At 41.6% G+C, this 1,051,169-nt stretch overlaps 6 protein-coding genes across 17 annotated transcripts; 4 read left to right on the top strand and 2 right to left on the bottom strand.

The window, feature by feature from the left end:
- Window positions 1-103,070: 103,070 nt before the first annotated feature.
- lhfpl4a (LHFPL tetraspan subfamily member 4a) lies at window positions 103,071-245,588 on the bottom strand. The gene is made up of 2 exons (XM_060835838.1): window positions 245,183-245,588; window positions 103,071-103,450 (listed from the first exon to the last, which is right to left on the bottom strand). Exons 1-2 carry the CDS (start codon window positions 245,586-245,588, stop codon window positions 103,071-103,073), a joined length of 786 nt encoding a protein of 261 aa, XP_060691821.1.
- A 53,072-nt stretch (window positions 245,589-298,660) lies between these two features.
- Window positions 298,661-364,748, top strand: mtmr14 (myotubularin related protein 14). 5 transcript variants are annotated; one of them, XM_060835425.1, is made up of 19 exons: window positions 298,661-299,022; window positions 305,062-305,210; window positions 313,588-313,696; window positions 318,649-318,724; window positions 319,330-319,387; window positions 320,804-320,926; window positions 325,658-325,731; window positions 327,234-327,304; window positions 329,941-330,015; window positions 331,974-332,040; window positions 332,225-332,310; window positions 337,366-337,442; window positions 339,529-339,565; window positions 340,477-340,547; window positions 344,674-344,732; window positions 349,084-349,210; window positions 352,998-353,174; window positions 355,115-355,267; window positions 361,583-364,748. In XM_060835425.1, exons 1-19 carry the CDS (start codon window positions 298,876-298,878, stop codon window positions 361,761-361,763), a joined length of 1,917 nt encoding a protein of 638 aa, XP_060691408.1. In that variant the 5' UTR covers window positions 298,661-298,875; the 3' UTR covers window positions 361,764-364,748. The 5 variants fall into 5 exon arrangements, with proteins under 5 accessions (XP_060691408.1, XP_060691407.1, XP_060691409.1 ...); XM_060835424.1 differs by having other exon boundaries at window positions 349,075-349,210; XM_060835426.1 differs by lacking the exon at window positions 320,804-320,926 and having other exon boundaries at window positions 349,075-349,210.
- Window positions 364,749-389,654: 24,906 nt separating this feature from the next.
- Window positions 389,655-795,296, top strand: LOC132822458 (copine-9-like). The gene is made up of 21 exons (XM_060835837.1): window positions 389,655-389,731; window positions 434,192-434,232; window positions 444,868-444,914; window positions 518,927-519,030; window positions 539,625-539,664; window positions 541,827-541,829; window positions 573,062-573,138; window positions 672,413-672,476; window positions 683,500-683,603; window positions 687,996-688,100; window positions 695,795-695,836; window positions 720,416-720,491; window positions 730,203-730,256; window positions 734,013-734,074; window positions 734,200-734,246; window positions 736,291-736,472; window positions 762,157-762,284; window positions 763,179-763,281; window positions 767,167-767,224; window positions 787,730-787,803; window positions 795,105-795,296. The coding sequence occupies exons 1-21, from the start codon at window positions 389,655-389,657 to the stop codon at window positions 795,294-795,296; spliced, it is 1,680 nt and encodes a 559-aa protein (XP_060691820.1).
- Window positions 795,297-816,592: 21,296 nt separating this feature from the next.
- Window positions 816,593-826,736, top strand: tma7 (translation machinery associated 7 homolog). The gene is made up of 4 exons (XM_060835105.1): window positions 816,593-816,694; window positions 820,337-820,392; window positions 822,021-822,108; window positions 826,532-826,736. Exons 1-4 carry the CDS (start codon window positions 816,679-816,681, stop codon window positions 826,564-826,566), a joined length of 195 nt encoding a protein of 64 aa, XP_060691088.1. The 5' UTR covers window positions 816,593-816,678; the 3' UTR covers window positions 826,567-826,736.
- A 13,503-nt stretch (window positions 826,737-840,239) lies between these two features.
- dnase1l4.1 (deoxyribonuclease 1 like 4, tandem duplicate 1) lies at window positions 840,240-955,222 on the bottom strand. Of its 5 annotated transcripts, XM_060835420.1 has the most exons (13): window positions 955,121-955,222; window positions 900,768-900,822; window positions 898,596-898,785; window positions 886,285-886,511; window positions 879,851-879,994; window positions 864,522-864,631; window positions 863,032-863,120; window positions 859,275-859,358; window positions 850,384-850,496; window positions 847,359-847,471; window positions 843,633-843,790; window positions 841,220-841,316; window positions 840,240-841,052 (listed from the first exon to the last, which is right to left on the bottom strand). In XM_060835420.1, the coding sequence occupies exons 6-13, from the start codon at window positions 864,600-864,602 to the stop codon at window positions 840,987-840,989; spliced, it is 801 nt and encodes a 266-aa protein (XP_060691403.1). In that variant the 5' UTR covers window positions 864,603-864,631; window positions 879,851-879,994; window positions 886,285-886,511; window positions 898,596-898,785; window positions 900,768-900,822; window positions 955,121-955,222; the 3' UTR covers window positions 840,240-840,986. The 5 variants fall into 5 exon arrangements, with proteins under 5 accessions (XP_060691403.1, XP_060691405.1, XP_060691404.1 ...); XM_060835422.1 differs by lacking the exon at window positions 900,768-900,822; XM_060835421.1 differs by lacking the exons at window positions 898,596-898,785; window positions 900,768-900,822.
- A 31,415-nt stretch (window positions 955,223-986,637) lies between these two features.
- Window positions 986,638-1,024,237, top strand: LOC132822079 (uncharacterized). Of its 4 annotated transcripts, XM_060835102.1 has the most exons (5): window positions 986,638-987,128; window positions 987,228-987,311; window positions 990,809-990,954; window positions 1,020,915-1,021,119; window positions 1,023,362-1,024,237. In XM_060835102.1, the coding sequence occupies exons 3-5, from the start codon at window positions 990,880-990,882 to the stop codon at window positions 1,024,012-1,024,014; spliced, it is 933 nt and encodes a 310-aa protein (XP_060691085.1). In that variant the 5' UTR covers window positions 986,638-987,128; window positions 987,228-987,311; window positions 990,809-990,879; the 3' UTR covers window positions 1,024,015-1,024,237. The 4 variants fall into 4 exon arrangements, with proteins under 4 accessions (XP_060691085.1, XP_060691086.1, XP_060691083.1 ...); XM_060835103.1 differs by having other exon boundaries at window positions 986,638-987,311; window positions 990,846-990,954; XM_060835100.1 differs by having other exon boundaries at window positions 986,638-987,311.
- The last annotated feature ends 26,932 nt before the right edge of the window (window positions 1,024,238-1,051,169 follow it).

Here is a 1,051,169-nt window from a genome sequence, read left to right as displayed (position 1 = left end):
TCATTTCAACGCCTTCTATGCTCACTTTGAGCAGAACTTTGGTGGAGAGGTAATACCTATTCCGACAAGTCCTGATGAATCTATCCCAACAGTCACGGCATCAGAGATCAGATCAGTTTTCCTTCATGTGAATCCAGGAAAGTGATGGGACCAGACTGAGTACCAGGCCATGCACTCAGAGCATGTGCAGAACAATTGGCAGAGGTCTTCTCGGACATCTTCAACCTCTCCCTGCAGGAGACCATGTCCCTGCCTGCTTCAACAAGGCCAACATCATTTCTGTGCCTAAGAGGGCTCATGCAGCATGTCTCAATGACTACCGCCCAGTGGTGGTCATGAAGTGCTTTGAAAGACTGGTTGGGGTATTAATCAACTCCAGCCTCCCCACTACTCCTGACCCATTCCAATTTGCCTATCAGACCAACAGATCCACGTGAGATGCCATATCACTTGCCCTTCACTCCTCCCTAGAACATCTTGACACCAACAACAGCTATGTAAGAATCCTACTCACTGACAATTCAGCCTTCAACACTATTATCCCCTCGTGACTGATAACTAAACTGAGTGATTTTGGACCAAGCCCCACTCTCTGCAACTGGATTCTCAGTTTCCTGACCCACAGACCACAATCAGTGAAGATTGAGGACAATATTTCATCGTCACTAACACTCAGCAGTGGAGATCCCCCCCCCCCCCCCCGAGGTGTGCGTACTCAGCCCCCAACCGTACTCACTGTATACCCATGACTGCATCACCAAATATCATTTACAAGTTCGCTGATGACACCACCATAGTCAGTCGAATCTCAGATGGTGATGAAACAAACTGCAGAAGTAAGGTGGAAGACCTGGAAAAATGGTGCCCTGAGAACAACCTAGTTCTCAATGCCAGCAAAACCAAGGAACTTATTATTGATTTTTGGCAGAAGGTTACTCATTCTCCCCTACACATTAACAGCACAGAGGTGAAACGAGTGGAGAGTGTCAAGCTCCTGAGAGTAGTCATCCATAACAAGCTTTCCTGGACTCTTCATGTGGATGCACTGGATACAAAGGCCCAATAATGCCTCTTCTTCCTCAGGCTGCTGAGGAAATTTGGCATGACAGCAAATACCCTTGCCAACGTTTACAGGTGCGCCATTGAGAGCATTCTGTCTGGATGTGTGACAACTGTGCCATTCAAGATCAGAGACAGTTACAGAGAGTGGTGAACTTAGCCCAGACAATCACAAAGGCCAACCTCCCATCTATAGAATCCATCAACCAGGCCCGCTGTCAAGGAAAGGCTGCCAGCATTCTCAAAGCTCCACCCCACCCTGGCAATGTTTTTCTACAACCTCTACCACTGGGGAGAAGGTACAGAAGCCTGAACACACACACACTAGTCGGTTTCTAAACAGTTTCTACCCTACTGTTGTTAGAATACTCAATGAACTCACAAAGTCTTAACATTCGCCTGTATCTGTGTTTTGGTTATGCCGCTGGTTACCTATTATTTACTACTTACGCTACTTAACCCTGTGATCTGCCTGTATTGCTCACAAGACCAAGCTTTTCACTGTGCCTCAGTACACGTGACAATAAATTCAACTGAAAGGACTTGCACCGAATATTAATCTTGACTAAAGTGAAGACATTTTCTGCACATAGGTGTTCACTGTGCACAATGTTTCTCCGAGCACACTAATGATCGAACTTAAAACGTGTAATTAAAAACAGAATTTGCTGCTGAGACTCAGCAGGTCTGGCAGTATCTGTGGAGAGAAAGGCAGAGTTCAAATTTTGAGTCCGGTATGATTCTTGTTCAGAACATCCAGAAGTTCTATTTAATATACAACTGCCCCAGCTCCTGTAGGTTTCGTAGTATAAAAGCAAAACACTCCAATTTAAAGAAAAAACAGAATGCTGGAAAACAAACCTGCATAATCTGTGGAGAGAAAAACAGAGTTAACGTTTCGAGTCTGGTTTGACTGTTCAGTACCAATTCTTAAAAATAAAAACTGTTTCGGTCTCCACAGATTTTGCCAGACCTGCCTAGTTTCTCCAGCACGTTTTCCTAACATTTCAGATCTCCAGCATCCCCAACACTAAGCAGCAAGCCTGCAGGATCAACATTGGGGCCACCCGGCGGCTAAACATTCTGATGCATCGTTACAACTGAGGAAATAATAACCCTTCAAAACTTGTTCCCACTCGGCTGGTTCAGCACCTTCCAAATTCTTCCTACTTTTCTGATTTAGCAACTCCCAAGTGAACCTGACACTGTCCATTCCCCCCACCCCTTCACTTCTGAAGCACGGTCGCTGGAGTCAAAAATTAACTGTTTTTTTCCTCCCTCCACAGATGCTAAATTTCTCGGCAACAATTGCTGATTTTTTTTTGGTTACCGTCCTATTGCACCGGCTGCAGTTGTGAAGAGGGCAGCATCTGTAAGGAGAAAGCTCTCTTTTATTGCTTACCCAGTCCCTGATAGACCGCTGCCTCGGACACCCAGAGCAGGATCAGGCTGAGGCAGAGCGCTGCGAGACGCCAAGAGTAGCCGGGGACCATGGTGAGCACAGGGTTCCACAGCCAGTCACAAGCGAGCCCCACACCGCCTGGCCTTATATACTCGCAGCCAGCACAACCCACTTGCTTCCGTGCGCTGTTTCTTGGCCGCTCTGACGCTCGCCGAGTCCCGCAGCTATCTGCCCCTCCCCTCCTCTGACACCCACCTTGGTAAATATTGATTCAGTCGGCGTGCCAGGAATCTCCAACATTTCCTCCTGGAGCCAGAAGCCTCGCCACCTCCAGAGTAACAAACTCTCAGAGCCCCTCCCCTCTTTCCCTGTATCAGAAACGGCAAGTGGAATCCTAGAATAAGGCCCCAAAACAAAACTGGAACTGTGTACTGAACCTAACAGGAGGATTCCTGAAAAAGGGCTCATGCCCGAAACGTTGATTCTCCTGCTCCTTGGATGCTGCCTGAACTGTTGCACCTTTCCAGCAACACATTTTCAGCACTTAACCTAACAGGACAATGTTAAAAATCACACAACACCAGGTTATAGTCCAACAGGTTTATTTGGAAGCACTGGCTTCTGGTAGCTACCAGATAAAGGAGCAGCACTCCGAAAGCTTATACTTCCAAACAAACCTGTTGGACTATAACCTGTTGTGTGATTTTTGTCCACATCAGTCCAAAACCCCAGCACCTCCACATCATAACAGGACAATATAACAGAAGGAAGTTAATGTTTCAGGTCAATGACCTTTATATCTCCAACAGGATACCCGTTCCAATCTTTTGTTCTTATTCACTGTCATTAATTTCACTGTTTCTCCTGGTGTTCGCTAAGTGTCAGTTCTGTGGAAGGGTCAATGAACCTGAAATACCAACTCTGCTTTCTCTGCACAGATGCTGCTGGGCCTGCTGGGCTTTTCTAGCAATTTCTGTTGTAGCTTGTCACCTTTATATCAGACCCAAGGATTTCCAAGGTGCATCCATCCAGCTATTGCCCCCATTACAGGTATTGAATATTTAAAAAGTCACCAAAGTTACAAATAATAACAAAATAGGTTTTAATTCCTAATCTCCGGTGTCACATTGACATAAGTGACTGGCTCCTGGCATTGAAAGGAATTCAAAAAGTCTTCCACAAGCATATCAGTGGGAAAAAAAAGGAACGGAACCCAGGAGGAATTAAACTGAAGGGATATTTGCACATGGAGATAGAGGATAAAACTGTCATTATGAATGGATATTGTACATTCGTCTTTACTATGGGAGAAGATGGTGTCAAAGTAATAGAGAAAGAGATGTTAGTTGGGACACTGAATGGGCTAAAGGTAGTACAGTATTAGCCTGGCTATATTTGAAGCAAGTTTGACACCCGAATCAGATCAGGTGTATCCAAAGATACTGAGGAGCAAAGGGTGGAAATTGCAAAGGAACTTGCCACCATCTTCCAGTCTTCATTTGATAACATAGAAGAATTGAAGATAGGAGTAGGCATTGAACTCCTCCAGCCTCCTCCACCATTCAATATGATTGTGTTGATCATAGACTTCTAGACTCTAATCCCTCCCTTCCTCCATTTCATTTGATCCATTCAGCCACAACAGCTATATCTATTTCCTTGAAAACACAATGTTTTAGGCTCGCCCACTTTTTGAGAGTGTGAATTCCACACATTCAGCACTCTGGTGAAGAATTATCTCCCCATCTCCATCCTCATCCTTAAACTATTTCCCTGGTTCTTGACTTTCCTCCCATCAGGAACATCCATCCTGCATCTAATCTGTCTAGTCCTGAAGGAATTTCAAAGGTATCTAGGAGACACACCCCCACCCCCACCCCCCGCCACCAATCCTCTAAATTCCAACAAATACAATCCTAACCAGTTAATGTTTCCTGAAGACAACAAATGTTGGAGGTCACAGCAGGTCAGACAGTATCCATGGAGAGAGAGAAATTAAGGTTTTGAGTCTCGATGACTCTTCATTAGAGTCCGTTCTACAGTCCCATGAATCAATTAATAAACAATGGATAAAGATCAATCTGAGATCCCTCTCTGGATTCCAAAGCTACCCATCATTTACTCCTTCCCTTCCTCCACCACACCCCCCCTTTTCTTTAGCAGATATACCAATCTTTTCCTAACTACATCAGGTCCAAAGAAGGTTCGCTGGATCTGAAACATTAACTCTGATTTCTCTTCACAGATGTTGCCAGATGTGCTGACCTTTTCCAGCAACGTCTGTTTCTGTTTCTGCTTTCCAGCATCTGCCTTTTTTTTTTGATTTTTGATTTTTGATCAGTTTGGTGAATCTTTGCAGCACTCCCTCTATAGCAAGAACATCCTTCCTCAGATAAGGAGATCAAAACTACTCACATTATTCCAGATGTGGTCTCACCAGTGCCCTGTGTAATTGCAGCAAGATACACTTGTTCTTGTACTCAAATCCTTTTACTGTGAAGGCCAATATACCGTTTGCCTTCTTTTCCTGCTTGCTGCATCAGTAAGCTTACCTTTCAGCAACTTGAGCACAAGGACACCCAGGTCTCATAGTTCTCATCTCTCAATTTACAGCCATTCAAATAATAATCTGTTTTCCTATTTTTGTCACCAAAATAGATAATCTCACCTTTAAGTACACTGTATTGCATCTGCAAACAATTACGCACTCACTCAGACTGTACACATATCGGGTGGTGCCAGAAGACTGGCAAATTGCTAATATAATACTGTTAGCAGTATGTGATATAAGAGAGCAGCATTTGTAATATTTCTGAAGAATAGTCATATTGAACTCTACATTAATTCTGTTTCTCTCATCACAGATGTTGCCAGACGTGTTGAGCTTCTCCAGCACTTTGTTTAATTTCAGATCTTCAACATTCGCAGTACCTTGATTTTATTCTAGTAGTAGTGAACTGTTGTTTTACAGATTGGAAGAAAGTCTAAGGGATAGTTCTCTGGGAGTCAGCAATAGGACCACTACTTGATTTATATTAACGACCGAACATAATTAGGAAGATATGCTGGACACATTGAGGACAGATTAATTGACAGAAACAACACAAGCGCAAACAGCTTGGCTCCTATTCTTAAGTTCTTATGATTTTTAAACAATTTGAGCTACATAAGAACAATTGCTTTGACCGTGAACATATTCTGATCTACCACACTTTTATGATTAGCATTATTTCTCCTGATTATCACCTGGAAGTAGTCTCGTTCTTAAGATTTCTTCCAGCTTCTAGCACAGCCCACTTCCAGCTTATCCAATCTGTTTTGATGAATAATTCAAATCCTTACATTCAATCCTTACAAAATCAGATTTTAGATTTTGTTAGATTTGGATTCTACCTATTCAAAAGAAATTTCTTCATTAAACTTGTTTTCATCTTGGTGGACTATTTAAAAGAATTTAACCACATTATGTGGTTGCTGAGTAGCATTCAAGTTGGCTTTTGTTTAGAATAAGTTAAGCCATTTAGAATTGGATATCCAAACTTAAAAGGAGTTGCCTGACAGGGGATTCAGAATCTCTTCGGTTCAGGCACTGACTCTGAGCTGGCTGATCACAGTCAGTGTACTATGCACATGTAAATAAAAGATGACTTGATGATGAGATGCTGGCCTCTGTGGGTTAGCTCATAAGTAAACAAAGTAAATTTGACAACTAAAGAATTCTACTAAGTACTTTTCAATTGGATTGGCATATGTTCATTTTTACCTGCGTTAATACTCAGCATCATGAAAAAGAAAGAGGTGCCTTTTGCTTTCTTTCACTGGTATTTGATTGTCCCCAGATTAATCCTTTTAGCATCTATTACTGCAAATCACTACCTTGATTTAAAATTGGTTGTGTGAATTAAGTTGACTGAATTTTCAGCACATTCATCTTGTGTTTGATTTGTGGCTATTCTGTGTACTTTTTCTCCCCTTCTTTTGTATATTCCTTTGTTGTTGGAATAATATGTAGCATTTATTTATGATTTTCAGATAATTAAGAGACAATCACATTGACTGGATTTGGTGTCATACGTAGGGCAAATACCTTCCATCAAGGAAATTAGTGTTCCAGATATTAGAAGAACACAACAGTTCTCATAACTTTAGATGGAAAAACAAATTAGCAGTATTGTGATTTGAATGCACAACTTTTGACCTAAATCCCCAGCATCACAAACAGTAGACTAGGACAAACGCCCCAAGATAAATAATCCAAATTCCAGGTACAATGCAAAGTTCTCAGTTATAATTGCTGTATTCATGTCTCAACCTTGAAGCTTCTTTTCAAAATAATGATATTAGTAACTTGAAAAACCACCATCTGTATTTGGGTCCATTTTGAGTGTATGACTCAGTTACCTAGATGAGGATCTTAGAGACCGGCACAGTAATTTGGTGTTTCACTGGGTAGTGGGGAAAGGGAGAGGGATTAGCATTTGGAAGGTGCAACACCATGCTGGATGTCACTGAGAAGTCATCCTATTAAGAAGTTGTCTATTTTATTACAGTCATGGAGCTTCACAGCATGGAAACAGACCCTTCGGTCCAACTTGTCCATGCTGACGGGATATCCTAGATTAATCTTGTCCCATTTGCCAGCATTTGGCCCATATCCCTGCAAACCCTTCCTATTCATTTGCCCATTCAGATGCCTTTTTAAATGTTGTATTTGTACCATCCTAATCCTCTAGCAGCTCATGCCATACACACACCACCCCCTGTGTGAAAAAGCTTCCCCCTTGGTCCATTTTATATCTTACCCCTTTCACTATAAATCTAAGCCCTCTAACTTTGGACTCTCCCAGCCCAGGAAAAAGACCTTGGCTGTTCACCCTATCCATGCCCCTCATGATTTTATAAACCTCAATAAGGTCACTCCTCAGCCTCTGATGCTCCTAGGCAAACAGCTCCAGCCTATTCAGCCTCTCCCTATAGCTCAAACGCTCCAACCCTGACAACATCCTAATAAACTTTTTCTGAACCCTTTCAAGTCTCACAACATCCTTCCTATGGATAGAAGGCTGTCTTGGATGAAGAGACAGACTATTGTAGCCAAATAATCTTACAAAAACAGATAATATCCAAGTAGGAGTAAACCATTCAGCCCTTTGAGCCTGCTCTGCCATTCTATAGGAGCACGGGTGATCATCCTATTCCTGCTTTCTCCCCATATTCTTTAATTCTTTTTACTGTTAAGAACTATATCAACATCTTCAATATGTCTTCAAGATCTTGTTGTCTGCAGTTTCCTGTGGCAGAGAATTCCACATGCTCACCACTCTCTGAATGAAGAAATTTCTTTTCATCTCTGCTGTAAAAAGCCTTATCCTTAAACTGTGATCCCTCGTTCTGGACTCCCCCCCCCTTTTATATCTACCCTATCTAATCCTGATAGAATTTTATAGGTTTCTATGAGATCTCCACCTGCATTCTTCTAACCTCCGATGAATATTGTCCTTACTGATCCACTCTCTTCCTACATATTAGTCCCACTATCCCAAGAATCAGTCTGGTAAATCATCTTAGTATTCCATCAATGTCCAGAACATCCTCCTCTGAAAAGGAAACCAAAACCGCACGTAATACTCCGGGTCTTACCAATGCCCTGTACAGGTGCAGCAAAATACAAGGGTAGGTAGGAAAGCAAATTTTGAAGATGATACAAAGAATCTGAAAAGGAATATGGTTGTATGAGGGAGAGGGCAAAAAAAAATGCCAGGGAAAATGAGAAAAGCAGAGTATTACATAAAGGAGGAGAGATTGCAGAATGCTGCAGTATAGAAGGATCTGGATGTTCTTGTAAATTAATTACACAAAGTTAGTATGTAATTAGGCAGCCTCATAACTTTTTTTAATACAATGGCATTAGAGTATAGAAGGTAGGGAATTCTTGGTACTATTAAACAATGCATTGGTAAGACTGCACCTAGTGAATTTTGGTCTCCTTACATAAGGAGGGATATACTTGCATCCCAAACAACTAACAGGAGGCTCACTACGCTGCTTTCAGGGATGAAAGGATTTCTTTTGAGGAAAGGTTGAGCCACTTGGACCAATACTTAAAGTTTCAATGAATGACAGGTGATAATATTGAGGCAGACAAGATTCTGATGGGCTTCACAGAATAAATGCTGAAAGGACGTTTCACCCTTGTGAGGCAATCTGGAACTGAAGACATATCCAAAAAAAAGGGGTTTCTCATTTAAGATAGATATAAGAAAAATAATTCCCCTGTTGGGGGCTGTCAGTCTTTGGAATTCTCTTCCATATGTGACACTGAGTGGTAAAATATTGGATATATTCAAGGTTGGATTTGAGTTTTGATCTACAAGGGAGTTGAGAGATATTGGGAACAGAGAAGAAGGTAAAGTTAAGGCCATAATCAGGAATTGTCTTATCAAATGGCCTACTCCTGCTCATACTTCTTATGATCTTAACAGAATCTATACCCCTTTTACAGATTTTGATAATTCCTTTAAGAATGTTGCAATGTCAAGGAGTTAATTGGCTCATAGCTCTTCTTCTCTCTGTGTATTACTGATTTACTGTCTCTAATTGCTTGTACTATTGGTATTGGCCCTTCATATCCATTCTGGCACAGTTCTTTTATGTTAATGGGTTTTCCGAAATATTCCCAGTGATAAACTGAAAACAGATGAGAATGAACTTCTGGCTGATCCATCTAGAAGAAACACGGTTTGTCTCAATCACAGTTGCCAACAATTTATTCAGCATGTCTGGGATTTCCCATAGTGGATTCCATCATTAAGGTTGATTATTGACTGTGAAAAGAAATGGACAAAGTGACGTGAATTTGGACCTGATCAGTTTAACTTTGACCTCTTGTCTTCCAGTCACAATTTAATTTGAAGTAGTGTTCCAGATTTGTTTTCTACATTATTTACCATTTTGCATATCTCTGTGACACTCTGTACTCCTTTAAATGCTGAGAAGAGATTTAAAGTCTTTTGTCATGTTGATGGTTGTGGGTTATTAGGCCAACTAATTTGAATTGTGTCATGAAATATTTTTTGCCCTTTCCTTGAATGTCTGTACAGAGCCGCTTGAATTGCTATAGAATCATAATATCTCTATAACACAGAAAGTGACCATTCAGCCATTCAAATCTTTGCTCGAAGAATATTTTGCATTCCATTCCATTGCTCTACCTTAACGCTCTCAGTTTAGTTCCCTCAGGTCTTCATCCAATTTCCTTTCAAAAACATTGTCTTCATTTCCATCACACATGTCGGCTTAAGTCCCTAGAGAAAAGATCATAAAATATGTTTGAAGGAGGAAGTATAAAGATTAGAAAGATGGGCAGAACTTGAAGGATGTAGAAGGAATTTTGTATTCCCCCAGATATGAGTCCTTCATGTAATCACAGCTAGTGGTCAAATAGCTACTTCTCCTCGTGTGGACACACAAAGTGAAACTGCCTAATCTTAAGATGATAGGTGAATATGAAAGTGGAAGAACATTTGCAAAGGATTACGAAAAGTTTGAACAGATTACATTGTAAAACCAGAATGACATAAACCCCACCAGCATGTAACATATTGTATTAAAATTACCTGAATAAAATCCAAGGGAACTCTTACAGAAGAAGGCTGTTTGATCCATCTCTAGTTTTATGTTTTTAACTGGGGGTACCTTGTCTAATTTCATTGCCTTGCTATTTCTCTGTACCTACTTATATCCCTAATTTCAAATACGTATTCTATTTTTGCAAAATAATAGTATGTCTCTACCTCAATAGCCACTTGTAGTAGAAATATTTCAGATTCTACTCACCCTTTGTGTGAAAAAAAATAAATTTCACCCTTTATCTTTCTAATAATCCTTCTAATTTAGAGATGGGTAATAATTGCTGGCTGAGCCAATGACACCGATGAGCTGTGAACAAATAAATAAAAATGCCGTCTTTTATTGCCAACCAATGGGAATACTCATCCTCCATTTATCTTCTGAGAACCTTTCACCATTTAGAAACCTTCCTCTTGAACCACTTACATTCCATTGAAATAAAAACTCAAAAGTTTTCACATATTCTGATTTACAAATGCTCACTCATGACGTGATTCAAATCAATTTTGACCACACCCTGCACATGACTATACCATCGTCTTCCAGAAGGCCCTGACCAAAACTCCAAATCCAGCTGAAACAATGTCTTATACATATACAGCATCATTTGAAGATTGCATTTATTTTTCTTCATGATTTTTTTTTCCATTTACTGTTCCCAATGTTCTTGTGTTTAGCAGCTGTGCTTAGCCTCTTAGCCAGGCATTGTGCAGCAGGTTGTTGATCTGTGGTGCTCAAAGCCCAGATGCCACTGATGCAGTTCCTTCACAACAGCAGCTATTCCTTGCACAATGTGACACCTTCCATGAATTCCAATAATTGTCACAGTTCAAAACTCCTTGTCATGCGTCAAAGAGCTGCCTTTGCCTCGTACAAAGTCCAGGACGGGACTGAAGAGTGAATTTGTGAAAAAGGGGGTGCACTGTTGATGGGAAAGATGCCTCTGGCCTGAACCAGTCTCTTACTAAGCACTTTGACAGGGAAGATAGCTGCGTTGTAGACATACGTCTTTGCCAAAATTCCTCACATGAGGAGCTGAGTTCAGCAGTGGATAAGTAATGTAAAACTTAGAAGTATGTATGCTGGTGAGGTACATGGTTTTAACTGCTTAAACTCCATAGTAACTGTGTAATTTCTTTATGATCCCTAAACCTCACCTCTTTTCAACTTGGCCCTGGCACCTTGGAGTCAGCCAGGTAGGTTACATAACAGTAATGGTAAAAACAATGACTGCAGATGCTGGAAACCAGATTCTGGATTAGTGGTGCTGGAAGAGCACAGCAGTTCAGGCAGCATCTGAGGAGCAGCAAAATCGACGTTTTGGGCAAAAACCCTTCATCAGGAATAAAGTAATGTACCATTGTAGATTCCTCTTGGCTTGGCTAGGACACTGCTAAACATGTTGATGGACTTCTCTTCATTGTTAGACTGTGTGTTGCTGGAAAAGCACAGCAGGTCAGGCAGAATCCGAGGAGCAGGAAAATTGACGTTTTGGGCTGGAGCCCTGATGAAGGTCCCTGCTCCTTGGATGCTGCCTGACCTGCTGTGCATTCCAGTACCACACTATCAGCTCTCATCTCCCGCATTTGCATGTCTCACTGTCTCCTTTATTGTTAGACATCCTATTGACCACACTGAGAGGAAAAAAAACATGTATTTGAAACAATACTTCTTACGGCAGGCTGTATAAAGGGCATTTCAGCTTTTTTTAGTTTATGCAGTTGGGAAAGTTTTAAGCTGACTCTGCAGCAGTGTGGGAATCAGAGGACAATATTAGAGATTTATACCATGGTGCATGTTACATAGGTAGAGACATGTAGCACTAGGGTAGAGAATATTCATTGAATCATAGAATCACTACAGTATGGAAACAGGCCATTTGGCCCAATAAGTCCACACGATCCATTCCCTACCCTATTGCACGACATTTCCCCTGACTAATACACCCCTGAACACTATGGGCAATTTAGCACGGTCAATTCACCTAACCTACACATCTTTGGACAATGGGAGGAAACTGGAGCAAACCCATGCAGAATAGGGGAGAAAGTGCAAACAGACAGTCGCTCGAGGCTGGAATTGAACCTGGGTTCCTGGCGTTGTGAGGCAGCAGTGCTAACCACCGAGCCACCATGCTGCCCTACTGTGTAATATGAAGTTATTAGAGTCATGGAGAAATGAAAACATTTTATGACTGGGTTACACTGCATCGATGTGAATTCACAGAGTGCCGTAAGTATGATTGTTGAATGACAGGAACATATTTCCACATGAAGTAATGATATGGTGATAATAGAGGCTTGGATGCAGAAAAGGTAGGATTGGGTGTTGCATATTGCTGATTAAAAAGTGTTCAGGAAAGATAAGATAGGAAGGAAAGAGGGGGTGAGTGGTATTGGCGAAGGAGAGCATTTCAGTGCTGGAGAAGAAAGATGTTTTGGGGGTTTGAAGGACAGAGTTGATTTAGCTGGAGTAAAGAAACAAGGAGGGTGCAACTGCATTACTTAGAATTGTCTACAGAACACTAACTGGTGAGATTGAACAAATCTGAAGGAAATTAGAGAGAGGTACGAGCATTAGTATAATAGGGGGCTCTAACAAACTTAACATAGCCTAGGATAGTGGTAGCAATAAGGGCAGAGAGGGAGAAGAGTTCTTAGATTGAATTTGAGATAATTTTCTCCAGCAGTGTGTGTCAAGTCCAACAAGAAAGGAAGTATTGATAAACCTGGTTTTGGAAATGAGATGGATGATACAGATTAAATATCAGCAGAGGAACACTTAAAGTTTATGAAACAAAGATTACTGTCCTCTAAGATGATAGTCGAAAAGGACAATGGACAATTAGAGTAAGAATAATTAACTGAGAGAGAGCCAACTACAATGGGACAAGAACTGAACTGGGCCTGATAGACTGGAGACAGAGTTTGGTGGGAGCTGGATATTGGGCTACTTTCAGAGAAGAGATCATTTGGATACAGCAAGGTATATTTTCTCAAATGAGAAAGGTAAGATGGAGGTTCAGCAAAAAATGCCAGAGCTCCCTGGATTAAAGAATGAAATACAAATTAAGATAAAGAAGATAAATTTTGACTGTTGCCAGTTAGAAAATATATTTGAGAACCAAGTAGAGTACAGAAAGCTCAGAAGGGAATTGGAGAAGCAAAGAGGGATTAAAAAAAAAGACTGGCATCTAACTTAAAGAAGAATTCCAAAGCCTACTTTAGAGCCATAAACAGTAAAAGAATGGTGAAAGGAGGTATAGTGCTGATGAGGGAACAAATTGGAGATTTACACATGATTTACACCAGGGAAAGTGATGGCCTAGTGGTATTTTGACTGGTATATACATGGGCTTGATTCCAACTATGACAGATGGTAGACTTTAAATTCAATAAAAAATCTGGAATTAAATTGATGATTGTTTGGAAAGTCCTATCAAGTCTGAGTTAACTGTAGTCCTTAACTGGTCTGGCCTATGTGCAGCTCCACAGCAACATGGTTGAACTCCGAATTGCCATTCAACAATAAGTTCTGGCCTAGCCAGCAATGTCCACATCCAATGAGTCAATTTTTAAAAAAGGCAGGAGGCATTAATTGATTATTTTATATCTGTCTTTTCCATACAAGCAATATCACCCGCGTCATGGTGACAGAGAAGGAAACTCAATACTAAAATGGTTCAAAATTAAAAGAATGTGGTATTGCATAAGCTACTTAAATTGACAAAACAATCAGTATCCTAGGCTTTATTAACAGGAACTTGGAATACATAAGTGAAGAGATTATGCTGAACCTGTAAAAGACAACAATTAAAACTCAACTGGAATATTTGTACAGTCCTGGGCATCACGTTTTAGGAAACAGTGCAGAAAGGGTTTACAAGATTGCTTCCAGGGATGACAAACTTCAAATGTGAAGGTAGGTCGGAGAAATTGGGATGGTTTTCCTTGGAGAAAAGAAGGCTAAGCGGAAATTTGAGAGTTATGTTTAGAATCGTGAGATGGCTGGACAAAGTGGACAGTGAGAAATTGTTCCCATTCATCAAAGGATCAAGAATAGGAGAGACTACAGATTGGAACTCATTTGAAAAAAAAGGAAGTCTGATGTGAGAAGAGACCATTTGGATACAGCAAACATTCAAATAGAAAGTGGGCTATATCACCAGTGCTTTATCCAGAGACTCACTGAAAATGTTACCTAATATGGTGATGAAATACCTGAAAATGAACCTTCCAGCTCAGCAACCAAACCTACATCCAGAACCTCAACTTGAGCTACAAATCTTCTCAAAACTTGCTAGCAAAGTATATTTTCTCAAAAGAGAAAGATGAAATGGGGAGAGGGAGGAACTGGGGTAAAAAATGAGGTCTGCAGATGCTGGAGATCACAGTTGAAAATGCGTTGCTGGTTAAAGCACAGCAGGTCAGGCAGCATCCAAGGAATAGGAAATTCGACGTTTCGGGCACAAGCCCTTCATCAGGAAATGAAGGGAGGAACTGCCAGAGCTCCCTGGATTAAAAAAATGAAATACAAATTAAGATAAAGAAGATACATTCTGACAGTTCACATCAGAGAGCGCTGGGAGCTGGGCGGAAGTGAAGGCAGAGCACAAAGCTGGACGGGAAGGCAAGTGATTGTTATTGGAGTGGGTGTGTTCCCTTGCACGGGGAAACCTAGAATCAGGGGATGTAGAGTCAGTGTGGATAGAGCTGAGAAATAGTAAGGGTAAAAAGGCCCTCTTGGGAGTTATCTACAGGCCCCCAAACAGTAGTCTGGATGTCGGGTGTAAGTTGAATCAGGAGCTGAAATTGGCCTGTCAAAAAGATGTTACTAAGTTGTTATGGGGGATTTCAACATGCAGGTAGACTGGGAGAATCAGGATGGTATTGGACCTCAAGAAAGAGATTTTGTGGAGTGCCACAGAGATGGATCCTTAGAAAAGCTGGTGCTGGAGCCGACCAGGGAGAAGGCAATTCTGGATCTGGTATTGTGCAACGAACCAGAATTGGTCAGGGACCTCGAAGTGAAGGAGCCACTGGGAAGTAGTGACCATAATACAATGAGCTTCAATCTGCAATTTGAGAGGGGAGAGTACAATTGGAAGTGACAATATTTCTGTTGAATAAAGGAAACTATGGAGCTTTGAGGGAGGAGCTGGCCAAACTTCAATGGTGCAATAACTTAGCAGGGATGACAGTGGAGGAACAATGGCAGATATTTCTGTGTATAATGCGAAGTTGCAGGATTAGATCATTCCAAAAAGGAAGAAAGATCCTAGGAGGAGGCATGGGTGGCCATGGCTGATGAGGAAAGTTAAGAAACATATAAAGTTAAAAGAGAAAAAGTATAACATAGCAAAGATAAGTGGGAAAACGAGGACTGGGAAGCTTTTAAAGAACAACAGAGGATTACTAAGAAGGAAATACGCAGAGAAAAACTGAGGTACGAAGGTAAACTGGCCAATAATATAAAGGAGAATAGTAAAAGTTTTTTTAAGTATGTGAAAGGCAAAAAAAATGGTTAAGACTAAAATTGGGCCCTTGAAGACAGAAACAGGGGACTATATTACAGGGAACAAAGAAATGGCAGAAGAATTGAATTGGTACTTCAGATCTGTGTTCACTGGGGAAGACACAAGCAATCTCCCTGAGGTAACAGTGGCTGAAGGACCTGAACTGAAGAGAATTTATATTTGCCAGGAATTGGTGTTGGAGAGACTGTTAGGTCTGAAGGCTGATAAGTCCCCGGGACCTGATGGTCTACATCCCAGGGTACTGAAGGAGGTGGCTCGAGAAATTGTGAATGCGTTGGTGATTATTTTCCAGCGTTCGATAGATTCGGGATCAGTTCCTGCGGATTGGAGGGTGGCTAATGTTGTACCACCTTTTAAGAAAGGTGGGAGAGAGAAAGCAGGAAATTATAGACCAGTTAGTCTGACCTCAGTGGTGGGAAAGATGCTGGAGTCTATTATAAAGGATGAATTATGACATATCTGGATAGTAGTAACAGGATAGGTCAGAGGCAGCATGGATTTATGAAGGGGAAATCATGCTTGACTAATCTTCTGGAATTTTTTGCGAATGTAACTCTGAAGATGAATGAGGGAGATCCAGTAGATGTAGTGTACCTGGACTTTCAGAAAGCTTTTGATAAAGTCCCACATAGGAGGTTAGTGAGCAAAATTAGTGCGCATGGTATTGGGGGCAAAGTACTAACTTGGATTGAAAGTTGGTTGGCTGATAGGAAACAAAGAGTAGTGATAAATGGCTCCATTTTGGAATGGCAGGCAGTGACCAGTGGGGTACTGCAGGGATCAGTACTGGAACCGCAGCTTTTTACAATATATAATAATAGTATTAGCAATAACATTAGCAAATTTACTGATGATACTAAGCTGGGTGGCAGGGTGAAATATGATGAGAATGTTAGGAGATTACAGGGTGACCTGGACACGTTAGGTGAGTGGTCAGATGCATGGTAGCTGCAGTTTAATGTGGATAAATGTATGGTTATCCACTTTGGTAGCAAGAACAGGAAGGCAGATTACTACCTAACTGGAATCGATTTAGGTAAAGGGACAGTACAGAAAGATCTGGGTGTTCTTGTACACCAGTCAATGAAGGTAAGCATGCAGGTACAGCAGGTAGTGAAGAAGGCTAATAGCATGCTGGCCTTCATAACAAGAGGAATTGAGTAAAAAAGCAAAGAGGTTCTTCTGCAGCTGTACAGGGCCCTGGTGAGACCACACCTGGAGTACTGTGTGCAGTTCTGGTCTCCAAATTTGAGGAAAGACATTCTGGCTATTGAGGGAGTGCAGCGTAGGTTCATGAGGTCACTTCCTGGAATGGCGGGATTACCTTACACTGAAAGATTGGAGCGACTGCGCTTGTATACCCTTGAGTTTAGAAGACTAAGAGGGGATCTGATTGAGACATATAAGATTATTAAAGGATTGGACACTCTGGAGGCAGGAAACATGTTTCCGCTGATGGGTGAGTGCCGAACCAGAGGACACAGCTTAAAAATATGGGGTAGACCATTTTGGACAGAGATGTGGAGAAACTTCTTCACCCAGAGATTGGTGGCTGTGTGGAATGCTCTGCCCCAGAGGGCAGTGGAGGCCCAGTTTCTGGATTCACTTAAGAAAGAGTTGGATAGAGCTCTCAAGGATTGTGGAATCAAGGGTTATGGAGATAAGGCAGGAACAGGATTCTGATTAAGGATGATCAGCCATGATCATATTGAATGGTAGAGCAGGCTCAAAGGGCAGAATGGCCTACTCCTGCACCTATTGTCTATTGTCAAAAATATAATTGAGAACCAAGTAGAGTACAGATTGCTCAGAAGGGAGTTGGAGAAGCAACAAGGAATGCACTGAGTGAAAACATGGTGGAGGCAGACTCAATTGAGGTATTCAAAAGGACAGCAGATTATTTTAAGAGAAATAATGTGCAGTGTTATGAGAGACGTCGAAGCAGAGAACCAAGATACAGTACTCATTCAGAGGGCTGGCACAGATACGATGGGTCGAACAACCTTCTCACACATTGTAGTAATTTTGTGATTTTGTATATTGTTTCTATGCCACCATATTCCCTATTCCCGCACCCAGAATAATATTTGATACCACCTGGGAAGACTTCTCTGCTATTACACCCCCCCCCCCCCCACCTTACCTCTGGAATTGTGTGGCAGCCCTGGAACTTGACCTCCTAACCTTAGGGTGAAAGTTAAGCACTTGAAAAATGAACGTTCGTAGTTTAGGAATTGTTATGTGTCATTGAGAACAAACAAAGGCCAGGAGTATAATTTCACAAATAACCCAAGACCTATTTCTGTCCAAATATAGTAAGAGCTGATTTCCACTGTGGTGGACTTTGATCTGGAGAGCCACCAGGTAAGCTTAGGAAGTGAGTGCATTCCTGCACAGCACGCTGTGGTGAAAAAACATGTCTTGATTCTCACTGGAAAGACTCAGACATCGTCCTACCGGCCACAGGATGAGAGAACAGGAACAGTCTGTGCTGCTTCATACATAGACAAAATAAACAGAGAAAATCTAGAGCCACAAAAATCCCAAAAATTTCTTCTTACAGAGGTCATCTCACTTTTTAGGAGGTTGTTTTCCAAAATGATAAAATTAGAAACATTTCCAGCCAGCTTCATTTTACTGACTCACATTGGGGTGTTTCTTAAAAAAATCCCTCCAATAGGCTTCACCTCAATGCTCAGTGTGGAGGTGCGTTTGACAGGGTTCCTCATGTGGCTTTCTCAAAGACTTTTATTCCATTTGAGGCAATCACAAGCACTGTGGAATTGAGAGAAGGCAAAACATTTTAAATTGGAGTAAATCACTCCCATGAGTAAGATGTTTAACACTGGCTGGCCGTTTAACCATCCTGTGGTTACTGAACTCATGAGGCAAAGTCCATGATGTATGCTGAGAACACTTTCTACAAAGATGCTCAACTCAAAGACAACTTGATGAATGAATGAACCAGTGAGTTATGTATAAGAATGGTACGTAATAAACTTAGAAAAAAAACTCATCAGGTTTCTTTCATCATGTGTCAAAAGATAAAATAATGCATTAGGTGGAAGAAGTCTGGCCAAGAATCTACACAAAACTGTTATTTTATTTATTCTCTTTTCAAACATGAACAGATGTGGCCATGTTTTATAATTACTGTTTTAATTTGAAGTTACAATTAGTCAGCATAATCAATTTACCATCTTTAGCCTTTACTGCAAAGGGATTAGAAAAGGTTACAGAATCCTTACTATAATTGTTAATGGATCATATTTGAAGTACTGCTTAAGGTATTTTTATCTTAAATGGGAGCGATTGGGGGAATGATTGATGGGATTACAAGATATGTTTACCAGACTGATTCCTAGGTTCAGATGTTTCCCTTGGCTGGGGAATCTAGAACCAGAAACCATGCATGCACACTAAAGAGCCACTTCAAATGGAGGAGGCAAAAATGTTGTGATCTTTGGAATTCTCTACCCTGAGAAGATTAGTTGTTAAATACGTTCAGATCGATTTCTATACTGGTGGTTTCAAGGAATATAGGGATTGGAGGAGATTGAGGCAGATGATTAGCCATGATCTCATGGAAGCTGGGAGCAGCCATTTGGGCCTACTCTTGTTCCTGTTTCACTGTCCAATATTCCATTATGATAAATGGTCTCCACCATAAGCAATAATGATGAGGGCTGTTCATGTTTCAGTAAGGTCAGCTTCGAGTTCCACTTTCTTTCCTATTGCCTGCATTGTGCCAGACCCCCACATAATGATCCAAGATGGCAGCCTGGTAGCAGGGCTACTTACAGGCTCATTCACTCCTGTCTGCCTTCTTTTCTTTTTACTTCTCTTTTTTCTTTCTTTTTCCCTCGTTCATTTTTCTTTTCTTTGGCAGATTAATTGCCAGCATCGGCACAGCTGTGACAATGGGCCATGTGCATAGTGGTGGCAGCGGCAGCAAAAGCTCCTCCAGCAATTGGAGATGGTGGCAAAAGCAGCAAACTCTTCAAGCTGATGGTGTCGGTGAGGTGACATCTTGGAGGAAGGCAGGATTCTTGGCACAGCCTGGCTTGGCAGGGGAGCTAGGGTCTCCTGGTCACAGCACTCCTGGCATTGGTGAGGTGGCGGCTAGAACAGCAGCATGGTATGTCCAGAGTAGGAACTGCTGAAGTCATCAAGGAAGCAGCAGAACCATAGTATCCTGGTCACAGTAGACCTGGAGCAGGGAATCCTGGTCGCAATAGGCCTGGAGAGGGGGCTCCAGGTTGCATTAGGCCTGGAGCAGGATTCCTGGTCACAGTAGGCCCGGCGTGAGGACTCCTGGTCGCAGTAGGCCCGGCGAGGGGGCTCCTGGCTGCAGTAAGCCACGAGTGGGAACTCCTAGTTGCATTAAGCCACCAGTGGGGACTCCTGGTTGCATTAAGCCACTAGTGGGGACTCCTGGTCGCAGTAGGTCTGGCGTGGGGACTCCTGGTCACAGTAGGTCTAGAGAGGGGACTCCTGGTCGCAGTAGGCCTGGAGAGGGGGCTCCTGGTCGCAGTAGGCCCGGCATGGGAACTCCTGGTTGCAGTAGGCCCAGTGAGCGGACTCCTGGTCGCAGTAATCCTGGAGCGGGGACTCTCAGTCGCAATAGGCCCGGACAGGGGACTCCTGTTTGCAGAAGGCCCAGAGCGGGCACTCCTAGTTGCGGGACTCTGTGGTAGTGTTGGTGAGGCGGGCCCAGCAGCAATGAGATGGCACCTAAAGAGTGGTGACTCCTACAGCGGTGGGTCCAGTATAGGTAGTGGCGAGGTGGTGGAGAAGGGGTGGCAGTGCAGCTGGTGAGCTGACTCAGGACTCATGGTGGAGGCGATGGAACAGAGATGGACTCTATTTCAGTTATATTCTTTCTATTCTTTAAACCATTTAAAATGGCATCAGATTCCAGCGACAGTTGAAGCTTTTCATTTAATATCACCGTATCATTCACTGCAAGTGTCATATGTCATTCAAATTTAAATTCAAATCAATTTTAATTAAGGTGCAACCGTTCACCCAAATGATAAACACGATTAACTCCTATCAGTACAAAATAGAACGTACATTTTTTCATTATAAGTAGATTTGTACAGTCCACTTGCTATGTCAGAGAAGTTTGTGCTTTTACTGTTTAGAATTCTTTAGTGGAGTCATGGTGCATGGCTGCTGTACATATGCCTAATTTTTTTCTTTTTATTTTATTTGAAAAGGTACATTTTTAATTAGCAATAGCTCTTGCACTGGTTCTTCTGTTTGGTATAAATTTCAAATCTTTGGTGTGCTGTACCAGATGGTGGCATCATCTACTATGGGCATTGACAAATACTAGGCCATGTGGAAATGGCAAATGCCAGAAAAAAAGACATGATAAAGACAATTTTATTAATTCAACAGTCTATAACCCATTTAAAGCATTTCAAAACATATTTTTTATTCTCTATCCCAGTGTTTTCTTCAATAACTAAAACATCAGCTCTCCAGCCACAACACTGTCATTTCCTGTCAAATGGCCAGAAAAAAACTCTCTTAGTTGAAAAGCAGCTTTGTATTTTCATGGTCATAAACAGCAGAGGGTATTAATAATGTCCAGCCTGTTGTGACCACATTACATTCCAGACTCTTTTGGTGATGTCTCTATGAAAGCTTGATTTTTGCATTGCAGAAATCTCTGAGAATGTGTAGTTACGCTAAAGCTGACTACTAGGAATTGCAAATCCTTACCAGGAACTCTGACACACTACATCGAATGGAGTGGTGGTGAGATAGTCCTTGGGAAAGAATGTTGAGTCATTTCCAGCTGACTTGTCTGCTAGTTCTGGTGAACATTACAAATCTTAAAGTTGCTCAATACAGATATCTGATCATTCACTTCAATTCCACTCTGTTTTGCTACTTTGGGAATTACTGGAGAAAGTGCAAAAATAGTTTTACAAGGAAAATATCAAAACTGAGGAGTTACTTTTACTGGGAAAGATTGAACAAGTCTGATTTTTTTTTTAAAAGAGTACACTTAGAGGAGACTATATGTTTCTAAATCTATGAAAGGTATCAACAACGGAAATGTGAGCAAAGGTTTCTTCTTATGGGACACTCTAAAACTACTGCCTATGAATACAAAAGTGTTCCTGATATATCCAATTAGAAAATAAGGGGAAATAAATTAACTCTGAACTAGATTGGAATGTGGAACACATTATCACAGGAAGTGGTCCCGGTACATAATATGGATGCTTTCAAATGGAAACTAAATGATTCTGCAGGGAAATGGCAATATATTGGAAAGCTGAGAAGGGGTAATCTGTGTCTCCTTCCCTTCATAGCAAAATCACTGCAATTAAATGCCATACATTTGAGTTATTTCTGAAATGTAATGGAATTCTACATAAATGCAGTTCTTTTTATGTGAATTACCAACATTTTGCAGTTTCTCTCTCACCCTCCAACACAAAGAGATGTAAAGTTTTGCAGGTGTAAGTTTGCTAAGACTGAGAGCAAATCCCTGACTATTGCAGCTGCAAAACTGTGAGATGAACGCTAGGGGGCATACAATGTACATACAAAAGAGTTGATACAAACCCGGAGAAGACAACTCTGAGGAACCATGTACGGTAACAACTATATGACAATAAATATTAAAACACATTTCACCAGTAAACAATATTGTGGCTACAAGAGCAGGTCAGAGGCTGGAGATTCTACAGCGAGTAACTCACCCTTTTGAACTCCCCCTGTGTCTATCCAACATTCGCAAGGTACAAGTCAGGAGTGTGATCTCCATTTGCCTAGATGAGGCAGCTCCAACAACACTCAAGAAGCTCAACACCATCCAGGACAAAGCAGCCAACTTGATTGATACCTCATTCACCACCTTTCTCACTCCCCTCCCTCCAACACACAGTGGCAGCATTGGGTACCATCTGCACGATGGATTAGAGCAACTCACCTTCTGTGAGCACCTTCCAAACTGACAACCCCCACCAACTGGAAGGACATGGTCACCACTGCAAGCTCCCCTCTAAGCCAGACACCATCCCCATAGCTTCACTGTTGCTGAGTCAAAACCATGAATCTCTCTGTCTAACAACACTATGAGTGAGCCTAAAGGACTGCAGCGGTTCAAGAAGGCAGCTCACCACCACATTCTCCAGGGCAATAAAGGTTGGGCTATCAATGCTGGCCCAGTCAGTCAAGCCCCATCCAATGGCTGGGCAACAGTAGGGATGTACTGGAGGAGGGGGTGTGGTCAAATATGTGAAAGGCTAAAGACAAATTGAGAAAAGCAAGAAGTAGTTTCACAGTCATGTGGGATACCATGTGACTTTGACCAGACCTATTTCAGTAGATCAGCAAGGGCAACAACCTGATTAGAGGGATTCAAATATGGAGTTTGAGGAAAAGTAGGCATTTATTTGGGAAGCAATATTACATTGGACTTTGGAGAGGAAAGGGAGGTTGGAGATGGGTTGGTGGTGTCAAGGCTTGGTTAATTGAAGACAGGGATGTTGATAGCTGATTCAATGTAGAGAGGACACAATGTGAAGGCAGAGCAGTGTTCACAATATCATCTCACACAGGGCTTTGTGGGTATGGAGTCAAAGGAACAGGAGGTAGGTCTCTGGGACAAGATGAGCTCAGAAGAGCCATTAGGAGAGAAAGTGGAGAAAGAGGTGAAGTCAGGGGTGGGACAGGCAAGTATGACAGGAAGGCTAGTGGAAGGGAGCGACTTGCAGAGGTAGCTGAAGGAAAGGTGATAAATCCTTGAAACAAAGGAAGGTTTGGACCATGGGGAAGACTGCAGATCAATGTGAATAACATCCCCTTTACTATTAGAAGTTTCAAGAATTATTCCTGCATCAGCTATAATTCAGTCAAAGGGCGAAAGAAAATACCCATGCGAGCGAACAATGGTCATGTGGTTTATAATGAGACAGAAACCATCCATCAGTTTACAGTATTTAACTCTTTACATAACGTGATATTACTTTGAAAATATATGTTGATTATTGATTTGAAAATATTTTCATCGTAGCTAAAGGAAGACCCGTCGTGTACTGAGCAGGACCTGGTGGCCATGGAAAGTGTGTTTGTGGTGTGGCCAAACAAATCGAGTTATAAAATCATGAACGGCATGGATAGGGTGAATAGCCAAAGTCTACCCTATGTAGGAGAGTCCAAAACTAGAGGGCATAGGTTGGAGGTCAGAAGTGAAAGATTTAAAAGGGACCTGAGGGGCAACATTTTCACACAGAGCATGGTGGTATGTGGAACAAGCTGCCAGAGGAAATGATGGAGGCAAGTACAGTCATAACATTTAAAAGACATTTGGACAGGAGCATGGTTATGAAAGCTATAGAGGGAAATGGGCCATACACAGGTAACCTAGTCAGCATGGTTGAGTTAGGCTGAAGGGTCTGTTCCCATGCTATACGATTCTTTGATTCAACGATTATCAACCTGTAAATCCTTCCAGTATGCTTCAGTATGGGCAGTAAGAGTGGGAGAGTTTGCTGGTCAGCTGTGTTCCCAAAACTTTGGATCAATCCAATGAAAATATGGTCTAGCCTTTGGAAATGAGAAACAGGAGAAAAGACAGACAGATGTCAAAGGCAATAAGGAATGCAGTAATAAGAAAGTGATCTTTTTACTGATCTGAAACTGAACCTGTACTGGGAATACATGATGTTGCAATGAGTTCAAGAGATTGGAAAACATATATTCCCTTAACACTGAAATGTTTCACTTTGATAGTAACTATCCCAGCTGTATGCTTTCAAAGCACACATAATTATCTAAATGTTCATAGGCTAAATGAGAATCATTGGGAAAATCATGTATTACAATGATGCTACAGGGCACAAATGAGGAATGTGAAGGAATACTCCCCACTTGCTTGGATGTGTACAGTTCCAACAACACTCAAGAAGCTCAATATCACGCAGGACAAAGTAATCCACATCACTGGCACACTACTACCACTTTGAGCATTCACTCTCTTCACCACTGTTGCACTATGTCAGCCAAGTATACCACTGACATGTTGCACGGTAATAGCTCACTAGTGTGTTATTTGGCAGTGCATTCCAAACTGTAAAGTGTATAGCCCAGTAGGATTAGTGTAGCAGATACACAGTAATGTCCCCTTGTGCAAGTTCCCCTCCAAACAACACACTAACTTGGAACTAAATTGTGTTCCTCATCATTACTGAGTGTAATAAGCTTATAGGGAAAAATCAGGAAATTGGCACAAGGTAATGATGCTGTTTGAAAGGGGGATGCAGGCATAATGGACTGAATGGTCTCCTTCTGCTTTGTAACAATTCTGTGATCCTCTGTCAAGATCAACTTCCTTCCTTACAGTACTGTACCTGCACTCCAAAGTCTGCAATAATTTGAGAAGGCTACTGAATTCTTGGAGGATGTGACAAAACATATTGACGAAGGTAGAGCAGTAGGTGTGGTATATATGAATTTTAGCAAGGTGTTTGATAAAGTTCCCCATGGTAGGCTCATTCAGAAAGTCAGGAGGCATGGGATACAGCAAAATTTGGCTGTCTGGATACAGAACTGGCTGGTCCATAGAAGACACAGGATGGTAGTAGATGGAATTCATTCAGCCTGGAGCTCAGTGACCAGTACTGTTCTTCAGGAATCTGTTGTGGGACCTCTGTTCTTTGTGATTTGTATAAATGACTTGGATGAGGAAGTGGAAGGGTGGGTTAGTAAGTTTGCCAATGACATGAGGGCTGGTAGAGTTGGGGATAATGTGGAGGGCTGTTATATGTTGCAACGGGACATTGACAGGATGCAGAGCTTGGCTGAGAAGTGGCAGATGAAGTTCAACCTGGAAAAGTGTGAAGTGATTCATTTTGGATGTTCAAATTTGAATGCAGAATACAGGGTTAAAGGAAGGTTCATGGCAGTGTGGAGGAACAGAGGGATCTTGGGGTCTACTTTCACAGATCCCTCAAAGTTGCCACTCAAGTTGATAGGGTTGTTAAGAAGGCATATAGTGTGTTGGTTTTTATTAGCGGGGGATTGAGTTTAAAAGCCGTGAGGTTACACTGCAGCTCTGTAAAGCCCTGGTTAGACCGCACTTGGAATATTGTGTTCAGTTCTGGTCGCCTCATTATAAGACGGATGTGGAACCTTTAAAGAGGGTGCAGAGGAGATTTACCAGAACACTGCCTGGACTGGAGAGCATGTCTTATGAAGAAAGGTTGAAGTACCGAGGAAATTTCTCATTGGAGTGAAGAAGGGTGAGAGATGATTTGATAGAGGTGAACAAGAAGATGAAAAGCACAGATAGAATGAATACCAGAGACTTTTTCCCAGGGAAAGAGGCATAAGTGTAAGGCGATTAGAGGAAGGTTTAGGGGAGATGTCAGAGGTAGATTGTTTACACGAAGAATGGGTGGGTCCATGGAATGCACTGCCAGCAGTGGTAGTAGAGTCAGACACGTTAGGGCCATTTGGGTGACTCTTGGATAGGCACATGGATAATAGTAAAGTGAAGGGTGTGTAGGTTAGTTTGATCTTAGAGTAGGACAAAAGTTTGGCACAACATTGCGGGCTGAAGGGCCTGTACTGTGCTGTATTGTTCTATATTCTATGCTATGTCCTATGTTCTAAGGCAGCTTACCACCACCATCTCCAGGACACTTGAGATGGAGAATAAATGCTGGGCTAGCCAGAAAAGGATTTCCAGCAGTGCAGTCCAGCAGTTAGAGTCTCATTATGTCTGTGAATAATTAATTAATCCTCCACGACATTGTTTATTCAGAAAAAAAAATTGAATGAGATAATTAAATATAAAACATAATCAATTCTCAATGAACAATAAAAGGCCAGTTCAGTAAGTTCTGGTAGAAATGGTGATGAATGTCCCACTTTCTCAACCTCACCCCTTACCTCAGGCATGATGACCCTCAGGTTAAACCACCACCAGTTGTCTCTCTAATGAGAGAACAGCCTTATGGTTCTCTGGAGCTATGGTGATTTTATATGTTTTTCCAGGCAGTAGCGGTATGGGTAGACCCTAGGCAGCAGCTGTTGAATTAGGCCCCAGGCAGCAGCAGGAGTGCTGAGGTGTAGGTAAAGCCCAAGCTGCAGTAGTAACTATGGTGACTTTAATAGTAGAAATGATGACCATTGAAAAGTGTCAATAATTGTCAATAATGGTTGGTGGCAATTCTATTATGGAATCACAGGTACTTTAAAAAATCTTGGCTCTGAGTGAGACGAAATCTGAATAAATTAAAAATCTACCCTTCTCACTAAGTAAAATATACTTGAAATGTGACAAACTGAATCATTTTATTTATACAAATAAAGAGAGATGTGCAATATTTAGGAAAACTTGAAAGCGTATACCCTCAGGTTGAATTCAATATTTATAAACTCTGGAAGCTAAGTTGAAATGTAAGAGATATTGTATAATTTTCTTGATTTGAAATAATATCTATCAATAATAAATATCATTTTGCTATTATATTTTATTTGTTATTTTTCCAACAGACTTGCTTATATAATTTGAAGTTTAGCATAAAAAGTGTTGATTGGTATTTAATATTTATTTTTTGATTTTTGCATAAAATTGAAAGGCACTGATTTAGCAGCATTGAATTGAAGTTAGAACAAACGCCTCTAGAGGGCAGCTCTAATCATCTACCTGACATAAATATTCTCTAACAGACCAGTTATAATGTGTTGCTTCTCATAGGGTGGGGGAGCAATGTATAATTCTCTCATCTTGCCATATAATGATTCTTTGATTTTGACTTTATGAGGGCAAATTCAAGCCACTGTTTCTGTACAAGGAGAGCATTAAATGAATGGTGTAGTCTTGGATATTTTTTGTGGTTATAGCAGGGTAATTGGTATATGTGTATTGCTCAAAATCAATATTGGGATAACCCAAAGAAAGTGGTTGTGTTTGTGAGATGTCAAATATCTCAGTCCCAGGAAATCACTGAATAAGTCAGGATAGATCTTTCTAATCAACGTGTTCCAAGATGTTATGACACACTTCTGGAGCTTAGGCCTCCTGGCTCAGAGATAGGGACAACACCACTACACCACAGACATCAGGGTAGGGCTGCAATCTTCAACTGCTTCACTGATAACCGTTCACAGCTCCTTAGATACTGACGCAGTCTGTGCCCATATGCAGTAAGACATGGACATCATCTAGACTTGGATTGATGAGTGGCGTCACACAAGTGTCAGACAGCCATTATCTCTCCTTGACATTCAATGGCATTACATTCAATGAGAATGGCCCACAATCGACATCCTATGGGGGCGGGGTGTCAGTTACCAATGAGTAGAAATTGAACTGGGACAGGCTATGTAATTACTGCAACTACAAAAATATATTGGAACCTGGAAATTCGGGCATGATTCACTCACCTCCTGACTCAAGTGTGTTCACCATCTACAAATACAAATCAGGCATGTGGTAGAATCATCTTTACTTGTAGAATCATACAGCACAGAAACAGGTCCTTCGGTCCAAATCTTCTGTGTTGACCAGACATCCCAATCTGACCAAATTCTACTTGCCAGCATTTGGCCCATAATTCTCTCAACCCTTCCTATTCATATACCTATCCATATACCTTTTAAATGGTATAACTGTACCAGCCTGGATTAAATGAGTTCCAACAACACTCAGGAAGCTCAACACCATCCAGAACAAATCAGACAGCTTTACCCTCTCGAGTGAAATTAGGAATGGGCAATAAATGCTATCCTAGCCAGTAACTCCAATATTCTATGAGCAAATAAATAAAGAAAGTCCCCTATTAAGATCAAACCAGATATTTGTATCTTTTGGACATACCTGCAAATGTATCTCTCCCTCCTTTTGTTGGTGAAACATTCGATGAAGTGGGAGTGGGGTGCTAGAAAAGCACAGCAGGTCAGGCAGCATCCGAAGGATAGGAGAATTGATGTTCCAGGCATAACAATGGAGTGAAGCCAGATATCAATTGTTAAAGTAAGGACTATCTCTGCCAATATATCAGCACATGATGAAGCAGTTATAGACAGGTGAACATAATTCAAAAATGCAGCATGTCTGCAGAATAATACAAAATAATTAACACACAATGCTTCATCACATTGGTGGGACATTGCTTGACCTCAGTGCAATAATTTATAATTATCCTCCAAACCTTTTGAATCTGGTGACTCAGTAACTGCCTATAAATAGTCAATAAAGAATGACAGGTAGTGTGTTGCAGGTCACTTAAGAACTGCACTGTTAAGTAGTAGGATTATGTTATGACTGGTCATGATTAGTAAAATGGGGTTCTTGTGGCTCAGTGGTAGGTCCCTATCTCTGAGCCAAGCAACCTGTGTTCAAGTCCCATCTGCTCCAGAGGCAAGTTGTAACATCTCCTGACCAGATTGCTCAGAAAATATATTTTTAAACAAAAGAGCTGATTAGAATAAGGCTGATCTCAAGAAATTCTTCTCTATACAGTATATAATTAACACACTAAATAGAGATAATTTAAAAAATGGGCATAAAAACATTGGAGTTATTTAAAATCAGTTGGATACAGGTATGAAGACCCATTTGGATCTTTCTTGCTTCTATGTTATGTGATATGAAAGTCAGAGCCTGTGGTTATTAACCTTAGGGAATTGTTTTAATTCCAGCTTCAACTATGATGAGCTGATATCCATGGGCGAGAGTTCCATTTTGAGGCTTACACTAAAACAAGGACATTTTCAGAAGACAGAAGAGTGAAGACCTGAGGGAGACTGGTTTCTTTCAGGTTTTTGATCCTTCAGTAAAAGGACTGGAGATTCCGTAAAACTCACATGGAAGACACAGGGAAACCATCTCATGCATTCTTTCAGTACTCATATTGCTCATTGGAATTGAAAATGGAAGGCTTTTATAAACAAGTGAAGAAGGAAGTCTGGCACCATGAGGAATGGGAAGTGAACAGGGGACCTCCCCTTAGGCAAACTCACTATCACTACACTTACCTCCCTCTAGTGGTCAATGGCAAGGAATGTTCTGTTAATCCCTCTACAGTCTACAACTTGCCTTGAAGCTACCTGAACAATGGGTTGCTGTTATGTGCTTCACACAAGTTCAAAGGCAATAATGGTAGGCAACAACCCACATCTCATGAAAAGAATAGCAAAAACAAAGTGGTATTGAGGAAGAAGATCAGACTTAATGGGCCAAATGGCCTATTCCTGTTTCCTTTGTTCCTACTACCTCTTTACTATTTTCTACCTGCTTCATTATAACCTCTAGAAATAAAATAGGCAGATGATCCCATAGCTTACATTACTGCCATATTGATGCCGATACTCATTTTATGGGGTGGACTTCAGATGCCTTAAGGATATGTTTTCAAAAGTACTTACAATCTCTCCCATCACGAAATTATCAACATAACTGAGCAGGCGGTAATCCGATCACAACAATCACACAGGAGATTATGAAATCTCCAATTTGCCCTTAATCAGAGCCAATCAGGATATTTTTCTTTTTCACGTAATTAACACCTACACGTAAAAGTTACTGTGTTAGGGGTCCTAGGAATCTCCATTTTCCTCAGCATTATTATTGGTTTAAGCATGTTATTCCCTGATTGAGAGTGTGCGTGAGATCCACACGACAGTGGCTATGAAAATATAAGTGGGCAGCCAGGTATGATTCACACTGTGTTTGGACAGGAAGAATTTATTTGCTGCTCAGCACCTCCTCAGACAGCCCTGCTAAGATTATGAATGGTGTTCTGCTATATCACAGTTGCTGTACCATTCTGCAGAGTGCCGTGATGGCTGGTCTGTTTCTCTGGTAAAATTTCCCATCCATTTTTGTGGTGGCAAAGACTCCATGTTGAATTGCTGTACCACACAGTCAGCTTTTAATTCTTGCTCTATTGGCCAGGGTTAGAAAGTCAATGGTAGGAGGCCATTCATTTTGTGTCATCACAATTGACCCCCTTGTCCTGATGTTCAAATGGTCATTTGGAGTGGGGTGCTTGCTGTATAGTGATCAGGAGCAGGAATCCTGCCAATATTCAAAGAAGTGCATATCATTTGTAGGGACTAACTGAGATGGGCAAAAGGCTGAGACAGACTGTCACCAGCCCACTCACTCACATGCCTTATGACATGCTGGTACTAGAAGGATTGAATGGGAAAGAGACACCCCCATCTTCGTCAAATTGTAAAACATAAAGTTCACTGATAATTATTAAGACATGGATAGGCAATCAATTGCCTATTAAAACAGAAATTCATTGCTCAGACATTGATAAATTATAAAGCATAGATAAGCAACAATTACGATCATAAATCAACTCAGCTAAAGCAGTCAATTGAAAAAGAGTCCAATCATTTCTGCTGAGTTTGCCTCTGTCCCATGTTAGGTCCTCGTTTTCTTTACAAAAATCATGAATATGTTGTCAACTCCCCAAATTTGTGCTCATCCTTTACAAAATGGTGTTCTTGAATCCCTCTGTCAGGTTACATAGGATGTGGGCATCGCTGGTTGGGTCAGCATTTATTAACCATCCATAGCTGGCCTTGAGACATGATCTGCTTTCTTGAACCATTGAGGTCCATGTGCTGTAGGTACAGTCCTAGTGCTACTAGGAAGTAAGTTATAGGATTTTGACCCAGTGACACTAAAGGAAAACGCAGCGATACATTTCAAAGCCTGGATGGTGAGTGGCTCAAAAGGGAACTTGCAGGTCTGCTGCCATTGTCTATCTGCGTGATAGGTGTTAAGAGTGAGGAAGATGCTGTTAAAGTACCCTTGGTAACAATTTCTGACATACCTTGTCTGCTGAAACAATCTTTTGCCTTCCCATAAGAATTTGAATGTAATCTCAGTGACATGTACCAGTTAATTTGAAACATAGAAGATGGAAACAGGAGGAAGCCATTCAACCTTTCAAGCATGTTCCGCCATTCATCACGATCATGGCTGATGGTTTTTCCCCATAACCTTTCATCGCATTCACACCAAGTATTATATCCAGCTGCCTCTTGAATACATTCAATATTTTGCCATCAACTACTTTCTGTGGTAATGGATTCCTCAGGCTCACCACTCTTTGGGTGAAGAAATGTCTCCTCATCTCTGTCCTGAATGATCTCCCCTGAATCCTCAGACTGTGACCCCTAGTTCTAGACACACCTACCATTGGGAATATCCCCCACTGCATCTATTCTATCTAATCCTTGGAGCCAATGGGATGAATTAACTGTAATTGGCTAATTGTAATAACTGAAATGATGTGCAAAATTCATGTTTAAGAAATGATACTGGCTAAATTAATGAACTTGAAATCAGCTAAACTTGAATTAAATAATGTGTGACTCAATGAAGTCCAAAGTTAGCATTTACCTTTTAAATAATGCTTTGCTTAATTACTCATCACCATAGCTTATCGACTGGATGTTTATTTATGTATCTTGAATTTGAAGCCTATCTTCATCTAGTTGAAATGCTATTTTAACTATAATTTTGGTGTTTTCTTTCCACAATATGTTGTGTTATTAAACCATGATTATTTCAAGATATCAGGGTGGAGAGTGTGGTGCTGGAAAAGCACAGCTGGCCAGGCAGTATCTGAGGAGCAAGAGAATTGACATTTCAGGCAAAAGCCCTTCATCAGGAATGGCTTGATGAAGGGCTTATGCCCAAGACATCGATTCTCCTGCTCCTCGGATGTTTCCTGACCTGCTGCGCTTTTCCAGCACCACACTCACGACTCTGATCTCCAGCATCTGCAGCCCTCACTTTCTTCTTATTTCAAGATATGGTGATCTGGTTCCTTGGGCTATTGCTACTTGAATGAACAGCTAATTGCCAAAATGGTGAACATCCTATTGGTTTTTCCTTAATTACTTTTCTTTCTTTTGGACCATACAGTGTTATCCAGATTAAAAAGGGCCAGAAGGGGTGTGTTGGATACTGTGCCAGGGCTTGTGGAACCTTACTTGTTGCTTTTCTCACTTTTCCTTATCGATAATAAAACTATATTGCTGAGCTGCCTTCTCGCTATTTGAATTGAAATGCAATCATGTACAAATGTCAGTTCTAGGCTTCTGTAGTCATGTGATTACCATGATATACCCGTCCTGTAAGCAGACATCTAAAGCCTCAATTCAATAAAATCCTCATGCTGAGCAGATTGCTGTGTTTACAGTTGAAACCCTGTGTTAGAAGTGGTGAGCGTCCAGAGCTGAAATAAAAAAAAGTCACTGAGACTATGAGTTGCCATTGAAAAATAAAACTAAACTGCTTCAGGGAAAATGTCTGCAGCTCTTCCCCTACTGACTCCTGTTCAAATGATTGGGCATATAAGGCAAAACTGGCAATTCTTCCATGGACTATGGCAAAATTAAGCAATAGCTCTACTTTTGTTCAGCAAACCCAGAACAAGTACAAATAGTTACATTTTTATCATTATTGGGAAGAGATTGTTTCAAAATATATTCCATCTAAATAGCGTCAGAGACTCACAGAGATGTACAGCACAGAAACAGACCCTTTGGTCCAACTCATCTATGCCAACAGATATTCTAGGTTAATCAAGTCCCATTTGCCAGCATTTGGTCCATGTCCCTCTAAACCCTTCCTATTCATACACACATCCAGATGCCTTTTAAATGTTGTAATTGTACCAGCCTCCACCACTTCCTTTAGCTGCTCATTCCATACACGCACAATCCTCTGTGTGAAAATTTGCCCTTTGGATCCCTTTTAAACCCTCTCACCTTAAACCTATGCCCTCTAATTTTGGATTCCCCTACACTAGGGAAAAGACCTTGACTATTCGCCCTATCCATGCCCCTCATGATTTTGTAAACTTTCAAAAGGTCACCCTTAGACTCTGACGCTCCAGGGAAAATAGCCCCAGTCTATTTAGCCTCCCTGTAGCTCAAACTCTCCAACCGTGGCAACATCCTTGTAAATCTTTCCTGAACTCTTTCAAGTTTCCCACCATCTTTCCTGTAGCAGGGAGACCAGAATTGAACACAGTATTCCAAACCAATGTCCTGTACATTGTAACAACTCTCAACTCTCAATCATACCAAACACTTTCTTCACTACCCTGTCTACCTGTGGCTCCACTTTCTAGGAACTATGAACCTGCACTCTAAGATCTTTCTGTTCGGCAATACTCCCTTCAAACCTACCAGTAAGTGTAGAATTCCTGCCCTATCAAAATAATGTACCTCACATTTATCTAGACTGAAATCTACCTGCCACTCCGTGCTCCATCTGATCAATGTTCCATTGTACTCTGACGTAATCTTCTTCGCTGTCCACTACACCTCCAATTTTGGTGTCATCTGCAAATTTACTAACCATACCTCCTATTTACACATCAAAATCATTTATATAAATGACAGAAAGCAGTGGACCCAGCATCAATCCTGGCAGCACATCGCTACTCATAGGCCACCAGTCCGTAAAGCAATCTCTGATAACCAGAATAAACACATGGCAGCTAGTTTAAAAGCTTTAACACATTTTGAGTCCCATGTGAGTTATGTGTGAACAAAGTGATAGTCCATTGATCAATATGTAACATCATTAATTCAGTTCACATAAACCTATGAATGAGTACAATTAGAGGTTGAGCTAATTAGAGAAAGGATTCTATTAGAAATAAGGGATGCAAAAGTCAAAGCATTCCTACTGTGAGTAGACCAACTTATATTCGGGAGAACGGTTGACCCATGCAGAATTGGTGAATTGGCAGCTAGAGCAAGTTAATGGCAGAACAGATCAGGACCTGCATTAGGCTGACAGGTACTCAGGCAGAACAATCACAGGCAAGGGCAGATGCAAATAGCATGGACATGATGCAAAAGAGAAGGAGGCAGGTTCAGTGTGGGAAAACCAATGTCCTTGCTGCAATGTCCTTTACTATTTTACACACGGCTGTGGCTGAAATGCAGCATAAAAAACAAGGATGGATGGCCATTGCACAGACAGAGGCTGCAGATTCCAATGGATCACTATTCAGTACACAACAGGTTGACATAGCCAAGTAGATAGGTGAGACATGGTTGGAATGATGTTTGCAGAAGGACATCAGGTCAAAATAGAATTTCAGTTAGACACCGTTGCCTCATGCAACATCATGACATTCATAGACCTGTGCAAAGTGACTTAACACAGCAAGCTCTTGACAGGAAGGTTAAGGCTATATGAGGCACTATATTCATGCCAAGAGGTCAGGTTACTCTGTGAGTCCATTGCAATAAAATTACCAAGGATCAGAGTTTGAGATCGTAGACAGTGAGTAAATGGCACTCATTGCAGTCAGAATAAGGCTAAAGCATGGATAGGAAGCCTTCAATGCACTAAAAGAGATTTGTGGCAGCACACTACACCATTGGCTCTGGAACACAACAACAATGTTAGGATGTCTGCCAGGAGAATATAATCTCAAAGTAGATGAGAATGTAGCAGCAATTAAGCATCCGCCAAGGAAAGTTCCAGCTACCCTCAAGGCCAGCTTAAACAGGAGAGAGAAGAGCTGGACAAGAAAGGAGTAATGGGGAAAGTGATAAATCTTACAGCATGGATTAGCAGCATGGTGGCAGTGAAAATAAGCTGGAAAACTGAGAGTGTGCTTTGACCCAAAGAACCTAAATAAAGCTCTGATGCGATCACCCTACTCCGTGACGACCGTTGAAGGAATTTTGCTACAATTTGCGATGGCAATAATCTTCACTACCCTAGATGCAAAGGATGGTCAAGAGTAAGTGAAGCTGAATGAAAACAGCTTTCCAACTTCAGGACATACAATTGGTTACACATGCCATTTGGTATTTCCACTGTTTCAGAAGAATATTAACACAGACACCATGAGATAGTTTGTTAAAGTCCTGCAGTGGGAGCTGCAGTAGATGATCTGCTGGTTTATGCGTGCAGAGACACAATGAAAGAAACCATTACGAACTATGATCAAAATCTAGCATGACTGCTCAACAGAACTTGCTCTCACATTGAACAAGAAAAAAATCCAACGAAAAACAAGTCAAGTGCATGAGCATGCAGTGAGAGTAAAAACAGTCTACCACAAATTCTAATGTCACGTTGTACACAAACTACTCTTCCAAAAGCAAAAAAGGTGTTGAGACATAAGTTGAGACGTGTTAGTGAAAATATCAAGGTGAAATGGGAGAAAGCCAAATTTAATTGCAACAGGACTGCTAAATTATTGCCAGAATTGAATATTCGAGAGCCAATCAGGTAAGAAATATTCAACAATCTCATCAAAGGCCAGACCTAGCGTCGAATTAGGAACATAATGGAATAGCTGTTACCTTGATGGTACACAGTGGAAGTAAACAACCAGGTAAATCATTGCAGTTACAGGTAGATTCACCCAGCTGCAGAAGCTGTTCCTCAACTGAGGGCTGCTGATCAGGAAGGTGTGAATACATGACCTGCGCAGATCACACATCATCCAGCATTCCCAGAGAGCAACAGCAATCCAACAGCAGAAATAGAACAACAATGGCTCCCACAGCAACAACTAATGTCACAGGAATCACACAGTCTGGAGAAATAACATAACCCAGATGAACAGCCAACGACAACAACATAAACATAGCATTAAGTGACCAGGCTGATTTAAGGAATACTTGTGCAATATGTAGGCAGAGACTGATGGAAATGACAAACCACTAGGAAGAACAGTAGTGTATATAGTTGGTAAACTGGGTAATGAAAACTGTAAATGGTAATGTATGCCATTGTTTCTTTAAAAGGGGCTTGTTTGGATTTAAATAGTATCATGTACAAATGTTTGTCCTAGTCTGCCATTGTCATGTGAACTCTATCATGAGTCACACGTCTTGTAGGCAGTCATTTTAAGCTTCACTTCAGTAAAGTTGAACACAATGCTGTGATGAACACTTGAAACATTCTTCGTCCTGTCGTAACTTGGACAAAATTTGGACCTTGTCACGTGGTGAATGGGAATCATAAATCGATATGTTTTGGTTTTGTGGTGCCTTAATCGATACGTGCCACAGAGTTTCTAGGAAACCATGTTTACTAATTTCTTTAGAGGTTTCAGTAAGTCAGTTGATTAACAAATTGAGGTTGCAGGCTTAGCCTGAAACTTGATGTCAGCTAGCATTGATATTCATTATTAATGTAGATAGTAAATCCCCTGCCATTATGTCTTTAGTTGAATTAGCTAAATTATTTCATTCGTTTGAAAGAAATAAATTCTTTAACCAATACTAATTCTCTAATTCTGCACATTATTATATTGCAGGACAAAGTTGAGGTGAATTCAATTTCGAGATGTGAATAGAGATTCGAAATGTACCTTAAGGAGGAAGTGAATGAGAAAACCTCCAGGCAAGCCATTGAAGATAGTTCTACAAGTAGATGAGGTAATGAGAAAGACAAGACCCCTGACCTCATATTTGCAGGTAAGAATGCAAAAGCAAGGAGAAACTGTTTTGAAAAAAAAACCTTAAATAAGTCACATTCATATAAGAAGTGTATGAAATGAATGGAAAAGGTACAGACATTCTTAGACTTACAAGGTCACATTACAAAAGGAGACCTGAGAACTTAAGGCTTCCTGTACTAAAGCTGAGAAGGATGAACCCAATATGAAGGTGAGGACAATTGAAAGAGATTTTCTAATGGTAAGGCAGATTTAAAACAACTTTTAAAAAATAAAGGGCTTTAAAAGAAAATTAGAGAGTTGCTTGAAAAAAGGAGGTTATTAAAAACGGGAGAGCAGGATTAAACTAGCTGATTGAAGTTTAGAGAAATATTGTTACAAATAATGATGACTAACTTGTCTTTTTCTGTACTGCACCATTTTATGATTCTTCCTTCCACAGGTGAAAACCCAGCAACTACACATTTGCCAGACTAAGTGAGCAGCAGGTGCTGAATGGTCAAGTGTGAGGACATGTGCTTTTGAATTCGGGGAAGACAAATCATAAGATGTAATCAACGAAGAGCCTGTAGGAGCTGTAGATGAGCAAAAGCAATCTGATGTTTAGGAGCACAACAGGTAAAATCTAAAGCAGTTACAGGGATAAACTTAGTTTCTGTTCCTTTTAGTTTTGCTGTTTGAAGGGTGATCGCATCAAGGTGCACAGTTTAATGAAGAGGTTCAATAGAATCAATAGCAGGAAACCTATTCCTCCTTTGGAGAATCCAGAAGAAGGGGATGCGTACATATGTTATATAACTTTTTAGAAGTTAAACCTGGAAAGATACGGAAGCATTTCTTCACAGAGAAAGATCAAGAGAATCTGAAATCCCTCTCTTGAAAGAGATATGGAATCAAGTGAATATTTCAATATTCAATAAATCTCAATAAACTTTTGTGGATAAGGGGTACAAGAAGATGATGAGTTAATGGACTTCAAGGTACAGATCAATCACAAGTTAGGAACCTGACAGAATAAGCTGTAGAGGCTCAATTACATATTTTTGCTCTCATCTTTCTATGTACTTTTATGGTTGAAATGACTATACCATCCCACTCTAATATCACATCTAGTATATTTAGGGCTGTGTATGCCATCGCCAGGATCTAAGCTATTGATCTACCTTATTCCAAGGTTGACATAATTACACCATTCTGTCTGTGCATTTTAACTAGTGACTCACCCTGTTCCACTGTCGAATTGCCCTATTCTGGAACGGTATTTATTTGATTGCTTTCGCACTTTTTTTTCCTTTTCCCCATTATATCTCTTTTATATTCAACCAATTACAAGTAACAGTTTTGGTAATTAACCATAGTTCACAAAGGACTACAGGTATCACTATCCATTAGAGAGAGAGAGAGAGAGAGAGATAGTTTTATATGTAACTGGAGGAGTGTGCTGCACGTAAAAAGTGAGGTCTGCAGATGCTGGAGATCAGAGCTGAAAATGTGTTGCTGGTTAAAGCACAGCAGGTTAGGCAGCATCCTAGGAACAGGAAATTCGACGTTTCGGGCCAGAGCCCTTCATCAGGAAAGCTGCACATCAAGCAGTGGACTAGGCAATAACAGAGCTCCATGAACTACCGCAGTTGTTTATCAGTTAATACATGTTCCTACCATGAACAAACAAGGGTAAAGGGAAAAAAAAATCTAATGAACTATATATGCTGGAAATCAGAAACAAAAACAGAAATTGTTGAAAAAGTTCAGCAGGTTTAGCAGCATCTGCAGAGAGAAAACAGAGTTAATGTTTCGGATCCAGTGATCCTTCTTCAGAACACCTGCTCCCACCACATCCTGAGATCCACACACAGTGCCACGTACTGCCATATGCACACTCTTCCCCTCTCTCTCTCTCTCTCTCTCTCTCTCTCTCCATCAGCACTGTCTCACACTGGCTCAGAGCTGCACTGCACCCACCACCAATACCCTCCCAACCCCAAATCCCCAACTCTGCGCCCTCCCCCAGTTCCATTGCATCCTCTGGTTCACTTGATGTTCTAACAACAACATTTTATTTTCCTTTCAGGCATTACAGGGCACAGGATGCAATAACTCAGAGATACCCATGAGTCTGTGGAATTGTTCTCCCCTCCCCTTCCCTTTGACTCCATCCCCTCTCCTAACCCCACCTCCTGTCGTGTATTTACTATCATTTCTGACCTTCCACTGTCTGCTGCTGACCTTTCCATACTTGGTAAAGATCTTAGTTTTATCTCTCTGCCCCCCGCCTTCCCCAGCCTCAATCAATTTTAGGTACAACATGATGTCAAACACTTTCCATTGCTTCTGCCCCCATGGCCATTTCTTTCGATAGGGGTCCTCTCCCCATCCCAGACACCCCTTCACCACCTCGAAAACTCCCCTCCACTTGGATCCTTCTCTCTGGCCTTCCACCTGCACGCGACCTGTTTATTATGAACAATGTTCTGAAGAAGGATCACTGGACCTGAGACATTAAATTTGCTTTCTCTCCACAGATGCTGCCAGACCCACTGGGTTTTTCCAAAACTTTAAAGGAAACTTCACTCAAGGGGACTGTCGCTAGGACAAACCGATTTCCACCTAATATTAATCAACTGACGGTGTCTTTAACATTTGAAAAAAATAATAAGTCTCTGGCACAGAGACTGTTCTTGTTGCTCAGAAGGGAAGGGGGAAGAGGAGCAGAGCATTAGTCACTGGGGACTCCATAGTTAGGGGGAGAGATAGGAGGTTCTGTGGGAACGAGAGACATTCCCAGTTGGTGTGTTGCCAACCCAGGTACCAGGGTTCGTGATGCATCGGATCGTGTTTTCGGGATCCTTAAGGAGAAAGGAAAACAGTGCCAAGTCATGGTCCACATAGGCACCAATGACATAGGTAGAAAAAGGGATGGGGATTTAAGGCAGAAGTTCAGAGAGCTAGGGTGGAAGCCTAGTGCTAGAACAAATAGAGTTAACTCTGGTTTGCTGCCCTTGCCACATGATAGGGAGGTGAGGAGTAGAGAGAGAGAGGAGTTGAACACGTGGCTACAAGGATGGTGCAGGAGGGAGGGTTTTGGGTTCCTGGATAATTGGGGTTCATTGTGGTGTAGGTGGGACCCCTGCAAACAAGATAGTTCACACCTGAACCAGAGGGGTACCGATATCTTGGGTGGGTGGGGGGAAATAATACTCATCGGGAGGGTTTAAACTAATTCAGCAGGGGGATGGGACTAAATTGTAGTTCCAGTGTCCAGGAGGTTGAAAGTCATGATGTCAGAAAAGAGGCTTCAAGGTCGGAAGAGTTCACTGGCAAGCAGGAAGGTGGTTTGAAGTGTGCCAGGACATCCAGAATAAGGTGGGTGACCTTGCAGCATGGATTAATACCTGGGACTTTGATGTCGTGGCCATTTTGGAAACATGGATAGAACAGGGACAGGAATGGTTGTTGCAGGTTACGGGTGGTGGTTGATGGGAAATGTTCATCCTGGAGTTCAGTTACTAGTGGTGTGCCGCAAAGATCTGTTTTGGGGTCACTGCTATTTGTCATTTTTATAAATGACCTAGAAAGATGGGTTAGTAAATTTGTGGATGAAGGTCAGTGGGGTTGTGGATAGTGCTGAAGGATGGTGCAGGTTACAGAAGGACATAGATAAGCTGCAGAGCTGGGCTGAGAGGGACAAATGGAGTTTAATGCGGTAAAGTGTGAGGTGATTCACTTTGGAAGGAGTAACAGGAATAAAGAGTGTTGGGTTAATAGTAAGATTCTTGGTAGTGTCGATGAGCAGAGAGATCTCAATGTCCATGTACATTGAAACCTGAAAGTTACCATCCAGGTTGACAGGGTTATTAAGAAGACATGCCATGTGTTAGTTTTTATTAGGAGAGGGATTGAGTTTCGAAGCCATGAATTCATGCTGCAGCTGTACAAAACTCTGGTGCGGCCGCATTGGAGGATTGCATACAGCTCTGGTCACTGCATTATAAGAAGGATGTGGAAGATTTGGAAAAGGTGTAGAGGAGATTTACTAAGATGTTGCCTGGTATGGAGGGAACATATAACAAGGAAAGGCTGAGGGACTTGAGGCTGTTTCTGTTAGAGAGGAGAAGGTTGAGAGATGACTTAATTGAAACATATAAGATAATCAGAGTGCTAGATAGGGTAAACAGTGAGAGCCTTTTCCTCAGATGGTGATGGCTTTTACTGCAACAGTAGTAGACACGGCAACTATAGGGGCATTTATTGGCTATAGGATAAACATATGAATGAAAACGGAATAATCTCGGTTAGATGGGATTCAGATTGGTTCCAGAGGACAGCACAACATTGAGGGCTGAAGGGCCTGTACTGTGCTGTAAGGTTCTATGTTCTATGTTTTATGTTCTAAATGATGATAAAGTCCAAAACCTTAAAGCAAAACTGAATTACAATAACATTTCTGGAGGTGCCCACTAACTGTGGAAAACCTCAGACTTCTGTTGAACACCTGAAGATGGATGTAGCTGTGAGTGCGAGGCAAGCAATCAGTCTGAAATTCCCCCAGCTATTCCCTCTGTCTGATTTCATTGAAGTACTAGAATGGAGCGGTGCTAAATTGCACTGTGATAGTATGCCCCTGTCAAGTTATAATCTTTGGGCACAATAACAGATAACTCTCAGAAAGCTTTAAAGTCTCTTTAATGGAAGCTATCAATGTTTATATAATTAAAAGTTAATGCTTCAAAAATATGCTCCCTTTTTATTCAGGCAAATTTAAACAGTCATTTGTTAGTGGAACAATTCAAGTTAACCTTTAGAATCTAATTAGCTTTCATGCTTGATAAAGACCCTTAATGAAACTGTATAGAAGACAAAGTAAAAAAGAGCAAAGTGACTGGCTATCTAAAAAAGGAAGCTTTTGATGAATGTTTGTGCTCTCTAAGATGACAGATATTGGCAATGGGATTTAAAACTTCCAAATCCTAGCTATAATCGCAATGCTCAGTTGTTCCACCGGGTCTTGCAGTTTGGTTTTGGAGGAGAGTTCAGACCGAGGGAGAAAGGCAAAAGCCACTGCATTTCACACGTATCCATGATCCAAAGTGCAAGTTTATTTGGATACATCTGAGAAGGCTCTGTGCCATATTGCTGCACAAGGATGACCATAACCCAATTATTTTTTAGATAATATCTAATACAGGGTCAACTTTCCCCTTTGCAGTGCAGGTAACCACAGTTTTGAAATTATATATATCGTGGTCCTTTTGAGATGACACCAATGACTACAATCGTCAGATTTTGATTATTAATTTCATCAAGAGAGGCTTTGTTTGTGAGGTGGTCCACCTTTGTTCTTTTCAATTGCATCCAAGAGAATTTCCCCCTTCCTGAAGCAGCGTGGGCAATAATAAGAAAACAATATATATATAAAAGGTGAGAATGAAAAGAAAATGGAGTCTCAATGTTGCAACAAACATGCCCAATTTTCCCCTTAAACTTCAAATAGCATCTTTAGATTCTCGCTATTGAGAGGCAGCCACTTGCTCATTAAATACCCAACTCGTAGCGATTATAATGAGATCAGCCAGATGGACGTTCTGGATCATGGGTTCCTTGATTGAGGCTGTCAATCTGGTCCAATCAGGGAATCCTGGCTGCGAGATAATAACAGATGTGTGCACACCTGCACACACACAACATGGGTGCTGGGGAAAAATAAGCACTATCGCAGTTAGGTGGTAGTGTGGGGGTTAATAATAAAAAATAAATAAACAGGGGATTAAGAAACAAAAAAAAGAAAAAAATGAACAGGAGTTAAAAAAAGAAAAAAAAACAGATGTGTGCACACCTGCACACACACAATATGGGTGCCGGGGAAAAAATAAGCACTACTGCAGTTAGGTGGTAGTGTGGGGGTTAATTAAAAAAAAACAAACAAAAAAAATAAACAGGAGATGTTTAATCCCTGCCCTCCCCTTCACAAGAAAAGAAAAATAAAAAAAATAAAGAAAATAGAAAATATAACAGAGATCTGCACACACACAATATGGGTGCTGGGGAAAAATAAGCACTACCACAATTAGGCGGTAGTGTGGGGGTAAATAAAAAAAAGAAAAAGAAAATAAAGAAAAAAGAAAAAAGAAGAGTGTTCAGAAAGGAAAAAAAAACAAATGTGTGCGACTTTTAGATTAGATTACTTACAGTGTGGAAACAGGCCCTTCGGCCCAACAAGTCCACACCGACCCGCAATCCACCCATACATATACCCCTTACCTAACACTACGGGCAATTTAGCATGGCCAATTCACCTGACCCACACATCTTTGGACTGTGGGAGGAAACTGGAGCACTCGGAGGAAACCCACGCAGACACAGGGAGAACGTGCAAACTCCACACAGTCAGTCACCTGAGGCGGGAATTGAACCCAGGTCCCTGGCGCTTTGAGGCAGCAGTGCTAACCACTGTGCCACCGTGCCGCTTCCTGTTCATTCTGAGAGCTGGCTCTGAAGGAGCTGGATCAGTGTCAAGGACTCTCCACAGGTAAATAAAGGGTGGCTTGATGATGGGATACCAGCCTCTGTGGAGTTATTTCATGAGAGAAAAGCACACTCCTGAAGAAATTTGCTTGCAATTACTGCCTTTGATTTGGGGAATTTCTGGCATCATGCTATTATTTGGGAAACTTGACTCATTCAATCTTGCTATCAAAGACTGGGCCTAGTAGGCAGAAAGAATGAGTTATTTTTCTAGGCAAATGACATCTGCCCCAAAGGAACAAATAATCCTCCTGGGAGCTTTTGGTTATTAGGAGCCTGACTTTCCATGAGGCACCAGATATTAAAACCTTTCAAGAGTTGTTGGATTAGTTAAGGAATATTATAATCCCAAACCTCCTTGAATTCTGTGAAGCTGTCGGTTTTATTCGGCAAGTCGAGGATGCTGTGCTGGGATTTTTGACTAGATTAAGACAGGTGGTAGGGGCATGTGACTTCAGTGTAACACTTATTGAGATGCTGAGAGACTGTTTCGTATGTGGGATTAATGATGTCACTCTGCAAAAGTGCCTACTAGCTCAAGCCCTACTGGACTTTAAACAGAGACTACAACAGACAGTAGAAAATGCAGCAAGTGAAGCATATGAGTTGCAGGATATTCTAATGGGAGTGGACACTGTCACCAGTCCCTCTGAGCTTGTGGAACACTACTTGAGTGAAGCAATTGCATTGCCACACTCAGGACATGCCTGCAACAGAGGGACTCGAGGTCAGCCCACAGCAAAGGCCCAAATAAAAACCAAGCCCAGTTAAAATTTTCCTCAGGGTTCAGTAGGTCATTGTAGTTGCTGCTTGTGTGCAGACTCAAGTTAGCAAAAGAGTCCTGAACTGATAACGAGAACTCATAGGCTGATATCCAGGAGGGTGTAGACCCTGGCAAGCCCCCTTACATCCAATTTGGAACATTTAAATTACTTAGCAACATCGAAATCAGAACCAATCAAAATAAACATCTGGGTATGTGATAATGTAGACCAAATGACCAAAAGATTTCAGGTGAACACCCAGGAAGAAAGGTATAATATCTTTATTGAATTACATTTTCCAGGACTAGTGATGTGTTCTGAATTAAATGGTCCTGGGAGATCTGCTGGATCCACAATCAGCAACACCTGAGGAAGAGCTAATGCTCGAAACGTTGACTCTCCTGCTCCTCACATGCTGCCTGACCAGCTATGCTTTTCTAGCACTACACTTTTTGACTCTGATGTTCAGCATCTGTAGTCCTCACTTTCACCCAGACAGTCACAAGACTGCTGCAGAGTCTTTCGATAAGGCATTGAATCGATGGGCAGTCAGCATCACCGCTGCTGCACCTGAGCAATGACAGGTGCTGAATTGATGCAGTCGCAGCATTGCCCCAGCTCCCCATCTTTGGGAACCAGTGAATCCAGAATGCCAACTGTCCCTGCTGACCCTCCCTGTCCATCTGCACAGAGTCCCTCATTGCTGAGACTACAGAGTCATCTCCTACTGGGAGCTTGGGAGGGGCCTGGTCTCTGGCAATCCTCTGAATGTGACCTGGGGCATTTCTCCCCCACCTGTGTGTGGAACTGTAAGGGTGTAAACCTCAAGAGGGCATCGTCACGAGGCCAATGATATTGCGGTGTCATACTTCAGAGGTTCCGGTGGGCAGTGTAGATGATGGTCCCTCCATTGCTTCCCCATGCTGATGTAGGGAGGTTGAGGAACTCTCCCCTGACATGCTGATTCTTGGAAGGATGGGTCCACTGTATGGCATAAGAGGCAGGAGATGCTATGGTCACTGGTTAGTCTTGGTGGTCAATGCATGGTTAATATGACCATTGCAGTAGGGTGACAAGACCCCATGGTCGGATGTCAGACCATGGATGTCTCTGTAGGAGTCAGCCCTGCCTTCTCATGCCAGGGGAAAAATCCTTTGTTTAGAGGGGATGAGGACACTAATGTCCAGAAACCCCTTCACTGCCCTGCACCTGTCCAGCACTGGTCTGACATGTTAAGCGATGTCTTTTCTTGTCATGGCACAAAGTGGGTGAATGAGTAAGATGCAAGAGAGTGGTGGAGCAACTGTTAGGACTGGTGCATTGGAGGAAAGGTGATGAGGCATTGGAGGTCATGCGGGGTGCGTAGTGTGGGAGGAGGAGAGTTACGAGGGAGGTGAAAACTGGTTCATGCAAATGAGAGAATATTAGATAAGCATTGGTGGGTGATGGGTGCAGTGTTACAGATATGTGTGAGGCAGCAGAGAGCAGAGTATTGCACTTAGGGTTAAATTTCTTCCCATGCTATTGGCCAGTCCCCCTTCACCCTGGAATGGCACAGATCCAGATGGCGAGACCTGAGCAGGCTGGCATGATATAGTGGCGTGGCCTCTTCTGCCAATTCTTCGGGAAGAGGACTTCTTTCCCCTCCACTGCCTCACATCGAAAAGTCCTTCAGGTCCTCTCAGAGAGATGAAATGCCAGCTTCCCTTATGTCTACCATCTCTCCTGAGACCTAACATGGGCAAGCAAGCACTGCTGCAGGACCTCACTAAACCCAATACATCTCACACTTAGCAAAATGGCAAGGTTCAGCCCAAAGAGTCTGCAAAGGGATATAGACATGTGAAGTTAACATGCAAAAAATGTAGCAGATGGAATATAATTTTGGAAAATGTGAGGTCATGTACTCTGGCGGGCAGAATAGAGGAGCTGAATATTATTTAAATGGAGAAAGACTGCAGAAAGCTACATAATGCAAGGAAATCCTCATCCACAAAAACCTAGCATCTAAGTTCAGTGGGTAATAAGGAAGGCAGATGGAATGTTGTCCTTTAGTTTAAAGAGAATATATTATAAAAATAGGAAGGTCTTAGTAAAGCTATATAAGGCACTAGTTAGACCGCACCTAGAATTCAATGAACAGTTTTGGTCACCTTATCTTTGGAAAGATTAACTGGCATTAGACAAAGTCCAGAGAAGGTTCACTAGGTTGATGCTGGGGAAAGAAGGATTTTCTTAAGAGGGCATGTTGAGTAGGTTGGGCCTGTGCCCATTGGGGTTTAGAAGAATGAGAGGCAACTTTGATCCTTTGATCTTTTTATTGTATTGTCTCTTGGGTAGGGGTATGTCCTTCTGTAGATGAGGAGATCAAAATTCCACTCAATTCTGCATTTGTGCCTCACTGATTCCTTGGTGAACAGTTATCAGCAGTTGCTACACTTGATGTTCCTTGGCATATGGATAGCTGGAAAAGAATAGCAATAAGAGCAGGTGCCAGCAAAACAGAAATCATTTTAAATTACTTGAAGTTTAGGTGCTTTTAAATTGAGCGCAAAAATAGTGAATATTTCCCTACTTCAAATTTTACCCAATTTCAGACTGGTGAGGTCTCTATTCAGAGCTCATTCAATCAATACTATTGTGTCAAGGGAGGTTTGTATCAGAATAGAAACAAAACAAAGAAATATTTGCACTTATGTAGCAACTTTGAGAATCTCAGGATATCCCAAAATGCTTTACAGCAAGATGTAGTTTTTTGAAATTGTTAAGAAGGTATGCGGTGTGTTAGCTTTTATTAGTAGAGGGATTGAGTTTCGGAGCCATGAGGTCATGTTGCGGCTGTACAAAAGTCTGGTGCTCCCCACCCCCCACCGGAATACTGCGTACAGTTCTGGTCGCCACATTATAGGAAGGGTGTGAAAGGGAAAGGGTGCAGAGGAGATTTACTAGGATGTTGCATGGTCTTATGAGGGAAGGTCTTATGAGGAAAGGCTGAGGGACTTGAGGCTATTTTTGCAAGAGAGAAGTAGGTTAGGAGGTGACTTAATAGAAACATTCAAGACAATCAGAGGGTTAGATAGGGTGGACAGTGCAAGCCTTTTTCTTCGGATGATGATGGCTAGCATGAGGAGACATAGCTTTAAATTGAGGGGTAACAGATATAGGACGGATGTCAGAGGTAGGTTCTTTATTCAGGAGTAGTAGGGGTGTGGAACACACTGCCTGCAACAGTAGTAGACCCGTCAACTTTAAGGGCATTTAAGTGGTCATTGGATAAACATATGGATGATAGTGGAATAGTGTAAAGTTAGATGGGCTTTAAATTGGTTTAACAAGTTGGTGCAACATTGAAGGCTAAAGGGCCTGTACTGCCCTGTAATGTTCTATGTTCTATGCCCTATGAAGTCATGTAAGAAACATTACACCATAGAATGCGGAAGGGGGGAGGGGGGGAGGCTCCTAGTAATGAAATATTGAGTTTGCTCTCGTATAATAATTACTTTTTTCTGGTATTAATGTAAGTTTTGATAATCTGCTAATACATTTTCTATAAAATGATATGGTTAAACAGGAAATGCCTGAACCTAAGTGACAAGGAGAAAAGTATGCTTAAATGAACAATTATCGCTGGGACCATTAGTATTTTGCAAATATATCTTGCCTCACTGAACACTTGTTAACGGTCTAGCAATTAAGGCGAATTTGACAAGTGATCCAATAAGTGTGAATTGCAGAGAAAAAAAATGCACTCTTCATTGGAAAATGATATGACAAATCAGCACATATTTTCTTCAATAAAATGTTCATTATTTAATTGGTTTGTGCTCCTTTTTAAATGCTTGCTAATTTGTAATATTCTAGAATTCTGACAGGAGGCTCAACCCTGAAGCATTAACACATCTGCTCTTTCCACCTGATCTGTTGAGTATTTTGACAATTTCTTCTTGCATTATAATTCATGTTTAGTCTTCAACAGTGAAGAGTGACTTCCTTTTAGCAGTGGTTCTGAATTGTGACCAAGCATTCGTACTTGACTGGTTTGGTCTAAAGTCACCCTAATTCAGGAGAGCAGCACTAAGGATTTTGAGATTTTCAGCCACAAGTTGATTCTGGAAAGCTGTGTTCGCAATGCCTTAAAATGACTAGTTTGCAGCTCTGAGTGTATTATTGCACTGTAAAAGGGCAATGTTATTTGGTAAAACACTTCACTTGGCTGGTAAACCAAGATACATTAAATTAGTGACACAATGATAAAACTCCTGTTCATTTCAACCTTTCCAACCTTTGTCCACACTTCTGCCTCCAGCCAATTCCCCTTTCTCCTGCTGTAACAGGCACGTCCTGTATCTCTGTGCTAAAATACAATAACAGTTTAAATCATATTTATGTGAACACATATATACTTCTGAATTATTCCCACATTAGTCCATGTAAAGGTTATGGGGGAGGTAAGCATAGAATCCCTACAGCATGGAAGCAGGCTATTTGGCCTATTAAGTCCACACCACCCTCTGAAGAACATTCCACCTAGACCCACCTCATCACAGTAACTCCGCATTTCCCGTGGCTAATCCACCCAACTTACGCATCCCTGCAAGTTATGGGCAATTTAGCATGGCCAATCTGCCTAACTTGCACATCATTGGACTTTGGGAGGAAACAGGAGCACACGAAGGGAACCCATGCAGATATGGAGAGAATGTGCAAGTTCCACACCGACAGTCACTCAAAGATGGAATCGAGTCTGGGACCTTGATGCTGTGAGACAGCAATGCTAACCACTGAGCTACCACACCACCCTGAGTGAAGGGAAATGTTGGGGTTAAAGGAGGATTTGGAGTGGTATATGGGCTTCTAATTTGTATTGATAGGCCCCCTACCTTCTGGACAAGGGAACGTATGTGACTCCTTGAGGACCACTGAGGTTCTTTAAAACATCTGATGTTCCTTTTTAAGTACATTGTGTAACTGATTATATTGCACCTTATTAAAAGTTGAACCAAAGGAACTCTTACCCTAATAACATTTCCTGGTCAGCTCCAGATATTTCTAATGAAATGCATATTTTTAAAATTCCACTTATAGTTTGGAATGTAAGGATCACATAACAAAGTGAAGATTGGTGCTTCACTGACAACAGCTCAATGATTATAGATAAGTGAAGGATGGAGATTGCGAAGTTTTATCAAAAATAAACATTCTAGACATACGGCAATCCATATATCTCAACAATTTTATCTAGCAAAACTAGAAATAATGGGAAGCAAGATGTAAACTCTCCATTGGTTGCTGTCATGCTTAAGACAAAGGAAAATGGTGTGGTTGTTGGAAATCAATCATCTCAGCACCAGGACATCTCTGCAGGAGTTCCTCAGGGTCAAGCATCTTCAGCTACATCATCAATAACTTTACCCCCGACATCACATGGTCAGGAATGGAGATGTTTACTGATAATTGCACAATATTCAGTGTCATTTGTGACTTCTCAGTTACTGAAAAAGTACATGTTCAAGTGCAGTAAGACCTGGACATTAATACAAACGGCAAGTGACATTTGCGATGTACAAGTGTCAAGCAGTGACCATCTCCTCCAAGACAGAATCCAAACATTGCCCATGACATTCAATGCCATCACCGTCATGGAACTCCACTCACCCGCCCCCAAATTATCAACATCTTGAGAGTTACCATTAACCAGAAACTGAGTGGGCCAGCTATATAAATGTAGTGGCTTCAAGAGGGCGTCAGGGCTGGGAATTCTGTGGAGAGTTACTCACTTTGACTAATCAAAATCTGCCCTCTACTTACAGTGATCGAGTAATTCACACTTGCCAGGATAGGTGTAGCTCCAGTAACACTGAAGATGTTCGACACTCTCGGCCCGGTGGCTCAGTGTTAAGCACGGTTACCTCACAGCGCCAGGGACTCAGGTTTGAATCCAACCTCGAGTGATTTTCTGTGTGGAGTTTGCATGTTTTCCCCGTGTCTGTGCAGGCTTCCTCCCATTATCCAAAGATGAGTAGGTTTGGTGAATTGGCTGTGCTAAATTGCCCATACTGTTCAGCGATGTGTAGGTTAGGTGCATTAGTCAGGGGGAAATATAGAGTAATAGGGTTGGGGAATGGGTCTGGGTGGCATGCTGTTTGGAGAGTTGGTTTGGACATGTTGGGCCAAATGGTCTGTTTCCACACTGTAGGGATTCTATGATTCTCCAGGCAAAAGCAGCTGTTTGATTGGAATCCTATCCACCACCTTCAACATTCAGTCCAAGTACCACTGCTGCATAGTAGCAGCATATGTACTATCTACAACATGCACTGCAGTAACTAACTAAGTCTCCTAAGACAACACCTTCCAAACCCGTAACCTCTCTTCTAGAAGGACAAGGACAGGAGATAGATGGAAACATCACTACCTGAATTCCCCCTCTAAACAACATACTGTCCTGACTTGGAACTTAATTGTTGTTCCTCCAGTGTCGCTGGGTCAAAAACCGGGAACTCACCCTCACCGAACCCCCCATATGATCCCCAACCCTAAGTTATGTGGACAGCCTTTAATACTGTCAAAGGGCAGCTGGGAATAGATAGTAAATACTGTGTTTTCAATGCTAAGAACTACAGAATATTGCATTTTAGAGAACACTTTTGAAGAAAACGGGAAATCCAGTCTCATTCAGGGATTGCATAAAGTCATTTGTTTATCTCCACACAGAAAAGGCTTGAAAAATGTGAAATTGTTATTTGAAAAGGAACCCTTTTAGTTAATCTATTTTTCTCTGATTTGAGCAGAGGTGAGTTATCAGGAATTCATCTCTCGTGTGAAATCAGAATTATACATGATTGTGGGTAAATATTACTCAGTGCTGTTGGAGAACAATGTTGTCTGAAGAAACTTGAATAGCTGTCCTGGCAAGATGAAGTCCATGCTATTAATGTAAAAGGGAGTAATCATATGATGGAACAATGAGCAGTATTAAATGAGTATGGAAATTCAGCAATAACAACAGAGAAAGTAATCAAAGCTCTTTGTCTCCTTGTGATATGAAGTGGTTTCTTTATTTTAACATCATTCCAACTACACAGAAGCTAAAAATTGCATCGCTTATATTTAACATTATTTAGTTAAACTAATATACCTAAAAGATGAAAATTTGCTTGAATTAATGACACAATATCTCTCCTGAAATGATCAAAAACTGTAGTACATAGATTTTTGTTTCAAACTACAGACTTATTTTCAGATACAGCACAGTAACTGTGGTAAAAAAAAGAAACAAGAGATTTACAGCTTTACCCAGTATCAACAGGAAATCGTAATAAACATTTAGTCAAATGACTGGTCGATCAGAGGGCTCAATGGTTTTTAACGCTGGCTTTACGTTCTTTGATATCATAAATGTGTGACTATCGTCACATTTGAGAGAATTGATTGGTTGCAATCAATTATTAGGTTGATTCATCAGTATTTACAATCAATGTAATGATATAAAAAGGGCCCAAATGGAAACCAGAAGATGAGGTGACCACTCTAATGATACCTTATCCCAAACAAGATTGGTGAATCCTCGTTCTGCTTGGTTGGTGGGGAATTTGAATAAGAATGAGTTTGGATAACCCTCTGATACTTAAAAAGAAAGGTTATTTCATTCTCCTCCTGGGTCATACACTACCACTCCCTATCACGAGAGGCAACAGTTCACTTCACCAGAATGTCTTTGTTTACATGTTTCCTTTTTGTACGATTTTCAGTCTTAGGATGTGCAATAATTCCCAAAATCCCTTCTGCTTTTGCTCCCTCAACCAGAAAGGGCATAATGCTTGTGACTGTCAAACAGTATACCTATTCCTTCAGTAACAATGATTGAATGGTTTGGGTAATGGGGCTTCTTGTCTCTCTGTTTTCTTCTTGAGTGGATGGTTAGCAAATGCGTTTTCATATTTCCTTCTTTGGCAAAGAGTGTGGAAAGGTCAGGAATTAGGCTTGTTCCTTCAGTTCTTTGTTCCTTCCCAGTTATGTACAAGATATAGAAGGAAGCATGAGCAATGGATTATCTCATGATTGTATCTTAGTGGCGAGGAACATGGAACACTGAGTGATGAAAGAACTTACATCTAGAAACCAAACTTTAGCTTGCAGGGAGGATGGGAGAGACCACAAATGTGTTACAATGGACTAGGAGGTATAGTACTCTTACTGGATGAGACTATTTGTGATGGTTGTACCTAGTGCTTCCCTATTCCCTGAACACTGGAGCATCTAGCAATCCAACTGAGTTTTGATAAAGCAACAATAAAACTCAAGATTCTGGAATCTTAGCACCCAAGGATAATTAGACACAATGAAAGCCTACTCAGTGCTAAGTAGAAACTTTGGAAGGTGTCTCAATAAAGGAAGAGATGATAGTACACCTATTAATTTTGAATGCCTGTCCATCCAAACTAGATTTTTGACATGCCTCTAAGAAGAATCACCAGCACAAGTTCCTTAAGATGCCTATTGTCATTGTTAAAAGATCTTTTTGGATGAGGTGCGCTGCAGTGACAGAGAACAATGTAAGTTTAGTCTGAAGGTGTTTCCAAGGAAAAAAAAATCACAGCGCACAGTAATGATCTTTGTTCTTGAAGCAGAACTGAAATCAAACTTTAACTCAGTACACAGTAGATCTTTAAGGACAGTTTTGCTTTCAAGTTTGGCTAATGTAGTTGTCCAAATTATGCTACTTCATTGAAACAAGAAATATATCCAGCTACCAGATAACAATCTTCTCATAACAGGTGATTTATTTTATATATTGCTTCTAACTTCTATAATTGTTGCACTATCGTTACAAGTTGGTGCTTAGGATTGTACTGAAGTGTGATTCTTTTGGACTGAGACTGCATGCATTTACCTCTCTGAATTAAGTGATCAATGTTTGAAAATGTCAATTAGAAGCAGTTTTTTTAAAATAACACTGGTGGGTTGTTTTTTTTGTGTAAACATTTCAAATATATGAGTCAACAATCAGAACTACCATCACTTCCTTCTACAGATGAAGAAGTTCATGGAGATGATGGCATAATGGTAATGTTATTGGATTAATAATTGGATTAATTCTCTATGGAGCTCAAATCTCACCATGATAATGGGACAAACTTAAATTCAATTGAGAAAATCGGAATTGAAAGCCAGTCTCAAGCCATGAAGCATAGAACATAGAACAATACAGCACAGAGCAGGCCCTTTGGCCCTCAATATTGCACCGACTTGTGAACTATTCTCAGCTCATCCCCTACATTATCCCATCATCATCCATGTGCTTAACCAAGTTTTTAACAATCTCCTTAATGCGGCTGAGTTAACTACATTGACAGGTAGGGCATTCCACACCGTTACCACTCTCTGAGTAAAGAACCTGCCTCTGACATCTGTCTTAAATCTATCACCGCTCAATTTGTAGTTATGCCCCTTCGTACAAGCTGGCATCATCATCCTAGGAAAAAGACTTTCACTGTCTACCCTATCTAATTCTCTGATCATCTTGTATGGCTCTATCAAATCCCCTCTTAGCCTTCATCTTTCCAATGAGAACAGACCCAAGTCTCTCAGCCTTTCCTCATAAGACATTCCCTCCAGACCAGGCAACATCCTGGTAAATCTCGTCTGCACCTTTTCCAATGCTTCCACGTCCTTCCTGAAATATGGCGACCAGGACTGTATGCAATATTCCAATATAGTTTCAGCAAGATATTATGGCTCCAGAACTCAATCCCTCTACCAATGAAACCTAACAAACCATATGCCTTCTTAACAGCACTATCAACCTGGGTGGCAACTTTCAGGGATCTGTGGACATGGACTCCAAGATCCCTCTGCACATCCACACTACCAAGAATCTTTCCATTGATGCAGTACTCTACCTTCCTGTTATTCTTCCCAAAGTGCATCACCTAACATTTAGCTGCATTGAACTCCATTTGCCACGTCTCAGCCCACTTCTGCAGTTTATCGAAGTCCCCTGCAACCTGTAACATTCTTCCAAACTGTCCACTACTCCACTGACTTTACTGTCATCTGCAAATTTACTAATCCATTCACCAATGCCTGCATCTAAGTCATTTATAAAAATGACAAACAGCAGTGGTCCCAAAACAGATTCTTGTGGCACACCACTAGTAGCCGGATTCCAGGCTGAAAATTTTCCATCAACCACCACTCGCTGCCTTCTTTCAGAAAGCCAGTTTCTAATCCAAACTGTTAAATCACCCTCAAACCCATGCCTCTACATTTGCTCCAACAGCTTTCCATGTGGAATCTTATCAAAGGCTTTACTGAAGTATTGTAAGAACTATTGTTGGTTGATGTTAAAAACCATTTGATTCACCAATAATCATTAGGGAAGGAAATCCCTGGTCTAGCCTGCACATGACTCGAGATCTACAGCAATGTGCTTGAGTTTTACGTTCCTCTGAAATGATTGAACAAGCCACTTTAATGAGGGGCAATTAGGGATGGGCAATAAATGCTGGCATTTCCAGAGATGCCCATTTTCCAAGTTCTAAAAACTTACAATTAATCTTCCATTTAGATGCATGTCAGCAGAAACCCTGTCATTATAATACCTGAAGAATCAGAATGCAACAGTTAAATCATCCAATGTTCACTTCCTTCAATGGATTTATATTCGGCATTTTAGTGAACAATTTCAGCCTGTATCAATCAAGTTGAAATGGTGGCTATGGTCCAAGGATTTGCAGCTTGTGTTTCTTTTATATTTTGTGATATATATAGACATCAAAATGTCCCTAAATCATCTGTGATCTCCAGCAGGAATATTAAAAGCTCAGGGTTTTATAGTTCTATGAGAAACTTTTTTCACAAATGCCTACTATTTCTCTAGTGAACCATGACTGTGTAACTGGCTGCCTCCTCACTGTAAGTATCTGGTTACTTGTGAACACAACTGAAAATGACATTATTATAATTAATAGTTCTAATTGCCTGTTTCCGCAACTTGTGTAGATCTAGAGGCACGTAGTGAAGGTAATTTTGCCCACTGCTTATTAAATTTCCATGTTGGGTTCATACAGATTGTATAGAATTCTGAGTAACCCTGGGTATATATTGTACTGAAGTGGTTCTGGTTACTGTTGAGGTTGTTACTGGAGACTCTGGATTCTAGAATTTGAAATGCAAAGGACCAAATGGCGTAGTGCAGTCATAAAGTCAGCATAGTACGAGAGGGCCACTCTCTCATTAGACCAAGAGTAGTGGTGGTTTACCCTGAGTGTCCCCTTGGCTCAGGCAAGAGGCAAGGTTGAGAAGGTGGGACCTTCATAGGGACTACAGCCAATATAGAAACTGAACCCACGCTGTTGGCATTCTTACACATCACAAACCATCTGTCCAGACAACTGAGCTAACTGCCTTCCTGGTGCAATCAAACAGCTGTATCAAGCAGAATTCCATGTCTTCTCAGTCACTTTGAGGAAATGAGAGACTGAAAGATAATAGACAGCACAATGTCACTCCAAGGAAACTTTGGTCTTCAATACTGCGGTCATGGCAGAAAATAATTGTGTAGGAAATCGGGTGAGCTTGATATTGGAACTTACTTGGAATTTATTTGTTGTTCAGGGCTAAGATGATAGGGTAGCACAGTGGCTCAGTGGTTAGCACTGCTGCCTCATGGCACCAGGCACCCAAGTTCAATTCAACCCCTGGGCAACTGTCTGTGTGCAGTTTATGCATTGTCTGCTTGGGCTTCCTCCGGGTGCTCTGGTTTCCTCCCACAGTCTAAAGATGTGCAGGTTTGGTGGATTGTCAAGGCTAAATTGCCCATAGTGTTCACGGATGGGTAGTTTGGGTGGGTTAGCCATGATAAATGCAGGGTTACAGTGTGGGTGGGGGTTTGGGTGGGATGCTCTTTGGTGAGGGGGTTAATGTGGACTCAATGGGCTGAATTGCCTTCTTCCACACTGTAGGGATTCTATGATTCTACAAGAAGTGGCCTATAAGCAAATTCCAAGCAAATAGCCACATTGTGCAGGCCATTGAATATTCAAAGATAAGTAGTTTTATTTAATCTATGTTTCACAAGTTTGTCTTTCATAAAGTTAAATCTTGTCTCAACAACTTTTCTTTCATAGTTAAAACTATGCTTATGTTATTTTGCATAAGATTCCATTTAATATCAATTTTCTGTTAATAGTTAAGGGGCACATGAATCTGGCCTTTCCTGCTCCAATGCCTCTTGTGCAAACAAATATAGTAAATGCTGGAACTACTCAGCAGTCCAGGCAACATCTGTGCAGAGAAATAGAACCTCCATGGGAACACTGATGAACGATCATTGACCTGAAACACTAACTCTGTTTCTCTGTCCACAGATGCTGCCTGACCTGCTGAGTATTTCTAGCATTTTCATTTTCTGATTCAGAATTCCAGCATCTGGTGAATTTTGCTTTTGTAGATCTTTCACTGCCTGCAACACCATTCTATTACAATTTATGTAAAGGACTGTATTCTTTCCCAACCATTAGGTATGTTTAATTAGTCTTGCTGTGTAATAACATAGCAGTGATTAGAAATCCTCCAGGCCTCCAGATTTGGAACACATAACAAAGTGAAGATATTTCTCTTTGAGGAAAAGCATATCTTTAAGATCAATTCTAGTTTAAATCAGTGTTAGTTAAATAGCAGAGGTTAAATGCTGGTTAGACAGACTCCAGTCAGATACTTTCTAGTCAGAGTTTTATTTCAGCTCACTCACTTCAAAATCTAACTCCACTCATTACATATTCCCCATATACATATATATCAATGTATGATACACCGAGTCAAGCTCACATTAATTCATTTATAACCATCATCTGTTCCCCAGTTTCATTTGGTCTCAGGATTCCCTTTCCAAATCTCCTCAATGATAACAGTGTTGACTGTGAGATAAATTGAAATTGCTCATAACTGTATTAACTCTGTGATAAATTGAGATCAATCTCATGAAACCTCCAATCTATCCATAAACCAATAGCCATGCCAAAGCTTCAACTAAAACTCATGGGTTAAAATCTATGGCAACAGGTAAAATTGATTTTTATCTCTTGGATGGAAACATTTAGAGGCCTTCTATCTTACTGAATTTCCATCTCTCCCACATCTTGTAATGACGGTGGTATCTGTCATTGGTTGAAATCTACTCCGTAACGCAATATATTCCCTGGTGGCTTCACTTCTGCTTTCTCAGAAATGGAGGTTTTGCAAAGAAAGGTGTTGTGGAATTTTCCATTCCTGTCAACAGCTGTTCAGGTAGCTAAATATTTAGGAGCTAGCAAAGGATGTCGTCCTCACTGACGCATATTGCTCCAAAGCAAATTACTTGACAAAAATAATTTTACATGGTCTATCAGATTTAATAAGAAACTGAGGGACACTAAGTCCTATCACTGGCTGACTTCGACTTACAACCTTGAATAGGTCAATGGGGTGTATGACTTACCCCGTTCCTCTGTTCCTAGATGTGTTATTATTATCAGAACATGGAATGAAAAGCACACTATGATCATTGTGCTTACCTTGATAGTTTCAAGTAGAATAATTACTGGGCATAAGAAATGTCCTTTCAAAACAAGAATAATAAGTTAAAATTGTCTCCACACATATGAATATATCACACTCTAACTAAGGATTTTAGGTTTGAACAATCAATTAATTGTTAACTGGGAATGATCGTTGATGGATTAGGGGAGTGATGAGTCTTCTTAAAAAGATGTTTCACTAACTTCTCATTTTCAAAAAAAATGAGTGGAAATGCTTTAGTGATGTATCCTGAGGTTATGAAAATATAATCTATTGTTTCTGTTGATATTTCTTCACGAGTGTTGTATAAAAAAATTTCACCCACTGATTTCTCTGATAAAATCAAATAATTCAGCAGAGCCTTCGTTAACTAGAGCAGGGCAGTTCTCCATTCCTTCATCATGCTGGTGTTATTAATCAGTGCATGGAGTTGAGATAAAGTCTGCTTTCACAAACATACTATTCACTGATTCAAAGATTTTGATGTTCTCTACACAGTGCTGACTCCCAGTTCTGTGTATATAGTGTCTTTGACAAAATGTCAGACACATTTGTTCACTAGCCCCATTACAGGATAGGCAGTAAGATACCTTTAACATGATCACTGAAAGCCCTTTGATCAGTCATTTCCAAGACAGCTCTAAGGAAACTACTTATAATAGGGATGGATTAATTTAAATGCAATTTGCCACCTTGTTCACTTTTACGATTTACGACTCTTCATGCACCCTTTTAAAAAGGTTAGGTTATGTCCTCCATCGACAATGGATCCAGCTTTTTGTGATATGGGATCAAAGCTTTGCACTTAAATACATCAATAAATCCAGTTTGTGAAGGAAGTTGTTGAAAAGAAATGTGAAAATAAAAGCATGTTTTTTTTTGGCGGGAATCAGTTCATCAGGTCTGACCTGGACTGTTTCAGGTAAAGGGTTTCATCTTTTTCTCCTATGGCAATTGATAAGAATTATTATTTTGGAATAAAAGCCAGGTTGCCTTTTGTGGTCTGCATGAGATCTCTTTTGAGTTCTTTGTTTAAAACCAGTTCATTGTTGTATTAAAGTTTGTGACTGCCTAGAAATACTGAGGATTAACTCTGAAAGTGCTGACGATGGTCAAAATTTGCCTACTGGTTGCATGTAGGAATCAGGCCGTCTGTTCTTGCGTAGTTCTGGACGTGAACAAGAATTTAGTGTTTAATGGGTGGTGGCACAGTCCAGCAATCTGTCCTCGTTGTAACTGGCAAAACACTGACCTCCACCTCTTCCACCAGTCCCCAGAGGGGAAAGGCTCCCTGAAGGCCAAACCTGCTGTCCTCTCCTGCAGGCACAGCATTCAGTCTGCTACCCCGCCAGTGCCCTCGCTTGGCTGCCAGCCCAGACTGCTGCTACTGCCCTTGCCACAATGGCACAGTGCTCAACTGGCCCTTTTGGGTCATCCTCAAAGGCCATCCACTATTCCTCCAGTGAGGGTCAGCATGCTGTAGCCATGGGGGTAGCACTGTGTAGAGAGAATTGAGACACTATGAAAATGCACTAGGGTATCAGTTACTTCAAAATGCAATATGGAATGACTTTTTTAGCGATCCTTCACTGTGCCTTACATTGTGAGCAAGCAGACATTGTAAGGGTCAGTGACTGAAAGAAGATAAAATGTAGGATGGTTGGTGAATAGTGAATTAGGATTGTGGTACAGATGACATGTTCTGACGAGTTGACACGCACTCAGCTGCGTACTGGAGGGCTTCTCTTAAGGAGTCACGCAGTCGCAACATTATTTCAGCACACCAGTCTTCTGCTGTATTGCTTATTGTGTGGCAGCCAGTTTTTCATTGGTGTGTGTGTGTGTGTGTGTGTGTGTGTGTGGGGTGGTATTGTGGTGGGGTATGGGTGTGGGTGGGTTGGGGCTGAGGGCATGTCATCAGAAATACTCATTGTTGCTCAATAGCGCCCCCTCCTTGAAATTATGGCTCAGCTGTCGTTCGCACATCTGACTGCCCCAAAATGAATACATCATGACTAACAACAGAATACCATGGCAATGACCTGCATGATTCGCTACTTATTGTCACACACCAGTTGGAGTTTGGAGTGCAATCACTCTCAGTTCCAACAGAAGGCAGAGCTGGCATGAGGAGCATATACAACAAAGTGCATACAGTCAATGGTACCGTACTCCACGGGATGCCTATCGTCCTAGCAAAGTCATGTGGTGTGCTCTGTCAGTTTTTCTCATAAGAGGTGATGAAACGTAATAAGATTGTCTTCGTATACAGAGTCCCAGTAATTTAGCATATGGAAGAGAGACTGAACCATATTCACTGGAGTTTAGAAGAATGAGGGGAGGATCTTGTAGAAACCTATAAAATTATAACAGGGCTAGACAAGAAGGATGCAGGAAGCATATTCCCAAGGACTGCGGTGTCCAGAAACAAGAGTCACACTCTAAGGATATGGGCAGGTCACCTCGAACAGAGATGAGGACAAATATCTTCACCCAGAGAGTGGTGAGTCTGTGGTATTCATTGCCACAGAGAGCAGTTGAGGCTGCTTCTTGAATATTTTCAAGCAGGAGTTAGATATAATTCTTAGGATTAAAGGGATCAAAGGGTATGGGGTGAAAGTAGGAACAGGGTATTGAATTGGATGATTAGCCATGATCATATTGAATAGTGGAGCAGGAACATTTTCAATGATAGTTCAGACAGTGTTCCTGGCTGAATTTGAGGGAGGAAAATTGCTCTCTCACCCTCTGGGGTAACTATGACCTTCTGTTGAGAGCCCTTGCTCCCTTCCCTCTTCCCCACCCTCTTCCAGCAGTCTGTCCTACATTGTTTGGATTCCGTTCGGGCTATACTGCATTCTTACAGGCATGTATCCTGCTGCATTCATGTTCAGGAATGCCTGGTTTTGTGCAAGAGCCTTAGAGTTGGTAAAATTTCCTTCAGCACCTACCATGCCGTAGACCATTGCAACTTGAAATAATTAAAAAGGAAGCACCCCAAGCCCCTGTAGGATCATGCTGACAGTTGGAAGAACTAAACCAGCAACTAACCTGTAATAGTTGATAATTCCTTTCAATTGATTGTGCAGGTTGGACAGTGAGATTTGGTGAAGTTGGGCTGGGGGAAAATGTGCGTTGTCTTCCTGCTGCTGCAGGGTTAGGTTACGAGAGAGCATTAGGTGGAGTGCTAAACTCCAAGATGGAATGGATAGTATCAAATCAGTTGCATGCTGATTGGCATTGTGACCTGCTTGCTCTACATATTTCTGATGGATGTACACAATGTGCGCTCCAATGTGGAGCAATATGGTATTAGGCACAATTAATCCCATAGGCATGTCCACACCCATTCTGAAATCTGAGGGTTCATGTTACATAAATATGGGTGCAAGCCCCAATTCTCACCAAGATAACTCAGATGTACATAAAGTCATCGATATGTGAAGCTTTTTGTTTTCGATGGACTGAAGTTCCATTTTACATTGGAAATGGTTCCATGTTATTGAAACACAGGATCAATAGTTGTATTTGCCATGAAATTGGACTCAGACTCTAATTTGCTTCCGTCATCACTAATGGTGCACTGTGATCACAATGACTGGTAAAGCTTGAGCAGGACTTTGGATGTCAGTCGGGATGATTGTGGTTCTTCATGGGGTTTCAGGATTGTAATTTTGAGCAAAGTTTGAAAAACCAAAGCTCGGGTATTGCCCATAGACTACTCCACATATCTGCCATTAGGTGGGTAGGCCACTTATAAAATGAAAGGTAACCACCAAGGCTGGAGCTACAAAACATAGATTATTGTCTTTTTCCTCAAATAGGGCAGCATTTATGAAGACATGGATGCTGTGTCACATGAATTACCTGAATGACCTTATCTAACTGCTCCAAGGCTGAGCACCAACAAAATGCGACCATGCAATGAAATACACGCTAAGCTCAACCGAACCTTTTACTCAATGTATACCCTCAAACAGCACCTCTGCTGCATCCAGCCTATGTCTCCTCTCTGCTCTCTTGGACACTGTGGGAATCAAGGGAGATTTTAAAAAAGGATCACAGTCTAGATTGTAGCTGGGATTCATTCCTTGTGACTTGAAGAGACTCGATAAATTTACATTTCATTTTCTTGAATTCCTAAAGGTGAAACTATATTCTGAATGAGAGGGAGTTTGGACAAAGACTAGAGCTGGCTATGAAACTGTGCAAATTGTCTTCTCTGTCTCTAGTTCACCTTGGAGCAGTTATTTGTCATGATATAAGTTAGTTCCTTTTGAAAATAAAGGAATTTAAATAAAAAAAACAGATTGAATCCTCAATTAACATCAGTGAGCCCAGTCCCACTCCTCTCACACAGCCTGGACCAGATATTCTCTGAAACCTCCTCTTTCCAGTGGCACATTGTATATATGAATTTTAGCACCAAATGTTAAGGCCCATGTGAATGTCAATTCTCAAATCCACAACAATAAGTAAGCTAACCAATACATCTACGGATTAATAGTTGGCTTGGGGATCGTTGAACATGAATGAGTTCTTTTGGTGTCTCAGGTTTGAACCAGGTCACATTTTGGGCTGGGTAAGATCAGTTCTCAGGTTGAAGGTCAACACGGCTCTTGATTAGTTTTGGGCCAAATCTGTTGTCAAAGAGTAGATTCCACTCATGAGCTGAAATAAGTTGGACGAAGGCCAATGAAAGCAATGCAGAGACAGGTTATCTTTTTCCATGTGTTATTCATTGAGATGCCTGCGCTTCAGCCTAATACAGCATACCCCAGACATACCATAAAAAGGGATAAATGAGTTATCTGGAACACAAGCACCAGTGAACCTTGCCTACACCAATTCAGTTCTTTTGAGTGATAGAGTCAACAGTATCAATATTGCCCTGTAAAGCAGTTTGAACCCAGGAGCAGACAGGAGTTAATAAAGCAGTCTGAGCATAGTGTTTTTTTTTAAAAAACTGAAAATGCCTGCATGGTCTGTCCACTGTCATTCCTGATATATAACAGAAGATCTACTCTGAAGCTTTCTGGCATGTAGCAACGTTTTGTTAAAATCCTTTATACATGTGCCACTAAATCCTATCTTACCCTGTATTTAGTAGAATTTACATTATATATTTCGTCATTTTTAAACTTTGTACAGAAAAATATCAAATCAACTTTACAGTCTTGTAGTCAAAGTACAACAAAGTACAGAATCAGATACCAATACTGTGCTGTATACAAAGGTTGTATGCACCTGGTGTCTGCGAAGTCAATCCTGATTGGTGAATACATACTGTTTGATCCAGGGTCCTTGCAGCGTAGTACATCACTGGCTGTTGTGTGGAGAATGTCCTGGTGGAAGCTTTTCTCTAGAGCAGCAATTTCCTACATCCTGTGGAGGAGGGGGCATGGCAGTCTTTGTAGATATAATTTTTTTTTGTTTTTCCCTTGTGTCTTTGTTTCTCAATTTTGTATTTGTGTTTCAATAAAAAGGTCTGTGTCGTATTGGTGTGGTACTTAAAGGCGTTTTAATCTCAGTGATATTGGCAAGTAATGAGGCGTCTGCAACACTGGGTTTTAATCTGCAGAGGAGGAAGGAGGAAAAAGCATATTAAGTGTGAGATTTCCGAAAGATTGTACAAGACAAACACAGTCATTTAATGTCATAATTCCACAATAATATATTAACAGTCTAAGACAAGAGTAGACTTCTGATCCATCTATTCTTGACCAACTTATTCTCTAACGCTCAAATAAAGACAAACCAAATTTGCCCAATCTATCTTCATAGCTAATATCCTCCAAACCAAGCTAATATCCTCCTCCTAGTAAACCCCTTCTGTACCCTTGCCAAAGCCTCCACATTCTTTTGGTCTTGTGGTGACCAGGACTGTGTACAATATTCCAAATGTGCCTAACTAAAATTCTATACAGCTGCAACATGAGTTGCCAATTTTTATACCCTATGCCTGACTGATGAAGGCAAGCATACTATATGCCTTCTTAACCACCTTATCTACTTGTGTTACCACTTTCAGAGAATTGCGGACCTGTATACCTAGATCCCTCTGTATGTCGATGATACTCAGGGTTCCGCCATTTACTGCATACTTGCCTCCTGCATTAGATTTTCTAAAATGCAGCACCTTGTACTTGTCTGCCATTTCTCCGCCTAAGTCTGCAGCTTCTCTAGATTCTGCTGCATCTTCAGGCAATCCTTCTCACTAGCTGCAGCTCCCCCAATCTTTGTGCCATCTGCAAGCTTACTAATCAGCTCACCTACATTCTCCTTCAAATCATTTACACATGTAGCAACAAAGCTCCCAGTACTGAACCCTGCGGAAAACTGTGGTTGCAGATCTCCAGTCAGAAAAAAACCATCCACCGCTATTCTCTTAATCATCTTCCATGATTAAGCCAGTGCTGTATTCATCTTAACAGCTCACTGTAGATCCCATGTGACTTCACTTTATGTATCAATGTGCCATGAGGGACCTTGTCAAAGGCCTTGCTAAAGTCCATTTGGATAACATCAACTACCCTGCTCTCATCGGTCATCTTTGTCACTTCCTCAAAAACCTCAATCAAGTTTGTAAGACAAAACCTCCCCCACACAAAGCAATGCTGCCTATCGCTAATAAGTCCATATTTTTTTCAAATGTGAGGAAATTCCATCCCTAAGAATCCAATGATTTTCCTATCACTGATGTAAGGCTTACCAGCCTGAAATTTTCAGGATTATCCCTGTTACCCTTCTTAAACAAAGAAACAACATTGGCTATTCCTCAGTTCTATGGTACCTCTTCTGTGAATAAAGAGAATACAAAGATTCATATAACGCCCTGGAAATTTCCTTACCTGCCTCTTCAGCATTTTGGGATATACCTCATCAGATCCTAGGGACGTGTCTACCTTAGTCCTTTTAAAACACCTCCTTCTTTTCTTATTTTGACATGCCCCAGAATATCAACATAACCCTTCTGCGATTCATCATCCACCATGCCCTTCTCCCTTGTGAATACCAATGTAAAATACTCGTTAAGACCCTCACCCTCTTCCTCTGGCTCCATGCATAAATTCCCTCCTGTCTCCTTGACTGGACCTACTCTTCACCCTCCTCTGCCACATCCCCACCCAAATTCCTGATGAAGAGCGTATGCCCAAAACATCGATTCTCCTGCTCCTCGGATGCTGCTTGATCTGCTCCAGTGCCACACCTTTCGAGTCTGATCTCCAGCAACTGCAGTCCTCACTTTCTCTTGGACGTACCCTTTCTCTAGATACCTTATTGTTCCTTATATATATTTAAACAGCCTTGGGATGTTCTTAATCCTGTTTGCCAAAGACATTTTGCAGTCTTAATTCCTTGTTTGTAGTCTTTCCTGTTATCTTTGCATTCTTCCAGGGCTCTGTTTTTCTTCAAGTTCCTAAACCTTATATATACCTCCTTTTTCTTTTTGACTAAGTACTGAATATCCTTTCTGAAAAATCTATTGATCTCCTGCAGGCAATCAACCAAAATCAGTTCATCTCACCAACAGTTACCATTGGAACAGAATGCTAAGAATGAGTTGTATTTATACGAAACCTTTGATGCAAAAATTATAATTCGTGAAGTGATGCAGGGGTAGTATGGAAAAAAATAAAGAATTGGAGTGGATGATCAGCCATAATCAAACTGAATGGGTTGAGCTGGCACAATGAGCTGAATGGTCGATTCATGTCCCTAAGTAAAGGGTGCGCTAAGAGAAAAATTAATAATAAAACAGGGAAAAGGGAGATCAGTTATGGTATGAGATGGGAGAGATGCCTGTAATCTTAATTTGATAAGACTGGACCTTAAAAAAGGTGAAAATATGGTGAGAAGTAGATATGGAAAAATTGGAGAGGCAATTGAGGGACAAGGGTTCAGATGGGAACATAGGTACAGGAGTAGGCCATTCAGCCCCTTGAGCATGTTCCAACATTCGTTGAGATCATGGTTGATCTATGGCCTAATTCCAAATACCTGCCTTTGGCTCACATCTCTTAATATCTTTGCTTAACAAAAATATATTGATCGCAGACAGTAGAACTACTGACAGTACTGCTGTCAATCTGAGCCGAGGATCTAAAAGGACAGATTTGGTGACTGAAAGCAGTGGTTAATTACTGAGCGAATGGGTTTATGATGGGGCTCAGAACCACAGCTTCAGTTGTTACGTACTAGGAGAAAATGTCAGCTCATTTCTGACTTGATATCATTCAGGCACACAGGAGTAGTCATAGGGTCATAGTATCAAAGTAAATAAGAGAGAGATATACAGTGTATCCGCTCTCCCCACCCACCCTGTACGTTCCAAGACCTACCGCGGCTACCTGAAACTGCGATAGTAGCAAACCCTATAATTAACATGGGAAATTTACCTCCCTGGCAGCCCCCAGAATTATTTCTGGAATGTTCCATGTAATATTTTTGGGCTGCGGCAAATCGTGGATAACTGAAACTGTGAAAACCAAATCTGCAGATACGGGGGTTCTACTGTATATGAAAGCTGACTCCACAGCATCAATATTACACATTACAATTAGCTTCTCACCCAAGTTATACTGTAACAATGCAAGAGGTAGACCATCGTCTCTTTTCTGCACCATCTCAGGAAGGTCTCATTTCACAATATATAACACACCAACCACATGTTTATTGGAATATTGCATCACCAAAAACACACCATTGCATTCATGTATCTCTTTGCCATTTTACTGTAGTATCACAGATTTTGCACCTTTACCAATGGAATAGCTCATATATGAAGGTGACTGACTAATGTGAGAATGAAAAATGACACATTTAGTCTTACCTCACATCAGATCCTCTGAACAGCAGGAAGCAGAACAGAAAAACAGTGGTAAAGAAAGATTTAATCAAGAAAAGCACAAAACAAAATCCATTTCGGGCAGTTCTCTTCTCATACAGGAACGAAACAGTAACATTCCAATATACACAGTTCTTCCACACTTGGGAATGCATACCTCCCTACACTGATTTTCATAATATGTTCAGAATTCTCCCCGAGGTTCAATGGAACTATTTTTTTTATTCTGGCAAACGATGCTGAGGTATACTGCTCGGAGGGAAAGTTGATTATTTGAACCTTTGCATCTACATCCTTCTCAAGATACTGATTTGTTTTTTTTCACCAAATTAGGTCTTGCCTATTCAGCTTCATGGAACTGTACAGCATAGGAACTGTCGGAGCAAATTACTGTCGGTGCTGCAATTTGCACTGTAAACAATAAAGGCTGGCAATCACAGCAGGTCAGACAGCATCCGTGGAGAGAGAATGTTTCACATCTACTGCAAACGTTAGCTTGCTGTCTCTCCACAGATGCTGTCTGACCCGTTGCGATCTCCAGCATTTGTTGTTTTTAACACAAGGAGCAGGCTATGAATGGGTGTGTCTCAGCCTCTGCCAAAGCAACTCTGGAATGGACTTTCAGAAAGTTTAAATATCTTCTTTCTGATGGTTTTCTTTCAACCATTGACCTCCACAGTCAGAATAAACCAGCTCCTCCTCAAAATAAGGGAGGCTAAAATTGTACATTTATTTGTTACACATGAATCTGTAATGATATTCATTTCACAACACCAAGAGCTGTGAAGCGTGTTTATAAGTCCCAACTGCACTAGCTTCCTTCATTAAAAGAGTACTCCAAGGAACTACTTCATGTTCTATTTATCAAACCTTGTTAGTATTTCCTGCCAAATTTCATGCTGAAAGCGCAGTTTTCCAATTTTAATTCATTCGAAATAAAGATCAGCTCATGGAAATTTTGTGACGTGAATTCATGTCCATAATTAATCAGGATGAGTCCCTCCAAAAGGATGTCACCTAAGCCATTGCAGAATGAGTAGATGTTCATATTTATGTAATTCTATAATTTTTTTTATGTTCACCTACATTCCATACACAGTATACCCAGATGATGAAAGAAAATTCACTGAACACTGCCTCAAATGTTATTATGCTTAGTACAGAAGGCTTTAATATTTCTTATGTTCGTAGTCCTCAGTACCTGCTTTAGTGAAATACTAATACAAAGTACCCATTCCAAACTTGACAATAGTATCACATCTACCACCAATTTCCTTTTGACAATCAATCTTCAGTTCAATGGGTAGTTAGAGATCAAACCCAGGTCTGAAGATGCCAAAGGATTGATTTTTTTTTTGCGCACTTCAACAGGTCTCCAGTGTAGTTTTTATCTCAATTTCTTTGACCCTATTGATCCTGATTATGTAAAACAATCGCTTCTTTTTGCTGAACAAGACACATTATTGAAATTAGTTAGAAACAGCAAGGTAGGAGGGCACTATAAGATTTGGAAGCAGCAGAATCATAGGCAGTTGGACTGGTCAAATAACCCATCCAGCAAGACAGTTGCACAAACTTATGCTTCATTTACAGATTTCACTATAAGAGGAACCAATCATTATTAGTGATGATATATCATTATATTATGGCATAGATTCCAGACCAGACCAGAGAGGTCTGTACCTGTAAGATTTTTTTTAACATTCACACATGGGACCCCCGTCCACTTTTCCACCTCCTGATGCTGCCTGGCTTGCTGTGTTCTTTCAGCCTCCAGCCTGTCTACATGAGCATCGCTGGCTGGCCAGCATTAATTATCCATGCCTAGTTGCCTTTGAATGGAGTGGCTTGCTAGGGCCATCACAGAAGGCAGTGAGAGTCAACTGCATTGCTGTTGGTCTGTAATCGCATGTAGGCCGGATCAGATGAGGACGGTAGAGTTTTTTTCTGAAGGACTTTAGCAAACCAGATGGGCTTTTCCAACAATTGACAATAATTTTATGGTCAGCAGTAGATTCTTAATTCTTGAATTCATATTCCACCACCTGCTGTGACGGGATTCTAACCTGAATCCCCAGAACATTGTCTGAGTTTCTGGATTAATAGTCTAGCAATAATACCACTAGGCTATTGCTTCTCTTATTACATGACATGTATTGCCTTAGTATAAAAGTATCCACATTGCCTCAGTCTCTCATTATGTCTTGGAATCAATCTGGTCTGTTCAGTCAATGAGTTATGTGAATGTAATGTATAGCAACATCAGTAAGCAGAAGACTCAGACTATGTGTATACAGTACATCTTTGATATTGTAGTCATGTATGTAGTTAGAGTGTTTTTAATAAACTTCAAGAACTTTAGTTTCTGTGGTATATGTTATATAGACTAACATTTGGAAATCCGTAAAGTCATATCATATATAACCTCACTCATGGACACAAAGGAATACGTAAGTGTGATTCCAGACTGAAGAAGCAATTAATGTACTTGATAAGTTGAAATTCTAGCCTTACTCAGAGTCTGCCTACTTGCAAGTAAGATTAAACCGGTGAAATTAACAGACGTGACTGTGCCATAGTTCATGCAGGAGATACAGAATGGTTTGCCTGGTTTAGATCAATTAGTTTAGCAAGATGCTCAGGTCAGAATTTTAATGCAATGTCAATTCCTTTGAATATCAGTCTATCTCAATCACATTTCAAAGGCATTGGTGCCAGCAAAGAATAGTACCAAGGCACATCAGCACATGTTAAAGTTGGAATACTGAGATAAAGCTACTCCTGAGACTGCAAACTAGCCTGCTGAGATGTGCCTTGCTTGTATTTATTAGATCTACTGACCAGGCTTGAACACAACCAAAATATCTCATCCTCCCACAAAGATCCTGGGGGTCAGACAGATCCTGGGTAGTGAACATAGACCCATGTAGATGCACTGGTCAAGAAGGCACAACGCCTCTTCTTGCTCAGAAGACTTAGGAAATTTGGCATGTCCACATGGACCCTCACCAACTTCTGCAGATGCACCCATGGAAAGCATGAATACGGATGCATCATGGCTTAGTATGGTAGTTGCTCTGCCAAAGACCATAAGAAACTACAGAAAGCCCAGTCCATCACGCAAGCCAAAGTCCAATCTGTGGACTGTACTTACACTTATTGTTGCCACAGAAAGCAATCAACATAATCAAAGACCGCCACCTCCACCCCCCGGCCCACCACCCCCCACCACGGTGGTCATACTGTCTTCCGTCAGGCAGAAGGTACAGAAGCTTAAACACACGTACCAACAGTTCAAGAACAGGTTGTGTTCCCTGCTGTTGTTCGGTTGCTAAATGGACGTTTCTAACTTCAAAGCTAGTGTTGACCTTGCTTTCATGCATTTCCTGTGCAACTGCAACCTTGTATGCTTCACTCTGTCTAAACACCCTATCATCTGCATGTCCTTGTTCATTATGATCTGCCTGTACTGCAAAACAAAACTATTCACTGGACTTAGGAACAATGTGACAGCAATAAATCAAATCAAATCAAACCAATTTGAGCTCAAACCATTACTAATGCTGTATCAAAAAAAATTCAAGCTAACTGCACCTACTTTCAGATTTGCACTCAAGCAGTTCTGAATTTTGCATTGAGATTAAAAGAAACGCAGATTGCATTTTCACAAGGATTCTCAAGTTTACCTATTGTGACACATGGGGATGACAAACATAAATTGTTATATTTCATGTGGCAAAATTTGTGTGTGGGCCGCTGTAAATTTGTTAATATGTTATATGTTTTGTTTTTCATATTCCTGAACATCATTTTATCAGAAAGGTTTCTGACAATATTTATAGAATCATAGTGTTATACAGCATGGAAACTGACCCTTTGATCCAACTAGTCACGGTGTGGCATGGTAGCTCAGTGGTTAGCACTGCTGCCTCACAGCGCCAGGGACCTGGGTTCGATCCAGCCTCAGTCAACTGTGTGTGTGTGGAGTTTGCACATTCTACTATGTCTGCGTGAGTTTCAACAGGGTGCTCTGGTTTCCTCCCACAATCCAAAGATGTGCAGGTAACGTGAATTGACCATACTTAATTGCCCATAGTGTAGGTTATTAGTCAGGGGGTAAATACAGGGTAGAGGAATGGGTCTGAGTGGGTTACTCTTCAGAGGATCGAGTGGACTTGTTGGGCTGAAGGGCTTGTTTCCACACTGTCGGGTTTCTTCTAGTCCATTCTGAACATAATCCCAAACTAAACTAGTCCTCCCTGCCTGCTCCTGGCCCATATCCCTCCAAATCTTTCCTATTCATGTACTTATCCAAATATCATTTAAACATTATAATTGTACCACAACCACCATTTCCTCTGCAATTTCATTTTGCACGTGAAATGTGTAAAACACTTGCCTCTCATTTTTTATAAAATCTCTCTCCTCTCACCTTAAAAATATGTCCCCTAGTTTTGAAATCCCCATCTTAAGGAAAAGACAACTACCATTAACTCTATCAATACCTCTCATTACTTTATAAACTTCTATAAGGTCACTTCTCAACCTCCTACATTCCAGTGAAAACAGTCCCAGCCTTTCAATCCTTTCTTTATAACTCAAACCTTCTATGCCCAGTAACATCCTAGTAAATTTCCCCAGCTTAAGAATACACTTCCTATAACTGGGTGACCAGAACTGGACACAGTATTCCAGAACAGGCCTCACCAATGTCCTGTACAACCTCAACATGACTTCCCAGCTCTTATACTCAAAGGACTGAACAATGAAGGCAAGTGTGTCAAGTGCCTGTTCAACCATCTTGTCTATAGTGATGCAAACTTCAAAGAATTGTTTACCTGAACACCTAGGTCCCTTCATCATCTTCAAAGTGTTTTCAGGTTGATCCACCAGCTTACAGGAACTGCTCAATGGCACATGATTGGCAGTGTTTGAAGGAGTGGTGGTTGGCTGGCAGGCTGCAGATAAAGTGGTACAGATCCTTCAGCAAAAGCCAAAATGTGCACAATATTGATGGTATGCCTACAATTCCCTGCTCAAGAGAGCATAATTTGAAGCTCCCAACAATTTTCAGGATTGGGCATTATTTAATTGAGCTGTAGCTGGCAAATAAAACCAACAGCACCTCAATAGCTTCAGACCTTGAAGGCAAGGGACTATTCATGAGGACACAGAGAGTTTAATGTTTGGGATGGTCAGGCAGAAGATCCTTTTAAGTCCCAGTGTGCCAAGACAGGCTAAGATAAAAGGTAGGGAGGAGGGACTTGGGGGAGGGGCGTTGGAAATGTGATAGGTGGAAGGAGGTTACGGTGAGGGTGATAGGCTGGAGTGGGATTGGGGGCAAGAGGTCAGGAAGAAGATTGCAGGTTAGGAAGGTGGTGCTGAGTTCGAGGGTTGGGACTGAGACAAGTTGGGGGGGGAGGGGAAATGAGGAAACTGGAGAAATCTGTGTTCATCCCTTGTGGTTGGAGGGTTCCTAGGTGGAAGATGAGGTGCTCTCCCTCCAGCCATCGTGTTGCTATGGTCTGGCGATGGAGGAGTCCAAGGACCTGCATGTCCCTGGTGGAGTGGGAGGGGGAGTTAAAGTGTTGAGCCACAGGGTGGTTGGGTTGGTTGGCCTGGGTGTTGGGGAGACAGGCTGCCTACCTGCGGAACGTTTCAGAGAACATCTCTGGGACACACGGACCAACCACCCCATGGCTCAACACTTCAACTCCCCCTCCCACTCCACCAAGGACATGCAGGTCCTTGGACTCCTCCATCGCCAGACCATAGCAACACGACGGCAGGAGAAAGAACATCTCATCTTCTGCCTAGGAACCCTCCAACCACAAGGGATGAACTTAGATTTCTCCAGTTTCCTCATTTCCCCTCCCCCCACCTTGTCTCGGTCCCAACCCTCGAACTCAGCGCCACCTTCCTAACCTGCAATCTTCTTCCTGACCTCTTGTCCCCACCCCCACTCCGGCCTATCACCCTCACCTTAACCTCCTTCCACCTATCGCATTTCCAACGCCCCTCCCCCAAGTCCATCCTCCCTACCTTTTATCTTAGCCTGCTTGGCACACCTTCCTCATTCCTGAAGAAGGGCTCATCCCGAAACGTCGGTTCTCCTGCTCCTTGGATGCTGCCTGACCTGCTGTGCTTTTTCAACAACACATTTTCAGCTCTGTATTCCTGTAAATCTACTTTTCCCATGGCTAATCCACCTAGCCTGCACATCCTTGGACACTATGAGCAATTTAGCATAGCCAAGGAAACCCACACAGACATGGGGATAATGTGCAAACTCCAGACAGACAGTCACCTGAGGACAGATTCGAATCTGGGTCCCTGGTGCTCTGATGCAGCAGTGCTGCCCTAAAAGCCTGGCTACAAATTGAGTCATTGACAAACGGTGTCCGAGATTCACACAGGATTTCCTCCATTGGCCACCCAGTCATTTTTAAGGCAGGAAATGTGCAGCACGTGTTTAAAACTCTCCCCCAGGAATCTATTTTCAGTGATATTGTTGTAATATTAAAGTCCATCTAATACAGATTATTAGCCTTTGATGCAATGAACTGGACAGTAACTGTCTGGTTAAAATCTTTTAGCTTTGTGCATACCCATTGGAAATACGATAGCCCATTGCTAATAGCCCTTAAGATGGCAGCTGGAAGTCTCCACCTTGAATAACTGCTGTTGGCCTGGTGCAGATACAGCCACAATGCTGTAGTTAGGGAGTTCCAGGTTTTTGTCCCATTGACATTGAAGGAATGATGATAAAGATCTGAGTCAGGAAGGATACGTAGTTTGGAGGTGAACTTGCGGGTGGTGATATCCCCATGCATCCAGATGTGTTTGGAAGGTGCTGACAAAGGTACTATGCTGGTCCATGGCATGAAATGGAAATGTAGTTGGAAGCTAATCTCAGGGTCAAATCTGACAGCAATGTTGCAAGCACCTGGCTCTATTTTGGATAGTTTCTAAGGAAAAGACAGAGTCAGTGACTAAGGAACAGAGTTTGTGATGGTTCCGGACAGACAGACCTCAGCACTGGGAACAAGCACACTGATCCCTGGCAACCTTGCAAAGTCCATGTGACTAACATCTGTGAGATTGTGTCAGAATTATGAGAGCTGTCCTCCAGCTCTCAAGTAGCCCACCATAGAAATACATGCCAAATCATACCATATAGACAACATCCCAGGCACCTCCATCACTATCCTGTCTATGCCCTATCGCATCAATAGAATTGACAGAACAGCAATATACGGTCAAGAAGGAGTTGTCTTGTAAGGTCTCGACATTGATTCTGAAGCCATGAAATTTCATGGCATCAGGTCAAACATGGGCAAGGAAACCTCCTGCTGATTATCACTTACAATCTTCCCTAGAGGGTAAATTTGTTTGAAGCTGCTGTACTGTTGTCAGAAGCACACAATAGTGTACTATGTAGCATGTCGAGTTACAGGCAGCTGTTCCTTTAAATATATAATAGTGTGCCAAAGGGCTCTTCATTTCCCCAGCATTAAGTGAATGGAATCTGACAGGAAACTGAGAACTGTAAATCACATCAAAGGAAAGAACAATGTGATGCTTGGTTAGAAATAATAAAAGGACTGAATTTCTTGCCTTTGCTCCAAGTGTTTTGTCCAGTGCAGTGAGTGTGCATAATTAACAATGCTGCAAACTTGTGACACTTTGAACTTCAAGCTGCACACTGTTTATATACTCTTTTGCTTTGCAAGTCTTAATCAGTTACTCTGTTCCTGAGATCAGTTTGGAGTCAAGTCTTACATTATATCCAAAGCTGAGCCTACCTAAAGATTAGATTCCCACAGTGTGGAAACAGGCCCTTCAGCCCAACAAGTCCACACCGACCTTCTGAAGAGTAACTCACCCAGATCCATTTCCCTCTGACTAATGAACCTAATACGATGGGCAATTCAGCATGGCCAATTCACCTAACCTGCATATCTTTTGTCTGTGGGAGGAAACCAGAGCATCTGGAGGAAACCCACACAGACAGGGGAGAATGTGCAAACTCCACATTGACAGTTGCCCAAGGCTGGAATACGAACCTGGGTCCATGGTGCTGTGAGGCAGCAGTGCTAACCACTGAGCCACTGTGCCTGAAGTAGGGAGTAATGTAAGAAGGATGTCATGGTTAATTAATTCAATTACAAGTAAAAAAATACAGTCCACAAAAACGTGTGACTTAATATTTTATGACTCCCTTTATCACAGATCTGGAGACAGTTTACTTAGTGCACAGTAGTAAAAATGTAAATGTGTCCTTTGCAAATGTGCTTATAATGTTGCTACATACTCATCAAAGAGGAAACCTTCCTCTTACTTCAACAGATTCCCCAGGGGTTAATTCCGTATGTTCGGCCATAGATTCAGTAGCATAGCTATCGAAACCCAGAACCGTGATATAAACTTCACGGTAAATGAATGGGACAGACCCTATTAAATATCACCCTCATTATTCTCAATTACCACAAGACTGGAAATGACAAACCTTACCCTTCTAGAAGCATATATAGAGTCATAGAGATGTACAGCATGGAAACAGACCCTTCTGTCCAACCCGTCCATGCCGACCAGATATCCCAACCCAATCTAGACCCACCTGCCAGCACCTGGCCCGTATCCCTCCAAACCCTTCCTAATCATATACCCATCCAAATGCCTCTTAAATGTTGCAATTGTACCAGCCTCCACCACTTCCTCATTCCATGCACGTACCATACTCTGCGAGAAAAAGTTGCCCTTAGGTCTCTTATATATGATATATAAAAATAGAAAAGTGACTCCTCTATTTATTTGAAACAATAATAATGTTGATGCAATTTTACATAAAGTTAGACAATGAAAAAAATCCACAAGATGATGAGTTTGATGCTCACTCATCTATCATATTATTCTATTATTGGATGGACAAGTCATTGATAAGGCCTGCATTTGTTTTCTATAACTGATTGCCCACAAACTGAATGACTGGCGAGGCAATTTCAGAGTGAAGGTAAGAATTGATCACATTGCTTTGGGTCTGGAGTCACCTGTAGGCCTGACCATGTAAGGATGGCAGATTTCCTTCCCTAAAGGACATTAATGAGCCAGAGTTTAGTTTTATAACAACTGATGACAGTTTCATGGCCATATGTACAGGGACTAGCTTTATAATTCTAAATTTATTAATTGAATTTAAATTCTACCATCTTCAACAGTGGGATTTCAACCCATTTCCCCACAGCATTAGCCTGGCTTTCTTGACTAGTTGCTCAGTTGATTTGCAGTATCCCAATATCTCTCCAATAAGTTGGTGGTACCGGCCTGTTCAAAACTTTCTAGAAATGCACAGAAAAAGCAATTGCTCCACAGGTTTGAATGAAAACAGAATCTGAGAGAAGAAAGGTGTGAAAAGGCATGCAATCCCTTTCACTCCCACCTTCCAGCATTAATATGAACATAATTTCCTTTTAAACCTGTAACACAGTTCAGTTCCATTTCACAATTAATGTGAATGAGAAACACATCTGCTTTTCATCAAATGCTGTGATCATCTCAAATATGTCATGAGCTAAAAGATAGTGAATTGTGTTTTCTCAGGGAAAGGGGCTAGGGAACAAAAACTTGGTCACTTTAACAGAAAGGCTAATTCTGAATTCTCTCCACAGATGTTGCCAGACCTACAGAGCTGTTCCAGCAATTTTTGTTTTTGTTATGGAGTAGAACAATCAGTTTCCCCATCCTCTTCTTTGGAGATCCCTCGTATCTCTCAGCCAATTTTAGTTGGTGACATTGGAGACCAAATTAACGCAAGGTACAAAAGAAGTTTATTATATTTTGAAGCTTACTCAAACAAGTTTAGACAGATTACAATCTACAGAATTAAGAATGTGTAGAATGTTGAATGCACACAACATTGATGTGGTTGCTTCAGAGTTGATAAGTTAAAACTTGTTTGAGCCTATATCAGGGTGGGAGTCAGGATGGGGAGTGATTTTCTGATCAAATCAATGCAAGCAAAGAAGAACAGACAGGATAGATCGAGTGAATCCTGAGAAGAGTATAAAGGCAGTAGGAGTATAGTTACGAGCGAAATCAGGAGGGCAAAAAGGGGACATGAGATACTGTTGGCAAATAGAATTAAGGAGAATCCACAGGGTTTTTACAAATATATTAAGGACAAAAGGGTAACTAGAGAGAGAATAGGGCCCCTCAAAGATCAGCAAGGTGGCCTTTGTATGGAGTCACAGAAAATGGGGGAGATATTAAATGAGTATTTTGCATCAGTATTTACTGTGGAAAGGATACGGAATGTAGGGAAATAGATGGTGACACTTTGCAAAATATCCATATTACAGAGGAGGAAGTGCTGGATCTCTTGAAATGCATAAAGGTGGATAAATCCCCAGGATTTGATCAGGTGTACCCTAGAACTCTGTGGGAAGTTAGAGAAGTGATTGCTGGGCCTCTTGCTGAAATATTTGTATTATTGATAGTCACAGGTGAAATGCCGGAAGATTGGAGGTTGGCAAACGTGGTGCCTCTGTTTAAGAAGGGTGGTAAAGACAACCCAGGGAACTATAGACCAGTGAGCTTGACGTCAGTGGTGGGCAAATTGTTGGAGGGAATCCTGAGGGACAGGATGTACATGTATTTGGAAAGGCAAGATCTGATTAGGGAGAGTCAACATGGCTTTGTGCGTGGGAAATCATCTCATGAAGACGTAACAAAGAGGATTTATGAGGGCAGAGCGGTAGATGTGATCGATATGGACTTCAGTAAGGCCTTCGACAAGGTTCCCATGGGAGATTGGTTAGCAAGGTTAGATGTCACAGAATACAAGGAGAAGTAGCCATTTCGATACAGAACTGGCTCAAAGGTAGAAGACAGAGGGTGGTGGTGAAGAGTTGTTTTTCAGACTGGAGGCCTATGACCAGTGGAATGCCACAAGGATTGGTGCTGGGTCCTCTACTTTTTGTCATTTACATAAATTATTTGGACGTGAGCCTAAGAGTTACAGTTAGTAAGTTTGCAGATGACACCAAAATTGGAGGTTCAGTGGACAGCGAAGAGAGTTACCTCAGATTACAACAGGATATTGACCAGATGGGCCAATGGGCTGAGAAGTGGCAGATGGAGTTTAATTCAGAAAAATGCGAGGTACTGCATTTTGGGAAAGCAAATCTTAGCAGGACCTTTACACTTAATGGTAAGGTCCTGGGGAGTGTTGCTGAACAGAGACCTTGGAGTGCAGGTTCAAAGCTCCTCGAAAGTGGAATCACAGGTAGATAGGATACTGAAGAAGGCGGTTGGTATGCTTTCCTTTATTGGTCAGAGTATTGAGTACAGGAGTTGGGAGATAATGTTGCAGCCGTATAGGACACTGGTTAGGCCACTGTTGGAATATTGCATGCAATTTTGGTCTCCTTCCTATCGAAAAGATGTTGTGAAACTTGAAAGGGTTCACAAAAGATTTACAAGGATATTGCCAGGGTTGGAGGATTTGAACTATAAGGAGAGGCTGAACAGGCTGGGGCTGTTTTCCCTGGAGCATTAGAGGTTGAGGGGTGACCTTATAGAGGTTTACAAAATCATGAGGGGCATGGATAGGATAAATAGACAGTCTTTTCCCTGGGGTCGGGGAGTCCAGAACTAGAGGGCATAGGTTTAGAGCGAGAGGGGAAAGATATAAAAGAGACCTAAGGAGTAACGTTTTCATGCAGAGGGTGGTACGTGTATGGAATAAGCTGCCAGAGGAAGTGGTGGAGGCTGGTACAATTGCAACATTTAAAAGGCATTTGGATGGGTATATGAATAGGAAGGGTTTGGAGGGATATGGACTTGGTGCTGGCAGGTGGGACTAGATTGGGTTGGGATATCTGGTAGGTATGAATGGGTTGGACTGAAGGGTCTGTTTCTATGTTGTCCATCTCTATGACCTATGACTCTAATTCAGCTCCTTAAATTGGTCTTTTCCACTGATTTGTTCATCATAAATGAACACAAAATACATAACTGTCTGCAGTCATTGTGAATTAATGGTTAGTTAATCAAATAATTGTAACCTCCCCAGTACTCTGAATAACAAAGATAAATTTACAGTCTGGTTCATTATTTGATTATAAATACATCAAATAAATACCCCCTCCTCCAGTTCTGAAGATTGATCTAGAAAACAGTAGTTGAGAGTGTGGTGCTAGAAAAGCACAGCAGGTCAGGCAGCATCCCAGGAGCAGGAAAATCAATGTTTCAGGCATAAGCCCTTCATCAGGATGAAGGGCTCATGCCCAAAATGTCAATTCTCCTGCTCCTTGGATGCTGTCTGACCTGCTGTGCTTTTCCAGCACCACACTCTCAAGTCTGATCTCTGTCATCTGCAATCCTCACTTTCTTTTAGAAAACAGTAGCTTAGCATCCGCAGTGCCAATACATAATTCTGTTCATCTTTTCTCTTTGTTTAAGGTGAAGTTGCCATATTTTTAACAGACCAAAAGGCTTTTTTTCTCATTAGAGACAGATGACTGCCCGCAGTTTAACCTGAGAGTCACCACACCTCAGGCAAGGTAAGGAGAGAGATTGAGAAGGTGAGTCCTTCGTGGTACCCTCAGCCAGTGCTGGGGTCAAACTACTTTAGAAACCAGCCAACTGAGCTAAATTATGGTCAAGACATTTGTGATCACAAATAGTAAAATACTATAAACATCAAAAGACTACAAATGCTCCAACTCAGTAATAAAAGTGACAAATAAGGTATATGTGAAACAGTTTTTCACTTTTGGTGTCAAGCAGTCAAGGGGAGTTTAATGCCTTCTGATGCAAGCTAAAACTTTGTCTTAGTCTTGATTTCAAAGACTAGACCACTGAGGCATTTTAATCTCGCAGATTAACCATTTGTGTGGCCGTTGTAAACAAGGTTCAGTTTTGAGCCATTAAGTGTGCAGTTTTGTACTCTGAACTCATGGCTATTGAGAACTGAGTTGAGACAATGAATTTCATTTAGACCCACATAGGCAGGAGATCACAAATGACTTTAATCTGGTGGGAGTGGCTTCCTGATTAGAAATCAAAAGACATTTGACCAATCCAGTCATCTTTGTAAAATCTTTTTAATCATTCAGGATTGGAATCAAGAAATCCTTCAATTGTCATTTATTAAGGTGTATTTTGTGTGATGAAAAGTTAAATGCTTAGTAAATTTGCAGATGACACTAAAATTGTGGCATAGTAGATAATGAAGAAGGTTTTCCAAGATTACAAAGGGATCTTGATCAAATGGGTCAATGGGCTGAAAAATGGCAGATGGAGTTCCATCTGGATAAATGTGAGATATTGCATTTTGGTATAACAAAGAAGGGCGGGGCTGATATCATTAATGGCAGGGCCTTGGGTAGTGTTGTAGAACAAAGGGACTTAGGGGTGCAGGTACATAATTCTTTAAAGTTTGTGCCACATATAGACAGGGTGGTTAAAAAGGCATTTAGTATGCTTACCTTCATTACTCAGTCCTTTGAGTATGGGAGTTCGTACGTTATATTGAGGATGTATAGAACATTGGTGAAGCCTCTTCTGGAATACTGTGTCCCATTCTGGTCACCCAGTTATAGAAAGTATATTATCAAGCTGGAGAGGGTTCAAAAGAGATCTTCCAGGGTGTTTCTGGGCATGGAAGGTTTGAGTTATAAAGAAAGGGTGGATAGGCTGGGACTGTTTTCACTGGAGTGTAGAAGGTTGAGAGGTGACCTGGTAGAAGTTATAATATAATGAGAGGTGTAGATAGAGTTGATGGTAGTTGTCTTTTCCCTAAGCTGGGGAATTTCAAGACTGGGGACACATTTTTAAGGTGCGAGGTGAGAGATTTAAAAAAAGGCATGAGAGGCAAATCTTTTACACAGCAAGTGGTTTGCATGTCGAACGAACTTCCTGAGGAAGTGGTAGGTGAGGATACAATTACAAATTTAAAAACCATTTGGATAGATACATGGATGGCAAAGATTTGGAATGAGGTGGGCCAGGAGCAGGCAGGTGGGACTAGTTTAGTTTGGGATTATGTTCAGCATGGACTGGTTAGACCAAAGGGGCTGTTTCCATACTATCTGACTCTATGACTATGACTCTATGTATAATAAAGTAAAATTTAATTCCAAACTTGGTCAACAGATATACTGATTAAGAGATGGACAAATGTCCAGATGTTAAAATACCCTACCATTTCCTGCTTTATCACTTGTTAATACTTGGATGTTGAAGACATTTTGACACAAATTCCCCATGATTCGATCAATTGAAGCCAACCGCTTTAGCATTCTCTCGTGAATTTCCTGTTGCTTTTTGATATAGAACATAGGAACACAAGAAAGTCATTTGGCCCAGGAAGCCAGTTCCACCATTCAACTTGGCCATGGCTGATATTTTGCCTCAAAACCATTCTCCCTCACTATCCCCATATCCAGTGATGTCTTTAATATCTTGAAACCTTTTGATCTCAGTCTTGAATATACCCAATGACTGAGCCTCCACTACTCTCTGGGAAGAGGATCCCAAGGATTCATTGCCCTTTGAGTGAAGAAATTCCTTTGCATCCCAATGCTAATTGACCTATCGCTTATTCTGAAACTGTGTCCTGGGTTGTTGAGCCTCCAGCCAGGCTTCTATCGGGTCAAGCCCTGTTAACAGTTTTGCATGCTTCAATGAGATGATTTATCATTTTTGTAAAGTCCTGACAATATAGGCCCAGTTTTCACAATCTGTCCTCTTGGGATGATCCCATCATCCCAGGAATCAGTCTGGTGAATCTTCATTGCTCTCACTCTGTCGGGTATGTCCTTTCTTAAGTAAAAAGATCAAACAGTTTACAACCATACAGGTGCAGTCCCACTAGGACTCTATACAACTGCAGAAAGATTGCTTTAGTCTTATTGTTAAATACTTTGCAATAGAGGTCAACATACCATTTGCCTTCATCATTGTTTGCTGCACTTACATATTGGCTTTCAGTGATTTATGAACATAGACAACCAAGTCCTTTTGGACATCTGAACTTCTCCATCTCTCCCAATTTAAGATATATTCTGCATCTCAGCTTTTCCTACCAAAGCTGAGAATTCACTTGGATTTTATTTGGAAATCTGTATTCTTTCCCCCAACCACATAACATTTATTTGGTAAGAAGAGAATGACAACATATTGTTTTCATTGGCTCAATAAATATGGAGTAAATCAGACAAATGTCTGTATTTATGTGACAATTTCCATAGATTAGTCTTCCATCAAAAGAGTTAAATTGTTCAGATACAATATAAAAATAATCAACAAAACCTCTAACCAGGTCTCAATGTTGTGGTCCACATTTCTCCCATTTGTCCTCTCTTCGATGATGGGAAAGCATGAAGAGTGAGGGAACCGATCTACATACATGTGCATGCAGGTAGTGATAGGACAAGGGCTTGGGAAATTGTTGCATGAAAGCTCATAGGACGTGAACAGTAACATAGAGATCTGGGATTTGATTGCTCCACATGTGAGTACCATCCAGTCAATCCCATTACTCTGCCTGCAGCTTTCAAAGTTACACGTACCTTGAATTTTCTTTGGCCATCCAAGCTTCTAGCAGAGATTGTTCAGAGGCCAGTATGCATGTTGATTGAGGCATTCAAAGTGCATTCTTCGTTATTTGTTAATTTCTTCAAGAGAGAACAGTTCCGAAGGCAGCCAAAGTCTGTAGTGTTTCAGGTTTTAATTTCATATTGAGTTTGGCTTCACACAAACTGCGTACTCCTGAAAATGTTCTTATCTGCATCCACCGAGAGGAATTCCATTCCCTAAACATGCGGATGCTCTGAGGGAAAGAGCATCTCATCATGTAGATGACTGCAAAAATTCCCGTATCAATACACACTCCCTGTATTTTACACAATTCATGTGTAGCAGCATTGATTGAGGAGAGCAGCGGTGTGCAAGTTTGGCTGTTGGACAAGGGAGGATATGCTGGAAAACCTGTGGAAGAAAATCAGAAAGTGTCTTCAGCATTCTGGGAGTTGTGGGGGGAGGTCCCACAACTGATCTGACGTGCTTGACTGAAGCCAAGATGGAGGTATTTCATTCTGCCAGCCAGAGGTTCAAATCATTGTAGCGGGCCCTTTTGTTATTCGATCTGGCCAAGAAGGAGAGTGTTCAATTTGATGAGCAGCGAATGTACACAATGTAAGCGGAGGTCACGGATCTTGAACAGCTTGCCCCAAAAGGGTGATTGTCTTGGCACCTGGCTTGGAAACTACTTCAAATGAAGAAGAGACAAACTGCCTTGTTTGTGCTGTTTACAGAAATAACATTGACGCTCATAAAAACACAAGTCTGTATTTATCTTCAGTCTTATTGAACTAACACATAGCACTGCAATCATATAAATGTGAACTCAATATTCAAATAACCTGCACAAAAGGGAAACACTTTCATACATTTCATTCACTATACATGTGGTACCATTCAAGTTTTAGAGACTTAACAAATAACTGAAGCAAATACAAGAAATTAAATGACATTTTTTATTTACAAATTAATGAAATGTGCGTGCCTAATGTTTGTACTGTGGTAGTTTTTCCAGTGTAACTTTACAGCATCTTTTTAGTGAGTGTCCACTGCTGGTGGACTGTGACCCCATTAGAGCAATATCAGTGGAAGAAAGAGACACATCAATTTGTGGAGCATGGATAATGGAGACAGAAGAGGCACTAGCTGATGTCTGTGCGTCATGGCAAGTGATCTCCTGACACATCTGTAAGGCAGGCCCAATGTCTACTTGATAGGTTTCTGTGGTTATAGTACTTGAGCTTGTCACCAATAACGACAAATTGCTGGCATGAGTGCCATTGTTTGACCTTGGATGCCCAAAGGTTTGTTCCAGCGTGCTTTCCATGTGTTCCAGGCGACCATCCAGCTGGTTGAAGCCAGTTTTCATGGCATCCCTAAGCTCTGAAAAGCCTTCCCTGATAACTGTCTGCAATCCTTCTTTGAGATCTACCAGCCCTTCCTTCAGAACTGATACCAAGTCACTCACCCCGTGGGTGACCATGCAGGTCTGTACAGCACCCATTCTTGCATCCAACACTTCATTAATATCAAAGAGAGAGCCTTGAATCTCTTCTAATCTTTGATCTACAGATTTGTGGAAGTGCTTCACTGCCTGGTGAATATCCTGTTGATGGACCAATACTTTTGCCTTGAAGGCTTGTCCACCAATATCCGTCTCCACATTTTCATGGCCAGGTGATTCCTCTTTATGACTGCTGCAATCAGCAATGGACCTGTCCAACTCACCATCTTCCACCGGCACTGTTAACTCTTCGATATCATTTTCAACATTTTCATGTGCGGGGGATCTAACTAATGGTTGTGATGAAGGCGAAATAGGAGCTGTGCTGGTGAGTACAACTTGAGCAGTGGGCGACGCAGAAGCTGTTGTGGAGGCAGATGTTGTTGGCTGGGCAGGAGCCTCTGAAATTGGGGGAGAATTCTGACTTGTGACCGAGGCAGAGAGTCCTGATGTCTCTGTGGAGAGGAGAATGTCAGTAAGTTAGCGTCACTCTGCCTTTAGAATGTTCAAGTCCTTACAAATAAACAAAATTGCACTTCACTCAATAATATCCAACTATTTATGTAAGTAATATATTGTTCTGTTCTGGATTCATTGCATTTGTTAAAATAACTCAATATTATTAAGGTAAAAAACACGATAACAACTACTTACCAGGCGGTGTGGAGACAATTCCTGGCTCATGGTTCCCCATATCATGCAGGGTTTCAGCAGGCAAGAGCTGGAGGATTTTCCCCTTTGGCAGTGTTAATACCTTATGGCTGTGTTCCTTCACTAGTTCCATTTTGTAGACCAGTTTTGTTTTGGTACCCTTTAGGGATTATTTAAACCTGTTCAGCTAACCTGCCTGGATCATTATGTGCCACATCGGGGAGAATTTAACTCATTCACAAAACATATTCACCTACAGAATTAAAATCAGGTGCTTGGAGCATTTATTCCTGAACAATTGCCTCCCTTCAAAATTTTATTCATCACTCCTCCCACTTTCCCACACAACCCCAGACCCAAAACTCTGGAATTTAGGATCTAATGATCAATGGTACATTTTCTGTACTAACATATGTAATAAGATTGGACAGCTCCAATGAGTTTCTAATAGGCAAGAGACCATCTGATTGAATTGCTAATTGTCCAACAAAACTAGCATAAATTAAAAATCTTTCTTAGGTTAGCCATGACCAATCTTGGTAATAATTAATTAAGAACTACATGCAACATATGAGGGAATGTTTTTCTGAAACAGCACAGAGGCAATTACTGACTTTTGAGTCTTACTTGCTGGGAATGCTTTGTACATTCCCCAACATTGACACATGGATCAATTGTACAAGATTAAAACTTAGCACAATGCTCTATATTGGAAACACCCGGTGTTTGAGTCAGAATCACATTCCATATTTGTACAATAGCTTATAAATATTTTTTTCATAATGAGCAAGGGATGACAAAGGGACATTTTCTCTGCTGGTTGTATGTCCTGAACTAAAACTTGCATAAGGGATGTGTTTATGATTGTGTTACAATCCCAAATTGAGGAAATTTCATGTAATATGCATAGACTCAGATGATTGGTGAAAATTTCCATTCTGACTCGTAGCTTCATGTGTGAAATTAATGATCACGCCACGACTTCAGTCGCTGAGAATAATTTAGGCATCTCTCAATTCATCACAAGTAATGACAGAAAAATCCTTTTGTAATTAACTGCAATTATTTTTCAATAAACCTGCACTGATGGCATCACACGGTTGCTTAATTTGTGTGTGAATGTCATCATGGATCAGATATGTGGTGCACACAGACTGTTGATGACAGCACTGAAGCTGCTTCTAGCGTAGTTTATGATTGCAAATTTGAACCGAATTCCTTATTGAAGCAATGACACTGCTGGCAGAATATTAGAACCAATTATATTGGATTATCGGCCTTGGATGTGAATTTACATTCACAATTCTGACCTTGGTGATTTCCTATGTCAGTTTTATTGTCGAGGCAAAGATGTACAGCAGTGATGTGGTGCATCTACACAAGGCCAAAGGGAGAACTGGAATGAGAGTCCCCTTTTTCGGGTGGGGGACAGGAGGGATGGAGGGAGGTTACTGTATCCTATAATGTCTGCTTATAGAGTAGCAATGGAAGAATATAGAAGCACATTTTCTCTCGACTTCATGGGTAATTCGTATGGGTCAGAGAGACAGAGAGTCAATAAGAGAAGAAAAATAACAAACAAGACTTCAAATATGGAATAAAACGAATTGGTGCATAAAAATGTGTGTTTGCACTTGTAATCTAATCTTTCAGGTTTTCATGTCATGGCGTATGTGGTACAATTCAAATTGAGACATTGACATGTAGATGCTCCCAGTTTATCCATTATTCTCAACATATTGTTATAAAATGAAAATTCAGTACAGTTTTGCAGCCAAGGCTGAATGCATTCCTCTCCTGGCCATGACCCTATTTCAAACATCATGCCAAAAAGAGATTGGCTTTTAAGGGCAAGAGTATTAGCTATGTCATGAATACAGCCAACATCTGTTCTACTCACAAAACCCAATATGTCTCAGTAAAGTCTAACACCTAGGTTATTTCTTGCATCGTTATATAGGTCAAAGAATTTTAATACTACATATTAAAAGTAAAAATACCATTACAAAGCTAATTTCAGTAATATATTTATTTTGAAAAAAAAAAGCAAGCCTCTTATGTGGCATTCGACATTACCTGAACACAATCCAGCACAGCAATTCCACAGACGAAAGTGAGGACTGCAGCTGCTGGAGATCAGAGTCAAGAATAGAGTGATGCTGGAAAAGCACAGCAGGTCAGGAAGCATCCGAGGAGCATGAAAACTGACATTTCAGGCAGGAGCCCTTAATCAGGAATCCTGACCTGCTGTGCTTTTCCAGCACCACTCTAATCTTGACAGCAACACCACACCTTACTTAACCTTAAGTAACCCGATAGTTAACTACACAACACTACCTTTAAAACAACGAGATATTTTTCCACAGAAGTTTGGGTGCACTCTGTGAAATTACTATTAATATAAAATGCCACACACTGGATCCTCTTCTTCATATAGACCAGGTATTTAATATACTCGTATGTCACATATATATTCAATCTCTATATATGTAATATATACTAGGCACTGTATTGTTTGTATTCACATACAAGCAATTGCATTTGTCTGTATATACAATATATAAAGTAACATTTCTTCCTCTATTTAAAATATTAGATTAGATTTTGCTATATCGTTTATAGGCAAGGTATTGTTTCCTTTTATGTAGAGCTTGTGCACAGTTATTGTGTACCCCTTAGTTGGAATACCCGTACATAGAAATGCTGAACCTCATTGTCTTTGGTATCCCAAAGAGCTTTCTTTTACTACCATAGGTACATTAGAAATTACATACCATACTGTACAGATGGTGCATAGGTTTTGAGCTATGGGACAGTAAAACAAGTAAATCTGCATTTGCTATAATTCCCAGTCACATGTTCCTAATCTATAAAGTGGAGGATGTCAAATGGAAGCCAGAGATCCAAACCATCTATGATGCAGAGAAGCATTTGGCAGAGGTATAGGGAGAAGTTCACCTGTCTCCTAACTCATTGAGAGATGTCCAACAATGTGGAGGGGATTCAAAAAGCAGAGGGATTGTTCAAAATAAAAAAAAGGCACACAATGAAGCTAGAGCCCTTTGCTAGTTCTACTCGAAGATAAATCCCATGTCAATAGTAAGAGGAACTCTCCATAAGCCACTGATTCTTCTTATGGCAATAATTGATCATGTTTCGAGAACTGTTTTACATTGCACACATAAACCAGACTTCCTTGACACAGTCATTAGATGTTAACTTGGTAGCCTGTATCTCACTGCTCTGTTCACCAGACGATATTACATGAAATAACATGGTATCCACTTACCGCGCCACCGGTGAAATCTGAAAAACAATAGAAATTAAAAGAAGCAATAAATGTAATGAATAGTTTGTCCTCATAGAAGCACAAATAAATCATTCCGACTTAAATCATTCCCTCTGCCCATCTCGTTCTTTTGGCATTGGAGAGTTGCGGTTGCACTTATAAAATCCCAGCCTCAGTTTTATCACTGAAATTCATGAGAGCATGAGCTCAATGGCAGTACTAGTCAGAGGGACTTGCAACTGCAACAAAGAGCCAAATACTATTCCCTGGGCTGGTGTACTAGCCAGTGCAACTGGACACAGTCTTTTCAGCATTTTGTTCCATCATTCTCTTAGCCAGTCCAGTATTTTTCACTGGTTGTATTTTTGGCCTTGACCGATGTGGCATTTTGCTGTGCAACTCAGCTTATGTGAGTTCCTGAAAGGTACTAAATGCAGAGGCAGTGAATGGTTATGGGTTTCTTCCCTGCCCTTCCCCAAGAGGGAAGAAGGGAGAAAAACATGGAGGCTGAATCATTTACGCAGTGCTATTGCTACAGGCACATCCTATTGGAAATAAATGGATATGGGGAGAGGAAGACATACAAATAAATAAACACTTGGGTTCATCTAAACAAAATGCTAAAATGAACCTAATTGAAAAAAAACATGATGTGGAAAAAAAAGGATGAAAATCCAAAATATACTGCCATTGTTTTCACACTTAGTATCTTACACATTTAAACTGTTTGGTGAATAGCCTTCCTGATAATGTTATAATTTGACACAGTTAACATCATTATTCACAGCCTCATTTGGTCTTTTACATCTCCAGCTATGTTACAAAAAAAAAATAAAGAGTAGCATCTCGCTTTGTGTGTTTGTGATAATAATGTTGCAGTGAAGACCACTTGACTCTCTAGGTCTTTGTCAACAGTCCCCCTATAAAAATGATCAGTATAAAGGAGCCATGTGTAAACTGTGATTGCCGGAAATCTGAGAGGGAGAGGTGCCCTTTTGGCTATTTCTGATGAAGGGTTGCACCCAAAAACCTGCCTTTTGCTTTCAGATGCTGATTGATTACTTCATGACCTGGCTCTTCTCAATCTTTGCATTCTCCTTCAGCTCTACAATCTGCAAGACAGCAGTGCTCCAGAAGCTCTGGATGCTTGAGCAGTCATAGCTATAATCAGTCCATTAGTGTTGGCCATCAGCTAAATTCTAGAATTTCCCTCCCTAAACCTCTCCACCTCTCTTCCCTTTTCTTTCCTTTCAGTCGATCCTTGGAAATTCCCTCTTTCATCAAACTTCTGGGTAACCTGCCCTAAACTCTTACTTGGCTCTGTTTCAAATTTTGCTCCATGAATTCCCTATATGCATTACCTTTTGGGAAATTTTATGTTAAAAGCAAAGTTGATTTATTGTGCATGATACATGAAGTGAGATAACAGAAAATTACAGAAGGACTTCAAGGTATATGAAATTCTGCAGCCAAATAATCTTCATTGTAAGAAATCAGTAGCAGAAGGTTAAAAAGAAGCCTGTTAGGTGTGATTTAATAACAAGCAGATCATTCATACTTATTAGCATTGGGGGTGAGTCATTTTTTTTTCAATTATGTCATGGCAAAACATGTGCCCCATGCTGCAATGTTGTACAGATTGTGACTACAATGCTCATTTGAAGGGCTTATGTTTGACAGGAGAAAAGGAGAGATGGTAAAATATGTGTGAGTGCACATGCTTTTTACTGGAGTAAACTAACGTCTACTACATCAAGGGTGATAGAATGTTAAAATAAAAATCACAGAATTAAAATAACAGGGCTTCAGTATTGCTGAACAAAGACATTTTCTCAAAGCTTTTTGTTTTGTAGTCATCAGGACAATTCACAAGAATATCAATTCAAGGGGAAAACCAACATTGACATCGCAAGAGAGAAGAGTGCTGATTGGTTGGCAAGTGGACTCCATTTGATTGATTCATTGCCATGGAGAATGCACATATTAACACTGATTGACAGTTTAACAGCCGGGCTTTCTTCACAATTTTAAACCAGATGGGTTGATTTGGATTAATCATGGCATTGCTGTGAGGAAAAACAAAGTCGCAAATGGGTGTTAACTATGTTATTGAGTTGAAACAGGTGCAGTATGAATATAGGTTCTTTCTGTTTGCTTTGTGTGTTAATGTATATAGCTTCCAACGCATGCAAGTACACCACACTGCAAGCCTGACTGTCAATCCTAAGTGATTATTAGTATAATACTTTACATACTCAAGTTTATTCAGCAAATGTCCAATGTTAAACACTGTGGTCCATGATTTGCAAGCATGTCCCGTTTTGATATGATTAGTAACTCTCTTGCTACAAACAGCCAAAAATGATCAGCTGCTTAATATGATCTGCCAGTCAATGGGACCTACAGCCTATATACCTGTACCTGTCATCACACTGTCACTGAAATTTACATATCACTCACTGGTGTGATAGGAAAAAAAAATTTCTTTTGGCTTGATGGCAGTTTCTGCTCATATTTTAAAGGTAGTAATTAACAACAGAGGAGTGGCTTTAAGTGGCATTTAATGAGGCAGCTTTGCTCTGGATGTGATTGTGTTCAATGTGGATATTGAACACCAAGGTAGGGAAATTGTTTTCATAAATAGGTGTAGGTTGCAGAACTCTGAGGTATGGAGAAATCCAGGTGTTCTGGTGCCTGAATCACAGAAGATAAGTATGCAAGTACATCATGACGACAGGAAAACTGATGGAATGTTATGATTTATTGCAAGGGCAAGAGTCAGAGGTGAAAATAAGATCCTGAAGACACTTGATCAAGTGGATTTCAAAAAGATGTCAAAACAATTTAGAACTAGGAATTATAGATGAAAAATAAAGGGTCACCCATTTAGAACAGAGATGAGGGAATATTTGTTTTCTCTCCGAGGACGGTGAGTCTTTGGAATTCCATTCCTCTAAAGGCAGTGGATGCTGAATCTTTGAACATTTTTAAGGCAGAGATGGTTTGATTCTGGATTTCCAAGGCAATGAAAGATCATTGGTGATATGCAGGGATGTAGATTCAAGGTGAAAATCTGATTAGCCATGATCTTACTGAATGGCACAACAGGCTCAAAGGGCCGAATGGTTTTTGTTCATATGTTTATACTGGCAACCTTTTGTTTGAAGGAACAGAATTTTATTCAAAAAGGGAAACACTGAACAAAACAAACTGATATCAGTTTGTTACACTAAGATATCACGTACACTAGTCTGTTGAGAATTCTCTGGTTCACCAGTAAAGGAAGAACATACTTATGTTAGTAATGCAGCCTTGCCAGATCTTTTTACTAAAGAGTTGATTGTTCATCTTATACTACACAGTTAAAATATAAGAACATTAAAATTCTTGTCAATATTGATCATACTCCTTTGGATGGAACATATATTCTTCCCATCAAAACATGTAAATAATCATGGATAAAGTTTCCGAGAGTAAAGTATTCTCTATGAAAGGAATGGTATTGCTGCCAATTATCTGGGAAACTGTCATTTTCCTGTATCTTGCGATGGTCTTTTTCTGTGGCTTTCCATGTTATGTGACTGATTTACATCCAGGAATCATCTACTGCCAACATGCTTGCTATCCCTCAGTGAATCTGATGATCTGCCATTGATTTATACATCCATCACGTCAGGAATGAAGAAGGACTTAACATATGGATAAAGGTGGCATAAACACTCTGCAGCAAAATAATATGGGTAAACATTTGAAAGTATAGTTATAAGGATAGTGATAGACCACACAAAATCACCAACTAGAAAGTTCAATCCAAACTCATCTGACTAGAGAGAACCCAGTGTCATTATCATAGCACCAAATATTTCTTAGGTACTTTCAGGTGTTTGCCCCTTCTAACTTACTTGGATGTCCATCCGACACATGGTAGAGCAGTTCTGAATATTACTCCAAATTTGCTTTTCCTGGTTTAAACATATGCTCCAACATTCTATAGCCATAGTTTATTTGGGTGATATCCTGGAGTAGGTGAGGACTGCAGAAGCTGGAGATCAGAGTCGAGAGTGTAGTGGTGGAAAAGCACAGCAGGTCAGACAGCATCTGAGAAGCAGGAGAATCAACATTTCGGGCATAAGCCCTTCATCAGATGAAGGGCTTTTGGCTGAAACGTTGATTCTCCTGCTCCTTGGATGCTGCCTGACCTGCTGTGATTTTCCAGCACCACACTCTTGACTGATATCCTGGAGTTACAATTTGTACCCATTTATAACTTAACATGTTGCTCCCTGTCAGTCCTGTCTCTTCAAGGCTTAAGGGCTTCTCTAATATTTCTTCCTAACTCATACAGTCATAGAGTTGTATAGTAGAGAAACAAACCCTTTGGACAACCACAATGCTGACAAGATATCCTCAATTAATATCGTGCCATTTGCCAGCATTTAGCCTATATGCCTCTAAACCTTCCTATTCATATACCCGTCCAGATGCCTTTTAAATGTTGTAATTGTACTAGCCTCCATCACTTCCTCTGGCAGCTCATTCTATGCATGTACCACCCTCAGTGTGAAAAGGTTGCCCATTAGGTCCCTTTTAAATCTTTCCCCCCTCGCCTTAAACATATGCCCTCTAGTTTTGGACTCCCCTACCCTGGGAAAAAGACCTTGGCTACTTATCTATCCATGTCCCTCATGATTTTACAAACCTCACTCCTCAGCCTCTGATTTTCCAGTGAAAATAGCCTCAGGCCATTCAGCTTTTCCCTGTAACTCTAGCCCTCCAACTCTGCCAACATCATTGGTAAATCTTTTCTACATCCTTTCCAGTTTAATAACATCTTTCTGAAAGCAGAGAGACTAGAATTGAACACAGTTTTCCAAAAGTGGCCTAACCAATATTCTATACAGTTACAACAAGGCAACCCAACTCCTATCAAAGCACTGACCAATAAAGGCAAGTGTACCAAGCACCTTCTTCATTACCCTGTCTAGCTGTGATTCTACCTTTAAAGAACTGTGAACCTGCACCCCTAGGTAACTTTGTTCGGTAACACTCAGCATGACCCTGCCATTAAGCATATAAGGCAAATGCGAGTATTGCAGATGCTGGAGATTAGAGTCTAGATTAGAGTGGTGCTGGAAAAGCATAGCAGGTCAGGCAGCATCCGAGGAGCAGGAAAATCGACGTTTCGGGCAAAGCCCTTTATCAGGAATGAGGCTGGGAGCCTCGGGGTGGAGAGATAAATGGGAGGGGGTAGGGCTGGGGAGAAGGTAGCCAAGCGTACAGTAGGTGGATGGAGGTAGGGTTGAAGGTGATAGGTCGGAAAGGAGGGTGAAGCGGATAGGTGGGAGGGAATATTGGCAAGTAGGACAGATCATGAGGATGGTGCTGAACTGGAAGGTTGGAACTGGGGCAAGGTGGGGGGGGGGGGCGGGGAAATGAGGAAACTGGTGAAGTTCACATTGATGCTCTAGGGTTGAAGTGTTCCGAGGTTGAAGATGAGGCATTCTTTCTCCAGGTGTCGGGCGATGACAGAGCGGTGGTAGAGGAGGCCCAGGACCAGCATGTCCTTGGCAGATTGGGAGAGGGAGTTGAAATGTTTGGCTACGGGGCAGTGGGGTTGATTGGTGCAGGTGTCCAGGAGATGTTCCCTGAGGTTCTATTAAGTATATAAATCCTGCCCTGATTTGCCTTACTAAAATGCAGCACTTTATATTTACCTAAATTAAACTCCATCTGCCACTCCTCGGCTCATCTGATCAAGGTCTCATTGTATTCTAAGATAATCAGCTTCACTGTCCGCTGCACCAACAATTTTGGTGTCAGCTGCAAACTTAGTAACGATGCCTCCTATGTTCACATCCAAATCATTTATATAAAGCAGCGGACCCAGCAGTGTTCTTTGCAGCACTGGTCACTGGTCTCCAGTCTGAAAAACAATCCTCCACCACAACCCTCTGTCTCCTACCTTCAAATCAATAGCTAGTCCTCTGCCCCAGGCATTACCTTAGCTAATTTAATGTGCTGTGTTGCACAATGATTAGCATATAGAGTGTAACTAATATGAGTTGCAAGGTTGATGATTTGGAGGTTAGTTCGATCATTTCTTTGAGTCTCGGGGTGGGTGAAATTTTCCTTCACTTATTCCTCCCTTCAGAAGATTGGAAAGGTTGGATACTGATTCTCTTTCAATAACCCTCACCCTCTACCACTTAGAAAATCAAAGGCAGATGAACAGTAACCTCACCACCAGCAAGATCCCTTCCCTAGTGCATACATTCCGGATGTGTAACCATAGTCTTCATTCCTTTACTATTGCCGAGTTAAGATCCTTGCCCCACCCCCATAACAGTGTTGGTGTCCCTCCACATAATGGATTGCAGAGGTTCAAGAAAGCAGCATTCCACCATCTTCTTAAGGGTGAATGGAAGTTCTCAATAAATACTGGTCAAGCCAGCAATGCCAACATCCCATGAATTTATTAAAAACAGATAGAATCTATTACTCGGTTTTGTAACCCAGTTCTCATTGGAGTGAGTTAGAAACTCTGCTGCTGTTCTAGAGGTGAAGACTGCGTAGTTTAATGTGGAAAGTTAAAAGAAAAATAATAAATTTGCACTCTTTTTATCTCTTCTCTGCTGGATCAACCCTTTCTGCCTTTTCCCAGCAGGCTACCAAGTTAAATCTGTTGCTGGAACTAAGTGACATCATCAGGACCAATAATGCAGGTGGTGAAATGGAGCCAGGAGTCTTTGAAGTGTGCCATTAGTATCTGTTTTCAGAGCTGCTAAACTTCAGAACTTGTTAGGGAGACTGGATAACTTGGGTGCTTTAACTCTTCACTCACTCATTTCTAGCTGATAGAATTAAAGTTTCCACTCATGTTTGGGCAATCTATATGATTTTTGAAGGGACCAGAGATAATGGACATGGGGCCTAGTCACATTGCCTATAATTTATGTACAGTTTAACACAAAATGAAGAGTAAATTGAGAGGAAGTTGATCTAAAGAGGATTTGTATTTAATATTAGAAATGTTGAGAGGGATATTCCATGCATTTGAATAAATTGTCATCATATCTGCAGCTTTACATGGCAATGCATTTATCACCTTCTTGGAAAACCATTTCCATTGTGGGCCTTATGCTTAATCCAAAAATTTTGACATATTGCAATAAGCACCTTCCAGCATGGAAATCCAATGAAAAATGTAATAATTCTGAAGTAAACAGATGATAAACCTGGCCCTGACAATGCAGTGGTAATTGATATCGGATGTGAGTAAATGCTCAGGATCAATGATTATTTAATCTCGCCAAAATGTCCTGTTCCACTCATCTTTTTTCTGTGATTTTCTCTGCTCCTCACTGAACAGGCACTGGGTTCCCTCTTGTAGCTCATTTAAGCTCCCACTATTCATCTGTGATTGAGACAGAAGGTGCCAGCAGGCTGTTTGATCACAAATATCAAAGTCAAGAGCAGGTCTTACATATTTACACATCCAACAGGGCTTGCTGGAGTACTGGGAATCCTGATTAATTACTTACATTGCAAAGTATTTACAGGACTGGCACAAGCCATTCAGCCCAACTTCTTCTTATGCTTCACACAAGTCACCATTGCTGGTTCAACTAAACCCATTAATTTATCCCCATCTTCTCTTCCCCCTCATGCATTTAACTAGCTTACCCTTAACTGAATCTATGCTGGTTCCTCAGCTGGTCCTTGTGGTAGCAAGGTTCACATTCCCAAGGAAGTTAATTCTAATGGATTTACTTGTGATTATTTTTGTTTAAAACGACCTACCTTGCTCTCCAATGCAAATGGAAATATCTTTACTTGCTGAGCTAACTTACATACTTATCATCAACCTGAGCTACAAATCTTCTCAAAAATCACTAATATCTTTTCTTCATGAATCCTGTCAAATGCTTGATTTAGTTTTCTTTGCACTAACCAACCAACTGGAGCTCTTCCATTGTTGGTCAGATTGAGACTAACTAAGTTACAGTGGATAAACCTTAGATTTCTCTGGTTTGTACGCTTAAACTTCACTGCATGAAGAATACAGAGTTTTTGAACTTTGACGTGGTAACATATACAGTGTACTCTTTTTACGTATAATCGTTGATCAACATGAGCACATTACATTGAGTTGATTTTGCCTCTAAAACGTGGGATAAGGAAGAGGTATAATTTCATCAGTATTAAAAAACAACAACCCATTATTTCAAATATGTCCCTAGGATTGCAGAAATTCAGGATGGCAGCTCACCAGGACATGAAGTGATGGGCAAAAACTGCTGGCCCAGCTAGTGACACCCACCTCTGTTGAACAACACAAAAATCAGAACTTAGGAACATAGAAACAAGGCCTCTCAAAGCCTTAAGACTATTCTGCATTCAGATAAATCACTCAGACAGCTGTTGCCTAACTCCATCCATAACTTGATTCTCTGTCCATTCATGCCCTTGGCTAACACATGGTTAATTGAGCTGCTATCTCCTGCTTTTTGTAGAGGAGGATCCTGGATGTGTATCATCTTTTCACGTGAGGTAGTGTTTCCTAACTTTTCTCCTGAATGGCCTGGTTTTGATTTTATGGATTTTAAGGGTTCCTTGATCCTAGCCCCCCCCACCAGCATTTTCTGTGAAATATTGCAGGATTTAATGCAGGAATTATCAGTGACTCTGAGTCTATTGCAACATCACTCAAGAAGTGTCAGGACAAGTCCAAACAAATCGTATTGACCATTCCTGAGCTTGTAGTTGGTGATCTCATTGCTCCTTGTCCTCTGACTTGCAAAATCTACAAAGACATAGAAAATGGGAGCAGCGGTATGCTCTTCAGCCCTTCAAGCCTGCTCCACACCATCCAGGATGCTAGTGGCATCGGGATTCTTTGCTTTTTTGTAATTATGCCACTTCTATTAATTCCACTTTTATTTTCTGAATTTTCTCTCTCTTCAGCTCTTCCTTTGACATGCATTTGTCCACTGGCAACCACTGTGCTTTGCAACTATAGAAATTAGTGAAGGATGCACACAGGTTAAAGTAGATTATGGGACAAAAATACCTTGGAATACAAACTGCCATCCAGCTTTATTTTTCAGAGGTAGTTTTCTTTAATTCTGTAGAGTTAATTTTGTCTTTGACCAATAGCACAAAGCACACAAAATGGGCTTGGTCTCCCATTGTACACCTTTGCTGATTGAAATAAAAAGAAAGAGAAAGGGGGAGAAGTTTTCAAGCAGATAAAATCAATATCCTGCATTTTATAATCTATCCAAAGTCGAAACTAGCCCTGGTGCCCAAATCATAGAAAGGAGAAAGTACTTTCAGTGCCACAATGAGTTGTAGGTAAATTCGCCTCAGGGCAAATCAAAACATCCTTATGATCATTATTTCCATTTGACAATCTTCTCTCTCCTATTAGTCCTCACTGTTTTACTTTAATTACACTCTATCTTACTATTTATTCTCCAAATCCTTTTGTTTTTACTGTGTACCCTTTACACTTCATAGTTCCCATGTTGTGCAACATCAGCTTAATCCAGGGATCTGCAACTAATGGCCCTCAAGCACTAGTGACATCTCCTTCCTCACTCCTAACCTTTCCCAGTAGGATTGTGTCAAATGAGAAGAAAGTTGCAAAAAATGAAGTCAAGGAAAGTTAAAACTGTGCTTTTATTGCAGAATAAAAAGGTTAATCATTATGCAACACTTTACGGTTCCAAGTTATTATTTTAATGAAAGACTTCATTGTGCTCTAAGTAAACCTGTTTGAGTGGTACAGTTACACCATGATGATAGATAATGCCTTTAACTCAAGAAGCAGGTATTACAGTTGTAATCATTGTTGCTTCGTGTATAGCTGACATGATAAATTATTCTATATGTGATGTCAAAAAGCATTTTCTTATTCTGAGGATCAATAGCCTAAGAAAATTGTCTTAATTTTACATATCTTAAGTTAAATATTTGTTTAAAGGTAACCTAACTTACAAGGCTATAGTAAAAAAGGTCAAGAAATGCAATAATTCAGAGTTGGATCCATAATAATTTTATTTTCTTTCTACTAACATATAAGCGTGAAAACTGCATTCTATTTATTACGTCAGGTTATACATTCTGCCAGAAATACCTTGCAATATATCAATTTCCCAAAGTTTCATCTTGCAATTTCCAATAGTTTCAGTTTTAGGTTTTTTTTAAAAAGACTCTTCATATAAAAATAGTTACCAAATTCTAGACTAATCTCTTTGTCGCAAGAGTTTTTACTTGCACTGACCTTCGTGTAGATCAAAGATTTTGCTTGAGCCCTTGTGCAGAGATAGGGTCAGGCAAGGAGCAGAGAGCTGTCAGTGAATTAGACACTTGTAGTTACCTAGTTCTATTCTATCTAACCCTCCAATCAAAGGGCCATTTTCTGAATTTGCAGTAAGCCTCAACTGCTGGGTCTGCAAGCAAAATATTTGATCATACACTATTTATGGTGAGAATGTACTAGAAATGTTGACTTGTGCTGCCTGAGTATGGGGCTCTCTACCAAATGCAGGACATTGAAAAACTGCATTGGTTCACTACTCCTAACACTCCTCAAAATGTGTCCATTATGTCCGAGACACTGGAGTAAATTTTGACTTGGTGCGATAGTGTAAGCTTCCTGATTTTTATCCCCTGTTAAAGTCTGCCTATTGACTGTTATTCAGTTGATACTGTTGTACAAAATCAACACCTACCTCCCTATGCCATGAATGTTTAGTTAAGCTCACCTTCTGCAGATCCAATTGGCACTTGATTCCTGATTGTTAAACTAACACAAAAGCACAAGAAAAATAGCATCAACAGCTGTTTCTCCAGAGTTTCCAATTATAGTAAAGCCACTGCCAATGTTCAAAGTTCAACCCCATTCTATTTGTGTTCACTGTAAAACAATGTCAAAGAGAAATGGCACCCCTGGGTAGCAACTGCATCAGAAAAAAAAAATCCAATGATTAATCCAATAGGCTGAGTATGCCATAGGTCATTGAAGAGTAGTCAGTCAACATCTTGCAGAGGGATAATACCAAAGTGGTATTATCGCTGGACTGTTAATCCAGAGACTCAGATAATATTCTGGGGACCCCAGATTGAATTCTGCCACAGCAGATTGTGGAATTTGAATTCTTTTAAATAAAGTCTGGAATTAAGAGTATGATGGTGGCCATGGAAAATCCCACCTTGTTAACTAATGTCCTTTAGGAAGGGAAACTGCTGTCTTTACCTGGTCTGGCCTATGTGTAACTTCAGACCCACAGAAATGTGATTGACTCTTTAACTGCCCTCTGAGCAATTAGGGATGTGCAACAAATGCTACCGAGCCAGTGATGCCCTCACCCCATGAACGAATAAAGAATAAAAACGAATAAAGAAATATGTACAGAGATGTTTATATTATGCTTATCATGATCTGAGCGCCCTGAACCCAAAGCATTTTACAGCCAAATAACTATCTTTAAAATGCAGTTACTACTGTAACGTAGGAAATGCAAAAGGCATATTTGTTCACAGCAATTTTGTAGTGGTTTATAAAATCATGAGGACATGAATAGGGTAAGTAGGCAAGCTCTTTTTCCCAAGGTAGGACAGTCCAGAACTAGAAGATGTAGGTTTTAAGGTGAGAGGGGAAAAATTGAAAAGGGGCAACATTTTCACGCAGAGGGTAGAGCGTGTATGGAATGAGCTACCAGAGGAAGTGGTGGAGGCATCTGGATGGGTGTATGAATAGAAAGGGTTTAGAGGGATATGCACCAAAGGCTGGCAAATGGGATGAGATGGTTGGCTTGGGCGATTTGGCCTGAAGGATCTGTTTCTGTCAAAAGCTCTCAAAAACAGCAATGTGATGATGACTAGATGACAAGGTTTGGTTGAGAGGTAAATATTGACCGGGACTTCAAAATAACCTTCTTATTCAAAATGTTTTGCGACATATGAACACTTTTTTGTCTGAAATCTAGACGAAGCAAAAGTGGTCTTCACTAGCATTCTGAAATGGTTACTAACAAACAAGAAGCCTGATTTACATCATTTACAGTTATCTTTCTGTGGAAGATTTTGGCACACTATCATTGTGTGGTCCAGTGGACAGGGAAGAAGGTTACCTCAGATTACAATGGGATTTGATCAGATGGGCCAATGGCCTGAGGAGTGACAGATGGAGTTTAATTTAGCTAAATGTGAGGTGCAGCATTTTGGAAAGGTTAATCAGGACAGGAATTATACACTTAATGGTAAGGTCCTGGGGAGTGATGCTGAACAAAGAGACCTTGTAGTTCAGGTTCATAGATTCTAGAAAGTGGCGTTGCAGGTAGAAACAATAGTGAAGAAAGTGTTTGGTATGAAGTGTTTTTCTTCATTGGTCAGTGCATTGAGTATAGGAGTTGGGAGGTCATGTTGCAGCTGTACAGGACATTGGTTAGGCCACTTTTGGAATATTGTGTGCAATTCCGGTCTCCTTCCTATTGGAAAGATGCTGTGAAACTTGAAAGGGTTCAGAAAAGGATGTTGCCATGGTTGGAGGATTTGAGGTTTAGGGAGAGGCTGAATAGGCTGGGGCTGTTTTCCCTGGAGCATCGGAGGCTGAGGAATGATCTTACAGAGGTTTATAAAATCATGAGAGGCATGGATATGATAAATAGACAAAGTCTTTTCACTAGGGTGGGGGAGTCCAGAACTAGAGGGCGTGGGTTTAGGGTGAGAGGGGAACAATTTAAGAGGGATCTAAGGGGTAACTTTTTCATGCAGAAGATGGTACAATTGCAACATTTAAAAGACATCTGGATGTGTATATGAATAGGAAGGGTTTAGAGGGATATGGACCAAGTGCTGGCAAATGGGACTAGATTAATTTCGGCATGGACACGTTGGACTGAAGGGTCTGTTTCTGTGTTGTACATCACAATGATTCCGTGACTCTTTCACTATCATCTACTTGTGTTACAAATAAAGCCAACTCTATCTCATGAAATTAAATTTATGACAAACTTCAAAATGCTATCTTTACTATTATCTGAATATGTAAAGTTACCTACAATGCCATGAACTAACGACATCAATAATTATATGAACTTCTTAAAGACAAAATAGAAATATGTAACTGAATTTTAGGAACAGTCAGTTATAAAGCTCACGTTATTGGAAAACCATCATGAACTGCTTGATGAATAGCTTGCCTAAGTACGAGTGCTGGGGCAGATCTCAAAAGAGCTGCTTAGCCACATTTCCTCACCAGGATATCACCCCTGACACGTTACATAATCATCCGGAAAAAAAACCCAACTTGTACGTCCTGTCCAAGCCTAATGTTATTCAGGTCAATTGTATTAAACCTATTGCTACCCTCGCTTACACCAACTAATGTAGAACAGATCAAGAGTCAAAAGTGGGATTTTTGTGTTCACTTTTCCTTTGCTCTCTTCTAGGTATCAAGGGTAATCTCTAAAAGAAACCATACCAGAGGCTTGAAAGCTCACTGGGCAGGTAGAAGCATGTCCTTTGGGATATGTGGACAATTAACAGTTCAGAAAAATATGCTTGTTTATGTCAGCTCAATATTACAATTGATGACACATATACTATATAAATTGTTGTTACTAGAAGTCTCTCAGGCTTTTCAATTCCTTAACACATCAGGCAATAAAAAGCAGCTGCAGTTTGCATTAAAAGTCAGAATCATCAATGGTTAATTCTGCCATCACCGGGATTAATTTTATTCTACTGGAAGTTCAGTAGCAAACCAATTTTGTGCGAAATCCAGTTTGAGACTAGGAGGCTGCTGTTCTTTTTGTACAGATTCCAAGGCCCTGATGTTGCATCATGCGATACCAGCATATGAACATTTAACAGACTTGAAATTCCTCTCTCCTTTAATTTAGCGCAGGCATTAATCAATTCATTTTAAATGGGGTTAATACTATGCTAAAATATCAAAAGGAAGAATCTCAAACGAATATCGAATGTTCCTGCTTTGGTATCCCATAGCGAATTGTCAGGGCTAATGTAATTTAGACATACAGCAATCACTATCCATCATTTGTAATTACAAACATCCCAGGTGCTCTCCATGCCCTTCATTACCACAATCTACTCACACACTGCTTATGTTTGAAAACATTAGTTTGTTCTGTGGGAGTGAAAGCTAGTTTCACTTTCCGCCAGAGCAATAACTCTTATTGGTGAAAACAATAGAAGAAATAATGGATAATGGAGTCAACTACAACCGGAGTCTTGGATTTAAATAGTTCATTTAAAAGAAAAAAAATGGAGAGCTAGTTGTGAATTCCCGATCTACAATCTGCCTCAATGGATTTTGGGTGGTTACATAAAATAATAATGGATAACTGGGAGAGAAGCACATGTCTCAATTCCAAAGATTGATATAAAACTCTAACATGTACTGGGAAAGAGCTGTGGGCTGCAGTTTATCCATGAGATTTATATAGTTCATGTAGAGACTAACAGATAACTGGGAGCGAGCTGGCATGTTGAATCTAAATTAGATGAATGTAAATCATTGCATTCAAATGGTTATGTTAAAAAAAAGGGTGTTCAGGAGTGAAGTTCAGGCTTTAATCAACAAAAGGGTTTAGATGGTAAAATATCGAGTCTTGCTTACTAGAGCCAAGTTTTGTTTGAGAGGTAGTTTGAATGTTTTTGGGTAATATGAAGCCAAGCAATTCATGGCTCGAGATTGGGTCACGAATCAGAGAAGCAACTTGAGCAGTCTAAGTTTTTATTGGAGCTGAAATTAGACAGCAGCCTGAAAATTACTCCCCGCTATATGTTCATTGTATGAGACGTTTAGTATCAGGAAGCATGCATGTTTAGTTCATTTCTAGGGCTATAGTGGCTACCATTGTGTATGGTTGTTGTTGCTGCAGACCTTCCAACTCACATTCACTGTAAAGGTGACAGCCCAGTTCCTGTACAGACACTCACAGTTTTAACAATAATACACACTTACCTCATTATTTAGCTCGCTGGCACACTTTGTATCAAACTGAGTGAATGAAGGGAACTGTGACAAAACAGAATTTGGCAGCACCTTGCTTCTTCTGCACCTGGCTCAGTTTTTGCACTCACATTAACTTGGAAGGTCTGCTGTTGGGTGCTTTCCATGTATAATACACGATGACATTCACACAAGATAATGAACAGTTGTGACTTTATCAGTGCAAGTTTATTAAGCAATTAACCCAGAATTGGTTTTAGAACAAATCTATCTGCTCTATAATATATATTTACAGGGAAGATGCTAGCTCGGAAGGCTGTCTGTTGTTTGGTCCCCACATGCATACACTGGGCATTGTTGTAAAACAAGCTGTCTGGCTGATTTCTAAACAGCCAATCTTTAATAACTTAGCCACAGAAAATTCAAACCCACCTTTGTTCTCAACTTTTAGGTCTTCCTGAAGGAGTTCATTTTGTCGGTTCCCAAGTACGAATGCCAGGAAGGAGAGGATTAATGCATCCAGGATGCCGATGATAGCCAGGATATAGGCCCAGCGCACAGAACAGTTTCCCAGTGTGTATTTCCCTGTTTTATTTCCGCACATCTTTCTCACAGCTTCCGAGTCCCATCCATCAGGAAATATCATGCAGCCCAACACAAGACAAACAGCTAAGGGGAAGGGTGGAGGAAAGGAAAAAATGAAGTCAGGCAAAGATATTGAAAGAGAATCTTATAACATATAGTCTTCTCTATTATTAATAAAACCAATATAGGGTAAGCATCTCTGGCACTTTAACCTTCCACAAAACTTCTGAAAGGAATTCCTTAAAGTGGCTGGGTTGCTAATTCTCAAATGATAAGAAAATTGTTCACGTGAGCTTTTCAGAAACTATTAATTAATATAGTAGAAATATTAATCAAAGTAAGTGAATGTCAATAGTTCTCTAGAAACAAGATTGTTTGCTATTAACCTAAGAAGTGACAGGCTGCTTTGTTTTTCAGGCATATCAGAGAATAATTTCGATGAAGAAGGTCCTTCGGCTTATTTTGCTGGGATACCAGCTTACTATCTTCTATCTAGATGATTGGTAATTAGATTCAGTGTTCTAGCTGTCATAAAACACCCTCCTTGGCACTGCGTTCTGGCTATGATCATCTCTCAGTATTCGCAGCCTCCCACTGACCATACATACTCACAGACAGTCACACACATGTGCACGCATACAGAGACACGTCCATTTCTTGCCAACAACGCCTACATAGTGGGGAACACTACTTTTTATGAGTAAGTAAGGCCTAATCATCTGCTCATGTGAGTTAGAAATGGTTCTGCATATCCTAAACAGGAGACTTACAACTTCTCAGGATCTGTTTTCTACCTGAAAGATGGGTTATAGGCAGCTGAAAATCTAGTGAACATATTCTACATCCTTCAGGCAAGGCTTCAAATGAATGCAAAACCTAAGAATCTAGAACCGGGTGGTGACATTCTCAGGAGAATGGGTACACCATTTGGGACTGAGATGAGGAAAGATTTTTTCACCTAAAGAGTGTTGAGTCTGTGAAATTGTCTGACACAGAAAGCTGTTGAGGGCAAAACATTGACTGTTTCTTTGAAGGAAGTAGATGTGGCTCTAAGGGTAAAAAAGATGAAAGAGGATGGAGAGAAGGTGAGAACAGGACACTGAGTTGGATGATCAGCTATGGTCATATTGAATCGTGGAGCAGGCTTGAAGAGCTGTATGGCCTACTCCTGCCTCTCTTTTTTATGTTTCTATGTTGGTGCTTATAGTGAGGGATGATCAATACTCCTACTGACAACTGGTGAGAGACCATTGAAACCCTCACTGTCTAAAAAATTTGCTGTAAGTTCTATTCTTGTTGTTGAGCCTGAACTGTAAGTTTCAAGAGGATACTGAGATCACCCATTTCTGTATGCTGCAAGAACTGGCCAATGTTTAGGCTTGGGCTGATAAGTATCAAGTATCATTTGTGTCAGGCCATGACCATCTTCAACAAGACTGTATTTAATTATCTCGCTTTAAGGTTCAGTGGCAATACTGTTATAAAATGTGCCCCCAACGACACCTTGAGGGATATCATTGATAGAAACTTAATTGGATTTCTGCTCTGAGCACTGTGGTTGCATGGACAGGCCAGAGGCTGGAAGCTTTGTACCAAGCTACTCATGTTCAGAATCCCTAAAATGTGTCTACCATTTACAATGCATGTCTGACCCAAAGCACCACAGGCAGGGCAAGGAGACACATTGCAAAATCACACCTGGGATGGTACCTTTTGCTGTTGGCACCAATCTAATCCAATTGACCATCCAGTCAACTGAGCCTTGCCTTCCTTCCAGAGTCTGGGCTTTCTTTGGCAACACTTATTACGACATGCACCGATATTTTGGAAGGAGTTGGGGTGGGGGTTGTTGATGGCTCAGTGGTATTACACTGGACTGTTAGTCTCAAGACATGTTAGATGGTGGAATTTCTATGCAATTGAAAAATTCTGGGATTAAAAGCCTGATGATGACCATGAAACTATTGTTGGTTGTGGGGGAAAAAACCCCAACTGGCTCACTTAGAGACAAAAAAAGACACTGATGTCAGAATCCCAAATGGACAAACAGGAGGTTGGAAGAGTACAGCAAGCCAGTCACCTTCAGGACTGAAGAAGGGTTAATACCTGAAACATTGACTTCTGCACCTCCTGATGCAACCTGGCTTGCTGTGATCTTCCAGCTTCCATCTGGTTCATTAATGTCCTTTATGGACAGAAATCTGCCATCCTTAGCTGGTTTGGCCTCCACGTGACTCCAGACACACAGCTATGTGGTTGATTCTTAACTGCCCTCTGGGCAATTAGGGATGGGTAATAAATGCTGGCCTCGCCAGTGATGTCCATGCTCCATGAATGAATATTTAAGAATAAGTATTGTGGTGGATTCTAACTGCTGGGATTCAGCATGTGGCTTGGTGACATATACACCAAAACTGCCATTCAGTCAGTGGGTAATGGCTACCCAGCCTTTAAAACTGAGGGGCTAGGGGGCGGATCTGGGGGAAGTTGTTGTTGAGGAGATGGGGAGGAAAGTGTGTGGGGTAAAGGTGTGGCCTGAGGTTTTCTGTGGGGCTGAATGAGTGATTTATTATAACATGCCAGCGTCAGACTTCGGCACTGCAACCCTTACCTGGTGTGCTTATGTCTGCTGCCAGCCTCCATGCAGTTTAACACTGACTGTAAGGAGCAACAGGAGCAGAAGACAGACACACACAGACGATGTTTGGGAAACTCTTGCCAGCTCCAATCTGTTCTCACTAAATTATGGAATCCTTAGTATAGTCATTTATTCACAGGCTGATTCACACACTCTCGATTTCAAACACTCATGCTACTGACTGCCACGAGTTTCTTTGGCAGGACCTGGATACACCAACACTTTTATTCATAGTCCTGATTTCACCCTGATTCACCAGGAGTTCAAGTCCCACCTGATCCAGAAGTGTGTAATAGCATCTCCACATCTTGTCACAAAACACTTCACACACTGTGGCCTCTTCTCACTGAACCACTCATTTTCTTTTCCTGTCCATTCCCTGTTTAGTGCTGGATGTAGATTTGAGCATCTTCACTACCTTCCTGCTTTGAAATTGTATTGTGCTTCCATGTCTAATATATTATAATCCTGTTGTATGGATGATCATTAGTCCTTAAAAAAAAGGCCTTATATTTACATGCCACTTTTCATGACCTCCTGATATCTTAAAGTGCTTTAAGAAATGAAGTACTCTTGAATTGTAGTCACAGTAGCTATACAGATAAGACAGCAGCAAATATGCACATAGCAAACTCCCATAGTGGGCAGCACAGTGGCACAGTGGTTAGCATTGCTGTCTCGCAACCCCAGAAACCTGGGTTCAATTCCTGCCTCAGGCAGCAGTCTGTGTGGAGTTTGCACATTCTCCCTGTGTCTGCTTGGGTTTGCTCTGGTTTCCTCCCACAGTCCAAAAATGTGCAGGTTGGGTGAATTGGCCGTGCTAAATTGCCTGTAGTGTTAGGTGTAGGGGAATGGGTCTGGGTGGGTTGCTCTTCAGAGAGTTGGTGTGGATTTGTTGGGCTGAAGGGCCTATTTCCACACTGTTAATAATCTAATCATGGATAGTGCCCATAAGGTTTAGAGGTAAATAAATATGAGCCAGGACTCCCGTGAAATCAACCTCCCCACCCTCTGCAAACAGGCCTTAGGGCCATGAATTATTTCATACCAGCCTGAACAAAAAGATGAACCTCGATTTTATCATTTCACCTGAATGACAGCATCTCCAGAAATGCGGCAGCCTCTCTGTACGGCATTACAGATAACTTGAAGTTGAATGTTGCGAAAAGAGAGACCTTTTTTTGTTTCATTTGTAGGATTGTCCATCCCTATTTGGCAGAGGGCAATTATGAGCCAACTATACCAGATAAGGATGGCAGTTGCCTAAAGACATTACTGAACCAAATAGCTTCATCCTCCAACAATCATCTCATGGATTGTTAAACTCTTCATTCCAGATTTTCACTAAATTCAAATTCCACCGTCCGCCCGGCACTTGAACCCAAGTCTCCAGAACACTACCTAGGTTACTAGATTAATAGTCTACTGATAATATTACTCGATCATCACCTCACCCATCTTGAAGCTTTTCCTCTTGCACTCATCAGGACAAATGCAAGAGTGCCAAATTTCAAATGATCACAACAATTGGTATTACAAAACAAAAAGGATAAAGCAGATGAAATATATTTAAGTTTTGTGTTATTTTTAAAAATAAATCAAGGAGATTGGAGAGCTTCTCATTTCTTTCAATAGGGCAAGGTCTTGGCCAGTCAGAGTCGACTTGCCAACCAATCAGTACCCTTTTCTCCTGATGTATATTTGGTTGAGATAATTTTAAATTTAGCATTCTTGCATCTGTCCTGATGAGTGGCAAGACTAAAAACCTCAGTGTCATTTCTCTCTTTTCAACAATATTCAAATTTACACTATCAAATTCCTGTTTACCAACAATAATTTGCATTTATATCATATATGTAGTATATGTAGTGAAGCAAAACCTTTACTGTAAAGCGTTCCAAATTGTGACACTGAATCCAATAAGGTGACACTAGAACAGGTGACCAAAAGGTTTCTCAAACTGAAATGGTTTCAAGGACTGTCTTAAAGAAGGAAAGTGGGGGGGTGGGGGGGGGTGGGTGGGGGTTAGGGGGAGAATTCCTGAACTTAGGCTTTACAGCTGAAGGCATGCCTTCCACCAGGCAGAGATGAAAATTGGGGTGCCTGAGATTAGAACTGAAGGATTAGTGATGAGGGAGGAAGTGATGGCCGTGTGGTATTAATGCTAGATTAGTAAGCCTAATGTTCTGGGGGCCTGTCCTTGAACCCTACCATGACAGATGAATTCCAAAAGAATCTGGAATAGCTATGAAACACATTGTTGATTGTTGGAGGAACCCATCCTACTTCAAGAAAGGAAATCTATCTTCCTCACCTGGTCTGGCCTGCATGTGACCCGCTGCAATGTGGTTGTCTCTTAATTGCCCTCTGAAATGGCCCAGAAAGCCACTTAGTTGTAACAGTTGCTATAAAATCTCAATGAAGAAATGAAACAAGATGGACCAGCTGGCATCAACCTAGGCACTGGAAAAGATATTGGCAGAAACAGCCTTGTTGACGCTGCATAGTCCTCCTTATTAACATCTGGGAGCTTGTATCAAAATTGAGAGAATCATACAGGCTTGACAATGTTCTCTCCTACTGGTATTAAGGCTGCATTTGACTGAGTGCAGCATCAAGGAGCCTTAGAAAAACTGGAATCAATGGGTATTGGGACAAACTCTATGCTGGTTGGAGTCATACCTGGCACATAGGAAGATGGTAATGGTTGTTGGAGGTCAGTTATCTCAGCTCCAAGGCATCTATGCAGGAGTTCCTCAGTTTTGTGTCCTAGGCCAAAGTTTCTTTAACTGCTTCATCAATGACTTTCCCTCCATCATAAAGTCAGAAATGGGGATGTTCGCCAATGATTGCACAATGTTCTGCACCATTTATGGCATTCACAACACACAAATGCCCGGCAATGACTATCTTCAATAAGAGACAATCTAAACACTGCCCCATTACATTCAATTGTGTTACATTCACTTCATTTCCATATTCTCAGCTTCCTGGGGGCTTACCATTGACCAGAAACACAACTTGACTCACTACATAAAGACAGTGGCTACAAAAGTAGGCCAGAGGCTAGGAATAACTTACCTCCTGACTCTCCAAAGCCTGTCCACAATCTACAAAGCACAAGTCAAGAGTGTGATGGAATACTTCCCACTTGCCTGGACACCATCCAGGACAAAGTAGCTGGCTTGATTGTCACTACATTCACTAGCATCCACTCCCTACACAACCAACATTCAGGAGCATTCACCAAAGACCCTTAGACAGTGTCTTCCAAATGCACGAACAATTCCATCTGGAAGGACAAGAAAAGCAGATATATGGGAACACCATCAATATCACCAAGACACTCACCATCCCACCTTGGAAATATACCACCATTCCTTCACTGTTACTGGGTCAAGATCATAGAATCACTACAGGATGGAAACAGGCCATTTGGTCCACAAATCTACATGGACCCTCCAAAGAATAACCCACCCAGACCCATTCCCCTACATTTACCCCAACTAATGCACCAGCCTACACATCCATGAACACTACGGGCAATTTAGCATGGCCAAGTCATCTAACCTGTACATCTTTAGATTGCAGGAGGAAACCAGAGCACCTAGAGGAAGCCCATGCAGACACGGGGAAGAATGTACAAACTCCACACAGTCACCAAAGTGGGATTCGAACCCAGGGGTCCCTGACATTGAGAGGCAGCAGTGCTAACTACTGAGCCTCAATGCTACCCCACGGTGGCATTGTGGGTTAACTTTCAGCACATGGACTGCAGTGGTCCAGGAAGGCAGCTCACCACCACCTTGTCAAAGGCAACCAGAGACAGGCAATAAATGCTGGTCAGCCAGCAACACCCATATCCCATGAGTTTAAAACAAAGGAGTTATAGGACTTATGAGATTACTGAAAATTTCCACTCTTATCTGAATTTGTTTGAACTTATATATTTCTGTTTAGTTTCCCCTCTCCTATTGCAATTGTCCATCATAGCTTTTTCCTTACCCTGTATTTCTACCCATTGCTTTATAAAGCACCATTTCAGAAAGGTCAGGGCTGTTAGATATTAGTTTTGTGCACAAGCCACCAGGAATATAGATTGTTCCACAAGACATTAATATAATTGATGATATCTATTCTGTAGTAAAAGGAAAACTTCACATGCTCTGAAACACTTTACAACTTTAACTTCACCACTCATGTAGTGCAAGAGTTACAGCAGCAAATCCATGCAAGTCATTCACAATAAGAGAAATGGTCAGATGTCTTGTCAGCATTGGTTGAGGGATAAACATTGGTGAGGAAATTGGGAGAACTCCTGTGGTCTTCTTCAAATCATGCCATGGGATGTTTTACTTGTACTTAAAGTCTGTCTTTGATTTAATAATACATTCAATAATTGACATCTCCAGCATTACCATGTGTGGTACGGTGGCTCAGTGGTTAGCCCTGTTGCATCACAGCACCAGGGACCTGGGTTCAATTCCTGGCTTGGGTGACTGGCTGCGTGGGGTTTGCACATTCTCTGTGTGGGTTCCCTCCCACAATGCAAAGATGTGCAGGTTAGGTGAATTGGCCATGATAAATTGTCCGTAGTGCTCAGGGATGTGTAGATTAGGTGCATGAGTCCTGGGTAATGTAGAATAGAGGGGGAATGGGTGTGTGTGGGTTGATCTCTAGGAAAGTGAGGTCTGCAGATGCAATTACGGTGATGGTTAATAATAGTGATCCTGCCCCTTTTAGTCTTTAGATTAGCAAACTGTCACACTAACCTCCTTATAACTGTGACAAGTAACACCAAATTTAGGATCTTTGGTGTTCACATTTTATGTAATTGCAAGATTCACCAACTTAGATTGTAACCCAGTTATGGAACAGAATGCTGACAATCCTGAACATATGGCTTAGTTGAACAGGGACCACAGGCACCTGCCAAACATCATCTGCAAAGGGTGTTCCAGCAGCTTAGGAACATCCATCACAGATTTAAGGAGCAGGGGAAACAGATTGGCCTTTAAAGGATTTTGTCTGACTTTTATGTTGATTGCAGTGCTATGCCTTTATAGCATACCAAAAGAAACGTGTTGATGATAATAATGAACTAACCTAACATTTACTAAAAAAAACTATAAATTAAAATTATTTTGTGGCTAAGTTATAAGTAGCTCAATGAAAGGTATTTTATCTCTGGCTTCACTTCCCCTATATTGGATTGTAACAAATAGAATGTGCAATGGACCATATATCTTATTTAAATGCTTTCAGAATTCATAGCAAGTATTCTGACAGCTAACGTCATACTGTCAGTTCCAAGAGAGAAGGATTGGATGGCATGTAGTAATATTGAAACACATTCTTTTTGAAAGCATTTATAACACTGTGACAGACTGAGATAAAGCTACATCCCATCTGTGTCCTGCAAAACATTACAGTTCACAGCCATGATTCTTAAAAGAAATCTTTTTTACCCGAATTTGAATTGGATCTTGGATCTAAAACACAATGAAATGGTATAAGCATATTGCAATCAGAAAGCTGGAAAGGATAATTTTAGTCCTTTCTGAGGAGGATTTGTAGATATGTTCAACAGCAAAAGTTACATTAAAGATGGAAATAAGTATATATATGAAATGTCATAGCCCAAAAATGTTCCAAAGCACTCAGATACAACTTCAAAATGTAAAAGTCTATGAGGAGTAAAATGTGAAAGATAGACTTGTATTTATATAGTGCTGTTCATGATTACCAGACATCTCAATGCACTTTACAGCTAATAAAGTACTTTAAAGTAGGAAACAAGCAATCAAATTGCCCTCAACAAACGACGCAAGTAGCAATTTGATAATGACCAGCTAACCTGGTATATACGATATTGATTAAGGGACATATATTCATAGAATCATAAAATCACTACAGTGCAGAAAGAGACCATTCAGCTTATTGAGTCCATACCAGCCCTCCATGTAGCATTCAATCCAGACCCAACTCCCCATTCTACGTCCATAGCCCTGAATTTTCCATGGTTCACCTCCCTAGCTTTCACATCCCTGGACACTATGAGCAATTTAGCACAGCCGATCCACCTAACCTGCACATTGTTAGACTGTGAGAGGAAACAAGAGCACCTGGAAAAACCTTCACAGACAGTTACCCGAGGTTGGAATCAAACCCAGACCCCAGCGCTGTGAAGCAGCAGTGCTAGCCATTGATCCATCTTGCCAAGCCATCAGGGATAACCTTCCTGTGCTTCTTATAAATTCTGCCAAAGGATCTTTTACATTCACCCCAGAAAAGAGATTGGTTACATAGATCATTAGGTTAATATCTCATCTGAAAGACTCCAGGTTAAACTTCTTCAGTTGCACAGTGGAGTGTCAGCCTTGATTTTAATGCACAAATGCTGGAGAGAGACTTGAATTTCGAACCTGGGTATGATATGCTACCAATTGAGCCACACCTGACATAGAATAGAAAGTATTATTGTATTTTTTTCAAAAAGAAGTGAAAAGTGTTTAAGTTCCCATTCTCCGGTGCCTATATTAATAACAAAAATGTATATTAAAAAATGAAGACAAAATCCATCTTTGTTCAAGTCACCAAGTTGTGGGTGGCACAGTGGCTCAGTGGTTAGCACTGCTACCTCCCAGCACCATGGACCCAAGTTTGATTCCAGCCTCGGCCGACTGTCCATGTGGAGTTTGCATGTTCTCCCCTGTGTCTGTGTGGGTTTCCTCTCACACTCCAAAGATGTGTAGGTCAGATGAATTGGCTGTGCTAAATTGCTTATAATGTTAGGTGCATTAGTCAGGGGTAAATATAGGGTAGGGGAATGAGTGTGGGTGGGTTACTCTTCAGGGAATCAGTATGGACTTGTTGGAACAAACGGCCTGTTTCCATATAGTAGGGAATCTAAAGCCATTCATAGGTTCTAAGATTAAGGGGAAGACAAGAACCACGCAGCTGCAAGTAAGTATAATAGCAACAAAAGAAAACAAAGAACTGTGGATGCTGAAAATCAAAAGAAAAACAGAAATCAGTGACGAAGGGTTATTGGTCCTGAAGTGTTAACTCTGCTTTCTCTCTGCACGTGCTGCCAGACCTGCTGCATATTTCCAGCAATTGCTGTTTTTGTTACAATAACAATAGATTTTGCCATTTCTGTGTATGAGGTTCCTAGCTATGTGTACACATTTGTGAGAGAGAATGTTTAGGAAGGGTAGAGAGCAAGAGTTAGGCTAGAATGGTGAGAGAAAGTCCATTCTTTTTGTATCTATTTATGGTGTGTGGGCTGGCAGCCTGCTGAGATTGTAACATTGAAGCTTAAATTGTCTCAATGCCACCCTGTGCCTTTTGCAAACCAGAAGAAGCATTTGGATAAAGGAAGGTTGAAGGAAAACATTCAAATCAGCAAGAACCAACCCAACAGATCTTGGAAAACAAAGGCTACTGTACTATTTTCCCAATTTTTCCCTTGTTTATATATCTTCTTTTGTGATAAATAGTATTAATTACAGAAATATGGTGCTGTCTTTCTGTCAACCTGGAAAAAGGCAGTTTGGGGATTTTGTATATTTTTTTCAAAGCTTTATCACTTTTGTGTTATTCTAGGAATAGCAGGACTTGATTTCTAGCACATCACCCTAGTCTGTTATGAAAAGACAAAAGAGAAAAGAACGGTAAAAAAAAGGAGCTGTTCACGCAAAGTACTGCAGATGTACATTCCAGCTCTGCTCTGTTATCTCTTATTGCTCATTCTGGTCCTAAGTTATTCCAATGTCTGAATTGAAACATTGAATTGAATTGAACTTATTGTCACGTGTACTGAGGCACAGTGAAAAGCTATGTCTTGTGAGCAATACAGGCAGATCACAGGGTTAAGTAGCATAGGTAGTAAGTAATAGGTAAACAGTGGGAAAAACCAAATCACAGGTACAGGCAAATGTTAAGAGTTTGTGAGCCAGTTCAGTATTCTAACAACAGTAGGGTAGAAACTGTTAAGAAACCGGCTGGTGCGTGTGTTCAGGCTTCTGTATTTTCTCCCCGATGGTAAAGGTTGTAGAAAAACATTGCCAGGGTGGGATGGATATTTGAGAATGCTGGCGGCCTTTCCTCGATAGTGGGTCTGGTAGATGGATTCAATAGATGGGAGGTTGGCCTTTGTGATTGTCCAGGCCGAGTTCACCACTCCCTGTAACCATCTCCGATCTTGAATGGTACAGTTGCCATACCAGGTAGTGATACATTCAGACAGAATGTTCTCGATGGCGCACCTATGAAGATTTGCAAGAGTATTCACCGTCATGCCAAATTTCCTCAGCTGCCTGAGGAAAAAGAGACGTTGTTGAGCATTTGTAACTGGTGCATCTATGTGAAGAGTCCAAGAAAGCTTGTTGTTGATAACCACTCCCAGGAGTCTGACACCCACCACTTGTTCCATCTCTGTGCTGTTAATGTCTAGAGAAGCATTAGTAACATCCCATTGAAAATCAATAATGAGTTCCTTGGTTTTGCTGACATTGAGAGCTAGGTTGCTCTCAGTGCACCATTTTCCCAGGTCGTCCAGGTCTGTAGTCTGTTTCATCACCATCTGAGATTTGTCCTACTATGGTGGTGTCATCAGCAAACTTGTAAATGGCATTAGTCTGGTATTTTGTGACAAAGTCATGGGTATACAGTGAGTACAGTAGTGTGCTAAGCAGAAACTTCTCAGATACATTGAGCTTAGCAATGAAAGACAATTTGGATTATAGTAAGTAGGTTTCACACTTTCTTTACTGCTGTGAACCCATTCTGATATGATTCTGACCATTGAGAAGAATCATTTGCTTAAAATTGAACCATTAATTGGCTGTGGTGGTAATTCAGATATTATTTACTATCCTTAACAATTCAGCAGTTCTTAAACTCAATCTACCTGCAGCAGGTGGGAGTTCACACCTTAAAAATGATGTTGAAACCCAGTTGTGAGGTTGCTGACAAAGTCTTCTCTCCTCTTGAGAGTTGATGACCCCCAGAGCGGATGCAATTAAAGAAATGGCTATAACTTCAATTTTTATATGATTAGATTTTTTTTATAGAAAGATTTCCAAAACGTTACACCTTGTTGATGAAAGCCTAGAATCATTGCTAAACCTCTGCTCCCGTGCTGAAAAGTGAATTTTATGATAAGTATTGTAAGATTGCCTCCATTAAAATGGAAAAGAAATCCTGCTTTCTCCGCACCCCCAACCAGATTGTCCTTCAGCCAGCCTCTGTTTCCCTGCCCAAGTCCTCTCTCACCCTGGTTCCATTCCTGCTCAATATCTGCCACTTTAGCCCTGCCAAGATCCTGATCCATTGCTTTCCAAAGCTGGTTCTCTGAGTCGGAACTTAATGCCTGTTCCTAAGGAGCAGCAACTCAGTTTTCAGTGTATTAGTGGCCTCTTAATTGTGCTGAGGTTGGTGAGGGGGAGGCCGAAGCGTTGTGTGACTGAGGCACCCTGTTGAATTCAGTATGTCAGATCTGCTATGACTCTTAGCTCCTTTTCACCTTCATCTTTAACCACTAGCACTGTTGTAAGAGATCACCAGGTCAGCACACTTTTAAGACTCAGTCTACCATTAGGAGATTCTCTAATGACATCATCACTGTAGTAGCATGTAACCTAAGAGTATAAAGACTGTGTATTCCACCTTAACTGGGATCACATGAAGCATGGCATTCTACTGGTAATGTGTTGTTTGTTGAATACTTCACTTTGTAATCTAATAGTTTAGTATCCTCAAGACAGTTAGGTACCTGTGAATGTAATGTCTGTATATAACAGCAAGCTCTAATAAACATCTATTGGACATTTTTAAAACCACAGTATCCATGTCTGGTTTCTTACATTATGAGAGACAACATAAGCATTATATAATCACACCAAACAAAATTTTAAGATGTATTGTGCCATCTATATTTCTTTCAAAATGCAGCATTTTGCACTTGTCCCCATCAAAATTGACCTACTGTTTTTCTGCCTACCAGCTCATCAAAGCTGCCTCTTAGCACAATTTAGGATGGAGATGAGAACACATTTCTTCACCCAAAGAGTGGTGAGCCTGTGGAATCCATTACCACAGGAAGTAGTTGATGCCAAAACATTGAATGTATACAAGAGGCAGCTAGATATAATACTTGGTGTGAATGCAATCAAAGGTTATGGGGAGAAAGCAGAATTAGGCTGCTGAGTTGGACAATCAGCCATGATCGTGATGATGGAGAGTAAGCTCAAAGGGCCAAATGGCCTCCTTCCATAGAAATATGTTCTATGTTTCTATGTTTCTTCTAATTGGCATTGGCTCCATCTGTTATTTGGAACACATTGCTTTGAGTTTCTGAATCAAGATAATGTTTGCAAATTAGAAACATTCAAATCCTGAAGAACGGGCCTTGAAATCTCAGTTGGGTATTTCTCCCTGATCCGACACAACCTGTGTAAGCAAATAGATTCTGTATTATCAGAAAGAAAAGAAAATACAATAAATATGTTGATATGAGCTGATCTGGCCTGGATGCGAGAGATGTCACAAGACTGAACAGCAACTGGAATGGAACTGAGTTGTTCATAAAATATCAATTTTAATGGCAATCCCAATGGACTCAGAACAGCTTTGGCTGTGAGATGCAGCTAATGATGTGATCCCATGAGACCTGTGTAAAGCATTGTCCTTACCCAAGTAAAATTGAGGTTGTGCTTAGACACTGAACCATGACATTTCTTCTCTGAAGTGGATTGGTTGGCATTAACGCTTGATGCATCGATTTCTGACAGACCGTGGTTACACTTTAACAATCATCATTTTTACTTGAAACGGATTAATTATTCCATAAATGGCCCCTCTTCTACTTGCTTTGAACAAAGAACAAAGAAAATTTACAGCCCAGGAACAGGCCCTTCGGCCCTCCAAGCCTGAGCTGATCCAAATGTACTGTCTAAACCTGTCTGTCAATTCCTAAGCAATTGTATCCCTCTGCTCCCTACCTACTCATGCATCCGTCCAGACGCATCTTAAATGAATCTACCGTGCCTGCCTCTACCATCTCTGCTGGCAATGCATTCCAAACACCCATCCACGCTCTGTGTGAAGCAGTTGCTGTATGTATCCCCCTTAAACTTTCCACCTCTCACCTTGAAAGTGTGACCTCTCATTATTGAATCCTTCACCCAGGGAAAAAGCTTGTCTCTATCCTGTCTATACCCTTCATGATTTTGTAAACCTCAATCAGGTCCCCCCTCAATCTCCTTTTTTCTAATGAAAATAAACCTAACCTAAGGCCATAAGACCATAAAACATAGGAGTGGAAGTAAGGCCATTCGGCCCATCGAGTCCACTCCGCCATTCAATCATGGCTGGTGGGCATTTCAACTCCACTTACCCGCATTCTCCCCATAGCCCTTAATTCCTCAAGACATCAAAAATCTATCAATCTCTGCCTTGAAGACATTTAGCGTCCCGGCCTCCACTGCACTCTGCGGCAATGAATTCCACAGGCCCACCACTCTCTGGCTGAAGAAATGTCTCTGCGTTTCTGTTCTGAATTGACCCCCTCTAATTTTAAGGCTGTGTCCACTGGTCCTAGTCTCCTCGCCTAACAGAAAAAAATTCCTAGCATCCACTCTTTCCAAGCCATGTATTATCTTGTAAGTTTCTATTAAGTCTCCCCATAATCTTCTAAACTCCAATGAATACAATCCCATGATCCTCAGCCAGTTCTCGTATGTTAGACCAACCATTCCAGGGATCATCCGTGTGAATCTCTGCTGGACACGTTCCAGTGCCAGTATGTCCTTCCTGAGGTGTGGGGACCAAAACTGGACACAGTACTCCAAATGGGGTCTAACCAGAGCTTTATAAAGTCTCAGTAGCGCAACGGTGCTTTTATATTCCAACCCTCTTGAGATAAGTGACAACATTGCATTCGCTTTCTTAATCATGGACTCAACCTGCATGTTTACCTTCAGAGAATCCTCGACTAGCACTCCCAGATCCCTTTGTACTTTGGCTTTACGAATTTTCTCACCGTTTAGAAAGTAGTCTATGCTTTTATTCTTTTTGCCAAAGTGCAAGACCTCGCATTTGCTCACGTTGAATTCCATCAGCCATTTCCTGGACCACTCTCCCAAACCGTCTAGATCCTTCTGCAACCTCCCCACTTCCTCAGTACTACCTGCCTGTCCACCTAACTTCATATCATTGGCAAACTTCGCTAGAATGCCCCCAGTCCCTTCATCCAGATAATTAATATATAACACGAACAGCAGCGGCCCCAACACTGAACCCTGTGGGACACCGCTTGTCACCAGCTGCCATTCCGAAAAAGAACCTCTTATCCCAACTCTCTGCCTTCTGTCAGACAGCCAATCCTCAATCCATCCTAGTAGCTCATCTCGAACACCATGGGCCCTCACCTTGCTCAGCAGCCTCCCGTGTGGCACCTTATCAAAGGCCTTTTGGAAGTCTAGATAGACCACATCCACTGGGTTTCCCTGGTCTAACCTACTTGTCACCTCTTCAAAGAATTCCAACAGGTTTTTCAGGCATGACCTCCCCTTACTAAATCCATGTTGACTTGTTCTAATCAGACTCTGCTCTTCCAAGAATTTAGAAACCTCATCCTTAATGATGGATTCTAGAATTTTACCAACAACCGAGGTTAGGCTAATTGGCCTATAAATTTCCATCTTTTGTCTTGATCCTTTCTTGAACCAAGGGGTTACAACAGCGATCTTCCAATCATCCGGGACTTTCCCTGACTCCAGTAACTCTTCAAAGATCTCAACCAATGCCTCCGTTATTTCCTCAGCCACCTCTCTCAGAACTCTAGGATGTATCCCATCGGGGCCAGGAGATTTATCAATTTTAAGACCTTTTAGCTTTTCCAGCACTTTCTCTTTTGTAATGGCAACCATACTCAACTCAGCCCCCAGCTCCCTTTTATTGTTGGGATATTACTCATGCCTTCCACTGTGAAAACTGACGCAAAATACTTGTTAAGTTCTCCTGCTATTTCCTTATCTCCCATCATTAGGCCCAATGTCTACTTTTGCCTGTCGTTTGTTTCTTATGCATTGAAAGAAACTTTTACTATCGTTTCTAATATTATTGGCTAGCCTCCCTTCATATTAGATCCTCTCCTTCCTTATTACTCTCTTTGTTATGATTAGATTATTAGATTACATTACAGTGTAGAAACAGGCCCTCCGGCCCAACAAGTCCACACCGATCTGCCGAAGCGCAACCCACCCATACATTTACCCCTTACCTAACACTACGGGCAATTTAGCATTGCCAATTCACCTGACCTGCACATCTTTGGACTGTGGGAGGAAACCGGAGCACCCGGAGGAAACCCACGCAGACACGGGGAGGACGTGCAAACTCCACACAGTCAGTTGCCTGAGGTGGGAAATGAACCCGGGTCTCTGGTGCTGTGAGGCAGCAGTGCTAACCACTGTGCCACCGTGCCGCCCTCTGTTTGTTTTTGTAGCCTTCCCAATCTTCTGATTTCCCACTGCTCTTGGCCACTTTATAGGATCTCTCTTTTTCTTTAATACATTTCCTGACTGACTTTGTCAGCCATGGCTGTCTAATCCCTCCCCGGATAATCTTTCTTTTCTTGGGGATGAACCTCTGAACAGTGTCCTCAATTATACCCACAAACTCCTGCCATTTTTGCTCTACTGTCTTCCCCGCTAGGCTCTGCTTCCAGTCTATTTTTGTCAGTTCCTCTGTCATGCCCTCATAATTACCTTTATTTAACTGTAACACCATTACATCCGATTTTGCCTTCTCTCTTTCAAACTGCAGACTGAACTCCACCATGTTATGATCGCTGCTTCCTAAGGGTTCCCTTACTTTAAGATCTTTTATAAAGTCTGGTTCATTACAAAGCACTAGGTCCAGAATAGCCTGCTCCCTTGTGGACTCCATGACAAGCTGTTCCAAAAAGCCATCCTGTAAGCATTCCATGAATTCCCTTTCTTTGGATCCACTGGCAACATTACTTACCCGGTCCACCTGCATATTGAAGTCTCCCATGATCACTGTGACCTTGCCTTTCTGACATTCCTTCTCTATTTGCTACTCAACCTCTCTTCATAGCTAGCACCTTCCATACCAGGCAACGTCCTCGTAAAACTTCTCTGCACCCCCTCCAAAGCGTCCACATCCTTTTGGTAAGGTGGTGACCAGATGTGTCTGTTTTGACTCAATGGGTTCACACCAGAGTTTGCCCTCAGAATAACTAACTTCACCTCCTGTAAGATTTCCTTTAAATTCAGCTGCTAATCTGCACCGACACCAGTATAAATATTTATAAGCTTGATAAAGGATTACTGTGTAATTGGGAAGAATGTTATTGCTAGATCTTTTGTGTTTGCTGTTGCTCTTGTTTTGTTAGCTTTTTTTTTGGAAATCAAGATGCAGCTACAAATTTTTAAAATCAGCAGACCTCTTCCTTAAGCAAGTGCTATATTTGAGTGGCATGAGAGAGGGAGAGAGAAGAAAATCCAGTGTATGTCTGAGCATGTTTGTGAGTTTATCTCACCATTCACAGAGAAATGCTTTTTCCCAATGTCACAACTTTCCAATTCGTTTTGTGACAAAGGAACAATTTCAACCTCATTTAATCTTCCCATTTATAGGTGTCCTCTAGTTCTCAGACACATCAACTTAAATCTCACAACTCTTGGGAAATAGAAATTATATCACGCTGCTCTGATCTTCTTTCAAGTACATTAATGTCCCCACAGGATACAGTGGGGAAAAAAAGGCCCTCCATTTCTATTCAAGTAATAAAGGAGCAACTACAAAGAGCAGCTGCTGTCTATACTAAGAGCTCAGCTTTACTTTCCTTTCTCAAGGCTTGCTCTCAATCCACCAGTAATGGGATATGTTTTCCCAAAGCTCAGCCCACTGAATCATTTATGAAAACAAACCAAAGTACTGCAACAAGCCGCCGTCACAACTAATCCAATCCCTTTGGTGTAAAACCAGAAAGAGTCAGGTTGAACGGCTGGCCAGTTGGATAAGAGGGATTGGGCAGAATCGGTGTGAATTTGATAAGGCAATCTGGACATTGCTTTTATCCCCAAAGGATTCTAGTCAATAGCAACATGGATTGATCATTTCTGATGCTGCCTGCTAACTTTTGCTTCCTCCTCATTCGGAGAACCTGAAGACATAATACTCATCTAATTTCATTCTTTTGCATTCTCCTAGCAGACTTAATTCTATGCAACTCTGTGTAAAAGTTTACTACATTAGATGGGCAAGTGGCGAGGAGGCTGAGAGCTGCTTTCCAGTCCACTTCACAGCTGTTGTATAAGTTGCACTTTATATTGGAGGTGAACAACAACTTCAAATACATCTACAGTTCCCGCTGACTTCTGGACGTCCTCACATTGCGTGCTTTGCTCTGAGAATGGCATCACATTTGGTTTATATCAGAAAATGTCAGGTGGAAACACTACATTATGACAAGCCAGGAAGATCACAGCAAGGTTTCTTTAACCTGTTTCCATTACTTAAAGGAACAGCAACCACAACTTGCAATGAGTGTTCCCGTGTATTGGGGGAAATATTTTTCTCACCTAATTTTACTTGGAGCATGGTAACCTTAATCATTTATCATCTAGTTGCGTGCTAAACCAAATAGTCTACTTGTTTTTTTGAATAGCTGAACTAGTCAGCATTTTAAAGACTTGCATTATAATTTTAGAATGCACCATACACATGCTCGGAGATTCTTGGGATGAATACTGCACTGCAGAACATTGCGAGCAGAATGAAGGTAGTAACAGAATGGGTCGGTAAAGTACTCCTTACGTTGATGTATTTCATGGGCGTACATGTCCAATATTTAAGCATTACATTAATTTTACAGGAGCCAAGACACTAGCACGCTACACACAGCAAGAGACCCAGGCAGTGCTGTTTATCAAGGATGTGGCATTGGTAACCTACTCTTCCATAAAGGCAAACAGTCTTTTCAATTGATCAAGAAATGCTGTAATAGAACGTTTTCCAAACTGAACACCAGGGCAGGTACATACTAATGGATGTGACACTGGAGGCATTAGCAGTGTCGGTACAAACATGTGAAAAAGGCTATTTGATTCTGCTCCATCATTCAATAGGATTAGACAAGGGAGTCATGAGGAGAGATGCCACAACCCCATCTTGTGGGTGGGGGTATACAAAAATGAGAGTAGTCCTTCAAAGGCTGCCCACAGAAAGGAAAGGGAACAGATTGTGAAGAAGGTCAACTCCTAGAATTTGGACCTAAGCATCTGTCAGCAATTACCTCATGTGGATGGTTAACTTCAGTTAATGCATTTTCACATGACATCTACCCATAAAACCACCAAGGCTGCTCAGTGTACCACACCCCCTTAACTTCCCCAGCAGAGCTCCTTGGTATTCAGAATTTACCTAACCTTAAGATAGTCCACCATACCCTCACACAACAATCAAAGCTATCAATCTCCTGTCCACTTCTTAGCACTTCTGCACACCACAACTTCTTCATCTTTGGAAACACTTTCCAGGAATTCATCACATTACCCAAAAACAAACACTCAAGAACAAGCTTCTATCACTCTTGTAACTGCAATAGAAGCTACATTTGATATGTCCTCAAAGGTTGGCAGAGCAGTCACACAAAGGTTATGATGGGTATGGTTCAGTATGACACTATGCAGAACGATATGGAAATAGAGCAGAGATGGCTCACTGGGCAATCTCCACACCTTGCCCACTCCAAGTTTTGAGTGAGACATCTCCATGCTCGTTGACTTGAGAGAAGACTGTTTGTCAGGCCAGCCAACTCACCCGTGTTGGTGTGTGAGGTCTATTTAGGACTCAAGTTGCCCCATTGAGATCCTCAATAAAGCTGTCTGCAGCAATACCTATCTACCACCTCACCTTCGGGTGACCTAACTCTCTAACCAGCTTGCAGCCAGCTCATGCCTATAGTAACCCAAATCCATTCCAGCCTCCAAACTAGGTATCTGTGTCTGAGCTAGTGGTCGTGTGTCAGACCAGGTCAATCATCATGTTGTGCTTTTGTAAATCCTTTTTGAAGTTTCTGTAGTGTGGGGTATAGGAGGGAAGAGCAAAGGGATGCAGTTCCAAACTTCCAACATATCTTCAGTCACCGTTCCTGATCCATTAGATACTGCAGGATTGCTTTTGCTGTTTCACATTTCTTATCGCAAGAGTGGACAACACGACTCTAGCAGGGCCTGAATGGTTTGCATGTGTAAGCTTGACATCATATCAGTCAGTTGTGACATCAGGATAGCGCCAACCTGCCATATTTGGGTGTGTGTGGGCACCACACAAGCAGCATCCAGTGACACAGAGACAGAAAAACTCAGCAATGTCTGTGGAGAGAAATCAGAGTTAGCGTTTCAGATCCAGTGACCCTTCATCAGAACTGCTTAGCATTGAACTCACTGCCACATCTCTTCCAGTGACACAGACTGTCTTTGCGTAGGCGAGTAGGTTTTTGCCCTGCCAAATTTTGTATTCAAATTGGTCATCCCTGTAGCAGGGCATACGCATAGATTATATCGTAAAACTATTGGCAGGTCACTGCAGTAAAACTTCCAGAGTTCAGCATGACATGCTAATTATGGGCTTAGAGGTAAGGCGCAGTACCAAAGAGATTATATTAAATTTGATTACACTGCAGCTGTACAGCATGTTCTACAGTCCTGTTTCTGCATTCAGTCAGAAACTCCAAGATCAAAACAAATTCCTCTGAAGGTAATCACTTTGAAGTTGCTTCAAATCCACGTGAAAGTATCTAAAAGGGACCTTTGATTAATAATTTATTGATGTGTCTCCGAGATTTGGCACATGTTAGTCCACTAACGATTAGAAAAGCAAATGTCAAAATGCATTCAGTCCCCGGCCTCAGATCTTACATTGCATCACTTCATTGGACAATCTACTAGAGATTCCTTCTGCAATTGATTTTACTCCCATGGTATGACCTCCAGAGTTCTCCAAGGATCAAATGTTGGTCGCTCTTACATCTGTACTCTTGTTCTTTGGTGACATCATCCAAAAACATAACATTGGATTCCACAGATATGCTAATCTATTATTACTAACCCTTGGTCAAAAGACCGACAGCTTTACCCAGCAGTTTTCTTTTTGCCTTTTGACTATCCCTTCATAATTCTACTTGAGGATTTTCTCATATTTAGTCAAACATACAGATGTCCCATAATACTATTCGGTACCAGCTTACCCACTGTTTAATTCCAGATTGGAAATGGAAAGGAGTGTCTCCTTTCTCATTATTCGTACATGGTAAGTAGGTGCCTCCAACTCGGCAGCATTTATCATCTCTCTGATTATCCTGGAGAAGGTGGTGTGGAGATGGCTTCTTGAAATGTTGTAGCCCTTGGGGTGTGTGAACAGTCACAGGGCTGTTGGGAGCTCAGGGAGTTTGGCCCAGTGACAGAGAAGCAATGGCAACATAGTTAAAAATCAGGACAGTGTGATTGATAATGATTTCCACCCAAATTCAAAGCCATATTGTTAAATCCCTACAGTGGGGATAGAAGCTTTTCAGCCCATCGAGTTTGCACAACCCTCCAAAGAGCATCCAACCAGAACATCCTATCCTTTTATTCCTCATGGCTAATCCACCTAGACTGCACATCCCCGGACACTATGGGTAAGTTAGCCTGGCCAATCCACCCTAACTTTGGATTGTGGGAAGAAGCCTGCACAGATGTGGAGGAGAATGTACAAAATCCGCACAGACAATTGCCCGAGGCTGGAATCAAACCCAGTCCCTGGTACTGTGAGGCAGCAGTGCTAATCATCGTGCCAATCTGCCACCTCAACATTCAACTTTAACTATTCAGAAACTGTTTGCTACATAAATCAGAAAGAAATTCACCAATGTTTTTGCAACATAGGCAGTCAGAATATGAAAGAGGAATGGGAGAGATGAAATATAGACTCCTAGATAACTGTAGAAATGGTGTATTTTCATTATTATTATCTGATAATTATCAGTATAATTATTCAGTAAGAGGAGGTTAAGGTATAAGCAATGAATGTCTAGGATTATCTTGAAATTTCTATGTTTGTTTCACAATCAATACAACCTAATAGTTTGGGTATTAGATAACCATAGAAAGAGGAGCCCTGTTTTGTCATTTGTAATTTCTATATCCCAGTGTTTCCTAATAGTTTTACATGTGGGAAAAACTTCTGAAATTTTAACATCGTGCCAAGAATCTTCTGTAATTATCAATACATTCCAAGGGAATGCTTGCTCATACTCTGAAACGTTCAGAGACCCCTTGAAAATACCGGCACATAATCTCTCTAAATATTGAGATACCCCGAATGACCAATTTTATACATGTACAACTGAACTTCCAGCAGCGGGTGGCGATGGTGAGGGAGGGTGTTGAGCAGAGAAGCTTGAGCAGTTATGTCTGCATGTCAAGCAGCAGTATGTGATGGTGAGAGAGGGGAACTAGAGCAGGCAAATGCACCCTCTTAGGACAAAGGATACCTTAGAAGAAGAAGAACTCATGAAGAAGGAACAGACAGACAAAATATTCCTCAACCTATGTAAACCACGAGATTCATTCCAAGTAAATACTCTAAATGCTTCCTTGTTTATTGTAGTTTCTTTTTTCTCTAATATGTCTCTCTATCACTTGAAGTTCATTCGATCTCAGACTCAGGAGCAGTGGGATATAAACTGGTAATGAGCATTGTGCGTGTGTGTGTCTGACCATGAAGCAAAAGCTCTTCGTTTGCATGTCAACATGAGCTCTTCTTTAGGAAGGCTGCTGAAGGTATCACCTTCAGTAACTGGGTTACTGGTAACTGGGTAACCAGTTACTTTCAAGTAACTGGGTTAAGTTGCCACTGAAGAGAATTAATGGAATCCTATTGTTTTAACAACTCCTGAGTTGTACTAGGAAATTAGCAGTGATACTGAATTGCCTCCTGTCTACTTTGGGTGAGCTGGCTATCATATAGTAAATCATCTAAGGTGGAAAAGCATGTGGGTTGGTTATGAGGGGTATTAATCTGCTGAACTCACTGATCCCCTACTGTCTGGGGGTTTAATTTGAAAACCTGCTCTTTTGTCTATACAGATTGAGTATTGTGGAGGCTGATATTGTGAGGGCTGGTCACTGAGAAAACTGCAAGAAGGTACCTCTGCATCAGGACGAGTAGAATATTCTTCAGATTGAAGCAAAAACAGCAACGGTGTGGTGAGAAGGAAACCAAACAAACCCACGTGAGGCTCAAAATGCAAGCAGTAAAAATGTTTCGTGTTTGATATCATCACCTCCCCTTTAATTAAGTGGACAATAATCATCCGGTCACTTGTTAATCGTATTAGTGAGAACACCTCATGGGAAAGCGATGAACCAAAGATAACTATTATTAATGAACCACAAAATTCAGCCGGAAGACCTGTCTCTACACACATTAATCAAATGGACTCGATAGATTGATTCTCTTCTTGCAAGGAAATCACAGCCCAACTCAGAAGCTTCCCTGTGGAATCTCAATGTGCTTTCACACTATTAATGCCACCGATTCCTCAGTCTCAGCTCACACAGCATTGATAAGTACAAAGTTATTAGTCTTACTCATCTAACAGCAGTGAACAGCCACCTCCTCACAGATCCTCCAATCAGCAGCTCATATTTGGATCCTCCTCCTTGGCCTTCTAAAAGACTCTGAGCTAGTTTGCGATCGCTGTCTCATGAATCTTGAAAAGACACTTACAGTGCAAGAGGGCATGAAATCACAGTGGATCAATGTAATTTTTATACACAAAGGGCCTTACTGTCCTTGGGAATGAGGTTGACATTTAATTAGCAGAGCCAGAAATGGCCTGGAGAAGAGGACAATAATCATAGAACCCCGACAGTGCAGAAGCAGGCCATTCAGCCCATCGGGTCCGCACTGACCCTCTGAACAGCATCCCACCCAGACCCATCCCATCTCTGTAACCCTGCATTTCCCATGGCTAACTCACCTAGCCTGCACACCATTCGACTGTGAGAGGAAACTGGTGCACCTGAAGGAAACCCACGCAGACACGGAGAGAACGTGCAAACCCCATGCCCAAGGCTGGAATCAAACCTGTGTCCCTGGTGCTGTGAGGCAGCAATGCTAACCATTAAGCCACCAATATATGTAATAGAGAACTAATGTAAAGAATATATAATAAATCTATAAACATATATTGTCCAATGTCAGAGTATCCTTCTTCTACACCTATACCCTCAGTTGGCACTTATTTATTTACCAAAGCTTCATCTGCTAACTTCTGCTGACCAAGTATTGCCAGCGGCTTTGCATCACTCTCGAAATTTCTTCCTCTTGCTGCTGCTTCTCAGGACAACATTAGTAGCTGTGAAGATGAATGCAAGTTAATTAAGGGAAGCTGTCATAGCATCCTTAAGGGAAAGTCATCTTTAACTAAGTTGCTGAAGGTTATTGAAGAGCTAACAGAGAGGAATTGATGGCTACCATACACTGAAGGGGTATACTGGGCCGAGCCAAAACTATTTGATACAATGTTGGCCAATAGACTTGTGAGCAAAACTATGTTCACGGAATAAAAGGGAAAGGATGTACATGGATTGGCTTAGTGACAGGAAACAGTCAACAGTGATTAATCAAGGCATTTTTGGCTGGGGGATGTTTGTTGTGGAACTCCACAGGGATCACTGTTGGGACACACAGCCTCTCCTTACACTATATTAATGAGCTGGACCTGAGGTCTAAAATACAACTCAACAACTTGCAAATGACATAACATTTGAAACACAGGGAATGTTGTAGGGAATAGTGTAGATCAGGGTTGTCCAACATTTTAGCATTGAGCACCAAATTCCAATCTCTCTCTCCCTCTCTCTCTCTTTTTGAACTGGTGATCAAATTTCAGAAAGACAAGGGGCTGAAGCTTGTATTTTGGCAAAGAATCATTGTCACTGAGTTTCATAGAAGGCTTCTCTTCGTGAGCCTAGGCACCTTCTGCTACCATCCCAAACTCACTTCAACAACTCCCCACCATGCCTAATGGCACCCTTTTGTCCAGTTCTCCCACTCACTACAGCCAGAAATACACCCCACTGCCAGGGGTGTACTTCTTTATAAGGCAATCGTGCACCCAGTCAAGCACCGTCCATTCACAGCTGCTCTCCATGATTCACGATAGCCCCAAACAGCCAGAAAAAAGAGGACTGGTGCCCTGCTTTGCCTGGGATCCTGAAGGATGGTGTGATGCAGGGTAGGAATGCCCTCTTTCCACAGGACTGGCAGTGGAGGCCACACAGTATACCCTCCCAGCCTGGTCTGAAGCTGCCACTTGTATCAGCCCTCTGGAGGAATGACACTCAGAACGGTAATTACCTTCTCCACACTCCCAGGGAAAGTGTTTTCTCTGCAACCTCATATTCATTCTATCTATGCGACTGCTCATGCCTAACACCAACGCTTATGCTCTCCCACTCTCACTATTGCATATAGCATCCTCCCACACTCACTCGACCAATCCCCAGTACCCTCTTCCCCATCATACCATGAACCTTGCATGGCAGCTGTGCTGCTTACTCACGCACGTGGGCCACCTATCCCGCTTTCGCACTAACCGATGTGCCACCCACTTCCAACTCATTCAATCCTTCTCTTCTCTCATTTCAGGGGGAACCAGCCAGCTCACAATGGGCTTGAAAGAGCCAGGATGAGGAGAGGGTGCCCACTCTGACCACAGAATTGACTGTGTACAAGCCCCTGGACTGACCTCAGAAGCTGCCCTTGACTTGCTTTGCCAGGGCGAGGTGTCCCGCATACACGGTACAGATGTGAGATGTCTATGGCATGGCGCTGTATAGCAATAAGCCCATCCCTTGAGCGATCAGTGCTGACAGCTGTGGCAAGCTGCCTGCCTTTGTGTACATGCTAAAGACAACGCAAGGCAAGGCAAAGTAAGATATTATGAGCAACCAGGAAGATGTTAGCTGAGTGAGTGATAAGAGAGCAAGTGAGGCATATGGAAACCAAATAACTGCGGATGCTGGAAATCATAAATAAAGGTAGAAATTCCTGGAAAGACTCAGCAGGTCTGGCAACATCTGTGGAGAAAAAGCATAATTAATGTTTTGGATCCAGTGACCTTTCTTCAGAACTGATGTCTCTCCAGTTCTGAAGCAGGGTCACTGGGTCTGAAACATTAACTCTGTTTCTCTCTCACCAGATGCTGCCAGACCCGCTGAGTTTTTCCAGCATCTTCTGTTTTAGCCTTGAGAATGCAGCCTGGTCCAATCTGTGAGCTGGTTGCCTGTCCCTGCACATGCAAAGTGTCTTTGCAGCAGCATTTCTATGATGATTGCTGATGGTGCCATGCTGGTGTGGAGACACTGGCATGTGTTGGATGCCAGTATCTGTGAACTTGGACGTGGATGCCCATGGCATGTGCCCTTAGACCTTGGTGCCAAGTTGGAGGTCCGGAGTAGCAAGCAGTGAGCTGGAGAGTCTCATGGTACCTGCTCTGACTCTCATGTCAGTAATGCCTGGCACCTAGTTTCTCTCCAGCAGTTGGTAGAATAGGAGAGATTCTGGATTAGTGGTGCTGGAAAAGGACAGCAGTGCAGGCAGCATCTGAGGAGCAGTAAAATCGAAGTTTCGGGCAAAAGTCCTTTATCAGGCATACAGAATAGGAGAGAGGTGAGTTTCAGTAATAATGGGTATCAGAGTACGCAATAATTATTAGGCCTCTTGCAGCTCACTAACAAGAATCTCACCTCCATATCAGCAACTTTATTCAAAAATGGGACTCGTTGCTCCCAACATTAAGAAAGGCCTCACTGAACATTGAATGCTATTGCCCCCAAAGGTCTCAGCCTTTCATAGTCCACACTATAGATGGCACAGTGGCTCAGTGGTTAGCACTGTTGCCTTACAACACCAGGGACCTGGGTTCAAATCCAGCCTTGGGTGACTGTACGTGTGGAGTTTGCACATTCTTCCCGTGTCTGCATGGGTTTCCTCCTACAGTCCAAGAATGTACAGGTTAGGTGAATTGTCCATGCTAAATTGCCCACAGTGTTAGGTGCATTATTCAGAGGGAAATTGGTCTGGGTGGGTTACTCTTCAGAGGGTTGGTGTGGACTTGTTGGACTGAAGGGCCTGTTTTCACGCTGTCAGGAATTTAATCGAATTCAAAAACTATTCGGGGTCTGGAAAGATTCCACTGCAGGTTTTCCATAACAGGAAACATGATTTTCAGGGAGGAATAAACAATAAGCAATAAATCAATTATTTAAATGAATAATTATTTTAATAATTAATTTAAAATGAATAATAAACATGGTCATTAAAAAGTGCCAGAATCCAAAGCCGAGGGGCGATGATTGTTTGTAGGAGTTACTGAGTTTAAACCAGAGACTGACTGACTGACCCACTCAATCACTCAGGTTGTGCTGTTGCTTTTTGTGCTGCTCCTTGTCACATCCCTGTCTCTCCCCTATCAGTTATCACTGGGATTATGGGAATCTACTTTCACTAGCTATTGTTCCCCCTTTGTATGAAAGGAATCCCCTACACACCTTTGCTGGCAAGCTGTTCAACCCTGGGATGCAGGGGATGATCTGCCAATAGCAGTCAGTCTCTCACTCCTCTCCTTCCTAAGCCTATGCCTCCCACTCCCTGTTCCCCAGACTCAGTAGCATGGATCCACCATACAGCCTGAGTAACACTGATTGATCAACCACGGACTGCTCCTTTCCTGCATTCTCTGCTGTTTGCTTTTCAACTGAGCGTATCAGGAGTAACATCGCAAGAAAAACAATGTCTGATTGGAGGAGCATCTCTGACAGAAGCCTTCCAGTTACACTCATCTGGACATTGACATGAAGAGCGATAACACTGATCCCCTCCCTCAACCTCCAACCTCCTTAGAGATGTAGCATATAGAAAAGTACAGCACAGAACAGGCCTTTTGGCCCACGGTGTGCCAAGGATTAACCTAATGTAAAATAAAATAATTTAACCTGCACACCCCTCAGTTCGCTGCTGTCCATGTGCATGTCCAGCAGTCACTTAAATGCCCCTAATGACTGCTGACAACACATTCCATGCATTCACAAGTAAAGAACCTTCATCTGACGTCCCCTCTATACCTTTCTCCTAATATCTTAAAACTATGAACCCTCGTGCCAGTCAATCCTGCCCTGGGAAAAGTCTCTGGCTATTGACTCTATTCATGCCTTTCATTATCTTGTATACCCCGATCAGGTCGCCTCTCTTCTTCCTTCTCTCCAGAGAGAAAAGTCCGACCTTCATCAACCTCTCTTCATAAGGCAATCCCTCCAGTCCAGGCAGCATCCTGGTAAACCTTCTTTGCACCCTCGCCAAAGCCTCTGTAGCTTTCCTGTAGTAGGGCGACCAGAACTGAACACAATATTCTAAGTGTGGCCTCACCAGGGACTTGTGAGACCTCACAGCTCTTAAACTCGATCCGCCTGTTAATGAAAGCCAAAATATCATATGCTTTTTTAACAATCCCATCCACTTGGGTGGCAACTTTGAAGGATCTATATACTTGAACACCAAGATCCCTCTGTTCCTCCACACTGCCAAGAATCCTGTCTGTAATCCAATATTAAGCATTCGAGTTCGACCTTCCAAAATGCATCACTTCGCATTTATCCAGGTTGAACTCTATCTGCCATTTCGCAGCCCAGCTCTGCATCCTGTCTATGTTGCGCGGCAGCCTGCAGTGGCCCTCTATACTATCGACGACACCTCCAACCTTTGTGTCATCTGAAAATTTACTAACCCACCCCTCAACCTCTTCATCCAAGTCATTTATAAAAAATACAAAGAGCAGAGGCTCAAGAACAGAGCCCTGAGGGACACCACTCAACACTAACCTCCAGGCAGAATACTTTCTATCTACAATCATTCTCTGCCTTCTGTCAGCCAGCCAATTCTGAATCCAGATAGCCAAATCTCCCTGTATCCCATACTTCCTGACTTTATGAATGAGCCTACCACGGGGAACCTTATCAAATGCCTTGCTGAAGTCCATATACACCAGATCCACTGCTCGACCTTCGTCGACCTGTCTTGTCACATCCTCAAAGAACTCAATAGGATTTGTGAGGCATGACCTGCCCCTCACAAAGCCATGCTGACTGTCCTTAATCACACAATGCTTTTCCAAATAGTCATAAATCCAATCCCTCAGAATTCTTTCCAAAACTTTGCTGACCACAGATGTAAGACAGATTGGTCTGTGAGTGCCAGGGATTTCCGTATTACCCTTCTTCAAAAGAGGAACAACATTCGCCTCCTTCCAATCCTTTGGTATGACTCCCATGGAGAGTGACGAAGCAAGGATTTTCGCCAGAAGCTTAGCCACCTCCTTTCTCGCTTCCTGGAGCAACCTAGGATAAATCTGGTATGGCCCTGGGGACTTACCAACCTTAATGTTTGCCAAAATTTCCAGCGCATCAACTTCATGAATCTGTTCAAGCCTGTATCCCAGCTCCTCAAAATTCTCATTCACACCAAGGTCCCTTTCTTTAGTGAAAAGCAAAGCAAAACAATCATTTAGAATTTCCCCTATCTGCTCAGACTCCATGCACAAGTTCCTTACGCTATCCCTGATTGGCGCTACCTTCTCCCTGATCATTCTCTTATTCCTCATATGTGAGTAAAATGCCTTTGGGTTCTCCCTAATCCTTCCTGCCAAGCCTTTCTCATGCCCCCTACTGGCTCTCTTCAGTCCATTTCTGAGGTCCTTTCTAGCAAGCCTGTAATCCTCTCAAGCTGTGCTAGATCCTTGCTTCCTCCACTTTTGACAAGAAGTTCCTCTCTTCTCATCTTCCAAAGTTCCTTATTCTTACCCCTTCTTATATCTCTAAGAGGAACACACTCGTGCATCACTTGCAACAACTGCTCCTTAAACAGTCTCCACATGTCTGCTGTGCCCTTTCTGTGGATTAATTGCTCCCAGTCTGTACTTCCCAACTCCTGTCTGATAATGTCATAATTTCTTTTTCCCCAATTATATGTCTTCCCTTGGTAACTGCTCCTTTCCCTCTTCAAGGCTATGGTAAATGTGAGGCAGCTATGGTCACTGTCACCAAAGTATTCTCCCACTGCGAGATCTGACACCTTTCCTGGCTCATTGCCGAGCACCAAATCTAAAATGGCCTCTCCCCTCATTGGCCTGTCTACATATTGAGTAAGGAAACCCTCCCAAACACACATGAAAAAAATGGCTCCATCCAAACCATCTGCACTAAGGAGGCTCGATATTGGAAAAGTTGAAATCACCCATAACAATAACCCTACTACATCTACATTTTTCCAAAATCTGCCGGCCTATGCGTTCTTCAATCTCTCTACTGCTATTAGGGGTCTGTAGAAAATCCCCAATGAGGTGGTTGCTCCCTTGCTGTTCCTAATTTCCACCCATTTACAGTATGGATACAGACCCTTTGGTCCAACTCATCCATGCCGACCTGATATCCTAAGTAAATCTAGTCCCATTTGCCAGCATTTGATCCTATACCCCTCTAAATAGTAATTGTACCAGCCGCCACTGCTTCCTTTGCCTGCTCATTCCATACACGCACCACCCTCTGCATGAAAAAGTTGCCCTCTAGGTCCCCTCTCACCTTAAACCTATGCCCTCTAAGTTTGGACTCCCCCTGGCAAAAAGACCTTGGCTAGTCACCTTATCCATGCCCCTCATTGGATCACACCTCAGCCTCCAATGCTCCAGGGAAAGCAGCCCCAGCCTTTCAATCTCTCCCTATAGCTCAAACTTCCGACCCTGGCAACATCCTTGTAAATCTTTTCTGAACTCATTCATGTTTCACAATATCTTTACACAAGGAAGGATACAAATCTAATGTGGTGTGGCAGCAGATGGAATTGGGTGAATATGTGCATATGTCATTTAAGAAGGCAGGTGAGGTTGGGACAGAGGTTTATTAATACACACTTAGAAGACCAGAGGAAAGAGGTTAAATTGGACTTACAAAACTTTAGTTCAGCCTCAGCTGGAATATTACACCAGTTACACCTGGTTCTTGGTTCTGAAATTGAGGAAGAGGGTGAAGAAATGGAGGGAGTGCAGAAAAGATTCATGAGAATCATGAGGGAGGAGAAACTTCAGTGATGAAGGTAGCTTGGAGAAATTAGGATTGCTTATTTTTGGAGCAGTGAGAATGAGAGGAAATTTAATAAAGTCTTCAAAGTCATGAGGGATCTGAACAGTGGAAAAAGGGAGAAATTGCTCCCATTTTGTGAAAGGATCAAGCACACGAGGGCAGAGACTTAAAGTATTTGGTAAAAGAAGCCAGTGCAATATGAAAAGAAGAATTTCATGGTGAGGGTCTGGAATACACCGTCTGAGAATGAGGGAAGTGCTGGCAAATTCAACTGAGACATTCAAAAGGGCATTAAATTGTTATGTCAAAAGGACAAACATGCAGGCTTACAGGGACAAGACAGGAGAATGGCAGAAAGTGAATTGTTTATTTGAAGAGTTGGTTTAGGTATGATGGGCTGAATGGTCTCTTTCTGTGCTACAACAACCCTCTGTGATTCTTAAGTATGTTGACTATGCATCTGAACTTGTGCTGAGGTCATGGCTGCTGAATCTTGAAGTCTCCCAGACATTGCTAGATCCCCATCCTTCTCAACTGAAAATCTCAAACCATTGCTCAGAAACATCTTCATGACCTCATCAACATAATTACAGGTGTGCGAATATTAAGTTGCCTCCTTTTGCTTTCAAAATCATATTGTATTCCACGGGCATTGGGATTGAGATACTCCTTCCGGGAATATGGTATACCATGCATCTGCCCCAGTACCCAGCCTGACAAACATTAAGTCCAGCTCATTAAATGTAGGCAGAATTTCAGTGTGGGACTGAGGAGGTGCCGTGCTCTTAGAGTTTACTGATTTTAAAAGCACGGTTTATTTGCTCACTTAGACTGTGGATAAGCAATTTTATGGCAATGTTTGGTACACTGGACATCACATACAGTCGTTGGGTCAAAATCCTGGAATTCCCTCCCTACTGGCAATTGTGAGTCAACCCATAGCAAGTGGTCTTCAGTGATTCAAGAAGGCAGCTCACCACCACCTTCTCAAGGGCAAATAGGGATGGGCTATCAATGCTGGCCAACCAATGACACCCAACTCCCACAAATGAATAATAAAAAACTTTGTGCCAATGTCACAAAAACAGATCTGGATAGTGAAGAGACCGTTTGGTACACTTGGCTTTATTGGTCAGAGCAATATACTGCATTCAATTTTGGTCTCCCTGCTAAAAGAAAGCTTGAAAGGGTTCAGAAAAGACTTACAAGGATGTTGCCGAGGTAGGTAGGTTTGAGGTATAGGGAGAGGCTGAGTTGGATGGGGCTACTTTCCCTGGAGTATGGGATGCTGAGGAGTGATCTTATGAAGGTTTATAAAATCATGAGGGGCAAGGATAGGGTGAATAGTAAAGGTCTTTTCCATGGACAGTCCAGAACTAGAGGGCATAGGTTTAGTGTGAGAGGGGAAAGATATAAAAGGGACCTAAGGGGCAATGTTTTCACGCAGAGGGTGGTGCACGGATGGAATGAGCTGCCAGAGGAAGTGATGGAGGTGGGTACAACATTTAAATGGCATCCAAATGAATATATGAATAGGAAGGGTTTAGAGTGATATGGGGCAAATGCTGGCAAATGGGACTAGATTAATTTAGGATATCTGGTTGGCATGAATGAGTTGGACTGAATAGTTTATTTCTATGCTGTATGACTCTATGACTCAATGACTCTCTCTGGGCATTTATCTAATTGCTGTGTGTGGGAGATTTCTGTCTGCAACCTGGCTGCTGTAGTTCCATACATTAAAACAGTCAGCAAACTTCAAAGTACTTATAATCTGTGAAGAACAGCAAGATGTTGTAAAAAAAACACAAGTTCTTTCTTCGTCTTATCTCCTTTTCTACTCTTTTTCATCTCAGTGGTACCATGGGACTTCATTCATTACCTTAGTCCTGAAATGCCACAGGGGTACATCAAGGACGCAACTTTGAATCCCGTAGGCACACAGCTTAACCGTACAAAAGAAAAAGGAGCATCACAGATCTAACATCGAGTCATGCACCATTTACCTACTTCGAGCCAATGCTAAATAATTCTCTATAATTTGGGAAGCAATTGCTTTTTCCGTATTAACTCTCTCTACCCTTTGCTTATAGCTTTCTCCTCCAGATCTTACTTCAATAATTACAGATATTAGAATGTACGTTAAAATTAGTTTTATCTTTATTATTACCAGATACACCTTCAATTATGCTGCCTACTTTCTTTGAGTCTCAGTTATTGAAAGACATACTTTTTCATGCAATTATTGGGTTGTTTTATCACTTGTTGATTCTTTTACTCTATCATTGACCCATTTGTTCAGATGCTACCATTCATTCCCATTACTCTATCATTCTGTTATTTATTATTCATTCCTTCTGTTACTATTTCAGTCTCTGTGATTTGTTTATTCAGTTATTTGGTCATTCCATAACTCACTTAGCTTCTCTTTATTCTGACATAGGTGGAGCAGAATGATGGCATGGTGATGATGAGAGTGAGGTTGAAGTGTGAGGAAAGTTAAGTTCATCTCTCCTTCATCTCAGACTGTCACTTGATCTGTCAAACCCAACTATTATGATTCCCGTAGATTCTGACAACATAGCAACATTTAAGGCTATGGGTCAAGTGCTGGAAAGTGGTACTAGTGTAGATTTAGAGCAGTTTTTCTTGGTGCAGACTCATAGGGGTTAAGGCCTCTTCTATACTGTATAATTCAATGATTCTATGATTAACAGTTGAAAGAATGATACCACAAGGTTTCATATCTTAATACATTTTCTGTAACAAAAGACTGAAAGCACTCTTGACTAAAAACTTCAAGCATCTAACACTTTGAACCACAGAATAAAATATATACCTTTGTATAAAACTAAGCATTCTCCAGTATGTATTTCTCTGTCATTCAAATAAGCATTGAATTCTCCTAGATTCAGTATAAAATGATTCATAGCGGTGTTGGGTTTACTTCCAATCTTTTCCTTTCCAAGGCTGGGAATTTTTAACCCAATATGTACAAGTTCTCCTGGAGACTTTTCCCTCTAGCTGAAGCTAGGTCACTCTTCCAGCCTCCCAGTAATTATTCAATGAGAGCACAAGTTTCCATCTGCATTCCTGAATGAGATTTTCAACCACCAGCTGTTTTTTTTTTCCTCTCAGACACTGGAAAAACTAACATCTGAGAGTTTTATAAGCTATCTTAGGAAACCTTCCCTTTCAAAGCCCATTTCCATGGCAACATGAATTATATGTGTCTTATATCAAAGGTAGAAGTGCTGACTAGGTATCCTTGAGAATATAATGCTTTTACATCTTGGATAGAAAAGGACAATTTAAAATACAACTCAATGATTTACTGAAAATTTGGAAAATCAGAGAATCAAACAGGCTGTTGCCATCAACTTTATGTGTAAACAGCCTGATACTAAAATAATAATTTTTAATTAACCTGTTCAGAGATGCTATGTCACACTTCTGCAGCACTTCTGAACCTAAGTCGCCTCCCTTTGAGGTAGGGATACTGGCTTTGCACTACAAGAGACCTTCTTACAAACATTTTGTACCTTCTTCCCTGTTAACAATCTGGCTCCATGTCAATCTCTTAACAACTATAACACCCAGCTGAGCTGTCGGGTACATTACAGATCAGCTCACATGGGTGGCACCGTGGTTAGCACTGTTGCCTCACAGTGCCAGAGACCTGGGTTCAATTCCCACCTCAGATGACTGTCTGTGTGAAGTTTGCATATTCTCCGCGTGTGCTCTGGTTTCCTCCCACAGTCCAAAAATGTGCAGGTTAGGTGAATTGGCCATGCTAAATTGCCCGTAGTGTTAGGAGCAGGGGTAAATGTAGGGGAATGGGTCTGGGTGGATGGTGGGTCGGTGTGGACTTGTTGGATCGAAGGGCCTGTTTCGACAATGTGTAAGTAATCTAACCAATCTCTTCATTTTATTTCAAAGATACAGACCAAAAAAAATCTCATCAATGTCTTAGGTAGCACAATCCTTTCAGATATTTTCCTTTTTTAACTCAGTGCACTTTTCCTCATTAAAACAATGCATTTTCTCTTCATCTCAGTCCTTCACTTGATCGGTCAAATTCAACTGTTATGATTCATGTAGGTTCTAACAACTTAAAAAAAATCAAACTCTTAGTTAGCAACATTCAAGGCTATGGGTCACATGCTGGAAAGTGGGACTAGTGCTTCACATTTGGAGTAGCAAATTGTGGATGCAGTGAGTTGCTAGATTCTGTTCATACACTGAGAGATGTCCAGAACTTGCATTGAAGAATTACAGTTTAGTCCACATTGAGAATGGGCACAAATAATCTTGTATAAAAAACTTATATGATGAACCATTCTTCAAACAACATATATTTTCTTCTACCTTTAGATATTATTGCATCAAATGTTTGTTTCAATATTTCTCTCCAATCTCCTGTCATGGCGTCCCTGATCTCATCTTGTCCAACAGATCCACTCCTACTTTTTCAATGTTATTTTCTTCAAATTGAGACCAAACAACTTCTCTTCCTGTCTCCCATGTCAGCTGATATTGTTGTGGATATTTTCTAACCAAACTGTTCAGAGATGTTATAAAACACTTGTGGAACAGGTGGGACTTGAACCCAGATTTCCTGATACAGAAGTGGGGACACTACAACCATGAGAACCCTTTGTAGTATCATTGTATATTTGCCCTTCTCCAAAACTCCCACTCTTCAACCACACTGTCCTGACCACTTCATCTTCAACTTCTTTTTCCTCATCTCAAAGTTCTTTAATATGTTGTCACTTCCCAAATCAGTGCTCAGCTTTCCCACACCCATGTCTGAATTGTTTTAAATTGTACTTAAATAGCACCTAAGGTCACAACTGACATTCTAGATGACTGTGATTATGGGGAACTATTCCTCTCCAATCTTCTCAATCTGTCAGCAACCTGTGACATGATTCATTCTTGCTGTGTTGCAAAATGGAATAGAGTGTTATGATTACTATTTTATTGTTAGTCATAGCTCAGTGAGGGTAAAAATTAAACATGAGCTTGAGGTTGAATATTGCTTCATGGGGAGAGGGGAAAAGTTGGTTTGCATAATGAGATGTGAAAGGGAGGGGATTTGAAGGTCTACTTGTGGTCCATCCACAGAGTCTCTCCGTGTCAGAATCAGTGGAGGAACATCAGTCCATTGAACAAGCAAAATGCAAGGTTACCCGTTAATTAAAGAGCATGGGTTCATGTCACCCAATGTATCAGCCATGGTTGCTGTATTGGTGACTTGCTATTTCAGAAGATATTCCTTTGCAAGAGTCTGTAGAAAAAAGCTCCCTCTTTACTCCCTCTTGAGTATGCAAAGGTGCGTGCTCAGCCCCTTCCCATACTCCCTATGCACTCAAGACTGTGTGGCCAAATTTTGTCCTAACTCTGACAACACAACCTTTGTAGGCAGGACCTCAAACACTGACAAGACAGAATACAGGAAAGAGATAGGGTGCTTGGTGGTGTGGTGTAAATTTAACAATCTCACCCTCAAAGCTAACAAAATGAAAGAGCTGGTCCTTGACTTCAAGAAGCAAGTTGGAGGGCACTCCCCTATCGACATCAATGGAGCTGAGGCAGAGATGGTCGAGAGTGTCAAATTCCGAGGAATAATGATCACTAACAATCTGTCTTAGTCTACCCACATCGATCATGATGGTCAAGAAAGCACAACAATGCCTTTACTTCCTCAGGAGGCTAACGAAATTCGATATGTCCATAAAGTCTCTTACCAGTTTTTATAGATGCACCATAGAAAGCATTCTATATTCTATCCAGATGCATCATAGTTTGGTATGGCAACTGCTCTGCCCAAGATAATAAGACACCACAGAGAGTTGTGAACACAGCCCAGTTCATTATGCATGCCAGCCTTCCATCTATTGACTCTTGCTGTCTTGGAAAGGCAGCCAACATCATCAAGGACCCCTGCCACCCTGATTATAATTTCTTACAACCTCTTCCATCAGGCAGAAGATACAAAAGCTTAAACACATGGGCCAACAGATTCAAGAACAGCTTCTTCCCTGCTATTATTAGGCTTCTGAACTGACCTCTCAAATTGTAAATTTAGTGTTGATATTGCTGTTTGTTCACCCTCTCTGCAGCAGTAATGTCATATTCTTTGCTCTGTTCTATTACCCCTATGCATTTTGTATTGTATGATCTGCCTGTGCTGCACATAAAACAAACCCTTTCACTGTACCTTGGTACATGTGACAATAATAAATCAAATCAAATCAAATTAATGTCTGTAGCCTGACTGTGATTGGATTAATTGTGCCTCAAGGAAAATGAAAAACATGTTTTTCCTCAGCTTTATCTAAATATCCAACGTTCTCTAAGGAGAGGATTAGTGCAGCAGTAGCCGGTGGATAAAGTTAAAAGTTGCACTGAGTGTTCACAGAAGAGATTTCAGATCAGTTGATTAATGGTCAGCTAAAGTTAGATAGAATGCCACTTGAATTAATAAGCGACATAACATTACTTTGGCATTCTTACTGCAGGCCCTGTTCCATTAGCGACACAATTTTTAATATATAAATAATAGATGCTATAATATCGGAACACTGAAGTTAATGAGAAATCAGCTGTGGAGCTCGAGGGCAGTTTGAATGTCAAACCTAGGCTGGCACCACAGTATTTTATTCAAGGTTTTTACACTTTGGTAGCTTGATACTGCAGAGGGAATGAATGCAAGGCAATAGCAGCGTAATGTTTTTCAAAGGCAAAGCATTCCAATGATTCTTTGATCTGAATGCAATGAGTTTAACTATGACATAAAACAAGTATTGCTGCCTCAAATTCCATGGCTCTGGCAGATTCATTCCATTCTCTTCAGTTTGGCATCTGGTGCAACGTATTGGTAGGTGGGACATCTTTCCATGACTCTTTAAACTCCTGCAACCCTCGAGGTTCATGTACTCCATTAGCTCTGATCTCTTGCCCAACCCAATTTTAATCACTTTGACATTGGTCATAGAGTAATACAGCATGAAAACTGACTCTTCAGTCCAACTAGTCCACGCCAACCATATTCCCAAACTGAACTAGTCCCACTTGCCTGCATTTGGATCATATCCCTCCAAACCTTTCCAATTCATGTAGTTATCCAAATGTCTTTTCAATGTTGCAACTCTGCCTGCATCCATTATATGCTCTGGCAGTTCATTCCACATATGAACCACTCTCTGTGTAAAAAAGTTGCCCCTCATGTCGTTTTTAAAGCTTTCTCCTCTCACCTTAAAAATATGCCGCCTAGTTTTGAACTCCCCCACCCGAAGGAAAAGACCCTTGCTATTCACTCAATCTGTGCCCCTCATTATTTTACGAACCTCTAAAAGGTCACCTCTCAATTTCTGACACACTAATGAAAAATGTCCCAGCCTATCCAGACTATTTTTAGAACCCATACCATCTATTCTCGCAACATCCTGGTAAATCTTTTCTGAACCCTCTCCAATTTAATAAGTCCCACAGCAGGGGGACCAGAACTACATACAGTACTCCAGAAGAGACCCAACCAATATCCTGTACAAGCTTAACATGAAGTCTTAATTGCTATACTCAAAAGTTTGAGCAATGTTAGCAAGCATGCTAAATGCCTTCTTAACTACCCTGTCTACCTGTGGCACAAATTTCAAGAACTATATACCTGAACCCCAAGGTGTCTCTGTTCTCCAACACTACCCATGGTCTGACTGTGGCTGTGCCTTCAGGATCCAGGTTCTGATTTCTGTAAGTCCCTCCCTGAAGATTTCTAATTCTTTCTTACTGCCTTCAGGGTCCTTGTTATGAAGATGTGGGTGTATTATGTCTTTAAGGAAGTTAAAAGCTAGCAGAACTACCTGACAGCCCAAGTATTCTCAATAAGGTAACAATGTAACGCTTAGTCAAAAGCTAGATTAGCTCGGTTGCCTGGAAATGACAAAACAGATTTGAATTAGGTCAATCAGTTTAAATCAAACCATGAAAAATACCAAACTCCAATCAGGTTGAATTTAGTATATTAACAATCTTAAAAGCCAATGACACAATCCGATGCTTTGGAGGTATAAGACCGGGGAAAATTGAACAGTTGGGAGGAGAACGGCCACCAAACCAATAGATGAAGATTGCTGGTCAGAACTGTCTGAGAGGTACCTGTCTAGAGAAGGAGTTTGCACAGAAAAAGACAATGACACCAATCTGGAGAGCAAATCTGCAAAGAGAAGATTCAACAGCTGGCTGGTTTTGAAATTCGAAATTTTCAGTATATCTTAATCAAGGGTTTTATCGGACGAGTATTATAGAAGGAAAGGTAAAAGATAGGTTAGATGAAGGAGTTGTAAATAGTTGTTAGTTAATTATTCTCTGTTATACTTCAAGAAATAAAGTTGTTAATTTTTACCTTAAGTAGCTTTTGGCCTCTCGAATTTTCACAGATTACTGTACAGGATAAAGTTTTATGTGTTGCTGGTGTAAATTAAGCAGGAGGGTTTACCCCATGTTGTAACATCTTCATGTTATGGACCAGGCCAGACCCCCTCAAAATATTTCAACAAGATAACCTACACCCTAACTTTTTCTTATTTTAAAGGCAGAATAGAAGTGGATATTCCAGGTGTAATGCAGCTGGTCAAACCACTCGACTTTAAACAAAACACAATTTATTTAAACACTACAGTTAAAACACAAACAAAAGAAAACAACACTTAGAATAACAACTATTTGAAAATTCAACTGACTCGATCTAGCAACTTAACTAAAGGGCTGTTCCAATTCCCATAACATCCCTTGGCAAAAGTTCAAACAGAGGTTCTTACATGCAGGAGAGATTTCAGAGACAGAAGCCAGTCAAGAATCATCTGTTGAAACATGGAATCTTTTGCATTATAGCAGCTTCTGCTACAACTATCTGAAGCTTCTCTGCTACAACTAAACCATACTGGAAAAAACTTAAATTGGGAAAATAGGCCGCTCCCCTGCCATTGTTAAACTAGGTTCTTTCCAGACATTTCAGCACTTCAGCCTTTATGACCTCTCTTAAAAAAAAATCCAAGGACAAATAACCTTGTTAAAATGACAGGTTCGTCACACTCAGAACTACTTATTTAATCAAGCTTTTGGTGATCTGCATGAATATGTCTTTATGTAGTTCAATGTCAAATTCTGCATAACACTCCTTGGGTATTTTGCTATATTAAAGGCACTATTTAAATATAAGTTATTGTTGTTGTTGTTTAGCTATGGGTCCAATAGTCAAAATAACACAGTAAAAGTACCTATGCATACCACAGTCAATACTGTGAAAAGACACAGTGACTGCTATTAAATTAATCGAGGGACAGGTTTCATAATTTTGCAGAGTAGGAGTGAATCCCTTATTATTTTCTACCTGTTGACTGATATATTTTAATAACATTTCAAACCAAAGATTGTCATGATAGAAAAACTCAAATGTACTCCACATCATATCCAAATACAATAGTCTATCTTTCTTTAAAACAAAACAAATTAATGAGAACAATAATCTAACCTGAGTATTGTTGAAAAAGAGAAATACTGTCAATTCTTTAAGTCTTGCCATCATCAGAACATATTCAAGAATACCAAATTTCAAACAAAACAACAATTTATGTTGTGTGACAAAGAGGTTCAGATTGGTTTGCACGTCCTCTATGATTGGTTGCAGTGTCATCATGGTGAACACCTCAAGTATAAATTGTTGCTGCATTTGATATTCAGCATTCTTGCAATGGTCCTGATGACTGCAAGTCCAAAAAGTTCAGAAGCGTGCCTCTTTTGTCTGCAATATTCTAACACCATCATTTAACCTGTGGCTGTGCCTGTTGAAGTAATTAGCATTTGCAAAACGATACAGAGGAGAGAGGCAAAGTGTCCAGGGGAAAAAAAACCTCATACAAATAAACATAGCATGATGTGCTCACATGGATAGAATAACAGGTGCTTCATTCACAGTCGAAGCTTGGGCTCTGGGAAGTGCACCAGTAGTTTCTTTTTTGGATATTGACTCAATCATGGCAGATTAATTCCAATTGGAAAAGCTGCTTATTTGGCATTGTGGCAGCTGGTAAATTACAGCCTGCTCGACTTATTTCATATCAGAAAACATATGCCAGCAGCAGGGGTGTGGTTAACTATGCCAGTGAATGTGGTCTTTCAGTTTGACCCTGCATTAGCAGTCTATGTCAGGTTCTTGTCAGTCTGAGTGCAAGATAGATGAGGTGGAAACGTGAGGCTGTTTCAGCAGTAACAACATCTGAAGCCATTGGATAGCAGTGGCAAAATCAATTTGCAGATTGCAAGAAAGGAAAAATTTTGCTTATTAACAATTCATTAAGGGAGCAAAACAGTGTAGAAAGGTTTTTTTTTGTAACAGAGTCTGAGGGCTGGGTTTTAGGAGAGAGTAAAATCAAACATGCAAAGAGAAAGGAAATCAAATGAATGTTGAGGTTATGGTCTGAAATAGTTCGATGCTGGATCTAAAAGGTTATAAAGGGGGTAGTTCAACTCCATTGTGGAAAGTTGTGAAATTAAATTCAATAAATTTGGTAATTTAGTACCATTTATGGGTAGTGTGCATACCTCTGATTAAGAAGTTTCAGGTTCAAGTCACATTCCAGGTCATAATTACCAAGAAAGATATATTAAAAATGCGGGAAAACAGGTTAAAACACACCAATGGCATATCATAAAAGTGGGAGAGATTCCTGATCAGCTATGTGATAGAAGGAAACCTCTGCCATTGCTATCCACCATTCCAGACTATAATATGCAAATAAAAGAACATGTTTCCACAGCCACCTGGTCTCCTTTGGTGATCACCACTTCGAAACATTTACAGTTCTCAGGGTTGCTGCATGAAATTGGCTTTCCATCTCTGGTGTTTCTGAAAAAAATGGGGATGAGTCTAATTCTTGAACCCCTGCAGTCCCTGTGGTGAAGGCACAGTGCTGTTAGATAGAGAGTTCCAGGATTTTGACCCAGTGGTGATAAATGTCCAAATCATTTTGGATTTGGCTATTTTGGAAGTTGGAGTTGATGCTGTTCTTGTTGACCTGGATCATTTTAGCTGTTAAAAGTGGTGGGTTTGGAAATGATGCTGAAGAAGCCTTGACAGTAAGAGACCCCAACTAATTCACCTTGAGGGAATGAATTCTATCAATCTGTGTTACATTGTAAGTGACTCAATAACTCCATCAAACAGGCAACTGTTTCTAGAAAAAGGTCCACTACCAGCATCTCAGAGCAACTCATTGTCATTTTTTCAGATATCATGCCATCAGCATGTTTTCTGTCAGAACTTTCCTTTCTCTGTGGTAATATAGGGCCAGACAAACTATCAGTGGTTGACTCATGTCTAAACTGAAGAGGCACTTGTCTTACATAAGAAGGTAACCTACTGCATTATTGGAAAAGGTACAGTTTACGTTATTAATCAGACATGATAACTTAGGACTTTTGGGAAATGAATGAAAAAATCTGCTCCCTACCATTATTCATGCAGAAAGCCACCGTCTCCATTCTGAGACTGCATGATATTATCAGATTGAGTTCTGTTCAATATAACGTGAGCATTACCTCATTACCTTTTCCAACATTAGTGAGAGTAATAAATGCAACCTGTGTCACAAAGCTAGTCCCTTTTGTTTTCTAAAAGCTGTTTCTTGTCTCAAGGAGACTCTGTCCTTGATTTTATTCAGAGGGGTAATAGACCAGGCCGGGATCTGATCAGTCTGGTTTGGTACAGATTTGGAAAGGATTTTGAGAGGCCTTTTCTTTATATGTAAACGGATGAGACTTAAGGCCAAAGAGGTCATGTTTTAGAAACGACCTGTATAATGAAAAGGGGAGTGGTCAGCTCTCTAGCAGGGCAGCTTTATTTCAGTCTTGAACTGATGAGGAGTTCAACAGTAGCTGTGTGGAAACTCTTTCTCTCTCTTTCTGCCCTTCAACTTCAACCTGTAAGCATGTGTTCCACTTATACTGTGTTTTAAACGAGGTTTGCTTATTGGGACTGTTGTGTGTATCCAGAACAGCATAATTAATTCTAGTTTGGATAGACTGAGTTCTGTAGGGCTTCTTTATTCAGTTCTTTGTGTAATTTTGTGAATAAATTCTTGTCTGTTTTAAAGTCTAGTAGTCAACCTAGCGAACTTTGGGTAATTTTCACTGTACACTTAGCGAACCAAATTGCAAAGCTATGATCTGGGCTGCGTGCTTAAGAATATTTTGAGTGTTCTGGCCTAGTCCATAATACTTGCCAATGCCAGTTAAATTTAGAAAACTAATAAATATGAAACATTGGGGTGAGAGTGCCATTACTCTCTTTGTTGCTTGCAGTTTATTTTTAAAATTTAAAACAAGTCTTGATAAAAACATCCGGAAGAATAAAGTTCTACTCCAATCAGTATTGATTCAGTTGATCTTCACCAATGCCAGGATTAGCCTCTGCATTGTACAATGAGGGAAGAGTACATTGTGCATGGTTTGCACAGCTGATCACAAACCAGTGAAATTGTTCATTATGGATACTGGATCCACACTGAAGCAAGCTTAAATGTGACGTATTTTTCAATGAATACCCAGCCAATGCTATTTGTTATTTGCTTGAATATGTAGGATGGCCACTTGGGCCAGGTAGCAGTTGAAATCCTTATAACATTTAGTGAGGAGTCAGTACCCTCTAGGGAGACAGAGAATGGGAGAAATTTGAAGGATAAAGTAAATTAATGGGCAACTTCCAGGTTAATTCTTATTACTAGCCTAAAGACATAAAATCCCTCAACTGAGGAATGAGCTTAATCTATGATTATTGAGATGTCTTCTTTAGCTGTGTTAATAGCTCTCTGGTTTTTGCCAAACTTCCTGTTGAGTTCCATCTGCTTTATCAAGATTTTCATTCACACATGTCTGCTCTATGGGTTGTCAGTGATATCTTTCCCAGAAAATCATGTTGATCATAAGAGGCCTTTTAAACACTTCGTCTTGTCACCGTGTGAAGTGAAGATGGGGTCTGATTATGAAATCTTGCAGCAAGATCACTGTTTGTTGGTTCTGCCTGTTTCTCTTATTGTTCACCCAGAAACTCGGGTGGCTTCTGGAATATATTTTGGTGGTGACTGGTTAACATGCCTGCCTCAATTAGCTGTAAGTTACTTAATTTGAAAACTGTTCAAGTGGATGAAGAATAAGATCCCAGCCAAGTCAGATTCTGTTCTCAAACCACATCCACATTTTGTGCACTTTCTAATAGGGCATACCCTGGATAAGTGCCCATATTTGAAATCTTGGTTTAGCTCAAGGCTGATGAAGCCTATTGCAGTACTCTTTCTGAAACTCCAGCTGGAGTCAGCTAACAGAGCGGTCACTACGTTTAAGATTTTCTTAAAGTCTATGACGCTGCCCTACTTCTGCATGATATATTTTCCAACAAAAGCCTCGTTGGAGTTTCTGAGTCCACTACTTTTAATTAAGCCTGAGCTGCATTTGGAAAGGTTCATAGTATAGCAGATGGATTGAGTCCATCAAATTACCCCTTCACTATTGTTATTCTGAGATTGGACTCCTTACAGTATGGAAACAGGCCCTTTGAAGAGTAATCCACTCAGACACACTCCCCTTCCCTGTATTTACCCCTGATTAATGCACCTAACACTATGAGCAATTTAGCATGGCCAATTCACCTAACCTGCACATCTTTGGACTGTGGGAAGAAACTGGAGCACCCGCAGGAAAGCCACTCAGGGACAGGGAGAATGCAAACTCCACACAGATAGTCGCCCGAGGCTGGTATCAAACCTGGGTCCCTGGCACTATGAGGCAGCAGTGCTAAACACCAAGCCACCATTCCCTATTAAGCAAAATGAATCAGAGAATTGTGCAAAGTTATTTGAGACATGTTTGGAACACAGAATGAGCAAAGCAAAATATGTTTTAAAATTTTGTTTCTCTATTCCTTTCAGGGCTCCAGGATAGCATTGCAAAGTGGCAGGCAGTAAGGTAGTGTAGCAAACATGAGGACTTAACATGAGATATAGAAGCAGGAGAAAGCCATTCTGCCATCCAAACCCACTCTGTCACTCAGTAAGATCATGGCTGGTCTGATTCTGGCCTGAAGTCCATTATCCTGCTGTTTCTCATTGTCCTTAACTCCCATATTGTTCAGAAATCTGTTTATCTCAGCCTTAAATAAAGGCAATGACTCAGCCTCCACTCAACCATCTGAGGGGAAACATTCTTCTTCATTGATGTGTTAGATATGCCCCTGAAGCAATGCCCAGTTTAGATTTCTCTACAAGAGGAAACATCCTCGTAGCAGCTACTCTGTCAAGCTCTCTCAGAATCTTACATATTTCAGTAAAGCTTGCCTCTCATTCTTTTAAAGTCAAACCTACCTTTTCCAGCCTTTCCTCATTAGACAGACACCATCTGAACCTTCTCTGAAGTACTTCCAATGCACCAAAGTTCCTGAGTTATGTCTAGATATTGTGGTGTTTTTTCTTTTCATCTCCAGCCTTCCCTTTTTCCGCACGAGAAAATATCAAACCTCTGGTTTATGCCTCCTCCCTTCCCCTGCCATGCCTTTGGCTGAGAATGGAAGCATCTCTCTGCAGTGAATAATGTACAAAATCCCTACACTGCAGAAAGAAGCCATCACTGGCCTTCTGAAGAGCATCCCAGCCTTCTACCCTATCCCACCACATTTATCATGGCTAGATTAGATTCCCTACAGTGTAGAAATGGGAAATTTGGTCCAACCAGTTCACACCAACCCTCCAAAGACTAACTTACCCAGTCCCATTTCCCTTTGAATGATGCACCTGATCTGCATGGCCAATTCATCTGATCTGCACATTTTTGGACTGTGAGAGGAAACCGGAGCACCCAGAACAAACCCAAACATACACAGGGGGAATGTGCAAACTCCACACAGACAGTCGCCTGAGGCTGGAGTTGAACCTAGGTCCCTGGTGTTGTGAGGCAGCAGTGTTAACCACTGAGCCACTGTGCCACCCCTGTAAAGCTTTACACCTAGCCTGCAGATCCCTGGATACTACAGAGCAATTTAGTGTGGCTAGTCCACCTAACCCGCACATCTTTTGACTGTGGAAGGAAACCAGAACCCATGCAGAGAACATGCAAACTCCACACAGGCAATTGCCTGAGGGTGGAATCAAACCCAAGTCCCTGGTGCTGTGAGGCAGCAATACTAATCACTGAGCTACCATGCCACCCGTTCAAAGCGTTAGATTTTTGCATTCTTATTCCCAATCAGTTTGAAGAAGAGTTAATCAAACATCTTCAATGTGCACCCTTGTGAAGCAAGGAGTTCTACACCAGAAAAACCCATACCTCCTGGCTCAAGAGATATTGCCTCTGCATCTCAAGCAAGGAGTTCAAGACAAGGAAAACAGGGTCAGACAACAATGTGTGCCCTGAATACCTGAAGAGTAAACATGAGCTTTAATGATGATTACACAATCAACTTTTACTTTATTGCCATGTGTAGTGACTAGATAATAGTCAGCCTACTTCAAAAAACGCAACAATACTTTCTTAGTGCTTATCGCAAAATAGATAAAATTAAGTCACAACACACATCATCAGAGCCAGCTGCATTTCGCTCCTGATGGCTAAGCACAACTATTATCAGGGAAGACACATTGACTTATTTTTCAATTGCTTTTAAGAATGGATTAACTGTAAAATTTATTAATAACCTCTGAAAGTGACTCCATTCAACCTAATCCAATCTGGCTCAGCTTGGTTAGAATTAATTAGGTCAAACAGAAGTCATGCCTACCTCAACCAACCAAGTGGAGCCAATTGGGTCCAATTTAACCTGGTCCTCAAATCAATCCTGGATCAACACTGTCTAGCTTGCCCATTATACAGGCATAAAAGCAAAAGTGCTATTAAACTGATGCTCATTCTTCATTCATGATCATGCATTGTATTTTTCTCTCTGTTTTGCCAATTAGGTCCTTCAGTTTACACACTTTCAATATTATATCACTGCTCGCAATGGCTGATTTGTTCAACCATTGCATCGTCTACTTAATTAAGGCCGAAATAAATTGAAACTTACGGAGCATAACTGACTGGGAAATAAACAGGTTAACTAAGATCAATGGAAGGTCAAGATTTATTTGACAACAGACAAGTCAAAGATATCAGAATAATCAAGAAATAGCAAGGATTAGAAATTTAAAGGCTGTTACACACCTCTGAAGCCGGTGGGGTTTGAACCCACTCCTCTTGGCTCAAGAGATATTGTCACTGCAGTTCAAGAGGCCAAGGCTCAGCTCTTTTGGTGGTTATTCAGGAAAGTCCCAGGGCATCACTGTTGGATTTCCTTGGGGTAGCTTTTTAAAATCAATCTAAACAAAGGTGTAATGACACTCCTTTGGACCAGGTGGTACTTGAAACCAGCTCCTCTGGATCCGAATTGGAACACTACCACTGCTCCACAAAAGAGCAATTGCAAGGATTATACATTTTCTAATCAACCAGCTCATAGAGATGTTATTACACAACTCTTGATCCTGGGTCTCCTGGTTCAAAGGTAGAGGCCCTACCACTGCCCCATTAAAGCCCCACAACAAGGATTAAGGAAAAGAAGGAAACAGAAACAGGTGAATTAGCCAGGTGTCCATCGTTAGAAAAGTGCAGGAAGCAATTGTCAAGTAAATCTTAACAATGGGCTTAGAATGTCATAGTTTGACTGGACAGGGTCCACATGGCTTAATCAAAGTGGAATTGGATTTGAAAATCTATTAGTCTTTCAAGGATGTAAGTAGTAGAACAGACAAAGAGGACCTGATAGACATGGTATACTTGGATTTCCAAGCAAGATAAAGGCTTGTGGATTTGGGATAATGCATTAACATGGATGGAGGATCAGTCAATGGACAGAGAGCAGAATGTACGACTAAACAGAGCATTTTCAAGCTGACAGGCTGTAAGGAAACTGGAGTGCCAAAAGGATCAAAACTGAGACCTCAGCTATTTGCAATTTATATTGATGACTTAAACAAAGAGATGAAGAGTAATGTACCCAAGTTTACTGATGATACAAAGCTAGATAGGAATGCAGGCTGAGAAGGACACAAAAAGGCTGTAAAGAAGTACAGGAGGCTCAGTCAGCAGCACTATCACCTCTGCGCCACAAAGTCCTGAGTTCAAGTCCCACTCCAGGGCTTTAGTACGTAATAACCAATGCTGACATTCCAGTACAGTATAAGGGAGTACTGTACTGTCAGAGGTGTCAGCATTTAGAAGAGATGCTAAACTATGGCCCAGTCTGACTGTTCAGGTTAAAAATCCCATGGCATTATTTTGAAGAGACCACGGGAGTTATCTCTGACACGATGGCCAATATCTACCTCTCACATAACAAAATAAAAGATAATGTAGATGTTTGTCTGTGATGACAGCACAACGATAGCATAGTTTTAAGTGACTAGCAACAAGACAGCACATGGAATATAATGGGTGGAAGTGTAACATTAATTACATGCTAGTAAGAATAGAAAAGCAGAATATTTCGAGAAGTGAAATTTCTAAATGCTGATGCGCAGACAGACTTGGGTGTACTCACACAAGAAACACAGAAATTAAACATGCAAAAACAAGCAATTAGGAAGGCAAATAGCATTTTGACCTTTATTTTAGAGATGTGGAGTAAAAGAATACAAAATCTTGTTACAATTGTACAGCAGCTTGGTGACACTATATCTGGAGTACTGCACACAGTTTTGGTCCTCATGCTTAAAGAAGGAGATAAAGGGCTCCTGATGAAGGGCTTTTGCCCGAAACATCGATTTTCAGGCACATCATGAACATCAGGATGCTGCCTGACCTACTTTTCCAGCACCACTCTAATCTAGACTTAAGGAAGGATATGTTTGAATAGGAGGTGTTATATTGAAGACGGTTCACGAGATTGGTTCTTGGGCTGAACCTGCTACTCTGTAATGAGAGATTGAGGAAGCTGGGACTATGCCAGTCTGGAATTTGAGTGAAATGTACAGGATTCTGGAAAAAGCTAGGCAGTATGGATACTAAGAGTTTGCTTCATTTGCCCAGAGAATCTGGAATATGGGGAAACAGTCTCAGGACAGGGGAGTGAGGGGAACTTGTTTTACTCAGAGGTTTGTAAGTCTTTGGAACAGACTACTTCAGTGGGTAGTATATGTTTCATCATTGAGTATAGTTACATTTCCGGAGACACATTTTTGATCCATGAGGGAAACAAGGGATGACAAAGTTGAGGCAGAAGATCAGCCATGATATTATTGAATGGCGAAGCAGGCTTGAGGGGCCGGATGGTCTACTCCTGCTCTTATTTCTTAAGTTGAAAATCACACAACACCAAGTTACAGTCCAACAGGTTCATTTGGAAGCACTAGCTTTTGGAGCAGCGCTCCTCATAAACCACAGCATCAGGTCGAAGGAGGCACTTGTGAAGGGAGGTCTAGCTTTCCCACATTGGAGTCTTTGCTATTGTCTCTAGCTCTATTCAAACACCTGGGAAATCCACTTTCAGCTTTCCAGTGACCCTTTAAATAGTGCAAAATGTCAACGTATCCTCTCGTGCTAATTGTTCAGGAAAGCTGCTCCAATAGCTAGTGCTTCCAAAAAAACCTGTTGGATTTTAACTTGGTGTTGTGTGATTTTAACTTTGTCCACCTCAGTCCACCACTGGTACATACATATCCACATGCCTATTTCTTAAGTTCTTAAGTTCAGAAAATGAAACTCAAAATGTGGAAATTTAACTAGGTGGTCTACTGGGAAGTGGATGGCCTGACAACAAGTGGGGAAGCTAGTAGCTTCTGTAACACATTTCCCACTGACATTTTAATGCAAACATTGCATTTGCATCTGACTTCCGGATTTCCTGACCAATTAGCATGAGTGGGCACGTTGACATTTTGCATTACTTAAAGGGTCACTGGAAAGCTGGAAGTGGATTTCCCAGATGTTTGAACAGAGCTAGACTAATAGCAAAGATTCCTAATGTGGGAAAGCTATAGCTCCCTTCACAAGTGCTTCCTTAGACCTGATGCTGTGGTTTATGAGGACCTAAAAGGAGATTCCCTTCCTTGCTGATGGGAGGAAGAAGTCCGGCACAGAGAACTGGAAGGTGTGGCTGAAGATTACAGCAGAGGTTAACAACAGGACCATAGTGCCACACTGCTGCAAACAATGTCAGAAAATATTTAATCATCTAATCGAGAAAGAATGGTGTTTGCAGTGGAACTCTCAAGTAGATCCTAACCCCAGCCTCTGGTTTCCAAGTATACTCATGCATATCACTCTTCATAGAACCCCTACAGTGTGGAAACAGGCCATTTGGCCCAACCAGTCCACACTGACCCTCTGAAGAATATCCCTTCCGGACCTGTTCGCTATTGCTTTACATTTCCCCTGATGAATGCACCCAATCTACACATCCCTGAACACTATGGACAATTTAGCATGGCCAATTCACCTGACCTGCATATGTTTGGACTGTGGGAGGAAACCAGAGCACCTGGAGGAAACCCAGGGAGACATGGGGAGAATGTGCAAACTTCACACAGTCACTCAAGGCTGGAATCAAACCCAGGTCCCTGGTGCTGTGAGACAGCAGTGCTAGCCACTGAGCCACTGTGCCACCTTTCATGCCAAATGAGCCTGCAGGTTCTTATTTATCAATCAGTCATTGGTTGTGAGGATCTATGGCTGCACCAGCATTTATTGCCCACCTTTAGTTGTCCTTAAGAATGTGGCAGTGACTTGCCTTCTTTAACTAGTGCAGTCCATTGGTCGAGGAACACTCACTGGTATGTCAGGCAACCAGAACTTTGTTCGACCAATGTAGTTCCAAGTTAGAATAGCATGTGGTTTGGAAGGGAACTTGCAAGTGATGATATTCGTATGCCTATTCTGTCTTTATTTTTCTACATTTTAGATGTTTTGATTTTGGAAGGGCTGTATGTATGCCATAGTGAGTTGCTTCAGTGTACCTTGTAGACTGTGTATGAGCTGTGGAGAGAATGAATGTTTCAAGTGGTAGATGGAATGCCACTCAAGCGAACATCTCTATTCTGGATGGTGTCAAGCTGTTTGAGTGGTGTTAGAGCTTTGCCTTATAGATGATGGACAGACACTGAGGAATTGAGACGTTAGTTACTGGTTGTAGAATTTCTAGTCTCTGGTACACTCACCCCTCTGTCTATATACTGTATATGCACTTTGCACACTGCATCTGACCACCACTGACACTCACCCTTAAACTTAATTTATTATCATGCCTATCCCTTACAATGTCTTTGTACTAACTGAATGCACGTTAATAATAGGTTATGTTCACATTTGTGACTTTGGAAAAATGTGCACACCAGTGAATTATTGATTGATCCAATTATAGTTTCAAAGGGATGAATTTACTACAATAGAATTAGGCAGTATTCAATTGCTTTCATTGCAAGTAACTCAATATTATGTAAGAGAAATGAATGGCTCACAAAGTGTTCACAAAACTGTGTCCAGTCAAAGGGTGCAAACGATTTAGCAATCTATCCTGTTTACTGAAGTAGCTTTTCCCTGTACCTGTCAGGATTAAAAGAAAAAAAATGACACTCATATGACAAATAGTTTGATTTCGATATTCATTTTAAAGAATAGTTTAGTTTCAGTCTGGTTCAGTCAATTTATTTAACAGGGCAGTTTGGTTCTGGTCCAGAAGTTTGATGTTTGAGTGCACTGTTTGCAAAGTTTCTGAAATGAAAACTGGATATCATGTGTTGCAAAAAAAAATCTTGACATACTTTTGTATCTTGTAACACAAAAACATCAAATAGATTAGTGGAGGGCTTTTGACGAATATTCAACACCAGCAAGGCAAGGCAGCAGGGGAATAACATTTCTCTTCACCTGTAGAGTCTGTAGTGGGTCAGCAGCCCAGTCTCTAGCAGAAGAAAGTAAACTTTGGTTTTGGCAGGCTGAATTGACATACAGGCTAGAACTTAGAGTTGATGATAATGCTGGACAAATTTTTAACATGTTTATTTGACATTTTAGCATTCATTTTTAATTAACCTACTTTTCTAATCGTCTTGTACAGAGATGTTATTACACATCTCTGGACCAGACTTGAACCTGGCCCTCTCTATCCTGGGGTAGGGGTACTATTACTGCATTACAAGAAGGCGCTTTTTTAAGAAAGTGATACCAACTGATTTATATTAATTGTAGTCCAATCTATTAATTTTATTTGCTTACAAAATATCTCCAACCCTCCCAGGAGATCCAAGGTTTAGTTTGAAGGATAGATGTGCCAGTAGATTCCAAAAATGCTGGGCAAATGAAGACAATATGATCCAAAGTCTCTTGGAAAGGGGGCATGGACCAACCTCTCTAGGTTCTGAACTTTTTTATGATGAGAAGTGGGATGGTGAGTCACTTCCACCTTTTCTGCTCTATGGTTGGTTGCTATAAAGGGTTAAATTATTTGTAGCACATGATTTTCCTTTCTCCAGCTCCTTACCACATTTTTACTGTGGTGGTAATGAGCTGATCGCAAGAAAAACACAATTGTACTCTTCATTTAACACTCTTTCTCTCTTTCAAAGAGTCCAGTACAAAGAGCAGTTGAAAGAAATACATTGTTGAAAGGCCTTTGGGTGGCCCTGAGGCATATAGATTTCACGTGAGTCCATGATTGATTTTTGGGACCATTAGCATTAGAGTGTATTGCAGTTCTATTTCAAGTTCTTGATTCCCTGGTGTTTCTTTCCAATGTTTTCACCAGGCATTTCTTCTTCAGGGAGACAGACAGAGAGAGAGAGAGAGAGAGAGAGACAGAGGGAGAGAGAGAGAAAGAGCCTTTTCCAGCTTGTTTCAGTTCTGCAATCTAAAATCTAAGTCCTCTCTTTTGCCAGCGTGGAATGTCTTGAAATAGCAACTTTCCTGTGCATTCTGTGTGTGAGGATGTTATGTTTTCAGACTTGATAATCATAGGTGAGATTCCATCTCAAACATTTGAAGATTCACATATCGGTGTAAAACCTTTAGGAGTTGGAATTTTTTTTTCACATCTCCCATGTAACTTAACCTTATTCATTGCCCTTGGGGAGGGAGTAACAAACTGGCAAGGAGAGGAGATTGGCTAGCTTATAGAAAGCAGAGAATAGGCATGAGTAGATCTTTTTCAATTTGGCAAGAAGTAAAGTGCATTATATATCACAAGGATTAGTGTGTTTACAATTTATGTAAATGGTTAGGAGGAAGGGACCAAAAAATATGGCTGCTAAATTTGCTGATGACAGAAAGATAAGCAGGATGTTTAAATGGGCAGCCAGCAGTTTTTAAACAGAGTCCTCTTGTTGTAGGATCTCCCACAAGAGGAAACATCCTTCCCACATCCACCTTGTCAAGTCCCCTTAGGTTTTTGTATGTTTCAATCAAGTTGCCTCTTGTGTTTCTAAACTCTACTGGATACAAACCTAGCCTGCCTGGCCTTTCCTCATAAGACAACATACTCATTCCCATGATTAGTCTAGTGAACTTTCTCTAAAATTCTACCAAAACATACACATCCTTTCGCAAATAAGGAAACAAAATGTCTGTACATAGTACGCTTGATGCCGCCTCACCAATGCCCTAGGAACCAAATTTCCTTACTTTTGTATTTAGTTGCCCTTACAATAAATAATAGCAATCAATTTTTTTCCTAATTACATGCTGTACTTGCATGCTAACCTTTTATAATTCATGTACTTGGACACCAGTTCTCTTTGTAACACAGAACTCTGCAGTCTCTCACCATTTAAATAATATGTTTGCTTTTATTCTTCCTGTCAAAATGGACAATCTCACATTATATTCCATTTGCTGGATCTGTGAGCATTCATGAAATTCCAGTTTCCTGTCTCCTTTTCACAATTTATTTTCGTACACATCTTTGTGTCATAGCAACCAAAACTTCCATCCCTCCATTCAGAGAGTAAACAGTTGGGGATCCAGCACCAATCCCTGTGGCATACTACTTGTTACACCTTGCCAATCTGATAATGGCAATTGACATCTTTTTTTCATTTTCTGTAAGCTACACAATCTCCTATTCTTGTCAATATGTTACTCTCTACACTCTGAGCTTTTATTTGTGCCAATAACCTTTGATTTAACATCTTGTCAAATTCCTCTGAAAATCTATATTTAATGCATCCACTGACTCTCCTCATCCACAGTACATGTTACTTCTTCAAAGATCTTCAATACATTGGTTAAGATGATTGCCCTTCCAAAAAAACCATCTTGACTCTGCATGACTATCTTGAATTTATCAAACTACCCTGTTATAATTTTTTTAACAATCATTTCTAACATATTTCCTATAGTGTATGCTAAACTAAATGGCCCCCTGTTTCCTGTTTTTGTGCTTTCTCTCTCTCTCCCTCCCAAGTTTTGAATAAAGTGATTCAATTAGCTACTTTCAAATCTAATGGTATCTTGCCAAATCTAATGAATTTTGTAAAGTTAACACATCAATTATCCTACTAGCCACTTCTTTCAAGACTTAGCACAAAAACTATCAGGATCTGGATATTTGTCAACTGCCAGTTTCAATAATTTGTTAAGTCAATGATAGCAATTTTATTGAGTTCCTCCCTTCCTTCCATTTCATGATGGACAGGCATTTCTGGGATATCACTTATCTCCTCTATGATTGAGACCAATGTAAAATACTGATACAAATTGTCTGCTTCATTCACCTGTCACCTCCATATTTTCTATTAGTAATTCCCAGAATAATTTTTTATTGGGTGAGTGCTCAATTGGTTAACTCTTCTTTTTTTAAATATCTGTATAAATTCTTAACATCTGTCTTTATATTTTAGCTAGCTTTCTCTTGTACTCTTTTTTTTTGCTTGTAATCTTTTAGTCATTCTTTACATTTTATTATGTATTCTTTCCAATCTTCTGACATGCCACCCAGCTTAGTGCAATTAACTGCTTTTTTCTTAAGTTTAATACTAGCGTTAACTTTCTTAGTTAAACATGGATTGTAGTCCTGCCCTTGAAATCCTACTTTCTCATTAGAAACTATCTATTCTGTGTATTCTGAAATATCCCCTTAAATGTCCATCACTGCATTTCTATTAATCTATACTTTCTTTCCCTTGTATATTTGTTTAAAATATTAGTTTTTGACGCATTCTTCTCTCCCTAAACCTATCTGTCTTCACTATGAGGCTATTACTTGCCCTTACCTCATTGGTCAATTCCTGATGAAGAGCATTTGCCCAAAATGTTGACTCTCCTGCTCCTCGGATACTGCCTGACCTGCTGTGCTTTTCCAGCACTACGCTCTTGACTCATTGGCCAATACTCAAGTTTATCATAACATGCTCCCTGGTTGCGGCTAGAACATGCAAATCTAAAAAAACTATATCTTCAAACATTCTATATATTTCTCATCTAGGCTATCTTCCACCATTTGAGTTTTCCATTGTGTAAAATTAAAATCGCCATGATACCCTCATTATATCCTCTTTGATGCTTTGTTTATTGTGTGGTTATGTTTAGGTGGTCTGTAAACCACTTCCACAAGTGAGTTCTTGTCTTTATCATACTTAACCTATCCCCAAACTATTTCAACATCCTGGCCATCTCAGCTTAGATGATCCCTTTGTTCATACGATCTTTAATGCTATCCCTCCACTTTTTCCTAGCCTCTTATCCTTCCTAAGTGTCACATGGTCTTTAATATTCATGTCCCAATCTATGTCATCCTGCAGTCATGTCTCCGCAATGGCTATTGGTTTATTTGTTTATCCCAATTTGCACTGTCAGTTCATCTGTTTTGTTTCGTATCTTATGTGCACTCATAGTACACATAAAGTCTTAGGTTTTCTTTCCCTTTATTATCTTTGTAACATTTACTCTCGTCCGCTGATTTCCTCTTTGACCTATACTTTTCTCTCTTTCCTGTCCTGGTCTGTTTATCATTTCCCACAATTATATCTTCCACTTTTGCTTTGTCTCCACTTTTTGACTTACGTCTTCCTGAATTTGATCCCTTGCACCTCTGCTCCCACATCACTCCCAAATTACTTTAATTTAAATTAACTAAAAGCTTGGCCAAAGGTGCAGAGTTTAAAAGGTTTTAACGCCAAATGTGGAAATGAGGATCTTTAGACGGAAATGTTAATTGGTCTCTCTGTAACTTCATTCATTTTAGTGACTGAAGAAATGCATGATTTAATAGCGGAAATCTGAGTAACAAGCAATGGCATTATCAACAGATCGCTTGGTGATGTAAAGATAGAAATCTTTTCTAAATTATTCAAGAGATACAATTTTTATAATGGTGAATAACAACTGATGTATTTATATTCTGCATAGTGCTATAAGAGCTCTATTCATATGTGACATCTTTTGCAATTTTTACATTTAGCCTTTAATTTTGTCTCCTTTATATAATATAATAGAAATGAAAAAGAAGTATATTTTACAGCGAGCAATTTCCTGTGTTTATGATCTTCAGTCAATGTACAATATATTATTTTATGATGCATGCTCTTCTCTTTGAGTTAAACAATCAAGTGTTCAAGTTCGATTCCAGAGACATGAACTAAGCTCGTACGGCAGTGTATTACTAATAATTTGTTGCATTGTAAGAAATAGTGTATCTTAATAAGACATGAAACTAAGATTCTATTTGGTCTTTCAGGTGGTCTTACAAGGTCACATGACGGTACTGGGTGACATTGCCAATCAGAAGTAATTGAAGTCAATGAATTAATAATTTTTTTTTGATTAGATTCCCTACAATGTGGAAACAGGCCCCACGGCCCAGCAAGTCCACATCGACCCTCTGAAGAGTAACTCACCCAGACCTTATATTTACCCTGACTAATGCACCTAACACTATGGGCAATTTAACATGGCCAATTCACCTGACCTGCACATCTTTGGATTATGGAAGGAAACCGGAGCACCCGGAGAAAATCCACGCAGACACAGGGGGAATGTGCAAACTCCACACAGACAGTCACCCAGAGCTGGAATTGAACCCGGGTCCCTGGCACTGTGAGGCAGCAGTGCTAACCACTGAGCCATTGTGCCACCCCGGTAATGCAGAATGTGAGTACTGCTGAGAAAAGAATTTTTTTTTCCTGCCATTTATCACCTAAGTTTATGGAAGCCCCAATGATGGTCACATTTAGTCCTGGAAGATGTCCAGTCAACCTTAGTTTACCCTGGAATGGTTACATATCTCAAACATGAAACTAGCTACTAAACGCTGCTATTCAATGAAATGTGCAGAATTCCATGCCAGGAGCAGTACCAAGCATACCTAGTAAAATGTGGTGTCAACCTGGTGAAGCTAAAAATAGGACTACTTGGATGCCAAATAGCATTAACCACAAGTGACAGCGACGTCATGATTATCGAATCAAATCTGAGCTCTGCAGTCCTGCCACATCCAATTGTGAATGGTAACGGACAATTAGGAGATAGTGAGGACTGCAGATGCTGGAATGTCGGAGTCAATAAAGTGTAGAGCTGGGAAAAGCACAGCAGGTCAAGCAGCAACAGAGGATCAGGAGAGTCAATATTTCAGGCAGGCCCTTTCATCAGCACTGATGGAATATTTAAACAATTCATGAGACGCTACATAAATATCCTCATCTTTAATGACAGGCAATCTCACTATTACAGTGCAAAAGACCAGACTAAAGTATTTTCAACAATATTCAACCAGAAATGTGGATAATCCATCTTAACCTTCTCCAGAGGTCCACAGCATCACCGATGTTAGTCTTCAATCAATTTGACCCACTTTAGGTGATATCAAGAAGTTGTTAAAGGCACTGAATGCAGCAAAGTATATGGGCTTTGACAACATTCTGGCAATAGTAATGACAATTTGTGCTTTAGAACTACTTGCATCTCAAGCCAAGTTGCTCTACTACTGCTTATGACAGTGATGTGGACTGGGGTGGACAACTTAAAAATCACATAACACCAGGGTTATTGTCCAACAGGTTTGTTTGGAGGTACTAACTTTCAGAGCACTGCTTCTTCATCAGCTCTGAAAGCTAGTACTTCCTGTTGGACTACACCCTGGTGTTGTGTGATTTTTAGCTTATAACATTGATATCTACTGGGGAATGTGAACAATTGTACCAAAAATGTGGGACAAAACTAACCTGGTCAATTACTTCCCCATAAATCTACTCTCTATCTCAGTAAAGTGATGGAAGCAGTCATTAACAATATTGTCAAGCAGCACATGTTTACCAAAAACCTGTTGCTCAGTTTGGGTTTGACCAGGGCTCAGCTCCTGACTTCATTACGATTCAAACATTACTCAAACATGGAGAAAAGAACTGAATTCCAGAGATGAAGTGAGACTGACTGCTGTTGACATCACGGTCTCATTTTACTGAGAGTGGTATGAAGGAGCCCTAGCAACACAAACAGTCAATGGGAATTGAGGAAAAACTCTCCATTGGTTCAATTATATCCAGCACAAAGTAAAATGTTCATGGTTTTTGGAGGTCAGTTACCTCAGATCTCGGGCATCCCTGTCAGAGTTTGTTAAGGCTGTGTCCTAGGCTCAAACCACCTTTGACTACTTTATCAAAGACAACCGCTCCATCGTACGTTCAGGGTTTGGGGATTTTTTGCTGATGATTGCACCATGTTCAGCATCATTTCAGACTCCCCAGATAGTGAAACAGTCCATGTCCAGATGCAACAAGACTTGGACAATATCCAGGTGTGGGCTGAGAAGTGGCAAGTAATATTTGCACCACACCAGAGTCAGGCAATATATCCCCCACAAGAGAGAATCTAACCATAACCCCTCACCATTCAATGACATTACCAATGCTGAATTCCCCCACTATCAACATCCGAGGGATTACCATTGACCACAATCTGAACTGGACGAGTTGTATAAATACATTGACTACAAGTTATGTTCTCCCTAAATTCCTTTTGTACTGCACAGACCAGAAGGGTGCTGGGGGTACATTCTCAGTGGCAATTTCATCACTATATCAGCACTCTGATCTCTGTGTGCAGGATCTTGGATCAGCTATCCAGAATGATAACTACAAATACAGGTCAGAGGTTTAGATGTCTGCAATGAATAACTCATCTTCTGACTCCTCAAAGTGTTTGTCCATCATCTACAAGGCACAAATCAGGAGTGGGATGGAATATTCCCCTCTTGCTTGAATGGGTGCAGCTCATACAACACTCAAGAAACTTGACACTGCCCAGGCCAAAAGAGCTTGTTTGACTAGCACCACATCCACAAACATCCACACTATCTACCACCAATAACAAAGCATACTAGCTACAAGATACACTACAGAAATTTGTCAAGTTCCTTTAAGAAGCTGTCAAGGAATCACCTTCCAAACCCACAACCACAACCACCGAGAAGAATGAAGACAGCAGATGAGTGGGAACACCACCAGTTGTAAGTTCCTCTCCAAGCCACTCACTATCCTGACTTGGAAATGTATCATTATTTCTTCTGTGTCATTGAGTCAAAATCCTGGATCTCCTTCCCTAACAGGGGGTGTTTAATTGTGGGTGTCCTTACACCATATAGACTGCAGTGGTTCAAAAAACAACTCACTACCATCTTCTCAAGGGCAATTAAGAATTGTCACTAAATTCGGGCACAGCCATCAATGCCTGCATCCCTTGAATAAATAAGAGTATTTATTGCAACAGCAACATGTATGAGTGTTCATCATTAACAGGATGCTGCCATCAAGTCAAAAGGATGTTCTGCTAATCACACAATTGAAGAATATGGGCTATGATTTTCAGTGCCCATATAATGCCAGATATTTAGGAATAATGTCTACAAGACTAACCAATTGTAATAAACAGAACATTCCTTTTCCTGGACCCAGCCAGCCTCCATTTGGGCAACATTTTGTGGATAATCCTGCATGTGTAAAGAATGAAATTGGCAACCAATTTAGGATTGGCACTTGGCCTCAGAGTTTGCGTGTGCTGGAAGCTAAGTATATTCATGCACAGGGCCTTGTTCTTTGCAGATAGAAAGAACATGTACACACACCATGTCTGCTTGAGCTCCACAAGATAGGTGACAGCCAATTACTAGTTCATTTCTCAAAGCAATGCCTTGCCCAATCAAAAACAACCCAATGTAAACAAAGTCTTGTTGTTAACTGCTGATCATTATCAATTGGTATATTCTCCATAGCAACACTTCTATCAATCTAAGTCCATTTGCCAACCAGTCAGCACTCTCTTCACATATAGTATAAATGTTCATACTCCCCTTAAATCGCTATTCTTGCAAAATATCCTGATGAGTGCCAGACGAAGAGATTCAATAAAGTCTGTCTATCTTGTGGAGGCATGCTCATACAAATATATTGCTTTATTTCCCTACATTATCACAAAGTTATCAATTCAAAACTATTTCATTCACCAAATCCCTCTCAGAGAGTTGTTGATGTTGATTAATTGAAATTCCAGAACTGAGTTTGAGGGATTTTTTATTTGGTAAGGGTTTTAAAGGAATGAGTACAACTTTGATAAATAGACTTTGGATAAATATTAACAATGATCGAATTAACTAATGGAACAGGTTCAAGTCTGATCAATTCCTATTCCTGTGTTTCTAATCTCCATTAGCTCGTAAAAAAAATTGGATTGTTTCAATGTTATGAACTATGTGTCTAAATGTAAATGCCTGATTTCCATGTTTAATCTTTCTTCAGGGATAGCTATTGTGAATAGCCCTTAACATGACATTACAACGCTTTAAGTCAATGAATATTAGAAAGAGGTTTAGAGTTTAGGTTCCAACTAAGGCAAAGAATTTATCGGTATAGAAATGATACCTTCACATAGTGTCAAAATTATGCTCACTCTAGAATCATACCAAATATTGTCTGAGAGGCAGTGAATACCATTTGGCTAGTCAGTAAATGTTTGAGAACTGTTGGCCCAAAGTCAACTGACAGTTCCCTTGTGTCTAAATGTACATCAAGGTATTGTCAGTATGCCAACAAAAGATTCACTCCCTCTTCAGAGTAATCCTGATGTTTTTACAATGTAAACTACTAACTAAGCAAGGAATGTCCCAGTAGTGGTAGCTTTGGGTGCATTGCAGTGAAGTCAGGAAGAGAGAGAGAGATCCTGTTTATGTGTAAAGGGGTGATTATATATATCAGCTTCATATTGTTACAGGTGGGAAGTTCCTTCTGAAAATGATTCCCACCAAAGTATTCCATTAAATGTTGATCATTCTGATTACAATCTGTTACGTGATGCTAATTGAAAGCTTCCACAAACTAGTAAGTACCATTAACTGAAATGTACCAGATGTCACTTAATGTTGTGCTATGGTACACTTTCACACAAATAACACCTTTAATGAAATCTTCCTAGTGGCTTGTTCAGGTGACATTAAGGATTCTTCAATTTGAAGAGAAGGGATTTTCCTAACCTCCTAGCCACCATCCCTTTTTAAATCAGTAGCAATAAGAAAGCTGTTTGTTCTATAATTTTAAAAAGTACAAAATTGTTGCAACTTTTACCTAGATCTCAACAGAAACTTAACTTATGTCAAACATTGTGAGACATTTCTCGGATTTATTACTGCTGCAGACCTTTCTTACTAGAACTATGCTCTAACAGAAAATAAAACTTATTGCAATATCATAGATCACAAAACAAACAACAATACAACACCGGAACAGGCCCTTCGGCCCTCCAAGCCTGTGCCACCACATTTTGCCCTTCTGTACTAAGACCGTCTTCACTTCCTATTCATGTATTCGTCCAGGTGCTTCTTGAATGCTGCTGTTGAGTCTACTTCCACCACCTCCACTGGCAGCGCGTGCCAGGCACTCACCACCCTTTGTGTAAAAAACTTGCCTTGCTCAGCTCTTTTAAACATCCCCCTCACACCTTGAACTTGTGTCCCCAAGTAATTGACCCTTCCATCCTGGGAAAAAAGCCTCATAGTTTCCACTCTATCCATGCCATTCACAATCTTATAAACTTCTGTTAGGTCACCCTCAACCTCCTGCATAGCACCGAACCCAGTCTATCCAACCTTTCATCACAGCTAAAATCCCCCATAGCTGGCAACATCCTGGCAAACTTTTTCTGTACCATTTCCAAAGCTACCACAGTGTGGTGACCAGAACTGTATGCAATATTCAAGGTGTAGCCTAACTAAAGTTCTGTGAAGCTGCAGCATAACTTGTCTATACTTATATTTAAAGCCCCTTCCAATGAAGGCAAGCATGCCATAAGCCTTTTTAAATACCTTATCGACTTTCAGTGATCTGTGGACCTGCACACCCAGATCCCTCAGTATATCAATATTCCTAAGGGTTCTGCTATTCATTGCATAATTTCTACCTGTACTTCACCTTCCAAAATGCATCACCACACATTTCTCAGGATTAAACTCCATTTGCCATTTTTCTGGCCAAGCCTCCAACTGATCTATATCCTGCTATATCCTCTGACAATCCTCCTCATTAACCACAACCCTACCAACCTTTGTAGCTTCTGCAAATATACTAATTAAACCAGCTACGTTTTCCTCAAAATCATTTATGTTGATTATTTGTTGTTTTACATTTAATTATAAATAACTGTACAAACTGAGGAATGGCAATTAAATACAATACTCTTTGTAATCTTGAAGTAAGACAATTCTGTTGATTATTACACATGAATGTTGTGGCAATTTAAAATAGACAATTTAATGCTAAAACCAAAAGCAAACCTCTTCTTAATTTGGGAGCTAACATACAACTGGATATTATCAGTTCTGACATTTTTAAAAAACATGTTTTTTTAAGAGCATTGATAGTCTGGTGCGGGATAGTAGTTCTGCCTTGTCAATTGCAAATGAAAAGATACATGTGGCAAAATACAGTGATAAACCTAAAACCCCATGCCTCAATGTCAGGGTTACATTGACACATGTACAGTAGGGTACATTATGTGGTTCATTTTTCTGACTGGGGTAAAAATAGTATTTCATTCTCTACAATTTTAGTGTGAATTAGAATTAACAATGGCGTTGCCCTGTTATGTTTCAGGGAATAAGTTTTCTTTAATTGTGCTGCTGTAGGTATCTAAGGAGAGCTGGTGATACAATCGCAGCATCCTGCCACTGAGCCAAACTTCAAGGACATGAATCAAACTTTGGATACAATTTCTATTTCATGTGAAAATCTTTTTCTAACCCACTAAGCAATGCCATGTAGAGTCATAGAAATGTGTAGCAAGATTTACAAGGATGTTGCCAGGGTTGGAGGATTTGTGCTATAGGGAGAGGCTGAATAGGCTGGGACATTTTCCTTGCAGGGTCAGAGGCTGAGGGGTGATCTTATAGAGATTTATAAAATCACAGGCGGCATGATAGGGGTTAAATAGACAAGGTCTTTTCACTGGGGTGGGGGAATCCAGAACCAGGGGTCATAGGTTTAGGGTGAGAAGGGAAAGATATAAAAGGGACCTAAGGGGCAACTTTTTCACACTGAGGGTGGTGTGTGTATGAAATGAGCTGCCAGAGAAAGTGCTGGAGGCTGGTACAATTACAACATTTAAAAGGTGTCTGGATGTGAATATGAAGGATATAAAGGGATATGAGCCAATGCTGGTAAATGGGACTAAATTAGGTTAGGATATCTGGTCAGCATGGACAAGATAATTTCAATGTTCAGGGCTACAATGAAAAGGCACTAGTTTAAAATGTCAATGAAAACAAGATGGGCCACATGAGCAATTCTGAGATTGCTCAGTGAAGTCTGTGTTCAGGACTATGTTCCTGGGTGGTCAGTTTGTGAAATGACATCTGTGTATGAGTTCTTGTGACTGACTTCATCCCACTTCTCTGGCTGCAGCAACAATGTCCTTCTGGACTCTGGCTTGATACCACTTTCTGACCCTGGTCTCTCAACATCTAAATTGAATACTTTAAATCAGGAGTTCCGATTGGTTTTCAGTGTATTATCAATCCCACTATGGCTATGCAAAATCACTTGCATGTAGTCACTTCCTGCTCTCTTTGAAGTGGTGAGGAAGAGGGTCTCCAGATGCATTCCAGCAATGAATATAATATCTGCATCTTGATAAAGTCAAAGGAAGGATATTTATGCAAATCCAAAGATGCCAGTGTCTGTGGGAATCATTGTGGACAGGGTATGTAATAGTGAACTCTGTGTCTCTTTTCAGTTATAATGATTTTTTTAAAGAAATGTTCGACATGAGCATCAGCAATGCTGTCTTTACAGAGAATGTTTCTTCTTTCATCACAATAACCTCCAAATTCATGTCCCCTGCACCTTGTGTTGGGCTCCATACTGTGTAAGGGGTTCAGGACCCTGCAGCAGCCTTGCAATGATGTTATGGAGCTGCTCCCCACAGGGTTTGAGTAGCACAAGGCACAGTGTGGGCAGACTGAGGTGAGATAGATGGATGTGTGTGAGATAGCGATACAGAAGCTCATGTAGAGAATAGTCTTAGTAATGCAACCAGTATGATCAGAGCTTGGTATATCTCAGATTACCATACAAACGTGTATTTGGTATTGATATGCAATAAACTTACTTCTAAAGTCTGGAGACAGTTGCCTTCTCCTTGATCAGCCTATCCTGAACTCAAGCTCATGGTTGTAGCCATGAAACCACAATCCAAAAGATGTCATACTCCAATCCATACCATAACTGGGTGCATTTTACTTACACAAAGAAAAACAAGAGATATCAAAATGCCTTACACCTCTGAGTTCTGCAAAACTCATTACCACAGAAGACTGTGGAGGCCAAGTCATTGAGTGTATTTAAGACAGAGAGAGATAGATTCTCGATTAGTACGCGGATCAAAGGTTACAGGGAGAAAGGAGAAGAATGGGTTTGAGAAACATGTCACCCAAGATTGAATGGTGGTTTAATCTGCTCCTGTGTCAGATGGTCTTATGAATAGATGATAAGCAAGTTAGGGACCTGGTCCAGGAAAATCCAGCGACAAAAACATCAGCTTTGGCTGCTTGAAATATCATTAGGTATGAGAAGAGAAAAGATTTTGAATATCAGTGCCCTATACAGATGATTGCATCACAATATTTGTGTTTCTATCAATCCAAATCTGGATGGCAGCAACATAGAACATAGGACATAGACATAGAACAGTGCAGCACATTACAGGCCCCTCGGCCCATGATATTGTGGTGAGCATTTATCTTAATCTAAGATCAATCTAACCTACACACCCCTCTATTTACTGCCATCAATGTCTTTGTTTAACAGTCACTTAAATGTCCCTAATGTCTCTGACTCTACTACCACCACTGGCAGCGCATTCCACGCACCCACCACCCTCTGCGTAAAGAACTTACCTCTGACATCTCCCCTATACCTTCTTCCAGTCACCTTAAAATTATGACCCCTCATGACAGCCATTTCTACCCTGGGGAAAAGTCTCTGGCTGTCTACTCTATCTATGCCACTCATTACCTTGTACACCTCCATCAAGTCACCTCTCTTCCTTCTTCTGTCCAGAGGGAAAAGCCCTAGCTCACTCAACATATCTTCATAAGATAAGCCCTCCAATTCAGGCAGCATCCTGGTAAATCTCCTCTGCACCCTCTCTAAAGCATCTTTCTCCTTCCTATAATGAGGCGACCAGAATGGGACACAATATTCCAAGTGTGATCTAACCAGGATTTTATAGAGCTGCAGCAAAACCTTGCAGCTCTTAAACTCAATCCCCCTGTTAATGAGAGCCAATGCACCATACAGCTTCTTAACAAATACATTACGTCTTCTTAACAAGTTAGCCTCGTGCCCATACAATGTCCTCCATATTGCCACTCAATATTACAGATAAAAAGCAAAACACTTGATGGCTAAGGTTAGCCAGTGTAATCAAGGAAAATAATCACATCAATTACGATGTATTTTATAGGAGTCATCTACGAGAGAGTCCTTCAAAATCAAAGGACACACGAGGGTTTTTTTATTTATAATGAAAATAATGGGCATCCTTCCTCCAGCCATTTTAATAATTGCTCAGCATCTCTGAATCTTATAGATGTTTTTAATTGGCCTGTTTAGACACATGATGAAACATCGATGGAGTAGTTGGGACTTAAACCCAAACCTTGCCAGCTGAAAGAGATAAGGACACTACACCTGTGGCGAAAGAGCATCTTATCCAATATAATATACACTTTGCAGAATACACGCATTGTACTGTAGGTGGACCAATGCCAGCCATTAACAATGGAGGGTATGTTATTAAGAATTCCTTCCTGACCAGTTAACATTTGGTAATCAAATGTCAGCAGAGAGACGATGAACAAAAATACATGATAAACACTAATTGGTGGTCATTAGGATGTGAGTGACCAAACTGAGGAGCTGGAAATCATTGCTGTCTCTCTTATCTTGGGAGACTGCTTTGTTTCAGCCATGCAGTTTGCATCTGGGAAGCTGCTTTGTATGTGTTTATTATGACTGTAGTTATTGTTGCATGAGCTGCAACCTTGGGGGATATGTGCGTCACGATGCCTGTGCAGAATTAGAATAAGCTACTCCCCTGCCCAGCTCATCCATTAAACATTAAAAAGCCTTTCCAAACAGAGGAACAGCTGCAGCTGATGACAAAAAAGACCCCGCTCCAGCTGGGGGGGGAAGAAAACCAGATACAGATCTGAGTTTAGGAGAATCCTGGTGCGAGAAATAATTCCTCACAACATTCCTCCCCCCCCCCCCCCAGCATTCCCCTTCCCCACCCCCCAGAGTATTTAAAAATGAGTTCACACTTTTAGCTGCTATGCAGAGAGTAGCAGAGGATGATCCCACCCAATTTTATTCTTCCAATGATTTTAAACGGTCGCAAAAATCAGAGGGGTGTGTGTGCTACCATCCAATGGTGAAGATTGGCCTCCCCCAACTCTTTTATGAGGTGTTCCTGAACAGGAACTTGGCGACATTTTTAATGCGGGATCTCTGCTTGGTGTTCCTCCATTACAATTCTCTAAACAGCTTCTGAAATGGTAGGGATGCACTTAATGAACTGTGATTTGGGTTTGCTTGTAAATTCATGATTACGATCCTATTCCTGGAATTTCCCAGATTATTTTACATGCCCTCAAAAACTGGGTGTCCAAAGGCTGAGCTCCATTAAGAAATCTGTACTGAGGCAGTGACATTTTCAGGTCACTGCTAAATTTTCTTTCTAATTTTTCTTGTACGCCAGTTACTATTGCAGTGTTTGAAGAGTGTTTTGGCAGTTAGAGTTCATTTGTTGCATTTTTTCTGCCAGTCCCCCTTTGTATTTTTGCTTTTGAAGGCAAGCCATTTTGGTAGTGTACTAGTAATGTAGCAATCCAGAGGCCCAGGCTACTTCTCTGAAGGCACAGGTTCAAATCTCATTGTGGCAGCTGGTGGAATTTAATTCTCACTGTTGGTGACATGACTGAAATAACTCCACTGAAGCCATTATCCCATCAGCAAGCTATTTTAACCTGGACAGTCCTTGACACTGATCCGGCTCCCTCAGAGCCAGCTCTCAGTGTGAACAGAACCTCTAACACCCCTGTTCTTATATGTCAGCCAGAGCTTCTTGATAGGACCAGATTGACAGCCCCAATCAGGGAACTCATTTTCTATGAGGTCCACAGGCTGACCACATCACAAACACTGCAATGACAGCTACCATTGATTTGTCATCAAACCCCATCAAGTCCTTTAGGGAAGCAAATCTGTCATCCTCATCTACCTGTGGCCTACATGTAGGGAGGAGAAAGTGAGGTCCGCAGATGCTGGAGTATCAGAGCTGAAAATGTGTTGCTGGAAAAGCGCAGCAGGTCAGGCAGCATCCAAGGAACAGGAAATTCTACGTTTTGGGCATAAGCCCTTCATCAGGAATGAGGAAAGTATGTCCAGCAGGCTAAGATAAAAGGTAGGGAGGAGGAACTTGGGGGAGGGGCGATGGAGATGTGATAGGTGGAAGGAGGTCAAGGTGAGGGTGATAGGCCGGAGTGGGTGGGGCCGGAGAGGTCAGGAAGAAGATTGCAGGTTAGGAAGGGGGTGCTGAGTTCGAGGGATTTGACTGAGACAAGGTGGGGGGAGGGGAAATGAGGAAACTGGAGAAATCTGAGTTCATCCCTTGTGGCCTACATGTGCCTATAGGTCCACAGCAATGAGGATGACTGAAATGGCCTCGCGAGCCACTCAGTTTCAAAGGCAATTCAGAATGGGCAACAAATGCTGACCATGACAGCAATACCCATGTCCCGAGAATGATACTAGGATGAAAGAAATGAATCAGAAAGGCAAGAATTAGTTGCACTTGGTGTCCAAGCATTATAATACTGTTGCACCAGAATATACAGGGAGAGGCAGACATGCTTCCACCTGTTCTATGAAAGACTATCTGCTGAGAATTTGATTAACCATAGCAGCATCCCCGAATCATATTAGATGTTGCAGATAAACTTCACCTGACCATTACACACTTAATGTTTACAGGTTCCTGTCAAACCACCAAGGGCAAGATAATGAACATTATGTAGCCCACAGCCGCATCAATATATGGCTCTGCAAAACAAATGTCATGGTTGTACGCTTATTGAGAGTACATATGCCATCAACAGCTGACTTTGAACCTATGGATCCCAATGGGGATTTGCTTGCCTCAAGTCTACGTGCATATAAACTAATTTATGAAGGCTGATTGCTCTGATTAGTCTCCACAGAACTCCATTAGTATTGTATTATGCAACTTTCAGGATGGCTGAAGGCAAGTAAATGGATTTTGGTCTATTATTACAATTCCCACATCCCTGGGGAAAACTGTCCTCTGAATTCAGGATTAATACTACTGTGTTATAGTTGTCTGAATCAATCTGAACATCTGTTAGTATCTAGTATCTGTTAAAATAGACCAGTAAGAGGATGTAAAGTTGCTGCTTTCTGCTGCTTTCATCATAGGTTTGTCAGGAAGAAACCTTTCTCCTTGGTGGAGGAGTTGATGATCAGGGGGCAGAGAGCTAAGGTAAAGGGGAGGAGCTTTAGAGGGGATATGAGGAAATTGTTTTCACTCAGAGGGTGGTGGGAATCTGTATCTCACCACCTGTAAGGGTGGTAGAGGCAGAGAACCTCACAACATTTAAGAAGTATTTAGATGTGAACATGCAATGCCAAGGCATGGGATTAGAAAGTTAAATGCTTGTTTTTGACTAACACAGTTTCAAGGGACCAGAAGGTGTTTTTTGTGTAGTCTATCTCTGTGACTCTATGTTTCTCTCATCATCAATGTTGTAGAAGTGGGCATTTGGTATCAGACATCCTGGTACCGGGAGGAGGCTGTATTGTTACTGCTTGAAGAGCTATATACACTAATGAGCCAAGGACCACAAGGGTGCAACATGATCAGTGACCACAAAGATGCCGAGTTGTAGCAAGCTGGATGAAGGATGTAACTAGAGGTTGTTTTGTAACTCTAAGTTATCAGTTAACCAAGTCAGAGCTTTTCAAGTAAATTCCAGCTACGCTACTTACCAATCAAGAAAGTACAAGAGTAGTAATTTTGCATTAAGTAACACAACACATCAGAGGCTAACCTGAAAAACTGAAGCAATATGAAGTGCCAATGGAAAAGCCCTTTTGGCAGTAGTTGATTTGAACAGCTCTCACACATAAAAGACCTTCCACTAACCTGAAAATATGCTTCTGGTATTAAGTGTCTGATTTACATTTTTCTCACATCCTTCAACTATGATCAAAATCCTTTTGTTTCAACCAAATTCAAACCCATGCATTCTCATAAACCCAACCTCCAAATGTTCCTAAAAAATTGTGCAGAAACAAATTTCAATCTTCAAATATTGTGCATGTACCTGTGTGAAATGTTTTTCATCATGTCATATGAATGATATTCTCTTTCACCTACATGCTCTCCTAAAGACCTAATAATGAGTAACATCTCTGAAGCGCTATTTCTGTATAGAGGCACTGACAGATTTCGGGATGCTATGGGCCACCATTGCTGATGTCCATTAGGCTACCACCTACTCGCTATTTTTCCAGAGTCATCTCTCATGTATATTCCTCCATCGAACAAATAATTGCAGCCCACTTGTTTGTCCTCGGCTTGCTGCAGTGAATCACAACGCAAACTAGAGGAACAACATCTCATCTTCAGACTAGGCACTTTACAGCCTTCTGGAATATTGAGTTCAATGCCTTCAAATTGTGAACCAATTCCCACTTCTTCCCTTTCTTTTAGCTTTACCTGCTGCATTCTTTGTTACCATGTCCACTCTCACCTCCCCCCCATCCCAATGGGACTACCTGCTCTTCCCAGTCTGGCAGTTAGACACACCATTGTTTCAATCACTTAATTTGAACAATCAACATCTTTTCTCCCCCAGCACGCTGCACCGTATCACCCCCACAACACCCACTCCTCAATTATAGCCTAAATGCTGTCCCCTCCACACTTCACGTCACCTCAGATGTAGAGTCATCTAGACTTAAAACGTTAGATTGCTCTCTCTCCATGGTTTCTTACTGAGCCGCTGTGATCTCCAGCATTTGTAGTTTTTAATTGCAGTACACTTACTTGGGACTTAAAGCTCTTCATCAGGAATAAGGCAGGGAGCCTCTGGCATGGAGGGATAAATGGGAGGGGGTGGGGCTGGGGAAAAGGTAGATAAGAAGGCAGTTGGGGGTTGGAGGTGGGGATGAAGGTGATAGGTCAGAGAGGAGGGTGAAGTGGATAAGTGGGAAGGAAGATTGGCAGGTAGGACAGGTCATGAGGATGGTGCTGAGCTGGTAGGTTGGAACTGGGGTAAGATGGGGGGAGGGGAAATGAGTAAACTAGTGAAGTCCACATTGATGGCCCGGGGTTGAAGTGTTCCGAGGTGGAAGATGAGGCGTTCTTCCTCCAGCCATCGGGTGGTGAGGGAGCGGCAGTGGAGGAGGCTTAGGACCTGCATGTCCTCAGCAGAGTGGGAGGGAGAGTTGAAATGTTCAGTCACGGGGCGGGGGGGGGGGGGTTGATTGGTGCGAGAGTCCTGGAGATGTTCCCTACAGCACTCTGCAAGAAGGTGTCCAGTCTCCCCAGTGTAAAGGAGACCATACTGGGAGCAATGGATACCATAAATGACATTGGTGGATGTGCAGGTGAAACTTTGATGGATATGGAAGGCTCCTTTGGGGCCTTGGATGGAGGTGAGGGAGGAGGTGTGGGTGCAAGTTTTGCAATTCCTGAGGTGGCAGGGGAAGATGCTAGGAGGGGAGGGTGGGTTGTAGGGGTGCCAGGTAGTCACAGAGGGAACAGTCTTTGCGGAAAGTGGATAGTGGTAGAGAGGGAAATGATGGTGGGGTCCATTTGTAGGTCCATTTCCGCGAGGACCATTCCCTTCGTGACTACCTGGTCAGGTCCATACCCCACCAACAACCCACCCTCTCCTCCTGGCACCTTCCCCTGCCATCGCAGGAATTGCAAACAAATTGGCCTACTCAGCCTGCTCTACCATTCAATGTAATCATGGCTAATACTCTATCTCAAGGTCACACTCCCAGTGTCTCTTCATACTCATAGGTGAACACTGAAGAATCAATACTGGAGAATCTATCCTAATGAATAATTACTTGGTAATACAAAACCTGAGTGTTGCTAACAAATACGGACATGTTGTCAGAGCTTTTCACCTTGTTCTCATCAGGACAGATGCAAGAATACCAAATTTCAAAGGAGAATTTATGACGAAGGCAAGGTGGGAGAGGTGAAGGTGGTTTCTCCAAGGATGTTCCCTTGGGAATATTTTGCAAAATTGACCTAAGACTGTCATGATTAATACCTGGTAAATATCTTCCTTTTTACCAAGTGTGATTCCCAGTAGAATCACTACAGTGTGAAAGTAGTTCATTCAGTCCATTCCAATCCTCTAAAGAGCATTCCTACCCTATCCCTGTAACCCTGCATTTGCCATTGCCGATCAACCTAGCCTGCACATCCCTGGACACTATAGCATGCCCAATCCACCTACCTTGCACACCTTTGGACTATGGAGGAAACCAGAGCACACAGAGTAACCCCACGCAGACACGAGGAGAACATGCAAACTCTACACAGACAGTCACCCAAGGCTGGAATTGAACCTGGGTCCCTGGTATTGTGAGGCAGCTATGCTGACCACCAAGCCACCATGTCACCTAAGTGGAGTACATTTTCTTTAATGGGTTGAGAGTGTGGTGCTGGAAATGCATAGCCAGTCAGGCAGCATCTGAGGAGCAGGAGAATTGACATTTCGGGCATAAGCCCTGATGAAGGGCTTATGCCTGAAACATCGATTCTCCTGCTCCTCGGATGCTGCCTGACCTGCTGTGCTTTCCCAGCACTACAATCTCGACTCGGATCTCCAGCATCTGCAGTCCTCACCTTTCTCCTATATTTTCTTTAATCTTCTCAATTACATCAGGCTCGTTAGGTCTCCATGATTCTGTACTTGATCAAAGGCAGACTTGATGAGTGTAGATGCTCTCATCTCTCCTGTGGCATTGACTACGTGCATTCATATTAAGAACAGTTAGAATGAAGTCTGAATCTGTGTGATTTAGATGGAAGCCAAACCGAATGTGAATGAGCTGGTTATTGGTGAATAAACATTGTGCATTAGCACCATTGATGACTCCTTTCTTTCATTTACTGAAATTTAGAAGGAATGTGATGGGGCCTGTTTACATTGAGTCACCTTCCAGTAAAATAGCCTGAAAAATAGCTTAAAGCTGATAATGGAATTGCAATTGAATTGTTAACTGTCAACATTATTCTAAATATTGTATATATTTAGACAGGACATGGATGTAGGTCTGCTCACTGAGCTGGAAGGTTCATTTCCAGATGTTTCATCACCCACTAGGTAACATCTTCAGTGGGCCTCCGGGCAAAACACTGTTGATAATTCCTGCTTTCTATTGATATGTGTGGGTTGGTGATGTCATTTCCTGTGTTGACATAATTTCCTGTGGCGATGTCATTTCCTGTTCTTTTTCTTTGGGGTGGTAGATGGGGTCTAACTTGATGTGTTTGTTAATAGAGTTCTGGTTGGAATGCCATGCTTCTAGGAATTCTCGTGTGTGTCTCTGTTTGGCTTGTCCTAGGATGGATGTGTTGTCCCAGTCGAAGTGGTGTCCTTTCTCCTCTGTATGTAAGGGTATTAGTGAGAGAGGGTCATATCATTTTGTAGCTAGTTGATGTTGCTTCACCCAGAGGCCCACTGAAGATGTTACCTAGTAGGGTGGCGAAACATCTGGAAACGAACCTTCCTGCTCAGCTAGCAAGCCTACATCCAGAACCTCAACATGAGCTACAAATCTTCTCAAAACTCGCTAAGACAGGACATTTTTGTCCTCTTTGTTTGTACGTGGATAATACTTGACATTGGTCTGGTTCCCTCAGAGCCATCTCCCAGAGTGATCAGAACTTCTGACACTCCTGTTTATTTTTAAAATTTTTAAATGTTTTTTCTGGTAGTCCTTTTTAAAATATTTTTTCTTACACTACCGCCTGACAGCGGCAATGCTGATTTTCCACTACACCCATGTTGTGTGTGTGCAGGTGTTGGACACAGTGAACGACAGCAAGTGTGTAAATCTTTACTAATATTCCACCACCAGGAAGAAAAGAAATACCCGAGTGGGACACTTGTGTTTATGTCTGTCAGCTGGGGCTCCCTTATTGGGCCAGATTGACAGCCCCAATCAGGGAACCGATATTCTGTGAGGTCCACCTGGCTGACCTTGTTACAATCACTGCAGAGATATTTCTGATCAGATCATTTCTCTGGGATCGCCACATTGCTCCTTCCCTTCATGTATCGAACTGAAAATGATATTAAATGCATTTCCTGAACATAGGGCTGGGAACTCTCAATCCAAGGCATCATGAATGTGTCACTAGGTTAGCCATCCAGAGGATAATATGCTGGGGATATGGGTACACGTCCCACCAAGGTTGTTCGGGTGAAATTTAAAATTGAACTAAACCTGATGATCATGAAACCATCATCTTATGTTGTAAAAATCCATCTGGTTCGCCTGTGCCCTTCAGAGAATGAAATTTGTCATCCTAACCTAAATCTGGCCTCAATGTGACTGCAGATCCATCGCCATGTGATTTACTCGTAAATGCTCTCTAAAATGGCCTAGCCTAGTTCAAGGGCAATTAGGGATGGGCTACAAGTGCTGCCCTTGTCTGTGGTGCTCACAGTTAATGAAATAATTTTTAAAAAGAATTGAAAGAGTTTGAATGGCGCAGAATAGATCAAAGGAAAATACATTACACCTGAGGGTGCTTGAAATTGACATTGAATGTCATGAGGTTGATACACAGTGTATAAAGAAACTCTGCCTATCCTGGAATTTCTCCTGATATTTACCTGATATGTAACCCTAACCAGATCTGCATAACGCAAACTAAAGAACTGCAACATTGTTGACAGATGGTCATTCCATTTTATTCTCCCCCTGTCAGCTTTAGGGAATCTTTTATTCATTCCCAGAACAGAAGCATTATTGGCTACACATGCATTTATTGCTCATCCTTAAGTGTTCTAGTAAGGAAGACAGCAGTCTTTTGGGGCTGCTGCAGTGTATATGGTGAAGTTGTTAAGACAGAGGATTCTAGGGTTTTAACTCAACAATGAAGAAGAAATTCCAACTCAGGATTGTGGATGACTTGGAGGGGGACTTGTATGTGGTGCTATTCTAAATATATTCAATTTAAGAATCCTTGGCCTCCCTCTAGAACCCATAGTAGAAAGGAAACAGTTGACCCCCAGTGACCTACAAGAGATTTTTAACAACAAACAATATCCAGAATCACAGACAAGTGCCTCTGTTTCCAACATCAAAGTGGGAGACATACTGACTGAACATGGGCGATTATCTCAATAATCCTTTGACTGCACAAGATGGACTTCAGAGCTCTGTAGTCTTAATGTTAACATTTTTACACCGATGTCCATCTTGTTTGTAAATCTGATAAATGTTGGACTTTGGAAATGCTAATCTGCTTCATTTATGTTTCACTTGGTTGACAATTTTACATTGAAATCACATTCTGGTTAAAAGTCCTGATATAAAGTTGGGAAACATTACATATAGTCGAAAAGTGTGGCTTTGGAAAAGCACAGTAGGTCAGGCAGCATCCCATGAGCAGGAGAATCGATGTTTCGGGCATAAGCTTTTCATCAGGAATGATGAGTCTCCTGCTCCTCAGCTGCTGCGTGACCTGTTGTTCTTTTCCAGTGCCACACTTTTCGACTCTGATCTCCAGTATCTGCAGTCCTCACTTTCTCCTAAAATTACATCTTAAACATCAAAAGTCTAGGCCACTTTAATGAGCTCCTGTAGAAGATTAATTATTTTTGTTGTATATTAGAATATTGGGTATAGTGCTATAAACCTTGACAATTGGAATGCTGCGCTCTCTACTGATAAACTATCAGTTTCATGTTTGTTTTGCAGGGCACTAGATATCAACATTTTGGAGTGTTTTAGGAGCAGCTACTCAGATGGAGAAATATTGCAGACTGCAGAAAAGTGGATAAAACTAACAAGATCCTGACTAATTACTAAACATAAGTATTAAGCTACTGATCAATGTCATATGATACATCAATGTGTGAAATTAACATGTCACAAGCTGTCTGCCTGCAGCCATTTTTGACAAAGAAGGTAAACAATATTTCAATATATAATTACCATGGTCTAATTGGATAGACATTTCTTTGTAAGATCGCCTCTGAATGAGGATACTGGAGAAAAACAAACCCAACTGAGTTAAGGTTCACAGTCTATTAGACACGTTCCTTGACTTGAGAGTCTCTTGCCCATCTGTAATTCCTCTGAGCCATTTGTCTAATCTTCTTTCATGTTCAGAGTGGTGGTTCCACTATAAGTTAGGGGCGGCAGGTAGGTGGGGAATTGGTAACTTGCAGGCAGACCAGGAGAAACAGGCAGGTGATGCAGGAATGCCCACAGGTTCTATTCACTCACTGGATTTCTATTCTGGATACTGGAGAGGGCAGTGGTTCCTTGGAGGAGTGGAGCAAGATCAAACCCGAGGCCCTGCCGTACAGCAGGGAGGGAAGAAGGCAATACCGAGATGGGATTCTTTAGCTAGATGAACAAACAGGCATATCTACAGGTGCAATGAGAATCTAGGATAGTATGTTGCCTCCCTGGCAAGGATATTACAGAACAGCTCCAGGGCATTCTTCTATTGGAGGATGAACAACTAGAGGTAGGGTCCACATTGATCCTAACAATATAGGGAGATAAGGGATGTGGTTCTGCAATCAGAATTTAGTGAGCTAGGTAGAAAATAACAAAAAGGTCGTAAGTGAAGTGATCTCTGGATTACTTCCAGTGCGTCACAGAGAAATAAGAAGATAAGTCAAATTAATTCATGGCTAAAAGGATAAAAACATAGTTCAGGAGAGAGGGCTTTAGATTTCAGGATATTGGGACTGATTCGAAGGGAGATGGAACCTGCACAAGCCTGCTGGGTTGCATCTGATCAAAGCCAGCTCTGAGAACCTTGAGGAGAAATTTTGTTAGTGTTGTAAGACTGGGGGGAGGTTTAAACTAACTGAACAAAGGTGTGACAACTAAGAAAGATATCAGGCAGTAATACTGGGTGTATGAAATGTTGGAAGAGATCGATGGAACTAGAATAGAGAACAATATATTAATGAGTGGAGTCAGAGTACAAGTGAAAGTATTGAAGTCTAAATAACAGTTGTAGTGCATCAATTTTAATACATGGAGCATATTTAATAAGTTTGGGAGTTATAGACACAGATTACAATGTCGGCTGATGATGTTGCTGTGATAATGGTGACCAGGCTCAAGGAAGGGTGTTAATATTTCTGGGTACAAGGTGTTTATTAAAGATAAGGAATGAAAAAAGATGAGAGAGGGGAGTACTGATAAAGGAAAGCATTGCATGCTGGAGAAAAAAGATGTTCCAGAGGATTGAAGGACAGACTCAATGTGGCTCAAGCTAAGGAACAAACAATTACATTACTCAGTGTAGCCTGCAGATCAGTAACTATTAGGAGAGATGTAAAGGAACAAACCTTCATGGAAATTACAGAAAAATGCCAACATTATAGAGTCGTTATAAGAGAATTCAACTGACACCCAAAAATACCCACAGTATGCATTTGCAAAATGCATGTGCACACTACCCCACTGTCACACTGACAGTGATGTCATTCCATTCCATATTTATTGCGCTTATTTGTGCTCTGCCATGTTTTTTTTACTCACTGGGTCATATCATAAAGTGTTCATGCGCTATACTTTCCACATGACAATAGAAGCCTTTTGGGGTGTCAGGAGACATAACCTAGTTACAATGGGGAACTCAGGCACTTTTACCTTTGAATTACAGGGTTATGAGTTCAAGTCCCACTCTAGGACTAGTTTGTGAAAATCTAGGTTGATATTCCAGTGCAGTACTGAGAGAATCCTGCAATGTTGGAGATGCTGCTTTTCTGGTCAGGCATTAAATTGTGGCCCCTTTTATCCCACTTGGTAAATATAAAAGAACTCATGGCCCAAAGCAGTGCAAAGCTTTAGTGTCGTGGCCAATGTCCGTCCCTTAATCGACAAAGTTGAAAATCCACACAATACCAGGTTATAGTCCAACAGGTTTATTTGAAAGTCCAAGCTTTCAGAGTGTTGCTATAACCTGGTGTCATATGATTTTCAATTTTGTCCAGCCCAGTCCAACACTGGCACTTCCACGTTATCCCTTAATCAACATCACAGAAACACAGTTGTTGGTCATTATTATATTCCTGTGATATATAAAGGAGTTTTCTGCATATAAAATGACTGCTAAAAATTTTCTACGGGCAAATTTGCGATCATCTTGATAGACCATAGTGCCACTCTCTTATTAGGCAGAGACAACTGGTGATGGCGATTTAGCCTGAGGACCACTACATGTCCAATGAGAGGACAGGCTGAGAAGGAAAGCTCTTCATGGTAACCTCAGCTGGTGTGGGAATTAAACCCATCCTGTTAGGCATCACTCCACATTACAAAGTAGCTGTCCAGCCAACTGAGCTAACCAACTCCCATTTGCATGTCTTATAATAGAAAGATGATTAACTTCTGATGAAAAACCATTCAACTTGGAACCTTAACCACCTTTCTCCTCATCGATGCTGTCTAAACAGCTGAGGTTTTATTCCAAAACTACCTCATTTACTTTGGGATGTTCTGCAGTCATAAAAGGCACTATATAAACGCAAGTCATTATCTTTACTATTTTCCACTTTTGTTGTTGTGTAGGTCAGGATCCTCCACTGTGATCCTACCTGATTCCAGGCAGTGTCACATGAGATAATAAGGAATAATTTTGTTAATGAGGCTTACCTTTTCCTCAACATTGTACCTGAACCATTGCTGACTCTGTCTTCATCATACTTCAGGTTGGAGAAGGGAGGGATGATTGTGACTTTATTTCGGGCCTATTTCTAACTAGCCTCATCCATTTCCATGGTGTGGAGAGGCCTGGTTATGGCCTACTCTATCTCAATATTTTGATATACCCATGGTGGTAGCCTAGAATTCAGGTAATAAAGCCCTATAGTCGGGCAAGACTACAACAACTTTACCCACAAAAGATGTAATAGTCCATTTACATACAGGAAGGTCCCAAAGTGGAAATCTAATAATGAGCTGCAAATCTGTTTTTGTGATATTGATTAAGGGATGTCATTAATAAGAAAAAATAAATATTACGGTTGGCCATTGTCCATAGGTAAGGTAGAGATTTTCTCCAGGGTGTGTCAGTGGACGAGCAGAATGCAGACACAGTTCATAATGGAGGAGTGGTGCGAGATGACAAGAGAAGATAGCAATGGTTGGACACAAGGCCTTCCAGAATCATAGAATTCCTACAGTGTGGAAAGAAGCCATTCAGCCCATTGAGTCTGACTGACCCTCTGAAGAGCATACCATGCAGACCTAGCCCCTGACCCTATCCCTGCAACCCTGCATTTACCATGGCTAATCCACCCAACCTGCACATCCTTGGACTCTATGGGGCAATGGCCAATCCACCTGACTTGCGCAACCTTGGATTTTTGTGGTGCCAATGGGACCAGGATGTGGGAGCAAGAAGACAAAATTTTTGATTTGCATTCATCCTCCTATCAATTTTATTAAAGGAAAAACATTTGTTGTTTAAAATCAAGACTAGTTAAACGATTAGGAGAAATTACATTTTGGGCTTATGCCCGAAACGTCAATTCTCCTGCTCCTCGGATGCTGCCTGACCTGCTGTGCTTTTCCAGTGCCACACTCTCAACTCTGATCTGCAGCATCTGCAGTCCTCACTTTCTCCGAGTTAAACTATTAGTAATTACAATAAATGCACAACGTATTTTTTACGCAGCATAGGCTTCCCAAGCTCAGAGCTGAAATGGTCTCCAAAGAATTCTTCTTCCAAGCTCAGGACTTTCCAGATGTTGTGTTCTATGATGTGACTAAAATTAAGCTTTAATCTGTTTTGGTCGTTACTTTTACTACTATGTCAAAATTTCAACTGAATGAAATAAAAAGCAGTGCCTAGCTCTAATGTGGATTTCCTTGATTAAAGAGTTGAGGATGAACAGATAAGTAGATCATGTGCGTTATAGATGGACTGTCAAAGGGTCTGGCAGGCAGAGAGGAAGAGAGGTCACCTCTGAATGAAGAGCAATGGAAGATATGCCAGGATGGAGCAGAAAGCAGTTGTGTGAGGAGCTTTGTTAATTATCTTCATTTTCATGGATGTAAGTGGAGCATGAAGTTTAATTGTGAAAGAAAAATGAAACAGTAGTGACAAAATGAATAGGAAAAATTATATAATATGAAAACATTGCAGGAAATTATCATGACACATACATACAGGACACTTTATTTCCCAATTTCTGCCCTGTCGTCTGAAAATATTCATTGGATATGGGTTTAGAGACATTAGGCATACACTCTCCCTTACCAAACCATCCTGCTCTCAACCATCCCCGCATCTTGGGTCTTTTCTTCATATATTAGCCTAGAATCATTGAACACCTGCAGTTTAGACCCACTTCTCTACCCCTACAAATCCCATAGCAAATCAACCTGTCCTGTACATCCCTGGACATGATGGGACAATTTAGTATGGCTGATCCACCTCACCAACACATACTTGGAGGAAACCAGAGTACTCAGAGGGAAGTCATGCAGACATTGGGAGGACATGCAAACTCCACGCCAAGAGTCACCTAAGAGTGGAATTGAACCTTGGTCCATGGCACTGTGAGGCCCTGCTGCCTCTATTCAGCGTTTGCACTCAATGCTTCAGTGTTTCAACTGCGCAAGGTGACACAGATGCTGCTGTCCATCAGCCATAATATATACATAACTCACAGCCAGACTCACATGACAGTGATTGGACTGGCTCCCAGAGGGAATCAACTAATGCAGCACAGTCAACCTTCTCCATGGAAACACCTAGATCAATCAGATTAAGCCTGCCATTCAATCAGCACCCTTTTCTCCTGTTGCAAAATTGGTTTGAAATTTGGAATTCTTGCATTAATCCTGATGAGGGGAGGTCAAAAGCTTCAGCACATGCCTCTCTTTTCAGCTGGAGTAAAATAGAATAGAATAGTCTTTACTGTCACATATGCCCAATGAGTGTAGTGAAAAGATTATACATCATCAATTACAGCACCGGCTTAGGAACAAAAGTACATGGGCACAGCTTCTTTTGTTACAAGATTCGTTACCACAATACAATGTCCAACATTACAGCGAAGAGCTCAGTACAGCAGACCATGCTGGTATCCAGCTTCCAGACTGCACCAGGCCCTGACTCCACACCACACCAGCGACACACCATGCCAGGAGGCCGCTGCAGGAGGCTGAAAGGTCGCCACACTACACCGGGAGGCCGAGTGATCCTGCAGACTTACATGGATTCTTCTTATTCAGGATAAAAACACTTGCACTAATTGCATTTTTCACAACCACTCAATACCATCACAGAATCCCCACCATCAAGATCCTGGGGTGGAGTGTGGGGGAAGATGTGGTAAGGGGGTTACCATTAAATAAAAAACGAATTGGACTCTGCATGTAAATAAGTGGCTACAAAAGCAGGTCAGAGGTTAGGAATACTGTAGCGAGTAACTCACCTCCTGACTCCCTAAAGCCTATCCATAATCTACAATTCAGGAGTATGATAGAATATTCTCTACTTGCTTGAATGGGTGCAGCTCCAGCAACACTCAAGAAGCTTGACACCATCCAGGACAAAACAGTCTGATTGATTGGCACCATATTCACAAACATCCACTCTCTCCAGTATGACACTCAGTAGTAGCAGTGTATACCATCTACAAGATCACTGTAGAAATTTGCCAAAGATCCTTAAACTATGCCTTGCAAAACCACTATCTTTGCCATCTAGAAGGACAAGGGCAGCTGATAAATGGGAATGCCACTACCTCAAAGTTTCTTGAGAAGCCACTCAATGTCCTGAAATCACTGAGTCAAAGTCCTGGAATTTCTTCTCTCATGGCATTGTGGATCTACCTATAGAACATGGACTGTAGCAATTTAAGAAGGCAACTCACCATCACTTGCTCAGGGGCAACTAGGCAGGGGCAATAAATGTTGGCCAGTGACTGATGCAATGTACCACACGAGTGAAGAAAACAAAAATGACCTGACATCTCAAACAAAGCGTTTTGCAGGCAATAAAGTACATGTTAAGTGGCAAAAAACATTGTGCTAATGCAAGAAGGATGGCACTAAATTGCACACTCCAAATTTCCACAAGTGAAAATGATTAGATTACTTACAGTGTGGAAACAGGCCCTTCGGCCCAACAAGTCCACACTGACCCTCGGAAGAGCAACCCACCCAGACCCATTTCCCTCCATCTAACGCAACGGGCAATTTAGTATGGCCAATTCACCTAACCTGCACATCTTTGGGGCTGTGGGAGGAAACCGGAGCACCCCCACGCAGACACGGGGAGAATGTGCAAACTCCACCCAGACAGTTGCCTGAGGCGGGAATTGAACCCGGGTCTCTGGCGCTTTGAGGCAGTAGTGCTGATCATATGATCATATCATTTCTATTTTGTGATGTGTTTGAGAGATAAATTGTGATCAGGAATAAATCCTCTGCTTCCCTTTGGGATAATGCCATTGGTTAATTTACAAATGCTTTATTTTAGCACCTCATTTGAATGACAGCACTTTCTGTCATTGCAACACTCCCTCAGAACTGAGTGTCAGCCTTGATTTTTATGCTGAAATCCTCAAGTGAAACGTGAATCCAGTACACAAAGGCAAGAGTGCTAGCTACCGAGCCATGACTGAGAGTGCACTAATCAGACAAGACATAACAAAAATTACGTGCATACTGAGTGAATGTTTCAAAGCAGGGAGTCAAGGTTGTATTCCTGTTCTATTTAATTTATCTATTTTGTTTTCTTTAAATGGTATTGCTAGGTAAGCCCTACCATTATTAAAGCAAAGCTTGCAAGGTCAAAAGCTGCTGTTCATCCAATTAGTCTGAATGAAACCTCATTCCAAAAGGAGGGACAAACGAGTCGATCTCATCCTATGCACCAACGGTATAATTAATCACAGCCGCTGCAACATCTAACAGTTCAACTCCAGCATGTTCGAGACCAAAGAAGCAATTGTGGATTTCACTGAATAACATATTGGACTTCCCATTCTGCAGGCACTTCGAATGTGACGTTGAAAAAGTCTAGCAGCTGTGGTGTATGACTGCATATAAAGATCCAGCACAGTCAGTGGTCCGATCCGGTCTCCAAATGTGCACTTTTTTGATCTGAAGAACGATTGCCATAAGGGGTAATATTGCACAAAATGACTAATTTAATATTGCTCAAAGTTTTTTTTGCTGTCTGACCCCTCTATTATGCAGTGCTTATGTGTATTACTTTTCAATGGCGTGACAGAACGATCCAGTTGACAATTTGTAGTGTATCCGAGCTATTGTTTGTGTCAGATGGAGTTGGCTCAGTGAGGCAAGACTGCAGAGCACTGAACTCAGAACACTTGAGTGACAGAGACTAATGTAACTGTGTGTGAGCACTATCAGAATTACAAATTTGAGGGAAATGCCACAAAATCAAGATTCAACCAAGTGCTAAATCTTAGAATAGTATTCTGTTTATTTTAAAAATGCGCCAATAAACGAGATTTGTAATTAACTATTTCAAGTGTGTTAAAAAGAGTTGATTGTTCTTAGAAAAAGGGGTTTTAAACCTTCCTGCTTTATTCAATCCGAAGTAACATGTTTCTTCCTAACAATACAATGAGATTTTTTTTATCTGCCTGAGAATATAGAAATTATGCATCTACATATTCAAAATGAGATGATTCTTGCAAGTACAAATAAGCAATAAAACCAGCAGGTGTTTATTTTTCTTTGAACTATATACAAGTTAAGAAGCTCCTTATTAACCCGTGACTTACTTGGCCCCGAAGAACAATGGATCCTGGCATGTGGTAATGTCCATTTGAATTCTCATTCAAGTCACTCAATATCTTTACTTGGAAATACATTGTCACAACTGAATCATCACTCGGTCTAAATCATGAAAACCCGGAGGAAGAACACCTCATCTTCTGCCTCTGTGACCCTCCAACCACACAGGATTTCACCAGTTTCCTGACCTCCCCTCCCCCATCTTATTTCAAGTCCAACCCTCCAACTCAGCACCGCCCTCTTAAACTGTCCTACTTGTCCAATTTCCTTCCCATCTATCTGCTCCACCCTCCACTCTGACTTATCACCATCACCCTCCCCACCTTCATCTACCCCATTGCATTCTTAGCTACCTTCCCCCCAGCCCCAACCCCCTCCCATTTATCTCGAAGCCCCCTTGGGCTCCCCCCTCCCTAGTCCCCAAATTGCTGATGAAGAGCTTATGCTCGAAACATCAACTTGCCTGCTCCTCGGATGCAGCCTGACCGGCTGTGCTTTTCCAGCACCACAGTCTTTGACTCGTTCCTAACATCTTGTAGGTCCACCCTCACCACATGAACTGCAGTGGCACAAGCACCACAATCTCTTTCACGACAATAAATGCTCGCCTTGGCAGCAATGACCACGTGCGACAAATAAATGAAAACATAAAGGCCAATCTTGAAGTGAATTACATTAGATAGATTGAGATTGGCCAAGATCTCATTGAATGGAGGAACTGACTTGAAAGAATGAATGGCCAAGTTCTGCTGCTACATCTTACAGTTTGATGGAGATTCTATGCTCTACCGAGATCAGTCAAATCAGATGTTAGCTGACTTCAAGACAAAAAGCAGAGAGTGGGAGTAAAGAATAGTTATTCAGAGTGACAGAATGTGGGAAGTGATGTTCCACAAGGATAAGTGCTCAGACTACTGCTCTTCACAATTTACATTCACAATTTAGACTTTTGGAATCAGAAACATAATTTCTAATTATGTAGATGACACAGAATTGAAGTAATAGACAACAATGAGCAGAACTACAACAAGTTACAGAAGGACATTAATAAGCTTACAGAATGGACAAAGAATTGGCAAATGCAGTTCAATGCTGATAACTGTGAGGCATTGCATTTTAATTGGAAGAAAGTATGGATACAGAAATTAGGGATCCAGGAATACCACCAAAATGACCACTATAAGTTGCAGCAGAGGTTAACAAGGGCATATAAAAGCAAACCAGGAACTGAGCTTTATTACTAGACAGACAGAATTCAAAAATAGGGAAATGATGCTAAACTTTGATTACTCCACATACAGGGTACTACACACAGTGCTTGTTACTATATTGTTCTAAAAAGAATAATGAGGCACTTGAGTGAAGCAGGGGAGATTTATATGGATGATATCAGAAATGCTTAGGAAACATATAAAATTCTAACAAGGCTGTACAGACTAGATGCAGGGAGGACTTTTCTCCTTTTTGGGGAGTTTAGAACCAAGGGTCTTGGACTCAGGATACAGGGGTAGGCCATTTAGAAAACATTTCTTCACTCAGTGTGGTCAACCTGTGGAATTCATTATCTCAGAAGTCTGTGGAGGCCAGGTCATCTATTATATTCAAGAATGAGATGGATAATTTTTGAGATATTAAAGCTATTGAGGGATTTGGAGAGAAAGTGGGGAGATGACTCTGAGAGAGAGGATTGGCCATGAATTTATTGAACAGCAGAGCAGGCTCAAAGGGCTGAATGGCCTTCTCCTGAGCAAAGGATTAACAGGCCTGGCCTTCATGAAAAATGAATGCTGAGTGATAACCTATTTGAATGATGACCTATTTGAGTGATGACCTAGTAGGGGTATTTAAAATTGCGAAATGTGTTGATCACAAAAATGCATCTTTTTGTTGGGAAAAGGATAATTAGGGACCATCATATAAGATAGTCACCAAAATATCCGACAGGCAACTTCTTTGCCTGAAGATGGGTAAGAATGTGGAACACACTACAGCAGGGAGTGGTTGAAGCAAACGAATTTGACAGACTTAAGGGGAATTCAGACAGTCTAGAAGGAAATAGTAGGTTACGATAGTAGATTTAGATAATGAGAGATGTGAGAAGGCTCATATAGAACATAAATATAGGAATTGATTGATTGGATTATATGGCCTGCTTGTGTGCCATCTCTTCTTCGTAATCTTACAGAGATCTTGCTTGAAATGTTTGCTGTCTGCCAATATGGATTTGCTGCTGCTACGCTGAGGCACGGTTGCATTTTAATTGAAACTTATGTCCATACGTGTTCAAACTGTGCCTGTGTACTACTGAACCCACCACTTTTCCATCAGGCAAAAGATACAGAAGCTTGAACACACAGCCAACAGGTTCAAGAACAACTTCTTCCCTGCTGTTATTAGACTGTTGAATGGACTTCTCTAACTTCAAATAATGTTGATCTTGCTTTGGGCACCTCTCTTGCAGTTGTAACCTTGTATACCTTGCTCTGTCTGTATGTCCTTGTTTGCTAGGTCCTGCCTGTACTGCTCACAAAACCATACTTAGGTGCATGTGATTACAATAACTCAAATCAAGTGTGTGTGTGTGTGTGCGCGCACGCATGTGACAATTATCACAAATGTAATGGTCTCTTTTTATTATCAGAGCAAACATATGATAAAAGATTGAAAGTGCAAGTTTTTAATACAATAATTCAGCTCGTAATGTTGGCTGTCAAGTCACACCAGCTTGTGCCAATGTTTAATTCTGAGCTAAACACTATTTCCCATTTAATGCTATTATCTCCATTTCAGCTGAACATCAGCACTGCGTTTTATCGCTCATTAGACTCGTAATTTTTATATTAACTTGGAAGCCTCAAAGAATACAGTCTTAAAATAAGGGGTAGTCAACAAATCATCCACATACCAAGCACAAACTAATTTTAAAAAGACACATTAAAAAGGCAATGGCTGCTGAATAATGTCAGGTAATTGCTAGCATAAAGGGTCTGAAGGGACTGTGAAAGAAGTTTTACAAATATTAGAATCTTTTTCCCCTTTGGGTATCCAGGAGCTGTAGGAACAAAGCTCCAGATAAACAGGATTCTCTTTAAAAAAAACTGCTGAGTCCCTTATATCAATGAAACAATTACAGTAACATCACAATTAAACCAGGAGATTGTTGAATAATTCATGAAACCTGTTAGTTCTGTGCAACCTTTCCTGTTCAGTGCCTCTGGGGACTAGGTATGCAAGAAGGAATGCTTACGCAAGTCTCCAGATGCGCTTAATGTTCCATCCCGTTGTCAGCAATGGACCTGTATGTCTCTTCAGCAGTCTTTTACAGCTCTGATAGTCTGAGCAGTCAGTTTTCACTTGTGCTGTAAACTAACTTCTAGTTACAGAAGCCACAGCTCAAATGCAGGCAAAAAGGATGACAACTTGTTTGGTCAGATTAGCCATTTTGTAACATTAAGCAGTGCTGGCATGGTCTCTTGGTCAAACTTTAGTCATCTAATGCAGTGAACGAGGAATTATCCAGAGTTTTCCTATTCCATGTCAATTTTATTTTCCCTGAGAGAATACATGGTGGAATGGCGATTGTATGGGTTAGGGTTAGAGTCAAGAGTGTGGTACTGCAGGTCAGGCAGCATCTGAGGAGCAGTAGAATTGACGTTTCAGGCAGGAGCCCTTCATCAGGAATGAGGCTGGGAGCTTCAGGGGTGGAGAGATAAATGGGAAGGGGGTGGGGCCGGGAGGGAATGGTCGCTGAGAATGCAGTAGGTGAATGGAGGTGGGGTAAAGGAGATAGGTCAGAGAAGAGGGTGGAGCAGATAGGTGGAAAGGAAGATGGATGGGTGGGACAGGTCATGAAGGCAATGCTGAGCTGGAAGATTGGAACTGGGTTAAGGTGGGAGGAGGGGAAATGAGGAAACTGGTGAAATCCACAATGATCCCATGTGGTTGGAGGGTTCTGAGGCAGAAGATGAGGTGTTCATCCTCCACGCATCAGGTGGTAAAAGAGTGGGAGGGGGAGTTGAAGTGTTTGGCCACAGGGCGGTGGGGTTGCTTGGTGCAGGTGCACCGGAGATGTTCTCTGAAGCGCTCTCCTAATGTAGAGGAGACTGCATCGAGAGCAATGGATACTGTAAATGACATGTGTGGAAGTGAAGGTGAAACTTTGATGGGTGTGGAAGGATCCTTTGGGGCCTTGGATGGAGGTGAGGGGGGAGGTGTGGGCACAGGTTTTGCAATTCCTGCAGTGGCAGGGGAAGGTGCCAGGAGGGGAGGGTGGGTTATTGGGAAGCATGGACCTGACAAGGTAGACACAGAGGGAATGGTCTTTATGGAAGGTGAATAGAGGTGGGGAGGGAAATATATCCCTGGTGGTTTGACTCCAGCCTCGGGAGATTCTCTGCACGGAGTCTGTATATTTTCCCCATGTCTGCATGGGTTTCCTCCAGGTGCTCTGGTTTCCTCCTACATTGGGAGAAAATGAGGACTGCAGATGCTAGAGTAGAGAAAGTAGTGCTGGTAAAGCACAGCAGGTCAGGCAGCATCTGAGGAACAGGAGAATTGACACTTTGGGCATAAGCCCTACATCAGGAATGATTTCCTCCCACATTCCAAAAATGTATAGGTTATGTGAATAAGCCATGCTAAAGTACCCATAGTGTTCAGAGTTGTATATGTTAAGTGCATTAGTCAGGAGTAAATATGGAGTAATAGGGTCCAGGAATGGGTCTGGGTGGGTTGCTCTTTAGTGGGTCAGTGTGAACTTATTGGGCCAAATGGCCTGTTTTCATCCTATTGGGATTCTACTCTATTTAATATTTCCACATAGGACAATCCCACCATCCTAGAAATTTGGTGAACATTTGTTGCATTCCTCTACGGCAAGTATATTTTTTCTTAGGTAAGGAGAAGAACACTTCACACAATAACCAAAGTGTGATCTCACTAAGGGCTCTAAGAAATGTAATAAGACACATTTGTTCCGATATTCAAATCGTCTTGTAATAATGGCCAACATAGCATTTTGCTTCTTAACTGCTTGTTGTACCTGAATGTAAAATTTCAGTGACTCATGAATAAGGACTCCCAAGTTCCTTTGAAATTCAATATTTCCCAGTCTCTTACTATTTAAGAAATATCCTGTAATTCTGTGACTCCTGTTGAAGCATATGGACTCACATTTTTCACATTATATTACATGCCACATTTTTGCCTACTCACTGTCCAAACCCCCTTGAAGAATTTTTCCAAACTCTTCACAGCTCCTACTTAGTTTCATGTCATCTGCAAAGTTGGAATTTTGCATTTAATCCTTATATGCAAATCATCGATATTGATTATGAGCAACTGGGGCCTAAGCACTGAACCTTGCAGTACACAACTAGTCATGGCCTGTCAATCTGAAAATGATCTATTTATTCCTACTCTCTAATTTCTGCCCATTAACCAGTTCCCAACCTAAGCCAGTATATTTCCCCTAATTTCACATGCTCGAAATTTGTTAACCAATCTCTGGTGTGGAGTCTTAGCAAAATCTTTTTGAAAATCTAAATACACCTAGACCCCTTATCAGTTCTGCTAGTTACATCCTTTAAAAGACTGTAGGAAGTTTGTCAAACATGACTTCCCTTTCCTAAATATATGTTGATTGTACAAATCATTCCAGTTGTTTCTCAGTGTCCTGTTTTCACATCTACATAATGGATAGTACATTTTCCCATGAATAATGTAAAGTAATAGGTCTGAACTTCCTTGTTTTTTCTCTCCCTCTGTATATAATGGGCTTATATTTGCCTCTTCTAAATTTACCATGGCTATTCCAGAATTTATTGGATCTTGAAAGATGACCACAACAACACTTGCTATCTCAACAGCTGCCTCTTTCAACATTCTGGAATGCAGATCATCAGATTCAGAAGATTTATCCACTTTAAGACCCATTAATTATTCTAGTACTTTTTTTAACCAATATTAATATCTTGTATTTTCTTATTTACACTGATCTCTAGATTCTCCATTATTTAAAGTCATAGAGTCATGGAGTCATAGAGATGTACAGCATGGAAACAGACCCTTCAGTCCAACTCATCCATGCCAATCAGATATCCTAACCCGATCTAGTCCCACCTGCCAGCACCTGGCCCATATCCCTCCAAATGCTTCCTATTCATATACCCATCCAAATGCCTTTTAAATGTTGCAATTGTACTAGTCTCCACCACTTTCTCTGGCAGCTCATTCCATACACGTATCATCCTCTGCGTGAAAAAGTTGCCCCTTAGGTCTCTTTTATATCTTTCCTCTCTCACCCTAAACCTATGCCCTCTAGTTCTCGACTCTCCCACCCCAGGGAAAAGACTTTGTCTATTTATCCTATCCATGCACCTCATGATTTTGTAAACCTCTATAAGGTCACCCCTCCGCATCCAATGCTCCAGGGAAAACAGCCCCAGCCTGTTCTGTCTCTCCCTATAGCTCAAATCCTCCAACCCTGGCAATATCCTTGTAAATCTTTTGTGAACCCTTTCAAGTTTTACAACATCTTTTCGATAGGAAGGAGATCAGAATTGCACGCAATATTCCAACAGTGGCCTAACCAATGTCCTGTACAGCTGCAACATGACCTCCCATTTCCTGTACTCAATACTCTGACCAATAAAGGAAAGCATACCAAACACCTTCTTCACTATCCTATCCATCCGTTTCTGGGAGGTTATTTTGTATTTTCTCTGTGAAGCCAAACACAATGTATTTGTTAGTATCTCTGCCATCTCCTGATTCACTTTATAAATTCTGCTGACTCTGTTAGACACACATTAATTTTTGCTAATCTATTTCTCTTTATATACATACTGAAGCTCTTACAGTTAAGTTTTATGTTTCTTGTCAGTTTGCTCACATACATTTTAAATTGTTTTCTTGGTCTTCATTTGCAGGATTCTGAAATCTTTCCGACTCTGACAGTTACCATTTTCTTTTGTTGGCATTGTTAGTGGACCTTTCTGTTGATCCAATATAATTACTGATTTATTTTGTTGGAACATTTCCCCTGCTGTGATTTTGTGTTCAAAGGAATGTATTTTTTGTCACAGTCATTTAAATGTTAGGTATTGCTTGTCTACAGCTTATCTATAAATGTAGATTCCCAATCCACTACAGCAAATTTACCCCTCATAACTTCATAGATTTCTTTGTTTAGATTTAAATCCCAGTTTCTGATTGAACTAAATTTTCAGACATGGTATACAATTCCACCATATTATGGTAACTATTTCCAATGGGCTGCTTTACAACATGATTATCAATTATTTTTTCATTGCATAAGATTGGATCTAAGGTAGCTTGTCTCCTGGCTAGTTCTTCAATGTACTGCTTTTGAAATCTTGCATAGATTCCAAGAATTTGTCCTCAACAGCATTTATCCAGTCTATATCCAGATTGAAATATCCCATGATTGTTGCATTACCCTTGTTATATAGAAAGGGTTACATTTTGGGAGGCGTGGTGGCTCAGTTGGTAGCACTGCTGCCTTGCAGCATCAGGGACAGGGGTTCAATTCCAGCCTGCAGCGGCTGTTTGTGTGGACTTTGCACATTCTCCCTGTGTATGTGTGGGTTTCCTCCCACAGTTCAAAGGTACGCAGGTGAGGTAGATTGTCCATGCTAAATTGCCCATAGTTTTTAGGGATATATAGGTTAGATGGATTAGCCATAGGAAATGTAGGGATAAGGTGGGAGTGGGGTGGGTCTAAATGGGATGCTCTTCGATGAGCTGAATGGCTTGCTTCCACCCTGCAGGGATTCTATGTAACACCAAAACTAGAGGGCATAGGTTTAAGGTGAGAGGAGAAAGATTTACAAGGGACCTAAGGGGCAACGTTTTCACACAGAAGATAGTGCCATTTCTCTTTAATTTTCTTAATCTTTCTTTCCCCCTTCAATTCAATTTAAAGCCCTCTCTCCTTCCTGAGTTCTATGATTTGATTTGCTTTAATTTATTATTGACTTGAAAGAACACCAGCCTCAGGACAGTTTAGATTAAATCTATTCCAAAGGTACAGATGCCACATTCTCCAGTCCTGGTGCAAATTAAAACCCACTTCCCCAAATATCAGTCTTTGAGCCACTTATTCACCTCTCTAATCTTCTTTACTTTATGCTAATTTGCACATTGCTCAGGTAATAATCCAGAGAACATTACCTTTGAAGTTTTGCTTTACTAATTTAGTGCCTAGCTCCTCATACTTCCTGGCAGAACATCTTTTCTCATCTTACCTCTGTCATTAGCTGGATCCTTCCCCTCCCAATGCAAGTTTCTCTCCAGCCTTAAGCAGACCTCCTGAACCTAGTCAGTATAGGCTACTCTGTAAATCTTTTCAAAAAACACTTTTCACATCTATCTTTCTTCCTGTTGTTATAATCCTTCAAATCATATTTAATTCATAGATTTAGCATCCTTATTCCCTATTATTCCTTCATTTCTAGCTCATCTTTTTACACCTTATTAAGATTTTATTTTACTGTGGAGTAGTATATGACTTACAAGTATAAACTGTGACATAAAATTAGCCTTTCACACTGTGTTCCAAATTCTGAGGTGGTTTTATTGTCCATAAAATTGGATGTGGATCATTTGACTCCCATAAAACAAAAACCAACCATTAAGAGTTACAGAGGATTAAAAAAGGAATTTAGTTAACTCCTTATCATACTGTCTGAACATTACAACCAAAGAATTGCTTTTGAAACACATTTACTTTTGTACAGAGTCAGATACACCCACAAGCTGTAAATTAGATAATTAACTGCTTAATCAATATTGCAGTAGCAGTGGTACAGGGCCCCAGTTAAGGCGTCAATAAAACGAAAGAACTATTGAAAGGGGCAGTACATCCCCAGAAGTGCACACAAATGTCAGCTGAATTGTGCATTTAAACCCTGCATTGCAGTTACAAACTGAACCAAGCTGAACTGTATGTACTGCAGAAGCAATTTGGAAGAAACGTAATATTATGTAATGAGAAAGACCTACCTGCAGTATACAGTAACTTAGCAATAAAACTATGTCCACCAGTTACTCTGCTGGATCATCTATGTCTTTATAATTACTCCATTTCCATCCGTCAAAAAAACTGCTGAGGTTCAGAGTACAGACAGTCCAGTTCAAATTGGTTACTGAGAAACCAAAAATAAAGACACACTCCTCACATGTTATAAAAAGTCTTAGGCTTCAGATGAGAAACCCAGATTGTGAAGCCATTAGCTGGAACCCTTCAGGTAGCAGAGAATTGTAATGTCTTTGTGTGACAGACTCTTTGGTGGAATTTATTGACGTCTCCTGTGCATTTGTTGGGGTAGCTTTCAATCAGACAGGAGTGTGGCAGTAGGGATTCTGTCACCTTCTCACCTGTATCTGTCTTAATGCCATCATGGGAAGGCCTGTGGACAGCCATTCAACCCAATTGCCAATTATGATCCTTCATATTTTTACTTCTGATCAATGTGATAGGATGCCTTGTCTGAAATAACTCTGCAGTAGACAATAATTATTTATTCGCAGACTAACCCGACATATTGTCCTCGATCTATACTGTTGCTAAACCTTAGAGTCAGAGAGTCATACCGCATGAAAACAGACCCTTCAGTCCAACCAATCCTTGCTGAACATAATCCCAAACTAAACTAGTCCCGCCTGCCTGCTCCTGGCTCATATCCCTCCAAACCTTTCCTATTCATGTATCTATCCAAATGTCTTTTAAACATTGTATTTGTACACTCATCCACCACTTTCTAAGGAAGTTCATTCCACATGTGAACCACACTGCGTGCAAAAAAATTTGCCTCTCATGTTTTTTTTAACTCTCACTCCCCAAGCAGCCAATACTCTCCGAGGACTCAGCAGCAATACTGGGCCTCTGTGAGTCTCCTACCTGTAGAAACCATCAGCTTTCTGGTACCTGAGTGATGCTAAATTCAGTGCATTATCTCTAAACAAAATTATGCAGGGCCTTTGCTTGCTCTTCAGCCAACAGATGAGACCCTTGTCACCTCAGCTTATGTATATACAGCTGTCATGGCAGGGCCCTCAAAACTGGACTGGTGTGAATTTATCTACGATTTTCAAGCTGTTCTTTCACAAAACCATCTATCGATGTATCTGCATTTGAACTGACTTGCATTGGCATCATTGAGAAGAAGGGGAGATGGTAGCTTAATGGTATCTTACTCCAGGTAATGTTCTGGAGACCCAGGTTCAAATTCCACCCTGGTAGATGGTGCAATTTGTATTCAATAAAAATCTGGTATTAAGAGTCTAATGATGACTCCATTGTTGATTGTCAGGAAAAATCCATCTGTCCTTTAGGGGAGCAAACTACCATCTTTACCTGGCCTAGCCTACATGTGACTCCAGACCCACAACAATGTGGTTGACTCTAAATTTGCCCTGGGCTATTAAGGATGGACAATGAATCTTGGCCCAGCCAGTGACACCCATATCCTGAGAATGAATAAAGAGAAGACCAGTTAAGACATGGGAGAATTGCTACTGTATTGACAGCGTATAAAATATTTAGATTCCGGACCAAATGCTCAATTACCCCATATTATCACAGTTCAGAGTTAAAGAAAAACGCATTGAATTAAAGAATGTCTCCAGCCAACTGAATGATAAAAGAAAGGATGCTGGAAAATGACAACAGTGAAGTCAATCCCAAAAGTCTTCTTAAATCAGAGAGTCTCCATATAGTCTCTCTGAAACACATAACCCTCCTGCTATCTAATATGACAAGGCTATAAAACATAAGAAATTTATCTTGTGCGGTGTGACTGAAATAATTGATGAATTATGCAGATGACTTAATCATGAAAAATAAGGTGTGAATATACTGTTTAATCAGTAATTAAGCATACTGAGGCTTCTGGAGGGAAAATAAACACTCTTTAAAATACTCTAACTCAAACCCCGGATAAACTATCTACACATTTACCATGTCCATAGTCACTCAGTTTCTCTTGCCACAACTTTAGACAAGTAAACATACAATGGAATTAAGGAAAAAAACCATGAGATATAGAATGAATAGACTATGAGACAGCTCAATTCCCTACACAGTATAAAAGTCATAAATAGTATACAAATGATTGAGGATTTAATGAACTCAGTGTGACAATGTATGATCAATGGACTATGATACAAAATGTAGAGAACAGTAGGACTTTCATTATTATCCTGTAATTGAAGGAGAGCTGCATTTTTTAAATATTGTAATTAATTGAATGCTGAAATCATAATTGCATGATCCTTTTCATTTTATACCTTTTTGTTTTAGTAATTGTGAATTATAGTAATTTAATGAATGTTCTGAATTATCATTTCTTAATTTATTTGTATTATCATTAAAATTTAGCACCTGTCATCATGACGACTTTTCAATAAATCAATCAGCAAGCCATCTGTTTAACCATGGTAGACTTCCACTAAAAGCACTGCATGAGGACTGCTATGAAGAGGTGAAGCAACTCCTGTCTTTTTAATGCTCTGCTTTGTGTAGGCCACAATGAAGATTTTTAATTTTGTAAAGCAATGTAGCTAAATCACATTTCAAGTAAACAGTGGCTAAGTCAAAATTAAGGAGTTAATTGCAACATTTTCTGGAGTGAAAGAAACAGAGATTTTATTACTTACTAACCCTGAGCAAGAAAAAAATCATGACATCAAACACCCACAAAGGAGCAGATAAAAAGTTTAACAAGGAAGAATGTTTAGTATAAGAAGGAAGATAAACAATAATTCAAAAAGTCCTTAGAGTCATTGATGTATTAAGTTTTAACCTGACACCGTGGCACATTATAGTGATTGATCTGTATCTCGACAGTTGCAAAATCTGTAGAGATCTACATTTCTCCAATTTATTTTAGCACCGGGCACTGCTTTCAAAATAAAGAGCTGAGAAAACAGGGAGAAAGGGAAAATAAGTCGTCCAATTCTGCTATGACCAATCCAGTTTCCTTTTCTCCCAGCTCAAAAGAAGTTTGGGGGTTAAAATATTATTCACTTGAGTATCCTCATGTTTGGTTTCACTGTTCCTGTCAAAATGGAAGGGGACTTTCATTTCATCAGTGAAATTTCCAACCAGGGGTCACAGATATGAGTTTCAATATATGTCAATGCTAAGCTCAGCTTAGACTGATTCTTAATTATGACAACTTCATGAGCTTTCCCCAACTGATCAAGTGATCACTGTGGTCATCTTAAATTGTTGTTTTTTGCTTTTTTGAACCTATTTTAGTCTATGAGAGGTCCTAAGTATTAAAATCACAAGATGCAAGTCAAGAATTGGTAGTCCTTGTTTTTACCACTATTACAACAAGACATATAGAGATAATGCAAGCATGAGCACTGCACATATATAACATATAATTCTTACAGTCTGAAAACAGGCCATTTGGCTCAACAAGTCCACACTGACCCTCCAAAGAGTAACCCACTCAGACACATTCTCCTATTCTATTACTGTACATTTCCCCTAACTAGTACACCTAGTCTACACATCCTTGAACATTATGGGCAATCCCGCCTGGCCAATTCATCTAATCTGCACATCTTTGGACTGTGGGAGGAAACCAGAGCACCCAGAGAAAACTCAGGCAGACATGGGGGAGAATGTGCAGACAGTTACCTGAGGCTGGAATCAAACCTGGTTCCTTGGTGCTGTGAGGCAGCAGTGCTAACCACTGAGCCATTGTGCCACCCACTAACTGGAATTCTAATAGCATTACTCTCACAGAGCCAAAGGACCTTCTCTTATCTTTGAATTCAGACTGAGAACAAGTGCATTGCACATGATTTCCATATATGCTTTTCAAGCATGGTTCTACAGTTGAAAGTGGGGGGAAAAGGAAAATAAAGATGTTTGTAACAGGAGTCTGTATCCTGATTCGAATCCTAAAGGACATACCTGCATACTGTTTGATGCTGTAAGATTAGATATGCATACGCTACACTTATTTCCATGACATCACACTTGAGGACAGAATGTAATTGACTTTGTGATTAATATATGATTGCCAGAAAGATTGGCAGACTATTGAGATATTTTCTAGAGAAAGTAGAAATCCATTGCTGAAAAGGAATTTAGCTGAAGCTGGCTTAAGGTAGAGCATTTTTGCATTTGGATTTGTTATACTTCCATCCTTCAAGTTAGTTAACAAGGACATTCTGCAAGTTCAAATTCATCCCTTAAACTGTGAAAGAATTGAACTTCATCGATGAGAGCTCACTGACAGTTGTGACAGTTTTAACAATAAGTCGAAGTCTTCAGCTTCCAATAACTATGACATTCTTAACCTGTGAGTCCTAATAAAGAATGCACCAATTCTCTAGAGCCTGTCAACTTCTGAAATGAATCTTGCTTATAAGCCAGGTTTTATATCTGAGGGGAAGCCAGAACAGATTTTATATTTAGTGTTTATAAATAGATCTAAAGGTCCAATTTGGTCTACAAATTCATATTTTTAGATCTGATTAAGTGTGCTATTAAAGCAATAGCTAAGGGCTGTCTGAGCCCATGTGAAATGACTGATGTGCTTCCTGAGCTCCTAACTGGTGTTGAGGCTGCTCAATAATGCCAATTTATCTAGGTGTGAGCACTGGGACCTAGAAATTATGGACAGGTCCCTTCCTGCTACATGAATTATAGCATGATAGATCTTTTGCCTACCATGTCTTCTCAAACCTGAAAAATGTTGAATACCACAGAGGAAGTAGGAATAAATAGGTCTTTTACAGTGTAGAAAATGATGGCAAATTGCAAATCACAAAAATCAGTCCTTCGGTCCTGGCTATTCATGACATATATCAACAATTTGGATGAGGGATTCATATTTCCAAGTTTGGAAGTCAATATTTCCAAGTTTCCAATTGACATTATTAGATTGTGCGTGATGAGGATAAGGTAAGGAGTCATCAAGGCAATTTCAACAAGTTGGGTGAATGAGCAAATGCATGGCAGATTCAGTTTGATGTGGATAAGTACAAACTTGTCGACATTGGTAGGAAAAACAGAAGGGTACAATATTGCTTAAATAGAGATGAATTGGGAAATGTTGATGTACCAAGGAACCTGGATGACCATGTGTACTAATCATTGAAAGCAATGTAAGGCAAATGGTATGCTAGCTTTCACTGCAAGAGGGTTTGAGTACAGAAGCAAGGAAGTCTTGCTGCAGCTATATGGCTAGGGCCAATACATGGAGTATTGTATGCAATTTTGGTCACCTAACTTCAGAAAAGATATACTTGCCATGGAAGGGATGCAGAGAATGGTTACTTTTTTGATTTGATTTAATTTATTATTTCACATGTACCTAGGTACAGTGAAATGTTTTGTTTTGCATGCAGTATAGACAGATCACACCATATAAAGTAATAGAACAGAACAAGCGATACAATGTTACAGCTGCAGACAAGGTGCACAAACAGCAAGATCAACATTAAATTTAAAATTTGAGAGCACCATTCAGGCGTCTAATAACAATGGGGGTGAAGCTGCTCTTGAATCTGTTGGTATGTATGTTTAACCTTTCATATCTTCTGTCTGACAGAAGAGGTTAGAAGAGATTATAACCGGGGTGGGAGGGGTCTTTGATGATGCTGATTGTCTTTCTGAGCCAGTGAGAAGTATAGATGAAGTCAGTGGATGGAAGGTTGGCTTGCGTGACGGACTGGGTTGTGTTCACAACTCTCTATAGTTTCTTACTGGACTGATTGCTGGGATGGTAGGTTTGTCATAAGTAGAGAGATTAGATTGACTGGGCCTGTTTTAATTGCATTCAAGGTTAGTGTGGTGCTGGATAAGCACAGCAGATCAGGAAGCATCCGAGGAGCAGAAAAATTGATGTTTTGGGGCAAAAGTCCTGCTCCTTGGATGCTACCTGACCTGCTGTGCTTTTACAGCACTATTCTAATCTTGACCCTAATTTCCAGCATCTGCAGTACCCACTTTCGCCCTGTTTTCACTGCAGTTTAGAAGCATGAGTAAGTTTCATCAAAATGTGTAAAGCTCTGACAGGTTGGACAGACTGGATGTGGGGATAATGTTTCTCCAGTCACGGTTTCAGGATCTGTGGAAGATCATTTCAGATTGAGATGTGGAGAAATTTCTTCATTCAGTCAGGTGATGATAAACCTATGGAATTCTCTGCCTCAGGACGACATGGAGGACAAGTGACTGAATATATTTTAGGAACCTGAAGGTGTTAAGGTATATGGGGAGAGAGCTGAAGTATGGCATTGAGATAGAGGACCACCTATGATCATGTTGAATGATGGATCAGGCTTGATGGGCCAAATGGCCTAAGTCTACTCCTATTTTCTATGGGAATAATCTTATAGGGGCATGAACCATATGGGTTAGAGTGTGAATTGTGGCAGAATCGGATAAGATGTCTGCTGAGGCCTATCTTGATGTCAGAAGCAACTCAAGTGGTGCTGCAACTTTCTCTTTAGGCAGTGTTGAACTGAAAATTAAGGGAAATTATAACTTCTTAAACACTTTGTTAAAGGAGCACAAACCTGAAATTGCAGGGCCAATGACAATTATCATTGAAATGCTACTACAAGGTTATTCTGCACAGGCTCCCAGCTCACATATTGGACCAGGTTGTACCACAGCACTGTTCAATTGCTCTCATAATGCCAGCTCACTTGATGCCTACCTGTGTGCTCACAGCATTATAGCTTGTTAAATGGCTTATTAAAGCTGCAATTCACCTCATTAATATTCAGCTTCTCATCATACCAAACATGCTGACCAAGCTGCAGGCTGTGAGGAGCATTAATGTTGCTCAGCACCAAACAATACCTCAGGGCATAACCCATGGGCACTAGCCCATGTGGGCGGCACGGTGGCACAGTGGTTAGCACTGCTGCCTCACACCGCCAGAGACCTGGGTTCAATCCCCCCCTCGGGAATTGTCTGTGTGTAACGTTTGCACGTTCTTCTCGTGTCTTTGTGGGTTTCCTCTCACAGTCCAAAGATGTGCAGGTTAGGTGAATTGGCCATGCTAAATTGCCCATAGTGTTAGGTGAAGGGGTAAGTGGAGGGGAATGGGTCTGGGTGGATTGCTCTTCGGAGGGTCAGTGTGGACTTGTTTCCACACTGTAAGTAATCTAATCTAGCCACACACATACCCCTCATCTACTGACATTGACATCTGACATTCGCCAGCCTTTCGCATCCATCATGGCACTTCTCCAATCCACATGGAGGCTGCTTAGAAAGACTTGCACTGGTAACTAGCATTGTAAGACTGCTGCAAAGTCATTGCATTCATGGATAGGTACTTTTCAAAGTTCATCATGCTGGCCTATCCCAAGTGTTAAAAAGCTATGATTTTTTGCCAGTCCTTGCTCCCGTGGTGATTTACCTCACTCCAAATCAATTTTTCTTGTAATTAGTGCTGTGAGACCCACAAAGGCAGTGCAATGGCAAAAAAAAATTGCTTTATCCAGAGCATACCTGCCATTTGCTGGGCGGAACTCACTGCATTACCAGCTCTTTTACCAGTCTTCAAGCAAAACTGCCATGAGGATTGACGAGGATGGGAGAAATGCTAACTCAGTTCAAACATACGAAAAGAGAACAGTCAGCTTTAGGAGTTGGCTCTGCCACGCAATAAGATCACGGTTGATCTGATTTTAACCTTAGCTCTATATTCCTGCATATCCTCGATAATCTTTCTGCCTCAACATTTGTCTTTGGGGCAAAGACGGGTTGGACGCCCTGTAGAAAAAGGTTGCAACCCAATTTCTTCCCTCGCGTAAATTCTGCACATGCAGCACCAAAAAAATTGGAATGGAAATCCGAGATTTGATATGTTCCAACGTTTCTGCCCTCAGCAGTGTTATAATCAACATGCGATGGGTAACCAGGAGAAGTGTCACGAGGATTCTTTGGCTGCCAGATTTACTCTCAATCCTTCCATACTGAGTTACTAAGGATGGGAAATTAGATTCAGAATTGAGTGATGAGTTTGTTTTGATCTCTGAATTCAAGATAAGTTATCACAATTGTATTAGAAAAAAAGGTAGGAAGTAAAGCAGAAGAGTTACTTATATGGATAGTTCATTCATTAAGCCAATATCGGCTGAATGCCCCTGACAAAATTCTCTGACTTTATGAATTTAAACTGTGAACTTTCATGTAATTTTACTGAACTGGTGCATGCTTATTTTAATGAGCACTATTTTGATGCAAATCTCTCTGAACTTATTGTCAATGTGAACCTTCAACTCAAGTCAGCAAGCATAAATTTAGGGCATTACTATTGGAGCAATGGAGCATGTATGTGCCAGAAAATCTGTTTACCAAGTGAGAGTGGAACGGGAAGAAAGGAGGAGGGGAGAGAATAACATTGCACAGAAGGAGAGGAGAGCTGGCAGCAGCAGGAGGAGCAAGAAGAAAGGAGAACAGAGAGGAGAGGAAGAGAGGAATCAGATGGAGGTCAGTGATTGAGGAGAGGAAAAGAAATGAGCAAGAATAAAGAATTTGAGGATGAGGTTAGAGAAAATAAGAGGAAATTATGGAGTGATCAAGAAGGATGATAAGGTCTTGGATAAAGAAAGTAAGGATGACGAATGAATGTTTGCGGGAAGAGTAAATAGAAGGAGACAATGAGAAAAGGCATGGGGTCAAGAAGGAAGGGGTCATGAAGACAGCAAGGGACTAAGGAGAACAGGAATGAAAGGTTATGAATAGAGAGGATATGGGGAGGTATTGATAGGGTTAAAGGAAGAGTGGGGGCAGAGAGGGGGAGCATGGGGAAGAGGGTAAGAATGGTGAAGAAGATTAAAGTGGGGAAGAAGGCAAAGGGGGCAGGGATGGCAGAGGAATGAGGGAGATGGACTCTGAGTATAATAGAGTCATGCAACATGGACCCTTTGCCCAACTAGTCCATGTTGACCATAATCCAAAACTAAACTGGTCCCGCCTGTCTGTGCTTGGCCCATGTTCCTCAGAACATTTCTTACTCATGTCTTTTAAATGTTGTATCCACATCCACCACTTCCTCTGGAAGTTCATACCCCCCACACAAACCACTCTCTGTGTAGCAAAAAATGGTGATAATGAAGGTCAGAAACAGAATGAATGAATGGTGGGGAGGGGGTGTAGGTGGGTAATAGGGAAGAAACGCATGAGGATGAAGAAACAGAAGGAATAAAGAAGATTGATAAACTAGTGGAGCCTGTGTTTACACAGGACTAAAATATTGCCCTCTAATTTGGGTGACAGGTACAATGAATGAATTCACAAAAAGAACTTCATTGCCACACCTCTGTGTCACCCACCAGTACCCCACCTCCACCCCCAGAGAGAAAAAAAAATCTGCCTTAAGTACAAAAGGAGTTTGGCAGTCCCAATGCTGGCCAATCATCTAGATCATTAACAACCTGATTATTACATAATTAACAGTTCCTGTCTCAAAATAATGAGCTGTTTGAGGAGATTCTACCTGTTTTGACAGACCATTCATAACACCACACACTAATTACTAAACCCTGTAATTAAGAGCTTGTTTCTGATTGTATCTTTAAACAGTTTCAGAGGGAAGAGCTAGGCAACACTGGAGAAGGTTCAGATGTGGTACAATCCACCCCTTTATTAAAGTCATTCATTTTGGCAGCTGCAGAATCCCACAAAATGTCATAAGTGCGTATTCTTTTACTTTTTATTGATTTCCCATCACATTCAATGATATTCAAACCTATCTGTGCAAACAAACAGAAATGAAGTGAGTTCCACAGCAGTTCTGCGAATTTTTTATGAAATACCAGGACTGGATTGGCAATGCACCAAGGTAAGTGAAACAATAAAAAAAAGTATCTAAATATTCCTGTCCTTTAAATAGCAATCCCCTTTTAATGTTATATTAATCTCCAGAACGTTCAGCCACCAGGTGATATTATTTTAATATATTAAACTATCCCTGATTAGATGTAATAATGCTGGTTGTGCCATTACTTTGGCCCACTGACCTCCAGTTGCTGCTGGAGCTGCTACTGAATTCTGGGCTCATCTATTGTTCTTTAAAAATTCTCCATTTAGTGACAAGTTTGCATTGACAGACGTTTCAAACACTTCAAGTGGAAAGTTATGCTGGCTCCTTGCTGCAAATGTCGAGTTTCTGTTGATTTTGGGGGTAGGCAGCTCTCTGTCTAAAGTGTGAAGTATACGTCACAATCAGTTTGAAAGCCTTGCTTTACTGGATCATGTGGACTGGTTGGGCCGAAGGGCCTGTTTCCACACTGTAGGGAATCTAATCTAAAAAAACCTCTAAATTATTTCAGAACATTGATTCCCCTTGCTCATCATAAATGTTCCAGCAGCAATAGATCACCTGAATTACCTCTGATCTCACTTCACTTGCAACCAGTATTTGAGATGATTGGGTCACAGACAATAGGACCTGCCTACCAACAGCACTGTTCACTGCTTGTCACTGCATCAAGAAGCACTTGTCCTTTGCAGAAGCTGTGAGGGAACTGGTACTGGATGCCTGATGAATGAGCAACCTATCTTTACAATTCGGAGTAATGAGCTGACTATCTATTTTCTTTCTTGGCCATAAGAGTCCCAACAGAAGACAGTTTGAGTAATTCTAACCCCAGTATTAAGGTGCACAAATTGGTCCATAATTAGAATTCTGCACTAAACTGACAATCTTGCCCTGATACACCACAAATGGTCAAGTGGTGGAGAAAGCACACTTCTTCAGTGCTGGATGCTGTAAAATAAGTGATAAGGCTCATTAATTGACCCAGCTTTATAATATTTAAAATGGATGTGTTCAATGCAAACAATGGAAGAGTTTTGTCAGCTAATATAAAAGTAAAGTACTGCAGATCTGAAATAAAAACAAAGTGCAGGAGAAGATCAGCAAATCTCGCAGCATCTATGGGAGAGCAACAGCATAAATGTTTCAAGTCACATATGACTCTTCTTCTGAAGACATTTTGTAGTCTGACTGTCCTCACCTTGATGAACACCAAGATCATAGAGAATATGCGAAGCAAGTGAATAGAAACCATAATCCATTTAAAAGATGGATTAATAATGAAATATAAAATCTCAGGTTTGGACTCCAGACTCTAATTCAACTTCAGAAAATTAACCATTCAGAATGCTTGGACATTTGTGTTCAAAAGAGATAATTTGGTACCTAGTGAATATTTGGCAAGTCTGGACTTAGCACAAGTCAAAGGCTCTTGACGGAAGCAAATCTCATGACATTTGCTTACAAGCAGGAGAGTACATACATAAAACAGAGACAAAGAGACAGGTGATCTATTGCTGCTGGAACAGTACAAACATTTGTAATGGGCAAGGGGAAATCAATATTTTGAAATAATTTAGAATTTTTTTTAGATTAGATTCCCTACAGTGTGGAAAACAGGCCCTTTGGCCCAACCAACCCTCTGAAGGATAACTCACCCAGATCAGCCCCCCTCTGACTAATGCACCTAACACTATGGGCAATTCACCTGACATGCACATCTTTGGACAGTGAGAGGAAACCGGAGTGAACCCATGCAGATACAGGGAGAATGTGCAAATTCCACACAGTCACCCAAGGCTAGAATTGAACCTCGGACCCTAGTGCTGTGAGGCAGCAGTGCTACCACTGAGCCACCGTGCCACCCTTACACAAGTGGCAGCGATGGAATTTGAGCACACAGTTACGATGACATTGAAGTTTAAACCCAGCACCTTAGCCCGCTCAGCCACGGTTGTTGTTGTTGTACAGTTTCCTGAAGTTAAACTCCTCTTTCAGACATGTGACCAGCTGTAATGTTCTGTGGTAATTTGAACAGCAGATAAAGAAGTGAACACATCACCAATCACACTCTAGAAGGCAGCAACAAATTCATAGTCCACCATCAAAATGTACAAGATTAAACAGAAACGCACTATTATGTAGTGTTGATTTTCTTTTGGGGAAAAAAATACAAGAACTTGTTTGTTTTTGAGCTTGCTTTCTTTGAATGCTTTCCCAACTCCATGAATAATGTATATTTAGTTCTGATTTCTTTCCATTGTAAAATATGTGCTGTGATTTATTATAGAGTATCCTGATACGTTATCACTGATCCATTGAGGAGGTTAATGTTTCAGCAACAGAAGGTTTCATATAGAAAGGCTTCCTCCCCCGCTGCTTACGCTTGCATCACATGTCCATGTTGTCTGATGTTGACGGCTATAATGTAGGCCACTCTCCAAACTCACAGCATGCTCAAAGAAATAAAAGAAACGTGGGTGAGTATCATGAGCAAAGGTCTTCCAGAAGGAATTCTGGAAAGAGGCATAATTGAACAGACAAGAACCCCACTAGACAAAAATTCACCGGGATTCTCTGCTGCCTACGTTATTTTTTCATGTATTAAAGGAGGGATGATTTCAGCCAAAGTTAAAACTGCAGACAAACTGGTGATAGTGTCACACTGGCATCTGCTTCCAGGCATATGAGTAACACTCAGTAACCAGACTGCTTGACAGGAGGGAATGTTTTAATCTAGCCGACTGAATTAACTTTGAATGAGAATGTGCCTCTGTGCATTCAGTTAACTCTTCAGGAATGGATTTAGTGATTTAACTATTATCAAGTGAGATTAAACTCCTCCGTGACAAATCTATTCTGGCATGAAGAAAGTGAAACTGCAAAGTGTGTACACTGTAGGCTTGGTCTGAGACTAGTTTCCAACAGGTGGAGCATCTGTGAAAAGCTACAAATGAACAACTAAAATAATCATGTTTCTGTTCCTCTTTTCAGGTTTCTGTTCATTTCATAGATTTCTGTATTGCATCACAATGCCGTCACATTTAATATATAAATGTTAGCCATAATTTTGTGCCCTTGCCCTTGGTGAACTTGGCAGTGGGGATCATTGAGCCGGGTGAAAGGGTGGCAGAAGGGATTCCTGGCACCTTCGCATGTCCACCTTGATGAGGTCTTGTGTGGGAAGGTCCATGGATGGCCATCCTACACGGCTGCTAATTGATATCCATAAGTGACCAATTAATACCCACACAAAATCCTACTTCTGTCACCAATAGTAAGAACCCAATGGTTGGCAGGGAGCTCACTTTCTACATTTCCAGGGTGTAGTCCACATTCAAAGACTGTTGAGGTTACCTAGCATCATAAAAAGGGTGGTTGAGGGAAACCCGCTTGTTTCTGACTCCTCTCCCCTGTGACCTCCATGTTGTAATGCCCTCCAGTCATCACTTAACCCCTGTTTGGCCAGCAGCACTGGGCAGGCAGTACTTCCAACCCCAAGAACATTGATCCTGTTGGAAGGCCTATTACTGGACTTCCAATGGTCAAGTGATTGAGTGGGACAAGACGCTGTAAGACTTCCTGAAAAGCAACACCATGAAGCTCCTCCATTTTGCCCCGCTGCTGGCTGAGATCCATTAATTTCTTTTGACACAACACGAAGGTCTTGGAAATATAGAATTATTCTCTCGTTAATGTATACAATAAAATGAAAGTGGTGAAGGGCTCTTTGTAACAAGGAGCTGAGCAATAGGATAAGTGCAATCCTGTGATAAAGAGCTGGAGAAAATAAAACAAATGCACTTAAGCTAGGCCAAATTATATCTGCGCACCTTTCTAATCAGTCAGGGAATCAAGGGCCATGTGAAAAAGGCAGCAGCTGAGGGTTATCAGATCAGCTGTGATCTCACTGAATGGTGGAGCAGACATGATGGGATGAAGGTAAGACTAGTTTAGTTTGTGATTTTTATCAGTATAGAGTGGTTAGACTGAAAGGTCTGTCTCCATGTGGTAGGCCTCCAAGACTCCATGGCTCCTTCTTGGTCCTAGAATCAAAGAGTCACAGAATCCCTACAGTATGACATCAGGCCATTTGGCTCCACATGTCCACACTGACCCTCCGAAGAGTAACCCATCCAGACCCATTCCTCTACCCCATTATTCTACATTTACTCCTGCCTATTGCGTGCAATTCTGGTCTCCTTCCTATCGGAAAGATGTGTGAAACTTGAGAGGGTTCAGAAAAGATTTACAAGGATGTTGCCAAGTTTGAAGGATTTGAGCTATAGCGAGGCCTGAATAGGCTGGGGCTCTTTTCCCTGCAGCGTCAGAGGCTGAGGGGTGATCTCATAGATGTTTATAAAATCATGAGGGGCATTGATAAGATAAATAGACAAAGTCTTTTCCCTGGGGTGGGGGAGTCCAGAACTAGAGGGCATAGGTTTAGAGTGAGAAGGGAAATATATAAAAGGGACCTAAGGGGCAACTTTTTCAAACAGAGGATGGTGCATGTATGGAATGAGCTGCCAGAGGATGGGGTGGAGGCTGGTACAATTGCAACATTTAAAAGGCATCTGGATGGATATATGAATAGGAAAGGTTTGAAGGGTTATGGGCCAAGTGCTGACAATTGGAACTAGATTAGGTTGGGTTATCTGGTCAGCAAGGATGAGTTGGACTGAAGGGTTTATTTCTGTGCTGTACTCTATGACTCTAACCTACCCTGTAGGCAATTTAGCATGGCCAATTCCCCTGACCTGCACATCTTTGGATTGTGGGAGGAAACCAGAGCACCCAGAGGAAACCCACACAGACACAGAAAGATTAGATTAGATTACTTACAGTGTGGAAACAGGCCCTTCGGCCCAACAAGTCCACACCGACCCACCGAAGCGCGACCCGCCCATACCCCTACATTACCCCTTACCTAACACTACGGACAATTTAGCTTGGCCAATTCACCTGACCTGCACATCTTTGGACTGTGGGAGGAAACCGGAGCATCCGGAGGAAACCCACGCAGACACGGGGAGAACATGCAAACTCCGCACAGTCAGTCGCCTGAGGCGGGAAATGAACCCGGGTCTCTGGCGCTGTGAGGCAGCAGTGCTAACCACTGTACCACCGTGCCGCTCACAAGAATGTGTAAACTCCACACAGAAACTCACCCAAGGCTGGAATCAAACCCTGGCACTGTGAGGCAGCAGTGTTAATCACTGAGCCACCCTGCTGCCCCCATGTCTTATGTCTTATGGTTTTACAGATGGCTATTTAGAACTAGGGTCAGGATCTTCTCATTTACAGACTGAGCATGAGAGTTTCAAGGAAAACCCATGGCCTATTAAGGTCAGAAACCTTGCAGGATATTCTGGCAATCAGGTTGGATTGGTGGCCAGCAGAATATCTCTCTCATTGTTAGAACTCCAGACCACAAAGTCCTGGTCACCTGGTGCTGATGGGCAACCAGAAGCTGGCAGGTCCAGAGGGTATGGCTAGTGTTGGGCTGGACTCCCAAGATGGAGGATCACCAATGGATAAGTTGTTTGTTGTTTGGTTGGACGATTGGGGGGGGGGTTGTGTGGTGGAGGGGAAATGGTGTGTGCTTTCTGGGTGTGGGAGTGACAGCAGGGGGGAGGTAGAGTCTCAAAAGTGACAGTAAGAGGCTTGTATCTCATTGCTCACCCCCACCCCCACACACCACCAACCCGCACCCATCATCAATCCAATCCCTTGATCATGCACCAAATTAATGTTGATGAAGTAAACTCCTTAAACTGACAGCCTGCACTGCTGAGGTAAACTGATTCTTTCTCATTCTGCCTTGAGTTGAAGTAATTGCAGCTTAGACAGGCAGTGGCCTTCAATTGAAGGAAGTTAGGAAGGATTTGGAATTCTTGTTTGACATCATCCCACCTAAATTAAGTTCACTTCCCCCCTTCAGGCCTACCGCCTCTGGGCGTCAAAGACTGTCCCCTTGGTCACATTCCCATCCTTCCATCCAATGCTGTCCCCTCGGTTACGTTCTCATCCTTCCATCCAAGGGATAAAGCATAAGTAGGAGAACATCTAATCAAGGCATGCAAATAACATCTTAAATATTAAAATTCAGATTTCCATATCAGTCAATGGTATTATTTTTCAGTTGCTCCTTAAAGACACTGAAGATGATTGAGGTATCATTTTGTAAAAACCTTGAATCCTTCAGCACTTTGGATGAATTGTTTTTGTTTGTGAGTTTAATCATGGGCACCAATCCTGTTCTCAATTGTTATGCACATTGCTTGAAGGGGTTAGTTTAGTTTGTGTCAGCATTAAATGTCAAGGAGGACATTGGGTTATAGTGTATCAAAGGCCAGTACATCTGAATGACAGATATTATGCTTATAGTTGAGAGATGATGTGGAGCCAGTTACCAGGAAATGCAATGGCTTGGTGATTTCAGGTATTTTCTAACCAACCTGTTCAGAGATGTTATATTACACACTGCTGGACTGGAAGGACTTGAATCCATGCCTCCTGGGTCAGGATAGGCACACTACCACTGTGCCACAACAGCCTTCTGGGCAATTTGACAATCCATAAACACACTGGGTTCAGTTGACAGAGTGGAATGATAACATCACTTATTATTGGGTACTACAAGATCTTTGTGAATATCTAGCTCTTCTAAGATCAGGATTTTGTGCTCCTCACACTCATTTGGTCAACCTCTGTTCATTCAGACAATGCCCATCACAGTTTAGATTAGACTTACAGTGTGGAAACAGGCCCTCCGGCCCAACAAGTCCACACCGACCCGCTGAAGCGCAACCCACCCATACCCCTACATTTACCCCTTACCTAACACTACGGGCAATTTAGCTTGGCCAATTCACCTGACCCGCACATCTTTGGACTGTGGGAGGAAACCGGAGCACCCGGAGGAAACCCACGCAGACACGGGGAGAACGTGCAAACTCCACACAGTCAGTCGCCTGAGTCGGGAATTGAACCCGGGTCTACAGGCGCTGTGAGGCAGCAGTGCTAACCACTGTGCCACCGTGCCACCCGATTAAAGAGAGAAATACACGAGGCAAGTGTGATCATTTTCTTCATACTTCAGAATAACTATTCTTAGGCATTATATGTGGGCTAAATATTTCTTATTCTGTTGCATCACATTTTACTTTCTGTTGTCAGGCATTTTGGGAGCTCTCCAGGAATATATTGGTTTTTCCCTTTGAGATGGGCTGTTATACAAGTCACATTATTCCACGCCAGTCTAATTCCATTTTTTCCATCTGAACATCTTGTTATACACTCTACAGACAAAATGTCTGGGCAGGTGAACTGCTGCTAGGCATTTGCCAGTCCAAGTGTGCAAATGCCAGTTGCTGCTGTTGTGTTCTACTCAACTCCCCTCAGTTCCTCTCAGTCAAAGATTGGGAGCTCATGTAAGAGGCAGAAATACATTTCAGACTAAAATCACTGCCTTGAGACCACTTCTTATCAACTGATCATAAAGTAGATCAGAGTGGCAGTCTAGACAGCTCTTGACAGTTCTGTGTTACCAGCTTAACCAAGAATACTGTGGCACCAATTTAACCCAGCTCACGTAGATTTTACAGTTAGATGCTATTGTCACATGTACTCAAGTACTGAAGTACAGGAGTGCAGTGAAAAGTGTCCAATGTCACCATTCATGTAGCCATCTGAGGTTCAAAGACATATATGTCCAAAAGAACTTACAAAGTAGTGAAAGAGAGAAACGAAGATAAAAGTCTAAGCGCTACAGACCATCATAGGATAAATAGAAACTTAAAGACCTAAGGTAATAGTTAACATTAAAGTCCTTCTACTATAAACTAGAAAAATAAAGAAATCAAGTTAAAAGTTCAACGGTACATTTTGAGTGCTTAGCCGTAATGGGACCCCAATCTCCTCTGCTTAGTTCGCCTCCAATCTCCTCCCACTACCACCAGAACATGCTTGGGCAGGACTCACTCTAGCCTGTGATCACTGGACAAATGTACCAGCCAGAGAGGCAGCTGGACTCGCTGCAGTGACTCATTTCCTTTCACCCCCCCGCCCCACCTCCTTCCCATGGGTTGCAGTCTTTACCTGCTCTTTTGAGCGGAGTGAATGATACCGAACGAAAGACAAGTGCTGGACTGCATTTTAACCTGAAACTTGCCCAGGGGATTTGTTGTGATTTATGTGCTGGACTCATTTATAAGCAAGGTGAGGAAGGCACTGAAAAGGCGTAAGTTAATGTGCTTTTCTATTTCCTACAGAAGCCAGGAGGTAGACTGGCAGTAGACTGAAAGAGTCTGTGGGGTTGAGACTGAGGAGTTAAAATCTCTTAGGCCTAACACATTGGAGAGCCAGATTGCATGCCATCAACATCAATCCCTTCCCACACACCCCATGGCCAGCAGTTAACTTTGGCCTTTGTATTTACACCCAGTGCTCAGGGAATATGCTGTTGACTTTCTCAAAGAGTGGATTCCCTTTGATGACAGATTGATGGTCAATTTCAATGAAATTGATGCCATACATGAGATATCACATCAACCTTAAATACTCTCATTCAACTCTGACCATTTCAGTGGACAAATCACATTGGTTACTGTGAGACTTGAAACTTCAGCAGCATTAAACTCTGACATTACCGCACTTCACATTTGAAACTTTTACAATCCTTTACAGTCTTTGCATTTAAATCACTGATAAGATTATATTCAAAGATAAAGACATTTTCACAGAATTACAAAAATATACGCCACACAATCAGCATTCAACTGGTCAATCCATGCTGATATTTATGTTTTCTAATTCCCAGAAGTTAAAAATAATCACACTTTAGATTCAAAAATCCTGGAGTTTCATCACCTGTACTTGTCTCAGCTCTCCATCTGATTGAGAACCCGATACATTGCCTGGAATCTTCTGAGAGTAATGATCACTGTTGGATTGCTGCTCTTACACCAGGGGCTGGGAATCTTGTGGCAGATAAATCACTTGCTGATCCCTCAAAGCCTATCCACTTTCTCCAAGGCACAAGTTGGGAGTGTGATGGAATAGTCCCAACTTTCCTCAATGGGTGCTGTTCCAAGAACACTTGAGAAATTTGACACCATCCTGGACAAAGTAGTCATTTTGATTGGCACCGTAACCCTCAGTTTAAGCATTTACACCCTCCATTACCAATGTATAGTGTCAGCTATGCATATCATTTACAAGTTACCCTACAGTAACTCATCAAGGCTCTTCTTTTCAAGCCTGTGACCTCTTCCATCTGGAAGGTCAAGGGCAGCAGATACATAGGAGCATTATTACCTGCAAGTTTCCCTCCAAGTCACTTACCATCCTGAGTAGGAAATGTTTAGTCATTTCTTCAGTGTCACGGGATCAAAATCCTGCAATTCTCTCTCTAGCAGCAATGTAGATGTACCTACATGCCAAAGATTCTAGTAGTTTAAGAGGACAGCTCACCACCATTTTCTCAAGGGCAATTAGGGATGAACAATAAATACTGGTCTAACCAGCAATGCCCACTTCCTGTGAATGAATACAATAAATTCAGTTAAGTGGGGAAGGAGATAGGCAGAAATGGGGATGGACGCGGCATAGCTAGACCGTAAGATGCTTAGGTAGACAGACTGAATTGCAGAGTGTAGTGGGTAGGATGGGATGGGTGGCAGAATGGTTAAGGTGTCAAGGTGATGGGTTGGTCAGATGGCAGGCTTGGTAGCATGGAATGGTTGTTAAAATAGTCGGGTGGCAGGGGACAAGGTAGAAAGCATGGCAGAACAGCTAGGGTGGTAGATCTGGTGAATGGGTAGATGGGTCGGTATTAAACAAATTGATCAGGGCAGTTTGAAGGGGATCAGGAATAGCCAGAGGGAGGGGGCTGGTCAGGGTAGGTCGAGTTGTGTCTTGGTTGACTAGGTCACGGGGTGACAGGCCAGTCTGTGGTTGAAGGCATCAATGTGAGTGATGAGGAAGCTGTAAAGTGGTGAGTTCGTGGATTGGTTTGTAGCTAGACAAGAATTAGTGCAGGTTTTAATTTTACTAACATTTCTGGACTAATTAGAAAGATCCATGGGGGCTGTCTAAACTCTCGGACTCTAATTCAGAAGATTCCAGTTGCCCATTGGAAGTTGAAATTTTTTGGTAATTACCTCATGGGCAAGGTATCAAGCTTCCTGAGGGCAGGGTACATCAGTCTTTAACTGACTGTAGTGGCAGTGAAATATTTCTATAATTTCCAGAACAACTTGCCCCACAAATAGCTTCTACAAAATATATAACATTCCTCTTTATTTAAGAAAAGTATGTATTGTGCCTCTGTATCAACATAACTGTTCTACTCTTTAGCTTTTTTTTCTAACCTAATCAATTCACTTTGGTAAATAAACTAAATCTTTTAGGAGCTTCTCAAACGTTGTATGAGAAACACATTGCTCACAGTATTGCTGAAAGTGGTAGGATGGTGTGTCTCTGTCTTGTGGATTTATCATTCATTGCACTCAGCGATGCGTTGGCATACTGTACTGGTGTGTGTGTGTGTGTGTGTGTGTGTGTGTGTGTGTGTGTGTGTGTGTGTGTGTGTGTGTGTGTGTGTGTGTGTGTGTGTGTGTGTGTGTGTGTGGTTTCTGCCATTTCAGCATTCATTGTTATTGTTGTTCACGTTGCATTATTTGCTGATGATCTTGGTGATGTTGATGATGTTAATTTCATGTCAGTTTTCCATGTAGGTCAGGATGATAATAAGGAAAGGTTTAGCATTTCATTAGAGTTCGCTTGATCATTTGAATGTATCTTTCCATAAAGCTACGTTTCCTTGCAAAACGTAAAGATGAAGTGATAAGTTCAATTTACGCTGTTCAGTGAATCCCTTCAATTTTCTGCATATAAATTGGATTTCATTTCATATTTTATTCTTTTAGGAATGTCCTGCTCAATGTACAGAACTTATACTGCTGAGATGATTGTTGTAACTTTCAAAGCATTCACATTTTGGATAAAAGGGAACATTGAATTGTAGACTGCAGTTATAAGACATTCTCACTTGTGTGAACAAATCAATTCCTGTAGTATTACTTGGTCTGGGTGGCATTTTAGTAGTTATCATGTTGGCTGTCTGTACTTCTGGCGTACATTGCATGTAAACACCATTGTTTTGATGTTTTGTAGATGCCTAACCATTACACAGCTGATCTGGTTCTGAACTTAGACTTCTGGCAATCAGAACACCATTTCTAATGAGAAGTCATCACTGGTGAACCAGGACTGCATATCATTGGTTGTGCTTATGCATCTTATCAGGCTATCCCCAGATCATTTGCTTGCAGAGCATTTGATCTTTGCTGGTCTCATTTCTGCCTTGCATCAGTTTTTGTAGCAGAAGAGATTAACAGCATTCCAAAATTACTAGTCAAGGGGCTAAATGTGAGGAGGAAATAAATGCAATAACTATTAATAGAGAAAAAGTCCTAGGGAAACTAATAGACCTAAAGGTCAATTAAGTCTCCTGGACCTGATAGGTTGCAACCTGGCATACTAAAGGAAGTAGCTACAGAGATAGTGGATGTAGTGGTAGTAATCTTCCAAGAATCCTTACATTCCGTAAAAATCCAAGAGGATTGGATAACTGAAATGTAACAACCTAATTCAAAAATGGAGGGAGCCAAAACATTAGCTTTTGGCCATTTAGCTTCACATGTGTCATTGAGAAAATGTTCAAAGTCTATTGTAAAGGATGTAATAGCAGAGCATTTAAAAATACATAATATGATCAAACAGAGTCAGCATGGCTTCATGAAGAGGTAAACATGCCTGAAGAATGTTTTAGAATCTTTTTAAGGGGTCCTCGTGTATAAATCATAAAAAGCTAGCACCCAAGTTCACTACAATAGAGAAGGCAAATGGAAGTTTGGATCTTAGATAGATTTCTGCAGTGCATCTTGTAAATGGTGCACACTGTTGCTACTGAGCATTAGTGGAGGAGGGAATGAATGTTTATGGATGTTGTGCCAATCAAATGGGCCACTTTGTCCTGGCTGGCGCCAAGCTTCTTGAGTTGTACCCATCCAGGATAGCAGGGCCATCTGCTTGAGAAGCATGTTCTCCTTTTTGTTACACTCTGATTTGGAGAAAATGAGAAATGGAGATGCTGGAGAGTCAGAGTCAAAAGATGTGTCGCTGGAAAAGCGCAGCAGGTCAGGCAGCATCGAGGAACAGGATTGATGAAGGGCTTATACCCGAAACGTCGACTCTCCTGCTCCTCAGATGTTGCCTGACCTGCTATGCTTTTCCAGTGACACACTCTGATTTGGGTTTGTCCTCACTGTTAGGTCTTAGTCTCCCCATATGCCATCAATACACCATTGCTTGTATTCAGAGCACTTTTCCTCGGGTGCTCAAACTTTCAGGAAGGATAATCTTGGTTTAGTCTGAGTGGGATGCTGTTACTCTGTTCTCTGGTATCTAGCTTCAGCTTCAGGTTATTAGTTGTGGACTTCTTTCTCACCCTCTCCCTGAGCTGAATGGTTGTGTGAATTAATTTGTCTGAGAACTGTTGCATCCAGGTATTTTATGCAGTTGTACAGTTCCTATGTCTAATGTGTTCTCAAAGTCAACTTCACAAGTGTCTTTTAACAACTTATTGAATGTCAGTCTGCACTTTTGTTTACATTGAGGGCGGCATGGTGGCAACAGTGGTTAGCACTGCTGCCTCACAGCGCCTGAGACCCGGGTTCAATTCCCGACTCAGGCGACTGACTGTGTGGAGTTTGCACGTTCTCCCCGTGCCTGCGTGGGTTTCCTCCGGGTGCTCCGGTTTCCTCCCACAGTCACAAAGATGTGCAGGTCAGGTGAATTGGCCATGCTAAATTGCCCGTAGTGTTAGGTAAAGGGTGAATGTAGGGGTATGGGTGGGTTGCGCTTCGGCGGGTCGGTGTGGACTTGTTGGGCTGAAGGGCCTGTTTCCACACTGTAAGTAATCTAAAAAGTTAAGATTTCCCAATTACCTTTACAGTATTAGATCTCCTAATTCATCACAGACTGGAGCTGTATGTTCATTATTGCAGTGGCCATTTTGTCTGTGCACAACTCACTCAGTATTTTTTTCTCCCTGGCAGGAATTCAGGCTGATTTGTTTTCAGTTTAATTCAGAACTAAGTACATTTAAAATGTTTGGGTTTACTCACAGGCACCTGCTGCCAACCCGCTGTGTCTTCTACTTCCCAGAAAAAGTTAGGAATAATCACAGTTTAGTTTCAAAATCCTATCTTTCATCGAATCTGTTTTGTTTGCTCTCCACGTGGCTGATAAACTGAAACATTGTTACTCGGTGCATGATTGTAGTGCAGCGATGGGCACCACAGCATTTATATTCACATAAAAATTGGTTCTTAGCTCTTTACAAATGATAAATGAATTCATTTAGCTCCACTGAAGCCTCCTCCTCCTCCTTGATCATGAAACTCAATCATCTTAACCCTCTACTTCCTTCATATGGTTATCCAGCCTCTTCTTAAATGCATCAATACCATTTATCTCAATTAATTACAAATTTCTACAGTCTCATCCTCGCTGAATTCCCTACTTGTTTCCTCGCTGTTAAACAGTGGTAGTACTATGTTTCATAGTATTGTTAACGTATCCCTCAACAACCACTTTGTCCCAGTCGTTCCGAAGGTGGTACAGAACTGCACGCCATGGGCTGGGTTTTTAATGTGGGGTTGGGAAGCTGATGCTCAGATCATTTTTGGCCCTGAACCCAAGCTGGGTCAGTGTCTTGGATGTGACATTATTGCAAAAGCTCGGATTGGGCTGGTGCAGATTTTGATGCCTAGTTAGTGGTGCCAGACACTGTTTCAAAGCAGGAGCTGGCTGTTGGAGGGTAGTTTGAGAATGAAACAGGTAGAAGAACAAAGGGCCAGCTGTGTCATGGTCTGAGTAAGTGGCCAAAGGCTCACTTGTCAGGTATTTGACCTATCCTTGCTCAAATGATGGACAACAATCCAAAGAGGTGTAGATTAGGTGGATTGGCCGTACTAAATTGCTCAGAGTATCTAAGGAAATGTAGGCTTGGTGTATTAGCCATAGGAAATGAGGATTATAGGGATAGGGTATGGGGTGTGTCTAGGTGGGATGTTCTTCGGTGGGACAGTGTGGACTCGATGGGCCAAGTGGCCTGTTCCACACTGTAGGGATTCTATGAACTTTCTGCCACCACATGAGTGCTTCGGTTTGACTTTTCCCTTTTATTCAAGATTTGAAATCAGCCCCCATTATAAATAAGGACATTTCCCTATGCTCCTGCCAATGGTGCACTAGCATTCACCAGATGTTCACTCTTCCCATGCCAAGCTTGGAAAATTTAATTCTGTTGTTGTTCCAGCTCATCCACATTTCAATAAGCTTAACAGCTAGTTCATTGAGGCTACAGGTTGCTCATTCTCCTCCATGCTCTCCCATTGAAAACTACAGTGGGTCATGGAGACCTAATTTACAGACCATCTGATGGCACTATTTTTGCCACACTCAACATCATCACCTGAAGCATTTGAAAATGCAGTCAAAGGCAAATAATATTTCAAATATTGTCAAGTACCCTCGCCAATCCTGATATTTCGTTTGTATGCTCTGCTATATATTGCGGATGCCCAAAATAAATATGCTCCAAATCAGACCAGTGTAACATTAGTAATTTGAAAAAGCACACGATAATGCCAGAAATACTCGGCAGCATCTGAGACAAAATTATTGACTGGAAAATGGGCTGAGTTCCCCAAGGCTGTTGGAGGGGGTCTCTTAAAATCAGGGTAAAAAGCATATATGGAGCTCACACTGGACTGCAACTGCCCACTCACCTTCCCCCCCCACCCCCCGCCCCCCAGTTGCGGCAGGGAGACTGTCTCCATTTAGCTGATGACCTCCCCACGCAGTCACCCCACTGTTGGCAAAATGTAAAATAGTTTGTCATTGACTCTTTAATTGTACCAACTGCCTTCCTGTCTCCTTGGACTACATGGTCTCGTGGCATCTGGCTCCCTCTTCAGTAAAATGCCCTGAAGGCAGGATCATATCAGGGAGTCAATCTGGTCAGGCTCCCCACAGCCCTACCATAGCCCATGCCTTCCACCTCACCTGCCAAGAGCCATTAAAATCCAGGCTGTTAACTCCATTTCATTTTCTCCACAGATGCTGCCTGGCCTGCTGAGAATTCCTCGCATTTTCTGGTTTTATTTCTGGTTTTGGGCATTCACAGTATTCTGCTTCTGTCACTGTTGAATACCCATCTGTTGCTTATGGTGGAATACATAGCTATTTCTGAGATTGTTTCTGAGGGTCTTTACTGGAATAGAAAGCTGACGGTTTTGTACAATTGTGCCAATATTTAAGAGGGATATGGTCAGGTTCAGGGTCTGTAACAGTGTGTTGATCCAGGCATTAATCAATGTCTTTTTACGTTGCATTGAATGATCATCTTTGAAATGTTCAGCACTTTAGCTTGTTTACACTGAAATGACTGATTACCCCTGGGTCTACATCCAGCCTGTGGAACAATATAACTGGTTCTCTCATGCACATTCCCTTGTGCCGATGGTTTAACACTTTTGAAACAGAAGCAGCTTTGTTGTTCAAACAAATAATTGTGACAAAGATAAATAATACTTAGTCACATACTCACACCAACATTGCAACCCGATGGGCTCCATTTCCTCAGTAGCTTGATGTTCTTGCTGAGAAATTAAAATTAATCCATCAGTGTGAATTCTGAGCCTTCACCTCCCAAATGGAGTTGCAGGTTATACAATGATGTTTTACTGTGCTGCTTCAGGCTAGGGCACAGCATCATCTGTTTTACTTATCTGTTTAGCAATGTAGATCATCATTTGGTCCAGAAAAGCTATCTAGAGTATTGAAGCCTGTTTATCATGTGGTGCATCAATTAGACACAAACCAATCTATGTCACCTATTCTGCTCCACTAAACATTTTCACCATTGGTTTGATGCTTCTGCACTTCTCCCACCCCATCAAACACTGATATAGAGTTCAAATCACCAACACATCAACCACTGCTAGATAAGTGGTTACACGTGGCTGTGGAATAAAGGGTTGACTATATCTTTACTCTTAGAGTAACTACTGAGCATGTGCATAAGCAGCTATGTCATGATGACACCAGATCTCACGGAACTGAGACCTCAATGTGTAGGGTTCCTGAGATATCCTCTCTTACCATCTCCTCTACATAATTAATACTGACTAAAGATCATTAATGTTGACTGATGTGGACAATTTCCTTATCGATAACAAAGATCTGACCACATTACAATGATTTCTTGTAAAATAAAGCTCTTTCTAACTTATCCTAATACTTTTTGTTCATACTGCTCCAAAATAAATCATGAAGGAGAAATTAGTCAGACTTAACAATAAAATGACATTACCATGTACAATTCTTCATTTCAAATTAAGAGCCAAAATGGCCACAGTACACCATCACCTGAAAGCAAATTAACTAGAGATTCACAGGGCATGAGCTCTTTGAAATTTACTATAATCACTTCATGAACATGCCTGGTTCACTGCTTTCCTCAGCATTGAGGATTTTCTAGGATTTTCAGCTGAGATGCTATGAAATCAACTTCCTAGGCATAAACACCTTCAACTGTTTCATCAATGAACTTCTCTCCATCGTAAGGTCAGAATTAGGGATGTTCGTTGAATGTTCAGCACCATTCGCGATTCCTCAAATACTTATACAGTCCCTATCCAAATGCAGTAAGACCTGGACAATATCATGGTTTGGGTTTACAAGTGATAAGTTACATTCATGCCACACAAATGCTGGGAAATTATTATCTCCAATCTCTTGACATTTGATCTCATTACCATCACTAAATCCCCCACTATCAGCATCTTGGAGAGTTACCATTGACTGGAATCCGAACTGGATTAACCATAAATTAAAATGGCTACAAGAATACATCAGTGGTTAGGAATACTAGAGCAAGTAACTCACTTCTTGAATCCCCAAAGCCTGTCCACCATCTTCAAGGCTTAAGTGAGGAGTGCTGGAAGACTCGCTACTTGTCTGGATGGGTGCAGCTTCAACAACACTCAGGAAGCTTGACACCATCAAGAACAAAGCAGTCTGCTTGACTGGAGCCACATCCACTCCAGCCACCACCGAAGCTCAGTCACAGAAGTGTGTACCATCTACTAGACATACTGCAGAAATTCACCAAAGATCCATAGACAGCACCTACCAAAACCATGACCACTTCAATCCAGCAGGTCAAGGGTAACAGATATATGGGAACACCACCACCTGCAAGTTCCTCTTCAAGCTACTCACCATGCTGACTTGGAAGTACTTTGCTGTTTCTTCACTGTTGCTGGATCATAATCCCGGAATCCATTCCCAACAGCATTGTGGGTCTACCTACATCACATGGACTGTAGTGGTTTGAAAAGGTAGCTCACCACTACCTTCTTAAGGGCAACTCGGGATGGACAATAAATGCTGGCCCAGCCAGCGATGCCCACACCCTACAAGTAAATAAACAAATTACTAGATTTCTAGCTGCTTAATTTGCTTTAAGTTATATTTTGCTGCTGTCTTACTAATATGGAATTACAGTTGAATAGAGAGAGTAAAAACAAAATATCCAGAGGGAATACATTATAAGGGAATGGGACATATTGCAATTTAGCAGCATTGGAATGGCATACAGCAATGTTCCATTTAATTTTCCTTGGAAATTGTGCTGCTCATTTGTTGCATTGACATGTAGATTGTGCCTGTGCACATTTTAAAGGGAACACAATTTAGGTGCTGCTTTTGTGCCCTATGCCTGACTGACAGGTCACAAGGAAAATATTGCGGATCAAGGAGATTTTGGGTTCAAAAAATTAGCAGACCTGAAAAAGGTATAGCATTATGATTTTTATATTTTGAAAAATGGTTTGATAGATTAAATAGTAAAAACATACAAAGCCCAAATGCTGTAAAATCAACTCTCTTTGTCTCTTGCTGTGTTGGAGTCTCTGAAGTAGCAAAGACATTGAAAATAATCTTCCTGTGAAGCGTTCACATGAAAAAGCTTCTAGTTTGTTTCAAAATCAGTTTGTAGACAAGTTTAAATATTCAGTAGGAGCCTGAACTTGGGTGGCTTGGTGGTTAGCACTGCGGCCTCGCAGCGTCAGGGTCCCAGGTTCGATTCCAGCCTTGGGCTAGAGTTTGCATATTCTCCCTGTGTCTGCGTGGGTTTACTCTGGGTGGTCCGGTTTCCTCCGACAGTCTAAAGATGTGCAGGCCAAGTGAATTGGCTGTGCTAAATTGCCCACAGTGTTGGGTGCATTAGTCAGAGGGAAATGGGTCTGGGTGGGTAACTCTTTGGAGGGTTGATGTGGACTTGTTGGGCCGAAGGGCCTGCTTCCACACTGTAGGGGATCTAAAATAAACAAAGCTCAAATGCTGTAAAATCAACCCCGTGTCTGTTGCTGTGTTGGAGTCTCAGAAGTAGCAAAGACATTGAAAATAGTCTTCCTGTGAAGCGTCCATGTGAAAAAGCTTCTAGTTAATTTCAAAATCAGTTTGGAGACAAGTTTAAATATTCATTAGGAACCTGAACTTGGTTATGAGATTTGAGACCCCAAAGACAGGACAAAAAGAGAGTCCCAAAACTACATTTTCCAGTGGTAACACTGAGCCTTATGCTGTGGAACCTCAGGAGAGATATTTGGATTAATTTGGCAGCTATTCCTATGTGAAGCAAAATACCATGAATTGCTCAAAAGGGATACTAAGCTTATTGTCTTGCAATCATCAAGCCTGAGACACAAGAAGCCAAACTTGGAAATGGAACACCAATTTATCCTGTGTGAGAATGCTACAAGAGGTGTATTTCGTCCTTTTTTTAATGAAGGGAGGTTGAGACAGAGGCAAAGTGGTCTGTTTCAATTCAATGAAGTAAATAGCTTCTGTATTTTTTTTTGTAAAGCTAGAAGTAGCATGAATGGGTGGATCAGGCTCCCACAGAACCAGAATTTTAGTTTAGCTATCGGTAGTTATTGTGATTTCAAAGCTGCCATACTTCTCCCACAGCTGCAGCAAAATACTTGAGTTCTTGCTTTCTCTGCCAGAACTTTTCTTTGATATTCCTTCCTCCTGGACTGAAGAATAATTGCACATGAGACAACCTATTTCATTGAATTTGTCTTTACAGAGGGTCCATTTGTGGGATGTTACTAGATTGAAACAGTTGCTTTCTGTAATTAAATAATCAATTCTTCTAATAAACTTTCCAATTGAATCGGACTGATTCTTCATTCTTTAGTTTGTATTTTAACTGTAGAGTCAGAAGAAAGTGTGTTTTGCTTAAAGTCGAGTAGTGTAACTAATCAAATTATGTCTGGAACACAGCACTTTATACTTGCCTTTAAATATCATAGAGTCATAGTCATAGAGATGAACAGCTTGGAAACAGACCCTTTGGTCCAACCCGCCTATGCCGACCAGATATCCTCACCCAATCTAGTCCCACCTGCCAGCACCCGGCCCATATCCCTCCAAATCCTTCCTATTCATATACCCATCTAAATGCCTCTTAAATGTTGCGATTGTACTAGCCTCCACCACTTCCTCTGGCAGCTCATTCCATACACATACCACCCTCTGCGTGAAAAAGTTGCCCCTTAGGTCTCTTTTATAACTTTCCCCTTTCTCCCTAAACCTATGCCCTCTAGTTCTGGACCCTGGACCCCAGGGAAAAAGATTTTGCCTATTTACCCTATCCATGCCCCTCTAAATTTTGTAAACCTCTAAAACAAAAACAGAAACTGCTGGAAAACCTCAGCAGGTCAGGCAGCGCCTATGGAGAGAAATCAGAGTTAACATTTCGGATCCAGTGACTCTTCCTCAGAACTGATGGTTGCTTGGAAAATGTCAGTCTATGCAGAAAATGGAGAGGGGGTGGGAGGGGTGAGAGTACGCAATAGGTGGAGATAGAGCCCAAAGGAAGAGAAACCCAATTGGACAGACGAAAGCGTGGTTAAAGGTCGGTCTGGGAGAATGAATAGCTGGTAACGAATACTATTAGTAGCTGACAATGGGTTGTGTATAGTGACAGTCCAAGTAATGACAAGGCTTGCTGTGTGTGGGATTGGGGTAAGGATATGGCCTCAAACCCTGAAATTATTGAACTCGATGTGGAATCCAGAGGGCTGCAGGGTCCCCAAGTGGAAAATGAGGTGTTGTTCTACCAGTTTGCACTGAGCTTCGCTGGAGCACTGCAGCAAGCCCGAGACAGAGTTGTCCACCAGGGAACATGGTGGTGTGTTGAAATGACAAGCAACTGGAAGCACAGGGTCTTTTTTCACGGACAGAACAGAGGTATTCTGCGAAGTAATCACCCACTCTGCTCTTCATTTCCTCAACAAGGAAGAGACCACTCTGTGGAGGAAATCCTCTTTCACAATGGCAGCGTGGTAGTGGGGGTCGTTCTTTACTTGCAATTCCTAAAATAAGTTATTGAAAGGATGAAGGAACTGTCTCCCTCTCTCTCTTACCTGGAATCAGGAAGCTTTTTTGCAGTATAGCTTTCTATTGGCTCTTCATATTCAAGAACTACCAATTATTCAGTTCACAGAAAATCATGGTCAGGTGAATACTGTACTGCCAAAACAGTGCAGCATCCAGACCCTTATTTGACCTCAACATCGGGATCCCAACCCATATGAATTCTGTCCACGATCCTATTTCTATGTGCTTTTTTGAAATTCATTTGTAGGATTTGGGTCTTTCCCCATACCCACTATGTAATATTTTCTCAATACATCCACAGGGATGTGGACGTTACAGGGCGTGGCCAGCATTTACTGTTCATCCCTTATTGCCCTGCTGGGCTTTTTTTCTTGAATTGACAAAGTGCTTGGGGTTAACGATACCCACAGTGTTGTTAGGAAGACCTTTCCTGGATCTTGACCCAGTAACCGTGAAGGAATAATGGATATAGGTCACATTGTGTGGGGTTTGTGGAGGAATTTGCAGGTGATATATCAGGTATAGACAGCTGGGATCGAGTGAATCCCTATAAGATTGTCTCTAGATTAGATTACTTACAATGTGGAAACAGGCCCTTCGGCCCAACAAGTCCACACTGACGCGCAACCCACCCATACCCCTACATTTATCCCTTTACCTAACACTACGGGCAATTTAGCATGGCCAATTCACCTGACCCATACATCTTTGGACTGTGGGAGGAAACCGGAGCACCCGAAGGAAACCCACGCAGATGCAGGGGAGAATGTGCAAACTCCACACAGTCAGTCGCCTGAGGTGGGAATTGAACCCAGGTCTTTGGTGCTGTGAGGCAGCAGTGCTAACCACTGTGCCATCGTGCCGCCCAAAGTTGTATACTTAAGAGATAAATTAGGAGAGCAAATAGAGTTAAGGAGAATCCAAAACGATTCTGTCAATACATAAAGGGCAAAAGAGTAACTCGGGAGAGAATAGGGCTTCTGAAAGATTAATGTGACCGTCAATGTGTGGAAACACGGGAGATGGGTAAGATATTAAACAAATATTTTGCATCAGTATTTACTGTGGAGAAGGACATTGAAGTGAGGGAACTTGGGAAAATATATTGTGATATCTTGAAAAGAGTTCATATTATAGAAGAGGAGGTGCTGGACGTCTTAAAATATACAAGGGTAGATAAATTTCCAAGACCTGATCAGGTCCTCCCCAGAACCTTGTGGGAAGCTAGGGAAGAGGTTGCCATTGCTGAGATATTTGTATCATCAATATCCACAGGTGAGGTGCCAGAGGGTGGCTAATGTAGAACTATTATTTAAGAATGGCTGTAAGGAAATGTCAGGGAACTCTAGACCAGTGGATCATACCTCAGTGATGAGTAAATTGTTGAAGAAGGTTCTGAGGGACAGGATATACATGCACTTGGAAAGACAAGGACTGATAGTCAGCATGGCTTTGTGTGTGGGAAATCATGTCTCACTTAACTTGCTTGAGCTTTTTTGAAGAGGTGACAAACAAGATAGATGAAGATAGATTGGTTTATATGGACATTCATCAAGGTACCCCATGGCAGACTGGTTAGCAAGGTGATAACATAGCTGACAATGGGTTGTGTATAGGAAGCTAACTAATTAGATACAAAATTGGCTTGAAGGAAAGAAACAGAGGGTAATGGTGGAGGGTTGTTTTTCAGACTGCAGTCCTATAACCAGTGGTGTGCCACAAAGATTATTGAGGCATCCACTGTCTTTGTCATTTATATAAATGATTTGGATGTGAATATAGGAAGTATGGTTAGTAAATTTACAGATGACGCCAAAATATAGTGGACAGTGAAGAAGATTATCTCAGCCTACAATGGGACCTTGATCAGATGGGCCAAAGGGCCAAGAAGTGGCAGATGGAGTTTAATTTAGGTAAATATAGGTACTGAATTTTGGCAAGACAACCAAGGGAAAGACTTACAATGGTAGGATCCTGAGGAGTGTTGCTGAACAAAGTGACCTTGAGGTGCAGGTGTATAGTTCTTTGAAAGTGGAGTCTCAGGTAGACAGGGCAGCGAAGAATACATTTCACATGCTTGCCTTCCTTGGTCATAACATTAAATATAAGAGTTGGAATGTCATGTTAAAGCTGTAGAGGATATTGGTGAGATCTTTTTTGAAATACTACATAAAATTGAGAAGATGTTGTTAAACATGAGAGGGTGCAAAAAGGATTTACAAACATATTGCTCGGACTGGACCAGTGACCAGAGAATTGGAGGTTGAGGGGTGACCTTACAGAGGTTTATAAGGTGGTGAGGAATATGGGCAGTGTGAATAGCCAAGGTCTTTTACCCAGGGTAGGCGAGTCCAAAACTTAGAGTCTATAGGTTAAGGTGAGAAGGGAAAGATTTAAAAAGAACCTGAGGGGTAAGTTTTTCATGCAGAAGGTAGTGTCTGTAAGGAACGGACTGCCAGAGGAAGTGTTGGAGGCTGGTACAATTACACTATTAAAAGGCATCTGATGTGTGTATGAATAGAAAGGATTTAGAGGAAAATGGGACTAGGTCAAATTGGGATGGCTGTTTGGCACAGATGAGTTGGACCGAAGGATCTGTTTCCATGCTGTATGACTCTATAAAATATTTATGACAATTTTGGCAGTTTTGTGAGTTTTTATTTTCAAGGCACCCTGTAATGAAAGTGTGACTGGATAGATTTTGGAGAAAATCACAATGGATGGCTTTGCAATTCCAACAGGCAATTATCTTCATTAATCCTTAACTTGGCGATTGATCTTTTGTACTGCTCACATGAATTCTTAATGACAAATCACCATTAACCTGAAATGTAATGCTAAATAATTCAGGATTAAGCAAAACTCAATATAAATGAAAACAAACATTCAGAGCTCTGTATTGTGCAATCAGCTAAAATCACTGATCTCTTACTGATGGGGTTTGGATCTGAATTTGGAAACATTGCTAAGATGAAAGTGGGAGGTGGCAATCTTTCAATGACATGAATACAGGCTTTTTAACCCAGTTACAAAATGCAAGGTTGCCCACAAATTGGCAATCACAAAGGTGCTATCGATGTCTGCTGTCAGAAATGGAATGATTCCCACAGGTGCAGTGCAGGGTTATTCTTGTTAGGTTGAGGACTCATTTAGATATATTTGTCGCCATTTGCTACTTATATCAAAAAAGTTGCTGTGAAAATAGAAACAGGTTTTGCAAATAGAGGAAAATAGATGAAGCGCAGGTCAAGTGAGATTTACGTTTCACCAAATCTGGGAGTTCAAAGTGCAAAAACATGCTCCCTATTGGAGCTGTATTTGAGGTCAGATTGTAAACCTGGGTTAAGACGCAAATGCTTTATGTTGTGAATTTTTAAAAAAATTGTACCATGCACTTTAACCCTTTCATCCTATTGTGGCTTGAAGCAAATAATCATCTTTCAGATTACTTTTCACATTTTCGAGAGAAGTAATGGAGGGGGAGAGTGGGTCATAGAACAAAAAGGGGTAGGGGTAGGGGTATTAGAACAGAGCCTCTGCTATGCTTGAGAGATTATAATGTCAATGAGGTGGTTTGAACATTTACATAGAGTCATAGAGTCATAGAGATGTACAGCATGGAAACAGACCCTTTGGTCCAACCCATCCATCCCGACCAGATATCCCAACCCAATCTAATCCCACCTGCTAGTACCTGGCCCATATCCCTCCAAACCCTTTCAGTTCATATACGCATGCAAATGCCTCTTAAATGTTGCAATTGTACCAGCCTCCACCACATCCTCTGGCAGCTCATTCCATACACGTACCACCCTCTGCGTATAAAAGTTGCCCCTTAGGTCTCTTTTATATCTTTCTCCTCTCACCCAAAACCTATGCCCTCTAGTTCTGGACTCCCCAACCCCAGGGAAAAGACTTTGTCTATTTAGCCCCTCATAATTTTGTAAACCTCTATAAGGTCACCCCTCAGCCTCCAAGGCTCCAGGAAAAACAGCCCCATCCTGTGCAGCATCTCCCTGTAGCTCAGATCCTCCAACCCTGGTAATATTCTTGTAAATCTTTTCTGAACCCTTTCAATTTTCACAACATCCTTCCGATAGGAAGAAGACTAAAATTGCACGCAATATTCCACAGTGGCCTAACCAATGTCCTGTATAGCCGCAACATGACTTCCCATCTCTTGTACTCAATACTCTGACCAATAAAGGAAAGCATACTAAACGCCTTTTTCACTATCCTATCTACCTGCGACTCCACTTTCAAGGAGCTATGAACCTGCACTCCAAGGTCTCTTTGTTCAGCAACACATTCTAAGACCTGACCATTAAGTGTATAAGTCCTGCTAAGTTTTGCTTTCCCAAAATGCAGCATCTCGCATTTATCTGAATTAAACTCCATCTGCCACTTCTCAGCACATTGACCCATTTGGTCCAGATCCTGTTGTAATCTGAGGTAACCCTCTTCGCAGTCCACTACACCTCCAATTTTGGTGTCATCTGCAAACTTACTAACTGTACCTCTTATGCTCGCATCCAAATCATTTATTTAAATTACAAAAAGTAGAGGTCCCAGCACCGATCCTTGTGGTACTCAACTGGTCACAGGCCTCCAGTCTGAAAAACAACCCTCCACCACCACCCTCTGTCTTCTACCTTTCAGCCAGTTCTGTATCCAAATGGCTAGTTCTCCCTGAATTCCATGAGATCTAACCTTGCTAATCAGTCTCCCATGGGGAACCTTGTCAAACGCCTTTCTGAAGTCCATATAGATCACATCTACTGCTCTGCCCTCATCAATCCTCTTTGTTACTTCTTCAAAAAACTCGATCAAGTTTGTGAGACATGATTTCCCACACACAAAGCTATGTTGAGTATTCCAAATCAGTCCTTGCCTTTCCAAATACATGTATATCCTGTCACTCAGGATTCCCTCCAACAACTTGCCCACCACCGAGGTCAGGCTCACCGGTCTATAGTTCCCTGGCTTGTCTTTACTGCCTTTCTTAAACAGTGGCACCACACTTGCCAACCTCCAGTCTTCCGGCACCTCACCTGTGACTATCGATGATACAAATATCTCAGCAAGAGGCCCAGCAATCACTTCTCTAGCTTCCCACAGAGTTCTCGGTTTCACCTGATCAGGTCCTGGGGATTTATCCACTTTTATCTGTTTCAATACATCCAGCACTTCCTCTTCTGTAATCTGGACATTTTGCAAGATGTCATCATCTATTTCCCTACAGTCTGTATCTTCCATATACTGACTTGGTGGTTTTCGTTTCTAATCCTCCAAGCACAATCTCACTTTCTCAGATTCAAGCCCACACTACATACAGCATGGTTGTAACTGTTTCAGCCCTGAATCACACCTCCTTGGAGTCATCCCACTTTCTCTGTCCTCTTTTTGCACTCTGTAAGCCCACTATTGCTCCTGATCTAACTGCTGTGTTTCTCACCATGATCTAACTTTTCAAAGGCCTTCTCTACACTCTAAGTCTCTCGCGCTTTGGTGATGATCAGCAAACAGACATTGGTAATAGATGATTCAAGCCTGAACATAAGACAATGGTCAAATTATTCAAGATTAAAAATATTATTATAATTCCAAGATGTACACAATGACACTTGTTCCTGTCATTTCCATATTATCAACTTAGAAACTGACAATATCACCTTTACCCCCATCTCCATCCACCTATTGTACTCCCACCCGCCCTCCCATTTATCCCTCCACTCCAACGCTGCCAGCTTCATTCCTGATGAAGGGCTTTTGCCCAAAATGTAAATTTTCCTGCTCCATGGATGTTGCCTGACCTGCTGAGCTTTTGCAGCACTACTGTAATCTTGACTAATCTCCAGCATCTGCAGTACCCACCTTGCTGAGAAGTGACCATTATGAAGGCTTCTAAGCAAGTTATAGACATAGAGTCATAGAGTACGGAAACAAACCCTTCGATCCAACCAGTCCACGTCGAACATAAACTAAACTCATCACACCTGTCCGTTCCTCACCCATACCCCTCCAAATCTTTCCTATTCATGTACTTATCTAAGTTCTTTTAAACTGTCCTTCCAACCAGCACTTTCTCAAGAAGTTCACTCCACTACCCTCTGTGCAAAACATTTGCCCCTATGTCTTTTTAAAATCTCTCTCCTCTCACCTGAATATGCCCCTGAATGACTTTGCAATAAGTAAAATAAGTAAAAAGCAACAATGAGAATGGACCGCTTTGTGCTCTGTTAATCGTTGAAAGTGTGTCAGCCAATGCAACAGAACAGCCAACACAACAGAATTGAGGACATTTTGATTCACTATTCACGTTTTATATTTAGAGATGTTCGAGTAAGGAAAATAAAACACAAGTTCAAATAGCATTTCTTACATAAATACTGAGAACAAGAACACCTACTGGTCTGCCAAAAATGGTTCAGATGGACGAACCTTGTGTATTAAAGTGATAATGCATTGGGCATAAGCTTACAATACAATCTGCAGCACAGAATTAAAACAAGGATGTTGGCTAACTGCCCTAGGAGCTGATTTCAATCTGTTCAGTAACCCTCTAGTCAGTAGTTACTATCATTGCTTTTCAGCATGGACAACAACAGTATCTCATGCCAATTATGAGGCACAAAAAGCCCTAATAAAGTGGCTGTGTTCAAATGTCTAAACCCGAAACAAAGAACATTGTTACACCACTTGAGGTCACAACTGAAATCAATCAACTGCCAGTAAGAAATTTAGCTCATTGTCCTCAGAATCATACTAAATACTTTATCACATTAGCCTTGAGCTAAGTGGAAGAGTTCATTGCCTCTGGAACACAGAGGTGTTGGTCTCAAAATATTGCAGTGGTCATGCAATGTACATTATCAACAGACTGTACTCTACTCCTTACAGTCATCATTCACACTTTGGCATTCACCATTTAAGCCGAATAATTGGTGTTAAAGAGAAAGACTTTCTAAACATGCTGGCTCTTAAATTAACCGTAATCATTACTTAGTTGGTGGAGCGCAACATGTTGTACATACTGCTGGTTGGCATTCCAATTTCCGTTTGGTTTGTGGGAAAGAACCATTTTGAAAGATGATCACTGTAAAGTAGCCTCCAGCACTTATGTGGATGTTTGCCATGGCATACGCTCAGGGTGGCAAACAGACATTGAACAAGAGTTCAAATGTTAGTGAACAGGCTGGCATTTCACATTTAGGGATATTTGAGTAAGGAAAATAAAATTTAGGTTCAAATAGCATTCCTTAATTTTTGTCAACTGCAATAAGCACAATTTAACATTGTACATATCCTTTCCTGTTTGTTATTTGAACTCCGCCCAGCAAATCTCCTACTGGATTATGGCTACAACCTTTGCTGTTGTTGGCAATTCTCAACTTCCTTATAAAGATGCTGCAAACACGTTCTGAGCTATATATATGCTCTTCAGCATGAGTGCCACAGTTGTGATCTCTCTCCAAGTTCTTTTTAATGATTAAACACTTCACTAAAAGAATACACAACTGAGATTTAATCCTTGTGTCCATTATGCCAGGGCACTGGACAAAAATTAAAATTAAAAAGTACATGGAATGGCAGTAGGTTGAAAACAAAAGACAGAAACAAATGAATCTTATGTAGAATAATATCTTCTTGGAACAATGTAAGTATTTAAGAGTTGATAAAGTGCAAAAGGGATCCCAGACAACTACAAATAGTTTAATGTTGGTCACTAGAAGGTAGACAAAGCAACTCAAGCTAGTTGGCATTCCAATTTCTGTTTGGTTTGTGGGAAAATCAATCTCAGCAAGCACAGAAGGAGGTTGTGGGGAGAAGGGAGAGAACAGGGAAGATTTGCAGTAGAATGGATAGCAGGTGATAGGGTAGATGGCAGGAGTAATCAGTGACAAAATGTAAGGAAAAATGGGATAAGTCAAGCCAAGACTTCACCCCACCCATTTGCTCTCCCATTCCCCCAGCATTATCAGTGGCTTGGCTGCACAATTCATTCATTTAATAATTTTAAATATTGAAGACAGCACATCTCCATTTTGAAGTGGCTTCTGCCTCACATATCCCCCTTTTGAAGCCCGCAGTTTATTTTAGAATAGCAAGCCTCTGATTGATTCTAAAGCTTCAAGATTCTGCTGTTGTCTTTCATTGAAGGGAGGCCTCACGTCCAAGGCAATTAAATGCACACTGCTGTGATAAATACGTAACTACTTCTCTCCTAGCTGTGTGTTTGAGACCTGGTCTCTGCTTCCCCCTCGGGGAGAAATATCATGCCCACGAACTCTGTTTCTCACTCCACAAGTACTACCAAAACTGCAACATCACAAATCTACCAAGCTTTTGCCCATTCACGTAACCTGTCTGCAAACTCTTTATATCATCCTCAGTGTTTGCCTTCCAACCTACTTTTGTGTAATCCACAGATTTGGCGAAAGGACTTTTACTCCCATTATCCAAGTCATTAATGTATTGTTAATAATTGTGACCTTAGTACTGATCCCTTGCCACTCCACTCGTTATAGTTTGTTGTCCAGAGAAGACCTTTACTAAGAGAAAGTGAGGACTGCAGATGCTGGAGATCAGAGCTGAAAATGTGTTGCTGGAAAAGCGCAGCAGGTCAGGCAGCATCCAAGGAGCAGGAGAATCGACGTTTCGGGCATGAGCCCTTCTTCAGGAATGAGGAAAGTGTGTCCAGCAGGTAAGATAAAAGGTAGGGAAGAGGGATTTGGGGGAGGGTCGTTGGAAGGAGGATTGGTGGAAGGAGGTCAAGGTGAGGGTGATAGGCCAGAGTGGGATTGGGGGCGGAGAGGTCAGGTAGAAAATTGCAGCTTAGGAAGGCGATGCTGAGTTCGAGGGATTTGACTGAGAGAAGGTGGGGGGGATGAGAAATTAGGAAACTGGAGAAATCTAGATTCATCCCTTGTGGTTGGAGGGTTCCTAGGCGGAAGATGAGGCGCTCTTCCTCCACCCATCGTGTTGCCATGGTCTGGTGATGGAGGAGTCCAAGGAACTGCATGTCCTTGGTGGAGTGGGAGGGGGAGTTGAAGTGTTGAGCCACGTGGTGGTTGGGTTGGTTGGTCCGGGTTTCCCAGAGGTGTTCCCTGAAACGTTCCGCAAGTAGGTGGCCTGTCTCCCCAATATAGAGCTTTACTAACTCAACTCTCTGTCGTCTATTAGTTTGTGAATCTTCTATCGGTGCTCATATACTGTGCCAACACTAGGTTTTTACCTTGTTAAGTAGTCTTATGTTCAGTTCCTTACCATGGAAGTTTATGATAGTGGGGCTGAAACCCCTTTGTAAGGCAATCAAAATGAGTGTGGCACTGTGGCTGAGTGGTTAGCACTGCTGCTTCACAGTGCCAGGAACCTGCGTTTAATTCCACTTTTGAGCGACCATCTGTTTGGAGTTTGAGCATTCTCCCACGTCTGCATGGGTTTCATTCGGATGCTCCAATTTCCTCCTAGTACAAAGGTGTGCAGGTCGGATGGATTGGCCATGTTAAATTGCCCATAGTTTCCAGGAATGTGCAGACAAGGTGGATTAACCATTTGAAAAGCACGGTGATAGGGTAGGGGAATGGGTCTGAGTGGAATACTGTTTGTGACCTAATGCCCTGATGAGAAGTATCCTAGAATTGGCTCAATGTGGTTGCTTTACAATGGGAGCAGCTTGGGTCATCTTGCTGATTTCAACATGCGGAAACTCCCCTTGTATGGATGCCTGTAGTTATTGATGATTCCCAAGCCCTGAAATCTTTGATAAACTCAAAAGTAAGGGCACGTATACCGAGATTTTCCATATGCCAAAATTTGTAGCCTGTAACAAGTATCACAGAGTAACACACAGTGAATTACACAGGAGTATACTCGTAACCCTGGAACAAAGCAAATCCTTCAGTTTACCGTGAGAAGTGCTGCAGTAAGTCTGCAAATCACATTAGAAATTAAACTTCAACAAGTGCTGGGCCATACTTTTGATTAGATTAGATTACTTACAATGTGAAAACAGGCCCTTCGGCCCAACAAGTCCACACCGACCCGCCGAAGCGCAACCCACCCATACCCTACATTTACCCCTTACCTAACACTACGGACAATTTAGCATGGCCAATTCACCTGATCTGCACATCTTTGGACTGTGGGAGGAAACTGGAGCACCCGGAGGAAACCCATGCAGACACGGGGAGAACATGCAAACTCCACGCAGTCAGTCGCCTGAGGTGGGAATTGAACCTGGGTCTCGGGTGCTGTGAGGCAGCAGTGCTAACCACTGTGCCACTGTTTGCTAGCAGAATTGGTGGTGGGATTGGAATTGGATTCAGAAGCAACATCAAAATTGCATTCCCAGAGGGTTCTGATGTCACTGAGATATGCTGTAGTTTTAGGAAGGGTGAGAAATCCTGATGTCTCTAATTAAAAAGCCATCAAGTTCCTTAAAGGTATTGGTAACAGCTTAGGGAGGGCAAAAGGGCAATTTTCAAAAGTGAATCTGATTAATACAAACAGTCTGTTGCACTTGAGTACACAGTGTTTGGCTTCATTTCAGAAAAAGTGGAATTTTATTTTTATACAGTGACATGTCTTGGCGACTGGTGGGTCTAGTGCCAGACCAGATGTATTTACGGACTTTATGGACACACTTTTGAGTACTTATGCTGTTGGCTCACCAAGGAGCTCTCTGCTGTCTTCATGAGACTGAGGCAGACCCGATCATGGCTGCTGTCTGCCTTTGCCACTCATATGCTGCAAGCAGCTTCTGTCTGCCTTCAGAGAATCAAATGTTCAGTCCCTCACACATTTTTCTCTGAATCACAAATTTCTGGGTTCAAGTCCACTTCACGGGCTTGACCATAAAAAGCAAAGCTGACACTCCAATACTGTACTGAAAGTGCACTGTACTGTTAGGCCATTGTTGAATAAAACGTGAAACTTAGTCTCCATCTACCTGTCCAGGTGGATGTAAAAGATCCCACTGTTTTGAAGTGAAGTGTTGGTCAATATTTATCCCTCAATCAACATCTAAAAAAAAATTATCTGAATATTATCACATTGCTGTTTGTGGGTGTTTGCTGATTGCAAATCAGTTATGGTATTTCCTCTACTACAACAATGGATACACTTCAAAAGGTATTTCATTTGCTATAAGATTCTTTAAAAGATCCAGTAGTTGTGAAAAGTGCTACGTAAATATATATTTTTTTCTCTCCCTAAAGATGCTTGGCACCTGCATTGGTTCTATGAGAAATAATAAAACAAAAATGTTTAAGGGGATCCTGTTTATCTCCAATTAAGCATTTAATTATCAAAATAGCATGCAGCACCAACAAGGTATTGGGACCTGGAAATTATCCAGGCATTAGATGCCAAACTCCATTTTGAAAATCCATCTCTTTGTTACAGATTCAAAGCAAAACAGAAGATTTTTGAACTACAGTGTGAAATAGACACATATATTCTAATCTGCATTTGCAGCCTTCCCAGCAGATTCTGCTTAAGCAGGGACCACATCAGGGTGACTTTGGATTTTGTGTTCGGCTATGTATCCCATTAAAGATATTGGAAATTGATTTGCATTCATGGAGTCCATGCTCAGTTTAGTTACAGGTCAGATAGTCTTTTGGTATGAGTTTGAGGACATAACATTTGATTGTTAAATTGAGGTGAATCAAAGATTAATTATTATGGTGCTTTGCAATTTGATGCACAAGTCAAAATCGCAAAGTATTAACTTTCCACAATGTTCTTTTTATAAAAAAATGGTTGTGTGTGAACTATTTTGTTCTCCATGTGATTCTCTTATGTCATTATGGGGGCAGGTGTGTGTGTGTGTGTGTGTGTGTGTGTGTGTGTGTGTGTGTGTGTGTGTGTGTGTGTGTGTGTGTGTGTGTGTGTGTATCTTGATGTATTATGTACAGCTCATATCCAAAAATGTCTGATCTCACATATGTGTTTTATAACTTGTATGCTACCTAATACACTTCAAACATCATATAATATTTTAATTTATAATAAGAAGGTGGATGGTTATATTTTCTAAATGCGCTTCTTTATCTAGGTATGCTTCCTGTATGTTAATTATATATTAATTTTACTCAGTCAGTGGGTATTACTGAAAAGACAATGCTCCAGTTCTATCCTTCAATACTTGGCTGGGGATTTGCACCAAATAATAATAACAAAACAATAATTACTCATAAAACAAGATTCAGCAGATTTGAATTCATGTGGGTCTGTAAATCTCTTTTATAAGTTTTGGAATGTTCTGTTCAGAATGGGACTGTGACATAATTAAATAGCTGAAGATCTGAATCATCAGTTATAATATTGCAATGTTTGTATGTTCACCTCTTTATTGATGTATTAACTCACCCAGGAGCATAGAACTCTGTGAGACACATGTTATTTTATTGGTCATTCATAGCTTGTTCCTGGATTGATCTCATCATATCTGTGTATTAGTTTATCAACTCTTGACATCTTTTGGCAGTTAGAGCTGCTTTTAATCCAAGGACCAGATTGGTAGAAATTAAGAAGGAAACCAGCAAGGAAAAGGTTTATTACTAAAGGGAAAATATTTTGAATGGCTAGAACAAATTAACTTAGAAAGAAAAAAAAGGAAGAAAAATGTGAAGGGAAATGTTAACACAGAAACAGATATGAAGTCTTTTTAAATGTTCATCTAAAATGATACTTATGTGCTCATTGTGGTACAGGGGGTGAAGTAAAATCAAAGCTGATATTTGCATTATTAATGTTTATGCATGAGATGTATGATTCTGTGAGAACTGTAAACTAGAAGTGACTAGCTATAGAAATGCTGACAGTATCAGAATTTTCTTTGTGTAGGTGCATCTAATCAAAGATGCTGTATCTTGAATTGATTCCCCACATTTTGTCCTCCACGTTTTCCTCAACAACATAATCCAGCATTAAAAGGACAACCCCAGACAACAACTCCATTTTGCAGATTGATCATTTTTGACATATTTCTGACTAATGATGCTAATTTGCAGTGAATATAAGCACACCAACTGAGAAGTGAAGACAGCTGAAAGCTCATTTCATTAAGGGATCTAATGTTGGATTTTCTATCAGGCTTTCAATCTATTCATTCTGACCTGGAGTGATAGCATTTTTATTCACGATGCTACTTCATCAAGCTTGAAATAAAAATCTTAAAACTGTTGTTATTTTGGCAAATGTATCTCCATAGTTTCCATGAGACTCTTTACATTGAACCACTTAGCCAAAGAATTTAGGATGTAATGATGACATAAATGAGACCATAATTAGGTATAGAAAGCCAATATATGGTTTAGTTTACAAATGCATAAACACTTTTCCATAAAGATAATGGCTTTGAAATTACATAGTGAGCACTTAATGCCTTCATCTGAAATGTTTTTGTTCTGTATCATTAAAAGCACTGACTTGTTTAAAATAATTGGGTGAATAGATCTACTAAAAAAAATAGTGGGAAGGAGTTTCAAAGGAAGATGTTAATCATTCATACAAAATTACCTCACAACTTAATTTCAAGGTCAATATTCCCACTGTATGAAAACTATTAACATTATGGCTAAATGCTGAAGCTAAACACCTGACTTCTTTTGAACTTTCTGAATAAAAGGACCAAAATGATTTGCGAGAATATATATTTTAATTTGGAAATCTTAATAAAGGGAAATTGTCTCTTCATAATAACCATTTACTACCACTGCTGATCAGCAAAGCAGTGTATCCAATCCATTAATCTTTGGACAATAATATGAGCTGACAAGATAAGGCTGTCTTACTTATTAAGACAGACTAAAAGAGCTACAACTGCGTACTGCAGAACAGCGTAGTCTTAGGAGTAATCTAATCAGGATTTATAAGATGATGAATGGAATAGATTGGTCCTGATTTTGCTATAGTAACAATGGTGAAACTGTTGGCATTCAGCACCCTTCCTTTTTTGAAATGGACTGTAACCTCTGCATTCTGCATAATACACATAAAAATCCAGAGGTTCCTGCCACTGAATTAATGCTTCTCCACAGGGTACACCGGTGAATTCTCTCCAGAATTCAATCAACTAGAAATCATTGAACTGGCAAAAACCTTTCTCTCTTAGGCTCTTAGTCTCTGTAAAAACCTGAATGCATGTTATTCTTCTTAAATGAGGTTTAATTGGGTTTTTAACAAAATAGTAAGTTCAGATTACTATTACAGATTAAAGAGTCTCATTGGCCCTGTCTATGTAATTTTGAATTTGCTGAATGTCAGTGTCTTATTTTAGGATAAAAATATTGCACAATTCTTAAAGTAACAAAATAAAGACGAACTTTAAAATAATTATTTCCCCGATTTCCCAATCATTACATGTAAGAATATCAAAGTGCAAAATGAAGAGGTTCAGTGGTTTTACTTACTGGTTTCTTGTTTGTGAGACTACTTCAATGTGATTGACTGCCTACCTGCATGGTGTCATCAGTTCAGCTAGATACCTGAAGACCCCCCTGAGTTAATACCATAAACAAAACACTGCACCACAGAGATTGCCAGCTTTTGTAAACAGCTTTCCTCAATGTCTGCAGTGAATACTGTTGCATCACCATTGGCTACAAAATCTAGTCCACTAATTTCAAGTTGACCATTTGCTCCAACTAAAGAGATTGGAGGAAAAAGAAGTTATGATTTTAAGTCATGTTAAGCCAGGTCAAGGTTAGATTGCATGCATATCAGGCAGTATTTACATTACAGAAAGAGATGATTCATTCCACTATTCATACATCACCTGAGCCTCATCTCACCCTCTTCATCTAAACCCATCAGCATATCCTTCTGACAAAGGGTCACTCAACCTGAAAAATTAACTCTGATCTCTCTCCACAGTTGCTGCCAAACCAGTTGAGCATTTCCAGCAATTTCCATTTTTGTCTCTGATTTGCAGCATCCACAATTCTTTCAGATTTTAATATATTCTTCTGATTCTTTCTCTGTTATATATTTAACTGGCTTTCCCTTAAAAATATGCAACTCATCCTTATGGTAGCCAACTCTACATTCCAACCACAATCTGGGTGAAGATGTTTCTCCTGTATTTACTGCCAGATGTGCTAGTAACAATCTTACAACATTTGGCTCCAAGTTCTGCTCTGCCCTGTGTAATTTTGAGATTTGAGAGTCACATATTACCAACACAGGTAGCCAAGAGTTCACAATTGATTTTAAGGTTGTATTTTAAGTTTTTCAAGAAGCAATAATTTAGACATGATGTATAAGCAAAATAAGTAGAAAAACATATGACCTGTGATAAGTGAGATCAGTTTACTGGGTCTGGAGGACTAACAGATGAATGAGGAAGATTATAATGACTTCAGTAGATTTGGTGGCAGAATTCTACTATCCATATGAAGTATTAAGAATCTCTTCCTCAATCTTCAGCCCTTTGAAAATCAGGTAGTTGTCTCACAAAGACTGTCCCCAAACACTATTAATATACTTTAGTTTGAGAGGCTAGTTGTTTAATCTATGTCAATCACTTGTTCAAACCCTTTAACCCAATGACTATGACAGGTACCCAGGATGTTGGGAAAGACCACTTCCCCAGTCCGTCACTTTAGCATAAAGTCATGTTTAAGTTTACCTTATGTTGAGGGCCATTTGTTCAGCAAAACGAGACTCTTGAATAGGCTAGGGAATACACAATGTCATCCTAGCAATTCAAGAATATCAACATGAAAGCTTTAACCAGTAGACAGTGACATTTCTTATGACTTCATGTATTTTTCCAGAGAGAGAGAAAGACCATGTCTGCTGGATGGCTTCACACTATATTGACTAACTCTATAAAAATTCGATAATATTCTGATATTTATAAATGGAATGCTCTTCATAAATCTTAAGAATCTCTAACAGGATCTTGCTCCATTTTTTCTAGTCTCCAGATAAAAAATAAATCTTCTTCATAGATACAATTTCAGAACATTGTATCATTGCAGTAAAACTTTTTTTTTGCATTTGCTCCAATGCTTAAATGTCTTTTTTTAAAATTTGGAGACTAAATCAATTCATAATGTTCAAAATGTAGTTTAATCAAAATTCTAGACTCACAAAAATAAAAATTGCTGGAGAAACTCAGCAGATCTGGTAGAATCTGTGGAGAGAAAACATTTCAAGTCCATTGATCCTTCTGCAGATATTCTACGCTGATTGGTATGTTGGTTTAATAGTATCTTTCTGCCTCTAACCTAGTTTTAAGGTTGCACGCCAGGCAGCTGTGATGGCTATCCATCCACGAGTAGAAGATAGTTCATAAGTTTAATTAAAATACCTGGAGTGTTCCAAGCCTGGTAAGTTCCTGGCCACAGACTGATGGGGTTGAGAGTGAGATATTGGAAAAGCACTGCAGGCCAGGCAGCATCTGAGGACCAGGATAATTGGTGTTTTGGGCATAGGCCCTTCATCAGGAATGGAGTCCTGATGAAAGACCTATGCCCAAAATGCCAATTCTCCATTCCTGATGAAGGGCTTATGCCCAGAATGTTGATTGTCCTGCTCCTTGGATGCTGCCTGACTTGCTGTGCTTTTCCAGCACCACACACTCGACTCTGATGTCCAGCATCTGCAGTCTTCACTTTCTACTACAGACTGATGGAGAGTAAGTAGGGGGGTGTGGTGAATGCTTCAAGATAAATTTGAGGATCCCCACTACCCCCTCCCAGTCATAGCCACCTTGCCTGCAGGATCACAGCCATAGATTCTTTCATTATGCTTCTCCCATTGGACAGTTGAAACCACCAAGTTTATAACAGTGTCGAGAGAGCACCACGATCCACTCTCTCTTTCTGGTTTACTTGCATTAATGGCCAGTTTTCTCTGGCCATTAATTGGTTATTGTTTTAAAGATTGTGTCAGATGACTATTTTCCAATGGAGTCTCATCCTTGTGTTGGAGTTTAGAAACTGGAAAGAAATCCAGTCTCTCTGCTTTTCAAACTTGGCCTTTTGCAAATGAATTCAGGTGCTTTGAATCATTTTTTAAATGGTGTTATTAATTAGTGATTTCATTTGTTTTTCATAACTGATGGAACACTGTCTGCAGATTTCTCAGCTTGAATATTCATTCTTCAAGGGGTTTGTAGGATTTTTATTTGTCCTACCAAATTTTATTCATTTTCAACTATTGGTGCATTTGTTTTCAGGCAGCTACTGTAACAAGAAGAGAAACAAAATAGACAATGGATCCTGATTCATGGAATCCCTTCAAGAAACAACTGGTTACAATGTGTTTCTGGCTCAGGTGGTAACCAACTCTTACAAAGCAGCAATGACTCTGTTAAATAACCCGGGCAACACTGATTCCATACACTAGTTTTAGTTTCTCGACAGAATAAGAATGAAGAATAGCAATCTCCCAGAGCTTTCCTCTCAAAATAGCAAGGCTTTACCATTTTTTCTTTGTCAAAAGAAAAGTTTGGTTGGGGTGAAGTGAACATGGATGTGATAAATGTGACAATTCTTGATCCCCTAGTTTCCATAAAGCAGCAATGGTCTCCAGTGCACCTATCAAGTAGAAGAAGAATCGGAACTATCACTTCTAGGATAGGCAGGGCTCAGTTTGAATTCCAAGTCGAGTTCTATCACTCTGCTGTGATCATTTCGTTTCTTTCCATAAATATTTAAAATTGACGATACAAGTATTTCACAGAAATCTTGTAAAATCTACTGATGCCGGGCGACCTTGATATTAAGAATACAGGCCCCGAAGCCAAAATGATACATAAAATGTACTTAAGGGCCCTTTGAGGATACCTTGCATTGCATCAAGAGAAACTTATAAACCGTGTAGCTGCTACGTCTATTAACAGCCTATTACTGAAACAGCAATGAAATGCTTCCTCTTAGGAATCAGGCATTGAGAATCTTCCATCTGAGAGGCAAGGCTCAAAATACATCTCACTATTATTCGCAGCAAACTGTCTCTTAAACATTTGTTGGCTACAATACATGGGGGCGTGCGTCGCGCTGCACTCACACTCTGTTATGTTATAATAATTGTTCATCCGGACCCGGTAATGGACGAACTGATCCTTTTAAGGATGAGGACAGTAGATTCAGCATTTGGCACACTTTAACATCAACCGAATCAACAAACTGTTTACAGGGAAGTCTCGTAGTATTGTCTATCAGTACTTCTGACTGCACCAGCGCTACATACACATCGTTCCATTTTGGAACAGTAAGACTATTTACTATAAGGATACCACATCCGTGTCCACGTCTGATACGGCAGCTCTCTTAGTAATAGTCTTAGTGGCTAATTAACCCTCCATTGACCATGGGTGACTCCATACCTTTCAGTCAAACAAAAAATTACGTCAAAACGTTGAGAGTCGAATCTTAGCCATCAGTGAGCGATCAATCATCCCGGTCCATCATCACACACAGCATGAACGACTCCACACCGGGAATTTTTACAGCACCGTTACTGATTAGTATTCTATACCATGCAGTCAATATGCTCACATTGGTGTTTGAGATACCGTTAGATTCAATGATGTTAATTACACGGGGGCATCACTGGAAATTCAGCACCTCACCATCCATCACATTAACTTCGCGTTGCATTCAAGTCACTCACCACTGGAGCTCTGGAATCCATCACTACTAACCATTCTGCATCCAATCGCCACCTTTAATCATTGCACTACATATTATTTAACCTACACATGTCCCAGCAGATCTCCTCGGTTAATAACAGTCCTGAGATGAGAGATGGTGCTGGATCAACGGTATTGGGGCACTCTGTTTTGGACGAGGTTTCCACTGTTAAGGGCAATCTGAGACATGCCGAGGTTCCTCGCTCTCACACATACACACAGGGACAGGCACACACATAGATGGGACTATTCCTTACAGATGCATGCATCAGCCACCCCCTACCTGCCAGGAGCTGCATCCAGGCGCAGATCTTGTAGACAGTGGCGGTGTTGCAGAAGAAGAAGAGCGCGAAGCAGGTGATGCAGCCGAGGATCAGGACCATGGAGAGCAGCACGAAGAACGCTGCCGCTTTGAAGGCACCCGAGGGGATGCTGGAGAAGTCGGAGAAGGTTCCCTGGCATATTAAATCCCGGCTGCTTAAGCCTGTCCCGATGCAGTAATGGAAAAGGCCAAAGTAGCCGGCGTAGGGAGTGTCGACACTATCCCCGATCCAGTAAGGCTGGATAAAAACCACCACGTTAATAATCGCGAAGCAAATGGTGAAGATGGCCCACAGCACACCGATGGCTCTGGAATTCCGCATGTAATTGTCATGGTAGATTTTAGAGGCTTCCTGTGAAGGCAACATATTCCCCTCTCTCGCTTTCTCTCCTCGCTAGCTCCTTAATGCAAATGCAAGAGCCAACCCTCAGTCTCTTACATTTACAGTAAATCCCAATAATATCGTGCTGATGCCCTTGTCCGATTGTTATAGAGTGGCTATATGGTGGAGATGCTCCATCTTTCCAGACCCTCTCTGCCTCTTTCTCTCCCTTTCTTTCGCTTCCCCCTCTTCCTCCCTCTCTCTCTTTCTCTCTCCGGCTCCAGGGTGCGCGCTCCCGACACGCTAGCTGTTTGGTGTATGCGCGTTACCGAGGTAATGCAGCCTTATTGGGAATATTTCCCAGCACACACCACGTTATGTTCAGATCAGGATTCTTAAATCAGATTGAACGGAACCAGATCAGGATAAAGGTGGTTCTGTTAAAAAAAAGACAACAATTTGTACTATCAGTTTAAACCACAGACTGGAGGCCTGTGACCAGTGGAGTGCCACAAGGTTCGGTGCTGGGCCCTCTACTTTCTCTCATTTACAGAAATGATTTAGATGTGAGCCTAAGAGGCACAGTTAGTAAGCTTGCAGATGACACCAAAATTGGAGGTGTAGTGGACAGCGAAGAGGGTTACCTCAGATTATAACAGGATCTTGATCAGATGAGCCAATGGGCTGAGAAGTGGCAGATGGAGTTTAATTCAGATAAATGTGAGATGCTCCATTTTGGGAAAGCAAATCTTAGCAGGATTTATACACTTAATGGTAAGGTCCGAGGGAGTGTTGCTGAACAAAGAGACCATGGAGTGCAGGTTCATAGCTCCTTGAAAGTGGAATCGCAGGTAGATAGGACAGTGAAGAAGGCGTTTGGTATGCTTTCCTTTTTTGGTCAGAGTATTGAGTACAGGAGTTGGGAGGTCATGTTGCAGCTGTACAGGACATTGGTTAGGCCACTGTTGGAATATTGCATGCAATTTTGGTCTCCTTCCTATCAGAAAGATGTTGTGAAACTTGAAAGGGTTCAGAAAAGATTTACAAGGATGTTGCCAGGGTTGGAGGATCTGAGCTACAGAGAGAGGCTGCACAGGCCGGGGCTCTTTTCCCTGGAGTGTCGGAGGCTGAGGGGTGACCTTATAGAGGTTTTTAAAATTATGACGGGCATGGATAGGATAAATAGACAAAGTCTTTTCCCTGGGGTCAGAGAGTCCAGAACTAGATGGCATAGGGTTAGAGTGAGAGGGGAAAGATATAAAAGAGACCTAAGGGGCAACTTTTTCATGTATGGTATGTGTATGGAATGAGCTGCCAGAGGATGTGGTGGAGGCTGGTACAATTGCAACATTTAAGAAGCATTTGGATGGGTATATGAATAGGAAGGGTTTGGAGGGATTTGGGCCGGGTGCTGGCAGGTGGGACTAGATTGGGTTGGGATGTGTGATCGGCATGGACGGGTTGGACCGAAGGGTCTGTTTCCATACTGTACATCTCTATGACTCTATTTATGACTCTATATCTTCACAAACTTGCCCATTGGATCAAAATAACTAAGATGTACATATGCATATAGTCATGATGAGGCAAAATACACGTGTAAATCGTTATTTAATCTCCCAGAAGCAGTTTACATGCACACCCAGTTCACACGTTCCTATTGATTGTACTCCCTAAAGAGTCTTGGGACATACTTTTGAAAGTTAGCAAACAAATAATCCAGTCATAATATGATTAGTTCAATTGCTTCCAAATTGCAAATTTCTTTTAAAAAAACTTTTTGCAGTATAAATTCAATCTGGTGTCCCAATATTTTAGAATTTTTATAAAGTCTGTTCAAGATTGTTTCAACCAATTATCTTCAAATAATTATGGTCCATTACTGCTTTTACTTTTTGAGAAAAACAGGGCACTAACCAAGGTTAAAGGGAATAAGTGGAAGGTTGAGTAAATCAGGAAGTTGCCATTAATTGGCCAGCTTTGTATTTTAAAAGCCGATAGTTTGTTGGATAGAGGGACGGTTGTAGAATTTCTGAGAAAGGTGAGCTAGTATGATAAAATTGAATGGAATGCAGAACATTTATTCTTCTAACCATATTTCCTTGATAATCAACAGCATTCACATTGCTGAATCTTCACCATCCCCATCCTAAGAGTCACCATTAACTAGAAGCTCAACTTTATCAGTCACGTTGATGCCATATGCAATAGAGAAGATCAGAGACTGCAATGAATGGCTCACCTTTGGCCCATCAGAGTTTCTCCAGCTCCTACAAGGCCTAAGTCAGAGGTTTCTTGGAATACTCTCTGCTTGCCTGGATGGTGGCAGTTACATTCAAAATGCTTAATACCATCCAATCAATCTTTTTAGCACCTCAGCTAATCCCTTCACAAACGACATATTGTGTTTGCAGTACATATCAGCTGCAAGACACATTACAGCAACTCAACAAGGCTCTTTCGACCTCACTTCTCAACATATAACCTTCACAACAAGGGAAATAGGTTCAGGAGAGTACCATTATAACCTGGTTAGAACAATGCCTTGTGTCTCTCTAGCCCCACTACCTCACTGATCACAGCACATTTCTAAACATTTTACCCAGCTATCAATATGGTCAGTTATGTATTTTATCTGCACTACGTCCAGAATTTTAAAATAATCCATCACTAGGGTCTTTCAACAAACAGTATGAATATTAAATTACTATTAATTCAAGACTTATTCAAAAAAAAAGCAAGATTGATTTACACACTGCTTGAAGAGCAAAAGTATAAATAATAATCATTCTAAATAATCCAAAATATACTTGTTAAAGAAACATTTTCAGTGGAGATTGATTTTGAGAAGAAAACACATTGGCTAAATACTTGTTAATTGTTGGAGAATAAAAAGATTAGCTATGAAATATTCCAGATGGCTCTCAGTTTTGCATCCTTGCAGCTGTCACTGGACACAGATGGTTGTTACAAGACACTTGCAATAGTGCCCTAACATCTCTTCAGATGGAGGTAATTCTGGAATTCTGGGAAATGCACCCAACTACAGCTCCTCGAAAACCACACTAAGGAACTGGAGCTGGAGCTGTAACTGGAACTTCAGACCATTCGGGAGGTGGAGGGGGTTATTAAGAAGATTTGTAGGGACGTAGTCACACCTCAGGTACAAGAAGGCGGCAGATGGGTTACTGTCAGGGGACAGAAAAGGAACCAACAGGCAGTGCAGGGATCCTCTCTGGCCATTCCCCTGAACAACAAGTAGACTGTTTTGGATACTGTTGGGGGAAACGACTTACGAAGGGTAACCAATGAGTAGCAGGACTCTGGAACAGAGTCTGTCCCTGTTGCTCAGAAGGGAATGGGGAAGGAACAGAGCATTCATTATTGCAGACTCCATGGTTAGGGGGACGGATAGGAGATCCTGTGGGAATGAAAGAGACTCAATTGGTCTGTTGTCTCCCAGGTGACAGGGGTCTTGATCACTCTGATCGTGTTTTCGGGATCATTGAGGGGGTGGGGGAGCATTAACTAGATGCTCCCAAGTTGTGGTCCATATAGGCACCAATGACATAGTTAGGAAGAGTGATGGGGATTTAAGGCAGAAATTCAGGGAGCTAGGGTGGAAACTTAGAATTAGAACAATCAGAATTGCCTGTGCAATATGATATTGAGGCGAGGAATGGGGAGAGTACAGTGTTAGACATGTGGCTAAAGGGATAGTTCAGAAGGGAGGGACTTGGATTCCTGGATAATTTGGGGCTCTTTCTGGGGTAGGTGGGACCTCTACAAACAGGATGGTCTTCACCTGAACTAGAGGGGTACCTAAACCCTGGGGGGAGGAATTTGCTTATGCTCTTTGGATGGGTTTAAATTAGTTCAGCAGGGGGATGAGAACCTAAACTGAAAATGTGTTGCTGGTCAAAGCACAGCAGGCCAGGCAGTATCTCAGGAATAGGGAATTCGACGTTTCGAACATAAGCCCTTCATCAGGAATAAGAGAGAGTAGCCAAGCAGGCTAAGATAAAAGGTAGGGAGGAGGGACTTGGGGGAGGGGCGATGGAGGTGGGATAGGTGGAAGGAGGTCAAGGTGAGGGTGATAGGCCGGAGTGGGGTGGGGGCGGAGAGGTCAGGAAGAGGATTGCAGGTTAGGAGGGCGGTGCTGAGTTGAGGGAACCGACTGAGACACGGGGGGGGGAGGGGAAATGAGGAAACTGGAGAAATCTGAATTCATACCTTGTGGTTGGAGGGTTCCCAGGCGGAAGATGAGGCGCTCCTCCTCCAGCCGTCGTGTTGTTATGTTCTGCCGGTGGAGGAGTCCAAGGACCTGCATGTCCTCGGTGGAGTGGGAGGGAGAGTTAAAGTGTTGAGCCACGGGGTGGTTGGGTTGGTTGGTCCGGGCATCCCTGAGGGGTTCTCTGAAGCGTTCCGCAAGTAAGCGGCCTGTCTCCCCAATATAGAGGAGGCCACATCGGGTGCAGCGGATGCAATAGATGATGTGTGTGGAGGTACAGGTGAACTTGTGGCGGATATGGAAGGATCCCTTGGGGCCTTGGAGGGAAGTGAGTGTGGAGGTGTGGGCGCAAGTTTTACATTTCCTGCGGTCGCAGGGGAAAGTGCCGGGGGTGGAGGTTGGGTTGGTGGGGGGTGTGGATCTGACGAGGGAGTCACGAAGGGAGTGGTCCTTGCGGAACGCTGATAGGGGAGGGGAGGGAAATATATCCTTGGTGGTGGGGTCCGTTTGGAGGTGGCGGAAATGACGGCGGATGATACGTTGTATGCGGAGGTTGGTGGGGTGGTAGGTGAGAACCAGTGGGGTTCTGTCTTGGTGGCGGTTGGAGGAGCGGGGCTCAAGGGCGGAGGAGCGGGAAGTGGAGGAGATGCGGTGGAGGGCATCGTCGATCACGTCTGGGGGGAATCTGCGGTCCTTGAAGAAGGAGGCCATCTGGGCTGTGCAGTGTTGGAACTGGTCCTCCTGGGAACCCTCCAACCACAAGGTATGGGGAACCCTCCAACCACAAGGTATGGGGAACCCTCCAACCACAAGGTATGAATTCAGATTTCTCCAGTTTCCTCATTTCCCCTCCCCCCACCTTGTCTCAGTCGGTTCCCTCAACTCAGCACCGCCCTCCTAACTTGCAATCCTCTTCCTGACCTCTCCGCCCCCACCCCACTCCGGCCTATCACCCTCACCTTGACCTCCTTCCACCTATCCCACCTCCATCGCCCCTCCCCCAAGTCCCTCCTCCCTACCTTTTATCTTAGCCTGCTTGGCTACTCTCTCTCATTCCTGATGAAGGGCTTATGCTCGAAACGTCGAATTGCCTATTCCTGAGATGCTGCCTGGCCTGCTGTGCTTTGACCAGCAACACATTTTCAGCTGTGATCTCCAGCGTCTGCAGACCTCATTTTTTACTCGAGGATGAGAACCTAAACTGTAGTTTGACTGTACAGGAGGTTGAGAGAAGTGAGGCCCCAAATAAGGTTTCAAGGTTGCAAGATGGCACCAGCAAACAAGAAGTTGGTTTGATGTGTGCCTACTTCAACACCAGGAGCTTCTGAAATAAGGTGGGTGAACTTGCAGCATGGTTGGTGCCTGGGATTTCGATGTTGTGGCATGGAGACGTAGGTAAAGCAGGGACAGGAATTTTTGTTGCAGGTTCTGGGATTTAGTTGTTTCAGTAAGAACAGAGAAGATGGTAAAAGGGGAGGGGTGTGTGGCATTGTTAGTCAAGGACAGTATTATGGTTGCAGAAAGGACATTTCAGGACTCATCTTCAGAGGTAGAATGGGCTGAGGTTAGAAACAGGAAAGGAGAAGTCACCCTGCTGGGAGTTTTCTATAGGCCTCCGAATAGTTCCAGAGATGTAAAGGATAGATTCTCAATAAGAGCAAGAATGACAGGATAGTTATGGGGTCTTTAACTTTCCAAATATTGACTGGGAAGACTATAGTTCAATTACTTTAGATGGGTCAATTTTTATCCAATGTGTGCTGGAGAGTTTCCTGACATTGTATGTAGACAGGCAATAAGGGACAAAGCCATATTAGATTTGGTAGTGGGTAGGTGTTAGATTTGGAGGTAGGTGAGCACTTTGGTGTTAGTGACCACAGTACAGTTATGTTTATTTTAGTGATGGAAAAGGATAGGTATATACCGCAGGGCAAGAGTTGGAGCTGGGAGAAAGGCAATTATGATGCCATCAGGCAAGATTGAAGATACATAGAATGGGGAAGGAAACTGCAAGGGATGGCGACAATGGAAATGTGGAGTTTATTCAAGGAACAGCTACTGGAAGTCCTTAATACCAGTCAGGCAGGGAGGAAGTTGTTGAGCTTGGGAGCTGTAGTACACTAAGGAATGTGAATCTCTTGTCAAGTGGAAGAAGAAAGCTTATTTTAGGATGATTTGGAGATGCCGCCGTTGGATTGGGATGTACAAAGTTAAAAATCACACAACACCAGGTTATAGTCCAACAGGTTTAATTGGAAGCACACTAGCTTTTGGAGGGACGCTCCTTCACCTAATGAAGGAGCTATTGTTTCCAATCAAAACTGTTGGACTATAACCTAGTGTTGTGTGATTTTTAACTATGTTAGGATGAGATGTGATGGCTCAGTTAGGACACTTGAGGGTTACCAGTCAGCCAGGAAAGAGATAAAGAGACAGCTAAGAGGAGCCAGGAGGGAACATGAGAAGCCGTTGGCAGCTAGGATCAAGGACAACCCTAAGGCTTTCTATTGGTATATGAGGAATAAAAGAATGACTCAGATTGGGGCCAAAATCTTCGAGTAAAAAGTGAGGTCTGCAGATGCTGGAGAGCAGAGCTGAAAATGTGTTGCTGGTTAAAGCACAGCAGGTTAGGCAGCATCCAAGGAACAGGAAATTCGACGTTTCGGGCCAGAGCCCTTCATCAGGAAAGGGCTCTGGCCTGAAACGTCGAATTTCCTGTTCCTTGGATGCTGCCTAACCTGCTGTGCTTTAACCAGCAACACATTTTCAGCTAAGATTGTGGCCAATCTAGGATAGTAGTGGGAGGCTGTGCACGGAGTCAGAGGAGATAGGGAAGGCACTAAATGAATACTTTTCATCAGTATTCACACTGGAAAAAGACAATGTTTTTGCAGAGAATAGGGATATACAGGCCACTAGACTGGATGTGATTGACGTTCACAAAATAGAGGTGTTAGCAATTCTGGAAAATGTGAAAATAGATAAGTCCCTGAGCTTGATGGGATTTATCCTAGGATTCTCTGGGAAGCCAGGGAGGAGATTGCCGAGACTTTGGCTTTGATCTTTATGTTGTCATTGCCTCGAGGAATGGTGCCAGAAGGCTGGAGGATAGCAAATATTGTTCCCTTGTTCAAGAAGGGGAGTAGAGATAATCCTGGTAATTATCGACAAATAAGCCTTACTTCGGTTGTGGTTAAAGTGTTGGAAGAGGTGATAAGAGATAGGATTTATAATCATCTAGAGAGGAGTGAGTTGTTTAGAGATAGTCAACATGGTTTTGTAAAGGGTAGGTTGTGCCTCACAAACCTTAGAGTTCTTTGAGAAGGTGACCAAACAGGTGGATGAGAATAAAGCAGTTGATGTGGTGTATATGGATTTCAGTAAGGCGTTTGATAAGGTTGCCCACGGTTGGCTATTTCACAAAATACTGAGGCATGGGATTGAGGGTGATTTAATGGTTTGGATCAGAAATTGGCTGGCTGAAAGAAGACAGAGGGTGGTGGTTGATGGGAAATGTTCATCTTGGAGTTCAGTTATTAGTGGTGTACCACAAGGATCTGTTCTGGGTCCATTGCTGTTTGTCATTTTTATAAATAACCTGAATGAGAGCGTAGAAGGATGGGTTAGTACATTTGCGGATAACACTAAGATCAGTGGAGTTTTGGATAGTGCTGAAGGATGTTGTAGATTACAGCTGGACAGAGGTAAGTTGCAGAGCTGGGCTGAGAGGTGGCAAATGGAGTTTAATGTGAGGTGATTCACTTTGGAAGGAGTAACTGGAATAAAGAATACCGGGCTAATGGTAAGATCCATGGTAGTGTAGATGAACAGAGAGATCTCAGTGTCCATGTACATAGATCTCTGAAAATTGCCACCCAGGTTGATGGGGTTGTTAAGAAGGCATATGGCGTGTTAGCTTTTAATAGTACGGAACCATGAGGTCATGCTGCAGCTGTACATATCTCTGGTGCAACCTCACTTGGAGTACTGCATACAATTCTGGCCACTCCATTATAGGAAGGATGTTGCCTGGTATGGAGAAAAGGTCTTATGAGGAATGGCTGAGGGACATGAGGCTGTTTTCATTTGAGATAAGAAAGTTGAGAGGTGACTTAACTGAGACGTCAAATAATCAGAGGGTTAGATAGGGTGGACAGTAAGAGCTTTTTTCCTCAGATATTAATGGCTAGCATGAGGAGACATAGCTTTAAACTGAGAGTTGATATATATAGGACAGACATCAGAGGTAATTTCTTCACTCAGAGTGGTTGGGGCATGAACACACTGCCTGCAAAAGTAGTCGATTCACCAACTTTAAGAGCATTTAAATGGTCATTTTTAGACATATGGACAAAAATGGAATAGTGCAGGTTAGATAGGCTTCAGATTGGTTTCACAGGGGCAACATCTAGGGCAGGAGGGCACTGTAATGTTCTATGTTTTAATAAATCTTGTAAAAGTCTTTCAAGGACTTAAATCATTTTGGTTTCTCAAATCTTGCATGGGATCTTCAAATGGGTTTCCCAAAAAAAGTGGCAAAAGCTATGTTGAGGATCTTATCTCTTCACAGGTTACATTCCAGCTGAACATATCAAAACAGCTGCTTCTCCTGACAGCCATAAACCTGACATGTGACTTCCACCACGTCAAAGCAGTTCGATTCAGTCATGCGGCTTCCAATAGGTTCTTTAAAAAGAAGTTTAGCAGTGAGCTTTAAGAAAAACAGGTTCTATATTTCCTCAGTACTTCAAATGAATTAATTTTCATAATCCTTTAGATGTGAATCCTCAAAAAATATTCATAATAGGAGCACCTTCATAACAATCTCACCAGCTTCATGTTTCCTTGCAATTTATTTGCCATTATAATTTGAACATATATTGTTGTTCCTTCATTGTTGCTGACTCAACCCAACCAGCTTGTCGGGGAAATCCTCATCTAACAACGTTGTGGAAGCGCGATCACCACATGGAGTGCTGTGGTTTAAGAAGATGGATCACCATCACTTTTTAGAAATAACCATGTCATAAGGATATGAAAAGGTGAAAGAGAATGTAGGATGGAATATTTTGAGGCGAACAGAAACCAATAATGAATTTTAATTGGGACAAATACATAGCAATAGATATGAGACAAGAAAGGTTGTGACAAAGAAAGAAATGATAAAAGTTGAACTGAGAGAAAGAGCAAACATTCACTATCAAGTGATTTGTTTAATTACGACAGGTTTCAGATATAGGTGGAGAATTTAAGACTTAACTAGATTCGGGATTCCTAAGAATTTGGAGACGATGCACAGGGAAGAAGTTCTTAGCCTAATAATAAAAAGCTCTACTCACTTGCTTAGCTGTAGCAATTAGTATGTTCATTCTATATCACAAACACAGCATTCTGAATTGCGATGGGACAGCTACCTCAATTTCCATCTCAAAAGACGCTACTGTTCTGATAATAAGATATTAAAAATGAATATCCTCTTTACTGTTGTATCTATTGAATTTCAAGCTGCCCAGTTCATATAGGGATCAAAATTCCTCCTTTCAATCTATAAGTATTTATTTTTAATCAATTGTATTCTATGGTGTAATTTCTGTGAGATGGAACTTGTTACAATATATACATATCAAACAATCAAAACAGACACACAATGATGTTGAAGCAATTATTAAACTGTGAAAGAAGCATTTAACAAGTTGCAAACTACTAAACTTTTGCATTGCTTCCATGCAGTGCACATGCCTCTAGTAATTTTAGTCCTGATTTGCTAAAATGAAAAGTTTGGAAACCCTATGTACAGTACCATGGTAGTACTGCATTTACCCAGCCTTAAGTATGGTTCTTCTGCTTCTTGCAAATACAATACAGTTGTCTGTGTTACATTACTGTATGTTGCAGTGCTACTTCTTTTCTAACTGATAGTGACTGACAAGATTAGCTCCCTCAATACAACAGTAACATTTGTGTAAACTGTGAGATTGTCATTGGATAATATACCTAGGAGGAAACAAAAGATTTTAAACTAACATATACAGGAAACAATTCCAATTAGATTGGGATTGTGAGAGTAGACATGTTTTAAAAGCTCAAGTATGTATTTAGGATATCTATACATTTCATTTTCTGTCAAAGGTAATCAAATGGCAAGATCCATAAATACAGCTGCAGAAAAGAACTCTTTCGCTAATAGCCAATAATTCATGGGGTTACGTGGAATGCTGAGTAATTTCAAATTTTAAAAACATATGCTAATGAGCAGAAGTTGTAATTGCTGGTCTTTATTCCAGATGATTTTCATTCAGTATTATTAAAGAAAACCATGCAGTCAAAATCATACATTAGACTAAAACATCAATATTTTCATGCACAATCCATTAAACTGACCCATTTCATTGAAGCAGATTATAGTCAGTACATATTTACATATGCAATTTTGAGTAACACATTTATTTTAACATGCCAAATACTAAGCCAGTTGCAGAAGCACCTGCCAAGTCTTTAGTTCACTTTAAATTGATTATTGATTTGATGTTCAACGATACAATTTGGGTGATGAATTTTAATACTTACATTGTGGAAACCTACACTATAATCATGCCTTTATAACTGTAGGTGAATGTCAGTAGTGATATCAAGATCCAATAATCATGCTAGTGATGTAGTGATGCTATGAATATAACTACTTATAATTTTAATATGTATACATGTTTAACAAATTGTGTAGCTTTTCAGTTCTGCCTTCCAATATGAATGTAGACTGGTACAGTATCATAAAAGTCTATTAGACGGTGTTGACATTAATTATAACACATAAATTCTTGATATTTGTTGCATAATGTATACTTATCAATCGAACAACTTGAAATTTTTTTCTCATCAGTGCTGATCTTGGCATTCGTCTCAGCTTTCTGGTTGTTCTACATGCTCTCCCCTTTCTGTTTTGAAGTTATTATCCATAGATCAGCTGTTCATATGCTCAATCTAATATATGCCTGATCTGAGGAAGGTACCAGGCTGCACAATTTTGTAAAGCGCTTCTAATGGAAATTGTGACAGACTAAACTGAATTTGCCATTTAGACTTGCAATACTGGTGGAAGGAATTGCTAAGAGGTATTAAAACAGCATTCACACGACATTGATCAAATTTCACACAATCCTTTCATTAATATAGTCAATTTGAGCTTGCATTATAGCCATGAATGTAAAGTGCTATGTGTAATATAACATAAAATGCTCGTAAGCAAGGTCTCCTTGAACTACCATCAGTAATGCATTGGAAGATCTAATCATTACCCTTAATGAAGCTAACTAGTATACCATTACTGTAAACAAAAAAGAGATTGACTTATTTTAAAAAGTGATACGAGAAGTAAAAATGAGTTTTCTGTTATCACTCTTTTATATGCTTCATCAGTTTATTTCTGTATAGTTTTAAATCTTCAATAGCTGCAGCAAATAATCACAGTAAAATGTTAAACAGCATCAAAGGACTCTGATGATTCTGTAACTGTGGAAGTATAGAGAAGAGCTATATAGTTATTAGTCTGCATGAATTGAAATAAAGTAAGCCCTTTACAGTATTCTACTTGGCCTGGGATTAAGAGAACATTTGAGATCTTGAAAATCAGGTTTTCATGGCCAGACTGCTTTGTTGGTGCACTACAGTGCAGTGCTAAGAAACTTTGCCAAGTCTTCACAGCAGGTTGCATTCACTTTTACATTGCTGTGTCTCATGCGACTGATGTGGACTTTTGACTTGAATCATAAGAATGGTGGAGCAACTGAGTTTGGTGCAGATGCAAACTTAGTGACTAATATAAATCAGCTTGACTTGAATGCTGGAAAGAGAAGTTGGCATAATTTTAACCCTGTTCCTTTAAATACTTTTTTTTTAAACTTTTGGAAGCATACCAACAGAAATTCCAAATGAGCCAAGTTAGCAAATTTACAATGCTTTCTTACATATAAAGTGGCATTTACTGATTCAAAGCAATTAGCAGGAAAGCCAATTTTTTCAACAAGTATCTATAAAATGACCTGAGCTCAGTTCACATCTCTCAGTCTTCCCAAAATGATTAGATTAGATTCCCTACAGTGTGGAACAGGCCTTCAGCCAACAAGTCCACACCGACTCTCCGAAGAGTAACCCACCCAGTCCCATTTCCCTCTGACTAATGCCTATGGAACCTTGCTGAATTGCTACAGTCCATTTTATAAATGGTATTCCTGACCACGAGTGATGGAGGAGTCAATCCTTGTGGATGTGGTCAATGGTGTCGAACTGCTATTGGCGCTATTGGTGCTACACTCATCCAGACAAATGAGGAGTATTCTATTACACTCCTAACTTGGGATTGTAGAAGGTGAACAGGCTTTAGCAGGGTTAGGTGAGTTACTCACTGAGGATTCCTAGCCTTTGAGCTGCTTCTGTAGCTACAGTGTTTGTACAGTTAGTCTAGTTCAGTCTCTGATTCAGTGATCGTTAAGCCATTGTCTCTTTTGTTGGAGATTATCATTGCCTGACACTTGCGCAGGATGAAAGTTACTTGCCAAAATCAACCAAATCTGGATATTGTCCAGTTATTGCTGCATTTGGACTTGGACTCCTTAAGTACCTGAGGAGTTGTGAATTGTACCTCAACAGTGTGCAGTCATGAGTGAACATTCCCATTTCTGACCTTACGATGGAGGGGAGGTCATTAATGAAGAAGCTGGATATAGTTTGGCCTAGGACACTACCCTAAGGATTTGCTGCAATGATGTTTGGGAACTGAGATGATTGACAATCTCTACTAGCTCTCTTGTGCCAGGTATGACTTCAATCAGCACAGAGTTTTCCCCCAATTCCATTGTCTCCAGTTTTTTGGTTGGATTCCAGACTCAATTAAATTCGGGGGAACACGGTGGCTTAGTGATTAGCACTGCTACCTCACAGCGCCAGGAACACAAGTTTGATTCCACTCTCTGGTAACTATATGTGTGGAGTTTGCACATTCTCCCTGATGCTGCATGGGTTTCCTTCTGGTGCTTCAGTTTCCTCCCTTTGTCCAAAGATGTGCAGGTTAGGTGGATTGGCTATGCTAAATTGCCAGTAGTAGCCAGGGATGTGCAGGCTAGGTGGATTAGCTATGGGAACTGCAGAGTTACAGGGATAAGATGGAGGAAGGGGGTGGGTCTGGGCAGGATGCTTTTCGGAGAGTCAGTGTGGACTTGATGGACTGACTGGCCTGCTTTCACATTGTAGGAATTCTTTTATTCTATGTAATATAGTTCGATGGCATGGGGAGTTATCCTTGACACAATCAATTTTGCCAATGTTCAGGAAGAAGGCTGTAATAAGGTCAGAAGCTGGGTGGCTCTGATGGAACCTAAACTGTGCGGTTTATTTCTTTGCAAATTCCACTTGGTAACACTGTTGATTTCCACTCACATTGATGTTTTGATGACTACCTGCTCTGATGGGGTAATAATTTGATGGTTGAATTTGTCTTGAGCCATACCTGGGCAGTTTTCCACGTTGCCAGTGAAATGCAAGTGTTGTAGCTGTGGAAGAACACTTGGCCTTGGGTCTGGAGCACAAGTCTTCAGGATTATTGTCAGAATGTCGTCAGGAGCCTACAGCCTCTACAGTATCCAAGACCTTCCACAGTTTGTTGACATCATATGGAATAAATTGAATTGGTTAAAGATTAGTATCTATGAAGCTAGGGGTTTCAGAAGGAAGTCAAGATTAATCATCCATTGGCACCTCTGGCTGAATATGGTTGCATTCAGCCTTGTCTTTTGCACTGATCTGCTTGCTTCACCAGTCATTGAGGATGGGGATACTTGTGGAACCTCCACATCCTGTTCACATTTGAACTGTCTACCCCATTCCATGAGCGGAGATGGCAGGATTGCAAAGCTTAAGTCTGATCTTTTAGTTTCAGGATCACTTAGCCCTGTCAATTGTATGTTGCTTCCACTGATTGGCATACAAATAGTGAAGTGTGGTACCCTCACCAGCTTAGCACCTCTTATTTAGGAATATTTGGTGCTGTTCCTGGCACACTTCCTGCACTCTTCAGTGAAACAGTATTGATTCTTGGGTTTGATGTTAGATGTAGTTTGGGAAATAGGCCAGGCCAGGAGATTGCAGATTGTGCTCAATTAAAATTCTGCTGCTGTTGGCCCAACCTGTATACCCAGATTTGATTTGCTAGATCTGTTCATAGTTTGTTCCATGAATCATTGTGGTAGTGCCACACAACACAATGGAGGGTATCCACAGTGGGAAGATGGGACTTGGTCTCCACAAGACTTGTGCGGTAGTCACTCCTATTGATACTGTCATGAATGGACATGTCTACAACAAGTAGATTGCCGATGCCAAGGTTAAGCAGATTTTTCCAACTTGTTTGTTCCTTCACAACTTATCACAGACTCAATCTTGTAGCTATATCCTTTAAGACTCACCTAGTATTGTTAGAGCTGCTGAGTCACTCTTAGTAATGGATATTGAAGTCCTAATTGTTTATCACTATACTGACACCTCAGGTGGGTCTGTCCTGCTAGTGGGCCAGAAAGCACTCAGCGTTGCTGTTATTGGTGTAAAAACAGAAAGAATGAGGGAAATTCAGCAAATCCAAAAAAAGAATTCCATCAGACTTGAAGTATTAATTCTATATCGCTCTCAACAGATGCTGCCAGACCTATTGAGTTTCTTTAGCTCCTTCTGTAATTATTTAAGATCTCCAGCATCTGTAGTATTTTGATTTTATTGTAGTGATGGTGGTGCCTGACGTTGGAATGGACTGGATCAGCCAGCTACTTTTCACAGTGCCTACTAGTGACTACAATAGGCCCTGCAAAAAAAAAAGACAGTGCAATTAATGCCACCATCAGAGACAAATTCCTTATCCATAGTGCACTTCAAGCTCCTCAAAGGAAGTCATGGTCTCCCTGAAATCAAGTCATGGTCTACTCAAAGTCCAATTCCCTAAAACTGCCCTTTGCTACACCTCTAGTTGAAAGTCTACTCTGACTTCAAGCCCAGCCAAAATTTCTAATTTCTGAAAATATAGGATCTGGAGGAGTTAGTGCTTTAACAGAATTACTGAAAGTGTTTGTTAGATATATATTTTGAGATGTGTTATGGTAATGATAATTGAAAGATAACTATTGATGCTATCGGCATCCTATAACTCAAAAAGCCTGTTGTATGCACTATTGGAAGTGTAGGAGACAGGTAGTTCTGTCCCAAGTCAGTAAATCTTCAGAGCATTAAAAAAACTCAATAATTAGTTTGAGATTAAATGTATTGCAAACCATATCGACTGGAAGATGAATTATGCTTGTCCCCGCTATGCATCAGCTCAATTTTTACTGTCTTTCTATAATTTGACATTATAGCTTGGAAATTACTCAGTGAAGAGAAAGTGAGGACTGCAGATGCTGGAGATCAAACTCGAGAGTGTAGTGCTGGAAAAGCACAGCAGGTCAGGCAGCATCCCAGGAGCAGGAGAACTGATGTTTTGAGCATAAGCTGTTCATCAGGAATCTGCTGCTCCATGGCTATTACCTGACCTACTGTGCTTCTCCAGCTCCACACTCGACAAATTACTGAGTGATCCTATCATATGAAGAGTTAACATGTTTTAATTGTGTTCCTTCCTCCACAGTTTGAACACAGTTTTCAGATCCTTGTTTAAATGAATTAACACTTCCTTTAAAATAAAAGAGAAATGAAGATAATATAAAAGGATTAAGCATTTCTACATGATCTACTCAATAATTTCCAGACAATATTTTCTGTTGTTCAATTTCTACATACTATGATGTTTTAAAAACTGCACATGTACAATGTAAAATAAAATCAACTTCACCAGATCATTTATTTGTGTATTTCGTATTTTTATCATTTTTGATTGAAATAACATTAGGGATGATTTCCTTTGGGATATATATGAAAGACTTATAAAAGCAATTATAAAGAATGCAGTATATTTTGCAGCAAGGGGAAAGATTTCTCATGTTATTATTTAACAAGGACTGAGGATAATTTCTATTCCTGGAGATGTTGATTCATCCAACTGATTATTGTTTGATTGTGAGTTTTGTCCCAAATCCTTTGTGTACTAAATTCATAAAACGTATCATTTGTTTGTTCCATATCAATCACAAAATCTTAAATAACAGCTAAATAAAAACTGAAAGAACTGCAGGTGTTGTAAATCAGAAACAAGAACAGAAATTGCTGGAAAAGCTCAGCAGGTCTGCCAGCATCTGTTAAGAGAAATCATGATAACATTTCAGGTCGGGTGACCCTTCCTCAGAAGGGTCTGCATTCTGAGGAAGGGTCACCAGACCTGAAATGTTAACTTTGATTTCTCTTCACAAATGCTACCAGACCTGCTGAACTTTTCCAGCAACTCTGTTTTTATGCCTAAATAACTGCTGTTCACCGATGCACCAGCCCCTCTACGAAGATTAAAAACTGGAACGTGTAACCTGGAATCCTGGAATTCACAACAATGGATTTAATTAGGAATCAATTGTGTTATGACAAGCCCTCAGGCAAAATTTCCCATTCATTATGATTCTGGATACCTTGGGTGAAAACGGGCAAACTAGATTCCTCTTCATTACTCAACAGCTCCTTTAATTGGTCACTATAAGCTTATACACACTAGTACACTATCACTTCAGTTCTCTAGAACAGCAACACACATAAACTAGGATTGTAATTGGTCTTTAACCTCCTTTTTGGTATTTTTGGAAGGTAAAACACAAACGCGTCACCCATAACCATCTTTCTTTCATGTTATGCCCGCAGTCTTGGACATAGCCAATGGGAGATCATGGTTCAATTTACTGAAAGGCATCTCTGTCTTTGAAGTGTTGCTGCCTGATGCTCCATTGAGATTCTCCAAGTACGGCATTCCATTATTCCTCTCAGGACTCAATGTAATCTACACAGGGATTTTAGATATACATTGAACTTAGGTCCTCAGCCATTTATTACCTTTTATGCCTTTCTTTTAACTTGTGCTTAAAATTCAGTATATTCGTAAGTGATTTGAGGTTATTATCTATTGTCATGGCAACTGGATACCATTACGGAAAATCTCTGAAGTGGAAGCTATGTTTTCTTTCCCTGAGTCTTTCTGTTGAACCCAGGAACATTAACATCTCTGTGGCATGAAACAAAATTGCAGCCTCCACTAAATTAACAATTCAAATTAAGATGTTGATCATCCTAGACACTGACAGTACAATTATCAAAAATTATAAACATTAATAAAGTAATGTAATTGTACAATAGAAAATATCACAATGCATGGCTTGCATTAAAAGTTATAAAACTATTCTTTCATTGTTACTTCAGGGTTTCCCAGTACATCAGTTTTATGTTTGACTGGACTGACCCCTTGTTCCTTAATATTGTATGGTCTACTCAGCATTTCTGTTCAACACTTTTTAGAAAAATAATGTGGAAGGGGGAAGTAGAACTCTAACCATTTCACTCAGTGAAAAGTTAGTGATGCAACCCCAGTGTTAGCACTGTTTATTTACTCATGTGATGTAGGTGTAACTAGTTGAACCAGCATTGATTACCTGTCTCTAATTGGTTTTGAGAAGCTGGTGATGAGTTGCCTTGTTGAATCACTGAGTCAACATGCTGTGAGTTGATCCACACTGCCCTTGGAGAGCCCTTCTAGGATTTCAATCCAGTGACATGAAAGAACAGCGGCATATTTGGGATGGTGAGGGCTTGGAGAAGAGCTTGTAGGTATTGGTGTTCCCATGTACCTGATGTCCTGATATACCAGATGGAAGTGGTCATGGGTTTGGAAAGTACTGTCTAAGCATCTTTGGTGGATTTCTACATTGTGTCCTGGTAAATAGTGCACACTGCTGCTACTGAGCATCAGTGGTGGAGGTGTGGATGTTTGTGGATTGTAGTATCAAGGATGCTTGTAGTTCCAATTAAATGGGCTGCTTTGTTCTGGATAGCATCAAAATTCTTGAGTAGTTGGAGCTGAATCCATCCAAGAAAATGGTGAATCTTTCATTAAACTCTTGACTTTTGCCTTGTAGATGATGGATAGGCTTGGGGAGTCAGGAAGTCAGTTATTTGCTGCAGTATTCTGAGCCTCTGACCTGCTCTTATAACCACTGTGTTTACGCGGTGAGTCCAGTAGAGTTTCTGGGCAATTGTAAGCCTCAGGATATTAATAGTGGGGGATTCACTGATGGTAACACAATTGAATGTCAAGGAGCGATGGTTAGGTTATCTCTTATTGGAGATGTCATTATCTGGCATTTGTGTTGCATAAATGTTACTTGACACTTGCCAGCCCAAGCATAGATATTGTCCAGATCTTGTTGCATTTGAACGTGTACTGCTTCAGTATCTGAGTAATCATGAATGGTGTATCATTGTATAATATTAGGGAAACATCCCCACTTCTGATCATATGATGGAAGGAAGGTCATTGATGATGCAGCTGAAGATGGTTAAGCCTCAATCCTATCAGTTATTTTCTTTAATTTCCTCTGGAAATAGTAGGGTGGAAAACAAATGATCAAATCACCATATCCCAGAGTGACAATTTCAGCCTTAATTGTTGCAAATAAGAGTAAAAATGTTTGCCATGATCCATCATGATAAAGCAGCAATAATTTTAAGAAAGTAATCTAATCTAAAGCATAGTCAGCTCAGCTTCCTGAAAGAGAACTTATATCTGACCAACTTAGAGTTTTTTCAGAAAGTTCCAACCAAAATGGGTAGAGGGGGACCAGTAGATGCATCATATTTGGACTTCCAGTCAGCAATTGATAAGGTACCTCACAGAAGCTTAAGTTATAAGTTGAGAGACCATGGTGTCTAGACAGATAATTGGTTCATGGTGAGGAATAATCAAATGGATAGAACGGGTTTTTTTCTGATTGGCAACCCTTAAACAGTGAGATTCTGTGGGGATCAGTGCTGAAACCATAACTCTTTACAATATATATAAATGACTTGGAGGATATGGTCATATTTGCAGATGACACAAAAATAGATGGAAAGGCATTGGAGAGAGGGATACAAACAGGTGCAGAGAGATACTGATAGGTTAAATAAATGGACAGAAAGTTGGTAAATGTATATAATATGGGACAGAATGTGAAATTGTTCATTTTAGAAGGTACAGCAAAACAACAAACTATTATTTAAGTGGATCAAAACTGCAACACAAATGAGCTCATTGAAACATATGAATTCTTAAGTGGCTTGACAAGGTCAATGCTGACAGAATGATTTCCCTCATGGGAGAGTTTAGGACCAGAGGGAAAAGCAGGGTACAAATTAAGATTGAGATGTGGTAGAATTTCTTCTCTTAGAGGGATGAGAGTCTTTGGAACTCCTCATCACAGTTGTGGGAGCAGATTCATTGAAATCATAGAAATCCCTACAGCCTGGAAACTAGCCATTTGGCCAAACAAGTCCACCCCACCCCCCGAAGAGTATCCCAATCAGACCCATTCCCCTACACTATTACTCTACATCTCCCCTGACTAATACTCCTAACCTACACATCTCTCAATAATATAGGCAATCTAGCATAGTCAATTCATTTAACCTGCACATCTTTGGATTATGGGAGGAAACCAGAACACCGGAGGAAACCCATGCAGGCATGTGCAAACTCCACACAGACAGTCACCTGAGGTTGGAATCAAACCCAGGTCCCTGGCGCTGTGAGGCAGCAGTGCTGACCACTGAGCACCATGCCGCCCTTTGTGTATATTTAAGGCTGAGATAGATAAGGTGGAGTTACGTAGATCAGTATGGAGAAAACACAGGAAAGTGGATGTGAGGAATGTTAGATCAGCCACAATCCTATTGAATGGCAGAACAGGCTTGAGGAACTGAACACTCATTCCTGTTCATATTTCTTCTGGTCTTATATATTTCTGCCATACTGCCAACATGACATTAGTACAATTACATAGCACTTCCTTGAGGCTTTTCCTTTCATGATAGATACTCGGTATCAGTAAAGCTGAAGAAAGAATTATTTTTATTATAGGCTTCTATCTCACTGAGGAAGCTTCAGGCCAATCCATACTCTGAAAACTCTGCTCATGCCTTGAAAGCTCTGACAATTTGGAATATAACAACTGAAACAATGAGAATATTTCAAAACAAACAATGGCATTCTAACTAAAGCAACATATGATATTAAATAAAAATCAATTCACCTATGATCCAAAGTTAATTAATCTTTATAAAATTATTTCTGAATTTACCTCTTTGCGAAAAACTAACCAGTTCTTCCTTGGTCAAACACAAATTGTATATCAGAATTTGTTAAAATCTCTGTTCGTTTTTGGAATATATTGTTTACAGGAAAACATTACCCCCATCCATGTTCAGTGGGAGAGGGTAACAAAACAAAATCCCAGAACTAAAATAGTTTGTACATTAAAATGTGTATTATGGAAAATGTATGATTTTGTCACGATAAGCAAAATGTGAATTTACTGTGAGGTTTGGGAAAGATATGATGAAACAGACAAAGCAAGTAGAATGAAAACTAACATTTCAATTATAGTGTGCCAACTAAATGTCAAACATCTCAATGAAGCATTAGACCAGTACATTATCTTTACAACTCCCTTCAAGAGACAGAGATAGAAGAAATAGAGCATAGCTAAGCCTAAATTTAAAATCAAACCCATTTTATCACAAGAGAAAACAACAAAAAAAATTGAAATGAAAGAGAAACATTCATCTGAATGATGAATAATGTAGTCATAAAAACCAAAATAGAATGAATAGCAATGGCTCCTGATTTAGAAGATGCATATTTTATGAATTTATCAAATGAAAACTGGAAACCTTAATCCACAGAACTTCTGATAATAATGAATAATCCAAATTACCATTAGTAATTGTCAGACAGTTCAAAGACAAACATACAGGCATCAACCCAAGGACAACTTGCAGGAAGAAACTTTGATTGTACCATTTGTCAATGAAACCGGGATCTAAGGCAATGAACACTAATAAACATCTCATCAACATGAACAGAAACCTAAAGTTACAGCTTATTAAATGATGATCCAGAAATATCTTATTCATCAAAAGCAGCAAAAGTCTTTATAAAAAATTTAAATGAGCTCAATGAGCTAATGAGTAGAAATTTTTGTCTGGTTGCTAAGTTGTAATGAAATCATAAACATAACAGGAATATTGTGAACAAAGCAATAAAAGCATTCAAAAAAAGATTTACAATTTTTTCATTTGTAACTGTGAAGAGAAAACACACTGACACATCTGAAATTTTGCCAATGCCTAGCAACAACTAAATGAAGTTATTTTGGCAAGCAAACTATTTAACTTTGCAATTGTTGACATTCAATGTGACAACATTTTTAGGACTTAGATCAACTAGTGATCCCACATAATCTTCTTCCTGTAAGTTGGTAGGTGAATACTCATGATTTTAAACCCCTCCATACAGACTGAGAATGAAGTTGCACATACAGGAAGTGGGCAGAAGTAGGTACTGCAGATCAGAGTCAAGATTAGAGTGGTGCTGGAAAAGCACAGCAGGTCAGCCCTTTCCTGATGAAGGGCTTTTGCCTGAAACATCGATTTTCCTGCTCCACGGATGCTACCTGACCTACTGTGCTTTTCCAGCATCACTCTAATCTTAACATAAGGAAGTGTCCCATCTTCATGCAGCATTCTAATAGACAAACAAGGGCTTCGTTGTGATTCAAAAGTCAGAGTTCAATGATGTCAGTTAACAAAGCTGGTAAACTTTTCCTTGCTGAGGCAGACACCTGAGTGTCACTAAAGAAACTGGACACCAAACTGCAAAAATCTAGAAGAAAGTCAAGAATATAACATAATGTGGAGGAACCGGTGTTGTGCTGGGGTGGACAAAGTTAAAAGTCAAACAACACCAGATTATAGTTCAACAGGTTTATTTGGAGAGACTTGCTTTCGGAGCACTGCTCCTTCAATAGGTGATGAAAGAGCAGTGCTCTGAAAGCTAGTGCCACCAATTAAACCTGTTGGACTATAACCTGGTGTTGTGTGATTTTTAACAAAGAACATAATAGAACTTGTTTCTTCATGGATTTTTGTTTGTGACTCTAGAGAAGGAGAAGCTTTCCCTTGGATTCCACAATGAAATCAAAGGACTTGCACTTGTTTACCCACCCCAATCTATACACCTGACTGAAGAGATGTTGATGAAACTTAATTTTACCCTGTTGGCCCCGTGCTGAGTTAACGTCAGAATTATGGCATATTTAAATTTTCATTTGATAGCAACAGGTATGATTTGCAATTCATCCACCTTTTTGTCAACTATCTGTGGATTTCTCTGAGCAATATGTAAATCTCCACAAAACATTTTACTTTCTAACAAAACTTTGTGTTATCAGCATGATCATTAGTTATATTTATCTATTCTAGAGCCATTACTAAATATTCTAAACAGCAAGCACTCCATTAGGCAGAGCTGTCCAATTAGCACTATTACTATTGATTGCTGCTGTAAATTTCTTGTTATCTATCAATTAATCTAATTTATAATATTGTTTTGGATCCTACTGGTGCATATTGTATCTGCGGTGTTCTGCAGAAATGAAAATTATGATTTTAATTTAAACTATTATAAATTTTATTCTATAGTTTAATCTTAAAACAGTAGACACACTGAAAAAGGCTATTTAATATTTGTAATTGTGTAAGCTCTTTTTTCAATCACTCTCACTACTATACCCTTTCTGTATAACCTTGCAAATGTTTTCCCTTTCCAAGCATACATCCAACTCTGTCTTGGCAGTTAGTACTAAAGGTACTTCCACTACCCTTTCAAGTACAAATGTTACTTTTTTATTCCAGAAAAGAAGTAGACAGAAAACAGGAAACTACCGACCAGTTAGCTTAATAGAAATCTGGAATAGAGATGTTGGACGATATCATGGAAGACATTATATAAGGTCACTTAGAAAAATGCAAGGTAATCAGGCAGAATTAACATGTTTTGTGAAAGGGAAACTGTACTCAACCAATTTATTAATGTTCTTTGAAGAAGGAAAATGGATAAAGGAATATCAGTAGATGTATTATTGCTCGATTACCAGAAGGCATTTGAAAAGGTGTCACATCAAAAACTACTGCAGAAAATAAAAGTTAATGATATAGAAATAACAAATTGGCATGGATATAGCATTGGCTGGCTAAAATGAAGTATTTGACAGAAGAGTATTTGGGTTATAACAACATACTTGATAATCTTATTACTTTCATATCATGAGGTATACATGAATTGCTTTTTTTGTACGCATTAACAATTTTCCAGGGATGATGTACATGTATTTGGAAAGGCAAGGACTGATTAGGGATAGTCAACATGGCTTTGTGCGTGGGAAATCATGTCTCACAAACTTGATTGAGAGTTTTGAAGAAGGAGCAAAGAGGATTGATGAGGGCATGCGATCTATATGGACTTCAGTAAGGCATTCGACAAGGTTCCCCATGGGAGATTGATTAGCAAGATTAGATCTCATGGAATACAGGGAGAACTTGCCATTTGAATACAGAATTGGCTCAAAGGTAGAAGACAGAGGATGGTACGGGATGGTTGTTTTTCAGACTTGAGGCCTGTGACCAGTGGAGTGCCACAAGGATTGGTGCTGGGTCCTCTACTTTTTGTCATTTACATAAATGATTTGGATGCGAGCATAAGAGGTACAGTTAGTAAGTTTGCAGATGACACCAACATTGGCGGTGTAGTGGACAGCAAAGAAGGTTACCTCAAATACAACAGGATCTTGATCAGATGAGCCAATGGGCTGAGAAGTGGCAGATGGAGTTTAATTCAGATAAATGTGAGGTGCTGCATTTTGGGAAAGCAAACCTTAGCAGGACTTATACACTTGATGGTAAGGTCCTAGGGAGTGTTGCTGAACAAAGAGACCTCGGAGTGCAGGTTCATAGCTCCTTGAAAGTGGAGTCACAGGTAGATAGGATAGCGAAGGCGGCATTTGGTATGCTTTTTTTTAAATAGGTCAGCGTATTGAGTACAGGAGTTGGGAGGTTATGTTGCAGCTGAACAGGACATTGATTAGGCCACTGTTGGAATATTGCATGCAATTCTGGTCTCCTTCTTATCAGAAAGATGTTGTGAAACTTGAAAGGGTTCAGAAAAAATTTACAAGGACATTGCCAGGATTGGAGGATTTGAGCAATAGGGATAGGCTGAACAGGCTGGGGCTCTTTTCCCTGAAGTGTCAGAGGCTGAGGGGTGACCTTATAAAGGTTTACAAAATTAATGAGGGGCATGGATAGGGTAAATAGGCAAAAGTATTTTCCCTGGGGTGGGGGAGTCCAGAACTAGAGGGCATAGGTTTAAGGTGAGAGGGGAAAGATATAAAAGAGACCTACGGGGCAACGTTTTCACACAGAGGGTGGTACATGTATGGAATGAGTTGCCTGAAGAAGTGGTGGAGGCTGGTACAATTGCAACATTTAAGAGGCATTTGGATGGGTATATGAATAGGAAGGGTTTGGGGGTATATGGGCTGGGTGATGGCAGGTGGGACTCGATTGGGTTGGGATATCTGGTCAGCATGGACGGGTTGGACCGAAGGGTCTGTTTCCATGCTGTACATCTCTATAACTCTAATATTTAAAAAATTGGCTTATCATTCCTAGGTTCATGTACCTCATCTTTTGAAGGGTTGGCATTGTTTTAGCTATCTTTCAGTCCTGGATTACCAATGCTGTTACCAGAGAAATTCCTAACATTTATTTAATTCTCTTGGATACATTTTACCCAAGTCTGATATTCTGAGAAAGTATGAACAATACAGTTTCAATTTAACAATTAAATAGCTGGCAAATATTTTTCTCCATAACGTAACAAGATCGTCCCTGACTTGGATTATCTAATTAGGACAATTTGCCAGTCTCACAAAAATGAAACTCATTATAAATAAGGGTAAAGCTCTGCCAATATTCATTTATTAGTAAACATTGTGGTTGATTTCAATGATTGCTTTTTCTCTTTGCTATAGCTTTCTACATATGTAACTGTATGATCCCTTCATTTCTTTCAATATCCCATTTTGACATCTTGTTCCAGTGTTCTCTTTCCTTGCATTTAAATTATATTCAATATATGTTATCATCGATGAAGTCTTCAACATACTAATTTTTCATACAAAATACATAAAATCATAGATACAATGTGGAATTCTGGAAAAATATTTTGCACAAAGAATGGTGAGAAAATTGAACATGCAAAGAGTAGTTGAGGTGAATGGCGTAAAGATTTGGAGGGATATGGACCAGGAGCAGGCAAGTGGGACTAGTTTAGTTTGGGATTATATTCGGCACGGACTGATTTGGCCAAAGAGTCATACAGCACAGAAATAGACCCCAAGACATTCTGTATTTAATGGGAAAGATAGGCACATATGAGAAATAAATCAATAAATGTGCTGATATGGAGAGGCTTGAGAAGGTCTCTCCATTTTTAATAAATGGTGGCATGGTCCGGTTAGGTCAAACATCCTTATCTGTTATGTAAATTGTATGTAGTACCACATGCTATCTGACTATAGAGTAAGATCATATAATATGTTGCATATTTTTGTATATATGGTTCAACATTATGCTATATTAATAGTATAGTTTATAGGTTGTTTTATTGAAAATCGTTTATACTGCTTTAATATTTTATATTGTGAATGGCAATTTAATCATTTAGCTCTACTGGTATTCAAAAATGCCTGAGCACTGCTCTCCTGATTTATAATACAATTGGAATTAAACTGTTGGAATTATAGTCTTCTGATTCTTTGTCATTCATGCATTAACCAATATTTAATACACAAAATATATTGGTCTGAAGCATAATAGTATAACTAGGGAGGGCATTCAACCAAAATTACAAATGCATTGTGCCACCTCATTGCTTATCAGAGCTAATGGAATCTAAATAGCATGACTGGGAATGAAATGGAGAGGATCTTTGTTAAAAAATAAATGGTTAGAGTATTTTCTCAATTCTGAAGTTAATGTGACAAACTTCCCTTCGAGAAAGTGTCCTTTCCTCTGAGTAGTCATTGTCTCAAGTTCCACTGAATGCCAGTGCCTTTCTTTGGGTAAAGAACTTCCTCCAGTTTTCCATATTGCATTCAGTCATACAAGATAATGGTGAGACCACATCTGGAATACTGTGTACAGTAATGGTCATTTTACTTATGGAAGGATGTTAATGCATTGGAAATAGTTCAGAAAAGGTTTATTATATTCATATTTGGAATGAGTGTATTGCCTTATAGGGAATGGCTAGACTGGCTAGGCCTGCATCCTCTGGATTTGAGAGTGAGAGGGAACGTGCATCTCAGGGAACTCCTGAGACAACAGGATCAGGTGGGTATGGAATTGATACTTCCTCTTGTGGGAGAATCTAGAACTACAAGGTCATAATTTAAAAATATAGGGTCAACCATTCAAGACAGAGATGAGGCAATGAGTTTTCTCAGAGGGCTGGAATTCTGTTCCTCAGAAGCTAGAATTTTCAAATATTTTTCAGGCAGAAGTAGTTAGGTTCTTGATAGTCAAAGAGGTGAAAGATTGTTGGTGTTATGCAGGAATGTAGTGTTGTGGTTCTATTGAATATCTGAGCAGGCTCAAAGGGCCAAGCGGCTACTCTTGTTCCACATTTGCATGTTCACATGCCCACTCCATGACATTAGCATCTGGACTAACAGTCCAATCCACTGCTAAGGACTGAGTGTTGTTGGAATAGCACCATCCTTTGAAAGGTATTTTAACACAATTCCTGATCTCAGTTGTTACGTTGGGGTTGAAGATGATTTACGTACATTAATACCTTTCTTTCTCAGACTTTGGTTTAAGGTGATAAGAACAAGCCAGGGAACTATAGAACAATGAACCTGACATCGGTGGTGGGTAAGTGGTTGGAGGGAATCCTGAGGGACAGGATCTACATATATTTGGAAAGGTAAGGAGTGATTAAGGATAGTCAACATGGCTTTGTGCATGGAAAATCATGTCTCACAAAAATGATGAGTATTTTGAAGAAGTAGCAAAGAGGATTGATGAGGGCAGAGTGGTAGATGTGATCTATATGGACTTCAGTAAGGTGTTCGACAACATTCCCCATGGGAGACTGATTAGCAAGGTTAGATGTCATGGAATACAGGAAGAACTAGCCATTTGGATACAGAACTGGCTCAAATGTAGATGGCAGAGTGTGGTGGTAGAGGGTTATTTTTCAGACTGAAGACCTATGACCAAAGGACTACCACAAGGATTGGTGTTGGGTCCACTGCTTTCCATCATTTATACAAATGATTTGGACATGAGCATAAGAAGTATAGTTAGTAAGTTTGCAGATGACACCAAAATTGAAGGTGTAGTGGACAGAGAAGAAGGTTACCTCAGATTAAAATGGGATCTTGATTAGTTGGGCCAATGGGCTGAGAAGTGGCAGATGGGGTTTAATTTAGATAAATATGAGATGCTGCATTTTGGGAAAGCAAATCTTAGCAGGACTTATACTTAATGGTAAGGTCCTAGGGAGTGTTGCTGAACAAAGAGACCTTGAAGTGCAGGCTCATAGCTCCTTGAAAGTGGAGTCACAGACAGATTGGATAGTGAAGAAGGTGTTTGGTATGCTTTCCTTTATTGGTACAGGAGTTGGGAGGTCATGTTGTGGCTGTGCAGGACATTGATTCGGCCACTTTTGGAGTATTGCCTGCAATTCTGGTCTCCTTCCTATTGGAAAGATGTTGTGAAAAGATCTTCACAACAAATCAGAAAAGATTTGCAAGGATATTGCCAGGGTTGGAGGATTTGAGCTATAGGGAAAGGTTGAATAGGCTGGGACTGTTTTCCTGGAGCTTCGGAGGCTGAGGAGTGACTTTATAGAGATTTATAAAATTATGAAGGGCATGGATAGGATAAATAGACAAAGTCTTTTCCCTGGGATGGGGGCGTCCAAACTGGAGAGCATAGGTCTAGGATGAGAGGGGAAAAATATAAAAGACACCCAAGGGGCAACTTTTTCACTCAGAGGGTGGTCCGTGTATGGAATAAGCTGCCAGAGGACGTTGTGGAGGCTAGTACAATTACAACATTTAAAAGGCATCTGGATGGGTATATGAATAGGAAGGGTTTGGAGGGATATGGGCCGGGTGGTGAGAGGTGGGACTAGATTGGGTTGGGATATCTGGTTGGCATGGACGAGTTGGACCAAAAGGTCTGTTTTCGTGCTGTACATCTCTATGACACTATGTTGTTTGTTTATTTTTGTGAAAGGATTTCAAAATTAGCTACTGTCATTCAGGAACTGGATCACTCTAAAGGCCTCAAGTATTGCCCCTTATATCTGGCTGGATGTGGGAAATATCTTGGGAAGATTTGGTGATCATGGCTTCCTCATGGTGGAGAATATCAAGCTGACAACCTTTCACCCTTGGCTCCCAACCAACAATTCAGAATTAAGGAAATCTCTACGTGTTCACTCACTTCCAGACATTTATTGTTAGTGAATAAAGATAGAAACTGTCTGATTTGTATAATCTACATGCAACTAATTCATCCAAGAGGACATAATACAAAAGAAATTAAATTGAAATTGACAAAATAGTAAAAGTTGTTAATTTTCTGTTATTCTCGTTCAGAATTGGTTGTGTTTGAAACTAAAGAAAGATCAGGAAAGGAAAGGCTTTATTTTGTTTATAAAATACAGGTCATTCAGGTTTAACACACATTTATCAACACAAATTGACTACAACACGATTGATGAATTATGGAGACTATGTGGATAATGTGACCTTTCTCCCAAATGGGTATAGTCATCTTCCACAGGGCAAGATTGCAGAGGAATACAACCATCGTGCTATACCAGAACACCCTGTGATTGGATTTCAATTCAGTTAAAGAAAGATGCCTGTTTTCTTGGTATATATTTTGAATTGACTTTTATATCCTTGATGTAAGTCCAACACAAAAATGCCAGGTGTAAATCTTTAATTTGCAGTTCAATATTTGGAATACCTTCTTACCCAAAATCAGCTTCTTTGGATTCACCACCAGGCTGGGTGAGTGCAGCTCCTACAAAGCTCAGCATCATCCAGGACAAAACCATAAGACAGAGGGGTGGAAGTAAGGCCATTCGGCCCATCGAGTCCACTCCGCCATTCAATCATGGCTGATGGGCATTTCACCTCCACTTACCCGCATTCTCCCCGTAGCCCTTAATTCCTTGTGACATCAAGAATCCACATAGCCCACAGGCTTTTAAATTGAGACGTAATTGTCAGAAATACAGTGTTTAAATAAAAAGAATGTTTACAAATACGTTTTTATTTTAAAATGGCACTGTTCAAGTGCAAAGAATTGGACCATGTTCAGGGTAGTTTGTTTTTCAAATAGGCTCAGTGAATTAGTGAAACAATATGATAGAAGTTGGTGAAAATTTTGTATTCCAGACATTCAATGTGTTAACTCCATGTGTAAAAACTGTTTGCTTGGAGTTTTTTCCAAAGTAAAAATAATCAAAAAGTATTGTTAAGCTGAAGCAAGAGAAATGATAGTATTGCGAGGAGACACGGGCTCAAACCCCACCACAACTGCCAGTGGAATTCACATTCAATTGGGTATTTAAATCAGGTTCTCCTTCCCTGGTCTGGTCTACATATGACTCCAAGTCCATGGTAATATGGTTAACTCTTAACTGCTCTAAAATTGCTGAGCCAAGTATCTGTTGACAAGTTACTAGAAATGAGTAACAAATAGCAGCCTTGCCAGTGACACTTCTTTTTAACAGTGTAGAAACAGGCCCTTCGGCCCAACAAGTCCACACCGACCCTCCGAAGAGTATCCCACCCAAACCTATTCCTCATTACTCTACATTTATAAATATGAGGTCATTCACTTTGGGAAGAATAACAGGAAGGCAGAACATTGGATTAATGGAAAGATTCTTGGTAGGTGGATGTGCAGAGGAATATTGGAGTCCATGTACATAGATGCCTGAAAATTGCCACTCAGGTTGATAGTGCTGTTAAGAAGAAATACAGTGTGTTAGGTTTTATTGGTAGAGGGATTGAGTTTCGGAACCATAACTGCAACTAGACAAAATGCCAGTGCGGCCGCATTTTGAATATTGTGTACGTTTCTAGTCGCCCCATTACAGGAAGGATGTGAAAGAATCGGAAAAGGTGCAGAGGAGATCTACCAGGATGTTGCTGGTCTGGAGGGGACGTCTTATGGGGAAAGGCTGAGAGACTTGGGTCTTTTCTTATTGGAAAGATGAAGGCTAAGAGAGGATTTGATAGAGACATATAAGATGATCAGAGGATTAGATAGGGTAGATAGTGAAAGTCTTTATCCTAGGATGATGACATCAGCTTGTACAAGGTGGCATAGTTACAAATTGAGGGACAGTTATAGTTACAGATATCAGAGGCAGGTTCTTTACTCAGAGAAGGGTAAGGGTGTGGAATGCCCTGTCTGCCCAGTGTAGTTAGCTCAGCCATGTTAGGAAGATTTAAACAATCCTTGGATAAGCACGTGGATGATGATGGGGGTAGTGTAGGGGGATGGGCTTAGATTAGTTCACAGGTCGGCACAACATCAATTGTCAATGGGCCTGTTCTGCACTGTATTGTTCTTTGCTCTATGTTCTTAACTATGATTTTAAGCCCATATGTGCCTCCTGGAATGTTAATGAAACCTGTTAATGTTGTGAGGTTTATAGTGGGAAAGAAAAAAACATTGAAAGGCATTAGCTTTTGGGTTAGGATAATGAAGGATTGGTTTTAGCTTGGAAAAAGCCATAAATTGAAGAGCTTTTGAGCAGTTTGAAGGAGATTTGACTGAAGTCACAAGAAAGTATAATCTCTCCCAGGCAAAGGAGAATGGACAGAGTGGTTAAGGAAAGTAGTTACCTCAGATTGCAGCTTGTAAAACATCTAGACCATGAGTGTTTGGTTAGAAATGTGCATTCAAAAATGAAAGCTGAAAAATCAAATATCTTAGTTCTGTGAATATTCAGGCGAAAGACTCCCAAACTCTCAGGACCAGAACTGAGAATAAGCTGTTAAGTTAAACCTACAGTTTTGAGAGGGAAGGGATTTTGTTTTTGAAATTTGATTAACTATCGGTTTGATTAACTCCTTTGTCTATCCAACAGTTCTTCTCTCTCTTTGGGCTCTATCTCCACCTACTGTTTACTCCTGTCACCCTCCTCCGCCCTATCTTCTACATAAAAACTAACATTTTCCTCGCTACCGTCAGTTCTGAGGAAGGGTCACTGGATCCGAAATGTTAATTCTGATTTCTCTCCACATGTGTTGCCTGACTGCTCAGCTTTTCCAGCAATTTCTGTTGTTGTCTATGAAGTGATGCAATTGGGGAATATGTGTGATTTTGAATTGCTGTTCATTTTGAACTCCTTCAAATATTTGGATAGGTTTGGTTTATTTTTATTCCTTTTGTGTAATAAATGTCTGTTCCATTGTTAAAACCAATTCTACAGCCATGTGTGTTCATGTTTTATTGAAAGACTATCACATTAAATTTAAAAATAAAAACTATCAAGCCAGATTTTATGCTGGGATCTTACTTGTCCAGTAGCAACATCAGTTGGGATTATAACCGTATAAAATCTGGCCAACATTCTTCCCCCAGTCAGTCAAAAACAGATTAACTTAATATTCTTAACACTGCAATTTGTCAATCTTCTGGTGAATACTTTGGCTACTGTCTTTTCTTACATAGCACCAATAACTACTCTTCAAATAGCTTTACAACATCCTGAGGATGTCAGGCATCATCAGAAGGTAGAGAATTGTCATTTTGGGTCGAGACCCTTCAGCAGTATAATCGGGTCTGGACTCAAAATGTCTACTTCTCTGCATCCTGATGCTGCCTGGCTTGCTGAGTTCTTCCTGTGTTCGGTTTGTCTACTTTGGATTCCAGCACCTACAGTTGTCTTTGTCTCTAATCCTGAGGATGTCAATGGATATTCACAAATGCAGTTCCTTCATTATTGATATAAAGCTTATAATTAAGATTAAGATCAATAAGTTCTAAAAATTCTGGCATTCATTGTGACCAATACTTAAGGGAATGTGGGGAAGGGTAGAACAAAAGTCTTGGTAAAGGAAGGAGTGAAGAAATCTCACTGAACTTGATGCCAAAAGAAGAAAGAACACAATTATATATATAGATTCACAAAGAGCCTATAACTGATGAAATACTTTTGAAACATAGTTCTTATTAAAAAGTAGGACATGAAGCTGTCATTTTGCTGACGTCTAATTCCCACAAACAATAAGGTGATGATCAGATGTTTGTCTGCAATATTAACTGAGGGATAAATATTTGCTAAGATACCGGAGTAAAACTCCCTGCTTTGGTTTGCAATAGTTCCTTTGGATCTGTTACACTCTCCCAAGAGGCCAGACATAGGGACGAATTTTTATCTCAATGTGGGGGTAGCTGCAAAAATGGTCACACATTAATTTTCTTTCCTTGTGCAAATCTGATCTTCCTCCACATTCCAGGCACTGGGCCATTTCTGCCTGGCATTCTTATAGCTTAGGAATGCCAAGTTTGCAAAGTAAACATTTGCCCATGGCATGTTTGGATTCCCTATTTTAATTGAGAATGAAATTCAGATTTCCTCCCACACACCATTTCCATTTTGTGATGAAGGGCAACACCTTCAACCTTTCAGCACTCCCACAGTTCTACATTGCATTGTCAGCTTCATTTTTTTTTTGTCCTGGAGTGGAACTTGAAACCAGAATCCTGTGATTCAGAACTAAGAGTTGCGACCAACTGAGCTGTGACTGGCACATGATGAGGAATGACATCAAGTTTCTAAAAAAAATCCCATCCTGTGATCAGAAATGAATACCTTGGCTGAGAGGCTGAAGGAAACAGAGCAACACGTGGCTGAAGCTTAGAACCTCTGCATTTGGAAGGAGGTTGATTGGGGTGGCTAAAACCATCATAGAGGAAATACATTGACAATCAAAAGGGCTGGGGGTGTGGAAGGCTCGGTTGAAGGTGTATGGGCGAGGCCGATCACTGAGACTGAAATGATTGAAATATTAGAAGACAAATATCAAATACAATTTACATAGTTGTAATGTTCTAATGTGCATAGGAGCAATATTAGGGAAGATCAACAAATAATAATAGACATGAAAAGCTGCATGTGTCCAATTAAGCTCTACTACACATTCCTGATGCATTTTTATCGAAAACCTCATGCACTAGGAATGGCATATCTGGAACCAAATTATACATTAAACTGTCTTTTAGTTTTACAGGCTGACAGGAATGGATATTTATTTTACTCTAATCTCCCAAGAGACAGAAAGCAACAAAAATATCTTTCAATATGCAGACCAAGAAAGCACAGAAGAGCACTTCTTTGCTGTGACGAGATTAGCAAACTAAGTAATAGGAGTTTGCTACAACATGAGTGTTAAAGATAGACGGTGTTTATAGTATTTCCTTGTCAATAAGGTAGATTTTAACTGTTGGGCAGCTGACCCATGCTGCATGCTTGATCTGTGTTTGGAGATGTGGGGAGTTCCTTAAAGGTTGAATGGATATTTGCAGAAGATGGAATACTTCCCCTTTGCCTGGATGGGTACAGCCCAACAACACACAAGAAGCTTAACACCATCCAGGACAAAGTAGACTGCTTGATTGGCACCACGTCCACAAACACCCTCCATATCCACATTCAGTAGCAGACGTCTGTACTATCTACAAGATGAACTGCAGAAATTTACCAAAGATCCTCCAAAACCTGACCACTTCTATCTAGAAGGACAAAGGCAGCAGATACATGTGAACACCACTAACTTCAAGTTCCCCTCAAGCCAATAACCATCTTGATTTGGAAATATATCACTGATCCTTCACCATCACTGAGTCAACATCTTGGAATTCTCCCCCGAATGGCATTGTGGGTTAACCCACAGCAGGTGGATTGAAGCAATTTAAGAAGGCAGCTCACCATCACCTTATCAAGGTAGAAAAGGTGACTAGTTCAGTTTAGGATACCTGGTCACCATTAACAAGTTGGATCAAAGGATTTGTTCTATGCTGTATTACTGTATTGGTCTGATAACAGTTATCCCACAGCAGATAGGACAGGAATTGCAAAAGCCCCATTACTCTTGATGCAACAGTCAAGAATGCAGAACACATATTGATAAAATAGTATCATTTGTCCATCTACAACGTCAGATAAACCCTCCTGCTTAATTTAAACAGCAACACTGAAAAGATTTATCCTGTGCAATAATCTGTGAAAACTCAAGAGGCTAAGAACTATTTAAAGTAAAAATCAACAACTTTATTTATTAAAGTATAACAGAGAATAATTAATTCACAACTATTCATACCTCCTTTCTCTAACCTATCTTTACCTTCCCTTCCTTAATGCCCGATAAAACTCCCAATTAAGATTTACAGAAAAATTCAAATTTTAAAATCAGCCAGTGGTTGAATCTTTTCTTTACCTTTGTCTGTAGATTGGCTCTCCAGGTCAGCATTGAGGTTTTCCTCTATGCAAACTCCTTCTCTAGACAGGTACCTCCCAGAGAGCTCTGATTAGCAGTCTACAGCTGTGGGTCTGGTGACAGTTCTCCTCCTAACTGTCCAATTTTCCCTGGTCTTATACCTCAAAGCATTGGATTATGTCATTGGCTTTTAAGATTGTCAGTATACTCAATTCAAACTCGATTGGAATTTGGTATTTTTCGGGGTATAATTTAAACTGATTGGCCTAATTTGAATCGGTTTTGTCGTTTCCAGGCAACCAGCTACCCCAGTAGCTGGAGCACATGTTACATTGTTACCTTATTGATAACACTTGGTGCCGTCACTGCTAGATTTTACTCTCTTAAAGGTATAGCACACCCATACCTTCATAACAGTCCATTAGCAGCATAAACTATAGTAGACTCACATATAGAAACTATTTCCATTGTTTATTTTTGTTACAGTTTTGTTTTTACTTTTACTTTCTAAGTAAATTATAAGAACTCTGGTTTTACACTTTCTATATAACAGCTCAGACAACCTGAAACAAAAACTGAATTACTGGTAAAACCTGTCAGGTGGCAGCATCTGTGTTCTGATGAAGAGTCACCAGACTCAAAACTTTCACTCTGCTTTCTTTCCACGGGTGCTGTCAGACCTGACGAGTTTCACCTGTTTTTGGGTCAGATCACCAGCACCACACAGTTCTTTGTTTTATTTTTGTATTGACAACCGTCAGCCTTGCTCAGTGGCAGAACTCATCCTTCTCATTCAGAATGGAGGTTCATATCTCATCTTGACATATAAATGCATAACATAGGTTGATAATTTATTGGAGAGCTTCCCTATTGGATGGCTAGGTTGAAGTTGATATAATTAAGGGCGCACTTGTTTGGTAGCTAGGGAGCAAGCTAAAGCCACACATTTCCTTTTTATGGGGAAGCTCAGAGCATTAAGTGCCAAACAAGTAATCAATTGGGTAGCAGTGGACCTTACCATGATCATGGATCTCGGGATAGAAGCCTCACCCAGCCAGAGCTAATGATAGAAAGTCCTCATGGCTTGACAACACCACTGGGGAGGCAGTGATTGTTGCCATAGATACACTCACACAAGGCCCATCATCACCTAGGGAATCAGGTCATAGGTAAATGATGATATCAGAGGATCACGGCAGAGAGAGACGTCTGAAGCAAGGACCACCATTCTCAATACCAGATCTCTCATTAGGCACTGTGTGTCTTTGAACAATGGAGTCTTCTGGAAATCCTCAATCAACCTCAACTGGGCGGCACGGTGGCTCAGTGGTTAGCACTGCTGCCTGACAGCACCGGGGACCTGGGTTCAATTCCAGTCTTGGGTGAATGTCTGTATAGAGTTTGCATATTCTCCTCGTGGGAACTCTGGTTTCATCCAAAAGTCCAGAGATGTGCAGGTTAGGTGGATTGGCCATGCTATATTACCCTGTGGGGTCCAGGGACATGTGAGTTAGGTGGATTAGCAATGGGACATACAAGAGGTCGAGTGGGATGCTCTTCAGAGGGTCGGTATGGACTTAATGGGTTGAATGGCCTGCTTCAACACTGTAGAGATTCTATGGCTGGATTTGTTTCTTGGGCTTCCCACACAACCTGCCATTGGATAAATACAAGTAAGGCCCTGAAATGGACATTAATTGTCTACTTATTGGGTATCCACTGAAGGTTGCCTGGGAAGGCCATTCACAACTCCTTCCACCATGACCTGAACTGAGCCAGAGGAGGGAAGTTTCCTCCTGCCTGATTAAATGCCCCATCACCAAATGCGCCACAAGGGACAGCATTAAATGCCATCCAGTTATGCTTTGGATGAGATAATAAACAAATGGCACACCCACCTGTTTAATGGTTGTAAATGTTTTCATGGAAGTATTTGGTCAACACTTATCCCTCAACCAACAAGACTGAAACAGATATTAACTGGTTACTGATTTATATCCCGTATGTGGACCTCTAATGTAAGTTGACTGTCCAGTTCTTCAAACTGTGACTGTTATTCAAATACATGTGAAGCAGGATAAAATATCCTAGTGTAATGAATTGTGGTTGAAAATATTATAGATGTATCTACATCAACTTGGCATGCAATTTCCTAACAATTTACAATCTACAAGTGACACTATAATGGACAGGGTCTAGATTAGAGTGGTGCTGGAAAAGCACAGCAGTTCTGGCAGCATCTGAGGAGCAGTAAAATCGATGTTTCGGGCAAAAGCCCTTCATCAGGAATACAGGCAGAGAGCCTGAAGGGTGGAGAGATAAATGAGAGGAAGGTGGGGGTGGGGAGAAAGTAGCATAGAGTACAATAGATGAGTGGGGGAGGAGATGAAGGTGATAGGTTAGGGGGGAGGGGGGAGTGGATAGGTGGAAAAGAAGATAGGCAGGTAGGACAAGTCATGGGGACAGTGCTGAGCTGGAAGTTTGGAACTGGGGTGAGGTGGGAGAAGGGGAAATGAGGAAACTGTTAAAGTCCACATTGATGCCCTGGGGTTGAAGTGTTCCAAGGCGGAAGATGAGGCGCTCTTCCTCCAGACATCTGATGGTGAGGGAGCGGTAGTGAAGGAGGCCCAGGATCTCCATGTCCTCGGCAGATTGGGAGGGGGAGTTGAAATGTTGGGCCACGGGGCGGTGTGGTTGATTGGTGCGGGTGTCCCAGAGATGTTCCCTAAAGCGCTCTGCTAGGAGGCGTCCAGTCTCCCCAATGTAGAGGAGACCGCATCGGGAGCAACGGATACAATAAATGATATTGATGGATGTGCAGGTAAAACTTTGATGGATGTGGAAGGCTCCTTTAGGGCCTTGGATGGAGGTGAGGGAGGAGGTGTGGACGCAGGTTTTGCAATTCCTGTGGTGGAAGGGGAAGGTGCCAGGATGGGTTTTAGGGGGGCGTGGACCTGACCAGGTAGTCATGGAAGGAACGGTTTTTGCGGAAGGTGGAAAGGGGTGGGGAGGGAAATATATCCCTGGTGGTGGGGTCCGTTTGGAGGTGCCGGAAATGTCAGTGGATGATTTGGTTTATGCAAAGGTTGGTAGGGTGAAAAGTGAGCACCAGGGGCATTCTGTCCTTGTTATGGTTGGAGGGGTGGGGTCTGAGGGCGGAGGTGCGGGATGTGGATGAGATGCATTGGAGGGCATCTTTAACTACATGGGAAGGGAAATTGTGGTCTCTAAAGAAGGAGGCCATCTGGTGTGTTCTGTGGTGGACACTCATCCTCTTGATGGACACTCATCTTCTTGATGGACACTCATCTTCTTGATGGAGAACTACGTACAAATTTACTGACCATGTTGTTAACGTATATTGAAATGTAAAAATGGACATAAGAAAGAGGAAACCAGTGCAAACAAAGTATGATGAAAGAACCAAACGTATGCCATATTCCTTTCCTGCATTTTTATTTATGCACAAGTTTTAAGTTTAAAGCATCTGACCATAATTCATGCACAGCAAGGATCAGCAAATCCAATTGGCTAGCTTTAGATCTGAACACAGATTTTAGGCACACATCCACAGTTAGGTATAGAGAAAGGAGTGCTCGGAAGTGTCCAGTAATGATATTTCAGTCATCTTGTCAGTAGGGCCGACTTAATAGATTAACTGGTCTTTTCCAGCCTTTCATTTCTTTAAAAAAAACATGGTGTTGAAAGGTTGGCAAGTGCTAACGTTAGGCATGTTAGGGCGGCACGGTGGCTCAGTGGTTAGCACTGCTGCCTCACACCACCAGGGTCCTAGGCTCAATTCCAGCCTTGGGCGACTGTCTGTGTGGAGTTTGCACATTCTCCCTGTGTCTGCATGGGTATCCTCCGGTTTTCTCCCACAGTCCAAAGGTGTGCAGGCCAGGTGAATTCGCCAGGGTAAATTGCCCATAATGTTAGGTGCATTAGTCAGAGGGAAATGGGTCTGGGTGGGTTACTGTTCGGAGGGTCAGTGTGGACTGGTTGGGCTGAAGGCCTGTTTCCACATTGTAGGGAATCTAATAACACTTTCCACCCAAACATATGTGAATGCTCACCCCAAAGGTCAAAGTTCTGTGTAAGCATACATTTATTGATAGAACATGTTTTATGATTACACTATTAAAGTTGCAGTTAATGTTTTACTTATGTAACCCATAGATCATAATCTAAAGTTCTTTACACATGAATACAGGATGTTATTTTGAGGACTAGTGAGCAATCACTTCACTTATATTAGATCTGACTTCACCAACAGAAGATTATCTTCCTCTAATCCCTCTAAAGAGGTGAAGAGCAGGACATCTGTAATGGCTCAGAGGTAAAGTCAATGGGTCTGAGACAGTCAGACCAGCAATTTCTTAAGTTTAATGTAGTATCATTAACATTACCATTAAAACAATAGGCAGTGGAATGTCAAATGAACATAATTTGAACTGAGGTACTAATTTTAAAAGAAATTAGGTTTGAATCTTTTAGCTCCCAAGTTATTGGAAACTAAAGAAGTTTTAAGGATGATTTTCTCTGGTTTCTTGATGGGGAAGTTTTTAATAAAATATATTCCTGACAGGCAATCCCTTTTACGATAAGCAGAAATTGAGAATTCAGGAATGTGTTCTCATCCAATATTTGTAATGGCCAGAAAGTCATAGCATGCCATACTAACCCATTGCAATTACTGATACGTGCTCCTGTGTGTGGATAGTGGGAACATGGAGAGGACAAGCCTCAATATCAGTACAAAAGTAAACCTTTTGGTAGAAACCCAAGATCACCAGGGGCTTGATTCACCAGCTTTCTGACTGGGCTGCTTGATCTAATAGGGAGGCTGCTGACCTTAATCGATTAGTGTTCTGATGAATGGACAACCTGAATCACTTAACTAACCGTTCCTCTCCATTGATGCTGCTTGACCTGCTGAGCTTTTCCAGCTTCTTTTTGGTTCTTATTTCAGATTTCTAGTATCTGCAATACTTTGATTATTCTTAATTTGATGGCACTCCTGGCAGCAGCCTCTTAATTTTGTGCCTGGGATCACCCTGCCCATCTGTGTCTGGAACCTAAGTAACTGGAGCCTGAGTAGGGAAGCCACCATAGTAAGCACATCAGGCAGAAGCAGGTTTATGTCTGGCTTGCAGAGATAAGAGGTCCTGCAAACATTTATTTTTCTTTGAGGTTTTAGGAGGATGAAGAGCAATCCTCCCAGCCCCACAAAGAAAGTTGCAATCTCCTCTGCGCTCTGGACCTTTCCATTTCCATTCTATAACAAAATGGTCACCCAATACTTCCCTACCATGGCCCCTCTTCACACTCTGAGTAACTATGGCGAAACTCGATAAACTTGTAACAGCCACGAGTCTTGGATCAGGACCAGTTGAACATTTTGCAATTGCATCACTTCCTGCATGTCTAAAACTTGCCAGAGTTAAAATTCGACCCCTGTGTCTTTCCTCTGACTCCAGAACTGCTTAATCATTCTACATGCTTTCTCCAATCCAGTTTGCAGTTCTCAGCATTCATATCAATGAATGTAGAGGTTATAAGGTAAAAGCTGCGTGCAAAGTCTGAAAGTCAACAGGGGTATTCAGTCCACAGAGAATTCACTTATTTCATCTAGAAATGAAATTGTCCTTTACTGTGCTGTCAGCACAAGCTGTGCAGGCATCTGAAATGAAGAAGACAATGCATAAGCAATATGTCACATCAGCACCTTGAGAGGCCTGTGCCATTGACTGAAAGGATATGGATTTTTCTTAATTGTAACTACTTCCATTATACTTTCCCAATCTTACATGGCAGTTGAAGGGAAATGTAAACTTAGGGACTGAGATAATGGGCAATACAACATAACTTTTAATAATCTCAATCACATTAATGTACAGTCTTTTATGTCCATTGCATCAGTCATGGTGACAGCAGCCCATTGTGCCTACTCTGTCAAACATGATGCAGCTGCATCTCATCTTGTCCATTCTGTCAATCAAAGTACTACCTCATTTAACCCCCCACAAACCTATTCACAGCCATCTGTCAACCAAGATCATGTCTTGCCTATCATCTTCAATCTGTCAGACATAGAAAGACCTGCCCTTGCATGTCCACACTGCCAGTCACAGTGCTATGCCCTCCTAACACTAAATCTGTCAAGGATGATGATGTCGGCTCCTCAACATTATCTCTCAATCATAGTAATTTTGCCCATCAAGGTGAACAATATTTACATTGAGAAATAATATGTTTTCACTACACGGCAGACAGAATGTCAGCATCAAGACATCACAGGTTAGTAGCACTTGGCACTACTGATTTCAGAGTAAACTTCTTGTAACACTATTCCTTTAGGCCAAGTTTAGGAGAGCACCCACTACTGCACCAATAAAATAATCCTATTTCCATATTATCTTAAGTGAAATTCTTAAGAGACAAGTAAAATTCTGGAAATTTTCAGCAGGTGTGACTGCAAAGAGAAAATATCACACAATGATCTTCTGTCAAAGCTGCATGTTAGCTTATATTACATCGTTTTTAGAGTTCGCCAATTCATCAAATTGCTAAATTTCAATGCTTTGTCTGTGCATAATCAATATTATATTAATTTTGGCTGTCCTTAGTAATTCACTACTGAATATTTACAACCAGTTGTGATAAATACTCCCATTTGAATTTCCAGTACTGGATTCAATCCTACAGCTAAAGGTTGTTGAAAAACTAACCCACAGTATCACTGGGAAGCCAGGCGACATCCGACCTAATCTATAATACCCAGTATCACAGCCAAAATGTGACTATGAATTAAGTAACAATAGGGGAGAAAAACGTAAATATAACATGCTTTGAAAAAATGCTGTAAAAGTGACAAATGCAATGGAAGTTTACACTAGTGAAGGTATAAATTGTACTGAAAATGTAAGATGCCAAAATAATGAATAATTTGGTATAAAAACACTGTAGAAAATAGAGTTTCACATTATTGTTTGATTGTTTTGGGAAGAATGTCTGAAATTCTGGAAGTATCACTCATTTGGTTATGCACTAATTTTAAAATCTATTCCAGGGTTGACCACACAATCACTGCATTGCAGTACTGACAGCATGTTGCTGCTCTTCAGAAGACACATTAAAGAAAGAAAGTTCACTTAAATAGCACCTTACACATCCTCCAGCTATCTAAAAGTGCTTCAGAAACACCTATACATTTTAAAATCTGGTCACTTTTATAAAATGGCAGTGATGTTAGTTGAAGGAAGAATGTTCAGAACACTTCTCTTCCTTTGTTCCTCTATACTGCCATCGGATCTTTTATATCCGCCTATTAAAAAATGAGGGTCTCTGCTTATTGTCTAATGCAGAACACATTACATCAGTAATAATAGGTATAATTCTGTATTTCATCAAAATATAACATGAGACTGTTCAAGTCTTGGAATGATTTGTGAACCTAAGCTTTATGACTTAGCTCATGAATGACCATCACTGGGTCAAAACCTACAAGCTGTTGCCTGTTAAGATCCCAAGTGTTCCAGTGGGCTCAAAAGCTATGAAGTTGTAATTCAAAAAAGTAACAAGAAATGTCTCCACTGCCTGGCCAACATTCCTCTCACAATCAATATCACCTAAAACCAGTTATATCTTACAGATATTTGTAAGATTCCACTGAGTGCAAAATGATGATCGATGCACTTCGAGGCTGTTTGTTGTATGCAAAAGACCTTGAGACATTTATGAGTTATAACTAGGTGCTATTAAAAAAAATTCTTTAATCATAAAATGGCGTTGAAGCACTTATTTCCCCCCAGTAATCCTCATGTCTTTATGTTGCATTATTTCTCCATCTGTTGGTCAGCATTAAGTATTACAGCATTAGACATATATTTAAGTCCAACTTTCAGTCACAATTTTGATGTACTAACATGGCTTTTCTTTAAAAAAAAAGAATCATTCAGGGGATGTGGACATTGCTGGTCAAGCCTGCATTTATTGCCCATCATAAGGTGGTGCCAGCTGGCTTCTGCAATCTGTTTGTTATATGTTGAATCACAATGCCACTAGGAAGGTCACTGAACCAAAACCACCCTAATTTCTGTCCTCAAACTGCACATTCAGAGGTAAAACTACAAACCATCATTGATGCATTCACTGAGAAATACGAGAGAATGGGTCTCAGACTAAACATCTGGGAAACAAAGTTTCTCCATCACCCCGCTCTTTCCACACAACACCAATTCCCAACCATCAAAATCCACATTAGGCCCCCGGATCATTTCCTATACCTCCGGAGCCTCCTCTTGGTGTCAGCAGAAACTTACGATGAAATCCATTCAACTCCGATGTTCCACTTCAGCCTTTGGATGCCTGAGGAACAGAATAAGCAAAGTTTGTGACCTCAAATCTGACACCAAGCTCATGGTGTACAAAGTGGCTATAGTTTCTACCCTCCCATATGCATCAGAAACATGGACCATATACACAGCCACCTAAAATCCCTGGAGAGTTATCACTAGCACTGTCTTTAAAAAACCTGCAATCCACTGGCAGGATAGGCGTACCAATGTGAGTGTTCTCTCCTAGGCCAATATCCTCAGTATTGAGGCATTGGTCATATGTGAGTTATGTGGATTATGTTATCTCCATACTCAGTAAAAACTCCCCACAAGTTCCGCATGCTCAAGTTCCATAATGGTAGCAATCAGGAGGAAGTCAGAGCAAAGGACACTCTGAAAGCCTGCTGAAACAAATGCAACATCCCCACCAACATGTGGGAATTGCTTGTCCTGGAACTGGAGAAGAGGTATCTGTGAAGGCACCGAGTATCACTGTGTGGAAGGCAAGTGCAAACAGTGGAAAGGGTGCGCAGTATCCAGAGCATTCCACAAACCCACTTCATCAAAACAGTACTTCCTCCATGTGTAGCACAGTTTGCAGCTCCAGGATTGGACTATTAAGCTACTGCAGAAACTATCCCAAGAATGGAAGCAGGACATACTCGATCTGAGGAATTCCCAATCATTTGCAAGACTAGGATGGTATTTGTGTTGTCTTGTTGTAACAGCAAAGTTACCTTTCACTTTAGTATGGAGCATGTAGCATTGATGCAACACAATTCCAGAGGACTGTAGCTATTGTTTAAGAGTAATGCTGACTGAGATGAGTGATGCACATGAAGTGGGAGATGGCAAGGGGCAGGGTGACACTAGGCACATGGACACACAAGATGGCCACTTGACACATAAGATGACCGCTGGACCACAATATGGAGAGAAACAGCACAGCAAATACAGACACTGCCTGTGGCCACCAGAATGCCAACACGATGCACTCACAACCTAGTTGATTAGTTTAAGCCAGGTGGGGGAGAGAATGCATATGAGGAGTGTACATTGCCTGCCGATGTGTCTGAGTCCAGCCAACACCTTTGATAGAAATGCTAATAATTTGATACGGACTAAATACAGAGTGCTAACAGCCAGGGCTGCAGTAATCATCCTTCTCAGGAAGAGCGATTAGCACCCATTACTACAGTAATGGACTTCCGCACAGACATTGAAACTGACAATGACTGTATTGAAACTATCAACAATTCTGCAATGATTGCCATAAACAAATCATGTTACAAAGTTAATAATCCCATCACTGACCTATTGTATCGCAAGATGTATAAAAGTATCTTGACATGTGCTCTGGGTCAAGAGAAGACTCGCAGCTGACTACTGTGCTATTGGTGTCTTTCTCTCCCGGAGCTCCGGTATTTCCTTATGCAATAAACTCTGTCATTGAACCCCGACTCTGACTCCGAGACTGGTGATCTTCCCCATAACACATATGACACCAAAGATTGACAGAATTGCTGACATTTCACCAAAAGCACATTGCAGAAATACTGAAAAATGATGCTGAAAGATCAAAGTCTACATTTTAACTGAATTGGTACTTCAAAAAGAAACCAACAACTTGTAAAAACTTGCTTTGTTGAAAATGTTAGCAGTGAATTGCAGAAAATATTCATGAGATAAATTATTGATTCAACTCTTTCATCGACTGGTAAGGCCAAAATGTATTTGAGGTGAAATGCCACATGTATAATTCAATGAATGGCACAAACATTCATCCTCCCTATATCAATTAAGACAGGTAACAGTGGCCAGTATGGCCATCATCAGCTTCGGGTGTTTAGTCACCTTCAACTGTTGTTTAAAATCAGCCTCAGGACACAGGAAGACAGGAATTAGGAGCAGGAGTAGGCAATTCAGTCCTTTGACCCCACTCTGCTACTTAACATGATCATGGTTGATCTTATCCTGGTGTCAGCTCTACTTTCCTGCTTACTTCCTAAAGCCCTTTATCCCCCCTTTTCATCAGAAACATATTTATTTCCTTCTTGAATCTGTTGATTGATTCTGTCACCATTGCACTCTGGGGCAGTGTGTGTTACAGATTTGGAACCCTCTGAGAGAAGCAGTTCCTCCTCATCTCAGTTTTGAACCCACGATTGTATATATCTATGATCTGTTGTTTGAGGTTGTTCCACAAGGGGAAACATGTCCACCTTTAGGATTTTACATACCTCAATCAGACCTCCCCACCACCACCACCAATCTTCTGAACTGCAGTGTGTACAAGCCCAAGCTATTTAACCACACCTCATACGGTATCCCATTCATCCCTGGAATCAATTTGGAGAACTTTCTCTGAACTGCTTCCAGTGTCATTATATCCTTCCACAGTGAGGTGACCACAACTGAACACAATACTCCAGGTTGGTCTTAACAATACCTTATATATTTGTAACACCACTATTTTACTTTTGCAATCCAGTCCTTTTGCAATAAATGTCAGGACACAATTTGCCTTTCTTATTCTATGCTGCACCATTTGAATAATAACTTGCCCTTTTGTTTTTCCAGTCAAAATGGACAACCTCGTTGTTATCTACATTAAACTCCATCTGCCAGATTCTGGCCCATTTTTCTTGCCTCTCAATATCCATCTGCAAATTCTTTATTTCCTTATCACAGCCTATTTTCCCACAAATGTTTCTATGTTACATTCTGTCCCTGCTTGCAGATCATTTATATAGATTGTAAACCACTTAGCTTTAAACAAAACAAAATTTATCTACAAGAATACTGAATTAAACACAAAAGAAAACAGAATACCGAATAACTTATGCTATACAAATATCTGACAGATTATCCCAACTTAATGATGCTGTTCCAAATTGATTAGATTACTTACAGTGTGGAAACAGGCCCTTCGGCCCAACAAGTCCACACCGACCCTCCGAAGTGCAACCCACCCCTACCCTACATTTACCCCTTACCTAACACTACGGGCAATTTAGCATGGCCAATTCACCTGACCCGCACATCTTTGGACTGTGGGAGGAAACCGGAGCACCCAGAGGAACCCCATGCAGACACGGGGAAATCGTGCAAACTCCACACAGTCAGTCGCCTGAGGCAGGAATTGAACCCGGTCTCTGGCGCTGTGAGGCAGTAGTGTTAACCACTGTGCCACCGTGCCACCCACAAATTCCTGCAACAATCCCCATACACATCACTTGGCACAAAAGGGAAAATCAAACATTGGGTCTTATAGGGAAGAGAAAGAGAGAGAGAGAGAGAAAGAGAGAGAGAGATGGCAGCATAGAACACCCTCTTTCATATAGCTGTTTCATGGATCAGCAGCCTTGAACTGTCTGACTGCCTTCAGTGAACAGCCAGACTGCCAAAACCAAACCAAACCAGAGAAAAATTGAGCTGGGAGAATTGTCCATTCTCCTTTCATTGTATAAGTGTTCCTTTAAACATGAAAGTATTTTTCTGAGGCTGTATCTGTTAGCTATAATTAAATAGCCCTAAAACCCTTCAAACCTAGACTTTTCAGAACCTGTGTTTTTATGACCTCCTGAGAAGAACCAAGGAAAACATAACCTTGTTAAGAGAGCAGCATCATCAGTGTTCAGTTATCTCCTCAGTTAACTCCTCTGATATGATTGACTCCAGCAACATTCCCACCAGAGAGGTCAAACTAACTGGTCTATAGTTTCCCATTTCCCACTTTTTGCCTTTCTGCTTTTTTTGAATAAGGGTGTCATATTAGTATGTTTCCAGAATGCTGGGAATATTTGAATATCATAACGAGTGCATCCACTACCTCTGTTGCTGTCTCCTTAAATTCCCTTCGGGTGCAGGCCATCAGGTGACTCCCAGGGGACTTGTCTGCCTTCAATCCCAGTGTCATAGTAAATTCTCGAGTTATAGTAACTTCACCAAGTAGTAACTGCAGTTTATGGGAAGAAATTACTGTCTGCCGCTGTCAAAAAAGCGGCAAAATATTGGTTTAGTGTCTCTGCCATTTCTGAGTTCCCATTATTTTCTCCCCATTTTTGCCCTCTAAAGGTTCAACATTTACTTTCACAATTCTCTGCCTTTTTATATACTTATAGAAGCTTTTTGTATTGGTGCTTAAGTTTAATGCTAGCTTCCTTTCACTTTTCATCTTAGCTCTTTTGATTTTGATTCTAATAACGCTTTGTTAAGGTTTAAAGTTCTCCTTATCCTCCAGATTGCCACTAACTTTTGCAAGATGCGGGTGTCACTGGCAAGGCTGGCCTTCCTAGATGTTCTGAAGTGGTGGTGAACTATTGGTTGTACTTGTAATAAGACTGATTGGGTCATTAGAATATTTCAGTGTTGAACAGAAGTGACATATGGACTGGAATGAGTAAGGATAGTGAAATAACTCCACAGAGGCTGGTGTCCCATCACCAAGTCAGCCTTTATTTACATGTGGAAAGTCCTTGACACTGATCCAGCTCCGTTACAGCCAACTCTCAGGGTGAACAGAACTTTTGACACATTTCTTATCTGTCAGCCAGGGCTCCCTGATTGGACAGGATTAACAGCCCCAATTGGCAAACTCATGTACTATGAGGCCCACCTGGCTGACTTCATTACAATCAATACACTCTTCCCACTCTGAGTCCAAGGACATAGGCCAGTTTTATTTTGTAGCTCCTTCTGGGTCATTGGTTCCTCCGACCCTGCCTCTGATGTAGGCAGCATGTATTGCACAGTAACTCGTTTCTTGTGTCTGGAGCATCTCAGAAGAAATTCATTCTCCTCTTCAGGCAGCAAAGGCGTTGAGGTGATGACACCTGCTGAACCCATCTCAGATTCTGAGGTATCGTCAACGCTTGACAAACAGGGAGAACCCACAGGTTCCAGAACAGTCAGAAAGGCTGTCGAGGAGCCGAGCACGTTCTGCTCCCGCACAGTTTGCCAGTTTTCTGCTTTCATATAGTCCACATGCTTGTTCAGGGGTTGGGTTGTACCCTAACCCAATTTTATACGTCACTTGGCCTGACTTTGTGTTGACCATGCCTCTTGTCCGTACAGATCCATTCCTGTAGTTCCTACACTAAGCCTTGTCCCCTGAAGTGAACTGGCTCTCTCGCTTAGTGGGGTCTTGTGTTTGGCATTGGTGTTCCTGATACCGTTTCACTCTCCCACCCATGTCCAGGAAAATCTTCTCCCCATTAGCAATTCTGCTGGAGCTACCAATGTAGTTGCATGAGGGGTGGCCTTATTATCAAATAGGAACTGGGGCAGTTTGGTATCTAGTGATACTGTAGGCCGTTTCTTTAAGTCTACTTTCAAAGTTTGGTCTGTTATTTCTACTAGACCATTGGATGATGGATGAAATGGTAATTTTGTCCTTATTGGCACTCTGGGCACTGCCCACCAATGCAGCTATGTCTGCATCCAATCCTGGCCACCAGGCATAATGTCTTGCCAACATCTTCATTTCAGAAACTCCTGGATGACCCTGGTGGAATTCAGCCAGTATCTAGCAGCAATGTTTGCTCAGGAAATCAGTCTTGTTCCCCAAAATAATAGGCTGACCTCTACTGTGATCTGGTCTTTCTGGGTCCAAAGGTTTCAATTCTGATTGTCATGACTATAGGAGGTTCCTCTCCATTGGGCCCCCTTGGGTTAATACTACCCCGATACCATATGGGCAGCCATTGCATGTCAGTATCAGACCTCACTTGGGATCGTAGCGTGCCAACACCTTTTGAGGATGATAGCTGTTTCTTCATTTCCCTGAAATCAATGGTTAGATATATGCATGCTTCCAAGGTGGATCCTTTTTAAAGAGTTGATGCAAAGTTGCCAGATGTAAGCCAGGTTATGTATAAACTTTTCTGAATAATTCACAAAGCCAAGATCTAAGATCCAGTATGAGCTGGGATACTTTTGAATGGCCTCACTTTATCTCTCAACTGGTGTAACCCAGTTTTATTGACTCTGTAGCCCAAAGCAGTCACTTGAGGTGCCTGGAACACTCATTCTTTCCTTCTAAAGTGTACGCCCATCTGGGTGAAACACCTAAGGACTATGTCCAAGTTCTCTAAGTGGTCTTGACATCTAAACAAATGGCAACCTGAGGTAGAACTTGTAAAATACTTTCTAACTCCACATACATGCGCTTATCAAGGTTCATAACACTACATTCAAGAAAACATTTCCTATAGTTCTCCCATGTAGCTGTGTAAATTTACCAACAAGAAATTCACACATGAAGAGACTTGTAAGTTCACGTTTCTGTCTTTCTAAAATGATCTTTTTGGATTTTCTATATAACACAATTCATCCAAATACCAAAGGAAAATAATTTTAAGAAGAAACTGCAGCAATTTGTTGCAAAGCAAAGCAACTATCTCACTTTATATCAAAAAAAGATCCTACAAATAATTGTTTGTTCACCAAATCCTGGATAGTCTCTGAAGTTTTATGGTCTATTTCATTCTATAGCCTCAGGAGGTTCCTTTCACTTGGCTTTAATCTTATTCTCTCTTTCACACAGACAACTGCTAAAGCAAAGATGAAGAATTGCTTTGAACGGCTTTTGAAACTGTCAGCAATTTTGTGAATATTTTATTTTCATAGCAAAACGTATGGCCATCACTAAGTCTGACAGGATGGTAAGCTGTGGTTTAATGCTCATGAATTGCAGCTTGCTATTGGCATTTGGCATCAGACACCATATGTGTATTGTCAAGTTAGTAAGTCTATCCTGAGCTATCAGCATATCTGATCTTTGCAAATAAGGGCAGGATTTGAAAGGAAAGATTTGTAGCTGCATCAGTTTATGAACTGGCAATGTTAAAAATTCAGACCCTTAGGAATTTTGCATAAATCTAACTGGTATAAGTTTCAGCTGAAGTAATGAGCCATCCAAGGCAGTCAGATCCTATCATGGAGGCAGACAGAAATGAGATAGGATTATGTTGGATATACAGCATTCAACCATTAACTTGAGCCTCCTCCCATTTTGCTTCATCTATACTAACATCGTATGCCTCTATTCTCGTCTCCTTCACTTGCTTGTCCTGCTTTCCTGTAAATGCATTTTTACCAGTCAATTTAATCACATCCTTGGTAGCAAGTTTCACATTTTTACCATTATTTAGATGAAGACATTTCTTCAGAAGTTTTGATTGGATGCCTTGGTGATTATCCCATATAGGTGCTGTTTCGTTATCCTCTTCGTCATAAGTGAAAACATTCTCTCATAAATTTAAAGGCATTTATTTAACACTTCATCAAACTTCTTTTAAAACAAACCCTGCCACCAATCCTTCCTCATATATATTTCCAGTACCATTCTTGCAAATCCACCCTGCATTCTTTTCAGTGCTTCGATTTTTACCATATGATCAGAATTGTAAGCCATGTTCTAAACTTGGTCTAACTAAGGTTCAATATAGGAGGACAATAACTTTTTAATTCTATCCTTGTGACAATAAATCTGAACATTAGGCTTTGATGTATTTTGTTAACTTTTATTTGTTGCTGGCGTTTGCAGATGAGAAACAAAATCCTTGACTGAGAATGCAGGAAGAGAAGGAACAAAGCAGATGTTCTTGGAAGGTGGGTGCATTGCATTATGTTTTTTTTCTGTAGACTGAAGATTGATTGTCCAGTTGAACTTTACTTTTTTTGCTCTGATCTACAAGAGGCTGAATAAGGGGATATTTTTCACCAGATTACCTTGTATTGTTCATTGCTGCTGCATAATGAGTTTGATTGCCAGACAACATTTTAGAAATGAGTAGGTAAAGCCCAATTTTAGAAGAACTGAAGATAAATAGTTTCATCTCTCATATTTATTATTTTCCTGCTCCTGTACTTGGCTTTGTATGTACTCATCTCCAACATCTTCCAGTTCTTTTCAAAGATTATCAGCATTAAACTTTATATATTTTTCTCTCTCAACAAATGTACCTTAATTCAATGTGTGTTTTCAGCTTGTTTTTAAGATATTTCAGTACAGTCCTTTTACCGAGAGAGATTTTAAGAGGGGGGTTGATTTCATGCCTTTAAAAGACACAATGTGCATTGAAAATTTCAGTTTTTATTATTCACTCGTAGGACATGGACATTTCTGACTGGATCAGGATTTATTGCCCATTCCTAGTTGCTCTAGAATAGATGGTGGTGAGAATCCTTCTTCAACTGCTGCAGCCCATGTGCTCTAATTAGACCCACAATGCCAGGATTTTGACCCAGCAACACTGAAGGAACAGAAATATATTTCCAAGTCAGAATTGAGAGAGTATCTTGCAGATAGTGATGTTTGTGGGTCTCCTCATGCCCCATGGAATTCTACTTAAGATTTCTGCATGCCCTTTTTACAAAGGCTGATGCTGGCAATGACATATTCAAAGTTGTCAAAAACTTCTATTTTTAAAGAACATCTGCTGGGATGTCAATCTTCGAGTCTTTTGTTCACACTATTAATGCTGATATCATAGAATCTTAGAATACCTGCAGTGCAAAAGCAGGCCATTTGGTCCATCTAGTCCACACCGACCCTCCAAAGAGCATCCCACCCAGATTGACTCCATCCTTATGGCTCTGCATGGCTAACTCACCGAGCCTGGACATTATGGGCAACTGAACATGGCCAATCCACCTAACCTATACATCTTTGGACTGTGGGAGGAAACTCACCTAGACATAGGGAGAATGTCTGTGTGATGTTGCACAGTCACTCAAGGCTGGATGCGAACCTGGGGTCCTGGTGCTGTGAAGCATTCAGGGATAACTGGTAAATTGTGTGTAATTGATACTAGATTCAGACTTTAGATACACAAAAAGCTAAAAGAGATTTGTTCCAAAATATATATGCTTATTGTGATTGTAAAAGTTTATAGTAAGAAATAATTTTAAACTATAAAGATTAACTCAAAAAAACACTTTATGATGTTAATAATACCAGCTGAGATGCTAAGATGTTCACATTCCAGATGCCTTGCATTCACTTGAGTCTATGCAGTTGAAATTTGAAAAACATTCGACAGCATACATGTTAAAAGTTCCCTTACAGCATTTGTGGCTTCAGAGACTTCCCATCAATATTAATTCTCCTTTCTTCCCACAGATGCTGCCTGACCTGCTGAATTTCACCCAAATTTTCTGTTTTTCTTCAAATGTCCAGCACTTTGTTTTACCTGAATTTCAATTGTTGGTCAGTCAGTATTTCATTCTGGTGTAATTTTAGATTCAATCAGCCAAAATGTTGAAGGAAATTCACAGCTTACTTAACAACTTAGAGTGTAAGGGTTTGAAGCAAATAAAAACTTAATCAGTTTTTTGTGAAACAGATAGTAGAAAATGAAAAAAAAGCTGTTTGTAGCAAAAGGGTTTCAAGAAAAAGAAAATTTAGCTATTTATAGTGAAAAGGTTTGAAGAAAAAGAAAAATAGTTGTTTATAGTGAAAAGATTTGGAAAGGAAAAATTAGTTGTTTATAGTGAAAAGCTTTGAAGAAAAATTGTTTATAGTGAAAAGGTTTGAAGAAAAAACTTTATAGTGAAAGGGTTTGAAGAAAATAAACAGTTTATAGTGACAGGGTTTATGATAATAAACAATTAAGCAGATTATGGTGACAGGATTTAAGGCAATAAACAATTAACTAGCGTATAGGGACAGGTTTTGAAGAAAGTTAATAATTGAGCTGTTTATAATGAAGGCAAAGAACTGTGGATGCTGACCACAGGAAATAGATATAAAACTGGAAAGTGCTGGGAAAACCCAGCAAGGTTTCTAATACCTGTGGAAGGTAAAACAGAATTAGGTTTAGAGTGTGACAGTCCACTACTGCCCTCTCTCCCTGACTACAGAGAGTAACATCCGGGACATGCCAGGGCAGTGAACAACACGTGAGGCTGTGGGAAAGGTGAAAGGTCAAAGGTCAGGCTGATCACGTGCTCGGGGTGAGAGGTCAGCGCCGTCTCCCACAGCGATGGCTGTCCGAGGTCTGCAGCTGGCCGGATCCCGGTGAAGGGAAGCTCTCGGAGCGGGCTGCGCCGTCGCAGGATAAGGGGCAGGCTGAGCGGGGAAGGACGCGTCTGGGCCATGGGCTGCAAGCCCGGCGGTGCCTTCCAGGGAGAGGCCGGTGGAGGCTGTGCGGAGCGGGGAGTGCAGTGAAGGCGGTGGGATGTGGCAGCCAGCCAGCCGGGCTGGGTCCGGGTCCGGGTCCGGGCCCGGGCCCGGGCTCGGGCTCGGCGGCAGGAGCGAGGAGATCGGAGAGTTGATCGAACATTTCTCCAAACATCAATACCGGGCCAAGGAGGCCAATCCCAAGGTAAACTTGAAGGAGGCTAACCCGTGAAAATGACCGCGGAATGTCCTGTCAAGGAGTAAAGTAATAATCCAAAACTGGTGTAAAAGCGTTCAGTAATCTCAACCCAAAGTGTTCGCCGAATAATCTAAATACAAGGTAAGTGTCAAATAACCTAAATGCTTCAACATCTGGGCAGGGAGTGACACTATCAGGGCATCCACGCTCCGAGTGACCAGGTCAAAGAATAGGTAAAATTAGATCAAGACCAGTAAATAATGGCCCAGAGGTTGCTGGAAGAATGCACGCTGCACCGAGTGTCATGGACTGGATGTGCTCCCTCGCCTCTCACCCCTCGCTATTCACACAGCAGGTCGCGGGAAATGCTAATAGGATCACAGTGTGGCATCTGGGACCTCGTGAACTTTGTCCCAATTATCTATCACCTTAATTGACTTTAAGGATGGAAAAGAAATAATAGGAAAGAGTTGAAGCTTAAAGAAGCAGAGCAACGAAAGATGGAGGATTAAGAGACGGGGAAAACATGCAAAAAAAATTTCCTTCATTAGATCAACCAAATTCAAAGGAAAGTGTATTGAATTATTTTTTGAAAATATAAGTTGGTGTTCGACCCTAAGCAGTACTGCCACCTTAGGTCAAGCTGACACTCCATTCCAGTATTGAGGGCATACTATACTGTCAGAGAGGTAAAAACAATGACTGCAGATGCTGGAAACCAGATTCTGGATCAGTGATGCTGGAAGAGCACAGCAGTTCAGGCAGCATCTGAGGAGCAGCGAAATTGACGTTTCGGACAAAAGCCCTTCATCAGGAATAAAGGCCGTGAGCCTGAAGCGTGAGATAAGCTAGGGGAGATGCTATTTCTCAGAGAATTGATTAAACTGAACTTAACCAAGTGATCCTGCCAGCTTCTTGAAACAATGTTAAAAAATGCTATGGCACTATTCAAAGAATAGAAGTTTATTGCTAATAATTATCACACTGTTATTGTAAAATTGTGATTGATAATGTGTGTGCCAATTTTGCCAAGCTACAGCTGTATTTTGCAAAGTACTTAATTAGCTGTGATGTGCTTTTAACATCCCAGGTTCCTGAGAAATTGTATATAAATCTAGATTCTTACTTTGCACCTTGTCTGGTCTTCTATTGGGGTGTCCTTCTTTCCTACCGGTGATATATTATAAGTTGACCACCTATGCTCTGGTGTGAGGTCCTCAATACTTCAAATGGAAAAATAATTGTACTAAATATTCATGAGAAGTAACTGTTTAATATATTTATTACAACCAGATTTTGAGCAATTCCAAGCACTAGATTTATAATTTGGCCTTACAGGACATTAATTTTAGACTGTGACATTTTATATCGAACTACATGTTTGAAGAATGGGCAACTCTTGATTTAGTTGTTCAACACTGAAAGTAGAACAGTTTATTTAAGGGACTTTCACTTCTGCAATATTTTTGTAAATGTACTTTAACAAAATTAGTTTTTTTTAAATGTTAATCAAATCATAGCGATGCATAGTATGGAAACATGGTATGGGGTGATGGTCCAACTCTTCCATGCCAACCAGATATCCTTAATTAATCCCATATGTCAGCACTTGGCCCATATCCCTCAACATCCATCATATTCATATACCCATCCAGACGCCCTTTGAATATTGTAATTGTACCAACCTCCACCACTTCCTCTGGCAGCTCATTACATATATGCACTATGCTCTGTGAGAAAAAGTTGCCCCTTGGGTCCCTTTTATGTCTTTCCCTCTCACCCTAAACCTATGGCCTCTAGTTCTGGACATTTTTTTTTGGCTTTTTCCCCATACCCCAGGGAAAATACCTTGTCTATTTCTCCCATCCATGCCCCTCATGATTTTATAAACCTCTGTAACGTCACCCCTCAGTCTCTACTCCAGGGAAAACAACCCCATCCTATTTAGCCTCTCCCTGTAGCTCAAACCCTCCAATCCTGGCAACATCCTTGTAAATCTTTTCTGAACCTTTCCAGTTTCACAAAATCCTTCCGATAGGAAGGAGACCAGAATTGCACACAATATTCTAAAATAATATTCCTCTTTAATTCACATCCATCTTTTGTGAAATAACTTGCTTTTTTTTAATCCCTTTGTTTCTTCCCCTGAAACTATCTTCTGGAACAAACATAATTTGATGTAGAATGTTATCGCTTTACCAACTCCACTTTTGGATTAATTCCATGACCTTTTTTCTGCAACTCTGTTTTCATTTAAAGTTCTTGTATCAAGATATGCAGCTTAATCCAGTGCATCCTCTCAATGAATATTCGGAGGTGCTTCTGACTAACATGTAGCACAAAGCTGATCTGTCAAGAATGTGTAGAGTAACAGCAACCTGACTGAGTTCACTGAACTGCAAGTCCATCAAGCCTGCATCCTTAGTACACTTCTCCATAGGAATCTTGAAGCATGCTGATTCCATCAGCAAACACTTAATGCTAAACCAATAACATTTGAGTTGTCTTGACCACATTCATTGGACGGACAACCTCCATATATCCAAAGATTTTCTGCAGTGAATTGACCACTGAGTCAGAACCTCCTTTTTGCTACAAGGTTACCTGCAAGTGAAATATAAAGATGACAGACATTGAAGCTGATGTGTGGAAAACGGTTTCTGATAATTGATATCTGGAGTCTGACTGATTGGAAAGGTCTTGAAAGTAATGAGCAGGAATGATGAGCTCAGCTGTCTGAGAAGATGGTCCAGAGAAAAGAGGGTAGTGAATTGTGCACTTTGAGCCCACTATCCTCCTCTGCAGCTAGTGTGTCAGGGCCAGAAGCCATCTTCTAATGAGAAGGAAGGCTGCCACATAGGTTACTACCCTTTTTTATACTGTCTTCTTGACACTGGGGATGGAAAAGAAAGGTGGCATGGTAGCTTAGTGGTTAGCATTGCTGCCTCACCGTACCAGAGACCTAGGTTCAATTCCAGCATCTGAAGACTGTTGGTCTGTGTGGAGTTTGCACATTCTCCCTGTGTTTGCGTGGGTTTCCTCCCACAATCCAAAAAGGAAATATAGATTAGCTGATTTGGCAATTCTAAGTTGCTCATAGTGTTCAGGGAGTGTAGATTAGGCACATTAGTCAGGAGTAAGGGAAATGAGTTTGAGTGGAATACTCTTCGGAGGGTCAGTGTGGACTTGTTGGGCCGAAGGGCCTGTTTCCACACTGTAGGGGTTCTATGATTCTGTGATAAATAAAAGTTGTTAATTGGAGTGTATTGGTCCTCCTATTAGGAAACAAGCATAGCAAATGATTAAAACCAATCAAAAGTTGTTATATAGGTATTGGTTATATTTAAGGATGTTATGCAAAACATTGCCAAAGAAGTGAATATTTATTTTTAGTAAACAGACCTGTTAATATTTAAACATGCAACTTATATAATTTTAATAATTTAAATGAGGGTACTTTTTTAAAAAAATGTTTTTGTCCCTATCTGGTGTGACTGCAACAGGAACTGTTTGAGCTTTCAAATTTTATGCTGTGGTATTGTACATTAGTGCTCAACATGCCACCCCAATATGCCCTCTGACTTAGATTTAAAAATTCATTCCTGTGTTTTGACTATTTGCAACCTGGTTAGCACTTGTGGGCAGCTTGCTTTGTACTTTACTGCCAACTTCTAATGACACTAATTTATCTTGGAAATTCAACAGTGACTTATTTGCTAAGTTGGCCAGTCTCTCTCCAGAATCATGAAGCAGGCAAGAGCTAAATCTTACGAATGTTATACAGAGCATTGAGAGCTCAGTTTGTGCTGTGGCACTGAGCCATGGATTTATCTTTAATTGTGCTTGGAATTTTGTCTGTCTTTGTGCTGTGAATTGTCACTAAGAAGTGCTAACTTCCATCTTTGACATATGGCACCAGATTTTCTGCTTTCTTCCTACTCTTTCATAACCTACTAGCTAACTAGAAAATTACATAAAATCTAACTGGTAATGGAAGGAGTTTCACCTTTTTTTTTAAAGAAAAAGGTAATCAATTGGCATTTTTGCACTTTTTGAAGAATGAGGTTTCTGAACCTTATTTACATTTGCACTGGATTTTGCCAATGAATGTTGTGGTTTGGAAGTTTATAATTTCAGCTGAGATGAGGTTGTACTAGATAATGTCAAATTTTCTTTCAAATCCCACTTATCAGAGGATTTTGTTCTCCTTTTGAAACAGGAGCTATATCCACTTTGTGCAGGTTTTAGTTTCTATTTACAAATATACATTTTTGTTCAATTCTGCTCAAAACATGCTGCACAAATAGTTCAACATGTCTTGAAGTGTAAATCAAATTCGCCCATTAAGAAAAGAAATACACATTTTAAAATAATTACTGAGCCCTGTCATAACTTTTACCTTTTGGTTTCCCTGGGATGTTGGTTACCCTGAGAATGTGGTGATGAGCCACTTTCTTGAATCGATGCAGTTCATAGGTACAGCCACAGTATTGTTGGGAATGGAGTTGTAGTTTTTGACCCAGCATCAAAGAAGGAATTCAGTTGGTTGGAGACCTCACCTGTCCTCCGACTATATCTATAAATAATATTTTCCGGGAGGCATAGCAGTCAGGAGTAGGAACCTGAATGGTTTTCCTTTTCCTGACATAAGTGTGCTGAGGCCAGTTTTGCTTGTTTCCAGGTACTTTACTGAGCTGTGTAGCTCACCACTTTAACCACCTTAGCAATTGGGGACTGTATTTAGCTATTTAAACTTTTGGAGGATAAATTGCACAAGTCACATGTTTTATCTTTTAGAATATCCACATCTATGTAGGTTAGGCTTGGATGGATCATCATTTTAAACATTTCTCAGTCAAGAACATTCAACCCACATTTAATGACTTCAATACATGATGTTGTTTAACATGATTTTGTGGTACAGTGGAAGTACTGTGCTGTCATGATTCTGTCTTTTGGATGAAATGCTAAACTGAAGCCCATTCTCCCTCAATGGTGAAATATTAATTTCCACTATTTACAGAAGTGGGGAATACTGTTGCTTTGTCAGCATTTAACCTTCAACCACTGCAAGAGTTTATATGGTTATATATCACATTTGTTATTTGTGGGGTCATGTTGTGCAAAAAAAAAGTTTTTTTTTATGCATTTGAAAGTATTTTCCTGACTGTGAAATGCCTTGGGATGTCCTGAGACTATGCAATATCTTCTACAAGTGCAAGTGTTTTCTGTCCTTCATTTCATTAAAACTCCTCTATATCTCATGAGTTATATGTATAAACTTCAACCATTGTCTGCCATTTCACTTAACTAAAGGATAGAATTTGAAGAGTTTAAAGTCTGTGTGGGGGTAGTGACTGAATACTAAAGTTAATTGGAAGGAATATGGGAACATTGGCAACTTAAAGTTTTTTGTTTTTTTGAACAAGTGAAACTTTTTTGTTATATGAAATGTGTACAAAATAATGAGAGGAGTAGATAAGAATCAATAGCCAAAGACTTTTCCCCAGGGTAGGATTGACTGGTACGAGAAGTCATAGTTTGAAGATATTAGGAGGGAGGTACAAAGGAGACGTCAGAGGTAGATTCTTTACACAGAGAGTTGTGAATGCATGGAATGCGTTGCCAGCTGTGGTGGTGGAAGCAGAGTCATTGGGGATATTTAAGTGACTGCAGGACATGCACATGGATAGCAGTAGGTTAAGTTACTATATTTTGCATTAAGATTAAATCGTGGGCCAAAGGGCCTGTTCTGTGTTCTATGAAAGAGGGATATGCTTGAGGTCAGTTAGAAGAACTTGAAAAATGATGTCCTTCAGATTGTTTAAGATCAAGGTGGGAGAGTTTTCATTAATAAGGAAGTTGTTTATTTGGCGGGTATGTAAGAATGTGGAATTGAGGCCACAGTCAGATCAGCCATGATCTTACTGAATGGTGGAGCAGGCTAGAGGGGCCAACTGTCCTCTTTATTAATTCATCTCTTTGTATCTATGTGCAGGGGACTTATCTCCAGGTTGACACCCTTCACTGTGTCTCTGTTTACAGGTGGAAAAGATTGAGAATCGTTGCCTTGAATTGTTCAGGAGGGACTATGTTTTCAGTGTGATTCTGAATCCAAATGGAGAGCTTTGCGGACATTATCCCCGCCAAATCATCATTATGGAATATGAAAGTACGGAGGGTGACAAGGACAGGTAATGGGATTTAATCAAATAGTTAACATATTTAGCACCATGTGACTATAGTTTGATTATTTATGTCTCTATTATATTTTCCTAGAGAATGTGCACATTAAATTGATTTGGAGATGGGTTGTCTGGCAGAAAAGAGTGGAGAGAGAGAATTTCATTTATTTGATTCTGGCAATGAAGCTTTAATTGCTAACAACATACTGTCAATTTGAAGAAATTTTTGCCAGTGATTTCTTTTAGTGATGTTATCTGCATATGGCTTATTGAATATCCAGGTTATTTTTCTCCTTTTTTTTTCCTATTTTCAGTTTCCTTGCATTATGTGCCCCTTTCTCTTGCTGAATCGATAGACATACAGTCTCATCCTAAACCTCAACTGGTGCAGCTCTGTAACAAATGGTTGTGGTGACCAAAACAAAGTGCAAGAGGTTATCAGAGTGGCATTTGTGGGTAAAAGAGTCAAGGTGATGATTCCGATTTAATCCTTCATCAGAACGATAAGTAACTATAGATGAACTGCTTGTATAAAATAACAGAATGAAGGAAATGTAGTTGGAAAACTTGCCTGCTTTTTTAATATCCCAATATTTCTTTTGGAAAAAGTTTCATCTGAAGTTGGAAATTCTCTGAAGAGTAATTGTTCTCACATTGCATTGAAACGGCAATTACTGCTCTTGCATTACTTTCCAAATTCACAACCTCTACTAGCTAGAACAACAAGGGAAACAGACAGATGGGAGTGCTAACAAAAAGATCCACTCCGAGTGAGACACCATCCTGACTTGGAGCTATGTCATCATTTCTTCACTGTCACTGGATCAAAATACTGGAACTCCCTTCAGAACAGCGCTGTGAGCACACGTACACCATGTGGATAACAATGGCTTAAGAAAGCACCACCACCACATCAAGGGCAATTAGAGGTGGCCAGTAAATGCTGATTTTTACCAGTTACTTACTCAGCTCAAGAACTGATGGAAAAAGGATTTTTACAATTGTCAAGATGGCATAGCTGTCTCTTCATAGCTGGAAGTATGTTGCAGAGTACTGTGCAAAAATGGATTAACATTAAGAAACCTACACCATAGAAGAATATTGCTGATGCAGAAAGTCTGAAGTAAAACATAAAATGATGGGAATCCTCAGCAAGTTGGATAGCATCTGTGGAGAGAAATAGGGTAAATGATTCAGGGAAGTGAAAGGTAATTGACTCAAGTTCTGTTTCTCTTTGATAAAGCTCACTGACATAGCTGCAAATGTATAGTATTTGTTTATATTTCAGATTTGCAGCATTTACAGTTTCCCCTCTGAAGGAATTTCCACATGTCTCTCTTCTACTTCTTTCACCTGAAGGATTAAGTTTACTTTCCTTTTTGCTGACAGTTCTCTTTAGTGAGGAGATGAGTTTGTTTTCCTTTCTTTAACAGTGGTGACAAAATTAAGCAAATCTTGCTGGGAGGTATTGCTGAGCTGTTTTGTGAATTGGGATCTGTCATGATGCATATTATGGTAAACAACACATCAATTCAACTGCTTCTGCTGTACTCTTGGATTTTTAACTTCACCATCAGTTCACATCATGTTATTGCCTCTATCCCTATTCAAACCAAACTATTAAAGCCAAATAGACAAGAAAAACAAATCATCACTCAAATTATTTAAATGATGGCCCAAATAGTGACATTCATTTTTAAGGACAAACTATTAGAGTCAGAAACGTACAGCTCGGAAACAGACTCTTCACTCCAACTCGTCCATGCCGACCAGATATCCTAAATTAATCTACTTCCATTTGCCAACACATGGCCCATATTCCTCTAAACCCTTGCTATTCATATATCCATCTGGGTGCCTTTTTGAATGCTGTAATTGTATCAGCCTCCACCTGTTCCTCTGGCAGCTCATTCCATACACAGGCCATCCTTTGCATGAAAAAGTGCATCTTAGGTCCCTTTTTTATAGATTTTTTTCTATGCTAGAACTTAAAAGGAATTCATTAGTTATTTTTATGTATGATGTCAGCTAATGGCTTTTTTTATACTGTTGTGAGCTTTACTGGGGCCGGTAACTACTGTCTGACAGCAATAATGAAATCGCCATGTGCATTCCAAGTTATTCACTCTGGTGATACTTTATATACATTGGATATTAAGGCTGAAGATGTAATTGCAAAGAATAATTGTCATAGTGTCTCTCCTGCAAATGCACTTAAACTGGAATGTGGTGCTGTTCAAATCATCATCGTGCATCCACTCCAGACTGGAAGCAGAAGTGGTGCGTTCTTTGCTTTCTCTCCCATTGCTGCCCTGTTTTCCATTCCTGTCGCTACAAAAGGCACAAAGCTGGTTTTATTGATGGAAATGGGCATTAGGAGTAAATACAATGAAACTCTAAGAGATCATTCTCTTGCAAGAGTTTAAAAGCTCACTGACTCTAATCACTAAAAAGATAATGTCGAAGGCCAGAGGATAGCAAGTGTGAGTTGTGCAGCAGGAGTGGCTGATCCATAAAGCCTAATTTTTTTCTTTAACCATCATCCCCATAAACCTGAAAAAAAGTGAGCAGGAAGGCAAATAACCAGGGTAGAGAAAAGATGTCTGGCAATGCTTTGAGATCCTCGCTGATCAGAAAGGAAGGTACTGAAAATACAAGTGGGAATGGTAGGCCTAACTGTTTCCATTGTCATAAAGTGGAACGCTTTTTTTTGTTCAGAATACTGGAAGATACAATGGAAGTCCAAGGAACTTATCGGGGTTCATAAGAGTGAGTCTGAAAAGTGAACTCAAAAGAAAAATACAACTGACTCCAATCATAAATGGCTAAACGGAGTGCATTTGAACTGTGACTTGCTGTCTAAAACAGTGGGATGAGAGTTGTTCAGAAATTAAGCATGGATGGATTTGACTTACTCTTAAGCTGCAACTAGAAGATTTTGAATAGGAGATTGTAGGGCCATATAAGGATAATTGGGAAGGTTAATAAAGTGACACTGCACTTTCATTATCAGGAAGAAATGGGATGTACTCCTGTACGTCCCCAGAGAACCCTCAGCTGTGACATCTCCATTTGAAGGCTATTCAGTACTTGCTGAGGTGACTGCTCCACCTGAGCTTGCTGATGTATCTGTTTCTCTTCCTTTTTCCTTATGCCATCGTGGAACTGCATCAACAGTGATGACGTCTCCTACTGTGATCAGAAACAAGACGGGTCTTGGGAATGCTGACTGTTCACATAACTATCACACTCAAACAATGTTTAGCATTCTCCTCCATATAGTGGGACGTGGAAAGTCATGGAATGCCTCTACATGATCCTTTGATAGAGGAACCTTGTACCAATGAAAGTAGCATAAGTCATATCACATTGATACAGGATGAGGTTGATAGTACTGAAGCCTTTTCCTTGCATCATTGCTTATAAGACCATACTGACAAGTTCTTGCAGTTCAAAGTGAACGGAAAGAGCTTCCTTGTCCACATGGAGGCTGAGCTCTTGCATTATCTTTGTCACTTGCAGGTCCCACTTTTTAAGGTTTCCTGTGAGTACCTCTGCTTCACAGATACAACTGTCTTTAATCTGCAATGACATGATCAAGATTGCTTGTGACCAAGATTTGCACACTTTGTGTATGTAAGATAAATGTATTAGACACTTATGATTGCAGGTGATTTCAACTCTACTATGTAAGTATGAGTAATGCAATTGCTGCTTGAAGAGTTTCATGTTGCTCACAAGTAATGTGCTCAGACAGGGGAATAAAGTCTCCACCCACTTTGGCTTTGATCTCTACCATTTTCCATTTGCATTGTGCATTTGAGTTGCAAAAGTATGGAAGGCACTTCAGGTCACGTTAGGCATAGTGAGTCTCAGGCTCAGCCTGGTCAACTCTCTCTCCCCCTATGTGTTTAATTATTCCCCCTTCACAATTATTGTCGTCTTTTTGATTCCCAGCATGTTGCCACTAATCCCCAGAACTGATGTCTTCTGCCTATGCAGCATACAGCTCCCTGACTGACTGACTGCAATCCTGAGTGTTTGCAATAGACCTGTCGGACTGGCTGTGGCCCTTTTCCTTGGACTATGTTGTTAGCACAGCCTGACCTGACTGCCCTTAGCTGCTGACCAACTATGTCCAAGCCTGTGGACTGTGAGCGAGTGCTGCCCTTGACTGACTGTACCGAGGCTCCCTGATTAATAGTAACTGTCCTTAACTTGACTGGGGACTGTTCCTCTTAGACGATGTAATGTGGTTAATACCCTTGCAGTGGTAGGGTGTTTTCCACAAAGGTTGCTGTCACATGGTGCAGTTGTGAGATTGACATTGCATGCATGTGCAGTGACACTACATTCACCCCCTTGACTGAGTACTGATAATTAGGCCAAGGTACCTGGCTTTGTTCCTGTGCTAAATAGCAAGCTCCAGCTGAGGGGGCATGGTGAAAAATGGCAAAGCAAGGATACTGTGGGCATTTGAGTAGGTGCATAGTGCATGGACGCTGAGAGCATGTGACCAGTGCTGAAATACACTTAGGTCCCATCCAGGAAATGGGTGCTTGACCGTACATACCAAGTGTCCTGGCAGTACCACAGCAATGAAGAATGCCAGTTTGATCCAAGTTGCAGTAGATTAGATTACAAACAGTGTAGAAACAAGCCCTTCGGCCCACCAAGTCCACATCAACCTGCCGAAGCGCAACCCACCCAGAACCATTACCCTACACTTTTCCCTTCACCTAGCACTGTGGGCAATTTAGCATGGCCAATTCTCCTAACCTGTACATTTTTGGATTGTGGGAGGAAACCGGAGCACCCAGGGGAAACCCACGCACACACAGGGAGAATGTGCAAACTCTACACAGTCAGTCGCCTGAGTCAGGCAATGAACACGGATCTCTGGCGCTGTGAAGCAGCAGTGCTAACCACTGTGCCACCGTGCCTCCCGTAGTGTATTGTATTTTGGGAATTGTCCTCGCCTTGTTTCGATCTAGTGGATGGGAGAATGAGAAACATCATAAATGAGGTGAGTTTGCGTAAAATGAAGTACATGCACCCCTCATTACTCACTCTTATAAGTCTTGTCTCACCAATCAGCACTTATTTGGAAAGGGGACTTATTTTTTTGCTCTCAACATTGAGAATCTCCTTGCTGGCCATCTAATAATATCTTTTTCAAATTTTCTGTCAATACTTATACAAGGATAGAAAGATTCCATCCACATATGCCAGAGACCAATATTTTGTGTTTATGTTCACTTATTTTAGTGATGCAATTGAGTAAGATTCAAATAAAAGTAAACAGTTTACTGCGTTTTCAGTCTTTTTGTTTTAATTTGTCTGGGTCTAATCTTTGACTCTAGTTGGGTGTGTTTGCAGGTATAGAACAGTATTGACCTCAGTCATGATGATTGTTGAATCAAACTCCTACTTGTCACTTACTGAAACTTGTCCTTGAGGTTCACTGCCAAGTAATAACAAATAGGCATCCTGTTGGAGAATACAGGACTAACAATCAGGATGGTCTTGCAATGGGTGACTGTTCTCCAACAAGATACCGTGCAATTAGTTATGCCCTAGTTTTCTCATTTTCTGTCAATTATAGTCTTTGTCCAATACTTAGTGCTTGACACAGGGCCTTCATTTTACCAGCTAATAACTCATATGAATGGAATTCTTGTAATTTATTTAAAGCGATCAAAAATTATGCTGACAATAGCAATTTTAAACTTTACAATTTCTTTATGAAACTTCACCTTTAAGAATGGTTGGTGTTTCCATTAAATGACAAACTTTATTTTTCTCTTTAGTTATTTTTCAGTCTTCCAGGAGACGGACTTAATCCATAGAAGTCACATGACACCAGGTTTATAGCCCAATAGGTTTATTTGAAATTACAAGCTTTTGGAGCGCTGCTCCGTCATCAGGTTTAGTCCATAGTAGGGAACGAAAAGAGTCGGTGAATTATTGTCATCTATTCAGTAGTTACAGGGTGCACTTGATGGAAGAATATTGACTTAAACTCATCACTCTTATTCATCATTAAGGAAAATATTGCAGTGTGTTTTATTTGTAACTAGATTGAAATCTTGCTTCTCTTGACTTACCTTTTTGTTCCAGGAATCTTCACAGCCGATCAAAGCTTTAACATCCTTGTAGATCATGTTTCCATTCACTTTACCTGTATTGAGTTTCCAATCACTGCAAATGTACCACAGTTGCATGTTTTATCAATAATTGCCATGAATGTGGTCAACTCAGTTCCAAGCCTTGGCTAAACACAGCAGTGCATTCAAAAACTGAATCAATCTCTTTCATTGTATTCTGTCTTAATGTAGGATGAGTTGCTGAGCAAATAATTGTTCGGGCTGCAAGAGTATATTCATATTTAGAAATTTATAATCTCCTGATTCAAGAAAAATATTTATGGTTAAAGCTGTGCTTTTTTTTTAACTGTTTTTACTTCCTACTGGAACGTGAAAATGGAAGTGACCCAAATTAGTGAGAAGTGGTTAACATTTATCCACATGTTTATTTCATTACTGACAGCACAATGGAGGTTGCTGCCTTGCTAATTTGTTGCATTATATTTTTCTAGATGTAGTTCTAATTCAGTTGCATTAGTGAAACTTCTTGAAGTACTGTTTTAAAGTAATGTTCCAGGCTTGTTTAAAGAGAAAAATGGTTTCTCTGGTTTAAAATGCTTGCACTGTCAGCCACCAGTTGTACCTGTACACACCCTCCTCCCACGCCCTAGTGTGCCACAGGTGTTTCTCATGCACTGATAAAACCTGCTGTGATAGCACTGTTACCTACAAATTTAATTGTTGGATCCACTTATTACAACTGATGTGATCAAATCTTTATGTAATCACTTCTATAGGATGCAGAGGGTTTGCGAAAGTTGGTGATGCATTCTTTGGGTGGTGATTGGTAAATGCTTTAAAAACAGCTGCTGAAGTGAAACAGTCCTAATGGCAGTCTGATTCTATATATACAGGGATATTCATTTTTTTAAAATAATATTATTAACAGTGAAAAAGGGAAGGAAGTATTTTTAGTTGATTGAAAGTCTGTTCATCTATTCTTCTTCAAATGGAATCTGAGTTTTGAGCTACCTTGGTGAAGAATTGAATGCATTCATTAATTGTCTTGGATACAGGGTATTAAGGCCAGCTAGGAATCTCCAGTTTAATTAATTAATTAGTATCCAGGCTATTGACTTACACTAATTAGATTAGATTATTTGCAGTGTGGAAACAGGCCCTTCGGCCCAACAAGTCCACACCAACCTGCCAAAGCGCAACCCATCATTCCCCTACATTTACCCCTTTTACCTAAAAACTACGGGCAATTTAGCATGGCCAATTCACCTGACCTGCACATCTTTGGACTGTGGAACAAAACCGGAGCACCTGGAGAAAACTCACGCAGACACGAGGAGAATGTGCAAACTCCACACAGTCAGTTGCCTGAGTCAGGAATTGAACCCGGGTCTCTGGCGCTGTGAGGCAGCAGTGCTAACCACTGTGCCACCGTGCTGCCCACAATATAGTGCATTGTACATTTGTAGAACCCATTTAGTTCAAATATAGTCTGTACAATTTAGCTAGTGGAAGAATGATAATTCTGTAGAACACGATAGGCAACATCAAGTAGCAAAAGGTTTAATTTTTAAACATCTAGCTATTGGGTTGTATTTATAATATAACAATTATAACAAACTCAGGAGACTTAAACTTCTTGGTCTAGTGGTTCCCTGAGACAGTCATGTTTTAGAAGGCACTTAATGCCAGGTAATGGGCATCATCAGGAAGGGAAACGATTGCTGAGCTATTGTGTGTGTATATTAGCGGAGTGCAAATTAAAGCTTGTACATCAGATTCCTGAGGGATTTCTTGTGCTACTTATCTGAGTTTTGTTTTTAATTGAAGATGTGATTGATACCTGCACCCTCAATGTAAAATAGTTTTTGAATCCATATGATTTGATCTTTTGACATAGCAACATCAATTTTGTAGGCAATTAAAGCTAACAGCCCTCACTGTGACCTGTAGATATGTGTTCTAAGTTACTCTGCCCTGTACAGGCTGCACTACCAGCAGTACTTCACACGTTGACTCCACTTTGAAAAAGTTATGTTGTTTCTCTGTCTGATGAGACCAAATGATAACTGCAAAATACTACACCTTTTTTTTAAAAAAGTCTATACTTGTTACTCAATGCCAAATGAATATTGTTAGCATCACTGTCTCTGCCAACTTTGTGTAGGATTTAAGAGACTGCTGCATTTGATGTAGACATCACTTACTCACAGAGACCTATTCTCTTGGGGTATTTTTAAAAATGGATGTTTTAATTTTATATCTCATACTTTTTTTTGTAGGTTTGAGAGCACAGTTCAGACAAGCAAACTGCAGGATTTTGTGAGCCGTAGCAAGATGGCAAGATGTCGTAGTCGCTTTGTCTGCCCAGTCATCTTGTACCATGGAAAGGTATGATTATTCTCTCTTTTTTGAGGTTGAGCTGATATATTAATTTAAAGCTTAGAAGGTTGGAACACACAGTGGTGGATTACTTTGTAACTTGAGCCTAATAAGCTTGGTTTGTAAGATACTTGATGGAAATTGGATCAACAGAGAAGAGTATAGATAAGTTGCAAAAGTGCAGAGATGGCAAGTGACAATGTTTTATAGTATTTAATTTAATTTGGCTTGAAATTAGAAGTGAACCAATGTATAGTTTTCTTTTTAGAAATGAGTAACCAAGTTTTCAGACAAAGTTTATTCCATGAACTACTTGACTTTTAAAATTGAAGTACTTGGGCATTCGTCATTGTCGTCTTCAGATATGGTCAGTTTCGATTATCACATAGAATACAAGAGGAGTGATTGCTATCGATGATAGACCAGTTCTTAACATTCAGTGCTCCATAAATTATTCTACACTGAACTACGTCTGCCACCTGTTACATGAAAGTCCACCTCAGCAGAGGGATGTGGGGTCTGGGTTATCTAATAATTCATGGTTATCAAACATGTTTTGCAAAGAAGCTATTGACACTGGTGGTGAAAGGTTCTGACTTATAATGTCAACTCCCCTTCTTGTCTGATGCAGCTTAACCTGCTGTACTTTTAATGGTGCTACTCTATCCACTCGTGATAAGAGGAAATGTAGTTTGTTACCAGATATGCTTCAATAGCTTGTAAATTCATGGTTAATTCTAAAGAATAAATAGAATAGGTTATTATACAGAATGGAAAATGGTGAGTAAAATAAAGTGGGGCTAGCCAAACTAAACTACTTTTCAACTAGAAAATAACTAATCAGGCATGATTCAAAGGGAATTTTGACTGGGGAAATACTAATGTACCTGACTTGAAGTTCTTGTATTTGAGGTTTCAAATACTAGGCAATGTGCTAAAAAGTAGAAAGTTAGCAATAAATAGTGAAATTGCAAAAAAGTAACAGACAAGGTGGGATAGATTTATTGGGAGTGCCTCCGAAATTTAAAAGAAATATCATTTGAGGAGTTAAACATTTATCTTATAACAAAAAAGATATTGAAGGATATAATGAGAAAGATTGAATGCAAACAGAAATATCGTTCTTGGATCTAATGGGATTTTACTTTCAAAAAGAAATTCTTAACTTTTGGTATTAGATTAGATTACTTAGTGTGGAAACAGGCCCTTCGGCCCAACAAGTCCATACCGACCCGCCGAAGCGCAACCCACCCGTACCCATACATTTACCCCTTACCTAACACTACGGGCAATTTAGCATGGCCAATTCACCTGACCTGCACATCTTTGGACTGTGGGAGGAAACCCACGCAGACAGGGGGAGAATGTGCAAACTCCACACAGTCAGTTGTCTGAGTCGGGAATTGAACCCAGGTCTCTGGCGCTGTGAGGCAACAGTGCTAACCACTGTGCCGTCCACCAACTTTTGGTATCTACTATCAGAATTTGCTCACCAGTCAGCTTCTCTGCTAAATGTTGGAGCTGTGCAACCTTAAAATAAAAGCCCTGGATTTTGCAGTAGTATTGATGGCAAAATTGTTGAATGTTTTCTCATTACTCTGCTGAAGCTGACAGCAATGTCTCGAATCTGCATATTAGATGCAGAAGTCCAAAAGCTGCTTTTGGTGATAATCTTCCCAGAGAGATAATGTTACTGGGTGAGTAATCCAGAATCCCAGGTTAATGTTCTGATACAGGATTTCAAATCCTGCCATGGCAGATGAATTAAATTCAGTAAAAGTCTGGAATAAAAAGCTGGCCCACTGGTGATTGTGTAACTATTGCTCTTGTCATAAAGACCTATTGGTTCATTAATATCCTTTAGGGAAGGAACCCTGCCATCTTTACCTGGTATGCCCTCTGGGCAATAAATGCTGGCCGAGCCAGTGACACCCACATCCCACAAATGCATTTCAAAAATCGGAATGCGATGTTATATCCCTATGTTGCAATCAATTTCATGTGAATTCTCTTTTTCACAACGTTCATCTCAGAATCAAACAAATGAGGTGTTCCTGAGCTTTTAATTGCATTATTTCATAACTACCGCTGAAAAATCTTTCTTATCCTGAGAAATGAATATTATAATTTCTAAAATGTTAGATTACAATCAAAATTCCACAGTTTTGAAAAGTCTAAGTACCTTCATTCCATGTTTGTGCCAATCATCATTTTTCACTCTCCAATGCAATAACGATGGAAGATGGTACTGCAGTTTCTTACCTTTGATATCTGAGAGAATACTTGAACGTGAATGTTTGCCTCCCCTTCTTGAAGACGCCACTGTTACTGGATATTTGAAGATTTCCTTTACTTGGTAACAAATTCAAACTAATATTTGGAAAGAAAGTTCCACCACAAATATGACTGCATCTTTGTGGGCAACTTTAGTGAAGCTCTGCAGTAAGCCCTGTTATTTTGCAGTTCATGGCCAAACTTACGGAATCAGTGAACATTGAGCAGAGTGCTGCAGGTGAGAATATGCTATATGTCTCCTTTTGGGGTGATGCTCTGGAAATCAGGCCCTGCTATTCCTGGAGTTGTCACAAAAGTTAGATTTTAAGAATACACAGAAGTTCCCAATTTACCTATCATTCAGATCCAGGTTTTCAGCACAAATCAGGTTTCTGTACTTGACAAGAATTACTACTTATTACAAATAAATAGATTCTAACTGCATATACATTTATATGAGCAGTTGATGTATAACTTGAATCCTCTTATAACTGCATGCATGTGTGCACACAGACTAACAAACTCAAACAGGAGAAAAAGGCATGGGCAGTGGTGCCTGTTCACAGGGCTTTCTGAGGTCGTCCTTTTGTCTTATCCAGGCATGCTGCTCCTTGATTCTCCTTCTCCAAATACTTTCAACTAGCATCATAGAATCTCTATAGTGTGGAAGCAGGCCATTCAGTGTATCGAGTCAACACCAACTCTCTGAAGAGCATCCTACCCAGTCCCACTCCCCTATCCTATCCCGGCATTGCCTATGGCTAATCACGCTAGCCTGCATATCCCTAGACGCTATGGGCAATTTAACATGGCCAATCCATCTAACCAGCATGTCTCTTGTCTGTGGGAGGAAACCGGACACCCGGAGGAAACCCACGCAGACACTGAGAGAATGTGCAAACTCCACACAGACAGCCGTCTCAGGGTGGAATCAAACTGAGAATCCTGGCACTGTAAAGCAGCAGTGCTAGCCACTGAACCACCGTGCCACCCACCTGTCTTTGCAGAAGTTACAGAATGACTGATTCACACTAATAAAGTCTCTGGCTTACTGGTTAAGAGTCACAGCTGACAGCAACTGCTGTGGGAAAAATAAACTTGCTTTCCTGGTGTAATGTCTCTTTCCTGTCCTTAAAAAAAACTTTGAGGCGATTTGATGGTTTCTCCCAAGCATTCATATTCCTGACTTGTTCAGATATCCAGGAGCCAGTTACATAGTTGTTGGCAGGCGGAAGACCTCTGTCATCAATAACTGGTCATTTATCCAAAGCTGTTTGTTGCCAGCCACAGCTCCATTTGTGCCCACCCCTTGGATCCATCTTGTCTGCAAACTAGTCTTCCACTATTTCTTTAACTATCTGCTGTCTGAACAAACAATGAGTGTCCGGTTACTTGTTTTTAAAAAGTGCAGCAGTCTGTTAACAGAGTGATAAAATTTAGAAACAGGCTCTTCAGCCAACCATGTCCATGTCAGCCAACAACCACTAATCTACACTAATCCCATTTTCCTGCACTTGGTTCATAGCCTGTTAAGCCCTTGCATTTGAAGTTCTCGTCCAGATACTAAAACGTGAGAGTACCTTGCTCCACTAACCTCTCAGGCACCACTGTCTACGTGACTCTTTCTATCACCCTTAGTGTGAATTTTCACCCAGAGGGTATAGAATTTTTTTTTTTACCAGATCTGGTCCAAACTGCTTACTTCTCACCTTAAACCTTTGCCCTTTGGTCTTAGACGCAAATGAAACTTTTACACCTTCACATGTGAAAGTTCTCTTCACAGGAGTGGTGTAGTCCTGTCCCTCCTCCAACCATATTTCAGTGACTGCAGCAATACGATATTCCCATGCTGTAAACATATCCTTAGTTTTTAAAATAGTTCTTTGTATTTTTTTATTGTGGACTGAAATAGGCATAGTCATAAAAGTCTACACAGAAAAAGGCTGTTTGACCCATTGAGTCTGTGCTGGTCAAAAATAACCCCAACCTATTGTAATCACATTTTGCAATACTTGGCCCATAACATTATATACCTTAACATTGCAGGTGTGCGTCTAAATATTTCTTGAATGTTATGAGGATTACAGGCAGAGTGTACCAAATTCCCATAATGCTCAGTTTAAAGAAAAAGCTTCCTCACATTTCCTGTAAATCTGCTGCCCTGTACCTTAACTTTACATCCTCTGGTCACTGATCCCTTCGAACAGGGGAAAATGCCCTTCCTGTCTATGCTCTTCATAATTTTATATATCTCAAACATGTCCTCCCTCGGTCTCCTCTACTCCAAGCACAGTAACCCTCCCGCGCCCCGCCCCCTCTGTTCGATCTCACTTCATAACTAAAGCTCTCCAGTCCAGACAACATTTTTCCTATAATGTGGTTTCCAGAACTGCACACAATACTCTAGCTGTGGCCTAACCGATGTTTTATACTGTTCTAGCAGAATCTGTTAAACTCTATGCTTTACAGAAAACTTAAAAAGCTACGGTCTTCATAACACAAATCTTTATTGCTTTGTTTTCATTCTCACTTTTATCAAAGGCCTCTATCCTCACTGGTTGAACTAAAACAAGTTAATGTGCTATTCTCTTTAGTGTGTGCTAACAGGTTTTTAAATTGAGTTATTTATTAAAGTATTGTTGATTTTCAGTTTCCAAAGTTTATCTTTTTTTCTCCTCCATTTGCAGCATATATGTCGGTCAGCAACCCTGGCTGGATGGGGGGAGTTGTATGGGCGCAGTGGATACAACTACTTATTCTCAGGTGAATAATGATTTAATTCTTTAAAAATACATGTATGTTCTGACCTTATTATAAAAGTAGTTATAGGAGTATAAATGATTTGAATGGTATAGAATATTCTTTGTTTTTCCCTCCAAAACTGAATGCTATGGACAAAGAGACCTGGCTGTAACTTCATTCTTCTGCCTTGGCTTGAATTGGGTTGATTTGGCATTGCATTAATGCTATTTGGCTGGAGGTCAGTGTTTGCTCTGCATGGAGCAGAACTAGGCTGTGCCAGTATAAGATTGAAGTCCTCCTTGCTTTCTGACAGGGGCATACGCATAGTCTTGCGTAATAATCGCAATGTTGAAATGGACTACTTTAGCCCAGTTGTCTATGCCATGTATTTTTGCTGTAGACGTATCGGAGCACTAGCTGATGATATATTATTTTCAAAATCTGATTTGTATGAGAAGTGAAGCTATTGTATTGAACCGTATGCATTATTTTCTGAAATTGTTTAAGTTTCATTGACCTGTTAAGTTGAGTGCAGTCTGAGTTTGGGGGGGGAAAAGAGAGCTTATATGAAGCTTCTGACAGTAATTGCTTAACTTAATCATGTATGCTTGTTTGTTTTCTCCTAGGAGGATCTGATGATGCAGGAGCAGAGTCTGATGAAGTGCCTGATGATTTTGCAGTACGGTAAGTGACTTACTTCATGTTTGGCCTAGAATAGACTGATATCACCAAAAACATGAACCTCGAGTATAGCCACAGTGTCTTGAATTCGTTTCTGTGTGATAGAATAGAATTTTCTATTTCTTGTTTTCCTCATTTGTGTTTTTTTGATTGCAGCTGATCTAATTGTTTAGAAACAAGGCTCATAAATATGTAAATTAGAAGCAGATGCTAATTGGCTGCTCTCGACTGCTCCACATTTCAACAAGATCATGACTGACCTGGTTACTCCACATTTCTGTCTACCCACGATCATGTTTATGCCCTCCTTGCTTATCAAAAATTTAACTGACTCTGCTTCCATCGCCTTTTTGAGGAAGAGAGTTTCAAAGGCAGTCAGCTCTCTGTATTATCTCCTTCCCTCTGTATTAAATGGGTGCCCCCTAGTTGTAAAATCTTCAAGAAGAGGAAAGGCCCTTCTTTCCACATGCTGCTTGTCAAGGCCCCTCAGCAGATTAGATATTCAATCAAGTTGTCTCTTATGCTTCTAAGGTTCAGCAGTAGATACAAGTCTATCCTGTCCAAACTTCCCTCCAACACAACGTTCCCATTCCATTGACCTAGTAAACCTTCTCTGAACTGCTTCCCATGATTTACATCTTCCCTTAAATAAGGAAACTCAAGGTATGGTCTTATCACTGTCCTGTATGACTGAAACATGACATCCTTACTTTGGTATTCAATTTCCCTTGCAATGGCTGATTAGAATTTTATTAGCTTTCTTGATTACTTGCTATTCCTGAATACTAACATATTGCAATTCTTACATAATTCAAAGATCTGCAATCTCTCACCATTTTAGATAATGCTTTTTCATTCTTTCCACCAAAATGGGCAATTTCATATTTCCCCACATCACATTGGATTTGCCAGATGTTTTGTCTGCACGTTTTGGCTATCTTCTGTAGTCTTCTTTCTAGATTCCATAAATGGTGACTTGTATAATGTAGAAAGGGAACCTAGGACAATGCAAATACATTTATCTGTGAATGTTGGCTTTATGGTTCCTAGAAAAGTTCTGACAAACCTTTTTTTAAAAAATCTAGGGGGATCAGCAGTGCATTCTTATTAATGGTACATTTAATCATGCTAGAGTTATTTCTCTCAAATCCAAATTGAATGAACACCAGGACTGTATAGCCCCAGTACAAAAACAATGTGTCTTTCTATCAGTATGTGACCCGTACTTTGAAGGAATGATGCACTACAAAGAATGAGTGAGTAGAATATCAAATATTGGAGCTCAATCGTAAATTGTCTTCTCAGAAATATCTGGGCTTATGCTTTCTTAGTTAGTGTACATCTGTGGAGAATTTTAGCTGAAGAAGATATGAGATCTTTTTGTTCTGACCTTGCTTCCTTTCTTTTTGACTATTCCAGGAATGGTGATTCACAGTTGTTTGATAAAGTCAGGGGTCATGATATAAAACTGCTGCGCTATCTTTCTGTTCGTTACATCTGTGATCTGATGGTAGAGAAGAAGAAAGTTAAGTTTGGGCTGAAGTAAGTGGTTTCTGAAATTATAAAGAGGAGTAGGCCATTTAATTATTCGAGCCTTATCCACCATCTAACATGATCATGGCAGATCTAATACTTCAGTGTCTTTTACATACGCCCCATTCCTATAACCCTGTATGCCACTGTTAAGAAGAAATCTATCAATCTCCACCTTACACAAATGCAAGCACTTAGCTTTCATAGCCCTCTGTGGTAAAGAGTTCCATAAGTCCCCTACCCTCTGCATAAAATAATTTGTCCTCACTTAGGCCTTAAGTGGTATCTCCCTTATTTTAAAATTGGGTCCCTGGTTCTATACTGTGGAACCAGGGAGGCTGGTACAGGAACATTGGGCCAAATGGCTTCCTTCTGTGCCATAACACTTCTGTGATTCTGAAACATCCTACTTGCATCTCTGCTGCTAAGTAGTTGGTAAGTTTCTGTGAGACCGCTAAGTATTCTTTGAAACTCTAGAAAATACAGACCCAATTTGCCCGATCTTTTTTTCATAGAGCAGTCCTGCCTGATGCCTTGATAACGCTACAGATGTACGTGAGGAAGAGGCATATTAACAGTTATAAAACAAGGAACTCTGAGGGAGGAATGTGATAAATATCCGACTATCATGTATAATCAAGGTTATAATTTGCCTTTATGATCTGAATGCTCAACAATTCAGGAATGTCTCAATGTTTATAATGCCTATGAATACTTCCTCCCAGACTTGTTTATTCCTCCCCAAGTAAAATGTTCTTATTAATGCCTAATCATGAGCTAGCAACCCAGAGGTTGAGAGTTCAAAACTCATTGATGCAAGTTGTGAAATGAGTTCCATAAACCTGGTAATATGTGCTAGCAGGCAGCAGAAAAATGATGACAACGTCCTCAGCATTGCTATACATCCCACTGATTCACTTCAAGAAGAGGAGTTTCCACCATACTCTGTCTTTCCTATATGAGACTCTTGTCCCATCTTTGAATGCTAATATCTGCAGAATTTTGGATTGGCTGTAAATGCTGCTTTTGCATCATTGTATGCATCATAGGGAAAATATTCAGATAACTTTTAAAATTCTTGTAAAACAAGTCTCCACCATCATGTGAAGCATAAATGGCAGAGGTAATGGAGGTGATTACCATTCCTTAATGGTAATTAATTTTTTAAACATAACATTCCAGCTTCAATAAGAAACCACATAAATATTAGGGAAAAGAAGAAAAAAATGTAACCCACATGTTACTCTATCTTTTTCCCTTTACTATGGTGACGTGTCAGCTTTACATAAATATTTCTTGAAAATGCTTTGAATAATCGAGGCTGAAATGGACACTTGGTGTATCATATGTCTAAATTGCTTCTGCTTTGTTTTCATTGTTTGAATCTAATGTATTTTCTGACATGTTCTTAGTTCTATAATATCTCAAATTGTAGCATTTTGATTTGATTTAATTTATTGTCACATACCTAGGTACAGTGAAAATGTTTGCATGCAGTACAGGCAGATCATTCCATACAAAGTGCATTAGGGTAATAGAACAGAGTGAAGAATTCAGTGTTACGGCTGCGGAGAAGGTACACAGAGTGAGATCAACATTAAATTTAAAATCTGAGGGATCCATTCAGAAGCCTAGAAACAGTGGAGTAGAAGCTGGTCTTGAAACTATTTGTATGTGTATATAAACCTTTTATATATTTTACCTGATGGAAGAGGATGGAACAGAGTAGAACTGGGGTAGAAGGGGTCTTTGATTATGGTGTTTGCTTTCCTGAGGCAGTGGGAAGTATAGATGAAGTCAGTCAATAAGATGCTGGTTTGCATGATGGATTGGGCTGTGTTCGTGGCTCTCTAGTGCTTTCAAACATTTCTATAATTGCCAGATTTCACCATTCATGATATTATAATCTTACTGTTGTGCATATGTATGTTTTGAAACAAAACATGCAATCTCCATCTAAAGTCTCAGATTCTGTATTCACGGTTTTGCACTTTCCAGAATGTATTCCAGCTTTATCTGACTGCTTGGTCAAGGCATGAAGAGAGCAGGTGTGCATTATCAATCTCAATAGTTGTATTCTATGGGTATTTCATTCTCAAATGCATAACATGAAATCTTCATTCACATAGAATTAGCCTGTACAGAAATAGGCCTTTTATTTATGCTCCACTTGAGATTCTTCCAAACTTCCTGTTTCTAACTTTATTAGTAACCATCTGTTCTTTTCCATTTTATGTGCTTATCACAACATGTCTATATGTCAAAGTGAATCCCACGTGCTCAAGTGCAATTCGTGGTTTTTCAACATAGTATAAATGTAAGTGAAAGACATAAATGAGTTCCTGAATCACCCCCTCATGTCTCATTAAAATTTTAAACCTGTATCATACTGTGTTGGGCTCCAATAGCAAATAGAATTTGATAGTTATCAGGGCATGCTCATGTTTGGTGGCAGATGTGGGTATTTTGAATTCAAGCATTGAAAGTTTGAAAATAGTCTATGTCCCACTTTAATTTGCTCAATCATGTCAATTAAACTCCTTGCAGATGACACCAAAATTGGAGATGTAGTGGACAGAAAAGAAGGTCACCTCCATACAATGGGATTTTGATCAGATAGGCCAATGGACTGAGGGGTGGCAGATGGAGTTTAATTTAGATAAATGTGATGTGCTACATTTTAGAAAGATAAATCAAGCCAAGACTTATACACTTAATGGTAAGGTCCTGAGGAGTGGTGTTGAACAAAGAGACCTTGAAGTGCAGGTTCATAGTTCCTTGAAAGTGGAGTCACAGGTAGATAGCAAAGTGAAGAAGGCGTTTGATAAGCCTCCTTTTATTGATCAGAGCGCTGAGTATTGGAGTTAGGAGGTCTTTGTTGCGGCTGCAACATTAGTTATGCCACTTTTGGAATATTGCATGCAATTCTTGTCTTCTTGCTTTAGGAAGGATGTTGTGAAACTTGAAAGGGTTCAGAAAAGATTTACAAGGATGTTGCTAGGTTGGCAGGTTTGAGCTATAGGGAGAGGCTGAATAGGTAAGGCCTGTTTTTCCCAGTGTTGAAGGTTGAGGGGTGACCTTAGTGGTTTATAAAATTGAGGGGCATGGATGTGGTAAATACACAAAGTCTTTTCCCTAGGGTGGAGGAGTCCAAAACGAGTGGGCATAGGTTTAGGGTAAGAGGGGGAAGATCTAAAAGAGACATAAGGGTCACCTTCATACAGAGGGTAGTACGTGCAAGGGATGAGCTGCCAAAGGAAGTGGTGGAGGCTGGTATAATTACAATATTTCAAAGGTATTTGGATCCTTGTAAATCTTTTGTGAACCCTTTCAAGTTTCACGACGTCTTTCTGATAGGAAGGAGACCAGAATTGCACGCAATATTTGAAATGTGGCCTAACCACTGTCTTGTAGAGCTGCAACATGATCTCTCATCTCCTGTACTCAATACTTTCTCTGGATTCTCGTTATCTCATTTCTGAAGACTTCCCATTTTCCAACCGTCCTTTTACCTGCGAACATCTGCCCCCAATCAGCTTTTGAAAATTCTTGCCTAATACCGTCAAAATTGGCTTTTCTCCAATTTAGAATTTCAACTTTTAGATCTGGTCTATCATTTTCCAATATTATTTTAAATCTGATGTCCTGTTCCCTCTTCAAATTAATGTATCAATTACTAAAGACATCATTGTTGAGATGCAACAGTACTTCATGCAGAGAAAGTTGTAGATCCTCCAAGTCAGAAGTATTGTTAGGTAATATAGTTCAAATACATTAATTCAGCGCAGATTTGGTCAATTGAGTTGGGAAACCAAAGTTTGCACTGGAGCGTGTCCCTGTTCTTTTCTCTAGTCTTAACATTCATCTTGTATCAGTGATGCCTTCAGGAAGTCTGTGCTGCAGAGATTTAAATTAAACAAATGTTTTTGAATATGAATTTGAGCTTCTCTTTGCCAACTGTACAGTATTCATCTGTGAAACATTAGGTGCATTTGTGGTTGGGGTTTTAAAAGGGAAGTGAAACTAACTTTTTTTTTTAAAAGAAAATGCCAGTGAATTATTTTTAGCAATGTTTTGAAGCCTTGGCTAAGTTAACTTTTAACGGATATTGCACTTTGATATGCAACTAGTGTATAGTTTCCTTCAGTTTTTTTTCCTTGCAATTTTACCTTCCACTTCAACATGGCTTACACAACCTTTTAGAACAAACTTTTCTCCTCCCAGTTTCTTTCCCTTTCACTTGAAAATTCTGCTCTTGACCTTTTGTACTCACTGATGTAATGTGTCTAAAAGATATCTCATTGATACTATGAAACAGCAAAGACTCTCAACAGTAGAAATAGATCTCCACTGTTTTGGTGTGATTAGATTGAGGCATTGACCGTTCTGCAGCCAGAATTTGAACCCAAACTGAACAGTTAAGATGGATTTTGACTGCTGTCAGCTGCCTAAAATGGTCTCAAGTGAATTGAATTATGGTCATGAGCTTGTAGAAAAGGAATAATGCTTAGGAGTCACATGGCATCTGCTGCGCAAAATTGGAATGCAGTTGGCGGACTTCAATGCAGTCTGTCAGTACCCAGTGGGACCCAGTTGTCTTTTACCTGGAAGTGCTTGATACTATCAAAGGAAAACCAATGTTTTGGTCACTCTTTTTCATTGAATCTCTTTATGCTTATTATATAAATGCAATAAAAATACAAAATTTTGTAAATAACGGTCTGTCTTCCCCTTGTTCAGTGTGACCTCATCTGAGAAGGTGGACAAAGCTCAAAGATATGCAGATTTCACTTTGTTATCTATACCATACCCAGGTAAACACTTCACAGCAGCATTGGATAAACAGAGGAATCTCGATTATCTGAAGGACATAGGCGGGGTGTATTTCATTCAGTTAATCGAATTCCAGATAATCTAATGTCGGATAACATAGTTTAGCCAAGCATCGAGACCTTGCGATCCTGTCAGATAATCCGATATTTGGATAATTGAATGCCGGATAATCGAGGGTTCCTCTAATCAAATCATTGGTCCTTTTTTTAAAAAATAGACTTTCTAAATAATTAAAATAAATAATGTCTTGCTTTATCTTGTATAAAGACAACAATGAAATTAGGCAACTTTTATAGTGTGGAAGCAGGCCCTTCGGCCCAACAAGTCCACACCGACCCTCTGAAGAGCAACCCACCCAAACCCATCCCCCCACACCTAACACTACGGGCAATTTAGCATGGCTAGTTCACCTAACCTGCACATTTTTGGACTGTGGGGGGAAACTGGTGCACCCAGAGGAAACCCATGCAAACACTGGGAGAATGTGCTCGCTCCACTCAGACAGTTACCTGAGGCGGGAATTGAACCCGGGTCTCTGGCACTGTGAGGCAGCAGTGCTAACCACTGTGCCATCCATTCTACCAAAAGAAAGTGAGCACATGTTGATATTTAATGTCCTGTCTGTCAAACTATGCTGTAATTTTTTTTTTATCACTTTCCTTTTTTTTTGTTGCGTTGGTTTCTCTAGGCTTAAACCATGTTCATTTTGAGTTAACTATATGACAAAGAAGTGATGCCTTGTGCATCACAGTTGCATCTTTCTTAGTAGATATGGATAAAATGAAATACTTCTGGTTTTTTTTTTTGAAAAAATCTTTTTTTTTACTTTAAAAGATGTGACCAATGTTTGTGGGAAATTCTGTGTGAATATTTCCCAAATATTAGATTAGGAAATGATTGATTGTCTATAGACATTCAGTATTTGGCTGCAAAAGAAATTCCATTTATACCAAGTGATGGAAGACCAACCTTATTTTCATTTCAAGTTCACATTTCAATTGTTTACAAAGTAATGAGCTCACCCACAAGTTCTCCCAATTTATCATTTATGTAATTGTATTTAGGCTGTGAAGATGGACGTGAAGAAAGACTTGTCCCATAGGTTTAATGTATAAGGGGAAAGGTGATCTGTAAGGCACGTTTTTTGCACAGATCTTAAAAGCAGGTACGATAACAATGTTTAGGCATTCGCACAACCACATTCATCTTTGGGGAATGAAAGTATATAGGCCATGTGCAAGCAGATGAGATTAGTTTAGAATGGCATCATGGTTAGTGCAGACATGGTGGGCCAGAGGGCCTGTTCCAGTGCTGTATTGTTCTACGTTCTGTTTTATCTATTCATAGTCACTATCTCAGGATATCCCCACAGCCCTTTACAGTCAATAAATTACAGTTGTAATGTTAGTCAAAGGGTAAATATTGTTCAGTGTGCAATGGAGGCATTGTTATACCAGCAGTTACATTGTTTTTCTGTCTGTAGGTTGTGAATTTTTTAAGGACTACAAGGATCGTGATTACACAGCTGAAGGGCTGGTGTTCAACTGGAACCAGGTAATTTACAGCTGATGGAGATATGAGTAGAAATTAGTGTTACTCACAACTTGTCATCAAGAACTAAAAGAGACCAGAAATAAATTGTAACAGTTTACAGATTAAGGTGTGAGTTTTGTGCGGCAGATTATAGATACCACTGATATTTTTTTATTGCACTTGTTTGTGAAATGGAAAGGTGTTCAGATACAATAGCTAGAACTGTATAATGCATAATTAGTTTATGCATTTAACATGTTGTATTCAGCCAGGAGCAGGCATTATGGTGACTGACTGAGGTTTTTATATAGTAAACTAAAATCATACACTTGCAGCTAGCTAAGGGTGTGTAGAATACACCAGGTTGAACAAATGAATTTTGATAATTTCACCCAACTAAAAGTAGAAACATAAGTCTGTTTGTCAGACATCCACTATGTAGTTTAACAAATTAATTCATCAGATTAGTGGCAAAAATACCTAACCACCTTCGAAGCAAAATTAGGCAAAAATTCATTCTAAACTCAAATACATAGTTCCGATAGTTGAATTGAACCTACTTGTGAATCGCTCTAAACTTTAGACCACCTGATGAAAGAGCAATACTCTGTAAGCTAGTGCTTCCAAATAAACCTGTTGGACTATAACCTGGTATTGCATGCTTTTTAGCTTTGTCCCAGTCCTACTTTGGCACCTCCAAATCACAACTTAAGACTGTGTAACAATGCACACTTTTTGTATGGAATTGAAGATATGGGCACTGGATTTACCCATAGTCTTTGGGTTCCTAATATTGGGACTAAACAGAGGACCCAAGCTTGCACTTGCTGGTACGGCACATAGAATTTCTTGTTCCTTTTTTTGCAGCTTACTTTTCCACCCATTTTACTGTCATCTGTAAATCTGGGCATCCAAGTAATTAATATAGGTTGTAAATGGTTAGGGCTTGAGGATTGAACCCTGTGGCACCCTGCTAATTACAGGTTGCTAACCAGAAAAAAACCCATTTAATTTGACCCTGTTTCCTGTTGGTTAGCCAGTCGTCTATCCGCGCTAATATGTTTCCCTTGATATCATGTAATCTTAGCTTGTGTATTAACCTTTTGAGTGGCATCTTATCAAATGCCACCCTGGAAGTCAAGCTAAACCTTGTCTAGGGGAGCCCTATTATTCAATTTGTTTGCTACATGTTAAAATAGCTCTAGCAAGATAGTCAAACACAATTTTCTCTTTATAAAACCACGCTGGCTCTGAATTGCATTTTGACTTTTCAAATATCCTTTACAATTTCCTTTATCATGGATTTCAGCAATTCCCAATGACCGGCGTTAAACTGGTCTATTGTTTTCCACTTTCTGCTTGTCTCTTTTTTTGATAAGGCCATTACAACAGCATTTTCCCACTCCATTAGAAATTTTGCATAATTGAGGAAATTTTGCAATATTTTAATAACCATCTATTATCTCTGCTGCCACTTCCTTTAAGACCATAGGGTGTGATCCATTAGATTCTGGGGACTTGTTTGCTTTTAATCTCATTAGTTTCTGCATATTTTTTTCACTAGTGATAGCAATTGATTTAAGTGCATCCTTTTTGATAATCTCTACATTGCCTGTTCCTTTGTAGATTCCATTAAGTAACAAACTATTACACTTAGTAGTTTGATTTCTGATGAAAGTTTTGATACCATTTCTTCCAATCCCATATGCAAAGTATAGATATACAAAATGATGAAAAATGAAACCTATGGTCCCTTTCCACCTATTCTGGAAAATATTTTTCTAACTTTTACTCTCTCTTGTCCCCTGTAACTAAATGTTAACTCTACTACTTATCCTTTCCCTGATTTCATTCTTACATCTTAGCTTTTCTAGTAATCTATGTGGTATTCTATCAAAACTTCATCCCATGTACACAATGTCCCCTGAATCCCCTCCCATCTATCATGCTTGTTAACTCCTCTCTGAATTCTGACAGGTTTGTCAAGGATGATCAACCCTTTTCAACTTAATGCTGGCTGTTCTAGTTTTTTTTTCTTAAACAATGCACGTAATATCATCCTTGAATAAAGAGAAACTTTCCCAACCATAGATGCTAAGTTAACTGGCCTCTAAGTACCCAAATTATCTGAATTTTCAGTTTTAGAAATGGCATTTCATTCCAAAATGCCAAAAAATGGTATGAACATTCACAGAATGCCAGCACACTTAATGGAGCCCAGCAATCTATTTTCTATGAGCACTGCATTTTTCTCCCCAGGGTCAACCAAGTTAGGCTCTGGTGCTTTACCTTCCCTTAACCTATCAAATCTAAACTTTTCCTTTTATTCCTTGTAATATTGATCAGTATATTCAAAAATGTCATGATTCATTATCTTGTTTGATTTGCCCCTCTTTTTACGTGCCTATTCAGAGTACCTTGTCTTCCTCCCAGATCTGAGTGTATAGGAAGAAAGAAGCTTGCATAGTTATTGTCTGTAGCTTGTTAACTGAGTGAAGGTGTCAGTACCAGATGTCACTATGGTGTCTAGTGAAGGCATTGACCATCGTTATAACTTCTGAAGTTATTCTTTGTTATTCTCCACGTCAACTGTTCTCCATACATTGTATAAAATGAGTATTGCTGCACTTGACTGATGACCATGAATGTACTTGTAGGATTTTGTCGATGCACCGTTGAATATACCTCCTTCACTGACTGAAAATCTGAATATTGACTGGAGGAAATATCAGGTGAGTCTGCGTTCCAAGAATGCTGGATATTGTATTCAACATAAACTGACTTTTCCAGATTTTTCATCTCATTTTCGATGGTTGACATTGACACATTGATTCAGGATCATGGAAATTCCTACCTATTGAGCAGATCTGTCTTTAAGTATGGAATCCAATTTTGGTCATTTAGGTACAAAGGAGCACTCAACTCTAAATTAACAGGCTTAACAAATTTTTCATAATTGCAATCATTTATGTGAACCTACACATTCCACTGATTTCTTTTCTTTCTTATAATTTGAAGTCTAGGCTGTCAACTTTACCTTTTACCTTAACTTGCTACACTTCCATGTCATCTGACAGCCTATTTATTAACATAAGCTTTTGACTAGCCATTTAAATTGATGGTTTAGAATGGCCTTAGATTAGAATACTGTTGCCAACTTCAAAGTACAGTTCTCTTATTGTTTGCCACATACGTATGATAACCATACATTAAAAATGCGATTACAAATCATTCATCAGATTAAGTCATCTTGTTCATACTTGAATAGTCGGTGTTGCAACCTGGTCTCCACACATCAGTTTTGAACACTGTGAGAGCAGAGAGACCAAAACCCAGGCAGTAAATCTAGATGGCAGTAGAAAAATAGGTTCTTCTCAAAGTGGAAACAAGTCTTTTGCGTAATTGCTCTTTTATATTGCCAGTTATTTATTTCTTGTCATAGGAAAATGACTTCTGTGCATCGCACTATTAATTAATAGTGTCCATTAAACTGGGCTGTAATGTAGTATGCAGTGATTCAGTTGCTGAATGGAAACCAGAGGACTGGTGGTTTTTTTTTAATGAATCTGATTCACTTACTAATGTCACAGGTACACGTTATCATAGGTCCACAATCTAATCAATTCAGAGCATCCAAAGTATCTGTAGAATACATCTATACAGTATTATGCAGTAGCCCAAAGAAAATGGCAAGGCTATCTTCATTTGTGCTATTTTCTGTATAAGAAATAGCCATCGACTGTATTCTGCCATTCTTACAACATGATTGATCTTCAGCTTAAGCTGTATTTTTCTACCTGCTCCCCATATCCCTTGATTCCCTGATAGATGAAAGATTTATCTATTTTCAATGATAATCCACAATCCTGTGGGGTACATAATTCTAAACATTCACAACCTTTTGAAGCAATCCATCTTCATCTTAAATGTCCTAAATGATCCTCCCCTTATCCTGAATCTGTGACCTTTTGTAGGTTCCCCAGCCAGGGGAACCAATCTCAATGTGTATTCCATCCTGCCCCTTTAGAATTATGTATGATTCAATGAGATCCACTTCTCAGTCTTCTAAACCCCAGAAACTATCAGCCTAATTTTCTCAACCCGTCATCAATATAAGGTCATCTCTAATAGAGGAGAAAAAGGATAATTAACATTTACTTGATAATTTGGATTTCTTTAATTATGACAAGAGTGTTGAATAGACCCATTGTGCTGTGAAACTGTTTAGGTGCAGCATGGGAGTAAAGACCATGACTGTTCACTCGTCAAGTATAGGGACAATCCAGAATTTTAAATTCTGATCATCAGCATGCCAACTTGATTTGTGGATCCACAGAACTAAATTCTTCTTGATGCTTTGTTCTTTTTTTAAAAAACCAATGTAATACCAGATTATTTTACTAGAGAGCATCTAGTGCATTGAAGCTTCCTCTAGTGGCAGAAAATAGGCATTGTAGCATAACCTCCATTTGGGAAAAGATACGTGCTTTAAAGATTTCTATTTTTTTTTAAAGAGTACATTCCTACAACTTATCTCCTGACATTTCATAAGTACAAGTTAGCCTTTTAACCACTGGATTATCAGCCTAAAATTTCCCCAAGCCTGTATCCTGAATGAAAGTCCAAAACTTGTACATCTATCTTCCCAGTAATGTCAGGATAACATTATTTATGTTACTTCTTTATACAGTCTTGGGATCTTGTTCAACAAACCCAGAATTACCTGAAGCTGCTTATTCATACAATAAATCGAGATGGTAAGTCCAACTTTTGACGTTTTGTTTGAAAGTGCTAATGTGATCTAGAATAAAACCCGTGTCTCCTGACTGGTGCAGTGTTACGATGTCATCCTTAAGCCTGAATTCAAATTATAATTTCTTATCTAAATTTTATCTTTGATGTCAATGCCCTGTTCTAATCCTCATTCATTCCTTCGGATAGAAGACAGTGGTTTGTTAGTGCACTGTATTTCTGGCTGGGATCGAACTCCACTCTTTATCTCTCTCCTTCGTTTGTCACTGTGGGCTGTAAGTACACCTGTTCCGTTAACGTTTCTTAGAAGTAAGTGTTATTGCAGCATCAAAAAAGATCAAATTTGTATTTTTCAGGATATTTTTAAACTGTTTTAATTGTCTATGTTATGCTAATGTTTTGTTTATCCTTTAAATATTTATAAAAGCTCTAATACTAGTTTTTGCTAAGTAGTGTTGTGTGTATGCTGCCAATCACCTAATTTTCAGCTTTATTTAGACAAATTAGAGAAGTTTTTATTTTAGTTAATTGCTGGTTCACTCTTAATTAGCTGTCTCAGATTTCCAAGCTGTGTTTGTATTGTTGCGGGATTTTTTTTGTCGGTATGGAGAGTGCTGTAGTTTTGTTGAAGAGGTATTGAGCTCTGTTTTACAGAGCCTGTTTTTTTTTTCCTCCTTTAAATCTTGTTTCTGTGAATTTCATTTCTGAGGGGCCACACTGGAAGACACGGTAAACATTGTTTTTAAAATAATCAAGATTCTTTCCTAAAAGGAAACAGTGAGTGAAATAATGATTATAGAATCTGCTGTCAAATCCTGCAATTATGTATATCAGAGTACAGTCATTTGAAGTGCAGATGTGGGGCACAGGCTCGGCTGAAACAGGCTACCTTTACTCAATGTAATTTGTATTCAGTGATGAAAGAAAATTTGTGTCTGTAATTAACTGTGCTTTCCTAATGAAATAGGACCTCGATATTATCTGTGTAACTTGAGTTTAGCTGCAAAGGACATCCACACTCTTTAGACTTCCATTAGATCATCTTCATTGGGCTGGAATGTTTCACCTCTTTTTTCTCTTCTTGAAATTCCTCTCCCATGTCATTTTGTGCATAAGATTTCTTGTGAAATAACAGAAACCATTTCCTTCATTGAAACAGTCCCACTATAATTAATCAAGACCATTTTATCCATCATCTCACTATACCCATCAATATCTCTTCTCCTGAGTTATACCTAACTATGTTAAACCTAATTAAATTGCCTATTTCAGCATCTCTGGCAACTTACTCCATTGATCATTGACCTTTCTGAGTGGAAAATCCCAATTGGACTTTCCTTCTGGACTTGTAATTTTCTCAACTTCAACTTTGATTTTTGAACCTGTTGTCACTCTAGTTAGTTATTCGGCTTTGTTGATTTCAATTAGTACATGTATTTATCGTCAGTTGTATTTATGAAAATCCAGTGAGATGTGGCTAAATTGCCACAATATGGCACCATTTAATTATCTAGAAATTATAAACAGAAATTATAAACAGAAAGAATTGAGACAGAGTTAGGACAGAGTTCATTTTCCGTTCACTCAGCTCCTGGGGTTCTGAAGTGGTTATGGGATGCTGCCACTGAGGCCACCGAGGATTTCCAGACCCAACCCAGCATGCTGCCATCGCTGAAGCCAACACTAAAGCCACTGCATTGCCACCATAGCAAGGAGGGACAAATTGGAATAACCAAGTCGCTGAAGCCAATACACTGTCATCATTGCCATGGCCTCGAGGAAATGAGGAACAAACCTGAATAAGACCATAAGACATAGGAGTGGAAGTAAGGCCATTCGGCCCATCGAGTCCACTCCACCATTCAATCATGGCTGATGGGCATTTCAACTCCACTTACCCGCATTCTCCCTGTAGCCCTGCTGCCACCAATGAAATCACTACGTTGCCATCAGGAGGAACAAGCCATATCCGTTGACAATGAGGCCTTCAATATAAAGCCATTATGGCTGCAAGAAACAGGCATCCCGATCCACCACACTGCCATTGCAGCAGGCTCTCGCAACCAACTTTCTCCATTGCAGCTGTACAGAGGTAGTAAAGGTGAACTTTGATACAAGAGAGAAATGAAGAAATAAAACAAAAAAATAAGAATGCGCTGGTCAGGTTAGCAAGAGCAGATGGGCACAGAACCTGAGCACTTACTGTCCTGATGCTGCTGCCACCTTGAAGTTATTCCTGAATTGTATAATCTTCAAAAAATATAGCCCTTGGAAGTGGAGATTCTTGCATTTCTTATATATGGCATAGAAAATATGAGCAGATGTAGGCAATGTGGTTCTTTTTGAGCCTATCCTGCAATTCAGCATGATTATGGCTGATTCTCTATCTTAATACTTGAATCTTAATACTCTCTCATTCTCTTCCCCTTACCTTTTTCACCCTTTATAGCCTTGAATCTATCTATTTCTTTCTTAAATAGATTTTAGTACTTCTTCTCACTAATTTGTCCTCATACAGAGAACCTACCGTCCCAGAAATCAGTCTGGTGAATCTTTGCTGCATTCTCTTTATGGAAAGTATATCTTTTCTTGGGTAAGGAAATCAAAACTGCACATAATACTGAGAATGTGGTTTTATGAAGGCCCTGCACTCCCCATCACTCATACTCCCACTTAATTGTATTTCATCAGCCAACTTGGAAATATTACATTCTATTTCCTCATTGAAATTATTGATATATATTGTGAATAGCTGGGGCCCAAGCACGATCCCTCTAGTATCCCACTTGTCTCTACCTTTCGCTAAGAAAATGGCCCATTTATTCGTACTCTGTATCCTCTGCCAACCTAATTTCAATCAGTGCTGATGTATTATCATCAGTCCCACATGTTTTGATTTTGTACAATAAGTTCTAACCAGTGACTTTGATAGAAACTTCCTGAAAATTCAAATATGTCACACCCACTGGCTTGGTTATCTGTTCCAATTGTTAGGTCTTCAAAAGCTACAATAGGTTTGTCAAAGACAATTTCCTTTTCATAAATCCATGTTGACTTTGAATAATGCCACTGGTATTGTAAGTGTCCTGTTGCTGCATCCTTCCAGCATTTTCCCTACTACCAATGTGTGCTAACCCATCTGTAACTCATGGTTTTTCTCCTTCTTCCTTTGTATTTCTATCCTCTGATCTGCTGGGATTGTTTCAGAGTCTGCAAAATGTTTAGAAGTTGACAACCAATGTATCCACTATTTCTATGGCTAGTTGATTTAGTATCCTGTGGTGTAGATTACCTGGCCCTGGAGATTTATCAGCTTTCAGTCCCACTAATTTTCTCTGACACTCTATTTTAGAAACTAATCTTAATATCATTTAATTCCCCTTTCTCCAGAGACACTTACTTCCGTAGCACTTGTGGAAAGACAGAATCAAAGTATTTGTTGATCTGCTCTGTTGTCGTCTTATCTATTATCAGTTCCCCTGGTCCAGACTGTTGTTAACTAAAGACATTTGACTACTTTTTTTTAAACCTAATTTATAGAATCTTATGCTGTCTACTTCTGTGTCTTGCAAGTTACTTTAATGCTTCACTTTTCCCCCTAATAACCAATGTCTTTGCTAAATTCTAAACTGCTCCCAGTTTTCAGACTTGCTAGTTTTTCAAGTTACTTTATATGAATCCTCTTTGGACCTAATATTTTCCTTCATTTCCTTTGTTACCATGGTTGGGCCACTTTCTTTATCATGTTTTTCCATCCAAAAGAAATGCAGTGCTAAATATGTAAGTGAGCTTGCTGAGTTTGAAGGTTTGTTTTCAGATGTTTCGTTACTAGTATGGTGACGAAACATCAGTGAGAGTCTCCGGTGAGGTGCTGGTGGTATGTCCTGCCTCTCTATTTATAGATTATGGTTTCTTAAGGTGGGTGATGTCATTTCCGGTTCTCTTTTGGAGGGAAGGTAGGTAGGATCTAAATTGATATGTTTATTTATGGAGTTCTGGTTAGATTGCTATGCCTCTAAGAATTTGTGCATGTCTTTGTGTCGCCTGTCCTAGGCTGTGTGTTGTCCCACATGTATAACTTAAGTTTTAGATCTTATCATAGAAACTTTGATGGTGGAGGGCCATATAGAAATCTCAAAGTGCATTTCACTTTGTAAACTTAAACTAATTCAAGGTTTGTTTGACAATATTTTTTCCCCATTCATTTTCCTCCATTGTTTTTCCTGACTTCTGCTCTTCTTGCAGACAGTGAAGACCTCCATTGTTGCTTCTCTGAATTTAGATGCCATAGTATATGTGATCCATCAGTCCTTTGTAATCACAAATCATAAGGCACTTCAGGGACAAAATAAAGCAAGTTACATAGCAGAACAAAAATTGCAGACTGATTTCCTTCACCTTGCATACTAAACCTGCCATACACTGATGAGCCAAAGCTCTGGTTTAAAAAGCACTGAAGAAATTGTGCGTTAGTGATACTAAATGGGGAAATTATCTTGAACTATGATTATTCTATGTATTAGACCTCCCTTAGGAAAGATTTTATGTCTGTATTTATTTGTACTGTCACATGAATGCTTTGTAAATAATTTGACAGCATTTACAAAGGGCTCAAGTTTAGAGTTAACAATAGAACTGCAGTGGGAATCTTCACCAAATCACTTGGCCTATGACCAGCTGATATTGGTAAGTCATAACACGTGTCAAGTCCAAATTATAGAGAGAGCCCTCAGAGGATGCATCTGAGAAGTGTCACAGATGTGTATAAGGAACTAAATATTGACTGTAGGGTAGATTCAGACTGCAGAAAGGCAAATCTATTGCTTATAGTGCAGAAGATCCTGTTGATGAGTGATCAGCATGTGATTTGCACTTCCAGGTAGGGAAAATAAACAAAACTGTAACTAAGAGCCAACTGGATATTATGATAAACTGAGATGGGATTAAAGGCTATTCATTTTTATACTTGTCTGCTGTTTGTGACAAAAGATGTGTGGCAGATGAAATTCAACACAAGTGTGTAGAGATACATTTTGATAGGAGGGATGAGGACAGCTGGTTAAAATCTAAATGGTCCAATTTTAAAAAGGGCGCTGGAAAAGAGGCCTGGAACAGTGTTTGAAGATGAGAAAGACAAGTTTTTACTAGTTTAGCATTCCCTCCTTCCTGAACAGCAGTAATATACTGAATGTAGCCTGCGCATTCTTCTGTATAAATCCTCTCTCTGTTTCAATGTAAATTATTGATTAGATGATTTGAAATTTCTATCAAAAAGTAGTTGGAGCCACCTCCGTAGATTAAATGAATTTGTCACAACTTGCGTTTTACAGGATGGACTTGTTCACACTTGCTTGGAGCCTGTGGAAATCCTTTATCTAACCATTGCTTACGATTGGTTCCTTTTTGGGTGAGTTTGTTTCATATCTCGTAACAGCAGGGTTAGCACAGTAATTGGGTGACCATGCTACTGATGTGCTTTCTTCAGAAAGCAAACATCTGTGCAGTCTGGCAGGATTTTGTGAAGTTGGGGTATTAATATTCTGAATGTGTTTTACAGCTGTCAAATTTCCAGCTTAAAAACATAGAATGATGTAGCACAAACAGGGCTCTTTCAGCATATCGTGTCTTTACAGGCACATTGAGAGAGCTGTCTGGTTAGTCCAATCCTCCTGTTCTTTCCGATGAGCCCTGTAAATTATTTCAAATTGTTGTTATATTTTTTGAATGTTACTTTAGAGTCTGCTTCCATCACCCATTTCAGGCAGTATGCTATAGATGATCATAACCCAATAGTTTATTCATGTGATCTGAGTCTTTTGCTAATAGTCACACATCAGTGTGCTTTGTGGTTACTGACTATTTGTCATCCGAAACCATTTTTATTTATGTACTAAAGCACAAACTATTCATGATTTTCAACAGCTCTATCAAATCTCATTTTCTCAGTCTCCCCATATACTTAAAAGTCCCCATTTATGGTAAATATTCTGTATCTTCTGAGACTTTGGCGTCCTTTCTATAATGCCCAGAAGGGAACGCATTATTCGTGTTGAGGTCTGATCAGCACTTTTACTAGTTTAGCATAGCTTCCTTCCTTCCTCCTTGTGCTTTATTGCTCTCTTATAAAGCTAAAACCTCATGTGCATTTATAAAGTGCTTTCTCATCTTGACTTGGCCACTTTCAAAGTTACCATCTCTGGCCTCTCTTTTCCTTTACCCCTTTAAAATTTGTGTCATTTAGTTCACAATAGTTCTCCTCATTCTTTCCTACCAAATGTATCACTGCACAATTGTGTTGAATTTAATTTGCCACATGTCTGCTTGCTTTTACCAATCTGTCTCCCTGAATTCTGATACAGCTGTATTTGTTTTAAGCTTTTAAAGTAAACACTTTAGACCCAAGTCCAAATTATACATCAAAAATAATGGCATTGCCACTGGGCTCATGCTTTTGAGGGCAGGTGTGCACATCCTGCCATGGTAGTTGATGTAATTTAAATTCAATTAATAAATCTAGAACATAAAGCAAGTCTCAGAAATTGCGACCATGACAGCTATTGCTAATTGTTGTAAAAACCTAATCTGCAATGATCGTGTTCTTTAGGGGGAGCAAATCTGCCATCCTTATCAGATCTGACTTTCATTTTTCACCAGTCCCACAGTAATGTGGTTGATTTTTAACTGCCTTCTGAAATGGCCAGCACTCGACCCACTCACTTAGAGGTGGGCAACAAATGCTAGCCTTGCTGGTAATGTGCACGTCTCATTAAAGAATAATGGGGCGAAAAGGCTGAAGAGTTGGCCCTTGGATTATGTGGATTGCACTGAATGAGTCACGCTGCTGCCCAAGGAAGTTTTCTTGCATTAAGGACTACAGACTTGAGAACATTTTAATTATTAACGTTCAGCTCAATGCAGAGCAGAGCAAAGAAATAGTTAAAACATGCTGTGCAGAATGGTAGAGTCCTGGTGCAGAGTGATAGAGTCCTGTTGTATAAATAAGTCTTCAAACTTTCATTGTAATAGAAGCAGGAGTAGGCCATTTGGCCTGTTGAGTCTGCTCCACCATTCGTTACAATCATGGTTGATCTATTCAACCTCTCCGCTCCCCATCCCTGCATTATCCCCATAACCCTTAATTCCTCTAACATGCAAAAACCCATCCACTGTGTCGTGAATATATTTAATGAAGCTGCCTCTACTGCTTCCTTGAGGAGAATTCCAGATTCACTACTCTCTGGGAAAAGTAGTTCCTCCTCATCTCTGTCCTAAATCTATTTCCCCCTAATCTTGAGGCCATGCCCCTTAGTTCTAGTCTCTCCCATGGCCAGTTACAACCTGTTGCCACTTCAAATTCTGTTAACTAAAATGGATAGTGAATACTCAGCTCATCTAAAGAAGGGCATGTTGTCCGTTCTACAATAACTTGTATGATTGTTACAGACAACTTGAATCCATTATGTAGGTTCACTCATGTTTATATGTATTTGCAGGCATATGTTGTCCGATAGACTAAGCAAGGGAGAGGAGGTGAGTCAAAAACTAGAGAAATTGGTAATTAAAGTTGACATTAATGTGATTGCTTTAGGTTACAGAATTTAGTTTGATAACCTGCTAATATTATATTTATCAACTTAACTGCAATAAAGTTGACAATTAGTTGATTTTGTAAAGATTTGTGCTATGACCAGCTGTGCAGGCGTTTATGTTAATCAGAAAACCATCAGCACATTACATTGTGAATATTGCTGCAGTTTGCAAAATTGCTCCTGGAATATGTGGCGCAAAGAATTCAGGTCACTTAAGTTTAGAATTTTAGGCTTTTTTTTGATAGTATATGAATATAGAAAAAAAATCTGAATTTTGCCTCCATTAAGGACGAAGGAATGGTACGTCATTAAATGTTATTTACTCTAATCGTGAAAACGTTAGTAAAACTGAATCTTACCAGGAGGTGGTGCTTTTACACTGCTTGCAGTGTATTTCCCAGAACAATATATATAGTTCAATACCACCACCTGCTGATGGAAAATGTTACTGCGGGAAATCAACATTGTTAAATTCAAAAACAGTGGGAAATCTGAAATAAGTAACTGAAAATGCTGAAGAACAGGATTATTGGTTTTCAAATATTAGATTGAACGTCTCATTCCAGGTGTTGGCAGTCCTGCTGTGTATTTCCAGCATTGTCTGCTTTTTAATCTGATTTATTTTCAGCAAAAGGTTTTGGCTGGGGTGGTGGGGAGCTATGTAATTGGGAAGAAGCCAATTTTGAAGACTATTCTAGACACAAAGCATTTTTTATTCTGTATATTGAATTATTTCTGAATACTTCAGCATGCATAGCTTTGCATTCTCAAAGCTGAGATTGTGTTGTGCAATTGTGGGGAATCGCACAAGGGATCCTAAAACGTAATAACAAGTTTCCTTTGTTTTTTCAGATTTTCTTCTTCTGCTTCAATTTTTTGAAGCACATCACCTCAGAAGAATTCTCTGCAATAAAGAAACCCAGGTAGGAATCTTTTTTTTCTCTCTGTAGGATTGGTGTAAAAAGAAACTATTGAACTGATGCTGCAGGGATAAAAGGAACTGGAGTAGGCATTCAGCCTCTCAAGCCTATTCCTTAATTCAACCTATTTCTGATCTGGGGCCTAAATCCATAAACTTTGTTTTGCCTCACACCCCTCTTAATATCTTTGGTTAACCAAAATGTATTAATCTCCATTACTAATACCCATGGCATTGATTACTATTTCTGGAAGACTATTCTAAACTTCTAACACCCTTTTTTTGTGTGTAGAAATTTTCCTTATGTCACTCCTTAAAGGCCTGCCTCTAAAATTTTGACTTTTCCTACCTAACCTTAATCTTTCCCAATAACAAGCTGAAAAATAATTTATATGTTTCCCTAATATCTTAAAAATTGCTCAAGTTTTGTTTTAGTCTCTAACTTTATTGAATGAAGCTGTAGTTTGTATAATCTCTTCTCATAATTTAACTTTTGGAGTCTGGAAATCATTGTGGTAAACTTACACTGCATTCACTCCAATATCAGTATATCATTCCTAAAGGTCTAGTCATCAAGGCTCCTCATGGTACTCCAGCTTAGAACTAACGAGTGCTTTGTATAAAGATCACAGTTCCATTTGATGTTTTGATTATCTTGTATCACTGTTTGGCTTTTTAATCATCTTTATACCTGGGTACTCCAATCTGGACCTCAACTGTTTCTAGCTTTTCACATTAGCTAGTACTGAAGCACCTGACATCATATTTCCCTGCACCGAAATACATTTGCCACAGTCATGCCTTTCACTTGCCTATTAAAGCTGCTTTGCAGCAAGAGTAGTTTATACTTAGTCATTTTACATGCAAAAGTAAAGAAAGCTATGCAACAAATCGAACAGGGAAACCTGTGTCACATATTAGTTTTTTTTGTGGGATCTAAGTGTTGCTGGCAAGGTCGGCCCATCCCTCACGAAGATGGTGGTGAACTGCCTTCATGAACCATCGTAGTCTCTTGTGTAGGTATAACCACAGTACTGTTTGGAAGAAGATGGTCAGGTCTCTGTCTGACCACAGTGATGGAACAATGACAAAGTTCCAGATCGAGATGATGTCTAATTTAGAGGGGACCTTGCAGGTGGTGTTGTTATCAAGCTGCCCTTGTCTTATAAATGGTAAATATCATGGATTACGAGACTTTGTTGGAGGCTGCGAAATTTGATACACTATTGCATTGTGCACCACTCCTGGTTGGAATGAATGTACAATGTGGTGTGTTGCTTTGTCCTTGGAGGTGTCGAATCTCTTTAGATTTGTTGGAGCTGTGTTTGTCACGGCAAATGGAGAGAATTACATTGCATTCCTAACTTGTGCCTTATTGGTGAACAGGATCTGACAATCCAGAGGCAAGTTACATAGCACAGAATCCCTAACCTTCTGACCTGTAGTTTAGTTACAGTATTTAAATAGCTGGTCCAACTCATTTTCTGCTCAATGTAACCCCCCCACGATGTTGATAATAAGGGATTCAGGGATGGTAATGCAGTTGCCTGTCAAAGGGTGATGGTTAGATTATCTCTCATTGGGGATAATAATTATTGAGCAGTATTTATCAGACTCTACTAATAACTGCCAGATATCGGTCCAAGCTGTGGGCACTAGTTCAAAATCAAAAGGAGTCTCAAATAATATTGAACGTAGTATAGTCGTCATGAGTACACATCCCCACCTCTGAGCAAAGGATGGATCAAAGTTCTTTGAAGCAACAAAAGATAGATGCTTTCAGGATACTTCCTTGAAGAAATACTGTAGCATTGTGCTGGCACAGACAGAAACAAAAACTAGTGCAACCATCTTCTATTGTACTAGATATAACTCCAACTAATGGAGACTTTTTCCCATTATTCCCATTGAACACTTTTTTCCACATGCCCCACTTGTTCAAAAGATGCCTAGGATTGAGGGCAGTCACTTTCATGTTATGCCGTGAATTCAGTCCTTTTGCTGTTGTTTGGACCAAGGTCTCAATGCAAGCTAGAGCCGGAGGACCCTGGTAGAACTGATTGCGTATTTCATTGCTGAATAAATTTCACTTGATAGCAATGCTAATAATTTAGAATAGATCAATGGGACAGTAGTTGCCAGATTAGATTGTGCTCTTTTTATGGAAATGATGTATTAAGACATTTCTGCATTGTTGGATGAATAAACTTGGCTGTTCTGGGACTCAAATTGTCAAAACCTCGACTGTGATGTTGTTAGCACCCCTAGTTTTTGCTGAATCCAGTGCCTTCAACCATTCCTTAATATCATGTGATGTAAATAAAATTGTGAAATAAAATATGTGCTAATTTAGTTCCTGTGAAAAATCTAACCTTTTTATTCTGTTTCTTTCCTGAGATTGCATCAAATGTTAAATAATTTGTGTTTGATCCAAAGGTTAAATTCAAATATTTTGTTTATCCCTTAAGAGACCTCACTTCCAAATCTGTGACATTGCCCGTTTCTGCCTATAAAGCACCCTGCTGCTGCTGAAATCCTTATTGTGGTTTTCATGACCTCCATGCTATACTTCTCTTAATACTGCCTTGCTAGGCTCCTGAATGTTCAAACAAACAGATCTCCAGCTCCTGTGCTGCAGTAGGTTCACGAGTCCCCCCTACACATTCTTGCCAATTCTTGCTTATTTGGGTTCCACGCCCATAATACTGAGTTCAAAAAATTCACAAAATTTCTTCATGTTCTTGACCCTATTTACATTTAATCTTCCCCAGTCTTTTTCATCAACTGCAGCCTCTGAAGTCTCTCCTTCCTCTTCTCTTGAACCTTTTTTTCCTAAATCTCTTACCCTTGCTGCTGCTGCTACCTTGAAATGTTGCTGCGTAACCTTTGTTTGTATTTTTAGTTTCTCTCCTAACTTGACACCTATTTCTAACATGCAAGAAGCCTTGGGATGCTTGTTGTGTTAAGAGGTGCAAATTGTTGATTCTCAGTGAAATGTTGCTTACCTTGTGTAAACAAAGCGTTCCACTTCATGGTCAGGAAAGTCTGAAAACTACCTTGCAACAATAAGATTAACCAGATAGTCAAATATCTAGCAATATTAGCAGCAGGCTTAAACAATCTTGTAAGAAGACATGAAAATATTTGGGAGAGAGGTGCTGAGCTTTAATTTCCAAGTGTGGCTGCTATATATTACATAGAAGAAATCTCAGTAGAAATTTACGCAGTGATTATAATGGAAGAAAACAGGTTGGAGGGCAGAGAGTTTGGTTGTATTGCCACTCAGTGGTTATAATGTAATGGCAACAATAGATAAATATTTAATAATGCAACGTCTGCTTTACTACATAGCGTTCTGCTAGTATTTTACTTTTTTTATTGACCTACTCAGCGGGATAATGTTTTGTGATGTTCGTAGCAGGATTTCAGATTGAAAGACTGCCCTACAATAGGAAGCTCATTTCTAATTTTACAGTAATTCATTTTATTTAAATATTTCCATAAAGTAGGTATGCAGGAAAATGTTTTCTCCGTCTAACTTTTATAGTTTTGAATCATGCATACTGTTTTGGTTTTATTCTTTTCCTCTGCATCCCTCACTCTTTCTCTTTCTCTTCTATTGTCTTGAGGGTTGTATTCATGATTCAGGTAGGTATCCAAAAGCACCCCAACTTGATTCATAATATCAAAACATGAAGTATATTTGGAAAAAATATATTTTAATTTCTAATCTATTTTACAGCATTACTATGCTTCAGATTTCTTACCCAGTTCTCCGAATCTGCTAAATATTGACCTATGCTGATACTAACCCTAGCCCTAACCCTAATCTAATCCTATTTTTTGCCAATCCTTCAAATGTTAAGTCCACATAGTAAACATGAGTGAAACCATCACATGACTTTGAAACACCATTTGTTGTGCTGTGAGACTTGAATTTACCTATTTCCTTCCAACATGTCTATTTCCACATTCCACAAACTGCTTATCTTTGCTATAATTGTGTGGCTCACCATGAAATAAGTTTTTTTTGAACAGATCTGTGCAAATTTACTTTTGTAGGCTAAGTTTACAAAGAAGTAAAACCTCCAGTCCATTTTCTTATGTATGACTGTTCATCTTCCTTGCAGAAGAAAGGCCGCGCATTGTAAAGAAGCTCAGTTCCCTATGGAAGATCTCTGTCTGCTAGGTAAGCACAACCACTCCCCACACCCTCCTAAATCTAAAGAGAAGAAGCTTCTTGCAATCTAGATTTGAGCTGTAAGTTACTTTTAATCGAAGTCTAATGTAATCCTTGTACCAAGAAGTGCCAGAAATGATTTGATGTCTGTATGGTTACAAAATTTGTAACAGCTGACAAGTTACAGAATAGTTGGAACATAGTGAATGTGATAGAAGACTTTGCTGTATGTTGCAAGTCACAATGGATTTCTGAAAGGTGAAAATAAATGAAGCTAGATGCCCATGGATGTTGTAATGCAGTACAATTGTTCCTACTACTTTTACAAATCATTTTTCTTCCCTCACTCACTCAAGGAATAGAGATAGAAATGGAATGTTGCAATCACAAAGTGCTGGCGAGAGTTCTTGGAAAATGAAATGCTGAAATGCTTGTATCATTGTTAGTCATGGAAGAGATGCCAGAAGACTGGAGGGTGGCTAATGTGCCATTATTTAAGAAAGGTAGTAAGGAAAAGCCAGGGAACTGTAGATCGGTGAGCCTGACTTCAGTAGTTGGTATGTTGTTGGAAGAGATTCTGAGGGACAGGATTTACATGTATTTTGAAAGATAAGTACTAATTAGGGAGAGTCAACGTGGCTTTCTGCATGGGGAAATTGTCTGACTAAGTTGACTGAATTTTTTTTTGAAGAAGTAATAAAGATGATTGATGAAAGCAGAACAGTGGACATTGTATGGACTTTAGCAAGGTGTTTGACAGGGTTGCATATGATAGACTGGTTTGCAAAATTAGGATGTAATTCAGGAAGAGCTATCTATTTTGATACAAAATTAGTTTGAAGGTAGGAGTCAGAATGTGGTGGTAGAGGGTTTTTCAGACTGGAGGTGTGTGACCAGCAGTATAAATGATTTGGAAGTGAGTGTAGGAGGTATGGTTAGTAAATATGCAGATGACAGCAAAATTGGTGTTGTAGTGGACAGTGAAGAAAGATATCTCAGAGGACAATGGGACCTTGATCAGATGGGCAGATGCACCAAGGAATGGCAGAGGGAGTTTAATTTGTATAAATGTGAGTTGTTGCATTTTGGTAAGGCAAATCAGTACAGGACTTATATACTTAATGGTAAGGTCTTGGGGAATGTGGCTGGACAAAGACCTTGGGTTGGAGGTTCATAGTTTCTTGAAGTGGAGTTAGTGAAGAAGGTATTTGGTATACTTGCCTTTCTTGTTTAGTGCATCGAGTATAGGAGTTGGGAGGTCATGTTGCGGCTGTACAGGACGTTGGTTAGGCCACGTTCAGAATACTGCATTCAATTCTGATCTCCCTGCCATAGGAAAGATGTTGTGAAACTTGAAAGGGTGCAGAAAAGATTTACCAGGATGTTGCCAGAACGTTTCAGCTATAGGAAGAGGCTGAATAGGATGGGGTCCTTTTCCCTGGCGCATCAGAGGCTAAGGGGTGATGTTTACAGAGGCTTAGTAAATTATGAGGGGCATAGGTAGGGTGAATCGCCAAAGTCTTTTTCCCCATGGTAGGGTAGAAGCTGTTGAAAGTCATAGGTTTAAGCGGAGAGGAGCAATTTTTAAAAGAAACCTAAGGGGTAACTGTTTCATGCAGAGGATGGTGCGTGATTGGAATAAGCTCCGAGAGGAAGTGGTGGGGGCTGGTGCAAAGCCAATATTTTAATAGGCACCTGGATGAGTATATCAATAGGAAAGGTTTGAAGGGATATAAGCCAAATGTTGGCAAATGGGATTAGATTAATTTAATGATTTGTGGTTGGCATGGATGAGTTGGACTAAAGGGTCTGTTTCCGTGCTGTGCAACTCCAAGATTCTATTCCTAAATGAAAGGAGAAAGTGAGGACTGCAGATGCTGGAGAGTCAGTCAAAACATGTGGCTGTGGGGAAAAAAAACGCAGCAGGTCAGGCAACATCCAAGGAGCAGGAGAGTCGACATTTCAGGCATAAGCCCTTGTCAGGAATGCCTATGACTAAATAAGCCTTAAGATTTTCATCGTTGTATTTCCTGTGATGTCAGTTATAGAAGCCATGGACTGGAACAAAGGTTTTGCCACAAAATTTTCTGTAGTGTGACTGAGAAGAGCCAGGGACTGAAATCAGGGTTAATTCTCAATCCTTTTATAAACGGAACAATTACAGAGCCACTGGTAACATGCATGGAGTAACCTTTGCATCCATTTTGCTGATCTGAAATATAAATTGTTTGCAGAACTCTATAGAGAAGATTTATTTAATAAAAAATACAATGAACAGTACATTTTTTTTTAAAAAATGACGAGGACCATCCTAAGGACAAGTACTTAATGTACATAAAACTGACTCCGAATTGTCAATCTCTTCAATCACTGCCGTGATCATACCTCTTCAAAAAGATAATAATCTGCCAACCTATGATGCATTATATAACCCAGGCTCACATGGCTTATATATATATATATCCTTTTAAAAAGAATAATTCTGTATCCAGTATAGCTATTAACAAATATATTGGTTTTCATACTGCAAGTGTTGGAGGTTCAATTATTCAATAACTTCTCCTGTAGTGAGTCATCCATAACTCATTTTCTCGACTCCGAATTCATTTACTGTCGTGAAAGGCTTTGTGATATGCTCTTGTTCTGAAAAGGGCCTGAAAAGATTAACTATGGTACTGTAAGCTCTTATTGAAGAAAGTGAATGGTAAATAATCTTTAGAACCACAAATAATCTTTAGTTCACCCACATGGTTACTAATTTGACATAACAATTAAAAAACTGTGTATTTGCCAGACCCTCATCCAATGTCCACCACCACTAAATGGAGTGATTTGAACTTGAAATCCATTTTAAGAAGGTATAGAAGACCCATTTGGTGTTTTGTGACTCTGATCACATTATGCTTTTGCACTTATTGAAATAAAACTGAAATACAAAAAACTCTGAAGTTGCTTAAGGAATCCACTTTGACAGTCTTCCTATTTTATGTGTATTTGTGATCTGTTAGATGACCACTTGCATTGTCTCCTGTCTCTACATATAAAATGATCCTTTGTTTCATAGAAAAAAAAATGTTAAATGATCAGATTTGTGTTTAGAATGTTGCATTTTAAGTATTGCAGGTTACGTAAATGAATCAGGACATTTTTTGTTAAATGAAGTTCAGTTTTTTAATTCAATAATTTGGATATTACCATCAGCAATTCACTCCATTTTATGTTGAAATTGTCTTGCTGTTGTTCTTTACCCAGTAGGCTACAGTTCAAATATGTTTTGGGCAAATAGAAAATCAAAGTGATTTGGGACAAAAAGAATAGGATGCACCTGTCTTTGTCTAGCTTGTTTGTTCTTTACATCAAGTGCTTAGGGTTAAGTGTCATATACAGTGAGATGCAAAATACTTTTTTTCCCAGTTATCAAAGGATTGGATTTACTCCATAGTATTTATGTTGTCCATATAATGTTATTATCTGGAGCGCAGTGTTCCCACCATTTGAGATTCTATGTAAATGGCAGAAGTTTTCTTATACGCACAGTATTAACATGTAACAATGCATTTTTAGTCTTCTCACTGTGTCTCATATAAGTCTAATGCAAAATAGAAATATTTCCTCTGAAAATACTATTCTGTTGACATTGTGTTAAAAGATTGGAAATACTCAAATCCATCAGATTATGTCAAGTCAACTTAATTTAATTCTTGATTAGAATATTTAAATATGGGGGCTACAAAATATAGAATCACCACCTGCCAGGTGAATGTGGTAAAAACCAAAAGAACTGCGGATGTTGTATATCAGAAACAAAACCAGAAATTGCTGGAAAAGTTCAGCAGGTCTGGCAGCATCTGGGGAGAGAAATCAAAGTTAATGGTTCAGGTTGAATGACCCTTCACTTCTGAGTTAACTCTGATTTCTCTCCACAGATGCTGCCAGATCTGCTGAGCTTTTCCAGCAATTTCTGTTTTTGTTGCAGGTGAATACATTGTTTAAGTTTGTCATGTGACATGACCTGAGCCTTGAATGAGGAGATTGGCTAATGATTTCCACTAACCGATGCTCTTGAAGTGAACCTCTTAAGACATTTTCTTTAGAGTTTCATCTACCAGAAAATTAATCCAAAGAAAAAAAATGCTTGAAGCCCTTCAAAGTTGTTTTTCTAGCTCATGCTTAAAAGATTCCTCTGAATGGACAATGTGAAATACTGAGTACTGTCCCTGAAAATGCACTGATGTAACTTTGTTGTGACTTTAATTGATGAGAGTCTGGCACAAACAGAGTGCATACTGTGTGCTAAAACAGTATAACATGTGCATGTTAGAACCTGATGCTTAACAAGTGTTTGTGCTAGCGCATACAGACCGAGGAAGTACCACCAGCCTGAGCAGCGATTTCTCAATCATCATGGAGGAGTCTCCCACTACTACAGGGACTTTCAATTATGAAGCATTGGAAATGACAGCAGGCCCAGCAACACAGGTTGCTTGGTAAGTAATATCGTGTCTGATGAAGTGCATTTATGTTTGGATACACTTGTTATCTATTTTCCTGTTTGACCTTTAAGCACATCTTCCAGTAGGGCATTGGACGCATCTGAGAACCCATATAATTTTGGGTAATAAGATATGAAGTTTTCCTTCACCCACTGTTGCGAAGCATTTGCTGCTGATGGTTGTGTGATTGATCCAGATCTCTGACTATGACTCACTCTGTGTGAAGATGTGAGCATAAATTCTCACCATGTCACTACTTCCAGCATTTTGGAAATCAGAACTACTTGATGGACTTGAATTACTACTTAATTGCTTTTTTTTGTTTTCTTCAAATGCGTTATTTTAATCCTCCTCTTTAATATTAAATTTTAGAGCTGTGGTTTAATATGCTCAAAAGGCTGGTTGTGCTTCACCCAATCGGAAAAAGAACAGAAAATTCTGGAAACACTGAGCAGGTCAGGCAGCATCTCTTGAGAGCAGTGGAATTAACGTTTCAGTTTTTTAAAAAAAAATATTCTTTGGACAAGGGCATCGCTGCCTGGACCAGCATTTATTAATCATTCCTAGTTGCCTTTTGAGAAGATGTAGTGAGTTGCTTTCTTGAACTACTGCAGTCCACATGCTGTGGGTAGACTCTCAATTAAATTAGAGAGGAATTCTAGGATTTTGACCCTTTGGCAAATTTCTGCAATGCATCTTGTTGTTAGTATATACAGCTGCCGAATATCAGTGGTGGACTGGATGTGGTGCCAGTCAAATCATCTGCCTTAAACTGGATGGGGTCAAGCTTCTTGGGTTGTTGAAACTGCACTCATCCAGGCAAGTGAGAGTATTTCATCACACTCCTGACTTGTGCCTGGCAGATGGTTGACAGGCTTTGGGAAAAAAGAGATGAGTTACTTGCTGCAGTATTTCTAGCCTCTGACCTGCTCTTGTAGCTGCTGTATTCTTAGAGTCACAGAGATGTACAAGCATGGAAACAGACCCTTCGGTGCAACTTTAAAAACCTACTGCACCTGGTATTCCCAGGCAGTCTCCCATCCAAGTATTAACCAGACCTGAGTCTGCTTAGTCTCAGATCAGGCGAGATTGGGTGTTTTCAGACAAGTATGGCTGTAGAGAGTTCAATTTCGTTTCAGGTCAGTGGTAACCTCGAGGATGTTAATAGTGGTAGGATCAAGTGATGGTAACACCATTGAATGTCAAGGGGCGATTTTCCACCTCCTGCAATAACACCCCTGAACAGGTTGATTAGAAAATATTTATCCTGACGAAGTTCTGCAGAGATGTCGTGGAGCAGGGATGACTGACCTCCAATCATCAGAATGTGTTTTTTTTTTCTCTGACGTCTATTGAGTCCAGTTTTACCAGAGCTGCTTGATGCCGCAGTTGGTCAAATGCAACCTTAATGTCAGGGCTGTCGCTCTCATTTCACCTCTGGAATTCCACTCTTCTGTCCATGTTGGAACTAAGCAGGTGCTGTTTGATAACATGTTGATGACCCCTTCCAATCCATCACGTTATTGATGATCAAGGAGAGAGCTTATAGGGTGGTAATTGGCTGGGTTGAATTGGTCCTGTTTTGTGCATACAGGACATAACTGGGCAATTTTCCACATTGTCAGGTAGAAGCCAGTGTTGTAGCTGTACTGGAAGAGCTTGGATAAGGGTGTGACAGGTTCTGATGTGCAAATTTTCAGTACTATTACTGGACTCTGTCTGGGCACAGAACCTTTGCACTCTCCAGTGCCTTCGACCATTTTTTTGATATGACATGGCATGAATCAAATTGGCTGAAGACTGGCATATGTGATGCTGGGCACCAGTAGAGGATGCCAAGACAGACCATCCACATAACACTGATGGGTGAAGATTGTTGCGAATGCTTCGGTCTTATCTTTTGAATGATGTGCTGGGCCCCTCTCATCATTGATGTTGGGGATATTTGTGGCATCTCCTCTAATGAGTTGTTTGATTGTCTACGACCATTGGGTGTGGCAGGACTGCAGAGCTTCGATCTGATCCATTGGTTGTGGGATTGCTTAGCTCGGTCTTGTCACTTGCTGCTTGTGTTGTTTGGCATGCAAGTGGTCCTGTTTTGGGAGCTTGGCTGGCACATCATTTTTAGTTATGCCTGGTGCTGCTGCTGCTCCTCCTGGCACGTCATTTCCAGCATTTATTCTAATTACATGTTTTGGTGATGATCTATCTTTATAATGGTCATTTAGGTTCACAACAGAACAAACAAAGAGTCAAACATAGATGTAATAAGACTGTAAGGTATTGATGAAGAATTAGGCAATTCAGCTCATTGAGTCTGCTTTGCCATTTGACTGTAGCTGATATGTTTCTCAATACCATTCTCCTTCCTTCTCCTGTAACACTTGATCCTTTTTACTAATGAAGAACATATCTATCTCTGACTTAAAGCCACCCAATGACTGGCCTCCATAGCCTTCTGTGGCAATGACTTCCATAGATTCACCAACCTTTTGGCTGAAAAAATTTCTCCTCATCTCAGTTATAAAGGGTTGTCACTTCACTTTGAGGCTGTGCCCTCAGGTCCTAGTCTCTCCCACTAGTGGAAACATCTACATATCCACTGTACCTAGACCCCTCAGTATTCTATAAGTTTCAATGACATCCCTCCTTGTCCTTCTGTACTCAGTCATGTAGAGACTGGAATTCTTAACTGCTCCTCATATGACAAGCCCTTCATTCTCAGGATCACTCTCTTGTACAGTTCCTCTGGACCCCTCCAATACCAGCACATCCTTCCTTAGATATGGGGATGAAAACTGCTCTTTGTATCAAATCAGTAGTTTTACTCTAACTGTAGCAAAATATATATTTACCCACTATGTATGTCACTGAGGTTTATTATGTCACCACTAATAAGAATGTGTCTTGCAAATTTGAAGAACTTTTGTGCTGACCCCATTTCCTTTCGATTAAGATTAGATGGCACAAGGCACACTAACTATCATTAAATCATTCATTTTTCTTGTAGACAGCTGTAGTGTTGGTGTGGATAAAACACTTCCAATTTTAATGTCATCTTGTCACTCTCCCTTTTATCTACCCTAATTTTCCTCCTTTCTCCTGGCCTCTCAAGTCTTTGTTTAGCTGTCCCTAGCCCCCCCTCCCTCTCCACTTCATTATATTCTTGTTGGATATCTTTGCAGCCATTTATTTTCCTTGCTTTTATTTCTTTCGGTCTTTGCTTCTGTAATGTCAAGTTGCTGCTTTCTGAAATAATATCATTTTAATATCAAAATGATATGTTTGGAAGTTAAAAATTTAAAATTTTGCACAAATGTCAATGCTTTGCTTTGATAACACGCACTGTGTCCAAACTGCTATAAGGGATGCAAGAGTTAAGACCCACTCTGGAAATTGTTTGGAAATGTCCCCCCTACTCCAGAGGAGCTCTTAAGAAATTTGTTTTTTAAAACTTTGCACTAGTTAGCTGCTCATTAGAATTGTAATCTTCATACCATTATCAATACTAGCTGGAGAAAAGCCTTGCTGCTTTTCTTAGCCTTGATTTTATTTTAGCAGCCTTGGAGATGTGGAAGCAATTATTTTATTGAAATTTATTCAAAGGTATTCATTTTTAAGGTCAAAACTACTCAGATGCACTGCTTGGAGCATTATCATCAAAATGTGTTCATCGTGATATATCATTTATCATCAGCCCCTGGATTTCTGAAGTTGTTTTGAACAAAAATGGAAAATAATTCCATTCACCTCTGATTGTATCTGTTTTAATTGAATTCAGGAGAAAAGGCCGAACGTCGTCACCACAGACTGTTATGTGGAATAAACCTTACCTGCCTAACCAACTAGAGGATCGGTTCTTACAACATGGTATACCTGAAGCTAGGTCATCGTTCTACCAATCAGAAAATAACTTCAGAACAGGAAGTAGCAGCCCCTTGGCTGTTCCTGAAAGAAGGTTAGTCCACTGAGAATATATTGAGTAATGGTTACTTGCTGGCATGCCTAACTTATGGGTGCAGGTACACTATTGGTTTCCAAAAGCTACAGGACGGTGAAAGCATCTCAATGGGGGAAAAGAAAACTCCCCTTTCTTGGTGTGGAATAGGATAGATAACCTCATTACTAACAATTGCAGCATTACTGGAGCATCTGAATGTGAATGATGTATACCTAAAAAGATTAACCTGAACTGTGTGCATTAACATGTAAACTGACTCTTTTTGAAGCTACTAATCCTCTTGGAGCTTGAATGAACATGTGGGTTATATAATTTTTATTCACACCTCTTGTTCCACACTGCTGTCATGACCTGGCATTAAATGTTTTTGTCTCAACAACCCCACGAGAAGCATACAAATTTTTTCATCAATGTGTACGGATAATGATATCTCAGATTTAGGATGGACTTGGTTTTCATACTCTTTAAATTGTTTTAACGAGTTTGATACCAATAGAATGTTGTCTGAAATACCATCATCTTTATGTCAGCAATTATGGAAAGTAGCAATGTAGACTGCTGATTACTGGCCCTGATTACCACCACCCAGCAACTGAGCATGTTGAAGTTCCAACATGATTGTGGTAGAATACTGATGCAATACACTTTCCTTTATTCAGCAATTTGGCTAACCAATGTACTGTGCCTGTTTTGAATGATTATCATGTTCAAGTTGCCAGACAGAGGGCTGGCATGAGTAAAGCAATGAACGTGGTTTGTAAGTTATAACTGTGCTGTAGAATTACCTGCAGTGCGAGCAGGTTACTGACTTGTTTTGAAAATCTGCAAAGGAAAACTGCCTGATTAGTTCTGGAAGGATTGCTAACATATTTTCTCCTCCGTAGTAGCTTTTGTAGCTTCTCTTGGTTTCCTCAATTCCTGTAATTCTTTTAGTGTCTTGCTGTGGTTCTTTTCTAAACTCATAATTAGTATAGCTCTTTTGTTTTTTTTTCTTCACATTATTTTTATTTCATCAAATGTTACCCTAATTTACAGTTAAATAAGTTAATGTAGAGATAAATGTCTGTACAATAGGACATCATTAAAACACATTTTTCTCTGTCCTCGTTTTCCCCAACAAGAAAGTAATGTGACCTCCAAATGTTTATCTCCCTGCTCTGGCTCTTCCCTCAACTTTAGGTTTCCACTCTTATCAGGGGACTGCCTGTCAAAAGGACCAATCAATGAATTGTACCATAAGGAGCAACAAATCTGCAATGTTTCTGTTCTGTTTATTAACTGGAGGTCGTGAAGCAAAATGCATCTACTGACCATCTGATATCCATCACAAGTGCATGCCTTTGCATAATTGAAGAAATTATAACAAATTTAGATATCATCTTAGGTTCAGAGACTTTAAACAAAAAATGGAATTCGGAGAATGGAGAGGAAAACTTTCTCCTTGTCACCACACTTTTAAGATCTCCTGAAGAGGATTTCATGATTCGTATAAGCATTGATTTTGATTTCATATTGGCCTTGCAGAATCCAATTACAATCAACATTGAGAGAAGTTCCAGCCTGGGTTACAAAATTTAGTCATATTACCATCTACTGAAATTAGATGTACGGTGATGTTTGAAATATTAATTTCCATTTAGTTTTAGCCATGCATGTTATATAGAAAGTTATTCCTGTTCGTGATGACAAAATTTTATTATTGCTTCCAACAGAAGCCTTTAACTTGTAGAAGCAGTCAGGTATTGCTGTACATAATGACTTATTGTCCTATTGGAATGGAGAAGGAAGTGGCACTGCAGTAAAGAAGAAACCAAACGAGAAGCTCTTTCATAACTATGGAGTATGTGGGCTAACCATGTAAAATTTTATATTAAAAGAATACATCAGCACAAAAGGCCAGCTGTGCTTATTTTGTATTTCACTGTCTTCCTGTGCAGCTCCACAGAGTATTCCCAATCTTCATCCTCTTCCACGGATTATGGCAGCTGGCAGATCGTGTCTGGCTGTGGCAGTATTCATGACCAGGCTGTAGTTACCAATGACTCACCCCTCCCCTTCAGTGTACAAGATGATGGAGCCAATGGAAGACTGTGAGTGTTGCTGAGATTATGCAACTTTTGCCTCAGAATTATTTAATCCTGTTATAGGTGTCTGCCTTTCTCTGTACATCTGTTGTCCCTCTCATCCACCTCTGACCCCATGCACAATTTGCATAATTCTTTAAGCAGCAAGCTTCCGTTCTGAAATCTTACTCAGTACGAACATGGATCTCCTCCAAAAGGAAGGAATATTTGCAAACAACTAAGTAGCATGTGTCTTGAATTCTCAAAGAAACTAATTTACAACAATCTTCGGTAACCGGAAAAGCATCACTAGTTTGAGGCTGCCTGCAGAACTGGAAGAAATTTTTAAATTTGCAATTACAGAGGCAACTGTCGGTAATGTTACCAAATGTGATATCAAGAAAACAGGTGCTCACTTGTTTGTCTTTTGGTGAAGTTGTCTTTGTATTTCAGGCATTTATACCTGACTTTAAATGTATAAGGCTCTCAATAAGCAATAAGTACAATTGTGGGGTGGGTGGGAGGAAGAAGGAAGAACAAAACCGAAGTATAAAGGTGAAAATGAACAGGCTGTGAGGTGGATTTTTGTGCTGATCTTTGTTGTGGTATGAAAGCAAATGGCTGTGACCTCTTGCAGTCAATAAAAGAAATCATTTATGCTTAAATAGCTGTCAGAATTGAAACCAGCAAGTAAAGGCGACTTGCAGTGAGAACAGAAATAATTCCCATATCATCATCATTCAGGCAGTGAACTGTTGCTGACACTGTCAATGAATGTCTTAAAAATGCTTGGTGATGAAAGAATGAGCCCTTTATGGAAAATGATCATCCAGCCACAATATGCCTTCAATACTCCAATCCAAATAAGATTTTCAATTTTTCTGAACCTAGTATGAGAGAGAGAGAGAGATTGAATTAATAATGTGACTGGCACGAATCGTTTTGATAGGAATATAGAAAGTTTTCGCCTTTTTTAATTACAAGTTTGGTGACTGAACAGGCTTGTGATGTTTGTTGTACCTAAGGTTACATAAACATCTACGGCAAAGTTATTTTAACTATGAATAATTCACAAGCACCACAAGTATCTATTTAGTTGTAAGGGATATAGCTAAAATATAGCCTATAAAAACATCTAACCACTGGGAAAAGAAATCCAAATGATTTGGACCACATTTTATAGAATTGAATTCCAGTGAATCCAATCCTGTGACATTTGTTCACACTTCAGTTTCTAGCTCAAAGGTGAAATGTATAAACTCAAATTCTAAATTGACCTCCCAGTAGGGTCAGATCACTTTCTTTTCAGATTGATTTAGTTTTTAACTCCAGATTTGTCTTTTCTTTTGGGCTGTTGGGGGGGGGGGGTGGTGAGTGGTGGTGGGGGGGAATAGGAAAGGTGTGACGGACTTAAGCTGTTGGAATTTAACTTCCTTGATTCTTAACCTTGGGTTGTTGTGCCACTTGATGAAGGCTGCTCATTTTTGTTCTGGAATCACATGCTTCTGCATAGTTTTTGTTACAGTAGATTTGGTAGCAATGATACTAAAGCCTAGTTAACTGGATAAAGATGTTTTGTACAGCCAACTTAATTTGATCCCCCTATTTTGAAATTGAGTTGGCTCCAAGAAGATTGTCCAGATTGGTTTTGATATGCTTTTGTCAGGCCCCTTGAAGGTTGAGACATTTATCACCCTCCTCCTTGGAACTTTGGTTCCTTGTGTTAAGTGGATGATCTGTCCAGCAGACTTAATCTCCTGCATGGACTGAGGACTGCAGATATCATTTAAATTGTTGACTTGAACAATGACATAGGCAAAAGTGAGTACTGCAGATGCTGGAAATCAAAGTCTAGATTAGAGTGGTGCTGGAAAAGCACAGCCGGTCAGGCAGCATTAAAAGAGCAGGAAAATCGATGTTTCGGGCCAAAGCCCTTCATTAAGGACTGAAGGCAGGGAGCCTCCAGGGTGCAGATACAAATGGGAGGGGGGGTGGGGCTGGCGAGAAGGTAACAAAGTGTACATTGGGTGGCTGGGGGTGGGGATGAAGGTGATAGGAGGGTGGAGCAGATACATGGGAGGAAGATTGGCAGGTAGGATAGGTAATGAGGATGATGCTGAGCTAGAAGGTTGGAACTGGGGTAAAGTGGGGGGGAGGGGAAATGAGGAAACTGGTGAAGTCCACATTGATGCCCGGGGGTTGAAGTGTTCCGAGATGTAAGGTGAGGCGTTCTTCCTCCAGGTGTCTGGTGGTGAGGGAATAGTGGTGGAGGAGGCCCAGGACCTGCATGTCCTTGGCACAGTGGGAGAGGGAGTTGAAATGTTGGGCCGCTGGGCAGTGGGGTTAATTGATGCGAGTGCCCTGGAGATGTTCCCTAAAGCGCTCTGCGAGAAATGTCTAGTCTGCCCAGTGTAGAGGAGACTGCATCGGAAGCAACGGATACAATAAATGACATTAGTGGATATGCAGATGAAACTTTGGATGTGGAAGGTTCCTTTGGGGCCTTGGATGGAGGTGAGATGGTTGGGGAGGGGAAGCAGGTGCAGGTTTTGCAATTCCACTGGTGGCAGGGGAAGGTGCCAGGAGTGAAGGGTGGGTTGTTGTGGGGCGCGGACCTGGCCATCTAATCATGTAGGAGATGCCAGTGCTTTGTTTGAGGATACCCACATGTGGTTTTGTATTTGTCCTTCTGGCAGAAACATTTTTAAAATGATACTCGTGAGAATGCAACTTGCATTGACTTTCCCAAGCTGCTGTTGATTTCCAATGGTTCCTCTTCAGACATTTAATGTCATCACGAAACTTGCATTAAAATTAGCCCAAGTGAATGATTTTTTGGGATGGCAGTGACGACTTCATCAAAGTCAGAATAATTTATTCTTAACATTGTCATCCAAGTCAGAGGTTTGGGAATAAGCACTTCCATTGCAGCTGAGAGGTGGTGTGATGTTATGAGCTTTTCATTTGACAGTGCATCTAAGAACACCTTCTGGACGTCAGTACAAGCTCCTTGCATATGAGGATTTCTGTCAGTTGTATTATTCCAGTTTAAAGTGCTTCCCCACACCTTGTTCCTTCAGCTATTTCCACATACTCCCTCAGGAAGGCAAGTCCTATTGAGAGCAATGATGACTATTTGGAGTTTGCAGTTGTTTTCAGATGGTCACTCCTGGGATTATCCATGTGTGTTCTAATTCTGAGAGTTGAAACGTGTCAAGTTTTCTTTCTTTGAATGCACAATTTCTACTGTGTGTACTAAGGAACCAGGAATCCAACAATATACTGACTATCAACTCATGCAAACCTTTTTGAAGCCACCACCTATAAAAGAGTAAGTTCAAATTGATATATTCTGCTTCATTAGTAGGATGGAATCTGTCAACTTGAGGATAACTATGCCATCTGGCAATCCTGGAAAGAATATTTCAACAACTCCTCAACCATGAACCCTTGATAGTGATAATAAGCAATCAAATATATGAAAAACAAAGCCCTTGATGATACTCCAGTTGCAGTTTTCAAAACTGGATTTTTGCACACATTAAGACTCCATGCACTCATGATGCATATTTGGGAGAAAGTGATTTCAGGAATGCAACAGTTGTAACTGTCTTCAGAAAGGAGGTAACTCATACCGTGGAAATTGTTATGTGTAGCAGAGGAAGACCTGATGCACTTGCTCATACTTCCTGTGGCTGAAGGAAATCTTGTCTTGGGCAGGCTATCTTAGACCTTCCTCGTGAACCTCTGACGTTGTCTTTGAAGCTAAATAAATCCAAGTTGAACACTGCACGAGGAACTCCGAATTGCACTTGTCGATCTCCCCATAGGATTTGCTTCAATAAGCTAAGAGGCCCTGCATTCTTCTCCAGTTTGGATGTTGAAGAAACTTCATCATATTGTGCAACTGCCTCATGAAGACAACTGTCTTGAGAGGAGGTCTGAAACATGTGCTTTCAAAATTCGGAATGCTGTGTGAGGGCCTCTTTTCTATTTACTGTTTACTGGGCTGGGGTCACTCACCTCATTATAGATCAACTGCTGTCTGGTGTGTGTATTAAATCCACTCCAGATGTCTCCATTCTGCTCCAGATTTACAAGCCACACTTTCTTTCTTCAAATCTCCATGCAGGAGACTGAGCTTGGTATTGAATGTTAACTAAGCTAGTTATTTTAACCAAGAATTGGTCAGTCAAATACGCCACTCCCCATATGTGTCAAAAGGAGGTCTGGGGACCATGTTAGCAACTTTCCATGCCTTGACAGAAACCCCTCTCAAAAGGAAAACAAACATTGTTGTGCCAGCTTAATCTTTTATGGAATTGAGCAGCAAGTGTTTGACAATGAAGACCTCCACAAGCCAACAGAAGTCCTAGTGTACAGAGCAGTTGTTGCTGCACTGCTTGACTGCAGCACTACCCAAATTCTTATCAGCAGTGCAGCTGTTCGATTTCACTAGCTTTTGCTGCATTCTCTGGAATTGCTGGGCAGACAGTCGATCAAAAGGTGGTGTTCTACTTGAACCCAACTCTGCAAGCATTTAGGGAAAACTTTTGAAAAGCTATGATGGACTGAACACAGCTGATATGGACAGCTGATCCTCCCAAACCTTTATTCTCTACTCTCAAATGCCAACTTTCCACTGGTGGACAAAGAATCTGCTAACCTGAAACTTGCCTTGATGCGCAGCAGCATTTACATCAATAACTGGGAAGCATTTGCTTCAAATCATTCTGTTGCATCATGCTTTTCATCCAATCATGAATGAGGCACAGCAGGGGCACAGAAGGTAGGAAAAGTAAATACTGTCATCCGGTTCCAGTAACCATGGGGTGCTGTGCCACATGCATCCAATATCTGTGGGTTAAGCATTGATCTGTTCACAAGTAGGAACTTGTGATACTGAGTAAGTAGATGTCATCCTCAAATCGTAGACAACTAATGGTGCACTGGATTGTTAAACCCACACGTTGTACTAGATTTTGTACAGTCAGAATTTTTGTTCGTGATTTTTTTTCCCAACTGGATAAATTTCTGCCGTCTACTGGACATCCAGGAGATGAATACTACCTGCCAAAGTGAGATATTTGATGTAAGGCTAACATGGAGCAAACGATTTAAGGGTCAACTATTTTAAGTACAAAACACAAAGTTGGGTAGTATGCAGGGGTAGGCCGCAGCGCTGATTTCAATACAGGCTAGATTCATGAATGAGAGTCAACTCTACTTACAAGCTGTAAGTATCCTATATGTTTAACTTCAAGAAGCTACAGATCCAGAAATTGCTACCAAATTTGTGCTTGCATACAAGTCATGTTACTATTTGATGTCAGAAGTTGTACAAGCATACATGGCATACTAGACCATTAGGGAAAGCTGAAAATAGCCTCCCTCAGATTGACATTGTAGCTATGAAGTTTACAGTTTTAAAAAAAATCTGGAGTACAGGCATTATGATGTGATGATGAGGAGTCTGACTGGAAGATAAATTTTTGTTATAATTGGAGCTGTAGATCTATCCTTGTAATTGTGATTTTTTTTTGCAGTAAATATGCAGATTTTGCAGCATTTTGCAGGATTTAGAAGTTACTAAAGTGGAATCCGAGTTCTGAAAGAAGTTTTGAGTGCTGAAAGCATCAGACTTCCCATTAAGCATCCACTCCAAGTAGTCACTTTAGAAAGTTATTGAGTGTAATTTTTCAAAGATCAAATAACATTCAGGATCACTTTAATCGTACTCCCAGCTGTAGTCATTTTGTAACTGAGGAAAGGAATACTCAAATGAAACCAATTAATGGATTCGCGCCAACTTCCAATCTTTTCTTGTTTAAAAGTAAAGAATTTAATCAGTCTTGAGGAGGAGAAAAAAAAATTAACTATTCAGTGAGATTACTGACTGGCCTGCCATAATAATTACAGTTGGGGGAAATTGACTTGCACCTGTTAATATGTTACTGATCTGGGGGACAAGTCGATTATAATTTTGTTCACTTGAAGTTTGTGCATGAAGTACAGTAGGAGAAAGGAATGTCAGATTGGTTCAGTTTTTGCCCTCAATCCAAATCAGTGCATTCCAAGAGCTAGCAAACATGATGTTCAACACCTCTGAGTTTGACAAACTGCAACCTATCAAAGATTCTGATTTTGATTTATTTTCTTTAGAGCAGACACTGACTGACTGTGTGCGCGTGCGCTCCATTAGGAAGCTATTTTTTGTTTTGAAGCCGTCTAAGAGTAAAATGTTTCCAAATTCATTTGAACGCAAATGAAAGGGAGTAATGAATAATATCATGGTCTCAGTTGAATTTCAGATTTATAAGCGAAATAACTTTTATTTTGCAGCTATCAGCACATCTCAGAACGCAGGGCCAAGTTGGAGGAAGTCAGAGCCATATTTTTGTCTGCATACAGTGCAACTGTGGGCCTCCGATCTGTATCGTCCAGTCCGTCGTCATCCATTGGTGGACTTCTGGAACAGTTTGCACGTGGAGTTGGGCTGAGAGGCACAAACAGCATTGTCTGACATAGCTGACTTTTATTTTTTTTCTTACAAACAAAGTATGGATCACTGGTGCAGATAGTGACTGTGACAATGCCAAAGATGGACTTGTGAATTTGTTTTTCAACTTGATAATATATTTCATTTTTTGACCTTAGATAGTATTTAGGTATTTGTGTTTCTTCTCCAGTTCATTTCTCCGCCTTCCAGAAATAGTCTCTGTCCCCCATCTCACTTCTATTCCACAAATATCCAAATATTGGTGAAAGGAAGTAAAAATAAAACAAATTCAGCCTTTGGTACAGGACTACTTATTCATGAATTTTTTTTGCCTCCTCTCATTTATATTGGAAAAACTTGTCACAACTATTACTTTCAAGTTGGAAATCCCATATTATGAAGCAATTGGAAGTAGTGGTGAACACATCCAGTGAAATTTTTAAATCTTTTTTAAAAATTGCCATCATTGTTAACATACTCCAGTCTATGATCACCTTCCTTCTCAGGCTGCTTTTCAAGATGGTTAGGTGTGATGAAATTAGGTCTTTTAATTAAGGAGCTAGTTTGCAATAGAGTTGTTTCTTAAAAAAAATTAGCAAAATTTCAGCATGGTTGATTTCTTCCTTACAGGTGTGGGTCTTATTGTGGTGTACTCTTGTTAATATAGTGGGATAATGTGTTTGGCATAGTCGTCAATCCTAATTACGCTAACTTATAGAATGGTGGGAGCAAGAGATGGTCTAATCAAATCTGAGAGAATTAAATTGAGAAGCAACTAGCTCAAGCAACTTGAGTGGCCACAAAGGCAAGTTACCTGGTAAGTACAGGAACTAACCACTGCTGTGTTTTTTTTTCATACGTTAACTACTGCCGCTAATAAAACTGTCAGTAGAAAATGATTTGGCTTCAGTAAGGTTCTGCTAGCTTCTAACAACTTATTCAACAAATGAATAATGTTTGTCAATTTAAGAAAGAATACAATAGTAAGATGGTATGTTGTCATTAGCAGATCTAATTTAATTCAGCGTTAGACTTATTTTCTAAAGATTTAAGATTGTTTCTATTTTTTTAATACTGCATTTAACCTGCTTGAGAAACTTGGATAATATTTTTGTAACACTTTTCTTTAAAAATATTTATTTTAAGCATCTATGTTTCCTCTTAAAATGTAATTGTTCTTCTCTGGGTTCCTGCTATTCACATTTTACAACTTTTTTATTTTGTTGCCATTGAAGATTAAGTGAAGAGAGATCTGTGTTGCAGCACTTGAATTGCAAATCTTGGAGTTTAAATTTCATGCTTCAGCTCTTTATAGGATGGAGACGATTCAGTGGTTAAATGACCTTAATGTTTCGGTCAAGCTGTTGACTCTTAGATCAGCATTGAAGACTTTAACATGGAAGAGCATAAGAAAGGTCAAGGATGAGGAAAGATTATAGTCCATCAAAGTTCACTCCTCCAATGCCACAATTCTCCCATTATGTCCAGTTGCATTTTGAATGCCTAATTTTGTTGCCTAACCTAGGCAGCAAACCTATCCTAACATTTTGCACTGAATAAAGAATAGCAACCGAGTAATTGTTCCAAACTTTGGATTTCACTAATTTAAATCCACCTCATCGACCTCACTCAGATGTGTTTGCCATATCTGTGGTATTTTAACCTTCTTCACAGATCCTCTCCTCCTCCTTCCGCCCCTCCACCCACCTCTATGTTTCTGGAATCACTTTTAGGATTAGGTTTTTGTTTATTCTATATTTTAAAAGGTGTGAGGAGGATGCAGTAGCACTTGTTAAGAAATAAAACAATGTTTTGAGTGTAGATCTCTCAATCCTGACTGTAAATGAAATCGAGTATACCTAAAATGTTACTTGCCTTGTATCACTTCAGCTGCTGGCCAACCTGTTGTACGTTTCCAACACTTTTTTTTATTTCCCATTTCCAGAGCTTAATTTTTTTTAAAATCCCTGCAGTTCTTTATATACTTTACTTCCCAGTCCACTCCTACCCTCTGTGACTGACCATAAACAATACGTAGTATTGCACATGGTAATACTTTATTCTTAATAACTGTTGATAAGACAGTTCAAACTGATCATGGTAAGTTGTGTTTTTTAAAAAGAAGTTAAACTGACATTTTTAATCATTTGACTGTGAATTTGAGATTCATCTGTTTAAGTATGTGCATGGCACATTTGGAATGTTTCTTTAATGATTATACATGAAATTATCGTGCCCAACAAAAGTACTCTCCAGAGACTGATTAAAGGTCCTTACATCTTGTGTTCAAGTTTTAGATGGAAAGTTTAACATGAATGTATCAATCAATACAAAGTGTAACCCTCTTGGTAGATTAATCAGGCATTTTTCCAATTAGGTGTAGCCAATCTAAGCCCCCCCTTTTTTTTTCCCAATTATCCCCAACCCACCGTGTTCAATTCTAATACTATTTTCTGCACGAATATTTGATTGTTAACCTGCATAGCACATATCTCGGTGATTTAAGGCACTAAATCTTTCTTGAGCAGTAGTTATTTACTCTTTGTGCTTTCTTATGATAAATGTAAAGAGTAATCCCAGGAAAGTGCGCTATGACATACTCATTGGTCTGTTTTTAAAAGATACGTTGCTTTATTACAAGGAAGTTTACTGTTTTCTAATCCTTATTTACAATGAAAAATGTCTGATTTTGGATTTGTTTGGATAACTTGGGGACTTCAATAAATGCTGGAAATCCTACATTAGTTGCAGCATTCCCCTCTCCCAGCCTCCCATCCAAGTATGTAAGAAGCATCAGTTTTGTTTTAAAAAACTCTCAATTAGTTATTTATCCAAGATAAATGTTCTGAAACAGTATTTATTCTTAAGGCAGGATTGCACTTCATGTCTTAATGGTGCAGGTGATCTCTTAAAAGATTTGTAATTATGTTTTGTGGACTGAATATGCTTTTGGATTTGATGTCAGGAATTTTGAAGACAAAGGTCTTCTGCCCACTGCCCCCCCCCCCCCCCCCCCCCCCAAAAAAAAATAGAAAACTTGTACATGCCTGGCTTCCGCAATAAGACAGCTAGAAATTCGGTATCTTTGTGAGTACTGATGAAGGGTTATGCTACCCAACCTGCTGTGCCTTTTCCAACGCCACACTTTATCGACTTATCTTTTTGAGTTGCCAAATTGACCTTGGTGTTGACTATATGACGACCAAGATCACTGAAGGATCCAGCTTGTTGCTGGAATGAGAGATTCCCAATAGCTGGAAGTACTCTATTAGAAATGGGTCTACTGCCTTTACCACACAGAAACTGTGCCCTATATTCGCTGAGGGAAACCGACAGCCAGAAAGCTCTTTACATTGGATTCAAATTCGGCTGAAAGAACAACAGGAGTTATCGAGCAATAAGACACAAAGCCAACAAGAAGTACTATAAATGTACCTGATAGGAGGAATACCATGCTTAAGAGTGGTCTATCTCTTTAAAATTATGTTCCTCTGGTTTTGAAATCTTTAAAGCTGCAATGTCATATTTGATTTATTTTTAATTCAACCTTGCAAACAGCAATTAACTTATGGCAAAAAGTGCTTCTGAAAACTGTTTTGTGAATTAAGCCATATTATCACCCCGTAAGCATGACCGGTGTCCTTCCTCATTTTTCCATGTAGATCTGGAGTAACGTAATCATCTAGTATTGCGACCGGTTTTGGGCAAGCAATTGTGTGGTTACCAATGAAACTTTTTTTCTATGACTGTAAAAGCTATTTGCTGCACAAAGATACAGCATTTGCTGCAATGGTTATTTAAGCATCAATTCTTTTGGAAGCCCATTCCCCTTTGATAGTGCTCCTTTATAGCTATAGTCTTGCACATAAAAAATTTTGGTCAACATTTTCCAAATACTCTTTTTTTCAAAAAGGTGCATGAGATTCATATAAAAAGATATTTGTCTAAGTGTAAATTAAAGAAAATTATTTTGAATTGTTAAATTAAAACTACTGTAAAACTAGATTCAAAGTGCATCTCTTAATGCTGTACATTGTTTCATTCTAGAAATTAAGAATCAAGTAGACTATTCTTGAAGGAAAGCTTTGTAGGACTTATAAAGCTACAGCTGTCTAAATAGTAGAGTAACGATCTCTGCTTTCAAATATTGAGATCATGTATGCTGCTACTGTTGCTTTCTTTTAGTAGTAATGGTGAGGGACATGCAGTTCATCTGGAAAGAAAGTTTGTTTGTGTTATTAATTCTTCTCTGGAACATTTACCTATATCCCCATCCATTTTAAATCAAGACCACAAGGATGATCTGAATCACAACAGCTACTTAACTGGGCCAACTCGTGTAGGGTGATCCAGAGCATATTCTGCAATGTACTCTGATTTGATATTTAGTTTGGATCACTGACCCCAGTCAATCTTCTTATCTCTTTACTGATCCTGTGCAAAACCTTCTAGTATGCAGTCAGAAATAATAACTTGTTCAACTTGATTTGATCAGTGAATTGAGGCCTTATATTTTCCCCTTTCTTGCTGGATCATTCATCTATCAAGCTTAACAGAGCAATGTTGAGGTAATTTGTTTATATGTTGCAGGAACTCCTTTTGGAGAAACTTGTTTATGGAATATTCTGTACTCTTGAAGTGAAAATACGACTTAAATTTTCACAGATTACTGTTCCATGAAGTGCAAAATCTTGCAATATGGCAAATTACTGTAATGGTTCTTCAGGACTTCCTGAACTTGTTTCAGGCAATTTCTGCATGTCTATAAAATGTTTCAACTTGGATACAAATTAAAAAACTTATAATCTTGATCAAATGGTTGTCATATTCTTTTGAATGGTTCTATTGAATGTGTCACAGAGCCAAAGGTGTGCTTAAACACAGTACTATTAACAATTCTTTTTCATGAACTTAATTCAGACTCCAGGTTGAAACTATAAAGTTATTTAAAAGCTTATGGAAAGCATAGATCTTATCCTTGGCTGTCCTGGTCATTAATTGAACTTGCACAATTTGTTAGTACCCTAAATATTTTATTTTCATATCTGCATGGGAGACCCTTTATATTTCATTGCTGTTGGGCTCTGCTGTTCTTGTAATTACTTGTAGGTTCAAATTTGGCACATCATTGAAACAGAAGCATAGAATCTAGCAGCAGAAGTAAGCCATTTAGCCCTTTTGATCCTGCTCCGCCATTTATTATGATCCTGGCTGATTATACAACTCCATTGTCTGTTCCCACTTTTCCTTTGATCCCCTATGACTCAAGTTTTATGTTTATCTCCTTGAAATGATTCACTTTTTTTTGGTCTCAACTGCATTCTGTGGTAGTGCATTCCCTCAGCTCACCACCCTCTGGGTGAATAACTTGCTCCTTGTGTCAGGTTTAAAGATTTACCCCATATCATTAGTGTGTGACCCTGCCGTTGGGAACATCCAACCTGCCTAGTAATGTTAGCATTCTTAGATTTATGTGAGATCCCCCTCATTCTGTTGAACTCCAGCAAATATATTCTGAACTGATCCAACTTCTCCTCAGTTGTCAGTCTCACCAACCCAGGAATCAGTCTTGTAAACCTTTGCTGCACTCCCTCTATAGCAAGAACACTCTTCCTCCAGTAAGGAGACCAAACTGTATTCCAGCTATGATCTCATTAAGGTCCCATATAATTGCAGCAAGGCATCCCTGCTCCTAAACTCAATCCTCTTGTTAATGAAGGCCAACATCCTTTGTGATCGTGTAAACTGCAGAACTTGTGTGTGGATTGAAAGAATCAACAGTAAATCATTCTGGAATAAATTTTCCTGAGATAAACAAACTGATAGAAGGAAATTAAGCACAATATACTAATTAGCCATACCTGGGAAGAAGGAATGGAGGCAACATAAGCTGGTTCCTGGGGGACAGGAGGTAACATTGCTTTATCACCTACTGTCTTAGGACAAATGGGCAGTTAAGATTGCTTGCAAGGAGGGTTGCCCTGAAGTAAAGGGGTTAATTGCAGGAAAATGTGTGTCTTCAAAAACAGACAGCTGACACCAAATTTGTATGTGAATATGGGACAAATGTTTAGTAAGTTTACAGATGACACCAAAATTGGAGGTGTAATGGACAGCAAAGAAGATTACCTCAGAGTACAACAGGAGCTTTATCAGATGCACCAAAGGGCTGAAGGAAGGCATATTGGGGCAGGACTTACAAACTTAAAGGTAAGGTCCTGGAGTGTGTTCTAGAATGACGAGACCTTGGAGTGCAGGCTCATAGTTCCTTGAAAATTGAGTCACACGTAGAAAGGATAGTGAAGGGGTCATTTTGGTATGCTTTACTCTATTGATCAGTGCATGGAGTATAGGAATTGGGACATCATGTTGCAAGGAACCGAGGAGTTATTTTGATTATACTTATGGAGTCCTCAAGTCTGCAGCTTGCCTTTTTATCAATGTCATAGAGACATGCAGCACAGAAACAGACTCTTCAGACAACATAGAAATAGACTCCTCAGTCCAACTTGTCCACACTGACAGATAACCTAAATAAATCTAGTCCCATTTGCTGGCATATGGTCCATATCCCTCTAAACCCTACCTATTCATATGACGCTGTTTAAATATTATGATTGTACCAGCCTCCACCACTACTTTTGACAGCTCATTCTGTATACGCACCACATTATGTATGAAAAGATTGTCCCCTTAGGTCCCTTTTCAATCTTTCCCTGCTCACCTTAAACCTATGCCCTCTAGTTCTGGACTTTCCCACTCTGGGGAAAAGACCTTAGCTATTCACCCCAGCTATGCCCCTCATTGTTTTATACAACTCCATAACCCTCCAACCCTAGCAACATCCTTGTAAATCTTTTCTGAATCCTTTAAAGTTTTACAACATCCTTCCTAAAGTAGGGAGACCAGAATTGCATGTAGTATTCCAAAAGTGGCAACATCATGTACAGTTGCAACATGATGTCCCAATTCCTATACTCCATGCACTGATCAATAGAGTAAAGCATACCAAAATGACCCCTTCACTATCCTTTCTACGTGTGACTCAATTTTCAAGGAACTATGAGCCTGCACTCCAAGGTCTCGTCATTCTAGAACACACTCCAGGACCTTACCGTTAAGTTTAAGTCCTGCCCCAATATGCCTGCCTTCAGCCCTTTGGTGCATCTGATAAAGCTCCTGTTGTACTCTGAGGTAATCTTCTTTGCTGTCCATTACACCTCCAATTTTGGTGTCATCTGTAAACTTACTAAACATTTGTCCCATATTCACATACAAATTATTTATATAAACGATAAAGCAGTCAACTCAGCACTGATCCTTGCGGTACACCACTGGTCATAGGCCGCCAGTCTGAAAAGCAACCCCCCTCCACCACCACCCTTTGAGCCAGTTCTGTATCCAAACGGCTCATTCTCCCTGAATTCTATGCGCTCTAAACTTGCTAATAATGAGGGACATTGTTGAATGCCTTAATGAAGTCCACATAGATCATGTCCAATGCTCTGCCCTCATCAATCATATATAAAAAATCTCAATCAAGTTTGTGCATGGGAAATACTGTCTCACTATGTGACATTAACTATCCTGAATCAGAGTGGGGAATGAAACAATCTAAAGGATCATCAATAAGTTCACAGCACAATCTTAAGACAACAAATTGCATAAGAATTCAACTCGATTCTTCAGCAGCAATTTGAAGAAGAAATGCTGAGTTGAACCCTGGACACCCAGAAACAGATACTTGGTTGGAATTGGAGCTAGATTGCACCATTAGTCAGGTTGGGTTGTGAGCCTTAACTTGCCTACTTAAGGGGTCTTATTTTGGTCGCTGCATGCAATAATGTTTCAGTAATTGACTCAGTATTTGATTGTGCAGTTTTTGAATGAGCAGTTAAAGGTAGCATGTGGTGATTGACACACTACCTTCATTCCCACATGCTGCACCTTCATGCTTACCTTCAGTGACTAGTGTATAAGGATATTGAGGTCTCATTGCACACTCTCCTCTATCAGCTCATAGCTGTTTAGATGATCTACTTTCCAGTTTTTGTGACCAAAATTGATAACCTCACATTTGTTCATATTATACTGCACCTGCCATACATTAGCTCATTCAGCTTGTCCACTAAAGAATCTCTGCCTCTTTCTCACAGCTCACCCTCCCACCCAGCTTTGTCTTATCTGCAAATTTGAAGATATTGTATTTAGTTCCCATGTCCAAATCGTGAATATATATTTTTAAAAACTAGCATCGTAGTACTGACCTTTGTGGTACCCAACTAGTCCTTATCTGCCACGTGGAAAAAGAATTATTTACTTCTGCTCTGTTTCTTGTCTGCCAACCAGTTTTCTATCCATACAATACATTAACCACAACCTCATGTGCTTTAATTTTATGCTAATCTTTTATGTGGGACTTAGTTGAAAGCCTCCTGAAAGTCTAAATAAATGAGGTCCAGTGGCTCATCTTCAACTGAGATGGTAACTTTTCTTCCTTGATAGAGCAATGAGAAACTATCAATCCTAACCGGAAAGGGGGTCAACCAACCTCTATAGCCAGAATATTTTGATGAGAATGAGCTGAAGGTTCCATCAGTTGGCTTCTGTGAACTTGGTCACAATACAATAGCAGATCATTGACTATTGCCAGAGTCTTCTCTGCTTTTGTTTCAGATATCCAGCAATCTTCTTTTGTACAAAAGCAAAATGCTGCAGATGAGTTTCTCCTATTTATGTTTTTATTTCAGATCTTCCGCAGCTTCGGTTCTTTGTTTTAAAAAAGTTGATGTTTGAAATACCAGCATTTTGAGTTAATAAATTAGGCAGCATTTGTGAAGATAGAAGCAGTTAATGTTTGAATTCAGTGTAATTGATTACAACAAAGCAAAGGTATATATGCAATAATATAAGGAATTGAGGTGTTGAGTTAGTGAAGCTACAGAACAGGACTAATCGCATGCAAAACAATATAAGCAGCAAGTGATAGACAGAGCTAAGTGATCACACAATAACAGATCAGATCTAAGCTCTGCAGTCCTGTTACATACAGTTGTGAATGGTGGAGGACAATTGAACGACTCACTGCAGGAGGATGCTCTACAAATATTCTCATCCTCAATGATGGATGAGCCAAACACATCAGTGCAAAAAAAATGAAGCTGATGATCCATCTCGGCAACCTCCAGAGGTTCCCATCATCACAGATGCCAGTCTTCAGTCAACTTGATTCACTCCACATGATATCAAGACACAATTAGAGGCACTGGATACTTCAAAAACTATGAGCCCTGAAAACATTTAGGCAACAGTTCTGTGCTACAGACTTGTCATTCCCCTAGCAAAGTTCCTCCATTACAGTTACAACACTGGCATCTACCTGATAATGTGGAAAGTTGCCCACATATGTCCTGTACACAAAACACAGGATAAATCCAACCATATGAATTACTGCCCATCAATCTACTCTTATTCACTAGTAAAGTGATGGAGGTACTATCAAGCAGGACTTGCCCAGCAATAACCTCAATGTTGCCCAGTTTAGGTTCTGCCAGGGTCATTCAGCTCCTAACCTCATTATAGACTTGATTCAAATAGGGACACAAGAGATGAATTCCAGAGTTGAGGTGAGAGTGACAGCTTTTGACATCGAAGTCACGTTTAACTGAGTTGACATCAAAGAGCCATAGCAAAACCGGAATTAATGGGTTTCAGGGGCCAAACTCTTCACTGGTTGGAGTCATACCTGGCAGTGATTAATATGGTTGTGGTTGTTGGAGGTCAGTCATCTCAGCTCCAGAACACCTCTGCAGGGGTTTGTCAGCATAGTGACTCAAGCCCAATCATCTTCAGCTGCTTCCTCAATGATCTGCCCTCCATCAGAAGATGTTTGCCAGTGACTGCGCAATCTTTAGCAGAATTTGCAAATTCTCAGATACTAAGACAGTCTAAGTTCAAGTGCAACACTGTCTCGAAGGTAGATGACAGAGGGTGGTGATGGAGGGTTGTTTTTCAGACTGAAGGCCTGTGAGAAGTGGAGTGCTACAAGGATTGGTGCTGGGTCCACTACTTTTCGTCATTTAAGTGAATGATTTGGATGTGAGCATAAGAGGTATAGTTAGTAAGTTTGCAGATGACACCAAAATTGGAGGTGTAGTGGACAGCAAAGAAGGCTATCTCAGATTACACGGGGATCTTGACCAGATGGGCCAATGGGCTGAGAAGTGGCAGATGGAGTTTAATTCAGATAAATGCAAGATGCTGCATTTTGGGAAAGCACATCTCAGCAGGACTTATACGCTTAACGGTAAGGTCTTGGGGCGAGATCTGGAGGACGGGTTCATAGCTCCTTGAAAGTGGAGTCGCAGGTAGATAGGATAGTGAAGGCGGCGTTTGGTATGCTTTCCTTTATTGGTCAGAGTATTGAGTACAGGAGTTGGGAGGACATGTTGCGGCTGTAAAGGACATTGGTTAGGCCACTTGGAATATTGCGTGCAATTCTGGTCTCCTTCCTATCGGAAAGATGTTGTGAAACTTGAAAGGGTTCAGAAAAGATTGACAAGGATGTTGCCAGGGTTGGAGGATTTGAGTTATAGGGAGAGGCTGAATAGGCTAGGGCTGTTTTCTCTGGAGCGTTGGAGGCCAAGGGATGATGTTGTAGAGGTTTATAAAACCATGAGGGACATGGATAGGATAAATAGACAAAGTATTTTGCCGGGGGTGGGGGAGTCCAGATCTAGAGGGCACAGGAATAGGGTGAGAGGGGAAAGATATAAAAGAGACCTAAGGGGCAACTTTTTCACACAGAGGGTGGTTTGTGTATGGAATGAGCTACTTGAGGAAGTGGTGGAGGCTAGTACAATTGTAATTGGATAGGTATAAGAACAGGAAGGATATGGGCCAGATGCTGGCAGATGAGACTAGATTAGGTTGGGATATCTGGTTGGCATGGATGAATTGGACTGAAGGGTCTGTTTCCATGCTGTGCATCTCTGTGACTCTATCTGGACAATATCCAGGCTTCAGCTGACAAGTGGTGTGTAATATTTACACAAATACCAGGCAATGACCATCTCCATATGAACATATGGTATGGGAGCAAAATTCATTCATTTGGCCCATCAAGTATGCTCTACCATGCGATCATGGTTGCCTTATCCTCCCCTCAGCATGTTTCTTCTTCTTCGGGATGAATTTTTGTTGTGTTCCTGAATTGCCCCCAGAAACTCCCACCATTGTTGCTCTATGTTCTTCCCTAGAATCCCCTATCAATAAACTCTGGCCAGCTCCTTCTTCATGTCTTTGTAATTGTCTATTCTCAATCATAATATCATTGCATTTGATTGTATCTTATCCCTCTCAAACCGCAAGGTGAATTCTATCATACTGTGGCCACTGACCCCTTGGGGTTCCTTCTCTTTAAGTGCCTTCATCAAGTCTGCCACAGTACATATCACCAAATTCTAATTTCCTATTCCCTAGTGGGGAATATTTCCTAGTCCCTAGTGGGAACATCTATAAAACTGTTTATAGACGTTCCATGAATTCATTTTCTTGAGATCCACTACTCCGATTTTTCCAGTCCATCTGCATATTGAAGAATAAAGAGACCAACTATACACAATCCCTTGATATTCAATGGCATTACCATCACTAAATACCCCACTATCAACATCCTGGGGGGTTATCATTGACCAAAAGCTCAACTGGATCAACAACAAACACGTAGGCTACAAGAGGCTAGGAATACTAGGGTGAGCAACTCATCTCCTGACTTCCCAAATCCTATCGACCCTCTATAAGGCACAAGTCAGGAGTGCAATACAATACTCCCTGCTTGTCTGGATGGGTACAGCTCCAGTCTAGAAGCTTGACACCATACAGGACAAAACAGCCCCCTTGATTGGCACTATATCCACAAACATCCATGCCTTTCACCACTAATGCTCAGTAGCTGCAGCACGTAACATCCTACAAGATCCTCAGCATTTTCCAACCCATGACCACTTCCAGCTAGAAGGAGAAGGACAGCAGTGACACCACCACCTGTAAGTTCCCCTCCAAGCCATTCACCATCCTGACTTGGAAATATATCATTGTTCCTTCACCCTCGCTAAGGGCATTGTGGATCATTATGGACTGCAGCAGTTGAAGGAAACAGCTCACCACGAGCTTCTCAAGGGCAGCTAGGGATGTGCAATAAATGCTGGCCCATGATCCAGGAATGAATATAAAAAAAGAAAATCTTGAGGATGGGTGGGAAAAGAACAAAATGTAGCTCTGTGATAGGATTCAAGAGGGGAGATTAAATAGCAAAAAACTTGGTGGTGCAAGGCCAAAGGGAATGACAATGGGACAAGTGAAGAAAAGATCAGTCAAGGGTTCTGAATAACAGAATGCAAACAGCTGGCAGACAAAGGCAAATAAAACGTGCAGTAACAGTAATACCAAAACCTGCAATTGGAAACAAAATGGGAGCAGAGGTTACAGTCAGAAGAGAGGTCCACAGACTCCGAAATAAAAACTCCTGATCGCCATCTTAAATGGGAGTCTCTTTATTTTGAAATTGTTCTACTCTCTCATGTGCAGATGCCTGGTTCAGGTTCCACCAGGGTCTCTCATTTCCTGGCCTCATTGCAGCCTTTGTTCAAATGTGGACAAAGGAACTGAATTCCAGGAGGTAAAGTGAGACGGATTGTCCTTGACATTGAGGCCATGTTTGACCTGAGTTGGGCATCAAGGAGCCCTAATAAAACTGGAGTTAATGGGAATTGGGGAGAAAACTCTCAGCTGGTTGGAGTCATGTGTGGCACTTAGGAAGATAAGACCTTAAGACCATAAGATATGTGGCCTGCATGCCCTAATTTCTGCCCATTGATTCTGCTCCACCATTCAATCATGGCTGATACATTTCTCAATTCCATATTCCCACTTTCTCTACCTAACCCTTGATCCACTTGATACTCAAGAGCCTATCTATCTCAATATCTTAAATATACTCAATGACCATGCCTCCACAGCTTTATATGGCAAAGAATTTTGTAGATTCACCACTCACTGGCTGAGGATGTTTATCCTTATTACTGTTCTAAAAAGTCTTCCCTTTACTCTAAGGCCATGCCTTCAGGTCTGAGTCTCTCCTACCAATGGAGGCATCTTCCTAACATCTATTCTTTCCAGGCCAATTAGTATTCTGTATGTTTCAATTAGATCCTCGCTCATCCATCTAAATTCCATCAAGTACAAAATCAGAGTCCTCAAACATGTTAAGCTTTTCATTCCTGGGACTATTCCTGTGAACTTCCTCTGAACTCACTCCAATACATCCTTCCTGAGATAAGGTGCCTAAAACTGAACACAATACTCTAAATGTGGTTTGACCAGACCTTGATAGAGCCTCAGAAATGCATCTCTGTTTTTTATATTCTAGTCCTCTCAAAATAAATGCCAAAATTGCATTTGCCTTCCTAACTACTGTCTCAATCTCCAAGTTTACCTTGTGAGAATCCTGGACGAGAACTCTCAAGTCTCTTTGCACATTGGACTTCTGAATTTTCTCCCCATTTAGAAAATAATCTGTGCCTCTATTCTTCCTACCAAAGTGCACGACCTCACACTTTCACACATTCTACTCCATCAGACCTATCATCTGCAAACGTAGCCAGAATGCTCTTAGTTCCTTCATTTAGACTGTTAATGGATAAAGTGAAAAGGTGTGGTCCCAAAACTAAGCCTTGTTGAACACCACAGGCTTCCATCCTAAGAAAAATTCATTTGTCCCACTCTCTGCTTTCTGCCAGATAGCCAAGCTTCGATCCAGGCTTGCACTCTGCCTCTAACACCGTGGGCCCTTATCTTGCTCAGTAGCCTCCCATGTAGCACCTTATTAAAGGCCTTCTTGAAGTGCAGGTAGACAACATCTATTGGCTCTCCTTGGTCTAACCTGCTTGTTACTTCCTCAAAGAATTCTAACAGATTTGTCAGGCATGACCTCTCCTTGATGAAACCATGCTGATTTTGCCCTATTTTATCAAACACTTCCAAGTATTCAGAAATCTCATCCTTCACAATGGATTCCAGAATCTTACTCATGACTGAGGTTAGGCTAATTGGTCTGTAATTTTCTGTCTTTTGCCTTACTCTCTTTTTAAACAGGAGTGTCATGTTAGCCATTTTTCAGTTCTCTGGGACCCTCCCTGATTCTAGCGATTCCTGAAAAATCATCACTAACACCATCACTATCTCTTCAGGTATCTCCCTTTAGATCTCAGGGTCGAGCTGATCTGATTCAGGTGATTTATCCACATTCAGGCCATTGGGTTTTTCTAGCACCTTCTGCTTGGTGATGGCCACCATAGTCAGGTCTGTCACCTCACTCTCTTAAATTTTTGGGATATTACTCATGTCTTCCATAGTCAAGACTGATGCAAAGTAATTATTCAGCTCCTCAGCTGAAGTTATTTCCTTGTTCCTAACTATTATCTCTCCAGTTTCATTTTCCAGCAGTCCACTGGCCATTTTTGTCTGCCTTTTGCCCTTTATATATCTAAATAAACTCTTACAGTTTTCCTTTATATTACTGACTAGCTGACCCTTATATTTAATCTTCTCCCTTCTTATTCCTTTTTCTGTTGCCCTCTACTGGTCTCTGTAAACTTCCCAATCCTCTGGTTTCCCACTGTCCTCCACCACATTATATGCTTTGTCTTTTGTTTTTATGCTATTCCTTACTTCCCTAGTCAGCCGTGGTTCTCTCATCCTCTATGTACCATGCTTCTTTTCCCTTGGGATGAATTTGTGCTGTGTCTCCTGAATTACTTCCAGAAACTCCTGCCATTGCTACTCCACTATCCTTCCTGCTAGGCTCCTCTCCCAGTCAATTCTACCCAGCACCTCCCTCATGCCTCTGTAGTTCCTTTTAGTCAGCTGTAATACCATTACCTCTGATTCTATATTCTCCCTGTCAAATTGTAGAGTAAATTCAATCATATTATAATCACGGCCTCCTCAGGGTTCCTTCACCTGAAGCTCCCTTATACAGCGCAGAAACAGGCCCATTCGTCCAACCTGTCCATGCTGACCAGGTTTCTTAAACTGAACTAGTCTCATTTGCTTGTATTTACCCATATCCCTCTAAACCTTTCCTAGTGGGCGGCACGGTGGCACAGTGGTTAGCACTGCTGCCTCACAGCGCCTGTAGACCCGGGTTCAATTCCCGACTCAGGCGACTGACTGTGTGGAGTTTGCACGTTCTCCCCGTGTCTGCGTGGGTTTCCTCCGGGTGCTCCGGTTTCCTCCCACAGTCACAAAGATGTGCGGGTCAGGTGAATTGGCCAAGCTAAATTGCCTGTAGTGTTAGGTAAGGGGTAAATGTAGGGGTATGGGTGGGTTGCGCTTCGGCGGGTCGGTGTGGACTTGTTGGGCCGAAGGGCCTGTTTCCACACTGTAAGTCTAAGTCTAATCTAATCTATCCATGTACCTGTCTAAATTTCTTTTAAATGTTTTAATTGTACCTGCCTCTACCATATCCTCTGGCATCATGTTCCATACATGCACCACCCTCTGTGCGAAAAATTTGCCCCCACCCTGGGTCCCTTTCAAATCTTTCCGCTCTCACCTTAAACCTATGCCCTCTAGTTTTGGACCCCCCTACCCTGGGGAAAAGAACTTGGCTCTTTATCTCACCTATACTCCTTGTGATTTTATAAATCTCTATAAGGTCATCCTTCAGCCCCCTACACGCCAGAAAAAAAATTCTCAGCCTATCTTTATAACTCAAACCTTCCAGTCTCAATAACATTCTTGTAAATCTTTTATTTCACCCTTTGCAGTTTAATAACCCTCTTAGAGCTGGGTGACCAGATGCTTATGGAGTACTCCAAATACATCCTTATCAATGTCTTGTACTGATATAACATGATGTCCAAACTCCTAAGAAAAACCTGAGGGCTTTATTTTTATATATGGTTCATTTTGGGGTTCTTTTCCCTGCATCAAAATCGTACAAAGGCAACCAGCAGCAGCAACAATTTGTTTTTTTCATTTGTTCATAGGCTATGGGCATCACTGGCTAGGTCAGAATTTATCTTCCATCCCTGAATTCCCTGGAGTGGGTGTGAATGAGCTGCCTCTTGAGCCACAGCAGTCCTTGGAATGTAGAAATAGCCACAGTGCTGCCAGTGAGGGGCCCTTAACATAATTTATCCAATTTTGTTGAAACACTGCTTTGTCATTGTTAGAAATAAAAGTAACGTACAGACCTATTAATATTTGTACTCTTACTGAAAGCTTTATCAAAAAAATTAATTCAAATGTCCTTTAGCTCATTCGGTGTCACAGCTGTTTTTTTTTGGAATAGTGTGATGATACATATCTTTGTAGTATTATTTTCTTCTTTGTAAATTACAAATATAGTGCAATGGTTCCCTTGTTTGAGCAGTAACAGAAACTGATGCCAATTGTGCAGAATCAATATATCATCTGCTCATTCATCTTTCTTTCTCTCTAGTTTAGTGTCTATTCTTTTCTGAAATCAGCTTATTACCTAGGTAATGTTGTTTCTAATATTAATCTTACCGCCATTTTCCAATCCTGCTGATATTTTGTCACGTTTTTTGTTTATTTTATTCAATCTCCCTAACACCAGTCCACAACACAGATTCTTAACTGCAGTTAGAATATCACCTTACCTTCCAGTTAAGACTAGGTGTGAGTTGGGATTACTCTTTTGATAGGTATGCATGGATTCCTGGCTTGGTTAGGTGTGTACAGAGCTGCTCGTCGGAGTGAGCAAGATTAATATTGATTAAAATTGATAATTGTTAATCAGACACTACTTCAAGTAAAGGCTAAATATTGTGGATGTTGGAAATCTGAAGTATACATAGAATGCTGGAGAAATTAAACAGGTCTGGAAGTATTGGTGGTGAGGGAAATAAAATTAATGGTTTGAATCCAATAAGACTCTTATTTAGAATAACTTCGAGTAAATAGCATTGGAAAATAGGATAGTTCGGAGCTGTGGTTTGTTGTTAGAGAAGGTTGGGCCAGTTATTAGAATACATGACTATGTGGTTAGTGATTGAGTACATGTGGTCAGAGTTATTATTACAAATTTTGTCAAATTATTTTAGTTTCAAAACAAATACTAAATTCCAGACAATGCAACCAAAACAGTAAACTCAAAATATTATGGAATCTGGAAATCTAAATTTAAATTATTTTCAATAAAAAGATCAACAATCTGAAATATTAACTCTATTTCTCTCTCAGCTATACTTCGAGATCTGCCGAGTGTTTCCAGCATTTTCTGCTTTTATTTTGGGCAAAATGCTAATTCAGTGCTGGTTATTTAATAATTAGGATTATAGATTCTGAAGAAATGTAAATTTAATTAATTCATTATTTGAAAAAAAACATTCACACTGACAGTAATCTTTGAAAATAAATGTTCCATTCACTGTGAAATTTAGCAAGTACAACATACGAAAGATATTCAGCAGAATAATAAATACATTACACTTTACATAATATTACTCCCTTTGTCCAGATACAAAGCAAAGAGCATGTTTTTTCCACTGCAACAATACAATCAATGGATTTGAGTTGGCCCACAATGATATTATATTTATGGTTTCTTCCATCTACTTGTTATCTACAGATGAAAAGAGGACTAGATACCATTCCTAGTAGTTTGCAACCTGGTAATCCTCAGTACAATTCAGAAGAACCTGTGTTGACAATTGCTGTGTTTGAATTTGAGGAAGTTGACCTTGCACCAAATAATACATCTATTACAGAATTATTTGGTTATCCACCTGATGAAGGAGAAGTGCTCTGAAAGCTAGTGTTTCCAGAGATTCTGTGATTTTTAATTTTGTTCTGAGAATCGGGGAGTCACATTATTGAGTACATTAGAAAGGATTCAAATTTATATCTAGCCACGATGTTAAGTAAATGTCACAAAAGTCTCAGAGGGCTGCTCTCTTCCATTAGAGAGAAGCAAGCGTGGTGAGTTTAACCTGAAGGCCACAATAACCTCAGGCAATGGGTGAGGTTGAGAAGACAGGGCCTTCATGGTGACGTCAGCCAGCACAGGAATTGAAGCCTACTGTAGGCATTACTTTGTGTCACAAACCCACTATCCAGTCAACTGAACTAACCAAGTTAACTGTAATCCATACCCATCATGAAGCAGTACATGCCATAGAGCTGAACTTTCTATTCTGGTCTATTCCAGTGAAGGTCCTGTGTAAATTCAGCATTAAGTCTTTCTTTTTGTAGTCTCTCCCTCTAATACAGGATCAGTAACTCCATTGCTTTTTATTTTGGTATTACCTATTTATATTGCCATTTTTAATAAGCAGTATTTATATACCAAATTCCTTGTGTTCCTGTAATTGTTGTGAAATCTGATCATTTCCTTATATATATTTCCATTCCCTAATGTTATTCTGAAAATATATCTCTACGCTGAACTGTATGCTACGTATACCTTCCTTAAGTTAATCACAGACCTCATCACAAATTGCTACGCAATCATAATTTGCTGTCATCAATTATTTTCTCTTATGCTGTCAATTCCTTAGCACTGAAGTAGATAGCAATTAAGGGAAAGTCTAATAAACTCTTGTGGAATATCAATACCTCCATCTATCCTGTCCAAGAAATACCCTCTTGAAGCTAATCTTTCCCTTTATTCCTCCCTAACATTGCAGTACATTTACTTCCTTTTCCAGTTTATTTTACAATAGTATCTCAGCAAACACTTCACAAATCCACTTATACTGAAGCCATTGCATAAGCTGCATCAGTTTTCTTTCATCCTACCTTTAGTTAAAAGTTGAGTTTGGTCTAAACTGAATAGCAAGTTTCCAGGTATATAATTTAATCCTAAAATGTTTTAATATATTGTCAACTTTTCTTTAGTATTTGATGTCAATAAACCTATTTACATTTCACTATTATATAATTCTCCATGCATTTAAGCAGAGGCAGAATATGCTGAGAAATAACTTCTGTATTATTCTGCCTCATTGTTCAGGCACAGTACACTAGAGTGTTAACATTTACTGGCACAGTGCTCTGGTCCATACATGTCTCTGTTTGATGTTGTGGTGTGTGAATGGATTCTGGCTCAGCAATCTATAATCTGTAGAGTTTTGATATGTTGTGTAGGTGCCATGAAAGAGGAAACCATTTGTATCCAGCACCAGAAAGGCTGAGTTTTGATTGGGAATGATCTATCACAAGGTTAGATCACAGAACAAAATACCTTTACATTAGAGGAGGGTAAATAACTGTAAACTGTTCAGGTAAGCAATTAGCCTCATATCAATAATTTGGATTCTGATTGGTTTGGAGCAGCATAATCTGTGAATTAAATGTTGCAAGGGTGCTGTGGTATCTTCATTATTGACTGTCCATCATTCATTGGAAACACATCTGTCTAAATTTAAGGACCTAGTGAAATTACTCTGCATTGCTCGAATCGGTGCAAAAAGAGAATCTGATAGCATTTCTTTAAAATTGTGCTTGTGTTGTTGCAGTTCACAGAATGAATTCTGCTCGTTTATTTACTGCTTGTAGGAATTGCCATTTAATACTGCAACCCCCTTGAGATCAGAAATAATAGGTCACCCTTACCCTGCTGAATAAACAGGAAACTCCATGCAGTTAGATAGTGTGTAACCCTTACCCTGCTGAATAAAAGGGAACTCCATGTTATATTATGTACAACTCTTCTTTTGCTGAAAGACAAAACGCGTTAAACAAAATCTGTGTGATCCATAATATAGTTGGAAGATGATATCTACAGTTAGAGATCTAATCTTACCCTAGCAAATAAAAATGACATCTCATTATTTCTCCAGGAAGTAAAGCCTGCCCTGTAGAAACAGAAAATCTATACAATTACAGCGTTTAATCCTAACTCCCTAAATCCTAAATATGTGAAAACTCCCTCAAGTTACAGAGCACTAACCCTTCATTGGTGAATAAATATGAACCTTGCATTTCCACAAGAATCCTTAGTTTGCTCAATAAGTTACATAATATTGAGTTATTAATGTTTTATGAGATTAAAAACAGCATTTTGTTTGTTTGGAAAATTGAACAATACATTTTATGTGCAGTCCTCAGAACAAAATACTTTACAATTTTTCAGATCTTTGGTCTATAAAGAAGCACATAGTTTTCATGTTCCATGCCTGCCAACAATAAAGAAAGTGGAAGATACTAATGATAATAATGAAAGTGTTCTGTATTTTAATTCTTCTGCAAAATTTAGGGTTTTGCTGAGATGATGTACTTGAGTATCAAAAGATGAAATCATAGTTTGTTATTTCCAGCAGTATTGAGATGAAGGCAATTAATGTTTGTTTTGATTTTATCCTTTGCAACCAATGAGCACTCATCTATGAACTATGTGCTTTTATAGTGGCACAACCTCAATATCACATCAACAAGTACCTCTGTAACCATAGTGTAGACATTTTACAGCTGCAGCAAATAGATTTCAGTCCAAGAGTTAATGCTTTTTTTTAGAATTTTAAGCTGCAACTCAGTTCACAATATAAGTAAAAGATACATATCAATCTTCTTGTCATTTCTTCACAATGAAACTTACACCTGCATAATCCATGAAACACGGCCAGGGATCTTTTCCAGATTCACATAACATTTCAATCATCTGTTTATGCCCAAAGCTAAGAACAGCTCATCCTTTTCTGAAGTGGCAATAATAATGATGTCTGCATTCGTCCATCTAACCATTCTTATAAACTATTCAAATACACTCTTGCAAACACATTCCCTGGAACATAAAGCAGCCAAACGACTCTGAAACTTTACATTGCTTTTAAGTATTTTTATTCATATTTTATGAATCTGAAGGACTTTCTTTATTATATTTGCCTGGGGTGCTGGAGCTCTTATTCAATTGTGACCTGTTATATTACCATCTCTATTATCTAAAAGGGCAAGTGTAGAAGATACATGTGAACCCCACCACATGTAAGTTCCTTTCCAACATACACACCATCCTGACTTGGAAATATATCACTGATCCTTCATGGTCACTCAGTCAAAATCCTGGAACTGTCTTCATAATAACACTGTGGATGCCCTTACACTACATGGATTGCATCAGTTCAAGAAGGCAGCTCACCACTACCTTCTAAAGGATCATTAGGGATGAGTAATGAATGCTGGCCTCTTCAGCAATGCCCACTTCTGATGATCAGATAAAAATAAAATTATTCTCAAGTTGAAGGCTGCCCCTTATTTCATTACCTGTTATACCTACTCCATCCACCTTGCAAATTCATCCAGCTCCAGCTTTTTCCTGTCATTTTTCTCTCCGTGATGTGAGCTAAGTGAACAGCATCTGGAATATGTGAAACCACTGCTGTCAGACATAACCTTTGCCCTTCACTTTCCACTAAACTAATACACAATTGCAAACAATTTCTTGCTGTCAGTTCACATATCAGTTTCTTCCAATCTGTTTTGCTCACCAGAAACTCACTTGTGATAGTCAAACCTTAAATCTCTGTTATTGCTTTCTCCTTTAGCTATTCCTATGTTTCACTTGTCTTACTTCTTCTCATTCTCTCATTTTCATTCATTTGCATTGATGGTGTAATTAGTTTAAACAACTTCCTTCTGCTATCTCTTTTTCTTTTCGGACTGATTACCACTCTTGGTGACATTGCAAACACAAATACAAATGCTTCTGGCTGGCCCAAAACTGAACCTCAAACATCATTGATATATTCAGAATGAGCAGCTGTATCTCTACAGACAGCTGACCATGACATTGGCCCTCTGGTAATTTCCTTGACACGTGACATTTTATGTGTCAAGGAAATTTGGGGGGGGTGGGGGGTGCAGTGGTATAGCAGATTACTGGAATTGTGAAGTTGGGGTTGAGCACCCTTTCTTCCACTGATTTCTCTTTAAACTGAAAAATGAACCTAATGTTCACCTTTTCCCAAGCACTACTGAAGATACATGAGGGACAGATGCAACGTTGGATTTGCACAAGGTGGATTAACATCTCAAAGGGACTTTTAAATAGTGACTTGACATCAAAGCTTGGAAGCCCAAAATCATGGGTTGAATACATTTATCAGTAGAATCAACACATCTATATATTGGTCATAGATTTACAGTTTTGCCTCCATTTATCACTCTAAAGTTAGACAGAAGATTTACTAAATTTGTTCTGCATGATCTGCACAAATCCTTTTGTTCAAATTTGTGTTCACCTCACATCTTGTTGTCCTTCATTCTCTAAAGGATGTAGTTTGGAATGTATGAAATTTTACTCTAATACTGAGTATACCACAAAAATTCTAATCTGGTAATGACAATGATGCTGGCACTTACTACCAGTAAGGACCTGCTTTATAGTCATTTACTACCAGTAAGGACCTGCTTTATAGTCATTTGCAATGACTGGAGCAAGGTCAGCTAGGTGGACCTCAAAGATTATGAGTTCCCTGGTTGGGGCTTTTAATCTGGTGACAGACATAAGCAGGAGGATCAGAGGTTCTGTTCTTTTCCAGGAGCTGGCTCTGAGCTAGCTGGGTCAGTGCCTTGTATTATACATGTGCAAATTAAGTGTGACTTGGCAGTGGGATACTGGCCTTTGTGGAGTTATTTCACTATTGAAACTGACTCATTGCTCCCAGCAGTTGTACATTGAACTGTCTCAGAAACTCACTAGCATTTTGTCCCCACTCTTCTCTGTAAAACAAAATCTGGTATCAAATCCAGAGGTAGGTGGAGATAGGAGCTATAGATATTTTTAATCATCATGTTCAGATGTGTTTTGACACACCTCTGAAAAGGTGGTAGCTGCACCCCAAGCCCTATGCCACAGGGCCTTTTGATGAGAACTATAGGATAAATGATTGTTACTTTCTTGCCATTTAGTTAAATTACATAGATATGAAATTAAACAAAAGCTGATCAAATTTACTGTCGACACTTCAAGAGGAGCAATGGGAAAATAAGTTACAATTAACATTTTGGAGAAGGCTATAGAATAATTGTGAAATTGGGTGAGTAAATGGCAAATTAATTTTAATATTGATACATGCAAAGTTATTGCATTATTCATGGAAAAGGAACATGATAGATACAATAAAGCTCACATTTTTATTGTTATGAGACCACTCCCCTCCTCAAAATATATTAAGAAGGTAGCCTACACACTAATGTTTTCTTATTTTAAAGGCAAATTTTAGGCATGGCATTCCAGATGCAATTCCATTAGTCAAATTATCAGTCTTGAAACAAAACACACTTTATTTTTACACTGCAATTAAAATATGGACAAAATAAAAATAAAACCATTGGGTTAATTGTAACTCTATCAAAATGCTTAACAAAATAATAGATATCTTAACTATTACTAATTAACTGTTCCAATATAGTAACATCCCATAAACACACCCTTGGCAAAAACAAATTCAGTAAAATAGATTGTCTCACATGCAACTCTGGCAGCAGGAAGAAAACTCCAGCTTTTAGCTGTAACAGAGAGAGAACTAAGAGCTTCCACATTCAGCTTCAAGATCGCAGCAACTGCAAAAAAGCTAAATCTATTAAAAAGTCCTAGTTTTGAGGGAGCTTGACCCCACTCATTCACACAACTTCTATTATTCCAACTTTTAAAAAAAAACCTCACTAGTTGTATACTTTATTGGCTTTGGACCATACTGCTCGATACCTCTGTCTCAAGCTTTCTTCATTAAAAAAAAAGATGATACACACTTTTTAAAAGCCACGGTATTGTCATATTATGTAGTGCATTTCATTATTTGAGGAAATCTTAAAGCATTTTAGTCAGTTACTACATATACTTGAGTCATAGCTGATCTCCTATATAAGTGAAGCCTGACTTTCATCTTAAGATCCTTAATTTTTCATATACTTTACGCTAGTTTAGGAGGGGCACAATCAGCAACAGTTTAGTGAATTTATTTACACAATTTCTCTGTTCTCATTTATCCGTTTAGAATTGGAAAGCTTAGGATGTCAGTTCCCGCTCAATTCAGCACCATGGTCAGCAATCAGCTAGACAGCGTTATCATTGGTAGTTCCCAGTGGATTTCAACCTCAAAAATATTATTTGTGCATGGGTGGACTTTTATATTTTATTTCCCAAAAAGGCTGGTTCAAATACTCGACAGTTACTTGAATATGTACAGTAAATAGTTTCTTGTCGTGAAGTAAGTGTTGGAAACACAGTAGCCAATCTGAGGAAAGCTGGGTCTCATAATCAACAATTAAGTAATAATTTAAAGATCTGCTTCAAGGGATGTTAGTCGAAGGGGAAACATTGAATAAGAGTCTTATATGAGTTCCTATGCTCGTCTTCAAACCGAGGGATATTTTAAGTTGACCTGTGAGGACAGACAGAGCTTCAGTTTAACATCTCAGCTGAAACATGGCACCTCTGATATCAACTCACTCCCTGGACACTGCGCTGAAGTGTGGTTGTGTATTTTGCACTCAGTTGGAACTTGAGTCCAAAACCTTCTATCACAGTGTCCACCACTAAACCAAATGCAGTACTATACATAATAAAGGGAGTAAACCTGTAACAGAGAAACTCAAAAAGTGATTCAAAACAAGAAAACATTCACTTTTGATTATAACATGCTGAACAATGGCATTTTAAAAGTGGTGGGATACTCAAACGAGTGAAATACAGGTTTATTGAAGTTAAACTAAGGCTTGATAACTATGTTTCAAGTACTGTACTCAAATTTTTCGAGCTCCACTTATTCTCAGCATGTGGGAGTTGCTGGCAAGGCAGAGAAGATGGTAATATAATTGTAGTAGTTTCTAGTTTGCTGGGTCACTTCACAGGGCAGTTGAGAGTCAACCATGTTACAGTGGATTTGAGTCACACATAGGTTATATCATACAGCAGGTTTCCTTCCCCAAAGGACATTAATGAACAAACTTTTAAAGAAATCTGGCAGTATTGTGATCAATTTTACTGTTTCCAGATTTTTATTTTTAGATTTTGTTTGAAAACTGAATTAAAACTCTAAAACATAAATTACAAAGACATTGTCTATCTACAGATGATAATATTTTGAATAATGTACCATAATAGGGAAAGGAGTTAATCATCAAGGGTCATCAAAGTACAATTAGCACTAGGTTGATAGATTAGACTACTAGAGAATTGAGCTTCTATGATTGAAATAGAATTTTGAAGACTTCATATATTCTGACCTCTTGGTGTTGATGCATTGATTTCCTTCAGAACCTTATCAATTGTTCAACTGATATATGCTTATCCACCTCCCAGACAAACAGCAGCATTCCTATGCCTAGCACTGGTGATTGATTTACTTCACAGCCCCATCATCAGTGTCCTCACTTAAGGATACATCAATTCTCCAAAAAGCCCCAATGAGAAAATGATTGCAAACCCAGTTCTCCATTCTACCCTTCCTAGCCATCATACCCACTGGGAATTCTTTTTTTTTTGCTTCCTGTTGATCATTGTGCCTCTATAGAAGGCTTTATTTTTTAAAAAAAATTAGATTCCCTGCAGTATGGAAACACGCCCTTTGGCCCAACAGGTCCTCACTGACCCTCTGGAAGCTAACCCACCCAGACCCCCATCCTATATTTTCCCCTAACTAATGTCACACTATGGGCAATTTAGCATGGCCAATTCACCTGACCTGCACATCATTGTAAACTCACACAGACACGGGGAGAATATTCAAACTCCACACAGACAGTTGCCTGAGGCTGGAATCGAACCTGGGTCCCTGGCGCTGTAAGGCTACAGTGCTAACAGCTGAGCCACCATGCCACCCCCAGTTGCTACCTTGTGAACAAAGGCCTTGCCATCCACAACCTGACTGTGGAAAACTATATTGGTTTCATGGTCTTTAATGAAACCTAGCTTATGAATCATATTTCCCCTGCTGAAGCCTTCTCTCTATATATTATCCAACATCCATTTTAATATTGTGGCCACAAGAACGGGTCAGTTACTGGGAATTCCGCAGTAAGTAATTCAGTTCCTGATTACACAAAGCCTGTCTCCATTCTACATGACATTTATCAGGTATGTGATGTAATGCCACACACCCCACTTCCAGATGAAGCCCCATCAACACTCAAGAAACTCGACACTATCAGGATAAAACAGCTTCATTAGCATTCCATCCATTACTTTAAAAGTTAATTACCTCTATCAGCAAATACAATGGCAACAGTCTGCACTATCCACATGATGCACTGTAGCAACTCACCAAGGCTACCACAACTTTGACACTAACTTCCAAACCTGGAACTTCTGCCTAGAAGGCCAAGGATTGAGATGGGATGGATGGGAATGGAAACATCTGAAAGTCACACACCATCCTGACATCCCGTCATATCACTGCCTTTCTGTCACAGGGTCAAAATCCTGCAATCCTCTCACAAAGAGCATTGTGGGTATTCTGACATCACTTGCTCTGCAGTGTTCAAGGAAGTTGCTCATTCCCAATTTCTGAAAGGCAGTTAGGTATGGGTGACAATTGTTGGCTTTGTCAGTGATATCCACATCTTGCAAAAGAATAAAACCAAGTGTTGTTTTGTCAAAATTGTGATGACGTGTTCTCACTTTGGTCCCACCCCATTCCAATTTCTCCTCACCTTTTTGTTTACCTTTACTGTCTCCCTCCCTCAACACTTAAATTGAGCAAGGTATCTTCCTTGACAATTTCAGTCTCTCTCTAGCTCTCCCTGAACGGAAAATAACAAATCCATTTTCACCAGCATTATCATTTCTTGGGACCTCTTTTAGCTGCTGGCCTCCACCATAACCCGAGCCATTTTGATCAATTCCTTGTGTCCGTATTCCGTCGCATTTTTATCCTTACACAGACAAACCTGAAAACGAAGACGTTGCCCCAGGATGTAACAGCACCAGGAGTGATGCCCTGATCTATCTTCCAGGTGGGCTTAGTAACCACGCAATGCAAGAGATCTCTCCCAAATACCTCGAACTAATCTCCCTCACTGAAGCAATGCTGCAAATCCCAGCAACAAATTACCTTCAACAAGTGCTTCAATGAATATTTTCTATGATATAACCTGTATCAGGCAGTGAGTTAAAGACGGCAGCTCCAGTTCTCAGGTCAGATGACATCAGTAACACATTCTTTCGTCTACCCCATATTATTTTTGATATTCCTCAAGGGGGACTGACCTCATTTCTTGCTCCCCGGCACCTGTACCTCCCCCTCAAAGATACACAGCGAATATCTCAACTCGCTGTTAAATTAAGTGCTCCTGAGATGTGACTAACCTGTGACACATTTTTCTTCACACACGAGATCGGGAACACGCTGAGCTATTGTAGAGACAATTCTTTGATTTCGCGCTCCTGTCGCGAACATAACTGGAAAATTGCTGAACACGCTGCGTTAGGTCAAATTAAATGGCCAAACAGCAACAGCCAAATCATCACGGCATTCCCCAGTTTGGGCTTGTCAGGGGAAGGCGAAACATTCGCGTGCGTGGAAAAGGAAGTATAAATATTAATGAATGAAGACTTGCAGAGGTGGAATTATGTGCACTAAATTGTAAACACGCTCTTCATTAAAAAAAAAGACTTTTTACTGACTCGCTCCACCTTAAGGCATTGTATGGATGAATGTTTCCAAACTGTCAACGGAGCCCCCTTTCTGTAAAGTTGCTCAATGATTGTGGGTTCCTAAGTGATGACTGAGCCGGTATGTTTGAAATCTTGTTAAAGGTGGGAGTCGAGTCTGGAATGGTCAGGCGTGTGATGTCATGTGTGTGTGAGAGAGGGGGGAGTTAGTGAGGGGAGAGTCAGACACAGAGAGAGAGAGAGAGAGACAGCAACAAGCAAACAGGGAGAGAATGGCATCTATTGGAGACTTCGATCCGCTTCAGGCTAGTGTCCCCGCCACCAAGATCGAGATCACGGTGTCCTGCAGGTGAGGGAAGGGGCTGAGGGAAGGGAATGAGGGAGAGGGGGGAAATGAAGGGGGGGGGGGGGGGGGTGGGAAGCAGAAAGGAGTCTTGCTCGCTACCTGTGAATAGCTGCCAGCCTTCGGCAGAAGTTCCAAACCTCGTCTCGACTGCGTTTTCCAGCAATTCTTTTTTAACAGGAACGATAAAGAATGATCTGAATGAACATTGCGAGGGGAATGTGCAAGTTTGTGATGGATTCAATTCAAACCCTGTGGGTTTTTTAAAATAAAAAATAAAATGAAACAGCGTGAGATTTGGGATAGCTCTCTTTATTTCAGTTGTTAAGATTCCTTTCTCTTCTTATTTGCCTGGACCCTGCTGTAGGTTGTGCGTTATAATGTGTGTGGAAAGGAGATGGGGTCCAGGCGGGCGTGCAGAGCCTGTTGTGTGTGGTTTGGAATCTGGCTGCTTACTTGTTTTGTGGCTGAAGCTTCGGGGATTGGTGCTCGGACCGTCCATTCCCACCCCCTCCCTATTCAAATATCATCCACTCCCCCCTTCAAATGTCATCCACCCTCTTAAGCATCATCCACCCCCTTCAAATACCATCCAACTCCCCCTCCCCCTCAAATATCACTCTCTCTCCCTCAAATGTCACCCACCTCCTTCAAGTATCACCCACCCCCCTCAAATACCATCCACCCCCCCAAATATCACCAACACCCTCAAATGTCACCCACTCCCTTCAAATATTATCCAACCCCCCCTCAACTATCACTCACCCCCTCCTCAAATATCACCCACCCCTCCTCAAATGTCACCCATCCCCTCCTCAAATATCACCCACCCCTCCTCAAATGTCACCCACCCCCTCCTCAAATATCATTCACCCACTCCTCAAATATCACCCACACCCTCCTCAAATGTCACCCACACCCTCCTCAAATATTACTCACCCCCTCCTCAAATATCACCCACTCCCTCCTCAAATGTCACCCACATCCTTCAAATATTATCCACCCCCCTCAACTATCACTCACCCCCTCCTCAAATATCACCCACCCCGTCAAATATCACCCACCCCCCTCAAATACTATCCACCGCCCAAATATCACTAACACCCTCAAATGTCACCCACTCCCTTCAAATATTATCCAACCCCCCCTCAACTATCACCCACCCCCTCCTCAAATATCACCCACCCTCCTCAAATGTCACCCATCCCCTCCTCAAATGTCACCCACCCCCTCCTCAAATATCACTCACTAGCTCCTCAAATATCATCCACCCCCTCCTCAAATATCACCCACCCCCTCCTCAAATATCACTCACCCCCTCCTCAAATATCACCCACCCCCTCCTCAAATATCACTCACCCCCTCCTCAATTGTCACCCAACCCCCTCAAATATCACCCACTCCCTCCTCAAATATCACTCATCCCCTCCTCAAATATCACCCACCCCGTCAAATATCACCCACCCCCTCAAATACCATCCACCCCCCCAAATATCACAAACACCCTCAAATGTCACCCACTCCCTTCAAATATTATCCAACCCCGCTCAACCTCAACTATCACTCACCCCGTCCTCAAATATCACCCACCCCCTCAAATGTCACTCACCCCCTCCTCAAATATCACCCACCCCCTCCTCAAATTTCACCCATCCCCTCCTCAAATATTACTCACCTTCTCCTCAAATATCACTCACCCCCTCCTCAAATATCACCCCCCCTCAAATATCACCCACCCCCTCCTCAAATATCACCCACCCCCTCCTCAAATTTCACCCATCCCCTCCTCAAATATTACTCACCTCCTCCTCAAATATCACTCACCCCCTCCTCAAATATTACTCACCTCCTCCTCAAATGTCACTCACCCTCTCCTCAAATATCACCCACCCCCTCCTCAAATTTCACCCATCCCCTCCTCAAATATTACTCACCTCCTCCTCAAATATCACTCACCCCCTCCTCAAATATCACCCCCCCTCAAATATCACCCACCCCCTCCTCAAATGTCATCCAATCCCTCTTCAAATATCACCCACCTCCCCAAACATCATCCGCCCGCCTGAAGTGTCACCCACCCCCTTCTCAAATATCATCCACCCCTTCCTCAAACTTCATCCACCCACCTTAAACATCACCCACCCCCTCAAATATCACCCATCTCCTGCTCAAATATCATGGTGCTCCTCATTCTCGCTGTCTTTGCAACATTCAGGGGTCACCGATAAGGTGGTTTAGGATTTATGCACCAGTATCATATTGGCAGTACGATGTAGCACATGTATCCACCGAATTCCACCACACAGAGTGGGAACATGTTATTAGCAATACTGGCGTATGAATACTGGGATGGTATCACCAACAGGAGGCAGTACGTGACAGCATCAGATGGTGGTAAATGCCAGCACATACCCAGGCAGATATGTCTCTCTGTGCTTATTCAGCCTCATCAAATCACAGTATATAGGCTTTCTGTTCAAGGAGTGGTTAAATCTAACATATGGATTTTGTAATCTGAAACTGATAGTGGCACAAGAACTGGATACCTCTTATTGCAAGCAAGGATTGGGTGCACCTTAGTTTGAGAAAGTAAGAAATATAACCATAGGTAGATTTTATAGCAATTTGACAGAAAAGACTGATGAGTACAATGATTATGACAATGAACTGATACATAGTGGCGTGTGGAGTAGAGATATCACAGCAAGACAGTTCAATGCCAGCACTGGGTTGCAATGTTAAAATAAATTACAATGAGGTGGTAAATTGTGTTACAATGGAATCTATATTGTTTGCAATATGGAATGTGGGAGCTGTCATTTGCAAATAGATGGTGCTCAATATTGCGACATGGAGTATATACATAACATTGAGAGGGCATGATGAGTCAGGACACATGAGCCATTAGAACATTTGATGAAGACAAACAATATTCTTCACCAGTAAGAATATGGTAAATGACAACACCCCCAGAAACAAAACATTCTCATGTGACTGCACAGAAAGAACTCAGTTGAACAAAGCCATGCAGAATGAATCAGTGGGAAATATTATACTTGCAGGCAATTGGTATGCAGTTCATTGACTTGACCAGCAGAGGTACTAAACTAAAACTGAGTACGCAAAAACTGCAGATGTGAAAGTCTGAGCTAGTTTGGAAGGTGATAAGTAAATGGTCCCTTGCAGGTGAGAGAGCAAGTTGCCTTGGTTTTTAGTGTTGAGCTATCCCTGCACATTCCATTCGAATCCATCTCCTCCCTTCTGCGTCAAACAATCAGCATTGACACATTGTGGTGGGGCAGGCAGACATAGTTTTGATCTGCAGCACAGTAGCAATTACTGGTTTTGAAATGTTGGTGTATGAATGACCATGCCACTGTAGAGAAAAGTATTGCAGGGAAAGCCAGTCGGTCAAATGATTGGTTGTAAATTGCTGCCATTGTGTCTCTTTGGCACCAGAATGATGCCTGATTGTCTCCAGCTGTGAATCTGATTGCCAACTATGATTGCAGCCAGAATCCTACTTTATAATTTTTTTTGGTCTAAAAATAAGTCTTATCTCCATTCACCAGATTCCCCTGTAAATGATTGATAATATATCTGGTTGAACTAAGCAATGTCAGAATGCACACAACTCTCTTCATCTTGGCAACTACGATATGGAACAAGTAGAATGCTTTGAAAAGTAGATATTCTCAGGAAACAATAAATTACAGATGTGATAATCACAGTCCCTTTTTACTGGTCCCACACTAGATTAAAACACATATACCTGACCTAAGGGCTCTGTCTTTAATCAACATTTATTTTCCAAGCACAGGTTTAAACTTTGTGTCCCTATTAGCTCAAGTTTCAAGTCAGTGTTTTGTGCAAATGAAGGATTCAGCTAATAATTTATTTTAATCTTCACTTCAGTATCAACTATGTGTAAAATGTCTTGAGGATTTTATCGTGAGGACCAAGTATTATTCAACTGAAGAAAAGACAACTAATTTGCACTTTTTAACCAATTATCTCTAACATAGTAATTAGTATAAGGAATATGTTTTGCTTAAATTGGTGGGTTTGAATTTTCAACTTTTCTTCATGACCTTCTTTCAAACTCGAATGATGATACAGTGTTTCCCGTATTTGCCGCTATTACTTCAACCATTTTTATGCTCTCATATTTAAGTACTCCCTCAAAAACAAGCTAAATGCAATTGCTCTAAACATTTGTTATAAAGTATAGATGTTCAAAAGGAAGCATTTCAAAGTCTAAAGTGCTATTTGTCATGTAAAATGCCGCATTGCTAAATAAACACTTTCAGTAAAAATAATTTCATTTTGATACTCCACTCTGTTGGTGTGTGTGTGTGTGTGTGTGTGTGTGTGTGTGTGTGTGTGTGTGTGTGTGTGTGTGTGTGTGTGTGTGTGTGTGTGTGTGTGTGTGTGTGTGTGTGTGTGTGTGTGTGTGTTGGGGAGCAGAATCAGATGTAGACTTTTCAGTTTCTCTGCTGTGGTGGATGCAGTAGTTGTGCATCTGGTGGTGAGAGCACCTGCTATGTTTAATTAAATTGCTGGAATTCTTGCTGTCCTATCATTCTAAGGCAAAACAAGCACTGACGATTCTGAAAACATAATCTTCAAGCAAAATTTCATTGGATCTTGGCCCAAGGATGTTTTGGGTCTGTTGTCTTAAAAAGAGGAAAAATTCGAAACAAACTTGTTGGAGTGCTTTGATCAGTTGCTTTAGATTAGATTAGATTACTTACAGTGTGGAAACAGGCCCTTCGGCCCAACCAGTCCACACCGACCCCCCGAAGCGCAACCCACCCATACCCCTACATTTACCCCTTACCTAACACTACGGGCAATTTAGCATGGCCAATTCACCTGACCTGCACATCTTTGGACTGTGGGAGGAAACCAGAGCACCCGGAGGAAACCCACGCAGACACGGGGAGAACGTGCAAACTCCACACAGTCTGTCGCCTGAGTCGGGAATTGAACCCGGGTCTCAGGCGCTGTGAGGCAGCACTGTGCCACCGTGCCGCCCACTTATCTTGCTATCTGCCTGATAAAAGTTGGTTAGAGACAAAAAAAAACTGAAGATATCTAATAATTAAAGTTGGTATCGATTATTGCTTGTGAGTTTGGGATCAGTAGCAAAATTGAGCAATTTGGTTTTCACTTGTATTTCATATGGAGTATTCATACATCAACAACTTGCATTATATCACACCTTTGCTGCAATCAAACATTCCAAGATTCTTCAGAGAGTTTAATCAAAGTTTAATGCAGAACCATTAAAAAGAAACTTTTATAAGTTGACTATAATCAATGTGTGGCAAATTTTAACAGCAACTGAAAGGAGGAAGGAGATATAGATGGGTGGAAAGATATAGGGTGGGAATTTCAGAGGTAGGGCCGGGCTGTGATCAGAAATATCTGACACTACTCTAAGCTCTCTCCCCAACTACTTTCCACCCTTGTATTGCACCAGTCTGGAGTCGATGAATTACATCAGAAAGCTCAATCAAGGTTTGCAGTTCACCTTTTAAGTGGCAATGTTGCCCACTCCTTAAAAGACGACGGGCTGAGAGCCAGCGTGATAGGGCAGTTTTAAAACACTCTTTGCCAATCCGCTGCTGAATAATAAAGGTAGACATTGTAATGTCCTTTTATTACCTTGATGACGGGTAGGAAGAGCAGGAGTGTTACCTATTGAAGGCTGTGGCAAACACTGTAGTACTTTATGTAGAAAATGTTTCCAGTAGTGGGGGGACTCTCTAACTAGGGGATGGAATTACAGAATAAAGAGACATTCACTAAAAACTGAGATGTGAAGAAATTTTGTCTCCCAGAGGGTAGTGAACGTCTGAGATTCTTTAGCCCAGATACCTGTGGGATCTAGATCACTGAAAGTATTAAACAGGAGGTAGATTTGTTTAAATGTCAGGGAGGTGACAACTATGCTGGGTTAGAACAAAAGAAGGCTGTTGACTGATAGGGCAAGCTTGAGGGACCAATACAACAAAAGTCCACAGTCCAAGTCCCCTCAACAAGGGCAGAAGAAAAGAGAGACAGTATTTATTTGAAATTACAGTCCTAACCAATTTAGAATTCATACACTAATATTTTCAAAGCCTCAAGGTCCACAAAGTCCAAAGAACTCTAAACACAATTAAAACTGTGCTTGCTGGGATTCAAGGACTTGTCTTACCTGGACTTGGGTGCTGTATGTGGACCACAGACATTATTTTGATAGTCCCAGTGAAATGTATTGTTAGGACAAGTCCTGTGTACTTCAGCACTGCTACTGCTTTTGATTCTGTGACTCTTAGGACAATTGTTGCAGCAGGTGTCACAGGTCAAACTACATCATCTTCTGCAAAGCAAGACAATGCTCCTTGAACCCAGTCTGGACGGGGTGAAGGGGAAGAAGAAGAGGTGAATCACTTCTACCTGAAAGTAAGATATAAAGAGGGCGAGTGCAAGTCTTTTCATTGTAAAGGTTTTGATACTCTGGGTATTATCGACATGCATATTTATTGAGAAACCAATGTTCATCTTGCAGATACTACTAAAGCTGAAAAGAGTAGGAGAGAAATCTTGATAATGTGGGAACTGTATGGTAGATTAAATTGTAAAATATTTAAATCTTTTTCTATCAAATTAGTAGTACATGGTGTATTTTGAGTCATGGCCTGAAGGGTCACTGTAGTGCCTAAGTAGTGGTAACACTTTGTTACAAAGGTTATTTCGTTGAAGCCTTACTTGTACAGACTGCAAATACCTACTCAGTAGCTAATAGTTTTTTCCTCATTCTTTGTCAGCTCAGTATATGTAGAGTGGGGGTTGGAAGATATATATGTGGGGGGTTGTTTTGTGTTAGATGCCTGGTTCCATACCTGCACTGCTGCCTTGAGTAGGCGAGAGGCCACAGCGTTGGTGGAAGACTTTAACAAGCTGATGGCACCAATGATGGGGATTGTAATGTCACGGTTGCTGAAGTATCTGTTTGATGATGTTTGAAATGGGTGAAGGAGAGACATTTAGTGCTGTTTTCTCTTCATGGAAGTTCTACTTGGAAATTAATTGGGCGGAGGAGAGTCCATGACAGCTAACTTGTTTTTTTCATTTCAAAAATATGCTTTACTCATGAAAAATATCTTTATGTACATACATGCAGTCACAGATGCAATTAAATTTGTACAGTAGCATATCAAGGAAATGAACAAACATTAGATTGACTCTATCCAAATAACACACAGACTTCTCCTACATATAAAATACTATATTTACATGTATTTCAGACACTAGGATGGTCCAACTGAAAGGACCTCCAATTAATTGAGATATGGTGAAATTCCTACAATCTAAATGCAGTACCATGGCAGATAGCATTGAACTTTGCAGCACAGAGAAAGCAAGCAACCATTAGATAAATCTTACTGTTTTATCCTTATTTTATCAGAATGGAGCAGCTAGTTCCATAAAATTAGTTTTCATTGCCAATCAATCATTTACTCGTGCCTTTATTCAGTTTTCTGCTAGCTGACAACAAACCCTTTGCATTTCTTTGTGTTCTTGAGTTAAGTATTGGTGTCCTTATTTGTATCCATCAGAGTGAGAGCCTGTGGAGAAGCAGCTATGAGTTTGCTGGGCCTGCACTGGTAATTTACTCTGCATAGGTTAGACTCTGTGATATGAGGTGAGGCAGCTGATATGATCAACTGAGGAGCCCCGATACAGATTTCTACAGCTGAGGGTGTCCTTTGACTTGGTTTCTTTGTTGCTATTCTTCCCATGAATAGCTGGATTTGCTTTTGACAGGGGTAAAACAAGCTGACAAAATACCAGACCCACATTCAATATACCCCATCCACGGTTAGGGTTTCTAAAAACAAAGTCTAGTTTCTGTCTTTGTGTAGGGCACACAGCATCCAATTTAAACACAACAAGTACCAAAACACAGTAATGACTAGGCAGTCGATTATTTTTAACATTTGTAGACTAAAGGATAAATGTTAGCCAGGATACCAGAGGTAACTCCATTGCTTTTTTAAAACGAGTGCCATGGAATGTTTTATATTCACCTGAGAGAGTATTCAGTACCTTATCTGAAAGAATATCTCAGACAGTGTGGTCCTCTCTCAGTACCATGCAGGGATATTTGTTTCGATGTTTGTACTTCAGTATTGAAGCACGTAGCATGAAGCCATGAACTGCTGCTGCTTGTGTAACAATGGTTGTAGTAACGACCCAGGTTGTAGTAACGACACTCAAGGGGAACAAACCAGTTCTTCCTGATTAATGCCTTATGCCCTCAAACCTTCCCCTTCACTTCCCATCCCTTTTTTTTGTCAATACATCCTTGTTTCTGTAGGAGGGCTGCCAAGATTTTGTATTTCCCCATTTTTGGCTGACTCTTAATAGTTTAGGAGTTGGTTTAACATTCCCCAGGGCATACTCTTGTATGATGTTGTCATTGGCAAGATGGAGCACTACTGGATAGAACAGAAAAGACATAGGGCAGCATTTACTGCAAGCAGTCTCACAGTTAATGTCTACGCTGATATTTAATCTTCTGTGAAACAATATCTACCTTTAATTCTTTCTTGTTCTATTCAGATAATTCATTCCTGTAGGCTACTGCCAGTCTGACAAAATAACAGCACATTCTCCCTGTGTACCACACATTGCCATGTCAATCATCAACACCTTAACAATGCTGGCAACACCATCCAAGTGTATCATGACTGTAGCCTCCATACATAACAACCATTGATATTGTATATATCATGGTTTAGACAAGTACACACAAGCCAATCTACTTTTCCTTTACTAAAATATGAACAAGTAGTACTGTATCTCAGCAGGTTTGGCAGTGTCTGTGGAGGGAGAAACAGAGTTAATGTTTCGAATCCATTACAACTCTTCCTCAGAAATATTAACTCTCTTTCTCTCTCCACAAGGCTGCTAGATTGCTGAATTTCTCCAGTACTTCCTGTTTTCATTTCAGATAACCAGCATTTACAGTATTTTGCTTTTACTCTTTCTTAACATGGGAGAGCCCACACGTGTTAATTTTATACTTAGTCTCTTGCTTCTTCTGGATGGCAGCTGAAGGTTCGGATTACCAGAGGTGTTTTCCCGCTGCATCAAAAAAAGCTCATGAGACTGTGGTAATGCATCCTTCTCAGCAGTTGCTCTTGACAGTGACCTGGGGCTGGCTACTTCTTTCCCTGGATACTCAATCTTGCTCGAAGAATGTGGTGCTGGAAAAGCATAGCCAGTCAGGCAACATCCGAGGAGCAGGAGAATCCACGTTTCGGGTGTAAGCCCTTCACTAGGAATAGGAGAAAATGAGGACTGCAGATGCTGGAGATCAGAGCTGAAAATGTGTTGCTGGAAAAGTGCAGCAGATCAGGCAGCATCCAAGGAGCAGGAGAACCGACATTTCGGGCATGAACCATCTTCAGGAATTCCTGAAGAAGGGCTCATGCCCGAAATGTCAATTCTCCGGCTCCTTGGATGCTGCCTGACCTGCTGCGCTTTTCCAGCAACACATTTTCAGCTTCACCAGGAATAGCCAATCTTGCTGTTTATATTGGACTAAAATGAAAAGAGGCAAACATTATTCATGTTCTCAGCTATTTGCTCCTTCCTTCATTCTGCTAATGACTGCAGGCTGGTCACACTTCTTACAGACTGCACAGGTCATTCAGTTGCAGGCACCCACCTTCTAAAGGTTGGCCATTATTGATGGTAGAAAATGGACAGACTGTGGAAGTCCGTGTGGACCAGTGATGCAAGTTTAAACTTGTAATAGCAGTGTAAATCACTAGCAGACAATATTGTGCCAGCAGTTACGGTGGATCAGGTTTCATGCATTTGAAACAATCATATTGAGATTGTCAGTGATGTCACTTCTATAACCAAAGGCCTTGCTTTTGGAAATAAACTGGGAAACATTGAAGTATGAAATGAGAACATGGTAGAAACAAAGATGTATTAACACAAAAAAAAGGGATGGGAAGTGAAGGGGAAGGTTTGAGGGCATAAGGCACTAATCAGAAAGAACTGGTTTGTTTCCCTTGAGTGTCGTTACCACAACATTCAGTTGCAGCCTAAGACTTGCTGTAACAAGGTGATCAAACCTTGTCATTCATGAGTCAGTGAAATAAATTCATCTTATAGGAGAGCTGCCAAGATTTCATATTTCCCCATTTTAGCACCAGGAACAGACAATGAAAACAGCTAGATTCTCAAGGAGTATTCTTTACAGACCTTTACATTGAAAGCCAAGATCGTGGAAGAATTTGTGCATGACTCTCCCAGGTAACCCAAGTCAATAATATTTAATGCAATTCTTGATGAAAATGCCAGTAAAGGTCACCATGAGGATGCTCACCATGAGATTTGAGTTAACTTGTAAGATCAAACAAAGTTGTGTGCTCCTGTATGACTTTTGCTGTTGATGTCAGTCTTGTTCTCTGAAAAAGGAAGAGGTGTTTTTGAGGAGGGTAAGTATTTTATTGCTCATGATCCATTTATCATAAAATCCCGACAATGTGGAAGCAGGCCATTTGGCGCATTGATGCCCCTCTGAAGACCATCCCACCCAAATTCCACCACATCCCTGTAAGCCTGCATTGCCCATAGCTAATCCATCCAACCCACACATCCCTGTACACTACGGGTAATTTAGCATGGCCAATAAACCTAACCTGCACATCTTTGGACAATGGGAGGAAACTGGAGTACTTGGAGGAAACCCACACAGCCACTGTAGGGAATGTGCAAACTCCACAGACAATTGTCCAAGGCTGGAATTGAACCCAGGTACCTGGCACTTTGAGGCAGCAATGTGAACCACTGAGCTACTATGCCACCTTTATGTTTAGACCCAGTTTTTGGTAACTGGCTCAAATTGCTCCCTATGTGTCTTAGTGACGAACGTTGCCTGATTGTGCTCTTGTGAAGTACCCTGGGATGCTTTACTGTGAGAATAATTTCACATTAATGTAAATTGTTGTTGTATTATTTAGGATGATAAAAATGTATTATGGGTGATCTGCAAAGAGTTGCTCTTAGCTATTCCCTGTTACGGGAGTAATGGTGGTCAGAGCTTAAGACTTCCTTCCAGTATGTAACTCCCATTTGTCTGCATAGAGATTGCATTTGACAGTGTATGCACAATTTAGCAACATTTTGCACAGTTGTGTTGTATGTCAATGACTGCACTTGTCCACTGCTTAATTATTGCAAAGTGTAGAGTTATGCTGGCGACCTTAGGAGGAGATTGAGATGCATCCCCAAGACTTAGCACTTTTAAATGTGGAGTGTGAGGAATGTTCCCATAATCTATTGGCTTGAAGGTGCTGAGAGCTGAGAGCTGAGAGCTGAGGGCTGAGAGCTGAGAGCTGAGAGCTGAGAGCTGAGAGCTGAGAGCTGAGAGCTGAGGGCTGAGGGCTGAGGGCTGAGGGCTGAGGGCTGAGGGCTGAGGGCTGAGAGCTGAGAGCTGAGAGCTGAGAGGAATCATGTGACCCTGTAGGATTGCTGGATTGTGAATCACATTTACTGTTCCATTACCTTTGGGATCAGGAGTCCAGTCTAGCCAAGACTGTTGGGATGAAAATTTTCCAGATAATGTGTAAGGCTGTAAGTCAAATCTCCAACATTCTCGCCTAATTCCTAGCAGGAGTGGTGTCACAACATAAAACTGCTCTTATAATTCCATTCCAAAAGATGAAATGGTTTCGAACAAAATATTAACCAACCAAAACTAAGCTTTCATTAAAAATATCATAGGAGAAATTTCATTCCTAAATTAGCAACCTCAGTCAGAGCTCCTCTGGGAGGAGGAAGTGATAACTTCCTTTTGGTACTGGACAGTAAATGAAGCAATGAAAGATGAGTTTATGATTCCATTATACCAAGCACCCAGAGGAAATCTTTCCTCAAGGTTGGTTAGTTTGGTAAATGGAACAATCTTCACACTGGCATGGCAGCTGATACAGGATGCTGATTGGCAATGAGTAGAGGTAGCATCATTCTGTGTCTATCTCAAGCTGTAGCTGTCTTGAACATCCTTAGTGCTGCTCCGTGTCTGTTGTCTGATAAAACTAATAGTTCTTCAGCAGCATAACAGAAACCTGCAGTCAAGGTTATGGTATGATGAACTACACTGGTTTATTACTAATAACCTTAACAGGGCCTTAATATGTAAAAAGCACATCTCTTCAAATTATTAGTGGATATTTATGAATAATATGTTTCCATAAAGCTGTGATAATATATGAAAGTACCATTATATCCTACCTTCATCTTTTATTAACATTAATAAAGAAAGGAATATTAAAAAAGAGTAAATAATTCATTTTTCTAATGCTGATATCCATTAAGAGCACAAGCTCGAAGTCAAAGCATAAAAACCTGAAGTTCCTTTGATGTACTATATAATCCAATGTACATAACATGCAGACTGTTTTGGTTCCAGTGTTGGGGAGGGTAGCTTTAAAAATAATATTAACAATAAAAACTAATTATTATTATAAATGTTAATTAATATAATTCATGTATTAATAATGACAAGTAATAAGTTTTAGGTAGGGAAGTGAGGTCTTTCATTAAAGTGCTGTTCTTAATAAGTTGCTTTTCAGATTCTACAGTGAATTTAGTGTAACTGCCTCATTGTCAACATCAAATTTAAGCTCCAAAGTGTCTACATATCCAGCAATAAGACTAATAGGTAAAAATGTCAGTTTAGACTATTGTGAAATTTGGTTTTCATCAAAATGCAGTTTTTTTGATGTACATATGACAATTGTAGCCTACAGTGGGTGTCAAATCGATAGCCATTAAAAACTTTATTGGATGGAGAGTGTTTCAATTGATAAGCAGAACATTACAGAGCACAAAAGTAATGAATAGATTGTCCCCAAAGCCAGAGTTCGAAGAGTTAAACTTAATGCCAAGCAGACAGATTGGATTGATCGGAAATGAGATAGGCAGAGATAAGTTGAAATAGGGACACTGCAGTTACTGTACTGGCAAGATATGATTGGGTGAAACCTGATAGTTTGGAATTATAGATTGATGTGCACTGACGAGGCAGGCATGCTAAGGTACAGAAGCAATAACTGGTACTGCCTGAGGCAGGTTGACTGAGTGTTTGAGACTCAGGCCCACTGTATGAGTTAAGACTGGTCATCTCTGAGCAAGAGATGCTCTTCAACCTATGCTGCCAGTTTGCTGAAAAATGAATGATTTGTTATGTTTTGTTTTGAGAATAAGAAATAGCTATTGCTGTAGAATACATACGTAGTTTGCAAACTGATAAAGAACAAAAATGAAATGACTTTAGTTGTGAACAATTTTGTTGCATGATGCTGTTAAGTGGTCAGATTCTGTGTCACAATCAGCATTGTAGACTTTATACAATCACCATCTCTCAACTTTTTGTTGTGTAACAACAACATAATGACAATAATATGCTTGGACCTAGCATGTACAGCAAGAAAGCACAGTTTCAGTAACAGAGTCTGGATATATTAATGATAATGATTGAGGAGTAAAGTATAATCCAAGCTGTGTAAAATTAATATGTGTAGTCACTGTTCTTTGTGGTCAGTTGATTAATAAACTTATATTATTGTTTGCTGTTTTGATGGCCCTGCTTTGTAAGTCTACTTTGTAACTCAGTTTTTTATTAATCTGCAGTGTTGATGCTTGTAAATCCCACAAAGCAATTGTAACTACTCCGAAGAACTTGAGGTGAACCAATTAATCTGTCCCTTTTTCCTAATTGATGTTTCCCAACTCAAGTGAGGTCAGTGTAAATATTAGATTGAGTGTGGGAAAGAATCCCTGCGCTTAAATAATTGACCAAATAAATAATTGACCAAAAGAAGAGATGGTAATTAGAATTTGTTTTATCCATTCACGGAATGTGGATTCCATTGTGAGGCCAGCATTTATTACCCACCTCTAATTCCCTTGATAGGACTGTGGTGTGCTCTGTTTTCAAACCACTGCATGTTATGTGCTGTAGATAGTTTCAAAATGCAGTGGGGATGCACTTTACATATTCTGGATCAGTGGTGCTGGAAGAGCACAGCAGTTCAGGCAGCATCCAACAAGCAGCCATGCACTTTACTAACAATGGCGGAATGGTATTATAGAATCAAATCAGAATGGGCTGTGATTTGGAGGGGAACTTGTAGACGTGGTGTTCCACTATGTCTTTTCCCCTGTTTTTCCCAGATGTTAGAGGGTTTGGAAATGCTAACGAAGGAACCAGTGTAGACTGTGGAGCTGCATGTTGTAAATGTAACACACTACAGCCACTGTGTGCTGGCAGTGGAGGGAATGAATATTAAAGATGGATAGGGCACCATTTTCAAGCAGGCTACTTTGTCCTGAATGTCTTAATCTTCTTGAGTATTGTTGGAGCTGCACCCATTCAGCCAAATAGGCTGTTATTCCATTAAGTCCCTGACTTGTACTTTGGGAGTAAGGGGTTTGGGGTGGGTAGTTACTCATTGCAAAATTCCTATCCTCTGGTCTGCTCCTATAGGCACAATATTTGTGTGGCTGGTTCATTTAGGTTTCTGATTTATGGTGAGCAATTAACTGTTCACAAAATATTCACTGGTCACTGTTAAAGAGGGTGGTGCTGGAAAAGCACAGCAGGTCAGGCAGCATCCGAGGAGCAGGAGAATCAATGTTTCGGGTGAAAGCCCTTCATCAGGCCATTCCTAATGAAGGGCTCATGCCCAAAATGTCAATTTTCCTGCTCCTCGGATGCTGCCTGACCTTCTGTGCTTTTTCAGCAACATACTCTCGACTCTAATCTCCAGCATCTGCAGTCCGCATTTCTCCCACTGTTAAACAGCTGTTATTATTCTGACTATTGGCTGTCACCCTGGAGAAGCAGGTGGGTTTGACTATGTAGAGGAAGCATAGGGTCAGGGCGAGAGTAATTTGGCTTCTGTTAACTTTGGAGTTCAATGAATTGTTCTGCCTTTTTATCAACGCAGATTACAATCCTGGGGGATGTTTGTGCTAAATTTCTCAATCAGGGAATAATTGTTGGCTCCATTGAGTAGGAGGAAAGAGATCAAATTTTACTGTGGATTTCCAGCGAAAGGAATCGTCCTTTATTTGAAGTTAAGGCAGAAGTGCACAAGGCTACAATAACCAAGATAGTTCTTGTAAACAGGAGAGAAGGTTCAATGACCACTTTGCAGCAGTCACTGAGAATGATCATTCTGTTAGTCTCTTCCATGTAATTCTGCCTCAAGAAGCAATCAGGGACCCTTCTGATTGGAGATTTTACAGTACCTTGCTGTTGATACATTTCTTGGTGGGAGTAATATCCATAGGAACATCCATGAATCATCTGGAGACATGTTTTACTTCCCATCCAATTCTCACACCATCCAGACTTGAAATCACCTCATCGTTCCTTCACTGTTGCTGGGTCAGCGCCCTGGAACTCAATCCCTAACAACGCTGAAGATGTCTCGGCTTCATATGGACTGCAGTGGTTCAATAAGGTAGCTCACCACTATTTTCTCAAGGGCAACCAGGAATAGGTAATAAATGAAGCTCATGCTCCATAAGCAAATATTCTCTAAACAGAAGTTCCATGAAATTGGCTGCTGAATATGCCTGCTGCTTTGAAATGATGTCAAAGTCAATTAATCCTGCAGCTCTTCTGAAAAGTGCATGTGTCATCTGATGACTATGCCCTGTTGGATGGGAGTCTCTTGTGATTACCCAAAATGACTCATTACCATGAAGGTTGAGTGCAGTTGTCACTTGCACAGTCCTATCAACAGGTATGCCTATGGGAAATGTCACATCCGATCGCAGGATCTTTCATGGTGATTCAGAGGTGGCAGAATGGGAGTGAGGGATTAAAATCTCCCCAGTAAATTCACACTTCCACAGGCAGTATCAGTCATAACAAAAGTCCAAGGCTATCTGTACTCATTACTAATATTGAGAAATGAACGTCTCCAGAAAGGCATTCCCAGCTATTGCAAAGTTCAGTAACCTTTCGACTGAATAATCCGTGCCCTTCCCCCAAGTTAGGCTGATAGTGGCAGCAGCTGCATCTTGCATTTCTTATTCTACTTCAGCCCAGGTGCTACCCTGTTGTTGTGGCACAGTGGTAGTGTCCCTATCCATGGACATGGAGGCTTGTGTTCAAGTCCCACCTGCTCCAGAGGTGTGTAATAGCATCAGTCAGCAGATTGATTAGAAAAATAGGTTAATAAAATCAAAATCGGCTCAGTTGCTAGCTTGTTGTACAGTGGTAGTATCCTTACCCCTGAGTCAAGTCCCATCCTGCTCCAGAGATTTGTCATGACAATGCTGAACGGGTGCTTTGGAAACATCAAGGGAGGACAATCAAGACTAGTCCTCATTTGAATGAATTCAAGCTAGATGCCTGGAAATTATGGGCAAGAAATGCAGAAAGGACAGAGGGAAATATCAGAGGGATCGACTTCTGGGATATAAAACCGAGGGGGGCAGGTTGATTTTCAACCTAAGTACTGACCTGAGAAATGAGCAGACATAACTTATCACTGAAGGAACAATGAAAACTTTATGAAGTTATAAGGCCCAGCTTTACTTCCGTTACCTCAGCAACTGATGGTAAAAGCTGATATGTGTCGCTGAATTTTCCTTGTCAGACCTTTTGTTTGCTATTGTTTCTTGTGTCAAAAAATATTTGCATCCATAATATTTTTAAAACAATCATTTTTATTATTGAAGATTGCAGCTAGATTTCAAGTATGCAGGGGTATCTTTGCTTCATGAAGTAGTAATTTTGTGCATGTTTCTTAAAGTAGAAGATGTGCCTTTTTTACTGGGTGAATTGTCATGCATTCTGAAGCAGTGCTTGTTAAAGGATTAATGATAGTGCAGTGAACAATGCCTTTGGCTGGCCTCAGGTGGATTTAGGCAGAAAGCAGTCAAGAATCTGTACAATAAAGTGAATACTGTTCCTTACAGAAAACCCTCAGGAATCAGATGTATTTAGAGCTCTTTCTGTCTTTCTACTACAGATGGTAACGCTGCAGAATAAAATATCAGACTAGTGCAAAGGATGAAACATGTCACAATTGGAAAGATGTTATAGTTCATTGTTTTCATGATGTGTAGCAAAAAAAACTAAATGAACTCTTTTGAAAAGTATCCTGTAGGCTCTATCACATGATGCAGCATATCTTTCTGTCTCACATCATAAATCTTCAGCTCTGACACTATGAATCAAAGTATCTTGGGCTCTTGTGCCATGAAATCGATAACACCTTTTGTCCTTTGTCACCTGCCATTGCTTTTATCTTCTAAAGATATCAGATCGCCCCATACCAAGTCAAACAAGCCAACTGCCAGATTGTTCACAATGATAAGTAAACCAATCTAAAAATATAAATCAAGAATCTTGCATGTTGTAAACAGATTATTGATAGTGTGGATTTTGAATTGGTAATTGATCTTGAGGGTAAGATGTCATGTGAAGGTCTGTACATAATGCTCGAATCATTGAACGGCAGGCTATTAATTGTCCTTGCATTCTTCTAAGTAAACAAGATCAACTACCGGAAAATTTTAATTTGTTTTTAATTGAGACGAAGATTATTACTGCTACATTCAGGGAAAGCTGCCCTGTTGTGCATGAATGAATATGTGCACATAGCAGTCTAGACCATGAGTGGTCATGGCTTAAGGCTCATGAGTTGAGAACCAGCTATGCTCTTTACTAGTAATGTAAAGGTAATGTTTCTGCATTGGATGATATTATTTTTCAGTGTCTTTTTCCCTTTTTACTTTTAGTTTCAATACAGAGATTAGAGACCCAATATTTCATGTAATATGTTTTAATAGCTACTGAAAGCAAATTACAACAGAGATCACATGACTCTATAAGGCACAAGTAAATAATGCATAGATACTGCAGACATTCTTCTTTTCATAAAATCAATTACATGCACTACCATTTGTAGTTACCAGTTATCCAACATATACAGACAATAACACATATGATCATTCTTGAATGAGAACGTTTTTGTTTATTCTAACTTGTTCCACTTTCATCAGCCTTTGCACATGCATTGCATACTTTATCTTTAACTCATGTAGGTGATCTAATGGAATGCATGCATGTTGTCGTTGGCTATTCATCTGGTATCTGACTTTATCTTAGATGATTTTCTGTCTCTGGGGAATGTCTGCTTCATTGTGATGAAGCTGCTCCTTTAACAAGGTTATGCTGTCCTTGGCTTGGTTTCAGAGAAATTGTAAACAACACAGACTCCAAAATGTCTGGAGGTGAAGGGTTTTAGGACCAATAGCTAACAAATACTGCCTCAGGCAGAGGTTTTCAAGTATATAAAAAAAGTTGTACAATGAAAGGGCAGTTGCCAGTTCTCCCAGATTAGGTTTCTCTGGTTTGGTTTGGTTTTTTGCAGTATTGTGAGAAAAAGCTGCTGAACCCAGAGAAGCAGGTCCAGGCTAGTACTCTCTCTCTCTGACTTCTCTCCTGTAAGAACCTGTGTTTTATTTTACTTTTTGTGCCAAGGGGTATTTATGCGGATTGTTGGAAGTGTTTGGAACAGCATCATTAAGTTGGCATGATCTGTTGGGTTTTCTGAGTGGTTAAGTTATTCGTTATTCTGTTTTCTGCTGTTTGTATTTCATTCGGTAATCTTGTAAATAAATTCTGTTTTAAACAATAGACAATAGACAATAGGTGCAGGAGTAGGCCATTCAGCCCTTTGAGCCTGCACCGCCATTCAATATGATCATGGCTGATCATTCCTAATCAGTATCCACTTCCTGCCTTATCTCCATAACCCTTGAAAACTAAGTTTGTTTAAAACTAAGTGGTTTGATCAGCTGCATCACTCCTGGAATATCCACTATACACCTGCTTAAAACAACGGGCAAAGTTAGGGTCTGGGCTACCTTCTTGAGGGGGTCTGGCCTGGTCCATAACATCATGCTGACTGCTATTACTGTGGTAAATGTTGCTGATCCATTTCTCTTGTTGGACATCAAGGGACCTCTGAGATTAAATAGTTGTTCTGTCCTCTGTGCTATTGGTGGCATCATATCTTCCTCATCTAGTGTCTCGAGTGAAGGAATAGTTTCTGTAGTTGTTCAGAAATACCTGCCGTTGCGGTGATACACCTGGCCATTTATGTTCACTGCATACGATTGAGGATCTACATGGGTCTCAAGTTACCTACCGACTATTCAGAGAATCACAGAATTATTACAGTGCAGAAGGGGATCATTCGGTCCATCTATTACCCGGGGCCAATCTCCTCTCTTTTTCCCATATCCATGCACACTATTTCTATCCAAATAATGATTCAATTGAACATACCTCCACCATATTTCCAGGGCAGTGGATTCCATATACGAATCACTCACTGTATGAAATGAGTTTTTTCTCATATCACCCTTACTTCATTTACACATTATTTTAAACCTACTCTCTCTCATGCTTTTTTTCTTTGCAGTGGGAACATCTTTCCCCATCTATTTTATCCAACTTATGCATGATTTTGAAAACCTCCATCAAATCGCCTCTCAGTCTTCCTTGGTTCAACAGACCCAACTTCTTCCATCTATCTCATCACTGATGTTTCTCATTCCTGGAACAATTCTTAGAAATCACTTCTGCACACTCTCCAATACATACACATATTTCCTGTAATGAGGCATTCATAACTGTGCACAATACTCCAGCTGATTTTTAACAATTTAATTATCACCTCCTTTCTCTTGTACTCTATTCCCTAATTAATAACTCTGTTTTGTTACCTGCTCTCTCCGCCTGTCCTGCCACCTTCCTTGATCTCTGCATCTCTGCATCAATTTCTCTCTTCTCCTGCACCCCTCTAGAATTGTACCCCTATTTTATATTATCTTTTAACGTTCTTCTAATCAATACACATTACCTCACTCATATGTTCTTGTTTAGAGTATCTTATGTCTGCATCTGACTTGCTTTTTTGATACTCAGCTCAGGCAATAATTGGACAGTTTTATTGAAGTGAAATTTGGCTTTCTGTCATTTTGCATTGCCTTTGTCATTCTCTCCTGTTACTACTTCTTGTTTCAGTCATTGTTTTAGTAATTGAAAGAAATGTTTGTGTGAGGCGTGACATTAGTTGGACAACTTTTCATTCATTTAATAAATATACTTCTCCAGTCTAACATTGCCTGATATAAGTCTGTACTGGACATGCTCAATTTGTTTTTACAATCTTTTCAGTTATTTTCACTGTTGACAACCTTTCCATTTGTCTGGGGATAGAGTGGAGGTAAGGCTGAGATCCCAGTCATTGAGGAAACAACTGATTCTTCACTCATGAATTGAGGGGCATTGTTGCTCATGACGGTATTTGGAATACGATAACTACTTTTGTATTTTCAGGACTTCTACAATCTTACAGGTAGTCATTAGCATCGCTTGTGTAACTCATAGCAGTCAGAATAGTAGTCAATGATGATGAGACAATAAATTCCTGTGACTGTGAAAAAGTCCATATCAAGCTTCATTCATGGACAGTCTCAAATGCTATGAGTCACGAAAAGCACCTTAGCGTGCGTAACATGCTATTTCTAACATGCACTGCTCTAGCTGATGTGGTTCTTAATCATATTGTTTATGTTTGGCCAGTAGAGCATTTTATGCCTTCCTCAGACTAGACTTATATCCTTGATGACTTCCAGGGATGCACTCCTCCATCTCTTGTCTTATCTCCTTAAGAATATGTTTCAATTATCATTGGCTACTACTTCATCTCTGTCTGCCCAATACTCTCTTACAGCAACTGGTGTGTCCTTGGTGATTTCAGGTCATCCTTTCATCACTACTTCCTGTAGCACCTGGAGAGTTGCACTTTGTTGTGCAGTTTGCCTGTTTTGAGAAATATGCTTGCTTTTCAGATTAATTGTTCCTCCTAAGTTGATGACTTTCAGAGCATGGTGATCTCTCATTTTTTGATTCAATTGAAAATTGCTTCCTGTCCCATGCCCCAACGTGTCTGCACATTCTTGACACTATACTTTCTTAGAGGTTCAGATACTGATGATAAATTAGGCGAGACTTTTGCTATGTAGCTCCTAAAGCCAACGAATTGTTGCACCCGTTTCTTGTCTATTAGTCAATGCATCCCTGCTATCATTTTCTCCTTGTCAGGATCTAAGCAAAAAGCATTCATGATATAACTACATGTCTTCAGGCATCTTCAATTGCATTTTCTTATCGTTGTGGTATTCTTTTCTCTTATCACACTTTTTCTGATGTTCCGTGAAGAATGCTTATTTTGCTCGCATGCTTAATATCAGCTACCAACTTCTCAAAAAAAAGATTCATTGGCCTTCTTATCTTTCTCTTTCCATCTTATATGATCTCCTGCATCAGTCAGGCTGCCTGTAGCTCTGTTTTGTCTTTCAGATCTTGAGGCAGCTGAAATTCTACATGACAGATGCTGAGTTTGTCTCTGCTTTGAGATGGTATTCACCAGGAAACCATCTAAGACTTGTATAAACATCTTTTTAGTCATCTGGGATCTTTATAATGACCTATGAAACACTATAAATCTCTTTCAGCATGTGGAGGTTTACCAATCTTAGCTTAATACTTGCTTCAGCTGTGGTGAGTCGTTTTTGCTTAATATTCTACTATTTATAACTGCCAGTCTGCATTCCCCATTTGACTCTTAGTTAACTGTTATTTCAGCAAATGTCCTCAACTTTACCTTCATCATAAATTAATTCTCCAACCCTGATGCTACCAATTTGTTGTAAGGGTGTAGACTCATTACAGCCATAGGGTCATAGAGTTGTACAGTACGGAAACAGACCCTCCAGTCCAACTCATCCATGCTGACCAAATATCCTAAATAAATATAGTCCCACTTGCCAGCATTTGGCCCATATCCCTCTTAACCCTTGTTCCTATTAATATACCCTACCAAAACCTTTTAAATTTTGTAATTGGACCAGCCTTACCGACTTCTTTTGGATGTTCATTCCATACACGCACCACATTCTGTGTGAAAAAGTTGCCCCTTATGTCCCTTATAGATCTTTCCCCTCTCATCTTAAATCTCTGCCCTCTTATTTTGAACTCCCCCACCCTGGGGAAAAGACCTTGTCTATTTATCCTATCCATGCCCCTCATGATTTTATAAACCTCTATAAGGTCACCCTTCAGCCTCCGACCCTCCAGGGAAAATAGCCCCAGCCTATTCAGCCTCTCCCTATAGCTCAAACCCTCCAACCCTGGCAACATCCTTGTAACTCTTTTCTGAACCCTTTCAAGTTTCACACCATCCTTCCTACAGCAGGGAGACCATAATTTCATGCAGTATTCCAAAAGTGGCCTAACCAATGTGCTGTATAGCTGCAACTTGACCTCCAAACTCCACTGACCAATAAAGGCAAGGATACCAAACATCTTCTTCACTCTCCTATCTACCTACAACTCCACTTTCAAGGAACTGTGAACCTGCACTCCAAGATCTCTTTGTTCAGCAACATTCTCCAGGACCTCACCATTAAGTATATAAGTCCTGCCCTGATTTGCCTTTCCAAAATGCAGCACCTCACATTTATTGAAAGTAAACTCCATCTGCCCCTCCTCAACCCATTGGCCCACCTAATCAAGATTCTTTTGTACGCTGAGATAACCTTATTTATTGTCCACTACTGCTCCAATCTGCAAACTTACTAATTATACCTCCTATGTTCACATCCAAATCATTTCTATAAATGACAAAGTGCAGTAGACCCAGCACCGATCCTTGTGGCACACCACTGGTCATAGGACACCAGTCTGAATAGCGATCCTCCACTATCACCCTCTGTGTTTTACCTTTGAGACAGTTCTGTATCCAAATGGCTCATTCTCCCTGTGTTCTAGATAATCTAACCTTGTTAACCAGTCTACCATGAGGAACCATGTCGAATGCCTTATTAAAGTCCGTATAGATGAAGTCCACCAATCTGCCCTCAATAATCTTCTTCAAAAAACTCAATCAAGTTAGCTAGACACAATTTCCCACGCACAAAGCCATGTTCACTCTCACTAATCAGTCTTTGCCTTTCCAAATACATGTAAATCCTATCCCTCAGGATTCCCTCCAATAACTTACCCATTACCAATGTCAGGCTCACTGGTCTATAGTTCCCTGGCTTCTCTTTACCACCTTTCTTGAATAGAGGCACCATGTTAGCCAACCTCCAGGCTTCTGGCGCCTTATCTGTGGCTATCAATGATATCAATTTTTGGAATCACCGTCATACATCTATACAGTGACTATGTCCATAGGCTTGCTTTGCTTCTTTCTAACTAAATACTAGCATGGAAAGTGCTTCTACTGCTGGTTAAAATATTGCTGTCTACTTATTGGACATGCTTCCTTCACTTTTGTATGTTGCCCTTTGCAACACTTACATTCTGTACTCTGACTTCGATCGTTTTGCTGGCAGTTCTGCATATATTTCTTAGTAGGGAGTTCAAACTGTCTCTTCAAAGCCTTCAAAACATCTCCACTCTGCCTTTCCTGTTCTTCAGTGAAATTTAAGGAACAGCTTGTTGAAGTCTTTCCCAACTTATAATGGAGTTGCTATTTTTAATTGTTTCAACTTCACATTCAGTTCTGCAGCCACCCTCATAGCTTTATTCCTGAGACAAGACAAAATTCCACTTTTGTCTCATGTTGGCATTCACTTCAAGAGCAATCAGAGAATTCATGGCCATGTTGACTCAACCAGTAATTTAAAGTTGCAGGCTGCTTTTCCAATTAATCCTTCCTGCCTCTCACAGTATCTAATTCTGTTACAGGTTTGAAGGTCCACACAATTTCAGGTGATCATTATAACTTTGAACATCCACACAATTTCAGGAGTCCACTTCTGACATCATGTTTCATACACTGTATTTTAATGGCTACTATACCTAAACTGAAAGCAAGTTACAGCAGAGGTCACGTGATTATACTAATGATGAGGAGGTGCTGGTTTTGTACTGGGGTGGACAAAATTAAATATCACATAATACCAGGATATAATCCAACAGGTTTATTTAGAAGTACAAGCTTTCAGAGCGTTGCACCTTCATCAGGTAGCTAGTGGAGCAGGATCATAGGACACAGAATTTATAGATAATAGTTTTACACAACTGATGCAATATAAAAAAAGGTGACATCTCAGCTCAAACAATCTGGAGGTATTCAATCCATGTGACAGTTTATACATTCCTACTTTGGAAATGGAACCAGTCTGACTCAAGGTTGGAATACATAGAGACACTAACCTTACACTTTAACTGCATTGTCTGAGCTGAGATGTCACCTTATTTTTAATAAAGCCTTAAGTTATCTCATAAATGTGACTTGAAAGAAGTTCTTGGATTTGCATATTAATGAATCAAAACCTGCAACCCAATTTAAAAGATGAAAGACTTAACAGCGGTCTAGGTTTGTTCGATATATCGTGTCAGTTGCATGACATTATGATCTTTTGCTTTAAATACTGTGTCCTATGATCCTGCTCCACTAGCCACCTGATGAAGGAGCAGTGCTCCAAAAGCTTGTACTTTCAAATAAATCTGTTGGACTATAACCTGGTCTTGTGTGATTTTTAACTCTGATTATATTAAGCCATAAGCTGGCAATGTACAAAAGTATTTCTCCAGTAACACAAGGCCACCCAACAGATCTTGCATAAATGTAAATCCTTTTGAATTGTTCTCATAGACCTAACTAAACTGGAAATTTCAATATATTGATATTTTCATTTATGCTGTTTAGTAAGACTACATTGCAGTATGTGCCAAGAACACCATAAATTGCCATCTTTTAACTGAACAGATACTCTAAGGTGCGCCATGGCTTTACTCAATAGTGAAGGAAAATCTAAATCTCTTAATCTCAAAGGTATCTGAAATAACTCAGTGGAAACTGGTATCCTGTCGCCAAATCATCCATTATTTACATATGCACAGTACATGGATTCTAACCAGCTAGCTCCAAGCTAGTCCCTCAAGTGAGGAGAATCCCTGAACCTCATCTTTATCTGTGTCAACCAGGGCTCCCTGATGGGCCCAGGTTAACAGCTCCAGTTAGGAACCTCATATTCAATTAGATCACCTGACCAACCTCGTTCCAATTACTACAGTATCATTACCTCCAATTATCATCAACAAATTAAGAATAAGTAGGTGGTTTGGTGGAGAATCTTTCACATGGCAAGCACTCAATCTACATTCCATCATGAAAAGGGTGGTGGATGGAGAGACAGAATGAAGCTATTTTAATTTATTCATTCATGCTGGTAGAAAGATAACGACTGAACCTTTTTTTAAGAGTTAAACTGGTTATATCTGATTGGTCAAGTAGACAGCTACCAAAGAGAGATAGAGGCCTAATGTCAGTTAGTCGTTGAACAGCTGCTGTTTGGGACTATGTTTTAACTCCCCAGTAATTTTGAAAAATATTCATTTCTAAACTAGCAAAAGGGAAGAAAAACTGTATCGCTACAGGAGAAGGAGCTGATGTGCGAATAAGGATGATGAATTTCTACTTTCTACTAATCGCCAGCTTTTAGTTAATGGTACAAGAGTATAAGTTAAAGTAAATTAAAGTAATTAAAATTACAGTAGGTACAGCAATTTGAAAGTATAAGTTAAGGAATAGCAGGGCAGAGCAGCTCAGCAAAGCAGAATGCTCAATCTACGACATGTGGAGAGTTGTGGATTCTGCTCATGACCATGACGAGCCCACATATAGCTTGTTCCCAGGCTTTCGGAGCTTGGGCAACTCTGGAGTCACTGGTTTTCATCTGTGAGGCAGACAACAATAGGGATAGTATGTTCAGAAAGGCGGTCTCACCAGAGGTTAGGGGCAAGCAGGTGGATCGGGAATAGTGACCACTAGGAAGTCCAAGAGAAGCAGACAATTAGTGCAGATGTCTATAGTTTTCCAATTTGGATATTGATGATAGTGATGGATCTGTGAGCAGTGCAGCAAGGGCAAAGCCCATGGCACCATGGGCAACCCAGGAGGGGAGGAAGAAAATCCAACGATAATTGTTTATTTGGGAGAACGACCAGGTCTTCCTGCAGTGACCCCACAATGGTGTGTGGCCTCACTGGTGCTCGGGTCAGGGATATCCCAGAACGGCTGCAGGACAGTCTTCTGGGGAGGGCAAACAACCAGACAATGTGGTCCATCTCAGTAATAACAACATTGATAGGATGGGGCATGTGAGCTGTAATTGCAATGTAATGGGCTATGAAGAAATCCAGCATTCAGTCCACTAAAATAGTAACCTCTGGATTAACCCCAGTGCCGTGTGCCAGTGAATAAAAAAATAGTAAGGTAAGACACATGAATGCAAGAAGAAGAGATTTAGATTTCTGGCACTGATCTTAGATGACACCCATACAAGATAGAAGAATGGCATCTGTACTGAGCTGAGACTGAGTTCCTTGCAGGGTGGTTTGCTGGTTAATTGGTGAAGTTAAAGGAAGGGAGAAAGTAATAAATCAATAAAGCCTAAATCAGGGATATAGTGCATGCATGTGAATTCATGGAGTACAGTTAATAACTCTGGGCAGTTGCATGCGCAGATTACCTTGTGCTCCGGTGTTGTGATGAGACTAGCTTAAAGAAGGGCAGATTTGGCTAATATTTAGTCCTGATTAAAAAGTCTTCAGAACAGATAAGAAAGGGGAAAAAAGGAGGCATTTTTGATTTAGGAGACCATTTCAGTCTGGACACCAAGAATGTTTCAGAGGGTTCAAGAACAGTATCAATTTGTCTAGAGCTAAGGAATAGGAAGGGTGTCATTACATTTCTTGAAGTAAAATATAGATCACCAGATGGTGGGAAGAATATAGAGGAATAAATCTGCAAGCAAGTTACAGAGATGTGCAACCATCAGAGAAAATTGGAGACTTTAATTACCATTAAATCAACTGTGATAGTGGTTGTTTAAGGGACAGTGAAGGATAAGCATTCCCAGAATTTCCTACAGAAGTATGTATCCAGTCCAACTAGAAAGGAGACACAGCTAGACTAGATTCTTGGAACTGAGGTGGGCCAAATGGATTAAGTGACAATGGGAGAACATTGATAGGACAATGATCATTATATCATAAAGCTCAGGACAGTGGTAGAAAATGATATTGGCCAATCCTGAGTAAGCATAACTAATTGGTGTAGAGCAGACTCCAATCGGGCAAGAACAGAACTGGACTGGATACATTGGAATGAAAGATTGGATGAAAAACAGACACTGAACAATAGGCTATCTTCAAAGAGGAGATGGTTAGAGCACAGTCAAGGTGTAAGCAAAGGGAAAGATAACACAAACAAATTCAGAGGTCCATGGAAAACAAAGAAGATAGAAATGATGCTAAAGAATAAAAAGCGTGCTTAGGATAGGTATCAGTCGGAAAATATAATTGAGGATTCCTGATGAAGGGCTTTTGTCCAAAACATAGATTTTCCTGTTCCTTGGATGCTGCCTGACCTGCTGTGCTTTTCCAGCACCATTCTAATCTAGATTGAGAATCAAGCTGAGTACATAAAGTTCAGGAGAGAGGCAAGAAAATCAAAGAAGCAAAGAGAGATTATGAAAAAAGACCATCAGTTAACATGGACGGAGATTCTAAAGTTTTCCATAAGTACATCAATAGTAAAAGTTTGATAAAAAGGAGAAGTGGAGCTGATTCAGGCAAAAATAGAAGATTTACAATTTGAAGTAAATGGCCTAATTGAGGTCTTAAATAAATATGTTGCCTTTGTCATTATCTTTGAGATAGATGCTGCCCATGTCATAATGATAGAAGAGGAAACTCAGTCACTGTAAGATTTTGAAATTGATCTGGAGGAGGTATTGGACAAGCTGTCAGTCTATAAAGTGATGAGACTCTCAACCAAATCAGATGCATCCAACAGCATTATGAAAGTGAGAGTGGAAATTGCTGCAATTATCTTTCGATATTCTCTGAATGCAAGGGGGTGGTGCAGGAGGATTGTAGATTTATTAACAGTACACCTTTGTTCATAAAAAGTTGTAAAGTTTTGGTCCCTCAATGACAAACCAGTCTGTTAACTTTAGTGGTGGAGAATCTTGTAGAAAGCATTATTCAGAATAAAATTAATTAATGTGGATTGATTATGAAAGTTCAGTATGGGTTTGTTAAAGGAAAATTTTGTCTAACTAGCCTGCTGGACTTTATTGAAGAGGAGCAGAGACTGATGATCAGGCTGATGAAGGGAAGGCTGTTAACATGTTGTACATGGACTTTCAAAAGGTATTTATTACAGTATTATGCAATAAACTTGTGAGGAAATTTATAGCTAATGGAAGACAAAGGACAGTAACAACTGAGATACAAAACTGGCTCAGGGATAGGAAATAGAGAGACATGGTTAAAAGGTATTTTTTAGGTTGGAAGAAGGTGTATGGTGGTGTATAGAAAATGCAGAAACAATTCGAGGTCTATAAAACTCAATTAACTTGTTAAATACTCAACTGAATAATACACGCTTTTAAGTTCTGGAGATATCTCAATCACTGTCTTTCACTACCCTGGGTTCTGTAACTATTCCCAAATAGTATTACGCAGGAGAGTTGGCAGCTGGCCAGGCTGGAATTCTTCTCAATGTCTTCACCACCCCTCCTGTATAGGATACCTCATGCAGTGTCATTCTCTGGAGTCCTGTTTAAGTCGGGGTTTGCTAAGCTGCTTTTTATAGAGTTCAGACCTGCCAAGTTGACATTCCGATTTCCTTATTTGGAATTGCTTATGAAACTTGTCCAATTCCAAATGGTTTTACCAAGTGGTTTTACATAGCTAGCAATTCTCAAAGTCCGGTGGTTTCTGTAAATCCTTCTCGCTTTCATGGTCTCAGTCATAACTCAGCTCCCTGATTGGTCTTCAAGGTAGCTGGAATGCCATTCTATTCATTACTCCTAACTCCAGCTTGAACTTGAGAGTGGTAACCTATTTACCTTAGAGAACTGCTTCCTACAATGTCTTCTGTCTAGCTTGCAGTTATATTGTTCTAGTCCATTGTAAAATCTCATATTGATTCCCATACCTTCAGCCTTATCCAAAAGTCCCAGACTTCCCCAGAGATCTTGGGATTCTTGCATTCCTGATACGTATCTAAATGATCCTATATCTTAGGGCAGCATGGTGCCTCACAGCGCCAGTGAGCTTGGTTTGATTCCAGCCTCGGGCGACTGTGTGGAGTTTGCACAATCTATCGTGTTTGCATGAGTTTCCTCCAGGTGCTCCGGTTTCCTCCCACAGTCCAAAAATGTGCAGGTTAGGTGAATTGGCTGTGCTAAGTTGCCCGTAATGTTTAAGGATGTGTAGGTTAAGTGCATTGGTCAGGGGTAAATACAGGATAATAGAGTAGGGGAATGGGTCTGGGTGGGTTACTCTCCGGAGGGTTGGTGAGGACTTGTCGGGTCTAAGGGACTGTTTCCACACTGTAGGGATTCTATGATCTTGTTGTGCAAGGAAAAGTTCATGGGTGACATAAAATTTGGGAGAACTGTAAACTGTAGGGAGGACAATTTAGAACTTCAAAAGAATATTGACACATTAGAGGGATAGATGGAGAGGTGGAAGGTGGCGATCAATGCAGAAAAGTATGAGGTGGTATACTTTGCAGAGACAATGTAACATAAAGGATACCATCCTGAAAATTTTGCAGGAGTATATACATCCATAAGTCATTAAAGATGGCAGGATAATTGAGAGAGCTGTTAATAAAGTAGGCAGTATGTCATAAATAGGGACATAAAGTAAAAGAACAGAAAGGATACGATGAGCATGTAAAATACACTGGTTAGACTTAACGTGGAGTATCTTACACAGATCTGGACACCACAGGGATGTAAATGCATTGGAGAGAGCAGAGAGATTTATGAGAATGGTTCCAGAGATGAGATGCTTCAGTTACGTGGAAAGATTGACAATGTTGGGTCTGTTTCCCTTGAAGAGGAGAAGATGAAGAGGAGATTTAATTGAAGTTTTCAAAACCATGAGGGGACTGAACAGAAGGCACAGATTTGAAATATTTTACAAAAGAAGTGAATGCAAGGTTAGAGGACATTATATTGACACAACAAGTAATTAGAGTATAGAATATACGGCCTGGAAGACTAGTGGAAGCAGGTTGAATTAAGGTATTCAAGAGAATAATGGATGTCTATGTAAATAGGTACAGCATGCAGGATTAAGGAAAAATGGCAGTAGATTGGTAATAAGCTAAAATGCCAGAGACTCAGTGCAAACATGATGGGCCAAATGACCTTCTCTTTTACCAGAGCAATTTTGTGATTTTGCGGTATTCTTGCAAATGTCCTGATGAGTGCAAGACAAAAAACTTTGACAAAATATTTATATTTCCCAGTAATACTCAGCTCCTGCACTATGAAATGATTATTCAATGTTCAAAATCTTTTAGATGTGTCTAATATTAGAAACTCACAAATTCATTTTGGGAGCACAGTCTGTATTTGTGGATAGGTCTGGTTTTCAGGCATTAGAAATCTCAGAAATGCAATTTGTACTGGATGCAATTGGCTCTTAAAATTCCTTGGCATGTTGCGCTGGTTTGGCCAATGTTGAGGAATATTCACTAAAAGATACTAATGGAAACAAACCAAAACATCCTGCCCAGTGACTCTCACTTTGATTGGTAATTAGCCCTCGTAAAGATATAAAAAAGACCTAAGGGGCAACTTTTTCACGCAGGGGGTGGTATGTATATGGAATGAGCTGCCAGAGGAAGTGGTGGAGGCTAGTACGATTGCAACATTTAAGAGGCATTTGGATGGGTTTATGAATAGGAAGGGTTTGGAGGGATATGGGCCGGGTGCTGGCAGGTGGGACTAGATTGGGTCGGCATGGACGGGTTGGACCGAAGGTCTTTTTCCACGCTGTACATCTCTATGTCTCTATGACTCTATAAATCTCTATGTTAACCAGCTGAGTGATCACCATAAAGAAAGAAGTGTTGAATTTAACATCGCTGAACTATTACAAGTTAGCAAATTGACTTAAGGCAAAACAAGCAGAATGCAAGTGGTTATGCTTACCCACTGATATTCACCTCCTTGCTGCCAGTTAGAGATGATACCAGCAAACAGTTCTTGTAATATGCCAATTGGCCATTAAACAATACTTAGCTCCCAGATCCTTAAAGTGGAGGAATCTCATTTGCATATGGATATAAAATGAGCTAAAATTATATTTTTAGCATTCAGTCATAGATTTTATTTAAACAACAAAAAGTCAATGATATGCCCCAAAAAGCCTTAGTTCCTGAACAACTAATATGTTGCTGTAAAAGAACTGCACTGTTTTATCCATAAGGTCATGTATTTCAGTTCACCACCCATGCACAGCAGATGTGCCATATGTTAGTAAGGTCAACTCCTTTTTTACATAGTCTGTTGGGCTGAGTGAAAGAATCTATAACAGGAGCTGTCTATTCATCGAAGAGAGGCCTTTATGTGTTTTAGTCAGTAATAGCTGAAGAGTTTTAGGATAATTGGGCCATTGAGGAATGAGTCACTCAACAAATGTGCATTCCCAGAGTTCCCTTTGAAGTGTTGACAGTGATTAAGGATCTTTTTTAATATGTTTATTTGTTGATCAGGTGGTAGCTTTTGAATGCAGAGATTTATCATTGTCGCATATTATGTGCTTATAATTAAGACAAGTGGCAGTGCACTATTCGAAATATAATTATACTTTAACTCTTTAAGCACTAGCACTTTCAGCAGCATATTTTATATGTAGGGTATTGAAGAGTAGTAAGAAATTTCCAGTTGCACTTTCTGTTTTATTTTCAAAGCTCAACATTAGACATAAATGTAAAATCATTTTTGTAGATAGTATCTTCCAGCTTAAAGAAGGTGATTAATTGTGATAACCTTATCTTGCAGAGAGAGTCTGCCTCCTTAGGCTCCCTGTAAAGATCTTTAACAAAGGAATTTATTAGGTGATCTTCCTTAGAAGGGCACAGTTTTCACAAAGAGTAACAAAAACCATATTAATTGATACGATATTTTGTACGTTCAGTAAGAATCATCGTAGTAAGCATAATTCAACTTTTTTTTTGTCTCTTCTCACTCACAGCAACAAAATAAAATGTTGCTGTTCTTTCACTATCACTGGGTTGCAAACCTGGAACTCCATTGCTTATAGGACTAGTATGTACCTACATCTCAATGACAGTAGCAGTTCCAGCTCACTACCCCCTCCTCAAGGGCAGTTAGGAATGGGAACAAATGTTAGTTTTTAGGGCTAAGAGATCTTAGATTAGATCACTTACAGTGTGGAAACAGGCCCTTCGGCCCAACAAGTCCACACCGACCTGCTGAACCCACCCAGACCCGTTCCCCTACATTTATCCCTTCACCTAACACTGCGGGCAATTTAGCATGGCCAGTTCACCTAACCTGCACATTTTTGGACTGTGGGAGGAAACCGGAGGAAACCCAAGCAGACACGGGGAGAATATGCAAACTCCACACAATTCCCTGAGGCAGGAATTGAACCCGGAACTCTGGTGCTGTGAGGCAGCAGTGCTAACCACTGTGCCAATGTGCCGCCCTTATCTAGGTTGGTGCAGCAATGGTGTGGAGAAGGTGAAGTTGAAATTAGTCAATGAAGACATCTTACTGAATCAGCCCTCTGATGGCCCTTGCAGTTGATATGAGGGCATGAGCTTGTTTGCATCATAGACAAGTGAAGCCTTTTTGAAATAGAAACTCTTCCCTTTCAATCTCTCAGCAGCTCCTGGGTTGGTAATTTCAGTGCCTGTCTATGCTGATGTGGCACCCTGCACCCAGGAAACCAACCGTTCAGTTCAATTCTTAGCTGTTTGCTGTCTAGTATGCTGGTGCCAAAGTGAATGAATACTGGCTGTTGGGTGCAAGCACTGATAACTCCCTATGAAGTGCTGCACAGACCCACTGTTATAATTGCCATTGAGAGAGCAAGTCAGCAAATCTTCACTTTGAAATTGAAAGACAGGGCCAACCATCCATTGAAAAGATCCAGCAGTCACAGGATCAGTTTATTATGATTCTCATAGATTTGATGTGACTTGTGTCACACTGTGGAGGATTGAACTTGATTACCTGGTATCTGATTCTCCTTGTTTCAACATATGTCTGCTGCACACCTCCTGCATTATGATGGCATAGATTGTATATATCTCAAGGATAAACCATCCTTTAAACCCTTCTTTAATGTCATTTGATTTTAAGTTGAGTGGGAGGACAGAGGCCCCAAAGTTAATTCCTGGCAATGGAGTGAAATACCAAGTGGAAATAAAATGTAGGAGTCAGTGATTCACACAATGTAAAGGAAGGGATCAGAAAAATAACAATCAGTATTGTACTTCGGTGCCCTCTTCAGTTATCTAACTCTCATACCTATCTAAGGTGTTACAGTAGGAGAAAGTGAGGACTGCAGATGCCGGAGATGAGAGTCAAAAAGTGTGGAGCTGGAAAAACACAGCAGGTCAGGCAGCATCTGAGGAACAGGAGAGTCGACATTTTGTGCATAAGCCCTTCATCAGGAAAGTGTTACAGTAAGCAGCTAGGCCTTGGAAAACGTTACACCAATCGCACCAAGTTGCACCAAGGCTCATGAACTCATGAAATATCTGAACAGTTGAACAATGTATTTGTGCAAACAATACCTGAGAGAACTTGAGAGGTATAGATTTGCACTGTTACAAAAATCAAGAAAATTTACATTTACCACAACAATGGCATAATGACATTGTGTGCCCAAAATCAAAACTCCTCAACACAATGCTAGTGTACCAATAACATACGTCCTTTAGGGAACCAAGGGATTCACAGTCTACAATACAGTAAGACAGATATAAGGGTTATCCCTTTGTAATCTACTTGGACATATGACCTTAATTAAAGGGGTGATCCAATTCCAGAGCAGTCCTAGATGTAGAAGATACAAGTGTGGTCAAAAAGCACGTTTATGGGAGAGGCAGAGTGAGTTGATTTCTCGCTGTCTGTGGGGTGCTAAGGTCTAGTAAAATTTAAACAAGCGTTACAACAACTATTTTGACAAATGGTAAATCACAGGCACATTTACAGCACATCTGATAACCTTTATGCCATTTCAGAGCTAAAATGGAAGAAACATAGAAACAGACTTAATGGTGGAACAATACACATACACATTAGTTCCAGAAACTAATCTTCAAGTACATATTCCTGGAGAATATTTCGAGATAAAGACTTGGCCCTCATGTTGCACTTCATCTTCACTTGAATTTGTTTTAATCAAGCAGTTCTTTCCATTCAATCAGCTGGGAGTTATTGACAGTGACATTGGCAGATGGGCATTTAATGTATTCATGAAATGTTACCTTGTGTGCTATTATAACCTCTAATAAAATCAGATGCAATATTATGTTACATAATGAGATTAAACATTCACCACTCTTCAAATATTTCCAGCTCAGGTTTGGGATTCTCCTGTTGGGGAGTGACCTTACAGTGGAGAATAAGGCTATAGATAAGTTAACCCAGAATTATTAATTTAAATCGAAGGGTTGGTGTGGATAAATCTTCAAGCTAGCAAATGGTAATGTTAGGACTGATATCAGAAAATTCTCTGTCATACGAAAAGTGATCAACATTTGGAATAATTTTCAAATACAGCAGTGGAGGAGGCAAAATCAGCAGTATTACCTCAATGCTGATGCCACACTGAAAATAGATTAAGATGTATTTGGCTGTCTGAATTAAGGTGGGTCACATTGTGGGTAGCAGGATGTAGAAATGTACCTAGACACCCCCAAGTGCAAGGTACCATTGACTGCACATGCGGAAAGGGGGTGTGGTATTACAATACTGCAAATTCATTGATGGGAAGAGAATCCATTCAATTCATAAGCAAGTTCCAAAGTTGATAAATTCTGGAGCACTCTTGGGTACCTGGAGTGTTTGAGGATTCAGGTGCCATACATGGCTAGCTACTCATAGAACCATAGAATCCCTGCAGTATGGAAGCAGGCCATTCAGCCCATTGAGTGCGCACCCAGCATCCCACCCAGGCCCACCCCCTCTCCCTGTAACCCTGCATTTCCCTGTGCTAATCCACCCAACCTGTACATCACTGGACTGTGGGAGGAAACTGGAGCACCCGGAGGAAACCCACAGTCACAGTGAGAATGTGCAAACTCCACACAGACAGTTGCCCGAAGGTGGAATCGAACCCGGGCCCCTGACACTGTGAGGCAGCAGTGCTAACCACTGAGGGATAATGGCTATTCACTGCGCCTGTGAAATCACCCACAGCACAGGTTTAATGCTGCTCCAATCATTGTGCATTGGACTAGACTGCATCTGAAGGCTCTCTTGGTATTCTCTACTTAGTGCCTACCTGCTTGCTCACAGCACCTACGCCTTGCCTTGCCTTGCTGTGCCAAATAGTACAATCACACAACCAGGCAGCCTTGGTCAAAGAGTCAAACATCTTGCTATATAACAGTGTCTTACTTCAATCTGACACCTGCACCATGTGGCAGCAGTATATGTGGCAAACACACTACACATGGAGAAGGCATGCGGCTATCCCTGAGCGGTGTGGTCCTCACCAAAGTCCATGAAGATGTCCAGTAGCCCGGGGGTCCCAGCACAGTAAATCAAGGCAGTCTCCTATACCTCAAGGCCTCTCTCAGAGTATTCTCATTCACAGGCTGTATGCTTCTGTAATCCAAGCAATGACTCACACTCAACCCTGTGGCTCAACAAGACCCAGTCCTGTGGGTTAAGGTTAACATAGTCAGAGGTCTAAGTGCAACTCATCTGGGTTGGTCCAGCTGAGTTGAATAAGGGGCTGGGCCACAGTCAGTCTATTGGGTCTGCTCACAGGAACTAATGGGAAAGGGGCTAGGAGCTGGGACAGGTAATGAAATGCAGCACGTGAGTCTTCAAGACTAGGTCTGCAGACTGATGGCAAGGGGTCTGACAGTATCTGTAAAAGGGAATTACAGTGAAATATGAATAGGAAGGGAGGGTTGGGATCTGGCAAGTCTATAGCCAGGAGCACTCCAGATTCAAAGATGGGGCAGTGAATGACTATACTTGACATAATCACCTCATATGCCAGGGGCTGGGTTTGGAAGATGGCCAAGTATAGGCGCAAGTAGATAGTTTGGATGGGGACTGGGATTGTACACAGCCTGTTGAGTGTATGGGTCATGTTATCAAGAAGAGAATTGAGATGTGTCGAGCTCATTGACATGTTGAGGTGGAAGCTGTAAGCCATTGGCTGAGGAGTACCAGCTGCCTCCTGGCACTGCCCTATATCATTCTGTGGGTGTCAGATTCCCCATATCCCTGTCACCATGACTTTGGTCCTCAAGATGAATGGTGGGCGGTGATGGATTTTGGGTGTGCACATCTCTCCAGGAGCCCCTCAGGATCCTGGGCCATCATTCTAGATTGTTCCACAAGGGGAATCATCCATTCTATGTCTACGTTATAAACCCTATTTAGCATATTTCATACCTGAGGTTTATAAGAAAATATCTGCAATAGATTTGGGGAGAGGACCCTATAACCTTGAATTTCCTTGATGCTAGTAACAACAAGAGTTGACACAACAGAAAGTTATTGGGTCTGCTCACAGGAACTAATGGGAAAGGGGCTAGGAGCTGGGACAGGTAATGAAATGCAGCACGTGAGTCTTCAAGACCAGGTCTGCAGACTGATGGCAAGGGGTGTGACAGTATCTGTAAAAGGGAATTACAGTGAAATATGAATAGGAAGGGAGGGTTGGGTTCGGGCAAGTCTACAGCCAGGAGCACTCCAGATTCAAAGGTGGGGCAGTGAATGACTATACTTGACATAATCACCTCATATGCCAGGGGCTGGGTTTGGAAGGCAGCCAGACAGTCTCATACATACTGTACTGCTGCAGCTTCTGGGCAATAAGGGTCACTGCATCCCACAAACCCCTCTGCCACTGCTCCCTGTGTATGAGGATAAAATCCCTGATTGTCTATGTTACAGAGTCCCCTTCTGACAGGGAGCTGAGCAGGTGCCTGGTCTCCAGTAGTCCTCCGAGTGCCATTGCCTGGGGCATTCCTTTCTTGGCCATTTGTTGAGAGGCACTCATCTATTCCCACACTCACTAAGACTAATATACTCACTGAGGTGCCTATATCTGAGCTGGAGATATACCGAAGATCTATTTCCTGACACACACTAATACTAAGAATGAATGATTCATGAGAGAAGTGCTGGGTAAATTTCAAAACAAGAATAAATTTCATTGTAAGGTAAGGGATGTATGAGGATGAATCTTTCAATTAATGATTAGGTGACAATTGTGATGAGAAGAGGTGGTGTTTTGGTGTTATGTAAGACAGTTAGCATGCATTAGAAGGTCTATAGCTCCCTTAACCAGAGAGTGTACTGAAGAGTTGGTCATACAAGGATCTTTCTCAGAAGAATTTGATAGTACCCAGGCTAAATAGGGAGGAAGGGAATTATGTAATGACATGATATTATTGTCTGTCCTGGTGAAATAAGTTCTTTCCTTTCTGCACAGTCAGCCCTGAGTGTATGGAGATGGTGGGCAGTGCCAGAGCTCGCTCTTTTCAGGTGGGCCAGTTGATGTTTGTGTCCAGCTTGGCAGAACAGAAACTCAGGTAGATAAGATGTAACTTTCTGTTGTGTCAACTCTTGTTGTTACTAGCATCAAGGAAATTCAAGGTTATAGGGTCCTCTCCCCAAATCTATTGCAAATATTTTCTTATAAACCTCAGGTATGAAATATGCTAAATAGGGTTTATAACGTAGACATAGAATGGATGATTCCCCTTGTGGGACAATCTAGAATGTAAAATGAAGGAGCTGGTCATTGACTTCAGGAAGCGGAGTGGAGAGCACACCCCTGTCTGCATCAATGGTGCTGAGGTGGAAATGGCTGAGGACCATCAAGTTCCTGGGAGTGAGGATCACCAACAATCCATCCATCCCAGCTTAGAAGTCAAGAAATACAACAATGCCTCTACTTCCTTGGGAAGCTAAAGAGATTCTTATCTCTCTTTATGGATGCATCATAGAAAGCGTTCTATCTGGATGCGACTCAGCATGTTATGACAACTACTCAAGACCGCAGGAAACCACAGAGTCATGAATGCAGCCCAATCCAACATGCAAACCAGTCTTCCATTCATTAACTCCATCTGTACTTCCCACTGCCTCGGGAAAACAGCTAACATAACCAAAGACCCCTCCCACTGTGGTTATACTCTCTTTCACCCTCATCTATCAGGCAGAAGATATAAAGGTTTGAATATACTGACAAACAGATTCAAAAATAGCTTCTTTCCCACTATTATCAGACTTCTAAACAGACCTCTCATATGTTAATTCTGATCTTTCTCTTCACACCTTTTCTGTAGCTGTAACACTGTACTCTGTTCTGCTGTCCTGGTGCACTTTGTATGGTATCTGGCTTATAGCATGCAAAATGACACTTTCTACTGCATCTCAGTAAGTGATGATAATAAATCAAACTCAAGCTCAAACTCAAATCTCTAATGAGAGGTCATAATTTTAGACTAAGAGGCGGCAAAGTGGAAACAGAGATGAGGAGGAATTACTTATCTCAATACATTGTGAATCTGTGTAATTCACTTCCCTAGAGTATAGTGGATGCCAGGACACTGAATAAATGTGAGGAGGAGTTGGCCAGATTTTTAAATTAGTAATAGGTTAAAGGATTATGGGGAGCAGGCAGGAAATTGTAGTTGAGCCCAAGATGAGAGCAGACATGAACATATCAAATGGCAGAGCAGATTGAGGGGGCTGAGATTTTATGCCTGCTCCTAGTTCTAATGTTCTTAACCTATTCAGAGCTGTTATTACCCACCTCTGTGGTAGATGGGACTTGAACCTAGACCTTTTGTTTAGATCAGAGTGGTGCTAGAAAAGCACAGCAGGTCAGGCAGCATCTGAGGAGCAGGAAAATCGACATTTTGGGCAAAAGCCCTTCATCAACCTAAACCTTCTAGCCCCAAGAATGGTACCAAAGTATCGCAAGACCCTACTACCAAAAATAATTGCATCAAATTTTGAGGTGCATCTCTCTTGTAATTTAAATTGAAACAGTTTGTTTTAAGTCAGGATGATTATGATTGAGTGAGAATGAAATATTACACGCAGATATCAGCACTTTCCATTGTTCAACAATTTGAAGAGTAAAGGAAATGTGAGAAGGATTATTCAAAAAAAAGTTCTGGTATAAAATAAACCTAGGGATTGAGTCTTTTTTCTTTGGATGAAATACATAATCCAAGTCTATGAAATACCAGAAGTCATTAATGCTGTAGATGGAAGCAGGTTATTTGGCTAAAAACATGACTGTAGAGCAGGTAAACACAAATGCAATTGACATTAAAGACTAGAAAGGGTTTCGCTACCTACAAAGCAGCAGAAAATTGGATGAAGCTTTCAAAGCAATGATGGACAAATATACTGTTAAAAACCAAACAAGGTCTCACCCCAAAAAAGTATTTGTGTTGCTGAGTAGGAGTTCTTCTACAGTGCTTGGTTCTCGCCCTTGTAGATTTCTGGCTATGAGATTATGAATTGTGAAATCCATCATTGCATGAATTAAATATAATTCAAGACTGAATATCTGGGTATTTATTTTACTTCAGAGTTCAGGGAGAGATTTGATTGAGGTTTATCATCTGAGAGATTTCACCTATGATTATTTACCTCCCTTATTCATTTAATAAACTGGGCAGTTATGAAAATTATATGAAACTCATCATTCCTTTCTTTCAATCCTGGCAGATATAGGAGACTGTGAGGAACGCAGATGCTGGAGATCAGAGCTGAAAATGTGTTGCTGGAAAAGTGCAGCAGGTCAGGCAGCATCCAAGGAACAGGAGATTCGACGTTTCGGGCATAAGCCTTGCTTTTCCAGCAACACATTTTTAGATATAGGAGAGTATCTGGCATTACCTCAGGAGACTACTCTCTGACAGCAATGGATCTTGGCTGAGGTGACTTTGCAGAACCCAACCAGTGAAACCACACCATTCCTATTATTTGAGATAACCCAATAAATTCAGATTAGCATGGATGGAATTCTGTATCAATGGAACACCCAACTTCAGGTCAGAACATAGAAAAAAAAGCTATGCTTGGAGATGTCAACAGTGCAAATCATTCAGGATGCCTCTATAGTGGGAATAAAGTAGGAAAAAATATCCGATGGAATGCAAAATAATTTTGATTCTTTGTCATCATTTCAACATTTTGTCATCCTATTTGCTATCAAAATACAGTTTCCACAATCTGTGTCATATGCCCCAAATTTTGTAAAATTGTATGACAATGCCTTATCAAGTCAGGAGTGTAATGGAATACTCCTCACTTCCCTATATGGGTGCAGCTCCACTATGTGTGATACCACCTGGGACAAAGCAGCCCACTTGATTGACACCACATCCATAAGCATCCATTCCCTCCACCATCAATGCTCAGTAGCAACAGTGTGTACCATCTCCGTGATATGCTGCAGAAAATTGCCAAAGATTCTCAGACAGCACCTTCCAAACCCATGACTAGTTATCTCTAGAAGGACAAGGGCAGAAGATACTTGGGAACACCATCACCTGCAAGTTCCCTTCCAAATCGTTCAATATCATGACTTGGAAATTTGCTGCTGTTCCTTCACTGTTGCTGGGTCAAAATCCTAGAATTCCTTCCCTAATGACATTGTGAGTCTACCTACAACACATCGAATGCAAAAATTCAAGAAGGTCTCTCACCACCAACTTCTCCAAGGAAACCATAGGTGAGCAATCAATGCTGGCTAGCCTGCAATGCCCATATACTTCAAGTGAATTTAGAAGAAAATCAAATTTCACATGACAACCAATCAGCATTCTCTTCTCATTTAGTTCAAATTGTTGTTCCTTTTAAATTTTGGTATATTTGCAATTCTGGGCTGATGAGTGCAAGATGAAAATTGATGACTGGACTCTCTAGCCTCAACTAATGCTGATCTTGCTAGCATTGCTCTCACCCAGTGCACACCCTGTACAATATAAACCCTATGCCCCTGTCTAAGTCTTACTGATTTGTACATGCTTGCTTAATATGCTCTGCCTCTACTGCTTATTAGTGAATGTTTTCACTGTACTTCGGTATATGTGACAATAAATCAATCAATCACAAAAGAACCTGTGTCTTTTGGCAGCAATATTCAAATATAATTTTCTCCTGAAGTTCGATTTGAATATTCTTAAAAAAATATACTTTTAAATTTTCAAATACTTCTGCTGTGGTTGATTAACCACCAGAGCTGTCAATTTCTGCATGGCCAATGTGTTCTCTTGCCTGTAAAATAGGGGGAAGAATAGTATTACTTGAGACTTTGTCTTAAACAAAACTAGAAAGTGCTGGAGAAACCCAGCAGGTCTGACAGTATCTATAGGGAGAAACACTGAGTTAAGGTTCTGAGTATATTGACTTTTCATCAGAATGGCTCTTATGATTGGCCACATAACTCAAAACATTAACTGTATTTTTCTCTCAACAGGTGCTGTCAGATCTGCTGGATTTCTCCAGCATTTTCCAATTTTGTTTCAGATTTCCAACATTTGCAGTTCTTTACTTCTACTTTAACGAGACTTTATTGAATCCATTTGTCTGATAGTTAAGCATCCAAATAACCAGATATCCTTATCTTTAAATGATATATGTGCAAAGAAAGGACAATAATTCTCCTGAGTTGAGTTGTGAGCAGGTAGATCTGTGTTTCTGACTGCTCTTGGACTTGAAATAAATCTTTTGTCTCTCTTTGCCTTGAACTTTAATATATCTATTACCTGCTCATTGAGAGATGCTCCCCTCACCTTCCATGGCCATTTTCCAAAAGCTGCAAGAAATCTGATTCCACTCTCCTGCAGAAAGCATTATGTTCAAGAGGATCTAAAGCTATAACTGTCTTCCAATCACAATGCTTGTGTCCCTGCTTGAAAATATTCAAGGAGCTTTTGAGATTAAATTATTACAACAAAAATGCAATGACAATTATATAAAGAGTGGAGCTCAGGCTTATAAGAAAGTATAAAGTATCCCTAAAGTTACTGCATTATTCTAGTTATGACTGCAATTACTGCAGAATGTAACATTCAGAGATCATTAAAACTTAGTCACCTGGGGAAGGCAAAGAAAGAAAGAATTCTAAGCAGGAATTTTAAATAATGAATGCAGAAGGACTTGGGAAAGAACAGTAGTTTCTGCCAGGGAATTAAAGATCACAAGCTGCCAGGCCAGATATGAGCATCACCAGCTTGATGGGCTAAAATAAAAATTGTAGAGGCAGATGTGACATTCACTCCCAATGCTGACTGCCATTTATGCATGGCTTTTCTGAATTTTCAAAATTAAGATTGCACTAGGTATCTGGTGAACATACAGGGTTGTGATAGGTATTGCAATATATTAAATACTGTGTGATAGAGGATATAAAATGGAGGTAGTGCAAGAGAGTTATGGAGTCATAGAGTCACAGAGATGTACAGCATGGAAAGAGACCCTTCGGTCCAACTCGTCCATGCCGACCAGATATCCCAACCCCATCTAGTCCCACCTGCCAGCACCCAGCCCATATCCCTCCAAACCCTTCCTAGTCGTATACCCATCCAAATGCCCCTTAAATGCTGCAATTGTATCAGCCTCCACCACTTCCTCTGGCAACTCATTTCATGCACGTACCACCATCTGCGTGAAAAAGTTGCCCCTTAGGTCTCTTTTGTATCTTTCCCCTCTCACCCTAAACCTATGCCCTCTAGTTCTGGACTCCCCTACACCAGGGAAAAGACTTTGTCTATTTATCCTATTCATGCCCCACATGATTTTATAAACCTCTATAAAGTCACCCCTCAGCCTCCGACGCTCCAGGGAAAACAGCCCTAACCTATTCAACCTCTCCCTAGAGCTCAAATCCTCCAACCTGACCACATCCTTGTAAATCTTTTCTGAACCCTTTCAAGTTTCATAACATCCTTCTGATAGAAAGGAGACCAGAATTGCATGCAATATTCCAAAAGTGGCCAAACCAATGTCCTGTACAGCTGTGACATGACCTCCCAACTCCTATACTCAATACTCTGACCAATAAAGGAAAGCATACCAAATGCCTTCTTCACTATCCTATCTACCTGCAACTCTACTTTCAAGGAGCTATGAACCTGCACTCCAAGGTCTCTTTGTTCAGCACTTACAAACAAGATTTATTATAATATAAGTTCTTGTTACATTATTTTTCTGTGATACTTGCAACAACTTTAACTCGGAGTAAGTTAGGGCTGAGTAGGGATGTAGGGTTATGGAGGGGAGGCTGTGTCATGGGAACTTAGCCTGTCACCTGAGCTATATTAAGTACAGTCAGTGAATTCAATTCCTTTGAGCAGTGAACCCAAAGGAATTGTTCCTGGCATGGATAGTCCTAGGAAAGGGTTTGGTTAAAGACTCTGGTGCTGGTGAAGCTGGAGCAAGGGAAGATTGGTTGCCTGCTCTTCCTGGAATCTCCAAAATCCACACAATTAAAAACTTTATCATTGGCCACTTTAGTCCACAAAATATCAATGCTGACCCCACAGTCACCTGCCAAACTCATGAGTAAAAATGTTCTCCCTGTAAAGTGAATCCTCTGCCCGTGGCTGGGTTAATAACAGTTGCATTGGGTAGGCATTAATTATCCAGTTGTGTGCCTCAGTTGATGGTGGAGTAGGAAGACTACCTACAGGCCTTCCCACCACAGTTTCCGTAGGGGTGCAAGTGAGAAAATGGCAGGGAGCTCACCTGTCACCCTTCCCTCCCATTTAATAATGTAGATTCCTCTATAAGTTTCTTTTGGGATTCACTAATCGGCTTCAACATCCCTATATAAAAAAAAATGGACTGCAACTTGCAGCTTTTTCTCTCTTCTTTTAGCCTCATCTCCACAGCATCAGAGAAATCTGGTTGGGCTGGTGATGAGATTGAAGCACCAAAGCAGAACTGCAAGTGCTGAGAGTGAATCATCCCATTAGGAATACAAGAGAGCGTGAGAGAAATAGTCATTTTTCAGAATTTCTGTTTAAATTTAATTGTGGGTCAGTGAGTATTTGGGAGATGAAATGAATGGGATAGAATCTCTGTTGTGATCTCTTCAACAAAAAGAATTTGAGTTGAATGTCCTATCCTTATTTCAAGCTTAGTTTTAGAAATACTTACACTATGCCAATAGCCCAACAATATATTTGGATGCCCATTCATTTGGAACTGTGGGACTGATAATATATTTCAAAGGTTTTTAATTATTTCTTTCTATTTTCATAGGAACCTTCTTGATGTGGACACCTTCTCAAAGTCAGATCCTGGTAAGAGTTTAATAAAATACATTTGATGTGGGGGTGCCAGTGTTGGACTGGGGTGGACAAGGTCAGAGGTCACATGGCACCAGGTTATAGTCCAACAGATTTATTGGCAATCACAAGCTTTCGGAGCACTGCTCATTCATCTGAAGAAGGGGCAGCTCTTCAAAAGCTTGTGATTTCAAATAAACCTGTTGGACTATAACCTGGTGTCATGTGACTTCTGACAAAATAAATTCATTAGCGGGGTTTAAAGGTTATGCGTGGTAGCTTCCCAGACACTAGGGTAATTTTAACCCCTGTCCCCTTCAAATTAATGGTGAGATATGTTGTGACTGGCCTGGGTGGGAAGTTAGAATTTTACAAACATGAAACCTAAAGTGATCGCCAATCTCTCGTGGGCATGGTTTTAACAGAGGCAGAACTGGAAGGCCATGGACTAATCTGTTCCTTGGGAAGCTAGTTGATATTGAAATATTTGTCAGACCCAAGATTAATTAACTATTTAGCTTAAAGTTAATGTTACCCAGGCCTCAGAAATCCCAACCAGTCACACAGTGTGAAAAATTCTTGATGCAAAATGTAATTGCCTTTGTTGCACAGCTTGTGGGTCAAGAGAAACAGAACTGCTTTCTCAAGTGCTGAAAAGCCAACCCTATAAAACACCCCCTGCTTTATCACTAAATTCTGAACTCTCCCTGACCTCTCCTGATTATCAAACATTCTCCCTAGGATCAGTGATACCTATGTGATTACTCATCCGTTCCTGACCACTAATCTGTCCTAAATTCACTGACTCCCTACACTCCCTATATGAGTGTCAACGGCTTCAATCATGACCACCCAAGCTCCCAACACACTCCACAATCATGATCGTCATTACTGAACGCTCCCTCGCACTCCCAGCAATCATTGCTCAACTCCCGTAGTTGCCATCAATGTCTCCATCCCCACCCAACTTCCAATGCAACCACCAAAGTCCTGCATGGTTTCTAGCCTCATCCCTTAGAATGTCTCTTCCCTGTCACCAATAAAACCCATATATCCACAGCTTTTCGCATTAAAAAGATTAGCTGTTTGTTAATCAGGTTGGGAAACTTTGCAAATAAATCAAAGCATACTCTGAAGTTAAGTGCTGAGTGCTTAGAGAAACCAGAACTATGGAGTTCCTGTTTGACAATTCCTTCCCTTGTGCTACAATCCCATACCTTAGTCAATATTGGGCTTCAAATGAATCACGTGAAATTTTCAATTGTTCTATATTACAGAGTGTTGGTGGGAGGGCTCTGTTAGAAATCAGTTAGTGCGGCATTGAAAAGAAAAGATGATGAATGAGCTCAAATTACTCGATTGTATCTTAAACTCACCCAGCGACATGTTTGAATGGGGCAGTGGGGAGAGGGCATGGAAAATCCAAGGGTGGTCACCCCATCACTTACGATGCCCCCGCTATAATTTTATCATTGGCACAGGTAGCCTGTTGTTCAATGGGTTAATTCAAACTTCAACTGAACAATTAATTCCTACTTAATGGCTCATCTTTTTCTGATTTATCTACACTGTCTAGTGAAGGACCCTCTTGTGGTGCAGTGGTTGTGTCCCTACGCCTACATCAGGAGGCCTAGGTTCAAGTCCACCTGCTCCAGGGGGGCATAGTGACATCTCTGAACAGGATGATTGAAAAAAAAAGGTTAAAAAAATAAATATTCAGTCCAGTGGGATGTACTAATGGACACATGAGAGTGCCCCTTAAGGAATGAGACTCCACACCTGCAATTACTTTTAAACAATCTGTTCGGTCGTGAAGTCATGGGGAAATTGTACAGGACATTGGTGAAGCCTCTACTGGATACCTTGTCCAGTTCTGGTCTCCCAGTTGTAGGAAGGATATTATTAAGCTGGAGAGGGTTCAGAAGAGATTTATCAGGACGTTGCCAGGTATGGAAGGTTTGAGTTAGGGGTAAAAGCTGGATAAACTGGGATTTTTTTCCACTACAGTGTAAGAAGTTGAAAAGTGATCTTATAGACGTACACAAAGTCACGAGGGGTATAGACATGTAATTGCAGGTGTCTTTCCCCTAAAGTGGGAGATTTCATTACTTGGGGGCACATTTTTAAGTTAAAAGGGGAGAGATTTAAAAAAGACATGAAGGGCAATTGTTTTTTACACCAGAGGGTAGTTCATGTGTGGAATGCACTTCCTAAGGAAGTGATAGATGTGGGCATAATTACAACGTTTAAACAACACTTGGATAAGTACATGAATTGTAAAGGTCTAAAGAGGTATCGGCCAGAAACAGGCAGGTGGGACTAGTTTAGTTTGGGATTATGTTTGGTATGGACTAGTGGACCGAAGGGTCTGTTTCTGTGCTGTATAACTATGTTAGAACACACCTTCTAGAACAGGTTGGACTTGAACTCCAACTTCCTTACCTTGAGGTAGAAACACTACACTGCCACATCAGCCCTGAAACATTAATGAACCAGTCAGGAGTTTAGAATGGACACCATTATAGACCTTAGCTTTCAGTCCCAGATTTTATTAAGTGAATTTAAATTCCACCAGTTTGGTTCCTGGATTATTAGTCTAGTCACTTTACTACTATGTGGCCTACTCCTTTCCACACTTGTAATGGTTAATTTTCACTGCCCAGAGAATTGATTGGCAGTAATTAGCATTTATCTTATCATTAAAATGGGTCAATAGACACAACCATTGGGAAGGAGAAGAACAGTAATGTCATGGGAACACCACCAGTTGCAAGGTCCCCTCTAAGCCACAGATCATGCTTTCTTGAATGTATATCAGTGTTGCATTGGAATAAAATTCTGGAATTCTTCCTTGTGGCAGCACAAGGACAAATCCAGCGATGATTTCAGGATGATGCCACAGTCTTAGTGCAGTAAATTTAGCCACACTGACCTCCTGCAAACAAACTTTAAAGTTCTTCATAAAACTGCCAGTCGTTCGATTATCACAATCTGAACAGTTCCACAGCTAAATGTGCTACTTTGAATTGAAGCACCTCCCATTGTGCTAATGAAAGGAATGCTTGTTCGTGTACAGAATACAAAATTAGACTGTGATGTTGCCTCTATTAATTAAGGAGGTTGTTTGTGCTGAAGGAGCCAGAAGATTTTTAGACACCATGGTTTAACATCTCATTAAAAGAAAATTGGAGTGCAGAGAATGAAAAGAAGCTGTCTGCTAAAGCTTTCGAAACAGAGAATTGATGGTTAAAGTGAATCCTGAAGCTAAATGATTGACAGCTAGCATTTTCAATTCAAGCATTCACTAATCGTGTTTTGCCAGAGATTCTAAAGGTCAAAGTCTTCTAATTGTGAATCTTTCCAAAACATCCTTCTTATGTGATTAATTTCTTATTCAGTTATAAACTGTTTCCTCTAGATATTTTGAACATCGCATAGATGTCATAACTTGATGACTTTTCATTATCATTGATGCTCCTAAGAAGTACATTGACTAAAGGCGCAATACTGCATTTAAAAACACATTTTTGTCTCACTTTGGTTATAGTTCTGTGTAGGGCATCTCGCTCAAATAGGTGCTAGCTTTAATTGGGTGCTTAATAGTGGATCCTTTGCTGGAATCCTGTCACTCACACACCGCCCCCTTGCTCATTTACACCTACTCGAGGGCAGTTAAGGAGAGACAACAGATGTTGACATGACCAATAACACCCACATTGTATTAACACATAAATAAATTAAATGCTACAACTTCACCCAGTTTACACAATGTGGATGTTTCCAGGAGGTAAGGCAGTAGGGACTAACAGCATGTGAAAAGACAGCTTTGAACAATGGCATAGACATGTGGAACATGAACACCATTTTCTGATGTTTAGATACAAGTGATGTGACAGTCTGTGTTGCACTATGTTTCATTGTCAGTGTACCATTAAGAGACACATTCATGACATAATCACTGTATCATACCATGTGATCTGATGGTTAAAATGTCCCAGACTTCTTCTTGCCTTGGGTCATAATTACAAGATGCATGGTTCTGTTGTTACCTAATGGCTTAGTTTTAGCCCAGACACGGATGTGCTTGTATTATTTTAGTACATACTTGTAAGAAATGTCCGTTGGATTCTTCAATACCACATATGCACATCTAGTTTCTTATCCATGATGGAGAACAGGTATTGTTAGATATGGTAAAATAGCCTATTGAAGGCTAATCCCACATCATTGTTAGCAGCAGTGGTCGTCTATAAACAAAAGTCCAGGATCTTGGTGGGAGATATTTGAAAGATTAGTTGAAGACCAACTGGAAAATAAAAAATTCGAACAATCTGCAGGATCAAGTTTCTGTGAGTACAAGCAGCCATAGAAGTCTGTAGATATGCTATTGACTTGCCAGAAAAAGATTAATTTCTTTGATCAAAATCTAAATTCTTTCATGATAAAAGAAATTTCTATAAGTTACTTTTGTTACAATGAAAAAAGGATGAAATTGCGAATACAAACAAAACTCACAACTATACAGTGAGCACTTCATATCTCTCTTTATAATAAAAAAAGCCAAGAGCCTGCTATCTTGAACAAAAGGCAATTAAATGGTTGTGACAGCAGAGGTCTAAAGTACTTCAAACAGAAAATATAGTTTTAATCACAGTAGAAGCAGAGGACTTCTCTGTTCTCAGTTGGTTCCACCATTTTCATTCTTCAAATCAACTCAGAAGTGAGGCAAGTCAATGTGATGCCATTGCTCTTTATGTGATGCAGGCATCAATTTAGAATATCTGGTCAGCCTTAGCTGTGGACCTGGACCCTCACCTCAGCCTGCGAGTCTAGGCCGGGGCAGTCAGTCCAGAGCCTGCTCCTTGCTCTATAGGAGACCCTGAGCTGGGGTGGAGTCATATGTGGCTCATCCTGTCATTGTTGCCTTCACCAGCCACTCTCCAAGCTTTAAAGAAAATAAAGAAAAAAAATAAAGAGCAAAGATAAAAATGAGGAAAGAAATGAGATGGGGCTCAGCCCCGCTATATCGCTGACAAGGATGCAGTAATAATTGATTTATAAAAACTCTGTTAAGTTACTTAAATGCTGAATATTTCAGCTCAATTTTGAGTATCTTCAATCATTTTCTTTGGTTTGCATTTTGGCTTACATTTTGTACCGGTGAGTCTCCAAATAGCTGAGATGTTTGAAAGAGGAGGAAGCATTTAAAGGAATATCAGGCAGGGTCAGCATGTACAAAATAAGCTCAGTGTTCATTTACCAGGATCTTTAAGACTGTATTTGCAAATGCAGTTTGCTAAATGTCACATTGACAGAAATATAGTCCTACCAGAAGTAACAATTAAGAATTTGAATCACCAGCATGGATAAAACTGGCGTGACAGTGAACCAAGAGAACAAAGAACAAAGAAAATTTACAGCCCAGGAACAGGCCCTTCGGCCCTCCAAACCTGAGCCGATCCAAATGTACTGTCTAAACCTGTTGGTCCATTCCTACGCATCTGTATCCCTCTGCTCCCCACCTACTTATGCATCTGTCCAGATGCATCTTAAATGAATCTACCGTGCCTGCCTCTACCACTTCTGCTGGCAACGCGTTCCAAACGCCCACCACCCTCTGTGTGAAGTACTTGCCGCGTGTATCCCCCTTAAACTTCCATCTCTCACCTTGAAAGCATGACCTCTGGTTACTGACCCTCACCCTGTGAAAAAGCTTGTCTCTATTCACCCTGTCTATACCCTTCATGATTTTGTAAACCTCAATCAGGTCTCCGCTCAATCTCCTTTTTTCTAGGGAAAATAAACCTAACCTACTCAACCTCTCTTCACAGCTAGAACCTTATATACCAGGCAACATCCTCATAAATTTCTCTGCACCCTCTCCAAAGTGTCCACATCCTTTTGGTAATGTGGCGACCAGAACTGTACACAGTATTCTAAATGCAGTCGAACCAATGTCTTGGACAATTTTAACATGACTTGCCAGCTCTTATACTCAATACCCTGTCCAATGAAGGCAAGCATACTATATGCCTTCTTGACCACTCTATCCACCTGTGCAGCAACCTTCAGGGTACAATGGACCTGTACTCCCAGATCTCTCTGCCCATCAGCTTTTCCCAAGCTTCTTCCATTCATTGTATAATTCACTCTAGAATTAGACTTGCCCAAATGCATCACCTCACATTTGTCTGGATTGAAAGCCATCTGCCACTTTTCCACCCAACTCTCCAGTCTATCTATATCCTCTTGTATTCTCTGACAGTCCCTTATGCTTTCTGCTACTCCATCAAGCTTTGTGTCATCCGTAAACTTGCTGATCATACCAACAGTGCCCTCTTTCAGATCATTTATGTATATTACAAACAATAGTGCCCAATACTGACCCCTGTGAAACACCACTGGTCACCTTTCTCCATTTTGAGAAACTCCCTTCAACTACTACTCTCTGTCTCCTGTTGGTCAACCAGTTCTTTATTCACCTAGCTAGAACCCCCTGCACACCATGTGACTTCACTTTCTCCATTAGACTACAATGGAGAACCTTATCAAATGCCTTACTAAAGTCCATGTATATGACATCAACAGCCCTTCCTTCATCTATCAACTTGATCACTTCCTCGAAGTACTGCTTTTTCATTCTTGTTATTCTAAGAATAAAACAAGTAGGTGTTGGTTGCAATCCAAAACACAACAGGTTGAAAATGAAGATTGAAACTCCATAATTGTAATCAGAGCAAAATACCCTGGTACTTCAAGAAATGTTTTGCAAGCATTGTCCATTCTGAAGAGACTGGAGGCTTCAAAAACAGAGCAGATTTTTTAGAAACCAAATAAAAACCTAAAGAACTGCAGATGTTGGAAATCAGAAACAAAACCAGAAATTTCTGGAAAAGCTCAGCAGGTCTGGTAGCATCTGTGGAGAGAAATCAGAGTTAATGTTTCGGGTCCAGTGACTTTCTTCAGAACTGGTGGTGGCTTAGAAAAAAATGTTTTTTTTATGCAGAAGATAGAGTAGGGAGGAAAGGGAAAAGAATAAACGATAGTTAGAGATTTAGCCCAAAGAGAGAGAACAGTTGGATAATTTGTAGAGCTGTGCCACCATCCTTTATCCCTCGTAGAAGTTTAGAAGTAAAACCCAAAAGTAGAGAGCAGATCCCATTATCAAGAACCTCAAATCTTCTCATACAAGGGGCTTCAGTTAAGTTTGAAGGCTTGAAGATAGAAAGTTTATTAGATTAATACCATGGGATAGATGGGTTGTCTTATGTGAAAAGTTAGGAAAGGCTGGGATTATATCCACTGGAGATTTTTTTAAAAAATAAGAGATGACTTGATTGAAATGTATAAGATTCTAAGAAGTGTTAACAGTTTGGACATGGAAAGGATGTTTCCTCTTGTGAGAGAATCTAGAACCAAGAGTTACTGTTTAAACTAAGATGTGGACAATATCCAGGTTTGTGCTGACAAGTGGCAAGTAACATTCGCACCATACAAATGCCATGCTATGACTATCACCAATAAGATACAATCTAAACACCACCCCTTGACATTCAATGGTGTTACTTTCACTGAATCCTCAACTGAAAATGTGTTGCTGGTTAAAGCACAGCAGGTTAGGCAGCATCTCAGGAATAGGGAATTCGACGTTTCGAGCATAAGCCCTTCATCAGGCTGATGAATGGCTTATGCTTGAAACGTCGAATTCCCTATTCCTGAGATGCTGCCTAACCTGCTGTGCTTTAACCAGCAACACATTTTCAGCTGTGATCTCCAGCATCTGCAGACCTCATTTTTTACTGAATCCTCAACTGCCAATATCCTGGGGCTATCATTGACCAGAAATTCAACTAGACTCACCACATAAACATAGTGGCTACAAGCGCAGCTTAGAGGCTAGGAATACTGTGGTGAGTAACTGATCTCCTGGCTCCCCAGAGTCAAATAATGGAGCTGGAAAAGTACATCAGGTCAGGAATTCATAATGAAGGGCGTATGCCTGAAACGTGACTCTCCTGCTCCTCAGATGCTGCCTGACTTGCTGTGCTTTTCCAGTGCCATACTTTTCGACTCTGACTCTCCAGCATCTGCAGTCCTCACTTTCTCCTGACTCCCCAAAGCCTGTCCACCATCTACAAGGTACAAGTCACGAATGTAATGGAATACTCCCCACTTGCCTGGTTGAGTGCAGCGCCAACAACACTCAAGAAGCTTGACACCATCCAGAACAAAACAGCCTGTTTGATTGGCACGACATCCACAAGCACCCACTCCCTCCACCAATGATGCTCAGTAGCAGCAGTGTGTGCTATCTCCACGATGCAATGCAGAAATTCACCAAAGATCCTCATACAGCCCCTTCCAAACCTATGAAGGACAAGGGCAGCAGATATATGGGAGTAGCGCTACCTTTAATTTCCTTCCAAGCCACTCACCATGTTGACCTGGAAATATATCATCATTCCTTCACTGTCACTGGATCAAAATCCTTGAATTCTCTCCTTAATGGCATTATGGGTTTATTCACAGCAGGTGGACTGTAGCCGTTCAAGAAGGCAGCTCACCACCACCTTCTGAAGGGCAACTAGGCTTAGGTAATAAATGCTGGCCAGTCAACAATGCCCAAATCCCACAAAAATGAATAAATGTTAAAAGGGGAGTCGACAATTTATGACAAAATTGAGAAAAATGTTATTTTTCACAGAGAGATTTGTGAGTATTTGAAAATTTCTTCCTCAAAAGGAGATGGAGGCAGAGGTTTTTAATATTTTTAATGAAGAAGTGCTGATTCTTGGTCAGCAACATGGTGAAAGGTTACTAGCAGAGGATGGGAATGTAGAGTAACCAGACTAGCCATGATCTTATTGAATGAGAGAGCAGTATATCCAAAAGTTGAGTGACCTAATCCTGCTCCTAATTATTCTATTTGCTTGTGCACCTTCTCTGTAGGATATGAGTAATTTCTGATTTGGCTGCACGGTAGATGCAAATAAAGTCAAGGGCTCTTAGCATCTTTATCCAAGTGTTTGTTTGGGCACTGTATCTCTGCTTAGAGTGGTGCTGGAAATGCACAGCAGGTCAGACAGCATCTGAGGAGCAGGAAAATCAACGTATCGGGCAAAAGCCCTTCATTCTTGATGAAGGGCTTTTGCCCAAAATGTCGATTTTCCTGCTCCTCGGATGCTGCCTGGCCTGCTGTGCTTTTCCAGCACCACTCTAATCTTGACTCTGATCTCCAGCATCTGCAGTCTTCACTTTCACCTACTGTATGTCTGCTGCTGTTGTTGGAAGTTGCCCCCTTTTTTGAGGCATCTGATTACTGGGCTGCTGCTCTTTCTTGATGCGATAGTTAAACAGTGTGGAAAAGAACTACTGACGCCAAAGTTAATCCATTAACTCATCAATGTTCTTTTCCCAAGCCTTTGGAAAAGCACCTCATCTGAATTGGGTCACACCTGCTCCACAGCATTGATATTTCATCATGCATTGAGTGGCATTAGAGCTACACCATACTTCTCCATTGTCAATTGATAGATGAATTTGTCTTCTTAACTTTGTTTAGTTTCCTTAATTGGGAGAAATAGCAGCAGCTATCAGTGTATAACATTACAATGAGCACCTGGCAGCAGGCCCAATCAGCAGTCTGGAAAGGTGGAAGTGTGGATGTGCAGGACTTTGAAAACTTGATGAACCGAAACTTGTGAAAGATGGAGGAGACGAGACTGTAAAATGCATTAAAGCAGTTAATCCTTCAAGAGGAGACCTCCTAATCTGTGCAGTTCTGACTGATTCTCATTTGGAAAAGGGATGCACCATAACGTAACTGTAATGCATAAACAATATATTCTTCCTTTTGACTTATGGAATTTTGCAAAGTGGAAGGAGGCTCTTCGGCCCATTGTGACCACATTGGTAATCAAGCATTTACTGCTGTTGTCCCATTTTACAGTTCATGGCCTGGAATCTTGTATGGCATTATGCTTCAAGTGATCACCTTGTGACTTCTTAAATACTGTGCTAGTTCCTGCCCCCACTACCTTTTCAGGTAGTGAGTTCCATTTACCCACTATCCTCTGGGCTAAAATAAAATCTTCTTTGTAAGTCCTCTGGTTATTGACCCCTTTACTAAGTGTAATATTTCTTCCTGTCTATGCCCCTCATAATTCTGTACACCTCAATCAGGTCCCACCTCAGCCTTGTCTGCTCTAAGGAAAACATCCCCAGCCCAACTAGCCTCTCTTCAACTCTTGAAACCTTTGAGGACTTGGTATGTTTCATTTCAACGAAGAGCTCCATTGACAGCCCCAAGTTCCTTCAAGTGGCAGGTGTTTAGCAACTGTGGTGGATTGACTTGGTCACTTAACTCAGTGAACAGTGGATCTAAACATCAATCAAGCTATTCCTTCTCAGAAAATATCTATCCCTGGACATTTACATAACCATTAAATCTCAGGGATGCTATGTTCTGTGTTGGTTCAATGCATTACATTCGACCTGCTGAGATCACAAAGCCAAAAAGCATCAGAGCCACTTCCTGTGTGAATAATGAGAACCCTTCTCCTCCTGCCTGGGAAACTTCCAAGAATTGTAAAATAATTCTCTAACTTTTAATTTACCACAATAATCTTACAATCTTCTTCTTTTTTGCAGTTGTTGTGCTTTTTATTCAAGGAATTGGCAGTAAAGAATGGCGGGAGGTGAGTAATGGTTTTGTTTTGTCTTGCATAGGTGGTTCTGCTGTAATTTTCGTTATAGACTCGTTAATGCAAATTCTCTATAACACGATTGACAAACAGGGGACATTGTTTCTAAAGCGCAATGTTTTAAAGTATGTATTGGTTTTAATGCAATTCCGGCCCCATTAGTTTAAATGGTGCTGCTATTATGTGATAACACAGGGTTGCACAAGAACTTAACTATCGTGTTATAGCAGAGTTGATTGTATTTAGGTTTAACTGGGGTTTATCTCTAGGCGAAGGCAGATGGTGTGGGATTTTGCACATTGTCACATCAATGGCAGGCTTCGGCATGCTACCTGGCACTACAGCATTCCATTCTTCAAAATATTATTGGTTAAAAAAGAGAACTGGCACAGAACAGGAATGCAGCAATGTGACATAATACTGATTGTCCATTGCAAATGTCAGACAAACTGAAGTGTAAGAACCCAATTTGCACACGATCATCCTGCTGTTATTCCCATAGTTTCTTGCATAGTGAATTTCCAATTCAGGAATAGAGAATATGAGGGGGGAGGTGATCACTTCTCTCAGTGGATGGAATGATGATTCACTTCCAGTGAAGATAGAAGAAAAGGCAAATCTAAAGAAGGGTTCAGTATCTTCTGTTACATGGCATGAAATTTAGACCAGGAAATTAGTGTCTTGTGGCAATGGGCAGGAAAGGGCACACATCTGCAATGAATTCCTAAAGGTGGAGGTTCAAAGCCAACTGGATCATCCCTCATTTACAGAATAGCACTTACCTGCTGACCCCACTCTGATATCCTGGTGCAGCTCAGTGATCAATTCTCTCCTGAAATTTGCTGATTTGGATGCTTAATTAATCCAAAGGGAGTGGGGAAATAAAATGGGACATAGAATTTAAGGGCAGATCAGCAGTGGACCACAAAATTGCTGTTGTTTCAGAATGGGCAGAATTCACACACATTGAGCTGCATAAAAAAGGAAAAAAAAACCTTTCTTGTCCTTTGGACATCTCCAGTGGTCCCTTTGTGAATTAGTAGCTAAGCTGCTGTCAACCTGAAAGATTTTGAATTGAATCTGTGTTATTTGCTGAAATTGAAATGGGATTCCTAAAACAGCTATTTAGGCTCTTGAATATCATATGCCTTGGGTACTTATAGGTTTCTAGCTGTCAATTTCACAACCACCACTACTCCAGGAGGATTGCGAGCAGAATATCCTGTCTGAAAATGTGAAATTTTTCAATTTCCTTTTGGAAAGAAATTGGACATGTCAGGGTCTGATTTTTTTTCCCCCACCTCAATGTATCTGTACAACTGTATAGGAAGAATCTGCACAACAGGATTGCTATAGTATTACCAGCCATATATATGGGCAGGTCTGATTGTGGCCTTAATGTTACTTATCTGCTTCCTACCCTCACTATAACTCTTGGCACCATTATAGATCACAAGTCTGCCAAACTTGAATATATTGAGTGACTCATCCCCCACTGCTCTCTGAGGAAGAGAATTCCAAAGAGTAACAACACACTAAAAGAAGAAATTCCTCCTCATTTCTACCTCAAATGCGATGCCCCTTATTTTCAACTGTGCTCCCAATCCTAGATTCCTCTGTAAGGCAAAAAGATCTTAGTATCTACCTTGTCAAAACCCTTCAAAATCTTCCTTGTATCAATATGGTCACATCTTATTCGTCTGAATCCAACGAATATAGTGCCAACTTGTCCTCATGTGACAATTTCTTCATTCCAGGAAGCAGTTTATTAAGCATTCTGTGAAGCTTCCAACACAATTATATCTCTCTCTAAGCAAGGGGAGCAAAATTGTACACTGTACTCCAATGCAGTCTCAGCAATGCATTGCAAAGTTGTAGCAAGACTTGCAATAGGCATGCAATAAAGACACATTAGGGCTGTCCTGTTAAGGAAATAAAGTTTCATACAAAAGATTATTATTGCTGCGAAGTATGGCTAATCCACACCAATGGGTGTGGGAACGTACCTGTGATAATTAAAGAAGAAATTGAAAGTTCAGATTAATTTATTAGTAGGTTGTTAATTAACCAAATTGCCTGTGAGGTCACTGAGTGCACCTGATTATTAGAAATCCAATTAAGAATTTAGGGACTACCAAGAGAACACATCAGTGAAAATAAGAATAATTGTTTGGTAACAGATATGTGGAAAGTTTGTCGATCGTTTGTGCTATAGTTTCCACATTGCTTTACAGAAAAGTAAAACTGCTTTTGGTGGTTTCATGCTCCAAAGTAGCCAAGGGACAGACAGACTCCCTTTTTTGGAGAAAGTGAGGACTGCAGTTGCTGGAGATTACAGTCGAGAGTGAGTTGCTGGGAAGGCACAGCAGGTCAAGCAGCATCCGAGGCGCAAGAGAACTGACGTTTCGGGCATAAGCTGATGAAGAGCTTATGCCCGAAGCATCGATTCTCCTGCTCCTCGGTGCTGCCTGACCTGCTGTGCTTTCCCAGCACCACACCCTCGACTCCAGACTCCCCTTTTTATCTTGATGTAACATACATTTGCATATGAATTAACACATTAGTGTCACTAGAGAGGAAGGAAACAATGCATATTTATTTAGCATCTTTCGCAGCCTCAAGTACCTCAGACTGTTTCATAGCCAGTTAAATAACTGTTATCCCCTTAATAGCATTGTGGGTCTACCTACAGCAAATGGACTGTAGCAGTTCAAGAAGTCAGCTCACCTGCACCTTCTCAAGAACAATTAAAAGTGGGTCTAGTGATTATAATAAAGTCAGCCAGGTGGACCTCACAGAATATATGTTTCCCTGTTTAGTGCTGAAAATCTGGTTCAATCAGGGAACCCTGGCTGACAGATATAAACAGGAGTGTTAGAGGGTCTGTTCACTCTGAGAGCTGGCACTGAGGGAGTTGGATCTGTGTCAAGGACTTTCCATGTTTAAATAAAGGATGACTTAGTGAAGGGATACCAGCCTCTATGGAGTTACTTCAGTGGGCACTATATGTTGTCCCAGCTGACTTACCTATATCCTAAGAATGAATTTTTAAACAGTGTGGTAAGGTAGGGAAGCAGTGCAGCCAATTTGCACACGCAAGAACAACAACAGGCAGTGCGAAAAATGAATCAGATAGCTTGTTTGATTGATGGTAACTGATAGATTGATATTGCAGAAGACCCAGAGAGAAATCCTTCGCTGTTACTTCAGAATCGTTTCACAGAATTTTTGTTCGCATTTATCTAAGGGCAAGTCTGGGGACTGTTTAATGTCTACCTCATAACTGCCTCCTAAATCCTTTGTGTTGCTGATTTGTCAGAAGGCTTGCCCGGTTCCCAATTGTGGATGAATTATAATTTCTTCAAACAAAACATTGAAGAATAAAACAATGTCTTCAGTTTGTGCTACAAGTTGCTTTCTCTGGCCACCAATTTCATTCTCTTCTCCAACCAGTTGCTCTGCCAATGAAGTCCCTGGGGATGTTTTCCTATGCTAAGGATGCCATGTAAATGCAAGTTGATTTTAGCATTCCTTTCATCTCATATTTCAAATCTACCCACCAGGTCCTGACTGATGTGAAGCCATATTTTGTCACAGAAATTAGGTCATTTGGCTCCATTGTGTCTTTGATGGTTCCTTTGTTAAACGTTCCAATTAGCTCCATTCCCCTACTCTTGCCTCTCGGCCCTGCAAACATTTTTCATTTAAATATTCATCAAATTCTCTGTTCAATGGTGCTTTGAATTCACTTTCACTTTGCTATCAAGTAGATTAGAAGGACTTAAGCAATCCAATAGACTTTCTAAACTTATTTTTCAGTGTTAAGAGCAGATAGAATAGTACAAGTTGATCTCTTCCAAAGCCATACAAGGTTGGAGGTGCCGGTGGTGGACTGTGGTGTACAAAGTTAAAAATCACACAACACCAGGTTAGACAATCTCCTGATGAAGGAGTGTCGCTCCAAAAGCTAGTGTGCTTCCAATTAAACCTGTTGGACTATAACCTGGTGTTGTGTGATTTTTAACTTTGTACACCCCAGTCCAACACCAGCACCTCCAAATCATAGTCCAACAGGTTTATTGGAAGCATTAGCTTTTGGAGCGCTGCTCCTTTCTCAGGTGGTTGTCTGCATGTCATCCTTTATAATGCATAGAACTCTGTTGTTAAACTTGCAATTTGTTTCATTTGCAAAGAATAATGTAACACAAGTCTATCTGCATTTTGTAGATATTGCAGTTATGTTGAAAAGAGAAACTGTTCAATTTGTAACTCATAGAACTACATATGCCCCTCATGAGCATGATGAACTGGACATTACGTCAGGGCTGTGATGGTGGGGAGATTGCAGAGTAGTGATACTTTGAGGTTAGGATACCCAGAACAGGTTTTCCCCAGGTTCCACTGCACCTAGTAAATCTCAGTAGCATTTTATTTTCTGTTTTCTGGACCCAGTCAGCCAGATTGAAATTGGGTGGTGTCAGGTGGATGATTCTTTTGAAGCCAGGGTGTAGGTGGGTGACATGGAGAAGGGAAGAAGCATCAGTATGGGGAGAAAATTGGAAGAATCCCAGTGAAACTGGAAGATTCTTGCAGAGGGACAGATTGGAAGGGTCTCAGGAAGAAACTGGCAGAGTTTTGGAGGAAGATCTAAAGTGTTGGGACTTGATGGATGATCCAGCATGTGGGTGGAAATGCATCTGTAATGTTCAATGGTTTGCTTGATTTTACATTTGATTATTTTATTCCAGTAACTGATTCTTGTTCACTGTGCTGGATTGATTAAACTTGTGGCTGGAGCTAAATTGCTAATTTAAAAAGCTTCCAGAGAAAATATCTGGACTGAGATGATGTATGTGCTTACAGAGAATACACTGAGATCTCAGATGTTTTAAAATATTGTAAGTAAGCCAGTTTGGGTTTAGAACTAGAGCCATTTCTGCACTGCTCTGATATAAATTTGATATCTACAATATACATTAAACATAATATCATCTATCCCATGAATCCAACAGTCCTTGAAACTCTTTAGCTGTGAGTTTGACTGGGCTCAGGAAACTCAGCCAGCAAGGATTAAACTTAAATCAGTGCTTAAAATAGGAGGTGAAAGTAGGATACTGGTCAGGCACATCTGAGGAGCGGGAGAGTTGACTTTTCGGGCATAAGCCCCTCATCAGGAATGAGTGAGAAGGCTTATGCCCGTAATGTCACTTCTCCTGCTCCTTAGATGTTGCCTGACTGGCTGTGCCTTTCCAGCACCACACTTTCAACTCAGATCTCCAGCATCTGCAGTCCTCACTTTCACCTTAAATAGGAGCATCTAGTTTCATAATATTGAAATAATCATCCATCTCCTGGGAGTAAGGTGATCTCTTGCCCCCAGTCCCAGCCCTGCTAAAACTGGAATTGAGGGAGAGAGATATGGTTTAGGCTTGAAGTTTCAACCTTTACTATTTTTGCTTGCCATCTGATCCAAAATTTCCCATTTTGAAGGGATTGCCCTGGAGTGTTAGATGGCTTCCTCTGTATTGCAGCACTGTGATTAGTGACACACTTAATTATAACATTCAGTGTGATTCAGTGACTACTGCATGCTTTTAAAGAGTCATAGAGTTGTACAGCATGGAAACAGACACTTCAGTTCAACTCGTCCATGCCGACCAGATATCGTAAATTATCTAGTTCCATTTGCTAGCATTTGGCCCACATCCCTGTAAATCCTTCCTGTTCATGTACCCATCCAGATGCCTTCTTCACTATGACAAAATGATTACTGTATGCCCTTCACTGGAACATAGTGATTACTGTATGTCCATCACTGTGATACTGTTTTTATTGTATACCCATCATTGTAACAGAATGATTACTGACTGGCCATCATTGTAACACTGCGATTACTATACACTCTACTGTGACAGAGTAATTACTGTTTAACCTTCATTATAACACAGTGATTACTGTACACACATCATTGTAGCAACAATTACTGTATGCCCTTCACTGTGACGTGGTGACTACTGTATACCCATCATTGTAAGAGAATGATAGCTGACTACTCATCATTGTAACACTTCATTATGACAGGGTCTTTACTGTGTAACCCTCACAATGATAAAGGTGCGCACATCATTGTAGTAGTGATTACTGTGCACCCTTCATTATGATAGCGATTATTGTATATCCATAATTGTAACAGAATAATAACTAACCACCATGATTATAACACAGTGATTATTGTACACACAATCATTGTAACAGTGATTAATGTATACCCTTCGCTGTAATACGGTGACTACTGTGTAACCATCATTATAACAGAATGATTACTGACCATCCATCATTCTAACATAGTAATTACAATATATCATTCACTGTCACAAAGTAGTTACCATATCACCCTCAATGTAACAGAGTGATTATTGTACACACAATCATTGTAATTGTGAAACATAATGCATCCCTCAAAGTAACACAGTGAGAGGTATATCACAGTAAGAAAAATGTTCGTATAGAAAAGCATCCCTTTTAAGAATGTCCTTTTCTGTTGAACGTGACTAAAATTTGCCCCTTGTGCTGATGCAACCTGGATGTGTAGTAAGACACTGTTTAAAAAGTAGCATATATGGAGTAGAAATTACTGTCAGTGATGTTACTGCGTGTATGCTTAAAGCACTCAGACAAAACTCCTCTTGGTGCTAATTTAAGAGGCATTAACATCTCTTAAAATAATAAGAGATATGAGCATGCCAGTTGTTTGTAGGAAAACATTGCTGATAATCATTTATTGCTTTTATATTTTTCAAGATATTCAGAATATGTTTTGTTTTATAAAAACACAAGTCACAAATTTGATGCCTTCATAAAGCCTGTTGAAGAATATGTCAGCTTGACATTTTGCAAAGTATATTAACAATGGAATACTCTGGGCTGCAATTTCATGCCTCGTTAAACAGTACTTAACTGGTGAGGTTAAGTGATCAGGAAACTCCCGAGTGTTTGGTGCCTTGTTTTATTGTAAGAGGCTTTTTTTGTAAGATGTGGCACTAATAGTTCACATCTGCATTGAACATCTCCATTGAGTTTAACTTGTTCTAAATTATCTTCCTGAATGTAGCTTTTTGATGAGGAGCCAAAGCTTGGTAATTGTTTCAATGCTGTTGATCCAGCGGGGTATGAGTTCACTCTGTCAGTAAAGAGCAATAAAAAAATAATATATTCAACACACGCTAAGGCTGGCCTTTTTTGATTAATTCATGTGTACACTTTTAAATATTTAAATCTTTAACAAACAGTTCAATCTGATTTCTCTGGGGAAAGTTTGCATTTAAATAGTGACCTTTTCTACAACTTGTACTTATATCATTGCAGTGCCAATGTGATTTTGGCAATTGGAAGGGATCTAATTTCTCTTTGCCCAGGATTGAAATTTTATTTTTTGCCTCTTACACTAATTATTGGGGATAAATTTGATCCTTGCTTCTTGACTAATAATTTTTCTGAGTGGACTGCTCACCTCCTTTAGAACCAACCCATTATCTTCAAGGGGTTGGAAGTCCAATGGGCTATGCAACAAAGACATAACTTAAGTATCACTGAAAAGAGTCATATTACCAAAGCTTTTTGTCTTGTGCTCAACAAAACAAATACCAGAGTGACAGATTACAAACTATCACAACATTTAATTATGAGGAAAAGGTGCAGATTAGTTGGCAAGTCATGTCTCATTGGCCCAGGTGTTACCATGGAGAAAGCAAAGGGAAATGATAGCTTCCCAAGATCCCAGGTAATTCACTAAAGCTGATCATCTTTTCAACAATAGCGAAGAAAGACTAGTATTTGTACAGCATTTTCAAAACTTCAAGTTGTCCCAATGTACTTTATAGCCAATTAAAAGCATTTGATGTATGGTTGCACCTTGAGATAGAGTCATAGAATCATAGAGATGTACAGCACAGAAACAGACCTTTTGATCTAACTCATCCATGCCAAACAGATAACCTAAACTAATATAGTTCCAATTGCCAGCATTTGGCTCATGTGCCTCTAAACCCTTCCTATTCATATAATCATCCAGATGCCTTTTAAATGTTGTAATTGTATGGATCTCCACCACTTCCTCTGGCAACTCATTCCACAAATGCACCACCCTAGGCATGAAAAAAATTGCCCCTTAGGTCCCTTTTATATTTTTCTCCTCTCACCTTAAACCTATGCCCTCTAATTTTGGTCTCCACTACTCTGGCTATTCATCCTACCTATGCACCTCATAATTTTATAAACTTTTATAAGGTCACCCCTCAGCCTCCAACCCTCCAGGGAAAATAGCCCCAGCCTATTCAGTCTCTCCCTAAAGCTCAAACCCTCCAACCCTGGCAACATCCTTGTAAATCTTTTCTGAACCCTTTCATTGATTTGAAAGACAGAGTAAACATCTTGGCAACTACCAGGATAGTTCGTGTTCACCAACATTTTATATTGTGGACAGTCAATACCAATTGCATTTTGATGGAATATTAGCCTTTGTGGTTCCTGTACCTCTTACCATTGACATGGTGAGAGAGGACCTCAGACCCACATAATGGCTCACTGCATCATCTGGAATCCCCCCAGCCTAGCTGATGAATATGCTTCTTTATCTGCGTCTCCTTCCTTTAAGAGAACACGATCAATTATTTTCATACTTAGGATTTCCATCACCTCGTGGATGCACCAACAGGTATTGAATGGGTGAGTGTTGGATGTGTTTCCCCCTTAGATGCACTCACATGGAGCTTCCATGCCACTGTGATAATTACAGCTATTGGCATCATCACCCAGTGTGAGGCTCCAGGACATGTTGAAGGAGGTGGCACATTTCTGTAACCACCTCCATGGTGAACCTAAGCTACCTCAAGCCTTGTCCTGACTCAGATGAACGTGTTAGAAGTGTCTTCAGAAAATCTGTGTTGGTTGGATAATCTCCTCCTTCTGTCTCTTCACAGACCCACCTTCCTGCAGCCTCTGTTCCATTTGCTGGTCATATTGTAGGCTATAACATCATTTTGCAGATGCAGTTGATACAAAATACCTAAAGGCATTTGATAAGAGTTCGCAGAAAAGACTGTTCGTTATAGTTAAAGCTGAAGCATCAATTTTTCACAATAAAATCCAGAAAATTTTGGCACTTATATTTGGAGGATTAGAATACAAGGGCTAAAATTCATAATCCAGATATATAAAGCCATGGTTGATCCCAGTTGAAGTAGCACAAGGCGTTGTGGGTACTTCACCGTAGGATGGACATTTTGACCTTTGGAGGTTAGAACATAGAAGATAGAACAAAGAACATTACAGGGCAGGCTTTTGCCTGAAGCGTCGATTTCGCTGCTCCTTGGATGCTGCCTGAACTGCTGTGCTCTTCCAGCACCACTGATCCAGAATCTGGTTTCCAGCATCTGCAGTCATTGTTTTTACAACATTACAGGGCAGTACAGGCCCTTCAGCCCTCGATGTTGCGGCAACCTGTGGAACCAATCTGAAGCCCATCTAACCTATACTATTCCAATTTCATCCATATGCCTATCTAATGACCATTTAAATGACCTTAAAGTTGGCGAGTCTATTAGTGTTGCAGGCAATGTTTTCCATGCCCCTACTACTCTCTGATTAAAGAAACTACTTCTGACATCTGTCCTACATCTATCACCCCTCAATTTAAAACTATGTCTCCTCATGCTGGCCATCATCATATGAAGAAAAAGGCTCTCATGTCCAACCTGTTTAATCCTATGATTATCTTAAATGTCTCAATTAAGTCACCTCTCAACCTACTTCTCTTTAACAAAAACAACCTCAAGTCCCTCAGCCTTTACTCATTAGACCTTCCCTCCATACCAGGCAACATCCCAGTAAATCTTCTCTGAACCCTTTCCAAAGCTTCCACATCCTTCCCATAATGTGGAATATTCCAAATGTGGCCACACCAGACTTTTGTACAGTTGCAACATGATCTCATGCTTCCAAAACTTGATCCCTCTACTAACAAAAGTTAACACACTGTATGCCTTCTTAAAAGCCCTATCAACCTGGTGGCTACTTTCAAGGATCTATGTACCTGGACATCAAGATCTCTCTGCTCATCGACACCACCAAGAATCTTACCATTAGCCCAGTACTCCGCATTCCTGTTACTCCTTCAAAAGTGAATCTCCTCACACTTTACCGCATTAAACTCCATTTGTCACCTCTCAGCCCAGCTCTGCAGCTTAACTATGTCCCTTTGTAACCTTTGTAACATCCTTCATCATTATCCACAACTCTACTGACCTTAGTGTCATTCGCAAATTTACTAACCCATCTTTCTATGACCTCATCCAGGTCATTTACAAAAATGACAAACAACAGCTGATCCAAAACAGATCCTTGCGGTACATCACTAGTAACTAAACTTCAGGATGAATATTTCCCATCAACCACCATCCTCTGTCTTCTTTCAGTTAGCCAATTTCTGATCCAAACCACTAAATCAGCATCAATCCCATGCCTCCATATTTTGTACAATAGCCTACTTATCAAATGCCTTGCTGAAATCCAGAAATATCACATCAACCACTTTACCCTCATCCACCTGGTTGGTCATCTTCTCAAAGAACTCAATAATGTTTGTGAGGCACGACCTACCCTTCATAAAACTGTGTTGACTATTCCTAATCAACTTATTCCTCTTTAGATGATTATAAATCCTATCTCTTATAACCCTTTCCAACACTTTACCCACAACTGAAATACAGGTCTATAATTTCCAAGGTAGTCTCTACTCCTTTTCTTGAACAAGGGAACAACATTTACTTAAAAAGAAGGATAAAAGCAAATTACTGCAGATGCTGGAATCTGAAACCAAAAGAGAAAATGCTGGAAAATTTCAGCAGGTCAGGCAGCATCTGTAAGGAGAGAAAGGGTCAGTTAGATTCGAAACGTCAGCTGTTTTCTCTCCTTACAGATGCTGTCAGACCTGCTGAAATTTTCCAGTATTTTCTCTTTTGGTTACAACATTTGCTATCGTCCAATCTTTTGGCACTATTCCTGGAGACAATGATGACATAATGATCAAAGCCAAAGGCTCGGCAATCTCCTCCCTGGCTTCCCAGAGAATCCTAGGATAAATCCCATCTGGCCCGGGGGCTTATCTTTTTTTTACACTTCCCAGATTTGCTAACACCTCCTCCTTGTGCGCCTCAATCCCATCTAGTCTAGTAGCCCATATCTTAGTATTGACCCCAACCACATTGTCCTTTTCTAGTGTGAATGCTGGTGAAAAGTGTTAATTTAGTACTTCTCCTATCTCCTCTGACTCCACGCACAACTTCCCATTTCTATGCTTGATTGGCCCTAATCTTACTCTAGTCATTCTTTTGTTCCTGATAAACCTATAGTAAGCCTTAGGGTTTTCCTTGATCCTATCTGCCACTGACTTCTCATGTCCCCTCCTTGTTCTTCTTAGCTCTCTCTTTAGGTCTTGCTTAGCTCACTTGTAAATCTCAAGAGCCCTAACTGAACCATCACATCTCATCCTAACAGAAGCCTTCTTCTTCCTCTTGAAAAGAGATTCAACTTCCTTAGTAAACCATTGCTGCTGCGCCTCGCTAACTTCTTCCCTGTCTGACGGGTGCATATTTATCAAGGACCCACTGTAGCTGTTCCTTGAATAAGATCTGCATTTCAATTGTGCCCATCCTCTGCAGTTTTCTTCCCCATCCTATGCATCCTAAATCCTGCCTAATCGCATTGTAATTGCCTTTCCCCCAACTATAACTCTTGTCCTGTTGTTATGCTTATCCATGCCCATCACTAAAGTAAACATAACCAAGTTGTGGTCACCTACCTCAAAATCTAACACCTGGCCAGGTTCAATACCCAGTACCAAATCTAATGTGGCCTTGCCCCTGTCTACATACTGTGCCAAGAAATCTTCCTGCACACACTGGACAAAAACTGACCCATCTAAAGTACTTGAGCTATAGTATTTTCAGTCAATAGTTGGAAATTTAAAGTCCCCCATATCAGCTATCTTGTCACTCTTGCTCCTATCAACAATCATCTCTGCTATCCTATCCTCTACTTCTCTGGTACTATTTGGAGGCCTGTAGAAAACTCCCAACAGGGTAACCTTTCCTTTCCTGTTTCTAATCTCAGCCCATACTACCTCAGTAGACAAGTCCTCAAACGTCCTTTCTGCAACTGTAATACTGTCCTTGACTAACAATACCACACCATCACTTCTTTTACCAGTTTCTCTTTTCTTACTGAAACATCTAAATCCTGGAACCTGCAATAATCGTTCTCATCCTTGCTCTACCCATGTCTCTGAAATGGTCACAACATCGAAATCCCAGGCACCAACCCATGCTGCAAGTTCACCCACCTTATTCTGAATGCTCCTGGCATTAAAGTAGACACACTTCAAACCAACTTCATGCTTGCCGGTGCTTTCTAGTGATTCTGAAATCTTAGTTCTGACTTCACTCCTCTCAACCTCCCGTATACTTGAACTTCAATTTCAATTCCCATCCCCCTGCTGAATTAGTTTAAATACACCAGAAGCATCTCACCCCAGCATTTTGGTACCCCTCTGGTTCAGGTGAAGGCCATCCAGTTTGTAGAGGTTCCATCTACCCCAGAAAGAGTCCAAATTATCCAGGAACCCAAAATCCTCCCTCTTGCAGCATCCCTGTACCCATGTGTTTAACTCCTTTCTCTCTCTATTCCTCGCCTCACTAGCACATGGTAAGGGCAACAAACCAGAGATTACAACTCTGTTTGTTCTAGTTCTAAACTTCCACCCTAGCTCCCTGAATTTCTGCCTTAAATCCCATCACTCTTCCTACCTATGTCGCTAGTGCCTACGTGGACCATGAGTTGGGGCTGCTCCGCCTCCCCTCAAGGATCCTGAAAACACGATCCGAGACATCATGAACCTTGGGACCTGGGAGGCAAAACACCAACCGTGAGTCTCTCTCGTTCCCACAGAAGCTCTATCTGTCCCCTAACTATGGAATCCCCAATGACTAATGCTCTGCTCTTCTAACCCCTTCACTCTGAGCAACAGGGACAGAGTCTATGCCAGAGACTTGTGCCCCTTTGCTTACCCCAGGTAAGCACCCCCCCATCCCCAACAATATCCAAAATGCTATACTTATTGTTGATGGGAATGGTGACAGGGATCTCTGCATTGCTTGCTGGTTCCCTTTCCTTCCTTTGATGGTAACCCATCTACCTTCTTCTTTTACCTGAGGTATGACTTACCTACTCAATTGCCCCCTCTGCCTCCAGAATGATCCAAAGTTCATCCACCTCCAGCTCCAGTCTTTAAAGAGCTGGAGTTGGGTGCACTTCCCAAAAATGCATTCTGCAGGGACACTTACTGGTGACCTTTGCCTCCCACATTCTGCAGGAGGAACATTCAACTGCCCTAGCCTCCATTCTCACTATTCCAAATTCCCAACGAGACCTGAAAAACTAAAACAAAAGAAACTAGCCACCTTATCAATCGGCGCACAAAATCTTTTTTTCATACATAATGATAGGTAGGTTCACCAAAATGGTACCAGAATTCCAAGGATCGGTGTGGACTTGTTGGGTTGAAGGGGCTGTTTCTACACTGTAGGGATTCTATGAAGTTATGTTGCAGATCAGCAATGAACTCAATGACTGTTTGAGCAGAGTTGAGGGGCTCATATTCCTATGTTCCTACAACAGCGTTTCTAACTGTTAGAAAGCTGGAAACAGTGGAGGTTTAAAGTGATTTCTACTCAGATCACTAAACTGCAATAGGTACAAAAGTAATCAAGCAGGTTAACAGAACATTAGTCTTCATAATTAGAGGGCAAGAACAAAAAGAAGATAATGTTTTAGTTACCCCACTATATTCATCATTGTGTCCTGTGACAGAACTCACCTGAGCTCTCACCTTCTGGTAAACTTGGACATAAGTTAGTCTCTTGTCCATGGCCTGTCAGCAGCCCACTTACACACAGTAGCTAATTCAATGACACTCAGACCCCATTGCTGTTCCAGTCCCAGAGGCTCATACAAGTAGGGGCAGCAAGGTGGTTCTGCAGTTAGCACTGCTGCCTCACATCAGCAGGGTCCCAGGTTCAATTCTAGCTTCGGGTGACTGTCTGTGTGGAGTTTGCACATTCTCCATGTGTCTGAGTGGATTTCCTCCCACAGTTCAATGATGTGCAGGTTAGGTGAATTGGCCATGCTAAATTGCCCATAGTGTTAGGTGCATTAGTTAGAGGGAAATGGGTCTGGGTGGGTTACTCTTCGGAGGGTCGGTGTGGACTGGTTGGGCTGAAGGGCCTGTTTCCACACTGTAGGGAATCTAATCTAATCAACTGTATGAGCTAGTGATGGCAAGTGTCTTAATAAGTGACAGTGCCTCCTCATTTATGGCGGCACGGTGGCACAGTGGTTAGCACTGCTGCCTCACAGCGCCAGGGACCTGGGTTCAATTCCCGCCTCAGGCGACTGACTGTGTGGAGTTTGCACGTTCTCCCCGTGTCTGCGTGGGTTTCCTCCGGGTGCTCCGGTTTCCTCCCACAGTCCAAAGATGTGCAGGTCAGGTGAATTGGCCATGCTAAATTGCCCGTAGTGTTAGGTAAGGGGTATATGTAGGGGTATGGGTGGGTTGCGCTTCAGCGGGTCGGTGTGGACTTGTTGGGCCGAAGGGCCTGTTTCCACACTGTAAGTAATCTAATTAGGCATGGGGTGTTGCTGTCAAGAGAGCCACTCTCTTGGATGTAGTTTTTGATTATCTGAAAGCATTAAGTCAAAAGGAGCATGTTGGAGTGATGAGGAAGGGCAAGGGTATAAAGCCATATGCTCATGGTTACACACTATCTACAACTTACACACCATGCCATATGGCAGGATGAGAATGAAATGCAACTGAAGATGAGGACTAAGTTAGGTATATACCATCTGATGAAATCTCATAGGCCTGAAACATTACCTGTCATTTCCATCTATTAGATGCTGTCTGAGCAGCTGAGTGCAGTATTTCAAGTATTTGCTGTTTCTACTTCAGATTTGCAGCATCTGCAGTACTTTGTGTCATCATAGTGACTTACTCCCATCCTGAGTGCCCTTGAGTGCTCTTCGCACCCTTCATGAAGTTCAGGAGGTGGCCCGACCCAATCCCCTCCATTTCTCTTGCCTTTCACACCATTGGCTTGTGGGAAAGAGTAGAATACCAATGATTATGTTGCACTGGGATTGATGTGCCTGTCATAGCTAAATACAGGAGGCGCTTGCATGTTGAGAAAGCAAAAATGCAGCATCATTGGAAATTCCATGAGAGTGAGATGGAGTATGTGTTAGGTGTGAGACTCTCTATAGTGGTATTGTGCATTGGGCAGATGGTGGTGGCATTCGTATGAACTGTTCTGTAAAGACACACTTATGAGTTTGACCATCTACATGAGTTCTTACTAATTCCTTCACTGCAGTTTCTTGGACCCTGATTCCTGGGTTGTCTTCCTTGACTGCCTCCTTCCATTCCCTAACAAAAGGAAAATACTACCATTCAATTCCCGAGGACTTCCTATCCCCCTCGGGAGACATGATCCTTCTCTCCTGTTCACATCCATGATTTATACCTGCATTGCTGAATCAATGAACAACTGAGCCCTCAATGTCTCCTGGTGATCTTTTTTTCTGCAGTTATCCAGTGCAGCTTCATGTAAGAGGGACAGACTACCCCTTAAGAGCTGGAGACTAACTGGAGCATGGCCTGAACCCATGAACTGTTTAGCCCCCCCATGTTGATAATGCAGTTAGATCAATGCATGTCCTCTGGTGAAATCATTCAAATGAAAAGGAAACACAACTTGATGCTCAGAAGTTTCAACCTCACAAATCTGAAAATGGATGCAAACACATTTTTAGACCTCTGTCTTTAATTATGGATCTCAATAGTTACCCCACCCCAGCCCTCACTCGATGTTGGATGACCAGGAATACAAATTTCTGATTTCTTGAGCTCACGTTTCTTAAACAACTGAGTTACACTTAAAGCTTTTCAATCTAAAAACAATTCCTGTATCAAGGGATCTTTATAAGATTATGGATAATTTCTTCGCCTCCTTTCTTGAAAGTATTTGGACCTGGGGATTTGTCTTCAGTGTTTTTTAATATTTTTTCTTGCTAACATTAACTTTAATGAATTCCTTGATTCATTATGGTTTTCTTGAGATTGTCAGCTATATTATCCTCTTCTGCTGCTGTGAAGGTGCAAATTATTCATCAAATCTGTACTTTCATTATTCTCAATTACAATATTACCCACAATTGTTTTTAAAGTGTCCGACCATGTTCTTGTAATATAATTGCAATGGTTTTTTGTGTTAATCTTCACAAGATTCTTTTAGTTTGTTTGCAGTCTGTACTACCCTATATATTTTCATTTGCTCTTTTTTATTGCTTTACTATTCCCTGGAAGTACATCATTCTTTACACTTTTATATGCTTTTTACGTGTCTACTGACACTAAACGTCTGAGAGTAAATTCCAACTGCACATGCCATTTTTTTAATGTGTGCCCATGTGTAAAATGAAACTGATTGTGAAAGTTCACAAAATCTGCTTTATTCATCGGTTGAATGACCTATCAGAAGGATGGGTTGCATTTAAACTTGAGGGGAACCAATACCTTGGCAGGGAGGTTTGCTAGTGCCAATTAGGAGGGTTTAAACTAGGGTGACAAGGGATGGGAACCAGAGCAGTTAGTCAGCATTGAGGAGAAGAAAAGGGTTAAGTCAAGTAAATCTAATAGGAAGAACAGGCAGGGCCAGGTTAATGAATATGGTAGGACTGGCGGTCTGAAGTGTATTTATTTCAATGCAAGAAGTATAACAGATAAGGCAGAGGAGCTTAGAGCCCAGGTGAGTACATGGAACTATGATGATGTAGCGATTACAGAACCCTGGTTGAGAGAAGGACAGGACTGACAACTCAATATTTCAGAGATTAGATATTATAGGTTTGGCATAGAGTGACGTAAAAGTAGAGAGGAATGTAAAAGAGACTGGGGAGTTGCTTTACTAATTAAGGAGAATATCACAGCTGCAATAAGAGAGGACATCTTAGAGGGCTCATCCAGTGAGGCCATATGGGTTGAACTCAGGAAAAAGAAAGGTACAATCGCTATGATGGGATTGTACAACAGGCCGACAAGACCCAGTAAGAAATAGAGGAATAGACAGATCATGGAAAGCTTGTTGTAGTGCATGACTTTAATTTCCCTAATGTTGACTGGAACTCTCTAAATTGCAATGGCTTAAATGGGCAGCAAGGAGGGTTTCTTGAAACAAGAGGTAGGTAATCCAATTATGGAAGGGGCTGTACTAGACCTTAAATCAGGAATGTGTCTGGCCAGGTGATCGAAATTCATCTTTGGGGGAGCATCTTAGGAACAGTCATCATAATTCCATATGTTTAAAGATAGTTATGGATAGTTATGGATGCCACAGTGGCTCAGTGCTTAGCACTGCTACCACATAGCACCGCAGAGCTGGGTTTAAATCCAGTCTCGGGCGACTGCCTGTGTGGAGCTTACAAATTTTCCCTATGTCTGCGAGGGGTTTCCTCTGGTTGCTCCAGTTTCCTCCCATAAGCCAAAGATGTGCAGGTTAGGTAGATTAGTCATAATAAATTGCTCACAATGTCCAGGGATGTGTAGGTTAGGGGGGTTGGCAATGGGGAATGCGGGGTTACCGGGATCAGGTGGGTCTTCAGAGGGTTGGTGTAAACTAGATGGACCGAAAGGCCCGCTTCCACACAGTGAAGATTCTTTTCTAAGGTGAAGGCTGGTCCTTGAGTGAAAGTGCTAGTTTGGGGTAAGGCTAATTAAAACATCATTAGGTAGGAACTGGAGAAATTAGATTGGAGGTGACTGCTGGAGGGTAAATCCATATCTGTGTGTCGGAGTTTTTTGAAGGCCAGTTGATCAGCGTCCATATTCCTGTGAGGATCAAAGATAAGGATGACAAGATTCAGGAACTCTGAATGGTAAGAGATAAAGTTTAGCCAAAAAGAGAAAGGAAGCTTATGTAAGATTTGGGAGGTTAAAATCAGACAATTCTCTTGAGGAATGTAAAGGAAGTAGGAAAGGACATAAACAAGGAATTAGGAAGGTTAAAATATCCTTGGCAGGTAGTATTAAAGAGGCATTTTGTATGGGTATCAGGTGGAACAGGGTAGCTAGAGAAAGGTAGGTCTCCTCAAGGATAGAGGAGGGAATTTATGCATGGAGCCAGAGGAATTGAGTGAGGCCCTTAATGAGTCCTTGACCAAGGAGAAGGTCGTGGATGGTGGTAAGATTACTGAGGGGTATGTGGATATTCTCCAGCATGTTGATATTAAGAAGGAGCAGGTCTTGAAAAATATTAAGGTAGAAAAGTCCCCAAGGCCTTATGGGAACTATCTCAGGATACTGAGGAAGGCAAGGGTGGAGATTGCTGGGCCCTTGACAAATATCTTTGTATCTTATTTCTCTTCAGGTGAAGTTCCATAAGATTGGAAAATAGCCAATGCTGTCTCAACGTTAAAAAGGGCAACAAGGATAATCCAGGAAATCATAGACTAGTTACCCTTACATCAGTGGTCAGGAAATTATTGGGGAAGATTCATAGATAAATGATTTACTCGCATTTTGGAAAATAATGTACTTATTAGAAATAGTCAGCATAGCTTTGTGCAGAGGAGTTGTCTCACAAATTTGATTGAGTTTTTGTGAAAGTGACGAAGATGACTGTTGAGGGTAGGGCAATAAATATTGCCTACATGGATTTTACTAAAGCATTTGACAAGGTCTCTCATGATCGGCTAGTCCAGAAGATTAAGTCACATGGGATCCATGGTAAATTTGTAAGTTGGAATCTAAAATATAGAAGACAGATGGTATTTGAGGAGAGGTGTTTTTCTGACTGGAGATCTGTGACCGGTGGTGTTACACAATGATCAGTGCTGGGACCACTGTTATTTGTAAAATATTCAAATGATTTGGATGAAAATATAGGCGATTTGAGTAGTAAGTTTGAAGATAACTTATTGGAGAAAATTGTTGGAGTTGTTAACAATGAGTTTTCTAAGGATGCAGTAGGATATCAGTCAGTTGGAAAGTTGGGTGGAGAAATGGCATTTGGAGTTTACTCCAGACAGGTGTGAAGTAATGTATTTTGGAGGTCAAATTGAAGAAGAAAATATACAGCAAATGGCAGGGTCCTTAGGAACATTGATTGTATCTCTCTGGATATGGAGAGATCTTGGGGTGCAAGTCCATAGCTCCCTGAAAACAGCAATAGAAGTGAATAAGACTTATTGGAAAAGCCTATGGCACGCTTAACTAAGGCGTTTGCTAAGGTTCCTCACTGTAGGCTGTTGCACAAAATACGGAAGCATGCGATTGAGGCTGACTTAGCAGTTTGGACCAGCCATTTGGCTAGCTTAAAGAAGACAGAGGGCGATAGTTGATGAGGAATGTTCATCCTGGAGTTCAATTACGAGTGGTATATCGCAAGGATCTGTTTTGAGTGCACTGCTGTTTGTCATTTTTATAAACGACCTGGATGAGGGTGTAGAAGAATGGGTTAGCAACTTTGCAGATGACACTAAGGTCGGTAGAGTTGTGGATAGTGCAGAAGAATGTCATAGGTTACAGAGGGACATAGATAAGCTGCAGAGCTGGGCTGAGAGGTGGCAAATGGAGTTTAATGAGGTAAAGTGTGAGGTGATTCACTTTGTAAGGAGTAACATGAATGTAGAGTACTGGTAAGTTTCTTGGTAGTGTAGATGAGCAGAGGGATCTTGGTGTCCCTGGAAGTTGACACAGGTTGATAGGGTTGTTAAGAAGGCATACAATGTGTTATCTTGTTATCTTTTATTAATAGAGGAATTGAGTTTTGGAACCATGAGATCATATTGCAGCTGTACAAAACTCAGGTGCAGTCGCACTTGGAGTATTGCATACAGTTCTGGTCACTGCATTATAGGAAGGATGTGGAAGCTTTGGAAAGGGTTCAGAGATGTTGCCTGGTATGGAGTGAAGGTCTTTTGAGGAAAGGCTGAGGGACTTGAAGCTGTTTTCATTGGAAAGAAGAAGGTTGAGAGGTGACTTAATTGAGATATTAGATAATCTGAGGGTTGGATCGGGTGGACAGTGAGAGCCTATTTCCTTGGATGGTGATGGTTAGAATGAGAGGGCATAGCTTTAAATTGAGGGGTGATAGATATAGGACAAATGTTAGAGGTAGTTTCTTTACTCAGAGAGTAGTAGGGGTGTGGAACACACTGCCTGCAACAGTCGTAGCCTTGCCAAATTTAAGGTTATTTAAATGGTCATTGGATAGGTATATGGATGAAAATGGAGTAGTGTAGGTTAATGGGCTTCAGATTGATTTGGAGATGCCGGTGTTGGACTGGGGTATACAAAGTTAAAAATCACACAACACCAGGTTATAGTCCAAAAGGTTTAATTGGAAGCACACTAGCTTTCAGAGCGACGCTCCTTCATCAGGTGATAGTCGGCACAACATCAAGGACCGAAGGGCCTGTACTGTGCTGTAATGTTCTATGTTCTATGCTTGCCTTCATTGGTCAGGGCACTGAGTGTAAAAGTAGGCAAATCATGTTGCGGCTGAATAAAACTTAAGTATAAGCCACATTTGGAGTATTATGTGCAGTATTGTCTCTAGACTATGGGAAGGATTTGGAAAGGTTGCAAACGAGGTTTGCCAGAATATTGCCTGGATTAGCTATAAAGAGAGATTGGACAAATTTGGATTGTTTTCACGAGAGCAGAGGCTGACGGGTGACCTAATCAAAGTATATAAAAATATATAGGCACAATATGGGTGGATAGTAAGAGTCTTTTTCCCCAAGATGGAAATATCAAATACTAGATTTATGGTGAGGGGGGAATATATAAAGGAGATCTGTGAGGTAATTTATTTACACAGAGGGTGTTGGCGACTAGAACATAGTGCCAGAATCAGACATAATAACAACATTTAAGAGGCATTTAGACAGACACAAGACCAGGCAGGGAATGGACCATGTGCAGGCAGATGGGATTAATTTAGAAAGGCATCATGGTTAGCACAGAAATAGTGGGCCAAAGGGCCTGTATCTGAGCTGTGCTGTACTATTCTACGTCCTATAGACCAGTAAGTATCCTTAATGATAAATAAATGTTTAATCACCTCCAAGCACCACTGTGCCACCAAGACATTTACATTTCTATGTTCATTTTTTGTTACTTCCTTGGGTGAGCTTGGCAATTTTGGACCAAAACATAAGGCTTTGTGTCGAGAGTCACAATTCAACTAAATTAACCCTATTCTTGTTGGAGACAGGTGGAATTTTCATTGTTTTGGTCTGAGCTGGAACTAATCTGGAGTCCCCACTGTGAGAAAAGCAAGAGCTTTCTCTATCCATTTGTAGGAAATGCCTAGGGTGACTCAATGGGAAATGCCGTCATTGACACTCTTGCAAGTCCTAATTTTCCTTTGTGATATGGGAAATTGCAGGGTCAAAACTGTGTGCTGTCATTACCCTGACAAATTTGGTTGATTGAATAACATCGTGACTCAGCAGGCTATCAAAAGAGGTTATGTTTTCTACTGCTACTGTTAATGTAACTTGATTTTAAAAAGGGCAGAAATCATGGGGGGCTGGGAAGCACTTAGAGGACTGAGTAGTTTGTGTACTCTTACAAATTTTCTATCTTTTAGAATATATCCTGGCATTATTTTAGTCTCCACATTTTCAGCATTCCCACTAATGGCTTGTAGATAGTTATTAGTACTGAGTGCAGCTCTTTTCTTTAATGTGCATTGAGTTCTTCAGTGGTACATCCTCTTCTGAATTGAAGTTATTGACTGGGATTTCTGCTTCAAAGCTCCTAAATGAAAAATCATGGCCTGGAATTGTAGTACACTGGAGAGCTGAAGTGGAGAATGCTAAACATTGAACCTCTGGAATAGGTAAATATGTTACTGTGTTTTATAACTACTCTACTTGTTCCCCAACATCGTACAGGAGATAAAAGTTAGAAGGGGAGGAAAAAATTTCTTATATGCTCGACCTTGGCTGTATTAATTCTTCCTGGGTCCTGTATATAATACAAGAAGTGGTTACATATATGCAATGGAATACTAATAGAGCTAGAGAGTACATTGTTAGTGGTTAGAGGATTCCTGCTTTAATGATGATGAGCATTGAGTACAAAACAATGGGAGTTGTGATAAATCTGTCTGAAGTTTGGACTGGAGTATTATGTGCAACTGTGACTTCCAGTGCAGAAGGATGTCCAGGTCTTGGACAGCATGCAGATGAGATCTAGCAGAATGCTGTGAGAGTTGAGGGACTTTAATTATGCAAATAAAAACTGGAAAACAAAGAAGATGAAGGTCAGGTTTAATAATAATGTTCCAAAATATGATGAAGTAGATAGGAGAAACAGGTTCCATTAGCGTGAATTTCAATAACCACGCAGAAACATATTTAAGATAATTGTGAAATCTATAAGGGAGGTGGTGAGAGGAAAAGGTGATGGGGGGTGTGGGAGGGTGGGTGAATGATTGGTTTTCTGTTACAATTTGGAAATTTGGCGAATGAGAAACTTTAACAAAAGGATTTTGATAAAAACTTTGAATCGAGAAATTTGCAGAACTGCAGAGGCAGAACAGGGGATTAGAAGCGATTATGTTGTATTCGTTCACGGGATGTGGCTTTGCAGGTTGGCCAGCTTTTATTACCCTATCCCCTGGTACCTTGAGAGGTTGTTGGTGAACTGTCTCCTTGAATTGCTGCAGGTTTTTTGGTGCAGGTACATAGTGCTATTAGAGAGAGAGAGAGCTGGATGATTTTGACCCCATGACAATGAAGAAACAGTGATGTATTTTCACGTTATTAAGAAGGAGGAGCTGTTGGGTGTCTTGAAGAACATTAAGGTAGATTGGTTCCCAGGATCTGATGGGATCTATTCCAGGATACTGAGGGGGAGGCCATGGAGGAGATTGCTGGGGCCTTCACAGAGATCTTTGTATACTCATTAGCCACAGGCAAGATCTGAGAAGATTGGAGAATAGCCAGTGTTGTTCATTTGTTTAAGAGGGGCAATGGGGATAATCCAGGAAATTATAGACCAGTGAGACTAACATCAATAATAAGGAAATAGCTGGAGAAGATTCTGAGGGACAGGATTTACTCACAGTTGGAAAAGAATGGGATTTATTAGAGATAGTCTCCATGGCTTTGTGTCAGGAAGGTCTTGTTTCACAAATTTGATTGAACCTTTGGGGAAGTAATGAAGTCAATTGATGAACATACAGCAGTGTGTGTTGACAACATGGATCTTACTGAAGGGTTTGACAAGGTCCCTCATGGTCGGCTGGTCCAGAAGATTAAGTCAAATGGGATCCATGGCAAGTTTGTAAGTTGGATACAAAATTGGTTTGGCCAAAAAGACAGAGAGTAGGTTTTGGTGGGGTGTTTTTCTGTGGTGAGTGGTGCTGTTTGGAATAAATATAAATGATTTAGAGAAAAATGTAAGTGTTGTGATGATACAGAAATTGGTGGGATTGTGGATAGTGAGGAAGATTCGCGATAAGGAGAGATTGGACAAACTTGAACCTTTTCACTTAAGATTTGGAGGCTGAGGGGCATTCTGATAGAGGAGTATAAAATTATGAGAGGCATGAATAAGGTAGATAGAATCATTTTCCCAGGGTAGAAATGTGAAATAAAAGATTTTTTTTAGTAGAGGTGGTGGAAGCAGATATGACAGCATCATTTAAGAAGCATTTAGGCAGACACAGATAAAAGCAGGAAATAGAGGGAAAAGGACCATGTGCAAGCAGATGGGATTAGTTTAGAATGTTATCATGATTTGCACAGAAATAGTAGGCCAAAGGGCCCATTTCTATGCTGTACTGTTCTTTATTCTATGTTCTAACATTCATTGTTATGGACCAGACCAAACCCTCTTCAAATATATTAAGGAGATAGCCTAGACCCGAACTTTTATTTAAACGCCAGCAGAAGGTGCTCGATCCGAGTGTAATTCTATTGGTTACATTACTTGACTTTAGGCAAAACACACTTTTTTTTTCCATACAGTTAAAATATGAACATTAGAGAGAAGAATTGGTATAGTTTAACTCTGCTGGAAAACTTAAAGAACAATAGATAATTTAACTATTAAACAGCAACTGTTCCCATATAACATCCCATAAACACCCCTCTGCCAAAGGCAAAGTCAGTAAAACAAATTGCCACATGTAATGCTGGTTTCAGAGAGAGAACTCCAGCTTTTGCTGTGACTGAAAGAAATGTAACAGCTTCCACTACCAACTTCAAAACCTAATAACTAGAGTCATAGAGTCGTAGAGATGTACAACATGGAAACAGACTCTTCGGTCCAACCCGTCCATGCCAACCAGATATCCCAACCCAATCTAGTCTCACCTGCCAGCACTCGGCCAATATCCCTCCAAACCCTTCCTATTCATATACCCATCCACATGCCTTTTAAATGTTGCAGTTGTACCAGCCTCCACCACTTCCTCTGGCAGCTCATTCCATACACGTACCACCCTCCGCGTGAAAAAGTTGCCCCTAGGGTCTCTTTTATATCTTTCCCCTCTCACCCTAAACATATGCCCTCTCGACTCCCCCACCTCCTGGAAAAGACTTTGTCTATTTTGTAAACCTCTATAACGTCACCCCTCAGCCTCTGATGCTGCAGGGAAAACAGCCCCAGCCTGTTCACCCTCTCCCTATAGCTCAAATCCTCCAACCCTGGCAACATCCTTGTAAATCTTTTCTGAACCCTTTCAAGTTTCACAACATCTTTCCAATAGGAAGAAGACCAGAATTGCACACAATACTCCAACAGTGGCCTAACCAATGTCCTGTACAACCACAACATGACCTCCTAACTCCTTTACTCAGTGCTCTGACTGATAAAGGAAAGCATACCAAATGCCTTCTTCACTATCCTATGTACCTGCGACTCCACTTTCAAGGAGCTATGAAACTGCACTCCAAGGTCTCTTTGTTCAGCAACACTCTCTAGGACCTTACCATTAAGTGTATAAGTCCTGCTAAGATTTGCTTTCTCAAAATGCAGCACCTCGCATTATCTGAATTAAACTCCGTCTGCCACTTCTCAGCCCATTGGCCATCTGATCAAGATCCTGTTGTAATCCTAGGTAACCTTCTTCGCTGTCCACTACACCTCCAATTTTGTTGTAATTTGCAAACTTACTAACTATACCTCTTATGCTCACATCCAAATCATTTATATAAATGATGAAAAGTAGTGGACCCAGCACCGATCCTTGTAGCACTCCACTGGTCACAGGGCCTCCAGCTTGAAAAACAATCCTCCATCACCACCTTCTGTCTACTTCCTTTGAGCCAGTTCTGTATCCAAATGACTAGTTCTCCCTGTATTCTAACGTGAGATCTAACCTTGCTAACCAGTCTCCCATGGGGAACCTTGTCGAACGCCTTACTGAAGTCCACATAGCTCACACCTACCAGTCTGCCCTCATCGATCCTCTTTGTTACTTCTTCAAAAAACTCAGTTTGTGAGACATGATTTCCCATGCACAAAGCCATGTTGACTATCCCTAATCAGTCCTTGCCTTTTCAAATACATGTACATCCTGTCCCTCAGGATTCCTTCTAACAACTTGCCTACCACGAAAGTCAGGTTCACCGGTCTATAGTTCCCTGGCTTGTCCTTACCACCCTTCTTAAACAGTGGCACCACGTTTGCCAACCTCCAGTCTTCTGGCACCTCACCTGTGACTAACGATGATACGAATAACTCAGCAAGAGGTGCAGCAATCACTTCCCAAGCTTCCCACAGAGTTCTAGGGTACACCTGACCAGGTCCAGGGGATTTGTCCACCTTTATGCATTTCAAGACATCCAGCACTTCCTCCTCTGTAATATGGATTTTTTTCAAGATATCACCATCTATTTCCCTACAGTCTCTATCTGCCATATCCTTTTCCACAGTAAATATTGTTGCAAAATACTCATTTAGTATTTCCCCTATTTTCTGTGGCTCCACACAAAGGCTACCTTGCTGATCTTTGAGGGGCCCTATTGTCTCCCTAGTTACCCTTTTGTCCTTAATGTATTTGTAAAAGTCCTTTGGATTCTCTATTTACCCAAAGCTATCACATGTCCCCTTTTTGCCCTCCTGATTTCCCTCTTAAGTATACTCCTACTGAAAACTAAACTAAAATTCTGCTTCTGTGGGAGAATTCATGTGCATCTATTGTTCCAACTTTAAAAAAAAACGACCAAAGCCCTCACAAGCAGTTTACTTTATTGGCTTGGAGGAGACAGCTGGTCATGTATGGGTCAAAACCTCTCCAAAACAAAACAGAATAGAAGATACCTCTTAAAGTCATAGTATCGTCACAAGATGGTGATCAGCTTAGATGGGATCCTACATGTGGTGGTGTTCCCATGTATCTACTACCTTATTCTTCCAATGGCAGTGGTCATGGATTTGGAAGGTGCTACATCCCTGATGAAGGAAGTGGATGTTTGTGAATCTAGTACCAACCAGGGTGAGCTACTTTATCCTGAATGGTGTCAAGGTTGTTGGGTGTTGTTGGAGTAGCATTCATTCCATCACATTCCTGACTTGTGCGTTTGGCTTTGGGGAAGTCAGGAGGTCAGTTACGTGCTGTGGGATTCCTAGCCTCTGATCTTCCCTGTATTTCTGTAGCTAGTCCAATTCAGTTTGTGTGAATGACTAATATTCAGATCTCTTGACATGATTGATGAATCATGCTCAACAATGGAATCATTCCTTTGTGAAGTTGTGAACCTCTCAGGAGTGAAGCCAGAGGGAAAGCAGTCTTGTTAATTCCCTGATGCTTATTCATGAAACCTTGGAGACACTGCTTTTTGTATGTTTTCTGTTTTTTCGCTGTGGTGCAGAAAAGCTGCAAAAGAGGAAGAGCTGAAAAATAAATAAAATGCAGCACAAAATTTTAACTCACTGCAATCATTGATCGGAGGAAATCCCAGGTACTGTCTTATTTGCAATTGTCCAGTTTAGATAGGAACTGCAAGTATGTCACTTCACAAGGCATGCGTGAGTTAACAAAATTCCACACAATAGGTTCCAAAACGAAATAGACATGAAAGTGTTGTTGCTCCCTGCAAATATCCACAATCATTTTTTTTTCTACAACAGTGTGTGGGTTGTACAGAGTGGAGTTCCTGAGGTACATATTAAAGTGAAAGTGCCATCTGATGGAAGGCACAGCATTACACAAAATCAAATTATTGATGACACTAGATGTATGTGGGAAGGTTGTTACTCTGCTAGTCATGGCTAATTCATTTATTCAGATTAACTCAAAATATCTGGTGTTACAGCTTGTGTTACTGACTATAATGGAGCACAAATTACTCAAACAACAGGTGCTTTAAAGGGATGGAATCTTTGAACAAAACGTCTTTTGACAAACCTTTGCTTACTTGCCACAATGTGACGAGTTTTTGTCAAAACACAGATTGTGTCACTTCCACATGGTCTTGCTTAGAAAGAGAATTCCACAATAAGCTCCTTTGGTTCTTATTGTTACCCAAATGGTAACAGTTTTGTCACAGTCTCCTGGTGCATATTTAAAATCCCTCATAAAGGCGACTCACCAAAGACCAATGCATTTCACACCATAGATGTCATTTGTCACTGTCACCCTACTGGAGAGGAGCCTCTCCCTTGCTGGCAGACACATATCGGGATTGTAAGTTCTGCACAAAAATTCCTGACCATAATTCCAGCAAGTGAGGATCCCTGCCAGCAATGTGGAGCCCAATAATGATTAATTGCATGGAAAGAACAGCATAGACAGAATTACTGAAAAGAAAAAAAGAAAAAATAATAAGAAAAAGAGAATGTTATTAAGATACACTAGAATACTTAAGCACTGTTTCCAGCCTTATTTATTCTGGAAAGGTAAACACAATTGATGTGAGCTATTAAATAAAAAGCAATCTGGTGCTGTTAAAATGTAGCAGAAGGTGTGATTGATTGTCCAAACTGCAAACTTTTGACCAGGTTCCATTGCAGGTAGATGGATATTACTAAATAGATTCACAGCTATAAATAATGAATTTAGTAGTTGGTACTTGCCTCTTGGTGAATGGAATATGAGTGTACAAATGGGGAGCAAGAGTCAGCCAATGAAAAGCATTCAATAAGACCATGGCTAAACAGACCCTCAATTGCACTTTCCTACCTGCCCCAATATCTCTTGCCTCCCTTGTTAGTTAAGAATCTATCTGCACAGATCTATCTACCTATACCTCAAAATATTCAATATCCACTCCCGCTGCTCCACGGGCAAGAATCAATAGAATCATGACTCTCTCAGAATAAAGGGTAAGCCATTTAACACTGAAAGGAGGAAGAGTGTCTTCACTCAAATAGTAAATTGTTGCAATTCTCTATTGCGGAGGGTAGTGGAACCAGTCATTGAGTTAGTTCAAGAAAGAAATGTATTGTTTTCTAGGTACAAACAACATCAGTGGTTTTGGGGACAACATGGGAATATGACTGGGGTGCATGATCAGCCATGATCTAGAATGAAGGAGGAAGCTTGAGAGGTTGAAAGACCCATCTTGCTTCTACGTTCCTATGTTCTTCCAAGACCCACTAATAGGACCATAGAAAAAGGAGGAGCCCAGAGTGGTCTCTCCCATCACTGGGGTGGTTTACTTGCCAACCATCGTGGCTGGCCAATTATAGCACATCATTAAGGGCCATCAAATGCAGTCTAATCTTATTGGCAATAGAGCACTTCCTGTTGCTTGGGGATGGCCACCAGTTTCATGGAGGTGATCCCACTCTGACAGTCCAGGAAATCATTTGAGCAGTGCTTCCCAACCTCCTTTCCCTTCATGATTGCATTTCGTAGGGAATGGTGGGTGGTTGTGGCATGGACAGGGTTAAGATAGGATTTAAGAGACAGGATTCAAACCTACAAGATCGAGCAGATAGGCCAAGCTTCCTATTTTAAAAAAATGCAACAGTACAATTCAAAGGGACCCTGCCAGCTGTTAGCACTTGACTAGAACTCCACCGTTTCATTATTGTTGTGTGGAAGCTTTCAATCCAACTGGGCCTTGGGACTGACTCAGTGTTTGGGAAGCCCTGCAATAGAGACAGAGGCTGCATGGCCCAAAAAATACTGATTCTGCACAGAATAGGCCCCCACCCCTCCTGCCCCACCAAAGATCTCCCTGAAAGATTTCACCCTCTAACTGTCAGGGCTATTACCCTAGGCAGTCTGATTTTGTCTCATTTGGAATATCTGCCAAATGGCATCTCCATTTTGATGAGTGATTGGTTGACAGCGTAGAGTCTCGAACAGCAACTCCTCATCTTCAGACGAGGCACTTTACAACCTTCTAGGCTCAATATTGAGTACAACACCTTCAGATTGTAAACCCACTCCCATTCCTTCCCTTTCTTTGTAACAAGCTTTACTTGTTACATTCTCTGTCAACATGTCCTCCCTCCCTTCACCCTCCAGTGGGACTGTCTGCTCTTTCTAATCTGGCAGTGAGGCACACCATTGTTCTGCAATTTTCGCATTCCAATCACAATCTGCGCTATCAACATCCTTTCTCTCCCAGCATCCACCTCCTCCATGCCCCCTCTCCCACCCCCCCCATCTCCCCACTATTGTGTGAATACTGCTCCCTGCACACTTCACTTCCGCTCTGATGAAGAGTAATCTAGACTCAAAATGTTGGCTTGCTGTCTCATCCGTGGATGCTGCCTGACTTGCTGTGATTTCCAGCAATTTTTGTTTCCAGTCGAATTTAGCCACATTTAGTGGGGAGGCCACTACCAGTAAAATCACCAAGATGATTCCACTGCCGGCAGGGATCCCAATAGGTCCCGAATTTGGAATCTTGTGACCAATGCTAGAATGTTGCCAGAGTTGGGAGAATTGTAGCCATGAGGAGAGATTGGAGAGGATGGGGTTGTTGTCCTTGGAAGTAGAGAAGGCTGAGAAGTGACATGATTGGGATATATAAAATTATGAGGTGTAGAGATGGATTAGACAGGAGGAACCTATTTTCCTTGGCAGAGAGTTGAAAAACCCGGGATTATCGATTCAAGCTAAATGGCATAAGGATTAGAAAGGTTGTGAGGAAAAACCTTTTTACACAGAAGGTGTTGAGTGTCTAGAACTCACTGCCTGGCTTGTGGTGGTGGTGGTGGTAGCAGAGATCTTAAACTTTTTCAAAGAGTACCTGGAGCTGCACCTTAAGTGCTGTAAACTGCTGGACCATGAGCTGTGTGCAGGAAGATGGGATTAGAAAGGGCCTCTGGGTGTCTGGTTTGGCACAAACAAGATGGACAAAGTTCCCCTCCCCCCTCCCCCAGACTGTATCATTTCAATGGTTCTAAGGTAATGTGCAAATTCAAAATTACAGGTGCCAAGAATAATCACCCAAAACAAACTAACAAAAAATATAAAGCTCGGTGTCTGTGATCTCTATGATAGGCTTAAGCTCTCAGCACCCTCCTCTAGGGTGGAAGCAAAGACAGATTGTGCAAGGTCAAGATACGCAGCCAAACCTCTGATGCCTCTGATGAATGTTGGGCATCTCCTGGCAAGACAGAGCTGAAAATGGAAGTACACCAATGTATAAAGACTGCCACCTTCACTCAGCAGTCAGCCCATTGGTTGGCTGACATGGATGCCGGCCGCCTCCCCCACAATGTGCTCTTTGGTGAGCTCCGTATCAGCATGGAACCATAGGTCACCCATGTCAACCACCCAGGGACTGTCTGCAGGCGAGTTGACTGGGATTGGAGTCAATAGCATGGGAAGTCTTTGCTGCTGTTCAGAGCGTCTGGAGACAAGCTGTCAAAAGAAATGGCCAGATGACAGAAAAGACAGCCTGCGTGAGGCAACTCCCAAAGCAGACAAATTCCAGCCACCAATGCCACCTCCTTCTATCAACCAAATAATTCCCCCCCCCCGCCCCTGCTACTCTCCCTGACAGCTCCCTCATCCAAGCATTACCAACCTAAGTCGGCAGGTCCTTTCTTAGATATTCAGAGTATGCTCTGATCTGCTATTTTAGTGCGAGCCCCAAGCTTCATGTTAAGGAGCTGTGATAGCTTTTATGTCTGGATTGTGAGGTTATAAGAAGCCAAGCTGGATGACTTGAAAAATAAGTATTTCAAGTTAACCTCCAGGCTAAGAGATGCTCCACTTAGTCTACAATGAGACTTTGCACTTCTTTAATTAGTGTTTCTGCACTTCCAATTCCCTGGCTGCAATTGCCAGCAATCACCCATACCCCCCCACCTCAACCACTCACACCCCCACCTCAACCGCCACCCACACCCCCACCTCAATCACTTTCAGTCTGACTGTCGGAGATGTAAGCTGCAGTTACAAGTGATAGTAACTGATGTTTCAGGCACACATTTACGTCTTCATACAGACACAAGGTCCAAGAGTTAATATACCTCAGGCTTCACCGCACAAGCTTGTTGCCCTACCTGGCCCTTCTTGTTGAAGGATCTTGGCTCACATTAAAATCCAAGCCAGTTTTGCAGAGGCTATTTAACATGATCCATGCGTCGTATTGCTGAGTCTGCGGGGATACTGACAGCATGATAATTAGCATCACCGGGTATATGTATGATCTGTTAATGGGCACACTGGAGACACACTCAGTCTACTAATGGTGAAAACGAGAAAGTAACTGCAACCTGTTCCTGGATTATTTGAAGGAACTGAAACAAGGTGACAGAGAGAAGGAATTCGTTATGAAGTGGTTTGAGCAACTCAAAACTGGGGCATTAAGCAGCCTGAAAGCATCTATTCAGAGAATTACAAAAAAAGTATTTAAAGAAATGGGACTGTTCCAATTTAACTGGGACATCTGCTTAGTTATTAACAATGTCAGCCATGTATTTAATCTACTTAAATATATTTTAAAAATTGGCTTGGAAGCTGATCTCATCATAGGTTGGCATGGTAAAAGCTTTGGTGATTTTAGAGGTATTTCTACTCAAGCATGTATGGCACAGTGATGGTGGACATGATAAAAGATTAGCATAAATCAGTGAGGTAATATACAGGGTATTGGATGTTCAGATTAGTGATATGATGGATGATTCATTCCTGGTAGGTAGAAGTGGATGTTTAGAATGCAAATTACAGAGATAAATGGATTGAGGGTGAGATCGCTTATTGAAGCTGCCTCCTAGTTCCACTCTCCAAGTGAACAGCATCCATCACAGAGAGGCTTTACCATGTTTGGCCCACAATTTGACTCACAATGAGACTGGCTCACTAAGGCAATAGTTACATACCAGGCCTCATGGTGGACAGGCACAAGCCAATGGTTACTCACCAGGCCTCATGGTGGACAGGCACAAGCCAATGGTTACTCACCAGGCCTCACGGTGGTTAGGCACAAGCCAATGGTTACACACTAGGCCTCATTGTGGACAGGCACAATTTCCCCACACAACAGCAGCTTGCAACTTTCACGTATCTAAGAGATTGTAAGTGGAAGCCACAAATATTGGGCTGGCACTTAGCCAGACAGTTTGAAAGGCTGGGTCACTGTGTGCATTGTCTTAGGAAGGGTTGGACTATCCGTGAAGGTAGTTGGGATTATATGTAGAAACTGCCTATGCTAAATACACAGTAGCAGCACTATCATAGGTAGTGAGATGGTGTGGTACTCAGCTGTCTGAATTTCATTTACAGTGTGATTAATGTTTAAAGTAAGGGAAATGAACAGCACAGTTGTTACACAGTGAGGCAATGAAGACAGACTGTATCATAAGTACTAATGCACTAATTTTCAAATGATGAGAACTTTTGAACAGCATAATTTGGTGCAATAGTGTGGAGCATTTATATGAGAGCAGTGCACTCCTAATTTCTGCCTCAATATGTGATATATGTCGGCCTTGCAGTAAATGACAAGCTATCCATTTCCTGTGGAGAAAAAAATCAATGTTGGAGGCACTGGTCATAACGGTAAATTCTGAAAAATAAATTGGAGTCTTTTAAAGAAGCTTTATATATGATCAGAGGAAGTTATTTTCTCATTATGAAGTATTTTGCTGGTTAGGTTTCTTTTCACGTATTGGCTGTTGCTGTGGACAATTTCATAACAAGTTGGAATGTCGCTGTATTACCTGTGGATCACATTTACCGAAGGTGACGTGGTCACTGTATATCATTGTGTTACCTATTGACAACATTCTCATAGTGGGTCCAAGGAGGGTGTTGCTGTTTATTATTATTTATCAATAGATTAAAAAGTCAATGGAACCCACAGAAACATAAAATATAGGAGTAGGACTTAATCTTATAATATGCTAAACCATTCAAAATTACCATGGCTCATCCTGGGCATCAATACCCAATTCCTGAATTCTTTGATTCACCAAAAGACCAATTCTCTGTCTGTTCTAGCCTTAAATGCATTCAGTGATAGAGCATTCACAAGCCTCTGGCGTAGTGGATCCTAAAGATTCACAAACCTTTGAATGAAGTAATTTCTTATTGCTTCAGTCCAAAATGGTTGTTGCTTTATCCTGCAATTTAGATTCTGTAAGAGAAACAACCTCTTATCATCCACCCTAAGTCTTCAGAATCTTAAATACTACATTCGGATCACCTCTCATTTTCCCACCTCCAGAGAATAAAGGCCTAGTTTACTCGGTTTCTCATCATAAGATGGTGGCATTAAGGTAATGTTGCTGAATAGTAATGCAGCGGCTTAGGCTAATGCTGTACGGACATGGGTTCTAATTCCATGCTGGTGGAGTTTAAACTCCAGTTACAAAATTTGGAATAGTCTCAAGTAATGGTGACCATGAAGCTATCATTCATTACTTGAAAAAACAAGCTAATTAATTTCAGGGAAAGAAATCTGCCATCCTAAACTGGTCTGGTTTGCATCTGATTCCAGATCCAATGCAAGGCTTAAAACAAGCCATAATGATCACAACCCTAATCTGTTCTTGGGCAGCATGGTGGCTCAGTGGTTAGCACTGCTGACTCATACTGCCAGAGACCTGGGTTCAATTCTTGCCTTGGGTTGTTTGTGTCTGTGTGGGTTTCCTCCAAGTGCTCTGATTTCCTCCCACAATCGAAAGATGTGCAGGTCAGGTGAATTGACTATGCTAAATTGCCCATAGTGTTAGTTGCATTAGTCAGAGGGAGTTGCAGGGGAATGGGTCTGAGTGGGTAACTTTTCAGAGGGTAGGTGTTGGTCTGAAGGGCCTGTTTCCGTACTGTAGGTAATCTGATCTAACCTATCTCCAAGGTGCATGTAGTACAAGTTACATGGCCTATTCATTACTGGGGAGCTGTTGCTACTTTCGCCTTGGGCAGTAACTGTCAGCTAGGAGAAAGTGAGGACTGCAGATGCTGGAGATCAGAGCTGAAAATGTCCGAAATGTCGATTCTCCTGCTCTTTGGATGCTGCCTGACCTGCTGCGCTTTTCCAGCAACACATTTTCAGCAGTAACTGTCAGCTCTCTGAAAACAGAAAGTCAGAAAGGGAGGGTTTGGGTGTTGGAGGGAGCTTGATGATGGGAACCAGAAATATGTGATCACTCAAATTTCCGCAAGGACCAAAGTGGAGTACAGAACAGTTCCTATGATTAGTAGTACCCATGCTGAGTAACATGGGCTTTATTGATGCTAGCCATGTGACACTGAGAGTGGGAATGTCTCTGCTACAATGCTGCAGTCATATATATATGAGGTGGACGTGCCCTGTTTATGTACCCACTTGGTTTGAGATCCATGTGGGAATGTGACAAATTGCAACAACTTTTCACACCTAAACAAAAACTGAGCACAGAAATTTTAAAATATTCTAATACCTTTTTTTGACTAAAAATAAGGGTTTAATTTGAGAAACATCCTTTAAATAGCTGCAATGACCTACAGCTGATGGAAACAATCCATTTTCATTATTTTGATCTGGGGCATTGACAAGTATGTGTGTTTTGAAAGCAGTGTTAAAGATCATCGAGAATCCATTTATTTTCACTGTAACTTGCCATTAAAATTCAACGTTATGTTCTTCTCTTACCTGTAAGTGTACGAATCAGAGTAAAAAATCTTCGAGTAAAAAATGAGGTCTGCAGATGCTGGAGATCACAGCTGCAAATGTGTTGCTGGTCAAAGCACAGCAGGTTAGGCAGCATCTCAGGAATAGAGAATTCGACGTTTCGAGCATAAGCCCTGATGAAGGGCTTATGCTCGAAACGTCGAATTCTCTATTCCTGAGATGCTGCCTAACCTGCTGTGCTTTGACCAGCAACACATTTGCAGCAGTGTACGAATCAGACACAAGGATTGATGAAACAATAATTGTTCTTTATTTGATAGCAAGACAATAGAAAGAAAATGTTTATTGGTAGCTAAGTATAGTACATCTGATTACTGCTAATTGACTGAATGCAAGTCATGGGACTAATACATTATATCCTATTAAGTGAATAGTGACTGCCAATAATACAAGGCATGCTTTCTTGAAGGAAGTGCATAACATTTCACAACAGTTTGGCCAATTTCAGACCAATTGCTCTGGTATAACTTGTGGACACTTTAAGGTGGGATATGTAAATATTTTATTTGATTAGTAAACTTTATTTTTATTCCTCTGACTCATTCACATTATAAATCTGAACCCTCAAGCTGTTTTAGTTTTGCAGCATAATCCAAGCAATCTATGACTAGATGTATCTGAACCCTTTAGGAAAGGTTCTGTTTGCTCCTAATTATATTCTTAAACTTGTGATTATAGTTTCACTGTAAATATTGAATTGTAAGGGCATTTTCATTTAACGTATTCCTAATGTTAAAAATGCCCCAAGCTCTCTATTATTGTCTATAGATCGTAAATAATACTGAATAATAGATGGTGGAATAAATGAGATAACATCTATGTAATTTTTATTCTTTCATCAGGTATGGGTGTTGCTGAAACCATCAACATTTGTTGCCCAGCTTTAATTGCCCTTGAACTGAGTGACATGCAATGCCATTTCAGAGGACATTTAAGAGTCAAACCACATTGCTGTGCATATAGAATCACTTGCAGGCCATGTAAGGATGGGAGACTTGTTTCTCAAAGGACATTATTGGGCCAAGTGGGTCTTTATAGCAAATGATAATAATTGTCATGATCTCCCTACCTGAGACTAGCTTTATACCACAGGTAGTTCTCCTATAACGCAATGGTTGTATTCTTGTGCAACCCCACCATAGTCAGTTAAGAATTGAATGTGCCCCTTTATGTCATTCAGTACCCTACTTTAGCCATGTAGCCATTTGAATTAATCAACTGTCACTGAACTAGCCATATCAACATCAAGACTAGGCTATTAGAAAAGGTGCTGCAAATGTGTTGCTGGTCAAAGCACAGCAGGCCAGGCAGCATCTCAGGAATAGAGAATTCGACGTTTCGAGCAGAAGCCCTTCCTCTGACCTCTTGAAGTGACTTCCCTCTGACCTCTTGAAGTCTCTGTACAATCTATTCAAATCAGAATTAATGCCTATTCATGGAAGAGTGCAACTCAATAACACTCAAGAAGCCCAACAACAAGATAGTGTCGTTCATTTGATCGGTGCCCAAGAATAGTATGGAAACAATTAATTGATGTATTTGAGTCTATGTGTTAGGGCGTAGATACTGTCAGAATGTCCAGTCATCCTGCCTGAAAATGCAGAAATTAGTATGGTGCAGAGGAAAAGTTGCATTTTGCGAATTATTGTTTGCCAAGTTGGTTGAGAATGGCTCATTAAATCTGAATTCCCTTATCTCTTACTATTGATAATACGGTTCAGAAAGAGTAAAACTGTTCCCTCATGCTGAATGCTCCTTTTCTGTTTGATTAAAGTTTAATCTTATCATTTGAATGCCTAATATTCAAGGCATTATTCACTGAATAAAATTAATTTGAATTCCTTAAGCTTCAATAATTTGGTCCCCTTTTTATTATAATAGCAGAGATATTAAATCAGAGGACAACACTTTGCTCATGAGCTGTGGGTGGAGGATACCAAGATTGATGTGACCTATGTTTTTCTGATTTTCAGAATCAATGGCTTAATTTAGAAATAGCAAATGTTCTGAATAAATATGTATGCTTCAAAAAGCATGCTGGCTGATAACACTATGTGAAAGAACCACTGGGCCTGAAAGAGCTGCACATCACAAAATCCATACAACCTAAAGTGAAAACTTTTAAAAATTTCATTTCACATGCATGCAGGACCACTGTTTGTACTGTTAACCATTAATTCACCCCCACTCTCCAACTCCATTCAACCCCCTCCACACCAACTCCACTCCAAGCCATTGACCTCAGGGTCCAATCATGGAGAAAAAAAAATCTGCCCTTAACCATCAAAGGAAGTCCACTTGCTAACCAGTCAGCATTGTCCCCTGATACACTATAAATGTTATTTTCCTTTACCTCAGTGCTTATTCATAGTAAAGGAAATTGACCCTTCAGTCCAACTCATCAATACCAACCAAGTTTTCCAAACTAAGCTTATCCCACTTGTCTGTGTTTGGCCCATATCCCTCTAAACCTTTCCGATTCATGTACTCACCCAAATGGTTTTTAAATGTTGTAATAGTACCTGCATCCACCATTTCCTCTGGCAGCTCATTCCACACACAAACCACCTGGGGTGTGAAAAAGTTGCACCACTGCTCTTTTTCAAATCTTTCTCCTTTCACCTGAAAAAAAGTCCCCGAGTTTTGAACTCCCCCACCCTAGGAAAAGAACTTGCTATTCTCCTCATGATTTGATAAACCTCTATAAAGTCACACCTCAATCTCTAAATAGTCCTGATAAGAGTGAGATGAAAAGCTTCCACAAGATATATCTGTTTTTCAGAACTGAATAATCAGTCCACATGTTAAACACACTTGCTTCAACATAGTTAACTGTCAAAAAACTTGCAGATGTGCCATCACAGTCTATAAAGTAATCACTTCATGAAGTACACTTTGTGATCTTTTTAGTTGCACACTCTTCTCTTTTGGACCTCCCTCCCCAGCACACAATCTTTAACAATTAATAATTGTAGACCATCTGCTGCAGAATTTCTGATGGATTAGGTTTTAAGAGTGAACTGGAGAATATCCAAAACATTTGTTCCATGAACAAGGTGATATGTATGTACTTCTCATCTGCTGTATTACCTCTGGGTTTCTCTGAGGCAGCTTGGTTGCATTTTCTGTTTATAAGACACATTTCCACAGCATTCTTCATGTAAGAAAGATGACTCAGTATACAATACGGGAACAGGAAAACAGATTAATAGACTGGATGTAGAGGAGGAACAGATAGATTTGTAATTGGGTGACGGTGCAATAATAAGATGGACATGTTTAGGGACAGGAAATAATGCGTGAGAAGAGGAGCCATTGATGGTGGGCAGAAGGAGTGGGAAATGATGTCCGGATAGGTTGGTTGGAGGGGACCATTGAGGGAGTGCAGGGAAAAGTAGACTTCAAAGTAAAAAGACAATGTTGAAATCTGCTGATGTAGGAAATTGGTAGGTTTTTTTTGTTCTTCCATTGTATGCATCACTGGCAAGACTATCTCTAATTGGCTCTTGAACAGAGTGGTTTGCTCAACTATTTCAGAGAGCAGTTGAGAGTCAACAAATTGCTGTTGGTCTAGAGTCAATATATAGGCCGGACCAGATAAGGACAGCACATTTCTTTTCCCTAAGGGTATTAGTGAACCAGACGAGTTTTTTTACAACCGTCTTGATATTTTCACGGCCACCAGTGCCGAGATAGTTTTATATTCTAGATTTATTGATCTGAACTTAAATTCTACCAGCTGTGGAAAATGAACCTGGTTCACTGGATAATTAGCTGGCCCTCTAGGATTGCTAGTCTGGTGACATTATTGGCCCGAATCTCAGAAATGATAGCGATTGGTAAAAGCGCAGGGTCTAGCATGAGTATGTATGCAGGAAATGATATTGAGATACTGTTTTTGGAGGGTGTGAACAGGAAAGTTGGAGAAATTCGATCACCAGGATTTCTGATGGGCTGGACGTGATTCTGGAGACTGTCTGTCTCGCAATGATACTACATGGGCATAAGCAGGTCGGTGGGGAAGAAGAATTAATCCCTACTGTTGCTGGTCCAAGGGAGAACAGACCCCTTGATTGATTTGACTAGGATTATAATTTTTGCTTTGACCTCATGAATCTCAGGATATTTCTGAAGTAAAGCTAAAAGTGAAACACGTTAGAAAAAAAAGCTGTAAAAAGTCAAGCTGTGGAACAGTGGCAAAGTAGTGCACCAAGGTATCTAAGGCTCAGACATTACCTAACATCAGTCTGAGCTGTGATCATTAGGGAGGCAAGTCTTTTAAATGAAGATCTTAAATGCAGAAATAGTAATAGATTCAGTAATTCACGTGACCCTACTGAAATGAAACAGTGCAGACGAACCCTCTTTGAGTGTTAATTGTCCTTTCGATCTTTCACTAGGCATAGGGCTCAAATTGTAATGTTGAGGGGTAAAGATATGGATTGTGCACTATGCAAAGTTGTCCCAATTTCCACTTGTTCTCAGCAGTACTTCCAAATATGGCCCCAAAATCTGTTTGTAATTCATTTGTGCACAGATAAAGAAGAGGAAGATGGTTCCACCACAGAAATACTGTGAGCCTGCTGCTGCCTCGGCTGGAAGATTAAAAAGCCACCCCATCACATACCCCCACCCCACTCCTTTCTTAATTGGCTCTCCCTTCTGGGAAACATCATTCCAAAATCTGCCACTGTCCAATTGAATGATCAGCACAGTACCATTACATTTGTCTGCATGGCTGCATACATATGGTATTATAAGTGGGAACAACTGATGTGTGAACTCTTTCTCTCTGCTGTGTGACAGCGTGCCTATACAGCCGACTGAGAAGATTGACAACAAAAACAGAAGTTGCTGGAAAAGCTCAGCAGAGCTGGCAACATCTGTGAAGAGAAATCAGAGTTAACGTTTCAGGTCCAGTGAGCCTTCCCCAGTTCTGAGGAAGGGTCATCGGACTCGAAGCATTAATTCTGATTTCTCTTCACAGATGCTGCCAGACCTGCTGAGCTTTTCCAGCAACTACTGTTTTCGTTTTTGACTTACAGCATCAGCAGTTTTTTTGGTTTTTATTGAGAAGATTGGTAGTGGGCTCCTTAACTGGGGTTCCACCTCAACTAAGCTAACCTGGTACGAACACCAAAACGGAATGGGCAAGATCAATATCTACCTCCATACTTCACTCACCATCCCTTTATTCGCCACTGTTATGAAATCGACTTTTTGAAGTCTTTTCTCTTTGTTCTTTGCTGACTTCATTTCTGAATGTATTAATGTGATCTTCGCTGTGAGTGTCTGCTGTGAGAAGATCTTAAATGCAGAAAAAGAAATAGATTCAATAATTCACGTGACCTCACTAAAATGAAACAGTGCAGGCTAACCCTCTTTGAGTGTTAATTGTCTGTTCAATCTTTCACCAATGTTCAGGGGTTAAAGTGATGGACTGCGCATTATGCCAAGTTGTATCCAATTTCCACTTGTTCTCAGCAGTATGTTCGAAAATGGCCCCAAAAACCTTTTGCAATTCATTTGTGCATAGGTAAGGAGGAGGAAGATGGTTAGCCCAGCTTTAGTTGAGATGGAACCCCATTAAAGTGAAGCCTTCTGGAGACTGCTGTCTCTTTGAAGCTGCATGTATATCAATGTGTACTCATATCCCAGTGAAATGTTCAATCAGCATTTCTTCCAGATACAATTTGCTTTTTAATTGAAGACTGTGGAACCACTGCGAATGACTAAAAACATTACTTGGATGACTCTGATGGAACGAAACAGCCAGAGAAGTTTGATTTTCCCTTTTTAAGAAAAAAATTAATGTGGTTACTCTCATACAGATCTACTCCCAAATTCCCAAGCTTTTAACATGTTTCGTCCTCTAGCCTGGAGGCTGCTTTTGGCACTGGTAATGTTGCTCTGTGATTGGCAATTTCCTGCACAATCTTTTTTTTTTGCTCTTTCATCTGCCTTTAGAATAAAACACTTAATCTGTATTCTAATTCAGTGCTGAACTGACAGGTCATGAACTCACTCGCTAGATTGAAGTGAATTTTGAATTGGAACCAAAGGTAGTGAAGATACACATTCATGGTGTGAATCGTCCAGGAAGGAGTCAGGGTCATTTCTACAACATAATGTGCTGTTCAGCAAAGGAGCCCCTCAGGTCTTAATGTGTTCTTTTCTGGAACATTTTGTCTATCATTTTGAAAATCCAAATACCTGGGATGAAAGTTAAAATTAAAGACAAGTGATGCTCTCTTGACCTTGGACTTGAGGATTTTTAGTGATGATTGTTCATAAGTCTCTAACTTTGACCTTTTGGACGTCCAACCGCTGTATTACAAGAATATAAATACATTTTATCAGCTGTAGCATATGGTCTTCAGACTAACAAACAGCCCGTGTCTCAGTCATTTTCCAAACAATATTTCAGTCCCAGCAATAGTGAATGAAAAAAATAAAACAGCATCCAAGAAATGGCTAAATGCTTTATCATGCTTTAAAGTGAAGGTATTCTAGTGAGGGACTGGAGAAGCAGCATGTCCAAGTAGGCCACAAAGGCGTATATTACACTCAGCAGTAATTCAAGGCTGTGAATCACAATAACTACATATCTGAATGCTTGGTGCATTTCTGTGACATCTCTCAATCTGCTATTTTAAGAGACACATTAACCTGCTTATCAGGAAGAGGTCTAATGCCTCAATTAAAATAGCAGCCTGAGAAATGTTGTGTGGAGATGCTAAATGCTAGCAGTAATTCCTAGCCTCAGTCATTGATGACAATTGGGTTTAATTTTCTTCAGTGACGTACAAGTTAATAAGTCCATGTCAAACTGCCGCCTGAACTACTTTAATGCTGTCCATAATGCAGCTATTCTAAATAGGTAAATGTCTGCCTTGGAATAGTGAACAAATGAATCTTCTGTGAATGTATTAGATTGTGCACTCCCACGGGAACATTAAAATCAACACTGTTGAATAGCTGAAAGCTCCATATTGGGTAGGGGTGGGCGTGTTTTAGTCTGACATAGAACAAGATATATGAATAGATGACAGGTTAGAACATAGAAACATAGAAAATAGGTGCTGGAGTAGGCCATTCAGCCCTTCAAACCTGCACCACTATTCAATACGATTACGGCCGATCATGCAATTTCAGTATTCCCCCTCCCATTTTCTCTCCATTCCCTTTGATTCCCTCAGCAGCAAGGACCACATCCAGTGCCCCCTTAAATATATCTAACAAACTGGTCCCAACAGCTTTCTGTGGGAGAGAATTCCACTGGATCACAACTCTCTGAGTGAAGCAATTCATCCTTTTTTCAGTCATGAATGGTTCACCCTTATTCATAGACTGTGACCCCTAGTTCCCAATGTTGGGGAAATCCAGAACATCCTTCCCACATCAAGCCTGTCCAGTCCATTTCATAAGTTTCTGTGCGATTCCCGCCTCATTCTTCTAAATTCCAGCGAGTATAAGCCCAGTTGATCCAGTCTTTTCTCATTTGTTAGTCCTGCCCTCCTGGGCAGCAGATGCTGCTGTCATTGGAACAGGTCATTGTCCTGTGCTTTTTGCAATGGATTTTACATTCCTTAGTACGAGACAACATAAAGTTTTTGAAATAAAGTTATTTATTTAGTTTCTTCCAATTTGAGTTTAATGGGATCTTCTCCTTGAGTAAGTGCTGAAAGGGTCCTGTACCCACACTAACAGACCCAGAAGAAAGCATGCATATCTTTGCATTAATGAGATTATCTAACTCCTCAGTTATTTGCTACATTTCACTGAAACTTCATTGCATTTAACTAAGCTTCACAAACATTTGTTCATGCATCTGAAGATCAATACCTTTGAGTTTAATGTTTGCTAATCAAACTTGACTCCAGCTCATACAACTTGCCTGCCAGTATTGAAACAACAGCTGCTGCATTGTGTTTGAATTCTCTTTCAAACATTTATACCACTGAATTGAAGACCAATAATCTGTTTCATCTCTAAATAATCTCCCTGGAACACTGTCTTCATCTTTTGTTCTGCGTCTGGTCACAGAATTGGTTGGCCGAAAGAAGGCAGCGAGTGATAGTGGATGGAAAGTATTCCATCTGGAGGTTGGTTACCAGTGGTGTCCTGCAAGGATCTGTTCTTGGGCCTCTGCTCTTTGTAGTTTTTATAAATGACTTGGATGAGGAAGTGAAAGGGGGTTTAGTAAGTTTGCTGATGACACAAAGGTTATGGTTATTGGAGGAAGGTATAGAGGAGATGTCAGAGGTAGGTTCTTTACACAGAGAGTGTTGTAGATAGTGTTGAGGGCTGTTGCAGGCTGCAACAAGACATTGGCAGAGCTGGGCTGAGAAGTGGCAGATGGAGTTCAATCTGGATAAATGAGAAGTAATTCATTTTGGAAGTTTGAATTTGAATGCTGAATACAGGATTAAAGGCAGGATTCTTAGCAGTGTGGTGGAACAGCGGGATCTTGGGGTCCACGTACATACATCCCTCAAAGTTTCCATCCAAGTTGATAGGGTTGTTAACAAAGTGTATGGTGTGTTGGCTCTCATTAAGAGGGGGATTGAGTTTAAGAGCCACGAGGTTTTGCTGCAGCTCGAGAAAACCCTAGTTAGACCACACTGTGAATATTGCATCCAGTTCTGGTCACCTCATTATAGGAAGGATGGAGATGCTTTAGAGAGGGTGCAAAGGATTGGAGGGCATTTCTTATGACTGGAGGTTGAGTGAGCTAGGGCTTTTCACACTGGAGAGAAGAAGGAAGAGAGGTGACTTGATGGAGGTGTACAAGGTAATGAGTGGCATAGATAGAGTAGTCAGCCAGAGACTTTTTCCCCAGGGCAGAAATGGCTGTCATGAGGGGACATAATTTTATGGTTATTGGAGGAAGGTACAGGGGAGATGTCAGAGGTAGGTTCTTTATGCAGAGAGTGGTGGTGAATGGAATGCGTTGCCAGTGGTGATAGTAAAGTCACAATTAAATGCATTATGAATGACTTTAATGAATGAAGAAAATGGACTACAGTCAGGTCTTTGGTTGACACAAAATTATGTAGAAATAAAATTAGGGACATTTAAGTGACTGCTGGACAAACACATGGGTATGTAGGTTAGGTTGATCTTAGATTAAGAAAGATGCTTGGCACAACATCGTGGGCCAAAGTGCTTGTAATGTGCTGTACTGTTCTATGTTTATGTTTTATGTTCCATAATCAAGCAAAGCCAACATGACTTCATGAAGCAGAAGTCAAGCCAGTCAAACTTATTCTTGAGAAAGTAACAAGTACAATGAATAAAAGGGAACAAACAGATATTATATATTTGCATTTCTAAACAGTGTTCGATAAAGCATCACACCTAAGACGACTTAATAAAATGGGCTCATGGCATTGGAGGCCATCTATTAACATGGATAGAGGATTTGCTAACTAATAGAAGAGGAGCATTTTCAGAATGGCAAGCTGAACTAGTAGACTTTCACAGAGGTTAGTACTGAAACCACAATTATATACATTATAAATTACTTTAATGAAGGAAAAAAATGTACTACAGTCAGGTTTATGGTTGACACAAAATTATACAGGAATAAAATTGGTGAGGAAGACACAAAGAGTTATAGACAGACTAAGTGAATGTGCAAAAAATTGGCAAGTGGAAATAATATTAAAAAATGTTCTGTCATGCACTTTAGCTGGAAGACAAGAGCTGTTCATGATTTTATTGAATAACAGGGCAGACTTGACGAGTCAAGTAGTTTCCTTTTGCACCTACGCTTTATGATCTCATGGAATTGGACCCCTTCCTATTGATGGATTCTACGGTGTTATGATAGGGCCCTCTCAGTGCGACATGTGTACAGTTCATGACATTCTGTACCTGGGGGAAGCCAGTTATGGTTCCGCAGTCTTACTGCCTGGATGGCAACACTGACCACATCACAGGGAAAATAAATGGCCTAGCACAGATAGCTTTAGCCACAGTCCTGATTAATTTGTGGGTACATGACTGAGAGATCCCACACAGGTCATATGTTAGTCCCTGAAGGAGAGAAGTTCAGAGTAGATTTCACCTTCACAACCACCAGAAAAGCATGGCCTCCCAATTCTACAGGCCTCAGTCTTGCACTAGTGGATAGCATATTTCTGTTACAGTGTCCTGGAACATTCAAAGCTTCCAATGACATTGGGTCTTGCTTCAGGAAGTAGAGTTGAAAGAAAATAACTGTGGTCCTTCCATGGTCACAATGAATCCTAGGGGGTCCTGCCACCCTCTGCCTTAGCTGGGTGTTCCTCAGCGTCTTGGCACTGCTCCTTTTAAACTTGCCTTCACCTTCTTAGCAAGGCTGGGACAGCGACCTACATCTCACCAGCAGCTGGGTACATCACTCTTGTTGGTAATGACCTATGAGTCATAGAGTCATAGAGATGTACAGCATGGAAACAGACCCTTCAGTCCAACCCGTCCATGCCGACCAGATATCCCAACCCCATCTAGTCCCACCTGCCAGCACCCGGCCCATATCCCTCCAAACCCTTCCTATTCTTATACCCATTCCAATGCCTCTTAAATGTTGCAATTGTACCAGCTTCCACCACTTCCTCTGGCAGCTCATTCCATACACGTACCACCCTCTGTGTGAAAAAGCTGCCTCTTAAGTGTCTTTTATATCTATCCCCCCTCACCTTAAACCTATGCCCTCTAGTTCTGGACTCCCCGACCCCAGGGAAAAGACTTTGTCTATTTACTCTATCATGCCCCTCATAATTTTGTAAACCTCTATAAGGTCACCCCTCAGCCTCTGACGCTCTAGGGAAAACAGCCCCAGCCTGTTCAGCCTCTCCTGATAGCTCAAATCCTCCAACCCTGGCAACATCCTTGTAAATCTTTTCTGAACTCTTTCAAGTTTCACAACATCTTTCCAATAGGAAGGAGACCAGAATTGCATGCAATATTCCAACAGTAGCCTAACCAATGTCCTGTACAGCTGCAACATGACCTCCCAATTCCTATACTCAATATTCTGACCAATAAAAGAAAGCAAACCAAACGCCTTCTTAACTATCCTATCTACCTGTGACTCCACTTTCAAGGAGCTATGAACCTACCCAATGGTAGGCTCGTTCAGAAGGTCTGGAGGAATGGAATGCAGGGAAATTTAGCTGTCTGGATACAGAATTGGCTGGTTGACAGAAGACAGGAAGTGGTAGTGGGAGGAAAGTATTCTGTCTGGAAGTCAGTGGTGAGTGGTGTTCCACAGGGCTCTGTTCTTGGGCCTCTACTGTTTGTAATTTTTATTAATGACTTGGATGAGGAGATTGAAGGATGGGTTAGCAGTTTGCAGACGACACAAAGGTTGGGGTGTCGTTGACAGTATAGAGGACTGTTGTAGGCTGCAGCGTGACATTGACAGGATGCAGGGATGGGCTGAGAGGTGGCAGATGGAGTTCAACTTGGATAAATGCAAAGTGATGCATTTTGGAAGGTCGAATTTGAAAGTTGAGTACAGGATTAAAGACAGGATTCTTGGCAATGTGGAGGAACAGCGGTATCTTGGTGTACAGGTATATGGATCCCTTAAAATTGCCACCCAAGTGGACAGGGTTGTTAAGAAAGCATATGGTGTTTTGGCTTTCATCAACAGGAGGATTGAGTTTAAGAGCCGTGAGATCTTGTTGCAGTTCTATAAAACTTTGGTTAGACTGCACTTGGAATACGGTGTCCAGTTTTGGTCGCCCTCTTATAGGAAAGATGTGGATGCTTTGGAGAGGGTTCAGAGGAGGTTTACCAGGATGCTGCCTGGAATGGAGGGCTTATCTTACGAAGACAGGTTGACTGAGCTTGGACGTTTTTAATTGGAAAAAAGAAGGAAGAGAGGGGACCTAATTGAGGTGTACAAGATAATGAGAAGCATATATCAAGTTGATAACCAGAGACTTTTTCCCAGGGCAGAAAATGTTAACATGAGGGGTCATCGTTTTAAGCTGTTTGGCGGAAAGTATAGAGGAGATGTCAGAGGTGGATTCTTTACGCAGAGAGTTGTGAGAGCATAGAATGCATTGCCAGCAGCAGTTGTGGAAGCGAGGTCATTTGGGATGTTTAAGAGACTGCTGGACATGCATATGGTCACAGAAATTTGAGGGTTCATACTTTAGGTTTACCTTACATGAGGATCAGTGGTCGGCACAACATCGTAGGCTGAAGGGCCTGTTCTGTGCTGTACTGTTCTATGTTCTATGTTCCATGACCTGCACTCCAAGGTCTCTTTGTTCAGCAACACTCCCTCGGACCTTACCATTAAATGTATAAGTCCTGCTAAGATTTGCTTTCCCAAAATGCAGCACCCCGCATTTATCTGAATTAAACTCCATCTGCCACTTCTCAGCCCATTGGCCCATCTGGTCAAGATCCTGTTGTAATTTGAGGTACCCCTCTTCGCTGTCCACTACACCTCTAATTTTGGTGTCTTCTGCAAACTTACTAACTGTGTCTCTTATGCTCACATCCAAATCATTTATATAAAAGTCAAAAAGTAGAGGACCCAGTACTGATTCCTGTGGCACTCCACTGGTCACAGGCCTCCAGTCTGAAAAGCAACCCTCCACCACTACCCTCTGTATTCTACCAGGACATAAGTAACATTCTTCGCTCTGAGAACAGGCAGTGGAGGCAGATCATGTAGATGAGTGCTGAACATACTCCTCCATGCAGTGCCCAAACTGTGACGCCATATCTGTTCCAGCTTCAGCCTCAGGGTCCGCACCAACTTGGTGACGGTGCTGCCAAGCCAAATGACCAATACATTACATTAAAAAGGGACTCCCTACTGTGCTCTGAACTCCTTCCAATATCTGGTCAGCATGATCGAGTTGGTCCAAAGGGTCTGTTTCCATGTTGTACACTCTATGACTCTCTCTGCTTTCTGACATTGCTGTTTAGTTGAATGAACATGCAGTGTGTTTGCTGTGCAGGTTGCAGGCAACTGCTGTAGACGTGAGATTGAGAGCTTGGTGTGTCATACAGCAAGATGTCCCACATGATTTTGTCAGCTTTGGTGCTATCCTGAGAGGAAGACAGACTTTGAGGAGATACTGAGTCCAGCATTAATTTCAGTGGAGATCCCACGGTGAAGTTGCAGGGTGTGTTGAATTATGTGTGAGTGTAGCAGAATTGTTGAACGCGATCAAGTTGACTGGCACTCCCCAACCTGCACATTAACATTATCACCAGCTCTTGAAAAAAAAAATCAGTCGAACAAACTGAAACATAACAGAAGGACTCGATAAAGTTAATCAAAGTTGTTTGTTATACTTTGCAAATGGAGTTCTCGGGAAGTGCTGAGTTAGCTGACCTCATGGTGCGGGACCTCATTGGCCTGAGTGTCACAGAGCTGCAAGCATCAGCCAAGTTTCCAATTCCGTTCACTCGTGGAAAATGGGATTTTCTGGACGTTGATTAAGGAACTTTGCTGTGCTGACTTTCGGCTTGCCCTCAGCCAAGTAGTTGCCTGCTCTTGCAAAGGGAGATTTCTAATGCTTGTGTGTGTATTACATAGAGGAAAATGTCATTAGTAGAAAAGCAGAATGCGAAGTGAAAACAGAAACACTGGAATTTGGCAGCGTCTGTCAAGAGAAACGAGTTGCCCTTTGGGGTTAACAATGTTTCATTTGACCTGGGAAAAGTAATAGGTTTTGAGCTAGGGATGGGTGGGACAAACACGGGGAGGCATTTGATAGAATGGAAGTCAGTTTAGGTTCAATGACTGAAAGGTTAGTTTCCTAATACCAAAGATGCTTGTAATAGGGCATGAAATGAAAAAGAGAAACAAAAGACCCACTCATTTAATTGATCACTAGAAATAAAGTAGAACAAGGAAAGGAAACAAAATGGAGAAAAGATTATGTTGAAAGAAAATATATTGTTTGCTATCTGCATAAAAAGAAATCATTTAAAACATCTTGAGAAAATATCCCCTAATTTGTCTTTTCAAACCCAAGGACAGGACATAGCCTCTCAGCACATCAAAACAAAGATTGCCAACAGCAGATTGTTATTCCAAGGCCTGCATAACTGAGCGAGGTGAATGGCTGAATGAATAAGCGATAGGACTAATAAATTACAATTATTAAATTATTCAGCCAAGGTTGCTAGAAATCCTTTGATAGCATAAATTCCATTCCATACTCCTTAACTGTTAAAATGCTTGGCATAAGATGTTAAATGTGCATCATTACATGCAAACCATTGTTAATTATATTCCAATGCTTGAGCATTCAATGAACGTCATAACTTGCCATGCGTTGCATCTATTAGGTTGATCTTGTTATCAATCATCAACCCATTTCACCTGTAACAGGATCTGAAAACACTGAACCCTGAGAATGATGTGTTCCTGATGTGTTACCAGACATTGCAATTGCTATGCATACTCAGATTAAAAAATATTAATGCTCTGTGTGATGAGTATAAGTTAGTGATTGGAGGTCCTTTGGCAGCCTTTTCCTCTTATTGTTTATGAATTTGTTAAGGTTTGGTAGAAAGATTCCTGGCTCTATTAGTTTGGCACATTGTATTTAATAGGAATTAGACTGTATGACTTAAAATATTGGACTGTTACAGATATTAATAGATGCTGTAGCTGTGTAATTGCTTTGCAAGTGGCAATTCAACATTATTGTACATATGTCAAGTTTGTTAAAATAAATTTGTCAATGGATATCACAAAGCCAACTTAAATGGAATTAAAACTGAGAGTTTCCAAGAGCATTGATGTTCACACATAGGCTAATGGCAATATTTTACAAAGGTGAGATATCTTTCTTCGAATCATAGAGTCATCGAGATGTACAGCACAGGAGCAGACTCTTCAGGTGCTACTCACACATGCTGACCAGATATCCTAACCTAATCTAGTTCCATTTGCCAGCACTTGGCCCATATCCCTCTAAACCCTTCCTATTCACATACCCATCCAGATTCTTTTTAAATGCTGCAATAGTACCAGCCTCCACCACTTCCTCTGGCAGCTCATTTCATACTTGAACAACCCTCTGTGTGAAAAAGTTGTCCCTTAGGTCCTTTTTATATCTTTCCCCTCTCACCCTAAACCTATGCCCTCTAGTTCTGGACTCCCCCACCCCATGGAAAAGATTTTCCCTATTTACCCTACCCATGTCCCTCCTGATTTTATAAACCTCTGTAAGGTCATCCCTCAGCCTCCGAAGCTTCAGGGAAAACAGCCCCAGCCTATACACCTCTCCCTATAGCTCAAAACCTCCAACCCTGGCAACATCCTTGTAAATCTTTGTGAACCCTGTCAAGTTTCGCAACATCCTTCCGATAGGAAGGAGACCAGAATTGCATGCAATATTCCAAAAGTGGCCTAACCAACGTCCTGTAGAACCGTGACATGACTGCCCAACTCCTATACTTAAATCATATAATTTGGGTGAATCCTTTGCCCTTTATTGGAATGTCCATCCCTTCTGGGCACCAAGTAGCAGCATTGAGTACTCATTGATTTACCACAACTTCCTGTCATTCCTTCATATTTGTCCTCAAATAATGTCTTAATTTCAGTCTGAAACTACATGGATGAGACCTGTTCAGTTTAATACCAACTATCACCACATGGGCGGCACAGTGGCACAGTGGTTAGCACTGCTGCCTCACAGCGCCAGAGACCCGGGTTCAATTCCCGACTCAGGCGACTGACTGTGTGGAGTTTGCACATTTTCCCCGTGTCTGCGTGGGTTTCCTCAGGGTGCTCCGGTTTCCTCCCACAGTCCAAAGATGTGCAGGTCAGGTGAATTGGCCATGCTAAATTGCCCGTAGTGTTAGGTAAAGGGGTAAATGTAAGGGAATGGGTTGGTGTGGACTTGTTGGGCCAAAAGGCGTGTTTCCACACTGTAAGTAATCTAATCTAATCTAATCATGAATATAATTACCAATAGTGCAAGAGTTAGAAGCAAGGCTGGAGGAGTACACTGTCACTGCTCTGTGGCTCACATCATAAACATTTGGGGGAAGTGATGGTATAGTGGTAATCCCTCTGGACTGTTAATCCAGAAGTGAAAAGTGTGGCACTGGGAAAGCACAGCAGGTCAGGCAGCATCCAAGAAGCAGGAGAGTCAACATTTCGGGCATAAGCCAATCCAGAGACACAGGTAATGTTTTGGGGACTTGAGTTTGAATCTGCCATTACAGATGGTGGAATTTGAATTCAATAAAAACCTGGAATTAACAGTCCAATGATGACTTTGAGTCTGAATCAGCATTGCCTTAATCCCGTGAGTGAATTTTAAAAAAAACTATCTTTCTCAGTTACTAAGATGTTTAATTAGACAGCTTATCTGCATAAAATTTTCAATAAAAGATTATCAATGAGCTTTCTTTCATAAATAACATTATTGAATTATTACCAATAAAACATTTTCAATGAACATGCAAAATTGGTTAACATACATAGTCACTAATCTGGAAATATAAATGTCTATCCCCCAACATAACCCAACACGCACACGCACATACACACACACAAATATTCACACACACTTGAGGAAGAGAGAGAAAATCACAGAGTTCTCTCTCTTCCTCAAGTGTGTGTGTATATTTTCATGTGTGTGTCTTGGGTTATAAAGAGGAATAGACATCTTTATTTCCAGATTCATGACTATGTAAGTTAACCAATTTTATGTTCTTATGAGAGAAAAATCATAAATTTCTCTCTCATAAGAACATATAAGTTATTGAGTAGGAGGAGACAATACAGCACCTCTACAATTATATATGATCCTGGCTGATCTCATTTTGGTTTCAACTCTACTTTTCTGCCTGCTCTCCATAACCCTTAAACCGATTGTTGATTGAAAATCTGTCTGCTCCATAAATTTACTCAATGTTCTGACAGCCACCAAATTATACAGATTCACAAGCCTTTGAGAGAAGTAATTTCTCTTCATCTAAGTTTGAAATCTGCTATCCTTTATCTTAAACCTATGACCTCTCCTTCTAGATTTCTCCACATGAGGAAACATTCTTTCTACGTATATTTTGTCAAACCCTTTTAACATCATATATATCTCAAATAGATCTCCTCTCAATCTTCTAAACTCTTGAGAGTATAGTCTAAACTGCTCAATCTTTTCTTCATTAGACAAACCCCTCATTTCTGGAATCAATCTAGTGAACTGCCATTGAGCTGGCTCCAATACAACTTCATCCATCCTCAAATAAAGGGACCATAATTGTACACAGTACTCCATGTATACAATACTCTCTGCAGAGAGTCTATTAGTTAAAAAAAAAGAAAATCACCTTTCTGCCATTAAAATTATTCTTAGAGGTAAAAAGGATAAACTTAAGTTGGTCTGAAGACTGTCATTCTGATGCTCTGGTTTGTGTGATCAAGTCACTAATACACAGATTAGTCTTTGCAGACATAGCGTGCTCAGGAAATACAGCATTGAGAAGTTCTTGCAATCACTTTCTCAGAAGAACAAATAGGTTTCACTCTGAAATCTATGGGAGGGATATTTTCAGAAATAGAATAGATTAGCTTCTCGTAGGCTTCTTATTCTGTAACCAATGCCAGAACCCAAAGGACTTTCCAAGTAATCACTATAAACAATCCCAGTAGGGGTTTATATCAAAGCAAGCAGGGATCACTAGTCACCTGATTTCTTGGAAGACTTATTGATAAAAAAATGTTCCAATGTCTACTGTGAGCTTTCAGTGGCCTCATTTATAGGAACCAATACAAGTCCTTAGACGTATTGCACAAACTTGAAACAAATCCATTTTTACACAATCCATCAAAACTTAATTCCTGTAAGAAAATTAGATACTAAGCATTTTCACAAAATAATCAATGCTTATTATTTCACTGTCTAGTGCCTTAACCGTAATGATGCTGCTTCTTAACAAGGTTATGTTATCCTTGGCTTTTTTTTTCAGAGAGGTCGTAAAAGACATAGACTCCAAAAAGTTTGGGGTTGAATGTTTTAGGGCCAGTTTGATTGTAGCTAACAGATACTGTCTCAGAAAAAAGGCTTCCAAGGTTTAAAAAGTATTTGTACAATGAAAGAGAAGTGGGCAGTTCTCCCAGCTCAGCTTTTCTCTGGTTTGGTTTTTGGCAGTCTGGCTATTCATTGAAAGCAGTCAGGCAGTTTTAAAGCAGCTGGACCCAAATAAGCCGGTCCAGGCTGATAATCTCTCTGTGTGACTTCTCTCCTGTAAGACCCTGAGTTTGAATTTCCTTTTTGTGCCAAGAGATATTTATGGGGATTGTTGCAAGTATTTGAAACAGCTTCATTAAGTTGGGATGATCTGTTGGGTTTTTGGACAGGTTACGTTATTCAATATTCTGTTTTCTTTTGTTTGTGTTTCATTCAGTAATCTTGTAAATAAATTATGTTTGTTTAAAACTAAGTGGTTTGACCAACTGCATCCCTCCTGGAATATCTGTGTTACACTTTAAAACAATTAGCCAAGTTAGGGTCTGGAATACGCTCTTGAAGTGTTTTGGGGTGTCTGGCCTGGTCCGTAACATTACTGTAACAGGATTTGTACTCTACTACTGATTTAATAGGGTAAAAAATGAGGTCTGCAGATGCTGGAGATCACAGTTGAAAATGTGTTGCTGGTTAAAGCACAGCAGGTTAGGCAGCATCCAAGGAATAGGAAATTCGACGTTTCGGGCATAAGCCCTTCATCAGGATTTAATACTGATTTAATAACCTATTATATGACATTCACATGCTTGTCAGTTTGCAATTTGATTAACAGAATCAGATGCTTTTACAGGTTTTGAAACTGGGCTATGAACATAAACACTAATTTATTTTTATCGGGGATTAAGTAGTTGAAATAATTTAAATATAGTGAATGGGTTTTCAGTCTAAAAGTTAAGAGATGTTACAGTTTGATAGTTCCTATGAGAGCTCCTGGAAAAGCTTCCTTGATAGATTCCTTAACTATTCCATTTTACAACCTGACAGATCTCTTTACAGTTTCCCTGAGCACTTTGACAATCTCAATGAATGGCTATGGAAAATAGTATAGATACTTTTAATGGGAACCTAGACAAATACATGAAAATGAAAACAATAAAACGATGGGCAGGTAGGATTGTATAGGAAAGGTTCATGTGGAGCATAAACACTAGTTGGGCTGAGTGAGGTTTCCGTTATGCAGATAAACTTTATATAATTCTGGTATTAAGTTTTTAAAAATTTTAATGTGATGTGGACAGCTTAGGTTGGGCCAGCATTTTTGCCAACCCCTAACTGCCCTGTAGAAGGCAGTAGTGAGCTGCCTTCTTGAAGTACCAGCTGATGTTGCATGGTGTAACGATATAGGAGCCATGGCATGTGAGGTGTATTGGTAATGTTTAGCAAGTTTATAGCCTGCTCTGTCACTTTTTAGGCAGTCACTCAAGTGGTTCTTCTGGAGAACCAGCCTGAATTGCCTGATCCTGAGGTTACATTGTCTAATTTCTGAGGGATGTTTCCATATATTCATAGTTGCTTATAAATTCCCAACTCCTGTCAGGCTACTAGTTGGAAATGTCTCATTTGCTTTCTTGTTTGTGAGGAATGAAATAAATAATTTATACAGTCCCTTACGGACTTCTTCAATGTCCCTAGATTGCTTGCATACAATGAAATACTTTTAAGTGCTGTCATTGTAGGTCTTCAGGTAAACATGATGCTACTTTTGTACAAAGCAAGGTGCCACAAACAGCAATATGCTGAGTAACCAAATTGTTTACAAACGGTAATGTTGCTTGAGGGAAGAACATTGGGCAGGATAGTGGAAGAACTTGCTGTTCTTTGCAAATATCTTTCAAGGACCCACAGTGTCCCCTTGAATAGAATCATCTGCAAAATGAAACCTTTGACATTATAAACTTGCCATTTGATTCAGAACTGGCCGAAAGGTAGAAGACAGAAGATGAGGGTGAAGGGTTGCTTTTTAGACAAGAAGCCTGTGACGAGAGGTGTGCCACAAGGATTGGTTGTGGGTCCATTGCTTTTTATTGTTTATACAAATGATTTGGATGTGAACATAGAAAGTATGGTTACTAAGTTTGCAGATGACACCAAAATCGGAGATGTAGTGGACAGTGAAGAAGGTTATCTCAGAGTAAAACAGGACCTTGATCAGATGGGCCATTGGGCTGAGGAGTGGCAGATGGAGTTTAATTTTGATAAATGAGAAGTGCTACATTTTAGAAAGGCAAATCAGGGCATGACTTATACACTTAATGGTAAGGTCCTGGGGAGTGATCTGAACAAAGAGATCTTGGTGAGCAAGTTCATAGTTCCTTGAAAGTGGAGTTGCAGGTAGGCAGGATAGTGAAGAAGGCGTTTGGTATGCTTTCCTTTATTGGTCAGTGCCATGAGGATAGGAGTTGTGAGGTCATGTTGTGGCTATGCAGGACATTGTTGAGGCCACTTTTGGAATGTTATGTGCAATTCTGGTCTCCCTGCTATAAGAAAGGTATTGCGAAACTTGAAAAGATTCAGAAAAGATTTACAAGGATGCTCCCAGGGTTGGAGGATTTGAGCTATAGGGAGAGGCTAAACAGGCTGGGGCTGTTTTCCCTGGAGAGTTGGAGCCTGAAGAACGACTTTATAGAGGTTTATAAAATAATGAGGGGCACGGATACAGTGAATAGCCAAGGTCTTCTCCCTTGGTGGTGGTGACCAAACTAGAGGGCACAGGTTTAACCTAAGAGGAGAAAGATTTATAAGGGACCTAAGGGGCTCTTTTTCATGCAGAGGGTGGTGCCTGTATGGAATGAACTGCCAGAGGAAGTGGTAGAGGCTAGTACAATTACATCATTTAAAAGGCATCTGGATGGGTATATGAATAGGAAAAGTTTAGAGGGAGATGGGTCAAATGTTGTGGGGGGGGTGGTATATGGATTAATTTCGTATATCTGGTCAGCATGGATGAGTTGGAATGAAGGGTCTGTTTCCGTGTTGTACATCTATGTGGCTCTATGAAGATGGTTCCTGATCTTATAAGAAATCACATGAAATCAAGAGGATACAATGCCTTAATCTAGAGAACTGTTCCAAGTGTCAGATTCATTGAAAATATGTTGCTGGAAAAGCGCAGCAGGTCAGGCAGCATCCAAGGAACAGGAAATTCGACGTTTCGGGCATAAGCCCTTCATCAGATTCATTCATACCCTGTATAGTGGGCTTCACTACCAATGCTGACAAAATACAGCTCTGAGAAATCTTCTCATTCTGCACATGTTAAGAAGAATTACAATTGAGAACAGCCTCTCTTATCTATATATCTATAGCTTGCCTTGACCTCCAGAAATTACACTGAAAATTAGCACTGCAAAAATGTTAATGGGAATCTGCAGCTAAGGCCCATCTAGAAAAGTGAAGCATGTTTTTATTCAGGAATGAAAACTCATGAACATGAAGAACTTGACTAGACAATTATAAAATAAAGTCCCAGGACTTCACAACAGAGGAGAACTCAGGTCTCCTGCTCTGATCATTTCAGTGAACCACCTCTGTCGACTGAATGCTACTCCCTTGGACATCCCTCACATTGCTCAAAACCACAGTCACTAAAGAAGTACTATGTCACATTTTAAGCATGAGTGATTATCCTGCCTCGCAACAGATCGCTGTGCTACATTTAATATAAGGAATATAGAAATTTGAAAGAGCACAATTAGGTCTGTATTCGTGCAATGTGTTTGGACTGATTTCATATTATAATTACTCAGTTATTACGGCAGTATTACTGAAGCCATTCCCATTCTGTCATCCATTTTAACTGTAGGGAAAGGCTAGTGGTTCAAAAGCACGCTAACCTAGAAATCCATTAGAATCCCCATGGTAGTTTAATTCACATTAATAAAAGCCTGCAGAGAGGACTGGATGGTTCAATTTTAGTCAGAACACCAATCAGATTAAAGCATATCATGTTTGAAGAAGGATTGTGGAACCAGATGGAGAGTTCTAAATGCAGAGTAAGGTGGCTCATGGTTTTCTATATGTTAACCCAGGTAACATATACCTCAAAGAATCTGTTTTTGTATTGTCAGATAGCTGGACATTTATTAACATCTGATTAAGTAAAGTAATATGATATGATAGATTTACATACACAGTTTCAGTTATAGATACTTTCTAATCAGCCTGATCAGGGATGTCATTACACACTTCTGGAGCAGGTTGAGCTTGAACCTGGGCCTCCTGGTTCAGGGGAAGGACATTGCCACTGTGGAGAAAGTGAGGACTGCAGATGCTGGAGACCAGAGTCAAGAGTGTGGTGCTGGAAAAGCACATCAGGTCAGACAGCATCCGAGGAGCTGGAGAATCGATGTTTTTGGCATAAGCCCTTCATCAGGCCCTTCTACCATTCCTTTGCATACATAGTTGACTAGCTGACTACCTGACTAGTTAGCTGGCTAATGGATCAAATGCCAAGTAATAGAATGTGCATAAATTAAAATGAAGAGCTCTTATATTGCAAAGTCACATGCGGTCTTGTCATCTAACTGTCTTAAAGGTATGGTTCCTTTCAGACCCTTTTGCATAGAGCAGTACAACACAAGGCATAGTTTTCTAGCATTAATCAGGACAGATTTTTACCAGGGCCTGAGTGTCCTGGGCTACAGTGGGATTTGTGGCAGGATTTGGCAAGAGGTCCAGTGGGGCCCATGTCGATGTCAGAAGCAGTTTGCTGCATCTTACAAACATTTGCAGGGTGGCCAGGCGAGATTCTCACTAAGTATCAACATGTGGCCAATTAAGAATGTGGGAGCTTGTTAATACACTTTTATTCTGCCACAACTTGCATCATTGATATTGAGTTACATCACCAGACTCGCTGAACAAGATAGACCTGGAGAATTCTCGAAATGGAAGTCAAAGCAGGTGCCTGCTAACTTTAGCTCACTGCTGGCTGTTGCTCAGCATCAAACAGCACCTCAGGGCATGATCCATCATCACTAGCTGCAGGCATCCATCATCCCACAGACATTGGCATCTGACGTTTGGCAACTCTTCACAGCCATCCATATAGTGATAGGAGACAGGGTGGTGGTAGAAGGCTATTTGTGTGACTGAAGGCTGATATCCAGTATCTTTTGATAGGGAGCAGTGCTGTGTCCCTTATTGTTCATGATGTATATAAATGATGTAGCCGAGATTATGGAAACATGATAAGCAGGTTTGTGCCTGACACAAAGGTTGACTAGGTGGTTAATAGTGAAGAAGAATGTCTTAGTTTACAAGATGATATTATTGAATTGGCCAAATAAGTAGATTAATGCCAGATAGAATTTAACCTTGAGAAGTGTGAGGAAATGCACTTTGGAAGAATTAACACAACCAGGGAGTACACTGTGAGTGGCAGCACATTAGGAACTCAGGGGAACAGAGGGACCTTGGGTGCCTGTCCAAACAGGTTAATAGCATAGCTAACAAAGCATATGTGTCCCATGTGTTTATCTGTGGTGGCAGAGAGCAGGGAGGTTATGCTGCAGCTGGGCAAGGTTTTGATGAAGCCCCAGCTGGAGTACAGTGTGCAGTTCTGGTCACCATACTGTAGGAAGGATGTAATTGCACTGGAAGGACTGAAGAGGAGATTTCACCAGAATTTTAAATGTTTTAATTCAAGATGACTCTTCATCAGGGTTTCCAAAATGAAGATGTTGGTGAAAAATTATGTCTGGTGGCCAGGATTGGAAGCAGACATGGCCACCTTGGTGAGGCAGTGCCCGGTGAACCAACAAGAGCAAAACTTACCACCAGCAGCTCCCCCATATTTGTGGGAATGGCTGATAAACCCTGGACTTGGTTATACATCGACTGTGCAGTTCCTTTCATGGGTTCAATGTTCTTAGTCTTTGTGGACATCCACTCAAAGTTTATTTGTCAAAATATGTGAACAATGATAGAGAAACTGCATGCATCTTTTGCAATATACAGACTCCCAGAAAAGTTGGTCACAGAAAACAGGCCATCGCTTACCAGCTGGGAATTTGATTATTTCCTAAAGTTGAGGAATTGGGTGGAGGGTGCGGGGAATTGAGTTAGGCAAAAATCAGTAACTAGACCTGATGCAGTGGAAAATCGTGGTGAGGTATTCAGGGGACACGAGTGCACAGTGCAGAGGGCATATAGGAATAGAGATGTGGGTGTTTGAAAGGAGAAGAGCAAGTGAGGGGAGATGTGACAGTGAGAGTGGGAGAGCATGTGCCTTGGTCGAGGTAATACAGTAACAGTCACAGTGAGTGTGAGGTAACAGAGAGAAGAGTGGGACTCTTACCCTGGCGGAGTAGAGAAGTTCATTGATCATTGTACAGCTTGAATGGCTGTTACTCTGCACCAGTGAGGTGGCACTAACCTGGGTAGCAACCTCCAAGCAGGCTGCCAGGTGTTGTGGCCTCTTCTGCCCATCCTCCACACCACCCTGACCACCAAGACTCACCGAGACTTGCAATGCCATTTCCCCTTCACCCACAGAATCTGTCAATTGCAAAGTGGGGCAGCTTCGGAACGCCAGTGCTCATCCGAGTAGATAACAGTAATTTAAATATACCAGGGACACCAGGGATGCTGCACTTACAGTGCATTTCCACTGAGCAAGTTGTTCCAGGAATGGCATGTGCTAAGATGGGATGGAATCAGGCGTAGAGGTGAGGTAGGTAGTTAAAATCACATTTTAATAATGTAGAGTGAAAAATCCTGCTAAGCCTCAGAGTGAAAAACCCTCCAAAAAGCCTGATGCAACTGGCCTTCACCCAAAAACCACAGAAGATTCAGCTTGTTATTTTTTTGAATTGATACAGTTGCATATATCTGAGACAATTCATATCCTTTGGACATGCCAATGTGCTTCAGAGGCAATTAAATATTTTGAAGCTGAACCATTGTTGTCAGGCAGACAAACACAGCTGCCAATTTGCATAGAGTAAGGTCTGACATGCACTAGTAATCTGGGGTGAATGGTATATACACACGCACATGTCTCTAACTACTGTAGATAATAGTGAAACAAAATATTTTTGGCGGCAGAGGCGGAAATTTCAACATTTTATTCTGAGGCATGTGTTTGAAACCAATCCCAAGACCAGAGGTACAGAAGTAGGTTATCCAGCCCATTGAGCCTGCTCTGCCATTCAATGACATCATTGTTAACTTGATCATCTTCAAGTTCACTTGCCTGTCTTTTCCCCACAACTCTTGATTCCCTCAGCTTTCAATATAGTAAATGACCAAGTCCTAACAACCCTCCACAGACCCACAAGATCTCTGTCTTAAAATGGATGACCCCTTTTTCTGTGATCATGCTTCCTGGTCCTAACAAGGGGAAACAATCTTTTCATATCCACCTGTCAAGTCCCCTCAGAATTTTGTACATTTCAAAAAAGTCACCTCTCATTCTTCTATTTTATAATAAGCAAGGGACCAATATATTCAATCTCTCCTCATAAGACAGTTCCTCATAGTATTCCAGCTGTGGTCTGACTAGTGTCTTGCTTTGTTTTCTTGCACAACTCTACTTAGCCCCGAGAAGATGGTAATGGGAATGGGTATTCCCCTTGAACTATTGTGCTCCTAGTAGCAATGGGGCTCCCATGATGATAGCAGCTTAGCACATTGATCCAGTGTTATACACACACATACTGGATCAATGTAATACAGATATAAATATAGATACAATCTGTGTCCATGTGATGGATGTGTCTGACTTGGAAAAAAATTTAGAGATGGTCATGATACCAACATCTTGCTCTGCTTCCCAGTGCAAGAAGTTGCAGTTGTCTGCTGTGTTAATTGAGGTTGCAGGACTGCAGAGCTTTTAAAGGTTACATGATACTATTTGATATTGTATGGATAGAGATCCTGGGTGAACTTGCAGGGGTAGAGGTGCTGTTAAAGATTGACGATGGTTATGGAATTTTTGGAACATACAGGAAGGCAGGTGCTGAAGGATGGAGATTGATGAACTATCGATGTTCATATTTCAAACTTCAGCCAAAGTGCAAGATATTATGGCTGATTCTTTGTCACTGCAGACCAATCATTGAGCCAGGTTTGTATTATAAAAATCAATGTTGTTTTCGCCATGAGAATAGACTCTCTTTCTACTGATGGATTCATTTCTGGATTCATCTCTGGTGGATTCATCTCTGCTTCAATTTACTCTTTTTGTTGCCTTCTCTCAAAAGTCTAGATTTTATTTGTAAACCTCTTCTTTTGCTTCTTTTTTGGAGTGTTTCCAAACAATCTTTACAAGCAAACTTAAAATCACTCATAACCAGGAGACTCTGCAATCACCTTGACACCTGGTAACCAAATGGGTGAAACACTTTACACAGCCTATAATAGGGCATTGGGTAATGTTATAGAACAAAGAGACCTAGGGGTACAGGTTCATAGTTCCTTGAACAGGTAGTTACAGGCAAACAGGATGATGAAGAAGGGTTTCGGTGTACCTGCTTTCATCGGTCAGACCATTGAGTTTAGGAGTTGGGATGTCTAGTTGCAGCTGTACAAGACACTTGGTAAGGCCACATTTGTGGAGTGCAGTCTGGTCTCCCTACTATAGAAAGGATATTATTAAACTAGAAAGAATCCAGAAGAGATTTACTAGGATGTTACCCGGACTGGAAGGACTAAAAGGAGAAGCTGGATAGGCTGGAACTTTATTCCCTGGAGTGTAGGAGACTAAGGGATTACTTTCTAGAGCTGTATAAATTCACGAGAGGCATGGATAAGGTAGATAGCCAACAGCTTTTCCCCATGGTAGGGGAATCTAAAAATAGAGAAAATAGGTTTAAGGTGAGAGGGGAGAGATATAAAAAGTTTGAGGGGGCAATTTTTTCACACAGAGGGTGGGTGAGTAATGGCCTGTCTGAGGAAGTGGTGGACGCAAATACAATTTTGTCATTTAAGAAACATTTAGACAGTACTTGGTTGGGATAGATATGAATGGATATGGACCAAATGCAACCAAACGGGGCTAGAGTAATTGTGAAAACTGGGTGGCAAGCACAAGTTAGGCCAAAGGGTCTGTTTCCATGCTGTAAGCCTCTATGACTCTATGACTTTGAGAGATGATAAAGCATATAGCACAGTGGCTACGTAGTTAGCACTGCTGCCTCACAGTACCAGGGATTGGGTTTGATTTGGGACCTGGACTCGATTTAAGCCTTGGGCGACTGTCTGTGTGGAGTTTACACGTTCTCCCTATGTCTGCATTGGTTTCCTAAAGGTGCTCTGGTATCCTCCCACAAGCTAAAGATGTGCAGGTTAGGTGGATTAGCCATGCTAAATTGCACATGGTGTCCAGGGATGTGTAGTTTAGGTAAATTAGCCATGTGGTATGCAGGGTTACAAGGATGGAAGGGGGTAGGTCTGGGTGGGATGCCCTTTGGAGGGATTCTATGCTATTGACAACATTTGCCTGTGTCTAGATCAGCAGGTTGAAGTGTTATTCCTCAGTTCACTTGTTATTGCTCACACAGGAGGTAATGATAATTTAGAACTCTTTCCCCACTAGCTCAGCAGTGACCTTCAGTGTATCTTTTTCCTGAAAGACAGTGTTGAGTTATTAAGCTGGCTCCCTCAGCAACAATCATTCCTGTCTCTTATTGCTGGAATGAAGAACATTACTGTTTCTCTGCCAGATACTTAGAACATTTATCCAACCCAACAACCCTATTGAGGGACTCTGTAAAATTAAATAAAAGGAAGCACAATGAGGAGCAATGACATTAAGGGTTGGACGATGGCTCAGTCGTTAGCACTGCTGCCTCACAACACCAGAGACCTAGGTTCAGTTCCAGTCTCAGGTGGCTGTCTGTATGGAGTTTTCACATTCTCCCCATGTCTATGTGGGTTTCCTTTGGGTGCTCCGGTTTCCTCTCACATTCCGATGATATGCAGGCTTGGTGGATTAGCCATGGGAAATGTACATTTATAGGGTGGGAGGGTGGGACGGTCTTTGGTTTTTGACCCATTAGGTCAAATGGCCTGCTTCCACACTGTAGGACTCCAATGAAGATGGGAGATTGATTCAGGTTACCTACAGAGTACAGCAGGAAAACAAAATGCAATGTGTTTTTTTTAAAGTCAGGTTGCTTTGTCAACAAAATTATTTGCAAGGGAATGAAGCAGAAATCTCAGACGTGTGGTGTAGACTAAACATGTGAGTCATCTATGCGCAGGATGTTCAGAAATTGCTTTTGAGAAACTTTTCTGTTTTAGTGAATACATTTGCTTGCATGTGAGGGGAAGAAAAAAGATGCCATCCAAAAATAATTCTATACTTCATTTAACTGATGGGTTTTTTTCCTACATGAGGTGTTCTGTCCTGTTGTTTGCCTGTGTTTCTGTGACATGCTATACGATGCTGTTACTGGCCCTGATATGTTTGGCATGCTGCATGGTCCTATTACATCCTCCTGCTAAATTTACTTATTTTCTCTTTGCCTATGTCTCCCAGTGGCTAACTGCTTGTGATGACCTGGAAACGCAAAATGATTATCTGCCTTTTTCAGTGTTGCTGCATCTTTAACCATTGCATGGGAGCTGTCTTGGAGATTTTGTTTAATCGCAAAAATAGACTTCATTCATAAAAAATGTACATCCAAAAGGTCCTAAAACAGTTATGTACAACCTTTGCAGGGCAGAAAAACAAGTTAAATGACGCATTGGAATTTGACATCCCTCAGAGCTTTCCCGCAGTTGCAAAAACAAAAGCATTTTCTACTCATGCAGTGAGCTATTTTTCATTTTGAGATAACAGGAGAGTCTGAGAAAGGAATGGATCCCCTTTATATTTTGGCAGAAAGACCTTAGAAGATGATTTTTCCCACTGTGTCCTGACAACAGCTGCCCCAAGCTTTGGTCCATCCCTCAGCATATAGTCCAGGACCTTGCACTGTTGCCGACTATAGCACTCGGTCAAGGCTAACTCTTTATACTGGAAAACCAACAAGTTTCGGATAGATCAAAGAACGTCTTTCACTGAGTTAATGGTCTTCCAGGAGCAATCGATGTTTGTCCCCAGTGTACGTCCCAGGGAACAGCCTGTAGAGCACAGAGTCCTGTATCACAGAGCTGCTTGGGATGAGACTCAACAAAGACCATTGTTTCTCTCTCCTGGCTTCCTTTGCAAAGGCACATTACAGAAGGACCTATGTGACTGTGTCTTTCCCCCCATAGCCACTCCAAGGCCAGTGAGTAGTGGTGTAGAGGATCTGTACAGAAACGAGGAATCTGACGGGTAGTTCCCTTCTCACCACCAGCTAAGTAATGTCTTGGTGCTTGTTGAAAGTTCTGGTGATGAGGCACAGACTCATGACCATATGCAAGCAGTTTGAACAGGCCTCGGGAGCCAAGGTGAAGCAAGGCAAAAGTGAAGCCACTTTTTTGGGAACTAGGCCAACCAATCCTTCATCCACACACTGCCAGGACAAGTTACCTGAGGTTGCTTGGAATATGGCTCGGAGGAGCCAGGCCATGAATTAAAACTTGGGAGGAACATGTTGCCAAGGTATGACAGAAACTGGGCAGATGGGAGTGGACCTGGAAATGTCTCAGTTTATCACTCCTTCAGCTCCTGGTGGGGAATTGTTTCACCATTGCACCCCAAGACTGTTTTAATCATCTCTCTCTATGTGGGAACTGAGTTCAGCACATTTGTTGTGTGAGTGGTTAGGGACTTGATCCTACATAATGCTTAGTCCATGGAATAGTGCAGTAATGTTCTCAATGTATCACTCTTTAAATTCTGTTATTTGGACAATCCATTAAACCACATTCACATGAAAAGCACAAAACAGTTTATGCTTTAGAAAATCTGTCACAGTAGTCAGCAACAAATTCCATGGCAGGGATTCTTTTGAACATTTCATGCTAAGTGAATGTTTGTGTTAATGGATTATTCAGTCACCACACGATGTTACAAAGATGAAGAAAAATATGTTTAATCCTAACATTCAATGAAAAGAGTTTTTTTTTCTTGTGACTGTACTTTGAAGTTTTGTATTAAGGCAATATTTCAATGGCAAGTGAAACACATTTTACCTTTTGTCCAAGGTTTCCAGTGAGATGTTCAGTCAGGTGTAACTGCCTTTATTCTGCTACATCAAGCATTCACAAGTCAGGCATTAGAGGACAGATGTATATATAAGCCTATCTCTACAGCACTCCAATCAGAACACTCTGCATGCTCGAGAAAGGGATCTCGGCATCAAAAATTTATAATAATCAAAATGTTAGAAGCACAGGTCCTGTGACTGGGATGTGACTTTGGCATATGTCTTACTCTGGTTGAAACTGCCACCTCAGTCTTAACTTGGGATAGGATTAATGCGTAGGGACACCAAAAATTCAAATAATTCGATATCTATCCAATTTTAGCCATCAGGCCTAATATTTGGAATTGGCCCTCTGCCCAGTGCTAGAGAGTCTCATGTCAAAGCCAATGTACAAGTGGAGATGTGAGGAAGTCCTAATGGGACCAGACCTGATTGGTTTGTAGTGGATGGGGAGAGGGGGTTACAAAGAAAATGGAGGGCTGAGGTAAGAAGGCCAAAATATTCCTTCTTTTCCCACTGCCTTCCCCACCCCCACCCCCTAAAACCCAAAAGAAATCTTCTCAGGGAAACAAGTATGGTCACTTATCTCAATCTCTTCTGGTGACTTTTCTGCTTCCTGACAGATTTCCATGGAATCTTGACCTCTGACCCTCCCAGTGTCATTTTCAAAGTCATATGTCACTTTTTTTTCTAATTAAGTTGATATTTGGCTGCTTGCAGCAAGGTAAGTAGCCAAGTTTGAATGAGCAAAGGTAAATGCTTTTGGAAGGGAGACATGTATAATTTTGGTCTCCCTACTTAAGAAAGGATGTACTGTACTGGCACTGGAGGGGTGCAGATTAGGTTCACTAGGTTGATTCTAGAGCTGAGAAGTTTGGCTTGTGAGGAGAGATTGAATAGACTGGGATTATATTCATTGAAATTTAGAAGAATGAAGGGGGATCTTACAGAAACATATTATGAAGGGAATATATAAATATGATAGAAGCAGGGAGGATGTTTCCATTGGTGGGTGAAGCTATAACTAGGGGCATAGCCTCAAAATTAGGGGGAGCAGATTAAAAATGATTTCAGGAGGAACTTCTTCACCCAAAGGGTTGTGAATCTGTGAAATTCTCTGCCCAGTGAAGCACTTGAGGCTACCCCATTAAATGATTTTAAGGCAAAGATAGGTAGATATTTGAACAGTAAGGGAATTAAGGGTTATGGTGGAGTGGGTGGGTAAATGAAGCAGAGTCCTTAAAAAGATCAACCATGATCTTATTGAATAGTGGAGCAGGCCCAATGGGCTACTCTTGCTCCTGCTTCTGATGTTCTTAAAAGTGGGACTTAGTGCAGAAAGTGGACAAGGCTGATATCGACAGAAATAATCCTGAGGGCAGGATTGATTGACTGCTGTAATGTTATTGTCAATTGGTGTGAAATAATTGGTCGATTGTGTCACTGGTTTCATGCACTGAATTTGAAGCTATGGCAAATGGAGGCAAAAGATTGGAATGGGATAAGAGAAAGCAACTAAAGTTGAAGAGCGAGCACCAAAATATAGTGGGTAGAATGATCTCTTTCTAGAAATTAATCTCTTCGAACATCAAATATCAGCAATGACAAATCTGGGATACTCTCAGAACTGCTGAATGGAAGGTGATTGACATTTACAAGCCTGGGATTTCTGGATTTTAATGCTTCAAAGATGTCAAGAGATAGGGTGCAAAGGCAAGTAAATGGAGTCAAGATAATCCCTTCAAATAAAAAGGCAGAACAGACTGGTCTTCTCTTGTTTCTGTGCAACTTGTATCCATGACTCCCAGTGCAGTTAGTTACTAATTTGTTAGGAGAAAGTGAGGACTGCAGATGCTGGAGATTAGAGTCGAGAGTGTGGTGCTGGAAAAGCACAGCAGGTCAGACAGCATCCGAGGAGAAAGAGAATCGATGTTTTGGGCACAAGCCCTTCACCAACGACCTCATACTAATTTGTTGTCATGCCGTAAAGGGCTGTCAGTGAAGATGATATACTATGTGGAAGTCGGGGCCTACCTTTCCTTTTACCAGTATTGTTCCTCCAATGATTTATTTATTTATAAAGCTTGTAAAAAATTTACATAACATTTCAAACTTTGTATTACACAAAGCACAATATAGATGTTTCCATACAATTAATGAATTATCCCAATGCGCTTGCCATTGCAGTGCACAATTACTTTTCATGCAAAACATTGTCTGTCATATAGACATGTGATTCTGTCAGATAGACAAAAGGCCCTGACCCTTCTGTCTACAAAAACAGGAGGGTCGTTAGCAGTGGCCTTTTTCCACGGGGCTTTAGTTCATTCCTTAGCCTGTAATCCTGCAACTGAAGAATGCCAATCTGGTTTCACTTGATCTGTGACAAGTCTTTGCACTAGAAGACCAAAGATTCAGGAAGACTACCTTCCACTGGCTCGATGGTTCTCCAGCATCAGTTGATGTTTATCTAAGCGTGCCTCCAGAGGAACAACATATAAAATACAGAGTTCCATGTAATGGAGCAGCTTAGAAAGAATCATGACATAGAGTCATAGAGTCATTGAGATGTACTGCATGGAAACAGACCCTTCGGTCCAACCTGTCCATGCTGACCAGATATCCCAACCCAATCTAATCCCACCTACCAGCACCCAGCCTATATCCCTCCAAACTCTTCCTATTCTTATACTCATCCAAATGCCTCTTAAATGTTGCAATTGTACCAGCCTCCACCACATCCTCTAGCAGCTCGTTCCATACACTTACCACCCTCTGCGTGAAAACGTTGCCCTTAGGTCTCTTTTATATCTTTCCCCTCTCATCCTAAACCTATGCCCTCTAGTTCTGGACTCCCCGACCCCAGGGAAAAGACTTTGTCTATTTATCCTATCTATGCCCCTCATAATTTTGTAAACCTCTACAAGGTCACCCCTCAGCCTCCAAGGCTCCAGGGATAACACCCCAGCCTGTTCAGCCTCTCCTGTAGCTCAGATCCTCCAACCCTAGCAACATCCTTGTAAATCTTTTCTGAACCCTTTCAAGTTTCACAACATCTTTCCGATAGGAAGGAGACCAGAATTGCATGCAATATTCCAACAGTGGCCTAAACAATGTCCTGTATAGCTGCAACATGACCTCCCAACTCCTGTACTCAATACTCTGACCAATAAAGGAAAGCATACCAAACGCCTTCTTCACTATCCTATCCAACTGCGACTCCACTTTCAAGGAGCTATGAACCTGCACTCCAAGGTCTCTTTGTTCAGCAACACTCCCTTGGACCTTACCATTAAGTGTATAAGTCCTGCTAAGGTTTGCTTTCCCAAAATGCAGCACCTTGCATTTATCTGAATTAAACTCCATCCGCCACTTCTCAGTCCATTGGCCCATCTGGTCCAGATCCTGTTGTAATCTGAGGGAACCCTCTTCGCTGTCCACTACACCTCCAATTTTGGTGTCATCTTGGCAATTTTGGTGACATAAAACACTTAATCTGTTTTCAAAGATAGAATTTGGCAGCAGATGGGTGACAGTGCCTTCTCCACTGCAACTAGCTCATACCACATAGAAAGAGGTCTTTCAGCCCATCATCAAACTTTCTTCTATTCTAATTCTACATTCCAGCATTTGGATCGAAGTATGAACAGTGTTTCAAGTATTCAATTAAATAGTTCTTAGAGTCTTCAATGTTCCCACTTCTATCAACTTCCCAGTCATTGAGTTTCAGGTAATCACAATCCTATGGGTGCAAACGTTTTCCTCCAAAGCTCTCTAAACCTCTTACTGTTGCCTTAAAACTGTGCCCACTGGTTGTTGACCCTTTGACTAAGGGAAATGTTTTTCCCTCTCTATGCCCCTCAGGACTTTGTACATCTTAATCAGATACCCTTCAATCTTTGCCTCTGTTGTCTCTCTTCACAGCTGAATCACTCCAGCCCAGGAAAAGTCCTGGTGAATCTCTGCTGCACCCTCTCTAACGCAATTACATCCTTCCTATAACCAGAACTGCATGCAGTACTCTAACTACGGCCTAACTAACATTATATACAGCTCCATCATAACCTTCATGCTTTTATATTCAATGCCTTAATTTAGAAAAGCTAGAATTCGTATGCCTTCCTCACCACCGTATCTTCCTGTCTGGCTGCTGTCAACAGAGTCCCTCTGATCCTCTGTACCTCCTTGTGTCTCACCATCCAACATGAACTCCCCCTTGCTTTGTTATTATTCCTCACACTATTCAGAATAAAATTTCATTTGCCAATGTTCAAGGCACATTTACCATTCTGTAGTCCTTAGGCTATCCTTCTCGTTATTTACCCCATCACCAGTTTAGATCTGAAGAAGGGTCACTGTACCTGAAATCCATGGATGCTGTCAAACCTGCTGAGTTTCTCCAGAAATTCTTGTTTTTGTTTGCTACCAGTCTTTGTGTGATCTTTGAACTTATCCGTTATACTTCTTACTTTCTTGTGAAATTGTGAATGTAGCTGAAAATGTGTTGCTGGAAAAGCGCAGCAGGTCACGCAGCATCCAAGGAACAGGAGATTCGACGTTTCGGGCATAAGCCCTTATTCCTGAAGAAGGGCTTTTGCCCGAAACGTCGAATCTCCTGTTCCTTGGATGCTGCCTGACCTGCTGCGCTTTTCCAGCAACACATTTTCAGCTCTGATCTCCAGCATCTGCAGACCTCACTTTCAATCGTGAATGTACACAACATACAGCAAAAAAACTCAGCACTGAACCCTGTGGTGTGCCCCTGGACACAGGTTTCCAGTCACAAAAACTTCCGTCATCCTGTGCTTCCTGCCACTAAACCACTTTTGGATCCAAATTGCCCCTTAGCTTTCTCAAAGGCAGCGTGTCAGGGCAGTATGACTTTGAACATGCAGGAAGAATCTGACAGGGAGGGGTCCCTTCTCACCACCAGGCAGGCTACATCTTGGTGCTTATTTGAAAGTCCTGTTGATGAGAGTTTCTGCCAAATGACACTGAAACACGACTCTGGAACCATCCTTTTCCTACAGGGTCTTGAGTACGTTATCTGCAGACCACTACTCGATGAACCAGTGATCAAAACTACTTTCTGCACAAAGCTTTCCATCAGGAACAGATAGTGCTGTGCACCACAACACTATTGGAGTTCCACGGCTACATGGCTAGACTCACCTTTGGGAGCAACAGGTTAGATAGAAACTCAACATATAATGACATTTGACATTTGTGCAACAATTCTGCTTGTTGTAGTTGCACTCAAAGGTTGTCATCAGAATGAGGTCACATTTTTTTCTGGACTTTATGTCGAGGTTCATACATCACATCCTTGCTGATAGCTAAATTTTCAATTTCTTGATAAGGCAGAAGATGATGACCATGAAGTGTAGGAACAGGGTTTGTCCCGGACCCACGTCACATAGAGTAAGATGGAGAGTGCCTCATACCTGATGACCAGGTTCTTACACACAATAGAGAAGGAGCATGGCTCCCATGTGTCCAGTTCTGCTCCACCACAGCTATGCCAGTAACCTTCAGAAAAAAAAAATCAGCCAACATTTTATGCATCACCTCACACTTTCAGAATAAAATTCCATTTGCCACTGTTTACTATTACTACATACAGGGAACAGTGTATAATAATGTCACCTTCTCCACTTGAGTTTCAAGTTGTTAACTCGCGAGTGATATTAAGGGATGGTTTAGGTAGCACGGTGGGATCCATGATTAGCACTGCTACCTCACAGCAACGGGGACCCAGGTTCGATTTCAGCCTTGGGTGACTGTCTGTGTGGAGTTTGCACATTCTCCCCACGTCAGCATGGGTTTCCTCCCACAGTCCAAAGATGTGCAGGTGAGATGGATTGGCCATGCTAAATTGCCCACAGGGTCTTGGGATCTGCAGGCTAACAGGATTAGCCGTGGTAAATGCAGGGTTACGGAGATAAGGTGGGGGATTGGGTCTATGTGGGATACTGTTTGGAGGACCAGTGCAGGACTTGATGGGCCAAGTGGCTTCTTTCTGCACTGTTGGGGTTCTATGATTCTAGGTCGATGTTTGCCTTGGCATGCTGTCAGATGAAAGATATGATTGAAAAGAAAAAAATAGGCAGATCAAATTGAAATCAATTCTGCCAGATCTGAATTTCCTAGCAATGGTACAAAAAAAAACAGAAGTTGCTGTAAAATCTCAGCAGGTCTGGCAGCATCTTTGGAGAGAAAGCAGAGATAAAATTTCGGGTCCTGTGACCCTTCTTCAGAAGAAGATGCTTTTTCACCTCCTTCTATTCCCCTTTGATAGAAGGCAGAAGTTTAAGGCAAATAAGAACTGATGACTTAATTTACTAAAGGGAGCATGTAAGTTACTGTGTGTTGGGAGCCCATGCAGGGAGGGAGTGCCACCACCACTTTCACAGTAGCAACTTGTGATATCCCCTTTGTCTAAACTAAACAAATACTAGAAAGTCTTAGCAACTTAGGCAGCAGCTGTGGAGAAGATCAGGGTTAAAGTTTTAGGTTCAGATGGCATTTGTCAGACTGAAGAAGGATTGAAATAAGCTGGTAGAAATGGGGCAGGGATAAGACTGAAGGGACCACATAAACAAATGGATATTGGTTGCACACAAAGGTCTGTAATAGGTGAATGCTGCAAAGATTAAATAAACTTTTGATTTTTTTTTAAAGAGAAATAACTTCTCCAGCTCTCATTCTATCATAGATCTTTTATTCTCCCCAAAATCCCCTAGACACCTTCCTCTGAATTGAAACTCTTACATTCCTACCTTGCTTCAGTCTTGAAGAAAAAAAACATCAGCTTGAAATATTAACCTGGTCTCTTTCTTCATAGATGCTGTCAGACTTGCTGTATTTCACCAGCATTTTCTGGTTTTGTTTTAGATTTCCAGCATGTGCAGTATTTTACTTTTGCATCAGTGATCACTATTCCTGGAAGTGCATTCATCATAAAGATGCTGCATAGGGAACTAACAGGCTGTACATTGTGAATAGAAATTAGACAGGAACATTAATGGGAATTGTTGCTGATGAAAATAATTCTGAAAGCATTAATGAGTTTGAATTAAAACAGAAATTGCTGGAGAAACTCAGCAGGTCTGGCAGCATCTATAGAGAGAAAACAGAGTTGATATTTCAGAAGAAGGGTAACTGTATTCAAAACATCAACTCTATTTTTTCTCCACAGATGCCGCTAGACCTGAATTTCTCTAGCAATGTCTATTTTTGTTTTTGATTTCCAGCAACAACATTTCTTTGTTTTATTTTAAAGTTTGAGCTATGCTTACTGGTGTGAATTTACCTCTAATAGGGATTTTACTTGATGTAGCAATGCTTGCATTAACTCCCATAATGCAAGAAACTATCGAGCAGGCATTTATTACAACCAACTATTATGTAGGTGGATTGGCCATGCTAAATTGCGGGTAAAAAATGAGGTCTGCAGATGCTGGAGATCACAGCTGAAAATGTATTGCTGGTTAAAGCACAGCAGGTTAGGCAGCATCCAAGGAATAGGAAATTCGACGTTTCGGGAATAAGATTCCTGATGAAGGGCTTATGCCCGAAACGTCGAATTTCCTATTCCTTGGATGCTGCCTAACCTGCTGTGCTTTAACCAGCAACACACTTTCAGCATGCTAAATTGCCCTTATTGTACAGGAATGTGTAGATTAGGTGCATTAGTCAGAGGTCATAAGGTAAGGGAATGGGTCTGGATGGGTTACTCTTCAGTGAGTCGGTGTGGACTTGTTGGACAATACGGCCTGTTTCCACACTGTAGGGACTCTATGATTATTGCCCATCCCTATTTGCCCTGAAGAAGGTGGTGGTGAGCTGGTTTCTTGTTAACTCAGACCAGAACCTCTTCTGCTGAGACTTATCCATGGTCTAGCCTTCATCCCAGACAACTGAACAACTCCCTAGATTAGAAGAGGAAGGAGGAATGGTGTAAGCGCTCCACACAAGGCTCAAGCCACCAGTGGTTGGTGTTACACCCGAACACATCATTATATCAGGGCTCTGTATTGTCATGTAATATTACAGAAATGAGCAATAATTGCCAGAAGTACCATATCCTATAAATGAGTGGGCTAAGAGTAGAGTTTTGGCTCAATTGCTTTCATGTGCTCAGGAATCATAGATGTCAGTAAAATGGTTATGATCGGTAAAGTGCTCCCAGAGATTGGGATGGGGCAAATCTGTAAGAGCTTGCACTAATAAATAATGTTCACTGAAAGTGAGTTAGTGGTGGCTGCAAAGTTGATTTGTCCATGGACACTCCAGTCTTACTGTGCTTTGGGGAGTACAAGCACAAGCTAGAATATTTGAGTGAGGATGTCAGAATATGGGTGAGGGAGAAGAAGAAACGAAGGAGCATCAGAGGAGAATATAATTCTGAACAAGTCTGGGGAATGGCGTCAGATGGAAAGCAGTATGTCCAAAACAGAAATTAATCAATAAACCATTACACCACATTATTTCCAGAACTGCTGCACTCCATCTGTCGCAATCAGTGAGCTGCTGATGATCTGTCCCTCTCCAAGAGCTTGAGAATTCTTTGAGTGTTTCACTCTTCGAATGCGCTTATTAACTGAGTGATAGCTGTGTATTTCCAAAGGCCATTGTAGACAAATTACTTCATGCTCTCTTTTTGGTTTTTTTTTCTCTATTCTTCTCCCAGTATGGAAGAACTGAAGTCATTGAAAACTCATTGAACCCAGATTTTGTGCGCAAGTTCGTCCTGGATTACTTCTTTGAAGAGAAGCAGAACCTGCGTTTTGATGTGTGAGTAATGACATCTCTTTCTGCCAGATGCCACACTCTGCTCTCTGTGTCCTTGAGTAAGCCTCAATTATGCTGAAAGCCAATGAGTGAAAGATGATGTGTAAACAAGGCCAATCAGACCATGGGCAAAAGCAATAAATACAAAATATCTGAGGTACTTATGCCTTTGTTTAACAAGAAAAGAATACATCCATAATATCATTCTTACAAAATTACAAAAATAATTTTAAAAGAAGCTATCATCCTACAAGTAAAAATCCAAAAAGACATACTTCACAAAATTGCATGGCAGATTTAATTTTGTAGTGATGCAGAATTTCTAACAGTCATAAACAAATGCCAAACCTTTGTTAAATCTCTCGTAAACTTATATTGTTTTCTGATCCTCAGTAACAACAATATCTTGCTCATAATATTAAAAACAGAATAGTGCTAGGACGGTAGTAATTACGTTTTAGTCTCAAGTAATTACTTTTCACTTTGCAGCTCTGCGCTGATGAAGTTGTGAACCATTTCTGTTTTCATTTTATTTTATGCATTAGCAAGACTCATGGTGATGTCTAATTAATTCTGATCATTCCTCTATTGATTTACTGATGAAAAATTATGTCAGTTATGTATCTACAGGCTTCTGAGCCTCCACCCCCACCCCTGTGCGTAAGTGTATGGTAAAAACTCACTATTGCTTTAGAGAGAAAATTGATCCTTTGCCGTTATTCACAATGAGTATCCTTACCAGAAAGCATCAATTTTCTGATTTAATTCATTATAGAATAAAAAGCATCTCAGACAAAAGCATGCTCAACTCCCTCTCCTCTCTGCACAGATACTAGGGCTGATTTTTAATTTTCAACACTGGTGGGAGATAGTCACTAATGGGTTGGCTTTCTGTAAACAGTGTGAAAGAAAGTTGTGTGGTCCATATGGGTAGGTGATCCACTACCATCCATTTGCTTCAACACCACATGTTAAAATCAGCCCTACAAATGTCATTTCACAAAGACATCAGGCTTATGCAGACTGGGAATGAATGGAAAGTGTGTTGGAATGTGATAACCAGACAAATTAGATATTATTATTATTAGATATTATCAAGCACTCTTGTAGTGTACATTGGGATGGCAGTCTGTAAAGTTGTTATTCAAACATATACTTTTGTGACAATCTAACTGCACAATCATAACAGGAAGACATTGAAATGTCTTCAGAAATAGGAATTGTCTTTATTGATTGAATTCTTAAAACAAGGCTGAGAAGAGATCAATTGAAAATATGACCCTTGATGGGTGGAGATCTGGAAATCCCATTGCAACTTTAATTTATATTTTGAAATGTTGCCATTGTCAAGAATGTTTTAAATACACTCTCATCTTGTTCACAAATCCTGGGGGGTTCATTAAATGTGCAAATGACACAAGTAGCCGCATTGTGTCAGAGTCTATGATTGCGGTTTTCAGTCTCATTGCCCAGCTCACTCTGCTGAATTTATAAACAGATTATATTCCTTCATAATACCAAAGGTGGAGGTCTGGGAAAAGTGGAAATTTTCCCATTCATTGAGTCTGAGTTCACGTCTGTCAAATTCTTGCCCACTTAATGCACCACTTAATTCTGTCTTTTGCCAGCATGGTGGCTCAGTGGTTGGCACTGCTGCCTCACAGTGCCAGGGACAAGGGTTCAATTCCAGCCTTGGGTGAACATCAGAGTGGAGTTTGCACATTCTCCATTTCTCTGCGTGGGTTTCCTTTGTGTGTTCCGGTTTCCTCCCACGGCTACATGGATTGGCCATGCGAAATTGCCTCATACTGTCCAGGGATGTGCAGACAATGTGGATTAGCCATGGGAAATGCTGTGAAACGATAGGGGGCTGGACCTGGGTGGGAGAGTTGGTGTGGACTTGATGGACTGAATGGCCTGCTTCCTCAATGTAGGGATTCTATGGTCTCCAAAACGAGAGGGCATAGGTTTAAGCTGACAGGAAAAAGATTTAAAAGAGACCTTAGGGGCAACGTTTTCACACAGAAAGTAGTGTGTGTATGAATGAACTACCAGAGGAAGTGATGGAGGTTGGTATAATTACAACATTTAAAAAACCTCTGAATGGGTACATGAGTGCAAAGGGCTTAGAGGGATATGGGGTAAATGCTAGCAAACGGGACTAGATTAACTTAGGATATCTGGTCAGCAGGTTTGTTTGTTTGTATCTCTATGATTCTATGTGGCATCACAAGTTTCCCAGCTTCAGCACTGAACTTTTGGGTTGGTGGTCACTTAGATACCTTCAAAGGGCCACAGAGTTTTATGCCAGTGGTAATTGGGCCCATCATGTGTGCTCATTACTAGAACAATTCACCTACAGGATGACGGCAGTAAATATGTTCCCTTCAAGTTCTCCTCCAAGTCACAGAGTATCCTGACTTGGAACTTTATCACTGTGCTTTCACAGTATCTGGAGCAATAGCCTGGAATTCCCTTACTAATAACACTGTGATAACAGCCACATCACAAGGACTGCACAAGTTCAAAATGGCACCTCACCACCCCTCTTCACCAGGATTATTAGGGATGTACAATAAATGCTGGCTGAGCCAGTGGTACCCACATCCCATGAACTAATAAAAACAATCCACTGCTCTGCTCTGCTCACGTACCTATTTAGTTGATAATGCATTTGCACTAACCGCGGAATTGACCAGAAAATAATCAGCTGTAGTGGGTTGTCAGGAGCTGCTTTCACTGCTTTTGAGGGCAGCTGGTTGTTTTAATTTAAGGATGTTTTCCAGCTTTGGCTGTTTCTTTCTTTTTCTACCTGTCAGAGAACTTACTCAAGAGATTTTCGTTGGGCATATCATACCCACCATCTGGCAGCTTTCTGGCAGGCATCCAATATATTGAACAATTGCAGAAGTAAACTTCTTTTTTAAAATGCTGGTTCCTTGAAGTTTGCATCTCTGTTCTCCTAAGCAGAGTTAGGATGTGAGCTGGCTGTCCAAATAGTTCTGAATCCACCAAGTGCTCTCTCTCTGAGCACACATTTTTTAAGATCTGCAGGAGTTCAATGCTGTGCTTGGCAGGATAAGAGCGAATAATGATGCATCATCTGCAGTAATACCTTCAGCTGTCAGTCTGGCCATGATAACGCAATTGGATAAGGGTTATGTTGAAGTTCGTGTGTGTGTGTGTGTGTGTGTGTGTGTGTGTAGCCTCAGGCCTTGGCATCTCTGCTGCTGACTGACTGTGTTTCATGTAGTAGTATCAGTGTTTGCAATGTCATTACACTTCTTCCTGTGCAAGTTGTCTCCTTCCTGTTATTTTTCCAGCTTTTTCTTCAAAAAGAGTAAAAGTGGACTAATACGTGCTCTAGGCAGAGGACTCCAACATGTATGAACTGGCTTAGCAAATGTGCGTGATGACAGAAACAAGTATGGCCAAGAGGGACATATTGAGTGAGCCCTTTCGCAACGTTTCAGTGTGTGACTGAAAGCATGAAGAGTTGCAGCAAAGCCTCCCTCATTGACATAGCAAGCAGACAAGGTAGTACTGCGGTAAAATGGTGTTCTCATTAGTCTCATGTATCAAAAATATGAGAGCGTGATATTGGTCCTCTGCGTGTAATTATTAGCTAGATCTGGGGAAAATGCTAATTTCATTCTGATGTGCCATCTCTTGCTATGCCTGTGCATCTAGTTCCTGTTTTAGCCCATCCACCGTTTAATGGAGATGGCCTCTATTTTGATGTTCACTTGCTTCACTAGCATCTCCGTGACTGTTGCTGTGAACCTCACATTACCTAAAGCCATCTTACTGAAACCCTGCAGCATTGCCTCCTTCCTTTGCCTGGAAAAGCCCTCCCTCTGTTGAGTTGCTGCACACACTATGAGGCTGCTGTGGCAGTCAGTTTCCTGTCTTCCAATTACTGAGCCTCCTGCAATTTCTTCTGGCAGCTGGCCTCCCCCATGTAAGTGAGGAGGGAACTCAGTAGCTGGCATCGTTCTCAGCTTGCCTAAGTCCCACTGTCGATGCCTAAGGTCACATCTCCATCCCATTCTCGTCAAACAAGTCACCATTGGGATTCTACTGTGCATCTCCAATTAGTTGTATTAATTAATTAAGTGAACATGCTTCAATGAAGCTTTAATATCTCATATGGGGGTTAATGTCATATTTAATGTGATAACAATCATGTTACTCATTTACAACTGTATATGCTTTAAGTTGAATGAGGCAGCTCCCCACTGTCGTGGTTAAAAGGGCCAGCTATCCAGTTTGCAGGTGATTTTGACTTACACCTGTTATTGCAAAGTTGTTGGGAATGCTTTTACTTGTTCTTTGGAGGTCTATCAGTGAGCTTACACATCCATTCAGGAAGGTTAGAGAATTGGGTCATCTACACTGACTAGGTCTGGACCTGTTTGTAACTGCAATAGCTCTAGGTCTGCAACATGACTGAGGCTGGAACAACGATTGCATTGAAGGGAAGCTACATGCACAGGATAGACAAGAGGGCTTTCCAGAAGAGAAGACTGTACCAATATGGATTTTTAGAGTCAGGAGAAAAGGCTGAAGTCACTCACATTTACCATGTTGGGACTTATCGAACTATACCCACAACGCAAATGTGGCCTGGATCTTCACACCAGGGAGAGAACAACATGGCAGTAGTTATAACAATCACAGCAACATTTAACCTGAATCCAATTAATTCTTTCCAGGCAGCAGCAGGCTACCTACCATTGACACATCAGGGAGGTGTTGGAAGACAAGAAAAACATATTCTCTCAGGTATGGAAGAGGCAGGATATGTGGGAATGTGGATTACCAGGATAGTGGAATTCTTGATGACGCAGAGCTCCATCAACAGGATGTATATGAGTCTGTAGGTCTCCCATGCTGACCAGTAACATTACCATTTCTTCAACAAGAAGTTAGGTGCACAGTACACCATGTCTGCCATCCTGGCAGCAGGCATTATATCTTAACTTTTAATCATTCTGCCGTTTCCAATGTCCATGAACCTCCAAAAATGAGTGGGTGTATGGTGATAGCCCTGGAAACGACAGGAACATCATGAAGTAGATCATTACTTTACTGAGACAATGCGTCTGATCATTGAAACATGTGGGAGGACAGTGGGGCGTACATTCTAGGTGTGCACTTGAGTGGCTGAACAAGGTCCTGAAAATCAGCATTAAGAAGGCACAGCCACTACCTCCAGGAATTTGGATGACAGAAGAGGAGGCAGGAGACATTCATGGCACCTATGTTCCCGACAGCTTCTGCTCAAGCTCTTCTTCCCATAGCACATCTACTCTTTAGCACCATGGCTGCATTATCCTGTCCAGTTTACCACCCACTGGGGAGACTCCATTACAGTACACCATTGGCTGAAATCCTGCAGTGAAAGCTACCAACAATACTTCAGTTTTCATTGTGGAACATTACAGATGGCTTTATTTAAACAGTTCAACTGTCTTTAGCAAAAAGCAGGGAGCAGACGAAAGTGTTTATGGAACTCTCAAATAGTAAGGTAATATTTCAAAGTGTGACATGGGCACAAGGCAAAACTGGGAGTGTATTTCAAAATGGGGATGGGGAGTGGGGGTATATAGATAAGAGGAACCTCAAGCAGCTCTTGACCTTGAGAACTGCAGCACCTTGGCATTATCTGGGCTGGCTGGCTGAGAGGCAACAGAAAGGGGCATTAGCAGCGTGACTGAGGGGGGTGGTGATGTCACAGTGGTAATTTTACTGGGCTAGCTCTGAAAAACACAAATTCACATATCACCACCGCAGCTGATGGAATTTAAATTCAGCAAATAAATCTGGGTTTGAAAGCTCTTAATAATAATGGTGATCATGAAACTATCATTAATAGTTGTAAAAAGCCATCTGGTTTACTAATGTCCTCTCGTCTTCTCTTGGCATCCATCTGACTCAGGAGATGATTGACTGTGTCTGGGGTGTATGTCATTTCTGAATTGAACATTGTCTGTTGTGGCTGTACAGGTCAATTTATAAAAGGCAGATCCTCCTGCAGCTGCCACAGATAAATAATATCAGCCTGAGGGCAACATTTGTTTACCTTCCTGTGGGATCCCTTTTCTGCTTCACTTGTATTGACCTCCAATTTTTCTACACCCTACCTGACTGCTTGTCTCTTGACACTCTGATGACCTTCAAGTGCTTCCCATGTGTTGACTCCTTCCTGTTCAGCTTGATAGGATGCTGAGAGATGTCCTTGTTTTGGAGGCGCGAGTGACCTGTCAACCTTGTGCTATTAGCATGTTACCATAGAGCATGCCTTTGGGGATGCAGCCATCATCTTTTTGGCTTTAACATACACAGAACACACTGAAGAAACTCAACAGGTTTCTGCAGAGGGAGAAACAGAATTAATGTTGCAAGTCCAGTATGCCTCCTTCAGAGATCTTCCTTTGCCTGACATGGCCCAGACAACTGAGTTGCTATAGATTCGAGAGTACAGACATATTGGAGATCCCTATAAACTGATGTACTTCTACAATCAACACTCTGCTTTGCCTGAAGATATTTAACATTGTTCAGAGGCTTCTTGTTTTGTTTTCCTGCCATTATTCTTTCATATTCCTTTCTGCTCTCTAATTTCCTTTTTACATTTCCCCTTTTAAATTCTGTACTCCTCTAGAGTGTCTGCATCAGCCATAAAACTTGCTTTTTTTCTTTATCTCTTCCTGTAAATCTCTTTATATCCAGCATTTACAATATTTGTTCATCCTATCCTTTGTGTTCATTGCAACATGCTGGGCATTTACTCTCACTGTTTCCTTCTTGAATGCATCCCACTGCTCTGCCGCAGATTTACCTAAAACCTTCCAGTCCATTCTGGCTAAATCATATCCCATCTTTTAAAAATTGGCCTTCCCTTCATGTGGAGCTTTGATTTTAGGCCCATCCTTGTCCTTTTTCAAAACAATCCTTGAATCTAATTAAGTTATGATGCAAAATGCTCCCCTGCTGATATTTTAACTACTTACACCACTTTATTCCCTAAAATTAAGCCCAGGACTGGCCCCTCTCTTGTACTTATTGGTTTAAAAAAACCTCTTCTGGATACATAGTGTGAATTCCAATCCCTCTAAACCTTTCATGCTATGACTATCCAGTAATATTGGGGAAGTTGAAATCCCCTTATATTATTACTACATTACTTATACGCTTCTTTATTTTCAGAAGCCCTTCCTTTAAGGCCCTGCAGCCCCTTTTCGTCTTGCTGACCTCTGTGACAAAGGACAAAAGCGCGGCAGCCATGAGCCACGGAGGCCTCCATTTCCCTCCTTTCCAAATGTGGCATGGGTAGCCATGAGCAGCCTCTTCCACTCAGTGCAACTTCCCATAAGAGGGCTAGACTGCCATCAAGCTTCCTTGGAAGAACTATAACTCAGGCACATTGTTTGATTGCCTGTTGAGCATTCAGGCAGCCAACATAAATAAAATGGAATGACTGCAAATGTTATTGTAGCTGCTTGTCTCTTAGATTTCTTCTCAGTGGTAGATGTGTTTTATGTGCACAGTGATCAGCCACTTTGAATAAACCAGTTAGTTACTTGGGTGCAATAGATAAGACATTCGCCATGGAAGGAACTCTTATGTCACTTAAAGAAAGATTATATTGAGTTAGGATTAAGCTTCTAATCCCTTTTCTGAGAGGTGTTTGTCCATCGTTCAGTGGACTGCAGAGAAGTGAACTAATTAGTGTGCCTGTTTATTGTGACAGCTATAGCTCAGCTGGGAGTACTCATGCTGTGGAGTCGGAAGGTTTTGAGTTCAGCTCCCACTCGAGCACAGAAATCAAGGCTGACACTCCAGTGCAGTACTGACAGAGTGTTGGAGGTACTGAGCTTGGGATCAAACGTTAAGCTAATATGTCTTCCTTTAGAGATGGATATAAAAGTCCCATGGCACTATTTCAAAGAATCGCAGAATAATTATTCCAGATGTCTTGACCAATATTGATCTCTCAACCAGCATCACAAAAACCGATTAACTAGTACTATCATCACATTGCTGTTCTTGGGAACTTGATTGCTCGAATTGGTTGCAGCACTCCTACTTCAGAATGGTGACTACTCACTGAAAGTGCTTCATTGACTGTGGTGCACTTATATGTCTGGTGCTTCTAAAGGATGCTATAGAAATGCAAGTCTTTGTTTTTACAGTTCTCTCGAGGTTTAATGGGCTGATTCAAAGCTGCGATTTTGTTGAGCTGACTCCAGTATTTTAGGTGTGAGCTGCTACTTCTAAAAACGATAAGCCTGTTTAGCGTTATGCATGACTGATGTTAATCATATTCTGCTGGCACGTACTGGAGCATTGTTGTGCATATCCTGATTACTTTGCGTGGAAGGTAAACTTCACCCAGTGAAGACATGAGCTTGCCCATGGAAGCTGACTGTTGGATTGGCTTTGTGAAGAATTATTTGCCCAAATCTGATTTATAAGAGCATATTCGCTTTGTGTGAATGAGGGATAATCATCCTCTTCGACTAACCTTATTTCAACTTCATAATTTTAACTAAAATCTTTACACAGGCCAAAATAATAATATTTAGTAGTATAATGCTAAACATTTATGGCACAAAAACAGTCCTTTTGGCTTAATAGATCAACATCAATGTTTATACTCCTTCTGAGCTTCTCCTACCTTACTTTGTCTCAACCTATCACCTTATTCTTCCAATCTTTGTTATCCCCATACTTATCTAGTTTCCCCTTAAGTACGTCTGTGCTATTCACCTCAATCATTTAATGTAGTAGTGAGTTTTCCACATTCCAGATTGCCATAAAGATGAAAGAAGCAACAAAATCAAGGTTGACATGTTCAAAAAATATTCAGAAATAACTCTGCCTCGTAAATATTCATTGTGAGGAATTGAAAGCTATCTACGTATATTGGGGATGCTGGGGGATAGCGGTGGAACATTGCCCCTTAAAGACTTTATCTAACAAGCTAAGGCACTCAATAAGGCAGCAAGCAAACAGAAGATTGTTAAAACAAATTTGATCCTTTCCTGCTCTGAGACAGCACTCAATTCTGAGACTGCATGTCTGTTGGGAGACAGCTGACAAGAAGGTTTCAAAGCGACCTCTCATTTCCAGACAAGCTTAGACCTCTGCCATCCTTTGCAGCTATCTGCAGTGTAATTACTTCCTTACAGCTTTGTTCTTACCTTCCATGCTCTGTCAATTTAAAAAGAAATCAGTTCTTCATTCTCAGCCCAACATCGTTTGATCTTTGACTGCAACGGCAAATATTAGTTTCTGGACAGTTACTTAACTTTAAAGTTTGGCAGAGTAAGAGGAGTTTCTGGATGTATCCATTCGCTAACGTTTGCAATATACAAAGAAAATTCAATACAGCCCAGCAAAAGGAAAATGGATTTATTTGGCCCATTGTGTAGGTTTTGCTTCATTCTATCCTGGATGTTTGGCCAGGCCCAAAGGGCGTTACCATCAATTTTAATAATTTCATCTGAAACACCCTTGGTTTGGAGTATTACAGGAGGTGATGGCCTAGTATTATCATTTGAACTATTAACCAGAGCCCCAGGTAATGTTCTGGCAACCTGGGTTCAAATCCCACTGTGAATTTAAAAAATATCTGGAATGAAGAGTCGAATGGTGACTATGAATCCATTGTCGACGGGTGGAAAAACCACCTGGTTCACTAATACCCTTTAGGGAAGGACACTGCTTCCTGGTCTGGCCTGTGGCTGACTCCAACACACAGCAATGTGATTGACTCTTAACTACCTTCTGGACAATTAGGGATGGGCAGCAAATGCTGCCAGCCAGCGATGTCCTTGTTGTATGAATGAATAAAAAAAATGAATCCCACTACAGCAGATGATGGAATTTGAATTCAATAAAAATCTGGAATTGAGAATCTGATGATGACCATGAAGCCACTTTTGGTTATCAGGATAAAAATGACCAGGTTCACTAAGTCAATAAAGCAGTTGCAGAATATTCAATGATACAAATCTCTAACAATAATTTACTAGTGTTAGGAACAAGATTTCACAGTGCAGTTGTTTCCCTGCTAGACTAAGGAGGCTGCATGCCATTATAGGAACATGACCTGTCATTAAAAACGTTATAAAGCTGTTAACTCCTAGACTGATGTTCTGCATCAAATACTAAAATTTCATGAAATTCACAGGAAGATTGTGGATGAGCTGACATTTTTACACCGTTCTTGGTGGAGGGGTGCGTATAGTCAAACAAAATGTGGATATTTGCAAATCATGGGGTATTCAATGCCATAAGTTGCTTAATACATTGCACTTTGCTAATGCAAAATCATTAAAATCTCTGTTACTTTTGAACAAAATTCTGGGTCAGTATTTTTGTTGCTTTATCTTATTATCGCATTTGAGAAGTACTGTTTACAAAAACCACAGTTAAAGGCTTCCTGGCGCAGCCTTATTATTGTTTTCTCAATGTTAATTCCTACTGTTTGCTCCAAGCATTGACCTTGATGTTAATATACAGGCAGGGGGAGTGTAAGAAAGAGGGTGTGGAAGACAAGGCAACAAGAGAAATGGAAACTTTGCTTATCCTAATTATGTTATTCAAGCAACAGGATACAACTTTGTGTTTAACACCGGTTAGATTAAATACCTACATGTAGAACTGATGTGGAAGTGCCGGTGTTGGACAAAGTTAAAAATCCCGTAATACCAGGTTATAGTCCAACAGGTTTATTTGAAAGTACAAGCTTTCAGAGCACTGCTCCTTCATCAGGTAGATAGTGGGGCAGGATCATAAGACACAGAATTTATAGTAAAAGATAAAAGTGTCATACAGCTGATGCAATGTATTGACCAAAATTAGATTGCTGTTAAGTATTTAGTCACTTAGAATGGGGATGCAGGTTTCAAATGGTTGCTATGTAAATCCCAGACCCTTTTTCAAGTCACAGTCCAAGATAACTTAAGGTGCATGCAAGGTTTGTGAAGGTTTGTAGCTCAGGTTGAGGTTTAGGGTGTAGGTTTGCTCGCTGAGCTGTAGGTTTGATTTCCAGACGTTTCATTACCTGGCTAGGTAACATCATCAGTGGCGACCTCCAAGTGAGGCGAAGCTGTTGTCTCCTGCTTTCTATTTATATGTTTGTCCTGGATGGGGTTCCTGGGGTTTGTAGTGATGTCATTTCCTGTTCGTTTTCTGAGGGGTTGATAGATGGTATCTAGATCTATGTGTTTGTTTATGGCATTGTGGTTGGAGTGCCAGGCCTCTAGGAATTCTCTGGCATGTCTTTGCTTAGCCTGTCCCAGGATAGATGTGTTGTTCCAGTCGAAATGGTGGGTTTTTTTTCCTCCATGTGTAGGGCTACAAAGGAGAGAGGGTCGTGTCTTTTTGTGGCTAGCTGGTGTTCATGTATCCTGGTGGCTAACTTTCTTCCTGTTTGTCCTACGTAGTGTTTGTGGCAGTCCTTGCATGGAATTTTGTAGATGACGTTGGTTTTGTCCATGGGTTGTACTGGGTCTTTTAAGTTTGTTAGTTTTTGTTTGAAAGTGTCGGTGGGTTTGTGTGCAACTAGGACTCCGAGGGGTCTTATTGGTCTGGCTGTCATTTCTGAAACTTCTTTGATGTATGGTAAGGTGGTTAAGGTCTCTGGCTGTGTTTGGTCTGCTTGTCATGTATTGTTCTTGAGGAATCTGCACACTGTATTTTTTGAGTATCCGTTCTTCTTGAATACGTTGTATAGGTGGTTCTCCTCTGTTTTCTGAAGTTCGTCTGTGCTGCAGTGTGTGGTGGCTAATTGGAATAGTGTTCTGATACAGCTTCGTTTGTGTGTGTTGGGATGGTTGCTGGTGTGGTTAAGTATTTGGTCAGTTTAAAGTCTGGTTGAAGATTTGTAGCTCGGGTGTCCGTTGTTGTGGTTCTGTTCGCCGAGCTGGAAGTTTTTGCTGCAAACGTTTCGTTCCCTGGCTAGGGAACATCATCAGTGCTATTGGAGCCTCCTGAGAAGCGCTGCTTTGATGTTTCTTCCGGTATTTATAGTGGTTTGTTCTTGCCGCTTCCGGGTGTCAGTTTCAGCTGTAGTAGTTTGTATGTGGGGTCCAGGTTGATGTGTCTGTTGATGGATCTTCTTGCCGTTTCCGGGTGTCAGTTTCAGCTGTAGTGGTTTGTATATTGGGTCCAGGTCTATGTGTCTGTTAATGGAGTTTGTGGATGAATGCCATGCCTCTAGGAATTCCCTGGCTGTTCTCTGTCTGGCTTGTCCTATGATGATAGTGTTTTCCCAGTCAAATTCATGTTCCTGGTTGTCTGAGTGTATGGCTACTAGGGATAGCTGGTCGTGTCGTTTTGTGGCTAGCTGATGTTCATGGATGCGAATTGTTAGCTGTCTTCTTGTTTGTCCTATATAGTGTTTTGTGCAGTCCTTGCATGGTATTTTGTAAACTACGTTAGTTTGGCTCGTGCTGGCTATTGGGTCCTTTGTTCTAGTGAGTTGTTGTCTGAGTGTGGAAGTTGGCTTGTGGGCTGTTATGAGTCCTAAGGGTCGCAGTAGTCTGGCTGTCAGTTCTGAGACGCTCCTGACATATGGTAGTGTGGCTAGTCCTTTTGGTTGTGGCATGTCCTCGTTCCGTGGTCTATCTCTTAGGCATCTGGTGATAAAGTTGCATGGGTATCCGTTTTTGGCGAATACCTTGTATAGGTGTTCCTCTTCCTCTTTTCGCAGTTCTGGTGTACTGCAGTGTGTTGTGGCTCTTTTGAATAGTGTCCTGATGCAGCTTCGTTTGTGTGTGTTGGGGTGGTTACTTTCATAGTTTAGGACTTGGTCTGTGTGTGTTGGTTTCCTGTGTACCCTTGTGGTGAATTCTCCGTTGGGTGTTCTCTCTACTAACACGTCTAGGAATGGGAGTTGGCTATCCTTTTCCTCTTCTCTCGTGAATCGTATTCCTGTGAGTGTGGCGTTGATGATTCGGTGTGTTTTTTTTCTATGTCTGTGTTTTTGATGATTACAAAGGTGTCATCGACGTATCTGATCCAGAGTTTGGGTTGGATTTGTGGTAGGGCTATATGTTCTAACCTTTGCATAACTGCCTCTGCTATGAGTCCCGAGATTGGTGATCCCATGGGTGTTCCGTTGATTTGTTCGTATATCTGATTGTTGAATGTAAAGTGTGTGGTGAGGCACAGGTCTAGTAGTTTAAGTATGCCGTCCTTGTTGATAGGTTCGGCCTCCTGTGTTCTGTTATGTATGTCCAGTAGGTTGGCTATTGTTTCTCTGGCTAGGGTTTTGTCAATTGATGTGAACAGTGCCGTCACGTCGAATGATACCATGGTTTCTTCTTTGTCTATGTGTGTATTCCTGATGATGTCCAAGAATTCCTGTGTTGATTGTATGGAGTGTTTGGATCCGCTGACTAGGTGTTTCAGTTTTTGTTGTAGTTCTTTGGCTAGTTTGTATGCTGGTGTCCCTGGTAGTGATACTATGGGTCTGAGTGGGATGTCTGGTTTGTGTACTTTGGGTAGTCCGTTGAATCTGGACCGACCCCACACCACAACTCACCAATAGAATAATCAACACACTAAGAAATCTACAAAAAAATGGACAGATAACCAAAGCGGACCAGCAAAGAATGAAACCTGAAAGCAACAACACCCCCAGATTCTACGGACTACCCAAAGTACACAAACCAGACATCCCACTCAGACCCATAGTATCACTACCAGGGACACCAGCATACAAACTAGCCAAAGAACTACAACAAAAACTGAAACACCTAGTCAGCGGATCCAAACACTCCATACAATCAACACAGGAATTCTTGGACATCATCAGGAATACACACATAGACAAAGAAGAAATCATGTTATCATTCGACGTGACGGCACTGTTCACATCAATTGACAAAACCCTAGCCAGAGAAACAATAGCCAACCTACTGGACATACATAACAGAACACAGGAGGCCGAACCTATCAACAAGGACGGCATACTCAAACTACTAGACCTGTGCCTCACCACACACTTTACATTCAACAATCAGATATACGAACAAATCAACGGAACACCCATGGGATCACCAATCTCGGGACTCATAGCAGAGGCAGTTATGCAAAGGTTAGAACATACAGCCCTACCACAAACCCAACCCAAACTCTGGATCAGATACGTCGATGATACCTTTGTAATCATCAAAAACACAGACATAGAAAAAAAACACACCGAATCATCAACGCCACACTCACAGGAATACGATTCACGAGAGAAGAGGAAAAGGATAGCCAACTCCCATTCCTAGACGTGTTAGTAGAGAGAACACCCAATGGAGAATTCACCACAAGGGTACACAGGAAACCAACACACACAGACCAAGTCCTAAACTATGAAAGTAACCACCCCAACACACACAAACGAAGCTGCATCAGGACACTATTCAAAAGAGCCACAACACACTGCAGTACACCAGAACTGCGAAAAGAGGAAGAGGAACACCTATACAAGGTATTCGCCAAAAACGGATACCCACGCAACTTTATCACCAGATGCCTAAGAGATAGACCATGGAACGAGGACATGCCACAACCAAAAGGACTAGCCACACTACCATATGTCAGGAGCGTCTCAGAACTGACAGCCAGACTACTGCGACCCTTAGGACTCATAACAGCCCACAAGCCAACTTCCACACTCAGACAACAACTCACTAGAACAAAGGACCCAATAGCCAGCACGAGCCAAACTAACGTAGTTTACAAAATACCATGCAAGGACTGCACAAAACACTATATAGGACAAACAGGAAGACAGCTAACAATCCGCATCCACGAACATCAGCTAGCCACAAAACGACACGACCAGCTATCCCTAGTAGCCATACACTCAGACAACCAGGAACATGAATTTGACTGGGAAAACACTATCATCATAGGACAAGCCAGACAGAGAACAGCCAGGGAATTCCTAGAGGCATGGCATTCATCCACAAACTCCATTAACAGACACATAGACCTGGACCCAATATACAAACCACTACAGCTGAAACTGACACCCGGAAACGGCAAGAAGATCCATCAACAGACACATCAACCTGGACCCCACATACAAACTACTACAGCTGAAACTGACACCCGGAAGCGGCAAGAACAAACCACTATAAATACCGGAAGAAACATCAAAGCAGCGCTTCTCAGGAGGCTCCAATAGCACTGATGATGTTCCCTAGCCAGGGAACGAAACGTTTGCAGCAAAAACTTCCAGCTCGGCGAACAGAACCACAACAAATATTTGGTCAGTGTTTGTCGGTTTTCTATATACACAGGTTTGTAGTTCTCCTTTCTTTCGTCTGTGACGTCCAGGAATGTGAGTTTGTTGTCAAGAACAAACCACGACAAGCAGACCAAACACAGCCAGAAACCCTAAACATCTTACCATACATCAAAGAAGTTTCAGAAATGACAGCCAGACTACTAAGACCCCTCGGAGTCCTAGTTGCACACAAACCCACCGACACTTTCAAACAAAAACTAACAAACTTAAAAGACCCAGTACAACCCATGGACAAAACCAACGTCATCTACAAAATTCCATGCAAGGACTGCCACAAACACTACGTAGGACAAACAGGAAGAAAGTTAGCCACCAGGATACACAAACACCAGCTAGCCACAAAAAGACATGACCCTCATTCCCTCGTAGCCCTACACACAGGGGAAAAAAAACATCAATTCGACTGGGACAGCACGTCTATCCTGGGACAGGCTAAGCAAAGACATGCCAGAGAATTCCTAGAGGCCTGGCACTCCAACCACAACTCCATAAACAAACACATAGATCTAAATACCATCTATCAATCCCTCAGAAAACAAACAGGAACTGACATCACTACAAACCCCAAGAACCCTATCCAGGACAAACATATAAATAGAAAGCAGGAGACAACAGCTTCGCTTCACTTGGAGGTCGCCACTGATGATGTTACCTAGCCAGGTAATGAAACGCCTGGATATCAAACCTACAACTCAGCGAGCAAACCTACACCCTATAACTTAAGGTTTTATCAGTATATTAAAAAAAAGACATCCTGAGATCAGGTTAGAGTCTTTCTGACTCCCAACCTTAAGTCAGACTGCTTCTATTTCAAAAGTGGGAATTTATAAAATGTCATATGGACTGATTGTCTACAGATTGTGTGTTTTCTGAACAAAATAGAATGTATCTGCAAATGCAAATTCACCCCATAGACCTATGTGTCTATAATGTAGTGGGATCACCTATAGTGTGACATGAACCATAGATCCTGATTGAGGCCATCCTCATGGGTATTGAACGTAGCTATCAGCCTCTGCTCGGTGACTTCGTAAAAACCGCCTTCACCCGAAGATCCGAGGCCGAATATCCTTGACCGCTGAAGTGACCACTGGAAGGGAACATACCTGTCTGGCAATTGTTGCGCAGTGTCCATTCATCTATTGTCATAGCGACTGCTTGGTCTCGCCAATTTACCATGCCTCGGGGCATCCTTGCCTGCAGCATATGAGATAGACGATGCTGGCCGAGTCACATGAGTACCTGCCACGCACATGGTGGGTGGTGTCCCCACGTGTAGTGGTAGTATCCCTGTCACTCTGACACATCTTACACTGGTTGCCATGACAGGGTCATATGGTGATGTGGTCGATGTTGTCCTGAAGGCTGGTTTGTTTGTTGCGAACAATAGTCTGTTTAAGGTTTGGCGGTTGTTTGAAAGCGAGAAGCGGAGGCTTAGGGAGGATCTTGATGAAGTGCTTATCCTCATTAATATATGTAGAGTGGCAGCACAAACAAATGACAGGAAACTGAGGCCAGGGTCCTGTGGAGATGATCATTGCCATGATCAAGATAATTGAGATAGGCTGAAAGTTTGCACCCAAATCAGGAATCTAGAGCCTAGAGGAGCATTAGTGATGACTGGAAAACCTGTAAAAACATTGAAATATACCTCATATGGTCCAGTGTTTGACTCTTGCTCAGTTTTGCCTAAATTGGGAATCTATTTGGCTACCCTTTCTCCCTCTTAGGGCTTTGATTAATGGAGTCTAAATGATCTTCATAATTTGCATATTTTCTCCACTTTCTACCTGCCAGTGTCATACTTGCCTGCTCAATGGAGTGAGTTAATATGGGGTTACAGCAGGAACTAAACGTGATTGGTGAAGGTACATGTTTGTTTTTTTTTTGTTTTTTTTTTCCTTTTTTTTCTTGTGAGACACAGTGAGAGACATAAAGTGCACAAATCTTTATTTAATTTCCACCACCAGGAAAAGTAGGAAAACACCCGAGTGGCCTGTGACGAGCAGTGCCCTTCACATCAAAAGGTACATGTTTTAACTGCATTCCCCACCTACACGCCCCCCCCCCCCAATTGCCTGCTCATTTTTGCCTGGTATGGCTACTTCCCTTTAATTCTGATTCGATTCCTAGGTTTGAATTCTCCCTGTCCCTAAAACAAAATGTGGGCAGTGGCAAGTCAGTTGGGAAAATATGGCAAGATTGGAAAATGCAATTCTTAATGTTGAGGAAAAAAAATGATGAAGTTTGCTGCCAACGTTTGAACATTGAGATGATAATCCCACGGATAACTAGTGAGAGGCTTATTTGCATGTATTAACATATTATTATTGCTTACTCTCACCTCATATACACAGTGTGCTAGTCACCCACATGATAGCGGCATGGTGGTTCAGTGGTTAGCACTGCTGTCTCAGTGTCACAGACCCAAGTTCAACTCCAGCCTCAGGCAGCTGTCTGTGTGGAGTTTGCACATTCTCCCTGTGTCGGTGTGGGTTTCATTCCACAATCCAAAGATGTGCAGGATAGGTGGATTGACCATGGGAGATGCAGGGTTACAGGAATAGGGTACAGAGGTGGGTATGGGTAGGATGCACTTTCGTGGGGGGTGGTTTATGTGGACTTGATGTGCCGACAGGCCTGTTTCCGCACTGTAGGGAATCTATGAGAGAGAGAAAACAGACAGCAACAATAGAGACCCCGTGACTTCAGCTCCCTGCTTGCTCCTCTGGCAGCTTTAGGCACACTTCACAGGTGGCATCTGCTTGCACCCTCAGAGATTAAAACTGGACACACTTTAGTCTCACTACATCATCACAGCACACCTCCGACTCACTTAGGATACAGTTATCCACTTTAATGCTTCACTTTGAAGCACAGTGACATCTTGTATTGTCATGCTGATCCCAGGCACCCATCTCATGCACTGGAGCAGTGTGCTTCTCAGGGCTCTTTGTTTTCTTAGCACTCACTCACTTTGTTCTATTTGGATACACACAGTGTCCCAGCCTTGTTTTGTCTTGCCTTTATATACATTGCTGTTTGCATTCAGAACTTGCAGGTTCGCCATATATCCATCTTGCCTTGCCTCTTAGCTCAAACACCCAGCCAGATAGCTTGTCACATTTGCCAGCAGTGATTAGGAAATGGGGCAGATACATTGCCTTGTGGTACCGTGCTACAACAATGCTACACCTTCTGCTTGTGCCAGCAGCATACATGTCAAACACACTGAATATGTTCCAGCCAAATGGCCATAACCGAATACCTCAGGGTGTAATCTTCTTTCAGGTAAAGGGGGAACGGTCGTCAGTGAGAGAATAACAGCAAAGTCATCATCTAATATTAGTCCCAGGGTTGAACACAACTGATCTGGTACTTGGGGTGTTCAGGGTCAGGGGTTCCATATCGTTCTGGTGTGCGCCATAGTCAGTCCTGAAGAATGATATGATATGCTACTCTGGGAGTTAGGGAAAGAGCAGCAGCCCCCTTTTCAGGATTCAAACATGGGGATATGGTGCTAAGGATAGATGTCTTGTGTAGCTTGATTTGTAGCTGCAGTTATTGTGACAGTCAATCACGATGGTATAAAGTGACAATATATTTACAAATGTGACCTTTTATTTCCAACTCATGTAACTGATGTGCCCTTACTTTAGAAGCTTTTCTTTTTCATTTCGATCCCACTGTGTGTATTGTGATAGACTATTCTTGCCTGGCAGTGACGACTGTGGTGCGCAGCTCAATTTTAAATATGCCATTCCTAACCTGCACAGTTAAAGCGCTTTCTTCCTGCTATTGTCCTGCTTGCCTACCTCAGCGAAGTGAGTTAATACAGGGACACCGCTGGACAAACGTGATTGGTGAAGGTACATGCCGCCCAGTGTTTTAACTGCACTCTTCAACCTGGGGTGTGAATCCCAGATGCCCTAGCAGTGGCAAATACTTCCACCGTTGCTAGGTTCAAGGTAGCACAAGCATAGAGGTGTAGTGCCTACATAATGAGGTGACTAACAGAGAATAATATGAAATAATTAGAGCTTTTTTTAAAAAAAAGATTAGATTAGACTCCCATACAGTATGGAAACAGGCCCTTCAGCCCACACTGATCCTCCAAAGACTAACCCACTCAGAACAATGCACCTAATACTCTGAGCAATTTTGCATGGTCAGTTCACCTGACCTGCACATCTTTGGACTGTGAGGGAAAACCCACACAGACACAGGGAGAATGTTTGTGTGGAGTTGCACAATCACCCAAGGCTGGAATTGAACCTGGGTCCCTAGTGTTGTGAGGCAGCAGTGCTAATCACTGAGCTGCTGTGCCACCCAACATTCATAGAAAGAAACCTTCCAAGAAACTCTCAGTAATGGGTACATAGCTGATTTTTGGTAAAATTCAGCACCTAGTTTCAAATGTCCAATCTTAATAAAAATGCAAGATCAAAAAACCATTGTATCTTAGATTTCTATCTGACAACAGGATATAGTTGTCATCAAACATTTCCATTATAGGTTCTTATGTCCAAACTGCCTATTCAAACAAACTGAACTGTAACCACCCATCCTTCCAGGGCAGGCTCCACTTTCAGAGAACATGGAGCTAACAATGGTATTATATTCAATGGTATATAAAGCTATGATGCTCATTGAAAAATAAAACTGCAGTGATTGTAACCAGGTGGATCTTGTTGACTATGAGATCCTTGATTGGGCTAGTTAACCTGGGCCAATCAGGAAGCTCTGGCTGACCAATCTAAACAGGTGTTGGGCTTGTGGTGCAGTGGTAGTGCCTTGACAACTAGATCAGGAGGCCTAGGTTCAAGTCCCACCTGCTCCAGAGGCGTGTGACAACATCTCTGAACAGGTTGATTAGAAAAAATAGATCTAAACAGGGGATTTAGAATCTTCTCAGTTCAGGGGATTGACTCTGAGCTAGCTGGTTACAGCCAGTGTATTATGCATAAGTAAATAAAGGTGACGTGGTGACAGGATATCAGCCTCTGTGCAATTATTTCAGAAACAAATAATTATTGACAGTAAAAATATAGAAAACCAAGAGTTAACAAATTTTATGTTGATATATGTAACATATAATAAGCCTATACACAGTGAAACATTGTAAAGAAGATTTCAAATGCAGCAGGAAGTGGAAGCATGTGTTGTATTGATTTTACTCATTGCCAGCTGCATATATTGTTATAATCTTGGCTGTTGTCTTATGGATGTTCCCTTATTGGTCTCACTTTCTTCTCCTGTCTTAATCCTGCAGGTACAATGTGGACTCAAGGAGCACAAACATTTCAAAACATGTGAGTTTGGCAAATTAATGCTTATTGGCAGTTATTGAGGGCTCTAGATATAGCGGGACTGTCAATCAAATAACATCAGGTACTTTGCCCCAGAACGGTTTATTAAGACTACAGTCTCCACACAATTTATGTGTTCCACCTGCACAACCATCCCTTCAAGATAACACATTCTGTGTAGATAGTTGGTGTAGTTTTTTTTACCCTGAGAAATGAACTGGCAGCAAAATTTAGCCATTAATTACTCGAATGAGATAAAGTCAGAACAACTTTATAAAATTATCTTAGTACTTTATTGAAATGTAGCTATAAACTTAATTTACATTCCAACTCGAACTACACACTGGCTGGGTTAATAGCAGGTGGGCAACACACAATCCGATTTCTTCCTGTATTTTTTGATCATCAGGTTCTTCCTCTCTCCATCTCTTCTCTTCTGCTCTGGTTTGAAGTTTTCTCTGACATGCAGACCTGATCAGGAATGTCTCTTTTATCTTGGTTGTTATCCAGTTAACCCCCTCCCTCTCCTGAATCATCTTCAGTCTCATGGAGATCATGCCCTGAGCATGCTTTTCATGACCAACCATGAATGATTTATGCGACTTTTTGCTGATCTCTATTTGATGTATTGAGCTGTGCACTTAACATTGCTTGTTCCACTTTATTTCAAGCTGTTATGTTCTGTTGCTCCTTCTCTCAAAATGCACTCTCCTCCCATTTCCCTACCCTTTTAGCTTATACAAGCAGGCATCCAGGTCTGAGATTTCAGCTGATGTGGAAGGTTTTTAAAAATGTTTCTACTTTTATATGATGCCCTATTTCTACATTCTCTCACATTCCTATTCTATTAAGAAAGAGATCTAGTAAAGTTAAATGTTACTTTCTAATAGAGTTGGATGCTAATAAACTTCTTTCTGAGGTTTGGTGCCCAGAATGGAAACCAAAAAGGTAGATTATAAGAAGTTTTATTTGATTATAAATTAACTTTCACCCCTCTGCATTCCAGAACCCTGAGACAAAAATCAATGTTCCTTTGCCTTTTATTGAACCCATCCACTAGCTTTTAGTAATTTCACAGAATCACAAAACAATTGCAGCACACAGAGGTAAAGTGTCTGGCCCATCATATCTGCGCTGGTCCTGTGAGGGCTTGTTATAACTCAGTGCCATTCTCCTGCCTTTTTCCCTTTACCCTGGATTTTATTTCTATTTAAATCATTATTTAATAATCCAATTCAATACCTCAGCTGAAACATCTCCACTATATTTCCCAGTGGTGTGTTCCAGAGTATAACTACTCACTGCATAAATCAATTTTTTTCTTACATCACATTCACTTCTTTTGCAAATTAACTTTTATAGCTGTGCCCCCTCATTTGTGAGCATTTTCATTACTCTTAAAACTTCCACCAAACCTCCTCTCAACCTTCTCCTCTCTAAGGAAAACAATCCCAACTTCTCTGATCAATCCTCATTATTGAAGTTTCTCATCCCTGAAATCATTGCTATACCCCGAAATCTATTTGCTTTTCCACAGTTCCAGGCTTCTGATCAGAAATAAAACAAAGAACTGCAGATGCTGGAGATCTGAAAGACACAGAACCAGTTGATGCAGAAACTCAGCAGGTCTGGTAACATCTGTGGAGAGAAACAGAGTTAAAGTTTTGAGTTCAGTGACCCTGCTCCAGAACTCCAGGTCACTAGACTTGAAACATTAACACTGTTTTCTCTCCACATTTGCTGCCAGACCCGCTGTGTTTCTGCATCAATCTGTTTCTGGGTCTTTCTGATCAAAAGCTGTCTATGCAGAAATCATGATTTTAAAAAAATCACGGGAGAATTCCCCACAATATTTACTCCATTCATTCCCTGAATGGGAAATTCCAGTTAGAATATCAGAGATCCAATATATTGGGGTGGCATGGTGGATTAGTGGTTCGTACTGCACCCTTACAGTGGCAGGGACCCAGGTTTAATGCCAGCCTCAGGCAACTGTCTGTGTGGAGTTTGCATGTTCTCCCCGTGTTTGTGTGGGTTTGCTCCAGTTTCCCCTCCCAATCCAAGGATGTGTAGGTTAGTTGGATTGGCCATGCTAAATTTCCTGTAGTGTTAGGTGCATTAGTCAGGGGAAATAAGGGAATGGGTTGGGATGGGTTACGCTTCAGAAGGTCGGTGTGGACTTGCTAGACTGAAGGGCCTGTTTCCACACTAAGTGTATACTTTCAAGGCAAGGCTCTCCAATGTGTAATTGTTGTCATTTTTATTAAATCAGTCATGGGATGTCTTGCCCATCCCTAATTGCCAGGCCATTTCAAAGGGCAAATAAGAGTCAACCATGTTGCTGTGGGTCTGGAGTCACATGTAGGTCAGACCAGATAAGGATGGCAGTTTCCTTCCCTATAGGACATTAGTAAACCAGGTGGGTTTTTATGACAACTGATAATAGGTTCATGGTCACTGTTACTGAGACAATTCTAGATTTTACCTCATACATTAAATTCCACCACGGAACCCCTTCCCGTAAAGGATATCTGAGTCCTTTGAATGACTTGTTCAATAAAGCACGATCTTTCTATAATTGGCTGTTTATGAATAACAAATTCAATCAAGAAAATCATCCTTTTAACTTGTATGTACAAAGCAGCAGGAAAATGGCTAAAAGATACCCTACTCTTCAGGCATTGGTTTATGCAAATGAACATCTGTTATGTAAAAGATTAGATTAGATTACTTACAGTGTGGAAACAGGCCCTTCAGCCCAACAAGTCCACACCGACCCGCCGAAGCATATACCATCCAGACCCATACTCCTACATTTACCCCTTCACCTAACACTATGGGCAATTTAGCATGGCCAATTCACCTAACCTGCACACTTTCGGATTGTGGGAGGAAACCGGAGCATCTGGAAGAAACCCACGCAGACACGGGAAGAATGTGCAAACTGCACACAGTTGCCTGAGGTGGGAATTGAACCCGGGTCTCTGGCGCTGTGAGGCAGCAGTGCTAACCACTGTGCCACCGTGCCGCCCCTGCCACTGTGCCGCCCCAAAACAACCATTTAAGAATGAAGTCAGAAAACAGGAAATAATAGTATGTTTTAAATAATCACAGATTCACCAAAGATTCTTAGAAGACATCTTCCAAAGCCATGACTACTTCCATCTAAAAGGACAAGGGCAAGAGATATACAGGAACACCATCCACCAAGCCATTCACCACCCTGACTTGGAAATATATCTATTCCTTTACTGTTACTATTACGACATGGGGTAAACTCTCCTGCTTAATTTAGGACATAGAACATAGATAAATACAGTGCAGAACAGGCCCTTCGGCCCCTCGATGATGCACCAACCTATGAACTAATCTAAGCCCATCCCCCCGGACTATCCCATCATCATCCATATGCTTATCCAAAGACTGTTTAAATGCCCCGAATATGGTTAAGTTAACTACATTGGCAGGCAGGGTATTCCATGCCCTTACCACTTTCTGAGTAAAGAACCTGCCTCTGGCATCTATCTTAAATATATCACCCCTCAATTTGCAGCTATACCCCCTCATACAAGCTGACGTCATCATCCTAGGATAAAGATTATCAATGAAGAAGGGCTTATGCCCGAAACATCAATTCTCTTGCTCCTCGGATGCTGCCTGGCCTGCTGTGTTTTTCCAGCACCACGTTTTTCAACTAAAGATTATCACTGTCCACCTTATCTAATCCTCTGATCATCCTGTATGTCTCTATTAAATCCCCTCTTAGCCTTTTTCTCTCCAATGAGAACAGACCCAAGTCCCTCAGCCTTTCCTCATAAGACCTCGGGTGGCACGGTGGCACAGTGGTTAGCACTACTGTCTCACAGCGCCTGAGACCCGGGTTCAATTCCCGACTCAGGCGATTGACTGTGTGGAGTTTGCACGTTCTCCCAGTGTCTGCGTGGGTTTCCTCCGGGTGCTCCGGTTTCCTCCCACAGTCCAAAGATGTGCGGGTCAGGTGAATTGACCATGCTAAATTGCCCGTAGTGTTAGGTTAGGGGTATGGGTGGGTTGTGCTTCGGCGGGTCGGTGTGGACGTGTTGGGCCGAAGGGCCTGTTTCCACACTGTAAGTAATCTAATCTAATCTAAAAAAAAAACCTTCTCTCCAGACCAGGCAACATCCTGGTAAATCTCTTCTGCACCTTTTCCAATGCTTTCACATCCTTCCTGTAATGGGGCGACCAGAACTGTTCACAATATTCCAAGTGACACCTCATTGGCATTTTGCACAGTTGCAGCATGACATCCCGGCTCCGGAACACAATCCCTCTGCCAACAAAACCTAACACACCATATGCTTTCTTAACAGCACTATCAACCTGGGTGGTAACTTTCAGGGATCTATGTACAAGGATACCAAGATCCCTTTGCACATTCACACTCCCAAGAATCTTTCCATTGATCCAGTATTCTGCCTTCCTGTTATTCTTCCCAAAGTGCACCACCTCACATTTAGCTGCATTGATCTCCATTTGCCACCTCTCAGCCCAATTCTGCAATTTATCCAACTCCCCTACAACCTGCAACATTCTTCCACACTGTCCGCCACTCCACCGACTTTAGTATCATCTGCAAACTTACTATCCCATCCACCTATGCCTGCTTCCAAGTCATTTATAAAAATGGGCAGCACGGTGACTCAGTAGTTAGCACTGCTGCCTCACAGCACCAGGGACCTGGATTCGATTCCACCCTAATGCAACTGTCTGTTTGGAGTTTGCACAGTCTCTCTGTGACTGCATGGGTTTCCAAAGATGTGCACGTTTGGGTTGATTGGCCGTTAGTGTTCAGGGATGTGTACATTAGTTGCATTGGTCTGGGGTAAATATAGGCAAGAGGAATGGATCTGGGTGGGTTACTCTTTGGAGGGCTGGTGTGGACTTGTTGGGCTGAAGGCCCTGTTTCCATACTGTAGGGATTCTAGCAGTGGTCCCAAGACAACTTCTTTTGGCATACCACTAGTAACCGGACTCCAGGCTGAATATTTTCTGTCGACCACCACTCGCTGCCTTCTTACAGAAAGCCAGTTTCTAATCCAAACTGTTACATCACCTTCAATCCCATGCCTCTGCATTTTCTCCAAAAGCCTACCATGTGGAACTTTATCAAAGGCTTTACTGAAGTCCATTACACCAGGTCAACTGCCCTACCCTCATCTACATGCTTGGTCACCTTCTCAAAAACCTCAATAAGGTTTGTGAGATATGACCTGCCCTTGATGAAACCAAGTTGACTATCTGAAATCAAATTGTTGCTTGCTAGATGATTATAAACCGTATCTCTTATGATCCTTTCCAAAACTTTTTCCTACAACAGACATAAAGCTCACTGATCTATAATTACCTGGGTCATCTCTACTTGAACAAGAGCACAGCATTTGCAATCCTCCAATCCTCTAGTACTAAACCTGCAGACAATGATGACTCAAATATCAAGGCCAAAGGCCCCGCCATCTCCTCCCTAGCTTCCCAGAAAATCCTCAGATAAATCCCATCCAGCCCAGGGGCCTTATCTGCTTTCACATCTTCTAGAATTGATAACACCTCCTCCTTACTAATCTCAATCCTTTCTAGTCTAATAGCCTACATCTCAGTCTTCTCCTCTGCAATATTTTCCTTTTCCTGTGTGAAAACAGATGAGAAATATGCATTTAGCACCTCTCTGATCTCCACAGAGTCCACACACAACTTCCTACTTCTGTCTTGTGACTGGCGCTATACCTACCTTAGTCATCCTTTTGTTCCACACATACCTATAGAAAGCTTTAGGATTCTCCTTTATTCTACCGGTTAAAGATTGCTCGTGTCCTCTCCTTGCTCTTCTTAACTCTCTCTTTAAATCCTTTCTAGCTGATCTGTAACTCTCCATCGTCTAGTATAAACCATATCGTCTCATCGTCACATAAGCCTCACTCTTCCACTTAACAAGAGATATAATTTCTTTAGTAAACCAAAGTTCCCTTCCTTATCATTTCCTTCCTGCCTGACAGGGACATATCTGTCAAGAACACGCAATATCTGTTCCTTAAACCAGCTCCACATTTCAATTGTCCCCAATCCCTGCATTTTGCTACCCCATTCTATGCTTCCTAAGTCTTGCCTAATCACCTTATAATTGTCGTTTCCTCATCTATAACTCTTGCTCTGTGGCATGTACCTATCCCTTTCACTAAACTAAATATAACCAAATTATGGTCACTCTCTCCAAAGTGCTCGCCTACCACTAAATCACACACCTGGCCTGGTTCATTACCAAGCACCAGATCCAGTGTGGCCTCCCCGCTTGTCAACCCTTTGACATACTGTGTCAGGAAATCCTCCTGCACACATTGGACAAAAATTGAACCATCCGATGTACTAGAGTTATAGCATTTCCAGTCAATGTTGGGGAAGTTAAAGTCCCTTGTAATGACTACCCTATTCCTTTCAATCCTCCCCAGAATCGTTTTGCCAATCCTCTCCTCTACATCCCTGGAACTTTGCGGAGGCCTATAAAAAAAACTCCCAGCAGTGTGACCGCTCCTCTCCTGTTTCTAACTTCAGCCCATACCACCTCAGTAGATGAATTCTCATCAAAAGTTCTTTCAGCCACTGTTATACTGTCCTTAACATTCATTCCTGACCCTGCTCCATCCATGCCTCCAAATGGCCACAACATTGAAGTCCCAGATACCGACCCATGCTGCAAGCTCACCTCCCTTATTCCGGATACTCCTGAAATTGAAGTAGACACACTTCAAATCAGTTTGCTGTCTGCCAGCACACTCCTGTGACCATGAAATCCTGTTCATATCCTCCTTATTCATATCCTCCTGTGCATTGGAACTATATCACAAGTTCCCATCCCCCGGCCAAAAACAGCAACACAGAAAAGATTTATCCTGTGCAGTAATCTGTGAAAACTCGAGAGGTCCAACACTATTTAAAGTAAAAGTTAACAACTTTATTTTTTAAAGTATACCAGAGAATAATTAACTAAAGACTATTTACAACTACATCCTCCAACCTGTCTGTTACTTTCCCTTCTATAATACTAGTCAAATAAAATCCCCGATTAAGATTTATCAAAAAATTCAAATTTCAAAACCAGGCAGCTATTGAATCTTCTCGTGTCTTCTTTTCTTCTTAGGGATTCCTGTTTCACAGGTCACTGATCGATGAAGGTACCTTTAAGAGGGCTATTGTTCAGGCAGTCTGTACATACTGGTGGCTTGGCAGTTCTCCTCCCATCTGTTTAATTCTTCCCTGTCTTATACCCCAAAGCCTCAGATTATGCCATTGGCATTTAATATTGTCAATATACTAAATTCAAACTTGATTGGAGTTTGGTATGTTTGGGGTATAATTTAAACTGATTGGCCATATTCAAATTTGTTTCTGTCTCCAGGCAACCAACTCCCTAGCCACATGTTACATTGTATCTTAGTCAGAACATTTGGTGCTGTCAGGTCATCCTGTGAGCTTTTAACTTTCTTAAAGGTGCAGTACACCCACATCTTCATAACAGTCACTGGGTCAAAATCCTAGAATTTGCTCCCTCCAGGAACTGTGGGTCAACCTATAGCGCATGAACTACAGTAGTTCAAGAAGGTAGTCCACCATCTTCTCAAGGACAACTAGGGACGGGGAATAAATACTGGCCAGCCAGTGATGTCCATGTCCAATGAGTAAATAAAAAAAACTTAGTTACTCTAGTCGGTTCAACTTTAGAGCCACTGTTTCTACACAACTATCTTTTTCAATCCTGTCAGAGAGTACATTTAGGTAATAATATTGAGGCCAATGCATTAGTGAACTTATCAAGTGCTGTGCTTCTGGAATTTTTAAAACTGGTGATGGAAAGATCGAGTGGCTTGAATGAATGTGCTTTCACCTCCAGAAGCTGGCTTTCAATCGAGACCAGGCTGATGAGATGGAAGCATTCAGTCCCTGTTGGCTGTCAGTGATCTTACTCAAATTAGCTTGAGCTGCCTGAATCTATTCCAAGTACACATGAGACTGAGGCACAATAATTCAGCTCTAAATTCACACAGAAAATATGCAGTCCCATTTAATGTGCTCACACAGTTGGTTGCTTGAAGAATCTGAAATGTCACATTAGTGTGAGGGTACTCTGGAGGAATTCAAAGACTGTTTTGCTCTGCATGTAGTCCATGCTATAACAACCTCGAGAGTGTTTTATAGTGAAAAAAAATGCAAGAACTGGGCCCGAAGCTTGTGATAATTTGCTTTTTGTCTTGGGCTTAAAGCTAAAAAAAGGCACAGTCATAACACTTTATTGTAATGAAAAACGTAAACATCAAAAGCATACACCGCGATTTCAGCCTGAGGGATCATGTGAGAACAATTATTTAGAGTATAAATGGTCATTTACACAGTCATAGAGTTATACAGCACAAAAACAGACCCTTCAGTCCAATTCATCCATACCGACCACATATCCCAAATTAATGTATTCCCATTTGCCAGCATTTGATCCATACCACTCTAAACCCTTCCTATTCATATACCCATCCAGGTGCCTTTTAAATGTTGTTATTGTTCCAGGTACTACCACTGCCTCTGGCAGCTCATTCCATACACACACCACCCTCTGTGTGAAAAAGCTGCCCCTCAGCTTTTTAAATCTTTCCCCTCTTACCTTAAACCGATGCCCTCTAGTTTTGGACTCCCCCATCCTGAGAGAAGGACCTTGTCTATTCACCCTATCCATACCCCTCATGATTTTATAAACCTCAATAAGGTCACCCTTCAGCCTCCGATGCTCCAGGGAAAATAGCCACAGCCTAGTCAGCCTCTCTCCAAAGCTCAAACTCTCCAATCCTGGCTACATCCTTGTAAATCTTTTCTACAGCCTCTCAAGTTTAACAACATCTTTCCCATAGAAGGGTGACCAGAATTGAACACAGTATACCAAAAGCAGCCTGATCAATGCCTGATCAATATCACAGCATGATATCCCAACTCCTAATGTACTGACCAATAAAGGCAAGTGCACCAATTGCCTTTTTCATTACCCTGAAAAACCTGTGATTCCATCTTCAAGGAACTATGAACTTGCACCTTAAAGTGTCTTTGTTCTGTCACACTCCCCAGGACCCTACCATTAAGTATAAAGATCCTGCCCTGATATGTTTTACCAAAATACAACACCTCACTGTTATCTAAATTAAACTCCAACTGCCACTCCTTGGCCCATCTGCTTAAGGTCCCATTGTACTGGATGTAGGCTTGCTCGCTGAGCTGCAAGGTTCATTTCCAGACATTTCATTACCCTACTAGGTAACATCTTCAGTGGGCCTCAGGCGAAGCAATGCTGAGAATTTCTGCTTTCTATTTACATGTTTGGGTTTCTTTGGGTTTCTCAGCATTACTTCGCCTGAGGCCCACTGAAGATGTTACCTAGTAAGATAATGAAACATCTGGAAATGAACCTTGCAGCTCAGTGAGCAAACCTACATCCAAAACCTCAACTTGAGCTACAAATCTTTTCAAACTCATTAATCCCATTGTACTCTAAGATAACTTTCCCCATTGTCCACTACACCTCCAATTTTGGTGTCATCTACAAACTTGCTAACCCTTTCTCCTATATTCAGACTCAAATCATTTATATAAATGACAAAAAGCAGTGGATTCAGCACCAATCGTTGTGGCACACTACTGGTTACAGGTCTCTAGTCTGAAAAACAACCTTGGTCTCCTACCTTCAAGCCATTTAGTATCCAAGTAGCTAGCTCTCCTGGATTCCACACAATCTAAACTTGTCAACTAGTTTACCATGTGGAACCTTGTAGAATGACTTGCTAAAATCCATACAGACAGTGTCCACCACTCTGTCTTTACCAATCATCTTTGTCACTTTATCAAAAAACTAAATCAAATTAGTGAGATACAATTCCCCATGCACAAAGCTATGTTGACTATCCCTAATCAGTCCTTGCCTTTCCAAATATATATAAATTCTGTCCCTCAGAATCCCCTCCAACAATTTACCCACCATTAATGTCAGGCCCTCTGGTCTATAGTTTTCTGGCTTTTTCTTAAGACCTTTCTTAAATAATGACACCACATTAGCCACTATCCAGTCTTCCCCATTGAGAATATTCCTGACATTCACTCTTCAGAACTTTGCATTTTTCTCTTCATATGTCATTGGTACTAATGTGTACAGCAACCTCCTGCTAGTCACTGTCTCTTTTGAGAATATTCTGCACCCTCTCAGAGACATCCTTGACCCTGGCATCAGGAAGACAACGCATCATTCTGATGTCTTGCTGTCAGCTGCAGAAATGGCTATCTGTGCCCCTGACTAGAAAGTTCCCTATCACAATCTTGCCCTGAACATGCTCCTTTCTCATTCAGTGCATTCGAATAACATCAGAGCCCAGCGAGGGTTTCGACCAGAATGATATCAACACTCATATACAGAATCCATTGGCCATTGCAAGAGTTACCCAGGTACCTAGCTTTGCTGGTATGTTTTTCTTTCACAGCCAGGCAGATCTTTGATTTATTGTTAACTAATTGTTCAACAGCATATGAAATAGCACAACACTTGTTACAATTCCAAAGATTGTATCGCTAACATTCTTGCTTTCTTCTTTTAATGCCATAACTTGTTTTCCTGTATTGGACAAACAGAAGGTGAGAAGCTATTGTCTAATCTATTATTGTTATAGAGAGAAATGTATATGTGATAGTACAGCTTAAGGGTGCTCCAACATCTTGTGTGACAGAGGCTACAAATTGTTTTTGAGTTTGCCAGCTTCTGTTGAGAATAAGCCTTTGCTGAACACCCTGTGCAATCTGGTCTGCCAAAATGCGTTGAGCCATTGAGTCCGACCGCCCCACATGTTTCAGGGTGCAGGTGAGGCCAGGGAATGCATCAAATACCAAGATCTATTGAGCATTAAATCCTGCAAGTCTGCTATTGCCTAATAAATAGAGTGCTTATTTCAGCTTCAGACCCGACAGTAAGAACTACGACAAATGCAAACTCCGGTCTGTAATTTGTGTGTGTCACCTTCAGACCTTAGTGCACATTGAAGTTTGCTTGCAATGAATTTCAATTAGGTTATTTACATGGTATGAAGTACTTGTCTATAATGATGGAGACTCAGCCACTTTCTCACTAGTATATTGATGTATTTTGAATTACTTTATTGACTAATGCATTTGCTAGTTTTATGTATGGACATAAAATTGAAATACTTACAGTTAATTGGACAAAGCTTTCATACAGCAACAATACCTTCATAAACTACATGGGCATAAAAGCAGGCAGTCCTGAAGTATCAGATTCCAAGAGTATTGACATCTAGACTACCAAGTGTTAACTGATGTAATACTTGCCTCTGAGCTTGTGGTTTCCCCAAGTCTCACTCCAGATCCTCAGCCTATAACCCAGGCTGTCTCAATTCAGCACCAAGCGAGTGCTTCAGCATTAAAAGTGCTGCTTTCAGATGAAATTTAAACTATGGCCTCGCTTGTCTTCTTTTATGGATATTATAAATCCCATGGGACTACTCCGAGATGATCAGAGCATTCTTTTACCAAAGCTTGACCATCACCACCCAGCAGAAGCAGGTTTTCTGGTCATCTGTGTCATGTGCTACTTGTGGAACACTGTTGGTTCAGAATTACCCCTTTGAGTTGGGTAATTTCCTAATGTTGCATTCCCACCTCCTGTATGATTTCTGAAGAAGATTACTTAGGAGATTGTAGAAGCAAAGGTGGTGATATTTCAGGAATCACTGGAATCAGGGATAGTCCCAGAGGATGGCAAAATGGCTAATTTAATACCCCTGCTTAAGAAGGGAGGGTGGCAGAAGATGGAAATTATAGACCAGTTAGCTCTACTTTGGTTGATGGTAAGATTTTAGAGTCCAATAATTTCAGAGAACTTGGGAAGTGCATGATAACATAGGGCTGATACAACACAGCTTCATTAAGGGAGGTCATTTTTGGGCTCCCTATCTAAGGGAGGATTTGTTGGCTTTGGAAATGTCCAGAGGAGATTATAAGACGGATCTTGAGGATGAAGGGCTAGTCATATGAGAACTCTGGGTCTGTACTCAATGAAATTTATAAAGATAAAGAAGTATCTCATTGAAACTTACAGGATACTAAGGGGGCTGGATGGAGTGGAGAAGATGTTTCTACCAGTAAGAGAGACTAGGACCTGAGTGCACAGCCTCAGAGTGAAGGGGTGACCCTTTAGAACTAATATAAAGAGGAATTTCTTCAGCTAGAGAGTGGTGAATCTGTGGAACTCATTGCTACAGAAGGCTGTGGAAACCAAGTGATTGAGTGTATTTAAGACAGAGATAGATAGGTTCATAATTGATAAGGGAATCAAGAGTTATGGGAATAAAGCAGGAGAATGGAATGGAGAAACATATTAGCCATGATCAAATAGTAGAACAGACTCGATGGGCTGAATTACCTAATTCTATCCTTTTGTTATGCTCTTACAAAACTGTCAAAATAAAGAAGAGTGTATTCAAACTCCACTTGAAGAAAGTCTCCTCTTAGCAGATAATAAACTGTCAATTAAGGACAAGGTCATTCATATTCATTGAAAAAATGCTGTTCTAAAGCATAATAAATCTGTCAAAGTAAACATTGAATCCATTAAAAGATGAGCTAAGAAACATAATCCTTTTAATTGTCACAATATGGTCAAAAACATTCACTGTCCCCTTGAAACCTGTATAAACAACCCCTGTAGAACTGAATCTAATGGAAGGTTTTAGAACTCAGCCAAGCATTCATAATGAGATTGCACAGCTGAATAAACAAAGGCTGTAATATTTCAAACATTAAGATGTTTTGAAATTGATTGAATAGCTAGCCTTTTTAGTCATTTTTTAAAAAGCTCCACAGATGTGTGGAATTTAAATAAAAGTAAATTTCAAAGCATGTGGTCCAAATGCCATATTAATATCTAATTCTCAACATTGTTGAAAACCTCAGTAACCTTAACCTAGCGGGTAAAGTACTCTGGTGCTTTTAAACACTTACACAATGCTGATCAATTTCATGACCACTTTCTTTATGACCCGTATGACCAATCAGATCATTAAAAGCATGCTCAACATAACACCCAACACCTATTTATAGAATTTGAAATTTACAAGTCCTTTTAAATTTACCCATCAAAAGGTTCCTAACGCCATTTCAAGCACCCACCTCCCCTCCACAAGACTCATGATTTACTTATATAGCATGTTTCACACTGACTTCAGAAAACCATAGAATTCACAGAAGATCAAAACTCAATGAATTTTAAAATAGAGGTGGACAATTATAAGGCTGAACCCATCTCCATAAGTGAGCCAGGGTCATGACCCACCATGTTTCTTATGCCTGTCATCACATGGCCAGCAAGAACTGGTTAGGAATTTTAGATGTAAGGGTTCCCTGCCTCCATTTGCAACTATCAAATGTAGTTTTACCCAACATCAAAATGTAGTCTACCATGCCTAAACATATTTATTTGAATATTTAACAACACTAACCTCACTTTTACAGTAATCCTATGGCTATAGAATTGTTAGAAGATTCTGAAGATATTGAAAGACATAAATGCAAGCTTGTTCACTTGCCTAGTAAAATTTGATCAGCACTAACTAAATCGCATTGTGAGTTTCTCAGCAAGGAAGGGAGTTCAGGGTTACTTTATCCTTGACTATTTCTGCATTTCCCAAGCTGTCTCCTCAACACTAAATCAATGCAGGTAAACATTTTCTCTAAACAGCGTCACAGAAATCTTTGGGTTGAAAGCTTTTCAAAACAACAATCTCCTGGAGCTTAGCTTTTATCTGTTTTTTTTTACTTAATGCAGGTACAGCTTGTTTTTGACATCTGTGTTTAAGAGCTCTCCTGCTGCAGATGGTTATTGGAGAACTATAGAGTGTAATCAAAGTGCTCATTGCAGGTATTGAGATATAAATGTGAATTGGACCTCCTGCTCCTGCATAGAAGGTGGACCGTATTAGTGTATTTTCCCAATTTATTGAAAAAGACCTTCACGATGTAACATTTCTTCCCTTTTAACAATGGTCTTTACTAATCTGAGATGGCTTGATGAAAGGTATTTCTACAAGTGGACCCAGTACTTCTTTGCTCGTGAACAGAAAATCAGTTGGAAATCATATTCATTATGGCATTGTCTGCCTCTACCACCACACAAAAATGTATGTGACTGATGGGTGCGTACTGGGTCAAACTGGTGTGATGCACGTGGTTGGACAGATTGTCGCCTCATACTGTCCAGATTTCATAAGAATGGATCAAAATCAGAGAAAAGCAGAGTGTTCAGCCACATTCAACAGTTTACATTCAGTTTAGGAGAATAAGGAAGGAAACAGATCATACACGTGTGAATCCAACCAGATTTTCAGATTTTTGATATTTATTGGTTTTGAAACATACATGGTTTTTACACACCTCATCACATCTCTCAAGCATCTGACTGCTAATGAGTTACTTTGAAAAGCATTGCTCCAAAGTATGTAGCCAAGCATAGCAATAATGGGATCCTACAAGCTATACTGATTTAACGTACAGTCAGTTCTTCTATAACACAATGGTTACGTTTTTATGCAACCCCACATTATAGAATAATCGTGCTTTAGAAATAGGACTTAAAACGTTGGTGCTGTAATTGTGCTACAAACAATACACATTTTAAAAGTTTGTCCTATAGAAACAACATCCCCAATTCATCAATCACATTACAACGAATTTGCATTGTCAAAGCACACATTATAACAGAAAGACCTGCATTGATTGACGAGGGTATGGTAGTGGATATTGTCTACATGACTTTATTAAAGCAGTTGATAAGATCCCTCATGGTAGGCTGGTTCAGAAGATTAAGTCGCATGAGATCAATGGATAGTTCGCAAATCAGATACAAAATTGGCTTGGTCATAGATGGAGAAAGTGAGGACTGCCAATGCTGGAGATCAGAATTGAAGAGTGTAGTGCTGGAAAAGCACAGCCGGTCAGGCAGCATCTGAGGAGCAGGATAATTAATGTTTTGGGCATAAGCCCCTGATATGCCTGAAATGTCGATTCTCCTGCTCCTCGGGTGCTGCCTGACTAGCCGTGCTTTTCCAGTACCGCATTCTGGGTCATAGGTGAGAAAGGATAGTTATGGAGGATTGTCTTTCTGTCTGAAGGTCTGTGACCAGTGGTGTTTCACAAGGATCAGTGCTCAGATCTCTGTTGTTTGTAATGATTTCAATGAAAATGCAGATGGTCTGATTAGTAAGTTTGCAGATGACATGGAAATTGGTGGAGTTGTGCACAGTAAGGAAGTTTGCCAAAGGATACAGCAGAATATAGATCAGTTGAAAAGTTGGGTGGAGAAATGACAGATGGAGCTTAATCCAGACAAATGTGAAGTGATGTATTTTGGGAGGTCAAAACCAAGAGGAAAGTATAAAGTTAATGACAAGACCCTTAGGAGCATTGGTGCAATTCTATAGCTCCCTGGAAGTGGAAACACAAGTGGATAAGGTGGTAAAGAAAATATAGGGCATGCTTGGTCAGGGCAGTGAGTATAAAAGTTGACAAGTTATGTTACAGCTGTATAAAACTTCAGTTAGGTCAGATTTAGAGTATCATGTGCAGTTCTGGTTGCCATATTATAGTAACGATGTGGATGCTTTGGAGAGAGTACAGAAGAGGTTTACCAGAATGTTGCCAGTTTGGAGTGGATTAGTTATAAGAAGAGGTTAGACAAACTTGGATTGTTTTCGGTGAAGTGTCGGAGGCTAAGGGGCAGCTTGACAGAAGTATGTAAAATTATGAGGCATGGATAGGGTGGATAGTTGGAGTCTTTTTTCTCAGAATGTAAATATCAAACATTGGGGCTATAGGTTTAAGATGAGAGGGTGGAGATCTCCTCTAGGAGATGTGTGAGCAAAGTTTTTACACGAAGGGTGGAAAGTGCCTGGAGAGGTGGTAAAAGCAGATACTTTAGGAAAGTTTAAGAGGCATTTATACAAACTTACAAAGAGGCAAGGAATAGAGGGATATGGACCATATGCAGGCAGATGGCATGAGTTTAGAATGGCAGAATGACCTATTCCTACTCTATGTTCTATGTTCTGAGATAAATGACGATCTGCTCTAAGTGCTCTTCGTTGAGGGATGCCTATTAGCCTGACAAGGAATCACTGTTCTCTCTGAACAAGTGCCATAGAATCTGCAACATGCACATAAACCAATCAAACACTCTTGAACTAGTTTAACAACTCATCCAAAAGGCAGAACCTTCTTTTGGCGAACTGTTATCATAGAATCCCTACGGTGTAGAAATGAGCCTTTTGGCCCAACAAGTCTACACCGACTCACCATTCAAACCCATTCACCATTACTCTAATGAATCCAACCTACTCATCCCTGAACACTTTGAGCAATTGAGCATGGCCGATTCACCTTACCTGCACATCTTTGGATTGTGGGAGGAAACCAGAGCAGCCAAAGGAAACCCACACAGATGTGGTGAGAATGTGCAAACCCTTCACAAACAGTTGCTCAAGGCTGGAATCGAACCTGGGTCCCTGGTGTTGTGAGACAGCAGTGCTAACAATGCTGCCCAATGGTTGGTAATACCTAGACTATTAGCTCAAAATGTGTTTGCATCAATAACTTTTTGACTTAACAACGAAACTACTTCTCACTCAGCCTGGTTCAGAATCCTAAAGGTATGAAATATCGAACTTCATACAACAAGCATCACACATTCAACCTAAGGAGAACTCCTGAAATATTCAAGTAGATGTTCTCATCCAGCAAGGATTATTTGTTCTTTTCACAGAAACAAAGCAAAATTATAATCATAAGGGAAGTGGTCCTAGGTCAATTGATTAAGCTGAAGGCTGACATATTTCCAGGTCCAGATAGACTTCATCCATGATGGATATTGCTAATGAGGTAGTGAATGTATTGGGGATTGATTTTCCAAAAGTTCCTAGATTCAGGAAAGGTTCTATTGTACTGAAAAATGACTAATATAACCATTGTATTCAAGAAAGGAGGAAGGCAGAAAACAGGAAACCATATGCCAGTTAGCTTGTCTTCCATTTTGGTGAAGGTGTTAGAACCAGTCATTAAAAGGGTTATAACGGTGCACTTCAAAAAACTCAAAGCTACCAGGACAAATCAGCATAGATTCGTCAAAGAGAAATCATGTTTAATCAAATTCTTGGAGTTCTTTGAAGAAATAGCACATGCTACGGATAAAAGGGAGTCTGTAGACATATTTTATTTGTCCAAAGGGCGTTTGTCGAGATGCCAGATCAAAGGTTATTTCAAAACTAAAAATTCATATTGTGGTGGGCGACATTATAGCATGGCTCACTAGCCAAAAACCAGAGTATGCATAAACGGATCTTTGTCAGATTTACAGAATGTGATAAGTGGAGTCCCACATGGATTGGGGGTTCAGTTTTCTCCAAAGTATATCAATAAACTAAGTGAGAGGAACAAAGCCACGGTAACAACATTTGCAGCCAAGATACGTAGGAGAGTACATTATGGAGAAGACACAAGTTGCTGATGGATGTGAATAGATAGAGCAAGTGGTCAAAAAAGCAGCCAGATTGAATTTATTTTGGAAAAATGTGAAGATTTTTATTTCTGCAGGAAAAAAAACAGAAAAGCAGGGTATACCTAAACAGAGTAACGTAGAATTCTGAGTAATCTAGGTGATTTGGTGCATGAGTTACAAAAGGTAAATACATAGGTACAGCATGTAATCAGGAAGGCAAATGGGATGTTATCCTTTATTATCAAAGGTACTGAACTTAAAAGTGAGGGTGTTATGCTTTAGTCATATAGGGCATTGGTGAGATCATATCACAAATATAGTGTGCAGCTTTGGTTTCTGTATCGATGTAAATGCATTGGAGGTGGTTCAGAGGAGGTTTGCTACATTGATACCTGAAATAAGCAGATTGTCTCATGAGGATAGATTGTACAGGGTGTGCTTGTTTGCATTGACGTTTTGAAAATTGCGGGGTGATTAATTGAAGTCTATAAGGTCCGGAAAAGTCTTAAAGTGACCAAAAGACAGAAAAAGAGTAGGAAGGCAATGCAGGTGTCCCCTGCGGTCATCTCCCTCCAAAGCAGGTATACCGTTTTGGATACCAGGGGAGGGCAGCAGTTGTCAAGATCATGGCACCATGGCAGGCACTGCTGTTCAGAAGGGCGGGAAAAAGGCTTGTAGGGCCATAGTCATAGGGGATTCTATTGTGAGGGGAGTAGATAGGTGGTTCTGTGGCCGAAAACGGGACTCCCGGATGGTATGTTGCCTCCCAGGTGCTCGTGTCAGGGATGTCACTGATCGGCTGCAGAGTATTCTAAAAGGGGAGGGTGAACAGTCTTGGTGCATATAGGCACCAACAATATAAGTAGAAAGTGAGATGAGGTCCTGAAAGAAGAATTCAGGGAGCTAGGAGAGAAGTTAAAGGGGAGGACCTCAAAGGTAGTGATCTCAGGATTACTACCAGTGCCACGTGCTAGCTAGTGTAGAAATGAAAAAATAGGCAGGATGAACATGTGGCTTGAGAGATGGTGTAGGAGGGAGGAGTTCAGATTTGTTGGACATTGAGACCGGTTCTGGGGAAGGTGGGACTATTACAAAAGGGAAGGTCTACATCTGAGCCAGACCGGAACCAATGTCCTTGGGGGGAATTTTTTTACTGCTGTTGGGGAGGTTTCAACTAATGTGGCAGGGGGCTAGGAACCAGAAGAGAAAACAAGTAAGCAGCAAGGTGGAGACTGGAGACTGTAAGAATTATGAAGATAACATTAATAAGGGGAAGAGTAGGCAGAGAGCAGGTGAGCTCAAAAGAACTGGTGGCCTGAAATGCATCTACTTTAACGCAAGGAGTATTGTGTGTAAGACAGATGAACTTAGGGCTTGGATTGGTGCCTGGGGAGTATGACATTATTGACATCACAGAGACTTGGTTGAAGGAAGGGCATGATGATTGGCAATTAAATGTTCCAGGATATAGACGCTTGAGACGAATCAGGGAAGGAAGTAAAAGAGAGGGTGGAGTTGCATTGCTGGTTAGGGACAATATCATTGCTGTGCTAAAGGAGGACACTATGGCAGTCTTGGGTAGTGAGACATTGAGAAGTAAGAAGGGTGCAGTTACATTGTTGGGGCTGTATTACAGACCTCCCAACAGTGAGCGTGAGGTAGAAGAACAAATAGGTAAACAGATTATGAATAGATGTAGAGGCAATAGGGTAGCGGTGATGGGAGATATTAATTTTCCCAACATTGACTAGGCTACACTTAACGCCAGAGGTCTGGATGGGATAGAATTTGTACGAAGCATCCAGGAGAGTTTTCTAGAGCAGTATGCCAATAGTCCAACAGGGGAAGGGGCCATATCAGACCTGGTACTGGGGAACGAGCCAGAACAAGTGGTAGAAGTTGCGGTGGAGGATTTCTTTGGGAACAGTGACCACAATTCTGTAAGTTTTAGAATACTCATAGATAAAGAAGAGAGTGGTCCAAAGGGAAGAGTACTAAACTGAGCCAAGGCCAATTATATCAAAATTAGGGAGGAGCTGGGAAATGTGGATTGGACACAGCTATTTGAAGGGAAGTCCACATTTGATATGTGGGAGGCTTTCAAAGATAGGTTTAAGGTAGTGCAGGATAGGCATGTCCTGTTGAAGGCAAAGGATAGGAAGGGCAAGATTTGTGAACCATGGACGACAGGAGAAATTGTACGACTAGCCAAGAGGAAAAGGGAAATGTACATAAGGTCTAGGCAGCTAAGAACAGAATGGGCCCTGGAGGAATATCGGAAGAGTAGGACAAGTCTTAAACAAGGAATCAAACGGATTAAAAGGGGTCATGAAATAACTTTAGCGAGCAGAATTAAGGAGAATCCCAGAGCATTTTATTCTTATATAAGAAGCAAGTGAATAGCTAGAGAAAGAATTTGTCCACTAAAAGATAATGAAGGAAGGCTGTGTGTTGAACCTGACAGAATGGGTGAGATTCTGAATGATTACTTTGTATCAGTATTCACTGAGGAGAGGACCATGATGAATTTTGAGATTAGAGATAGAAGTTTGATTAGTCTGGATCACTTTGGCATAATTAGGGAAGATGTGTTGGGTATGCTAAAGGTTATTAAGGTGGACAAATCCCCAGGTCTGGATGGGATCTATCTCAGGTTGCTGAGGGAGGCGAGAGAGGAAATAGCTGGGGCCCTGACAGATACCTTAGTGGCATCCTTAAATACAGGTGAGGTGCCGGAGGACTGGAAGGTTGACATGTTGTCCCCCCCCCATACAAGAAGGGTAGTAGGGATATTCCGGATAACTACAGACTGATGTCAGTGGTGGGGAAGTTGCTGGAGAGGGTACTGAAAGATAGGATCTATTTATATTTAGAAAAGAATGAGCTTATCAGTGATAGGCAACATGGTTTTGTGCAGGGGAGATCGTGCCTTACCAACTTAATAGAGTTCTTCGAGGAAGTGACCAAATTGTTAGCTGAAAGAAGGGCTGTTGATGTCATATACATGGACTTTAGTAAGGTATTTGATAAGGTTCCCCATTGTATACGAATGGAGAAAGTGAAGGCACATGGTATGCAGGGTGTTCTAGCTAGGTGGATAAAGAGCTGGTTGAGCAACAGAAGACAGAGAGTAGTAGTTGAAGGGAGTTTCTCGAAATGGTGACCAGTGGTGTTCCACAGGGGTCAGTTTTGGGGTCACTGGTGTTTGTAATATATAAAAATGATCTGGAAGAGGATTGGTGGAGTAGCAGAAAGCATAAGGGACTGTTAGACAGTACAGGAGGATATATATAGACTGAAGAGTAGGGAGGAAAAGTGGCAGATGGCTTTCAATCCAGACAAATGTGAGATGATGCATTTAGGCAAGACTAATGCTAGAGTGAATTAAACAATGAATGGAAGAGCCTTGGCAAAAGTTGATGGGTAGAGAGATCTGGGAGTGCAGGTCCATTGTACCCTGAAGGTTGCTGCACAGGTGGATAGAGTGGTCAAGAAGGCATATAGTATGTTTGTCTTCATTGGATGGGGTATTGAGTATAAGAGCTGGCAAGTCATGTTAAAATTGTACAAGAAATTGGTTTGGCCACATTTAGAATACTGTGTACAGTTCTGGTCGCCACATTACCAAAAGGATGTGGACGCTTTGGAGAGGGTTCAGAGAAGGTTTATGAGGATGTTGCCTGGTATGGAAGGTGCTAGCTATGAAAAGAGGTTGAGTAGGTTAGGTTTACTTTCACTAGAAAAAAAGGAGATTATGGGGGGACCTGATTGAGGTTTACAAAATCATGAAGGGTATAGACAGGGTGTATAGAGACAAGCTTTTTCCCAGGGTGAAGAATTTAATAGTGAGAGGTCATGCTTTGAAGGTGAGAGGTGGAAAGTTTAAGGGGGATACATGCGGCAAGTACTTCACACAGAGGGTGATGGGCATTTGGAATGCGTTGCCAGCAGAGGTGGTAGAGGCAGGCACGGTAGATTCATTTAAGATGCGTCTGGACAAATGCATGAGTAGGCGGGGAGCAGAGGGATACAAATGCTTAGGAAATAACCGACAGGTTTAGACAGTACATTTGGATAAGCTCAGGCTTGGAGGGCCGAAGGGCCTGTTCCTGGGCTGTAAATTTTCTTTGTTCTTTATTCTTAATGGACATTGAAAGGATGTTTCTGCTTGTGGGACAGCCCAGAGCTAGGCAACACTGTTTTGGAATGTGGCTTGCCCTATTAGGACAGAGGTGAAGAGAATTTATTTCTCAGAGGACTTTGGGACTTCCTCCTTCAGAAAGTGATGTGGGTAAGACCTATTTTTGCCCTTATTTTGTAGGTTTGTCTGGACTTCAACAGTTTTTGAGTTTGGGTAAGTAGCATTCGAACCACACATATACTAGTAAATTACAATCTCCAAAAAGCTATGACCTAACCGTCCACCGTTGTGATTCAAAACCATTACCATTTCTTAAACTCTTATCAACAACATCCTGGAGGTTGCCATTGAACAGAGCATAAATGGTCTAGCCGTATAAATACTATGACTACAAGAGGAGGTCAGAGATGAGGAATTCTGCACTAAATAACTCACCTCTTGACTCCATAAACACTGTTCACTGTGAACAATACTTGAGTCATGATAAAATGGAATGCTCTGCAATTGCCTGGATGAGTATAGGTCCAACAAAACTCAAGAAACTCAACAGCAAGCACAGAAAATCAATATCCTACTCACCATCTTAAACTTTCACTCTCCCCACCATCATACACAATAGCAGCAATGTGTACCATCTACAAGATGCACGGCAACAACTCACTAACGCTACTTTGACAGCACCTTCTAAACCCATCAGCTCTACCAGCTGCAAGGACAAGGACAGCAGACGCATGGGAATATCGACAAGTTCCCCTCCAAGCTAAGCATAATTCCGATTTGGAATGATTTGGAGATACCAGTGTTGGACTTGGATGTACAAAGTTAAAAATCATACAACACCAGGTTATGGTTCAACAGGTTTATTTGGAAGCACTAGCTTTCGGAGCGCTACTCCTTTATCAGGTGGTTATGGTTGTGATACTCCACAATCCCCTGATAAAGGAGCAGCACTCCAAAAGCTAGTGCTTCCAAATAAACCTGTTAGACTATAACCTGGTGTTATGTGATTTTTAACTCTGATTTGGAACTTTAGTACTGTTCCTCTATTGCTGCTGGGTCCAAAATCTACAATTCTCTTCCTAATAACAATTTTGATGTATCAACACCATACAGAGATTCTCACCATCCCCTACTCAAAGGCAATTAGGAATGAGCAAGGGAACAGTAGCTCAGCCAGCAGTGTCCTCTAAAAGAAGAAAGAAAAAGCCATGGAATAATCTGATGTTTTGTATTAAAATACACAAGAGCTCAGCATTATAATTGTTCCTATTTCAAGTAGGTAAGCCCTCCAATCAGCAAACACAGTGTGTTTTCATCTCCTGAAAAGCGCTTGCTGCCTGCATCATTTTAGAACAAAGAATGATACAGAACAGGAACAGGCCATTCGGCCCATCAAGCCTGTGCTGATACTTATTCCTTATTTAGACTCATTACTTATCACCCATACAACGTTTCTATCTCTCTATTCGTTTCCTGTTCATGTATCTATCAAGATACGTTGCTAATGTGTCTGCTTCCACTCCCTCTACAGGCAGTGTATTCCAGGCACCACCCTCTGTGTGAAACATTTCCCCATATTTCTCCTCTAATCTGTCCCTGTCTCACCTTGAATCTCTGCATTTGGAGATGACCTTTCCTGGGGAAAAAATCATCTAATTATCCATCTTAACAATGCCCCTCATGATTTTGTAGACTTCTATCAAGTTGTTCCCCAGCCTTCACCTTTCCAGTATGAACAATCCAATTTATCCAAACCTCCTCATACCTAAAACTATCCTGGACCAGACAACATCCTGGAAAACCTTCTTTGCACCCTCTCTGAAGCATCCACATCATTCTGTTAGTGTGAAGTTCTTATTACAAATCTCACCCATTTCCTCTGGTTCCACACATAACCTCCATCCATTATCCTTGAGAGGGCCTACACTTTCCCTGTCTATAAATTCTCCTTAACCTTGTTGGCGAAGGTCATTTCATAGTCCCTTTTAGCCATCCTAACTGCCTGTTTAAGCTCCTTCCTATGTTCTCTACATTCTTCAAGTACTTTGTCTGCTTTTAGTGCCTAGACCTTAAGGTCTGCATTTTTATTTTGAAGCTGGTGATTTCCCCATTATCCAAGATATCCGAATCCAGCCATTCCTGTCCTTTGTTTTTACGGGAACATGCCTGTCCTGCACTCTAATCAACCGGTCTTTAAAAGACTCCCACATGTCAGATGTAGATTTACCTTCAAACAGCCACTCCCAATCCATATTCTTCAATTCTTGCCTAATTCAATTATAGTTGGCCTTCCCCCAATTTAACTCCTTCATCTGTGGCTCGCTGTTGTACTCATCCATAAGTAAATGAAAATCTAGTGAATAATGGTTACTATTCCCAAAATGATCCCCCCACTGAAACTTTGATCACCTGGCTGGGCTGATTTCCCAATACCAGGTCCAGTATGGTCCCCTCCCCCATTCGACTATTCACATACTCTTTCAAATAAACCATCCTGGACACACCTAACAAATTGCTCCCCATCCAAACTACTGGCACTAATCGAATCCCAGTCAATATGGGTGAAGTTAAAATCACCCACCAGAACAATCCTATAATTTTCACATCATTCCAGAATTTGACTAAATATCTCTTATTCTAATACCACTGGTAGCTGGAGATCTGTAGTACAATCCCTGATTTGGGATTGCACTCTGTATTCCTGAGCTCTACCGATGATGCAAGATTCCCGCCAAGGTGTCATGTCAATGCAGCTGTGAATTGCTCCCTAACCAGTAATGCAACTATCCCACCTCTTTTGTTTCCCCCTCTGTCTCATCTAAAACATTGATATCCCAGAACGTTAAACTGCTAATCCCTTCCATTTTTTAACCATATCACTGCAATAGCAGCAACATCATAATTGCATGTATTAATCCAGGCTCTGAGTTCATCCATCTTGAAGCAAATACAATCCAAGTTTCCAGTTCCACTAGGCTCAGCAACCTCTCCCTGACTGCTCTTCCTCTTAGCTATTTTGCCTTAGTCTCAAACTTTTTCCCACTCTGTATACTTACTGACCTACTGCTCTGATTCCCACCCTCCATCCACACTAGTTTAAACCCTCCTAAGTGGCACTATAGAACCTCCCTGCCAGGATATTGGTGCCCTTCCAGTTTAGGTGCACCCCATCCATTTTGTACAAGTCCCACCTTCCCTGGAAGACATCCCAGTGTTACAAATATCTGAAGACCTCCACATGACACCAGCTCTTTAGCCAGTTGGTACCATGTCTCTGTTCCTAGTTTCAGTAGCACGTGGCATGGGGCATAATCCTCAGATTACTACCCTAGAAGTCTTGCTTTTTAGCTTACTACCTAACTCCCTGCATTGTTGTTCCAGGACCTTGTCACTGTTCCTACCTATTTCATTTGTGCCAGTATGGACAATGACTTCTAGGTGAAAGATTAGAGTCAACAGTGTGGTGCTGGAAAAGTACAGCACGTCAAGCAGCATATGAGGAGCAGGAAATTCAACGTTTCGGGCAAAATCCCTTCATCTGGATGAAAGACCTGAAATGTCGATTTTCCTGCTCCTCAGATGCTGCCTGACCTGCTGTGCTTTTCCAGCACCACACTCTAAACAATGACTTCTGTCTGTTTACCCTCCCATTTCTGGATTCCCATAACTGCTCAGAGATATTCATGACCCTGGCACCATCCAGGAGTCTCTTATGCAGCCACAGAAGCACCTATCGAATCTCCAGTTACTGTTGCTCTACTTCACTTTGTCCTTCCCCTGTGTACGGCAGAGCCAGCCGAGATGCCACTTCTCTGGCTGCTGCTGCTGCTGTCACTTGATGGGCCATTCTCCTCATCAGTAACCAGAACGGAATACCTGTTTGACAGTGTTCCCCTGCACTGACTGCCTGCCTCGTCAGACTATTAACGTTCTGGATTGCAGAGCAGGCTCAATGGACCATTTGATCTCTTTTTTTATTTGTATTCATTCATGGGATGTGGGTTTCATTAGCCAGGCTATGATTTATTGTCCAACTCTAGTTGCACTTCAGAAGGTGACGGTGAGCTGCTTTCTTAAACTTGTGTAGGTATTTCCACAATGTTGCTATGAGTTCTGGGAGTTTGACTGAGTGACACTGAAGGAACGGAGATATATTTCCAAGTCAGGATAGGCTGAGTAGTTTGGAGGGGAACTTGCAGATGGTGTTGTCACATATCTGCAGAATTGTCTGACTAGATAGTGGTGGTCATGGGTTTGGAAGGAACTGTCTAAAGTACTTCCATAAATTTCTGCAGTGCATCTTGTAGATGGTACACACTGCTGCTACTGAGCATTGGTGTTAAAAAGAATGCATGCTTAGGGATGTGGTGCAGTCAAGTGAGCTGCGTTGTTCCTGAATCATGTCAAGCTTGTGGAGTGTTGGAGGAGTTATGCTTATCCAGGGATATCACACTCCTGGCTTGTGCCTTGTAGATGGTGAACAGACGTTCAGGAGTGAGTCTAATTGCTGCAGGAACCCTAGCCTTTATCTTGCTTTTGTAACCACTCAAAAGTCCAATTTACTTTCTGGTCAATGGTAACCCCCGGATATCGATAATGGGGGATTCAGCAATGGTAATGCCATTGAATGTTGAGAGGCAGTCATTGAAGATTGTCACTGCCTGGCAGTTATGTGACAAAATGTGATAATCGCTGCCTATCAGCCTAACTTTGGATATTGTCCAGGTCTTTCTGCATTGGATATGGCCGACGACAGTATCTGAGGACTCATGAATGGTGCTGAACACTGTGCCGTCATCAGCGAACATCTCGTGTTTTGAGGCAAGGTCTCTGATGAAGCAACTGTTGGTGGTTGGGCCTATGGTTATCCTGTAGAGATGTACTGAAGTTTACATGTCTAATCCCCAAAAGCCATACCATCTTCCTTTGTGTTAGGAGTGACTCAACAAGCAGAGATTCTTCACCCCCCCCCAGTAATCACATTGACACCAGTTTTGCTAGGGATCCTTGATGTCACACTTAGTTAAGTGTGACCTCGATGTCATGGGCAGTCACTTTCACCTTATCTTAGAGTTCTGTATTTTTGAACCAAGGCTGGAATGAGGACAGGAGTGGAGTAGTCTTGTTGGAACCCAACCTGAGTGTCCATGACTGCCCTGCTGCAAACCAAACACTGCTTGATCACATGGTTGATGATACCTTCCACCACTTTATTAATGATCAAGAATAGGCTGATTGGACAGTAATTCACCAAGTTGGGTTTATCCTGCTTTTTGTGCCCAGAGCAATTTTCCACCTTGTCAGGTCAATGTCAATATTGAAGTTGTTGCACTTGACCAAGCATGCAACAAGTTCTGGAGCTTAAGTCTTCAGTACTACTGCAGGAATGTTGTCAGGGCCAATAGCTTTTGCAGTATCCAGTACTTTCAGCAATTTCTTCATAATCACGTGGAGCGAACTGAATTGGTTGAAGACTGATATCTGTGATAATGGGAACCACCAGAGGAGGGTGAGATGGCGCATGCCTTGCCAATTCTGGCTAGAGAGGTATTGACACAAAGGAGCCTGGAAGAACACAGCAAGCCAGGCAGCATCAGGAGATTGAGAAGTCAACGTTTTGGGTGTAACCCTTTTTCAGGACTGGGTGTGTGTGTAGGGGGGGAAGCTGCAGCTAAAGAGTGTGGCAGGGGCAGGGTGGTGAAATGGGGATAGGTGAAGACAGGTAAGGAGCCCAACCTGGTTGGTCAATGGGAGAAATGAATCCAGCTGGTGGCAGAGAGCAATGGAAGGGATGGGGAGAGGCTGGGAAGGGAGTCAGGGCATGTTAAGGGAGGTTATTTGAAATTGGAGAACTCAATGTTGAGTCCTTTGGGCTGTAGGCTGCCAGGTGGAAGATGAAGTGTTGTTCCTCCAAAGCAAGGGGGTGGCAATGGTCACCTGGATGGGCCCTAGCTACGTAAGCCTCTTTGTTGGCTATATTGAACGGTCCCTCTTCAGTACCTAAACAGGCATTGTGCCCCAACTCTTCTGCCATTACATTGATGACTGCATTGGCATAGCATCCTACACCCAGACTGCACTGGAGCAGTTGAGCGACTTCACCCATTTCCATCTCTGGCGACAGACTCCAGACGGATGTTTACTACAAACCGACCGACTCCCATAACTCCCTGGATCATACCTCCTCCCACCCAATATCTGCAAAAACTCTATCCCATTCTTCCAATTCCTCCAGTTCTTCTGTATCTGCTTGGACAAGGAGACATTTCACTCGCGAGCATCCCAGATGTCCACCTATTTTGGACCATTTACTTTTCCTCCCTCCATCATCCAGACAGCCCTCTGCTGCACCATCTCTACTCCCCGTTCCACTGCTCTAAACCCCCTCCAATGCAATAAGAACAGAGTCCCCCTTGCCCTCACCTACCACCCCACCAGTCTCTGCATCCAATGTATCATCCTTAAACACTTCCACCAACTCTAACTCGACCCCACCACCAAGAACATCTTACCCTCCCAACCCCTCTTCGCCTTCTGCAAGGACTGTTCTCTTTGACAGTCTCCCCACCTACCCCTGAACCCCAGATACCTTCCCCTACAACCTGAAAAGATGCAAAACCTGCCAGTACACCACCCCCTCACCTTCATCCAAGGCCCCAAATAATCCTTCCAGGTGAGACAGAGGTTCAGCTGCCTCCCTTCCAACCTAGTTTAGTGCATCAGATGCTCTCGATGTGGTTTTCTCTACATCAGGGAGACTGAACATAAACTTAGGGAATGGTTCACCAAGCATCGCAGCCGGGCTGGACAGGACTTCCCAGTCACCGCCCATTTCAATTCCCCAATTCACTCCCTTTCCAACATGACCATCCTTCGCCTCCTTCATTGCCAAAATGAACCACAGTATAAATTGAAGGAACAACACATCTTTTGCCTGGGCAGCCTACACCCTGGAGGACTCAACACTGAGTTCTCCAATTTCAATTAACCTCCTTCCCCATCCCTGATTCCCCTCCCAGCCCCTCCCAATCCCTTCCACTGCTCCTTGCCAGCAACTGGATTCATTCCTCCCATTGACCACAGGTCATACCGTCCAACAGTGTTCACCTATTCCCATTTCACTACCCTGCCCCCACTACCCCATTTGTCTGCAGCTCTCTGACAAGACAGAATCTAGCCTTGTTTCTTGACATTTAATGTGATTATCACTAAATCCCTCATCATCAACGCTCTGGGTGCTACAATTGACCAGAAAATGAACTGGATTAGCATATAAATACTGTGGCTTCAAGAGCACATCAGAAGTTGTGAATCCTGCAATGAGAAATTCACCTCCTGACTTGGGAAACCCTGTGCACAAGGCACAAATCTGGATTGTGATGGATTACTCCCCCTGAATGAGTATAACTTCCACAACATTCAAAAAGCTTGATATCATCAGGTAAAAGCAGCCTGTTTGATTGCACTACATCCATTGCATTTCACCCCCTCCTCCACTGACACTCAGTGGCAGCAATCTACAAGATGCACTGCATAAATTCACCAAGGTTCCTATGACAGCACCTTCCAAACCCAAGACCACTACCATCTAGAAGGATAATGGCAGCAGATAAATGGTAATATTGCCACCTGCAAGTTCCATAACCCCATCCTGACTTAGAAATATATCACCATGCCTTCAATGATCACCATGCCTTCAATGGTTGAGGATTTTGGACAATGTTCCCTAGCGGCATTTTCAGTTTATCTATATCAAATGAATGGCAGCTGTTCCAAAAAGTATTTCATTGTTGCCTACTGGAGAGCAATTAGGGATGGCCACAAATGCTGCCCAACCAACACATTCCATGAATATATGATGGTAAAAATAGTTGTGACTTTTTTATTCATGCTCTAGGGTTCCCCAACTGGCAATGCCTGAGTAGACACTGGGGTATTGGTTCTGTGTGTTATCATTTATCTGCAACTGGGGAATGTCATTGGTAAGAAGCACAGGAAGAGAAACCTAAAAGTGGGAAGGAAACTTGCAAAGATGAAGAACTTCAGGCATGAGTAACTATCCATTCACAGTTCTTTGCTAGAGATATATTCTCATGAATCGTTTCAGAGATGTTATTACACACCTCTGAAGCAAGTGGTACTTGAATCCAGCCCTCCCAGTTCAGAGGTAGGGACATTACAAATGTACCACAAGAGTCCTTTGTTGTTCTTTATATCCTTAACACTACGGTGACCTTTAAGTTTGTATTCAGGAAACATTCAGGCAAATTTATATTAGATAAATATTAAGCAATACCGCTATCAGTGTTTCCTTTCAGAGCTGGATTTGCCATAATTAATCAGCACCATCTGTGGTGAGAATTTTCCAGATGTTCCTGGAATACTATAATTAATATATGTTTTATCTGTCTACTCTGCTGTAACTAACTAAACAAGTCATTGCTATTGCAACATCTACCGAAACATTTAAGATTCTAAATCTCCGAAATTGGGTTCATGTTAACCATCATCCTGTTCGTCCACCATGGCTGTGTTGCTACCATAACACTTTGCAGCTCTCCATCCATTGGCAACATCTCAGTATCTTGGCCTGAGAAGTTATCATCATTCATTACTGTATATCTCGCACATATTACGATTGACATTAAGTGTCCTGTAATTGTTTCTTCTTCTCCATCATTATTATTAGGTGATTATGTCAATTCTCTGAGAAATCGTCAATAATGTTCATCCATAGTTGTTTGTCATTTAAACAAACTCATTTCACTGCAATATTGACCCAGTCTTCAAGATTCTGTCCCAAGAAATGACTGTATATGTTGGCTCAGAAACCATTTGGTTTGATGCTTTGTCTGCTTTTTAGATGGTATCACATTTTCAAAAAGTGATCTTTTATCCTACAATGAATATTGTGTAAGGCTGGGCATTTCAAGTCATCTTTCTTGAAAACACACATGTAACAAGATGCTGTTATGTTTTAGTTTTTTGCACAGTGTGTGTTTTCCAGCTGAGTGATTGGTCTCCTCTGCTTGAATGTTGCATTGTGCTTTAAATAGTCAACACTTTCAGTAAAATACTCTGTATTGAATTGAACTTTTTTTTCCAAATCATGACTCTTGAACAACTTTCTAGATGTTGAATCCAGTGCTATTTGGATCCTTATCTTGGAGTTAGATTTTCTTTTCTTTGAAGCAGTTTAGTGACTGATGTATCTACAAGACCAATGACAATTCTGTCAAACATGGAACTCTTCTTGTAAGTTTCCATGGCTGTGAGGTTAGGATTTTACACATAGAATCATTACTGAAGTTATCTATAGACTACCCTGGAAGTTAGTATCTGCTCCTGAAGCATGAACTCACCAGTGTTCTTAAACTGAAATACAGATCAAAAGTTATTGAAGTGGTCATACATAATTTGTTTCTCATTGATCTTTTTGTATGTAACACATGATCAGATATTCTACCCATATTGTAGGTATGCTAACCAGTTCTGCATTTGATTTTTTGTCCAGTCTTGAAACTGTTTGAAAACTTAGGAATGGTGCTCTTCACATTTGCTGATTTATCAAATGGATCTGATAGCTTGAACTTTTTTGTTGGAAAGATCAGTAGAGTTGAATTCTGGTGCATTAGCTGATTGTTGATTGGGCATATGAAGTTGTTGATTATCTTTTGGGATTTTGATTCCCTTGTACTGCCGCTCCATTTTGTTGCCATGTATGCTTCACTGCATAAAGTTGCTGTTGAATCATTGTTGTTGTGATGATTAGTGCTGCAGTATGAATTGGAGATTTTCAATGTGATAACAGAAAGGGTTGATGAGGATAATGCAATTGATGCGCTTTAAATGGACTGTCAAAAGGCAAATTATAAAGTATCACATGACAAGTTTGTCAGCAAAGTTAAAGCTCACGCAAAAAAACTGACAGAGGCGACATGGATACCAAGTAGGTTGAGATACAGGAAACAGTAGCGGTGAAGTTTTTTGTTAGGCTGGAAATATGTATACCATAAGGTTTTCCAGTTTGGTAGGATAATCAGTGCTTTTCATGATCAACATTAATGTCCTAGACATTGGTGTGTAGGATACAATTTTAAAATTTGCAGACGCCAAATATTGCGAGGAGGGCAATGATAGACATCAAGGTGACGTAGACAAGTAGGTGGAATGGGTGGACTTGTTGGAGATGTAATGCAGAAAAGTGTGAAGTGATACATTTTGTTGGGAAGATCAAGGAAAAGTAACATAAAATAAAATATACAATTCTAAAATGGGTTGCAGAAGCAGAGGACATGGGTGTATATGAGCACAAACCTTTGAAGGTGACAGGGCAGAGAGAATATTAATAAGGCATACAACCCCCTGCACATTTTAATATTTTCTATTTATAATGTGAAGGTTATCATGAACCTTTATAAAGCATTGGCTCAGCTTCAACTGGAATATTGTTTCCACATTTAAGAAGGATTTGAAGGCATTAGAGTGCAGAAAAAATAATAGCAAGAATGGTTCAAAGGATGAGTGATTTCTGTTACAGGAATAGATTGGTGGAGCAGGGGTCCTTTACCTTAGACGGACAAAGTTTCAAAAACATGTGATAGAGCTCTTCATTATGTGCTGTCTGGACAGAGTAGTTAGGCACAAATTGCTCCCCTTGGGGACCAAAATGATACTTATATGATCGGTTAAAAAAATTGGAATGTGCAGTGTTTGGGATTCAGAGTGCACTTCCTGTGATGCACATTCACTCACCGTTTTCAAAACGGAATTGGATAATTGTCTGAAAAGAAAAATAAAATTGCAAGGCTATGGGAAAAAAGGCAATGCTGTGGGACTAGCTAGGTTTCTCTTACAGAGAGCTATCGTGACCATGACAGATCAAATTGGTTTCCTTTCCGTTGTAACCATTCAATGCTTCTATTCTTGGATTTAGTAGCTGGTAAGCTGGGGTTGATTTTACCAATCATTGCTGTCAGCTTCTGAGTGTAATGTGGATTTATAAAATCCAATCCAACATCTCTTTAGAATTATTGATCTTGCCCTCCTTAAATATTCCTCTCCCACCTAATGCATTTTCTAGTTCAAGGTTGTCAAATTTCTAACCAGTGTCACTTAGCTTTCAGTTAATTATCAATTAGCTTTCAGAGTTGAGGAATGATGTGGGCAGTAGTAATGTTTTTCATCCCTCTGACTTCCCACATTAGGAATGTATTACAGCATGAATAAAACTGAAACCCAATTCTATATCCATGGAGCAAGATTTTAATCTGTTGCACTGCATATCAGTAAAAGTTATTTTGGTTATAATTATTAACACTGATACAAGTTATTGTATGCTACAACTCAGCACTTCTGTAGAGCATACCTAATATTAAACAGCACTGTGGTGTAATGTGCCTGATAATATTCAGCACCCTGCTATTGTACGGAATTGACAGATAGCATATCGTCTTTATACTGAAATATATCTGATCATATTCCAGAACGTTTCTATTTTGCAAGATTACAAATTGTAATGTCACAATTTGTCAGTTCATGATGTATTTGATATTGTCAGAATGGTTTTAGAATTTAACTGATGTCAGTTACTTGGTGCAAGTAATCCTAACATTAATTAAAGAACTCGATGTCATAAATTTTACTTTCAGGATTTCCTTGGTCAAATTTTTGTCACGCTGGGAGAAATTATTGGATCTACAGGCAGTCGTATTGAAAAAACATTGACGTGAGTATCAGTGTGGAATGATTACTCTGTCTGTACAATTAGAACAGTGGCTATTATCTAGAACTGTTGAATCAATGTTGAATCCAGAATTCTGTAAAGTGCCTAAACAAAAGATGGAATATTGAAGCATTTTTCTTACACAGCAACCTATTCTGATCTTAAAATTGCCTTTCTGAAAGAGTAATGGCGGAAGATTCAATAATAACTTTCAAAGGGGTGTTGCATACATACTTTTGAAGGAAAATATTGCATTATTCTGAGGTAAAGGCATAGGAGTTGGAACAGACATGATGGGCCAAGTGACCTCATGTGGTCCATGATTCTGCATGTGTAAATCCTGTTTGTACATCTTTTCTATCTGATCCCACTTAAAGACGAAGGCAGGCAGAACGTAAAATCAAAAACAGGAGAACAGCAATGCAGGAACTCATACATTACCAAAAGATTATTTACTGATATTTCTAGAAAGTGGGATGTTCGTCAACTTTGGATGATACCTCTAATTACAAGCCTTTATTAGGCTTCATTGTGAAGCTATTTAAATGTATGCAAGCACTTTTTCCACCTCATGTGATTTTTACTATTGGAAAGGCATTTTTTACAAACATTAACAATCAGCTGAATACTTTTGCAACCTCTCTGCCTTTTGTAGGTTTGAAAGCAAATGCATCAGTTCACATATCTCCATTGACTGAAAGAGCAGCTGATTAGGGATAAGATTATTTAAGATGCACGGAAAAATGTCACCATTCCTTTATATATGATACAGCTGAACTCACAGCAGTTTTAAAATGTTTTTAAGCAGTCTATTTAGCTGGAAAGTTGTGTGAAACAAACTGGTCTGATACCCATGATGTAGAGGTGCCAGTGTTAGACTTGGGTGGGCAAAGTTAAAAATCGCAGAACACCAGGTTATAATCCAACAGATTCATTTGATACAGCTGCTCATTATAAGCAGTCTGGAAAGAGTAGTTACGGAGAAACCTCTCCCCTTGGAGACCCAAAAGATACTCACATAATTGATTTAAAAATTGGAACAGGGTATATTTGGTATTCAGAGTGCACTTCCTGTGATGCACATTTGCTCACTTCCTCACCTGATGAAGGAGCAGTGCTGTGAAAGCTTGTACTTCCAAATAAGTCTGTTGGACTATAACCTGGCATTTTGTGATTTTTAACTTGGATTGAGACCCGACTTATATGATCTGAGAACCAATTAAGTTATAGTGAAGTATTCTTCATTGCCTTACCTCTAGATGAGGTGACCTTGGTTCAAGTCCCACCTTACCAGAGGTGTGGTAATAATGTATCTGACTGGGTTGATTAGAAAAGAGCTATCAGGGATCAGGTTTCTTTAGCAGAGATGTTGTGTTCCTACCCGTCTGAGTTAGAATGTCTGGGTTTCAAATCTTGCCGTCCCAGAACTGTGCCATTAACATTTCTGAACATGTTGATTAAATAATTACATGCTCTACTTGTGATTCAGGGATGTGCATAGATCCCTGAAAGTTGCCACCCAGGTTAATAGAGTTGTTAAGAAGGCACACATTGTGTTAGGTTTACTTGGTAGAGGGAATGAGTTTCGGAGCCACGAGGTCATGTTGCAACTGTACAAAACTCTGGTGCGGGCCTCACTTGGAGTATTGCGTACAGTTCTGGTCACTGCATTAAAGGAAGGATGTGGGAACTTTGGAAAGGATGCAGAGAGGAGTTACCAGGATGTTGCCTGGTATGAAGGGAAGATTTTATGAGGAAAGGCTGAGGGACTTGAGGCTGTTTTCATTAGAGAGAAGAAGGTTAAGCAGTGACTTAATACAAGATGATCAGAGGATTAGATAGGGTGGACAGTGAGAGCCTTTTTCCTCAGATGGTGATGGCTAGCATGAGGGGACATAGTTTTAAATTGGGGGGTAATAGATATAGGATAGATGTCAGAGATAGGTTCCTTACTCAGAGAGTAGTAGGGGTGTGGAATACCCTGCCTGCTACAGTAGTAAACTTGACAACTTTAAGGGCATGTAAATGATCATCAGATAAATACATGGATGATGATGGAGTAGTGTCAGTTAAGTGGACTTCAGATTAGTTTTACAGGTTGGTACAACTTCAAGGGCCGATGGGTTTGTACTTCCCTGTAATGTTCTGTGTTCTATTCTTAGAACCTTAATATTCTTATTTTTCAGGTTTATTAACAGAAAAACCTTCCTTGTGAAATCTCTCACTTTTCTAGTTGGGAGCTATGATTCATCAATTTTCCATTAACAATGCTGCTCAAAACCTGGTCAGGACTAAATTACCACTAATTATGATGGTTTCACACTTCAGATAAGACATAATAGCTGCTTAGCTCCTAAGAACAATACCTGGCTCTTGTGAGGTAATGTCCCTACCCAAGGACCAGGAGGCCCACTTTCAAGTCCTGTCTGCTCTAGAGGTGTGTAATAACATCTCTGAACAGGTTGGTTAGAAAAATAGGTTAAATAAATATTATGTGGATGGCTCTTGTGTCAGTGTTCCCACCTCTGATCCAGGAGGACCCAGGGTCTGGTCCCATCCCTTCCAGAGCTATCTAAGTGCTGTGTTTTTACTTTTTTTAAATGTAACCTATTTTTCTGAGCAAGCTGTTCAGAGATGTTACTACATATCTCAGGAGCAAGTGGGACTTGAACCTGAGCCTCTCAGGATGAGACAGGAACTGAGTGAAAATAACAGAATACTGAGAGGCCTGGATGTAGTTGACATGAGGAGGATGTTTCCATTCGTAGGAGAGACCATAAACTGAGGGAACAGCCTCAGAGTGAAGGGATGGCCCGTTAGAACTGAGATGAAGAGAAATTTCTTCAGCTATACAGTCCTAGATTCACTCGCCCTGGGAAACAATACCTCTTTATCCTCTCAATCTTGTATATTTCAAGGAAATTACCTTTCATTCTTCTAAACTCTAGGGAGTATATTCCAACTTGCTCTGCTCCTCACCACAAGACAACCACTTCTGCCCTCAAATCAGTACAATAATGGGGCATAATTCAATGGGAAAAAAAAAGCTCCAGTCACCTTAAATGCCTGGAGTGCCTTCATTAGTGGATAACTTATTTTTGGAAAATGACTGTATTCACATTTGATCAGACCATCTACAAAGTTATTCTTACACATTATTAAAGGTGAAATCAGTACTATTCTGTTTGAAATAGAACCTGAATCTCAGTCCTTCCTTCCTTGACTGGGAAACAGCACCAACCAGCATTGCTACATATTAACAAGCTTTTAATTGACCTTATTAAGAACTTGGTGTTAGGCTAGTGACAGAATGTGAGTGCTAATAAGTTGTTCACATGTTAGGTGTTGTGATTTCAGATCTTCTGTAATTCTTGGTAAATATTGCTCAATTTTCAATGTCTTAGACACATTGAATGTGCATTAACCCTGACACAGTATGTGCCTTGTCACAGTCGTATGTTTAAGGGCTGAAATGACATCATAGCTTAAAAGAATGAAGCTTGAGTGCATCATTAAAGTATTGCCAGCACAGCGGTGTGTTACTGCCATAGAACAATCCGTGTTGTTCTCTTGGGCTTTAGGTAATTTCACTCTTTTCAGGGAAATAATTTATGGGAGCATGGCAGATGTTAGATCTGATAGTACCAGACAGAAAGATCCTGTTATCAAACAGTGTGACCTAAGCTGCTGTGCTATTACCATAGAATATAAATTTCTGAGTTCCATATTCTTGGAGGTTTTGAGGAATTGTGAGCATGATTTTTTTTTACACTCACTTAAAAATCTTTTTTTTTTAAATTTTCATCAAGGTGCCAAATCAGGGCAGTTGTGTATGTTAGATATGTAAGCATTTCCTGCCTGGATACACAGACACTCTTTCCAATCTCATCCTGCACTCCCAGGTGCAAACTGATACCTTCTTAGCTTCCCAAGGTTAAATGTGTTTCCTGTTAGGTTGCTATGGTTTGCAAATCCAGAGAGATTGTGTATTGAGACACTAAGGTGAAAAAAATTAACACATGAAGTAGCGGTAGACAACAGCAAGGAAAGGAGTATGAATGACAGGCGGAAATTGATGGGGCTCAGATAAATTGCAAAGAATTGATATGAGAGAGACTGAAGCCAGTTGAAACTTAAAGGTGCTTTATTATATACTCTTTCAAGGGATATCAGCATCATTCTGTCGACTAGCATTTGTTGCTGATCCTTAACTGACCTTGAAAAGGTACTGATAGATTGCAATGGTCAAGAAAGCAACTTATTTGGTGCAGGTTCACCCGCAATAACATTAGGAAGGGTGTTTTATTATTAACCAATCGTAAAGGAATAGTGATACAGTTTGAAGTCAGAGAGTGCGGCTTGGAAAAGACTTTGCAGTCAGTGGTGCTCCCATGTGCCTCTTGCCTGACCTTCTAGATGGTAGAGGTCATCAGTTTGGAAGGTGCTGTTATAAGTGTCTCAGCAAGTTGCTGCAGTGTACATGTGGTATGCACAGCTGATACGGAGTGCTGGTGGACATGGGAAGAGTGAATGTTTAAGATGGTAGATGGGATGCTGACTGATTGAGATCCTATATCATGGATGATTTTGAGCTTCTTGAGTGTTCTTGGACCTGCAATCATCCAGGCAAGTGGGAGTATTTTATAAGACTGTAGTTTTTTGTCTTGTAGATCACAGACATGCTCAGGAATTATGTTACTCATTGGAGAATCCCCAGCCTCAGATATGCTCCTGTAATGACAGCATTTATATGGCTAGTCTGGCTCAGTTTCTGACCAATGCTTACCTCCAAGATGTTGTCGGTGTGAAATTCAGTGATTAAACATTACAGGAAAATGGTTAGATTCCCTTTTATTGGTGATTGCTGTTGCCTGGCAGTTCTGTGACATGAAAGTTGTTTACTAATTATCAGTCCAAGCTGATCATGTGAAGCTGTTCACATATGGGGAGTAGGGCCTTTGTGCAGTCTTTCATTTCTGGGTGTCATCTGCTGGTGTCACACAGTGATCAGTCGCTTGGTTCGGGACCAGAATTTGCTTCATTTGGTTCACAAAAGCTGGTGGCCGAAGAAGACACAATAAGTCCTGATGATGGCATTCCTGATGAAGGGCTAATGCCCAAAATGTCAATTTTCCTGATCCTTGGATGTTGCCTGACTTGCTGTACCTTTCCAGCGCCACACTTTTCGATCCTGATCTGCAGTCATCACTTTCTCCTCCACAATAAGTCTTGTGGTCTAATTTGAACAGTTATTAATATTAGTTTGAACATAAAATAACTGAAATTCTGTGTTTTAAGAAATTAGCACAGCACATGTTAAATTAACACTGATACCATCACATTCCATCCATCTAACACATTAAAATTGGAGACCAGCTCTCAATCTTTACTTCACTGCAAACAAATGATTTTAGGCTAATAATGATTCATGGCTTGATTTGTTTCCACATCTATACTTCCACTGGATCCATGTAAATCCCATTCTTTTATTATCAAACATCTAACAATAGAACACCAGCACTTCTGTCTGGATGTGTTCTTACCTTGCAGGAGTTGATGTTTGGACTGGCTTTAAAGCAGATAAAAATGGAAAGGTGTGAACCTGCACAAGAAAGAACTTATTTCACTGAGGAAGTTACCAGAAATGTCCCAGGACTGGAGATTCAACTGGCTAGAGAGAAGGTGAAATTGAAATGAATGAGCATTAGTGAGAAATTAGTGAGGCTGAAAGTTGACAAATCACCATGAACTGAAGAATTTGTGTCAGAGGGTTGAAGGAGGTGTGATAGAGAAAGAATGCCTATGGTGCAAAAGGAGGTCATTCTGTCCTTCGAGTCCATGCTGACCCTTAGAAGGGCATCTCACCCAGACTTAGCCCCCATGATATCCCATAACTCCACGTTTACCATGACTAATTCAACTTGCCTACTCATCCCTAAACACTACAGACAATTTACTGTGGCCAATCCAGCTAACTGCACATCTTTGGACTGTGAGAGGAAACCAGAGCACCCAGACGAAACCCAGGCTGGCACAGGGAGAATATGTAAACTCCACACAGACAATTGCTCAAGGGTGGGATCAAACCCAGGTCCCTGCCTTTGTGAGGCAGTTGTGCTAACTACTGAGGCAGAAGTTATTTTCCCAGATTCCATAGATTCTAGAATAACCCTTGTGCATTGGAAGGAAACAATTTACTACTATTTAAGAAGGAAGCCAGGGATAAAACAGAGAACTACAGACTGATGAGCCTTACACCAGTAATAGGGAAAATGTTAGAATCTAAAATAAAGAATGGGATAAAGATACCAAGATGATAATGATCTAATTGGGCATAGTCATCATGGGTTTGCAAATGGGAAATTGTGCTTGACAACTTTTTGGACCTATTTTAAAAGGTGTCATCTAGATTTTCAGAAGGCTTTTCATTATTATCTTACAGTAGGCTGGTTAGAAAATTATTAGCATATTGGATAAAGTCACAGAGTTATTGAGATGAACAGCACAGAAACAGATACTTCAGTTCAACTCGTCCATGCCGACCAGATCCCAATCTAGTCCCACCTGCAAGCACCCAGCCCATATCCCTCCAAACCTTCCCTGTTCATATACCCATCCAAATGCCTTTTAAATGTTGCAATTGTATTAGCCTCCACCACTTCCTCTGGCAGTCTTATCCACACATGCACCACCCTTAGGTCTCTTTTATATCTTTCCCCTTTTACCCTTAAACCTATGCCCTCTAATTGTGGACTCCCCCATGGAGGGAAAAGGCTTTGTCTATTTATCCTATCCATGCCCCTCAGGATTTTATAAATCTCTATAAGGTCACCCCTCAGCCTCCGACGCTTCAAGGAAAACAGCCCCAGCCTGTTCAGCCTCTCCCTATAGCTCAAATCCTCCAACCCTGGCAACATCCTTGTAAATCTTTTCTAAACCCTTTCAAATTTTGCAATATCTGTGGAGATCAAATCTAATATTTTCAAATTTTTGGATGATAGAAATGTGTGTTCTGAAGAAAATATTAAGAGCTTCAAGAGGATTTGGACAAATATAATGAATGGGTTCATACATGGCCGATAAAATATAGTGTGGAAAGATGTGAGTGTATCCACTGTGTTAGGAGAAACAGATGTACTGAGGTTGGAAAGTGTAAATGTATGACGAGACTAAGCTGTCCTTGTCAATAAGTCACAGAAGGCTAACATGCAGGTGTAGCAAAGGAAGATTAATGGACTGTTAGACTTCATTGCAAGAGGATTCGAGTACAGGACCAGTGAAGTTTTGCTTCAGTTGTACAGGTGCCTGGTTAGACCAAAGCTAGAATACTGTATGCAGTCTTAGTCTCCTTATTCCAGCAGATGTATTATTACTAGAGAGGGAATGTGACACAAATTCGCCAGACTTGTAGCTGGGGCGGTGAGGATACTGTCTTATAAATAGAGGTCCAGAGCAGAGGAAAGGGCCCTTCAGTCGTTCAAATCTGCACTGGTCAAAAATAACCACCTAGCTGTTCTGATCCCGTTTTCCAGCACTTGGCCCATAGCCTTGTATGGTTTAGCATTACAAATGCACAACTAAATACTTCCTGCATGCTGTGAGGGTCTCTGCCTGTACCACCACTCTTACAGACAGTGAGTTCCAGATTCCCACCACCCTCTGGGTGAAAGTAATTTTCCTCACATCTCTTCTAAACCTCATGCCCCTTCTCAAAAATCTGTGTCCCTGGTCATTGATTGCTCCACCTAGAGGCAATAGAAATTGACCAAACAGGACCAGTATTCTCTAGAGCTTTGAAGAATGACAGGTGACCTTATTGAACCTTACACACTACCTAAAAGGATAGACTGGGCAAGATGTTGGGTTGCACCTGAACCAGAAGGGCACCAATATCCTGGGGGTAGGTTTGCTAGCACTCTTCGGGGGGTTTAAACTAATTTGGCAGGGGGATGGGATCCGGACTTGTAGTCCAGCAAGTAAGCTAGCTGTTTGTCAGGATGTCCAAGAATGTAGGGAGGCTGTGGAGAAGGTAGCACTGACAGGGAATACTTGCGGACACAGAGATGGGCTCAAGTGCGTATACTTCAACGCAAGGAGTATCAGAAATAAGGTGGGTGAACTTAAGGCGTGGATCGGTACCTGGGACTACGATGTTGTGGCCATCACAGAAATGTGGATAGATGAGGGACAGGAATGGTTGTTGGAGGTTCCTGGTTACAGATGTTTCAGTAAGATTAGGGAGGATGGTAAAATAGGAGGGGTTGGCATTGCTAATTAGAAATGGTATAACGGCTGCAGAAAGGAAGTTTGAGGGGGATCTGCCTTTGGAGGTAGTATGGGCTGAAGTCAGAAATAGGAAAGGTGCAGTCACCTTGTTGGGTGTTTACTATAGGCCCCCCAATAGCAGCAGAGATGTGGAGAAACAGATTGGGAAACAGATTTAGGAAAGGTACAGAAGCCACAGGGTTGTAGTCATGGGCGACTTCAACTTCCCAAATATTGATTGGAAGCTCTTTAGATCAAGTAGATTGGATGGGGCGGTGTTTGTGCAGTGTGTTCAGGAAGCTTTTCTAACTCAGTATATAGATTGTCCAACCAGAGGGGAGGCCATATTGGATTTGGTACTCGGTAATGAACCAGGACAAGTGATGGGCTTGTTAATGGGTGAACATTTTGGTGATGGTGACCACAATTCTGTGACTTTCACCTTGATTATGGAGAGAGATAGGTGCGCACAACAGGGTAGATTTTACAATTGGGGGAAGGGAAATTACGATGCTGTAAGACAGGATTTGAGGAGCATAAGTTGGGAGCATAGGCTGTCAGGGAAGGATGTGGTGGAAATGTGGAACTTTTTCAAGGAGCAGATACGACGTGTCCTTGATATGTATGTACCTATCAGGCAGGAAAGAAATGGTCGTGTGAGGGAGCCTTAGTTGACGAGGGAGGTTGAATGTCTAGTAAAGAGGAAGAAGGAGGCTTACATAAGGTTGAGGAAACAGGGTTCAGACAGAGCAGTGGAGGGATACAGGATAGCCAGATGGGACCTGAAGAAAGGGATTAGGAGAGCTAAGAGAGGGCATGAAAAATCCTTGGCGGATAGGATCAAGGATAACCCCAAGGCATTTTATGCGTATGTGAGAAACATGAGAATGACGAGAACGAGGGTAGGTCCGATCAAGGACAGTAGTGGGAGATTGTGTATTGAGTCGGAAGAGATAGGAGAGGTCTTGAATGAGTACTTTTCTTCAGTATTTACGAACGAGAGGGACCGTAATGTTGAAGAGGAGAATGTGAAACGGACTGGTAAGCTAGAAGAGATACTTGTTAGGAAGGAAGATGTGTTGGACATTTTGAACAACTTGAGGATAGACAAGTCCCCCGGGCCTGACGGGATATATCCTAGGATTATGTGGGAAGCAAGAGAGGAAATTGCAGTACCGTTGGCAATGATCTTTTCGTCTTCACTGTCAACGGAGGTGGTACCAGGGGACTGGAGAGTAGCGAATGTTGTGCCCCTGTTCAAAAAAGGGAATAGGGATAACCCCGGGAATTACAGGCCAGTTAGTCTTACTTCTGTGGTAGGCAAAGTAATGGAAAGGGTACTGAGGGATAGGATTTATGAGTATCTGGAAAGACACTGCTTGATTAGGGACAGCCAGCACGGATTTGTGAAGGGTAGGTCTTGCCTTACAAGTCTTATTGAATTCTTTGAGGAGGTGACCAAGCATGCGGATGAGGGTAGAGCAGTGGATGTAGTGTACATGGATTTTAGTAAGGCATTTGATAAGTTCCCCATGGTAGGCTTATGCGGAAAGTCAGGAGGCATGGGATAGAGGGAAATTTGGCCAATTGGATAGAAAACTGGCTAACCGGTCGAAGTCAGAGAGTGGTGGTAGATGGTAAATATTCAGCCTGGAGCCCAGTTACAAGTGGAGTTCCGCAGGGATCAGTTCTGGGTCCTCTGCTGTTTGTAATTTTTATTAATGACTTGGATGAGGGAGTCGAAGGGTGGGTCAGTAAATTTGCAGATGATACAAAGATTGGTGGAGTTGTGGACAGTGAGGAGGGCTGTTGTCGGCTGCAAAGGGACTTAGATATGATGCAGAGCTGGGCTGAGGAGTGGCAGATGGAGTTCAACCCTGCCAAGTGTGAGGTTGTCCATTTTGGAAGAACAAATAAGAATGCGAAATACAGGGTTAACGGTAGGGTTCTTAGTCAGGTGGAGGAACAGAGGAATCTTGGGGTCTATGTACATAGATCTTTGAAAGTTGCCACTCAGGTGGATAGAGCTTGTAAGAAGGCCTATGGTGTATTAGCGTTCATTAGCAGAGGGATTGAATTCAAGAGTCGTGAAGTGATGTTGCAGCTGTACAGGACTTTGGTTAGGCCACATTTGGAGTACTGTGTGCAGTTCTGGTCGCCTCACTTTAGGAAAGATGTGGAAGCTTTGGAGAGGGTGCAGAGAAGATTTACCAGGATGTTGCCTGGAATGGAGAATAGGTCGTACGAGGATAGGTTGAGAGTTCTCGGCCTTTTCTCGTTGGAACGGCGAAGGATGAGGGGTGACTTGATAGAGGTTTATAAGATGATCAGAGGAATAGATAGAGTAGACAGTCAGAAACTTTTTCCCCGGGTACAACAGAGTGTTACAAGGAGACATAAATTTAAGGTGAAGGGTGGAAGGTATAGGGGAGATGTCAGGGGTGGGTTCTTTACCCAGAGAGTGGTGGGGGCATGGAATGCGCTGCCCGTGGGAGTGGTAGAGTCAGAATCATTGGCGACCTTTAAGCGGCAATTGGATAGTACTTAATCTAGGATAGATGTTCGGCACAACATCGTGGGCCGAAGGGCCTGTTCTGTGCTGTATTGTTCTATGTTCTATGTTTCCCGTGTTGGGGAGTCTTGAATCAGGGGACACATATTAAAAATAAAGAGGATGCTACTTAAGTACATAATAAGGATAAATTGTTGTATTCAACTCTCTGTTACAGGGGGCTGTGAAAACTAAAGTAGTTGAAGTGTTGTTCAGCCCTGATCAAATGCCCTACAGTGCAGAAACAGGCCCATTGGCCCAATCATATCAACCCTCCAAAGAATAACCCACCTCCCTCTGACTAATCCACCTAGCACTATGGGCAATTTAGCACAGCCAATTCACCTAACCTGCATATTTTTGAACTGTGAGAGGAAACCCACACAGATATGGGGAGATTGTACAAACTCCACACAGACATTCACCGAAGGCTAGAATTGAACCTAGGACTCTGGTGCTGTGAAGCAGCAATGCTAACCACTGAGCCACCATGCCACCCAATGGTGGGGTAGAGTCTGTGGGCTGAACAGCCTACTCCTGTTCCTCTCAGCCTGTCAATAACTTCAGGAAATATATGCAAAAATAATGTTTATAGATTTATTGGACTTGCCGGAGAAAGCATTATTATTTAAAATATTAGCTGAACTGTGAATCGATTGGACTGTAAAGAAGATTATTTCCTTCCTGATTCAATTTCTTCTTAATTAACCTCATGAAGTGTAAAAATCCAATTCAACAGTTTTCTATTTAAATTAGCCGCCACGTAAAATTTTAATTAGGCCCAGACTGCAAAAGATAATTAATTATTGGACCACACATTTTATAAACCCAGTCTATGATTAAAAAGACAAGGAATTTACATTTTCTAAAATGGAATTTATTTTATCCTTTCATCAAATAAGGAGAAAGCTACAGAAGCAGTGTTCCTGTGGAAACCTGTTTCAGTGCTCAGATCAAATTGCATGGAGTCTCAGGTCTAATTGATGTTGCTATATAAAATGTAATTTTCTTACGTCACTGTGAGTGCTGTGTACTCCTCACAGGCATGTGGGGGAATCCAACTCCCACGGTGCTCCTGCCTGGTCTTTGTGTGAGCAGAGAAACAAGTTAGATCCAAGGTGACCACTTGCATCTTGGAGAGTGTGGAATTAAATTATTCACATGATGTATCAAAAATAGAAGTGTTAAGATTTTTTTCAATCTGACATTCAGCTCCTGCTGGGGAGCTTTGTCCTCTGGAAACTGATGTCAGAAATAGGAGTATTTCATGTGAATTTCCAAAATGGATGGCACTAATTTGCCACATTAGGCACAACAGCACTAAAATTTTGCATTTGTGCTAGACACTCTTTGTTGAATGTAAGACATTTACAACTTTTTAAGTTTGTTTGATCTTTTGTTGATTTCAAAAGATATCGATGATGTTTACAAAAAACAGCAGGTCTGGCATCATCTGTGGAGAGAATGCAGAGTTAATGTTTCAGTTCGAGTGACCCTTCCTCAAAACCATTCTGAAAAGGTCACTGAAGAGGGGTCACTGGACCCAAAAAATTAACTCTGTTTTCTCTCCATGGATACTGCTGAGTTCTATCAGCAGCTTCTGTTTTTGTTTTTGTTTCTGGTTTACAGCATCTGCAGTTCTTTCAGTTTTTGTTTAATCTATTCTGTTTAGACCATCACACCATATACCACTCTGCAAGCACACACTGACCAAGGATCTGGGACAACCATGGGTGATTCGCATGGTGTTGTACAGCTATGCCTTTTATAGAAATGAAAGACTAGAATGTGCATAGAGAATGCCATTTTCTTTAAAGATAATTGATTCAACCAACTTTAATATGCCGATCATTTGTCTGATAGAGGTTGTATTGTTATTTTAATTTGATCATATCAAGTTAGAAAATATCAGGTATTTTTATAAGCAATGCCTCTGCTCAGAGACATGGATTTATTGGAGCACTGTTCTATGTGAATTTCTAAGTGCAAGGCTGTTTTGCTTTCACTGTGATGATAACCTCTCCTTTCACCAGCATTCCTGTACATGCAGCATGCAAAATAAGGACATAGGAGTCAATAACCTTCTCAAACCTCTGTCATTGACACCAAGCAACAACTTATTGAAACCTAGATTGAAAGTTTCTTCAAGGGTTCCTCCTGGGAAAATAAAAATTTCCACGGAATGAGAATGTAATAGAACGTGTGGAAACATTGGCAAAAAAAAACCCCCAAAACTTCTATTTATGTCACACCTTTAACAGAGTAAAAACAACACAGGTTTCTAAAAAGGGAGTACGATCAGACAAGAATTGACATAAAGGGCTATTTATTGTGATAGCTGGCTTTTAGCAAGGGAAGTAAAGGTGGAGAGATTAGAGAATGACTTTCAGAGCATCGCGCCTGATGACACTGCCAACAATAATGGAGTGATTACAACTCGGGATGTGAATGAGGGCAGAATCAATGGACTGCATAGATCTGAAAGTTGAAAAGAGTGGCACTGGAAAAGCACTGCAGGTCAGGCAGCATCCGAGGAGCAGGAGAGTTGATGTTTCGGGCTTAACCCTTTCATCAGAAATTCCAAAACATCGATTCTCCCGCTCCTCAGATGCTGCCTGACCTACTGTGCTTTTCCAGCGCCACACTTTTCCATTCTGACTCTCCAGCATCTGCAGTCCTCTCTTTCTCCTAGTTGCATAGATCTCTAACTTGTAGAGGACAGGAGGAGGTTGCAGAGATGGTGAGGGACAAAGTTATGGAACAATTGAAAATAAGGTTGAGAATTTAAAATAAACAAAATGGAAGAATTTTTAAAGAATTTTCATAAGAGTGCTGGATGAGTCCAGAGAATAAACAGCTACAATAGTCATGATAAATTCATATTTAAATAGCCACAAAGACAGGACAATAAGCAGATTGACCCCCAAAATTCTACCACGAATTTTGCGTGCCAATTTGCTGGCATGTTCCAGCCTCTAGTCCATGTTGGAATACTAATTCTGGGAAAAAAAATTAAACTTTGTTTGGAATTTATTAAGACCAGATTAGAGTGATGCTGGAAAAGCACAGCAAGTCAGGCAGCATCCGAGGAGCAGGAAAATCGACCTTTCCGGCCAGAGCTCTTCATCAGGAATGAAGCTGGGAGCCTCAGGGCTGAAGAGATAAATGGGAAGGGGTTGGGGCTGGGGAGAAGGCAGCTGAGAGTGCAATAGGTGGATGGGGGTGGGGGTAATGGTGATAGGTCGGAGAGGAGGGTGGAGCGGATAGGCGGTAAGGAAGATTGGCAGGTAGTGCTGAGCTGGATGGTTGGAACTGCGGTAAGGTGGGGGAGGGGAAATGAGGAAATTGATGAAGTCCACATTGATGCCATGGGATTGAAAAGTCCCAACGTGGAGGATGAGGCGTTCTTCCTTGAGGCATCGGGTGGTGAGGGAGTGGCGATGGAGGAGGCCCAGGACCTGCATGTCCTCGGTACAGTGGGACGGGGAGTTGAAATGTTTGGCCACGGGGCTGTGGGGTTGATTGGTGCGGGTGTCCCGGAGATTTTCTCTGAAGCGCTCTGCGAGTAGGCGTCCAGTCTCCCAAATGTAGAAGAGACTGCATCAGGAGCAACAGATGCAAATAATGACATATGTGGAAGTGCAAATGAAATTTTAATGGATGTGGAGGCTTTTTTGGGGCCTTGGACGGAGGTGAGGGGTGAGGTGTGGGCACAAGTTTTGCAATTCCTGCGGTGGCAGGGGAAGGCACCGGGAGGGGAGGGTGGGTTGTTGGGGGGGGGTGTGGACCTGACCAGGTAGTTGTGGAGGGAACAGTCTTTATGGAAAGCGGATATGGGTGGGGAAGGAACTTTATCATTGCTGGCGGGGTCTGTTTGTATGTTGCGGAAATGTTGGCGAATTATGCGATTTATGCGAAGGTTGGTAGGGTGGAAGGTGAGGATCAGGTCGATTCTGTCCTTGTTGCGGTTGGAGGGATGGGGTTCGAGGGTGGAGGTGCGGGACATGGATGAGATGCATTGGAAGGCATCTTCAACCACGTGGGAGGGGAAATTTCAGTCTTTAAAGAAGGAGGCCATCAGGTGTGTTCTGCGATGGAACTGGTCCTGCAGGGAGTAGGAGCAACGGAGGTGGAGGAATTGGGAATATGGGATAGCATTTTTGCAGGAGGTAGGATGGGAGGAGTTTATTAAGACTACCAATGCGGACTGGAATTTTTCACTAGGCACGTGACTCCCTCACTGAAGCCACACCTCAACACAAAGGATGGAGCTGGCCTCCTAATGGCAGATTGAGATAGGGCTGGCATTGTAAACTATCAACCCCTTTTCACCACAACCCCATGGTAGTGAACCTGAGTTGCCCAGACTGTTGAGCTCATCTTGGCAACTCTGACTAATTTTAATATCAACTTGTCAAATATCCTACAGAGGTTGCACACACCTTGAGGCAACATCTCTCTCACGCACATACACACAGACAAACCTACATACATCAGAAGCTGTCATATTGGACAGTGGGCCTGTTAATATGCCATTGCTCGAGAACCTGGGAGCGCCAGGGGCTTGTTTGGACAGTGAGCACACTTTCTTTCCACTAATCATTAAAAAAAGTGCATAAGACATTAGCCCTGCAATCACAAGACTAAAATCCACTTCCATTAGCCACAGTGCAAACTGACGATGGTTGGGACAGAAAAGAAAAATGTCACAATGGTACCGTGGCGAACATTCTGCTGTGACTGAGTTTCAAGTACAGTGCATTACTGGAAGAGAACAAAGTGAGCATCCAAGTTGTGGAATTTCTGACATACCGATACTTAATCCTGACATTGTACATGACCACTCTGAATATATTTCCCTCAATGACCATACATTTAAGCCATTAGCAAATCAAAATTTCATTAATAATGTGCATGCATAATTTCCTCTGGAATTTTTTTCTTATCTGTGATTCTGAATTTACAATTGAACAGACATTGTTTTATTTTAATGTTTGAATTCTGGAAAATCCTGTTTTAGTCTGGGAAAATCTTTTTATTGTTCTGTTATGTTGATTGTTGGATGAAATGAGAAAAAGACTATTTCAAAAACGTTGATTGTGGAAGGAATTGCAGCACTTGTTAAAATCAAGCTACCAACACTTATGGTGAGTGCTGTTTTACTGTTACTTGCTCAGAGTGAGGAAAGGTTAGTTGCTGGTCAACTGGCAGCACAGAGGTGTGTACAAAATAATATTTGGTCAGCAACAGATAGCTGATTGGTTTGTGGACTGGTGACCAGCTACCAATGACAAAGGCTTTTGACTGCCATCAACTATATGATTGGCCTCCACGTAGCTGAACATCTTGTAGGAGTGAATGATAAAGCCAAAAATCTTTGGAGCTCAGGAAGTCAGGGTGGTGTTCTTTTCCTTTGCAGTTAAAAAGTACCTAAAGCCTGAAAGAAGGTAGTTTATTTCCCTCACCAGCTGCAATGAACTGTGGCTTTTAACTAGGAGGTCAAATACTTTGTAATTTGTGAACCAGTCACGATATGCCTCCTATAAGAAAGTGAAACATACCTGAGGAGGAAGAGAGATCAATGAACAGCAAGTCCTGACAATCAAAAGGATATGTCAGCATTCTCAGTGAACAGGAATGTTGAACTCCTTCCCAGTTTTACCCTCTACCTATACCACCATTTTCTTTTCTGTTTGTATGTACGTATAGGGGGAATTTATAAGGGGTTTAGAGTTTTAACTAGTAGAGAGAAAGATTAGCAGTTTATTGTTGTTTACTTGTGGACCTTGAAACCTATTCACTTGTGATAAAGAGTCCTTGTTTTCAGTTCACTTTGCCTAAAAAGACAGGTAAATGAGGGAATTTGTTTTTATTTACTTGTGGGATGTAGACATCACTGGCCTGCCCTAGTTGCCTTTGAGAAGGTGGTGGTAAGCTGTTGCCTTGAACCACTGTAGTCCACATGCTGTAGGCAGATCCACAATGCCCTTAGGGAGGGAATTCCTGGATTTTCCCTAGCAACAGGGAAAGTACGGCGATACATTTCCATGTCAGGATGGTGAATGGCTTGCAGGTGGTTAATTAACGTGTAATTTTGCATTATTTGATAAACTCTTTGACTTCTGTGACACCTTCAGGAATAGTGAGACCTGATATCCAGGCCTCTACAATCATAAAACAGCACAGTATGGAAGCAGGCATTTCAGCCCATCAAGATCACATCAACCCACTAACAAGTATTCCACCCAGGCCTACACCCCTTACCCTATTATCTTGCATTTCCCATGGCTAACTCACCAACCTGCACATCCCTGAACACTATGGGCAATTTAGCATAGCCAATGCACCTAACCTGCATATGTTTAATCAGTGGGAGGAAACCGGAGCACTAGGAGGAAACCCAGGCAGACACCGGGAGAATGTGCAAACACCACACAGTCACCACACAGAGGTTGGCATCAAACCCAGGTCCCTGATGCTGTGAGACAGCAGTGCTGCCCCTACTGAAGTGAGGTATGACATAAGATCACCAGGGGACTGTGTGAGCATATGTTGTAGTGTGGAGCTGGAGAAAGAACTCTCCTGTTCTGTTGTACTAAAGTACTTGCATTTCCATCCAACCTTTACGTTTTGAGTTCAGAGATTATTTATGCCTGTCGAAAAAGCAACTCATTCCCTCATTAGTGTTAGTTATATGACAAAGCTAGAAAGATATATATTCAGTTGACTCACTCACCAGGTTACACAACAGAGGGTGGATTTATCCTGTAGTCATCAAGGTGCAGCAGATTTTCTGAGCATTCTGAAAAGGTTATTTAAACAATGGTTAGATTCTATTTTTGAAAGAGTTAATCACTTTAATTCTTGGTGGTGTTTGATGGGGAAGCAGGGAGTGACGTAGTAGGGTGAGTTGAAAACTTACCTGCCATATTAAAAATAGTTGGCTCAGGCTGTTTCTTCTTTTATGATCCACCTGATGGAAATCATGCCAGCTACGACTCTCTGTCAGGATATGGCAGGTAGCAAGGTCAGCTATCGGAGTTGTATGGCAGCGGACCTGCTTATGGGAAGCTCAGGGTGGACTTTGTAGAGGAGAAGCAAAGCTTTCTTTGTGCTCCCCTACTTCTCCTGACTCCACAAAAAAACTTATACATAATCATTTAGTAGAACAGGACTCAAGTACTGCTGAAAAAACATACATTTTATCTTGCACTGATCAGGACTTCTGCAAGAAATGCCAGTGCAAAGGGAAAACATCTTTTACAATTTTGTTTTAATCAACCTGTTCAGACATGCCATGACACACATCTGTGGCTCATTGGATGTTGAGTCCAGCACCCTAGCTCAATGGTAGAGACACTACCACTGTGTGATAAGCGCCCCTAAATTACCATTTTTACCGTATGAGAGCAGAATACTGATTGGTTAGCAAGTGAATTCTCATTGGTAGGGACATTGCCATTGAGAATGCACCTGTTAATAATGATTGACAGTTAACTGTCAAGTGTTTAAATTTTAAACCAGGTAGGTTGACTCTGATTAGTCAATGCTTTCCCTGAGAAATTAAGCAGAGAATGATTGTCACCTGTGTCATAGAGTTGAAACAGATACGGTCTGAGTACAAGTACAACGTAAAGGAACTTATCCACTTTGGACCTCTTCTAACCTTGGATTTTCTTCCAATTACTTTGACCTCAAGAGAAAGTGAAAGTGGCTCTGATCACTCTTAAAATTACAGTTATTAACATGTATATACAAAGGGGTATGCCATTGGCTTTTAGTGATGTTCTTGCTCCCTGTTTAGTAGAGCTTTTTAAAATTTGGAGTTTTACAATTTTTCTTTAAACTTTATTGTCACATGTACTCAAGTACAAAAGTACAGGAGTGCACCAAAACATTTTCAATTTTGCCAAATATGGCGCCATTTTAGGTACATGAACCTAGATACAAAAACTTAAGAACAAAGTCAGTAGAAACAAGGGATAATGTTAAAACTGAGATCATAGATTCATTCGCTGAGGTGGTGTGTTTTTCTGCAGACATTTCCTCACCTCGCTAGTTAATATCATCAGTGTGTCTTTGCTGTAGCGTTGGTGATCTGTCCTGCCTGGTATTTATGTGCCTCTGTTTTTTGGTACTTCCAAGTGGTTTGTATAAGGAGTCCAGCTCAATGTATTTATTGATTGAGTTCCAGTTGGAGTGTCAAGCTTCAAAGAATTGTTTTGCATGTCTCTGTTGTGCCTGTGTTAGGATGGTTACATTGTCCCAGTTGAATTTGTGTCCTTTGTTGTTTGTGTGGTTGGAAATGAGAATGTACTGGTCATGTCTGGCAGAGGCAAGCTGATGTTTGTGCACTCGTACAGTCAGTTTTCTTCCTGCTTGTCCTATGTAGTGTTTTTCACAGTCTTTGCTGGGTATCTTGTAGATAATGTTCATCCTGTTGGGCGTTTGTATCTGATCTTTAACCTTTGTGAGGAGATGGTGGAAGGTGTTTACTGGTTTATGGGCTACTAAGATTCCCAGGGCTCTGAGCAGTTGGGTCGTCATTTCTGATATGTTTTTGATGTACGGTATGGTCACTGTTGGCTCTGGTCAGTAAACACCTTTTACCAGCTCCTCACAAAGGTTAAAGACCTTTCTTGAGTGCCATGCTAGAATCGCACTTGCTCAATTTCCTCCTGTTTGGCACACTTTCCCTGCTCTGGCTCAATCTCCCCTGCTCTCATCATTGCTGCAGATGTCAGGCAAAACTCTGTCACCACGTTGGGCTCGCTCTGTGATCCCAGACTTCCAAGTCCCAATCTGAAATTCTGGCAAGTAAGAAACCCTGGGTGCTTTAAAGAGCCCATGTGCTTATTTTCAGGTGAGTAGTGTTTGACTTGACCTACAGTTTATGAGCATTCACATCAGAAATTTCAGACCTGCTCAATTATTTTCACGAGTTTCAATTCACTTGGAACTAATCCTTTGATTGCACATGAATAATTGACAGGAGATTCCGACAGTAACTGGACATTGCAAAGTGAGGAGCTGAGTGTTGTAGAGCTCCCAGATTTGTTTGCAGTTCATATTGAATTTGTTTTAAGCATGCAGTCCTTTTAAATTGTTTTGCAAAGCAGCATTCATTGCATTGAATAAAGTAGGGTGACTTGTTCACACCTTGCATGTAAAATTTCAGTTTAGAAGTACAAACCTCTACATCTAGGAAGCTTCCTAAGTTTGATTTGCTGAGTTGATTGATCTCAGGCAGAGCTTCAGACTTGACATTAGAATTGTCCGGAGTATCTTGGAAGTTTTTCCAAGCCATAATTCAGCGGTTACTGGAAAGAGTGTAGATAGAAATTGGGTGCGAAGAGATTTGGAACTGAGACAAACATTCATTATAAGAAACTACAGAATACTTACATTTACCACATTTCAAAGGACTTCAAACAGGATTGATTTGAAGTGCAGTGATTATTATTAGGGGAAACCGTGCAGCACCATCCCCTCAACAATCAATATTAGATTGTTATTCAATGAAAGATGAGGATAAAAATTAGGGATATGTGTGAATTATGATGTGCTTTGGAGGACTATATGTCATGACAGCCTTCTTGAATGGAAGACTATGTCTTCTGGTTGACACAGAGAGACCCTGCTAGGGAGCTGAGTTGACTTGCAGATTACAGGGTCTGATGTTTCCACTCATGATGCTGTATGTTTAACATTTTTACAGCTTCTCTTCTGTTCTCAGGAGGAGCTCTCCTCAGTGTGGCACAGAGGTTCCACAGCAGGGATCTGACAGGAAGAATCGAGAATGAAAAGCCATTTAATGGTTACTGTGGCAAGTTGTATTAGCCACGTGATAGATCAAAGAAATCAAAACACATCCACCTGGGAGCACTGCATATAAATTTAATGAATCATTTACAGTGCAACATAAATATCACAGATTACTCCATTCAGTGAGGATGCCAATATTATGCTCACCCCAAACACACTTTTATCCATAATCTTTCACTGCTTTCAGTTGAATAACTAGCTGACATTTGAGACTTCAAGGTTTATTGCTGCGTCAGTTTTATGTCCTGCACATCATATGGTATAAAGGCAATAATTCAAACATAGTTCATACCATCTATTTTTGTACATGTCTGTCAAATTCTGTTCATATAAATTCGTAAACAGTGCTAGTCAGAGTAGAGAAGTTGATTTTTGAAAGGATGGGTTATGCTAATGTTGAATGAGTTTGTGTTTGCTTGTGTAAGGTCTTGGATAGTATTGAAACTATCAATAAGACACAGAGATAAACGAATGTTTGTCCATGTTCTGTATCATATCTGCTTTCCATCTAAAAGAATTGCTAATGCCACACTTACAATAATGGGGAATTTCACAAGGTTCTGCTGGCACAGAGTGTTACCACCAGAGAGGGCAGGAGTGTGATAGTGAGCTGAGTACTTGTGGAGGTGGGAGGGAAACCGGAGAATAGGGCAAGTTGCATCAGGATGTCTTGGGAATGTCCAAGTGGGGGATGCTGGGAAAAATGTACACTCAATGGAGCTGGTCAGCCAATTAGGACAGTTACTGTGGAGTCATTTTGAAAAGGTGAGCCAATTAACTGCAGTCAGAGCTGCGTCCTCCCCTCTACCTGCTACCTGCTACCTATTTCCCAGCTGTGTTGTGTGTGGAGGCCTGAAAACTGCTTGAAATGTCCCCTGGTGGTGAGAACCAGAGGTTCTATGCTCCAATGGAGGCATCAACAGCACAAAAGCCTATAATCCTGGCCAAAACCAGGCATTTGCCATCCACACTGAAATCTACTAGGTCTGGGCCTCCTCAGCATGGTGTAAATTATGTTGTCAATGACCATTTATAAAATAGATTTAACGTTACCCTGTTTAAATGCCAACTACAGCCTACAATATGGCAAAATAAGAAACCTAGTTCACCAGATAATTTGCCCAACCCAGTACATTAATGCTAATTGCCATTAATTGTAAGATGACATGGTGGCTAAAGTGCAGCTGATGTTCAACATTTATCAGTGGCAACTGAATCTTTTAGCCTTTACAGCTCACATCACCTAAAACACCAGAGTATTGTCTTGGTAAAAAAAATTCAATCTTAAAAATAAGTGTGATTAAAACTAATCTCCTAAAACCAATTAAGTTTTCCAATTTCTTATCAAAATGCTTTCCTCCCACTAAACACTCTGGTACTGCTCTTGAATCTTACTCTATCACCAAGAGGATTAATAGCCTGTCTCCAATTCCACACGGGATGTGCCATCTGCCCTGTGTTCATCACCTACTGTGTTAGCCATGTCAACGGAGGTGATTGAAAATCCTCTGCAAAATGTTTCTGTCCTTCTTAGAAGAGGAAAAATGTATGTACCTTAGAATCTGAAATACAAACTAAAACCATTAAGATCAATTCTGGTGAAAGACCTCACTGAAACCACTAATCTTTTTTTCAGTCATTGGTAGATTTGCTGTGTGAGAAAGCTGATTAAATATTTTTGTTTGCCGCTGCAGTTCACTCTTCCTTCCTGATAAATAGGCAGCCAGATTAGTGAACAACATTCTGAGTAGAAGCTGTGGCAAATGAACATAGCTTCCCCTGAAACAAACACAGAAATTGCTGGAGAAACTCAGCAGGTCTGCCAGCATCTGTGGGGAAAGGAACAGAGTTAACATTTTGAGTCCAGTGTGACTTCTACAGAAGTGAAGAAGTCATATTGGACTTGAAACATTAATTCTGTTTCTCCCTGAGCAGATACGTTTAGACCTGCAGAGTTTCTCCAGCATTTTCTGTGTTTTTCTTTCAGAATTCCAGCACCTTCAGTATAAAAACCAAAAGAAACATTCAACACAGGAACAGGCCCTTTGGCCCACCTAGCCTGTGCTGATACAAAGACACTTTCTAAACTGATCCCCCTGAGCTTTTTCCAGCTGTACTGGAGAAGGAGTAGCATTACTTGTGGGCGGCATGGTGGCACAGTGGTTAGCACTGCTGCCTCACAGCGCCAGAGACCCGGGTTCAATTCCCGACTCAGGCGACTGACTGTGTGGAGTTTGCACATTCTCCCCGTGTCTGCATGGGTTTCCTCCCACAGTCCAAAGATATGCAGGTCAGGTGAATTGGTGAATTAGGTAAAAGGGGTAAATGTAGGGGAATGGGTGGGTTGTGCTTCGGCGGGTCGGTGTGGACTTGTTGGGCCAAAGGGCCTGTTTCCACACTGTAAGTAATCTAATCTACTTAGTGAGAAGCTAAACGCTGTACCATTCTAGCTGTCCTCATTAAACTCATTGATCAACTGGCAAGCGGGAGGGTGACACAAGCATTTTACTTAAGTTAGATCCAGGAAGGGTAATTGAAAGAATTAGGCCAGAGACAAATATGTCACAAGTCAGTATCTAAAGTATTTCGCAAATATGTGCATGAGGAGAACGCAGAGTGATTGAGAATTAAACAGCCAGTTAAATCCAACTAAAGGTTCTATTGTTTATGGGTGCACGGAATCATTGATCTTATTTGGGAAAAGTTTTGAACTAGTTGGTGAGAATTCTTCTGCACAATCTCCAAATAACCTACAAAAAGAAGTATGCCAAACATATATATTGTGTGTAAGCCTCACAATCATAAGCACAACACAAGTACAATTGCCAAAAGCAAGAATACACTGGTGCATTCAGTCCTGCTTTAACTAGCATTTCCTGATGTGTATTGTTTAATCTCTGTACTACTGAGTAGACAGGGAGATCTCCCTTTGTTCTTAATATATGCTTAATGAGCAGCTGTCACTAGAGGCATATAAAACTGGAGGACCTTATATTGCAAGTGTGAACAATAGTGACCTCATTGAGTGTATTGTGCAGGGCTACAATTCATCTATTTGGTTAATGTGGCCTATCAATTGGAATTTTATGTTAACAATCTAGCATTCTAGGTATTACCATTTTGATAAACCAATCATAAAAATATCACAAGTAATTTGCTAACCACAATGTTCTGTACGCTGCATCCACAATTTTCATCTAACTAAAGCTCTCATGGTGCTGACATGCAACATGTTAAGACTGGTTTGCAGGAATCAAAATTTAGACTTTTATGAGAAAAGTCCATTTCAATGATGAATTCTACACTGACTGCAACTCCCTTTGTAAAATGACTTTGTGCTATTAATAAGGGAACCCCAGACTGTTTGATCCTTCTTTTGCATTGAGACCATTTCCTTTTGCAGAAACAAAGTTGATAAATAATTGGTATCTGACACATTTATTTGTGACTATGGAAATAACCAGCTGCGCTTTCAGTCAGGAGAGAGACTTCCAATTATCTATCTTTTCTTCTGCTCAATGAATTGTTAACTCCTTCGTGGGCAAATGGTTTAACAGGAAATCTGGATATCTCTTTCCTCTCTATGTTGCCATTGCTCAGACTTCACTGTGAGTATTGGCAGGTCAATAGCGCATAATCATAAGTTATAGGTTTTGGATGTAGATTTGCTCATTGAGCTGGAAGGTTCATTTCCAGATGTTTCGTCATCTGACTAGGTAACATCTTCAGTGGGCCTCCAGGTGAAGCACTGCTGATAATTCCTGCTTCCTCTTTTTTCCCAAAGAAACCCAGGCATATAAATAGAAAGCAGGAATTATCAGCAGTGCTTCACCTGGAAGTGCACTGAAGATATTACCTAGTAAGGTGACGAAACCTTCTAGCTCAGTGAGCAAACCTACCTCCAGAATCTCAACCTGAGCTACTAATCTTCTCCAAACCTATAACTTATAGGAGCAGAATTGACCATTCAGCCCATCACATCTGTTCTGCCATTCAAAAATGGTTGATATGGTTCTCAACACTATTCTCCTGCCTTCTCCCCATAATCCTTGATCCCCTTACCAATCAAGAACATATCTATCTTTGTCTAAAATGCATTCAATGACTTGGCCTTCACAGCCCTCTGCCTCAATGAGTTCCATAGATGCACCACCCTCCAGAAATTCCTCCTCAGTTCAATTCTAAAGGGTCATCCATTCACTCTGAGGTTATGCCCTCAGGTCCTAGTCTCTCATACTAGTGGAAACATCTTTATCATATCCCCTTTATCCAGGTCTCTCAGTATTCTGTAAATTACAATCAAATATCATCTCATCCTTCTAAACTCCACTGACTGCCAACCCACAATCCTCAGCTGTCCCAGATATGACAATCCCTTCATTACCCAGCAACAGTCTTTTAAAGCTCCTTTGGACTTCCCCCACCCCAACGCACCTCCAATGCTAACACACTCTTCCTCATATATAGGGCCCAAAACTGCTCACAGTATTCCAAAAGTGGTCAAGCAACAGTGGGGATCATGAGGGCTGTAACCTTACCACAATCACCAACAGCAATGCTCAGTGGGTAGTGATCAGGAACAGGGACCCTGTCTGACTCTAAGCTTCCAAACCGAGAGATGTTGTAGCCAATTGCTGCTCCAGCTAATGTATAACATGACAGAACTGGTTAAAATTCATCTGAAATTCTTAGTTACTATTTATGTAAAAGTAGAGTGAAAATTGTCATGTTAATGGACATAATAATTGAGCTGACCTATAAATAGGGAAAGATGATTAATAATTAAATTGTGGTACTGCATATTATTTAAAGACAAAAATCTCTATCTCTAATTAAAAGAAGTGATGGCCTAATGATACCTAGACCTCTTAATTCAGAGATCCAGATAATGTTCAGGGCACCCCCTAGTTTCGAATGCTACCAAAACAGATCATGGAGTTTGAATTCAATATAACTCTGAATATCTCTTTCCTTCTCCATGTTGCCATTACTCAGGCTTCACTCTGGGTATTGGCAGGTCAATAGAGCATAGCCATAAGTTATAGGAGCAGAATTGACCATTCAGCCCATCACATCTGTTCTGCCGTTCAGTCTGTTGATGACCATGAAGCCATTTCTCATTGTTGGGGCAAGAAAGCCATCTGGTTCACTAATTCCGTTTAGGGCAGGTAGCTGTCATCCTTACCCAATCTGGCCAATTTGTGATTCAAGACCTCCAGTGAAAATAGGGTTGGGTAATAAATGCTGGCCTCATCAGCATTGCTCATGTCTTGCAGGTGCGTAAAAAAAATCACATTCCCTGATAATCAGAGGCCTAGACCATAAGCTCTGCAGTTTCCTTCTTAAACCACCTGGGATGTTTTATGATGTTGAATGCACATGCATTATGCATTGCTATTATGTGGCATAACTTTGGAAGAAAGTGTGTGTGAGTTATGTGCAATATCTTCAGCTGTCTAGTGGCTTCTGGCAAAGGAAATGGCTCAGAGTGGACAGATGGTTTTGCATCTGTTTGCTTGTATCACCAGTCTCTCAAGTAAAGGTTAAGAAGGCTTCAGTGCATTTCTTGACCTCAGACATCGTCTCAAAGATGCACACCTAAGAACCATGCACTGAGCTGCCCTGTTTCCATTAACAACACCACCAAATAATGTGTGATGATGTGGAAAAGAGGTGTACTTCCAATTCAAGCTCTATTCTGAATTTCCTCATTTTTTGTGTTGATTGTGAGGTAAATTATCTGGTAATTAATATACTACTGTGGGGATTTGATTGCATGCCAAACTTGCTTCATTGTAATTAAGGCTTTTCGAATGATTTGGCAGTGCCATACGTGAATGTAGCAAGTCAGTGCCCTGCAGAAGATTCCATTGTTGCCCTCCATATGGTCAATAATTGTGCTCATCTTCTCCATTATGTCTCTCACTGCAGGAGACTTTTCTGTACACTGTGTGAACAAAATCACAATGCTGTTATTTATGTGTGAAAAAGAATGGCCATTTCTTTCTGATCCTAATTTGGCATACCCTAGGCATACCCTTAACAGGCTCTGGCATCCGGAAAATGGTCATGAAAATCCCTCAGATGCTTCTGAGGGAATTCTAGGAATCAGGGGTAAATGCAAAAAGATCAGGTACAGGACAATGTCATGTTTGTCTGCATGAAGTACATGTTTGAGAGTAACTGAGAACATTTTTGTCTCCCAGTTATCAGTGTCAAGCTCATAATCTCCAATCTACCTTTTGAATCAAAATCTTGACAATTTCTTCATTAAATGCTTCACTACACTCAATATCACATCCAAAGTTCTTTGTATTAGGTTCTGCAGATTCTGAAAGAGAATTATGCTAAAATTGAGAGTAAACAACAACTGTTCATTGACGGCAAAGCCTTTTGGAATATTCTGAGGTAATGGAAGATGTTCTATGAATGCAAACCTTTCAAGTTGCATATGATGAAATAAAGAGCCTGTAAAAGGAGCATTTGTTACAATGTAAGCAGTATATTCTTAAACAGCCTCCTGCAATCATAAAGCACTTTCTGTGGCTTGATTGTTTTGGTAACATTTATGAAGAAGCTGTGTTTTTCATTTCAAGGTTTCATTATTGGTAGTGACTTGTATTAGTTTTGAGTGGAATTTCTGTGAATCTCAGTGCAAAAGGTTCTCCTGATAGAAAACTCTTGCTTTCTCTCTGAGGAATTACCTTTCCATCTGTGTTTTTGTTTCTTTCCATTCTGCTCACAGACTAACTTCTTCCAAGTATGGGATCTAAGCTTAATTTATTCCTTGAAATTCTATTGCCGAATATAGGTGCCATGCAGCTGAATTCAAGCAGAATTAAGTGATCAGTGTGCCCTGTGAAAAGACATACACAGGAATCACGCATAAAGGTGCTACTGTTGTAACACCCAAGAGAACAAAGTGTGTATGGAACTGGGGGAAGGTCAGTAAACTGGCAAAGATTATGATTAGCTAATTTGTAGGGTAGTACAGTCAAAGCCACTTAACTGGACATAGCTGGGTGAAAAATTGATCTCAAACAATTTTAGCTAGCAAGGTGGGCTATTTAGCACCAGTTGTATTCATTTGGTGATGTTGCCATAAGTTTCCAGCCATCTGCAGCATTTTCAATTCCACTGTAATGTGTGCAGTTTAGTTTTGGCATGGAGGCAACAGAAGACAAGCACGGCTTTGTCCTGTGCCTGGTCTTTTTGCATTGGCCAAAGATTTCTAGAACTCCCTCAGAAGCATCTTAGGGATTTCCATGACCATTTTCCAGATGCCAGATCCTGCTAAGGGCATTGGATGTGAGCATAAGAGGTACCGTTAGTAACTTTGCAGACGACACCAAAATTGGAGGTGTAGTGGACAGCGAAGAAGGTTACCTCAGAATACAACAGAATCTTGATCAGATGGGCAAATGGGCTGAGGACTGGCAGATGGAGATTAATTTAGATAAATGCGAAGTGCTGCATTTTGGAAAGGCAAATCAGGGCAGGACATATGCACTGAATGGTAAGGTCATAGGGAGTGTTACTGAACAAAGAGACCTTGGACTGCAAGTTCATCGATCCATGAAAATAGAGTTGCAGGTAGATAGGATAGTGAAGAAGGCGTTTGGTATGCTTTCCCTTATTGGTCAGAGTATTGAGTACAAGAGTTGGGAGGTCATGTTAAGGTTGTACAGGGACATTGGTTAGGCCACTTTTGGAATATTGAATGCAATTCTAGTCTCCTTCCTATCGAAGGATGTCGTGAAACTTGAAAGGGTTCAGAAAAGATTTACAAGGATGTTGCCAGATTTGGAGGATTTGAGCTACAAAGAGAGGTTGAATAGGCTGGGGCTGTTTTCCCTGGAGGGTCGGAAGCTGAGGAGTGACCTTATAGAGGTTTACAAAATCATGAGGGAATATGGTTAAGATAAATAGACAAGGTCTTATCACTGAGGTGAAGGAGTCTGGAACTAGAGGGCATAGGTTTAGGTTGAGAGGGGAAAGATATAAAAGAGACCCAAAGGGAAACTTTTTCACACAGTTGCTGGTGCATATGTGGAATGGGTTGCCAGAGGAAGTGGTGAAGGCTGGTATAATTGCAACATTTAAAAGGCATCTAGATGAATATATAAATAGGAAGGGTTTGGCGGGATATAGGCTGGGTGCTGGCAGGTGGGACTAGATTGGGGTGGGATATCTGGTCGGCATGGACAAGTTATACCGAAGAGTCTGTTTCCATGTTGTACATCTCAATGACTCTGTGACTCTAAGTTAAAGAATTTTCCATTTAGGCTGGATTCCATATTCACCCCAGAGGCAGTTAATCATTAGTGAGGTGAATAATCAATGCCAGATAGATTGTAAGTAGAATGGGGGCTATCACACAAATAAGAGTTGGATAGAGCTCTTCAGGATAGTGGAATCAAGGGTTATGGGATAAGGCAGGAACAGGATACTGATTGAGGATGATCAGCCATGATTATAATGAATGGTCGTGCTGGCTGGAAGGGCAGAATGGCCTACTCCTGCACCTATTGTCTATTGTCTATAAAAGCAAAATATCATAGATGCCGGAAATCAAAAAGGAAAACAGACAATTGTGGAGAAACTCAGGAGATCAAGCAGCATCTAAGGTGAGAGAAAGAGAGTTAACATTTCAAGTCCAAAGACTTCCTTGAAACAGGTCTTGGATACATTTGCTTGACACTAGATTTTGAAAACTTGTTTCAGATCTTCCACTCAAGGCAGTTACAGTTAGTTTATCATGAAGCAGTTGCAGGATTGTACTGTAGTTCCTTCAGCTTCCAAATATTGGGAAAACAATCCACAAAACTTCGTAACTTGCTAAATCGAATTCTTTGGTCAGGTCAATGAGTGCAACGAAGAGTTCCTGGTGTTGCAACCAATATTCCCCTGGCAACAAAGAGCATGTGAATGGTTCCTCTAGAAGGGTTATGACTATTGTGTGTGTCTCTGAAAGGACTTCCTCAGCCACTGAAAATAGTCCATTCAGAAGAAAGCGGTCGGAATTATCCCTGCTATGAGTGATGAATCTGTGGAACTCACTGTTTCATAAAACCATGGAGACTAAGTCATTGATGGCTTTTAAGACAGAGATAGATAGGTTCTTGATTAGTAATGGAATCAAGGATTATGGGGAGAAAGCAGAGAATGGAATTGAGAAAAATATCAGGCATGATCTAATAGTGGAGCAGGCTCAAAAAGATTACTTCTGTTTCTATATCTTATGGACAACATTGTTTCTGAGCAACTGGTTTGCTTATTCCTGAGGTTAGTTTCAATTGTTGCAAATTCCTGAATTTGGAGGATGCCAGGTTCTCTTTCCTCCCAAATCTGTTGCATGGCATATTGATGTGGTCAAAATCCCACCAATATTAAATTGAATACCATTGGGGTGTCAGGCTTTGTTGTATTGCATCTATTGAATTGCTTGCTGCAATGAAAGGTAGTCCACTGATGGATTTTACAAAATTCCACCGAGGAGAGACAGGAGACTATCAGATAGCACTTGTATTCATGGTCGGGGAGTTTTGGAAATGTTCTTTCTATCATTGGTGGTTAGGAATGTTTTCATTAAGAAGAGGAGTTTTAACCATTTGACCTTGACCTGCAGATATCCCTGGTGGCTTCATAAAAGGTTCTCCTGTTACCACTGTCAGTGTATTTTTGGTTGTCTCAGGCTTTTACTTCCCATCATGCCTTCTGAATTTATCGTTGAACATCAAACTTGAGCTGTTATAATACTGCCTTCTTGACTTACGATCTGTGGAAATGGCCTATTTTCATTCTAGAAGGTTATGTTTGCTGCATACTTTTCATTGAACTTGTCCTGTGGAGTGTGCACATCCTCCCTAGGTCTGCATGGATTTCCTCCCTGTGCTCCAGTCCACATCACGGGCTTTCTATGATGATGAAGATGTTCAAACCCATTTTCTTCTGGGTTTCTCTCCTGCTTCCAAGACCTATGCCCTATCTGTATACGGACTGAGCTCAACTGCCTGCAGCACAGCCTCCCTACTTAAATAAAGGTGATGAACACAGAAAATAATGGAGAACCTCAGCCAGTTATATACCATCTGTGGAGAGATAAACAAAGTTAATGTTTCAAGTCCAGTCTGACTCTTCATCTTCAGTTCTGAAAGACCGGGAAGACAGTTCACTGGTTTCTGTTCACTGGGTTCCTGGGATGACTCCTGTCCTAGGAGAACACTGCTTCTCCAACTTCCTTCTCCAAATCTTTCATTTGTTGGCAGGAGGAAAAGGGTGATGGTTCACATCTAAGGAAGGAACTTGACTTATTAAACCAGAATCACAGCTTACATCAACTGCCGAAGAAACAAATAACCTGTTTTTCTGCAGGCTTAACATGGTTTTTTATTGCAGAGAATGGAGTCAGCTCCTAGGCTGGTGGAAACCTGATGGCTTCTTCCTATCTTGTTCACAGCCACCAGGCTGATCAGCTTCCGGTTGTTGGCAGGTAGACAGCCTTTGTTATCAATAGCTCACCAGTTCACAGACCAATCAGCCACTTGTTGCTGGCTGAATCTTCATGTCTACACACACATTTGGCTGCAGGTTATCTGCACCTTCTCCAACCACTGCTTGAACCAGCAACTGTGTCCACAATGTTTGTAGTAAGTGTCAGATTACATGCTTATGCAAAACATGCGGCTGTCTTCCAACAGTACTTGGTCGTGAAATAGGAACTGTCTTTTCCCATTTCAAAATAAAAAGATGGTCTTTACAATATCCCATGCTGGTCCTAGACAAGGAACTATTAAGTTATGGGCCTTCTCTGACTTGTTTGTTAGCATTCCAAGTTCAAGTACAGTGATCATCCACTTCTTGTTCATGACTTTGAAATCAGCCCAAATTATCGGTCACACCTCACTTAGAATTCAAAGTAAAGTGAGGTTTGATTACTTCAATCCAGTTTTTAGTAAGAACAGATTATAGTGGAAATCTGGCCACAGAGAGTCAAAAGAGATGGCTGTTGTAAGAAAATGTAAATATCACTTTGGTACAGTCGAGGTGCCCTGCTACCATCACAATTAAAGCACGGCTTTTTTCATGAAAAAAAGTACACAGCAGGCTCTATGAGATTTCACTGTGGCCCATAAAATTAATACAAGACCACCTCTTGTCAATAGACTCACTTACATCAATACTTTCAGCATGAGTCCAGGACTAAAAATGTTAGACTGCCCTTTTTAAATCAACTGATTGAAAAACATGGAATGACAGTGCTGGCAAAAACAGTTAGCAGCAGCTGGAAATATTGACTTTCCTTGATCTCTGCATTAATCTGGAAACATTTGTTGGCTTTGCTTGTTACAATGGTTATTGTATTTATTTATTGCAAAGACTGAGCCAATTGGAATTAGAATTAGCATTAGTTTTATTGTCACACGTACTCAAAAGCTGCCATCTTGAAAATAGATGGGCATGGCCTGTTTCTAAATTAATGTCGAATCTGAAGGCAAGTTAAAGACACTGCAACTTGTTTCTTGCTGGCACTCTTGCTGAGTGTGACAAATTCCCATTATAGAGCCATACTTAAGGCAGATTGAGATAGACCCAACTTTTGAGATAAATACATTTGTACAGAAAAATCATTCTGTCATCATTTAAAGCTAAGAATCAAGAACACTGGACTGTCCTGCAGATATCCAAACTCTTTGTTTTATCTTTAAATTAACAATAAACATTAATGTTCCAGGTAAGTCAGGCAGGGATCATTTTTGTGATATGAATGATACCATCTCTTGGACTATTCAAGTTGGAAAGTTTTCTCGGAGGAAACATTATGGCTTGTAATATGTGGATTTCTTATATTTTTTCAAATTTCTCTACATATTTCATTTCATTTAAAGGCTAATCAAATATTGAAGACAGAAAGATTGAACCATGTCAGTATTTAATCCAGCATGGGAAATCCTGAAAGATGAGAGCTGGAGCATGTTATAGTTTACACCCTATTGGTAGGGATATTACCCACCCATAATGTCATTCTAAAACACTACTTATTGCTGCTGTTATTACAAAATCTTGGATATTATTTGTTTAAATCTTGTAAATATACTTGCTTGTTACTAACTACCTTCGAGTTTACATAGTGTGTGTTAATATTACCTGTGACTTCAACATAGTAATGTGGGCATTAACAATAAGGTAATGAGTCAAAATGTAAATTGCAAGTGGTGTACTGAGTGCAGTTTTGGATTCCATACTGTTGGAAGCATATTAAGGAAATGAAGAGTGGTTACAGCACAGATTTACTAACAAAAACAAATTGTTGGAAAAGCTCAGCAATTCTGGCAGCAGCTATGGCGAGAAATCAGAGTTTACATTTCGGGTCTTCGAAACATAAGAACATAATACCTAGGAGCGTGAGTAAGCCGTCCAGTCCTTCGAGCCTGCTCCGCCACTCAATAAGATCATGGCTAATCTTTTTGTGCACTCAGCTCCACTTATCCGCGTTTTCACCATGTCCCTTAATTCCTTTATTTTTCAAAAAAGTATCTACCTTAGCTTTAAAAGCGATTACTGAAGTAGCATCAACTACTTCCCTGGGCAAGGAATTCCATAGACTAACAACCCTCTGGGGTAAGAAGTTCCATCTCAGTTCCGTTCTAAACCTGCTTCCTCTAAGAAGGGTGGTAAGGACAAGCCAGGGAATTATAGACCAGTGAGCCTGATGTCGGTGGTGGGCAAGTTGTTGGAGGGAATCCTGAGGGACAGGATGTACATGTATTTGGAAAGGCAAGGACTGATTAGGGATAGTCAACATGGCTTTGTGCATGGGAAATCATGTCTCACAAACTTGATTGAGATTTTTGAGGAAGTAACAAAGAGGATTGATGAGGGCAGAGCGGTAGATATGATCTATATGGACTTCAGTAAGGCATTCGACAAGGTTCCCCATGGGAGACTGGTTAGCAAGGTTAGATCCAACGGAATACAGGGAGAACTAGCCATTTGAATATAGAACTGGCTCAAAGGTAGAAGACAGAGTGTGGTGGTGGAAGATTGTTTTTCAGACTGGAGGCCTGTGACCAGAGGGAGTGCCACAAGGATTGGTGCTGTGTCCACTACTTTTTGTCATTTATACAAATGATTTGGATGTGAGTATAAGAGGTATAGTTAATTAGTTTGCAGATGACACCAAAATTGGAGGTGTAGTGGAAAGCGAAGAGGGTTACCTCAGATTACAACAGGATCTTGACCAGGTGGACTATTGGGTTGAGAAGTGGCAGATGGATTTTAATTCAGATGAGTGCAAGGTGCTGCATTTTGGGAAAGCAAATCTTAGCAGGACTTATACACTTAATGGTGAAGTCCTAGAGAGTGTTGCTGAACAAAGAGACCTTGGAGTGCAGGTTCATAGCACCTTGAAAGTGAAGTCACAGGTAGATAGGATTGTGAAGAAGGTGTTTGGCATGCTTTCCTTTATTGGTCAGAGTATTGAGTACAGGAGCTGGGAGGTCATGTTGCGGCTGTACAGGACATTGGTTAGGCCACTGTTGGAATATTGCGTACAATTCTGGTCTCCTTCCTATCAGAAGGATGTTGTGAAACTTGAAAGGGTTCAGAAAAGATTTACAAGGATGTTGCCCAGGTTGGAGGACTTGAGCTATAGGGAGAGGCTAAACAGGCTGTGGCTGTTTTCCCTGGAGCCTCGGAGACTGAGGGGGTAACGTTATAGCGGTTTACAAAATTATGAGGGGCATGGATAGAGTAAATGGGCATAGTCTTTTCCCTGGGGTCAGGGAGTCCAGAAGTAGAGGGCATAGGTTTAGGTTGAGAGGGGAAAGATATAAAAGAGACCTAATGGGCAACCTTTTCACACAGAGCATGGTACGGGTCTGGAATGAGCTGCCAGATGAAGTGGTAGAGGCTAGTACAATTGCAACATTTAAGAGACAGTTGGATGGGTATCTGAATAGGAAGGGTTTGGAGGGATATGGGCCGGGTGCTGGCAGGTGGGACTAGATTGGTTTGGGATATCTGGTCGGCATGGACAGGTTGGACCGAAGGGTCTGTTTCCATGCTGTACATCTCTATGACTCTATGACTCTAATCTTAAGGCCATGCCCCCTTGTCTTCATCTCATCTACTGGAGGAAACATCCTCTCTCTTTCTATTTTATCGATTCTGTTCATAATTTTATATGTTTCAACAAGCTCCCCCCTTATTCTTCTAAATTCCAATGACTATAATCCCAATCTACTCAGCCTCTCCTCATAAGCCAACCCCCTCAACTCCGGAATCAAACCAGTGAACTTCCTCTGTACCCCCTCCAGTGACAGTACATCCTTTTTTAAGTAAAGAGACCAAATCCACACACAGTATTCTAAGTGTCGCCTCACCAGACCTTGTACAGCTCTCACATTATCTCTCTGCCTTCTGCGATTCATGCACAAGGACACCCAGATCCCTCTGCAAATCAGCATGCTGCAATATTTTACCATTCAAGTAATAATCTATCTTGCTGTTACTCTGAACCAAAATGTATGACTTCACACTTACTAGCATTGTATTCCATCTGCCAGACCTTTGCCCACTCACTCAATATATCTATATTCCTCTGCAAAGTTTCACAGTCCTCTGCACACTTTGTTCTGCCACTCATCTAAGTGTCATCGGCAAATTTTGACACTGTACATGTGATCCCCAACTTCAAATCATCTACATGTATTGTAAATAATTGTGGTCCCAATACTAATCCCTGAGGCACACCATTCGTTACTGATTGCCAGCCAGCATAACAATCATATATCCCCACTCTTTGCTTCCTGTCAGTCAACCAATCCTTTATCCTTGCTAATACTCTACCCCGGACACCATGCATCCTTATCTTATGCAGCAGCCTCATGTGCGGCACCTTGTCAAAGGCCTTTTAGAAATCTAGGTATACCACATTCACTGGGTCCCCGTTGTCCACCTTGCTTGAAATGTCTTCATAGAATTCCAGAAGATATGTGAAGCATGACCGGCCATTCATGAACCCATGCTGCATCTGCACAATGGGACAATATCTTTCAAGATGCACTGCTGTTTCTTCCTTGATAATAGACTCAAGCATCTTCCCCACGACAGAGATTAAGCTCATGGTCTATAGTTCCCCATCCTTTGTCTACTTCCCTTTTTGAACAGTAGCAACATATTTGCTATTTTCCAGTCTGCTGGGACTGCCCCAGACTCCAGCAAATTTTGGAAAATTACCTCCAGTCCACCTGCTATTTCTGTCACCATCTCTTTTAGTGCCCTGGGATGCATTCCATCAGGGCCAGGAGACTTATCTATCCTAAGCTGCATTAGCTAACCCGACACTAACTCTTCCATAATAATAATTATTTCTAGGTCCTCACTTACCTTCGCATCTTAGTTACTTACTGACATGTTATTAGTATCCTCCACTGTGAAGACCAATGCAAAGTACCTGTTCAATGCTTCAGCCATTTCATCATATCCCATAACTAACTGCCCCTTCTCATCCTCTAAAGGACCAACATTTACTTTAGCCACACCTCTTTATTTTATATATTTATAGAAACTTTTGCTATCCGTCTTTATATTCTGTGCTAGTTTTGTTTCTCATAGTCTATCTTACTTTTCTTTATAGCACTTTCATGACTTTCTGTTGACTTTTCAAGTTTTCCCAATCTTTTAGATTCCTACTTATGGCCACTTTTTATGCATTCTCTTTCACTTTGATAGCCTGCCTTATTTCCTTAGACACCCATGGCAAATTACCCCTCCTCTTACAGTCCTTCATTCTCACCGGAATATACTTTTGTTGAGCAACTTTGAAAAATTTCTTTGAAGGTCTTCCACTGCTCGTCACCTGTCGCACCATCAAGTCTCTGGTTCCAGTCTACTCTAGCCAGATCCTCCCTCAGTCTATCATAGTCCCCCTTAATCAAGCACAGGACTCCAGTATTGAATTTTAACTTCACACTATCCAGCTGTATTCTAAACCAGGCGGCACGGTGGCTCAGTGGTTTGCATTGCTGCCTCACAGCGCCTGGGTTCCCAGGTTCAATTCCAGTCGTGGGCAACTGTCTGTGTGGAGTTTGCATGTTCTCCCTGTGTCTGCATGGGTTTCCTCTGGGTGCTCTGGTTTCCTCCCACAGTCCAAAGATGTGCAAGTCAGGTGAATTGGCCATGCTAAATTGGCTATAATGTTAGGTGCATTAGTTAGAGGGAAATGGGTCTGGTTGGGTTACTCTTCAGAGGGTTAGTGTGGACTCGTTGGGCTGAAGGACCTGTTTCCACACTGTAGGGAATCTAATCTAATCTAATGTAAATTCAACCACACTATGATCACTCCTTCTAAAAGGATCCCTGACTATGAGGTCATTAATTATTCCTGTCTCCTTACACAGGACCAGATCCAGGATAGCTTGCTCCCTCATCAGTTCCTTTACATACTGTTCAAGAAAACTATCACGGATACACCCAACGACCTCCTCCTCAAGGCTACTGTGACTGAGCTCTGATTTGTAGGTGCCGGTGTTGGACTGGGGTGTACAAAGTTAAAAATCACACAACACCAGGCTATAGTCCAACAGGTTTAATTGGAAGCACACTAACTTTCGGAGCGACGCTCCTTCATCAGGTGGTATTGGAGGGCTCAATCCTAACACACAGAATTTATAGCAAAAATTTAGTGTGATGTAACTGAAATTATACATTGAAAAATTGATTGTCTGATAAGCCTTTCATCTGGTAGAATACAGTGATAGTTTCACTTCTTTCATGTGTAAATCACAAAACCTTTTTTTTAAAAAGTTGCATTCTCAGGTTAGCTGTTAACAATGGTGATAGGTAGACAATATGTTGAAGGTGTTGGCCATCTGTGTTCTTTGTCTATGCCATGATATTTAGTTTGATTCTAATCGAAAAAGTGAGATAACGGAGTTTTACATAAATTCATGCAGTTTTTGAGCTCAGAGTTCTACATGAATGTATGCAGTTTTTGAGCAAAGTACAATGTAACCCTGCAAGTACAAATTCACCCCATAAAATATATGTGTACATGTGGGTCTTTGTCTGTCTGTGTGTATGTGTCTGTCTGGGTTGGAGGTTGTGAGCGTGAGAAAGTGTATGTATGTGTGTGTAGTGAGTGCAGAGTGTCTTAAGTCTGTGAGGGGGTGCATGTGGGAGTGTGTGTACCTGTAAGGGTGTGTGTGGGTGTCTGTGTGTGCGTCTGTGTGTATGTGTGTCCGTGTGTATGTGTGTATAGGCGTGCCTGTGGGTGTGTGAGAGTGTATGTGTGTAAGAGTATCTGTGTGTGTGTGTAGTGCAATGGTGATCACCTGCAATGTGACATGAACCCAAGGTCCCAGTTGAGGCCCTCCCTATGGGTACCGAACTTAGCTATCAGCCTCTGCTCGGCCACTTTTCTCTGCTGCCTGTCCCGAAGTCCACCTTGGAGGATAGTCACCCAAAGATCCGAGGCTGAATGTCAAGGACCACTGAAGTGTTCCCCAACTGGGAAGGATCCCTCCTGTCTGTTGATTGTTGTGCGCTACCCATTCATCCATTGTCGTACCCTTTGCTCGGTTTCTCCAATGTACCATGCCTCCGGGCATCCTTGCCTGCAACGTATAAGATAGACAATGTTGGCTGAGTCACATGAGTACCTGCCACGTACAAGGTGGGAGGTGTCCCCATGCGTAATAGTGGTATCTATGTCCATGCTCTGACACGTCTTGCAGCGCCTACCATGACAGGATTGTATGGAGTTGTCATGAGAGCTGGGCAGCTTGCTACGAACAATAATCTGTTTGAGGTTTGGCAGTTGTTTAAAGGCAAGTAGTGGAGGTGTGGGGAAGGTCTTGGTGAGGTGCTCATCCTCATTGATGATGTGTTGCAGATCATGATTTGACCAATCTACGCGCAGATTAAAATTCCCCATGATAATAGCCATACCATTTTTGCAGACATTAGTTAGTTCCTTGTTTATTGTCCACCCCAATGTGATGCTGTTATTTGGTGGCCTATGGACTACACCTATCAGTGATTTTTTCTTGGAATTCCTAATTTTCACCCAAATGGATTCGACCTCATATTCCATAGAACCTATATCATCTCTTAGTACCGCCCTGATGTCATCCGTGAATATTACAGCTGTACTACCTCCCTTGCATTCCTGTCTGTCCTTCTGAATAATCTGGTACCCCTGGATATTTAATTCCCAGTCAAGACCATTCTGCATACATGTCTCTGTGATGGCTACCAAATCATATTCATTTGTGATGATCTGTGCCGTTAACTCATCAACCTTGTTACGAATGCTACGAGCATTCAGGTAAAGTGCCTTTATGCTAGCTTTCTTACTGTCGTGATTCACAAAATCTCTAATATCTCCTAAGTTATCTTTCATTTTTGCTTCCTTCATAGTCTGCCTTGAACTTAAACCCTCCTGCACACATGCTAAGCTGCTGCTACCCTTTTCATTTATCACCATGCTTCCTGTTGCTTTCTCTTTCTTTTCAACCGACCCATAAGTTTAAAGACCTAGTGATCACCCTATTTAGCCTTTTGAACTCAAGATTCTGCCTTGTATAAAGAAATACAAAGGAAGATTCGAAAATTGAGTCTTGATCTGATCTGCCCTCACAATATGCCATAGATGCTGTGGGGGGTGCAGGGCGGGTTGAATGTTTACTTTTAGAAGGGTATTAATTCATGATAAGATGATACGTAACATTGCTCTTGTGACATAACAACTAGATATGACTCACATGGTACTGAAAGATACAATAGACATTTTGGTACAACTCCTGGTATCTACTTTTATTACAACCACAGGCACTTCTGTGTCAGGGCTAATACCGAGCAACTCAGTCATAAACTATTGGACGCTTCCCTCAGCATGTCATGCTGCAAGTGACCCAAGTAAGATGGAGTCTTAAGGCCTTCATGCTATCACATTAAGTGCTATGAAATGGTGATAATATCTTTATATCTCTTAAATGTATATTGTATTCCATAATATAACAGAGGAGTTCATTGAGAGATATGTCAGGGGTATGTAAAATTAGCCTCACTTTGGGATAGGGTTTGTGGATCAGATAACTTTCAGTGGTTGAGAGGCTGAGGGTAGGAGGGCATTAATATAATATAATGAGGAAGAGATTCAGGACAAAGTGCACAAATACCATTTTTACATAAAGCATTATGTCGCTGTCGAATGCACTACCAGAGTTAATCATTAAAGCAGAGAACATGTCAGGATTTAACAACAGGTTAGATTGGTGTCTGAAGACAGGGAAACAGGAGTATTGTAGGCATATTAGCTCAGTACTGTTGCCGGAGAAGAGTCTGATGAAGAGTCACTGGACTCACAACATTAACTCTACAATCTTCCACAGATGCTGCCAGACCTGTTGAGTTCCTCCAGCAATTTCCGATCTTGTTAATTCAGAAATGGTTGAATTGTCAGATGATACAAGGGCAAAAGGAATTGAGACAAAGCTCACAAAAAATAGTCAGCATGATATGTAGGTGGGCAGAAACAATAACCGATGAAATGTGTTACAAACATATATAAAATGTAAGGCAATATGTATACTTGAAAACTTGTGCGGTGTTGCAATAGGACTAGATTAAGTTGAACGTGATAACTCAAAGTGAGTACAGAAAAGCCAATACAGAAAAGGATTTCACAAAGCTAATGGAATTTTTAAACTGCACAAACAGGAATAGTCAATAAAATCAGAAGAGCAATGTAGGTACTTAATGGTGCTCCAGCTTGACCTTACCCGGATACCGAACCTAATTTGAATTGTTAAGAATGAAGTGTTAAAGCTCTTGATGACATGGGAGTTGGTGCAGAGTCACTTGATTGCCAAGGTCAAGGCCAAGGTCAGAGGTAGGAGAAGAAAAATCAAAGAAACTGAGCTTGTCACCCTGGATTGAAATTGTTGGAGATATCATTTTATACAACATATATAAGATTGTTCATAAATGTGAGTTTTGAGAATATTTGTAGCTCAGGTTGAGGTTCTGGATGTAGGTTTGCTCATTGAGCTGGAAGGTTCTTGTTCAGATGTTTTGTCAACATACTAGGTAACATCTTCAGTGAGCCTCTAGATGAAGCATTATTTCCTGTGGTGATGTCATGACCTATGGTGAGATCATTTCCTGTTTTTTTTCTCAGTGGGTGGTAAAGGGGATCCAAGTCAATGTGTTTGTTGATAGAGTTCTGGTTGGAATGCCATGTTTCTAGGAATTCTTGTGCGTGTCTGTGTTTAGCTTGTCTTAGGATGGATGTGTTATCCCAGTCAAAGTGGTGTCCTTCCTCATCTGTATGTAAGGGTACTAGTGAGAGAGGGTCATGTTGTTTTATGGCTGGTTGATGTTCATGTATCCTGGTGGCTAGTTTTCTGCCTGTTTGTCCAAAGTAGTGTTTGTTACAGTTCCTGCATGGTATTTTGTAAATGTCATTAGTTTTGCTTGTTGTCTGTAGTTTTGCTTGGGTCTGTGTAAGGACAAAAAGTAAAACTAATGTCATTTACAAAAACCGTGCCAGGACTGTAACAAACACTACACTGGACAAACAGGCAGAAAACTAGTCACCAGGATACATGAATATCAGCTAGCCACAAAACAACATAACCCTCTCTCACTAATATCCTTACATACAGATGAGGAAGGACACCACTTTGACTGGGACAACACATCCACCCTAGGACAAGCCAGAGACACACACGAGAATTCCTAGAAGCATGGCATTCCAACCAGAACTCTATCAACAAACACATTGACTTGGACCCGATTTACCACTCCCTGAGAAAAAGAACAGGAAATGACATTGTCATAGGAAATGACATCACCACAGGAAATGACATCACCAACCCAAAGAAACCCAAACATCTAAATAGAAAGCAGGAATCATCAGAAATGCTTTGTCCAGAGGTTCACTGAAGATGTTACTTAGTATGGTGACAAAATGTGTGAACATGAACCCTCCAGCTCAGCGAGCAAACCCATTGTTCGTAAAGTTTAACAAGCCCAGAAGATCACTGAGTTAAACAGCAGGAGTTTGCCAAAAGCTATAGGTTCTAGAATAGGCCAGGATAGAATAGAAATTGATTTTCCTGTGTACTTGTACATGAAAAATACAGTGAAAAGCTTTATAAATCACCCTACCAAGGCACGTACATCAATGATAGAAGTCATGCAAAGAAGTCAGGCAAGGTTCATCACAGTTCATCTACAAGTTCTAACTGGTAAAGGGTAAATTGATAACTAATTCCTCCTCTTATAAAGAGTGATCAGCATTAAGGATTAATTTACAGATAGCATTGAAGAAGCAAGACCCCGGAAACAAATAAGAAAGAGTTCAATGCTACATTGAGGTGCTGGAATGTTATTGGATGAATTAATTTAAATGGAAGGCCATAAAGAAAGACTGACAGTTACCTGACATTTATTTGCACTGAATGCCTCAAACAACTTCCTGGCCAATTAAGTATTTTTGAACTGTGGCCACCGTTATAATGTAGGAATATAGATTGAATAGATTTCCTTATTTGTACTTATGACCTGTAGAGTTGCACTGAGTCATTTTTAAATATTGAGAAAATATTTGATATGAAAGCAGAAATTGATGGAAAAACGTGACACATTTGTCAGCATCTGTAAAGGGGAATGGTCATAGCTATATCACACTGAAGGATCTGCACACAAGATGTTAAGCAGCCTTTTCTCTTTCAGGTCTGATGGGATTGCTGAGTACTCTCGAAGCATTTCTTTGTTTTTAATGTAAAATAAAATGCAATTCTAAGAGTAGTAAGGGCTGTAAGACACTCTGATGTTGCTGATAGGCTTATAAACTGCAAAACAAATTGTCATCAAGACCTCCTTCCTCCCACGATCTTTATAGCACTGTAGCTTAATTCATGTTTTATATATCACAATTGATTCATGATTGAATACAAGTGGAACAATGGCTATTACTGATCCTGCAGTGATTATTACTCAACTCTAGCTTTATCTAATGCATGACTATAATTTTCTCTGATTCCATAAGACCTTCTTTTTAATTATCTTTCAAAGTGTCTTGTGCACTAATGGTGCTGTTTCAAACTCTCCCGGGAGTTTTGTAACTGAATTGTCGTCAGCCATGGCACATCCAGTCTCATTATTCCAAGCCCACGGGATCCAATCTGCAGGAGATCTTTCTTGCAAAGCTTTCATCTTATTTGGGATCGAGTTGTCTTCCTACCTAAATGAAGCCACAAGCACAGACAGAGGTAAAGGTTTCTGTAATGTGGAAGTTTGTTATAGATGTTACAGTTAGGAATTTCGTTTTTCATTTGACCTCCTGTGTTCAGGAAAGAGATATGAGCAGACAAGCACATTGCTGAGCTTTAGTGTTGTACTTTGAGCTTTTTTTTAAATCAGTCTGTTTCCTCCCAGATTATTGCCCACATGGTAGGTTCTGTGTCCAGATGATGAATTAATAGGGCAGCCAGATGTGCTCATCAAGATAGTGCTTTAGGGGAACAAAAATTTACTCTCAGTATGACCTTTAAGTTGTTGGCAAGTCATGATTATGGGTGTGGGAACCTGATGTTATGGTGAAATGCAGGCTACACATTGCCAGCAGCAGTGTTTGGCCAGTAATGGGTAGAAAGCAGACTCCTGATGTATGGCCCACAGAGCCAGCAGTTCCATCAGCTCAGTGGTGCTGCCTAGGCAGGCAGGAGATCTCAAGCCTCCAGTAGATCAATTGTAGAATCCCTACTGTGTGGAAAGAGGCCATTCGGTCCTTTGAGTCTGCAAGGAGCATCCAATCCAGACCCAGCCACCCCAGCCTTTCCTCATAACCCTGCATTTCCTATGGCTATTCCACCTAGCCCACATTTCTCTGGATACTATGAGCAATTTAGCATGGCCAATCTACCTAACCTGCACATCTTTGGACTGTGGGAGGAACCCATGCAAGCATGCAAACTCTGCACAAACAGGCACCCAAAGGCTAGAATTGAACCCAGGTTCCTGACGTTGTGAGGCAGCAGTGCTAACCACTGAACCATCAATGCAACTCTGTTGACTGAAAGATAAAGTGAAAGATTTCACAGACTGCTTGTTGGAGGGGAAACCCTTTCTCCAGGGAGATGAGTGGGACCATGAGGAGTGGGACCATGAGGCGGAGCTGCTACCCTGTTGTAGAGCCTTCTTTGTCCCTTGGAGCCTCTAGCCCCTGTAGTTGTCTACATACTGCCTGTTTCCATTAACCTGGTGTACTGATTTGTGGGGATGGGTTACAGTAAATCATAGGTGGCTCCATAGAATAGCCCTCAATAAGGTATGTGAGGATGTAAATGACCTGCCCTCCTTGGATTGAGCACATTATAGCCCTCCTGGGAAACCATCCCACTATTGTCCCTCCACTTCCCACCTTGGGAGGTGTGGTGGGGTAACATTTTTACCATGAGCTCGATCCATGCCAGAGTAATTCCTGTTATTTTCTGTTTTTCATTTTATTATTAGGCTGCTGCTGCTCCATTACTTGGAGTATGAGCTTTGTGTCTCCAATCCACTTTATCAGCTACAACTTCCTCCTTGGTCTTGGATGAAAGTGTCATGGAGGGGAAGTCACCAATAGAAGTCTCTTTTGTGCCCTTTCTAATTAGACTGCATTCAGCAGAAATTGAGTCAGTAAAAACAGGAGCATAGTCAGAAAACAAAATGTCAAAGTGTTCGGAGATGAAGAATAGTTTGCAAAGCTTTCAAATATTTGTGCTTGACTCATTAAATATACTCCCACACTTTCTCTCATACCTAACAATCAGTTTAAATGAAAAGGATGATTGGCACTGAGTGTAGAATGATTTGAGTGTACAGGAAATTGGAATAGTTACATGATCATGTTTTGTGTCTACTCACTTATTATACCAAGCCCCTGCCCCCCCACCCCAAAACCCCCTCACTGCATCTTATTAGAAAAGCCAGTCACAAACTGATTTTTAAAAAGGGCTGCTCCACAGTGAATAAATCTGAACAAGCACACGTTTCATATTTGAGAGCTCCCAGCCAAAGTAGCTCTTACTGTATGAGCAGTCCTAGAATTTAATAGTGGATGCTGCAATTCCACAAATAGGACAGCATGGTTTTCAGCCTCAGGAAGTGTTGTGTGAGGCTCTAGAAGAGTTCACTTTTTTTATTTGTTTGTGCAACGTGGATGATGTGGCTAGATCCGTACTTACTTCCCTTGCCTAACTGCCCAAGGGCCAGTTCCAAGTCATTTGCATTACTGACGGTCTGCAGTCATGTGTCACTGACTCCATCCATAGTCCTCACTGCCTTGGAAAAGCAGCCAACATCATCAAAGACCCCTCCCACCCCAGTTACACTCTCTTCCAACCTCTTCCATCAGGCAGAAGATACAAAAGCTTAAACACACGGACCAACATGTTCAAGAACAGCTTTTTCCCTATTGTTATGAGACTTCTGAATGGACCTTTCAAATTTCAAATTCAATGTTGACCTCTCCTTTTGTGCACCTTCTCTGCAGCTGCAACATTGTGTTCCTCGTTCTGTTCTATTACTCTTATGTACTTTGTGGTATGATCTGTCTGTACTGAACACAAAACAAAACTTTTCACTGTACCTAGGTGCATGTGACAATAATAAATCAAATTTAAAAGAAAATCAGGTAAAGACAGCAGATTTCCTTCCCTCAAGGACATAAGAATTGATGTTGAAGCTACATTGGCTCCATCCAATCTGATGATGTTACAGAGTCTTTGGCTTGCAAACAGTTTGTTTTACATAAGGTCACTAGAAGATTGATGTAAATATCTCACTCTTGATCATTGTAATGACGCCTAAATAGTTAATGTTTGTTGCATCTATTGCTATCATGCCATAAACTGTACCTTGTTATGTAGGTAAGAGCCTCTTGTCACGACTGTCTAGTGGTTTATCCTGTATCACTGATAATTAGGCAAGTCCTTAGACACAGAATAATGAAAGCAAAATTGGTGACAGAGATCTAACCCTTGACAACACCCACCAGTGCTTTGTATCCAGAGCTTAATGCACTAGGTAAGTTCTGGAACTTTAGTCAGGGAGGGATCTGGCAGCTTAGGGAGGAATGGGATGTGTGGGTGTGGGGGCTGTTATAAAGTCAGATTCAAGCAGCACAGATAAAGCTCAGCCTGCCTTCATACAAGCAAGCCTTTTTGATAACTATATGCTCAGTATATAGTTAGATAGGAGAGAACAGCTATGGAACCACACTTGCTCAGTTGTAGATCAAAACATGTTAGATACCAATGGTTACCATTGATGCATAATGCCAACTATTTGCATCATGGGACTTGATCATTTGTTTACAAGAGGAGTATATGGAAAAGCACTATGTTTGGTGGAGAGGATGTACCTGATGATTACAGAACAACCCCTCCCCACCCCAGAAAAGAAAGATCCATTTCCTTCCTGCTTAAAGCAGCCTGCCCACCCTTTGCTGCCCTCCACTGTAAATTTTACATCATGGCAGAGACAGTATTATGCCCTTAATTGCCTCTCTTTTGGGTAGAAATGAATGAGTGGGCTTTAAGTGACTCTTTCACTTGGGTGATGGGCCAGCTATCCATCACATTTTGGTGTCCTCTCACCAAAACCAAGTCCTGCGGGAGGCTGCAAAATTCACTACTTGGTGGGTGCTAAAGTCAGCAAGGATCTAGTGTGATCAGCCCCCAGCCCAATTTCCATCTAAATATTACATGACCTTTATTCTTCACCAATTACCATTACTCCATATCGAAGTTCACATTGCCCATATCCAATCAATCCTGGACAAACTATCACATTTTGTTACAACTCTAGTGGGAGGGTATGCTGGAAATCATGCTCCACTACTCCATGAACCATACCAAAAGTGTAAATGTCTTTTTTAATCAGCAAAAAAATCAATTTATTTCTCTTTATCTCTATTAACAAAAGAGATTTTTACCAGGCTTCTCAACAAACTCAGAAAGAACACATTTATTATAAACAAACTTATTCTTCAAGCAAATGGCAAACTGGTCCAGACTAATGGAAAGTCTTTAAACTAGATTTCAGATTCATCTGGGAAACCATTAGGAGTGCTTATATTTGAACTTATTTGAGTTCTTCAAACTAATTCATTGAGAGAGACAAAGAGAGCTCAAAGCTTTCACTCTTACTCTCTGAGAAAGAAAACTGCTTATCCTTGAAAAACTTTCCAGAAACTGACCCAACCTCCTAAATATATATTAAATAAACACCCAATTCCTTAGTCCAGAGGTTTTTGCCAGGCTCCTAGCCTCCTACAGCATAAAAGGAAATCATTTGGCCCATCTGGCCTGTGCCTACTCGCGGAAATCTGATACACTAATCCCAGTTTCCAACTAATTTGTAGATGTCCTTCTCTTCTCGGGACATGGTTGACATTTTGGTGTTCGGTGTTGATGAGGTTATTTACAGGGAGTGCTTTCTTTCAGTACTAATCCTTTAACTGAGTGTATATCAAGTGGTTTTATTGAGTTTCTGTTTCAACTCCCTCAGGTGGGAGTGTTTGGGCTCTCTAGGAACATGGACAAACATATATCTTAGACCCATTCCATTTGTCATACAAATTCTCTGTGAGGCCTTCTATTGAGAGATGATTTAGCAGAAAGATATAATTGTAAATTTTCAACTCCCTGCTCTTCTGTCGGACATTTCTTCTTCCTCCCATTATAATGGATAGTCTTCCTTTCTGCTGGACCCCTCTATCCTTCTTCATTCTCATCCTATGACTATTGGGACTTTCACTATCTCCTTTGATATTTATGCTCTTCGCATCTAGATCCCTGTGCCTAGCCTCAGCATTACAGAGCCTCTAATGCAAGTCACCTACCCGTTTTCCACTTCCAGTGTACCAGATTACCCTATTCTGAACCCGAAATAATATATGCAGCTAGCTCCCTACCTTGTGCCCAGTTTCCCCATCACGGCTTCCCCCCATCGCCAGAAATCTTCTGCTGAATTGCCAATCTAGTCCTTTACTTTACATTCCCTACTGTTCCTTTCTACCTAACCCACTATTTTGTGAACATTTTGTGTTGAGCTCTATGTGTCTGCCTCAGCCGAGTGTGCTGGCATCAGCCAGTGTGGCTATTTCACTTGGACAGACTTTTTGACCCCATCAAGTTTCAGTCATTACACTGTGACTGATAGTGTTTGTGTGAAGAAATGTGGAGCCAAGTTACTGAAGAAGTTTGGACTCAATGAGCTTGGATGAACCTGTCCCTTGCCTGGAGCATGCCTTATTGATATAGGTGGTTTGTGTTCACATGTTTCCCATTTTTACCCAATATGATTGAGCCTCTGAGTGTAATTCTAATAGGCTGAGGTTCATGAAGTGCTATTGAATGGATTCCTGAACATCAAGTCAGAAAGGCTGACCAACTTGAAAGCTTCTGAGAATGTAATGCCAAAGGTAGAACCTTTGGAAAACTGAATTTTTGCCTTCCACCAAATTAAATCTCTCTTTTTAACGTGAAGATTCCAAATGTAAAAGGAGCTCAGGGTCAAATTATTTCATCCAGTTCCTATTCTATGCTTGGTTGGGTAGAGTCGAAGCTGGTGCAGACCACAAGCAGCTCAGCTGTTGGTAGCAGAGCTAGTGATAGCTCCCCTTACCCATTTACCAGAAGGACTGCCATCTTGTTCCAATCAGGCACCTGCCAGCCAGTAGTCAGCTTTCCTACAGGGCTCAGGGCCCTTGGGCAGGATTCCCAACTATTGTGAGGTGGCACCTACTGCTAGTATGACGCCCATCCAAGGCCCGGTATCATCACAATTCCTCACCAAATGGTGAGTAAGAGCAGTAGGAAGTTGTGGGTTTTTTTAATAGAATCCCTACAGTGTGCAAACAGGCCCTTTGACCCAACAAGTCCATACCAACTCTCCGAAGAGTAACCCCACCCAGACTCATTCCCTTACTCTCTAAATACCCCTGACTAATGCACTTAATCTACACATCCCTACACACTATATGGGCAATTTAGCATGGCCAATTCACCTAACTTGCACATCTTTGGATTGTGGGAGGAAACCAGAGGAAACCCAAACTGACATGGGAGAATGTGCAAACTCCACATAGACGTCACACAAGGCTGGAATCGAACCCAGGTCCATGGCATTGTGAGGCAGCAATACTAACCACTGAGCCACCATGCCGGTTATGAATCAGCAGGGAGTGGGCTTTCAGAACATTCACCCTTTCCCTGTACATGAGGGCCTGGAGAGAGTAATGCCCTCCTCACTCCTGCCTGTGGAACCTGCGAACAACTCTTCACAGGTTTGCTTGACATGGTCCCTGAATGGTGAGCCCTCCACCCTCACCCGCCTTTGGGTTATTACCAATAGTAGAGGAATAAGGCACTTAGTGAATGTTAATTGCTGCTTAGGTCCTCAATTGGAAGTGGGTGGGAAGTCTGTCCTGAGGTCTTCCCTCCAAGGAAATAATTGGTTTGGAGGCAGGAAGGTGGCATGATTCCCATCCATCACCTTCCTGGCCAATTCAATCCCCCATCACTCCCCCACCCCCAGACGACCACCAAGCTTGAGTGGTTTAATAACAAAAACATCAAGTTGTATAACACCTTATCCAACCCTAAAAATGTCATGTGTTTCGCTGATGTGTAGGTAAACTGTAGTCCTTCCATGTTAAGCCAGCATGTATCGTGTGGAGATTTGGAAACAGTTCTAAAACTGAAACAAAAAGAAAGTTTGAAAATGAAGTAAAGAAGTAAATTATGGGATAGGCAGTACCATTTATATGGATGAGTAGTTTAAAACAAATTGCTCATATATCTAAATCTGTCATGTTGAAAGATATTATTTAATACGGTTTTGTTTTATTTTTGATAGGATTATCATGTCTTAAAATAATAGGGAGGAGAATGTAATACTGTCTGAATTTGGTCTGCTGATACAGCTGATAGTAATATCTCGTCTCTTGGTTTATCTACATAATTGCACTGTGCGTCAATTCAACCTACTGAGAATAATGCACAATCTAAGCATAATCTGCCTTTAAGCATCGGGAGTATTGTGTGTTTATGGATATGCCAAGGTACCAGTTACAGAAAATAGGAGACTCTTTTTAAAAGGTCTCATGTGGTCCTAAGTGTTTTTCACCCAGGAGGTTACATGATTTTTTTTGTTATGCACCACTCATGACTCATATTAATTTGCTTAGGACAAAAGGGATGATTTAATTCAGCTCCAGAAAAATGAAAGCAAACTTGCGATATTCTTCACATTCTCTCTGTAATTACTAAGGGTAAAATTTCAGTGGAACTGAAGAATTATAATTTCATAGCTTATTAGGATCAAAATATGTTGCACTAAGTTTCACTCTTTAACATTTAAATATTATATTTGACCTTCTGTTCTTTGGCTATTTTCACATCAGAAGATAATGTGCTGCTCCATACATGTAGAAAAGCAGAATATTCCAGGCTGTAGAACTCAGGGCTGATGATCATGTTGAAAAGTGTGGCGCTAGAAAAGCACACCAGGTCAGGCAGGATCCGAGGAGCAGGAGAGTCGACGTTTCGGGCATAAGCCCTTCATCAGGAATATGGGGAGAGGGGCGGGGGTGCAGATGGGGGAGAATGGTGGGGGAGGTTTGGGGAAGGGGACTTAGAGATAAATGGGAAGGTGGGAGTGGGACGGGGGGGGGGGAGTTCGCTGGGAAGGCAATATATGGAAGTAGGTGAGAGGTGATTATGATACGTCGGTGGAAAGGTGGAGCAGATAGGTGGGAGTGAAGATGTACAGGTGGGATAGGTCAAGAGGGCGGAGGGTTGGATTAGAGATCAGGTGGAGGGATGGGAGACTTGGAAACTAGTGAAGTTGATATTGATGCTGTGTAGTTGAAGGGTTAGATTTGGCAGTGGAGGAGGCCCAGGATTTGTACGTCCTGGGTGGAATCTGAGGGGGATTTGAAAGAGTGCTGTAATTATGCCAATTCTGTAGCCCTCAAAAACATAATGTGATTAGTTTATTGAACTGATTCATAGGGGATGTGAGATAAGACAGCAGTTTTTGCCCTTTCATACTTCCCCAAAGGACAGTTAAGAGCGAACCATATTGCTTTACATCTGGAATCACACGTAGGCCAGATCCATATAAGGATGGCAGATTTCCTTCCCTGAAGCACATAGTGAACCAGATGGGTTATTACAACAATCAAATGAGGTTACATGGTTTCCATTAAGCTACATTCTTAATCTACATTTGTAATAAGTTCAAATATCACCATTTGCTGTACCCCCAGGACTTTATCCTGAGGCTCTGAATTGTGAATCCAGGGACATTCACATAGTGCCAGCACCTCCCCTAAAATAGTTCAAAAATAAGAAGCATCATTTCACAGACTGTTATTTTCTCTCTCAGAAGCTATGAATATTTGATTTGAATGCAAAATGGAGAAAATCAGAGAAAAATCAGAAAAGACAAGTGTGGTCATGTTGTGATAATGGTACTGGACTAGTGACCCAAACTCCTGACTAATGTTTCGGGACATGAGTAGAATCCCACTGTGGTATTTAGTTAAAATCAAGTTTATTAAAAGTCTGGAATAAAAACTGGCCAAGAGTATGGTGCTGGAAAAGCATAGCAGGTCAGGCAGGAATCTTGATGAAGGGCTTATGCCTGAAACGTCGGTTTTGCTACTCCTCAGAGCCTTTTCCAGCACCACACTCTTGACTCTGATCTCTCTAGCATCTGCAGTCCTCATTTTCTCCTCATAAAAACTGGCCCAATAGTAGCCATCATTGTTGTTTCAAAAATAAAGTCACCTGGTTCAGTAATACCCTTAAGGGAACAAATTCTTATCCATTCTACATGTGACTCCAGTCACATAGCAACATTGGAAAAGTCCTAGGTCTGATGCGAAAGAGGACGGAGTTCTTTCTGGAGGATTACCTGAGATGGGAACCTCACCATGCAGCAAGAACACCTTTCTCTTCAGTCTCAATTCCTCCTCTTCCTGTGATGAGCTGTTCCCTTCTAAAGCCTCATTGTCCTCAGGCTCCACACCCTGAGGAAGCACAACTTACAAACACAAAGACCAAGATCCTTGCATGGGAGTATTGAAGGACAATGCCTATCCACGATAGGCATTGGACCCAGTGGATACAGAGCTTGTGGCGCCCACATGGGTCTAAACTTGATGTGTTATCCAGCATTGGCAAAGTGGGCATCTGCCACTTGGTTGATACACCATTGTATAGCTGTCTGTGAGGAGCCATGTTGGTGAAACTACAGACATGTCTGGTCATCTGTCTAGAGAGCTCCTTCGACAATTATTCACAATCATCTCTTCACCACCGTCTGTAGATTCTGCCCTCAGAGTCGTAACTGCGTCTTCTTCATGTCCCTCAAACCTCTTTTCTGGTCTCCTGATTCCCAAGGTTCCACTGTCCGTCTGCTGCTCCTCATCTCCACTGGACTTGATTTCTGAAGATGCAGCACCCATTTCCAGATATAGGCTTCCCAGTGCTCAGGTGGAGTTGAGATGGTCTTGTCCATTGCCCTGGTATCAGGAGGGCAATCATCCCCTGAACTGGTACGGATTTAATACTGGCACCTCTCCCAATCTGTGATTGACTGCCGTACCTTAAACTTTGAAAAGCACTTTTTACTTCATTTTTAAAGCTCCTTCAGCTTCCATAACTTGACTCACACATGGTCTTCAATTCCATGTGGCAGGCCCAGTGTTGACAGCTGCTATTCCCTGTCCTCCGGTCTGAGAAAATAGGCCCACAATTTTCATGTGCTTCCCGTTCCAAGGCTCTCTCAATCCCTCAGGAAAATCAGGGATAGCGCGGAAACAAAGGCAACATTTCTGGATGCATCATGTCATGGCCATATTTTGTTTAACCAGCTCAGCTCAATGTTGAAGTCATCAAGAATAGGAAAGTCTAGCTTTTTAACTCCTTAACTGCATAATTCAAATTTTAAAAAAAGTATTATCATTTTAACAACAGTTTCCCATCGGTGGGGATTCCCTTTGCATTCAAAGCAGCTTCCAAGAATTGAAATATAATTATCCCATTGAGAATCAATAAAAATTCTTTATATGTGAATATTCCCTCTGCAGCTACAAGCTGATGTGTTTTAGCTACGAAGTTAAACAATTAGTTGGGACAGACCTCGCCTGTGAATTATCTCTTTATGATTTGTCTCGAACTGCCTAAGAGTGCTTTTCTAACTGAAGTACAGATTTCAGTGATATTTGAAATAATGCTAACCTATCAATGATCAGTGGCTGCACCTATATTCCACAAAAGTTCAGCATAATGTAGTGACATCATACACCAGCGCCAATTCTGAACATACATTCCTGTTTTGGAGGCATAGTGGCTCAGTGGTTAGCACTGCTGCATCACAGCACTAGCAACCTGTGTTCACATTCCTGTCTGTGACTGCCTGTATAGAGTTTGCACGTTCTCCCTGTGTCTGTGCAGGTTAGTAGATTGGCCATGCTAAATTGGCCTGTAGTGTCCAGGGATGTGTAGGTTGGATAGGATTAGCCATGGCAAATGTAGTGTTATGGGTATACGACAGGGGCTGGGTCAAGGTTGGATGCTCTTTAGACAGTGGCTGCATTCTCGATGGGCTGAATGGCCTCTATATGCTCTGTAGGGATTCTATGATTCAAACCATGAAACCAAATCTTTGATTCTAATGACTGTACATTATTTAAACTGAGGGTTAACAAATACATGAAACATATTCAGGTAGGTTTATAGACTGCAACATAACTAAGTATTTAGCATTTGAAGGTTTTGCTGCAAGATTTGGAGAATTGGAGAAAGAAGGTTCAGCAGCTAAACTGGTTTGAAAAAATGCACAATATTCACAAGAGAGTCTCTGTGGCAGGGTGATACTTTTCCTATTTTTGAGCCAGGAGCTCTGAGGTTACATTCCAACTGCTCTAGAGGTGTGTAATAACATCCCTGAACAGACTGATTAGAAAACATAACTATACTCACAAGAGAGGGCTCTTGTGGCACATTGGTAATATCCCTACCTCTAGGTCAGAAGATCCAGGTTCAAATTCCAGAGGGTGTGTACTACAATCTTTGAATAAATTGATTAGGATCTATCCTTCCACCTAAGGGTACGGTCTCTCCATCTGGAACAGGAGATCTGTCTTCAAGGTTCCCCATCCTCTCCAGAAAAAGACCTATTTAAATTAAATTCCCTACAGTGTGGAAACAGGCCCTTTGGCCCAACCAGGAGAAAGTGAGGTCTGCAGATGCTGGAGATCAGAGCTGAAAATGTGTTGCTGGAAAAGCGCAGCAGGTCAGGCAGCATCCAAGGAACAGGAGATTCGACGTTTCGAGCATAAGCCCTTCTTCTTTGGCCCAACCAGTCCACATTAACCCTCCAAAGAGTAACCCGCCCAGACCCATTTCCCTCTGACTAATGCACCTGATACTATGGGCAATTTAGCAGGGCCAATTCATCTGACCCACACATCTTTGGACTGTGGGAGGAAACCGTAGCACCCGGAGGAAACCCATGCAGACACTGGGAGAACGTGCAAACTCCACACACACAGTCACCTGAAGCTGGAATTAAACCTGGGACCTTGGTGCTATGAGGCAGCAGTGCTAACCACTGAGCCACCGTGCCAGCTCTGTTTTGTGTTAGCCAGTCAATCTTCATTAAATGCTATCCCTTACACCATAAGCTTTTATTTTCACCAGTAACTTTTGACATTGCAATTTATCATATGTTTCCAGGCAATCCAAGTGCAGTAAATCCACCAGGTCCCTTTTACCCACGACATTGTATTTCCTCAAAGAGCTCCATCAGATTAATTAAACATCATTTCTCTCCCACAAAACCAAGTTGACACTGCCTGATTATATTGAACTTATCTAAGTGCCTGGTTACCATTTCTTTTGCAATGGCTTCTCTCTATGGAAGATGTTAAGCTAACTGGCCTGTATTCCTGTTTTCTGTTTCCCTCCCTATGTTTGCTAATTTCAGTAGTAAGTTGCATCCTACAGTTCAAACATGTTGTAGGTTAGGTGGATTGGTCAGGCTAAATTGTGCCATAGTGTTCAGGGATGTGCAAACTAGGCAGATTAGCTGTGGTAAATATGGTATAGGGATAGGGTGCAGGAGAGTTGTGGATCAGAGGGTTGGCACAGACTTGATGGCTTGAATTGCATCTTTCCTCACTGTAGACATTCTATGATTCTAAGTACATTAGCAACTGGGCACTTGTCAGTGAGTAGGCCTTTGCAGCATCAACTATACATGTCATGCATTTGTTGTTTCCATTGCATAACTTAATATTGAGTGGACTGGATAATTTTACTCTTATAATACTGTGATGTAACAATTTGGTACAATTGGTTGGCTTTTGGGACAGTTCAAGGGCACTGGAGTTAGATACACGTCAGATCAGGGAAGGTTTGCTAATTTTCTCTTCAAGAGTAGTTTGTGGTTGTTTTACAATGTCAAGATTAGAGTGGTGCTGGAAAAGCACAGCAGGTCAGGCAGCATCCGAGGACCAGGAAAATCGATGTTTCAGGCAAAAGCCCTTCATCAGGAATGAGCATTTATCAGTCCTTACTTTCGCCTATTATTTTGCAATGGCCTACTGGCTTAATGATCATTTTTATGCTAAAGTTTAATTTCCAGTTTATTTAATTAATTATGTACCTGCTGCCATTCAAACTCATGGATGACGTTAGGTTTGTGTGGTGGTCCCACCCACCAGCTGGAGAATCAATGGAAACTATACAGTGATTGTCTGCAATCAGGCATTCAACTGGACAACCAGGGGCCTTGCTGGATGTGAGTCCCCCCGTGACATCTGTCAGCTAATTGTAAGCCAACAGATTTCCAGTAGCAGCAATATGACAGGTGGCCACTGCCAGCACTGCACTGAGGCCTTCACTAGGTATTGGTCCTAAATTCTGCATACATTCAAGTATAGCCAGAATGCGTAACACTGGAAAGGAAGTAGCTCACAATGGCCTTCCACATTTTTTCTCATAGCCGAGTTGATCATTTAGACACTTCCTACAAATGAGGGGCCCACATTATGAGGCTGCGGCCAAACCTGACAAAGTTGACTGGGTAGTTTTTAGGGAGAGCGTGTGACCCTTGACCAAGCCCTGTCAGTTTTCTTTTAATTTAACCTATTTTTCCTGCTCAACCTGTTCATATGATGTGCAATGCAATAGTTTTTATTTCTTTATTTTCGAATTTCTTTTTCCTAAGAATGTGGATGGAAGAATCTGTACCTCGGTACCTTTGTACCCAAAATGGCACTGTACGTGGTGACTTGTAAACTTTTCACTGTACTCACCTGACTACATGTGGCAATAAAGCTAACTCAATACCTCTGAGCAGGTAGGACTTCAACCAGGATCTCTTGGTCCAGGAGTAGGGACATTACCACTGCACCACAAGAGGGCCTCCACCAAGGATTGTTAAATCCCTGGGCCCAACTTATTTTTTTTGGTAAGCGATTTCATTGAAATCTTTTAAAATAGTGATCATTGTGGATTGAATTCAGGTAACGGTTGATTGTAGGAAGGTACATATTAGTTAGAAAATATATTGTAAAGGGTACTGTTGGAGGGTTAAGTTGGGGAAAAGACTGGAGGCTAAATCATGATTAACCTGCATCAATATACATAGGAAGCTCACCAACTTCATGCTGCCTGATTTATTTGTGTATCGTCAGCATTAACCACCCTGCTCATTGGTGGCACCCATCTTCAGGGAGTTCAAGGTGTAACTTTAGCACTAGTCAAAGCCACTATACATCTCTTAAAAAGAAGCAGCTTGGTGGCTAGAGTGGGTGATGGGCATTGTCGTGGAAGGAAATATAACTTGGGAAACAGTGAGGAATGGCACAACAGGGTTAACAGGGTCTTTGGATGCTGCTTAAAAGGTCACAATGGAGAAGATGGAATTGAGAAGTGATATCCTGCATCTTGAAAGTCCCTCAGGCACATATTCAAAAGGCAGTGAGAACAGATAGCCTTGGAGATTAATGGTAGGGGTCCAGCTGCAAGGATCTGGCAGCCATGCTGCCAAAGGTCCAATGACCACACGAGTGGTCAAAATCAGCAAGTGGATCTTCAGGTGCCGTATCCTATCAACTATATCACTGCTCAGACACCTGCTCAATATCTTCAGCATTAGATACAGGTGAGGATCCATGAAAGGAAGGGGCAGCCCCAGCTGTCCTGGGTGCCACACCACTGGTTGCCCTGTGATGTCTCACTTCATTCTGCTAAAGCAGAAAGGTCTTGGGTAATCTGCAGACTTGTCCTTTAGGACAATCAGCAGCAGCCTTATGGGATGTCTAAATGAGTACCACATTTCCTCTGGCATGTCTCCATTTCCATCTGCACTGGCTCTGAAGAATACTGCCTGCATACCAACCAAGGGCCTATCCCCATGAAAATCAGAACTCTAGTCAGTTTCCCACTCAAGACAGGTTGCTGACTTAAAAAGAGACCCAGCTGCAGTCTGTCACTTCCCTGGCAAAAACTGTCTCCAGGATAGTTCACCCAACATGTGCACCAAAGTATCATTTGATCTCCAAGGGCATGAATTCACAAGCCTAGTTTCTCAGGTTGTAATCCTAGGAAGCAGAGCAGTTTTTGCTCTAATACATTTCAGACTTGCTATAACAACAATTAGCTCCGATAATTGTGGAAAATCTAATCAGCAAATCTAACCTTGGACGGTTGCCAAACAAAACCAGTTGAAGTTACTTGTTAGGATGCGGACTGCTTCAATTAGACATTATTAATGAAAATTTTGCCTTGAATAGGACAGTTGATTTATATAAAAGGTGATATTTTACGAAGCTGAGGCAGATAAATTACTGTCTCACCGCATGACGGAGATTAATTGAAGCACTTGATAAGTGCTGCTTGATGAAGAGAAAGCATTGCTCTTTTCAGTCAGTTAGAGTGAAATCTAACATTATCCAATATTGGCTGCAGTCTGACTATTCAGAATGTGTTTATATTTTGGTCCAAAGTAGGGAATGTGATGAGGTTCTGCCATCAAGGAATTGATGCTAAACACAAACATGTGATTTGTATTGGATTTAGTTGTTCAGAAGCAGGACAAGGAAGCCTCAGGTCAGTTGTTCCAAAAAAACAATCTTGTGGAATAGGGGAATGTCTATAGCTCCCCAAACATCTCCTCTACCACAATCGTGCAGATGCAGCCATGTGTACCAACCACAAGGCAACATTTCAACAGCTCATCAAGGTTTCTTCAACAGCACCTCCTAAATTCACAATCTCTATTACCTGGAAGGATATGGGCAGCAGATACATTGGAACCTGCAAATTCCCCTCCTCCTGATGCATGCTTTACTATCGTTGGATCAAAATCCTGAGAGTACTTTCTGAACAATGCTGTGGGTGTACCTAAACTACATAGATATCTGCACTTCAAGAAGGTAGCTCACCACCACCTTCTCAAGATACAAAATGGTATTCACAAGTTTTTGACCTTGCAACCTAACTAAGCACAGCAGTGCACCAATCAAGCAGGTAAGTTTTTTTGCTGTTTGGAAACTGTTGGAATAGATGTGAAAATAAGTTGGACTCGTAATTGTCACCTTTGACTTGAGTTCTGTTCAGTCACTAACATTGGTACCTACTTGCAGCTTGTACAGAATCTGTGCCAATGTTGGTGTGCCAGTCAATGGGACATTTGGTGGGATTCCCAGGATGATTGGGGATCAGCCCATCTTCATATGTATGTTACTGCCTACATGTAATGTGGTCAGGCTCAGAGGGTATCCCTGGGTAGATGAAATATGTAATCTCCCTTGATGGAACATACATGGTAAAAAAGTAAAAACATCCTGTCCAGTCTCCATGTCCATCCCCAATCCCAGCCCCTATAATTCTATTATTCCTGCATGTCAACAACAGCTTGCCATTAATTTGAGCCATCAAAAGGGTAAAGCATCTAAAGTTGCAAAATTATGTTCTGGAATCAACCAGGAGACAGGTTGCCTTTGACTTAATGAATAATGAACCAGATTTAGTTAACATTATGTGATATAGAACCAGACTATGTGATATAGAACCAGAGTATGCAATATAGAACCAGACTATGTGATATATGACCAGAGTATATAATTTAGAACCTGACCATGTGATATAGAACCTGACCATGTGATATAGAACCAGACCATGTGATATAGAATCAAAGTCTGTGATATAGAGCCAGTGTGTGTGATATAGAACCCAATCACATGATACAGAACCAGACTATGTAATATAGAACTAGACTACATGTTGTAGAACCAGTGTATGTGATTTAGAACCAGGCTATATAAAGAGGTAAAAGGCAACGAAAACTAAAAGATAAAGTTTGCAAGAATGGAAAATAAAATAATTGGAAAATGTTTACACAAGAAAAGAACAACAAAAGGAACACAAGACAGATAATAACCTACATGAAAATCATGAAAGCAAACTCACAAGGAAAATCAAAATATTTCTAATATTTTACTATGCTATTGTGAAAAAGGGGAAGGTTAAGAGAACTTTGGCTCCCTTAAACTGATATTAGTGATAACATTTAGAATTGTGAAAGAACAGTCATGTTAAATAATTACTTGCAGATTTTATGTATTTATGAAGGAGGAAGAAGTTAGAGTAACAGACAACCAACAAAACCAATTTTGACTGGGGAATTGTGAATCAGCATGACCAATTAAAGCCAATTGATTATAATGAAGAAAATAATGGTACTTAACAGTGACAAAACCCTGGCACACACATAATATGGGCGCTGGGGAAAAAATTAGCAGTACCGCAGTTAGGCGGTAGTGTGAGGGTTTAAAAAAAAGAAAAAAACATAAAAAAGAAAAAAAAATTTAATAAGTAAACAGGAGTGTCGGGGTGCTCGGTAAAAAAAACACAAATCCCTGGCACAAGACAGTTTTCATCCCAAAGGTTTAAAAGAAATAGGTGAGAAGATTACAGTACTGATCATCTGAAATGTTCTCAATTCAGGAACAGTTTGTTTGATTGTGTTGTATTAAGGCCCAAAGAAGCCACACTACAAGCTGCAATGAGACATCTTAATAACCATGTTTATTATGCATTGTACATAATGGTAAGGTTACAACGCAACATGCCCCAAGCTGTATAGTTTCCACCTTCTTTAGTAGAATGGTAAGATATAACAACGAAGGTCACAGTGACATTACAGCATATCTGCATATTCATCAGAAGCTGTCACAACATCTCCCTATCCAAGTACTCTTCCAGTTTTCAATATTATAACCTAAAAGTACTTCCTTAACATTATTCGCTGAAACATCTATTTAGAGGTATTTCCTCTGAAACTGTTGAGATTCTATGAAGGAATAAAAGGACAAGAGACTCCAAAATTGGAGGTGTAGTGGACAGTGAAGAAGGTTACCTCAGATTACAATGGGATCTTGATCAGATGGGCCAATGGCCTTTGGAGTGGCAGATGGAGTTTAATTTAGATCAATGTGAGCGGCTGCATTTTGGAAAAGCAAATTAGAGCAGGACTTATACAAAAATGGTAAGGTCGTGGGGAGTGTTGCTGAACAATGAGACATTGGAGTGCAGGTTCATAGCTCCTGGAAAGTAGAGTTGCAGGTCGTTAGGATAGTGAAGAAGGCATTTGGTATGCTTTCCTTTATTGGTCAGAGCACTGAGTATAGGAGTTGGGAGGTCATGCTGCAGCTGTACAGAACATTGGTTCGGTCACTTTTGGAATATTGTGTGCAATTCTTGACTCCTTCTGGACTCCATCAGAAGGATGTTGTGAAACTTGAAAGGGTTCAGAAAGGATTTACAAGGATGATGCCAGAGATGGAGGATTTGAGCTATAGGGAGAGACTGAATAGGCTGGGGCTGTTTTCCCTGGTACGTCGAAGGCTGAGAAGTGACCTTATAGAAATTTATAAAATTGTGAAGAGCACGGATAGGATAAATAGACAAAGTCTTTTCCCTGGGCTGGAGGAGTCCAGAACTAGAGGGCATAGGTTTAAGGTGAGAGGGGAAAGATATAAAAGGGACCTAAAGCGCAACTTTTTCATGCAGAGGGTGGTGTGTGTTTGGAATGAACTGCCAGAGGAAGTGGTGGAGGCTGGTACAATTACAACATTTAAAAGGCATCTGGATCGGTATATGAACAGGAAGGGTTTGGAGGGATATGGGCCGGGTGCTGGCAGGTGGGACTAGATTGGGTTGGGATATCTGGTCAGCATGGACGAGTTGGATGAAAGGGTCTGTTTCCATGCTGTACATCTCTATGACTCTATGACTCCAAGAGGAACTGTAGAATTGCATGCCATCACATCTGACAGTATCTTGCGAACATAAGCTGAAGACAAAGAATGTTCTGGGCTCTCATACAAAGTAGAACATATTTTTTATTGATGATGGATTATCTTGCAAATGCAGTTTCCTACATCCTTGGGCAAACTCATCAGGTGCAGCATGTGGTGCTATGAAATGAAATAACATAAGGGCTCCAAGGAGGAGTGGAAATATAAGGGAAGGCATTAAACAGAAAATCAGAGATGCATTCAATATGGATACAACTACACTTTAATTTACATATAGATTAGACAAACTAAACTAGTATGATATTGTGAAGGTGGACTTCCTGGATTGGTATGTGATGGTATTTTAGACCAATAAGTTGAGGAACCAACCAGGGACAGAACTGGGTACTGTGTACTGAGAACGGATTAATTAACAATCTTGTTGTGTGGGGTCCCTTGGGGTTAGTGTTTCATAGAATTAACACATCCAATCTTTCTATGAATGATCAGAAATGTCAGAAAAGATCTGGAAATTTCTCAAAGACCAGGACAAGGTAAGAATTAGCTTCAGGATTAACAGACTCCACAAACAATGATATTAATAATGCATGTGGCACCAACAGACTTGCTTCTTTTCATTCTTGAGAAGTGGGATTCACTTACTGGGCCAGCATTATGGTGACATCTTCAGTTGCGTTTTAAACTGAGTGGCCATTTCAGAGGCCTGTTAAGAGTCAACCACATTGCTGTGGGTTTGGAGTCACATCTAGACCAGACAAAGACAATAGATTTCCTTCCCTAAAGATTAATAGTGAACCAAATGGTTTTCTACAACAATTGACAGTAGTTACATGGTCACCATTTGGCTGGCTTTCTTATATATCAATTTTTATTGAATTCAGATTACGCCACCTGCTAAGTGGGTTTTGAGTCCATGTCCCAGAGCTTTGGACTAGGTCTCTGGATTGCTAGTCCAGTAACATTACCACAGCATCACTTAATTGGACACGCATATGCAAGAATTTTGGTTCCAAAAGCCAAGCCACATGCCTGAACAACACAGGTAACCAACAAGATGGTACAACACTGAGAGCAAGAAAATTATGAAGAAGATACACAAATGCAAAAGCATCTATGAGACTCAGAGTGAACCAAGTAAAAAGTTAATTTCAGAAGATGACCATGTTTTCCATATTGTCAATATCACACTCCATGTTCCCAAGTTGATGATGCATGGTGTTCAGATGATGTTACAATTATTAATATTGTCTGGTCTGGAAAGGCAGGACAGCATATCCTAATAACTAAAATTGACACAGGAGCTAGTGCCAATGTGTTACCATAGTGCAGCCTGAAATATAACCATACTAATACAAGTGGCACTCCATAGTACAGCCTATGAGAAACTCACAGCATATAACAAAACTATTGTCCAAAATACACTGCAGGGCCAATGCACAAGCTAATCTTGGCTTCCCAAAATGCTCTAACTGGCAGATACCAATGGTCCAGCAGTGGCAGGACTACCTGAATGCTCAGATCTCATAATAGTCACAATTCATGGGATTAAAACCACCTCGAATATGATGGAACGGAACACATGTGGCCCAATCAAACAAGTCAATGATCTCAAAGGCTTGTACCCAGATGTATTTAATGAGATTAGTAATTTTAAGGGTGATACAATTTGTAGATCTTCTAATGGAAATTAAGTGTACACATTCAAGAGGAGCTTCAAACTGAACTGAATGAGAAGGTGTAGTATGATATCATTCAGAGGACAAGCCCCCACACAATTTGATGCACAATATTCTGTCTTAATGCGACAGATGTGTTCCTCTGCAATCTCACACTATAGAGAATGAAGCTATGGAAAACCACTATAGGAAATTGTTCTGTAGAAGGTCGCTTATAGAAAATCGCTGTATCTGTTCAGTAGAAACTTTATGTTATCCAAACAACATTCATAATTTGTCGATCGTGTTTTAACCAATTAGCGCTGATGAAATATGTGTTATAGCAGAATGACCTACATTTTAAAGATGGTTGTCATTATAAGAGTATGCTTAGATTCAAGGTGCTTCAATCTTACACTTAAAAAGATGCATAAAACACAAATGCTAAAAGAATTAGATCCTAATGTTTCCAGATTAAAATTATTTTCCAAGCCAAATCAGAGGAGATGAATTCCAAGAGCTCACAACATGGAGGAAGCTATTTGAATGGTACTGTTTCCTTACTTTCAGTAAGTCAAGGCCTATTGCAATCATGATTTGGAGGTGTCGGTTTATTTGGAAGCACGAGCCTTTGGAGCGCTGCTCCTTCATCAGGTGGTTGTGGAGAATAAGAATGTAATTCACAATCTGAGAAAAATGATAAAATATGACCTTTGTCTGGGTCTTCTGCAGGGACTTTAGGGCTGTTTTTCCATTGATATCCACAACCTCTGCTGTGGCGCTACTGAGCACAATAGTGGGCACTTCTAATAAACAGGGAACTCTACCCCAGGGTTTTGAATTCAGGGAAAGGCCCACCAGTGCCACTGACACTCGTTGATTCGTGTGTGGTTCAGTAGGGCTTTGTGAAAGAAGGCATGCTGGTGTCTCTCTCAGGTTCTCCAGCCAACAGGTCAAGATCCCCCAACCATCTCAAGATTCTGACAACTGAAAATTTGTACTTTAAAGTGGAAGGTCTATTTATGTAGCAGGATCTTTTGGCCATATTGAGAACCCCCAACAAGGTCCATGGGCCATCGTTAATTAATCTTCTTTTAGAGCTGATTGAGTATGTGTTGCCTTGGCAATAAGCAACGGCCTGCCTGACTGGAACTCACCACCTGGGCCCATATGAAGCAGACCCAGGGATGGGTCTGCAGAATTGTTTATCCTGCACTGGGAATAACCTATGTACGCCACAAGTAATAGTTGAACAGTAAGCAATGTTCCTTTCCAGTCAGGTTTCCTGAGGTATTACATTGGTGGTGAGAGTCAAAGAACGTTTTGGACAGCCTCGCCTTTCAATGAGTGTAGTAAGATAAAAATGCTGCTGTTTGGGAAACTGGAAACGTATGACCTGGTTGAAGCCAGTATGCCAAAAATGGGATAGAAGGTGATCACCAACCAAAGTCATTTCCCTGACCACTTGTAGGACCCTGAACATGGAAATAGTGGCAAGGAGCTATGTTTGGTAACTGACATGGGTACAGATGTGGAAAATGTGGTCAAGCAATGCAAAGTTGACTAGGAAATCCAGAAGCCTCATTGCACCCATGGGAATGGCCAGGGAATCCCTGGGTAGGAGTACATGCAGATTTCGTAGAGTGATGCAAGGGCTCTCCTTTCCTAATCCCTAGTGATGCCCATTCAAAATGGATCGACTTACATTGAACGGCCTCGATTACCTCTTACAACATCCTAGAAAAACTCATCTAATCCTTTAATACACATGGTAAACCCAAGGTCCTTGCATGAGACAATGGGACCTCATTTACCAGCAGGGAATTCCAGACCTTCATGAAGACAAAGGGGGCATGGCACCCTACCACCCATCCATAAACTGTCTGGCTGAGTAGGCAATCCAGCTATTCAAAAATATAGAGGCCACAATGGGCATAGACTAATGGCTTCATGAACTTGGCTCAACCTAGTCAAGTGATTACAGCAGCTATGTTAGGTTAGCATCTGTCCTTTTCTAACCCCAATATTATTCCATGAAAGCCTCAGGTACTAAAATCAAACAATGAAAATTGAATATTGCTCATCCATTTTCTCTACAATTAGAATAATTTTTATGCCTTATTTGCAGATACTACACGAAATCAATGGGTGTACTCTCCTGCTTAGATTAGATTAGATTCCCTACAGTGTGGAAGCAGGCCCTTTGGCCCAACAAGTCCACACTGACCCTCCGAAGAGTAACCCACTCAGAGCCACTCCTGTTGCTATATGACAGCACGCCCTATGGTATGCTCTGCAAAATAGCACAGAAAATCAATCAATTATATAAAATTGTCTTGAGAATGGAGATTTATGATTCTCCAGCCAGAGGTAGACCTCGTTGGGTTAACTTTGCACAATCGTGTGAAATAGGCAAGAATAAATTAGCAGCGTATACTACATACCTCCTGATTTATATTTCAATCTTATTTTGCATGATTGCACAAAGTTAGGATCTATTCTTTTGATTGAAGCTTCAACTGGTTTGTAGCGGGAGCATAGAAAGGAAAATTAAAAGAGAAAAACCAACGTTTACTTGCCACCTGTGACCTGCCAGGCAATTTTGGTGCAATTGTCAATTCAGGCTTTTTCCCACTGAAAACAGACGGGAGTCACATTAATATTTGGAAATTGGAGTTCTATCATTTACTCAGGACATTGAGGAAATGTTTGGGGTTGCAGCTGAAGAAGCTATTGTTATGCGAGCTCTGTGCTGGGGACTTACTATTGAATGACCAAACCCAACTAGTACTCCTTAACTGAATCACTGGAAGCCATTGTTTTAACATAGAGTGATATAGCACAGAACAGATCATTCAGTCCAATTCATCCATGCTGACCAGAGATCCTAAATTAATCTAGTCCCATTTGCTAGCACTTGACCCATATCCCTCTAAATCCTTACATTTCATATACCCATCCAGATGCCTTTTTAAATGTTGTAATTGTACCAGCCTCCACCACTTCCTCTGGCAGCTCATTCCATACATGTGCCACCCTCTGCGTGAAAAAATTGTCACTCAGGTTTCTTTTATATCTTTCCCCGCTCACCCTAAACCTATGCCGTCTAGTTCTGGACTCCCTCACCCCAGGGAACAGACTTTGTCTATTTATTCTATTCATGTCCCTCATGATTTTATAAACCTCTATAGGTCACCACTCAGCCTCTGATACTCCAGGGAAAATAGCCCCAGTCAATTCAGTCTCTTCATACAGCTCAAACCCTTTAACCCTGCAATATCCTTATATATCTTCTCTGAATTCTTTCAAGTTTCATAACATCCTTTCTATAGGAGGGAGACCAGAATTGTACACAATTCTCCAAAAGTGGCCTAACCAATGTCCCATACAACCACAACATGACCTCCCAAGTCCTATGCTCAATGCTCTGACCAATAAAGGAAAGCTTACCAAACACCTTCTTCGCTATCCTATATATGTGCGACTCTAGTTTCAATTATGAACCTGCACTCTCCGGTCTCTTTGTTCAGCATTAAGGCCCTTACCATTAAATGTATAAATCCTGCCCTGATTTGCCTTTTTCAAAATGCAGCTTAAACAATTTTTTTTGGAGGTTTAAGGAGGCGTTGGGGCAATAGCACCCAGAATGTCCTCAACTTGTCCGAATCACCCTGCTCAACTCAAAAGGGTCAGGCTTGAACTCTTCTCAATGGACATGATGGCAAAATATGTATCGTTTCTCAGCAGCATTCTTTCCCCTTGGAGAGATTCAGCACTGAATACTACCTGTGTGAATGACAATGTATTAAAAAACGCTTTGAAGTTTTGGTCTTTCCATCTGTAAAATTCAGGATCGAACTATGCCTGTGAAGACAAAAAGATTCAAGCAGTTTTGAAAGAAAACATCCTCTCACCTTTTTGACCCCTTGTGTTAAATCTCCATTGGAGACTGAATAGCTCTGTGGATTAAAATGCTATATTTTGGCACTGCCATGCTGATTATGAAGAATCAGCTTTTATTGTACAGCAGGAAAAGTGAAGAAAATTTGTCAATTCTTGATGGGAATCATATGAAAGAAAACAGGAATGTCAGTAGGCCATTCAGCCCTTTAAGCCAGGTTCATTCATTTTGATTAAGTCTGTAATTGTAGTGCAACTTCAGCTACGTTCTTCCTATTAACCTTTAGAAGCACATGCTTTAATAACATTTTTACGAGTTCCCACTTTAGACGACTTCTTGGGCAGAAGGCTTTTAGAAGCAGGCCATTTGGCCCATCGAGTCCACGCTGACTCCTTGAAGAGCACCCCACCCAGACCCAGCCCATCACTAAAACCCTGCCTTCCTCATGGCTAACCCACCTAGCCTATGCATCCCTGGACACCACAGGCAAGTTAGCATGGCCAATTCACTAACTGTATATCTTTGGATTGTGGGATGAAAGTGGGACACCTGGAGGAAACCCACAGGGAGAATGTGCAAACTCCACACAGACAGTTGCCTGAGGCTGGAATTGAACCAGGTCCCTGATGCTGTGAGACAGCAGTAATGATCATTGTGTCACTGTGCTGCTCCAAGGTGTTTTGGGATTTTCCACCAGAGGATAAATATTTTAATCACCACGTTCAGGCATGATATGACAGATAGGAATTAAACCCACTGGAGTTCAGCCTCTCAAGTGACTTGAATTATGATATCCACAGGCTAGTTAAAGGTTATAATTGGTTTCTAGCGTCCAAGAAGCCAATATGGATTTAGTTTATTTCTAACTGGGCTGCCTCTCTGCTGCTCAAACTTATATCAACCAGAAGCCAGCTGGATTTGCAGGAGGTTGGGATTGGTGATGGGATGTTCGTTTCAGCTGTATGGCTCTATTCAAGTGAGATTCCAACCTCAGACTGCCTCTAGCCTCTACCTCCAGCATGGCTGGTGACCAAAGAGTTCTGTCAGTTAGCCACTGAATTTTGGAATTCAACCTCTATTTTTTCAGTCCTACAGTTCCACAAGTGCATTGTGGAAATTGGCAAGCAAAGGGTTTGTTTATTTAAAATAATTTCTTCCATCTGCTGAGGGTATCAAAGAGCAAGTCAGCATTTGTTGCCCTTCTTACATTATCGTTGAGCTGGGCGGTATGCGAGATCATTTTGGAAGGACATCAGGAGACAACCACCTTTCTGTGGGTGCAGAGTCACATGTAGGTCAGACCAACTAAGGATGATGAACTTCCTTTCCAACAGCACAATCACCAATTACTGTCATACACCATTATTGAGACCAGCTTTATGTTCTGGATTTGTTCATTAAATTTAAATCCAATGAACTACCATAGAATATTTGAATCTCAGCTCCCTGAGGATTAGCCTGGAGATCTACTGGATTACTAGGCAAGTGAAATTACCAGTATGCCACTGTCTCCCCTATTTAAATAGCCCATACAACTGCAACATTTTTAATTCTATCTTAATGACAATTCTTTTTGATCATATACAAACCACATACATGCATATGTGAGTGCTGCATACTGTATCATAGATATATGTAGTATTAGAGATGTTCAAGAATAGTTTTCTGTGTTATTTTGACAGATTAACAGATGCAATGCAAAATTATCTTTGCACTTCAAATGGGAATTTAAAACCAGAACTTATTGGGGATTTTTGACAATCATTGCTTCTGATTGATTACTTAAATCTACAAAGATTCCATATTCAATCTTGCAGCATATTTTATGCCTCTTTCCTGTCCAGATTCACAGCCCCCCTTATCATTATGTGATGACTTGGTAAAGTTTTCACTCTTGAGACTGTGGTGCTGGAAAAGCACAGCAGGTCAGGCAGCATCCAAGGAACAGGAGAATCGATGTTTCAGGCAAAAGCCCTTCTTCAGGAATTCCCGAACTCTAACTCTCCAGCATCTGCAGTCCTCACTTTCTTCTAAAGTTTTCACTCTGCAAACTGACAGAATGTAATTATCTGAGGGAGAACTGGGTGACATAGGTGAGTTAAAACTTGCCATAATCTGGCACTAAGTGGTGGTTTATAATGATTGTTATACTATAGGAGATAGGAGTAGAAGTAGACCATTTGGCCCTTCCAGTCTGTTCCAAAAGACTCTGATTGCTGCAAGAAATGGAAAAGAACTGGTGCAGTATAAGGAAAATATTTTCTGAGGTGCTTGTACAAGATAATTAATAGGTAAGGCAGATGTGGTTAGGGCAAGGTAGGGAACATAGGACTGGGAAATCACAGTTATTACAGAAACATGGCTCAGAGACGGACAGACTGCCAGCTTAATGCCCAGAGGTATTGATGCTATAGGAAGGACAGAAAGGAAAGCAAGAGAGGAGGGTATGTGGCATTTTTGATTAGGGAGATCATTACAACTGTACTTAAGAGGATATTCCTGGGAGATCGATCATCCAGTAAAGTTATTTGGATAGAACTGAGAAATAAGAAAGGGATAATCATGGTTGTTAGGATTATGTTATAGACCCCCAATAGTCAGCGAGAAATTGAGAATCAAATATATAAGGAGATCTCAGATAAAACGGTTGTAATGATAAGTGATTTTAACTTTCCAAACATAGACTGGAACTATCATAGTGTTAAGGGTTTGGATGGGGGGAGGGGGGTAGTATTTGTTAAGAAAACCACTTTTTTATTCAATATGTGTACATACCTACTAGAGAAGGAGCCGAACTTGACCTTCTGTTAGGAAATAAGGCATAGCAAATGGTGAAGGTATCAACACGGGCAAGTGATCATAATACTATTAATTTTAAAATAGTTATGGAAAAAAGCTAAAATTCTAACTTGGAGTACGGCCGATTTTGAAGGTATTGGACAGGAACTTTCAGAAGTTGATTGGAGGAAGATGTTCACAGGTAAAGGGATGGTTGGGAGGTGAGGGACCTTTAAAAATGTGATAACAGAAGTTCAGAGGCAGTATGTTCCCGTCAGTGTGAAGGGCAAGGCTGATAGCTGTAGGGATTACTGGATGATTCGAGAAATTGAGACTCTCACCAAGAAAAAGAAGGAGGCATATATCAGGTACAGACAGCAGGGATTGAGTGAATCCCTAGAAGAGTATATTAAAAGGTAGATTAGAAGGGCAAAAAGGGGACATGAAGTAGCTTTCCAAATAGAGTGAAGGAGAATCCAAAGAAATACTAGAAATACATTTAAGGATAAAAGAATAAGTAGGGAGAGAGTACGGCCCCTTAAGGATCAACATGGCAGTCTATGTGTGGAGCCACGGGAGATGGATGAGATAGTAAAGAAATATTTCATATCAGTATTCTTTGTGGAGTAGGACATGGAAGCTTGGGGAAGTAAATAGGATGTCTTGAAAAAGTTCATATTACAGAAGAGGAGGTGCTGCATCCAAAAGGCTAAGAGCATTGTGGTAGATCCCACACATCCCTCACTTAAACTCTACTCCCTCCTGCCATCTGGCAGAAGATACCAGAGCATTCAGTCTGTCTGCAATAGTTTCTTCCCCCAAGCCATCAGGCTCCTTAACACTATATGATCATACGCTATTCTGTCTGCAATTCTTTGCATGACTTTGAATTGCTGTTAGAAGAATGTTTTATTAATTATCATTCTTATATTACACTGTAATTTGTCCACCACTGTGCCTGTTATCTTGACATGTCAGGAAATACTGTACTGCCTTGTGTGTTTTGCATTTCTTATGCACTTTACGCCGCCCTGTGTATGATTGTGTAGTTTGTGCTGTCCATGTAGCACTTTAGTCCTGGAGGAACACTGTCTCATTTTTATTGTATCTGTTGTATATGGTAGAAATGACAAATAAAAGCTACTCTTGACTCTTGACTCTTGTTGGAGGTAGATAAATCCACAGAACCTAGTCAGGTATTTCCCAGAACTTGTGGGAAGCTAGGGAAGAGATTGCTGAGCCCCTTACTGAGATATTTGTGTGATCGATAGCCACAGGTGAGGTGCTAGAAGACTGGAGGTTGACTAATGTGGCACCATTATTTATGAAAAGCTGTAAGGAAAAGCCAGGGAACTATAGGCTGGTGACCATTACGTCAGTAGTGGGTAAGTTGTTGGAGGGGATCCTGAGGGAGAGGATTTACATGCATTTGGAAAGGCAAGGACTGATTGGGGATAGTCAACATGGCTTTGCACGAAGGAAATAATGCCTCATTAACATCATTGAGTGTTTTGAATAGGTGACAAACAAGATTGAAAAAGGCAGAGCAGTTTTCATTGTCTATATGGACTTAGCAAAGTGTTTGTCAAGGTCACACATGATAGACTGGTTGAATCACATGGAATCTGGGGGGTGGGGGGCAGCCAATTGGATACAAAATTGGCTTAGTGGTAGGAGACAGTGGGTGGTGGTAGAGGGTTATTTTTCAGATTGGAGGCTTGTGACCAGTGGTGAGCCACAAGGATCAGTGCTGGGTTCACCGCTTTTTGTCAAATATATAAATGATTGGAGATGAATGGAGGAGGCATGGTTAGTAAGTTTGCAGATGACACCAACATAGATGGTTTGGTGGACAGTGAAGATTACCTCAGAGTTTAATGGGATCTTGATTAGATCGGTCAATGGGTCATTGAGGACTGGCAGATGGAGTTTAATTTAGATAAATGTGAGGTGTTGCATTTTGATAAGGCAAACCAGGGCAGGATTTATATAGTTAAAGGTAGGGCCTTGGGAAATGTTTCCCAATAAAGAAACCTAGGGGTGCAAGTGCTTTGTCCCTTGAAAGTGGAGTCACAGGTAGGCAGAGTGGTGATGAAAGCATTCGGTATGCCTGTCTTTATTGGTCAGAACATTGAGTATGAGAGTTGGGACATCATATTGCTGCTGTACAGGACATTGGTGAGGACACTTACAGAGCACTGCATACAATTCTGGTTGTCCTTCTATAGGAAAAATGCTGTTAAACTTGAGAAGGTGCAGAGAAGATTTACAAAGATGTGGCTCAGACTGGAGGGTTTGAGTTATGGGGAGAGGCTGAATAGGCTGGAGTTTGTGTTTCTCTGGAGTGTCAGAGGCTGAGGGGAGACCTTATATAATTTTATAAACTCTTGAGGGGCATGGACAGCGTGAACAGCCAAGGTCTGTTACATGGTGGATTCCAAAACTAGGGGGGCAGAGGTTTAAGGTGAGAGGGGAAAGATTTAAAAGGGACCTGTGGGGTAACCTTTTCATGCAGAGAGTAGTGCATGAATGGATCAAGCTGCCAGAGGAAGTGGTGGAGGCTGGTACAATTACAAAATTTAAATGATATCTGGATGGATATATGAATAGGAAGGGTTTAGAGGGATATGAGCTAAAAATGCTGGCAAATGGGACTAGATTAATTTAGGATATCTGGTCAGTGTGGACAAGTTGGATGAAGGTTCTGTTTCTATGACTCTATGACTCCAAGTGGTCTTTACTCTACATCTTGGAATACTATTCCTGAGTTGGAACTGCTTGATCTTGACACTGGAAGAAGGGTTCCATTCTCCTTCACTAACCTTCCTCAGCTCAGTTACCAAAAAGAATTGCAAATTCGATTGCAAAATCCTCAAATATATCTAAATCTTTGCATGTCCCAAAGGCATTGTTAACTTTCAAAAGACTGCTTGCCACTATTATCACAAGTAAGCAGTGGCTGCATTTTGACTTAATGAGCTGGATCTTTCCATATTTCAGCAGTATTATTTTTGGGAAGTCTCATGGAGGGCTACTTTTGTGAGCCCTGCGGGCTTTACTTACACAATTCTTTTCTGTTTATCTAATTAGGTTTGCATCCCACTTCCACAGCACTGTTCCCGTGCCACCTTGCGGTAAGCAGAGGTGAAAACGCCTGTCAGAGCGAGGCCGTTCCTGCATTCACACTGCAAGCACCATATTCAAACCGCAGCTCCACAGCTTTTCAAATGCTGTGAGCCAGGAATTATTCGTTTAGTGTACAGCTGTACAATTCCAAATTACATTTCTTAGAGGGGGTAGTTGGCAATCTGCTTCACCAACAGGGCTCTGGAGATTCTGATGGACAGGTCAGTCAAAAAGAGGAGACCACAGCATCAGATGATGCCGGCCTCATCTGAAGCAGCTGCCCAGGTCAGCGGAGTGCCCACAGTCCAGAATAACGTGCAGCAATGCCACAAGATGACTCATGACTTTCTGCATTCCACAAGGGTAAGGGTCACCCTCTTTCCCTGTTATCACAGACATGCACAAACTCTGCCACTGCAACCACCTCCCACCTAAGCTGATTTTAGAATTTGAATTAGATTTTATTATCACGGGTAGTCAAGTACAGCGTTACAGGAGAACAGTGAAAAGTGTACAAAGTCACCATTCTGGCACCATCTTAGGGAAAATGACACTGAGGTACAAAATCTTAGTACAAAGTAGAAAAATAAAGAAATAAGTTAAAGTTCAATGTTACATTTTAACATTACATGGTCACTTTCACTAGACAAAGTCATCTTGGTCTTACCAAATACAGCTGCCTTCTCATTAGAGAGAGGTGACTGGTGATGATTTAACCTGAGAGTCTCCGTGCTTCTGGCAAAGGGAAAGGTTTAGAAGGACAGTCCTTTCATGGTAACCTCAGGTGCTGTGAGAATTGCACCGACCCTGTTGACTTCCTGCAGGGCTACAGCCCAAATGCTGAAAAATGGGATTAGGCTGAATGGCTCACTTTATGAGACCGTAAAATGTCGGAGCAGAAGTAGACGAGTAAACCCACCAAGTCTGCCCCAACGTTCAAAGAGATCACAGCTGACCTGACAACCCTTAACTTTATTTTCCTGCCTTTTCCTTATGACCCTTGATTCCCTTTACAGACACAATGCGCCAGTTGACCTCTTTCTCTGCCATTTATTTTCTACAATTCTATGATTGACAGTGAAATTTTTGTCTATTTCTGCTGTGCTGTGCTCTCAGCCTAGGAGTAGAAATGGTCAAACGTTATTTTTTTTTTCGAGCTGGTGGCCAACCTCTTGTTTGGGGGCTTCTGTATAAAGATCTGTCAGCAATAGCTACCCTGCTCGGACTGTTTTTGGAGCTGGAAGTTGTATAGATTAGACCACTTACAGTGTGGAAGCAGGCCCTTCAGCACAACAAGTCTACACCAATCCTCCAAAGAGCAGCCCACCCAGACCCATTCACCTAACACTACAGGCAATTTAGCATGGCCAATTCACCCAACCTGCACATTTTTGGACTGTGGGAGGAAACTGAAGCACCCGGAGGAAACACACGCAGATACGGGAGAATGTGCAAACCCCACACAGACAGGAATTGAACCCAGGTCCCTGGTGCTGTGAGGCAGCAGTGCTAACTGCTGTGCCACCGTGCTACCCATTGTGAAGGAGAAGGAACAGCAAAAGGTTAATAGCTGGAGAAAGAGAATGCAGGAGACCTCCCACTAGCAGGAGATCATCATATTTCCATCTACTATCTTCATTTAATGGAGGAACAATGCAGCAGCAGTGCTGTAACAGGACATTGCCTGTGCTCCGCAGTGACAACGGTTTGGATTTCAATGCCTCAAAATTATTCCAGGTTGCAACACCTGACAGTAGCAACATTAGTCAATGTGAAGGATATACTTGCATGAACCAGCTGTTGGAAACACCTTTTCAATTAATGCATCACTTTGCCCAGGGGGGTCAACTGAGCATTTGTGCTTTGTCAGGATCAACAACAAGCCATTCTTCATAGCTAAACGCCCTGACTAATCTTTTATAAAAGGACTTTCTACCCACTGAATGTACCACTTCTCCACAACAGCAGAAGTCCCATCTTGTGGATCTGGACATGGATTCCCTATGGAATCTTTGGATTCCATATGGAATATTCCCTATGATATCTTTATTACAATGGAGCCACCAGTTTCTTCCACCCAGAGTATGGAGTAGTACACTGGTTCTTCTAGGTCAAGGGGTAACTCCTGATCACGCAGCTTATGGACCCAATCAGAACCTGAGTACTGACACAGAGGCTCATTTAGGTCAGATCCAACCAAAGCCCTTATTGAACAAACCATAAACATTTTGATGCAGAGGTTTGGCTGCTTTGTTCGCTTCACAGAACAAACCTCATTCTAGTCCAGGGAGAGTTTTAATTTGCTCCAAAGTTTTGTCCTGTAAAAGAAACATTCCTCAAAGCAATATTTCTAAAATGTTTTCTAATGTGGCCCACTTCAAAATAGGCACGACGTCAACAAAAGCAAATCAACAGGTTAGTAAGCATTCAGGAATGAAACTTATAGGGTACTGATGACATTGCCTCTGGCGTGGTATCCGAAAGAATCATGTGAAGAGTCCGGGGAGGCCTTTCTCAATCCAAAGGCCTTGTATTATAAAGACTGAGTTCTGGGTGCAGAGAGGAGATTCTTAATAACGATAAGTGTGATCCATATTAAACGTGATTGTTGCTTGTTAACAGCCTCAATAACTCTCGACCCCGCCCAATTCATGTTTAATCTCCTATCCCACCACTTGCTGCAAAGAAACTAAACATCGACAGTTCCTGACCTGAGAGTCAGAGTGAGTGCCTGGCATTTTCAGCTCGCTGTTTGCTCCTCTGGGCCACCATCTTGGACACCAACCCACAACGTGACAGGGCACATTCCAGGACACCAAGCAGCAGATACCCCTTACCCGCAGATGCTGAAATCTGATACTTGCCGCCTTCTCTCTTAGTTCTCACTCACTCTAGGTCTGCCTGAATGGTCATAGCATCTCGGCCTCACCTCACCTTTTTGCACTTTGCCCTTCTGGCCAGAGCTGCCAGGGCAACGTGACTTCTATCTTACCTTGCTGCTTAGTGCAGACACAAAGCAAGGAAACTGGGCACGGTGGTCAGCAGCCCTCAGGCAAGTCAAGGGAGTCAGCCTTCAGTCGGGGAGTCCTGGCACAGTCCGTAAAGGACAGCCTTTGATATCAGACCAGAGGCATGGACACAGCCAGTCAGCCACTTGGGGCAGTCAGAAACAAGATCCTCTCCGCATCAAGATGGCCACCTTAAAAGGCATCTGAATGGGTATATCAATAGATGCTTGATGAATATTTAGCACTAATCATCTCCACTCATCCCCATCACACCTATTGTCCAGCTGCTCAACAAGCTCAGAGCTGAACCCTCCAAATGAATTCCCTCAGTTTTGACACCGGATGGAGAATTTTATCATATCAGTAGGCATGTCCACCCAATCAGAATTTCTTCCACCGTCCTCACCTCCGCACCTACTTCTTCAACCAGGATTCTCGCCCACCCTCTAACGACCCCTTCTCCCGCCTCCAATACACCCCATCCACCTGGACATCCCGTGCTGGCCTCTTACCCGCCCTCGATCTCTTCATATCCAACTCCACCACGACATTGACCACCTCAACCTGTCCACCCCTCTCACCCACTCCAACCGCTCACCCTCACAACACGCAGCCCTCCACTCCCTCTGCTCCAACCCCAACCTCACCATCAAACCGGCAGACAAGGGAGGCGCAGAGGGAGTGCTTTACACCGCTGAAGCTAGACGCCAACTCGCAGACATCTCCTCCTACTGCCCCCTTGACTATGACCCCACCTCACACCACCAAACCATCATCTCCCAGACCATCCATAACCTCATCACCTCAGGGGATCTCCCATCCACCGCCTCCAACCTCATAGTTCCACAACCCCGCACCGCCCGTTTCTACCTCCTACCCAAAATCCACAAACCTGACTGCTCGGCCGACCCATTGTCTCAGCCTGCTCCTGCCCCACCGAACTCATCTCTGCATACCTCAACACTGTCCTGTCCCCCTTAATCCAAGAACTCCCCATCTACGTTTGGGACACCACTCACGCCCTCCACCTCCTCCATGATTTTTGCTTCCCGGCCCCCAACGCGTAATCTTCACAATGAACGTCCAGTCCCTATACACTTTCATCCCCCATCACGAAGGCCTCCAAGCTCTCCGCTTCTTCCTCTCCCTCCGACCCAACCAGTACCCTTCCACTGACACCCTCCTTTGACTGACTGAACTGGTCCTCAGTCTTAACAACTTCTCCTTTCAATCCTTCCACTTCCTCCAAACCAAAGGAGTAGCCATGGGCACCTGCATGGGCTCAGCTATGCCTGCCTCTTCGTCATCCATCTTCTGCAGCTACACTGGCACCACCCCTCACCTTTTCCTCCGCTACATCGATGACTGTATTGGCGCTACCTCATGCTCCCACGAGGAGGTTGAACAGTTCATCCACTTTACTAACACCTTCCACTCCGACCTCAAATTTACCTGGACCATCTCAGATTCCTCCCTCCCCTTCCTAGACCTCTCCATTTCTATCTCGGGCGACCGACTCAACACAGACATTTACTACAAACCGATTGACTCCCACAGCTACCTAGATTACACCTCCTCCCACCCTGCGCCCCTGTAAAAACACCATCCCATATTCCCAATTCCTCTGCTTCTGCCGTATCTGCTCCCAGGAGGACCAATTCCACTACCAAACAACTCAAATGGCCTCCTTCTTCAAAGACAGCAGTTTTCCCTCCGACGTGGTCAATGATGCTCTCCATCGCATCTCCTCCACTTCCTGCACCTCTGCCCTTGAACCCCTCACCACCAGGACACCACCCCACCAATCTCCGGATACATCGTATCATCCTCCATCATTTCTGCCACCTCCAGACAGACCCCACCACCAGGGATTTATTTCCCTCTCCACCCCTATCAGCATTCAGGAGAGACCACTCCCTCCGCGACTCCCTCATCAGGTCCACACCCCCCACCAACCCAACCTCCACTTCCGGCACCTTCCCCTGCAACCGCAAGAAGTGCAAAGCTTGCACCCACACCGCCCCCCTCACCTCCCTGTAAGGCCCCAATGGATCCTTCTATATCCATTGCAAATTGACCTGCACCTCCACACACATCATTTACTGTATCCGCTGCACCCGACGTGGTCTCCTCTATATTGGGGAGACAGGCCGCCTACTTGGGAACGTTTCAGGGAACACTTCTGGGACACCCGCACCAACCAACCCAACCACCCCGTGGCTCAACACTTTAACTCCCCCTCCCACTCCACCGAGGACATGCAGGTCCTTGGACTCCTCCATCGGCAGAACATAACAACACGACGGTTGGAGGAAGAGCGCCTCATCTTCCGCCTGGGAACTCTCCAACCACAAGGGATTAACTCAGATTTCTCCAGTTTCTTCATTTCCCCTCCCCCCCACCTTGTCTCAGTCGATTCCCTCGAACTCAGCACCGCCCTCCTAACCTGCAAACTTCTTCCTGACCTCTCCGCCCCCACCCCACTCCGGCCTGTCACCCTCACCTTGACCTCCTTCCACCTATCACATCTCCATCGCCCCTCCCCCAAGTCCCTCCTTCCCACCTTTTATCTTAGCCTGCCTGGCACACTCTCCTCATTCCTGATGAAGGGCTCTGGCCCGAAACGTCAAATTTCCTGTTCCATGGATGCTGCCTGACCTGCTGTGCTTTAACCAGCAACACATTTTCAGCTCTGATCTCCAGCATCTGCAGACCTCACTTTTTACTGCAAGTATTCCCCTTCAGCATTTCTGCACATTCACCTGATATGACTTTCTGTTACCGTTTCTCCTAGAGACACAAAAACATCGGTTTAACCCACTGACTCTTTCCATTGAATTATAAGAAAAGTTTGACAGCCATTTTCTTTGGACTGCTAAATAATAAAAATATGTTTCCAGTCTGAAGACTTAACAAACCAATTTTCTTCTGATGATAAGAAACCACTTATAGAATCCCTACAGTTTGGAAGCAGGCATTTGGCCCATCAAGTCACACCAAGCCTTTGAAGAGCATCCCACCCAGACCCACACACCCTTTACCCTAGTAACCCTTTGGGAAATTTAGCACAGCCAATCTCCCAAACCTGCATACCTTTGGACTATGGGAGGAAACCCATCCAGATAGTGGGAGAATGTGCAAACTCCACACAGACATTCACCTTAGGATGGAATCAAACCAAGGTCCTTTGTGCTGTGAAGCAGCAGTGCTAACTAGTAAACCACCATGCCACCCTATTCTTCAAAGCTGAAACCTGATTCTGGCCTCTGACCATTATTTTTCTGTATTTGATCAAGACACATAACCTCTGAGATATGTCAGACTGGAAATAATGTTTGAACTCACTGTTCAAAAATGGCTTTCTGACCTCTTGGGATGACAAGAAAACCTTTCCACAGAACTGACAATTAAAAACAATGTTCCTCAACTTTAGAAACCAAAATTCGAAATGAGAATAACGCATTATAAGTCTTTGTCACAATATGAAGAAATGGTTTGTTTTCTGACTAGACTCAAAGAAAGTACAAGTGCACAATCCTTTATCCGAAATGCTTGGGACCAGCTGATTTTTGGAATTCAGAATTTTTGAAATTTTACAACAACTGACAGTTTGTAGGTGAAATTTTTAAAAATCTTACTGGAGGAGCATGACTGACTAAGTAAAACAGGCCTTGTAACAAAATCGAGGCCTGCTGGTGCTGGGCCACACCCCACACGTCGCATCCGTGTGACATGCATCGAGTGGGGGTCGACTTGTGTTAACTGATTGCATGCCAAACAACCTTGTTAATGAGAAAAAAAACTTCACAAAAAACCTTCAGACTTTGGAGTATTTTGTATTTCGGGATTTCAGATAAACGATTGTCTACCTGTAGAAACAAAACTTTACACTTATTATGTTCCCATGACTTTCTCTCTCAGTGGACATATCATGAGAATTGTATTAATCTTAATTGATTACAACTGAAGATAGATGCCATCTTAAACACCCTGTTCATTGCCTTGACCTTGTTTGTATCCACCCTCTGAAGAACTTTTTCCTTTTAAATGCACGTTGCATTTTCATTTTTCCTTCCATAACTATTTTGCTGTTACTAATGAGTAAGATTTTCAATTACTGCCAATTTAGAGACAATGGAAGGAGACAAAAACAGAAATTGCTGCAAAAACTCAGCAGGTCTGGTGCAATGAAAGTAGAGTTAATGTTTCAAGTCCAATGACTCCTTCTTCAGAATTTCTTAACTTCTGAGTAAAGGTCACTAGAACCTGAAACATTGATTTCGATTTCTCTCCACAGATGCTGCCAGATCCTGCTGATCTTTTCCAGCAATTTCTATTTTTTGATTCTGACTTCAAGCATTCACGGTTCTTTGAGTTTTTTTTTTGTTTTGCTAAATGGGAGAGGGGATGTTGTTTCAAGAATTGAATTGAATTTTCCAAACTTATTAAAGACGTTTGCTCATTTGGCCCCAGTTTGTTGAGCAAGAGTTTGGTCTGGGGGATAGAATATCAGTGCTCAGTTCATTATACTTGAAATGAATGGTTTAATCTGCTGGAAAAAAATAGAACACTACATATATATATCTGGAAATGCTGGAGTTCGATTTCCATGGTTACTGAATTCAGTGAGCAGGAAAGTCAAACCCAAAATGCAGTTTGATGGGAAGATGAGGCTTGCATTGTGGCAGATGGTGAACACCTGGGAACATTGTCTGTACCATCATTGCACAGGCAGAGGAGATTTTTGAAAAATTTAAGGAGAATAAACTTTACTGGAAACCTAATTTCTCATCACACACACACACACACACACACACACACACACACACACACACACACACACACACACGTGTTAAAAGCATTCGTTAACCTATTCCAAATATTAATGTTCTTTATGGAATGGTGGACAATAATACTTAGGTTTTTCTGTGGCAAAACAAAGATGTAATAGAAAGCTTTGCTTTGAAATTGAGAGGTGCCTGAACGCTGCTGAGGGTGTCACAATGTGTCATTAAGTAGCGCCAGTTGCTTTTAATGTAAGCAATGCTTAAATGTCGTCCAGCCGCTAATTTTCATGATAATTGGGGCCAGTCAGCCCATGCTGAAAGTGTTGCTGAATGACTGCACACTTCAGCAGGGGGCCCATATACCTATAACACTGTTACCACTTAAAGTCAGTCCACATCTCTCAAAAGGAAGGTACATTCTGACTGGAACAGGTGCCAGTACAGGAATTCAATGTTCTAGGGTCAGGGGAATATTGAATGACAATACAACAAAAAGCAAGAATGTTGTCTGATGCCATTGTTGATAGTGGATACAAATAGAAAGGGTGAGCTTCAATACATCCATACACAGAGGATGTAGATGTGACTTTTGAACAGGTGATCTTCATAACAGAGCAGATCGGTGCCGGGAAGAGATAAATGAAGCGCCTCAAGAAGATTAAAGTCTTCAAACAGAGCTGTTTTGGTGCAATTATATTCCAGTGTCATATGGCTGCAATCTTTTTATTTATTCTTCTGTGGCTTGTGGGAGTTGGTGGCCAATTTTTTGTCTACCCAACTCCTCCTGAGAATGTGGTGGTGAGTCCTCTTCTCACCTTTTCAAGTGCACTCCCTGTGGTGTAGGTGGTGGCATAGTGCTGTTAGGAGTGCCATTCCAAGATTTTCATTCAGTGGCAGTGAAGGCACAGCAATGTAGTTCCAAATCAGGCTAGTGTATATCTTGAAAAGGAAAGTGTAACTAGTGGCCTTCCAATGGCTTGGCATGGTGATCTTATCCAGTCCCAACAAACACCCATGACATCCTTCTGAAAGGTACTGTTGAAGGAGCCTTGGTAAGTTGCCAGTACAGAAGAGAAGAAAAGACCAATTATTTGTCATATGTATTTTTACAAATAAAAGTGAGAATTTTTATAAGTTGCCATACCATGGCGTCCGTATTAATGACAGAAGATGATTACAGGAGAAAAGTAAAAATTAAGACCGGGTTCATCTCAGTTCAGGGAAAGTTGATTAAGACGATGGACGGTGGAATACTTGGACGTTGCTGCCGAAGAGGACCTCCACACTGGGACCATTCTGCCAAATCTGGAGACCATCATGCCCAGCCGAGACCACAGCTCCAGGACAAGGTAGTCAGAATGGAAGACCACAACTGGACAAGATCACCACGCTAGGCTGCTGGTACACCCAGATGCCTCCACACTGACAAGACCTTCCGGCCACGACAAGACCGCCAAACCTATAGAACACACATTCTACAGCCGTGCATTGGTGGTGAAGGGAGCTTCGCCACTAACCTCAGTCTATACTCCATGTACCACACCCTCAATCCTCTGCTACCAACAATCTCTATCAGTAATGATTCATTCCTCACATGCACACTTACAGAATTCACTCCCTCATACTTTAATTCATGTATAACTGGAGTCAGCAGACTGAGCTGGCAAAGGCTGAGCACGATTGGAGGTGGTGGTCACCATCATTGGAGTGGCTTTCACTTAAGACATGGGCAACGGCAGGATTAAAACTTTCAAAGTTGATTATATCTTCATACTGAATCCTCCTCCTCACATTGCCACAATTCCTTCCAATTTCCAAGTTGCAGGTGGATCTAGCAGCTCTTGCTTCCTCCTCTGTGACCTACTGGACCCCAGCAACCCCTCTACAAGCATAAGCAACAGCCAAGTAAAATCAACCACCAAATTGTCTGAAAGTAAGAATGATCCATTTGGTGGGGACTGGTGGGGCTCCTTATGTTAATGAAGTTAAAAATCACACAACACCAGGTTATAGTCCAATAGGTTTAATTGGAAGCACACTAGCTTTCGGAGCGATACTCCTTCATCAGGTGCTCCGAAAGCTAGTGTGCTTCTAATTAAACCTGTTGGACTATAACTTGGTGTTGTGTGTGTTTTTTAACTGTGTACACCCAGTCCAACACCGGTATCTCCAAATTATGTTAATGAACACATGTTCAACTGTGTGAAGTTAAGAGAGAGCTGGAGTTGGATTTCTGAACTTCAAGGAGAAAATGAGGACTGCAGGTGCTGAAGATCAGATTCGAAAAGTGTGGCACAATTGGTCAGACAACATCCGAGGAGCAGGAGAGTCGACATTTCAGACAAAAGCCCTTTATCAGGATGCATTCCTGGTGAAAGGCTTATGCCCGAAGCATCAATTCTCTTGCTTTTGGATGCTGCCTGACCCGCTGTGCTTTTCCAGCGCCATACTGTTCACCTCTGAACTTCAAAACAGCCAAACTGGCAGAAAGTTATTGTGACCCACCACTTGGCATTATGATCTGCCTGTTCTGTCTAATTCTTGCAGACACTCCATGCACTCACTAATGCCCTAACCAAAATGGCTCCTGTCAGAATTATGCACATGATGAAGATCATTTCAGAGGCAGACGGCTGCTGTAATGCAGAAAAAGCAGGCTCTGTTGAGCAAAATCTTGCAGTTTAATTTGAAAATTATTCTATGTATTTTGTCCATTTTTCATCAATGACAAAGCATCAGCATTTTGTCCCTTAACAGTATCGGCCCAGTCAAGTAACCTTTTCATGTAAAGTGAATATGACCGTATGTATTTATTCCAAAAAAAAAGACATTGAAACAGAAGACAACTTAAGTAATGGCAGGCAGTACCAAATGTTGGCTTTAGGAATCCTGCTTGTTGATGAGTGAATATCACCTCACTCACACTAACTACCCTGGGGCAGTTGGAAAGGTGCCAGGACTTGCTAGTCAAGAAAAAAATACCGGTGCTAGGAATTGCTTACATCCTGACAGCCAGACCACTCTTAATATTGATAGTGAGTAATTACTTTCTCTGCACTTTTTTCTCTCTTAACCGGTTCTGTACATGTCTAGAGTAGGACCACCCAGCAATATATTTTCTCAGAAACTGTGAAGAATCCTGGCAAAGTGCCTTTGAAATCCTGCATTTCTGACCTCCACGGTCATATTATTCCGCCACTACCGTTAATATTAAAGCTCACATCCATTTTTAAATGGCATTCTGTATAAACTGCTTTCTTGAGTGACGGAAGTATTAATTTTCCACAGCACTCTAGCTATAAATACATATCTCCAAATCTGGTAATTATACAACGATTGACTGAACTGGACATGTGTAAGAATGTGTGTCACCTCACAGAGAATGCAAGCCTTCTTTGTATTCAATTTTCTTAAAGCAACCTCCAGTTCTCTGCAGTAATGAGAAGAGTCCACTGAGCTCACGTCCAAGCACATTTGTATCCTTGCTCTGTGAAGGACAAATGCTCCTCGGATTTTAAAATTTAAAACTTAGAGTAGCTGTATCCAATCAAAATTTTAAAAGCTGATTAAAATTTTAAAAGCCATTCTGATTCACGACAGAGACTGATGTGAGATCCAAAAACAGCACAGGCATGCTGAGCTGTTAAACATGGCTTTAAAGTGATGGGCAAGATGATGATTTAATCATAGAATCATAGAATCCCTACAGTGTGGAAGTAGGCCATTCAGCCCATCGAGTGCACACTGATCCTCTGTCTCGGAAATTATTTGGTCTGAGACTTTGAGACATGTTTCAAGGAGCTTTATGAGTTCACGAAGAGTCTGCCAGTTTTCACTGTCTCACAGCACTCTCTCAAGCTGAACAGACAGCTTGTATTTATTTATACAGTGATACCAACAACTTTCCTTGTTTTACCTGCATTACACTCTGCACTCAAGTAATGTTGAATACAATAATTCAAGATAAAGAAAAGCACAGTGTAGTTACTTCCCTTTGTTCCTGATTTTGCTCAAGGACAGAAAGACTAACGAGGTTCAGATACACTCTCTATATTTCATCAAACCAGATTACACAACCTCAGCCTTTATCTCCAGCAGTATTTTTCTACTACAGCTGCGAGCCTGAGAGCCTGGTCACCTCTTACCTTGGTCAAGTATCCCATCATGCAGCAGTATGTCAAGTTCCTCCTGTGCTACACCCTCCGAAGAGCATCCCTCCCCTACCCTATCCCTGTAACCCTGTATTTCCCATGGCTAACCCACTTAGCCTGCATATACCTGGACATGATTTGGAGATGCCGATGTTGGACTGGGGTGTACACAGTAAAAAAATCACACAACACCAGGTTATAGTCCAACAGGTTTAATTGGAAGCTCCAAAAGCTAATGTGCTTCCAATTAAACCTGCTGGACTATAACCTGGTGTTGTGTGATTTTTAACTGTATACCTGGACACTATGGGTAATTTAGTATGTTCAATACACCTAATCTGCATTTCTTTGGATTGTGGGAGGAAAGCGGAGCACCCAAACAAAAATCCACACAGACTCAGGGAGATTTCTTTTTACGTTCCACGGCTATGTTAAAGGGAACTTTTCCAGTGCCCTGGTAATGAATTTCAAACCAATAAAATCAATACCCAAAAAATCATTAATTGCTATAACAGAAACATCAAAGCAGATACTCAACTTTTATACCTGTGGGTTCTTCTAGGTGATTGGGAGTCCATTGGCAGTACTTCACAACATGCAAGCCATATCCTGGAGGTTACAAAGACCAGCTAGTCAAGATGAGTGTGACTCGCTGTCTTTGATTGAAGAGTGACAAGCATGACGATAAGGTGTAAGGGTTTCTCCAGGACAGTGGGTTCCCATAGGTGCAGGACATCGTCAATTGTATGCACTGCACTCTGTGGGTGTTCCATATCAAGACGTTTATAAGCAACAAGTGTCCATTGCATAAACATGCATTTGGTGGGTGACCTCATCATTTCAGTGAATGGCCACTACCATGGAAACAGCATGATGGATTCATCTTGTGCCAAATCGCCCTACCCATTGTAGTTGCTCAGTGACAAGAGCTTGTTTCGCTGTTCCTGATTGGTGACAAGAGCTTACTTGAGACTGGTGACTTCCTTCTTCATTCTAATACATGATCAGACCAGGCCTAAAATGAGAAGCACCAAGCCACCTGTCAAGTAGGCAATTAAGTTCTTCAAACTATAATTCTGGTGCCTTGACCCCACAGTGCACACCAGAGCAGCTCTCAAGGTTTGTGGTGGTCTGCAGGCCCTGCTCAGTTGCATAATTTTGATGATGTAGCCATTGCTCTTGGGGACTGTGAAGCCACATCAGGAGAGACAGCAGGAGGAAGGACAGTAAGAAGCAGGGAGGAGGTGGTGATCCTAGGTCCCTTGTAACTGGAATTACTGAGAGATATCAGAATATCAAGCTCTTATTTGAGTGAAATAACTTGCCCACCTCAGCATGGACTCACCATTGCTAACTTACCATCCATCAGGACTGTCCCTTCACAGGAACCATCCAGCAAAAAAAGCCAGCAATAAAACCATTCTGTGTCTTTGTATCCAACAGCACATCGATTTTTATCAACATGAATGAACTCACTCTTATGGATTCCCTTTGTTCCTGTCTTGTGGGTCCCTTGACCTACCCAACTGCTCCTGTGCAGTGTTACCTCAGTGGAATGACTGGTAGGAGAATGCTGACTTTCAAGGGGAAGACTGCAGATAGACTTGCAAGATACTTTTAATCAGCTTAGATCCTGAAGAACACTTTGGACTTCAGGAGCTAGGCTTGAGTAGCAACATTTTAGGCTTGGCTGAAAGGCAACAGCAAGGGCATAGATAGAATGATAGTGGTAGGAATACCGTCATCTGGGAACTGGCAAAAGATTAATGCAACCTAGAACCATGGCCAATCTCACAACTGCTCTCAGTTATGAGAAGCTCAGCAATTCTCATGATCTGTAGGGCAATGCATTTCTAGATTGTCATATGTGCCTGCTTAACACTTGGTGCATTGTGATCCGCAGTCATGTCACAGCAGACTGAGCATACCTAGCATCACACACGCATGGATCTCAGTCTTAGTTTCAGGTTTCATTGGACAGAATCCTACAGGGCCTTAATTAACATGGGCGAGGGTGAGAAATCTGGAATGATTGCGGGCTAAACTGAGTGTTGGGAGCAAAGAGTTGCAATTCCCAAAAGTTCCAGATGTTGAGATGATATTTTCAATTGGGAGCAGCAAGAGATCTATTAATGGGATTTATTGCTTGCTTTCACCTTCATTAACTGCAAATCTCACTTCACTATACTTTCCTAATTTACTGTGGGACAGATAGAAACAACTGAAGTGAAAGTTAAAATGATAACCTGAAGAGCCCAGCTCACTGCTTGTTCCTCAGACCGCAATCTTGGACACTTGGCACCAACATCTTAGGACAAGTTCCAAGGCACCGGCCACATGCACCCCATATCTATGGCAAATGATGTCTGCCAGACTTTCTGCACCATCATGGCACATCTGCAATCCACCTACAGGGGACCTCTGCACTTTAATACTGCACTTTGAAGTGCACCATGACTTGGAATGCTGCGCAAAGACACTAGTGTGGAAGCACACATTGCAGGGGTCAGACAAGAGGACTTAGGTTCAAGACAATGAAAAGTAAAGTGAAAATTAGTGTCAGGAACTCCTTCTTCACAAACTCTGTGATTTCTTTTGGAAACAATTGAATATTGAAAGCAATGTGATTTTGGAATTTTTCTGCGTAGACTGTACAGAACCAAATGTGATATTGTAGCAGTCGTAGCTTCCTATTTTAATGATTTAAGCCCTAAATGTGAACAAAAATTTGCATTAAAAGAGGAAATTCCTGTCTATCTCCATTACATGAAAGTCTGTACAATCCAATCCAATAGGTTGTTCCTGTGAAATAAGCTATCTTGTCAATCTAAACAAAATTGATGTAGCAAAAGCAGTAATTCAAACTCCCATTTTACATTTTAGAAAGCTAACTATAGGCTCTAAGTGCATGTTTACTTTGATGTTCGTGAATGCTGATACTCTTCAATCAAGTGACTCATCAAGTCAAATCAGTGGTCCTTAAAGGGGCTTCCAAGTGAACAATAAGTTTTATGCCTTTAGTTTATTGTGGAGGATTTCTCCTTGTAGCACCATACCAAAACTACTTTCACTGGTGCTGCTCCATAATGGCTTGGCAGCTCCTCCAAGCTGAACAATCCTGATGCCGTTGGCCAGTGTTTGTCATGCACGTTTGCAACTCTGTCATAACCTGTACTCACTGGGAGTCTCCTAATGGGACTGGTGGACAAATGTGACTTTATTTCATCTTATTTACTTCATTAAGAGTTGACAATGGTTGCTGCACAAGGATTGAGTTTTAGGTAGTGTTTTCATCCATTCTCTAATTTATGAAAGCAATGTGAGTGTAACTCAGTGTCAGGTATTTTGTACTTTGCCCATGTCTTTATTAAAGACAGAAAATGGTGAAAGATAGAGAATAGAATTTTCTGCCTTGTGCTGTAGGCGAGGAGCTTTTCCCAGTGGAAATGCATATCGATTATCTGACAGCTACTGTGCATATTTCTCTAAACATTTATAATAATGATCAGAGAATCAAACATAGCGGGCAGTGGAACTTCTAAATGTTCTCTGTGGGTAGGACTCACCACCACAAGCACATCCACAGCAGCATAAAATTCTTGTTGTATATTAATGAAAGCATTCTGCTCAGTCTTGCCGTATTCAGGTCAATCAGCAGCCTGTTACATGTGGTATTCTCATGGATCTATTTGCATTTAGATCAATTATTTGACTGCCACTAAAGCTGTGGTATTTCATCGGTGCTAATATGTCCAGACACTGGGCATTAATGTACAATTATTTTATCAAGATAAGCCATTACTGACATGTGCAGTGTTTACTCTCCTTACAAAGATTCATGTTGTTTAATTCACTCACGGAACAAAACAAGTTGAAACTTGAAAATTATCCTATTGATCAGCTAAGTGAAGCATCTAAAGGTCAACTCATCTGCTGATCTGTAGACAACATTCAAACGCTTGGTTCGTGACTACAGCATTTAAATGAGCCTACCTGTAACTCTTTGCTCTTCACAGCTTCAATCTTGAAGTAGGATAACAGTTAACTCTTAATTTCCAGTGCTACAGTCGTAATGTTGTTAGTCCAATAATTCAAAGTCATTTGCTATGGGGACACAGGTTCTTATCCCGAGAGTATTGGTGGAACTTGGATTTGTATTGATTGTAATGAGATCAGCTAGCTGGATTTCACAGAATATGAATTCCCTGATTGGGGCTATTAATCTGGTCCCATCAGGAAGTCCTGGTTGACAGGCATAAACAGGAGTGTTTTTGATTTAGTCCCTGCCCTCCCCTTCACTGTTTGATCACACAGCATTGCCCTTTGATGTGAAGGGCACTGCTCATCACTGGCACTCGGGTGTTTCCTATCTTCCTGGTGGTGGAAATTGAATAAAGATTCTTGCACTTTGTGTCTCTCGCTGTGTCTCGCACATACACACACACACACACACAACATGGGTGCTGGGGAAAAATAAGCACTACCGCAGTTAGGCAGTAGTGTGGGGGTTAATTAAAGAAAAAAAAGAAAAAAGAAGAAAAAAAAGAAAAAAATAAACAGGAGTGTTTTTGATTTAGTCCCTACCCTCCCCTTCACTGATCACACAGCATTGCCCTTTGATGTGAAGAGCACTGCTTGTCACTGGACCACTCAGATGTTTTCCCTTGCATAAAAAAATATATATAACTAGGAGATTTCTTTGATGAGAAGGGTATTACTTGTCACTGGCCACTCGGGTGTTTTCCTATCTTCCTGGTGATGGAAATTGAATAAAGATTTGTGCACTTTGTGTCTCTCACTGTGTCTCACACCTGCACACACATACCATGGGTGCTGGGGAAAAAATAAACACTACCGCAGAGGAAAAAAATAGAAAAATAAACAGGAGAGTCAGGGGTTCTGTTTACTCTGAGAGCTGCCTCTGAGAGAGCTGGATCAGTGTGTGCATGTGCAAGGACTCTCCTCCTTGAAGGTGTCAGAAGGGGAGGGGACTGTCCCTGGACCAGCTGCCCATAAAAAAAAAACAGGAGTGTTTTTGATTAATCCCTACCTTCCCCTTTACTGTTTGATCACACAGCATTGCCCTTTGATGTGAAGGGCACTGCTTGTCACTGGCCACTCGGGTGTTTTCCTATCTTCCTGGTGGTGGAAATTGAATAAAGATTCATGCACCTTGTGTCTTTCACTGTGTCTCACACCTGCGCACACACACAATATGGGTGCTGGGGAAAAAATAAGCACTACCGCAGTTAGGCAGTAGTGTGGGCGTTAAAAAAATTAAAAAAAAACAGGAGGTGAGTGTCAGAGATTCTGTTCACTCTGAGAAAAAAAATGAAAAAAGAAAAAATAAACAGGAGTGTTAGAAGTTCTGTCACCCTGAGAGCTGGCTCTGAGGAAGCTGGATCAGTGTCAAGGTCTCTTCACATGTAAATAAAGGGTACTTGGTGATGCGATGCCAGCTTCTGTAGAGTTATTTCAGTGGCAACGAGAGAAAAGCATGCTCCTGAAGGAATTTGCTCACAAAAGTGGTCTTTGAGTAGGAGTGAGCATTTCTTCCATTATTTAGGAAGCTTGACTCATTGGATCCTGCCAGTGAAGACACAGCGCAGTATGTGGAAATAATGCATTATTTTGTTTAGACAAGCAACATTTGGGCAAGTGAAAAACAATAGATAATTTTCCCAACAGTTTGTGGACTAACAGCTTTTTCAGTTATTAGGAGCTTATCTTTCTCTGAGGATCAGATATTAACACTTCTCAAGAATTGACGAATTTAAGGAATATTATGATCTCTAGTTCTGAGACTGCTGGTTTGGCACAGTAATTCAAGAACCAGGGTAATCCATATCTGGGTTTTTGACTAGGTTAGATGACTGACAGAGGCATGTGACTTTGGTCTCACCCTTAATGAGATGCTGAGAGACTGTTTGGTATGTGGGATTAATGACGTAACTATGCAAATGCACTGGCTAGCTGAAGCTCAACTGGATTTTAAGCAGATACTACAACTGGCTTCATCATTGGAAAATGCAGCAAGTGGCGCATGTGAGGTGGAGGCTATTCTGAGGGGAGTGGACACCCCCATTAGACGTAATAAGCTTGGGAACACCACTTGAGAGAAGGCGGTTGCATAGCCTCACGCGGAACATTTCCTGAATAGAGAGACTCTAGGGTCAGCCCACAGCAAAACCTCAAACCAAAGCCAAGCCTTGGCAAACTGGTTAAAATTTTCTTCAAGATCTGGCTGGCAAGCCATTGTAGTTGCTGCCGGTGTGTGGACTCGAGACAGCAAAAGAGTCCCGCGAGATCTGAATTGAGTAAGTGAACTTATAAGCTGATATCCAAGAGAGTACACACCCTGGAAAGTCCACCTACACTGGTTTGGAACAAGTACAGTGGTTCTGATTTGGATGTTGCTAAGTAATTAAAATAAATATCACGCTAAATAGTCAACTGGTTCTAATGGAGGTCGATATCAGCATGACTGTTTCAGTGATTGCAGAACCAGTCTTTAACAAGATTCGCTCTATTCCAACCATCAAGTTTGTGAAAAACCTTGCCTAGATAGAGAACCAATACCAGGGAACCTTTATAGATTAGGGGTACAACTTCAGTACCAGTCTCTTCTGAGAAGCAGCTGGTTCAATTCCCACTGATTTAATTACCCAGATGATTTTCAGGATGGTCTAGAGACTATCGAAGGAGCCAAAGCTGCCTTGCAATGGATCAGGAAACAATTCCATGATTCTGCAAGACTCACCCAGTACCATTTGTATTAAGGGCAGAAGTAGAGGCAGAAATCAGGAGGTTGGAAAGTGAAGGAATCATCAAACTAACCCAGTCTGTGGAGTGGGCATGTCGATTGTGAAGTCCAATGGGTCAGTTCACCTTAGTGGGGATTTTAAACAAATAGTAAATTGCATTTCACAGCTGGATAAATGACCAATCCCTCATTTTGAAGATTTATACGCAAAGCTATAGGGGGAGAGCTGACCTTCACAAAGCTGGACATAGGCCTTGCATACTTGCAATTGAAGTTGGATGAGGATTCCCAGAATTCTCAGTGGTTAGCACTGCTGCCTTGCAGTGCCAGGGATCCATTCTACCCTCAGGAGACTGCCTGTATGAAGTTTGCATATTCTCACCGTGTCTGTGTGGGTTTCCCTAGATCTCCCACTTCCACAGTCCAAAGATGTGCAGATTAGGTGGATTGACCATGCTAAATTGCCCTAGTGTCCAGGGATGTGAGGCTGGATGGATTAGCCCATGGGAAATGTAGGTCGTACAGATGGGGGGGAAGGGGATGGGTCTGGGTGGGATGCTATTCAGAGGGTCGCTGTGGATTCAATAAGTGGAATGGCCAGCTTCCACACTATAGAGGTTCTGTGATGATAATTCTATAATAATAATACCCATAAGGGTCTGTACCGATATATGAGATTGCCATTTGGGGTATCGTCAGCCTGTGAAATTTTCCAGTGGACATTTTACAAGGTCGACCCAAGTTCGCCATTTGTCAAGATGATGTGCTAATAACAGGGAAGACCAGTAAGGAGCAATTAGAGAACTTGAACATCATCCACAGACATTTCTCCCAGGTGGGCTGTACGCCTTAGAAGGGAATAATGTATGTTCCAGGCACCCCAAGTGACATACTTGGGCTACAGAGTCAGCAAGACTAGATTGCACCTCTTGAAAGACAAAGTGAGGGCGATCAAAGGTGCCCCAGCTCCCACATCTGTACCAGAGCTTAGGTCTTTCTTTGAGCTGGTGAATTATTATGGGAAGTTCATGCATAACCTGGCCTCCATCCTAACAACTTTGCGTCAATTCTTAAAAAAAGGGTCAGCCTTGAACATGATCGCGTAGCCAAGCCATAGTTTTCAAAGTAGTGAAGCGACAGCCAAGACCTCAGGCAAGATTTGGTATTGATGTACAAAGCCTCCCTATACAGCATCGGGGTAGTATAGTACATAAGTGGCCCAGTGGAGAGAAACACCCAATAGCATATGCATCCAGCACTTTGGCTAATGTAGAGCATAAATATGCCCAGATAGAGAAGGAATGTTTGGCAGTCATACTTGGAGTTAGGAAATTCCATCAATACATTTATACTCATATATTTGTGATAATAATGGACCACAAACCCCTGCTAGGTCTACTCAAAGAGGACAAGACAATGCTGCCCATATCTTCAGCAGTGGGATCTAATTCTAAATGTACATAATTGCAAGTTGGAACACCATCTGGGAGGCCAGTAGCAAATGTGGATGCATTGAGCTGCCTCCCACTGACAGATACACCACCGGGGGTTCTACCATTGGAAGAGCCTGTAATGGTTATACATTTTCTGGGCACACTTCCAGTGACAGCTGACAATATCAGACTTTGGATACAGAAAGATCAGGTCCTGGCAAAACTGAAGCAGCTGGTGGTCATGGGAGATCCACAGGGCCATCACAACAGGAAATGAAACCCTTTTGAACCCAGATCATAGTAGGGGACGGCATGTTATCTTGGGGAGCATGAGTGATTGTCCCAAGTAAAGATCACTACCAGATACTGGCTGAACTCCACCAGGGTCATCCAGGGGTTTCCAAAATAAAGATGTTGGCAAGATGTAATACCGGGTGGCCAGGATTGTTTGTGGACATAGCTGCTTTGGTGGGGCAAACATTACCACCAGCAACTCCCTTACATTCATGAGAATGGCTGTGTAAACCCTGGAATCAGTTACATGTCAACCATGCAGGTCCCATCATGGGCTCAATGTTCTTGGTTATTGTGGGCACCCATTCAAAATGACTGGACATGCATAGAATTCATTCATCAAAACTTGGAGTCAGTGATAGAAAAACTGTGAGCATCTTTTACAATATACAATCTTCTGGGTCAATGTGTCAATGTTTATCCGCAGAGAATATGAGTATTTCCTACAGTTGAATCTTATTTGTTATGTAAGGACACCTCCATACCATTCATCATCCAAAGATCTGCCAAAAACAGCAATCCAAACTTTGAAAGCAGGCTTAAAGGAACAGCCTACAGCTTCAGTAGATATCAAATTGTCCGAGTTCGTTTTTGTTTATCAGACCACCCCTCATGCAACTACAAGGCTAGCTCCAGCAGAGTTGCTAATGGGGAGGAGACTCTGCACCAGCTTAAATCTGATCTTCCTGGACACAGGGACAGAGCGAAATGGGGTCAGGAATGCCAATACCAAACACAAGACTCTGTTAAGTGAGAGAGACAGTATTTCAGGGGACCACATTTGGTGTAGGAACCACACGAATGGATAAGAAGCATAGTTGGTGTGAGGTCAGCTCCAATGATATACAAAGTTTTGGTAGGTGTGACGGTCCTGAACAAGCATGTGGACCAAAGGAAAGTAGCAAACGGTGTGGGAACAAAATGTGCCCAGCTCCTCAATAGCCTTCCTGACTGTTCCGGAACCCACGGGTTCTCCCACTCAGTCAAGCATTGCTGATACCCCAGAATCTGAGATGCACACAGTGGATGTCGCAGTCTCGATGCCTTTGCAACTGAAAGAAGAGAATGTATTTCTTCTGAGAGGATCTGGGTGCAAGAGGCCACACACCATTCGTATCAGAGGCAGAATTGGAGGAACCTGACCCAGAGGATCTACGATAAAAACCTGGTCTATGTCCTCGGACTCAGAGTGGGAGGAATGTGGGGATTATAATGAGGTCAGCCAGGTAGACCTCACAGAATATGAGTTCCCTGATCGGACCAGTTTAACTACCCCAATCAGAGAGCCCTGACTGACAGATAAGAACAGGAGTGTCAGACATCCTGTTCACTCTGAGAGCTGGCTCTGAGGGAGTTGGATCAGTGTCAAAGATTCTCCACATGTAAGTAAAGGGTGACTTGGTGATGGAATACCAACCTCTAATGAATTATTTCAAGATTCAATTAATGAATCTACAATAAAAAGCTAGTCTGAATGGTGACTATGAACAATTGGATTGTCACAGAAACCCATTTGATTTACTAATGTGCTTTAGGGAAGGAAATCTGCCATTGTTACCCAGCCTGGCCTACATGTGACTCCATATGCACACAGCGTCATTGATACTTGATGGGTTGAACAAGCCACTCATTGTACCAAACCCCCAACCCCACAGAAAAGTCAAAGAGGGATCACTGTAGATCACTGTAGCTAGAGCAGGTGGATTGAAGAAGGCAACTAACCATCACCTTCTGAAGGGCACTTATTGAATGGCAACAAATGCTGGCCTTCTTCACAATGCTCACAAATAAATAAGAAAAAGCACAGGAAATAGAACAGGACTGTTGCTTATTTTGGAGCTGATATATCCATTTGCAGTCCAGTGGCATTTGCTTGTTCACGCACAGAGAAGTGGGAAACTACAATTCAACTGTATAATAAATTCTGCACTATCACTAATTCATTCTCCTGTTTTCTAACCAAATGCATCAGTTGTTTTGAATTAACCTGAGTAAAGTTAAGCTACAAAAACAGAAGTTGCTGGAAAAGCTCAGCAGTTCTGGAAGCATCTGTGAAGAGATATCCGAGCTAATGTTCCAGTGACCTTTCCTCAGAAACCAATCACCAGACCCGAAATGTTAACTCTGATTTCTCTGCTCATTGCTGCCAGACCTGCTGAGTTTTTCCAGCAACTTCTGTTTTTGTTTCTGATTTACAGCATCCACACTCCTTCGGTTTTTAGCAGTTACAGCAATATGCCTTATAAACATAAAATAGCGTGAATATAATTTTGTAGTCATCATAAACTTTCATTGCAAACAAAAATGCTAACCTCGCTATTAAATTTAATTAAGAAGTAGTATTCTGATAGTGAAAATAGTCAATAGATTTACATGTCATCTTTGATACATTACTGAATAGCATTCTCACCTCTGAGTCAGAAGGTCAGACTTTCCATCCCATTGTGGAGACTTGTGAACATTATCTAGACTGGGATTTTAGTGAGAGACCCACAGATTGTCAAATCGTTGAAAGTGTGGCTATTAAGATTAGTTGTTAAACTGAGGCCCTTTATGTCCTCTCAGATGCCAATAAAATTTCCCACTTTAAAGAGGAGTGCAGGGAATCATTCCAGTATATTGATCAATACATATCCCGCAGCCACAAAATTCCAATAAAATGTTACCTGATCTTTCGGGCAGTGGTTTTCAACTATATGCAATTAAATCATTGAGATGTAGAGTGGTTTTAATCTGCTGACACTAGGTGTTCCTAAAATGGGGGTCGATGGAACAATTCCCAACATCTGATTGATGAACAATGCAGGATTGGTATGTCTGTCACCATGACCTTTGCCCTTTTGCTGGGCCAAATCAATCATACGGTGCACTGCTGCTATGGCACATCATCAGGGCAGTGCCAGAGCACATGGTGAGTGTGGGATCCTCAGTCCGTGAAGCTGACCCATTGTTGGTGCTGTGTCCGTGGGACAGGGGTTCAGCTCACTGCCTCACCTGAGCCCTGCACAGTGTTTCCGTTCACACCACATCACAGCAAATGCAAGTGAGTGTGAAGTTTATGATCAATTCAGCTAAGAAAATGTGGGTATGCCATGGAATTATTTGCCTCATTGAAATGTACCTTGATACTGAGAAGGTTGAGGGTCACTGATTTAATAGAATATACTTTATACAACTTGAAAGAAAATCTTTTGGCCCATCATGTCTATGCCAGTCACTAAGCATTTATCTATTCTAATGCCACTTTCTAGCATTTGACCTGTAGCTTTGAACGCTCTGGCATTTTAAGTACTCATCTAAGTGCCTCTTAAGCGTCTTGATGATTACTACCTCTGCCAATGTTTTATTGTATCATCTCGTTGTCATTTGTGGGAGCTTGCTTTGGGCAAATTGGCTCCTGTGTTTCCAGTATTAAAACAGTAATTATGCTTGAAAAGATTTCATTAACAATAGAAATTTCAGATAACTAGTCTGCATGATGCATCTTTATTGAATCATCTTCAACAGAGTAAAAAGTGAGGTCTGCAGATGCTGGAGATCAGAACTGAAAATGTTTTGCTGGTTAAAGCGCAGCAGGTCAGGCAGCATCCAAGGAACAGGAAATTCGACGTTTCGGGATTCCTGATGAAGGGCTTTCGCCCGAAACATCGAATTTCCTGTTCCTTGGATGCTGCCTGACCTGCTGCGCTTTAACCAGCAACACATTTTCAGCTCATCTTCAACAGACACACAGTTCTATCTCTCCACTTTACCTAAGCTGCCCATTATATGAATGCTGTTGGACTGCCTTTGTGATATGGACTTATACACTGCCAACTGCAGGGATATTGGGATAGGCTTTTGGAATTGTGGGATTCTCGAAAGCCCCTCCAGCCCCAGTACTTGGTTGGCCTGCTAACCTCCACATGCTGTAACCCTAGCTCATTGAGAAGCATTGCAATCTATATCTTATCCTTGCACCAAGTCCAGCACATACATCATCGTTGTCTTTGCAGAACTACATTGTCTCTCATTCTTCCAATACACCAATCTAAAATTCTCATTTTGTAACTCTCTCATGCCACACCCTTCATCATATTTGTAACCGTCTGTGACCTTACAATTCCCATAACTTTAATTTCCTACTACATCGACTTTTTGTGCATCTCCTTCCATCTCCACAGCATTGGAAACTTAGGCCTGACACTCAGGAATTCTCACATTACGTCTGTAGAAATACCCTGGTCGCTATGGTAATAACTTGCTGCTGCTTTATTTCTAGGCCTGATAGAACAAAATTACTTCTTTAATTTCATGACAAAGTAATAAAAGGAAAGTGTAATTGTTCCAAATACTTACTTCCATCAATGATGTTCATTTCATGTCCAATGAACAAAATATAAGTTCCACCTACATCATGTCTAAAAATAATTTTTAAGACCAAACTTAAAAAGCCATTTCCAAATACTTTCTTCTTTGGCTTGGCATCCATTTTTCTTTGAAGTGCTTTCATTAGTTAAAAATGCCACATAAAGCACAAATTGTTGTTGAGGTTTTTCCTAACATCGGTATTCAATTTTCTTTTTACCAATGTGTACCAAAGCCTCCTTTTCCATATTAGTGCTTTAACTTGAAGTAATCCTCAGGATTGAGCTGTTCAATCCCACTTAGTATCTTTTGTACTAATGTAAGGGGTCTGCCTCCATTTGGACCAAAGAATGAAAGGTTTTCCAGATCATTTACTTCTTTGGAAGAGGATCAACTTTAGACTAGATCCACCTCTTGGAGATTTCGCCTTTATGTTGGTGTCAGCCTGAAAATATTTTAATAATTAATTAGTACCCAATGTGTTCATTCATTATTATTCCTTGTGAATCAGTTCTTACTGTGTTTTGCAATAAAGCTAATGGTTAAAACTGATAAAATATACCTTTAGATTAAAATATGTTAGAATTAAATTTATTGCCTGTGATTGGAATTACTGTTTCTCTTTTTTTTATTATTGTATATTCAGCAGATTGAGGCAATTTGTTTGGATGTTTTGCCCATGTTTTATGTTCATTAAGAGGAAGAATGTAGAAATAGTGGAAAATAGGGCCAACATTGTGTGTACCCAAATCAAATGAAGCACAAATTAGATAGAGCCTTCTGCTTTTGCCTCACCTGTACATTACAAAACCCAATCTGAAGGCTCCATGGAGTTATACATGGAAAATTGCAATATTGTAGCACCTTACTTGTTCTGCATTAATCACTTTCTGTCATCCTTTGGTTTTCTAGATGGAAGCATGTGATTGCAAAATCAATTTTAGAACCTCAATGTCTACATCAGTGCAACATGTTCAAATTTCCTACCACTGCGAAGCAGCCTTTCCTTGGTGTCAGAAGATTGTGGGATCAAATTCCATTCCAGGGCTTGAGCATAAATAAGCAGAGATTCCATTAGAGCTTGCCATTGTCTGTGGTGCCATTTTTCAAACTTGTCAGCTTAGGTGGATGTAAAAGATCCAATGGCACTGTTTTGCAGAAGAGTGAAGGGGAGGGGTGGTGGAGGGGGTTTATCCTCGGTGTCCTAGCCAATATTTATCCTCAGTCAACATCACTAAACCAGATTATCTGGTCATTATCACATTGCTGCTGTGAGAACTTGCTCTGTGAAAATTACATGCTGTGTTTTCAGACACCTTCAGAACTTTTGTGGTTATAACAGGTTCAAGCCTTTCTGCTTCTACTTCATTGGTTAGTACCAGATTAGGATACAGTTTAGTTCTACATAGGACCCACATGGTCAGCAGTCAGAGTTAGTTAGGGTTAGGTTTGATCTCTAATGATGGTGAGGTCCCACTTAAAAAATTAATTTCCAATAACTGCAGCATTTAGTGCCCTTCAGTTGAACCTTAATTTGAATCATTAAGTTAAAATCTATTGCCAAGTAAATGTTATCAACATTATTGTGGACAATCCTTTATTTTCTATACAGTCTTTACAACTTATTGTATTATAATGACCATAAGATTGGATTTGCTGCTATCTATTCTATTTTTGCAATTTGCAACAAAGTGAGGCAGACAACTTTGGACCATATTTTGCCAAATAAGGAAGCTGTTGCTTTGGAATGTGAGAATAAGTCATTTTTGGTTTGGGTTCTAATTAACTGAGAGTAGTCTTGCCTGGTCACATTTTAACAAGGTGCAAAGCTGCCACTGCAAATCTCAGAGGCAAAAAGTCGGTCTTTAATTGTGTGTGGTAGGAGGACTCCCAGGCCTCAATCTGTCATTTTTCTGGGTCTCTGTAATAAACTGTGTTGTTTTTGCTCAATGAATTATGGTCTATTCTTTCTCTTTCTATCTCTCTAGGGGCGTCCCTGGTAAAAAATGTGGAACGCTGATTTTGTCTGCTGAAGAACTGAGCAACTGTCGGGTCAGTGTTGGCAATATTTCCTCAGCTTTCTAAGTGGTCTGTGAATTGGCAATAGGAAATGTTATTTGTCAGATGTTTGTTTGTGAGCTCTCCAGACAACACTCCTGTTTGACTGAATGGTTGCATGTTTTTCTTTGGTAAGGCAGACTGATCTGATGTGGCATCTAATAAAATAGACTTTTAAATGCCATGAGTTTGTATCTAAGTCGCAGTGCCCCACAGCTGCCATAAAATTAACACTCGCAGTAACTCAGGAAGCTGACAAGTTTGTAAGATTGTCAAAATAGCTCTCCTTGCTGAATAGATTCCTGGTGTGTGTTTTGCTCTATCTCTCCCCTGATGGCCATTGCTTCAGGATCTGTGTGACTGGCAACAAGAAGGGATCTAACACTAGAATCCATCCCTTTCCTGAAATAATTCTTCAGAGTCTGGCATTCCATCACCAATCACCCTTTATTTACAAATGTATATCCTCTGACAATAGCACTGCCTCTCATTGCGTCAGGCATTCAGTGTCAAATACCCCTGACATTTATCCTTTTATGTCAGCCAGGCCTCCCTGACTGGACCAGATTAAAAGCCCCAATCAGGGAACTCATATTCTACAAGGTCCCCCGGCTGACCTTATTACAATCACTATGTTTCCCCCCAGTGGTTCTCTGAATCTTTGTGAACACTTCTCTCATACCGGCTGCCAGCAGATGCAAAGGATTACTGCACCCAGATCTAATTGTGGGAGGAGCAACTTGAAGAAACTGATTTGCTCTGTCTCCACATGATGGCTTGCCAGCCGTGGATCAGCTGAAAGCCACAGTTTTTCCATGGTGGGAAGACAGAGAGGGCAATCGAGAATTGACAAAATTTCACAATGTCACTCATTTTGATGATGTGGAAGTGCCAGTGTTGGACTGGGATGGACAAAGTCAGAAGTCACATGACACTAGGTTATGGTCCAACTGGTTTATTTGAAATCATAAGCTTTTGAAGCACTGCTCCTTCATCAGGTGAAGTGGAGGGAACCACGCGGGCGCAGAATATATAGTTGGAGAGATAATGGTAAGATAATTCCAGGAGTGTCTACAGAAAGATACAAATGGAATGAATGGAGTGTTGACAGATTGAATAACAGTTCTGAGTTTGTAAAATCTTCCTTACTGCTCTGTTTTGACACCCTCACCTTGATAACTTACTATTATCTCTCGCACGTAATTAGTTTGTACAGTTTTGGATTACTTGTTATTTTGGTTAGAACCTCATTCTGCTTCTCTTATACCTATCATGTTATTCAAGCCATTTGATTTGTCTCTAGCACCACCTTATTTTTGATTTTTTGTAATTATCACACAATTAATCACACAAAGTTAAAAATCACACACCAGGTTACAGTCCAACAAGTTTATTTAGAAGTTCTCGCTCTCAGAGTACTAGTCCTTCACCGGAGTGCTGCTACCTGATGAAGGAGCAGCGCTCCGAAAGCTTGTACTTCCAAATAAACCTGTTGGACTATAACCTGGTGTTGTGTGATTTTTAACTTTGCCCACCCCAGTCCAACACTAACAGCTTCACATCTTAATTAATCAGATCATAGGTCATCCCTTCACTTGCTATTCAGCTGTGGACATTTTACTCACACCGTCTAATACTTTTAACCACCTGTGAGGACTTGTTATTCCGCCTGTTGACTCCACTCACACTAGTTGTACTGATCTGTTGACACTCTTAATTACTGAAATTATCTTGCCATTGTCTCACCATCTATAAGTTCTGTACTTGTGCACTTCCCTCCACTTCACCTGTGATTTCAAATAAACCTGTTGGACTATAACCTGATGTTGTGTGACTTCCAACTCATTTTGATGCAAGAAACTGTCTACATTCTGCCCAAAGAAGCTATGAGAAAATTGAAGAGTAGGTTGTTTAGACTTTATTAGAGGAAGTGAGCCAGGGACATGATGGAAAAATAAAAAAAAGTGACAAACCTATTGAAATGTAGAATCATATGGTGCAGAATAAGCTCTTCAGCACATTGAGTCTGTACTGTCAAAGCTACACTAAATCTACTCCAGTCCCACTTATCTACAGTAGACCCATAGCCTTGAATTTAATGACATTTCAAGTGCTTATCCATGTTCTTTTTAAAGGTTGTGAGGTTGCTCACCTCTATAACCAACCCCACAGTGGATTCCGGGCACACATCACCTCCTGGGTGAAAATATTTTTCTTTAACTCCCCTCTCAACTTCCTGCATTTCATCTTAAAAGGCTTCCCCCTTCTTATTGACCCTTCAACTATGAAGAACAGCTATTTTCAAGGACCTTCATAATCTTATACACCTTTATCACGTTCCCTAATTTTTGCTCCTATGTCGTACGGTCTTATTGGGTTCTGGGGAGAAATGGAGTTGAGAAACTTATCAGCCATGATTGAATAGTGAAGCAGACTCGATGGGCTGAATGGACTAATTTCTGTTCCTATGTCTTATGGCGTTACGGTCTGTCAATCTTCTCTGCTCCAAAGAAAGCAGACCAAGCTTATTCAGCCTCTCTGCATAGCTAAAGCACTCCATCCTAGGCAAATCTTCTGTGCAGCACCTCCAATGCACATTTTGCCTATAAGGCAGTGACCAGAACTGCATATAGTACTCTAACTGTGGTCTAACCAAAGTTCTATCCAGCTCCAACACAACCTCCATGTCCTTGTAATCTATAACTCATTTGATAAAGGCAAGTGTGCCTTCTTAACTATCGTCTTCACCTGTCCTTCCACCTTCAGGGATCTATGGACAAAAACCCAGACATTCATTTGACCTTCTAAATATCTTGATGTCGCACTTATCCCAAATTAAACACTAGACACTATAAGTTATTCTTTGAGATATTAATATACAAGTGCACAATGGTATTGTAAAACAGACAAAGAAATCTTATACAAATTCATTATAATTGCAATGACATCGCAAACAGCAATTTACAGACTTAACTTCTTGATGCTTCAGTTAATGTATGGAATAGACTGCCACCTTGTGAGTAAATACTGCCATAGAGTATGGGAATCTTAACTAAAGGCTCTAGAATTAGACTCTCCTCAAATATTCTAGGTTGCAATCTGAAGCTAAGTAACCAGTACACCTGGACTACATAAGTGTCGGGCAGTGACCATCTCCAAGAAAAGGGAATCCAACCACTTCCCATTGACTTTCAATTACATTACCATCACTGGAGCCCCCGTATAAACATTCTGGGGATTACTGCTGACTAGGAGCTGAACTGGACTAGCTACATACACATACCAGCAGGTACGAGACTGAGCACTCTGCGCCAAGAAACTTATTTGCTGCCTCCCAAAGGTCTTCCCACCATCTAGAAAACCCAAGTAAGGAATGTGATGGAATACTGCTCACTGATTGTGATGATTGCAGCTCCAACAACACAGAAGAAACTCAATTCTATTTAAGACAAAGTATCCCACTTGATTGGTACCCTGCATACCAGCTTAACTGTTAACTTTCTCCATCATTGTCGCAGCAATGTGTGCATCTATAAGATACACTGCAACAGCTCTACCCAAGGTTCTTTCAACAGCATTCTCTAAACCTGTGACTTTACCACCTTGAAGGACAGGGTCAGCATACACATGGGAAAACCACCAGTTGCAAGTTCCTCTTCAAGCCACTCATAAACCCCTTGGATCTATCTCACCACTGCTTCCTATCATTGAGGCAAAAACCTGCAACTCCCTCTGGGTTAATGTGTACCAGTAGTTCAAGAAAGCTGACAATCACTATCACCTTCTCAAGGGGAAATTAGAGCATAAGCAATAGGAACAGGAGTAGGCCATCTGGCTTGTTGAGCCTACTCTGCCATTCAATAAGATCATGGTTGATCTTTTCCTGACTCAGCCGCACTTACCCACCCGCTTACTATAACCCTTAACTCCTTTACTATTCAAAAATCCATCTATCTTTTCCTTAATAACATTCAAAGAGGCAGCCTCAAAGTTGTCATACTGGCAGGGAATTCCATAGATATAACCAGGGCACAAGCATTGCCAATGATGCTTATATCACACAAAAGCAAATAAAATCTGACGGTATATTTTTATGGTCTTCAATGTCCATCATTTGTCCTCTTATGTCTGCTCAATTCCTATTCCTTTCTCTTTTCTAACTAATAATTTAGCTCTTCCATATTCCATGTCTCTGATGCTTTGTAGCAGCACTATTTATATTCATGCTCCTGTGTCTGTGAAGATTGCATTGTTTGAGTAATGTGTTTTTGTCTCTCTTATTCCCTTATGTACTTTCAATTCCCATTTATGTTTGATGTAGCTTAATGTAAATACTGTTTCCACAAGTGCTCTCACTCCCAGTGTGACTGGTTGAGGGAACCTCAAAGGAAGCAAAGTTATCCAGCCTTCTTTGTGATTTGAGCTTTGTCACACTGTACATAGCAATAAACATATAAATTATTCAGGTAACCAATGCAACTTTTACAAAAGCATATGTCAAAGTTGATGTGGCAAAGACACGTCAAAATGTTACTCAAAGATGCATCAGAAATTGAGGCTGGGACACGATGATCAGGATGAAACAATTTATGGAGAGTTTTTAACTTGTTCTTAGGAGATCAGAAAAGTGGAAGTTTCCTACTTAGTGCAAGGAGCCTGAACAGCTGATTATGGATTGTTAATCTGTTAGCAGCCCTAATGACTTTAGCGGCTATAATCTGGGAATATAGCAACAATCACACAAGCCTTTGAAGCCATTCAGCTGACCATGGCTAATCTACTTTTGTTTGTTATTCCATGATAACTACAATTACAAGATACTTGGATAGGTATATGAATAGGAAGGGTTTGGAGGGATGTGGGCCAACAACAGGCAGATGGAATTACGTTCGGCATGGACTGGTTGGACTGAAGGGTCTGTTTCCATTTTTTTTTGTTTGTTTCTGTTTCCTTTTTCTACTCCCAACTGCCGCCTAACTGCAGTGGTGCTTATATTTTTACGGGAACCAAATTGTGTGCGAAAGTGTGAGACACAGTGAAAGACAACAGGTGTACAAATTTTTATTCAATTTCCACCACCATGAAGAAAGGAAACACCCGGGTGGCCAATGACAGGCAGTGTCCTTGTCAAAGGGCAATGCTGCGTGATCAAACAGTGAGGGGGAGGGAAGGGATTACATCAAAATAGCATTGGAGGGGACAATAATACACTCCACTCCCTGCGGTGCCCACCTTTCCCTGAAAATCTCAAGGGTGTTGGTGAACACCCGCGTGCTCCTTCTCCAGAGACACCCAGGCTCTGACATAACTGCATAGATTTAGGGTGAGACAGGAAAAATGTAAAAGAGACTTAAGGGGCAACTTGTTTACACAGAGGGTGGTACGTGTACGAAATGAGCCGCCTGGGGAAGTGGTGGAGGCTGGTACAATTGCAACATTTAACAGGCATTTTGATGGGTATATGAATAGGAAGGGTTTGGAGGGATATAGGCCGAGTGCTGGCAGGTGGGACTAGATTGGGTTGGGATATCTGGTCGGCATAGACGGGTTGGACTGAAGGATCTTTTTCCATGCTGTACATCTCTATGATTCTATGGCTCTATGATTTTGATCAATCATAGTTTTGAAAATTGCAGTTGACTCAGCTTCCTTGGGGAGAAAGTCGCAGATTTGGGATACCCTTCCTGTTTTCACTCTTAAATTGACCCATTTTTACACTACCATTCTGAACCCCCCCCAACCCCACCATCAGCAGGAGTATTTTCACATCATCCACCTTAGAAAATTCCCTTATCACCCAGCACAAGATTAATGTGGTCGTGCACCATGATTTATTTTTAAAGCCAGCCCGAATGACAGGGGAGTGAAGGACAGTGGGGTGGAGGGTGGGGGATCATAGATCTTGTGGTGCAGGGATGTTTACAACACAGCTTGTTGAATTTGAGTCGAAAACCTTCCACAAGGAGTGTTGTAAAATCACCAACTGGAAAGATTCAGCCTTTGTTGCTTCTATTCACTGTCAGATTTCCTGACATCACAAAAGCCTAGTTGTCTGTGGCTCAAACTAGAATAATTCTTAAAATGGTGATATGCAGCCTTAATAGAATATTTAATTTACCAGTCTAATATCTGTGAGCTGATTGGTTGACCATTCTTCATCCAATCTCATTTAAATGAATGGTCTAAAGAGGGTAGGGTTTCTGTTTCAGTTTTTTTATTAGGATTAAGCTTCCCACTCAAACAAATCCTTTTGTTTCTCAAGGGTATGTTTCCGATTCTCACAGACTTGGATCTGTCCTAGCAATCCCAACAAAAATATTCTAAGTTGTTTGAAATGATGCTATTTTACTGATACTGTTGGAATAAGGAGAAAGTCTCCTAAATATGAGGTAAACTGATTCTGGTTTCTTCCATTATGATGAGAAGCAAATGGCTTGCAGTCAATTAAGCAACGCTTTTCAAAAATTCATTAATGTGATTGCTACGAGGCCAACATTCATTGCCTATTCCTATTTGCCTTTGAGAGATAGTAATGAGTTGCCTTCTTGAACCTCTGCAGTCTATTTGGTTTAGGTACACCCACAATGACTTAGTCCACCCTCTCCTAAAGCAGCATCATAATTTAACTTCTGGCTAATGTCACACTCAAAGTTTGATTGTTTGTTTTGCTCATCAAGGCATCAGCAATGCTTTGTGTTACCATCATAATCTTAAGATGGGAGAAGAGGTTAGGAGAAGATTTATTGGTTCACAGTGCAAGTACATTGGCAAGAACAAGAATATGCTTTTAGAAAATACAGGAATACAGCAAAGTAAAGCTGGGACGAGAGCTGCAAATTGCTTTCAAAAGTTATGGCAGGTATTGAAGTAATCTACTCCTGAGATTATATGTATTCACGTTACTTCTGTACACCGTGAACTCTAGAAAAGAAAATCAGTTGTCAATTTTTTCACCTTCCTTGTTAATTGGCAGACCTTTCAAAAATCACAAAAGCAGTTGTGCCTATCTTGCTGAGATTCTGCTAACCTCGGTTAATAGTGTCCGACTGATGATGACTCGATTTGATAACAATGTTTTTCAATTACACACATAATTCCTCTTCAGTAGGCATTTAGGTGAGCCTCCCAATCTACAGCTGAGAGAAAATTATGCCATTCTCCCTAACTGATGTGTTTCATTAGCTCAACCCTGTGGGTATTTAGTGACGATTGAGGAAGGAACAGGACATGATGGTGCAACACTTAAATACCATGAATAATGTCAAATATTTCATACAAACGGCTTGAGTTATTACTAGAGTGTTTCCCAGAGGTTAAGTAATAGTTGATGCCTGTTCTTCCATTAATATTTTATGAGCCAGAATAAATACAATTGTAGCATGCAGCAATACAGTGAAAATCAAAAACACTTGAGACTGCACAACAATTTCAAAATCTGGCTTATTCCTTTGCAATCTACAGAGGTTAACTGCTGTGTTCAGAGTCCCAGACCAAACTGTCTTCAGGAAAAAGCAATTTTCTTCTGCCACCTTCAAAATAACATTTGTACTCAATAATATTGAAGGAGAAATGCATTCATGTTAGAGGTCATACACATTGTTCTACCATCATCAGCCAGACAAGCATTCCTCCCACAGTGGCTCAATGGTTAGCACTGCTGCCTCATAGCCTCAGGGACCCATTCCAGGTTCGATTCCAGATTTGGGTGACTGTCTGTGTGGAGCTTGCACATTCTCCCTGTGTCTGCGTGGGTTTCCTCCCACAGTCCAAAGATGTGCGGGCCAGGTGAATTGGCAATGCTAAATTGCCTGTAGTGATAGGTGCATTAGTAGGGAGTAGGTGAATGGGTCTGGGTGGATTACACTTTGGAGGGTCGGTGTGGATTTGTTGGACCGAAGGGCCTGTTTCCGCACTGTAGGAAATCTAATCTGATCACCTCCTCGGATTACAAGTTAGCTTTAGAACCTGCTGAAGGATGTTACAACATCACAGATTCCCACTATTTGTGGACAGTGAATATCACCAGGATGCAAAAAATTACATGCTTTAATAATCCTCTGAGGGTGGCATGGTGAAGCAGTAGTTAGTAGTGCTGCCTCACAGCACCAGGGACCCAGGTCCAATACCACCCTCAGGCAATTGTCTGTGTGGAGCTTGCACATTCTACCCCTGCCTGCTCCAATTTCCTCCCACAGTCCAAAGATATGCAGATTGGCCATGCTAAATTCCCCATAGTGTCCAGGGAAATGCAGGCTCAGTGGATTAGCCATGGAAAATGCAGGGCTACAGGAATAGGGTAGGTAGATAGGTCCGGTTGAGATGCTGTTCAGAGGATCGGTGCAGACTCAATGGGCTAAATGGCCTGCTTCCACACTGTAGGGATTCTAGATGGCACTAAAATGGTTCCAAATTCCCCATTCATCTTTCAATGGTAACCCTGAGTTTATGCCAATTGTAACTGAATTACCAACTAACAGAAGCCATCTTTCCTTATTTACTCCAGCCTCTTCAAAGCTATCAGAACGAAAAGAAAAGTTGAATTTGATTTTAACTTTGAGTGATTTTTCACAGAAAATGGAACTATTTTAAATGACTGTAAATTCCCTTGTAATTATATACACTGCATTACAATATTTAGAAATTTAAGATTAACATGGCACTAGTTTGATACCACACCCAGCTGATCATTTCTTTTGTATGAGCTGTTTTAAATTCCATAGCTTGCTCTTTTAGAAGATGGAAAAAATAATATTTTCTCTCACAATCGTAGCTTCTCTTCACCTCATTGATTTCAGTTCATTGGATGCTATTTTTCATTGCATAATAATTGAATTACCATTTCATTTTGTTTATTTCATGCAGAGGTTTAGCCTTACTCATGAATTTGAAGAAAATTAATTTTACTTCATACAGGGAAATCTTATCTTGCATGCTTGCAAAATGGGAGGATCCTTTTAACTTAAAATGCAGGCTAGTGGGGAGTTATATTACTCTGTGCATAAGACAAAGTTCTACTCAATCATTGAGGATTGAGGGCAAAGCAGTTGGGGTGTCAAGATCCTTAGCATTGCAGAGTATCACACTAAAGCCCCCACAGAGAAGACCAGGCTGACACTGAACTGACACATTGCTCGGGCCCAAAATGTCGATTTTCCTGCTCCTCGGATGCTGCCTGGCCTGCTGTGCTTTTCCAGCACCCACACTCTCGCCCCATCCATCATACAGACCTTCAAAGCAAAGATTGACCTGACATTTTCCGTGCCAGTTGTTCCAAGCAAGCTTATCATTCTAATAAATTGTTGGTCATGCACAATACCCAAAACTGACCAATAATTTAATAATCCAATGCATAACCTAAGAATCATTTCTGAAGATTTCTAAACTACTTTTATTATCCTTAGTTTATTTTAAATAATGCATTAGCTGAGTACTGAAAATGACCAGGTTTTAAACACATGTTGAACTGTCAGAAAAAAGAGTTTATCGAGAGTTCTGGTCAGGACAGTGCCAGGCAACACAAAGTTTTGCTGTATTACAAAAACACTTCACATCAGTTCTGATGAGGAGTCATCTAGATTGGAAACATTAGCTTGTAGCTTGCTTTCTCTCCATGGATGCTGCCTGACCCACTGTGATTTCCAGCACCTTTAGTTTTCAGTACAGATTCCAGCATCTACAGTAATTTGCTCCTTTTACTATGTCATGTTATTTGGACATGTTCACTTTACCAGTTCACACCAGAAAAGGAGCATTTGTTAATTTTCTGTGCCGATAGCTCTGTCCAGTATGTGGATTTGTCTTTGTAAGTCTCACCATTTGTAGGACTATCGTCACATCCAGGGAAAGCATTCTTATGAAATTGCTATGGGTTCCAGCATCATCAAAAGCTGATGCAACCCTCATATTGGCAAGTCAATTGGCAATAACTGGAAAAACAACCTTATCATCCTAAACCATGTGTAAAGATTTGTGTACCTGGCCCTTGCAAATCTCTCAATGCTACTAACCTGGGCCTTATTTCAACTCTGCATAATATTAGGAACTCTTCAGGGAAAGTAAGTTTACCAAAATAACTCCGAAATGAAGAAATTACCAACAAGACTTCACGTTTTTGTCATGATTTTTCTAACATGAAGTAGAACCAATATAAATTAACCACTATGTAAAAGGCAACAATACTTTAAAAAACAAAGCCACGTTCACTTTAACAAGTCAATACAACAAAAAACACATCTTAAGTAACCACTACCATTCCCCTTCAGTGTACATGACACTGCACAGTTACCCAGTTCCAAAACATGCTGATCTTTATTTACTCACTGAAGGTCAGGAGTCCTATCCGACAGCAGACTTCCCTGTAAGTATGATTATCATTAGTACAGCACACTATGAATTTATCTCTCACAGGTGACAATGGATCTAAAAATAAGGCTCTCCAAAATTCCTTTTCAACCAACTAACCAGTAGCATCCTAGTATAAGTTTGATAAAACATCTCTTTTGGACTAGGTTGCTAAAGAATGCAGGATGTGATAAAGAGGACAAAGAATCTTTCAATAGTAACTCCTAATTACATGAATAAGCTGTCTTTGGAAGTTTAAGTTGATAGTGTCGATGAAGTAAGTTGGAAGGAGGTTTGTGTAGCTGTTTCCATGTATGGAGTCAGCTATTACGAGGGGGCATAGCTTTAAATTAAGGGGTGGTAGATATAGGACAGATGTTAGGGGTAGATTCTTTACTCAGCGAGTCGTGAGTTCATGGAATGCCCTGCCAGTAACAGTGGTGGATTCTCCCTCTTTATGGGCATTTAAACGGGCATTGGATAGGCATGTGGAGGAAAGTGGGCTAGTGTAGGTTAGGTGGGCTTGGATCGGCGTAACATCAAGGGCCGAAGGGCCTGTACTGCGCTGTATTTTTCTATGTTCTATGTTCTATAATAACATCACAGCCTTTGGCCTGTTACTGTGCTGTAAATATGGTGTGCTTTTTTTAAATAGAGGAAACCTTGTGCTTTACAGGACATTGCAACCATGCAGCTGTGTGCTAATAAGCTGGACAAAAAGGATTTCTTTGGAAAATCAGATCCATTTTTGGTCTTTTATCGGAGCAATGAGGATGGGACGTAAGTAATTATGTATAATTGGTGAATTATGTCTTGTAGACATTTCAAAATGGCCCCCACTCTCTTTAAGCTTAGCTGAACAAAGTAGGCTGATAACAAAAAAAAATTGGAAATCAGAGAAGTTTGTGCCGATGTAACATTGAGTGAATTTGAAGTCTTCTCAGTATCTTGCCCTTTTCCTTAAAAACCAAAATAATTTTCCATATCCTGTTTTCCTTCAGATATTAGCTTCTTCTTGGTGAAATGATTCAAGTGCACTTTTCACACTCAGGTACTTTGCCCAAGTGACCATCCTGCGTTTGTGAGAATAGATATCTCCTAGACTGTTGGGCCTATCACAACCAAGCACAAAACTGCCTTCATCTGTTATCCTCACATGGAGAGTAATTTCTTCCCTCAAAGGGTGTTGAACCTTTGCAATTCTGTGCCCAATAGGGCTGAGGCAGATGAATCACTGAACATATTCAACACTGTGAGTAACAGATTTCTACATATGAAACACATATGGATAATGCAGCAAAGTGGTGTTGAGAAGAGCTACTGGTGCTCTCATTTCAATATTTTAATACCACCAGCCTTGGAATCAAGGGGATGAAGCTGGGCTGATTTTACCCCTGTAGTGCCAGTCCTGTCTTATTGATTCAGGAAACTCAATTCAAACCAGGTCTGGATTATCCTTCATCTTTATGATTCAGTTATTCAAATAATAAACTCATTAAGCCGTTCAAATTATCTTTCTGGAGTACATATTGGGTATATTATTTGACAATGATATAGCCAAAAGTTCCACAAGTCCCAGAGGAGTTGGAGGTGTGACAGGAATATTTATGTTGGGCTTGTCAATTGACCCCATCCAATTAAGCCTACTCCATAGTCTTTCCTCATAGCCCCAAAACAGATCTTCAGATAATTATTCGATTATCTCCTTAAGGTTATTTCTGAATCTGCTTCCAACAACCTTTCAGGTTGTATATTTCTAATCACACCAACTGCTGATACATGGGCAGTAATTGAATCATTGGAATAGATATCAGGCAGGTTCTGCAAAGGACATGAAATACTAATCATCAATTTGATGGCTAAGGGGTAAGGAAAATAAAAATCTATTCCTTTGTGTCTTCTACTTTTCTGACAATAACAAAGCTGAGCAATTGAATGTCAAAGGGCAGAATATAATCACTGCATTAGCAAGTTTTGACTAATTAGCCTCAAACATTTTTTTCTTCTTCCTCATTGACTTCTTTTACCTATCAGTATTAAAAGTATGAACTGGGGAATGCTGTCAACATGCACCTTACCTTCCCATTAAATTGTACCATATATTTAGAGGACACAATAAAGGCACAAAACTGTAATTTAGTCACCAATTTGTATCCTCTGCCTGCATGAAATGTTTATACAATCCAAATAGCTGTGATTCACATGAAATTATAGGAGCTAAATTTCACTGTATAAATGTCTTTTTCTCTTCCTTTCTACAATTCTTTCTCTCAGGTTTACCATATTGTTTGTATCCTATGTTCAATGTTTGTACCATAAAACGTTTTTCCTCAAAATTACTATCTCTGTGTTTTGAAATCTTTTGTTCAGGTGTGCCCTTGCTGTGTTTCTGTCAGCTTTACTATCACAGTGTTCAAATCCTGTGCAGTTTATCTGTATTCCTATCTGCTGAATGTACTATACTGTGCTACGTCTCTCAGTTTTGCTGTTAGATTTTTATCTTAAGGTACCACTATATTGAAAATTGTACTCACTTTTACCTCTCTCTTTCCCTCACTCTCTTTCATTCTCTCATTCTCTCAAGTTGATCATTACCGAATGCAACAAAACCACAAACTGATTAGAAATTGGGTGGAATGACCTGTCTTTTCAGTGCTATGGAGTCATATGTGCCCAAAGTAGTCTCTGTATACCTGCACAATTTTGTTGTAGGCCTCACTATTTACTATGTTGATAAGATGCATTTACCCACATTATAAAGAAGTATTAGTCCATTAGCATACACAAATGATGAGCCTGACTTCTGCTTCCCCTCCTCTTGTTACTTTGTCTTGAGTTTGGGGCAGCTATCACAATACTGTGTCACCAGGCAAAGCAATATTAAACAGCACTAAATGTAAAGAAGTGCTCAACTCTGAGCTCACTCCCAACTCTGACTTCCAGGCACCTCCAGTCTTAACCCAGCTCTAGCTCCAAACTCCTAACACCACAACATCCCCTATCACTCTTGGGCTCAGCTGTAGCAACACTGCAGAGCCACAATGTTCTCTTCCAAACTGAAAATCCTCTTCAGTCGCAATCTGAGGCCTCGTCCTTCTCCAAACTTCAATCATACTAATCATTAACTTCGACATGCTACCTGATTGTGTGGTCTGAAAGCCAAATATCCCAAACTCCTCAAAGTCCCCATTTGGATTCGGGCTGTTCGCACACTGTAGGTGAGGCATCCAAAATTGGATGCTGCCAAATTAGGATACAGTTACATTGGATATATGGCAATGAAAACAGGCTATTTAGCCCAATTATATAAATTTATTATCACAACCCCAATCATATCTCCCTGATTTGGTTATCTATCCTTTCCTTAACTACATCCCAACAATTCACTTCAACTACTCTCGGTGTTAGTGGTTGTCACATTCTCACCACTCTTTGAGTCGAAACGTTTCTTCTGAATTTCAATTAGATTTCAAGGCGACTACTTTCTTTTGATGGTTTTACTTACATATTCCCCAGGAGGGGAAACATTCTCTCTGTATCCATGCTTCAAACACTTGCAGAATTTCAGATAGCTCAGACGTATCACACCTCAGCCTTCGTTTTAGATCCAGCCTATCAATCCTTTCTTGATTTACCCACACATTCCTGGTAGCATCCTTCTAAACCTTCTCTGCATCCTCTCAAATTCCTTGATATCCTGAAGTGATCAGAGCTGTACACACTGGTGGTACACTCCTCATTATTCAAGTATGTCCAAACTGTAAGTGACTTCATCTAATGACAGAAGTGTCTGATAGGAGATCAGCAAGGACACCCAGACAGCATACACTATTGTCGAGCAACATTTTGACACAGGTTCAGCTAACTTGGGTATTCTTAATTCTGTTCTTCCACAAATAATGTTTTGATTTGCTCTATCATTTGCCTTGCGAACCTGTGATGCAAGTATTAGTTGCTGCTGAATTGTACACTGAGATAGTTTGTTCCTTTACCCGTGAGACCTTCTAAGTAATAAGTAATCTCTCTACTCTTCCTACTACAATATGCTAAATCACATGTGTCTGTGTTACACTTAATTTATTTGCCCAGGTTTCAAGACTACTAATGTCCTGTTGTAGTTGCAGTCCTCTTCAGTCTTGATTATCTCCCCCACAATTTGGTGTGATCTGAAAATTGTACATTTGATTCCAAAGTCCAAATTATTCACTTCACTTCTGAAGACCAGTGGTCCTAACACTGACCTTCATGGAACACTACCTCTCATAATCTACCGCAAAATAATTTCCTTTTACTGACATCCTGTACTTTTGATCTTGAAGTTAGCTCACAATCGATTCTCCCACTTGTTGCTTGACTCCACATTCTCTGATCTTATTCATTGCTCTATGTCTGAACCATATCGGAGCCTATTTGAAAATCAAAATAAATACAGCTGTTGCATTACTGTAGTTTGTTTTCTCTGTTACTTAATCGAAAAGTTCAATAACCTAGAACAACAAAGATTTCACTTTGCAAAATCCATGCTAACTATTCATTAATACATTTCTTGTTTCTAGATGTTCAATTCTTTCTTTTAGTAGGGCTTCCATTATTTTTCTTACTATCAATGTTTTAGATTAGATTAGACTTAGATTAGACTTACAGTGTGGAAACAGGCCCTTCGGCCCAACAAGTCCACACCGACCCGCCGAAGCGCAACCCACCCATACCCCTACATTTATCCCTTACCTAACACTACGGGCAATTTAGCTTGGCCAATTCACCTGACCCGCACATCTTTGGACTGTGGGAGGAAACCGGAGCACCCGGAGGAAACCCACGCAGACACGGGGAGAACGTGCAAACTCCACACAGTCAGTCGCCTGAGTCGGGAATTGAACCCGGGTCTACAGGCGCTGTGAGGCAGCAGTGCTAACCACTGTGCCACCGTGCCGCCCACAAGTTGTAATGGTTGCCATCCTTAATATTAGGAATTTCTGTGCCATATTTTTCAAATACATTTATGATGCTACCAGCAATCAGTGAATGTTTCTCACCTCCACTCATAGCTTTATAACTTATTTGCATATATACTTTTTTTCCCTGTTCTGTTTATGTCTGACTGTCTCGCTCTCTGTCAGATTTACTATCATTACATGTGTACCTTTTTCCTGCTCCCTCTCTCTCTCTCAGGTTTACTATCTGCCACAAAACTGAAGTGGTGAAGAATACATTGAACCCAGTCTGGCAACCATTTACTATTCCAGTCCGTGCACTCTGTAATGGGGACTATGACAGGTCAGTATATGGTATAGTCAGCTGTTATTGCTGTACAGTAGTTTACAATGTATTGTTGGTTCTCTGCAATACTTCTCTCACATTGCCCTAAATTAGACCCATTTGTCTACCCTTCATAAACTTCAACTCGTCCAAAACTCCACTGTTTGCACCTTGGATTCTATGTCAAAAAATGTGGCGCTGGAAAAGCATAGCAAGTCAGTCAGCATCCAAGGAACAGGAGAGTCAATAAACCCTTCATCAGGAATGGCTATGCCTGAAACATCGATTCTCCTGCTCCTCACATGCTGCCTGACCAGCTGTGCTTTTCCAGCGCCACACTTTTTGACTTTGGTCTCCAACATCTGCAGTCCTCACTTTCAACTTTGATACTATCTTGAGTAAGAAACTATGGGCGTAATCTTGTTGGGGCATTAGCAATTTTGCTTTCCTGCTTTTGTGGCAGTGAGAATCACAAACTGACTTTTTTTGGGAAGGCCCATCAAATCACAAATCAATGGAGCCATTGGCTAGGCTTTCCCTGCAATCTCAGGGAGCAGAACTCACAGAGGCCAGCTGATGGCATTTAGGAGCACCACAAGGAAGACCTGACTAAACTGGGAAGAGCCGCTATCCTGAAGTCCCAGGATTATAGAATGATCAGATTGGAGGAAGGTAATGCATGGGCATGAGGATGTGATTTGCAATGTTACATTTGCAGAAAGAGTGGGTCAGGGCATCGATAGTGAGAGTGGGGGAGGCGGGGGGGTGGTTGGTTCTCAATGACAGACCGCCTTTCTGATGCCCAGGCACTTAGTGCCTTTGTTGGAGGAAGCTGCTGTCTGAAGGTGACAGGATTAACCCTGCTGTTTTAGCTGTCATGCACGCAGCCCATCTGCAGTTGGGTTAATGTGAACCTTAAGAGAACATGGCTCTGAAGAGTTCATTATAATCCTCAACTGACAAGAAGGTTGACCCTGGACCTTCACACCCAGAACCTTATTCAGGCAGAGTTAGAAAGGGGCAGAATTCATTGATGCCACTGCTGCATCAAATTAAGTACCTGTCTCACCTCCAACTCCCCATCCATGAGATAGAAGATTTGATCATGTGACTCATTAACCAATCAGATTGAAGAGTCATAGATAAAAAAGCAGACTCTGAGCAGGGCAGCAGTAGACGTCTGGTACGTGGCCACCGCCATCCGATGCCTTAAAACGGCGGTGCTCAGACCCGACGTAGTGCAGCAGGTGAAGGATACTCAGGTGTGCAGTGGGAACCCGTCCATGCTCAACCCTGCCCGGACGGAGTTTCACATTGGCCCCAAGGTCCCATACTTCCCACGGGAGCCTGTGCCCCACAACCTGAGCAGCCTCCGGAATTTTAATTTTGTCCCTTTTAAGGACATAAAAAGGCGGGCCCTGTATCAACTGCTGCTGCACACCATCCACCTCTTCTCCCTCATCCACCGTCCGGACATGCCTTAGCATGCGCATTTGCCCCCTGGGTGGTTGGGATCTCCAGCGGAGAGCTCTCTACACGGGAGTCCTCTCCCTTTCTCTCAGGGATCTGGGGTGGAGGGTGCTGCATGCAGCGGTCCCCTGCAACCACAAGTTGCAGTGGTTCACGGACTCCCAGCCCAACTGCTTGTTCTGTAGCGCTGTGGAGTCCGTGGACCATGTGTATATTGGGTGTGGGCGTTTACACTCCCTTTTTGATTTTCTTAAAAACTTCCTCCTCTGCTTTTGGTTGTACTTCAGTCCCACGTTCCTGATCTTTGGGCACCCGGTGCGGAGGAGGGAGGGCAGGTCTGAAGACTTCCTCATGGGTCTGCTCCTGGGCCTGGCCTAACTGGCCATAAACAGGTCCAGGCAGCGGGCCGTGGAGGGGGTCGTTAAGGCCGACTGCCTGCCCCTCTTCCGCAGTTACGTTAAAGCCATAGTGTCTCTGGAAAAGGAGCACGCAGTGTCCACCAACACCCTGGCGTTGTTCAGGGAGAGATGGGCGCCGCAGGGAGTGGAGTGCATTATTTCCCCCTCCAACTCTATTTTGATTTAGTCCCTGCCCTCCCCTTCACTGTTTGATCACACAGCATTGCCCTTTGATGTGAAGGGCACTGCTTGTCACTGGCCACGCAGGTGTTTCCTATCTTCCTGGTGGTGGAAACTGAATAAAGATTTGTGCACCTTATCTTTCACTGTGTCTCACATCTGCACACGCACAACATGGGTGCTGGGGAAAAGTACCGCAGTTAGGCGGTAGTGTAGGGAAAAAAATAAAAAGGAAGTAAAAAAAAAGAAGAAAAAATAAATAAATAAACTGGAGTTTTTTTGATATGAAGGGCATCGCGCGTCAAAAAAAAGCAGAGTCTGAATATGTCAAGTATAATATTGATTCAATTATTCAAATTACATGCAGAAAACAAAACAAAGAAATAGAAAGATTGATTGGATTAAGTGAAAGAAATTAGGAAGCTGGAAAGAATATTTTCAAAAATGTACAATGCTGGTGTTTAAATCTCAAATAATAATGACAATCTGAAAGAATGACAGTCTACCCTTGTAAAAGTTAATTTTCAATGAAAGGAAAGTTGTGTTCTGCTAATTAAGTCTCATTGTGCCATTAAAAGGTTGATTAAACTGGAATGAATCAGCCCTAATGTCTTCTGGTGAATTTAGTTCCTTTCTCTGAGGTTAGTAGAGCAGCATCTCGCCATACGATAGCCTGTGGGTATGGGTTCAAACTCCACCACCGTAGTGGATGGAATTTAACTTTGATTGATGTACTTAAACAGAAGCGGTGAAGTGCCACAGAACAGAAGTGGTGAAGAATACATTGAATCCAGTCTGAAGTTAGCCTCAGTAATGGTGATGATAATGTGATGACGCTGTAACTTTAAAAGGTTATACTGTCCTCTTTTTTTGGAGAGAGGTTGTACGGTAGATGTGCCGAACCGGGGACTGAAGTTGACTTGAGTAAACAACTTGTGAGGCCATGGGTGGTCTTTTTTTTAAAAAGTTGGAAGAATGGAAGCAGCCTGGGAGTGGCCAGCTCTTACGATCAGGCTTTCTACCCTTTTTTAGCTTTAGCAACAGAAGCTGTTTCAGGTTGCAAAAGAATTGGAGGCTTGATTAATTGATTGATTGATTGTCATGTGTACCAGAGGACAGTGAAAAGTTTTGTTTACGAGCAGTACAGGCAGATCATAGTAAGCAAGAATGTATAGATCAAAGGTTATAAATAAAAACTAAGACAGAGACTACAGGTTATGTTGCACAAGGTGTGTGCTCGATGAGATCAGCATTATTTGAGGCTAGAGAGTCCAATCGTCAGTCTAATATCGGCCAGAAAGAAGCTTTTCCCGAACCTGCTGGTGCTTGGGTTCAGGCGTCTGTATCTTCTGCCTGATGGAAGTGGTTGTTGGAGAGTATTACCGGGGTTTGATGGGTCTTCAATTATGTTGACAGCCTTTCCATGGCAATGAGCAGAGTAAATGGAGTCAATGGATGAAAGGTTGGTTTCTGTGATGGTCTGAGCTGTGCACGCAACCTTCTGTAGTTTCTACGGTCCTGAGCAGAGCAATTGCCATACCAGACCATGCTGCATCAGAACAACAGGCTTTCAATGGTGCATTTGTAGAAGTTGGTGCGGGTCCTTATGGGCATACCAAATTTCCTGAGTCGCCCGAGGAAGAAGAGGTGTGTTGTGCCTCCTTGACAATTGCATCTGCGTTGGAAGTCCAAAACAGGTTGTTGGTTACTCTGACGCTCTCCACCCTCTCGACCTCTGCTCCATTGATGTGGATAGTGGCATGTTCTCCTCCTTTCTTACTAAAGTCAATGAGCAGTTCTTTGGTTTTGCCAACATTGAGACATTGCACTACATCATCAAGCCCTTTATCTCTCTTTTGTATTTTGCCTTGCCATTTTTCGATATCTGTCCGACTACTGTGGCGTCATCGGTGAACTTGTAAATGGTGTTCATTTGGAATTTGGCCACATAATCTTGTGTGTACAGGGAGTACAGTAGGGAGCTGAGGACATATCCTTGGGGTGCTCCAGTGTTGAATGTTATTGTGGAGGAGATGCAGTTACCTATCTTCACTGATTGCAGTCCATGGGTCAGAAAGCTGAGAATCTAGTTGCAGTTGAATGCCTCTTGACTACTATATGGTCTGAATTTTCTTTTGATATGTTTTCCTCCTGGATTATAGAACCGCATGTAAGAATCTGTGTCTGAATTTACGTTTGCGCCAAGGGGTGTGTTTGTGGAACATTATGATATTTGAACAGTTAATTGTTATTAGGTACTTTATCTATTATTTGATTAAGTCTTCCAATAGTCGAGAGTGTGTTGCTGGGAAAGCGCTGCAGGTCAGGCAGCATCGGAGGAGCAATAGAATCAATGCTTCAGGCATAAGCCCTTCATCAGGAATGAGGCTTATGGGCCCAGGACTGAGAGATAAATGAGAGTGGTGGGGAATGAGGAAGCTGCTGAAATCCACATTCATCCTGTGAGGTTACAGGGTCCCAAGGCAGAATATGAGGCATTCTTCCTCCAGGCGTTGGTTGGGAAGGGTTTGGCAGTGGAGAAGGCTCCGGAACTGCATGTCCTTGATGGAGTGGGAGGGGCAGTTGAAGTGTTCAGCCAAAGGGCGGTGGGGTTGGTGGGTGCAGATTTCCCAAAGATATTCTCTGAAACGATCCGCAAGAAGGCATCCTGTCTCCCCGATTTGGAGTAGACCACATCGGATGCAAAGGATGCAGTAGATGACTTTGATAGATGTATAGGTAAATTGCTGATGGATGTGGAAGCCTTGAGGCCTTGGATGGAGGTGAGGGGAGTAGTGTGGGCACAGGTTTTGCACTTCCTACGGTGGCAGGGAAAGGTGCCAGGAGTGAGGTGTTGGCTGGTGTGGGAGTGATGTTGTCCTCACAAGGAAGTCGCGGAGGGAATGGTCATTCTACAATGCGGATAGCGGTTGGGAGGGAAATATATCTTTGGTGGTGGGGTCAATTTGGAGGTGGCAGAAGTGACGGAGGATGATGCAATGTATGCAGAGGTTGGTGGGGTGGAAGGTGAGGGGGTTCTGTCCTTGCTGCATTGGGAGGAGTGGGGTTTAAGGTCGGTGGTGAGTGAAGTGGAGGACATTGTCAACCTTGTGGGAAGGGAAGTTACGATCTTGAAAGAAGGAGGTCATCTGGGACTTTCTGAGGTAGAATTGGTCATCTTGGGAACAGATCTGGCAGAAGAAGAGGAAATAGGAATAAGGGATGGTGTTTTTACAGGAGGTGGGGTGGAAGGAGGTGTACTCTGGGTAGCTGTGAGGGTCGGTGGGCTTGTAATAGATGTCTGTGGTTAGTCGGTTGCCAGAGATGGTGATGGAGAGGTTCAGGAAGATGAGGGAGGTGTCTAAGATGGTTCAGGTGAATTTAAGGTTGGGCTGAAAGATGTTGGTAAAATTGATGAACTGTTCAACCTCCTCGTGGGCATAACTGTGTCCCAAGTGGGTGCCTATGACTACCCCTTTGGTTTGGACGAATTGGGAGGATTGGAAGGAGAAGCTGTTGAGGGTGAGGACCAGTTCAGCCAGGCAGATGAGGGTGTCAGTGGAAGGGTACTGGTTGGGACAGCGTGAGAGGAAGAAACGGCTTGGAGACCTTCATCATGGCGGATCAATGTGTCCAGGGACTGGATATCCATGGTGAAGATGAGGCTTTGGTGCCTGGGGAAATGAAAACCTTGGATGAGGTGAAGGGCTTGGGTGGTGTCATGAACGTAGGTTGGGTGTTCCTAGACTAAGGGGGACAGGACGATATCGAGGTAGGAAGAGATGGGTTCAGTGGGACAGGCGCAGGCTGAGACAATGGGTCGACTGGGGCAGTCAGGTTTGTGAATCTTTGGGAGGACTAGAATCAGGCAGTGCGGGGTTCATGGACAATGAGCTTGGAGTCTGTAAGTGGGAGATCTCCAGAGGTGATGAGGTTGTGGATAGTCTGGGAGATGATTCTTTGGTGTGGGAGGTGAGGTCGTGATCAAGGGGGCAGTAGGACGAGGTGTCTGCAAGTTGGTGCCTGGCTTCAGTGGTGTTTAGGTCAGTGTGCCACAATACTACTACGCTCCCCTTGTCTGCAAATTTGATGGTGAGGTCAGGGTTGGCACACCTACCTTCATGACAGCACCCACGCCCTTCACCTCCTCCAAGACTTTCATTTCCCTGGCCCCCAAGGCCTCATCTTTACTGTGGACATCCAGTCCCTGTACACATCGATTCGTTACGACGAAGGTCTCCAAGCTCTCCATTTCTTCCTCTCACGCTGTCCCAACTCTTCCATTGACATCCTCATCCATCTGGCTGAACTGGTCCTTACCTTCAACAATTTCTCCTTCCAACCCTCCCACTTCCTCCAAACCAAAGCTATGGCCACTCGCATGGGACCTAGCTGTGCCTGCCTGCTATCAAGATTAGAGTGGTGCTGGAAAAGCACAGCAGGTCAGGTAGCATCTGAGAAGCAGGAAAATTGAAGTTTCCTGATTCCTGATGAAGGGTTTTTGCCCGAAATGTCGATTTTCCTGCTCCTCGGATGTTGCCTGCCCTTCTGTGCTTTTCCAGCACCACACTCTAGACTCTGATCGCTAGCATCTGCAGTCCTCACTTTCACCTGTGCTTACCTCTTTGTCGAATACGTGGAACAGGCCACCTTCCCCAGTTACATCAGCACCACCTCCCACCTGTTCCTCCGTTACATTGATTACTGTATCGGTGCCACCTCATGCTCCCACAACGAGGTTGAACAGTTCATCAACTTTGCCAACACCTTCCACCCCGACCTCACATTCACCTGACCATCTCAGACACCTCCCTCCCCTTCCTGGATCTCTCCATCACCATCTCCGGTGAACGATTAACCACAGACATTTATTACAAACCCACTGACTCTCGCAGCGACCTAGAATACACCTCCCACCCTATCTCCTGTAAAAATACCATCCCTTATCCCCAATTCCTCTGCCTCCACTGCATCGGTTTCTAGGATGACCAATGCCACCTCAGTAAGTCCTAGATTGCCTCCTTCTTCCAAGATGGCAACTTCCCTTCCCACGTGGTTGACGATGCCCTGCAGCGCACCTCCTCCACTTCACGCACAACCATCCTTGAACACCACCCCTCCCAACACAACAAGGATAGAACTCCTTGGTCCTCACCTTCCATCCCACCAACCTCTGCATATATCGTATCATCATCTGCCTCTTCCGCCACCTCCAAACAGAGCCCACCACCAAAGATATATTTCCCTCCCCATCCCTATCAGCGTTACGGAGAGACCATTCCCTCTACGATTCCCTCGTCAGGTCCACACCCACCACCAGCCCACACCCCACTACTGGCACCTTTTCTTGCCACCACAGGAAATGCAAAACATGTGCCCACACCACTCCCCTCACCTCTGTCCAAGGCCCCAAGGGATCCTTCCACATCCTTCAGAAATTTACCTGTACCTCTACAAATGTCATCTAAAGCTTTGGTGAAGCCTGTGGGAATAGTGGGTCTTGATTTCCAACACAAGACCCCACAAGACATCACAAACACTCACTCGTCCCATGACAGAGTAAAGAAAAGACACTGGTAAAATAAATACCTATTTTTGTAAGGCATTTCTATGGAAGAGAGCGGGATCAATTGACATCACTTTTTTTTTGCCTTTCATGTTTAGGACAGTGAAGGTGGACGTCTATGACTGGGATCGAGATGGCAGGTAAGGCTGAACCTTTCAAAGATCTGTGGAGAGTAGTCATAGGATTACATCCACCTATCTGTTTATCTACTTCCACCGAACTATTAAATTAGATTCCTGCTCATTTTACTGAATTCCTTGTTCTGTGACTGCCAATACATTAGGCCATTTTCCTAGATGCTTGAACAATTTCCTTGTCTTCACGGTGCAGGTAGGTGTCTGATGTAATAGCTGTCATCGGTGCTGAGCTGGAACTAGTCACTCAGAACTGTACAATGGCAATTCGAGGAAATGACTGACTGATTTATATTCTACCTCGCATATATACACAGGATGCTCAGGATCAAATGGCTCGGGAAATCAATATATTGGCAGCAAGCCCAGGCCACTCTATGATTATTGTACAGAAAGAAAGAAAATTGTTCTGTTAAATCCCCACTTTTGTACCTTGCCCTCAAGAGAATACACAAAACAGGAAAACTTGTCCCTGGATGAAAATGCTGGGTGTCAGGCCCTGTCATTTCTCATTTTAGGTTGAGGTAAATTTGGAGTATTTGCAATTGAAGTAAATGCCTAATAGACTGAGTCAATAAAACATGGAGGTGGAATAAGCACAGCTGGTCAAGCAGCATCAGATGAGCAGGAGGGTCAACGTTTCAGGGAAGACCCTTCATCTGTGCTGTGTCTTTTCCAGCTCCACATTCTATCGAATTTGACTTCCCAGTGTCTGCAGTCCTCACTGTCTCCGAGTGCGTAATGGACTGCTTATTATAGTCTACGTTGACAGTGAAAGGTGATGGGTTGATCATCAAAAGATTGATCTAAAAACCCTCACAATTGCAAGAAATAAAAGGAATTTCTTTGACAAAGGAAGAATTTCCTTCTCTGAACCATGGTCTTGGTGACAGTAGCCTGGTGCTGAGCAGCACAAAACCAGGCAGTGATTTGGTACCATCCCTCATTTGTAGTAAAGAAAAAACAAAGAAGATGTTGTAATTCTGAAACAACCCCGGAATGATTGGAGAAATTCGGCAGGTCCAGCAACATCTGTGGAGAGATTCTGAAGAATGGCCATTGGACCCAAAATGTTGATCCTGCTTTTTCTTGATAGATGCTGCTTGAGCTGCGAAATATCTCCAGCAATTCCTGTTTTTGTTGTGATTTTGCAGTAATTGGATTGTCAGCCAAAATAATGAGGGATGTTGGAGTCTACCTCTATTTATGCAGACATATACTACTGAGCTAACAGAGTGGCGCCATAAACAGGGTAATATAACAGGGTCATAGAGTCCCTACAGTGTGGAAGTAGGCCATTTGAACCATCAAGTCCACACCAACCCTCTGAACAGCAAACCAGTCAGACCCACCCTCCTACCCTATCCCTGTAACCCTGCATTTCCTATGGCTATTCCATCTAGCCTGCACATCCCTCAACGTTATGGGCAATTTAGCTCGGTCAATCTACCTAACCTGCACATCTTTGGACTGTGGGAGGAAACTGGAATACCCAGAGAAAACTCACACAGACATGGAGGGGAATGTGCAAACTTCACGCGGACAGTCATCAAGTCATACAGATGTACAGCACAGAAACAGATCCTTACGTCCAAATCGTCCATGCCGACCAGGTATCTTAAATCTAAACCCTTCCTATTTATATACCCATCCAAATGCCTTTTAAATGTTGTAATTATACCAGCCTCTACCACTTCCTGTGACAGTTCATTCCATACACGAACCACCCTCTGCATGAAAGTATTGCTCCTTTTAAATCTTTCTCCTCTCACCCCAAACCTATGGGCTCCCCCACCGCAGGGAAAAGACCTTGTCTATTCTGGAATTGAACTCAGGTCCCTGACATTGTGAGGCAACAGTCCTAACCACTGAGCCACCATGCCCCCCAAACAGAGCCACTGTGTACAGCAGTATACATCTTCTGCCAGTACAACTTTGGAGCAATGAGCATAAGAGCAACCAGAACAGAATGGGTGCTCAGCATTGTAGACAGAAGCATTCTATAATTCAACATATAAAAGGTGCATTAACCGAGATTGATCCAGTGGAGATTAATCCACACTTGTCCAGGGTTAACAAGAGGCATTGGAGAAGTGTATTCTTCAGACTGCTACGAACCTCCTACCACTCCATAGGAAGACTTTTTCGGGAACTCACTGTTCCAACTCGCCTGTCCCGAAAAGAAAGCTCACAAAAGACAAGGCTATCATTTAAAAATTAAGTAAACAAATTTTCCAGAGTCAAATCAACCACTAACTGCTGGCCTAATGAATCTCCGCAATTCAAGCTTATGAATCAATAGGCTGACACATGGCATTAGGCCTGTAACGATTTGGTACTTTTAACACTAGAGGTAGATTTACCAGCATAGTGCCAGAATTGGAGATTTCTACCTCATGGAGAGGGTAGAGAATCTGAGCCTGTTCACTGTCGAGTAAGGAAAGGTGAGATTTAATATATATGTTCAAAATTATAGGGGGTTGCGATAACGTATATTTGGCACCACTATCTTCCTTGGGAAGAGGGTGAATGTCCAGCCCTTGTCTAAGGCTGTCAGACCCCATTATATATGGTGACAACAGTGGTGCATGGTCTGTGAGCTATTTCTGAGGGATCCCAGCAGCAATTGTAAATTTAGAAGAGTGAACAAACTTTGACCTGATGGGACACACTCAAGAAAACTGCCCACAACAGTAACTGGATTAAATTCCCATTACTACAGCCCCTATGACAGACAACTTGAATGCCACAGAATGATGGAAAAAGCCTTACCTTCATACAAGCCCCAGGATATCACAGGAGATCTCAACTAGACTGCACTGAAGAAACTGATTCCGCTGTTACAGGGCCATCTCACCGACAGAACTCACTTAAAAGCCAGAAAAGGAACAGCGAGTGTGCTCTTGTGCTCTAGTGGCGATAGCTGAAGAGAAGAGATTGATGAACACCCTGTTAAATATGACGTAATGGTTGAAGCATTTGATTCTTACTTGGGTTTCAAAGGAGGGCTCCTATAGACTGGGAAAAATTCAAAATACTCAGGACATGGCAGCAAATGTTTAAATCCTCCAGTAAGAATATCTCTTGGATGCCACCAGACTAGGATGCTGAAAGGGAGCTGATCAATCAGGTCAATTGTCCTTGATGGTGTTAAGCTTCTTGAGTGTTACTGAAGCTGAACCCATCCCAGTCAGTGCAGAATATTCCATCACACTTCTGACCTGAGGACAGGCATTTGGGAGAGTTACTCACCATAGAATTCTTAGCCTCTAACCTTTTTTTATGCCTTAATTTCTTAAACACCTATACCTTTAAGGAATAAAAGAATGACAAGAGTAAGATTAGGGCCAATCAAGGATAGTAGTGGGAAGTAGTGTGTGGAGTCAGAGGAGATAGGGGAAAGCACTAAATGAATATTTTTTGACAGAATTCACTCTAGAAAATGACAATGTTGTCGCGGAGATTACTGAGATACAGGCTACTAGACTAGGTGTGATTGAGGTTCACAAGGAAGAGGTATTAGAAATCCTGCAGAGTGTGAAAATAGATAAGTCCCTTGGGCTGGATGAGATTTATCCTAGGATCCTCTGGGAAGCCAGGGAGGATATTGCCGAGCCTTTGGCATTGATCTTTAAATCGTCATTGTCTACAGAAATAGTGCCAGAAGACTGGAGGATAGCAAATGTAGTTCCCCTGTTCAAGAAGGGGAGTAGAGACAATCCTGATAATTATAGGCCAGTGAGCCTTACTTCAGTTGTTGGTGAAGTGTTGGAAAAGGTTATAAGAGATAGGATTTATAATCATCTAGAAAAGAATAATTTGGTTAGGGATAGTCAGCGCGGTTTTGTGAAGGGTAGATCGTGCCCCACAAACCTTATTGAGTTCTTTGAGAAGGTGACCAAATAGGTAGATGAGAGTCAACTGGTTGATGTGGTGTATATGGATTTCAGCAAGGCGTTTGATAAGGTTCCCCACAGTAGGCTATTGTACAAAATGTGGAGGAATGGGATTGTGGGAGATATAGTAATTTGGATCAGTAATTGGCATGCTGAAAGAAGACAGAGGGTGGTGGTTGATGGGAAATGTTCATCCTGGAGTCCAGTTACCAGTGGTGTACCGCACGGGTCGGTGTTGGGTCCACTGCTGTTCATCATTTTTATAAACGATCTGGATGAGAGCGTAAAAGGGTGGGTTAGTAAATTTGCAGATGACAGTAAGGTTGGTGGAGTTGTAGATAGTGACGAAGGATGTTGTAGGTTACAGAGAGACATAAATAAGCTGCAGAGCTGGGCTGAGAGGTAGCAAATGGAGTTTAATGCTGAAAAGTATGAGGTGATTCACTTTGGTCGGAGTAACTAGAATGCAAAGTACTGGGCTAATGGTAAGATTCTTGGTAGTGTAGATGAGCAGAGAGATCTCGGTGTCCAGGTACACAGATCCTTGAAAGTTGCCACCCAGGTTGACAGGGTTGTTAAGAAGGCATACAGTGTTTTAGCTTATATTAATAGAGGGATCGAGTTCTGGAACTATGCGGTTATGCTACAGCTGTACAAAACTCTGGTGTGGTCGCACTTGGAGTATTGTGTACAGTTCTGGTCACTGCATTATAAGAAGGATGTGGAAGCTTTGGAAAGGGTGCAGAGGAGATTTATCAGGATGTTGCCTGGTATGGAGGGAAGGTCTTATGAGGAAAGGCTGAGGGACTTGAGGCTGTTTTCGTTAGAGAGAAGAAGGTTAAGAGGTGACTTAATAGAGACATATAAGATAATCAGAGGGTTAGATAGGGTGGACAGGGAGAGCCTTTTTCCAGGAATGGTGACGGTAAGCACGAGGGGCCATAGCTTTAAATTGAGTGGTGATAGATATAGGACAGATGTCAGAGGTAGTTTCTTTACTCAGAGAGTAGTAAGGGTATGGAATGCTTTGCCTGCAATGGTAGTAGATTCGCCAACTTTAAGTACATTTAAGTTGTCATTGGACAAGCATATGGGCGTACCTGGAATAGTGTAGGTTAGATGGGCTCCAGATTGGTATGATGGGGCAGCGCAACATCAAGGGCCGAAGGGCCTGTACTGCGCTGTAATGTTCTATGTTCTATGTTCTATATTCTGACCTGCATTTGCAGTATGTATATGGGTTGATCCAGTTTGATTTCTGCTCAATGGTAACTCCCATAATGTCAATAATGAAGGACTCATTAATGTCCATTTAATGTCAAAAGGCATGATGGTTAGGTTTTCATTTCTTGGAGACGGTCACCGGGGAGCACTTGCGTGAAGTGACACAGTGTAAGATGGAAAAGGAGGTGCACTTACAGAACCCACCAATGGGACAGGGGCTTGTGCATGGGGAAAGAGACCATGCCACATTACAGCTTATGCCTTTTCTCGCAGAATGATGATTTATACTGCTCAGCGGTTAACACGGCTGCTTCACAGCGCCAGAGACCCGGGTTCAATTCCCGCCTCAGGTGACTCTCTGTGTGGAGCTTGCACATTCTCCCCGTGTCTGCATGGGTTTGCTCCGGTTTCCTCTCACAGTCCAAAAATGTGCAGGTTAGGTGCATTGGTCATGCTAGTGTAAGGTGAAGGGGTAAATATAGGGGAATGGGTCTGGGTGGGTTGCGCTTCGGCAGGTCGGTGTGGACTTGTTGGACCGAAGGGCCTGTTTCCACACTGTAAGTAATCTAAGTAATCTAATCTAAGAATACAGAGTAAAATTGAAGAAAATTATAAATAGGTTGAGGTTGGTCAGATTCGAGGGAGATAGTCATGGTGGTGGATGAAAAATGCTGTAAGTCAAGATAGAATTGGAGTGATAAATGGGGAGAGGATGAAGACGATATATTAATTGTAAAGGGGAGTAACTATTGGCAAATCAAAATGCAGAATGACTGGAACTGGTAGAGCTAAGGACCAAACTAAAGTCATTATTTGGTCTCATCATAAGCCAAGCAAAGTGTGAGCACCAGTCAGGCAACTTGTCTAGCTCACCTCTCTGTTGGTACCTTACCAATTTCATTTGATGCCCAGTTTCCCAAATTCTTCCTTGGAGACATGGTAACAATTGATTGGGGAAAAACACCCCCAAGAGCACCTTCAAGAAATCAGTGAGAAAGTAGAGCCACTTTGCTCTGTGCCCACAATATGGCAGGAAACAGCCTCACCAGTTCCAAGCTGGACAACGCCATTAAAGCTGGTCCTTTTAAAGTGGGATGCGCTGCAGAAGTCTTTAAATTCCAATTCAGAAATCTAAAAGGATGCCGACAAGATCAACCAGTGTCCAAGGAATAAAATGTAGATGAACATGAAGTGCCTTTTTTTGATGAAGTCATAAAATCGAAGGGATGTTTTTCAGAGTGCTGACATTATGGTCAATGGCTACAGAGCAAATTTCAAATTAGATATTGGAGAAGGAGTTTCAATTCTTTCTGGCACTGCGCAGAGGCTGAAGCTTAATTTTCTCCGCCCACCAGCTATACATGGTTTTCACCTCTCCAGTATTCTCAGAACCTGCTTACGTTTTTTACACAGAAACTTGTTTGTGTTTTGAGCAGCAAGTTGACATATTGTGGAATGGATTGTTTGAAAGGTTAATGAAAGCAGATTCAAGAGTTACTTTCATATTAATCTACCCGGTTGGAATAAAATTGTAAGGCTATAGGGGACAAAGAGCAGAAGAATATAGACATCCTTCCCGACTGTGTGATTATGGTGTTGTGAATCTTGCCTCTTAGAATGGAGCGGTGTGTTCAGGAATTTAGCACTCCTCACTGAATTGTCCAACCTCTGAAATAGTTGTGTTGCAGCAAGGGTTTTAAAATGTAACCTTAAAAGCAAAAGGAAACACGAGAGTGAATTACAAAATGTGCCAGAATTTCAGATGCTACTTTTTGTATTTTTCGATTCTACAAGTAAACCTGAGAAGCAGATTCAAAACATTTTCAGTTTCCTTTTAGGAATATGCAAGTGTAAGTATATAGAATATGAATTATGTCTGCCTGCAATCAGTCAAGGTTTGGATATTCATTTCATTAAAATTGTGCCCGGAGTAAAGCACCGGGGAGGATCTGCTGTGTTAGTGTTAGAAATTCAAAGGAATCATTGAGCATCCAGCCTGAAAAGCTCTGTTTCCTGTATCCCAAGTTCCCTGTTGTGTTAAACTATGTGAAATGTGTTTGAAAGCTATCCAGAAATGAAACAAATAACCACATGTAATAAGTGGGTCATGCAATAATATATTCATTCACTCCTCTAAGTTCTCTCTGTTCAAAGATTAATGTGCTTTAATTATTGGAAGCAATGTAAACTCCTTTTAATTTCTTTTTTTTTGCACAAGTTGAAAGAGTGTTTTTTGGTTCTGAAGATTTATTTGAACAGAAGTGATTTCAAATACACCAAGGAACAACATGTTCCAGAAATATCGATTCAAAGTTAACATATTGAATGTCTGCATTTTGACCTGATACTGGGGACGAGATTCAACCTTTCACATGGTCTTAAAATATGCATAATGATAACCAATTTAATAGTGCAGAGGCTATAGCGAATCTGTATGCAGTTTCAATCCAGTGCTAAATTGGTCAGGGTCTTAATATGGATGGCCTGGGGGAGCTGCATTAAATGAACGCAGACCTCATTCAATGAAATGAGGCTCCTTTGCCCATTTTAAAACAAGGTGTCTGAATCTGTTTCTCCTAGTCAGAGCTCTGATTTGCGTTTTTAGATCTTGAATCACCTAGCTAATCTTTAAAAGGCTGAGCAGAAAATGCTGGAAAACTGTCCCCACAAAGTAGCTGCAAAAGGCTGCCGTTGGCCCATCCACAATTCCCCAGCAATTGTCACCCACTCTCCAAAGAGGAATTTGTGAAACTGGGCATCAAGTGAAATCGGGAAGGCACCAAGGGGGGAGGGTGAGCGACACAGATTGCCCTGATTGGTGCTTGCACTTTGCTTGGCTTATGATGAGAACGTTATCATGAGTTTAGTTTGGTCTTTACTCTATCAATTCTAGTCTTCCATTTTACAGATCCATTGGCCTAATTTCTTTCCATGATGACACCGAATACTTATTTTCCTAGCTTCCCAATCCTGACTTGCAAACATCATCACGATTGTACTGAAAATGGCATGTTCTTCTGTAGCTTCCCTACGACAGCAACCACTTTGCCATTATCTGTTTCATATATCTTTAGTGAGCTTATTTAGATTAAAATGGAATCTGTGTTTGTAGGATTGCAACAGCTCCTGTGTATTTGAACATGTCAGTGTCTCATGGAGTTCTTTGCCATGACAACCTCATTGCTCAATCAAAACCTGATTGCATTCCTTGCTGGCTCATTAGAGTACCACATTGTTCAGATTGCAGTCTGGGTGCCTTCCTCCTCATTTCTAAATTACAAGTTACCCACACTAGTGAGAGAACTCACAACATGATAATTTTATGTCTCTCAATTTTCTAACAGATAAATCTGCTGAATGCCAAGTCAGTGTTAACCCTTAAAAATATTCCCAGAATTTGTGACTGCAGATATTTGACGTCGAACTGCAATTATTACAAATAGAACTGCAGTCTCGTCAGGGATCAGAAGGCCTGTCCCAACATACACACAGCATGGCTGTGAGATCATGGCTCTTTTTTGAATAATTACATTTGAACCTAATTTAGAACAGAAGTGATCATGAATTTTTCAGAGCTCACAGAGGATGTAGAGCCAGGTGAATGTTTCTCCTTTTCATTTTCTTCTGATGTTGCAGGGGAGATGTTGCAAGGTGGGTGGCACAGCCGTCAGAAGCAGTTGGGGCCTGCCCAATTCATGGCATGCACATTTTCCCTCAAAGCAATTTCATTTTGCAAGTCTGCGACCTTATTTAAAATGAAATAGCTATACTTATACAGCTCCGAGCTAGCAATCCCAACTGTAGGCCACAGTTGATTGTGGAAAAAACTTTTTTTTTTCCTTTTGGAGACTCTTCAGAATAAATTTACTATGTTATGCTCTCCCCCATCCCAGGCATTAATTACTTTTGCGAGACACTTTTGTTGCTGGCATTTAATGCAATATGGTGACCATGGCTATTCCATAGTGGCCAAAAGTAGATGCAAAAGAATACAGGAGCAGTTTGTCCTGCAGCTGCTATAGCCCTGGAACTTGCATGTGTAGACACTTCAATGTGACCTGGATATGTGGAAGAAGACTTCACTTTGCTGCCTCCAGTTCACAAGACAGTTGCACCATCTGCTGCCAACTGAGCTGAAGATATCTGAAATGACTACAGCTCTTCCCTGCAAAGTTAAGGTCATCACAGCATGGCATGCTCATGCTAATGGATCAATCAAAGCAGCTAGACCACCTCAGGCACTTTGCATTTTTAAATAAATGACAGATGCAGTGTTTGCAAGGAGCAGTATTTGAGTACAGAACTTTGACCCAGGTGATGGGCTTCCCTGAGGTACAAGATGTTTCACATGGCATTCACATGGTCATGGGAGGTCCTCGTCTCAGTCCTACAATCTACACCTACTTCAATATTTACTGTCCAGCAAGTTGCCACAATGCCTTCATTAAACAGCCTTTGGTGTCTGTACTTTTAGAAGATGAATCACAACCTGGAGGGGAAATAGTTTTTAATGAGAGCAATACTAACCATCACTTCCTTGACTGTGCATTGTCCTACAGCAGGCAATATATTTGCTGTCCCAACGTCACCACCTACATAGGAACTTAAGATCAGGAGTGGGTCACTCAGCCACTCAGCCATTTCTCACATGCATTTAGATCATTGTTTATTCCTTTCATAACTCTTCCATCTACCCATGACAGTTCCGTAATCTTTAGTAACTAAAATAACTGCACAACTGCATAACTGTAATCAAGTCATCCTTTATTTGCACATGCATTGTGCATAGACTCTGGCCTAACCAGTTTAGAGCCAGTCCCTAGAGTGTGGTGACTCTCTGACAGTCCTGTTTATATCTGATGAAGGGCTCTTGCATGAAGCATCAATTCTCCTGCTCCCTGGATGCTGCCTGACTTGCTGTACTTTTCCAGCACCACACTCTCAACTCTGATCTCCAGCTTCTGCAGTCCTCACTTTCTCCTGTTTATACTTATCAGCCAGGGCTCTCTGATTGGCCCAGTCAGGGACCTCATACTCAATGAAATCCAACCTTGTTCCAATCACTATAATACCCTTACATGTTTTGAGAAAATTTGTAGCTCAAGTTAAGGTTCTGGAAGTAGGTTTGCTCGCTGAGCTGGAAGGTTCATTTCTAGACGTTTTGTTCCCCTATTAGATGACATCTTCAGTGGGCTTCAGGTGAAGCTCTGCTGATAAGTCCTGCTTTCTATTTATATGTTTGGGTTTCTTTGGGTTGGTGATGTATTTTCCTGTGGTGATGTCATTTCCTGTTCTTTTTCTCAGGGGATGGTAAATGGGGTCTAACTCGATGTGTTGTTGATAGAGTTCCAGTTGGAATGCCATGCTTCTAGGAATTCTCGTGCGTGTCTTTGTTTGGCTTGTCCTAGGATGGATGTGTTGTCCAGGATACATGAACATTAACTAGCCACAAAATGACATAGCCCTCTCTTGCTAGTATCCTTACATACAGATAAGAAAGGACACCACTTCAACTGGGACAACACATCTATCCTAGGACAAGCCAAACAAAGACATCTATCACCCCCTGAGAAAAAGGACAGGAAGTGACTTCACCATCAGGAAATGACATCACCAACCCAAAGAAGCCAACCATATTAATACAAAGCAGGAATTATCAGCAATGCTTTGCCTGAGGCCCACTGAAGATGTTACCTAGTAGGGTGACAAAACGCCTGGAAATGAACCTTCCAGCTCAGTGAACAAACCTACATCCAAACCCTTACATCAATGGTACTGTACAAAAACAGGCTATTTGGTCCAGCTGGACTCTGCCAATGCTTATGTATCACATGAACTTCTTCCCATCCTACTACATCCAACTTTATTAGCAAAACCTTGGATTCCTTTTCAAAACCTTGTGCTTGTCTAGATTCTCCTTTAATGCTCCTGTCTGTCAGATGTTTTAATGACTCCTTTTGGTATCATGTTCCACATCCTCACTTTTCTTTAGGTACAGGAGGTTCTACTCAGTCCTTTATTGGATTTATCAGTGACTATTTTATACTAATGACTCATACTTTAGGACTCCCTGCATTTTGAACCATAATACCTGATGATATGAGTCAATAACAATGGCAAAGCTGTCAGGGCTTACAAGCATTACTTGGCTGAAGTTCACAGGAACATCAGGAATCTATACATACGCTGTCAAATTGGAAGATCCAGAAACTGTTGCAAGTGATTCTTTGTCGCCCGATAGAGTGCATTGTTATAATTTGGCTTGTGCCCCAAGACTGCAGTTGACTAGGAGTTGTTGAATTGATGAAAATTAATAGTCTCTGTGTAAAAACCTGTGAAAACATTACATCTTTATGAAAAATATGCATCTGAGTGTTTAAAGTGTACTAAGTTTGTGATAATTACATACTGAAATACAAACGGTGAATATTGGCAAGCTTAGCAGGTCTGGCAGTGCACGTGGAGAGAGAAATAGAATTCTAGGCTAGATTTTTACCGAGACTGGTAGCCTCATGCATCCTTTCAAAATGTAATCAGAACCTGATGCTAGGGTTCCTAACACCATTTCCAGGCTTTCTGATTTTCAGGAATGCCTCAATCATGTGCAGGCTGGGTCAGGTCATGAGCCCATGGCCAGCACTCCTGACCTAGCCAGTTGCACTGGGAGATAGGACTGACCTAGTCCTGTGCAATCCTTATAGAGTAAGGACAGTATATTAAAGGATCACAGTTCATACCGTGTCAAGGTGTAACAAACCATATTCTCCTTGGAGAAGCCTTTTGAAGGGCTTCCTCATGCCCCTCCCATTATCTAGGTGTATCACCTGACAACTGCCATGGTCCCTTATGCGAGTGTATGCTTTTCCTCCTATTCCCAAGGCCCATCATGACTCCCATGCCAAGCTATAGCACTTCCAAGACTATTCACATACTATATAACATATTGAAGTAATGAACCCTACAATGACCATTGAATGTTTCAGAAAAAGCCTTTCAAAAAGAGATTTTAAAAAGTCATAATAAATCACAAAACTCTATTCAGTGCAGCCCCATAAAAGTGCTGAGGTTACCATAAAGGTCCCACCTTCTCAACCTTGCCCCTTGCCTGAGGCGTGGTGACCCTCAGGTTAAACCACCACCAGTCGGAATTTGAGAAGGGGCCCCGGTCCTCAAGAGTTGGGGCAGTCTCCTGGTTATGGAGGTGACTGGAGTCTCAGCAGCAATGAGATGCTTCGGCAGAGGTGACGTTTTGGTACCAGTCAGTCAGGGCTGCTTCCTCCTTTGTGTTGCGGCCTCAGGGAATGGTTTGGTGGCTGCGGAGTGTGGCGGCCACTGAGTAAATGAAGAAACCGTGTATGGAACAGAAAATGTAACTTGTCCTCATTTTGTATGTTTTTTTATATATAGTTTATTAATTAAAGTGGCGGCAGCTTATGGTGACTTGTACACAGTTTACTGTATTGTCACAAATAGTGTAACAATAAATTACTATTGCATTATACTAGAATATATTAATGAGGTAACAACCCTATTGGACTATAGTGACTTAACTTTACTGTAAACATGCCAATCACTCAGACCTTTTAAAGTTTCAAGAGCTGGAGCCACAAGGTATTTGAAACTACTTAAGCCTGTATAAACAAACATTAAAGAAATTGGTAGCAGAGATCAGAACACCAGAACCATCAGATAGAGTCTCTGATGTTTCAAAAGGCAAGTGATTTTCAGGGCTGTCAGCTAAGCCTTTTCATATATTCTATGTGTGTGCCTGACCCCAGACAGTGGAGATTCTCCAGAGCAGTTTTTCCAGTGATGGTCTTGCAAAGTCATGAATTTTCCAGACTCCCATCACACAACTCACGGATGAAACCCTGGCACTATATTTTGAGTTGAATAGGCATCTTCCTCGGAACTGCTTCACCTCCGAGGTCAACATCCAGCCCTGTGTTCTGAGTCGAATATAACTTTTCTGCCGAACGCCTTCTTCTGAGGAGTCATGTTTTACTAGAAAGATCAGCTAAGTGTTAATTCGAGGGAGATTTAGGGCAGGTTTTTCTTTGTGAGGTCTCGTGAGTTATCTCACACAGTTTTACACTGCTCATCTTATTATGTATGCGACATGCCTCTATGGCAACGTCTCTCTCTGTCTTACAGCTTGCGAGCAGTGGAAATACTTCTTACTCCCAGCTGTGCATCAAGTCAATCTCTGTCAGTCATGAATAGGCCTTTACAGTATAGATAGAATCATAGAGGTCGACAGTATGGAAACAAGCCCTTCAGCCTGACTTGCCCTTGCTGCCTAGTTTTCACAGTTAATCTACTCTCATTTGCCTGCTTTTGGTCCATATCCCTCCATACCTATCTTATCCACATACTGTCCAAATTTTTCTTAAATGATAAAACTGTACTCATCTCTGTGACAACCTCTGGTGGCAGCCCATTCCAGCCACTCACCATCCTCTGTGTGAAAGAATTGCTCCTCTGACCCTTTTGTAGCTCTCCCATCTCACCTTTAACCTATGGCCTCTTAGATTCCCCTACCATGATGAAAAGCTGTTGACTATCTATCTTATCTACCATTCTCATGATTTTATAGACCTCTGTAAGGTCACCCCTTGGTCTCTTACACTCCAGAGGAAAAAAATGTCCCAGCCTATTCAGCCTCTCCTTATAAGTCAAGCCTTCCAGTTCAGTAAATCTTTTTTACACTCTTTCAAGTTTAATCTATAGTAGGGTGATCAGAACTGCATGCAGTACTCCAAATGTGACCTTAGATTAGAAAAGGTTTCTGAGGGCATGTAAGTGGCAGGACGATGTTTAATTGTAAATAGAAACTCACTTTACATCATCATGATAGATTGATTAGAAAATATCTTTAATTCACACCTGCTTTGGAGGTGTGTCATAACAGGTAGAAAGTGCAGATGCTGGAGATCAGAGTCAAGAGTGTGGTGCTGGAAAAGCACAGCAGGTCAGGCAGCTTCTGGGGAGCGGGAGAATCAATGTTTCGGGCATAAGCCCTTCATCAGTGTGTCATAACAGGCTGAAGTAATTAATCCAAAATGTGTCATGATGATGGGGTGATGTTGGTGCATGTTTGATGCCAACCCTCAGGGATGGGTGTACAGGTGTTCGTTGCTTGTGGAGCATATCCTGCGATGTTGGGGACTTATAGAGGCCTGAAGGAGCAAACAGTGAGTGATATTGGCAGGTACCAACTGAGTTCTTTATCTAAGAAACAGTCACAATCTACTCTCTCATCCTCTCTCTTGCTCACATGGGAGAACAAGAAATTGCATATAAATGAAGTAGGATTAGGACATAAATGCATTAAAATAAACTGTCATTCCCAATCATGAGATTCATATCCTGTCATTCAAACTTTAGGTGTGAAATCAGACTTCTATTTCTTAAAAACTCAAGGATTTCATTTTACGAATCTCACCATATTTTCCCACTGACTTGCCATTGCCCAGTCACCTGGGGGGCTTGGAAAGTTCAGCCCATTAACTCTGCCCCTTTTCCCACAGATGCTGCCAGACGTGCTCAGTATTTGCAGACTTTCCTGTTTTTCATTTTAAATCTTTGGGATCAGCAGTATTTTGTTTTTTTTTTCTAATTGTTTAATTGAAGCCTCTGTTAGCAGGTAACAATGCTGTGTTTAATAACACTGATAGTTTAGAGGAGTGCTGAAAGACAGCTGCATTTGCAGAGAAATGTCAGGTTTTGGATGAGACTAAGACTTACTGGTGTGTCTATCCACTTGGGAATAAAATATATCCTTTAGCAATTCAACGAAGAGCAAGTGAGTCACCCTACTGCCTGGCCAACATTGCTCCTTCCTTCCACCAACAGCATCAAAACCAAATTGTGTTGCCATTAATTAATTTCTTGGGGCCCTGTTATATTCAAATGTTGTTTCAGCTGTAACTCAGTTGGAAGCACTCTTGTCTCTGAGTCATAGGTTCTCTGTTCAAATTTAGCCTAGTGCTTGAACACAAATAAATCATGGTTGATACTCCAGTCCAGTACTTGAGAGGCTGCTGCACTGTTAAAAATGCTTCCTTTGGTATGAGACTATAAATTAAGATTTCACCTGCCTGTACAGATGGATGGAAGAAGTCTTAGAACATAGAACACAGAACATAGAACAGTACAGCACAGAACAGGCCCTTCAGCCCACGATGTTGTGCCGACCACTGATCCTCATGTATGCACCCTCAAATTTCTGTGAATATGCATGTTCAGTAGTCCCTTAAATGTCCCCAATGGCTTCCACAACTGCTGCTGGCAACGCATTCCATGCTCTCACAACTCTCTGTGTAAAGAACCCGCCTCTGACATCCCCTCTATACTTTCCTCCAACCAGCTTAAAACTATGACCCCTTGTGTTAGTCATTTCTGCCCTGGGAAATAGTCTCTGGCTATCGACTTTATCTATGCCTCTCATTATCTTGTATACCTCAATTAGGTCATCTCTTCTCCTCCTTTTCTCCAATGAAAAGCGTCTGAGGTCAATCAACCTCTCTTCATAAGATGAGCCCTCCAGTCCAGGCAGCATCCTGGTAAACCTCCTCTGAACCCTCTCCAAAGCATCCACATCTTTCCTATAATAGGGCGACCAGAACTGGACACAGTATTCCAAGTGCGGTCTAACCAAAGTTTTATTGAGCTGCAACAAGATCTCACAACTCTTAAACTCAATCCTCCTGTTAATGAAAGCCAAAACACCATATGCTTTCTTAACAACCCTGTCCACCTGGGTGGCCATTTTAAGGGATCTATGTACCTGCACACCAAGATCCCTCTGTTCCTCCATACTGCCAAGAATCCTATCCTTAATCCTGTACTCAGCTTTCAAATTTGATCTTCCAAAATGCATCACCTCGCATTTATCCAGGTTGAACTCCATCTGCCACCTCTCAGCCCATCTCTGCATCCTGTCAATGTCCCGCTGCAACCTACAACAGCCCTCTATACTATCAATGACACCTCCAACCTTTGTGTCATCTGAAACTTGCTGGCCCATCCTTCAATCCCCTTATCCAAGTCATTAATAAAAATTACAAACAGTAGAGGCCCAAGGACAGAGCCCTGTGGAACACCACTCACCACAGACTTCCAGGCAGAATATTTTCCTTCTATTACCACTCGCTGTCTTCTGTTGGCCAGCCAATTCTCTATCCAGACAGCTAAGTTCCCCTGTATCCCATTCCTCCTGACCTTCTGAATGAGCCTACCATGGGGAACCTTAGCAAATGCCTTGCTGAAGTCCATATACACCACATCCATAGCTTGACCCCCATCAACTTTTCTAGTCACATCCTCAAAGAACTCGATAAGGTTTGTGAGGCATGACCTGCCCCTCACAAAGCCGTGTTGACTGCATTTAATCAAGCTATGCTCTTCCAGATGGTCATAAATCCTATCCCTCAGAATCCTTTCTAACACCTTGCAGACGACAGATGAGAGACTTATTGGTTTGTAATTGCCGGGGATTTCCCTATTTCCTTTCCTGAAGAGAGGAATTACATTTGCCTCTCTCCAACCCTCAGGTATGACTCCAGTTGAGAGCGAAGATGCAAAGATCTTCGCAAGTGACGAAGCAATTGCATTTCTCGTTTCCCAAAGCAGCCGAGGACAAATCTGGTCCAGGCCTGTCAACTTGTCAATCTTAATGTTTGACAAAATTTTCACCACATCAGCTTCCTCTATCTCTGTCCATTCCAGCATGCACACCTGCTCTTCAAAGGTTTCATTTACTACAAAGTTTGTTTCTTTTGTAAAGACAGAAGCAAAAAACTCATTTAGGGCTTCCCCTACCTCCTCAGACTCCACACTCAAATTCCCAATGCTATCCCTGATCGGCCCTACTCTTTCTTTGACCATTCTCTTATTCCTCACATAAGTATAAAATGCCTTTGCGTTCTCTCTAATCCGTTCTGCCAAGCCTTTATCGTGCCCCCTCCTGGCTCTCCTCAGACCATTTTTGAGCTCCTTCCTCGCCTGCCTGTAATTCTCTAGAGCTGAGCTTGACTGTAGCTTCCTCCACCTTATGTAAGCTACCTTTTTCCTTTTGACGAGAAGCTCCAACGCTCTCGTCATCCAAGGTTCCTTTATCTTACCACTTCTTGTCTGTCTTCTAGCATTAATTCAGCTCAGTTACAGAACATAAAACATTACAACTCAGTACAGGCCCTTCAGCCCTCAATGTTGCACTGACCTGTGAAACCAATCTGAAGCCCATTTAACCTATACTAGTCCATTCTCATCCATATGCCTATTCAATGACTATTTAAATGCCTTTAAAATTGGCGAACCTGTTGCAGACCGTGCATTCCATGCCTCTACTACTCTCTGAGTAAAGAAACTATCTTTGACATCTGTCCTCTCAGTTTAAAGCTATGTCCCCTTGTGCTGGCCATCACCATCTGAGGAAAAAGGCTCTCACTGTCCACGCTATCTAATCTTCTGATTGTCTTATATGTCTCAATTAAGTCACCTCTCAACCTTCTTCTCTCTAATGAAAACAGCCTCAAGTCCCTCAGCCTTTCCTCGTAAGTCCTTCCCTCCACACCAGGTAACATCCCAGTAAATCTCCTCTGAATCCTTTCCGCATCTTTCCTATAATGCAGTGACCAGAACTGTATGCAAGACTCCAAGTGCGGCCGCACCAGCGTTTTGTACAGCTGCAGCATGACCTCATGGCTCTGAAACTCAATCCCTCTACCAATAAAAGCTAACACACCGTACGCCTTCTTTACAACCCTATCAACCTGGGTGGCAACTTTCAAGGTTCGATGGACCTGGACACCAAGATCCCTCTGCTCATCTTACCAAGAATCTTACCATTAGCCCAGTACTCTGTATTCCTGTTACTCCTTCCAAAGTGAACCACCTCATACTTTTCAGCATTAACCTCCATTTGCCACCTCTCAGCCCAGCTCTGCAGCTTATCTATGTCCCTCTGTAACCTACAACATCCTTCGTCACTATCCACAACTCTACCTACCTTAGTGTCATCCGCAAATTTACGAACTCATCCTTCTATGCCCTCATCTAGGTCATTTATAAAAATGAAAAACAGCAGTGGACCCAAAACAGATCCTTGTGGTACACCAATATTAACTGAACTCCAGGATGAACATTTCCCATCCACCCTTTGTCTTCTTTCAGCTAATTTCTGATCCAAACCGTTATATCACCCTCAATCCCATGCCTCCATATTTTGTGCAATAACCTACTGTGGGGTACCTTACCAAATGCCTTGCAGAAATCCACATATACCACATCAACTGCTTTACCCTCATCCACCTGTTTGGTCCCCTTCTCAAAGAACCTATTCTTGGTAACCTGACCAACACTTATCTCTCAATCAATATCAGAAAACCATATTATTTTGTCATTATAAACTTGCTGTTTGTGAGCATTTGTTGTGTGTAATTTTGCTGTCACATTTCCTACAACAGTAATTACACTTCAAATGTATTGTGGCTGCAAAGTGCTTGGAGATGGGTATCCAAGATGGCGGTGATCTAGGAGGATCACGTTTCAGAGCTCCACAATGAAGCACAAGCGGGACGAACTTCTAACCAGCCCAACCAGGACCATCATGATATCCTGGGGCTCTGGAAAGGTCGTGCAGTTCCAGGAAATTGTGAAAAATCAACTTACCTGCGTTTCTGCCATCCAGCGATGGGGAAGAAGGGAGGAGGAGCGTCCGAGGCCAGGTCCGTGGCCCAGTCTGCAACATCCTAGTCCTGTCTTGGTGCGGTTTCATCATTATAGAAATAAGGAGAGAATCGTGGAAGCTTCCAGAATCCAGGGGAAGAATCCGAATGCCCTAGTTTACAAGGGCTGTAAGGTCGTGTTCTTCCAGAACTTCTCAGTGGCGGTGATCCAGAAAAGAAAATCCTATGACAGTGTCAAGAGAAGACTAAAGGAACATAGTTTTTATGTTCGATGGATCTTGTGACACTAAGGCTCAGTACTCTCTGGGATTCAGTACTCTCTGAGGTATCCAGTGGTGCTTCAGATCATGTTAGATGGATCCATACATCTCTTTGACACGTCGGAGAAGGCAAGAGATTGTGTGGACAAATTAATCTAATCTGAAAACAATTTAGTACTGTATATACAAATAGTAATGTTGTTTGGGTATGTCTTTGTTTTTTTCTTTAAAAAACAGAGGAAGTCTGTTTGGGCTTTCTTTTCCTTTTTTATTGGTAATAATTTGGTTTAAACTATGTTTGGCAACAGTTGAGATGTGTACTTTCAATTTCTAAGTTGAGTTACATCAAAGGATGGGTGGGGTATTTTACCCTTTTTTCTTTCAAAAAAAAATCTTTATTTACATTGCTATTCCATGGTGTATTTTCTTTCTATTCTGCTTGTGTTTGCAGTGCGGCTCTAGCTAGGAGGAGGGAAAATGGTTGGGATGGCTAGATGCCTACTTACAGGCAGTTTATACCCAGTTTAGGTATTTAAATCCCTGGGCTGCAGTCTTGGCAAAGGGGTGGGAAATAGGGTTTTGGGATGGGTTTGGGTAGGGGGTGAGTTCCCCTATTCAGCACCATTGGTGCTTTATATGTTGGTTTGTTTTTTGGTTTTTGTTGTATGTAATCTTTGACAGCTTTGTAGGTTTGTTAAGTGTCGTGATTTTAGTTTATGTAGATTTTATGTTCGATGGATCTTGTGACACTAAGGCTCAGCAATTTGAGGTTTGAATTTCTCCTCCCTGGATTCTAAATGTCATTGCAGATGGTTACGGCTAATGACTTGATTAAATGGTGCACCTGGAATATTAAGGGGAGTCACTCACCAACTAAGGGGAAGAAGCTTTGTTACAGGAGACACATTTGGATGATAAGGAACATTTGAAACTATAGCAGAATGGCTTTGATTGGGTTTACATTTCATCTTTTAATACCAGAAGTAGGGATGTGGCCATATTGGTTATGAGGAATCTCCCATTTAAGTTACTAGAGTGTGTTAAAGACACACACAGGAGGTTGTAATTCTCAAGCACTGAAAAACGGGGAAGAATATGGTGTTTTAAATGTTTATTGCCCTCTGGCCCATCCCCTCAATGTTTTGGTAGATGCATTATCTAAACTGATCAGTCTTGTGTCCCGACATATCATTATATGGGGAGATTTTAACTGTCTCATGGATCCCACAGTAGACAGATTGCCCAAAGACCCCTGATAATCTCTGTGCAAACTAAACAATTAGTTGATTTGTGCATGGAGTTAGGGTTGGTGGACATCTGGAGGCGTCTCCACCAGGGAGGTAGGGATATTATATTTTTTCCCAATCCACACAGATGTCACACCAGGATTGATTTTTTTTTCTGACCCCCGTGGCAACCCTGGACTTGGTGGCATCTTGTACAATTGGTAATATTAACATCTCTGATCACACTCCAGTGTACCTGTTGGTTAAGATTAAGGACACTATAGTGGGCCTGAGGCACTGGCAAATGGATCCCTGTATCCTCAAGGATAATAAGTTTGTGGAGTACTTCTCTCGGGAATTTCGAGCATTCCTAGACATTAATTCAGGCTCAGTTAGTGGCCCTTTGGGAAACTGCCAAAGCCTATGCCAGGGGGTTAGTTATTTTCTACTCTGGCAGTAGAAGCAGCAGAAGGGTGAGCAGCAACGTCTCCTTGAAGCACAGTTGAAGGCAGCCAAGAAGGCTTACTTTGAAAGGCCCTCGTTGGTCAAGCTACAGAGGATTACAGCGTTGCAGTCTGCATTGAATTCCGTGCTCACGCACACAGCAAAGAAGGAGCTTACTTTTGCTAAGCAAAGGTTATAGGAGCATGGTGACAGGCCAGGCAAATACTTAGCATATCTCGCCAGGAAAAGGAGTGCCCCTCAAGCCATTACGGTGATTAGGGAAGGATCTGGGAATCTAACACGTGACTCCAAAAAGATTATTGTGGCATTCCAGAGATTTTACTCTTAAATTATACCAATCTGGGAGTTGTGAGGAGGGGCGGGCCAAAATGGAATCTTTTTTTAATGTTCTGGAGCTCCCGGACGTGGCCCCTAAACAAGAGTCCTTTCTCAATATCTCTTAATCAGAGCAAGAGGTGCAGGAGGCTGTGAAGCATCTTCAGAATGGAAAGGCGCCCGGTTTTGATGGACTTCCCAGTGAATTCTATAAGGAATTTATAAACATACTGTCAGGCCCAATGCTTAATATGTTTAATGACTCATACAGCCATGATTGTCTCCCGCCATCTCTGAGAGAGGCCAATATTTTGCTTATTCTTAAAAAAAGAGAAGGTCCCGGAAGACTGTGCTTTGTACAGGCCCATTTCACTCTTAAAAGTGGACTTTAAAATAAGACTCTAGCATTAAAGCTGGAGACTGTGTTACCTTTCATTGTTAAAGAGGATCAGACAGGCATCATAAAGGGCCACAGATCCTCCACTAATGTTAGGAGGCTGCTTAATGTAATTCAAGCATGTCAACAACAGTCAATACAGGGCTTGGGGAGTTCTCTAAATGCAGAGAAGGCATTTGACCAAGTTGAGTGGCCGTACCTTTTCTATACTCTGGAGCGGTTTGGCTTGGGCAACATCTTTATAAGATGGGTGAAGGTTCTCTGCAGTGCAGTCATCACCAATGGGGTGCAATCCAGCAATTTTAACAATCTCAGAGGCAGCCAGCAGAGCTGTCTCTTTTCGCCATTGCTTTTTACATTGGTGATTGAACCATTTGTAGGGATCCCAATATATCAGGTCCAGAAGTGGGGTCAAAATTATATAAGATTTCATTGTACATGGACGATGTCCTAATTTTTTTGTCAAAGCACGGTTTGCCTGATACAAATGCATTCACGTGTTTCTTGGGGTACAAGATTAATCTTGCAAAATCAGAGACTATGCCTATGGGTGGTCGTGCAAAGGTACTAGGTCTTAAGAGTGAATATCAATTCCCATTTAAGTGGTCACGCCGGATTTTGTGTATTTGGGTATACTCATTACTCCAGTTTTGGATCGGCTGTTCAAAGCTAATTTTGTTCAATTATTTGACAAAATCAAACAAGGCCTTCAAAGATGGGCGGCGCTTCCGGTCTCGTGGTTGGGTCAGATAGTGCTCATTAAGATGAATATTCTCCCCTGTTTGTTATACCCTATACGGATGCTCCCCCTGATTTTAAATAAGCAAATATTCAGGAGACTGAACAGATGGTTCAGCTCCTTTATTTGGCATCGTAAGCGACCCCTCATTAAATTAGCTAAACTGCAATTGCCTCATTGATTGGGGGGAGCAGATCTCACGAAGAATTAAAAGCTACCAGCGAAGCTCACTTTTATCCTACATGAGTGATTGGGCCTGTGAGGGCCCTCTTTCGATACGGTTAGATATTTACCAGCGTGCTCTTTTTGGAGAAAATGAGGACTGTTAGGGAATATTGCCATAACCCAATAGTAATCAATACTGCTAAAGCATAGAGGCAATTTGGCAGAGGGAAGGCAATATTGGCAAACCATCTTCTCTTACACCTGTAGTGAGTATGCCGGGTTTTAAACCGGCAATGATAGATTCAGGATTCAAACGTTGGGCAGCTAGGAGTGTGTCTTGCACGAGTGATTTATTTAAAGGAGACACAATTATGTCCTTTGATCAGTTAGCACGGAAATATGAGCTATGTAACAGGGACCTCTTTCGTTTTTATTCAAATTAGGGATTTTATTCAAAAAAAGACTACATTGTTGACTGATCCTTACACATCCAATATAGAAAGCAGAGTGCTCAGTGCTAAGAGTACACTTTCTGTCAGCACTTTATATCATCAATTGGGGAATCCCCCTTCAGATGAGTTCGATCTACTTTGCGGGGTGTGGGAGAGAGAGCTAGGTGTTGAGGTCTCCTCAAAGGCATGGGAAGACATTTGGGAAAATCCAAGAAAGATATCAATTTGCAATAGGACCCATGCTTTACAGTTGAAGGTTCTCCACAGGGTCCACTTGGCTCTGGACCGTTTGTCAAAATTTAAACCAGGGGCATCTTCAACATGTCCCAAGTGCAAGGTCTGTACAGGCACTTTTACCCATTGTCTCTGGTCATGTGGTAGAATTCAAACGTACTGGAGTGCTGTAGCGGGTGCAATGGAGAGGATTTTAGGTGTAAGGATGGAGAAGGGCCCGATCTCTCTTCTTCTGGGCCTGCCCAGTGTGTTCCCTGCAGATGCACATAAGAAAAAACTTTTCAACATCCTCACTTTCTGTTCAAGAAAGAGTATCTTCCTAGGTTGCTAGGTTGGGTATCCGAAACTCCCCCCCACCCCCCCTCCCCCCCCGCCAACCCCAGGCCTGTTGGGTTAGCGGGAGATTGTTATGGAGTATATCCCTGTGGATTTTCTCACAAGTATGGTACACCACAAAACTGAGAATTTTTATAAGACATGGCAGCCCTTTTTGGAATACCTGGACACAGATTTATCTGCCACATTAATAAGGGTTTCTATGTAACCATAACAATGGTGTTTTACAAGTCTAATATCCAGGGAGGAGGACCTGTGAACATATGAGTGTCTTGTTTGGCTGAATTGAGTTTTTACTATCTATTACTATTCGATATTATTTATTTAATTAAGTAGTTAGTCGGGGATTTTTAAAATTATATACTTTTCTATATATATTTATACATGTGTACATGAGGGCGGGTTGGGTTTTTTTGTGTTCTTTCTTTGGATTGTTTTGAATTGTATTGTTTTGTATTTGTTGGAATATTTTTTAAAATCTATTTTTTCAATAAAGTATATATTTTAAGAAAAGTGCTTTGAGATAGCTGGAGATCTTTTCCTTTCTTTTTTAAATTGACTGTCATATTTACTTGCATATTAATAGTGACTGCACTTTGAAAGTAATTAACTATATGTGAAGCCCTTTGGGAGAAGGGCTGCCATTTCTTATAAAAATGCTCAGTTTTGTGGTGTAACATACTTTTCAGGAGAAGGAATAGCTTTTAGAAGACCAATGCTGGATACGTTAGAATGTTAAAATAATGATTTATTATTACTACTCCTACAATGAACAAAAACCTCACTGAACCCATCGTATGACTCCCAATTTACACCTCACCTAAAATAGCTGTCTCTTCTGCTCCTGATATAAAACTGTAATTCTAACTGGGATATCATACAAAAAAAACCGCTCCATTATTGTGAGGGGCCAATTAGATGGCAGACACAGTGCAGTTATGGAAGTAGATTAAATTAACTTCAGTTCCCTCAGGACTGTACTCGAAAAGCTGAGGGTATATTAATGTTGATGAGTATTGGCACAGCTTGCCTACCTGGGATTGAGAACTTCTCAGCAAAGGGAAAGGAAAATAATTTCAACTCATTGGTTGTTTATAATGAGATAATATTGTGAAGTTAATGAGCTTTGCTCTCTCTTGTTTCTTTCTGTCTTGCTTCTCCCTTATCCTTGATCTCTAATACAAGCCATGATTTCATTGGGGAGTTCACCACAAGTTACAGAGAACTGTCCCGCGGTCAAAGTCAGTTCAATGTCTATGAGGTGAGTACTGTCTGTGCCTTAAATAGAACTATGTACCCGTTGTGTGTACCATGTAAAGCTTGATAGTGTTATGTATGTAATCCATAAACCTATTTGTTCAGGTGATGTGGCTGTTTGCATGGAGTTATTTATGGTGTTAAGTGTAACTGTATGTGAAATGGCACTATGCTTATGTCGAAGAGTCATTGCCCCTTTTTGCCAGATCCAAAACAAAACAAAGGGAGGGTGAGGTAAAAGCATCAGTTAGAATCATGGCTTGAATTCTTATACTTTCTATGCTACTGATGAAAATGCAAATGACCTGAATTGAATTTTGCAGTTATAATAATGATGAAATTGACATAATTTGCTGAAATTACCATTAGGAAATTCATAGAAGCTTCTGACATTCATCCAGGTTCATTTCATTGTGTAACTCCAGAAGTTGCTCCTTCACAAAGTGTGCTGCTATAGTTGTTGCAAATGGAAATATTTTGAATTCACTGGAATTGATATGAACAGATACAATGGACAGAATAGTCTCCAAGTGTGCTATAGCATTTTTTAGTGCCATTAAAAAAAGAGTTGGTCTAAGATGACTACTTCATCAGTCCTTTATGGTCCTGTACCTAGAATGGACCTCAAAATAAGCAGTGAGCGCAACTGAAGTTTAAAAAAAGTCAAGAGAAAGATCAACCTAGAAAGCTAACCAAAACTGACTACTAGTTTCAAAGCAAAAACTACAACTCTAAAACAACACAAATATAAATCTATGACACGCAAAAGTAAGCAGTTGAATGTCTATGACAGTATTGTTGAATTACATGTTTAATTTAAACTACACTTATGTACAGTATATTGCAAATAATGAGCCTAAACATACATAAAGGTATAGAAAACTTTATTCAGAAAGGTCACCGATCTGAAACGTTAACTCTGACTTTTCTCCAGACCTGCTGAAAATACTAGATTTATGATGAGCCAACCCTCATTGCAATCTCATAATAGTACTACTGCATGCTTATTTGCAAAGATATAGAAGTGGCAATATATCTGAAAAAAAACATTAAAGTTCTAGCCTTAAGTGCAGCTGGAAATGTAATATAGAAGTGTCTCATTGTTTTAATAGACGTAAGAACATAAAACTCAAATTTTTATTTTAATATATTTTCCACATTAATATCTGTACCATTTAAACTATGTCATAAAATCATGGACTTAAGCACCAATCCAGAGACCTATGTATATAACCTTGGCTCATTCTTCAGTGACTGATGTTGCACTGTTAGAGATATCCCCTCTTGTCAACCCTATATCTGTCTTTCATCGTTTTCTTTCTTATCTCAATGGCCTTTATGTTCTAACATGTGTTTTAGCAGATCATCAAGATCCATGAAGCTAACTTCCACATATATCTATGACACCACGTTCTATCTGTCCCTTCTAATAACTCCTCTCAATGCTTCAATGAATAATAAATTCCTCCGATTAAATATCAGGTTACAAAATCATTGTGAAAACAACAAATGCTGGAGTTCAGAGCAGTTCAGACAGCATCTATGGACAGAGAACAAGTAATGTTTTGAGTCGGCATGAATCTGCATTAGAGCTCTGATAAAGAGTCATCTAGACTCGAAACATTAGCTTGCTCTCTCTCCGTGGATGCTGCCTGTCCCATTGTGATCTCCAGCATTTGCTGTTTACAGTACAGACTCCAGCATCTGCAATAATTTGCTCTGACAAAATCATTGTGTTCAGCCTCTCATGACTGCTTTGACTGCTTTGACTGCTGTCCCTTAGCCACCTTCTCAGGCCGAGGTCAAACTCTTCAATGCCACGTTGGCCTGTTTAATTTTTGCTGAACCGTCATCCTCTTGTCAATTACAAATACCACCTGCTTCCATTTCTGTGTCACAAATGCCTTGGTCTATCTACTGTTGGAACTCTTACCTTTGTTACCTCCAGGCTCGACTGTTCCAAGACCATGCTCCAGCCTTTATTAATTGCAGCTTGTCCAAAACTCTACTGCCTGTAACTTTCTCCACACCACATACGACACCATTTCATAATCCCCACCTCTTGCAAACCCCACGCAACACAGAATTTAAAATTCTCATTCTTAGCGATTAATGCCTTGCAAGACCCTAAACCTCAACATCTCTGTAGCCTATTATAACTCCCCTCCTCTCTGTACTCACTTGTTCCATTGACTCAGAAGCCTTGCACATTCTCCGTTCTCTTCAACCCACATTGACAGCTGCACTTTTAACATCCCAGATCCTTTACTCTGGAATTATCTCCCTAAACTACTGTCCAGCTTGCTCCTCCTTTCAAACCCTCTTTAGACCTTATCACTTTAACCATGCTTTTGGTCACACTGCCCAGTCTTTCCTTTGACTTGACAGTTTTATTTTCTCTTATGGTTGTGTGAGATTCCTTGGGGCATTTTCCTACATTAACATTCCAATTAAAATATAGATTGAGATAGTGCTTTCTGCTGTTGGCAGCAATCAATGTCTGAAACAAATCGGCTCTTCTCTGGGAAGATAATGACAGCCCTTTAAAAGAACCATAAGTTCAAGAGGCTAATGTGGCTGACTACTTAATAGTTATAATGGCATTTTATGAATAATACAGGAAGCGAATACCTATATAAATATATTAAAACCCATTACTCTCACAGCATGAATTGTTAAGCTATCAATAAGTTGCAGTACAGCTTCCCTAAGTGCAGTGTTAAGATGTCAGAGGGGAATGAGGGACAAAAATGCTGGACTTGATTGTGGTAACTTGTTTTTAGAACTGCTTATGTTAAGTGCTGGATTGAGGCAAGAGAGTATGTATTAGTTTTGGGCGAGCAGTTTTCTTTTCTCCATGGTTTGAATTTGGGCAAGAAGATTTTAGCCAAGTGTCAGACCGTTCCCACATTTACCAGGTCAGTGTCATCATTTAAAACCAAGAACTGCAGACGCTGGAGATGTCCTGACAAAGGTTCACTGGACTCAAAACATTAACTCTGTTTCTCTCTCCACAGATACTGCCAGACACCGGCTGAGTTTCTCCAGCCATTTCTGTTTTTGCTTCTTTCAGAGTAATAATGCATGATGAATGATTTTATTGTCGTGGATATGTTACAGAGAAAAAAATACAGTGAAAAGCTTCTACTGTTGCCATGATCTAGCACTATTTTGAGTAGTCTAAGAATAATTTTTAAAAAAGATTTTAAATGTAGCATTAAGAAAGTCCATGACCTTTCCCCACTGCTTTGGCACCGCCAACACCAGACCCACCCAACGTCGAAGTTGCTACTCCTCAGAAGCCAATTTTCGCTGCTGGACCTACCTCGCCAATGTCCCCTCTACTGATGTAGCAGCCGATGCTGGGTAATGTGCTCACCCCTCCGTCAGCTGCCTCCTTGCCGCCATTTACCAGAGTCCTGCTCTTCCCTCATCGCCAATGTTTGCCAGAGTCCCACAGAGGCAGCACTGTAATGCAGGGTGTTATAAAATTATCCCAGAATCAATTTTATTGGGCCAGATCAGCCGAAGTGAGTTAGTGACATAAAAACTGCAGATGCTGAAATCCAAAGTGGACAAGCGGGAGACTGGAAGAACGCAGCAAGTCAGGCAGAATTACACATGAAAACATTGACTTCTCCACCTCCTGATGCTGCCTGGCTTGCTGGGTTTCTCCAGCCTCTTGCTTGTCAGCCTGAATGGGTAACAGCTGCACTGCTCTCCCCTTGAAATTTTCATCTTACCAGAAGACCGAATGATTGAACAGCAGAAGTTCACCAAGGTCAGTATGTGGAAGGTATGGTACACTGCAAGCAAGGGGCTGTCAATCACACAGCATTGGCCCAACCCGCTATACAGGAGGCTGGTGAGTTTCTGGGCTTCGATCACTTTTGGCTTGACTACCTCCCCACCCCCCCCCACCCCTGCCATCGCTGCTTGTGGGCTTGAAGTTGAAAGAACTTCCCTCTCTTCCTCCAAGCCCCAAAAGAAAAAAAGAACAGATAGAGAGAAAGAAAGAGAGAGTGTGGCTTTACCAGCTGACCAAAAATGACTGCCCTGTCAACAGCTAGACATTCTAAGCTGCTTTATTTTTCCTGTCTTCCAGGAACTCCCTTTATTTATTTACCATGGACAAGGCTTCTTGCAGTTTCAGAGGCTTTTGCCCGAAACATTGGTTTTCCTGCTCCTCTGATGCTGCCTGACCTGCTGTGCTTTTCCAGTACCACTCTAATCTAGACTCGGATCTCCAGCATTTGCAATCCTTACTTTTGCCTTCTTGCAGTTTCAGCTGCGTGATTAATGGGGATGATCTTTTGCAAATAAAAATCCTGCAACGTTTGCAAATAAAATAATAATTGTTGGTTCCATTAGTAGCAACAGTTATTTAATACTTCCCTCTCCACAAGTGCCCTGACTGACTTAGTTCACTGGCTGAAGAAATGCAATCCACATTAAACAATTCCATTAACGTTTTCTATTTGTTCATGGCTGCTGCTGGCTAGACCAGAAGCTTTTGCTCACTGCTAGTCACCCTGCAGAAGGTGAGGGTTGTCTTCTTGAGATACTACAGTCCTTGAGGTGTATGGACAACCACAATAAAAGGAGTTCCAGGAATTTTACACAGGAACAGTGATGGGACTACAGTATAGATCCAAATCAAGATGATATTGGTGTTCTCTGCATCTCCTGCACATGTCCTGTCAGGCAGTAGGTGTTGTCAGTCAAAGGAAGCTTTGTGAATTGCTGGAGTGCATCTTACAGATGGCACATACTGCTGCCACAGTGTATCAGTAGTGAAGGGAGTGAATGTTTACGATGGTGATTGGGGTGCTTTGGCCCAAATGGTGTCAAGCTTCTTGAGTGTTGTTGGAGTTGCACCCATTCAGACAAGTGGGAATATTCCAGCGCACTTCTGACATGTGCCTTGTAGATGGTGAATGGGCATTGAAGAGATAGCAGCTGAGTTAGTCACCACAGAATTCCCTAATCTCTGACTTGCTGTTGTAGCTGCAGTATTTATATAGCTGGTCCAGTGCAATGATAACCCCAGTATGTTGATAGTGAGGGATTCGCTGACTGAGATCCAACAACACTAGGGTATCCAAATAAACTGCTGACCAGGTGTACTTCCTCAATAGGAAGCAGATGGAGTCCTTTAGCCCTTAAGCACAGATATACCATGCCCAGATCCTGCTGCTGGGTAAAGGTGCAGCAGGGCAAGACATCTTAGCGAGGTGAGAAACAGAATTAATTTTCATGCCTAATGTTTTTGTATTTCTTTGGATGGAGTCTGAGCCTCATTGGCCACACCAGCATTTATTGCCCATCTCTAATTGCCCAGAGAGCAGTTCATAGTCCATAAGACTGTAAGACATAGGAGCATAAATTAGGACATTTGGCCCATCGAGTCTCCTCTGCCATTCAATCATGGGTTACAGGTCTTTCACCCCCATTTTCCTACTTTCTCCTCGTAACCTTTGATCCTGTTGTAAGTATACTCAATGACATGCCCCCCCTCCAGCCTTCTGTGGCAGTGAATTTCACAGATTCACCACTGTATGGCTAAAAGATCTTCTCTTTCCTCTAAGACTGTGCCTGCTGGTCCTTGTCTCTCCTGAGAATGGAAACATCTTCCCAACGTCCAATCTGTCCATGCCATTCAATATTCTGTACATTTCAATCAAATCCCCCCTCTTCCTTCTAAACTCTATTGAGTATAGTCACAGAGTTCTCAAACATTCCTCATATGGTAAGCCTTTCATCCCTGGGATCATTCTTGTGAACTTCCTGTAAACTCGCTCCAGGGTCAATACGTCTTTCCTAAGGTATGGGGGACACAATTGCTAACAATACTCTAATTGTGGTCTGACCAGAGCCTTAAGCCTCAAGAGTACATTCCTGCTTTTATGTTCTAGTCCTCTTGAGATGAAAGACAACATTGTATTTACCTTCCTAACTATTGATTCAACCTGCAATGTTTACCTTAAGAGAAACCTGGAATTGGACTCCCATATCCCTTTGCACTTCAGATTTCTGAATTTTCTCCCTATTTAGAAAATCGTCCATGCATCTGTTCTTCCTACAAAAGTGCATGACCTCACACTTTCCCACATTGTATTTCATCTGCCACTTCTTTGCCCACTCTTTTAATCTGTCTAAATCTTTTTGCAGCTTCCCCACCTCCTCAATACTACCTGCCCCCCCCCCACCTATCTTTGTAATATCTGCAAACTTAACCAGAACGTCTTCAGTTCCTTCACCCAGATCATTAATTTAAAGTGAAAAGTTGTGATCCCAACACTGAGTCTTGTGGAACACCACTAGTCACCGGTTTCCATCCTGAGAAGGGCCACTCTCTGCCATCTATCAAACAGCCAACCTTCTATCCATGCTAGTACCTGGCTTCTAATACCATGGGCACTTATCTTACTCAGCAGCCTCCTGAGAAAGATAAGGCAGCTTATTAAAGGCCTTCTGGAAATCCAGGTAGATGACATCCATTGGCTCTCCTTGGTCTAACCTGCTTGTTACTTCCTCAAAGAATTCTAACAGATTCGGCAGGCATGACCTCTCCTTGATGAAACTATGCTGACTATGCCCTATTTTACCATGCACTTCCAAGTATTCAGAAATCTCATCCTTCACAAAGGACTCCAAAGTCTTACCAATGACTGATGTCAGGCTAATCAGCCTATAATTTTCCCATCTTTTACCATGTGTCCAGGTTTCACCTCTTGAGAATCTGGAAGGAACAAATCACCAAAGTAACATTTCGGTGAGTGAGGGGACAAGAAACTAAATAAGTACAAGCCTGCACAATCTGGAGCTTAAAAATCAGATGATAGAAAATTTGGAGATAAAAGGAGGATTGTGCCTGAGGATCATGTATTCTACGATGCTTTCACAAGTACTACAGGCCTCTGCCTCAGAAGGAAGCTTACCAATACTGACTCCCACAGGCTTCTCTAGTGGGTTAGGATATATAGAGCCACCTCTGGTTAACTCCTCTGCTGGTGAACCATCTTGTCCTGCAGGAGAGAGGGAAGTGCATCAGTTAGCTTTATGCAGTCAGTTTGACTGTCATGGTTGAATAGCTGGTTGTAAGCACAGCTATCAAGTGTGAATATTGGATATCCGGCCTGTTTGACTGAAGTTGTTGCTCAATAAGTGAGTAAAGGGGGACTGGCCGATGAGGTAGCTGATGGGATATAGCGTTTGAAGCTGTTTTTACTGATGGTCACAGCACATGAGGTCACTGAGTTTGACCTCCATGCTATATGCTACCTTTGACTGTGAGTCCTGCTCCTGCCCATCAAGTTACGGGACATTTTGTTTCCTTTCCCTGATTGAGGCACAATACACCTCTGCTTTAAGAGTATGGACTTTGCTGCTACAACTTAGTGGCCCCCACTGACCTATCCAACTAATGAACAACACCTTGTGCTGACTGCACACATGAGCAGGCATCACAATGTTGGTATGCCACTGCATTACAGTCACCAGACGGGTGCAATCAGCATATTGTCTTCAGGAGCTGTCCAGTTAATCCCCTGTAGACTTTGCAAATCCCCATTCAGAACTGGGTGATGTAGTGAGTTGACAACAGCCTCTTCACTTCTTCAGCCTATACTGACATGATACAAGCATCCTACCACAGATGATTTCGAGGATCTAAAGTGAAGTGAATCATAGAAACATGGAATACAGCGCAGAAGAAGGCCATTTGACCTGTCAAGCCTATGCCAGCTACCTATAAAAGCAATGTAGCTAGTCCTTCTCCTCTCCCATTGCTCCTCAGGTAATTATGCAATTCCCTTTTGAAAGCCTCAATTGAATCTATCTTCAGTTCCCATTCCGACAGTACATTCCAGGTCATGACCACTTGCTACAGGAAGAACAAAATCATCACGTTGCCTTGGTTCATTTTAAGTCAGTGTCTTCCTGATCTTTTCAACAGTGGGAACAGTTCTTTCCTATCTAGATCCCTCATGGTTTTGAGCAACGCTATAAAAGAAGCATCTGAAGCTTTTCTTAAAAGGTGTTTTCTCACAGGATTTGAACCTGGGCATTTCATACTCAAAGTGAGAATCACAATTAGCTTGGGGGACAGCAATATAATTCCAATTTCGAGTGAGGCTACATCTCATAGTTGACTATAAGTTGGCATTAATTGGCTCTAAAATGGTGATTTATTGAGAGGTCAGTAGGTGTAAGAAATAGAAACATTCAGACTTGTATAAAAAGATATGTGATTCTAAAAGCAAAGTCACAATCATCAATCCCAGTGTTAAAATAGTCAGTTAGACTAAAGAGAATCCATTGGTTGTTGACTCCATTCCACTCCACTTTTTTGGGTACCTGTGCTGTTTTGTTAAATCCCAACAGCTCAGCAAGAATACATAATCTTGAAGTCCATACTCAAATGACAGTAGATTTGATGAACCACATTTAAACCTTCAAATTACTGAATACTCATGAGCCAGCACTAACACCCCGCACTGCAGATTTCTCAAAAGCATCTGATTGAAAGCTAATGTTAAATTGCATTCCATTTTAAGAAAGATGATATTTGGAAAGCTCTGAAGCAGAAATAGAGGTAGGATTAAAGGATTCTCTGATTCACCTATTGATTGTTCTTCAGATTGATGTCTTGTTCACTTACCAGCTGTTAGCTGAGCATTGCTGAGAGGACTATAATCTAATATATAAGAATTAAACTGATTTAATATTTAAAACAAAACATTGATCCCACAGAGCAGAGATTTATTGTTCCCGGGACAAACTGTTTTGCATCCTGTAGGATAGGGAACGTTCATGCTAAAGGAGATGTCAATGATCTTATGCAGTAACTATGATGAGTGCCATGATGTGGATGTTCTGGTGTTGGACTGGGTGGACAAAGTCAGAAGTCACAGGATACCAGTTTATAGTCCAACAGGTTTATTTTAAATCACAATCTTTCACTGTTACTTCACCTAATGAAGGAGCAGTGCTCCAAAAGCTTGTAATTTCAAAAGAAAACTGTTAGATTATATCCTGGTGTTGTGTGACTTCTCATTTTATGATGAGTAGGTTCTTAGTGGAGTCACTGGTCAAGAATAGATGGCAATACACACTATACTTTGTTCATTCACAAGAAATGAACTGACCAGCTCACCATTTATTGTCCTGGAGAAATGGTGGTGAGCTGCTTCTTGAACAGCTGCAATCCATTGGGTATCCATCCACCAAAATATCAATAAGGAGGACTTTGATCCAGCAACTTTGAAGAAACAACAATATCTTTCCTAATGGGATGATGTGTGGCTTAGAACGAAATGTTCAGCTGGTGGTTTATCTTCATAGATGGTAGAGTTTGGAAGATCCCGTTAAAGAAACTTTGAGTTGCTGCATTGCATCATGTAAATGGTACACACTCCCACTATTATGCGTCTGGAGTCGAGGCAGTGAATGTTGAGTGAAAATAGCATGCTGTAGGCCACAATTTTATTACCAGTGACCTAAGCACAGCTTCTTCGTGGAAGTCTCTGATCCCCAAAGCTAATCCTTATTGTAGGTTTGGCATTAATTTATGCAGCATGATCTTGTAATGCTTTAATCACATGTAACATTCTAATTTTTAAGAAACTAGGAATATTTTCCAGCAGATGTGGCATCACACCCATATCCTTACTGATGTCATCTGTGCATACATAGTCTTTTATTGTCTCTGTAGGTTTTAAATCCAAAGAAAAGAGGGAAAAAGAAGAAGTACATCAATTCTGGAACAGTGAGTACTATCTCAACTGAGTTACTAAAAGCAGAATGAGGTGCAACAGTTTATTAGTGAAACTTCTTAAAACCGAGATAGAAATGTACAAAATGTAACCCTCCTTATCCTGCTCACCATCTCTACAGCTTCTCTGTCTACTAGCATGATGTCACCTCGATCTACCACTCCTCTTCTGCATGTCAGCCCTTGGGCAATATCATTCACAGACCTGGACTTAACGTATGTGTGTTAATGACATCCAGTTTGATCCTTTTTAAGCTTACCTACACTTGGATGTGCTGGAAGGTCTTCAGTATTTGGGAGATTCAAGACACCACTCTTGGCTGCTAGAAGAAGCTGTGTACCCTTGAAATCAATTCCAGTCCCCTCCCCACACTGTGTATCAGGCTGAAGCAAACTAATCACAGTCTCAGAATGGTATTCAAATTTCACCTGAGCTTCTGACCGCATAACCTTTCCACGACAAAGACCAATTGCTTTCAGATCTGCAAGTTTGTTCACCTCCAGACTTACCACAGTTTGACTGCTGGTGAAAGTCTTACCCATACCTTTGTGTAACTATTCCAATGTTTCTCTGGTCAATCTCCTTCCAAAACATAGCTAATTGTACCTTATCTTGCAGTTTCTGGTGTCAAGTCTTAAATTTAAAATATCCTCTTCATGCTTAAGTAATTTCTTGATCCTCTCATGTTTATCAACATGATCCCAACCAGTCCTACAACTCTCGTGAGGGGAAGCATAATTGAGGCTTCCTGGAGGGTCAGAGTGACAAAAGGTAATTCAAGTAGAAGGATGCTAGTGTGGGGAGAAATACTAATTTGAACCAGCTGGGTCAATGATGGGCCAAGGTTTCCATGATTTACATTCTATGTGATTCAGTGGCATATATGTAATATACAGATGTACATTATTAAGCTACAGGCATAACCAACATTTTGCTGCTTATGTAAACCCATCAGTTGTAGCACAGAGCATTTAGAAATTACTGAAAGCTGAGCATTTGTTTTCTGAGAGCATGGTAGACCCACTTCAAAATATGTTAACTTTTGACACATTGTTTGTTGCATTTTTGAATCCGTTGCAGTTCTATCATTCAAGTCCCTAATAATTTCTGTCAAAAGGCATACAGGTACTTGAAATATAAAAATTATCCCAGAAGCTCCTATACTACTTTATAATGAAGAATACAGGAAGACATGCCAGGAGCGTCAATAGGCATATCTGAAAGTGAAGTGTCAGTTATAACGGTGAAGCTATAACACAAGGCTGTTTGCATGCCAAACAGCAGAAGCAGCATGCAATGGAGCTAACCAATTCCACACCCAACAGACCAGATCCAAGCTTTGCAAGTCCTCTCACATCAGTCATATGTGGAGAATTAAACAACGAACATAAGGTCAGAGCTCCACAAATATCTACAACCTCAGTAACGAGGGAGCCCGGCACAACAGTGCAAAAGGCAAGGCTTAAACATTCTCATTTTTCTTCAGCCAGGAGGGCAAAGTGGTGATCTGGAGTCTTAGTAAATGTAAGTTTTCAATGAATTTGATTCACCACAGTGATATCAAGAATCAGATGAAGACAGTGGATACAGCAACAATATTGAAGACTTATATTTCTGTAGTAGTTGCCATGCCCCATCCAAGCTGTTCCAATACATCTATAACACTGACATCTACCTGACAATGTGAAAAATTACCCAGATATATTCTATGCTCAAAACACAGCACAAATCCAAGCCCATCAGTCTACTCTTGAGTATCAATAAAGTGATGGAAGGGGTTGTCAATCATGCTTTCAAGCAGCACTTGCAAAAGAATGACCTGCTCACTGACACTCAGTTTGGGTTCTGCTAGGGCCAAACTCTAAAGGGGAGGGGAGAGTCACTGCCCTTTATCTCTAGATGGTATTAAACCAGCATGGCAACAAAAAGCTCTAGCAAAGCTGGAGCCAGCGGGAATTGTGAGGAAAATTCCCCATTAATTGAAGCCATGCCTCGCACTAAGAAAGAGGATTTTAGTTGTTCATCTCAGCTCCAGGACATTACTGCATTAGTCCTTCAGGGTAGTATTCTAGGCTCAACCATCTTCAGCTGCTTCATCTATGACTTTCATTCCATTATAAAGTCAGTTATGGTCTAACGATGTTTTGGGAATATTTGCTGATGATTGAACAATGTTCATCACCATTCACAACTTCTCAGATACTGAAGCAATCCATGTTCAAATGCAGCAAGACCTGAACAATATCCAGGCTTGGGCTGAGAAGTGGCAAGTAATGTCAGTGCTATACAAGTGCCAGGGAATGACCATCTCCAGTGTGTTATAATACCTCAGGATAATTCGCTTTAGAGTATCTATTGGAAGATTGCATTTGCTGTAAAGCAGTTATGAAATAAAGTACATTGGATATTTTTAACTTGTAATTCCAAAATGCAATTTTTAAAAAGAGGATTGTTAACTGAAAATAAGTATCTCTCCATTGAATGTCTGAGGGGTGGGCAGAGGTGGGGGGTGGGTGGGGGGTGGGAGAGAGAGAGACAGAGATAGACAGACAGACCAGTAAAAGTCTTCTTAAGAACACATGAGAACTTCAACCAACAGTCCTGGAAAGTGGGAGAAGTCAGTAGTCAAAACAAAACTAGACCATAATCTATTTGACCACAAAGATAACAAGAGGCCATCACCCCTCTTCCCCTCAAAAAGGAAGCAAGGCAACAAGATGACTCTCTTTCCCCATGATGTGGAGGAGCTGGTGTTGGACTGGGGTGCACAAAGTCAAAAATCACACAAAACCAGGTTATAGGCCAACAGGTTTAATTGGAAGCATTTCTCCATGAATGCTGAAATTCAATCATGGTCAAAAAGAATCAGAACTACAGAATCTCAACCAGTCTGCAAAACTAAGGATTGTGAAACAGACTGTTCAACAATCAAAGTCAATGCAACCTCTACTGCAATAGCTATAACCATCTGCTCTTTGTGAACAACTGACAGACTGATCTTTAGTTTATTTCCTTTTGTGTTTTTCGGCTCATGGCTTATTTCTAATGTTACACCCACCTGGGATAATCCACTGGAAATCAAGGCCTGCTTTTTCTGGAGTCATCAAGAGTTGAAGATATCTAAAAGTTTGCAGAATGCCCCAAATTACCTGTCCTTCATACTTAGTTTGACACAAAGAATGTGTCAGGTTTCTGTACTTATATTATTCATATGAATAAACAATCTATGAACTGTCGGTATGTAACTCTATTAGACGAAACACTAACCACCTAATTCTCACACACAGTCTGCAGGGTTTACAGAGATGATGCTTTAGTGCTTACACTAATCAGGACATTGTTGTTTGATACTCTTCCAGATACATTTATCTGATTGCAGTAGGTGACTGATCCCACTTATAGAAGTCTTGGACTTATTAATTAAAAGTTACAGTTGACAGCACCTGGAAAGTGGAACAAAACTGGTTATTTTCAGGCTTAAAATGCTTTTTAACTGCAGAGCAATAATATCTGGAGAAGGAATATAACTTTTTGATTTGTTGTCCTGGCACATGAAAAATCTACACAGGGATCATGATTTAATGCAGTCTTTTGCCTTATAGTATCGAAGAACTGAAAGATCCAACAGTATTGTGAAATAAATCCATGTCACTAGGTGTGAGAATATATAATAATGCTTTCTATGTTATGAGACCTGTATTACTGTGAAAGCTTTTCATGCTGACAGGTTATGTTGTTTTTTTCACTAGGTGACTCTTCTTTCTTTTAAAGTGGAATCTGATTTCACATTTTTGGATTACATTAAAGGCGGGTATGGATCAAACTCATTTTTAAAATGTGTAGGCTGGTTAATCATTTGCCCGTTTGTTCAAAAATAAGCTACATCTTCAGTCATCTAAACTGTGTTGAACACCGTCGTTCTTAACTCTCTTTCAGAACTCAGCTAAATTTCACCGTGGCGATAGATTTCACTGCATCTAATGGTGAGCTTGAAAGAAAAATAGAAGTTGCACACTTCAGCCATGCCTGCTATTATTCGTTAATGTCATGCAGCCATTACTGTCAAGACCTGCATTTATTGCCCATCCCTAATTTGCCTTGGCAAGCTGGTTTGTTGAATATAATTAATTGGCTCGCTCGTCAGCTCAGTGCACAGTCAATTATGTTGCAATGGGTCTATAGCCACAGAGAGACTCGATTAGACAAGGAGAACAGATTTCCTTCCCTGAAGGGGATTTGTCAGCCAGATGGGATTTTATCCAGGTGGAATCATAACGTCCCTGGAGCTAGTGAGGGCAGGACAGTGTGGCACAGTGGCTCAGTGGTTACACTGCTGCCTCACAGCGCCGGGGTGTGGGTTCAATTCCAGTCTGTGCAAAGTTTACACATTCTCCCCTGTGCAGGTTTCCTCGGGGTTTCTCCCACAATCCAAAGATGTGCAGGTCAGGTGAATTGGCCATGCAAAATTGCCCATAGTGTTCAGGGATGTGTAGGTTAGGTACATCAATCAGGGGAAATGTAGCATAATAGGGTAGGGGAATGGGTCTGGCTGGGTGTGGACTAATGGCCTGTTTCCACACTGTAGGGATTCTATGATTCCAGGGATTCTTTGATTCTATGAAAGAATCAGGCAACTTAGCTCTGGAAAGAAACCCATGGTCTCCTCATCACCTCAGCAAATAAGTGATAGGTAGCAAGATCCATTGTGGACTTTCTCAACATATCAGTAATTAAGGTCTTTAAGTGACCACTTAAGGTGTTCAAATTGCCCCCTCCCTGATTAGCTACCTCTTGATGAGTGAGAACAGTGGCTAGTCTTCTGACTGGGAAGCCTGGCGGGTTGAACAGAGTCCTTCAACTTCCAGAGTAGGGACAATCGGAGGCACAGACAAAACCATACCCTCCCCTTGCCTCCAACTCCCCAGACCCTCCCCCACTAACTGCCACAATCCTCACCCTGTGAAAAGAAAATTGAAAGCAAACACTTACTTTCTTGCTGCTGGATCATCTGGGAAGTGGTCATTAACAAACATACTTTAGGATCAGAAGCGAAAAATCATAGAATCCCTTTGTGTGAAAGTGGCCATTCAATCCATTGAGTCCAAACAGCATCCCATTCAGACCCAGCCCCCTACCGTAGTCCCGTGACCCTGAACCGTGTTGGGTGTTCCCAGACAACATCTCTGGGAAACTTGTGGATCCTTTCAGAGAACATCTCTGGGACACCCGCACCAACCAACCCCACCACTCCGTGGCTGAACACTTTAAATCCCCCTCCCACTTCCCCAACAACATGCAGGTCCTGGGCCTCCTCCATTGCCAAACCATAACCACCCAACACCTGGAGGAAGAAAGCCTCATCTTCCACCTTGGGATCTCTAACCACATTGGATGAATGTAGATTTAACCAGGTTCCCCATTTCCCCTCCTCCTACCCTATCCAGTCTCAACTTTCCAATTTAGCACTGCCCTCTATCGCATTCCCAGCAACCTTGCTCCCAGCCCCACCCTCCCCCCCTCCCATTTATCTCTCAGCCTCCTTCGTCCACAAGCCTCATTCCTGATGAAGAGCTTATGCCCGAAACATTGACTCTCGGATGCTGCCTGAATGGCTGTGCTTTTCCAGAGCCACATTCTTTGACTTTAAGGGTTGTTTGTGCAATAAATAAGATTACCATAATGCTACTACACGAGAAGAATGTCAGAGGTGCACGGTTGTTTAATATAATGAAATACAGAAATTAAACTTTTGATGCAATTTATTTGAGGAGAGCAGTGAAACTATAACATCTATGTGTGGTGAACAATAAAACTCAAACTTTGCTAAATTTGTTTAAGCTTAAGTAAACCTCTGGTTTAAATTGATTTCAAACAATAACACTGGTATAATGTTCAAATTATAATAATCTTTTGTGTGTTTTTTTTATTTTTGTATGCAATGTAAGTAATCTTCATTATCCTTGCTTTTATATAAAGTGAGTGATTTGATTTGGTTCTTTTCTATAGCATGTTTTGTTTCTCATGCAGGAAACCCTTCACAGCCCACATCCCTTCACTACATGAACCCGTATCAGATGAATGCATATGCCATGGCATTAAAAGCAGTTGGAGAGATCATTCAGGACTACGACAGTGACAAGCTCTTTCCAGCCTTAGGATTTGGAGCAAAGCTACCACCAGATGGGAAAGTCTCCCATGAATTTCCACTGGTAGGTAAATATTATACTGGAGAGCAACAGTGAGGAAGCACATGTAGTCTGGGAATATTTTCACACAGAATTTAGCAGCAAATGCTATGCCTACCCCAGCTTTCCTGCTCTTGTTCATTGCTGTTATGCCTTGCCATAGGATGAAAGAGGTGCAAAGCTTTCTTTGCTACATTTGGAGGAAGAATTATTTGTCGTCTGTGAATTTTGGGGAGGATGAACTGAATCCTTTCTTCATCCTCTTGAGTTAGTTATAACAAAATTCGAAAGTTTAGAAAGTTATAATACTGCTACTTTAGTGTGTACTTAACGATGTGTAGGTTGGTGTAAAAGAAATAGGGCAGATGGATTTTTCCAGTTAAATATGTAAAGATTTCAATTTCAGTAACACACGCCCATACACTTCAAATATCTTTGCTAATGCTGGGTATGCTTCTGCTTTTGCGAGAGATTTCAGAGAGGAGGAGGAGTCAGGCTGTTACCTTTTTTCCTCATATCTGAAGAGAGAGAGAGAAAGATTTGTATTCTCTTACAATGAGAATGTAGAGTTTTGTTATTTGACAATAACATTGAACCAAAAGTTGCCATTGTTCTTGGAAGAAGCCTAGATTTAATAAGTGGGGAAAGTCTCCCATGTCAACAATGTCAGTCCCTTTGTCATCCATTTTGGAAACTTTCAGATACTTGACAAGCTTGAAATTGCAAAATTATCTGGCAGCCACCTCCAAGTGCATCATGGTTACTTTTAAAAATATTTAAAGTGAAATCAGATGATAAGATTGAAGGTTAGTTAATACATATATACATACTTTCAAACAGACTTTATGTGAACAATTTTAATCTAGTCCTCACATCAAAAAATGGCAAGATCAAGTTCAGCCCTTTGCACCTAGCTTGATTTACACTTTCCTCAAGCCTCGGAGAGCGTAATTGTGTGAGCGGGGGTTAAAATCTGCAATTCTCCAAATCCATGGGTATCTCAGTTTATCGCTTAGACTAAAGTTAAACAGATTGAGGAGTAACCTCATCAAGGATTGAACTCAGTTCGGGGAAGATGGAATTGTGCATGCCATGGAAAAGGTCACAAGTTTTAGAGTCATAGAGATTTACGACGTGGAAAGAGATGCTTCTGTCCAACTCGTCTATGCTGTCCAAAATCTAAACTAATCTCGTCCCAGTTGCCAGCATTTGGCCCATATCCCTCAAAACCCTTCCTATTCATATACTCATTTAGATGCCTTTTAAATGTTGTAATTGTACCACCCTCCTCTACTTCCTGACAGCTCATTCCATGCACACACCACCCTCTGCGTGAAAACATTGCCCCTTCAGTCCCTTTTAAATCTTTCTCTCTCACCTTAAATCTATGCCCTCTAATTTTGGCCTCCCCTCCCCTGGGAAAAAGACCTTGGCTATTCACCCTATCCATGCCCCTCATGATTTTAAAAACCTCTGTAAGGTTGCCCCTCAATCTTTGATGCTCCAAGGAAAATTGCTAGAAAAACAGCCCCAGCCTATTCAGCCCCTCCCTGTAGCTCAAGACCCCGACCCCTGGCAACATCCTTGTGAATCTTTTCAGTACCCTTTCAAATTTTACATCTTTCCTATAGCAGGAAGACCAGAATGGAATGCAGTATTCAAAAAAGGTCTAACCAATGTCCTGTACAACCGCCTTTGTTGCAAGTTATATTTTTTTCTGACAAGCTCCACTGTTTTATAGCCATATTAACATCACCCCTAGATTCAGAATGCAATGATGACTCAGGCTCAAGGGTGATCCATTTCACTAAACCTACTGCTCTTCCCAGAATTTTCAATGCAAAGGGCTGAGAACTTACAGTCTTTTGGCTGACAGGACTCTTTTTTTTAAATGGAAATGGGCTTTGCTTAGAATAGTTCATTACTGTCTTGAGGCGACAGTTCATTGACTTTTGTCAAATTTTCTTTTAAAATCCAGTGCCCATTACAGCAAGCTATTGGCAACACAATGGATCAAGATTTGCTCGTTGTGTAATCATGAACAAAGTCATGGTCTATTTTGCACAGATTGAGCTACATACAACACACAAAAGAAATCCACCCTCAGTGAGACTGAAACTCACAATAGTCAAAATTACTTCTCTCTGCCATAGCAGCAGAATCACAGTCTTTTCCCAGACAGTGAGTGACGGGCTAATAACTCAGCTCATTTTTGCCATCATTTTAATCTGGCTATATTGCACTCAGAGAGCTCACAGGTTGCATGATGAACAAGTCAGTAACGACTCTGCTCTGCTGTTTCAGAACCCACCACTTGTCACTTTATAACTAATTAGAATCCTAGGATCCCTCCAGTGTGGAAGCAGGCCCTTCAGCCCATCAAGTTTACACCAACCCTCTGAAGTACGTTCCAGCACAAACTGCCATTTGAGGAAGAAAGTTCCAAACCTCCAAGTACTTTAACAACTCTCCTGAATGACCTGGCCCTAATTCTTAGGCTGTGCTCCCTGGTTTTAGAATCTTACACCAGTACAAATCGTTATCATTATCTATCCTGCTTTTCTCTATTAATATTCTGAAGACATTGATTAACCTTCTAAATTCAAGAGAACAAAGGCCTAATTTGTGTAATCTCTCCTCATAACTTAACCCCTTAAGTCCAGATATTATCTGGATAAACCTGTGTTGAACTACCTCCAGGAGCAACATCCTTGCTAAGGCATGATGCCCGGATCTGCTCACAGGTCTTAGTGGGGTCTGACTAGAGTTTATATCATGTTTGTGACCCTATACTCCAGTCCTTTAGATATGAAGGCCAGCAAACCATCAGCCTTCTTAACCATTTGCTGCTCTTATTGGTGCCCTTTTAAAGAGCCACAAACTGAACCTCCAAATCTCATTGGACAACCACTGTAATTAACTTTGTGTGCCTTGTGAAAAATACCCTGATCTATCCTGCTTCGGGACAAAACAGATAATCTTACACTTGTTTATATTAAAATTCATCTGCAAAGATTTGCCCATTCACCTAATCTATAAATATCCGGTTGTAAATTTATGTAGTCATCAACACTGTGTATAATGCTGCCTCAATTGTGGCATCAGCAAATTTGTATATTTGACTTTTTAGTCAAATAATGAATATTGTGAACAATTGAGGTCCCAACGCAGATCCATGTGGGATACTGCTAGTTATGTCCTACCAATTTGAGTATTTACCCATTATTCCAACTCTCTGTTTTGTGCCATCCAACCAATTTCATATTCAAGTCAGTAATTTGCCCTGGTTTCTATGGATTTCCATCTTAGCTAACAGTATCTTGTGTGGGACTTCATCAAAGGTCCATATAAACAACATCTATTGAATTACATTTGACTGTCACCTTTATCACCTCTTCAAAATTCTGTGGGATTTGTCAGACATGACCTACCCTTTATGATTCCATGCTGACTCTTTCTGATAACCAAAATATTTTCAAGGTGATCAGTTACCCTTGGTTATAGAATCCAACGATTTCCCCATCGTAGATGTTAGGCTAACTTGTCTATAATTCCCTGGTTTTCCTCTGTCAGACTTCTTAAAGAGTGCAGTGACATGAGAAAATTTCCAATCGAGAGGTAGAACTCCTGAATCCTGGAAGATCTTAAAGATTATGGTTAGGGCATTAGCAATGTACTCTCCTACCTCCTTTAATACCCTTGGATGGAAACCATCAGGCCCTGAGGATTTGTCACTCTTCAGTTCCCATTCAATACCCCAACATTGATGATTTACTTAAGCTAATTTTATTTAGACCCTGTGCCTGATCCTCTGTTAAATTCTTTGGGAGTTCTAGCAAGCTATCCTTGTTTTCTGCTGTGAATACTGAAGCAAAATAATCGTTCAGCATGATGCCGTTTCCCCATGGTCATTGACAACATCCTCACTCAGCCTTCAGTTGGCCAATAATACTTTTACTCAGCTGCTTTCCCTTTACATAACTACAAATCTCTTCTTATTGTCTTTTATGTCCTTTGCAGGTTTCCTTTCATAATCCATTTTAATCAATCTTATAAGCCGATTTGTGGCCCTTTGTTGGTCTTTGTATTGGTCTCATTATGTAGGATCTGTCCTGTTCTTTGCATTTTTTATAAGCTCTTTCTTGTAATTGGATTTTGTCCTTTACCTCCTTGGATGTCCATGCTTTTTATTTATAAGGTGGAGCTGTTCCTTCTCATGGGTGCAAACTGATTCTCAATAGCATTAAATGTTTCTTTGAGATTGTTTTACCTATTATCAGAACTTCCGGTTTACTGTGGATGGTCTCTGCCTCATCCCATTAAAATCTGCCTTACTTAAATCCAAAATTTTAGTATCTGATCTTTGCTTATTTATTACAGACACGACATGAAACTCAATCATGTTATGATCAATATTTGACAAATACTAACAGTTAGGTCATGACTTAAGTCAGACTCATTGCTCATTCTGGATCCAATATTCCTTGTCCCCTTGTTGTGTCCAAGATCTATTGCTGTAGAAAACTATACCGGACACACTCTAGAAATTCACAACCTTTCTGGCAGGTGCTTGTCTGGCTCTCTCAGCCTATTATAAGATTAAAATATCTCAATTAATACTATTCTGCATTTGCTACACAGTTGCCTTATTTTAGCATTTATACAATCAAGCACTTCTGAGATACTATGAATGACACCTATTGTGGTTTTAGTTCCTTTACATCTCCTCAGTTCCACTCATAACCTCAAAGGGCCGAATAGCCCACTCCACCTATTTCGATAAGGTCTCCACTGGGTGCTTTCCCCTCATTCCATCCTCCCTCACCATTGAAGTGATTCTGTTTCTAGTCAGAAATGCTACTGTACTCCCTTGGTCTTTTCTCTGTCCCTCCTGTAAACCTTGTAACCTGTTTAGTTCCCAGTCCTGACAATCATACAGCTGTGTCTCTGTAATGGCTACAATCTCATAGCTTCAACTTTGAATCTGTGCTTGCAGCCGTTTTAATGTGTTCCTTACATTCTGTGCATTTATATCATGAACTCTAATTTTCGCTGTATACTATATCCTGTTATTCAGCAAATTTTACTATTTTCTCCCTCCTGTCTTGTTCAATGCACCTTTTACAGTCTGATCCTGTTTATAAAACTGGCCCTGCTCATTGATCCTATTTACCTCTACCTGCTCTGGTTTCCACCCCACAATGTCATCCTAGTTTAACCCATCTAGCAAATCTCCCACAATGATATTGGTGACCCTCCAGTTTCCCACTTACCCTGGAAGAGATCCCAATGATCCAGATATCTGAATCAGTCCATCCTGACCACTTCTTAAGCTACCTATTCAGCAGTGCTACCTTCCTATTACTGGCCTCACTAGCAAGTGGCATAGGAAGTAATCCTGAGATTACAACCGTAGAGGTCCTACTTGTTTAACTTTCTGCCTAAATTCCTTTTGCAGGACTTTATAATCCTTCCTGCCTATGTCATTACTTCCAATTTGGACCACGACCGCTGGCTGTTCACCATCCTCTTTCAGAATGTCCAGTGCCCGCTCCTGTCACCATGGAGGCAATGCACCATTCTGAAGTCTGGCTGGGGCCACAGAAACACCAATCTGTGCCCTTGACTCTACAGTCCCTGGCTACCACTGCTCCCTGTTGTTCAATAGAACCAGTTATGGTGCCACCTTTCTAACTACTGATGTCGGCATCCCCTGATAGGCCATCCACCAACAACAGTATCCAAAATGGTATACTTGTTTGATAGGGAAAGAATCACAGGAATCTCCTGCACTGAACGCCTGCTCCTCCTAGTGGTCTGCTTCAAGCCAGTTCCAAGGAAATGTCACCAGACCTGAAACGTTAACTCTTCACAGATGCTGCCAATCCTGCGCTGAGCTTTTTCAGATGTTTCTGTTTTTGTGCTTCAACTTTGGGTCTTGCCACATTCCTGAAACTCCTATCCATGATGCTTTCCACCTCCTGCAGGCACCTATGGTGTCCCACTACCACTCCAATAAAAGCATGCATTCCAAGAGGAACTGCAGGTGGACAGACTTCTTGCAGATGTGGTTGTCAGAGATGATCAAACTGTCCCTGATTTCCCACATCTCACAAGAGAAGCATACCCGCCACAATCTGCCATTTCTAGTGACTACAAGATAAACAAATAAATATTAGCTGCTTACTTAAATTACAACTATTATTTACCAATCCAGAGGCTTACTAAATATATTATCCTCCAAACAACAGTCCAAATACTCCGCCCTGCATCATAATCAAATTCCAACTGCTCTAAAACCATAAGGAAATGAAACAGTTAAAAAAAAATGAACACAAGGGTAAAAAAAATCACCTGATTAATATCTTAATTTTAAAAATATATTTTGTTCATAAAAATATCTTTATATACATACATAGTCTCTAAAGCAGTTTGGTTTTGCACAGTAGTGCATGAGAAAACAAACATTGGAGTTTGCCTCTATCCAGCAAACCAATCAAAGGCATCTCTTACTTGTACAAGATTATATTTGAGGCACTAGGAGGGTCTGATAATAAAGGACCCTATTTTACTTTGGCAGAAAGACCTCAGACAGTGGCCTTTCCCCAGTGAGCCTTGGCAGCAGCTGCCGCAAGCTTTAGTGCATCCCTTAGCACATGGTCCTGAACCTGGGAATGTGCCAGTCTGCAACACCTCAGTTGAGATCAAAACCTTCTTCTGGAAGAGCGTCTTTTACTGAGTTGATGGTCCTGCAGATGCAATTGATATTTGTCTCAGTGTGCATCCCGGGGAGCAGACACAGTGGTTAGCACTGCAGCTTCACAGCGCCAGAGACCCGGGTTCAATTCCCACCTCAGGCAACTGACTGTGTGGAGTTTGCACATTCTCCCCATATCTGCGTGGGTTTCCTCCGGGTGCTCCGGTTTCCTCCCATAGTCCAAAAATGTGCAGGTTAGGTGAATTGGCCATGCTAAATTGCCCATAGTGTCAGGTGAAGGGGTAAATGTAGGAGAATGGGTCTGGGTGGGTTGCTCTTTGGAGGGTTGGTGTGGACTTGTTGGGCTGAAGGGCCTGTCTCCATACTGTAAGTAATCTAAAAAAAAAAGTACAGAGATCTGCATCACTAAGCTGCTTGGGATGAACCTCAACAAGAACCATTGCATCTTCCTCCAGACGTTCTTTGCAAAAGCACATTCCAGAAGGAGATGTGTGACAGTCTCTATCCCCACACCACCCACCACCAAGCCCCCCCACCCTCTCAATATGGCAGCTGATTTGAGGGCAGCATGTGATGGAGCAGACAGTCCAGGTGTACACGAAAGATCTCACAAATAGAGCCCTTCTCACCACCAGCCAAGTGATACTTGGTGTATGTTAGAAAGTTCTGGAAATGAGGCATTCTGCCAAATGACTTTGACAGTCTGCTCAGGGAACAACTCGATAGGATCCATCCTCTCTTTTTCCCACAGGGTCTGGGAGACTCTGGGTGCTGACCACTTCCTGACGGACTTGTGGTCAAAATGTTTCTTTTTGCAAATTTCTCCATTAAGTACATGAGATTCAGAACAGTCCAATTCTTTGCAACACCAGGTACAGGTAGGACCTCAGTATGTGGTTGTGTTCTAAGTGTTTGCATTCTGAGGGTCTCCACATAGCGTGATGCAGCCTTTTTGCTCAGATTTGTTGTCAGTTGACAAACTCATGAGCTTCTGTGACCAGTTCGAACTGACCTCAGGAGCCAAGGTAAATTGAGGCAAGAGTGAGGCCATGTTCTTTGGGAACTGGGCCAACTGATCCTTTATTCCTTTCTTCATCAGGACCTGAAGGTGCTAGGAATATGGTTTAGAGGAGCTGTGGTTTGCACAAAATCTTAGGCTGTTGGGACCATCAGTCCCTCTCCATTGCAGGTAAAAACTTGGTCATCAGGTGTGAGGCACTCGCTGTGTTGTTTTACATGACGCAGGTGTGGTCCATTCACCAAACCTGAGTCACCTTCCACTTCATCTGATGGCCCATGTTCACAGGGACACCATGTACAAACCTCTGGATAAGGAGGGTAAGAATGTAACCAACACCACCTTCATCCTGACGGCCATCTGATTGATACTCACATCAGGAGCATTCTTGTGCAGCGCAACAAATTAGACTTATTAACCTGAGTGAATTTTTCGAGGAGGTGACAAAGATGATCAATGAGCAAAGATCAACAAGGCGGCCTTTGTGTGGAGCTGCAACAAATGGGGGAAATACTAATTGAGTAATTTGCATCAGTATTTACTGTGGAAAAGGATATAGAAGATATAGACTGTAGGGAAGTAGATGGTGACATCTTGCAAAATGTTCAGATTACAGAGGAGCAAGTGCTGGATGTCTTGAAATGGGTAAAGATGGATAAATCCCCAAGACCTGACCAGGTGAATTAGAGAACTCTGTGGGAAGCTAGAGAAGTGATTGTTGGGCCTCTTGCTGAGATATTTGTACCATCAATAGTCACAGGTGAGGTGCTGAAAGACTGGAGGTTGGTAAATGTGGTGCCACTGTTTAAGAAGGGCAGTAAAGACAAGCCAGACTATAGACCGGTGAGCCTTACCTCAGTGGTGGGCAAGTTGTTGGAGGGAATCCTGAGAGATAGGATGTATATGTATTTGGAAAGGCAAGGACTGATTAGGGATAGTCAACATGGCTTTGTGTGTGGGAAATCATATCTCACAATCCTGATTGAGTTTTTTGAAGAAGTAACAAAGAGGATTGATGAGGGTAGAGTGGTAGATGTGACCGATATGGACTTCAGTAAGGTGTTCAACAAGGTTCCCCATGGGAGACTGGTCAGCAAGGTTAGATCTCAGGGAATACAGGGAGAACTAGCCATTTGGATACAGAACTGGCTCAAAGATAGAAGACAGAAGGTGGTGGTGGAGGGTTGTTTTTCAGACTGAAGGCCTGTGACCAGTGGAGTGCCACAAGGATTGGTGCTGGATCCAATACTTTTTGGTCATTTACATAAATAATTTGGATACGAGCATAAGAGGTACAGTTGGTAAGTTTGTAGATGATACCAAAATTGGAGGTGTACTGGACAGCGAAGAGGGTTACCTCAGATTACAACAGGATCTGGACCAGATGGGCCAATGGGCTGAGAAGTGGCGGATGGAAGTTAAATTAAGATGAATATGAGGTGCTGCATTTTGGGAAAGCAAGTCTTAGCAGGACTTATACACTTGATGGTAAGGTCCTAAGGAGTGTTGCTGAACAAAGAGACCTTGGAGTGCAGGTTCATAACTCCTTAAAAGTGGAGAAGGCAATTGGTATGCTTCCTTTTATTGGTTAGAGTATTGAGTACAGGAGTTGGGAGGTCATGTTACGGCTGAACAGGACATTGGTTAGGCCACTGTTGGAATATTGTGTGCAATTTTGGTCTCCTTCTTATCAGAAAGATGTTGTGAACCTTAAAAGGGTTCAGAAAAGATTTACAAGGATGTTGCTGGGGTTGGGGGATTTGAGCTACAGAGAGAGGCTGAACAGGCTGGGGCTGTTTTCCCTGGAGTGTCAGAGGCTGAGGGGTGACTTTACAGAGGTTTATAAAATTATGAGGGGCATGGATAGAATAAATAGACAAAGTCTTTTCCCTGGGATCGGGGAGTCCAGAACTAGAGGGCATAGGTTTAGGGTGAGAGGGGAAAGATGTAAAAGAGACTAATGGGCAACTTTTTCACACAGACAGTGGTACGGGTATGGAATGAGCTGCCAGTGAATGTGGTAGAGGCTGGTACAATTGCAACATTTAAGAGGCATTTGGATGGGTATATAAATAGGAAGGGTTTGGAGGGATATGGGCCCGGTGCTGGCAGGTGGGACTAGATTGGGTTGGGACATCTGGTCGGCATGGATGGGTTGGACCGAAGGGTCTGTTTCCATCCTGTACATTTCTTTGACTCTATGACTAGGGCAAGGCAGTGAATGTTGTCTGCATGGATTTTATTATGATGACATGGTTCGTCGTCATAAGCTCGTCCAGACAATTAAGATGCATGGGATCCACAGTGACTTGACCGTTTGGATTCAGAATTGGCTTGTTCATGGAAGGCAGAGGGTAGTGGTGGAAGGTTGTTTTTCAGGCTGGAGGCCCGTGACAAGTGGTGTTGGACAAAGATCCGTACTTGGACCTCTGCTGGTTATGATATATACAAATGACTTGGATGAAAATGCAGATGGGTGAGTTAGTAAGTTTGTAGCTGATGCAAATATTGGTGTCGTTGTGGATAGTGTAAAAGTTTGTCAAAGGATGCAGCAGTATAAAGATCAGTTGCAGATATAGGTAGAGAAATAGCAGATGGAGTTTAATCTGGGTAAGTGTGAAGTCATAGAGTCATAAAGATGATCAGGACCCTTCAGTCCAACTTGACCATGCCAACCAGATATCCTAACCCAATCTAGGCTCATCTGCCATTTCCCTCCAAACCCTTCCTATTCATATACCCATCCAGATGCCTTTTAAATGCCTTTGGGGCCGCACGGTGGCTCAGTGGTTAGCCCTGCTGCCTCATAGCACCAGGGTCCCAGCTATAAAAAAAGTGGGTTGTTTTCTGTGGAATGGCAGAGACTGAGGGGAGATTTGATTGAAGTCTATAAAATTATGAGATACACAGATAGGGTTGACAGTCTGAATCTATTTTCCAGACTTGAAAGTCTAACACTAGGGAGCATGCATTTAAGGTGATAGGGGAATGTTCAAAGGAGGTATGAGGGGCGGGTTTTCTACACAAAGAGTGATAGGAGTCTGGAATATACTGTCAGGGTTAGCAGTGAAGGCAAATAAGATAGGAGTGTTAAGGGACTTTTAGATAAGCACATGAATATACAGGAAATGGAGGGATATGGATCAAAGGCAGGCAGAAGGGATTAGTTCAATTTGGTCTCATGTTCGGCACAGTATCGTGGGCCAAAGGGCCTGTTCCTGTGCTGTACTATTCTATGTTCTATCACATTTGAACCCATGATGTCACGAGGAGCTCCTCTGTAGACTTCCGCAATCCCCTCCTCAGTTGTGGTGTACAAGCCTATCCCTCCCAGAATCCTCCTCAATTGTTTCTCACTCCCAGAGTGAATCACTTCACATTTATCTGCATTGAAACCCACTTGCCATCTCTGAGCCCAATTCTGCAATTTATTCAAGTCCCTCTGCAACCTGTAACATTCTTCCAAACTGTCCACTACTCCACCAACTTTAGTGTCACCTGCAAATTTACTAATTTATCCACCTATGCCTGTGTCTAATGCATTTATAAAAATGACAAACAGCAGTGGTCCCAAAACAGAACCTTGTGGCACACCACTAGTAACTGGACTCCAGACTGAATATTTTCCATCAACTACCACTCGCTGCCTTCTTTCAAAAAGCCAGTTTCTAATCTAAACTGCTAACTCACCCTCAATTCCATGCCTCTGCATTTTTTCCAACAGCCTACTATGTGAAATCTTACCAAAGGCTGAACTGAAGTCCATGTATACCACATCAACTGCCCTATCATCATCCACATGCTTGACAAAACCATGTTGACTATCTGAAATCAGATTGTTGTTTGCTGGTTGATTATAAATCTTATCTCTTATAATCATTTCCAAAACCTTTCCTACAACAGATGTAAGGCTCACTGGTCTATAATTACCTTCTTGAACAAGGGCACAACATTTGCAATCCTCCAGTCCTCTGGTGGTACTAAACCTGTAGACAATGATGACTCAAATGTAAAAGCCAATGTCTCCGCTATCTCCTCCCTAGCTTCTCATAGAATCCTTGGATAAATCCCATTCAGCCCAGGGGACCTGTCTACTTTCACTCCTTCTAGAATTGATAACACCCGTGCGTAACTAACCTCGATCCTTTCTAGTCTAATATCTTGTATCTCATTCTTCTCCTCTACAATACTCTCCTTTTCCTGAGTGAACACCAATGAGAAATGTTCGTTTAGCACCTCTCCGATCTCCACAGGGTCCACACTCAACTTCCCACTCCTGTCTTTGATTGGCCCTATTCCTACCCTAATCATCCTTTTATTCCTCACATACCTATAGAAAGCTTTAGGGTTCTCCTTTATTCTATTTGCTAAAGACTGCTCGTGTCCTCTCTTTGCTCTTCTTAACTCTCTCTTTAAATCCTTCCTAGCTGATCTGTAACTCTCCATCGCCTCATCTGAACCATCTTGCCTCATTTACAGATAAGTCTCCTTCTTCTCCTTAACAAGAGATGCAATTTCTGTAGTAAACCACGGTTCCCTTACCTTATCACTTCCTCCCTGCCGGAAAGGGATATATCAATCAAGGACATGCAATATCTGTTCCTTAAACCAGCTCCACATTTCCATTGTCTGCATTCCCCGCAATTTGCTATCCCATCCTATGCATCCTAATTTTTGCCTGATCACATTATAATTGCCTTTGCCCCATTGATAACTCTTGACCTGTGGCATGTACCTGTCCCATTCCATCACTAAACTAAACATAACGGAATCATGGTCACTCTCTCCAAAGTGCTCACCTACAACTAAATCAAATGCCTGGCCTGGTTCTTTACCAAGCACCAGGTCCAGGGAAGCCTCCCGTCTTGTCGGCCCTTCGACATACTGTGTCAGGAAGCCTCCTGTACGCATTGGACAAAAACAGACCCATCCGAAATACTACATCTCTTAAAGCCATAGTATTGTCACAGACTTAATGAAAACAAATGCATTGTCCTGAAGGGATGAAGGGCCTATGCTTGAAACGTCGACTCTCCTGCTCCATAGATGCTGCCTGATCTGTTGTGCTTTTCCAGTGCCACACTTTTCGACTCTGATCTCCAGCATCTGCAGTCCTCACTTTCTGCTTGTCATATTCTATGTCCAATTTCATTTGAGCCTTTTTTATACACTGCCTTACTGTCATGCAGGCTATTTCACTTGACATTATGTGCTGTTAAAGTGGTTTATTCCAACTATTTTACAATGAATCACCATCCCTAAAGGATTTTAACATGTTCCCATTCCCAAACCTGAAGGACATAGAACTCTCAGATTCCTTAACCTTACTTTGGACCTTACTATCTTAAGAATCCAGTTCGCATTTTAACCAAACCTGTCCACAAATTCTGAACATAAATCCATGTCCAAAGTGACACTGAATGACTCTGTGAATAAAATGATCATTTTTGATTGAAGCACTTTGCTCTTTGGCAAAATTTGTTTTAACTAGTACATATCAACCAACATTTTTGATAAACTGGCAAAACTTATATACCTCAAATATCATGAATTACTGTAATGTCTGAGTATTTCTGCTGAAAATAAAGCATAACAGTGATGTGTACACCCTCTGCATTACATTTCTGTTACTTGTGTGTTTTTACATTGATTGTAGGAGATATGATGATGTTTTTATATCGATTTTTTGAGGAAAGTTGATGTTTTGAAGTTTCGCTTGGTTTAGGGTTTACTGTAATTGAGCTTATTTCTTGATTATCAGGAATATTTGATCAACTGACACACACCTGGTCCCATATGCTGCCAGTTAATAAAAAGTTTGCTGAATTACATTCTCTTTACCTGATCTGTCTCACCATCTTCACCTTCTGAACCATGCACGTCATACTTAATTTCCAAACCCTTTTATTCCATTTCGGACAATTCTTTGCTTAATGGTATTTTGAGTTACATATGAAACATCTGCTGACATTCCTGGGGCATTCCCAGGGTTCATTATATCTGTTATATTGCTCACCTGTTGTCATCTGTAATAATTGCCAAATATGCCTCGGTCCTCAATACTTCTAGTTATGGTTCTTATTTCATGTATTTTTTACACCAAAATATATCTGTATTCAAACAGATTCTAAGTCTATGCTTTTGTGTGAGAGCTTTATTTCAATTAGCCATAATCTATTTTCCAATTAAACCTGCTCAGATGTGAATTTACACACCTCTAAAGCAAGTGGAACCTGAACCCCGGCCTCCTAGTTCAGAGTTACGCACAGTGTCATTATGCCACAAGGACAATACTCCATAAAGTACTCACCTGACTGATTAATAGGTACCCCATTTTTTAAATATAAATAATTAACACCTAATTAACTATAAATTGGTATATCTATCATATGTTCCCTCTTACCATAGGTCTCAGGTATTCCTTCAGCCCATATTAGATGATCACAATATAGACATTTGTGACATACATCTGGGCAGTCTCACGTTACTGCTACCATGGAAACCTCCATCATGTGTGTAGCTGCTGAATGTCCCATCTGAACCTTGAAATCTACTAGGAAAAAGTGCCTTCCTCACAAAATGTTAAGACTTCAGAAAATTATGTTTCTCTCTGAAAATATAGTTCATACAAATTTTATCAAAAATCAGCTAAGAGTCAATTCTGTGGCATTTCATGGAGGATTCCCTCTGTGAACTCCAGGGATTTGTCTCACACAACTCTCTTCTGCCTCCCTCATTAAGTATGTACCTTACCTTACTTCTATCGCACTGCTGTCATGTTATCTTGCCTTCAGCAGTGGAATAATACTCACTGGTGTCCAGACCTTCTAGCATTCACAGTGCAGGTGCCACATTTAAACCCCAGCTGCACACTATGTCAAATGTTGCCATTCTGACCTGAAGTAACCATCCAGACCAATGCATTATCCACAGTCTGGAAGAATGTGCAGTAATGGCACACGAAAGTGAATGACCTTCAGTGCTCCACACTGGGGAAGTGCAACCATCTTTTCTCTGCTATCTCACATTCACACTAACTCTGTGATTGCACCCAGCTCCCCATAAGGCTCATGGTCCACTACTCTCAATAATATATTCAGTATTATCCTGCAGTGGCTCTTACCCATCACAAGCCCCCATCACTGCTAACCCTTCCTGCCTTCTGTGCTTCCTATTCGCCCACATGGGTGCACATCTTAGATCCTTTTAAAGAGCATTGGTGGAAGGTCTCTCGTGCAACTGGAAGTTCAGCTGTGCACATTTAAGAGAAGGTATTAACTAAAGTAGTGAAGTTGAAATGAGACAGTCTGTCAAGATAGCAGCACCATCTGCTTGCTCTTTCTACGCATGTAACTCTCACATTATCACCCTCTACAACATGGTGATTAGCATGGTTTGCTCTGGAAATGGTTGGAAGCAAGTTCCTTGGGATTTTTCACCTCATTGGTTCCCGTAGCACCAAAGCTTCAGTTGCGACAGTGCCAAATATTGCAGCCTTGATTTGAAAGCGTGAATCTTTGTATATCTGTAAGTTGTCAATTTGTTTAAAACTCAAAAATAGACTAACTCCTCTGTGGTATAGCATGCACTACCAGATGGAATGTAAGAAGTCAGTTGAATTATAAATTCTCACTGCAGTTTGTTTTAGCTTCCAAATGTTGCAACACAATCATGGGAATATAGTAATTAAAATTAATTAGACTTAATGTTACCCTTGACAGAAAAAGAAACAATAACATGGGTTTTACCAACACATCATATCCACCTCACTGAGAACAAAATGTTGAGGTTCTGTGGAGCACTACAATCTTCAAATTAATGTTTCCCTGTGTACTCATTGACAACATTAATTTTGTTTAGTTATCTAATAAGTTAATGACATTTTCTCCATCAGATATGTAACATATTGAGTTGTAAGGAAAGATTGATTTTAGCCCTCAGAGGAAAGGAAAAGCTGTAACGTTTGAATAATCATTAAAAAGGCCAGCGATCTCAGAAGCTTGTCAGAATCCGGTAATCACTTTTTACCCATTCCCATGCAACATTATAATCTCCATAGAGGTGAAAAACTTTTAAAGATAAACATAAATCTTCAGCAACTGACAGGGAAATCATCGCATGGCAAGATTTTACGTTTTAAGACTTTTACTGTAATAAATGAACTAAAATCAAAATGGACTACATATAAATAGGCATTTATACACTAATTAATTATCACAACAGAAAACCCCAAATCATGTTTATATGTTACTCAGAACTCCAATCAGATAGGTAGCCTTATAGATTCAAGTTCCTTCCAGCTATTCTCTCTCCCTGTCGCATAAGAACAAGTTTTCCAGTGTTCTTTTAAAGTCTTTTCACTCAATTTCTCAAGTACCTTTAAACTGATTTTCATCAGCAAGGAATTCTCTGTTGAGTTCTCAAGCTTTAAATCTTTAAAATTCTCTTTTCTGCAAATGGATGATCTGTTCTCACCAGCATTCAGTTTGGAGTTTAACACAAAAACAGTCTTTTCCCCTGCTTGGCATAGCACAAAACCGTTTACTGTTCTCCTCCCCAGGTCTCTCTTTGAATCTGAGATGGAGAGTCTGTGTTCAGCAAAACCTTGTATGTCAAGGTTTGAAAACTAACACTTGAATTTCCATGAGTTTCACTCTAGGCCTTTGTCCACCTGACAACAAAGTCACACCGGCAAATCTCCAGGCAGAGTTCAATATGATTTAACCATCCTGCATTCTAGCATGTTCTGTTTTCTCTTAAATTCAAAGGAATAGTTTAAAACATCACTGTTTTTCTAAAATCTTGCATCTGTAACATTGCTTCAATTCATCATTTATGGGACAATAATGCAAGGAAATGGAATATTTTACGATGTGTGAACAGAGTCATTGTATTAGCTCACGACTTTCTCTTCCCATTCTGGAATCTCCCTCTCAAAGTATTAGTGAATATAGATCATTGCAACTTACCTACACTTCACCTCCAGAGAAACACCAACAATATTGAGTGATAATATGTTCATGTGCCTTTTTAAACATAAAATAAGAAAAGAGCACCAGGCATTACGGAGTCCACCAGCAAAGCATGATCAGTCTCTAGGATCTCCATCATTGACATTTCTCCTGCCACTTCCACCCCCACAATGCCTGCACATGCAAGCTTCCCAGCTTCTATAAATATAAATACCTCTGCCCACGCTAAACTGGCATAGTGAAGACACTCTATCAATGGGACTGTCAACAGATTGGATGGATTCCTGGAATGACTTTCCATATTTCCCCATCCTCTTCCACCCACCATTGGTCACCCAATATGTCCATCAACTTGGGGCTCCACTTGTCCACATCATTTGGAGAATGAATGACGAATCGGATGATACTTAACTGTCAATCAACCCTTTATCTCCATCCCTGATATTTTTATAACTAATTAACAAAAGTACACCAAATAATGAAAAAAAAGAACCGCTATTTTAACACAGTATGACATTTCTCTCAGCAGTGCCTAGGAGAGTCATCTTTAATCACTAGAGGGTATAGAACATGCCTGGAGGATCTGCATCTCTATCAATCAAGAATATGTCAGATATTTACTTCAGAGAAACATGCAAACCTCAGAAATAGTGTTAACATATCAACTTTGTCTCATTACCTAAGCTTGGAACTAGTCTCCTGGCACTCGTTTCTGCAGGATACAGGAAAATGCATTTTGTTCTTGCACACTTGAGTTTTGGTTTGTGCTAGACCAATGGAATGATTAATATGTTAATGTCATCTGAATACAGAATCATTGACATTATTCTGCTGAATGGTGTCTTTGATAGCTGGCTAAGTACAGTTAGCTGCCATTACAGACATTCAAAACATTTAGAAACTAGTGATGAAATTAAAAGTGCTAGTTTGTTGGTATATTTTAGCTGACAGAGCTGCACATTATCTTAAAATGGATTCATCAGATCCTCTAGCATCTACCAAACATCTAACATTTTGGGATGGGCGATTTAACTTTGCAATTCTACATGAAATCTACTTTCTTGTCACAGAAGCTGCCATACTGCTGAGCTTCTCCAGCAAGTTCTATTTTTGTTAAGGCACACTCTCTGGTTGGCCACAGTTGTTTGAGAGATAGTCTAAGAAGTCAGTCTACAGTCAGCATATCATCTGAGTTAGCTTTATCAGTCTTTGAAGAATCCTGTCATGTTCAACATTGGCTTGTATTTTGAGATAAATTGCTGTAAATATGTTATTATGTACTGTTCACTTATGTTATGAAGATGTGGGTATACTGCATCTTTAGGAGAGTTAGAAGCTAGCAGAACTACTTGACAGCACCAAGTGTTCTCAATAGGGTATCAATGTAACACTTGGTCAAAAGCTAGATTAGTGTATTGTCTGGAAACGACAAAACAGATTCAAACTAGGCCAAACAGTTTAATTTATTACTCGAAAAAATTCAAGTTTGAATTTTGTACATTAACAATCTTAAAAGCCAATGACACAATACAATGCTTTGGGGGTGGGGGGTGGGGGGGAATGGTATAAAATCGGGAAAAGAATGAACAGTTGGGAGGAGAACTGCCAAGCCAGCATGCAGAAACTGCCTGAAAAACAGCTCTCTTAAAGGTACCTTTATCGATCAGGAATCTGTGAAGCAGAATCCCCAAGAAGAAGAAAAGAAGACTGGAATACAGAGAAGAATCAAAAGTTACCTGGTTTTGAGATAAGAAGTTATGTTTTGTAAATCTTAACCCCCTGAGAAAAAGAACAAGAAATGACATCTCTGCAGGAAATGACATCACCAACCCAAAGAAACCCAAACATATAAATAGAAAGCAGGATTCATGTACAGTGCTTCGCCTGAGGCCCACTGAAGATGTTACCTAGTAGGGTGACGAAACGTCTGGAAATGAACCTTCCAGCTTATCAGACTAATATTGTAGAAGGGGAAGGTAAAAGTTAGGTTAGCGTAAGGAGTTGTAAATAGTTGTTAGTTAATTATTCTCTGTTATACTTTAAAAAATTAAGTTGTTACTTTTACTTTAACTAGTTCTTAGCCTCTCAAATTTTCACACTTTACTGTACAGGATAAATCTTTTCTTTGTTGCTGGGTTAAAATAAGCAGGAGAGTTTACCCCATGTCACAACAGGCTGGGGACTCGTCATGAGGATTTGAACTGGTTTAGACAGATTTGAATAGATTTGAGGTACGAAAAATCTCATCTGATTTAAACACTTGCAGGTTAGTGTCCTAGATCTTTAATGTAGGTGAGACAACTCGTTTAATTTTGGTGACATGTGATTGACTAAATTAAAAGTGCGAGAAATGGCTCTTAAAATTGTTGAAGAAGTTCTGGGATTTGAAGATGATTTTCAAATTTTCCAAGGAAGTTTAGAAGGAAAGAAAAAGGCCATAACTTTAGAATTAGCAAATTAGTTAGATTCAGGTTTAACCAAAGACATAAGTAGAGCTGAAATTGTCAGGAAATTATTCAAACACTCAGGTGAGTCAGAGAAACAGATAAGTGCAGTGGAGGTAGAAAAAAAAATTTAAATTACAATTGAGGAAAATTGAGTTAGAACATAAAGAGAGAGAGGGAGAGAGAAAGGGAAAGAGAGAGAGAAGAAAGGAAGAGAGAGAGGAAATAGCGAGAGGTTCTTAGCTGATCAAAATGAGAGAGAATTTGAACTTGAAAAGTTGCAACTTAGTCAGCAAAGTCAAGTTAACAGGATGGAGATGAAAAGAGAAAGTACTAATATATATTGATGAGAAAGGTGTTGAAGCCTTCTTTATTTCATTTGAAAAATTGGCTAGGCAGATGGAGTGGTCCGAGGATTTATGGGTAATGCTAGTTCAGGCTAAACTGGTAGGCAGAGCTAGTGAGGTCTTTGCCACACTGTCAGATGAGGTGTCAAGAAATTATGAAGAGGTTAACCAGGCTATTTTAAGTGCTTATGAATTGGTGCCAGAAGCGTATAGTCAGCAGTTCAGAAACACAAAAAAGGAACCAGGTCTGACTTATGTTGAGTTTGAAAGAATTAAACATAGTCATTTCGATCAATGGGTGTGTGAGATTATTCTGCTGGAGAAATTTTAAAGTTCACTTCCAGAAATAGCAAGAATTCATGTGGAGGAGGAGAAATATCAGGAAGTGAGAAGGGCAGCAGAATGAGCAGATGAGTACATGTTAGTGCATAAGACAAGGATCTGACCAGAATTTTGTCCTGTGAAGGATTGAAGTTGGGAGAAGGAGGGATCCTCACTAGGAAACCAAGAGTAGAGAACACTGGTAAGAATTTACCACAGGATAGAAAAGAAATCCAAGAGGGTGGAAAGGAGGTGAAAGATCTCAGATATTTCCACTGTGGTAAAGTGGAACACATAAAGTCACAGGCTGGTTATTAAAGAAAGGCATTGTGGGAAAAGATGTGGTAAAAGAAGCTATGCCAGTGGCATTAATGAAGGTAGTAAAGGAAACCCCAAGAAAAGCTGAGAAGGTGAAGGAGAGTGCTCAACCTAGGCAGGGGCTAGGGATGGAGTTAGTCCCTGATTTCTAAAAAGAATTTGCCACTGTGGGTAAAGTTTACTCAGAAAGAAAAGGGGGAGAAGGACAAGAAGTTATAATTTTGAGAGATATAGGATCTAACCAGCCACTGATGGTAAGAAAAGAGTGAATATGCACTCGTTCTGATCTGTTACCCGAAACTGTAGTAATTTGTGGGATAGATAGACAGAAATTTAGCATTTCGTATATGTAAGATCACGTTGGAGTGCCAACTTAAGACTGGGGAAGTTACAGTGGGAGTGATTGACAGAGTGTCAGTTCTAGGACTTCAGTTTGTTCTTGGGAATGATTTGTCAGGATCCAAGGTGGAAGTGACACCCCTTGTTGTGGAGAAGTCGAAGGAGCTGAGGATTTAAAACAAAAATATCCTGGTATTTTCCTAGACCCAGATCCCACTATCATAAGTCACAGCACGAAATGAAAAGTAATGAGAAAGATGAAGGAATTGTAGTTCAGTTACTGGATACCCAGTTTGACGTAATGGTGCAGGAAAATCCTGAATAGGCAGAGGGTCAGACAGAAGTGTTTAGGTAAACTGCTCCTTGGATGCTGCCTGAACGGCTGTGCTTTTCCAGCACCTCTAATCCAGAAGTGTTTAGCCCTGAAAGACTAAGAGTCTTGCAATAGCAAGACAAGAGAATAAAAGATATATATGTGGATGCTTACTCCAAAAAGGAGTCAGAGAATATTCTGGAGGGTTATTATCTAAAACAAAGAATCCTAAGGCGGAAATGAAGAGCATAGCAGGTTAGTGCAGAGGAGAAATGGGCTGAAGTGCAATAAATTGTGTTGCTGGTAGAAAACTCACAGGAGTTGTTATGAGTAGCTCATGAACCACCTGTAGGAGGTCGCCTTGGGGTATGAAAGACCCAGGCTAAGGGACGAAAACATTTTTATTGGTCTGGAATGCACAAGGATATGGTTAATATTTGCTGTACATGTCATTTGGTAGGTAAGCCACAGGCAGTAATAAACCAGCACCTTTGTTTCCAATTCCCACATTTGAAGAACCTTTCATGTGGGTAATAATTGATTGTGTAAGTCCCCACCCAAGAATTAAAATGGGAACCAGTAATTGTTAACCACATTGGATGTGTCTACTAGATTTCCGGAGGCAATTCCATTCTGGAGTAACAGGGCAAAAAGGGTGGTGGAGGAGTTAGTAGCTTTCTTCACACAGAATGGGCTATCCAGAGAAATTCAGTTGGACCAAGGGTCACATTTTACTGCTAGGCTGTTTAAGGAGGTTATGGATAGATTAGGTATACAACACTTTAAATACAGTGCGAATCCCAGGGAGCTTTAGAAAGGTGGCAACAGATCTTGAAGTCCATGTTGAGAACTTACTATCAGGACTAAAAGGTATCCCATTTGTACTGTTTGCCATTAGAGATACCCCAAATGAATCTACTCAGCTCACTCTCTTTGAGGTAATATTCAGTCATGAAGTGAGAGTCATAGAGTCATACAGTCATAGAGATGTACACCATGGAAACACACCCTTTGGTCCAGCCTATCCATGTCGACTAGATATCCTAACCCAATCTAGTCCCACCTGCCAGCACCCGGCTTTTATTCCTCCAAACCCTTCCTATTCATATATCCATCCAAATGCCTTTTAAATGTTGCAATCGTACCAGCCTCCACAACATCCTCTGGCAGCTCATTCCATACACTTACCACCCTCTGCATGAAAAAGTTGCCCCTTAGGTTGCCCCACGCGGAGTGGACTCGATGGGCTGAATGGCCTTACTTCCACTCCTATGTCTTATGGTCTTATGGTCTCTTTTATATATTTCCCCTCTCACCCTAAACATATGCTCTCTAGTTCTGGACACCCCGATCCCAGGGAAAAGACTTTGTCTATTTTTCCTATCCATGCCCCTCATACTTTTGTAAACCTCTATAAGGTCGCCCCTCAGCCTCTGATGTTCCAGAGAAAACAGCCCCAGCCTGTTCAGTCTCTCCCTATAGCTCAAATCCTCCAACCCTGGCAACATCCTTGTAAATCCTTTCTGTACCCTTTCAAGTTTCACAACATCTTTCCAATAGGAAGGAGACCAGAATTGCACGCAATATTCCAACAGTGGCCTAACCAATGTCCTACAGCCGCAAAATGACCCCCAACTCTTGTACTCAGTACTCTGACCAATAAAGGAAAGCATACCAAATGCCTTCTTTGCTATCCTATCTTCCTGTGGCTCCACTTTCAAGGAGCTATGAACCTGCATTCCAAGGTCTCTGTTCAGCAACACTCCCTAAGACCTTACATTAAGTGTATAAGTCCTGCTAAGATTTGCTTTCCCAAAATACAGCACCTTGCACTTATCTGAATTAAACTCCATCATCTACTTCTCAGCCCATTGGCCCATCTGGTCCAGATCCTGTTGTAATCTGAGGTAACCCTCTTCGCTGTCCAGTACACCTCCAATTTTGGTGTCATCTGCAAACTTACTAACTGTACCTCTTATGTTCGCATCCAAATCACTTATATAAATGACAAAAAGTAGAGGACCCAGCACCGATCCTTGTGGCACTCCACTGGTCACAGGCCTCCAGTCTGAAAACCAACCCTCCACCACCACCCTCTGTCTTCTCCCTTTAAGCCAGTTCTGTATCCAAATGGCTAGTTCTCCCTTTATTCCATGAGATGTAACCTTGCTAACCAGTCTCCCATGGGGAACCTTGTCGAACACCTTACTGAAGTCCATATAGATCACATCTACTCCTCTGCCCTCATCAATCTTCTTTGTTACTTCTTCAAAAAACTCAATCAAGTTTGTGAGACATGATTTCCCATGCACAAAGCCATATTGACTATCCCTAATCAGTCCTTGCCTTTCCAAATACATGTACATCCTGTCCCTCAGGATTCTCTCCAACAACTTGCCCACCACCAAGGTCAGGCTCACCGGTTTATAGTTCCCTGGCTTGTCCTGACCACCCTTCTTAAACAGTGGCACCACATTTACCAACCTCCAGTCTTCCGGCATCTCACCTGTGACTATTGATGATACAAATATCTCAGCAAGAGGCCCAGCAATCACTTCTCTAGCTTCCCACAGAGTTCTCGGGTACACCTGATCAGGTCCTTGGGATTTATCCACTCTTAACCATTCCAAGACATCCAGTACTTCCTCCTCTGTAATCTGGACATTTTGCAAGATGTCACCATCTATTTCTCTGCAGTCTACATCTTCCTTATCCTTTTCCACAGTAAATACTGATGCAAAATACTCAATTAGTATCTCCCCCATTTTCTGTGGCCCCACACAAAGGCCGCCTTGCTGATCTTTGAGGGTCCCTATTCTGTCCCTGGTTACCCTTTTGTCCTAAATATATTTGTAAAAACCCTTTGGATTCTCCTTAATTCTATTTGCCAAAGCTATCTCATGTCCCCTTTTTGCCCTCCTGATTTCCCTTTTAAGTATACTCCTACTTCCTTTATACTGTTCTGAGGATTCACTCAATCTATCCTATCTATACCTTACATATGCTTCCTTCTTTTTCTTAGCCAAACTCTCAATTTCTTTAGTCATCCAGCATTCCCTATACCTACCAGCTTTCCTTTCACCCTGACAGGAATATACTTTCTCTGGATTCTTGTTATTTCATTTCTGAAGGCTTCCCATTTTCCAGCCGTCCCTTTACCTGCGAACATCTGCCACCAAAGGAAATACTCCACGATCAAAAAAGAACTATTGAGTTTGGTACTAACCTTACAATATTTTAATGTGTATGTCACAAACACTGTGTCAGAGATGGTTGTGTACACGGATCACAATCCTGTTACATTCTTAGAACGCTTTAAAGACAAGAATATGAGGTTGTTTCATCGGAGTGTTATGTTACAGACTTTTAATTTAAAAATCATACATTTTGTGGGTTGTAAGAGTGTAATCGCAGATGCATTATCATGGAATTAACAGATCAAGTTTAGATGAGATTTGCCTTTATTTAACATTAAATTGTTATGATATGGGGTAAACTCTCCTGCTTATTTTAAACTCAGCAACACAGAAAAGACTTATCCTGTGCAGTAATCTGTGAAAATTTGATAGGCCAAGTAACGACTTTATTTCTTACAGTATAACAGAGAATAATTAACTAACAACTATTTACAACTCCTTCCTCTAACCTATCTTTTACGTTCCCCTTCTGCAATACTAGTCTGATAAAACCCTCGATCAAGATTTACAAAAAAACAAAACTTCTTATCTCAAAACCAGGCAGCTTTTGGCCCTTTTCTGTACTCCAGTTTTCTTTCTTCTTGGGGATTCTGCTTCACAGGTTCCTGATCGATAAAGGTACCTTGAAGAGAGCTATCTTTCAGGCAGTCCCTACATGCTGGCTTGGCAGTTCTCCTCCCAACTGTTCAATTTTCCCCAGTTTTATACCTCCAAAGCATTGGATTGTGTCTTTGGCTTTTAAAATTGTCACATACACTCAATTCAAACTTGATTGGAATTTGGTATTTTTCAGGGTATAATCTAAACTGATTGGCCTAATTCGAATCTATTTTATCATTCCCAGGCAACCCAGCTAATCTAGCTTTTGACCAAGTGTTACATTGTTACCTTATTGATAACACTTGGTGTTGTCATGTAGTTCCGCTAGCTTCTAACTCTTTTAAAGATACAGTCCATCCACATCTTCATAACAATTTATCTGTTTTATCTCAAATACATCTATGTCCATCATAACACTGGGCAGATCAAAACTATTGATTGTGTGCCTCATCACAAACGCTCCATAATCTTGACAAAATATTGCCATATTTGAACCTATATGAAAGATGGAATATTCTGAACTTAGTCCCCACCAGGAACATTGGTGGGTCCGGATCACAATTGACAATTCGAAGGGTCTTGCCTGGGCTCTTTACCAGAGCAACCCCATCAACATCCTGTGGTCAGGATGTCATACTGGAGGGGTCAAGAGGATTTCTCATAAAAAGGACTATGATGTGAGTTAGATGGGCTCAGCAGTACTTGGAAACAAAAAGTGTGGCGCTGGAAAAGCACAGCCGGTCAGACAGCATCTGAGGAGCAGGAGAATCTGATGTGGCGTCTGCCTGGAACGTCGATTCTCCTGCTTCTTGGATGCTGCCTGATCTGCTGTGCTTTTCCAGTGCCACACTTTTCGACTCTGATGCCAGCATCTGCAGTCCTCACTCTCTCAGCAGCACTTGGAGGCTGCATTCAGAAGAACAGAGAGGGAGCCTGGAATGGTTTATCCCCATTCTTGTCTGTAGATCCTGCTGAGGTGTGAAGGTGGTGGGGGGGGCGTTACTGGAGGGGAATGTTTTAGGAGTCTGTAATGTTTACTCTGTAAGTGCTTTATATTGGGATTCTTATAGTTTCTTATGGTTACCATCCTGTCCTGAAGTGACTTGCCTGTGTTCCTTCAGAATGCAGATCCTGAGAACCCAAACTGCAATGGAATTGATGGTGTTTTGGAGGGATATTACCAGAGTCTGCGCAGAGTACAACTTTATGGACCAACCAACTTTGCCCCAGTCATCAATCAGGTTGCCAGGTAAGAATGGACACCTCATCCTTTGATCATAATGTACATCATATATAACGGCTGAAATCTACCTTTTGTCCTCCTTCAGTGTATTTTTATCTATTTAAAAATGTTAAATGAATGCTGCAGACTTGATGATGGATTGTCAAGAATCATGTAATGTGGCTGGGAGCTGGTACTGATATTGTGCCTTTCTTGACTTCTGTTTGATCGCACTAAAAGTGATGCTGGACACTTCACTGGAGAAGAACTGTCCACCTTACAAATGCACAAATCATTGCCGATTATGTTATGATTTCAAATGGTTGCTATTAGCCGTGAATACAATGTGTCAGTACCTTTTAAACTATTTCCTAATCAGTCTGTTCAGAGATATTATTACACAGCTCTGGAGTAGGTGGGACTTGAATCTAGGCCTACCCTACTCAAAGACAGGGATACCATTACTGTGCCACAAGAGCCCTCTATATACTTGTCAGGATATTATTCCTCTCTTTACAGATTATTCTGGGTCACATGAGCTGGCAGTAGTCATCCCATTCCTACCAAAGCAGGCAATTCCAGCACTGCAATTGGCTATCAACCCATTTACCGTCAGGTCTGCTCTATCCCTACAGGTAACCTTTTCATTGCTGGCCAGCTACCTGAAACATGTGATCCAGTCAAATCCTTTGATTGAATATCCTCATTCTGGTGAATAGTGATTCCCAAGCTGATGTTATTCAGGACAGGACACAGAAGGTCCTTTTGGACTACCCAACACGTTATTTGCAAAGAATCCACCCACTGCCTGTTAACTTTCAGCACGCACGCAGTGTCAATACAGCTAAATTGCCAAATAGTTGCTATTGGCAATTTGGCGATGAGTCCACTTGTTCTAACCTGCTTGCATTTATTTCGTAGGTGTGCAGCGCCTGTGACTGATGGCTCTCAGTATTTTGTACTGTTGATTATCACAGATGGGGTGATCTCAGATATGGTACAAACAAAAGAAGCCATTGTTAATGTAAGTATTAAGTATTAGGGAAGTAGATAAGATCAACGAGAACAAAAAATATTACAGCACAGAAACAGGCCCTTTGACCCACTAAGACTGCATTGACACATGACGCCTTTCCAAACTAAAAATCTTTTTCCTTAACATGATTTGAATCCCTCTCCTCCCTGGCTATTCATCACCCCTGCTGCTGTTAGGATGCCTCTTAGACATTGTTATTTTATCTGCTACCACTTCCTCTGGCAGCACATTCCAGGCACTCACCATCCTCTGTGTAAAAATAAAAGCCTCTCACATCTCTTTTAAACTTTTCTCCCCTTCCTTAAACCTGTGTCCCCTAGTAATTAATATTTCTTCCCTGGGAAAAAGTCTCCGGCTGTCCATGCCGCTCATAATTTTGTAAACTTCAATTAGGTCACCCCTCAGCCTTCAAGTGAAAACAAACCAGGTTGTCCTATCTCTCCTCATAGTGAATACCTGATAAACCATTTCTGTCCAATATCCAAACCCTCCACATCCTTCTGATGACGTGGTGCCCAGAACTGGACATGATATTCCAAATGTGGCCTAACTAAAGTGCTATAAAGCTGCAACATGACTTGCCAACTATAAACTCTACTCTCCCATCAATGAAAGCAAGCATGCAAATGCCTTCTTGACCACCTTATTTAACTGTGTTGTAACTTTCAGGGCATTGTGGACATGTATGCCTAGATATCTCTGCATGTTAATGTTTCTAAGGGTCCGCCATTTACTGCTTAACTCCCTCCTGCAATAGGCCTTTCAAAATGCATCACCTCACATTTGTCTGGATTAAATTCCAATTGACATTTCTTCACCCAAGTCTCCAGCCTATCTATATTCTGCTGTATCCTCTGACAGTCTTTCTCAATATTCTCAGCTCCCACAATCTTTGTGTCATCTGCAAACTTACTAATCAGACCACCTGAAGTCTTCTCCAAATCACTTATATGTATTACAAACATGAGGGGTCACAGCATTGATCCCAGCAGAACTCCACTGGTCACAGATCTCCAGTCAGAAAAACATTCTTCCACCACTACTCTCAGTCTTCTATGAGCCAGTTCTGAATCCATCGTCCAGCTCACAATGAATACCATGTGACTTCATCTTCTCTATCTGCCTGCCAATGAGGGATTTTGTCAAAGGTCTTGCTGATGTCTACATAGACAACATCCTACCCTCATCAATCATCTTTGTCACCTCCTCAAAAAACTCCAAGTTTTGTGAGATTCGATCTCCCCTGCACAAAGCCATGCTAATAAGTCCATATTTTTTCAAATGTGAGTAAATCCTGTCTCTAAGAATCTTCTCCAATAATTCTCCTACCACTGATGTAAGGCAGCAGCCTGTAATTTCGCAGGTTATCCTTATTGACCTTCTTAAACAAAGGAACATTGTTAGCCATCCCCCAGTCCACTGGGAACTCTCATGTAATTAAAGAGGATACAAAGATTTTGTGCACGGCTCCAACAATTTCCTCCCTCAGTATTCTGGGATATATCTCATTAGATCCTAAGTATTTGTCTACCTTAATGCTTTTCAAAACCTTCTCATTTTTTATATCAACATGTTAGAACATCAACATACACTTCTTTAGTCACATCGTCCACCATGTCTTTCTTCTTTGAGAGGGTATTTGTTAAGAACCTCATCACTTCCTCCACCTCCATGCATAAAGTCCCTCTGCTGTCCTTGAATGGTCCTAACTTTTCCCTAGCTACCCTTATGCTCCTTACATATGAATAAAATACCTTGGGATATTCCTTAATCCTGTTTGCCTCGGACATTTCGTGGCCTGTTTTAGTCCTCCTAACCTGTTGTTTAAGTTCTTTGTTGCTTTCTTTATATTCTTCAAGGGCTCTGTCTGTCTTCTATCTCCTACACTTTATGTATGCCTTTTTTTTTATTATGGCTTCTTTTTCTTTTTGACTCTGGCTTTTTGTTTTGTTTGACTAAGCTCATAATTTGTCTTGTCATCGAGGTTTCCTGACTCTTCCATCCTTGCCTTTCATCCTCACAGGAACATGTTGGTCCTGAACTCAAATGGCCTTTAAAAGGTTCCCACTTACCCAATATGGATCAACCTTCAATCAGCCAATCCAAATCTACATTCCCCAGCTCCTGCCTAATATTGTGGTAGTTAATCTTTCTCCAATTTAGTACTTTCACTCGAGGACTACTCTTATCCTTATCCATAAGTAATTTAAAACTTGTGAAATTATGGTTACTGTTTCCAAAATGCTCCCCTGCTGCAACTTCGGTCACCCCGATACCAAGTCTAGTGTGGCCCCTGGACATACCCAACAAATTCTCGCTAATCCAAGCAATTTGCACTAAGAGAGTCCGAGTCAATATGAGGAAATTAAAATCAGTCAACAAAACAACTCTGTTGTTTTTACATTTTACATAAACAAACAAATCCACTTCTGTTAATCTATCACCCATTTGCTGCTGGCAGGACTGTAGTACAATCCCATCAAAGGTGTGATTACATCCTTCCTGTTCCTCAGTTTTGCCCCTATAGCCTAGCTGGATGAGACCTCCAAGGTGTCCTCCCTCAGTACAGCTGAGATATTCTCATTATCAGGAGTGCAATTCCCCTACCTCTTTTACACACCTCTCTATAACGCCTGAAACATCTAAATCCCAATCCCATCCCTCCTCCCACACAAGCTTAAACGCTCCCAAGTGACACTGGCAAACCTCCCAAACATGATATTGGTGCCCCTCCATTTTAGGTGCTTTTTATACAGGTCCCAGCTGCACTGAAAGATATTCCAGTGGTCCACATATATAAAGCCCTTCCTCACATACCAGTTCTTTAGCCACATATTTAACTGTATTATCTGGCAAGTGGCACAGGAAGTGATCATGAGATTATAACCTTAGAAGTCTTGTTTCTCAAGTTATGACCTAACTCCCTGAGCTCTCTTTGTAAGACCTCATCACTATTCCTGCCTATATTGTTTATGTCAAGATGTACCATGACTTCTGGCTGCTTGTCCTTCCTTTTGAGAAAGTCATGTGCCTACACAAAGACATTCTTGACTCTCCTGGAGTTTTTTTTGCAGCCACAGAAATGCTATCTGTGCTCCGGATTAGTGTCCCCTATTACTACACTTTTACTGCACTTTGATCTTCCCTGCTGCACAATAGAGCCAACTGTGATGCTGTTGTTGTCTTCCCCTGACAGACAATTCCCCCTCAACAGTATCCAACACATTATCCTTGTTGGAGAAAGGAATAGCTACAGGGGACTCCTGCACTGTCTGCCTGTCCCTTCCAGTGGTCACCCATCTAATTGCTTGAAACTTGGGTGTGACCATATCTCTAAAATTCCTGACTATGATGCTTCTGACACCTGCATGCTCTGAAGTGTATCCAAATGCTACTGAAACTGATCAATGCAGTCTGACAGAAGCTGCAATTGGGCACATTCTCTGAACATCTCATCTTAGGGATGAGTTGTAAGGGACTTTCAAACTGTCCCTGATTTCCCACATTCAGAAGCAAGTCCATGTGTAATTTTTGTAAGAAGCTGCAGCACATTATGTCTCAGAATGAAAATGAAATTGTCAGGCATTTTATTGACTCATCTGCATACCTAGAAAAGTCTTAATCAAAAAAGAAATTATTGATTGGATGCCCTGTCTACCTGACCAGGTGATTATTAACCCCCATGGAAATAAGAGAAGAAATTCATAACATAACCATTATTTAACTTAAAATTATTCTAGCACAAACATTAAAATAAAGAAAAATTAAGTTTATAAGGTTGATTAACTTCTCAGCAATGCAGTATTTTTGTATGAGAAAGCTGTGTGAGATTACATCAATTGAATAGCCTCATCTTCTGTATTCTTTAAACAGGCATCAATCCTTCCAATGTCAATAATTATCGTTGGAGTGGGACCTGCAGAGTTTGATGGTAGGTACTTCTTCAATATTGCTAGACTTGGGAATTGCTACAAATAATGTTCCATGGTGTCAAGGAATGATCCAAATCAGAACTTCGGAGGTCAAATTAACCCAACCATTGTTTGGCAGAAGTTTCAGATGACTTTTCAAAGGTGTATTGGAACTTGCCCTCAGGATTATTTTGAAGAACTTATCATGGAAGCACCCATTCATTAAAAGTCCTTTGAAGGATGTTGGTCTTGTAGACGGTATTTCACCAATAAAGATGTTTTCGCTGTTCACTCTCTCACTTGCTTTTGTAAAATGGAAGTGAAATTCAATATTGGAGAGAGTGTCTAAACCATGCAGGAGTAGGGCAGTTTCCTGACTTGCCATTTAATAATTCAGTGGAGGAATACTACAGCATGATTTGATAGAAGAATTTTTATTCACTCAGGGGGTGTGGGCATTGCTGGATGGACCAGCATCCATTGCCCATTCCGAGTTGCCCTTGAGAAGGTGATGGTGAGTTGCTTCAAATTCATGAGAGGACTGGGCAGAGCAAATGGGGAGAATTTGTTCCCATCTTTGTTTTTAGCTGTTCATGGGATGTGGATACCAACTGGTTTTTTCTTTGCTTATTTTGCCCCAGTACTCATGTTGTGTGTGTGCAGGTGTGAGACTCAGTGAGAGGCACAAGGTGCACGAATCTATATTCGATTTCCACCACCAGGAAGAAAGGAAACACCCGAGTGGCCAGTGACAAGCAGTACCCTTCACATCAAAGGGCAATGCCGTGTGATCAAACAGTGAAGGGGAGGGCAGGGACTAAATCAAAATAGAGTTGGAGGGGGAAATAATGCACTCCACTCCCTGCGGCACCCACTTCTCCCTGAACAACTCCAGGGTGTTGGTGGACACTGCGTGCTCCTTCTCCAAGGACACCAGGGCTCTAACGTAACTGTGGAAGAGGGGCAGGCAGTCGGCCCTAACGACCCCTCCATGGCCCACTACCTGGACCTGTTTATGGCCAGTTTGGCCAGGACCAGGAGCAGACCTTCAGACCTGCCCTCCATACCGGGTGCCCGAAGAGCAGGAGCATGGGACTGAAGTGCAGCTAAAAAGCAGAGGAGGAGGTTTTTAAGAAAATCAAAAAAGGGAGTGCAAATGCCCACACCCAATATACACGTGATCCACGGACTCCACAGCATCACAGAACAAGCAGTTGGGCTGGGAGTCCGTGAACCACCGCAATCTGCGATTGCAGGGGACTGATCCCTGAGAGAAAGGGGGAGGACTCCTGCGTAGAGAGCTCTCCACTGGGATCACCACCACCCGGTGGCAAATGGGCATGCTAAGACATGTCCGGACAGTGCATGAGGGAGAAGAGGTGGACGGTGTGCAGCACCAGTCTCTACAGGGCTGGCATTTTTACCCCTGAAAAAAAGGGAACAAAATTAAAATTCCAAGAGGTGGCTCAGGTTGTGGGGCACAGGCTCCCGCGGGAAGTACGGGACCTTGGGGCCAATGTGAAATTCCGTCCGGGCTCGGGTGAGCACAGACGGGGTCCCACCACACACCTGAGCATCCTCCAACTGGTGCACTACGTCGGGTCTGAGTACCGCTGTTTTAAGGCGTCGGATGTCTACCGCTGCCCTGCTCGCTATGTCCTGCGGCAGCGTCCAGCACAGGCCCCCAACACTCAGCACGTCCCCGACCCTGGTCACCCTCGCCACCACGGCCTTCCCCTCCGACAGCCACTCGAACCCGCAAGTATGGAGGTGCAGATTCCTAGCAACGGCTCACTGACAACAGCCGCTACTCCTGCCAAAAGGGTAGGTGCGATGCGATTCGATTCGACCATGTTCCAGACAGTGATCAGGTCCTGGTAAAAGACAGGCAGCATCTTGAGGGTGACCTCCAAACCGGCACGGTCGACGAACAGGAGCTACGTGTCGTAGTCGAGGTTACGCACCTGGCGGAAAAAATATGTTGCCAGGGCGCACCACCGAGGAGGAGGCTCAAGGTAAAGGTAGCGCTGCAAGGTCTGAAGGCAGAACATCGCGACCTGCGTGCGGACGCACACCAGCGACTGACTGCCCTCCTCAATAGGGAGCCTCAGAACCTGCGCAGCAACCCAGTCATCTTTTTGTCCCAGAAGAAGTCGACCAACGTTCTCTGGATGTCAGCGACAAAGGCAGGAGGAGGGACCAAAGTGACCAGCCGGTACCACAGCATGGCAGCCACCAGCTCCTGTAAGATAGCACTCGGAGCAGTCCTGTCCAGCCGGGCTGAGGTAGACCCCCAAGTGGAGGTGGTGGGTGGTACTCCAGCTGAGTGAATAGAGCTGGCTGGACAGGGGGCAGCCTTGGCGCACTCCTCCCCCGAAGCGAAGGGGCGCTGTCAGGGACCCGTTAACTTTAACTAGACATGCTACGGCAACGTACAAAAGTCGGATCTGGACAACGAACTGCGTCCCAAACCCAAATGCCCGCAGAGTCCCGAGCAGGTACTTGTGATCGACCCTGTCGAACGCCTTCTCCTGGTCGAGAGACAGGAAGGCGCTTGGCAGACCAGCCCGTCGACAGAAATGAATCAGGTGCCAGACCAGGTGGACGCTGTCGTGTATCCTCCGGCCTGGGACCATGTAGGACTGGTCCGGGTGAATCATGTGGGCTAGCACGGAAGCCAGGTGAGAAGACAACACCCTGGCGAAGATTTTGTAGTCTGTGCTGAGGAGGGAGACCTGAACGCCAGTTCTTCAAAAAACAAAGGTCCACCTTCTTTGGCAGCAGGACGATGATAGCCCTGCGCCAAGAAAGGGGCAGCTCTCCAGCATTTAGACACTCCCCTAGGGCCTGTGCGTAGTCGCTCCCCCCCGGACATCCCAGAATGCCCTGAAGAACTCCACAGTCAACCCACCCAACCCCGGGGATTTGCCCTTCGAGAGCACCGGCCAGCTCCTCTAAGGTGACAGGAGTGTTGAGCCTTTCGGCGTCCTCCGGGCCGAGCTACGGCAGGTCCTCGCAGAACTCTGCGAGCATCCTCGCTGAATGGATGCTGAGAGAACCGAGCCATGTAATAGTTTCGGACATGGGCCCTGATACCCTCCGCATCCGAGACGAGGGACCCGTCATCGGCCAGCAGCACAAGAAGCTGCTGACAGGTGCCACGCCTTTTTTCCAGCGAGTAGGAGGAGGGGAGCTGCGGTCCAGGTCCTGGAGGAGCTGGATCCACGACCTCACGTACTCGGCCTGAGCCCAGATGAGCTGCAGGTCCTGGAGCGTGGCCGCCTTCTCTTCGTACACCCCGCGCAGGGCCGGGTCCGCGTCGGGCTTACCGAGGCATGACTCCAGGTCGAGCATCTCCCTCTCCAACTCCCAGATCCTGGATTTCCGCCTCATTGTCGACTCCCTCGCGTACTCCTGACAGAAAACAACAGACGTGAGCCTTGCCCACCTCCCATCTTAGCCTCAGGGAGAGGAAGCTTCCACGTTTCCTTCTCCAGCCGGCCCTGAAATGATGAAACGAGTCCCGGAACCGCTTGTCCTCCATCAGCAGGTTGTTAAAGTGCCAGTACGCAGAGCCGAGCCTGGCGCCAAACGGAAGGAGTTCCGCCCACACCAGGTGATGGTCTGTGCACAACTCCTGCCACGCGGAGGCCATCGGAAAACAGGCGGCGTACACCCATGAAACGTACAGGCAGTTGATTCTGGATGCTCCGACCCCAGGCCTCACGAAGGTGAAGGCGATGGAGTCATGATGGAGATTCCACCAGACGTCCACCATGTCGAAGGACTTGACCAAGTCCCCTAACCTCCTTCTCGATGCCCAACCAGCGTGGGCAAAGCCGTGGTCCCTGTCCTCGGGGACGCAGTTAAAATCTTCCCCGAGGACGACGCACTGGCTCTCGTCGGAGGCGAGATGAGCAGACACTTCTCCAAAGAGACTTGCTTGCCTCGCCCCGGCCAGCGGAACATAGACGTTCACCAAGTGAAGCACCGGGCCTCCCAGCCGAACCGTCAGGTGAAGCAAACGGCCTGGCACGGGCTCCCTGATCCCCAAAATCTCTGTCTGAAAATGCGGGGCCAACAAGATAGCCACCCCGCCAGATCTGTGGGTGAGGGGGCTCATGTAGACCCACCTGTCGCCACTCCAGGAGCCAGGTGTCTTCGTCTCCCAGGTAGTGTGGGTTTCTTGCAGGAAGCACATCACATACCTCCCATCCCGAAGGGCTGAGAGGGTCTGGAATCTGCACTGTGACTCCCTGCTGCTGTTGATGTTGAGGCTGGCTATAGTTGTCTTCATGTCGGAAGCGTTGTACTACCACCACCAGTACACAGTTAAAAAACCTATATATACACACACACACATTTACTGGGAGGATGAGGGAGGGGCACAGAAGTCCCTCACCCTCACCAGGAGTGCCCCCAGGAAGTTCCTGACTCGCTTTTGCTCATTCACGTCGAGTCCAGGTGCCTGGCGAGCAGCATGGGCCGACCAGTAAACTCTTTCGAAGGAGCTCCAGCGGTCGAGTGCCAGTTGGGCTCTATCCCGGCGACTCAGAGTTTCCTCGACAAACACCCAGAGCTCCTCGATGGGGATGAGGGGAGATTGGTGGGGGCACCTGGGACTCAAAAATATCACTGGAGACAGACTCCGCATCATCCCCAGTTCCGCCACCGATCCCGAACCCTCCTCCGGGAGGTCACCCTCAGTCACCGACCCTTCCCCAACCGAGAGAATAGCGGCTGGTCCAGCACCACCAACTGGCCTCAAACCCCTGGTGACCCCACCCCCAGGGTCACCGGTGGTAGCTTCCTCAGCACACCCCTTCCCAGAATACCCCAAGTTCTGGTCATCGGGCGGCAGAAGCTCAGGGCCCCGCCCGACGACCAGGCTCCTCCTGACACCAGGCTCCTCGGGGAAAAGGTCCTCCCCCAGGGCCAAGGTCCCCAGAAAAACAAACAGTCTGGGAGGGAGGAGCGAGGATAACACCTTCCTCCTCTCCACCATTCGATGACCCAGCAAAGGGTTCTCTGTTGTCACCCACACCACAGCCCATGTGGTTATTAAAGTCCTCCCCAAGGGCCAGAGTGGTTGAGGCAGCAGAATGCCCTGCTGTAGTCCCTGGGGGTTTGGGTAGGTTAGGCCACAGTGCAGGACAGTCAAGAAGCACCATAGGCTCATCACCTGGAAAGGGACAGCTACACCAGCATGCTGCTGGAGTATCTCTCCCCTCCAAGGACCAGCACCTCTTCCCCAGAGAGGCAGGGGGGAATTTATGGGTCTTCCCCTCCCCACCTGTCTTGGTGGTCATGGGGCCCGAGGTCCCTCCCTCCAGCCTTTCCCAGAATACAATAGGCTGGGGAAGACAGGGGGTGCGGCCAGGGTCAGCTGTGTCACTTCCTGCCCCACCCCACCCCGGGTTTATCAGGTGATGGAGGTGATGGTGGGGATAGCAGGGGCCCTGTTCCCTCTCCGGGGCCTAGAGGCACAGTTGCTGCAGCAATGGTGGTTCCTTCCAGGTTAGTGCCAGGGTGTGGCTGGGCTCAGGGGCCCCTGGGCCAGGTGTTGTAGTGTCAGAGGCAGGCGTTGAATCCCTAGGAGTTTCTGTATTGGGGTGGGGGGTGGGGTCAGGAGCAGGTATGGGTTTGGGAGTTAGGATTCCTGTGCTGGGGCAACCCTGGCATAGCCACAAGGGCATTGTCATGCCAGAGTGGGGTGGGTCATGGGCTAGGTGTGGGAAGGGGATAGGGTGGTCTCCCCATGGGCAGCCCTGGCACGTTGGACCTTCCTGAGTGCCTTCCGGCCAGCCGGACGCTCACCCCCCTCCCTGCCAGAGGCTGAGGCATTGGAAGCCTCTGGCTTAGTCCCCACTGCCAGGGTGTGTGGTGTTGACTTCAGGGGAGGGAGAGTGGGTGCAGCGGTGCCACCCTCAGCCATTGGTGTGGGCTGGGTATCCTTCTGGGTGGGGCAGTTTTTTCTAATGTGCCCCACCTCGCAGCACAGGTGACACCGCACATCGTCCACCATCCAGAAGACACGGTAGGCCTTACCCTCGTGTAGGAGGGTGAAAGAGCCCTCTGTGATCTCCTCCCGGGCCAAGCAAATGAACACCTGATGTCGGAAGGAGTATACATGCCGGAGAGCAGGGTCCTTCGGACTGAGCAGGAGTGGTTGGACGCCTGACCGGATCTCCCCCAAAGCATTAAGGTGTGGAAGAAGGAGCTTACTGGCAATGAAAGGCGGGACGTTGGAGATCACGATCCTCTGTGCCATAACCTCCAAAGGGTCAACGGGCAGATATGTCCAGCCCACAGTGAGCCCCCTCTCCAAGGCCAGTAGACCACCTGCTCTCTCTTCAGGAAAAAGACGGCCTTCCCGTACATCTGAGCCACAGCAGGCCTTGATGGTCATATTTGGGGGGGTGGGGGGGGGAATGGGCCTTTAAACCCAGGTGTTTAGTCAGGTGCCTGAATGGGGTTGCGGTTGCAGCCGGGGTTGGGACAGCCGAGCCTAAGGCAGCGGCTACCCCGGCGTAGGTACGGCTGGGCCCTACAACCTTCGGGCTTGCCATACTCTGCTGCTGGATGTTGGTAGGTCCCAGGCAGCAGCGGTGGAGGTGGGCCTCTGGCAGCAGCAGTGGCGGAGGTTCTGGGGAGGTGCCCAAGGTGAGTCCCAGGCAGCAATGATGGAGACCGGCCTCGGGCAACATCAGCAGTGGAGGCAGGCCTCGAGCAAGTCCCAGATAGGCCCTTGGTCGCAGCGGTGGGGGCAGACCTGTTGGGGAGGGTCCCCAAGGCAAGTCCCAGGCAGCAACAATAGAGGTGGGCCTCCAGCAGTAGCAGTGGTGGAGGTTGTGGGGCGGGGCCCGAGGCAAGTCTCAGGCAGCGATGGTGGAGACAGGCCTCCGCGTTGGAGGCAGGCCTCGGGCAAGTCCTAGGCAGCCCCTTGGTCGCAGCAGTGGGGGCAGACCTGTTGGGGAGGGTCCCCAGGACAAGTCCCAGGCATCCCCAAAATTTAGGCCCAGGCAGCAGCAGTGGAGGTGGGCCTCTAACAACAACAGCAGCAGCAGTGGAGGTCCTGGGAGGGGCCCAAGGCAAATCCCAGGCAGCAGCAGTGAGGCAGGCCCCAAGCAGTAACAGCTGAGGCAGGTCTGGGCGGGGTCCCAGAGACCAGCAGTGACACTCCCTTGACCTGGGTGAGGCCCAGGCTGCAGCTCCAAAAGTCAGCCCAGTACTCAGAACTCTCACTTCCTTCTGCCTCTGCCGCCTCCTCCTTCTTCATCTCCTTCTTCCTTCCTTCAGCTGGTCCAGGGATAGTCCCCTTCCTCTCAGACCCCTTCAAGGAGGAGAGTCCTTGCACATGCACACACTCGCGCTGATCCAGCTCTCGAAAGGAAACACCTGAGTGGCCAGTGACAAGCAGTGTCCTTCACATCAAAGGACAATGCTGTGTGATCAAACAGTGAAGGGGAAGGCAGGGATTAAATCAAAATAGAGTTGGAGGGGGAAATAATGCACTCCACTCCCTGCGGCGCCCATCTCTCCCTGAACAAATCCAGGGTGTTGGTGGACACCGCGTGCTCCTTCTCCAAGGACACCCGGGCCCTAACGTAACTGCAGAAGAGGGGCAGGCAGTCAAATGCCACCTGTTTTGTTGCTGTGCACAATCACTTCACTTAAATACCTTCAATTAATTTATCGGCAACACTTATTGCACACTTAAAGGTGACAATTTGTGCACATAGCCCGTGCAATTACTCTGGGTTGGTGTGCAGAATACAAAGAATGATGTCGAGAGGTCCATTAGGAATTTGGGGTATATACTGTGCAAAATCAATAACACAATCAGGCATCCAGCTGTATGGTCAGTATATGAAAGGGGCTACTGACTGGATGTCACTAGGCCTGTAGATTTGTTTTGCGGCCAGCTGGAGAGTTCAAGAAAAAGTTGTCCACAAAACGTAATGATATTTTGGTGCACTGTTGACCCATTGGAACATAAAAATAGCACACTTGTCTTACAAACAGAGAAGGATCCACAATATCGCAAATCATTCACATTTAATTGAGAGTGGCAACAGTGCAGAATGTACTTTGGATGGGGGATCTCCGTGTCCAAGAGTGGCTTGGCAGCAACATTACTATTTGAGTCCTAAAGGATATTGCCAAGCCGAGCAATAAGAGAACAGACTAGAGGGATAGATATAGAGTCATAGAGTTCTACAGCACAGAAACAGACTATTTGGTCCAACTCATCCCTGCCAACCAGACATCTTAAATTAATCTAGTCCCTTTTGCCAGCATTTGGGCCATATCCCTCTAAACCCTTCTTATTCACATACTTAACCAATCTGCCTGCTGCAGATGTCTGCTTCCATGACAGTATTGGTAAAACTGACCAAGAGAAAGTGAGGACTGCTGATGCTGGAGACCAGAGTTGAAAAATGTGGTGCTGGAAAAACACAGCAGGCCAGGCAATATCCGAGGAGCAGGAGAATCGACGTTTCGGGCATAAGCCCTTCTTCAGGAATACTGACCACAACACAAAGTTGGAACAAGTGGAAACAAAGTCCTGCCTTCACATTGAGAACACCTTATATCATGTTATGTGGGACTATCACCGTGCTAAATAGGATAGATTTCAAACAGATCTAGCAGCTCAAGATTGGGCATCCATATCAACTGCAAAAGAATAAAACTCCGACTAATCTGCAATCACATGGCCCAGCAAAGCTCCACGCTACCCCTCCCATCAAGCAAGGAGATTAACCCGGGTTTATTGAAGAGTGAATGAGACCAATTCAGGAGTAGCACCAGGCATACTGAAAAACCTGTGAAGCTATTAAACAGGACTACTGCATGTCAAACAGCATAAACAACAAGGGATATAACTAAGATATTCCATGATCAATAGATGAGATCAAAGCTCTACAGTCATAGGGTCATACAACAAAGATAGTCCCTTTGGCCCATGTCCAAGCTGACTAACATCAAATTAAACTAACTCCATTTGCCTGCACTTGGTTCATAGTCTACAATGCTTTAGTATTGTAAGTGCTCATCCAGATGCTTCTTAAATATTGTAAGAGTTTCTGTCGCCACCATCCTCTCAAGGAACACATTCTATATTTCTCCCACCCTCTGGGTGAAAAAGGGTTTCTCAGGTCTCCTCTAAACCATTTGCTCCTCACCTTGAACTTGTGCCATTTGGTCTCTGTCACATCTTCTGGCAGGAAGAGATTCGCATGGTCTACTTTGTCTGTACCAATCATAATTTTGTATGCCATAATCAGATGACCCCTTAGCCTCCTCTGCTCCATGGAAAACATATTCAGTCTCTGCTCATGACTGAGACTTTTCATTCTGGCAACATTCTGATGATTGCCTTTGCACCCTCTTCAATGCAATCACCTCCTTCTGATAATATGGCATCCAAAATTACACACTGTATTCCAGCTTTTAAAACCAATGTTTTAAAAAGTTGCAACAAGATTTCTTTGCTCCTATATTCCATGCTCTGGCAAATGAAGGCAGGCATCAAATATGTCATCTTCACCATACTGTCTGCCTATGCTGACACCTTCAGGAATCTATGGACTTCTTGGGATTAAATTCCATCTGCCATGGCTGTGCCCAATTTACCAGCTAATGACTATCAGACAGAAGCCTACTAATCTAAGCCATCTGAAAGCTTACTAATTATACCTTCAACATTCACAGTCAAGTCATTAATGTAAATAACAAACAGCAAGGGTCCCTGTAATGAATGCTGTGGTACACTGCTTCCCATTACAAAAATAGCCATCCACCATCACTTTTGTTTTCTATTTGTAAGCCAATTTTGGATCCAGTTTGCCAACTTGCCTCAGATCCTGTAGGTTCTTACCTTTTGCGGGACCTTGTCAAAGGCCTTACTGAAGTCCATGTAAATCATATCAATATATTTAGTTATCTTTTCAAAAAGCTCAATTAAATTGGTTATATAGAATCTTCCCCTAACAAATCTATATGGACTATCCCTGATCAATCCTTGCCTTTCCAAATATTGATTTATCCTCTTCTTCAGAACTTTTTCCAAGAACTTCCCTATCACTGACATCAAATAACTGGTCTATAATTACCTGACCTATCCCTACTTCCTTTCTTGAAAAAAAGGAACCATGTGGGCGGCACGGTGGCACATTGGTTAGCACTGCTGCCTCTCAGCACCCGAGACCCGGGATCCATTCCCACCTGAGGTGACTGACTGTGTGGAGTTTGCATTTTCTCCCCGTGTCTGTGTGGGTTTCCTCCGGGTGCTCTGGTTTCTTCCCGCAGTCCAAACATATGCAGGTTAGGTGAATTGCCTATGCTAAATTGCCCATAGTGTTAGGTGCAGGGGTAAATGTAGGGGAATGGGTCTGGGTGGTTGCGCTTCGGCGGGTCGGTGTGGACTTGTTGGGCCGAAGGGCCTGTTTCCACACTAAGTAATCTAATCTAATCTAATTATCTGACCTCCAGTAATCCACCTGTGGCCAGCAAGGTATTAAATATTTTCACCAGGAATCCAACAAATTCCTCTCTTGCATCCCCCATAGCAGTCAGGGATACATCTCATCAGGCACTGGAGATTTATGCATCTTTATGCCTGTTAAAGCATCAAATACTTCTTCATTATTAATCTTAACATGTTCTAGAATCTTACCATAGTGAATGCAGATGAGAAGTATTCATCTAAGATCTCATCTATGTCCATTGGCTCCACACACAAATTGTCCCTTTGGTTTCTAATAGGCTCAACCTTTTATCTGGTAATCCTCTTACTCTTAATATACCTATAAAAAGCCTTGGAGATTTTCTTGAACTCAACTACTGAAGATATTTCATGGCCCCCTCTTGCACTCCTCATTTCCTTTTAAAGTAAATCCCTGCACTTCCTATATTTTTGAAGGATCTCCCCTGTCTTTAATGCACTATACCTGACATATGCATCTTTCTTTTTCTTTACAAAACTCTCAGTATCCCTTGACATCCAGGGTTCCCTGGATCTACTGCCCTTGTACTTAATTCTTAGAGGAACACACTGGCCCTGAATTCTCATTATACTGCTTTTAAAAGACTCCTACTTTCAAATGTAGACTTACTAATTGCTGTCCCCAATCTATGTTTGCCAGACCCTGTCTAATGACATTGAAATCAGCCTTATTCCAGTTTAGGTACCTAATTTCTGCACTATCCTTATCCCTTTTGATAATGACATTGAAACTGACATAATTGTGGTTACTATACACACTGAAACTTAAACTACTTGACTGATTTCATTCCCAAGGATTAGTCTAGCCCTGCTTCACATCTAGTATGACACAGTACAATGTACTGGCACAAAAAGATCTCCTGAACGTACTTTAAAATTTCCACCATATCTGAATCTTTCACACTAGGGTGATCCCAGTTAGTGTCAGGAAAATTCAAGCCCCCACATCCACTCATGAATGATAGTGGACAATTAAACAACTTGGAGAAAGTGAGGACTGCAGATGCTGGAGATCAGAGCTGAAAAATGTGTTGCTGGAAAAATGCAGCAGGTCAGGCAGCATCCAAGGAGCAGGAGAATTGATGTTTCAGGCATAAGCTTATGCCCGAAATGCCGATTCTCTTGCTCCTTGGATGCTGCCTGACCTGCGTTTTCCAGCAACACATTTTTCAATTAAACAACTTGCAAACCATCCCCCATCCTCATATTCTTATTTTATAGACTATTCCCATTGCAATAAATGCTAAAATTTCTTCTTGGCTTTCAGAATGACTTGGTCTAAATTCCAGATGTGATAATAGATTGAGATAGCTTTCTCAAGTGCTGTATGAACGCTTTCAAACGTTTTGCTGCCTAGTTGTTAGAGTCCTCTTTATTTGTTGACAATCTTAAATTTTGCTCATCGTCAAATGTTCTACTCTGACCACTAGTGTGCTCCTAGATTATGATAACAAGTTGACAATGGACTCTTCCATTTAAATTTGCCTATAGCTCACCTGTGGCCTTTAAACTCTAAATTGTGCCAAAGTAGTATATGTAGGCTTTTAGATTGTGATAGTCATATTTAACCACACTTAGTGACAGGCATATTTAACAGTCAGGCTTGCTGTTACTTATTAGGTTTTCAATCAAATCTGTGAACATTTTGGCTTATTGTTTTATTTGTCATTCTTGGTACTGCCACAACATCAGAGCTTCCCTGTTCTCACTCAGGATTCTTTCCTTCTTGTTTCCAACTTTGCAGCTCTTCATTTTTCACATCTGACATGTTTTACAGTAAAATATTTGCGTTCATGTTTGGAAAAGTAGAGACCTTGAGGCCAGTTGAAGGAGCTTCAGGGTACTTGTGCACAAAACACATAAGCTAGCGCACAGCTGCAGTAGGTAATCAAAAAGGCTAATGAGATGTTGGCCCTTATTTCAAAGAGGTGTGAGTATAAGGTTAGGGAGGTCTGACTGCAACTATACAATGTGCTGGTGAGGACATATTTGAAGGATTGGGAGCTGTTTTGGTGCCCTAGTTTAGGGAAGGGTATTATTTAATTGGAGGCAGTTCAGAGAAGGTCATGAGGATGGCCCCTGGTATGGAGGAATTGTCTTATGAGCAAAGGCTAAATGAGTTGGGATTCTACTCACTGTAGTTTAGAAGAAAGAGGTGATCTCATTGAAACATAAAGGATTCTTAAAAGGCTTGACGGTAAATGCTGAGAGGATATTTTCTCTCATGGGAAAGCCTGGGACCAGAAGCTTAGTCTCAGAATAAAGGATTGCTAATTTAAGACTGAGATAAGGAGGAATTTCTCTTATAAAGTTGTAAGACTTTTTATCTCCTTGCGACAGAAAGCTGTGGGGGCAGAGTCCTTGTATGTATTTAAGGCTGAGATGGATAAATTCTTGATCGTAGGGGAATCAAGGGTTATAGAATAGGGCAGGAAAACGGACATGGGGACTGTAAATCAGCCAGGATTCTAGTGAGTGGCACAGAAGGCTTGAGGGGTGAAAAAGCTACTGCTCTTCGTATCTCGTTTGGTCATGCTGTAATATTTAACAGCCTGCACCAATGTAATACTGTCACAGTTTGCCTGTACTACTTCTCACTCTTACTCTCCACATGCTGTATCTCTTAATTGCTCTTTTAACCTTCTATTCCACAGTATAAATTTGCCTGAATATAAGTATCTTTTGTTTCTCCATTAATTTACTTCACTTCCAATTCTCACTGCAAATTTCGCTCCCTTCTCACCATTATTGCCTACGTAAATCCTCACTTAACTTTCTACATTTAATTTGGAATTGCAGAGAAATATAGACATGCCACCTTTGTTGATATCAGCCTGGAAGCACACCTTCTGTGCAGAATATTTCTCTCCTTAGAGAAACAAGTATAATCAGCTGGAAACTCTCCCTCTGATACCAATGATTTTTAAGATGGCCTCATTAGAATTATAGGCTCCCAGCCTGGGGCTGCTGGAGGATTTTGGAGGCAGTCATCATTTCAAAATTGACAAGGAAGCTGCTGCTTTTTGCTTGTCAATTTTGTATATTTGTTTTGACATACAAAATCTTTGCCTTATAGCAGATGCCTTACAGCAGACACCCTACAGTTCAAGCTTGGTTGATAATTCATACCGGACTCTAATTAATCTACAATCTCGGAAGAATAATCCATAATTGCATGTTCTCCACTCAGTCTGCTATTGCTATTCTCTTTTGGACACAATTTGGTGGAATTGGTGACCATTGGCAAAGTCCCTCAGTGCAGGGTGATACAGAAGGTGAAGTCATATGGGATCCAGGGTGAGGTGGTAAGATGGATGCAGAATTGGCTTGGTCATAGAAGGCAGTGAGTGGTGATGAAAAGGTATTTTTCTGACCAGACATCTGTGACCAATCATGTTTTGGAGGGATCCCTGTTGTTTGTAATACATATAAATGATTTTGAGGAGAATGTGAGTAATTTGATTATTAAGTTTGCAGATGACACAAAGGGGAACTGCAGATCAAGAGGAGAACTGCCAGAAATTGCAGCAGGATGTAGATGGGTTGGAAACTTGGGTGGAGGGATGGCAGATGGAATTTAATCTAGACAAATGCAAGGTGATGCATTTTGGAAGGTCTAGTGCAGGAGAGAAGTATACAGTATATGGCAGAAACCTGAAAAACATTAACATACAGAGGGATCTAGGTGTATGGGTTCAAAGTTTGCTGCAGGTAGCAACACAAGTGGATAAGGTAGTCAAAAAGGTAAATGGAATGCTTGCCTTCACTGGTCATGTTGCAGCTGTACAGAACTTTAGGTAGGCCACATTTGGAATATTGTGTACAGTTCTGGTTGCCACATTACCAGAAGGATATAGAGGCTTTGGAGAGGGTATGGAAATGATTTATCAGGATGTTGCCTGGTTTAGCGAGTATTGACTATGAGGAGAGATTGAACAAATTTTGTTTGTTTGCTCTGGAACATTGGAGGATGAGGAATGACCTAATGGAGGTTTGCAAAATTATGACAGACATGGATAAAATGGATAGTCAGAGTCTTTTTTCCAAGGTTGAAAGGTCAGGTATTAAAGGACATAGGTTTAGGATAAAAAGGGGGAAATGTTAAAGACGTAAGTGGCGAATATTTTACACGGGAGGAAGTAAGTGCCTGGAATGAGCTGCCAGTGAAAGTGGTAGAAGCAGATCTAATAGCAATGTTTAAGAGACATGTTGACAAGTACATAAATAGAGGGATACTGACCATGTAGAGGAAAAAGGTTTTTAGTTTAAAAAGGTGTCGTGTGTCGGCGCAGTCTTGGTGGGACAAAAGGGGGTGTTCCTGTGCTGACATGGGCCATTCTGCACAAATGAAATGTTCAATTTTTTTACAAATACAGATGTGAACTATTACTGAGAAGTATAAGACCTAAAAAATAAAACACCCACCACTTGGTGCTTATTGTGCAAGAAATGTGCCAATCTATACTCAATCCCGGCTTCAATTCAGAATGGTGTCCTTGACTGAGTGAACTCCACCAGAAATTCTCCTTGTGTTTGCTTTCCTGGAAATAAGTGTACATCTGTTGGTGCAAGATTAAGTTCACCTGCTATCTCTCTTATGGTCAAGAAATGTACTGGCACATACTATCAACAGAAGGTTGTTGTTAACTTTCACAAAGTATCAGATAGCACCTAAAGTTATAGAATCATATTCCCACAAAGGTTGGGGAGAACCAGAAAACGATATTCACAAATTTAAAAAGTGAAAAGTATCCAAACATTGTTAATTTTAATACATTCCAATTACTTGATATTCAAACTAAATTGAAATTCCCTCCTACACCTGGTTACAGCAGGCCTCCATTGTCAGACCTTCACATTGTAATGCACTTGTTGCTTTGCCAAGAACTGAGATGCTGAAAAGATGAGAAAAAGATAGGGTCTAAGACTTTGGTAAGACAAACAAAATGCAGGATTCTCATTTACAATGCATCACTGATTGGCATCATCTCCGTAACCTGCAGGTTTGAGGCTGATGAGCATTTCTGCTGGGATGTGAGTGTGCAAATTCACACATCATCTCCAAACTTGGTGCCAAAAAGAAATGTCATAAACTGGCATATTGGGAGGGAACTGACTTAACCAACTCATTGGTGCCCCAGAGCAAATTTCCTGGAACAGTTTCCATTTACATTTAGGAGAAGGTGGTGTCAATAGTATAGTTCCTACTTTCCTAGTATTTCTGCCATTCCCAATGCCAATGAATACAAATTTTGTATAAATTGCTTGAGATGAGAAACTGGGAAACTTTACAGACCAACCATCGTTGAGTTCTACAAGGCTGAAATACCTAAAGCTGTGTGTATTTGTCATTCCCTAAAGAGGCTTTCATCCCAGTGTTATCTCCCTGATGTCACTGGGTAACTCATAATGATGTTTGCTTTGCCATCTGTTTTTCTTAGTCTATATGGAATTTATTCTCTATGAGCATTTCCATGTTTGATGCTACTACTTTTTAATTGATATATAACAAACCCACTGTAACATAGTCTCTTTTGTTCAAAACGTTTTTCTTTCATTCATCACAAGGTAGGGATATCATTGCATGTCCAGCATTTGTTGTCCTTCTGTAAATGCCAGGAGAAGGTAGTAGTACAACACCTCCTTGATTACAACTTTGTAGCTTGCTAGATAATTTTGGAAAGCACTTGAGAATAAGTTGTATTACTGTGGGTCTGGAGCCACATGTAAGTCAGACTGGTTAAAGATCTCAGAATTATTTCATGAAAGAACATAGCAAAACAAAAACAGAAATTGTGGGAGAAATTCAACAGGTCTGGCAGTATCAGTGGGAAGAAAGCAGAGTTAATGTAACAAGTCATGTACAGAACTAATGAAGGTTCACAAGACCTTGCGTGGCTTTCCTCCGGATGCTCTGGTTTGCTCCCACAATCCAAAAATGTGCAGGTCAGGTGAATTGGCCAAGCTAAATTGCCCGTAGTGTTAAGTGCATTAGTCACAGGGAAATGGGTCTGGGTGGATTACTCTTTGGAGGGTCGGTGTGGACTTGTGTGGCCAAAGGGCATGTTTCCCCACTGTAGGGAATCTAATCTAATCTCAGACTTGAAATATTATCTCTGTTTTCTCTCCAAAGATGTTGCCAGACCTACTGAGATTTTCCAGCAACTTCTGTTTTTGGTTTTTGCTGGAATGTTAAATAAGCCAGAGAATGAAGTAAATCTGGGGCAGAGGGGGCGTGTAGGATAGCTTTGGGACAATGTGAGATGGTGCTGATTGAGGGAGAGGCACTGAGTGTGAATCTCAGGATGTGGAGAAAGACAGCTGTCTGAGGAACGTTGAACCTGTGGATTTGAAACACGAAGGATGAAACTTCAGTTGGGAATCCATGTGGGGGTGAGTGTGAGCCGGAGGCAGTCCCTGAGGAGTGACATGGTTGTGAAAGCAATTTTTGACAAATACTTTGTCTGTGCACACTAATGGAATCAAATTAAATGCGAGAATATTGGGCCTGCAGTGTTGATTTCTAAATAATAAATAAATCCTTCCATTAATACTTTATTGTTTGCATTCAATATGTTGGTGTACACTAAAATATTCAGTCATTCGAGTATAAAAGATCTATAAGGGAGTAAAAATAAATACATTAATAGTCAACTAGAACACCTGAGGCTATCGGAATTTAATTCCCTTATGTCTAGATGGGGAATTTGTTTTATATTCATTTTTAAATAATGTAAAAATTGCAAATAAGAAATGTTTGTTTATTTCAATCATTTTTAAAAGGCTTCATACCATGCATATTTTTCTGTTGAGAATTTCACATTAAAAGGAATGCTTCACATTAATAATTAATTGTATTTCAGCCTTGTGGAACTCAATGATGGTTGGTCTGTAAAGTTTCCCAGTTTCTCATCTCAAGCAATTTATACAAAATTTGTATACGTTGGCATTGGGAATGGCAGAAATACTAGGAAAGTAGGAACTATACCATTGACACCACCGTCTCCTAAAATATGCTCGACCAGTGCTCTGGCAAATTTTATAAGTAGGAGCTAAAGAAAAGGCTTTAAACAAAATAGTGGAGGGCAAGAGATCATGTGGGGGAGTTACGGCAATGTAAAAGGAAGCAACTAGGGAATATAGCAGGTAGCCATTTGGATAATGATTACTAGAGGGTGACGGAAGGGACAGACCATTTAAACCTCAGAGTGTACCAGCAGATGCAGCTGGAAAATGAAAAACATGCTCAATGATACGGCTCTATATCTGAATGTGGTTGCTATTTAAAACAAAATGTTAGCATCGACAGAAATAAATATTTATGACATTGCAGGAATGTAATTGCAAGATAACAAAGGCTGGGACCTGAACATTAAAGGGTATTTGAGTTTTTGGAAAGACTAAAAGCTCAGAAAAGATGGTATGGTTCTGTTAATTAGAAGATCATTGATTCATGATCTTGATTTGAAAGCTCAAGAGATAGAGAAAAGAATTAGGAAAGGTATAAGGTCTCTTGTGGGAATAGTGTATAGACCTTCTAATCACACTGTAGGATAGAGTGCACGAGAAGAAATAACTGAGCTTTGTCATCATGGATTACTTTAACTTCCTTGTAGATTAGGCAAATTATTTTAGGAACGGTAGTCTGGAAACTGAGTTCATAGATTGTATTTAGGATGATTACTTCTTGCAGGACTTTATAAAGCCAATCTTAAAGCAGCCTATTCTGGACATGGTGATGGGCAAGACACTTGATTAATTAATAAACTGATAGTAAAGAAGCCTTTAGGTGGCAACGATTGTAACATAATAGAATTTCACATGAAGTTTGAAGATTAGACTTGAGGCAAAGACTAGTGTGTTAAACTTAGATGGAGGTGAGTATAAGGAAATGAAAACAGAATTGATTTGTGACTACATTAAAAGGCAGGATATTAAAGATGCAGTGGCAACTTCAAAGGAGCTACTTAATAATTCTAAGCAAAACATTATCCCAATGAGAAAGAACAATTCTTTGAGAAGGATGCATTATCCATGGATAAATAAACAAGTTATGAATAGTTTCACATTGAAATAACTCTGTATAATTCTGCAAAGATAAGTGCTGAGTCAGAAGATTGAACATTATTTAAGAACCGAAAAAAATTATAAATAGGCAGAAATTGGAGTACAAGAAAAAGCTAGCAAGAAATATAAAAGTAAAGATTGGAAGAGCATTTTACTTAAGCTACAAGTATTTTAAATGGAGAAGGGTAACTAAAGCTGATGTTTGTTTTGGGAAATTAAGGGGGGGGCGGGGCAATAGCCTAGTGGTATTTTCAGTGGACTATTAAACAGCGATCCTAGGGACCTGGGTTCAAATCCTGCTAAGGCAGATGGTGGAATTTGAATTTAATGGGGAATTTAAAAACCTGGAAGCAAGATTCTGACGATGACAAGAACCCATTGTCAATTGTGGAAAAAGTCCATCTGATTCACTCATGTCCTTTAGAGAAGAAAACTACCATCTTTACCTGGTCTGGCTGACATGCAACTCCAGACCACAGCAATGGGGTTAACTTTTAAAACTGCCCTCTGGACGATTAGAAATGGGCAATAAATGCTGGCCTAGCTAGTGACACTCTAATCCCTTGAATGAATTTTTAAAAATTAATAATGGCAAACAAAGAAACAGTAATCATGATGAAAGGATTTTTTGTGACTGTCTTCACTGGAACACTGAGAAAATTTCCCAAAAATACAAGACCCAGGAAGGACCATCAAACACAACAAAACTCTTCCAAGTGAGTGGTCAACATGCAAGAAATCAGTGGCCCTCATGATAAGGCAGAACAGGAAATTTTGGCGGTTGGCACTCATAATTAAAGTCACTGGCTATTCAGTTAGTTAAATACCACATAGCACCAGGTTATGGTCCAACAGGTTTATGTGGAAGTACGAGCTTTCAGAGTGCTGCTCCTTCATCAGGTAGCTAGTGGAGCAGGATCATAGGACACAAAGTTTAACCTGGTGTTGTGAGATTTTTTAACTTTGTCTACCCCAGTCCAACATCGGCACCTCCACATCATATTGAGTTAGTGGTAGGGCCCTGGCGAGTGTTACTGAACAAAGAGTTCGAAGTGGATTCACCGGTAGACGGGGTGGTGAAGAAGGTGTTTGGTATGCCTGCTTTCATTAGTCAGAACACTGAGTACAGAAATTGGGATATCATGTTGCAGCTGCACAGAACATTGGTGAGGCCTCTTTTATAATACTGTGTACAATTCTGGTAGCCCCTCTATAGGAAAGATGTTAAACTTGAGAGGGTGCTAAAAAGATTTAAAAGGATGTTGCTGGGATTGGCGGGTTTGAATTACAGGAGAGGCTGAAGAGACTGAAGCTTTTATCCCTGGAGCATTGGAGGATGAGGTTGACCTTAAAGTGGTTTATAAAATCCTTAGGGGTGTGAATAGTGTGAAGAGCCTTGGATGGGGGAGTCCAAAGCTAGTGGGCATAGGTTTAAGGGGAGAGGGGAAAGATTTTTTAAAAATCTGAGGAATAACTTTTTCTCGGAGAGGATGGTGAGTGTTTGGACTGAGAGAAATTGGTGGAGGCGGCTTCAATTACAACATTTAAAAGGCATCTGTGTGGGTTTATGAATAGGAACAGTTTAGAGGGATATGTGCCAAATGCTAGCAAATGGAACTAGGTCAGATTGTGGTGTCTGTTCGATGCGGATGTGTTGGACCAAAGGTTCTGTTTCTGTGCTGTAATGACTATATGACTCATGGATGGCATCTGGTGATATATTTTATATACCTATGGAGCTTTCTGTACTTTTAAAGAAAAATAATTTTTAATCAGCATTCTCTTTGCTGCCATATTGCCTGTGGCCTTTTCATATTATGTTGCATCCCTGGAAGGTTTGTAATATATAAACAAATATTGATATTAGGCTTTTTGTGGTAGTAAATTATACTAAAACATTAAATATTCTCTGAGTTATGAATTATTTTCTATGATCTTTTATTTGTAGCCATGGAGGAATTAGATGGAGATGAAGTTCGGATTTCCTCTCGGGGGCGTATTGCAGAGCGTGACATTGTCCAGGTCTGTGATGGGTAAATATTTAACACAATAGTACAGGTCAAAATCAGTTCAACTTGAGAAAAGTATAGGCTGATGAATAAAAGTCAGCACAGATTTATTAAGCACTTGTTTTTTGATAAACTTGATCAAATTCTTTGATGAAGTAATACAGGGGGTTGACAAAGGTGGTGCCTTTGTTGTGTATATGAACTGTTAATAGATTTCTGCTGAATAATAAGTTCACTATAAAAGTTTCATTTTGTGGGATTAATGGACAATGGCCGACTGGATACAAAGGGACAGAAACATGAAAATAATGGTGAAACGTGAAAAATTCAAACTAGAGTGAACTCCACAGTGGTTATCATAAAGGATTGCTATTGATACCAGTGTTCTTTTTGGTAGCTGTTAATGATCTGGACTTGGTTACTCAAAGCACTATTTCAATGTATGCAGATGTTATAAAACTCAGGTAAGTAATAAACTAGGTGGACAGTAATAACAGAAATCAGGAAAGAATAGACAAATGGTGAAATGGGCAGACACATGGCAGATAAAATTTAAAGCAGAGATGTGTTTTGGTAGGAAGATCAAAGAGAAGTAAGACACCCTAAATGGTACTATTTTAAAGGGATGTGGGAACAGAGGGATTTGTTTGTACCTGAGCAAGTCTCTGAAAGAGCAAGACAGGTTCAGAAAGCTTTTAAAAATCTAGAATATCTGATATTATTAACACAGTAGAATGGCAAGAAAGTTATACAAAACCTTGTGGAACATTGATTAGAGCTGAAAATTTTCACATTTTCAGCTTTGATCTCCAGCATCTGCAGACCTCACTTTTTACTCGAACATTGATTAGACTTCAGCTTGAGTATTATATTCAGTTCTAAGTACTACATTTTAGAAAACATTTTACGTCCTTCGAGAGAGTGAAGTTGAAATGTATAGAAATGATGCCAGGACTTCAGTTATGTAGCGAAACTGAAGAAATTGGGGTTGTTCTCAAAGGATAAGAGGGTGAAAAAGATTGGATAGAAACCTTCGGAATTACGGTGAAGCATATAAGGAAAAACGGTTTCCAGGGTCAAAAGGGTCACAAACAAGAGAATATAGATTGAAGGTTATTGACAAAATAAAATTTGAGAACTATGTGAGGAAGTTCTTTTTAACACAATGAATTGGGATATTGATTGCATCATTTTGATAGGATGATGCAAGTGGTAAAAGTCAACAGTAAATTTCAAAAGAAGGACAGGCAAATAAAAATGGCATGGTCATAGGGAAAGGTCAGTGGAATTAATGGGCTAGTTTTAGCATAGATACAGCACAGGCTGAGTGCCCCCACCCCCCACTCTGTATCCTTCTAGAATCCTTTGATAATAGGTGAGATATTCTTCCATTCAATAACACTGAGTTATTTGCACATTGTGTAACTGGTCACTGAGATTAGCGTCTTCGCTGGCTTCCACTCAGCCAAAGGAATGTTGAGAATTGCCTCAACCTGCATTAGAATTTCCAACACTCAAGTTGTTCGATCACTCCAGGAGTTGAAGATGAATCTCAAGAACACAGGGGACAAAAGCATTAATCATTTTTGATCAAGTCGTAAAACTATTGAAGTTTGTTATGACTGACCAGTTAACCTTCAAGTTGGTATTGGAAGGCAGTGAGTTGTGCAGCTGGAAATGCCGAGGGTCCAATGATGGGTGCTTCCCCCTTACCTGAGACGTGGTGACTCTCAGTTAAACACCATTGGTCATCTCTGCCTAATGAGACAGCAGCCCTTTGGTCTCACAGGACTATGGTAATTTTACATTTATTGGATAGAATAGGCACTTCAGCACTTGTCTGTACTGACAAAACAAAGTATGCAGCAGAAGACCCTATACTACACTGATGCGTCAAATCGAATGGCAACACCAAATCTATACGTATTACAGGACAAAGGGAATCAGAACATAGAACACAGACATAGAACAATACAGCATAGAACATGCCCTTCGACCCTCGATGTTGCGCTGACCTGTGAACTAGTCTAAGCCCATGCCCCTACACTATCCCATCATCATCCATATGCTTATTCAAGGACTATTTAAATGCCCCTAATGTGGCTGAGTTAACTACATTGGCAGGCAGGGCATTCCATGCCCTTAAAACTCTCTGAGTAAAGAACCTGCCTCTGACATCTATCTTAAATCTATCACCCCTCAATTTATAGCTATGCCCCCTCATAAAAGCCGACGTCATCATTCTCTGAAAAAATCTCTCACTGTCCACACTATCTAATCCTCTGATCATCTTGTGTGCCTCTATTAAATCCCCTCTTAGCCTTCTTCTCTCCAATGAGAACAGACCCAAGTTCCTCAGCTTTTCCTCATAAGACCTTCCCTTCAGACCAGGCAACATCCTGGTATATCTCCTCTGCACTTTTTCCAATGCATCCACATCCTTCCTGTAATAGGGCGACCAGAACTATACACAATATTCCAAGTGCAGCCACACTAGCTTTTTGTATAGTTGCAGCATGACATCACAGCTCTGGAACTCAATCCTTCTACCAATAAAACTTAACACACTGTATGCCTTCTTAACAGCACTATCAACCGAGGTGGCAACTTTCTGGGATCTATGTACATGGACACCAAGATCCTTCTGCACATCCACATTACTAAGAATCTTTCAATTGAACCACTATTCTGCCTTCCTGTTGTGAATCACTTCACATTTATCCGTACTGAAATCCACTTGCCACCTCTGAGCCCAATTCTGCAGTTTATCCAAGTCCCCCTGCAACCTGCAACATTCTTTCACACTGTCTGCCACTCCACTGACTTTAGTGTCACCTGCAAACTTATTAACCCATCCACCTACACCTGCGTCTAAGTCATTTGTAAAAATGACAAACAGCCGAGGTCCCAAAACAGATCTTTGTAGCACACCACTAGTAACCGGACTCCAGGCTGAAAATTTTCCATCAACCACCACTTGCTGCTTTCTTACAGAAAACTAGTTTCTAATCTAAACTGCTAAATCACCCTCAATCCCATGCCTCCACATTTTTTCCAAAAGCTTACCATGTGGAACCTTATCAAAGGCTTTACTGAAGTCCATGTACACCACATCAACTGCCCTACCTTCATCATCATGCTTGGTCACTTTCTCAAAAAGCTCAATGAGGTTTGTGAGACACAACCTGCCCTTGATGAAACCATGTTGACCATCTCCAATCAAATTGTTGCTTGCTAGATGATTATAAGTCCTATCTCTTATAATCCTTTCCAAAACTTTTCCGATAAGAGACGTATGGCTCACTGGTCTATAATTACCTGGGTCATCTCTACTGCCCTTGTTGAACAAAGGCACAACATTTGCAATCCTCCAATCCTCTGGTACAAAAGCTGCAGACAATGACAACTTAAAGATCAAAGCCAAAGGCGCCGCCATCTTCTCCCTAGCTTCCCAGAGAATCATCGTACAATCCCAGGGGACTCATCTACTGTCACACCTTTTAGAATTGATAACACCTCCTCTTTACTAACCTCAATCATTTCTAATCTAACAGCTCATATCTTCGTCTTCTCCTCTACAATATTCTCCTTTTCTTGAGTGAAACCAGATGAGAAATATTCATTTAGCACTTCTCCGATCTCCACAAGGTCCACACACAACTTCTTTCTTTGACTGGCCCTATTTCTACCCTAGTTATCCTTTTATTCCTCACATACCTATAGAAAGCTTTAGGGGTCTCCTTTATTCTACCTGCTAAAGACTGCTCATGTCCCCTCCTTGCTCTTCTTAACATTCTCTTTAAATCCTTCCTAACTAATCTGTAACTTTCCATCATCTTATCTGAACCATCTCGTCTCAACGTCACATAAGCCTCCCTCTTCCGCTTAACAAGAAATACAATTTCTTCAGTAAACCACAGTTTCATTACCTTATCACTTCCTCCCTGCCTGACAGGGGCATACCTATCAAAGACACGCAATATCTGTTTCTGAAATCAGCTCCACATTTCAATTGTCCGCATTCCCTGCATTTTGCTACCCCATTTTATGCCTCCTAAGTCTTGCCTAATCACATTATAATTGTCCTTCCCCCATCAGTAACTCTTGCCCCTTGGCATGTACCTATCCCTTCCCATCACTAAACTAAACATGACCAAATTATGGTCACTCTCTCCAAAGTGCTCACGTACCACTAAATCAAACACCCGGCTTGGTTCATTACCAAGTACCAGATCAAGTGTGGCCCTCTTGTCGGCCCTTCGACATACTGTGTCAGAAAATACTCCTGCACACATTGGACAAAAACTGATCCATCCGACGTACTAGAGGAAGAGCATTTCCAGTCAATGTTAGGAAAGTTAAAGCCCCCATAACCCTGTTCCTTTCACTCCAACCCAGAATCATTTTGCCAAAATCCTCTCCTTTGTGGAAGCCGATAAAAAAAGCTCCCAGCATTGTGATCTCTCCTGTCCTGTTTCTAACCTCAGCCCATCCCACCTCAGTAGATGAGCCCTCATCAGATATTTTTTCAGCCACCATTGTACTGTCCTTAACGAACAAATACACACCTTCCCCACTTTTACCACCTTCCCTGATCTTAATGAAAGATCTAAACCCTGGAACCTGCAACATCCATTTCTGACTCTGCTCTATCCATGTCTCTGAAGTGACCACAACATCGAAGTCCCAGATACCTATTCATGCTGCAAGCTCACCTACTACATTCGAGATACACCCTGGTGTTAAAGTAGACACACTTCAAACTAGCTTGCTGTTTGCCAGCACACTCCTGTGACTATGAAATTCTGTCCATGTCCTCCCTACTCTCATCCTCCTGTACACTGGAACTATACCACAGGTTCCCATTGAGCATGGAGAGATAAGCTAGAGGAGGGTGAGGGTGGGGAGAAAATAGCATAGAGTACAATGGGTGAGTGGGGGAGGGGATGAAGGTGATAGGTCAGAGAGGAGAGGGTGGAGTAGGTAGGTGGAAAAGGAGCTAGGCAGGTCGGACAAGTCCGGACTAGTCGTGGGGACAGTGCTGAGCTGGAAGTTTGGAACTCGGGTGAGGTGGGGGAAGGGGAAATGAGGAAACTGTTGAAGTCCACATTGATGCCCTGGGGTTGCAGTGTTCCGAGGCAGAAGATGAGGGGTTCTTCCTTCAGGCGTCTGGTGGTGAGGGAGCGGCTGTGAAGGAGGCCCAGGACCTCCATGTCCTTGGCAGAGTGGGAGGGGGAGTTGAAATGTTGGGCCAAGGGGCGGTGTGGTTGAATGGTGTGGGTGTCTCGGAGATGTTCCCTAAAGCGCTCTGCTAGGAGGTGCCCAGTCTCCCCAATGTAGAGGAGACCGCATCGGGAGCAACGGATACAATAAATGATATTAGTGGATGTGGGTAAAACTTTGATGGATGTGGAAGGCTCCTTTAGGGCCTTGGATGGAGGTGAGGGAGGAGGTGTGGGCACAGGTTTTACAGTTCCTACGGTGGCAGGGGAAAGTGCCAGGATGGGAGGGTGGGTTGTAGGGGGGCGTGGACCTGACCAGGTAGTCACGAAGGCAACGGTCTTTGTGCAAGGCGGAAAGGGGTGCGGAGGGAAATATATCCCTGGTGGTGGTGTCTTTTTGGAGGTGGTGGAAATGTCGGCGGCTGATTTGGTTTATGAGAAGGTTTGTAGGGTGGAAGGTGAGCACCAGGGCGTACTGTCCTTGTTACGGTTGGAGGGGTAGGGTCTGAGAGCGGAGGTGCAGGATGTGGACGAGATGAGGATTTCGCTGCACTTTGGATGCTGCCTGAACTGCTGTGCTCTTCCAGCACCACTAATCCAGAATCTGGTTTCCAGCATCTGCAGTCATTGTTTTTACCTCACATGTTCCCATCCCCCAGCTGAGCTAGTTTAAACCCACCCGACTACCACTAGCAAATTTTCCACCCAGGATATTACTACTCCTCTGGCTCAAGTGAAGACCGTCCTGTTTGTAGAGGTCCCACCTTCCCCAGAATGAGCCCCAGTTATCCATATGCCTGAAACCCTCCCTCCTGCACCATCTGCAGCCACGTGTTTAGCTGATATCTCTTCTTGTTCCTTGCCTCACTATCACATGGCACAGGTAACAAACCAGGGATAACAACTCTGTTTGTTCTAGCTCTCAGCTTCCACTCTAGCTCCTTGAAATCCTGCCTTACATCCCTCACGCTTTTCCTACCTATGTTGTTGTTACCTACGTGGACCATGACTTGGTCCACCTCTCCCTTCAGGACCCCAAAGACATGATCCGACACATCATGGATGCTGGCACCTGGAAGGCAACACACCACCTGTGAGTCTCTTTCGGTTCCAACTGACTTCAATCTGACCCTCTAACTATTGAGTCCCCAATGACTAACACTCCCCTCTTTTCCCCCTTCCCTTCTGTGCAACAATGACAGACTCTGTGCCAGAGACCTTAACCCCAATGCATGTACCTGGTAAATCGTCCCCCTCCCCAACAGTATCCAAAATGGTATATTTGTTTTTCAGGGGAACGATCACAGGGGAACCTTGCATTGACTGTTTTCTTCCCCTTCTAACACTTACCCAGCTTTCTTTGTGCCTAGGAATAACTACTTCCCTGTGACTCTTATCTATCACATACTCTGCCTCCCAAATGATCCAAAGTTCATCCAGCTCTCTCTCCAGTTCCCTAATGAGGTCTTGAAGGAGTTAAGAGTTGGGTGCACTTCCTGAAGATGTACTTGGATGGGACACTAATGGCGTCCCTCACCTCAAACATCATGCAGGAGGAACGTGCAGGGAGTTTGCACGTTCTCCCTGTGTCTGCGTGGGTTTCCTCCGGGTGCTCCGGTTTCCTCCCACAGTCCAAAGATGTGTGAGTCAGGTGAATTGGCCATGCTAAATTGCCCTTGGTGTTAGGTAAGGGGTAAATGTAGGGGTATGGGTGGGTTGCGCTTTGGCGGGTCGGTGTGGACTTGTTGGGCCGAAGGGCCTGTTTCCACACTGTAAGTAATCTAATCTAATACCTCTCCCCGCACAGTCATCTCTGCTAGTCCCCTTATGAGAAAGTAGAAAAGAAGAGAAGCTTACCTGATGTGTCTCTGGTGTTTAGGTTAGAGGAGGTGAATGGGTGGGAGGCCCTACAAGGGTAGGGTCTCAGATTTAGAAAACACTCACTTATGTAGCTGAGGGGAAAAAAAGGACACAAAATTCAATAGAACAATGATCGACTCTACATCTAGATGACCTTTCAGAAAATTTACATGTGCTGTATGATACACTTGTGGCAGCATCCTTACCTCTGTGGCTATGAACTCTCTTTCAGTTCGTCCCATTCCGGGATTATGTCGATCGATCTGGAAATCAGGTTTTGAGTATGGCACGTCTTGCAAAGGATGTTTTAGCAGAAATCCCAGACCAGCTGCTCTCCTACATGAAGTCAAGAGACATCAAGCCACGGCCAGCACCTCCCTCGTACATGTCTGCCTCACAACAATCATTCCACACGAGGATCTGAGAAAATCCACTCTCTCTTCGATCATTTATAGACTGCTTTTAATATAATTCCTATTGGAACTTATGTAAATGTGTGTGCGTGTGAGTGAGAGAAATGGACAAGCATTGGACATGTTTGCGTTCCACTGTCAAGACATTGGCTATATTTATTCCAACTGCTGATGTCATTGTTGTGTTCATGGTTAACTGAGTGGAGATAATGGAAACTTGCTGGATGAGATCCATCGATTTTGTCAGGTTTGTAGCTTTGTATCAACTGCAGGCTCTCCTGTTCACCAGTCAGACAAAATGTCATTATGTGCTTTACTGGGTCCTGCTCTGAGCAGCTGAAAATTATCATTCTCCCATTCCCTAAAAGCTTGTAAATGCACTTTCAACATTTATCCAGTGTGATCTCGAAATATGGTTTAATGCCAATGGTAGCAGTGACCATTGACAGTAACCATTATCACTATGAAAGACCATAAACTGGGTTCTGTCATCAGTTTTTGAAGAAGAAACAATTAAATATCTTATTCTGCTGTCTTGATAAATTAATAGTGACTTTGGACCTCATGAGATTCATGGATTCTAGAAAGCAGTAAAATCGAACTTATGACAATGAATAATTCAGGTTTCCAAACAAGTTAGTACTGACTTCAAACCTTGTAGACAAAACTTTTCCTTGTCTCTTCTGGAGGTCAACATAAAATGCACTAGCTGAGGTTAACATTGTCCCTCTGCATAGCAATGCAACATGAGCATGTATATGCACAGGTTGATCCAAATATACTGCACACATCCTGTACTAACCCACATATGTTGTAATATTTTGTAACCCCAATACAGACTACATGTATCCATGTCTCTCTGTCTGTATAACCAACCACTGGATGATACATAAAAATAATACTGAGCTAACTTGCCTCTGGTTTACACCTCTTGCAGTTTGTCAAGAACACTCACTCCTCATAGTGGGAAGATTCAATTATTCTTCTCTTACCTCCAAAGTAGGAATTAGTCCACTCCATCACACACTTTGTTAACATGTATAATATAAGGATGATGATAACTTTATATCTTAAGTTCTCTCTTCTCCAATTAGCTGCACCCTGACCCCGAGGGCAGACAGCTACCCTTCGCTCTTTATGAAAAGAAACCTGATTTATCAAAAACCCTGGTTAACCCTTCTCACTCTGATGCCCTAAACATTAGAATCCTACAAAATGCAACATCACATGACCACTTTTATAATCTCACTCCCACATGTATATAAGAACTGCAAAATGCTATCTGCCAATATTGTGTAACCTCAGCTTGTCCTTTCAAAGTTTCCTACAATTTTGGCTTCTGGACATCCATGGTAGATAAATGCTTTTAGGGTCCATTTCTACTTCAGGTCTATAATTCCGGGAGCATGCCGTTTGTGAATGGTTGCATGTTCCTATTCATGGAGATTGCATCATACTGCTACAGAACATTATGGTATGTACAGTTAGAACCTTCAGTATTGTCCTGCTCATAAGACTGCTGTAAATCGGATCACAGGGTGAAATGAAAAATTGACCTGATAAAAGTAAAACATAAGCCAAGCACTTTGTGATGTAGAACATCAATACAATGCCAATTCGAAGGTCATGCCAAATAATATGTGATTTTCATTAAGAATCTATTAAAAGATGTAAAGGAAAATTCAGCTTATTATCTGAAGTGTTTTTCCTCCCTTCCTTTCTTGAAGTGTTACAAAACCACAGAAATGCATTCTTCATTTGGAGAGCTGATGTTTCAAGTCCAGTAAGATACTTTTCAGAACTGAAAAAGAATCATACTGGACTTGAGAAGTTAATTCTGTTTCTCTTTCCACAGGTGCTGCCAGATCTGCTGACTACCTCCAGCAGATTCTGTTGTTGGTTCAAATTTTTACACATTCTGTTTGCAGAATCTTAGATGTAGAATAGAAGGCACCCATTCTGTCTGCGCCAATTCTCCAGATGTATCATGACTTAATGCCATCCTCTGTCTTTTTCCCATACCCTACATGTTGTTTCTATCTACATAATCCATTGCCCGCTTGAATGCCTCAATTGATGCTACCTCCTCCAGAGGCAGAGTGCATTCTAGACCTGCACCACTCAGTATGTGAAGGTTTTTTTTCACACATCACATTTGCTTCTCTTGCAGATCTGTGCACTTTCATTCTTGGTCCTTCTACAAGGGCAGCACAGAGGCACAATGGTTAGCACTGCTGCCTCACAGCGCCAGAGACCCGGGTTCAATTCCCGACTCAGGCGACTGACTGTGTGGAGTTTGCACATTCTCCCCGTGTTTGCGTGGGTTTCCTCTGGGTGGTCTGGTTTCTTCCCACAGTCCAAAGATGTGCAGTTCAGGTGAATAGCCATGCTAAATTGCCCGTAGTGTTAGGTAAAAGGGGTAAATGTAGGAGAATGGGTGGGTTGCGCTTCGGCAGGTCAGTGTGGACTTGTTGGGCCGAAGGGCCTGTTTCCACACTGTAAGTAATCTAATATCTAATAAGTAGGAACAATTCCTTCCTATCAACTCTATCCAGCTCCCTCATGACTTTGAAAACCTCTTTCAGATCTCCCCTTAGCTTTATTCTATCCTAGTAGAACAGTCCCAAGTTCTCCAATCTATCTATTAAAATTACTCACCATTGGAACCATCCATGTAAATTTCTTCTGCACTCTTTCCAATCTGTTCACATTCTATAATGAGATGCCCAGAACTGTACACAAATATACCAGCTGAGGTCTAACAAGTGTATTTTACAAGCTTAAAATGCCTCGCTCCTGCACTCTATGCCCCTATTAACAAAGCTCAATGCTGAATGCTTTATTAACTGCTCTCTCCACCTGTCCTGCCACCTTCAATGATCTGTGCACACCTAGGTCCCTTTGTTCCTGCACGCACTTTAAAATTGTTACCTAATTTATATTGTCCAACCACGTATTTCTTACCAAAATAACACTTCTTTGCAATTAATTAATCTGTCACATATCTGCCCATTCCACTAACATGTCCATATCCTTTTGAAGTTCTACACTGCCTTCCTCACAGTTTGCAACACTTCCAAGTTTCATATCATTCACAAACTTGGAAATTATCCACTGCAGATTACAATCTAGATCAACAAAATATATTAGGAAAAGCATGGGTCACAGTAGCAATCCCAGGGAACTGTATCTTCCTCCAGCCTGAAAAATACCCACTGACCAATACTCTCTGATTTCTATCACTCAGCCAATTTTGTATCAACGTAACTATTGTTCCTTAAATTTCTTAGGCTGCAACCTTTCTTAAAAGTCTGTTATGAGGTACTGTATCAAATACCTTCTGGAAGTCCACGTATACCATATCAACAGCATTATCCCCATTGGTCCTTTCTGTTAACTCTTCAAAATACTTCAAGAAGTTATTAAACATGATTTCCCCTTGGATAATCATACTGGCTCTTCACAATTAATTCACATTTTTCCATATGACTATTAATTTAAGCCTGTATAATTGTTTCTACAGATGCAAAGTATTTGTTTAAATTCTCTTGCGTGCCCCAGTCTCTATTTTTAAAGACCTTTTGATCCCGAATCAGCCTTATACCTCCTATTACCACTGTTTTACTATTTATATGCTGATAGAAAATTTTGAAATATCACTTCATGTTGCCTCTGGTCTTTTCTCATGATTCCTCTTTGCTTCTCTAAAATGCTTTTTTTTCATTTCCCCTCTGAACCTTCTCTAGTTTTCTTGGTTCTCAATTGTACGATATACCTGATACCGTATATTCAAAGACAGCATCTAGTTCCTTTGTCATCCAGGGAGCTCTGGATTTATGTGTCATATTTTTCTCTTTTAAGGAAGTATAACTTGATCATCCCTGAACTATCTCCTCTTTGAAGGGAGCCCATTACTCAGTTACAGTTTTATCCACTAGCATTTCCTCCCCAGTTTATCCAACTCTATTATTGCACGATTGATGTTGGTTTTCCTCCAACTGATTTTTCTTACGCTGGATCAACAATTGACATTTTCCACCAACATCCAAATTCTTATGATACAATGACTGCTATCTCCTAAATGTTCGCCCTCTGAAACATGATCCAAAACAAAGCACAGCAAGTACATTTGATCTTATCCTTATTGTACTCCACAAACACATACCATTTTAGAATAGTTGACAGCTTTGCCAATTTTACAATTACATCAATACTAGATAATAAGCTTTTCTCAAGGCTAGGAGATTAATCTTTCCTTTAGGAATTGGATTTTCCCATCCTGACATCAAGTTGAAATGCATGGGCTTTAAAGTGATGGGTGGAACCTGATTCCAAGGTCCTGAGTGCTAGCAAATTTAATTGACACGTGAAAAGCAATGAGCCCCACTTAGTGGGCTTGACATTGTTAGCACCATTGTGGAAGTAGGCATTTGAGATCTTTTGCAATTTTCAAGGAGTTGAGTCTGTTTGGGAACATGCCATCAGCTCAGAGATGTTGTAAACCATGTGTCTTGTCAGGAGCCATATGGAAAGTGAATTTAAAAGATGCTTCCAACTTTGAATGTCATAATAACATGTTGTATCATTATTTAAACATGTTTACAACACAGACGTTGATGATAAGGCTTTGTTTTGAAAAGGTAAGTGACTATTAAACAACGTGTTTGACAAATTGTGACTTCTGAAATCTGGAAGGCAGTCATGGTAATGAACATAATTATTCAAGTGGAAAAATCTTCAGATCCATTTCAGTATATTATCCAATGGGTAAGGTGCTATTTTGCATTGCACAACAGTGAAATATAGGTTTGTTTGAATGAGAAGTCCCTTTGCTTTCATATTTTCCTTGAGGGTCCATTAAACCATCTGTTTCAAAGCTTGACAGATGGCTGGGTTTTCACTGTCTTTAAAATTTAGCCCTACCATCTGTTTGGCTGTTTCAAAGCTTTGACAGTTGGATAACCTTTTTTTGAAAAAAATGCTCAGCAGCTACATGTATTCAGGAGGTTTAGTTACACAGTTCAACAGAAAGTCATTATGAATGCCGTGCAAATTTCAAGAAATATTCCTACTCACTCCACCCCCATTCCCCCTAAAAAAGATACAGATCTGGCCCTAGAATAGATTAGATTCCCTATGGTGTGGAAACAGGCCCTTCTGCCCAACCAGCCCACACCGACTCTCCGAAGAGTAACCCACTCAGACCCATTTCCCTCTGACTAATGCATCTAACACTATGGGCAATTTAGCATAGCCAATTCACTTGCCCTGCGGGAGGAAACCAGAGCACCCAGAGGAAACCCACGCAGACACTGGGAGAATGTGCAAATTCCACACAGACAGTCACCCAAGGCTGGAATTGAACCTGAGACCCTGGTGCTGTGAGGCAGCAGTGCTAACCACTGAGCCACATGCTGTTCTCTACCAAAAGAATCAGGGCTTACTAGGTTACATACTGCAACCTGACATTTTATTGAATGCTGGATGTTGTGCAAGTCTTCTCTTGAGGTATTTACTATAGTGGGATTAACCTTGCTGTCACCCATCTGTCCTTGGTGACTCACCATGTCTAGAGCCCAAACCTTTACCTCTTTCTAATGGCCATACAGAGCCAGCGTTTGAGCTGGTGACTATAAACGCCGGATCTGATGGCAGTATTTCTTCCTCAGCTATCTGCTTTCTCTCTAGGCTTTCAGCCTCCTGCATGGCTGACTGAGCAGGCAGGAGTTTCTGTGTACTTGAAAGTACCAAAACAGAAGGGCTAGGTGGACTGGTGAAAGGGGGAGATGAGAGAATTGGGTGGTTACACTTCCATTCATATATCATAATGGACCGCAGGATGAGGATGAAATAGAATTTGAGAAGCTTCATCAGACAAGAGTACATTGGCAAAGGCTCAGTCCACCTCCTAGCAGCACTGTCTCCTCCATGGGGGTTAAACCACGACCCCCAGCCCAAGCCCCTTTTGCCGGCTCCAGTTCTGCAGCTTCTATTATGAGATAGCTCATCCTGAGAAAAAGAGAGATGCCAGTATGATACAATCTGTTTGGGTTATATGTCTGCCCTTGATAGTAGCTGACATGTGTGCAAATTGTGAGATGTGAATGTGCAGCTTCCTGCAGTGCGACATGGGATGAAATTATAAATACTAAATATGAATCATGGTTGACATAGGTTGCAGGTAAGTAATGGAAGGGAATGTGGTGAATGGAATGGAATATGTGGCTATTGAATTGAATTGAATTAGCTTTATTGTCACATCCTCAAACGAATACAGTGAAAAGTTTACAAATCACGATTTGTACTGCCATCTTAGCTACAAGATACCTAGGTACAAATCCTTCAGGACAAAATTTTAGGAGAAAAAAATTAGAAAAATAAAGGAATAAAAAGTTCAGCATTACAAATCATAGGAACAAATTGGAAAATAGAGAAATAAAATATTCAGAGCAGTTATGACTTGTACATATTCTGGCACTGCCCAAAGGTTTCACTATTTGCCTGGAGTGAGGTGGGATAAATGTGTTTTCCCCTTCTATCACTCTTTGTATGCCCACAATAGGGTTTTGAATTTTGTTACTGTGTTGACAAATTAGCATGGCCTTGACTGTGTACAGATCTGTAAAAAGATATTAGCCAGACAGCTTTCTTGAGTTAAGCACATAGGGAATTGTTTTTAATTGCTAACATCCACTCAGGTAAAGAGTGTTAAAATATTTTTAAAATTGCATTCTACTTCCTATTAACATGCACAAATGCATACACACTCCCTAAGTATTCAAAAAATGAAATACAACTTTACAGAATATTGGACTTAATCTTGGTCAAGTAAGATCACATAAAAAGGTTAAGTCAGTAAAGGTGTACCACTGCAACTGGATGTTTTGGTTCTCGTAAAAATGTGGTGGCCAATAGAACAGAGAACATAGAACAGTATAGCACAGTAAAGGCCCTTCAGCCCTCGTTGTTGTGCCGACTCTGAGATCAGACTAAGCTACATCCCCTTCATTTTACTATCATCCATGTGCCTATCCAAGAGTCGCTTAAATGTCCCTAATGTATATGACTCTACTACTACAGTTGGCAGTGCATTCCACGCACCCACCACTCTTTGTGCGAAGAACCTACCTCCACTAAACCTTCCTCCAATCAGCTTAAAATGATGACCCCTCATAATATCCATTTCTGCCCTGGGAAAAGTGTCTCCGGTTATCCATTCTATCTGTGCCTCTCATCATCTTGTACACCACTATCCTTCACTCTAAGAAAAGCCCTAGCTCCCTCAACTTTTCTTCATAAGACATGCCCTCCAGTCCAGACAGCATCCTGGTAAATCTCTTCTGCATATCCTTCCTATAATGAGGCGACCAGAACTGAACATAATATTCCAAGTGCGGTCTAACCAGGGCTTTACAGAGCTGCAGCGTAAGCTAGCGGCTCTTAAACTCAATCCCCCTGCTAATGAAAACCAACACACCATATGCCTTCTTAACAACCCTGTCAACTTGTGTGGCAACTCTGTGAAAGTGTACCCCCAAGATCCCTCTGTTCCTCCACACTGCCAAGAATCCTTACCCCTATAATCTGCATTCAAATTTGACCTTCACACTTTTCCAGGTTGAACTCCATTTACCAAGCCAGAATCTGCATCTTTCCAGTGTCTTGTTGCAACCTACAACTGCCCTCCACACTATCCACAACTCCACCAACTGGTCTGTAATTCCCAGGGTTATCCCTATTCCCTTTCTTGAACAAAGGAATAACATTTACCACCCTCCAATTATCTAGTACTACTCCAGTGGACAGTGAGGATGCAAAGATCATCACCAAAGGTGCAGGAATCTCTTCCCTCACTTCCCATAGTAACTTTGAGGATATCTCGTCTGGCCCAGAGGACTTATCTATTGTCGTGTTTTTCAAAATTTCCAGCACATCCCCCTTCCTAACATCAACCTGTTCAAGTGTATCAGCCTATTTCATGCTGTCCTCACAAACTAAAAGGTCCCTCTCAGTAGTGAATCTGAAGCAAAGTATTCATTAAGGATCTCCACTCCCTCCTCTGACTTCAGGCGTAAGTTTCCTCTAATATTCTTGATTGGCCCTACCTTCACTCTGGTCATCCTCTTGTTCCTCACGTAAGTGTAGAATGCCTTAGGATTTTCCTTAATCTTACCTGCTAAAGCTTTTTCATGCCCCCCTTCTAGCTCTCCTAAGTCCATTCTCCAGTTCCTTCCTGGCTACCTCTAACCCTCAAAACCCTGTCTGATCCTTGCCTCCTCAACCTCAAGTAAGCTTTCTTCTTCCTTTAGACTAGATGTTCCGTTGTCACCTAAGGTTCTTTCAATTTCCCATCGCTTCCTTGCCTCAGGGAAAAACCTTTCCAGTACTATCAGCAAGTGCTTCCTGAACAACCTCCATTATTCCTGATTGGCCCTACTCTCACTCTGGCCATCCTGTTGTTCCTCAAATAAGTGTAGAACCCCTTGGAGTTTTCCTTTACCTTATCTGCCAAGGCTTTTTTTATGCCCCCTTCTAGCTCTTCTAGGTCCATTTTTCAGTTCCTTCCTGGCTACCTTGTAAGCCTCTAGAGCCCGGTCTGATCCTTGCTTCCTCAATCTTAAGTCAATAGATCTCCTTCTGCTACATCGCTGTCGTTGAGTTGAAATCTTGCTGTAAAATTCAATGTTTGCAGCAAGAAGATTTTCTGATTGGTATTCAAGTCCTGAGGAGGCTCCACAGCTGCGAGAGGTCTCAGAGACAGGCAAGTCAAATCCAGCACTCACAAAGAGCCTGGTCACATGATTTCTCTCCAGCCTGACCATAGAAATTCACAGAAGTGGTCACCATCAAGAGACTAGTAATCCTCTGCTGACATGGGTTCAGATTTCACCACTGCAGCTGGTGGAATTTAGATTCAATTACTAAATGCCTGTGTTTGCTGACACAGCAAGCTTTAGGCAGATGATTGTGCATGCGCTTGTGAATCACGACAAATACTGTCCTACTGAAAGCTAGTCTCAGTAATGGTGAATTTGAAACTGTTATCCATTTTTGTCTAAGCCTATGTGGTCCACTAATGCTATGTCGAGAAGGAAATCTACCAGCCTTACCCAGTCTGGCCTACACGTTACTCCAGTCCTACATATGGGTTTCCACCGGATCCTCCAGTTTCCTCTCACAGTCCAAAGGTGTTCAGGTTAAGTGGATTGGCCACACTGAATTGACCAAAGTGTTCAGGGATATAGAATCCCTACAGTGTGGAAACAGGCCCTTCAGCCTAACAAGTCCACACTGACCCTCTGAAGAGTAACCCACCCAGACCCATTCCCCTATTCTATTATTCTACATTTACCCCTGACTAATGCACCTAATCTACACATCCCTGAACACCATGGCAATTTAGCATGGCGAATTCACCAAACTTGCACATCTTTGGACTGTGTGAGTAAACTGGAGCATCCAGAGGAAACCCACACAGACATGGTGAGAATGTGCAAATGCCACACACAGACAGTCGCTCGAGGCTGGAAACGAACCCAGGTCCCTGGCCCTGTGAGGAAGTAGTGCTAACCACTGAGCCACCGTGCCACCAGCCTTACCCAGTCTGGCCACAGTAAATTCACAGAAGTGGTTATCATCAAGAGACTAGTAATCCTCTGCTGACATGGGTTCAAATTTCATCACAGCAGCAGGTGGAATTTAGATTGTGTAGATTAGCCATGGGAAATGCAGGGTTATAGGATAGGAGGATGGATCTGGTTGGGCTGATCCTTGGCGTAGACTTGTTGGGGTGAATGTTTCCACATAGAGTCATAGAGTCCTACAGCACAGAGATAGGCCCTTTGGCCCAAACTGGTTCATGCCAACCAAAATGTCCATTAACACAAACCCCATTTCCCTGGACTTGGCCTATAACGTTTTCAACCTTTCCTATCCACATTTTTGTCCAAATGCCTTTTAACTGTTGTTAATGTACCCGCCTCAACCATTTCTGCTGGCAGCTCATCCCATTTGCGTACCACCCTCTGTGTAAAGAAGTTGCCCCTCAAGTTCCCTTTTATTCTTTCTTCTTTAACTTTAAACTGATTCCCTCTAGTCCTTAATTCTTCCTTGAAAAGACTGAGTGCATTCACCTCTCATGATATTATACACTTGTATATGATCATCCATAATCTCCTAAACTCTCAAGAAAAACGTCTTTGCCAACCTCTCCCTATAGCTCAGACCCTTGAGTCCTGGCAACATCCTTGTAAATTACTTCTACAGTTTTTCCAGTTTAATAACATCCTTCCCATAGCAAAGTGACCAAAACTGAACACAATACTCCAAGTGTGGCCTCACCAATGTCCTGTACAACTGCAACATAACTTCCCAACTTCTATCCTCAGAGCCCTGACTGATGAAGGCCACTGTGCCAAAAGCTTTCTTCACTGCCCCGTCTACCTGTGACTCCACTTTCAGAGGACTGCGCACCTGAACTCCAAGGTCCCTCTGGTCCACTATACTTCTTAAGGCGCTAGCATTCGCCATGAAACTCCTACCTTGATTTGACTTTCCAAAACGTAAGACCTCACATTTATCTATATTAAACTCCATTTGTCAGGATTCCATTCTATTCTAATGTAGTTGACTCTTTACTGCCCTCTGAAATGGCCTAGCAAGCCATTCAATTCAAGGGATGGGATAGGCAACAAATGCTAGCCTTGCTAAATAAATAAACAGAAGTTCCCAAAAGGAAGCTTTCACCAGCTTCACTCTAGCCATTGTGTGATAGCCAAAGTGATTGATTTTTAAATGTCCTATTCGTTAACTCCTGAATGGTAGTGATGCAAGTGGAAGGAACTCTTCAGACCTCCAGTCTGGGGGTTCTACTATTTTTGTTGGATTCTCCACAGACTTTGCATCACCATGGAGTGGAATGTGGCTCTGTAGATGCAGATAAGCAGGCACTTTTAAGCCAGTGACCTTTGTTTAGCAAAGTATCTTCTTAAATAAAAGTTCAATCTATATATGACGTGTCAATTAAATTATAAATTAATGTTCCACATAGTACATAGAGTCATGGAGATATACAGCATGGAAACAGACCATCTGGTCTAACTCGTCCATGCCAACCAGATATCCTAAATAAGTCTAGTCCCATTTGCTAACATTTGGCCCATACCTCTCTAAACCCTTCCTATTCATATACCCAATGGCTGACCACCAATGGTCTTACCACCTGTTCAGCCTTTCCATTCTCAACTTTGCAGAAAGTATCCAAGAGCTCCTCCATGTTGAGGTGCCTTCACAATTGCCTGTCTGCCTCAGCAGCATCCACCTCTTTCAGTTGGTCAGGCACCAGCCAGTCATGCAGGACCTTGGATTGGGCCTTCCACTTCAGGAGGCCACCATATTGCACAGCAGAGGTCCTGAGGACACGTACATACTGGGGCTGCATCATGGGTCCCAACATTGGAGTTCCGATGCACATAGCAACACCACCACTGTACCACAAGAGCTCTAGTTCCTCAGGATTGTGTTCTAGGCCCAATCATCATCAGTTGCTTCATCGATGAACTTCCGTCTATCATAAGCTCAGAAGTGTGGATGTTTGCTGATGACTGCACAATATTCAGTACCTTTTGCAACTCCTCAGATACTGAAGCAATCCATGTCCAAATGTAGCAAGACCTGGAGAATATACAGGCTTGAGCTGACAATTCACAAGTAACATTCATGCCACATAAGTGGTCGGTAGTGATTGCTTCCAGGAAAAGAGAATCTAGCCATTACCTCTTGTCACGCAATGGTATTACCACCACTGAATTCCCCAATATCAGTATTCTGGGAGGTTACCGTGCATCAATGATTGAACAGGACAAGCCATTTACGTAAATGGCGACAAGAGGAGGTCGGAAGCTAGGAATTCTGCAACAAATAGTTCATCTCTTTTCTCCCCAAAGCCTATCTACATCTACAAAACACAAGTCAAGAATACTTTCCACTTATCTGGATGAGTGCAACTCCAACAACATTCAAGAAACTTAACGCTATCCAGAACAAAGCATCTGATAATGGGCGGCACGGTGGCACAATGGTTAGCACTGCTGCCTCACAGTGCCAGAGACCTGAGTTCGATTTCAGCCTCGCGTGACTGTCTGTGTGGAGTTTGCACATTCTCCCCGTGTCTGCTTGGGTTTCCTCCGAGTGCTCCGGTTTCCTCCCACAGTCCAAAAATGTGCAGGTTAGGTGAATTAGCCATGCTAAATTACCTGTAGTGTTAGGTGAAGGGATAAATGTAGGGGAATGGGTCTGGGTGGGTTGCTCTTTGGAGGGTCAGTGTGGACTTGTTGGGCCGAAGGGCCTGTTTCCACACTGGAAGTAATCTAATCTAATCTAAGACATGCGGAAACATTCACTTCCTCCGCAATCAATATTCAATTGCAGCACTTACTCGATGCACTGCAGAAATTCAGTGAAGGTCTTAGACAGCACCTTTCAAACCCATGACCTCCACCATCCATAAGGACAAGGGATACATGGGAAATCACCACCTCAAGTTCCCCTCCAAGCCCCTCACCATTCCGACGTTGAAAAGTAACACCATGCCTTCAGTATTAGAACATAGAACAGTGTAGCACAGGAATAGGTCCTCCGGCCTGCGGTGATTATCATGCTATTCTAAACTAATCCCATCTGCCTGCACATGATCAGTATCACTCTATTCCTTGCCTGTTCATGTGTCTTTCTAAATGTTTCTTAAACATTGCCATTGTATCTGATTCTACCAAAAACCCTGGTAGTACGTTCCAGGCACCTACTGCCCTCGATGTAAAAAACTTGCCTTGCACATTTCATCTAAAATTTCCTCCTCTCACCATTAACCTATGCCCCCTAGTACATGACATTTCCACCCTGGGAATCCATGCCTGTCATAATTTCAAACACCTCTCTCAGATTGCCCCCTAAGCCTCCAAAACTTTAACAAAAACAATCTGGGGTGGTTTAAGGTGAGAGAGGAAAAATTTAAAAGGGACCTAAGGGGCAACTTTGTCACACAGTGGGTGGTATGTGTATGGAATGAGCTGCCAAAGGAAGTGTTGAACGGGGGACAATGACCACATTTAAAAGACATCTGGATACATATATGAATAGGAAGGGTTTATCGGGATATGTGCCAAATACTGGTAAATGGAACTAGATTAGTTTAGGATATCTGGCGGCATGGACGAGTTGGACCAAACAGTCTGTTTCCGTGCTGTACATCTCTATGACTCTGACTCTAATACACTCCAATTCAGGGAGCATCCCGGTAAACCTCTTTACAACCTCTCCAAAGCCTCCACATTATTTCTATCATATGGCAACCGGAACTGCACACAGTACTCCAAACGTGTCAAAAGATGTGCTGCAAATAAAGCACAGCCCATCAGGCAGCATCCGAGGAGTAGAAGAGTTGACGTTTCGAGCATAAGCTCTTCATCAGCATTCCTGATGTTTTATGCTCAAAACATGACACTCCTGCTCCTTGGATGCTTCCTGACTGGCTGCGCTTTTCCAGCACCACACATTTTGAATCTGACCTCCAGCATCTTCCGTTCTCACTTTCTCCCAGTACTCCAAATGGGGCCTAACTAAAGTTGTCGAGTCAAAATCCTTAAATTCCATCCTGAGTCTACCTATAAGACCATAAGACATAGGCGCAGAAGCAGGTCATTCAGCCCATTGAGACTGCTCCCCCAATCAATGACATGATGGCTGCTCTGATAATTCTCAACTCCCCTTTCCTGCCTTTTCCCTATAACCCTTAACATCTATCTCAGCACTGAATAAACTTAAAGACCCAGCCTAATATCACTATGCGTAATGATTCCCACAAATTCACGACACTCTGTGAGAAGAAATTCTTCCTCATCTCTGTCTTACAAGGTCATCTCCCGTCTTCCATCAGTTACCAATCCTCTATCTACGCTAATTCACAACCTCCATCACCATGGGCTCTTATCATATTAAATAGCCTAACATGTGATTCCTTATCAAACACCTTCTGAACATCCAAATATATCTTATATCCACTGCTCCCCTTTTATTTCTCTTGCTTATTACTGCCACAAAGAATTATACTAAATTTGTCAGGCAACAGTTCAAGAAGGCAGTTCACCAGCAACTTCTGGGATTGATAATAAATGCTGGCTCAATCAGCAAAGATCACATTTGTGAAGGAATTTAAAAAATGAGCATTGATTAGGTTTTAGCTGTGATACCTGTCTGATCAAATAGTTGTGTGCTTTCTTACCTGAAGTGAAGGGTGAAAAAGTAAGTTAAATACAAGGTGCTAGCCAGTGTTCATGGAACTAAATCTCAACATCTTCAGGAGGCCTAGAGAGAAAAACTGGACCAAAGGGAGGAAAGAACATTAAACATAGTATATAATTCTAAGGGTACATTGCTGTGTAGTTGTGCATTACAGACATATCTACCAGAGAGCACTTGAGCATTTTATCCTGTCATGCTTTTGGATGAACAGAACAACAGCACCACCTCCAGGTTCAATGGATTCAAATAAGCATTTTCTTACGAACCAGGAACTACCACAACTATCACATTTTTACAAACAGCACTTTTTTTTTTAAATCAGCTTTTTTTTACAGCTGCTGCACGAAAAGAAATTAGGATGCAGAATATTCATTTATGTGAAAATCTTACTTCCAGTTTGTAGCTGTCGGGCTTCAACTTAAAGTAACACAGATCATTCTGGTATAACGCGTGTTTTGTTAACGTGAATTGGCTACACGTGATTGATGAACTGTGGGCGCTATTTGGATAACCCAAACTTCCTACTGAATGGGTATAGTGATTTACTACGGCGATCTTGTACACTGTGAATTTCTGTAATGGTTTTCCATAACACAATTTTCTATAGGGGTTGCAGAGGAACACAACTGTCGCATTATAGCAGAATGACCTCTATGAGGTTCATCAGATTTAAAAAGCTACAATTGATCCATATGATCAATAATTGCTAAGATGACCATCACATTGCTCTATACATATCCAACAGGAATTGAAACCTACACTCACCATTTAGGAAACAACACCTCTTAAAACAGGTTGATCGAATTTTTCCCTCAGGTGGGTGAGTTCAAAAGTAGGTGTCACATTTTTAAAGTAAGAGGGGACATGAGGGGCAACCTATTCATGCATGTGTGGAATGAACTGCCAGAGGAAGTGGTAAATGCAGTTGCAGTTACAATTATAAGATTGTTGAATAGGTACATGAATAGGAAAGGTTTAGAGCGTTATGGGCCAGATGCACAGAGGTGGGATTAGTTTAGTTCAGGAAGCTTGGTTGACATGGATGAGTTGGACCAAAGGGCCTTTTTTTTTGTTATATGATTTTATGACTGTATGCGAATCTCAAAAGCTATCCACTGGGAAACAATAACTTAGCTCCCTAATTTAAAATAAAATTTCTCAATTATTTTCCATGTTACAAATCATGAAGCAGATCTGTCAGGCACCCACAAACAAGTTACTCAATGATTTCAGATTTTCTTGTGGTGATTGTAATGTTTTCTTAGCCAGCTAACTATATCCAGCGGAACAAAGCGAAATGCTGGAAATCTAAACACAGAGTGCTGGAAACACCTGGTGGGTCTGGCAGCATCTGTGGGGAGAGAGTTAATGTATCATGTCTGATATGATTCTTCAGATTATATTCAGCTGGAATAATTTTAACAGCACAACAAACATTTATCCTAACCAATTCACAAGAAAAAACACACCTGTCCATAAAGTTATTTCTGTCCTTTTGGAAATCTGTCTAATAAGTTTTGCCCTTGAAAAGCTAACTCCCCTCTGTGCTAGAAGATTGAATATCGATCCTTTTGTGGTATTTTCAATCTTTTTTTTCATGCCTCATTGATGACTTTTGTCAAGTTTTTACACAGCAATTTTTGCAGGGCCCTGCGCATTATGACAAAAAATGTACAGAACAGAAACAGTCCATTCAACACAACTTCTATGTCAAAATTTATGTCCTGCTTGAACTGCCTCCCAGCTTTCTTCATCCAAGCCTCTTACTGTCACATTATATTTACTTCTCCCTCATGTACTTATATAGCTGCTCGTCCAATGCTAATATTCTATTTGCCTTAGTTATTTTCAGCCACAGGTTGCACATTCCAACCACTGTGTGAGAGAAGGCGTTTCTCCGGAATTCCATATTGGATTTATCAATACAAACTTACAAATTAGGAGTAGGAAAAAGCTATTTGGCTTCTTGGGCCCTCTGCAGTTTAGTAAAATCGTGGTTAAACTGATTGCAGCCTTGACTCCACGTTTCCATCTACACCTGATAATCTTTGGGATCTTTCAAACCCAGATCCAAAGGATGTTGTTTCTTTATTTTGATGCTCTACAGTTGTCATTCTAGCAGCTGAGCAATTAAGAGGAAGCCCAATAGATCCTTATCAAGGGTGACTTTATTCCATTGAGCCCCATGAACCCCAGTCTCCAACGTCAGACATAAAAAGCACTTGACCAACTATTCAACGACATTGTTGTAAAATCTCTGAAGCTATTGTAGATTTTCGCATCTGCAAACCCCTCCCAACTGAAAGCCTGTTCCTCAGATATTTCTAATTAACCTGTTGAGAGATGTTATTACACACCTCTAGAGCAGGTGGGACTTGAACCCAGATCTCCTGGCTCAGAAGTAGGGACACTACCCTATTCCACAAGTACCGTCACGCCTAAGGGACTTTAAACCCAAGAATTTTAACTGCTTTATCAATGACCTTCCCTCCATTTGAGTCAGAATTGGGAATGTGTGCTGATGACTGCACAATATTCAGTTTGACTTGTGACTCCTCAGATACTAAAGCAGTCCATGTGCAAATGCAAGGTGAAAGTGAGGACTGCTGATGTTGGAAATTAGAGTCAAGAGTGTGGTGCTGGAAAAGCACAGCAGATCAGGCAGCATCCGAGGAGCAGGAAAATTGATGTTTCAGGCAAAAGCTCTTCATCAGGAATCGTGATGAAAAATCCTGATGAAGGGCTTTTGCCTGAAATGTCGACTCTCCTTTCATGTCCAAATGCAGCGAAACCTGCATACCTCTCAAGCTTGGACTGAGTGGCAAGTAACAATCACATCAAGCCAATGCCAACCAATGGAAATTTCCAACAAGACAGAATTTAACCATGGTACCTTGGTGTTCAATGGCTTCCCCTTACTAAAGCCCCCACTATCAACATCCTGTGAATTGCCACTGACCAGGAACTGAATTGGACCTGCCATGTAAATACAGTGGCTGCCAGAGCAGATTACAGTATAGAAATGTTGTGGCAAATGACTCATCTTTGTTCTCCCCAGTGCCTCACCAGTATCTATAAGGCACACATCAGGAGTGTGATTGAATATTGTTTGTTTTCCTTCATGAGTGCATAATGAAACCTCTTGCAGCAGGTGGCAATGATGAGAGACAGTCATGAGCAGGGGAGCAGTTGAACTGGAATCCCCATTAACAAGTGAGAATGGTGAGGGAGTGCAGCTGAATCAGTTATACAGACTCTGGAAGGAAAGATGTCTTTGGGAAAAGGAAGGCTTAACAGAAGAAGGAGTGGACAGACAAAGGATTCCTCAACTCAATGTAAAGCACGTTGTAACTATCTCCTTGTTGAACCTTAATTTTCCTTCAGGTTGTAATGACCTGAATTCAGAGGATTAAGACCATAAGACATAAGACCATAAGACATAGGAGTGGAAGTAAGGCCATTCGGCCCATCGAGTCCACTCCACCATTCAATCATGGCTGATGGGCATTTCAACTCCACTTACCAGAATTCTCCCCGTAGCCCTTAATTCCTTCTGACATCAAGAATTTATCAATCTCTGCCTTGAAGACATTTAGTGTCCCGGCCTCCACTACACTCTGCGGCAATGAATTCCACAGGCCCACCACTCTCTGGCTGAAGAAATGTCTCCGCATTTCTGTTCTGAATTGACTCCTCTAATTCTAAGGCTGTGTCCACGGGTCCTAGTCTCCTCACCTAACGGAAACAATTTCCTAGCGTCCACCCTTTCCAAGCCATGTATTATCTTGTACGTTTCTATTAAATCTCCCCTTAATCTTCTAAACTCCAATGAATACAATCCCAGGATCCTCAGCCATTCCTCGTATGTTAGATCTACCATTCCAGGGATCATCTGTGTGAATCTCCGCTGGACACGTTCCAGTGTCAGTATGTCCTTCCTGAGGTGTGGGGACCAAAACTGGACACAGTACTCCAAATGGGGCCTAACCAGAGCTTTATAAAGTCTCAGTAGCATAATGGTGCTTTTATATTCCAACCCTCTTGAGATAAATGACAACATTGCATTCGCTTTCTTAATCACGGATTCAACCTGCATGTTTACCTTTAGAGAATCCTTGACTAGCACTCCCAGATCCCTTTGTACTTTGGCTTTACGAATTTTATCACTGTTTAGAAAGTAGTCTACGCTTTTATTCTTTTTTCCAAAATGCAAGACCTCACATTTGCTCACGTTGAATTCCATCAGCCATTTCCTGGACCACTCTCCCAAACTGTCTAGATCCTTCTGCAGCCTCCCTACTTCCTCAGTACTACCTGCCTGTCCACCTAACTTTGTATCATTGGCAAACTTCACTAGAATGCCCCCAGTCCCTTCATCCAGATCATTAATATATAATGTGAACAGCTGCGGCCCCAACACTGAACCCTGCGAGACACCGCTTGTCACCGGCTGCCATTCCGAAAAAGAACCTTTTATCCCAACTCTCTGCCTTCTATCAGACAGCCAATCCTCAATAAAGAATCCCTACTTTATGGTATTTGGGCCTCATATTACAATTGCAGCCATAACAAAACTCAAGAAGCTTAACACCAGAAAGTACAAAACAGCTACATAAATGATGCCTCATTCACCTCCAGCGTTCACTTCCTCCATTACTGGCTGCAAAGTTTACTATCTCTGCAGTTATTCACGAAAGCTCCTCCAACAACTCTTTCCAAATCTGTCAGTGCTGCTACCTCGAAAGATGAGGGTAGTAGTCACATGGCAAAACCACTGCCTGCAAGTTCCCCTCCATGCCAAACACAATCCTGACTAGGAATTATAACTCTGTTCCTTCACTATAATGGAGCCAAAATCCTGAAACTCCCTTCCTGACAGCATTGTGGGTATGCCTCGTCCTCAAGACAGTAGCAGTTCAAGAAGGCAATTTAACACTATCTTCTCCAGGGCAAATTGGGATGGAGTTTTTTTTTCAAATGTGTAAAACCTCTATCCATTATTTTCACACTCTGCATCATGAATTCAGAACCAGACTGGTCCCAGTAGCCTGTTACACCATTCTGCAGTTAACAATCATTATGAATATTAAACCACATAACTGTGACAACCTATTAGTGGAGAAATCAATTATATATTTTTTGTTAGTTGCATTAAGACAAAGATTTCCATCAGTTAATATTCCAGGTTAAATTAAATCAGTCCCAGATTTCTATTAGTTGTGTATAATCTATCTGAGTGCTGAAATTAGATCTTGTCCATGTTTCCCTGTGTATTTCTGAAATAGATTAGATCTTTGTAATTCAATCACACATATCCACTATCACATTGCAAATCTTCCAAATCTCCTCCATCAGATCATTCAAACCGTAACCATCAATGAAACCTAGTGTTTCAAGATAACAACATCCAGTATTTATATTGTGCCTTTAATATTGTTAAAGGAGTGGTATTATAGCAAAATTATTAATCCAGAAATCCAGGCAACATTCTGGGGACCTGGGTTTGTATCCTGCAATGGCAGATGGTGGAATTTGAATTACATTTTTAAAAAATCTGGATGATGACCATGAAAATGATTGCAGGAAAAGCCTATCTAGTTCACTAATGTCTTTTGGGAAGGGTAACTGCCTCTTTACCTGGTCTGGCTTACATGTGACTCCAGGCACAGTAAATCTGTTGACTCTTAACTGCCCTCTGGATGATTAGGGAGGGTCAGTAAATGAGATACCTACATCTTTGGCCATGCTAAATTGCCCATTGTGTCAGGTGTGTCAGTCAGGGGAAAATATAGGGTAGGGGAATGGGTCTGGCTGGGCGGGTTACTTTTCGGAGGGTTGATGTGGACTGGTTGGGTCGAAGGGCCTGTTTCCATACTGTAGGGAATCTAATCTCACAGAATTAATAATTTTGCAAATGAATAAAAAGAAAATTCCATGGGTGTTTCGCACATCTTTTTATCAAAGAAATTTCTCACTGACCATTGCATTAAGGAAGATGACCAGAAGTTTAACCAAAGAAATGGCTGCTGCTGGCAATACATCTACCTGTGAGCCAAGATTGGTGAGGGACCAAGACTTCAGGTGAGCAATAGTGGGATGGCGGTCACTTGGCCAGAGAGTCACCTGTGCAGGGAGTCATGTGGGTAGAGGGTTACCTGGACAGGCAGTCACCTGAGTTGAAAAGTGTGTTGCTGGAAAAGCGCAGCAGGCCAGGCAGCATCCAAGGAGCAGGAGAATTGACGTTTTGGGCATAAGCCCTTCTTCAGGAATGAGGCTGGTGTGCCAAGCCAGCTGAGATAAAAGGGGAGGGGGGGGGGGATTTGGGGCAGGGCGCTGGGAATGCGATCGGTGGAAGGAGTTGAGGGTGAGGGTGATGGGCCAGACAGTGGGTGGGGGTGGGAGCGGAGAGGTCGGGAAGAAGGTTGTAGGTCAAGAGGGCGGTGTTGAATCTAGGGTTGGGACTGAGATAAGGTGGGGAGAGGGGAAATGAGGAAGCTGGAGAAATCTACATTCCTGATGAAGGGCTTATGCCTGAAACATCGATTCTCTTGCTCATCGGATGCTGCCTGGCCTGTTGCACTTTTCCAGCACCACACTTTTCAACTCTGATCTCCAGCATCTGCAGTCCTCACTTTCTCCTAGGGAGTCACCTGGGTAGAGAATTAGCTGGACATGAAGCCACCTGGGTAGAGAGTTACCTAGGTAGTTACCCGGGCAGGAAGCCACCTGGGCAAGGAGTCATCTGGGTTGAGAATTACCTGAACAGGAAGGCACCTAGGTAGAGAGTTAACTGGGCAGGGGGTCACCTGGGTAGGGAGTCACCTGGGCAGGGTGTCACCTGGGTAGAGAGTTAACTGGACAGGGAGTTACCTGGGTAGGGAGTCACCTGGGCAGGGAGTCATCATTGGCATGGAGTTACCTGGGCACAGCCTCACAAAGCAACAGCTGCAGCAGGAGCTCGAGCGCCAGTAGGTGGCGCTGCGCTCGGTCACGTGGCTTGAAGCGGGCCGGACAGGCGGGTGTAAGAGGCGCCTATTTCCGGGGTCCTGCTGCAGTGGCCGGTGGTTGCGGAGATAGAGGCAGAGAGTGGGTAAGATGTCCGGCCGGGAAGGTAAGGAGTGGCGGGGGGTGTTAATGATCCGGCTGTGGGAAGCTGGTTTGGAGCGGTGTTGGCCGCCTCTCCCGGCGGCTGAGTGCCTCCTGTGAGCTCCCACGTGGTGCTGTGTCTGTGAAAGAGGAGCCGCCCATTTAGTCTGCACACCCCCCCCCCAGCCCTATCCCTCCCGCACACCCCCCCCCCCCAGCCCTATCCCTCCCGCACACCCCCCCCCCCAGCCCTATCCCTCCCGCACACCCCCCCCCCCAGCCCTATCCCTCCCGCACACCCCCCCCCCCCAGCCCTATCCCTCCCGCACACCCCCCCCCCCAGCCCTATCCCTCCCGCACGCCCCCCCCAGCCCTATCCCTCCCGCACACCCACCCCCCCAGCCCTATCCCTCCCGCACGCCCCCCCCAGCCCTATCCCTCCCGCACACCCACCCCCCCAGCCCTATCCCTCCCGCACACCCACCCCCCCAGCCCTATCCCTCCCGCACACCCACCCCCCCAGCCCTATCCCTCCCGCACACCCCCCCCCCCCAGCCCTATCCCTCCCGCACACCCCCCCCCCCAGCCCTATCCCTCCCGCACACCCCCCCCCCCAGCCCTATCCCTCCCGCACACCCCCCCCCCCAGCCCTATCCCTCCCGCACGCCCCCCCCAGCCCTATCCCTCCCGCACACCCACCCCCCCAGCCCTATCCCTCCCGCACGCCCCCCCCAGCCCTATCCCTCCCGCACACCCACCCCCCCAGCCCTATCCCTCCCGCACACCCACCCCCCCAGCCCTATCCCTCCCGCACACACACCCCCCCAGCCCTATCCCTCCCGCACACCCCCCCAGCCCTATCCCTCCCGCACACCCCCCCCAGCCCTATCCCTCCCGCACACCCCCCCCAGCCCTATCCCTCCCGCACACCCCCCCCAGCCCTATCCCTCCCGCACACCCCCCCCCAGCCCTATCCCTCCCGCACACCCCCCCCAGCCCTATCCCTCCCGCACACCCCCCCCAGCCCTATCCCTCCCGCACACCCCCCCCCAGCCCTATCCCTCCCGCACACCCCCCCCAGCCCTATCCCTCCCGCACACCCCCCCCCAGCCCTATCCCTCCCGCACACCCCCCCCCCAGCCCTATCCCTCCCGCACACCCCCCCCAGCCCTATCCCTCCCACACCACCTCCTCCCGCCCTATCCCTCCCGCACACCCACCCCCCCGCCCTATCCCTCCCACCCCCCCCAGCCCTATCCCTCCTGCACACACCCCCAGCCCTATCCCTCCCGCACACCCACCCCCCCAGCCCTATCCCTCCCGCACACCCACCCCCCCAGCCCTATCCCTCCCGCACACCCACCCCCCCCAGCCCTATCCCTCCCGCACACCCACCCCCCCAGCCCTATCCCTCCTGCACACCCCCCCAGCACTATCCCTCCTGCACACCCCCCCCAGCCCTATCCCTCCCGCACACCCACCCTCCCGCACACCCACCCCCCCGCCCTATCCCTCCCACCCCCCCCCAGCCCTCCCACCCCCCCCAGCCCTATCCCTCCCGCACCCCCACCCCCCCAGCCCTATCCCTCCCGCACCCCCACCCCCCCCAGCCCTATCCCTCCCGCACCCCCACCCCCCCAGCCCTATCCCTCCCGCACCACCTCCCCCAGCCCTATCCCTCCTGCACACCCCCCTGCCCTATCCCTCCTGCACACCCCCCTGCCCTATCCCTCCTGCACACCCCCCCCGCCCTATCCCTCCTGCACACCCCCCCCGCCCTATCCCTCCTGCACACCCCCCCCCGCCCTATCCCTCCTGCACACCCCCCCGCCCTATCCCTCCTGCACACCCCCCCCCAGCCCTATCCCTCCCGCACCCCCACCCCCCAGCCCTATCCCTCCCGCACCCCCACCCCCCAGCCCTATCCCTCCCGCACCCCCACCCCCCAGCCCTATCCCTCCCGCACCCCCACCCCCCCAGCCCTATCCCTCCCGCACCACCTCCCCCAGCCCTATCCCTCCCGCACCACCTCCCTGCCCTATCCCTCCCGCACACCCCCCCGCCCTATCCCTCCTGCACACCCCCCCCGCCCTATCCCTCCTGCACACCCACCCCCGCCCTATCCCTCCCGCACACCCACCCCCGCCCTATCCCTCCCGCACACCCACCCCCGCCCCATCCCTCCCGCACACCCACCCCCGCCCCATCCCTCCCGCACACCCACCCCCGCCCCATCCCTCCCGCACACCCCCCCGCCCTCTCCCTCCCGCACACCCCCCCCCCCACCCCATCCCTCCTGCACACCCTGCCCCATTCCCTCCCACCCCCCCCCGCCCCATTCCCTCCCACCCCCCCCCCCCCCCCCGCCCCCCCGCCCCATTCCCTCCACTTTTGGGCTTCTGCTTCACTGACAGCACTAAAATAAATATCGTTATAGATATGACCATCCTTCTGCTATGGGAGTTTTATTTTGGGGTAGGGTGGGAAGATATTTGTGAAAACCATACTGATGGTAAGTGGGAAGTCTTTATGTTGAAATATTTTGATATGAACATGCTCCAACCTTCACTAGTGTAATTATACTCTTCATAAGGAGATGCTGGTGACCATAGAGTCCTGGTCCCTGATTATTGTGCTTGGTTGCGGTAGGAAAGTGTTATCATCAGTAGCTTGCCTAAACAGTCGTATCTCTTTTTGCTGCCTGTACTTGGGTGTATTGGATGAACATACAGGCTGGCAAATTCCCAATATGGTGCACATTTTCATCAAATCCTGGAGCGGGTCTTGATTCAACCTTGGTGGCTTTGTAACCTGGTTGTGAGTTCTGCTGTCTTGCTGAACTGTCACTTAAGGCCTGTGTGACTTGTCTTTTTGCCAATTTGGTGCTTAAGCTTTAAAAAATTGACACTAGAAAATCCACATTAGTATCCTCTTGATTCTGTATTGTATTAGTTATGATAAGCCAATAATTCATAAAAAGAATGAGATTGAATTTGTGCTTTTTATGTGCATAAAACATTGCAAGTTGCTGGTAAGTGTCTTTTGCAATATATTCAAAATGCTTCATAACCAATTAATTGCTTAACCGTAGATCTGGTTGCAATGTATCCAAATGACCACAATGTTTTCAGGCAGTAACTTCATAGATAACCAATAAAGCTGTTTCAGCAGTGTTTTTGAGAAAGACAGGGTGGCTCTCTCCATTTGCATAGGTGTTGTCTCTGTCTACCCAAGCAGGATTGGTTTAACATTATATCTGCAGCAGCTTCTAATGTGCAGCTGTTTGAGAGTACTGCACTGAGTCCCTAGATGTGCTCAAGCCATGGAGTGGGTTTTTATTTTGATAAAGGTAAAGGCACCAACTGTAAATCGAAGATAATGAGTCAAATAAATTGGAAGGCCCTTTTTATATTTTAAAAAAAAGCATTTCCCAATGGGCAGCAATTACTTAAAGTCCAAATTCTTCATGTTGATATCATCAGTTCTGATGACTGGTCCCCCTCAGGAATCATTAGCTAGTTCTCTTGATGCATATGCTGCTTAACCTCCTGAGTGCTTTCAAGTAATTTCTACTTTTATTTCTATATCTACAATACTTTCTTTTAATCTGAGCTTATGACGCTTCTATTCTGTTTGTATATTTATTTTGTTTTCTTTGTGTATATAGGAGGCAAGAAGAAACCACTGAAACAGCCTAAAAAATCAAATAAGGAAATGGATGAGGTCTGTAATCTTTTTAATGCATGATCACTGGTTCTGAATTTGCCAGAAGTTGAAATAGTGGCATGATGTTTTGCAATGATCTAGTATTGCAGCCCATTGCAGATTGTTTTCATCAGTTAAACACTTATGCCACTTAACCATGACAGTGATACCTACAAATGTAGGTATTGGCAAGAATAACCATTTCAACAATGATCACCCAAGAAAGACTACTTGTAGCATTTTATCATCTATTCACATGCATGAGTAAGAGATAGGAATTGGAGTAGACCATGGCCCTTTGAGTCTACTGCATTATTTATTGGGACCCTGATCTCTCCTCTACCCTCATACACTGTTCTCATGTTTTCTTAATTTCTTCCTTTTGCACCTTATCGCAGGATCTGCCCTGTATACTCTGTTCTGAGAGACTGGCATTGATCATCCCCTGAAAGGGTCGCAATTTGATAATGTGTACCTAAGCATTTATGGTTTAACTGTTTTGGGTTTACCCTTATACCCTCTTGATCTGACGAATATCTGTGATGTTTTTTCTTTATTTCACTTAAGGTCAGAATTTTTATTTGTTAATTAAATTGGTTCTTTGTTCATTGCATTACCTATTGGGTTTGGCTGTAGTGTTTGCCTTAAATGACTGCTCTATTCTTCTGGAGCAGTCTGGGAATTTTTGGGAGAATGAAGTTATAGACCATACTGAATGTGGTGACTGAAATAGAATTGTTCATAGTATATTGAACAAAGTTAGCTTCTCTTAAATGTCTTTATTTAAGCACAACACTAAGCACTTACCAATAGCCTTGATTGACTGCTGTGAGAACTTGTTTCTGTTTAAATCCTTTTTTAAAAATAACAACTTTCTGCTCAAGTATTGAATATATTGTGGCAGTTCTATAGGATCAACCAACCGATTGTTTTGCCGGAGATATTTTTCAATTCTAGAACATCAAAGTGACCTCTTGTAGAATCATCACAGAAGTAACAGTAATTGGTATGACTGATGATTAGCACTGCAAGTTAGCCTTGGGGCTATTGCTGAGCAAATTGTAACCAAGAGTCTACTGTTCTTTTCATAAAGTTAATATTGTGTATTGTGATCCACATTGGTCAAATAGGTTGTTGATACTTGAGTTCAGACATGAAGATGGGCAAGTTGGATGAAATATTGAAGAGAATGACCCAAAATTGACATTGAAAGCTTGTTTCTGCAGAGATTTCTTAAAGTTTACAATGATGTATAACTGGAAGTTCCAAATAGATAAGGCGTAAGGCATAAGCCAAGCAAGAGCTGTCAATAATGTGTTAATACTCAGTTTGGGATCTAAAGAATGCAGCAGTCATAGATTTATAGAGAAGATCAAAAATTTTAACTGTAGTAAGGGTGTCAAGAGATAATTTGCAGCCTGATGCCTCTAAATACGAGAGGATATCTGGTAGAATTTGGGAAAGGTAAGAATTTAGAGAATGAATGATCAACAAGGTAAGAACTTCAAGTCTGAGGTGAAGGCATGGATAAGTTCTTTTTTTGTGCAAAGAATGAGTTGTTAATTTTAGCTGAGTTGCATTACTTTATAGCAGGCATTTTCAGAATTTGATAAAACACAATCTGAGTAACAATCTTACCTGCACAGGATGACATTGCTTTCAAACAGAAACAGAAGGAGGAGCAGAGAAAGCTTGACGAGTTGAAAGCAAAAGCTTCAGGCAAAGGACCACTCGGTGAGTAACCTGATTGTCATGAGATTCAGAAAACGTCACAATTTCTAGTGAATCATTTAAATTAACTCTCATATATCAACAGCATATGACGGATGAGGAAAGTGAGCCTTTATTCCATAAACCCATTGAGGATGGAGCTCTTTCCCCATGGACAGGAATCTGAATGTTTTGTTTTCACAAGGTTCTGCAATGCTGTTTTGAAACCCCCTGGTAGTAGGGGTAGTCAAGCAATACCTTTAATAATGGGCTTGTTTGGACTGAACATTGCGAGAGATAATTCAATATGAAAGAGTCCGGTTGATCATAATAATCCAAACCAATATCCATATGGTAAATTTGTGAGATCTCAATGCTGGAGCTGTTTTTGATTTAGTGAGACAGAGATAGACTAAGGTAAATATTAATCCTCATTTGATTTTGACCTTGGTTTGACCTCATCTTGTGGATCAGTCTCTGAGGATGCAAGGCAGCAACCTTTTTGGTTTTGGGGGCATTTTAGAAAAAATATTCAGTTCACTAAATGGCTAATGTAATGACTAAATGGTCAATTAGCCTGAGCTCAATCATCGGTAAAAGTTTAGGTTCCAGTATAAAAAGAAGATTGCAAAGAACTTGAAGGTGAATGGTAAAAAGACTGAGTAAGCAAAATTTCAGGAAGGGATGGTCATGCCTCCAAATCTTAGAATTCTTTCAGGAAGTAACAAACATCTTAGGCAAGAGAGAGTCAATGGATGTGATCCGTTCTAAATAACTAATCTGAAGCCCACATCCTAGATCAGGATTTTCTTAGGGTTAAAATGTTGGTTCAGTTGGCAGTTGTGAAGGGAAATGCAAGGTTAGTCTTAATTTGATTAGATTACCCACAGCATGGAAACAGGCCCTTCAGCCCAACAAGTCCACACCAATCCTCTGAAGAGTAACCCACCCAGATCCATTCCCCTACCCTATATTTAGCCCTGACTAATGCACCTGACAGTATATGGGCAACTTAATTTGGGCAATTCACCTGACATGAATACAAAAGCAGGGATGTACTGCTGAGGCTGTGTAAGGCTCTGCTCAGACCTTATTTGGAGTATTGTGAGCAGTTTTGGGCCCTGTATCAAAGGAAGGATGTGCTGACATTGAAGAGGTCCAGAGAAGTTTCACAACAATGATCCTTGGGATGAAGGTCTTGTCATAATGAGGAGCGATTGAGGACTTGAGGTCTGTACTCATTGTTTAGAAGGATGAGGGGAGCCTCTTTGAAATGTACAAAAAACTGAGGGGTCTAGATAGTGAATGTGAAGATGCTTCCACTAAGGAAGAGAGACTAGGTACGCAAGAGTATTAACTGAGTCAAGGGCCAAGCCTTTAGAACTGAGATCAGCGGTTTCTTGAGCCAATGTGGTGAATCTGTAGAACTCAGCCTTCAGATCACTCTGTGACACTGAGTCACTGAGTGTATTTAAGACACAGGTAGTTAGGTTTTCAATTGGTAAGGGGATCAAAGGTTGAGGTGAAGCCATGAGAGCTGGATTGAGAAGCATGTTATCCATGATCGATGGGCTGAGTGGCCTAATTCTGCTCCTGTTATGGCTTTCCCTGTTCTGTCTAGAGTTCTTCCATCTTCCCCCTCTCTCACCTCAAGGTGTTTCTGTATATAAAATGCTTTACTTCTACTAGATTTACAAATCCTCTGTCTATTCTACAGAGGATTTGTATGTTACTCGCAACTTGCAATGCAGTTAGGAAGGGAGTTCAAGGATTTTGAATCTCCTCTGGTTAATTGTTTAAATCATCAACTGCCATTCATGATAAGATTTAAAAGATGGGACAGCTTTGACGTGTCTGTGGGATCGCTTGGCTCAGTCTAGGGTGCATTGTTGTAGCCTTGCACAACGAGAGATGTCCACTTGGTATGTTGGTGCAGTTCCTGGCATGTTATCCTAGGCATCTCATTGGTTCTGTCATTAATAAGGGAGTGAGGAACATGCCAGGCCTTGAAATTATGGATTGTGGCCGAATAAAGTTCTGTAGTTGTTCACTTTACAGTGCCTCAAATGCACAGTAATGAGGTGCCACGATTGCCCAAAAATATCTCACTTGTCCTGCTGGTAGTGCCTCGCAGCACAATTGGATGCATGTCCTTGGTTTGGGATAACGAGGTAGTCTCAGTGAGAACAGTGCAGTGATCTCTTCTATCTGCACTGTGGTAGACAAATTTATCTGTGACAGATGGATTTTGAAGGATGATATCAAGCAAGTCTTGCCTCTGGTTCCCTCACCAGCTCGTGTAGGCCAGCGCAGCAGACAATCTTTTAGGTTTCAGTCAGCAATAGTGCTGCTGAGCCACTTTGTGCTAGACAGGACAGTTTCCACCCAGAGTACGTTCTGTTCCTCTTTCTAAATGCAGAGCTTCTTCCAGGTGGTGATCAATATGGATTATGATTTTGCCACAGCCTCACTTGCTCGGCAAGAAAATCTGCTAATACCCCTCACTATGATACCATGCGACTTTATTGTGTCCAAAGTCAATGCTGAGGACACCTTCCTGACTGTGTAGCACTGCGTTGCTACTTTTAGTACCTGTCCTGCTGCCTGTACAACGTAGCCGGTGATAGCTTTGAAAGAGTTTGGGCCATTGGTTGTAAGGTAGGGGTCTGTGCATATGACTGTTTGTTTGGGTTGGTGCTTGACTAGTGTGTGAGACATCTCTCCCAGTTTTGACACAAGTTCCCAAGTGTCAGGTTGTTGAAGGGTTAACAAATCAGGACTTGTCTTTGGCTTAGCTACTGCAGCAATGATAAAGGTGGTTCATCAAGTTTTGTAGATTAGACTTTTATAGCAGTTTTTGAGGAGTAGCTTGATCTGAGTTATTGTTGTCACATGTACTGAGGTACAGTGAAAAGATGGGATAGGTGATATTGTTTTGCTGACCTTCTGTTCAAAGTGAGTGTAGATTGTATTGAGCTACGAAGCTGCATCAGGACACTATTCAAAAGAGCCACAACACACTGCAGTACACCAGAACTGCGAAAAGAGGAAGAGGAACACCTATACAAGGTATTCGCCAAAAACGGATACCCACGTAACTTTATCACCAGATGCCTAAGAGAGAGACCACGGAACGAGGACATGCCACAACCAAAAGGACTAGCCACACTACCATACGTCAGGAGCGTCTCAGAACTGACAGCCAGACTACTGCGACCCTTAGGACTCATAACAGCACACAAGCCAACTTCCACACTCAGACAACAACTCACTAGAACAAAGGAGCCAATAGCCAGCACGAGCCAAACCAACGTAGTTTACAAAATACCATGCAAGGACTGCACAAAACACTATATAGGACAAACAGGAAGACAGCTAACAATCCGCATCCATGAACATCAGCTAGCCACAAAACGACACGACCAGCTATCCCTAGTAGCCGTACACTCAGACAACCAGGAACATGAATTTGACTGGGAAAACACTACCATCATAGGACAAGCCAGACAGAGAACAGCCAGGGAATTCCTAGAGGCATGGCATTCATCCACAAACTCCATCAACAGACACATCGACCTGGACCCCACATACAAACTACTACAGCTGAAACTGACACCCGGAAGCGGCAAGAACAAACCACTATAAATACCGGAAGAAACATCAAAGCAGCGCTTCACAGGAGGCTCCAATAGCACTGATGTTCCCTAGCCAGGGAACGAAACGTTTGCAGCAAAAACTTCCAGCTCGGCAAACAGAACCACAACAATGGACACCCGAGCTACAAATCTTCAACCAGACTTTTGTATTGAGCTCATTGGGTAGGGAATTACTGTTACCCACAATTCTGTTTGACTTCACTTTATAGCCTGTTATGTCATGTAAGCCATGCCACAAACGGGTGCCAATGTAGTTAGTGTGGGTCTCAAGCTCAGTTTGGTACTACCTCCTGCTGACATTGGCCTTGTGTAGATCTTACCTGAATTTCCTGTATAGGTCAGTCACCTGACTTGAATGCCTCAGTCCTGGCTTTTCAGGTGTGGGGTTGGAATAACAGACCTGACATGCTTTCTGGTAGAATATTAGTGAACCTGATACGTTTTCATGACACACCAATCCTGAGCCATGAGAATTCTCCTGGTAGCACTGAGTAATATTGTTCCCAAAAAGTTATCTCATCCCAAAAGGGCAAGGTTCAGATTGCTGCAGTTGAGTTGGTTCGATGTGTGGGTGGGATTGGGCTGAGTTGTAATGCTCCAATGGCAGGACCAGGTTCCAATGACCATCTTGTGCTCAATGTGTGACGTGTTACTGGTGAGCTATTAGTGGCCAACTGTACCCCAGTAATGAGTAGGAAAATGAGAACAGGAAATGGTTGGGGCCAGGGGAAGAAAAGAACAAACTGTACCAAGGCTTCCAGTTTACAGTCTATTTTTAAATCCTTTTGCAGGTTCTGCAGGTATTAAGAAATCAGGCAAGAAATAACGAGGAACACCAGAATGTCAAATGTGCTGACGTTGCATCACTTCTCTATCTCCAGAGGACAGAAGATTAATACGCATCCCCTTTTAGTGATCTTCTGTTTACATTTCTGCCTTACCTGTAAATTGTATATTTGTTTAAAATGCCAATAAAGTCTCATTCCTGTTTTCTAAGTGTCTGTCAATGAGGTTTCAATGGAATAAGGTTGTGGTTTTAATATTTTCTCTTGAACTGATCTCCTCTTTAAACAAGTAGTCAGCAGTGTAGATACAAACTTGTGCTTAACGTTTGGTTGTGGATGAGCCATTATCCAGCCCAGTTAGAACAGGTATATGAGCCACTGATAGTAACCTTCAGGGCTCTTGGGAAGGAGCAAGTGTTTAATATGCATCAATGGCAATTATACATTTTCAGAAGGTTGGATGATGTGATTCAAAGCTTGGGTAAAATGGCAGCACTGGACCTGAAGAGTTGCAGGGATTGATAACATTTGCTGTTGACAACATTAATCCTGGAAGGATGCAAATACTTAGCACCAAGTGAAAGGCGGCAAGGAAAAATAATCTGGTTATCATCCAGAGAAGAGTATTGCAGTTTTGTATTATTTTTGTGGTGATTAGATATGTTGTGAATAAGTATTGGATTGCCTTATCAGAGTTACCTCCTTTTTTGAGTTGCATTACTTATTTATTTATGCAGAGTTTTTTGTTTATTCAGTAAATAAAGTTTGGAGGTTTTTCACCTGATTTCAAGGAATTTGTAAAATTGCTACTCAAACTAACAGAATCGAATGCAATATGCAGACATTTTTTTAAAGTTTTGAGATGTGCTCTGAGACTATACATAGTTCATCATGTATTCCTGGCCATTTTGTAAGAATTAAGTGTGCACCTGTGGACCTGGCAAGTGTATAAAGATGCTGGAAGTACTCAGATTAAAGTATATTTAACTAGTTAAATTTGCTTAAAGCTGCACTTTTTCTGGTTGTATTGGAAATGTTGATGTTAATTCTTGGAAATAAATTGATTGCAGAATGTTTTTGAGTGCTATTCCTACACTGGTTTGAAGTTTGCCATTGGCTGTTCACTACTGCGACATTGAGTAATGGCAGTTGTCGTCGTCGTCGTTTTCGTTTTCTTCCTCTTCAGTGAATTTTATGCTTTGTTTAGACATTCCTAGATGTCACAGAGTGAACAGCCAAAGGGAACTTCAAGCCAGCGTTTACAGGAAAATACATATAGACAAATAATGAACTACAGAAGCAATCATCCACAAACGAAGCTGCATTAGAACATTTCAATGAGCCACCCCACACTGCAGTATGTAGGAACTATGAAGAACTGAGGAAAATCACCTATACAGTGTACTCCAAAAAGGATGGGTAACAAGGAAAGTATTCTGCACAATGGCACACTCCTCTACATCAAAGACATCTCAAAGGACTGCCAGACTACTCGAACCTCTCGGCATCATGGTGGCCCACCAACTTGAAAGACCCTCTACAGACAACAAACAAAACTGATGTCATTTACAAAATACCTTGCAAGAGCTGTAGCAAATATATTAAGCATACAGGCAGAAAACTAGCCATCGAGTTACATGAACATCAACTAGCCACAAAAAGACATGACCCACTCTCATTAGTATCCTTAGGAAGGACACCACTTGGATGGGGACAACACATCCATCCTAGGACAAGTCAAATAGCATGTGTGAGAATTCCTAGAAGCATAGAGTTCCAGTTGGGATGCCATCAACAAACACATTGACTTGGATCCCATTTACCACCCCTGAGAAAAAGAACAGGAAATAGCATCACCAATCCAAGGAAACCTAAATGTGTAAATAGAAAGCACGCCATGCCACCAGTGCTTCAGCTGGCAGCTCACTGATATTACCTAGTATGGTGATGAAACATCTGGAACTGAACCTTCCAGCTTAATGAGCAAACCTATATCCAGAACCTCAACTTGAGCTACACATGTTTTCAAAACTCACTACCTTATTGATGTCTGAAATGTTATATCTCTCTAGTGACCTCTCAGCTGCCTCCACTCAAACAATCCAAGTTTGTCTCACCAATCCTTGTAAATCTGCATCTTACAGTTCTGGTCACTGAATTGTACCCAGTAATCCAAATGTGACCTGACTAAAGTCTTACATAGTTGCAGCATGCCTTGTATTCAGTGATCTAACTGATGAACGTAAGCATCCCTTACACCTTCTTTACCTCATCCACTTGTATTGTCACATCTAGGGAGCTATGAAATTGAACCCCACAATCCATCCACATGTTAATGCAGGTGAAGGTCCTGCCATTTACAAAATCACTTTCATTTGCTTTTGACCTAGAGCCCAGTAACTAGCAACTGGCAGCAGTGTCTGGAGGCGCATCAGGTGGGGAACAGGAGGTATGAGACCATGTTCATGGCTCCAGATCAAATTTGGCAATTAGGGTAGTGATTCAGAGAGTCCAGCTGATGTCAAGCAACATGTGGAGAAGAGGCAGAGGAGGGACATGAAGAAAGAGGAAGATGAATTCTATTGCAGCAAAATCTTTCATTATGTTCAGTGTTACAAGATAGTGTTAGAGCATGGTGACACTTTGCATTTACATGTGAAAAACACTTTCCACTGTACTTTTATGTACATGTGACAATAAATCGAAATCCTGATCACTTCACACTTGCCCAGCTTAAACTCTATTTGTCATTTCTCCACCAAACTTTCCATCTGATCTATACCCCGCTGTATCCTTTGATATCCTTCCTCGCTATCCGCAACTCCACCAATTTTTGTGTCATGTGCAAACTTAGTAAGCAGGCCATCAACATTTTCATCTAAATCATGTACATGTTACAAACAACAGAGGGCCTTGCACTGATCCTTGCGGAACACCACTGGTAATAGACCTCCCGTCAGAAGGAAATACATCCACACAATTACCCTTTGTTTTCTATGGCCAAGTCAGTTTATAGGAGAAAGTGAGGTCTGCAGATGCTGGAGATCAGAGCTGAAAATGTGTTGCTGGATTCCTGAAGAAGGGCTTATGCCCGAAACGTCGAATCTCCTGTTCCTTGGATGCTGCCAGACATGCTGTGCTTTTCCAGCAACACATTTTCAGCTCAAGTCAGTTTATATCCAGCTTGCCAACTCACCATGGATTCCATGTCATTTGAACTTTTGGATCAGCTTACCATCAGGAACCTATTCAAAAGCCTTACTAAAGTCCATGTGGACTGCAGCCACCGTTTTTCCTTCTTCAATCAGTTTTGTGACTTCTTCAAAATTTGTGAGACAAGACCTCCCCTGCTTAAAGCCATGCTGACTCTTAACGATTTAATTGTGATAAATAGCATGAGTTCTTACTTGTACTACTATTTATCTTCCAGCAGGTGGTAATACTACACCATTCAAAATTTGAAATCATTTAAAGTCTGGCAGCCACATATCCTGGCAGAGGATCGCACTGTTTGCCAGATGCATTAAGACTTGTATCTTATAGCACTTAATTCGTTCTCCGTATCATGTCAAAGTGCTTCAGAAGAATGAATTTCTGAAGTGCAGAGACGGTTCCTGATTCTAATGATTTTTCAGCTTAAATGGTGTTTCATTAAGAAAGTTTAGCATGCACCTGTCATTGACTCAATTAAAATGAAGCATTAATTGAGGCTGCTATCCCAAAAGATGGATCATATTAATGTATACATGCTGATGAGAAAATATTAAAGATTTACATAATTAGAGGTTTCTTTGACCTGTGATCAGGTGTTTTTCATTCATTCTTGATATCGAAGTATTGCTGGCAAATCCAACATTTGTTTATCGTTGTTGTCGTTGTGAATTCAGGAATAAAGAATTCTCAAAACTCACTAATTGTACAGTGGCTTGGTGAAAGCACATCTATAGTAATATGTGAAAGTTTGGTCTCCACGTTGTTTCTCAAAATGTACTTGTGTTGTAGGCAGTAACAGCAAAGATTCATTAAATTGTTCCCTGGGGCAAGTTGGGGGTGAAGGAGGGAAGGTTATTCTGTGATGAGGTATGGAGAAAATTCTTCAGATTCCTGAAGAAGGGCTTATGCTGGAAACGTCGAATCTCCTGTTCCTTGGATGCTGCCTGACCTGCTGCACTTTTCCAGCAACACATTTTCAGCTCTGATCTGCAGACCTCACTTTCTCCATGGAGAAAGTTGGGTCCATTTCAAATCATACCATACAGAACAGGTCCTTTGGCCCATCAAATCTGTACCCCCAAAGCTATACTGAATCTTTACTTGTCCAACCTTCCAGCACCAGGCACATTGACTCAAATGTTATGACATATTGAATGCTTACCCAAGTACTTGTTACAGCTTTATTTTCTCCTGACAAATGCTGTCAGGCCTGCTAAATTTTGCCAGTAATTTCTGTTTCTGTTTCTGATCTCTTCAGATCATTTAAATGCAATTGGCAGGGAGAGGGGGTGCAGGTTGAAGCCAGAGCATTAGGTCAGCCAGGAGAAAAAAAATGAGGACTGCAGATGCTGGAGATCAGAGTCAAAACGTGTGGCGCTGAGCAAGCACAGCCAGTCAGGCAGCATATCGAGAAGCAGGAAAATCGGCGATTCAGACATAAGCCCTTCATCAGGAATCCTGATGAAGGATTGATGCCCGAATCGTCGATTCTCCTGTTTATCGGATGCTGCCTGACCTGCTGTGCTTTTCCAGCAACACAGTTTCTGCAGTAGGTCCAGCTAGTAAATTGACTGAGGAGGAGTCTGAGACTAAGGCCAGTAAGACTGAGAGGAAGAACAGAAAGGGAGAGGTTACTGAACATGGTGGCACTGGCAGACTGAGATGTATTTGTTTGAATGCAAGGCGTATTATAGGTAAGGCAGATCAATGTAGAGCTTGGATTAATACATATAACTGTGATTTGTAGCTATTGCACAAGACTTGGCTGAGCGAGGGACAAGACTGGCAGCTTCATATTCTAGGATTTAGACGTTTCAGGTGAAATAGAGAGGGATGTGAAGGAGGGCGTAACTGATAAGAGAGAAAATCACAGCTGTACTGAGGGAGAACACCCAGTGAGGCTAAATGAGTAGAGCTCAGAAACAGGCAGAGTGCAATCATTTTGATGGGATTGGACTACAGACCTCCCAATAGCCAGCATGTGATAGAGGAATGGCTATGTGGACAGATATGGAAAAGTGTATAAATAACAGGGTTAGAATATAGAACAATACAGCGCAAAACAGGCCCTTCGGTCCCTGATGTTACGCCAACCTGTGAACTATTCTCAGCTCGTCCCCCTACACTATTCCAAAACCATCCATGTGCTTATCTAAGGATTGTTTAGATCTCCCTAATGTGGCTGAGTTGACTACATCAGCAGGTGGGGCATTTCACGCCCATGCCACTCTGTGTAAAAAACCTGCCTCTGACATCTGTCGTAAATCTATCACCCTTCAATTTGTACTTATGCCCCCTCATACACGCTGATGAAATCATCCTACGAAAAAGACTTTCACTGTCTACCCTATCTAATCCTCTGATCATCTTGTATGTCTCTATCAAATCCCCCCTTAGCCTTCTTCTTGTTAATGAGAACAGGTTCAAGTCTTTCAGCCTTTCCTCATAAGACCTTCCCTCCAGACCAGGCAACATTTTGGTAAATCTCCTCTGCACCTTTTCCAATGCTTCCACATCCTTCCCGAAATATGGCGACCAGAACTGTACACAATATTCCAAGTGCGGCCGCACTAGCGTTTGTGTAGTTGCAGCATGATATTGCGGCTCCGGAACTCAATCCCTCTATGAATGAAACCTAACCCGCCATTTGCCTTCTTAACAGCACTATCAACCTGGATGGTAACTTTCAGGGATCTATGCACCTGGACTCCAAGATCCCTCAGAACCAAGAATCTTTCCATCGACCCAGTACTCTGCCTTCCTGTTATTCTTCCCAAAGTGCGTCACCTCACATTTAGCTGCATTAACTCCATTTGCCACCTCTCAGCCCAACCCTGCAATTTATCCAGCCCTGCTGCAATCTGTAACATTCTTCCACACTGTCCATTACTCCATCGACTTTCGTGTCGTCTGCAAATGTACAAATCCATCCACCTATGCCTGCATCTAAGTCATTTATAAAAATGACAAATAGCAGTGGTCCCAAAACAGATGCTCGTGACACACCACTAGTAACCAGACTCCAGGCTGAATATTTTCCATCAACCACCACTCGCTGTCTTCTTTCAGAAAGCCAGTTTCTAATGCAAACTGCTAAATCACCCTCATTCCCATGCCTCTGCATTTTCTCCAAAGGCCTACCATGTGGAACCTTATCAAAGGCTTTACTGAAGTCCATGTATACCACGTCAACAGCCCTACCCTCATCTACCACGGGCAGCACGGTGGCACAGTGGTTAGCACTGCTGCCTCTCAGCGCCAGAGACCCGGGTTCAATTCCCGCCTCAGGCAACTATCTTTGGAGTTTGCACATTCCTCCGGGTTTCCTCCAGGTGCTCCGGTTTCCTCCCACAGTCCAAAAATGCGCAGGTGAGCCAAATTGGCCATGCTAAATTGCCAGTAGCTTTAGGTGAGGGGTAAAGGTAGGCGAATAGGTCTGGGTGGATTGCTCTTCAAAGGGTCGGTGTGGACTTGTTGGGCTGAAGGGCCTGTTTCCACACTGTAAGTAATCTAAAGTAATCTAATCTTCATGCTGGGTCACCTTCTCAAAAAACTCAATGAGGTTTGCAAGACGTGACCTGCCCTTGATGAAATCATGTTGGCTATCTGAAATCAAATTGGTGCTTGCTAGGTGATCTTATCTCTTATAATCCTTTCCAAAACCTTTCTTACAACAGAAGCAAGGCTCACTGGTCTATAATTATCTGGCTCATCTCTACTGCCCTTCTTGAACAAGGGCACAACATTTGTAATCCTCCAGTCCTCTGGCACCAAACCTGTAGACAATGACGAATCAAATATCAAAGCCAAAGGCTCTGCTATCTCCTCCCTAGCTTCCAGGAGAATCCTCAGATAAATTCCATCTGGCCCAGGGACTTGTCTACTTTCACTCTTTCTAGAATTGATAACACCTGTTTGTAACTAACCTCGATCCTTTCTAGTCTAATATCTGGTACTTCATTCTTCTCCTCTACAATATTCTCTTTTTCCTGAGTGAAAACCAATGAGAAATGTTCGTTTAACACCTCTCTGATCTCCACAGGGTCCACATTCAACTTCCCACTTCTGTCTTTGATTTGGCCCTATTCCTAACCTAATCATCCTTTTATTCCTCATATACCTATAAAGCTTTAGGGGTCTTTTTTATTCTATTTGCTAAAGACTGCTCATGTCCTCTCTTTGCTCTTCTTAACTCTCTTTAAATCCTTCTAGCTGATCTGTAACTCTCCATCGCCTCATCTGTACCATCTTACCTCATCAACACATAAACCTCCTTCTTCTTCATGACAAGAGATGTAATTTCTGTAGTAAACCACGGTTCCCTTACCTTATCACTTTCTCCCTGCCTGACAGGGACATACCTATCAAGGACATGCAATATCTGTTCCTAAACCAGCTCCACATTTCCATTGTCTGCATCCCTTGCATTTTGCTACCCTATTCCATGCATCCTAATTCTTGCCTAATCGCATTATAATTGCCCTTGCCCCATCGATAACTCTTTACCTGTGGCATGTACCTATTTCTTTCCATTGCTAAACTAAACATAACTGAATTATGGTCACTCTCTCCAAAGTGCTCACCTAAATCACACACCTGGCATGGTTCATTACCAAGCACCAGATCCAGTGTGGCCTCCCCTCTTGTCAACCCTTCGACGTACTATGTCAGAAAACCCTTCTGTACACATTGGACAAAAACTGATCCATCTGACGTACTGGAGTTATAGCGTTCCCAGTCAATGTTGGGGAAGTTAAAGTCTCCCATAATGACCACCCTGTTCCTTTCACTCCAACCCAGAATAATTTTGCTAATCCTCTCTTCCGCCCACCTTGAATTCTGCGGAGGTCTATAAAAAACTCCAAGCAGTGTGACCTCTCCTCTGTTTCTAACCTCAGCCCACACTACCTCAGTAGACGAGTCCTCATCAAAAGTTCTTTCAGCCACCATTATACTATCCTTGACTAACAAGGCCACGCCTCCCCCTCTTTTACCGTTTTGTCTGTACTTATTGAAAGATCTAAACCCTGGAACCTGCAACATCTATTCCTCACCCTGCTCTATCCATGTCTCCGAAATGGCCACAACATCGAAGTCCCAGGTACCTATCCATGCTGCAAGCTCACTTACCTTATTTCGGATACTTCTAACATTGAAGTAAACACACTTCAAACCACTTCACTGTCAGCCAGCACATTCCTGTGACCCTGAAATCCTGTCCCTGTCTTTCCTATTCTCATCCTCCTGTGCACTGCATCTACACATCTGGTTCCCATTCCCCGGTGAGCTAGTTTAAACCCACCCGAATAGCACCAGCAAATTTCCCACCCAGGATATTTGTACCCCTCTGGTTCCAGTGAAGGCCATCCTGTTTGTACAAGTCCCACCTTCCCCAGAATGAGCCCCAATTATCTAAGAACCTGAAACTCTCCCTCCTGCACCATCCTTGCAGCCACGTGTTCAGGTTGTTGTGGTCGCTGAGGTTAACTACCCGGGGACTCCCTTAGTGCCAGGGGCTTTGATGGGGGCAATGAATCCATGAATAAGAAATGTTTAGAGTGATATGGGCCAACCACAGACAGGTAGGAATAGTTTAGTTGGGATTATGGTCAGCATGGACTGGTTGGACAGAAGTGTCTGCATGACTCTATAACTTCCCTTGTGACTGAAACGGACACAAAGATTTCATACCAATTTTCTCACTTGCCTTCCTCAGCATTCTGAAAGAGATCCCATCAGGTCATGGGAACTTAGAATTCCTCCAGTGCACAAAGAAACCATTCAGCCCACCAATCCTCCAAAGAGCATTGCAACACCCATATCCTAGCCCCATTCAAGATGGACGTGGTAAAGTAGGCAGCGTTTGGGCTGTGGAGCCTGGGCTTTGCCTGCTCCATCTGCTGTTCTCGTTCATTCTTCTTCTTTCCTTGTCTCTTATTTACTTCTTGCTTCTATTTACCTTCTGGTGAAGGCTTTGATCTGATTAGTAATTTTGCAGATGACACAAAGATTGGGAGAACTGTGGATAGTGAGGAGGATTGCCAGACATTACAACTGGATATATGTACATTGGAGACATGGGTGGAGAAATGGCAGATGGAGTTTAATGCAGACAAATACAAAGTGATGAATTTTGGAAAGCCTAATGCAGGAGGGAAGTGTACCTGAATGGCAGAACCCTAAGTAGCATCAATATACAGAGGCTTCTAGGCATGCAGGACCACAGTTTCCCTGAAAGTGGTAACACGAGTAGGTAAGGTGGTCACAAGGCATAGGATAAGCTTGACTTCATCAGTTATAGAGTATAAGGGGCACAGAGTCATGTTGCAGCTGTCTGGAACTTTAGTACCACCACATTTGGAATATTGTGCACAATTCTGGTTATCACACCCCAAAAAAGGTGTGGAGGCTTTAGAGAGGGTTCTGAAACAGTTTACCAGGATATTGTCTGGTTTGGAGGGTATTGGCTATGAGGGAAGATTGGACAAACTTGGCTTGTTTTCACTTGAGCATCTGAGGAGCGATCTGATAGAAGTTTACTAAATTATGAAAGGCGTAGATAGAATGGGTAGTTGGAGCCTTTTTTTTAAGACAGAAATGTCAATTAATAAGGGACAGAGGTTTAAAAGGGGTAAGTTTAAAGGAGATGTGAGAGGCAGGTTGTTTACACGGAGAGTAGCAAGTGCATGGAATGTGCTGCCAGAGGAGGTGGTGGAGGCAGATCAACACTTAAGAAGCATCTTGGCTGATACATGAGCAGGCAGGGAATAGAGGAATATGAACCACAGAGAGGCAAACGTTTTTAGTTTAGAAAGGCAGTCCTGGTGGTCCAAAGGGCTTGTTCCTGTGTTGATTGTTCTTTGTTCTTTACCTCCAGCATTGGCAATTCTTTGTTTCACTTCTTAAAGCTTGTATATTTAGTCGCCTCAACTAATTTCCCAGGTAGTGCATTCCGATGCTCATTACCTTCTGGGTGAAATACCTTTTTTCTTAAATCGCCTCAAAACCGCCCCTTTTGATTTTGGTGCTTTGACTAATGGGAGTATTTGCTTTCTATTCACCTTGCCCATGCCTTCATAACCTTATACATCTCTATCAGGTTCCCCACTCAACCTTCTCTGCTCTAAAGGAGCTTATTAGCCTCCCTTCATTGCTAAGCTGCTTCATCCCAAGCAACCTCCTGGGGAAACTCTTCTGCAGTCCCTCCAGTGCAGTCACTTGCTTCCTATTGTATAGTAACCAGGGCTGCACACAGTATTCCAGCTGTAATCTAAACAAAGTCATCTAACATGACCTCCGTGCTCTATAATCTGCTCTATCATCAAGTGTTCCTCCATGCCTTCTTAACTACCCTATTATCTATTCCACTGCCCTCACGGATCTGTGGACAAGCACCCCAAAAAGCTATGTTCTCAAAGCTTCTTAGTGTCCTGCCAGTTATTGAGTACTCTTTTGTCTTGTTACTTGCTCCAAAGTACATCACCTCACACTTATCCGCCACTGCTCTGCTCATCTGACCAATCTGTTCACATCCTCATGTATCCTAAGACCTTCCTCACTGTCTATCACTGGTAAGCCTTTGTTTCACCTGCAAACTTGATTATTGTCCCCAACAAATTCTCATCTATGTTGTTTATTTATATCACAAACAATAGTGGACCCAGCACCGATCCCTGTGGTACCCCGCTAGACTCTGACTTACAGTCTCACAGACATCTACCACTACCCTCTGTCTGCTGCCACTAAGCCAACCTTGGATCCAGCTTAATTAAAACTGAAAGAACTGCAGATGCGGTTTAAATCTGAAGCAAAAACATAAATTGCTGGAAAAAATAAGCAGGTCTGGAAGCATCTGTGAAAAGAAATCAGGGTTAATATTTTGTGGAAGTGTCACTGGACCTGAAACATTAACTCTGATTTCTCTCCACAGAAGCTGCCAGACCTGCTGAGCTTTTCCAGCAATATTTTTGTGCTTCAATTCAACTTGTCAAGTTACCATGGATTCCGTATGCTTTTAGCTTTTTTTTCACTTCCCCATGTAGGACCTTGTCAGAGGCTTTGCTGAAATCAATATAAACTACATCAACTGCACTGCCCTCAACTACACACTTGGTCACCTCTTCAAATAAATCAACCAGATTTGTTTGTCATACCCTCCCTTTGCTAAAACCATGCTGACTAACCCTGATCAAACCTTGCTTTTCTAAATGAAGATTAATTTTCTCCTTCACAATTTTCTCCAATTGTTTTCCTACCATTAATGTGAAACTGATCTGTAATTCCCCTGTTTATGTCTACAACAGGTTTTTAAGAAGTGGAATTGCATTTAGCTGTTCTCCAGTCTTCTGGCACCTCACCCTCTGGCCAGAAGGGAATTGCAAATTCAGATTAAGGCCCCTAGGATTTCCTCCCTCATCTACCACAGCAACCTGAGATACAACTCATCTGGACCTGGGGATCTGTCCACTTTTAAACCCACTGAAACATCTAATGCCTCCTCTGCCTATATCAATGTGTTGAAGAACCTCATAGTCCATCTTCCTGAATTCTGTACATGATCTTCCTTGTCCTGAGTGAAAACAGATGTGAAGCCCTCTTTTAACATTCCACTAGTATCCTCTGACTCCATGCACAGATTTCTCCCTTGGTTCCTAACGGGCCCATTGTGTTGCCTTGGCCTTGTTGCATGTGGGAATGTGCCATTGCAGTTGCTGAGAAATGTTTTTCTCTCAGAAGATCGTCAATCTTTACTACAGAAGGCTATAAACATCGGTTTGTTTGTTACATTCAAGGCTGAGAGAGATTTCTAATGTTGTCGTTCTGTTCGTCGAGCTGGGAGTTTTTGTTGCAAACGTTTCGTCCCCTTTCTAGGTGACATCTTCAGTACTTGGGAGCCTCCTGTGAAGCGCTTCTGTGCTGATTCCTCCGGCATTTATACTGGTTTGAATCTGCCGCTTCCGGTTGTCAGTTGCTGAATCAGCACAGAAACTCCCAGCTCGGCGAACAGAACCACAACAACGAGCACCCAAGCTCCAAATCTTCTCACAGATTTCTAATTAACACGGGAATCTGCGGGTTATGGGGAGAATAGAGTTGAAGGATATCAGATCAGTCAAGTTCAGGTGTAGGCCTTTAGAAATAAGTTTTGATTCCATTCCACTGCCTTTGAATTCTGTTTTCAAGGTGAGCTGATTGTTCTACAGATGTATCAAGTAGTAATTGCCGACAGATGTAATGTTCTGCATCTCTTTTTTTAGCTCAAAATATGATCTCAAAATGTACTTGTCTTCCATTTCAACAAAGCTTTTTCTGATATTTGTCTTTCCAAAAGATCCACTGCTTAAAGCTGTTCTCAGCAATCTACCTCAAACCCAGAACAAATTTGCTCTGAGGATTAAATTCTACAGCCTAGTGTGGAGACTGTGCTAACACGGAATATCACTTGGGAACCAACCTCATCAGAAACTGGTGCTCCCTTTGAAACTGGTTCTCTGTTAAGCAAGTGGAAGCATTGAACTAGTATTTCAAGACATTGTAAAAGAATGCTAACACATTAAGTTTCTTTGGCTATTACAGTTAATCCCTGATGACAGCTTCAATGCTTAATCATGGAGCATTCTGGGTTTTCTTGCCTATTCTCACCGACTAAACATTTGTTTGCACGATGTTGCATATTTCATTATTAAATGTAATTTGCCCTTAGTCTGCTCAGTTTGTATGTTTCTATTGATCTGGCATCTATTTCTGCAGTATGTTTAATTTTTTTTTGTGTTGGTGAAGAATCTATAGCAGATTTACACATGAATGGGAATGCTGCTGCTTTCTCTTACTTATTGCAGTACTTGTGTTTAATCATAAAATCCCTACAGTATGGAAGCAGGTCGTTTGGCTCATCAAGTCCACACCAACCCTGCCAACAGTATCCTGTCCAGACAATTCCATGCCTTATCCCTGCATTTTCCATAGCTAATCCACCTAGCCTGCACAGTATGGGCAACGTAGCATTGCCAATCCACCCAACCTGGACATCTTTGGACTGTAAAAAGTGAGGTCTGCAGATGCTGGAGATCAGAGCTGAAAATGTGTTGCTGGTTAAAGCACAGCAGGTTAGGCAGCATCCAAGGAACAGGAAATTCGACATTTCGGGCCAGAGCCCTTCATCAGGGCTCTGGCCGGAAAAGTTGAATTTCCTGTTCCTTGAATGCTGCCTAACCTGCTGTGCTTTAACCAGCAACACATTTTCAGCATCTTTGGACTGTGGAAGGAAACCCACACAGACCCAGGGAGAATGAGCAAACTCCACACAGACAGTCACCCAAGGGTGGAATTGAATCTGGGTCCCTTGCACTGTGAGGCAGCACTGAGCCACCATGCCACCCCAGGGATCTTTGATTATTTGGATGTTGAATTGTCAACTGATCTCTAATTCTATGTATTAAAAATTAACTAAATTCCATCAAGAATCTCATGCATTTCACTGTTTCTGTCATTGAAAGAAAGATTTTTATTAATACAGCTACTTTTAAAACCAGTAGACATCCTAAAACACTTTGCAGCAATTGAAGCACTGTGAAGTGCAGTCACTGTGTTGATGTGTGGAAATGCAGCATCCATTACACAGCAAACTCCCATAAATAGCAATATGATATCGGCCCAATAATTTGATTTTCTGATGATGTTGCTTGAGAGACAAATATTGGCCAGGACACTAGGGCAAACTCAGAAGCAGAATGCTGCAGATACTAGAAAGCTGAAGTAAAAATAGAAAATGCTGAAACACGCAGCAAGTCTAAGCAGCATTTGTTGAGAGAGGAACAGAGTAAAAATTTCAGATCAACGACCTTTCTTGAATGTGAGTATTGTTAAGTATATTTAAAGGTGCTACCACAACAGCAACTCAGTCAGAGAGTTTTTGCAAAGATTCAGTAGACAGTCACTAGTCGTGACATTCACGAGGTGGTTACTGAGGTGTCAGTGCTCAAATGGATATGACACTTGTGCATTGCTGTCCTTAATATGAGTTGCTACTTTTATTGTTAAAAGTAAGAGAATCCACTTTCTGCTGTAATAATAGAAAAAGGTCAAATCGTTTATATTTACCAGAGCAGCTTATGGAAAAAGTATGGAATTTTAAATACTGGGGCACAATGGAGACATCAAATTTTGTTAAGATTCAACAATTAGTTCAGTGTTTTCCAGTTTCTATTCCCACAATGTTCTCCCGTCCACTGACTCAATCCAGGTTGGATTAATTTCTTTCATTTCTTAATTTGAGTTCCACCTCAACAGGATAATGATCGCTCACATCCAAAGCCTGATCATAAAGAGAAAAGTTTTTTTTATTATATGGACATTTTGTAGATTTATCATATATTTAAAAATGACTCGAGGGTGGGTGACAGAGTTGTCCCCACACATCCACGGTTTTAGCACAAGCTCAGTTAAAACTCAACTCTCGATACCAGTTATGATATGACCCACCTGCTCTTCACTCAGTTGCAGTTCTTCCTGAAAGTTGAAAGGCTTGGCAGAATTTGGAACAATCTGCTTATAAAACCAATCTCCGTAAACAACAATTCTGTCAACACAACAATAGACACAAATCAAAGACAGTGCAATAACAGTGTACAGTAAACAGAGAAATCGCTGTGGACTTGTATATATCAAGTGCAACACCGCATTGTAACAAGACTCTTTACACAGGGAAACAAAAACATATACTGTTAATAGATACAATCTATCCAAGCTTGACATATTAAAGTAGGAAATACTCATTTTGATTTAAATCTGTCGTTCCACATGCATTTCACTTTCTGAACCAAACATGGCTTCATCTTTTAAATGGATTTGTGATTCATCTTATTTGCTTTGTTCGTCATCTCATTCCTTATGTTTCTGCTGTGTTGACAGGTCTGTCATCTCTTGTGTCCCAGAGCGAGTTAAGTTTTGGCACTTGAAGATGACTTAACGCGTCTTTTCCCTGTGATTGAATGGTGATTAGCTCTTCTGGTTTACGCACCTTATAGAGATTTCCAAAGCAACCCATTCTGAGATATTGTCACATAATCCTGGAACACATGGGACCTGAACCCAGACCTCCAGGCTCAGAGGCAGTGACACTATGACTGCATCACATGAATTGCCAACCCTCCCCTTATATAAAAAGGGCAGTTAGGACTTTTGGAGAACAATTAATTTGACAGAGTGACATCTTGGTGCAGAACTCCTCATAGGGTGAGAGTTGGTGGGGAAAGAAAAGATGATTCATATCCACAAAAAAGGATTAAAATTTAGTGAGCTGCTCTTGCACTGGCTAAAGAATAGCAATGTCAGTTGAAGAGGGAGAGAAGCTGGCTGTATCCATGCGTTACGGTGACTCAGTGGTTAGCACTGCTGCTCTGCAGCAGCAGGGACCCGGGTTCGATTTCAGCGTCAGGTACCTGCCTGTGTGGAGCTTGCACATGCTCCCTGTTAGTGTGGGGGGTTGCTCTGGTTTCCTCCAACAGTCCAAAGATGGCAGGTTAGGTGAATTGACCAAACTAAATTGCTGATAGTGTTCAGGGATGTGTAGGTTATGGGCTGAAGGGCCTGCTTCCACACTGTCAGGATTCTATGAAGATTTTACCCAGAATGATATGTATAGGCCATACAATATTAGTTTGCATTCTCACTTTTGAGTCAGAAGGGACCAAAGGGACAATGTTTTCACGCAAAGGGTGGTGCATGTATGAAATTAACTGCCAGGGGAGGGGTAGAGACTGATACCGTTACAACATTTTAAAGGCATCTGGATGGATTTATGAATAGGAAGGATTTGGAGGGATATGAGCCAAATGCTGGCAAATGGGACCAGATTAATTCAGGATATCTCGGTTGATATGGACGAGGGAAGGGTCTGGTTCCCTGAGATTGAAGGTGAAAGCTCATTTAAAATGTAAGCACAGAGCTTTAAATGACACTTCAGCGTAGCACTTTTCGAGCCGCTGTCTTTTAGATCAGAGCTTGAAACTCTTTCATTTCAGATAGATATTAAGACAAACGTTGTGACTCAGTTCAGGGAAGTGAGGCTTCTCCCAGTCTCCCCTCAGCAGAAGGAAGAGTAAAAGAAAATCCATCATAGCTTATAAAACAACAGTGGATAGATATTTGAAAAAAAAATGTTAATGGATATGGGGGAGGAAGGGGAGATGGGACTAATTCGCAAGCTCTTTTGGGTGAGACAGGATTGCATAGTTTCCTGCTGTGAGTAAAATATTATGAGTCACATTAATTATGGATTAATCTTGCATACAACATAACAGATGGCTAGCAGTGAGTGAAGTAAAGAATATCATGTGCCTGCGGTAAGTTTTATTAAAGGTACCTTTGGGAACGGAAGCCTGAATGAAGGTAGTAATATTACAGTATTCTAGCCTTAAAAGATTTTCTTAGAACAATCCGTGGAGAAAAGAAAAACAACATGAATAATGCACCAACCTGTTGCTGGCAGTAACCCTTCAATCTCCTTTTAATCAGAAACTGATGTTAGGTATAAAAAACATACAGGAAACAGGCTGAAGAGGTGTCGGGAGGCGTATTCACTTTGCACATGATTGCTCCTACTTCAAGTTGTCAGAAAAAGATAACATGTGGAATTCTGGGTAAACGGCTTGAAAATTAGCAGGGCTGGGGTTACCCAGAGCTACATTCACACCTCACCATGAGCGGTCAGAAATCCTACTTACCCTCTGAGCTGCAAAGCCTATGTCATATTGGGGAGGGGTGTTTAAGAAATGGGAGAGCGTAAGTTTAAAAGATGGTTAGGAGTGGGGACCGTGGTGTTCAGTAGGAAACAGGTATTTAAGATTTTTGTTCTGACCCTGTCAGATTCCCAGGCTTGTAACCTGTGCTTTACCTGTCATAGGCCCGGTCTGTCTTTGCACTTGTGGTGGTGTCCTCATCATCTCCAATGAGCCAGTGAAAATTATTATCGGTTCTGAGTCGAATTTTTTTCATCTCGTCCTTCGACACATACCTTCCATCAGCATTAAAGTCCCCAAGTATCATAAAGTTCTGTGGACAGGGGGAAAAAGAGAAGTCACCTGAAGTGAGAGATGTGTAAGACTGTTTGGTATCTGACTAATTTAAACAAGTTGAACTATTTTTGCTGTCATTAATAGATGTCATTTTACTCTGCTTGTATAAAATTCTACTCACTGTTTTAATGCAGTAACTTGTTTAACTTTAAATTGGTCAATACCTCTCCAAAAATATCATTAAGCAAGTGCCCAAATCAGCAGTCAACAACAGGCTGAAACGTTGTATTTTTAGTCATGTTGGATGATAACTGTAATACTTTGCATTTATTCACTTTTTTAAACACGTGTAATTTTTTAAAAAATTTTTTCAAAGGGGTTGTTTTATTGAATCTCTCATTCAACCTATCTTAACTTTCTGTATTAAGACTGTAGTAGGGTAGTACTGAGCCATGCAGATTAGAAAGATATTAATTAGTTTTTACAATGGGTAAGCATTTAGTCAGAGTCATTTGCAGCAGGGTATTTAGTCCATTGAGTCTATTCCAGCTTGCTATGAAACAATTCAAACAGTTCCATGGCTCCATTCTTTTCCCAAAGCCTGCATAGCTAATTGTTTCAAATTCCCCATTCAATTTTCTTCTGAAATCATTGAATGTCTCTGATTCCAACACCCTCATGTGTATTGGGTTCTGGAACATTACAATTCACTACATAAACTGTTCATCTGCCTACCTTGAAACCTCACGGGAGCTGTTCTTTTTTTCACCTTACTCAATAAGTTCCATGATGTTAAACACTTCATTCAAATCTCCCTGAGTTTCCTTTTATTTCAACAAAAATAACCCCAGCTTTTCCAACCTAATCTTGTAGCTAACTATCTTCATTGTTGGAATCATTCCTCTGCATCCTCTCAAGGGGCCCCCACATCCTTTCTGAAGCATGATGACCAGAACCAAAAGCAATAGTCTAGTTGTGAGCCAGGTAGAGTTTTATAAAGACTCAACATAACCTCTTGACTTTTGTACTCAATGTTTCTCTGAAGCCCAAGATCACATATGCTTTGCTAATTACTCTCTCAATAAGTGTTGTCATTTTCAAACTATCTGTACATGTATCCCTTGGCCCTCTATGCTGTACAATGTTTAGAAATGTGCCAATATGACTCATTATGTACTAGGATACTTTTAAATTAATTGATTAACTGAAACTTTTCAAGCTGATCAGTTACCCAATCCTTGATTACAGCATCCAACAATTTCCTCACCCCGGATAGTAGACTGCAATTGTTTGATTTCCCTCTGCCACTCTTCTTAAAGAGCAGAGTGACCTGAGTTAATTTTCATTCCAAAGCTACAACTCCTGAATCCCGGGAACTTGGAAAGATAATGTGAGGCAATGTGCTCTCTTCCATCCTTTAACATCCATGGATGATAACCATCAGCTCTTGGGAATTTGTCACTTTTCAGTTCCATTAATTTCCCAATGACTGATGATTTACTTAAGCTAAGGTGACCATAATCACGACTTCTCCAGTATCTGCAGTCCTCACTATCTCCTAGTTGCTGGAGGCTATACTGTGAAGCCTCTTCCAAGGATGCCCACCCTGAAGAAGCTTTCTTTCTCCCTCTGCGGATGAAGGGTTATGCCTGAAGTGTCGACTCTCCTGCTCCTCAGATGCTGCCTAACCTGCACCACCACACTTTATCGACTCTAACCATAGTCCTCCAAGCATCAAAGAGCTCAGTTATGAGGAAATATTTGGCTGAGTTTTCTGCTTGGAATGGGAGAGGAGATATCGAGGCAAGTAAGTGAGATGGAAGCAGAATACTTAAACTAACTAACAAGGGGTAACTTTCAAACTAATCAGGACTTTTTTTCTTCTGACTGAGTGTGTTTGCATTTATAATGGGGAGCAATGTGTCAAAATGATTGAACTAATAGAACCTCAATGGGCTCCCAAAATATAACTAATATAAGAAGGAGGACATATGGTGCAGTACATTGCAAGGAAGGACTGCCTTTAAAGCTCTAGGTTTAAGTTTGGTGGCTCAATGAGTTAGCACTGCTGCCTCACAGGGCTAGGGACCCGGGTTTGATTCCAACCTCGGGCCACTGTCTGTGTGAAGTGTGCACATGCTCCCTGTGTCTGCGTGGGTTTCCTCCAGGTGCTGCAGTTTCCTCCCACTATCCAAAGATGTGCAGGTTAGCTTAATTGGCTATGCTAAATTGCCCATAGTGTTCAGGGATGTAGAGGTTAGGTGCATTAGTCAGGGGTAAATATAGAATAATAGGGTAGGAGAATAGGTTACTCTTCAGAGGGTTGGTGTGGACTTGTTGGGCCACACTGCAGGGATTCTACGATTCTAAGTTCAATTCGAGCACCTGACAGCATGAAATATGCATTTATAATGTTGCTAAACAGGGCAATTATGCATTTGTAAAATCAACCATTATCACTTCAGTATGTTGTATAGGGATAGGACAGTCTCCTGACAGTCATGCTCAATGTGCCCCTGGAGCTACAGCCTCAGGTGACAGACTGGTACCTTCTAGGAAAACCTAATCAAAGATGCAGGAGAATGTGGTGTGTTTCCACATGTGCCACTTGGTATGGGGAAGCTTGAAGTGTAAATGACAAGAGGGTAATTGGAACCAGGTTTGACTGGTTGTCAATTTGTAGGATGCTGTCAGTCTTTGCAAGGAATTTGAAAACAGGCAGCAGTAACAAGGTGGGGGGAACGAAGCAAAACTGAAGAAAGCTCAAAAAGAAAGGTACAGGATAAAAGAGATATAGTGCAGAGAAGAAACTCCAAATTATTCAGAGGTGAGGGGGAGAAATCCAAATCAAAAGAAGCAAATAGTAAGGGCATTACAACGAAAAGCAGAAAATCCAGTTTCGGGGAAGAGAGGGAAGTGATTGGGGAGAATGGAAAAATGGTAGGATGTTTACGCATCAAATTGGAATGAATAAAATTGTATTATTCATAGCCAGAGAGGGTGCATGTGACAGAATTAGAAACAAATCAATTCTGGTAAGGTGCTTTTTTTAAAAAAAAAAGTTCTATAAACCATATAAAGAGCGATTCTAGTTTTTAGTTGGCTATTATCATTTTCTGGACTTTCTGATGATGCCATGTTTATCCTGAACATCTTCTGCTTTACAGTTCAGAGTGAGAGGAAAATATTGTCTTCAGAGTGGACAAGACTTAAACTCAGGATCTGAAAGTGAAAACAAAACATTGACATTGCTGCAAAAGCTTAGCAGATCTGGCAGCCAATTGTTTTCAGAGGCAAAATATAGTTCTGAGATAGAGGACTAATGTGGTTCAAAGTTAGAAGGAGTTTATTTTCAGAAATCCTATTTGTAAAAATAAAAATTAACATTTTCACCACATAAATAAACAGAACTTATGACTGATGCTGAGTATTGTCATGTGGCTGTTTCTAGACTTTTAAAGTCAAGACAGGTTAAAGTTACAAATTAGAGTGAGTAACTTATGCCATTTAGTTGCATAAGCTCTGAAATGTAATAAATGTGGCATTTAACCTTCCTGCATAGTTTGCTTTCAAAAATATAAAAATGAATAAATCTGGAAACACACCTTTACTTTCCACTTCTCTTTGATCTTCAGGAAGACGTCATACAGTTCATCGATTTCTTTGACTGAATCTTCAGGGCATGTGTGTTGGGGAATGAGCACAAAGTTCCTTACAACTGTATGTATGAAAGAAAGGAAAAAGTGAGGACTGCAGATGCTGGAGATCAGAGTTGAAAAGTGTGTCTCTGGAAAAGCACAGCTGCTCAGGCAGCATCCGAAGAGCAGGAGAATCGACGTTTCAGGCATCATTCCTGATGAAGAGCTTATGCCCAAAATGTCACTTCTCCTGTTTCTCAGATGCTGCCTGACCAGCTGTGCTTTTCCAGTGTTGAAGAGTGTGGTGCTGGAAAAGCACAACTGGTGAGGTAACATCTGAGGAGCAGGAGAATCAATGTTTTGAACATAAGCCCTTCATCAGGAAGTATGGTGCTTTTCCAGCACCACACTTTTTGACTGTATGAAAAATAGCCAAGCTAAAGTCAGCGTAATGTAGCTCTCATCCACTTCAAAATAAAACACCTGATTTCAACCAAATGAATCGGTAGACCTTAACAGCCAATACCACATTCCCTTTGAGCTAAATTGCACTCTAACAAGTATTTCTAATGTATTCACCAGAAAATGGCATGTGAACTGTTTAAAAGCCTCACAGAAATCCAAGCAAAGTTGAATTACTAATCTGCTGCTGAACTACAATCTTTCATGTAAATTATAATGAAAGTTTACAGCCATTATTCAGACTTAAAGCTTTGCTGATCAACAAGCTAGATCCTTTGCTTTATCTGTTAATAGGAGACTTGGGCCCATGCGCCTTGTCTCTTTCCTTGCCTGTTTTTTTATATTTTCCCCATCATGTACGAGAACTGTCTTTGGCAATTAATACAGAGACTTATTTAGTAGGTGTGTAAAACACATTTAGGCCTATGATGCTGCCAATTTCTGCATGTATATTTGGTATGTATATTTTTTGTATGTGGCTGTGTTACCAATAGTCAGAAACCCGAAATCCATTGTCAGCTTGATTGTTCGAGTGTAAACGATAGCTTTAGAACCTGAATCATTGCTTGTCTCATGTATAATTTAACACATAAATGACACCTTGCATTGTAATTATATCAGCATAAATCCTGCATTTTGAAGGTTTCACTGCATTGATCCATAGTTTTACATACATTCATGCACGCAATTATCCTCCAACCCCCTGAGGGGTGACCTTATAGAGGTTTATAAAATCATGAGGAGCATGGATAGGATAAATAGATTCCCTGGGATGGGGGAGGCCAGAACGAGAGGGCATTGGTTTAGGGTGAGAGGGGAAAGATTTAAAAGGGACCTAAGAGGCAATGTTTTCATGCAGAGGTGTATGTATGGAATGAGCTGCCAGAGGAAGTGCTGGAGGCAGGTACAATTACAACATTTAGAAGGCATCTGGATGGGTACATGATTAGGAAGGGTTTAGAATGATATGGGCAAGTGCTGGCAAATGGGACTAGATTAATTTAGGTCAGCATGGACCAGTTGAACTGAAAGTTCTGTTTCCATGCTGTACATCTCTGTGCCTATGACTCTAAGCCAACCCACCCCAATGTGGTAATAATCAAAGGTAAGATAGCAATCATAAATACAACAAATTCCTCATTATAATAACTGCAGATAATAATGTTCAGTACTGCTCTCAAAAGGTTCTTATGCAGTTCAAAGTAAACTTTGATTTTCAGATTATAACAAGTGAAAACGTTGGTATGACCAGTCTGGCCCTTTAGAGTCCATCTGTCTCTCTCTCTCTCTCTCTCTCTGTGCCAGATTCTGTTATCTTCGTACCTGATTGTCTTTTGAATATTGCTGAAAAATGTGTTGCTGGAAAAGCGCAGCAGGTCAGGCTGCATACAAGGAGCAGGAGAATCGATATTTTGGGCATAAGCCCTTCTTCAGGAAGTGTCTTTTGAATATTCCCAATATCTGCGTTGGGACAGTCCAGTCCAGTAAATCCCTTTGAAGTCACCAACATGCACTTTATGTTGTTTAGAAGGGAGTTTGTGAACCATTAAAACCACATTGTTTGTTTATTTACATGAAAGAGTAATGTGTCATGTCTGCATAATTCAGAGAAAAGCTAAAAGTTAACAAGTAATATTGATCTGCATTTTGGGATCTTGGCAGTAGAACCTTTTTTTGAAAAACAGATATTTTCCTAATTGTGTTTTTTGAAGAGCAGCAGCACAGGTAAGCAATATCTGGTTTTTTTTCCAGTGTTTGAGGGAAAGATTTTTAAAATTAATTCACAAGATGAGGGTGTCACTGGATACACCAGCATTTATTGCCCATCCCTAATTGTCCAGAGGGCAGTTAAGAGTCAACCACATTGCTGTGGGTCTAAAGTCACATGTAGGCCAAACCAGGTAGGAATGACAGCTTCCTTCCATAAAGGACATTAGTGAACCAGATGGGTTTGCCAACAATAGCTTTGTGATCACCATCAGACTCTTAATTTCAGATTTTTATTGGATTACAGAAACAACCAGAGCAGGACTTGAACCCAGGTCCCCAGAATACTTGGATTCATTGGTTAGCGATAATGCCGCTAGGCCATAGCCTCCCCATATTTGATGTCACCATCTGTTCCTTTCCCTCACTGTTGAACTCCATCCATCAACCTGGTTAGGGACTGACAAATCCCATCCACAGTTTTGAGACCGTTCTGGCTCAAAAGGATACACTTTGCATTTTCTGAGCTGTTTGAGAAAGTTCTACACCAAACATAAAATCTTTTAAAATATGTTTCTCTTTTACTTTGTTTTCTTCCCATTCCCCACGCATACGACTATCATATTATTTTCGATTCAGTAAGTAATATTAATGCAACAAGGTACGTGAGAAGTATGTTTTGCCATTTTTGACATATGTTATCCTTCACTTTAGTGGGCTCCATCGCATTGGACTATATTACTAAGATCACATGCAAAGACTCAGGAATAGTTTAACTGCAACGGGTTCCCAGTCCTGGCGATGGAACAATGAAGAACTATACCTGTGGTTCGAGATTTGAACTGAATCACGAATGGTTCCCTGGAGAAAGCATCCTCATCACCCACCTGCAGGTCTTCGTATTGAAAAACTCGTTTCACTTCCACAATATCATCACTATATGGAAAATATATGAATTGGTTAGGTGGAATAAACAGAACAGAACCAAGCCTACCAGATTCAAGTTTGATCATTGGATTGGGGGATCTCAGCTGATGCAGTTGTAGATATGCTATAATTTGGCTTAGTACCTCTTGTTAGAAATTTGTCTTTACAAACATTGGTTTATTCACTCGTTGGAAGGCTCTTGGGTCGCACAGTGGTACAATTGCCTGACAGGTTTTGTTTTCCTTCTGGAAGTCCATTTTGAATGTAACATTTATTTTTTAAACAAATGACTGGCCCGACAATCTTTTAAAGAATATATTCCTGCAAGTAGTGTGAATTAGGGAGAACCTCCCACTTCCTACAAGAGACAAATCAGGAATGTCTAATTCTGAATTGCTACACCATTTAGTTCATAACCACTGACATTACTTTTGTGCTCAATGTTAGAAGAATATTTGAACAGTTATTTTGAACAATGTATTTGAATTAAGATGCAGATTAATGGCTTGAATAAATGTATGCATTTTCCTTGCTCATTTGTTTCACTCTAGGATGTGGTCATCAACATTGATTTCATTAGTTTGGGTCCAACATTTTCAATTGGCATATTCCTTTACGCTGCTTAAGCATTCTAATCTTTCTTCACAAATCTGATTATTCTACTTGTGAAAGTGCAGGGCACAATAATGGAATAAATTAGCGTTGCTTCGTCTGCTGTGCAATGATAGGTCCAATGACAGAAATGCTCAAAATTCTGGTTGCTGAAAGAATCCAAACAATTTAACAGACCAAAATAACATTGGTTTTCGGATATCTTTCAGAGTCAGGACTTGTAAGCAGCCATTCTGAACTCTGAATGGAGAACCATAACCTGATTTTCTACGCGCTTCAAAAATCACAATGAGACATGGAATAGTGACTCTAGTCACTGTAGATTTGGGCAAGCAAACTATAGGAAATTGGAAGAAATTATCAATTAGGAGATAATATAGAACAAGGTATCTTTCAGATACGACGGATATAGGAAAACCAATGGCAACTGTCCATTATGTACCTTGTCTGCTTTTCCTATCTCTTGGATAGTGGACAGGTAAACTAGGTTGGTATCCACTGGAAAGAGGATACAGACAGTTTAGCAGCTTGCCAAAAGTAAACATCATCACCTCCCCCACCACACCAAATAAGAACATACACTGAAAGATACACATTATCTACCATGACTGATATATCGAAATAGCATTGCATCTGGAGCTATCTGGTATTTAACTGAACAAAGTAACTGACCTCTCAGTCTTTTCATCTTGCACTCGTCAGGACAGATGCAAGAATGTCAAATTTCAAAGGGAGTAATAATTTTTACACTATGAGAAACAGGGTGCTGGTTTACTGACAAATGGATTGCAATTGGTTGTGGTCCATGCATTCTCATGGGGAATGCACCAGGAAACTATTAACACACCCCACTTTGTTTAAATTTAAAAAGTCAATTCTAGATGGTTGAGATGTGCCATGGACGATGTACCAGGAAACAGTGCCCTCCAAGCTCTTGTTTAATTGAAAAGAGGCAATGCCTTTTTTTCTGCAGAGGATTAGGCTCTGTGTAAGGATAGGTGTGGCTTCTAGCAAGTGTAAGGATGCCATATTGTGAACGCAATTGATAATCTTAAACTCATGTAAGTGTGGTTATTAGACACCCAGATTTTTCAGTTCATGCTACATTGTCACAGAATTATACCTGATGTTCAACACAAGGTTCTGAGTTTTGAAAGCAAAGGCTGATTGAGCAAGATAACAGCAGCCTGTCTTTTGCAAAGAGCTGAAGGAATACAATGCTTGACATGATCTACATGCACGTCATTGAAATGTATGGTCTAGATACCTAGCATCACACTGGCTCTGAAATTCATGTATCATGTTACTCATTTGTGTGATAGGTAGAACCATCTGTTTGGCTTGACAACACGATCCTGTTAATGGGGAAGACCACTTCTGATACTTTAAAATAGTAACAGAGTAAATACTTAGCTTCACCTTTTGGTCACGGTTTTGGGATCTGTTACCTTGGTAGGATAACTTGGGGTAGAGGTGGCATTTTTCAGGGCTAAAAATGGTGGCCCTAAGCCCATTCAGGAATTTGTGCGCTATATCACAAGCATTGACTAAATAGCCATTATCTCACAAGCCTTGTTTAAAGCATGCCATTACAGCATCTAGCTTGAACAGTCTGCAATGGCTCAAAACCTATTTATAAGGTTGTCATTATGACCAATCTTATAGAGCATGGCACTGTGAGAAATTTAATGCCTATATTGACTCCTAGGGTAGGCGTGTGGTTGACATTGTCAAGAACCCATTAGCAAATTAATCAATCAGTATGTCAAGGAGAGAGCATTCATTAAACAGCTCCATTCCAAAGGTAAATCTGAATGCAGGATGGGCCCCATGAAGTTGTGTAAGGAACATTTTATATACACCTGCAGATTGAAATAAAGCAAATTTATTATCAGCATGTGAGAGGTAGCAAAGTGTCATTCCATCAAAAAAATATTTATTGTGGAAACTGACAAAAGTGTTAACGAGAGCTAGGCAGAGAGAGAGCCCATGGCAACCGCATCTGTCTAGGAGATTAAACTTGCACTCATTGCAAGAGTAGCTATGTTCATAGGTTCAATCAATATGGATTAAAATAAATGGTAGCATACCTAGATCACCACAATATAGTGACATAGCTCACCATTTCCATACTGTCCTTGCCTGAAACATTAGTGAATAATCTCGCAATGTCAGCAGTACTATCAAACAATTATAGCTATCACTTTACAACTGGACAGCTAATAATGGCTTCTCCTACCTTACTCTATCAATCCAAAAAGCATATTTTGATCCTGAGAAGGAACAATATAATTCGTATAAATTTATGGGTACACTCATGGATGACAAATGGCTGATGGGACAAGAAGAACTACCAGCATCTGTGAAACCAAGCTGCAGTGCCTTTACAGAGAAAAGAGAAAAAAATGGCAGCATGGGAAGATGTGTTGAGATAATGTTTAGACAAAATATGATAAATGGCTATGGTTGCCTTATATTCCAGAAAGTCATAATGGCTGTCAACATTAGTGAGCACTCAGATTTCATTTTCCCTGTTGTTATTCTTCTGCCAATGTTCTTTGCAGAATATCTGTAATGTCAAAATTGTGCTGGTAATAGGATTTCACAGTAAGCAATTGCAAGTTTATTTTGGGCATAAATCTTTATTTCCTAAACACTATTATCATCATGTATCAGTGAGACAGAAGACAATGACAGTTGGCAATTTCAGTTGCAGCTGCTATTGGCACAAAAAAGGACTGAAGATGATTTTTAGGGTTCTTTCTTTCTCAGTCTCTTTCTATCTTCCTCCTTCTCGCTCTCTCTCCCTCTCTCATTTTCTCTCTCCCTTTCTCTCTATTTATCTCTCTATTATCTATCTATTTATATGTCGGGTGGCACGGTGGTTCAGTGGTTAGTTAGCACTGCTGCCTCACAGTGCCAGGGACCCAGATTCGATTCTAGCCTCGGGAGATTGTCTATGTGGAGTTTGCATATTCTCCCCATATCTGCGTAGGTTTCCTCTGGGTGCTCCGGTTTCCTCCCACAATCCAAAGATGTGTAGGTTAGGTGAATTGGCCATGCTAAATTGCCCTGTAGTGTGAGGTGCATTAGTCAGGGGTATATGCGGGGAATGGGTCTGGGTGGGTTACTCTTCAGAGGGTCGGTATGGACTTGTTGGGCCGAAGGGCCTGTCTCCATACTGTAGTTAATCTAATCTAATCATGTCAATAGAAAAATGCTCATTGTTAGGTAGTGCAGAAATGTTGTGCAATGAGCAGACATGAAGCAGTGTCATAAAAGCCATAGAGAAGGGTTTAATTTGGCTCCATTGAGTAGAGACTGTGTCTCGCACTCCGTGAAATACATCTTAACCGTTTCTGAATGGAGTTAGTGTCAGGGAATCTGAGGGTATAATATAACAATTTGCAAAAGAAAAATTAGGAAAAGAAACAATCAAAAAGGTTTATAAATTGTAAACTTTGACTGACTCTATTAAATACCTTATATCTGCACGCACTGCCTGTCACCATGCTCCATTGTAAATTCCTACCCTTGCAGTTATAATAGAAATGTCCTTTGTTAAATTTGATATGCATCAACAACCTACTTGTTATGTGGAAATGCCACATAAATTGGGAATGGAAATTAAAGAATCATTAGTAATCTGTAACTAACCTGTAACTTTAAATTAGGAGGCAATTAGTTCCCCTTCCAACTCTGATTCACCTGAAAACAATAGTTTTAATTCCCCTTCTGCAGTGCCACAAGAGAGCAAATGTTACCAATTTAAAAAGGAAGCAATTAATGTTTCATGTGCAATTATCGCTATCAGTGCATTGTACATAAAAATTCCCATTAATCACGTTTCAGACTTTCTCAACAATGTCTCTAGCTATGGCTAGTAAAAATGTGCATTGAATAACTTAAGATATAGATACAGGCCAGATCACTCTGAGAACACCTACATATCTTTTGAAGATACTGGGAACACTGACTTTCTAATGATGTTTACAACATGTATTCACAAAGACTTGCCACAGGAGAGTGTAACCGATATCATAAGCTCTATTTTGGAAGTAAAGTTCCCCATAACAGCAGGTATATTACTCTGACAGCTGCAACATGGATCTGCTAAACAGGAACAAGATTCAAGCTTTAGAGAGGTAAATCTGCAAACTCATGGAATAATGACGTTTGTCTGTTTTGTTTCAAGACACCTCTTTTGTCGTTCTGTTTCAATTGATTATTTTTCTATGGTGTTTGATGCTTGCGATTGATGTGGCTCACTTTTTGTGGGAGTAGATGTCTTGGGACACAGAACACCTGCATGCTCTGAGCTTGTCCGAACAGTTTTACAACAACTATACCCGTTCTGTTGGCACTATCACATATGGCAGAAATCAAAGGTGTCCATCCTGTTGCCATAGAACACTTGGCTATCTAGCCCTTAAGAGAAAGAACTTGCATCTTGTATATAGACTCCTTCACAATCTCTCAAAACTTTCTACAGTAAACAAAATGCATTTTGAACTGATGTGATGCAGGAATATGTGGCAAGCAATTTGCTCACAAGGTCGCAGGAGCAATAATATTACAGTGACTGGAAAATCAGTCTTCCCGATGTTGGGTTGAGGGATGAAAATTGAGACTCCTGTTGAGTGTAGCTGACTCTGCGGAACTGGATCTTTTATTGGGACGTGAGCCCATGTTGTCTGTCTCAGATAGTGCCCAAGACATGCCCAAACAACATAGAGACTTTATTTCTTATTTGGAGTTGGGGGGAGGGTTGCTATCTTGTTTATTTTTTGTGGATCTGCAACTTTGGAAGCAATACTTTTAAGTGTATTTACCTGCCCGTTTGTAAATCCCAGGCCACTCCACCAATGTATGTCATTGTTAAGAATTTGAAGTATTTGCAAATTAATAACAATATTAATTTAAACTTTCAAAACTCCAAGGCCCCACACACGGCCAGGGCCAAAGACAGAAACATGGATATCCTGGATTAACATACATAAGAGTGTCAGCACTGAGGTCAGCAACATATTACAGCTAGTTCTAAATCTTCTTGAATCTATATAAGTAGTGTAATGAGCAGCTAATGTAGACAATTTAGCTCAATTACGGCATCTCTATTTTGTAATAATCATAATGGAAGCCTAGCCATCTGCCTACCCTAGTCATTAGATGTCAATTTCTCCACTGAACCTGGTAACTATTCTCATCTATTTCAAACCTGCCCTGAGTGATTGATTTTCAACTTGCTCTATGACTCATTAAGATCTAAATGGAGTGTGATAGCTCAAGAGATGGAAAACTTGATTTGTGTTTAGAGAATGTATCATCTTCAGCAGCAAAGCTTTAACAGCCTGGTCAGAATTCTTAACCATCTCCAACAGTGAAGAGAGACAATCCTGTCTGGTAAGTCACACTGGCTCTATCAGAATTGTAACCTTAGTCAGAAGAATCCTAAATGACTTCCTCACCAGACATCTGGTTGTGCCCAGCAGTAGGGACACGGCCCCACTGGTTCCAGCAGCTAAGCGATGCATTTTTGAGAAGGATTGGGAGTAGCATTCCAGTGTGGACATGGCAGCATGGTAGCTCAGTGGTTAGCGCTGCTGCCTTACAGCACCAGGGACCCGGGTTTGATTCGGGCGGCTGTCTGTGTGGAGTTTACACATTCTCCCCGTGTCTGCGTGGGTTTCCTCCAGGTGCTCTGGCTTCCACCCACAATCCAAAGATGTGCAGGACAGGTGAATTGGCCATGCTAAATTGTCCATAGTGTTAGGTGCATTAGTCAGAGGGAAATGGGTTGGGTGGGGTTACTCTTTAGAGAGTTGGTGTGGACTTGTTGGGCCAAAGGGCCTGTTCCCACACTGTAGGGAATCTAATCTAAAAAAAACACATCTCCTTTTAATAAAACATTGCAACCTCTTCTTTCTGGAATGCTTGGGAGCAAGTTGTTTTTTCCTTGCATTTCTGAGTTTCTGGCTCATAGAATGACATTAGAATAGGTAAAAACAATAACTGCAGATGCTGGAAATCAGATTCTGGATTAGAATGGTGCTGGGAAAGCCCGAAACGTCGGTTTTCCTGCTCCTAGGATGCTGCCTGAACTGCTGTGCTTTTCCAGCACCATTCTGATCCAGAATGACATTAGAATGCCTAACTGCAAACATATAAATCAGAAGGTGCCACTACAGCTATAAATGTATCCCAGAAATTGTTAGCATTTTAACATTGTAATGAATACCTGCTCCAAAATTGTACTTTCAAAAGGACTACAGGAAGAAGCAATCAAACATTCATCATTTTTAGTAAGCTCATGCTTCAGCAATTTGATTCAGCGCCTGAACAGTTGTTTGTGCATTGCTGGGTATGCTCGAAATATTTCCGGACAATTGGTGTTTCAGACATTGGAGTACTAGATATGTGAGGTCACAATGTAACTAGTTAAACTTTCTAGGCTACTATGAGATTACAGGTATATGATTTTATCTTCACACATCGCAGCTCAGACTCATGAGAACTACCTCATTGACATGCTGCTTTGTACAGCTAGAATTCTTATGAAGCCTAATGTTCCACAGAAAGAGCTAGCTTGTGCATTTCAAAATGGTTTATATGCACATGATACTACCATTTGCATGCTTTTTTTTCAAATTCATTCATGTGGGCATGACTGGCTAAACTAGCATTTGTTTCCTATTTCCAGTTGCTCTTGAGAAGGTAATGGTGGGCTTCCTTCTTAAACTGCTGTAGTCCTGGAGTGTAGGTGCATTAGGGAGGGGGTTCCCTAACTTTGACCCAGCGACACTGAAGGAATAGTGACATATTTTGAAATCAGGATGGCGTGAATCTGGAATGGGAGCATGTAGGTTTTGTTGTTCTCACATATCTATTGCTTTTGTCCTAAGTAGTGTCAGTTGAGGGTTTAGAAGGTGTTGTCTGAGGGGTCCTTGATGAGTTGTTGCAGTCATGGCTACCACAGTGCATCAGTAATAGAGGGAGCAAATGTCAAAGATGTTACTGCAAATCTGACAGAAAGGATTTCATGTGCTGATATTATGACACAATTTTGTGACAGCACCAATGAAATGTACTTCCCACCATCATCCCAGGATCTGTTTATTACCTGAAAACTATCAGAAATAGCCAACTTAAGAATGGATATTTTGAACTGACCCGGCTACTGACAGCAATGAGAATTGTGATACATGAACCAACATCTGAGGAGCAGTGTTAAAACAGCTCCTTCCCCATTTCACCCTAATAGCATATAATGTATTGCATTCTGAAACAAAGTGTCTGTGAAACAAGATATGATCCTCATATTTGTTAGGCAAAAGTTGGTACTGCAGATGCTGGAGGTTAGAGTCAAGATTAGAGTAGTGCTGGAAAAGCACAGCAGGTCAGGCAGCATCCGAAGAGCAGGAAAATTGATGTTTTGAGCAAAAGCCCTTCATCCGGAAACCATATCCTGGTTCATGTCCCATATCTCATATCACCAGAAAACCAAGGCTCAGGAAAGCCCTTCCTGATGAACGGCTTTTGCCCAAAACGTCATTTTTCCTGTTCCTTGGATGCTGCCTGACCTGCTGTGCTTTTCCAGCTCTCTTCATATTTGTTATTGATTCTTGACCATTCGCTTGACTTAGTCTCCAGAAAGCATTTTGCCAGCAAGACATAGAGGAGATGGGAGTCCTCTGAGACCCAACTCCTGCCCTTACTTCCAAAGCCCCTGAGTCTTCTCTCTGTGACCCTCAATCTTATAATTCCCAATACACCTTGCCAGAGAATCATTTGAACTTTCACCTTCTAGGATCCTGGGAGTCATTCTGCTGATTCCCAGGATCCCTGGGAGTTCCCTTGCTGACTATCCAGCTGAAAGAGAAGGCTCCCATCTCTTTAACAAGATTCCACCTAATGGTTTTTTATTCTTTTCAAATTAGTGTGCATTTTAAAAGAACCCTTGTTGCAATTATTCGGTGAAGCTCCCAGTGGAAGGGAACAGGTTATAATATCCAAATATGAAAAATTAGCAACCTTTTGAGGCAAACTGGAAACATGTCTAGACACTGAACTTTCAACCTTGGAAAAACAAGCAAAAACTCAACTCTCTGCTTGAGTTTGTCAAATCCCCATTTTTGACATTCTTTTATGTTCTTTGATCTTTGCTTCTTTACTCACCGATAAACAAAGAGGTACTGCTCCTTGTAAGTTGCTCGCCCCAGGGGTTTGCTTAGTACGAAGGAGTAATGGTTTGCAGCTTGTCTGCAATTGTGGAAAAGAAAAAGAAAGGTAAGTGCAGAGAATCAACAAGCAGCTATCTTCAGTCCTATAGATTGAAATTCCCAAGACTGGATTTTATTGGGGAACAGATTCCTGATCCTCCATCACAAGTCAAAATAATATGTTCGGAGTCACCTTGATAAGTTAACACTGGGACTTTCATTCCCAACAAGGAGAATGTCCCAATTTAGAGAGCTTGAGCATCCCAGCAGACAGTTCAGGCATAAGCCCTTCATCAGGAAGCCCTTTCCTGATGAAGGGCTTCTGCCCGAAACATCGATTCTCCTGCTCCTTGGATGCTGCCTGACCTGTTGTGCTTTTCCAGTGCTGCACTCTCGACTCTGATCTCTAGCAACTGCAGTGCTCACCTTCTCCACCCTGATAAATGGGACGGTAGACTTTGTCATATGAAAAAAGGTTGAATAGCTTAGATGATAGCTTAGATGATTGAGAAATGATCCTTATAAAACATATGCAGAATGGATGTTTCTTCTTTAGAATCACATTACGGAAACAGACCCTTTGGTCCAACCAGTCCATGCTGAACTAGTTCCACCTGTGTACTCCTGGCCCATCTCGCTCCATACCTTTCCTATTCATGTACTTATCTGAGTGTCTTTCAAATGTTGTAACTGTGCCCATCTCTGCCACTTCCTCAGGAAGTTTATACCACATGCAAACCAATGTCTGTGTAAAAAAATTACTCCATGGAGACATTTATTTTCTGTGTGGGTAAGCAGTCTGCAGAATTTTCATACCCAAACAAGGTTGCAGCAGTGTCGCTGGATACTTTTAAGGCTGAGCGAGTTAGTAAGAAAGTCAAAGTGTCTCTGAAGTAGACAGGAAAATGAAGGTCACAATCAGATTATCCATGATCTTACCAAATGGTGGAGTGAAAACAAGGCTGGATGGACTACTCCTACTCCTAAATCGTATGTTTAAACGTGGTGAGGACCAGAGAAAAGATTAACAGGAAATTCATACAGTGAGGCCTACAGCTGCCTCACAGCCCAACTGGAATGTTACACTTTTTGTGCTGCCATTTGCTGCTTCCTGACAATGCTTTATATGCAAATTCAATCAGGAAGTTGCACAGGCTTTTGTAGAATTTCCATTGTGTACACTTGTATTCACACAGCAACCATTGGGAATTACAGAATTATTATGGTTCAAAATGAGGCCATCAGTCTCTTGTCTCTACACTGACCGTCTCAACACTTTGAGTCAGTGCCAATCTTTTCCCTGCAGTGATCTGCGTCTGCCACCCATCTGTTCACTACAATATCATTGCCATTTTGAAGTTCTGCACAGTTTATAATTCTCCCAACTTCTGTTAACATGAAAACTTTGAAGTTGTCCTTTACACATCAAAATCCTGAACAAAGAGACCTTGGAGTCCAGGTTCATAGCTCTTGAAAATAGAGTCAAGGGTACATAGGATAGTGAAGAAGGCATTTGGTATGCTTTCCTTTAATGAGTACTGGAGATGGGAGGTCATGTTGCGGCTATACAGGACATTGGTTCAGCCACTTTTGGAATATTGTGTGCAATTCTGGACACAAGAAGTATGTTGTGAAACTTGAAGAGGTTCAGAAAAGATTTACAAGGATATTGCCAGGGTTGAAGGGTTTGAGCTATAGGGAGAGGTTGAATAGGCTGGAGATGTTTTCCCTGGAGCGTTTGAGGCTGAGGGGTGATCTTATAGAGGTTTATAAAATCATGACGGGCATGGATCGGAAAAATAGCCAACGTCTTTTCCCTGAGGTGGGGGAGTCCAGAATTTGAGGGCATAGGTTTAGGGTGAGAGGAGAAAAATATAAAAGAGACCTAAGGGACGATTTTTTCATGCAGAGGGTGGTACACGTATGGAATGAGCTGCCAGGGGAAGTGGTGGAGGCTGGTACAATTGCAACATTTAAAAGGCATCTGGATGGGTATATGAATAGGAAGGGTTTGGAGGGATATGGGTCGGATGCTGGCAGGTGGGACTAGATTAGGTTGGGATATCTGGTCGGCATGGATGAGTTGGACCGAAGGATCTGTTTCCATGTTGTACATCTCTATGACTCTATTTTCACGTATAAGGAAGACCAATACTAATCGCTAGAAACTCGATTGCAAACCTTCTTTCAGTCTGAAGAATACCAACCAACCATTAGTCACTGTTTTCTATTCCTCAAGTAATTTTATATCCACATTTCTAGAACAAGATGTCACAGATTTAATGTAGTTTCCTAATGAAACAATGATGACATCAGGAGAAATCTTTCCACACAGCAAGTGGTTGGGATCTGAATTACATTTCTGACAGTGTGATACAACTAGGTTTAATTGTGACACTCGAGTGAATTACATTATAACCTGAAAGGGAAAAATATGCAGCACTATGGGGAGAAGGTGAGGGAGTGGCACTCCTTTGGTGAATCAACACAGATACAATGCTCCAAATGATCTCCATCTGTGCTATAGCAATTCTGGGATCCCCACAAGCAATGAGATAAATGAGGAGATAAATTAGTTTGCTGGTCATGGGTGAGGTGTAGAGACTGACCAAGACATTGAAATAACATTTTTGCTTTACTTCAGATAACACCACATTGTCACAAAAATCAGCTGCTTGGAAATAAGATCTTAACCAGTTGAGATACATGAGCAAATATTATGGGAATGGGAAGTGATAGAGACAAAGGAAATAGCCTTAACAAATTTTCTTTAAAAATTCTACTTTGCTGCAAGTTTAGTCTTTTCGAATCATCATGAATATATATCATTTTCCCTACCCTGGCATTTGCCCAGCATCTTGACTCCACCTGCAACAGTTGACAACACTGTTCCCTGCCAATCCAGCACTCAGTTGCTGCCTCATTTCAAGACATGAACATATCGTCTGGACCCAAGACTTTCGGTCAGTAGACTAGATTAGATTCCCTACAGTGTGGAAACAGGCCCTTCGGCCCAACAAGTCCACACTGACCCTCCGAAGAGCAACCCACCCAGACTCATTCCCTTACATTTACTTCTGACTAATCCACTTAATACTACGGACAATTTAGCATGCCCAATTCACCTAGCCTGCACATCTTTGGACTGTGAGAGGAAACCAGAGCACCCAGAGGAAACCCTTGCAGACATGGGGAGAACGTGCAAACTCCACACAGACAGTTGCCCGAAATGTGGCAGGTTTTCATGTTATTAGGTTTAAATGAGACAGGTGAACATGCAAAATCCTATGACAGTATCTGGAGGTGAAGAAGAGGTTCTCCTGGTTAGGAGGCTGAATGTTTCTACAACAATCAGCCACACAAAAAGCAAAACAAATGGCCATTCCTCCCAATGCTAGTCGTACTATGCAGGAAGTGGCTGTGTCACACATGACAACTAAGTAGTTTGCTAGACTGCTTCAGAAGACAATTAAGATTGAAGCTTGTAGATTGGCCCAGAGCCCAATGTGAGTGGAACTAGTTAGAAGTGACAGCCTCTCTGCTCAAAGACAGGATGAATCAGTTCTGCTTTCATGGCAATTACCAGCCATGTTATGTTCAATTTCACCACTTGGCACAATGACCTTTGAACTCCTGATTTCTTGGTGACTAGCCAAGCACCACTATCACCAGACTACCACACATCAGCAGGTTGACTAATTGATTGCACTTACCTATTCAGCTCTTCCATCAGCCTTTTTGTGGCTTTTTCTGACTTGTCAGTGACTTCCATGATCAGGGTGATGTCATAACGTAACAAAATCTAAGCAAATGAAACAATTAAATGATGTTGTCATGTAGGACAGGCTAACACATTGAAATAAATCTTTAAAACTTCCCTTGTGAAAAGTTGCTCGATTTAAAGCAAGATCTTATGAAGGGAATATTCACTGGATCTGATTAAATACATTTCAAATCTAAAAGCCCTTTGATTTCTAGTCAATAATCAATCAATCTCTATCTCCCTATTACTTTAAATGCAGCATTGCTCCTTCTCTTACAATAGTTAGCTGCAAAGCTGAAAATATTTTTGAGTTTGGCTTGTGCCAGTATAAATTGCCACAAACACATCTGCATATTAAAGTACCTATGAGTGGTGCATAGTAATAGACTCATTTGAAGACACTGATATAGTGTTCCTGTACATATTATCTGATAAAGTGAGAAGGAAAGAAAGGGAGTTAGACATGTGGATCTGACTTTGACACTTGCATAAAAGAACATTCAGAGACAGTAAAACAAAGAACACAGAATTCACTTTCCCCATGTGGTGGGTTAGATCACAGGGCTAGATTTAGTCAAGTGGAAAGGTAGTGGGTCCTGCTACCTTCCCATCTCTGCCTTGATTATATTTATGGCAGGAAGCTTGTGGACAGCTTTCCTGCCCCATCACAAATTCAGGCTCTACAGAGGGCAATTAAGGCTGGGGTCACCAAATTGCCACTAGTATCCACCCTGTAACAGGTGGGGGAACTTCCCATGTAGGGAGATTGAAAATTAAACAGTGGATTGCTCGCTGTTCACTCATCTGTATCCTCAGCAACCCTAGACCTCAGGAGGGTGAAACACCAGCAGCATCCATTGCCTCCCTGGTGGCACCACTGATTAGAGGTAGGCCTTTGGCTGCTGAGGTAAGAGTCTGATGGAAATGAATTCAGCATACCTTCCCAAAGACAGGCAGAGCAGATCTGACATAGGCATTGCAGAGGGCAGGTCCCCTCCGTTAAAAATCAGTTCTCAAAGGGGACGAGATTTCATTGGAATAAAACAATCTGACAATTTATTATAATGTATTGAAACATGCAATTTTACAATATGCATGATTCTGAGTTTTTTACACAATTAGCATTCCTGAGATTGCAGTTACAACTTGGTTAACTGGTTCCGTTGGGTTACTTGCTCATAAACAAACATATTTTTCCCTATATTTCCCACCGTGTGCATGTTGGTGTTGAAATCCCAAGGCACAATTGGCAACTATAATTATGCATTCGCTTTTCACTTAGTAATCTCGACAATGTTGTTTTTCTTAAAGATTGTTGAGGTTTGCACATGGTCTTGGGGTTGTGGAAGTGATTTGAGCTGCTTCCTCGATGCATTTTTAGTTAGCTTAGAGTATTAGAGTGTTGAACAATCGATACTGTGAAATTACGATGAGACTCACATTGACAATTGTTGACACAACATTGGGTTTGGAGATTTTGCTTGTCCCAAGCCGCTGAATGTTAAATGCAGCAATCTTCATCTTTGCTCACATACGTTCGATCCAGAATTCTAATAAAGGCAAAGAAACACACCAGCCATATTAACTTACGGACATCCCATTGTCACAAAACTGATCATTCAAGTGAATTACACTGTTTAATTCTAAATGGAATTTAGTTTACACTTTGTGATTGTACGTGTTAGCTTTCTTGCCATTTTTGGAAAGGAAACATCTACGAAATTCTGGGTTGGTCATGCATTTGATTCAAGCTCCCTTCGTGCTTAGTTTTGTGGCAAGTATGAGTCAAACATATTAAGCAGGTCTTAGATCCAAACAGTTACCTGTGCAGATGTAGCTAGTCTCAGCTACAATGTTATAATTAGACACATCTGTCTCTAGGTGATACAAGAAAAAGATCAGCCAAGATTCCTGCTTCTGATCATTATCAGTGACTTCTCTGGAAAGTGGACACAAGGGAATATCAGGAAAAGGCATTAATTGAGTAGCATCTGTTAAAACTCCAAATAATGTTCACTCATCCGTGACCTTTGTTTTAAATGAGTGGTATGGAGTCGAGCTTGACAGAGTATAGCTCTGTCAGAGTACGTAACTTCAGTATTTGATGAGTGAGGGGTTTCAGTGCTATATGGGAACTAGGCCTATCCTGCAATATTACAAGCAGCACAGGAGTGAGACCAAAGGAGAACATAACTGATAGCTGATATCCAGATGCATTACATAGTCAAGTGTTTGATTCACAAATGGATAAGCTCACAAGACTTTAGTTCAGCCACATTTGGAGTATTGAGTGCAGTTCTGGTCAGTATATGAAGGATGTGGAAGCATTGAGAAGGTGCAAAAGAGTTTTACTAGGATGTTACTTGGATTAGAGTGGATTAGCTATTAAGGAAAGGTTGGACAAACTTGAATTGCTTTCACTAGATTATCTGAGGCTGAGAGGTGACATGATCAAAGTGCATAAAATTATGAGAGATATGGATAGGGTGGATAGTCAGAGTTTGTTACCCAGATAGAAATGTCAAATACTAAGGGACATAAAGTGAGAGGAGGAAAGTTTAAAGGAGAGGTGCAAAATATTTTACACAAAGAGCGGTATGTGCCTGGAATGTGGTGCCAGGGGAGGTGGTAGAAGCAAATACAGTAGCAACTTTTAAGAGGCATTTAAACAAACACATAACAGGCAGAAAATAGAGGGATGTGGACTAAGGGCAGGCAGATGGACTTAGTTGAGAATGGCATCATGCTTGACGGGGACATGGTGGGCCAAAGGGCCTGATCCTGTGCTTTACTGCTCTATACATTTGTAGTCAAGGCTATCTCCCCGCAGGCTAGAAGGACAGAAGTAAGAGGGCAAAGATGGAATTTTGAGAATTCCAACAACATAAATAGAAACATGAAAGAGGTTCGTCTGAAAAAGCATGAGAGGCTATGTTCAAAAATTTATTATCAAGTAAAAGCACACGGGTAATAGTCTTTGGATTACTATCTGAGCCATGAGCAAAGGATAAATAATATCAGACAGACTTAAATGTCAGCATGACTTAAAGTGGATGCGGAAGAGATGGGTTTCAACTAATGAGACACCGGCACCAGCACTGAGGGAACTGTTCCATTAGAAAAGTTTTCATTTAAACTGCACTGAGACTAAATTCTTATGAGTCATAAAACTAGAGGAATGGAGAGGACTTTAAATAAATAGAGAGGACAAGGTTCAAGGGAAGGCACATTTCAAAGATTAAAAAGAGAGAACAACGTAATATGCACAGTGATATGGGTAAGGATAACGAGTGTGTGAAAGGAAGGGATAGAGCATATAAATAAAAATGTGTCCAGTTATTAAGGTCAGAGCTGGAAATAAAGCATAGATCATAGATCATAGAATCTCTACAGTGTGGAGATGGCCATTTGGCCCAACAAGTGCTGGCAAATGGGATTAGATTACTGCATGAATTTATGTAAAACTCTGTTATCTCACTTTTTAGATTAGAATCAATCTAAACACCATGGCATAGACAGAGAACACAGGGGGCCAACACCTTCAACATATTGTCTAGCTATCACCATTGTTAACAGCTAACTCGAGAATGCAACTTTAAAAAAAGCTTTTGTGACTTACACATGAAACAAGTGAAACTATCACTGTATTCTAACAGAAGAAAGGCTTAACAGACAATCAATTTTTCAATGTACAGTTTCAGTTACATCACATTGTAAATTTTTGCTATAAATTCTGTGTTATGATCGAGCCCTCCACTATCACCTGATGAAGGAGCGTCGCTCCGAAAGCTAGTGTGCTTCCAATTAAACCTGTTGGACTATAACCTGGTGTTGTGTGATTTTTAACTTTGTATACCCACCAGTCCAACACCGGCATCTCCAAATCGGGATTAGATTCAGTTAGGAGACCTGGTTGGCATGGATGAGTTGGTCCGAATGATCTGTTTCCGAGCTGTACATCTCTGTGACTCTATGAATCTAAGTCCACACTGACCCTCTTAAGAGAATCCCACCCAGACCCATTCACCTACCGCTTTACATTTCCCCTGACAAATGTACCCAACCTACATATCCCTGAACACTATGGGCAATTTACCTTGGCCAATTCACCTAGCCTGCACATAAAGTCATAGAATCATAGAGATGTACAGCATGGAAACAGACCCTTCGGTCCAACCCATCCAAGCTGACCAGATATCCCAACCCAATCTAGTCCCACCTGCCAGCACCCAGTCGATAATCCTCCAAACCCTTCCTATTCATATACCTATCCAAATGCCTCTTAAATGTTGCAATTGTACCAGCCTCCACCACTTCCTTTGGCAGCTCATTCTATACACGTCCCCCTACATCTTTGGGCATAAATAGTAACTAGGCAGAAATAAAGTTTTGAACTGACTTCACACATCAAGCATAATGAGATGGATGCTTTGGTCATGGAAGCAAAAATACATTGTATAATATGATAGCCATTTATTAGCAAGGGAAAGAAGTGACTGATGGGAGTAGTTTGTAGAAACTATCCCCTTCAATTCAAAAACAACAGCCATACATTGGAAAAAGTTACTGATTGAGAAGTAGTAGAATTTGTAAGAAAAGTACTGTAATAATTTTTGGGCAATTCTAATCTTTAAGCAAACCAAGTGAGCAGAAGTAATTTTGAGGATGAGGTTGCATATGTATTTGAGACAATTTCTTTAGAACAATGTATTGTGGAAACAACCAGGAAGAGGTTATTTTAAATCTGGCAATGTTTAATGAGGCAGGAGTAAGTAATGATCTTCTAATAAAGAATGAATCTATATTATCTTATTTCATTTTCAGTTGAGGGCTGAGAAACATTGATCTGAAACCACTTTTTAAACATTAAATAAAGGAAATTACAGATGTGTGAGAATAAAGTTGCTAAAATAGACCAGGAAAATAAATATACTGGGGTAGACAAGTTTTGGCAGACATGTAAGGAGATATTTTACCAGACTTAACATTGGGGAAAATGACTATACAAAAGGTGAACCATCCATGCCCAACTGAGGAACTCCTGAAGTAGAGTCATACCAGACTCAAAACATTAACTCTTTTTTTTTCTCCATAGATGCTCCCAGACCTGATGAGTTTCTCCAATATTCTCTATATTTATGTAAAAATGGCACACTGAATGCATTGTAAGACTGTGCCAATGCATAAATAAAAAAAAGGGACTATGAAAAAGAAATAGAAAATTCTGGAGCTACTCTGCAGGTCAAGCAGCATCTATGGACAGATGAAGCTAGGGACAAAATGTTGAGTTTTTTTTGGTCAGAACCCAACATCTTCTTTCCAGGGATGAAGTCACCTGACAAGGAAATTGCCCTCCAAAAGCTTGTGATTTCAAATGAACTTGTTGGACTATAACCTTACAGCTTGTGACATCTGAACATGTTTTTCATCTCCCCCTGTATCTCCAAGTGGGCTGATTGATGCTTCAGTAATTTTTAACAATTTATATTTTCCAACCATATTAGACATCAATTAAATGCAAAAGCAAAGGCAGGGCATTTTAATCAAAGTCAAAACCATTAAAGGAAAAACGACTTTGACTAAATTATAGAATCATAGAATCCTTACAGAGTGGAAGCGAGTCATTCGGCCCATCAAGTCTACACTGCTCCTCCAAAGGACATCCTTCCCAGACCCACCCCTCCACCCTATTCCTGTAAATCTGTGTTTTCCCTGGCTAATCCACCTAGCCTGCATATTCCTGGACACTATGGGCAATTTAGCATGGCCAATCCACCTATGCCCCACAACTTTGAACTGTGGGAGGAAACTGGAGCACCCAGAGGAAACCCACGCAGAATCCACAGATAGTCACCTGAGGCTAGAATTGAACTTGGATCCCTGGTTTACTTCATCTTTTTTAAAAGATGTTTACAGGTTAATGTAGTTGAACTGAAAAAATATCATTTTCCCCCTATGCTTGCTTCTTGTACAATCTAGGTAAAAACAATGACTGCAGATGCTGGAAAACAGATTCTGGATTAGTGGTGCTGGAAGAGCACAGCAGTTCAGGCAACATCCAAGGAGCAGTAAAATCGATGTTTCGGGCAAAAGCCCTTCATCAGGAATACAGGCAGAGAGCCTGAAGGGTGGACAGGCCTGAACTGCAGTGCTCTTCCAGCACCACTAATCCAGAATCTTGTACAATCTGCCAAGGATCACTTCAATCATGAATATATTCCCTTCAAATAAGGTAGACTAAAATTCATTTGGATCTTATAGCAGAGTTGCCCATGGAGCTAGATAAACTCCATCCTCCATCTCCATCCTCAATGAATTCAACTACTCTTGACAGAAAGCATTATTTATGGTAATAACTAGAGACCATCAAACTAAAATCTTTGTCTTTCTATAGAGGCTGAGCCTTTGACCTAATTCCAGCATTTTCTATCAATTTATGGCTGTCCGTTCCAACAAGTAGTTCTACAATGTGGTGGTTGCCTTTTGTTCAAGCCTGCATTACAGAAAAATCGTGCTTTAGAAACAGCACTTAAAGTGTTGGTGATGTAATGGCATTACAGAAAACACACATTTTAAAAGTTTGCGTTTTAGAAACAGCGTCACCAATGCATCAATCGCATTACACAAATTCACATTAACAAAACACGCATTATAGCAGACCGAACTGTATTACCAAGTGGCTAATTACTAAAATAGCTTTCTCCCAATTCTGACCTTGTGAACAAACTGGGGAAGGGACACTCGACCTGAAACGTTAACCCTGATTTCTCTCCACAGATGTTGCCAGACTCGCTGACCTTTTCCAGCAATTTCTATTTTTGTTTCTGATTTACAACATCAGCAGTCCTTTCAGTTTCTCTGATGTCAGCTACCTGGCTAACCTCACTACAATCACTACGGCGATCTTGCAGTTAAAAAGATTCCAGTTAATCGTTCCGATGGTCCTCTGGGACAATACCAACTTTATGTTAACTTTGTCTGAGTTAGACAGCCATTCTTAAAAGCATTTAGTTGTGTTATTTCCACAAAATAAATTTGGTTTCATGGGTCTTTCTTCAGAAATGAATTCCCGACCAGTCTTTCACTTTCCTCTTTGCTGCACCCTGCTTGGCTTGACAATTACCGATTGGAGACAGCAGGCGAAGATAGATATTATCTTGCTACATTTTCTGATGTTTCGCAAACATGTTACCGCATTCCTTAGTGTTTCACATTTTCATCTGTTTCCCTCTTCCTGGCCCCATCACATACCACAAGCCTTTGAGTTGCCTCAGTGACTGTTAATGCTGGTTTGTTTTTACAATCATTCGAAAGGCTTTCAAGACAATTTCATGTCATGGAATATGTATATATTTACTATATAATGTAATAACATAATATTATTTCTATTCTTCTACAGATGCTACCAAATCTGCTAAGTTTCTCCTGTACGTTCTGTCTTTATGTCATGACTATCACTGTGTTGTAGGCCTTTACATTAATGAAATCTTACCCCAATTCTGAAAATTATCATGTCATCAGTGTCAAAGTAAATTTTTTCTATCAGTTTCAAGTTTCAGCTTGGATTTCAGTTATACAAGTTCATATATTTCCTCTCCATCTGAAATAAAACCACCTCAAAATCTGCGATCCATTTGTCAAAAAGTAGAAGTAGCTCCAAGCTACATTTGCTTTAATAGTTTTGCATTAAGTTCTTTGCAATTTTGCAAATCGTGGTTTTGCAGCGACCGTGCAGATTCATTATAATCTGACTTAAAAATTACAGTAATGCTGATTCTCATAATAACTGCAAAAGCAAATTTTTTTTCTTTTGTAAGAACTTTTGTAAGACACTCACTTTTCAACAATTCCCCAAGAAAGTTAAGTTTTCTGGAATTGTTCTTTTCAAAGTTTCATATTCCTGAAAATATTTAGGTAATCACCACTTTCATTTATGCATTTTTTTTGACATTCCTACTCATGCTAAAGCTTTATACAAGTAAATAAACAAAAGAGTTCTTTACCTGATTCAAGCAGAATCTGCTGCGGCACTTGTAGTCTGTGCAGAGTTTGAACATAAGTTGAAAAACCTGCTTGATGAGTTAGAGAGTCATAGAGTTACAGAGTCTTGGAGATGTGCGGCATGGAAACAGACCCTTCAGTCCAACTTGTCTATGCTGACCAGACATCTTAAATAAATCTTGTTCCATTTGCCAGCATTTGGCCCATAACCCTCCAAACCCTTCCTATTCATATACCTATCGTAGTTGTACCAGCCTCCACCACTTCCTCTGGTAGCTCATTCCATACACACACCACCCTCTGTGTGAAAAAGTTGTCCCTTAGGTCCCTTTTAAATCATAGAATCATACAGTGTGGGAACAGGCCCTTTGTCCCAAGAAGTCCACACTGACCCTCCGAACATAACCCACCCAGACTCATTCCCCAGACTAAGCACCTAATGTACACATAAATTGCTATGGACAATTTAGCATGGCCAATTCACCTACCCTGCACATCTTTGGATTGTGAGAGGACACCGGACCACCCGGAGGAAACCCACGCAGACACGGGGAGAATGTGCAAACTCCACACAGAGAGTCACCCAAGGTGGGAATTGAACCCAGGTTCTTGTCACTGTGGCCTAACTAATGCCCTGTACAGCCACAACATGACCTTCCAACTCCTATACTCAATGCACTGACCGATAAAGGCAAGCGTACCAAACACCTTCTTCACTATCCTGTCTGCCTGTGGCTCCACTTGCAAGGAACTATGAACCTGCAACACGCCCCAGAACCATACCATTAATTGTATAAGCCCTGCCCAAATTTGCATTTCCCATTTGAACTGACAAACTTCCAACTCAGGTGACTGTCCAACCAGTGAGCTTGGTAAACACCTGTACTGGATAACGTCAACAAGAACTCAAACTCTGCCATTGAAGAAATTGGCCAGTCTTTCACTTATTTATTTGTTTAATGTTAAACAGTTTACTTATTCTGGCTGCATGTGGTGGTTGATGCTAAAGTTCATTCTGCAATAAAAATTGATAACATTAAATGTTACGGTGTTATCTGGCAAGCGAACGGCAGGGAATTCTACTTATTTGAATCATGAAGGGAAGGATATAGCTACTTTGGTGGAGGTGCAATAAGTGACTCTTGCATGATAATGAGCAAAGGTTGCATTGACTAAGGGACAGGGGAAAGTCTACAGTGAAGCACTAAAAAGTCAAGAAGCAACAATGCATCCCAAGTAGGGCTTGATGACTGGTTACACACATTCCTAATGTGCCTGCCTCTCATACATCTGCTTTCCACTCTCTTGCTGTTGGTTGTTTCACATGGTTAATCTCACGGCCCATTGCCTTTGCACACTAACTGGTAACTATGAAGACTTTTGTCAATCCACTTTGGACTGTCTTTTCAAATGACCATTCTCCTGCCACTACAAAAGGGTTTAAAAACACAGTTATTTTAAGCCACTATGATTGTTCTCAAGGGTAATGTGCAGCCGTGCAGGGAAAATTCACCTTCTGAATATTATATAAAAGGAGAAAAGTCCTGCATCCGTCACAGAAAGTTAACATACACGTTCAACAAGCACGAAGGAAGGCAAATGAAGTGTCCACTTCTTTTATTTCAAAAATATAATTTATTCATAAAAATATTTTGATAGCTGTACAATTAGTGGTGCCATTCTTATGTATGCATTGCATTTCTTTGCATACACAGTTCAGACTGAATTATTTGTATATGCAAGTCTGGACGTTGACCATCCAGATGTTTAGCTGAGGCATCAGCGGAGCCCAGTTACTGAGTGGGCCCCCTGTTCTTCTTTGGCAGGCAGACATTACACAGTGGGCTTTCCCCACCGCGCCTCGGTGGCAGCTGCCCCAAGCTTCAGCACGTAGTCCTGGATTTTGGAATGTGCCAGTCTGCAATATTCAGTCGAGTCAACTCCTTCAGCTGGAAGAGCAACAGGTTTCAGACCAAAGAGCGTCTCCCATCGAGTTGATGATCCTCCAGGCACAGTTGATGATCATCTTGGTGTGCGTCCTGGAGAACAGACCATAGAGCACGGAGTCCAGCGTCACAGAGCTGCTCGGGACAAACCTCAACAAACACCACTGCATTCCTCTCCAGACTTCCTTTGCATAGGCACATTCCAGAAGGAGGTGTGTGACAGTCTCGTCCACTCCACAGCCACTTTGAGGGCAGCATGCGGTGAGGCAAGTGTCCGAGCGTGCATACAGGATTTCACCAGCAGAACCCTTCTCACCCCCAGCCAAGCCATATCTTGGTGCTTGTTGGAAAGTTCTTACGATGAGGCATTCTGTGAAATGACTTTGACAGTCTGCCCAGGGAACCGCTCAACAGGATCCCACCCTCTCCTTTCCCCGAAGGGTCTCAAGGACACTACATGCTGACCACTTCCTGATGACTCGTGGTCAAAGGTGTTTCTTTTCCTAAATTTCTCCACGAAGGTCAGATGATATGGAATGGTCCAAATACTTAGAGCGTTCTGTGGCAGCGAGGCCAGGTCCATCCTTTGCCAACACCGGGGACAGGTAGAACATCAGTACGTAGTGACACTTGGTGTTCGCGTACCAGGGATCCACGCACAGTTTGATGCAGCCACACACAAAGGCTGCCATCAGGATGAGGGTGGCATTTGGTGTGTTTTTTTCCCCCGTTGCCCAGATCTTCATACATTGTGTCCCTTCGGATCTGGTCCATCTTTGATCTCTACATAAAGTGGAAGATGGCACAGGTAACTGCGACGGCACAGGTTCTGAGAATAGGCCAGACCTGTGCCACATATAACAACACTGACAGTGCCTCACACCTGATGACCAGGTTTTTTTCCCGCGATGGAGAGTGAGTGTTGCTCCCATCTGTCCAGTTTCTGCCTCACTTTACAGATACGCTCCTCCCAAGACTTGGCACACACTCCAGGCCCTCCAAACCAAATACCCAGAACCTTTAGGTGGTCAGTCCTGACGGTGAAGAGGATCAAGGATTGATCAGCCCAGTTCCCGAAGAGGATGGCCTCGCTCTTACCTTGATTTACCTTGGCCCCCGAGGCCCACTCGAACTGGTCACATATGCACGAGTCTGTGCACAGACAGCAAATCTGAGCAGAAAACAGCGACATCATCCATGTACAGGGAGGCTGCCAGGAATAATCACCCCTCTCAGGCTCGCATCCTTCCTGATGGACTCGGCAAATGGCTCTATGCAGCACACAAACAAGGCAGGAGAGAGAGGGCAGCCCTGCCTGACTCCAGATCTGTCTGGGAAGCTATCTGATTCCCACCCATTGATTGAGACTGCACTGACAATGTTGGCGTAGAGCAGTCGAATCCAATTGCAGATTCCCTCTCCAAAGCCCATTTTGGAGAGAATATCTGTCATATACATGTGCGATTTCCTGTCAAAGGCTTTCTCCTGGTCCAGGTTGATGAGGCAGGTGTCCACCCCCTGTCCTGCATGTAGGTGATTGTATCCCTGAGGAGTGCAAGACTCTCAGTGATCTTCCTGCCAGATACAGCACAGGTTTGGTCAGGGTGAATCACCAACGCCAGAGCAGACCTGACCTGGTTGGCGATGACAGGATTTTGCAATCTATGTTTAATAGTGAGAATGGTCTCCAATTTTTGATTTCCACCCTCTCCCACTTCTGCTGGTAGATGAGGGTGATGATGCCTTTCCTCATGGACTCCCTCATGGTACCTGCCCGAAGCATACTGACATACACCTCCAGCAGGTCCTGGCCAATCAAGTCCCACAGAGCAGAATGGAACTCAACTAGTAAGCCTTCGCGTCCGGGAGTTTTATTCTTTTCAAAGGACTTGAGGGCCTTGGTCAGCCCCTCCAGAGATAGCGGCTGGTCCAGCCTCTCCTGTGTTCTGTCACCTAAGACTTCCGTGATAGAGGACAGGAATGACTGGGAGGCCGCGCTGTCGGTTGGCTTCGAGTCATACAGACTGGCATAGAAGGATTTGCTGATCCTCATGACGTCAGCCTGAGATGACGTCACTGAGCCATCTTCTTTCTTCAGGCGGCTGAGCACAGAACTCTCTTTGTGCACCTTCTGGAAGAAGAAACGTGAGCACGTCTCGTCCTGCTCCACGGAGCGGATCCTGGACCAGAAGATTTTCTTGGAGGCCTCCGAGGCAAAGAGCGAGGCTTGCTGGCCCTTCACCTCCTTCTGGTCCTCCATGACATCAAGCCCCATCGTCTGCAGCAAGAGTAGGTTCTGCATACTTTCCTGGAGTTGGGACAGTTTTCCCCACCTCCCTATCACCTCCTGAACACCTTTGAGGATGAAGAACCTCTTGATGTTCCCTTTTACTGTTTTCCACCAGTCTGCTGGGGACTCAAAGAGGGGCTTCATGGTTCTCCAACCAGAGTAATCCCTCTTGAGCTCCTCAATGTTTCCCAGGGTCAACAGCTTTGTGTTCAGTTTCCACGTTCCCTTACCAGCCCGCTGCTCATCCTGTAGGTGACAGTCGGCCAGCAGGAGAAGTGGTTAGAAAAGAACACCAGCTTGATGTTGGTGGATCTGACTAAGAGCTTCAAAGGGATTGGAGTATCAATAAGAGTTCTGGTCATCTGATGATCCATCAATGTTTCACACTCAAGAGAGACCTTTCAGATGCACTTACTGTGGGATTGGGTTCATGCAATCATCCCATCTCACAGTACAGCAGCGAGTTCACGGTGGGGAGAGGGATTCACTTGGAAAGTCCTCCTGCTGAATCACCGGCGAGTTCATACAGAACTGCAGGAGTTGGACTTTGTTATTAGTCACAACCAGCATATGAAGCATATTCATTGGTTCATAAACACCAGCTCAGTTTGAGTTGTTAATATTCGGGATAAAAATACAATAAAAATAAGGAGGTTCATAAAACTGAGGTGCTAAAACTGGACAAGGCAGTGATCAGTCCACAGCTGGCAGACTGTTAACATTGTCAGTCTCCTTTCAAAGGAGCGATACAGTTATTTTCTAATCAACCTTTCAGAGATGTTGTTACTTCTGGAGCAGGTGGTATCTGAACCCAGGCAGCTCAGACAAGGTTAATGCTAGGATGAAGGGATTGTCTTAGTTGAGTAAAGTTGAGTAGATTAGGCATGTAAACCTTGCAGTTTGAAGAATAAGAGGCAGCCCTACTGCAACATATAAATTTCTTTCTGTGCTTGACAAGCTAGATGTGGAGACACAGTTTCCCCTTGTGGGAGAGAGCAGGGCTAGAGGGCATAAACTCAAAGTAAGGAGTCGACCATTTAAGGCAGAGATAAGCAGGAATTTCTTCTCTCAGAGGGTAGTCAGCCTGTGAAATTCTTTACCACAGAGTGTTGAAAAGGTTGGGTCTTCAAGATTGTGACAAAAGGATTTTTGATCCGAGCGAGTTGCAGTGGAAAGGGTGGAAAGCAGAGTTGAGGATTATCAGGTCAGCGATGATCTCATTGAATGGCAGAGCAGACTTAATGGTCTGTTTTATTCCAACATCTTATGGTCTTTTAATTCCTGGAAGGTTGGTTAATGCTAACTAATGCAGTAAAGAAAGCCATATGAATGCCTGAGAGCTTATGAAGACCCGATGCATTTTCTATCTCACCCATGAAACACAGTCACGTGATATGATGAATGAAAGCTGCTGGAAGTAAGAGAAGCTTGACGAGCTCAGAGAAGGAAATATGGGCTGCCAGAGGAAGTGGTGCAACATTTAAAAGGCATTTGGGCTGGTATATGAAGAAGAAGTGTTTGGAGGGATATGGGCCAAGTGCTGGGACTAGATTAGTTTAGGATATCTGTTTGGCATGAACGAGTTGGACCGAAGGGTCTGTTTCCGTGCTGTACATCTCACAGAGGATGGTACGTGTATGGAATGAGCTGTCAGAGGAAGTGGTGGAGGCTGGTACAATAGCAGCATTTAAAAGGCATCTGGATGGGTATATGAATAGGAAGGGTTTGGAGGGATATGGGCTGGGTGCTGGCAGGTGGGACTTGATTGGGTTGGGATATCTGGTCAGCATGGACAGGTTGGATGAAGGGTCTGTTTCCATGCTCTGCATCTCTATGACTCTATGGCAGAACAACAGTGTTGAATGATAGACTCATGGAAATGAATTAGCACATTATTTCAAATGGGAAAGAAAGTGCAAGAGTTTAATTTTGTACAGTATTTCTTGCAAAATTTCTCAGCACAACTGCTGCTAGTTTTGCGACCAGATGGTCCATTGGACTGTTCCCACAACCTGGTAGCTGGAACTTCACGACTAGATACTGCCTACCACCCACACCTCCAACCAACCATCCATAGCCATGAAATCTCCTGGCTGAAACAAAAAACTAGAGGAAAAGTCCAGGTTCAATAAACCGAAAAATATACCTTGGAAAATTGTTCTCCAATACCTCCCCACAGCATCAACAAGCATCCTGACCAAATATCCAAAATAACTTGACATGGACCCCTGCAATGTGCTAAATATTTCAATGAATCATTAAACTAAGCCACTAAAGAAAGTGTCTCTAGTTCAGTTTTCATGGATAGTAATGCTTCTGTTCCTTCTGTACAGAAATGAAAGTCCCTTTCTGAGATAATACAGATTTGGCAGACAACAATGAATTATTCCTCACCATCTATTCTGATGGTTCACGTGGCTATTAAATATTCCAAAGCTCTCAAAGAAAAGTAGGTGATCAAGTGTCCTGCCCTCACGTCTCCCTCAACAATTCCTGCTAGTCCATCGAGTTGTTCCCACAACATGATAAATGGAGCTTCACGACTAGATACTGCTTACCACCCACACCTCCTACCAACCATCCACAGCCAGGGTGGCGCTGTGGCTCAGTGGTTAGCACTGCTGCCTCACAGCACCAGGGACCCAGGTTTGATTTCAGCCATGGGCAACTGCCTGTGTGAAGTTTGCACATTCTCCCTGTGTCTGTGTGGGTTTCCTCCAGGTGCTCTGATTTCCTCCCATGGTCCAAAAACGTGCAGCTTAGGTGAATTGGCCATGCTAAATTGCCCATAATGTTAGATGCATTAGTCAGAGGGCAATGGGTCTGGTTACTCTTCAAAGGGTTGGTTTGGGACGAATGGCCTGCTCCCCACACTGTATGGAATCCAATCTAAACAAATACCAAAGAGAAATTGATTTAGTGTCAGGCTTTGTTACAGGAACACTAATCCAGCGTCTAAAGTAATTAAACCCCAGAAAATGAGTTTAATCCCATTGCGTTGTTTGAGAACTCGAATTTAGTTTTAAATAATCTAGAAATCAAATGGTGTTATCAACAAAAAGTTCTGATGAGATTCTCAACTTTGTATTGATCTTTGGGGAAGGAAACCTGCCATTCTTACCTATTTTGCAGCGTAGGGGACAACCCGACACTAACTTGACTGACCTCTAGTAAACAACTCAGTGGTGGGACAATAAGACTATCACCATCTTCCTGGGGCAATTAAAGATGAGATAATAAATTGCCAGCAGCTCTCACTTCCTGAGAATGAATGACAGTCCAGAGTGGTTCTTATGAAATACCCATACAATAAGCATTACTAATTTAAAGAAGGCTGAAAACCACACAATACCAGGTTATAGTCCAACAGGTTTATTTGGAAGCACAAGTTTTCGGAGCATTGCTCCTTCGTCAGGTAGCTCATGGAGCAGGATCATGAGACACACAAGTTATAGCAAAAGATCATAGTGTCACACAACTATGAACAAACCTAGATTGCTGTTAAGTCTTTCATCTTTTAGAATGGATTACTGGTTTCAACTCATTTAATTTCCAGAACTTCTTTTAAGTCGCATTCTTGAGATAACTTAAGATTTTGTTTAAAGAAAGGGATATCTCAGACAATGATTTAAACATGTGAGCTTAGAGTCTGTATGTATTCCAATCTTGAGTCAAACTGGTTCCATTTCCAAAGTAGAAGTTTATAACGTGTCACATAGATTGACTGCCTAGAGATTGTGGGCTTTTTGAACAAAATCGAATGTATCTGCAAATACATTGCTACAAACGCATATTCACCACATAGTGTGTGTGTGTGTGTGTGTGTGTGTGTGTGTGTGTGTGTGTGTGTGTGTGTGTGTGTGTGTGTGTGTGTGTGTGTGTGTGTGAATGTAAGTGCGTGTGGGAGAGAGAGAGAGAGAGACAGTGTGAGTGTGTATGTGCACATGTGAGATTGCATGTGTGTGTGTACACACACGTACCTGATAGATTATGTCTGTAAGTGTGATGAAGTATGTTCCTGTGAGAGGGTGTGCACATAGGTATGAGTGTCATGGGTGTGTGTATGTGTGTGCCTGAGAGAGACCATGTGTATGAGAGAGGGTTTGCATGAGTGTGTGTATGTCAGAGTGTGCATATATGTGTACTTGTGTGTGTGAGTGTATAGTGTATTGGGGTCACCAATTTAAAGAAATTCACCACAGGGAATACTTGAGGACAATTTAATGTGATCAGGAACAATAGAAATGTGACCATTTATAAGAATGCTTCAGCAATGAGATGTCCTGGTAGGTGACGAACATGCCATGGTTTAATACACTAGCTTTAAAAGAAAGCGATTCACTCAGGAGAACATTTTCAGTCTTGGCATCAATTTCCAGTTGGAAATTCCTATTTGTTGCTGGTAGACCCAAATGATGTGTACTGCGGCCCTGCTTTCGTTAACTTCACCTTCTTTAAAAGGATAGTAAGAAGCTCAGTGTTTGGATGTTACCCCAATGCGAATGCAACATCAACTACAAGGAAGCACTTACTTTAAATGGACGTGCACAACATGTGATGGTCCAACTTAATCCAGAATTAGAAATGGTTGGAGATTCATAACAGTGTGCTTATGTAGAGATTATAATCTGTGGACTCACAAAAGATAATCTGTTGCTTGAAAAATGTTGGAAGGTCTGCAGAGGGAACAGAAGATGAAAAACTCATGTGGAAAAAAACACATACTTAAAGTGCTAAATGGTCAGAGCAGTATACAATCATAGCATGAACATCTCACAGGCTAGCTAATCTGGTTCTTGTGGGAGAGTGGTAGTGCCCTACTTCAGAGCTAGGCAACCTAGGTTCAAGTCTTACCTGCTGTAGAGCGTATCATCCCTGAAATGATCAAGCACTCAGCTTTGTAATAGTTATATTTTAAAAAGCAGTTTACAAATTCCCTTTCTTCAGCTGTAAATGCAATTTTAACCAAGTATTCCAAATATTAAAATGCACAGCATCTTGAATACTCCAAATAATGCAAATACATTTGCTACATGTGACATTACTGGAATATATGCATTTTGCTACGGACCGGGCCAGACCCTCTCAAAATATTTTAGGAGGGTGGCCTTGTCCCTAATTTTTTCTTATTTTAAAAAGACAGATGTTTAGATTACTTACAGTGTGGAAACAGGCCCTTCGGCCCAACAAGTCCACACCGACCCGTTGAAGCGAAACCCACCCATACCCCTACATTTACCCCTTACCTAACACTACGGGCAATTTAGCATAGTCAATTTGCCTGACCCGCACATCTTTGGACTGTGGGAGGAAACCGGAGCACCCGGAGGAAACCCACGCAGACACGGGGAGAACGTGCAAACTCCACACAGTCAGTCGCCTGAGTCGGGAATTGAACCCAGGTCTCTGGCGCTGTGAGGCAGCAGTGCTAACCACTGTGCCACCGTGCCGCCCGGAAGTGGATATTCCAGGTATGATGCAGCTGGTCAAACCACTTAACTTTAAACAAAACAGAATTTATTTAAACACTACAACTGAAACATAAACAAAAGATTACAGAATTTAGAATAGCTTAACTATTGGAAAACTTAACTGAACCAACACAACACATTAACTAAGGAGCTGTTCCAGTTCCTGTAATGTCCCATAACCACTTCCTTTGGCAAAACATGAGTTCTAACAGGCAGACGAGATTTTAGAGAGAAAAGTTAGTCAGAAATCATCTGCTGAAGCTTGGAACCTTTCTCTGCACTGCAGCAGCTTCTCTGCTGTAGTTAAACCAGCAGCTTCTTACTGTTGCAGCCAAACCAAGCTAAAACAAAACCTGAACTGAGAGAATTGGCCACTCCCCTGCCATTGTTAAAGTAGACATTTTGGTACTTCTGCCTTTAAGATCTCTCTTGAGGAAAACCAAGGACAAAATAACTTTTTTAAAGTGATAGCATCCTCACAATTTATGTTTATTAGATGCTCTTGAATTGCTCACAACAAAAACAGAGCAACAGATCAATAGTTTTATGAGTGTTTCTGCTGCTGGGAGCTGCATACAGTTTCAACCACCATTTCTCTTACTCACTTCAGTATTGCAATGGATTCCATCTGGTCTAGATTGTCTAATGCATAGGCAGTACAATTATGGATCTTGTGGTACAATGGTATTGCTCCTGCCTCTGAGGCCGAAGGTCTGGTTCAAGTCCCACCTGTTCCAGAGGTGTGTAATGACATCTCTGAATAGGTTGATTAAAACTATCCACATACACTGTACACATGGCTTCAACCAATCTGTGTGGCTAGAAGTTTAAAATGCTATTGACACTTGTGACAAGTTTATGTTTGAACCAAATGTGGATGCCTGCTCGAGAACGTTGCATGTGGTCTTAATTTATTATCTGCAAAAATTACTTGTTCTAGATGAAAGGTTAGAAATGCCAATCGCATATGGACAAAACATTTTTTACACACACACACACACACACACTCTCATGATAATTTAAGAACATTGTACCACAGAAGAAGCCATGTTGAGATGATATAAAATTCCTTTTGAAAACATGATATTTCAGATGTCACATTAAGTAGACCATATGCATTCTCCTTCCTCTAAAATTTGATTCCTGTTTCTTGGCATGATACCACTAATATCATAGGGTCTCAAACACACACAGTTGCTTTCTCTCAATTCATTAAAAAAAGCTAACTGTTTATTCTTTAAGATGTTTAAGAGAAAGATATTTGAAAACAGAATTCATTACATTTCAGGGAATCTTAATGAATTTTATTTTGGACATCTGCTTGTTTCACTTTTACTTTTATTTTTTGATCAGTTACTTTTCTAAGAATGTTGTCATCTGATTGAGGTGTTTCCCTCAGTGTCTGAGTCATCTTTCACTTTAAATTTATTCCTTGTCTATCAAATATACAGAATAGTTGCCACTTTATAGCTGCATACTTTTACTCTAAACTGCTACGAAACAGCTTTATGTTTGAGGGTCTGTTTTATCTTTTTTCTCATGGCACTTGAGATTGAGGTCCAAATCTCCTGAGCTCATCAGAGACTTGATGACATGCACCAGTAAAGATAATGAAGGGAAGTATGTTATTTCTCAATCAGTGCAGATCCGATCTGTGTAACTGCTCAAAGTAATCTGATTGACTATGGTCTGTGGAGGAAAGGAACATGTTTCTGTGATGTTTCAGAGATAGCATCTTCTACTGGTAAAAATCTCATTGTATTAATTTCAGGATTGCACCTAACTCATTAGAAACTATCCTTCCCTCTCATCAGTAAGTACAATTCAGCGCCATCTATGGATAGCTCTTCATTGTCATGGATAGATCTTGCTATGTTTCATATTAATCTTTTGTAATCCTAATGACATTGTTCCATATATAACAATGAAATCTGTGGAAATAACATTCAACGCCTTGGTTTCACTCTGTTTGTTTAAATGGTGTACCAATGCATCAGTGTAATAACAGGGTCTTTTGGGAAATAATTGTTAAAGGACCAAACAATCTATATCTATGTTTGAAGTTTTAACTCCAAATTACACGATTACTTCTTTTCCATTCTGTTATATCTGCTAGTTTGCCTACATTCCTGTTGGATTCATGTTTTCATCCTCATTCTACAATAAAAACACTTTTCAAATATCTTTCTGTGGCGTTCATTCCCCCATTCCCTGCAATAGTCTCCTGTCCAACCATCAATGAACTGGTCACTGATTTCTAGTGGAGTTCGCAATTGAGCTGTTAGGCAGGTGAAAGGATGCTATTGAGCTTTGGGACTGGGATGGTCAGAGTGTCAGTCTCCACAAGAACAGGATGCACTCCAGAAACTTCAATACAAAACGTTGTGCTGTTTTAAGATATGCAGAAGCTCTTGAAACTAAGGCACTGTTTCTGAGACCAGGAGTGTGTTGTACATGGCCACAATTTTTAAGAAAGGAAAGGAATATTAATTAGCAAATCACAAACCCACTGAGCTATTATCAAATGTTCATCAAATCAATGGTGTCCAAGAAGCACAGATAGTATAGGGAATAGATCATGTTTTTAGAAACTCTTGTTCTGTCTCGGAAACTCTTTCTGTGATTGAAATTCTTGGAGGACACAGTTAGTTACAGCTCTAGAGTTCACCTTTTTAGAAAAGCATATCTGATGCACAAATCGCTCTCTTCAAATTGTTTCAGTACTGTACAATATGATTTCAAGTCTACTTGGTCAATACGTAGAATCTGCTTCCTTCTGAGATTGTTCTTGCCTAATTTTGCTCCAAAGCTTGTTTCCTTTCCAAGCAAGATTCACAAAGATTCATACTCTTAACAAAGCTTAGTAGTCTTTGACTGACCTGATGCAACACTATACTTTAGCACATTGGCCCTCACATTGATATCTTGATTTCTATTGTGCACCTTGTCTTGGTGGTACCAATTCATGCATGTCACCTCTGCAATTATACCTAAGTTTGTTCAATATATCATTTCAGTTGCATGACATTGTAATTTTCCTTTCTTATAAATTCTGAGTCATAGGATCCTGCTCCACAGCTACCAGATGAAGGAACAACACTCCGAAAGGTAGTACTTCCAAATAAATCTGTTGAACTATAACCTGGTATTGTGTGATTTTTTAACTTTGTCCACCCCAATCCAACACCAGCACCTCCCCATCATGACCTCAGGAAAGGTTAGACTAGCTCTAGGTTGTATTCACTCTGCCACTGTGCCTGAAGTGCTATTAGACCTTAATCACCAATTACTCTGCAACAGACACTCTCTTTTACATCAGGATTCACTCATAAGTTTCCAGAGCAATACACATCATTGAATAACTTTCAACTCACGTAAATAAAACTGTCTACATTTCTATTATGTCTCTCAGTGCTACCTGATACATTCATTACTGATCGGGTAAAAACAATTAATTAGTTCAAATAAACTGCTCCCTGTGAATTTTCTTCTGGCACGTATCATTAATAAGATTTATTTTATTCATTCATTGGACATGGGTGTCACTGGCAAGGCCAGCATTTGCTACTCATCCCTAATTGCCCTTTAAAAAGTGATAATGAACTACCTACTTATACCACTGCAGTCCTTGTAACAAAAATATTCCCACAGTGCTGTTAGGTAGTTCCAGGAATTCGAGGATTTGACAATCAAGAAATAACAATATAGTTCTATGTCAGCATAATGCGTGACTTGGAGGATAATTGACGTATGAAAGCAACATGATTTTGAGATTCATTAATCATTAGCAGCTGAATATTGTCCATAAAAAACTTAATTGACTGAGGTAAATCTTCTGCCAAAATTGCATATTCTGGAATTAATTTTGCACCTTTAATTTTTGCTTCAACTCACCCTGTCACTGCTCCCCCTGACCCTGCACTTGCTTCAGTGCCACAAGTTAATTGAGATGAATAAATTATATCCCCTTCATCTTCCAAATTAATAAATTAGTAACAACTAATAAGTAAGTTCCTCTGAGCCCCCGACTAAATAGATTAATAGCAACCCGCAAATTAAGCTTTATAATAAATTATTTCTTAAGTACTTATAATTAATAGAGACTGTTTTGTAAGGTTACATCCCAAATTAACTTGCTTGAATCCTTATCTGTAACATCTTGATGATCTTGCAAGTGCATCAAGCATGTGAAATGAAATATCCTATAACATTAAACTTGCGTTTACTCATTGAGTTTGCTCATTGGGGCAAGGATTATATCATCCTTTTCTTGAATATGTTGCTTGTCTGTTCCCACCTCACATGCCCAAGTAATGGAAGAGTCAGCCAGAGCCAGGATCCAGAGAAAACCATTGAATCCATTTGTACAAGTGTTGTTTCCTTAACATCAATACAGGAATATTTTACAGAAGCCACAAGTTGTGGGCATTGTGACTTTTCTTGTCTACTCTGGACATGTTTGATCTTGTACTGTCCGGTTGAGGACTTAGAAACATAGAAAATATGTGTAGGAGTAGGCCAGTCGGCCCTTCGAGCCTATTTAATATGACCATGGTTGATCATGCAATTTTAATATCCCACTCACAATTTCTCTCCATACCACAAGGGCCATGTTCAGCTCCCTCTTGAATATATCTAATGAACTGGCCTCAACAGCTTTCTGTAGGAAAGTATTCCATAGGTTCACAACTCTCTGAGTGAAGAAATTCTTCCTCATCTCAGTCTCGAATGACTTACCCCTTATTCTTAGACTGTGACTCCTAATTCTAGACTTTCCCGACATCGGGAACATTCTTCCCACAACTAGCCTGTCTAGTCCCATCAGGATTTTATATGTATCTATGAGACTGCTCCTTATTCTTCCTAATTCCAGTGAGTACAAACCCAGTCAATCCAATCTTTCTTCATATATCAGTCCTGCCATTCTCATTCCTGTTAGGTCTCTCAGTGCTACCTGATACATTCATTACCAATGGGGTTCAATTAAACTGTTCCCTGTGGATAATATTCTGGTAAATCTTCACTGGAATCCCTCTACAGTAAGAATGTCCTTCCTCCGAAACTGCACACAATGTTCAAGGCATGGCCTCACCAAGGCCCTATATAACTCCAGCAAGACATCCCAATTCTGATAACTAAATCCTCTCACTCTGAAGGCCAGCATACCATTAGCTTTCCTCATGGCCTGCTGCACCTACACACCAACCCTCAGCGACTGTTCCACCATGACACCCAGATCTTGTTGAACATCACCTTTTCTGAAACTGCCACCATTCAGGTAACAATCCGCTTTCCTGTTTAAGCCAAGTTAACTTAAGCCATGTTTGTTTCTTGAAGGAAGACTTGCATTTATATTGCAATTTTCACAACCATTAGCTGACCCAAAGCACTCGCAATAAAAGAAAAGAATTGAAGGATTGTAGTATAGCAAACACAGCAACCAATTTGCATGCAGCATGCTCCCTTAAACAGAAAAATGACAATGATCAGAATACCTGTTAGTGGGATTGAGCTGAGGGATGAATGCTCATCAGAGCTAAAGTGATTATTCTCCTGCTGTCCCTTGGATAATATCAAGGAATCTGTTATATCCACCAATGACAGTCAGGGCTTTCATTAAACTTCTTGTCTGAAGGGCTTTTGCCCGAAACATCGATTTTCCTGCTCCTCGGATGCTGCCCGACCGGTTGTGCTTTTTCAGCACCACACTTTTGGTTCTCATCTGAAAGACCAGACAGGAATGAACAATCTTGTTCATTTTCAAGCAGACATTAGGCTTTAGATTCTACTGATTCTAAAAAACACTCATCATCAGCTTCATTGAGGGAACACATCACAAGTGTCCTCTGAAAATCAAAGTACTCTCTGTTTCCAGGCACTCAAGTACTCCTGAAGTTAAAATATCCTTCCTGACTTCTCCTTCTAAATCTCCTGAAAATGGACACTTGGACCAGGGTAGTTATTTTTTGTATATTCATTCATGGGATATGGGTGTTTCTGGCTTTGCTACCATTTATTGTTCATCCCCTACTGCACTTGAAGTGGTGGTAATAAATCATCTCCTTGAATCACTGTAGTCCTTGCAGTCACCCATTGTACAATTAGGGAGGAGGTTCCAGGATTTTGACCCAGTGACAGTGAAGGAACAGAGATATAATTCTGAGTCAGGGTGGTTTGTAGCTTAGAGAGAAAGTTGCACTTGGTTATCTTCCCACATATCTACTTCCTTTGTCCAGCTCAATGATACTAATCAAAAGTTTGGAACATGCTGTTCAAAGAGCCTTGTTGAGTTACTGGAGATAGTTCACACTGTTGCCACTGTGAGTTGGTGGTGGAGTAAGTAAATGTTGACGCTGGTGAATGGAGTGTCAGTTAAGTGGGATGTTTTAATCTGTGTGGTGTCAAGCCTCTTGACTGTTGTTGGAATTGTGTCCATTCAGGAAAGTAGACAGTATTTCATCACACTTCTGACTTGTGCTTTGTAGATGGAAGATAAGTACTAAGGAGATAGGCAGTGAGTTACTAGCCACAGAATTCGTAGCTTGTGATGTGCCCTTGTACCACAGTATTTATATAGCATGTCCAGTTCAATTTCTGATCAATGATGATCCCAGGATGTAGATAATGGAGGATTCTGCAGTGGTAATAATACTGAATGTTAAGTTTGAGACAGTCTTTGCTTGCACCTTCTGGAACCACATTGTGGGAAGGACATTTATTTTATTCATTTATGGGATTTTGAGGTCACTGGCTGGGCCAATATTTATTGCCAAGTTTCATTTATCTAAAGAAGGTTGGGGAGTTGCCTTTCGAACCACAACAGCCCATTTGATGCAGATACACTCACAGTGCTGTTAGGGTGGGAGTTCCAGGAATTTGACACAGCCACATTGAAAGAATGGTGATATATTTCCACATCAGGAAGATGAGTGGCTTGGAGAGGAATTTGTAGATGGTGGTACTCCCTTGTATCTGCTGACCTTGTCCTTTTAGACAATAGTGAAGGTGCTGTCCCTAAGGAGCCTTAGTGAATTTCTGCTGATGGTACATACATCTGCTCCTGTGCTTGCAAAGACTGAAGGCTTGAGGATTTGGTACCAATCAAGCAGGCTGCTTTGTCCTCAATGATGTCAAGCTTCTTGAGTATTCATACCCTGACTTGTGCCTTATAGATTGAGGATAAGCTTTGGAGAGTTACGAGCTGATTTATTCATTGTAGGTTTCTGAGCCTCTGACCAACTTTGATATCCACTGTATTTATAAGACTAGACTAATTAAGTTTCTGGTCAATGGTAAACCCCAGGGCGTTGTGTGGGATTCAGTGATGGGAGGAGTCAAGGAAAGGTGGACACATTGTCTCTTGTTGGAGGTGGTCATTACCTGGCATTTGTATAAAGTGAATGTTGTTTGACTCTTATGTGCTGAGCTTTGATTTTGTTCTGGTCTCATGCATATGGATAGGGACTACTTCAATATCCAAGAAGTCACAAATGATGCTGAGCCATTGTACAATTATCAGTGAATGCTGCCAATTTTGACCTTTGGATGGAGGGAATTTCATGGATGAAAATGGTTAGCCTGAGGAACTCCTGCAGAGATGTCCTGGAGCTGTGATGATTGACCTCCAACTCATTAAGCAATCTTTCATTATGTTCTGTATAACTCAGACCAGCAGAAGAGTTTCATTCTGATTCCTAGTTCCTCTAGCCTCATGGTTGTGTGTGGACAACTTGGAGCTACCTGAAGTGGCTATTGCTCAGGTGTGTTGCTGAACATCGAGTGAATCAAAGAGGGCAATGTATTAACATGGCTGTACCTGCCACCACATTAACCAACAGCATTTAAATAATATTGTTCCTTAGTGTCTGGCTCCTGGTGCTTTGGGTCTGTGGTCCTGGTGTTATGAAGTTGAAGGCATGAACTGTACCTTTCAGAGAGAGTGAATGGTGTTCTGAACTGAGCTCTTACGAGCGCCTGCATATATAACAAGATGGTAGTCCCAGAGTGTACTGGAAAATTGAAAATATGTAACATTTGATTGTGAAATAGATACCCGAGTTGGTTGCCATTTTGACAACAATTCAATTTTAACTAACAATCCAATCAGTTTAGATTATGCCCCAGGATACTAAAACCCACTTAAGTTTGAATTTATTTTTGTGCCAATATCGAACCAAAGAGTTGATCTGACTTTGGGGATGTAAACATGCAGACATTTTGGAAATTGCCGAGAGTAACTGCCATCAAATCAGGCTCAAGAAATTAGGAAATACCTCTATCAAAGGTACCTTTACATATGAAACATATTCGCAGTAAAAAGAAAGAAGACGACCCAGGGATATCCTCAGCCAGAAGAAGAAAGGCACCAAAGACAATGGTTTCAAAGAGTTGGAGACAGATAATAAACAGTTACGAGAATGTTGGGCTTAGAGTTGTGAATAGTTCTTGCTTAATGTTCACTTTTAGAGTTAAAAAATAAACTGGTGTTATTTTCTTTAAATAGCGGAGGTTGGGAGTTCTCTGTCATTTATAGTTTAACAGTTTACAAGGCAAGGTGAGCTTTTCTAGGTGTTTGGGTTAATTAACAGAGGGAGTCACCACTGTGTCGTAACAGTTTGGGGACTTGGATCCAGGATTTGCATAGATTTAGACAGGTTTAGATAGATCCAGTCTGAGATTTGGACAGATTTAAATAGATTTGTGGTTCAAAATGTCCCAGTAGATTTAAACACCTGCCAATTAGTGTTTTAAATAAAACAAGATGAAAAAAAATTGTTTAATTTTGGTTACTTGTGGTTGATTAAATTGAAAGTGAGGGAATGGCCTTGAAGATTGCAAATGAGGTTCTAGGGTTTGAAAATGTTTCTCAAATTTGCCAAGAAGGTTTAGAAAGACAGAGCAAGGGCATAATTATAGATTAAACAATTAGGTGAGAATTGGGTTTAACCACAGACAAAAGTAATGCTAAAATTATAATGGAGTTGTTCAAGCACTTAGGTGTATCAGAGAAACAGATAATTACAGTAGAATTAGAAAAACTTAAATTGCAGTTGAGGCAAATGAAGTTAGAAGATAAATAAAGGAAAAGATGAGCAATGAGAGAAGAAAGAAAGAGAGAGGCAAAAGAAAAGGGAAGGAGCTTCTTATCTGAGCAAAGAAAGAGAGAAGAAAGAGAAAGATAAAGGAGAGAGAATTTGAACTTCAGAAGTTGCAAATTAGTCAGCAAAGTCAAGTTAACAGGATGGAGATGAAGAGAGAATGTAGTGATGTACACAAATATGTTAAAACATTGCCACAAAGTTTGTGAGAAGATTTGTAGCTCTGGTGCCCGTTGCTGTGATTCTGTACGCCGAGCTGGGAATTTGTGTTGCAGACGTTTCGTCCCCTGTCTAGGTGACATCCTCAGTGTTTGGGAGCCTCCTGTGAAGCACTTCTGTGATCTTTTCTCCACCATTTGTAGTGGTTTGAATCTGTTGCTTCCGGTTGTCAGTTCCAGCTGTCCGCTGCAGTGGCCGGTATATTGGGTCCAGGTCGATGTGCTTATTGAAAGAATCTGTGGATGAGTGCCATGCCTCTAGGAATTCCCTGACTGTTCTCTGTTTGGCTTGTCCTGTAATAGTAGTGTTGTCCCAGTCAAATTCTTGTTGCTTGTCATCTGCGTGTGTAGCTACTAAGGATAGCTGGTCGTGTCGTTTCATGGCTAGTTGGTGTTCATGGATGCGGATCGTTAGCTGTCTTCCTGTTTGTCCTATGTAGTGTTTTGTGCAGTCCTTGCATGGGATTTAGTACACTACATTGGTTTTGCTCATGCTGGATATCGGGTCCTTCGTTCTGGTGAGTTGTTGTCTGAGAGTGGCTGTTGGTTTGTGTGCTGTTGTGAGTCCTAATGGTCGCAGTAGTCTGGCTATCAGTTTGGAAATGCTCTTGATATGGGGTGGTTGCTTTCGTAGTTCAGGACTTGGTCTGTGTGTGTGGCTTTCCTGTATACCTTTGTGGTGAATTCTCCATTAGGTGTTCTCTGTACCATCACGTCGAGGAATGGGAGTTGGTTGTCCTTTTCTTCCTCTCTAGTGAATCGGATTCCTGTGAGTGTGGCGTTGATGATCCGGTGTGTGTTCTCTATTTCTGTGTTTTTAATGAACCACGAAAGCAAGCACCCCAATACATGCAAAAGAAGTTGCATCAAGACATTATTCAAAAGGGCCACAATACACTGCAGTACACCAGAACTGCAAAAAGAGGATGAAGAACACCTATACAATGTATTCGCCAAAAACAGATACCCGCGCAATTTCATCAACAGATGACAACGGAATGAGGACATGCTGCAAACCAAAGGACTAGCCACACTACCATACATCAAGAGCATTTCTGAACTGACAGCCAGACTACTGCGACCACTAGGACTCATAACAGCACACAAACCAACAGCCACTCTCAGACAACAATTTCAAACAAGTGTGCTGTTTTGGAAAATGCAGGGGGTGATTGATTCACAGGGGAACATAGCACGAACAGCCAAGTTTCTGATATTGAGACTGGCTCTAATGCAGTGAGCGATATGTTGAGTTCCAAGAGATCAATTGCGTTAGGGAAATCTCTAGTCCGAGGTACAGACAGACGTTTCTGTGGCCAGCAGTGAAAACTTAGAAAGGTGTATTGCTTCCCCGGTGCCAGGATCAAGGATGTCTCAGAATGTTCTCAAGGGGGAGAGGGGCCAGCAAGAGGTCATTGTCCACATTGGAACCAACGACATAGGAACTGAAAAGGTTGAGATTCTGAAGGGAGATTACAAAGAATTACACAGGAATTTAAAAAGGAGGTCCTCAAGGGTAGTAATATCTGGGTTACTCCCAGTGCTACGAGCTAGTGAGGGCAGGAATAGGAGAATAAAGCAGATGAATGTAAGGCTGAGGAGCTGGTGTATGGGAGAAGGATTCACATTCTTGGATCATTGGAACCTTTTTTGGGGTAGAAGTGACCTGTACAAGAAGGACAGATTGCACCTAAATTGAAAGGGGACTAATATACTGGCAGGGAGATTCGCTAAATCTGCTCAAGATGTTTTAAACTAGTAAGGTTGGGGTGGTGAGACCCAGGGAGATAGTGAGGAAAGAGATCAATCTGAGACTGGTACAGTTGAGAACAGAAGCGAGTCAGGGCAGGCAGGGACAAGGTAGGGCTAATAAATTAAACTGCATTTATTTCAATGCAAGGGGCCTAACAGGGAAGGCAGACGATGGACAGGACTGGCAGCTTAATGTTCCAGGATACAAATACTACAGGAAGGATAGAAAGATTAGATTAGATTACTTTACAGTGTGGAAACAGGCCCTTCGGCCCAACAAGCCCACACCAACCCTCCGAAGAGTAACCCACCCAGACCCATTCCCCTACACCTAACACTATGGGCAATTTAGCATGGCCAATTCATCTAACCTGCACATTTTTGGACTGTGGGAGAAAACTGGAGCACTGGGAGGAAACCCACACAGACACGGGGAGAATGTGCAAACTCCACATAGACAGTTGCCTGAAGCGGGAATTGAACCCGGTCTCTGGTGCTCTGACGCAGCAGTGTTAACCACTGTGTCACCATGCCGCCCACCAAGATAGGCAAGAGAGGAGGGTAGTGGCATTTTTGATAAGGGATAGCATTACAGCTGTGCTGAGGGAGGATATTCCCAAAAATACATCCAGGGAAGTTATTTGGGTGGAACTGAGAAATAAGAAATGGATGGTCACCTTATTAGGATTGTATTGTAGACCCCCTAATAGTCAAAGGGAAATTGAGAAACAAATTTGTATGGAGATCTCAGTGATCTGTAAGAATAATAGGGTGTTTATGGGAGAGGATTTTAACTTTCCAAACATAGACTGGGACTGCCATAGTGTTAAGGGTTTAGATGGAGAAGAATTTGTTAAGTGTGTACAAGACAATTTTCTGATTCAGTGTGTGGAAGTACCTACTAGAGAAGGTGCAAAACTTGACCTATTCTTGGAAATAAGGCAAGGCAGGTGACTGAGGTGTCAGTGGGGGAGCAATTTGGGGCCAGCGACCACAATTTTACTAGATTTAATGTAGTGATGGAAAAGGATAGACCAGATCTAAAAGTTGAAGTTCTAAATTGGAGAAAGGCCAATTTTGACGGTATTAGGCAAAAACTTTCAAAGCTGATTGGGGGCAGATGTTCACAGGTAAAGGGATGGCTAGAAAATGGGAAGTCTTCAGAAATGAGATCACAAGATTCCAGAGAAAGTTTTTTCCTGTTAGGGTGAAAGGAAAGGCTGGTAGGTATAGGGAATGCTGGATGACTAAAGAAATTGAGGGTTTGGTTAAGAAAAAGAAGGAAGCATACCTCAGGTGTAGACAAGACAGATCAAATTAATCCTTAGAAGAGTATAAAGGCAGTAGGAGTATACTTAAGAGGGAAATCAGGAGGGCAAAAAGGGGACAAGAGATACCTTTGGCAAATAGAATTAAGGAGAATCCAAAGAGTTTTTACAAATACATTAAGGACAAAAGCGTAACTAGAAGAGAATAGAGCCCCTCAAAGATCAGCAAGGCAGCCTTTGTGTGGAGACACAGAAAATGGGAGAGACGCTAAACGAGTATTTTGCATAAATATTTACAGTGGAAAAGGACATGGAAGATATAGACTGTAGGGAAATAGATGGTGACATCTTATGGATGAAGTGCTGGATGTCTTTAAACACATAAAGGTGGATAAATCCCCAGGTGTACCCTAGAACTCTTTGGGAAGCTAGGAAAGGTTTTGCTGGGCCTCTTGCTGAGATAGTTGTATCATCGATTGTCACAGGTGAGGTGCCAGAAGACTGGAGGTTGGCTAACGTGTCACTGTTTAAGAAGGGTGGTAAGGACAAGCCAGGGAACAGTAGACCAGTGAGCCTGACATCAGTGGTGGGCAAATTGTTGAAGAGCATCCTGAGGGAGAGGATGTCTCTGTATTTAAAAGGCAAGGACTAATTAGGGATAGTCAACATAACTTTGCGCATGGGAAATCATTTCTCACAAACTTGATTGAGTTTTTTGAAGAAGTAACAATGAAGACTGATGAGGGCAGAGCGGTGGATGTAATCTATCTGGACTTCAGTAAGGTGTTCAACAAGGTTCCCTATGGGCGACTGGTTAGCAAGGTTACATCTCATGGAATAAAGGGAGAACTAGCCATTTCGATACAGAACTGGATCAAAGGTAGAAGACAGAGGGTGGTGCTGGAGGGTTGTTTTTCAGACTGGAGGCGTGTGACCAGTGGAGTGCCACAAGGATCGGTGCTGGGTCCACTACTTTTTGTCATTTACATAAATGGGTTTGAATGTGAGCATAAGAGGTACAGTTAGTAAGTTTGCAGATGACATCAAAATTGGAGGTGCAGTGGACAGCGAAGAAGGTTCCCTCAGATGTCCAGAACTGTTCTCAGCAGCATTTAAGTAAGTCGAGTTCCTTTTTTATCATTGTAAACAAAAGACATAATCGGTGTTGAAAACACCTCTCTGATGTATAGTAATGTTTCTATCGGGGCCTTGAGATCTTCTTCGCATAGTCCAAAATTCAGATAATTGATATACGGATAATCGAGATTCGTCTGTATATGACTAGATGGCAATTCCAGAGTGTATTGGAAAATTGGAAGTAACAGTTGAAATGGATACTTGAGTTGGTTGCTGTTTTGACAACAATTTGAATTTAACCAATCAGTTTAAATTATGCCCGAAGATGCTAAAACCCCATCAAGTTTGAATTTACTGTTTTGCTAACATCGAATCCATGAGATGATCCGATGTTGGGGATATAAAAATGCAGACATTTTGGAAACTGCAGAGAGATTAACTACAATTGAGAGAGACCCATGAAATTAGAAAACACTCTTTATCAAAGGTACCTTTGCGTATGAAACATGTTCGCAGTAAAAAGAAAGAAGATGACCCAGGGAGATCTTCAGTTTGAAGAAGACAGACACCGGAGATGACAGTGGCTGTGTGGTTTTGAAATTAAGTTGATATAATTTTAATAAGTGTCTGATTAGAACAGCATATTGTTGTAGAGTTAGAGACAGACAATAAGCAGTTAAGAGAAAAGGGGGGCTTAAAGTTGTGAATAGTTCTTGTTTAATGTTCACTTTTGGAGTTAAAAAAAAATAAATTGATGTCATTTCTTTAAATAGCGGAATTTGGGAGTTCTCTGTCCCTTATATTTGAATAGATTACGAGACGAGGTAAGCTTTTCTGGCTGTTTGAGTTAAGTCACAGAGGGATTCAATGCTGTGTTGTAACATTGGTTTCAAGCTGCATTACCTTGGAGTTTATAATCCCGCTGAGCTGACAGAGAGGAATTAGTAAATGCACCGGCTAATTGGCAATAATGAGCCTAGGAATGTTCTCATTCTGAGACAGGGCAGTAGGGGTCATGCTCTGTGTAGCTACTGCCACTCATCGTCCCAATAACATGCTGGAGGAGATTGCTAGAATTCTGTGTGCACCTTTCAGTATTGGTACCTGTTATCTAATCACAGCTGTCTTAATCTGCACTGTACTGAGCTGGGCTTGTACAGGCAATTATTGTTGGGCTCAGGACCTCAGTTTAATGTTCCACTTCGGTCCCAGCTGTTGAGTGTTTTCTCCCTATGTTGCAGTGGAAGCTGAGGCCTCTGACAGTGCAGCATGCCCTCAGTACTTCACTGGAGTGTCATCATAGGTTGTTGTGCTAAAGTGTCCAGAGTGGGACTCGAACCCACATTCTATTACTCTAAGGTGAGAACACAACAAACTGAGCCACAGCTGACAATCATGCCAGTCTGCTTCAGTGTGTCAACGTTAATACCCACCCCCATTGGTGCAGGTAGCTCCAGCTTATCCAGGCATGACCTGCTAAGATTTAATCATGACAGTGATTACTTTAAGGAAAAATAGTTTAAAGATAGGTCAGGAAGATTTCAAACGATGGGGCGGTGACTATTTCCATTGGCAACTTGTCCTTCAGGAGGAAGCATTGCTGACCGATTTGTAATGAGATTCAAACACACAAATGGCCCAAAGAAGCAGAAAATATTTATTTCTTTGGCATCATGTCATGCTCTACATGAAGAGAAATCAAGGTGAAACATGGAAGATTCTGTATTGACATGGAATTAAGCCTGTGACTTACATTTGGTTGCGGATTTTTTTTTTACTGCTCTGACTCTTCCCACCCAAGAGCTCTTCTTTCCCTGAAGACATTCTCTCTTCCACAGAGGGGCTGGTTGGCTTCTCCAGTTACCCTGCTTGGTGCTCCCCCTTGCCATCACTACCTGTTACACACAGGATCTGCTAAACACTGTCTTAGAAAAAAAATGATATTTGCAATTTGTCGGGATGAGCTTAGACATTGCCAGAGACACCAGGTACTTGAGTCAGTCACTTCCCACCAGTCCATTCCATATTTGCAACTCCTCTATCAAGATCTTGATATTTTTCCCTGATGGGTAAATGATACGAACATCTGTAAATAGTTGCACCTTTTTTCTAACTTGCTAGGAAGGTTGTTTATGTATATTAAGCAGCTCCCGACATAACTGGAGCCCACTGGAAATGACATCGTTCAAAGTGGATGATTTCCTTATCACATACCACACACAGTAGTCGCAGTGGCTGCTGAGTGGAAAATCAACATCATTGTAATGTTCACAATGGTGCAACAGGCTCAATTACAACAATCCAGAATGTACCATCTCCTTCAGAGGGCTCAGGAGACACAGATTTGCCAGTCCACCTCTAATGTGTTAAGTGGCAACTAACATAGCATCCCATCACTGAGATAACCCATCCAATCATGCATCAATCAGCTCATTAAGAGCTGGCAGGTGGGTTTGAATAAACCTCTCAGGCCAACTGCAGGCATCAAAATTGGCATCCTGGCCGCCAAAAGCTACCAGCCAATCAGAGGCCAGCAATGCCTGGGTCCTAAAGGCTGCCAGTTGAAGCAGACCTCATAGCGGAGCCAGCAATGAGAAGATAAATTCTATTTTCCTTCTCCTTGTGATGTCAGAGTTGCAGGGAGAGGGAACTCAAGGGGTGTTGGAGGCAATGGCAATGTGTTTGTTTTTGGAGGCTGACCTCATGCAGCCACCCCTATCCATGCCTCTGATTGGCCCAGATGGGGAAATTAGAGGTGTCCCCCAAACTGGCAGACAGCACATGCAGTTTCCCAGTCAGGAGGTTAGCCACCTTCTCATCTGTCAGGAAGCGAGGTGATCAGGGAAGTGGTGAGTTGAAGTCATTAAGTGGCCAATTAAGGCCCTTAGTTGGCAGCAGGTTGAGATGATCACAAATGGGCCTACTCACCAAGAGCTCAAATGGAGACTTGGTTGGAAGTGATGAGTACCTCATCTAGTTGAACTTGTCCAATTACTTCCCTTTCTTGCCACCTCTGTTGCCAACTCCAGGAGTAACAAACTCCCCACTTCATGTCTCACAAATACTGTTGGTTCTTGAATTGAATTGAGTTGAATTAAATTGAATTTATTGTCACACATGCACAGTGAAAAACTTTGTCTTATGAGCAATGCAGGCAGATCACAGAGTTAAGTAGCAGATATAAGTAAATAATAGGTAAAAATAAAAACACAGATACAGGCGAATATTAAGCGTTTGTGAGTCCATTCAGTATTCTAGCAACAGTAGGGTAGAAACTGTTTCGAAACCGGCTGGTGCATGTGTTCTGGCTTCTATACATTCCTCCTGATGGTAGAGGTTGTAGAAAACCATTGCCAGGGTGGGATGGATCTTTGAGAATGCTGGCGGCCTGTCCTTGACAGCGGGCCTGGTAGATGGATTCTATAGATGGGAGGTTGGCCTTTGTGATTGTCCGGACCAAGCTCACCACTCTCTGTAACCATCTCTGATCTTGAATGATATAGTTGTCATATCAGGTAGTGATACATCCAGATAGAATGCTCTTGATGGCAAACCTATAAAAGTTGGCAAGAGTATTCACCGTCATGCCAAATTTCCTCAGCTGCCTGAGGAAGAAGAGACGTTATTTGGCCTTTGTAACCAGTGCATCCACATGAACAGTCCAAGAAAGCTTGTTATGGATGACCACTCCCAGGAGCTTGACATTCTCCACTCGTTCCACCTCTGTGCTGTTAATGTGTAGGGGAGCATGAGTAACATCCTACTGATAGTCAATAATGAGTTCCTTGGTTTTGCTAGCATTGAGAGTTAGGTTGTTCTCAGTGTACCACTTTTCCAGGTCTTCCACTTCTCACTTGTAATCTGTTTCACCACCATCTGAGATTCAACTGACTGTGGTGGTGTCATCAGCGAACTTGTAAATGACATTAGTTTGGTATTTGGCGACGCAGTCATCGCAGTATGCACCCCTGAGGGGCTCCAGTGTTGAATGCTAGTGAGGATGAAATATTATCCTCAATCTTCACTGATCTTGTCTTGTGGGTCAGGAAACTGAGGAATCAGTTGCAGAGAGTGGGGCTTAATCCGAGATCACTAAGTTTAGTAATCAGTCTCGAGGGGATAATTGTGTTGAAAGCTGAACTGTAGTCAATGAGTGGGATTCTTATGTAGCTGATATTGGTGTCAAAATGTTCTTGGGAGGAGTGAAGGGCAAGATTTATGGCATCTGATGTGGATCTGTTGGTCAAATGGGCAAATTGGAGTGGGTCAAGAGTAGTGGGGAGTATGGAGTTGAGTAATGCCATGGCCAGCCTTTCAAAGCACTTCATAACCACTGAAGTCAGGGCCTTTGATTAAATATTATCATTTCTTTTTGACTCTTTGCAACACTTACCCTAGGGTTCATCTTATTTTGGTCCATGATCCTTTAACCACAGGTCTCTCTTTCAAACTGCTCCAAAATGGCTCTGAATTGTTCCTACAGTAATCCTTCAGCGATCTGAGAATCCTTACCACAATCTTCATGTGTGTTCTCAATCATCATTGCCTCCAAAATCAAACAAAGAACTGTAGATGCTAGAAATCTGAAAAAAAAACAGAAATTGCTGGAGAAACTCAGCAGGTCTGTTACCGTCTGTCAGGAGAAAGCAGAGTTACCATTCTGAGTCTGGTAACTTGTCATTCAGAAGATCATTGGCTCCATTCTTTCTTCAACCTAGTTTTTCATACTGTTTAACTCTTACATGTTTAATATTTTTTCATAGAGTTGTAGCAAAGAGGAAACCCTTTAGTCCAACTCATCCATGCCGACCAGGTATCCCAACCTAATCTAGTCCCATTTGTCAGCATTTGACACATATCCCTTTAAACCCTTGTTATTCATACACCCATCCAGATGCCTTTTAATGTGTAATTGTATCCTCTCGGAGGTCATTCCATGCACGCACTACCTACTGCATGAAAAAGTTGTCCCTTCAGTCCTTTTTAAATCTTTCTCCTCTTAATTTAAACCTATGCCCTCTAGTTTTGGACTCCCCTATCACAGGAAAAAGACATTGGCTATTCACCCTCTCTATGCCCCTCATGATTTTATAAATCTCTATAACGTCAGCCCTCAGCCTCCAATGCTCCAGGGAGAACAGCCCCAGCCTATTTAGCCTGTCTCTATAGCTCAAATCCTTCAACCCTGACAACATCCTCATAAATCTTTTCTGAACCCTTTTATGTCTAACAACATCTTCCCTGTAGCAGAGAGACATTAATGCCCTTTTATTCACCTCCTTTTGCCATCATCTCTCTGCTTGCTCACAATCAGCATCCATGATCCTCTGTACCAGACTTTCATATTGTGTTTTCACCCTTGGCCTTTGCTATGTGCTTCTCGGGTTCTATTATTGTTTTGCAGATGTAAAGCAATTCTGAGCCTCAATTTCAATTGATTATCTACTTTACAGGACTCTTTTCTACTGTACACCCCACCTTCACACTCCTTGCCTTCCACTGAATAACATTAATCAAAATTGTAAGAATATTAGTAATGAGGCATGTTGAATAAATTTTATATCTGAGCTCCTGTCAGGAATAATTTTCCTTGCCAAAGCATTAACCCCACAGCTTTTCTCTGTGGGTTGTAAATACAATAACAGCAACAGATTTAACACATGTTCTGCTTAAGCTAAGTGCCTTGCATGAATCAATAAATTCTGGATGCAATATTTCACCTTTCTGCCATCAGCTGATGGGATTAGAAAATGCAATGGATCTTGCTTTAGTTTATATGTTTGATTAATGGGTTCTTTAATTACAGGAGAAAAGCACTTTTTTGTTCCTTCTCCCCTTTAGTAACCTCAATGTTGTTTTCATTTGTAACTTGATTTGTCCTTTCCAGTAAATAAATTATAACTGCCATGGTAATATCCCAGTGGGCACAGGTTGCCGTAAGGGAGTTGGAACTCTCATTATCCTAGGGAGTCCTGCGGAAGCGTTCAGGGAAGGATTTAATCTTGGCACCTACAGCACTGGCTAAAAGAAAAGCAATCTCACATAGATCTGTTCTTGATGTTCACCACTGAATGGCTGAGACTAATCTGGAAATCCTCGTTCCTGCAAATCCCAAAGGACAAAATGCATTTGAGTCATGGAGTCCAGGTTCAGAATTGGAATGGCTTGAATGGTAAAATGAAACAAAGATCTGCAGATGCTGAAGAGCTGAAGACCTGGAGAAACTCAGTACGTCTGGCAGCTTCTGTGGAGGGAAAGCAGAGTTAACATTTGGATTCCAGGTATCCTCCAGAACAGAAATGCTTGGAGAGAAGCTCAAAGAGATGAAATAAAAGATCCAGAAGCAAAGACTGTTTGGAAGTGGAAAACTGTACAAATTCTGGAAATGCTTCGTAAATTGTGCAGCATCCTTGGAGAGAATTGAGTAAAGAGTATTTCAGCTTCAACTCCTTCATCAAAACTGGAAGATATTAACTGTTTTTTTTTATTAAATAGAAGAAATTTGAGAGGAAAATCACATCTGAAGGAAGGCAATCCTGTGTTATTCCATTCACACTCTACTTACTTGCAATATTCTTCTGTTCTGATTACCTTCTTCCCGATTGTTTCCAATGGTTATTCTTTAAATAAAGAAAATTGTGGAATGTCAGTACAGAAAGGGGAATTCCAGATGAACCAGATAAAGCAGAGCTGGAAGGAGGTCTCATTGTCAACAGCAATCACACAGAACATGGCTCAGTAAAGTCAGACTTCATCAAGATAACGGAAGGAAGCTGTACTTGGAGTAAGAAAAATGGGAGAAATCCTGTAGGGTTTACAGAACAAGAACTTAAAGGGTGCAATTAACTAAACATAATTGAATCAGGTTACTGCTTAATGATTGTACATTCTCTAAATACCAACACTCTATTTGCTACTGTCAGTTGCTTAAGAGTTCCTGTGAATTGATCAATTTGTGTATTTTATTTAGATTTTAAGGAAATTTTAAATTGGATATTGATATTTTTAGTCCTAATTCAGTTAGCTTGTCATTTCTTGCATTGGGTCAAACAACTCAAATTGATTAATTTGTCTATAGTAATTTATTAGGAACCAGACAGTGTGTATTAATTGCACCCTGTGCTGGCTTGCAAACAATTAGATAGCATTAATGAGTTAATATATTTATCTTTCAGCCCGAGGATATTGATTTATTCAGGAACATACATCAGCTGATTATCTACTGAAAACCAGTCCATAGCAACCTATTGATAAAGTGTAATGATCAACTATATTCTCTCCCTGAACTACCACCATCCCCTTCAGAGTCCCCTACCCACAGGCCATGTCATACTCATTAAATACCAGCTACCATATTAAAACAGAGCAGAAAATATAAGCATAGAATCTATGGTTAGTGATAGAAACTGTGCAGCCTATATTCTAAAGTCAAGATTGACAGTGATAAGAAATTATGGAACATAGTCAAAGTATGTCATGGGGTAAGTGATAATCAGTCCAATTAGCTTATTTGGATAAAAACTCTGATTGTGAAGTTTAACATTAGCTGTTCATCATCCCTGCATTAAAGTGAAAATGTTGATGTAGTTTCTTGTCAATTTCTTGACCTTTTCTGCTGAAACATAAAGTATATTCTACAATTTCCTGTCAGAATGAGAATGAAGGTCCCACCAGAATGGGAAATCCAGTACAATGGGCATGAGGATCTACTAGATTCTGATTACAAAGACCACAAAAAGAAATTGGGGATGGAAACGCACAACACTGAATTTGGACAATTGCAATTGTGCATACTCTCAGAGCTAACAGTGAAATATAGCCAGAGAAATAGTAATTTGCTAGTTTTGAGCCAATAAATTGTGCAGAGATGCATGAAAAATCCTTTTCATGGGCATATTCAGCAGGAAATTTGTAGTAAAGAAGTGAAAGAGCCTGATTTGTGAAAGTTGCCAAACGATTGCATCACACTGCAGTTTACCCTGTGAGAATGACAGTTTGTCATCCAACTCCCTGAGTTCTAAAGTGTAGCTGCACTCACATACCGTTATAAAAGCAAAGTATTGCAAATGCTGGAGATTGAAAATACAAACTGAAAGTGCTGGAGAAACTCAGTAGGTTTGACAAGTCTGAAGTAGAGTCACGTTGTATTTAAAATGTGAAATACTATTTCTCTCTCCACAGGTGCTGCCAGATCTACTGAATTTCTCCAACACATTCTGTTTTTATCCGCGTATTAATTGTCCAGTAAACTCACTACAGAAAGTCAAGTCCAGTTAATAATATAACATTATTAACAATGTATAAGTTAGAAAGATTGAGGATTAAATTCGCTGACTGAGAAAGAGTAAAGATCTTTCTTTTCTATATCTTTATTTCTCTTTCTGCACTTAATTTGACGTTGAAATAGCCACTGTAATTTAACTTGCCTTATTCCATTTCTCTAACTTTAAATTCAATATTTATGCAGGGAGATTTTCGTTTTGCCATTTATTAAGATCCAGATGACCTCACTATCCAATTATCAGCTCACACTTCTAACAAGTTGGGTGGGTTCAGCTGAAGAACGCCAAAATAAATACATAACAAATGCCAGACAATTACTTTTCAAAAACATACAGAAACTAGTTACAAGAATTGCTTATTGAGCATTCCAGCTTATTCAGAGGTCCAGAAAGTAATACATTTTCTTCTGATATAGGTCATTGTAGTGTGCCAAAAGTAGTAAAATTAATCAAGAGTAGAAAGATGGTCTGCAAAAAATTAACCATCAAGTTAAAAGAACTTGGATAATGCCAATTCTGTTGACAAATAACAAAGTCAGTCTGCTTTGTATTCTCTATATGATTCAAAAGGTTAAGAGTGAAACCAGCTATTGGCAGTTTCATTTGGCTGAAAGGCCTCTTTTATGCTGTAAATAAGTCTGTGATTCATTGAACAGAGCAACAATGTAAATCACACAGACAGGTTAAATCTGTCCAATTGATGTTCATAGAAAATTGTATTGTGCAAGTTTGATGATGCATTCACAATAATGATTACATTTCATTGACCATAACATGCTTATTTTGATGTGAATATATGGGCCGAGGAATGGCAGATAGAGTTTAATTTAGGAAGGATGTTGTGAAACTTGAAGGGGTTCAGAAAAGATTTACAAGGATGTTGCCAGGGTTGGAAGATTTGAGCTACAGGGAGAGGCTGAATAGGCTGGCACTGTTTTCCCTGGAGTGTCCGAGGCTGAGGGGCAACCTTATAGAGGTTTATAAACTCAAGATAGGACATGGATAGGGTAAACAGACAAAGTCTTTTCCCTGGCATGGGGGAGTCCAGTGCTGGAGGATATAAGTTTAGGGTGAGAGGGGAAAGATATAAAAGAGACCTAAGGAGCATCTTTTTCATGCAGAGGGTGGTACGTATATGGAATGAGCTGCCAGAGGAAGTGGTGGAGGATGGTACAATTGCAAACATTTAAAAGGCATCTGGATAGCTATATGAATTGGATGGGTTTGGGCAGGGTGCTGGCAAATGGAACTAGATTAGGTTGGGATATCTAGTCGGCATGGATGATTGGACCGAATTGCTTGTTTCCATGCTATACACCTCTCTGACTCTATGACTCCAGAAAAGTATGTGGTGTTACATTTTATTAAGGCAAACCAAGGCAAGACTTATGCTGTTAATGGTCGGATGCTGGGGAGAATCATGAGAAGTATGGATAGGATGAATAGCCAACATCTGTTTCCTAGGTTGGGGGAGTCCAAAACGAGAGGGCATAGGTTTAAGGTGAGGAGGGTGTGGGGGGGGGAGATTTAAAAGAACCTGAGGGGTAGCTTTTTCACATAGAGGGTGATGCATGTATGGAATGAGCTGTTGGAGGAAGTGCTGGAGACTGTTACAATTGCAATATTTAAAAGGCATCAGGATGGGTATATGAACAGCAAGGGTTTAAAGGGATATGGGCCAAATTCTTGTAAATAGGATTAGGTCAGATTGGGATATCTGGTTGATGTGGTTGAGTTGCACCAAGTGTCTGTGTCCAGATTGAATGACTCTGTGACTGTATATCCCCATTCATTTTTTCTGCCATGGCTTAATCCATTCTCCAATTTTCCAAAAGTCCAACCTAGCACAAATAGACTCTTTCCATTCCTTTACTGAGGACTGCTGTTCTCCAATCAGTTACATTTGTCCTTTACATTTGTCCAATATATTAAGATTGCTTTGGGATTACATCTTCAAACATTACTCAGTTAAGAAATCTGAATCATGAATGTATTCCGTAATTAATGCATTCTGTCTGATATGTAAATGTCTGTATAATATATTATTCCCCTTAAGCGCTGTTTTAAATCTGACCAACAATTAATTTTCTGCACCACATAATTATAAGTTGATTATGACCTTTATCTTTATCCAACTCCTCGTTATGTCTGACTGCTACACATTACAGTCTCTTATCTAGTTTTCTATCTTCTATCTGTCTTTGATCTATTTCTCTTTAAATGTGCTTTAGTCTCAACAATAGTCAACCCTCAGTCCAACAGGGTGCCTATACTCTTTTTTTTAAAAAAATCTAATCATGAACTTTCTATTCTTCTGATTCTTTTTATCCACGTGCTTATTTATCTTTGCTTTTTCTCCTGGCTCATTTCTGTCCTGAGTCAATGAGATTGTCAATCACACCTAGATAGTGGCAAAACCAATTATTCTACTTATGCTGTTGCATTTTCCCTGTTCTTAGTTATGCATTCCCTCTCAATCAAAATTGTCTCCCTGTACATTTTCATACACGCACATGACACATTTGGACCTTGTCTCATGAATGTTATAATCATAGCATATATCTTGTCATTATAATGCAGCAAGCACGAACCTCGGAAGTTCATACTATTTGGAGGCTGCAGAATCCTTAAAATCAAACAAATATGATCGGGCATTCCACGCTTTTGAAACTAAGCTCATCTCTGTTGCCTTTTGTAGCTCTACATTTAAACAATGAGATGTCTCATAAGATTTTGCTGATAAATAAATAATACATATCCAACTATCATCCCTCTGCTATTGTAAACTTGTTATTTCAGAGCATGAGAAATAGAAGCAGGAATAAGGCCATGCAGCCCACTATATCTGCTTTGCCATTCAACGAGGTCTTGGCTATCCTTCACCTGTAATTCCATCTTCCATATTATCTCCATACTCTCAAATCTTTGTTATGTTGCATCATTTGCTTGTGAAATAGACTTTTGAGGTTTTCATTATTTTGAGAGAACTCCCTAAGCCTTGATATGCATGACTATCCCATCATGGATATCTCGCTGGAGTCGATATACAGTAGCCCCCCGCTGTACTCACAGGGGATACATTCCCGAGTATATTACGGAAGCCCGAAACCGCAGATAGGAGCGAAATCATTCACTTATATGGAAACGTGCCTTCTTGGCAGCCTGCTGGTCCCTGGTTCCAGAATATTCCCTAAAAAATGTTCCAACTGCGGTGAACTGCAGAGAACTGAGACCGCAGAAAACGATTCTGTGGATACGAGGGCCGTCCTGTAATCCACTTTTCTGAGATGTTACCTTCTCCTGTCCTTTGTGTGCCTATACTGCACACTTCGAAACTGAACTCTCTGGCTAGACTGCTACTCTTCTGAGACTCTTTCTCTCTAACTAATCATTAACCTCGAGAAAGTCTATCTGACTCTCAGAAATCCTGTAAGCTCTTCATTAACACAATGGTGTACATCACACTGAGTACAGTTCTCCTGTGCACTGTGTCTCTTCTCCTCCTCATGTTTTGGATATTTTTTCTGTCTCTGCTGTACTGATGTTAGGGTCACATCATCATTAACATATCTGTTGTGCATTTACTAAACCTATTATTGCAATAAAACCAAATGTGTAGGGCAATCCTATCATAAATATAGCATTAACTTGAATCTGTGGTTGGGGTGAATATGTATTATTTAATTAATTAGATTAAATTCCCTGCAGTATAGAAACAGGCCATTTGGCCCAACAAGTCCACACCGGCCCTCCGAAGAGCAACCAACACGGATCATGCCCCTACCCTATATTTACCTCTGACTAATGCACCTAACTCTATGGGCAATTTAGCATGACCAATTCACCTAACCTGCACATCTTTGGATTATGGGAGGAAACTAGAGCACCCGAAGGAAACCCAGGCAGACAAGGGGAGAATATGTAAACTACACACAGACCTTCGCCCGAGGTTGAAAATCGAGGCTGAGGCCCTGGTGCTGTGAGGCAGCAGTGCTAACCACTGAGCCATCGTGCCGCCAGTAATAATCTGCAATTTCCAAACATTGGACTTGATCTAAGTTTGCTTAAAAATTCCATTCACTTCAATTTTAGAACGAGCCTTCACAGTCTTGGTCACTGACTGGCCTGAGAAAAAGTGACGACTGCAGATGCTGGAGATCAGAGCTGAAAATGTGTTGCTGGATAAGCACAGCAGATCAGGTAGCATCCATGGAACAGGAGAATCGTGTTTCGGGCATGAGCCCTTCTTCAGGAATGAGGAGAGTGTACCAAACAGGCTAAGATAAAAGGTAGGGAGGAGGGACTTGGGGGAGGGGCATTGGAAATAGGTGGAAGGAGGTTAAGGTGAGGGTGATAGGCCGGAGAGGGGGTGGGGGCGGAGAGGTCAGGAAGAAGATTGCAGGTTAGGAAGGTGGTGCTGAGTTCGAGGGTTGGGACTGAGACAAGGTGGGGGGAGGGGAAAGAGGAAACTGGAGAAATCTGAGTTCATCCCTTGTGGTTGGAGAGTTCCTAGGCAGAAGATGAGGTGCTCTTCCTCCAGCCATCGAGTTGCTATGGTCTGGCTTTGGAGGAGTCCAAAGACCTGCATATCCTTGGTGGAGTGGGAGGGGAAGTTGAAGTGTTGAGCCACGGGGTGGTTGGGTTGGTCGGTCCGGGTGGGGGTGGGGAAGGGAACCGACATTTAGAGCAGGGATTACCTGTGGCCGTTCCCCTCAGCAATAAGTATACTGTTTTGGATACTGCTGGTGGGGACAGCCTACCAGGGAAAAGCCATAGTTGTCATGTCTCTAGCACTGAGCCTGGCCCTATGGCTCAAAAGGGAAGGGGGGAGAATAGAAAAGTGCTAGTGGTAGGGGAATCAATAGTTAGACAGATTGACAGGAGATTTTGTGGTCAGGAACGGGACTCCTGGAAGGTATGTTGCCTCCCCGGTGCCAGGGTCCGGGATGTCGGCGATCAAGTTTACAAGATTCTGAAGGGGGATGGGGAGCAGCCAGAAATCATGGTACATATTGGCACCAATGATGTAGCCAGGAAAGGGACTGACGATCTGAAAAGTGACTACAGAGAGTTAGGTTGGAAGCTGAAGAACAGGACGAGTAGAGTAGTGATCTCAGGTTTGCTACCGGCCACGTGATACTGAGATGAGGAACAGTCAGCGAGTGCAGCTTAACACGTGGTTGTGAGGCTGGTGCAGGAGGGAGGGGATCAGATACCTAGATCATTGGGATACCTTCTGGGGAAGGTAGGACCTCTACATGAAGGACGGGTTGCACCTGAACTGGAGGGGTTCAAATGTCCTGGGTGGGATATTTGCTCGTGTGATCCGGGAGGGTTTAAACTAGTTTGGCAGGGAGGTGGGAATCAGCGCCACATATCTGAGAGGGGGGCATTGCAGATGGGGCAGTGACAGGATGTAGTGAATCTATCGGGAAGGTTTCTCATTTATTCTTCTGAGACAGGTAAGAAGGGGTAAGATTAAGGAACCTTTGACGAGAACAGAGGAGCTTTTCGTCAAAAGGAAGAAGGCAGCTTACGTAAGGTGGAGGAAGCAAGGATCTAGCACAGCTTTAGAGGATTACAGGCTTGCTAGAAAGGAGCTCAGAATTGGACTGAGGAGAGCCAGGAAGGGGCACGAAAAAGACTTTGCAAATAGAATTAGGGAGAATCCGAAGGCATTGTACTCATACGTGAGGAATAAGAGAATGATCAGGGAGAAGGTAGGGCCGATCAGGGATGGTGTAGGGAAATTGTGCATGGAGTCTGAACAGATAGGAGATGCAAGGGAAGCCCTAAATTTTGCTTCAGTTTTCTTTAAGGAAAGGGACCTTGTTATGAACGAGAACTTTGAGAAGCTGGGATACAGGCTTGACCAGATCAAGATTGATGAAGTTGATGGAAATTGTGGAAAACATTAAGATTGATAAGTCCCCAGGGCCAGACCAGATTTATCCGAGGCTGCTCCAGGAAGCGAGAAATGAGGTTGCTAAGCCGCAGGCGAAGATCTTTGCCTCCTCACTTTCCACGGGAGTCGTACCGGATGATTGGAAGGAGGCAAATGTTGATCCTCTTTTCAAGAAGGATAATAGGGAAATCCTGGCCAATTACAGACCAGCCAGTCTTACGTCTGTGGTCAGCAAAGTTTTGGAAATAATTCTGAGGGATAGGATTTATGACTATTTGGCAAAGCACAGTGTGATTAAAGGCAGTCAGCATGGCTTTGTGAGGGGCAGGTCATGCCTCACAAATCTTACTGAGTTCTTTGAGAAGGTGTCAAGACAGGTCAATGAAGGTCGAACAGCGGATCTGGTGTATATGGACTTCAGCAAGATATTTGATAAAGTTCCCCATGGGAGGCTCATTCATAAAGTCAGGAAGGATGGGATACAGGGAGATTTGGCTATCTGGATTCAGAATTGATTGGCTGACAGAAGTCAGAGAGTGGTTATAGATGGAAAGCATTCTGCCTGGAGGTCAGTGTTGAGTGGGGTCCTGCAAGGCTCTGTTCTTGGGCCTCTGCTTTTCGTAGTTTTTATAAATGACTTGGACAATGGGGGGTTGAGAGGTGGGTTAGTAAATTTGCAGATGATGCAAAGGTTGGCGGTGCAGTCAATAGTTTAGAGGGCTATTACAGGCTGCAGTGCGACATAGACAGGATGCAGAGCTGGGCTGTGAAATGGCAGATGGAGTTCAACCTGGATAAATGCAAAGTGATGCATTTTGGAAGATCGAACTTGAATGCTGAATATAGGATTAAAGACAGGATTCTTGGCAATGTGGAGGAACAGAGGGATCAGGGAGTGCAAGTACATAGATCCCTCAAAGTTGCCACCCAAGTGGATGGGATTGTTAAGAAAGCATATGACGTTTTGGCTTTCATTAACAGGGGGATCGAGTTTAAGAGCTGCGAGGGTTTTGTTCCAGCTCTACAAGTCACTTGTGAGACCACACTTGGAATATTGTGTCCAGTTCTGGTTGCCCTACTATAGGAAAGATACAGAGGCTTTGGAGAGGGTGCAAAGAAGGTTTACCAGGATGCTGCCTGGACTGGAGGGCTTGCCTTACAAAGAAAGGTTGAAAAAGCTCGGACTTTTCTCTCTGTAGAGAAGGAGGAACAGAGGAGACCTGATCGAGGTATACAAGATAATGTGACGAATAGATAGAGTCCATGGCCAGAGACTTTTCCCCAGGGCAGGTTTGACGGGTATGAGGTGTCATAGTTTTAAGATATTAGGGGAAAGGTATAGAGGGGACGTCAGAGGAAGGTTCTTTACGCAGAGAGTTGTGAATGCATTGCCAGCGGTGGTAGTGAAAGCAGGGTCATTAGGGACATTTAAGCAATTGCACATGGAGAGCAGTGAGCTGAGGGGTGCATAGGTTAAGTTATTATATTTTACATTAGGATTAAACCTCGGCAAAACATCGTGGGCCAAAGGGCCTGTTCTGTGCAGTACTTTTCATGTCCTATTCTATATTCTATGTTGAACGAGTTTGGGGGGATGGCGGGGTGGGGGTGGAAAGGAGTGGTGTTGGACAGGGTTGGGTGGGGTAGGGGTGGGCAGGGTGGTGTTGGATGGGGTTGCGGAGTGGGTGGTGGGACGGGGGTGGGTGCGGATGGTGGCAGTGTTGGATGGGATTGGGGGTGGGGGTGATGTTAGATGGGCTGAAAATGTGTTGCTGGAAAAGCGCAGCAGGTCAGGCAGCATCCAAGGAGCAGGAGAGTCGACATTTCGGGCATGAGCCCTTCTTCGAAGAATGGCTCATGCCTGAAACGTCGATTCTCCTGCTCCTTGGATGCTGCCTGACATGCTGCGCTTTTCCAGCAACACATTTTCAGCTCTGATCTCCAACATCTGCAGTCCTCACTTTCTCCTTGATGTTGGATGGGTTGAGGGCGTGGGTGGGGGCAAGGGTAGAGGCAGGTGGAGGCAATGTTGGACAGAGTGGGGGCGTGGGGTTGGGGGCGATGTTGGATGGGTTTAGGGGTGCAGGCGAGGGGATGGGAATGGGGCAGACGGGGGCAGTGTTGGGTGGGGTTGGAGTGGGGTAAGGAGCAATGTTGGATGGGTTTGGGGGCGCGGGTGGGGCGGTGTTGGATGGGGTTGGGGTGGGGGTAGGAGCAGGTGGTATTGGACAGGGATGTGGGGGCGGGAGCAGTGTTCGATGGGGTTGGGGCGAGCAGGGGGACGGGGTGATGGCAGATGTGGGAGGTGTTGGACAGGGTTGGGTGGTGGGGTGGGGGCAATGTTGGATGGGGTTGGGTATGGGCAGGGGCAGCGTTGGACTGGGTTGGGGGTGGGGATAGAGGCGGGTCGGTGTTGGACGGGGTTGGGGGCGGGCAGGGGGGCGGGGGCGCAGAGGCAGGGTTGGACGGGGGCCGGATGGGTGGGCAGAGCGTGGCAGCTCGCGCGCGGTGTGCTGCTGTTTAGTCTCAAGAACGGGGAGCAGACTTAACAGAAAACACTGAGCCCCAGAGGAGAGGCCTTGAATCAATTAACCGAATGATCAATTATCTGAATGAAATACTGCCCGCCCATCTCATTCAGATAATCGAGGTTCCTCTGTACTCCATTTTCACCCATATGTTTATCCAAAGACCATTTAATGCCCTTAAAGTTGGCGAGTCTACTCCTGTTGCAGGCAGTGTGTTCCATGCCCCTACAACTCTCTGAATAAAGAAACTACCTCTAACATCTGTCCTATATCTATCACCCCTCAATTTAAAGCTATGTCCCTTGTGCTAGTCATCATCATCCAAGGAAAAAAGATCTCACTGTCCACCCTATCTAACCCTCTGATTATCTTACATGTCTCAATTACGTCACCTCTTAACCTTCTTATCTCTAACGAAAACAGCCTCAAGTCCTTCAGTCTTTCCTCATAAGACCTTCCTTCCATATGAGGCAACATCCCAATAAATCACCTCTGAACCCTTTCCAAAGCTTCCACACCCTCCCTATAATGTGGTGACGAGAACTGTATGCAATACTCCAAGTGTGGCTGTACCAGAGATATGTACAGCTACAGTATGATCTCATGGTTCCGAAACTCAATCCCTGTACTAATAAAAGTTAACACACTGTATGCCTTCTTAACAACCCTATCAACCTGGGTGAAAACTTTCAGGGATCTATGTACATGGACACTGAGATCTCTCTGCTCATCTACACTCCCAAGAATCTTACCATTCGCCCAGAACTCTTTATTCCTGTTGCTCCTTCTAAAGTGAATCACCTCACACCTTTCCACATTAATCTCCATTTGCCACCTCTCAGTCCAGCTCTGCAACTTAGCTATGTCCCTATGCAATCTGCAACATCCCTTCAGCACTGTCCACAACTCCACCAACCTTAGTGTCATCCGCAAATTTACTAGCCCATCCTTCTCCGCCCTCATCCAATTCATTTATAAAAATGACAAATAACAGTGGACCCAAAACAGATCCTTGTGGTACACCACTAGTAACTGAACTCCAGGATAAACATCTCCCACTATTCACCACTCTCTGTCTCTTTCAGCTAGCCAATTTCTGATCCAAATCACTATATCACCCTCAATCCCATGCCTCCATATTTTGTGCGATAGCCTACCTTGGGGAATCTTATCAAACGCCTTACTGAAATCCATATGCACCACTTCAACAGCTTTACCTCATCCAACTGTTTGGTCACCTTCTCAAAGAACTCAATAAGGTTGGTGAAGCACAACCTACCCTTCACAAAACCATGTTGACTATCACTAATCAACTTACTCCTTTCTAGGTGATTATAAATCCTATCTTCTATAACCTTTTCCAGCACAGCCCACAACCGAAGTAAGGCTCACTGGTTTATAATTACCAGGGTTGTCTCTACTCCCCTTCTTGAACAAAGGAACAACATTTGCTATCCTCCAGTTTTCTGGCACTATTCCTGTAGACAATGATGACATGAAGATCAAAGACGACATGAAGATCAAAGACAAAGGTTCTACAATCTCCTCCCTGACTTCTCAGAAAATCCTAGGATAAATCCCATCTGGTCAGGGTGGCTTACCTATTTTCACACTTTTCAAAATTGCTAACACCTCCTCCTTGTGAAACTCAATCCCGTCGAGCCTAATAGCCTGTATCTCAGCATTCTCCTCAACACCATTGCCTTTTGCCAATGTGAATACCAATGAAATATATTCATTTAGTCTTCTCCTATCTCCTCGGACTCGACGCACAACTTCCCATCACGATCCTTGATTAGCCTGAATCTTACACGAGTCATTCTTTTATGCCTGATATGCCGATAGAAAGCTTTAGTGTTTTCCTTGATCCTATCTGCCAACAACCTCTCATGTCACCTGCTGGCTCTTCTTAGTTCTCTCTTTCAGTCTTTCTTGGCGAGCTTGTAACTCTCAAGCACCCTAACTGTGCCTTCACATCTTATCCAAACATAAGTTTCTTCTTCCTCTTCACAAGAGAATCAACTTCCCTAGTAAACCACGGCTGCCTCACTCAACCACTTCGTCCCTGCCTGATAGATACATACTCAGGAAGTACATGCAGTGGCTGTTCCTTGAAAAATCTCCACATTTCAATTGTGCCCATCCCCTGAAGTTTCCTTCCCCATTCTGAGCATCCTAAATCTTGCCTAATCACATCATAATTGCCTTTCTCCCAGTTATAACTCTTGCTCTGCGGTATATACCTATCCTTTTCCATCACTAAAGTAAACATAACCGAACTGTGGTCACGATCAGCAAAGTGCTCACCTACCTCCAAATCTAATACCTGATCAGAGGTCAGATCAGTTTTCCTTTGTGTGAATCCAAGGAAAGCAATGGGACCAGGTGGAGTACCAGGCCATGCACTCAGAGCATGCGCAGATCAACTGGCAGAGGTCTTCTCAGACATCTTCAACCTCTCCCTGCAGCAGGCCACTGTCCCTGCCTGTTTCAACAAGGCCAACATCATCAGCCTCATGCAGCGTGTCTCAATGACTACCGCCCAGTGGCCCCAACTTTGGTGGCCATGAAGTGCTTGGAAAGGCTGGTCGTGGTACTAATCAACTCCAGCTTCCCCACTACTCTTGACCGACTCCAATTTGGCCATCGGACCAACAGATCCATGTCAGATGCCATAACACTTACCCTTCACTCCTCCCTAGAACATCTTGACATCAAGAACAGCTACGTAAGAATCCTATTCATTGACTGTGACTACAGTTCAGCCTTCAACACTATTATCCCCTCGAGACTGATAACTAAACTTAGTGATCTCGGACTAAGCCCCACTCTCTGCAACTGGATCCTCAGTTTCCTGACCCACAGGCCACTATCAGTGAAGATTGTGGATAATATTTCATCTCCATTAACACTCAACACAGGAGCCCACAAAGGGTGGGGGTGGGGAGTACTCAGCCCCCTAGTATACTCACTGTATACCGATGACTGCGTTGCCAAATACCAGACTAACGCCATTTACAAGTTCGCTGATGACACCACCATAGTCGGTTGAATCTCAGATGGCGACGAAACAGACTACAGATGGGAGGTGGAAGACCTGGAAAAATGGTGCACTGAGAACAATTTACTCTCAATGCTGGCAAAACCAAGGAACTCATTATTGACTTTTGGCAGGATGTTACTCATTCCCCCCTACACATTAACAGCTACAGAGGTGGAACGAGTGTCAAGTTCCTGGGAGTGGTCATCCACAACAAGCTTTCTTGGACTCTTCATGTGTTGCACTGGTTTCAAAGACCCAACAACGTCTCTTCTTCCTCAGGCTGCTGAGGAAATTTAGCATGATGGCAAAGATCCTTGCCAACTTTTATGGGTTTGCCATCGAGAACATTCTGTCTGGATGTATCAATGCTTGGTATGGCAACTGTACCATTCAAGATTGGAGACGGTTACAGAGAGTGGTGAGCTTGGTCCGGACAATCACAAAGGCCAACCTCCCATCTATAGAATCCATCTACCAGGCCCGCTGTCAAGGACAGGCCGCCAGCATTCTCAAAGATCCATCCCACCCTGGCAATGTTTTTCTACAACCTCTACCATCAGGAGGAATGTATAGAAGCCAGAACACATGCACCAGCCGGTTTCGAAACAGTTTCTACCCTACTGTTGCTAGAATACTGAATGGACTCACAAACGCTTAATATTCGCCTGTATCTGTGTTTTTATTTTTGCCGCTGTTTACCTATTATTTACTTATCTATGCTACTTAACTCTGTGATCTGCCTGTATTGTTCGCAAGACAAAGCTTTTCACTGTGCCTCAGTATACATGATAATAAATTCAATTCAATTCAATTCAATTCACCTGGCTAGGTTCATTACCCAGTACCAAATCCAATGTGGCCTCTCCCTTGTTGACTGTCTACATACTGTCAGGAAACCCTCCAATACACATTGGACAAAACTGACCCATCTAAAGTACTCAAACCATAGTATTTCCAGTCAATATTTGGAAAGTTAAAGTCCCCTAAAACAACTATCCTGTCACTCTCGCTCCTATCCAGAATCATCTTTGCTATCCTATCCTTTACATCTCTGGAACTATTCGGAGGCCTATAGAAAACTCCCAACAGGGTGACCTTGCCTTTCCTGCTTCTAACTTCAGTCCATGCTACCTTTGTAGACGAGTTCTCAAACATCCTTTCTGGCACTGTAATGCTGTCCTTGACTAACAATGCCACAACTCCTCCTCTTTTACCACTTTCCCTGTTGTTACTGAAACATCTAAATCCTGGAACCTGCAACAACCATTCCTGTCCCTGCTCTATCCACATTTCCAAAATGGCCACATCATTGAAGTCCTAGAAACCAAACCATCCTGCAAGTTCACCCAACTTATTCTGGATGCTGCTGGTGTTGAAATAACCACCTTCCTGCTTGCCATTGCACTCTTGCAACCTTGAAACCATACTTCTGACCGCACTACTCTCAACCTCCTGGACACTGGAACTACAATTCAGGTTCCCTGCCCCCTGCTGAATTAATTTAAACCTTCCTGAAGAGCATTAACAAATTTCTCCCCCAGGATATTGGGGTGTAGATACATATGCCTAGCTGTGTGACTGAAGAAGAAAGGTGTGGGGTGGCTCAACAGATGAGAAGAGAGCCTGAGGGTAATTTTCAATTTTCGTTCCTGTGTACAAATGTGTTGGAACATCCATCCATTGTGCAACGCTGTCATGTTTTTATACAGGTGTTGCCAGGGTTTTACAATTTTACCATGTGGTAAAGTTTGTTCAGTAAAACAAAGCAAGCTTTGACAGCATGGTGACTCACCTGTTAGTACGGTCGCCTCACAGCACCAGGTACCTATGTGCAATTCCACTCTTGGATGACTGTATCAAAGTTGCACATTCTCCCTGTGTCTGCATGTATTTCCTGCCCACAGGTTAGATGGATTGGCCATGCTAAATTGCCCAGAGTGTCTAGGGGTGTGCAGGCTAGGTGGGTTAGCCATGGGAAATATGGGGCTGCAGGGATGGGATAGGGCCTTGGATCTGGATGGGCAGGTGTTTGGAGGTTCAGTGTAGACCTGATGGACCAGAAGGCCTGCTTGCACACTGCAGAAATTTAATGATTGTATCGTGGCAAAAGTGTTCAATATCAAAATTTTCCTGCTTGTTTCCAAGTCTCTCTATAATCAGCTCCCTTCCTACCTATGTAACCTAGGTAGCTCTTGGCTCATGCTTGAAATGTTGACTCTCCTGCTCCTCGGATGCTGTGTGACCAGCTGTGCTTTACCAGCACCACACCTTTCGACTCTGATCTCCAGCATCTGCAGTCTTCACTTTCTCCCTCTATCTGGATGGCGTGGACTATGGCGAAAAAGTTGGGACAATATGGTGAGAAGGGAAAAAAGTTGAAATTCTTGACATCAAGAAAGCAAAGTCTAATTTTTACCATGAGGTCTCAAGGGTTGATGAGAATCTTGCGAGCCAGCAGTGAAGGGTCCAGTTGCTTGCACTATCATCTAATTATTACTCAACCACACCTCAATTCTGTTCAAATCACTATCCTGTCAGTTAGATATTAGATGGTGCTAACTCCTGTCCTGAAAGTCAGAGTCGAGAGTGTGGTGCTGGAAAAGCACAGCAAGTCAGGCAGCATCCGATAAGCAAGAGAATCAACATGTCGGTCAAACTCTTCATCAGGAATGCAGCATGCATCCTAATGAAGGGTTTATGCCCAAAATGTTGCCTCTCCTGCTCCTTGGATGCTGCCTGACGTGATGTGCTTTTCCAGCACCACACTCTCGACTCTGGTCTCCAGCATCTGCAGCCCTCACTTTCTCTTGAAAGTCAGAGTCTTTATCTGGTAGCTGTAGCCACTGGCACCTTCTCGGGACCTTTCACTGACCAACACTCCCCTACACCTCAGGGCATATTCCATGGGTAATGATTGCCCATAGAGATCAGCATCAGCAAAGCACTAACCTTACCTCATCATTATAGCACATCTCAGACTAACTTATCAAACAGTTCAACAGCTGTGATGAGGTGCAGTGCCGCAGGAAGATGTTGTGTTTCTTTGTGTCTGCCACAGTCGGTGCCACTGTTTGGTCCCATAATTGTGCCTTACCATAATAAGCCAGCCTCTGTACAAGTCTGCCTTACACACTCTTGGATGATAGATATCTCCATCGCATGCCTCATATCTAATCAATATCTTTCACTTCATTGCCTCTCCCCATCTAGAACTAAAGAGCAAAATTAGTGACAGAGGAGTGGGAACCAGAGAAGTAAATGAGTTAGGAGGATAATTGAAGTGAAGGTAGGCGTTAAGTGATGGAAGTCCAATAGGAAGAACAAGCAGGGCCAGGTTAAGGAAAATAGCAATACTGGCAGTCTGAAGTGTATTTATTTCAATGCAAGGATTATAACAGGTAAGACAGATGAGCTTAGAGGGTGAATGAGTATATGGAACTATGATGTTGTACACAGATGCACGAAGAGAGAATAATTGGAGGGTTCATCCAGTGAGACCATATAGGTAGAACACAGATCATGGAAAGATGTATAAACAACAGGATTATTGTAGTGGGTGATTTTAACTTCCTCAATATTGCCAGGGGCTCCCTTAGTGCCAGGGGCTTGGATGGCGACAAATAAGCTGCAAATGCTGGGACCCAAAGTAGACCAGCAGGAGGCTGGAAGAACACAGCAAGCCAGGCAGCATCAGGAGGTGGAGAAGTCGATCTTTTGTTTATAACCCTTCTTCAGGACTGGGGATGGAAGTAGTGGGAACTGCAGATAAAGAGAGGGTGGAGAACAGTATTGGGTGGGGAGAGGGATGGAATGGTGAGGGGGTGATAGCTAAACACATTTAGAGGGAACAGCCTAGTTGGTCGATGGGAGGAATGAATCTGGTTAGTAGCTGGAAGGAAGGGTTGGTAGGTGGAATGGAAGGAAGGGCGAGGCGCTTAAAAGGGAGTCGGGAGATGGATGGGAAGGTTATTTGAAATTGAAAAAAATCAGTGTTGAGTCCTCCGGGCTGCCCAGGCGGAAGATAAGGTGTTGTTCCTCAATTTGTGATTGATTCACTGTGGCAGTGGAGGAGGCCGAGGATGGACATATGAGGAAGGGAGTAGGACAAAAGATGCAAAACCTGCCAGGACACTACGCCCCCCTTACCTCCACCAGGGCCCCAAACTGTCTTTCCAGGCGAAACAGAAGTACACCTACCCCTCCTCCAACCTAGTACCCAGTGCTCCCAATGCTCCTGCAGGGCTACCCAGTCACCACCAACAATTCCCCTTTCCCTGTCTGACAGGTTTAAATTCAGGTAAATACAAAGTGCTACATTTTGGAGTGTGACCTTGGTGTGCAGGTTCATAGTTCCTTAAAAGTAGATAGGATAGTGAAGAAGGCATTTGGTATGCTTTCTTTTATTGGTCAGAGTATTGAGTACAGGAGTTGGGAGATCATGTTGCGGCTGTACAGGACATTGCTTAGGCAACTGTTGGAATATTGTGTGCAATTCCGGTCTCCTTCCTATCAGAAGGATGTTTTGAAATTTGACAGGGTTCAGAAAATATTTACAAGGATGCTGCTAGAGTTGAAGGATTTGAACTATAGGAAGAGGCTGAATCGGCAGGGGCTGATTTCCCTGGAGCATCAGAGACTGAAGGGTGACCTTATAAAATCATGAGGAGCATGGATAGGGTAAATCGACAAAGTATTTTCCCTTAGGATGGGGAGTCCAGAACTAGAGGGCGTAGGTTTAGGGTGAGAGGGGAAAGATATAAAAGAGACCTAAGGGCAACTTTTTCATGCAGAGGGTGGTGCATGTATGGAATGAGCTGTCAAAGGAAGTGGAGGCTGGTACAATTACAACATTTAAAAGACATCTGGATAGGAACATAAATAGGAAGGGATGGATGAGTTGGACCAAAGGGTCTGTTTCAGTGTCCTACACCTCTATGAATTTGTGACTCTATCTGAATGGCGTGGACAATGGCAAGAAAGTTGGGACAATATGGTGAGAAGAACAAAGTTGAAATTCTTGATATCGAGAAAGCAAAGTCTAATTTTTCCCATGAGGTTTCAATGGGTTGATGAGAATCTTGCTAGTTAGCAGCGAAGGTTCCAGTTGCTTGCACTATCATCTCATTATTACTTAACCCCACCTCATTTATATTCAAATCACTATTCTGTCAGGTAGATATTAGATGGTGCTAATTCCTGCTCTGAAAGTCAGAGTCGAGAGGGTGGTTCTGGAAAAGCACAGCACGTCAGGTAGCATCCGCTAAGCAAGAGAATCAACATGTCGGTCAAGCTCTTCATCAGGAATGCAGCATGCATCCTAATGAAGGGGTTATGCCCAAAATGTTGACTCTCCTGCTCCTTGGCTGCTGCCTGACCTGATGTGCTTTTCCAGCACCTCACTCTGACTCTGGTCTCCAGCATCTGCAGCCCTCACTTTCTCCTGAAAGTCAGAGCATTTTTCTGGCAGTTGCAGCCACTGGCACCGTTTTGGACCTTTCACTGGCCAACACTTCCCTACTCTTCAGGGCACACTCCATGGGTAATGATTGTCCATAGATATCAGCATCAGCAAAGCATTAACCTGACCTCATCATTATAGCATATCTCAGACTAACTTACCAAACAGTTCTATGGTTCTCCACCAATGCAGACTCAATCATCTTAATTCTTTTCTCGTACAACAAGCCCTTCACCTGAGAATCTCCCAAATGAAACTTCTCTGGACTACTTCCAAGACAAAATGCCACACCTTAAACAAGATTATTACTGTACATACCAGTGGTCTGATGTGTTCTCACATGCTCCAAACAATTTGCCTTTCAAACAACTTTCTTGCTGTCTTTTCATGCCAATGTTTTGTGATTCATGTACAAACCCACCCAACTTCCTTTGTATTGCAACATTCTGCAGTCTCACTCTGAGTAAATCATATTTTGTGTTTTCTATCCAAGTGGACACCTCATACATTTAATTTCACATTCTACCTCATCGGAAAAGCTTTTGGCCTTCTTGTAACCTTTTTTATGTTCCTTCGCAAACTGTTTCGGCAGAATTCTCTTTTCTGAGGCCAAGTGTCATGCCAGGCTCAAAAAGTAGGAGGAATGTACTCCCGAAAGGAGGGAGGAGGGTGGTGGTTGTTGTTTTGGAGTTCTCGTAGGATTACATTCTTTAAAAATGATTACATAATCATGCATAGGTAAAAAGGACAAGATTAGAAGAACATGAGAACTGCTGATGCTGGAGAGTCAGAATCAAAATGTGTGGTGCTAGAAAAGCACAGCAGGTTAGCCAGCATCTGAGGAGCAGATGAGTTGATATTTCGGGCATGAGCTCTTCATCAGGACTGGGGAAGGGGAAGGTGGCTGAGAAATAAATAGGCGGTCTGAGTTGGGCCTGGGAGTTATGGTGGGTGGGATGAGTGATAGGTAGATGCAGGTGGGGGGTGATTGTGATAGGTAGGTGGGGAGGATAGAGCAGGTAGGTGGGAACAAAGATGGATGCGTAGGACAGGTCAAGAGGGAGGTGACGAGTTGGAGGTTTGGATCTGGGATGAGGTGGGGGGAGAGGAGATGAGGAAACTGGTGAAGTTAATTTTAATATCTTGTGGTTGTAGTGCCCCAAGGCAGTAAACATTACCTCCTGCCAAGACTTCCTGTGCTCCAACTCTTAAAAGACACTCAGCCAACACTTCACTCACTGAGTACAGGACCACCAGAGGACTTGGCATCCTAGCTCACATCCAACCCTGGAGATGGCATGGTAGAAACAGAAGACAATGCCTACATTTGGTGACTGCCCCTTTGCTAGGGGTTGCTGTTGCAGAGTGAGTGCAGGGCCACCCTGTCCCCTAGGGAGGGCAACAAGAAGTGTATGATGAAAGCATCAGATGGCTGAAGGGGACTGATAAAGGGCTTATGCCCAAAACATCGACTCTCATGCTCCTCGATGCTGCCTGACCTGCTGTGCTTTTCCAGCATCATCTTTTTCGACCGACTCTCCAGCATATGCAGTCCTCACTTTCTCCTGACGGGGGCAGCATGTGGCCAGATGCAGTGCCACAGGAGAATGTGGAGTTTCTTGTCGTCTGCCACAGTCGGTGCCACTGTCCAGCCATTCTTTTATGATCCCATAACTGTGCCTTATCATACTAAACTAGCCCCTTTGCAAGATTAGAGTAGTGCTGGAAAAGCACAGCAGGTCAGGCAGCATATGAGGAGCAGGAAAATCAACGTTTCGGGCAGAAGTCCAAAACATTGATTTTCTTGCTCCTTGGATGCTGCCGGGCCTGCTGTATTTTTCCAGTACCACACTAATCTTGACTCTAATCTCCAGCATCAGTAGTACCACCTCTGCCCAGCCCCTGTACATGTCTGCTTTACATTCCTCCCATCAACCAACTAGGCCATACCCTCTACCTGTGCTCATGTATCAGCACCTCACAAATCCACTCCTCTCCCCACCCAAAACCCTCCCCCCTTCTCTTTATCTGTAGCTCCCCTGTCCCCACCTCCAATCCTGAAGAAGGGCTATACCCAAAATGTCAACTTCTCCACCTCCTGATGCTGCCTGGCTTGCTGTGTTCTTCGGGCCTCAGGCTTGGAAGGGCCAAAATTTGTTAGATGCCAGGAGGGTTTCTTGAAATAATTTATCAATAGTACAGCTATGGAAGGGTCCATACTGAACCTCGTGTTGAGAAATGAGCTTGGGCAGCTGATCAAAGTTTCAGAGGAGGATTAATTTGGGTACACTCCAACTCCTTAAGTTTTAAGATAATTACAGATAAGGAAAAGACTCATCCTACAGTGAAAGTGCTAAACTGGGGGAAGGCTATTTCCAACAGTGTTAGACAACAACTGGAGAAATTAGACTGGTGGTGACAGTTAAGGGTAAATCCACATCCATCTGGAAGTCCACATCACATATGGGAGTCTTTTAAAGGACAGTTGAGAGGAGACTCATATGTTTCTGTTGGATAAAAGATAAGGATTGGAAAATTCATCAACCCTGGATATAACAGATAAGTTTAGTCAAAAAGAAAAAGGAAGCATATGTAAGATTTAGGAAACTGCAATCGGACAAAGCCCTTGATGAATATAAAGGAAGCAGGAAAGAACTAACAAGGAATTAAGAGGGCTAATAGGGGCCATGAAATGTCCTTCAAAGTATGATTAAGGGGAATCCCAAGGCATTTTATGTTAAGAGTCAGAAGGTCGCGAAGGAAAGGAGAGATCAACTCAAGGACAAAGAAGGGAATTTATACATGGAACCAGAGAAAGTAAGTGAAGTCCTTTATAAATACTTCACATTAAAGAAATGGACAAGCCATATCATTATTGTGGCTGCATTTTTAAAAATTCATTCACAGCATGAATGGCTAGGTCAGCACTTATTCCCCAGCCCTAATTGCCCACAGGTCAGTTGAGAGTCAACCGCATTGCTGTGGACCTGGAGTCATATATAGGTCACGTTAGCAGTTTCCTTCCCACAAGTGAACCAGATGGACTTTTCCCCCTGACAATTAATGATGGTCAGCATTAGACTCTTCATTCCAGATATTTATTCAATTCAAATTCCACCATCTGCCTTGGCAGGATTTGACCCTGGGTCCCCAGAACATTGTATAGGTCTCTGGGCAACAGTCCAATGATTGTACCACTAGGCCATTGCCTCCCTGCTGAGTAGGAGCAGGTCAAAGTCTAGGAAGCCTTCAAGTAACTCACCTCCTAAATTTCCCAAAGCCTGTCTACCATCTACAAGGCACAAGTCAGGACTGTGACTGAGTACTTCCCATTTGTCTTGAGCACAACTCTAACAACACTCTTGGAGTTTGACATCCAAGATAAAGTAGCCCACATGGATGGCACCACATTAACAAGTACCCTCTCTACACAGTGGTGCGCAGTAGCAGCAATGTGTACTACCAACAAGATGCATTGCACAAATTTATCAGGGTTCCTTAGGCAGCACCTTCCAAATGTTCAAACAGTACTATCTAAAAGGACAAGAACATCAAATACATGCAAAGACTACCACCTGCAAGTTCCCCACCAAGCCACTCACTATTCTACTTGGGAATATATAACAGTTCCTTCAGTGTCATTGGCTCACAATCCTGGAACTCCTTCCCCAAGGGCATTGTGGGTCTACCTACACCAAATAGACAACAGCGGTTCAAGAGGCAGTTCTCTACCACCTTCTCAAGGGTAATTCGGAATAGGCAATAAATAGTACTTCAGCCAGTGACACCAATAACCCATGAATGAATAAGAAAAAAACATTGGAAGTTTCATCCTGCTTAACATTTCAGGATTACCACTCACATACACAGGATTGTCACTTGTCCTCCATGGATAAACAGACATCTACCCACCGTCACCCAAGGCATTTTATACATATTTTAAAAGCAAGAGGGTAGCTATGGAAAGGAGAGATCTACTCAAGGACAAAGAAGGGAATTTATACGTGGAGCCTGAGGAAGTAAATGAAGTCTGAATGAATACTTCACATAGACCAGACATCTTCCCACCAAACCAACCAACCATCACCATCAGTACTGCTGATGAATATTAGCTGCCTACCTTATGAAAGATCAATGAATGACTGGAAATGATTGGGAGGTAGCTGTTCACAGTTTTTAAGACATTGAGCTCCTGTTTTGGCAATGCAAAGACCATCAGGGATTGCCTCTCATTATACCTTTCAGCACTTTCAGATGTATTATCTTGTTTTTGGTGCGTGTTAGCTGTTCCTAAACAGGTGCAAATGGATCTGAGACATCTCCCTTTTGTACAGCACATTTTCCAAAGTATTCAGTTAGCAAACAAGATGGCATAAGAGGATGGTGGTCAACATTTCTTTCTTCACCCTTTACCCTCCCCCTTTAGAATGTAATTTCCCTACCTCACTCCCTCGATAACACTTGGTCCCCTATTTCTTTGTCTCCCATTCCCTCTGACTTTCTTCAATTCCTCCCTTTGACGTTCCGCCTTTTCACTAGCTCCCTGGATATTCTGGCTACTCACTGATCCTACTCCCAATGAGATTCTCATGCCCAGCCTCAACCCTTACAACACCTCTCCCCACCCCACTCTCCATTCACTTCCTCACTCTTGGACGCATCACTGTGTTTCCCACTCTCAATCGCTAGCTCCCATCCTTCCTTATCCCTCTTACTCTCTATGACTGTTATCCTGTCCGCTGCATCCCTTAGTCTGCTCCCTCATTCTCCAGGATACCTCCGTGCCTTCAATCATTACTTCCTTTAATTCCACTCCCTATCTTTTCACCCAGTCCTCCTCTCCACTATCGGACCAAAGTAGCATGAATGCAACAGAAGATGGTACAGAAACTCAGCAGCTCTGGCAGTATCTGTGGAGAAAGAAACACAGTTAACATTTTGTGCCTGATATGACTCTTCTTCAGACGATGCTGCCAGACCTGTTGAGTTTCTCTAGCACTTCCTGATTTGACCAATGTTTCTGTCTATCTCTTCTGTTAATCCCCACTTATGTTATCATCCCTTTCATTTAATTCCTCATTTAAGTCGGAGGCTGAGGGGTGACCTTATAGAGGTTTACAAAATTATGAGGGGCATGGATAGGATAAATAGACAAAGTCTTTTCCCTGGGGTCGGGGAGTCCAGAACTAGAGGGCATAGGTTTAGGGTGAGAGGGGAAAGATATAAAAGAGATCTAAGGGGCAACTTTTTCACGCAGAAGATGGTACATGTATGGAATGAGCTGCCAGAGGAAGTGGTGGAGGCTGGTACAATTGCAACATTTAAAAGGCATTTGGATGGGTATATGAATAGGAAGGGTTTGGAGGGATATTGGCCAGGTGCTGGCAGGTGGGACTAGATTGGGTTGGGATATCTGGTCGGCATGGACAGGTTGGACCGAAGGATTGTTTCCATGCTGTATATCTTTATGTCTCTATGACTCTAAGTTTCTCAACCTTTTAAGTTGAGTCCCACTTGCCTCATCAGATTTGCCTAAACCAAGCAGTGAGACTGCCTGGTTGGGCAGGATTGTGGGCCGACTGAGCCTATATCCCCTAACGCTATTAACATTTAAGGACATGATGGTAGATTGCACATGAATGAAAGTTCCTGACGTGCAGAGAGAAGCTTCAGCCCTAACACTGGAAATACTTGCATAAATAAATAGCTTTTCTTCAAAGCAATGAAATTTCATGAAGACATTTTTATCATGACAGCTTGGAGTAAACAGCAGACTCTACCAAGTGCCTGCTTTGTGGAGATAGTTGGGTTTTCAGCAGATGTGTTTCCATGTTTGAATAACATATTCACATCCACAGATGTCATTCCAGAAGATGGGAGCATCAATGAGTATTAAAGAACTGGGGGCCACTATTGAAAATCCAGGGGATCACCCATTTAAACATGGACAATAATAATTTCTCTCAGAGGGTTGTGGGTACTTGGAGCTCTCTTCCTCAAAAAGTGTTCAACACAGAGTCCTTGATTATTTTTAAAACAGGGATGGACAGAAACATGGAGAAAGTGAGGACTGCAAATGATGCATGAGGATAGAAACATGTTAAACAAGGGTTTGAAAGGTTATCAGGAGTTAGTGGGAATAAGTTGGAGATTGCTGTTAAACTAGATATAATTTTATTGAATAGTGGATCAGACTTAGTGGAGTGAATGACCTATATTTCCTCTTCCGTTTGTTTGAAAGTTAATCTTAATGGAAGGCTAATGAATGCAAGAGAGGCTGCTGCTGCTGCTATCAATTGAAAAGCTGACCAGCCTGAAAGATTCTGAGAACTTAACAGCAAGCATTTACCTTACCATTGCAAAACCATCAGTTGGCCTCCTGCCCAATTAGATTTGCCCACCCCCCCTCTTTGAAAATCTCTGGGGGTTTTAGACAATTCTACCTTTATGTCCTCCTCACCACTTGGCCTCCTAACTCCTCTTGTATCATCAGCAGATTTGGCTATGGTGCTCTCAGTTTCTTTATCCAAGTCATTAACATGCAGTGTAAATAATTAAGGCTTCAGCGTTGAGTGGATCTTTATGACTCATTAAAGAAGAAGATGGAGTGTTAGATTATCACAAAGATTCGTTCAGTATATCATCAACGTAAACTGTTGGATACACATAAGTATGTTTATTTGTAAAATTACTGGTCTTGAGAAGACACCTTCGCTCACCTTTCGTTTCTTACTATTGCACATAAGTATTCTTTAAATCAAATTCGTGATTATTGCTAGAATTTCTTATATTAGCTGCAAAATGAATTATAAATGAATGCAGAAGGAAAGCACTAATTCTCACGTACAATACTGTATTACCTTTGTATATTGGCACAGTCTGATGTTGGGCTAATTGACCTATCACTGTGGTGCTTTGTAATGGACTGTTTCATACTTGAGTGGACTAGAATTACTCCTATGTTGCCAGCGAGAGAGGGAAAGGTTGGTAGAAGTTGTATAAAGCACTTAGCGGGGGATTTCTACACTGTGCTGTTTTTTTTCCCTGATATTCATCGTTAATAAATGAGAGATCTGATAGAACAGCACCCTTTGGAAAATGGACTGGTCCACGAAAATAAATGTTGAGTTACCCGTCCATTTTGTGGCCTTCACGTTGACAGAAAATACTTGTTGATTTGAATGGCAGGGTAATGACGGAGAAGGCTCAGCAAACTGCCCGGGATGGGAAGGGGAGGGTAAAATAAAACAGCTGGAGAAATTCAGCAGGTCTGGTAGCATCTCATAGAAGTTTACAGCATGGGACGGCGCTCTTTAGGCTATTGTGTCTGTGCTGGTCTCTACATGGTAAATTAAGCAGAGTTAAGTTTGAGTCTAATTGAAGTACTAAAGAAGAGTCATGTCAGATCCAAAAGTCCACGGATGCTGACCGACCAGCTGAGTTTCTCCAGCACTTCTTGTTTTTATTTCAGGTTTCCAGTATCTGCAATATTTTGCTTTTAGCTGAGAGAATGAAGTGTGGTTTGTCATTAAAGGAGAAATTTCTTCTGCATTTGAACACCTAAGGCTCAAGAGAGAAATTGTACATAAAACAATGTACAACTGGCTTCCAAAACAGTGGAATTGAGACCAGTTCTGAGTATGACAGAGAGAAGGTACAAGGTTTGCTTGTTTGTTTGAACACTACTATAAAGTTGAAGAGTAATCAGATTTTCAGAATTATTGGTATTTCAGAGATTGCTGCTGCCCATTTGATAACAGTCCTGTTTCTGTACATTCAGGTTCCATTCCAGAGCTTTGGTATGTTGTAGCAGAGATGCTCACACTGCCCCTTGTGTTACATGAGGCTATCTGCACTGTTGTTCACCATGGGGGTGGATTGCTGTCACCATCTTTTTTTCAGGAAACTACATGGCCAACTAGGTCATTTTCTAGTCTAACGAGAAGAGGTTATTGTCTTAATTGAGATGTAGTTTATTACATATTCATAAGTAAGAACATAATATAGTAATATGATGGACATTGTTACTCAGTCTATGAGGAGCACCTGGATGATAGACCTCCTCCTTCAAGAGCCTGAGCTGTTCTCACACCAGCTTTGTATAACATTGTCATAGTGGGTGTTTCTTAAGGCAATCCTCAGCATGCACCCTTTCAGATCCTTACACTTTTATACAACACCTGTCAAAAGATGGACAGAGTTGAGAGTGTGGTGTTGGAAAAGTACAGCAGGTCAGGCAGCATCCAAGGAGCAGGAGAATTGATGTTTCAGACATAAGCTCTTCTGACAGGCCAATGCAGTACTGAGCGAGCCCTGCAATATAGGAGATACATTCAGGTGACAAATTAAAATTCAGTCGGCATAAAAGGTGCCTTAGTACTATTTCAAAGAACTAGAGAGCTGCCCTCAGTGTGTTCTGACCAATATTTATCCCTCATTACACATGACAAAAACATGTCACAAAGCTAGTCCCTCTTTTTTACTAAAAGCAGTCCCTTGGCTCGAGGATACTCTGTCCTTGATATTTTCAGAGGGGTTATAAACCAGGCCGGGCTCCGATCAGTCTGGTTTGGTACTGAGATGAAAAGGATTTTTAGAGGCCTTTTATTTATATGTAAACAGACGAGACTTCAGGTCAAAGTGGTCATGTTTTAGAAGTGACCTGTGGAATGAAAGGGCAGTGAGCAGCTCTCTAGCTGAGCTGAGCAGTTTAGTTCAGTCCAGAACTGGTTGAGAGTTCAACAGGGAGCTGTGTGGAAACTCTCTCTTCAGCCCTTCTAACTTCAACCTGTAAGCTTCTGACCCTTTTTTGTACTGTGATTAAAGGGGTTTGCTTATTGGGACTGTTATGTATATTCAGACAGCATAATTAAGTCTAGTTTGGGTAGACTGAGTTCTACAGGGGTTTTTTATTCTGTTCTTTGTGTTTCATTGTATAATTTTATGAAGAAATTTTTTTGTCTGTTTTAAACCTGGTCGTCAACCTCGCTAACTTAGTCAGGTAGCTTTCACTGCACACTTACCAAAACAAATTGCAAAGTTATGGTCTGGGCCACCTGCTTAAGAATGTTTTGGGTGGTCTGACCTACTCCAACCAGATTGGGGGCTCTTTGCAGGATTTTAAGCAGTGAATGGTAGGTGCCAGTGTCTTTATTTCAGGTGTTGGTTTGGTTGGGTAGACAAATCTTGGGATAGAACATAGAACATAGAACAATACAACACAGAACAGGCCCTTTGGCCCTCGATGTTGTGCCAACCTTGAACTATTCTCAGCTCATCCCCCTACACCATCCCAAAATCATCCATGTGCTTATCTAAGGATTGTTTAAATCTCCCTAATGTGGCTGAGTTGACTACATTAGCAGGTAGGGCATCCCACGCCCTTACCACTCTCCATGTAAAGAACTTTCCTCTGATATCTGTCTTAATTCTATCACCCCTCAATTTGTAGTTATGCCCCCTCGTACAAGCTGACGTCATCATCCTAGGTGAAAGACTTTCACTGTCTACCCTATCGAATCTACTGACCATCTTGTATGTCTTTATCAAATCCTCCCCTAGCCTTCTTCTTTCCAATGAGAACAGACCCAAGTCCCTCAGCCTTTCCTCACAAGACCTTCCCTCCAGACCAGGCAACATCCTGGCAAATCTTCTCTGCACCTTTTCCAATGCTTCCACATTTTACTGTAATGGGGCGACCAGAACTGTATACAATATTTCAAGTGTGGCCGCACTAGCGTTTTGTATAATTGCAGCATGATATTACGGCTCCGGAACTCAATCCCACTACCAATGAAATCTAATACACCGTATGCCTTCTTAGCAGCACTATCCACCTGGGTGGTAACTTTCAGGGATCTATGTACATGGACTCCAGGATCCCTCTATACATCCACACGACCAAGAATCTTTTCATTGACCTAGTACTCTGCCTTCCTGTTATTCTTCCCAAAGTGCATCACCTCATATTTAGCTGCATTAAACTCCATTTGCCACCTCTCAGTCTAATTCTACAGTTTATCCAAGTCCCTCTGCAACCTGCAACACTTTTCCAAACTGTCCACTACTCCACCAACTTTAGTATTGTCTACAAATTTACTACTCCATCAACCTATGCCTATGTCTAAGTCATTTATAAAAATGACAAACAGCAGTGGTCCAAAAACAGATCCTTGTGGCACACCACTAGTAACTGGGCTCCAAACTGAATATTTTCCATCAACCACCACTCACTGCCATCTTCCAGAAAGCCAGTTTTTAATCCAAAAAGCTAAATCACCCTCAATTCCATGCCTCTGCATTTTCTCCATCAGCCTACCATGTGGAACCTTATCAAAGGCTTTACTGAAGTCCATGTATACCCCGTCAACTGCCCTACCCTCATCTACATGCTTGGTCACCTACTCAAAAAACTCAATGAGGTTTGTGAGACATGATCTGCCCTTGATGAAACCATGTTGACTATCTGAAATCAAATTGTTGTTTGCTAGATGATTATAAATCTTATCTCTTATAATCATTTCCAAAACTTTTCCTACAACAGAAGTAAGGCTCACTGGTCTATAATTACCTGGCTCATCTCTGCTGCCCTTCTTGAACAATGGCACAACATTTGTAATCCTCCAGTCCTCAGGTACTAAACCTTTTGACAATGTCGACTCAAATATCAAAGCCAATGGCTCTGCTATCTACTCCTTAGCTTCCCAGAGAATCCTCGGATAAATCCCATCCAGCCCAGGGGAATTGTCTACTTTCACTCCTTCTAGAATTGATGACACCCGTGCGTAAGTAAACTCGATCCTTTCTAGTCTAATATCTCGTACATCATTCTTCTCCTCAACAATATTCTCCTTTTCCTGAGTGAACACCAATAAGAATTGTTCATTTAGCACCTCTCCGATCTCTACAGGGTCCACACCCAACTTCCCACTTCTGTCTTTGACTGGCCCTATTCCTACCTAATCATCCTTTTATTCCTCAAATACCTATAAAAAGCTTTAGGGTTCTCTTTATTCTATTTGCTAAAGACTGCTCGTGTGCTCTCTTTGCTCTTCTTAACTCTCTCTTTAAATCCTTCCTAGCTGATCTGTAACTCTCCATTGCCTTATCTGTACCATCTTGCCTCATCAACACATAAGCCTCCTTCTTCTTCTTAACAAGAGATGCAATTTCTGTAGTAAACCATGGTTCCCTTACTTTATCACTTCTTCCCTATCTGACAGGGACATACCTACCAAGGACATGCAATATCTGTTCCTTAAACCAGCTCCACATTTCCATTGTCTGCATCCCCTGCAGTATGCTACCCCATTCTATGCATCCTAATTCTTGCCTAATCACATTATAATTGCCCTTGCCCCATCGATAACTCTTGACCTGTGACATGTACCTATCACTTTCCATCGCTAAACTAAATGAAATTGAAATATGGTCAGTCTCTCCAAAGTGATCACCTACCACTAAATCAAACACCTGGCCTGGGTCATTACCAAGCACCAGATCCAGTGTGGCCTCCCCTCTTGTCAGCCCTTCGACATACTTTGTCAGGAAATCCTCCTGCACACATTGGACAAAAACTGATCCATCCGACATATTAGAGCTCTAACATTTCCAGTCAATGTTGGGGAAGTTAAAGTCCCCCATAATGACCACCTTGTTCCTTTCACTCCTACTCAGAATACTTTTGCTAATCCTCTCTTCCACCTCCCTGGAACTCTGCAGAGGCCTATAAAAAACTCCAAGCAGTGTGACCTCCCCTCTCCTGTTTCTAACCTCAGCCCACACTACCTCAGTAGATGTGTCCTCATCAAAAATTCTCTCAGCCATCATTATACCATCCTTGACTAACAAGGCCACATCTCCCCCTCTTTTACTGCTTTGCCTGTTTTTAATGAAAGATCTAAACCCTGGAACCTGCAACATCCATTCCTGTCCCTGCTCTATCCATGTCTCTGAAGTGGCCACAACATCGAAGTCCCATGTACCTATCCATGCTGCAAGCTCACCTACCTTATTTCGGAAACTTCTGGTGTTGAAGTAGACACACTTCAAACTAGTTTGTAGTCTGCCAACACATTCCTGCTGAGAAGACACTGACTTATATAGCTGGACGGAAATAAAAATAAGAAGTCCCTCCTTTCCTAGAAATCTCTGCTTTCTGACTTCAAATTTAAAAGCACAAATCAGTGACTCACTGCTCCCGGCAGGCCCCTGGTGCAAGCTCCCACCCTTTGAGTTGCTGCTGCCAGTGAAAGACAGAAATAGGAATGGCTCTTTCGTCACCAAAAGTTTTCTGGATGTGGATGCGGTGACATTGGAAGTTTTGCAAAAGAATAAGAGCAAGCTGCAGGAGTTAGCAGAGAAGCTAGAATTGGAACTGTCTGCTGCTGTGAGAAAAGGAGAGATAATTGCAGCAGTAGCTCAGCATTTGCTGGAGGAACCATCAGAATCTATAGAGATGGCAAGAATTCAATTGCAAATGAAGCAACTTGAGTTGGAGATGAAAGAAAAAGAGAGACCAGCAAAAGAGAGAAAAAGAGAGAGCAGCAGAAGAGAGGGATAAAGAGAGAGCAGAGAAAGAAAAAGAGAGAGCTTTTGAACTTCAAAAGTGATACTTAAAAAGGAAAATCAACTTAAAAGGCTGGAGATAAAGGTAGGCTTAGGGAGGAAGAGAGTAAGGATGAGCAAGCCCCTGGTAGTCAGAAGCCCAGTGAGAAACTGTTTAAGTATGTTCTAGCATTGCCTCAATTTGATGAGAAGGATGTGGATGGCTTTTTCATCTCATTTGAAAAGGTGGCTAAACAAATGCAGTGACCAGTGGCAATGTGAGTTTTGTTGATTCAAACGAACTCGCAGGTAGGGCTGGTGAGATATTTGCATCACTATCAGAGAAGGTATCTGGGGAGTATGAGGAGGTGAAAAAAAACATTTTTAGTGCATATGAGCTTGTACCAGAAGCCTATAGACAATGTTTCAGGAATCTAAAGAGGGACCCAGGTCAAACCTATATTGAGTTTGAAAAGATCAAACAAAGTAATTTCAATAAATGAATAAGAGCTTTAAAAATTGAGCAAACCTATGATGCCCAAAAATAATTCAAAATTTTACTGCCTGAAGTCGTGCGAACTCATGTGAAAGAACAGAGAGTTAAAACAACAAAGTTAGCAGCTGAAGTGACTGATGATTATGAGCTGGTCCATAAAACTCAGTTTGGCTTCCAGAATCAATTTCAGTCCATGAGGGATGGAAACTGGGGCAAAGAGAAATCCTCACATAGAAAGGGAAAGGTAGATCTCATTGAAGGTCATAAGGATAACTTACCACAGGGTCAAAAAGAAACCCTTGAGGGGGACAAAGAAATTAAAAAGTGCCAATGTTTTCATTGTAATAAAGTGAGCCACATGAAACCATAGTGTTGGTGGGCTAGGAGAAAGCCAGATGTAGGAAAACTGGACAAGCCTGGAAGTTTTGTTGGGCTAGGAACAAAAAGCACAAGAGAAGTTAGCCAGCTGCCTCAGAGTGTACAAGATGATCAGAGGTTGATTAAGGAGGAAGTGCCAGATCTGTTTAAAAAATGTACATTGAAGGGTAAAGTTTATTCACATAGGCCAGGAGCTGTAGGTAAGGAGGTTACAAGATTAAGGGACACAGGATCCTCTCAGTCGGTAATGCTGAAGGATAAGAAGATATGGACTCCTGAGGGGCTACTGCCAGAGAAGGTACTGGTAACAGGATTAATGGTGAGACGCAAAATGCTCAATTATGTGAAGTGAGGCTGGAGACTCCAGAGAAGAGTGAATAATTTGTGGTAGGAGTATTGGACAAACTCTCAGCTCCAGGAATACAATTTGTCTTTGCAAATGATGTAGCTGATTCACCGGGAGGCATGCTGCCTACTCTAGTTGAAAAGCCAGTGGAGACACAGGGAACTGAAGACATGGAGAATGTTTATCCAAGAATATTCCCTGATTGTGTGATCACAAGTTCACAGAGGCACAAGCTGATGCAGGAGGGTATCAGATAAGGAAGCTGACAGAGTGCTATCCAAGACATTTTTGCTTGGATAAGTCGCACAGAGAAGGAGCAGATAGGTAAACATACAAGTATCTTTAACTCTGTTAACTTGATTGAATTAAGCAGAAAGATGAGAACTTAAAACAGTTATATGAAAGGGCATTTACAGAGAAGCCAAGTGAATTGCACAGAGATATGTCATGTGAATATGCTGAAAAGGTATTTTGATAAGGAAGGAAAGCAAGAGGAGAGGGTGTTAATGATTACAGCACAGAAGGAAGAGCCAAGTTCAGAGGATTCTGAATTGGACAATGAGGAAGTTGTCAAAAATTTGGATAAATTATTGAGTTACCTTCCACAAGAAAATCAAAATGACCTGAAAGAGTTATTACTAACACATGGGGAGATATGCAGGAATAAACTGGGAAGTACTAATCTAATTGTGCATGATATTGAGATAGGAGATGCTGTTCCAATTAAACAACATCCTAATAGACATAATCCTCTGAAGTTGGCATAGGTTCAGAAGGAGATAGAGTGCATGCTCCAAGGTGGCATAATCAAAGTGAGTTACAGTGACTGGAGCACACCCATATTCATGGTGCCAAAGCCACTTGGTACCCAACGGTAATGTGTAGACTATTGCAACGTCAATGCTGTTACAATGACTGAAGCATATCTAATTCCATGGTTGGAGGACTTGACGAAAAAGTGGGACAAGCAACTTACTGTTCTGAGTTGGACTTGCTCAGATGCTACTGGCAAGTATCTCTGTCAGAGAGAGCAAGGGCAATTTCGGCTTTCGTAACGCCAAATGGGCTATATCCAGTTCAAAGTCCTGCCATTTGGTATGAAAAACAGTACAGCCACATTTCAGACACTGACTAGTAAGGTCATTGCCAGATTATCCAACTGTCTGGTATATATTGACGACCTGGTGATTTTTAGTCACTCATGGAAATAACATTTACAGCATTTATCGGACTTGTTCGATCAACTTTGGAAGGTAGGCTTGGTGATAAACCTGGCTAAAAGTGAATTTACCAAAGCCCAAGTCACCTTCGTAGGCCATGTTATTGGACAGGGACAAATGGCCTCATGAGACACAAAAATGAAAGTAATTGGGGAATTTCCCACATCATCGATGGAAAAAAGCAGTTCCTGGGTTCCTGGGATTGAATAGATTTTACTGAAAGTTTGTGCTGAACTGTGTGGCAGCTCCACTTACTGAATTGTTTAAAAAGTGCAAGGAGTTTCAGTGGACAGCAGACAGTCAAAAGGCATTTGACAGTGTTAACCACTGCCCTGGTATTAGCCACACCGGATTACACAAAGCCTTTCAAGGTGGCTATCGATGCCAGTGATGTGGGTATCAGTGCGGTGCTCCTGCAGAGGATGATGAGGGGATAGAAAGACCCATCAGGTATTTTTCCAGAAAGTTGAATGTTCATCAACAGAAATGTTCAATGGTGGAGAAAGAGACTTTAAGTTTGGTGTTGGCATTTCAGCGTTTACATAACCAGCAATGCATCTGAGATAATTGTATTTACTGGTGACATTTGTGGAAAACTTTAAGGACAAAAATGCTATACTGTTTAGATGGAGCTTATTGTTGTAACCATTCAATTAGACAAGCGGGCACGTGGCAGGTGGCGAAAACATGATTGCCGATATGTTTTTGAGACGCAAATGAGATATGGGGGGCTTGGTGGCGGGTATGCCGTAGCCTGTGGGTGTGCATGTTTGTATGTGTATAGTTGGTATAGCGTATACGTGTATTTAGACAACTAACCAGGTTTTTGAAGGGTTAAAAATGATGCCATCTTTTGGTATTGATGATTCATTATTTTTAAGGGTGGAGGTGTCACAAAGCTGGTCCTTTTTTTTCTAAAAGCTGTTCCTTGGCTCAAGGAGACTCTGTCCTTGATTTTTTTCAGAGGGGTAATAAACCAGACCGGGCTCCGATCAGACTGGTTTGGTACAGAGATGAAAAGGATTTTGAGAGGCCTTTTGTTTATATGTAAACAGCTGAGACTTCAGGCCAAAATGATCATGTTTTAGAAGTGACCTGTAGAATGAAAGGGCAGTGCTCAGTCTTCTAGCTGAGCAGAGCAGTTTAGATTACTTACAGTGTGGAAACAGACCCTTCGGCCCAACAAGTCCACACCAACCCGCTGAAGCGCAACCCACCCAGACCCATTCCCCTACATCTAATACTATGGGCAGTTTAGCGGGGCCAATTCACCTAACCTGCACATTTTTGGATTGTGGGAGGAAACCCAAGCAGACACGGGGAGAATATGCAAACTCCACACAGAAAGACGCCTGAGGTGGGAATTGAACCCGGGTCTCTGGTGCTGTGAGGCAGCAGTGCTAACCCTTGTGCCGCTGTGCCACTCTTGAGCTGAGCTAAGCTGTTAGTTCAATCCAGAACTGGTTGAGAGTTCAACAGGGAGCTGTGTGGAAACTCTCTCTTCTGCTCTTCTAACTTCAACCTGTAAGCATCTGACCCTTTTTTGTACTGTGTTTAAAGGGGGTTTGCTTATTGGGACTGTTGCATATATTCAGAACAGCATACTTAATTCTAGCTTGAATAGACTGAGTTCTGTGGGGGTTCTTTATTCTGTTTTTCATATTTCATTGTGTAATCTTGTGAATACAATTTTTGTCTGTTTTAAACCCCGTCGTCAACTTAATCTAGGTAATTTTCACTGTACACTTACTGAAACAAATTGTAAAGTTATGGTCTGGGTTGCCTGCTGAAGAATGTTTTGAGTGGTCTGGCCTAGTCCATAACAAACAGATTATTAATACATTGGTGTTTGAGGGGTTTGTTTTGCATAAATTGACTGCTGTATATTCTACGTTACAACTATGACTACTTTGGCCCTAAAGGTTTTTTGGATTTTGTAAATCAAGAAACGTGCTATATAAATGCAAGCATCTTTAATTTAGATAGTTATTTGCAAATGTAGGGATAGAAATAAATATAGACTTAGAACACTATATTGGTAGAGCAGAAATTGTAGGGAAATTAAATTTAAAGAAGAGAATGCAGTTGAAAGGACATTAAACAATATTTCTGAAAACCTTCAGAAAAGCTCAAAAGGGACATCAGTCTGGTAGCAGCTTCCAACAAGGTTGACAAAACTAAAATGTAAGAAGTTACAGACAAAAATAGGTCAGCTAGAAAATGACAATATCAATAGTTTCATGAGAATAACTGCTGCTCCATGAGGGGATGGTAAAGAAAGATATTCTCATGTGCCACTCCACAAGATCATTTCCATTGGTGTGTATTACAGTATGTCTGAAAGGATTGAAGGCAGCTTGTTATTACAATTAATCAATACGGTGATTTACCAAGGCAGAGTGATGGTAGCAGAAGATGCATTTGCTTATGCTCGAAACGTCGAATTCTCTATTCCTGAGATGCTGCCTGGCCTGCTGTGCTTTGACCAGCAACACATTTGCAGCTGTGATCTCCAGCATCTGCAGACCTCATTTTTTACTCGATGCATTTATGCAATTCAGTACCTTTTTTATTTCGATGGCAATGGCCCTTGAAAGACAGATTTTCCATTGCTATTTCCAGATAAATTAGTTAATGTCTACCAATCAAATCTGTGGCAGCTTGGCAGCAGTCGCCAATCAAGCTGAAGACCATTCTGAGATTGAAACAGAAATTGCTGAAGAAACACTGTAGGTCTAGCAACATCTGTGGAGAGAGACGCAGTTAATGCTCCTGGTTATTTCCTTTAGATTAGATTAGATTACTTCCAGTGTGGAAACAGGCCCTTCGGCCCAACAAGTCCACACCGACCCGCTGAAGCGCAACCCACCCATACCCCTACATTTACCCCTTACCTAACACTACGGGCAATTTAGCATGGCCAATTCACCTGACCCGCACATCTTTGGACTGTGGGAGGAAACCGGAGCACCCGGAGGAAACCCACGCAGACACAGGGAGAACGTGCAAACTCCACACAGTCAGTTGCCTGAGTCAGGAATTGAACCCTGGTCTCAGGCACTGAGAGACAGCAGTGCTAACCACTGTGCCACCATGCTCCAAGTCCAGAATGAATCTTCTTCAGAACTACAGTTCTCTCTGTGTTTCTCTACACAGATAGAATCACAGTGTCATAGAGATGTACAGCACGCAAACAGACCCTTCAGTCCAACTCATCCATGCTGACCAGCTATCCTAACCTAATCTAGTCCCATTTGCCAGCACTTGGCCCATATTCCTCTAAACCCTTCCTATTTATATACCCATCCAGATGCCTTTAAAATGCTGTATTGTACCAGCCTCCACGACATCCTCTGGCAGCTCATTCCATACACTCACAACCATCTACATGAAAATGTTGTAACTTAAGACGCTTTTATATATTTCCTCTCTCATCCTAAATCTATGCCCTCTAGTTCTGGACTCCCCCACCCCAGGGAAAGACTTTTTCTATTTATCCTATTCATGCTGTCATGATTTTATAAACCCCTACAGGGTCTCCCCTCAGCCTTCAACACTCCAGGGAAAACAGCCCCAACCTGTTCAACCTCTCCCTTAGCTCAAATCCTCCAACCCTGGGAACATTCTTGTAAATCTTTTCTGAACCGTTTCAAGTTTCATAACATCCTTCCAATAGGAATGTGACCAGAATTGCACGCAATATTCCAAAAGTGGCCTAACCAATGTCCTGTACAGCTGCAACATGACCTCCCAATTCCTGTACTCAATACTCTGACCAATAAAGGAAAGCATACCAAACGCCTTCTTCACTATCCTATCTACCTCTGACTCTACTTTCAAAAGACTGCCAGACAGGCTGAGATTCAGATTTCCAGCAACAGCAATATTTTGCTTTCGTCATTGTGGCATTCCTTCAGCAGTGCTATTCAGAGCATTCTTACCATTGTGGGAGTGCTTCTGATGAGCCATCTAGCAAAGCGCATTTACACTGTTGCTGGTAACTAATACCATCAATGTTCAAGGTTAGCCTCTGCATGTGGCAACCTGTTGAAGTGCGTATTGTGTTCACCTGCCTGTATATGTTGGTGTGAAAATGGGCACAGGCAATCTCTCATGCAGTCTGGCCTGTGTCGGATCCCTCTGGTGGTGCATCTTACCTCACTAGCACCTGAGATAAGAGAGATTTCCAAATGGAAAGGATGTCTTTTGAGCTCCTAAAATTCCCTGTGTAATCGATATAGACATCATCATAAAAACTCTCCTGTATTAGCTGGAAATGCTAATGAACCTATGTATGCTCATGAAGTTTTCACGAAAGATGGCCAATGAGAGAAAGATCACTGCTCAAATGGGTGTTATCAATTTTGCGGTGTGGTGGTGCCAGTGTTGAGCTGACGTGGATGAGGTCAGAAGTCACACATTACCAGATTATAGTCCAACAGGTTCATTTGAAATCACAAGCTTTCAGAGCCCTGAACCTTTGTCAGGTGAATTGAGGAAAGCATATAGGCACAGAATATGTAGGCAGGGAGACCAATGGACAGAGAGACTAATGGGCAGAGAGATCAAAAGATCATCCAAATGATGTGAGTGGAGTGTCAAATACTAAGTCTCTGCACATGATCAAAAGTGTCAGACGGTGTGAGTGAAGTGTCAACAGCTGACTTGCTAGTGAAGGGATTGGCCCATCATCCAATTAATTGAGGCAGGGAGATAATTACAAAAAATTAAAAGTAAGGTGACAGTGGAGACAAACCAAATAGCTGGAATTACATGATAGTTATAACAGTCGCATGCCGAGGGTCTAACCAAAGTAACAAGGAAACCAAAACTGTACAAACTAATTAAGGTAGAGAGATCATAACAACTAGATAACTCTTCATTAGGGCATGATGATGCTCTGATGGTGCTCTAATGAAGAATCATCTAAACTTGAAATGTTAGCTTGCTCACTCCATGGATGCTGGCTGACCCAATGTGATCTCTAGCATTTTTTGTTTCAGTACAGATTCCAACATCTGCAGTAATTTGCTCCTACTATTTAACTAATGGATTAAATTCAGTGTGAGGGAAAAGTAAGGACTAGGAAAGAAAGAAATTTAACCTTTCATAATTGCAGGATGTTCCAAACTGGTTGCAGCCAATGAAATACATTTCACATTTGACAAGTAATTTTTCTGTGTTATTTTAGTACCCTTACTTGAGGAGGGATGTAGTTGCATTGGAGGCAGTTCAGATGACGTTCATTAGATTGATTCAAAAGATGAGAGTTTTGTTAGCAAGTTTTGAGAAGATTTGTAGCTCAGGTTGAGGTTCTGGAAGTAAGTTTGCTCACTGAGCTGGAAGGTTCAATTTTAGATGTTTCATCACCATACTAGGTAACCTCATCAGTGAGCTGGAACTCTATCAACAAACACATCGACTTGGATCCCATTTACCACCCTGAGAAAAAGAACAGGAAATGGCATCACCACAGGAAATGGCATCACCATAGGAAATGACATCAGCAACCCAAGGAAATCTAAACACATAAATAAAAAGCGGGCTATATCACCAGTGCTTCATCTGGAGGCTCACTGGTGATGTTACCTCGTATGATGATGAAAAATCTGAAAATGAGCCTTCCAGCTCAGCAAGCAAACCTACATCCATGACAGTTTTGTCTTATGAAGGAGATTGAGCAGTTTCGGCCAACACTCTCCAGAGTTTAGAAGAATGAGAGGAGATCTAATCGAGGTACAATAAGATGACTAAAAGAGATAAACAAAGTAGTCTTAGAGAGGATGTTTCCTTATGTGATGCAACTGAGGACAAGATTTCATAATTTTAGGACTGGCGTGGCAGATTTAAAGCAGTCATGATTCTGTGGAATTCACTATACACAAGTGTAATGGATTAGGTAAAAACAATGACTGCAGATGCTGGAAACCAGATTCTGGATCAGTGGTGCTGGAAGAGCACAGCAGTTCAGGCAGCATCCAACGAGCAGCGAAATCGACGTTTCGGGCAAAAGCCCTTCATCAGGAATAAAGGCAGTGAGCTGGAAGCATGGAGAGATAAGCTAGAGGGAGGTGGGGGTAGGGAGAGAGTAGCATAGAGTACCTGGGAGTTGCAATGGGAGAGGGACTCCCTGAGATTCTTGTAGAGAGAGGAGGAAAACTTCTTCAAGGCAGGCATCCTTGCAAGAGGATTCGCAGTAGGGTTAAAATCAATGAGGTAAAAACAATTTACCTCATTCCAGCACCACTGATCCAGAAAGTGTAATGGATGTCAGGGCATTGAGTGATTTAAGGAGGAGATAGATTTTTAATGAATAATGGGTTACAGGGAACTGGAGGTTAGGCAGGAAAGTGTGTTTGAGACCAAGCTGAGATCAGCCATGATTATATTAAATGGCAGAGAAGACTCAAGAGGCTAAATTGCCTACTCTTCCTCATTCTTACACTGTTATGTTTCAATTTGTATACAGTGATTCCCGAGAAATAATAGAATGACCAAGGACTGACATTTGCGTCACAGGTAGGCAAGGTGGTTAAGAAGGTAAAAACAATGACTGCAGATGCTGGAAACCAGATTCTGGATTAATGGTGCTGGAAGAGCACAGCAGTTAATGCAGCATCCAAGGAGCAGTGAAATCGACGTTTCGGGCAAAAGCCCTTCATCAGGAATACCACTAATCCAGGGTGGTTAAGAAGGCATTTCGCACGTTTGCCTTTACTGCTCAGACCCCTGAGTACAGGAGTTGGGAGGTTATGTTGATGTTGGTATTGGTGAGGCCACTTCTGAAGTACTGTTTGCAGTTCTGGTTGCCCTGTTATAGGAAGAAAATTATTAAACTGGAGAGGGTTAAGAAAATGCTGACAAGGTTCTTATGTTGGAAATGGAGGGTTTGTATCATAAAAGTAGACTGGAAAAACTGGGAGTTTAGATCAGAGTGGTGCTGGAAGAGAGCAGCAGGTCAGGCAGCATCTGAGGAGCAGGAAAATCTAAGTTTCGGGCAAAAGCCCTTCATCAGGAATAGAGGCAAGAAGCCTCCAGGGTGGAGAGATAATTGGGGGGGGTGGGGAGGTGTGTGGGGCTGGGGAGAAGGTAGCAAAGAGTACAATAGGTTAATGAGCATGGGGATCGAGGTGATAGGTCAGAGGGGAGGTTGGGGGAAGGTAACAAAGAGTACAGTAGGTAAATGGGGGTGGGGATGGAGGTGATAGGTCAGAGGGGAGAGTGGGGAAGGTAACAAAGAGTACAATAGGTGAATGGGGGTTGGGATGGAGGTGATAGGTCAGAGGGGAGGGTGGAGCGGATAGGTAGGAAGGGAGATTGGCAGGTAGGACAGGTCATGAGAACAGTGTTGAGCTGGAAGGTTGGAACTAGGGTAAGATGAGGGGAGGGGAAATGAGGAAACTGTTGAAGTCCACATTGATGCCCTGGGGTTGAAGTGTTCTGAGGTGGAAGATGAAGCGTTCTCCCTCTAGGTGTCAGGTGGTGAGGGAGCAGTGGTGGAGGTGGCCCAGGACCTCCATGTCCTTGACAGAGTGGGAGGGGAAGTTGAAATGTTCAGCCACGAGGCAGTGGGGTTGATTGGGGCGGGTGTCCCGGAGATGTTCCCTGAAGCGCTCTGCTAGGAGGTGTCCTGTCTCCCCAATGTAGAGGAGACCGCATCGGGAGCAACGGATATAATAAATGACATTGGTGGATGTGCAGGTGAAACTTTGATGGATGTGGAAGGCTCCTTTGGGGCCTTGGATAGAGGTGAGGAAGGAGGAGTGGGCACATGTTTTACAATTCCTGTGGTGGCAGGGGAGGGTGCCAGTATGGGAGGGTGATTTGTTGGGGGGTATGGATCTGACCAGGTAGTCATGGAGGGAACGGTCTTTGCGGAAGGCAGAAAGGGGTGGGGAGGGAAATATATCCCTGGTGGTGGGGTCCATTGTGAGGTGGTAGAAATGTCGGTAGATGATGCAGTTAATGCGAAGGTTGGTAGGGTGGAAGGTGAGGACCAGGGGGTTCTGTCCTTGTTACGGTTGGATGGGTGGGGTCTGAGACCAGAGGTGCAGGATGTGGATAAGATGCATTGGACGGCATCTTTAACCATGTAGGAAGGTAAATTGTGATCTTTAAAGAAGGAGGCCATCTGGTGTGTTCTGAGGTGTAACTGGTCCTCCTGAGAGCAGATATGGCAGAGACGGAGGAATTGGGAATGTGGGATGGCATTTTTCCAGGAGGTAGGGTGGGAAGAGGTGTAATCCATATAGCTGTGGGAGTCGGTGGGTTTGTAAAAAGTGTCAGTGTCAAGTCGGTCGTCATTAATGGAGATGGAGAGGTCCAGGAAGGGGAGGGTGGTGTCAGAGATGGTCCAGGTGAATTTAAGGTCGGGGTGGAATGTGTTGGTGAAGTTGATGAACTGCTCAACCTCCTCGTAGGAGGTGGCGCTAATGCAGTCATCAATGTAGAGGAGGAAGAAATGGGGACTGGTACCAGTGTAACTACGGAAGATAGATTGTTCCATGTAGCCAACAAAGATACAGATATAGCTGGGGCCCTGTGGGTGCCCATACCTACCCCTTTGGTCTGGAGGAAGTGGGAGGATTCGAAGGAGAAATTGTTGTAGATGAGGATTGGCTCAGCCAAACGAATGAGAGTGTCAGTGCAAGGGTACTGTTGGGGATATCGGGAGAGTAGGCTTGGAGGCCCTGGTCATGGCGGATGGAGGTGTAGGGGGATTGGATAACCTTTTTCATTGGAGCATAGGTGGTTGAGGGGTGGCCTTATTGAAGTTTATAAAATAATGAGGGTCATAGATAAGGTGAATGAGAAAGTCTTTTCCCTAAGGTTGGGGAGTTCAAAAACGCGGGAGCATATTTTTAAGGTGAGAGGAGAAAGATTTAAAAAGGACATGAGGGGCAACATTTTTACACAGAGAGTGCTTTGTGTGTCGAATGAAATTCCAGAGTAAGTGGAAAGGGAAGATTTGGAGCGGTATGAGCCAAGTGTAGGCAGGTGGGGCTGGTTTAGTTGGGAACGTGGTCGGCATGGACTGGTTAGACTGAAGGGTCCTTTTCCATGTTTTATGACTCTACGACTCTATAAGTCATAGGTGCAGGTACAATTGCAACTTTAAAAAGGCATTTGGACTGCTACATGAATAGAAAAGGTTTAAAGGTATATTGGTCAGGGACAGGCAAGTCAGACTCGTTGTTTTGGGAAACATGATCAGCATGGATGAGTTAGACTGAAGGGTCTGTTTCCATGCCGTAAGACTCTATGACTCTATGACTGGATAATCTATTTTGTAATGCTGATTGAAAGATAAATTTGGCTGTAACAGGGAGAAATAGTGCCAAGAAATCGTTTATGTCAATGTGATAAGGCAGACAGCCTTCATTTAAATTTTTACAAGAAAGGTGGTCCCTTCATCAGGGCATTGCAGTGACATTTCATGCATAATCTTGTGCCAGAGTCAATACAACAGGATATGACCCCACACCTCCTGGGCAGCAGCAAGAGTGATATCATTGAACCGTGACTAATGATTAGGGAATTCTTCACTATTGAAGGGATGAAGTCATGCATAAATGACCTAAAGTTTGTTGTATTGCGATAAGAATTGCTTTAACTGCATACACCTGCTAATCACAATGATGATTACTATTATAGTAATGCGCATTAACCAAAGGTTCAGTGAATGCCTTCTGTTGTCTCATTCAATGAGTTTCACAGAGGATTGAATGTATACATTGCAGCTGCTTTTTCCTTTGTATGCTTGCGTTGAATAGTACATGGCAGATACGATTAACAGACGCAAAATGTGACCAGTGAAACTGAGTTAAAGAGACCTTTATTCAGAAACTTTAGACTAAAGCAGGACCTTGAATGACTTGGATGACAAATAGCAGGTAAACATCTGTGTCATCTCTTGCCGGACAGTGAACATTTGAAGAAACCAAAGCTTCAATTATTTCCTCTAAACATCAATGGCTACACTGCTGCCAAATCCCTCATTATCAGCATGCTGACCAAAAGCTTAACTGGATCAGCCATATGAACATCTTGTTAATAAGAGCCTGGAGTTGATTATTCTACATTGAGTGATTCACTTTCTAATTGCTCCACGCCTCTCCATCATCTCTTTTCCAGATGGTATGTGTGCAGCACAGATGTTATATTGTTTGTCACCCATGTTGCCCAGGTCTCTTTCTGTAGGTTAGCATTGTTAGTACTCATCCTAAGATTCCCTTTCTCAACTACCATTGTGGATATACCGATACCACATGGACAAGTGGTTCAACTAGCTCACCACCACCTCCTCAAGGGCCATTACTGCGTCAGCCAGTAATGCCCTCATCTTGAGAAAGAATGAAAATAAGTTATTGTAGGAGTTCAGTATGGATTAATTATTGGCTTTGTCAACAAACAACTTCAACTCTTCACATAATAATAAGAAAATCAAAAAGGGTGGTGCTGGAAAAGCGCAGCTGGTCAGGCAGCATCTGAGCAGCATGAGAATCAATGTTTCAGGCATGAGCCCTTCATCAAAATGTGGAGGTGAGGGGAGGGATGAGAGATAAATAGAGGGGCGGGCTGGGGTTGGGGGAAAGGTAGCTCAGAAAGCGATAGGTGGATGCAGGTAGGATTGATTGTGATAGGTCGATGAGGAGGATGGAGTGGGTATGTGGGAAGGAAAATGGACAGGTGGAACTGGTCAAGAGGATGATGCCAATTGGAGTGCTGGATCTGGGATGAGGTGGGGGACAGGAGATTTGGAAACTAGTGAAATCGATGTTGATGCTATGTGGTTGAAGGGTCCCAAGGCGGAAGATGCGGTGTTTTTCCTCCAGTTGTCAAGTAGCTTAGATCACCATCCTGTACACATCCAATACTAAAGGATCCTCCTGTCAACTGTGTGTAATGTCACTTTGTCTACATGCCAAGTCAGTCAAATGTCCCTCGACATCAAGGTCAATCTTTCATATCTCTCTTCTCACTTTTCTGTTCAAATTTCATTCCTGGATTTTATCAAATGTGGTAATTAATGGCTTTTGGAATCACATTACCCAAATATCTATATTCAAGCAAAGATTAATTCCAAAGCTCTCACTACTGGATAGTTCATTGTCCCTGCAATTTTAAATGCAAATTGCATCATTAAAGATTAACAGAAAATGATGTCTACTGCATTGCGACTTCCAGTTCTCTGATCAGTGCACTCTGTGTGCTCTCCATTGGGATCGATGAATTTGGGAATGATCCCATTTGGCTCCATGGTATTCACAATGGGAAGGGGATTTAGTTATTCGGGAACTCTTGCAGTCTGATAAATACCTTGATGAGTTACTCCAGAAAATCACTCCATTGTCAATGTGACTGAAGTGATGCAATATTGTGGTGGCTTGGCAGTATCTTTAAACATTAATCTGTAAACAAAATTGTGCATAATTATTACCTCACACCTCCCATTAAAATGACCTCAAGTGTTAAATCTTTAAAGATGCTGGCATTGTCCAGCGAAGTGAAATGTTGGTAATATCGCTGTGTTGGTAAGGTAGCAGCACTAGCTAATGCTCACAGAGAAAAGGTTCATATTCAGCCACAGCTGAATTTAAATTCAATTACAAAACTGGAGGATTTTTTATTCATTCATGGGAAGTGGGCAGCGTTTATTGACCATCCCTGAATGCGTTTGAGAAGGTGGTGCCGAGTTGCCTGTTTGAACCACTGCAATCCATTGGTGTAGATACACCCTCAATGTCTTTGGGTCACGGTTCCAGGAATTTGGCCTAAGGGCCGGTGATATATTGCTAAATCTAGATGATGACGGTGAATTGAAAACTCACTTCATAAAATTATCATCAGTTGTCCTAAAACTTCATCTGCTTCACGAATATCTTGTAGGGGAGAAAAATCTGCCATCATTACCCAATTTCTTGTACATTTGACTGCAGTCCCACAACAATATGAATGATTCTTAGTCATAGAATCCCAACAGTGTAGAAGTAGGCCACTCAGCCCATTGTGTCCATCCTGACCCTCTGAAGAGCTTCCCACCCAGACCCAACACCTACACTATCCCTGTAACCCTGCATTTCCCATGGCTAATCCATCTCGCCTACACATCCCTGATATGTGAGCAATTTAGCACAGCTAATCCACCTAAGCAGCACAACTTTGAACTGTGGGAGGAAAGTGGAGCACCCAGAGGAAACACACACAGGTACAGAGAGAACATGCAAACTCCACACAGACAGCTGCCCAAGTGTGGAATCGATCCCAGGTCTGTGGCACTATGAGGCTGCAATGCTAACCACTGAGCCACTGTGCCATGCCAACTCCAAATGTTTCAGCTGAAAGGGAATTATGGATGGGAAACTAATGCTGGCAAGGCAGAATAATAATAACAAAAGCCTCATCTGATATTATATTGCAACATCCTTGAGGTAGTGGCATTTCATGCATTTAAGAAGCAATGGTTGAGTTAATGGCTCTGAAAGGAAGAGATAAGACAGCCAGAAGGGAGCCGTGTCCTTTTGAGTTTGTAATGAGGCCAAGCAAAGTATAAAATAGCTAGCTTTCTCTCTCCCTTTTACTACTGGAATATGCTTTTCATAAAGGCATGATTATGATTAGTGATCCATCATGCAGTGAGCTCTGAGCATCAAGCAGCCACATACAGCATTTTGTTGTGTGCTTTCAGGTTCAACAACTTCGATTTGATCTTGCTCATCCAGTCAGCTTCCCCAGCAACTAAGGGTAAAACTCTACTTCATCCCTTGCTGCTTCTTTTCCAGAACATCCTTTGTTATAGTAAGAGCAACACTGACATCCGATATTGTTTGGTTACTCCTCCGCAGTAATTAATTTTGTCAATGTTTGAATCTGATGCTCATGCTCCAGGGCACAGGCCTGTGGTAATTGCTTGTATATTTTTCTCTCTCTGGAGATAGGAAATCATTTGTCCAGACCTAGACACCACAGGAGCATTGCTGGGAGAGAAATCATCCCACAGATGTAGGAGGCTCTAATTTGCAGGCAACCACAATCTGATTGTGGCACATACCCAGTACAGTTTTTAGGGGCCGTCAATAATGTTGATTATTTCAGTAACTCGACTAATAGTATTCCTTCTGCTTCCCACCTCCCAGAGAGGTTTTGCAACAAGTGATCAAGGATGCGAATTGTTCTATTTGTTAAAGAAAAGTATAAAAATAATAAATTGCTCACATCGAAGTACCTTATGCTGTTAGAAACCAACTGATAAATATGGATGGTCCCTTACTAGCGGTTTAATTGCTACGAATCTGAAATGTGTTTATGGCGGTACATTAAACTCTTGCTTGGATTTAATGTGATTTACAAATCTATGATCAGGTAAAACTCACATTTGTTTGAAGTCTTGAATAAATGCTTGTTATTTGCATGTGTTTGAAGACTGTTGAATTTCTGTTTTGATTACTACAAATTTGATCTTTCACTTAATTACGTGCTCCATAAAATAAACATCAAGGAATGCAAAGTTAGTAGTCTGAGTAACGAGCACAGTATAAACCTTTTGAGATTTAGAGTCAGCAAGTTATAGAAATCTACAACACAGATAAAGGCCTTTTGGCCCATCACATCCATGCTGGTCAAAAACAAAAACCTATTCTAATCTCATTTTAAAGCCAATTTATTTAAGCAATAAATGTGTACTAATTTGGTTAAGCTATATTTCAAATCAAAGACTTTTGAAATCTGCTTCTCCATTAACTGCATTTTCTCTGTGAGACAAGCAGGAAGGGAGATGCAGAGACCATTTATAGCTACCACAATTCAGGAAATGAGCAGGAAGAGCATTCTGCATTAGGGGTGAAGAAGCAAAAGAAAAATGTGATTAGACAATACAAAATTGCAGGAATTAAATGCTGCCACAATAACAACATATTGAATTAAATGACCTCCTCCAGGAAGTAATATATGGCCTGATCTATTGGAAATGGTGTCTCTGGTCATATTGTGGGACAGTGCACAAAATACCTTAACAGTGAAGATGTTTAGTGCCTTGTTCCAGTCTTGGTATGCCCAACCGTATGACTCACCAGAGGATGAATTCAACTAGCAACAAGCACATCCTGTTCACAGCAGGAAGATCACGCTAACTGGTAACAATAACATCTGAGAATTGTTATTCTTGTAAAACTTACTGGAAGATGGGAACAGGAGGAGCCACACGGGATGCTATATCTAAAGCAACAGGGCAAAAGACATTTCCTCCCACTACAGCATCATTGAGGACAATGTCTGAAGAGCCTTTACTTCACAGAGGTGGCTGCACTTGAACTCCATCACTTGGTACAGTGATGATACCATGACTTTCAGAGGTGTATTTTGTTTTTTTTTTGAAGAGAGGGTTTAAGGCAGAGGTGCTGAGCTATCCATCGAGAGTTCATTAAGTGAACAGCTAATGAGGCCTTGGGGTTTTGTTTAAAGTTGGAACAATAGAAGCAGTCTGAATGGGTGTGGTCAAGCTTTCTCAGAACCAGGATTTTTAGTTTTAGCTCTCAGCAGTTGTTGGTGAGATCTCAACAGGGTTTGGAAATGACAGTACATCTCTCCCTGCTACACTCCTTCAGAGTTCTCTCTTGGTGTTTACCTGCTGCTGGAGTTGCATGTGAAACAATCTGTTTTTTCTGAATTTGCCCTTGTCAAGAGTGTGTTTATTGGATGTTACGACATTAGAACTGTTAATTAGTAATAGTTATTGTGTCTATTATTTTGTTAAGCATTTCAATAGGATTACAACTAAGCCAATTCTTTTCTTTATTTTTCTTTTGCTGTATTTTACTTATAGTGTATCAATAAAGTGTTTTTTTGCTTAACGTTGAGTAGTTTGACCAATTGAATTAGATCTGGAATGCAACGTCTTGTGCTTATCTTTAAAATAAGAAAAAGTTAGAGTCTGGACTATCTTCTTAATATATTTTGAAGGGGTTTAGAGTCATAGAGTTATAGAGATGTACAGCACAGAAACAGACCCTTCGGTCTAGAGGAAGTCCCATGGCTACCCCTTTGGTCTGCAGCTTGCTACGTAGAACAGTTGACCTTCCGTAATTACATCGGCACTTCTCCCCACCTCTTCCTCCGCTACATTGATGACTGCATTGGCGTCACCTCGTGCTCCCGCGAGAAGGTTGAGCAATTCATCAACTTCACCAACACATTCCACCCTGACCTTAAATTTACCTGGACAATCTCTGACACCTCCCTCCCCTTCCTGGACCTCTCCATCTCCATTAATGACGACCGACTTGACACTGACATTTTTTACAAACACACCGACTCCCACAGCTACCTGGATTACACCTCTTCCCACCCTACCTCTTGCAAAAATGCCATCCCGTATTCCTAGTTCCTCCGCCTCCGCCGTATCTGCTCCCAGGAGGACCAGTTCCACGATAAAACACACCAGATGGCCTCCTTCTTTAGAGACCACAATTTCCCTTTCCACGTGGTTAAAGATGCCCTCCATCGCATCTCGTCCACATCCTGCACCTACGCCCTCAGACCCCACCCCTCCAACCGTAACAAGGACAGAACGCCCCTGGTGCTCACCTTCCACCCTACCAACCTTCGCATAAACCAAACCATCCGTTGACATTTCCGCCACCTCCAAAAAGACCCCACCCGTTTCCACCTTCCGCAAAGACCGTTCCCTCTGTGACTACCTGGTCAGGTCCATGCCCCCCCCTACAGCCCACCCTCCCATCCTGGCACTTTCCCCTGCCATCGCAGGAACTGTAAAACCTGTGCCCACACCTCCTCCCTCACCTCTATCCAAGGCCCTAGAGGAGCCTTCCACAACCATCAAAGTTTTACCTGCACATCCACTAATATCATTTATTGTATCCGTTGCTCCCGATGCAGTCTCCTCTATATTGGGGAGACCGGGCGCCTCCTAGCAGAGCGCTTTAGGGAACATCTCCGAGACACCCGTACCAATCAACCGCACCGCCCCGTGGCCCAACATTTCAACTCCCCCTCCCACTCTGCCGAGGACATGGAGGTCCTGGGCCTCCTTCACCGCCGCTCCCTCACCACCAGATGCCTGGAGGAAGAACGCCTCATCTTCCGCCTCGGAACACTTCAACCCCAGGGCATCAATGTGGACTTCAACAGCTTCCTCATTTCCCCTTCTCCCACTTCATCCTAGTTTCAAACTTCCAGTTCAGCACTCTCCCCATGACTTGTCCAGACCTGTCCAACCTGCCTAGCTCCTTTTCCACCTATCCACTCCACCCTCTCCTCCCTGACCTATCACCTTCATCTCCTCCCCCACTCACCCATTGTACTCTATGATACTCTCTCCCCACCCCCATCTTCCTCTAGCTTATCTCTCCATGCTTCCAGCTCACTGCCTTTATTCCTGATGAAGGGCTTTTGCCCGAAACGTCGATTTCGCTGCTCGTTGGATGCTGCCTGAACTGCTGTGCTCTTCCAGCGCCACTAATCCAGAATCTGGTTTCCAGCATCTGCAGTCATTGTTTTACCTTCGGTCTAACCCGTCCATGCTGACCAGATATCCTAACCTAAACTAGTCCTATTTGCAAGCACTTGGCCCATATCCCTCTAAACCCAACTATTCATATACTCATACAGATGTCTTTTAAATGTTGTAATTGTACCAGCCTCCGCCACTTCCTTTGGCAGCTCATTCCATACATGCGTCATCCTCTGTGTGAAAAAGATGCCTCTTATGACCCTTTTATATCACCGAAACCTATGCCCTCAAGTTCTGGACTCCCCCACCCCAGGGAAAAGTCCTTGTCTATTTATCTTATCCATGCTCCTCATGATTTTATAGTTCTCCGTAAGGTCACCTCTCAGCCTCCGATACTCCAGGAAAAACAGCCTCAGCCTATTCAGCAACTCCCTCTAGTTCAAATCCTCCAACCCTGGCAACATCCTTGTAAATCTTTTCTGAACTCTTTTAAATTTCACAATATCCTTCTGGTAGGAAGGAGACTAGGATTGCACACAATATTCCAAAAGTGGCCTAACCAATGTCCTGTAAGCTGCAGGTTTGCTCCGGTCCATAACGCTACAGTCACAACCTTAGTCTCACATGGGCAGCAGTGCCCCTTAATTTTAAGGCCATTCTGGCTATTAGCTTATATAATGCAAGCTCCTGCCAAACTGCAACAAGAAAGAGCTGTTCTCCCAACAAAGATCAACAAAGTTCTCTACTTCAGGAGAAATTTCCATCTCTCTTTCCTGTGAAAAGCCAACAAAGTCCAGAGAGCAGTGGGCCACACTCACATGATAGACTCTCCAGAAGAAGGTGTCATAGGCTGAACACACATCAGCCTTCATGTTCCCTTTTAAAAGAATCTTTCATGACTGTAATCCTTTCCAATCTCTCAATGTTCAGTCACATCATGGCCATAGACTGCAAACCTTGAAGATTTGTCCTCAATATCTCGATGGCTGTCATGATCATTTCACCATGTGACAATCCTCTATACCATTTTGATTTCACAGAATTGTAACAGTACAGAAGGAGGCCATTTGGCCCATCTTGCCTGTACTAGTTCTTCAAATGAGCATCATTACCTGGTACTAGTTTACTGCTTTGTTCCCTTACCCTTGCTCACTATGTCCATTCAAATAGATGGGGGTAGGGGGGGCCATTAGCTCAGTTGGCTGGGCCACTGGTTTGTGTTGCCAACAGTGCAGGTTCCATTCCTGCACTAAATGAGGTTACCATGATGGTCCCACCTTCACAGCCTCTCCCCTTGCCTGAGGTGTTGTGACCCTCAGGTTGAAATTACTAGCTGACATCTCTCTCTCTCTCTCTCTCTCATGAGATAACAGCTCCATGGTCCCTTAGGCTGTGACAACTTTGCCTTACAATCCAAATAATCATTGAATGAACGTCTGGAAAGTTTCAATTGAACCTGCCTCCACTATACTTTCAGGTAGTGCATTCCAGATCCTAACTACCCAACGAGTGACAAAATCTTTTCTCCTTTGTTTCTTTTCTATGACATTTTAATTTCATTTCATGTGAGGTTACAGGCTGAATAATTTGCGATGAGATTGATCCTCTCCTATCGGGAATCTGAATCTACAACCAGGGTCCATGCCACCATGACAAGACAATGACATGTTCCAGCGATATGTCCACCACCAGAATTTAAACTGGACAAGATTTACAGCACAGCCCTGAGTGCATGACCAGGTTTGTGGTCATCCATTGTATGCAGAAACTGGCCTCATGAGGGATTGTCCCTCTTCACCACCAGGCAATGAGAAGGGGACGGTGTATTTCAGATGCCACCTAAACTTGGAAGGACTCAGGTCAGCTCATCGAAATGTGTTTCACCAAAATCATCCCTCTTAAGTTACAATCCTATCTTAACTGGCATCATTTGATTGTTTTCCTTCAGCTTAACCTTAAGGGTTTTTGTTCCACTTCACCATAATGATTAATGCCAAAATCAGATCAAACATATTTATTCAACATCTCAATTCTTTCAATAATATTTAGCAGTAATCATTTTAAAACACCCTTCTGCTCAACCTCTGTGTGTGATCTGCAGTTTCTTTTCTGACCCATGGGCTTCTTAAAAGTTCTCCCTCAGTAGCTACAGTCGGAAGACCATTGACCTTTCATGTGAGGGTGCATTCAAATGCTCATTCCAGTGGCTGGGGTGACTTTAATGAGCTGTGGGCCTATAGGACCAGACTGTAAACTACAACACCTCAGAGTAAGCTGAGTCGACCAGTTGATTATGGGGCAGTGGCACTGAATTGACAGGGAAGCAGGAGAACTCTCATCCTGATAGAATACAGAAGGTGGCACTTACTCCCGCCAAGGCCACTCAACTGGCACTGTACCTCACCAAACCCATGATTCCGCAAGCACAGAGATGCAGGACTCTTGTGACAATTTGTCGATCCTTTGGTTTCCATAGTGAAGATGGCAGAAATGTGAGCTAGAGCTTATGCCCGAAACGTCGAATCTCCTGTTCCTTGGATGCTGCCTGACCTGCTGCGCTTTTCCAGCAACACATTTTCAGAAGTGTGAACCGTCCAGTTTGTCCAAAGCTATATTAAGGTGTGCTCCAATTGTGTTATTGAAGCTGACCACTGTTGGGACAGAAGGATTCAAAAGACCTGGACTCCTTTATGTTAGGTAACATTGTGCACAATCTCTTTCATGTTAACCTCTTTGCATTTTCTGGCTGAACAGAAGGATGTTCTCATTCTTTAACGAACTGTCATCATAGAGGAGCCTTCAACTAGATCCTCAGTTATTAGTTTTGTTTGTCTAACACCAATTGATGTCATCCTTGACTTCTTCATTCTTGTGCGGTTTTGTGTTGTGAGTGACTCATTGGCTCTTTCCTTATGTCATTTAAATTAATAATTGATATATTTCCAGTATATGTTTGATTAACTTACTGTATCTTTAATCTGAATCAATCATAAAAAAGAAGAGTATAAAAATGGCAAGTAATAAGTGCACTGAGACATGGCCATTAATGTATTTATACATGTTATTACGGAATTAAATACGTAGCACCTAAATTAATGAATTTTTCATTCTGCTGCAGGGAGCAGGTGATGTGCATATATTTTCACAGTTGTGCAGCTGGCAGTCTCTTTTCACTGTAACTGATTCGTTACTCTATTGTCTGTGAAGTGAAAATTTCCCTCAAATTTCTCCCTGCTCACCATGACATCTCTCGTTTCTCTTTGTATCATCTCTTATGCCCTGTCCGAGCTCAGTTTGTCCATGAGAGATATTCTCCGTTGCCTTTAACTCGTCCCCAGCAAACCATTTAACTGCCCTTCCTGATCCTCAGATTAACTGATATTGCTCACTGTCCCCTCTCATCAGCACCTGGCTCACCATCACCCCACTTCAAATCTGCTGCTGTTGCAACCCACTTCAAAAACAAATAGCTTTCACCCTTCTGTCCTTGCAAATTATTCCCTCATCTCAAGCCTTCCTTACATTTCAGGTCCTTGAACGTTTGGCTTCCTTCCGAACTGGTTGAAAGTTTTTTCCAAATCCCACTCAAAGGCCATTTCAGCTTGGTTCCTTCCTTTGCTGCCGTGCTCAGGTAGCCCACATGAGATTCATAAATGATATCCAATGACATTATGCTGGTGGTAAACAATCCCTCCATATCCTTTTCAAACCAACTGCAGCTTTTGGTCATTCCACCCAACAGAGTATGACTGCACTCACTTGGTTCAATTCCTACCTGTCTAGCTGCTGCTAAAGAAACCTCTACAATGGTTTCTCCTCCCCCTTCAGGCCTTTGGAGCCCCTCAAAGACGTTTCTGTGGCTCTTTTCGTGTATGAATTAGGAGCAGGAATGGTTCACTTGGCCCTTTGAGCCTGCCCTGACATTTAATAAGGTCATAGCCAATTTGATTACTTCACATTCCCAATGACCTTGTACTCTCTTGCTTATCAAGAATCTATTTACATCTGTCTTTTTTAAAATATTCAAAGACTCTGCCACCACCACATTTTGAGGAAGTGTATTCCAAAGACTCACAGCCCACTGTGAGAAAAAATTTCCCTCATCTCTGTTTTAAACAGCTAACCCACAGCAATAGATTTCTCCATGAGTTATCCCAGAACACAATAGGTTTCACATTGATTGATTGACAAAACTCCTGTTAAAATCACTGAATAAATACACATTGTTGTTGTAACTCTCTTTGTTACCTGCTTTTGTCCCTTTGTTTAGTGTTTCTCGGCATTCTGTCCTCTACAATTCTTCTGTGTCTTTCACCCTCCTTGACAATTCCTCTGCTTAAATGGCTCTCTTTCCTGTTAGATTAACAATAACAACCTGTGTTTATATAGAAACTTCAATACAATACCATAAACAGCGTCAAAGTACTTTACAGAACCACTACAAAACAAAATCTCACACCATGCCACATCAGGTCAGATGTCTAATAACGTCATCAAAGAGGAAGGTTTTAAGGTGTTTCTCAAAGGAGAAAAACAAGGTAGAGAGAGATAGACAGGTTTAAAGAAGAAATTCAAGACAGTAAGACCTAGACAGATGAAGGCACAAACAATCATCAAGCACTTAGATTAGATTACTTAGTGTGGAAGCAGGCCCTTCGGCCCAACAAGTCCACACCGACCCTCCGAAGCACAACCCACCCAGACCCATGCCCCTACATTTACCCCTTCACCTAACACTACAGGCAATTTAGCGTGGCCAATTCACCTAACCTGCACATTTTTGGATTGTGGGAGGAAACCCACGCAGACACGGGGAGAATGGGCAAACTCCACACAGACAGTCACCTGAGGCAGGAATTGAACCTGGGTCTCTGGTGCTGTGAGGCAGCAGTGCTAACCACTGTGCCACCATGCCATGCCGCCCCTTGAATTGCACTTAGAATTTCACTTAGAATTGCAGATATCAAGAGGCCAGGGTTAGAGTAGTGTGGAGGTCTTGTAGGATTGGAGCAGATTACAAAGATACAGAGGAGCAAGGCCATGAGGGACTTGAAAACGAGTGAATTTTTATATCAAGATGTTGGTTAATTAGGAGCAAGTATTAGTCAGTGAACACAGAGGTGACGGGAGAACAGTTGGTGTAAAATAGGACACAGACAGCAGAGTTTTGGACTTAGCTTTTGGGACTTAGATTAATGTTCAGGGCTACAATTATGATTTGTCACAGGGGTTAGAGTTAGCACATTGGGCTGGGATCAGAGTTGGAGTTTTTATAAAGTGATTTGCAAACACTGCCAATGTAATATGTGTAGATTTGCCGCCATCAATCCTTCTTACTGATATTTGTCGAGCTAATGATAGCAAGTTAGGAAGTATTCCCACATGACATATTGGGCAGAAGAATAGTCTCAATCTTCATATCATACTAAATGTTGATTACATAGTACATGTCGGCTAGCTATATTATAGATATGATACATGATTGTCTCGTGTGAGACATCAGACTCAACTTAACAGTAGGCACACAATTTTTTATTTCAAAATATACTTTATTTATAAATTACCTAAAAATAAATAAAAATACAAACCAGGGCCATACAGAAAATTCAGTATATCTCATTTGACATATCTCATTCCAGCTTCAGTACACATGAATTATAGAGTCATAGAGATGTACAGCACGGAACACAGACCCTTCGGTCCAACTTGTCCGTGCCGACCAGGTGTCCCAACCCAATCTAGTCCCACCTGCCAGTACCCACCCCATATCGCACGAGACCCTTCCTGTTCATATACTCATCCAGATGCCTCTTAAATGTTGCAATTGTACCAGCCTGCACCACTTCCTCTGGCACCTCATTCCACACACACCACCTTCGGCATGAAAAAGTTGCCCCTTAGGTGTCTTTTATATCTTTCCCCTCTCAACCTAAAACTATGCCCTCTAGTTCTGTACTCCCTCACCCCAGGGAAAAGACTGTGTCTATTTATCCTATCCATGCCCCTCATGATTTTATAAACTTCTAGAAGATCACCCCTCAGCCTCTGATGATCCAGGGAAGACAGCACTAGTCTGTTCAACATCTTCCTATCGCTTAATCCTCCAACCCTGGTAACATCCTTGTAAATCTTTTCTGAACCCTTTCAAGTTTCACAACATCCTTCTGATAAGAAGGAGTCCAGAAATGCATGCAATTTCCAGAAGTGGTCTAACCAATGTCCTGTACAGCTGCAACATGACCTCCCAACTCCTATACTCGATGCTCTGACCAATAAAGGAAAGCATACTAAACATCTTCTTCACTATCCTATCTACCTGCGACTCTACTTTCAAGGAGCTATGTACCTACACTCCAAGGTCTCTTTGTCAGCAAGACTCCCCATGACCTTACCATTATGTGTATAAGTCCTGCTGTAATTTGCTTTACCAAAATGCAGCACCTCACACTTATCTAAATGAAACTCCATCTGCCAATCAAATTTGTGAGACACATTTTCCCACACTGTTGACTATCCCTAATCAGTCCTTGCCTTTCCAAATACATGTACATCCTGTCCCTCAGGATTCCCTCCAACAACTTGCCCACCACTGAATTCAAACTCACTGGTCTATATTTCCCTGGTTGTCCTTTCTTGAACAGTGGCACCACATTAGCCAACCTCCAATCTTCTAACATCTCACCTGTGACTATCGATGATACAAATATCTCAGCAAGAGGCCCAGCAATCACTTCTCTAGCTTCCCATAGGGTTCTTGAGTATACCTGATCAGGTCCTGGGGATTTATCTACTGTTACGCATTTCAACACATCCAGCACTTCCTCCTCTGTAACCTGGACATTTTTCAAGATGTCACTATCTATTTCCCTACAGTCTATATCTTCCACGTCCTTTTCCACAGTAAACACTGATGCAAAATACTCATTTAGTATCTCCCCCATCTCCCGCAGTTCCATACAAAGGCTGCCTTGCTGATCTTTGAGGGGCACTATTCTCTCCCTAGTTACCCTTTTGTCCTAAATGTATTTGTAAAAAACCTTTTCGATTCTCCTTAACTCTATGTCCCCTTTTTGCCCTCCTGATTTCCCTCTTAATTATGCTCCTACTGCCTTTATACTCTTCTAAGGATTCACTTGATCTATCCTGTCTATACCTGACATATGCTTCCTTCTTTTTCTTAACCAAACCCTCAACTTCTTTAGTCATCCAGCATTTACTACAACTACTAGCCTTTCCTTTCATCCTAACAGGAATTCACTGTCTCAGGACTCCCATTATCCCATTTCTGAAGACTACCCATTTTCCAGCCGTCCCTTTACCTGTGAACATCTGCCCCCAATCAGCTTTTGAAAGTTCTTGCCTAATACGGTCAAAATTGGCGTTTCTCCAATTCAGAACTTCAACTTTTAGATCTGGTCTATCCTTTTCCATCACAATTTTAAAACTAATTGAATTATGGTCGCTGGCCCCAAAGTGCTCCCCCACTGACACCTCAGTCACCTGCCCTGCCTTATTTCCCAAAGGTAGGTCAAGTTTTGCACCTTCTCTAGTAGGTACATCCACATACTGAATCAGATAATTTTCTTGTACATATTTAACAAATTCTTCTCCGTCTAAACCCTGAACACTATGGCAGTCCCAGTCTATGTTTGGAAATTTAAAATCCCCTACCATAACCACCCTATTATTCTTACAGATAACTGAGGTCGCCTTCCAATTTTGTTTCTCAATTTCCCTCTAACTATTAGGGGATCTATAATATAATCCCAATAAGGTGATTATCCCTTCCTTATTTCTCAATTTGACCCAAATAACTTCCCTGGACATATTTCTAGGAATATCCTCCCTCAGTACAGTTGTAATGCTATCCCTTATCAAAAACATCACTCCCCCCTCCTCTCTTGCCTCCCTTTCTGTCCTTCTAGTAACATTTGTATCCTGGAACATTAAGCTGCCAGTCCTGCCCATTCCTGAGCCACGTTTCTATAATTGCTATGATATTTCAGTCCCACGTTCCTAACCATGCCTTGAGTTCATCTGCCCTCCCTGTTAGGTCCCTTGCTTTGAAATAAATGCAGTTTAATTTATCAGTCCCACCTTGTTCTCTGTTTGTCCCTGCCTGCCCTGACTGTCTTACTCACTTCTTTTCTCAACTGCACCAGTCTCAGATTGATCACTTTTTTCACAAACTCCCTGGGCCCCTCTGCCATCCCCCTCCCCCCGCCAACTTATTAGTTTAAATCCTCCCGAGCAGCTCTAGCAAATCTACCCGCAGTATATTCAGGTGCAATCCGTCCTTCTTGTACAGGTCACTTCTACCCCAAAAGAGATTCCAATGATCCAAAAATATGAATCCTTCTCGCATACACCAGCTCCTCAGCCATGTATGCATTCATCTGCTCTATCCTCTTATTCCTACCCTCACTAGCTCGTAACACTGGGAGTATTCCAGATATTACTATCCTTGAGGACCTCCTTTTTAAATTCCTGCCTAACTCTCCATAGTCTTCCTTCAGAATCTCATTCCTTTCCCTTTCTATGTCATTGGTTCTAATGTGTACAATGGTCTCCTGTTGGCCCGTCTCCCCCTTGAGAACATTCCGCATCCTCTCTGAGACATCCTTGATCCTGGCACCAGGGAGGCCACAGAAATGTCTGTGCCTTGGACTAGAGAGTTCCCTAACACAATCGATCTTTACCATGATGCTACCAGAAAGAACAATTATTGAAGCACCAGTGAGGTCATGGAACACAGGGAAAGCTGGATAGCTCTTCCCAGGGACAGACCTTTACAGCTGATTGGCAAAGCTTACCTTGTGCTGACGCAGATACTAACTGTCTTATGTAATATCTCCCCACCACAATCACCCCCCGACCTAAGGTCTTTTTTTGGTCATTCAATACTTTATACAGTCGCTTAATTAAGTAGGTTCATTACTACCCCAAATCTCTCGAGTCCTCGAATGTACAGGATCACTCAATTGGAGGCTTGTCTACCTATCCTGATCAAGTTATGCGTTGGACTGCAATTAAGTGTGTATTTATAATTTGAGGACAGTGGACTTGACTGTGGATCTCCTCTTGGAATTGATCTGGCCCTTGGCAGTAATCATTGTGTTCATCCCATTACGATGGTGATGAGTCATGATGCTCTCCTGAGACAAGGTGTGATTCCAGTGCATCATTCCTTCTAATGTGCTAATGTACTACTACCATTCTTGAATTGATATGTACTGCATAACTACACTACTATGTTGAGGTCTTTGATCCATGCTGTTTAACTTTATTCCAATCCTGTCAAGGTTTTTAAGTAAAGCCATCTATTATAGTTGGTAGTATTGTTTTGTTCTTTCCAACATGTATTTATTCTTAATCCATGAGATTTATATGTGGAGCCGATTACTTTTGGATGACAGAGAACTGAAATTTCTTTTACAGCTGATATAAAGCTAAGGTTTTTAGATTTCTCCCCATTAATAGCTCCATTGATAAATTACACCGGACTGCAGTGGAGTCATAGAAAGTGAGGACTGCAGATGCTCGAGATCAAAGTCAAAAAACGTGGTGCTGGAAAAGCATAGCTGGTCAGGCAGCATCCGGGAAGCAGGAGAGTCGATAGTTCAGGCATAAGGCGAAAGTAAGGACTGCAGATGCTAGAGATCAATGTCAAGATTAGAATGGTGCTGGAAACCACAGCAGCATCAAAGGAGCATGAAAATCGACGTTTTGGGCAGGAGCCCTTCATCAGGAACGAGGCTGGGAGCCTCCGGCATGGAGAGATAAATGGGAGGGGGGTGGGGCTGGGGAGAAGGTAGTAAAGAGTGCAATAGGTGAATGGAGGTGGGGATAAAGGTGATAGGTCTGAGAGGAGGGTGGAATGGATAGGTAGGAAGGAAGATAGGCAGGTAGGACAGGTCAGGAGGATGGTGCTGAGCTAGAAAGTTGGAACTGGGGTAAGGTGGGGGGAGGGGAAATGAGGAAACTGTGATGCGAGTGTCCCGAAGATATTCCCTAAATTGCAGGCACAAGCCCTCCATCAGGAATGTGGGGGCTGCCCAAGGGGGCTGAAAGTTAAATGTGAGGGGTGGGGTGGGGCTGGGGGGAAGATAACTTGGAAGGCAATAGGTAGATAAAGGTGAGGGTGATGGTGATAGGTCAGATTAGAGGGTTGAGCGGATAGGTGGGAAGGAAGATAGACAGGTGGGACAGTTTAAGAGGGCAGAGCCTAGTTGAATGGTTGGATCTGGGATAAGGTGGGGGGAGGAGAGATGAGGAAACTGGTGAAATCAGTGTTGGTACCATGTGGTTGGAGGGTCCAAAGGTGGAAGATGAGGCATTCTTTCTCCAGGCGTTGAGTGACTAGAATTTGGCGGTGGAGGAGGCCCAGGACTTGTATGTTCTTGGCGGAGTGGGAGGGGGAGTTGAAGTGATCAGCCACAGGGCAGTAGGATTGTTTGGTGTGTGTGTCCTGAAGATGTTCTTTGAAACGTTCTGTACGTTAGCATCCTGTCTACCCAATGCAGAGAAGACCACATCAAGATTAGTGGGCACAGTGGATGTGGTGTTTGGATGTGCAAGAAAATCTGTGACGGATGTGGGAGGATCTTTTGGGGCCGTGGATGGAGGTGAATGGGGATGTGTGGGCACAGGTTTTATACCTCTTGCAGTGGTAAGAGAAGGTGCTGGGAGTAGAAGGTGAGTTGGTGGGGGGACTGTGCACCCAATAAGGGAGTCGTGGAGGGAATGGTCTCTGCGGAATGCTGATAGGATTGTGGGGGGAAATATGTCTCTGGTGTTGGTGTCTGATTGTAGGTGATGGAAATGACGGAGGATGATGCGTTGTATCGAGAGATTGGTGGGGTGGAAAGGTGAGGATCAGGGGGGTTATATCCTTGTTGAGATTGGAGAGCTGGGGTTCAAAGATGGAGTTGTGGAAAGTGGAGGAAAGGTGCCTGAAGGGATTGTGGATCATGTGGGAGGGGAAATTACGGTAGGAGGCCGTCTGGGAGTGGAGTATTAGTTTAGTAAGACTTGAGAAGTCTGTATTCTTTCGTGCGAGGGTTTTGAGTGTTTGTACTCTGTGTTTCCTTTCTTCCACTGGTTGGGAGGATACCTTGGTGAACTAATGACATGTTGGGAATTCTGAATAGATCACAAAGTTCTCAAATGTCTTGTTGGCAAATTGTGGTCTATTATCAGACTGAACCATATCCAGGTTTCTATGAATAACAAATATTTTGTGTAGGGCTTTGACAACTGGGGCTATTGTGGTGGAGTACAATTTCTTTACTTCAGTCCATTGGGAGCAATAGTAAACTACTATTAGGTAAGGGATTCTGGATTAGTGGTGCTGGAAGAGCACAGCAGTTCAGGCAGCATCCAAGAGTACTGCTCCTCGAATGCTGCCTGAACTGCTGTGCTCTTCCAGCATCACTAATCCAGAATCTGGTTTCCAGCATCTGCAGTCATTGTTTTTACCTATTATTAGGTAAGGGCAGCCTTCAAACATAAGTTGATCACTCTCCATGTGTTCCCATAGACTAGTGGGAAGGATTGTATGAATCATTTGCTCCTTGGATGCTGCCTGAGCTGCTGTGCTTTTCCAGCACCACTCTAATCCAGACCCTGAATTACTTTCTTTGTAAGGCTATAAGACACAGATTCACTATAGTATAGAAGCAGGCCATTCTGCCCATTGAGCCACACAGACCCATCCCCTACCCTACCCTGCGTAATCCACTTTGACTGCACACCCCTGAATACAATGGACAGTTTAGCATGGCCAATCCACCTAATGTGCACATCTTTGAACTGTGGGAGGAAACGAGAGGAAACCCATGGGGAGGGCCAAGGGTGGAATCGAACCCAGGATTCTGGTGTTGCAAGACAGAATTGCTCACCACTGAGCCACTCTGCCATATGTTAGAGCAGAAGTGGGCCATTCTGCCATTTTAGTGAGATCTGATAAGCCTCAATTCCATTCTTCTGCCTTTTCCCCATAACCCTACATTCCCTGACTGATTCAGGGAGCTATCTATCTCAGCCTTAAACATATTTAATGACTCAGCCTTGAGGGTCTTCTGAGTTAAAGAATTCCACAGATTCACCACACTCTGGGTGAAAACATTCTGACCAAATCTGTCTTGAAGGTGCAACTCCTTACTCTGAGAATATGCCCTCCAGTCCTAGACTACCCCACAAAGGGGAACAACCTCTCCACACCTACCCTGTCGAGTCCCCAGAGAAGCCTGTATGTTTCAATACCATCTCCTCTCATTCTCCTAAACCTCAATGTGTAACAAGCCCAATCTTTTCACCCTCTCCTCAGAAGAAAATCTCTCCATACTTGGGACTAACCGAATGAACATTCTCTGGTGGCTAAAAATGGCATTTTCTCTTTGTGGCTAAGAATGATATATGATTATGAATCTGTTATGAAACCTTCTCCCTGCTTAGTGAGCTGGCCATCATATGGAAGCTCAAAGTCTAGTGCTACATTTGGTGTCCTTGAAGCATCTTGTCAAGGACATTGTTTCATAGCGAGGAAGGGATAATGAGTCTGTCACTAAAAACCAATAAGTCAATAGTGAAATGTTGTCTGTGTTAGAAATAGATTTTCATAATTAAGGCACTGAGTTTCTTTTCTTCAAGACTGCATAGTATTGATATATGGCAAGACATTCAGCATGGAGAAAGTGAGGACTGCAGATGCTGGAGGTCAGAGCTGAAAAATGTATTGCTGGAAAAGCGCAGCAGGTCAGGCAGCATCCAAGGACCAGGAGAATCAACATTTCGGGCATAAGCCCTACTTCAGGAACGTCGATTCTCCTGCTCTTTGGATGCTGCCTGACCTGCTGTGCTTTTCCAGCAACACATTTTTCAAGACATTCAGCATGCTTTTTCTGCTTGTCTCTGAGCAGATTAAGCTTAGGTTGTGTTGTTGGCCATGATATTCTTGCTGTTTGAGTGTATGAAAGGAGTTTGCCTGATGTAAGATTGCCAACAGTCATTCTGGAGAATTTTCTTGACACATATTTGGTCATATATGCAATTCTCATGAGATGAAAACAAAACTGGTGTATTCATCAAGACATTTTTGCAAATTATTTTTCATCAATTTTAGAACCATTGATTTACAATTGGTTTTTATAAGAACTTATGAGACCCAGTATGTAATGTCTCATTGGCCCAAGCACTTCCTTTTCAGTTATTTGCATTTTGACTTTCTGTATCAGATAATGTTTGGGAAGCACAACATCATGGTTTTCTGTATCCTTATAACAAATGCTTGGAGAATAACTGTGATTGAGATATCTGCAGCAAAAGTAGTCAGGATGGTAAAGGGTCAAGATATTGGAGAAAGTCAGCATTTTTTTGAACCTTCTCTTTTTAATGTGAATCCCAACACTAGTCTTGACCCTTTATGAGTAAATGTCTCAAGGTTTTGGTTATGTTTGTCAAATGGCATAAACATTTTCCTAACTGATTTACAATTCCGAGAAGTCTGAATTTGGAGTGGGAAACTCTATCACTGTCCGTGTTTTTGTCCATTTTTGTCAACAATATCTCCCAGTAATTGGATAGAGTCTTTAGGGAATTCACATCTCCCATTGATTGGGAGCCTTGCTACCTGCAACCTTTTCCTGATTATTGTATGTACTGTTGGGTCATGAATTTCTATCATTTCTACATGGCTCAAAATATTTGTTATTCATTCAGTAGACTTTGACAGTTGAGCCAGTATTTATTGCCCATCCCTTGAGAAGGTGGTGGTGAGCTGCCTCCTTGTACTACTGAATTGTTTTGGTGTAGTTATACACCACAGTTAGGGAGGATTTGGGCCCGATAAAGGAATTGTGACATTTCCAAGTCAGGAGGGAAATTGCAGGGGTGGTGTTTCCATGTGTGTTCTGCTCTTCTCCTTCCAAATGGCAGTGGTCATAAGTTGGAAGGAGATGTCTTAGCAGTACCATCTATATGGCATCTAACACCCTCCAATTCTTGTAGAATGTTTGACATAGTCAGTTTGATGATATCTGGAGGCGAAGCAATTCTAAAGGGCAATCTGTTGAAATGATATCTTCCAAAGAAAGTAATGAATATGGCAGAGAGTTTGGACTTGTCATCTACTGGGGTGCAGCAGAAACTAGACCTAGAAATTGGAGGTGTCGTGGCCAGGAGAGAAAATTACCTCAGAATACAATGGGATCTTGATTCAAAGGGCCAATGGGCTGTGGAGTTACAGATGGAGTTTAATTTAGATTAATGTGAGGTGCTGCATTTTGGAAAGGCAAATCAGAGCAGGACTTGTACACTTAATGGTAAGGTCCTGGGGAATGTTGCTGAACAAAGAGACCTTGGAGTGCAGGTTCTAGTTCCTTGAAAGTAAAGTTGCAAATAGATTGGATAATGAAGAAGGCGTTTGGTATGCTTTCCTTTATTGGTCAAAGTATTGAGTACAGGAGTCAGGAGGTCATATCATGGCTGTACATATCATTGGTTAGGCCACTTTTGAAATATTGTGTGCAATTCTGGTTTCCTTCCTATCGGAAGGATGTTGTGAAACTTGAAAGGGTTCAGCAAAGATTTACAAGGATGCTACCAGGGTTAGAGGATTTGAGCTATAGGGAGAGGTTGAATAGTTTGGGACTATTTCCCCTGGAACATTGGAAGCTGAGGGGTGACTTTATAGAGGTTTATAAAGTCATGAGGGGCATGGATCAAGTAAGTAGACAAGGTTCTTTCCCTGGGGTGGTACAGTCCAGAACTAGAGGACACAAGCTTAGGGTGAGAGGGGAAAGATTTAAAAGGGACCTAAGGGGCAACATTTTCATACTGAGGATGGTGCAGGTATGGAATGAGCTGCCAGAGGAAGTGGAGCAGGCTGGTACAATTGCAGCATTTAAAAGGCGTCTGGATGGGTACATGAATAGGAAGGGTTTAGTGAGATATGGGGCCAAGTGCTGCAAAATGGGACGAGATTAATTTAGGAGATATGGTCGGCATCGAGGAGTTGGATCGAAGGGTCTCTTTCCATGCTGTCCATCTTTATGACTTTATGAATCTAATTAGAATTAGGTTTTATTGTCACATATCCGCAAGTACAGGGATATAGGAGTACTGTAAAACGTGTACAAAGTCACCATTCCCAGCACCACCATAGGCACAAAGCTAAGTAGGTACAAACCTTACGTACCAAATCCAAAAATAAAGAAATAAGTTAGAAGTTCAACATTACAGTCCTTCCTTAGCCATTGGCCTGCAGTCGCTCCACACCGGCTGTTCTTCCCGAGGAGGCTCACTATCCCCTGCACAGCTGACCACCGTCTGGACTCTCCATCCCCTTCACTGCTGACCACCGTCCGAACTCTCCATCCCCTTCACCGCTGACCACCGTCCGTACTCACCATCCCCTTCACCGCTGACCACCGTCCGTACTCACCATCCCCTTCACCGCTGACCACCATCCGTACTCACCATCCCCTGCACAGCTGACCACCGTCAGAACTCTCCATCCCCTTCGCCGCTGATCACCGTCTGGACTCTCCATCCCCTTCACCGCTGACCACCGTCTGGACTCTCCATCCCCTTCTCCGCTGACCACCGTCCGAACTCTCCATCCCCTTCACCGCTGATCACCGTCTGGACTCTCCATCCCCTTCACCGCTGACCACCGTCCGAACTCTCCATCCCCTTCACCGCTGATCACCGTCTGGACTCTCCATCCCCTTCACCGCTGACCACTGTCCATACTTTTCATCCCCTTCACCGCTGACCACCGTCTGGACTCTCCATCCCCTTCTCCGCTGACCACCATCCGAACTCTCCATCCCCTTCACCGCTGACCACCGTCCGAACTCTCCATCCCCTTCTCCGCTGACCACCGTCCGAACTCTCCATCCCCTTCACCGCTGACCACCGTCTGGACTCTCCATCCCCTTCACCGCTGACCACCGTCCGTACGCACCATCCCCTTCACTGCTGACCACTGTCCAAATTCTCCATCCCCTTCTCCGCTGCCCATTGTCTGGACTCTCCATCACCTGCACTGCTGACCACTGTCTGGACTCTCCATCCCCTTCATCACTGACCACTGTCCAAATTCTCCATCCCCTTCTCCGCTGACCATTGTCTGGACTCTCCTTCACCTTCACCACTGACCACCGTCCGGACTCTCCATCCCCTTCACCGCTGTTCACCATCTGGACTTTCCATCCCCTTCACCGCTGACCACCGTCTGGACTCTCCAACCCCTTCACTGCTGACCACCATCCAAACTCTCCATCCCCTTCACCGCTGAACACCATCTGGACTCTCTAACCCTCCACCACTGACAATTGTCCGAACTCTCCAACCCCTTCACTGCTGACCATTGTCCGGACTCTCCATCCCCTTTACTACTGACCACTGTCTGAACTCTCCATCCTCTTCACTGCTGACCATTGTCCGGACTCTCCATCTCCTTCACCGCTGACCACTGTCTCAACTCTCCATCCCCTTCACTGCTGACCACCATCTGGACTCTCCATCCCCTTCATCGTTGACCACTGTCTGGACTCTCCATCCACTTCACTGCTGACCACTATCTGGATTCTCCATCCCCTTCACCGCTGACCACCATTTGGACTCTCCATCCCCTTCATCACTGACCATTGTCCAGACTCTCCATCTCCTTCACCACTGACCACCATCTGGACTCTCCATCCCCTTCATCACTGACCATTGTCCAAACTCTCCATCACCTTCACTGATGACCACCATCTGAACTGTCCACCCCTCCACCGCTGACAATTGTCCGAACTCTCCATCCCCTTCACCGCTGACCACTGTCTGGACTCTCCATCTGCTTCACTGCAGACCACCATATGGTCTCTCCAACCCCTTCACCGCTGACCACCGTCCGAACTCTCCATCCCGTTCACCGCTGACCACCGTCCAGACTCTCCATCCCCTTCACCGCTAATCACTGTCCGAACTCTCCATCCCCTTCACCACTGACCATTGTTCAGACTCTCCCTCCCCTTCACCGCTGACCACCGTCTGAACTCTCCATCCCCTTCACCACTGACCATTGTCCGAACTCTCCATCCCCTTCACTGCTGACCACTGTCTGAACTCTCCATCCCCTTCTCTGATGACCATCATCCAAACTCTCCATCCCTTCACCGCTGACCATTGTCCGGACTCTCTATCCCCTTCACCGCTGACCACCGTCCGAACTCTCCATCTGCTTCACTGGAGAATGACATCATGGCATCAGTCTTAGTGAAGATCCAACTGTTGGGAGTCTGGTTAAGCTGTCATTCATGTAGCCATGAGATGAAATACTCCAGTCACTGCCTTATTGAATTGTGTAAGATTAATGCATATTCTGATTTAAGAATCCATAAACAGGACTGCCCCAGCAGACCCTCTGCTTCTGCCCGCTGCTGCCCCACAGAACACATCTCCAACCTCGCGGCGATTATCTTGTCCCAGGGTCCCATTTGTTTCCACTACACAATGATTCCTCTGACACTTTACGTGAGTTTCATAGTTTCCAGTTTCCTGGCTCCAGTCACCTCCTCTTTACCATGGATGTGCCATCTCTTTACACATCCTTCCCCTATAAGGATGGTCAAGGTGTGGAGGAGTGGTGTTGGACTGGGGTGGACAAAGTCAGAAGTCACACGACACCAGGTTATAGTCCAACAGGTTTATTTGAAACCACAGGCTTTCAGTACAGCACTCCAAAAGCTTGTGATTCCTAATAAATCTGTTGGACTATAACCTGTTGTCCTGTGACTTCTGACCTCATCAGGATGATCTCAGAGCTCTCCACTTCTTCCTGGAACAAATATCTCAACCGTTCCCATTCACCACCACCCTCCTCTGCTTGGCTGAGCTCATCCTCACCCTGAACAACTTCTCCATTAACTCCTCTCACTTTTTTCAGGTCAGAGGAGTAGCCATGGGTACCTGTATGGTCCCTAGTTATTTGTAGAGTACGTGGTACATTCCTTGTTCCAGTCCTATTTTGGCTCCCACCCACAACTCTTTCTCTGGTTTTTCGATGATATCATTGGTGCTGCTTCCCTCTCTCGTCCAGGTTTGGAAAAGTTTATCAAATTTGCCTTAAGTTTCCACTCAGTTCTCAACTTCGCTCAGTCCATCTCTGACTCCTTCCTTCCCTTCCTCGATGTACCTGTTTCCATTTCTGGGGCTATCCACTAATATCGACTACAAACCAACTGACTTCCACAGTTACTTTGACCATACATACTCACAACTTGCTTTCTGTAAAGACTCTATTCCATTCTCCCAGCTGCTCCCTCTCTGTTGCCTGTATTCCAATGAGGCCAACTTCAACAAGGGAGCTTCCAAAATGTCCAACTTCTTTCTTAGCTGAGGATTCCCTAGCACCGTTGTTGACAGGGCCCTGGCCAGGTTCGACCTATTTCCTGCATTTCAGCCCCCACCCTCTTGCTTCTCTCCTTCAAAAGCAATAGGGATCCCTTGTCCTCACCTACCATCCCAACAGTATCCATATCCAGAGGATCATTAGCCGCTTTTTCTGTTACCTCCAGGAGGATGCCACCACCAGACACATACTCCTCTCCCCTCCCTTGTCCACCTTCCACAAGGATCATTTCCTCTGGGACACCCTGGTCCACTCCCAACGCACCCCACAGCCCAATGGCACCTTTCCCTGAAACTGCAGGAGGTGTAACACTTAATTGCTTACTTCCTCCCTCCTCAGCATGCAAGGGCCCAAGCACATCCTTCAGATAAAGCAGCGCTTTACCTACATTTCACTCAACCTAGTCAACTGCATTTTGCTGCTCACAATGTGGTCTCCTCTACATTGGGGAAACAAAGCATAGACTGGGTGATCACTTCTCAGAACATCTACATTCTGCTCAAAGAAAAAAGACCCTTAGCTTCCAGTTGCCTGCCACTTTAAGACACCACCCTGTTCCCTGGCCAAAATCTCTGTCTCAGGCTTGCTGCAGCACTTCTTTGTTGTTCTTGCTGAAGACCAACACCTCATTTTCTCCTTGGGAAACCTACAGCCTCCTGAACTCAATATTAAGTCCAAGAACTTTAGGGCTTGAGCTACTCCCATGTCCTTACCCGAACCCCATTCTCCAGACATTGTTATCACATAATCTGCTATTACACACAACTCATTGTTAGCCACTGACAGTCCCTACTAATAGCTATTCATTGTCCAAGACTGACCGTTATCCACTCCTTTACCTGTCCAACTGCTCTCCTCTCTCTTTGGGTTCTAGCTCCGCCTAACATATACTCCTTACCCTCTTGCCCACCTTATCTTCTGCATAAAGATCAACATTTTCTGAGCAACCATCAGTCCTGAGAAAGGGTCACTGGATTTAACTCTGATTTCTCTGCACAGATGCTGCGAGACCTGCTGACATTTTGTTTCTAGTTAAATTGCATCTAAGCTGCATGTTGTCTCGTGCGAGACATCAGGTTCAACTTAAGAAAAGTATAACCTGAGCACTAGTTAGGTCACACTACCCAACTTTTGAAGAACACATGGAAAATAAATTAACATCTCCCAAAATAACTTCAAAGAAAAGTTCTTTGCATGCTGAAAGGCAGAGCTTATTTTGTGAAATCAAAAACCCATTCAGGTACTAATTTGTTATTAGCCTGTTCTTGCTGGCTACCTCTCTGCCAGATGACCAGCCAATTTGTTGTAAGCTTACATTGCAACCACACATCTGAAACAAACCCTCATTTTCATTGTACAGAGTGTCTAAGCTGTCAAACTCCTCTGTCTCTGCTCCAACTATCACTATTTTTTGTTCTGGACAAAAGATAGAAGCCTTGACCACACCAGTTCTCAGTTTAGTGCTGTTGGAAAGTGCCATGCCATAATTTATTTTATTCTCTCAGGAGACATCGGATTTACGAGCTGACCAGCATTTTATAGCCTGTTCCTAGTTGCCCTTGAGAATGTGGTGAGCTGTCTTCTCACACTGCTTCAGGTAACATCCTGTAGATTGCCCCACAATGCCCTCAGGGAGGGCATTCCAAGGTTTCGATCCAGCAACAGTGTAGAAACAGTAATAAATTTCCAAGTCAGGATACTGAGTAGCTTGGAGGGAAACTTGAAGGTGATGGTGTTCCCATGTAACTGCTATCCTTGTCCTTCTAGATGGAAGTGGTTGTGGGTTTCGAATGTGCTGTGTATTTCTGGTGTGAAATCTTTGTGTATTTCTGAAGTGCATTTTGTACATTGCTGCTACTGAGCATTGGTGGTGAAGGGAATGGACAATTGTGGATATGATGGCAATGAAACATGCTGTTTTGTCCTGGATGGTATCGAGCTTTTTGAGTGTTGTTGGAGCTGCACCCATCCAGGCAAGTGGAGAGTATTCCATCACAATCCTGACTTGTGCCTTGTAGATGGTGGACAGGGTTTGGGTAGTCAAGAGGTGAGATACTCATTACAGGATTCCTAGCCTCTGTGTTTATGTGAGTCCAGTTGAGTTTCTGGTCAAAGTAACAGCTAGTATATAGATTTTGGAGGATTCAGTGATGGTAACACTGGTCAATGCCAAGGGAGGAGATGGTTAGAATGACCATTACCACTTATTTGTGATGGTCATTGCCTGGTATTTGTGCCGTGCTAATATTAATTGTCATTTGCCAGCTGAAGCCTGAATATTGTCCAGATTGTGTTCCATTTGAACATGGACTGCTTCAGTATCTGAGGAGTCACAAATGGTGCTGAATATAATGCAATCACTGCCAAATATCCCCACTTCCGACTTTATGATTGAGGGAAGGTTTTGATGAAGCAGCTGAAGATGGTTGGGCCCAGGATACTTCTCTGGGGAACACTTGCAGAGATATCCTGAAGCTGAGATGACTGGCGTCCAATAACCACAACCATCTTCCTTTGTGCCAGGTATGACTCCAACCAGCAGCATGTTTGCCTCTGATTTCCATTGATTCCAGTTTTGTTCAGGCTCCTTGATGCCACACATGGTCAAATGCAGCCTTGATGTCAAGGGCTGTCACTTTAACCTTACCTCTAGAAATCCATGTTTGAAGCAAGGCTGTGATGAGATCAGAAGCTGAGTGACCCTGGCAGAATCCAAACTGGGTGTCACTGAGCTGATTATTGCTGAGCAGGTGCTGCTTGATAAAACTGTTGATGACACATTCCATCATTTTACTGATGATCGAGAATAGACTGATGGAGCAGTAGTTGGCCAAGTTGGATTTGTCCTGTTTTTTGCAGACAGGGTATACCTGGTCAATTTTCTACATTGTTAGGTAAATGTCAGTGGCTCTGGGTGCAGAAAAGTCTTCTATTGTAATGCCTGAATGTTGTCAGGGCCATAGCCTTTGCACTACCCATTGCTTCCACCATTTGTTGATATCATCTGGAGTGAATTGAGTTTGCCAAATCCTGGAATCCACGATGTTATGAACCACTGGAGGACACCCAGATGGATCATCCACCTGGTACTTCTGGTTGAAGATCATTGTGAATGCTTCTGCCTTAACATTTGCACTGATTTGTGGAGCCCTCCTCCAGTGAGTTGTTTAATTGTTGCCACCATTCATGACTGGATGTGATAGGACTGCAGAGCATAGATCTGATCTGTTGGTTCTGGGAAGCTTAGCTGTACAATTCAGTTTTCAGAATGCCTGCTGCCGCTCCTGGTGTGCCCTCCTACAATTGCTAGGGCTAATTTCCTAGCTTGATGGTAATGGTAAAGTGGGGATTTGCCAGGCCATGAGGTTGTAGATTGTGCTGGTGTACACTTCTGCTGAAGTTGATGGCCCACAGTACTTCATGGATGCCAGTTTTGACTTGGTAGTCATGTTCAAAGTCTGCCCCATTAAGCACAATGATAATGCCACAGTACATGATGGATGGTATTCTCAATGTGAAGATGGGACTTTGTCCGTATGAAGACTATGTAGTGGTCACTCTTACTCATATTATCATGGCCAGATGCATCTGCAACTGGCCAATTGGTAAGGATGGGGTTAAGTATGTTGATTCCTGCAGACCCAGTCTAGCCTTAAGGACCCAACCAACTCAATCAATCGTGTAGCTGCCACACCACTCTTGATGGACATTGAAGACCCCTACCCAGGGTATATTTTGTGCCCTTTCCGCCCTCAGTGCTTCCTCTAATTATTGTTCGACACAGAGCTGTTCTGATTCATTACCTGAGGGAGGATTGTATCTGCAGCTTTCTTTGCCCATGTTTAACCTGATGCCATGAGACTTCATGAGGTTCAGGACCACCAGGGCAACTCCCTCCTGAGTCTATACCATTATACTACCAGCAGAGATGCCAATGAGACAGGACATATCCAGGGATGGCGATGGTGATGTCTGGGACATTGGCTGGAAGGTATCATTCTATGAGTACGGCTGGATCAGATTGTTGCTTGACAACTCTCCCAATTTTGACACTAGCCCCCAGATGTTAGGAAGGAGGACCTTTCATGTCCAACAGGGCTGTTCTTGCTGTTGTCATTTCCTGTGTCCAATTAAATAACAGGTGGTTCGTCTGGTTTCATTTCTTTGTTGAGACTCCGTAGCGATAAATACAACTGAGTGGCTTGCTAGGCCATTCACAGGGCATTTGAGGGTAACCACAATACTGTAGGTCTGGAGTCATGTGTAAGCCAGGGTAGGTGAGAATGGCAGATTTCTTCCCTTAAAGGGCATTAGTGAATCAGATGGGCTTTTCCAGCAATTGGCAGTGGTTTGATAGTCATCATTAAATTCTTAATTTCGGATTTTGTTTCAAATTGAGTTCAAATTCCACAATTCAAAGCCAGGTCGCTAGAGCATCATCTGAGTTTTCTGGATTAATAGTCTAGCAATAAAACCACAAGGTTATTGCTTCCCCCGTGATGCTGTAGTTGCTTGAATGGCGAGACCACACAAATTATCAATCAACTTGACAGTGACATATAGTGGTAATTTTAAAGACTAGGTGGTAACAAACATAAAAATATTTAAAATCCATTTATTAATCCTTCTTTCTTTTTTCTGTTCAGCTTCAAAGGTAGTTTACACTGGCTTTACTAGAGTAGCCCTTTAATTCTGAATGCTTCCACAGTATGCTGTTCTATTTATTCCTGATTTGGAGATGCTGGTGTTGGACTGGGGTGGACAAAGTTAAAAATCACACAACACCAGGTTATAGTCCAACAGGTTTAATTGGAAGCACACAACCTGGTGTTGTGTGATTTTTAACGATTTATTCCTATTAGCCTTCCACTCCCTGTCTTTTTATAAAATCTCTGACCATCTCCATTTAATTTCTTTGTATGTATGTGAATCATTTTATATCACTCCTTTTTTCCCTATTGGTTTTGAATTATTTCTGACCTAGTTTCTACCTCTGCCTCAATGTCTTTTCTTGTCTATATGTGCATTGTGTCTCTCTAAATTCCTTTCCCCTTCTTTCTCCCTAGGTAAATAAAACAAGTACACAATGATCCATTCTATTCTACATTGCATACCACTGTTTGCTGATCAGTCCTTGCCTTTGTCTGAATAATTGAGTTTCTTTATTGCTGCTGTGAGTTTATTTAAATTGGATCCACTTGTTTCTGAAAGGTTGTGGATGAATAGAGCTGGTTGCAGCTTTGCATTAACGTATTATTTGCACCAGTTCACTTTCTCTGGAAAATCAGGTTTTGTAATGACGTAATTAACAGAGGATTGCCTTTCCACCTGTACCAATGCTACAAGCAACAGGAAGAACTGCTATTCCAGCCTAACATTGTAAGGCAAAAAGATAGTTTAAGGGAGAGATTAGAATCCCTACAGTGTGGAAACAGGCCCTTTGGCCCAACAAGTCCACACCGACCCTCCAAAGAGTAACCCACTCAGACCCATTTCCCTCTGACTAATGTGCCTAACACTATGGGCAATTTAGCAATTCACCTAACCTGCACATCTTTGGGCTGTGGGCGGAAACTGGAGCACCCAGAGGAAACCCATGCAGACACAGGGAGAATGTACAAACTCTACACAGACAATCACTTGAGGCTGGAATTGAACCTGGGATCCTGGTGCTGTGAGGCAGCAGTGCTAACCACTGTGTCGCCCCCTAATGTAGATAGACAAGAGGAGGAAAAGGTATGGAAACAGACAAATTCAGGTTGTTCTGCTATAACATGCATTTCATTAAACGTGAATTCGCCATAATGCAATTGACAAATTGGGGACACTGTTTCCAAAGCGCGAACTTTGCAAGTGTGTCTTGATTGTAATGTGATTCCGGCCCGATTAGTTTACATGATGCTGCTATTAGGCAATTCTCTTATAACGCAGGATTGCATGAGAATGGAACTGCCATGTTATAGCAGAACTGACTGTACTTACAAATGAGTGCACACACACTTTGCAAAACCAGGGGAGAAAGGAAGATGGACAAAAAGGGAACGCACATACAAAAACGATGAGGAGATTAAAAAAAAGAGATGACAAGAAGAAGACAAGCGTGAAGGAGAAAACCACATACTTTTCCTGAAAAGATTGTTGAAGCACAACAGCTAGGACAAGACAGAGACAAGTGAATAAATAGGAAAGAAGTTAAGAACAAAGCAAGAGAGTGAAAATAACTGGAGCATGTAAGAGAAATACAATTTTACAAAGACTCAAGTGAGGAAGTAAAGGGCAAGTGTTACTCCAACAGGCAAAGGATGAAAGGAAAAGCGAGAGCCAGGGAAAGAGAAAATTAATGGTCACTGACCTCTCCATATGGACCGAAAGCACTAGCTTTCGGAGTGCCGCTTCTTTATCAGGTGATTGTGGAGTATAAGACTGTAGGACACAGAATTTATAGCAAAGGTTTATAGTGTCATGTAACTGAAATTATACATTGAAAAACAATCTAGGTCTTTTTTTAATTTATAGCTTCAGTTACACCACACTATAAACTTTTGCTATAAATTCTGAGTCCTATGATCCTAAACTCCACAACCACCTGATGGAGGGGCAGCTCTCTGAAAGCTAATACTTCCAAATAAACCTGTTTGACTATAACCTGGTGTTGTGTGATTTTTAACTATGGACATCATGACAGATATATTGATGAGATTGAGGACATGTAGGCTTTAATTTTTCACAGAACAGTTAGGGTGCATGTAGCCTGCAATCTATAGAACAGAAACATGAAAATCTATCCTGGATATTGGAAATCCGAGAATTTCAAACCCTTCAAACCTTTTCTATTCAGACACCCATCCAGATGCCTCTTAAATGTTGCCTCCACCTCTTCCTCTGGCAGTTCATTCCATACATATACCACCCTCTGAGTGAAAAAATTGCCCCTTAGGTGTCTTTTATATCTTTCCCCTCTCACCCTAAACCTGTGTCTTCTAGTTCTGGAATCCCTGACTCTTATCGATGCCGGTCATGATTATATAAACTTCTATAAGGTCACTACTTAGCCTCCAATGCTCCAGGGAAAACAACCCTAGCCTATTCAACCACCCCTATAGCTCAAATCCTACAACCCAGGCCACAGCCTTGTAAAACTTTTCTGAACGCTTTCAAGTTTCACAACATCTTTCCGATAGGAAGGAGACCAGAATTGAACGCAATATTCAAACAGTGGCCTAACCTATGTCTTGTACAGCAACAACATGACTTACCTGTGCTCAATACTCTGACTAATAAAGGAAAGCATACCAAACACTGCCTTCACTATTCTATCTAGGGGGTGGCACGGTGGCTCAGTGGTTAGCACTGTTGCCTCACAGCACCAGGTTCCCAGGTGCGATTCCAGCCTCGGGTAGCTGTCTGTGGGAGTTTGCACATTGTCCCTGTGTGGGTCCCCTCCGGGTGCTCTGGTTTCCTCCCACAGTCCAAAGATGTGCAGGTTAGGTGAATTGGATATGCTAAATTGCCCATAGTGTTAGATACATTAGTCAGAGGGAAATGGGACTGGGTAGGTTACTCTTCGGAGGGTTGGTGTGGACTTGTTGGGCCAAAGGGCCTGTTTCCACACTGTAGGGAATCTAATCTAATCTACCTGTGAATCCACTTTCAAGGAAGCTATGAACCTGCATTCCAAGGTCTCTTTAGAATCATAGAAATGTACAGCGTGGAAACAGACTCTTCGGTCCAACCTGACAACGCCGACCAGATGTCCCACCTACCAGCACCTGGCCCATATCCCTCCAAACCCCTCCTATTCAGATACCCATCCAAATGCCTCTTAAATGTTGCAATTGTACCAGCCTCCACCACATCCTCTGGCAGCTCATTCCATACACGTACCACCCTCTGCGAGAAAAGGTTGCTCCTTAGGTCATTTTTATATTTTTACTCTCTCACCCTAACCCTATGCCCTCTAGTTCTGGACTCCCCAGACTCTGGGAAAAGACTTTGTCTATTTATCCTATCCGTGCCTCTCATAATTTTGTAAACCTCTATAAGGTCACACCTCAGCCTCCGATGCTCCAGGGAAAACAGCCCCAGCCCGTTCAGCCTCTCTCTGTAGCTCAGATCCTCCAACCTTGGTGACATCCTTGTAAATCTTTTCTGAACCCTTGCAAGTTTCACAAAATCTTTCCAATAGGAAGGAAACCAGAATTGCACACAATATTTCAACAGTGGCCTAAGCAATGTCCTGTACAGCCGCAACATGACCTCCCAACTCCTGTACTCAATACCCTGACCAATAAAGGAAAGCATACCAAATGCCTTCTTCACTATCCTATCTACCTGCGACTCCACTTTCAAGAAGCTATGAACCTGCACTCCAAGGTCTCTTTGTTCAGCAACACTCCCTAGGACCTTACCATTAAGTGTATAAGTCCTGCTAAGATTTGCTTTCCCAAAATGCAGGACCTCACATTTATCTGAATTAAATTCCATCAGCCACGTCTCAGCCCATTGGCCCATCTGGTCAAGATCCTGTTGTAATCTGAGGTAACCCTCTTCACTGTCCACTGCACCTCCAATTTTGGTGTCATCTGCAAACGTACAAACTGTACCTCTTATGCTCACTTCCAAATCATTTATGTAAATGACAAAAAGTAGAGGACGCAGCACCCATCCTTGTGGCACTCCATTGTTCACAGACCTCCAGTCTGAAAAACAACCCACCACCACCATCCTCTGTCTTCTACCTTTGAGCCAGTTTGGTATTCAAATGGCTAGTTCTCCCTGTATTCCATGAGACCTAACCTTGCTAATCAGTCTCCCATGGGGAACCTTGTCGAACACCTTACTGAAGTCCACATAGATCACATCTACTGCTCTGCCCTCATCAATCTTCTTTGTTACTTCTTCAAAAAACTCCATCAAGTTTGTGAGACATGATTTCCCATGCAAATGGCCATGTTGACGATCCCTAATCAGTCCTTGCCTTTCCAAATACATGTACATCCTGTCCCTCAGGATTCCCTCCAACAATTTGCACACCACCGACTCAGGCTCACTGGTCTATAGTTCCCTGGCTTGTCTTTACCGCCCTTCTTAAACAGTGGTACCACGTTTGCCAACCACCAGTCTTCCAGCACCTCACCTGCAAATATCTCAACAAGAGGCCCAGCAATCACTTCTCTACCTTCCCACTGAGTTCTCGGGTACACCTGATCAGGTCCTGGGGATTTATCCACCTTTAATCATTTCAAGACATCCAGCACTTTCTCCTCTGTAATCTGGACATTTTGCAAGATGTCACCATCTATTTACCTACAGTCTATATCTTCCTTATCTTTTTCCACAGTAAATACTGATGCAAAATATTCATTTAGTATCTCCCCCATTTTCTGTGGATCCACACAAATGCCACCTTGCTGATCTTTGAGAGGCACTATTCTCTCCTTAGCTACCCTTTTGTCCTTAATATATTTGTAAAAACCCTTTCAATTCTCCTTAATTCTATTTGCCAAAGCTATCTCATGTCCCTTATTTGACCTCCTGATTTCCCTCTTAACTATACTGCTACTTGCTTTATACTCTTTTAAGGATTCACTCGATCTATCCTATCTATACCTGACATATGCTTCCTTCTTTTTCTTAACCAAACCCTCAATCTCTTTAGTCATCTAGCATTCCCTATACCTACCAGCCTTCCCATTCATCCTGACAGGAATATACTTTCACTGGATTCTTGTTATCTCATTTCTGAAGGCTTCCCATTTTCCAGCCGTCCCTTTACCTGCAAACATCTGCCTCCAATCAGCTTTTGAAAGTTCTTGCCTAATACCGTCAAAATTGGCATTTCCCCAATTTAGAACTTCAACTTTTAGATCTGGTCTATCCTTTTCCATCACGTTTTTAAAACGAATAGAATTATGGTCGCTAGCCCCAAAGTGCTCCCCCACTGACACCTCAATCACCTGGCCTGCCTTACTTCCCAAGAGTAGGTCAATTTTTGCACCTTCTCTCGTAGGTACATCCACATACTGAATCAGAAAATTGTCTTGTACGCACTCAACAAATTCCTCTCCATCTAAACCTTTAACATTATGGCAGTCCCAGTCGATGTTTGGAAAGTTAAAATCTCCAACCATAACTACCTTATTATTCTTACAGATAGATGAGATCTCCTTCCAAGTTTGTTTCTCAATTTCCCTCTGACCATTTTGGGGTCTATAATACAATCCCAATAAGGTGATCATCCCTTTCTTATTTCTCAGTTCCACCCAAATAACTTCCCTGGATGTATTTCCAGGAATATCCTCCCTCAGCACAGCTGTAATGCTATCCCTTATCAAAAATGCCACTCCCCCTCCTCTCTTGCCTCCCTTTCTATCCTTCCTGTAGCATTTGTATCCTGGAACATCAAGCTGCCAGTCCTGCCCATCCCTGAGCCATGTTTCTGTAATTGCTATGATATCCCAGTCCCATGTTCCTAACCATGCCCTGGGTTCATCTGCCTTCCCTGTTAGGCCCCTTGCATTGAAATAAATGCAGTTTAATTTATTAGTCCTACCTTGTCCCTGCCTGCCCTGACTGTTTGACTCACTTCTGTTCTCAGTTGTACCCGTCTCCGATTGATCTCTTTCCTCACTTTCTCCCTGGGTCACCCCCCCGCCACCTTACTTGTTTAAATCCTCCCAAGCAGTTCAAGCAAATTTCCCTGCCAGTATAATTCCCTTTCAATTTAGGTGCAATCCATCCTTCTTTTACTGGTCGCTTCTACTCCAAAGAGATTCCAATGATCCAAAAATGTGAATCCTTTTCCCATACACCAGCTCCTCAGCCATGCATTCATCTGCTCTATCCTCCTATTCCTGCCCTCCCTAGCTCGTAGCACTGGGAGTAATTCTTGAGGACCTCCTTTTTAAATTTCTCCCTAACTCTCTGTAATCTCCCTTCAGAATCTCAACCTTTTCCCTTCCTATATCATTGGTTCCAATGTGGACAATAACCTCTTGCTGGCCCCTCTCCCCCGTGAGAACATTCTGCACCTTCTCTGAGACACCTTTCATCCTGGCACCAGGCAAACAACACACCATTCTGCTTTTTCTCTGCTGGCCACAGAAACGTCTATCTGTACCTTGGAGTACAGAATCCCCTAACACAATTGATCTCTTGGAAACCAACGTACCCCTTGTTGCATTAGAGCCAGTCTCAACACCAGAAACTTGGCTGTTCGTGCTACATTCCCCTGAGAATCCATCATCCCCTACATTTTCCAAAACAGCTTACCTGTTTGAAATGGGTATATCCACAAAAGACTCCTGCCCTAGGTGCCGACCTCTCTTATGCTTCCTGGAGTTAACCCATCTATGTGACTGTATCTGAGACTTTCCCCCCTTCCTATAACCACCATCCATCACATGCTGTTGCTGTTGCAAATTCTTCATCGCTTCTATCTGTCTCTCCAACTGATCCACTTGATCTGATAAGATTCGCATAACAGCATTTATGGCAGATATAATCCGCAGTAATCCTTAAATTCTCTTTAAACTCCCACATCTGACAAGAAGTGCATATCACTGCAAAGGCCATTTTTGCTCCTTCACAATCTACAGACCCAGAAAATAACACCATCTTATTCCTCTACAAACACTGCCCCAGATTAAATTAAGAGCTATGGCTTATATTTTAAGTTTAATCAAAAGACTTATCTCCAAAAACATATAATCAAGAAAGAACCTACTGTACTCACTGATACAGCCTTTCTCTTGGACAGACTTCAAACAACAATTAACTTATCTGATTCCTTGTTGTGAACTTCACCCAAACCGGTTCCTCCAAGATTAGTTGTGAAATTCACTGTTTGTTAATTTTTCCAGATGCACTCCGGTGTCCAGTGATACATGAATTCAAATACAGCAAAGGCAGTAACTGTGCAGGTTCTCTCTCTCTCTCTCGCTCCTGCACTGTCCTCACCATGTGCTTCCTTTGTCTGGTCTTCTCACTTTTAAAACTGCTGTTATTTTAACTTTTGTTTTCCAAAGTTCCAAAATAATGCAACAGCATATAAAACAATAATTGCTATTCCTGGAATTTGAGGAAATCACCTCCAACACCTAAAATACCTCAAAAAAAGGAGCAGCTCTTACAGCCAGAAATTTTTCCCATTCTCCATCTTGGATTACCTCTTTGTTCAGCAACACTCCCTAGGACCTTACCATTAAGTGTATAAGTCCTGCTAAGGTTTGCTTTCCCAAAATGCAGCGCCTCACATTTATCTAAATTAAACTCCATCTGCCACTTCTCAGCCCATTGACCCATCTGGTCAAGATCCTGTTGTGATTTGAGGTAACCTCCTTCGCTGTCCACTATATCTCCAATTTTCGTGTCATCAGCAAACTTACTAACTCTACCTCTTATCCTAATCATTTATATAAATGATGAAAAGTATTGGACCCAGCACTGATCCTTGTGGCACTCCACTGGTCACAGACCTCCAGTCTGAAATCAACCCTCCCCCCCCACCCTCTGTCTTCTACCTGTGAGCCAGTTCTGTATCCAATGGCCAGTTCTCCCTATATTCCATGATATCTAACCTTGCTCACCAGTCTCCCATGGTGAACCTTGATGAACGTCTTACTGAAGTCCATATAGATCACATCTACCATTCTGCCATCATCAATCCTCTTTGTTACTTCTCAAAAAACTCAATCAAGGTTGTCAGACATGATTTCCCACACATAAAGCCATGTTGACTATCCCTAATCAGTCCTTGCCTTTCCAAATACATGTACATCCTGTCCCTCAGGATTCCCTCCAACACCTTGCCCAACACCGACATCAGGCTCACTGGTCTATAGTTCTCTGGCTTGGCCTTACTGCCCTTCTTAAACAGTGGCAAGACGTTAGCCAACCTCCAGTCTTCCAACACCTCACCTGTGACTATCGATGATATAAATATCTCAGTAAGAAGCCCAGCAATCACTTCCCTAGCTTCCTACAGAGTTCTAGGGTGCAATTGATCAGGTCCTGGGGATTTATCCACTTCTATGCATTTCAAGACATCCAGCATTTCCTCCTCTGTAATATTTTTTCAAGATATCACCATTTATTTCCTTACAGTCGATATCGTCCATGTCCTTTTCCATAGTAAATACTGATGCAAAATACTCGTTTAGTATCTCCCCCATTTTCTGCAGTTCCATACAAAGGCCACCTTGCTGATTTTTGTGGGGCCCTATTCTCTCCCTCATTACCCATTTGGCCTTAATGTAGTTGTAAAAACCCTTTGGATTCTCCTTAACTCTATTTGCCAAAGTTATCCCGTGTCCCCTTTTCGCCCTCCTGATTTTTCTCTTAAGTATACTCCTACTGCCAACAGCCAATGTTGTCCTATTGTTTAGGAAGGGTAGCAGGCATAATCCTGGAAATTACAGGCCTGTGAGTCTCACGTCAGTGGTAAGGAAATTATTGAAAAAGATTCTCAGTGACATATATGCATTTAGAAGCAAATGGACTTATTTGTGATAGACAGTATGGTTTTGTGTGGGAGAGGTCATGCCTCACTAACTTGATCAAACTTTTTGAGGAGGTGACAAAGATGTTTGATGAGGGAAAAGCGGTTGATGTTGCCTAAAGCTTTTGATAATGTCCCTCGTGGCAGATTGGTACAACAAGTAAAGTCACATGATATCTGGGCGAACAAAGAACAAAGAAAATTTACAGCCCAGGAACAGGTCCTTCAGCCCTCCAATCATGAGCTGATCCAAATCTACTGTCTAAACCTGTCATCCAATTCCTAAGCATCTGTATCCCTCCACTTCCCACCACCTCATGCATTTGTCCAGACGCATCTTAAATGAATCTATCGTGCCTGCCTCGACCACCTCTGCTGGCATCGCATTCCAAACACCTACCACCCTCTGTGTGAAGTACTTGCCATGTGTAACCCCCTTAAACTTTTCACCACTCACCTTGAAAGTGTGACCTCTTGTTATTGAATCCCTCACCCAGGAAAAAGCTTATCTTTATCTATCCTATCTATACCCTTCATGATTTTGTCGACCTCATTCAGGTCCCCTGTCACTCTCCTTTTTTTTCTAATGAAAACAATCCTAACCTTTCTTCATAGCTAGCACCTTCCATACCAGTCTACATCCTCATGGACTTCTCTGTACCGTCTCCAAAGCATCCACATCCTTTTGGTAATGAGGTAACCAGAACTGTACACAGTATTCTAAGTGCAGCCGAACTAATGGCTTGTACAATTTTAATATAACCTGCCAGCTCTTATACTCCGTATCCCGTCCAATGAAGGCAAACATACTATATACCCTCTTGACCACTCTAACCACCTATGCAACAATCTTCATTATACAATGGCCCTGAACTCCCAGATCTCTCTGCTCACGAACTTTTCCCAAGGTTCTTCCATTTACTGTATTACTTGCTCAAGAATTAGACTTCCCAAATCACCTCACATTTGTCTGGATTGAACTCCATCTGCCACTTCCCTGCCCCACTCTCCAGTCTATCTATATTCTCCTGTATTCTTTGATATTCTCCTATGCTTTCTGCTACTCCATCAATATTTGTGTCATCTGTAAACTTGCTGATCATACCAATAGTGCCCTCTTCCAGATCATTTATGTATATCATAAACAACAGTGGCCCTAGCACTGATCCCTGTGGAACACCATTGGTCGCCTTTCTCCATTTTGAGAAACTCCCTTCAACTACTACTGTCTGTCTCCTGTTGCTCAACCAGTTCTTTATCCACCCAGCTAGAACACCCTGCGCACCATGTGACTTCAGCTTCTCCATTAGTTTACCATGGGAACCTTAACCTAACTAAAGTCCATGTATATAACATCTACAGCCCTTCTTTCATCTATCAGCTTGGTCACTTTCTCAAAGAACTTTGTTAAGTCGGTCAGGCACAATCTCCCACACAAAAGCTTGTTGCCTATCACTGATAAGCCCATTCTTTTCCAAATATAAATAGATTTTATTCCTCAGTACCTTCTCCGGCAACTTTCCCACCACTGACTACAGGCTCACTGGTCTGTAGTTACCTGGAATATTCCTACTTGTACAGGGGGACAACATGAGCAACCTTCCAGTCCTCTGGCACCTCACTTGTGTTTAAGGATGCTACAAAGATTTTCTGTCAGGGATCCAGCTATTTCTTCTCTCACTTCCCTCAGCAACCTGGGATCGATCCCATCCGGTGAGCTGGCAAGATGGATACAGAACTGGCTTAGTCATAGGAGACAGAGGGTAACAGTGGAAGGATGTTTTTCTGAATGGAGAATTGTGACTAATGATGTTGCACAGAGATCAGTGCTGGGACCTCTGCTGTTCATGATCTGCATGAATGATTTGGAGGAAAATGTAGCTGGTCTAATTAGTAAGTCTGTGGGCAATACAAAGATTGGTGAAGTTGCGGATAGGGAGGATTGTCAGAGGATACAGCAGGATATAAGTCAGTTGGAGGCATGGGCAGAAAAATGGATGGAGTTAAATCTGGACAAATTTGAGATGATGCATTTTGGAAGGTCAAGTATGGATGGAAATTATACAGTGAATGGCAGAACCCTTAGGAGTATTGATATGCAGAGGGATCTGGGTGTGCAGGTCCTTAGATCACTGAAGGTGGCAGCACAGGTCAATAAGGTAGTAAAAAAGTTGAAAAGTGTGGCCCTGGAAAAGCAGTTTAAGCAGCATCCGAGGAGCAGGAGGATCAACATTTTAGGCAGGATGTAGATCAGTTGGAGGCATGGATTCTCCTGCTCCTCGGATGCTGCCTGACCTGCTGTGCTTTTCCAGCACCACGCTTTTCAACTCTGATCTCCAACATCTGCAGTCCTCACTTTCTCCAAGGTAATTAAAAAGGCCTATAGCATACTTGCCTTCATTGGAAAGGGCATCAAGTATAAGGATAGATATAAGTTATGCTGCAGCTTTATAAAACTTTAGTTAGGCCACATTTGGAATATTGAACACAGTTCTGGTCACTATATTCCCAGAAGGACGTGGATGTTTTGGAGTGGGTACAGGAAAGGCTTTCCAGGATGTTGCCTGAAATGGGGCATTGTAGCTATGAAAAATTGAATAGACTGGATTTATTTTCACTGGAGCTCAGGACATTGATGGGCAACTTGATAGAAGTTTATGCGATTATGAATGGCATGGATAGGGTAGAAAGTATGAGGCTTTTTCCTAGGGTAAAGGAATCAATTTCTCAGGGACACAAGTTCAAGCTAGGAGGGGGGATGTTTAAAGGACATGTTTTTCACACAAAGGGAGGTGAATGCCTGTAAGGTGCTGCCAGAGGAGGTGGTGGAAGCAGCCACACCAGCAGCATTCAAGAAGCACCTGGACAAATACATGACTAGGAAGGGAATAGAGGGATACAGATCCTGTAAGTGAAGACAGTTTTAGTATGGAAGGGCAAAATGTAGTGTCACAGGTTTGGAGGCCTATTTGTTCTTTATTCTGGTCAACATATGACTCCAGAGCCACAGCAATACGTTGGCACAGTGGTTAGCACTGCTGCCTCACAGCGCCAGAGACATGGGTTCAATTCCCACCTCAGGCAACTGACTGTGTGGAGTTTGTACATTCTCCCCGTGTCTGCGTGGGTTTCCTCCGGGTGCTCCGGTTTCCTTCCACAGTCCAAAAATGTGCAGGTTAGGTGAACTGGCCATGCTAAATTGCCCGTAGTGTTAGGTGAAGGGGTAAATGTAGGGGAATGGGTCTGAGTGGGTTGCTCTTCTGAGGATCAGTGTGGACTTGTTGAGCTGAAGGGCCTGTTTCCACACTGTAAATAATCTAATCTAAATATGGTTTACCCTTAAAAGCCTTGGTGAATTTCTTGTGGATGGTACACACTGCTAATACTGCACGTCAGTGAAGAAGAGAGTGAATTTTGAAGGTGGTGGACTAGGATTGAGCTACTGAGCTGCTTTGTCCTGGATGGGGTCCAGTCTCTTGTGTGGTGTTGCAGATGAAGGGCTTTTGCCCGAAACGTCGATTTTACTGCTCCTCGGATGCTGCCTGAACTGCTGTGCTCTTCCAGCACTACTAATCCAGAATCCGGTTTCCAGCATCTGCAGTCATTGTTTTTAACCTAGCTACAGTTAACCAGGCAAGCGAGCAGCATTCCATCACACAGGTGAATTGTGGATGATGGAGAGGCTTTGGGGAGTCACTCGCTGCAGGATTCCCTGCAATTGACTGTGAAAATCATGACAGCTAATCACAATTTTGTTTTCATGAGAAATACCCTCTCATTGTCTCTTTAACTCTTCTCCTCTGCATTCTGCCCTCCCTGCATGTACACACCCACACAACATCCAGTCAGCAGCTGCTGTATTGAAAACAGAAGCCGGAACCGTGATAAATCTTCCATTCTTCAGGTCCAATGGGCGAGTGACTAGACGCAGCAAAACCCCTCGTCGATAAAAAAAATCAGCCAGGCGCAGACCTGAAATGGCCGAGTAGCGATTTGATGCTGAACCAATTTGTATAATTTAATTTTTCTTTGGTCCAGGTTACGCACCAAATCACCCAGCACTTACCCACTGAAGTGCTGTGACTGAACATTGTGGGATTAGGCACTCAGCCAAATACATTGGCCGATCGATTCCAACGTAACTTTGCCCATTCGATTACCTGATTTGTTTATCAGGAGTGTCTTAACTGTCCATTTGGAATATTTTTTTCTTTGAAGTTGAGTCGTGGTTTTGAAATTATAATTTGACCTATCACGGGAGCGGAGTTCAAAAGTTAAAGTGAAGCTGATTTGCATGAGGCTACCTGTTGTGTGAATATCCCAAGCGACTGACAACACAAGAAGACGATTGAGTTCAGGTTGAGCGTGGAAAGTGCTGGATTTATAAAAGTCTTTCTCTCTCTCTCTCTCTCTCTCTCCCTCCATTGTTTACTAATGTTTGAACGTCTGGCTTCAAGGTCCGGGATCGCACAACAAGGACAAAACAGTGTTTCTTGAGGATTGGATTGCAGGACGACCTACATACAGCAGGGAGCAGACAGGTATGAAGTCAGGAGGTTGTTAAATAGCACACTCCACATGCTTTTGCCAAGAACGGGCTTTGAAGCAAAATCGCCATCGCTGGAAACATTGTTGCACAGTATGTTATTCCAAAAGCAGGGAATAGTCACAATTTTAATAGTGGATGATATGGTACATTCGCTGTTTTCAACATTTTTTCAATCTTTTCTGTTTTGTATTGTATTCAATTAAAATCCAGCTTTGTTAGATTGGTTCTTAAAATGAGAAAACAGTTGAGAAGGAAAACTACCAAAATTCAAAAACACAAAGGAGATGAGGAAAATCCAACCATGGAAGATCGATGACAAGGCTGGAGTTTAAACCTTACCCAGGGATTACTGGAGAAAGAATCAATGGAAGGTGATACCGTGCAAGAGCAAATTACTGCAGATGCTGGAATCTGTAATGAAAACAAAAATGGATACATTGCATAGTTTTGAGATTTGAGAAAAGATGAGTCTGGGTAACCAATTGTGATGAATTTAGATTGCAATCATGAGAATGTAGGAAGCACAAGATTATGTAATACCTTTTTGGAATTTTGGTATAACAGAACAGGAAAGCACAGAGAATAGGAATCCTAATTTCTTGGTGATGGGTGTTCAATGGGACCTGCATTTGAGATCTGAGAGAATAATTAAGGTGAGGATGATAATACAAAGAAGATGAATTTTTGAAAGTCATGAAATTTAAGCTCAGTTGCAAGGTCGGATAAATTCTGTAGAATAGATACCAATGGGTCATTTCAGCTGTCTGCAACCATCGTTCACATTGTCTCACACTCTTTTTCCAATCTAACTCTGTCATGTCCTCATCATCTTCCTGTTCATAATGCATATAAAGGCGGATTCCCTCATAGTGTTCAAATCTTCGGGGCACCCAGTTCTAAAGCAGGCCATTTCAGTTATGTTCAGTTCAACAAACATTGTGATGAAATCAGAGGAAGGTCAGATACTGTGAGAAAGTGTGGCATTCACTGAGCAGCGTTGGCTCTGGGATATGTTCTCTTAATACTGACCTTAGTCACCTCCAACTTTTGTTATTTGACAGTGTCCCACGCGCCACCATCACGCGTCTTATCCCTCTGCCAGGATAGGCACACCACAGGTAGTGACACAGTGATCAGTGGGAGAGGGAATTGTTTTGGAGCCCTCAGCATTGACCTTGGACGCCATGACACCTCATGGTGTCAGATCTAACATGGAAAAGGAAACAGCCTGCTGGTTACCACCTTGCTCACAGTTTAGAGAAAAGAAGTAACTCCAAAGAAAGGTAAATGCTAGAAAATATACAGATCGATCTCTATGGGTAGCTCGCTAACAGGAGATAATTGAATGTTGTGGCTGTAGCAGTAGATGTTACCAGTAATTTTGATGTTGGTAGTTAGCCAATCGATTTCAAGATTCTCAACTTTGAAGGTTGACTAAAGTTCTGTTGTCCTGGTTGTTTTTGACTGGCCTGCATGCTGAGGGAAAGAGTTATTTTCCTTTTCTTTACCAGCAGAGGTGTTTTACTGGCTGTTCTCAAAGCTGTGACCTTCACAGCACACTAACCCACACATCAGGCCACTCATGTACGCTGACAAGGGTTGAAGCTCACTTTTCATCGCTTACTCTCTGTCAAAAATGGAAAATATTTGAAAACTTGAAAGTTCAAAATGAAATCTGTCTTTCATCCAGACTGTTGTCTTTTTTCCATCATGTTCACAGTTTGAATCAACTCCCATAAGATTACAATTCAATTTATAGTGCTTTTTCACTTATTGAAACACTTTTGACCCCAAGCAGGTGTGACATTTCAAAGTTCTTCTCCAGACAGCCACTGGGTTTTAACTTTTCGTCTCTCTCTTTCATCAAAAGTACACCCCTCTATTCCCAGTTATAGATAAAATCTGACACATTTTCTGTTGAATAATTTAACTAAACCAAGCTATTTTATAACTTGAAATAAAATTTCTAATTAACTTCATCCTCAATATTTAGAGTCCCATGATACAATTTAGCAGAAACATTGCAATCTTTCCAGCAAAATATAGTACCCCAACTGCACCACCAATCTCACTGTTTACTCTATATGGGATATCCCACTAGCAGTTGGAGAGTTTATTCACAGCCATTGAATACAGGTTGGCAGCATGTGGTTTGGCAAAGTGATTGTGAAGTAGCATGTATTCCAGGTTGTCAAGCTTCCTTTTCCAACAGGAGGTAGACTATGATTAGTACACTCAAACCTTCCAGTTTGAATTGTAACTTTGGTCAGTAGAATGGTTTCCTACTGTCACAGTTTTTTCTTCTGTTCTGACCCTTACACCATTTCATTCCTTGCTGAATAGTGAATCCGTAATTTATAAATTATGACAGCTGCATAAAATTCACAGACCTGAGTAGAACTCCATTCCACAAAGTGAAAGTTGCCTCATATTATAACCACGTAGGTGGGAGGTAGGGAGAGAGATCTGGAGAAATTCCTTTCCAGAGAGATTAGTTGCCACAGGATATACCTCTGATGTTCTCCAACCTTACAAACAAGCCACAGAGATCTCTATACTCCTCTAATTATGACCCTGTGGTGCATCTCCAGTTTTAATCACCCCACTACTGGTAGCTATGTCTTCACCACCCGAGGCACTATGCTTAATCTTCCTAAATAATACACAGACAGAAATTGCTGGAAAAGCTCAGCAGGTCTGGCAACATCTGAAACATCTTCCCTAAAGCTCAGCAATTTTCCATCTCTCTCTGTTTCTTGAAGAGAAATCTTAAAACCTACCTCTTTGATTGAGCATGTTCTAACATGTCCTTGCTTTACTCAGTGGAAATATTTTAACAGTGCTCCTGTGAAATACCTTGTGATGTTTTATTATATTAAAGACTGTATATAAATACAAGTGGTTGTTGTATTTGTTGGGAAAATGGCTAAATGTTTGAAGTATAAAAATGTAGTTAAAAATGCGGTGCTGGAAAAACACAGCAGGTCAGACAGCATCTGAGGAACAGGAGAATTGACGTTTCGGGCATAAGCCCTTCTTTCCGAAGAAGGGCTTATGCCCGAAATGTCGACTCTCCTGCTCCTCGGATGCTGCCTGGCCTGTTGTGTTTTTTCCAGCACTACATTTTTCAACTCTGGTGTCCAGCATCCGCAGTCCTCACTTTCTCCTCATATAAAAATGCGCAAAACTATGGACATTGCAGAGCAGTGTATTTTTGTCTTTCATTGCTCTAGAATAGAGCTGGTACTAACATAATGCTGTGAACACCCTTGCTATTGCTGCAGATCTCTGGTTCCACGCATTAGAAACACATATCTCAAGTTGAGATTAAGTTGACAAAGGCCAAATGTAGGGAGCCTTGTCTTAGATCTGACTCCATGTTATACCTGAATGGAATAGTTTGATGTTGATTCTGGATCCTATAACTGGGAATATATTTCACTGAAACCTAAAAACTATGGATTTGTGAATATGTTTCTTTTCTCTAAGGTTTGGAAGAAAAATCTTCTGGAATTGGCTTTTACAGGTTAAACCAGTGCTTCTCAAGTAAGGATATACCCATGGAGCCAAAAGGTAGTTTTATCCAAGCAAGTGGAAGAAGTAACACTGAAGAAGAGGCAATGCCATTGAGCAAGGTAAATCAAATCAACTACTATTTGGGAAGAATAAATAAAAACCTCATCAACTACAGATGCTGGAAATCAGAAACAAAATCTGAAATTGCTGTAAAAACTCAACAGTTTTTGTGGGCGGCACTGTGGCACAGTGGTTAGCACTGTTGCCTCATAGTGCCAGAGACGCGGGTTCAATTCCCGCTTCAGGTGACTGACTGTATGGAGTTTGCACGTTCTCCCCGTGTCTGCGTGGGTTTCCTCCGGGTGCTCCGGTTTCCTCCCACAATCCAAAAATGTGCAGGTTAGGTAGTGTTAGTGGTAAATGTATGGGAATGGGTCTGGATAGATTATCTGGATAGATTGCGCTTCGGCGGGTCGATGTGGACTTGTTGGGCCAGAAGGGTCTGTTTCCACACTGTAGGGAATCTTAAAAAAAAGCTCTGCAGCATCTGTGGAGAGAAAACAGCAGTAACGTTTCAGGTCCAGTGACCCTTTGTCAGAACTGTAGGCTAAATGAACTTGCAGTTTTGAGGAAGAGTCACTGGACTTGAAACATTACCTCTGATTTCTCTCCCAGATGCTGCCGGACCTGCTGAGCTTTTCTAGCAACTTCTGTTTGTGTATTATTTGGGAAGATTAAGCCAGCCTTTGCTTGGTTATGTGTGTACAAACACTGCACAATCAAATCCAAAATAAGCTGATAGTGAGTTTTCTTAAAGAAAAGCTCAAGATCTTAAAATACCAAAAAGTATTTTTGGTACTTATATCTCAGGGCACAAAAATCTTTATATAAATTCAATGTATGTCACATTTTGTGGAATGAGTTGGGTAAGTTTTAGATTTGACTTGTTTTTAATTAATCTCTGTGCATATAAACTAGTGTTTTGTGGTTGGCCAAAATTACCTTGTGTAACAGTTCAAACAGTTTTTTATTTCAAACCTATGGTCCCAGCTATAATAGATATAATTGCTAAGTTTTTTTATGTGGTCAGATAGGGTGGGGCCTAAGTGTTTTTGGAAGCCTTTTCTACCACATAGGTGGCTCCTGTAAAATCTTTCTAATTTTCTGCTCTCAAGTCCAAACTTAGAAAGTATTTACAGAATAGGAACTGAACGTCTGCCCACACTTATGCTCTACATGAACCTCCTCCTACCCCTTTTCATCTAACAATGTCATCAAAGGGTGGGTTAGTGGTGATGTCACTGTGCATGTAATACAAATATTCTGGGGATGTGGGTCCAACATATAATTTTTAAGGCCATATTTCCTTATGGGATAATTTGGAATCATGACCAGTTCCAAGCAACCTTTCTGCTCTCGTATGTTGTGTCCATAAGTTTTGGTTTCCCAAGTAAATATTGAAGAAAGGTAATTATTCAATAAACCTGCCATTTTGCAGTCATTACTTGTTAATTTATGATATGTATCCCTTAGCAGCCCTAACCATACCCTACTTTTCATTACTTAAGATTCTGTATACAACTCGACTATTTTTATATTCGTTGATAATTTAGTTTTGTAAATTTTTTTCATTCTACTTATTTTTGGATTATATGTTGTCACACTTTCCTTAAGATACACAATAGAGAGAGAGAGAGAAATGAATGAAAATGTGTTGCTGGTTAAAACACAGCAGGTTAGGCAGCATCCAAGGAATAGGAAATTCTACGTTTCGGGCATAAGCCCTTCATCAGGAATGAGGAGAGTGTGCCAGGCAGGCTGAGATAAAAGATAGGGAGGAGGGACTTGGGGGAGGGGCGATGGAGATGTGATAGGTGGAAGGAGGTCAAGGTGAGGGTGATAGGCCGGAGTGGGTGGGGGCGGAGAGGTCTTCTGTGCAGAGGAGATGACCGGGGGGTGCTGCACAGAAGACCTCTCCGCCCCCATCCCACTCCGGCCTATCACCCTCACCTTGACCTCCTTCCACCTATCACATCTCCATCGCCCCTCCCCCAAGTCCCTCCTCCCTACCTTTTATCTTAGCCTGCCTGGCACACTCTCCTCATTCCTGATGAAGGGCTTATGCCCAAAACGTCGAATTTCCTGTTCCTTGGATGCTGCCTAACCTGCTGTGCTTTAACCAGCAACACATTTTCAGCTGTGATCTCCAGCATCTGCAGACCTCATTTTTTACCCAGAGAGAAATGAATACCTTTTTCAACAAGAGCCACTGGATTAACTGGCTGATTTCCTTCCATCAACCCCACCCATGACATTCCAAACATAAAATACCAAGGAATGCGATGACCACCCTGTTGTTTTGGCCAAAATGAGGTAATGCAACACAGATCAAAGAACCTGTATTACAGCGCCATGCATTTAACCTTTGGGTGATCAGGGTAGAGTGTGAACATGCCAAATGTATGCCCTTATTGGCCCTTGTTCGAATATTGAAAATATGCATGTTCCACTTCCGTAATGACGCAATTAATTGACAAACAGTAATGGTAAATCTGCAGATGCCATAGACTTAACACATCTTTGATTGCCATTTCTAATAAAGGCAGATGTTTTCTTTGTAACTAGGTGACCTCCCCACAGGTTTGGTTTGGGAGTGAATTGTGGGGAGGTAAAAGCAAAGGATGACAACACGTAAAGGAGGAAAAACCAAGGGACAAACTATAAGTAGAACTGCAGTTAATAATCCTGCTGTACACAGCTAAGCAAATGGTGTCATATATAACAATAACAGTGTGAACATATAAAATAAAAATCACCAAGTATGGAAAGGCCAGCAGACCACTGAGCACATTCAATACAGTTCTATGTCTTGTGTGTGGTGTCAAGAGACCCTCTACCCACCATGTAATCTAGAAGAGAAAAGCCAGGTTTGGAGAAAAAATATGGAACATTCTTCTTTGGTCGCACTAAGTAATCAAAACTAATCCAAGGGATCACAGTCACTTCTGACTTCAATTAATTGGCACTGTTTGGTACCATTAGTGTGGTACAATCTCTGCCTCAGCCAAGGACTGAATCTTTTTTTTAATTTCAAAAATATACTTTATTCATAAAAATATTTTAATGGATCTGTACACTTGATCATGCCATACATACATAAACATTCCATTTCTTTGTATACAGAGATCGAGTAATCCTTTGTACATACAGGTCTGTACGTTTATCAATCATATATCTATATGTTTAGCTGGAACATCAGCGAAGCCCACTTACTGCATGGTCCCCTGTTCTTGGGCAGGCAGACTTTACACGGTGGTCTTTCCTCACCGGGCCTTGGCAGCAGCTGCCCCAAGCTTCAGCGTGTCCCTCAACACGTAGTCCTGGACTTTGGAATGTGCCAGTCCGCAACACTCAGTCAGGGTCAGTTCCTTCAGCTGAAAGATCAATAGGTTTCAGACAAACCAAAGAGTGTCTTTGACTGAGTTGATGATCCTCCAGGCACAGTTTATATTCGTCTTGGTGTGCGTTCCGGGGAACAGACTGTAGAGCACGGAGTCCCATGTCACGGAGCAGCTTGGGATGAACCTCAACAAGCACCACTGCATTTGTCTCCAGACTTCCTTTGCTTAGGCACATTCCAGAAGGAGGTGTGTGACAGTCTCGTCCCCTCTGCAGCCGCTTCAAGGGCAGCGTGCAGTGCGACAGAGAGTCTGGGCGTGCATAAAGGATCTCACAGGCAGAGCCCTTCTCACCACCAGCCAAGCCATGTCTTGGTGCTTGTTGAAAAGTTCCGGCGATGAGGCATTCTGCCAAATGGCTTTGACAGTCTGCTCAGAGAACCATTCGACAGGATCTGCCCTCTTCTTTTCCCGAAGGGTCTCAAGGACACTACGTGCTGACCACTTCCTGAAGGACTTGTGGTCAAAGATATTTCTCTTCATAAATGTCTCTACGAAGGACAGGTGATACGGAATGGTTCAACTACTTGGAGCGTTCCGCCAGGCCCATCCTTCGCAACACCGAAGACAGATAGAACCTCAGTATGTAGTGACACTTTGTGTTTGCATACCGGGGATCCACGCACAGCTTGATGCAGCCACACACAAAGGTGGCCATCAGGGTGTGGGTGGCATTGGGTTTTTATCCCCCCCATTGCCCAGAGCTTTGTACATCGAGTCCCTTCGGACCCTGGCCATCTTTGATCTCCATACAAAATGGAAGATGGCCTGGGTAACTGCGACGGCACAGGTTCTGGGAATAGGCCAGACCTGTGCCACATATAACAACACTGACAGTACCTCACACCTGATGACCAGGTTTTTACCCATGATGGAGAGCGACTGTAGCTTCCATCTGACCAGTTTCTGCCTCACTTTCTTGATATGCTCCTCCCAAGATGTGGCGCACGCCCCAGCCCCTCCGAACCAAATACCCAGCACCTTCAGGTGATCAGTTGGTGAAGGGAATGAAGGATTGATCAGTTCCCAAAGAGCATGGCCTCGCTCTTGCCTCGGTTGACCTTGGCCCCTGTGGGCCGTTCGAACTGGTCACATATGCACATGAATCTGCGCACAGACAGCGGATCCGAGCAGAATACGGCAACGTCATCCATGTACAGGGAAGCCTTAGCCTGAAGACCCCTGCTGCCAGGAATAGTCACCCCTCTCAGCCTCGCATCCTTCCTGATGGATTCAGCAAATGGCTCTATGCAGCACACAAACAAGGCAGGAGAGAGAGGGTAGCCCTGCCTGACCCCAGATCTGACTGGGAAGCTATCTGATTCCCACCCATTGATTGAGACTGCACTGACAATGTTGATGTAGAGCAGTCTGATCCAATTGCAGATTCCCTCCCCAAAGCCCATTTTGGAGAGAACATCTCTCATATACATGTGCGATATCCTGTCAAAGGCTTTCTCCTGTTCCAGGTTGATGAGGCAGGTGTCCACCCCCTGTCCTGCACGTAGGCAATCGTATCCCTGAGGAGTGCAAGACTCTCAGTGATCTTCCTGCCCGGTACAGCACAGGTTTGGTCAGGGTGGATCACTGATCCCAGAGCAGACCTGACCCGGTTGGCGATGACCTTTGCCAAGATTTTATAATCTGCATTTAATAGTGAGATTGGTCTCCAATTTCTGATTTCCTCCCTCACCCCCATCCGCTTGTAGATGAGGGTGATGATGCCTTTCCTCATGGATTCACTCATGGTAGCTGCCAGAAGCATACTGACATACACCTCCAGCAGGTCCTGGCCAATCAAGTCCCACAGAGCAGAATAGAGCTCGACCGTAACCTGTTGCTTCCGGGAGTTTTATTCTTTTCGAAGGACTCAAGATCCTTGGTCAGCTCGTCCAGAGATAGCGGCTGAATCAACTGTCTTCAGAAGTCATGGTGATTGAGCACTCACTACACATGCTGGCAGGCCATTTTGTAGATGTGTGGTGCACAAGCAACCACAAACAGCTAATGGTTGGCGTACAGAGCTACTACCCAATTCTCCTTTCTTTACTAGGTCTAAGAGCCTGTTTGATGAATAATGGCTAAGGAAGAGCCACTTGTTAATGAGTCTTAACAAGAAGGAAGACTTGTCTGAACTTGTCTGATGTAGTTTGTTGAATAGTTGCAATAGGTACAAGCTTTGTTGCTTAGGGAGACAGAATTACTCAGACTATCAAGAGCAAGGTTGAATAGCACATCTGACCCAATCAGGATATTATGTTAGAATTTGCTTTTCATCATCTAAACCTTTATGACATCAGTTTGGGTGAAAACTAATGCATTCTTCACCCCTTCAAAAACATTACTTTGTACAACATCTCCCCCAAGCATTTTTTTCTTTTAGTTAACATTAATACATCCATATATTCAGCAGTACCTCCCAACCCAAGTCTCTGACTTCACATATTGAGGTGGTCTGGAGATTACACAATTCTTCCAGAATGCATTCACTTCTAATTTTGAAGATTGATAGGTCTTTGGGTTGAGGATTGTTGTCCTTGATTCTGATCCCCTGTAAATAATTTCTCCACGGGAGGATCATCTATCTCTTGAATGTCCTTTATGAAGGACAGTATTCCTGTTGAACTCAATAGTTAGCCCATTAACTTATATGGAGACTGGAATCTTCTAACTACCCTGTACAAAGAAGTCTTCCCTGATAATTCAGCTATTGTCCCCAAAACGTCATCTGGGAGATCTTTAATCTCATGAATATTATGGAAGATAACTGCTCTGTTGAAAGAAAGACTTTCTTCTCTGATTTTCAAATCAGGCAGAGTTTCCACTTTGATCGAATCTGTGGTGTTTGATCAGGCCTCCATAGAGATATAGGCAGCTCATGTCAATTTGTTCAAGCAAGTCTTCACAGTCAGTCAGCTGATAGGTTTGTGATGAAACATGTAATTTTGTTACTTCAATGTGTTAAGTAAATTGGACAACTTCATTTGCCCTCACTGATGGCTGGAATTTTCAGTGAGGTTATCACAAAGGACTCTCTTTCTTAACCTCTTCCCTCACCTGAGGACTGGTGGCCCTCAGGTTAAATCACCACCTTCTCTCTAATTGTCTGGCAGGACTATGGTGACACAACAAGTGAGAAGTATTGTTCATAAATTATGTATATATTTTCAATCCTCTTGCACTCTTTATGTTGCAGTGCTACTTGGAGCATACCTTTACTTTTTTAAATTCATTTGTGGGATGTGGGTGTCGCTGGCTGGCCTGCAGTTATTGCCTGTCCCTAGTTGCCCTTGAGAAGGTGACCTGCCCTCTTGAACAGCTGCAGTCCACCTACAGGAGGCTGACCCACAATGCCATTGGGGAGGGAATTCCAAGTTATTTCAGATGGACCATGCCAACTCATCTCTGTAGGCTGTAACTTCTGATTCTTCAGCTAGTTACTTGATCTGCTAGATCAGTGACACACATCCCCGTATCAAGCTTAAATTAATGAGTTGTCTATTGACATAATCAACTTCTGTCAAACTCGAGTTAGTTTAAGCATCAATTTCCCTAAGTATATCCACTGCTGTTGGCTCAATTGCATTAACATCTTTTTATAAGTATGATTTGAAGGTGCTGGTGTTGGTCTGTGGTATACAAAGTTAAAATCACACAACACTAAGTTATAGTTTAACAGGTTTAGTTGGAAGTACTAACTTTTGGAGCGCTGCTCCTTCATCTGTTGGAATATAACCTGGTGTTGTGTGATCTTTAACTTTGTATAAATAAGCATTTGGCTTTTTGATGCTCTGAAACTATATCCCACGTCTGCACATCTTATGGGAGTGACCCTCAGTTTTATAGAAACAGAGATCTTTTGTCATAGCTGGGCACTTTTTATGTCTGTGTGGCCCCGTCATTCCACAGTGCTGTAACTGTCCATTAAATATTCAAAAAATAAACAAACTGGCTGCTAGTTGGAGTAAAAGAAAAGAAATGGTGGAGTGCCTTGATTGACAGGTATCTGATGTAGCTAAGGAAAAACATTACTTTCTGTTCCTGCAGCTTCAATAGACTTCATTGTTAACATTCTTCAAGGTATGTTATTAAAGCAGAGCCCAATATGAAGACTTGGTTGATTTCAGAAGGCTAAAATTCATCTGTCTTAGTAAGGGGGCTGAGTTCACACATATATCGATTGTGTTAGAAGCTGTTAAATGATTAGTTGCTTCTGGGATTACTGAATAGATGTCATTATAACAGATTTAACCACTTGGGGGTAGATTTCAAATCTTCGAGTGGGTTTCATGAATGTTAGGTTTTTGTATTAGTGTGTATGAGTGGGAGCTCCCTTGGATTGTTATAAGTTTTTAATTTATTTCCATGTCTGTCCAGTCTGTCCATAATGAACCGTAATGAGTGGCAATAAAGATAGAATGAAGACATTCGGTGGCATGGAAGGGATAGGTGGCTGGGGTGAGGTCTAGATGGTCCAGCCTTTCATAAAACTGAGCCAAAATCTCTGAAAATAGAGACAGACTTTCTAAAGAGCTCATCTTGACACTTGCCCCCCTCTGCACCCACCTCTAACCAGCATCTGGAGGTAATCGAAGGACTTTCTCATGTGCCTACCTCAACAGAGTGAAAATCATACAGACAGGAGTTTCGTCCATGGAGTCAGGAGATTTCCCAACTTAAGCTTCTTGCCTCCTTAGTGAGCATCTGTTCCACTGTTTGGAATGGGCTGAACAAATGTCTTGTACAAGGACAAGTTGGCATGTTTAATTTTGCAATGGATATTCTGTGCCTGATTTTTGGCTTTTGTTTTAATTATAGCTTCTCTATATCAATCCTGAATATTTAGAGAGTTATGAAATACAACTTCAAGATCTTTTCTTTTCACCACAGTCTCCAAATTGTTCTTTCTAAAGATAGATGTGTGTTTAGCATTGGTGTTGCCCACATGTGTAATATTGAATGTCTATAGCTAAGTACCATTTGTCCAAGAGACAGTCAATCTTCCAGTATATTCAAGATCTGCCTGGAATTGTTTATATTTTTCATGGTTCTATTATTTGCATAAATCTTCAGATCATCTGCAAACTGACAAACCAGTCTTCCAATCTGTGTATTCGGATCATTAAAAGCATTAGCCCAAACAGGACACAGCAGAGAATTGAGCTGCAAACACATCCACAACATTGACAAAAAAAATCCTCTTTAAGGGCATGCAGCCAGCTCTTACTCCACTGCAGGAGTTTTCCATTAATCTTGTGGAGTAACCTATTGTGAGGCATGGAAATTTCTTTCTATCTCATTATCCCTGATGCATATAAAATTATTTTAAGACAGGATTATTATTTCAAAGCAAGTTCAGGTTGCACACTTGTTCTGTTGTGCATTGAAAGTTACTCATGTTCCACAACAAAAGGGCACTGATCTGCTACAAACTCAAAAACATACAGTTCATTAAAGCTTTCGGTTCATATAACCAATGATCCTGTTCTCATTTTTCTACCAATAATGTCACTCTATATCTGGGGTAAATATTCTGATCTAATTCACTTCTTGGTGTCATTTTCCTCCCAGACGGCTGATTTTTAGTGAATGCCTGTTTCATACCACCCTTACACATTCCAGTGTAAGTCAACTGTATATAGTCACCATGTCTGCCATCCTCTTCTAGATTCACTCTCCTAGATTTTCCATCATCGTTCCTTTCAATAATTGCTCCTGTCTACCTTCTGCTCCAATGATGTGACCAAAATATTGTATCTTTCCTTCCTGATGTTATTCATTCTTTGCTATCCAGCCATTTGCAGCACTTCCTCATGAGCTTTTCTGTTCACCTAGAATGTGCAGAACCTCCTATAGGTCTGTATCCAAAGGGTTATGGGGTAATAACAAAAAAAGAGGAGTTTGGGTTACAACCAGCTCAGACCTTAGTGGTCTATTGCTGCTCCCAATTCTTGTATTCTTGTGAATGCAGTCAATGTCACACCAGTCTCTTTGTTATCCCACCTCTCGAGACATGTAACACAAATGTCAGCATGCAGCATTCCTTTATTAAGATTCAACTTGAATACTTTGACGTTTACCTGTCTTTCCTTCTTTCAAAACTATTCTTACTTATCCAAATTCTCCTTCAGACCTCACAATGATGTCACCCATCAGCTGTAACAATGTGCCTAAGATATGAGAAGCTTCACTTTTCATTTCCAGGGTTAGGTCTCTGCTTGTCACCATTGTCTTGCATTTACAAACTCTGTCTTCACTTTATGTAATTTCCTGAAGCTTCTTCTCTGAGTATGAGTGTCATTTTTATCTCTCAAATTTTTGGCATTCAACTCACTGATGTTGCAACTTCATAGATCTTCTCTGTCTCTGCAGGTAGCTTCAGGATACTACAGTTTTGGAGACTGTAATACATTCCTATTGAACGGCTCTTTTGATTGCGAAGTTGTCCGGCAAGCTGCTACAAGTTTCATTATTGCATTTTGATTTCACTATAGATTCCAAATTATCTTTTTTAACATTAGTGTCAATTTCAACTTTTTTTTTGATAATAGACTCTGTAAAGACCGTAAGACCATAAGACATGGGAGTGGAAATTAGGCCATTCGTCCCATTGAGTTCACTCCACCATTTAATCATGGCTGATGGGCATTTCAACTCCACTTACCCACATTCTCCCCCCGTAGCCCTTAATTCCTTGTGAGATCAAGAATTTGTCAATCTCTGCCTTGAAAATATTTAATGTCCTGGCCTCCACTGCGCTCCGTGGCAATGAATTCCACAGGCCCAACACACTCTTGGCTGAAGAAATGTCTGCTCATTTCTGTCCTAAATTGACCCCCTCTAATTCTAAGGCTGTGCCCACAGATCTTAGTCTCCCTGCCAAATGGAAACAAATTCCCAGTGTCCACCCTTTCTAGGCCATGCATTAGCTTGTAAGTTTCTATTAGATATCCTCGTAATTTTCTAAACTGTAGTAAATACAACCCCAGCATCCTCAGCCATTCATCGTATTTTAGGCCTACCATTCCAGGGATCATCCGTGTGAATCTCCGCTGGACACGCTCCATCACCAGTATGTCCTTCCTGAGGTGTGGGGCCCAAAATTGGACACAGTATTCTAAATGGGGCCTAACTAGAGCTTTACAAAGTCTCAGAAGCACATTGCTGCTTTTATATTCCAACCTTCTTGAGATAAATGACAACATTACATTTGCTTTCTTAACCATGGTCTCAACCTGCAAGTCAACCTTTAGAGAATCCTGGTCTAGCACTCCCACATCCCTATGTACTTTGGCTTTATGAATTTTCTCACCGTTTAGAAAATAGTCCATGCCTGGATTCTTTTTCCCAAAGTGCAAGACCTCGCATTTGCTCACATTGAATTTCATCAGCCTCTCCTAAACTGTCTAAATCTTTCTGCAGCCTCCCCACCTCCTCAGTACTACCTGCCTGCCCACCTAACTTCGGATCATCAGCGAACTTTGCCAGAATGGCTCCAGTCTCTTCATCCAGATCATTAATTTATAAAGTGAACAGCTGTGGCCCCAACACTGAACCCTGTGGGACACTACTTGTCTCCTGCTGCCATTCTGAAAAAGAACCTTTTACCCCAACTCTCTGCCTTCTGTCAGACAGCCAGTCCTCAATCCATGCCAGTAGCTCACCTTGAACACCATGGGCCCTCACCTTACTCAGCAGCCTCCCATGAGGTATGTTCTCAAAGGCCTCTTGGAAGTCTAGACAGATAATATCCACTCAGTTTCTGTAGTCTAACCTACTTGTTACCACTTCAAAGAATTTTAACAGGCTTGTCAGGCAAGACCTCCCCTTACTAAATCCATGCTGACTTATTCTGATCTGACCCTCCACTTCTAAGAATTTAGAAATCTCATCCTTAATGATGGATTCTGGAATTTTACCTATAGCTGAGCTCAGGCTAATCGGCCTATAATTTCCCATCTTTTGTCTTGATCCTTTCTTGAATAAGGGGGTTACAACAGCGATTTTCGAATCATCTGGGAATTTCCCTGACTCCAGTGATATTTGAAAGATCACAACGCAACACCTCCATTATTTCCTCAGCCACCTCCCTCAGAACTCTAGGATATAGCCCATCTGGGCCAGGAGATTTATCAACCTTTTAGCTTTTCCAGCACTTTCTCTTTTGTAATGGCTCCCATTCTCAACTCTGCCCATGACTCTCCTTAAGTGTTGGGATATTACCTCATGTCTTCCACTGTGAAGACTGACGCAAAGTACTTATTAAGTTCTTCAGCTATTTCCTTATCTCCTATCACTAGCCTTCCAACATCAATTTGGAGTGGCCCAATTTCTATTTTTGCCTCTCATTTGTTTCTTCTGTATTGAAAGAAACTTTTACTATCGTTTCTAATATTACTGGCTAGCTTACCTTCATATTTGATCCTCTCCTTCCTTATTTCTCTCTTTGTTATCCGCTGTTTTTTTTTTAATCTTCCCAATCTTCTGATTTCCCAGTACTCTTGGCCACTTTATAGGCTCTCTCTTTTTCTTTGATGCATTTCCTGACTTCCTTTGTCAGTCATGGTTGTCTAATCCACCTCCTCTCCCCTCCCATCTGCCCGGATAATCTTTCTTTTCTTTGGGATGAACCTCTGTACTGTGTCCTCAATTACACCCAGAAGCTCCTGCCATTGTTGCTCTCCTGTCTTCCCCACTAGGCTCTGCTTCCAGTCGATTTTCATGAGTTCCTCTCTCATGCCCCTTAATTACCTTTTTTTAACCGTAACACCATTACATCTGATTTTGCCTACTCTCTTTCAAACTGCAGGCTGAACTCTACCATATTAGATCGCTGCCTCCTAAGTGTTCCCTTACTTTAACTTGTTTTATAAAGTCTGGCACTAAATCCAGAATAGCCTACTCCCTTGTGGGCTCCATCACAAACTGTTCTAAAAATCCATCCTGTAAGCATTCCATGAATTCCCTTTGGGTCCATCAGCAACATTATTCACCCAGTCCAACTGTATATTGAAGTTCCCCCATGATCACCATGACCTTGTCTTTCTGACATGCCCTGTTTTTTTGCTCACCCTCTTGAATGGCCTTCTGCACCATGGTGCCGTGGTCAGCTGCCTCATCTTGTCCACAGTCTTTTTCCTCATCCACACAGGGAGCAAAACTCTCATACCTGTTGGACAAGGTCAAGGGCTGAGGCTCCTCCACTCCTCAACTCAGAATCCCCCTATCTGCCTCACTTACACTCACACCCTGTTGTCCCTGAACACTTACTGAATGTGAATTACTTAATCTACCAGGTGTGACTGCCTCCTGAAACAAAGCGTCCAGGTAAATCTCCCCCTCCCGGATGTGCCGCAGTATATGAAGCTGAGATTCCAGATTATCAATTCTAATCTGGAGTTCTTCTGCAGATGTGGTCAATGGGATCAGCCAGATCCTACATCATACAGCTCCAGCACATCACCTGTCCAGCCATCTCTACTTATTTAATTAATTTATACAAATTTATGAGTTGAACCATTTCTTGTACTTCTCTATGATCTTATTCAGCAAACCAACTAATAGTAAACTTTTAATCAATCACACGATACACAAGAAAAATCAATTGAAACACCTTACCTTAGCAACACACGAGGGTCCTTTTTCTCGGTTAGAGGAGGATGGCGGGTGGGAGCTGCTTCACGTGTAGTGTCTCGGAATTTAGCCAGTGCCCAAATATATACCCAGCAGTCCTCTGTGCCTTGCTGTGGCCTCTCCCTCTGTTGCTCCTTTAAAAGCCTTGCTTACCCAGCAGGCCCGTGTCCATTCCTGCTCAGTGTTCGCTCTGCCAAGGTAAGTGTTTATATTTTAAATTCACCTTTCCCGTCGGGCCTCTGGTCCTCACTGTCACTCCTCCCACTCCAACCGCAGCTGTAAAAAAACGCCCTCTCATAGTCTGTAAAGTGTATCTACCCAAATGACCTCCAGATATATTTCAAATTATACACTCTAGGTGAAATGTCCACCTCCACCCTTTCCTTTCTTTGGTCTGAATCCTGACCAACTTTCATTTATTCCTGCTTCTCTAGACTCTTATTCCTTTCTTGTCCAATATATAAGGACTAGTCAAAGATGTGCAGGCTGGGTGGATTAGCCATGGAAAATGCAGGGTAATAGGGATGGGGTAGATGGTGGGTCTGGATGGGCTGCTCTTTGAAAGGTCAGTTGGTCTCGATGGGCCAAATGGCCTGCTTCCACACTGTAGAGATTCTCTGATTCCATCCATAAAATTTGCAAAATAGCATATATGGCTCAGCAGCTATGTCCCACGGTTCACCCCTAATGCACAAGTAATGTCCTTATTACATCGGAGCTATAGTCACCTACAATTATTCGGCAATACAACACACAGAATATAGTATTTAATACATGATCATACGGTAAAGACAAAGTGATGAAGTAAGATTTTTGTTCTCTTTCATTTCATAGGATAACCATTGTTTTGGTTTTAGAACATAGAACAATACAACGCAGAACAGGCCCTTCGACCCTCAGTGATGCATCAACTTGTGAACTATTCTAAGCTCATCCCCATACACTATCCTATCATCATCTATGTGCTTATCTAAGGATTGTTTAAATCTCCCTACTGTGGCTGAGTTGACTACATTAGCAGGTAGGGCATTCCACGCCCTTACCACTCTATGAGTAAAGAACCTGGCTCTGACATCTGTCTTAAATCTGTCACCCCTCAATTTGTAGTTAAGCCCCCTCGTACCAGCTGATGTCATCATCCTAGGAAAAAGACTTTCACTGTCTACCCTATCTAATCCTCTGATCATCTTGTATGTCTCTATCAAATCCCCTCTTAGCCTTCTTGTTTCCAATTAGAACAAACCCAAGTCTCTCAGCCTTTCCTCATAATACCTTCCCTTCAGACCCACAGAATTCTGGTAAATCTCCTCTGCACCTTTTCCAATGCTTCCACATTCTTCCTGTAATGGGGCGACCAGAACTGTACACAATATTCCAAGTGCGGCCGCACCAGTGTTTTGTATAGTTGCAGCATGACATTACAGCTCCGGAACTCAATTTCTATACCAATGAAACCTAACACACCGTATGCTTTCTTAACAGCACTATCAACCTGGGTGGCAACTTTCAGGGATTTATATACATGGACTCCAAGATTCCTCTGCCCATCCACACTACCGAGAATCTTTCCATTGACCCAGTACTCTGCCTTCCTGTTATTATTCCCAAGTGAATCACCTCACATTTAGCTGCATTGAACTCCATTTGCCACCTCTCAGCCCAATTCTGCAGTTCAACCTGTAACATTCTTCCACACTGTCCACTACTCCACCGACTTTAGTGTCATCTGCAAACTTACTAATCCATCCACCTATGCCTGCGTCTAAGTCATTTATAAAAATGAAAAACAGCAGTGGCCCTAAAACAGATCCTTGTGGCACACCACTAGTAACCAGACTCCAGGCTGAATATTTTCCATCAACCACTACTTGCTGCCTTCTTTCAGAAAGCCAGTTTCTAATTCAAATTGCTAACTCATCCTCAATCCCATGCCTCTGCATTTTCTGCAACAGCCTAATATGTGGAATCTTATTAAAGGCTTTACTGTAGTCTATGTACACCACGTCAACTGCTCTACCCTCATCTACATGCTTGGTCACCTTCTCAAAAAACATGATGACCTGCCCTTGACGAAACGATGTTGGCTATCTGAAATCAAATTGTTGCTTGCTAGATGATTATAAATCCTATCACTTATAATCCTTTCCAAACCCTTTCCTAAACAGAAGTAAGGCCTACCTGTCTATAAGTACCTGGGTCATCTCTACTGCCCTTCTTGAACAAGGGCACAACATTTGTAATCCTTCAGTCCTCTGGTAGACAATGATAACTCAAATATCAAAGCCAAAGTCTCCGCTATCTCTTCCCTAGCTTCCCAGAGAATCCTCAGATTATTCCCATCCAGCCCAGGGGACATGTCTACTTTCACTCCTTCTAGAATTGATAACACGCATGCGTAACTAACCTCGATCCTTTCTAGTCCAATAACTCGTATCTCATTCTTCTCCTCAACAATATTCTCCTTTTCCTGAGTGAACACCAATGAGAAATGTTAGGTTAACAACTATCCGATCTCCACAGGGTCACACTCAACTTCCCACTTCTGTCTTTGACTGGCCCTATTCCTACTCTAATCATCCTTTTATTCCTCACATATCTAATGAAAGCTTTAGAGTTCTCCTTTATTCTATTTGCTAAAGACTACTTGTGTCCTCTCTTTGCTCTTCTTAACTGTCTCCTTAAATCCTTCCTAGCTGATCTGTAGCTCTCCATCGCCTCATCTGAACCATCTTGCCTCATCAACACATAAGCCTCCTTCTTCCACTTAACAAGAGATGCAATTTCTGTAGTAAACCACAGTTCCCTTACCTTATCACTTTCTTCCTGCCTGAAAGAGACATTCCTATGAAGAACATGCAATATCTGTTCCTTAAATCAGCTCCACATTTCCAATGTTTCCATCCCCTGCATTTTGCTACCCCATTCTATGCATCCTAATTTTTGCCTAATCGCATTATAATTGCCCTTGCCCCATCGATAACTCTTGACCTGTGGCATGCACCTATCCCTTTCCATCGCTAAACTAAACGTAACTGAATTGTGGTCACTCTCTCCAAAGTGCTCACCTACCACTAAATCAAACACCTGGTCTGGTTCATTTTGTGTTGTATAAGGCCTAATTTAAAAAGTCAAAATTAACTGTTTTTGATCATATAATGTTGGTTCTTCCTGTTACTGTGAATCAGAATAGGCTACACAAATAAATTGTTTATCCACAGCTTAGGAATCTGAGCAAGTTTAGTCCTTGTATATTTCCCCATTCTGTGAGACAAGATTTGCAGCTATCTTTTCAGCTGCCCAGTGTCCATGCTGTAGAATTCCTTCCCTAAACTCTCTCCCTCTCATCCTTTAAAATACTCCTTAAAATCCATTTCTTTAACCAGGCCTTTCATTAGGCTTACTATTGTTTTTCATTCAGCCTCTGTGATGCATTTTGGGATTGTTTTTCATTAAAGATGATAATATTACTACAATTCAGTGACCCCAATTGCCAAGGGCTAATGATTAGTTGATGTTCGTAGCATACGAGTCAGGAAACTGGCTGGATTGATCATAATTGCTAAAATGTTTTGTTACAAACATGATCTTTTTCTGAAACATAAGCGTGCAATTTTGCAGTCCTTGTTTTAAAAATAAAACAAAGCAAATATTTATTAACAGCAGAAATATAGATAGCCAGAAAAAAATCAAACTACTCTGTTCCCTTTTAACATAGATTCAAAGATTTTTGAAGACACGGTTGAAATAAACCAAAGCAGTCTCTGTATATTGAACAGGATCAGTTCTGGATCAGAATCAATGTACACACTGGTACAGTTTACAAACACTGTTGCAGTTCGAAGATAATTAGTATATCTACTGACATCCAGTCCAGCTTATTTCCAAGGGAGAGAGATGAACAGACCTCTCATATATTAGAGTCAATCTTTCTCTGTGCCTTCTCTGCAGCTATAACACTATATTCTGCATTCTGTTCTAATACGCTAAGGTCCTTTCTAAGGAATGATTTGCCTAGCTAGCACACAACATAATACTTCTCACTAGCTCGGTATGTGTGGCAATAATAAATCAAATCAAATCCAAATATTATGGATTTCAAGATTTTAATGGGCTCTAAGTAATTAAAATTTAAACTCACCTGCTGAAACAGGAGATATCTCTTTTTAACTTATTATGCTGTTTAGTTAGCTTCCCTCCAGTGTGATATTGTCCCTAACCCAACTTCAATTCCATTTTTTTAAAGACTTGAAAACTTCAAAAACTTAGCTTCATTTCTTTATCTCCAATTGTAACCCAACATACTGATCTGGGATTAATAGTAACTTCTTAACTTGAAAATAATTTCATTCCTTTAAATTCCATTTCATGGGAACGTTGCTTAGCCCATGTTACGCCATCAAAAGATTCTTTGTAGTTTGATTCTTGTTTCCCTCTTGAATGACTTGCCAGCACAGACTAAAAATGAAAGTTCCCTCACTAAGTTCTCTGGATAGTTCTCTAGAAACTCTGGGTAGGATTTCATTTGGAATTATTGGCATTGTAGTTTTAAAAAAGCTAGTTGTCAGTTTCAAGCAAACCCATAAGTTGAACTTAAAATTGCAAGACCCAAACTTGTCATAAACTATATTAAAATACATTGATATAAATCTCACAGTTTCATTACAACATAAATCTAATTCATCATTGTGAGGCATGACTGAAGTGTTGTTGCAAATTTGCTCTTTAAAATGTGAGGAATGCCAACTTTAGATGCTTCACAGTAGTTTGCTCTAACAGAAATATCCCCTGTGAATAACACAAATTTATATAGCATTTATTTTCTCCAGTTGTCTCCAGGAAATCCATTCTCCAACAAATTGTTAGAAACAAAAGCATCAGCAAATGATGGAAAATGAGGGACAGATATTAGAAATTTGATTTTTAAGGTCTACGTATTTCTGTTGGAATTGGATATTGCAACACTTATACAATACAGCATATAGATGCTGCCACTAACAACACACAGAAGAAATTTGTCCTAAGTCATTGTGACATTGACTCCCTGCCTGTATGAGCAACTTCTCTGATCACAAGAAAATACTGCTTACATATCACTGCATGTCTGTGCATCCGTGTAATAGAACACAACAGGGGTCTTTCATACTGTCAAGCTCAGTAAGTCATCCCCAACATTTCTTCCAAGAATGCGCTATAATCACTCATGCAGAAACAAATATTCACAGAATGTGTCAGAAGAAAGAGAAAGAATATATAGTATAACCTAATTAAAACATTTTCTATTTCTGGAACAATAAAATGACTAAAACTGTCACATATTTGCATGATCGCTAAGGCCAGCTCTGTACCATTGCTCTTATCTCAGCTCGCCTGCTGTTGAAATCTTATCCAAAGTTGTGTCATCTCTAGACTTAACAATTCCTACTCCTACCTGGCTTCCCATGTTCTACCCAAGATAAGCTCATGGTTACACTAGAATTCTATTGGCCATGTTCCGACCTGCAGAAAGTCAGTTCACCATTCATTCCTGACAATACTTTTAAAAGGGAGAGGAACAGACAACAGTGAGGTCAGCACAGGAGAGAGAGAGAGAGAAAGAAACCCACATTGCTAAGTGATAGAGCAGTGAACCTACACAGTTACTGTCTTTGCTGTTTGAATTCATTTATCGCTGGGCATCGGAGTGCATCTGGGAAAATTAACAAGCAGTGAAATTCACAACTAATCTTAGAGGAACCTGTTTGGGAGAGGTCACAGCACAGAAACAGATAAGTGAATATTTAAGCGGGGACTTACAGTAATTCTGCAGTAGTGAGTAGACTGTGTTCTTTCTTGATTATATGTTTTATTGAGATATGCCTCTAATTAAACTTAAAATATAAGCCATATGTATTAATTTAACCTGGAGCAGTATTTTGTAGAAGAATAAGACAGTGCTATTTTCTGGGTCATTAGATTGTAAGAAGCAAAAATGGCCTTTAGTAAAGTGATATGCTCTTCTTGTCAGATGTAGGAGTTTAGGGAGAATTTACCTGTTACTGAGGATTATATGTGCAATAAGTGCTGTTGGTTGCAAATCCTATCAGATCAAATGGATCAGTTGAAGTGATAGTTAGAGGCAATGAGGAATTTACAAGAGCAAGAGGATGTGATGGATGGTACTTATAGGAAGGGGTGAAAGTCTCAGATACAGTCACATAGATGGGTTAACTCCAGGAAAGGTAAGAGAGGTAGGCAGTTCATGCAGGAGTGTTCTGTGGCTATCCAGATTTCAAACAAGGATGCTGTTTTGGAAATCGTAGGGGGTGATGAATTCTCAGGGGGAATGTAGCACGGACAGCCAAGTTTCTGGTATAGATCTGGCTCTAATGTAATGAGGGGTACGTTGGCTTCCAAGAGATCAATTGTACTAGGGGACTCTTTAGCCCAAGATACTGACAAATATTTCTGTGGCCAGCAGTGAAAAAGCAAAATGGGGTGTTGCTTCCCTGGTGCCAGGATCAATGAAATCTCAGAGAGGGTGCAGAATGTTCTCAAGGGGGAGGGGGCCAGCACATATTGGAATCAATGACATCGAAAGGGAAAGGTTTGAGATTCTGAAGGGAGATTACAGAGAGTTGGGCAGGAATTTAAAAAGGAGGTCCTTGAGAGTTGTAATATCTGGATTACTCCCAGTGCAATGAGCTAGTGAGGGCAGGAACAGGAGGATAGAGCAGATGAATGCATGGCTGAGGAGCTGGTGTATGGGAGAAGTATTCACATTTTTGGATCATTGGAAGCTCTTTTGGGAGAAGTGACCTGTACAAGAAGAACAGATTGTACCTAAATTGGAAGGAGACTAATATACTGGTAGGGAGATTTACATGAGCTGCTCAGGCGGATTTAAACTAGTAAGGTGGGGGGGAGAGGGGACCGAGGGAGATAGTGAGGAAAGAGATCAATCTGAGACTGGTACAGCTGAGAACAGAAGCGAGTCAAACAGTCAGGGCAGGCAGAAACAAAGCAGAGAACAAGGTAGGACTGATAAGTTAAATTATTTATTTCAAAGCAAGGGACCTAACAGGGAAGGCAGATGAACTCAAGGTATGAGAAATAAGAAAGGGATGATCACCTTATTGGGCTTGTATTGTAGACCTCCTGATAGTCAGCAGGAAATTGAGAAACAAATTTGTAAGGAGATCTCAGCTATCTGTAAGAATAATAGGGTGGTTATGGTAGGGGATTTTAATTTTCAAAATATATACTGGGACTGCCATAGTGTTAAGGGTTTAGATGGAGAGGAATTTGTTGAGTGCGTACAAGACAATTTTCTGATTCCGTATGTGGATGTACCTACTAGAGAAGGTGCAAAACTTGACCTACTCTTGGGAAATAAGGCAGGGCAGGTGACTGAGGTGTCGGTGGGGGAGCACTTTGGGACCAGCGACTATAATTCTACTAGATTTAAAATAGTGATGGAAAAGGATAGACCAGATCTAAAAGTTGAAATTCTAAATTGGAGAAAGGCCAATTTTGATGGTATTAGGCAAGGACTTTCAAAAGCTGATTGGGGGCAGATGTTCGCAAGTAAAGGGACGGCTGAAAAATGGGAATCCTTCAGAAATGAGATAACGAGAGTCCAGAGGAAGTATATTCCTGTTAGGGTGAAAGGAAAGGCTGATCAGTACAGGGAATGCTGGATGACTTAAGAAATTGAGAGTTTGGTTAAGAAGAAGGAAGCATATGTCAGGTATAGACAGGATAGATCGAGGGAATCCTTGGAAGAGCATAAAGGCAATAGGTAGGGGGAAATCAGGAGGGCAAAAGGGGACATGAAACAGCTTTAGCAAACAGAGTGAAAGAGAATCCAAAGGGTTTTTACGAATACATTATGGACAAAAGGGTAACCAGGTCGAGAATAGGGCCCCTCAAAGATCAGCAAGGCAGCTTTTGTATGGAGCCTTTGTGGCAGTAGATGGGGGAGATACTAAATGAGTATTTTACATCAGTATTTACTGTGGAAGATGTAGAATGGTGACATCTTGCAAACTGTCCATATTACAGAGGAGGAAGTGCTGGATGTCTTGAAATGCATAAAAGTGGATAAATCCCCAGGACCTGATCTGGTGTACCCTAGCACTCTGTGGGAAGTTAGGGAAATGAGTGCTGAGCCTCTTACTGAGATAATTGTATGGATAGTCACAGGTGAGGTGCCGGAAGACTGCAGGCTGGCTAACGTGGTGCCACTGTTTAAAAAAGGTAGTAAGAAGAATCAGGGAATGATCGACCAGTGAGCCTGGCATTGGTGTTGGGCAAATTGTTAGAGGGAATCTTGAGGGACAGGATGTACATGTATTTGGAAAGGCAAGGACGATAGTCAACATGGCTATGTGTGTGGGAAATCATGTCTCACAAACTCGATTGAGTTTTTTTGAAAAAGTAATAAGGAAAATTGATAAGGGCAGAGCAGTGAACATGATCCAAATGGACTTCAGTAAGGCATTCGACAAGGTTCACCATGGGAGACTGGTTAGCAAGGTTAGATCTCATGGAATACAGGGAGAACTAGCCATTTGGATATAGAACTGGCTCAAAGGTAGAAGACAGAGGGTGATGGCAGAGGGTGGTTTTTTTAGACTGGAGGCCTGTGACCAGTGGAGTGCCACAAGGATCGGTGCTAGGTCCACTACTTTTTGTCATTTACATAAATGATTTGAATGTGAGCATAAAAGGTATAGTTAGTAAGTTTGCAGATGACATCAAAGTTGGAGGTGCAGTGGACAAGAAGAAGATTACCTCAGATTACAACAGGATGTTGATCAGTTGGGCCAATGGGCTGAGAAGTGGCAGATGGAGTTTAATTATATAAATGCAAGGTGCTGCATTTTGGGAATGCAGGACTTATACACTTAATGATAAGATCCTCGGGAGTGTTGCTAAACAAAGAGACCTTGGAGTGCAGGTTCATAGCTCCTTGAACGTAAAGTCACAGGTAGATAGGATAGTGAAGAAGGCATTTGGTATGCTTTCCTTTATTGGTCAGAGTTTTGAGTACAGGAGTTGGGAAGTCATGTTGTGGCTGTACAGGACATTGGTTAGGCTACTGTTGGAATATTGTGTGCAGTTCTAGTCACCTCCCTATTGAAAAGATGTTGTGAAACTTGAAAGGGTTTAGAAAAGATTTACAAGGATGTTGCCAGGGTTGGAGGATTTGAGCTATAGGGAGAGGCTGAATAGGTTGGGACTGTTTTCCCTGGAGTGTTGGAGGCTGAGGTGTGACCTTACAGAGGTTTACAAAATCATGAGGGGCATGGATAGGATAAATAGACAAAGTCTTTTCCCTGGGGTCAGGGAGTCCAGCACTAGAGGGCATAGGTTTAGGTTGAGAGGGGAAAGATATAAAAGGGACCTAAGGGGCAACCCTTTCATGCAGAGGTTGGTATGTGTATGGAATGAGCTGCCAGAGGATGTGGTGGAGGCTGGTACAATTACAACATTTAAAAGGCATCTGGATGGGTATATGAATAGGAAGGGTTTGGAGGGATATGGGCCGGGTGCTGGCAGGTGGGACTAGATTGGGTTGGGATAGCTGGTCAGCATGGACAAGTTGGACCGAAGGGTCTGTTTCCATGCTGTACATCTCTATGACTCTATGACTCTGCCTTTGACTTGCTTGGTTCCTGGTTAAATGAATGTCAATTTTTAAAATCTCACCCTTGTTCTAAAGTTCCTTCATTTTCCCAATCCTCTCTGTAAACCCCTCCAGTCTCACATCTCTCCCAGTAATTGTGCTTCTTTAAATCTCATCGTCAGAACATTTCTATAAACCCATACTATTGTTCGGCATGCCTTCTGTTGCCCTAGGCCATAAGGTTTGGAGTTTTCTCCCTGAACTTCAGTGCCTTTCCACATCTCTTTACTCATTGAAGGTGTTCAGTAAAACCTAAGATTTACCCAAGTTTTCACTTGTCTGATGTAATGTCTGGGATTACCAGACAAATTAGTAGCTTAATCACCATTTGGGAGGTAAAAACAATGACTGCAGATGCTGGAAACCAGATTCGGGATCAGTGGTGCTGGAAGAGCACAGCAGTTCAGGCAACATCCAAGGTGCAGCAAACTCGATGTTTCGGGCAAAAGCCCTTCATCAGGAATACAGGCAGCATAGAGTACAATGGGTGAGTGGGGGAGGGGATAAGGTGATAGTTCAGGGAGGAGAGGGTGGAGTGGATAGGTGGAAAAGGAGATAGGCAGGTAGGACAAGTCCGGACAAGTCATGGGGACAGTGCTGAGCTGGAAGTTTGGAACTAGGGTGAGGTAGGGGAAGGGGAAATGAGGAAACTGTTGAAGTCCACATTGATGCCCTGGGGTTGAAGTGTTCCGAGGCGGAAGATGAGGCATTCTTCCTCCAGGCATCTGGTGGTAAGGGAGCGGCAGTGAAGGAGGCCCAGGACCTCCATGTCTGCAAATGTGTTGCTGGTCAAAGCACAGCAGGCCAGGCAGCATCTCAGGAATAGAGAATTCGACGTTTCGAGCATAAGCCCTCCATGTCCTCAGCAAAGTGGGAGAGGGAGTTGAAATGTTGGGCCATGGGGCGGTGTAGTTGATTGGTGTGGGTGTCCCGGAGATGTTCCCTAAAGTGCTCTGCTAGGAGGCGCCCAGTCTCCTCAATGTAGAGGAGACTGCATCGGGAGCAACGGATACAATAAACGATATTAGTGGATGTGCAGGTAAAACTTTGATGGATGTGGAAGGCTCCTTTAGGGCCTTGCACGGAGGTGAGGGAGGAGGTGAGGGCACAGGCTTTACAGTTCCTGCGGTGGCAGGAGAAAGTCCAAGATGGGAGGGTGGGGTGTAGGGGGGCGTGGCCCTGGCCAGGTAGTCACGGAGGGAACGGTCTTTGTGGAAGGCGGAAAGGGGTGGGGAGGGAAATATATCCCTGGTGTTGGGGTCTTTTTGGAGGTGGCAGAAATGTCGGCGGATGATTTGGTTTATGTGAAGGTTGGTAGGGTGGAAGGTGATCACCGGGGCATTCTGTCCTTGTTATGGTTGGAGAGGTGGGGTCTGAGGGCGGAGGTGCAGGATGTGGACAAGATGCGTTGGAGGGCATCTTTAACCACATGGGAAGGGAAATTGCAGTCTCTAAAAAAGGAGGTCATCTGGTTTGTTCTGTGGTGGAACTGGTCCTCCTGGGAGCAGATACGGTGGAGGCGGAGGAATTGGGAATACGGGATGGCATTTTTGCAAGAGGTAGGGTGGGAAGAGGTGTAATCCAGGTAGCTGTGGGAGTCGGTGGGTCTGTAAAAAATGTCAGTGTCAAGTTGGTCGTCATTAATGGAGATGAAGAGCTACAGGAAGGGGAGGGAGGTGTCAGAGATGGTCCAGGTAAATTTAAGGTCAGGGTGGAATGTTTTGGTGAAGTTGATGAATTGCTCAACCTTCTCGCGGGAGCACGAGGTGGCGCCAATGCAGTCATCAATGTAGCGGAGGAAGAGGTGGGGAGTGGTGCCGGTGTAATTACGGAAGATCAACTGTTCTACGGAGGTCAACTGAACCACGTACATGGCCAGGCAAGAGCTACTTCCCACCTCCAGGGACATTTTGTCCATGTCTAAAGAGTCTGCTATAATTTAGTGAGACTGCTAAGTTTGGCCTGATGACCTACCAATGGGTTTTGAAGGTAGTGTGGGGGTCGGCATCTTTACAAACACGTCATTGTCTTCCTGCTGATTCATGCTGCCTTTATGACAACAATATCATTAATATTCAATGACCCACCACTCCCTGTAATTGTCCTGTCTTACCTGATTGGCCCTGAAATTCCTCATCCCAATGTATCTATCTTTGAGGGCACCCAGCCATTGAGGCACTCTTTGTATTTGAAACCCCCGTCCATGAACACCTTTAGCAGAGGTGCTGCTCAGGTTTGATCCCCTGGTTATGCCAGCAACATTGGGAGTCTGGATCGCCTTCTTAATTGGATGGCATCTTATTGATAGTGGTGGCCCCTTGATGCACAAAATCCAAAGTCCCACTGCCAGATGAAACAGGATTGTCACCAGATTTTGGCCACAGGATGTCCTCATGAACCAATGAGGTCCAGGCCCTGTTGTTCAGTTTTCTTTTGTAACCCTCTGGTGGAGCTCCTTTTGCCATTTCTGACGCAAAAGACACTATCCCAATGGAATTTATTGTAGTTCTCATAATTGGAAAACACTAGGATATGGCTCAGGAAGGGTTAAAATGCAACCCCTGTGATAAGTTTGAATGATGTCCACCACTGTTGAGCATGCCAGAATTTCTCCCGTTGATGGAAAAGTGCTGCACTCACACGGAGTATTTGGAACCCCTCCAGGCACATCACACTTCACGTTGCAAGGAATTCCCACTCCTATGGGTTTTCATGGAAATATAAGGCATTCTTTATAAGGTGCGTACACATGGATTTGCAGCAACCACAAGACGCCACACAGACCGATCATTTTATTGCCCATTTAAATGCATTGGATATGTACAAAATAAAAATAATTTGGAGATGGCATTGCCCTGGCTATCAAAAGATGCAGTTTTTTCCATATTTTCATTTTTGGGAATGCTTAACAGCTATCAAACAGGGCAATGAGTGGAGTCTCTGGAGATGGACTATTTAATAAAATGTAGCTGTTTCTCAGTATGGCCAGTGCTGCCAGCAGCTTATGGCACTGACTGATGTAATAAGTGATATGCATTTGAAATGTTTTGGGAATTGGTGATAAGACAGCAATATAAAAAGAGAGATGTGTTTTTTTTAAGGTTCTTTAAATATATCAAGGAAAATTCTGTGTGGGTTATAGGAAGAAAGAAAAAAGATTTTTAAGTCAGACTGGTACAAGAGGGAATTAAGCCTTTGGGTAAACTGTTAGTAGGCAGCTTTGTCCTGATTTACATCTCACAGTATGAGAATATTGTGTGATGAAGAAGTTAGAGATTTAACCAAAGCAAACTAAGATTGCCTCTGTGCAGGAGAAATTGGGTGAGAGTTGATCGTGGAGTGGAAGGACTGGAGAGCAAAGGGAGGGTGAGCATATGGGGCAGGGGAGCTTTCTGGAAATAGCAATGGGAAGTGAAGGTTACAGTCTTGGAGGAGAGAGTGCGTGTTTTGTGGTGAAGGTGTCACTTGATTTTCAATATTGGCAATCACGAAGAAATGAAGAATGATATTAGCATAATGCATAAAATTCAAACTTTCCTAGAATTCTTCACAGCCATGAAGTTGTAAGGAGAAAATGAGGCTCCCCATTTACTCACAGCATGTTCCCATAAACAGATAAGTGACCCGATAAGCAGGTTTTCCTGATGAAGGGCTTTTGCCCGAAACGTCGATTTTACTGCTTCTTGGATGCTGCCTGAACTGCTGTGCTCTTCCAGCACCACTGATCCAGAATCTGGTTTCCAGCATCTGCTGTCATTGTTTTGACCAGGTTTTTAGTAATGTTGTTTCAGGAGTAATAATTGGTCAGGACATCAGGGACTGCAGTTCTTTAAATAATAACATGGGGATATTCATGTTCACTTGAGAGTGGGCAATGTTTTGGGTTAATGTTTGATTTGATAAATCGCATTTCTAACAGTGCAGCACCCCCTCAGTACTACACTGAGGTGTCAGCCTCGATCTTGTGCACAAGCGTCTGGAGCTGGACTTGAACCACAAACCTTTGAAGCAAGAATTTCAGCACTGCAAAAAAAAGCTGGGGAGCTATCAGTATTCATTTTGGGGGGATTTGGAGCTTTCATGTAAAGGGAGGTGGAAGTGTGAGTAGCAACTTGGATGACTAATGAAAGAAAAAGAAATGGCACAAGAGATTGAGGAGGAAGGCAGGCAATGGTGCAGGTTAACAGCAGAAGCGTAAAGCGAGAGACGAGTGTTGTCCATCTTTGACAACCTAAGTGTGGGGACTGCTACTACAGCAGATGAAGTCAAATAGAGTCGTCAAGCCAATCGAAAGATCTCAGGTCAAGTGGGAAACGGGTTGTGCTGCTGGAAAAGCACAGGCAGTACCCTGGGAGCAGGAGAATCGACGTTTCAAGCATAAGCTGTTCATCAACATTCCTGATGAAGAACTGTGCTTTTCCGGCACCGTACTTTTTAATTCTGATCTCCAGCATCTGCAGTCCTCACTTTCTCCAAGGTGGGTAAAGGACTCAGGCAGAAATAGGAGAAAGAACTACAGCTTCATCTTAGGGATTTTTATCTAAGATTGAGTTGTGTCCAGTTTTTTGGAAGGATTCACACAATGAGATCTAACAGGTCTGCTCACAGTACCATACAAAACTGGCCACATTACTTACCTACCCTATTCCAATGGCATTCGTGACTTCCCTTTCCGGCTCCCATTTTACCACATGCCTTTTCCATACCAACTTGTCGTTCAGTGATTACCTCGGAGTTAACAGGCATCTCTCATGATGGACCATCATTATAAAAGCCTGTTGTACACCTGAATAAGCACTGTCAGTCTGGACCTGCTCTGCACAGTTCTTGACATTTGCTGCAGACATGGCAGAAAGGGCAACTCAGTACCTCGCTGTGTGGTCACAGACCTGGAGATCCTATTGGGTGGCATGGTACAATGACAGGATTTCCTTTTCCCTCAGGACAAGCAGTGGAGACCATGCCAACCCTGTTCTGGGGCTACCACCCAGGATAAAGCAATCTCAGCCCTTTGGAGGAATGCACAGCACTGCAGTAAGAAAATCAATGACCTTCTACACTGCACAAGTGAAAGTGACACCATCTACTCTCCAGTACCTCTGGCTAGAGTCATAGAGTCATACAGCACGGAAACAGACCCTTCAGTCCAATGAGTCCATCTGACCATGTTCCCAAATTAAACTAGTCCCACCTACCTCAGCTTGGCCCATATCCCTCCAAACCTTTCCTATACAGGAACTTGTCTTCTAAACATTGTAATATATCTGCGTCCACCATTTCCTCTGGCAGTTTGCTCCACACACGAACCACTCTCTGTGTAAAAGAAGTTGCCCCTCAGTTCTTTTTAAGTCTTCCTCCTTTCATCTTAAAAATTTATCCCCTAGTTTTGAACTCCCCCATTCACCTTATCTATGCACCTCATGATTTTATAAACATCAATAAAGTCACACTTCAACTTCCAATGCTCCCGTGAAAAAAGTCCCAGCGCATCTAATTTATTTTTTAAGTCTCAAATCCTCCATTCCTGCAACATCCAGGTAAACCCTTTTTGAACCCTCTCCAGTTTAACACTCTTCCGATAACAAAGTTACCAGACTGCAGAGAAGTACTCCTCAGCAACCTCTTGTACAATCTCAATATGGTGTTCCAACTCCTACACTCAAAGGTCTGAGCAATGATGGCAAGCGTCACTCTGATTCTGTTCCTCTACCCACCTTCCCCCAAGGTACATGTTTCACTACTCTCATTATTAGCTGCAACTTCTTCTCCCACTTGCTGTCATCCACCCCAAATCCCGTCACCACTAATGCTGCACTCCCCCTGTACTACTTAGTCAATCATTCCCCACTTGCATGAAAAATAACAACTCTGCCACCCACTATCATCTCCAATAAGATCTGTTTCTCTCTCATTCCAGGAGGAAGCTATCTGTAAGAGTCAAACAAAGAGAGGGCTGCCTGATATTCTGCTCTTCACCTTTTATGTGAACAACCACTGAGTGGTTGAATTACTGTGTCCAATATCCTAGAATGGTACTAGAGGCTGCCTTTAACTTACTGTGTTGGGTCCCTTAACTGAAGGTTCTCTTTCTTGAGTGAGGCCTGCTGTCTGCCATGACAGGCTTTCTGCCTTTGTGTCTGGACTAAACAGCAGGACAAGACAGAAGTAACACAAGCCTTGCTCTGACTGAGGGGGGCAAAGCATAAAAAGATAGGACAATGCAAGGCAGGGACGCTGTGAGCATCCAAGTTAGCTCAGAGGAAGTGTGTACTAATACGGCAAGGATAAAAACCCCAGAGATGTAGCCTGGGCCAGCCCATGAGCTGAATGGGGTCAAGGCAAGAGATCAACCATGAATATATTGAAAAGTGGCTTGGGGGTGTGGGGGGAGGGAGGGTGTGTTGGAGGTGCACTTTTAGTCTACTCCTGCGTCTATTTCTGATTCTGAATATTCTTAATTGGGACATGTGGCACCACCTAAAATTGAGAGGACTAAAAGCATAATAACATGTGTAATACAGAAGCAGATGTTACAAATACATATAAAAAAGTGACATGGGATTGAGCTATCTGTAACAAAAATTGTAATACAGGAGGAAGCATTATAACAGGATGTGTGTGTTATATGCAAGATTTTGATATATACATAGCTTTTTGAGGCATAACCATACCACTGCTTCATAACTTCTAAATTTCCAGCACCCTCAACGTATTATGACTGCAGTGTTTAGTATTTAGTTCTCTATGCAAAATGAGAAAATGCAAAAACATCTCTATACGTAATTCTTCCAGCAATGTTGTGTGTTGCACTAGGGAGAACTCACCATGTGGACATCCAACAATCAGCCAGCACTGAACTAATTTTATTTATACCTTGCCAGCAGAGAGAGTAAATCTAACAAAATACTCAGATCTCACAATATACTGTAACTACCTAGAAGATAAAGGTCACTAGGTTCATAGAAACACCTGAGATCCCCTTCAAGTCAAATATGTATCCTGACTTGAAAATATATTATCATTCCTTCATTACAATGGTGGTCAAGATCCTGAGATCTTCTACTGTAACATTCTTGGAGCAGAACCTTTATTTCACTGATTGCAATCGTTTAAGGAAACCTATTACCCGGCTTATCCAAATAAGGATGCGTAGGAATACTGCCAATAATGAATAGATTGACATTTCCTCTGTCTATTAATCCTAGTGTATGCATCTAGAGTTTAACCCTGTGGAAAAGGTCACATTTGTTCTGCTTTCTAAGATACTATAAATAGACAAGAAGCTGACTGAATTGTGTGTTTTCTTCCATTTTGTCTGTAGGAAGATGAATTCTTACGCCATTTGTCGCAAGAGGAAAAAGAATGCCTCAGCTTTTTGATTGAAACCATTGACTCATTAGAGGTGGAATTGGAGCAAGATGATGATGAAGGGCTGGCAAAGGGGGATGCTACTATCAGTGACGGTTTTTATGAGTTTCTAGGAATGGTATGCAGCACTCGACAAACAGAAGATACAGCAAGCGCAGGTGGGGTTTCATTGCACAGTGAATTACAGACATCAGGATGATTATGGTTTGGTTTTGTTGCCCAGTTACCTCCCTCAACAACAGTTATTGGCTTGGCACAAGAAGTACAAGAGCCAAGTCTGTATCAACCAACTACTGCCCTTATTAGTTTATTTAACCAGATGTACGATTCATACCATTTGGCTAGGAAAGGGTTAACAGCAAGCAAGCAATTCATACAAGGCTACAATTCTAGTGCACACTCAATAAGCTTGACATTCCCAGAACAGTCAATAAAGTAAAAGCTAATACCTAAGAAGCTCATACTGGCCAAACACTTTTCTCCCAGGGTCTTGGGGTCCTCTCCACACTTCCAAGTGTGGGGTCCATGGCTTCACAGAGGTAGCGGTCTGGATCCTCACTGATGGCACACCAAAATCCTTCATTTTTATCCTTTTCCCTAATCTTTCTGAACTGTGGTATCTTGTTCCATTGGTTCTCAGCTCATCTGAGATCGGTGTCTTTCCGCTATCGGCCCACTCCAAGGATTACCATATTACTCTTCCCTCAAATAAGGATTCTTCCCTTTTGTCATCCCTCGGAGCTGAACCACCTCAAACTGGCTCAAGACAGCAGCTGGACCTAGGGTAACTTCATATTACAGCCATTGTTTTTATGTGTGAGCAGCCTCTGGCCAACAGTTTCATTTTGGTCAAAAGTTATTCCAAGAAAAGGCAAAATTTTGATGTCCCTATAATACCTTAATTCTCCTGATCCCTGATGTTAAGCAACTAATCATGTTACCCTGGTTAATTCTAAAGACAAATTGTCTAATCAACAAAATATTGACTCCAGACTGACTTTTATAAAGGAAGCCTCATGGTTAGGAAGATCATTTTGTCAAGTCCAATACTTGGAAGTTGGAGTTTGCGAAAGGGAAAAATTTGAAATGATTGCAGAGTGTATGTAGCTTTACTGTTACAAATATATACACTGAGTTCTTAAATATACACATCTGAGTTCTTAAATTATATTAGTATTAAACTAAATTTGATCAATGATTTAAGATTGATACCTGAAAAATGTTCCCATGAAGGAACTATTTCATTAGCCGTGCTGTCTGTTTCCAGTCAGAAGGCAATAAAAACTAATTGTCGTCATAGAACATTCACATCTTGTAAGTTGTTGAGGACTGACTTCTGGCAGACACAGCCATAACCTGAACATGGAAGTACAGTATGTGTGTCACTATGCATTACGTTAAGAATCAGCATTCTTTCTGTCAGTGTTGCTCAATCCACTTCAATTTCCTTGCACTCCTTCCTGACGCTTATTTCCTAATATACCTGCAGTTGTAGAATGTGTGATGCCAGGGAAGACAGGTAATTTGTAAACAGTATAGCAGTTCAATCAAGGATTTTGAGTATTCCTGTCTTTCATTTTAACTGAAGATGAGAATGTAATGTCAGAAATTTAAAAAGAACATCAGAAAGTTAAATGTTATTAGAGGGTTTAAAGCATATATCTGCTGAAGAAGGTTTGTGAGTGAACAACCATAGACAGTTGAGCTGATATTTAAACCTTGGGCTCATTCCGTAATGATTACTGATTGATGAATAGTGTGGTTTGCTGTATTTGACCTTACCAAGACTTGGCATGAGAAAGAACATTCCCTTTAGGGAAGATTGATAGCATGTTTACAGGCTCTGTCACTGTTGGTCTCGTACATCTCAATCATAGTTGCTAGGATGTTGCCTTCTTTGAAATGTTCCTATGCTCTATTCGCCCATCAATATGAAAGCACATTGACTTTCCCTGCCATCACTGTAAACAGAAATCCATCCCATTTTCCACCACAAAGTAAAAGCCTAAAAATATGCTCTCAATGCAACTGTCTTCCATTTTTGACTTTTTCCAGTGCTTGGGAAAAAAAGGCTTTCCTTTTTCTGATATATGTGCACCCAAGAAAAATTAAACTTTAACAGAGACACGCTGAGCTTCAGTACACATTTTAATTTAAAGTAAGTGAACCACTAATTGGGAGAAGATGGTGTGGTCAAATATTTAGGCTTAGATTTAGTTCGGAAATTTGAAAGTAGTTCATTATGTTCACTACAGTCGTTTCATAGTTGCAAGAGAAATGTCCTCTTCCACTCATCACAAATGGACAATATTACACATGATGACAATGGCTAGGATTGTTTTCTCAATCTTCTCTGTATATTTAAGCTAGCATTGATATGTGACTTTTTAATATTTTTAGATGTTGCAGCTCCCTGTGACAGTATTGGAATAATTGGAAATGTGGATATAATCACCGCTAGCCCGCCTGCTCAAGTGATCAGTAACAGAGACACAAAGTCAAATTCTGTGGTTGATACAACACCCAACCAAACAGCAGCATTCAAAGAGAGCAAGCAGGGGAAGGAGTCAATGGTGCATCAAGGATCTGAAACGATAATAGCATTGGAAAACAAACCCTCAGACCAGTCCAAAGCGACTCCACCTGATGAACAAAGTTCATCCAGAACACTTACTTTGCTTCCTGCTCATTCTAAAAAGTTTGACACCATTTTGAGGTCAGGGGTAAGTGTGCAGGAGCTCCGAGCCCAGGTTCTAGCCCGTCTTAGTGGGTCTGGCCAGAAGAAGCCAAGTGGTCAGATGGAGAGTTTGGCTGCCCAGTCCGACTCACTCCGATTGCTTGGAAGGCCTGAGCAAAAGGCAGCAAGGCAAGATGCCCTTCAAAGACTAGGACTGGTGAAATTTACTGGAGGCTTGTCTAACAGCAACAACCCCTCCATCTTGCAACCTTTTGCAACAGAAGGAACTCAACAGTTAAAATCTTCGCAATCACCAAAAGAAACAGGTCATAGAGAATCTTTGAAAAAGTTGGGTCTTTTAAACCTGGGATCTTGAAAAGTTTTACAGAAAGCTGCAGAATTAGAGGACTATAGGTAACTGGCGATATATTATTTTTCTAAAAATTCTCTGCTTGTGCAACCTCTGGTCAGTTAGTTGCTGGTTGGCTTTCTCTGTAAGGTTCCCTGCCCTCAATAAGGCCAATAAAATGTGTCAAGTGTGCAGCCTTTCAGTGTAATCAGGAAGGTTTGTTAATAAAGCAGCCCTCTATAAATGCACATTTCTCTTGTTCTGCCATTGTGCATTAATAATTCACTGAGTCATTCCTAAAATACTTAATGATAGTACACAAGAACATTTACTCAACAAATCACATTTATCAAGGACAGAGGGTTGACCCTCTAACTTTCGAGTGGAAATAAGGTCTGAGCATTAGTCTCTACGTTTAAATAAAATGGGTGAGATGTTCATTGATGCCTTGCAGTTTTGACTCTAGACTGGGAGCACAATTGAGGGTTAAAGCCCTCATCATGGCATTGCATTGTGCAGGCCCTAGAAACTGCTGCATGCTGCTGCATTGTGTTCCTTCCCTCTGGCAAACTGAAATTACAGAGAGCTCATACGTCAAGTGATCACATATTTGTTACATTTCCATTAATCATGATGTCTTTAGTATCCTGCTTATTGTTTTATAGATCCCTCTATTGTTTAAATAACTCTTTCATTTCACATATGATATACACAACATAAGAGTACATGTGTGCATCTGTCACATTTTGAATGAATAAACATTTCTTATTCTGTCCAACATGCTCTTGGCCATGGTTTGAAGAAGTAAGAAGAAACAAATTGTGTGTATATTTTGTTAGCTTCAATGAAAAAGAGAATTAGGCAGGTTGTGACACAACATTGTTGTCCAAGATCAATTTCAGACTTCAATTTCCTACTACTCCTAAATTAGAAGTTCCAGAAACAACATCTTTTTTCTGCTGCTGCACTTTGCATGCTGTTTTTGTTTTCATAAGGTGTATTAATCCATTCAAGTTATATTTTCACATTAAATAAAATGCTAGGTTCTGATGAAGGATGTATACAGCAAGCATGTTGCTTATCCTTCTCCCTCAGGTACTGATTGACCTCATGTTGGATTTCAAGCATTTTCCATTTTTCTTCCATGACTCTGAAATTTTCCCTTTTGCAAACTGGTTTTGCATTTGCATCGGATCTGTAAGAATATTCAGTTATGACGAGAAATTGATGTTCATCCCACTAACTCCAGTGGAGAGGTTAACAGGCAGAAATGTTGGCCAGAATTTTCTTTTATTCAAGACTAAGTATGTAAATACTAGAGGGACTTTTGCTTGAGGTGGTTCGATTACTCCCCTTCAATTACATAAGTAAAGCAACAAATTGTAAGAGCAGCAAGTTCTGGTCCGGCTGAGATACTTCAGGCTCCAACATCCCAGAACCTTATTTCAAGTCACCCAGACAGCATTTCAGTCCCTGCAGCAGGGTTTCACTCAATCTCTGCTCATCAACCCCTAACTACCCATGCCTGAAGATGGCAAAGACCAGGCAGAAAGCAGCACTATATTTTGGCAATGCCTCTCTAATAGTTTTCCTGAAGTCCAGTAGAGAAGGAAAGTTCTTTTCCCTGTCAGTAAGAAGAGGCTAGCCTTGCCTACAAAGTCAGCCAGGATGGAGGTGGGTGCGAAGGGCAGTCTCTGTGGAGCTCAAGCCAACCAGGAGGGTAACTAAACTGCTGTTATTTGTCAGGGTATATCCGCTGTGCACTTGATGCCTCATGCTCCTATAAGTGTAAATTAGTGTTGTTACATTGCCACTGCAGAAGTCTGTCACACAGGAGGCTGGATATTATAGATGCCTCATGTGCAATCACTATCTGCGATTCAGTACAAATACCAACGTACCACAGTGCCACAGTCTGTCACACATCTGCTAGGGTTCAAACTTAAAACATAAAAGGAGCTGCAACACTAGGCAGCTCATGCATTGTCTATTAACTGAACTCTCATCAAAACTCGGAAAATATACAGATTTGATTGTTTTTGACGAAAGGATTGTACGGAACAATAATACAACCATAGCAGATTGCCTTCCTTTTTGAGACCCCTTTTGAGTTTAGTCTCGCTTGCCTGTCCTGGTCAGGTTTGTTGGCATCAGTCAGTGTGGTTGCCTCATTTGGCAGGTTTGTTGACTTTGTCAGTCTTCACCCCTAACAATAAGTTTTCACCAATGCAAGCTAAACTGAATATAGCCAAGAGTCTCATGAGCTGATCAACATGGAAAGGCTTCACTACTAATGTTTGAACAAAGTAATGTTTTGGTTATGAAGGAGCCATGAAGATATTTGACAAGCTAATGATTTTTGACCATGAAGGTTGAGAAAACCAACCTGCCTGAAAGATTCTGAGACCTCCACAGCAACACTTCAACCCATTGTCAGGTAAGTCCGGAAGAGTCCTGTGTTGAGGCCTCAATTATTCACAATATTCATGAATGACTTTGATGATGGCGTAAAATGTCAGGTATTCAAATTTGCTGATGAGACCAAATTTGGCAGCATTGTTGACAGTGTTGACATCATCAATTTATAACAGGACATTGATAGATTAGGTGAATGGGCAAAGTTGTGGAAGGTGGATATTTTATTAAGCAAGTCCATTTCGGACCAAGAAAGGATAGATTCGGGGTATTTTTGAGAAGGCACAAAGTTAAATTTCATGAATGTTCAGTGAAATTTAGGGATTCAGGTATGAAGCTCTTTAAAATGCCACAGATACAGAAAATAGTCAAGAAGTCAAATGGAATAGCTGGCTTCTATGGATGCAATTATGCAAAACTCTACTTAGAGTACTGTGAGCAGATCTAGGGATCACACCTCAGGAAGGAGGTTTTGGCTCTGGAGGGTGTTCAATGCAGGTTTACAAGGATGACGGACTTCAGAGGTTAAGTTATGAAGAGAATTTAGAAATTTAAGGAGTGATCTAATCAAGGTCTTCAGGATATTGATAGAAAAGAAAGGGTAGATAAAGATAAATCATTCTCACTGGTTGAAGATCCTAGAATCAGGGGCATAGTCTAAAATCCCTGCAGTGTGGAATCAGGCCATTTCGCCCAACAGGTCCACACTGACCTTCTGAAGAATGATGCATTCCCCTACCCTATTATTCTACATCTACCCCTGACTAATGCACCTAACCTACACATCCCTGAATGGTATGGGCAATTTAGCATGGCCAATTCACCTAAACTGCACATCTTTAGATTGTGGGAGGAAACCAGAGCACCCAGAAGAAACCCACCCAGACACTGGGAGAATGTGCAAACTCCACACAGTCAGTTGCCCGAGGCTGGAATTGAACCTTTATCCCTGGCACTGTGAGGCTGCAGCACGAACCACTGAGCCACCATGCCTAAGAATCAGGGCCAGGCCATTCAGGAGAGAAAGCAATTCTACATGCAAAGAGTAGTGGTGGTTTGGAATCCTCTTCCTCGAAATGCCATCAATTTAATTCAATTGTCAAATTTAAATCTGAGATTGACAAATTTTTATTAAGCAAGGTTATGGGCCCAAGGCAGGAGTTTGGCCAGAGATCAGCCATTGAATGGAGGAGCAGGCTCAAGGGACTGGATGGTCAAACCCTGTCTCTATGTCTATGTTCCTAAACTGAAGTTTGGCCTCTTGCCCAATTAAGTATCCCCCCCACCTGACCTTTTAAAAGCTCGAAACAGGCTCAGAAAATTCCACCGGTTAACACTGTTCTCTCTCCACAGATCATTTCCAATGTTTTTTGTTTTTATGTTTGTCATTTGTATTGAATTATATAGTAACAGAGCAGAGAGTGGAAGAGATTGAATAGTCAAGAGTCGAGAAAGAGTAAAATAATAACATGAAAAATTACAAATATTCGTTACACTTTCTCAAACAAGTCACCACTGAATATCAAACTTCATTTTTGTTTATTCTCGTGTGGAATGTGGGTATCACTGGCAATGCTGCCATTCATTGCCATGAATCTAAGTCTCAGCTCTGCCCTCTGCAACTGTCTTCCTCAACTTCCTGACTCATTGACCACAATCAGTGAAGACAGACAACTGCACCTCCTCTGTGGTAACACTCAACACTGGAGTTGCCTCCCCCGCCCCCGCAACAAGGATGCCCCTGAGCCCCCTTGCTGTACTTGCTATACTCCCACAACTGTGTGGCCAAATTCTGAATGAACACCATCATTTCTGATGACACGATCATGCTCAGACGGATATCAAACAACGATGAGTCTGAATACAGAAAAGGAGATATAGTGCTTAGTGATGTGGTGTAATGATAACAACCTCTGTCTCAATGTTGGCAAACCTCAAGAACTGATCACTGACTTCAGAAAGAAATGAGAAGAACATGTCCTCATCGACATAAATGGAATGAAGGTTGAGAGGGTTGAGACTGTCAACTTCCTAGGGGTGATGATAACTGGCAACCTATCCTGGATTCCCCAAGTAGATGTGATGGGAAAGAAGGCACAACAACAACTCTTCTTCCTCAGGAGGCTCAGGAAAATTGACATGTTCATAAGGACCCTCAGCAATATTTTCAGATACATAAAAAATAGCATACTGTCCAAATGCATAATGGCCTGGTGCAGCAACTGCTTTGCCCAGGGTTATAAGAAACTACAGAAAGTTGTGTGCGCAGCCCAGACCATTACAGAAGTCAACCTCTCATCCATGGACTCCCTTTACACCTCTCGTTGGAAAAGCTGCCAACAACATCAAAGATCCATCCCACCCCAGTAAGGATCTCCTACAGCCTCTTCCATCAGGCAGAAGATACAGAAGCCTGAACTTCGTTTAGGTGAATTAACCATGCTAAATTGCCCATAGCATTCAGGGATGTGTAGGCTAGGTGCATTAGTCAGGGGTAGATGTAGAATAATAGGGTAGGGGATTCAAGAACAGCTTTTTTTAGACTGATGACTAGACTCTCCAATTTCAAATAATATTGATCTTGTCTTGTGCACGTCCTGTATGGTGTAGCCTGTATGCCTCACTCCATCCAAGCATTTTTTTATCCAACAATCTCTGTAGAGTTTTCACATTCTCCCCGTGTCTGTGGTGGTTTCCTCTGGATGCTCCGGTTTCCTCCCACAGTCCAAAAATGTGCAGTTAGGTGAATTGGCCATGCTAAATTGCCCATAGTGTTAGGTGTAGGGGTAAATGTAGGGGAATGTGTCTGGGTGGGTTGCTCTTCAGAGGGTCGGTGTGGACTTGTTGGGCTGAAGGGCCTGTTTCCACACTGTGAGTAACCTAACCTAATCTAATCTCAATCTGTATGCCCTTGCTTACTATGATCTGCCTGTATTACTCGCAAACAAAGCTTTTCACTGTAGTTCAGTACACGTAACAATAAATAAATCAATTAATCAAATAGCTGTCTATTTGAGAGGTAATCACTTTGCTGTGAGTCAGGATTCGCCTGAGGTCAGACCAGGTAGATTAGATTCCCTACAGTATGGAAACAAGCCCTTCAGCCCAACAAGTCCACACTGACCCTCAAAAGAGTAACCCACCCAGACCCATTCCTCTACCCTATATTTAACCCCTGACTAATATACCTAACACTATGGGCAGTTTAGCATGGCCAGTTCATTTGACCTGCACATCTTTTGGATTGTGGGAGGAAACAGGGAGAATGTGCAGACTCCACATAGACAGTCACCCAAGGTGGAGAATTGAACCTGGGTCCTTGGTACTATGAGGCAGCAGTGCTAACCCACTAAGCCACCATGCCACCTCTGAGATGATGTCTTTCTTTAAAGGACATTTGTGCTTTTACAGCAATCAACAGTGGTTAAGTGGTCACCATTGGACTGGCTTTCAATTTTCATTCAAATTTTACCATCTGTCTTGGTGGCATTTGAACACATGTCCCCAGATCATTAACCTTGCAGTACTATTCACTGACATTTCTAATACTCCACCACCACCTCCCCCTAATTATTTTGCATGATTAGAAGGGATTCACAAAGAATTCCCAGCTCATCCTTTGTACTCTTTCAGCCAACCCATTCTCTTTTGTCTGTTATTGTTTCCTTCTTTCTGCCAGTTCCCACCCTTATTGTTACTGATCTTGTTTTTCTTGCCTGTTGTGATTCCTTTTATTTTAAACAGAAAAGTGCAGCTCAGTTTTCTTGTTAGCTTAATGTATTTCTCTGCTTTTGAAGGAAAGACATCGCACCAGTCTGCTAAGAACAGACTGCTGCTGAGCTTACTGGCAGGACGTGGGCTCCTATGCATTCTGCTAATGGTGACAATAACACTGATTGTAAATTTTTTCACTGGCACATTTCCTATTTAATCACTGAATCATCGTCCTGATGCTCACCTAGGGCTGGTCTTTACCATCTGTCAGGGAGGGCAAGAAGAAGGAGGGGATGAAATGTGGGAATGGGAGGGCAATGTGAAAATAACAGGTATAGTGAAAGTTGTTGCCATGATTGAAACTGGCATGGAAATTAAAGGGAGGTGGGTGTTAACTCTTCCTGTGCTGGATCTAAAGGAGACGTGCCTTTATAAGGGGGTGGTGCAGTTGATTACTGATAAACCCGTAAAATGGTCTGATCAGGGTTTTTCAAGACTGTGGCAAATATTTATTCTATCTCCACTCTTGGTCCAAATGATTACAGCACAAAACACTGCCCTATCATAAATTTGATGAAGTCTAAATTGGAATATGTTGCAGAGTTTCCTGTAACATGGGATTGAATTTTGAGTTGAATTGGGTGAAGGGTGGAAATGGTGCTTAAAAATGTGTTGCTGGAAAAGTGCAGCAGGTCAGGTAGTATCCAAGGAGCAGGAGACGCCTGACCTGCTGCGCTTTTCCCCTTGGATGCTGCCTGACCTGCTACACTTTTCCAGCAACACATTGTTAAGCTCTGATCTCCAGCATCTGCAGTCCTCACTTTCTCCTGAAGGGTGGAAATGCAAATGGACGGGATCCAAAACTGCTACCGCTGGCTATTGAACAACTTTGCAGAGGTACGATCGGGACAGGGGTGTGGGGCAGGTATGTAGCTAATTAGATCTGTTAAAAAGCTTTTATGTGCAATGGATAGAGGCAGGCTGAAAGTTTCCAGTCAGTGTCCAGTTTCCCCACACCAACACAGAGGCAGCTAGTTCAGGTGCTGAAGGTGGGCAGTTGGCAGGCCAGAGTCCTGGCACGTCTGGAGGCTTTCCCTGCCGCCTTGTGAGAGTAGCCACATGTCACCCTGTGGAGGAGACCTCCCCCCCCCCGCCTCAATACATCCTTCACAGTAGTGGTCCATGAGCTCTATCCATTTTTAATTAAAGTTATGGGAGAATTAGTGAGAGGGTGTCTTCATGTTGAAGTGCCCTCTATGTTATATATCTGGCATCACAGCCAGAGTTTAGGAAACATGAGCTCTGGTGCTGCTCAAACACAGAGTACCTGCCCAAACACAGTGAGACTACCACCAACTCAAACTCAGTGCCCCCACCCCATAGCACATGAGACCACCACCAACTCAAGCTCAGTGTCCCCCAGCCCTGAGCACTGAGAGAGCCCATTTCAGTGTCCCCACCCCCAAGCACAGCAAAACCACCACCAACCTAAGCTCAGCGATTCCACCCCTGACCCGAGGACAGCAACTTTGCACCCATTGCAGGCACAACGGCCTGAGCCTGAACTAAGCATAGTGGACCCACCTGGAGCATTGTGGGACTGTCCAAACTTTTTGGTTCTGACTCAACACAGGCACAGTGGCACAACCCCTGACTCAAGCAAAGAGACCCCCTTAAGCTCTGGACATTCGATATTGCACCCTGATTCTTGTCTCCATTCTCCTATTCAAAACCTCATGCTCCCATCCAGCAGAAAGCTTCTGTTTGGCCTTCCAGTTTCAAACTCCTAGGATTATATTTATCTGGACAATTTGGACATTGCTGAGTTGAAGAAGCATTATCATACAATTTCTTGGAAATGACAAGTCAAAAGATCAAAGAGAACTGTAGATTATCTGCTGTTTACTGGAAAAGAAAGTAATTTTCCAACTGTTTCCCATCAGAAATCTGTTCTGAAGATCTTCCATTATTCTGCAACTGGCCACAATTTAATCCTTTGTACAGGAAATTAAAGACACTGTGAGGAGTCAACTCATTGTAACGTGACCCTAATGGAAGTTTCTTTGGATCTGGATAGCAGCACAAATTAGTGACCAATTTAGTAGTTTAATAAGTTATTTACACATTTGATTCATGATTGATTAGATTAGATTACCTACAGTGCAGAAACAGGCCCTTCGGCCCAACAAGTCCACACCGACCCTCCAAAGAGTAACCCACCCAGACCCATTCCCCTACTAATGCACCTATCACAATGGCAATTTAGCATGGCCAATTCACCTGACCTGCAGGTCTTTGGACTGTGGGAGGAAACCCACGCAGACACAGGGAGAATGTGCAGACTCCATACAGTCACCCAAGGCTGGAATCAAACCCGAGACAGCAGTGCTAACTACTGAGCCACTGTGCCACCCTAATCTTGTGGAGTAATGGAGTAGCACAATCCACACATCAGATTCATAATGCTAGATTCGAGTGGTGCTGGAAAAGCACAGCAGTTCAGGCAACATCCGAGGAGCAGGAAAATCGATGTTTCAGGCAAAAGCCCTTCATTAGGAATAGAGGCAGAGTGCCTGCAGGTGTCTCCCCATCCCCACCCTCCTCTCATTTATCTCTCCACCCTGCGAGAGATAAAGAGAGGAGGGTGGGGATGGCGAGAGTGCCTGCAGGGTGGAGAGATAAATGAGAGGAGGGTGGGGATGGGGAGACACCTGCAGGCACTCTCCCTATCCCCACCCTTCTCTCATTTATCTCTCCACCCTGCAGGCACTCTGCCTCTATTCCTGATGAAGGGCCTTTGCCCGAAACGTCGATTTTTCTGCTCCTCGGATGCTGCCTGAACTGCTGTGCTTTTCCAGCACCAGTCTAATTTAGAATCCTGTTTCCAGTATCTGCAGTCCTTGTTTTTACGATCAGATTCATAACAAAACTCAATGCCTCCTGCCACTCTAATTGGTTGGAAGCTTGTCTCTATGTAAGAGCAGAAGTAGGTCGTTCAGTCCATCGAGTCTACTCACCATTTAATGAAATCATGGTTGATCTGATAATCTTCAAATCCACTTTCCTGCCCTTTCCCCCATTCTCTTACTGATTAAAACTCAGTCTCTCTCAACCGTGAATGTACTTAATGGCTCAACTTCTACAGCCTTCTGCAAAGAGGAATTCTACAAATTCAACACCCTCAGAAGAAATTTCTCCTCATATCTGCTTTAAATGATCCCTTATTCTGAGATAATGCCCATTGGACCTTGACTCTCCCATAAGGGGAAACATCCTCACAGCATCCCTGTCCAGTCTCCTAAGAATTTTGCATGTTTCAATAAAGTCACTTCTTATCCTTCTAAACTCCAACCTACTCAACTTTTCCTTGTAAGAAAGTACCCTCCATACCTGGCATCAACCTGATGGACCTTCTCTGGACTGCCTCCAAAACTAGTATACCTTTCCTTAGGTAAGGATATCTAAACTTCTTAGTAATATAGGTGTAGTCTAACTTATATAAGTGTGCCTTACATAGTTTTAGTAAGACTTCTCTATGTTTAATACTTCAATCTATTGAACTTATATCTAGCTTTTTATAATTCCTGAATGATCACCTGCAAATCCCGCTGTGATGCTACTTTGTGCAGTCCTTCTGTATTCAAATAATATTCAATGTAATGAGTGTGTCTTTTTATTTGTCCGTATTTTTGTTGTGGACAGAAATGAGAAATGAGAAACATTTCAAAATCCGGGTTTGCTGAAAGATTACTGCATGTTTTATAAACAAGTAACCTGACACTAATTGTAAGCACCTTTTACACAGCTGCTGGTTCAAGTAATAGTTGAAGTGTAACATGCAGATGAGCTGGAGCCAAAGGGGTGCACAAGTGGGTATTCAGCCAGCATAAATTAACAGATTTATATGCAAGCTTGTGACCAGTCCTGCTCCTTGTATACTGCCTGACCTGCTGTACTTTTCAAGCACCACACTCTCGACTTTGATCTCCAGCATCTGCAGTCCTCACTTTCTCCAAAGAGTTCTACCTGCCAACAACTATGTGATTGGTTTTCAGATAGCTAACAGCATGGGTCTGTAAATATGAAAGTGAGAAGCCATCAGGTCAGGAGTTCTCTCTGTTTTCTGCAATTTACAAGCATCTCTTTAAACCTGAAGAAAGCCAGTTTATCTTTCCTTGATAACTGTAAGTTCTGAGTTTTAATTAATGAGGCAGCCTATATATAATTGTAAACCAGCCATCCTGAACCTCCTACAAACCAATGAAGACATTTGAAGAAGGAAAAGTGAAAAGCAGCATTCTGATCAGTACAAGAACCTTCTCAGCAAAGCCTGTGAACAGAGACCACTGAACTGCTTTCAAAGCTTTCCCACTGTCCAAAACACCCATTTTGTTTTGTGTGAAGGATTTACAGATACAGATACAGATACAGATAAATGTTTACTTATTTACTTATATTAAATAGTTGCTTTTGTTAAATTCAGAAACCTGGTCTGTGCTTTCTGTCAACCCAAGTCTGAAAATGAGATAAATTAGGAGAATTCTGCATATTTTTAACTTCTGTGCCTACTCCATGAATATTGGGACTTGACTGCCAGTAGGCTATCGCTCTAAGGCATAACAACATTTGAGTGTTCGTGTGGATAGATTTGAAACAGAGGATTTGGGAATGATATTAGTAAATAATACAGGTAAAGGAAAACACCAGGTCTGTACTGAATTTAAGAAATGGCATTGGAAATGGCAAAGAATTTCTTGCAAGTGGGAGAATTGTCCTTCGCAGTCTGAAGGGAACCTTCTCAGATAAAGTTGATTGATTTGACAAGTAAGCTGGAGCTGGTATTGGTTGGCTAAGCAAGGAAAGGAGAAATAATTCAGGTAACAGTATGGCTAATGGGTTTATAGGAAATATTAGAGTAGACAGGCATAATGTGTACTGAAACATCAGAATCAAGTGATAATCAGTTACAGTTATAAGAGCTTGAACATGAGGAGAGAATTGAAAAGCTTGAGATATAATATTAAAGGAAGAAAAAGGCAAAGAAAGGTAAAGAAAGTGAGAAAGAATTAAGACAAGAAATGGAAATGAAAAAACTAGAATTAGAAGTGGAAACAGAAGAGAAAGTGAAGGAATGTGAGTACAAGCTTAACATTGAGCTGTTGGAACAGGAGACATTAAATACTGATTCAGCCCCTAATGGGGAGAATCTGAATCCTGAATTAAAGTCCAGTCAGGAAATGTATAAGTTTACACAGGTTCCATCAGAATTAGAGAAAAAGGATGGGAAGGCATTATTAATGTTACGAGAAAGGAGCTAGACAAATGTATTGGACAAAAGAAGACTGAACATTGCTCATGCAGATTAAGTTGACAGGTAAAGTATAGGAGATTTCTGCTTCACTATCAGAGTAAATTCTTGGGATTATGATGCTGCAAAAAAATACTGTATTGCCTCCATACAAGTTAGTACCTGAAACATATAGGCAAACGTTTCAGAGTACAAATACAACCTATATTGGATTCGAAAGGGTTAAGCACAGTCATTTAACAGGTGGATGCGAGCATTCGAATTTAAAATGTGTATCCTTCTATAATATGAATTCATGTTAAGAACCAAAGAGGAGCAACTGCTAGACAGGCAGTAATAATGGCTGATGATTCTGAACTAATCCACAATATTAAACTTATTTTTCTGTCACCATTTTGAATTTGAAAGGGATAGGGAATGGGAGAGTGAAAGCAATACAAGTAACTAAGATAAATAGCTGAATAGCTGGGAATGTTTAAAGGTCTTCCTCTTATGTCAGATGGGAAAATAATGAGGGTGGAGGTGGAAATCAGAAGCTGAAGTATTTTCATTGTAAAAAGGTGGAGCATATTCATATTGAGATAAAAACCCATGGACTTCTTGGAGTTGGTAAGAATGAGTCTGTAAACACAGAAGGAGAAGGCCACAGATCAGATTGTAGTTTTAGCTACAATAATAGGACCGAGGTCGACAGTGCTGTGAGAACAGAGAAAGTATTTCCTTTTTCATTCATTTGAGGGATGTGGGCATCGCTGGCTGGCCAGCATTTATTGCCCGTCCTTAGTTGCCCTTGAGAAGGTGGTGGTGAGCTGCCTTCTTGAACTGCTGCAGTCCACCTGCTGGGAGTTGACCCACAATGCCCTGAGGGAGGGAGTTCCAGGACTTTGACCCAGCAGCTAGTGATGGAACAGCAAGATATTTCCAAGTCAAGATGGTGAGTGGCTTGGGGGGAAACTTGAAGGTGGTGATGTTAAGGTAGATGAGACTATGAAGCAGTTATTCAAAGGGGAGATAACCCCTTTCTCTTCAAGGGAAGAATTCATGCCTATAATTATTCTAAGAGATACAGGGTTGACAGAAACTCTCTTCTTGAAAAAGGATTTTGTTTTCCTTCCAAAGAGTTCAATAAAAGCCAAATGTTGGTAACTGGATATTTGGAGACCATATCCCAGTTCCATTTTACAAAGATTCTGTGTCATCCTCACCACTTGCCTTCCTACCTATTTTTGCATCATCCTCATTGTGCATTCACTTCTGCTGCCTCTTGTGGGTCCCTCCATGGGACATGAAATGCCCATAATGGTGGCCTCCCTGATGCTGAGTGGGAGGTTTCTCAGGGCATTCTCCCCTTCAGTGACAGGCCCTCCCTCCAAATGAAAAGTGCTCAAAGAGGTGGGAAGTGGCCTTTTGATTGGCTACTTGAGTTGTTGAATGGGTCTCACAGTGGGCACTAACATTCCTGCCACTGGCAACATGCATGGCAGCTAGAAGACATTCTACAGATCCCCGATGCCCTCCCAGACAGTTGCCAACCCTCCCACCTATTGGCCCATCCACAAAGACCATGAACAATTTCAGCCATTAACTTTGTTTCTCTTTTCACAGGTATTTCCTAACCCACTGAGTATTTTGAATATTTTCTCCTCTTATTCCAAAAACAGCCAATGCTGTGCTGTGTTGAAGCACTGACCATTCTTTTTCTGTATGATGTAGTGCCAATCTGACCATATATAGACAGGGGAGGGTTGAAAATGTGTTGCTGGTTAAAGCACAGCAGGTCAGGCAGCATCCAAGGAATAGGAAATTCGACGTTTCAGGCATAAGCCCTTCATCAGGCTTATGCCCGAAACGTCGAATTTCCTATTCCTTGGATGCTGCCTGACCTGCTGTGCTTTAACCAGCAACACATTTTCAACTGTGATCTCCAGCATCTGCAGACCTCATTTTTTACCTATAGACAGGGGAGGCCCCAAGTGGTGATTAAGGGATCTGCACAAAAATAGATTGCAAAGTAGCAGAGAGGTCACTCTCTAGCTGTCATCACATACTTTACTAGACACAAAACAATAGATTTCTTGCACACATTTTTAATCAAAACTTGCATATTCCAAGGAAACCAGACTTTATGTGTTGAGTCTTGGCAGGTGGCATGGGTGCAGAACAACGATATAAATTTGCCAGGAGTATTTCTCAAAAATATGATTTAGATTTGGCATATCCTTCATGAACAATTTACCTCCTCCAACCAATGCTGCCAAAGTGTTTTTAAAGCTGATGTGTACTTGGCAAATAGGGAGTAAATAATTCAATTAAGTTCATGTTATACCTGATACATTCATAAACGTTAAATTTCAAAGCTGAGAATGAATAGTAATCTTCAAAAAAATCAGTCACACAAAAACAGGGGATAATAAGGGTAGACTAGAGCAGCAACAGATCATAGTATTTCAGGAAAATTGAGGAAATAGGGAAAGCAATGGTGCTGCATCAACATGGGGACGGAAACAGGTTGATATTACTTAAACATCCCTCTCCTTTGTCCTTTATCTCACCCAAGTCAGAAAATAATTTTCTTTTCAGAAAAATTGAATATTCCAGCACTGTTTCCTGCTGATATCTGAACATCCACTCTGGATATTATTGGAACTCTTTGAAGTGAAACAAGTACATAAATATGTGATGAATATAATGAGTCGAAGTGTTTTCATATGCTCATTTCACATTCAGCTAATGGATATCTAGGAGTGGTTACAAGGCAGTAATTATAATCACACACATATGATCATTTACAAGTAGAACTGAACAACAACAGTTGACATTAATCGGCTTCAATATCCTTCACAGCTTTATCTTGGCTTTCTCTTCTTTTGCAAACATCTTTATTTCCCTGTTTCAAAAGCATATATCTAGTGCATTTTCTCACTTTTCCTGGGGTAATTTGGTATTTTGGAGTTACCTATAATTTTTCATAATTCCAAAACTGATGAGAAGACAACAGGAGAAACCATTTGCTCGAAAATTGACTTTAAATCCCATTCTATCCAATATTCTATCCATGCTTGGAAGTTTTCTTTACCTCTTTATGTATTTCTGAGATTCCTACTCACATGTTCAAAATCATCCTGTTTCATGTGTTGGTGACTTCTCTCCACCATTTCCATGTTTCTCTATCCCAAACCTCTCTGGATTTCAGAGATACCTTTTTGCCTGTTTTAGATCACTGGCATACTACCTGATCTGCACCTGTCTGGGCCACATCTTTTTATCGCTTTGCTTTTTTAGTGCTTCTGAAGTGGGCATCCCCTTATATCTTCAAAGTGGCCTTACCTGTCCATATCCAATCCCCACATCTAACAGTTTCAAATGCTTTAACATTCACACAAAATCCTGACTATCTACCCTCTGGCCCTCCACTACATTTCTGCAACTTCTGATTTGCTCAACAGCAGCCTCCCCTCTTCCTTAGAATTGTAGAATGGTAACAGCACAGATTAATTCATTCAGCCCATCTTTGTCTCCGCAAAAATAACTCATATAGCTCCATTTCCCATCCTTTTTCTCATTGCCCTACACATCTATTATCCTTAGACATAGTCATAGAGTCATAGAGCTGCACAGCATGGAGTCAGACCCTTCGGTCAACTCATCCACACCAACCAGATATCCTAAATTAATCAAGTCCTATTTGCCAGCAGTTGGCCCATTTCCTTCTAAACATTTGATGTACCCATCTAGATGCCTTTTAAATGTTGTAATTGTATCGGCCTCGCCACTTTTTCTATATATGCACCACTTTCTGCATGAAAAGGTTGCCCCTTAGGTCCTGAATAAAATCATTTCTCTCTCTCTCTTTCTCTCTCTGTCTCTGTCTCATACTCTCTGTCTTTCTCTCTCACCCTGGTGGATGCTCTGGTGGGTGCAAATTTTATCTCTGATCTCTTATCTCCAAAGGAGGTCGGTATCCCACCACCAAGTCTCCCTTTATTTCATGTGGAGAATCCTTGACACTGATCCAGCGCCCTCACAGCCAGCTCTCAGAGTGAACAGGATGTCTGACACTCTTGTTCTTTTTTTAACTTTCGTTGTTTTTCTTTTTTTTCTATACCCCCACACTACTGCCTAACTGTGGTAGTGCTTATATTTTCCCCAGCACCCATGTGTGTGTGTAGGTGTGAGGCTCAGTGAAAGACAACAAGTGTACAAATCTTTATTCAATTCCCAGCACCAGGAAGAAAAACACCCAAGTGGCCAGTGACAAGCAGTGTTCTTCTTAGAGGGCAATGCTGCGTGGTCAAACAGTGAAGGGGAAGGTAGGGATTAAATCAAAGACATTCTGTTCTTTATTTTTTCTTTTTTTTACAGAACCTCTGACAGCCTTTTTTTTATTATATATTTTTTGACACTCCTTTTTTTTTCTTTTATCCCCACACTACCACCTAATTGCAGTAGTGCTTACATTTTCCCCAGTACCTGTGTTGTGTGTGTGCAGTGTGAGACGCAGTGAAAGACACAAGGTGTACAAATCTTTATTCAATTTCCACCACCAGGAAGAAAAGAAACACCCAAGTGCCCAGTGACAAAGAGTGCTCTTCTAAGAGGGCAATGCTGTGTGAAGGGGAGGGCAGGGATTAAATCAAAGACACTCCTGTTCTTTTTTTTTCTCTTTTTTCTTTTGTTTCCCACACTACCACCTAACTGTGGTAGTGCTTTTTTTTCCAGCACCCATGTTTGTGTGCAGGTATGACACTCCTGTTCTTATCTGTCAGCTTTGGCTCCCTGATTGGATCAGGTTAACAGTCCCAATCAGAGAGCTCATACTTATGAGGCCCACCTTGCTGACCTTGTTACAATCACCACATCCCTTCCCCTCTAAATCTGAGGGCATAGGCTCGTTCTTTTCTTCATTGCTCCTCTTGGAACATTTTAATACTGGGTCAGATTCCTCCAACTCTGCCTCTGATATGGACAGTGTGTAATACACAGTAGCTCACCTCTTGCACCTGGAGCATCTCAGAAGAAATTAATTCCTTTCTTCAGACGGCAAAGGCATTAGTCATGTCTGTCTCAAGTTCCGAGGTACCTTCAATGCTTGATGGAGAGGGAGAACCCCATGGGTTCCGGAACAATTGGAAAAGTTATCCAGGAGCTGGGTACATTTTGTTCCTGCACAGTTTATAAGTTTGCAGCTTTCATATGGTCTATATGTTTGTTCAGGACAATTGCACTTACCCGCACTTCATACATCATTAGACCTGACCTCACATTGACCATGCCTCTTACCCATGCAGAGTCATTCCTGTGGTTCCTACACCAAACGTCATATCTGAAGTAAATTGTCTCTCTTGCTTAAGGAAGTCTCATGTTCAGCACTGATGTTCTTGATGCTGTTTCATTCTGGCCTCCCCCCTCCCCTCCATGGACTGGCGAGTGGGTCCTTTCATCAGAATATCCTGCAACTCATATGTTCCACTTGCCACATTTTCCAATGATAAAACCAATTGTAATGACTGTTTGAAGTCCAGTTAGACTTCACCGACCAGTTAGATGGTGCTTTTGCACAGTAACATAATTAATCCCACATACCAAACAGTCTCAGCATCTCATTAAGGGTTAAAACAAAGTCACATTCCTCTGCCAGTCATCTTAACATAGTCAAAAACCCATATATGGATTTCCCTGGTTCTCAACTTGCCAAGTAAAACTGATAGCATCTCAGAATTAGAGGAGGTTGGAGATCGTAATATTTGCTAACTAAATCTGTCAACTGTTGAAAGGTTTTAGTATCTAGTGCCTCAGGGAAAGTTAAACTCCTAATAACCGAAAAAGCTGCAGGTCCACAAGCTGTTAGGAGAATTCCTCATGGCTTTTCATCTGCCTCAATGTCATTTGCCCAGAAAGAATAGTGCATTCTTTCCATATACTGGGTCCAGCCTCTGACAGAAGGATCGAACGAGTCAAGCTTCCTAAATAACGACACTTTGTAAGAAAAGCTTACCCCAACTTAAAGAAGACTGTTGCGAGGGAATTTTTTTCAGCTGCTTTTCTCTCATCGCGACTGAAATAATATCATTAAGTCAACATTTATTTATACGTGGAAAGTACGTAACATTGATACAGCACCCTCAGGGCCAACTGACAGAATGAACAAAATATCTGACACCCCTGTTTTGATCAGTCAGCAAGTGCTCTCTGAGTAGATCAGACTAACAGCCCCTATCAGGGAACTCATGTTCTGTAAGGTCCACCTGGTTGACCTCATTACAATCACTACAGTCATAGCCTTCAAAGGTTAACGTGGACAACTGACTTAACCATTCACCTCCAGATCTGAATGCAGTACATGAATCGTATAACTTCTCATTATTCCAGGATCACACTGGAATGCAATAATAAATCCAATGTCTTTTCTTTCCTCCAAACTGTCTTATTAAACTTCTCTCCCCTTTCACTTCCATCCTTACTTCCAATGACAAATGCAAGGAGCTGTTGGATTTCTTTGTCGCTAAGCCATATGTTATGAACCAGCTCTCCTGTCCCCGTCCTTTTTCCATTCATTCTTTGAGCCAAACTTGAGCCACATGCAGATGAGCCTGTGAGGTATGCTCACTATGATGTAACTGTAGCCTGTGAGGTATGCTCACTGTGATGTAACTGTAGCCTGTGAGGTATGCTCACTGTGATGTAACTGTAGCCTGTGAGGTATGCTCACTGTGATGTAACTGTAGCATCATGTAGAATATAGAGCATAGAAACACTGGAGAGCAATAGACCATTCGGCCCTTCATGCCTCCTCCACCATTCTACCTCCTGGCTGATCATCTACACCAACATCTTCTCCTGTGCTATCCCTAAATCCTTTGATGTGATTTAGAAGTTTATCGATTTTTGTTTTGAACATACTCAATGTCAGGTCTTCCGCAGCTCCGTAGAGAATTTCAAAAGTTCACTACTCTCTGAGAGAAGGAATTCCTTCTCATCTCAGTCCTAAAGGGCTTGCCTCTTATTTCAAGATTGGATCCCCTGATTCTAAACTCTCAAGCCAGGAGCAATATCATCTTTGCATATATCCTCTCTAAGCCCTTTAAAAAATTTATCTTTCAAAGAGATCACTCCTCATTCCTCTAAATTCCAGATGACACAGGCCCATTTTCCTCAATCTCTCATCATAGCACAGTCTGGAGATCCTAGAAATTAGTTTGATGAATCTCACGCCCAAGGACCCAAACTTAGAAGGTTAGAACTAATACAATCCAAAGCAGGGAGCTTGAGCAGTCATCATGGATTTCTTGGTGGTAAATATTATTTCAAAATCTTTAAGTCTGTCCTGAATTTATATGAAGAACAGAAGAACCCATTTTGAATCATGAGGGCAGGAGTGGAGACATCAGAGCAGGTGATGTTTTTCTCAGATGAATTAGAAGAATCGTGTGTCAAAATTGAGGAGCCAAGAGGCAAAATCCTGAGAAGACTTCACAAATACTGTCAGCCAAAGTAGGGTATACTCTGAAGTGGAAGCATGTCCATGCCAGCTGAGGAGTCACCACCCTTTCTGATGAAACCTTTGATGAAACATTGACATAGTAGTGCAAGAAGGTGACATGAACAAAGATTGTTCAGCAATGGGTGGCTACTTTTAGATTATTTACAGTGTGGAAACAGGCCCTTCGGCCCAACAAGTCCACACTGACCCGCCACCCACACATACCCCTACATTTACCCCTTACCTAACACTAGGGGAAATTTCAGCATGGCCAATTCACCTGACCCGCACATCTTTGTGACCGTGGGAGGAAACCGGAGCGCCCAGAGGAAACCCACGCAGACACGGGAGAACGTACAACCTCCACACAGTCTATCGCCTGAGTCGGGAATTGAACCCAGGTCTCAGGCGCTGTGAGGCAGCAGTGCTAACCACTGTGCCACCGTGCCACCCACTTGTTTCACTGAAGCAGATTCTGTCATTTTCAGGAATTCTACAATGCAAGATCATCTCTTAAAAATAAATAAAAGGGACCAATGCCTGGATGAAGGAGAATTCAGCAAATTGAACGGGACGATGAAGCAGAAAACATGGAAATTACACATTCCCTTGGTTAAGTGGATATTATTAACTCTAGAGCAGAAGTGATGATTTGGATCAGAAGTTTTGAAGAGTTACCTTGAAGGTCAAACATTATAATGCTTTTTAGTCTCAATTAGGAACAATTATCACTACTGTCTGAGACTTTAGAATTGACATTACGGGCCTTCAGATATAAGGATTCAAAGTCTGTGAGGTCACACCCTGTCAGTTAAATGTTGTTTTCAAGCCATACATGTCATAACATCTAATAGTCCTGAAAAGTTAATATTCATGGTACATTGGCTACTCCCATTCTACTCTGATGTCATACACAGCATATCAGTGGGATGAGGAGTTCTTTTTTTTAGATTAGATTAGATTAGATTAGATTACTTACAGTGTGGAAACAGGCCCTTCGGCCCAACAAGTCCACACCGACCCGCCGAAGCGCAACCCACCCATACCCCTACATTTACCCCTTACCTAACACTATGGGCAATTTAGCATGGCCAATTCACCTGACCCGCACATCTTTGGACTGTGGGAGGAAACCGGAGCACCCGGAGGAAACCCACGCAGACACGGGGAGAACGTGCAAACTCCACACAGTCAGTCGCCTGAGTCGGGAATTGAACCCAGATCTCAGGCGCTGTGAGGCAGTAGTGCTAACCACTGTGCCACCGTGCCGCCCCGAATAGGTTTTGGAGGGAGCAGAGTCTGGATTAGAGTGGTACTGGAAAAGCATTCTGCAGGCACTCTGCCTCTATTCCTGAAGAAGGGCTTTTGCCCGAAACATCGATTCTCCTCCTCCTTGGATGCTGCCTGACCTGCTGTGCTTTTCCAGCACCATTCTAATCTAGACTCTGGTTTCCAGCATCTGCAGTCCTTGTTTTTACCTTTGGAGGGAGCAGGCATGGCTGAACCAACTCTGTAAGGTCCTAAGGTGAGACTTCTGCCCAATCTGGAGAGAAAATCCTGTCTTGGAAAGCTGCCAATCAATCCAAATAGCCAGGTGTGAATGGTTGCCACTCCTGGAACGATAATCCGTTCCTCAAGGAGAAGAGTTAATAGAGACTGCACTAAAGTAACATCTGTGAAATTGATGGGCCCTAACTGGGAGGCTGCAGCAAGGGGAGTAACTAGAGGCTCGGGCAGAAGAGTAGAGGGAAGCATGACATTGGAAGTATGCCTCTGATGAGCACACGGGACCCCAAAGGAGCCTCATCACCAGCTAGACTCGTTAATATTCTGCATGTTGCGATGGGTCTCCTTCTGTCTTGGGTAATAGAGATGTAGGCAAGCAGAAGCACCTAAGTAGCTATTAATTATAAAATTAGTGGACAGTCCATGTAGTGCATTTTACAAACAAATTCCATGTTCAAATCTATTGTTGGAATTCCACAATATTCCATCTAACTTTTTTGCTGTCCCCTGTCATATTATCTTGTGTGTCAAATTTTGTTCCATAATGCTCCTGTGAAGAGCCTTGAGATATTGATTATATTAAAGTGTTATTATAATGGTGAAACCTTTACTTAAAATACTCTCTGTGAGAAATCAACCAAGTTGCTCACTGATTTAGTTGTGTTATATTTCTGAATTTCATTTGGAGAAGTTGGGATTCTTCAAGCAACACAGGAATATACTTTATACTGCTGATGAGTAAAATGTTTGCTTTCATTGTAAGGTAACACCAGTCCTACATTTTGTAAATGACCAGGCTTTTATTTCATAGAGATTCATGATTTCAAAATTTGAATGAATTGCAGGTAGGTCAATGTATTGCATACTATTTGCAATGCTGAATTTGGACAGCTTAACTCTAAAATGTATCAGCTTTGTTTGATACAGCGCCTGAACATGTTATTTACTGATGTTATTTTATTTTTGTAGCTACAATTTGCATTATGGTTTCTGTGCCCAGCAGGATAATTTTGAAGAAAAAAATTATCAAGAAAATAATTTGATGTTGTCCATTTCCATTTTGATTTCTCTATTCAAAGCAATGTAATAACCTTTATGATGTTTGAGACAAAATTGTTTCACTGTAACTGTTTCTTTTTTATTATGAGGATGCTTCAATTTTAACAAGTTTGTTGAAATATCATTCCTTTTTAACAATATTTTATTACAGACGGTTTTCTGTAAAAGGAGACTTTCATTATTAGGTGTTTTAAAGGAGTTTCATTATAATGATTAATTGTGTGATGGTTCCATTTTAACTGAGTTTCATTATAAATAGGTGTTGATAAAAGTATGGTTTTATTATAAATATTTTCATTATTGGAAGGGTTTTATCATAACAGCATGTCTGAATGATTATCTGTGCTATGTACTGCACTGGGCGTTAGTTTTGTTTGACTTAATTCAAGAAGGCTCACCTTAGAATTCTGCCAGGCAGGCAAGGAAGTTGACTCAGGTGAAAAAGCAATGGCCCATATTTGAAAATAAAGGTATCATAGTTCTCAAAATATATCTGTAAAAATATGAAAACAAAGAAATGAATTATGCAAAATTCAAATTGAAGAAAGCAAACATCAATACAATATATCAAATGCATTAAAACATTTCCTAATCTAAGACAGAAACGTGTATTTGGACATATGAGGCTGACATCCTATCTCAGAAGAAATTGTGATACCTCAGACAGGGTCTAAGAGTTGAAGTGAACTAAATGCATTTATAATAAGCAAGTAAATATTTAAACCAATAGGAAACATTTCTGAACAAACATATTCAACGATAGTGGACCACACACTTGAAAAGTCATTTGTAGGATTTTCATTGGAAGAAAAAAGTAATTGCATTCTTGTGCGGTGAAAAGTGTTATTCATTTAATTACAACATGTTACAATGCCTGAGATTATTATATGGAGGCATAATTATGTCAAAATTCATTCTAAGCAGTCTTTCATTATAGTCAGTTTAGTGCAAGAGGATTTCACACTGATATAAGAACAGAAATTTTTACAGCATTACATTAATATTGAACCCCCTGCTCCCCCCAACCAATGTCTTAGAAATCCAAGTTCTTAGAACATTATTAAAAAATATTTGTAGCTGTATTGTTTCTTAGTTGGCAAGAATCAATCACTAATGGGTCAATATGCAGCAACATCTTAAATGAAACCCAGGAGACGGCCTGATTCCTGTATTACTACAATGAGTGACACTTTACCTCAAGGGAGGACAAACATGAACACTTTGTAATGAAGTAATAATATTTCATTTTGCAGGTAGTTTTTTTTCCCTGTATACCCAGAATGAAAACAAACTGTAGTTTGGTGGTGAAATACAAGTAAATATGAAAGGTGAAATTTTCCTGTCACTGGTATATCATAAGTAATAGTGAGAAAGATGGGGAAATAGGATGAGAATGAAAAAATCAGATTCTTAAGGTCAAGAAAAAAATGTCCAAAATTTGCCCTCAAGCCTTAAATGGCGAGTTCAGAAATCTCACCACTGTCACAAGAAACCAGAGCAGCATGGAAGCCAACCTTTCATCCATTTACCCTTCTCATTGCTGCAGAAAGCTGCCAGCATCATCAAAGGCCCATCCCTCCCCGGTAATGCTCTCCTACAATCTCTTTTATCAGGCAGGAAATAAAGAAGCTTGAATACACGCACCAACAGGTTCTAGAACCGCATCTTGCCTGCTGTTATTAGACTGATTAATGGACTCTCTAACTTCAAATGATACTGATCTTGCTTTGTGCACCTCCTGTGCAGTGTAACCTGTATGCTTCGATCTGTCTGAACACCCTATGATCTATATGTCCTTGTTTGCTATGATCTGCCAGAACTGCTCGCAAAATAAAGATCTTCACTGTACTTAGGTACATGTGACTACAATAAATCAAATCAACTTTGTGACTTAGATTGTTTATGCGAGCAAAAAGACATGCAGGCAGACTGTCATCTTGGGACACATTGAAAAGTTATTTGGGTGCATTTGGCATGGTGCAGCTCCATGTCATGTCAATATCACACCTTCTTCCAGTTCAAGCAGAGTGTGTTTATAATTTTGCTAAAATAATGTATAGAGCAGTTGATCACCTTTCATCAATAGTAATATCAACATCATAGATAATATTAAAAGCAACATGGATATTCTAATGCAATAGATGTTGTGTCAGGTTTTTAACTCACTTTATCCACTTCTCAACTCTCAAGATAGTGTTTGCAGGAGTTCTCCAGCCTGTGGTAATTCACAATTCAAAATAAGGTGATAAAGGGCTTTTTTCTTTATATCCTCCCTCTTTTGTTTTGTCTTCTTCTCCTGAGTGGATTGTTTTCTAGGATACAATTTTGTGGGTAAAGCTCATCCTCTGGTACAGTACTGCACAGATCTTTATACATGCAGAAGCCTTAACCAAATCTGATCCTGGCTTATCAACTGACATTCATGCATGTCTAGAAAGGGTTGTTGGGTAGTGGTCAGAGGAAGGAACCCTCTCCAATACCTTTCAACATAAAACAGAAAGGTTACTTGTCACTCCCTACCACCTTTCAGGTTGACAGCTGCTACTACACGGATCTGGGAGCAAACCTGGGGCCTTTCTGGTTGGGTGCAGGAGATGGGTGTGATTAGTTACCCAACAACTAAGCCATTTTAATGCCAGGGAGAGAGAGAGAAGAAATCAAAAGAATTCACTGTGGAAGGAAGGAGCCATTGTTCACAAAGGGCCTTTAGCATCTCCCTCTATTAGAGAGGGGGAATTGGTTGCTCGAGGGTAACCATTCCATAAACATGAGGGTAAGATGAAGAGCCTGTCTCCATGAATTGCTATATCCAATATGGTGATCAAACTTATGCTATTGGCTTTATTCTGCACTAGTCACTTAGCCAACTGAGTGAACCTGTATCTCCATTAATTAATGACAAAATAATTTTACTTTACTTTAAATTTAACCAATTTTAAATTTTAATCGAATAATGGATAATAGTAACATACTGTAGTGTGCAGGATTGAAAAACTGTCTGGGGAAGTGCCGATTGGAGTCTCAAACTCTTCCCTTACAGAAGGAAGGAAGGAGAAAAGCAAGATTAGCAGGACAAGCACAGAGAGCAGCTCTCACACATATTTCCCATTGACACAATACACGGGTGTGTCTAGCACACTTCATCATTGATTGGGTAGATGCAGGCTTATTATGTAAATCTGCACATATTGTATTCTTGACCTTGGCTGGGAAATTTAAAAGGTGAAAATAAAATGAGGTGAGGCAATTTCCCAGAAGGTGGGAGAGAATATTGAAAGAAAAGTGGTTTTTGTTCCATTTTTGTGTGCTTCCCAGTTATACAGCACCACTGAAAGCAGTCTAAGAGTATATCATTTGCCATCCTATTTATTATGGGATGACATATGAGAAAAAAAGACATACACAGGAGAAAACTATAAATGAAAGTAAATATGGAAAAGAATACTCATTGCAGGCTGGAATATTATGTCTTGTGATGCATTCTACAGTAAATCATTCCACAGTAAATATTTGGTTGCTCTTTTTCTGGAATGACAGCTGGATAGTTGCTTTTCCCTAGCAGCAGTTGGGAGATATTAGATTGTGATAAAATAAAATGATATTCAGTATTAAAACCTACGGCAACACCGTGCAAGCTGTTTTGCCCAAGGGTATGTGATTGATCTAACTCTTATTATTTAATACACTTAGACAATAATGAATGAGTAAGTGTGTATATTAAAGGTTTCAAATTATACTTAAGTATTTTTAGGCAAAGGCAAATACAAGTGGACTCTTGCTGGTCATTATCTTGAGTTGGTTATTGTCATAAAATAATGGTGAAGTGTATTTCTCTTCAATAGCATGTTTGAATGTACTTTCAATCCAAGCAGTGAGAGGCTCTCAACTGAACACAAGTGTTGGTGCATCAGTGTACTTTAAAAAAAAACCCTCACCCACTAAAATTATCCTTTTATCTTTACCTATAATCCAATTAAGCAATAATCTATGAATGCATATGCTGTGACAGGGAATTGAGTATAGGTCACCTGTTCGAAGAAAAGGTCATAGATCAAGCCCTTCAATCGACTGGCCTAGTTTCATTTCCCTGCTATAATATGCACACTTGAACATTATCCCTGTTCAGCCATGCTTTTAAAGTGTGGAAGGAAATGATTTATGTTATGGAGAAGTTGACCATGATTGTACATTTAAAACCAAAGCCTGTGTCTCAACAGCCTAGTCACAGCAGTGCTCAAGATACAATGGTAAGATACCTTAAAAATGTTTTGTTAATCGAGCTTGACAGGATGGGGATGGTGGGAAGAGAGGGAGTGGCAAGAGAAAGAGTGATACTTGGGCTTAGAATAGCTGTTGCCCCTGATGTGTTTGGAAAGCTCACAATGTTTATCCCTAAAGTACAGAACATTTTTTTATTCTGAAGATGCATGGATTACAATAATTACATCAGGTATTCAAAGGGTAGAAATAAAATATTATTCCATGGTATGGTTTTGAGACAACCATTGGTTTGCTTATTTAATTGGTATTTCATTGATATTATACTTTTTCGAGGCAGTGACATTTTATCTGTTGACTCATTTAATATTTTATGCAGCGCTTAGGTAAAGTTCATAAGTATGCATTTGCAATGTGCTGTTAGCAAAGGTATAACAAATCAGAGTTGATACTTGGACGAATAGCATGCTGAGAGAACCAATGATTTAAAGCAATTAGAAATCTCTCAATACTCATACCATGCTGCAGATTCTCATGTTCTTCTGCTTCGTTGCTGCTGTGGTGAAGACCAAATAAAACCGTGGAAAATAGCTGAAAAATCTAATTGACTAGATGTTAACGCTTGTACTCATTTAGGTTTGATTTAAATGATGGAGCTGGTTTAATGAAACAAATGCACCTCACCTTGTGCAAAAAAAGTCTCTTATTAGGTAAAACAAACAGAAATGCACATCTTATTTATTAACACCTAAATCTGCACCAACATCTGCATCCAGTCCAAAGATGTGTGGCTTAGTCGATTGACCATAGGAAATGTGGGGCAACAGAGATAGTGTAGGGATGTGGGTCTGGGTGGGATGGTCTTCAGAGGGTCGGTGTGGACTTGCTGGGCCTAATGGCCTGCTTCCACGCTGTAGGGTTTTTATGATTCTAAGAACACACCCTGCTCCAATAGAAATCCAGATAAGCACTTTTTAAATGCCATTAGGAATATATTGATTTGTATGTTGTGATCTCTAAAGAACACAAAATAACTGAAAGAAAAACTGCCATTTATTTTCACCTTTCATGAACTCAAGGCATCTCAATATGCTTTACGACTAATGAAATACTTTTGAAGTATAGTCACTGTTGTAATGTAGGAAATATTACTGTCAATTTGCACACCGCAATCTCCATCAAACAATATGATTTTGAACAAATTATCTGTTTTTGTCATGTTGATTGGGTAAATATTAGCTAGGATGCCAAAGCTAACTTTGCACTTTTTAACACTTATATTACAGAGAAAATGGAATCCCAGTTTCATGTCACATCTGAAACATGACCTATCTGACAGTACAGTATCTGCTACAATGGAGTGTCAGCCAAGTTTATTGTGCTTATGTTGCTGCGATGAGACTTGAACCCATTCTTCTGACTCAGATGTAAGAGTTCCAACAGTTGAATTATGGCTGGGCTACCAGTTCAAGTATCTCATAT

This window comes from Hemiscyllium ocellatum, chromosome 14 (assembly GCF_020745735.1).
Source record: "Hemiscyllium ocellatum isolate sHemOce1 chromosome 14, sHemOce1.pat.X.cur, whole genome shotgun sequence".
NCBI classification, from domain to species: domain Eukaryota; kingdom Metazoa; phylum Chordata; class Chondrichthyes; order Orectolobiformes; family Hemiscylliidae; genus Hemiscyllium; species Hemiscyllium ocellatum.
This window is presented reverse-complemented; position numbering and strand designations above follow the sequence as displayed.

What these genes read in the sequence shown, in the direction of transcription:
- LOC132822079 (XM_060835102.1), top strand. Translation starts at nt 990,880, where the DNA reads ATGGAGCCAAAAGGTAGTTTTATCCAAGCAAGTGGAAGAAGTAACACT. An exon ending in AGGCAATGCCATTGAGCAAG is followed by an intron (nt 990,955 to 1,020,914) that starts GTAAATCAAATC and finishes TTTTGTCTGTAG; the next exon opens with GAAGATGAATTCTTACGCCA. An exon ending in AGAAGATACAGCAAGCGCAG is followed by an intron (nt 1,021,120 to 1,023,361) that starts GTGGGGTTTCAT and finishes TAATATTTTTAG; the next exon opens with ATGTTGCAGCTCCCTGTGAC.
- mtmr14 (XM_060835424.1), top strand. Translation starts at nt 298,876, where the DNA reads ATGTGGCAGCCAGCCAGCCGGGCTGGGTCCGGGTCCGGGTCCGGGCCC. An exon ending in AAAGTTAAGTTTGGGCTGAA is followed by an intron (nt 320,927 to 325,657) that starts GTAAGTGGTTTC and finishes CCCCTTGTTCAG; the next exon opens with TGTGACCTCATCTGAGAAGG. An exon ending in TTCGTTTGTCACTGTGGGCT is followed by an intron (nt 332,311 to 337,365) that starts GTAAGTACACCT and finishes TGCGTTTTACAG; the next exon opens with GATGGACTTGTTCACACTTG.
- LOC132822458 (XM_060835837.1), top strand. Translation starts at nt 389,655, where the DNA reads ATGGCATCTATTGGAGACTTCGATCCGCTTCAGGCTAGTGTCCCCGCC. An exon ending in GAGATCACGGTGTCCTGCAG is followed by an intron (nt 389,732 to 434,191) that starts GTGAGGGAAGGG and finishes CTATTTTCATAG; the next exon opens with GAACCTTCTTGATGTGGACA. An exon ending in GTCAGTTCAATGTCTATGAG is followed by an intron (nt 720,492 to 730,202) that starts GTGAGTACTGTC and finishes TTGTCTCTGTAG; the next exon opens with GTTTTAAATCCAAAGAAAAG.
- lhfpl4a (XM_060835838.1), bottom strand. Translation starts at nt 245,588, where the DNA reads ATGTTGCCTTCACAGGAAGCCTCTAAAATCTACCATGACAATTACATG. An exon ending in CTGGATGCAGCTCCTGGCAG is followed by an intron (nt 103,451 to 245,182) that starts GTAGGGGGTGGC and finishes CCTTCCCCTTAG; the next exon opens with CTGTTTGTCTTGTGTTGGGC.
- dnase1l4.1 (XM_060835420.1), bottom strand. Translation starts at nt 864,602, where the DNA reads ATGAAGATTGCTGCATTTAACATTCAGCGGCTTGGGACAAGCAAAATC. An exon ending in CAGTACCTCTTTGTTTATCG is followed by an intron (nt 850,497 to 859,274) that starts GTGAGTAAAGAA and finishes TTTTCCATATAG; the next exon opens with TGATGATATTGTGGAAGTGA. An exon ending in ACAGACCGGGCCTATGACAG is followed by an intron (nt 841,317 to 843,632) that starts GTAAAGCACAGG and finishes TTGTGTTGACAG; the next exon opens with AATTGTTGTTTACGGAGATT.
- tma7 (XM_060835105.1), top strand. An exon ending in CAAATAAGGAAATGGATGAG is followed by an intron (nt 820,393 to 822,020) that starts GTCTGTAATCTT and finishes TTACCTGCACAG; the next exon opens with GATGACATTGCTTTCAAACA. An exon ending in TTCAGGCAAAGGACCACTCG is followed by an intron (nt 822,109 to 826,531) that starts GTGAGTAACCTG and finishes ATCCTTTTGCAG; the next exon opens with GTTCTGCAGGTATTAAGAAA.